The 1,132,462-nt window shown below is 39.8% G+C and overlaps 2 protein-coding genes, 1 long non-coding RNA gene and 1 other non-coding gene across 10 annotated transcripts; 2 read left to right on the top strand and 2 right to left on the bottom strand.

Annotated features, from left to right (window-relative positions):
• The first annotated feature begins 41,479 nt into the window (after positions 1–41,479).
• On the top strand, positions 41,480–131,799 carry LOC105482518 (E2F transcription factor 3). 3 transcript variants are annotated; one of them, XM_011742651.2, is made up of 7 exons: positions 41,480–41,946; positions 117,964–118,075; positions 119,324–119,543; positions 120,879–121,037; positions 124,779–124,893; positions 126,200–126,335; positions 128,244–131,799. In XM_011742651.2, exons 1-7 carry the CDS (start codon positions 41,554–41,556, stop codon positions 128,504–128,506), a joined length of 1,398 nt encoding a protein of 465 aa, XP_011740953.1. In that variant the 5' UTR covers positions 41,480–41,553; the 3' UTR covers positions 128,507–131,799. The 3 variants fall into 3 exon arrangements, with proteins under 3 accessions (XP_011740953.1, XP_070953677.1, XP_011740954.2); XM_071097576.1 differs by lacking the exon at positions 41,480–41,946 and adding an exon at positions 42,889–43,153 and having other exon boundaries at positions 128,244–130,549; XM_011742652.3 differs by lacking the exon at positions 41,480–41,946 and adding an exon at positions 109,499–115,095 and having other exon boundaries at positions 128,244–130,549.
• On the bottom strand, positions 90,702–90,807 carry LOC112426807 (U6 spliceosomal RNA). The gene has a single exon (XR_003018215.1). It is a non-coding gene; the product is annotated as a U6 spliceosomal RNA (small nuclear RNA).
• A 41,118-nt stretch (positions 131,800–172,917) lies between the features above and the next one.
• Positions 172,918–886,958, top strand: LOC105482632 (CDKAL1 threonylcarbamoyladenosine tRNA methylthiotransferase). Of its 5 annotated transcripts, XM_071097572.1 has the most exons (16): positions 172,918–173,040; positions 173,808–173,851; positions 184,849–185,026; positions 187,095–187,207; positions 293,598–293,682; positions 392,617–392,713; positions 415,320–415,368; positions 437,907–438,027; positions 502,424–502,527; positions 611,131–611,297; positions 655,147–655,292; positions 717,023–717,203; positions 758,018–758,080; positions 850,235–850,318; positions 853,314–853,478; positions 882,632–886,958. In XM_071097572.1, the coding sequence occupies exons 3-16, from the start codon at positions 184,854–184,856 to the stop codon at positions 882,812–882,814; spliced, it is 1,731 nt and encodes a 576-aa protein (XP_070953673.1). In that variant the 5' UTR covers positions 172,918–173,040; positions 173,808–173,851; positions 184,849–184,853; the 3' UTR covers positions 882,815–886,958. The 5 variants fall into 5 exon arrangements, 4 of the variants coding, with proteins under 4 accessions (XP_070953673.1, XP_070953674.1, XP_070953676.1 ...); XR_011624002.1 differs by lacking the exons at positions 850,235–850,318; positions 853,314–853,478; positions 882,632–886,958 and adding exons at positions 760,296–764,889; positions 765,831–774,005; XM_071097573.1 differs by lacking the exons at positions 850,235–850,318; positions 853,314–853,478; positions 882,632–886,958 and adding an exon at positions 789,644–800,524.
• Positions 886,959–1,059,910: 172,952 nt separating this feature from the next.
• Positions 1,059,911–1,071,204, bottom strand: LOC139363205 (uncharacterized). The gene is made up of 4 exons (XR_011623154.1): positions 1,071,068–1,071,204; positions 1,070,618–1,070,674; positions 1,062,142–1,062,199; positions 1,059,911–1,060,085 (listed from the first exon to the last, which is right to left on the bottom strand). It is a non-coding gene; the product is annotated as an uncharacterized lncRNA (long non-coding RNA).
• Between the last annotated feature and the right edge of the window lie 61,258 nt (positions 1,071,205–1,132,462).

The following is a 1,132,462-nucleotide window of genomic DNA, read 5'->3' as shown; positions in this document are numbered from 1 at the left end:
ATGGTGAAACCCCGTCTCTACTAAATATACAAAAATTAACCAGGCGTAGTGGCGGGCACCTGTAATTCCAGCTACTTGGGAGGCTGAGACAGGAGAATTGCTTGATCCCAGGAGGTGGAGGTTGCAGTGAGCCAAGATTGTGCCACTGCACTCCAGCCTGGGCAAAAGAGTGAGACTCCATCTCAAAAAAAAAAAAAAAAGAAAAAGAAAAGAAAAAGAAAAAAAAGTGAATGTCTTTCTACAACAATAGTTTTTGTATGGTTTCATGTATACCATGGTATAAATAAACTGTAATTTCTTTCACCAAACTACTGTTTAGTTTATTTTCAACTTTCACGTATACGGTAAAGTCTGTGATAAATTTCATTGTTACCTAAATCTTTGCACATATCCACTATTACCGACCTAGGATACATCTCCAAAAGTAGAGATTCTGGTACATTACTTAGTATGTTTTTGGCTACATATTTAAGCAGCGGCTTAAGTAGCCTACAAATGTATTTATAGGTGAGAAAAAGTCAGAGCTAGCATGGTGATTCTGTTCCGTGGTGGCAAGGACTGAGGTTCTTATCCCATAGGTCTTCCATTTCTAGACATTGCTCTTATCTTTCTGATCTATCACAGTTTTATTCCAGACAGCAAAACAGGGAAAAGGAGGAACAACAGACTACACGGCCCTGCCCTTCAAGGGCTTCACCCTGAGGTTACACACATCACTTCTGCTCTCATCCCAGTGGCCTGAACTTTTTCATATACCCATTCCTGGCTGCCAGAGGAGCTGGCAATATAACCTTTTTATTCTGGTAGCCTGGCTAAAAATTCTATTACCATAGAAGAAGAAGTTAATGAGCACCCATATTTTTAAGGTTTTGGATATATATTCCCTTATCAGTCTGCAGGAAGATTGTAGCAATTTACACTTCCATCACCCTTGCCAACACAGGACGTTTTAAATATCTTGCCAAATTAATAAGTGAAGAACATTACCATCACACTATTTCATTTTGCATTTAATTTCTAGTGATGTTGGCAACATTTTTTTTCTCCTGAAATAAATGTTATAAGTGGCTACAACAATTTATTCTGAATTCGGGGTTAAGTGGGAAGTCCACATTTCAAGATTAAACACTCTAATCTCGAAATGCACACCATTATCCAGGGCTATTTTGTTACAGACAATTCCAATCATGGTTCTCAGGGGTGATTCCTTTCCCTTCACCATGTATGAACTTACTATTGTCAGGTAGGGCTGCCCTTGGGTTTTGTTATTCCAAAGACGTGCATGGTATGTCTACGTGCAAAAGCAGCCTCCTTGAGGCTAGGGGGAGATTACTCAGACCTTGAAGGGACTGCTGCTTGTCATTCCAGCTAGACTAGGGTCACTGCTATATTTGTTCATTTGGTGGTGCAGGTCACCCAGGACCACCAATCCTAAATCACACTAGATAGCCTGAGCCAGGTCCACTAGAACTCCTGCCCGGTCTGGAAGTTGTCTCCTGTATCTGTCAGAAAAACTAGGTCATGCTGGGGTAACAAAAACTCCCAAATTCCAGTGTCTTAAAACAAGGAAGGTTTTGTTATGTTTATATTGTTAACCTTGGGTAAGTGTCACCTTTACCAAAAGATCAAGCCAATAGGGCATCACATCTGGAACACGGCCAGTCACTAACATGGTAAACATGCACTCACTCACAAAGGCTTTTCCTCAGAAGTCACAGATGTTACTTCCACTCACATTGGCTAAAGCAAGTCATGTGGCTACACCTAATTTCAAAGGGGAAGAAAGTGTAATGGCATCACATGTTCTGACATTTCCTAAGTGGGTTTCCTAAGGATCGAGGCATGCCTCCCATTGTCCTTATTAGCCTATAGACTCCTTAAAGTCAATGGCTTACTTCATTTGCTTTGGCTGCCCAGCAACTGGCACATCTCTTAGCACATAGTACTTGTTCAGCAAACATTGATTTAATGGGAGATGAGAAAGGAGATAATATTCCTGGAGTAGCTATTATATAAAAAGATCCGGGCTGAGCGTGGTGGCTCACGCCTGTAATTCGAGCATTTTGGGAGGCTGAGGCAGGTGGATCACCTGAGGTCAGGAGTTCAAGACCAGCCTGACCAACATGGTGAAGCCCCATCTCTACTAAAAATACAAAAAATTATCCGGGCATGGTGGCATGCACCTGTAATCCCAGCTACTCAGGAGACTGAGGCAGGAGAATCACTTGAACCCAGAGGCAGAGGTTGCAGTGAGCCGAGATCATGCCATTGCACTCCAGCCTGGGTGACAAGAGCAAAAGTCCGTCTCAACATCCAGAGGCTGGAGAGCATTGGAACAAAATGTTAAGAAAGGTGGCCCCTTGCTTAGGGCAGTCTGAGTCACCACATGGAAGGAGCTAGAGCAGCAAGTAATATGCTATTTAGGTGATGTGGGGAAATAGAGGAGAAATGGCGGGTGGCTAGAATGTAAGGATATTGACCCACTATTGTCACTGTCACACACCTATACGCATGTAACCTTTAATCACACACACACTTCCAGCATGTTTGAGTTCACAAGTATGTCCAGACATGTCTTTAATATATAATTTTTTTGCCAAAAAATGGTTATACTGTATATTCTGCATTATACTTTATCTTTTTTTCACTTCAAAATATTTTGCGAAAACTCCACATAAAAGAGTGAAGGATCTAAATATAATTTAGGATAGGGAGACTCAAATGAATTGCAATTAAAAAAATAGTGACCAATAGACGAATTAATCAATGTTAGAGTGAGAACTTTGGAGTCATGATTTTTAGATCTACAGCCCTACCCAGTACATCTGAATCTACATCCCTCTGTCTGTATTTCTGTCTACCTACATACATACCTATGCATCATCTAACTAGCTACTTACTTTGCCAGTGATGATGGGCTAGGTTAGCCTCCAGTAACAAACAACTGAAATGTCAGAATCTTATGAAGTGTATTTCTCCATCCTGCTACATGTCCAGTGCAGGCTGGGAAGACTTTGCTCATTTAGCCAACTGGGAGCCAGCATGATGTAGGCTCCGTTTACTTCACCCACCAGAGAGACAGAATATAGCAAAGCACACCCTAGTTCTTAAAGCTTCTTTCTGAAGTGATACATGTTTTTACTTCCATTCACCATTTATCGGCCAAAGGAAGTCTCAAGGCCAAGCTAACTCCAAAGCAGAAATCCTGCCATGCAACCCTAGCACATTCCCAAAAGAAACCAGAACATTTGCAAATGGCCCAGATGACACTCTGTTTATTTGTTTGAATTTCTAAACAATTTGGCAGTAGAAACTGGGTTGGAATGGAGAGTAAAATCTTTCCTGATTTGAAAATCCTTTAAGAGGATCAAATGATTTAACCATATTAGTCAGAGTTTGCATCATAAACCATTTCCATTTCTATCTAAAACTATACTTTGTCCCTCCCCTTAATCCTCTGCTCATATAATATCAAACAAACCAGAAAGTAAAGAAGTATCTGGCACTGGTAACACAGAGGGCAATTTTGTGATACGCTAAAAAGCCCAGTGTTACTCATTCTAGGTGATCTAAAACAAAATATGAATTTTGATTATTTAAATACTTTAAAAATTATCTTAGATAATTGAATCTTAACATAAAGCACTATTGGAAGTAATTCACATCAGGAAACTATTATGCAAATAATATCAATCGATAATAATATGTCACTTTGCCACCAGTTTATTTCAGATGTTCTCTACTGAATATATTGACTGTTGAAATGTTTGAGGTCTTTTTCAAAAAGTAATAGACTATATAGATTATAAGAAAACTACATCTGTAGCTGCTATATGATGTGTCTAAGGTATTATGACCTGTTGAATTTATTGATGGATCCTAAGAGACCTTGGCCTTGGGGAGGAGAACAATGGAATAGGTCATCAAAGGGCAACTGAGACAAGGACAAGTTGTGTATCCCCTGGAAGCAAGGTGTACAGCCATCTGTCAGGTCGGGGCTGGGATGAAAGCCATAGCAGCTTGTTGAGCCCTGTTGGAAGCTATAGATTTTGGGCAAACAGGTTCCAGTGCTGAACCTTTTTTTTTTTTTTTTTTTGAGATGGAGTTTCACTCTTGTTGCCCAGGCTGGAGTGCAATGGTAAGCTCTTGGCTCACTGCAACTTCTGAGTCCCAGGTTCAAGCGATTCTCCTGCCTCAGCCACCCTAGTAGCTGAGATTACAGATGCCTGCCACCACACCCAGCTAATTTTTGTATTTTTAGTAGAGACAGGGTTTCACCATATTGGCCAAGCTGGTCTCGAACTCCTGACCTCAGGTGATACACCTGCCAAGGCCTCCCAAAGTGCTAGGACGTGAGCCACCGTGCCCGGTCCCAGTGATGACCTTTGATGAAACTAGGCACAAATGCTTATTTAGAACCAACCTCATCAACCCACTGGTAAATACACACCAGGCACGAGAAGAGAAAACTGGGAGAGATGGTGGGACCATCCCTGCAAACAGGGATGACAGTTTGCAACTCTCGGAAAGGAAAAGCATGAACATGTTCCTATGTATTTAACTCCATTTTAATGGCTTTGCAACATCTTAGCGATTTGCTGACATTGATTCATTTTCTTCTTGTTAGTCATTAAGTTTATTTCTAATATTTCATTATTATAGATTATATTGAAATATATACATAAAACTTCGTCTACATTTCAAATAATTTCACTGAGATCAATTCCTAGAAGTGAAATTGGGTCAAAAGACACAAACATTGTAGCAGTTTTGAAACATGACCCGAAAATTCTTTGCCGCTCCTCTCGTGGAGAACCAGGGCCTATTTTCCCTCCCTTTGAATCTGGGTAGACTTATGACAACATCAACCAAGAGAGTACTCTGCCATTCAGCGTGATGGCTGGAGCACCCATGCTTGGAGCCCTGAGCCACCAGGTGAATAATCTGGCTACCCTAAGGCCACCATGCTGTGAGGAGCCAAGCCACTTGAAGGCCACATGAATCATTCCACATACCTAGTTTTTGTATCACACCGGTCCAGGTGCCAAACTCATGAGTGAACAAAGCTTCAGCGGGTTCTAAGCACAGCTTCTGGGTCACCCCAAGCCTTCAAGCCCCCAGCCAAGGTGCTACATGTTACAGAGCAGAGAAAGTCATCCCCACTGTATGCTATCCAAATCTGATCCGCAGCATCTGCGAACACAATAAAATGGTTGTTTAAAGTCAAGTTTCTCAGTAATTTTTCACACAGCTGTAGCAACTGGAACAAACATTTTTAGGGTTCTTGATATATGCTGTCAAATTGTTGTCTAAGCAGCTCATAGCAATTTGGCCTCCCACCTAGTATATATGAGCGTTCCCATCTCACTGCTCTTGATCCGCACTGACAGATTTTAGAGTTTATCTTTTTTTATTTTTACATTTTTGTTATAGAAAATGAATATTCACAAAAAATTAGAGAATAATATATTGAACACCCATGTACTTATCACCCAGTTTCAAGAATTCCTGCTTATTTCATCTCTTCTGCTTCTTGCCCTGATTTCCACTTCCTATCAGCAGAGCAGCTATATGTCTTTTCTCCTCCTCCTCCTCCTCCTCCTCCTCCTCTTCCTCCTCCTCCTCCTCTTCCTCCTTTGAGAGAGGGTCTCACTGTATTGCCCAGGCTGGAGTGCAGATCCTAACTCATTGCAACATTGAACTCCTGGGCTCAAGTGATCCTCCAGCCTCACCCTTCCAAAGCATTGGGATTACATGCACCACCACACCCAGCAAAGCTGCTGTATTTCTATATTGCTCTTCTTAAGTAAAAGCACATTTGCTTCTCCTAGTTGAGGAAGACCAGGATTTTCCGGAAACAGCCAGATTAGACACTAAACAAATAAAAAGCAATGGAAGAAGAAAGGAAGATAATAGCAACTAGGTATTAAATAGGTACAATGAGCTAGGCACTATTCTAAACATATCATACAAAATAACTCATTTAAGTTTCACAGGGACCCTAAGAGGTGGGGAAAATTAATTCTCATCGTCCCATTTTACATATAAGGACATAGAGGTACAGGAAACAGCAATTTGTTAAAATTCGCACAGCTAGCTAGTATGTGGTGAAAACAGAAACCGAACTCAAGCAGTCTGGCTCCAAAGTCTATACTGATAAACACCGTACTACATCATTTTTTCTCCAGGGACACCTGATTCTGTGACTGGTTACAGCAAATTAGTTAGTGTGGCTCATTAATCCGATTCCCTGATCTACCATTACTTCGGTTATTGAGGAGATATTTGAAGGCTGGAGGTAAAATATGTTGTCATTTTGATTGGGTGGCTCAAGGAGAAGTATTGCTGTTTATGTACAGAGCCTTGTAAAGAAAACGCCAGCCCAGGAAAGAATTATAGCTTAATAAGGTCAGGGTTTCTATTTCATAAGGAGTGGGGTTACATCCATATTAAAAGAAAAAAAAAATGTAACCTTTGGATTAATATGGAGGAGTGGTGTTGCTTCATAGCTAATTCCTAAGGAAGTAACAGAAAAAGTAAAAAAAAAAAAAAAATCTCCTCCAAAAATCCAGCAGCAGCAATCGGATGAGGAAAGGAGTACATGCTAATACCTTAAGCCTCCAAAAAGGTGGTACAGAAAGAAAACAAGATTCTGGAACTAAGCAGGAGAGCATCTTGGCAGGGCTGCCAATCCCAACTCTTTCACTCACGGGCCATAAAATCCCGAGCATTCTAATCAGTATTCCAACTCTGCAAAGAACCCGTCGGTATGCTTTATCCTTATCTTTTCTGTCTTCTGACTGCAGTGAATGAAAATGGCTGCTGGGGAGAAATTGGGTGAAACTGTCAACTGGAATAACATGAATGAGAAGACTCCCGGGCTGTACTCTTAATTGGAGAAGAGAGCCAAAGCCTCTGGAAATGGGTACACCAGGGGGATGAACTGAGATAGAAATAAGCCCAGAGCTCAGGTTTTCTAATGAAGAAACACAGAAACATAGTCTCAGCTGAGCTCCCCCTGCCATGCCCAGAGGGTGCAAAAAAACAGGAAACACCCAGCCGCAAATTATAGCACTTTGGGGAAAACAAACTGGTCTCAGCTAAGGTGGGAAGGCAGTCACGAAGTCACCCACACTCCATCAGAGCAAACAGGGGGTTTGACAGAGCTGCCCGAACTTGAGCAAGATGAAAAGAATCAGCCCTGGCAAGGAGGCAGTGGTGCCTGCGGGGATGGGGGTGGAGTGGGGGTGGAAGAAACACAGCCTCACAAAAGACAAACACACACCACAGCCGGCCTGAAAATTCAACTCAAGGAAAAGAAGTGGGGCTGGGTACAATGGCTCACACCTGTAATCCCAGCACTTTGGGAGATCCAGGCAGGAGGATTGCTTGAGCCCAGAAGTTCGAGACCAGCCTGGGCAACATAGTGAGACCTCATCCCTACAAATAACAAAAAAATTATCCCGGCGTGGTAGCTAAATCTTTTCCCATGAGTAGACCCAGCTACTCAGCAGGCTGAGGTGAGAGGATCACTTGAGCTCAGAAGGTTGAAACTGCAGTGAGCCATGATGACACTATTGCACTCCAGCCTGGGTGACAGAGCAAGACCCTGTCTCAAAAAAAAAAAAAAAAAAAAAAAAAAATGGCAAAGAAGGAATTACCCTTACCAGAGTCTCAAGGACAAGGCAGAGCAACCAGATGATGAGGGTTTTCAGGAGAGGCCTACTACAGAGGGGACATTGAAGAGAAGAGGAGGGAGGGCAAGAGAATATCCGCAGGAGGCTTCCTTTTATCCCTTTGTATGATTCAAGGGAGTGAGCAAGTCAGCTCCCATTTTAGGACCCTTCCATGAACCCTTCAGAAGACAGCTATTTGAGCACCACAACATGTAGGGCAGTAAGCTCTTTTCATGAATGAACTCATCTAATCCTCACAACAACCTTTGAGATAGATACGATTATTGCTCCATTTTACAGATAAGGAAACTTGCCCATGAGCACACAACTCTGGTCCCAGCAGGCTCTGGGTCCAGAGGCCTATCCATTATACTTCCTTGGTTCTCCTTTACTCAAAGAGAGGTTTAATCTTGCTCCAGAGGTGGAGGACCCCATGGGTTTACCAAGTAGGCAGGAAAACTAACCACAGACTGCCCAGCCTGGGAGAAGTTATGAGTTCTTTGATCCTCCTCCCCACTCCTAACCCCCAAGAGTTGCTGGGTAGAAAGGAGGACGGTGGCTCCATCCGGTTACACTCTAACAAACAAACCATATTTTCTATGTAAATAACCAGCTGAAATTAATCTGATCTCTATTAAGTGTTAAGATCTTTCTTTTAGGTAAATGAAAATCCCTTCACCAACAGGTTTAGCTTCCCAGGCTGTAGACTACACCCATGCATAAAACACCCACACAGGCACACAGGGCTTGCAGCAGTGTTTTACACAGACATAATTATGACTCACAAATAAGCATGGCTGGAGCATAAAGAGCTCAACTAGAAATTACATAAGCATGGATGACATCCATTTTCTACTTGAGGAGTACTAACATGAAGCATTGTGGATTGGAGATTAAATTAACAGAAGGCAGAATAGGCCATTTATTGTGATGAATTCCTGCAAGCGGGGATCTGTCTTGTAATCACAAGTCCACTGTGGGGGTGTAATAGTTCACCAGTTAACAATAAATCCAATGACAAACCCAAAGGTTGCTTGCAGGAAAGCCCCTACAAATCAATGACTCTAGAAGTTTTTCTTTCTGCACTTCATATCTGGTGTTCTAGAGTTGTTTATCTTTCCATGATCTCATTCCCACCTGTTTGCTGAAGAGAAGTGAGCTGATAAAATTTGATTACTCCAAGAAAGTACCTAACTTGTATCAAACTCAAGTTAAAAATAAGAAAGGAGGACACTGTTAGGACCCTCAGCTCAGAAGCATGGGGGAAACAGGAAGTGTCTACATCATGCAGGGTAGCAAAAGTGTTCCGTCCAAATGTCGTACCCGTACCCTCCTCTCTGTTTAGCACCCTCTGTCTTATGTGTTCATTAATCTTTTTTTTTTTTTTTTTTTTTTTTTAGAGAGAGAGAGAGTCTCATTCTGTGGCCCAGACTGGAGTGCAGCGGCGCAATCTCAGCTCACTACAACCTCCGGCTCCCAGGTTCAGGTGATTCTCCTGCTTCAGCTTCCCCAAGTAGCTGGGATTACAGATGCATGCCACCACACCTGGCTAATTGTTTGTATTTTTTAGTAGAGATGGGGTTTCACCATGTTGACCAGGCTGGTCTTAAACTCCTGGTCTCAAGTGATCTGCCCACCCTGGCCTCCCAAAGTGCTGGGATTACAGGCATGAGCCACCGCACCCAGCCACTCGTTAATCTTTTTCTAAAATTTTTGATGTATAAGTGTGTGGAAAACTTGTGAGAATAGGAGAGATAGAAGAAGTTGTTTGTGGTCCTACCTCCAGTGATCTATTTTTTGTTAATATTATTATTATTATCATTACTGCTTTCTCTATGGCATATCCACATGTTGGCACATGTAAAGGTGTTAATTATGAAGACATAGAAGGTAGAAAGTAGTAGTTACCTCAAATAAAGGACAGTGACTGAGAGCTGTATTGGCACAGGTCACAGTCTCTTCCTGAGGGAGGTAGATCGATCCAGGAAATAATCACATATATTGGGAGACGCTGGGGGCCATCCCCGATTCAATCTTCGGTGTTTAGATTCCATTGAAAACGAGTCAGTAAGGACTACTACCATTTAGGGACATTGTGGGTACAGGAGGGTTTGGAATGTACACACGTTTAGAGGACAGACAGCTGTGAAGGATCCAGGAAGAGGGACAGGAAAAGGAGAAGAATCAGGGGAAAACCATGGAAGCCAACAGAGTAGAACGTTTCAAGGAGGACGGGGTGAGCTAAAAGTTCAAATATTCATCTTTTGAATCTTTTTGCTACTTAAAAAAAAAAAAAAGTCCTTTCAGCCAGGCACAGTGGCTCATGCCTGTAATCCCAGCACTTGGGGAGGCCAAGGCAGGTGGATCACCTGAGGTCCGGAGTTCGAGACAAGCCTGGCCAACACGGTGAAACCTCATCTCTACTATTAATACAAAAATTAGTTGGGCGTGGTGGTGCATGCCTGTAATCCCAGCTACTCAGGAGAATCGCTTGAACCCGGGAAGCGGAGGTTGCAATGAGCTGAGATGGCACCATTGCACTCCAGCCAGGGAGACAAGAGCGAAATTCCATCTCAAAAAAAAAAAAAAAAAAAAAAAGTCCTTTCCGGATCCTACACAACCCCCTCCTACTCTCTCCTCAGTTACTGTGCAATCAAGAGTCCTTTTTCACTCTCAGCCCAGTCCCTGAGTGATTCAACGTATAATCATAGTATCATAGTTTCAACCATCTCCTGCCTGCACATGGTGAAGACTCTCAAACCTACTCCTCCTGCCTAGACCTCTCTCTGTGTGTCTGTGTGTGTGTGTGTGTGTGTGTGTGTGTGTGTGGTTTAGTCTCACTTTTTTCAACTACCTACTAAACAATTTCCCCTAAATACTCCACAGTCCCCCAAATATCCCACAGTCCCCTAAATACCCTATGGAACTTTTCCCTATGGAACTTTTCATTCTTCTTGTCTGGAACTCTCAGCTGGACACACCATTATCTAACAAGTACCCAAGCTGGAAACCTGTGAAACCTCTTTGATAACTCACATCCAATCCCCAAGACTTGATGCTTTGGGCTCTTGAACATTTCCAAGTTCATCACCCCATTTCCAGCCCGAGTTCCAGCCTCATCATACCCCACCATGGTAATCTCCTGTTACCGGTCTCCCCATCTCTAGTCCTGCCTCCCTTGAGCCCATCCTTCCCACATCCTCAGAGGCATCTGAATGCACAGCCCAACATTTCATTCTCCTGCCTATGTTTATTTCTATTAGATGTTGAGCTCCTTGAGGACCTGGTGGATACCTTCCATTTGCTGGGTCCAGAGTCCCTCTCCACACATCTCTTTCCTGCTATGCTCCAGGAGGCTGATCTGTGAACAGCACTAGTGGCTTCCTCCCTCACTGGTTCCAGGAGAGTGAGGTCAGGGTATTATTCCTAGCTTCCTGCTCAACTGACTACGCCCTTGATTTAAGACCAAGACCACACCTCGTCAGGAAGCATCACCACACAACTTGCTGGTACTACTCCTTCACCTCCCATGTTCCAGGAACTACTCCCCCGCCCCCCATTTCAGGTCTAGGAAAGATCATGGATTCCCACTATTACCAGCCTTAGGAGACTACACTATCCTGTGTGGTTGCCTAAACTCTGTCTACATTCTCTTCAAGTTACCCAATATGAAGTGCCATCTGTTTTCTGCAGGAATCCTGACACAAGGACAGAGATGATTCCTTATTTACCTCTGTAGCCTCACATCCAGCAGAGTGCTTGGCATTCAGTAGGTGCTCAATAAAGGTTGAATAAATAAATGTGTCACCCTGCTACAGTTTGCCAAGTCATGCCCAAACATGTCTGAGATACCAGAAAGTAGCAGTAATTAATGAACTCAAGAGAAGCTAGAAGGACATGCTTCCAAAAGCAGACGTCGGGAAAGATTAGAGGAGAGCCGATGTGGTGGCTCACACCTGTAATCCCAGCACTTTCAGAGGCTGAGGTGGGAGGATCACTTGGGCCCAGAAGTTTGAGACCAGTCTAGGCAACATGGCAAGACACCATCTCTACAAAAAGTATACAAAATTAGCCTCGGCCGGGCATGGTGGCTCACACCTGTAATCCCAGCACTTTGAGAGGCAGAGGCGGGTGGATCACCTGAGCTCAGGAATTCAAGACCTGGACAGCCTAGGCAACATGGCAAAACCCTGTCCCTACTAAAAATACAAAAGATTAGCCAAGCATGGTGGTGCGAGCCTGTAATCCCAGCTACTCAGGATGTTGAAGTACAAGAATCACTTGAACCCAAGAGGTAGAGGTTGCAGTGAGCCGAGATCATGCCACTGCACTCCAGACTGGGCAACAAAGTGAGACTCTGTCTCAAAAAAAAAAAGATTAGCCAGGCATGGTGGTGCACACCTCTGGTCCCAGCTACTCGAGAGGAAGAGGTGGAAGAATTGCTTGAGCTTGGGAGTTTGAGGCTTTAGTGAACTACGATCATGCCACTTCACTCCAGCCAGGGTGACAGAGCGAGGCCCTATTTCTAAAACAGTGGTTGGGGGGAGGGATTAGAGGGAGAGAGAATGGCCTGAATCTTCCTAGTAAATTAAGGAGAAGGGAATTTTGCCTTTGGAATGTGAAGAACAGTTGGAACAATTGATGTGAGAGATTAGATATGGAAGACATAGAAACAAGAACTGTCGATTAGCAGAGCAAGCTGAGTGGATGTTAGCATTTGTTTGCATTTGCACTATTTATAGTATGCCAAGGCAGCAATTCTCTGACTTGGATGCAAGAACCAAATTCAAATAAACATTGATGAAGCACTCCCATGCGCCAGGCATTGTGTTAGGATCTGGAGACATGGTAGTGAATGAGACATAATTTTTATCCCCAAAAAGATCACAGCAGAGAGGGAAGACAAACACATAAACAGATCATTGCAAGGCCATCTGGTAAGTACTAGAATAATGGTATGTGGAAAGTGCCAACAGACAGAGTCATTCAATCCAGCCCGGAGGAGAGGATAAGGAGGAAGGCCAGAAACACTTCCCAAGCTCTTAGAGGGATCCTAAAAGAGCTAGCCAGATGAAGAAGAACAACTTAAAGTTGGTGTTTCACAGTGGGTAGGTCTATATAGACCCACCTCAAAGTCTGAGGAAGCTGAGAGACCAAAGAAAATGGCTGACAAATCCAGTTTCTTAGAAAGTGAAACATTTAATAGGGATTTATGAACAGAAGCCATGTCTGTGTCTTGGGCGGTGGTGAGACAAGATGGTGGATCCCCATGACATTACCTTCAGTTCCAGGGTCTATATACTATGGGGAAGAGGTGGTTCCCAAGGGATGTATGGGACAATTGAAGTATGATAACATCAAGGTTGTTTGACCTAAGGGTGGGGTTTTCGGTAAGTACGGGCTCTTACACAAGAAATAATAGATCAGCTGGAAATTTCAGAGGCCTTCCTGGAACTGGAGTTAATCAGAAGCCAACATGGCGGATTCACAACCAAGATGAAGCTGATTCAGCCTCCACAATTGGGGCTAAGTATAGCGAGCAGGGAGATGATCAAAGGGGTGAAAAGCACAGGATCCCTACATCCCATACGCAAGATCCAAACACTATGGCTTACTTTTTAAAGTCTGGTTTTTTAATCAATGATTTTAATTACAAAAGATAACTTTAAACACGTCTGTCTATACATACTTCAAATAAACCAAAAGAGGTTTTCAGAGTAAAAATAGAATGTGGCTCACACCAGTAATCTCAACACTCTGAGAGGCTGAGGTGGGAGGATCGCACTAGGCCAGGAGTTTGAGGCTGCAGTGAGCTAGGATCCACTGCACTCCAGCCTGGGTGACACAGGGCAACACTGTCAAAAAAAAAAAAAAAAAGTCTGCTTTCACCTCACTGTCAATCTTCCTCCACTTCTCAGAGGTAAACCCCGCTAACAGCTAGGCAAGTTTCCCAGATTTTCTTCTATGTGTGGTGGAATACTATTTTGGTATCTTAATCACTATGATTTTGTCTTCAATATTTCTTGGTTTTGTTATTGATGTTTTTTAAAAATATTATTCTTGTTTATGTTGAACTCTTTTCATCATACTCCCCACCACATACACACATGGTGAAAGCAGGGCCATGAGATGGGGTCACTGCAGGCATCAAGATGACTCATGGCCAGGGCTTTCAATTCCGAAGACCTGAGTTTTGGAAGAAATAAAATTATTTTCAGTTCCCAAATCTTAATATTATGTATCAACATCAAAGTCCTAATATATCTGGGGTAAAAGCTTGTAGCATGAACAGCAGTTTGGAAGTAGAACGGGTGAAGACCCCAACATCCTCGTCTCAGAGACTAGATAAGGAGTGGAGTGATAGATGGAACAGACCATGACAAGGGGGGGCTGCATGGCTCAGGATGAAGGGCAGGACTGGAAGCAAGCAGAGCAACAGGAGAGGAGACCGCACTTTCTTCCCCTGGAGCACTAGAGAGCCAGCAGCAGCCTAGGCAATGTCCACAGAGAGCCCAGCAGCCATTCAACTAAGTAGACCCAGGAAACACTTTAGCTTTTCTGGTTACCCTGTGGTAAGGACTTCCTCTAAATAGCAGCTAGCTGGACAGCCATCAGATATCCAGCAGATATGATACCTGTTTATGCCTAGGTCATTAATAGGCCTCCAACATGGAAACGGAAGCCAGGATACATGAAAAGGTAGTGGCGTAGGAAAGCAAGCCCCAGCATCCTCATTGGGTAGATTGGAGAAAGCCAGCTTGAAACCTCTCCACATCCTGGACAGAAGAACCCACAGCTGACCCTACACTTAAACACAGGTGCAGATAATTTTTTAACACCCATTGGCTCATACTACATAGACTATTCCATAATGTAATAGTTCTGACTTTCAGCACCTACAACAGAGAGGATGAAGTAACTACTCAATAAATATTTGTTGATGAAACGAATGGTAGATGGGTGACCTTTCCATGTCAGAAATACAGACTTCCACTATTCTTTTTGTTGGCTCCATGGTATTCTATCGTATGACACAATCTATTGAACTACTTCACTACTAATGGACATTACAGCAAGTGCATTTCTGTAGATTAGATACAAAGTTCAGGTATAGCCAACTATACAGACATTTTGATAGATACAGCCAAATTCCCCTCCAAAGTTCATGTAGCAATTCATGCTTTTAGCAAAGGTAAATGATAATTATAGCTAATGGACTGAGAGTTTATTGTACCCAAGATACCTTCCCAAATGTTTTGCATGAATTTGTTTATTCCTTAAAATAGCTTTTAAGATAGGTATTTTGGTCTCCATTTTACATTATTTAGAAACAGAAGCTTAGAGAAGTCAAACAACGTCACCAAATCCATGGATTAGTTATTTGGAGTCTACACCATATCCTTAATCATATGCTTCTCTGAGGGAATGTATCTATTACATTCCCTCACTAACAAACCTCCACTAACAATAGGGATTTATGCATTTTTTGGTCAATCTCTTGAGATAATGTGAGTGAACACACCATATGAGCTCTAATGTGGCTGTAAAGTTTAAAATTATTAGAAAGTTGCCTCCAAATGGCCACTTCTCTAATAGACCCAATCATTCATCTTTCGGTGGCTTAACAAATGGTTCTAATGTTTTTGCTGATGGTGTAAGACTATTACTCAGGGATCTGAGTTGCCGACAGTAAAATCACAGAATCTAGTTAGTTGCAACAGAAATAGATTTTATCATTGCTATCTAAGCTCATAGAGTTCCCAAGAGGAACAGAACCAAGTTTGGTGGCCACACAGCCAGGCACAGTGTCAACAGGAGAAATACCCAACCACACAGGAGCCTGTCTAAAACCAAGGAAACCTCTTAGCTATTGCCAAGACCACTGGACAGCAGACAGTTGTGCCACCATCACAGCTACCCTGAAAAATTACATTATTAACTGCAGGATCCTACCTCCCCATGGGCTGCAACTTACGTTGTTCACTGCACCTTCCAAGTTTCTAGTGGAAGCTACTTGCAAAGGAGTCTGAGAAGTGTCATTTTTAGCTTCTTAGCCTCTGAGACAGGCAGAAGGGTTTGGAGTGAGTTCTACGCAACCGGCAGATTCTGCTACAAATAAACATATACTTTTTCTCACTAAGAAGTCAATAAAATATTGTCCTCTGTGAATGCAAAAAAAAAAAATTGCAATCCATAAACATCTTTCTTTGTCCTGAATTGGCTAGCCTTCTTGCAATTTGTCCTAAACTGCAGGGCAAGGCTGAGCTACGAGTGAGAATTGAGTGGTTTCAGCTGTAAGCAGAACAAAATCTAGAACTGAAAACCAGTAAAGATTTAATGTTCCCAAACCAAGATAGCTGATCACTTGTGAATAAAGCTATAATAGGGGAGGATATCAATGCATTAATAGTCCATGCAGCATTGACCTCCCTGCTCCTGAGAAGTGCATTCCCAGCCACTTCCCTCTACATGATTACTATAGGATGTGCCTTACACATTTATGCTCTTCATAATTCATGCTTGATTGCATGTCCCTGGCCAAATGTGACCCCACTGATCTAGGAATGGGCATCTGACCCAAGCTAAGCCAATGAGTGCCTTCACCAGTAACTTTGAATTTGGGACTCCGTAGAAAGACCCATAAGATATAAAACTATAGAGCTACTGGTAGCACTGTTACTTGCCATTTGGGGGAAGCCAGTCTGCAGTCCAAGAGAAATAACATCAGCCCAGATGAGGGAAGCCCAGGTCAGAGACAGAGAGTTCCACTAGTGTTTGAGCTCTGCTTCAAGTAGTCCCTGAGACACAGCTGCATTCAGCCTTCTCACAACTTACCCCACCTGATGGAGTCTAAGAAACTATCCGTTAAAAGATGCACCATTGGCTTGGCATCATGGCTCCTGTCTGTAATTCCAGCACTTTGGGAGGCCAAGGTGGGAAGATCGCTTGAGCCCAGGAGTTCAAACCCAGCCTGGGCAACATAGTGAAACCCTGTCACTACAAAAAATGAACAAAATTGCCAGGTGTAGTGGTGCATGCCTGTAGTCCCAGCTAATTGGAAGGCTGAAGTGGGAGGATTGCTTGAGCCTGGCAGGTTGAGGCTGCAGTAACCTGTGGTCACACCACTGCACTCCAGCCTGGGTGACCCAACAAGACCCAGAGGGAAAAAGAAGGCCTGTAATCCCAGCACTTTTTGGAGGCCAAGGTGGGTGGATCACCTGAGGTAAGGAGTTCAAGACTAGCCTGGTCAACATAGTGAAAACCCATCTCTACTAAAAATACAACAATAACCTGGGTGTGGTGGCACACACCTGTAATCCCAGTTACCTGGGAGGCTGAGGCTTGAGAATCACTTGAACCCGGGAGGCAGAGGTTGCAGTGAGCCTGGATTGCGCCATTGCACTCCAGCCTGGGCGACAAGAGTGAAACTCTGTCTCAAAAAAGAAAAAAGAAAAAAACGATGCACTATTACATTATGTATGTGTTTTAAAATACACTTGCAATTAAACTATAGACTCATTCTATTTCTGATATTGAAAAGAAGTGTAATGCAAATTTTAAAATCAATGAAATAGTGTAGTTATTCAACTCCTCCCTGAGCCTAAGAAAATTCAAGTTGGCTTGCTGTGTTGTACAATCACAAGAATAGCTAATATATTACGGACTTACATATGTGAATATGATGCAGAGAAAAGATCCAACCTGGGAATACGATAATGTGAAAAAGACACGGCAGTAAGTACTTCTTAAGGGAAAAATTATTTCATGGAAGAATTATAAAGAGCATAAATTATCCTGAATGTAATTGTGACTGTCAGTGTCCTCATTTGCTCCAGTATTAACTCAGAAGCACTCTAGTGGCCCATCATGAGGTGAAGAAATAATGACAGTACGATAGTTTTAAGCAAGCCAATTAAGACATTTTCCTATAATTATCCAGCATAAACACAAGTTTGAATATTGGTTAGTTTACACAAGCATCTTCTCAAAAGTAGGAAAGTCCTCAGAATTCACCATCCCTAATATAATTAAATTGTGGTATAAAAATTAGTGATGAAAGAATGATTCAAGCTAAAGAAAGCTTTGAAATACGCCAAATGCGTAAACTTTTCTTTGGTAAGGAAACAATTTGGGAACTAAGATTTACTTTTGTCAGTGCAGGTAAAGGGCTGTATCTGAAAGGCTGCAGACAGTTCCAAGCTGTCAAAGATGGTGATCCCACCAAAAAGAATGTAGGTAGCAAAAGGAAAATTCATTTTTACAGGTACAAGTGTCCTGCAGCCCACTTTTACTTTAAATTTGGCTTGTGGTCCTGCTTCTGCTGTAATGTGAGCTATGAACTCACACAGCCTGCCAGATGGCAGTGGGAAGCCCATTAGTTATGCATCACACATCCTGATCAAAACTGAAAGAAATTATGCTCAGATTGAGGAGAGATGCTCGACAGTGAGGCAATGATTAGAATTTTCTGTATTTCTACAGAAAATTTCACATAATCATTGTCCATAAATAAACTCATTCTTATGATCTACAGACCCAAATCTGGAATAAGTTCCAGAGGAAATCCTCTCATGGTTTGGGTCATAACATGCACGTTCCCGTGGTATTCAGTAAAGAATGCCATAGAGCTGATGCCCTTGCAAGGTTATCTAGAAAAGTCTGAGAACCAGAGTGTAAGCTAATACATTAAATGTTGTGCCTTTCAGAGGAGATACGTTCTTTAATGGGTACTGGGAAGGAAATAGAGGAATTCAGTTACAAGGGAAGCTTATTAGAATCTTTTCAAGAGAACCAGCTTGCTGAAAATAAATGGGAAATGCAGTGTATAAATACTGCTGATGAAGAAGATTCTAAGCAGTACTTTGAGAGGGACTGAGGGGCCCAAAGTGTATAAAATAACATTAACTGATTGTGAAGTTTATAATCTTTCAGATAAAACATAAGATTGCATTTGTTGCTCAACAAAATCATGAGATGGTATTGTAATAATACATTACCAGTTTTCCACTCAATAGAAGGCATTTATATAAGGGCTTGTTCTAATGCACTCTCCTGAGAGCAGAGCTTTACTTTTGTTGCTTAAGGAGAACCAAACATTGTAAATATGTCTATGGAAGCCAGTCCCAGATCTGCTTCAAATTGTCTTTTGGACAGGAAGCAAATGAATAAATATCCCTAGTTCTCGGTTTCCCCACCTATAAAATAAGAATGGAGGACTGGGTGCGGCAGCTCACACCTGTAATCCCAGCACTTTGGAAGGTCGAGGCGGGCGGATCACTTGAGGTCAGGAGTTTGAGACCAGCCTGGCCAACATGGTGAAACCCCGTCTCTACTAAAAATACAAAAATTACCCAGGCATGGTGGCACACACCTGTAATCCCAGCTATTTGGGAGGCTGAGGTAGAAGAATCACTTGAACCCAGGAGGCGGAGCTTGCAGTGAGGCAAGATGAGCCACAGCACTCCAGCCTGGGCGACAAAGCGAGACTCCGTCTCAAAGAAAACAAATAAAATAAAATAAAAATGGAAATGCCTGTCTTCCTCCACTCCCAGGGATACTGTGAAGAAAAATGAATCTGAGAGAGACAATTCAAAGGGAAAAAGCTCTGTCTCAGACAAAGAAAAGGGGGGAAAATCTCTTTCAGCCCTATCCCCAAATTTTCTGAGAAAGCTATATTAAGTCAACAAACATTCACAAGAACCTATTATACCTAACAATCTTTATAATCCAAAATCAGCTCTGAGGGAAGCTTAGTGGACCACAAACATGCAACTGTGGTACCAAAGACAGAGAAAATAGTGCTGGGGTCTAAGGTGAAGGTTGCCCCCCAGTTGCGAGCGATACATGTGAACACTCTCTGCCCTCCTGGAGCATCCAGTCTTGTGCTCAGTGGAACCCCAGAGCTGTGGTTTCCAAGCCTGTCTCTGTATCTGAATCACCTATGAAGCTTCCTAACGACATAAACCCCTGGGTGCCTCTCCCCAGATCCAGTGAATTGGAGTTTCTGGAATGGGGAGGACATGGCTGGGAGCAGTGATTGGATGAAGCCACTGGACTTCCCATTTGGGCTTGCATCTGTGTAGCTCTGCCCTTATTTATGTTTAGCAAGATTCTGTTTAATCAGGGATTCCCTATCTGAAACAAAACAAAAACGAAAACCCTTTGATTTTGAAAAACCATAGATCTAATGGGTTTCCTCATAAACCGTACATTATTTCTGGAGTTTCTTTTATTCATTTATTAATTCAACAACCATTTATTGTGTGCCCGCTTTGGCACTAGGCCTCAGCAGTGAAAAGGACAGAAAAAGACCTAGCTCTTACAAAGCTGTCATCAACAGAAATGGAACATCCAGGCCTCCAGCTTTTTTTTTTTTTTTTTTTTTTTTTTAGGTTTTATTCTTTAATTAAACCAGATGTTCTTCCAGTAATTTCATGCATTCCTTCTTACTCCCATCCCCTTGCTGCTACCCTTTCATCCTACAGAAATCCATTCCTATTTATTTGCAAACACAGATTCTAACACTTGTTCATCTGAAGGGTAATAGCCCTTGCATATTTCTGCCATTGGTTCTGAACCACGCAGTGCAGTAAAACAAGCGTGCCTGTGAAACATGTGCTTGTTCCCTTGCTTTGATTTCTTCTGTTTTATATTCAATATGACATGTAGCAAATGTGTATCCAAGCAGGATGTTTACACTTACATACCTTGGACAGATATGATTTGATGAGTAACACAGACATAATCAATCAATTGACAAATATTTATGAAGACATTCCTGAAAATAGAAAACAATATCCTCATTCTCAAGAAGTGTATCAAACCTCTGGTGAGGAAGAAATCTCTTCAGGAATCTGAGGAGAAGGAAGGTTTTCAATGGTGACGGGCAAATTATCTCTTCTTGCAGTCCAAAGTCAAAATAATGACTGCCTCACAGGGAACAGCTTTCACATTTGGTTCTTTTTTTTTTTTTTTTTTTTTCCTGGTGCCATGCAAGAATAAGACTAGTAGGCTGGGTGCAACAGCTCACGCCTGTAATCCCAGCACTTTGGAAAGCTGAGACAGAAGGATCACCTGAAGTCAGGAGTTCAAGACCAGCCTAGCCAACATGGCGAAACCCCATCTCTACTAAAAAATACAAAAAAAATACGGGCATGGTGGCGGACACCTGTAATCCCAGCTACTCGGGAGGCTGAGGCAGGAAGAATTGCTTGAACCTGGAAGGTATAGGTTGCTGTGAGCCAAGATCATGCCACTGCACTCTAGCCTGGGTGACAGAGAGAGATTCTTGTCTCAAAAAAAAAAAAAAAAAAAAAAAAAAAAAAAAGGCTAGTGGATAGCTAGCTAGAAGGATAGATAAGATTTTCACTGTTCCTCGTGGCTATCTCACTAGCTTTGGGTAGAACAAAATAAGATCAACTCTAGATAAAATTAACTAATAGGAAATATGGCACTCTGAGCGTCTTTTTCTCTTTGTTCCTCCTGCTCCCCTCTGAGCTGTGCCTTCACATCCTCATCACTTCATAAGCATCCACTCCTATCTTTCTGCTCCTAGAACTCTGTGTGCCCTGACTCCTTACTAGGGTGCTAGCATGCAACTTGCTACTCACCCCTCACAGCATTCATTAACAGGATGGATTCAGCTGCTTCGTGGGTAGAGAAAATAGTGCTAGGTGGGTGGTCCTTCCTTCTTCCATGCTCCAAAATGTTCCTCTTGAAGTTGGCTGGTCAAAGAGGATACATACATATATACATACATATGTGCATGCATAGATTCTACCTCTATGCATGCACATATGTATGTATATATGTGTGTATTTAGGTGCTATGAGAGAACAAGAATAGTAAATACTTGGAGGAATAAATCTTTCACTTTTCCTGGTGAATATCTCACCAGCTTTGGGCAGGATGAAACTCAGATCAAGATCAACTCTAGGTAAAACCAAAATAAGGGGAAAGATGACCCTCTGAGTCTTCAACGATAAAAGCCAAAGGACTAGAGGAGATTAGCCAGGCCTAGTCTCTTAGGCCTAGATCATATTCCCACTTTTAGAGAGGGGATAGTGGGGTTCAGCTTCAACTAAATCACATGGGATATGGATGGTTCCTAGCAGTGGAGAACAGAGGATGTGATCACAAAAGCAGCAGCTGCTTATACACACATACACACACACACACACACACACGAGTATCACACACATATAAATCCACATATATCTATTTATCCAACAAACATTTACTAAGCCTGTCCTATGCACTAAACACAAAAAGACAAAGTTGACTACAGAAAGAAAAATTTAGGCTGGGTGTGGTGACTCACACCTGTAATCCCAGCACCTTGGGAGGCCAAGGCTGGCAGATCACTAGAGGCCAGGAGTTCGAGACCAGCCTGGGCAACATGGTAAAACCCCGTCTCTACTAAAAATACAAAAATTACACAGGCATGGTGGTGCTCGCCTGTAATCCTAGATACTTGAGAGGCTAAGGCATGAGAATCTCTTGAACCTGGGAGGCGGAGGTAGCAGTGAGCTAAGAATCGCGCCACTTCAATCTAGCCTGGGCAACAGGAACTCCATCTAAAAAAAAAAAGAAAAGAAGGAAGGAAAGAAGGAAGGAAGGAAGAAAGGAAGGAAGGAAGGAAGGAAGGAAGGAAGGAAGGAAGGAAGGAAGGAAGGAAGGAAGGAAGGAAAGAGAAAGAAAGAAAGGAAAAAAATTTACTCCCAAGATGTTCACAGTTACTGGAAGAAAGAAAAATAGAAAACAATAAAAAAAAAAAAAATAGAGGATCACTTTAATTCACACATTATGGAAAAGGAGAAGATACATCTGTGTCAACATGGGTTGCCTGGCCTAATTCCCTGTGATGTCTCACCTAGATACATCAAGAGTTGGCAAGCTCTTTCCATAAAGGGTAAGAGTAGATAGCTTCAGCTTTGTGGGTCAAACTGTCTCTGTTGCAAGTATTCAACTCTATCCATGTAGCTTGAAAGCAGCCGCAGACAACAGGGAAACAAATATGTCTGACTGTGTTCCAGTAAAACTTGTTAATATTACTAGAAACCAAAATTAGAATTTAAGTTTTCACCTGTCATAGCGTATTCTTTTAATTTTTTTTCAACCACTCAAAAGCCCAAAAAGTATAAGTGCCATTCTTAAATTGTTGGCTATGCAAAAACAAACAGTGGGCCAGATTTGACCCAGGGACCACAGTTTGCCCATCCTTGACCTAGATTATTGCCAAAGTCCTGACCCCTCCAACACATTCTCCCTACTGTCGCTGAAGGAATCCTTCTTGGACCAAATCTTTTTTTTTTTTTTTTTTTTTTTTTAGATGGAGTCTTGCTTTTGTCACCAAGGCTGGAGTGCAATGGCACAATCTCTGCCTCCCACGTTTAAGCAATTCTCCTGCCTCAGCTTCCCAAGTAGCTGGGATTACAGGTGCCCAACACCATGCTTGGCTAATTTTTGTATTTTTAGTAGAGACGGGGTTTCACCATGTTGGCCAGGCTGGTCTCAAACTCCTGGCCTCATGATCCAACTGCCTCGGCCTCCCAAAGGGCTGGGATTACAGGTGTGAGGCACCGTGCCCGGCCTCTTAGACCAAATCTTACCATGTCACATAGCTAGCTGTGTAGAATTTTGTAATGACTTTTCAAAATGTCTTGATAATTGTTTACAAGGTTTTTTTAGGATGGCCTGCTGAACGGCTTTCATCTCCTCCACCAAGTCATGCATTCTGTGTTCCCTGTCCTTATCCTGTATTACCCAAATAATTCCTACTCTTTCTTCTACCATTACCTCCTCTAAGAAGCCTTCCTAGACTTTCCTCTAAGCTTGGGCTACATATTCTTCTGCAGTGTCTTGATACCACTGTGAATTGCCTCGTATCATGGTACTTATTATATGTTATAATATATATTATTATCATAAATCCATATTTGCTAGCCAGTATCTTCAAGTTTGATGAGGGCACCCTTAAGTCTATCTGCTTCTTACTTATATCCATACTTTCTAAATCAGGGTCTTGCACAAAGTAAATGCTCAATAAACATTTACTGAAGAGGTAAATAATATGGGGTGGGGAGGAATGACCTGAGGAGGTGTCACAGCGGAGGCAGTCCCTCGGCAGTCCTAAACGATAAGTAGTAACTTGCCTTTGACCCATGGGGTGGTAGGCATTTTCAGGTAGAGTGACAGCTGCATCAGACATGGCAGTAGGAGAGAGCATTGGAGGAGCTCCAGGTAGTTTGGTATTAGTATGGCTGGAGTGAATGTTGCCTGTTTGGTATTAGTATGGCTGGAGTGAATGAAGTGAAATGAGGCTAGAGAGATAACCTGAGAACTTGTAGGCTAATATAAGGAACTGGGTTTTAATTCTTCAGGTAATGGGGAGCCTCAGAGAGAGAAAGTTGGTTGGATTTACATTTTAGAAAGTTTAGAAAGATCTCATTGCCCATGTAGATAGCCCAGATCCAATTAAAGTATCTTAGACAAAGTAGACAAGATCATTTTGGCAGTAGAGTTGACTGGAGTTTGATGCCAACTTCACATTAGGAGATAAATCTGGAGTCTGCAGCAACGGTTCATGTAAGAAATAAGGGACACATGAATTAAGAAAGTGTTCATGGAAGCATATTGGAAGTATGTATTTGAAACTCAGAAAAAATGGTAGAACTGAAGATACAGAATTAGAAAAAGCCTCAGTTTATAGACGTATGCAGTTCAATACAATAGCCCACGTGTGGCTATTTAAATTTGAATTTAAATTAATTAAAATTAAATAGGACTTTAAAATTCTGTTCATTGGTCACACTAGCTATATTTCATGTGCTCATTAGCCACATGTAGCTAGTGGCTACCATATTCAACAGTGCAGAATTACAGAACATTTACATCATTGTACAAAGTCCTGTTTGACAACACTACGTAAACTGTAGTTAAATTTGTAGCTAAAGTCAAGATTATGCAGGAAGTTCCTCAAAAATGTAAACATACAACTACGCTATGACCTGGAGATTGCACTGCTAGGTACTTTCCCAAAAACACTGAAAGTGGGGACTTAGATATCTACACACCAATGTTCATAATGTCCACAATAGCCAAAAGGTGGAACCCATGCAAGAGTACATAAAGAGAGGAATGGATAAACACAATGTGGTGTGTGTGTATATATACATAGTGAAATATTACTCAGCCATCAAAAGGAATGGAATTTCGACATACAGGCATACATCAGAGATAATGCAAGCTCAGTTCCAGATCACATTAATAAAGTTAATGTCATGATAAAGTGAGTCATACACATTTTTTGGTTTCTCAGTGCATATGAGTTATGTTTACACTACACTGTAATTTATTAACTGTGCAACAGTATTATGTCTAAAACACAATGTACATAACTTACTTAAAAAAATACTTCATTACTAAAAAATGGTAACGATCATCTGAGCCTTCAGTAAGTTGTAATCTTTTTGCTGGTGGAGGGTCTTGCCTCGATGTTGAAGACTGCTGACTGATAAGGGGTGGTGGTTACTGAAGCTTGGATGGCTGTGACCATTTTCAAAAATAAGACAACAATGAAATTTGCTGCATCAATTGACTCTTCCTTCCATTCAAGATTTCTCCGTATCATACAATGCTGTTTGACAGCACTTTACTCACACTAGAACGTCTTTCAAAATTTGAAGTCAAACCTCTGAAATCCTGCCACTGCTTTATCAGCTAAGTTTATGCAACATTCTAAATTCTTTGTTGCCATTTCAACAATGTTTAAAGTGTGGTGTCCAACCTTTGGCTTCCCTTGGCCACACTGGAAGAATTGTCTTGGGTTACACATAAAATACATTAACACTAATGATAGCTGATGAGCTTTTTTAAAAATTGCAAAAAAAATCTCATGTTTTCAGAAAGTTTACAAATTTGAGTTGGGCCGCATTCAAAGCCGTCTTGGGCCACATGCGGCCCTTGGGCCATGGGCTGTGGGTTGGACAAGCTTGGTTCACAGCATCTTCACCAGGAGTACATTCTATCTCAAGAAACCACTTCCTTTGCTCATCTATAAGAAGGAACTCTTCATTCACTCAAGTTTGACAATGAGATTGCAGCCATTCAATCATATCTTTAGGCTTCGCTTCAATTTTTTCTTTTTTAAGAGACAGTATCTCACTCTATCTTTCAGCCTAGAGTACACTAGTGTGGTGGTCATAGTTCACTGCAGCTTCCATCTCTTGGGCTCTAATGATCTTTCTACCTCAGCCTCCTGAGTAGCTCGGACTAGAGGTACATGCCACTATGCCTTCCTAACTTTTTTTTGTAGAGATAGGAGTCTCACTGTGTTGCCTGGGCTGGTCTCAATCTCTTGGTCTCAAGAGACTCTCCCTCCTCAGCCTCCCAAAGTGCTGGGATTACTGGTGCAAGCAACCACACCCAGCCCTCCACTTCTTTTTCTTTTTTTTTTTTTGAGACGGAGTCTCGCTCTGTCGCCGGGGCTGGAGCGCAGTGGCCGGATCTCAGCTCACTGCAAGCTCCGCCTCCCGGGTTTACGCCATTCTCCTGCCTCAGCCTCCTGTGTAGCTGGGACTACAGGCGCCCGCCACCTCGCCGGGCTAGTTTTTTGTATTTTTTTTAGTAGAGACGGGGTTTCACCGTGTTCGCCAGGATGGTCTCGATCTCCTGACCTCGTGATCCGCCCGTCTCGGCCTCCCAAAGTGCTGGGATTACAGGCTTGAGCCACCGCGCCCGGCCCAGCCCTCCACTTCTAATTCTAGTTCTAGTTCTATTGCCCAGCCCTCCACTTCTAATTCTAGTTCTAGTTCTATTGCTATTTTCACCATATCTGAGGTGACTTATGCCCACTAAAATCTGGAACCCCTCAAAGTCATCCGTGAAGGTTGGAATCAACTTATTCCAAATTTCTGGTTTTGTTGAGGTTTTGTTTTTTTGACATGGAGTCTCACTCTGCCTCCCAGGCTGGAGTGCAGTGGCGGGATCTCGGCTCACTGCAAGCTCCGCCTCCTGGGTTCACGCCATTCTCCTGCCTCAGCCCCCCTGTAGCTGGGACTACAGGCACCCGCCACCACGCCCGGCCAATTTTTTTGTATTTTTAGTAGAGACAGTGTTTCACTGTGTCAGCCAGGATGGTCTCGATCTCCTGACCTCACGATCCGCCTGCCTCGGCCTCCCAAAGTGCTGGGATTACAGATGTGAGCCACTGTGCCCAGCCCCAAACTTCTGTTAATATTGATATTTTGACTTCCTTCCGTGTATCATGACTGTTCACAGTGACATCTAGAATGGTGAATTTTTTCCAGAATATTTTCAATTTGCTTAACCCAGATCCATCAGAGGAATCATTATTTATGACAGCTATAGTCTTACAAAGTATATTTCTTAAATAATAAGACTGGAAACTCAAAATTACTCTTCCATCCATGGGCTGCAGCATGGATGTCATTTCAGCAGGCATGAAAAACAGCATATTAATCTCCTTGTACATTTTCATCAGAGTTCTTGCATGACCAGGTGCACTGTCAATAAGTAGTAATATTTTGAAAAAAAAAATCTTTCTGAAAAGAATTTCTCAACAGTGGGCTTACAAGATTCAGTAAACCATACTGTAAACAGATGTGCTGTCATTCAGGCTTTGTTGTTCCACGAACAGATCACAGGGTAGATTTAGCATAATTCTCAAGGACTCTAGGATTTTGGAATAGTTAAATGAGCATTGCTTTCACTTAGTGTCACCAGTTGCATTAACCCCTAACAAAAGAGTCAGCTTGTCTTTTGATGCTTTGAAGCCAGGCATTGACTTCTCCTCTCTAGCTATGAAAGTCCTGTTTAGCATCTCCTTCCAACAGAAGGCTGTTTCATCAATCTGTTGTTAAGTGTAGTAGCTACATTCATCAATGATCTTAGCTAGTTCTTCTGAATAACCTGCTGTAGCTTCTAGATCAGCACTTGCTGCCTCACCTCGCACTTTTATGTTATAGAGATTGCTCTTTTCCCTTAAACCTCATGAAACTATATGTGCTAGTAGTACTTTTCTTCTGCAGCTTCCTTGCACCTCTTGGCCTTTATAGAATTGAGAGATTAGGGCCTTGCTCTGGATTAGGCTTTGGCTTAAGGGAACGCTGTGGCTGGTTTGATCTTCCATCCAAACTTTCTCCATATTAACAATAAAGCTGTTTCACTTTCTTATCATCCATGTGTTCACTGTAGTAGCACTTTTAAATTCCTTCAAGAACTTTTCCTTTGTCTTTAAAACCTGATTAACTCTTTGGCATAAGAGGCCTAGCTTTCAATCTGTTTTGGCTTTCCACATACCTTCCTCATTAGACTTAATCATTTCTAGCTTTTGATTTAAAGTGAAAGATGTACAACTCTTCCTTTCACTTGAACACTTAAAGGCCATTATAGGGTTATTAATTGGCCTAATTTCAATATTTTTGTGTCTCAGGGCGTCAGGAGGCCTGCAGAGAGAAAGACAAATAGGGGAACAGTCAGCTGTTTTTGACACACACAACATTGATTGATTACTTTTGCAGGCTTCTATGGGTGTGTTTAGTGGTACCCCAAAACAATTACAATAGTAACATCAAAGACCACTGATTACGAATCACCATAATAGATATAATAATAACGAAAACATTTGAAATATTGTGAGAATTACCAAGTTTTGACACAGAGACATGAACTGACCACATGCTGTTGGGAAAATGGCGCTGATAGGCTTGCTCCACATAGGGTTGCCACAAACCCCAATTTGTAAAAAACGCAACATCTGCAAAGTGCAATAAAGCAAAGCACAAGCAAAAGAGATATGCCTGTATGTTACAACATGGATGAACCTTGACAACATTAGGTTAACTGATATAAGCCAGACACAAAAGGACAAATATTGTGTGATTCCACTGACATGAGGTACCTAGAAGAGTCAAATTCACAGAAACAACGTAGAATCCTGGTTACAAGAGACTAGTAGAGAGAAGGGAATGAAGAACTGCTATTTAATGGGAACAAAATTTCTGTTGGGGATGATCAAAAAGTTTTGGATATAGATAATGGTGATGACTACACAACACTGTGAATGTATTTGATTGTACACTTACAAATGGTTAAATGATAAATATTACATTATGTATATTTTTACCACAATAAAAAAAAATATGGTCCAAGGAGAATGTATAAAACAGGAAGAAGAGAAGGAAGAAGATATTAAGGGAATAATAGAAGAAAACGAAGCCATCAGTGAGATCCAGTAAGTCAGAGCAGTTGAACGGGAATGAAGAGGGAGTGCTGCCAAGGAAACCAAGGTAGAAAGAAAAAAGGAATTTTCTACCCACAGGCCCGTTTGTGATATGCTGCCAACAATGTTCCCTATTTAAAACCCACAAGAAAGAGGTACAACCAGCCTACCAAATACGAAAAGGTAGTGTGTTCCTCTGCTTCTCCCTGTTCTAAATCTCCTCCTAATCATTGCCTAAGTGAATCAAGTACCTCGACTCCCATTCTCTTCCTCAACTCTTGCAAGTTCTGAGAAAAAAAAATCTCTCATAACTCTCCTTTCTCTTAATGCTTAGGAAAATGTCTGTCTACATGACATCATTTCCACAGCAATCCTACAGTACGGATTCAAAACACATGTTTAACAGAAAAGGGGACTGGGCACAATGGCTCATGCCTATTATCCCAACACTTTGGGAGGCCAAGGTAGGAGGATCCCTTGAGGCCAGAAGTTTGAGACCAACTTAAGTAACATAACCAGAGTACATCCTATTAAAAAAATAATAGGCCAGGTGCGGTGGTTCACACCTGTAATCCCAGCACTTTGGGAGGCTGAGGCGGGCAGATCATGAAGTCAAGAGATTGAGACCATCCTGGCCAACATAGTAAAACCCCGTCTCTACTAAAAATACCAATAACATTAGCTGGGTGTGGTGGCATACACCTATAGTCCCAGCTACTCAGAAGGCTGAGGCAGGAGAATCTCTTGAACCCGGGAGATGGAGGTTGCAGTGAGCCAAGATCACGCTACTGCACTCCAGCGTGGCAACAGAGCAAGACTCTGTCTCAAAAGTAAATAAATAAATAATAATTGGCCGGGCATGGTGGCTCACGCCTGTAATCCCAGCACTCTGAGAGGCCGAGGCGGGCAGATCACCTGAGATCAGGAGTTCGAGACCAGCCTGACCAACATGGTGAAACCCCCGTCTCTACTTCAAATACAAAAATTAGCCAGGTGTGGTGGCAGGTGCCTGTAATCCCAGCTAGTTGGAAGGCTGAGGCAGGAGAATCTCCTGAAACCAGGAGGTGGAGGTTGCAGTGAGCAGAGATCACACCCCTGCACTCCAGCCTGGGTGACAGAATGAGACTCGATCTCAAAAAATAATAATAATTAATAAAAAAATAAAACGAAAAGGAAGGTAAATCTGAAGATGGTGCTGAGACAGCATCGTTCTTCCATCTCTCCTTACCCCCACATGAAAACAGAAAGGACATCTAGATGGCAAAACCAAATACCCATGGGTAATGTTTACAGCAAAACTCAGTGACAGAGTAACCACATTAATGCCAAAGTACAGTGAGTGGGGACAAACTTGGGGAAACCAAGTGCCATAAGAGCTGTGTGGCATCAGCAGTGAGGGAGAAGGGAAACCAGGTAATGTTGGTGGGACCTGAGAATAGGAGAACCCCCAAACAGCCAATAGAGCTTCACTGGGATGCCAGTGAGCTGACATAGGGACAGCCTCTAAAACTGAGAAGGGTCCTGTCCTCCGGGGGTAGGTGAGAGCAGGGGACTATGGTAGGAAGGTCTGAGGTAACTGGGGCAGTCTCTCTCAAAACTGACCCGCAGGTCTCCCCTTTAAGATGAGGTCTCACACTGAGGAGAAACTGTTGGGAGTGGAATCAAAATTAATCAGGACATTGCCGGGCACAGTGGCTTACATCTGTAATCCCAGCACTTTGGGAGGCTGAGGCGGGCAGATCACTTGAGGTCAGGAGTTCAAGACAAGCCTAGCCAACATGGCGAAACCCTGTCTCTACTAAAAATACAAAAATTAGCTGTGCGTGGTGGCAGACACCTGTAATCTCAGCTACTTGGGGGGCTGAGGCAGGAGGATTGCTTGAACCTGGGAGGTGGAGTTTGCAGTGAGCCGAGATCACAACCATGGCACTCCAGCCTGGGCAATTGCATCTCAAAAAAAAAAAAAAATTGATCAGGACAATTGATCACAAAATTGATTAGGGCTAAGAAAAAAGGGAAGGTGTAGACTAGAGTGAATGAAGTAGGAGGTGGGGGAATCTCAGAAATAAGACTCTCTATTCATGGAAGCAGGAGAGGATGGAGGTCTGTGGAGTCAAGCTTTTTGGAACACTTCTCACTCTAAAAGTCCAAGAAAACTACCTTCACATAAAAATGAGTAACTGCTATTCAAGGCAAATTAAATACAAAGTTATTGTTAGTACTATTCTGAGACAGGATCTTGCTCTGTTGCCCAGGCTGAAGTGCCATGGTACGATTTCAGATCACACCAACCTCTGCCTCCCAGGCTCAAGTGGTCCTCCCACCTCAGCCTCCCCAGTAGCGTGGACCACAGGCACAGGCCACCGTGCCCGGCTAGTTTTGTTTATTTATTGTTTGAGATGGAGTGTTACTCTGTTGCCAGGCTGGAGTGCAGTGACGTGATCTCAGCTCACTGCAACTTCTGCCTCCTGGGTTCAAGTGATCTCCTGCCTCAGCCTCCCAAGTAGGTGGGATTACAGGCATGCACCACCACGTGCAGCTTTTTGTATTTTTAGTAGAGATGGGGTTTCACCATGTTGACCAGGATGGTCTCAATTTCCGGACCTCCAGATCCACCCACCTCGGCCTCCCAAAACGCCGGGATTACAGGCGTATTTTGTTTATTTTTTGTAGAGACAGAGCCTCACTGTATTTGCCCAGGCTGATCTACAACTCATCTCACGAAATCTTCCTACCTCAGCCTCTCAAAGTGGCGGGATTATAGATGTGAGCCACCGTGCCCAGCAAAATACAAAATTATTATAAGAATAAAAGAAAAGGAGAATAATGATGACTGCTAAGGTCCCAGAACAAAGGACGAGCAGACCAGACTTGCCTTGGATTCGCCAAAGGGTTCAAACCTGAAAGTTCTGCAAGAAATGCAGAGGAATAAGGTGAATTGCATCCTGAGTCTGCAATCTGCCAAAGCCAGACAATGAGTTTAAACAGCCCAGGTTCTTTGAATGAGTTTCTTGGGACTGCTGTGACAAACTACTACACACAACAGAAACGTATTATTTCACAGTGATGGAGGACAAGTCCCAAATTCAGATGTCTGCAGGGTTGGTTCATTTCAACGGAGTGAGGGTCTGAGGGAGAATCTGTTCCATGTCCCTCTCCTGTTTGCTGATGACTGCCAAGTCTTTGGTGTTCTTCAGTTTGTGGACAAATCACTTCAACCTCTGCCTTTCTACTCCTTATGAGACAGTCTCACTGTCGCCCAGGCTGGAATGCAATGGTGTGATCTCAGCTCACTTCAACCTCTGCCTCCCGGGTTCAGGTGATTCTCCTACCTCAGCTTCCCCAGTAGCTGGGTTTACAGGCTCCTGCCACCGTGCCTGGCTGGGGTTTTTTTTTGTATTTGTAGTAGATACGGGGTTTCACTCTGTTGGTCAGGCAGGTCTTGAACTCACCTCAGGTAATCCACCCACCTCAGCCTCCCAAAGTGCTGGGATTACAGGCAGGAGCTGCTGTGCCCAACCTGCCTTTCTACTCTTTTAAAGACACATGCCATTGGATTTAAGGCCCACCCTAATTTAGGATGATCACATCTTGGGATAATATTTACCTTAATTATCCCGCAAAGACCACTTTATGCAGCTGTACTTGCAAGACTACTTTTTTATATAAGGTCACATTCCCAGCTTATCCAGAATTCGTGGGTTCTTGGCCTCGCTGACTTCAAAAATGAAGTGGCAGACCCTCAGGGTGACTGTCTCACCTCTCAAAGATGGCAGTCTGGAACTTGATGCTTTCAGATGTGTCCACAGTTCCTTCTTTCTGGTGGATTCACAGCCTGGCTGACTTCAGGACTGAAACTGCTAGACCTTCACAGTCAGTGCTACAACTCATAATCACAGTATTAACCCAAAGACCAAGCCACAGCAAGACTTACTGAAAAAGCAAAAGAACATAACTTCCACACGGCACAAAAACTCCAGAGTGTGTCGCAGCGGGTTGGTTGGCACTGGCAGCCTGCTTTTATTCCCTTATCTGGCCCCACCCACATTCTGCTGATTGGTCCATTTTACAGATATTGGGCCACTTTACAGAGAACTGATTGGTCCATTTTGACAGAGTGCTGATTGGTGCATTTACAATCCTTTAGCTAGACAGAGTGCTAGACAGAAAAGTTCTCCAAGTCCCCACTAGGTTAGCTAGATACAGAGTACTGATTGGTGCATTTACAAACCTTGAGCTAGACACAGAGTGCTGATTGGTGTATTTATAATCCCTTGGCTAGACATAAAAGTTCTCCAAGTCCCTACCAGAATCAGGACTCTAGCTGGCTTCACCTGGTAGATCCCACACCAGTGCTGAAGGCGGAGCTGCCCGTCAGTCCCGCGCTGTGCCCCCGCACTCCTCAGCCCTTGGGTGGTTGATGGGGCCCGGTGCCGCAGAGCAGGGGCCGGTGCTCATGGAGGAGGCTCAGGCCGCAGGAGCCCACAGCAGCGGGGAGGCTCGGGCTTGGCGGGCTGCGGGTCCCAAGCTGTACCCCACAGGGAGGCAGCTGAGGCCCGGTGAGAATTCAAGCACAGTGCCGGCGGGCCTCCGCAGCTGCTGGCCGGAGTGCTAAGCCCCTCACTGTCCAGGGCGGCAGCGCCAGCCGGCCACTCCAAGTGCACGGCCCACCTAGCCTATGCCTACCCGGAACTCACGCTGGTCCGTGAGTGCCTTGCGCAGCCTGGGTTCTCGCCCATGCTGCTCCCTCCACACCTCCCCTCAAGCAGAGGGAGCCAACTCCGGCCTCGGCCAGCCCAGAGAGGGGCTCCCACAGTGCCGTGGCGGGCTGAAGGGCTCCTCAAGCACTGCCAGAGCGGATGCCGAGGCCGAGGAGGCACCGAGAGCGAGGGATGCTAGTATATTGTCACCTCACACCAGGATTTAGTGAACATACATTTTGGAGGAATCATCATTCAACCTCCTGCCTTCATCAAGACTGATTGTAAGGTAAATATGAACGAAACGGATGAGGAGTCATAGAGTAAAAGAGACTTAAAAGACATCAACTTTTTTTTTGCACTTTATTATTTATAATTAATTAATTTTTTTGAGAGAGAGTCTTGCTCTGTTGCCCAGGCTGGAGTGTAGTGGCACGATCTTGGCTTACTGCAATCTCTGTCTCCTGGATTCAAGCGATTCTCCTGCCTCAGCCTCCCTAGTAGGTGGGATTACAAGTGTGTGCACCACCATGGCCCGCTAATATTTGTATTTTTACCAGAGACGGGGTTTCACCATGTTGGCCAGGCTGGTCTCAAACTCCTGACCTCAAGTGATCCACCTGCTTTGGCCTCCCAAAGTGCTGGGATTACAGGCGTGAGCCACCGTGCCTGGCCTATTTTTAAATTTTAGACTCGGGGATCCGCCTGCAGGTTTGTTACATAGATATATTGCATCATGCTGAGGTTTGGGCTTCAGTTGCACCCGTCACAGAAACAGTGAACGCAGTACTCAACGGGTAGCTTTTCAACCTCGCCCCTCACTCCTTCCCACCTTTTGGAGTACCTAGTGTCTCTTGTTCCCATCTTTAAGACTTAAATGGGCAACACTAAACTATTATTTCCTAGAGATGCATATTTGGGTGATGACACTACAGAAACACAAGGTAGTGAAAACTAAAAATGTCAGGCTAAGGCCAGGCACAGTGGCTCATGCCTGTAATCCCAGCACTTTGGGAGGCCGAGGCAGGTGGATTGCCTGAGGTCAAGAGTTCAAGACCAGCCAGACTAAGACAGTGAAACCCCGTCTCTACTAAAAATACAAAAACTAGCCAGGCGTTGGTGGTACATGTCTATAGTCCCAGCTACTCCAGACTGAGGCAGGAGAATCACTTGAACCCAGGAGGCAGAGGTTGCAGTGAGCTGAGATCGCGCGACTGCACTCCAGCCTGGGCAACACAGTGAGACTCCATCTCAAAAAAAAGAAAAAAAAGGCAAGTAGTTATTTTTGGTGTGAGGGGGAGGGGGTTGTGCTCAGGATGGGGCATGAGAAAGGGTCCTCAGGGGTGCAGGCAAAGTTCCATTTTCAGACCTGGTTGGTGGTTATAAAGGTGTTCGACTTAATAAATCATTAAGCCAAGCATCTGTTTTGTTTGGTTATCTTTATATTTTATGTTACAATAAAAATCTGTTTCACAAAGGCAAGGAAACACAAACCTTTGAGATAATACCTTTTCCATCCTGTGTATTTTGTCTGAATCACAATACTTGTTAACTGAGCAAGAAAAGCTTTAGTAAAAGAGGCTATTTGCAACCACAGAGTACCGTCTAAATAAATGATTCTGCTAACAATGATAATCTCAGTTGCTCAAAAGATCCTGTGTACAGGCCGGGCACAGTGGCTCACGCCTGTAATCCCGGCACTTTGGGAGGCTGAGGCGGGTGGATCACGAAGTCAGGAGATCGAGACCATGCTGGCTAACACGGTGAAACCCCGTCTCTACTAAAAATACAAAAAATTAGCCGGGCATGGTGGTGGGCGCCTGTAGTCCCAGTTACTCGGGAGGCTGAGGCAGGAGACTGGCGTGAACCCGGGAGGCGGAGCTTGCAGTGAGCCAAGATCGTGCCACTGCACTCCAACCTGGGCGACAGAGCGAGACTCCGTATCAAAAAAAAAAAAAAAGATATTATGTACAAGGGAGTTTTCTATGCCATAGCTGCCAGAGAAGTCAATGGATAGGGCAGAGACTGCTAGGTCGCAGATGGCAGTATTTCTCTTAGTGTGTTCTGTGGACCACCTGCATCAAAAATATCCTGCCTATTATGCAGATTCCTGGATCCCTACTAGAGGTTCAGATTCAGAAGACATACTTGGGAACAGTGCTCTACGCCAGAAGTTCATTGTAGATGTATATTAAAACACAAGCTGTATCTAAACAGTACCTTCCTGATCAAAGAACTGAAGAGAAGACACTCTATACTAGTATCTACACTACTATCTATAATAACTATAATGGTCAATTTTCTAGGATAAGCACTTAGAAATTCTGTTATGAGTGTTTCATGTGGTAATGGCTTAAGGACATACTCCTCCTCCTTTTAAACCAGGAAGGTAAAACAGAATGTTATTTCTTTGTGGGCAACTAACTGGATTGCAATTAAAAAGCTTTAAACTCCGAAACTAGTCTTCCTCAGATCCTACAATTTAAAACTGTAGGCTGTAAATCTGATGTGGCAACCAGATTTGGCTGGACTAAATTAAAGGCCCAATTTAAACTTTGGATGTTCCAAAGACCTTTTTTGCTTATGAACAGTTTCCTTAATCTCCTTAAACAATAATTTTTCCATTCTGAATTCTCATACAACTGTTGAATAGCATTGTTTCTTGGAAGTTGTTTATGTAGATTTTATGGATGTTGGCCAAATTGTATTTCTAGATGAAAATGAAGACTTTCAGAGAAGATTGTAATGTCAAACTCTAGCTATAGATAGTTTGTATTTACATATATATGTACATGTATATATATAAACATTTGTGTGTGAATGTGTGTATGCAAAGGAATCCACAGCTCATGTTAACAGGAAGGATAAGGAGCGAGAGGGATATCAGAAATATACATCAAGGCATTTAGGCATGAGGGGAGGGGGCATGGGTCGGAGCAATTCTAGCTGTAGCAATGGGAAGTTATAGAAGTCCAAAGGTATACACATGACTCTGGCTCTTAGTCTCCAGTGCTCAAAGGAATTTTCTGGAGGGGTTTGTGAAAAGCAAATTTTTGGGGACTGCCTTAAAAGATTCTGATTCATTCAGTTGAAGGAATCTGCATTATTATAAGCTCCTTAGGTGAGTTTGTGTCTGCTGGTCAGCAAGTCATATGTTGGAAACTCTTTGGTAGGGTCTATAATAGCTCAGGCTAGCAGTTAGTATCATTGATGTCCAGCAAGGAATGATACCTTGGCAGGAATAAAAACAAGATAGGTGCTGGGTGCAGTGGCTCACGCCCATAATCCCAACACTTTGGGAGGCCGAGGTGGGCGGATGGCTCGAGTCCAGTAGTTCAAGACTAGCCTAGGCAACATGGCGAAACCCCATTTCTACAAAAAATACACACACACACAAATTAGCCAGGCTTGGTGGGGTGCACCTGCAGTTGCAGCTCCTTGGGAGGCTGATGTGGGAGGATCACTTAGCCCAGGAAGTAGAGGTTGCAGGGAGCCCTGATCTCATTGCCATTGTACTCCAGCCTGAGTGACAGAGTGAGAACCTGTCTCAAGAAAACCAAGATGAGTAGGAGTTGAGAGGTTTGAAGGTTCAGGTAGGCAGGAAGACAGGCTGTGTTCATTTCGTAGGCTGCCATAAAAATTACCACAGACTAGGTGGCTTAAAACCGTAGAAATTTATTCCACTACCATTCTGGAGGCCAAAAGTCCAAAATCAAGGTGTTGGCAGGAATCTGCTCCCTCCAGAGGCTCTAGGAGAGATTCTGTTCCTTGCCTCTCCCAGCTTCTGGTGGCTGTTGGCATTCCTTGGCTTGTAGCCACTCACTCCAGTCTCTGCCTCCACCTTCACATGGCTTTTTCCTCCTCTGTGTGTGCCTCCTCTGGGTGTCCCCTCTAAGGACCTTTGTCATGGGATGTAGGGGCCACCCTAGATAATCCAAAATGGTCTTATTCTGAGATCGTTACCTTTGTAGTTACATCTACAAAGACCCTTTCCCCACAAATATCACAATCACAGATTCTAGAGATTAGGATATAGATACATCTTTTGGGGTGCCACCAGTCAGTCAACCACACAGGTCTATTCTGGGAAAATTAGAAGCCTTGGGGCAGTCAGAGCAAGGGAAAGAGGGGTGATAGTTGGCAAGAACATCTGGTTCTAGTTCTAGAAAAATTCATCTTCAAGGGAAGGTGAGGAGGGCTCCGACTGAGGAACCAGTCAGATGCTGGTCACCAACAGATCAGCAGGTTGGAGTGGGATAGACAGTAGAGCTGACTTTATGTTATTATCCTGAGTTTCTGAGTCAGGATTCTATAATTGCAACTAACCAGGACATGACTGCACTCCTAGTATGGGAAAAAGCTAAGCTGCCCTAGCAAGTGGACATCCGGGGGCTCTAGGAAGATTAGACGCTGAGAGTCAGGTTAGACAAAGAGATGCAAAGCAGGATCACACAAGTAAGTAGATTCATAAATAGCTGCCACTTATTGGGCATTTCCTATATGCCTGGCACTTTACATGTATTATTGCCTCTTTCCATCATACCCTAGCAATATGGGTGTCGAAACATGGGTCTCCATTTGACATATAAGAAAACGGATTTTTTTTATTTTTATTTTTTGAGACAGAGTCTTGCACTGTCGCCCAGGCTGGAATGAAGTGGCAAGATCATGGCTCACTGCAACCTCCGCCTCCTGGGTCCAAGCGATTCTCCTGCCTCAGCCTCCCAAGTAGCTGGGATTACAGGCGTATGCCACCATGCCTAATTTTTATATTTTTAGTAGAGATGGAGTTTCACTATTTTGGCCAGGCTGGTCTTGAACTCCTGACCTCAGGTGATCCGCCCACCTCGGCTTCCTAAAGTGCTGGAATTACAAGCTTGAGCCACTATGCCTGGCCTAATTTTTGTATTTTTAGTAGAGATGGGGTTTCACCATGTTTGCCAGGCTGGTCTCAAACTCCTGACCTCAGGTGATTCTGCCCTCCTTGTCCTCCCAAAGTGCCGGGATTATAGGTGTGAGTCACCACCCCTGAGCCAGAATTTAAACCCAGATCACTCTGACTCCAAAGCTCATTCTTTCTGCTAAAACATGCTACCTCTTCCACAAATTAATAGCCTACCTTGGATTTTAGCATCTTATCTTCCACTATCTTCTCTCTTTGAACTCTTCTCTCCACCTACTCATCCTAGAGTTCACTAGACATAAAATGTCAAAACATCTGTTTCTCTACCAAATACCCTATATTTAAAAAACTTGGGTAAGATAGATTGATAAATATCTCAAAGCTTTCTAAAGCAGAATTGCAGGTGTGGGTCTAGAGCGTGAACACTTGCTTTCTTGTGGCTGTGTCATATTTATCTTACTGCAATCACTTGTGGGGAGCTCAATTCCGGTGGGGAGCCGGAATTCTATGCACAGTCCCAGTCCCAGGCTGGTCTCTAATCATAAGGCGCAGGTCTGTAATTACTGTGTATGTTGCACCACTCTTCCCTCACAACCCCCACTACTGCCACCAAATGCATGCTGCTAGTGATGTTCTGCAGATGGTAACATCCAAGTAGTGACAGTACTAGTTTCCTCCACAGGTATATCCATAGAGGAAAGCAACACTGATGGAACAAGAGCAGGGAAGCTGCTGGTATATTACTCATGCCCTGAGTACCACTTAATCTGCCCTAAAGATAGTATCACTTCTGGCCAGGCACGGTGGCTCACACCTGTAATCCCAGCACTTTGGGAGGCCAAGGCAGGGTCACGAGTTCAAGACCAGCTTGGCCAACATGATGAAACCCTGTCTCTACTAAAAATACAAAAATTAGCTGGGCGTGGTGGCATGCACCTGTAGTCCCAGCTACTCAGGAAGCTGAGGCAGAAGAATCACTTGAACCCGGGAGGCAGAGGTTGCAGTGAGCTGAGATCACGCCATGGCACTCCAGCCTGGGCAACAAGAGCGAGACTCTGTCTCAAAAAAAATAAAATAAGAAGATAGTGTCACTTCTACCAGTGTCAACAAATGTATGTTTAGGGCTATGGATCCTCAACTAGCCTGAATGTAAGACTGAAATATTCCTGAGCCTGGTGCAAGGTTTAATGGAACTTTTAACTCATCTGTTTCAGAAAAGGTAATAAGGCTAAATTATTAAGGAGTCCTAGCCTGAGCTGACACATCTTGTCAGGTGTTTCATAGCACTCTGAGTAGGAGTTTTGGGAAATTAATAATAATGAAAATCTTGTGAAAGGGCTCAAGGTGTTGCAATCCTCATCACCTATGAGCACCAATTTGCAGCTGTTTTGCACATAACTATAAATTATGACCTAGTCTCTACATATATACCTTTCCCCACATTCCTGCAGGGGTCTCTCTTCCTGCTCAGTCTCAAGCAAGCTTTAATTTTAAGACACTTGAATACTTGAACAAATTCAGGGGTCAGTTTGACAATCATTTTATATTTTTCTAGTTTACTTAAAACTAGATAATTTCTAGTTTACTTAAAAACAACAACAGCACTATTTTAAAAATACTTTGGGATAGGTTTGAGTCGTGTTTGCTTCCAGTCAGAGAACTTCTTACAAAACTAAAGATACAAAGTGCTGATGCCCGGGCGTGCCAGCGTTCGTTGGGGGCACGACGTCATCGTGGGAAGCGTGTACTTTTTCGGATTACTGCTTGGCGGATTAGAAACCCGCAGATCAGTTCTAGGTTAGCCCTGATTAACTGCCCTGGGTGTTTCTGGGCCAGAGGGAATATCTGCCGGACTCAAACCAATACTCGTCGTAAGACAAAAGAGTTAATTTGTACTTTACCCCTATCCAGGCTAATAATGAAGGTACCGGGAATGATCTGGAATGTTAACTGGTGCCCGCAATCGCGTCTGCTGAACCTTCTGCCCCCACGATTCTGTCTGCCCACATGCTTCTGTCTATCAGCCCCGGCCTCGGGATCAGCTCTCGCCGCGTCATTGGTTGGATTTCAGAAAGGGAGAAGCCCACGATTTAAAGGGCTCCTTTTCCACCTGCCAGGCATAGTCCGCATGGTCCAACTTGCCTTTGGCACATATTTGGAAGAATCTCGTGCTGCTGTTCGTATATTGCACTGACTGGTCAAAGGAAAGAGAGTGTTCCCTTAGTCACCTTGACAATTTCCAAAAGCGAAACTTGCGCTCTAGACTAGATCTACACTGAGTCTGCGGGGCGCGGAGTCCCTGCCCAGGTCAGTAGAGCCGGCCCGGCGGGGGGGCGGGGACAGGGGCGGAGCCTAGGCCAGGCGTGGTCTTCCGTGGGAGAGAAGGAAAGTCTTTGCCCCACCCCCTAAAAACTGTTCTTCTCCCAGCCAATCAAGGAGACCTATGCAAATAGGGTCCCTGTCGCCCCGGTAACCATGATGCACGGCAGCCAATGGAAACCTGCAAATCGCGGCCCTGCTCCACGATTGGAACTAAAGTAAGGAGATAGAGGCCCAATGGGCTGTGGGAACGGTCCTCGGCGGGTTGAGGGGCGGGGATATGCAAATATTGTTTGAAAAGCCGGCGGGAAATCCGAGTTTCGCGGGAGGACCTTGGCGCGTAAACCGTATCCCTTCATTCATTGTCAGCAGCAGCTTCCTGGAGCCATTTTTCAGCTGCCGGCCGCAGCACCCGGGCTGCCGCCGCCGCCTCGCAATCCGTTGCATCGGCCGCCCCCGACGCCTCCATCCCCGCTTGGGGCCCGATATCCGTGCGGCCGGGACCCTCCTCTCTCCAGAGCCCCGATTATTTTTGGCCCCCGGGGCCTGTGCGGTGCGGAAAAATAAAAAGAAAAGAGAGAGAGGGGGCTCGGAAGCGCCGGGCGGGGAGGAGAGAAGGAGGAGAGACTTGGAAACTCCGACTGCAAATAATAAAGAAATTGAAAACAATACATTAATATACCGTAACACTAAAAAGAGCAGGAGCGAGAGATGAGAAAGGGGATCCAGCCCGCTCTGGAGCAGTACCTGGTGACCGCCGGGGGTGGGGAGGGGGCGGCTGTCGTCGCCGCCGCCGCTGCAGCCTCCATGGACAAAAGGGCACTGCTAGCCAGCCCCGGCTTCGCCGCCGCCGCCGCCGCTGCCGCCGCCCCGGGCGCGTACATCCAGATCCTCACCACGAACACTTCCACCACCTCCTGTTCCTCCTCCCTCCAAAGCGGCGCCGTAGCCGCCGGCCCCCTCCTCCCCAGTGCCCCCGGCGCGGAGCAGACCGCCGGCAGCCTCCTCTACACCACGCCGCACGGACCCTCCAGCAGAGCCGGGCTGCTGCAGCAGCCACCAGCCCTGGGACGCGGCGGCAGCGGCGGCGGCGGCGGCCCTCCGGTAATACCCTCCCTCCCCACCGTCCCCAGCCCCGGCGGGAGGTGGGCTCGCACCGCGCGGGGTCGTGGGCGCGCTGCGGACCGCTCAGGGAGAGCAGTGGGCCGAGCATCGTGGGCCTTGGGGGCTGCCCCTCCAACGAGGGTTCATTGTTAGACCTGAGTGCTCTCCCCGGCGCCAGGAGGGTCGGGGGGCTCGGCCAGGCGCGCGGGGCGGCGGGGATTGCCTTGGCGCGAACCACATCAAACACTCCAAAACTTTTCGCGGCCCCCCCTTCTTTTCCTGCACTTTTCCCTACCCCCACTCTCCCTTCCCCTCCAACCCGAAGCTTCCTCTTTCTCGGGCGTAGGAAGGGGTCACGCCCCGGATGGAGAAGGGGGTGGGGGAGGGAGCAGTGAACTGGGGTGTGGGGGGCTCTGAAGGGTGGAAACCGGGGGACTGTTGGGGTGCTCGCCCCCAGTCTGCCTTGAAGGCTCGTTGGCGGCCGGGGGTCCCTGCGGCGTGCTCGGAGCGCAGGGGATCGGCGGGGCTGCGCTTGACACATTTTAGGATCAGTAACTCCCAGCAACAAAGGGGCTGGGGGAGGTGGAGGGGAGTCGGGCGTGGGGGAGGTGGGGCTGGAAGCCGGGTGCGGACTGGGGCGTGGGCTGTCTGGGGTGAGGGGCTTGCCGGCTGGCGCTCCGGCCTGGGCGCATCCTGGTGGTGGCAGCGGCGGCGCCCGCGTGGCCCGAGCGCCCAGGCCTTCCTCGCCGGGCCCCGGGCCTGCCCTTGACCCGCCTCTCCCCTTGCCCCTTCCTTCCCCGCCCTGTCCCCCTCTCCGCCCCCCGGCGACGGAGGGCGGGGGCAGCCGGGTTCCCGTCCCGCCGCCTGGGTCTGTCCCTCTCTCCGGGACCCGCCGGTGACGTTTCGCACACGTGCGCGCAGGACGCGCCTGTGACTGGGGAGGAGGCGGCGGCGGGAGGGGGCGCTGGAGGGGGAGAGGGGGGCACCCACTTCCTCCTGCTCGCCGGCTCCCTGGCCTGGGACGGTCCCGGCGCCCTCGCACCCGCCCCCGGCACCGCCACCCTCCCTCTCCTCTCCCCACCCCCCCACCGGCGCCCGCCCTCGCCCTGCGCCGCCGGTCTGTTCGGCCCTCCGGGCCCCCTCTCCAGCCGGCCCCCCACCTCCCCCCGGAGCCAGGCTGGTTTCGGAAATGCCCTTACAGCAGCAGGTTAGTGACCGGGACGGCTCGGGGGCCGCCGACGCCGCGGGGGCACCGGATTCTGTTGGGGGCTGAAGCGGTGAGGGTAGGCGGTTGAGCGGGGTTTTGGAGTGGGAACGGGGGGTTGGGTGCTCGAGGGAAATGAGTAAGCAAGAAAAATCTAACTAAGTAAATGCCCCGGCCTCCGGTTCTAGGAACCTCGGGGCGGGAGTGTCTGCCCCAGGGGGTGGGTATGGTGTTTACGTGGATTTTTTTTCTAGGGGGCAGATGGATGGGCGATAGAAAACCGGAGGGGGCTTCTCGCCAATGGCCGAGTTGAGCTCTGTTTTCTGTCTTCCTTCCCTTGTGCTGGAGGGGGAGGGGGGCGGGTCAGAGGGTAGGGTGTCTGTAGGATTCCCAGGCCACCCGCCACCCCCTCCCTTTGTCCCTGTAATTTATAAAGCGCCTTTGAGAGATGATTTAGGTCAGTATGCGGCTTCTCTTTTTGTTGGTACTAGAAAGAAGTGTGGCCCGGAGGTCTCCCCTTTCTCCTTTTCTCTCCTTCATTCCCTTCCTCCATGCCTCCGGGTCCTCACCTCGTGGTGAGGCTTGGCCTCCACGGGGCTAGAACCAAACCAGACTCAGATCCATGGTAGTCTGATCATACCAGGCGTGGACCTCACCTTGTCTCAGCTCCAAATGGGTTTAATTTTTGGAGAATCAAGATTTTGCGGGAGTCTTGAAGAAAGTCAGCACATAGGCAGCACTTTGGGAAATGGGATGGGTTTGGGAATAATGAGGCGTTTTTTATTTCTTTCGTGTTCCCAATTTCTCCCCGGGTTCGGTCTTAACTGCTTTCCAGCCCCAGAGATACTTGCTGGGCATGTGTGATGTAGTCTTAGTCAAAGAAGCTCATCGTTTTTTTAGTGACTAGGGTCTGCCAGCAGGGGGGAAACGGAGCACAGTACCTGCTTACACATAACAGTATCCAGTGTGTTGGGTTTTCAGTCACAAGAATATTCCATGCTTTTATTAGCTTCAGATACTCTTACTGACTTGACCTAAGCATGTTTGGACATATTTTAAGCATATTTGACCCCTGCAAAGTTCTGTTACTATTTCATAAACCTAACCTTAAACAACCAGCTAATTGACATACTTCTTGGATTAGATTCACAGATTTATGGGGGGTAGTTTTGATAATGGGAAATTATGAGACCTTCAAGTTGCTTTTTAAAAAATTTTAACAGTGCTTGTTGGGCCAGGTCCCTAAGACTATTTTTCAAGCCAAGTTTATTATATATAGTTCATTGTGTTTAAGTATTTAAAATATACTAAATTACCCTCACCATCTTCCAAGTTATTTCAAAACTTTATTCTCCTTGACATGAAATTATTATTCCAGGAATAATAATATACTTTTGAGTTTATGTGTACACAAAAGGTTTTTCATTACAGGAATATAAATGTTACTCATATATATTCAGAGGCTTTTTTTATATAAGATTGCAATGTATGCTGAATCATTGGTTATCTACACTTTTTTTTTGAGACGGAGTCTTATTCTGTCGCCCAGGCTGGAGTGCAATGGCGCGATGTCGGCTCACTGCAACCTCCGCCTCCCGAGTTCAAGCATTCTCCTGCCTCAGCCTCCTGAGTAGCTGGGATTACAGGCGTGAGCCACCACGCCCGGCCAGTTATCTAAACTTTTAAGAGCTATTTCTTCTGGCCGGGCGCGGTGGCTCATGCCTGTAATCCCAGTACTTTGGGAAGCCAAGGCGGGCGGACCACGAGGTCAAGAGATCCAGACCATCATGGCCAACATGGTGAAACCCCGTCTCTACTAAAAATACAAAAATTAGCTGGGCGTGGCGGTGCGTGCCTGTAATCCCAGCTACTCAGGAGGCTGAGGCAGGAAAATCACTTGACCCTGGGAGGCGGAGGTTGCTGTGAGCTGAGATCCCGACACTGCACTCCAGCCTGGCGACAGAGCGAGACTCTTTCTCAAAAAAAAAAAGAGCTATTTCTTCCGGAAGGGTGTAGGAAATTTATCTAGTCAATGCATACAAAGTTCTAAGCACTGAATATAAAGTTTGAGTTATTGTTTTTCTTATCGAAATTATATTAGACTTCCATGCAAGTCTTCGAATTCTGAATTTTGTTGATACTCTTTCCCTAAGCAGGAACGACAGGATGGGGAAGGCTAAGTGATTGGCTGAATAAAGACCACCTAAACACTGTGTCCAAGAAGAGGTTGAAAAGTCTTCAGGTGGCCAGAGTTGCAGACCTATCTGGTTCTGATCCCAAGTACTGTCTCAAGAATATCTAAGGACTTAACCAGAAGCAACTTCTACACCTTTTTTTCAATGGGGGGAAAAATATGAGTACTACCTTACCAGCTGTAAAGCATCTATTATTTACAAAATGTGTGTTCATTGGCAAATAACTTAATCTCAACTCAGTTTCTTCCTCTGTAACATAGGGACAATAACAGTGTCACCTTTAAGGTTCTTTTGAAGAGTTAAATGTGATAATGGATGTGAAATACTTAGCACAGTGCCTGGCAAAAAGTAGACACCCAGTACAATTCATATTTATTATACAAATGTTAATTTTTTTTCTGACTTAGTGAAATAGTGTAAGGCCAATTGCACATTGTCCCTTTGTTTACATATATGAACAGAACTGTTAAAAGTCTTTAAGTGGTAGGTAATTAATTATACCCAATTAATTTGGGCTTTTAAATATATAAAACATGGCCATCCTAGGGGTAAAATTGGGATATTTCAGTAAGACACGCCTATACAGAGATAGTGGCGTTGAACTGCCAAGCATATGCCTTGAATTGTGACAAGGCCACGTCATCCTCACTTTTTTGCCTGAGTTCCACTCCGTCCATGATTCCACAGACCTGCCAACTTTTGGATGCAGTTTATGCTTAGCGGCTTTTGTTAGACCTGAACTCTCAATCTTCACCATGTCAGAGACATGCATTAGATAAATTCCATCTTAGTTGGTGAACTGTTGGAAATGTAAGAACTACAGAGAAACCGTAGTCAGAAGTGCTACTCAATGGAGCAGACAAGGCTCCATCATTTTCTGCTGCTGCTTCTAAAAAGCAGCTGAAATTATTTTTTTCTAGAAAATTTGGGATTTAATAATGCAAGAGACTATGTCCTGTCACAGTCATAGCAACCTACTGATTATACTTTGGGAAAGAGCCCTCAATGCTTGAAATTTTCATCTAAGAATGGAGGAACCATAGGTGCTATTTCAGCAGGGTCTCTTTTCCTGTACAATTATAAAAAGGAAAGTGCCGGGTTCCTGTGGTTCTATACTCAATAATCTTGCTTCTGCTGAGATATATGGTTGATGCCAAGTTTAAGCTGGGAGACAATTTTTAGTCACTACATACCCCAAAATGGAAGTTTTAATGTAATGCAGTGCCCAGACTTGGGCAGTGCAAGTAGCTCCACTGTAATCAGTACCAAGGGCGCCACTCTAATCATCCTCTGAAACAAAGCACCCTTAAATATGGCACTGGGAGCTGAAGAACTCCACCTTGTGAACAGGAAAGGATTTTTTGTTTTTCTATAAATCACCACCTTGTGTATTACTTGGAAGAGCAGATTCTGAGGTTAATGTTGTACCGTGTAAAGCTAACTTGAAAACAGAAAATAATACTCTAAGCCTAGACGTGCATAAATAACAATACCTGGAGATTGAAAGACAGGGTGAAAGCTTTTATTGTGGTTTCTCAGAAATATATAAAGCAGTAGTTTTCCTTTAACTCTTCTGTGTTTAATGCTATCTGCAAAGATATATCATCCATACCTTTAACCTCTTTCCTAGGGACTTGGACCCATTTGGCAAATAGCTTCAAGTACTCATAGTTAATTTTCTGACTGGTTTTCCTAATTTAACCTGATTTTACAAATACTCCATTTGTAGGACCAGTTTACATCCACTTTCCCAAGCTAGCCAACTTCGATTCCCTTTTTAACCATTTACTTCCTGCTAACAGCTTTAACTAGGATGAGTGAAAATCAGTTGCCTATGCTCACCAGGTCGCTGATAGATTCCCATGCTGAAATGATGCAAGGTAAAGAAGGTAGATTTCAGAATTTTGTTTTTTAAAGAGGGGGATCTTCCCTGAATTCTTTGAGGTACTAAGTCTGTGGTTTAATGCGTATTTTCATTCTTGTTAGCAGTTTAAAAATATTTCAGGGACTGTATTTGCAATTGCTAAAAAGCATTTTTTCTACTAATCATTTTTCATGGGACTTACAATGGAAGATAACTGGGAAAGCAGTAAATATAGGAAACCACTAATAGTGTCTCCTTCCTACCCTGACCCTCTCTTCGGCTTCAAAAAGTGATGAGGAAAATGTATCTTTCACAAAGAAAAGTTATACCACAGAAGGTACCGAAAAGCAACAACTGCCTTTGGGGACAGGAAACTTGCAGAGTGAGGATTATTATAGAGGGATAACATACCGAGTTTTTATTTCAGTAAGAGGGAAATTGGTTTATATTCTGTTCACACTTGTTTCAGACCCTCTCCTCTAAAAACAGTGTGTTTTTGGAATTCAAGGAATGTACATTACAAGAATACATTCTTTCCCCAACCTTAACTGGGGGTCAGTCTTATGGCCACCATATTTGTCTACAATATAACTTTTAAAAAATATAATTTTGCCCTCAAATACTCTCGTATCCAATGCAATATAACTGAAGGAGAAGTGATAAAGGCCACTGGTTGCCAGATTGTATCACAAAGCCAGATGCACTTTGCTTTGATGAAGAATCTGAGTGATGCAGGCCCCCACTTAGCTTTATAAACTAAGGCAGGGGTTTATGTCAGCTCGAGGTAGAAAGCAGTGAGAATTGGCAGCTGATGGAATAGGAAGGGGTGAGAAGAATAAAAAATAATTGACTTCAGTCTGCTTTCCATTACTGTAGCCCAGCTCTCTGGGGCCATTTGTATGGTCTAGACAACATTCTTAGAACTTGACAGCCCATGAGAATGATAGTTTAGGTTGGCATGGACAATAGTTGGTACTTACACTGGTCTTGGAATCATAATGTTTGAGAGGTGTAAGGCAAAAGAGTCCTCATCTGTCCAATCCCCTTCATGTTGCAGGTGAGGAAATTCAGGCCCAGCACTGTTAAATTACTTGCCCAAGGTCACAGGTCTTTGCTAGTGGCAAAGCCAAAACCGAAACTGGAGACTTTTGAATTCTTAGAAACCTCGTTCACCAAGAGGTTAACTGTGTCTCATGAACCCTATATGAGAAAATTGGGGTGTGTAGAACACATTTTAGATTTCCTTCAGGAGTGGTTACCTTTTTTAAAAACGTGCACATAAAGAGGTATCCTTTAAACAGTTGGCTGTGGGATAATGACTTATTCCCAAAGATACAAAATAAGCAAGGCTACTTTGGATGTTAAATGAAAGGGAATTCTTTAAAAAAGGAAAGAATGACTCTTCAAAACATGATAGTATTTTTTAAAGATTTATTTAATATTCGCTAATTTGTCTTCTATGGTTATATCCTGTTGCTCAAAAAGTGACACATGCTCCATAGAGAATAGAATCTAAAAGGATTTTTGAGACTGTCTTGGGGAGAAGGACACACAGTGCCCCTCTGGTAGTAACGGGGTTTTGTCCTGGGCCACCCACATCCTGAGTAATTGTTACGCTTTCAGAGGTCCCCAGCCCTTGCCCAGTAACATTGAACAAGGTGTTCTTCCTCTGTGGTTAGCTCCAAGATTTCTGGTTTAGCAAAGTGGCTAATCAGTTAACTCTTTAAGAGGAAACTGTCATTCCTTTAGCCAAAGCTAATTTCCTTAAAATGCCTTCTTTTCCTTTTTGGAACTGAGAAAGCTTAAAAATAGAATTGCTTCAAGCCCTGAGGCCTGAAAGTGAAACATAATCTGACGTGGCTGTAGTGCACTGACTCGTTAGGGGCAGCAATATATGGCTTATCTGTAATCCACAAACCAGAAAGGTGCCCAGTGTAGATACGGTCTAACAGCCAGTGAGCATTAAGTACCAACTGATGAGAGTAGCGATCAGTGAAGCTGATTTCCTCTGGAAAGTGTTTTGGCAAGTAGAGTTTGTCTTAGAGAGTGGAGGATTTGAATGCCTCTTGACTTTGTGCTGAGGAGAGCTTCTGTCTGCTCTAGTTTTTATGATCCTGAAGGGTGGTAGCTCTGGACTCTGAGAATAATGGGCAGTGAACTCAGGGTCTGTATATTTCGTTCCACTCTGCTCTTCCCCATGTCTGATGCTTTGGGGGCTCCACTTCTGATACGTAACCAGAGCAGCATCCCTGAGGCCCACACTATCTCCTGTGTGCCTTTCTGCATCTGGCAGTCCCTTGGAGAGAAGGAGGCTCATGGGTTTATAACCTGCACCCTGTCCTAAACGGCATAGTGAGGGGCAGCTCAGTATAAGGTCAGGCCACTTAGCCTGGAGCCAGAGTGCCTGTGTTGTTCTGACTCTGCTTACTGGCCCTGTGACTTTGGGCAAGAAACTTGGCCTCTATGTTTTCATTTCCTCATCTGTAAATTGGGAACAATGATAGTACCTACCTTATGGGGTTAGGAAGTTGCAATGAGTTCTTATTTGTAAAGTGCTTAGACCAGTGTCTGGCACGTAAGACGGATTATGTGTTAAGTAGAAGCATGGTAGAATTGCCCTTCCTTTCCACAGCCATCTCCTGGGTGGTCCTTTTGTGATCTTTTTTCTTGGTTTGTTTTTGTTTTGAGACCAAGTCTCATTCTGTTGCCCAGGCTGGAATGTGATGGTGCATTCTTGGCTCACCGCAACCTCTGCCTCCTGGGTTTCAAGCAATTCTCCTGCCTCAGCCTCCCCTGTAACTGGGATTACAGGTGCACGCCACCACACCTGGCTAATTTTTTTGTATTTTTAGTAGAGACAGGGTTTCACCGTGTTGGTCAGGCTGGTCTCGAACTACTGACCTCAGGAGATCCGCCCGCCTTGGCCTCACAAAATGCTGGGATTACAGGCATGAGCCACTGTTACTGGCCTGATCTGTTTTCTTAACTAGCCCTTAGTGTTCATTTCACCCTATTGCACCTCTCTAAAAATGGTGATGATAGGAAGGAGAAGTAAACCATGGAATGGCTCTCGCCTAATGTAGTCTTTAGGGTCTAGGGTGTTTGTATTTCTTTATAAGCTGCCCATTGACTTGAGAGAAAGAACAGAAGAATAAGCTTCTTGTAGTAGTACTATCAGTAGTGATAGTTTCATGAATAAAACCTTTATTTCTGTGATTAAATGTTTTTATAAAGTGGCACTATTAGCATGAATGACACGATTAACATAATTTCACTCCTGTGCAGTAAACCATGGCTTAAGACTGAATGGCAAGAATCAGGGTATCTGAGCTCCTGGGCCCTGCCAGACTCGGAGCCCCTGCCAGTGTGTGTATATCGAGGCAAGGTGGGGGGTTGTCTTGCTCTCCAGAGACAATGGAACCTGCCTCTGGGCCTCCCTTTTCCCTTCTCATCTCCTCACCCCTCCTTTTTTATGTTACATCTGTTCCTTCCCCTTCACCTTGCCCTTTGACTGGCTCTTAGAAGGAAGCGGACTTGCCGCCTTCAGTGGCTGCTTCCCGGACTCACCAAATTACTTACCACCTTTTCCTGGCATCAAGGGATGGTGAAATCTTGCCTTTGCTGTCTTGCTTCCCATTCCTCTGCACCCGGCTGCTGCGACGGTGTGGTGCTGCAGGCCCTGCAGGTTTCCCTCTGGTGTGTTTGCTTGTGGCTTCTCCCTCCCACCTTACTCCTTTTGTTGCCCTCCTCCCACTGGCCCATTGAGGCCCACATCAAGGGAAGGCATAGGCACAGCCTCCCCCAGTTTCCCAGGGGCTTGGGCCTCTCCCTTCCCTTGGGTTACTGCTTCTTTCCTGTAGCACCTCGTATCCTAATCTTGCATGTTCATGACTTACTCCCCTTCTAAACCTGTAAGCTCCAAGAAATCGGTCTGGCTTGCTTTTTCATCATGTGGTCCCTGCCGTGCTGGCTACACTATAGACTCAGCTACCTGAGAAGAGGCATTTTCATTAGACACCTTCCATGTGCTTGGCACCCCATTAGTCCTGTTGGGGATACAAAAGAAGTATGAGGTATGATCCACCCACTCTTGAGTTTACAGTCTGTTGAGGAGACAAGCTTTAAACACAAGTTGATCTGCAAGCAAGACTAAACAGGCGGTAGGGAGAAAACAAGACTCATCTAGTCCTCAGTTGTATGGTGTTGACAGGAAGTGCCAGAGGAACAGGTGAGAGTCACCAGACTCCAGCTGGGCCGTGAGATAGGGAGGCCACGGCTGCCATGGTTGTCAATCTTGGAGCACATTAGGGCGCACATTTGAATCTCCCAGGGTGCTTTTTAAAATACTGATACCTAGGCCCCACCCAGACTAATCAGAATATCTGGGGGTGAGATTAAGACATGGATTTTTTTTTTTTTTTTTTTAATGTGCTCAGTTAGAACCTCCGGGCTCAGTGGAAAGGGAAGATTGGGGAGGTCCTTCCTGGCAGGGAGACGTAAGTCAAAGGCAGGCAGGCAGAAAGATTGGCATCAGGAGGTAGCATTTGGACTAGAGTCGTCAGTATGGGGAGATAACAGGACCGAAGGTTGGATGTGTTGGCAAAACTGATCTAGAATTGGAGTTGCCTTCCTACACAGACTGGGCAGGGAGTAAATTGGAGGGGGGGATGTTTGAGTGGCATGGGGATTGTTCACAAACAAAGAAGGAACATACTATCAAAAGGGGGCCTTGGGACCTGGTCACAGGCAGTGGCTGCCAGAGGGGATGGCAGGCCCTGTGTTTCACCAGGTCTTCAGCCTTCTCAAAATGCCAAAAATCTACCAGTTTTAAAATGTTGGCTCAATTTAAAAGGAAATTGCGCAGGCCAAACAAAATAGGTCTCTAGGCCAGATTTGGCTTAAGGGCTACCACTCAGCAGCCTCTGGTCTATGGGATAATAATAGCTAATGTTTATCGAGTGCCCGCATGTATCGAGGGCACGAAACTAAGTGCTTTACTCGCATTAGCACATTATCCACATAACAACCTATGAAGTGGGTATTATTATCATCCTTGTTCTGCACAGGGAAACAGACAGCCAGGGGTTAATGGCCTGGCTCAGGGCCCCACTAATAAGTGGGGCAACTGAAATTAAACCCAAGGAGCCTGGCTCCACAGTCTCAGCTTATTCCTAGTATTTATCCTCTGTGGTCTCTGGCATTGTATTAAGTAGTAAAAACCCAAGATACCTGTCAAAAAGAAATAATCCAGTGTTTTCTGAGTTTACCTGATTGCCTGTAGCACTTCTTTCAGATTCAGATTCCCAGGCTCCATCCCTATCCTCAGTCAGAGAAGCACTAAGATCTTCTGATGAAACATTCTGGAAGCGCTGCTAGTTGAGCACCGGGAAAAGTTATCGAATCTAGATTGGCCAGGTGAAGGCAGGAGCCTTCTGCCGCATCCATTCACATTATGCTCATCTCAGCTCTTCCTCGGTGGGAAAGACCCCAGGGTCCCAAGCTTCATGCCTGTTCTTGTGGTTCCAAAACTTGTGGACTCCCAGGTTGTAACCCATGCAAAACATACAAAGATGAGTCACCCAAAACTTAAAAGATGTGAAACAAGAAGTGGCTTCTTGGATTCTCAAGAGGTTGAGAATCCAAGCTCAGGAGGTCAAAGTAGGCTCGGTGGCTACACGCCAGGCACCAGCACCAGCTGGGTACCCTTGAGTGGTTTTTCTGCCTTTACAGTAGGAAGACTTTTCATTCTGTTTTGTCTGGACCTGCCTGGAACACAAGTAACCAAGTGGACAGAGCCAGAAATGTGAATAAGAGGACCAGAGCACACCATCTAGAGTACGGCGCTATTGAGTTGATGAGTCTGGAAGCAGGATGGCAGCAATGATGGTGTGAAAAGGCGGGTGGAAGTGAAGGGCAGGTTAAGGGAGAAAAGAAATACAAGACCTTTGACTCCCAAATGTTTAACTCCAGGGGCTGGAATAATGGGTGAGGCCAAGCTTCTCCTCCGTCTGGGGTGTGCACTGTGTGGAAGGCATGATTAGTTAGAATGGATGGGGTGGTTGTGAGTGACTCCGTGGGCCATCCTGTTTTCTAAGGGGCTGAGTCTGAGCACTGGAAATGGGACTTTGGCATAGAGGTTATAGTGGAAGTGTTGATGAACAATAGCAGGCCAAGACCTGGTCTCCCTAGCTTACAAATAAAAGAAATTTAACATGGTGCCACAAAAACCTTTCATCATTTTCACTTCTTCCTCTGTAATATGAAGACGAGACAAATTCATCAGGTTGATTTTTGGGGATCGATACTGTCAGGGCTCGCAGAGACGAGCCATCAGATGTTATTTATTACATGCTTTACCCCGTCTCCTAGCTGCTGTGAGAAAGCCCACAGTTTGCAGCCTCACAAAGCAAAGAGCCAGCTGGAAAGTACTGTGCATCCAGAAAGGTCACATAGTCATGTCCTGAACCAAGATAGCTCTTTTTGCCATGATGTCCTACACTGTCTGATTTTTCTGATTTTTAAAAAAAAAAATTTTTTTTTTAATTTATTTTCTTAAGCTCTAGCATCCTAAAGTTTAAACATATGAACCTTTGAATACTCCTGTGAAGGAAAGAGCCATGTAAATTCTAAGTATCTCTATAATTGACTTTTAATATGTTACTTGTGTTTAAACCCAATTTGCAACACCCCTTTCGTTGACTACTGTGGTCACTATGTTGGGTAGCAGAACTTGTGACCATCACACTGATAACATAAAGTTTCCCACCTTTCATGTTGCTGTTTTCCTTGTTAGCATCTCAGACATCCCAATTCTGGGAATAGTCTCTAGGAGGCAAGGTTTTCAGCTTCGGAAACCCGTGCGTCACACAGTGGTGTGGTATGGAAGGCGTGTGGACTTGAAGATCTGGCTCCAGAAACAGGCTCTGCTAATTACCAGTGGGTGACCTTTTATAAATTACATCCATGAGCTGTAGTTACCTAAAATAGTGATCCTCTCTCCTTCACTGACTGGAAGGATTAAATGAGATAGTGTTTATAGGAAATGTACTTTGTGTTCCTTAGTTCCCTCCCCCCGCCACTCCCCATGGTAGGAACTCTTGAGTACTCGTTGAATCTGAACTCTCGGCATTTTTACCTCCTTCAGGGAAAACAGACTATTGGACAGTCTCTTACTGATCACCCGCTTTTGTGCAGAATGCACTTCCTGATACTCTGGGAGTTTCAGAGGCTACTACGATATCCTTCTGGCCCTCAAGGAGTTCATCTGCAGATGAGAGATGACACATTTTCTTCAATAACTAAGAAAAGAAAGGGCAGTGAAGACCATAAGGAAACAGCAGTGAAGTTTCTTAGACATCCAAACTTGATGGAGGGGACAAAGGAGGCTTTAGGAAGTTTTAAACTGGAACCGGACTTCAGCACTTTTAACATTTTGGTCAGATACTTCTTTGTGGTGAGACTCTGGGCAGTTCAACAGTGGTGGAGGGCTGTCCTGTGCATTGTAGCAAGTTTAGCAGGATCCCTGGCCTCCACCCACTTAGATGCCAGTAGTACCCCCCAGTTAACAATAATCGAAATTATCTTCACACTCTCAAATGTCCCCTGAAAGCAAAATCACCCCTAGTTGAGAACCACTGAATTAGACTTTGAAGAAAGGGTAACAGGATATCACATTTGCCTCTTCTATATATAGTACATATTTAAATTTTAAAATATGATATACATTTTAAAAGCAAATGATTTCTCATAGCTGGATTAACTTTGGCATGCCTAACTGTTCCATGGCACCCCAGAACTGGGATCCACTGCCCCCACTCTTGGTAGTGCTCTGTGCAGGCCACCTAAGCCCTGTTTTTTGTTTGTTTGTTTTTGAGATGGAGTCTCGCTCTGTCGCCCAGGCTGGAGCGCAGTGGTGCGATCTCGGCTCACCGCAAGCTTCACCTCCTGGGTTCACACCATTCTCCTGCCTCAGCCTCCCAGGTAGCTGGGACTACAGGTTCCCGCCACCACACCTGGCTAATTTTTTGTATTTTTTAGTAGAGACGGGGTTTCACCCTGTTAGCCAGGACAGTCTCTATCTCCTGACCTCATGATCCACCCACCTCAGCCTCCCAAAGTGCTGGGATTACAGACGTGAGCCACCGCACCCGGCCGCCCCGTCTTTTTTATGATCAGGCATGATATTAATTGGCTGCTAGAAGCCTCTCTAACTTGCAGAAGAAAGGATCAAAGTCAGCAATTCAGGGACGGAAGTTTTGCATTTATCACTGACTCAACTGGGTAATTAAGAGTGACTTTGTGCTCAGGATCAACTTCTCAGCATGGTTTTTAATCCCACTTCATAGTTAGATGATTTGGTCACATCACTTTCCCTCCAAACCCTGTTTCCTCGTCTGTTAAATGAGGAAAATCATGGTTCTTACTTCACAGAGTTACTCTAAGGATTGAATGCAATAATGCGTGTAAAGTGCTGGCTCCATCCCTGGCCATGTGCTAAACACTCTGACATTTGTTGTCTTCATCATGTATATTGTTACTGTGGTTGTCATCAAGTTGGGCTTGCGTTTCAGGACAGCTTAACAGTGGGCAGCCATTCCCTTGGTTGCTGGTGCTTCTGCAGCTATTTTCCTTGCTCACCTATACCCACGCGGGCCCCGGTTTCCGCCACAGGGCCAGCTGACTCATTTATTTAGCAGATACGTGTTGAGCACCTAGCATATGCCAGCCACCATTCTAGGCACCAGGAATAGGAATACAGCAGTGTCAGAACAGACAAAATTCCCTGCCTCTGTGTGGCTTGTGTCATAGTTGATGAAGATTTTGCCACATCATAAGTGCCCTGGTCTTGTCTTGGAGGGATTCTTTTTTTTTTTTTTTTTTTTTTTTTAATGGTTCTTAAGTATGTGGTGCTGGACCAGCAGCATTACTTGGGAGCTTGTTAGAAATGAAAGTTTTGTCAGAAACTCAGGAAGTGGAAGTGGGGGTGAACAGCGCTGGTGTATGGCTTAACAAGTCCCCCAGGTCATTCCAATGCACCAAGTTTGTGTGTGAGTCAGTGTTCGGGAAAAGAAAGGAGTAGGGGGAAACCCAGGCCCTAACTGGGTTGCAGTGTTATATGGTGCCATCAAGTAAGGTGTTGCTCATATGAGATTCTAATAACGTCAGTGTTTACAAAGGATAGTCTTAGGTGCACTGAGACAGTTAAAACTAGCAGTACCCTTTGATCTCTTCCCTGGGCCTGGCCTCCCCTCCTTTAAATGGGAGGGCTTCGGGAGGCCTCCTGAGTCGCCACAGCACACAGGGCTCAGTACCAGAAATTCTTAGCCTTCCCTGGGCTTTTCCTTGCCTGATATACAAGGAAGTTGCTTTCCCTACTTTTCTCCAGACTTTTGGCATGTTTGACAATTATTTTTTCTTCTTTTAATTCCTTCAGTTTTTATTGTCTTCTTACCTAGCATCATTAAAAAGTTTTATAGCTGCAATCAAATTGCCAACTGGATGGACAAGGCTCATCTGAAAATGAAATGGTAGCTCTCCTTTGTATGTCTGGTAATTTGGGTATTTAAAGATACAGTGAAGAGTAAATGAAATGAGAGACCATGGGAAAGTGTCCAGTGTGGAGCTGGGCACAGGGTGACCATTTGATAAATGCTGGTACAGTTTTCCCCCCATCCTAACTCATTACAAAAACCAATAAAGGCATTACATAGACACCATGGTTCTTTGTGTGAAAAGCTTTGGATTACATGCAGTCTGAATGACTGAATACCATAATGTAAATTATAACCAAAATAATAGAATCCAAAATCTATAAGTAATAACTTTTAATAAAAATAAGTGTTTTAAAAGTTCATAACTTTTTTAAAAAATAAGTGTAATTAAATAAACTTTTAAACTTAAAAAGATGTTACTTGATTTTTATTTCCTGATAATGGATTTAAAAAAAAAAAAAAAAAGCCGAGATCAGACTGGCAGAAATACTTTTATTTCTGCACTAGCCCAAAGCCTGGGTATGCTTATAAGTAACCTGTCCATTTAACAGCCGTCATTTAATTCACAAACACTAATTAATTACAGCCATGTTAAAAGGAGTGTTTGGGATGGTTTGGTAGCTCCTTTTGAAGAAAACCTGTATCTTGAAAATGCATATGAAAGATGACCAGGTTCTGTTATATATAGTCCAGGTGGTTCTATTCTAAAAATATCTCTCTGACCATTGGTGGGCATTTCCTCTCTCTTTCTTTCTATCTACAGCCAAAACAAGTTCTGGTTACAGTGACAGTTTTAAGTTTGCCATTTGTGGTTGGTTCTATTATAGAGGCTGGGAGAGGAAGGCAAGCAGTCCTCACTTCTTGCTTCCTACTTCGCTCTAGAGTATAAGGATCAGCTTCTCTAATCCCTTGACTTTCAGTTCACTGCCCTATGTAGTCAGGGTAGACAAGGGGCGACCCTCAAACACCAGCCACCTCTGGAGGTCTAGCGTGACTAAACCACTGTCATCTTTTCCAAACCCAGCACTGGGGACCGAGGTGTGGGCCTCCCATCTGACTTGTGGAGTGAAAGAAATGGGAACAGAGCAGCGCTGTCCATATAGTCGAGTTTTCGTAAATATTTGTCAGATGGAACTAGAGATGCATTATCACATTTGACAGTAACAAGTGGCAAGTGTCGAGCTCTTTTGAGTCTTGATTTTCATTTCTTATAATATGCAAATAACTGTTAAAATGGCCAGCCATTTGGCTGTCTGTTTTAGCTAAGGTAGGTCTCTTGCAATTTTTGCACCCTAGGGAGATCTCAATAGGAGTAGGTCTAGCCCTACACTGCAGGATTAGGAATTCCAATTTATTGCTCTGGAGGATGACTTTGTGTTAATCAGAGTTCTAAAGGCTGACAGACTAGAGAGTGAACTTAATACTTACCCTGAGAAGTATAACTGCCACGTGGACAGTTGCAGAAATTGGTATTGCCTGTGTTCCCGATCAGAAGGTTATTAACTGTGTCAGAGTAAAGGCATTGAATGATCCCATTAGTGTCTTCCAGCTGGGGTCTCCTCTCTAGAGTGAACTTGAACGGAGGGAGTACTGCTTTCTGCTTATGGAGCATATGGACACTGTCGTTCACTCAGGTGTCCAGTTCCATGACTCTGGTGTGAAACACTGGATTTGTTACCCTTTTTTTTTTTTTTTTTTTTGGTAGAAAATACTTGTTTTTAGTACCTGCTTATTATTTTTTAAAAACCAAAAATACATAAGGAAGTGGAGTGAAAATGAAAATACTTTCTTCATTCCCTCTTAATCTTGCTTCCTTCCCAGAGATAACCACAATCACAGCTTGGCCTTTCCTTTATATAATCATTTGCAAATCTATATTTTATTTATATAAAAGTAAAAATGATTCAAAAATACAGAAGTGCACATCATGGCTTGCACTTTTGCTTAGTACGTCTTACGTTCCAGAGACGTAATTCCCTATCTGTATATATTGATGCTCATTATTCTTTGTAATAGCTGCGCTGCCACTCATTATATAGATACGCCAGAATGTGTTTAGTTATTCCCGTTTGATGGTCATTTCTGTCATTTTTCATTTTAACTCTTGCTGTTATGAACAGTGCTACATTGGATATCTGTGTACATATGTTTTTGTGCTTGTGTGTATTTCTGTAGACTACATTTCTAAGTTGAATTTTTATATCACAGGGCATGTATATTAAAGTGCTGATAAATTAGATAGATCCAAATTACCCTCCAAAAAGGCTGAACGAATTTTCCCAGCACAAGTGTAGAGAGTTGCCTGTTTTCTCATACTGTTTCCAACATTAGGTAACATTAGTCTTTTTGCAGTTGCTGCTCATGCTAGATAGTACCGCCTTTTATTTATTTATTTAGAGACGGAGCCTTGCTCCGTCGCCTAGGCTTGAGTGCAGTGGTGTGATCTGGGCTCACTGCAACCTCTGCCTCCCGGGTGTTCAAGCAGTTCTCCTGCCTCAGCCTCCCCGGTACCTGGACTACAGGTGCCCACCACCATGGCTGGCTAATTTTTTTTGTATTTTAGTAGAGATGGGGTTTCACCGTATTGCCCAGGCTGGTCTCGAACTCCTTAGCTCAGTCAGTCTGCCCACCTCGGCCTCCCAAAGTGCTGGAATTACAGGCGTAAGCTACCACACCCAGCCAATTTTTATTTATTTATTTATTTGTCGAGACAGTCTCATTCTATTGTCCAGGCTGGAGTGCAGTGGTGCAATCTTGACTGTCAGCAACCTCTGCCTCCTGGGCTCAAGTGATCCTCCCTTCTCAGCCTCCTGAGTAGCTGGGACTACCAGCGCATGCCACCACACCTGGCTACTTTTTGTATTTTTTGTAGAGATGAGGTTTCACCATGTTTCCCAGGCTGCCTCCTTATTTTACTTGTATGTTTTTTAAATTATTGCTGCTGCTACCACTACCACCGCTACTATTACTGCTACTGACTGTTTATTGAGTGTTTTTATGTGTCAGGGATAGTTTTAAGCACGTTACATGAAATTACTCATTTAAACCTTAACGTCTCTATAAAGTGGGTGTGATTATTGTCCACATTTTACAGATGATGAAAAAGACAAATTAGTAAATTTAAGTATCTCTGCCCTAATTTGCATTTCTGTGAGTAACCTCTTTGAATTCTTTATCATTTTTGTGTCCAAGGCTATTTATAGTTTTCTTACTGAATTATTGGAACTTTTAATGAATTATATATAATGGGCTTTCTCTGGTGTGTGTGTGTGTGTGTGTGTGTGTGTGTGTGTGTGTGTGTGTGTAGTAAATACAGGCATACCTCAGAGATATTGCAGGTCTGATTCCAGAGCACAGCAATAAAGCAAATGACACAATAAAGCAAGTTACATGGAGTTTTTGGTTTCCCAGTGCATATAAAGTTTACATTGTAGTCTATTCAGTGGGCAACAGCATTATATCAAAAAACAACGTCCATATCTTAACTTAAAAATACTATATTGCTACAAAATGCCAATGATCCTCTGAGCCTTCAGCGAGTCATCTTTTTGCTGGTGGAGGGTTTTGCCTTCACATTGAAGACTGTTGCTGTTTAGGGAAGAAGTCATAGAATGCTGGGGTGGCTGTGGCAATTTCTTCACATAAGAAAAAAATCAAGTTTTACACATTTATTGACTCTTCCTTTCATAAAAGATTTCTCTGTAGTATGTGATGCTATTTGATAGCATTTTTCCCACACTAGACCTTCTTTCAAAATTGGAGTAATCCTTCCCAAACTCTCCTGCTGCTTTCTCAACTAAATTTATGCAATATCCCAAATCCTTTGTTGTCATTTCAACATTGTTCACAGTTATCTTCTTCCATCTCAAGAAATCGCTTTATTTGCTTATCCATAAGAAGCAACTCCTCCTCTATTCAAGTTTGAACATGAGATTGTAGCAATTCAATCACCTATTAATGCTCCATTTTCATTCTGGTTCTCTTGCTACTTCCACCACATTGGCAGTTTCTCCACTAAGTCTTGAGCCCCTGTCATCCATGAGGGTTGGGATCAACTTCTTCCAAACTCCTGTTAATATTGATATTTTGGCTTCCTCCCATTAATCATGAGTGTTGATATTGGCATCTAGAATGGAGAATCCTTTCCAGAAAGTTTGTAACTTACTTTATCCAGATCCTTCAGAGGAATCACTATTTATGGCAGCCATAACCTTACAAAATGTACTTCTTAAATAATAAGACCAGAAATTCAAAATTACTCCTTGATTTATGGGCTGCAGAATGGATGTTGTGTTACCAGCCTTGAAAACATTAATCTCCTTGTACATCTCCATCAGTTCTTGCATGACCAGGTCCATTGTCAATGAGTAGTAATATTCTGAAAGGAATCTTTTTTTCTGAGCAGTAGTTATCAACAATGGCCTTAAAATAGTCAGTAAACCATGCTGTAAACAGATGTGCTGTCATTCAGGCTTTATTACTTCACTGATAGATCGCAGAGTAGATTTAGCATAGTTCTTTTTTTCGGACCTGGGCTGGTTCACCCCTCCTTAGGCAACCTGGTGGTCGCCGCTCCCGGGAGGTCACCATATTGATGCCGAACTTAGTGCGGACACCCAATCGGCATAGCACCCTACAGCCCAGAACTCCTGGGCTCAAGCGATCCTCCCACCTCAGCCTCCCGAGTAGCTGGGACTACAGGCACGCGTTACTGCGCCTGGCAATTTAGCATAGTTGTTAAGGGCCCTAGGGTTTTTGAAATGGTAAATCAGCATTGGCTTCAACTTAATGTCACCAGTTGCATTAGTCTGTAACAAAAGAGTCAGCCTGTCTTTTGATGCTTAGAAGCCAGATATTGACTTCTCTCTAGCTATGCAAGTACTAGATGATATGCAAGTACTAGATGGTATCATCTTCCAATAGAAAGCTGTTGCATCTACATTGAAGATCTGTTGTTTAGGGTAGCCACTTTCATGAGTGATCTTAGCTATATCTTCTGAATAACTTGCTGCTGCTTCTATATCAGCACTTGCTGCCTCACTTTGCACTTTTTTTTTTTTTTTTTTTTTTGAGACAGAGTCTCTCTGTGTCCTAGCTGGAGTGCAGTGGCACGATCTCAGCTTACTGCAAGCTCTGCCTCCCGGGTTCATGCCATCCTCCTGCCTCAGCCTCCCCAGTAGCTGGGACTACAGGCGCCCGCCACCATGCCCAGCTAATTTTTTGTATTTTTAGTAGAGACGGGGTTTCTCCATGTTAGCCAGGATGGTCTCCATCTCCTGACCTCATGATCTGCCCGCCTCGGCCTCCCAAAGTGCTGGGATTACAGGCGTGAGCCACCGTGCCTGGCCTCACCTTGCACTTTTATGATATGGAGAAGGCTTCTTTGCTTAAAGGTCATGAACCATCCTCTGCTACCTTCCAATTTCTGCAGCTTCCTCACCTGTCAGCCTTCAAAGAGCTGATGAGATTTAGGGCCTTGCTCTGGATTAGGCTTTGGCCTAAGGGAGTGTTGTGGCTGGTTTGATCTTCTATCCAGATCACTCAGACTTTCTCCATATCGATAAGAAGACTGTTTTGCTCTCGTGTCATTTGTGTGTTCATGGAGTAGCACGTTTAATGTCCTTCAAGACCTTTCCCTTTGCATTCACAGCTTGGCTAACTATTTGGCACAATCAGCCTAGCTTTTCCCCTATTTCAGGTTTTGACGTATATTCTTCACCAAGCTTAATAATTTCTAGCTTTTGATTTAGAGGGAGGGATGTGTGAGTCTTCCTTTCACCTGAACACTTAAGAAACCATTGTGGGATTACTAATTAGCCTAATTTCAGTATTCTTGTTTCTTAAGGAATAGGGAGGCCTGAGAAGAGGATAAGAGACAGGGAACAGCTGAAAGGTGGAGCATTCAGAACACACACAATGGCTATCGATTAAATGTTTGCCATTGTATATTGTTTAGTGACATTAGTAATTGCAATAGTGACATCAAAGATCACTGATCACAGATCACTATAACAGATATAATAGTAACGAAAAAATTTGAAATATTACGAGAATTACCAAAATTTGACAGATACGTAGTGAGCACTGTTGGAAAAATGGTGCTGATAGACTAGCTTGATGCAGGGTTGTCACACACCTTCAATTTGTAAAACACTGCAGTATCTGTGGAGCACAGTGACATGTGGTATACCTGTATTGTTTTGCCCAAGCCTATTATGTTTCTTTTGATTTTTCTATGATGTGTTTCTTTCTACATATGTTTATTTAGTTTTTATAAAGTCATGTGTCACTTAACGATGGGGATATAGTCTGAGAACGTGTCATTAGGAAATTTCATCATTGTGCAGACATCATAGACACAAACCTCATGGTATAGCCTATTATACACCAAGGTTCTGTGGTCTAGCCTATTTCTCCTAGGCTACAAACCTGGACTGTATGTTACTGTGCTGAATACTGTAGGCAACTTAAACACAGTGGTTTGTATCCAAACATAGCAACAGTACAGTAAAAATACAGTTTTATAATCTTATGAGACCACTGGAATATATACAGTCTGCTGTTGACTGAAAGCATCATTGTTTGGCAGATGACTACATGTGAAAATACAGTGCTTTCTTTTTCTGAGACACGAAGTCTTGCTCTTGTCGCCCAGGCTGGGGTGCAATGGCGCGATCTCGGCTCACAGCAACCTGTGCCTCCCGGGTTCAAGTGATTCTCCTGCCTCAGCCTCCCGAGTAGCTGGGATTACAGGCGCCCGCCACCACACCTGGCTAATTTTTGTATTTTTAGTAGAGACGGGGTTTTGTCATGTTGGCCAGGCTGGTCTCGAACTCCTCACATCGTGATCTGCCTGCCCTGGCCTCCCAGAGTGCTGGGATTACAGGTGTGGGCCACCGTGCCCGGCCATTACAGCACTTTTTTTGAGGCAGAGTTTCGCTGTCGTTGCCCAGGCTAGAGTGCAATGGCCTGATCTTGGCTCACTGCAACCTCTGCCTCCCGGGTTCAACCAATTCGCTTGCCTCAGCCTCCCGAGTAGCTGGGATTACAGGCGCCTGCTACCATGCCCGGCTAATTTTTTGTATTGTTAGTAGAGATGGGGTTTCACCATGTTGGTCAGGCTGGTCTCAAACTCCTGACCTCAGGTGAAACACCCGCCTTGGCCTCCCAAAGTGCTGGGATTACAGGTGTGAGCCACTGTGCCCAGCCGAAATTACAGCTTTGACAGTGTGAGTTTGGTGGCTTTTGCTTTGGGAAGGCCTTTCCTAATCTGCAAACCATAACAATATTCTATATATTTTTTCTCCTGGCTTCATAATTTTATTATTTTGGTCTTTAACCTCAGTAGAAGGGTGTGTGTGTGTGTGTGTGTGTGTGTGTGTGTGTGTGTGTGTGTGTGTTTTAAAGGTGTGACTTTATTTTTCCTAAATGGATAGCCGGTTAAACTAGTGCCATTTATTGGACGATTCAGCTTTCCCCGCTTGAAATGCCCTTTTCTCGTATTAAAGAGAGAGTGAGTGAGTGTGTGTGTGTGTGTACATGCGTACATGCATGTCTGTGCTGTGTGCACATGTGTCTTTGTTGTTCTGTCTCTGAACTTTCTATTCTGCTCCATTGATATCTTTATCCCTTTGTAAAGAAGCAGCACACTGTTTTGAATACAGTAGCTTTGTGATATGATTTACTAAAGATAAGGAGAATCTGCTTCCTGTTATATACTTTCTTTTTTCATTAAAATTACAGTTTTTATGTTCATGCTTACTTGCATTTTTACAAATTGGGCTTCTTGTCCCCCATCCATTGTGAGTTTAGGGTTAGAAGAAAGATAAAAGCTTTCTGCACTTACTAGATAGTCTACTGCACTGGAAATAGCAGTAAGCTGTTTACATTTTTTATTTCATCTGATACAACAAACTTTAGGGGTTGGTGCCAATATCCTCATCTGTAGGTGAGGAAAGTGAGGCTCAGTGATGAAGCAGTTTGTCCAAGGCTGCATTTCTGCACATTGGCAGGACCAGGGTTCCAGACCAAGTCCAGGAGATTTCAAAACCTCTCTTAACCATTATGCAACCCAGACACGTGGGGTTTTCTCACAGGATGAGGACAGGCCATTGTCTAGGGCGGGTTATCAAGTGTTTCTCCATGCCCTGCAGGGCGGTCAGTGGCATTTACAGAGTAGAGTGTTTATTGCATGAAGGGAAAACCTAGCAAGGTCTCTCTAAAGGATTTACCCATTGGGGCAACAAGAGTTGAAAATTTTGGCTTTCCTAAGGGTATTTGTTCAGACTTAGGATACAAGTCAAGGTGGGACCACAGGCTAAAGTTTAAGTGAATGGGGAGAGAAGTTATTTACCCAATGCTTTTTAAAAAAAAAAAATGCCAGACACTGTGTAAACCCTTCCTGGGCTCTTTTCTAGAGGTGGGTCTGTGGTTTGGAATACAAAGGTGAGGAACACATAGCCCTGGGCATTAAGGATGGGGCACTAGGCTGGGAGGAGCTGTGAGCACAACCCCGGGAGCCTTCTACCCTTTTTTTTTTTTTTTTTTGAGACAAAGTCTCACTCTGTCGCCCAGGCTGGAGTGCAGTGGGGCGATCTTGGCTCACTACAAACTCTGCCTCCTGGATTCAACCGATTCTCCTGCCTCAGCCTTCTCAGTAGCTGGGACTACAGGTGCACGCCACCATGCCCAGCTACTTTTTGTATTTCTAGTGGAGACAGGGTTTCACCATGTTGGCCAGGCTGGTCTTCAACTCCTCACCCTAGGTGATCTGTCCACCTGCCTCAGCCTCCCAAAGTGCTGGGATTACAGGCGTGAGCCACCACACCCAGCCCCTTCTACCTTTTAGAAGAAAATGCAACAACGTGTCTTAGCTCTCTAGTGGAGAAACAGGTCTCAGGTGGATCCAGAAATGCTTTGCTGTAGAGGGGCGTTTAAACTGGGACGTTCATGTGTCTAAATTACCTAACAGTGTGAGCCCTCCCTTCCCCTCAGGTGGTTGCCTCTTCATTTGGATTCTCTCAGGTGCCTTCTGTTGGTTCATAGAGGTGAACATCAGGAAAGTAATTTTCTTTGGAGAAGTTTGAAGCAGCCTCCCGAACAGAAGTCCCGCCGAGCTCCCACTGGGAGTTCTGGAAAAGTAATCCTATTTATTAGGAATAGCTATAGATTTTGTGTGTAAAATGGACTAAGACGCCTGTGACAATGAGTCCATTTGCAATTGCAAATTTAAATATCTAATACAATAGCTGTGCGGAAATACGACACCAGAATATAAATGATTAGCTGCTTAGTGAATTTCTCATGTGCATGTAATTAATTGGCAGTGGTGGTGGGGATCGAGTTTGTTTTCATATCCTGAGTCCTTTAATTTACCTTTTCTTCAACAATTACTGGTGTAAGTACAGGGAAATTAAATCTTAGTGGCTTTTATAAAAATATATAGTTTTGCTTTGTCATTATTTGGTTTTTGGTCTACATTATCCGATTTTGTATTACACAGTGGAAGGCACCTAATCAAAGACTTCTCGTTTTTACTGCATGACTGCACTCTTAATTTTGCGAAAGCATAGGTTTACTTCCAGACTGAAAGGTAGATGAATAATTATTTTGTGATTCATTTAGCACTTGCCGCCCCAATCTTGTTTTTCACGTCTGCAGTTATGGCTGAAATATCTATTCCATTCCCAGCCTCTCTGTTGGTGGTATCTGCCTGATGTCCACCTAGTGTCATTTTGGGATCGTGGCCACACATGGGCCTTCCAGGGCTGTGCTGTTGGTGACCAGTGGTGCTTGTAACCTTGAAGTGTTGGCATGGCCTCGGCTGACTGGGCTTTCCCTCATGCCCAGGGCTTAAACTTGAACTCTGCCTGCTCCGTTAGCAGTTTTTCTCTACATTTCCTTTAAAATAGACTTTCACTTCTTCCTTCCCATCCCCCCCCAATACAACTGCCCTGGCATCCTGGCTTTTTCCATTCTTGACAAATGATCTGTCCACTGTAACTGTAGCTCCGCTGTGCTGATATCTGTTGAAATTAGACCTAGAATCTAAATGTGGCTTCATGAAACTATGGGTGAGACCTTTTTTTTCTTCAAATAGTCTATGGTTTATTGGCACCCCAAACCACCTGTCCATACCTTCTCCACTGTGATGTTGGGGGAAGAAAATGGGGTAATATGTGTGTAAAAGTGACTTAGAATGAAAAGTTCTGCATATGGTACAATGTTAGCTGGGGGTTTTGCATATATAATAAAGAAGACAAGTGTTCACTACCACTCCTGCCTGCCTCCCCTGGGCATGTCGAACTGACTCCAGCCTAATAGCATTTCTTATCATGTAATGGGAATCACAAACCCTCCCTACGTCCACTCCTACAGTGCCTTCTTACCCTAATGAGGCTTTGTAACTCAAAGATTTAAACATCTCATTTATGCTCCATTGACTGAGTTAACCAAACACTTTGTATTTGGCCCTTTCCTCTTAGAAGTTCAAAACAATAATTTCGTCCTGAAACTACTCCTGCAAAATCTGCTTAGGCAAGAAGGGTAGGCCAGGGCAGGGATTACATTGGGGTTTGCGGTGTAGGCAGGCACCAGGGACCTGGCAGGTTGGGTGGGATCAATTCTTTTCACCTCTGGGCTCCAGTTTCTCATTTGTCAAATAAAAGTGATTTCTAAGGCCCCCTTCTGCTCAGACCTGTGACTGTCCACTAAGCCACAGAGACTCACTATGGCCATTGAGTTCTTGGGGACTTCAGAGAGGTTTTGCTGCGGAAGTGACTGCCCACCTTTGGACTACCATTTGAGGTGACTTGGAGAGAATGTCACTGTGGAAGTTGGCCTTCCTGCCATCTGCCACACACCTTCCATGCCACGCATCTCCTCTTTTCGAAGTCCTAGGAGCTCCTTAATGATATTTACTATTTACGTTTGCATCCCTGAGAGTGCTCTTTCCAAGTGAGTTGGCAGCCGTTCATTTAAATTCTAAAGCAGATCTCTGAGTTAGGGTGTGGTTTTTCTGGCCTTTGAGATGGGTGCTGCCCAGCACAGCAGGCCTCGGTGAACAGTGGTGTTCGCAAAGGGACTTTGGTCCCTCTCCTGCAATGATTCAGTGAACTGCCTTGAAGCTCTCACAGGGACTCTGAAGTACTGAAATGTTTATTTCTAAGTTAGAGGCGAGGAAATGAAACTAAGGTCACAGACATTTAGTGATTTTGTTTTCTCCCAAGGTGAGGGAGGTGGTTAAGGGCTTGGACTTTGGAGTTTAAAATCTCACCAACTGCGGGAACTCAGGCAGTCATTTCTCTTTTCTAGATTCAAGTTTCCTCTTTTATTTTTTATTTATTTATTTATATATATTTTTTGAGATGGAGTCTCGCTGCAGCAGCTAGGCTGGAGTGCAATGGTGTGCACTCCAACCTCCGCTTCCCGGGTTCAAGTGATTCTCCTGCCTCAGCCTCCCAAGTACCTGGGATTATAGGCACATGCCACCATGCCTGGCTAACTTTTGTATTTTTAGTAGAGACAGGATTTCACCATACTGGCCAGGCTGGTCTTGAACTCTTGACCTCAAGTGATCCACCTGCCTTGGTCTGCTAATGTGCTGGGATTACAGATGTGAGCCACCATGCCCGGCCCCCAAGCTTCCTCATCTAATATGGGATGGTTAATGACCTACTTCTCAGGGTTGACTGGGGAAGGGGCAGCTGAATGAGAACCAGTGTTGGGAATATAGACAGGGTCAGAAAGGTTAGTGCTCTGATATGTGGTGAGCAAAGAGTAGAGTTGGTGCTGAAAACAGGTCTCCTGCCTAAATCTTGGATTAGCACACAACGTCCGCATATGAAGAGTTAGAGCCATCTTTAGGTAGATAAATCTATTTTAATTTTTCTGTGAATATATTTAGAACAATTTTGGTCAGCATGGATTTGGTGCAAATTTCATTGCAGCTTTTTTTTCCCCCCTTTTGTTATTCCAAGCTGCCCTACAGTGATATTTTTAGAAATTTCTGGGAACTCAAGACTGTCATTGCCAGGGCAGAGCCAAAACACCAGTAGACCAGTGGTTCTCAACTGGGGAATGTTCTGCCCCTCAGGTGACCTTTGGCAATGTCTGGAGACATTTTTGATTTTCATAACTGGGGGTGGGAGATGCTACTGGCTTCTAGTGCATAGAGGCCAGGGATACTGTTAAACATCCTGCAATATATTGACAGCCTCCCCACAACAAAGGATTATCCAACCCAAAATGTCACTAGTGCCAAGGTTAACAAGTCTTGCTCTCAGATAATTCTGTGCCCGTCACAGGCATTCTTTGTCCCCAGCTACAGTGTCATATAAGCCATCTCAAACAAGGGTATATTTGTTGTCCCCCTCATCCACGGTGTTGCTTTTCATGCTTTCAGTTACCTAAGGTCCAAAACTATTACATGAGAAATTACAGAAATAATTCATACATTTTAAATTGTACACTGTTCTAAGTAGCATCATTAAATCCCACCTGGGACTTGAGTCATCCCCTTTGTCCATTGTATTCACACCATATTACACTATTCCCCAACCCTCACTCCTTACTGTATAGGAAAAAACATGGCATATATAGGGTTTGATATGATCTGAGGTTTCAGGCATGCAGTAGGGGTCTTGGAATGTATCCTCTGAGGATGAGGAGAGACTACTGTATTTTTTTCTGGAGTGTCTAGGACCATTTCTCAAACTAAGAGAAGGACAAGGTTGGAGAGGAAACTGTTTCTGTTCTGCATAGTTTGAGATATGTACAATTTTGAGATCCAATCAAATTTTTTTCCAACTGCTCTATTTTTTTGTTTCTTTTTTTTTTTCAGTATCTTAACCCACATTGATGTTTTAGCTTCTGTAAGCACTAAACAGTGGCAAGTTACACAAATAAAATGTGTGTTTACTACATTTTAATTGCCTTTTTTATGCAAATAATAATACATGGTTTTTTTGTTCTTACACATTGATTCCCAGGGGAATTTTAATATTTTATTAAATATTAAATAAAATGCCCTATTTTTTGCCTTTCAAATTGAACCACCCTAGTTGTTACAGTGAGCCATCAGTTCTAAAATGAATCCTCTCTGTTAAAATAGCAGCTTGTTCTACCTAATCATGCTTTGAGTATTCTGCTGTAGTTAATCAAAGTTAAAATAGGAGGTTATATTTTAAATATAAATTCTACTTTTAAATTCTAATTTTGCTATTTTTCCATTCTGGAATATTAAGACAGGGTTACCAGATAAAATACACGATGCCAAGTTCAATTTGAATTGCAGATAAACAACAAATAACTTTTTTAGTATAAGTAGGTCCCATGCAATATTGGGGATATAGATATTTTTAAAATTTGTTGTTTGTTTGAAATTCTAATTTAACTTACCTAATGATCTGTATTTTTATTTGCTCAATCTGATAACTCTAAAGATAGGACTCAGAGTAATTGGAAAATACCAGGAAATACCATTCACGTCTGACATCTCCCCACATAACTTTATCTTGGATGTTTTACTTTACAAAGTATTAAGTAATAAGTCTCAGTTATTTGCCAAAGAAAGGGAAATAAATTCCTGAAGATAATTTAGAAAATTTGTCCCATAAGCACATTTATTGGTCTTAAAGGGTATCTTGAATAAACTGGAGTTAGTTGTTCATGTGACATTCAGAAGTACCACATTTGACATAACACCTCAATTCCAGAGGGGAAACCTGGATGGGAGAGAAAAATCCCTTTTATGGGTTGACTTCTAGAGATTACCTAGAACTTAAGTAAGGTGATTTTATTCTCTTTTCATAAGCAATAGGTTTCACTTCAGAGTTGAGGGCCAGTTGCAATAGAGGGACATGTTGATTAGAAAAGAATTAGGTAATCTTTGACTAAAGCAGGCAGATCACCTGAGGTCAGGAATTCGAGACCAGCCTGGTCAACATGGCAAAACCCCATCTGTAATAAAAATACAAAAATTAGCTGGGCATGGTGGCGCGCACCTGTCATTCCAGCTACTTGGGAGGCTGAGGCAGGAGAATCACTTGAACCCAGGAGGTGGAGGGTTGCAATGGGCCAAGATTGCACCACTGCACTCCACCCTGGCCAACAAAGAGAGACTCTGTCTCAAAGAAAAGAAAAAAAAAAAAAGAATTAGATTCTCTTTGGAAAACAGCAGAAAGTCCCAACCAAAATTCTCACTTAAAACACAGAATTCACAAGAGCATGCTGAAAATGAGCATACCCGAGACACGGTATTCCTCAACACTTCTCACCATCCGCTGACACCTGAATCTACCTTGTGGGAGGAATGCAACTGTCCCTGGACGCCAGTATCATTACATCTCTGTGGCCTCAAAATGGGTCCATTGCAGAATCTTGCTGTCTTCAGTGACCTTAAAGATGTTTTTGCGTCTGGAGAAGGAACCAGCTGCGTCATCAATGATCTGCTGACTTCATACAGTACTCCGTCTGCGCCCACCTCACGTCCCGTGGCCCAGTGTCCCGTGAGCTGAGATTTGCCTTCTGCTGACGGTGTCCTGCCTCAGATGCCAGGAGTACTGCTTTTTGCATTTTTGTCTAGGAGCAGACTGCACATATTGCAACCTGTGAATCGGAGGGGGGTTAATGCCCCTGGGCCACCCTCTACCAGTGGGAATGGAAGCCAGTGGATAAATGGCCCTACTTCCTAGAACAGTTCCAGGGGGCATTCTGGATGCTTCTTGGCAGGCCTCAGCAGAATGAAGCCCCTGTTACCTGTGGCCATGACCTTCTACACACACTCCTCAGTAATACAACCACCTCACTCTCCCTCCTGCTAGGATCACTTCCCAGTAAACTACCTGTGCACAAGTCCTTGTCTCAGCCTCTGCTTTTGGAAATACCTAAATTTAGACACCTATTACATTAGTCTGATAGGGCTGCCATAAGAAAGTACCACAGACTGGGTGGCTTCAACAGCAAAAATCTGGAATTTTTTGCTTCAACAGCAAAAAAAAAAAAAAAAAAACTGGACGTCCAAGCTGTCGTCAGGGAGGTTTCCTCTGAGGCCCCTCTTGGCTCGCATGTGGCTGCCTCTTCACCTGGGCGTCCCTCTGTCATAAGCGCACCGGGAGTCTTTTCCTTCAGATTGGATTTGGGCTCACCCCAATGGCCTCCTTTTAACTTAATCCCCTCTTTAAAGGTTCATTCTCCAAATAGAGCCACATTCTGAGGCACTGGGGGCTGTGACTTCAACATAGGAATTTAACGGGGATGTGGGGGCAGGCATTTAGCCCAAGGCACCTGTGAAGGAGAAAAATCTGATTTAGAATACAAGCTACCCCAACATAATTATTTGGCCTCCAGATTGTGGCTGTTTTCAGAAAACTCTTCCATCTTGTCTAGAACTTACCTACTCTGGGGCCTTGGAGAGGGAGGTCGGTGAACACGGAAGCCATGGTGTTCATTGGGCACCTTCTTTTAGATTAACTGCGCAGCCTCTGTTCACGTATGGTACAGTACAAACCACAGACCTTTAGTTTAGGGAAAGCGTACTGCTTCAGTGGTCTGAGTTTCTTGTAACAGAAGGTGTGGTCGGATGATTACAGCTGGGGTTGAATTACATGATTTTTGGAAGAGCTTCTGCCCTGAAATTCTCTGATTGAGAGGTGGATGTGGTCTGGAGTATGTGAAAATGGGATAGATGGAGGGAAGTTTACAGCAGAGGTGAACAGGGCCTCTTCCAGGGTCTTGTGGAAGACCTTGTTCGACGTTTCCTCACATAGACTCTGATGAGGCTCTTCCAGGGTGTGGTATGGCCAGGTGTGTTAGATGTAGAGAGCAAAAGGTAAGAAAGGCCTGCACCAAGCTTCTTGCTGCCTCAGGGCCTTTGCACTTGCTGTCCCATCTGCCAGGAATAGCCTTGCCTCACGTCTTTATGTGACTTTGGCTCCTTGTCATCTATTGACTCACCTGTCACTTCAGAAAAGCCCTTGCTACCATCTGGTCTACCAGTCACTCTTTATCCTATTTTCATGTTTTATTAAAGTTCATCACCATCTGCAGCTAGACTCTTGTGTTTGCCTGGTGCCTACAATGTTGCCCGACGCTCACTAGGTGCTCTGTGAATATTTGCTTAATGAATGAAGAACTTGAAGGAAGCTGGCAGTGGGTGGACTTGCTGAGATGAAGGGGCTTGGAAGGTTACTCAAGGCAGCCTCAGCCCGTTTCTAATGTTTTGTTTTGTTTTTAAATTCAGACTCTATTGACTCAGTTCAATTCATGCAATTGCCAAGTGCCTATCTGTGTCGTGCATTATTCTAGTTAGATATCAAGAATCTAATGAATTAGACCTGAAGGAGATCACAGACCAGTTCTGTGATTCAGATTGTTAATGTGGACCCCTGGATAGAATTCTAAATATTGCTTAATTTTTTTGTGACTACCCTCTAACTGAAATTTAGCATTTTCTTCTAGTATGAACGTAGGCACTAAACCCCAGTAGAACTGGCAGTGTGTTTGACTGTCACCCCATAGAAATAGATATTTTCATATCACATTACACTTGTTGCAGCTGTCTTGAAATATTGTTTATGCTCATCATGACTTCAAAATTACAGTAGTTTTTGACCTGCTGCTGAATCTTTTTATTTAATGCACTAACACAGAAGAACATAGATTACTGTATGATAAATTGCTTTTTAATATTTTGAATAGCTTTATTTCAATACAAAGCATTTCCTTTGTAATTATATATATATAACGGCATAAAACAGCACTAGTCTGAGAAAAGGGGTCCAATAGACTTCATCAGGAGACCAAAGGAGGCATCTATGGCACGAAAACATTATGAGTTCTGGTGGAATTACGTGAAAAGAGAAGTCCTGTCACTCCTTAAAATCATGTTAATGAAGATTCCTATCAAACGTGGTCCCCAGCCCCTGCTCAAGCTTTACTGCTTCCCTGTGAACCTTCTCCCCACTTCCGTCAATTTGGGGATGGAAATTTGAGAGAGAGAGTTTTTTCATAGATCGGTTGGAAGTAGTGCTCACCTTATCAGGACTGTAAGAGGATATTGCAAGCTTTGATGATTGAGCAGAAAAATCTTTGAACAGCTGGTCAGAACAAGCTTGTCCTGCCTTGTGGGAGGGACAGAGTTTTCCAAATGATCTTTTGGTTAAGACCTTAATTAAAAACAGCCTAAATTCACTTGTGGCAAGAATTTATTAAAGGAAAATAACCATGAGCAAATCCATGTTGTGGTATAAAAAAAGGGAGCACCATCGTGGAAGTCAGAGGCTTGAATTCTGGTGAACCTAACACAAAGGAGCAAGAAAACTTTAGTTTTCTTAACAGTTTGCTATCTCTATAACTGGGGGTGAATTGATCTCGAAGACCTAAGCATCTGTGGACTTAAAGACACTGATTTCTGGCATAATTCAAGGCAGTTTAGACTGGAATATCAAGGTGTCAGAAGAAAAATGTACAAGTAATACATCTCAGTTTCTTTTCTCCTACGCCACTTAAATCTTAGACCCACCGAAAGCTCTAAATGTATCAGTGGATTTTTTATTATTTCCAAAAATATTCTGCTTGCTCTTTATAAACTGTAGAGAGAAACACAGGTTTCTCCTCAAATGCCTTATTAAGTTTAACTGTTGTATAGTACAGCTTTGCTTCTTTGTTTAATTTAGGACCAGAAGGGGTCCAGGTAGCTGAATATCCCTTCCCGGTCCTGACACACCCATTCACTGCAGCAAGCTTTATAATGCCTGTGATCATCCTTGGTATGAATGAGCAGTGGAGACCCCACCATGGGCAACACTAAGCAGAATCAGGCTTCTGTTCATCAGAATGAACAAAGGCACACACACATAAAATGAGAGCATGGCAGATGGAGAGGGGTGGGGAGCCTAGAGGGTGACTGGCTGCAGGCCTCAGCAGTGAAGAGGAGGGCACAGGAACATGGTGCCAGGGCCAACAGACTTGGCACCAGCCCTGGATGCTCTGCATAGCACCCATTTGTAAATGGGTGTGGCCCTGGACAAATGAGGTCCTACTGCCATTATTTAAGAATATTTTATGGTGAGTTGTATTTGTTCTTCCCAGCAATAGCTCTTTGAAGTAGTTTAGTGGTATATCCATTTTACAGTCAGCACTTCAGACTCAGGTTGGTGATCACATGCCCCAAGTCTCCAACTCCTGGGCTCAAGCAGTCCTCCCTCCTCAGCCTCCCAAAGTGCTGGGATTGCAGGCATGAGCCACTGCATCTGGCCCATATGCCCCAAATTATGCACAAAATTAATAGACAACACAGAATATATGGGAGACCGACGTATTGCTGGGCCTTTTTGATTTGCTAGTGAGACCAGAACACTTCAACATACTAAAAGTTATAGCTGGTTATCAAGCCAAAAGTTATAGCGGGTTATCAAGCCAACTTTTTAACTTCAAAAGAGAGGGGAAAACAAGCATTATTAAAACTTATTGACTTGACCGGGTGCAGTGGCTCACGCCTGTAATCTCAGCACTTTGGGAGGCCAAGGCAGGCGGATCACAGGGTCAAGAGATCGAGACCATCCTATGCGATCTCAGCTCACTGCAACTTCTACCTCCCGGATTCAAGTGATTCTCCTGCCTCAGCCTCCTGAGTAGCTAGAATTACAGGCATGTGTCACCACGCCCAGCTAATTTTTGTATTTTTAGTAGAGATGAGGTTTCACCATGTTGGCCAGGTTGGTCTCAAACTCCTGACCTCAAGTGATCCACCCGCCTCGGCCTCCTATAGTGCTGGGACTACAGGCGTGAGCCACCATGCCTGGTCTAAATAATTGTCTTTATGATAGAGGAATGTTTGACTTTAGCACATTTATGGTAAAATCAAGATTCTAGATCAGGGTGTCCAATCTTTTGACTTCCCTGAGCCACACTGGAAGAAGACTTGTCTTGGGCCACACATAAAATACACTAACACTAACAATAGCTGATGAGCTAAAAAAACAAAACACACACACACACACACACACGGAAAAATTTTGTAATGTTTCAAGAAAGTTGGTGTATTTCTGTTGGGCTGCATTCAAAGCTGTCCTGGGCCACATGCGGCCCGTGGGCCAGGGATTGGACAAGCTTGTTCTAGACGTTCTTCCTCTGTCTCTGTATGTTAGATGCTTTCCCACATTAGCAGTCCTTTTCCCCTCCTCTCTTAAATGACCAAGCAGGACTAGGAAAGCATAAAGGCAATGAAAACACACTGCCTGGGATTTAAGCCCTTGAATTCCAATAAGGTTCTAATACGGACTTCTACTAAAGCATAATGGTTAATTCCATTTAGGGAGCGGGAACATCTTTCGTACTTTTTAAAACATCAGGCCAGGTGCAGAGGCTCATACCTATAATCCCAGTGCTGTGGGAGGCTGAGGTGGGAGGATCACCTGAAGCCAGGAGTTTGAAACCAACCTGGGCAGCAGAGTGAGACCCCATCTCCACGAGAATATTAAAAATTAGCCAGGTGTCATGGCATGTACCTGTAATCCCAGCTATTTGGGAGTCTGAAGTAGGGGGATCCCTTGAGCCCAGGAGTTCAAAGCTGCAGTGGTTGCAGTAAGCTGTGGTTGTGCTGCTGCACTCCAGCTTGGGCGCAGAGTGAGACCCAGTCTCTTAAAAATTTAAAGTCATTATTCCCAGATGGAATGTACTGCTGAGAAATAGAAGTCCCTCAGTTGGACCTAGCTTATGTGAAACTTTAAAACAGTCATTGCCAGCTACAGGTGATGACTGGTAATTTGAGCCAAATTTGATAGCTTTTAAAAGGGCATCAATGTAAAAGAAGTAGTTTTTGTTTCTTGATCCAGGGCAAGGCTGTTATTCTGGTTTCCAATACCCTTTATCCATCTGAAGAGCATCAGAATTGGCAGGTGCCAATCAAGTTTGGAAATGGAACTGAGCAGCATAGTAACCTATATTATAATGATTCTAAAAATGTTGTGTTATATTAAAATGTAGTGAATATTATAATTTTAAAATGTCATGTTTATATTGTTTTCCTGCTTAAATTAGGCAGAAGTTAGTAAAAATGCATTTTAGAACCCTATTTTTGTTCAGGAGAGCAGGGAGCCACTGGTTTGGAGAAGCTTGTAATATCCAGAGGATGAAGAAAACGGACACCTGTCATTCTGAGTTCGCGGGAACAGGAGATACTGAACCCTCTTAGGCTGATCATCAGCTTGATGTGAAGGGACTTGAGATATTCTCTATCTATTATTTCCCTTAGCTGGTTAGGAAGCCAAGTCCAAGAGAAATCCACTGCCCAGGGTCTGGCAGAACCGATGGAGAGCAGCCTTCGTTGCTACCACCTTCCCATAAAGTCTGTACTCTCCAGCTGCGCTTGGCGATGAGATTTATTTAATGACACGTGTGACCCTAAGACTATTTGTGATGGCGAATACCACAGATTTGACTGGGTAATGTGATATCTGTTATTTGCTTTAAGTTAACTTTAGCCTTTAGCACAGTGCGATGGAAAGGGCACCACACTTGTGATCCAGAAGACTTGGGTTCAAGTTTCAGATTTGACATTAGCTTTGCTTCTGCAAATCTGAGGACCCTATTTTCTTAATCCATGAAATGGGAATAATAATACCCAATTTACCTTACACAGTTGTGAGGATTCATTGTAATGGGCTTTGTAAAAATATAAAGTGCTATATAAACATAAAGGTGTTCATCTCCTGTCTTTGGTGATAGGCTAAAAAGACATACTTGTTTCAAATTTTGGAAGCTCTAATTTGCATAATCTTACACATTCTCTTTCTCTATTTTTAACTCTATTTTTTCCCCCTTCAGATTTTTTTTCTGTTAGGAGTTGCAATATCTGTCTTCATCTGGGCTTTGCCTCAAGGTGTATAAACTGAAAGCATTATCTCCAGTGCAGTTTGTCAGTGTCTTGGCATATTTGAAATTTTTAGTACTGCATTCAGTATGTGAAAGCTGCATCCTATGTAAGACCATAGAATATCTAAACAGATGTTCAAATTTCAATCATGAAAATCCTAGCACATTCCTTGCTAGAGATGAAGCACTGAGGACAGTACAATCACCACCTTAAAACAAACCACCCAAGCACAGCTTTGGCTGCACAGATTGGAAGGGAATTTGGTAATTACACTCTTTAGTTCTTCTGTGAATATAACCAATCTGGGCAATTTGGGCACCAGAGTGGATTTTTAGGCATGAATTATCTGGTTAAGTTAGCCAGATAATTGCCAGCTGTCTCCCATGCTTTCTGCTCTGGAGACCCCAGCCTGAGTAATTGTCTTCTGTTTACTCATGCAAGCAAGTTGCTGGTTTCCATTTTCAAACAAAAACTAACTGCATGTTAGAATGGTATTTTAATTGAGCTATTTTTGTTGCTGATTCAGAGATTCCCCCACCCTTTGCCAAAGGAGTTGCCCAGATCAGAACCCATTAATTTAGTTGATTTGAGGGGGGGTTCCCTTGTTGACTTTGGGGAAGACATAAATATTATAAAAGAGATTTAGAAGTTGATGGTATGAGGTTTTCTGAAACATTCGAAACTTATCTCAAATTCTGACCAAACATTTTTCTACTGATTTTCCTAACTAAATGGAAACTCCAGCTGTATAAATAGTGATTTTTGTTTGAAAATATTTTTTCTCTTGATTTTAGGACCATCGAGGGAATTAAATTATAAATAAGTAGCAGGAAAGAACAACTTTGTCAATGTGAAACAGAATGCAAAATTACTCACATTTTGAACTGAGTTCCAGAACGTAAAGCAACACTTTAGCATGGATTGCTGGAGCGAGCTGCTCTTTAGGGAGGAGGAAGAGGCTTACTGAGACGTTTTATTTGTTTCTTTATTTTATTGATTATGTATTTGCCATTTCTCTGTTAGATCTGATTTTAATACTGCAAGTCTTTCCACTGATTACAAGTGCAGTGACATGTCCCTCTGCAACCATCATTTTCCGCCCATTTTTTCTTTCGTCTTTTTTAAAGAGACAAGGTCTCCCTCTGTCACCCAGGCTTGCATACAGCGGTGTGATCAGAGCTCACTGCAGTCTCAGTGTTGCCCAGTCTCACTGTGTTGCCCAGACTGGTTTCAGACTCCTGTGCTCAATCCTCCTGCCTCGGCCTCCCAGAGCATTGAGATTACAAGCATGAACCACTGTGCCTGGCCCTCCTCCAATTTTTTCTTAAGAAAAAAGAGAATTCATACTTCATTTACCTGACAGTCCTCATCCCATTGAAGTGTATATAATGGAAATACGTACATTTATGACCAATATTGGTCCCTTTCTTCCGGTAGGTTTGAGTTTTGATTATAGACTTTGATAGAGAAAGCAATGGCGCCACAACCCAGCCAAGGTACCCCATCCGTACTTCCTCATCTCTTGCAGTGAAACTCCCTTATCAAACATTACATGCTATCTGGCCCCCTTTGTCATACTTTCTTGCACTCCACTTATTACATATCAAGGATTTGCCATGTTGTGGCAAAATTGATTTCATCACGTATTTTGAACTCTTATTTAAGGGAGTTGTTTTTCTTATATTCTTCATTCCACAAATACTTAACCAAGGCATATTTTGCCACAGGTACATGACTTCCAAAGAAATCATAATGATAGTTATCCAAAAAAATTAAAATAATTTAGTAATGTCCACATCGTCTTACTTTAAACACTCACTCTTCCAGAATGTTCCAAAGGAACAAATGGCTGCGGTGACTTTTAACTTTAGCCCCAGCCTACTTCCAGCTAAGGCAGTGCTCACTGCAGATCTATGTATTCATTGGTCCAAAGAAAGACGAAAACTTGGCTCCTGAGTATTTCGAGTGAATGATTCACGATTCTGTACATGGGAGGCTTGGCTCCTTCTCTGTCTCTCAGGCTTCTTGGTAGGAAGTCAATGATACCAGTAGAAAAAGGCTGTTTTTTCTGACTTAGGATTTGGTCTGCTCTCTGCAACCCACTAGAGAAACTGAAGTTTTCTTTCCATAATGATCTGAAGTGTTGATAGTTACCATCTCTGTGAAAGCTCATTAAAAATGACTTATTTTCCTTTGGAAGGAGAGGTCACATGCTGGAGCTAGCAGTGGAATATCAGGACCAAGGATCATAAGCCTCCTGCTGTAACTCTGGTTTCCAGATTTATTTGAGCCTACTTCTGCCAGAAGTAAATTTAGTGGGCATCTTGAATGGGGAAATGAACAGATGGTCAAGGAGAGGGAAAAGGGTCAGGGGTGGGAAGACCCCAAAATCCAGTGTGGCAGATAAGGGGTGAGGGCATTCGAAACACACAGTTTACTATTTTAACCATTTTTAGGTGTATGATTCAGTCGCATTAGCTACATTTACAATGTTATGCAACCATCATCCATGTCTAGATTTTTTTCACCATCTCTAACAGAAAATCTACTATTGAACAATAACTCCCCTCCCATCCCTCTAGTCGCTGGTAAGTTCTATTCTACTTTCTGTCTGTGTGAACTTGACTACTCTAGATACCTCATATTAGTGGAATCATAAAATATTTATCCTTCTGTATCTGCCTTATTTCACTTAGCACAATGTCTTCAAGTTTCATTCATATTGTAGCATGTATCAGAATCTCATTCTTTTTATCTCTGAATAATACATTCCATGGTATGTATGAGGCCCCATTTTGTTTATCTTTTCATTCATCAATGGACATTTGAGTTGTTTTCGTCTCTTGGCTATAGTGAATAATGATGCAATGAAAATGGATGTATGAGAGTATCTTCTGTTTGAGTCCCCTTTAAAAATTCCTTTGGGTATATATCCAGAAGTGGAATTGCTGGTCATATGGTAATTCTGTGTTTAACTTGTGTTTTTGTTTTTGTTTTTTTGAGACAGAATCTTGCTCTGTTGCCCAGGCTGGAATGTAGTGGCATGACCTCGTCTCACTACAACCTCCACCTCCTGGGTTCAAGCGATTCTCCTGCCTCAACCTCCCAAGTAGCTGAGATCATGCCTGGGTAAATTTTTTTTGTATTTTTAGTAGAGACAGGGTTTCACCATGTTGGCCAGGCTGGTCTCGAACTCCTGACCTCAAGTCATCCGCCCACCTTGGCCTCCCAAAGTGCTGGGATTATAGGCGTGAGCCACCATACCCGGCCATATGTTTAACTTTTTGAGGAACTGTCAAACTGTTTTCCACAGCGGGTGTCCCATCTTACAATCCTACTAGCCATGCACAAGGGAGTTGAGGCAGATCCTTGCTTTGACCCATCTGCATGTCACCCAACCTTTTTTTTTTTTTTTTTTTTGCTAACCAGCAGTTTGCTCACCAGGCCTCACCCTCATTCATCACTGGGTCTCCTTTTGCTGTTTGCTGAGTCTGCCTGCCCCTTGGTGTTGGCTTTGGCTAGAGAAGGAAGCCTATTTGTTTTGCTACTGACTTGGTTGGACATGCATGCCAGCCTGTTTATGAGGTGCTTTCTCTGGCTGAGGGAGTCAGGGGGCTGTTCGACTGTATTCTTTAGTATTAAGTTGAGCCAGCACAGCGAAGTGTGCTTGCCCTGCCTCCTCCAGAAACAATCTGCCTTTGAGTCTTTTCATTCTCTTGGTAACTGTCTTCTTAATAGCTGTGGCTTCATCTGAATGAAAAATTTATCTTGTGCTGCTTACCCAAAGGAGAGGCTCCTCACATGTCAGATATTATTTCACCAATTATCTCGGTAACTTCTGTACTTTTTATTTCTGAAAGTAAAGTTGCGAATGATGCAGGTTTCCACAACATGCAGTGTTTCATGCATTTTTATCCTTCCGTAGTTATAAGAAACAAAGTAAAATTTAGAATTATTTGAAGTACTTTAACACCTTCATTTGATATGTTGTGTGTATATTTATATCTGGACACAATTCTTTTCATTGATCAGTATAGACAAAGCATTTAGAGGACAGTTAAGTTTCTCCAAAAATCATGTTTAAAGATATCTCAGGCCGAGTGAGGTGGCTCATGCCTGTAATCCCAGCACTTTGGGAGGCCGAGGTTGGTGGATCACCTAAGGTCAGGAGTTAGAGACCAGCCTGGGAAACATGGTGAAACCTCGTCTCTACTAAGAATACAAAAATTAGCCAGGCATGGTGGCAGATGCCTGTAAATCCCAGCTATGCGGGAGACTGAGGCAGGAGAATCACTTGCACCCAGGAGGCGGAGGTTGCAGTGAGCTGAGATCACGCCACTGCACTCCAGCCTGGCCGACAAGAGCAAACTGTCTCAAAGAATAAAGAAAAATAAAAAACCTCAAATCTATTTTTTAAATTTAACCTTTGAAACATTTGTGTGACGCAGGTGGCTCATGGGCACCACCATCTTCTTTCAGCAGATAAGGAAACTAGCCTGCCTGTCAACACAGAAAGCTGGGTCTGCTCCAGAATTGCTGTGGGGTGCAATGGCAGTTGCGGAGACAAGAGGGATGCAGGGGTCTGTGGACCAGCTCTTCTCAAAGTCCATGACTGCCCCTCTTGGCTCCATTCTTTGTCTCTTCGTAGAATTATTCTGTGGGGTCTGCGTGTAGTGATTCTGCACTCCAACATCTAACTTCCCTGTGCCTTCCTATTTACAAAAGACAGTTTCTTGACCTGATATCCCCAGTTTTGGATTATTAGTAACTTTTTTTGTAGCCTGTAGTGCTTCAGATACTGTCTCAGCCTGTGTGAATTCTGGTAGCATTATTGCCTTATAGAAATTATTTGACAGGCCGGATGCAGTGGCTCATAATCCCGGTGCTTTGGGAGGCTGAGGTAGGCTGATTGGTTGAGCCCAGGAGTTCGAGATCAGCCTGGGCAACACAGCCAGACCCCCATCTCTTCAAAAATATTTAACAGGGCATGGTGGCGCACGCCTGCAGTCTTGGTTACTCGGGAGAACGAGAACCCATCTCTAAAAAGAGCAATGCTAGGGGCAAAAATGTCTATCTTTTTTTTTTTAAGCTGGTATTCCCATTCTACCCCCCAATTTATCTTCACCCCTTTCGAGGTGAGTGCTTCGTGATGACCCTAACATTTAATTAGTCTAAACAAAAGAAAAATTATTAGAGAGTTAATTGTGTGTGTCTGTATTGCATGTCTTCCATCAAATTAAAAGTTATTGCATTTTATTTATTTTACCTTGATTTCATATCAAGTACTCTACCTAATTTTTAGCTTTTAAAATGATAGAGGCTGGGCTCAGTGTCTCACTCCTATCATCCCAGCACATTGAGAGGCTGAGGTGGGAGGATTACTAAAGCCCAGGAGTTCAAGACCAGTCTGGGCAACATAGTGAAACCAGGTCTCTAAAAAAGAAATTAGCCAGGCATGGTGGTGTGCACCCATGTTCCCAGCTACTTGGAAGGCTGAGGTGGGAAGAGCAGTTGAGCCGAGGAGGCAGAGGCTGCAGTAAGCTATGTTCGTGCCTCTACACTCTAGCCTAGGCAACAGAGCGAGACCTTGTCTTGAAAAATAAAAATAAAATAAAATAAAATAATAGAATGCTCTTCCCAGCTACAGTGTAAGGTTTTTATATGTTAGTGTCCCCGTGGTATATTGTATGTTGTAGGAACACACCCATATTTATTATATGTTATGGTGTTTTTAGGCAATGAGATTTTTAATATTAACTACTCATGATTCGTAACAAGTTCAGTCTTTATGAAATAAACTTCATTTAAATCCTTGAATTCCATTTTTAAGTGCAGCTACAGTTGATACCTTAGACAAATGAAAGGTTTGTCTACTTCTTAGTTCATTCCTACAGAAAACAAGAACATCTAGTATCTAATATGATCCCCGTGGGCCCTCAAGAAATACTAGTCTTTTTTAGAAAGTCGAGTTGTGGGTCTGTTTGTCTTTATTGCATTGTGTCTGCCTGCCTTGTTATTGCTGTGTCTAGAAGAAAATGAAGACAATTAGCATAGCTCCTTTCCTTGCTGTTTTGTACAACTTTTGTGTCCTCACCCAGAAGTAAGATCCTTGGAAATGAAATGCCATGTCAGAAACCAGACCAAAAAAAACACAACAACAACAGAAAACACGTTTTCATAACTATTCGATTCAAGACTTTGTTGCTAGGTCTTGGAAAATGTTGTATGTCAACCCAAAGGTCTTGGGAAGTCCCCCTGAGTCATGAATGGGTGTGGTAGGACTGGGATGTGGACCTCTGGGCTTTGCTTCTGATGATAACTTCCCCTAGGGCAGCAGTCATGCTGGGGACAGCCGTTTTGTCTATTTATCCCTATGCCTTGCACTGTCTCTGTCATATAATGGATGCTCAATACATGTCTTTTGAACTGAATTGCATTGGCCTGGCCATGGCTTGAGAGCTTGGACCAATAATACCCTGAGTGTCAAGTTCGTCCTCAGTCGGGCTGGAGAGTCGAGAGCAGGTCATGGTGAGTTGGTCTTTTTGTGTAAGAATCCCTAGTGGCAGCAGCGCCTTGTACTTAAAAATAGAATACTCCCAACGTCATCTTCCTTCCCAGGATGACAAGGCATTGAGAAAATTAGAATGTGTATATTTTCTCCCTTTTTTTTTGTTTGAGACGGAGTCTCGCTCTGTCCCCCAGGCTGGAGTGCAATGGTGCGATCTCAGCTCACTGCAACCTCTGCCTCCCGGGTTCAAGCGATTCTCCTGCCTCAGCCTCCCGAGTAGCTGGTATTACAGGCCCGTGCCACCAAGCCTAGCTAATTTTTGTATTTTTAGTAGAGATGGGGTTTCACCATGTTGGCCGGGCTGGGCTGGTCTCGAACTCCTGACCTCGTGAGCCACCACGCCCGGCCTCTCCATTTTCTAAGACATGCATTTTTTCATTTGTACATATGTATCTGAGCGTTGATCCCCCCTCTACATTTGTTTATATAAAACAATGGTACATCTTGTAATCAGTAGCTTCTTAGAACTGAGGAATTCATTTTCTCATCACTCTGAAAGGCAGTTTAGCACAGTACAGTAAGTCTTCACTCCATAGGTTCTTGAAAGTTGCAATTTTAAATGAATGAGGCATAATGAAACCAATTTGACCATAGGCTAATTGATATAAATAAGACTTAAGTTCCTTCCAAAATACGTACAATATTAAACATTGAAATAAAGGTAAGCTATACATACATTTAAGAAAGATTAATTTTAAACAAGTAAGATGATGATTTAATCATATTAAGAAAATGGAAAATGAATTGTGCAATTCACCCCCTGTGTTATTTATTTATTTAGAGACAGAGTCTTGCTGTGTCACCCAGGCTGGAGCTGGAGTACAGTGGTGCAATCTTGGCTCCCTACAACCTCTGCCTTCTAGGTTCAAGCGATTCTCCTGCCTCAGCCTCCCTAGTAGCTGGGACTACCTGGCTAATTTTTGTATTTTTAGTAGAGACAGGGTTTCACCATGTTGGCCAGGCTGGTCTCAACTCCTGGGCTCCAGTGATCCACCTGCGTCGGCCTCTCAAAGTGCCAGGATTACAGGCGTGAGCCACCACACCTGGCCCTCTGTATTTTTGATGGGACGGGTGGTTCAACATTTAGAGAGAACCTAAAAAGTTAAAAGTAAAAGCAAAGAAGTCTTAATAACAAAAAGCAACTTCTTGCAATGTCACTGTTTTACTGCAACTTAATAAAGAAATGTGGCCAATTGTCTTTCTTGGATAGTATCAGGGTAGAGTGTAATAAGTTAGGTTAACATATTAGCTTGCGTCTTGTCAGGGAAAATAGGTAGATCCTCAGAACACAGAAGAAGGAGGGACCTCCACGTTGTCCTGTTTAGTGTTACACTGAAGAAGAGTATGACCAGCCAGTGCTTGGCGTTCTGCGGCTTGGGACACATGTTGGGGGGAAGGGCACTGCCTTTCTTGTGAGCTTTCTTGCCCAAGGGACAAATGAGCTAAGCAGTACTACATTATTAGTGGGGTGTGTGTGTGAGAGAGAAAGAGAAAAGAGAACAGAGCCTGTAAGTCTTGCCATTTTGCTTTATCAGACAACCCACCCCCACCCCTCAGCCTAGGAATGCAGTCTTAGCCCCAAGCCACTGCTTTTTCTGCTTGCACCTCTAAACTTGAGCGGGTCTTGGGGGCAGTTCACCAGTGCACCAGACTACACTACTCACGGCAATCTTTTTTTTTTTTTTTAAACAGTGATTTGCACTGATCTAGCCTCCAAGGGGTAAGGGCCGAGATGAAACAGAGAATTTATTTTTATATTGTGTCATCTGGTGCAGAGACTGCTACATAATCAGGAGTCAGAAATCTAAAGGAATAGGCTGTGAAATCATTTTATCCATGAGTTGTGTTACAACACATTCATTCACTGTAAACAATCACCAACAGTCATTGCCATAATTTATTCTTGACAGTAAATTGGGTTTTCAAGTGACAGAGTAAGCCATCAGAATTAAGCAACCAGGAGCCCCAGTTCATGTGTGCTGGAAAAGATGTTTGCGAGACTTCAGGTACCGCTACCTCATTAGAGGTGAGCAAGTGGAGGCCCAGAGAGGGCAGATGACTTCCCCAAGGTCACACAGTGGGTTAGGGCCATATCAGGGATTAGAACATTGGTAATCCATCACATTCTGTCTTTAAGCCTTTCTGCTCCACTTCCTGTTGACACAATGGGCAGGATTTTAAACTCCAGTTTCATTCCTGGGGATTGATATGAAAGGTTTTTCACTGGTCCAATCCCATTTTCCTTGTCCAGGCAGATGACACGTAGTAATTTCAGAAACTGAGCAAGGGATGGTGAAAGCTAGATTGTAGTGGGCTCTTTTTGGTTTGGTTGTTATGAGTGCTCTCAATGCGAAGCTTAGAAACCTCTCCAGAGAAATAATAAACAGCTCTCCAAGGAGCACTCTCGCAGACTAGCATGTTGCCTTGCTTGCTGCTGTATATCTTCCTGTAAATCCCTGGTATCCAGTGCCCATGCAGGAGAAACTGGCTGACTTGCTTTCTTGCTCTTTTGTATGACAGACAATCAGAAATGTAACTCTGGTGCCTTGTCATGTGCCCAGAGTAAGTTAAATGTGTTTGCCTTTAATATGTGTATGTATACACACACACACACACACACACACACACACACACAACAGTTAGAACATAGATGTTTTTAAAATACGATTTTTTTAGGGAATATGTAAAAACTGGCATCTCTTCAGATAGACATAGAGGTACTAAAAAACCTTGGTTCATATGACTTGTTTGTATACTCCATGTAGTGTATTTTACACAGTATCTAAAGGTGTTGCCTGATTTTGAATTAGTTAAAAGACAGGTTTGAGAGGTGGAAGAAGAGTAGGTTGTATTTCTTGTCTCATCTGAGGAACTTTATATTCCTAAAGTCTATAATTAGGTGCTTGTGTTGATTGTTTACTGAAACAAAGCTGAAGGTGGGGTTGAGGGGAGTGCCACATGGTGGGAAACACTATGGCAAACATCTGAGCTTTACTTAAAAGCATGGGCTGCAAAGAAATGTAAATTCATTGGCTTAATTGGAATAGAGTATTTATAGAAATTGAATGATCCAGTAAAACTAAAAGCCTGGCTTCTTTCATCTTCAGAGACCTGCCTTAGTAAATGCTGTTCTGGAAATCCCTTGCCTGCAAAGTGGACTTTGCCATCCAGTTTCTGGCCTCCTGGCAGTCAGTCACTTTGACCTAACCCTATTGCTTGACTCGTATTTACTACGTACTTTTCTTTTTTGGCTTAGGGTTGTACTGAAAACATACATTAAAGAAAAAAATGTCCATGTACACTGAAGTTTTCTGATTTTTTTTTATATAGCTCCATAACTTAATTTCAATATACAATTTGAAAATCTTGCTGTCCAGCCTGTTCCCATCTACCCTGCCCACCTACGCCTTTTATAGTTCACCATATCCATTAGGTTCTTGAAAATTCTTCTACTGTTTATGCAAATCTTTGAATTTTTAAATACTTTTTTATTTTCCCTCTTAGAAAAGGTGACAATAGATACTATTCTGCACCTTGTTTTTACATGGGATCATATACCTTAATCAGCTTTTCAGGTCAGTACCTATAGAGCTGCCTCATACTTTTTGGAGCTGTGCAGTATTCCACCATATGGAATGAATACACTCTTTGATTCTTTCAATCTTCTGCTATTATGAAGTTGCAGTCAATAACCTTGAATATCACTTCATACATGTGCAGGTGTATCTGTAGGGTAGTTTCCTATAAGGGGATTGGGATTTGGGCCAGCAGATATGTGCATATGTATTTGTGATCATGTGGCTAGCCCCCCTTTTTTTAACTTTTATTTTAAGTTTGGGGGTACATCTACAGGTTTGTTATATAGGGAAACTCGTGTCATGAAGGTTTGTTGTTCAGATTATTTCATCACACAGGTATTAAGCCTAGTACCCATCAGTTATTTTTCCTGGTCCTCTCCTTCCTCCCACCCTCCACCTTCTCTGGTAGACCCCAGTGTCTATTCCTCTCTATGTGTCCATATGTTCTCATAATTTAGCTCCCACTTATAAGTGAGAACATGCAGTATATGGTTTTCTGTTCCTATGTCAATTTGCTAAGGATAATGGCCTCCAGCTGCATCCATGTCCCTGCAAAGGACACAATCTCATTCTTTTTATGGCTGCATAGTATTCCAAGGTGTATATGTACCACATTTTCTTTACCCAGTCTATCATTGATGGGCATTTAGGTTGATTCCATGTCTTTGCTATTGTGAATAGTGCTGCAGTGAACCAACGTGTGCATGAGTCTTCATGATAGAACAAATTATGTTCCTTTGAATATATGCTCAGAAATGGGATTGCTGGGTCGAATGGTAGTTCTGGTAGTTTTTTTGGTCCTTGAGAAACCACCACACTGCTTTCCTTAATGGTTGAATTAATTTATACCTCCACCAACAATGTATAAGCCTTTTTCTTGGCAACCTCACCAGCATCTATTGTTTTTTGATTGTTTAATAAGACATTCTGTCTGGTGTGAGATGGTATCTCATTGTGGTTTTGATTTGCATTTTTCTAATGATCAGTGACATTGAGCTTTTTTTCATATGCTTATTGGCCACATACATGTATGTCTTTTGAAAAGTGTCTGCTCATGTCCTATGCCCACGTTTTAATGGGGCTGTTTGTTTTTTTCTTGTAAATTTGTTTAAGTTTCTTATTGATGCTGGATATTAGACCTTCGTCAGATGCATAGTTTGCAAAAATTTTCTCCCATTCTATATGTTGTCTGTTTACTCTGGTGAGAGTTTCTTTTGCTGTGCAGAAGCTCTTTAGTTTAATTAGATCCCATTTGTCAATTTTCGCTTTTGTTCCAATTGCTTTTGGTGTCTTCGTCATGAAATCTTTGCCCATTCCTATTTTCAGAATGGTTATTGCCTCACTTGTCTTCCCAGGTTTTTATAAAAGTTTTGGATTTTACACTTAAGGCTTAAATCCATCTTCGGTTGATTTTTGTATATGGTATAAGGAAAGAGTCCACTTTCAATCTTCTGCGTATGGCTAGCCAGTTATCCCAGCACCATTTATTGAATGAATTCTTTCCCTGTTGTTTAATTTTTGTCAGGTTCGTCGAAGATCATACGGTTGTAGGTGTGTGGCCTTACTTCTGGGCTCTCATTATGTTCCACTGGTCTATGTGTCTCTTTTTGTACCAGTACCATTCTGTTTTGGTTACTGTGGCCCTATAGTATAGTTTGAAGTCACATAGCGTAATGCCTCCAGCTTTGTTCTATTTGCTTAGGATTGCCTTGGCTATTCAGGCTCTTTTTTGGTTCCATATGAATTTTAAAATAGTTTTTTCTAGTTCTGTGGAGAAAGTTGTTGGTAGTTTGATAGGAATAACATTGAATGTGTAAATTGCTTATGTTTTCCCATTTGTTTGTGTCATCTCTGATTTCTTTGAGCAGTGTTTTTAATTCTTGCTGTAGAGATCTTTCTAGTGTATTCCTAGGTGTTTTATTCTTTTTGTGGCAATTGTGAATGGGATTATGTTCCTGATTTGGCTCTGGACTTAACTGTTGGCATATGGGAATGCTAGTGATTTTTGTATGTTGCTTTTGTATCCTGAGACTTCACTGAATTTGTGTATCAGCTTAAGGAGCTTTTGGACTGAGACTATGGGGTTTTCTAGATATAGAATCATGTTGTCTGCAAACAGAGGGATAGTTTGACTTCCTCTCTTTTTATCTGGATGCACTTTATTTCTTTCTTTTGACTGATTGCTCTGGCCAGGGATTCCAATACTATGTTGAATAGGAGTGATGAGAGAAGGCATCCTTGTCTTTTGCCGGTTTTCAAGGGGAATGCTTCCAACTTTTGCCCATTCAGTATTATGTTGCCTGTGGGTTTGTCATAGATGGCTATTATTATTTTGAGGTATGTTCCTTCGATATCTAGTTTATTGATAGTTTTTAACATGAAACAGTGTTGAACTTTATTGAAAGCCTTTTCTGCATCTATTGAGATAATCATGTGGTTTTGTTTTTAGTTATTTATGTGATGAATAACATTTATTGCTTTGCCTGTGTTGAACCAACCTTGCATCCCAGGAATAAAGCCTATTTGATCATGACGGATAAGCTTTTTGATGTGCTAGAGGATTTGGTTTGCCAGTATTTTATTGAGGATTTTTGCATAGATGTTCATCAAGGATATTGGCCTTGTTTTTTCACTGTGTCTCTGCCAGGTTTCAGTATCAGGATGATGCTTGCCTCATAGAATGAGTTAGGGAGGAATCCCTCCTCCTCAATTTTTTGGACTAGTTACAGTGGGAATGGTACCAGCTCTTTGTACATCTGGTAGAATTTGGATTTGGCTGTAAATCTGTCTGGTCTTGGGCTTCTCTTGGTTGGTAGATTATTTATTGCTGATTCAATTTTGGAGTTCGTTATTGGTCTGTTCAGGGATTCTGTTTTTTTCTGGTTCACTCTTGGGAGGTTGTATGTGTCCAGGAATTTATCCATTTCTTCTAGATTTTATAGTTCGTGTTGCTTGCCCTTTCAGTGGACTATTTTTGTTTTTTTAAATGGAATGCTTCACAGATTTGCCTGTCATCCTTGCACAGGGGCCATACTAATTTTCTCTGTATTTTTCCAATCTTCATATATGTGCTGCTGAAGTGACACCCTAAGTACTGTTTGATTTCTGCACTCCTGCTAACGTAATGAGGGCTGCACCAATAGAGTGAGTTATCAAACTTTCGGATTTTTGCCAATCTCATTTGTAAAATATACTCTATCGATACGGTTTAGAGTTGCATACCTTTTTAAAGAAGGAAGAGGCTAGACATCTTTTCAAGATATTTAAAGGCCATTTGTTGGCCGGGCACGGTGGATCACGCCTGTAATCCCAACACTATGGGAGGCCAAGGAGGGTGGATCACAAGGTCAGGAGATCCAGACCATCCTGGCCAACATGGTGAAACCCCGTCTCTACTAAAAATACAAAAAAAATTAGCTGGGAATGGTGGCGCATACCTGTAGCCCCAGCTACTTGCAAGGCTGAGGCAGGGAATCGCTTGAACCCAGGAGGCAGAGGTTGCAGTGAACCGAGATCGCACCACTGCACTCCAGCCCAGTGACAGAGCGAGACTCCATCTAAAAAAAAAAAAAGAAGCCATTTGTTTTCCTCGTTTCCTTTTATTTTTTCCTTTTTGCAAACTGTACTTACTTAATTCCTGTACGTGATTTACTCTTCTGTTGGATTCTTGCTCTTTTTCTTGTTGATTTGTGAGGGCTCTTTGTATAACAGGGAGATTAGCTCTAAGTCTGTGATATGATCTTCAAATTTTTCTTGGTTTATCATTTCCTTTAGTATTTGTGGCGTTTTTTGGTCTTAAACAGAAGTCAATTTTCCATTCTTTCTTTTATGGCTTCTGGATTTCAAGTAACAGAAAGAAAGCATTTTCCACCAATCCCTTCCACACATACCTGTACAAGAATTGACCCATATTTTCTTGCAGAATTTCTATGCTATTACTTTTTTTTACATTTAAATATTTGCTTCATTTGAGGTTTATCCTGATATTCTGTTAAGTATGGATTCAAGTTTTTTTTCTTTTGCTCTGTTTTTGGAAATGGGCTCTCACTCTGTTGCCCAGACTGGAGTACAGTGATGCAGTGATGGCTCACTGCAGCCTTGACCTCCCGTGCTCAGGCGATTCTCTTGCCTCAGCCTCCTGAGTAGCTGGGACCGCAGGTGCACACCACCATGCCTGGCAAATTTTATTATTTGTGGAGACGAGGTGTTGCTATGTTGCCCAGGCTGGTCTCAAACTCCTGGGCTCAGGCGATCCTACCTCAGCCTCCCAAAGTGCTGAGATTATAGACAGGAGCAATCATGCCTGACTCGACTTTATTTTTTGTAGATGGCTACCCAATTTCCCTAACCACTTAGTCAAAATGCCCACCTTTCCTCCCACTGAAGTGCCACCATTATAAAGGAAATATTTTGTGAATGAAAAATGCCCACTATTCCCTTGTAAAACAAGAAACCATGGGTCACCATTTTTTGGAAAGAATGTTTCAGTTCTCTTTTTAACTCAAGACAGCTCTTCCACTTTGTCCTCCAAGGATAATATTTACTCAAGAGTGAATGAATGAGGTTAGCAACCCACCTGCTTGCCTCTCCCTAGGGGAATGTTAACATTTTGCCTCTTGGTACAATTCTCAAGATTTATCTTAAGACACTGTCTCCTTTCACTCAAAGTCTTTGTCTCTTTATCACAAAGCCTGAAGAAACATTTCTTGTTACTCAAGGACCACGCCTTTTATGAGCCCTAAGAACAGGAGTTCTCAAAGCGTGGTCTTCCTCAGACCAGCAGTCTTAGCATCAGCTGGGAACGGTCAGAAATGCAAACTGCCATCGTTGACCTACAGAATCAGAGACCCTGTGTGGGCAAGCCCACAATCTGAATTTAACAAGCCTCTGGGGTGATTCTGAGCATGCTCAAGATTGAGACCCATGACCTAGATAGAGGTAATATTTAATTTCATAATGGCAGTTTACAACCCTATAGCACTGTCTTGTGCCCAGATGGGTTTGGTCCTTATATTCTTGACATGTAAAAATGTAGACTCACAGCAGGAAGTGACCATATCTGTTCTTTAAAGGTGGTATTCTTAGAGAAGGAAACTTCTCTGAGTTTTTTCCAGGAGTCACAGAGATATCTCACTAAGACTGCTAGTGCTTTGGACGGGTACACCTTCCATCCAGAATCTTGCCACTGGGTCAGTGCTTCCCTTTGTCATGTAATAAAAAACCAGCAAAACTGGTTTCTATAATATGCTAGGGAGTTTTGTAGCGTTGAAGATTTGTCTTACCCCCACAAAAGCATCCATTGTTCCTTCTCATCCCTTGCCCCTCTGCCTTTAAAATTAATTTGATACCAGAATAGAATACTTCTGATGACTGTTAGCCACACCGTAATGGTACTTGTATTTGGCAGGTTAAGGCAGAGTTCCCATACCTCTGAGCCTAATTGCCAGCCAGGGTTCAGCTCAGAGCAGTAGTTCTAAAGCTATTCTGGACATTAGATTCCACTGGATAGCTTTGTAAAATCCAGCTATCCAGGCCAAATCCATGTAACTAATTCTATATCTCAGGGGTGGAACTGAGGGATCGGGATTTTTTTTTTTATTACCCAGTTGATGACAATGTGTATCAAAGTTAGTTTAAGAACCAAGGACGTGCACATTTGTTTTAAAGTAGTTTTGGTTATGATAATAAGAATTATAAGAGGAACCAAATATCAAATGCAAGAAAATGGTCCTGAGTGCCAATATAATCAGAATAAGAAATGCATACATAGCAACTTGCTTGAAGCTGAAATCAACTCCTTTTGATTTGGATGGCTTTCTTGTCTGTTGAAGAACACATGTTGTAGTATGTGTTTCTCTCCATATCCTGTGTGCTTCATTGTAATAGTCTTACTGATTGATTTTGTTGGCTGCAAGCAAAGTGATAAAATGCCAGTGGATGCCTGTGCCAGGGAGGTCAGGACTGGACTTTCCCACTTGGCTCCGTTTTGATGCATTTAGCAGATTGATTCCAACCCTCTTTGGAGACTCTGACCTACAAAAGCGTCTGTTATCTTTGAGAGCTCCAGGGAAAGCTATGGACCTTTCTAGATCTTTTCCCACCTTTTGGCCCATCAGATATTGCCTTGTCCACAACAGCACTTGACAATTCGTCATAGAAGTCTATGGTTTTATTTATTGACCCTGCTGTACAATTTTCCCTGTAGCGAGTCATAGTTGGCTGAAGAGAGAGTCGAAGATTAAGTACAAAAACATCCTGTTTTCCCTCAAGACAGGGCACTGTTCTTAATAAAGTGAACATTCTTTTGCACTGGCCCTGGGGCAAGGGTGTCCCAAAAGCTTTGACAGGGGTGCCATTTGGTCATAAACAGTGTGGTAATAGGGTGGAGACAGAAAGAAATTCTCTCATCCCTTTTACAACTCCAGACGATTCTAGAACCACCCCTTGAGAACCCAAGGACAGAACTCTGAAATGATATGCTGGCTGAGGCTTGCCGTTGCCACACCTCAGGGTTAAGCACTGAAGGAGCTAGGCAAAGAGCGTGTGTGTGTATAGCTACAAACTAAGTCACAGATCAAGAGGCTTTTGGTATTCTTCTATTTTTGCTTAGAATTCTATGATGGTTTTTGAAATATATTGTCCTTACTTTATGTTCTTACCTGTAATCTCGTAAGTTTCTGGTGAATTTAGCTTTTGCCAGGTTCCGGTGGGTCTTACCCAAAGATGGTCAGAGTAAATGAACGAAAGAAGTAATTGATCAGAATGTGAAACTTCGGAGATGCTCATAGGCCTTCAAGCCCTAGAAAGTGGTATGCCAATGAATTTTCTAGTCCTCTCTACACTTTGTACAGATGAAGAAACCGAGACCCAGGGAACTCAGCCAAGGTTTCTTGCCATTCCTCCAGTCTCCCAGTTAAAAAAAAAAAAAAATTAAGTTCTATTTTGCAAACTGACAAGGAGAATTATACAATGGAAATAACACTCATTTTAATGTAGCTGTTCTTGTAGTTTCTTATTTTATTCACCTTTATAAACCATTCTGAGAACATTGTCATAAAGAGCATTCTCCTAAATTGGAATGTGATTCAAATAGTCCTGTCTCCTTTCCTCCTTGCTTTTTATGAAATGACTGCCTACACGCACTCGCGCACATATTTTAGTGAGCAATGCAATGTGCGAATACAAATAGAAATAGATTTTGTTTAAAAAAAAATTAATGTCAGTCCACTGGTTAAAAAAGTATCAGAGTCATTACAAGATTCATTAACTATGTTTAAGAAAAGTATTGAGGGCTTTTTGGGGGATTAAGTAATTTTAATTTATAAATAATGGTCTCAGATTCATAAACCTTAACTGTAGAGATGATGGAGGTTTGTATCTCACACAATTAAGTATTTGTTGCTTTTTAAATAACCAGGTACTTACTTTGCATTCGTAATGATTAATTGCAAAAAGTTGATTATAAGAATCCCCAGATGAATTCGCAGGTAAGATCTCATGCAGAGTTCTTGGAAGTTCATCTAGGGTCATTCATCAAGAAAAGCAATGCATTTCGGGTTTGTGAACTCACTTTGCCCACAGGTGAGGTTTCCAGGCTTCGAACCAGCAGGAGGAGAGGCAGTGGGAGGATCTGACGTAGGTATGGCTTCAGAGATGAAGAGAGCGTTTCTCCTCCGCACCCCCTTTGCCTACATCTGGAAATAATCTAGGGAAAAAATGTTCCCTGACTTGTCAGGTTCAGCTAGTGTAAGCTTTGAGATCCTTCGTTCTCTCTCTTTTTTTTTTTTTTTTTTTTTTTTTTTTTTTTTTGAGATGAAGTCTTGCTGTGTTGCCCAGGCTGGAGTAGAGTGGCCCCATCTTGGCTCACTGCACCCTCTGCACCCCAGGTTCAAGCGATTCTCCCGTCTCAGCCTCCCAAGTAGCTGGGATTACAGAAGTGCACCATCATCCCCCATCTAATTTTTTTTTTTTTTTTTTTTTTTTGTATTTTTAGTAGAGATGGAGTTTCACCATGTTGGCCAGACTGGTCTCGAACTCCTAACCTCAGGTGATCCGACTGCCTCAGCCTCCCAAAGTGGTGGGATTGCAGGCGTCAGCCACTGCGCCTGGCCCGTTCTCTCTTTAGTCTCCCAATTAACAAACATCTATTGCAGCAGCGTCCATTACCTAGAATTGTAGGAAGGTATATAGGATAGATGTAGTAAAGAGGTAAGTGGGTTAGAAAATAACACTGATGAAAAGGAGACAAACTGTCAGAGTGGTCCCCTAGCTACACCTGCCACAATTGCCTCCTGAGAAATCCTCGTTCTGCATGAGCTAAATGCTTGTTCAAATAAATTGTTGCTCTTCCTGTAATCATGGAGCTGCTGAATAGAGCCAGGGTCCTTGATAGACATCATAGTTTGTTATTGACTTTATCACTAGTAAAAGTTAATATGTCATCCCTTGCCTGCAGCAACACACTGCCATTTTTTTTTTCCAACATTAATTTAGGTAGAGAACATTTTTCTTAGTATAATTTTCATTGAATTCAGTATTATCAAGTTTGTGTATTTTTAGAGTTTTTGGATCACTATTCCAGCCCACATTTTTCATAGCAATTTGTCTAGTATTTCTTCAAGATCTTTTTATGTTCATTTGAGAAATGAACATGACTTCATATGTATTCATTAGCAATCACTGCCGTAGGCCTTTCCGTTTGATTTTTCTTCTGAACCTCAGAGATAGTGTCTCATTATGAAGTAGAAAAAGGCTAACTAAGACCTTGTTCTGAACTTACAGTGGGTAAGCAAGAGGCTTCAGATCCATAATCTCTATCAAAATGTTTGCCCACATCACTGTAACAGGGAGTCGTTCAGAATGGGAGTGGAGGAATTTGACTCCTTTTAAAGAACCGTGTGTGCTTTTTCTACTTTCATGGTTGTGCTGTTTTGCTGGGGAGATTTTGAAAGAGAAGACTTATATCTTGTCTTGCCCATACCGAGGGGTCTTTAACCCCTAATTTATAAATTAAATAGGTAGGTCAAGGAATACCTACCAGAGTTGGTTGCTCTGCCCACTGGCTCCTCTCTGCACCTCCCTCCCAGACCATTTCTCCACTTCCTCAGCCTTAGAAAAAACAGCTCACTCATAGTGGTGCTTGCTGGTGGACCTTGGAGATAAGCTTGTATTCTTGATTGTTTTTAAGAAAATTGAATTCTCTTCTTAGAGCCAACCCATGTCTTATCAGTGTAACTTTACTCACTCTCCAAGGATTCCATTCTGTCCTTTAAACGCTAGGAGATTTCCCAAAAATAGACTTGTCAGTAAAACTCTGTTGTGACAAAGGGGCAAAAGTATTGCTTTTTTGTGTGGAGATTGCATTTTTAATATTCTATTCCCCAGAAGTGGTTCAAGGATGCTTCGCTAGAAGTTTTGGGAAGAACAATTAGAGTAAGAGAGGTTCTTCCATTATCTGCCCCGGGCTGGGTGTCTTTGGATGACTCTGTCGCCTTGCAAGTTGTTTAATCCTCTATTTAGCTTGTCAGGGATCATATGAAATGGGGTCTACATCAGATTTGCCACAGTCGTTTTTTTCTTTAGTGATATAGCCTGGAAGGGCTGGGGCGGTAGCTCACGCCTGTAATCCCAGCACTTTAGGAGGCCAAGGCAGGTGGATCACCTGAGGTCAGGATCACCTGAGACCAGCCTGGCCAACATGGTGAAACCCCGTCTCTACTAAAAATACAAAAGTTAGTCTGGCATGGTGGCCGACACCTGTAATCCCAGCTACTCAGGAGGCTGAGGCAGGAGAACCACTTGAACCCCAGAGACGGAGGTTGCAGTGAGCCAAGATCATGCCACTGCACTCCAGCCTGGGCGACAGAGTGAGACTCCGTCTCAAAAAAAAAAAAAAAAAAAACTAACTACCACCTATACCATTAGATGAAGAGCCTGTTCTGAAATCTGTTACCACTATATTATGTTTAAAAAGCATATGTCTGAACAGTCAGTGTAGCTGAGAATTGATGTCACTGTTTACATCGATTTTTTTTAATACATAGAATTTTTTTTATCTTAACAAATTAAAGGTTTATTAGAGGATCCACTTTCCTTTAATTAAAATAATCAACATGGAAGTATACAGTAGGCATTGGATACATTTTTGTTTCCTTTTGAAAGTTTATGAGTTACAGCCAGGCTCTTCCTCCCAGCACTGTAGGAGGCCTAGGTGGGAAGATCACTTGAGTCCAGGAGTTCAAGACCAGCCTGGGCAATGTGGCAAAACCCTGTCTCTCCAAAAATACAAAAATTAGCCAGGCATAGTGGCGTGCACTTGTAGTCCCAGCTGCTTGGGGGGTCGAGGTGAAAGGATTGCTTGAGCTCGTGAGGTTGAAGCTACAGTGAACCGTGATTCTACCACTGCACTCCAGCCTGAGCAACAGAGCAAGACCCTGTCTCAAAAGAAAAAGAAAACTTGTGCGTTACCAACCTTCGGTGTAATGAACTGATGTTATAGAAATGGACAATAATCCTAGAATCTGGGGGCTCCCATTGCTCCCCTCTTTCCTCTCATCCGCTCATTTGTTCTTTCACTAAATGTTATTCTTTGTCGGTGCTCATGGAGGCTTCCCACGCCTTATCTCCCAGAAGCCCAGCCATCTCAGAACTTCTCATGGGCTGACTGGTTCCTCCAATTTCCCTAGACTTTTTTGTTTGTTTGTTTTTAACATGTGTTTCCTCTGTTTTTATTCTGTTTTCACCAATTTTACAAATAAATTACACAGATTATGTATTCCCACACACATTCTATCAGAAGTATATAGGATGTATTAGCGTCTTCAGCCCTTCCCCTTCTCCTCACTTATGGACTTCCTTCCAGGCCTTTTTCTATGTATTTTCAACAGTGGTTGTTTTTGCTTTACATTGGAAACCGTGCCTTATCTACAGTTCTGACTTGGTTTTTTTCCTTACTTGTTAAAGGAAAGATGTACCTTGGCCATAGAATACTACAGGTACATAATGTTTTATAATATGGGTATATAAATAAAATGGTTTATTTAACCATTCCCTTATTAATGAACAGTAGTCATTTAGATGTTTAACTTACCCCTGTTGATTATAGTGCTATAATAAACATCCTTATACATGCCTTTCTGTGCGTGTTTTTTAGTATTTCTCTAAGATAAATTGGTTCCCAGAAGTACACTTGCAGAGTCAAAAAGTCATGCATGTTTTGGCCAGGCATGGTGGCACGCTCCTGTAATCCCAGCACTTTGGGAGGCCGAGGTGGGCAGATCATCTAAGGTCAGGCGTTCGAGACCAGCCTGGCCAACATAGTGAAACTCTGTCTCTACTAAAAATACAAAAATTAGCTGGGTGTGGTGGTGCATACCTGTAATCCCAGCTACATGGAAGGCTGAGGCAGGAGAATCACTTGAACCCAGGAGGTGGAAGTTGCAGTGAGCCGAGATTGTGCTACTGCACTCTAGCCTGGGAGACAGAGTGAGACTCTATCTCAAAAAAAAAAAAAAAAAAAAAAAAAGCCGTGCATGTTTGAAATATTAATACTGCCAGATAATCCTCCAAAATAGCTGTACTGTCTCATGCCCATTCTTCTGCCTCACTAATTGACGCTTGTTTTTAATTTTTTTAATTTACTATAAAATATTTCAGATACAAAAGATAGAAAGAATAGCACCCATGGAATGACATTAACAATACATTTGAAGGCCGGGCGCAGTGGCTCACACCTGTAATCCCAGCACTTTTGGGAAGCTGAGGCAAGTGGATCATAAGGTCAGGAGATCGAGACCATCCTGGCTAACATGGTGAAACCCCGTCTCTACTAAAAATACAAAAAAATTAGCCGGGCATGGTGGTGAGCACCTGAGTCCCCGCTACTTGGGAGGCTGAGGCAGGAGAACAGTGTGAACCTGGGAGGCAGAGCTTGCAGTGAGCCGAGATTGCGCCACTGCACTCCAGCCTGGGCAACAGAGCGAGACAATTACATTTGAACAGTCTTGTTTCTCTCCACAAATGCATTGTTTTTTCCACTACATTTCCCTTCATTTCTCATACATTGCCTGTGTTGTGTATGTCTACTTTTACTATGTATTTAATGTTTTCAATGTTTTTAAAATTTTATAAAAAGATACTGTATACATTCTGGGGTTTTTTTAATCTGTTTTCTACTCAGTGTTATGTTTGTGTGATTGGCCTGTGTTGATGACTATAGCCTGGTGCTAATGCTGCTCTACAAATTCTCGCATGCACATCCTTTTGCATATGTGCAAGAGTTTATGGTGCATATTGAGTTGGTGGTTTTCACTAAATACTGATAAAACTCTTCTCCCAAGGGGCCTCCCCGTCAACCTCTGACTTCAAGCATGGTATCTGTTTCTTGTATTTTCAGCACTTGGTATTTTTAGACTTTGTCATTTTTGCCAACCTCATAAGTGTGAGAAGGCTATTTCATTGTAATTTATATTTCCCTGACTTCATATTTTAATATTTTCAACCATTTAGTAGTCTCTTCTAGGAATCCCCTATTCCTGTCCTTTATCTAATTTTCTCTTGGGTTATATGTTCTTTTCTTACTGGCTCCTCCTAATTCTTTACCTATTCTGGATAATAATGCTGAGGTAGCTTACCTTTCCATTGTTTTACTGTGGCCTTTTGTTGACAGACAGCATGTGTCATTTGTGCTGCCCTCCTGTGCAGTCTCTTGCTTACCTCAGTAGGTCTGGAGTTGAGTTTTGTATGTAGTTTGAGGGATCCAATTTTATTTTTCCGATACACAGTTTATTAAATAGTCCATTCTTTGCAGTATCTGCAGTGTCTCATTTGCAATATATGACATCTTCATGTATGCATGGAGCTGTTTCTCGGTTTTTTATTCTATTCTTTTGGTCTATTTACCTATCGGTATGCCTGTACATATTTCACTAATTCTTTTTTTTTTTTTTTTTCTGAGACAGAGTCTCACTCTTTCGCCCAGGCTGGAGTGCAGTGGCGTGATCTTGGCTCACTGCAACCTCCACCTCCCGGGTTCAAGCGATTCTCCCACCTCAGCCTCTCAAGTAGCTGGGATTACAGGTGCCCGCCATCATATCTTGCTAATTTTTGTATTTTTAGTAGAGACAGGGTTTCACCAGGTTGGCCAGGCTGGTCTTGAACTCCTGACCTCAGGTGATCCGCCCACCTTGGCCTCCCAAAGTGCTGGGATTACAGGCGTGAGCCACCATGCCCAGGCTATTTCACTAATTCCTGTAGTTACACAATAAAAACCTGGGTATCAGGCAGGGCAGGTCTCTCTCTTGTTCTTTTTGTTTTGTCTCTTTCTTTCTCTCTCTCTCTTTTTTTTTGAGACAGGGTCTCACTGTGTCACCCAGGCTGGACTCAAAGTTCTGAGCTCAAGCAATCCTTCCACCACAGCCCCCATTCACTCTTTAGCGCAGTCATAGCTCACCGCAGCCTCAAACTCCTGGGCTCAAGTGATCCTCTCACTTTAACCTCCAAGTAGGTGGGACTACAGGTGTGCACCACCAGACTTGGCTAATTTTTTTATTTTTGTAGAGACCGAGTCTCACGGTTGCCCACACTGCTCTTGAACTCCTGGTCTCAAGTAAATCTCCTGCCTCTGCCTCTCAAAGTGCTGGGATTACATGCATGAGCCCCACCGCACCAGGCCAAATCCCTTTAAAAGATAATCAATTTTAAAAATTAGTAAATTATGGCCGGGTGCAGTGGCACACACTTATAATCCCAGTGCTTTGGGAGGCCAAGGTAGGAGGATAGCTTGAAGCCAGGAGTTCAAGACCAGCCTGGGCAACATAGTGAAGTCCCGTATCTGTAAAAACAAAGAGAGAGATTTAAATGTGGAGGAGGAGTTTACATTTACCCACATAGTTACCATTTCTGATGCTCTTAATTCCTTCGCGTAGATCTGTTTTCCATTTGGCATCGTTTTTTTCTGTTTGAGGCCCTTCCTTTAATATTTTCTCTATTCTACTGGTGAAGAATTCTTTCAGCTTCCGTATCTCTGGGAAAAAGTCTATATTTTGCCTTTGAATTTTAAAAGGTTTTCGCTGGGTATGTCTGAGAATAAAGAGGAATTTAAAAAATCAGTTTCTCCTACTGTAGTTTCACATCATGCTTCTGACACCAGATGTGCCCGGTGAGGGAGTAGTTTCCTTAGACATCAAGGAAGCAATTCATTCTGCAGTGGACACCAGCTGGGCGTCCACCAATTCAGTTCCAACACCGTCTACCCAGAGATAGCATCAGATCCCACAGGTTGAAGGCTGAGCCCCGCAAGACTGCCCCCTACTTCCAGTGCCAGTCGCAAGCCCCAGATTGTTTTACCTGCTTTTCTGACTGAAAAGCTCTAAATTGGGGTTCCCACAACCCCCTTCTTGGGTTTGATTAATTTGCCAGAGCAGGTCACAGAAATGAGGGAAACAGCATTTACTGTTTATTATAATGGATATTACAAAGGGTACAGATAAAGGGATACATAGGACGAGGTACGGGGGCGGGAGTGTGGAGCTTGCATGCCCTCCCCAGGTACGTCACCCTCTAGGAAGCTCCATGTGTTCAGTTACTCAGAAGCTCTCCAAACCCAGTCCTTTGGGGGCTTTTATGGAAGCTGCATTACATAGGCATGGTTGATTGCACCATTGGCCATTGGTGATCAAATGGGCTGTTATCTGTTCACCTTGAAACTGCCTTGAAGTGCATCATAAACACAGCGGCTCTTTGTCAGTTAATCAGAGAGCTGTTTATCGGGCACCGAAGAATCCATCAGCTCCTCACACAGTTCCAGAGTCAGGCCTAGGGGAGAGGTTATCTCCTCCTTGCATTCCTCAGGTAGGTAGTCTGATCCCTTATAAACCATTTCCATTTTCTGATAGAACTCTCCTGGGTACCGCCATCCGCATTACAGTGTTCCTCTGACATCACCCCCAGACAGCACGGTTATTTCAGGTGTCAGGGTCAGTCTAGGCTCCACACAGGGCTATGCTTCCAGGATGTGTCTCCAGCGTCAGTCAGCTTCTACTCTGCGCCCTGTGGGCTCGGGCAATCTTACTAGCTCCCATTTAGCACATCCAATCAATGTTGCTCAAAGGGTGGATTTACATGCCTTCTATTTTAGAGGACTGTGTAGGGGGAGCATTTTCCACTCAGATGTAATGTCCATTGCATGATAAAGAGACACAGCTATTTCTCATGAAGTGTGTTCAAATACACCACCTCTCTCTAAACTTTTACCTTAATTCCATCAACCCTTACTTTCCTAACCGTAGCCTTCATTAGACCTTTATCAACAGGTTTCGTTAGTACAGTTCAGTACTAGCTAGGGGAAGTGTTCCCCGGACAGACATGATATCCATTCCTAAAATCATTTAGGTAAAAAGACCCAACTTCCTTATATAAAGCCTACTTAAACATCCCAGCTTTGATCATCCTAGCAATCCTTACCTTTTTATGTTCTCACAATCTAACTGTAGCCCAAGTCGGGGCTTGCGCAGAGGGTTTTGGCAGCACAGTGCCTAAGGCTCCCATATCAAGGAGTCCCGGGAATTACTCTTCACCACCCAGACGATTTTCCCACTTGCGTCCATAAGGCTGTGGTTCCCCAGCAGGGGACTGGGCCAAGACACCCTTACTTGCTGTCTGTCAGTCTTTATCTTGATTAATCTGCCTGACTATTGCCCCAGGCAATTTCAGATCAGATCCTTCATTGTAATCTCTGCCTCTGACTTTTTAAATTTCTCCACACTAGGGTAAATGTAGCAAACATTTTTGGAACCCCTTAATTTTGGGAGACCAGCAGGACTTCCCTTTGATCCAACCAGCCTTTCACAATGTTGCATTACATTTTATTTCAGTTTCTGTTTTATTCATCCCATTTTTTTTTTTATTTCCATAGGTTATCGGGGAACAGGTGGTATTTGGTTACCTAAGTAAGTTCTTCAGTGGTGATTTGTGAGATTTTGGTGCACTCATCACTCCAGCAGTATATACTGCACCCAATTTGTAGTCTTTTATCCCTCACTCCCCTGAGTCCCCAAAGTCCATTGTGTCATTCTTATGCCTTTGCATCCTCATAGCTTAACTCCCACCTATGAATGAGAACATCCAATGTTTGGTTTTCCATCCCTGAGTTACTTCACTTAGAATAACAGTGTTCAGTCTCATCCAGGTAGCTGTGAATGCCATTAATTCATTTTTTTATGACTGAGTAGTATTCCATCGTATATACATACCACAGTTTCTTTATCCACTTGTTGACTGATGGGCATTTGGGTTGGTTCCACATTTTTGCAATTGTGAATTGTGCTGCTATAAACATGTGCGTGCAAATATTTTTTTCGAATAAGACTTCTTTTCCTCTGGGTAGGTACCCAGTAGTGGGATTGCTGGATCAAATGGTAATTTCTACTTTTAGTTCTTTAAGGAATCCCCACACTGTTTTCCATAGTGGTTGTGCTAGTTTACATTCCCACCAGCAACGCAGAAGTGCTCCCTGTTCACATCCACGCCAACATCTTTTTTTGGGGGGGGAGGGGGCGGCGGGGTGCAGAGTCTTGCTCTGTCACCTAGGCTGGAGTGCAATGGCGTGATCTCGGCTCACTTCAATCTCCGCCTACCAGGTTCAAGCGATTCTCTTGCTTCAGCCTCCTGAGTAGCTGGGACTACTGGTGCACACCACCACTCCCGGCTACTTTTTGTATTTTTGGTAGAGATGGGGTTTCACCATGTTGACCAGGCTGATCTTGAACTCTTGACCTCAAGTGATCTGCCCACCTCAGCCTCCCAAAGTGCTGGCATTACAGGCGTGAGCCACCACAGCCAGCAATTATTTTTTGATGTTTTGATTATGGCCATTCTTGCATGAGTAAGGTAGTATCGCATGGTGGTTTTGATTGGCATTTCCCTGATCATTAGTGACGTTGAGCACTTTTTCATATGTTTGTGGGCCATTTGTATACCTTCTTTTGAGAATTGTTTATTCATGTTCTTAGCCCACTTTTTGACGGGATTTTTTGGATTTTTTCTTGCTAATTTGTTTTATTCATCTCATTTCTTAATAACCACCTAAAGATTTCCACCCTGCTGGGACAAGTCCCGTGTCTCTTCTCTTTGTTTTTCCTCTGTTTCACCCCATCAGTGTGTTCTTTTTTTTTTTTTTTTTTTCTGAGACGGAGTCTCGCTCTGTCGCCCAGGCGGGAGTGCAGTGGCCTCACTGCAACCTCTGCCTCCCAGGATCAAGCAGTTCTCTGCCTCAGCCTCCCAAGTAGCTGGGATTTCAGGTGCCTGCCACCACGCCCAGCCAATTTTTGTATTTTTAGTAGATACGGGGTTTCACCATCTTGTCCAGGCTGGTCTTGAACTCCTGACCTCGTGATCCACCTGCCTCAGCCTCCCAAAGTGCTGGGATTACAGGTGTGAGCAACCACACCTGGCCCAGTGTGTTCTTATTCACCTTATTTCTTAATAACCATAAAAAAAATGTCCACCTTCCTGTGAGGAGTCCTGTGACTCTCCCCCCACCAACCCACCCTTCATCATTCTCTTAATTAACCTAATGTTTGTATTAGCATCTAAGACTCATGAGGGGAAGCTGAGCCAGTACATCTCATAAGGTTTCTTGAACTATCTCTCGATTTGTGGCAACAAGGTTAAACGGGGCATCCACATTAAAGGGGTGCCCCTAATCGCATCATTTACCATGACTTGGGTAGCAAGGCATATTCAGTGGTTGAATAATTCAGTGGTCATAAACCCAGGCCCCACATGGCATGAATACAAAGCGTATCAGCTGTTTCAGCTTGACATTTATAGGTGGAGTCAGGCAGTCCCCCTTCTTCCAACATTCAAAACCAAAGACACTGCTCCTGAATTAGTTACTCTCATAGTGCATTTTAGTAAAGGCTCCTCAGGAAACTGATGATACCAGTCTAAAAATTGAAACAGTTCCTTCACACTATACCCTCTGCTTTCAATGGTCTCTTGATTTTGCCCTTTCCCCACACTGCCTTCTTGGTGCCCAAAGTCCTTAGGGGTGCTTTCTGATGTCGCTGCATAATTTTTCCCTTGCGGGAGCGGGGTTCTTTGAGGCTACTGGCTGAAGCATAGACCGGCTGAAATCTGAACTTGGTCTGGCATCAAGGTTTGGCCCAGCACTCTCTTTTTACTTTCATTCTAGCTATTACAGATAACAATAACCAAGGAGTTGCATATTTTGCTTTTTTCTTATTAGTTTGCATTTCTTCATGCATTCAGCAAACCACCTGCCAGGGAGTTAGATTGATCCACCTCTAAATTCCATTGGTAACTTTTACCTTTAGTGACTGATGTCGGCCCAGCTGCCACTCCATACCATGAGTGACCACATGGGCACCCAGGAATCCATGTTTTCTCACCCCCCAACCCCTTTATCCATTTTCTTCCCAAACGTGAGCTACGGATGTTCTAGCAATCCCGATTCTGACATCAATTCTGAAAATGCTGAGGAATGAACAAACTCGGTTTCTCCCACTATTTTCGCATATTACAGTTGTGACACCAGATGTGGGGGGAGGTTTCCCCAGGCATCAAGAAAGCAATTCATTCTGCAGCGGACACCAGCTGGGCGTCCTCCAGTTCAATTCTGACACCGTCTACCCAGAGAAGTGTCACATCACACAGATTTGAGGGTTCAGTCCCACAAGACCACCCCCAACTTTCGATGCCAGTTGCAAGCCCCAGGTTGTTTTACCTGTGCCTCTGGCCAACCTGCTGTCAATCAGGGTTTCCACGCCCCACTCCTCATATTCAGTTAATTTGCTAGAGCAGCTTACAGAACTCAGGAAACATTGATATTTACTGATTTATTATAAAAGATATCACAGAGGATGCAGATGAAGAGGTGCACAGGGCAAGGCACGTGGGAAGGAGCACGCAGCTTCCATGACCTCCTTGCATGCGTCACCCTCCAGGAACCTCCTTGTGTTCAGCTACCTGGAAGCTCTCCATACCCTGTCCTCTTGAGTTTTTTGGAAGCTTCATTATGTTGGCATGATTGATTAAATCACTGGCCATTGGGGATCAACTTAACCTTCAGCCCCTCTCCTCTCCCTGGAGGTTTAGAGATGGGTCTGAAAGTTCTCACTCTCTGATCCTACCTTGGTTTTTCCAGTGACCATTGTCCATCCTGGAGCTACCTAAGGGCCTTCACTCAAATCATCAGCACACAAAAAGATACTTCATCTTCTATAGTAAGCGGGCCTACCTTCCACCGAGACTGATAAAGTGAGGGGTTTTCTAAACATAGGAGAGAAAGTTCAGGTGCTGGACACTCAAATAAAATGATGTTCCCCTCGGGCATCGACACAGTGTATGCAGTGAAGGAAAATTGCAGAATGACAGCCATGCAGCAGACTTGGAGAACCCCTAGCTAGTCTCAGGTCTGGATATCAGGAGGCCAGAGAGCTTCAGGCAGGAGGAAAAGTGGAGATTTGGTAGAATATCTGATATGATGGAGAGTTGGAAAAAATTTGAGGATTTGGTGAAGGCAAATGGTACCAATGAGCTAGAAAGACAATTAGAAACTCCAAAGAAAACAAACAAGCTTTACAAGAAAGGATATATAGTCTCAGTATATTATTTGATACTGCAGTGAACACTGTTTATATAGTCATGATGTACAGCACTGGTTTTTTATTTAACCAAAACTAATGAGGTAACTATTGGGGGGAAATGCAAGAAGTGAGATGGGTATCGTATCATTGAAGGATGTCAGTACATTAGAACTAAAATGGCTAAACCAGAAATAGCTGTGTGAGCACATCACTTAGAGATACAGAGGTGACCACCAGGAGAAATAGTAAAGGTGGTTTCCCCAGCAAGGTAGCCATTATAGGCTCTCTGAGCTAGTGGGTTTTGAAAAACCATGTGCATCTATTTGTTTTTTAATTGTCTCAAATTATTCTTAAGAACAAAATAAGTGTATATAGAAAGGACCGCAGTCACCAGTTCATAAGTTAAATGGCTTTTATTCCAAAAGTTCTAAGTCAATGAGATGGCTTTTCCTTTAGAAACATTCATATATATGTGGTTAGATTCCCAAACTAGTCCACAAATGCAGGTTATAGTGAAATTAAGATATCCTAGTTTAGAAATCAAAAGAAGAAAAATGACCAATTTTGGAGTCCATTCTGGTAATCCAAGTGAGCAAGGATGGGGATACGGGTGGAGTTTTCTGCACACCTGTTCAGTTCACCAGTTATTCTTCTCTGAGATAGTCTGGTTTGTGATTAGGCTTCTCACCCAGTGACTCACAGAGGATGCTACTCTCGTTAGATCCTGCACTTACCTCTCGCTGTAAAAAGCTGGAGAAGACTTTGGAGCGCTTCATCTTAGGTAACCTCCCCATTGACAGGTTGACACTAGGAGTGCATTTAGCTTAGCACAAAAGGGACTATAAGCTGTCCCCCTTCCTCATCATTCTGTACCCAAAGCCCCTCCCTACTCACAAGCATCTCCAAACCAGGACTTTTCAAAAGATCTGCTTCTGTTATTTGGACAGCCCATTCAACTCCCCTGACTTCACTCCCTTATCTGCATCACACGGCTCAAGAGTTGTCACCTCTTAACAATCTCTCCAGACCTCTACCCACTTCTCCATGCACCCCTCTTCATGCCCTCCTGGACCCCACCCTGGGCTCACTGCAGTATTCATTCATAATACATTTCCCATTGTTTGCTTGCCTGTACACTTGTTGATAGCAGGGACTACCTTTAGAATCATATGCCCATGCAGGGCTTGGTACATAGCAGGCACTCAATAAATATTTGAATGGATTCAAAAATGATCAGCCAGATAGAGTGAATACATAGTTACAGCTGAAAACTAACTTTTCTGAAAATCCTCATGCCCTGACCCACTAACCTAATGGCCGGAGTCCAAGTGAGATTCAGCTGTGGTCTGCTCTGAAGCTGGAAATTCCCTCCTTTGGGTTATTTCACTGATGTACTTAACTTGGTCTTCATTCTTTTTACTTCCATTTTATTTCACTTTCCTTCTTCCTTTGTTCAAAATACCTGTCTCATCTTTGGCTTTGAGGCAAAAGGTATCATCTATCAAGTTCTGTCCCTTTCCTGATCTCCTATTAACTAGGGAGAAGGGAGTTTATTTTAGCATTCACAGTTTGTTAACATACAGCAGGCCATGCCTTGTGCTTGATTTAATTTTTCCTGTGGCTCAGTTGCATGGTGGATAAGAACATCCCCTTCCCTCCCCACCACAGAGCTGGATGGCCTTTCTGGTGGCATATCCTATTTCTGTTTTGAACCCGTACATATTGAATGGTACATAAGACGTTCAACAGTCTAGAAAATAAACCACCAGACTTCTGTTTAACCCCAAATGGAAATGATATTGCTTTTCTTGTTATGCAAGTAACCCACGCTCACTTTAAAATGATTTTCAAATATAAAAAGCTAAAAAGAAGAAAGTAAAATCACCATAAGCCTACTATCCAAAGATTAATGCTTTTCAACTATTTGGTGTGTGGTATGTATCCTTAGCTACTTGCTTTCTATGCATATAATTTTCTTACAAAAATAGTTTTACTATTCACACCTGCTTTTTTTAAAAAGTTACATATGTCGCTGTACATCATTATTAATTGCATAACATTTCAAGATATAAATGTACAATAACTTACTGAATTTTTCTTCTGAGGTTGGGCATTTATGTTGAATATATAGGCTGGGCACAGTGGCTCACACCTGTAATCCCAGCACTTTGGGAGGCCGAGGCGGGCGAATCACCTGAGGTCAGGAGTTTGAGACTAGCCTGGCCAACATGGTGAAACCCTGTCTCTATTAAAAATACAAAATTAGCCGGGCGTGGTGCTGCACGCCTGTAATCCCAGCTACTTGGGAGACTGAGGCAGGAGAATTACTTGAACCCGGGAGACGGAGGTTGCAGTGAGCCGAGATTGCACCATTGCACTCCAGCCTGGGCAAAAAGAGCGAAACTCCACTCAAAAAAGTAAAATAAAATAAAATAAAAATATGTTGGACATATGTGGAAAAATCAAATATTCAAGAAACAGGCTGTGCTGTTTTTAATAGACAAACCCTAGAAACAACCTAAATGTTGAGGATGTACTCCAAGAAGTAGAAATGCCAGTTAGTATGGTATAATGTATATGTAGACACATCGCTTTTTCAAATAAGATCAAAAATTGCAGAAATATAAACATGAAGTCATTGCTCGTTTAATTTGACTTCCCAGAGATAACCATCATTAACATTTGGTGTGGATCTATTTTCAGGCCTTTTTCTCTATGGATTTAGGAAAAATTTTAGTGAAGTCTGTGGTTTCATGGTTTTTTATATTACACATATCTCTGCAACTTTAATTTTTCTCCTTTATATTTCTTGAAAGTCTTTTGAAGTCATCTATAGAGATTAAACTCCAGCCTGCCCCCCTCCAACACACACACACACACACACACACACATATGCACACACACTCACTCACATCTATCCCTTCTACAGGTTGGTAACATTGGAGCTTTGTAATTTACCTGCTAAGGGACTTTGGGAATTTATTCCTTAGTTCATTCAAAATAAATAAGTCAATTTGACTGAGTGCATGCCATATGCAAGGCTCTGGGGAAACTAAGCTGCTTATGACCTGAGCTTAGAGTCCAGTGAGGAAACCTGGAGTGTGCATTTGTCATCATGGTAAAATCGTGCAGTGGCAGCACAGATGTTGCTATGGAAGCAGAGGAAGGACATCTCAATAAGGCCAAGGGTGTCGTGGTCACTGACAAATTATTTGAATAGACGGAGGTTCAAATCCTGGTATCTGTGCCAAACGTGGAGGCTCGCATCTGTAATCTCAGCACTTTGGGAGGCTGAGGTAGGAGGGTCATTTGAGCACAGGAGTTCAAGATCGGCTTGGACAAAATAGCAAGACCTCATCTCTACCAAAAAAAAAAAATTAGCCACTCGTGGTGGCGCTACTCAGGAGGCTGAGGTGGGAGGCTTGCTTGAGCCGGGAGTTTGAGGCTTCAGTGAGCTATGATCACACCATTGCCTTCCAGCTTGGGTGACAAAGGTAGACCCTGTCTCTAAAAAAATGAAAAATGAAAATTCTAGTATCTGTCCCTTGTTAACTGAGACCTCGGGTAAATCCTTAACTTCTGTCTCAGTGCAAGCTGGGTGTAGTAATTCCTACCCCACAATGCCAGCATGAATATTCATTGGGAAAATCATTATAGGAGAGGAGTATTGAATGTCCATTAGTAGATGTCTGGTTAAGTAAATAAATCATGGCATATTAATTAATACAATATTATGCAGCTATGAGAAATGAGATCATTCCAAGTGTTCTGATAGGGTCTAACTCAGACATGTGTTATTAATAGAAAAGTGTGTGTTTTGCTACGATTTACGGGAAAGACGTTTTAAAGGTGGGATGGTAGATAGTCTAGGTAAATACAGGTATGTATATGGCTTTCTGAAAGGATAGCCAAGTAACTTCATAGTGCTTGCCTTTGAGGAAGGGAACTGGGATCAGGAGTAGGGAGAAAGTTGGCTTTCCATTTATACTCATTTATGCTGCTTAAATTACCATACACATTTATTATATGTAAAGAAGAGTGTATCATTAAGGCAATGTCAATTTAATATATAGCTATTCAAATGCCTTTATATGGGACTTTTCACAATCTTTTCATTAAGTAGTTATAAGCATGGACTTGTAGGTGTGCTTACTGTCTATAGAATCTTGGAAAAGTTAGTTAATCACGCTAAACCTCCCTTTTCTTCTATAAAAAGGAATTAATAATAACCGCCTTATTAAGGTTGTTGTGAAAATAAGATAACAAAATTGAGTGGAAAACAGTTAACATGGTGCATAGCATATTATAAGCGCTCAAATGTTTGTTGTGTAATAATTAATACTAAAAGTCTGTATCTATCAGTGGTATTAATAATAATCTAACTCAGCTGCCTTTTACCAAAAAGGGATATTTGTGGGCTCACACACATGAAAGTCTGTGGCATGTGTGCCTTTGGGTATGGCTGTAGCACCTCCCTTGAAGGCACTGGGACTCAGCCTCTCTCCAGCTCTTCTGTGTTGGCTCACGTCCCAAGTAGCTCCAGGCTTGCAGCCTACTGGCCTAATAATGCCCAGTGAAAAGAACCCAGTACTTTCCCAGTGGTTCCCAAGAAAAATCCCAGGATTGACTGACTCATCCTGCATTGGTCATGGTCTCATCCTTACCCCAGACACTTGAACCTCGGGATTGAGGCCAGGATTCAGTACTCACCTCTGCAACCTTGATGGAAAGAGTCGTCCTAAAATGTTCAGCAGTCTCAAGTCTTTTCTTTTCATGCTTGGAGACTAATAGAAACTAAGAACATCCATAGAGCTCCTTCTCCAGTGGAAAAAAAATAGAGGCAACAAATATCAGGCAGGCAGACTATAGATGTTCTCCACTGACTCCAGTGGTATTTCTTTTGGGGTTTTATTTGTTTTTGTTTAGAGAGAGAGATATGGGAGTCTTGCTGGGCTGCCCAGGTTGGTCTCAAACTCCTGGGCCCAAGTGATCCTCTTGCCTCAGTCTCCCAAATACCGGGGACCACAGGCGCATTAGCATTGCACCCAGCTCTAACTACATACATTTTCCTACATGGATTCTCAGAAATGCTTACCAGTACAACTGTTTCATTGCAGAGGCATGTTACTGTCCATGGGGCTAAGGTTTTAATGTTAGCACATACCTTGTTTATAGTACAAGTTACCCTTGGAAGTCCTGCCGGAAGGTGCCGTATGGAGTTCTACACAGAATCTCACAGAGCCAGGCTTTCCCACCGCTTGGGACCAAATGGCTCATCCTTCTGTTGAGCACTGGATTAGTTGGTTGTGTTACTGGTAGGGGCCATGTAATGTAAAGATCTGTGCATGAACAATGAATACCTCTCCCACCAGCGCGATGCTCCCACTGTGAACTGACAAAAATTGAGATGACCCAGGGAAGAGATTTCTGTCCACCCTGGTGCTCAGCCCAGGGCAGGGTGGTGGAGACAGAGCTCACCCGCACGATTTAAATCCTGCCATATAGTTTTTTGTCTTACCAGGCATGTGTGCTTGAAGTTGCTAAGTTAAGCATTAAAATAATGCTGCTCCATCAAATATCAAAACTCTTAGCCCTTTTTCAAGAGATTCGAATGATTGCACCCATGTTCAGATCTGAGACCAAACAGGTAATATGTGGTCCCCACAAATCCAGTTCCGCCCTCCCTGTTCACTAAACAGGGGAGGAAAAACAACAGGATAACCCAGCAGGAACCTCCATTCTGAAAAGGGGAAATGACATAAAGTGCTCACCTCCTGCTGCTTGTCATGTCCTCAACAGGGACAGCAGTTTGTAGAGCCTGTAAGTCCACCCTGAGTTCCACCTCCTGGGAGGAATTCTGAGGCTGCCCCTTCTTCACACCTCACTTGTTTCTGGTGTGGCTTTTGGACCTAGTGATTGACTTCCTTAGAGGTTCAACATCATGGGCCTTCACTTTCTAGACTGAGAGATTCTCGAGCAATAAAAGTGCCTTTAAATTTTAGTAGCTTGTCCATCTAGCATTTAGATTTGGTCAATTTATGATTTGGTGCTTAGTAACCAGAGTTACACGTGAAGACTGGTCCTGGTCTTTCCAAGTTAGGTCTCAGTCACTTAGCAGTAGACCTCTGGAAATTTCCCTGACCTACAGTTTAATGCTTCCATAGGCCTTTGCCTCATGGCAGTCTGAAACAGTAGCCTGGGAGAGAGAGACAAAACAAATATGCCCCCAGCCTACTGGCCAGTGGTTGGTTCTTTACTGCTGAGGCACAGCCCTACGTCCCTAAGAGTTCTGGGTCCCAGACTCTTTTCCGAGTTTGTCTTCCTTCTGTTCACTTTATTTTTATTTTTTGAGACAGAGTCTTTCTCTGTCACCCAGGCTGGATTGCAGGGGCACCAACCTCCACCTCCCAGGTTCAAGCAATTCTCATGCCTCAGCCTCCCAAGTAGCTGGAACTACAGGTGCGTGCCACCACGCCAGGCTAATTTTTGTATTTTTAGTAGAGTCAGGGTTTCACCAGGCTGGTCTCATACTCCTGACCTCAGGTGTCTGCCTACCTCAGCCTCTCAAAGTGCTGGAATTACAGGCGTGAGCCACTGTGCCCAGCCCATCTGTTGACTTTAATTTGGGCAGAGAATACAGCTCTATGTCTCCTTAGATTGCTTTCTGTAGAGAAGGCCTCCATAGCAGAGCTGTTTTCTTTGAGGCGGGCCAGCCTCAGATGTAGTTTCTCTCTATCTGTAGTATCTTCCTGGCGGTCACAAGAAGTGACCAGCACACTCTGCCACTCTAACAAGGCCTGCCAGCTCCCTGTCACGCCATAGCCATCTTGACTCAGCCAGTTCCACAAGCTGTCACTGGCAACAGCACAATTCTAGGTTCCCGACTCAAAACACTTTAAGCAGCCAAGCGCAGTGGCTAACGCCCATAATCCCAGCACTTTGGGAGGCCGAGGAGGGCGGATCACGAGGTCAGGAGATGGAGACCATCCTGGTTAACATGGTGAAACCCCATCTCTACTAAAAATACAAAAAATTAGCCAGGCGTGGTGGCAGGCGCCTGTAGTCCCAGCTACTCGGGAGGCTGAGGCAGGAGAATGGTGTGAACCCGGGAGGCGGAGCTTGCAATGAGGCAAGATCGTGCCACTGAACTACAGCCTGGGCAACAGAGCGAGATTCTGGGTCTCAAAAAAGAAAAAATGCTTTAAGCAAAAAGAGTTTGTTGGCTAATGTAACTGGAAAGTCTGGGAAAGATCAACAGTTGCCCCCAGGGCATGACCAGAGCCAGAGTTTTGAGTGGTGCTCTCAGACCCCTCTCTCTCCTTCTCTCCACTGTGCTTTCCCCTGGGGAGGCCCCATTCTCAGGCAGCTTTAGGCTCCTCACCAACCTTACTGGAAAGACATACCTGCTTCTCGCCAGACAGTTCCAGAAACATTCCTGGGGTTAGCCTTTGCTCCTCCAGCCTTGGTCATGAGCCATTCAACCTGTTCGCAGTGGGGGCAGGGAGGGCAGGATGGGACACAATGATTAGCCAGGCCTGGATCACCTGTGTGCACAGATGCGCTTAGACCGGGAAAGGGATGGCTCCCCAAGGAACAAACAGGGAGCTTCTGCCTGATAAAGAGGGAATGTTTGCTGGACCAACCACAGCAGGCCCACACGCGGACTTGACAGAATGGCTGGGAGCGGGAGATGAAGTCCAGCAAGCAGATTGTCCTGCCGGGGCCATTAGAGTAATGTTTAACTCAGCACTGCAGAAGAACAATAAGGTGTGCCACTGAGGCAAGCCACACCGTAAAAATATATATATAAAGAAACGTGAAACAATTTTAATGCTACATCTGACCCATTAACAACATTGGGGTTAGAGGTGCCCTGACACAGTCAAAACTTTAGATACATCTTTTGATTCCTCTAAACTTAACTAATAGCCTGCTGTTTGGGGTTTTCATTATTATTTCAGTGATGGGGTCTTGCTATGTTGATCAAGCTGGTCTTGAACTCTTGGCCCCAAGTCATCCTCCTGAGTAGTTGGGATTATTGGTGTGAGCCACGCATCCAGCCCTAATAGCCTCCTGTTGACTGGAAGCCTTACCAATAACATAAAGAGTCAATTAACACCTTTTGTATGTTATGTGTATTATATACTGTATTCTTACAATTAAGCTAGAGGGAAACTGTTATTAATAAAAGAAGGTTTGGAGTGAATGAAAGTGGAATCCACAGGCTAGATTTCCCTCATCAGCCAAGCAGAACTAGAGGTGAGGGTGTGTGAAATAGGCCGTGCTGGCCAGAGCGGGGCTTTGCCTGAGGGTCTTACTCTTTTCCCCTAAGATCTAAAGCCGGGTTTCTCCAACTTGAAGGTGTATCAGAATCACCTGGAAGACCTGTTAGATTGCTCAGCCCCTTTCCCAGAGTTTCTGACCAATGCATCTTAGGTGTGCTCTAGAATTTGCATTTCCTAGCAGCTGAACTTGATCCAGGGTTCAAAGTGTAGAAGACATATGGGCATATAGAACAGCTGGATGAAAAAAAAAAAGAGAAAATAGATTTACTGTTAATTACTGGAAGTGGATCATCATAAAATTCATTCTCGTCATCTTCACATTGAGGAAGCTGCGGTGAAAGAAAAAGAGGAGGGGGTTGGTCTTTTTGTCTCAGGGATGGCAGAGGAGGAAGAAAACCCACATATAAGTGGACACACTCATGGCTGGGTGCAGTGGCTCATGCCTATAATCCCAGCACTTTGGGAGGATGAGGTGAGAGGATCGCTTGAGCCCAAGAGCTCATCACCAGCCTGGGCAACATAGGGAGGTCCCATCTCTACCAAAAAAAAATTTTTAATTAGCCAGACATCATGGTGTTCACCTGTGGTCCCATCTACTCGGTAGGCTGAGATGGGAGGATTCCTTGAGCCTGAGAGGTCAAGGTTGCAATGAACTGAGATCACACCACTGCACTCCAGCCAGGGCGACAGAGTAAGACCCTGTCTCTAAAAAAATAAAATCAGTGGACACGGACAATCCAAACCCATGTTGTTCAAGGGTCAGTTGTATTTTATTTATTTCATTTAACGTGATCACTACTAAAATTGTTGAGATAATTTTACCCTGTTTTGTACTAAGTCTTCGAAATTCACCGTGTATTTTACACTTATACCACGTGTCAGTTTGGATGAGCTAGCAGCCAGTGGCTATTGTAGTAGACGGTGCAGGGTTAGCTGGTAACTTTCCATAGAGGGGCTGAATATCCAGCTTCCGCTGATAAGTTATTACATACATTTTCACATCATGGGGAGTTATTTTGAAATTGCAAATCTCGGCTGGGTGTGGTGGCTCACGCCTCTAATCCCAGCACTTTGGGAGACCAAGGTGGGTGGATCACCTAAGATCAGGAGTTCGAGACCAGCCTGGCCAACATGGCGAAACCCCGTCTCTACCAAAAATACAAAAATTAGCTGGGAGTGGTGGCGTGCACCTGCAGTCCCAGCTACTTGGGGAGGCTGAGGGAGGAGAATCACTTGAACTTGGAGGTGGAGGTTGCTGAGCCGAGATCACGCCACTCCACTCCAGTCCACTCCAGTCTGGGCAACTGAGCAAGACTCTGTCTAAAAAAAATGCAAATCTCATTAGAAGAATCTGCCTGAAAATGAGCCTAAATACATATTTTTGTGCTGCGTGTCTGGTTGGTGCCACTTATTTCCTAAAACACCTGTCATACCCATACAGTTGGTACTTAACAACTGCTTAACCATCTATCTTTTCTCTTGGACTTGAAGCCCCTTATCTATCTTGCTTACTAAGCCCAATGTCTAGGTAGCTAGAAGACACTTTGTGGATATTTTTAAATTGAATTGGAGTTAAATTAAACACTTAGACAAGGACTTCTCATTTGCCAGGCTTGGTGAGAAAATGGAGAAAGTAATATTGGTTGAAGCCCAAAATTGCATGTTTGCAGTATTTATTTTCCCGATGAAGGACCATTTGTAGTCTGTGACTAGTTGTGTTACTATTCAATCACCCTTTCTCTCATTGAATATACAGTATATAGAGAGAGTGATTGAAAATCTACAGAAACCCAGGCTCTGTGCCAAGCGCTGGGTATACAAAGATAAATGGGAAACAGTCCCTGCCTTAAAGGAAATGAGAAACAGATAAGTCTTGCAGTTATACCGAATAAGTGTCATGATACAAATAAACACTGAGTGTTTGGGGAGCACAAGGAAGGGGGTCCAACCCAGGTCAGAGAATAGGAGATGGGCAGGAAAGACTCACTGTGGAAAGTGAATTTAAGTCCCACGGCGCCTGTGATATTCTTAGCATCCAGCCCCATGCCAGGCACGTGATGTGTTGAATCAATGAACAAAGTGACTCCTGAACCTAATGCTGAAGGATCGCTGTGTTTGTCCATCTGGGTGTGGACGGATGATCACGGCAGGTGAAGAGAGTGTGCATGACAACCCGGCCTCCAAAGCTAGAATCCTGGCTCTAGGGAATGACAAGATGCTGAGTGGGGTGGAGCAGAGGGGTGAGAGCTGGCATGAGCCTGCAGCATTTGGCAGGCCAGCCCACAAACTGCCTCCCTTCTTGTTCTTGTCCGTATGACCGGTGACGAGAGATCGCACTTTCTTATTACAGGCAAAGCGAAGGCTGGAGCTAGGAGAAAGTGGTCATCAGTACCTCTCAGATGGTTTAAAAACCCCCAAGGGCAAAGGAAGAGCTGCACTACGAAGTCCAGATAGTCCAAAAAGTAAGGATCCTTTCATCTCTTTCCTTATTCTTCTTGGTGTGGAATTTCCAACTTTCAAAGCTTATGGCCGGAAGGATGCCGAGGTGTGAATAATTCTGGCGTGTTTTGTTCTTTTTCATTTCTTTCTGTGCTTATCCAAAAAAATAAATACAATGTCAGCAGACAACCGGTGAAAGGCTACAGAGTCACGCTGGTACCATAAGGGAGGGCTTCTTTTAACTGTATGCAGTTTCATTTTCCAACTCGGAATACGAGCTTTTGGCATCATTCTACATCAAATTTAATTTTCACTTCCCTTAATGGACATTGCTTCAGAGTCTGAGGCAAACTGGATGTCCACGAACTATGCCAGAGTCACCAGTGTCTGTGCCGACCTCAATCTCCAGCTCAGCATATGGTAGCGTAAGAATTGATTGAGCCCAATAAATTGCAGGCTGTTTCTCTTTCTATCAAATACTTTTACCGTTTCTTGTGGGAGAGAGAGAAAAGTAGATTAGAAATAGCCAAATAGTCCCTTTATGTATGTGTTTGCATTTAACATAAGGGCTAAATTAGACTTTGTTCTCTCTCTTCCTGTAGTTCATGCATTAGGCAATCCACAAATGATGTGTGACACTAAATTAAAACCTTGACTTGTGCACCTATGGGGGAACAAGTACAATATTAAATAAGGAAATTTCCTTTAAGAGAGATGGGGAGATTTGGCAGAAGACTTTTCCAGGTAATTATTTATCAAAATGAAGCATTATTTGGAAAATTGGTGAACAGGTGATACATGCACACACAGATACCAGAGCCTGAGAGGCCATTTGAGACGGGTCTGTTTAAGACCTTGTCCTGCAGTGCTAGTGAGATTCATAGCCTGGCTCCATCACCGTAGACCTCATGTGTGCTGGTCCCCTGAGGTCACAGCACTCTTTCATTCATTTGAAAGATATTTTTTAGCTCCTGCTATGTGTAAATTCTTCATTAGAGACAGGGAATCGTGTAAGCCAAGGTAGAAACTTGAGAAATTCAAGGTGAAATGCTTTCATCAAACCCTGGAATTTTTACTCTCCCTTCCTGTTCTAATAAAAAACTTTCATAGCTTTCTATGACTTGCCAACAACAACAGCAATGACAGCCTTGCTTCAGATACTAATACTTTGGCTGCAGTGGGAAAGAGAGCTTGCTTGACTGCAAAGACACCCTTCATTTCTTTACCTTTCCCCCTATCCCCCACCCGCTCGGTTTTTGTTTTTCTTTAAGCTCCAAAATCTCCCTCAGAAAAAACGCGGTATGATACGTCTCTTGGTCTGCTCACCAAGAAGTTCATTCAGCTCCTGAGCCAGTCACCCGATGGGGTCTTGGATTTGAACAAGGCAGCAGAAGTGCTAAAAGTGCAAAAGAGAAGGATTTATGATATCACCAACGTTCTGGAAGGCATCCACCTCATTAAGAAGAAGTCTAAAAACAACGTCCAATGGATGTGAGTAGGAGTCCTCCCCATGCCCTGGCTCTGAGGGGGTCGTTTCAAACTGCCTGGTTTCTTAGTTCGCGCTTTCACATCCATGCCCACACATTCTTTTCTTTTCTCTCCTACTGTTTTCTTTTCTGTCGTTCTCTCTTCCCTCCTCGGCTTCTAAGCCAGAAGTTCAAAGTCTCTTTATAAAGAGACTTTGTTTAGATACTGTCAGAGATAAAAGGATTTATATTTGATCAGCATCAGGCAAGGGGATCCTTAAAGAGGTCCCTACAACTGGCAAATGGACTGCTATTCATCTGTTACATTGATGTCTGTGTGCACCCACATGTGTATCTGACAGATGTGTACACGTCTTCAGCTTGTTTCTGGAGATGAATCTGGAGAATCTGGAGATGATGGCTTGTGGGTTATCTATGTGTATATGTACAACTGCATTGTTACAGAGTATCTTTATCCATGGTTCTAATAGCAGATTAACTCACTTTCTGAGTAAATTAAGGCAAGACTTAAATGCCTCCATTTCGTCTGTAGAGCAGGGATGGTAGCATGATACTTATACACCCACCTGTATGATTACATATGTAATATATTTTGTGATTTTTAGAGCATCTAAATAGCCACTATAAGCACAGTATTGAATTATTAAAGCATTTTAGAAGGAATAATTCCGTTATAGGAGGGCTTTGAAAAAATACTAATTCAGATAGAAGATGAATAGGTACCTTTTTTGCACTTTTTGGAATTTTGTTTAAAGTTTGGTAACCCATTTTGGCCTCTGGTTTAGAGAAATATATTGGGTGCTGGTCTCGGTTCTTGCATACATCACATACATCTGTTTCCTTTACTTTCTTTTCTTTTTAGTTGTTGGTATAAGACCATCAGTAATTACCTGGGTTTTTCATGCTTTTTTGGATGGGTTGTTTTCTTTTTTTTTTTTTTTTTTTTTTTTAATTTTGAACCATTCCATCTTCTCTGTCTGTCTCTTTTTATCCTTTTTCCCCTTTCTTCCCCCTATCACCTGGGAGCCATGGGGCAGGGGAGGAAGGTGGTTGCCTTCTTTTGCCCTCTGAATTTGAACCTTCTGAAGAAACAGACCTCCCCTGGAGGAAAGAATCCTGAAAATAGCAGTGCTCTTTCACTAAATTTCTATGCTGTGAAAAGTGCAGAACTGTATTTATGAAAAAAAAATATATATATATGTATAAATGTTCTAATTTTAACACTTGGCTAACAAGCAATGTGACCTCCTGTGTCAAGAGGAGACTTTTACCCAAAGGATCATTTCTCCTTCCCTCCCTCCCATGAGTAGCCATGAAGAGTCTGTGTTTGGGTTTCTAGGGGCTGCAGTCTGTCTGAGGATGGGGGCATGCTGGCCCAGTGTCAAGGCCTGTCAAAAGAAGTGACCGAGCTCAGTCAGGAAGAGAAGAAATTAGATGAACTGATCCAAAGCTGCACCCTGGACCTCAAACTGTTAACCGAGGATTCAGAGAATCAAAGATATCCTTTGTGCCGCCGGTTCACTGGGGGTTAGTGCTTCGTAGACTATTTCCAGAGTTGACAATCTGACTTATGCACAAGGTAGATTATTATTCTGATGTCATGCAAATGAGTACCTGTGTGCCTGCGTGTGTGTGTGTGTGTGTGTATGCACATGTGTGTGCGTATGCACATGTGTGTGCAAACCCAGTTAGCTTTGCCTAAAAAGTCAGTATTTATGGTAAGATGGACACCAACTCGATCCTATTATCTATTTTGATACCAGGTGGGAACTGTTTTTTAAAGCATTTTTTCATGTGTGGTTGAGACATATGGGTACACTTCAGCGTAAGGCCACACTATTAAAAGATACATAAGGTGTCGGTATTAATATTAATGACAACACTAAGCAGATTCGTCTTTGGCTTCCCAGATTTTTGGTGGGTGTTAGCTGTCACTGTTGGGGTTCTCACATTCTATTTTCTTTTCACCAGATATTGTAGCGATTGAAATTGGTTAAATCTATCTGATTGGGCTGTAGTTGAAGGGTTTGAAAGAGTAGAGAAAAATCATACTATAACTCTTAAAGTACATTCTACTGATTCCCAATACAAAAACTGATTTCGAAAGCACCCCAAGACCTGAGAAACCCCTCTTAATTCATCTGTTCTGCTACAAACATTAGTCCTTGGAAATAAAAATACGAAAGGTCAGTTCTTGTTCTCAACTTCCTGACAATCTATTGACGATCTCAGGAAAACCTGCTCTTCATCGTCTCACCACAGACAAAATAAGAGAGCGATTGCCACATCATGTCAAACAAGACTTGCCAATATTCTCAGTTATTAGAAGAAGACAAAAAACAATACTGTAAGTTATCCCATCTCTAGTTTTAGTTCCATACTTCTGAGAATGCCACATCTACCATTATTTGACAGAAAATAAAATGTGTTCTGCCCAGATTCTTCTAGTGTCTCATCTTTAATAGGCCTCCCCTTGGAGGATATGGAGATATTTATTTTCTTCCAATGTTGGCAGTTTTTCAAACCTGCAGTTGTTCATTTCCTGTTGATAGAGAATTAACCTTGTCAGCTGATAGTTAGTGAGATGGAAGAGAGAGAAGTATAGTGATTTGGGCCCCCAGTGGTGGGCAGAGTGGGTTTACAGGGGAAGAAACCAACAGTTGGGCTGTTGCAGTCATTGTTTGGTTGGCAGCCCTATTGCGGAAGATACGGTGGTTGCATGTGATTGGCAGCCTTCCGGGACATGTGGGCTTATGGCATTGTCACCTATATTAGCTTTCTCTGGGGCCTTTGTTGCCAAAAATGAAAGCTTCCTTGCAGGGAACTTCGAACCCAAGGAGTAAATTCAGGAGGGAGCCACAAAGGAAGCACTTTTAAGTTTGTAAGATTAGAAAATATATTTGCACAATTTATTTCTGTTCACCATTCAGTTCCCAAATTGGTACAGCTTGTTCACAAATGTGTTGAAATTTTCCTTCCTGCAGCATGTTGAGTAATTGTAGACGAGTTTTTCTTTTACGCTTGATCTTAGCCAAAAGGCCAAGAAGCGATGAGTTTTTATTTTAATAAGTTCTTGTCATACAGCTTTCTGACAGTGGGCTGTAGTGTAAGTACCTGGTTGTCAGTTTTTTCCAGTGTTCTCAGTAAAAACTCAGAACTGCCTGGCCTTCTATAAAGGCATCCATTGGCTTCTTTGATGGGTTATGTAGTGATCTAAAACCCAGAATCCTGCAAGAGCAGCCGCTGTAAGCTCAACACTGAATTAGCCATCATCTCAACTGTAAAGATTTGAAGGAGATAGTCTGTGATAGATCCCCTACATATGTTTGCAGTTTTGTGTGAATATGCTTTTTTTCTGGATTAGTAGTTCCATAGCTGCCTTCAGTTTCTAATAGGAAGCTACCACAGCCAGGAACGGTGACTCACGCCTGTAACCCCCGCACTTTTGGGAGGCTGAGGCGGGCAGATCACTCAAGGTCAGGAGTTCAAGACCAGCCTCGCCAACATGGTGAAACCTTATCTCTACTAAAAATACAAAAAAGTAGCCAGCTATGGTGGCGCGTGCCCAGCTATGGTGGCGCGTGCCTGTGATCCCAGCTACTCGGGAGGCTGAGGCAGGAGAATCACTTGAACCTGAGAGACGGAGGTGGCAGTGAGCTGAGATCGTGGCACTGCACTCCAGCCTTGGTGACAGAGTAGGACTCCATCTCAAAAAAAAAAAAAAAAGAAAAGAAAAGAAAGACAGAAGCTACTATTGTAAGGGACAAGACTTCATCTAGGCTCTCTAAGCCTCCCCCTTTTTTTATATTAAACATATTAGATCACAGACTCTTAGCTATTAAATACATTATACTACCTGCTGAAATGCCCTCATTGGTTTGTTACTTGGTGTTTTGTCCTAGGAATTTTTTGTGGGTTCATGTAAAAAATAATAGTTGGCTAAAGACATTGTACATTAATTGTTTACTCCATGTCCCTTATATAAGAAAGCCATGCAGACTTCTCTCTTTTAGTGAGTGCCAAGTGTCAAGCTCACTTGAATACTTTTGTCCTATCGTAAGTACCGTATTCTTTCATGATAGCCTTTTAGGCTTGGCTGCCAGGACATTGAAAAGAATTGTTCGGTGCTTAGATAAAACTGCCAAGGCCGGGCGCCGTGACTCACACCTGCAATCCCAGCACTTCTGGAGGCCGAAGGCAGGCAGATCACTTGAGTCCAGGAGTTCAAGACTAGCCTGGGCAACATGGTGAAACCCCATCTCTATTAAACATTTAAAAAATTACCCGGGCGTGGGGGTGCACGCCTGTAGTCCCATCTGTTTGGGAGGCTGAGGCACAAGAATCATTTATCCTGGGAGACGGAGGTTGCAGTGAGCTGAGATTGCACCTCTGCACTCTAGCCTCGGTGACAGAGCAAGACTGTCCCAAAAAGAAAAAAGAAATAACTACCAAGAGTACTGAGATATTATTCTTTTCTCTTTTCCTAAATCAGTGTTTCTCAAATTCGTTCAGGTCGCAGAGCACCTGGAAACTGCTTTCTTCCTCATGAACACGGAAATATTGATAGAGTTAATATAGTACCACGCAAAGGATAATTTTTCCAACAGAAGTAATGACACTCTTTTCTTTAGGCAATACATAATCACAACCAGCCCAGGTGCACTTAAGAAAACAAGCTGTCTGCCTAAGCAGTATTCTGAGTTCTTCCACTAATGTATTTGTTACTTATTTATTTATTTGGTGGCTGCTGACACTTGCTTATAGATAGAAGTAACTGGAGTTTCAAAAAAATTATGGCTAATAGAGATTACATTTTTTTTTCCTGCAAATTGGAATCTGCCATCATCCAGTTTGAGTGACAGAACACTTTATTGGAGTTCATGGAATGCCTGTGCTGCAAAGGGCCCTGGCTTCAAGATAAAATTTCTGACCACTTAGTTTTTGAGTTTCATATGATCATTTATTTTAACTATTCTGTTTCTATGTTTCATATTTTACATAGCCATAGTCTTTTAGAAATGGGTGGGATAAAGCTATTCATTTCTTTAGTTGTTTAGAGTGTCAACCAGAAATGAAGATTCATGGGAGACCCTAAACATTTGCAGGTCCAGAAAGGGGAGACATGTGCATACTTCTCTAAGTCATAAAATACTTTAAAATTTTCCATGCACCTATTTTGTCATTTTCGTCATACTTATATCTGAGGTAATTAGATGGAAGATTCCTTGACACTCTTTACGTTAGCTTATGTTACATATCAAGATATTCGAAAAATTAGTGGCCTTAAAGACCAAACTGTTATAGTTGTGAAAGCCCCTCCAGAAACAAGACTTGAAGTGCCTGACTCAATAGAGGTAAGGAGACAGCGTCTTTGTTCATCTGCAAAGATCTTTTTGGAATGCCTGAAATTGAAGAGTCATTGACTCATAGTTAAAGTCTGTCCCCCTCCTATGAACTTGATGGTTCTTTCCCATTTATTTTACTTAACCATACATTTTAAAACATTTCGACGGTTTGATGTTCATTGAGTATTCAAACAGCCTAACTTTGACCTAGCAGGATGTTCACTTCAAAGTGGTATATGATACCCTGTCCCTCTTGTACTTTCTCTTTTTCATAATTTGTCATCAGATGGTTTTGATCAATTGGAATCGCTTTGGAAAGCTTATATTGATTATCCTGTATATGGTCCCCACCACAAACAGATATATAAATGTTTTAAAGTTTCTCCCTAGTTTATAACATTTTGAGAGATCAAATGGGGCTTTGGGTTAGCTGACAGACTAGAATATTGTAAGAAAGTAGGGGGCATATTTTTATGATTTTCAGATATACTTGGATAATAGAGGCCTAGACTACAACTATAACATAAAGAGCTGTAGTAAAAAGAAAATCCGTAGGAGATAAAAAGAGAATAAAAGTTACACGCTTCCATCTAGGGTAGACTTCTTACCCTAAAAGATAATAATAGCTCTTTGACCTAGATGAAAAAGATTTTTAACTGTTAGTACGCTGCATTCTCTTAATAGATGCAGTTCCTAGCACTTAAGAATACTATTCATCAGTATACAGTTCCACATGAAAAAGTCCTACCATAAAGGAACAATAACATGGAAATACTGTATTTGGAACACTTAAAGGACCTTGTAATAATTTGCAGAAAAAGAATATATCCAAAGAACACAATTCACCTCACCCATTGTGCTATTTTCAGACTGACTCTCCCCTCCCCCAAACCCCCCAAAAAAGTTTTCTTTCTCTAGGGCAGGACTCAGCAAACATTTTCATTGACTGTCAGGTAGGTGGTAAATATTTTTGTCTTTGCGAGCCTTACACCCTATGTCTGGACTGTTCAACTGTGCACCTCTGCCACTGAATATGAAAACAGCCAGAGGCAATAATAAACAATGGGAATGAGTGTGACTCTCTTCCAATAAAACTTTATTTACAAAGCCACTTGGTGAACTGGATTTGGCCCTTAGGCTGTGGTTTGCTGACCCCTGCTCAAGAGGGTAACCGTCTTTGACAGAGTTGGCCTAGTAGGGAAAAAGCAAGTGAACAGTGAACATTGTTCTTACTTTCCATTTTTAGATAAAAATTACTATGGCTTTTATTTCTAAAAGAACTTATGATTCGAACTTTTCCCATTTCTGTTCATAGAGCCTACAAATACATTTGGCAAGTACCCAAGGGCCCATTGAGGTTTATTTATGTCCAGAAGAGACTGAAACACACAGTCCAATGAAAACAAACAACCAAGACCACAATGGGAATATCCCTAAACCCACTTCCAAAGGTAAAAATTCTACTTTTGTCTTTTGGAAACTATGTTAAAAATGAGGGTGACTAGAACCATCTGTATTGGAACCACAAGCCTAGGCAAGAAACAAAAACTTCTGTTGTTATTAGGTAACATGTTCTAAAAGACATTCTGACTGGTTTGCAGAAGAAAATAATGATTTTGGAAAAATGGCTCCTTCACCCACTTATGGAGTCACTTCAGACTTTTGCTATTGGCAGAGAATATTTCCTCGCAGTGTTTTTGAAAACCAGCTAAAGTGAGGAGCAAAGCTGTGAACTGTCTTGGTGGATCATCAGAGACACTTGACCGCACACCTTTGAATGACACCGCAGAGCTCATCAGAGAGGGAAATGAAAAAGGTTTGCCGAGAAAAGCCTTTGTTGGAGAATTTTTGTCTTATTTTCCCCCCAATGAGATGGGGAAAGGATATGGGAGGAGAACCTTAGGAAAATAAGTCTTGCCGGGCACGGTGGCTCACGCCTGTAATCCCAGCACTTTGGGAGGCCGAGGCGGGTGGACCACGAGGTCGGGAGATCAAGAGCATCCTGGCCAACATGGTGAAACCCTGTCTCTACTAAAAATACAAAAATTAGCTGGGCGTGGTGGCGTGTGCCTGTAATCCCAGCTACTCGGGAGGCTGAGGCAGGAGAATCACTTGAACCAGGGAGTCAGAGGTTGCAGTGAGCCGAGATCCACCACTGCACTCCAGCCTGGCAACAGAGCGAGACTCCGTCTCAGAAACATGAAAAGAAAAGAAGTCTAACTTCTTCCCGCTCTGCAAAGAGCAAAGGAAGCTCTTTGCAGTATGTATGTTTTTCCATTTCCTAGCTTGAGGATATACATGCAGTTTTTTTTTTCTTATTGTCTCCTTATATAGCAGCGAGAATAAGGGTGATTTAAGTGAATAAGTCTGATTTAATACTGAGCAAAAGTACAGCACCTGAAATGGTAAAACAAAAGGCCATCTTTTTTCACCACAGAAATCCAAAGTGGATATGTCTTAAATGTATTTGTAGAGATCTTTTTAATAAGCTGGTTGTTCAAAAAAGACTGAGTTAAAATCAGTGAATTCTGCATGTAGTCCCAGCTACAGGGAGGCTAGGGCAACAGGATCACTTGAGCCCAGGAGTTCGAGGTTAGAGTGAGCTATGCTTGCCTGTGAATAGCCACTGCCCTCCAGCATAGACAACATAGCAAGACGCCTTCTCTTAAGAAAAAGTGCTTTTTTCAGTTGGTGAGTTTCTACTAGGAAGTCAACTTTTCAGTATATATATATTGTTTTGTTTTGATTTTCTTTAAACAATGACCTAGATAGCAGAGAGAAGTATTTGAACTTGTTATCCTCTCATCGTTGAAGCTATATGCATTCTTGTTTATTGACTAGTTATTTGAAAAATGAGTGAGTAGACTAGGGCCAAAGAAAGATGGCCAGGCGTGGTGGCTCACACCTGTAATTTCCGCACTTTGGGAGGCCAAGGAAGGCAGATCACTGGAGCCCAGGAGTTCGAGACCAGACTGGGCAACGTGGCAAAACCCTGTCTCTAAAAAAAAAAGATTAACCAGGCATGGTGGCTCACACCTGGAGTCCCAGCTACTTGAGAGGCTGAAGTGGGAGGGTCCCTTGAACCCCGGAGTTCAAGACTGCAGTGAGTCATGATCACACCACTGAACTCCAGCCAACAGAATAAGACCCCGTCTCAAAAATTAAAAGGGGGAGAGGGGTGGCAAGGAAATTTTTTGTACCTGTTAGCATAAAAGGTGATCTGCATCATAAAGTCATCTCATTGTCATTATTAGCAGAAGGCGCATGCTTTTTTCTAACAGCAACATATACATTCTTCCAGAAAAATTCATTTGATTTTTCTAACTTATTTTTTGTTTCCGCCCATGTTTTCCTTTCAGACTTGGCTTCAACCAACTCAGGACATAGCGATTGCTCAATTTCTATGGGAAACCTTTCTCCTCTGGCCTCCCCAGCCAACCTCTTACAGCAGACTGAGGACCAAATTCCTTCCAACCTAGAAGGACCGTTTGTGAACTTACTGCCTCCCCTGCTGCAAGAGGACTATCTCCTGAGCCTCGGGGAGGAGGAAGGCATCAGCGATCTCTTTGATGCTTACGATTTGGAAAAGCTCCCACTGGTGGAAGACTTCATGTGTAGTTGATTATGCTTCGTGTGAACTCTCCTTAAAAACCGATATTTTTTTATCATGGAACCAGAACATCTGTCATGCAGTGTTGTCCCTTCCTACCTTCTTCCTCCAAGAGAGTATCATGAAGTAAACTACAAACTTCAGAAGAAAGCTGACATTTTAATGAATTTTTTAAAAAATTAATAAACAAATTGTCTAAACGCACAGTTGCAGGCTCCCTTGGGAAAGCCCTGCTTTACTCCAGGCTCCAAGATCTCCTGGCTAAGTCAGCAAGTGAGAAAATGTGCAATCAGGTGTCTCTCACCCCGACTTTTCCTTCCTCCTTCCTCCCCGGATTGGCTTGCTGTGCCTGACGGATGGGCTGTAGAATGGGGTCTGGCCACCTGGCCCGCTGGGAAACAGCAATCTTCCTTAATAGCATTTCAAGCCGTGCCTTCTCCGCAGAATGCATGTCTTTGGGGTCTGCTAATATGGAATGGAACTGCAGCAAATGCAAACTTGAAGTCATGCAAAAGTATGAAATGGATTTCTTCAGCTCTTCTTAGGAATATTTAAATTACTGTCATAATTCAGTTTAAGCTATGAACTGTGTGTCCCAGTAGGAGGTCAAGAAAACCTCCATAGCCTTCTGGATGAAGAACCTGTTTTCAAATATACTTGTTGCAGATACAGAAGACTAGTAGAGTTCTGCCACTCTAAGCTGTTGTGGATTTTCCTGTCTCCATGAACCACTCCCATTCCCCTGTCCCCAATGTGTTTGTGAGTTTCCAGTTGATTTGTAGCAAATGCCTACTTAGTTCTTTGTGGATTGTTTTAGACTTTTTATTGTTTTCGCTGCCATTTAAGCATTCCTGTGGCACCCATCACCATTTCAATTTAATTGTTTACTTTGAAGCGGTTTTTGCAAATTCACATTACTTAAGCAGAGGGAGAGAACCTCTACTGATCGAGCATCTCAACCTGTGTGATCTAAGGTTTATCAGCCTCTGCAAGGAGCTTTGTCCCATCGTGCTTCCATTCCCAGGAGGGGGAGCTTGGAGCGAGTCAGTCCTGGGGCTTGCTGACATGGGTGGCCCGTTGGAAAGGAGAACCATGTCAGATGACGTAACAGCCCCAAGGAGCAGCAAGCATGGGTCCCTCCATCCTTGGGCTTCCCGGGCCCCTGTGACGGGGGAAAGGGCTCTCTTACACCGCACTCAGGGAGACCACTTCTCAGGATGGGGTCAGATGGAGAGACCTCTAGGGAGAAAGACATCCCCATTGTGTGAGTGGCATTTCCTTAAGCTGGCAGGAACAGGGAGCAGCCCTGTGTCGGGGGCTGGAATAGTTCTGGCCAGACCCTGTTCCCCTTCCTCTATGAAGGAATCAGTTGGACCAAGGGAAGTCGGGGACGTAGAAAATGAAGCAAAACAATGCCAGGGCGTCTCCCGCTTTACTCTTCAGGAATGGTGTCCCAAGTTGGAGGCTTTGTGTCAGCTGCAAATCCTACCAGTTGTGTCCAAGAATGGCCTTCCCTCGGGCAAGTGGCAGTGGCCATCTCCCCCGGGGAATATGGCGTAGTATCTCCGGTCCATTCCTTGGATGCTAAGGACTGCGGGAATGAGGGAGTCAGATCAAGAACAAACCTCAAAACGAACAGTTAAATTGAAATGCTATGTGCCTGACCCAATGGTAGGCACATAGTAGGCACTCAACTCATATGTTTAATTGAATTGAAACTATCCCTTAGGAAAAAATTTTAAAAACACAAACAAAAAACCACAAGAGCCCCAGCCAGTTTACTCCAGGTAGATTTCCACAATATGCAAAGTGGTGGTGGGGTCAAGACAGATGACACCAGCACTTTAAACTCTTTGTGTGGGTATGCGTGGGTGTATGTTTGGGAAGAAAAACAAAGGTGCAGACTATCTTCCTTTTTTCTTCTTCAGCCTCCATCCCTGGCCTCCTCCCCTCACACACACTGGACTTGGTACAAAATGTCGGTGTGGTCCTAGATGAAGCATTGGGGTGGGGGAGGGAGAGGGAGCTTTGTGTCAAGTGCCTACTGGAAATGCACTGTGGGGTTTTTTCCTGTATGGGAAACCATTTATGCCAAGCTTTTCCCCATTTCCCATATTTATCTCATCTGGTTAGCTGCCTCTGCTTCCAGCTTTGTGTAATTCTCTTTGCCAGCTGCACAAAGCTGATTTTTTCCAAAGTCTAAAGACTGAGCTCACCTGGCTAGATTGTTGTGTGTTTTGTTGAAATTTTTCATAATGTAATGCCGTATTTATTGTTTTAAAAATGAAAGGAATACTAATAAGTCTTAAAAGTTCCTTCATGCATAAGATTTTTTTTCCAGTTACTGGGCTTAACTGGTGTACATTAATTAGATGTCCATACTGTATTTTGTTTGCATTAAGTACTTTTCTTTTTGACTTAGTATCCGGCACACAAAGTGGGTTAGTACTACAGTATTTGCGTTACTTTAAGTACTAAGTATGCAGGTTTCCTGGTACCATTGAGTTGCTGCTATTAAAGCTCACACACGAAATGGCTAAAAGTTACAAGTGTGCGAATTATGACTGCGTGAGCCTTAGAAAATAAAATGTATAAAGGGCAACACATGAGCTGTCAAACAGTGTTAGGTATGTGTTTATATGTACAGAGTTGTGCATAGCAATCGTTTTATTTAAGTGGATATGTAGTCTACTCACATTTTCATTATTTAGCAATTTTGTACAAAAATAGCAATTAATTTGTAAACACTGCCAGAATACTTTCTAGCTGGTTTGTAATTTTTTAAGAGTGTTATTTCGTTTTGTTGTTTTTTCTGTTCTTTGTTGTGGTTCTTGTTTTCTTTTTTGTTGTACGTGTAGATCTGTAAATAAAATTGCAGTATTTAAAGCTTAAGCTTTCAGGAAAAAGAAAATAAGAAGTCAGTGTGTGCATGACAACTCGTGTGTATGAGAAGGAGGGATTTGAAGGAAGATGGCTTGCAGAGTAAGTCGGGTGGCAATTGTCAGGGTGTGGGAATTTCTCTTCCTACGGGGTACGTGATTTTGTAAAAAGGAAGTATTTCTCCCAAAATTGGGAGTAGGCAAACTACGAATCAGTTTAGCTTTGTGTTGTATGCTAGTTTAAAAAAGAAAATATGTAATATAATGTAAAAAACAACCACAAAAAAAAAGCTTTTATGATGGATTTTGTAAATAGATTTGTTACAGGGTGACCTGTTCTCTAGCTGTGATCTTACCACTTCAAATGGGTGTAATTTGAATAAATTTTGTATGGTAAAGGATCAATAAAATGATTTTTTTTTAAGAGTTCAGGCTTGTGGATGGGTTTTCTTTAATATTATCTTATGCTCCTCTATTAATTTTTTTTCCTTTTTCTTTCTTTTTCTCGTTTTTTTTGTTGTTGTTGTTTGTTTGTTTGTTTGTTTGTTTGTTTTGAGGCAGAGTTGATCACTCATGCAGGCTGGAGTGGAGTGGCGCAATCTCGGTTCACTGCAACCTCCACCTCCCAGGATCAAGCAATTCACCTGCCTCATTCTCCTGAGTAGCTGGGACTACAGACACCTCCCACCACGACTGGCTAATTTTTGTATGTTGAGTAGAGACAGAGTTTCACCATGTTGGCCAGGCTGGTCTCGAACTCCTGACCTCAAGTGATCGCCTGCCTCAGCCTCCAAAAGTGCTGGGATTACAGGCATAAGCCACCGCGCCCAGCCTATTAATTGAATTTTTTTAAAACATTCTTAAACAAGTTAACGAGAAAGGCTAAACAAAAGCTTAAAACGTCATTTGCCTTACATGGTATTTGGGACTCTGAGAATACTGAGCAAATATTTGGTGACCACTTCTGGTACGCTCTACCCTCTGTGCAGCAGAACTTACCTTGTCCCTGTGACCATGGGCAGAAACCACTCTCGGACACTGAAGAATTTTTACACTGAGAAAGTGACAAGTTTGACGCCTCATAAGAGTTATAAAGCCAGTACACTTTAATTCTGAAATCTGGTCATTACCTCCCATGTTCTAGATTGTTTATTTCTAGTAACGACATCTAGGAGCAGATTTGAATTTTTTGACTGCCATGTGACACTGTTAACTCTGAACTTACATTTAAAAACCCCAAAGTGCTATATATTGTACACACACAAAATCAATATAGAAGGGTATGAAATTTAAAAAAAGCAGGGGGGTCATTACCTGCCCCTCTGTGCTATTCATGCCAGAGGTAACCACTGTTCTCAGTTTTCTTGTATTATCCTTCCAGTCATTTTCTAGGCACATATCTGTGCATGAACGTGTGTATTTTATTTTATTTTATTTGTATTTATTTATTTATTTATTTGAGACAGAACCTGGCTCTGTCGCCCAGGCTATAGTGCAGTGGCACAATCTCAGCTCACTGCAACCTCCACCTCCTGGTTTCAAGCGATTCTCCTGCCTCAGCCTCCCGAGTAGCTGGGATTACAGGCATGCACCATCACGCCTGGCTAATTTTGTATTTTTAGTAGAGACGGGGTTTCACCATGTTGGCCAGGCTGGTCTCAAACTCTGGACCTCAGGTGATCCACCTGCCTTGGCCTCCCAAAGTGCTGGGATTATAGGGGTGAACCACCACGCCCGACCTATTTTATTTTGTTTTTGTTTTTGTTTAGAGACAGGATCTCACTCCGTTGCCCAGGCTTGAGTACGGTGGCACCATCATGGCTCACTGCAGCCTCAGACTCCTGGGCTCCAGTGATCCTCCCGCCTCAGTCTCCTGAGTAGGTGGGACTAGTAGGCGTGCACCATCAAGCCTGGCTAATTTTTTTTTTTTATTTTTCTGGAGATGGAGTCGTGTAATGTTGCCCATTCTGGCCTCAAACTCCTGTCCTTAAGCAATCCTCCCCCCTCAGCCCCCAAAAGTACTGGGATTATAGGTGAGCATGTGTGTTATAACATGACTTAACATAAGTCATACCATATATGCTGATCTGAAGCTTTTTATCGCTGTCACATTTTTCCATGTGAGTACTTGTAGATCATGTTCATGCTCTTCAAAGGCTGCATAACATTCAGTGATTTAAAAAATAAATAAATAATTTTTTTTTTTGAGATGAGTCTTGCTCTGTTGCCCAGGCTGGAGTGCAGTGGTGTGATCTCGGCTCACTGCAACCTCTGCCTCTCAGGTTCAGGCAATTCTCATGCCTCAGCCTCCCAAGTAGCTGGGATTACAGGTGCCCGCCACCAGGCCCGGCTAATTTTTGTATTTTTAGTAGAGATGGGATTTCACTGTCTTGGCCAGGTTGGTCTTGAACTCCTGACCTCAAGTGATCCACCCTCCTTGGCCTCCGAAAGTGCTGGGATTACAGACGTGAGACACCGCACCCGGCCTAAAAATGTATTTAATAATATACTTAGGTGATTGCCTGTTTGAGAGACAATTTTGTTCATTTTGCTATTAAAAAAAATACGTAAAGTTTATAGAATGCTTATATGTAAGGTACTATATATTTTATGTGGTATAATTTTCGTAACAAAATTTACCATTAGTAACATTTGATAGCATTCACACTGTTGTATAGCCATGACTTTTGTCTAGTTCCAGAAGACATTTTCATCACTCCAAAAGGAAACCTGTGTCCATAAAGCAGTTTACTCCCTATCCCCGACACCTTGCAGTGCCTGCTTTCTGCTTTTTTGTCCCTGTGGACTCACGTGTTCCATATATTTCCTACAAATGGAATCATGCAACATGTGGCTTTCTGTGTTTAACTTCTTTTTTTTTTTTTTTTTTTTTTTTTTCGAGATGGAGTCTCACTCTGTCGCCCAGGCTGGAGTGCAGCGGCCTGATCTTGGCTCACTGCAACCTCCGCCTCCTGGGTTCAAGCGATTCTCCTGCCTCAGCCTCCCGAGTAGCTGGGACCACAGGCGCATGCTACCACATCCAGCTAATTGTGTATTTTTGGTGGAGATAGGATTTTGCTATGTTGGCTGGGCTGGTCTCGAACTCCTGACCTCAGGTGATGTAGACAAGATGAATTTGCATCAACCTGGTAGTGCTGCATTCTTTAAAAAGTTGATATAGGCCAGGCGTGGTGGCTCACATCTTTAATCCCAGCAAATGGGAGGCCGAGGCAGATGGATCGCCTGAGGTCAGGAGACCAGCCTGGCAAACATGGCGAAACCTCGTCTCTACTAAAAATACAAAAAAAAAAAAAATTAGCCGAGCATGGTGGAAGCACAAGGTCAAGAGATCGAGACCATCCTAGCCAACATGCTGAAACCCCGTCTCTACTGAAAATACAAAAATTAACTGGGTGTGGTGGTGCACGCCTGTAGTCCTAGCCACTCAGGAGGCTGAGGCAGGAGAATCGCTTGAACCCAGGAGGCAGAGGTTGCAGTGATCCAAGATCACGCCACTGCACTCCAGTCTGGCGACAGAACAAGAATCTGTCTCAAAAATAAAAATAAAAAATAAAGTTGATATAGGACTGGGACATGTGAATATTTTATAATTTAGAACCTTACTCAAAGTACTGTTTTAGAAATGGGTTTCACTCTGGGGAAAATTTATAAATCAGTTTCAGCAGGGAGATCCCAACAAAGGGAGGAAGGGAGAGGAGGGAGGGAGGGAGGACTGTAGGGAGGGAAAGAAGAAGAAATCAGATTAGTCGTAGTAATATTGCGAGATAGAATATACAACTAACACAGAACAGTGAACTATATTCAGTGATTCAGTGGCCATTAAGGGAAACAGGGTCAGTTACTCTTTGAATGAATATAAAGTGATTGCCGGATGCCAGGAACTGTTCTAGGTGCTGGAGCCCAAATTTAAAAAGGCCTAGGTCCTGTCAGGAAGAGGAAGTTTGCAGTCTAGTGTTAGGGGAGAAACAAGTTTTAGCTAGGAAAAGCAAACCGGAAGGCCAGATCTCAAATGAGCTATTTTTCTGACTGAAGCCATTTTTGGAAGAATTGGAAGGACAGATGGTTACAGGCAGGAATGGAAATGGAAGACAGATGTAGCCTTGCCACTGGAAAGCTCTACAAAGCCACAGAGGTCCTGATCTAGGGTGGTTTGGAGCAATTCCCAGCCCAAGCCTGTGCATCTGAATGCAAGAGTGCTTGGAGATGGCTCTCCAAGTAGGCATGACTCAAAATAAACCAATGGATTCCCTTTCTAGGATCAAGGAGCTGGGGAGCCCCAATCTAGATCTAATCTATAACCATGATATGAAAGAAGATGACAAAATTAAATTGTAGGTCATACACCGGGATACTGAGAAGAATTTCTGCACTGATTACATAGACTTCATTAGCCTGGAGTCAATCAGACGTTAAGGAAGTGACGCTCATAGCAGGAAGTTACAGTGTTCCGTAGAATACAAACGGCAAGTCTTTCTCGTTGTGCCCCTAAATCTGGGACTTGAAGACTGAAAGACAAACAGAATTTATTAAATGTATTCTGAAATGTTTAGAAAAGCAGGCATTACTCTTACGCTTTTTGTGTGTGAAGAGCACTTTGAAAAAGTTCTGGAGCTCCTGATGCTGAAGTGTTTGGCAAGTGCTGTGGAAAAGAGAGAAGGGACAACGTTGCATGTAATCAGGGACTTGCCTCAGAAGCAACATTGGAAAATCCAGTCTTGCTTCCATTATGCTGTTTTAGGACTTCGGTGTTTCTCGTATCACAGAATAGAGTTAGTGCCTTGGTGAAGGACAGGCTGGCCTACATCAACTACAGTGGTTGACTTCACGCAAATACAGAGACACAGATGTTAAAGCCCAGGGAATTGAGATAAACCCATAAACCAAAAACATTAACCAAGGGCTGACTTTTCAACTCTGACAAAACCATGTCAACTGGTAATGATCAGAGAATCATAGTGTCTGAGTTGGAAGGCCACCTTGCAGCCAGAAAGGAGCTGTTTTCATCAAGGGACAATTCTGTGATCCATTTTTCTTTTGTCAAGAACAGTCTTCAGATTCTTAGACCAATGTTCTTTCTGCTGTGTCTATAAGGTCTCTTAGTTCTCTACATAGATACGCACATCGGAAACCTGCCTCTTCCCAGTCTTTTCCCTGGAACCACAGGCTGGCTGTCATGATTAATTAATTATTTTGAATTAACATGAACTTCTGGGAGATCCCTGTTTATATTCTCCACCAGCCCTGTAATTCCTTCTACTCTTCCAAACCATGCTTCATGGGTGCATGGCGGTCATTATACTCTTAGCCTATGGCACAACAGCAAATTGGGAGAGATGGAAACAACTAAGAAACAGAAGTTTGGAAGACTTCTCAGTGTTTCTTTTCTCTTTAGTAGTGGATTAAAATGGATTTGCTTATTCAAATGTAGGAAGAATCAAATTGGCAGCAGCTTCTGAACTGGGTGCTCTATTTCCCCCTGAAAGACTTCTCTTTTTGTATAGACCACTTTTCAGCTTCAGAAGCCTTTAAGATATTTTTTTCTACACAATCAAAGTCAGGGGCATTTGCCTCTGCTGAAACCTAAATTATAGTGTATATCTTATGCCTGAATGGCCCTTAGCATTGTAGAAGGCTTTACAATTTGCAAAGTATTTTCATATGCCTATCTCTTCGTCTAAAGCCATTTGTAACTGATGGCAACAGCTGCAGAAGTAACTAATCAATCTGCAAATGACGGAACAGTATGTGGGCAGCGCTGTAAACGGAGGAAGAAAAGAATTTAGCTCTGAGCCATAACCTGGAATCCCAAGGAACAAAAAAGAGTATTGCAATTCCATAGGAGAGAGAGCTGAAATAGTGATGTCAGTGAATAAAAATTTAAACACGCCAACAAAGAGAACATGTTTAAATGGGTAGGAAGAAGACTGTGTGTGTGTGTGTGTGTGTGTGTGTGTGTATGTGTGTGTGTGTTCAGAAATGGGAGGAAGCAGAAGGAGACCCAAGATGTTTAAAAAGAGACACAAGCTAAATTCTGTCCTTGGCAAGAAACCAAAGAATGAGTGTTCCTTTAGTCAAAAAGGAACTACCATCACCATTGACTGAGAGTTGGGGTATCTTTTAAGGGATAGAGTGAGTGCTATAGAACAGAGCAAGCATAGGAGTATACCAAAGGACAGGGGAAGGTACAAAGTGTAGAAGCAATTCTCACACCTGGTTCTGGGAAGGAGAAAAATCCAGCAAGTAGGGAACAAACTTAGTTGTAAGTACAGAAAAAATAATTGGATGGACTTTTGCTTCTATCAGTATGGCAGATTAGATAGCTAGGATTCAGAATGAACCATTAAAAACAAAGAAAAAAAAAGAAAAGAAGGGGATAACCAAGAAATCACCTGTTACAAAACATCTAGATTCAACCGAAAACATAAGTTAGAGATTTTGGCTCACTTCAACCTCCACCTCCTGGGTTCAAGCGATTCTCCTGCCTCAGCCTCCCAAGTAGCTGGGATTACAGGCATGCGCCACCATGCCTGGCTATTTTTTGTATTTTTAGTAGAGACAGGGTTTCACTGTGTTGGCCAGGCTGGTCTTGAACTCCTGTCCTCAACTGATCCTCCTACCTCGGCCTCCTAAAGTGCTGGGATTATAGGCGTGCATAGAGTGAAATATTATTCAGCCTTAAAAAAAAGAAGGAAATCTAAGCTGATCCAAGTGCAGTGATGTTTCTACTAATTGGTCACAACCAGTTACAGATTTCTTTGTTCCTTCTCCCCTCCCAGTGCTTCACTTGACTAGCCTTAAAAAACATTTTTTAAAATCCTGCCGTATGTGACAACATAGATGAACCTTGGGGACGTAATTCTAAGTGAAATAAGCCAGTCACAGAAAGACAAGTACTGCGTAATTCTGTTTACATGAGTGTCTAAAACAATGAAACACATAGTATCTAGGTAGAGAGTAGAGTAGTGGTTTCCAAGAGCTAGGGAAGGAAGAAATGGGAAGTAACTAGTCAATAGGTCTAAAGTTTCAGTTATACAAGATTACTAAGTTCTGCATACAACACTGTGCCTATAGTTCACAACATGGTGTTGTACACTTATAAATTTGTTAAGAGGGTAGACCTCATGTTAAGTGTTCTTACCACAATAAAATTTTTAAAAAATGTAAGGGGATGGAGAAAGCTATACTATGTGAACACCGCTAATCAAAAGAAGGCTGAAGGATCTGTATTAATTTCAGACAAAGCATACTACAGAGTAAGTAAAATTATCAGGGATAAGGAGGGGCATTACATAATGATAAAGGGGTCAATTCTCCAAGAAGACATAACAATCCTTAGTGTGTATGCACCTAAAAACAGAGTGTCAAGAGTCTGGGCGCGGTGGCTCATGCCTGTAATCCCAGCATTTTGGGAGGCCGAGGCAGGCGGATCACAAGGTCAGGAGATCAAGACCATCCTAGCTAACACAGTGAAACCCTGTCTCTACTAAAAATACAGAAAAAAATTAGCTGGGCGTGGTGGCGGGCATCTGTAGTCCCAGCTGCTTGGGAGGCTGAGGCAGGAGAATGTTGTGAACCCAGGAGGCGGGGCTCGCAGTGAGCAGAGTTCCTGCCACTGCACTCCAGCCTGGGCGACAGAGCAAGACTCTGTCTCAAAAACAACAATAAAAACATAGTGTCAAAATACATGAGGCAAAAATTTATAGAACTATAAGGAGAAACAGACAAATCCACTATTATAGTTGAAGACTTTCACACACCTCAAGTAGTAATTAACAGCAGGGCCGGGCGTGGCGGCTCATGACTGTAATCCCAGCACTTTGGGAGGCAGAGACAGGTGGATGCATTGAGGTAAGGAGTTTGAGACCAGCCTGGTCAACATGGTGAAACCCCATCTCTATCAAAAATACAAAAAATTAGCCAGGCGTCGTGGCACGTGCCTGTGGTCCCAGCTACTTGGGAGGCTGAGGCAGGAGAATTGCTTGAACCCAGGAGGTGGAGGTTGCAGTGAGCCGAGATCATGCCACTGCACTCCAGCCTGGGTGACAGAGCAAAACTCTGTCTCAAAAAAAAAAAAAAAAAAAAGAAAGAAAGAAAGAAAGAAAGAAAGAAAGTATTAACAAGCCCATTAAGCAGAAAATCAGCAAGGACATAGTTGAACTGAATCGATCAACTAAGTCTAATTGACATCTATAGAATACTTCATACAACAGAGGAATACACATTCTTCTCAAACTAACATGGAACATTCACAAGACAAATCACTTTCTGAATCACAAAACACACCTTTAAAAATTTGAAAGAATAGAAGTCAAAAGAAGTGTGTTCTTGGGCCACAATAGAAGTAAACTAGAAATCAATGACAGAAAGATACCTGGAAAACTCCCAAAACACACTTCCAAATAATACATGGATCAGAGAATTCTCAAGAGAAATTTAAAGATATTTTGAACTAAATGAAAATGAAAATACAACTTGCCAATATTTGTGGGATGCAGTGAAAGCATTGCTTAGAGCATTGTATGCATATGTTAGAAAAGAAAAAAGATCTAAAAATCAATCATCTAAGCTTCCACCTTACGAGACTAGAAAAACAGCAAATTAAATCAAAAGTAAGCAGAAGAAAATAATGAAAATTAGAACAGAAATCAATGAAATTGGAAACAGGAACTCAATAGAGAAAATCAATAAAACCAAAAGCTGGTTTATTGAAAAGACCAATAAAATTAATAAAACCAATAAGTAATAGACCAATGAAACTCTTAGCCAGGTTACCTAAAAAGGGGGAGAAAAGAAAAATTGCTCACAGAAATGAAAGAGTGGCCATCACTACAGATCTCATGGACGTTAAAAACCTAATAAAGGCAGATTATTAACAACTCAATGGCCACAAATTTAGTAACCTAGATGAAATGGAGCAATTTCTTGATAACATAATCAACCAGATTTATACAAGGAGAAATAGATTATGTGCATAAACCTGTATCTATTAAAGATATTGAATCATTCATTAATAATCACCCAAAACGAAAGCACGCCATCACAAATGGATTGACTGTAAAATTCTGCCAAACATTTAAGGGAGAAATTATACCAATTGTCTGTAATATTTTCCAGAAAATGAAGCAGAGTGAAAACTTTCAAATTTATTCTATGAAGCCAGCATTATCCTAACATCAAAATCAGACAAAGAAACTACAAGAATGGAAAACTACAGGCAAATATCTTTTGTGGAATATAGACGCCAATATCCTCAACAAAATATTAGCTAATAAAATGCAACAATCTATAAAAAGAAGAGACACCATGACCGAGTGGAATTTAGTCCAGTTATGCAAGGCTGGTTCAACACTCAAAAACCAATTAATGTAATTGATCATATCAACAGGCCAAAGAAGGAAAATCATATAATCTTATCAATAGATGCAGACAGAAATTTCATACAATCTAACCCTCATCCATGATAAAAACTTTCACAAACTAGAAATAGAAAGAAACTTCTTCAACTTAATAAAGAACATCTACAGAAACCCGATAGCTAATATTAGACTTAATGGTGAAAAACTAGATGCTTTCCCTTTAAAATTGGGAACAGGATAACGATACTCCCTCTCACCCACTTTATTCAACAACATACTGGAAGTTCTAACTAATGCAATAGACAAGAAAGTAAATAAAATGTATATTGATTGGGAAAGAAGAAATAAAACTGTGTTTGCAGATTGATATGACTATCTATGTAGAAAATTCCAAATAATCAACAAAAAGTCTCCTGTAATTTAAGTGATTATAGCAATGATGCAGGATACAAGGTTAATAGACAACATCAATTGTATTTCTATATACCAGAAATGAACAATTGAAATTTGAAATTTAAAACACAACACCATTTACATTACCATCAAAAAAGAGAAATACTTAGTTATAAACCTAACAAAATATGTACAAGCTCTACATGAGGAAAACTACAAACCTCTCATGAAAGAAATCCAAGATCCGGATAAATGGAGAGATAGTCCACGTTCATGGATAGAAAGATTTAATATTTTGAAGATATCAGTTTTCCTCAAATTGATCTCTAGATTCAACTCAATCCCAATAAAAATTCCAGCAAGCTATTTTTTGCATATCAACATGCTCTTTCTAAAATTTATGTAGAGAGACAGAAGACCCAGAATAGCTAACACAAATATTGAAAGAGAAGAACAAAGTTAGAGGACTGACACTTGAAGACTTATTCTAATGCTACAGTGACTAAAACAACATGACACTAGTGAAAGAATAGACAGATACATCTGTGGACTAGACCCACAAATGTATAGTCAACTGATCTTTGATAAGGGAGCAAACAATTCAATGGAGAGAGGATCATTTTTTGAATGAATGGTGCTGGAATAACCAGATATTCACATGCAACAAAATAAATCTAGATACAGTCTCTACATCTTTCACAAAAATTAACTCAAAATGGATCATAAGCCTAAACATAAAATGCAAATCTATAAAACTTCTAGAAGATAACATAGAAGAAAATCTAGATGACCTTGAGTTTGCTGATAACTTCTGAGATACATTACCAAAAGAATTAGCTATGAAAAAAAATTGGTAAGTTGGAAATAGTTTGACACAATGGTATTGTTGCCTTGTTCTTAAATTAAGCAGTGAATTCACAGGTATTCATTTTATTACTAAGCATCACAATTAACATTTGTTACATATACAGTTTTTGTATGTGAAATTATTACAAAACTAAAAATAATTTTTTAATGGTTGGGTCCCAAAATTTCAGAAGGATAAAGGTAGGTGATTGACAAGTTCTTTAACAACCAACTAGCCTTTAGACGGCCAAATGTGATGTTTCACTATGCAATGTATAGCTAATCTAATTATAGTTAATCTTCTAAATTAGTTATAGAAGAATAACACACCATGGATTGAGTTAATCTCTTTTTCTTGCTGTGCACCGCAATAAAGGGTTCTGATAAAAAGAGATAAAAATAGGCTAGGTGCCTATTTATATTATAGCCTGGGTGCCTATTAATATTATAGCCTGGGTGCCTATTAATATTATAGGTTCACGCCTATAATCCCAACACTTTGGGAGACCAAGGTGGGCGGATCACTGCATGTCAGGAATTTGAGATCAGCCCGACCAAAATGGTGAAACCCTGTCTCTACTAAAAATACAAAAATTAGCTGGGCACACTGGCTCACACCTGTAATCCCAACACTTTGGGAGGCCGAGGCGGGTGGATCACTGGAGGTCAAGAGCTCTAGAACAGCCTGGCCAATATGGTGAAAGCCCGTCTCTACTAAAAATACAAAAATTAGCCAGCCGCAGTGGCTCACACCTGTAATCCCAGCTTTTTGGGCAGCTGAGGCAAGAGGCTTACTCAAGGTCAGGAGTTCAAGACCAGCCTGGCCAACACAGTGAAACATCATCTCTACTAAAATTACAAAACTTAGCCAGACATGATGGCACACATCTATAATCCCAGCTGCTCGGGAGGCTGAGGAAGGAGAATCGCTTGAACCCAGGAGGCAGAGATTGCAGTGAGCTGAGATCACGCCATTGCACTCCAACCTGGGCAACAGAGCAAGACTCAATCTCAAAAAAAAAAAAAAAGAAAGAAAGAAAGAAAGAGATAAATATAGAGAATTGAGTTGAATTAAAAGAAAGGCAAAACTTTAAATTTCTTTTTAAAATCAAGAATTAAATTAAAACCTAGAAGAGAAGCAAGGAGACAGAAAAAGTTAGAGTCTTATTGTACCAGGACTATTGAGCACTTTGCTTAGCCCTTCTTTGAAGGGCTGATATGTGCAGATGGCGTCAGGAACTGCCCTTGATAAAAACTACTTTTCCTCCAGGCCCCTTGTCCAGCTGTTTTCAGTTGCCTTCTCTTCAAAAGCCCCAGGCATGGCTGGCTCATAGACAGGTTCCAACAGGGAAGGCTAGTAAGAGCAGGAGGAACTGAGAAGCAAGAGATGCTACTGAGACTGTGCTATGTGTCCTGCCCCTTTCCTGATAACTTCATGAAAATAGTAGGGAAAAAACCTGGTGTTAGAAAGGGCTTCCTGAGCCATTCTTCTTGCCTCTGTCTCACCTTCAAATTTCACGATGTATTTCATATCTTCTTTGCTTTCCCTCACTTTGTTACTCTCTCAGGTTCATTTGGATATACCTGCCCAGCACCAATACTTTTACCTCCCCTGCTCCCCTGCAAGCCTAAATGCGCTCTTGCCGCCCTGTGTTCGGATTTGACATCTTAGACTTTATTATTTCAGCTCTGGCTTTCACAGCACACCGCTCACAGAAGAGCAGAGCAAGAAAGTAATACTCTCATCGAGTATTTTCTCAAAATAGCCTCTCACCTCAGCTTAGGATCTTCTTGAGACCTCTGCCAGTTTTCCCCATTTTTTGTCCTTTGGGGGAAGATATCACGTAATCCATATACTATTTTCATCTTTTACTTATTTCACTCTTTCAAGAATAATTACAAAAGTATTCATTTCATGGTGAAATTACCAATTTTTTCCCTCTCATATTTCTTCAGGTGACTATTTGTTATATCTGAAATACACAGTGCTAACCTTTTAATGAAATTATGTATCATGTTTAGAAACTTCTGTTTAGGACTACTTTTTTTTTTCTTTTTTTGAGACAGGCTCACTCTGCCGCCCAAGCTGGAGGGCAGAGGTGCGATCCTGGCTTACCGCAGCCTCCACCTCCCAGGTCCAAGAGATTCTCCTGCCTCAGCATCCGGAGTAGCTGGGACTTACAGGGCTGAGCCACTACACTGGCTAATTTTTGTATTTTTAGTAGAGATGGGGTTTCACCATGTTGGTCAGGCTGGTCTCAAACTCCTGACCTAAAGTGACCCACCTGCCTCAGCCTCCCAAAGTACTGGGATTATGGGCATGAGCTACTACACCTGGCCAGGACTACCCTTTTTTAAAATTTTTTCATTTTTATTTTTATTTTTTAATCAGGGCAAGGGAGTAACATGATAACAGAAGTAAAAATGGAGATGATGCTCTGGCCTCTTCCTTTTTGGCATGTACTTTGTAAAGCTACTGTACTCAAGGACTGCTTTGGGGACACCAAATGGACAACATGGAAAACCTCAACTCATAGTGAATATCCTATTGCTGCATTTGCCAAAAATATAGTGGTTGCAACGTAATCTCTTATATAGAGCTATTATTATTATTATTTTAAGACAGAGTTTCGCTCTTGTCACCCAGGCTGGAGTACAGTGTTACGATCTTGGCTCACTGAAACCTCCACTCCCAGGTTCAACTGATTCTCCTGCCTCAGCCTCCCAAGTAGCTAGGATCACAGGCATGTGCCACCGCACCTGGCTAATTTTTGTATTTTCAGTAGAGACAGGGTTTCACCATGTTGGCCATGCAGATCTCGAACTCCTGACCTCAGGTCATCCACCCACCTCGGCCTCCCAAAGTGTTGGGATTATGGGCGTGAGCCACTGCAGCCGGCTATGCCAGTCATGTTTATTGAACAGATTCAGATGTCATCTCAAAGACCCCCTTCTCTTGGTTCTGTTTTTGCTCTCAGCTCTTTTATTTTTGCCTCGCTTTTCAGCTCTACCACCCCAGAACAAAGGCCCACTTTTAGAAGTCAACATTTTTGAAGATCTGAGGAAAAGAGCATATGTTTTAAGATGGTAAAAGAAGAGCAATTTAAGCTGGTGAAAAAAAAAATGTCTGGAGGTGTTTAACAGCTCAATGTTTTGCAGCATTGAGCACTTGACTTTCACTATGCTTCGAATGGTAAGAGATTGATGATACATGCTGGGTTTCTTTTAAACCTGTAAACAGGACTGCTGAAATGGAAGGGATGTGGGAATCGTGTCATATGAGGACTTTTGAAAGACTACAAACTGCTCATTTTAGAATCATTAAAAATGAAAGACATTGGTCTTGGCTCTAGGAAAAGGAGATCAAGAATTTTGACAAGCGCTTTCTTTATTAACTCACACTCTTCCCATAAAGTCCTGTTAAATAAACTTAAAAACAAATTTGTAAGGCAATTAAGAAATGAAAAATGAGAATTGTTTTGAAGGTAATATGTACACAGGAATGAGGTTAGTGTACAAAATGCATCTGTAAGGTACTGCACATTTGCTAGAAAACAAACACTAATTAAAGTCCAACCTCTCTAGAACCAAAAGAGAGAAATATGATACATGATTCAGAGTTCATGGGATAAAAAACCAAGACTCAGAAGAAGGCCTAACTATTCTTGGTTCTGAGATTCTGAGATCACAATTTATCTGAGGTTCTTCACAGAGCAACACTGTTTAAATGTAGTAGGCAACAAAAGTAGTTCAATTCCACAAATGTTTGAGTATCTGGATGTTTCAATGAGGGTGTTTTTGGTTGCGATTAACATTTAAATCAGTGGATTTTGAGCAAAGCAGACTTTCCTCCCTGATGTGAGGGGGTCTCACACAATCAGATGAAGGCGAGTAGAACAAAAGACTGACCTTGGAACAGAAGAGGATTCTGCCAGCAGACAGCTTTTGAACTTGAACTGCAATATCCACTCTCCCCTGGGTCTCCAGTCTGCCAGCCCACCCTAAATATTTGCACTTGCCAGCCTCCATAATCTCAATCTCTCAATCTCTCTCTCTCTCTCTCTCTCTCTCTCTCTCTCATGCGCACATACACACATACAAACACACACATACACACACACACGTATGCTATGGGTTCTGTTGTCTGGAGAACCCTGACTAATACAGCATCTATGCAGTAGAAACCTTCTCAGTGTCTGTTCTTCCTCCGCTATCAAACCACAGGGTGAGGCCAGGGCACAGTGGCTCATGCCTGTAATCCCAGTGCTTTAGGAGGCCAAGGCTGGAAGATTGCTTGAGGCCAGGAGTTTGAGACCAGCCTGGGCAACATAGCAAGACCCCATCTGTAAATTTTTTTTAAAAATTAGCCTGGCATGGTGGTGTGCACCTGTAGTCCCAGCAACTTGGGAGGCTGAGGCAGGAAGAGCCCTTGGGCCCAGGAGTTTGAGGATACAGTGAGCTATAAGGACACCACTGCATTCCAGCCTGGGTGACAGAGCAAGATCTTGTCTCCCCAAAAAACATTAAAAACCAAAAAAATACTCTACACGGTTATAGGTGAGACCCTGTTATTACATGACCCTCCCTTCCTAGACTCAACTGACTGAACCCAGTACCCTCCCCAGAGATTGGAATTGGGGTTAAGAGATATTAGTGTCTCTCTGAAGACACGAGATGTAACCATCAGGAGGGCTGCTCAGCTATCTTCCAAGTGAATTGAGTAGCAGAGAAAGGCCTGGCAATTAGAGAAGAAGGGAGCTCAGGAGTTGAGAGAAACAGATGAGAGAAGAGACAGCAATGGGTTCCTGGGCTTCCTGAAGCCAGCTGCATTCTGGCTCTGGAATTCTCATTACCATAAATCCTTCACTGCTTAATTGGACTTGAGTTTCTTTCTACTACTTGCAACCAGAAGATTCTAACTAATGTATCTGGGTGTGTCAGATAATTTAAAAAAATAAATAAATGTTTCCCATCCTGCCATCCTCTCAACTGCCCATTAAAAAAAGACATGGTTCTTTCCTGTAAGAGATTTCCACTAAGTCCCTTTCTTGCAAGTCCTTCCAAGGGAGGGGTATACACGTAAGAGATAAAATTTATGCAATATGTAGTAGAAAGTGAGGAGACTGTGTTGCCAGATTCAGTAAACAAAAACAGGATGCTTAGTTGAATTTGAATTTCAGATAAACAACAAGTACTTTTTTGGTATAATAATGTCCTGAATATTTTACCTGGACCTCAGATACATATTGTATGTTAAAGAAAGGAGGCTTAACCCAAACTGAGGCATCTGAGAAATCTTTTTCATTTATTTAGTTATTTGGTTAGTTCTTTCCTGGAGAAAAGAATGCTTGGGTCAAATTTTGAAGCATAAGTAAGAATCCACAGCTGGCTGGGCACGGTGGCTCACGCCTGTAATCCTAGCACTTTGGGAGGCCGAGGCGGGCAGATCACCTGAGGTCAGGAGTTTGAGACCAGCCTGGCTAACATGGTGAAACTCCATCTCTACTAAAAATACAAAAATCAGCCAGGTGTGGTGGCACATGCCTGTAATCCCAGCTACCCGGGAGGCTGAAGCAGGAGAATCACTGGAACCTGGGAGGTGGGTGAGCAGTGAGCAACTGCCTTCTGCAGTTGTCAGAAGACCAGGGAAAGATTTTCACCAGGGGAATGGTTTTATTATATTTGTATTGTAGATAGATCACTGGCTGCAGTGTGAAAAACAATTTGGGGGAAACAAGATTAGAGGCAGGAAACCATTTAGGAATCTGTGTAATAGTCCAGATAGGAGTTGATAGGGACCTGAGCTAAGGCAGTGGGAGTAGGAATAAAGGAAATACTCTGAAAGTCTTTAGGAGATATAGTCATTGGAACATAATGATTGATCGGATGTGAAGAGTGAAAAGTAAAATCAGTCAAGGATAATGTCCAGGTTTCTGATGTGTTTGACTGTTGTTTTAACTGTGTGGTTGTTGTGTTAGTAATGGATTTTGAAAAACAGAAGGAGAAGCAGATTTGGTTAAAATTAACATTAAAATATAAAAAAAAAAATAGTAATAAGAATAACAGCAGACTGGGCATGGTGACTCATGCCTGTAATCTCACACTTTGGGAGGCTGAGCTAGGAGGATCACTTGTGGCCAGGAGTTTGAGACCAGATTGGGCAACATTGTGAGAACCTGTTTCAAAAAAAAAAAAAAGGCTGGATGCCGTGATGCGTGCCTATAGCCCCAGGAGGCTACTCAGGAGGCTGAGGTTGGGGGATTCCTTGAGCCCAGGATTTCAAGGCTGCAGTGAGCTGTGTGGTCAGGCCACTGCATTCCAGCCTGGGCAACAGAGTGAGACCTTATTTCAAAAACATTTTTTTTTAATTAAAAAAAGAACAGCAGCTGGGCGTGGTGGCTCACGCCTATAATTCTAGCAATTTGGGAGGCTGAGGTGGGTGGATCACGAGGTCAGGAGTTTGAGACCAGCCTGGCCAACATGGTAAAACCTCATCTATATTAAAAATACAAAAATTAGCTGGATGTGGTGGCGTACACCTGTAATCCTAGCTACTCAGGAGGCTGAGGGAGGAGAATTGCTTGAACCCGGGAGGCGGAGCTTGCAGTGAGCTGAGATCACACCACTGTACTCCAGTCTGGGCAACAGAGTGAGACTCTGTCTCAGGAAAAAAAAAAGAAGAAGAAGAACAGCAAATAATAATGGATGACATTTATTGAGTTTCTATTATATGCTATCTATGATTCTATTTTATTCTTTAAAATTTCTATATCTATTATATAATTTAATGTTATAAACATTCTGAGACATGGATTCTTTTTGAGACAGAGTCTCACTTTTGTCACCTAGGTTGGAATGCAATGACTCGATCACAGCTCACTGCACCCTCGACTTCCCAAGCTCAGGTGATGCTCCCACCTCAGCCTCCTGAGTAGCTGGGACTACAGGCACATGCCAACAACACCAGGCTAGTTTTTTGTATTTTTAGTAGAGATGGGGTTTTGCTATGTTGCTTAGGCTGGGCTTAAGAGATCCTCTGATCTTGGCCTCCCAAAGTGTTGGGATTACAGACATGAGCCACCTGACCAGGCCTTGTTAGTCCCTTTTGACAGATGAGAAAACTGAAGTATAGCAATGTTAAGTCACTTGCCCAAACTGACAGACAACACCCTTAATGAACAGTGTTATTGTTATTATAGCAAATTAGGATTCTTTTAATATCTGCTTTAATCTAGTACTGCATAACTACACACCTCAAAACTTACTGTCTTAAAACAGAAGTAAATATTTATTTTTCCATACAGTTTCTGTAGTCAGCAATTCAGGAGCGACTTACCTGGGGTGGTTCTGGCTTGAGTATTTCATGAGGTGGCAGTCAGGGTGGCAGCCAGGGTGGTAGTTATTTGAAGGCTTGTCTAGGGACGGAGGATTTACTACAAGCTGGCTCATTCTGAAAGTTGGCAGGTTGTGCTGGTTGTTGGCAGGAGACTCAGCTCCACCCCATGTGGACTTCTTCATAGGGCTACTTGAGTGAGTGTCCTCATGACATAGCCACTGACTTCCCAGAGCAAATGATCCAAGAGAGAAAAAGGCATATGCTACAATGTCTTTTATGATGTAGCCTCAGAAATCACACAGTGTCATTTCATCAATATCCTATTGGTGATACTAGTCTGCCATATGCAATGTGGGATGGGAATCTCTAAATACAAAGGTAGGCCGAGCGCGGTGGCTCACGCCTGTAATCCCAGCACTTTGGGAGGCCGAGGCGGGTGGATCACAAGGTCAGGAGATGGAGTCATCCTGGCTAACACGGTGAAAACCCATCTCTACTAAAAATTAAAAAAAATTAGCTGGGTGTGGTGGTGGGCGCCTGTAGTCCCAGCTACTCGGGAGGCTGAGACAGGAGAATCACTTCAACTCAGGAGGCAGAGGTTGCAGTGAGCCGAGATCGTGCCACTGCACTCCAGCATGGGTGACAGAGTGAGACTCCATCTCAAAAAAAAAAAAAAAAAAAAGAACTATGCCATAAATACAAAGGTAAGGACCATTGGGGTCATCTTGGACACAAGCATGCACTCCATACCCTTAAGGCAATCCTCTATTAATATTGTATCTGTCAACCAAGCTTTAGTCAATGTTGAGCATCAGGACAATTGACATTATAATTCCTGACAAACTCCTTGAGGGTAATAAATATCTCTTGCTGACTAAGGGTATAGCAGATCCAGTGTAGCTGATCTCTGCCTACTTCTAAACCTCATCTCATGCCGCTCTTAACTCCTTCATACATTCCGGTCTCACTGGCCTTTTGCCCCTCACAGAGCCTTTGAATTTACAGTTCCCTTTGCCTGGAATGCTTTCCCTTGCTTCCTCACACTCTTCCTCCCCTTGGCTGCTTCTTATTCAACCCTTTTGCTTAAACGTCACCTCCTCGGAGAGAATGTCCCAGCTGACTTGGGACTCAAAGAGGGCAATGGCTTCTCATAATTGGGGGCCCTGAGCTACATCCAGTCAAGAAGCAGGTGAAGAAGAATGTGTTCTGGCCGAGGAAAGCAGCCCCAATAGCAGCCTTATGGGGAAGAAAAGGCACCATTTGTTATTTTTAAGTGAATAATACTAATAAAGACAATTATTGCTACCATTTGTGAGTACTTAGATAGCAGTTGCACCCTTGTCCTCATCTCTTTCAAGAATTCACCTGCAGGCTGGGCACTGTGGCTCACCCCTATAATCCCAGCACTTTGGGAAGTCGAGGTGGGCAGATCACTTGAAATCAGGAGTTCGAGACCAGCCTGGCCAACATGATGAAATTTTGTCTCTACCAAAAAATACAAAAATTAGCAGGGTGTGGTGGTGCAGGCCTGTAATCCCAGCTACTCAGGAGGCTGAGGCTGGAGAATCCCTTGAACCCGGGAGGCAGAGGTTGCAGTGAGCTGAGATCCCGCCACTGCACTCCAGCCTGGGCAACGGCGACAGAGCAAGTTGACTCCATCTCAAAAAAAAAAATTTAAAAAAAATCACCTTCATAAAACATTCGTGAATAAGAGGGAATTCCTGAAGACATCAAGGGAAGAATGAGAAAAAAAAAACTGGAAAAAAACCCAAAAAACCCACTTCTTCAGATAGCCCTATTTTCCAAAGCAACTTTTTTCACTGCTCAGACATAGAGGTATTTTATCTAGTGTTGTGCTGGTAAATATTTACTAGTCAGCTCTTTGGGGGTGGGAAGAGCTGATGTGCAGACTTGCCAATTTCTGTAGTATAAATAATCCTACCATAACTGATTTCACACTGCCAGCATGATGCCTCTGAACATGAAGTTGGGAAGAAATGCCAAAAACCAGCCCTTGAAAGCGCATAGCTGCCAGCTCCAGCACACCTGAGTTCCCCTTCAGCACCAACGTCATTTATTCCTTTTTTTCCCCTCACAGGTTTACCCAGCTTCCAGCCCTCCCAGTGGAACTTTGCATATGCAAACCCTATTCAACTCTCAGAAAAACAAAAATACTTCAGTTAACAGGATTCATCCTCCCTAGAAGGTATTTTAATACCAGAACTTGACTCCTAAGGCCTTAGCTCCAAGAAGTACATTCAAGTATTTCTTCTAAACTCATTTCTTAGATCGTAAGAGGAGTTCAAGGAAATGTTATTTCCTCTCTTTCCTTATACATGTGTCTTCTAATTTGTAATCCCCATGACTGTCATTTGGGATATAATTTTAGTTTCAGTTTTCTGATTAAGGAGCCAGAGTTCAAGCTGGACACAGCAGTGCACACCTGTAGTCCTAGCTACCCAGGATGCTGAGGTAGGAGAATTACGTGAGCCCAGATGTTTGAGACCATACTGTGCTATAATCATGCCTTGGAATAGCCACTGTACTCCAGCCTGGGCAACACAGTGAGATCCCCTCTCTTAAAAAAAAAATTAAAAAAAATATATATATACACAAACCGAAGTTCAGGAAGTTCAAGTGACTTGCCCAAATTTGCTGATTTTTTTTTTTTTTTTTTTTTTTTGAGATGGAGTTCCACTCTGTTGTCCATGCTGGAATGCAATGGTGTGATCTCTGCTCACTGCAACCTGCAACCTCTGCCTCCTGGGTTCAAGCGATTCTCCTGCCTCAGCCTCCTAAGTAGCTGAGACAACAGGCATGCACCACCACGCCTGGCTGATTTTTTTGTATTTTTAGTAGAGACAGGGTTTTACCATGTTGGCCAAGCTGGTCTCGAACTCTTGAACTCAGGTGATCCACCCACCTCAGCCTCCCAAAGTGCTGGGATTATAGGCATGAGCCACCATGCCTGGCCTAATTTACTGAATTATTATTGTTATTTATTTTACTTATTTTATTTTTATTTTTTTGAGACAGAGTCTTGCTCTGTCTCCCAGGCTGGAGTGCAGTGGCACGATCTGGGCTCACTGCAAGCTCTGCCTCCCGGGTTCATGCGATTCTCTTGCCTCAACCTCCTGAATAGCTGGGACTACGGGCGCCCGCCACCATGCCTGGCTAATTTTTTGTATTTTTTAGTACAGACAGGGTTTCACAGTGTTAGCCCATATGGTCTTGATCTCCCAACCTCGTGATCCGCCTGCCTCGGCCTTCCAAAGTGTTGGGATTAGAGGTGTGAGCCACTGCACCTGGCCTAATTTACTGAATTATTAAGTGGTATCCGATTCCATCTGATGACCAGTCTGGGCTCTTAACCTTTACCCTACATTAAGTGAGCCTGTGAACCATGCTATGGCATAGAGATTTCATTGGGAAGCCCTAATAGAGGTATTTCTCAATCAATCATACAGCCTTCCCAGGCTATTGCTGGAGAATTAATACTACGATTGAACAAAGAAAGTGAGTTTTAAATAAGGAAATTCAGAAAACTTTTATTTTACTATACACAAACACAGAGCCAGGTACAGAAGTGAATGTAAGTCTGGGAACTAAGACTTTTTCTATTTTTGGAGATAGGCTCTCCCTCTGTTGCCCAGGCTGGAGTGCAGTGGCCTGATAATAGCTCACTGCAGCCTCAAACTCCTGGGCTCAAGCAATCCTCCTGAGTAGCCAGGATATAGGTGTGTGCCACTATGCCTGGCTAATTGTTAAATTTTTTTTGTAGAGACAGAGTGTTGCCATGCTTCCCAGGCTGGTCTCAAACTCCTGGCCTCAAGTGATCCTCCCAGCTCGGTCTCCTAAAGTGATAGGATTACAGGTATGAGACACTGTGCCTGGCTGAACTAAGACTTTGCAACATTTGTAGGAAAAAAAAAATGAACATGGAGGATAACAAAATAAGAAAAGCAAAGCAATAAGTAATGTGTTTTAAACTGCACCTCACAGGGAGGCAACACAGGGAGTAATTGCTAAACTCTACAAATCCACAGTATACAGTTCCTTTCAGGTAAGACCCTTAGAAACTCAGTTTTGGGGGCCAGTATCCATTCACCCTTTCTTTAATAATATTGGTGCCCATTTTGCTCTGGGAAACCTCGCCTCCTCAACTTTCAGTCCAAGTGCTTATTTATTTATTTTTTCTGTTGAGATGGAGTCTCACTCTGTCTCCCAGTCTGGAGTGCAGTGGCGCCATCTTAGCTCACTGCAACCTCTGCTCCCCAGGTTCAAGCTATTCTCCTGCCTCAGCCTCCCTAATAGCTGGGATTACAGGCATGCACTATCATACCTAATTTTTGTATTTTTAGTAGAGATGGGTTTTCACTGTGTTGGCCAAGCTGGTCTCGAGCTCCTGACCTCAGGTGACCCACCTGCCTCAGCTTTCCAAAATGCTGGGATTACAGGCGTGAGCCACCACGCCCGGCCAGTCCAAGTGCTTTAGATGGTATCACTCCAAATCCTACTTTCAAAGAGTTCATATGGGGTAGATTTTACGATATGTGAATTACATCTCAATAAAACTGTCATTTAAAGAAAAAAAAAATAGTTCCTGTGACTTAGTCCAGCTAATTGGAATGTTACGCTCTCCTGGCCACATGAATTTGTTCAGGAACAATTATGTAACCCAATCAAACGAATAAAAAAAATTAGACTTTTGCTGGGATTGTTGAAAAGCACACTTTCAAACTGTTTTTATTGAGTTAAATCTGGGAAGACGCTGCTGCAGGCAACCATCTTGTTTCCCTGTGGAGCCAGAGAATAACTCCGATCTTCCTGAAACAAGGAATAGAGATATTTCCTGACGATATTTTTGTTAACCTTCTTCCCAATTCAGTGAAGGGGAGAAAATGTAATTTCTTTTCTCAACCTTTATAAGTTCATAGCTGGAACATCTCTGTAGCAAAAGGCAGATCAACAGGAGAAAAACAAGCATTTAAAAAAATTTTTAATGCCTGCTGTGCCCACCATGCGGGAGAAATTCCAGTTTAAAAGTATCTCTCAAAATAGTGACTAAGAGTCCTGGCGTAGATAGCATACCTACCGAAGAGCAATACATTTAGAAGTGACAAGACAAAGGAATAAGCAGCTTCAGGCTCCCAAAAGGTGGGGAAATTATGGGAAGGTAATAAAGTCTTCCAAGATTCCTCTGACCGGCTGGTCCCAGTCTCCGAATTAAGTGGATGATAATCTGCATGTCTGTCTTTATGTAGAAAGGGCAGGCAGGATCCCTTCTGCATCTTTTTCACAGGAATTTTTATGGCCAACCACAGGTAAGAAGGAGCAGCTCAAACAGAACTTTTCTATAAACTCTTGCTTCCCAATTGTCTCTAGCATAAAAATATTTATGCCAGGACGGCTGTGGTGGCTCATGCCTGTAATCCCAGCACTTCGGGAGACTGAGGCAGGAGTATAGCTTGAGCCCCAGAGTTTGAAACCAGCCTCGGCAATAAAGCAAGACCTTGTCTTTACAAAAAATTCTACTGAAGCAGCCTGGATTTCTTGAGCCCAGGAGGTTGAGGCTGCAGTGAGCCATGATCATGCTACTGCATTCTAGCCTGGGTGACACAGCAAGACCCTGTCCCAAAAAATAAAATAAAATAACAACAGCAACAGGCCGGGCGCGGTGGCTCAAGCCTGTAATCCCAGCACTTTGGGAGGCCGAGACGGGCGGATCACGAGGCCAGGAGATCGAGAGACGATCCCGGCTAACACGGTGAAACCCCGTCTCTACTAAAAAATACAAAAAAACTAGCCGGGCGAGGTGGCGGGCGCCTGTAGTCCCAGCTACTCGGGAGGCTGAGGCAGGAGAACGGCGTAAACCCGGGAGGCGGAGCTTGCAGTGAGCTGAGATCCGGCCACTGCACTCCAGCCTGGGTGACAGAGCAAGACTCCGTCTCAAAAAAAAAAAAAAAAAAAAAAACAGCAACAAATATGTATGCCAAAAGGCATATCTTGGGGATGATATATTCCGGTTTCCTTCACAGCCTTGATTGAAGCAAAATCTAGACCAAGATCATAAGATCAAGCTACATAAGCTAATAACATACATATTTTTAAATATAAGCCAATTTGGTAGTGTTTTCTGTTATTTGTAACTAAAAAGAAGTTTGAGGCTGGGCACAGTGGCGCATGCCTGTAATTCCACACTTTGCGAGGTGGAGGTGAGTGGATCACTTGAGGTCAAGAGTTTGAGACCAGCCTAGCCAACACAGTGAAACCCTGTCTTTACTAAAAAATACCAAAATTGGCCGGGCGCGGTGGCTCACGCCTGTAATCCCAGCACTTTGGGAGGCCGAGACGGGCGGATCACAAGGTCAGGAGATCGAGACCACGGTGAAACCCCGTCTCTACTAAAAATACAAAAAATTAGCCGGGCGCGGTTGTGGGCGCCTGTAGTCCCAGCTACTCGGGAGGCTGAGGCAGGAGAATGGCGTGAACCCGGGAGGCGGAGCTTGCAGTGAGCCGAGATCGCGCCACTGCACTCCAGCCTGGGCGACAGAGCGAGACTCCGTCTCAAAAACAAAACAAAACAAAACAAAAACCAAAATTAGGCCTGGTGTTGTGGCACATACCTGTAGTTCCAGCTACTTGGGAGTCTGAGGCGGGAGGATCAGTTGAACCCAGGAAGCCGAGGTTGCAGTGAGCTGAGATTGCACTCCAGCCTGGGTGACAGAGTGAGACTCCATCTCAAAAAAAAAAAAAAAAAAAAAAAAAAGAAATGATGAGAAATTCATATCAGAATTGGGTATAAAAGACACTAAATTGTAGAATCATCTAAGTGAAAGGTAGTTTTAAGAAAAGTAGGCTGGGCACAGTAGCTCGTGCCTGTAATCTCAGCACTTTGGGAGACCAAGGCAGGCGGATCACTTGAGGTCAGGAGTTTGAGACCAGCCTGGCCAACATGGTCAAACCCCATCTCTATCAAAAATATAAAAAGTTAGCTGGGCATGGTGGTGCATGCCTATAATCCCAGCTACTCAGGAGGCTGAGGCAGGAGAATCGGTTGAACCTGGGAGGCGAAGATTGCAGCGAGCCGAGATCGTGCCACTGCACTCCAGCCTGGGTGACAGAGTGAGACTCTGTCTCAAAAAAATAAAAGAAAAGAAAAGAAAAGAAAAGAAAAGTAAACACCCCTCAGGACTAGGCTGAACGTTGGTAATCTTACTAACCCTTCATGTGAAGTGGAAACACTTGGTCAAATGACTATGACTATCATATATTTTATCTTGGGACATGGATCATTTCTTGACAAAGGATGGACTGTTAGAGAACATAGTACAACAATGCCAGAATTTTAGAGTGTGTTGGCTGTTTCCTATGGCATATGTCATGGTCCCCCACAAAGGAGGGTTACGTTGAAAGTAGCTCATCAGAAATCTAAGACCTAGCATCGACTTTTTTTTTTTTTTTTTTTTTGAGATGAGGTTTCCCTCTGGTTGCCCAGGCTGGAGTGCAGTGGCGTGATCTCGGTTCACCGCAACCTCCGCCTCCCAGATTCAAGTGATTCTCCTGCCTCAGCCTCCCAAATAGCTGGGATTACAGGCATGCGCCACCACGCCCAGCTAATTTTGTATTTTTAGTAGAGACAGCGTTTCTCCATGTTGGTCAGCCTGGTCTCAAACTCCCAACCTCAGGTGATCCGCCCACCTTGGTCTCCCAAAGTGCTGGGATTACAGGCTGAGCCACTGCACCCGGTAAAATATTTTTAAATTATTCCTGATCCCATAAGTCCCATTCAACTACCTCCCAAAGGCACTTATGGCTGACAAAGTAGGCAATTCTCATTTACAGAAATGTGGCTGGACTGCAGGCCTGGAGCCAATTAGCCTCACCAAATACCTACCCTAGAACATCTAAATTGCCTCAAGACAGACTCAGAGATGAATGTCATTAGCTAACTGTTTGAAAAGAAGGGTGGAGCTTTAGAGTCTGCTGCTAAGAGACGGAGGCCCAGAGGTCCAGTTCTAGACTCAACCGGTTATCTGTCTTTGATTATTAGCTCAGAGAATTTCATGGAAGCAAGAACTTACTAAAGTCCATCTGGCAAAAAAAAAAAAAAAAAAAAAAAAAAAAGACTGGTGATTGTTTCACCTCTCAACCTCTAATGCACTTGCCACACTCTTGGTGTTCAAGAGGCGTAACCTCAGGAAAAGAAATCCTCACAAATGTCTACCTTAAATCTACCCATTGGAAAACAAGGGACCATTTTAGCTGATTAAGGCGTTCACTCTGGGCCGGGTGCAGTAGCTCACTCCTTTAGTCCCAGCACTTTGGGAAGCCAAGGTGGGTGGATCACCTGAGGTCAGGAGTTCGAGGCCAGCCTGGCCAACATGATGAAACCCCCGTCTCTACTAAAGATACAAAAATTAGCTGGGTGTGGTGGCACGTGCCCATAATTTCAGCTACTCGGGAGGCTGAGGCAGGAGAATTGCTTGAACCTGGGAGGCATAGGTTGCAGTGAGCTGAGATCACGCCACTGCACTCCAGCCTGGGCGACAGAATGAGATTCCATCTCAGTCAATCAATCAATCAATCAAAAAAAAAAAAAAAAAATCACTCTCTGGCCAGGCATAATGGGTCACAGCTGTAGTCCTAGCTGCTGGCGAGACTAGGGCAGGAGGAGACTTGAGCCCAGGAGGTTGAGGCTGCAGTGAGCCGTGTTTGCACCCCAACCTGGGTGACAGAGTGAGATGCTGTCTCAAAAAAAAAAAAAAAGAAAAGAAAGAAAGAAAAGATAAAAGAAATTCACTCTATTGGTAGCAAGTTGCAAGACTGTGTATACAGTACTACATACAGTAATTGGAGTAATTATATGTATTAGCTCTGGTAGGATGTAAAAATAACGGGTAGCAGGGTTGTCTCTGGGAACTGGGTAGATCAAGGGGAGATTTACTCTTTCCTAGGTATTGTTTTGTACCATATAAATCTATTATTTATTCAAAAATAGATACATTGTATAAAATTCAATAGCATTTGATAATTTATAATTTCTCTGTTACATTGTTGTAACAATGTTAGTTGTTCAAGGATTAAACTAAACTCATTTAACTTTATATTAATATTAAATCTTTTTTTGTTTTGGTAAGATAGGCATAACTTAAATTTTACCATTTTAACTATTTTTAACTGTACAGTTCAGTGGCATTAAGTACGTTTTTTTTTTTCTTTTCTTTTGAGACAGAGTCTCACTCTGTTGCCGAGGCTGGAGTGTAGTGGCGCTGTCTCAGCTCACTGCAAGCTCTGCCTCCTGGGTTCAAGCCATTCTCCTGCCTCAGCCTCCCGAGTAGCTGGGACTACAGGTGCCCGCCACCTCGCCCGGCTAATTTTTTGCATTTTTAGTAGAGACGGGGTTTCGCCATATTGGTCAGGCTGGTCATGAACTTCTAACCTTAGGTGATCTGCCCACCTCAGCATCCCAAAGTGCTGGGATTACAGGCGTGAGCCACCATGCCCAGCCAGATAAGTCTATTTTTTAGAAGAATTAACTTTTCTTGTAAGTAGTTTTTATTTTATTTTTAAAATTAATTTATGTTTTTATCACAGCTGAGTGATTTAAATTTAAAATATAAATTTAAAATCGATACATAATATTTGTACAGGTTTTTGGGGTACATGTGATATTTTGATACCTGTTTACCTTGTGTAATGATACACAGGGTAATTGGGATATCACCATAAACATTTATCTTTTCTTCATGTTGGAAATGTTATAATTTTTTTCTTCTAGCTATTTTGAAATATACAATGAATTATTTTAAACTATAGTTTCCCAACTGTGTTATTGAATAACATAACTGTTCCTTCTATCTAACTGTATTTTTTTTTTTTTTTTGAGACAGGTCTCACTCTTTCACCCAGGCTGGAGTGCAGTGGCACAATCTCGGGTCACTGCAGCCTCTGCCTCCCAGGCTCAGGCGATTCTCCTGCCTCAGCCTCCAGAGTAGCTGGGATTACAGGTGTGCACCACTACCATCCAGCTGGCTAATTTTAGTATTTTTAGTAGAGACAGGGGTCTCACCATGCTAGCCAGGCTGGTTTCAAACTCCTGACCTCAAATGATCCACCTGCCTTGGCCTCCCAAAGTGCTGGGTTTGCAGGCGTGAGCCACTGTGCCTAACCCTAACCGTATTTTTGTGCTACCCATGGACCAGCTTCTCGTCATACCCTGCAACCTCCTTCCCTTCCCAGCCTCTGGTAATAATCATTCTACTCTCTACCTCCAAAAGATCCACTTTTTAAGCTCTCATATATGAGTGAGAATGTTTGTCTTTCTGTACCGAGCTTATTTCACTTACCATGATGACTACCAGTTCCATCTATGTTGCTGCAAATAACAGGATTTCATTCTTTTTTTTACTGGCTAAATATTCCATTTTATATATGTACCACATTTTCTTTTATCTATCCATCCTCCGATAGAAACTTAGATTGATTTCATACCTTGGATATTGCAAAGAGTGGTGCAATAAACATGGGAGTGTCAATAAATGTCAATTTGATATACTGATTTCCTTTATTTTGGATATATACCCAACAGTAGGATTGCTGGATTATATGGTAGTTCTATATTTAGTTTTCTGAGGAATCTCCATACTGTATTCCATAATGTCTATACTACTTTATATAGCACATTTTGTATGCATTATAAATACAATACGAATCTACCTCATTTAATTTATTCTAAATATCAATTAAGTCTATATTTGAATGTCAGGACCTTTTACACAATACTTTATCCACTCAGATTCTCATTATTGACACCGAAGAATTAAAATCTCCAATATAATTTTGATTGTGTCAATAGCCTCTATTTCTAACAAACACATACCTACTGAGGTTTTGACATCTGGTTCACACTCTTCTCTGCCTAACTTCTACCACTTTCCTAGGAAAATTATATATTCCATTTCTTAGCCTGAGAGTTCCCTAACCTGCATTCCAATTATTACTTTATTCCACTTTCCCAGCCACATCCTGGACCTTGTTATAATTCAGGACTCCTCCACTTTCGACACTTTACTCCCAGAACACAGCCTCCTTTCCTTCCCCTCATTCTGACTCACAAGGCAGCAGATTCATCTAACCTTCTCCTCCAGCTTCAGCCCTGTCCCTTCTTCTAGGGTTTATTCCATTTTGGGTTCTCCTTTTTTTCTTTCTTTCTTTTTTTTTTTGAGACAGGGTCTTGCTCTATGTCACCCAAGCTGGAGTGCAGCGGTGCAATCATGGCTCACACTAACCTCAATGTCCCAGGCCCAAGTGATCCTCCTGCCTCAGCCTCCCAAGTAGCTGGGACTACAGGCATGTGCCACTACACTCAGCTAATTTAATTTTTAAAATTTTTTTGTAGAGTCAGGGTCCCCTGTGTTGCCCAGGCTTGTCTTTAACTCCTGGGTTCAAGTAAATCACTTGAGCCTCAGCCTCTCAAAGTGCTGGGATTACAGGCATGAGTGAGTCACCATGCCTGATTTTCTTTCTTCTCAATCCAACTTGGCCTTCATTTCTAGCCACTTCAACTGTGTTCCCACCCATACCTTTAGTTGCCTTCCCCTCCTCTCTTTCTACTCTATCTGCCCTACAAATTTCTACCCCTGGATTAATACATTCATCTGCCTTCCCTGCTACTATCTCCAGGGAATGCAGAATTAGTAAAGACTCTTGATTGACAACGAGAATCCATCTGGAGCTAGCTTCAAAAAAATTAATATGAAAATTCAAATTTGTACCCTTAGGGAACCAAGGATCAAGAATGTAAGCTGGCCTTTAAAGGATCAGAATCAGTACTTCTCTCTTCAGTTTTCATCAGTATTTCTCTCTGTCTGACTGCTTCTTCTCTTTTTCTCCCTCTCTAGAACAACTTTCAGTTCTCGCACAGTGACGTGGAAGCTTCCTAACGTGCAACTCCTGTTAAAGCAAAGTCAAGCTGGGCGCGGTGGCTCACCCCTGTAATCCCAGCACTTTGGGAGGCCGAGATGGGCGGATCACGAGGTCAGGAGATCGAGACCATCCTGGCTACAACGGTGAAACTCTGTCTCTACTAAAAAAAATAATAATACAAAAACTAGCCGGTCGAGGTGGCGGGCGCCTGTAGTCCCAGCTACTAGGGAGGCTGAGGCAGGAGAATGGCGTGAACCCGGGAGGCGGAGCTTGCAGTGAGCTGAGATCCGGCCACTGCACTCCAGCCTGGGCGACAGAGCGAGACTCCGTCACAAAAAAAAAAAAAAAAAAAAGCAAAGTCAAAAGTGATACTGGAATCTCTTAGCCTTAGTTTCTAATTCATGGGGGAAAGAGCTATGATTGGCCCGATTTGGTGGGGATCTACACTAGATAAATCAACTAGGGCCAGAAAGACAAAACCATATTTTATAAAAGGATAGCTGGAGACTCACAGCTGTTACCATGTACTCTTCCATGAAACCATTGCCAGGGAAGATACAATACGCTGTCCATGAGTAAATGTACAAGGTTACAGGTACTCATGAAATCTACAACTGTAGCCAGAAGAATAGCAGGCTCTGATTGAGCTAGCCTTAGTCACATGCCCAGGAGCAGAGGCTGAGATAGTCTGTGCCCATTAGCATAGGTAAGAAGAGGGTCTTCTGAATGAGAACAAATGACTGGCACAGTTGCTAGAAGATAGATAAGGAAGCTGGGAAACTCCCTGGCGATTAATTGCCGTGTATTTATTGCCAGTTTAATATGTGCCGGGCCAGGCTATGAGCTGAATATATTTTTACTCAGTATGTTTTCATTGCTTTATTTGAAGATTTAAAAAATCTTAGAATGTTAAAAATACCCAATTCGTTGCTAAATGTAAAGCAATTTTTTTTTCAAAGTCAAATCTAAATGACTTTAGATTATTTTGGACTAACCACACCATTGTTTCCCTCCATTAGCTAAGATAATCAGCAATCAATTAAATATACTTCCATATGTCATTTATCTAATAATACATCATAATTATATGAAAACAAATCGACTTCAGGGAGTCGTTTTGCTCCAAGCAAATTCATTTTGGATATGAATTCTGCCCGTATTTATACCTAACATAATTAAATATATGCTTTGAAAAGGAATGCTGTAACAATTCGCTGAGTGCCTTTTTACTAAACTAAACATTTTTTCTGTCTCCCTACCAATCATCACTGAGAAATTATAGAGGGCAAATATAAGAACACAACAAAAGATAAGACAAAAAGCCTTGCTTCCTTTATTCTGTTCTGGCTTGCTTTTACTTTTGATCTCTGCTTTTACTTTCCTGTTGAATAGACAACAACCCCCAAGGAGGCCTTCGAGAAATTTAGAATAATTAAACAAACCAAATGGAATACTTCCTTCGCCTTCCTCCCCTCCCAGCTGTTGCAATTTAAATCTGCCTTTTCTGTAGGTTCAGGGAATACATTCTCATGAAACTGGCTGCTGTAGGAGTTCTGTTTTGTTCTTTGACAGTTTCTCACTAGTAAAACCCTCCTTGGCCTTTGGTATTCTCACCACTTACTCTCTCTCTCTCTCTTTTTTTTTTTTTTTCAGGCAGAGTCTCACTCTGTCACCCAGGTTGGAGTGCAGTGGCACAATCTCAGCTTATGGCAACCTCTGCTACCTGGGTTTACATGATTCTCCTGCCTCAGCCTCCTGAGTAGCTGGGATTACAGGCGCCCGGCACCACGCCTAGCTAATTTTTGTGTTTTTAGTAGAGACGGGGTTTCACCATGTTGGCCAGGCTGGTCTTGAACTCCCGACCTCAGGTGATCCGCCCGCCTTGGCCTCCCAAAGTGCTGGGATTACAGGCATGAGCCACTGTGCCGAGCCTCACCACTCACTCTCAAAGGGAGTTGCTCTTCGTGGAATTGCCAGTCCCTGAATTTCTTCTACAGATTTATCACTTGTAAGAAAATATTTGGAAAAAATCCAGGGAGAGATGTAGCTAACAGACAGCATGAAAGACAAAGCCCAAGTAGTATCATGTCAATGTTAATTTCTTGGTGTTGATAATTGTAATTTGGTTCTATAAAGTGTTAGCACCTGGGTCCTGGAGAGGATGTGGAGAAATAGGAACACTTTTACACTGTTGGTGGGAGCGTAAACTAGTTCAACCATTGTGGACAGTGTGGCGATTCCTCAAGGATCTAGAACTATAAATACCATTTGACCCAGCGATCCCATTACTGGGTGTATGCCCAAAGGGTTATAAATCATGCTACTATAAAGACACATGCACACATATGTTTATTGCAGCTCTATTCACAATAGCAAAGACTTGGAACCAACCCAAATGCCCATCAAAGATAGGCTGGATTAAGAAAATGTGGCACATACACACCATGAAATACTATGCAGCCATAAAAAAGGATAAGTTCATGTCCTTTGTAGGGACAAGGATGCAGCTGGAAACCATCATTCTGAGCAAACTATTGCAAAGACGGAAAACCAAGCACTGCATGTTCTCACTCATAGGTGGGAATTGAATAATGACAACACTTGGACACAGGGCGGGGAACACCACACAATGGGACCTGTTGTGGGGTGGGGGGAGGGGAGAGGGATAGCATTAGGAGAAATACCTAATGTAAATGACAAGTTGATGGGTGCAGCACACCTACATGGCACATGTATACGTATGTAACAGATCTGCAGGGTGTGCACATGTACCCTAGAACTTAAATTATAATAATAATAAAAAAAATTAGCACCTGGGGAAGGTGGGTGAAGGCTATACATGAATTAATTGGAATACTTTTGCCACTTAAAATCTGAAATTATTTCAAAATGAAAGGTTAAAGGAAATTTAAAAATTAAAAACACAGAACTCCTGATCGCTTCCATTTCTACTCCCAAACCGGCTCCATCTGCAATCTTTTCCATCTCCATGGATGGCAATTTCATTCTTCTTGTCCAGGCCAAAACCTTTAAAGTCATCTTTCAGTTCTTGTTTGCCCTCCTACCTCATTTCCAATCTACAAGACATTTTATGGGCTTTTGTCTTTCCATACTTCCAGTATCAAACCACTTCTCATCACCTCTCTTGCTGCCTCCCAGTCTAGGACATTGTCAGTGCTTGCCTGGATTATTGCAACAGCTTTCTAATCAGCCTCCTTGATCTACTTGTCTTCTCCTAATGCTCTAGTGGTTCTCATTTTATTCAGAGTAAAAGTCAAAGCTCTGACTATGGCCTATGAGACCCTACATGTTTCCTTCACTTTCTACATGATCTAGCTTTGATCTCCTCTCTTACTACTCACTCACTCACTTAATTCAAACCACTCTGATCTACGTTTTTAGAGACACAGTCTTGCTCTGTCACCCAGGCTGGAGTGCAGTCGTGCGATCATAGCTCACTGCAGCCTTGACTTCCCCGGGCTCAAGGGATCCTTCTGTTTCAGCCTCCTGACTAGCTGGGAATACAGGCATGTACCGCCATGCCCAGCTAATTTTTAAATTGTTTGTAGAGGTGGGGTCTTGCTGTGTTGCCCAGGCTGGTCATGTACCCTGCTGTTTCTCAAATAGGTCAGGTATGCTCCTACCTGAAGGCTTTTCCACTAGCTGACCCCTTTTCCTTGAATGCTCTTCCCCCAACACATTCTTTGGCTGACCCTGTCAAATTTTTTGAGCCTTTACTTAAAGGTCTTTTTCTCAATAAGCCTACTCTCACCACCATCTTCAAAAATGGCAAGCCCTGATTCTGGTTTTTCTTAATCTGCTGTAATTTTGTGGCCATCTTTATCACCTTTCAGCGCACAATACAATCTTCATATGATATTTCTTGTGTTTTGTCTATCTCTACCTATTAGTATATAAACTTTTTTTTTTTTTGAGACAGAGTCTCACTCTGATGTCCAGGCTGGAGTGTGGTGGCACGATCTCTGCTCACTGCAACCTCTGCCTCCTGGGTTCAAGCAATTCTCTCCCAAGCAGCTAGGATTACACGCATGCACCACCACGCCTGGCTAATTTTTGTATTTTTAGTAGAGACGGGATTTCACCATGTTGGCCAGGCTGGTCTTGAACTCCTGACCTCGTGATCGACCTGCCTCAGCCTCCCAAAGTGCTGGAATTACAGGCATGAGCCACCATGCCTGGCCTCATATAAATTCTTAAAAGGGGAGTGATCTTGTCTGTTCTATTTTTCGAGCATTCAGAACAGTACTTGGTATACTGTATATACACAATAAATACATTATTATGTAACTCAGTAAGTTTGCAATGTATGAGTCATATATTACTGAAGGACAGAGAAAATATCACATCTCTCCTACCCACAGATAATTATAAGCAATCAGGGAGTTAGACAACAGATGCAAATTATTATTTTTAATCATTAAGAGAATATGTAACAGCAAGAAGTTTAGCCAGCGCTCTTCTGGTTGCAAGTCATAGAAATTCACTCAAATTAGTTTAAGGAAAGAAGAGAAAAGATTTACTTGTTAACATAACTGAATAGCACGAAAAGAAAGCTAGCTCCAGGCGTGCTAGGTATAGGGGCCTTACGATTGTCCTCGGAACTTACTGATTTCTCCCTTCATCTCTCAAATCTGCTTTCCTCTGAAAGAGCTTTAGTTGGCCGGGCATGGTGGCTCACGCTTGTAATCATGCCCGCACTTTGGGAGGCCGAGGCAGGTGGATCACGAGGTCAGGAGATCGAGACCATCCTGCCTAACACAGTAAAACCCTGTCTCTACTAAAAATACAATAAATTAGCCGGGCGTGGTGGTGTGTGCCTGTAGTCTCAGCTACTCGGGAGGCTGAGGCAGGAGAATTGCTTGAACCTGTGAGGCAGAGCTTGCAGTGAGCCGAGATCGCGCCACTGCACTCCAGCCTGGGCGACAGAGCAAGAGTCTGTCTCAAAAAAAAAAAAAAAAAAAAAAAAAAGCTTCAATCTTAGGCTGGTGCTCTCCACATGGCAGTCCTGGAAGCTTCAGCCTCAGAATTTCACAGTTGAGCGACAGCCCCGAATTCACGCTGGCCTGGTGTTGGTTACATGCCCTGTGATGTTCTCATTTCTCTGGCCTGGGCTGCAGGGCACTTGTACAACCCCCAAAACACTTGTACTGATAGTAGGAGAATGAACAGATAAAATTAATTATACAATTGAACCAAACCTATCTGTGTAAGTTAATAGAATAGAATAGATGACAGTAAGGCTGAAAGAGGTGGTTCAAGCCTGTAATCCCAAGATTTTGGGAGGCTGAGGAAGGAGGATCACTTGAGCTAGGAGTTCGAGACCAGCCTAGTAACAGCAAGACTTTGTCTGTAGCAAAAATTTAAAAAATTAGCTAGGAGTGGTGGTGTGCACACCTATAGTCCCAGCTAGTCGACAGGCTGAGGTGGGCAGACCGCTGGAGCCCGGGAGGTCAAGGCTGCAGCAAACCGTGACAGCACGCCAGCCTGGGTGACAGAGCCAGACCTTGTCTCAAAAAAAAAAAAAAAAAAAAAAAAAGGTATTAGTAGAAGTATAGCACTCTGACCCCTAGTGGTTAAATTATGCAGAGAAAAATTCAGAACTTGCCCAAATACAACAGGAGGTTGATTTATTTCACATCGTGTTCCTATATGATCGTTTGATCAGTTTATTTCAGAGCATCAGCGTTCTTCCCTTTTATTCTCTACATTGAAGTGTCTATCCATTTGGGGCAATTTTTCCTTTCACATATATCTAGTATTTCTCTTTCCCCCTCTCTATTCTTCTGCTGTTACCATCTTTCTTCTAGGGTTCATCCAACACCTGAAAAATCTTCCTAAAAAACTGTTTAGTTGGCTAGGCACAGTGGCTCAGGCCTGTAATCCCAGCACTTTGTGAGGCCGAGGCGGGCGGATTACCTGAGGTCAGCAGTTGGAGACCAGCCTGGCCAACGTGGCAAAACCTTGTCTCTACTAAAAATACAAAAATGGGCCAGGCGCAGTGGCTCAGGCCTGTAATCCCAGCACTTTGGGAGGACGAGGCCAGCGGATACCTGAGATCAGGAGTTCGAGATCAGCCTGGCCAATGTGGGGAAACCGCGTCTCTACTTAAAAAAACAAAAAACAAAACAAGCTAGGTGTAGTGGTGGGCGCCTCAGGAGGCTGAGTCAGGAGAATTGCTTGAACCTGGGAGGTGGAGGTTGTAGTGAGTTGCGATCACACCACTGCACTCCAACCTGGGTGATAGAGCAAGACTCCATCTCAAAGAAAAAAAAATGTTGATAGTAGAAGTATAGCACTCTGACCCCTAGTGGTTAAATTATGCAGAGAAATTCAGCATTTGTCCAAAGACAATAGGTTATTTCACATCATGTTCCTATATGATCTTTTTATCAGTTTATTTAAGAACATCAGCGTTCTTCCCTTTTATTCTCTACACTGAAGCATCCATCCATCTGGGGCAAATTTTCGTTTCTCATAGATCTAGTATTTCTCTTTTTGCCCCCCTCTATTCCTCTGCTGTTACAATCTTTCTTCTTGGGTTCATCCAACACCTGAAAAACCTTCCTAAAAAACTGTTTAGTTGGCCAGGCACAGTGGCTCAGGCCTGTAATCCCAGCACTTTGGGAGGCCAACGCGGGCGGATCACCTGAGGTCAGGAGTTTGAGACCAGCCTGGCCAACATGGCAAAACCCTGTCCCTACTGAAATTACAAAAATGGGCTGGGCGTGGTGGCGTGCGCCTGTAAAAAAAATTAAGAGCACTTAATAGTCATACTTTTCACTTTGCTTATATACAGTGTGTGTATATATATATATACACACACACACACATATATATATCTTTTAACTCTCATTCTACTAAATTTACCTAACGTTCTACATAGAAAATTTCATGTATATTGTTTATCATTTTTCAAGAGTGAATTAAACACATGAATAGTTTCTCATGAAAAGGAATATTGATTGGTACAGATGTATAAGTATAATGGCTAGTTGCTCAGATCATCAACTAAACCTAAAACCTGTGTTCCAGCCGGCCTGGTAGCTCATGCATGTAATCCCAGCACTTTGGGAGACTGAGGTGGAGGACTGCTTGAGGCCAGGAATTCAAGACCAGTCTGGGCAACATAGTGAAACTCTGTTGCTGCAAAAAAAATTTAAAATTAGTTGAGCATGGTGGCATGCACCTGTAATCCCAGCTACTTGGGAGGCAGAGGTGGGAAGACTGCTTGACTCAGGAGTTCGAGGTTCCAGTGAACTCTGATGGTGCCACTCTTCTCCAGCCTGGGTGGCAGAGCCAGACCCTGTCACCAAAAACATAATATTAAAAAACAGTTCTCAAATTTTAATTTTAATTTTATTTATTTATTTTTGAGAGAGGGTCTCATTCTGTTGCCTGTGCTGGAGTGCAGTGGTGTGATTTCGGCTCACTGCAAACTCGACCTTGTGAGCTCAAGTGATTCTCCCACCTCAGCCTCCTGAGTAGCTGGAACCACCATGTCCGGCTAATTTTTTGTTTGTTTTGTAGAGACAGGTGTCTGGCCATCTCTACAAGACAGACAGGTGTCTGGCCATCTTTGAGATCTGGCCCAGGCTGATCTCAAACTCTTGGACTCAAGTGATACAACTGCCTCTGTCTCCCAAAGTGCTAGGATTACAGGCATGAACCACCGTGCCTGGCCCCAGATTTCTATAATTTTCATATTTTATTCTTTATTTATTGATTAATCACTGAGAAGGTAAGAATTGTGTAACTTCTTTGTTGTCCATATTTTCTCTTCAATTTTTACTGTGAAAGCCAACATAACATATTGAAGGTGAACAGATTTTTTTTTTTTTCTGAGATGGAGCCTCACTTTGTCGCCCAGGCTGGAGTGCAGTGACACGATCTTGGCTTACTGCAACCTCTGACCCTCAGGTTCAAGCGATTCTCCTGCCTCAGCCTCCTGAGTACCTGGGACTACAGATGGCTGCCACCACGCCCAGCTAATTTTTGTATTTTTAGTAGAGATGGGGTTTCACCATCTTGGCCAGGCTGGTCTTGAACTTGTGACCTCGTGATCCACCCGTCTCAGCCCCCTAAAGTTCTGGGATTACAGGCATGAGCCACTGTGCCCGGCCCAGGCAAACAGATTTTATTCCACATTTCCTTGATCACTCTTTTGTTTTTTCTCTCCTGTGTTTTTTCTCTATTTGAAATTTTGCATTATTGTTGCTTTCTTCTAAAGTTTTCACATAGAGTTGTTAAAACAACTGAAGTCAGACTGCCTAAGCTTTAGGTTTTTTCTCTGTTAAAAGAGATAACAAGATAATAATAGCATTCCTCATTTATAGGGTTACTTATGGGTAGTTGTTGGCACACATAAGTGCTTGGAAAAAATCTTAGCTTTACTATTATTTTATAGATTTACCTGCATTTTCAATGTTCTTGGTATACACCAATTGGTTTGTTTACTTACTATCGAATATTTATAAAGCATTTAGTGTTATATTGTTGGCTGAAAAAACAGTAACAAAATAGGGTGGTGTATATTTATGAAGCTTAACTCTAATTTAAGAAGCAAAGCATACTTTTTTTTTTTCCTTTGAGACAGAGTCTCACTCTGTTGTCCAGACTGGAGTGCAGTGGCGCGATCTCAGCTCGCTACAATCTCCACGCAGTGAGCCAGTTATGGTCTTGATCTCCTGACCTCGTGATCTGCCCGTCTCAGCCTCCCAAAGTGGTGGGATTACAGGTGTGAGCCACCGTGCCTGGCCTTTTTATTTTCTTTTTGAGATGGAGTTTCGCTCTTGTTGCCCAGGCTGGAGTGCAATGGTGCAATCTCGGCTCACTGCAACCTCCACCTCCTGGGTTCAAGCGATTCTCCTGCCTCAGCCTCCTGAGTAGCTGGGATTACAGGCATGTGCCACCACACCCGGCTAATTTTGTATTTTTAGTAGAGACAGGGTTTCACCATGTTGGTCAGGCTGGCCTTGAACTCCTGGCCTCAGGCAATCCACCCGCCTTGGCCTCCCAAAGTGTTAGGATTACAGGCGTGATACACTGTGCCCGGCCTTACCTGGTTGTTTTTCAAAAGCTGTACAGATACTATAAATATATTTAACCAATCTTCTATTGAGGAGCTGGAGAGGGTTTCCAGTCTTTTGCTGTTATAAGCAATGCTTCAAAAAATACTGAGGAACATAGGTCATTATAAGCAATGCTTCAAAAAATATTTTGGAACATAGGTCATTATGTGTATTTCTGTAAGATAAATTCCTAGAGGTAGGGTTACTGACTTCAAAGGATTTAGACTAAAGGTGCTTAAAGAGAGAGGTTTCACCTGTTTGTTAGTTGCTATAGCCAAAACTTGGAAACATTCTTTCTTCCTCTTTTTTCATACCTATCAATCACCAAGTCTTGCTGATGTTACCTCCTCAATTTGTTACAATCTGTCTTTCCTTCCCATTCCTCACAGCCAACAACTCAATTTAGGTTTTTACTATTTCTTCATGTCTGAAACCTATTGTCCTGAGAGAATAATCTGCTCGAACACATTCATGTTGCCTACTACATACATTCAGGATTAAGTCTAATGCCTTTGAGCACAGGAGGTTCACCTTGATCTAGTCCCTGTGCTTCCCTTTCTCTGGCAGACTTCTCCCATCACCAGCTTCACTTTCTCTGCTTTTACACTGCAGAATAATTCATCATTTCAGGCCTCCTTGCGTTTGCTCTGGCTGACTCTCCAGCCTGGAATGCCTTCATCCATTTCCCTTACTTCACCTTTGTGTTCCTGTGCATTCATCTTTCATAGTGATTGCTATTCTCTATTGAAATGAATTTCCTCAAAATAGCCTGCAATTGCAATAGGGAGTACTTTTTTTCTTTCTTTCTAGCTCTAGCATCTATCACAGTGCTTGTGGTCATGGGGTGCATACTCAGTAACATTTCCTTTACTGAACTCAACTAGATCTTCGGGTAAAAGAGGTGGAGTTATTCATTCATTCATTCATTCATTCATTCAACATATGTTTATTGAGAAGCTATAAACGTAAGCACAGGTTATGTGTTAGTGCGATTGCAACCAAGAAGACAATCCAGGTCCTACTTTTGGTCTAGTGAAAGAGATGGAATTAAATGGGTTTGGTGGTGTGCCCGTGTAGTCCCACAGCTACTTGGGAGGCTAAGGCATGAGAATCTCTTGAGGCTAGGAGGCGGAGGTTGCAGTGAGCTGTCATTGTAACACTGCACTCCAGCCTGGGTGACAGAAGAAGACCGTATCTAAAAAAAAAAAAAAAAAAAAAAAAAAAGTAGGGCAACATAAATACACAATTTTAATTCAGATGGGTAAAGACAATAGTGGATCCCAGGGCACTGTTTAGATTATGTTATGGATATGAATAAACAGAGAAAAGGGTGGCTTTTTTTCTTAAAAATATATTTTAGAGACAGGGTCTCACTGTGTTGCCCAGGCTGTTTTCAAACTTCTGAGCTCAAGTGATCCTCCCACATCAGCCTCTTGAGTAGATGGATGGCATTTTAATTAGATGAAATTGTACTAGCAGAAGCATTTGCAAAACAAAGTAATTGCCCCAAATCACTGTGAAACCCTAAGTCAGGCATTAAACTCACGATTTCTGACCCTTGTTCACGAACTACTGCCTCCTATTGCCTTTACTTTTTTAAGTAAAGATATTCTTCTGGTAAACGCATGGTCAAATACAGTGTCTTGGGTAATGAATACTAAAGTGAGATAACATATGTGGAGCAAGCGGGTGAGAATTCGTATTCCATGAAAGTATTTTCTTTTTTTTTTTTGAGACGGAGTCTTGCTCTGTCGCCCAGGCTGGAATGCAGTGGCCGAATCTCAGCTAACCGCAAGCTCCGCCTCCGGGGTTTACGCCATTCTCCTGCTTCAGCCTCCCAAGTAGCTGGGACTACAGGCGCCCGCCACCTCGTCCGGCTAGTTTTTTTTGTATTTTTTAGTAGAGACGGGGTTTCACCGTGTTAGCCAGGATGGTCTCGATCTCCTGACATCGTGATCCGCCAGTCTCGGCCTCCCAAAGTGCTGGGATTACAGGCTTGAGCCACCGCGCCCGGCCGAAAGTATTTTCTTTCCATAGGTGTCTGCTAAACTACCATCTAAGTTTTCCAAAACAACAAAAAAACTTGCGTGGTGGTAAATAATGTATATTAAGCGAAACCTACCAACTGACCTTTATCCTTTCCTTCCTGTTTTTTAATATTAAAGAAGAGACCTCTTCACAAACGATTGAGGAGGCTAGTAAAATGCAGTGAAAAGAGCAAGTTCTTTGGGAGTCAGACAGCATCGGATCCAGCCCACGGGGCAGCACGACTAGTAGAGTAACTTAGATTAAGTCCTTAAACTTCCAGTGTCCGCTTTTGTAAAATGGGAATAATAACAATAAATAAATAGTGAAATAATGTTTATGCAAAGTACTTAGCACAGTGTCTAACACATAAGAGCTTAGGAGAAGTTGGCTATTAAGCGTTTCTAGGAACCCGAGGACTTGGGGTTGTTATTTTAGTTCTTGGAATCAAAGGAACTTGAAGAGTAATCATTCCTAAACTAAGTTAAACCAGAACCAGCCCTTTCAGCAATGATGTAATTTGATCTCTTCGGGCCACCGTCGCTGAGCATGCGTAAATAAACGTGGCGGGACGTATGTGTCATGGCGCTCTCCATCTAAAGTCTGTGCAGTTTCCGGAGAGTGGCGGGTTGATTCTCTCACTTTGGACTGGTTTTTACTTCCCGACTTCTGGGTAAGGGTGGCGGTTGGGTCCATGTGGGGCAGAGTGTGGCGACGGCTCCTTTTATGGCAAGCCTTGTTTCTCCAGTTTCAGTCTTTCTTGGGCTGTTTGCAAAATTGTTTCGCAGTTAAAAGGGGGATTTGCCAGCTGGGATGGGGGAATTGGGAGGCAGATGGGGCTTCCAGGAGCGAGGGTAGGGTCGTTGGCCTCAGGTGCCGCTCTCCAGTTAGTAATATTTTGGGCACCTCGTTCCTTATTGTCAAATTTAACTTCATTTGTTCTCCCACTTTATACCTTAGTGAATTTGTAGATGTGACAGGGCTTTCGCAGTTACATAGCTTTCCCAGATCAGTATCTTAAGAATTTAAGCAGAAGTTATTGAGAAAAGCAGATGTCTTGCTTTTTCACTTTTCGTTCTTCTTTGCTCATAAAACCTTTTTCTGAATCTCGGGACGACAGTTATCTTTCGAATGGAACGTGATCTGGATGTCTGCCTATTTACTGACTTATTCCTGTTTTGTAGTGGTTGGTTACTCGCACTATGCAGACGTGTTGTAGTGCTGAATACAACATTACTACAGACACTGGATCACAGTCACGGCAGATGTCAGCACACCTGTTGTAATCAGTAAGAAGTTACAAGTAGTATGGAGCATCATTAATCCTGCTGTATAAAGCAGTCTTTTTTGGAGTCTGATTCCTTTTAAGTAAAGAATCCTTACAGTGGTTTTGTGAACTTCTTTGGTGCTTGCTTTTCCTAATCAATTTTTATTTTCCAGACTCATCTTTCAAGAGGACTTTAGACTAATTGCAGATAATTAAGGTACTGATTTATTTTAAACCTTTTATGTTTGAGTGCTGTACATATTTCTGCATGTTAGAAAATGCAGAGAGGTAGCTTAATTTCTTAGCTATTTGCCACTATCGTGTTATGGAACCATTGTCCTTTACATACCACTGAATTGAAGAGATATTTTCATTTATTTTACTTAACCTTTCGTTTTCATTCACCAGCATTGACCATGTCCACTTTTTTGACATGCCCTCTTCCTTTGCCTTCCATGGCCCATGGATTTTTTTCCTTCTCTGGTGGCTGCTTCTTGGAATCCATTATAAGCTGATTTTCCTTTATCTGAGAGTTAAATTTGGAGTCTCTCAAGTCGTGGTCTTGTACCTTCTCCTACCTCTGTTCTCTTTTTCTTTCCCTCTGGGTGATGTAATCCACATGCCTGTCAACAATTATTTGTCTTTTTGATTCTACCCATCCTAATGGGTATGAAATGGTATATTATTGTGGTTTGGATTTCCATTTCCCTGATGGCTCATTATGTTGACATCTTTTCACGTGCTTATCAGCCATTTGTATGTGTGTGTTTTTGAGACAGGGCTTCCCTGTGTCACCCAGGCCAGAGTGCAATGGCTCGATTACAACTCACTGCAGCCTTGACCACCTGGTCTCAAGTGATCCCACTTCAGCCTCCCAAGTAGCTGGGACTATAGGTGCATGCCACCATGCCCGGCTAATTTTTACTGTGTTTTTTTTTTTTTTTTTTTTTTTTTTTTTTTTTTTTTTTAGAGATAAGGTCTGTGTTGCCTAGGCTCTGGCCCTGTACTCCTGGTCTGAAGTGATCCTCCCACCTTGACTTCCCAGTGTTGGGATTATAGGCATGAGCCACTGCACCTGGCCCATTTCTATATCTTCTTCATCTAATCTGTTTTTCCTTTTGTTGCTTGTGCTTTTGGTTTCTTAGCTAAGAAAGGAGGGCCTACTCTAACATCATAAAGATTTGTACTTATGTTTTTTTCTAAAAGTTTCATAATGTTAGCTCCTAAATTTAGGTATTTGATCCATTTTCAGTTAATTTTTTGTATATGATGTGAAATAGAGCTCCAACTTTATTTTTTACATGTTGCTATCTAGTTGTCCCAGCATCATTTGTTGAAAAAAACCTATTCTTTCTCTGTTGAATTGTCTTGGCATCTTTGTTGAAAATCAGTTGACTAGGTTATGTATATTTGACATGCATTCTAGGTGGTTTTTATGAAAGAATAATTCTGGGACAGTGATTGTCAAACTTTAATTCAGATCAGAATCACCTAGAGGGCCTGTTAAATATTGCTAGGTTTTACTCAAAACATCTGATTCAGTATGTCTGGAGTGGGGTTCAAGAATTTTCATTTCTGGCTGGGCATGGTGGCTCATACCTGTAATCCCATACTTTGGGAGACCAAGATGGGAGGAGTTTGAGAGCAGCCTGGACAACAAAGTGAGACCTTGTTTTTACAAAAAAATTGAGAAAGAAAGAAAAAATGTTCATTTCTGACAAGTTCCCCATGATGCTACTCCAGCTGATGTGGAAATTACACTTTGAAAACTACTGGACAGGCCGGGCGCGGTGGCTCAAGCCTGTAATCCCAGCACTTTGGGAGGCCGAGACGGGCGGATCACGAGGTCAGGAGATCGAGACCATCCTGGCTAACACGGTGAAACCCCGTCTCTACTAAAAAATACAAAAAACTAGCCGGGCGCGGTGGCGGGCGCCTGTAGTCCCAGCTACTTGGGAGGCTGAGGCAGGAGAATGGCGTGAACCCGGGAGGCGGAGCTTGCAGTGAGCTGAGATCTGGCCACTGCACTCCAGCCTGGGCGGCAGAGCGAGACTCCGTCTCAAAAAAAACAAAAAAAAAACAAAAAAAAAAACAAAAAAAAAACTACTGGACATTGCTTTGCAACTGTGGCTGTACGCATGAGAATGACTGGAAAGTTTTAAAAAGATATTGAGGCCCAGGCTCCATTCTCAGAGATTCATTCCGCTATCTTGGGGCTTAGTTGGGAATTTTCTTTTTTTTTTTTTTTTGTTTTGAGACAGAGTCTTGCTCTTTTGCCCAGGCTGGAGTGCAGTGGCGTGATCTCGGCTCACTGCAAGCTTAGTTGGGAATTTTCAAAAGCTCTTCAGGTGAATAGAGTGAGTGTTCAAGATTGAGAACCATTACTGTAGAATAGTGGTTCTTAATTAGGAATCTATAGTGGAATTATCTGGACAGTTTCTAGGTTCACGTGCTTCACTACTCTTGGAGATTCTAATTCAGAATGGAACCTGGAGATTTGCTACGATAAAAAACTTCCCGCCGGGCGCAGTGGCTCATGCCTGTAATCCCAGCACTTTGGAAGTCGGGCGGATCACCTGAGGTCGGGAGTTCAAGACCAGCCTGACCAACATGGTGAAACCCCCGTCTCTACTAAAAATACAAAATTAGATGGGCATGGTGGCAGGTGCCTGTAATCCCAGCTACTCGGGAGGCTGAGGCAGGAGAATTGCTTGAACCCAGGAGGCACAGGTTGCAGTGAGCCGAGATTGTGCCATTGCACTCCAGCCTGGGCAACAAGAGTAAAACTCTCTCATAATTAAAAAAAAAAGAAAAAGCCTCCCTAATAACTCACCTGTGTAAGTAACTGCTGCTCTAGGATATTGCATCCTCTTTCTTACCATTTTCGGTATTTTCCTTTTCACCGACTCTATTTTTATTCCCTTTATCAAATTTGATTTCCTCTACCTTTGAGAAAAAGTTTTAGTGATCCTTTTTCTCCATTTAGCTATTATGCTGCTTTCCTTTTATTCTCAAACTTTCATTTCCATATGATTTAATTAAAAATTTCTGAAGGCTAAACAATTCCCTCTGTCAGTTTGTTCAAAGTAAAACCTTTAGCTTATTAATAGTGATGAGGGAGATTATTTAGGTACTTATGATATATAGCCAGGTTTATGCCGCATAATGCTGATATGTAGTGTTACATTTATCTTTTTTGAGTGAGTATCTCCAAGTGAAATTGCTGGCTCAAAGGATATACATATGTTTGATATATATTGTCAGGTTGCCCTCCAGAAGGGGTGTACCAGTTTTTCTATGCTTTCAGCTAACAGAGTTTTTGTCAGCTTTTTATCAGTGAGGCAGCTGAAAAATAACTTATTGTTTCAGTACTTGTTAGTATGGTTGAGCATTCTTTCCTTTTTTTTTTTTTTGGCTATCTGTATCTCTTAAGTGAACTGCCTGTTTTTACTTTGCCCATTGTTTTCCAGAATGTGGTTACTTATTAGTGTCACATTAGGTTCTTGCATTGTTTGTACTTTGCCAGTGAGGCAGAGCCATAGTGGGAGGAGCATGGTGTTGAGAGGAAGCCTAGGTTCTAATTTCTAGCTCTATCAATGTACAAATCCTTTTCTTCAGTGGACTCCAGTTCTGTAAGATAAGAAGCTTAGCAACTTCTACTTCTCTAATGATACGGGATGTCTATTGCAGTGGATTTCTTTCATTTGTCTTTTTCCTTTCTATTTCTCTTCAGTGGATCCATGCACACTTGTATATGGGATGGCAAAATTGTGTAATTAAAAAATATGGCTTTTAATTAATGTTATTTAATTATTCATGATCTGTCAGTAGTTCTTCAGCATTCCGAAGGCACTACCTGGTCCTAGCCTCTCTCATTTAATTATTTCATAGAATAGTGGTGATAGAAGAAATCCAAGGGTTGGCCATTGACTTCAGCTTCCCACCCAGTGTAGAATTTCCTGCTATGTCATAGAAAGACTAGCTAAATTCAACTTAAGCATTGTATTCATTCAGTCAGTAACTGTTGTGCACCTGCTATGTGTTAGGCATTGTTAGAGGCGTTGTAGAGACAGTACTGAAAAAGAGATGATGCCTCTGTGCTTAAGAAGCTTACATTGTAATGAGGAAGATACAATTATATATGTGGTGTCAGGTAGGTAAGTGCAATGAAGAAACATGAAACAGAAGCAGGGTTAGAAGCACTGAAAGTGTGGGCATGCTTGGGCAGTGTGGTTATTTTAGATAAGGTAGTAGGAAAGGCCTCTCTGAGGAGGTGTTGTTTGAGTGAAGAAGTGGCTAGGAAGACATATTTATCTGGGGGCTGATATTCTGGCAGAGGAATAGCAAGTATGAAGGCTCTTGAGTCAGAAACTAATTTGGCATACTCAGAATATCTATATCCATATATTGCCTGACTGTGTAGTCTACAGTAAAAGGCTTTATTGAGAACCTGCAATGTGCTAGACATAGTTCTAGGCACCTGGGGTAAAACAGTGAATATCTCACCCAAAAACCTTTACCCTCACGGAGTATGTATTCTAGTAAGATAAACAGTTAAAACAATTATTAAAACGCTGGAAGCAGATGATTAAGTGCTGCAGTTTTAAAAAAGGCAAGAAAGGGGCATAGGAAGAGGGTATGTGGTGAGGTAGGGGTGTTGCTTGGAAAGTCCTCTCTTGTTACACTTGAGCAGAGTCCTTAAGGGCTTGAGTGAGTGAGCCATTCAGGTGTCTTGAGTAAGAGCATTCCAGGCAAGAATAAGACTATGAAATGAATGTATATCTAGTGGGTATGAAATAACAAAGCCTGCATGACTGAGGGGAGCGTGATAGGAAATGGGGCCAGAGATGCAGCAGGAGGCTGATTATATATGTCATTGCAGATCTTTGTAGTGATTTTGGCTTTTTACTCTGATATGGAATACTGCTGGAAGGGTTTGATTGAGAAGCTTGAGATGAACTTAGGTTTTAAAGGGATCCCTGACTTTTGTGCTGAAAATGTTCTTGGAGAATTAAGGATAGAAGCAAGGATACTAGGGATTGCAATAATCCAGACAAGAGTTGATGTTGGTTTGGACCAAGAGTGTAACAGTGAGTATGGTCACAAATAGAGTCTGAATATATTTTGAAGGTATAGCCAACAGGATGTTGTTGATAGGTTGGATTTGGGGTGTAAGAAGGGAGTGCAGGATTTTTGGCCTGAGCAGTAGAAGATTGGGATTCCTTTTTTTTTTTTTTTTTTTTGAGACAGAGTCTCACTCTGTTGCCCAGGCAGGAGTACAGTGGTGAGATCTAGGCTCATTGCAACCTCCGCCTCCTGGGCTCAAGCAATACTCCTGCCTCAGCCTCTCGAGTAGCTGGGTTTACAGGCGCCCGCCACTACGCCCAGCTAATTTTTTGTATTTTTAGTAGAGATGGGGTTTCACCATGTTGGACAGGCTGGTCCCGAACTCCTGACCTCGTGATTCGCCTACCTCGGCCTCCCAAAGTGCTGGGGTTACAGGCGTGACCCACTGCGCCCAGCTACGATTGCCTTTAAATGAAATGGGAGAAGTTGTAAGAGGATCTAGTAAGGTAGGGAGAAGATCAGGAATTCTGTTTTGACTTTGACTTTTGTTTTTTGACATGGAGCTTTGCTCTTTGTTGCCCAGGCTGGAGTGCAGTGGTACGATCTCAGCTCACTGCAACCTCTGCCTCTCGGGTTCAAGTGATTCTCCTGTCTCAGCCTTCTGAGTAGGTGGAATTACAGGCACCCACCACCACGCCTGGCTAATTTTTGTATTTTTAGTAGAGACGGGGTGTCACCATGTTGTTCAGGCTGGCCTCGAACTCCTGACCTCAGGTTATCCACCCGCCTCAGCCTCCCAAAGTGCTGGGATTACAGGCTTGAGCCACCGTGCCCAGCCCTGCTTTAACTTTTTAAGTTTGAAGTAATTATTAGACATTCGAGCAGTGGTGTGGAATAGGCAATTGAGTGTCTGAGTCTGAAGCTCAGGGGAAGAATGGGGCTGGTTATATAAGCATATACGTAGTTGATATTTCAAGGCCATGGGACTGGATGAGGTCACCTAGGGAGTGCCTGAAACTAGAGAAGAGTTCCTGTAACAGAGCCATGGGGGCATTCTAATGGTGAGAAGTTGGAGAGATGAGCAGAGGAGACTGGAGATAGGAGAGTGTGGCATCCTGGAAACTAGTGCGGTTTCTTACTGCAGTTCTTCAGTCTTCAATAACGCACAGTGTGAATCGGTAAGAAAGCAGAATTTTCTAAATTTATTTGACCACAGAACCATTTTTTTTTTTTTTTCCCAGATAGGTAGTAAATAATTAGAACCAATATGAGAAAGATTAACCTGGTTCATTTCACCTTACCTAGATGGCTGAGTTGGCCAGGGCTCTTTTTTGCAAGAACGGAATACCCAACTCAAACTGATTTAAGCCACAGGCTCGCATGACTGGGCAGCGCAGGGCTGCATTTGGCTTCAGGCATTTGTTGGATTCAGATGCTCAAATAATGTCAGTATGGTTCTTTATCTTTCTGGCTCTTATTAGGCTTCATTCCTTAAGTAGGCTTCCTCCCTGTGGCAGACAAGATGACTCTGGTAGCCCCAAGTTGACATCCTCCCAACTTAGCCACTTCGGTGACAAGAGAAGCTGTCTTCTGTTAACACTAGCATGGAATCCTCGCAGTGATTCTTACTGGCTAGGCTTCTCATGACCTACCCTGAACTGGTCATTGTGGCCAGGAGGATGGGTTACCCTGGCAAGCTTGGGTCATGTGCCCCATTCCAGTGTCTATGGAAAGGGAAATCTGTGATTGACTTTTTTTTTTTTTTTTTTTTTTTTGAGACAGAGTTTCGCTTTTGTTGCCCAGGCTGGAGTACAATGGCATGATCTCGGCTAACCACAACCTCTGCCTCCGGGGTTCAAGCAAATCTCCTGTCTCAGCCTCCTGAGTAGCTGGGATTAGAGGCATGCGCCACCACGCCTGGCTAATTTTGTATTTTCAGTAGAGACAGGGTTTCTCTATGTTGGTCAGGCTGGTTGTGAACTCCCAACCTCAGGTGATCTGCCCGCCTTGGCCTCCCAAAGTGTTGAGATTACAGGCGTGAGCCACCGTGCCCGGCGATTGACAGTCTTACCATGACCATGTGATATGTATGTTAACTCTAACCCAACCAGTCCTTGATAGGTTGATGTTTGGTTTATTTCTAATCTTTTGTTCTTACTGACAATATAAAGCTATCCGAGATTTGAACACAGATTTTTCAGATTCCCAGTGCATAATTTGTCATAGCTGTAATGAGTACATTACAGAGGAAAGGAGCCTGGCTGGCAGCCACTTTATTAATTGAATGATATGAATTGAAGGATGGGAATCCAGCAAATGAGGAGAATGAAAGTTCATCAGAAACTTTGAGGACAACTGAAAGAATGTAAGATCCTTAACACTGCAACTCAGATAAAGGAACAGTGGTCATTCAGAACACACATACTAAGTAGGTAGTAGAGTACCACACAGTGTATGGGCTTGCACTCATCTGTCATGACATCCTTGTTTAGCTTCTTTGGGCAAGTTAATTTCTCTGTGTTTCAGTTTGCTCATCTTTAAAGCAAGGATAGTAATACTATCTACCTATTACGAGTTGTTGTGAATTGTTGATGAGATGACCCTATAAAGGACTTGCCTTGTGTCTGGATATAGTATTAGTAGTAGTACTATCAGTAAGTATATACGAGTGTATTCTTCCCCTCCTCATTTTTTTCTTAATTATTTTATTCTAACATAATTACAGCTTTACCTGCAGTTATAAAACTTATGCAGAGATCCTTGTACGCTTTGCCCAGGTCTCCCATTGGTGACATCTTACAAAACTACGATACAGTATCACAACCAGGATACTGACATTGATACAGTCAGGATACAAAACATTTCCATCACTACAAGGATCCCTCATGTTGCTCTTTTACAGTCATACCCATTCTCCTCTCACCCTATTCTTTCTTTAATCCCTGGCAACTACTATTCTGTTTTCCATTTCCATAATTTTCTCATTTCAAATATGTTATATAAAAGTGATCATACAGAATGTAACCTTTTGGGACTGACTTTCTTCATTCAGCATAATTCTCTGGAGAGTCATCCAGGTTAATGCATATATCATTAGTACATTTCTTTTTATTGCTGAATAGTGTTCCATGGTATGGATGTACCATACTTTGTTTCACCTTTCACTTCTGAATGGCATCCAGGTGGTTTCCAGATTTGGGCTATTACAAGGAAAGCTGGTGTAAACATTCATGTACAGGTTTTTGTCTGAATACAAGTCTTCATTTCTCTTGGATAATTGCCCAGGAGTACAATTGCTGGGTTGCATCAGAGTTGCATGATTTGTTTAAGAAAATACCAAACTGTTTACTGGAGTGGCTATACCATTTTTCATTCCTTCCAGGACTGTATGAATGATGCAGTGTCTTTGCATCCTTGCCAGTGTTTGGTGGTTTCACTGTTGTCTGTTTTATCCATTCTGAAAGGTGTATACTGATACCTCATTGTGGTTTTAGTTTCTATTTCTGTGGTGGTTAATATTGAATCTCTTTTCATGTGCTTATTTGCCCTCTGTATATTCTCTTGAAATGTCTTTTGTCTAGTTTCTTTTTATGGTTGTGTTTTGACACTAGCCCTTTGTCAGATATGTGGTTTGCAAATATTTTCTTCCACTCTGTAGTTTGACTTCTCAGCCTCTTAAAAGGGTCCTTCTTAAAGCAAAAGTTTAAAATTTTAATGACATTCAATTTATTAATTTTTCTTTTTATGGATTGTGCTTTTGGTGTCACATCTGGGAACTTTTTACCTATCCCTAAGTCCAAAAGATTTTCTCCTATGATTTTTTTCCTAAAAGTTTTATAATTTTATGTTTTACTTTTACTTTTTTTTTTTTTGAGACAGAGTCTCGCTCTGTCACCCAGGCTGGAGTGCAGTGGTGCGATCTTGGCTCACTGCAACCTCTGCCTTGTGGGTTCAAGCAATTCTCCTGGTTCAACCTCCCAAGTAGCTGGGATTACGGGCATACACCAACACACTCAGCTAATTTTTTGTATTTTTAGTAGATATGTGGTTTCACCATGTTGGCCAGGCTGCTCTTGAACTCCTGACCTCAAGTGATCCACCCGTCTCAGCCTCCCAGAGTGCTGGGATTACAGGTGTGAGCCACCGCGCCTGGCGTATGTTTTACATTTAAGTCTATGATCCATTTTGAATTAATTTTTGTATAAGGTGCAAGACTTAGGTCAAGGTTCAGTTTTTGCCTATAAAAGTGCACTTGCTCCAGTACGAATTGTTTAAAAAGCAATCTTCCCTTCATTTAATTGGTTTTGTGAAATATTTGTGTAGGTCTGTTTCTGGGTTTATTGTTATGTTCCATTGATCTATATTTCTATCCCTCTGCCGATACTACTATCTCAATTATAGCTATCTAATAAGTCTTAAAATTGGGTAGACCAATTCTTCTTACTTTACTCTTTTCAAAATCGTTTTAAATATATTAGTTTCTGTACATTTCCATATAAAATTTAGGACAGTCTTGTCTATACCTACAAAAAAATCTTTCCGAGATTTTGATAGGGATTATTTTAAACTTGTGTGTCAATTTGGTCTCCACTGACACTGCAGAACTTCATCACTGGTTGGGTGGTTGGTTTGAACGTCCAGGATCCCTCCGGGGCCTTCTCAGATTCTATACTAGTGGAGTGTGTTAGGGTGCTTGATTGTAGGTGGAAGTCAGAGCTCCCCGCTTGTCCTTTGTAGTGTGCCTGGGGGTGGGATTACAGTTTTTTTGGGCTGTGTGTGTGTGTTTGTGTTTGGCTGGAGTAGAATGATCATTATCTAAAACTTTTCTGTCTTCCTAGGCTGCCCTTTGTATAGTTCTTTAATGAGAAAGCAGGCTTTTATTGGGGGGTTTTATCGTTGGCATCTCTTGCCATTTCTGATTGCTGGGATCTTCAGTTCCATGTGTGAGCTGTAGGAGGCCAAAGAAAACCCAAGGAACTCATCATCATATTCTTTGGGTCCTGAGGTTCGTAGCCAGTCTGCCTTCTTCTGTCTACCTTTCAGAGTCTTCTTATGCTTGTTTTATATATAATGTCCTGAGTTTTATTTGTATTTTGCTGGCGGGGCAGGGAAAAATGTGCTTTTCTTCTTGCAAGCTGTGTCCACATTTTCTTTTTTTAATTATAAAAATTTTGATGATTTAGAAAAATCGTATGGGATAATGAACATGAACCTACCTATTTGCTAGTTTTAAGAGTTGTAAATTCTTTTTAGTATGTCTTAATCTATTTTTTCTTTTTTTTTTCTTTTTGAGATGGAGTTTCACTCTGTTGCCCAGGCTGGAGTGCAAGGGTGCACTCTTGACTCACTGCATCCTCTGCCTCCTGGGTTCTAGCAATTCTCTTTCCTCAGCCTCCTGAGTAGCTGAAACTACAGGTGTACACCACCATGCCCACCTAAATTTTGTACTTTTAAAAGAGATGGGGTTTCACCGTGTTGGCCAGGCTGGTCTCAAACTCCTGACCTCAGGTGATACACCGGCCTTGGCCTCCCAAAGTGCTGGGATTACAGGCATAAGCCACCGTGCCCAGCCAGTCTATTTTTTTCTGAGGTCCTTTTAAAGTAAATTATAGACATAGTGACATTTCACTTTTAAATATTCAGTATGCATCTCTAAAAAATAAAATTTTTGAATATAAGGACAATACTTTATATCGAATGATTTATAGTAACATCTTCATATTATCTAATATCCAGCTCATATTCTGATGTCCTTAGTTTTTCCCAAAATTTCTTAGAGCTTGACAGACAAAGAAAGATACAATCAAGAACATGAATTGCCTTTAGTTGTTAGGCTTTTACGCTTCGTGTAATCTGAAACAGTTCCTCTCCTACATGACATTGATTTGTTGAAGAAATAGTTCCTGTTGAACTTTGGAATGTCCCATTGTCATTAGAGTTTTATCTGATTGTTTCCTTGTGTTTCTTTTTTCAATGTACCCAAGATAGTACTTCATCCTTGTGTTTCTTTATCTCTTGTATTTTCTATAAATTTGAAGTTAGATCCAAAGGCTTGATTGATTCAAATTTGGTGAGAATATTTCATAAATGATGCTACGCTAAGCAGATTTTCGTAAGTTGATTTTATTTATAACTTTTATGTGGTAGAGAATATGCCTTCTGCATCCTGTGATACACTACTGGGTGACATAGAAGATATTGTGTCTCATGAAGATTCAAAACCACAAGATAGGCATTTTGTAAGAAAGGATGTTGTCCCGAAGGTACGAAGGCGAAATACCCAAAAATATTTGCAAGAGGAAGAAAACAGTCCACCAAGTGACAGGTAAGCTTTTTTCCTTGAAATTATATTCATTTTCTTTTTTTTCTTTTTTGAGACAGAGTCTTGCTCTGTTGCCCAGGCTGGAGTGCAGTGCTGTAATCTCGGTTCACTGCAACCTCTGCCTCCCGGGTTCAAGCGATTCTCCTGTCTCTGCCTCCCTAGTGGCTGGGATTACAGGCACACACCACCATGCCCAGCTATTTTTTGTATTTTTAGTAGAGACAGGGTTTCACCATGTTGGCCAGGCTGGTCTTAAACTCCTGACCTCAGATGATCCGCCCATCTCGGCCTCCCAAAGTGCTGGGATTACTGGTGTGAGCCACTGAGCATGGCTGAAATTATATTCATTTTCATTTCAGGAAGAAGCTGACACTACTGGTCTGTGTGATTATATATAATGCCTCTTCATTAGACTTTTTGAACTTTTAATAGGAAATACAAGTTGAGTATCACTTATCTGAAATGCTTGAGACCAGAAGTGTTTCAGATATCACATTTTTTTTGGACTTCGGAATATTTGTATTACATACTTTCCAGTTGAGTATTCCTAATCCAAACATCTGAAATGCTCCAGTGAGCATCCTTTGAGTATCATTTTGGTGCTCAAAAAGTTTCAGATTTTAGAGCATTGTGGATTTTGAATTTTTGAATTAAAGAAACTCAACCTATATGTTGATTTTTTTTTTGTTTGAATGATTTTAAATCTGGCAAGGTAATTAGTTAAAAAGAAATGAGATGTCAAATTGGATGTTCCTAGAAGATAGCTTGGGGCAATAGGAATCTCTTTGATATTACTGTAGTTGATATGTAAGTCTGTGTTACTTCCAAATAAAATTTTTACTGGAGTTTGTGATTCTTATGAGACAGTAGTATTTTGGACATTTGAATTTTCTTAGCTGATTTTCAAATACCTATGGATCAGGTAAAGGCAGTGGGCACAAATAAATTATTGCCCTATTTACACTATTATAGTAGATCTCTAGTCCGTGAAATTTTGATACAACCTAACCAGAAAGGATAATCTAATTACATGGTTTTAATAAGCCTGTATTTGTTTGTCTAGTAAACTGCTGAAATTTATAATATACTTATTTTGTTGGGAAACTAAGCTTTTAAGTTCTTTGAATTTAACATTTGCTTATATTTTAATGACTGCAGTTTATAAAATTTGTCCTAAATGTATCCTTAAGGTAATTTCTATTTGCTTATAAATTATTAGAGTAATCCAAGTTGAAAGCCCTCCCTTTTTTTTCCCTAAAAATACTACCTTTTTTTTAGAATTCTGATTTTATAGAGTGCTTTTAATAATGCCTTAGGATGACAGTTTTTAACTTTGATTAAGTTATTTATATCTATAAGTTTTAAGGAAGCTAAAGATTGCAACTAGTATATAGCAGTTTGTAAACAGACATACTTTTCTTTATTTGCCATTGCTGCTAGAACCACTTTCTTTCCTATTGTTATTATGTACCTTTCTAGGAGTTGAACTTAGTAAGTTAGTGTATGAATTTAAAATACAATTCAGAGAAAAAGGAGATATTTTTTATGTAGAGTCTTCTTAGAATTCTGTGGTTATTTTATCTTGATTTTAGACTTTTGATATAACAGCAGATTTTGAGTTAAGTTAGCGCATTTAATGAATATCTCTTGAATGGATTGTAGTGAGTTTGTTTTTTGTGTAATATATCTTAAAATCATCTAGTGGTTTTTATTTTAAAAATTACTCAGTGAGGCTGGGCGTAGTGGTGGCTCACACCTGTAATTCCAGCACTTTGGGAAACAAGGTGGGAAGATCACTTGAGCCCAGGAGTTCAAGATCAGTCTGGACAGCATAGTGGGACACTGTCTCTACAAAAAATAAAAAAATTAACAGGTGTGTTGGTGCATACCTATAGTCCCAGCTACTTAGGAGGCTGAGATGGGAGGATCCCTTAAGCCTGGGAGGTTGAGGTTGCAGTGAGCCGTGGTCACACAGCTGCACTGCAGCCTGGGCAACAGAGCAAGACCCTGGATCAAAAAAAAAAAATCACCCAATGAAACTTACTTTTTTTTTTAATTGATTCCTTAACAGCACTATTCCAGGCATACAGAAAATTTGGATACGAACATGGGGTTGTTCTCATAATAATTCAGATGGAGAATATATGGCTGGACAGCTAGCTGCTTATGGCTATAAAATTACAGGTAATGAGATCTATAATATATTTTATTGATTAAATTTTTCAGAATTAAGTTTTTTAGAGATAAATATTTTAGCTTAGCAGTTAAAGGGTATTTTAGCATGACAATGATTTTTAAGGTGAAACACTGATAGCTATTACACATTGTGTAGATAACCATGGATGTCATATTTTAAAAAACTTTTTAATTTGAAGTAAGTTTAGACTTCCGGAAAAGTAGTAAAATTACAGAGTTCACATATGCCCATCACCAAGCTTCCCCTGATACTAGCATCTTACATAGTTGTAATATCATTAATAAACCAGGAAATTAACCTTAGTGCATTTCTGTGATCTAAACTGTAGATCGCATTTGAATTTTACCAGTTTTCCCATTAACTTCCTTTTTCTGTCCCAAGATCTAATCTTGGGTCCCGCCTTACATTTAGTTTCATGTCCCCTTAGTTTCCTCCAATCTGTGACAGTTTCTTAATATTTTTCTTGTCTTCTGTGACCTTGACACTTCTGAAGAAAACATTGCCTTGATATTTCTGGAAATGAAATATCAATAATGAAAATGATTATTATGTAGAATGTCCTTCAACTCGAATTTGTCTTTTTCTCATGATTAGAATGAGGTTCTGGATTTTTGGCAAGGAGAGCACAGAAACGATACTATAGTTTTCTCAGTGCGTCATATCAGGGTTATGATGTCAGTGTGTCTTATACTGGTACACTAACCCATGTCTGCTAGGTTTCTCTCCAATACAGTAACTGTTTATCTCATTACAGCTAATAAATATCCTATTTCTCCTCAACCTTTGGCCTGTTAATTTTAGTACCTACTGGTGGATCTTGTCTGCAACAGTTATTACTGTGTTGTTTACCTAATGGTGATTTTCTGCTATCTTATTTTATTTACATTTTTATTTATTTATTTATTTATTTTGAGATGAGGTCTCTCTTTTTTTTTTTTTTTTTTTTGAGACGGAGTCTCGCTCTGTAGCCCAGGCTGGAGTGCAGTGGCCGGATCTCAGCTCACTGCAAGCTCCGCCTCCCGGGTTCACGCCATTCTCCGGCCTCAGCCTCCCGAGTAGCTGGGACTACAGGCGCCCGCCACCTCGCCCGGCTAGTTTTTTTGTATTTCTTAGTAGAGACGGGGTTTCACCGTGTTAGCCAGGATGGTCTCGATCTCCTGACCTCGTGATCCGCCCATCTCGGCCTCCCAAAGTGCTGGGATTACAGGCTTGAGCCACCGCGCCCGGCCAGAGGTCTCTCTTTTCTCCAGTCTGGAGAGCAGCGGCACAATCTCAGCTCACTGCATCCTCTGCCTCCCGGGTTCAAGCGATTCTTCTGCCTCAGCCTCCCGAGTAGCTGGAATTACAGGCATACGCCACCACGCCTGGCTAACTTTTGTATTTTTAGTAGAGACGGGTTTTCACCATGTTGGCCAGGCTGGTCTCGAACTCCTGAGCTCAAGTGATCCACTCGCCTCGGCCTCCCAAAGTGTTGGGATTATAGGCGTGAGCCACTACGCCCAGCCTCCTCTTTACATTTATTAATTGGAGTTTTTCTCTAAGGAAGAGCTGTCCATTCTTCTCCATCTTAATTAATTAATTATTATTATTATTATTTTGAGACAGAGTCTTGCTTTGTTGCCCAGGCTGGAGTGCAGTGTGGTGATCTCGGCTCACTGTAACCTCTGCCTCCCGGGTTCAAGGGATTCTCCTGACTCAGCCTCCCAAGTAGCTGGGATTACAGGCATTTGCCACCACACCAGGGTAATTTTTTGTGTTTTTTTGGAGATGGAATTTCACCATGGTAGCCAGGCTGGTCTCGGCCTCCTGATCTCAGGTGATTTACCTGCCCATAGTCCTGGGATTACAGGCGTGAGCCACCGCGCCCGCCCATCTTAGTTATTTCTATCAGTACAGACTCATGGATATTTATTTTATCCTGTGGATATAGTCTGATACTATCATTATTATGCTGCCTGTTGTTCCAATGTTGGCCATTAGGACCTTGTTCCGGCTGGCTCCTGTGTCTTTTCAGCATGCTCCCACCTTTTTTTTTGAGCACTTATTTATTTTCTGGAACCACAAAATGTTCTAATCTCTCCTTATATTTTCCCTTCCCCAGCCTTGGAAGCAACCAGTTTTCCAAGGAGTCCTGATTTTTTTCATTAAGAGAATGGCATTTAGAAAAGGGGATCTGGGTAGTCAATATGCTTGCTCATTGCCGCCGTGAGATGTCGCTGCTGTGAGGTCCTCTTGGGGGATAGAGTAGGAATTATGTATGTATAGTAACCCACACATAAGCGCACATCTGTAGCTGTTTCTGTATCTGTCTGTTATGTGTACTAAATGAGACTATAATTAGAATGCTTTGTGACAGGCACTGACCCGGTGCTTTTTGTATGTTATGTTGCTTAGTCCCTGGGTAGGAGGAAATATTGGCACCCCTGCTTTACAGTTGAGAAAGGAGAGGTTGTGTCTTTTTTTTTTTTAAGACAAAATCTTGCTGTGTCGCCCAGGCTGGAGTGCAGTGGCGCAATCTCGGCTCACTGCAAGCTCCACCTCACGGGTTTAAGGGATTCTCCTGGCTCAGCCTTCAGAGTAGCTGGGACTACAGGTGCCCGCCACCACGTGTGGCTAATTTTTTGTATTTTTAGTAGAGACGGGGTTTCACCGTGTTAGCCAGGATGGTCTCAATCTCCTGACCTGGTGATCCGCCTGCCTTGGCCTCCCAAAGTGCTAGGATTACAGGCGTGAGCCACTGCGTCCGGCCTAAAATATCTTATGTTATTGATTTTGTATTTTTTTATAATGTATTCTTTAGTTGGCAAAATGAGTCTTAGTATTTCTGTCCTTTAAGTTGAAAATACTCAAAATATGCTTTCAGAATTACTTCACTATATTCATTAGTAATTTTTAGTATAATTTAGCCTGGGTTTGCCTTACTGTATTTGATGGTGTAGTTTGAGTGTTGAGAAAATAGAATTTATTTATTGATTTATATTTATTTATTTTTGAGATGGTTCTAACTATGTTTGCCCAGGCTGGCCCCAAGCTCCTGAGCTCAAGTGGTCCTTCTACCTCAGCCTTCCCAGTAGCTGAGACTATAGTCGTGTGCCTGGCTAAGAAAATACCCTCAGAAAAAAAAAAGTAAAATAAAATTTGAAAAAGGCTGTGTGTGTTGGCTCATGCCTGCTGCAACCCCAGCACTTTGGAGGCCAAAGTGAGAGGGTGGGAGGGTCACTTGAACCCAGGAGTTTAAGACTAGTGTTGGCAACATAGTGAGACCCTGGCCCTGCAAAAATACTTAAAAAGTAGCCAGGCATGTTGGTCTTCACCTCGTAGTCCCAGCTAGTTGAGAGGATGACGTGGTAGCATCGCGTGAGCCTGAGAGGTGGAGGCTGCAGTGAGGTGTGATCGTGCACGGCACTTCAGCCTGGGCAACAGAGCGAGATCCTATCTCAAAAAAAAAAAAAAGTCCCTGAGATAATTTCCTAAAACATTCAGGAAAATCAGATATTAACTTTTTCTATGTCATATTAAATATTTAATACGTTTTAATTAGATTTTAATCCATTAGCAGTTTGTGTTTGGTGTTGTAACAGTACTCGTCTGTATAAAATAACAGTCCTGGTATGTTTATACAAGAATATTAGGTTTTGTTATATACACCTAATTTTGTTTCTTATTTGGGAATAGTTAAAAAGAGAAAATAAGGAAGTAATTACTTGAATGTGAAAATTCTTTTGCTAATGTAGCATAGTCTGTTACTTTTATATATTGTATTATATATATTTGTATTAATTTTATAAACTATTGATTGTTCCTACTTTAGAAATTCATAGTTGTTGATTCCAGCCTGGCTTGCATGCAGCAGACTGTGGGGAATACGTTCTTCATTAGTCTAGGTGCTATAAGCCCAGGAAATATAAACAGAATTAGCTTTGGTAAGACATTTGAGAAGGAAATCTCTACAGACTTTATATTTAAAGATTTGATATGAATGACTTCTGGATTACCTATGCCAGTAGTCACTTTCATTACTGTGGAATAATGAGAATTTATAAAGTTTATTATGGCTTACTAATTGATAATGTTTTTGTTAGTCAAATGGAAACCTAAAATATTAAATGTATAATATAAAATAGGTATAAAATATAGATTATGTATAATATATGTGGAGATTATTGAAAACAGAATGCAGATACATTATATCAAAATTAGTTCTCAGTAGTCATAGATATTTTTACTATTTTGGGAAGAAAGATTATGTGGGTATATATTTGAAATTGCCGCTTTTAAATATGCAAATTCAGGATATAATTATTCTGTATTAAAACTCCATAAGGCCAGGTGTAGTGGCTCATGCCCATAATCCCAGCACTTGTGGGGGCTGAAGGGGGGCAGATAACCTGAGATCAGGAGTTTGAGATCATCCTGGCCAACGTGGCAAAACCCCATCTCTACTAAAAATACAAAAATTAGCCAGGTGTGGTGGCACATGCCTGTAATCCCAGCTACTTGGGAGGCTGAGGCAGGAGAATTGCTTGAACCCGGGAGGCAGAGGTTGCCGTGAGCTGAGATTGCCCCACTGCATTCCAGCCTGGGTGACAGACTGAGACTCTGTCTCAAAAAACAAACAAAACAACAACTTCATACAGCGAACTGTCAGAGCAGTTCGCTGTTGTTCATTGCCACTTTTCAAACCCTTTTTTATTTTGAAGAAAAAGGTGGCTCATAACTTTTTTGTGACGTAGTCTCACTCTGCCGCCCAGGCCGGAGGGCAGTAGCATCATCTTGGCTTACTGCAACCTCTGCCTTCTGGGTTCAAGTGATTCGCCTGCTTCAGCCTCCTGAGTAGCTGGGATCACAGCTGTGATCCCAGTGTGCGGTACCACGACTGACTAATTTTTGTATTTTTAGTATCGATGGGGTTTTGCCATGTTGGCCAGACTGGTCTCTAACTCCTGGCCTCAAGTGATCTGCCTGCTTTGGCCTCCCAAAGTGCTAGGATTACAGGCATGAGCCACTGTGTTCAGCCAGCTTTTAGATAAACTATTACAAAATTGTGCCTGCTTGTCTCTCATTCAAGGAATAAAACCTACTGAGGAGAAATGATGTTAGCCCCTAAAACTCAGAACAATTACTTGTATTGTGGGTACATGGATGTGTGATATCATTAGATTAGCATCTTGGGAAGCAATTAAACTTTCCTGTGAGCACCATGGCTTTTTAAAGAAATGAATGTGTTCTCCAAGTAGGCAGTTTTTATAGATTAAACTTTTTTTTTCCAGTAATAATTATTGTTTTTGTATTATTTCCTTGGGAGATGTTGGTAAATTGTTTTCAGTGTCCTCATTGGTGGCAAATCTTCATATCTTGAGAATACATTTAGTATTAGAAAATGGCCACATCTAGTATTAGAAAATGGCCAAATCTGGTGAATAAGATATGTGCTATGATGTTGAACAATGCTGTTTTAGTTGAAAATAAATTTTGTTTAAGTGATTCTAAAGACAGTTCTAAAAGAGTTCTGAAAGAGTAGCTGTGATTCTTACACTTTTTGGATCTCTTCAGCACCTCACAATTCTTACACAATCTTGTTAAGGAATTCGTAACCACTCCCTAGCCCAATAGTGGAATAAAGGTATATAGGCTTCCAAGGTGACTGCTTTGGGAACAGTCCTCATTTAGATACAGCTGTGTTAGATACAGCTGTGTTATGTTTAGTTTGCAGCCACGCCTGGTGTGAATGAATATTGTATGTGCTTTTTGGTTAGCTGGAAAAAAAAGTCCATCGAAAGACCATTGACTGAGGCTATAGCTCATAAACACTCAAGAATAATGGTGTTATGTGTATGAAATATTGGTGGACATGCTTACCTAAGTCAGAATAGAGTGTTTAGCCTGGATGCCCACATTTTCAGAACAGTTATTTAAAAATTGCTGAGCTGTTAACATTCTTGATAGTTTCTTTGTATATTTGTATATAGTTTATTCATTTGGCAAACATTCTGTGAACATGATATGTGTTACAGAGTAGAGTGTTAAAGAGGTGTGAAGATACGAAAATGAACTAGCCATGGATTCCAGCAGACAAGAAATTTATTCCTTTTTGGCAAAGGAAAGGCCTTCATATTCTATGTTAAATCCTGGAAGTTGTTTTAGGAAATGCTTAGTCTCATCATGTATTCTTTCACTCTTTGTAATATCGAAGGTAGGACCTGCTTTATTTTTTTATTTTTATTTATTTTATTTTTATTATTTATTTATTTATTTATTTATTTTTATTATTTTCCTATATGGAGTCTCGCTCTATTGCCCAGGCTGGAGTGCAGTGGCACGATCTTGGCTCACTGCAACCTCCGCCTCCTGAGTTCAAGCGATTCTCCTGCCTCAACCTCCTGAGTAGCTGGGATTACAGACATGCACTACCATGCCCAGCTAATTTTTGAATTTTTAGTAGAGACGGAGTTTCACCATGTTGGTCAGGCTGGTCTCAAACTCCTTACCTCGTGATCTACCCACCTTGGCCTCCCAAAGTGCTGGGATTACAGGCATGAGCCACCGTGCCCAGCCAGAGTTTTAAAATCTGTAACCCTTATTAGAAGACTTCCTCCTTTTTTTCTGGAGGGAAGAAGTGGGTATATATCCCACTGCAGTCTCTACCACAGGAACATGCTCCATTTGTTAATTTCAGCGCTGAGTTGGGATTTGAAAGTAAGCTGTTTCTTGGCTGGGCGTGGTGGCTCACGCCTATAATCTCTGCACTTTGGGCGGCCTAGGCAGGTGGATCTCCTGAGGTCAGGAGTTCGAGACCAGCCTGGCCAACATGGTGAAACCCTGTCTCTACTAAAAATACAAAAATTAGCCTGGTGTGATAGAGCATGCTTGTAATCCCAGCTACTAGGGAGGCTGAGGCAGGAGAAGAACCTGGGGGACAGAGGCTGCACTCCAGCTTGGGCAACAAGACCAAAACTTCATCTCAAAAAAAAAAAAAAAAAAAAAGAAGAAAGTAAGCTGTTTCTTCAGTTGTAGATAGCAGTGTCAGCAGAGTGCTACCCGGTCCATTCCTACCTCCTTAATCATGAGTATAAAGTCATTGACCCAGTGGAACCTCAATAGGATATTTTTGGAACTTCTAGTGGAATTCAATGACAGAATCATCAGCTATCTTAATATAGGGCTGTTATCTTATACTTTCTACACATAAATCTTTAATCTAGCTTTCTTGCTCCTTTACCATCACCATGATTATTCACATTTATATAGTGTCTTACAGTTTGTAACATATGTTTAGATCTGCTAATTTTATATAACTTGTACCTAAAGATAAAGGAAGAACAAAATGTTAACTTAGGCCTTACAAAAATTATTTAAAAAAATCCTGACATAGGCCAGGCATGGTGGCTCACACCTGTAATCCCAGCACTTTGGGAGGCTGAGGTGGGTAGATCATGAGATCAGGAGATCAAGACCATCCTGGCTAACACGGTGAAACCTCGTCTCTACTAACACTACAAAAAAAATTAGCCGGGCCTGGTGGCAGGTGCCTGTAGTCCCAGCTACTGAGGAGGCTGAGGCAGGAGAATGGCGTGAACCAGGGAGGCAGAGCTTGCAGTGGGCCTGGTGGCAGGTGCCTGTAGTCCCAGCTACTCAGGAGGCTGAGGCAGGATAATGGCATGAACCAGGGAGGCGGAGCTTGCAGTGAGCTGAGATCGCGCCACTGTACTCCAGCCTGGGCAACAGAACAAGTCTCCATCTCAAAAAAAAAAAAAAAAAAAAAAAAAAAAAAAAAAAAAAAAATCCTGACATCAAGGTTTCTGACTTAAAATTATATGTATAAGTAATAAGTATTTACAGTGAAGTGTTTAGTTATATATTGAATAGAACTTTTAAAAAATGTAACCCAGGGTTTTCTTGTCAAAATTCTTTATTCTCTAGCCAAAGATGATGTCCGTTGTTAATATCTTAAGGTTCTGAAGTCCATCTGGAATTATAGTGCAAGTAAATTGTAGTCTGATCATGTGCAGTATCTGTAATGCAAGGTGTGACCATCAGCTTATAGATATAGTTGAATCTTAGCATTATTCTAAGGCTTGGAAGTTAAACATAGAATTATATACAAAGAAACAAAACCTTTCGTACATTAAAATATAAACTATTTCTGCTGATCTGTAAAATGTCCTTGTGGATATTTTCAGATAATTTTCCAAGCTTTTACTATATATATATATATATATATATATATATATATATGTTTTATGTACTGCAGAACTGTAGTCTCAACATCGTTATTTAAAAGTATATCCTTAACATGTCTGGGCGCGGTGGCTCATGCCTCTAATCTGAGCCCTTTGGGAGGCTGAGGTGGGAGGATCGCCTGAGGTCAGGAGTTTGAGACCAGCCTGGCCAACATGGTGAAAACCCATCTCTACTAAAAATACAAAAATTAGCCAAGTGTGGTGGTGCATGCCGGTAATTCCAGCTACTCAGGAGGCTGAGGCATGAGAATTGCTTGAACTTGGGAAGTGAGGTTGCAGTGAGCTGTGATTGCACCACTGCACTCCAGCTTGGGTAACAGAGTAAGTGAGACTCTGTCCCCCCCCCCAAAAAAAAGTACATCCTTAACTTGCCAGTAATTCACTCTCACCTTTTCTTCCTGTGGAAATGTGCTTATGTTAGGTTATTTGCATGAACTGAGATTATTAAGTTCTAATATTTTTCTACTCATTTTGGCCACTATTATTTCATGTAGAAAGTTGAGAGAATTTTATTCAAAGCTGCCTTTGTGTGAGGATCTGATAGCATGTAGGCAGTAGAAGTAGACATTTTTTAAGGGGTAACTCCCAACAAAATAAAAGTGAAGTACCAATTGTTGCAGGGATGACAGTGGTTATTGGATCACCGAGCTGTATTCTTTCTATCAGTTCTCTCCAAGGGACTCACCTTTCAAGGAGGGAGAGATAGAAATCTTAAACAGGTTTGGTAGCTTCCCTACCTGTTATCTGTCCAGACAACAAAAATAAAACAGTTCACAATGTTAGGATTTGGGGTGATAAATTAATTTGGAGATATCTAAATGTAAAATGGGATTTCTGGGCACATGGCAGTGTGGTCTGTATAATAAACAATTGGGGTCGAAACAGTAAATGCGTGAACTAGACAGACTTTTTTTGATCTGACCTGTGTTATAGGTGAATGAAATTTGGGAATCCTATACTTGGAATTCTGGAATGGCTAGCCTGGGCCAGGAAAAATCCCTTTGTAATCTAAGAAGGAATTGAGTTAAGAAGATTTGTTCATCACACCACATTTCCATATTGTTGAGGGAAATAGATTGGTAATGGTGACAAGGTCAAGGATGTGTTGGTCAAAGTTGTGGAAGATGAGCAGCAATTTAAGGGTGTTAAAATACATTTTTAAGAGAGGAAATTGCATTGAAGAGTGGAAGAAAAGTCGACCTAAGAGAATTAGGGCATGTTGTTTGCTCCGTGTGTGCAAAGTGTGTGTATTAATGAGTGCATCCTTTGGAAGGATGTGGACAAATCTAATTGAAAAACCATTTATATACTAGGGTCTTAAAAATGCTACCATTGGAAAGGCCATTGATACATATGATTCATTGCCATATGTTGTGTGTAACTTTCTGGAAAACTATCACTGTTGCTTATGTGGCCCAGGGATAAATATATCTTGTAGAAGTGTTATGATATTATGTCACTGAAAATGGAGCCAAGTATATACATTTCTTAAGTACAGCACTGTAGTAAGGCTATTGTATAGATTAATTGGCATATTGTGACCAATGTTTTTTCTATACATTTTGCTTTAAAAATTTGAAACGCCTTAAGTATGCATTAGATTTACCAAGAATAACTTACCTATACCCCTAAGATTTTATAAGGAAGTTGTCTTTATTTTAAAATGAGTCCAAGGGACTGAGAAATGGAAGAAAATGGCTTTTCATAACATATGGAATTATATTATGTTTTATATTATAAAAACTGAATAGGATTCTCTGTTCAAATTCCTACAGCTTAAGTTGTATATGTTGAGAATTTTGTGTAAGTTTTACAGTGCTTTAGTGGAATATAACTTTACAGAATGGTGTTTTATTATATTTTAAAAATACAATTTTTTGTATTTGTGGTGGAGGCAGGGTTTCACCGAGTGTTTCCCAGACTGGTCTTGAACTCCTGAGGTCAACCAATCCACCTGCCTCGGCCTCCCAAAGTGCTGGGATTTCAGGCGAGAGCCACCGTGCCTGGCCCTTAATATATTTTAAAAGGAGGTTTAATACTCTTCATTACTGTGTTACACAATAGTTGCATGATGATTTTTCTGATCTCTACATTCTATTTCTTTTCTTTTTAAAATGGAGCGCAGAAGTACTTAGTTTCTGATATTTTTCCATCTTGGCCCAGTGATTTCTTTTGTATTGTTATTTTATGAAGCACAAAACTAAATATTTTTGAACCAACAGACTACTATGTGCTATTAATTTTGATTTTGTGCTAAATTTATGTTATTTACACAAATCAAATAGTGTCAACCTTAAAAATTTTTTTAAGCAATATTTTTCTTATGTTTGAGAGTGAACTTGTATGGTGGATTAGAATCTTCACCTTCTAAAGGGATTAAGGAAAAATCTCGTTCACTGTTGTGAATTCTAAAATGTTTTGGTTCCAAGTCCTAGTTTTTCTTACCCTGGTATTGTGTCCAAAATGAATGTCCAGTAAAAGTTAGTAACTCTCACGGCAATTATTTTGATAACATTTATAAGTTCTTGTTCTCAATTTTGCTGCTGGTAAAGATGTGGGAAAAGTTAATCTTTTTGTTGTCTTTCTTGTGAACTTAAAGATCATTTTTCATCCTGTTCAACCTTTGGCCTGACCTTTTCAGGTCACTAAATGTCTGGTTTGCACTTCTTGTAGCATGTAAGAAATAATACTTCAAAATTCAAGTGTAATTGTATTAATTTTTGTGAATAAATTGCTATGGAGTGCTGAAATGTGTTAAGATGCCTAGTCTTTTCAGAATTACTGGCATTATGGTATTGAACTTAAAATATTTTATATTTATAATATTTTAGAATTTTCATGAGACAGATAAACATATACCCAGATTTTCAGAAACTTGACATTTGCTTAATTGCTTAATAATTCTCATCACCCTTAGAGATTTGTGAAATATTTTTGGGATAATTCATTTAGAAATAGCCTGTGTTTAAATATTAATTTTCTTTTTTAAGAAAATGGGCAGATGATAAATTACCATGAAAGCTTCATTTAAAAATCTGTTTTTAGTATTGTCTTCTTTAATTTTGGGGAGAAAAAACTTCCGAGATGTTAACAATTGAACATGTAACGTTGGCTCTTTTTGGCCTGCAATTTAAAATTGTCATGTGTTTTGATTAAAGACATGATGTATTTTTAGCTATTGGACAAGAGATGGCAATATTGCATTACATGATCACTGCAGTTACACTATTACATATGAAAAGTGAATTTCATGTTACAAATGTTCTTCTATTACAATTATTAGATGTCATTAAATTAGTTTACACTTTCTTTTTTCTAATTGATTTGTTAGAAAACTTTTTAGCATTATTTATGTAAAAATTGGACAAATTGACCCTTTCAGAGGCAGTATGATCTTGTGCAGATATCCGTCTACAATATGTTTGCTGGAGAACAGATGTGACATTATTTAGTCATTGGCTTACTGCTTGACACCTTCATTGCTCTGTGGCCCTGACTGTGCTTGTCCTAGAATCTGGTTGTTGTCCTCTTTGTCCATAGGAGCATATGAAGGTGGGAGTTTTTGAATTTGAGAACAAACATTTGTTACCTTTAATACTACATTGCTTTCATACTTACTAAAAACTAACCTTTGCATAGTATGCAACTTGTATAGCTTATTAATCTTCCAGCCTATTAACATATAATATAGTTAAAGAGGCTTAATAATAAAACAGAATGTAGTAAACTACTGCATTTTAAAACTTCCCACCAATTCCTACTTTACCAGCATGTGTTGATGGTTAAGGGGGAAATGGTTTGAATGTCTCAGGATTTTCAGACACTTTGCTTTTACCTCTTCTTCATTGTAGCTTGGTCATTCTCAAATTTGAGTTTCTAAGAACTTTTAAAGTGTTATGTATGCTAATCCATGTGTATATTATTTTTGTGATTGATTAAGGACTTTTTTGGCAAGAGTTGTGGCTATACATGATTTTTACCTAACCTGATCATTTTAGATTCAAACTCCTTGCATAAAATGCAGCTCTGCTTAGCACTGCTGCCATTAGCTTATTTCTGCTGGCTTAGAGTGACATCTCAGCTAGTTCCTGTCTTAAGATAATTTAACTGGTTTACATTTTCTTTTTTATGATGTGTGAGTTCTTCGTGTCTTACTCATCTTTACCTTTGACATGTCAGAGACACTGTTGCTTAGTTATTGAGAACAGACTGTCGGCCGGGTGCAGTGGCTCATGCTTATAATCCTAGCACTTTGGGAGGCCGAGGTGGGCGGATACCGGAGGTCAGGAGTTTGAGACCAGCCTGGCCAACATGGCGAAACTCAATCTCTACTAAAAATACAAAAATTAGCCGGGCTTGGTGACGCATCCCTGTAATTCCAGCTACTCGGGAGGCTGAGGCATGAGAATCACTTGAACCTGGGAGGTAGAGGTTGCAGTGAGCTGAGATCACACCACTGCACTCCAGCCTGGGTGACAGAGCAAGACTCCATCTCAAAAAGAAAGAAAGAAAGAAAGAGAGAGAGAGAGAGAGAGAGAGAGAGAGAGAGAGAGGGAGGGAGGGAGGGAGGGAGGGAGGGAGGAAGGAAGGAGACTGTAGCCAGCTATTAATATTAAGGCAGACTGTAAAACCAACTACCACCATTTATTAGCTATATAACTTTGGTAATATCTCTGTGTCTTAGTGTCCTTATTAAATGAGGATGACAATGGTAGTCCTTTCTGAGAATTAAATGAGTCAGTATATGTAAAGTAGTAAACTTTGTGTTTTATTATAATAATTATTAGATATGATACCTGGCACAAAGTAGTAATTCAGATGTTTTTTTTTGGCGTGTGCATTAGTGAACAAGTAAAAACAAGTATATTTCTTGAATATAATGTATAGAAGTAATTTTATTCTTTTTATCTTTAAGTTAGAATGAAAATTAAATTATATTCCAAAGGTTAGATAAATGTAGTGTGTGTGGGAATCCCTTGAGTTTTTCAGTAGAATTCTATTTAGGTGGCTGTCAAGTCCAGGCTGCATAGTCTTGACATGTCTTGGATAAGATCCTCATACTATCACTTTTCCTGTCATGGACACTACAAATTATATTGAATCAGAAATCTAATTTAATCCATTCTTATTCAATTGGAAGCAGTAATTGCTTTCAATTTAATGGGATTGGATTCAGTATTAGAAATTTTGATGTTCCTTCAAACTTAATAAAATATGGTTATATATATTTCCATTTATTTGTGTGTGTTCCTGTGCCCTCGCAGAGAGAAATGATCTTGGAGTATTACTTGTATTCACTTGAGTTATTTGCAACGGTTGGTAAAGAGGCATATTGTAAGGGTGGGAATGAAAGTGGCATTCTCTTTTTTTCCTTTCTACTCATGGAATAATGAAGAGAGAAATAAAAATAAGGGCCTTCAAAATGGGATTTCCATCCACTCAGAAATAAGGGAAGGAAATTTAGAGTTTCTAGAGAAGATCTGGAATGCTATTTACTCTTGAGGGTAAACAGCATCCAGCTCTACTAAAGATGAGAAAAGGAGAGCCTGGGGGTGAAATTAAATCCATCAAAAAATTCACTGTTGATCAGGCTTGGTGGCTCATGCCTGTAATCCCAGGCTGAGGTGGGCGGATCACTTGAGGTCAGGAGTTCCAGACCAGCCTGGCCAACATGGTGAAACCTTGTCCCTACTAAAATACAAAATAATTAATCGGCTATGGTGGTGGGCGCCTGTAATCCCAGCTACTCAGGAGGCTGAGGCAGGAGAATCACTTGAACCTGGAAGGTGGAGGTTGCAGTGAGCCGAGATCACGCCACTACACTCCAGCCTGGGCAATAGAGTGAGACTCCATTTAAAAAAAAAAAAAAAATTCATTGTTAGCATGTTATTTCAATCTTTCCCAGCAAATCATACTTAGAGATAGCTAAGTTTATCAATTCTCATGTCCTATAGAGTGCTTTTTCTTGAATATACGGTAGACAGGAGGTAAGGCCTAATGGGTGAACCAACTACATTTCTGAGTTAGTGTCTAATTGTTTTCGGTCACGTAGTTCCATTTCACAGCAGATGTACTCTTATGGCTCATCCTGTTGGCTCTTTCTCTGCTTTCACTCCTTCAGCAGTGTTTTCAGTAGCCTTTTTGGTGATCTTATTGACTTGTCTTTTTTCTGATGTTCTTTTTAATTGAATTGCTGTATGATTTAAGATGGAATGATTGTGTTTTAACCATGATCTTCAAGTCTGCTCTATAAAGAACTATTTAATGATTGCAGTTCGAGTAAAATTCCTAGTAGCAAGTGAATCAAAGATAAGGATAGATCATTGAGAATATTTTTTTCTCTCCATGAGAAAGTTCATTGTTAGCTAGCTTACAAAAATGAAGGAACTGTGAGAGTGTTCTGGAATAAATGTTATGGTTTAATAAAACTATTCAGAAAATCATTGAACGATACAAAAGTGGAAGACATTGAAAATGGTATATGGACACATCTAATATCAAAATTAAGCCAGAGAAGCTTTAGGGAGAGTATTTGAAGCTTATCATTTCCATTTCATTTGTAATGGCTTTTTATATTGTGGTGTAAAATCATGTGCAAGCCATAAACAAGAGCCTTTAAAAATATTTTTGTTAAGTTTTTTTTAGTTTTATAGAGATGATGTCTCACTGTGTTGCCCAGTCTGGTCTTGAACTCCTGACCTCAACTGATCATCCCATCTCGAATTCCCTAGTCATTGGGATTACAGGCATGAGCCACCACACCTAGCCAGCGATGGCTTTTTTTTTTTTTTCCCATTAATGTAGAGATATGAAGAATACTATATTGGATTAAAAGTTTTTGCATTTGTGAAGTGTAAGCAGCTGTGTGAATGTAGTCAATGTGCATTCTTCATTTAATAAACATAAGTATCTTTTCCTTGCCAAATATATACAAAAAATACTAAAAACAATAAAATGATTTTTACAGAATCTTACTTAATATAAAAATTTGTTCATTACTTGTAAGACAGAATAATTATATAACTTGGTTCATTATCTAAGCTTAATGAATTAATGTTGGAATTTAAAAACGAGCAATTTTAAGCCAGTGATGGCTCAATCATTTTAAACTGAGGGATTTTGGGATCAGTTATTAAAATATTCTGAGCCTCAGTGTCTTTAAAATGTAATGATGCTTTGTTAATCTCATGAAATTGAAGTGAAAACAAATGTGAGGTAATATGTTTTTGGAAATATTTAGTTTAAAAATATCCTGCTTGGCACTTGTGCCTGTAATGCTAGCTACTCAGGAGGCTGAGACAGGTGAATTACCTGAGGCCAGGAATTTGAGTCTGTCCTGTGCAACACAGCAAGACCCCATCTCCAGAAAAGCTAATATATTTATAAAGCTTAAATATTATAAAATGATAAACTGATGGTTTTTGAATTCTTTGCTCTACTCACCTTTGATCTGTTAAAGATATTTTTGTACAATTTAGCTCAGTTCCTAAATTTACCAAAAGATGGCACTGTTTACCTATGTTTAATATTTTAATTTGCTTTTTTCTGATGAAAAAGTGTGTTGAATGTTTTATCTACAAATGTTTTAAATTGAGGTTATATTTTTTACATTTAATTTTCTGTTTTGTAAATGGATCTTTAATTCATGTAAAGTTTACTAGGACCAGGTTTCATTTTTATTTTGAAATGGTTTGAAAATTCAGGTATTTAACAATCATTTTGTAGATATAAACTCCTGTGTAATCCATTGTAATTAATGATAAAACCTTGTATTAATGTGACAGCTAATGTTTTATGGAAAACCTAGTTGCTTTTGTATAACAAAAACCATTAAATTTTTTAAGCCTCTAAAAACAGTCCAGTGATTAAAACATAACAGCCATAAGTAAATTATTTATGTGACTTTTAGGTCACACTGCCCAGGTTTATTCATTTTGGAATAAATTTTATCTTAAAAGTACCTTTGAAAATGTAGCGAAACCTTTCATTGCTTGAATTTCCTACTTGCAGTTGTGTGATGAGAGGAGAATCTAGGTCCAGGTCCTATGAAGAGCCTCTCTAGGTGAGAAATGCAAAAATTAGATAATATGAATTTGACTTGAAGTGAGTATTATTTATATAACAGGATGTGGTGGATACGCTTCCCATACAGTTAGATGGAAACCTCCTGATTGTTCATTTATAGAGTCTATTACATCCAATGTAGTTTATGACCTAGAAAGGGAATCCAAGTAGGATTTTTTTTTTTTATCCTATCAAAGCTATCTATAGTTTTTTTTTTTTTTTTTTTTTTTTTAACAGCATTTGTCAGTGATTTTTACAGGGGTGAAAAAGCACAAGACAGTTCCATTGCTATTATAAAATGTTTTACTTTTGTTGTGGGGGTAAGTTCAGAAGTCTAAGATACAATAATTTCAGATGTGTTTCTACTGTTTGTGCTTCTACTGTTTCCTTTACTTAAAAGTAGGGACTATTTTGAACCAATATAATGTGTATGTTTCAGTTTTTATTTCTCTCTGAAAATCACTTTTTAGGGTACCATGCCTTGGAAAGAAAGAGTTTACATTTTTTTTTTTTCCGTTAAAAACCCATCCTCCTAACTCTGAAATGACTGTCTCAGTTACTAAATGTATATAGTTTGGGGGAAGTGAAGACACAGTTGGCAGTTAGAGGTTTGTTTTTATGTTCATGGGAGTATATGTGCTTATATTTAAATGTTCACTCTTCTAGCAGGGTTTGTTGATGTTAGTAATATGATACATATGCGATTTGTCTGAATTGTCTAAAAATGCATAATTACAGGAGGATTTGATTATTCAGCAACAGTTCCAGTAGCTAAAGACTATCATGTAGATATTTTCTTCCAGTATGTGACAGTGGTTCTGTGAGCTATGAGTAGTATAAAAAATAAAAAGAAGATACTGTGATGCTTTAATACACCAGAGGCCGTAGTCTTAGGATATTCTTATTGTAGAGATGAAAAAATAGGGCTTTATTAACACACAACTGCTATTTCACCTCTTTTAGTAGATGTATAATTCTGTGGGTTTGGTAAATAACAAAGGCTTTTTTCCGAAATGATTTAATGCCTTCAGATTTTTGTGGGAAAATCAGAAAAAGCAAAAATGCACTCAGTGATTTTTTTATTTTTAAAAAACCCCTTTGTTTCTGGACAAATGGACGAAGATAGCTAAGTGTCCCCAAAATGGTTTTAACATACTTCCCCCTCCAACCCTATACATACCTTGGCTGTCCATAATTTCAGTTTTGAGTAGGTAGTAAAATGTGATATTAGACTACGAGTATTTTCCCTCCAAATAATACTTGTGATTAAAAGAAAGCCAACCAAATAGCATTATATATTTGTTATGAAAGAAAGATCTATCATGCAGATTTTCTCTGGTTCCTTTAGATGCCTTGTAATAAGTGCTAATTTATGCTGATGATCTTACCTCATGACCCTTCTGTGTGGCCTAGATATGTTAATATGTTATAGCTTTTTAATTTCAGTCATCCATGTTGGTTGAATATGCTTGTTAGTCCATAGTGCCACTCACTAGTCTGTGTTAAGAACTGAAAAAGGACAAGAAAAATATATCTCAGAATCAGTTTCTTTAAGCATGTATCAGTAATGGAGGAAATTATAAAATATACATAATTTTAATAAGACTTTATGTCTGAACATTTGTTGAAAATAGTAAGTACTCCAAGTACTGTGGGCTTTTAATTAGGAAAGAGAGTGGGTCATTGGTTTTATTAAGCAAGGGCTTATTAACATCTTTTGATTTTTTTTCTTGATTTTTGTTTAATATGAGTGAGAAAATATTACAAGAGTGAAAACTAGACATCATTGGCAGTTTTTACTTTATTGCATCCATTTTTCTATTCCCTAAACTTTGAGGGTTATGCATCTAAAAATTCCCATGGTAGGAAAATACCATATGTGGTTCATAAATTCAGGGCCTTAAGGTAGCAGAGACCAAGGCCTAAAACAGATGGGAGAACTCAAATGTTTAAAAAAAATTTGCCAGGCGCGGTGGCTCACGCCTGTAATCCCAGCGCTTTGGGAGGCCGAGGCGGGTGTATCACGAGGTCAGGAGATCGAGACCATCCTGGCTAACACGGTGAAACCCCGTCTCTACTAAAAATACAAAAAAAAAAACTAGCCGGGCGTGGTGGCGGGCGCCTGTAGTCCCAGCTACACGGGAGGCTGAGGCAGGAGAATGGCGTGAAGCCGGGGGGCGGAGCTTGCAGTGAGCGGAGATCGCGGCACTGCCCTCCAGCCTGGGGGACAGAGCGAGACTCCATCTCAAAAAAAAAAAAAAAGAAAAAAAAAATTAAAATTCCGTAGAAGGAAAACAATTTATGTACCTTAAATATAATTCATCTTGATTATCTTTCCTCATCTACAGAAGCTTCTCCTTATAAATTATTTGTGTTCTTTCTACAGAGAATATACTAGGAAGGGTATTTTACCTTATTTTTTAGCTCTTAATCTGAAAGTGTGATGTTCTTTTAGCTTTGTCTTGACATTATTGCCTCCCTCATCTGGATCTGAAAGACAATGACCAACTCAAATATCTGAAAAACTTGGTAACTTTCAAATTGGTATACTTGGCATAACTAAGTGTAGGTTGGTGCAAAAGTAATCGTGGTCTTTGCCATTGAAAGTAATGGAGATGAATTATTTGACCCATTGCTCTTCCAGTAGTAATGGATTTGCACTGATTTGAGCATTGAAAGTAATGGCAAAGACCACGATTACTTTTGCACCAACCTATATTTCACAAACGTCTCTGTGCCTGTGATTACTTGTCTCTAAAATGGTTTATAGAGTTGTTGTTATGATTAATAAATGGTTGATAAGTACTAGCTATTATGGTATTAAGCATTAATAAGGAAAATTCACTATTACATGTAAATGTTTTAAGTTTGAGTCTCTGAAATTAACTGGCAACTTAATGAAATTTGATTTAAACACACATTTAGTCCATTTCAATCTATTTAAATGTGTTTCTCTCTTGCACATCTTTTTCCGATGGAGAGCATAAGTTAGGAAATGAGCCAAAATAGGATATATAATGGATAGCCTCTTTTGGTAGCCAGTCAGACAGAATAGGGTGATGTCTTCATAGAAGGAATATGGAATTAGGAGTTGGAAGGTTTGGGGTCTTGCTCCAAAGATCACTTTGATTGTTGGTGAACTTATTTATCTAGTCTCAGCTTTATAATTAATTAATTAATAATTTTAATTTAGAGACGAGGTTTTACTTTGTTGCTCAGGCTGGAGTGCAGTGGCATGATCATAGCTCACTGCTACCTTGAATTCCTGGGCTTAGGAGATCCTCGTGCCTCAGCCACCTTAGTAGCTGGGACTACAGATGTGTACCACCATGCCCAGCAGTTTTTTTTTTTGAGATGGAGTCTTGCTCTGTGGCCCAGGCTGGAGCGCAGTGGCACGATCTTGGCTCACTGCAAGCTCCACCTCCCGGGTTCACACAATTCTCCCACCTCAGCCTCCCAAGTAGCTGGGACTACAGGTGCCTGCCACCACACCCAGCTAATTTTTTTTGTTTTTTTTTTGTTTTTTTTTAGTAGAGACGGGGTTTCACCGTGTTAACCAGGATGGTCTCCATCTCCTGACCTCGTGATCCGCTATTCTCGGCCTCCCAAAGTGCTGAGATCACAGGCGTGAGCCACCGCATCTGGCACCCAGCTAATTTTTAAATTTTTTTATAGAGATAGAGTCTTGCCATCTTGTGCAGTCTGTTCTTCAACTCCTGGCCTCAAGGGATCCTCCCACTTCAGCCTCCTAAAGTGTTGGGATTCCATGCGTAAGCCACTGTGCCTGGCCTATTCTTAGCTTTTAAATTCTTGTCTTTGAAAGAACCCATTTGACTGTTCCAAAAGTGTGGGGGACAGGTCATCTTCTTTCACACGCATTGTATTGCTTTGTAAGGTAAATAAAGTACTATATTAAGAAATGTGAGGTGTAAAATCCTTCTTGAACATTTTTAACTTCACTCTTCCCTATGCTGGCCACTCTGCCCCCTCATCAGGCTCTTCCTTACCACACTGCTGTGACCCAGATTGTCTTTATTTCTTCTTGTAGCACTTGTTAGACTCTATTGCAATTATTTGTTTATGTATTTGTCTCTTGTTAGACTGATCTTGAGTATAGAGATGGCTCTTTCTTCTTGTGTTCAAAGTAACTACCACCATATTTGTCTTATAATAAGCCTCAGTGTTTGTTGAATGAATTTATACCAATATCCATGCCATTCATGAGAAACAAGTAAAACTTATTATATAGAGCACAGAGGTGGTTTCTAATTTGTGTTGCTCTTATTTTTACTGTTAGGTGTAAAACATTGAATGATTTGTTACCACTTGGCATAATTAAATTTAGCATTTTTCTTGTTTAAGTAGTTCAGTTTTTGAGACACTTTTATGAGCCTCACTATATTAATGGCCTTGTTGGTGCTTTACAGATTTTGTGATTCATGGGCACTGTAAGTATAGATTTCATGCTTACAGCAATTGAGTAAAATAGGCACATTGTTCTTTGTTAGTTTCTTCAGTTGGTTCTTTTAATTTTCCTGTTCTTACTGGTGATTCCTTGAGGCATCTGGCCAGTGTTGAGTATTTCTTCCTGACTCATCATCCCTTCTGCCACCTGCCAAAGGAATGCTTTTACTTTGGTCAAGAGCATTTGGAGTGAGTTAGATTTCATTATTGGTATAGGCTATGGACCACCTGATAAGTCTAATCATGTCATTACTAATTAGTATTGACTGCCAGCCACCAGAATGCTTAATTCAGGTGCTATGCTGTTTTAATTCTAAGGGTGTTGTGAAGTATGGAAAAATCCTTTACCTGAATATGAAACTAGCTACTCCATTTGGTGTTCTCTCGCTACCCCTGCACCATTTTCCTTTGTGTGAAATTTCAGTTGATTATATTAAATTTACTTTTATATAGTCTTTCAGAATCAGTAGAATTTTTTTCCTTAGATATATCTAAGTCACTCCTTTTTGAGATGATTCAGAAAAGAGGAAACTGAGGATTGGGAGTTAGAAAGGGAGAAAAATGACTGGTAGGTAACGTAGCAGTTTTAACCTTTTTCTCAGGAGAGTGATTCTTCTGGGCTTTAATACTTGTATCTGAGAGCTGGGAGGAAGCTGCGTTGGAGGGTATCTGGGACCTCGTGAGACCCTAGAAAATGAGAATCCATCATGAAGTAAGAAAGGCATTGATAGGACTTAAAAATGTTTGGCTACAGTGAAAGCTTTTTATTTATTTATTTTTATTTATTATTATTATTATTATTATTATTTGTTGTTGTTGTTGTTGTTGAGGCACAGTCTCGCTCTGTCGCCCAGGCTGGAGTGCAGTGGTGTGATCTTGGCTCACTGCAACCTCTGCCTCCTGGATTCAGGCAATTCTCCTGCCTCAGCCTCCTGAGTAGCTGGGACTACAGGCGCCCACCACCATGCCCAGCTAATTTTTGTATTTTTAGTAGAGATGGGGTTTCACCATGTTGGCCAGGATGGTCTCGATCTCTTGACCTCGTGATCGGCCCACCTTGGCCTCCCAAAGTGCCGGGATTACAGGGGTGAGCCACTGTGCCCTGCCAATTAATTTATTTTTTTGAGATGAAGTCTCACTCTGTTGCCTAAGCTGGAGTGCAGTGGTGTGATCTCAGCTCACTGCAACCTCTGCCTCCTGGGTTCAAGTGATTCTCCTGCCTTGGCCTCCCAAGTAGCAGGAACTGCAGGCTATCTGCCACCACTGCCAGCTAATTTTTGAATTTTTAGTAGAGACGGGGTTTCACTATGTTGGCCAGGCTGGTCTCGAATTCCTGATCTGAGGTGATCCAACTGCCTTGGCTTCCCAAAGTGCTGGGATTACAGGTGTGAGTCACTGCACTCGGCCAACTTTTTAGAATGCATTTTATCTGCGGCTAGTTAAAAGAAATTTACTCACCTTTGAATGAAACTGTAGAAGGAAAATCCTGAATTTTCTAGATCTCACGGGATGGTTAGAGAATCCCAAAAAGTGAAGTATTGATCATTACAAACAAAAAGGGTAAAATGTCACCTTATAGTCTTTTCATTTAGTGCAATATCTTTATTGTGGCAAGTTATAAATTATTGATAGAGGCTTCTATAGTTTATTTTTCTACTTTTGGTCTCTTTATCCTAGCTTCCCACTAGATTAAAAAATTCTCCCCAAATATATTCTGCTGTGGGATTTTTCGGAAATATTATCACCCTCATTGGAGAGGAATTACCTTCTACCTGTATTTCTGGAAGGGGAAGCTTATGTGAATCTCTAAAAAGAGAACTATATTGATGTTACGAAGTAAGTATTATAGGTGAAAGAGAGAATAAGAAAAAACTCAATGTTTAAAGGAGCACCTATTGAGTTACTCTGTGCAAGGCCGACCAACTCACCTTGTGATCTTAGTTAAGCCATGTAATCTCCCTGAGCCTCAGTTTATTCATATATAAAATAAGCAAGTTGAACTCTTCTGTTCCCCAGTTCTTTATAAAGTCATTTGTTCTTAGATATTCATCATACGCCTGTTGTGCTATGTATTCAGCAGTTGAACAAGACAGATACAGTCTCATCCTTGTAAGAAGATTTCTCTTTCCTCTATCTCTGCTGACCTGTCCTTCTGTCTGTTCTCTTATCTAGTAATTGGGTGGATAATAAGGAAATGAAGCAATGTGAAATGATTAATTACAAATTTGGGGACTCTGTCTGCTTTTATGGACGAAGTGGATTGACATTTTGGGGGGAAAAGTACCTTGTAAAAACATAGTTCATATATATTAAAAATGTTATTAAAATGAAAAAGTGATTTATCAGTTAGTGGTAAATTAATTGGGTGACTGGGGAGTGAAAACTATTTGACTTGGGAGACAAAATTACTCTCTAGCCCAGTCTAGATTTAGGTATAGCAGATATTTAGGTATAGCAGATATAAAATGGAAAGGATTTATCTTTGGTGTTGAGTAATTTAAAAAAAGGCATTTGGGCTTCTTGAGAATAGTTACCCATCTTGATGTATTTGCTGAAGATCAGGTGTAATTTTTAAAAAAAATTTTTGGTAGAAAAATGTCTTTGGTATAAATCAGGCCTAATATCTTGAGTTTTATGCCTTTATTCTGGAAAATTAAATTTTTTTATCTCATAAAAGAGGAAAATAATTTGAATGGAGTTAATAAAAATGAAAGGAGTAAAATTTCACTTAACTTAGAAACACAGTGAGGCATCCAAAATGAAGAAAAATCCCTTATTTGGCTTCTAGATCTAAATGATATTCTAGTCTGTGTAGGTTGGTTCAAGAGCACTTCACCCCTGTTCGAGGCAGCCAGGTTAGCTTTATTGAATGTAAACCTCTGACTTCTCCCAAGATACTGATGAAAGCAACTAAATTCATTGGTTATTAGGCAGCAAGAGTAAGTTCAATTTTCTCTAGACTTGTGACAATTAGAGGTTGGTTCTAGCCTATCTAATGCTTAAGTTTCAAGGCTACCTCTATTTGAGAGCTGTTTTGGGGAGATAACCTTGTAACACATACATTTTAATGAGTACATTACTTTTACCACCTGCTGAAGTTGACTTGGAGTGACTACTGACCTGAAGTGAATGCCTGTGTTCAATATTAATATGGCACGTCTGGATCTAGACAGCAATCTTTCATTTTGACATGCACATAGTCAAAGTAAATTAATGTTTAAAACCCAAACACTCTAAGTTCAGCCAGTGTGTGCATTCCATAATAATCCTTCAGAAGCAGTTTACATAGAAATGCTGAGTGCTTTCTTATACTTTATTTATCATATGTATTGGGTCCACATTGCAGTATTTGCAACAAGATTTATCCAGTGCTGTTTTTGTTCCTTGTTTTGTGGTGGCTAAAGAAGTTAATTTATTTCAGGATTTAGTCTCTGCATGTTTTAAGCAAAATTATACTTAAAAATCTTCATGTGCCTGGCAAGATAGTAGTCTAATTTCAGTTATATTATTTTTAGATGAAAAAAAAATCAAGCTAATTCCATACTTTATTTCTGCTCAAATGAACACCAATTTTTGAAAGTATAGTAGTAGTTAAAAAAAAGAAAAAAAACTAGGCTCAGATGTAATGTGTGTTTGTGACTACATGTAAAAGGATATTGCTGATTTTCCTTTTCTCTCATACATACCATTTTCTAGTCTTGCTTTTATTGGTTAGAAAACATTCGTGGCAGATGTAGTAATGGGGAAATTATATTAACATTTAAGTATTAAATTAGCTTGTAGCCAGAGTCTCCTTCTAATATGATGACATTTAGCAAGTTCAGGATTTTAAGGACCATGTTGCGCAACTCATTGTTACACATTTCCTGTTTGCCTTTTTTGAAAAAGTATCTGAGATCTGTTTTTTCAGATTGGAAATTTCCATTGTGGATTTCAATGTTGTTGTTGTTTTACCTTGCTGGTCAGTGTTTGTTATTTATGTATTAAGAATATGTAGTATACTGACCATAATGAGAATAGTAGGTGATTGGAGTTGTGTGCAGATGACAGTTTTCATAACACTTTTGCAGTTTAATTTCAATGAAAAACCTCGTTATATTTATTAGCAAACATATTTCAGCTGAGGAGTTTTTTATGCTCCAAAAAGATGGCAGATGGAAATGAACCTAGTATGTGTTCAAAGAAAGTATGCTGCATTTATTTTAAATTATATCTATTACATCAGCATGATGATTTATATGTTGTCTTAGAATTGAAATAGATGCCATACTTTTACTGTAAAACTCAAAATTAGATTTCTTCTATGTTTGACAGAATTTGTTTTCTGTTCGTAAATAAAGACAGTATTTGGTTTAGGATGTAGAACATCAAATAACAACTGTTAGATTATGTTTAATATATTTATCATTTTCTGAATTTTAGATGTTCTTAACATCAGAAAAATGTGTCCTTTACATATTTTTATGTACGGTGACTTTAGATTGGATTTGGAAGCGTTGTACAGAGAAGACCTATTGTTCCTATTGAATAAGGATGCCCTACAGAGATGAGCTTTTTGACCCACTGCTCTTCCGGTAGTAATGGATTTGCACTGATTTGAGCAGAGTATCCCACTTGGTCCTGTTTTTCAGTTGTCCTGTGTGATGGCCGGCTAGCAAAATCAAACATCTGCTTTTTGGCTGTGGAAGGCAGTCAAACTAGCTGGCTCATACTGGTTCAAATTTGCAACACTGATATGGTTAGTATTATGCTGTCACTACCTGAATTAACTAGGTGTGGCTAAATTGTTCATATTATATGAACATATTCGTTATTATTCTGCATGGAGAATTTTTGTCCTCATGGATTGTTTCATAAAGTGTTTTATTAGCTTGGATTCATTGGAATATAAACATTTTAATATGGACCTCTCCCCTAGTCAGAGACTTTGTGAATGATTTCTACAAAAATAAACTATAAAATAGATGATATAATGGGGCCTATTATTCCTGATTTGATTTTAATTTGCTTCCTTTCATAATTTTTCCATGATAAAACAGAGCCTCTCAGAAAGTAAGAGGACGTAATCCTAGCTCAGGTGGTATGGGGTCCTTACATCTTGAGCTATTATGATGGAAGGCACCCCTGTACCTCCATTGATGGAAATATGGTGGGCAGACATTTTCTTTGGTGAAAAGTAGTTCATAGTTGATTGTAATATCCACTTCTTGGACTTACTTTAGAGGACTGTTTACTGAGGGCAAAATATGTGCATGATTACATATAATCAAGGTTAATTTTTATCAAGGGTCACCATGTTTTTGCTATGGGCTGACAATCATGACCTACATTAAAAGAGCCCTGTGGGTCTGTCTGGTGTGTTTTTGCTTGATGTCTGGGTAGTTTATTTCAGATCCTTGTCAGTTTCATTATATATTTTTGTTTGGGGCTCTTGCTGGATTTTCAGGTACACCATAAAAACAGTTCTCTTTGCAGTTAGATTGTCATGAAATAGCTTTTGTTTTATGGTATGAAAACACTTTTAAATCTTGAAGGGTGAGTAATTTTGGGGACATTTTCCATTTGGTGTTGTGTTATGTTCAAATGGTAGATTATTTTGAAATAGGATAGACTTTGCAGCTAAGATTCCAGATTTAGTTCAGTTAATTCATTCTTTAGTGAGTTTTTCTTGGGAAAATATTTTGGAATTTTCAGTTCAAATGCATCCTCCTCATTTAAGAAAAATCCAGATGAGTAGTTTATTTCACAACATAATAACTAAATAGGATTTATAAAGCAGAAATTTACAAATATTTTCTTTTGCTGGGACAAAGGCAATGGTGAAAATTAGAAAAAACAAAGTTAGGACATTTAGGTAACTCAAAGACAGAACTTAATGGCTGTTAAGATTGGAGTATTTGGTTTTGTAGTTTTTAAAACATATTTAATTTTGGCCATATCTATCTTATTTAGTAGTTTAAAGGATAAACAGTTCAAACAGCAAGAAAAAAGCAGTTTGTGTTTTGTCAGTTTTCAACTTTCGATATCAGTAAATCATTGCTGTAGCTTTCTTTATCTTTTGTTTGCACAAAAAACCTGTTAGAATTATGTCTGGGGGGACCATCTGCTGTGGTTCCCAGTCTTGTCAGTGTGATAAGGGATAAGCTGTATAAACAGGGGCACCACAAAAAAAAAAAAAAAAAAAAAAAAAAAAAAAGGAAAGCAAACTGCTTTTAGAAGGGAAAAAGTATGAATTTAATTTTATAACATAGCCACAGAAATTCATATGATTTTGCTCATAATTTATCAGAATTGAAGTTGTAATATATTTTTTCAGGAACCACAGGTCCAAGTTAGTTCTATGGTTTATCTTCACATTAATATTATATCTTTTTGATTATAGGGTTTCTATTTTGGAGGTCATAGCTTTTAAAAGTTCTTTGTAAATATTTCAGTATAGCACTTGACATTGCAATATTTTTCACATTGTCTGCTTAGTTTCTGGATCTTTTTTTCCCTAGCCATTAATTTTTCTTTCAGTTGAATCCTCAGAAATCATCCTTTTCCTGTTTCATTTGCAATGAGGTCATGATGCCTCATGAGGAACAAGGCAGTCATTTCCATGGCAACACACTCTATCAAAACATCACAAATCTGTCGTGCCCCTTACCTTTAAACTCTCGAATGCTAAGAGGAGGAGGTGTGTAAGGAGCAGCATTGTTCTTACAGCATAACTATAGGATCACAAGGAGAGGGAAGTCAATTAATTAACTCAAAAGTACCTTAAGTTGACTTAGCTATCGACATATATATGTAAGGAATTTATTTTTTATGTTGTATTTAACAGTGTTTTGAGGATGGAAAAATGAACATTCCAAAACACTGATTTAAAGATCATTATTTAGTGTCTGAGAACTGTAAAAGAAGAATAAATAGCTGAGTTATGTTACACATGTAAACATGTTACACAGTTACTCCAGTCATGAGAAGTCTACCTTTGTCTGGAGGCCCCAGCACATGTCTCTATCAGTCATTTTGGCTTAAGCTAGGATATTTGCAGCATGATAGTGACACCTGTCTTTTAAACAAGTTCCAGAATTTTGTCAATTTTCTTTTTCTTTTTAACCATTAAGAGGAGGTGTTAGCAAGATGGCGTGACTCCTGGGTATGGAATAGGAGAACAATTGGTGTTTCATCATTGCTGAAAATTTTATGCTCTTTGAAATTGGGTATGAAGTATAATAAAAGTCAACAGTTTTGTGAGATTTTGTGGTAAAGCAATTCTTATTTTATTAACTTCACGTCTTCTGCATTTTCAGATTTTATTCTGTAGCATTTTTACTCCCGGGTAACGCATTTATTTGTGTGACCTGTGAAGATGGTAAATGTTGCAATGCTTAGCACCTTCTGTTTCTCCGTGTTCCTCGTAGCAAACTCTATGCTAGTCCTTGTCATAGAACCTACCCATTGTACTTTAGGAGTCAGCTCACAGGACTGACACCTCCCACTTGACTGCAGCCACCTTGGAGGCAGGAGCTTGCTTTTCTCTCTGTGTGGTGTGGAGCAGGTGTTTAGTAATGTTTGTTGAGAGAACAGTGGTCAGAATGAATGGGATTAGTTGTTTGTGATAACTTTTTTCCTCTATATGGCACAGGTATATATATATATATTTTATTTTTTTACTGTGTATGTATAAAATGAGGTTGGAATATGTTCTCCATACCCATTTTGTATTTAAAAAAGTTTTTTGTAGTGTATTTTGAAATCTTGGTAGGCTATTTCCATTTGCCTTTTCAGGCCTCCATATACACTGCTATTACAAGGGACTTCTGTCTGTGTTCCCCATTTCCCTTCTTTGTTGGCGACCTAACCTTGGTGACTGTAAGCGATCGGTTGTGAAAGAAAGAGCTGTAAGTGGGGAAGGCTTTCAGAGTCTGTAGGTACTACCTGGTGGCAGTATTAACACATTCTATTATGAAAGATTTGACAGAGAAAAGGATTAACAGAATAAGGACCAGTTATATATCACCTACCCAGATTTAGAAGTGAAACATTAATGATATAGCTGCAGCCCTCCATGTATGGGGTGGAGGTTAGGTGGGAGTATATTTTTCATTTTCACTTTGTACCTTTTTCCTCTAGAAAAGCTTCAGACTTCAGAAGAGATCTTTCCCTTCTCTGTGCTTTCATAGTACTACCCCAGGCCTAAGTGTATTATTAAACCTGCCAATGTATTATAACCATCTGTTCAGATGTCTGTCACCTCTACCAGGCTGTACTTCATCTTTGTGTTTTCAGCATCGTACATAATAGCTGGAATGGAATAGGTGCTCAGTAAGTGCTTGTTGTGTGAATGACTGAATGAATGAATAGGTACAATTCTTTTCTCAAAATACCATGTTCATATAGGATTCTGTTTAGCAAAACTATTTCCTTGTCTAGCCCACAGTTACAGGGCCTTGGTGCTCTGATTTGAACAAATTGAATTAAACATAAAATCCTGTAGAACAGATGCATTTACAAGTCTGTGCTCACACAGCTGCTGGTCTATTTAATAAAAACATTGCTGTTTTGATTGGGTATTCATAGTCTTTCTTTTTGTTAACTCTATTAGTATCATGGTGTAAGCAGACTACAGTCTAGGGAAGATGAGTGGAAGAATGAGCCAATGATCAGAACTCAGAGAGACAATAGGAGATGGATGTCAAGAAGATGGATGGGGAAAATGTTTTAGTCTTAGGTGTAGTTACAATAAAAAGAACAAATACATGTATTTGTCTTCCCTGGACCATATCTCATAAATCTCTGACTCCATATTTCTTATGCAATTATTGTAACCTTCCTTCCCCTAAATCACCTAAGTGTGTATAACATTCCTACTCTAAGTTACAAAAAATAGATACTGATGCATTTGCCTTTTAAATTTTTAAAAATTCAGGTATAAATTACATCCAATAAAATGTATATATCTTAAGCGTTCAGTTCAGTGATTTTTTTTCCCATTTATGCACCTATGTAAACACTACCCCAAACAAGGTAGGCGATATTTCCATCACCCCAGAAAATTTTTTCCTACCTCTCTCCAGTCAACCCTCCTTTTCCTTTCCCCTCCCCTCTGCAGCAGCCACTTTCTGATTCTGATCCCACTCGTTCTTGGGAGTCATATGAATGGAATCATAGTATGTACTTTTATGTCTGGCTTCTTTTATTCGAGACACTGTTTTTGGATTTATCCATGTTGTTGCATGTATAAATTCAATTTGCTTCTAGCAACAGAAATGTGTATACTAGAAATCAAATACAAATTTATTTTTACCTTAAAGTTGAGAGACTGAGTAGTGCCTTTTTAGGAGTATTCCACAGCAGCTCACATTTATAGAGTGCCAGTCCCTGTGCTCTGTGCTTTACACACATTATCTTATTTAATTGTGTTTTGGGATTGTTTTAGTTGTTTACTTAGTTCTCTATGGCAGACATGTTTGGTGAAAGCATTGACATCCGATGAAGAAGCTGACTTGATGTTTGACAAAAGAAACTGTCTTGTCATATAAAATTCTGATTGTTTTCTCAGGACTAAGTACCAAGCACTGTTTATGGCAGACATTGATGAGCTTAAGTCATGAACCAGGAGGAAAAGTATAAAAGGACAATGGAAGAGAGTTACTGGGTGGGAAAGAAAGAAGTGCAGTAGCTAGTTTAGATTCCTCATATACTATCTATGATGAAATTTTTGAGACAGAGTCTCGCTCTGTTGCCCAGGCTGGAGTGTAGCGGCGCAATATCAGCTCACTGCAACCTCCACCTCCTGGGTTCAAGCGATTCTCCTGGCTCAGCCTTCCGAGTAGCTGGGATTACGGGCCTGCACCACCATACTTGGCTACTTTTTGTATTTTTTTGTAGAGACAGGGTTTCAACATGTTGCCCAGGCTGGTCTCGAATTCCTGACCTGAAGTGATCCACCTGCTTTGGCCTCCCAAAGCACTGAGATTACAGGTGTGAGCCACTGTGCCTGGCAAAATTGCCTTTCTTCATAGAAGAAAGTTGCAAAATATACAGGAATGAAAGTATATTGCATACAATGTGGATGCCTGAAAAAAAGCATGTATAAATTGTGCTTAGCCTCTCAAAGATGCTTGTAATCAGTGCCCTTATTTTTGTTCAGAATTATATCAGCCCAGTTTTGAGTTTTTACATATAGCTTTTGTTTTACTAGCACATATGTAATACCTGTTATGGTGCCAGTTCATTGTCCTGATTGCTTTACGTATATTAATTATCAAAACTCTGCGAAGTGGAAATTTTTTCGGTTTTTTAGTCCGTGTTTTCCACATGAGGATACTGATGCAATGCGAGGTTAAAGAACTAGGCCTGAGTCACATAGGCAGTGCAGGTGGAGCTGGCATTCTAACCTGGTCTGATTTTGGAGCCCATGCTCTTAGTCACTACACCGTGTGCCTCAGCCTCCCCTCTCCCTAACATGCTTCTCATTCATTCTTGATCCTAGGGATGATGCTGGTTGAGTATTTCAAGGTTTGTAAAGATTGACCGTATCAAAACAGATGTAGCAATTGGGCCTTTGATAATTTCTATAATTCACAAAATAGATCTTAAAATTGCATAGTTCTGGTTTTTGCAGGGGAGGGAAGGATATGTAGGAAGGGATGATTTATAATTTGAAATCTGTGGTAGTAGTAGAGCAAGTACCTTAAGCCTCAGCAGAGCTAATTACCTACCCAATTTTGTGCTTATTCAAGTCTGTATTTATAGTAGATTGGTGTTTCTTGGCTAGTTGGCTGTAGGCCCTGGGAGTGAGACCACAGGGATGGTCTGTGAATGTATGTACATTTGAATTAGGCAATGGCAATTGGAAGTATTTTATTACCACATGAGGTCCTTGTACTCAGATTGGGCACACCTGCAGTAGGTCATTGACATTTATAATCTAACATTTGGGGTTTTGATTATTTTCAAGCCCCCAGAAAGTCCATGACATTTAGTAGTTTGTTATGAAAATAATATCAGTTTCATAGAGTTGTGGGGTTCTGAGAATTAAACAAAAATAATATATGTAGGCGTTAGCTGCTGGAAGGCTGGAATACAGATTCTAGTCATTTGGTGAGTGAGTGAACCTAGCAGAGGTCCTCCCGTGTCTGCTTGTGACATTCTGCATTTGGGAGTCTTAGAGTGCATCAGAGACTGTGCCGTGGGTGCACTATTATGGCCACTTCTCGTCCTTGCTGGACTGTGAGTCTTCTCTAGACTCAGGGCTTCTGAGTTACTTCTGCCCCTTTGTCCTTCATGGAACACTTACTTTCTACTTCTGTTTAGTCTTTCAATATAAAGTTCCTTTATTTTTAATTACCAAACTTCCCTCTCCAGGTTATAAGTAAGGTTGTTTTTGGCCATCACCTTTCTTAGCTATGGGTTAAAGCATTCTGGGTACTATTTTCTCCTTTTTATCATTGTGCGATAGGCCCTTGTGTCTCTCCTTTCAACTCATGGTTAGGCTGGTTTCATTGGCACTTAACTTTTTACTTTTTTTTTTTTTTTTGAGACGGAGTTTCGCTTTTGTTGCCCAGGCTGGAGTGCGATGGCGTGATCTTGGCTCACCGCAACCTCCGCTTCCCGGGTTCAAGCGATTCTCCTGCCTCAGCCTCCTGAGTAACTGGGATTACAGGCATGCGCCCCCACGCCTGGCTAATTTTGTATTTTCAGTAGAGATGGGGTTTCTCCATGTTGGTCAGGCTGGTTTCGAACTCCCGACCTCAAGTGATCCAACAGCCTTGGCCTCCCAAAATGCTGGGATTACAGGCGTGATACTTTTTTTTTTTTTTACTTTTTAAACCTTAAAATGCATTATTAAGTTTTCCAAGAGAAGCCCCGATATTTTTGTAGCTTGGCCTCCAGAACTTCAGTTGTCCCTGATGTAGTAGGTCATCTCCTTGCTTCCTACTAAAGTAGAGCACTGGATGTTGTTTGTTAAGGAGTGATTTTCCCATTTACTAACTCATAAAATTTGCTGACTCTGTTTTTTGGTGAGAAGCCTTATAAGGTTTTGAATTTTACAAGAGTCATTTGCATAGAGTCCATGCAGTATACATTTACGGTGTTAAAGATACTGAGTTAGATGCTGTAGAGGCCCCAGAAATGAAGCCCTTTCATTCTTACAAAGTGTTCATCCTTTTAAGTTCCTTGTTAATGTTTGGGGCAAATTAAATATAATTTTTTTGTTAGACTTTAGGTAAATATTTGAAGAAAAATTTTATATGCTATATTAAATTTTTATTTTATCACAAGTTTCATTAACCTTCATTTTTAATGCCATTCTTTATGAAATGTCAGTGTTAAAGTGACCCCAGTAGTGTGACAGGCAAAAGGGTCAGTAATGATGGCTTCTTAAGTAGCCTTCAGAACTGAGCAGTTTGAGATTAACAGCCAGTATGAACTGCCTGCAGTAATCATTAAAATATAATCTCCAGTTTTGGTATGATTTTACATATCAATAATTTATAATAAATGTCTTGAAGTTGCATTTTTTTTCCTTTGCAATGAATCAATAAATTATCTCACAACCCTTAACCCCAAGTTTTTGCTTTAGCAATTCAGGATAATGCCAAAAACTTACTTAGATTTTACTCTGTGCCAGGCACTGTTCTGAACACTGTACATATAATACCGTCTTGTAGACCCTGGATTTGGAAAGCCCCCAGTCCCTTTCTGAAGCATATGTATAAGTTATATAGATAAGTGTATTTTCAGAAGTAAACATATAGCAAATTCATAATTGATTTTTTAGGATCAAGTGTTTTCCTCATTTATGTATCTAACCCACAAATTTAATTTTTTTTACAAGACATTTTATGGAGACCTTTACATTTATATGAAGTAAAAGTGAATGTGTTCCTTAACTATTCAATATATTTGAGTATCTGTGAGATATGCTATGTGCTGAGGGATACAATTAACAAATGGAAAAGATTTGATCCTTGTCTTTATTTTTTCATTTATTTCAGGTGGCAAACACAGATGGTCACAATATAATGTGACACCTCCATTTTCCCAATGAGAATATTAAATAAATTATTTTTTTCTAACTTGAATATATAAACTTTAGAGATGAAGATGAATATCCCTATATTTATTTAAGTTATACATACATATTTAAAATAGCATTATATGAGATAATTTTCAAATGTAACTCTTCTCTCCTGGCTTTTCATGAAGCGATTTTATCTAAACTTTTCAAATGCATCTTTGACATGTGAGGGTTTTTTAACTCTCTAGAACCTCTTTTTGAGTTGTCTGACACAGTTTTCTACGGTTCCATTTGACTTGTCTGAAATGCAACCTATTTTGAATCTATTTATGTTGTGGTCACTGGAAATTTTCTCTCAGGAGCCCCTCCATTCTCTTTATTAAGGATAAGTTGGTTTTCTTTTTCCTCCTGTAGAAGCATGTATGTTGATCTTTGTAGTGTAACCACTTATTGTAATACTTAAAGGCCGGGCGCAATGGCTCATGCCTGTGATCCCAGCACTTTGGGAGGCCAAGGCGGGCGGATCACGAGGTCCGGAGATCGAGACCATCCTGGCTAACACGGTGAAACCCCGTCCGTACTAAAAAAAAATGCAAAAAATTAGCCGGGCATGGTGGCAGGCACCTGTAGTCCCAGCTACTTGGGAGGCTGAGGCAGGAGAATGGTGTGAACCCGGGAGGCGGAGCTTGCAGTGAGCCGAGATCACGCCACTCACTCCAGCCTGGGAGACAGCAAGACTCCCATCTCAAAAAAAAAAAACAACAAAAAATACTTTTAAAAAGTCATTTTTGCAAGGCTTGTTTACAATGACATCCAATATTTGCCAATGTGAGGCAATATCCCTAGGAGTTAAATCAGCATTAAATCTCATTGCAGCTTTTACTGCAATTTTTACTGATTCAGATGATTGTTTCTGGGGGACTTCTCTAAGCTTCCAGAGATCCTGTTACTTAGGGTAATGTCTTCTCCAAGTGATACTCTGTTATTCAAAGTAGGACTGGAGAGAGTAAACAGAGCTTCTGGTAATAAGAAAGACTTTCTATGGACTTTATTAATAGAAATAGAAAACAATTTCCTATTTTCTGAGGGTTTTTTTTTGGGAAAAGTAAACTTTGCCTTACACTTGGGCATTTGTTGAGTTGCCAGCTAACATCTCTTAGCGAGGAGTTGGTAGATAGGTTCTGTTTAACCCAGTTTTTTTCATGCTGTTCTATTCGCTACTGCATACTGCTTTGCCTTGCCATGAAGTGTACTCTTTTTACCAGATTCGTCATTTTCATATTTCTGTTTTCATAGTATCTTGTTAGACTTTTACTTCTCGAGTTAGATGAAGAAAACTTAATCAGTATTGATGTCTTCAGTATCATAAATATCTGTAACTCTTATTTTGAATGTAAGAGTAATGTTCGGATGTACTGCTAAGATTCTACCAAATTGACTTTCAGTACATATTGATGTATTTCTGGAATGAAGGTTCCTGTGATCCTAGCTTGCAGATTAAAACGTTAATATTTGAATCAGACTGGTGCAATGTGGAAAGACAAAATACACACTTGAAATATTTGCATGATAATCTACGGAACAAAAACATTTAGTGGGAGTGGTGGTAGAATGTTTCCAGGATCAACACTTGAATGCTGTGAGAGAACTATTTTTTTTTTTTAATGGTTGGCAGGTGGCAGAGTTGAAAAACAGGTTTTTATAATGGAAATGCTAAGAGTCTTAGCTATAGGAGTATGAATGGTATTGTTACAATAGATATAATAGATGTATTGCATTATCTTATCTCATCAGACACTTTTGTTAGTAAAAGTCCCCCCCACTAGTTTCAGTCTGCTCTTGCAGAGAATCACTCCTCTCAACAATTTTTGCTACTTACAAAATTTTTGAGATTAAAGATATTTTTAATCTGTCGAGTTTCAGCAGATTTAATAAGCATAAATTTATTTTATTAAAAATATTTTAAGTCAGGAAAGTATGTTTAGGAAACAAACCAGATGTAATTCAGATTACAGGATCTAGATTTGCCCCTTTAATGAACGTCAACTACGCTGGCAACATTCTGCTGCTTTCTTTTTCTTTTCTTTTCTTTTTTTTTTTTCTTTTTTTAACATAACTACTCATATTTTACATTTGATTTGTTTTCAATATCCTTACTCTTAGGAAGGGGCTCAGGAAATTGAATTACATTTTATATGTTTAGTTCTAATCTCATTCTTATTTTAATATCTGTACAAATTCTTAAGGCTTTTTGTAAATAGAGGTCTGTGGTATCTGTAAGTCTGGGGGCCTAGCAGGGAGTCTCACACAGGAGTCCAGTTTGATCGCAGTGGACTGGACTCCTGACTTGGTTTTTGAGATCTGACTTAGGTTTTTGAAGAATCTCTGATCACTGTATGGAAAGGCTGAGGTAGGGGGATCTGATAGGTACTCTACAGTGTGCTTAAAGGCAAGGGGGCTCTAAGAAAGAGCAGCCCTGGTCAGTCTGTTCTGAGAAAGCAGGGCAGTGTCTGAGAGGTGAGTTAAAATAGGAGGGGGTAGTCACCATTTTGGGATATTAGACAGGAAGTGCTTTCTGTACATGCAGGCTGGAAATGCACACAACCCTCCTGCCCCATCCGTGAGCAGTCCAGTGTGGGGAGAGGAAGGAAGGTGGAATGTGGTTGGTGATAACTGTGATCCCTTTTCTTCTCTATAATGCTGAGTGTTCACAAATGAGAACTGACTGGTGAGTGCTTGGTGAGTTAAGGCTTAAGCTGAGGTCCCTGGGTAGTTGGGTAGTTCTAAGAACGTATTTATTCAATAGAACATTTGAATAACTTAACTTAGCTAGCTTGTTAGTGCTGGGAACCCAAAGATGACAAACAGCCCATTCCTCTGAAAAACTGTGACTCTAGTGAGGTGCATAGCTGTTTAGACCTGCCAGATGAGAATACCACTTTTCCCCGCACCAAGTCTACCTGCTGGAGTGAATTTGTTTCGTGTAGACTCTGAGGTCCCCCTATTGCTGTTGATAACGTGCTCTCATCTGAGGCCTGCTCCATTACTTGTGTACTCATCCTCTCTCCCCCACCAAGGTCATTGCTCCTACAGTTTTCTGCTTTCTTTGTTGGATCATTTTCTTTCTTTGCTGGATCATTCCTATCATAAACATTCTGTGATATATCCTACCTTAAGCTAATCTTGTTTTTTTTTTTTTTTTTTGAGACAGAGTCGCTCTGTTGCGCAGGCTGGAGTGTACTGGCGTGATCTCAGCTCACTGCAAGCTCCGCCTCCCGGGTTCACACCGTTCTCCTGCCTCAGCCTCCCGAGTAGCTGGGACTACAGGCGCCTGCCACCACGTCCGGCTAATTTTTTGTATTTTTAGTAGACATGGGGTTAGCCAGGATGGTCTTGATCTCCTGACTTCATCCATCCGCCTTGGCCTCCCAAAGTTCTGGGATAACAGGCGTAAGCCATCATGCCTGGCCGATAATCTTGTTTCTTGACACCACATTCTTCCTCTCCAACTTCTTGACACCACATTCTTCCTCTCCAACTATTCCATTTTTTTTCTTTCTTTGTATAAGCAAAATTCCTTGGAAGGACTTGCTGCTTCTCTTTCAGTTTCTAGTTCACTCCACGGAGGCGCTTTTACTTGAAAGCTCTCTCATCAAGTTCACCAATGACCTCTGCTTGGCCAAATGCAAATGTCACTTCTCAGTCCTTATCTTATATAGTCTTTGTCTGTTAGCATTTGCTACAGCTTTTCACTCTCCTGGAAATACTGTGGACTCCTGGATACTACTCCCCCTTGCTTACTGGTTCTCTTCCTATTTCACTGGCTGCCCCTTCAGTCATCTTTGCTGGTTCCTTCTGGTTTTATCAGACCTAAATGTTGGAGCGTCCCCAAGGCACTTTATTTTACTTTTCTAGTTATACTCACTTATTTGGATTTTTATGGAGTCCCACAGCTTTTAGGTACTTTCTCTATGCTGATGCTTTTTTTTTTTTTTTTTTTTTTTTTTTTTGGAACCCTGGGCTCTCTGCTTACATATCATCTGAATTTGGATCTTTAAAAGCCATCTCTATTTACCATGTCCAAAACTCCTAATCTCCCCCATAAATCTGCTGCTCCATGTTCTTCGTATTTCAGTTAAAGGAATCTGTGTCTTTTCAGTTGCTTGAGCCAAAGACTATGGAGTCAAGGATAACTGCTCATTTCCACATCACACACTGAGTCTATCAGAAAATCCTGCTGGCTCTACCTTTAAGCACATCCATAATCCTATCATTTTTATCACCTCCACTTGGGCTACCACTGTGGTCTAAGCCAGCGTCATCTTGCCTGGATTATAATAGTTACCTGTTTTATCTCCTAACTTTTCCCTTAACCATCTGTTTTCCATACAGTGATCAGAAATTCTTCAAAAACCAAAGTCAGATTATTTTACTCTTCTGCTCAAAATTCACAGTGCTGCCTAGTACAACTTTCTGCAAAAATGGAAGCACTTGGCTAGGCTTGGGGTGGCTCACTCGTGTAATCCCAGCACTTTGGGAAGCCAAGGTGGGTGGATCACCTGGAGGTCAGTAGTTCGAGAACAGCCTGGCCAATATAGTGAAACGCTATCTCTACTAAAAATACAAATATTAGCCAGGCGTGGTGGGCAACGCCTGTAATCCCAGCTACTTGAGAGGCTGAGGCAGGAGAGTCACTTGAACCCGGGAGGTGGAGGTTGCAGTGAGCCCAGATCACTCCACTGTACTCCAGCCTGGGCGACAAGAGTGAAACTGTCTCAAAACAAAAAACAAACAAACAAAAAAGGAAGTGCTCTAATCTATGCTAATATGGTAGCCGCTGGCTATGTGTCTATTAAATACTTCAGATCTGGCTAGTGCAACTGAGGCACTGAATTTTAAATTTTATTTTAATTGATTTAAATGTAAATATCCACATGAGTGGAAGCCAAAATTTTTATCATGTTCTGAGGTTTACAAAGGCCAGATGAACTGAACCCCTTTTCTACTTCTCTTGACTTCATCTTCTGCTACCACTGTCACCCTCATTTTCTTGCTCTTCTTTGAATATACCAAGCATGTACTTGCACTTGCTGTTCCCTCATGCCTGGAATGTTCTTCCTCCATGTGTCTTTTTTTTTTTTTTTTTGAGACGGAGTTTTGTTCTTTTTGCCCAGGCTGGAGGGCAATGTCAAGATCTTGACTCACTGCAACCTCCACCTCCTGGATTCAAATGATTCTCTTGCCTCAGCCTCCTGAGTAGCTGAGATTACAGACGCATGCCACCATGCCCGGCCAATTTTTGTATCTTTAGTAGAGACGTGGTTTTGCTATGTTGGTCAAGCTGGTCTCGAACTCCTGACCTCAGGTGATCTACCTGCCTCGGCCTCCCAAAGTGCTGGGATTATAGGCATGAGCTACCACGCCGGCCTCCTTTTCATTTTAGGGGATGAGAGTTCCAAGCTAACTGAGATAACAAAACTCATCAATTATCTAGAAACCAAGAATCTGAATTGTTGAGGTTTTCATTTTAAAAGAGAAGATCTAGTTAGATTTATATGATAATCTTGGATTGCTACAAAACAGAAGCTATGGGCTGGGCATGGTGGCTCATGCTTGTAATCCCAGCACTTTGAGAGGCTGAGGTGGGGGGATTGCTTTAGCCCAGGAGTTTGCCACCAGCCTGGACAACATACTGAGACCCTGTCCTTACAAAAAATTAAAAAATTAGCTGGGTGTGGTGGTGACCACCTGTAGTCCCAGCTACTCTGAAGGCTGAGGTGGCAGGATTGCTTGAGCCCCAGATTTTGAGGCTGCAGTGAGCCATGATCATGCCACTGCACTCCAGCCTGGGCAACAGAGTGAAACCCTGTCTGAAAACAAAAAACAAAAAAACCTCCCAAAAAACCGACTCAAAACACCAGAACCAAAAACCAAAAAAACAAAAACAAACAAAAAAGCCCAAAAGTTGGGTACTGTGGCTCATGCTTGTAATCCCAGCACTTTGGGAGGTTAAGGTGGGCATATTGCTTGAGATCAGGAGTTTGAGACCAGCCTGGGCAGCATAGCGAGACCCTGTTTCTATGAAAAACACAAAAAATTAGCCACGCATGGTGGCATGCACCTGTGGTCCCAGCTGCTCAGGAGGATGACTTGAAGCCTGGGAGGTGGAAGTTGCTGTGAGGCAAGATCATGCCACTGCACTCCAGCCTGGGTGACAGAGCAAGACGCTGCCTTAAAACAAAATAAAACAAAACCACCACAAAAACCAACCAAACAAAAAATTGTGGCTGTGGGTATATTTGATGAGTTTAATACTTGTTAATATCTAGTAGAGATAATTAAGGTTGATCCTTGATTCCCTCTTCCTAGCATTTTATTGTGGTTCATTTAGGTGTTCTCGATGTTGAGTGAACTTTTTGAAAATACTCTTCCTTCTCTATAACCCAAAGAGTATATTCTTCAAAGCTACCTTCTACATGGCTCCTCACCCAAAAATTCATCTTTGCTTCTAGCAGCCTATGCTACTTATTTCTTTGAGCCCACCTTTGAATTTAGTACTCGTAAAATTATAAACATTTATAATGTTTGATCTCTATGTCCATGGAACAGCTTTAAAAATCTTCTTTAATCTCTGAGATGAGGCAGTCAAGAATAAGGCATCTTCGATTACAGAATCTCTTTGAAGTTTTCTTTCTATTTCAGTTTTTCCCTCTAGCACTCCTACGTTTGGTAGCTCTGAATTTTTTTAATTCATGTTTTTACCTTTTGCTTAGGTATCCTTAGCAGTCTTTCAAAAGTTAAGAGGCAACATTAGTAAAATTATACTTTCGAACTCTGTTTCTCTAGTAAGTTCATGAGATACAGAGAGACCTCCTTTTAAAATAATCTCATCTATTTTACATTTTAATGCTGTTTCTGTTGTAGATATTACAGCCCTAAGAATGCGTTATTTTCTTTGAGTAGACTAGAAAGCTCAAATTAATCAATATGTCTCCAGTCTAGCTACCACCCATTTTTGTTTTATAGGATTATATACTTGTTTATTTTACAAAATGAAAAGTTTGAAATCTTACAAGGTTTTCATTTGTGGTTTTATGTGAATCAAACAGTCTTGGTTCAGGTGATTTAAAAATATCACTACAAAAAGAAGGTATCTTGTTTATTTTTCATTTGTGTAGTCCTGTGTGAAATTATTGGTGGTCTTTTTGTCTCCGTGAATATCTACAGCCACATTGATAAATTTTCTTTGCCTTTTGTTATCAGATTCACATATCATGAATGTTCTGGCTAGACAGCATTAATTAGAACCATTAAAATACTAAAGATACTAGTAAAGAAAAAGATACTAATCACGAAAAAAATACTAATCTTGCATATTAATCTTACATTTTTACTTCAGTGTTAGTAAAAACACTAGTAAAAAGAAATTAGTTACTTCCTTTTTCTTTTGTACTTGACATCACACACATGTTCTGCACGTTCTGAGAAGAAAGTTTCAGATTGCTTCCTATTTGAGTTTAGATGCAATCGCTACTCTTGCTGAAAGTCAATGAAATTGAAAGGCTTAGCTTTGTAAGTAGAGTTTCTGTTTCTTTGACTCTGTAGTTGATAATATTGTTTCTCAAGTTTCCTTTGGCAGGTATTCTCAGGGAACGTTCCAGGGTCTTATAACACTTCTTGTTTGATTAGAAAATGATTCATTACTTGCCTTTCAGCTCTTTAGGAAAGTGGATGGCCTTCACATCTGTGGGATTGAATTCAGAAAAAGAACATACTACTAAAAGTACTTTCCTAATTATTATTATTATTTTTTTGAGACGGAGTTCGCTCTGTCGCCCAGGCTGGAGTGCAGTGGCGCGATCTCAGCTCACTGCAAGCTCCGCCTCCCGGGTTCCCGCCATTCTCCTGCCTCAGCCTCCCGAGTAGCTGGGACTACAGGCGCCCGCCACCACGCCCGGCTAGTTTTTTGTATTTTTAGTAGAGACGGGGTTTCACCGTGTTAGCCAGGATGGTCTCGATCTCCTGACCTCGTGATCCGCCCGTCTCGGCCTCCCAAAGTGCTGGGATTACAGGCGTGAGCCACCGCGCCCGGCCATTTCCTAATTATTTTATTAGGCAGTTTTTCTCATATTTCAGTGAAATGCTAAAAATGATGTCCAAATTTATGTTTAAAGTTTCACAGAATTATACACTGACTTTAAAATTGCATTGCTTTATTTTAAGAATTAGAAAAATAGTAGTGCACGGGTTAAGAATTTGGGTGATGGCACCAGGCTGTGTACGTCCAAGAGCCACTTAGCTTGCTGTGACACTTTGAGAAAGTTGTTCCATCTCTTTGTCCCCAGTTTTCTCATCTATAAAATGAGGATAATAGTGCTTATTCCATATGACAGTTATGAGTAGTAAATGAATTTGAATTAAAATATTTAAGGTACTTAAAAGTGCTTATAATAGTAGTAGACTGCTTATTGTATTGTACTAATACTAATGAAGTATTAACAGTTGTTAATACTGTGTTTTTCATTCTTGCTTTTTCATTTGATGGTCATATGACTGTCCCTAGGTTACTTTACTTTGAGCCTCATTTTTCATCTTTAAAAACAAGATTATATTATGTTTTATCTAATAAGGTCATCATGATGATTCTAGACTAGATATGCAAATTACCTACTATGCGCAGAGTAAGGGCACCGTAATTTTATTTTTTCATTTTTATTTTATTATACTTTAAGTTCTGGGATACATGTGCAGAACATGCAGGTTTGTTACATAGGTATACCCGTACCATGGTGGTTTGCTGTACCCATCAATCTGTCATCTGCATTAGGTATTTCTCCTAATGCTGTCCCTCTCCTAGTCCCCCAGCCCCCAACAGCCCCCGGTGTGTGATGTTCCCCTCCCTGTGTCCGTATGTTCTCCTTGTTCAGCTCCCACTTATGAGTGAGAACATGCAGTGTTTGGTTTTCTGTTCCTGTGTTAGTTTGCTGAGAATGATGGTTTCCAGCTTCATCCATGTCCCTGAAAAGGACAGGAGCTCATCCTTTTTTATGGCTGTATAGTATTCCATAGTATGTATGCGCCACATTTTCTTTATCCAGTCTGTCATTGATGGGCATTTGGGTTGGTTCCTAGTTTTTGCTATTGTGAAAAGTGCTGCAGTAAACATACGTGTGCATGTGTCTTTATAGTAGAATGATTTATAATCCTTTGGGTTTATACCCAGTAATGGGGTTGCTGGGTCAAATGGTATTTCTGTTTCTAGATCCTTGAGGAATCACCACACTGTCTTCCACAATGGTTGAACTCCCACCAACAGTGTAAAAGCATTCCTGTTTCTCCACATCCTCTCCAGCATCTGTTGTTTCCTGACTCTTTAATGATCACCATTCTAACTGGCGTGAGATGGCATCTCATTGTGGTTTTGCTTTGTATTTCTCTAATGACCAGTGACGATGAGCTTTTTTTCATAAGTTTGTTGACCACATAAATATCTTCTTTTGAGAAGTGTCTGTTCCTATCCGTTGCCCACTTTTTGATGGGGTTGTTTATTTTTCTCTTGTATATTTGTTTAAGTTATTTATAGATTCTGGATATTAGCCCTTTGTCAGATGGATAGATTGCAGAAATTTTCTCCCATTCTGTAGGTTGCGTGTTCACTCTGATGATAGTTTCTTTTGCTGTGCAGAAGCTCTTCAGTTTAATTAGATCCCATTTGTTAATTTTGGCTTTTGTTGCCGTTGCTTTTGGTGTTTTAGTTATGAAGTCTTTGTCCATGCCTGTGTCCTGAATGGTATTGCCTAGGTTTTCTTCTAGGGTTTTTATGGTTTTAGGTCTTATGTTTAAGTATTTAATCCATCTTGAGTTAATTTTTGTATAAGGTGTAAGGAAGGGGTCCAGTTTCAGTTAGGGGTCCAGTTTCAGTTTTCTGCATATGACTAGTTTTCCCAACACCATTTATTAAATAGGGAATCCTTTCCCCATTGCTTGCTTTTGTAAGGTGTGTCAAAGATCAGTTGGTTGTAGATGTGTGGCATTATGTCTGAGGCCTCTGTTCCGTTCCATTGGTCTATATATCTGTTTTGGTACCAGTACCATGCTGTTTTGGTTACTGTAGCCTCGTAGTATAGTTTGAAGTCAGGTAGCGTGATGCCTCCAGCTTTGTTCTTTTTGCTTAGGATTGTCTTGGCTACATGGGCCCTTTTTTTGGTTCCATATGAAATTTAAAGTAGTTTTTTCTAGTCTGTGAAGAAAGTCAATGGTAGCTTGAAGGAGATGGCATTGAATCTATAAATTATTTTGGACAGTATGGCCATTTTCATGATATTGATTCTTCCTATTCATGAACATGGAATGTTTTTGCATTTGTTTGTGTCCTCTCTTATTTCCTTGAGCAGTGGTTTGTAGTTCTCCTTGAAGAGGTTCTTCACTTCCCTTGTAAGTTGTATTCCTAGGTATTTTATTCTCCTTGTAGCAATTGTGAATGGGAGTTCACTCCTGATTTGGCTTTCTGTTTGTCTGTTATCGGTGTATAGGAATGCTTGTGGTTTTTGGGCGTTGATTTTGTATCCTGAGACTTTGCTGAAGTTGCTTATCAGCTTAAGAAGTTTTTGGGCTGAGATGATGGGATTTTCTAAATATACAATCATGTCATCTGTAAACAGAGACAATTTGACTTCCTCTCTTCCTATTCGAATATGCTTTATTTCTTTCTCTTGGCTGATTGCCCTGCCCAGAACTTCTAATACTATGTTGAATAGGAGTGGTGAGACAGGGCATCCTTGTCTTGCATTGGTTTTCAAAGGGAATGCTTCCACCTTTTTTTTTTTTGAGACAAGAGTCTCGCCCTGTCGCCCAGGCTTGAGTGCAATGGTACAATCTTGGCCCACTGCAACCTCCACCTCCTGGGTTCAAGGGATTCTCCTGCCTCAGCCTTCCGAATGGCTGGGATTACAGGCATGTGCCACCATGCCTGGCTAATTTTTTGTGTCTTTAGTAGAGACTGGGGTTCACCACATTGGACGGGCTGTCTAGAACTCCTGACCTTGCGATCTGCCCGCCTTGGCCTCCCAAAGTACTGGGATTACAGGTATGAGCCACTGTGTCCGGCCTCAGCTTTTGCCCATTCAGTATGATATTGGCTATGGATTTATCATAAATAGCTTTTATTATTTTGAGATAGATTCCATCAATACCTGGTTTATTGAGAGTTTTTAGCATGAAGGGGTGTTGAATTTTATCGAAGACCTTTTCTGCATCTATTGAGAAAATCATGTGGTTTTTGTCACTGGTTCTGTTTATATGATGGATTACATTTATTGATTTGCATATGTTGAACCAGACTTGCGTCCCAGGGATGAAGCCGACTTGATCGTGGTGGGTAAGGTTTTCGATATGTTGCTGATTTTGGATTGCCAGTATTTTATTGAGGATTTTTGCATCGATGTTCATCAGGGATATTGCCCTGAAATTTTCTTCTTTTGTTGTGTCTCTGCCAGGTTTAGGTATCAGGATGATGCTGGCCTCATAAAATGAGTTAGGGAGGAGTCTTTCATTTTCTGTTGTTTGGAACAGTTTCAGAAGGAATGGTAGCATCTCCTCTTTGTACCTCTACTAGAATTTGGCTGTGAATCCATATGGTTCTGGACGTTTTTTGGTTGGTTGGCTATTAATTACTACCTCAATTTCAGAACTTGTTATTGGATTATTCAGGGATTCGACTTCTTCCTGGTTTACTCTTGGGATGGTGTATGTGTCCCAGCATTTATCCATTTCTTCTAGAGTTTCTAGTTTATTTGCATAGAGGTATTTATAGTGTTCTCTGATGATAGTTCGTATTTCTGTGGGATTAGTGGTGATCTCCCCTTTATCATTTTTTATTGTGTCTATTTGATTCTTTTCTCTTTTCTTCTTTATTAGTCTGGCTGGTGGCCTATCTATTTTGTTAATCTTTAAAAAAACCCAGCTCTTGGATTCATTGCTTTTTTGAAAGGTTATTTGTCTATCTCCTTCACTTCTGCTCTGATCTTAGTTATTTCTTGTCTTCTGCTAGCTTTTGAATTTGTTTGCTGTTGCTTCTCTAGTTCTTTTAATTGTGATGTTAGAGTGTTGATTTTAGATCTTTCCCACTTTCTCCTGTGGGCATCCTTTAGTGCTATTAATTTCTCTCTAAACATTGCTTTAGCTGTGTCTCAGAGATTCTGGTATGTTGTGTCTTTGTTCTTACTGGTTTCAAAGAACTTATTTATTTCTGCCTTAATTTTGTGATTTACCCACAGTCATTCAGGAGCAAGTTGTTCAGTTTCCATGTAGTTGTGTAGTTTTGAGTGAGTTTCTTAATCCTGAGTTCTAATTTGAGAGACTGTTTGTTAGTATTTCCATTCTTTTGCATTTGCTGAGGAGTTTTTTACTTCCAATTATGTGGTCAATTTTAGAATAAGTGCAATGTGGTGCTGAGAAGAATGTATATTCTGTTGATTTGGGGTGGAGAGTTCTGTAGATGTCTATTAGGTCCACTTGGTCTAGAGCTGAGTTCAAGTCCTGAATATCCTTGTTGATTTTCTGTCTTGTTGATCTGTCTTATGTCCACAGTGGGGTGTTAACACACTATTATTGTGTGAGAATCTAAGTCTCTTTATAGGTCTCTAAGAACTAGTTCTGTGAATCTGGGCTCTCCGGTATTGGGTGCGTATACATTTTGGATAGTTAGCTCTTCTTGTTGTATTGATCCCTTTACCATTATGTAATGCCCTTCTTTGTCTCTTTTGATCTTTGTTGGTTTAAAGTCTGGTCAATCAGAGACTAGGATTGCAACCTCTGCTTTCTATTTGCTTGGTAAATATTCCTCCATCCCTTTATTTTGAGCCTATGTGTGTCTTTGCACGTGAGATGGGTCTCCTGAATATAGCACGCTGATGGGTCTTGACTCTTTATCCAATTTGCCAGTCCATGTCTTTTAATTGGGGCATTTAGCCCATTTACATTTAAGGTTAATATTGTTGTGTGTGAATTTGATCCTGTCATTATGATGCTAGCTGATTATTTTGCTTGTTAGTTGATGCAGTTTCTTCATAGCGTTGATGGTCTTTACAATTTGGTATGTTTTTGCATTACTGGTACCAGTTTTTCCATTCCATATTTAGTGCTTCCTTCAGGAGCTCTTGTAAGGCAGGCCTGGTGGTGACAGAATCTCTCGTCATTTGCTTGTTTGTAAAGGACTTTATTTCTCCTTTGATTATGAAGCTTAGTTTGGCTGGATATGAAATTCTGGGTTGAAAATTCTTTTCTTTAAGAATGTTGAATATTGGTCCCCACTCTCTGCTGACTTGTGTGGTTTCTGCAAGGAGATCCACTGTTAGTCTGATGGGCTTCTCTTTGTGGGTAACCTGACCTTTCTCTCTGGCTACCCTTAACATATTTTTCTTCATTTCAACCTTGGTAAATCTGACGATTATGTGTCTTGGGGTTGCTCTTCGCAAGAAGTATCTTTATGGTGGTCTCTGTATTTCCTGAATTTGAATCTTTGCCTCTTTTGCTAGGTTGGGGAAGTTCTCCTGGATAATATCCTGAAGAATGTTTTCCAACTTGGTTCTGTTCTCCCGTCACTTTCAGGTACACCAATCAAACGTAGGTTTGGTTCTTTTCACAGAGTCCCATAGTTCTTGGAGGCCTTGATTGTTCCTTTTCATTCTTTTTTCTCTAATCTTGTCTTCATGCTTTATTTCATTAAGCTGATCTTGTGTCTGATATCCTCTCTTCCACTTGATTGATCCGGCCATTGATGCTTGTTTATGCTTCATGAAGTTCTTGTGCTGTGTTTTTCAGCTCCATCAGGTCATTTATGTTCTTCTCTAAACTGCTTATTCTAGTTAGCAATTCCTCTAACCTTTTTTCAAGGTTCTTAGCTTCCTTGCATTGGGTTAGAACATGCTCCTTTAGCTCAGAGGAATTTGTTATTACCCACCTTATTTTGAGCCTATGTGTGTCTTTGCACATGAGATGCAAAGTGAGAACCTACTTCTGTCAGTTCATCAAACTCATTCTCCGTCCAGTTTTGTTCCCTTGCTGGCAAGGAATTGTGAACCTTTGGAGAAGAGACGTTCTGGTTTTTGTAATTTTCAGCCTTTTTGCGCTCGTTTTCCCTCATCTTCATGAATTTATCTACCTTTGGTCTTTGATGTTGTTCACCTTCAGATGGGGTCTCTGAGTGGATGTCCTTTTTGTTGATGTTGATGCTATTCCTTTCTGTTTGTTAATTTTCCTTCTAACAGTCAGGCCCCTCTGCTGCAGGTCTGCTGGAGTTTGCTTGAGGTCCACTCCAGACCCTGTTTGCCTGGGTATCACCAGCAGAGGCTGCAGAACAGCAAAGACTGCTGCCTGTTACTTCCTCTGGAAACTTCGTCTGCCAGATGCCAGCTGGAGCTCTCCTGTATGAGGTGTCTGTCGACCCCTGCTGGGAGGTCAGATAGGAATATGTGTCTCCAAGCCAGTAGGCATGAGGATCAGGGACCCACTTGAGGAGGCATTCTGTCCCTTAGCAGAACTTAAGCACTGTGCTGGGAGATCTGCTGCCCTCTTCAGAGCTGGCAGGCAGGAACGTTTAAGTCTGCTGAAGCTGCGCCCACAGCCGCCCCTTCCCCCAGCTGCTCTGTCCCAGGGAGATGGGAGTTTTACCTATAAGTCCCTGACTGGGGCTGTTGCCTTTCTTTCAGAGATGCCCTGCCCAGCAAGGAGGAATCTAGAGAGGCAGTCTGGCCACAGCGGCTTTGCTGAGCTGTGGTGGGCTCCTCCCAGTTCGAATTTCCTGGCAGCTTTGTTTACACTGTGAGGGGAAGACCGCCTACTCAAGCCTCAGTAATGGTGGACATCCCTCTCTCCACCAAGCTCGAGTGTTCCCGGTCAACTTCAGACTGCTGTGCTGGCAGCGAGAATTTCAAGCAGTGAATCTTAGCTTGCTGGGCTCTGTGGGGGTGGGATCTGCTGAGCTAGACCACTTGGCTCACTGGCTTCAGCCCCCTTTCCAGGAGAGTGAACGGTTCTGTCTTGCTTGCATTTCAGGCGTCACTAGGGTATACAGAAAAACTCCTGCAGCTAGCTCGGTGTCTGTCCAAATGGCTGCCCTGTTTTGTGGGTGAAACCTGGGGCCCTGGTGGTATAAGCACCCGAGGGACTCTCCTGGTCTTCGGGTTGTGAAGACCACAGGAAAAGCATAGTATCTGGGCCGAAGTGCACTGTTCCTCAAGGCACAGCCCCTCACGGCTTCCCTGGGCTAGGGGAGGGAGTTCCCCAAACGCCTTGTGCTTCCCAGGTGAGGCGACGCCCCGCCCTGCTTCGGCTCACCCCCCAGTGGGCTGCCCCCGCTGTCTAACCAGTCCCAATGAGATAAGCCAGGTACCTCAGTTGGAAATGTGGAAATCACCTGCCTTCTGCATTGATCTCACTGGGAGCTGCAGACCAGAGCTGTTCCTATTTGGCCACCTTGCCAGCCACCCCTTTATTTTTATTTTTTATTTTTTTGAGGCAGAGTCTCACTCTTTCACCCAGGCTGGAGTGCAGTGGCATGATTTTGGCTCGCTGCAACCTCTGCCTCATGGGTTCAAGTGATTCTTATGCCTCAGCCTCCCAAGTAGCTGAGATTATAGGTGTGCACCACCATGCCTGGCCAATTTTCATATTTTTAGTAGAGACAGGGTTTCACTATGTTGGCCAGGCTGGTCTTGAACTCCTGGCCTCAAGCAATCCACCTGCCTCGGCTTCCCAAAGTGCTGACTTTACAGGTGTGAGCCATCACACCCAGCCCCGTAATTTTATTAATAGTAGTTGTAGTTACAGTTTTTATAATTTTTTCTCCTGAAAACCCTGCCTGATAGCCATTTTCCTTTTTCTTTAATCTACTGTAATATTTGACTGTATCCTGCTAAATTGATATCTAGAGAGTTTCTAAAAGGAGGAACTCTTGGGATTCAGGGCTTTAGACACTATTGAAATAAATGTCTTTCTTAATTGCGGACTGTGAGAGAAACGTGGTAATGATCATTAAGTTTCCACTACTGAGTGTTAAAAAAGGATGTGGGTGCTGAGCCAACATTTCCTCTCTCTTTTATCTCCTATTCCCTCCTCTCTGTCCATTAGTATCTGTTGTGAGGTGGTTATGGCATCTGGAGTTATAGTGCAGACATGGTGGTGCTGTAATAGGAACTGCAGTCCTTTCATTTTAGCGTGATAGCATGGGGGCCACGGAAAGCTGTAAAGCATTGAAGAGTTACAAGAGTTCTGGAAGTACTTAAGAAAAATGAAGTTGCATTTCCTTACATTCTTATATTTGTGATGGTTATAGTAACAAAAATCACTAGAATAATTTGGAGTATAGGGAAAGCTGTGGTGTGGGCTAGTTTTGTATGCATATTTGCTTTTGTTAATATTACGTACCAATTTTTGTTTTCCCTAGAAGACAAAATTGTTTCTAAATGGAAACCTTAGCTTCCTGGGCTTCACATTGATTTTGAGGACTGTGTAGTGGTGACTGAAAAATAGGTTTCAGCCATTTTGGAAGAGAGAATACACTGGACTTTTACATGAAGCATGGCTTATGACACATGTCTGACACGTCTTGCTAAAAAGCAAGTTCTTAATGATATGACCTACCTTCATGAGCATAGACACATGTTTTCAATTCATAAATGATGGCCTATTGAGAGATGTCTATTGTGTTCATTAAAAAATACATATGAAACTAGGATCAAATTAAACATTTCAAGTAGCTAATTTTATCAGCTCTTAATAATTAATTAGTTTTTAGCATTTAGAATGAAGGTAATTAAAATAGATTTACTACATGCTATAAGATTGCTGCCTCTGGAAGATGAAAGGGGACATTTATTTTTCATATGCTTAAACATTGGCATTTTTGCTTTTGTTCTGTGGGGATTTTGTATATAACAAAAGAACTTACTAAGTTGTTTTATTATGAAATTTTAATTATAAAATATCTTTAATGCTTTTTAGTCAGCCTACATTTAATTGTAGTTTGTTGGAATGTTATAATTTCATTTTACATTTCTACAGTTAATAAAAAAGTCTTTTCTGCTACTGTGGTGTGTTGTTATATCATTTTATTTATATTTTTATAATTTGATTTTTAAAGTGGGTCATATTTTTACATAGTTTAATATGCCCAAAATATAAAGGCAAAAGTTTTGTTCCTGTCTGAATTCCTGATTTGCTTGGTTCTCTTTTAATCTCCAGGTAAAAACATTAGTTTCTTATATATCCTTCCAGAGTCTGTACAAATGCAATTAGGTACACATACATATTATAATTTTTTTCCTTTATCACATTTTAAAAAGTATAAATCCAGAGATATTAAGTAATAGATAATAAGTGTTAGATGTCAGATAGTAACTTGTAAAGAATAAAGTTACATTATTGTTATACTTGGAAATAAAGTAATTTAATTACATGTCTCTCGCCAGTTATTTCAGGTTGAGTGTACATGTTGGCTTCCTCTTCAAAGTAGAAAGTTCCTGGAGAAGACCTACTGTTTCTGGAACTGTTTTTGTTTGACCCATGCTATGCAAACTTACTCATTCATGCAAACACTGGGTGCTTTATACAAAGATTACCACCTGTATTTTTTATTTGTGTTTCTCAAAGGAGTTTTGGCAAAATTTGCATAATGACTTGGCTCATTTAGCTTTGTATGTTGTTAAGAGTTCAAATGCTGTGGATATGAAAGATTACAGTGTATACCAAATAAAAAGGTGGTGTGGTAGACAATGTTCTCAGGATAAACCTGTGTTAGGTATTCAAATCTAATTTGCATGTTGGATCTAGACCTATGATTATTAACTCCATTTACAGTTGGTAAACATTTGCATAAAATTGGTCATCTTGATAGCTTAAGTATACTGAGCAAAATGTTAACTCCTTGGGTAGCATGTGTGACTGTATGATTGTCAAGATGAAAGCTAATCTAAGCACATTTGGTATACTGATAATCATTTCTAGAAATGTGCGGTAGTATCATGTCAAAATGTCAGAAACATGTCTGACAATTTACCTTTTCATACTAGAAATGGTGGATGACATATTTCAAGTCCTGGCAGCTGTATCAAATCCTCCCTATGTAAATATCATGCTTGGTACTGAGATACTTAGAAGCACTAGTGTGGCGTGTGATTCGTTGTATAATTCTGAAAGAAAATATACTAATTTTGTGCACTTTATATTGGCTCTTGCTTTATTGTAGCCTTTATCCATTAATCTGCTATTAATGGATAATTTCCCAATCATTTGGTCCTTTTTGTAATGGTTATGTGGAGATGGTGATTCTTTTTATTAAATATTGCATGACTGTATATGTGTTAATAATTTATTGGGGCAGTGAGCTGATATAAATCTCTTTTTTAGATGAAGTTTTTGGCTATTTACAAAGGTTGATTACTTTTTAGAACAGTGATTGCCTCAGATTTGCAAAGGCTGAGGAAAATCACACCTCTTATTTTACCTTTTTCCATTTGTGGTTAAACCTATTGTAAATATATTGGTAAGGGTTTTAGGCCCTTGAAGAGGCCTCTGTATTTGAACAGTTTGATTCTGTCAATTTCATTTAAATCATTATTGTTTGTAAGACCTCGGGATAAATACCACTTTTGAGGTAGTGACTGAACAAACATGAGTTCTTGAATAGTTTCTACTAAAATGTTTCTTTTTTTATCCTATGAGTGGTCTCTGTGCCTTTTAAAATAAGTTTTTAAATAAGATGATAATTAACTAATACTGAAGATATGATCCTAACTTTTTTAGTAATGATTTGGTTGCCTCGATCATATTTTATGATGGTTTAAAAAACCTGGATGGAGATATATATATATACATGAATGATAGATTATTCTGTAATATTGTTTATACATTCATTGTTTCTAGCTTGCAAGCACCCTTAGTGTATTTAATGTATTAGATTTATATAATTAACTTTATGTACAATATTAGATTAGGATGGGAATTATATAAAATGAGGCATGCCACTATCAAGTCTGGCATGTTTTTGTTAGCAAATTCTGAGTGCTGAATGCTGAATGAGAAGCAGTCATGTATTTACTCAGATTGATCCAGGATCCCCTGAGGGAATTGGCAGTTTCCTCTGGATGGCATTGCTAAATCTTCAGTTTTCTTTCTTCCTTGCTCCCCCTGTGGCTCATACTTAGGTCAGATTACTGAGAAAATCAGTGTTATTGACGAATGCCTTGTACATGATTATAGAAGTCTCAATACCTACCTCTGAAAAAGATCAGAAACACATAATTAAATGCAAATAGGGTAACTTGTTTAATTTTGAGTTAATTATAGCTTCATCCAATGTCATTGATTACTGGGGTAGCACAACTTGGTGTCCATCTAATACAGATCATAGTGATTCTTATTTTTTCTTTTAGATAAATTAATGTTTGACTTTGAGGATAACACATTTTTAATTCAGAACTAGTGTTTAAGTTTTTTGTTGTTAAGTTTTAACAAAAGTTTTTCTTGTAGGCATGGGAATCGTAAGTGGTGATTAAAGTTTTGAGTTTAATGGATATAAGGAAGAAAAATAAACTGAGAATTGACTTAAATATCTTCTTGGAGAAGAGGGGATTCAGCACTCTCAGAGCCTCTCCTCTGTTAGTGTGCTGGTAGTTGATGAGGATGAAGATGATGAGATGAACAAGAGTCTGGAAGGACCAAGCATAGGTATACTAATTACACACAACTTTAAAAATCCGTGTGATTATTTCATTGTGTTGTAGCATTGCAGATAAGAAAAGAATCTGCAATATTTAACTCAAATTTGTTTTATAGCTAAAATAACCGAGGCCCATAGAGATTGGAAGATGTGTGCAAAGCCATTGAATGAGTTACTGGCAGCCTAGAATCCAGATTATATTTATTCAACCTAATGCCTTCTTCTGCACTATTCTCTTTCCATGTTTATTGGTTATACATACAGTAGTTATTACTGGCTTGCTAGATGGTTACGTATGATTGAGAAAGGAGGTAGGAAGACCTAATGAAAAATTTATTTCACAATTCTGCTGAAGACTAGGGCTGCTGACAGTTAATAATAGTAGCTAGTATAACGTTGAGAACTTGCTAGGTAAGAGACACTGTGCAAAGAGCTTCATGTGTACTTACATGTAATCTCGAAAGAGTTCTCTGAGGTAGATTGCAGTATTATAATGCTATTTTGTAGATGCAAAGGCCAAGTCTTAAATAGATGAAGTAATTTGCTAAAGATACTTATCTACTCAGTATGGGGGCACATATTTGAACTCCTACCATATTCCATTCTGCTTCCCTTTATTTATCAGTCAGCATGTAAGGGAAGGTCTTTGAACAGATCCAAAGCCCTTGTCAGCTCTCATGTCCAGTGACTACTGGAATTTAAGTTTTTTCCCTCTTTTTCTAAGAAAATTTTTCTTTTCACTATAATATGAAAGTCAGTTAATTGAATCTCACCCCAGATTTCAAGAGATTGTCATGTCAAGTTTATTCTGGATGGTCTCCCAGCCCTTAGACAGGGAGGAGTGGGGTTAGCTTGCTATTTTATTTGGTCCTCAGGATTTTAGGCTTTTACCTCCTGCTTAGTGGTTTATCAACCATCTTGAAAATGGCATAATTATAGTCTTTTGAGGATTGATGGTAGATGAACAGTTTACCTGATTTACCTTTGCGTGGGAAGTTAGAACATTTGCCTACCTCTTGCCTTTCCATATTTTCTTCTTTCTCTGCGATTCTTTAGAGGTTACTTACTTACTGATTCAGCAGCCTCACTTGGTTATTCTTTCATTCCCTGGGATATCAATTTTCTGGACTGGGTTTAAAGCAGTGAGGCATACTTTATTCTTCTTACCCATTGTGGCCTCTAATTCCTTTTAACCGTATTCATTGTATGCTTTTCTCATCTGAAGAAGATGGTCACATCCGGTTTCTCAGTGTGAGGATGAAAAACTTACTGGTAATTTTTGTTTTGGGTCTCCTTATTGATTAGGACTATAGTCCTGTCATACTGATTAAATCTCAGAAGGGTATAGATGTAGGGAGTGGAATCTGCTTGTTCCCACTGAGTTTGGAAACAAGGAGGATACTGTGAGCAAAGGTTTATTCAGTGGTTTTTCTTCCTCTTCTACCTTTTTCTTTTTCTGTGTATTATTTACTTCTGGCAAGTGCCAATAAAAGAATCACAGTGCAGACCTCTAGGATTTTAGAGCAAATCTGTGCCCTGTCTGCAGATAATGATTTTTCTTTTGAGAAACAGTTCCTGGCTTTTGACTTTGCTAGAGACTGAACACCTAATCATGAGATGCCAGGTGACCATGTGGCTGAGTTTCCCATCATGAATTGGCTGTTGTCTGACCTATTTAGCTATAGGTTGGGAACAAGCAGCAGCTATCTGTTGTCAAGTGATAATGGTATATAAGAGACCAAGGTTGGGCAGGTCCAGATAATATAAGTAAGTTAAACAAGCTGGTGGCTCAGACTCCTTTGATACCAACTTCTGTTTCATTGCCTCCTCTCCTTCATTCCATGTTTATGGTCTCCTGGGATGTTCCTTATGACCATTTGAGTGAGGAAGAAAACTTGAGCCTAGTTTATAGATAGATCTGGATGAAACGCAAGTGTTACTCAAAAGCAGACACTGAAACACTAAAGCCCCACAGAAGACTCACCATGAAGGACAGTGGTAAAGGAAAATCTTCCCAGTGGGCAGAACTTCTATGCATTATATTTTGTTGCCTACTATGTCTGCAGTAGGAGATGGCCAGAGATAAAGATCTACATTGATTAATGTTTTATCTTGGTGGTCAGAGACCTGGAACAAATAGGATGTGAAGACTGGTGACAAGGAAGTCTAGGGAAGAGGTGTGTGAATAGACCTCTCTGAATGTCCACAAACTGTGAAAATTGAGCGCCATGTGAATACCTCTTAAAGGGCATCTACTGCAAAGAATACTTGCTAGTGAGCTGGACAGAACAACATGCTCTGTGCATGTCAGTCAGCCTTTTATTCAGCCACGTTAGGGCTTGCTCTGTGGACATGTGAAAAGGTGGCTATATTGGCAGGGTTGGGAGCTCTTCATTGGTTCAGCAATAAGGTCCTTCCCTTTACAAGACTGACCTGGCTACTGTTATTGCTGAGTGCCTAATCAGCCAACTGCAGAGTCCAACATTGAGTTCCTGATATGGCACCATTCACTGAGGGAACCAGCCAGCCATCTGCTAGTTGTTGATTATATTGGACCTCTTCCATTATGGAGAGGGCAAAGATATATTCTCACAGGGCTAGTATCATATTCTGCATATGGATTTGCTTTCTCTACCTATAATGCTTCTGCCAGCACCACCATCTGTGGACTCACATAAAACTTTATTCACTGTTAGGGCATTCTGCATTGTATTGCTTCTGATCAAGGAATTCCTTCTCTAGCAAAGAAGGTGCAGCTGTGGGCTCATGCCCTTGGAATTAACTGGTCTTGTCCCATACCCTATGATCTGAAAGTGGCTGGCCTAATTGAAAGGTAGAATGGCTTACTGAATGCTCCTAATGCCAACTGAAAGGCAGTACCATGAAAGGATGGGGTTCTGTTTTACAAGATGTAGTATACACTTTGAATCTGTGACCATTACATGTGCTGTCTCTTCAATAGCCAGGATTCATTACTCTAGGATTCAAGGGGTAAGTGAGAGTAGCTTTGCTCATTGTTACACCTAATAACTCACTTGCAGATCTTTTATTTCCTTTCTTGGAAATACTGAGCTTTGCTGAGCTCTGGTTTGGAGACCTTGGACTTCAAGGGGATAGTGTTTCCACTAGAGGACACAAGAGTGGTTCTATGAGATTGGAAGATGGGGCTGCTTCTTGGCCATTTTGCAGTCCTTATGCTACTGAACAAATGCTCAGAAAGAGGAGCTAATTTATTCACTGGAGTAACTGATACTGATAACTAAGGGAAAATTGAGGTTTTGATACAGGGAGTCAAAGAGACAATATCTGAAATTCAGGGAATTCTCTGGGCACTTCTTAATACTTCTATCCCCAACAGTAAAGGTTAATAGAAAATAATATCAGCCAAAAAAGGGCAGGATGATTAATGGCTCATATTTCAAGAAGGAAGGTTTGGGTCACTCCACCACGTAAAGAACTCAGAGAAGCTGAGGTTGTTTTATCTCTGGAGCTTTGATCTGGGTCTTCTCTTTACTATCCTCCAGGTCTATGCTTAACTTTTGGGTACATTAATGTGGTTATAATAACTTTTTAATGATTTATCTGTTCTAACATCTGTGCCAATTCTGAGTCAGCTCTGATTCTCCAATTTTTCTTCTCATTATGGTATTACTGTTTCTTATTTTGTACGTGCCTGGTAATTTTTGATAAGATGCTGAACATCGTAAATTTTACCATTTTGGTTGCTGGATGTTTTTGAGCTTTGTTCTGGGATACAGTTAAATTACTTGGAAACAGGTTGGTTCTGTTCAGCATGACTGGAGCCATGCTCAGTCAAGGGCTAAATATTCCTTGCTACTGAGGCAAGATCCTTCTGTGGGCTTTACTCAGTGCCCCACCAGTCATGGAAACTTCAGCAACCTAAGTCAACTACCTAAACCCTATAAACCTGAAAATCTTCTCATGACTGGCTGGTAAGAACAGGCATTATTCCCAGTCCTGAGTCAGCTCTGGGCACCGTTACTCCGTTCTTTTGAGGTCATTCTTTCCCCAGCTTTGGTTAGTCTCCTCACATATATGCACTGGTCAATGCTCAACTGAGTACCGTAATTACTCCTCTCAGGTACTCTGTCTGACAAAGTCTAGCAAGCCTTGATTTCCTCAAATTATTAACTCTGTCTTAGTGCAGAGTGTTCTGGACTGACTGCCTTGCTCAACTGCAGCTAAGTCTGGAAACTGACAAAGCAGTGAGCTGGGACAATTGCAGGGCCCACTTCATTTGTTTTCCATCTCTCAGGGTTGACTGTTCTGCATTGTGTTATGTTCAATGTCTTGAAAAATTATTGTTTTACATATTGTGTCTGTTTTTTGGTTGTTTCATATAGAAGCTTTTAATGTTATTTCTGAATCCCATATATTTGTATAACAGTGAATAGGATAAGATTAAACAGAAGAAACATTATTTAGAAAGTTAACGAATTTTTTCTGCATAATGAAAGCCTGTTGTTAGTTATTTAGAATCACTTCTTAATCACAGCAAGATACTTTGTTTTATTGAAGATTTATTTCCCTCTAGATTTTCTCCTTATTAAATAGTAGAACATAGAGAAGAGAGAACAGTTAAGATTGGCCGGATTGCTTCTGCAAGGTTATGTCCGTAGAGAAGCTGAATGTGTAGAATTTCAAGAAGGTAATTGAGAAGTCGGGGAGTAGAGTTTATCTCAGCACCAAAAGAATCATTTGTAAATAAATACAGGATGAGAAAAGTGAAGAATCAAAAGAGAAGCTTTTGAAGCACAATATTCCTAAGGTCTTGTTTTAAGGGTATGTTTCTGTGTTTGTTTTTTATTGATTTGAGATCGTCTTAATGCGTGTTAGAAAATTTATCAGGCTGAAAGAGTTGATCCTAAAATACTGCAGAAAAGTTGGATGTGAAATGGAAAAGAAAACTAACTTTCATGAGATGCTTCATAAAATCTATTTCAATTCAGGGTGAAAATTGCAAAACTGTCTGCCAGTGCATTTTTGATGGACATTCTGGCTATTTGTGTGAGTCTTCTGCATTGAGGTTTTATTTATTTGGCTTCTTTTTGCTTGACTCTAGACCAGGTGGTTTACATATGTTATCTCATCTTGTCCTTCTGACAAATCCTGTGAGGTATGTGGTGTTAATCTCATTTTAAAGATGAAGATTTTCAGGCTTACAGGGTTTAGGTAGTTGACTTAAGGTCGCTGGTAGTAAGCAAGGATTATCTCTGGGTCTTTGACTGCTAGGCAAGTATTAACACCTCATCACACACATGGGCTGCTTTTTCTGAAGGTAGTAGATGGAGATTTCTTTACTTGAGTAAAAGGGCAAAAAAGAAAGAATGTAAAGTAGTTTTTAGAAGTAGTTTTTTCTAGTCCCCAAATTAACAGGAAAAGGGAAATCTGTCTAACGTAGGTATTGTGTTTTCCCTGTTATTCTGACTACAGTAATTTCTGTTGAAATAACCACAGTGATTTTGCTGAAAGGCCATACGTGTTTCTAAATAAAATAGTTACATAATTTTAAGAGCATATGTTAATTAGTTAATTATACATTCTTTTGAATGATTCATAGACTATCATAGATTTTTATATCAGTTGGCACCTGGAGTCACAATGTTAATATTAGAAAAAAGATTCAGAGGACCCTTTTCCCAAAAAAAATCACGTGACTCTAAAGAACAATTTAAATAACACAATAAAAACAGATTTATCAGGAGAGGGAGTGGTGGCTATAGATATTTACCATTTTTTCTTGGTGGGGGTTTGTAGGAATAGAATACAGTCAGTTCTTTTATTTATTTATTTTTGTTTGTTTGTTTAAACCTGTTGCCGTTGTGTCATTAAGAATGTAAAATAATGAGATAGCTTTTTTTCTTTTTTTTTGACCGAGTCTCACTCTTTTGCCTAGGCTGGAGTGCAGTGGTGCGATCTCAGCTCACTGCAACTTCTGCCTCCCAGGTTCAAGCGATTCTCCTGCCTCAGCCTCCTGAGTAGCTGGGACTACAGGCACATGCCACAACTCCCGACTAATTTTTGTATTTTTAGTAGAGATGGGGTTTCACCGTGTTGGCCAGGCTGGTCTTGAACTCCTGACTTCAAGTGATCCACCTGCCTTGGCCTCCCAGAGTGCTGGGATTACAGGCATGAGCCACCGCAACCAGCCCAAGATAGCTCTTAATAAATACAGCAATAGCTCAGGATACTTATATCTGAGTATGTTCTGTTGTTCCTGAAATAAATTAACATATACGTAGTAAACTCTTAAGTTATCACCATTTGGATACATAGAAGTTTACTGAGGAAAGAAGTTTAGTGTGTCATATGAACAGTATTATTGTGCTTAGTAATGTCAAAAGTATACAGCCAAAGTTGAGAAAGTTTTTGAACTAATGAAAATATATTTTCATTGAATATGAGAGTGAAATTGCTACTATGTGTAATTTATATGCATATAAAGTACACAAGTTATCTATATATAGTTTGTATGCTTTAGGAAATTGAAAATGTAAGAAATTGAAAATCTGCTACTACTTTTTAGTACTTTTTAGGTTTCTTTCCAGTTCTAAGTGAGTGTCACTTTGTATAACTGCACTGTAGTATGTTCTCCTCTATACAAAAATAAACAAGTAAATAAAATCCAGTATTATATCCTTGACGAGAACACTATTCTGTTGTTGACATATGGTTAGTCATTAGTTGTATTCAGTACCATACCTTCCTCATTTAGCAGCACCATCTGTTAAAACTATGGCTGATACCAGTAGAGAGGAAGCCAATTATTTTTGAGTTTGTGAGCATGGGATAAATGAGAATATGTCTGAAGTTGCCGGCAGTCAAATCCTTTAGAACTGGTGTAGTCAAACAATTGGAGGTAGCGCTACCTTGGGGAACCAGGTCAGGAAAGAACATGATAATGCTTGTTCAGCATCTTTCTGTACTCTTAGCAAGAGTGATGTGTTATAAAATTAAATAACACATAATTAAGTTATTCAAAAAGATTTGCATGATATGCTTTGTTTTTAAGGCTCTCACACTATTGGTGTTTGTGGTTTGTGACTGCGGCTGGCATAATAAGAGTTGGTAAAGGTCTTTTCACAGTGAGGCAAAACCTTTACAGGAATGATTTTCTTCATAGGCTTTTTATGGATTTGGGAGAGTATTGTACTAATAAAGTTAAGCATAAAATTAGTAGACATTTATCATTGATTTCTTTTCATGTCTGTGTCTTTATCTGTGTTATAAATGCTTTGGACTGCACATATGTGATTATAGCAGAATAACTGGCCTTGGAGGGACATTGGGTTTTTCGTAACAGACCTCTGTCTGTGTGTGTGCTGGCAACAAGTACGTGTTTTTCTATTTCCACCTGGACTCTTGAAACATCTTTTTATTTTCTTCTTCTTTCTTCCTTCTCCCTTCCTTCTTCCTCCTTCCTCCTCTTTCTCCTTCTTGTTCTCCTCCGTCTCCTCCTCCCTCCTCTCTCCCTTCTCCCTTCTTCCTCCATCCTCCCTCCTCTTCCTCTTCCTCTTCGTCTTCTTCCTCTTCCTCTTCTTCTTCTCCTCCTTCCCCTCCTCCTCCTCTTTTTTTTTTTTTTTTTTTTTTTTTTGAGACAGAATCTCACTCTGTCGCCCAGGCTGGCATGCGGTGGCACAATCTCGACTCACTGCAACCTCTGTCTCCCAGGTTCAAGTGATTCTCCTGCCTCAGCCTCCTGAGTACCTAGGATTAGAGGTGTGCACCACCACGCCCAGCTAATTTTTGTGTTTTTAGTACAGATGGGGTTTCACCATGTTGACCAGGCTGGTCTCAAATTCCTGACTTCAAGTGATCTGCCCTTTATTATTCATCTGAATGTTCTCCTTAATATTGGAACCATGTTCTGCTAAATGAAGCATGATATATATGATTTTTCCTTTTTCTAGAGGTTTGTCTTTGGAAAATTTTATTTTTTTTTAACTTTTATTTTTAGTTCAGGGATACAAGTGCCAGTTTGTTACATAGGTAAACTTGTGTCATGAGGGTTTGTTGTACAGATTACTTCATCACAGGTATTAAGCCTAGTATCCATTAGTTATTTTTCCTGATCCTCTCTCTACTCCCACTCTCTGTCCTCTCATAAGCCCCAGTGTGTGTTGTTCCCCTCTGTGTGTTCATGTGTTCTCATCATTTAGCTCCCACTTATAAGACAACATATGGGATTTGGTTTTCTGTTCCTGTGTCAAGTTTGCTAAGGATAATGGCCTCCAGCTCCATCCATGTCCCTGCAAAGGACATGATCTCATTCTTTTTTAGGGCTGCATAATATTCCATGGTGTGTATATACCACATTTTCTTTATTCAGTCTACCATTGGTGGACATTTAGGTTGATTCCATGTCTTTGCTATTGTGAATAGTACTACGAAGAATATACACTTGCATGTGTCTTTATAATAAAACAGTTTCTATTCCTATGGATATCTACCCAGTAATGGGATTGTTGGGTTGAGTGGTATTTCTGTCTTTAGGTCTTTGAGGAATCACCATACTGTATTCCACAATGGCTGAACTAATTTACACTCCCACCAACATTGTATAAGCTTTTCCTTTTTCTCTCAAACCTTGCCAGCATCTGTTATTTTTTGACTTTTTAATAATAGTTGTTCTGACTGATGTGGAACACGTTTTTTGTTTTTTAGGTTTTTTTTTTTTTTTTTGTAGTAACAACTTTGAAATTATGTGTGGCTCTGTTTTTGCCCAGTCTTCCCTCTCCTCTTCCCTCCTGTGCAAACTTATAGGACCAGTAACCCATATCAGGCCATACTTTCCCTTCCCTCGCTTTCCCTCCTTTTCTCTTCTTTTCCTTTCTGTAAGTAAATCTTATCCAAGTGAGGAAACAAACATTAATAAAATATAAAAGGTAGGGAGAGAATGGCAACAAAATTCTACTTTAGGCTAGAATCTAATTCTTGAGTAATTCTTTTAGAAAAGGTCTGGGTGGTAAATTCTCTGTGCTCTTTCAAAACTGAAACTGTTTCATATTGTTGGAATGAGTCTAGTTTTTGAAATTTAAAATTTTTTTTGGAGACAGGATCTTGAGCTTGGGCTCATGTGATCCTCCTGTTTTAGCCTCCCAAATAGCTTTGACTACAGGTACACACCACCACGCCAGACTAGAATGGGTGTAAATGTTTAGATTCAAAGTCATTTTCCCTCACAGCTTTGAGGCATTCCTTCCTTTAGAAGTTAAGAAGTCTGGTGGCCATCTGTTTTCTTTCTCTGTAGGCATCTTTTGTTTTTCATTTCTCAAAACCTTTTAGGCCTTTATTTTTAGCCTTAGTCATCTAAATATCAGAAGGACTTTCCTGGTGTGAATGTCTGTTTAGCTACTTCATGCTTAGGGCTCTAGGGATTCCGTCAATCTGAGGTTTCGTGTCTTAGCCCTGGAAAAGTTTTAATTTTGTCCTTAATTTCCATACCTTCATTTTCTTTATGTTCTCCATTTCTGGCAATCCTGTTATATATGGCAGCTTTTGTGGACTGGTCCTTTGTGCAGTGATCCACGCGCCTCAGCCTCACAAAGTACTGGGATTACAGATGATTTTAAAGTGATGGTGTTATTTTTCAGGAGGCTAACTCTATTATTGGTATATGATAAGATGGGAAAGATTTTACCTGTGACCCAGAATGAACATGTTTGTTATGTATTCCAGTTTAAAATTAATAATATGTGTAACGAAGACACTGGTGTTTACTATTACTGTTATGCTCTTGGATAAAGCTAAGAATATTAAAACTTGAAAAAATTGATACATAATATTTTACATATTTGTGGGTACATGTAATATTTTGTTGTGTGCATACAATGTGTAATGACTGAGTCAGTATTTGGGGGTGTTCATTGCCATTAATATTTATCATTTCTGTTTATTGGGAACATGTCAGGTCCTCTCTTCTAGTTGTATATTTGAAATATACAATATATTGTTGCTATCTATAGTCACCCTACTCTGCTATCAAACATTAGAACCTATTCCTTCTATCTAACTGTATGTTTGTACCTATTAACCAGCCTCTCGTTATCCCTCCTAGTCCTTCACACATCCCCTTCCCACCTGAGATGTCTATTATTCTACTCTCTACCTCCATGAGGTCAATGTTTTTAGCCCCCACATGAGTGGCAACATGCAAAATTTGTCTTTCTTTGCCTGGTATATTTTACTTAACATAATGATTTCCAGTTCCATTCATGTTGTTGCAAATGATATGATTTTGTTCTTTATTTATGGCCAAATAGCATTCTATTGTATATATGTGCCACATTTTCTTTATCCATTTTTCTGTGATAGACACTTAGGTTGATTCCATGCCTTTGTTATTGTGAATAGTGCTGCAGTGAACATGGAAGTGCAGGTATCCTTTTGATAAACTGATTTCTTTTTTCCCTTTGGATAAATACTCAGAATTGAGATTTCTGGATCATATGGTAGTTCCATTTTTAGTTTTTTGAGAAATCTCAATACTGTTTTCCGTAATGATTGTACTAATTTACATTACCACCAACAGTGAACAAGAGTTCCCTTTTCTCTGCATCCTTACTAGCATCTGTTATTTTTTGTCTTTTTAAAAATAGCCATTCTAACTGCGGTGAGATGATATCTCATCGTGGTTTTGATTTACACTTCCCTGATGATTAGTGATGTTGAGCATTTTTCCATATACCTGTTGTCCATTTGTATATCTTGTTTTGGGAAATGTCTATTCACATCCTTTGCCTGTTTCTTAATTAGATTTTTTTTGCTGTTGAGTTGAGTCCTTATATATTCTGTTTATTAATTCTTTGTCAGAGGAATAGCTTGCTAATATTTTCTTCTTTTTTGTAGGTTGTCTTTGTTCATGGTTTTCTTGCTGTGCAGAAGCTTTTTAGCTTGATGTAAACCCATTTGTCTACTTTTGGTTTTGTTGTCTGTGCCTTTGAGGTCTTAGTGATAAAATCTTTGCCTAGAACAATGTCCTGGAATGTTTTCCCTATGTAAAATCACTTTTTTGAATGGATAATATATTCATATGGCACAAAATTCAAAGGGAACCAAAACACATACAGTAAGTAATAAGACTCCATCCATCTGCCATCTGCTCCAGGTAAGTATTTGGGAAGAAACTCATTGTTACAGTTTCTACACACACACACACACACACACACACACACACACACACACACACACACAGGGTATGGATTTATAAGAATGAATGTACACACACACACATATATACATACGTAATGTTTTTTGCTTTCTCCTTTTGCATAAAAGTTAGCGTATAATACACATGATTTTCATTTAACTATTTAGGTTGGTGCAAAAGTAATTGCGGCTAATATAGTTTGGTTACCTTGTTTTATCAGTTCATCACAAAATTTCTTTCTTTTTCTTTTTTGAGATGGAGTCTTTCTCTGTCACCCAGATTAGAGTGCAGTGGTGTGATCTCAGCTCACTGCAACCTCTGCCTTCCAGGTTCAAGAGATTCTTACGCCTTGGCCTCCCAAGTAGCTGGGATTACAGGCATGCACCACCACACCCGGCTGATTTTTGTATTTTTAGTAGAGACAGGGTTTCACCATGTTGGCCAGGCTGGTCTCAAATTCCTAGTCTCAAGTGACCTGCCCCCCTCGGCCTTCTGAAGTGCTGGGATTACATGTGTGAGCCACCATGCCTGGCTGCGACAAAATTTCTTTTTTTATTTTTTGAAGTAGTAGTATATTCCATTTTGAGGATATAGGATATTTATATATAGTAAATATATATGTATATATAATATGTGTATTATTTAACCATTCCCTTTATTCTAGACATTTTTGTTGTTTCTTTTCTTGGCTTTTGCTAATAACGAAACTGTTACCGTGATGTCCATGTCTTTGTATTTATGTATCATTTTGCATATGCATAAATATATTTTTAGACTGTCTGGAATTGTAATTACTGGGTTAAAAGTTGTGTACATTTCTAATTTTGATAGATATCACCTAATTGCCTTGCATAGAGATTATATTAATTTATGCTCCCATCAACAACATATGTGCTTGCTGGTTTCCCCAGAGCCTTGCCAGCATAGTTCTGTGTATCATGAGTTTTTTTCATCCTTGCCCATCTGATGAATGAAAAATGGTATCTCAGTGTCTTTTAGCTTGCATTTCTTACAAGAGTGATTTTTGTTTCCTTTTCTGTGACCTGTCTGTATCCCTTTATCATTTTTCTGTTGAGTGATGCTTACTGATTTGTAGGCACTCTCTACTTGGGAAATTAACCCTTCATGATATGATTTCCAGACTTTTTCCCCCTTTGCTATATTTTTATGTCGTTTATGGTTGCTCTTGCCATGAATAAAAAATTATTTTTTACATAGTTCACTTTATCAGTGTTTTCTTTTACTCCAAGATGATGATGGTAATTCTCTGATTGTTTCTGCTGTTACTTTAATGGTTTCCTTTTCTTACATTTAAATCTTTGAGTTACATGAAATTTATTTTGATTTATGCATCATTGATGGTTCCAGCTCTCCTTCCCGTGGATGACTAGCCATTTCTCCTGATACCATTTATTAATTTATCTTTTCTCCTCTAATTCGAATGCACCCGTCAAAAGCTAACTTACTAAATGTATTTGTATTCTTTCTTTCATATTTAAGAGTTATGTTTGTTTAGTATGAAAAAAGTTCAAACATACCTGCAAGTAGAGGGAATAGTTCAGCAAGACCCCCATACTTGTCACAGATTCAGTAATTAACATTTATCTTTTTTCTTTTATTTATGTTTTTGATGAAGAATTTTAAAGCAATCCCAGATAACATGCCATTTGCCTCTTAATAGTTCTGCGTGTAGCTTTAAAAATATGAACTTTTAAAAGATAATCAAATATTTGACATTTTATGGCCAGAAGCAGTGGCTCATGCCTATAATCCCAACACTTTGGGAGGCTGAGGTGGGCAGATCACTTAGCCCAGGAGTTCGAGACCAGCCTGGGCAACATGGCAAAACCTCGTCTCTAGCCCCCCACCCCTCCACCCCCCACAAAATACAAAAATTGGCTGGGCATGATGGTGTGCATCTGTCGTTTTAGTTACTTTAGAGGCTTAGGCCGGAGAATCACCTGAGTGCACGAAGTTGAGGCTGCAGTGAGCTGTGACTGCACCACTGAACTCCAGCCTGGATGAGTGAAACCCTGTCTCAAAAAAAAAAAAGGCCGGGCGCGGTGGCTCAAGCCTGTAATCCCAGCACTTTGGGAGGCCGAGACGGGCGGATCACGAGATCAGGAGATTGAGACTATCCTGGCTAACACGGTGAAACCCCGTCTCTACTAAAAAATACAAAAACAAAAACAAAAACAAAAACAACTAGCCAGGCGAGGTGGCGGGCGCCTGTAGTCCCAGCTACTCAGGAGCCTGAGGCAGGAGAATGGCGTAAACCCGGGAGGCGGAGCTTGCAGTGAGCCGAGATCCGGCCACTGCACTCCGGCCTATGCGACAGAGCGAGACTCCGTCTCAAAAAAAAAAAAAAAAAAAAAAAAAAGACTTTGTGTTCTAAATTAAAGAGAAAAACCACTGGAGGCTTAACAGCTGATGTCTGTGCTTTTACTGGTACTCAGTTGCTGAAGGTGGTATCATATTAGTCCTTTAATTGCTTATTGTTTTATTAGCGTAGAAGTGTCTAGATGATTTTCCTAGGGGGCCACTTAATGAGCAGTCTGTGTGTAAGCAGTATGAATAATAAAATTGTGAGCAGTGGTTAAGTATAGCCAAATGTATGGATGGGACCTAGGGAATAATAAAGAAGCGCTTCAAATGTAGCTTAATCTATTTTTTAAAAAAATTTTACTTTAAGTTCTAGGGTACATGTGCACAACGTGCAGGTTTGTTACATAGATATACATGTGCCATGTTGGTTTGCTGCACCCATTAACTCGTCATTTACATTAGGTATTTCTCCTAATGTTATCCCTCTCCCTGTCCCCAACCCCAGGACAGGCCCCAGTGTGTGATGTTCCCCGCCCTGTGTCCAAGTGTCCTCATTGTTCAATTCTCACCTATGAGTGAGAACGTGCGGTGTTTGGTTTTCTGTCCTTGTGGTGGTTTGCTCAGAATGATGGTTTCCAGCTTCATCCATGTCCCTGCAAAGGAAATAAACCCATCCTTTTTTATGGCTGCATAGTATTCCATGGTGTATATGTGCCACATCTTCTTAATCCAGTCTATCATTGATGGACATTTGGGTTGGTTCCAAGTCTTTGCTATTGTGAATAGTGCTGCAGTAAACATACGTGTGCATGTGTCTTTATAGTAGAATGATTAATAATCCTTTGGGTATATACCCAGTAATGGGACCACTGGGTCAAAGAGTATTTCTAGTTCTAGATCCTTGAGGAATCACCACACTGTCTTCCACAATGGTTGAACTAGTTTACACTCCCACCAACAGTGTAAAAGCCTTCCTATTTCTCCACATCCTCTCCAGCACCTGTTGTTTCCTGACTTTTTAATGATCACCATTCTAACTGGCGTGAGATGGTATCCCATTGTGGTTTCGATTTGCATTTATCTGATGACCAGTGATGATGAGCATTTTTTCATGTGTCTGTTGGCTGCATAAATGTCTTCTTTTGAGAAGTGTCTGTTCATATCCTTTGCCTACTTTTTGATGGGTTTGATTTGGTTGATTTTTTTCTTGTAAATGTGTTTAAGTTACTTGTAGATTCTGGATATTAGCCCTTTGACACGTGGGTAGATTGCAAAATTTTTCTCCCATTCTGTAGGTTGCCTGTTTACTCTGATGATAGTTTCTTTTGCTGTGCAGAAGCTCTTTAATTTAATTAGATCCCATTTGTCAATTTTGGCTTTTGTTGCCATTGCTTTGGTGTTTTAGTCATGAAGTCCTTGCCCATACCTGTGTCCTGTGGTATTGCCTAATCTATTTTTGAAAGTGTGCCTAAGGCTTAATGCTAGAAATTGATAACATTTTGATCAAATTCATGACTACATTCTTGCGTGTCCAGGCATATATGCCCTATTTGATTCTAGAATTATACACTAAAATTTGTGCTCAGTTTTCATTTTGTCAGTTCCTTTTTTTTTTTTTGGATACAGGGTCTTGCTCTGTCACTCAGGCTGGAGTGTAGTGGTGCAGTCTTGGCTCACTGTAGCCTCGACTTCCCTGGTTCAAGTGATCCTCCTGCTTCAGCCTCCTGAGTAGCTGGGACCACAGGCACATGCCACCACGCCCACCTAGTTTTTGTATTTTTTGTAGAGATGAGGTTTTGTCATGTTGCCTGGCTTGGTCTTGAACTCCTGAGCTCAAGCATTCCACCCTCCTCGGCCTCCCAAAGTGCTGGGATAACAGGTGTGAGCCATTGCGCCTGGTGATTTTTTCAGTTTCATATGAGAAAATCTACTTCTATGATATTGATAGGTACAAATATTTTACATAGCTATACATTTCAGTTTAGATTACGTTTGTCAATTGGATTCCATGGATAGTATTTTTCCTTTCAGTTTAAACTATTTAAAGCTAAGCTACCCTCATATCACTTGTTATTGATAATTCAGATGTATCTTCAGATTTGTACTCCAAAGGCAACTTCGGAAGCTTAAAACATGGTTCACATTCTTCTACATCTATAAAATTCTTTTGAAAAATAGCCAAAGGTTGCAAGACTTTAGTTAGGAACAAATTCAGGAGATCCATTTTACAACATGGTGACAATAGTTAACAGTATATCGTGTTCTTGAAAATGCTAAGAGAGTGGATGTAAAAGTGTTCTTATCACAAAAATTACTATGTGAGGTAATGCATACATCAATTAGCTAGATTTAGTCATTCTACAATGTATATAGGCTTCTAAAGATTATGTTGTATATGATAAACACAATTTTATCTTCTAGTTAAAAAAATGAGAAATTATTTTTGCCAAATAGCCCTAATAATCACCAGGTAGTCACCAAATACCTGGCAACAATATAAAATAAATACAGATTTCGGTTATCACTTGTATCATTCATATATCCAATTTGACTGGCAATTCTTCCTTTTCTGAACAAATTGCAACCCCTTACTTTTCTCCAGTTTCATGGTGTGTCTATGCCTTGTTTCAACCTGGTGAATCTCATACATATTTGACTGGTTAGGTCTCCCAGAGCCCTGCAGTTCCAAAAAAGATTTAATGAGGTACTTGTTTGTGAATTCACTAGCCAGTCATTTGATTGAATTAAAATGAAATGTCTGTATTTTGCTTCTATATTTTAAATATCCCCCTAATTTCTATATGTATTCAACTGACTTGGAAAGGTTATAGCACCGTCTCTTAATGAAGGATTTTTGTGGAAAGCTAACTCACACCTCTCTTCTTTGACTTGAATAAACTGTTGGAATCTACTTTTGTCTGTTTTGTTCAATACAGGCAAATTATCTGTGCAAGTGGACTCAGGTTTAGAGAGAATTTCTCAGTTTTCTTCCTGTAGGTTCTCAGTCCTAATATTAGTTCATATGTGTTGGTTAAATGGGTAAAACAAAGCTTGGGTTGAAAGCCTTATTTTCCACATATACAGAGCCATAGCTTATACTGGAGGAAAAAAAAAAAAAAAGGGCACCTTAATCTTTTGTAGGGAAATGATGAAATCTGGAATAGTCATAACCAAACAATATATATTTAACAACATAGCTAAAAGACTTTCTATTTTTATAAATTTAACATTCTTTTAGAATGATTGAACTTAGAATTATTGAAAATATTATAAATTCTTAAATAATTTAAATGTTTGTGCCATTTGTTAAGCTTCTGCAATATGCTGGATCTTGCTCTTGTAGTGACTTTGCATATATCATCTTTAATCTTCACAACGAATCTACAAAATAAATATTATCCACATAAGATAGATGAAATAGGTGACGCTCCAGGGGTTAAGTATCTTGGCTAATGCCACACAGCTAATATGTGATGGAGTGAGGATTTGAAGCTACGTTTCTGAATATAATGCTCTTTCTTACTTCTGGACATTTGATAGTATCTGTTGAATTTTTGAAAGATGAGAAGAGTAGCACACTTATTTACTGGGTCTATATTTCCTGCCTGTCTAACACCTAATTTTTTTTTTCTGGAAGAAAACTTCAGACTTCCTAATAGGTGCATTTTTTTCTATTAGTAGTTTTATTTTTTCAACACTTTTAAAGAAAAATTGAATAGGTAGTATGGAGTACTCCTATAGGTGCCTCTCTTTCCCTGCTATAGCTTCTCCTATTATTAAATTGGTATGTTTGTTACAATTAAAAAACCAATATTAATACATTATTAGTGAAGTCCATAGTTTATTCAGATTTTCCTTGTTTTTATCTAATGCCCCTTTTCTGTTCCAGGATGCAGGACACCGTATTACATTTGCTTGTCTTGTCTCCTTAGGGTCCTCTTGCTGTGACAGTTTCTCAGACTTTATTTTTTTTCTCCTAAAGCCTTTCCACTCTACCTTACTGCTGCCTCAAATTTACCATTTGCATTTAAGTACAATTGTAATTTGTTATTGATTACCTTGAGATATTTTGGTGGTTGTTTTTCAAAGAGCTTTGCTACTACATACCTTGACATTTTTAAGGAGTCCAGGTTATTATGTATTCTGGAATGTTCCTCTGTTAGAATATGTGTAGTGTTTTTCTCGTGATTAGCCTGGGATATGGGTTACTGGGAGGAAGACCACGCAAGTCTGCTGCCATTTTCACCACATCCTATCCTGAGTATCTATTGTCAAGATGATTTATGACTGTTGGCGTTAACCTGAAACCTGGCAGAATTAGTGTTTGTCAGGTTTCTCCACTGTGAAGTTACTCTTTTCTTCCCTCCCTTCTATACTGGAAGTCGTTACATGAGCTTGCACTGAAGGGGTGGGGGGTTTTGCTCCCTGTGGTGTATCTACATAATTTATTTGGAATTCTTCTACACAGGAGATTTGTCTCTTCTCCTGCATTTATTAATTTATTAAATCATTTATATCACTGTGGAGACATGGATATTTATTTTATACTTTGGGTTATAATTCAATACTACTTTATTTATTTTGTTACTTAAATTGATCTAACTTTGGCGATTGGGAGATGACCCTGTCAGTCAGTCCTGTGTCAGTTGCTCCTGTGTCCCTTTGCATACCTTAGTTTTTTTTTTTTTTTTAAAACCACTTTTTGGCACTGCAAGATGCTCTCGGTTCATCTTGCATATTTCCCGCCTCAGTCCTAGAATCGGCCATTTCCCTAGAAGCCTTGATTCATTTTTTGAAGAGTAGTGTTCGAAACCAACATCTGGCTGCTGGGTGTGCTTATTACTGGGGTGTCATTTCTTTTAAACTCTCCTAGTGTCAGGGAAAAATGTGTATACCAATCTGTAGATATATACATATGTAAAAATACTTCTATGTAAAAATACTTCTATGTGTCTCTGTGAAGTTAAACATTAGTTCTTACTGATGTTTCCAATGATAATTTATTACAACTCCTCATATTTAAGTGATTTAAAAAAGACTTTTAAAGTTTATGGCAGCTTTATTCTTTACCTTTTTCTTTTGTTTAGCCTTGCTTCTATATTTAGGTGGACTCTTCACTCTCAGTTGTGTCCTATAAGGACTTCTCAATTCCTGAATTATTTTAATTCTTCCTTGGGTTGCCTAATTTTTTATACACAAGTTTCCCCTACCCCAAGGAAAAAATTCTTCATGGTTACTATATTTTCTAACTTCTTACTTGTGTGTTTGAAAATTATATTTAAAAAACTAAGGATTGGATCCTATCAGTGAGATATTTGAGAATGATATCTGTTCACCTTTTAATTTTCACAGGATTGCTTTCTGATTTGGGATGGATATATTAGACAAAGGGGATGGAGAGTAATGTTGGATTGGTACTGAAATGTTTTTAGTTTTGTCTACTCTGCTTCTAGATGACAGTTTTCAAAAGCTTATAGTTTAAGTTTGGGTCCCTTCGCAAGTTAAGAACACTGTTGATGTTTTTCTTTGCTAATTTTATTTCTTGTGTTTAGTTCATTGGGTTCAGAGAAATACAGGCTCAGTGATTCTGGATTATTCTGCCATATTTACACTTGATCTTAGCCAAAAGGCCGAGAAGTGATATTCTGCTATCTTTTACTTTTACTTTGACCAATGTTTTCTTTCCCCCAAAGCCTTTCCAGTGTACCTTACTGCCTCCTCAAATTTACCATTTACATTTACATTTAAGTACAGTTGTAGTATCTAGTTGTTATCTTTGCTGTTATCTGGTACAACTCTCTCATTTTATAGATAAAGGAGCTTAATTGACTCATTTGCATTAGAAACTGACACACTAATTTTTTTCCCTCTAATTGTCTCAAACAAAAGGGAAACTACTTTTCTTTGCCAGGCTTTTTTCAATAAAATGTTTTTATGTCTAAGCATATTTGTGGTGACTAATTATGTTGTTTTTGTATGGATTTTTTTGGGGAAGAAAAATGTATATTAAAAGTCTTCTGTTAGTAAGGTAATGAAAGATAAATCTTTGTATTTCCAAGGCAAAGCAAGCCTAACTTCTCTTCAAACAGATTGTTCCAGTCAAATTTGGTTGTTGCAGAAAGCCCATTCATTTTTTTAGTAACAACAGATAAAGAGCTTAACTAAAGTTTTGATGAAAATACATATATTTATTTGAGAAGAATGGTAATTTTTGAAAAGTCTTAAGATAATCAGTATGAAAGCTAACTTTTTAAGCAAAGAAAGTAAACTATTAAGTTTATGCAATGATTCATTTGGGATATTTGGGATAGGATATGACATCATTATATAGCATAGTTTGTCAGCTTAGACTTATTTTGTAGCACTTAAGTGATTCAGTGTTTTAAGGGTTTTAAAATGTGATCCTTTACAATACACTTTCCCAAACTCAGTGAGGAAAGGAAATTGCTATGTTATGTTCAAATCTTGTTAAAATCTTATTGCTATAGTTTACAGAAGAGGTATAGTGATTATAAAAATATTTATGCAGTGCAAATGTTTGCTGTATATGTTTTACAAAGTGAATCAAAGTTGGAGGGTAGTTATTTAATAGGAGAAGATTTGTTGGTTCCTAAGTCATGGTTTCTGAAATAAAGAAAAATAGCAGTATGCAGTAGTCCTTTATTTTATTATCAATCTATTTTGATGTGCTTTTAATAGCATTGATGATTAAGGTTGCAGAGTCTGGAGCCAGACTGCTAAGTTCAAATCAGTGTTCCACTATTTGTAATGTTTGGCCTTGGCTTACTTAAGCTCAGGTTCTTCATCTGTAAAGTGGGGCTAATCATGTACTTGCCTTGTAGAATCTTACAAAGATTGAGTGAATTTATGCCTGTGAATCTCTTTGATCTTGGCACAAAGAATATGCTCAATAAATGATAGCTATGGTTATATATTTTTTTAAAGGAATATTGGTGTATTATTTATGTGTCTTCTTTGAAAGACTGATAACCTTTGACATGCAGCATGTTGTAGAGTTCTTTTCTTGGTATTAGATCTTGTGCAATTTGGGAGAGTTTACTACTTAATTCAAGCGGTTTGTTTTCAAAAGTGATGAGTAGACATTTGGTGGTTTGGGGTGACTACAAGGATGAGGAAGTATGAAAAGTGATAGGTAGTCAGCTCTTGGTAGATACCTTTGTCTTTTTTTTAAAACAGTTGGGAAATACTGTTTAGAACTGATACCCATGTAGACAGCCACCACCATAGTGTTCATCATTAGCCATACCATTCCCCGTCATTAGTTAAGGAAATGCATTCGATTTTTAAGTTTCCCCCCCCTCTTTTTGCTAAGTCTTTTTTTCTCTCCTGAGGATGCTTCTTGTATCTTTGCTTCTGACTTGGGGGCAGGCCAGGCAGATAATAGGTGGATAGCTGCCGCACCATTTTATATATATGTGAAGGTCCCGCTTTTGATGTAATTGGGTCTCTGCTTCTCTTCACCGTAATGTTCTTAACAACTTGCTACCACCACGACCCGCACAAACTCATATGACTCGGTGTGATCTCACTCATTAGATCTGATGGTAGAATTAATTTAAAACCACCCATTTTTACAATTGATGAGAACAGTGGGAAAAAAAAACTGAGACATGAACACTGAGAAGCATTTCAAATTCCATGAAGATGGCATGCTACTCAATTTTTTACATAAGCTTCTGTATTTAATTTTGAATAGCAACAAATGCCTGCAGAGTATATAGAGGCCAAATTTCTGTTTGTTTGAGTTTACTATATTCACATCAACAACTGGAATTAGGGTAGGCTATAGAATGGAAATATCCTCTTGGTAATAATGCAACATAATTCTGTCTCTAAGTCTTTTATGCTTTTTGGCACAGGTCATATGATTGTGGTTTAGGAAATATACTCACCTCCTCTCTTAATCTGTTTTCTGAGTTATAATGTGATTTCCCAGAATACCTAGCACATGTAATTCAAAAAGACAATATTTGTCTTTGCTCTGGTTGCAGTAAGATAAAACTCTGAAGCATTCTGGATTAAGATATTACAGAAAGTTAATTTCCAGGAAAAATTACTCTATTGGAGAAGGTATAGCTCTCTCTAAGAGTATTCCATAGATGAGACTGGTATCTGTTTTTGTAACTCTATTCTTACATATTCTATTCCACTTCAGCAAACTTCTTTTGAGTCTATTATGAAACTCTTAAATTTTTTTACCTGGGTGCTCTTATCTATCAAATATAAAAAAGCCGCTAGAGAAAAATGTATTGGTGAAGTCAAATAGTTTAGTTAATATGCATCCGTTTTGCATTTTTGGCGTTGGTTAGTCGAAGAGGAATTTCAATGGTGTATGTTAGTCTTGCGCAGCTCTCATAGTTATTGCCTGGGTAGTATGTGGAATTCACTGAATTAACTGAAAAGTTCTGAATATCTCTTGAACTTATGACAAATCTCTGAAAATCAGTGCTTTCTGATGAGTCAAGCTATATAGGTAGTATATAAAAAGCCAACATATGTTATACAGGATAGTTTAATAAGCATTAAGAGTATTTGGCTCAAATGCGTTTTGTGTACTTTAATCCTCTTCTGTGATTTGTAATATTTAGATCTATTTTTCCTGTTGGGTTAGGTGGAGTTAAGGCATTGACAGTCAATGAATTGCTTCTGGGTAGAGCTCAACATAAAACAGATTTTGCTGTAGTAAAGATTATAGAATATTATCTTAGAAGAAAATATAGACTGTTATGTAAAAAAAAAAGGTCAGATTCTATGAAATTGTAACTGGGAAACTCTGCACCCCTTTGACCAATTTTAACTTATTACTCTTTCTTACTGGCTTAGGCTTAAAACAATAATGATGTCTGCAAGATCGGCCTTTCTTGTGATCTCCCCATCCCCAGCCATTAAATTCTAACTAGGATCTATGTTTTCTTCTCTCGAGTTACTTTGGGTGGGTAGTGGAGGGGCCCACAAATATGAATACGTTTACTTTCCCCTACTTCTTTTGTAATTATTTTACTTCTAACTTCACTTTAGTTACTTTTTTTTCTTCCTTGATTCACTGAGTTAGAGTTAGTCTCATTGTTCAGAAGCCCTCTTCCTTTATAGCTTCTTTTTTTCCAATGCCTCTGTTGTATGCAGAACTTACCTTCATTGACTCATAAATACTGGTGTTAAGAGACATCATCCCTCATCTGTCTCATTTTGCAAATAAGCTTCCTGTTGGAAAGTTGGCTAGATGGAAGCAGAGACCTTCACTAAAACTTTGATCCTCCTCTGTTTTCCCAGCACATAGTAGGCTCTCAAAAATACATGTTGAATGAGAGAAAGGAAATGAGATCCAGAGAGGCTAAGTGAAGTAATACGTGGGAATATATAACATGTAATATCATGAGTATATGTTATGAAAGTACTAAAAGGCTCTAGAAATGTTATTTGTTGTTAGTAGTATTAGTGTAATAGTAAGTCACCATTAATAATATTTTAAAACTTATTACTAGATGATATAGAGATACTTTTCGTTGTATGTAACAGAATACCCAATCAATAGTGACTTAAACTAATGAGGATTTATTTTTACATTTTGAGGGTAGGTATCTGCCAACATTGACTTAGCCGCTCTGTAGTGGCAGGGCTATTGTTCTGTAGTTTTCTTGGCCTTTCCTTCCTTGTTGCAAGAATGGCTGTTCCTGCTATAGGCATCACCTTTCTGTTCGAAGCACCGGGAAAGGGCATGGATCAACAACAGCATCTCTGTTTTACCAGGAAACCAAAAGCCTTCCTGGAAGCTGTGAAGTACAACAGACATCCCCTTAAGCTTTATGGCCAGACTGTTTCACATGGCCACCTCCCTCTGGAAGGAAGGCTGTGAAAGGGAGTTAGCTTTTCTAGCCTCTAATGTGGATGGGGAAGGGAGAAGGAGTTTGGAAATACATTCTGGGTTTGCTGCAAAATTTACCTCTTTGGTTAGCCAATATCCGAATTTATCCTTCTTATGAATACATTTTATAGATAATTCAATCACCATCTCTCTCAGGGAGATGTTATTATACATAACTGCATCTACTTCAAAGTCCAGAATGTCTGCTTGATACATAGTTTTCTCCATCAGGTCTGGTTGTAGCTTGTTGTCATCTGGTGACCTAGAGCTAAGAAGACAAATATATACTTCTAGCACATCAAAAACTATTAGATAAAGGAATGAGATAACTCAAATAAATCTTTTCCCTTAGAAAACAGGAGAATTAGAAACCCAAAATAGTCATTGGTCCACAAATATACCGTACTCTGTAGGATGTGAATATTGAAGATTTCCTATTCTGGCAGTGGGCAAAATTCTGTAAACAATCTGCTGTACTTATTTATGATCTCTGGGAGGATCTCCCTTGGTTACATCTGACCACACAGTATTGATTGGTGTAGCTGTATAAGTCAGGTAGACCAGTTCCTTCTATATAATTCTTTTCTGAATTGTTTTGGCTATTTTAAGGACTTCCCCTTTACATATAAATTTTAGAATAAGTTTGTTGATGCCTACCAAGAACCTTGCTAGGATTTTTGATAGGAATTACGCTAAAGGTACAGATCAGTTGGAGAAAAGTTGATATCTTTACTATGCTGAGTCTTCCAATCCATGAATTTGGTAAGTTCCTCTGATAATCTGGAGAGACTTTAATTTTTTTTAACACAATTTTATAATTTTCAGCATGTAGATCCTGTGTATATTTTGTTAGCTGTATACCTAAATATTTCATTTTCTTTGGAGCAAAGAAGTATAATTGGAATGGCATTTGCCTTTTAAATTTTGTTTCATTTGTTGTTAGTATACAAAGGTCATGGTTTTTGTTTGTCAGTCTTATATTCTGTGGCCTTGCAGAAGTCACTTTATTCTACTTTTTTATTTTTTTTGTAAATTCCTTGGGATTTTCTAGATAGACACGCGTATTATGTGTGAAAAGAGACAGTTTTATTTCTTCGTTTTTAATCTATATGCATTTTATTTCCTTTTCTTCATTTTCCTGGCTATAATTTCTTGCACTGTGTTGAGTATGAGTGGTGAGGGTGGACATCCCTACCTTGTTCCTAATCTTAGGGAGAAAGAATTTGTCTTTCAATGAGTAAGTGTGATGTTACCTCTAGGATTTTTTGGTAGATGCTCTTTGTGTGTTTGAGGTAAATCTTGTCTAGTTCTAGTTGTTTTGAGTGTTTTTATCATGAATGGGTGTTGGAGACTTTGTAGATATTAAAGATACTATGAAGGGAGACTGCCTTATTCTGTTTTAGCTGGAAATAGAGTAATATGTGAACTAGAATGATAACATCTGAATGTTATCTCGGACATACAATACTTAAGGCACCAAAGACACTACTTGGCCCTGAATCAGCTTCATATACTTCTCTATTTAGGGAAAGATTTATTAACATAATTACATGTGACTGTTGTTTCTTATTTTGGCTTTTAAAATAAATGCTCCTTTAACATAAACATTTTTAAAAAGCATACTTTGTCAGTGTCTTTGTTGGTCCCGCTACTGATATTGTTCCCATAAAACTGACCCTTATTTTACTATCAGGGAAAAAAAGTACTTCATGTGGTTAAAGAGTCATGTTGTATGTTTTATAGTACCTTCCATGCTCTTGCAATTTTCCAGTGACAGCTATATATTCTTATATTGCAGAGCAGCCTGCCTCTTTAGTCTTCATTTCAAAATAAAACCCAAAAGAAGAAAAAAATTACGGAAATGTTGTAAGAATAGTACAAAACTCTTTTTTTGTTTTTTGCCTTCTGAGCCATTTGATAGTGAGCTGTTTACTTGATGCCCCATCATCCCCAAATACTTTTTTGTGTGTTTCCTATAAAGTTATTCTCCTACACAACTACGACAAAGCCATCAGAAACAGGGAATTAACATTTAGGCATTACGACCACCTAATCCTCAGACTTCCTTCATCTTATTCCCTTAACGTCCTTTATGGCAAAAGAAAGGATTCCCTTTGAAATGTCTCTTTAAGATTTCTTTAATCTGGACTAGTTTCTCTCTCTTTACTTGCCTTTATATCTTTGACATTTTTGAAGAGTACAGGCCAGTTACTTGAGTGATTGTCCCTTGATTTGGCTTTCTCTGATGTTTTCTCATGAGTAGGTTCAAGTTATACATCTTTGGCAGGAAGATCTTCAGAAGTGATGCTTTGTGTCTCTCTCAGTGCATCTTATCAAATGACACCTGACTTTGATATGTCCTATCATTGGTGATGTTAACTTTGATCAGTTGATTAAGGTGGTGTCTGCCAGGTTTCTCCAGTGTAAGGTTATTTTTTTTCCTCTTTGCAGTTAAATGTATTTTGTGAGGAGGTTCTTTGAGGCTATGTAAATATCTTCTTCCTCTTCAAACTTTTACCCCTCTTGAATTCCTGTGCTCTGCACCTTGCTGTCCCTCTATAGGAATTTCCTTTTCACCCTTTCTGGTTCTAACACCCAGTGGAGAGGCTCTTCTGAACCTGCACAGGCCATCCTCCTGCCTGGACAGGATACCTCCCTCACTCCATTTCTGCTCTCCTGCCCAATATGGATGCCCTTTTCACTTCCTGGTCTTTGACACCCCAGGCCAGGCTGCCTTCTCATACAGACGCCCATCCCATTATGCCCCAGCTCTGACACGCTGTGCTGGTTGCCCCCTGCAGAGATGCCCCATGTTCTTCTTGGGTTCTGAGACCCTGTGCTGGGCTGCCTGTCTTGGTGGGTGCTCTCATCCTGCTCGTACTTTTTTTTTTTTTTTTTGAGATGGAGTCTTGCCCTGTTGCCAGGCTGGAGTGCAGTGGCATGATCTTGGCTCACTGCAGCCTCTGACTCCAGGGTTCAAACGATTCTCTTCTCTCAGTCAGTCTCCTTAGTAGCTGGGACTATAGGCGCCCACTACCACACCTGGCTAATTTTTGTATTTTTAGGTAGAGATTTGTATTTTTAAGTAGAGTTTCACCATGTTGGCCATGCTGGTCTCAAACTCCTAACCTCGAGTGATTCACCCGCCTCAGCCTCCCAAAGTGCTGGAATTACAGGCGTGAGCCGCTGTGCTGGGTCCCTGCTCAGACTTTGATACCTCATGCCAAACTGCCCCTCTTTTGTGGTCAGCCCAGCCCACCTTGTGTCTCTGGCATTGATAGGCCATACTGAATCACCCTCCCATACAGAGGCCTTCCTCATCCTGTGTGTGCCCTGACACCCTCTTCCCCTTGGATGGACTCTGATCGTGTTTCCTAAGGCTGCTCTCTGCCTTCCCCCAGCTCAACCGCCTGCTTTTATCAGTCCCACCTATTGTCTTTATGGTGAATTTGTCTAAAAGGGTAGGGAGGTAAAAGGAACTACAGTCCCTCTTGATATTCTTAATCAGCCCCCTGTTGTTTGCTTTTTCACCTCTTTTTTTTCTACCTTTGCATGAAGAGTAGTTAGAGATAATTTATAACATTTGAAATGTAAAATTTATTTTTCTTAGAAAAAACCAGATGACTATAAACTGTTGAATAAATGTGCAAAACCTGATTGTTTTGGATATTTTGAAAGAAATAATCCCTGAATATGGGAGTGAAAACATCCCATATCACAGTACCTAATGTCAGATGGCAAACAGCTAGTATAGACTCAACTTGCTTCAGTTCAGCCTGTAGAGCCAAAGATCCATCCTGGCTCTGCCTCCTGGTTTCCAGCTTAAGACACCTCTTTGCAAGTCACAACATCTCTTTCTATTTCTGTTTCCTCATCCATAAGATGGGGGTTATAAATACTTACGTCATGGGGTTGTTGGAGAGCTCAGATGAGATAATGCATTTGAAAATGCTTTGCAAGTGGGAAAATGCTATGCAAATGTGGTTATTTAGTTCTAATTTATTACCTAGTCAAAATTGAAATGTATAGGAAATTAAGTCAAGCATTTTAATTGCACTTGTGATTTGTAGGCAAATTCCCTCTGATTCATAAGGCAGATAAGAGGTTGGCATAGTTTTGTTTTTTGCTGCTACTTTAAGTCCCTTGTGCTGTCGCTATTACTCAACCAGGCAAACACTCCTCTTCTGAAGTTCTGCCCACCTGTTATTCCTCTGTGACATACTGCCACCTTCTAGATGATTTTTACCTCTGGTTTACAACTGTCCTCCCCACCCCAGTGCCTGTTGTCTGTCATCTTTGGTGACATCAGCATCATTGGCCTTAACATGAATTCTTTCATGCATCTACAATTGCTTGTTGCACAGTTCTGCTTGCATTTATCACTGGAAGGGGATCTCAAAGTGAACATGTCTAATGCTGAAGTTATACTCTTCTCCCCTGACCTGCTCCTCCCTAGGGCTTCCATTTATGTTACTGGTGTCACTCTTTGTATTAGCCTTGTAGGTTGGAAACGTTTAACCCTTCCCTCTGCCATCTCCCATGTCTAGTCAGTCAGTAAGTTCTTTTATTTTTGCAACCGTCTCTTCCCCACTTGAGCCTCTATTTCCCCATAATTAATGGTGTATTTCTGGCCCTTTAAATCGAATCTCGGAACTCTTAAAATAGCCTTCTTCAAGGCAAATGTTAGAACCTCAGCTTGCCAGGTCCCAGACTGGTCCTCTGCTGAATAATTGGATGAAAAAGACCGTGGAGCCTAAGTCAGTTCTCTGAGTCAGCCTTTCCAGATGAGGCAGTCAATTGTTACAGAACATGTCTCCAGAGACCTGTAAAAACCTCTAGATGGTAGTGTTCAGGCTTGGGGAAGAGGACCTACCCTGTTAGGCCCAGACTCATGCCTGGAAGCATCTAGAAACTGAAAAGACCTGTTCTGTATAGCATGCATTCCAGTATCTAAATATAGTAACTGTTAACATTTTGGTGTATTTTCTTTTGTTTTTTCTTTTGCATGTCTATAATTATCCTATATGTATTCATTCATCACATCTGTTAAATAACATTTTAATGATATTTTAGTAAGTGCATTTTAAAAATTGGTGCATAACACGGATGCCCCTTGACTCCGGATGGGGTTACATCCTGGCAAAGTGAAAATACGTATGTTGGAAATGTGCGTAATACACCCAACCTACTGAACATCATAGCTTAGCCGAGCCTCTCTTAAATGTGCTTGGACACTTAAATTAGCCTACAATTGGGCAAAATCATCTGGCAAAACAGTCCACTGTAGATTATTAGTTGTTTGCCTTCTTGATCGCGTGGCTGACTGGGAGCAGTGATTTATTGCCCAGCAGCTCCAGAGAGCACTGTAGTGCATATCACTAGCCCGAGAAAAGAGCAAAATTCAAAATTTGACACATGGGCTCTACTGAATGTATATCACTTTTGCACCCTTGTAAGGTTGAAAAATTGTAAATCAAACCATTGTAAGTTAGAGACCATCTTTGCTTCATAGAATGAAAGTTGCTATCCTTGTTTCTGTTAGAACAAGAAGGTCCCCTCCAAGAAATACCAGACTCTCTGTCAGAGCTTAACCCCAGCTTCTGCTGAGAGTGTTTGTTTAGTGTTCAGTTTTGATTGCTGACAACTAGTCTGTTTGCCTCCTACCTTGGTCATGATGCCTGCTCATTAAGTTACCTTTCTACTTTCTTGGTCTCGCTTGTTTGTTCATTCATGTACGTATTCTTTTATTATTCAGTCTCCAATAATAATAGCATAGCCTCTTCTATCTCCTGAGTTTGGCTCTGAAGACTTAAAGATTGCTTAGTTCATCGAGGGACTATTCATTTTTGTATTGTTGCCAGGATATACCACGAGCTCATCTGTGGGCACATGGGAAGCCGTGCCTTCCTTTCTGAAGAGAGTAGGGAAAGCTTCCTGGGGGAGGTGGTGTGTAAACTGCTCTGTGAAAGATGAGTAGGAGGAGTTGGTTAGGGCAGACAAGTAGAAGAGACATTTAGGCAGTGGGCATAGAAATGAGAACAGTGGTGACAATGTGGCTCCAGCTTGCCTCTAGGTTTTTTTTTTTTTAAGACAGAGTCTCACTCTGTCGCCCAGGCTGGAGTGCAGTGGTGCAATCTCGGCTCACTGCAAGCTCCGGCTCCCGGGTTCATGCCATTCTCCTGTCTCAATCTCCTGAGTAGCTGGGACTACAGGCGCCCACCACCACACCCAGCTAATTTTTTGTATTTTTAGTAGAGACAGGGTTTCACCGTGTTAGCCAGGACGGTGTCGAACTCCTGACCTCGTGATCCACCTGCCTCGGCCTCCCAAAGTGCTGGGATTACAGGCGTGAGCCACCGCGCCCGGCCTTGTTTTTGTTTTTTAACAACTTTATTGAGATAATAATTCCTATGTCATGAAATTCACTCATTTGAAATATACAGTTTTCACAGAGTGAATTTAAAACATTTTCAATACCACTCAAAGACACTCCACATCCTTTAGCTGAGCCTCCTCAGTCCTCCTGTCCCTCCCAGCCCTAGGCAATCTCCAGTCTACTTTCTGTGCTATGGATTTGTCTCTTCTGGACATATCACTGAGGTAGAATCAGACAACATATGTTCTTTTGTGCCTGACCTCTTTCACTTACATGTTTTCAAGATTCACTTACATCATGTGTATCAGCACTTCATTTCTTTTTATTGCTGAATAATATTACATTGCATAAATATACCACATTTTATTTATCCGTTTATCACTTGATGAGCATTGGGTTGTTTCTGCTTTTTGGCTATTAGGAATAATGCTGCTATAAACATTGATGTACAAGTTTTCATGTGAACACGTTTTCATTTTTCTGGTGTATATACTTACGAGAGGAATTGCTAGATTATACGTTAACTCTCTGTTTAGCAATTTGAGGAACTGCCAGATTATTTTTCAAAGCAGCCAAACCATTTTACATTTTGATTAGGAGTGTATGAGGGTTCCAGTTCACATTCTTGCCAACACTTAATACCTTTAAAAATAAGTATAGCCATCCTAGTAGATGTGAAGTGGTATCTCATTGTGGTTTTAATTTGCATTTCCCTGATGGCTAGTGATGTTGAGCCTCTTTTCATGTGATTATTGGCTATTTATATGTCTTTGGAGAGATGTCTATTCAGATCTCTTGCCCATTTTTAAATTGGATTATTTGTCTTTTTATTATTGAGTTGTGATAGTATTTTCTTTTTAATTGTGAAATTGGTAGTTGTTTTGACCAAGTAAGTTTGCTAGGTCAAAATCTAAAAGTGGTTCTTATATTGGAGATAATATTCTGCAGATAATCTTAAGATCTCTTTTAAGATGTCTCTTTAAAATCCTATACTCTAGGCCGGGTGTGGTGGCTCACGCCTGTAATCCCAGCACTTTGGGAGGCTGAGGTGGGTGGATCACGAGGTCAGGAGATCGAGTCCATCCTGGCTGACATGGTGAAACCCCATCTCTACTAAAAATACAAAAAAACTAGCTGGGCGTGGTAGCAGGTGCCTGTAGTCCCAGCTACTCAGGAGGCTGAGGCAGGAGAATAGCGTGAACCCGGGAGGCGGAGCTTGCAGTGAGCCAAGGTCGCGCCACTGCACTCCAGCCTAGGCGACAGAGCTAGACTATGTCTCAGACAAAACAACAACAACAACAACAACAACAACAACAACAAATCCTATACTCTAGAATTGGTGCTGATCCTGGAAATGTACCCATTCAGAGCAGATGACTTGTGTTACTGATTTGTGCCAGACAGCTAAGGGTTGTGTATAATCTGAATGGAAACCAGATGTTTTGGCAGTTTGCTAGTGAGTGGTTTTCTCTTGGTTAGGGCCTGCTCCTTTACTAAATAGGACTATTTTCAGTGTATTACTTTTCAAATATTTGAATAAGGAACATTTTTTGGGGACATACAAATTTATGAATACAATTGTATTTTTTGAACAACTTTATTTTTTTACGTGTAGTAAATTCTCAACAACGACTTATTTTCTCTTTCATCAAAATAAGTGTTCAACTAATTGCAAATAGTGTGTATCTTATTGACCCAGTTGTCAGTTATGCATATGTACAGTTTATCCATGACTATTAAAACAAACTCTTGCTTTCCTTTAGTTTGTTGCTAGTTCCCTGAGTTGCCTTAGTGAAAACCATAGGGAGAAAAGAGATTATAGCAATGGTCTAGGTGTGACATGATGGCTTATACAAGAGCGATGGTGGTAGTGATAAGTAGCAGATGTATTTCACATTATTTTGGAGATAAAATACATTGGGAATTGTTGGATTTGCCATGGAAGATGGTGAGGGGAAAGGAATGATTAAAGATGATTCCAGCCATGTGTGGTGACTCACGCCTGTAATCCCAGCACTTTGGGAGGCTGAGGCAGGAGGATCACCTGAGGTCAGGACTGAGTTCAAGAGCAGCCTGACCAACATCGTGAAACCCCACTCTACTAAAAATACAAAATTAGCCAGGTGTGGTGACTCCTGCCTGTAATCCCAGCTACTTGGGAGGCTGAGGCAGGAGAATCGCTTAAACCTGGGAGGCGGCGGTTGCAGCGAGCTGAGATTGCACCGTTGTACTCCAGCCTGGGAAACAAGAGCAAAACTTCCATTAAAAAAAAAAAAAAAAGATGATTCCTAGGGTTCTGGTTTCACCATTTGTGAGATGTGCCATTTATGGAACTGTAGAACACTGGAAGAAGTGAGGTTTAGTCATTTGCCTATTGGGCTTCAAATCCAATTCTCTGACCCTCCCAGACCCTCTCAGTCCTGTTTGGTATTGCATTTCATAGGTGTCCTTACCATTCGGCTTTTGTAAATAGATCAGGACAATTGGAGGCACTGATGGAAGACTGGAGGGTAGGAGTAGGGAGAGGGTAGGGTATTTTTCTCCCTCACTTTTATTGATTGATTGATTGATTGATTGATTGAGATGGAGTCTCGCTCTGTCACCCAGGCTGGAGTGCAGTGGCGCGATCTTGGCTCACTGCAAGCTCCGCCTCCTGGGTTCACGCGGCTCAGCCTCTCGAGTAACTGGGACTACAGGCGCCCGCCACCAGGCCCGGCTAATTTTCTGTGTGTGTTTCTTTTTTTTTTTTTTTTTTTTTTGCTAGAGATGGGGTTTCACTGTGTTAGCCAGGATGGTCTTGATTTCCTGACCTCGTGATCCACCCGCCTCGGCCTCCCAAAGTGCTGGGATTACAGGCATGAGCCACAACGCCTGGCTTCTTTTCTCCCCCACTTTTTACTCCTGGTGGTATCCCAGGAAGTGGCAGTTTCATTCCTGTGGCTTTAGCTATCAGGGAGTTCCTTCCTTCCGTTGTAGTCCCTGGTCCCAAAGGGCAACTCCTGCTATTCTAGCTCCTGTCAAATAATATCAACTATTGGACTCTTGTAATACAAGTTGAGTATTTTTTATTCAAATGCTTAGGACCAGAAGTGTTTGTGATTTTGGATTTTCTTTCCAGATTTTGGAATATTTCCATTATACACTTACTTGTTGAGCATCCCTAATCCGAAGATCCAAAATGTTGAATTTCCTTTGAGCATCCTGTGGTTACTCAAAAAGTTTCAGATTTTGGAGCATTTTAGATTCAGAGTTTTGGGTTAGGGATACTCAACCTGTACCACCTCTTCTAGTGGGTCTCCCCAGCCCTTAGGCTGGTAGTAGCTTCCTGCTGGGAAAAGGGAGGAAAGATTTTCCTCCATCCTCTTAGGGTCTCTGGCTGGGTCTGAAAATCAAATTGCCAAAGACAGATTAACAGAAGAAAAACACTCAAATTTATTTCAGTTTTATGTGACATGGGAACTGTCACAAGGAAATGAAGACCCAAAGAAACAGTTAAACTTTAGTATTTTTTTATAGGAGGTTTGAAGAAGAGTAGAGAGCCATGGAAAAATACGGTAGGGTAAAAGAGTGTGATCTAATGATAATAAACTGGGGGAAATGTAGCAGGGCCTGATTTTGCCAGATTCTTCTGTGTCCCCTCATCTTCAGAGATAAGGGTGTTCCTTTCCTCTGGGTATAGGGAGGGCACGCCTCAAATGAGGGACTTATAACCTGTTTCAGGGGAAGGTCAGAAATTTTCTTCTAGGTGTTATGGCTTGTTTCAGGGGGGACAAGAGGGACAAGGACAGAGAGACTTTCCTGCTGCTGCTATCTTTCAGATCTCTTTAGTTTAAAATACTCACTGTGTCGAGGTGGTATATTTTGGGGTAGTGTGCTGTGAGCTCCATCACTGCTGTTGTTCATTTCGGGGTTCCTTCTCATTCCCTGTTTGGGGTCTTGGATCTTCTATTGCCCATGTAACCACATTTCTCTGTTAATTTTTATCTGTTTTAATGCTTAGAGTGATTTCTTTTTTCCTAACTAGAACCTGATGAATACGGGGTGAAAATTTGAGAGTTCAATTTTGGAAATTATTTGTGTCAAGTTTAGTATTTCTGTGAAGCATTCCAGTGGAGATGTTCTTAGGTGAGTTGGATAGTGAGCTCAGATTTGTGTGTGAACTAGAAGTATAAATTTGGCTATCATCTCAGCCAAATGGTAGTATTTCAAACCCTGGGAGGGATGGATGGGATCATCTAGTAAATAGGAGAGAAGGGAATCCAAATCTAGGTCCACTGAAATTGTAACACTGCTTGCAAGATGGGCTTGGTGAGCAGTGGTTTTGGATTGAGTCCTGAGAGGTGGGTTGCGGGGGGGAGATGGGTAAAGTAGAAAGGCCGGGGAGAGTGATGCTGTTGATAACATAAAGAAAGGATTGTTGGCGGGGCATGGTGGCTCATGCCTGTAATCCCAGCACTTTGGGAGGCCGAGGTGGGTGGGTCATCTGAGGTCAGGAGTTCGAGACCAGCCTGGCCAACATGGTGAAACCCTGTCTCTACTAAAAATACAAAAATCAGCCAGGTATGGTGGTGCATGCCTGTAATCCCAGCTACTCGGGAGGCTGAGGCTGGAGAATTGCTTGAACCCAGGAAGTGAATGTTGCAGTGAGCGGAGATCATACCACTGCACTCCAGCCTGGGTGACAGAGTGAGACTCCATCTCAAAAATACAAAAACAAAAACAAAAAAAAAAAAAGAAGAAAGGACCATTTCACTGCTTTGTGCATTCTGCCAAATGTTTGTGGTGTCAGTTACCTTGATAAAAGCAGTTTTAGGGACATGGTGGGTAGTTGAGGGTCTTCACCAAAATGAAGTGGTAGATGGCTGAATGTGAGGTGACAGAGTATAGCTGGTGCATAGAGAGGGTTCTTTCGAGATGTTTCATAATGAAGGGGGCGTAAACAAATGAGGAAGGCGGGGCACAGTGGCTCACGCCTGTAATCTGAGCACTCTAGGAGGCTGAGGCGGGAGGATCACTTGAGCTCAGGAGTTCAAGACCAGCATGGCCAACATGGTGAAACCCCACCTCAACTAAAAATACAAAAATTAGCCGGGCATGGTGGCGGGTGCCTGTAGTACCAGCTACTTGGGAGGCTGAGGCAGGAGAATCGCTTGAACCCGGGAAGCAGAGGTTGCAGTGAGCCAAGATTGTGTCACTGCACTCCAGCCTGGGCAACAGAGCGAAACTCTGTCTCAACAACAACAAAAAAGAAATGAGGAGATAGCAGAAAGATGTATTAAGAAAAGCTACAGTTTTTATGATTGCCTTTTACTTTAAAAATATTTAATTTTTAGAATAGTTTCTAAATGAAAGTAGAAGTCATACAAGGAAAAGTTTTCCTCGTTTCCTGTCGACTCTTTTTTACTCCCTTCTCCCAGCCCCAGCATATAGCCACTGCTATGTGTTTCTGGTATACATCCAAAAAAATTTTATGCAAATACTAGCAAATGTGATTATGTATTCTAGATTCTCTCCTTGTTATCCCTAGGGGTAGCCTACTTTATTAATTTTTATTGTCTTATTTTTTTCTCTGCATAATATGACCTGGAGATCTTTCTGCACTGGAACTTAGAGGTTATTCATTTGTTTATTGGAGTCTTTGTTTGGAAGGTACTAAAATATTTGTAACCAGTCATTTTTTACTATTACAAATAATACCTTTATGTTTACAGTAGGCTAACTTCTTAAAAGGGGATCTGCTAGGTCTGAGAATGTGCACCTGCCATTTCAGTAGATACTGTCATATTACCTCCTTTAGTGGCGATCCAGTTTCTATGCCCACCAGCAAAGCATGAAGAGTACCTGTTTTCTCACAGTTACATCGGTGTAGTGTGCTATCAAACTTTTGGATTTTTGACAGTCTAGTAAGTGAAAAATAGTATTTTAAAAAAAAACTTAGTGCAGTTTTAGTTTTCATTTATTAAGAATGAAGTTGAACATCTCTTTGTTCAAGAACCATATGTGTTTCATTTTTTCATGAACTCTCAGTTCATGTTTGTTGGCTTTTTTTTCTGTTAGCTTTGGTCTTTTAAGTTTTTGAGTTTTGTATGTTAGGCCTAAGGGCCTAACAGCACACTGTGGCTGTAACATTGCTTGCAAGATGGGCCTGGTGAGCAGTGGTTTTGGATTGAGGCATGGTGGCTGGATCCTGAAGGGCCCTGTAAAGTCCATTTGGTGTTTCTACAGGCTCTTGGTTTATAAAACTTTTTTTTTAACGTACAGAAATATATATCTTATTAGAGATCTTTTTTTTTCTTTTTTTTTGAGACAGAGTCTCGTTCTGTCACCAGGCTGGAGTGCAGTGGTGCCATCCCAGCTCACTGCAACCTCCAACTCCCTGGTTCAAGCAATTCTTCTCCCAAGTAGCTGAGATTACAAGCACGTGCCACCACGCCCAGCTGATTTTTGTATTTTTAGTAGAGATGGGGTTTCACCATGTTGGTCATGATGGTCTCGATCTCCTGATGTCATGATCTGCCTGCCTTGGCCTTCCAAAGTGCTAGATTATAGGCGTGAGCCACCCACCGCGCCTAGCCTAGGGATTCTCTAGATGCAGTAGCTTCTGAAATAATTATATGTCAAAATCAATAGAGCCATTTAATTTGGAATGAGGACGGGGAATAGTAATAATGTTGTTTTCTACATGGTAACTACAACGTCTGTCTTGTACCTGATTTCGACTGTGACCAGGCCTACTTAGTTATGGGGTAATAGCTATAATTCCAGCTATAATTTTTCATTTAAAAGAAAAAAATCGTCTTTCATATAATGAACAGACTTCAAGCTGACCCTTGGTTTCCTCATCTTATTTTTATGAAGCACTCAGTGGGACTATTTTAAGAGAACAAACTCATTATATAAGTAATCTCTGAGAATACCTGCTTCTTCCTAGTAGCTTCTATTTCCTTTAGTCGGAGACTCACTCTACGGACACCAGACACCACCACTATATAAAGGACCGGTTCATACTCTTGAGAATTTCAGAATGGGAGCATAGGTACTCTTTGTCAGTGTCTTCCTTTCATTTCTCCTCTACTCTTTCCTCCTTTTCCCCACTTTTTCTCCCTTTTTCTGCTCGTTCTCCCAGTGCTCCAACCTTAGCTGGCTAAAGGAGAATACTTTATCATGAATCACTTTCATGGCTTTTAGAAAACAGATTTTGAAAACATGGTTACTCCATGCTGAGCATTGTGTAAGTCCAAATAAAGAAAAAGAAATGAACTGTAAAGAAAAAAATTAATCTATTGTCCAGAATTTTTATTTTGTTTTCTTTTTTTTTTTTTTTTCTTTTTTTTTTTTGAGTTGGAGTCTTGCTCTGCCGCTCAGGCTAGAGTGCCGTGGCATGATCTCGGCTCACTGCAACCTCTGCCTCCTGTGTTCAAGTGATTGTTGTGCCTCAGCCTCCCGAGTAGCTGGGATTACAGGTGTGCACCACCACGCCCAGCTAATTTTTGTATTTTTAGTAGAGACGGGGTTTCATCCTGTTGGTCAGGCTGGTCTTGAACTGCTGACCCTGTGATCCGCCCGCCTTGGCCTCCCAGAGTGCTGGGATTACAGGCATGAGCCACCGTGCCCGACAATTTTCATTGGTTTTAAGAAGGTATTTTTCAAGTTGTACCTTAAGGGTGCTTTCGAATTCTGTTATTAAAGCATACTCTATTCTCAGTTTTTAGTAGGCACTCAATGGTTTGTATTATGTAAATAAACCCTCTGGGTATGGGTAAACATACTGCACACTTTAAATGTTTGGACTTGACTTGTCTTCCAGAGTTCTGTGGTAAAGAAACCCTCAAAAAATGCTTTTGGGTTCAAGACAATCAAACTCTTTTCTCTCTTTGTTTTGTTCTTACTGAATTTTTATTTGTATCAACCTCCATACCCTCCTTACTTAAATCCATGAATAGACTCCTTTTATTGTTTTGTGTTATTTCTTGGGTTGATTTTCAAAGGGAACAGTTGTGTAAGATAAATGTTTGTTGTCATGAGTAATGTTGATGTGAACCATGCTGTCTCTTCTATAATGCCACCATTATGCAGAGGCCTGCAGGAGGAAGGGTAGATTGGTGGTTCTGAGAGTCCGCCTGTGCTTTCGGTAATAATCCTGCATTCATTATTAATCTCCCTTTGCTTCCATGTCTCCCGCTCATTACCAAAGGCCAAGATATGACATGTTCAAGATCTTAGACATTTTGAAAATAGCACGGCCGGGCGCGGTGGCTCAAGCCTGTAATCCCAGCACTTTGGGAGGCCGAGACGGGCGGATCACGAGGTCAGGAGATCGAGACCATCCTAGCTAACACGGTGAAACCCCGTCTCTACTAAGAAATACAAAAAATAGCCGGGCGAGGTGGCAGCGCCTGTAGTCCCAGCTACTCGGGAGGCTGAGGCCGGAGAATGGCGTGAACCCGGGAGGCGGAGCTTGCAGTGAGCTGAGATCCGGCCACTGCACTCCAGCCTGGGCTACAGAGTGAGATTCCGTCTCAAAAAAAAAAAAAAAAAAAAAAAAAAGAAAATAGCAGAAGGGCTGCTTTTGAAGCCCGATTATTAGTCTTAGAAATATCATGAGACAACTGCAAGGCCATGTAATATTACTTATTTTAGTTTTTAGATATTGTCTACATTGTTTTTTGATCAATAGGCAAAGAGCTACTAATGAGCCATTATAATTTCCTTAAATTCACAGTCTCTGGAGTCAGTTTGTCTGGGTTGGTAATCCCTGCCCACTCTCACTGTATGATTCTAGGCAAGTTACTTTTCTTTTCTAGACCTTAGATTCCTCCTCTATAAAACTGGAATAAAAATGAAGGTCAACATGGGAGGATTACATGAAAAAATGAATGTGATAGGCCAAGTTTATTGCTGGATATATAATATGTACTCAATAATGTTAGCTATTATCGTTATTACTAATCAGATTTTTATTACCCTGGATTTAAAAATAATTTTTCTGTATATAAAGAAACAGTTGGGAAAGTAAAACTGTTTCAATTAAAACAATAGTTTATTTCTCTTGTTGGTAACTATTATTTTCTTGGTTCAGTGAGTCCAAAAGCTTTTAGCAGGCAAGGGAAAAGTCCTTCGGAAAATGTATATCAGGTCACTGTTTTTCTGATGGATCACAGCAGGAAAATAGTTTATGTTCTCACCTTAAAATAAAAGGAAGCTATTGATTCCAAGCTGTATGGAAAGGGAAACTTAAAAACATTTAAAAAGGCTTGATAAGTTTTTTAAGGGAAAAAAGGGCAATGCATGCTTTTAACAATTCAAACAGCACAGATAGATATAAATTAAATATTCATGTGTCCCTTCTCAGGATTAAGCATTAAAAAATTATAAAAGTAGTATTCATGCAAGTTTAAAAAAAAAGAGAAAGAATATAAAAGATGCACATGAATACAATATTGGAGCCCACTGAACAAAGCTTTATCTTATTTTCAAGGCCAAACCAGTTTTCATATATTCTCCTATACATTTTCTTTGCTTAGAACAGAATTTCCTTTTTTTCTTTTTCCTTTGTAAAACACAAGGTAGATTCTAGCCATATTCTTCTATTCCTTGCTTTGTTTCACCTGATAATATCACAGAGATTATTACAAATTGGCACTTAGAGATGTATGTTGCTTTCTAAACAGGCATGATATTTCAGCTGCAGTCCCATAATTTATTTAACCAGTCTCCTTATAATGGATAAGTAGGCTTTTTATGTTTTTTGCCTTGTCTATAATCTTCAATGAGAATTACTTATTTATATATGTTTGTGTGTGTGTGTGTGTGTGTGTGTACACATGTGTATGGGTTTGTGATGTAAGTATCCTACAAGCATATGTAGGAGAAATTCTGACATGCACATATATGTTTGATAGTTTTTTCTACCTTGCGTTCCAAAGAGTTTCATCAGCATAGCCTGCCATCAGAAGAGGGAGAGGTTGCCAGTTTTCCCATTCTTTTGCTTGCACTGGGTAGTATTGCACTTCTTAATATTTTCTATTTTGATATGAGAATATAGGATCTCATTTCATTTTGCATTTTAAAATTATGCGAGATCAATGTATATCAGGATAAATTCCTAACAGATCTGAGATATAAATGCAAAACCATATGTGTATTAGAAGAAACATGGGTGAATTACTTGGTAATTTGAGAATAGAGGAAATGTTCTAATAATGACTCAAAATCCATCAGCGATAACAGAAAAAGGTGACACATTTGATATTTTAAAAATAAAAAAGTTTGAAGAAACTGTAAAAAAGTAAAATGACAAAATAGGAAATATTGTGAACTTCTATTATAGATATGGATAGAATTGATAGCCTAGAAAAAATACTGTGACTTCTATTATAGATATAGATAGAATTGATATCCTCTGTGGTGTATGTGTATGAGTAAATTAAAATATGAGATGAAAATGACTATTAGCCTGATAGAAAAATGGGCAAAAAATATTTGCAGATGGAAAGATGAAAAACAGAAAGAAGAAGAAGAAAAAAAAAAAAACTGCGAGGGACCCTTATACGTGAAAAGATGCCCAGCTCACTCATAATAAGAAAAATGCATGTTGTTGTTTTTCACCAGATTGGCAGAAGTCCAAAGGTTTGCTAGCTGACTCTAGGGTCAAGGCTGCAGGTAAAGGGCACTCACATGCCTTGCCCATGGGAGTGCAAAGTGGTACACCTTTGTGGAGAAGAATTTTACAGTATGTAATGGAATTTCATGAGAATTTATCCTCTGACCCCACATTCCCACCTTTTTGGACTTGATTCCAAAAGTAATCTGGGAAACATAAAAATGACGTGCGTACAGTGCTACTCATTGCAGTACTGTTTGTAATAAAGAAAGACTGTATGCCACTGCCCTCTAGCCTGGGCGACACAGTGAGACTTTGTCTCAAACAACAACAACAACGACAGCAACAGACTGTAAATAATAACATATTGAAATCTAGATTCCATCTGGCTAACCTGAAGTTTGCAGCCTTCCAAAGTAGATCTGATATCCCAACTTTGGCATTGGCAGTATTTGGCTCTTGTGCAGATGGTTTTCAGCTGCACGTCAGAGGTTACGAGCACTCTGAGGGGTTCTAACACTCAAATCTCAAAGTAGGTGGAGTTCTTTTTTGGGCACTCTCTTAAGTTGGTGCCTTCTTCCTACCTTTCCCTTCCCTGGTCCATTCTTGCCTATCTGCCTGGCCCTTTCTTCCCTCAGTGCTCTTCTCTAATCTTGCTTCTCCTTCTAAGGCACTGGAGGACCTGGCACGAATGTTTTAAGGCAAGATCAGAAGGTGTTAACCTCTTAGCAGATATTTGCTCTGATAACCAAATCATCTAAAAGCGGTAGTGTGTTTGTACATTTATTTTATTATTTATTCCACCTCCACTTGTCCAAATTAATGTATGAAATTGAGATGTATCTTAAAATTGATAAGAACTTGCACGTAACTTCTGCCCCTCTGGAAGGATTTTTACAAAGTTGATGGTGTTTCTTATAGTTGGTGGCATCTTAGAAGCCCAGAAATGTGTTCATAAGGGGGTAAGCCACGTGGAATCATCATTATTTATTGGCAAATAGCCATAGACGGTTTTCCTTCTCACTTTTCATTTTTAGTGAGTTTGTTTTCTCTGTTACTTCATAAATAAGGCCTCTGCTGGGTGATCGTGGGTTGGCTCAGAGCTAGCAAATACTCTCAATTGGGAAAGGAAAAGTATAGAGCATTATCTTTTTGTTAACATTATTAACATTTATACAGATATCTGTCTTGAATTCTTAGCATTTGACATAATTAATTATTCCCTCTTTTTTTGAGATAGATTCTTGCTGTGTTGCCCAGGTTGGAGTGCAGTGGTGTGATCTCCGTTCACTGCAACCTCTGCCTCCTGGGATCAAGCAATTCTCCTGCCTCAGCCTCCTGAGTAGCTGGGACTATAGGCGCCCGCCACCATGACTGGCTAATTTTTGTATTTTTAGAAAATACAAAAGGATTTTGCCATGTTGGCCAGGCTGGTCTCGAACTCTCGACCTCAAGTGATTTGCCCGCCTCCGCCTCCTAGAGTGCTGGAATTACAGGCATGAGCCACCGTGCCCTGCCTTTTTTTTTTTTTTTTTTTTTAAATTTTAAAAATCAGATCGATTCTTTAAGACTGTAAACTCCCTGAGGGTAGAGGTTCTATTCACAGTCGTATCCCCAGTACCCAGAGTAGAGCCTGGCACATAGTGAATTCTGATTGCCTGTTGGTTGTCGATTGACAGATTTATGCTTCTAAGTAGAATTATCTTTTGATAATATTAAATAAGATGTGCTAACGCAAAACTGATAGAGTTTAGAAATAATTAAGAATCTCCTGGCTGGGTGTGGTGGCTCAAGCCTGTAATCCCAACACTTTAGGAGGCTGAGGTGGGTGGATCACGAGGTCAGGAGATTGAGACCATCCTGGCTAATAGGGTGAAATCCCATCTCTACTAAAAATACAAAAAGTTAGCCAGGCACGGTGGCGGGCGCCTGTAGTCCCAGCTACTTGGGAGGCTGAGGCAGGAGAATGGTGGGAACCCGGGAGGCAGAGCTTGCAATGAACTGAGATTGTGCCACTGCGCTCCAGCCTGGGTGACAGAATGAGACTCATCTCAAAAACAAAACAAAACAAAACCAAAAACAAAAAAAGAATCTCCTGTGTTCATTGGGAAAGGAATATTTGTTGGATGGGGAGTTTCCTAAAAGATTATGTAATTTTTTGGCATTTTGACATATTCACAGAATTCCTGCTGATTGAGGTTACTGCATCAAGAATAGTACAGTCACGTGTTACTTAAGGATGGGAATTTGTTCTGAGAAATGTGTCAGGCTATTTCGTTATCACGTGAAATCATCAGATGTACCCACACAAACCTAGATTGTACAGCCTATGACACATATAGGCCATTATATGGTATAGCTTATTGCTCCCAGGCTACACACCTGTACAGCATATTGCTGTATTGAATACTGTAGTCACTACAGAGCATCTAAACATAGAAAAGGTACAGTAAAAATATGGTATGAAAACTTTAAAATGGTGCACCTAAGACACTGTGAATGGAGCTTGCAAGACTGGAAGTTGCTCTGGATGAGTCAGTGAGTGGGTGGTGAGTGAATGTGAAGGCCTAGGACATACCCTGCACCCTACTGTAGACTTCATAAACACTGTACACTTAGCCTACACTAAATTTATGCAAAATATTTTTCTTTCATAATAATAAATTAACCTTAGCTTACTGTAATGTTTTTACTTTATAAACCTTTTAATTTTTGAAAACGTTTTCACACTCTTATAATAACACTTAAAACACAAGCATTTTGTACAGCTGAACAAGAATATTTCCTTATTGTTTAAGCTTTTAGAATTAAATTTTATTTACTTATGACCAGGCGTGGTGGCTCATGCCTGTAATCCTAGCACTTTGAGAGGCTGAAGCGGGTGGATCACAAGGTCAAGAGATTGAGACCATCCTGGCCAACATGGTGAAACCCCATCTGTACTAAAAATACAAAAAATTAGCAGGGCGTGGTGGCAGGTGCCTGTGGTCCCAGCTACTTGCGAGGCTGAGGCAGGAGAATCACTTGGGTCCGGGTGGCGGAGGTTGCAGTGAGCTAAGACTGCGCCACTGTACTCTAGCCTGGCGACAGAGCGAGACTCCATCTCAGATAAATAAATAAATAAAAATACATTTTACTAATTTATTTATTTATTTTTACTGTTTCAGTGTTTTTTGTTAAAAGCTAAGACACAAACACACACATGAGCCTAGGCCTACAAAGGGTTGGGATCATCAATATCTGTCTTCCACCAGCACATCTTGTCCCACTGGAAGATCTTCAGGGGCAATAACATGCATGGAGCTGTCATCTCCTATGATAACAATGCCTTTCCTTCTTCTGGAATCTGCCTCCGGGAGGACCTTCCTGAGGTTATTTTACAGTTAATTTTTTTTTTTTTTTTTTTTTTTTGTGAGACAGAGTCTCACTGTGTCACCCAGTCTGGAGTGCAGTGGTGCAGTCTTGGATCACTGCAACCTCTGTGCCCCGGGTTCAAGTGATGCTTCTGCCTCAGCCTCCTGAGTAGCTGGGTTTACAGGCACCTGCCACCGTACCCGGCTAATTTTTGTATTTTTAGTAGAGATGGGATTTCACCATCTTGGTCAGGCTGATCTCAAACTCCTGACCTCGTGATCCACCCACCTCGGCCTCCCAAAGTGCTGGGATTACAAGTGTGAGCCACTGCGCCCAGCCAACTTTTTTTTTTTTTTTTTAATAAGTTGAAGGAGTACATTAAAATCGTGATGAAAAGTGTTCTATAGTAAATACTAAGTGATAGGAATTTTTAAGCTTCGCTATAATCTTGTGTATCAACTGTCATATATGTGGTCCATTGTTGACTGAAATGTCATTATGCAGCACATGTTTTCCCTTTATTTTGAAAGCCAACATTGGCAAAATTCCAAAGTACAATAATTTGCATTATTTATTCATTGCCATACTTCTCCTTGAGAGGTCCTATGGTAAGAGTTGTGTAATGACTTGAAAATGACTGGGGAAAAGAATGTGCCGGGATACAAAGCTGGCATCTGGTACAGATAGTTCTGTCATTGGGATTATTTATTTATTTTGAGACAGAGTTTTGCTCTCGTTGCCTAGGCTGGAGTGCAGTGGCACGATCTCGGCTCACTGCAACTTCCACCTCCTGAGTTCAAGAGATTCTCGCCTTAGCCTCCTGAGTAGCTGGGATTACAGGTGCCCGCCCCCATGCCAGACTAATTTTTTGTATTTTTAGTAGAGACAGGGTTTCATCATGTTGGCCAGGCTGGTCTCGAACGCCTGACCTCAGGTGATCCACCTGCCTCAGCCTCCCAAAGTGCCGGGATTACAGGCGTGAGCACCCGCACCCAGCCCTTATGTATTTGTTTTGAAATAAACTAACAATTGCTAGATTTTTTTTATCGTTAGCTCTAGACATCTGTGACATTTTCTTATCTGCATAATAAGGTTCTTAGAGTATTGCTTTGTCATTTGAAATTCAACATTCATTCAGTAAATATTTAAGGAGTATCTCCCATGTAGCAGGCACTGTAATAAGTGCTGGGGATATAGTTACGAGTAAGGTGTGAGTCTCAGTCCTAAATCTTCGTTAAATACAACAGTGAAGCTTATTTCTTGAAGCTTATTTCTAAAGATCAATATGGCCTTCCAAGCTTTAGGAGATTGGAGAAGCGCCATATGCATGTGGTTCCACACATTGCCCCTCTGTCATCCTCCCCTCACCCTTTACCTACCTGCATATTGTTTAGTGCTCTATGACAGTCTGAATGTCTACTCTGTGCCCATCACTCTGTTGGGATTTGAACGTTCAAGGAGCAGCAGATAAAAATGTTGTATTTAGTATCTCTTAAATAGTAATAAAGACAGACCAAAAAAATGAATGATTTTCAGTGTACAAGAATTGTCTACACACTGTCTGTTATGGGAGTTCAGAGAAGAAAGAGTACTAGGATCAGATTGATAGTAGAGGAATATCACTCAGGTGGCACTGGGAATAATTTGGAGGTTACTAACAGAAGGAAGTTGAATAATCATTTCTGAGTTGAGTAGGGAAGTGACATAATTGATTTGTGTTTTATATACTGCACTCTGGTTGCTGGGTAGGAAATTAGACTATGGTCTGGAGGTAGAAGAAATGAATGCAAGAAATGAGTCAAGTTAGCAAGGATCATAGTATTCACCTGATAAATAATATAAGGAGTTTCCATGCCTTTCATTGTTTCAATATATTTTTTTTTAGGTGGGCATGGTGGCGGGCGCCTGTAATCCCCGCTACTCAGGAGGCTGAGGCAGAGAATTGCTTGAACCCAGGAGGCAGAAGTTGCAGTGAGCAGAGATCATGCCACTGCACTCCAGCCTGGGTGACAGAGCAAGACTCTGTCTCAAAAAAAAATAAAATTTTTTTTTTTTGCAATGTTTATAATAAAATACTGGGATAATTTTGTGTGTGTGTGTGCCAAGTTACCAGAAACTCTGATGTGCTTACCAGTGCTCCTATCTAGTGCTGTTATTTGAATCTTCCTTCCTAGGTGGAGAATCTACACTTAGACATCTGTATGTTCGCTTAGTTCTTCATGTCATTTGATCTTAGCTTCTGTTCTTATACAGATACTGTTGAAGGTGCTGCAGGTTTCAATTTTGGTTTTCCTTTCTTTATGGTAATCCTATTTTAATGTATAAGATCCTTTCAGGCAACTGAAGTATGCAAGAGGCAGGTGGAATAGTAGCAACTTTAGGTATTTAAAAATTCATGTAATAAATATGATGGGGGGGGGCGGAGCAAGATGGCCGAATAGGAACAGCTCCAGTCTCCAACTCCCAGCGCGAGCGACACAGAAGACCGGTGATTTCTGCATTTTCAACTGAGGTACTGGGTTCATCTCACTGGGGAGTGCCGGACGATCGGTGCTGGTCAGCTGCTGCAGCCCGACCAGCGAGAGCTGAAGCAGGGCGAGGCATTGCCTCACCTGGGAAGCGCAAGGGGGAAGGGAATCCCTTTTCCTAGCCAGGGGAACTGAGACACACAACACCTGGAAAATCGGGTAACTCCCACCCCAATACTGCGCTTTAAGCAAACAGGCACACCAGGAGATCATATCCCACACCTGGCCGGGAGGGTCCCACACCCACGGAGCCTCCCTCATTGCTAGCACAGCAGTCTGTGATCTACTGGCAAGGCAGCAGCCAGGCTGGGGGAGGGGCGCCCGCCATTGCTGAGGCTTAAGTAGGTAAACAAAGCTGCTGGGAAGCTCGAACTGGGTGGAGCTCACAGCAGCTCAAGGAAACCTGCCTGTCTCTGTAGACTCCACCTCTGGGGACAGGGCACAGTAAACAATAACAAACGTAGCAGAAACCTCTGCAGACGCAAACGACTCTGTCTGACAGCTTTGAAGAGAGCAGTGGATCTCCCAACACGGAGGTTGAGATCTGAGAAGGGACAGACTCCCTGCTCAAGTGGGTCCCTGACCCCTGAGTAGCCTAACTGGGAGATATCCCCCACTAGGGGCAGTCTGACACCCCACACCTCACAGGGTGGAGTACACCCCTGAGAGGAAGCTTCCAAAGCAAGAATCAGACAGGTACACTCGCTGTTCAGAAATATTCTATCTTCTGCAGCCTCTGCTGCTGATACCCAGGCAAACAGGGTCTGGAGTGGACCTCAAGCAATCTCCAACAGACCTACAGCTGAGGGTCCTGACTGTTAGAAGGAAAACTATCAAACAGGAAGGACACCTACACCAAAACCCCATCAGTACATCACCATCATCAAGACCAGAGGCAGATAAAACCACAAAGATGGGGAAAAAGCAGGGCAGAAAAGCTGGAAATTCAAAAAATAAGAGCGCATCTCCCCCGGCAAAGGAGCGCAGCTCATCGCCAGCAACGGATCAAAGCTGGACGGAGAATGACTTTGACGAGATGAGAGAAGAAGGCTTCAGTCCATCAAATTTCTCAGAGCTAAAAGAGGAATTACGTACCCAGCGCAAAGAAACTAAAAATCTTGAAAAAAAAGTGGAAGAATTGATGGCTAGAGTAATTAATGCAGAGAAGGTCCTAAACGAAATGAAAGAGATGAAAACCATGACACGAGAAATACGTGACAAATGCACAAGCTTCAGTAACCGACTCGATCAACTGGAAGAAAGAGTATCAGCGATTGAGGATCAAATGAATGAAATGAAGCGAGAAGAGAAACCCAAAGAAAAAAGAAGAAAAAGAAATGAACAAAGCCTGCAAGAAGTATGGGATTATGTAAAAAGACCAAATCTACGTCTGATTGGGGTGCCTGAAAGTGAGGGGGAAAATGGAACCAAGTTGGAAAACACTCTTCAGGATATCATCCAGGAGAACTTCCCCAACCTAGTAGGGCAGGCCAACATTCAAATCCAGGAAATACAGAGAACGCCACAAAGATACTCCTCAAGAAGAGCAACTCCAAGACACATAATTGCCAGATTCACCAAAGTTGAAATGAAGGAAAAAATCTTAAGGGCAGCCAGAGAGAAAGGTCGGGTTACCCACAAAGGGAAGCCCATCAGACTAACAGCAGATCTCTCGGCAGAAACTCTCCAAGCCAGAAGAGAGTGGGGGCCAATATTCAACATTCTTAAAGAAAAGAATTTTCAACCCAGAATTTCATATCCAGCCAAACTAAGTTTCATAAGTGAAGGAGAAATAAAATCCTTTACAGATAAGCAAATGCTTAGAGATTTTGTCACCACTAGGCCTGCCTTACAAGAGACCCTGAAGGAAGCACTCAACATGGAAAGGAACAACCGGTACCAGCCATTGCAAAAACATGCCAACATGTAAAGACCATCGAGGCTAGGAAGAAACTGCATCAACTAACGAGCAAAATAACCAGTTAATATCATAATGGCAGGATCAAGTTCACACATAACAATCTTAACCTTAAATGTAAATGGACTAAATGCTCCAATTAAAAGACACAGACTGGCAAACTGGATAAAGAGTCAAGACCCATCAGTCTGCTCTATTCAGGAGACCCATCTCACACGCAGAGACACACATAGGCTCAAAATAAAGGGATGGAGGAAGATTTACCAAGCAAATGGAGAACAAAAAAAAGCGGGGGTTGCAATACTAGTCTCTGATAAAACAGACTTTAAACCATCAAAGATCAAAAGAGACAAAGAAGGCCATTACATAATGGTAAAGGGATCAATTCAACAGGAAGAGCTAACTATCCTAAATATATATGCACCCAATACAGGAGCACCCAGATTCATAAAGCAAGTCCTTAGAGACTTACAAAGAGACTTAGACTCCCATACAATAATAATGGGAGACTTCAACACTCCACTGTCAACATTAGACAGATCAACGAGACAGAAAGTTAACAAGGATATCCAGGAATTGAACTCATCTCTGCAGCAAGCAGACCTAATAGACATCTATAGAACTCTCCACCCCAAATCAACAGAATATACATTCTTCTCAGCACCACATCGTACTTACTCCAAAATTGACCATGTAATTGGAAGTAAAGCACTCCTCAGCAAATGTACAAGAACAGAAATTATAACAAACTGTCTCTCAGACCACAGTGCAATCAAACTAGAACTCAGGACTAAGAAACTCAATCAAAACCGCTCAACTTCATGGAAACTGAACAACCTGCTCCTGAATGACTACTGGGTACCTAACGAAATGAAGGCAGAAATAAAGATGTTCTTTGAAACCAATGAGAACAAAGATACAACATACCAGAATCTCTGGGACACATTTAAAGCAGTGTGTAGAGGGAAATTTATAGCACTAAATGCCCACAAGAGAAAGCAGGAAAGATCTAAAATTGACACTCTAACATCGCAATTAAAAGAACTAGAGAAGCAATAGCAAACACATTCGAAAGCTAGCAGAAGGCAAGAAATAACTAAGATCAGAGCAGAACTGAAGGAGATAGAGACACAAAAAACCCTCCAAAAAATCAATGAATCCAGGAGTTGGTTTTTTGAAAAGATCAACAAAGTTGACAGACTGCTAGCAAGACTAATAAAGAAGAAAAGAGAGAAGAATCAAATCGATGCAATTAAAAATGATAAAGGGGATATCACCACCGACTCCACAGAAATACAAACTACCATCAGAGAATACTATAAACACCTCTACGCAAATAAACTGGAAAATCTAGAAGAAATGGATAATTTCCTGGACACTTACACTCTTCCAAGACTAAACCAGGAAGAAGTTGAATCCCTGAATAGACCAATAGCAGGCTCTGAAATTGAGGCAATAATTAATAGCCTACCAACCAAAAAAAGTCCAGGACCAGATGGATTCACAGCTGAATTCTACCAGAGGTACAAGGAGGAGTTGGTACCATTCCTTCTGAAACTATTCCAATCAATAGAAAAAGAGGGAATCCTCCCTAACTCATTTTTTGGGGCCAACATCATCCTGATACCAAAGCCTGGCAGAGACACAACAAAAAAGGAGAATTTTAGACCAATATCCCTGATGAACATCAATGGAAAAATCCTCAATAAAATACTGGCAAACCGGATTCAGCAACACATCAAAAAGCTTATCCACCATGATCAAGTGGGCTTCATCCCTGGGATGCAAGGCTGGTTCAACATTCGCAAATCAATAAACATAATCCAGCATATAAACAGAACCAAAGACAAGAACCACATGATTATCTCAATAGATGCAGAAAAGGCTTTTGACAAAATTCAACAGCCCTTCATGCTAAAAACGCTCAATAAATTCGGTATTGATGGAACGTACCTCAAAATAATAAGAGCTATTTATGACAAACCCACAGCCAATATCATACTGAATGGGCAAAAACTGGAAAAATTCCCTTTGAAAACTGGCACAAGACAGGGATGCCCTCTCTCACCACTCCTATTCAACATAGTGTTGGAAGTTCTGGCTAGGGCAATTAGGCAAGAGAAAGAAATCAAGGGCATTCAGTTAGGAAAAGAAGAAGTCAAATTGTCCCTGTTTGCAGATGACATGATTGTATATTTAGAAAACTCCATTGCCTCAGCCCAAAATCTCCTTAAGCTGATAAGCAACTTCAGCAAAGTCTCAGGATAGAAAATTAATGTGCAAAAATCACAAGCATTCTTATATACCAGTAACAGACAAACAGAGAGCCAAATCAGGAATGAACTTCCATTCACAATTGCTTCAAAGAGAATAAAATACCTAGGAATCCAACTTACAAGGGAGGTAAAGGACCTCTTCAAGGAGAACTACAAACCACTGCTCAGTGAAATCAAAGAGGACACAAACAAATGGAAGAACATACCATGCTCATGGATCGGAAGAATCAATATCGTGAAAATGGCCATACTGCCCAAGGTAATTTATAGATTCAATGCCATCCCCATCAAGCTACCAATGAGTTTCTTCACAGAATTGGAAAAAACTGCTTTAAAGTTCATATGGAACCAAAAAAGAGCCCGCGTCTCCAGGACAATCCTAAGTCAAAAGAACAAAGCTGGAGGCATCACACTACCTGACTTCAAACTATACTACAAGGCTACAGTAACCAAAACAGCATGGTACTGGTACCAAAACAGAGATATAGACCAATGGAACAGAACAGAGTCCTCAGAAATAATACCACACATCTACAGCCATCTGATCTTTGACAAACCTGAGAGAAACAAGAAATGGGGAAAGGATTCCCTATTTAATAAATGGTGCTGGGAAAATTGGCTAGCCATAAGTAGAAAGCTGAAACTGGATCCTTTCCTTACTCCTTATACGAAAATTAATTCAAGATGGATTAGAGACTTAAATGTTAGACCTAATACCATAAAAATCCTAGAGGAAAACCTAGGTAGTACCATTCAGGACATAGGCATGGGCAAAGACTTCATGTCTAAAACACCAAAGCAACGGCAGCAAAAGCCAAAATTGACAAATGGGATCTCATTAAACTAAAGAGCTTCTGCACAGCAAAAGAAACTACCATCAGAGTGAACAGGCAACCTACAGAATGGGAGAAAATTTTTGCAATCTGCTCATCTGACAAAGGGCTAATATCCAGAACCTACAAAGAACTCAAACAAATTTACAAGAAAAAAACAAACAACCCCATCAAAAAGTGGGCAAAGGATATGAACAGACATTTCTCAAAAGAAGACATTCATACAGCCAACAGACACATGAAAAAATGCTCATCATCACTGGCCATCAGAGAAATGCAAATCAAAACCACAATGAGATACCATCTCACACCAGTTAGAATGGCGATCATTAAAAAGTCAGGAAACAACAGGTGCTGGAGAGGATGTGGAGAAATAGGAACACTTTTACACTGTTGGTGGGATTGTGAACTAGTTCAACCATTATGGAAAACAGTATGGCGATTCCTCAAGGATCTAGAACTAGATGTACCATATGACCCAGCCATCCCATTACTGGGTATATACCCAAAAGATTATAAATCATGCTGCTATAAAGACACATGCACACGTATGTTTATTGCGGCACTATTCACAATAGCAAAGACTTGGAATCAACCCAAATGTCCATCAGTGACAGATTGGATTAAGAAAATGTGGCACATATACACCATGGAATACTATGCAGCCATCAAAAAGGATGAGTTTGTGTCCTTTGTAGGGACATGGATGCAGCTGGAAACCATCATTCTCAGCAAACTATCACAAGAACAGAAAACCAAACACCGCATGTTCTCACTCATAGGTGGGAACTGAACAATGAGATCACTTGGACTCAGGAAGGGGAACATCACACACAGGGGCCTATCATGGGGAGGGGGGAGGGGGGGAGGGATTGCATTGGTAGTTATACCTGATGTAAATGACGAGTTGATGGGTGCAGCACACCAACATTGCACAAGTATACATACGTAACAAACCTGCACGTTATGCACATGTACCCTACAACTTAAAGTATAATAATAATAAATAAATTTAAAAAAAAAGAAAAAAAATATGATGGTTTTGGATTATTTGTTGCATTGCCAGTTTGTTTATTATAGTATAAACAATATTTAATCAAAATGGTGATAGGAATAAAAGGTCCACTTTGAGGTAAATCATTAATTTTTAAGGCAGACAAGTTATGTTTTTAAGAATTTCTCAAGCCTGAAGAATATTCAGTGTGTGCTCTGTGCCCCAAAAAGCTTAACACAGAATCCACAAAGGTGAAATTAATTTGATACTGAAAGGTAAGATTAGGGCACGTTCCCCTTCAGTTTATGTAAATTATTAAATAGTACTGTCAAGCATTGAAAATAAAGAAGAGAATGCTTATCATCATTACATTTTAAGTGAAAAGATATATATTTCATCATTACATTTTAAGTGAAAAGATATATATGATACATTTTTATATTTATTGTTCACAAATATTTCCATGTTCTAGCAATTTTCTACTATGTTGTAATTGCCTGTTCATTTAACCCCACTGTTTTTTTTCTCCCCTACCACAGGAATCTCAGTGCCATTGGATATTTTTGAATGATTAAATGTGCTACTTACTTCGTTTTTGTGTTCATTTTTTTAAATAGAAAATGCTTCCGATGCAGATTTATGGCTCCTGAACAGTTGCACTGTAAAAAACCCAGCTGAAGACCACTTTAGAAACTCAATTAAGTAAGTTGAAATTGATTTTTTTCCTATTTTGTATAATCAAAGTAAGAATTGATACCAGAAGTTTAGCTTTTTAAAAATGTCAAAATAGATATTTAGTTTATATTAAAAAAGTATGAGTTGGACTGTTTTGAATTTGTCTGATAAAGAATGATACTTTATTATTTTTAAATTAAATTTAAGTTCTGGTTACATGTACAGGATGTGCAAGTGTGTTACATAGGCAAAACATGTGCCATGGTGGTTTGCTGTACCTATCAACCCATCGCCTAGGTATTAAGCGCTATATGCATTAGCTATTTATCCTGATGCTCTCCCTCCCCCCGCCGTCTACCAAGCCCGACTGTGTGGTGTTCCCCTCCCTGTGTCCGTGTGTTCCCATTGTTCAACTCCCACTTACAAGTGAGAACTTGCAGGATTTGGTTTTCTGTTCCTGTGTTAGTTTGGTGAGGCTGACGGCTTCCAGCTCCATCTGTGTCCTTACAAAGGACATGATCTCATTTCTTTTTTATTTTATTTATTTATTTATTTATTTATTTATTTATTTATTTATTTAAGACAGAGTCTCGCTCTGTTGCCCAGGCTGGAGTGCAGTGGCACGATCTCCGCTCACTGCAAGCTCCGCCTTCCAGGTTCACGCCATTCTCCTGCCTCAGCCTCCGGAGTAGCTGGAAGTACAGGCGCCCACCACCATGCCCGGCTAATTTTTTGTATTTTTAGTAGAGTCGAGGTTTCACCGTGTTAGCCAGGATGGTCTCGATCTCCTGACCTGGTGATCCACCTGCCTCGGCCTCCCAAAGTGCTGGGATTACAGGCGTGAGCCACCCCACCCGGTCGATCTCATTTCTTTTTATGGCTGCATAGTATTCCATGTGTATATGCACCACAATTTTTTTACCAGTCTGTCCTTGATGGGCATTTGGGTTGATTCCATGTCTTTGCTATTGTGAATAGTGCTGCAGTGAGCGTATGTGTGCATGTATCTTTTTAATAGAATGATTTATATTCCTTTGGGGATATACCCAGTAATGGGATTGCTGCATCAAATGGCATTTCTGGTTCTAGGTCTTTGAGAAATCGCCACACGGTCTTACACAATGGTTTAATTAATTTACATTCCCACCAACAGTGTAAAAGTGTTCTTATTTCTCCACAGCCCCTCCAGCGTCTGTTGTTTGTTGACTTTTAATAATCGCCATTCTAACTGGTGTGAGATGGTTTTGGCTTGCATTTCTCTAATGATCAGTGATGTTGAATTTTTTTTCATATGTTTTTTGGCTGCATAAATGTCTTTTGAAAAGGGTCCATGTGCCTTGCCCACTTTTTGATGGGATTGTTTGTTTTTTTTTTCTTATAAATCTGTTTAAATTCTTTATAGATTCTGGATATTACACCTTTGTCATGTGGATAGATTGTAACAAATTTCTCCCACTCTATAGGTTGTCTGTTCACTCTGATGATAGTTTCTTTTGCTGTGCAAAAGCTCTTTAGTTTAATTAGATTCCATTTGTCAAATTTTGCTTTTGTTGAAATTGCTTTTGATGTTTTCATCATGAAATCTTTGCCTGTGCCTATGTCCTGAATGGTATTGCCTAGGTTTTCTTCTAGGGTTTTTGAAGTTTTGGGCTTTACATTTAAGTCTTTAATCCATCTTGAGTTAATTTTTGTATAAGGGGTAAGGAAGGTGCCCAATTTCAATTTTCTGCATATGGCTAGCCAGTTTTCCCAGCACCATTTATCAAGTAGGGAATCCTCTACCCATCGCTTGTTTTTGTCAGGTTTGTTGAAGATCAGATGGTTGTAGATGTGCCATCTTATTTCTGAGTTCTCTATTCTGTTTCCTTGGTCTATGTGTCTGTCTTTACACCAGTCCTACGAAGCTTTGGTTACTGTAACCTTGTAGTATAGTTTGAAGTTGGGTAGCGTGATGCCTACAGTTTTGTTCTTTTTGCTTAGGATTGTCTTGGCTATACGGGCTCTTTTTTGGTTCCATATGAATTTTAAAGGAGTTTTTTTTTTTTTTCTAATTCTATAAAGAATGTCAGTGGTAGTTTAATGGGAATAGTATTGGATCTGTAAATTACTTTGGGCAGTATGGCCATTTTCATGATATTGATTCTTCCTATCCAGGAGCATGGAATGTTTTACCATTTGTTTGTTTCTGCTCTTATTTCTTTGAGCAATGGTTTGTAGTTCTCCTCAAAGAGGTCCTTCACTTCCCTTGTTAACTGTTTTCCTAGGTATTTTATTCTTTTTGTGGCAATTGTAAATGGGAGTTCATTCATGATTTGGCTGGCAGTTTGTCTATTCTTGGTGTATAGGAATGCTTGTGATTTTTGCACATTGATTTTGTATCCTGAAAGTTTGCTGAAGTTGCTTATTAGGTTAAGGAGTTTTTGGGCTGAGACGATGGGGTTTTCTAGAAATAGGATCATGTCATGTACAAACAGAGACAGTTTGACTTCCTCTCTTTCTATTTAAATATGCTTTATTTTTTTCTTTTGCCTGATTGCCCTGGCCAGAACTTCCAATACTATGTTGAATAGGAGTGGTGAGAGAGGGCATCCTTGTCTTGTGCCCGTTTTTAAGGGGAATGCTTCCAGCTTTTGCCCATTCGGTATGATATTGGCTGTGGGTTTGTCATAAATGGCCCTTATTATTTTGAGGTCTGTTCCATCAACACTTATTGAGAGTTTTTAACATGAAAGGATGTTGAATTTTATTGAAGACCTTTTCTGCATCTATTGAGAAAATCATATGGTTTTTATCTTTAGTTCTGTTTGTGTGATGAGTCATATTTATGGATTTGCATATACTGAACCAGCCTTGCATCCGGGGATGAAGCCCACTTGATCATGGTGGATGAGCTTTTTGATGTGCTGCTGGGTTTGGTTTGCCAGTATTTTATTGAGGAGTTTTGCATTGATATTCATCATGGATATTGACCTGAAATTTTCTTTTTTTGTTGTATCTCTGCCAGGTTTGGGTATCAGGATGATGCTGGCCTCATAAAATGAGTCAGGAAGAAGTCCCTTCTTTTCAGTTGTTGGAAATAGTTTCAGAAGAATGGCTTTTTGAAGGTTTTTGTGTGTGTCTATCTCCTTAAGAATGACACTTTAATGGGAACTTTTCTAATAAGTGATTTCAGTGTTTGTGAAGTTATCTAATAGGTGATTTTTGAGGATTTGTTAAGTATTAACTATGTGTTCTTCTCAGAGAATCGGTGCATACTTTGTGAAGTTGCCTGACACAGTCCTTGCCTCTTTTCCCTGTCCATTAGCACTGTTCTAAGTGCTACAGTATCTGGTTTTCAATAGAATTGCAGTTTGTTGAAGGGAGGTGGGTATATTAAGTCCTTGCTTCTTGCTTTGTTCCTTCAAGCTAACGTGGAAGAAGTATCCTTTTTTCACATTTTCTCTGAATTTTATCCCCATGCATCTTCTTAGAAACTTTATTCTAGAAATTATTTCCTCATTCCATATTTCCAATCTCTCCAACTCCCCTGGAACCTTTTCACTGGTATTTAAACATAGCTGGGTCTAATCAGCCCCCTGTACCCCTGTTATTATTGTCCTACATTTTTTCTTGCCTTCCCAGCCAGACTTTCAAAAGTTCTTCTCTTCTTAATTTCATTCTTATACTCATTCGTTTTCCCCTTTATTGGTTTTATTGTGAAATACATTAAACATATAATAGCATTTATAAAACACATACAGTTTAAGTAATAATAAACACTTAAACATCTGCCACCCAGTGTAAGAAATATAACAGTGTCAAGACCATAGAAACTGCCGTGTTTTCAATCATAACTCCCAAGAAGTAACCTTTATCTTGACTTTTGTGAGTCATTTTCTTGCTTTTATTGATGTATCATCTATTAAGTATGTCTCTAAACAGTGTGTTGTCTTGTTTAGCTCTATTTTGAACTTTTATCTGTTGAACTTACACCGTTTGTGTTCTTCTGAGATTTACATCTTTTTCTCAGCATTACGCTTTGAGATTTATTCATGTTAATGGGTGTAAATAACTCTGGTCATTCATAGAATTTGCTTCAGTTTATTCATTTTATTACTAATAGAGTTTTGAATTTTTCCCAATGTTTTGGCTTTCATGAACATTCCTGCTGTGAATATCTTAAACATGTTTTCTGGTGCACATGTGTAAGAATTATTCTATAATATGAACCTGGGAGTTGAATTACTGGGTAACATATCTGTGTACATTCAGACTTTATTAGGTAACGCCATTTTCTTTGCACAAATGGATGTAGTAGTGTGCATTCTCACCAGTAATGGATGTGTGTATTTGTTGGTTTCCATTCTTGCCAGTACTTGATATGGCCAGACTTAAGTTTTTGCAAGTCTGTTGGTGATGATGGTATTTTGTTTTGGTTTTAATTTGCATTTCTTTTTTTTTTTTCTTGAGACAGGCTCTCACTCTGTCGCCCAGGCTAGAGTGCAGTGGCAGGATCTCAGCTCACTGCAACCTCTGCGTCTCGTGTTCAAAGGATTCTCCTGTCTCAGCCTCCTGGGTACCTGGGATCATAGGCATGTGCCACCACGCCCGGCTAATTTTTTTTTTTTTTTTTTTTGAGAGAGAGAGTCTCACTCTGTCATCAGGCTTAAGTGCAGTGGCGCAATCTTGGCTCACTACAACCTCTAACTCCTGGGTTCAAGTGATTCTCCTGCCTCAGCCTCTTGAGTAGCTGGCATTACTACTAGCTGGCACCACCACGCCTGGCTAATTTTTCTGTTTTTATTGGAGATGGAGTTTCACCATGTTGACCAGGATGATCTCAATCTCCTGACCTTGTGATCTGCCTGCCTCGGCCTCCCAAAGTGCTGGGATTATAGGCGTGAGCCACCACATCTAGGCAATTTTTTGTATTTGTAGTTGACATGTGGTTTCACTGTGTTGGCCAGACTGGTCTCGAACTTCTGACCTCAAGTGATCCACCCGCCTCGGCCTCCGAAAGTGCTGGATTACAGGCGTGAGCCACTGTGCCCGGCCTTAGTTGCATTTCTGTGATCATGAAGGAGGTTGAGCTTTTTAAAATAGATCTATTGGCTATTTAAATTTTACTTTTTTTGTAAAATGGCTTCTCAGGTCATTTGTCTATTTTTTTTTTTTCATTTTAATCATTTATTTGTGGCCATATATTATGTGTCTTACAGATCCTAATCCTTAGATATTATACATGTTGCAATATCTTCTCCCAATTGTGGCTTATCTTTTCATTTTCTTTTGTGGTATCTTTTGGTGAAGATAAATTCTGGTTTAAAATTTATTAATCCATTCTTTTTGGTCTGTGTTCTTATTGTTTAAGAAGTCTTTTCTTACTCTGAAGCTTTTAAGATATTCTCCTATATTTTCGTTTAAAAGTTTCATGGTTTTTACCTTTTACATTTAGGTCTATGATTCATCTGGAGTTGATTGTTATTATTTTTTGTTATGGTACCAGAAGGGGTCCAATTTTATTTTATGTTTTTCTCTGTAGATAAACAATTGTTTTCAGTATCATTGATTTATTTATTTTAAGTTCTGTTCTTTCTCCTTTTATCTGTGCATCACCCACCCTCTCATATGTTGAGCGTCCATAGATGTTTGAGTCTGTTCTTGGTCCTCTGTTACATTCCTTTGATATATTTCTTTATTCTGGTTCTTGTTCTATACAGTCAGAAGTAGTATAGAGTTATATCAAGGCTACCTATCTGATAGTGCTAGTACCTTTCTGTTCTTCTTTAAGAGTGTATCCGTTTTTAAGTTCAACAAGGAATACTGTTGTGCGTTTGTGATTACATATTTTTAATCTTTAGATGATTTTGGGGAGAAATGAATCTTCACAATTTTGAGTTATCCAACTCAGTTCTATCCTGATTTTTAAGGATTGATTCTTTTCTTTCTGTAGCTCTTGTGCATCTTTTAGACTTTTTTCTCCCAATGCAGATATTCAATTATTCCAGTGCCATTAACACAATAAACTTACTCTTTCTTCTTTTGCCTGCACAGTATGTACTTTATATTTTTATACTACTGTAAATGGTAAACTTAAAAAATTTTTCATTTTCTGTGTTTGCTGCCTTGGTCAGGGAGTTAATTGTAGTAGCAGTGTGAAGGATGGTTGTGTGTAAGGAATAGTATAGATCAGGAGTCCAGTGAGGTTGTAGTTGTAGTGGTTGTAGAGTGGTTGTAGTCCAGGTACAGAGGATCTCATCTAAAGTGGAGGTGTTCAGAATTGGAAGGAATACATTGCCTTGAGAAGGAAGAATTCTTTATATCAGGGGTCTCCAACCCCTGGGCTGTGGACCTGTACTCGTCTGTGGCCTGTTAGGAACCGGCTGCAGAGCAGGAAGTGAGTGGTAGGCGAGCAAGCATTACTGCCTGAGCTCTGTCTCCTATTAGATCAGCAGCAGCATTAGATTCTTACAGGGGCACAAACCCTATTGTGAACTGTGCATGTGAGGGATCTAAGTTGCACTCCTTATGAGAATCTAATGCTTGATGACCCGAGGTAGAACAGTTTCACCCCAAAACCATACCCCCCACCCCTGGTCTGTGGAAAAATTGTCTTCCATGAAGCCGGTTCCTGGTGCCAAAAAGGTTGAGGGGACCGCTGCTTTACACGTTCCATATTGTCCGAGATGGCTCTAAGGACTCTGGCTAGAAAGAAGTGAGGAATTCTAGGAAGGGAGTTATTAAGAGATGACATGTTTTGGTTTTGAACATGCTGTATTTGAAGTTACAGATAAATATTTTAATAAGATGATGAATATACTTGAACTTTATTGAGTGTCTTCTATGTGACAGGCAGTGTTCTAAGTGCTTTAGATGAATTAGATATTATCTAGCTTAATTCTTGCAACCTATCAATGAGTTGTAGATTACATTTGTATTCCTGTTTTATAGGTGAAGCAGCATCTGTTTTACAGATGAAGGTCTCTAAGGCTGTTCGGTTCATAAATGGTAGAGGAGGGATTTTAACTGAGGCAGTCTGACTAGAGTCTGTGCATTTAACCATTTTATTACTGTGCTTCCTAGATAAAGATGTCAAGTAAGCGGTTGCAGAATTGAGGCAGATATCAAAGAGGTCAACACTAGAAATAGATTTAATATTGTTTGCATAGAGTTGATAGTTGAATGTGATGGCATCTTTAATTCAAAATGGTGGAGGGAGCAGAGGAGTTCTTACCTGAGTGATGGCAAGAGGTAAGGGAAGGGAGGATGGAAGAGGGGAATTAGGGTCACATTTAGGAGCAGAAGAAGGATGAATTAAACTAAGGCAGAGAATGTTATTCACCAGATGCTGTTCATTTTCAGAGAATGCTTTTTTTTTTTTTTAAATGAGAAGCCTGTGATTATCCCAAATTATCTATTTTCTCTCTATAGAAAGGTAAACAAGATACAAAGATACTTTAGTGCTACTGATACCCCGTATGTACTGAACCCAGAGAATATAGTTTCTGTGATTATCAACTTTATAATGTAATTAATGGACATAGTTCTAGAGTGTTTCTAAAAGTTTAAAAACTCAACTATAACTTGTGTCAGTGGGTTTTGTTATATATGTGTTATGATTATGGTTCAAAGTAATGATATGCTGTTTGAATTATTAAGTAGAAATGACACAAGAAAAGTTTACCATTTAAACACTACAAAGCTAGTGGTAGCAAGCACTGGTTACTTTAATATACTATTCTGCTTGATTGAAAGAAAATTTAAAAAGATATTATATATGATTAAGTATTTTTAATGGCCCTGAAGACTTTTGATCATCACAACTAATTCTTGTTAAGATAACACTTAAACTAACATTTGATTTCCTTCCATAATAAATACAATCCTGTAAGAGGTACAATAACAATTAACATTGGGAAAACATCAGATTGAGGTGACATTTATACATATGAAATCTTTCTGTGATGGATTACTCTTGTCAAGCATTTTGCTTTATTTAGAGATTTTCCCAGTTGTGGTCACCATTGCCTAACAGAAAACAACAAAGATGAGTAGTGTAACATTGTTAAATGTTAAGCTGTGCTACACATGTGCCTTTTCTCATCCTCCAGCTCCATCCTTTCCCTTTGCTATCTCTTGCATGCATTTTAGTTTTCCATGAGAGTAAGGTAAAGCTTAGATTCAAAGACTGCCTGATAAGATATTGCTTCTCCTTCTGTTGCTCCCAATCCTTTATACCCAAATGTAAAGATTTACAGCAGTGGGGTGGGACCTGTCTTTTTCTAACCTGGGCTCTTTACCCATGATTGCTTCACTTTGCTACTCATTCCTGTGTGTCATCATCTCTCCACCATCTGCTTTGGTTTTCCTTCAGTACTTCTTGGTGTTAAATAGTTGTTTTAAATTATGCATCACATCATTTTGTTTCTCTTGAGCCACCACACAAAAGATCACCTTGTTTTGACAGGAATAAAGAAAGATGACTCTAAGGGATTTACTGTCTTTCATGTGATTAATACAGTCTCATTGATTAAGATCCAGAAATTGTGAATTTGTGACATAACAGTTATGGACTGAATTATTTTGTCGTTTGTTTTGGGGCTTTACTTTTTTCAAGGTTTTACAGTGTTTGTATTATTGATATTCAGATTGATAAAAGAGTAAGAATTTTAAGTAGCAAAAATAGAGATAAGAGTGACTTATTGGTTGCCTTTTCACCTTAGAAATCTGAAATGTTATTGCCCTTTGTAATTTAGAAAGAATCACTAGTAAGCCCCCTGTGTTATGATGGCAGTCTACTGGATGCACACTATTTCCTCTTGAGCATTTGTCAGTTGCCCTGGCTTTGTTTTATCCATTAGACCATTTTGATTTAGACAATATAGCCTTTAACTTGGGGGGTTCTTGAGTAAATGAAAAAGATCAAAAGTTTCAAAAAATAAAATTTGCTCTTAATGATAATATCACATCAGAAAACTCCTTTGGTTAATGCTTTATAAAAGTGTGGGATCTTTTCCATGCCACCTACAGGAGGTCATTCAGAGGCTGGTGAAAATAAACACATCTTGTGTGTCCTATATAAATGATGGAAAGAATAGCCAGCTTGCTTTGATCATGGACTGTCAACCTCTATTTGACCTTGTGCATTATTAACCCAAATGGGCACTGTGGTTTAGCCATACTGATAGTGGATAGACAGGAGACACTTGTTTTTAACTGCCTTTGCCTGTAGAAATAAATGGTAATGTTGAAGGGATGGCTTAGGTATCTGAGTGTAATTACTTGAAACAATAATTGAAAATAAAGGCAGAACTGGATAAAGACAAAAAATGTGTGTTTGAGACAGAGGATACCTACTTTGTATAACATCTTTTCACTATAGGAAAGCGCCTTACATGCTATTCTGTTGAGCAAAACCTAAATTATTGGATTGTCATTCCTATTATGAAAATATTCTTTGTTTTATGTAGATTTATTTTTTGAGTTCTTTTTCTTCAAAAATTGAAGTTGCGGGAGGTACCAGAATATTATTTCAACTTGAACTTGTAGAGTAAATTGCTTTCAAGAAAGCTGACTTCATAAGAACAGAGAAGTGGTTGCCCTTTCAGTTAGTAATTATCCAGTTTAAAGGAATTAAAAAAAAAAACCCTTTCCAGTTCTCTTGTTAACCACATTCACTAGTAATTTTTTTTTTTTTTTGTTAACTAAACTTCTAAAAGTTACTTTTATTTATTTTTTGAGACCGGGTCTCGTTCTGTTGCCCAGGCTGGAGTGCAGTAGCATGATCATGGCTTACTGTAGCCTCATCCTCCCAGGCCAAAGCAATTCTACCACCTCAGCCTCCTGAGTAGCTGGGACTACAGGCACACGCCACCACACCTACCCAATCTGTTATTATTATTATTATTATTGTTTTTAGTAGAGATGAGGTCTTGCTATGTTGCTCAGGCTGCTCTTGAACTCCTGACCTCAATCAAGTGATCCTCCTGTCTTGGCCTCCCAAAGTGTTGGGGATTACAGGCATGAGCCACCTTGCCTGACTTCCAAAATTAATTTTTAATTAAAAAAATTTGGCATTAGAAGGTAAAAATCACAGGGTTTTGGTTTGGCCTTTTGTGAGAAATAAGTTAGATAATGCAAGTTATTTGAGTTATACTTTAAATAATACTATAGTTTGTTGATTTTTTGTTAAACTTAGATATTTTAATTTTAACTCTTCTAATTATATGAAATGGCTATAGTTCAGAATCAGTTTCATCGTCTAATTTAAAATGTCAGTGCCAGATTCAGTGAATCGTTGTGTGCTTTTCCCAGTCAGAATCTCATTTTTTTCAGCTATCCTTGCCCTCCAAAAAGTATCCTTTTACATGGAAAGTTAGTTCAAAATATTAGACTGCTTGAATTAATTAGTATTATTGGTTAGGTATTATCTACTAAGATTTTTTTTTTCTCCCAACAGTGCTATGCTTAATATGGATTTACATTTTCCTACCATTTCTCATCTGCATCCACTGTTAGATATTGTCTGTATGCTGATTTCTCCCAGATCTTTGTCTTTGATCTTTATGTCTCCTTACAGGCTCCAGCCTTGTGTATCCCACTGCTTCCTTAACTTCGCCATTTGGATGACCTTGACCGTGGATGCCTCAAATCATCATGTCAGGGCCTCCTCCTTATCTACCTCACCTTTTCTCCAGCTGGCATTTCCATTAGTAGTGCCCTTCTTCTTTGATTGTGGTCATCAGGAATTGCACATCATTTCTTAGTGTAACAAGGGGTTTTAAAAAGATGTGTTCAATGCCTCCCTCTCCTACCTCGTTTCTTGCCACTAGGTTATAGAATTTTACTTCCTCCCCGACATTAGAAAATTTCCCAAGCACATAATGTATTTGCATATGTTCTTCCCTTCCTTGGACTATCCTTTCCCTTTTCTCCAAATGCATGCCCTCAACCTCCACCCATTCCACATTAATCCCACCTTGCTAAATAGTTGATCTTTGGAACTCATGTCAGAGATAACACCTGAGGGGGCATCTCCCTTCTAAGCCTCACCTCACCTCTTAGCTCCAAGGTCTGTTCCATGCTAGTTCTTTATCTCATATTAACATCTGTTGTTGCACAGTACATTTTATTATTTGTTTACATATTTGGCTTGCTACTAGATTGTGAGTTTTGAGGTTAGGATTATTGACCTCAGAAAAATTCTTTTTATAAAGCCTTTGACCCTCTGACTCTACTATGTAATGATTTTCCTTGTCCTGGGAAACAGATACCATTAATAGACAAAGACCATTTGTCAACGGTTGTAAGAATGTTCTCCCAAGGTTGTAGTGAGTCCCTTGACAGATGCAGGCTGTGTATTTGTAAAAAGGGGAAAGAACATTCTAACTTCCTAATTTCTAATTTCTAATATTGTATTTCTGAGGCAAGTAGTAAAAGGAGTAAGAATACTCCCTACTTGGAGTAGTCACCTGGTCATGCTGGCGGGATCTTGTGCTCCTCACTATCCTGAATGAGCTCCGGGCCAGCTTTAGGACTGTGGCCATTAGATTAGTTAAAGCATCCCGTCTTGAGTGAGAGAGTAGGAAAGGTGGATAAAAACCTGGTTAGTGTTTGGCCTTGAGTTTGGCACACAATTATAATTACTCAATACATGTTTATATAATTAGGTTGAACTGATTTTTCCTCTTTTTGGGAAAAGGTTTAGTATCATTCTGCTGTCATTGCATCAAGTCATCGTTAATATATTTAAGTGCGTTATAAGTTGTATAAGTAATGTAACTGCATTAATATCAGAACACTTGTCTTACATTTGAGTATCAAATTGTCCAGATTTGAGAGTGAGCAGGATACACCAGATATACCACTAAAATTGAAAAAAAAAAAAAAAAAATCAACCGGTTGTTGTTGGGGAAGAAGTAGTAGTGTTGGAAAGGTTAGCTTGATAGAGGATTTTGTAAGATGAGTGAAAAAGATCTAAAAGGACAGTGATGTTGTCTCTGTTATTGACTGAGGTATCCTTGGTCTCTAGAACAGTGCCTGATGACCAGCATTGAGTTATTTATTCATTGAATTGAATTGAAAGATTTGATGAAGGCCAAGTTTCTCTAAATAAATTCTTGTTCATGGATTAGGCCTTATTATCTATCATATGTGAATTCATTTTATTCAAGTCTTATGTCACGGTTTTGTTTAGTCTGTTTCCTGTTGTTGCTAGGATTTTGTAATTTTTTCCCCCATGAGCTTGTTTGGAGCTGACAATGGTATTTGAGGAGCAAGCTTTCTAGAAACAGGTGAAGAGTTTTTTGTAAAGTAGGGGATGAGAGTTATGTATGTTCAGAGCAGCTTCTGACCATTTCCTGTTAGAGGCTTCAAATTGTCTTCTAACTCTGGAAAAACATGGAGATGAGTGAGAGGAAAGGCAGGATATTATCATGTGATGTATGCCAGTGAGCAATTTTATTGGAAATACAAAAGAAAGTCTATTTTAGTGTTTAACTCCTGGTTTACATTAAAAAAAAAAACCCAACAAAATGAAACTGTAAACTTACAGTTAAAAGATTAGTAACTTAATTTGCAAATCAGCAACAGAAAAAGCAGTTCAGAGGTAGTAGGCCATTTTAAAATGCAAAACTGAGTTTCGAGATATCCAAAATCTTTTTGAAGAATAGTATTTTGCATATTTTATGATTAATGTTACATCAACAGTTGCTTTGTTTTTGCCATTTTAAGCAAGAGAGTGAGTGAAAGAGGGCAGTGTATTATGTGCTGGCAACAGCTGGCTGATAGCATTGAAATACTTACGTCATTAATATATGTGTTGGCTGTTGTCCTAACAACTCTGTAGGTGGAGGCTCCAGAAAGCATGCAGAAACTTGCTTTAGCAGGATTAAAGAAGAAATCAACATGATCTAAGTCTGTTCTTTCAGCCAAGAGTGATTTCCTATTGTTTTGGTTTGAAAGACATTCTACTTATTCTTGGTGTGTGTGTTTATATAACAGCAGAGAAAAAAAGACTCTTGTTTTTTTCTTCCCTTATTGTTTGCTCTAAGAGTGACAAATGTAATCTTTCGTAATTTTTAGTTAGTAGTATTGTTTAATAACTGATAATAAGTGAAATAAAAAACACATTTTCTTTAAACCCATAGGACTACCAAAGTATTAAATATTAACCCTTTTTATTTCTTACTTATGGTTACACTTAGGTGTCATTCTCTGGGCCACATTAATGAAGTTATGTAGATTGTAGACTGTATTAAGGGATAGTTTGCTATGATCCTGGAAAATTGGATAGGAGTGGCAGGTAATATGCAACTTACTTTTACCTAACAGCTGTGGATCTAAATCTTACTCAAAGTACCCTGTGTTTACATATTTTACTGTTTTTGTAGCTCTAAGGCTGAGGCTGGTCCCTACTGTACCTTTGACGAAAGGATGGCACTTTTGTGGGTGTCAGAAAGAGTGCATAGACACAGTGCAGCACCACTGTGTGGCTGTCCCATATTAATAACACTGTCTTTTCTTTATCTGTCTGCATGCATTTTCAGAGTTCCTTAGGGGCAGCCACTGTATCTTTTATCTGTATCCCGGCATCTTATACAGTGATTGACAGTAATAGTTGAACAAATGAATGAACCAACTCATATGTATGCTTCCTTTGTATGTTTATCTTTCCCATCCCGTCCACCTTCTGCATCTGTCAGATCTCATGTCTTCCTCTGGATTTTCATGGAACTTTTTCTGTGTCTCTTTCTTATTAGATTTTAGGACTTTGAACTTGAGGTCATCTGCATGTCATGGAAAACCTAAAAAGCAGAGGCTTCCATGACTTAGGGGATTTGTTTTTTGTACATATTGCAAAGTCCACAGTTAGGAAATTGCTGGCTTTGGTTTACCGATTTAAGGATGTGAGGAGTGAAGTCGGTTGTTTTAAAGGTCTTTCCCTGTTGGTGTCAAATGGTTATTGCTCTCTGGCCATCACATGCCCTTTCCCCCACAAAAAAGGTGGAAGTACCAAACTGGATGTGCCAACTGAGTCTGTCCCTTCTTTAAAGGAGCTTTATAGGAAGTCCCACTCAAAACCTATGCTTGCATCTCATTGTGTGGAGTCATATCACAGGACTACCTCTGTTTATAAGAGAGGCTGGGAAATGTAGTGTTTTTTCTTTCTTTTGTTTTTATACTTCTCACATTGTTGCTCCCAACAGAATTGGGGTTCTGTTAGTAAGGAAGATGGGGAGACGGGGATAATGTTCCTTGGCTTGATATCTCTGCTTTAGGATATAAACTTTGGGACAAGATATACATTTTATTTATCTTTCTATCATTTATCAGGGCCATTGTATTGGAGGAGGTCCTCAACATACTTGTTAACAAATTATACTTCTTTCTCCTGTAATCTGTATTCAGAACATTTAAGAAATAACATAGTTGACATTTAAGAACTTTTGCTCTTTTTGCTTACTCCGAGTGGTCTCTGATGAAGGAATAACAGAATACACAGGAGCAGTTCATGGCTTAGTTGTTGGACACATATATTTTTTTTAAAATGGGACCTGCACATATTTTCTGCTCTTAAGACCTGCAATGACCATATTTGAAATGGAATCTATAAGGAAAATATATTTTTCATTGTTCTGAGATTCATTTCTGTGATATAATAATAATAAGCCTGGTTTAAAACCTAGATACTTTAATTTAGACATGAAACAAAAGTGGAGTTTATAATGATTACCATAGAGGGTCTTAACCAATTGGAACACAGGTTGAATGACAGTTAAATTCATTTTATAATTAGATGTTTAGAAAATAATATTTTGTTTAATTCTAAAAAACTTTAGGTACAGCTGAAAAATACCACCTCTCACTAAGATGGAAATTTAATGTTTTAGATTTCACTTGAAAAAAAAAAAATGGAGAATTTGATGTAACAAGTGAAAATCTAGCCAATGGAAAGAGTCTTACAAAACTTGCTGGAGATTTTTTGTAGGTTGGTGCCATTGGATATTATCAGAGGGAATTTAAGCCTGTCAAATTCTCATTTCAGGATACAACCTACACATTCTGCAGTAGTGTCTTTTTTATGTTTCTGTACACAGAAACTGTCGGAACTACCCAGATATAACTAGGTTCTGCTGACCCATTCTTTACTTTTTCTTTGTGTGTGTGTGTGTGCTCGCATGCTCAATGTAGATGCATTAAGAAAGAAACTGACAGAATCACGTGATAGAAACTGTTTTGGGAAAAATACAAATTAAAATGGATGTCAAGGATCGCTTTAACAGTATGTTTTAGAAGTCAACAGCTCATCCTTTGTGCCAACCAACAATTTGCTTTCCAGCTCATAAATTTTCTTTCCATTACAAGAGGAATCAGATAAGCAAGTTTATGGCAAAACTAAAAAGTTTAATTTGGTGCTTTCCTTAAGTACCTGTCAATATTTTATGATAGTTACTGAAGGAAAAGACTTGTTTTACTTCAAATGAGAAAATGGTTTGAGTCAACATATTTTGTAGTACTTCAGTCATCCATGGTTGAAACATTGGTGAACTGTTTTGATGTTTTTACCATTTTAATTTAATAACAAAGGATTTGATGTCATTGATCAAGTAAATTTTTTACAAGGTAATTTTAAAAAGTAGAGAATAGAACTGGAATGTATTAATTGAGCAAATTTAAGAAATTTAAAAAAATTATCTTTTATCTAGGCTGCAAGCTTTTTCTTATTTGTCATTTCAGATACCTGTATATCAAGAAATTTGCAATATACCAACTTGGTAATCAGTAATGGGTGGCTTGAGGCGTATACAGCATAATTAGAACTTAAAACTCAGAGTGATCCAGGGCAAATAGTGGCCTGAGTATGTATTTTGAATCCCCTCATTGTCACACTGCCTAAATAACTTTGAACAACTGTGAGAGCCTTTGTACCTGGTGTTAGAGGGGAGCACATACGCAACTGAGATGCTGGGTCTTGGGCAGAAGTTGTAATGTATAGATGGAGTTGGGGGAGTGATCTTATCTATGTTCCTTATGGTGATGGAGAGCAGAGTCCAGTACCTAGAATCTGGAGAGTCTTAGCTCTCCCATAGACCTGGGGGCAGTGTCTTTAAAACTTATCAGACCCAGTAATCCTCTTATATAAAAAGTGTTTTGCAACATATCCTTTATTATACTGAAGTGAAAATGTTGAATAATATAATCTATGCACACACATAATTAACAAATCAATTAGCATAGTGGTCTGAATATAATTAATATAAGGAAAAAAAGAAAAAATTGTTAATGTAGTATGTATTTCAAAATACAAATGCTTAGGCACAAATATACTAGAAGACCTAAGGAAATGGCCTGTATACAGAATTACAGTGACAGTGAGAGTAATGAATGCAGCTGATATGTGTGTAGCCTTAACAGCTTAAATGCCAGGAACAGCATTGGTGATCTAGTGATGCACATCTTTCCAGAATAGATAGTGACTCTTGCAAAGGACTTAATAAAACAAAGTGTATTCTTCCTTCCATTTTCACAGCGGTTGGATTCCTGAAACTGTACAAGAAATACAATAAGTCCTCACTTAATGTCAATGATAAGTTCTTGGAAACTGTAACTTTAATTGAAATGATGTGTAGAGAGATGAGTTTTTTTTTTTTTCTTAAAATGTTATAAAGAAACGGTTGAATGAAACAAGGTTATTCCAGGAGCTACTGTATGTAAAATGGAGATAGGTTCTAAGGAGATATTATAAATATATTTTTTACATATATGCATGTTAAGTGGGGCTTTCAGAACGCACGCAGGTCATATGGAATTCCCTATACAGCATAGATCTTTGTAGCGGAAGACATCTAGCAACTCTGACTTCTGCCCACTTAATGGCAGTTATACCCTCCAGTTAGTATTATATCCAAAAAGATTTGGATTTAACCACTTACTGATTAAAATTTCTGTATGGCCTGAAGCACACAAAACAAGATGAAAGAAAAACAGGAGAATATGGATGTGAAGGTATATATGACATTATGTTTATAAGTTTAAATAAATACTATTAAAGAGCTCCTTACATTAGACAACATAATTAGAAAATATCCAGAGGGCATAAACAGGCAATTTATGGAAGAGGATGTGCAAATAAAAAGGGAAAGATTTTCATTCTTACCAGTGCCCAGGGAAATACAGACTAAGTGAGATATTGGTTTTTGCCCACTAGATTTATTTATTTTTTTCCCCAGTAGGCCCAGTGCTCCTGAGAATATGTGGAACTGTTGTTTACTCTGGTACATTTCTGGTAGAAGTTTGAATTGCTATAATCTTCTGTGGAAGTTGTTTTTTGATAGGTATAAAAATTAAAAATTTAGCATTGATTTAGCAATCCTGTGTTTTATGACCCTCTCCTACAGACATTAAATATCTGTTTGCTAGGTTAGGAACATACAGTTATTTATTGCATGATTATTTATGATACAAAAAGTGTTACAACAAATCTTATGCCATCTTAGGTATTCTTCTTTATGGGCACATATTAATACATTTTACGGCAGCTGATCCTGGAATCTGCTTACATAGATTTGCCCAGCTGAGAAGCAACTTGAGGGCTGGTCTACCCCTGCATTCCAAAGAATCCTTTTTTTTTTTTTGACTTATTAGTGATTATGATGACATTACCTTTTATTGAACTGTTTCAAAATACATGAAAGCATGCTCTGATGACATTTTTGAAGTGTCTGGATTCTGTTTGCCACTGTTTAAAGATTTAACTAGTTCTTTCTTTAATTAATACTCAGCTCTTCGAGCATCATCTTACCACTGGAATAGCATGTACCATTTGCCTCATCTTTCCATTTCAGGGCTGGTCAAAAGAGACACGTTTCAGACATTAACTAACTGAACATTCTTTACTATAATAGATTTGGAACTTTTATCTAAAACAAATGTTTATGTTCTCTGGCCACTGTGTTAAATATGTATGGTATGTCTCTTGCATTTGGCAGCAAATATCCATTGCATTTGATTCAGTTTTCACTGCCCTTGAAATAAATATACTTGTCCTGAATGGCAGTCTTAAGGATTTTCCAAAGTAAATGATGTTTGCACCACATCTGGCCTGCCATTTTTATGTGACATATTAAAGAGAGTCAGTGTTCATTAATTTGACAAATATTTCTTGAATGCCTACTACGTGTTACAGGCTTTGGCAATTCAAAGATTAATGATGCAGTCACTGCTCTTAGGAGATGACGGGTTAGCAAAAAGGGCAGAGTCTTAGCCAGATAATTATAATACAGTGAGGGAAGTGTGGTAATGCTTCTTTGTTGACAGTGATACCTGAATGGGTACGAATGTACTTCAGTTTTTAAAATCCTGGGTCTTTTTCCAGTCTCTACCCATCCTGGGTCTCTGCATCTTATTGTACATCCCCTTCCCTCAACAATAAGCAAACTTTGCTATCTGAGGTAACAAGAAATCTTGAGGAAGGGCAGCTCTGACTTTATTAATTCAGTTGCTCAAAGATATTATCAAAGACCCGAGGCACTAAGTACTTTGTATTTTTTCCTTATTTTTTCTCTTCTGCCATGTTCCATGTGATGGCTTGATCTTCAGTGAAGTTAAAAAGTTACTTTCATAAGGTGGCTGCCTGGGTTTTGGACACCCCGTGTAGAGGAACAATTTCTTTCCTCTGTGTAGTTTTTGGGGTAAATTTTTAATCATTTTAGACTAATAGCAAAATTGTAAACATAATACACTGAGTTTTTGTATACTCATTACCCAGATTCGACAAATGCTAATATTTTACCATATTATTTTACTTTTTTGGTGTATGTGATTTTCATGGCTAAAATTTTAAAACAAAAGGGCGTGCAATGGAAACTTCATTACAGCTCTGATGTTAGCCACCTATGCCCTTTACCATAGTATGTACAAGTGACTATGTAAGTATCTTTCCTCCCTTTCTCCTTTGTCTCTCTTTCGCTTCTTCTCTCTCCTCCCTTTGTATTTTTCCCTCCCTCTCTCTGTCTTCCCTCCCTGCCTCCCTTTCTTCCTCCAATTGTGTATCCTGGAATAATTCCATATGGATATATAAGAAGGTTCCTCATTCTTTGTAGATTCATAAAATATTTGTTTGTTCTCTTATTTATGGATTTTTAGTGTTCCAGTTTATGTGCGTGAAATTTTATTAACCAGTCACCTCTTGATTTTTTTGGTAGTAACTGACATTATAAATACTGCTTAGAAGAATTTTTAAAGTGTTTATTTATATTTTTGAAGATAGAGTCTCGCTATGTTGTCCAGGCTGGAGTGCAGTGTTTATTTACAGGTTCAGCCATAGCATACTGCAGCCTTGAAATCCTGGGCTAAAGCCATCTTCCTGCCTCAGCCTCCTGAGTAGCTGGGATTACAGGCATGTGCTACTGCTCCAGCTTATAAACATGTTTTGACTGGAAACTTTAGTTGTTGACTATGTAGAGTATGTAAACAGTTTTTAACTTGCATCTTGAAATAATAACATAGTTACTGAAAAGTTACAAAAATGGTGCAAAGACTTCCCATGGACCTTTCACCCAGCTTCCTTTAATGTTTAAATATTTTACATAGCCATAATGCAGTGATCAGACTGGAGAATTAATATTGATACAGACTTAATTCACATTTTGTCTTTTTTCTGGTTCAGGATCCTATTTAGGATTCTCCATTGCATTTAGTTGTCATTCACTGTCACCTCCAATCTGGGACAGATCCTCATTTTTTCTTCTTCTTTTATGACCTTGACACTGTTTAAGAATAGTTGTCAGTTGTGTTATAGAACACTGCTCAGTTTGCATTTGCTTGATATTTCCTCATGGTTAGATTCAGATGCTATGCATTTTATCAAGAATATAGGAATGGTGGATATTGCACTTGAGATTGATAAATACCAGTGTGTCATACCAAGAAGATTCAGGATGTTGATATACCTCTGTACTTTAACATCTAGTAACCAGGTGTAAACTTTATTTAAGGTGGTAGCTGTCAGTTTTCTCCACTGTAAAGTTACTGTCTTCTCCTTTGGAATTAATAGATATTTTGGGATTCTTTGGTACTGTGCACATATCCTATTTCTCATCATGCTCTCACCATTATAATTTTGGCATCCCTTGGTTATTCTTATCTGTAACAATCAATACAATTATATTATTAAGTGGTGATTTTTCTGTTTCCATCATGTCTTCTCCACTTATTAATTTGAATTTTTGAGTGTAAAGAAGAGCTACAGAATGAGTCTCTTTTCTCTATTTATATATTCAATTATTTATTATTATTATTTTTTTGAGACAGAGTCTCGCTCTTTCACCCAGGCTGGAGTGCAGTGGCGCCATCTCAGCTCACTGCAAGCTCTGCTTCCTGGGTTCACGCCATTCTCCTGCCTCAGCCTCCTGAGCAGCTGGGACTACAGGCACCCACCACCACGCCCAGCTAAGTTTTTGTATTTTTAGTAGAGACGGGATTTCACCTTGTTAGTCAGGATGGTCTCGATCTCCTGACCTCATGATCCGCCCGTCTCGGCCTCCCAAAGTGCTGGGATTACAGGCATGAGCCATCATGCCCGGCCATATTCAATTATTTATATCAGTGTAGCCTCATGGTTCTTTCTTTTTTGAGACATAATCCATAACTATCATTATCACCCATATTGTTCTGGACTTGGCAAATGGAAGTGTCTTCAGGTTGGCTCCTTTATCTTTTTTGTTGTTGTTGTTGTTTGTTTTCTTATCGAGTGAGGATTTCAATGACAAGCTATGGAACTCAGCTCACACTAATGAGAATGCTACAAGGCTTGACTTTCCCTCCGCCCATCTTAACCATTTTTAAGTGCAGAGTTCAACAGTATTAACTCCATTCACACTGTTACCCAATGCTCCTGTATCCTTTTAATATGCTTCTGTTTTGAGCACTTCCTTATTTCCTGGCATCATAAGATAGTTCAGGCTTATCTTGTACTTTCCTTGCCTCAAGTCCTGGTTTGAGTCATTTCTTCTAGAAGCCCTGGTTCCTTTCATTGGTGAATGGTGTGAAGAAACCACAATCTGGGCACTAGATATGCTCATTGCTACTAGGATGTCATTGCTTCCAGGCACTCTTAGTAGACTTATATCTACTAAGACTTAGGAAATGTATATATTTACACAAACATCTATAACTATTTCTACTCATCTGTATATGTATTAAAAAAACACAAGGTCATACTATTCCCTTTGATTCTACTTCAACTGCATAGGATATCATTCTAGCATCTCCCTTTTCTTATACGTTAACTCTGCTCTTTAACAGGGAAAAACAGAAAGTCTCATAGTCTACAACATATTTACATTATTTGTTCAATCCTATTAATCATATACAGTGGTTTCAAAATTACTAACCCCATCTCTGTGAAAAAGAAATTTTGCTAACACAAATATAATATTTATGTTTAGTCCTTTTTATCAAGTTTACTTGGGTTAATTCTTTACTTTGCCACTCAAATCAAATTCTGTTATTGATTTGTAATACAATTAGATTAATTTGTTACCACTTGTATTCCATTGTGGATTCTCCCCACTTCCTGAATGGTTTTAATTTTTTGAGTTTGTGAAATATGAGCATGGCCCTCAAAGTAAGAACGATATTAAATCGTTTACTCAGAGAATGATTACTGCCCACTCGTCCTTTTTGCCATTCCCATTACTCCATTCTTTCCATCTTGAGCCCACCTGTCTCCCATTAGCTTCTGACTTCTCCTTCCATTTATTTATTTTTTGTATAAACAGGCAGAAGTCAGTGGTGAGTTTTGTATTTTGATAATGCCTTCTACATTTGTTAATTGGAATTTCACTGTAAGGAAGAGTGGTCTCTTATTCCCCATTTATTTATTCAATTATTTATGTCAGTGTAGACTCATGGTTATTTATTCTGTGGGTCATAATGTCATAGAATAAATATACAGAATTCTCTGTATGAAATCCATGGAAATTTTTAAATTTCCTCTTGATTTTTACTTAAATGATAGCATACTATAGATATTGTTTTACTTTTTGTAATGTAACCTGGGAACTCTGCATCGGTTGATAGAAATCTTCGTCATTTATGGCTGCATAGTATTCCATGGAGTGAGTGTATAGTGGTTTATTCAACTACTTTACCACGTGTGGGTGTTGAGGTTGTCCGATATTTCGCAATTCCAAACTGTGTGGCAGTGAGTGAACTTTTGCTTATGGATTTTTATATTATTGGAGGTATATCTTTACGATGAATTTCTAGAGTTCAGACTGCTGGATTGAAAGGTAGGTACAATTATAGATATTGCCTAGTTACCCTCCAAAAGGGTTATAACACTTTATATCCTTACCATGAAGTGTGAAAATTGCATGTTTCCCTGCAGCCCCTCAAATGGAATTTTATTGTTGTCATTCTTTATAATTTTCACCATTCAGTAGGGAAGAAATGGTATTTCAGGGTTTTCATTTTTCATTTCTGTAATTGTGAGTGGGTTTGACCATCTTTTATAGTTTGGCCATTTAGATATACTTTTGTCAATCATTCATTGTCTCTTATTGTTTATCTATTGTCTTTCAATTTGTGTCAGTTTTTATATTGGTCTGTGACATATGTCACAGGCATATTCTCCCCCTTTGTCAGCTGTCATTTTACTTTGTTATACAGAATATTTTATTCTTTTGCCATTAAATTTATGAATCTTTTTCAAGTTCTTTTGGATTTTGAGTCATGGCTAAGTTATCACCTTTCTGTAAAATGAGGCTAAAGAGACGTTTACTTTTTTTCTGGTACTTGTCACTTACATAGTGACATTAATGTCTCCAATCCTTTTGGAGTTTATTCTTATCTATGGTGTGAAGTATGAGTCTACTTTTTCCTTTGTGTAACCTAATTGTTCTAGAGCTCTTTTTATCTCTAGAAATGTTGTAGTGCTTTTTTTTTTTTTTTTAAATCTCTAAACATTTTTTTAGTGATGGGGTCTTGTTATATTGCTCAAGCTGGATTGCAGTGGCTGTTCACAGGTGCAATAATGGCTTACTACAGCCTTGAGATCATGGACCAACGTGATTCTCCTGCCTTTGCCTCCCTAGTAGCTGGGACTCTAGGCACACACCACCACACCTGGTGCTTGTACTAGCACTCTTTACTAAAAATTTAGTCTTTACACCAGTGTTTTGGGATGCCATTTTTGTCATATCGAATTTCCAAATTTACACAGGTCTATTTTGGGCTTTCTGTTCTGCTCCACGGTTCTGTTTATTTATATTCCATCTACCCTGTTTGTAAAGGAAGTTTTATTTATATTATAATTTGACATCTGCTAGGGCTAGTCCGTCCTCTCTCTCTTTCTTTCTTTCTTTCTTTCTTTCTTTCTTTCTTTCTTTCTTTCTTTCTTTCTTTCTTTCTTTCTTTCTCTCTCTCTCTCTCTCTTTCTTTTCTTTCTTTCTTTCTTTCTTTCTCTTTCTTTCTTTCTTTTCTTTCCCTCCCTCCCTCCCTCCCTCCCTCCCTCCCTCCCTCCCTCCCTCCCTCCCTCCCTCCCTCCCTTCCTTCCTTCCTTCCTTCCTTCCTTCCTTCCTTCCTTCCTTCCTTCCTTCCTTCCTTCCTTCCTTCCTTCCTTCCTCTCTTTCTCTCTTTCTCTCTCTCTCTTTCTTACTTTTTTTTTTTTTTCTTTCAGAATCTCACTCTGTCACCCAGGCTATAGTGCAGTGGTACAATCTTGACTCACTGCAACCTCTACCTCCTGGGTTCAAGTGATTCATGTGCCTCAGCCTCTCGAGTAGCTGGGGTTACTATTAGCCACCATGCTTGGCTAATTTTTGTATTTTTAGTAGAGACAGGATTTCACCATATTGGCCAGGCTGGTCTCGAACTCCTGGCCTCAAGTGATCTGCCCGCCTGGGCGTCCCACAGTGCTGGGATTACCATGTCTGGCCTTGTTTTTCTTTCTAAAGTGTTTTTCTGGCTATTCTTTCATGCGAATTTTTTCAAATGAACTTTAATATCATCTGTGTAACTCCATGAAAAATCAGCTTAGTATTTGTATTGGTAAATTAGAAATTACTTTTTTTTTTTGAGACAGAGTTTCACTCTGTTACCCAGGCTGGACTGCAGTGGCACAATCTTGGCTCACTGCGGCCTCTGCCCCCCGCGTTCAAGTGATTCTCCTGCCTCAGCCTCCTGAGTAGCTGGGATTACCATGCCCAGCTAATTTTTGTGTTTTTAGTGGAGACGGGGGTTTCACCATGTTGGCCAGGCTGGTCTTGAACTCCTGACCTCAAGTGATCCACCTGCCTTGGCCTCCCAGAGTGCTGGAATTACAGGCACCTGGCTGGAAATTAATTTTTAATACATTAATTTAGGGAGAACTGAGAGTTTTATGGGGTCAAGTCCTTCTGTGTAAGAATAGATGATGGCTTTACATTTATTCAGCTCTACTTTTGTGTCTTTTAGCAGTGTCTTAATGTTTTCCCAGTATAGACTTTGGATATACAGATGTCCTTCCAGATCTGTGGGGGATTGGTTCCAGGATTCCCCGAAGATACCAAAATCTGACATTGCTCAAGTGCCTGATATTAAATGGTGTAGTACTTGCACGTAACCTATGCATATTCTCCTGTATACTTTAAATCATCTCTGGATTACTTGTAATCCCTAATAGTATAAATGCTAGATAATACTTGTTTTAGTGTATTGTTTAGGGAATAATGAAAATTTAAAAAAATCTGTACATGTTTAGTACGGACACAGTTTTTTTCCCCTGAGTATTTTTGATCTACGGTTGGTTGAATCCATGGATACAGAACACATGTGATATGGTCTGGCTCTGTGTGCCCACCCAAATCTGATTGTGTAACTCCCATAATTCCCATGTGTTGCGGGAGGAACCCAATGGGAGATGATTGAGTCATGGGGGTGGGTCTTTCACCTGCTGTTCTCATGATAGTGCATGGGTCTCATGAGATCTGACTGTTTTAAAAAACGGAAGTTGCCCTACACAAACTCTCTTTTTTCCTGCCGCCATCCATTTAAGGTGTGACTTACTCCTTACCTTCCACCATGATTGTGAGGTCTCCCCAGCCACATGGAACTGTAAGTCCAATAAACTTTCTTTTGTAAATTGCCCGGTCTTGGGTATGTCTTTATCAGCAGTGTGAAAACAGACTAATACACGATGGATACAGATATCTTTTTATAGTTATTCCTTTATGTTTTATGTTCTTTGTTGCCTTTGTAAATGTTTTTTTTCCTGCCTTTCATAGAGGTTTTCTCTCTCATTTTGATCTCTAACTGGTTATTGCTTGTTTATATAAAGGCTATTATTTCTATATGTTCATTTTATATTGTCTTACTGAACTTTTTTTTAGTTTGAGTTAATTTTTATCATTCATTTTTTTCTAGAATTTTCTATGGTACTCTCATTTCATCTGGAAATGAGAGTTTTCTTCATTTTCAAATTCTTATTCTGTTATTTCTTTTGTCTAATAACAGTTTCTTTTGTCCAGTTTGTCTTTTGTCTAATTATAGTGTTAGGCAGTAGTGGAGATAGTGGATAATCTTGCCTTGTTCCTTGTCTTAGTGGAATTGACTTTAGTACATCTCCCATTAAGTAAGATACCGGCTTTTGCACTACATCTATTTTATCATGTTAAGAAACTATCCATGCATTTCTGTTTTCTTAGAGGTTTTTCTTTTTTAAAAATGGATACACAATATCCATACATATTTATGGAGTACATATAGATATTTTAGTACATGCATACAATGTGTAATGATCAAATCAGGGTAATTAGTATATTCATCACCTCAAACATTTATCATTTCTTTGTGTTGGGAATATTAAAAATCCTCTCTACTAGCTATTTTTAAATATACAATAGATTAGTGTTAGCTGTGGTTACCCTACTGTGCTGTAGAACACTAGAACTTATTCGTCCTGTCTAACTCTACAGCCCCTTTCTATCTTCTTTTCCCCTGTTCTTTCCTAGCCTCTGGTAACCATGATTCTACTCTTCTTCCATTAGATCAACTTATTTAGCTCTCACACATGAGTGAGAAGATGCAGCATTTGTCTTTCTGTGCCTGGATTATTTCACTTAACATAATGTTCTCCAGACTCATCCATGTTGCCACAAATGACAGGATTTCATTTTTTGAGTGACTGAATAAGTTTCCTTTGTGAATATATACCACAGTTTAAAAATCCATTTATTTGTTGATGAATACTTCAGTTAATTCCATATCTTGGTTATAGAAAACAATGCTGCAGTGAACATGGGAGTACAGATAATACTTCAACATCTGATTTCCTTTTCTTGGAATATGGACCCCAGAGTGGAATTGCTGTACCATATCATATTTCTATTTTTAGTTTTTTTTTTTTTTTAATCTTCTATACTGTCAGTACTATTTTACATTCCACCAACAGTGTGGAAGAATTTCCCTTTCTCTGCATCTGCACCGACATCTTTTTTTTTAAATCTTTTTTTATGATAGCTATTTTAACTGGGATGAGATGATATCTCATTGTGGCTTTGATTTATAGTTCCCTGATAACTGGTGATGTTGAACTTTTTTTATATACCTGTTGGCCACTTGTATGTCTTCTTTTCAGGAGTGTCTATTCATTTGCCCATATTTTAATCAGATTTTTATTTTTATTTTTATTTTTTTTGCTGTTGAATTGTTTGAGCGTCCCCCGCCCCAACACCCGGTTGTTTTTTTGAGACGGAGTCTCACTCTGTTGCCCAGGCGGGAGTGCAGTGGCACAATCTTGGCTCACTGGAACCTCTGACTCCTGAGTTCAAGTGATTTTCCTGCCTCAGCTTCGTGAGTAGTTGGGATTACAGGTGTGCACCACTATGCCCAGCTTATTTTTGTATTTTTAGTAGAGACAGGGTTTCATCATGTTGGCCATGCTGGTCTCAAACTCCTGACCTCAAGTGATCTGCCCACCTTGGCCTCCCAAACTGCTGGGATTACAGGCGTGAGCCACTGTGCCTGACCAATTTGTTTCAGTTCCTTATATATTCTGGATTTTAATTTCTTGTTGAATTCTGTAGGTTGTCGCTTTACTCTGTTGATTGTTTTCTTTTCTGTGCAGAAGCCTTCTAGTTTGGTGTAATCTCATTTGTCTATTCTTGCTTTTGTTGCCAGTCCTTTTGAGATCTTACCCAAGAAATCTTTGCCCAGACTAATGTCTGAGACATTTCCCCTGTGTTTTCTTCTAGTATTTTCATAGTTTCTGTTGTTACATCTAAATTTTTAACCCATTTTGAATTGATTTTTATGTGGTGAAAGATGGGACGCTAGTTTCGTTCTTCTGAATATAGATACCTTGTTTTCCTAGCACCATTTATTGAAGAAACTCCCCTTTCTCCAATATATGTTCTTGGCAGCTTTGTTGAAATCAGTTGGCTATAACTGAATGGATTTATTTCTGGGTTCTTTGTTCTGTTTCATTGGTTTACGTCTGTTTTTGTTACTATAGCTTTGTAGTGTATTTTGAGGTCAGGTAGCATGATACCCTTAGCTTTATTCTTTTTGCTGAGGATTACTTTGGCTACTTGGGCCTTCTGTGGTTCCATACACATTTTACGTTTTTTTTTTTTTTTAATTTCTGTGAGGAATGTCATTGGTATTTTGATAGGGATTGCCTTGAATCTGTAGATCATTTCAGGTAGTAATGACATTTAAAGAACATTAATTATTCCAATCCATGAGCATGCAGTATTTTTCCTTTGTGTGTGTGTGTGTGTGTGTGTGTGTGTGTGTGTGTGTCCTCTTAATTTCTTTCATTAGAGTTTTATAGCTTTCATTGTAGAGATCTTTCATCTCTTTGGTTAAGTTTATTCCTGGGTATTTTATATATTTTTTAGCTATTATAAATGTTACTGCTTTCTTGATTTTTTAAAATTAGATTATTTTCAATTGGTTTATAGAAAAGCACCGATTTTTATATGTTGATTTTGTCTCCTACAACTTTACTTAATTTATCAGTTCTAACAGTTTATTGGTGGGGTCTTTAGGTTTTTCTAAATATAAGATCATGTCATCTGCAAACACGGACAGTTCGACTTCCTCCTTTCCAATCTGGTTTCTCTTTATTTCTTACTATTGCCTAATTGCTCTGATTAGGACTTCCTCTTAGAGTTTTATCAGGTGTGGGTGGGGAGTTTTGTTGAAAGCATTTCAGAAGATTGATGGAATTATTTTTCCTCTTAGATCTATTAATATGACATATAGTGTTAGTAGATTTGCTGATATTGAATTGACCTTGTGTTTCTGGAGTAAATTTCATATGGTATGTTTTTTAAAAAATATATTCTTGGCAAAAAAATACTCAATAAAATATTATCATTGAGGTCCATTTGTGATATTTGTCTGTAGTTATATTTTTTGAACTGTCTTTTTCTACTTTGGGCATCAGTGTTATACTTGCTTCATATAAAGAATTAGAATATCTTTATTCATTTTCAGCACTCTGGAACAATTTACAGATAATTGGAACTATCTGGTTTTTGAAGACTTAGAATTTCCCTGAGAACACATCTGGTCCGTTTGCTTTTTTTGTGGGATGGTTCCTATATAAATTTCTGTATATGTTCTTTAGAAATTGGTCTGTTTAAGCTTTCTATCTCTAATTGGGGCAATTTTGGTAATCTGTATTTCTGTATGAAATTATCCATATCATCTTGGTTTTAAATTTACAGTCATGCGTTGCATTTTCAGTCCGTGATGGACTGCATATGTGATGGTGGTTTCATAAGATTATAATGGAGCTGAAAAATTTTTGTCACCTGGTTATATCATATCAATTGTAATGTTGTCACACAATGCATTACTCAAGTGTTTCTGGTGATGCTGGTGTAAACAAACCTACTGTGCTGCCAGTTGTATAAAAGTATAGCACGTACAATCATGTACATATATAATACTTGATGATGATAATAAATGACTATTTTACTGGTTTATGCACTTAATGTGCTAAACTTTTATTATGATTTTAGAGTGAGCTGTTTCTACCGATTTAAAAAAAAAGAAAGTTAACCGTAAAACAGCCTCACGCAGGTCCTTCAGGAGGGATTCCAGAGGAAGTCATTGTTATCACAGGAAATCACAGCTCCAAGCGTGTTATTGCCCCGAAGGTCTTCTAGTAGAGCAAGATGTGGAGGGGAAGACGGGGATAGTGATGATCCCCGCCCTGTGCAGACCGAGGCTAATGTGTGTGTTTGTGTCTTCATTCTTAAGAAAAATGTTCAAAAGGTAAATTAAACATTTTTTAAATAAAAAAAAAGGTTATGGAATAAAGATATAATGAAAAAATATTTTTGTCAGCTGAACAATTTGTGTTTTAAGGTAATTGCTATTATAAAGAGTCAAAACGTTAAAACGAAAACGTTTATAAAGTAAAAAAGTTATAGTAAGCTAAGGTTAGTTTATTATTGAAATATAAAATTTTTAATAATTTTAGTGTAGTCTAAAATGTACAGTGTTTATTAAGTCCACAGCCTTGTCAGTCATGTCCTAGGCCTTCACATTCACTCACCACTCACCCACTGACTTACGCAGAGCAACTTTCAGTCCTGCAAACTCCATTCATGGTAAGTGCCCTAGACAGGTGTATCATTTTTAAAAAGTCGGCCGGTCACGGCTGTAATCCCAGCACTTTGGGAGGCCGAGGTGGGTGGATCACGAGGTCAGGAGATCAAGACCATCCTGGCTAACACAGTGAAACCCCGTCTCTACTAAAAATATAAAATATTAGCCGGGTGTGCTGGCGGGCGCCTGCGGTCCCAGCTACTCAGGAGGCTGAGGCAGGAGAATGGCGCGAACCCAGGAAGCGGAGCTTGTAGTGAGCGGAGGGAGATTGCGCCACTGCACTCTAGCCTGGGTAACAGAGCGAGACTCCATCTCAAAATAAAATAAAATAAAAAAGTCTTTTATGCTGTATTTTTATCGCACCTTTTTTATGTTTGGATACACAAATACTTACTATTGTGTTACAATTATCCACAGCATCTAGTGTAGTAACATGCTGTCTGGGTTTGTAGCCTAGGAGCAATTGTCTGCAATATATGAGGGCCTAGGTATCTAGTAGGTTATACCATCTAGGTTTGTGTAAGTACACTTGAAGAATGATGAAATTGCCTAATGACGTATTTCTTGGAAGGTATCTCCATCATTAAGTGATACATGACTATATTTGCATAGAAGTCTGCAAAAGTGACCTCTTATGACTTTAAAACAATGTCTTCTGTTTTTATGATTATTTATGCCTTGTTTTTTATTGATAATTTTGTGTGTGAGATGGAGTCTTGCTCTGTCGCCCAAGCTGGAGTACAGTGGCATGATTTCGGCTCACTGCAACCTCTGCCTCCCAGGTTCAAGCAATTGTCCTGCCTCAGCCTCCCTAGTAGCTGGGATTACAGGCATCTGCCTCCATGCCTGGGTAATTTTTGTATTTTTAGTAGAGATGGGGTTTCACCATGTTGACCTGGGTGGTCTTGAACTCCCGGCCTCAGGTGATCCACCTGCCTCAGCCTCCCAAAGTGCTGGGATTACAGGCGTGAGCCATCGTGCCTGGCTAAATTTGTTTTGTTTGTTTACTTTGCTTATTTCATTTTCCAACGAAGTCTTTATTTTTTTTGAGATAGAGTTTTATTCTTGTCACCCAGGCTGGAGTGCAATGGCGAAATCTTGCCTCACTGCTACCTCCACCTCCCAGATTCAAGCGATTCTCCTGCCTCAGCCTCCCTGGTAGCTGGGATTGCAGGCACATGCCACACCTGGGTAATTTTTGTATTTTTAGTAGAGACGGAGTTTCCCCATGTTGGCCAGACTGGTCTCAAACTCCTGACATCAGGTGATCCGCCCACCTTGGCCTCCCAAAGTGCTGGGATTACAGGTGCGAGCCCCTGTGCATGGCCAGAGCTAAGTGTTTAATTTATCTTTTATTCTTGCACTTTTGCTGCTAAGTTTTTAGTAATATGAATTTTTCTCTCTTTACCGTTTTAAATCCTAGAGATTTGTGATTTATCATTTTGCGAATGTTCAATGGGTGCTTGAAAAGAAGGTGTATTCTCTTCTGTTATTAGGAAGTAACACTGAATCTAGATACATAAGATCTGGTTTTTTTTTTTTTTTTTTTTGACTCTATTTAAATCTTCTTTCTACTGTAATTACTTGAGTCTTGTGTGGAGAATGTATAGGTCTGTTATTGTTAGTGCATTTCTTCTTGCAGCCTCAACTTGGTTTTATGTTATTCCGTGCATAGGTATCTATAGATGTTATAATTTTTTTGTCAATTGTGTCTCTACAGTGTTCTTGGGCTGGGCATGGAAAAAACCAAACTGCTTTTCTTTTCACGTTTAATCAATTTTGGCTTGAATTATTCTTTGTATGTTACTCTTTTGTCTCTTTTTAATTTTAATCATGCTGAGTTATTTAGCTTTAGGCATGTTTCTGGTATATGGAATAGAATTGGGTCTTGCTTTGTGAACCACATTTAAAATCTTTTTCTTTTAATAGGTGAGTTAAGCTTCTTTACAGTAAGTCTTCACTTAATGTCCTGAATAGATTCTTGGAAACACAGTTTTAACTGAAATGAATTACTGTATGTATGTTGTAGGAACTTAACTCTTGCTCATATCAATTAACCTATGGTAAAATTGTTTCTTTATACTACAGTTGTTTCACTTAAACTTGTGGTTTCCAAGAACCTATTGATGGCATTAAGTGAGGACTTACTGTTTGATGTGACTACATTGTTTGGTCTCTGCTCTGTTGTGATGTTTTAAAATTGTATATATTATTTTTTATTTACTATGTTTCTCTGTGACGTGTGTTTTTTTCTTTAATAAAGTGTTATTTAGGAAGTTGCATATTTTGAGTGGTTAACTTTTATTTATGACTTCTAAATGCCTATAGTTTCATTGCCTATGTTTTTGTTTTTGTTTTTGAGACAGGGTCTTCCTCATACCCAGTCTGGAGTGCAGTGTCATGAGGCATGGTTGTAGTTAATTGTAACCTGTAACTACTGGGCTCATGGGATCTTCCCACCTCAGCCTCCCTAGTATCTATGACTACGGGAGTGTGTCACCACACATGGCTAGATTGATTGATTGATTGATTGTAAAGACAGGGTCTCACTATGTTGCCAAGGCCAGTCTCAAACTCCTGGCCTCAAGCAACCCTTCTCCTGCCCTGGCCTCCCAAAGTGTTGAGATTATAGGCATGAGCCACTGTACCCAGTTTCCATTGCCTGTTTAAGCATTTACCATCTGCTTTGTCAGTGTTCAAGAGTATCCTTTTATTCCTGACTTTTGCAAACCAAAGAATGTATTTTACTTTCTCAGTTTCTCACCCTACACATTTTTCTGCATTATTTCTATTTATTATAACATTTGTACATTGACCTACTTTTTTCCTACTTTTGTTTTGTGCATTGCTACAATGCATAGCATTTGTACATTAATTCCCCCCTTTATTTTAGTTTTAGATCTACAGTTATGTAGGAATGAGCTCATTATCAGTCCTTTTGCTGAAATTTCCCCAGACCCCTCTTGGTTGCATGAAGCTCATCCTGTTTATTTAGATTCTTCAAGAAGGGATTATGGATTCTTGTGTGTTAAAAACTTTTTACATAGCCTTGAAACTTGAAGGATACCTTGGTTGTTTTTAAAGTTCATTATTCGTACTTTCTTATTGAATTTCTAAAAAAATGCTTTTCCATTGTTGCATTATATTTTACTTTAGACAACTCTGAGACCAGTTGAATTTATTTGCCTTCATTCATTATTTTATCTTTTATGCCTAGTGGCCTTGGACACTTTTTCTTTGTTTTTGAAGTCTAAGAATTTACTAGGATGTGTCTTGCAGTTGACTTCTAGGTAAATTCTCCCAGGTATTGGTTGACCCTTTTAATATGCAGATTCAAGTTTTGTTAAATGTTGTTTCTATTTATTTTTATTTCTTTTTAAAATTTTTTTGCTGGGACTCTAGTTTTATCAATGTTATTTTTTCTTTTTCGCTTTCTAATTCCATCACTTTCTCTTTGACTTTTAATTTTTTTAGTTTTTATTTTTTTCTGAGACAGGCTCTTGCTCTGTTGCCCAGGTTGGAGTGTAGTGGCATAATCTTGGCTTACTACAACCTCCACCTCCCAGGTCAAGTGTTTCTTGTGCCTCAGCCTCCTGAGTAGCTGGGATTACAGGTGCCCACCACCATGCCTGGCTAATTTTTGTGCTTTTAGTAGAGATGGGGTTTCGCCATGTTGCCCAGGCTGGTCTCGAACTCCTGGCCTCAAGTGATCTGCATGCTTCAGCCTCCGAAAGTGCTCGGATTACAGGCATGAGCCACCATTCCCAGCCTAATTTTGTTGAGTTTTAAAATAATTTTTATTTAGAATTTTATATAGGTGTTTTTAAACATATGACATTATATTTGAAATTTCTTACACATAGTTAGTAAAGGAAGGAAAACTAAAGAAGAATTTCCTGACAATAGAGCACTGTTAGCAATGTTTGATTCCTTACATTTGGTTCTCAAACCATTGCTATTCTAGGACTGATCCTTTTTAAGGATGGTTGAAACTAGGACAGATTGTCACTTGTCTGGAATTGTTCTTCCTATAAGCAAGACTTTATTAATACTGAATGTTATCTCCCTCTGTCTCTGTCTGTGATTCTCTTGAAAGTGCTTCATTCTGACTGAAGGAAAACTTTTGCTTTCTGCATGTAGCTTTATATAGAAACCTGGCACGACAGGGCACTTTCGGGTCATACTTTGAGTCTTAAGAAATATTGAAAAATATAATCTAACAATGATGCTTCTGTTCAGCAAGGCAAGGAATTTGTAACAGGGCAAAACTTAAACCTGTTTCTTGTTTGCTAGCCCATAAGGAGGCAGCTTGTTTTTATCATCAAAGTTTCCTGACATCAGGATGTGACTTCGAGAAGAGGAAAATAACACTTATTGGCACCAAAGATACTAAGGTATTTAATGCCTTAAATGAATAATCAGTATATGTGAACAATGAAAAAACAGATGGGGAAGGATACCCAGTTTCAGTTTCATCTGTTGTATCATGTTACTTGGAGGTATTTAGCTTAAGCCTCTTCCCTGTTGGCCCACTTTATCCTAGTTGTTTCACTGTTGCGAATGCATTTACAATTATTTTAAAAGATGGCCTCATTCTGTAGGTGATTCCCTATAAAGAACGTTGTAGAAGGTTATTATAACAACTTCTAAACATCAACTGGAGTCTAAAATGTTTCTAGGCAGCAAGAGTCATATGTGTGCTTGACCTTTGGGAAATCTGGTTCTTTCCTGTTGCTTGTTTTTATCCTGGCACTGTCACCCACTTGTGCCCAGGCTAGCTTCAACCACTGTCTTGCCTGAGCCTACATTTTGTGTTTTTTCCATTTTAGCGTGTTTCACAAATTTATTGAATTATTACTTTGTACCAGGCATTGTGTTAGGGGGCAGGTATAAAAGCAGAGTTCTCATCTTTTATTTGATAGGAAAGACAGTGTGACAGTTATCAGTTTACTTATTCTTAGCCCCTAATCCAGCCTTGTTTGCCTTGCCTTGGGTGACATAACTAGACTCTGTAATAGCTGTCCTTTATCAGCTGCTATAATGTTAGTAGATGGTCTTGGAGGGGAATTGCAAAGTGATGGCAGCAGGAAAGCGCTTGTCTTCTGGGTTCCAGTTTTCCTCCATTTTCAGTTCACTCCAGGAGGGAGAGATGGGTGCATGGAAAGCCTGGTGGAGCTCATGATAGTATAGATCCTGCCTCCTTTCTCATGACATTACAGACTGTCTTAGTTTGCTCAGCTGCTGGTACAAAATACCATAGAGCGGGTGGATTGTAAACAACAGAAATTTATTTCTTACAGTGCTGGAGGCTGGGAAATCCAAGAATAAGACACCAGCAGATTTGATGTCTAGTGAGAACTCACTTGATGGTTCATAGATGGCACGTTTTAGCTGTATTCTCACACAGTGGAAGAGGCAAGGCAGTTAGCTTTATGTGGTCTCATTTATAAGGCCACTATCTCATTCATGAGGGTCCCACCCTCATGACCTAATCACCTCGCAGGGGCTCCGTGTCCTAATACCACATTGGTGATTATATTTCAGCATATGAATTTTGGGGGGACACAAACATTCAGACAATAACACAGGCCATCTCCCTCAAGAAACCCTGGTTCTAGCTGTAATAGTCTGTACTTATCTGATCTGCTGTTCCTTCTCTGCCTAGATGACATTTATTTAAATACCTTTTATTATCTAACAGCACTTCCCGCTTGCAGTCTTCCCTAAACACCAGCCTGTATTAGTCTGTTCTCACACTGCTATAAAGACATACCCGAGTCTGGGTAATTTATGGTGAAACGAGGTTTTTTTTTTTGTTTGTTTGTTTGTTTTTTTTTTTTTTCAGACGGAGTCTCGCTCTGTCGCCGGGCTGGAGTGCAGTGGCTGGATCTCAGCTCACTGCAAGCTCCACCTCCCGGGTTTTTACGCCATTCTCCTGCCTCAGCCTCCCGAGTAGCTGGGACTACAGGCGCCCGCCACCTGGCCTGGCTAGTTTTTTGTATTTTTTTTTTTTAAATTTATTTATTATTATTATACTTTAAGTTGTAGGGTACATGTGCATAACGTGCAGGTTTGTTACATATGTATACTTGTGCCATGTTGGTGTGCTGCACCCATCAACTCGTCTTTTACATCAGGTATAACTCCCAATGCAATCCCTCCCCCCTCCCCCCTCCCCATGATAGGCCCCTGTGTGTGATGTTCCCCTTCCTGAGTCCAAGTGATCTCATTGTTCAGTTCCCACCTATGAGTGAGAACATGCGGTGTTTGGTTTTCTGTTCTTGTGATAGTTTGCTGAGAATGATGGTTTCCAGCTGCATCCATGTCCCTACAAAGGACACAAACTCATCCTTTTTGATGGCTGCATAGTATTCCATGGTGTATATGTGCCACATTTTCTTAATCCAATCTGTCACTGATGGACATTTGGGTTGATTCCAAGTCTTTGCTATTGTGAATAGTGCTGCAATAAACATACGTGTGCATGTGTCTTTATAGCAGCATGATTTATAATCCTTTGGGTATATACCCAGTAATGGGATGGCTGGGTCATATGGTACATCTAGTTCTAGATCCTTGAGGAATCGCCATACTATTTTCCATAATGGTTGAGCTAGTTTACAATCCCACCAACAGTGTAAAAGTGTTCCTATTTCTCCACATCCTCTCCAGCACCTGTTGTTTCCTGACTTTTTAATGATCGCCATTCTAACTGATGTGAGATGGTATCTCATTGTGGTTTTGATTTGCATTTCTCTGATGGCCAGTGATGATGAGCATTTTTTCATGTGTCTGTTGGCTGTATGAATGTCTTCTTTTGAGAAATGTCTGTTCATATCCTTTGCCCACTTTTTGATGGGGTTGTTTGTTTTTTTCTTGTAAATTTGCTTGAGTTCTTTGTAGGTTCTGGATATTAGCCCTTTGTCAGAGGAGTAGATTGCAAAAATTTTCTCCCATTCTGTAGGTTGCGTGTTCACTCTGATGGTAGTTTCTTTTGCTGTGCAGAAGCTCTTTAGTTTAATGAGATCCCATTTGTCAATTTTGGCTTTTGCTGCCGTTGCTTTTGGTGTTTTAGACATGAACTCTTTGCCCATGCCTATGTCCTGAATGGTACTACCTAGGTTTTCCTCTAGGATTTTTATGGTATTAGGTCTAACATTTAAGTCTCTAATCCATCTTGAATTAATTTTCGTATAAGGAGTAAGGAAAGGATCCAGTTTCAGCTTTCTACTTATGGCTAGCCAATTTTCCCAGCACCATTTATTAAATAGGGAATCCTTTCCCCATTTCTTGTTTCTCTCAGGTTTGTCAAAGATCAGATGGCTGTAGATGTGTGGTATTATTTCTGAGGACTCTGTTCTGTTCCATTGGTCTATATCTCTGTTTTGGTACCAGTACCATGCTGTTTTGGTTACTGTAGCCTTGTAGTATAGTTTGAAGTCAGGTAGCGTGATGCCTCCAACTTTGTTCTTTTGACTTAGGATTGTCTTGGAGATGCGGGCTCTTTTTTGGTTCCATATGAACTTTAAAGCAGTTTTTTCCAATTCTGTGAAGAAACTCATTGGTAGCTTGATGGGGATGGCATTGAATCTATAAATTACCTTGGGCAGTATGGCCATTTTCACGATATTGATTCTTCCTATCCATGAGCATGGTATGTTCTTCCATTTGTTTGTGTCCTCTTTTATTTCACTGAGCAGTGGTTTGTAGTTCTCCTTGAAGAGGTCCTTTACATCCCTTGTAAGTTGGATTCCTAGGTATTTTATTCTCTTTGAAGCAATTGTGAATGGAAGTTCATTCCTGATTTGGCTCTCTGTTTGTCTGTTACTGGTGTATAAGAATGCTTGTGATTTTTGCACATTAATTTTGTATCCTGAGACTTTGCTGAAGTTGCTTATCAGCTTAAGGAGATTCTGGGCTGAGACAATGGGGTTTTCTAAATATACAATCATGTCATCTGCAAACAGGGACAGTTTGACTTCTTCTTTTCCTAACTGAATACCCTTGATTTCTTTCTCTTGCCTAACTGCCCTAGCCAGAACTTCCAACACTATGTTGAATAGGAGTGGTGAGAGAGGGCATCCCTGTCTTGTGCCAGTTTTCAAAGGGAATTTTTCCAGTTTTTGCCCATTCAGTATGATATTGGCTGTGGGTTTGTCATAAATAGCTCTTATTATTTTGAGGTACGTTCCATCAATACCGAATTTATTGAGCGTTTTTAGCATGAAGGGCTGTTGAATTTTGTCAAAAGCCTTTTCTGCATCTATTGAGATAATCATGTGGTTCTTGTCTTTGGTTCTGTTTATATGCTGGATTATGTTTATTGATTTGCGAATGTTGAACCAGCCTTGCATCCCAGGGATGAAGCCCACTTGATCATGGTGGATAAGCTTTTTGATGTGTTGCTGAATCCGGTTTGCCAGTATTTTATTGAGGATTTTTGCATCGATGTTCATCAGGGATATTGGTCTAAAATTCTCTTTTTTTGTTGTGTCTCTGCCAGGCTTTGGTATCAGGATGATGTTGGCCTCATAAAATGAGTTAGGGAGGATTCCCTCTTTTTCTATTGATTGGAATAGTTTCAGAAGGAATGGTACCAACTCCTCCTTGTACCTCTGGTAGAATTCAGCTGTGAATCCATCTGGTCCTGGACTTGTTTTGGTTGGTAGGCTATTAATTATTGCCTCAATTTCAGAGCCTGCTATTGGTCTATTCAGGGATTCAACTTCTTCCTGGTTTAGTCTTGGAAGAGTGTAAGTGTCCAGGAAATTATCCATTTCTTCTAGATTTTCCAGTTTATTTGCATAGAGGTGTTTATAGTATTCTCTGATGGTAGTTCGTATTTCTGTGGGGTCGGTGGTGATATCCCCTTTATCATTTTTAATTGCGTCGATTTGATTCTTCTCTCTTTTCTTCTTTATTAGTCTTGCTAGCGGTCTGTCAATTTTGTTGATCTTTTCAAAAAACCAACTCCTGGATTCATTGATTTTTTGGAGGGTTTTTTGTGTCTCTATCTCCTTCAGTTCTGCTCTGATCTTAGTTATTTCTTGCCTTCTGCTAGCTTTCGAATGTGTTTGCTCTTGCTTCTCTAGTTCTTTTAATTGCGATGTTAGAGTGTCAATTTTAGATCTTTCCTGCTTTCTCTTGTGGGCATTTAGTGCTATAAATTTCCCTCTACACACTGCTTTAAATGTGTCCCAGAGATTCTGGTATGTTGTATCTTTGTTCTCATTGGTTTCAAAGAACATCTTTATTTCTGCCTTCATTTCGTTATGTACCCAGTAGTCATTCAGGAGCAGGTTGTTCAGTTTCCATGTAGTTGAGCGGTTTTGATTGAGTTTCCTAGTCCTGAGTTCTAGTTTGATTGCACTGTGGTCTGAGAGACAGTTTGTTATAATTTCTGTTCTTGTACATTTGCTGAGGAGTGCTTTACTTCCAATTACGTGGTCGATTTTGGAGTAAGTACGATGTGGTGCTGAGAAGAATGTATATTCTGTTGATTTGGGGTGGAGAGTTCTATAGATGTCTATTAGGTCTGCTTGCTGCAGAGATGAGTTCAATTCCTGGATATCCTTGTTAACTTTCTGTCTCGTTGATCTGTCTAATGTTGACAGTGGAGTGTTGAAGTCTCCCATTATTATTGTATGGGAGTCTAAGTCTCTTTGTAAGTCTCTAAGGACTTGCTGTATGAATCTGGGTGCTCCTGTATTGGGTGCATATATATTTAGGATAGTTAGCTCTTCCTGTTGAATTGATCCCTTTACCATTATGTAATGGCCTTCTTTGTCTCTTTTGATCTTTGATGGTTTAAAGTCTGTTTTATCAGAGACTAGTATTGCAACCCCCGCTTTTTTTTGTTCTCCATTTGCTTGGTAAATCTTCCTCCATCCCTTTATTTTGAGCCTATGTGTGTCTCTGCGTGTGAGATGGGTCTCCTGAATACAGCAGACTGATGGGTCTTGACTCTTTATCCAGTTTGCCAGTCTGTGTCTTTTAATTGGAGCATTTAGTCCATTTACATTTAAGGTTAAGATTGTTATGTGTGAACTTGATCCTGCCATTATGATATTAACTGGTTATTTTGCTCGTTAGTTGATGCAGTTTCTTCCTAGCCTCGATGGTCTTTACATTTTGGCATGTTTTTGCAATGGCTGGTACCGGTTGTTCCTTTCCATGTTTAGTGCTTCCTTCAGGGTCTCTTGTAAGGCAGGCCTAGTGGTGACAAAATCTCTAAGCATTTGCTTCTCTGTAAAGGATTTTATTTCTCCTTCACTTATGAAACTTAGTTTGGCTGGATATGAAATTCTGGGTTGAAAATTCTTTTCTTTAAGAATGTTGAATATTGGCCCCCACTCTCTTCTGGCTTGGAGAGTTTCTGCCGAGAGATCTGCTGTTAGTCTGATGGGCTTCCCTTTGTGGGTAACCCGACCTTTCTCTCTGGCTGCCCTTAAGATTTTTTCCTTCATTTCAACTTTGGTGAATCTGGCAATTATGTGTCTTGGAGTTGCTCTTCTCAAGGAGTATCTTTGTGGCGTTCTCTGTATTTCCTGGATTTGAATGTTGGCCTGCCCTACTAGGTTGGGGAAGTTCTCCTGGATGATATCCTGAAGAGTGTTTTCCAACTTGGTTCCATTTTCCCCCTCACTTTCAGGCACCCCAATCAGACGTAGATTTGGTCTTTTTACATAATCCCATACTTCTTGCAGGCTTTGTTCATTTCTTTTTCTTCTTTTTTCTTTTGGTTTCTCTTCTCGCTTCATTTCATTCATTTGATCCTCAATCGCTGATACTCTTTCTTCCAGTTGATCGAGTCGGTTACTGAAGCTTGTGCATTTGTCACGTATTTCTCGTGTCATGGTTTTCATCTCTTTCATTTCGTTTATGACCTTCTCTGCATTAATTACTCTAGCCATCAATTCTTCCACTTTTTTTTCAAGATTTTTAGTTTCTTGGCGCTGGGTACGTAATTCCTCCTTTAGCTCTGAGAAATTTGATGGACTGAAGCCTTCTTCTCTCATCTCGTCAAAGTCATTCTCCGTCCAGCTTTGATCCGTTGCTGGCGATGAGCTGCGCTCCTTTGCCGGGGGAGATGCGCTCTTATTTTTTGAATTTCCAGCTTTTCTGCCCTGCTTTTTCCCCATCTTTGTGGTTTTATCTGCCTCTGGTCTTGATGATGGTGATGTACTGATGGGGTTTTGGTGTAGGTGTCCTTCCTGTTTGATAGTTTTCCTTCTAACAGTCAGGACCCTCAGCTGTAGGTCTGTTGGAGATTGCTTGAGGTCCACTCCAGACCCTGTTTGCCTGGGTATCAGCAGCAGAGGCTGCAGAAGATAGAATATTTCTGAACAGCGAGTGTACGTGTCTGATTCTTACTTTGGAAGCTTCCCCTCAGGGGTGTACTCCACCCTGTGAGGTTTGGGGTGTCAGACTGTCCCTAGTGGGGGATGTCTCCCAGTTAGGCTACTCAGGGGTCAGGGACCCACTTGAGCAGGGAGTCTGTCCCTTCTCAGATCTCAACCTCCGTGTTGGGAGATCCACTGCTCTCTTCAAAGCTGTCAGACAGAGTCGTTTGCGTCTGCAGAGGTTTCTGCTACGTTTGTTATTGTTTACTGTGCCCTGTCCCCAGAGGTGGAGTCTACAGAGACAGGCAGGTTTCCTTGAGCTGCTGTGAGCTCCACCCAGTTCGAGCTTCCCAGCAGCTTTGTTTACCTACTTAAGCCTCAGCAATGGCGGGCGCCCCTGCCCCAGCCTCACTGCTGCCTTGCCAGTAGATCACAGACTGCTGTGCTAGCAATGAGGGAGGCTCCGTGGGTGTGGGACCCTCCCGGCCAGGTGTGGGATATGATCTCCTGGTGTGCCTGTTTGCTTAAAGCGCAGTATTGGGGTGGGAGTTACCCGATTTTCCAGGTGTTGTGTGTCTCAGTTCCCCTGGCTAGGAGAAGGGATTCCCTTCCCCCTTGCGCTTCCCAGGTGAGGCAATGCCTCGCCCTGCTTCAGCTCTCGCTGGTCGGGCTGCAGCAGCTGACCAGCACCGATCGTCCGGCACTCCCCAGTGAGATGAACCCAGTACCTCAGTTGAAAATGCAGAAATCACCGGTCTTCTGTGTCGCTCGCGCTGGGAGTTGGAGACTGGAGCTGTTCCTATTCGGCCATCTTGCTCCGTCCCCTCCAGTTTTTTGTAGTTTTTAGTAGAGACCGGGTTTTGCCGTGTTAGCCAGGATGGTCTCGAACTCGTGACCTCGTGATCCGCCCGTCTCGGCCTCCCAAAGTGCTGGGATTACAGGCTTGAGCCACCGCGCCCGGCCTTGAAACGAGGTTTAATTGACCCACGGTTCCACAGCTCTTACAGGAAGCAAGGCTGGGGAGGCCTCAGGAAACTTACAGTGATAGCAGAAGGTGAAGGGGAAGCAGGCATAATCTTCACATGGCAGAGCAGGAGGAGGTGGGAGTTGCTACACACTTTTAAACAGTGAGATCTTGTGAGAACTCTATCAGGAGAACAGCAAGGGGGATGTCTGCCCCCCATGATTTGAACACCTCCCGCCAGGCCCCTCCTCCAACAATGGGAATTACAATTTGACATGAGATTTTGGTGGGGACACAGAGTCAAATCATATCACAGCCTAAGTTAGGTTTCCCAACTTGAATTCCTTTAAAGCATCTGAGATTTACCATAGATGTGTTATTCTATTAGACTGCGTTATAATTTTTAGTTGGCTTGTGTTTTCCCTCCTGAAAACTGCGAGCTCTTAAATTTCAGTATGACTAGTGCTTAGTAACATAACCTCTCAGATGCTTACTGAATTGATTTAAATCTGCTATATACTGTTTACTTTTTCCTTCCACTTAAAATAGTAACTCTTTTTTTTTTTTTTTTTAGAGACAGGGTCTTGCTATGTTGCCTAGGTAGGAGTGCAGTGACTTTCACAGGTGCAAGCATAGCACACTGTAGCCTTCAACTCCTGGGCTCAAGAAGTCCTCCAGCCTCAGCCTTCTGAGTAGCTGGAACTACAGGTGCACACACTGTGCCTGTCTTATCTTTTACTGAGCAATGTGTTAGGTGCTTTTATATACTTTGTCTAGTTTAATCCCATTGGAACTTAGGAAACAAATTTAGAGGAGTTAAGTATCTTGCTCCCATGTTTATATAGCTAGGAAGTTACACAGTTCATTTTAAAACCTGGATCATTCCTGCTCTTATTCATCTTCTTAAATATTCAGATGATGTTAAAAAGTAACCAAGTTTTTGGAATATAGCTATTTTGTTTCTTATCCTTATTATTTTTATTTTTTATTTTTTGAGACGGAGTCTCGCTCTGTCGCCCAGGCTGGAGCGCAGTGGCCTCATCTCAGCTCACTACAAGCTCCGCCTCCCGGGTTTACGCCATTCTCCTGCCTCAGCCTCCTGAGTAGCTGGGACTACAGGCGCCCGCCACCTCGCCCGGCTAGTTTTTTGTATTTTTTAGTAGAGACGGGGTTTCACCGTCTTAGCCAGGATGGTCTCGATCTCCTGACCTCGTGATCCGCCCGTCTCGGCCTCCCAAAGTGCTGGGATTACAGGCTTGAGCCACCGCGCCCGGCCTTCTTATCCTTAGTTTTATTGTGTTAATATAGAACCATTAGAGTACCAGAGTAATTCAGCATTTGGTTTAAAAGTCCTGGCTTTACTTATACTGAGAGATTCATTAGCAGAAAATTGCTTATTGATAGTGTCTTATCCTCTTCAAAATCAGAATTAATAAAATGATTCTTTTATTTCTCTCACAGTGATTTTATAAATAGATTTTATTTTTTAGAGCAGGTTTAGGTTCACAGCAAAATTGAGAGGAAGGTACAGAGATGTCCCGTGTATCCCCGCCCCCACATATCTGCAGCCTGTCCCGTTATCAGTATTCCCCATTAGAATGGTGCATTTGTTACAATTGATGGACCTATGTTGACACATCATTATCACCCAGAGAATGTAGTTTACATTAAAGTTCACTTTTCGTATGGTATTTTCTATGGATTTTGACAAATGAATAATGACATGTATCTACCATTATTGTATCATACAGAGTAATTTCACTGCCCTTAAAATCTTTGCCCTGCTTATTCATTCCAAACTCTTAGCAACCACTGATGTTTTGATTGTCTCCACTGTTTTATATTTCCCCAGATACCAGATAGTGGGAGTCATATAATTTGTAGCTTTTTTGGATGGGTTCCTTTCACTTAGCAATATGCACTGAAGTTTCCTCCATATCTTTTCGTGTCTTGATAGCCCATTTTTTAGTGCTGAATAATATTTCGTTGTCAGGATATACCACAGTTTATCCATTCACTTACTGAAGGGCATCTTGGTTGTTTCTAGGTTTTGGCAATTATGAATAAAGCTGCTTTAGGCCAGGTGTGGTGGCTCATGCCTGTAATCCCAGTACTTTTGGAAGCCAGGGTGGGTGGATCACTTGAAGTCAAGAGTTTGAGACCAGCCTGGCCAACATGGCAAAACGCTGTGTCTACTAAAAATACAAAAATTAGCTGGGCGTGGTGGCACGTGCCTGTATTTGCAGCTACTTAGGAGGCTGAGGCATGAGAATCACTTGGGTCCAGGAGATAGAGGTTGCAGTGAGCCGAGATCACTCCACTGCACTCCAGCCTTGGTGACAGAGTGAGTCTCTGTCTCAAACAAACAAAAAATGAATAAAGTTGCTATAAACATTGTGTGCAGTTTTTATATGGACATAAGGTTTCAGCTCTTCTGGGAGGGCAAAAGGAAGGTAATCGCTAGATCTTTTGGTAAGATATGTTTAGTTTCAGAGTATGTTCAGATTCTGTCAAACTGTCTTCCAAGTGACTGTATCATTTTGCATTTATACCTACAATGAATGAGGGTTCCTGTTGCTCTGCATCCTTGCCAACATTTGGTGTTAGCAGTGTTCTGGATTTGGCCATTGTAAGAGGTGCGTAGTGGTATCTCATTGCTTCAATATGCATTTTCCCGATGACATGTGATGTGGAGCATATTTTTATATGCTTATTTACCATTTGCATGTCTTCTTTGGAGAGGTGTCTGTCAAGGGCTTTAGCCCATTTTTTAATCAGATTGTTTTCTTATTGTTGAGTTTTAATATTTCTTTGTATATTTTGGATTACAGTTCTTTATCAGACATATCTTTTGCAAGTATTTTCCTTACTGCTTTTTATTTTCTTGACAATGTCTTTTGCAGAGCAAAATTTTATAATTTTAATGAACTCCAGTTTATTGACTTTTGTGTTCATGGAGCATACCTTTTGTGTAATATCTAAAAAGTCATTGTCAAACCTAAGGGCATCTAGATTTTCTCCTACGTTATCTCCCAGGAGTTCTATAGTTTTGTGTTTTACATTGAGGTCTGAGCCGTTTTGATCTAATTTTTGTCAAGAATGTAAGGTCTGTGTTTAGATTTGTTTTTTTAGCATGTGGATGTCCAGTTGATCCACCACCATTTTTTGAAAAGACGGTCTTTGTACCATCATATTGGTTTCGCGCCTTTGTCAAAGATCAGTTGATTGTATTTTTGTGGGTCTATTTCTGGGCTCTTTGTTCTGTTCCATTGATCTGTTTGTCTGTTCTTTCATCAGTAGTACATTGTCTTGATTATTGTTCCTTTACAGAAAGCCTTAAAGTTGAGTAGTGTCATCCTTTTGACTTTATTCTTCTCTTTCAATGTTATGTTGGCTATTGTACGTCTTTGCCCTTGCCATATAAGCTTTCTAATCACTTTGTTGATATCCACAAAATAACTTGCAGGGATTTTGATAGGGATTGCATTGAATCTATAGATCAAGTTGGAAAGAACTGACATTTTTACAATATTGAGACTTCCTATCCTAAATATGGGATATCTCTTCATTTATTTAGTTCTTTGGTTTCATTCATTAGAGCTTTTTTAGTTTTTTTTTTTAAATTTTATTTTATTTTTACTGGAACCACAGGCACACACCATCACACCCTGCTAGTTCCTAAGATGTTTTTGTAGAGATGGGGTCTCCCTATATTGCTCAGTCTGCTCTTGAACTTCTGGGTTCAAGTGACCCTCTTGTGTTGGTCTCCCAAAGTTCTAGGATTATAGGTGTGAGCCATCATGCCTGGCTCTTGTGGTTTATTTTCTGTAGATTGTGTACCTATTTTGTTAAGCTTACCCCTTCATTTTGGGAGGTGCTAATGTAAATGGTATTGTTATAAATTTCAAATTTCTCTTGTTCATTGCTGGTATTTGGAAAAGCAGTTGACTTTTATATATTAATTATGTATCCTGAAACCTTGCTAAAATAGCTTGTTTTAAGAAGGTTTTTTTTGCCAATACTCTTGAGTGTTTTATGCAGTTATCTTATCTGCGAACAAAGACAGTTTTATTTTTTCCTTCCCAATCAATCTGCTATTTCTTTTTCTTGTATTAACTAGGACAGGGGTACCCAACCCCTGGGCCATGAACTGGTACTGGTCCGTGGCCTGTTAGGAACCAGGTTGCACAGCAGGAGGTGAGCAGTGGGTGAGTTAAGGAAGCTTTATCTGTGTTTACAGCCGCTCCCCGTTGCTTGCATTACCACCTGAGCTCTGCCTCCTGTCAGATCAGCGGCAGCATTAGATTCTCACAGGAGCATGAACCCTGTTGGGAACTGTGCATGCGAGGGATCCAGGTTGCCTACCCTGTTGGGAACTGTGCATGTGAGGGATCCAGGTTGCCTACCCTGTTGGGAACTGTGCATGCGGGGGATCCAGGTTGCCTGATGATCTGTCAGTGTCTCCCATCACCCGCAGATGGGACCTTGTAGTTGCAAGAAAACAAGCTGAGGGCGTGCACTGATTTTATATTATGTTGAGTTGTGTAATTATTTCATTCTCTATTACAATGTAATAATAGAAATAAAGTGCACAATAAATGTAATGCGCTTGAATCACCCTGAAACCATCTCTCACCCAATCTGTGGAAAAATTATCTTCCCGGAAACTGGTCTCTGGTGCCAAAAAGGTTGGGGGCCACTGAACTAGGACATCCAGTATGATACTGAAAAGGAGCAGTGAGGGGACATTTTTACCTTTGTTCCTGATTTTAGTGGGAAAGCTTTGAGTTTCTTACCATTAAGTATGATGTTAGCTATAGGTTTTTGTAGTTTTTTATTTAGGTGAGGAAGTTACTCTATATCTAGTTCACCGAGACTTTTTATCATGAATGGGTTTTGGATTTTGTGAAGTGTGTCTATCAATAGATGCAGAAAGATCTATTGATATGATTATGTGATTCTTCTTCTTTAGCCTGTTGATGTGATGAATTACATTAACTGATTTTCAAATGTTGAACCAGCCTTGCGTATCAGAGGTAAATCCCACTTAGTCATGGTGTATAATTCTTTTTGTACATTGTTATATTTGATTTTCTAATTTTTTTGGATGATTTTATGTCTATGTTCATGGTAAATATTGTTCAGTAGTTTTCTTGTGTTGTCTTTGTGTCGTTTGGTATTAGAATAATGCTGACCTCTGAATGAGTTAGGAAGTATTTCCTCTTGATTCTAATTTCTGAAAAAGTTATGGAAAATTGGCATAATTTAAAAAAATATGGTAACATTCACCAGTGAACCAATCTGGGCCTGGTGCTTTCTGTTTTAGAATGTTGCTAATTCAATTTATTTCATAGATATAGGCCTATTCACATTGTCTTTTTCTTCTTCCATGAGTTTTGTAGATTGTTTTTCAAGATTTGGTTCGTTTCATCTGGGTTATGAAATTTTTGATTTGTTAGATCAATCAGGGATAAGAAAATTTAAAAAAATATTTTACTTTTAGTCTTTTATCAATTTTTTTTCTTTTCTTTGTTTTTTATATTTTATTTTATTTTGTTTTTTGAGGTGAGATCTCACTCTGTCACTCAGGCTGGAATGCATGGTGTGATCACAGCTCACTGCAGCCTCGACCTCCTGGGCATGGGTGATCTTCCTAAGTAACTGGGACTGTAGGCACTCACCACCACATGCAGCTAAGTTTTGCATTTTTGGTAGAGAGGGGATTTTGCCATGTTGCCCAGGCTGGTCTTGAACTCCTGGGCTCTAGTGATCTGTCCACCTCTGCCTACCATAGTGCTAGGATTACAGGCATGAACCACCTTGCCCTGCTTCTTTATCTAGATTGAAATTTCTGACCTACATCATTTTTATCCTGTGTAAAGGATTTTTTTTTTTTGTTTTAAATTTCGTGCAAGGTAGATCTACCGGCAACAAAATCTCTCAATTTTTGTTTGTTTGAGAAAGTATTTTTCCTTCACTTTTGAAGAAGATTTTGCTGGTTACAGAATTCTATGCTGGTTTTTCTTTTTTTCTATCAACACTTTATTTTACTTTACCACTTGCTTGCACGGTTTCTAGCAGAAGTCAAATGTAATTCTTATATTTGCTTCTGTCTAGCTAAGGGTTATTTCCACCACCACCCCCCCTGCCCCATCACCTCTGGCTTCTTTCAGGATTTTTATCTTTATCTTTGACTTTCTGTAGTTTGAGTATGTCATGCATAGGTATAGTTTTCTTAGTTTTTATCCTGCTTGGCATTCACAGTCTCCTGAATCTTTTGATTGGTATGTGGCATAAAGTTAGGGAAATTTTCAGTGATTACTGTTCTGTATATTTCTGCTGTTCCTTTATCTTCTTCCCCTTCTAGTATTCCTGTCACGTGTATGTTACAGCTTTTGTAATCATCTTATTATTCTTGGATATGCTGTTTAGAGTTTTGTTTTGTTTTTGTTTTTAGTCTTTGTGCTTTTCAGTTGTGTACATTTCTATTGTGATATCTTCAAGCTGAGAGAGAGTCTTTGCTCAGCCATGTCTAGTCTACCAATAAGCTTGTCTAAGTCATTCTTCATTTCCGTTAGTGTTTTTGATTTCTCTTGTTTTTCGTTCTGTTTTAGAATTGCTTTTTGTCTGCTTACATTGCCCTTCTTTTCTTACATGCTGTCCATTTTTCCCATTGGCACCCATAGCATGTTAATCATTGTTGTTTTAAATTCCCTGTCTGATAATTCCAGCATTCTGCCATATACGAGTCTGGTTCCGATGCTTGCTGGCTCTTCAAATTGTCTTTGATGCTTTTAGTATACCTTGTACTTTTTTCTTGATATACAGACACAGAGTACTGAGAAACAGGAACTGGTATAAATAGGCCTTCAGTGATGTGGTAGTAAGGTGTGGGGGAAGGGGTAGTGTTCTGTAATCCACTGATTAGGTCTCAGTCCTTTAGTAAGCCTGTGATTACTGTGACCCTCACAAGTGCTTCTTAGTCCTCTCCCCTTCAGAAGGGACTAGAAGGCTAGACTTGACTGGAGCTGGGCATTTGTTTTCACACAGGTCATTTAGGCTCTGGTGAAACCCCAGCAGGTTAGGCTGTAATTAACTAGTTTTTCCTGAGAGCAGATTTTAAGAACAGAGTACTCTGGTGAGTTTCCATATAGTTTCTTTTACCTTTCCTCTACTGGAAGCATGAGGGGATTTTTCTCCAGTATTCACTGTGAGAACCAGGTCAAGCTCCTGGAGGTAAAAATTCACACAAGAATGGGGCCCCAGTGACTGAGTCATCCTGGAGTTTTTAACTTTACTCTAAAAGTTGTCCACACTGAGCCTCCAGCAATACATAAATTACCGTTTAGATTTTCCTACCCTAACACTCGTTCCCATGGAGGTTTGTTTGTGGTTTTCTGCTCAGGCAAATTGTGATTTTTGGTATCTGCCTGTTGTGGTCTCCAATATTAGGGGCAGTGATTTGCCTGGTGACCTCAATTCTCTTACGTATCTAAGAAGAGTTGATTTGTTAGTTTGTTTAGTTTTTTTACTTGTTGGTAGGATGGAATAGCAACTTCCAAGCTTCTCAGATGCTGAACTGGAAACCTGAAGTCCCCACAATCATTTTTAGGGGCAAAACTATAATGTTCATTTCATGAGTATTATATATAATTTCCACTTAGAGGTAAATGGTGTTTTTGTTATTACTGGTTGTTACTTGTTAAAGGTTTATGTTGTAATGATGATTTTCAAAGAAATTTCATGTATCTGTGCTTTAATTTTCTTTATGGAAAAATGGACCAAAAAAATAAAGAGGTATTTAATTGCAATGAATGGGTGCCATTTACCCCTCTCCCCAAAAAGAACATTTCAGAATCATTCAGAATTGAATGATAAGAAATTCTATTTTTATTGTATAAGGTCTTAGTATTAGAGAATAGCTAACTTTTTGAAATTTCATGGTTTGTTAATCCATGGACTTTTAAAATCATTTTTCTTCCCAATTAGGAAAAATAACTTTCACATTGTAGAACATTTGGAAAATACAATTTCAAAGTCACCTGTATCTCCTTATGTAATGGTTACCATAGTTAACATGCTGGCGTATGACTTTCCAATCTTTTTTCTGTATTGGATTCTCTTTTACATCGATGAAATAATATTTTACATATTTTTGTATCCTACTTTTTAAAAAACACATATGTATTCAATGATATAATTTTTTAAATGGCTATGTAATATTTCATTTTATGGATATACTATAGGTTGTGTATATTTTTTGGCTGAGTACTTAGATTTTATCCAATTTTTTCTCACTGGTATAAATGTATTATAACTGTCAAATAAATGAACATCTTTGGGCATAAGTCTTTACCTTCTTTTTTGGTATTGCATTTTGAAAAATGTAGATCTAGTTCGTGAAGGTGGAATTTTGGGTCACAGAATGAGCATTTTATGAACTCCAGACATATTTTGCAACATTGTTCTCTAGAAAAGAGATATCCATCGGCCTTACTACCAGCAGTGTGTGAGAATGAGGGAGACACACCCCTGCCTCTTGTGCTTTTAGTATTTCTAATTTTAGTTTTGCTAATTTAATGGAGATTGGGATGATAGCTCATGGTTTTAATATATATTCTTTGATTATAAACAAAATAGAATTTTTTTTTGATTATTTACTATTTGTATTGTCTTTATTATAGACTTCATGTTTTTCAGGTATACTTATATGAGTTTCTTGTATATTAAGAATTTGCTATAAGGGAACTGTGGAAGTTAAGACTGCTTTACCATGTTCATAAAAACTGATAAAAAATGAATATAACTTTCAGATCTTGAGAGTAGATTTTACAGATGTCATGTGAGTTCATTGAGTAATATTCTTATGTACCACTACTGACTGCTTAGGACTTTATTACTGTAAAAATGAAAAACAAAAATTAAGATTCTGATATGCTAATTATTTTGCTCATACATGGTGGTGAATATACTTTTGAAATGAAACATGTACTGCATGCAACAATACTATTTTGGTAGATTTTCAGAAAAGCAGGTATTATCCCAGCTAATAGGCAATAATGACTTTGAAGGTCTTAGGGACTATGAGTAGGTAAACAAACACTTTATGACCACGACCCCACCCAACACCCTGCAGGAGATGATGTGGCTGCCATTTGTAAACTGCCATTCATTGTCCTGTCTCTTGCCTTTGGCTCTTTCCAGCTTTTCTTCCCAAATCTTTGGACTAGTTCCTGCAGAAAATATGAATTCACAGTGGTGCCCTCTGGGCCTGGGCATCTCTAGGCCGGCAGACCCTGAGCAGCCACTGCTGCTGAGAGCAGGTGTGTGTACAGATGGCATGGTGGGGCCAGCCTGCCTTCTGCTTGGTGATGTTGGAGAGGGTGATTGATAATAGAGCTTACGCCGAGTAATGGTCTGAGGTAAGGCGAGCATGAGTGCTTGGCTAGGTGAAAGTCATCACTGGCAGAGTGGATATGTATACTTAATTTAGTCTGTAGTTTTATTAAACTTCCTTATTAGAGGAGGTCTCATTTTCTTATTAACCAGAGGTCTCCATGCTTGCTGTTTCATCTTGTTGCCTCCTCTCTTACCGTGTATCCTCTCAGGGAGGTGAGGATAATTGAGAAAGGGCTAAAAACAGCTCTCCCGAGTTTGAGAAGGTTTTCAGTTGTCAATGCTTACATAATTTAGACAGGACTCCAAAGCATTGTGAAAGCTCATTATGCGCCTCAGTCTGCTTTCTTGTCTTTTCTTGTAGTTGTCTCCATAGTGGGACGTACATATCCTTAGGCTAGATTTGGAGTTGGGTGAGAAGAAAATATTAGAAACTTCATTTTTATCTCATTCTTTTTTATTTCCCATCCTTTTTCATTTATATTTTGTATATGTTATATAATATACACAACCAATTTTTCTACAGTGAAATATGTATATAATTTTTAAGCAAATATACATAAATTTGGTGGTATGCACAAAAGTTTTTAATTTTTTAAAACAAAAGTTTTAAGTTTTCACAGTGTGCAGTTTAAAAATTTTGTAGAACTTTGTCTTATAGGATTTGTTGTATAGACATGGCAGCTTTTGCTTACCCTGAATACTAAGACATTTTGACATTTACATAAGATTACTATCCACCAATTGGAGTGTTTTTTTCACCCCTCTGAGTAAATCAGGCTAAATAGAGTACATATGAAGGGCATAAAGTCCAGGGCAATTCTCACTGTTTCTTTGCCAGGATTTTAAACTGAAGTTAAACATGTCAAAATGACTAAAGATTTAGAAATGATTGTATAGAAGTGTTCTCAGTTTGTTACTTAACCTACAAGTTAATGTGGAGCTTTATAACTGTTTTAATCAGCTTTCTGTTGGGAGCTCCAATAGTCATAAAATCTTGTGAATTCTGCCTACTACTGATCAATTAATGAAATGATAGTAATGATCTCTGGTTTTCTTCATTTTTATATGCTTTGACTGTGATGTTTGAAACCATTCTGGGCTTTTGCTTTGGGATTCCACAGAATTTTCTTTTGGGTCACAGAGGGGGTTAATTATTTCTAGAACTCTGAAATTTTATGATTCTTGTGGTTCAAAATCACAAAAACCAAAGTGAAATCATGGTAGAAAGCTTGATGGTGGGGAATATCAGCTATGGAAATTAACAGTAATTATCGGTTTTGTACTTTTTTTCCGGGATATATTATCTTTTAAGGCTTCATTTAATATTTTTCTTTAGCAGCTCAGAACACTAAAAAAAACCTAAGCTACTGGAAAAATTTGGTAAGCCAGTGTTTTGAGTGGTCACAATGTGGAGAAAATGAGCATTGTCACGTAGTAAAGTTAAAAGACAGTGGGGCCGGGCCCGGTGACTCACGCCTTTAATCCCAGCACTTTGGGAGGCTGAGGCAGGTAGATCACGGGGTCAGGAGATTGAGACCATCCTGGCTAACATGGTGAAACCCCGTCTCTACTAAAAATACAAAAAATTAGCCAGGCATGGTGGCGGGCGCCTGTAGTCCCAGCTACTCAGGAGGCTGAGGCACGAGAATAGCGTGAACCCGTGAGGCGGAGCTTGCAGTGAGCCGAGACCGCGCCACTACACTCCAGCCTGGCGACAGAGCGAGACTCCATCTCAAAAAAAAAAAAAAAAAAGAAAGAAAGAAAGAAAAAAAGACAGTTGGGGAGTTGGGGCTTGCACATGAGTAAGGGACAGGAGCTCAGCTCTGTCTGTGGTGGGTGGTCCTTCACAGTCTAAGAAGGCCTCTCACTTTTCTTCCATCTTTGTTTCCTTTTCAAATATTTAATGTGTAGAAGTATTTATTGCATTTTCTGCTTGGTCAGAAATACTAACCATTATTCAAACTTGTAACCATTTCTGGTAATTTGCCCAGTTGAAATAAGATAATTCTTTTTATTCAATTCCAGGTCTCTGAAATCCTTCTGAGACCAAACTTACAGAACTGCCAGTTGTCTGAACTTTTTGTGTGCATTTTATCAAGAGGAATAAGAATAGTTACTTTCTCCCTTCCCCCAAAACAGGACAAATGACAGAAGTATATTTCCAGATAGATGTGTTTCTTTCAGGGGCAAATGTCCTATATTTAGTTCTTTTTAGTTAATGCACTTTATGTTAGCCAGTGCCTAGCACTGCACACTGTAGCAGCCTTACTTTCTCGCCTATGGCTTTCTGAAAGTTGAGACCACAGAAATACTTTTGCCTTTCCTTGTCATGTCTTACCCACTTAATAAGAATGACTGAAGTAATACTAAAAGCTTTCATAAGACCTGGTTAAACTTGACCTTGAGATTGCTTAACCCAGAAAAGTTCTTAGTTTAATTAACGAGTAACTGATAGGAGTCATGCTTGGCATGGGTCTTCTTGAAAACTTGCCAGCTACTTTTTTTTTTTTTTTTTTTAAAGACAAGATCTTTCTGTGTCACCCAAGCTGGAGTGCAGTGAGGTGATCATGGTTCACTGCAGCCTCGATCTCCCAGGCTCAAGGGATCCTCCCACTTCAGCCTCCCGAGGAGCTGGGACCACTGGCGCAGACTAACACACCCAGCTAACTTCGTGTGTGTGTGTGTGTGTGTGTGTGTGTGTGTGTGTATCTATATAAATACAGATATAGATAGATGGTTGGTATAGAAGTGTTCTCAGTTTGTTACTTAATCTCCAAGTTTATGTGGAGTTTTATAACTATCTTTATAAATAAACAAACAAACAAACATTTTTTGTAGAGACAGGATTTCACTATGTTGCCCAGGCTGGATCTCAAACTCCTGGGCTCAAGCAGTCCTACTGCCTCAACCTCCCAAAGTGCTGAGATTGCAGGCATGAGCCACTGTGCCTGGCCCCTGCCAGCTACTTTTATTAGAGTCAGTGTTTTACTCTGGATCTAGGGAGACCCCCTTTGGTTCCACACAAGGAGAAGAATGGGAATCTCTACCATGAGGATGTCATTTTTTTGAGTTGCATGGAGAAGGTTCTACTCCCACAGCTTGCATATTGTGCATGTCTGTATTAATCTTGTTATGAGGCATCAACTCAGCACAGGTAACAGTAGTTGCATTAATGCCAGGGCTAAAGGAGTCCCCCCCATTTTTCTCACCAAATAGCCCATGAAAGTAATGAGACATAGCATGACCCCATGTATACCATAAACACCAGAATGAAGGCCTTCGTCACTGCTTTCCACCTCAGTGAAAAAGTAGGAAATGTTTTTAAGTCCCTGCTATAGTTTGAATATTTGATTCTCCAAACTTCATGTTGAAATTCGGTTCCTAATGTTGGAGGAGGGGCCGAATGGAGGTGTTTGGGTCATGGTCAATAGCTCCCTACAGTCCTCACAGTAATGAGTGGGTTCTTGCTGTCTTGGTTCTGGAGAGAGCTAGTGGTTAAAAAGAGCCTGGTACCCCCAAATCTCTCTTGCCATGTGATCCCTGCACACACTGCCTCCCCTTCCCGTTCCACCATGAGTGGAAGCAGCTTGAGGTTCTCATTGGATGCAGATTCTGGTGCCCTGGGCCTTGTACAGCCTGTAGAACTATGAACCACATAAACCTCTTTTCTTTATAAATTACCCACCTTCAGCTATTCGTTTATAGTGACACAGACTGACTGAGACAGTCCCTATTTAATGCAGTGCTGCTGCTTTTCCAGCCAGCAATTCTGGAAGATGTAGGTCTAGCATATGTATTTTAAGACTGTGTTTTTCTGGGAAAAAAAATCAAGTTGTCTATGACCTTATGAACTGGATTTTCTCATGCTTCTAAACAAACTTTGGCACTGATGGGAGTATCCAGAATTATTTCCTAAAAAATATCTAGGGCTTTTGGCCCAGAGCCACTGATAATTTATTATTTGTTGGATGTCTCCCATATGTAGCCTCTCTTTTTGTTACACTCAGGGAAAGGTCTCACCATCGAAACCATTCTGTAGATTCTGTAGGACTGCTTAGGTTAGAGATCCATCTAGATGCTTTGGATGGACATCATTTTCTTATATCATTTTATCTTTTAGGAAAATACACATCATTTTCTCCAGATATCAAGTTATAACACGAAGAAGTGATATTTATACGTTACTAGAGAGCTTCTGCTTGTTCATGTCTGGTAATTCATTTGCACCACCTAGTTTCTTCATATCTGTTCCTGCCATTTCCATCATTCTTTTGTTTTATTCCTTTTTTTCTCTGGCCAGGCAGATATACTCAGGATTGTCAGCCATTCTGCTGAATGTTGAAGGCAACCATTCTGGTTTTCACTGATTTTTTAATTGTAGTAAAATATACATAATATAAAATTTAACATTTTATCAATTTCTACCATTTAATCATTATTTAAGCATATAGTTCAGTATCAGTAAGTATATTCACATTGTTATGTGATCATTACCATAATTCATCTGCAGAGTTTTTTCATTATCCAAACTAAAACTCTCTACCCGGGAAACAGTAACTCCCCATTCCTCCTTTCTTCCAATCCCTGATAACTACGATTCTACTTTGTCTCTCTGAATTTGACCGTTCTAGGTTCCTTTATATCAGTGGACTTTCTATTTCACTGATATTTAAAAAAATAGATTTGTAAAAGCCACTGCCACATTTCTTGAATGCATGGTTTAAGTTACCAGTTAAATTTGCATTTATTCTCTTAGCTGTTGTCCCAAAGGCATTCCACATTGGTCTGCTAGGCATAGGAGAGGAAAACATGGGGAGACCCCAGAAATATGGGCCCTCATCCTTTTAATAAAGGCTGATTTTAAGAAGTCATCTAAAAACCAAATCAACTTTCCCACCATATTTTTATATTGCTCAGTGGCAGTTACCAAATAGAATTTCGTGTTACCTAGGCACTCCTTAGGTTCCAGGACTCCAGAGATTTTAGGGTTAGACTGTGAACTTTCGAAGAAATCAGGTAGCTAAAAGCATCTGAAAATATTTAGTGAAGGAAATGAAATCCATCCTTTAGAAAAAAATTAGAAGTTAATCTAACAGTTAGCAAAAACAATTTGCTTTGATTGTGTAAAGCTAGAATACAGACTTCTGTTTTGAATTTCTTTTTATCTCTGTCCATGGATTTATGCTTGGATTAGAAACAAACAACAAAAAAATACTGTTTGTATTTTTAATAGTTTTTAAAAAGTATTTTAACATAAAAATTATTTAAAATTTGACCAGGTATTACTAAAATTAATTCTTTGTAAGCTGTGTTAAATTGGAAGGTAGTATCAGAGAATAAGAATCATAATGTATAATTATATAGTATTTGAAGCAAAGCTGAGTAAATTTTTTTTTGCAAGTAGCCTATGACCCTGTTTGCTGCTCATTTCTTTCCAGCTTTCCCCAGTTAGGACTTGATGCAAACAGTATGTGTTGAAGAATGTTTTGTATGACATGTTCGGTAGTCATTTTTCATCATGTTCACTTGTAATGAATTTCAGCATTTTCCATGTTTACTCACGAAGATTAAAAAAAAAAATCCTATATGTTGCTTTACCACATACTTGACTACTGAGATGGTAATCTGACCTTTAGGAGCATTACTGGTCATTATATAGAATGATATTTCCTTTTACTAGAGTTCATTCAAAATGAAAAAAATCATTAGAGAGACGCAAAAGGAAGAAAATTGGCTGTTCTTCTCTAGGGCTAGATGTACTGGAAACTACAAGATGTTGTGCAAAAACTGGTGTGAAGATCCTGTGAAACATGACTGAAATAAACTGATTTTTTAAAACAAACTTTATTGAGATGAGCAAACCATTAGTATTTCTAGGTAAAATGGTTTGAAATTAAAAAAATGCCTAGAGCATCATTGTTGGAAAATAATGGCTTCTTAAAAAGTTTTGATTTCTGCTTTTGGTGAGATGTTTGAAATGTCAAGGAATTGTATCTCCTACTAGTTAAGATTTTATCTATTTTTGAAAGATGATGTGATAATTTAGATCAAAAGAGAAGGCCACATTTTTTGGGGGAAATATGCGTTGTATAATCTAAGCAAAAACTTAGGTGAGAAAAAAATCGTTGGTGGACTTGATTTTTTCAGGACTCTGGTTCTTGATTATTTTGAGGCACAGACCATTTTAATAATCTGATAAAAGCGATATACATCCTGTCTACCAAAAGGAAACACATTCATAGAAAGTTTTCATATAGTTTCAGTTGGATTTCTGGAAGGCCACTCATAGATGCAAAATTAGAAAATCTTTCTGTAGGGACTGTCATGAAATGACATAGGTAAATTTTGTCATTAATAATGGTTAGTTTCTGCCAAACAAGTTTCAAGCGAGTGAGCTACTTTTCTACAAGACTCGGGCCCCATTCTGCTACACAAAGATGCCTACTAATCATTGCTATCTCTTGGTATGGTTTTCTGATGAGAGTGTCCTGGGCTTTGTCTTTTTGACTGAAGTAATTGATTGCCCCTGGATTTGAAGTTTGAGTTACATGTGTCTCACTCTTTATGCACAAGTACTTTAAAGTAACTATAGACATTGTAACAGGAGATAATTTATATGCTTTATATCAGTGAGGCACCTTGTTTTGTAATCAAATCCTTTTAATTATATTCCTACCAATGGTGGGTTTTAGTCGGTTTTGTGATGTTCCAATGTATTCACCTTGACTTTGTCTTAGGATAAGGTTTCCTGTGCATTGCATTGCGTCTGTCTGTAACATAGTGACTAGTCAATGAATTTTGGTTGAATGAACGTTCAAAATACCCACCAAACAAAATTTTAGACAACCTTTTGAGTTTAGAATAATCTTTGACTTACAGAAAAGTCGCAAAGATAGAGAATTCCTACATACCCCTTACCTAGTTTCTCACTGTTATTAAATAACATCCTACATTATTATGCTACATTTCTCACAACCAAGAAATTAACATCAGTACATTCCTATTAACTCAATGCACATTTTTTTTCAGATTTTACTAGTTTTCCCCTAAAGTCCTTTTTCTGTTCCAGGATCTCCTGTCTTCTCATGTCTTCTTAGTCTTCCCTAGTCTGTGACAGTTTCTCAGATTATCTTCGTTTTTGATCCTTGGCAGTTTTGGGCTGGTCACCTGTTTTGTAGAATGTCCCTCAGTTTGGGTTTGTTTGATGATTTTCTCATGTTGAGAGTTATGGACTTTTGGGGGAAGGCCACAGTGGTGAAGTGCCATTCTCATCACAGCATATCAGGGATACTTACTAAACAACTTTATTTTTAGTATTTCAATACCACGATGGAGAGATGGGAAGAGTAAAGAGGTAAAATTGAAAGCAGTCAGTCTTGTCGTGGTAAAAAATTGTGGTAAAGATAAGGTGAGGGAACTGAATCTAAAATAATCATTTGTATTTATCTGGGGGAATTCAGTCCTTGGTGTTCCTGTCAGTGACTCACTTTGGGTGTTTAAGAGTTGGTAGAATTTATTCTGTTTAAATGATACAAATCAGACCAATGAAAAGGTCAGTGGTTTATAGATACACATCAAGGCAGAATTTACCATGATAAATTTTAAAAAGTCTCTTGTATAACCATTTTTTTAAAGTCAGAAAATTCTTAATTGTATTTTTCCTCTTTTCCTCTGTTTCTATATGTTTTTCTTTACCTGTGTTCTTTTGCATTAGGATTTATGTTTTTCCAAGTCCAGTTAAGGATATTGAGCAATAGTTCAAAACATTTGTCACCTGAGTGGTTTATCCCTTAATAAATGGCGAAGTGGTTTTGCAGACAGGTGACACACCTTAATGTATTACAGAGACAGACTTGTTAGTTATTGATTAGTGATGAATAAATTACTGCCATTCTAATCATAAGAAAATTTCTTTTGGGGATAATTTATCAGATTCATGTGCTTCTTAAGCAGTGTAGCATTATCATCTTTTTTAGTTACAAGAATGAACTTGTCTGCCTCTGCCCTTGGTAAATGTATGGCAGAGGCAGACAGGTTTCTAGGTTTGTATTTTGATCTTTACTTTTATTAAGCAGATGAGAAGTATACTCGCTTAAAAATTACTTCAAACTGCCTTTCCTGTTGAGTAGGTTTTGAACTACCTGCTTGACAGATGGTGTTAGAAGTAATTACCGAAATCATGTGTTTACCTGCTCATGGACATGTGTTCACCAGATGCACCCTGTTTACCCAGGGCTGCCGATTTCTTAAAGAAATATGCACCTTCTGGATAGAGTTGCATAACTTAGGAGAATAAAAGCTCGTCAAGCCGGAGCTCTCAATCTCTGTATGGCAGAATCAGCTGTAGTGAGAAGACCATTTACATTTCTTAATGAGTGGTCAATTTAGCTCACAGCACCACGTACAGCATTATTTACCTTTCTTCTTTTGATTTACTTAGTACTTTAATTTTACCTGTCTACTGAGTTATTTAACAGATAGCCTCCCAAATTGTTGACTAAATTGTAGCAGTAGTGACTAATCAATCTTTTAAGATGATGGTGTTTTGGTGTATTATGTTGTTGATTATTTTTGAAAACATGTTGTTCAGAACACATATTAAAAATGTACCTATCCCTTCCCATTTCTAAATTCTGATTGTGAAGGTCCGGCTTTTGGATTAGGCATTTTTTTTTTTTTTTAAACAACTCATGAGTAGTTCTTATGTTTGTGAAGATGAAGAATAATTACTTTAGTATTTTACTTACTAACCATCAAAACTGAATTTATTTTTTCCACCTCGTTTCTATTTTATTCTGTTTTTTAAAAAGTTAAACTGATTAGCCAGGCATGGTGGCACATGCCTGTAATCCCAGCTACTCAGGAGGCTGAGGCAGGAGAATCGCTTGAACCTGGGAGCTGGAGGTTGCGGTGAGCCAAGATCGTGCCATTGCACTCCAGCCTGGGCAACAAGAGTGAAACTCCATCTCAAGAAAAAAAAAAGTTAGACTAAATGATGATGACTCCCCTAACATGTGTGCCTTAAGTGTTCAATTTTGAAAAGGAGTGCATTTAACTCTCCATAAACCTACAGAAACAAGGAAAGTCATTGTTTCAGGATTTTGACAGGTGCAAAACTGTAAATAATTACAGGCCTGGGCAGAAACTAGAACAGAAGTTGCACAGCAGCTGGCAGGCCTGACCTGTGACAGGTCTGACCTGAGTTAAGTAGCCTAAATTTCATGGCAAGCTCAGATTTGTTTTATAGTATGAAATTCACCTTCTGCTACAGAAAGATTCTACTGATTGAGGCTAGATATTTGCCAAAAAGGGAGTAACATACAGAATATTGAGAAAGAAAACTGCCCACTGAGTCACCTCTTGTATGACTTCAGGACCAGATGGAACTGGTGTAGATGCATTTTAAAATCAATTTACATTTGGACTGAAATAAATCACTCAACACCAAATGGTATACAGTGGTTATAGCTGAGGAGGGTGGTCTGGAGGTTTTTGAATTTTTTTTTTTACACTTTTTATGTAATCTGTTTCTAAAACATTTTAATTTTTAGACTTATGAGCATATCTGACTTTTGTGAAGAGGAAAGCAGTTTTAATTTAATATCTTGGAAATACCTGAATTATATTTTTCAAGGTTTTTGTAGAGAATAATACAAATTTTTGATGAGATTTTATCACCTTCAGGTTCTATTAAACAGTTCTCCACCTTAGGACACCAGATTTGTTCCTGGTTCATAAATAAGCCGGCTAGCAGCTTCCATGTTGTGACCCTGGAAAGCTGCAGTTTAGAAAGGACAGGGTTCTGATGACTTATGGGCTCAATCTCACCTATACATGAAATTTTGTTCTTGTTCTTGTTTTTTTTTTTTTGGCTTTCCCAATGTCTTGAAAATTTGCCAATTTCACATTTTAAAAAATCAATGTTTCTAGCTTTCTTGGAAAAACCGATGAATGGCAATGCTGGGCCTGCACTGCAATATTGCTGGAACCAAGCAGCAGCTCTTCACTTTTAGACTCTCTGATTTGCTCCAGTCCTTATCATTCCCTGTTGTACTTTCATGTCTGTTACCTTCCTGTAGATACATGAGTTAATGAGCCCTCGAGGAGAGGATATGTGCCTCAGAAGTGGAGACATGCAGGAAAAAGACAGCTTTCAGGAGGACACTTGTGGAGCCTTCATACAGTTAGGCTTGTTGTGCCCAAGTCCTCTGGCCCCTCCCACTCCCTCTAAGGTTTTCCCCTTTTTTTCGACATAATACCTCAATTTTCCCCTTCACCGTTAGGAAAATTATACCTACCAGAACTTTGAGTTATGTTCCCCCAGCCATCCTTGGTAAGTATCCTATGTACCTGGTGTGTAGGCGTTTTGTGAATGTTTACTAGACCTTTAATCTACCCATTTGTATGTGTAGTTTAATCATCTAGTTTTTCTTCTTGTTTTTAGTAGAAATCAGCTTTCTTGAAGGATAAGAGATTGATTAGAAAAGGAATGGAGACATTTTTAAAGCTCTGGGCAGATTGAGAGGGCAGATCCTGCTGTGATGCCTTAGTGGGAGAGGCTGACAGCAATGGGATCCTTTCTAGCATGGACAGGAAGAAGTGGAAAGATGCCAGGGATTAAATTTTCTCAGAAAAGGAGAAGAAATGATCCTCTTCTTCCTTCTGTTCTTCCCTACTCCTGTGCTATTTGGTGTTTCAACTCTTAGCACTCAGTGAAACAGGAAAGGTTCCCTTGTCCCCCTCACAGGGCGTGTGATGTGTGTGTGGCTCGCTTCTTCAGTGTCCCACTGCTCTGACCTCTAGGGGAGCATACAGACGGGTGGGTCATGGGGCTCTGACCCCACGGCAGTGTCTGGGGTGGGCACTTACAGCTCCTGAAGCCCCAGTGGGCGTGTGTTACAAGGTGCTCTTTTAGTTTTTCCCTCTATAGGCTTGTGTGAACCAGCTGAATTAGACCCTCTCCCGTGTCACAAGGACAGAGGGCTTTCTGTATCCCCGGTTCTTGCCTTGGTGTACGGGAAGAATCAGATCACACCTGGGCTTGGGGAATGAGTTCAAGGTTTGAGTGGAAGTAGCTTTCAGCAGATGGGGGAGCCAGAAGGGAGATGGTTTTCCTGTGGATTCGGGCCTTCCAACTGCTCAGGCCAAACTCCTTGTTGTTCCGCCAGTTGATGGCCGGCTGGTCTGCTGGTGTCTGTCATGTGCTCCCCTCGACGTCCTCTCGACATCCAGCCACTTGTGTTTTCTTTGCCGATGTGTTCCTCATGATGTCCGGCCACTTGTGTGTCTGCCTGCTAGGGTCTCGGCGGTTTTTATAGGCACACAATGGGGTGTGGTGGGCCAGGGTGGTCTTGGGAAATGTAACATTTGGGTGTGAAGGCAGAAGTGCCTGTCCTCACCTAGGTCCGTGGGGGTGGAGCCCTAGCCAGGGGCCATGCCCTTCTCTACCCAGCACTTCCTTGCCCCGCTGCTGTGTCATTTAAAGGGACCACACTCTTGCCTTCCCAACACTCCCGTATCACCAGGGTCTGTGGCAGAAATAAGATTTCTCTTTGCTTCTAATTGGATATAGAGAGAAGTGAAGAGCTGAGTTTCATTTGTCTAAGAATCTCACAACTTACTGTAATATGGTTTCCATTAGAATATGTGTTGCAAATATAGTAAAAGTTGAAAACAAAACCTCCATTGTAAGTTGACTTTCGACCCATAGCTTCCTCATAGCTTGGGTTGTTCTGGGCTTTGTTAAATAAAGTTACTATAAAGGAAGTAGTGTAAACTGGGGCTTGGCAAACAGTGGCCCTCAGGACAAATCTAGCCTGTTGCCTGTTTTTATAAATAAAGTTTTATCGGAACAGAGTTGCACTAGTTAAGGTACTGTTTGTGACTGCATTCACATTATTAGTGTAGAGTTGAGTAGCTATGATAGAGACTATATGGCTCACAAAATCTAAAGTATTTATTATCTGGCACTTAACATAAAAAATTTTGCTGACCTTTTGTGTAGATGGTTAATATCCAAAAAAGAAGAAGGAAAAAATAAACAACTCTTTTATGTGCTCTAATGTATTTGCTGTTGAAAACAAAGGGAATTTGTGATTCATTTAAAAAATATATACAGCTATTTGATGATTTTGAAGATATTTTATAGTCATTGTTCCATTTGAATGAAGTTAAAATGTTACGTCTTAGAATACAATTGAGCTATAATTTTAGTATGCCAATGACTACAGCTTTTTTCTAGGGAAGGTTATAATAGTTAACAGAAAAACATGACAATATAAATAGTAAAAACATGATATAATATTAGTAAAAATTAGTAAAACATTTTTGTTTTGGGCTGTAACTTTTTTTGGAGGGGAGACTGTAGCAAGTGTAAAAACACAATGTTATATAATTAGTTTTACACATTATATATTCAGGAATATTTTTAATACGCAATTGTGTGGATGTAGTCTATTTTGGTGTGAATTTAAACTTTGAAAACTGCTAAAAGTTTGAGTTACTTGAGAAATAGTGAATTTTTATTTAATGATCAAAGTAAACACTAATAAAATTATGTCTTTATTGTTGTTTTCAATTTTGAGAGCATTTGAAAAGTGCAGGCCTGTGCTGTGGATTTCATTCAACACAATTATTGATTGTTTCAGGTATTAAGTACTGTTTGAGGCTCTGGGATTTCAGTACTGAATAAAACAAAATACTTAATGAGCTTATATGGGTAGGGAGAGAAACAAATAAACATTCCTTGACTCAATTTTTTATCGAATTACACCAAGTGGTTTTTTTAACACCTGGGGATAGATAATAGCAGTGAAGGAAGCAAAATTTCTGCTGTCATGTAGCTTAGAGAAAGGTAACATGTAAGTCTGGTAGCAAGTGTTAGGAAGAAAACGAAAGCAAGGCATTGAGAGAGAACAGGGGTGTAATTTTGTATAGCATAGTCAAGGAAGACTTCTCTGGTTAAATGATTTTAGCAGGGACCTGAATGAAATAAGGTAATGAGTAATGGAAATATTCGAGAAAAGAACATTCTAGATAGAGGAAACAGCAATAAAAACACACTGGGGGAGGAATGTGCTTGGTATGTTCAAGAAACAGCAAGGAGAGGCAAGTGTGGCTGGAATAGAAAGTGCCAGAGGGAGAATGGTAGGAGATGAGTTTATTTTCTACTTAATGAATAGCTTTGAATATATATCAGAGGCAAAGCCACATGAGACCAAGCTAAATTCTATATGAGGTGACGGCAGTATAAAACCAGAAAACAAGAATCTATGGAAAAGGTCCCTAGACCAGAAATGAGGAAATAATAGTTCATTTGCTCATTGTTTCTCAAATTAAATCTCACTTCTGTGAATCTCTTTGTGATTTACTCTTTCAAAATGGAATTCTAGATGGTATAGTCCAGTGCCCTGAGGCCTGTGTAAATTGTTGAATTTATGGTGTGCCAATACCGTTATAGGGTGGTCATCTGGTTAATTTGCAACAAAGAATATGAGGTTTGGAATAAATGGGTCAGAAAGCCTGACTAAAATGAGAATAACAATTCACATTCAATTAAAAATGTGAGTAGCCTGCAATAATTTCTCATTGTACTTGGGTAAAGGGGAGAATAGAAGTAGGATGATAATTAATAGTTGTAAATTTAAAAGTCAGCGTTTTTTCAAGTGTTAATTTTTCCTGGAAATGTTGTACAAAATGATCAAGTTCCTGTAATTGCAGAAACACTGATCATGGTATTTATAATTGCAAGGCATGCTAGGTAGCTGACCTCAGGTGTATGCTAATTAACGTAGGATTTGTGTAATATACTTTAGCAAAAATAGATATTTAAAAATAACTGACTTTTGTTTTCATTTTACAAATGACAATATTTATGGTGTTTTAATTTTTTAAATATTACTGAGCACAATTTTCACTACGATTCTTTCTATTTTAAAGCAAGTATCAATAAATGAAATTTTGTTTCTGGCATAATAAGATTATTAAGCTTGTTCACAAAATATTTTATAAAGAACAGCATCAATCACAATTATTATTTAGCTATAGTTTGTGGAACAGTACAGGCTTTTGACACTCAGCAGTTAGTAATAATTATTTAAATACCATGTAAAGACAAGACAAATGAAACGTATACCATTCAGACATTCAGAGATCTCACCAGGAAGGACCCCCATGTATAAACAACTGGGCTTAAGAAGCTCTTTTGCAAAGAGTTGGTGGAATTCAGGACACATTTTTACTCAGGAGAACCATATATAGGGTATTCACTTCACGGGCAAAAGCAAAATGTATCAGCAATCTGTATACATTTCATGGATTTTAGAGGAGTCTAGTACTAGTTTTTAGCAGATCTAATTTTATAGAAAAGCTTATAGCTTTCCTTGGTGTATATATTTCACTAGCACAGCCCTTCTCGAGTCTGTTTAGGATTACTCTTCTGTTTGCTGCCTGTGTCAGCTGTCCTGTGTGGTGGGTCTGGTAGTGTGTGTTCACAGCAGGGTTGCTTTATGAGTTAGGTCCACCAGTGAGGCAGTTATTGACATTACGGTCACTCTTCCAAGGACAGCAGCAGACTGTCTTCCATGGGTGCCTGTGCTCATGATTTTCAGCCACAGAAAGCCAAAGTGATGATGATGGCCGTCCTTGACCACGCATTTGGTCCACACTTCACAGTACAGTCGGAGAGGTGGGGAAGGCCAGGCACAGCAGACTGGGACAGGCAGGTCCTCTCTATGGAAAACCCTATGGTGCTACCCGTGAAGATTCCTTTGCCTTAATTCTGCCGCTGTATCCAGAGATACCCATGCCTCTCACTAGCCTCGCCTGGTGTGGGGAGGCAAACCTGTTTGGGGCTGGACCTTCGCTGTAGGGTTGTGTGGTGGGTGGAAATAGAAGAAGGGGAAGTAAAAATCTCTCAGTCTAACTTCTTTTACTTTACTTTAGGCTTCCCCCCAACCTTTTGGTGAATTTAAAAGTAGTGATCAGATGCTCATACACTGATCCAACTAGCCTAGTTTCCACTCGTACATTTTGAGTAAAATATCCTACAATCCAGTATTTAATGGCACTGGACATACCTCTCTCCTTACTACCATTTCAGATTTATAACATTTTACCTTTATTTACTCAAACCAAAATACTCATTTAAAATAGTCCTCTAATTTTACAACTAGGGAGATGGAATACCATCAAATATATAACTACACTTAAATATATCTGTGTATATCTGTATTTATGTGTATCATTTATATATCTGTTATACAGGGTCATAAATAATCCAGGAGTACAGCATCTGTTTCACCTGCTGCTCTCTTTATGATGTGAAGTGATGAGTCACATGAGTAATTGTATTACTTGTATAAAGTACTTGGAAGACAGTTTAACTTGCATAAGTCCTGTGCTGTGTGTCATAAAGATGAAAAGTTTGAGCCATCTGTTACTTAAAAAAAAAATCACCCTAGTGTACCACCTGGTGTTTAACTAGGCCTGGGGATTTGTTCCAGATACAGCACTGCTTCATTGAACAAATATTGGGGGTGAGGGTGGGCGGGGTTTGGTGATTACTTCTGGGACCTGGGAGGGACCCTTTTCACTGAGTCCTGAACAACGTTATTTAGATCATTGTTATTTCCTATTGTGGTTTGTCTGTCATTAAAAACAATTTTGTCTTAATTTTGAAAATTGGATATGAGGAGTTACGTTACACAAAACAACATTATACAATGATGGAGATAATGTTCTGTGCAGCATGATTTAATTTGGAGCAGTGGATAGCCACCTGCTAGGCCTTTGTTCTTGTGGCAGTCTGGCAAGTGGCCCCAGTGTTTTGGTTCTTTCCTTGGTCACGTGGCTGTTGAGATCTGCCTGGGTTAGTTGCAAACCATTAATCCAGTAGCACAGAATGATGAAATATTTGACTACTGGGTGTTTGAAGTAAGAAAACAAATCCTTTTAAAAGTTATTATTCAGCAATCACAGAATGCTTTTATCATGTTGATATAACATCTGAGTCTTTACATTTTATCTAAGGGTAGCCTATTCTTATCTACAACATAAAAAAGAAATCTAGGTAATATTTGGCATTATGGTAACTAGCTACCATATAGCACCTGTCTGCTTACCCACTGTGGTGGGGTAACCATATAATTCAGTGATTAAACTGGGATACTTTTGACAGTGACAGAGAGCTAGGATGAAAGGTGTAGATAAGGATATGTAGTCATTTTACTTACAAGGCATAGCCATTTTTTGCCATCCTCCATGATCAAGAATAACTGACTATTCCTCATGTATGTAAGTGTAATTCTTATTTTTAGATTTTATTAATTGTGCTGGTAGTGCCTCATATAAAGTAGGCACTCAATAAATATTTGTGAATTGAATAAATGTTTATACTTAAAGAAATCTTATTTAATTAATTATTTATTTATTTATTTATTTATTTTTTGATACGGAGTCTCGCTCTGTTGCCCACGCTGGAGTGCAGTGGCGGGATCTCGGCTCACTGCAAGCTCCGCCTCCCGGGTTCATGCCATTCTCCTGCCTCAGCCTCCTGAGTAGCTGGGACTACAGGCGCCCGCCACCACACCCGGCTAGTTTTTTGTATTTTTTAGTAGAGACGGAGTTCACCGTGTTAGCCAGGATGGTCTCGATCTCCTGACCTCGTGATCTGCCCGTCTCGGCCTCCCAAAGTGCTGGGATTACAGGCTTGTACCACCGCGCCCGCCCTGTTTATACTTAAAGAAATCTTAAAGCTTCCTGCCAAAATCTTTAAAAATGTACGTTTTGGAAGAGCTTTGAGTTAAACATCCTCTATATTTTCTCGATGTTAAGACCGAGTGTCAGGAATCCCCACAGTGGCATTACCCATGGACTTGTGATCTAAACTCTGAAACCATTTTAATATGTAGTGTAAGAGTAGGAAAAGCACTTAATTGCAATTACGTATTGTTCTGTCTAAAATAATTTAACTGCGTGCTAGAAGAGTGAGCCGTTTAGTCAAGTGGTTGTGACTTATCTTGGTAACTTATTTACTTTATCTTTTTACTTGAAGTTATTAAACAATTCAGTGGCTACTTAACATTTCCTTAAATTTCCTCTGAGAGAAAATAAGGAACACAAGTCATTTAATTTACTTGCTTGTTGGTACCTTGTCAGAGACTTTAACAGTACGGAAAGAAATTTTGGATAATTTTTTTCACGAATTTTCAATTTTTGTGTTTATCGCTTTAGAAATTTTCTTTCATTTAAAGTTTCCTCTCTCCTTGCAAGGCCTACTTTACTATATATGACATAGAAAAGGGTGTAGGAATTTCTATCCTTTTCTATGTGGTGTTTCTTGCCTGCCTGGCCAGCTTATGAGACAGATTGGATTTAGCTCAACCCTGGAATGTGTGTTACAGTGTGGTGGGTTTTGGCAAGTCACTTGTGGTTTAGAGGGACTCTATGACGTGGGCTGGGAACTTTGGTCTTTTCTTTTGGTTTGAAATAGATTTTTTAAAAAAGGTGTTAGACAATTTCAGGTTCGAGACCTTGTTAATTGGTTTAACATCCCATCTGTCCTAGTCACTCTGATTCTAATATGACAGAATTGAAACAGATCTATTTAAATCTCCATTTCTTTATTTTATTTTAGTTTTTTGTATGTGTGCATGTGTCTGATGATCTTGTAGTCTTGTTCTTTCTGTATCTTTCCCTTTGACTTTTCTACAATTTCTTTATTTTTCAGCCTTTTTCTTCTTGTCCTTATGTTTTTTCTTTCTGACTTTTTTCACTTGAGTGAAGAGTTTACCAAGTCTTAATTAAGTTGTTTATATCTACCCTGATTTATCATAATATTCAGACACACTGGTCATGATAGAACATGCTTCTCTACTTCATGATTTTTATACAGTAGAACTAAATCCATGAGGAAGATATTTATTTATTTGTTAATTACCTTCGCATTGCAATGTAAGCTCCAAGGGCAGGAGTTGTTTTTTTTTTTTTTTTTTTTTTACAAATGTATCCCCAGAGCCTGGAAATGTGCTGAGTGTCTAACAGCTGTTTAAAAAAATGAATAGAAATGCTTTAGTTTTCAGAGAGTTTCCCAAATTAGATATTATTTAGGGAGAGTCTTGAAGTTCTTTGCTCTACAGAACACCCCTGAACCTTGGCTGGTATTTGAACCATCTAATGAAGAACAAAGTACTTTTGAGAGATTCTGTTTGTAATACTGTAAGATTTTTTTTTATTTTATTTTAACGGATTCAGCATCTCTAATCCAAAAATCCAAAATCTGAAATGCTCTCAAATTCAAAACATTTTGAGCACCAATGTGATGCTCAAAGGAAATACTCATTGGAGCATTTCCAATTTTGGAGTTTCCAATTAGGGATGCAAAAAAAATTTCAAGTCTGAACACTTCCACTTCCAAGCATTTCAGATAAGGGATCCTCAACCTGTAGTCTCTTCCCTTTCTAGTGCTCGTCATCCCTAGACTGGATTTTACTACTTTATCAGTTAAGATGCTTGTTGGTTTCGTTAATAGAAGTCTCACCTGAAACTCTCTTAACAATAAGGACATGGATTATGTTGCACAACAGGAAGTACAAGAAGGCTTCACAGTGGGTTAATTGAACTCATTGTTGTCATAAGAGACCTAGGTTAGGTCTTTTTATATTTTTCTTTCTTTTGCCTTCTTGGCTTTATCCTTCAAGCTGTTGTGTTCTGTGATTATGAGGACAGGGGCAGCAATTAGATCCACATTTTCCTTGTTTATATGTAGTGGGAAAGAGGCTGGCCTTTCTTTCCTTGAAGACCTGAGCAAGAATTTCTTTATGTTTATTGGGCCAAATTGGTCTCAGATTATTCTCTCCCGAATATTGGCAAAGGCAATGGAGTTATAGCAGTTAGCTTGGAGTAATCATCGAGAGTGAAATGGATGTTGGAATCAACTACAACACTTACAAAAAATCCCATATAAATTAACCTTTACAAATAAATTTCTAAAGACTTGATTTCCTGAGCTTCAAGTTAAAACTTCCCCAAGTAATTAGGCTTATAACCAAGAGGATGCAGGGTGAAGTCAACATTATGATAATTACTTCATTAGGGAAATCGTGGCATTTAAATAAAAAATATAACAAGTTCCGTCTTCCTAAATTTAGTAAATATTACATGCAACATTGTTTGTAGAAAGTAGGTACAATCATATGTTCCATGGTCCCATGACGTTTCAGCCATTGAGAGTCACGTAAATATCTAGATATGTTTAGAAACACAAATACTGAGCTTCGTGTTACAGTTGCCCACAGTGTTTAGTACAGTAACATGCTGTATAGATGGGTAGCCTAGGAGCAATAGGCTACACTATATAGTCTTGGTGTGCAGTAGGCTGTGCCATCTAGGTTTGTGTATGTACACTCTATGATATTCACACAGTGATGAAATTGCCTAATGACACATTTCTTAGAATGTGTCTCCATCATTAAGTGATGCATGAATGTATGTAAAAATCAGAACTGACTTCCCTTTAAGTCTGTTTAAACTGATAACAATTTATAAGTTTGAATTATTTAAATAAAATGAAATTTGTGGACTAGAAAAGTGGAAGAGATAACTAGGACATAGTGAAGCTTACATTAAAAAATATAGAGTCAATATAAAAGGTAGTGTGCATCTGTTACCTTAATTTACTGAAAGGTTTTTGATTTACTTGAATATGCAGTAATGGATTATTTTTGTTTGGCCAAGTATTTTCAGTAAATATTTAATAGGCATTTGGAAGCATTATGATATTATGGAGAAAATACTGAATCAGGAATTGGAATCCAAATTTCTGGTTCTGGTCCTACCTATTGACATGATTTCCAGTAAAACATTCAACCTCGGTAAGCCCTCATTTCTTTGTAAAATGCTTCCTTTTTAATTTTCTAAAAATGTCTATTTGTCTTCATTGATTGTAACCACTGTTTTCCTGGGAATTGGGTGACATATGTCCTTCCTCTAGAGGTGTGGCTTTTTAGTAGAATTAAGATTATATGTTATTAAGTTTATTAGAGCAAGAAGGAACAGGTAAAAAGCAAATAAAAGTTTTGAGATAGATATCAGTTCTGTCCTTGGTGTATACAGTGATTGTAGAAAAGAGTATTTCTGTTTTGAAATATACATGTTAATTCATTAGAAAGGAAGTATTTTGTAGGTATAAACACATTACATTTTCCCAATATTTCGAGTACCTCATTAGCCAAATATGAGCTTCTAATGATGTCTGACATTTGGAATAGTGTCAGACTACTACGTGTGTAAATAAAAGGCAGAAGCATAGATTCCCTAATCACCTGTAATATAGTAAAAAGAGTTTTGGACTTAGAGTCAGAAGACCAAGTTGGAATCCTGGCTCAGCTAGTTTAGAAAAAACCTTGGTGGCATGGTGAAATGATAATATGGATGCTGGAGTCAAACAGAGGCAGGAATGAGTCGGATTTCACCACTTACGTTAATACATTTTGATGAAAGGAAGTTTGGATACCTCTGGCCTGTATGTTGCAGAAAACAACCAAAAGTACCACGAATCGTAAGTGTGTTACCTCATATAACAGGAGGTCTGGAGACTGGTATTTCGATGTTAATTCCATGGCTTAATGATACCTTCTGCAACACAGGAGTATTTAAACTTTTGGTTCTGCCATTCTTTGTTTGTGGTATCTTCGTTTGAGTGGTGATATTGCTGTAGTAGCAATAGTTTAAGATATTATATGCAGTCATGATGACAGCTAGTAAAGAGAGGAATTCCTCCCATATATCTCTTTTTAGTAGGTAGAAAACCATTCTCAAAACCTGTAGTGCACACCATTGATTCAAACTGTGTCGCAAACTCAGACATAAAAGCTATTCACTAGCAAGGATAATGAAGATGCCATGACTGACTTAGACTTTTTTTTTTAACCCCACCTTTGGATTTGGGGGCGGGGAGGCTCTTTCCTGAGCTCAGTCCCTCATAGGGTAAATAACAAACCAAATCGGATCTCTGCCAGGAAGCAAATGGGGTGTGTTGGGAGGAGAACCTGAGTTGGCAAACAAAAGTGATGAGCTCATCATCTTGCATAGAGGCCAGTAGGAGATGCACAGAAACCAAGAGAGAGTGGTAGCAGAATGCAGCAGTCTGCGCTCGGGGCAGTATACAGGGTGCTACAGGAGCATGTATGAGAAAACCTGAATCCAAAGTTGCAATGGTCAGGAAAGACTTTTCTGGAGGAAATGACATCTTAGTTGTCACCTAAGGAATAGGTGGAACCAGGCAGGAATTAGTCATGGAGCTGCACACCCTTCTTCTGTATTGATAAGAGCACAAAACTTAGCCATGATGGTGTTTCAGGACTATTTTAAGAAAAGTTTTAGGAGAAATGTTGGCTTCAGTACCTAATCAGTGTGCTTGATGTGTTAGAAAAAAAAGAAGTGAAATGAAAAGGAAATAAAATTTAAAAAAGGAAAAGACAAAAATACCTAATCAGAGGTAAGCACCATTATCTATATGTGTAACAACTAACGTTCAAAATGATTGTTGTTTTTCGAGAAAAAGTTGTACAATTTTTTTTAGATGGAGTCTCACTGTGTTGCCCAGGCTGGAGTGCAATGGCACAATCTCAGCTCACTGCAACCTCTACCTCCTGGGTTCAAGCCATTCCCCTGCCTCAGCCTCCCAAGTAGCTGGGATTACAGGCACCTGCCACCACGCCTGGCTAATTTTTTTGTTTTTGGTAGAGACGGGGTTTCACTATGTTGGCCAGGCTGGTCTTGAACTCCTGACCTTGTGATCCGCCCCCCTTGGCCTCCCCAAGTGCTGGGATTACAGGCGTAAGCCATCGTGCCTGGCCTATATAACTTTACAAATTCCGTATATTACAGTATGAAACACTCTCTTTTAATCTTTGTAAGATTCTAAGATTCAAAGGACTTGTGATTGTGTAGTTCTTCTGTAAAAAGCAATCATTACTTACTTGATGCCTGTAATGAGAAGTGTTTATTAGAACAAAAACTAGGATGACTTTATTTCAAGAAGCACAGGTAAGAGAATTTACCCTCTGATGTTAATGCAAAGCATATGCCTGGAATCGACATTCTGCCATATCTTTATTTGCATCCTTTAAAGCTGTTTTTTGATTGAAGTAATTAATTTAGAAAAGTGCTTACACTAACAAGGGTTTTTTTCTTCTAATGATCCAGGAGTGAGTTTGTATTTTTTGCTCTCTACTGCCATTTTTATATGTTTTGTTTCTTTTTAAATAATACTTGTATCTTAATTATTTAAAAATGATATCACATCCTAAGAGTACATGATGTGAATCATTCTTGGTTCCTAATACTTACTCTCCACTCTCCAAAGACACAGACATCGTATTAGGAGACTGATCTTCTTTTTTCATATTACTTGGATAATTCACTGCCCAGTATATTCATGGAGAATAATTGCAAGGCAAACCAACAGATATTTCAGGTAACCCAGAAAAAGGGTATGGAAGCACATTTACAAAGAGATACTTGATGAACTAGAATTTATACACTGTACAATGAAAATTAAGACTTTTATAATTGATTTTGACTTTTAAAATTTTTCCTTTTTTCTTGTAAAAAACAAAGCAAAACCTAAGCTCAGGAAATATAATACTTACAATTGAAATAGAAGTCAGGCATATTCTTTATTTATAGAGGTTTCTAAATACCGTATCACAAATTACAAGATGAATGTGTATGAAAAATTAGAGCCACTTACTTGTTTTGGTTTGTGTAAAAATCAAATGTGAGACATATACTTTATTCACTCTATTAGTAGACTACTTAAAAACACATCAGTGTTGCTAACTGTGATCATATTTGGACTTTTAAACAAACTTTCTTATCTTTAAAAAAGAAAACATAAATGCAAACAAAATGATTTCATGTGATACTTTTTACAAATGAAAGGTGCTTTTGTCAAGATAGACTTAAGAAATAAAGAAAAAGCAGGATATGTCGACCAGGATGAAAGATGTTTTTTATCATAACATGAAAGGTAAATCACCACCAGCTTATGGGCAAGAAGTAAATATAAACAAAGTGCTATGATACAAAAATTTCTCATAATGTTTGGTTGATCCAGAAGATAATAGCATAAGACTATTAGCTATGCTAGTCTCTTATTTTTAATATTAAAATAATTTTTATTAATTTTTTTTCATATTAAGTGTTTGTCATAATCAATGATGTCCCAAATTCAATGCTTTTGTCAATATTAATGATATTGTTGTTTGTTCTTTTTTTTTTTTTTTTTGAGACAGAGTGTCACTCTGTCTGTCACCCAGACTGGAGTGCCAGACTGGAGTGCAGTGGTATAATCATAGTTCACTGCAGCCTTGATTTCCCAGGCTCAAATGATCCTCCCACTTCAGCCTCCCAAGTAGCTGAGACTACAGGTGCGCACCCACCATGCCTGGCTAAATTTTTTATTATTTGTAGACTGGGTCTTCCAATGTTGTCCAAGCTGTATTATTGTCTATTCTTGTTCACTAGCATGAACCACTCACCTGATATGGGTGACATTTTTTCTTCTTTCACTGAAATGAAAATTGGCAGACTTTTGCTGCTGCTTTATTACTGAATGTTAACTAATGTTTTCCAGTCTAGAATTTTAACTTAACTAATATTTTCAACTCGCACATTAAAACAAAACGCTTGGCATTCTTAAGAGTTAATAGAGTATAAACTCTACATAGAGTATATATCCCTAATTCTGAAGAATTAGGGATACTTTTGAAGGTGAGGAAATCACTTTGCATCATGTTATGAATTTGTTAAACTTTTTATTTTGTGTCCTCGCAGCCTTCTTTTCTTTAAAAAATAAATTTTATTGTATAAATCTAAGATATATGTGATCAGACACATGTATAGTAAAAATATTGTAGTGTAACAAATTAACATGAAACAAATTATAGTGGAACAAATAAACATAGTCATCTTACAATTTTCACTCATTTTTCCCTGCCTGTAGCAAGAGCAGTTATAATCCACTCATTTAGCAAAAATTCTGAATATAATACAACATTATTAACTATAGTCCTTATGTTATAATTGCATCTTTCAACTTGTTCATCCTGTTGTGTTTGCTACTTTGTATTCTTTGACCTACATCTCCCTATTTTCTCTCCCTTCTGCCAGAATCACTGTTTTATCCTTTATGTATTATATTTGCCAACCCCCTGCCCTTTTTTTTTTTTTTTAAATATTTCAGATTTAAGTGAGATTATGCAATATTTTTCTTTCTGTGTCTGGCTTATTTTGCTTAGCCTAATGTCCTTCAGGCCCATCCGTGGCAGGATCTTCTCCTTCTTAAAGACTGAATAATATTCTGTTGTATATATTCACCATATTTACTTTATCCATTTGTCTGTCCATAAACACTTAAGTTGTTTCCATCTCTTGGCTATTGTGAATAATGCTGCAGTGAACATGGAAGTGCAGAGATCTTTATGAAGTGGTGATTTCATCTTTTTTGGGTATATGCCCAGAAGGTAGATTGCTGGGTCATATGGTAGTTCTGTTTTTAATTTCTGTGGGCACCTCCATACTGTTTTCCATAATGGCTGTACCAATCTACACTCCTTCCAACAGTGCACCAAGGTTCTCTTTCCACCACACTTGCATCAGTGATTGTTATCTTTTGTCTTTTTGATAACAGCTATGTAGGATATTCTCTAAGTATATTTAAAATATTCTTATTTTTCCTAGTCAGTATTTCCTGACTTTTCTCCTCTAGGTTGCATGTATTGCTTTAGTAATAAACAAAAGCATTAACGAAAACTTCATATTGAAAAAATTGGATCTGTTATAGAATTTACCATTTTGTTGTGGATTTATTTTCTGATATGGATTCATTTTACTATTTCACTTGTCATTTTAGTTTTTCTCAACTTAGGTAAGAAGACGAATGAGAAGGTGAGAGACAGCTAGTGTGTACTCATGCGATATGACATTTGAAGGGAAAAGGATTTGATAGAATCTCAGGCATTTGATAAAGAGTTATTTGGCACTTGCAGTAAGCTAAGCACTGTTCTGGTTTTGTGCACACTGTGATGAATAAGAGAGTTTCTCAGCCTTGTGGGGAGTGGGGAGATAGGAAATAACTAAATATTTTCAAAATAAAAACAGGATTTCAGGTTTGATAGGCTTCATGATAAGCATGCGGGCATAAAGTAAAAGAGAGTGATGAGGTCAAATGGGGCCTATTTTATATAATATGGTCAGGGAAACCTTTTGAAAGAGGTGATATTTGAACAGAGACTTGAATGCTGTGACAGAGCAAAAGTTTGTGAAGATCTGGGGAATGACATTTTTTAAAATTGTCATGCTGATGGACAGACAGTACAGCAAGAGATGGTGTGGCTTGGATCAGTGTGGTGCCAATGGAGATGAGAAGAAGGGCTTGGATTTGAATTCTGTTTTGAAGGTAGACTTTGGAGGTAGATTGCACAAATGAAAAGAAGAGAGCAATCAGGGGTAACTGCGTGTTTCATTTGGTTTTGGTGTGGCTGGGTCTGGGTTGAGTATTGGGCATATGTTGGTACCATTTAACTGAGATGAGAAAGAACAGGAGTTTTTCTTTTTGTTTTGTGTGGGGTGGGATGGGTGTGGGAATGAGAAATCAAGAATAATTTGTTGGTTTATATTTGATTTGAGGAATTTACTAGATTCCTGAGATGATATGTTATATGTATGAGGCTGGACTTTGGCATATAAATTTGGGAATCAGTGTACTATAGATGGCGTATAAATCCATGGGACTGCAGAAGATCACCCAGGGAATGTGGGTAGGCAGAGAAGAGAGAACCAAGGACTAAGAGTGTGCTCAGGAGGTTGAGGAGCACTGATTAGTAGAGGTGGAAGAAGTCAGGGGAAGTGTTTTAGCGAAGCACGTTTCCAGAAGGAGGAGTGATCAGCTGTGTAAGTGTTGCTGAGAAACTGAGTTAGATGAAGACTGAAAATTGACTTACTGGATTTCTCAATAGGGAACTGATGGTTGTTCTGATGAGCAGTTTCAGTGGAGAGGTGGACACAGAAGACTGATTTGAGTGGGTTTTAAACAGAATGAGAGCCAAGGAAGTGAGATAGAGTACTTATTGCGTTTTAGGGGAGGTTTGATATACAGGGAAGCAGAAGTGGAGCTAGAGCTGGGCGGAGGTTGGGAAGACGTAGAATCAAGGGAGAGTTTGTATTTTGTATTTTTAATACAAAATATGTGTATATATGTATGCTATTGAGTCTGATCCATTATAGAGGAAAAAAGCTTTGTAGAAGGGAAAAGGATAATTTACAGGACCAAAGTATGACAGAAAGGCTAGGATCTAGCACACAAGCAGAAGCATCAGGCTTACTTGGGAGTGAAGACAGCTGATCTGTTGTAACAGGTGGGAAAACTAACATGTTGATACAGAACAGGTAGTTTGAGAGATATGATGGTGTAAAGAAACAGTAGTTCCTTCTTCTTGTTTCTATTTTCTCAGTGAAGTCAGAAGCCACGTAATTTGCTGAGACCCTTAATGGGGAAGGCCTTGTTAGAGCAATATAAAATATTTTATTTTACAAATGCTACTTTAGAAATGTATTCTTCGCTTAGCTGTTGCTTTGTGGTTGTTATTGTGGTTAGCAATATATGTCTAAATATATTTTATTTAAACGGGGAGAGTTGAGTTTCTCTGGGCCACATATGGCATAAATCAGGAGCCCGCACCACCTTTTTTGTGTATGGGGAATTTGAAATCTAGAAACCTTGTGTTTTTTGCCTTCTCCCTCTTCTGGTTCTCTAATTTTTCATCAGGCACAGTAGAGAAGGAGAAAGGATGGTTTCATTTAGTTCAGTGTACTCATTCAGCTGTTCTGCGGCCTCCAGGTCTTAAGAGTTGTTGAGCATAATCCCTTGCACAGTGAACTGTCCCAGCCTTGTGAAATCCTAGTGGCCTGCCACTCTAACACAGACGACTGAGTTGAGATGTTCTTTTTGTTCAGGTTGTAAAGTGAAGTGCCACCCTTCTGCAGGTAGAGATTATATACATTATTCTGTTTTCTTTGAGGACTCCGAGTGCCCGTTTTAGCTGTAAGTAGTAGAGACCAACGTTAATTCATCTCTCAATCTTGTATTCCATTTTCCAGTTCATTTCCCTGAACCACATTTTCCTCATCTGTGGAGTAATAATTCCCCACTCATGGGTTCTTCATCAGGCAGCTTATGATGCATGTGAAAATTGTTCTGGAAAAGCCTAACCAGTATAAAAAGAGAAATCCTATTGTCGTGGTGGTAATTTTGTTATTCTCTAGAAGACATTGACAGTTCCCTAGGACCACCCCTTAAACTCTTGTTTTTCATCTTTCAGAGGCATCCATTTCTTGTTTTATTTCTTCTGTTAGGGGCTTAGTATAGTGACTTGAGTATTGTTTAGGATTTTGATATATGGGGTTCAAATTTGCATACTCCAAACTGGGGGTGAAAGAAAAGAAGCTGAATATATTGTCTGTTTTCAAATAGTTTATGATTCTTCTAACTTTTTAAAACCACAAGCTTCCCTCTTATCACATTTTCACAAATGGATATATGAAAGCTGGTAGAAAAAGCTTGAATTTAAGACAATAAAATGAACTTTTTTTCTTATGTTTTTCTTTGCTAATTTTCAAATCTGCTAGAGATTAGCATCTTCTATTAGCAAGGTGTAAAAATTGAATGCAGCTTGCAGCTTTTGGGAGAGTGTTCAAAAATTTTTTTTACTTTTTTATAATTAAAACTTACTATTTGGAAAAGAAAACAATGTCTAATGATGTAATCTACTACTGTGGTATTTCTTCTTAATCCTACTTCTCGGGGCAAATATTTCCCATCACAATAATAGATTTTTAGTCCTGAAAGAAACCTTAGGGTTCATCTTTTTAAACCATTTTCATTTAACATGTGAGAAAATGAAGACTCAGAGAAGATTTGTCTTTCTGTCAGTTCATGGCAGAGTCCGGATTCAAGGTGAGGTCTCTGGACAGTCAGTGTGTAGGGTTTTCCTTCCTGAACCATCCTGCCTTTTCAAGTTTACAGTTGTGTTCTCAGAAAGAGAACAGTGAAGTTACCCAGACACAGTAGAGGAGGGGGATAGGCAGATGAGTTCTGTGTCCCTTTTGTGCATTTAATTTGCCTCAGTCTTCTCAATGGTTTTAACTCATTACTACAAAATATAGAAAACAAACAGGTTCTTTGAGCTGTGCTCTCTTCGAAAACTCTTTAATAATAATTTTGAATTATTTGGTCTTTTTAGTGTCATCCTAGTTACTTCTGATAAGGATGGTCAGAGGACAAAATACCATTTTGTTTCCACTAATACAAGTATATGTAGGAATTCTTCCAGCTAACTGTGACATCGTATTTATATGCCATGGGTTAAAACCACTTTCATGTGGGTTCTGAGATACATAGGAAGGTTGAAAAGACTTTAGAGACAGCTACCACGGTTTTATTTCTCTTCTCCTTTTTGAGGGCTGGGAAATCTCAGGTTATTTAATTTTAGAGTATTTTTAATTTAAATATTTTATGTTTAACCTCTGTTGTAAAATACAATAAAAAATTTAAAAACCACACAGAAATGTATAGTTTAGCGAATTAAGTCAGATAACCTGTAGCTCTTACCACCAGCTCACGAAATGAAACATTGCCAGCCACTCTGGAAAACCCTTTTATGTTCCCCGTGAAAATCACAGATCTCTCTCTACCTCAACAAGTAACCACTCTCCTGGCTTTTATAATGCCCACTTCTTTATGTTTCCTTATGGCTTTTTCCCCTGCCTGTCCTTAGATAATAAAGTGAAATCTTGCTCATTTAAAAAAGCCTGGTACATATTTTAAATATTTCTTAATCTACAGGCTCCCCTCCATTTCTTTCTATTCCTTACAATTTACCTTTTGAAGAACCTTTTGACCTGTAGCCTTTCCATAGTCTGGATTTTGGTGATTGAATATTCAAAGGTGACAAGATCATGGTTCTCTGAGGATTGCCTTCCTCAGGCGATTGGCTTCCTTATGGCGTAGGGAAGCTACTGGTCTTCTTGATGCGGTTTTGGGCCCTGTGGTGGCTTTAAGTCATTTGGTGGCACTGTTCTGCTTTCCTGGTTGCGATGCTAATGGTTACAGGCCCATATATAGGCATTTTTTGTTTGTCTACCTTTTCCTTTAAAAACAATTTGTACAAATGTGTGAGGTACATGTGAAATTTAGTTACATGTGTGTAATGCATAATAAACAAGTCAGAGCGTTTAGGGTGTCCACCACCCACGTACAGCACATGTTTGTTAACTGTAGTCATCCTACTCTGCTATCAAATATTGAATTTATTCCTTCTAACTCTGTGTTCATACCATTTAACTCACCTTTCTTCATCGTTCCTTCTCCCCAGTTACCCTTCCCAGCCTCTGTTATCTGGCTTTCTTTACTCTCTACTTCTTTTTTGTTTTTTTGAGAGAGTCTCACACTGTAGCCCAGGTTGGAGTGCAGTGGCGCAGTCTCGGCTCACTGCAACTTCCACCTCCTGGGATCAAGTGATTCTCCTGCCTCAGCCTCCCGAATAGCTGGGATTACAGGCATACACCGCCAGGCCTGGCTAATTTTTGTATTTTTAGTAGAGACAGGATTTCACCATGTTGGCCAGGCTGGTCTCGAACTCCTGACCTCAAGTGATTTGCCCACCTCTGCCTCCCAAAGTGCCGGGATTACAGGTGTGAGCCACCATGCCTGGCCAAATTTTGTTACTTTATGTAGAACTACTTTTATATTGAGAGCCATACTTGTGGCCTCAACTTACTTGCAGGTTACTCTGGAAGCCAACTCCTGTGAAGGCAGGGGACTCAAATTATCACTTGTCCATCTTAATTATGAAGGCCAGCTTTCATTTGCTGTGAAAACAACACGGATAATTTGGGAGACCAGAATACATTGTGAAATAGTTAATTCAAGTAGAGTATGTTAAAAATGAGGGTTTTTTTTCCCCCTGAATGTACCCTCAAGATTTTATTGTCTTCATCATAAAAGGTAATGCTTAGAACTAGTTAATTTTGCTCTTTCTCTTCTTTTCTCCTCCCAGTTCAAAATGCTTGCATCTCTTAACAGCCAGCATTCTCTTATATTTGCAATTGGGCTCAAAGCACTGAAGCCTCGGCACAATCTTCTTTTTAGATGTAGCATTTTCCCAGAATTCCAGAAAATGGGTTTAGTATTCCCACCATAGCCACTCACTTCCTGTCATAATGCTGCTTACCCTGGGCATACATAGAATCCTTGTAATAGAGGCAGGAGGCAGAGAAATTCTAGACAGACAGGGGCCGGTCCCTGGTGAAACCTCACCATCAAAAACCAAAACGAAAAAACAGCCTGAAACCCGCAGCCCAAAGTGAGAACTTCTGTTCCTGTTTGCCCACTCTCTTCTGGTTGGTTCTTTCTGATTAATGCCTTTTTACCAATCGATTGCTGCCTTTTCCAGAACTACCTATGACCTGCCCTGCCCTGTTCCTGTGCCTATAAAGACCCCAGACTCAGTTGGGGGAGAGGGTGAGAGAGAGGGAGCGGGAGCCTGACTTCAGGGAAGATAACCTGTACTTCCCGTCCCCTCTCCACCTCCTCTTTCTGCTGAGAGCTGTTTTCATTGTTCAGTAAAATTCTCTGCCTTCACCATCCTTCAACTATCCATGTGACCTCATTCTTCTTGGATGCTGGACAGGAGGTTGGGACCCATCAACTGTGGGTACCCAGAAAGGCTGCAACACCAGCCCTTTGCCCTTTCCAGTGGAGGGCAGCTGCCCCATGCAATGAGGCAAGGGGCCAACTGAGCTGTTAACACACCGCTGTCCATGGACAGTGGAACTAAAGGAGCACTGTAACACCCACTCTGGGGCTTCGGGGTCGTGGGCACCCTCACCTGGAAGCCACTTCAAGGGCCAACTGAGCTGCTAATACACTGCTCCCTGTGGATGGCAGAACTAAAGGAGCACTGTATCACCCCCTCTGGGGCTTCGGGGTCATGGGCATCCTCACCTGGGTGCAGCTGTGTTCCCCTTGAGGCGACATGCCTGGTCTGGCCGTGGGCCCCGCACGGAGCTTGCTTCTGTGTTGGCGTCTGGAGCCGCTGGCCAGGTCCAGCACTTGCTTGCTCATGTGTTCCCTCCACAAGGTGTTGAGTGTGGTGGCCGAGTAGAGGGGGCACCCCTGCTGGGAGTCCAGCGAAGGGGCTGAGAAAAATCCTGCATCACTTGCTCTTCTTGTACTGTGTCATTTTGTAGGGTTGGTGCTTGCCACACTTGTTATGGAAAGTTTGATGGTTTTTAGGAATGTTTACCATGTTTATAGGAGTGCTATGGGAACAGAAAGAAAAATGAGTTTTTTTAAGTGTCCTAAAATACTGTTAGTCTCTGCCTCTTGCCCCTTTAGTGGAACTTTTTGATTATGCAGAATTACAACTTGCTGAAGCCCAGTTGAGGTAGCTTTGAAGGAAGTTTATTTCTTCTTTTGCCTCTATTCAGAGAGTGGGGAATTTTGTGACTATGTAAATTTGCTAAGGAGACACCATTTCAGATTCTTATCTTTCCCAGGACTCAAGTGGCTCTTGTTTTGCCACTTTTTTTGCTGTTGTTTTTGAGACAGGGTCTTACTCTCTCATTCAGGCTGGAGTGCAGTGGTGTGATCTTGGCTCACTGTAACCTCCGCCTACCAGGTTCAAGTGATTTTCCCACATCAGCCTCCCGAGTAGCTGGGAGTACAGGCATGCGTCACCACGCCTGACTAATTTTTTTTTTTGTATTTTTTGGTAGAGATGGTGTTTCACCACGTTGTCCAGGCTGGTCTTGAACTCCTGACCTCAAGTGATCTGCCCACTTTGGCCTCCCAAAGTGCGGGGATTACAGACATGAGCCATCACCTCCAGCCAATTTTGTATTATTTTGAATAACAAAGGGCATTTTTGTTACTCCCTGCAAGGAAGTAGCTTTTACATTAATATCTTTTCTTTTTGAAAAGTGACTTTGATAAAGATGTAGAAAAACTTTGTAAAATTTTGTTTGATAACCTTTTATGAATTAAAAACAAATTTTAATTCAGATTATATGGCCAGTTCTTAATATGAGACCAGGTACAGTAGCTTACACCTGTAATCCCAGCACTTTGGGAGGCCAAGGGGGGCAGATGGCTTGAGTTTAGGAGATCCAGACCAATGTAGGCAACAAGGTGAAACCTCATCTCTACTTAAAAAAGAAAAAAAAAAAAAAGCTGAGAGTGGAGGCTTGTGCCTATAGTCCCAGCTACTCGGGAGGCTGAGCCTGGCGGGCAGAGGTTGCAATGAGCCAAGATCATGACCCTGCATTCCAGCCTGTCTGACAGAGCGAGACCCTGCCTCAAACAAACAAACAAACACATAAATTTGTTTGGCTGTGTCTTCCACCTGAAACCAGATTGGGATCTCTTAGTACTACAGCTCACATAGCATTCAGGTAGATGGAGCTAGAAATAAGCCCAGGTATGCATTTTCCTTCAGGACTTTTTAACACTAAGCTAGAAAATATAAGTATCTCATAAACCTTATCCTTTTAAGTAAATCTTTAGTAGGAACCAGAATTGTAAATTTCTTCCTTCTCTACCCCAAAATAAAGATGCATGTCCTCATTTAATTTTAGTCATTCTTGGTGAATGTGATAATTAGGGTAAAGTACAATGAGATGTGCAAATTGGATGGTGAATTCAGTAAATGTAACAGCTGATCAGGGCTTCTCTTCTCAGTGTCACTTTATGAAGGTGTTCTGATATACTGATATATTCTTGAGTTTCCTTCCCGCCTCCGCTTTTTTCTTTTCTCTCTTTCTGCCCTTGTTGAAAGGTATTAACTTCTACAGTGTTGCTGTGAGTAGAGTATCAGGATATTGATCTTAGGGGAGGTGAACTAATTATAGATTTTTTTTTTCATTTTATGAGGATATTCTTCATAATAGGAATATAGAATACATGCCATATACTTGAGATTACTTTTGTTAATCCCTTTAAGAATGGAGCGCTTTACTTTACCTTGCTTAACAAGAAGGAAATAATTGATTCAGATGCTGCATGCATTGATTCAGATGCTGCATTCAAGGTGAGTTTTGAATGCAGTGAGGCGTATATGCCGTGGTCTGACTTCCGTAAGCCTCACTCAACTGACTTTCCTTTGGTTCTTAAAGTTTCGCTGAGGACTAGCTGGGCATGGTGGCTCATGCCTGTAATCCCAGCATTGTGGGAGGCTGAGGCAGGCGGATCACCTGAGGTCGGGAGTTCAAGACCAGCCTGACCAACATGGAGAAACCCTGTCTCTACTAGAAACACAAAATTGGTCGGGCGTGTTGGCACATGCCTGTAATCCCAGCTATGCGGGAGGCTGAAGCAGGAGAATCGCTTGAACCTGGGAGACCAAAGTTGCGGTCAGCTGAGATCATGCCATTGTGCTCCAGCCTGGGCAACAAGAGTGACACTCCGTCTCAAAAAAAAAAAAAAAAAAAAAAAAAAAGTTACACTGAGGACTAAACTCTAACCTTTTTTCTCTCTTGCCCAAATTCTTATGTAAGGGATCTAGGGAGTCACACCCTACAAACCCTGTAAATTTCGTCAGATGGGTTTTATTTAACCCTATGTAATATGCCTTACTTTTCAGCCTGACTCTGGCATAATATCACATGACAGGTAAGAAAAATCAAAATATTTTACCCTAAAATACCTTTTTTTTTTTTTTTTTGCCGTATCTTAAAATGGCCCTGGAAAGTCATCTTTTATGGGGGGAATATTTGCATCTGAGAGTCTATCACCTTTTGAAGGTCTAGATAGGAAACATTTGCCATTTATTTGTCTCTAAGGGTGGCCACCTATAAGACCTCGTCTACAGAATAACCTTGGTCTCCACAACCCCCTAGACAGTTCTGTTGATTCCAGGTCTTAGATAATAACTCTTTTGAACAATTGTCAATCAGAAAATCTTGGAAACCATCTATGACCTGTGTGACCCCCACCCCCCCCACCTGCTCTCCAATTATCCTACTTTGCTGCACCAATCCAATATATACCTCACATGTACTGACTGATGTCTTATATTTCCCTAAAACATATACAATCAAACTGTAACCCAGCAACCCTGGGCAGGTGTTCTCAGGACCTCGTGAGACTGTGCCTGAAGCCATGGTCACTCATATTTAGCACATAATAAACTTCTTTAAATATTTTGGAGTTTGACTCTTTTTGTTGACAACACAAAAATACCATTGAACCTTACATTTCATGGTATAGGGAAGTGTCATCCCAAAGAGTCTCAAGGTGGCTAAATAGTACAAAGGAGAACTTTTATTGGTGATACTGGTATGTAAGCTGAGAAGAGGAAGTCTCCAGCATAGACTGAAGGTGCTCTCTCTCTCTTTAGAGGAAAAGGACAGACTGTGTTTTATGCCTTACCAGTTCTGTATTACACAATGGAGTCATTCATATTCAGCAGGTTTGGGGGAAAAGCTATACATATTTATGAGGGGAGCAGAATACATGCATAATGAATAAACATATGTGTAACATATACCCTATATTCGCTTTGTGGTAGGGTTTTAGCGTTAAAATGAGGTGGAATTTCACTATTTATGTCAAAAGGTGAACAATGGCACACAAAGACTTTGTGCAGCCTCTATAAGCTAGCTGAAACTGGTTTCTGGTCCCTGGTAGCTTATCAGAAAAGAATGTTTATGAGGCCCATCATCTGTCCAATCAAGCGGCCTGGGCTGTAAATCAGTTCTGATAATTTGCCTGATAGCTCCTATTGTTAAGGAGTTAAACAAGAGGGTGGTTATTCTTGTAGCCGTAGGAATTTAGAAAAATGCCATGCCAGCCAGGCCCTGAACCCTTGACCCACAGGTAACTGTTTCCTTAACCTTAGGGTTTGTCTTAGTTGATTAAGGGGCATCATTTTGATCTTGCAGGTCACAGGAGGAAAAAAAGCTCTTCCACTACCCTCTTAGGCTCAGTAGCTGAGGACTGTGAATCAAAATGATAAAGGACAGATTAACAGGAATAAAAAAATACATATAATTACATATGGATATACAGGATTTAACAAATAAATGTGATTTAACGACACAGTTAGAATTTGGGGCTTATATACCATCTTAACAAAGGGAATGAAATATAGAGTCTTGTTAGACAAAGAAGAAAAGGTTTGGGGCTTCTTGGTGGGGTAAGTTGTGGGAAAGGGACTAAAAAGAATACAGTAAATAAGGGTCATTTGTAAGGTTTTTTAAAATGCAAACTAGAATCTTTTCAGGTGCCAAGAGTTGTCTTCAGAGTAGTTCTCTTCCTGATACTGGAGAGGGAGACACCTTTACAAATGGAACTTTATGTCCTGTTTTTAGTAAGATGGGGAAGGACAGGGAGCTTTTTTTCTGTGTCTCCTTTTTCTTACATGCTTTCAGCTCAAAATAGTCCTTATGCTATAGTGGCATATTTTTGGATGGTATATTCTTGTCCCCTTCTATGAGTAAATGAGTTTCGAGGTAACTGATAATATTACACCAGACTTTGTAAGGGCCATATTTGGACCTACAGTGAGTTCTGTCGTATTTGAACTCAGAACAGTAATTTTTCTTTTGCTGTTTTTCACTTAAAAAGATACTAATTTCAAAGTATGTTTTATAATGTGTGCAATATAGTACTGTAGTACTGCACATATATGATTTATATGTAACTGCATGTATTTGGGGTACATGAGGGCTTTTCTGTTCTTTGCTTTTGTTTTTACTGGTGAGTGTCTAGTGGCCACTGGTCTGTGAACTTATTTGTATTTATTAATGTACAAATAATGTTCAAACCTTTTATTTAAGTGTTAATGTGTATTTCTGTATAATTTTTATATTTCAGTGGAGGGTGGTCTTTCCAACTTCATGTGTATTCTTTGAAGCAAAAATTCCTCTTGGTATCTGACAGGCATCTAAGCTTATATTGTATGCATGATAGGCACAAAATAAATATTCATTAATGAATTTAAAAATCATATATAAAAGGAAATTGTTGATTTTCATCATTTACTCCAGAAATTTTTATGGATTCATTACATAGCAGTTAGAAATGGTGATAGTACATTGAGTGGGTAAGTTAGAAATTGACATATTGCAAAGTAATAGGTGACCCTTACAAAAGAAACAGAAGAATGAATAGGTATGGCTTACTGAGATTATTTATTATGGGGCCACACAGCTTGATGGAGCTTGGTAACCCCTAGCTTAGGGCATTATTATTTTGAAGCAAAGGGCAGTGATAGATGATATCCAGTAATGACCCTGTCTTTATTTTGACCTTGGACAAGCCATTTAATTTTTCTTATCCTCAGTTTCCTCTTTTATAAAACGAAATGACAGGGCTAGAAAGCTTTTGATGTCCTCTAAAAATTTGAAATTCTACATGTACTCTTGATTATCTGAGGCAATCACCTTACAAAGTCACTTAGATTCACTATATTCTGTGTAATAAGAAAGATAAGCATGTCATGGAAACATTTTCATTAGAATGATTACTTTTTTTTCTTTTCTTTCTTTTTTTTTCTTTTTTTGACGAAAAATGATTTGGGATGTGGTTCAGTTTTTTGAGATTAAAAGGGCAAATTTGGATGAATAGGTGAAAGCTATATGAATTAAAGTTTTATAATAATAACATATGGCATTAGTGATATGGAAATTTTAAAGCAATGAACTCCCTGCATCTGATGAAATAAAGCAGAAGCCACGTGACCACTTATCAGGGATATTGTAGAAAATATTGACCAGTTGGGTAAAATCCATTCAAACAGGCAACCTTCCTATCCAAGAGAAACTCCCCTAATGTTGGGGAACTCTTTGAGGTTACATAAAGCAAGTTAGGCAGGTAGATAGGGAGGTACTGTTTATGGCATCTGTGTCCTCTTGGGTTAGTCTTAATCTTCGGATGATGCCTTCCAAGGAGCTTGTCAGGATGCAGCCTTACCACTGCTGCTGGGGAACTCTTTCCTTTTGCTCTGTTTTGGTGTCAGGCTTTGAGAGTTTCTTCTTTTTGTTCTTAATGTCTTATCCAACAAAGGTAGTTATTTACAATTTGGAGTATTTTCTTTCACAGTGTACCTTTTCTACGCATGTATCTTTCAAAATCTACAATTTTCTATGCATGTACCTTCTTTATGAAAATTGGACCTAGTTTACGTCCTGTTCGATAACTTGCTACTTTCGTGTAACCATATATTGTGGACACATTTCTTTGTCAGAACTTGTAGATCTCTATAATTCTCTGTTTATAAAGTACTTACTGCATGGCAGCAGTTTTAAAGTGCTTTTCACATATTAACAACATTTAACCCTCATGACAACCTCATGAGGTAGGAACTTCTATTACAGGTGAAGAAGCGGAAGCACAGAGAGGTTAAGTAATTCCCCTACAGCTATATAGTTAGTAAATAGCAGAGCCAGTGTTGGAACCCAGGCAGCCTGGCTTAAGTCTGGGGGCTAACCCTTTTACTACCCTGCTTCTCAAATGACTATAAGGTTCCTTTATGTGCCTATGCCATGATTCATATTAGCTACTCCTCGTGGTTGTACTTTGAGTTCTCTCCTGTTTCCTTTTTGCTACTACAATGTGCCAGGCATATTCGAAGTCTGGTAACATCCTTGTGGACTGAAATACACAAAAATCCCCATCTTTATGACATACATGCTCTGGAGGAAGGAGGTGGTTGGAGACAGACTATTAAAAGGTTAAATAAGAAAATTACATTGACTTGGCACAGTGGCTTATGCCTGTAATCCCAGCACTTTGGGAGGCCGAGATGGGCAGATCACTTGAGCTCAGGAGTTTGAGACCAGGCCGAGCAAAACCCTGTGTCTAAAAAACAAAAAACAAAAATCAAAAAGTATCTGGGTAATAGTGGCGTGTGCCTGTAGTCCCAGCTACTTGGGAGGCTGAGGCAGGAGGATCACTTGAGCCTGGGAGGTGGAGGTTTCACTGAGCTGAGACGGAGCCACACCCTGAAAAAAAAAAGAGAAAAGAAAGAGAAAGGAAGGAAGGAAAGAAAGAAAGAGAGGGAGAAGGGAAAGAAAGAAAGGAAAGGAAAGAAAGAAAGAAAGAAGACAGAAAGAAAGAAGGAAACAAAGAAAGAAAGAGAGAAAGAAAGAGAGAAAAGAAAGAAGCCAGACCCGAAAAGAAAGAAAGGAAGAAAGAAAGGAGCCAGACCTGAAAAAAGAAAGAGAAAGAAAGATACATAGAGCCAGACCCAAAAATAGAAAAAGGAAGAAAGAAAGGAAGAGAAAGAAAGAAAAGAGAGAAAGGGAAGGAAGGAAGGAAGGAAGGAAGGAAGGAAGGAAGGAAAGAAAGAAAGATTACATGGTAGAGGAGCAGATGAGAAGTACTATGAAAAAAAAATAGGCCAGGCGTGGTGACTCATGCCTGTAATCCCAACACTTTGGGAGGCTGAGGCGGGCAGATCACTCGATGTCAGGAGTTCGAGACCAGCCTGGTCAACATGGTGAAACCTTGTCTCTACTAAAAATACAAAAATTAGCTGGGCGTGGTGGAACGTGCCTGTAATCCCAGTTACTTGGGAGGCTGAGGCAGGATAATTGCTTGAACCCAGGAGGCGGAGGTTGCAGTGAGCTGAGATCACACCACTGCACTCCAGCCTGGGCTAAGAAGCAAGACTCCGTCTAAAAAAAAAAAAAAGGAGAAGAAATAAAGCATGGAAGCAGCCAGTGGTGTTGCTGTGGGGTGTAAGAGTTTTAAGCAGGTAAGAGAGTGATGTGAGCAAAGTTGAGGCAGATGAAGGAAAGTGAACCATGTGGACATCTGGGCCAAGAACGTATCAGTGGAGAAACGGCAAGTGCCAGGGCTTAATGTCAAGTGCATGCATGACTTTTTTTCAGGAACACTCAAAAGACCTCTATGGCTGGAACAGAGTGAATGAGGAAAGAGTAGGAGAAGATAAGGGAAGGAACACAGAAGGGAGGGATGCCCAGGTAGTTAGAGCTTTGTAGGCGATTCTTATGAACTGTTAGTTCTTATGAGATAATGATATATGAAACGATTTTGAGGAGAGGAGTACCATGTTCTGGCTTCTGTTTTAAAATGACCACTGCTGTGTTGAGACCAAAGTCTAAGGGAATGAAGATGGAAGGCAGCAGGGAAAAAGTGTTACTGGCTTAGGTGGTAGCTGTGGGGGTGGTGATAAGTGGTTTAAACCTGGACTTATTTCTGAGGTATGTTGAAACGTGGTATATTTCTGGGTGGGATTTGCTGATGGATTGAGTGTGAGAGAAGTTAAAAGTAATTCTAAGAGTTACGGGAAGAACTGGAAGGATGGACTTGCTGTTAACTGATTGGGATCACTTGCACAAATGACTTGACATTGAATTTTTAAATCAAAGAACAAACTTACGGCCTTTAGTGCTTTAGATACAGCTTTTAAGTCACTAGCCTGAGAAGCTAGGTAGTATATATGCTTCATTATCTTGAAGGATTGTAGTTTCAGTTGTAGAGAAGTGGAAACGTGTGTCATAGAGACAAGCTGTCTATCAGGTGACATAAATAGGTGTTGACAGTAATTTTCAGGGTATGAAAGGTTCAGTTTGGCAGGTTCAGGAATTTGATTTTTTAGGTTTACCTAGAGTTAAATGGGCCCAGGCACAGAACTCATAAGTAACCAATCTCATCCATTCATTTTGTCATGGAGCCCCATCAGACCATAGCCAACAGCAGCCAGCCTCCCAGGATGACAAGGATCTCTCCCCTTACCTTGCTGCCAGGGCATCTGGGGAAAGATTTCCAGGGAGGATGACCTGTAGCAGCCAGCCTGGTAGGACTCAGAAGCATCTTCTTCTCTCTCTTTTTAAAAATATTAATTTTTAATTAAAAAAAATTTTTTTGAGATGGAGTCTTGCTCTGTTCCCCTGGCTGGAGTGTAGTGGCACAGTCCAAGCTCACTGCAACCTGGACCTTTTAGGCTCAAACTCTCCCTGCACCTCAGCCTCCTGAGTAGCTGGGACTACAGGTGTGTACCATCTTGCCTGGCTATGAGAACCATCTCCTTCTCCTTTTCTTTTTTTTTTGAGACAGAATCTCGCTCTGTCACCCAGGCTGGAGTGCAGTGGCACCATCTCACTCAATGCAACCTCTGCCTCCCAGGTTCAAGCGATTTTCCTGCCTCAGCCTCCTGAGTAGCTGGGAATGCAGCTGTGCACCATGACACCCGGCTAATTTATTTATTTATATTTTTTTGTATTTTTAGTAGAGATCGGGTTTGGTCATGTTGGCCAAGCTGGTCTCAAATTCCTGACCACACACACCCGCCTCTGCTTCCCAAAGTGCTAGGATTACAGGTGTGAGCCACTGCGTCTGGCTGACAAGCATCTTCTTAAAAGCCTAAGGAATCATTGCTATTGTCTGCACCTTGTTCACTTTGGAGCCATAAGGCTAGTTAAGCCCCTCTGGTGCTTATTTTATTTTTACTGTACTTCTCATCCGTTACTCATTGTGCAAGCACCACAGTCACCATTTTCTAATTTCTGCAGGTACCACCTTTTGACTTTTTTCCATCGTTTACTTTCCCCCCATCATTTTCCCCCTGTAGTTTCTTTTTTAAACTGTGTGTGTGTGTCATTGAATTTCTCTTTCTATAGTGAACCAGCTTTTTAAACACCCTCAGCCTCTTCACAGAAGTCTGTATCTGTATCCTCATTTCTTCCCCTTAAAATCCACAAAACCTTCAAATTAATCTTTCACAGACCCTTGTTGCCCTTGTAAAGCAGATGGAAACACAGTAACAGGTTGCAGTGTAGGTTGGGAGGACTCTAGTCTCAGCTGCTCAGCTGCCCCAGTGCCCCTGACCTTGTCCCTCAGGGACCTCAGTGGGAGTCAGGGTGATGAAGTCATGCTTGAAGGCAAAACCACTTTTCCTGCATTACATTGATAGCCTTGGGTCTCTTGACAAGGGTGCATGATGACTGTCCCACAGCTACTTGCAGCTGTTCTTGCCACCTGCACATCTCTGTTCTTCCATTCTTCCCTTTTACGCGAAAAATTGGCTTCTAAAGCATATTTCTTCCTTCTCGCTCCAAACTGTGAACTTTAGATCAATGACTATCTTTGTATCTTTATTTTTCCTTGTGTCTGGCATGTGATACATGAACAAATTGTAGAATGAAAACATGAATGCTTGTGAACAAAAGTTCTCTGAAAAAGGGATTTGGAGGAAACAGATTTTATTCCAGTGAACAATTTGCAGCCTTTAGTGTAAAACAAAGGTGCGTTCTAGAGAATGAAGAGGCTTGCATTTTGTAACAAAAGTTCCCACCCAGGTTTCCAATCAGGTCCATTTGTGCAAATGAAGGATTGAAACTTGCTTAGTTCAGATTGGCCAACACAGCCGAGTTCTGATTGTTGAATGCAATTGGGTTTTTGAAATGTGATATTCACGGAACCTGGAGATCTTGGGTGCTCATGCCAGCTCCAGCACTAACTATGGAAACTGTGGGAATTTAGGCCTCAATCATTGCATCTTCTTAAATCTTAATCTTCTCATCTGTGAAATAAGGGAATGATATTTTGTCATCTTTATGTATTTTTTATTATACTATGAATGTTAAGATTTTGTACAGGCCGGGCACGGTGGCTCATGCCTGAAATCCCAGCACTTTGGGAGGTTGAGGTGGGTGGATCACTCGAGGTCAGGAATTCGAGACCAGGCTGGCCAACATGGTGAAACCCCATCTCTACTAAAAATACAAAGATTAGCCGTGTGTGGTGGCCCACACCTGTAGTGCCAGCTTCTCAGGAGGCTGAGGCAGGAGAATCAATTGAACCTGGGAGACGGAGGTTGCAGTGAGCTGAGATCGTGCCACTGCACTCCAACCTGGGCATCAGAGCAAGACTCTGTCTCAAAAAAAAAAAAAAAAAAAGAAAAGAAAAAGAAAAAGATTTTGCACAAAATGTTTCTTCCATTTGGTTTTTGGAAGACAAGAGGGAAAATCTTCTTTATGTTTTCTATATTACTCAAGGTAATGCTCTAGACAAGAGTACATATCTTTATTTAGAAATATGTTTCAAGAAAAAATGACCCGTTATATTAAATTTATATTCAGTTTTTATATTAGCATTTCAAGACTATCTGAAGACATGGAAATTAATGCTATTTTAAATATTCTTAAGGTATTATTCTTATCACCATTCATATTTTGCAGGATAAAAGGTTTTAAAAATATGTCTGTGATGGGTACATTTTTAAAGGAAAATTTTTAAAGACTTTTATTAACTTGAACAAAGCTAACTAGACAAAAAGAACAAGCTATAAGAAGGGACTGTTGAGAACAAAAATACTCTGTGAATTTGCATTAAAACTTTGCTACTTTATTTGGTGACTTGTAAAGTATAGCGTTAATATTCCATGACAGCTATGATTTTGGCTTAGATTATAGTTCTGGTCTGCCTTAGAATTTTAAAGCCAAATTTTAAGAAATAATGAAATTTTTTTTTTTCCCCAAAGCCAATGTAATTCCACATCATTGCCCAGGCTGGTCTCAAACGCCTTCCTGGACTCAAACTATACACCTGCCTAGGCCTCTCAAAGAGCTGGGATTAAAGGGGCAAGCTGCTGCTGCACCTCTTCTCTCTTTTTTTTTTTTTTTTTTTTTTTTGAGATGGAGTCTCACTCTGTCACCCAAGATGGAGTGCAGTGGTGCGATCTTGGCTCACTGCAACCTCTGCCTGCCTGGTTCAAGCAATTCCCTGCCTCAGCCTCCCGAGTGACTGGGATTACAGGTGCATGCCACCACGCCTGGCTAATTTTTTTGTATTTTTAGTAGAGACGGGTTCCATCATGTTGGCCAGATGGGTCTCAAACTCCTGACCTTAGGCAACCCACCCGCCTTGGCCTACCAAAGTGCTGGGATTATAGGCGTGAACCATTGCACCTGGCCTTCCCTTTTTAAAAAAACTAATTTCAACTTTTATTTTAGATTCAGTGGGTGCATGTGCAGGTTTGTTATATGGGTGTATTAGTTCATTCTCACACTGCAAATAAAGACATACCTGAAACTGGGTAATTTATAAAGAAAAGAGGTTTCATTGACTCAGTTCTGCATGGCTGGGGAAGCCTCAGGAAACTTATAATCATGGCAGAAAGCACGTCTTTACAGGGGAGCAGGAGACAGAATGAGAGCTGAGCAAATGAGGAAGCCCCTTATAAACCATCAGATCTCATGAGAACTTATTATCATGAGAATAGCATGGGGGAAACGACCCCTATTATTCAATTACCTCCCACCAGATTCCTCCCACGATATGTGGATATTATGGGAACTACAGTTCAAGATGAGATTTGGGTGGGGACACAGCCTAACCATATCAATGGCTATCTTGTGTGAATTACTTAATAATGCACCTCAATTTTTCTTTTAATTTTTTGGTGTTCTTATTCCCTTAAAATAAGCCTTCACCTGTTTCATGTCATGAGAACATTGTCCCTGAGTTGTTATATATTGGCTGTACTGTTTTCAAGTATTCTGCATAACTAATTACATAATGGTTATTACCCTGATTAAGTGCTATGTAAGTGCTAACCACAGTTTTTATTGTCATAGTATCATTGGTTCTTTGTTTTCACACTATTATTTTTGATCCTATGGAAATGTTTGTACACCTCCAAAAAACTGTAACGTTTTATATTCAATTAGATTCTCTCACACTTTGACACTGCTGCATCCACTGTCATCAACTATCACTTTGAAATCTATCCTTATTTATTCTCAGCCAGCCAACTTGCATTTCAGAGATTTGATGGGCATTGCTAGAATCTCAGATTCAGTGTGTCCTATGTGAATTTATTACCTTCTATCCCAATACTCAGTCAGCTCTGACAACCAGTGGAACAACTGTTTCTTTGTTGTGTTTTTTTTTTTTTTTCCTCTCTCTCTGTTTTCTTAAGCTGTGGATTAGCAAACTATGGCCTGCTGCCTGTTTTTGTAAATAAGGTTTTATTAATATTAGATGCCCATTCATGTAACTATTGTCTATGGCTGCTTTTGCACTAAGGTGGCAGAGTTAAGAAGTTGCAACAGAGACCTTATGACTGGCAAAGCTGAAAGTATTTACTTTCGGGCCCTTTATAGAAAAGTTTGCTGACCCCGCCAGGTGTGGTGACTCACGCCCATAATCCTAACACTTTGGGAAGCTGAGGCGGGCGGATCATGAGGTCAGGAGATCGAGACCATCCTGGCTAACACAGTGAAACCCCGTCTCTATTAAAAATACAAAAATTAGCTGGCGTGGTGGCGGGCGCCTGTAATCCCAGCTACTCGGGAGGCTGAGGCAGGTGAATGGCATGAACCCAGGAGGTGGAGCTTGCAGTGAGCCGAGATCGCGCCACTGCACTCCAGCCTGGCCAACAAAGTGAAACTCCGTTTCAAAAATAAATAAATAAATAAGAAAAGTTTGCTGACCCCTACTTTAGACTAAAATTTTGGCATTACCTTTGATTCCTCTGGTATTTTTCAAGTATATTCTAGCAGGAGAACTAATCTCCGTTTCTTTAATCATCATCATCTTTTAAAAAATCTTCCACATGCATTCTGGTTCTTTGATCCTTTTGCCTAGGGTATTAAATTAATTTCCTCACCTCCTGGCTTCTTTTCCCCTTCTATTTAGGGCAAACAGAAGGTGAATGTCAATGTCAAATCTATTGACATTTTACACTGTCACCAGTGTTATGTTCTCAAAGTTCCACTCTGCCACCAAAACTTAAGAGATTTCCATACGGCCCACGAAATAAGAGACTCTCTAGCCTCTTAAGATTCTTTCTACAATATAAGCCTCTCATTCTCCCATATACAGAAATTATTTCTATGAATATAATGAAATGCTTTCCTCCTCCTTGTCTTTGTTCATGCTCTAACAACTGCCCTGAGCTTTCTCTGCCTCCATCTCCATTTTTCCTACTCCTGTCTTGCCAATAAAATCCTCCTAGATTTCTTCATGAAGCTTTTTCCTGTGTTTTCCTTTCTGCATATTCTTTTTCTCTTCGTGGTATGTTAGTTATCCATCTCTCTGTCACCAAGGGCACCTTACTGGGTGCTGTGCTTTTTATGTTCTTTTATGTTTCAAATATTGTAAACCATAAGCTCGTTGAGTGCAAGGCACTTGTCTTCTTCATTACCGTATTCTCTTACACACTCAGTGTAATAATGTCTTAGAGGTGCTTAGTAAGTAATTGAATAGCATTATAGGAAGTAAGCTTTTTAAATTTGGATTTAATTATTAGTCATCTCCATCTCTCTTGGAAGTTTGGCAGCGATTCTAGGTGTTATAATGAAAGTTCTTAAAGCAATTTGATGTGAACTTCTTTGTATACATGGCTAATGAAAATGGAAAGATTTTCTTTGTTTGATAAGGTATTTCCCATTTAATACAAGAAAAGTATTTATGTGCAATGATGTGCTTGGTACTGATAAAAAGTAAAACAAGGTGGCAGAGCCAGGCCATAATTCTCTTGGTTGTGTTATGCAATCTACCAAAGTCAGATTTGTTTTTATTTCGTTAACAAGCTTTTTCAGGATTCCAAGAAGAAAAATTATATATCGAAGTGTTCTAAGAAGCTATTGAAATGAAATGCAGGTGCTGTTAAAATAGTATTTTGTACTCTATTCATTTATTTAATCATTCTCTGTACTTCCCAGAAAATTTTGATGTGGCTGTTTATCACAAAGAGCCCAATTTTTTGTTGGCATCTAGTTTTGAATTTGTACTCTTGAAAAAGTTGACAAAGACAAAAAGGTGTGCCAGGCTTAGAGACCGTTCACTTTATAGTAGTAGAGTTTAATGTCACACCTACCAAAACTGGGCTGCTAATACCCTTACCTTTCTCAGTTGGTTTCAGAAACCTAGAGGTTGCTTGTAGTGGTGGGAGGAGCGACCCAATTTGGTATATAATACGCAGTGCCCAAAGACTCAGCAATAAAGGTGAACAAAGCATCAAAACACACTCCAAAACCCATACACATGCAAAAGAATTAAAGACTTGAAAATTTAATTTTAAGGTGGGCAAAAGATTTGAGTAATTTCTAGGAAAGGATATAAGTTCTGCTTTGTTCACTACTGTCTTCTAGCACAAAATAAATGTTGGCTATATATACACATACCCGAATGAATAATGTCACATCAAACATATTGCTAGAACTCTCTTGAGTAAAGAAAGGCTTTTAAAAAGCCATATATAGGCCGGGCGCAGTGGCTCAAGCCTGTAATCCCAGCACTTTGGGAGGCCGAGAGGGGCGGATCACGAGGTCAGGAGATCGAGACTATCCTGGCTAACACGGTGAAACCCCGTCTCTACTAAAAAAAAAAATACAAAAAAACTGGCCGGGCGAGGTGGCGGGCGCCTGTAGTCCCAGCTACTCAGGAGGCTGAGGCAGGAGAATGGCGTAAACCCGGGAGGCGGAGCTTGCAGTGAGCTGAGATCCGGCCACTGCACTCCAGCCTGGGTGACAGAGCGAGACTCCGTCTCAAAAAAAAAAAAAAAAAAAAAAGCCATATATGTATAGTTTTGAACCAGCATTTCTACTTCTTAGTTTTTTTTTTTTTGAGACACGGCCTTGCTCTGTTGCCCAGGCTACAGTACGGTGGTGCCATCATCATCAGTGGTGCTCACCACATCCTTGAACTCCTGGGGCTTCAGTGCTCCTCCTGGCTCAGCCTCCAGAGTAGCTGGGACTACAGACATGCCCCACCATGCATTGCTAATTTGTTTATTTTTAGTAGAGACATGGTCTCACAATGGTGCCCAGGCTGGTTTCAAACTCCTGGGCTCAAGTGATCCTTCTGCCTTGGCCTCCCAAAGTGCTAGGATTACAGACGTGAACCACTCCACCCAGTTACTTAGAATTTATACTAAGGAAATAATTACACAACTGAGTGTAGATTTCACATCTAGGTTTCTGTAATCCAGAAATACTTTCTCAAACATTCAAATATGTTTGTATGTACAAAGCACCAGTTTACTTTCCCATATATGCTTGCATATGTGAGGGATAGTCTGGTGTCTGGACGTAAGCATATGCAATCAACTGTAGCATGTCTCTAGGGAGCAGGACTGAGGAGACGTGCGAATTACTAGCACATAGGACATTATACCTTTTATTTACTCTTCTCTGGTTCAGTTTCTTTAAGTATATTTTACTTTTATGTTGGTCAAAAGACTAGGAAATAGTCTATTAAGTTTTAGGCATATTTTCATTAACATTTAACATAAGTAACCTACTTGAAGAGTTAGCTTGCCTGTCTGGAAAATGCGGTTTTCAAGAGTGATTCATATCCTTGGGAATAAAAGAAAAAATAATGAATTTTTTTTGTTTTGTAATGAGACGGATGAATGGCATTATCTGGTTGGACTGCTGTTGTGTTCTTTAATGCTATGATAAATAGACATATTGTACAGAAGTTTTATTATGTGGTCTTTAACCAGTGGTAAGAAAATCCTGTTTCATGTGAGATAGGCCTATTTTTATTTGGAGAACTAATATGCACTAACAACAGTTTCCAAGAGTATCCCCATGAGCAAAGGAATTCACACTGTTTTCTCTTCAATGTTTTAGGAAAGCTCAAGAGGAGAACAAGAAGATCGTACTGGCTGGATGCGTTCCTCAAGCCCAGCCTCGCCAGGACTACCTTAAGGGACTAAGTATCATTGGGGTAAGCTTGTACCTGATGCAAAAAGAGAAAATCTTATATTATTAACACCTATAATAGCTCCACATTTTATTTTCTATTTGTAGGTTATTTATAAGCTGTGTTACACTTATGGCTGTCCTAAACATATTTTCCTTATTGTCCCTGAAACTGTCATTTCTGTGTAACTTTTTCACCTTAGCATAAAAACATGTGTTGTTAGTTTCTCTCATTAAGAAAGAGCAGCACAATAAAAAGCCATAGTGTGGAATTTACATCCTTTAATAACCTGGTCTTTGGCTGTCTATTACCATCGCTTTCCACATCATTACAGTTTTTCCACCTCACTCAGCTACTTGCTTTTCGCCCCCGAGTACATCAATGCCTTTTTTCAAATGCCCCACCTCCCTTATACCTACCACCACAAGTCTTGACTCCAACATGACGACCTTCTGTAAAGCCTTCTCTTCCTACTTTATGTAGTCCTCCATAATTCTTTTCTCTAGTTTCTCTTTGCTTATTGTGCAGTTACCTGTCATATAATTCTTTGAATAAAGCCCACCTGTCTATTTAAATTGTTAGCCTCATGAGAATAGTCTTTCAATCTTTTTTTAAAACTCTCACCATGTTTCTCTAGCCTTTCCCATGATACCTGGCACATAGTAGGCACTCAATAAGTGTTTGTTGATTGCCTGAAAAAAATCTTCCCATTCTGTTGTTAGCATACTTTTTTAGGGGGAGGCAGTCAGCTCTGTGAAGTAAGGAGATTACTGTCTTCTCTCTCTCTTGTTCTTTGTAGCCAATTACTCTTTGCCAAATGCCATCAAGTAGCTGATATTCAGTCAATATTGGTTGATCAAATGATGGTGCTTTTTCCTTCCCAACATTCTACTGAAGCTGCAGGTGATAAACTCAGCAATATTGTTTGTTTAAAAAGGCTACATTAATTTTAAAAAAGTGTAAAAACATCATATGCTCAAAGAAGAAGTTTGCATGATTAATTGGCATCTGCTTTGAACTTTATAATAGATTTTTCCTTATTTGATACACTACTGACAGGTTCTTGTATCATGTTCTCAGTGTAATGAACTTGTTTTCTGCTGTGAAGTCCTTACCCCACTAGCAAATTTAATAATCTTCGAACAAACATTCTCACTTTCAACAAACAGAACCTGAATGTTTGGTAACTTTAGTTTGTTTTCACCATTTGTCTGTTTACATTTTGATTTCTCTTGGTTTAAGGAATGAAATGAATATGGGACTCCCGAGTTCTCTTTTCATGTCAGACTAACTTTCTCTATAAACATAATCCTGCTATGGTAGGGAAATAGGAAACTAGTTGGAAGTCTTTTTAGAGATGGAATGTGGTAAAAGCTCAGAGTTGATCTTAGATTTCATCTCAAGGAATAAAGTTAGAGAACAGCAGACTTTCTTTAATGTGGCAAAAGCCTCTTCTCTGCATACATTATGGCAACATTTTTTAAACCTCCATTGTGTGCAGGGAAAAGCGTATGTTAGGATGTGCAGGAGATTCTCCAGATACAGTTTAAGGGAGGACACTCAGGGCTATTAATGTGCGTTTATTTGCCAAAGTCATAGCTTTGTGTCAGTCCAATTTTCAGGGCCAACACAAAGCTGTGACACTGGCAGATAAACATTTTGTTTTTATTTAATCAGCACCTTTGTTGTTCTGTGGTTGACATTCTTTTTCTGTAAACTTCTATTTTAAGTTCAGGGTTACATGCACAGGTTTGTTATATAGGTTAAACACGTGACTGTTGTACAGATTATTTTGTCACCCAGGTACTAAGCCTTGTACTCATTAGTTATTTTTCCTGATGCTCTCCCTCTTCCCACTCACTACCCTCCAACAGCCCCCAGTGTGTGGTGTTACCCCTGATGTGTCCATGTGTTCTCATCGTATAGCTCCCACTTAAAAGTGAGAAAGTATGGTATTTGGTTTTCTGCTCCTGCGTTAGTTTGCTAAGGATAATGGCCTGCAGCTCCATCCATAGTCCTACAAAGACATGCTGTTGGTTTTTTTTTTTTTTTTTTTAATGGCTGCATAGTATTCCATAGTGTATATTGTGTACCACATTTTCTTTATCCGATGTGTCATTGTAGGTTGATTCCATGTCTTTGCTATTGTGAATAGTGCTGCAGTGAACATTTGCATGCATTTGTTTTTATGGTAGAATGATTTATATTACTCTGGGTATATACCCAGTAATGAGATTGCTGGGTCGAATGGTAGTTTTGCTTTTAGCTCTCTGAGGAGTTGCCACATTGCTTTCCATACTGGTTGAACTAATTTACACTCCCACCAAAAGTGTGTAAGTGTTCCCTTTTCTCTATAGTCTTGCCAACATCTGTTATTTTTTGACATTTTGATAATAGCCATTCTTACTGGCATGAGGTAGTATCTCATTGAGGTTTTGATTTTCATTTCTCTAACAATCAGTGACATTGAGCTTTTTTTTCATATGCTTGTTAGCCACATGTATGTCTTCTTTTGAAAAGTGTCTGTTCATATCCTTTGCCCACTTTTTAATAGGGCTGTTTGTTTTTCTCTTGTAAATTTGTTTACGTTCCTTATAGATGCTGGTTATTAGACCTTTGTCAGATGCATGGTTTACAAACATTTTCTGCCATTCTGTAGGTTGTTTGTTTACTCTGTTGAGAGTTTCTTTTGCTGTTTTGTTCTGTCACATAGTCCCATTTTGTTACCACTAGTAGTCTTTAGGTTTATTTTATTTTGTTCATTTACAATTGGAGAAATAACTTAAGAACACATTTTGAAAAGTGAATAGAAATAAAATCTATATTTCTATTGCCATAATGCAATTATAATTTTGCTTATCTCCTTCAGACTTAACCTTTGCATCTTTTACTTAATTGTAATCTCAAAACTATTTTGTATTCTTATTTTTCTAGGTTATTTCATGAGCTTTGTAACCATTTTAAGTCTGTCGTTAGTGTTCTATTGAAGGATATCACATAATTTACCTATTTCTTAATTATTGGATTTAAGAATTTTCTAGTTTGTAGGAAATATACATAATACATTAATGCTCTCACTGGTCTTTTATTTTTAATTTAAAATTAGTGTATTTAAAAAAGTTTCTGAAAGTGGGATCACACTATCATTAACATTTCAGAGGTGTAATTTAATTATATCTTTACCAGCATTAAGTATTATTAAAGTATAAGATTATTATTTGTTAATATCATTTTTGGAGCATATTTTTCTGTGACAGGTATATGACATTTTATTTATCATCACTGACTTTTTACATATGAAAATTATGTCCACATAAATGAAAATTTTGAAAACAAATTACAAATTAGGAAGCAAAAGTATCTAAATTTTATCTTTAGAGAGACCTACTTTTGAATAGAATTGTTCTGTAGAATTGCTATAAAACTAGAAACCTGCTGAAATATAGTGAGTTACAGTGAAATAAAGAAATGAATTATATTTTATACAAAGAGAAAGCAATTCTGAAGTGCAAAAAGAATAGATGTTTAAATTCAGTGACTTGGGAAATGATTTTTAGCAGGAAGGTTAGAACTGTATTGTGTGATTGAGTAAAGAATGTTATTCCTTCACAAAATTTCTATGATGGGAGGATGTTAATAGAATTGGAAGGAAGAACAACTGTAACTGCATTCTTTGCTTTTACCTTCTGCTAGCCTTTATCTGTGTCACCTTACAGTACAGGAAGAATGTGTCAATTCTATTGACCCAGGTGAGTAAAATCAAAAGCTTCCATGAGGTGGGGATCATTGGGTGAGCAAGCTACTTATTGCATATCTGAGTTAAAGGATTTATATTGTACTTACCCATGTTTGAAAGTGCTCATAGAATAGGCATTTAAGAAGATATTAATAAAGAGAGAAATTACTACCATCATAACATTCTGATTTCCATCAATATCAGCCTGTAGGAATGGGGCATTTATTTTAGTAAGCAGAGTAAGGCTGTGTGGTGAGAATACATGGTAAGAAGTTATTTGACCTCTGGGCCTTTTATTATCACCTGTCCCACTCTCCCCTGAAATCACCTAGTTGTGATTAATGTTATTCGTGTGATGGTGCATGGAAAGAAAATAACAAAACATCGAAACCAGAAATAAAGCTTGTCATCCTCTGGGTCCAGATGCACCGGCTTTGGTGGTCGTAACCTCTGTACTTCTCCCATCTTGGGGCAAAAATCTGTGCACAAACCTGTCTAATTTCTTCACAATGGAAGAGAAGAAAGAACAGATTTTAAAACATAAATGTCTTGAATAAAAAGTTTTAGCCAAAACCTTTTTCTTAGCATGAAGTGAAGTTTAAATTTTATATCTAGATGATGTGTATTTTATCAGTGACCAGTACAGAATCAAGATCTTTTTGTCTTTTTTCAGGCTCTTGAAACATTTCACTTTACAGTTAAATATTTCCTTTCTCTTTTAACAAATAGTTATGGTTAATCATCTACCTTAGAGTTTTCATGCAAGGCCATTTTTATTACTGCTATTTGTTTATGTCATTTATGTTAGCTGTTGATAGTTTCATATCTTGTGAATATACCTGTTTGAATGCTTCTGTTTTTCTTTTAGGCTACTTTGTTGGCAGAAAGTTTCTTTTAGATTAACCAGAAAATAGGATGTTCTCTTAACATTTGCAGTAAAAAAAAGAGTAGTAGACTTTAGGCATCAGAAAGCCTGGCTTCAAATCCTAGACCTGCCATAACATTATTTCTTTGGTTCATCAGGTGCTTACTGAGTGTCTACTATGTGCTTGGTGTACTGTTCTAAGCACAGTACTATGTAGGAGCTGGGAATGCAGCGGTCCCAGATCCCTGTCCTCACTGAGCTTACATTCTGGTTCTTAGAGAGAGACATCTGGTTTGAGTCCAGAACTTCTCCAGCTTTCTAGAGAATCTAGTCAGATGGGTCCCTAGACCATAGTGAGATCAATTAGTTGGGAATTTCTCTTTAAGGCTCAGATGGAAATACGCTTTGTGTCTGCTGGTTGTGAGTTGTGTTAGGGAGAGATGAGTGAAACAATATTTATTTGCTGAATTCTTCTTCCTAAGGTAGTGTTATTTATCTGTTATTACAGTATCCATTATTAACAGGAACAGCATTTATTTGGAAGTTAGGCTCTCACTCTTTTACTAGAAGGTGTGTTTGTGAAATTGTGTGCTTTGTGTAGTTTTTCTGTGTTAATAACAAGGACCACATTTGAAGTTGGTCTTGGTGTTAATTCATTGGACTGATCATTATAACTAATTATAGCTCTAGAAATTCTAAGTAAACTACAAATTAATAGATAGGTGGTAAAATGTTAAAACATGCAGTTCACAATGGAATATACAATTTGATATTGAAAATTTGTAAATGGCAAGGCTTCCTCATGTGCCAGCTGTGAGCCTTGCAGGCAGGTGAACATTTTATTTGGAGAGCTGAACAGAAATGTGGTTTAACACAGGTGTCCACTTATCTCAGGGACTATTACTAGGTTGATTTGCAGTGGTTAAACATCTTTTCAGGCAGGCTGCTGTAATCTTGAAAAGTGAAACAGGATTGACTTTTGACTATTTCAAATGTGAGCACTTTAATTTTGAAAATTATGTGTATAGTTAAAGCTGCATTTGAACGGCTACATTTGAGAATATTTCTATCGTATACCATGTTGCAAAAGGTAAACGAATTCACAAAGTGGAGCAGTGTCACAGTAATGGTGGGATCAGTATTGAGGGCAAGGCTTGAGGAACTCTCTCCTTCTCCTGTTTGCCCCTACTTTGAACATTTCTTCTTGCCATGTTCTATTTTTTGACCTTCCGTTGTCTAAAAGGCAGTATTGTGAGAGAATGACATGTAAATTTAAACACCCATTTATGTTTTTCCCTTCCTTGACTTGTTGGTTTCACTTTTTTTGGCATCATCTATCTCAGCTGTATTCATACATGTTTCACCTATTGAATGATTAAAGTGTAGTATATCATAGATTTGGGAACTAGATTGCATGGATTCATATCCCTACTGCACTATTTCTTAGCAGTGTGACCTTGTACAAGTTACTTAACCTCTGTGTACCTTAGTTTCTTCCATCGTTAAATGGTGATAATAATAGAACCTGACTCTGAGTTTTTTAAGGGTTAAATCAATTAATATGGCTGGGTGCGGTGGCTCACGCCTCTAATCCCAGCACTTTGGGAGGCCGAGGCGGGTGGATCACTTTAGGTCAAGAGTTTGAGACCAGCCTGGACAACATGGTGAAACCCTGTCCCTACTTTAAAAAAAAAAAAAAAAAAATCAATTAATACATGTAACTGTGCTTAGCATGGAACTTGGCACATAGTGCTCTGTATTTGCTATTTTTAAAAAAATTAACTAATTTACTTAGTAGTAGAGTCAACATCGAGCACAACTGTGTGCCTGGAACTAAACCATTTGCTGGAGATACTGAGCTGAATACAACATATATTCTCCCTAAAGACCATGAAATCTGATGAGAGGTGCAAGTCTTTGTGATTAATCTGCATAGGGAGAAGGGCTGTGGGCAGACACAGGATGCAGCCATGCTTTACATAGGCCTCTGATATTACGTAGTGGTTTAATGAGTGGAGAAGGGAAAAAGGTCTTTCGATCAGAAACAACAATATAAGAGTTAGGCACCTGTGTGTAAGATGCCTGGAGGGGAAAAGGAAAAGGAGTGAGTGGAATGGGGAGTGTTAAGAAGCGTAGTGTGGAGTTGTGCAGATGAGTGATGAGTACAATAGTGAGGGTGAGAGAAGGAAGGAGGTTGTGCTCAGTGAACCACAGGACAGGGTGAAACACTGTGTTGGGGCAGCGGGGAAAGACAGCATGAACAGGTGAAGGCGAGAAGCAGTATAATGTACTGGTTGTCTCTTCATGCCCTTTGTTCATTATCTGTCCTTTATTTTCTTGTATATTCATGATATCAGTCTTTTCTTATTTTAGGTCACATTTATTGAGGTATAGTTAACAGTTAAATTCACTTTTAATGAATTTGGACAGTCACCACATAATTTCTATTGTGCTTAAAAGTTATCTTGTGCCCTCTCGTATTCAAACATGCCTACTCTTCCCATGCCCCCAGTCCTTGGCAACCATTGATGCGATCTCTGTTCCTATAGTTTTGTCTTTTTGAGAATGTCATATAAATGAATATATTACTTGTGTCTTTTTTCTTTTCCTTAGCACAGCGCCTTCAGTATTCATCTATGTTGTTTCATTTATTAGTAATTGTTACTTTTTAGTGCCTAGAATTATTTCACTGTGTTGTGGACTACAGTTTGTCTCTTCACCAATTGATGGATATGTGTGTTCTTTTCAGCTAAAGGCTATTATGAATAAAGCTTCCATAAACATTCATCCACGGGTCTTTGTGTAGATACATATTTTTATTTTTCTGGGATAAATAAATACCTGGGATTGCCAGGTCATATGGTAAGCATCTCTTTTGCCTTTTAGGAAGCTGCCAGTGTTTTCCAAAGTGGCTATTTCATTTTGCATTTCTATCACCAGTCCCAGCTGCTTCACGTCTTCATCGGTACTTAGTATTGTCAATTTTTTAAAAATTTTGACAATTCTACTAGGTGTGTTAGTGATTTCTCATTGTAGTTTTAATTTGCTTTTCTCTGTTGATTAATGATGTTGAGCATATTTTCATGTGCTTCTTTGCTATCTATATATCTTTGGTAAGGTATTCAAATCTCTTAGCAACTTTCCTCCTGTTTTTGTGATCTCGAGTTAGGAAACTACTACTTAGGACACAAAAAGCACAACCCAGGAAAGAAAAGAAATTGATAAAATTTACTTAATCACAATAAACACTTTCACTTCTCAAAAGATACTGTTAAGAAAATGAAAAGAAAAATGCCATGACTGAGAAAAAAATTTGCAAAATATACATCTCCTACAGGACCTATGTCCAGGAGATATAATGACTCCAACTCAGTAGTAAGAAATCAATCTGTTTTAACATGGGGAAAATATTTGTCTGTCTTTTTTTTTCTTTCTTAATTCTTAAAATTTATTTTAAAGAGAGATGAGATCTCACTTTGTTGCCCATGCTGATCTCAAACTGTTGGGCTCAGATCCTCCTGGCTTGGCCTCCCAGAATGCTGAGATTATAGGCAATCATTTAAAAAAAAATTGCCCTCTCATATTCAACCATTATATCTCTTTTATATATATTTTTAAAAATAAATTTTGTTGTACATATTTGCAGTTTGTAACATGATGTTTGGGACACACATATAGTGAAGCAGATTTATATATCAATCATCTCAGAGTTACTATTTTTGTGTCAAGAGCAGCCAAAATCTACTTATTAAGCACAATCCCTAACCCATTTCCAGCTCTCCCTCCCTTGCCTCTGGTAACCACCGGTTTTAAAATTATTTCTGTGTATTTGAGCTTTTTTTTTTTTTTTCAAAGGATCCCACACATATGTAAGATCATGCATTATGTTTCTTTCTGTGTTTGGCTTATTTCAATTAGCATAATGTCCTCCATGTCTTTCCATGTTGTTGGAAGTGGCAGGATTTCCTCCTTTTTAAAGGCTGAATAATATTCCATTGTATATATACACCACAGGGCACTTAGGTTATTTTCAATCTGGGTGTTGTGAATAATGCTGCAATGAATACTGGAGTACAAATATCTTTATGAGGTAGGGATTTCATCTCCTTTCGGTATATACACAGAAGAGGGATTGCTGGCTCATATTTGTCATTTTTTATTGTGTTTTAAGATTTTGATATAGTTAGAAACATGGAGTTTTGGAGGGTGGGTGGGTAATTTGTAATGTGGTTTCAACACTTGAAAGCTATGTTCTCCAAGGGAACATGTCTGATAAAGTATCTAATGTTTTCTCTCTCTCTCTCACCTGTTTTTAAAATATGAAAAGGATTTATCCAACTGCCAATCCATTTGCATGTTACTGTGATGGACACTTACTGATAGGCTCTATAGAGCCAGAGATTTTATTATTATTTTACATATTTATATATACTGTACATTTATCTTCTCTGCTTAGTACAGTGTCTGGCTCAATAAATACTTTTTGAGTGACTATTAAATTATAAGATATGGATTTAACTTTAATTTTTTCATATTGTTCCTAGTTATTTGAGCAGCATTTGTTTAAACATTTTTCCTTTATCCTTTTATGATGCTAACTCTATAATATGTTTATGTGTTCCTTCCTCTCCCCTCCCCTTCCTTTCTTTCCCCTCTCCTTCCTTCCTTTCCCCTATCCTCTCTTTTCTTTCCTTCCTTCTCTCTTTCAAGGCAAGGTCTTACTCTGTCCCTGAGGATGGAGTGTGATGGTGCACTCATAGCTTATTGTAGCCTTGACCTTCTGGGCTCAAGGGATCCTCCCACCTCAGCCTCCCAGGTAGCTGAAACTATAAGCACATGCCACCATGCTGGGCTCATTTTTAAATTTTTTGTAGAGACAGGGTTTTGCCATGCTGCCTAGACTTGTCTTGAACTCCTCGGCTCAAGGGATCCTCCTGACTCAGCCTCTCAAAGTGCTGGGATTACAGGGATGAACCACTGTGCCCAGCTCATGTTTATTTCTTAATTAGTACATTAGTTTTCTTTGCTGCTCTAACAGAGTATCACAAATGTAGTTTATTTTTATTTATTTATCTTTCTTTTCTTTTTTTAATTAAATAGGGACAGGTTCTCCCTATGTTGCCCTCCACCCACTCTGCCCCAGGTGGAAAAGGTTCTCAGGTTCTTTTGACACTCATGTGGTTACATTGGGCCCACCTGGATAATCCATGTTACTCTTATCTCAGGTCCCTAATCTTGATCACATCCAGAAAGTTGTGTTTGCCATGTAAAGTAACATATTCACAGGTTCAAGGATTAGGACTTGGATGTCTTTGGGAGATCATTATTCTGCCTATTATGTATAATAGGAGTTATCTTTTGGCTTCCCTGGGCTGTACTGGAAGAAGAAGAATTGTCTGAGGCCACACCTAGCATACACTAACACTAACAATAGCTGATGAGCTAAAAAAAAAAAATCTAATAATGTTTTAAGAAAGTTTACAGGTTGTGTTGGGCCACATTCAAAGCTGTCCTGGGCGACGTGGGGCCCAGAGGCCGTGGGTTGGACAAGCTTGATGTATAAAATTGTTTATTAATTGGTATTTTACATCTCTAATGTGTCTGTGTTTTAGTTATAATATTACTCTGTGTTTAACTTTAGTATCACTTTTTAAATTATCTTTTAATTTGTAGTATGTTCTGTTACTTAATAGGAGTATTCTGATGTCCCAAACACTGTTTCTGTGTGTGATTGAGCTTAGCCTGTTGAATTTTGTTTTTATTGCTGAAGGGGTTTTTTGCCTCCTTTATCCCTTACCCCTACAGAAAGTTTAATAGGTATTTTAGTTGCATTTAAGAGGAAGAGAGGTTCCTGGTACTGATTCTCATTTTACTAGCACCTTTTTAGCCTGGCCTCATCTTTCAATTAGTAATTTTTATCTCTAACTCAGTATTAGTCACTCACTGGTAGCATTCAGGTGAAATATGCCTTCAGTGGTATGAGGAATGTGCTGTCACATAACTTTCGTTGAAAGGACTATTTCTACCTTTGGGGAAGAATCTTTTGAATGAAGAGATTAAAGATGAAAATATACTGGGAGATGAGTATTAAAGTTAAATCACACATAACATCAAATGCTCTTTTGTGTTACACAGCAAACTTGCTCACGGGCTTGTGAGTTCAAGAAAAGTCTTCTCAGCGTTGAAACACATTAAGCTAGCTTAGTGACTGCTGTCAGCTTCTCCACATGTAAGGGATTTGGAAATTGGATCCTTCCCCATTACTATGTAGGGTAGGGACTTGGCTTAATAGAGAAGTTAATATTGAACTTTGACTTGTCAGATGCTGATTATTCAATCAAACTTCGTTATGGTAAAGGGGAAACACCTGAACATACATTTGATGGCAAAGACTTTATATGTATAGTTCTTAATGGAGATGGAAAGAAGGGCTTTTCTTTCCTTTTTTATTGTATATATTTAAGGTGTACAATGTTTTTATGTATACATAGTGAAATGATTACTAGAGTCAAACAAAATAACTTATCCATCTCCTTCTGTAGTTACTTTTTATGTTTGTGTGTAGTAAGAGTACCTAATATCTACTCTTAGTAGATTTTCAGTATACAATATTAACTATAGCCCTGATGATGTAATTAGATCCCTAGAGTTATCCTACATAACTGCAACTTTGTACCCTTTGATCTACTTCACATTTTCTCCCCCTCCCCACCCCTGGCAATCCCCACACTACTCTCTGTTTCTCTGTATTTGACTTGTTTTAAGTAAAGATTTTACGCACAATTGAAATCATGCGTTTTTTTTTTTCCCTGTGTCTGGCTTAGTTTACTTAGCATAATGTCCTCCAGGTTCATCAATGTTGTCACAAATGACTGGATGTCCTTTTAAAAATGTTTAATAATATTCCATTACTTAAATATACCACAGTTATTTTATTCATTCATCCGTTGATGGATACTTAGGTTGTTTTCATGTCTTGGTTATTGTATATAATGCTGCATTGGACTTGAGAGCACAGATCTTTCTACAGAGTGCAGATTTCATTTCTTTTGGATGTGTAAGAATTGCTGGATCATAGGGCAGTTCTATTTTTAAGTCTTTGAGGCATCTTTATACTGTTTTCCATAATGGTTGTACCAGTTTACTTTCCTACCAACAGTGCATAAGGGTTCTGTCTTCTCTACTTCCTTACTGACACTGGTTATTTATTGTCTCTTTGGCATGGCCATCCTCAATGAGGTGATAGCTCATTGTGGTTTTGATTTGCCTTTCCCTAATGGTTAGTGATGTTGAGCACCTTTTTATATCCATTTTCATTGGCCATTTGTATGTTTCCTTTGGAAAAATGTCTGTTCAGGTCCTTTGCCCATTTTTAAATAAGGTTACTTAATTTTTTGCTATTGAGTTGTATAATTCCTTGTATATTTTGCATGTGAATCCCTTATCAGGTATATGGTTTGCAAATATTTTCTCCCAATCCATAGGCTGCCTTTTCATTCAGTTGATGGCTTCCCTTGCTGTGCAGAAGCATTTTAGCCTGATGTAGTCCTATTTGTTTATTTTTGCTTTTTGTTGCCTGAGCTTTTGGTGTGATATCCAAAAAATCAGTGCCAAGGCCAGTGTCAAAGATCTTTTTCCCTATGTTTAAGGAGGGAGAGTTTCCTCCCAGGAATTTTGCAGTGTCAGGTCTTACATTTAGGCCTATAATCTGTTTGGAGCTGATTTTTGTGTATGGTATAGTATACAGATTCAATGCAGTTTCTATCAAAATTCCAATGACATTGTTTGCAAATATAGAAAAACAGTTCTAAAATTTGTATGGAACCACAGGAGACTCTGAATAGCCAAAACAGTCTTGAAAAAGAACAAGTTGGCGACATCACACTTTCTGATTTAAAATTACAGTATAAAGTTATTGTGGCTAGCGGTGGTTTATGCCTATAATTGCAGCAACTCAAGAGGCTGAAGTGAGAAGATCTCTTGAGGCTGAGAATTTGAGATCAACCTGGGCAATATACTGAAACCTTGTCTCTAAAATAATAATAATAATAACAACAACAGCAACAACAACAACAATTAGCCTGGCATGATGGCACACTCTTGTGGTTCCAGCTACTTGGGAGGCTGAGGCAGGAGGGTTGTTTGAGCCAAGGAGTTCCAGGCTGTGGTGAGTTGTTGTGATTGTGACACAGCACTCCAGCTCCAGCTTGGGAAAGAGAGCAAGACTCTGTTTCTTTAAAAAAAAAAAAAAAAAAAAAAAAACAAACCCTATAGTAATCAAAACAGTATGGCACTGGCATAAAAACAGCAGACACATAGACTAATGGGAACAGAACAGAGAGCCTAGAGATAAATCCAAGCATACCAAGCATATGCACTCAACTAATTTTCAACAAGCCCACCAAGAAGACACACTGGGGAAAGGATAGTATCTTTATGGTGTTGGGAAAACTGGAGAGCCACATGCAAAAGAATGAAACTGGACCCTGATATCATTTTTTCCTTTTATAGATGAGTGGAGTTTTCAGGTAGTTTTAAAGTTTTGATTGTGATATTTTTTAATTGGAATGAAAATGACATTGTCTTTTTATTTATTTATGTACAATCAAAATTAAGACAGCTAATAAGAAAGTACTTTGCATGTATGTTTTTATATCTATATCTATAATGTATTAACTTCTTTTACTCCTGAAAAGATTTGAGGTATCTTGGGATAAAATCAAGAGATAATAAAACCCCAGCCAGATTCATGCAGGCTTAGTAAGAGTCATACCAACTAATAGAGAAATATGGACAAAGAGCAGTTTTTCACATTTTTAATATAATTAACCTGAGCAATGTTGTTAATATTATTCTATTAACCCTCCAATGGCTTTCGTTTGCAAATAGAATAAAATCTAAACCACATAGCATGAACTGCAGGGTCTCACATACTCTTTCTGCCATCATTATGTGACCTCATCTCTTACCACTGTGTCCCTAATTGCTGGTCTTCTTTTGACCACACAACCCATTTATGTTATTTCAGCCTCTCAGTCCTTGTACTTACTCTTCTGCCGGAGGTTCACATTGATGCCTCTGTCAGTGGTTCAGGTCCCAGGGTTAATGCTACCTATTCAGTAAGTTTAATTGGACCACTGTAGAAAAATTGTGCTCTCTGCCTCCTACCACTAATCTCAGATTTTCTTTTTCTTTTCCATTTTTTTTTTTTAATATGGGGTCTCGCTGTGTTACCCAGGGTGGGTTCAAACTCCTAGGCTCAAACAATCTTCCCACCTCAGTCTCCCAAAGTGCCGTGATTATAGGCGTGAACCACCACATCTGGCCCCAGATTTTAATTTCTTCATAGTGTCTGTCATTGTAGCAAATGAAGGTTTTCCATTATTTGCATGTTTCTTTCCCTTAATTAGAATATAAGGTCCATGAAGCAGGGATGTTGTATTTTTTGTTTGTTTAAGACAGGGTTTCACCCTGTCACTCAGGCTGGAGTGCAATGATGTGATCATGTCACACTGCAGCCTTGACTTCTTGGGCTCAAGTGATCCTCCTAGCTCAGCCTCCTGAGTAGCTGGGACTACAGGCACATGCCACCACACATGGCTACTTTTTCATTTTTGTAAAGATGGTGTCTGTAGTTTTCCAGGCTGGTCTCAAACTCCTGGGCTCAAGTGATTCTCCAGCCTTGCCCTCCCAAAGTAGGGACATTGTATTTTTCACTATTATGTCCCCAGTTACTATAACTTTGTAGTTCATGGTTAGTGTTTAACAAATATTTTTAAAATGAATATATTTATACCAATGGTGATTTGTGGGGGAGAGTTTGGGGAAAATAGTTGTTGTCTGAGTCTCTTGAAAGTTCAGGTTCAGTTGAATGGCATTTTATGATCATTTAATAATAACCTCCATGTGCATAGGAAAAGGGAGATTCATCAAGAGGACCACCTATCTGCCATTTCTGGACAAGATCTACTAGGAATCATTGGCAAAACTCTAGCTTGATATCCTTGTGCCTCAATTCTCTCAGCCTCAGAAATAACAGTACTATTGGCCAGGCATGGTGGCTCACACCTGTAATCCTAGCACTTTGAGAGGCTGAGACGGGCGGATCACTTGAAGTTAGGAGTTCGAGATCAACCTGGCCAACATGGTGAAACCCCATCTCTACTAAAAATACAAAAATTAGCTTGATGTGGTGGCGTGCGCCTGTAATCCCAGCTACTTGGGAGACTGGGGCAGGAGAATCGCTTGAACCTGGGGAGTAGAGGTTGCAGTGAGCCGAGATTACACCACTGCGCTCTAGCCTGAGCAGCAGAGTGAGACTCTGTCTCAAAAAAAAAAAGAAAAGAAAAGAAGAAATAACAGTACTATCTCCTCCTGCCTAGTAGTATTTGAGGATTAAGTGTGATAATGCACATGAAGTGTCAGTGTAGAGCATGAAACATAGTAATTGTTCAAGAAATGTTAGCTGTCACGGTGTTATTCCTAGTCATTAACTTATCTAGCTGCTGGTTTTTCAGGAAAAAAATCCTTCAAGTGCATACTAAAGCAGAGCCTTCCACTGCAGAGCAATATCAGCTTGTTCTCGGACAGCTTCAAATGAGTGGACTTTTTTTTTTTTCGAGCCTAGTTGGCAAAATTGTGTTTGAGATGTATGTTCATTTCCTAAGGCTGCCATAACAAATTACTGTTTTAAACTGGGTAGCTCCCTTAGCCATTCCCTAAAGCTGCACTTTTCAGTGTGGCTGCAGTAGCCACATTTGACTATTTAAATATGAATTAAGTTCCTCAGTAACAGTAGCCACATTTCAAGTCTGTAATAACCACATGTGGCTAGTGACTATCATAGTGGATGGCACAGCATATAAACATTTCCATCACTGCAGAAGGTCCTGCAGACAGCACTGTTCTGAGTGATTAGGATACTTTAGAATAGCATTTTTATTTGCTTTGCATGCCATTGTATAGGCTTGTTTCTTCAATACATGTCTAGTTATAAATTTGGCATAGTTGATAATAGCTGAATAAAATATTTTTGTGGATTTCTTTTTAAAGTTCTGCAGTAGAATGACTCATTAATGTTATTTATGAATTGTTTATACACCGACTCCTTTCTTCATTGTTGAGAACATATGGAGCCAGTAATAGAACATACTGCGTGTCTTTTTTGTGTGTATATTTATAACTAAGTGCCTGAAGGACACAAGATACTGTTTTATTTATTTTATTTGAATTACATGCTAGAGAATAAGCTCTTGTGTATTCAGGGCCTCAATTTATAGTATTAATTAATAACAACTTTCCTTTTCTCCCAGAATGAGTTCAATATATTCTTCATTACTGTATGTGAATTTTGAGTTTGTTTTCTTGCTCTCGATTGTTTTTTCTTCTTTCTGTGCCTCCCACCCTTCCTTTTTTTCCCTCCTGACTTCCCCCTCTTCCATGTAACTCCCCCTCCCCTGACTCTTCTCTCCCTTTCCTCTTGGTCTCCCCTTTTTTCCCTTTTCCCCACTGCTTCCTCCATTGTCTTCCTTACTGGAAACCAAAATGGACATAATATTTTCTTTAAATCATTTAATAAACTTCTCTTCTGTTTGTAATCACGTACTTAAATTTTTATTTTTTATTTTTTATTTTACAGTTTTGGCAGACCTTTCTTTTTAAGGTCCTGGGGTTCCCACACACCATCCAGTGATTTAAATTATTATGTGTTGGCAGTATCCCACTTCCTGCCTTAAAAGCAAATGTAATCAGTACTATTTTAAGTTGGAGGATATATTTTCAGCTATATACATTCAAGCAAATTCTATGTGATCATGATGGTCGCCATCTTCATCAGGGCCATCTTTGTTTCTTCTAGGTGCATGCACACATGTACACACACACACACACACACTCTCTCTCTCTCTCTCTCTCTCTCTCAGACTTTTCATTTTGGCATAATATCACTCAGAAATGTTGTAAAAATATAGAGTTCCTATACGCTCTTTACCCAGATTCCCCAAATATTAACATTTTAACACATTTTCTCATTCTCTTTATGTGTACACATTTTCCCCCCATCCCGATCCTTGTGAAACTGAGTTGCAAACATGATGCCCTTTACTTCTAAATGCCCGTATATTTCAAAAGCTAGGACACATTCTTAAATCACTATAGTACAATTATCAGTATTAATACAATACTATAAGCTAATGTATTAGCTTTATTCAGTTATTGCCAATTGTTTCAATATTGTGCTTTATAGGAAATGAAAAATCTCAGATTCATAGTAGCATTCAGGTCAGGTCTCTTCAGTCTCCTTTAATCTGTAACATTTCCTTGGTTTTTCCTTGACTTTCATGGCCTTTATGTTAGAACCTTTGACCACTCTCAACTTTTTTTTTCTTTTTGGTAATAACAACTTTACTGAGATATAATTCATACACCATGCAATTCACCCATTTAAAGTGTACAATTCAGTGCATTTTAGTTTATTCATAGAATTGTATGACCATTGCCACAATCAATTTAGAACATTTTCATCATTTCAAAAAAAAAAAACCCAGATACTTCTTAGCACTGCCTTTCATTCTTCCTCTGCCTATCCAAAGACAATCACTAACCGACATTATCTCTGTAGATTTCCTTATTTTGGACATTTCCTATTGTGAACTTTTTGTCTGGTTTGTTTCACTTTGCATTTGTAGCATGTAACCATACTTCATTCCCTTTTATGGATTAGGAGTATGATCAGGCACCGCATAACAACTTTAAACAACGATGTATTGTATATAAGTCAGTGGTCTCTTTAGATTATAATACAGTATTTTTACTGTACCTTTTATGTGTTTAGATTCTTACCATTGTGTAGCAGCTGCCTGCAGTATTCAGTACAGTAGCAGGCTGTACAGGTTTGTAGCCTAGGAGCAGTAGGCTGTACCATATAGCCTAGCTGAGTAGCAGGCTGTACCGTCTGGGTTTGTGTAAGTACGGTCTGAAGTTCACACAATGAAGCGATGGCCTAATAACACATTTCTCAGAACATATTCTGTCTTAGTGATGCATTGCTGTATTTCATTGTATGCATATGCCACATGTTGTTAATCTGTTCACCAGTGGATACTTGCGTTCTCACTTTTTGCCTATTATGAATAATGCTATTATGAACATTTGTGTACAAGTTTTTGTATGGACATGTTTTCATTTTTCTTGGAGTTATAACTAGGATTGACATTGCTAGATTATATGGTAACTCTATGTTTAATCATTTGAGGAACAGGCAGCTTATTTTCCAAAGTGCTGCATCATTTTACTACATTCCCATCAGCAATGTATGAAGGTTCCCATTTCTCCACATTTTCACCAACACTTGTTATTATCTGTACGTGTGCGTGTGTATTTTAGGAGACAGGGTCTCACTCTGTCACCTACACTGGAGTGCAGTGGTGTGATCATAGGTCACTGTAATTTTGAACTCCTGGGCTCAAGCTGTCTTTCCGAAAGCCTTAGCCTCTCAAGTAGTTGGGAATACAGATGAGCACCACTGTGCCCAGCTAATTTTTAAAATTTTTTTGTAGAGACAGGATCTCGCTGTGTTGCCCAAGCTGGGCTCAAACTCCTGGCCTTAAAGTGATCTTCCCATATTGGCCTCCCAAAGTGCTGGGATTACAGGTGTGAGCAACTGCACCTGGCCTGCCTGTCTTTTTGATGATAGCCATCCTACTGGGTGTGAAGTAGTATCTCATTGTGTTTTTTTCAATACTGGTAAACTACATAAAATAAAATTGACCACTGTAACCATTTTTAACTGGCACAGAGTACATTTACACTATTGTGTGTCATCACCACTATCTCTAGAATGTTTTCATTTTCTTATACTAAAACTCTATACCCATTAAGCAATAGCTCCCTATTCCTCCATTATGGTTCTGATTTGCATTTCTTGGTTGGCTAATGATGTTAAGTATCTTTTCATATGTTTGTTGGCCATAAGTATATTTTGCTTGGAAAAGTGTCTGTTCAGATTATTTTCCCATTTTTAATTGGGTTGTCTTTTTATTATTGAGTTGTAGAAGTTCTTTATAAATTCTAGATATAAGTTCCTTACCAGATATGTGATTTATAAAAGTTTTCTCTCATTTTCTGTGTTGTCATGTTACTTTATTGATGTTGTCCTTTGAAGTATGAAATGGTTTGAATTTTGATGATACTCTATTTATTTATTTTTTTGTTGTTTTTGTTGTTTGTGCTTTGGCGTTACATCTAATAAATCAGTGTCCAATCTAAGGTTCATGTAGATTTAAGGCTGTGTTTTCTTCTAAGAGTTTTATAGTTTTAGCTTACCCTCAACTTTTTAACAGATTGCTTCCTCTGCATGTTCTGACTTTTCCCTAGAAATATGGCTTCTTATTCAGTCCATGTGCTATAAGAATAGATGCAGTGCTTTTGAGCTTTTATATTTTTAACTGCATAGGAAAATATTTTTCTTTCTGGTTTCATCATTGAATTATCTTATATTTTATTCATTTTATTGTCTGTCTTCTATCCTTAATTGGTATCTTGGTTATTCACCCACATCCAGTAGGAAATTTGACCAACTCTTATCCTATTCATGTCTGTATTATCTTTGGCAATCTGAGTGTCTGGATATAATGTCTTGGCAACATTGTCACCTCTCACTTCATCATACATCAGTTCCAGTGGTCATCACCTACATCTTGTTTCAGCAACCTATTCCCATTGCCAGATATTGGACCTTACTATTCTTCAGAAATACTAAATGCCTGTGTCTGTACTCTGGTTATAACTTTCTGTCCTTTTTCTTTTCTCCTTCCTTTTTTTTCAATTTTTCTCTTTCTCCAACACCCAGCCACTTCATGTCTTCTTTTCTGGCTCTACTTCTTTCCCTGTCTAACCTATTTGCCAAACTTCCTCTCATCTAAAATATCTAGTCAACTTTCCTTGTTCCATTTTCTTTCTAGTCCATTCCACAAATCTCTTAGTGTTGTTTCATCAGTCTTCAACCATCCTGGTATAATTTAGATGGTTAACAATTGATGAGTGAATAAATGGTGGTATTAACAAACCTTGGGTCAATCTGTTTGTCTGCTTGGCTCCTGCTGTAGAACTGCTGGGACTTGGAGTTATTGTTGTAAATTCATGGTCTCAGATTTCAACTGGTATCCCAATACTGTCTGGTGAATTTTATGTGTTCCTAGTCATCACTGTCTCTTGTTGTCTGTAATAGGTATTTGTAAACGTTCATTCTGTTATGATTTTACGATATGCTTTCTACCTCTTAGCAGATGAACTTCCCGCTTACTTCACTGAGAAAAATTGAGGGCAACAGGTGGGACTTTGCTTAGATCCTCCCTGACCTCTACAAGAGTACTAGCATCTTTTCCCATGCTTTACCCCTAACCTCTTCTTTCAGGAGACAAAGACTTGGCCCTTTTCTCACTCTGACTTATCCTCTATTCATGTTTTAGATTTTGCTCTGTCTACTTCCTGATCTCTACTTCCTGAAGATCGTTGCTCCATCACTTGTTTTTCAGTCTACAACTCCTTTGCCTACTGCCTTTCTCCGCTCAAACTAAAAAAAATAAATAAATAGTTACTTGTACTAACCTAATCCAAAACATAAATATTCAATATTCTCTAGCCATCAAGAGTCTTTCTTCTCCTTCCCTTTCTACCCAACTTTTTACTAAGAGTAGTCAAATTAACTCTGTTTGCTTACGTATAATTCATTACTACTGAACTCACTGCTTTCCCTAAGTTTGATTCCCGTATTGTTAAATCAAACATGTTCATTTTAGTCTGTATACTTATGTCTCTGTAGTGTTTAACACTGTTGGTCACTTCCTCCTCTTTGAAATCTTTCTTCTGCTGGCTGCTTCAATCACATTCTCTATGGAAGCCAACCGGGCTCTCATAACAAAACCAGGACCTAATGGTTCCATTGTTTCCTGATAGATGCATCTCCAGTTAGGTAGGTTTATTGGGGGCTGAAAACCTAATGTTGTCTGAGATTTACGTGCCTTTAGCAGTTTCTCAGTAATTATTGTTGCTGCTGCCATCATGTTGGGCTAAGTGGTCAGAGGTAGAATGGAGTTCAGGTCTGCTCTCACAAGCCTTTCCTCATTTTCCGTAAGATACTGAGACCAAAGGAATATTTTTAAGAGAATTACCCCTTCCCTTCCCTTCCCTTCCCTTCCCTTCCCTTCCCTTCCCTTCCCTTCCCTTCCCTTCCCTCCCCTCCCCTCCCCTCCCCTCCCCTCCCCTCCCCTCCCCTCCCCTCCCCTGCCTTCCCTTCCCTTCCCTTCCCTTCCCTTCCCTTCCCATCTTCTCTTGTCTTTTCTTTCTTCTTTTTTTTTTTCTCTGTGTTGCCCATGCTTGAGTGCAGTGGCGTGATCTCAGCTCACTACAACTTCCACCTCCCATGTTCAAGTTATTCTCCTGCCTCAGCCTCCTGAGTAGCTGGGAGTAAGGCATGCACCACTACACCCGGCTAATTTTTGTATTTTTAATAGAGACAGGGTTTCACCATGTTGGCCAGGCTGGTCCTGAACTCCTGACCTCAAGTGATCTGCCCCCCGCCCAGGCCTCCCAAAGTGCTGGAATTATAGGCGTGAACCACTGTGGCCAGCCAGCCATTACATTTTTAATAAAGTTTTAAAAACAGGTTCCTCTTGTCTCAGTTGAGTTCATTGCAGCATTGTATAATCATGAAAGAATAGAAATTCTTTCATCAATAGAGGTATGGATGCATCCATCACATCATGGTGCAACCATTCAGAGAGATAGTAGGCAGCTATTAAAGGGAATGAAATGGACCTATAGACTGACAATATATAGAAAAAACATCAAGGCAGAGGTGTATTTTATACATATGTATAGCCCCCACCAAAGACCTCGGGACCTCACTGTGTTGCCCCAGCTGGTCTTGGTCTATTTTGTATATCTATTTTATATATTTGTTTACACACACACACACACACACACACACCCACCCACCCACTATCATTTGTAAAAAAAAAAAAAAAGGATAAAACTATAGAACAGACCTGTACGTAAATGTTTGATGCCAGAAAATTTCATGGTATCTGCTCATCACACTATTATTAGTGGTTTCATCAGAGGGGTGGAAATACAGGATGAAAGATGTTATGATTTCCTTTAACTAACTTCCATGTTGTATTCTATTTTGTTTGACTTTTTTGGTGATATTTCTTCTGTAATAAAACAATGGTAATTTAAGGACTTTTAAAGAAGAATCAACTTTGACTTATTCTTTTTTTTAGCTTTGTGAATCATAATATTACTTTTCTGTTTTCATTTTCCTTTTAAACTCTAGCCGTGCTCTCTCATTCTCAGTGGGCTTCTCCAATCATAATCTTGTTTAATCATAACCCCAGGAGTCACCCTTGGTTCTCTAGGAAGCATTCCTGGATCACTTGGTCTGATTTTATTACCTTTCCTCTGTTTTCCCATGGGAAATCTTCCTTAGTCTCTGGTGTATAGAACAGAAGCTGTATTATTTGACTTTGCATTTCATGGACCTGAGTACAGTACCCAGCACATTGTAGAAATTCATTAAAAGGGTTTTGAGTATTAAAATAATAAAGATAGAATCTGGGACAGATCTCCTTAATACTAGCCTGCTCTTTCTGTGTAAGTTGTTATTTTACGCCATTTTTTTTCTTGAAGCTTTGTGTGAGAAGACATGTGTTAATTAAACTTAAGTTTCTGTCTCAGGATGTGTTGAGTATGTGTCGATAGGCTATCCTAAAACAACTCCAGGCAGTTTATTTAAATGCAATGTGATTTTTTCAGTTATCATTGGAGGACAGGAGGGTGATAATTTCATACTTCATTGTAACACAAAATATTAATATAAAATATTTTTTATGTCTCCAAATACATTAAAGGAAACCTGCATCGATGTGCTTAGAAAATGTGTAATATTGACTCAACCATAAGGATAAACACAAATTTTTCTTCTCCGTGTAAATTACTTGTCTAATCGTTTGTTTTTTTTTTTCTTCTAGGTTCAACAGATAGACCGTGTGGTAGAAGTTGTGGAGGAAACAATTAAAGGTAATCGTTGAAAGTGAGATAAACAGATGTATATATTTTCTGAACTACATAATAGAAACACCACTTGGTTAACTCTTGCCAGGCATCTTTATAAAAGTTATTGCTTTAGATATAAAATCATAAATGTTATCCTTGGCTTCATGAATTTGCCAATCTAATATTGGAGGCAGGCACTCTACTGTGTATTTGTTTGGCTTATAAACGAATCGGGCCAAGAGCAATGGCTCACTCCTGTAACCCCAGCAATGGGGGCTGGGGCTGAGCCTGGAGGATTCCTGAGGCCAGGAGTTTACCTTCAGCCTGGGCAAGAGAGTGAGATCCTGGGATCTCTGGGGGAGAAAGTCAGCTGGATGCTGTGGTGTACAGCTGTAGTCCCAGCTACTTACGAGGTTGAAGCAGGAGGATCACTTGGGCCCAGGAGTTCAAGTCTGCAGTGAGCTATAATTGTGTAACTGCACTCCAGCCTGAGCGACACAGTGACATCCTGACTTTAAAGAATAAATGAATCAGGTAATAGTTTTTTTTTTTTAATGTTATTTTATTTTTGTGTAAAATGAATTTAGTTTGAATTTCAGATGGAAAGAATTTAAACAATTTTAAGATAAAGAAATTGGCTGGTCACAGTGGCTCATGCCTGTAATCCCAGCACTTTGGGACACTGGGGTGGTCGGATTGCTTGAGTTCGAGACCAGGAGTACGAGACCAGCTTGGGCAACATGGTGAAACTTCATCTCTATAAAAAATAGAAAAATTAGCTGGGTGTGGTGGGGTGCTCATGTAGACCCACCTACTCAGGGGACTCAGGTGGGAGGATTGCTTGAGCCTGGGAGGTTGAGGGTACAGTGATCAGTGATTGTACCACTGCATTCCAGCCCACTTGACAGAGCGAGACCCTGTCTCGAAATAAATAAATAAATAATTAGGAATTTTTTTATTTGTACATTTTCATATCACATAATTGTTTTATACTTTTAACTAATAATTTTGATACTTCTTCAAGGTGTAATTTTTTATAGTTACACTAAAAATTACGCAAAGAAAGTAGAATTAAGTTTTGGTTATTTTGTTAGCCGACACTCACTGACATAGATTCTTATTGAAGTCACTGAAATAAACCATCTTTAACTCTGTGATATAATTTTAAAATTTTTAAAGCTTTTTCCTATGTTAGATTAGCGCAAATGAAAACCAATAATATGATACTGAAATATTAAGTGAATTGAAAGTCTCACTTAAATACTGTTTTGTTATAAATGAGAAATTTATATATTTTAAAAAACCAGATAGTCTCCACCTGCCGAACTGGAAATTTTAATGCTGCACTTTTCTTTCTGGGTGGTGTCTACTACTTTCCATGTGCTTCTCTTCATTAATTTTGAATCATTGCTTTATCAGAGATTATCACAATCAATTTCTAATAAATGAGATTATGAGAATATGAGAATGAGAGTATACCTTAATCTTTTTTATTATTTTTAAATTTAAAAAAATTTTTTATTTTATAAATAGAGATGACATTTTGCCATGTTGCTTAGGCTGGTCTCGAACTCCTGGGCTCAAACAATCCACCCACCTTGGCCTCCAAAAGTGCAGAAATTACAGGCATGAGCTGCCATGCTTAGCCCTTAGTCTTCTTTTGAAGTTCCAAAATAAAATGAAGTATCAGGATTAAAAATTTATAGCAATGATAATTTGAATGTTTTTACAAACTACTTCAGCTCCATCTTGGAGAATCCAGAAGTACTAGCATTTATTGTGTACTTACAGTGTGACAGCCGCTGTGTTAAACACTTCCCATGGGTTAAGTCGTTTAACCTTCATAATAGTACTGTTAAGTGAAGTGGGCATAAATATTTTCCTCATTTTGCAGAGGACAAAGTTGAGACATAAGTGCATACAGCTTGTCAGTGGCAGCATTGGGATTTGAGTCCAGGCAGTCTGGCTCCAAAGCCTGTATGTTCTACTGTGATTTACATGATACCGTTATTTCTCTGCTCTCTCTCAGTTGAGATTCACTACCTTAAAGGCTATTTGATTGAACGTCTTAAGCAGTGATTTAAGATACTTGAGGGCATTGTTGCCTTATTCATCCTTTGTCTTAAGTACCAGGTAAAAAAAGTAATGATGATGAAGAACATAGGAGAAAATCTAGGTGATCTTGGTATGGCGTGATTTTTTAGATACAACATCAAAAGTATGATTTATGAAAGAAATAATGCCAAGTTGGATGTCATTAAGTTGAAAAATTTTTACTCTATAAAAGACACTGTCAAGAGGATGGGAAGATAAGTCACAGAGTGGGAGAAAATATCTGCAAAATACACATCTGATAAAGGACTATTATCCAAAATATATGAAGACCTCTTAAAACTCAATAATAAGAAAAGGAACAACCCAGTTAAAAAATGGGCAAAAGACTTGAACAGACAATTTACCAAAGAAGATATGCAATTGTAAAATTAGTGTATAAAAAGATGTTCAGCATCATATGTCTGTCATTAGTGAATTACAAATTGAAGCAGCAATGCAATATAGTGGTATGTTAAAACTATATACCTGGTGCAATGGTCAAAATCCAAAACATTGACAACACCAAATTCTGGCAAGGATGTGGAGCAACAGGAAGTCTCATTTATTACTGATGGTAATGCAAAATGGTACAGGTACTTTGAAAGACAGTTTGGCAGTTTCTTAAAACTAAACACAGTCTTACATCCAGCAGGTGTGCTACTTGACATTTATCCAAATGAGTTGAAAACTTACGTCTATACAAAAACCTGTACACTGTGTTTATAGTAGCTTTATTCATAATTGCTAAAACTTAGAAGCAAAAAAATGGCCCTTTAGTAAGTGAATAAAGAAACTGGTACATGCAGATAATGGAATATTATTTGACACTAAAAGAAATGAGCAAAAAAGCCATGAAAAGATATAGAGGGACTTTAAATGCATACTATGATGTGAAGGACATCCATCTGTAAGGCTACATACTGTATGAGTCCAACTAATTGGACATTGTGGAAAAGGTGAAATATGGAAGGAGTAAAAGGATTAGTTGGTGCCAGTGATTAGAGAGTAGGGAGGGATGTGTAGGCAGAAAATAGAAGATATTTATGACAGTAATTCTATTGTGTATGATGCTGTAATGGTGGACAATTGTCATTATACTTTTGTTCACATCCTTAGAATGAACAACACCAAGAGTGAACCCTAATGTAAACTGTGGACTCTTGATGAAAATGATGTGTCAGTGTAGGTTCATTGATTGTAACAAACGTACCACTCTGGTGTGGGCTGTTGATAGTTGGAGAGGCTGTGTGTGGAGTGGGGGCAGTGATGTATGAAAACTCTGTACTTCTGCTGAGTTTTTTTTTGAATCTAAAACTACTCTAAAAAAATAATATCTATTTTAGGAAATTAATGGTAGTTAACAGTGTGCTTAGGAGTTTGCCAAATGGCTTGGAGAGATATAATTTCTATAGGAAATCATACAAGACCTGTTACTCCCAGGCTGAGTTAATCAGGGATAGCTTCTTACTGATGAGTGTGAACTTGAGTGGATTTACTGGAGAGATTGTGTTTGCATTTAGCTATGAGAGTGACTCAAAGATGAAGTTGAAGGGGATATTCATTGGCAGGTTCGTTTAGAGGATGGGAAGTTTGATAATTAAGTCTTTGTAATGCAACAGGAAAATTTTTTAGATGGAAGGAATAATTTTGATAGCTTTCCTTAGTTTGCAGATCAGGAAGCTGAGCTGTGAAGGAGTTACATGATTTCTTTTTGGTATCTCTTAGTTAATAGAGAACTAGGCTTATCAGTCAACTTCTGTTCATTGCTTTTTATTTCTACTGCCAGTACTTCATTCAGACAGCATATGCCATTGAAATAATGTGTTTTTTACAGCAGTTAGCCAGTTGTTGGTTGTCTTTTAGCAAGTTATTTTTCTGAGGCTTAGTTTTCTCAGCTTAAAATCAGCAGGATTAAATGGATAAGACTTTTGAGGTACACAGAACATATTAGGGCGTTAGTTCATGTTAATGCTTACCTCTTACTTCCTCCTTAATGTAAGAACTGCTGGAATAATCTAACTGATCTTTGCCATCAGTGACACTCCTTTCAATCTGACTGCATATCCTGCTACCATTAACCTGGGATTATTTTACTTTCCTCTATGTATATTCTCACTGGTGCCTCTTACTCACCAAATTAATTTGGGGACTTTCTACCATTTTCACGTCTTTTGTCCATGAATGCTACACATTATACCCTTTGCTCCAGCCAACTGTGCTGCTTGATGTTTCTTATATATATTTTCACTGTGCTTTACATTTACTTTATGGTCCTCCACAGAAGTGGATATCTTCTGTTTGTCCTTCCAGATCCATTCTCCATCTTGATCTGTGTCCGTGGAGCCTGACCTGTATGGAATGAATCAGTAAGATTCTTGCCATCTTATGTCCAGTTGGATTTAGCCAATTGGAGGATGTGACAAGAGAGCGAGCTGAGAGTATCCATTCCCGTCTCTCCCTCCCTCCCTGCCTGTTTTGAGTTGGTTGCTTTCTTACCCGAAGGTCACAGCTCATTGGAGGATGTGACGAGAGAGCGAGCTGAGAGTATCCATTCCCGTCTCTCCCTCCCTCCCTGCCTGTTTTGGGTTGGTTGCTTTCCTTACCCCAAGGTCACAGTTCTCCTCCGTCCCTGTTTATCTCTTTCTCCAGGTTTCTGCAGCTCTTCTCTTCCTTGCCTCTGGGATGGAAACAGCACCCCATTGTTGCTAGCCTCAGAGTACCACATTGTCTGTTGGTTTTCCTAGCCCTGCCCAGATTTTAGTAAATCGTTCCTTTATGAAAATCTTCTTAGTTATGCAGTGAGCCATCTGCTTTGCTGGTACCCTGATTGATAAGAAGTTAGCTGTAGAGAAGCAAGGCTCTGCCCAGAAGGGCCAGATGGAATACCGCCTGACAAGAGGATTTTGCTATAACCCTCTTGTTTCCACATTTGATCCCTGTTGGGCTCTCTTCATATCTCATGTTTGAAGTGGATTTAGACATACAGCCTCTGTCACAGCCTGTTTGCATTCTTCTTATTGCTGCTTATGTTACACCAAGTAGTATTTTAAAACTAGTAAGGTACATTGATAATAAAAGCATTTAACTCTATTGTAATTAACGTAAAACCATAAAAGCTTGTTTTCATTTATCTGTCTTGATTGTATCAAAACAGGAAATTCTTGCTAAATTATTCTGAATGGATCTTCATCATGTTAATAGTGACAAGAAAACTCCATTTGTGGTTTTGGCTTCAGGATATATGTAATTATAATGAATTTAGGATTTTTTCCTGTATCCCTTTGATAATTTTATAAGGTGTGGAACTGAATGTAAGGAAAGAAATACAGTGTCTAGTGGATTCACATTCATTTCTGTCTCTTAAAAATATTCATACATACCTTAGTCTTGGCTCGTATGGTCATTAAAAACTTTTTTTTGTATGAAAACTATGAAAGCAATATAAATATGCATTTCTTCCAGAAAGAGCATGTGAAATCTAAACAAAAAATCATTAAAAAAATCTTATATTTGTAGAAAGATAGTCTAATTGGATATCTTATGACAAATTATTGCAAATAAATTGTACCTATTGAAATTAGAAAAATGTTTTTGCCATTAAGTCATACTTCTTCACCAGTCAACCTCTGTTGAGATCCCTATTATAATTAATATGTTTGCTGGTGTTTCATCAGTCAGTTTCCAAATGCCTCAAGTGGTGGTAATTTAGGGTTTTCCCAATGTGGTATATAATTTGCAAGTTTCACTGATTTTGTTTTTTCCTAACTTCTCAGTATTTGATGCCATCTTGCACCGGACTGACCTAAATTCTCAGACTACATCACCAAGCACCTTTCTTATTTAAGACATTGCTCTTAATCTTCACTCTGTAAGGGTTTTTACTTTTGCATGTGGTACTTATTTAGAGCATAAACTGTTCATAAGTTGAGACTGGGAAGCAGGACTGTATCAAGTGTGGTTTGATCAGTCTGAGTGACTGAATAACCACCTTACAGAGCTCAATGCAGACTTACTTGAGGATGTTTTCCAAACTCAATGAGTAAGTGATTGAGCTTAGATATGTAGCGTGGTATATATGGGATATATTGGACCACAAAAGCACATCTGCTTTTTCAATAGTTGCATTTCAATAAACTAATTTTTATTGATTTTTAATATATGCTTTGAAAGAACACTTGTATGCATTCTCTCATTATATGTAATCTCTGACACAGTTAGTGTAGTCTGAATGTAGTGGGAAAAAGTTTGTGGATTGCCTTACATATTAGGAATACTTTCCAGTCTCATTGGTATAAGTAAATACATGGTAACTTCTACCTTCTAGTAAGTAAAGGAGCCAGGGATTTATTACTTTATTTAGTTTTTTTCAATGAGCCTGTTTGTTTTAAGTTTATGAATATAGTAAAGTTAACTTTACTATACGATTACAGTTTGGTAACTTGCATTTCCAATTGCAAAGTCTGTGGTTACATTCTTAAATACAGTCAGTTTATCTGCTTTGCTATCCTCTTTTCTTTACATCACCTTCTTTAGTTTCCGCACATTAACAAAAGGATTCTAGCTTTACTTATTTGTATTCTGTACATCTACATACATTATTTCTAGGATGAACTCCTTGTTATTCATTCTGTCTCTTAGCATTTTTCGAACCATAATATTTTCTTAAAAATAAGAGTAGGCTAATTTCTTTATGGCCCCAAACAAAAACATTCTATGATAAGACTTTGAGTTGATTTTTTACATTACTTCATTCTATACCTTGGTTTGGAATAATAACAGAAAGGACTTTGTAAGAGAAACCAGCATGGGTTGTCTTGTCTGTATTTCTGTAACTCTTTAACTGTATTGGCCAAATCATCAGTCCTCTTTTTAGCTACACACATACTAAGCAGCAGCAGTGCTTATCTACTACAAAATATGTAATAGATGCTCTAGAAAAAGTATTCTTTAAACATTGGAAATGCTCAAGTTCACTGGCTTTTTAAAAATGAAGATGGTATCTTTACATTTATCAAATATTTTTAGTCATTAAGGCTGTTAGAACACAAATGAATGCCTAAATGAATCCCCCAAGTGCATTCTGCTGTTTTATGGTGGCTTCAGAATGGTCTTATATGCTTTTTGTTTATCTTAAATTTAATTATACAGCTTTAGTGTATTTATCTCTTATATTTCCTTTTCTGCTCAAAGATGCACTTTTTTTATTATTATTTGAAACCACCTTTCATCATTAATGGAGTTTATTGATATGAGGACTTGGGTATTTCTCTAACTTTTGATTTCTGAATTCTGGGGTTTTGGTGGGGTGAGCTGGTGCATTGTGTTGAATAGTTCAGGTTGCTAATCATATTGTAGTTTTCACATAGTACACTCTTATAGTAGTTTACTAAATTTGATTGCCGTAAGCAAGGAAAGGAAATTACTTTAGGCTTGAACCTCTCAGGCTTCCCATGACCCGACCATTCCGCTAGTAGTCCCACTGACCTGTCCAGTATAGTATCCCCATCTTTCCTTGTTTAACTATTAATGAGGACTTGCTTACTCTTAAATTACACTTACACATTAACTCTTGTGAATCCTGGTAGTGTTTTGGCAGATTTCATGAAGGTGAGACTACAAGTATTGTTCAATCTCTAAAAATGTATTATCATTTAGACTTTTGTGAAACTGTTAGCATGAGCAAATATATGGTTGAACATCCTTGCTTTTATATCTGTATTTTAATCATTTTTATTTCTGGTACATAATATTTTCAGATATGGCAATTTCTGATTCCCAGAGTTCTTGTTTCTCAACCATATTAATTTTTCTTAACAAATAAATAATATAAAGCGTCAATCCCAGAAAGAATTTGCATTATACCTAAATGTTATACTATTTACTACAGTAGGAGTCATTTAGTTTAAAAAAAAAAAAACCAAGTAGATCAATTAATCATATTTTGAGGCTTCCATACAAAATGTTCACTTAATGTTTGTATTTTAAGAGTTTTAATATACTTTAAAAGAAAAGATGAAAATAACGTTTTTTCATCATATATTCTTCCTTTATTATAACTAACTTTTAAGATAATTGACAGTTGCTACACTGCTTTTATACACTGCATACGTATCACGTGCTTTATTTCGTGACTGGAGAGATTTTATTCTTCATTAGAGAATGCACTATTTTTGGTTGGTAAAATATAGTGAGAATAGATGACTGTAAAGTTAGAGAAAAAAATAAATACTAGCAACTTCATTGCATTTTTCAAATGCAGGGTAAAGTTGTAGGTTAATTGTGGTATTTTCTGTTTTGCTTTGATTATTCTCAGCAATTGTAAATTGTAAATTGTATTGGATTGGTAATTCTTCTTTAGTACTTTATAGCTGATTTCCCTAAAAATAGAAATATAAAGTAGAAACCAGGTCATGTTAGAAATGCAGTATCTAAAGCTTTGATAGGACATAGAAATTATCATCTTCAATTTTTTTTTAAAAAAACAAAGATTTTATTGTTAGAGAAATAATTTATTATGTCACAGTCAAGTGAAAACTGGCACCACAAAGTAATCTGATGGCTCAGATATAGTTAGAAAAGAAATTTAAATCTGACTTTCTCTTTTTCTTGAAAAATTATATTTGATAATTGGAATAATTAACTTAATTAGGTGTAGGACAAACTTTAGTGATGTTATGGATCTTTTCTTAGAAAACCTAATATTGATAATAATGGGTACAGGATTATTACAAGAATGTTTTATCGATTTGAACATTTATTTCCAATATTTGGTGATTTGTACATTTTTTCTTTTAGAAGTTCATTCTGTAACACATTACAAAGTATACAGCAGGTATGTAGCAATTACTTTGGAGACTGAGAGACTAAATACCAATTTCGCTTATTAATTTGAGGGAGAGAAAGCTCACTTGGAGAATCTTCAATTAGGATATCAACTCTGGATATCCTCTGGATATCTGGATATATTAAAGAAGTTTATCTCAGTACTACCATTTTATAACAAAGTATGCATTGTATTGAGTAATAAAGAAATAGTAATTAAAATGTCCTTATAAAGCATGCTTTCTAACATGAAATCTTTATTGTAGTTCTGAAAATTAAAGTGCACCATTTCTTGAAGCCGCGCTGAAAAGTCAGCTGATGTGTTGGGTGCTACTGTGATAGGTGAGAGTCCTTGATTGAGACTATGAAGAGCTGTGTGCAAGTGCTTGTTTGTACTACTAACAATGCCATCTTTAACAGCCCATATGACCTCATTGGTTCTCAGTTTCCTGAGTTGCAAATTGTATCACGTGGAAGGTCACTTTTACTCTGAAATTCTTGAAGTGCATGTGTCTGTAATTTAAAATCGAGTTTCAGAGTCTGTCATTAGAATAGATTTTGGCATTTTAGATAGTGATCTCTAGCAGAAGTTATTAGAATGTGACTAGCCTTTATCTTATCTCACACCCTGATTTCTTTTTTTTTTTTAAATTATGCTTTAAGTTCTAGGGTACATGTGCATAACGTGCAGGTTTGTTACATATGTATACTTGTGCCATGTTGGTGTGCTGCACCCATCAATTCGGCAGCACCCATCAACTCATCATTTACATCAGGTATAACTCCCAATGCCATCCCTCCCCCTCCCCCCTCCCCATGATAGGCCCCGGTGTGTGATGTTCCCCTTCCCGAGTCCAAGTGATCTCATTGTTCAGTTCTCACCTATGAGTGAGAACATGCGGTGTTTGGTTTTCTGTTCTTGCGATAGTTTGCTGAGAATGATGGTTTCCAGCTGCATCCATGTCCCTACAAAGGACACAAACTCATCCTTTTTTATGGCTGCATAGTATTCCATGGTCACACCCTGATTTCTATATGCCAGATTTTACTTTTTCTTTCCCTGTGCCGTCCTTCTCACAAAATGAAATTGAAGACGTTTGTGGCAGAGGTACCATGTATTTTTGTTTGGTATACCTCTATATTTTCTAGTGAAGAGGGTCTTGAGGAAAGCCCAGTTCTTGAACTCTTTTGCCCTTACTCCATTCAGTTGTGATGGAGTTCTGGGCAGTGATAGGGAGTGTGCTTCCCAGTGTTGCTCAAAAACACTGTGCTTCTTTGAAGCAGCTACCCAGGAGCATGTTTATTTTCAGGACTTCGAGAGAGGTAGTTTTACTCTTGGTAACTTAGTTTGCTGAGGGAAAAAGTGATTTGAGGGGATTTAATGTAGGTAACATTACCTACGGCAGTGATTCTCAAGAATGTTTCCTGGGAGAGGGATGGTGGCTGAGAGGACCCATGACCTGAGAGGGGAGATGGCAGACTGGTTAACCCAGACTATGGGGAAACTGGGAGCTGGGGAGTAGGCCCTGCAGCCACTCACCTAGATTCATTGCCATGGTTAGCTACCGTTCTAGACAGGTAAGGATCCTATCACTCAAAGGTATCCTGAGGTGGAAAAACAACTTTGGCTGTCTACCATGGTTCCTGAACACATACGCTTACACTTACCCAGGACCGTGTGCAGTTCCAGGTTCATTACCTGTGCCTTGTTCCCCTAACTCGTACCCAGGAAGGTACATCACAGTGCAAGTGAGTGATTTCATAGGGGTGACCTTCAGTCTACTTTAATTTGTATATTTAACATGTCGTTCACAAACTTGTGGTCATCCTTTTTTCTTGTTTTTTAAGACGGGGTCTTGCTCTGTTGCCCAGGCTGGAGTGCAGTGGTGCGATCTTGGCTCACTGCAGCCTCCACCTCCCAGGTTCAAGCGATTCTTGTGCTTCAGCCCCCCAAGTAGCTGGGATTATAGACATGCACCACTACACTTGGCTAATTTTTGTATTTTTAGTAGAGAAGGAGTTTCACCGCGTTGGCCAGGTTGGTCTCGAACTCCTCGCCTCATGTGATCTCCTCCGCTTTGTCCCAAAGTGCTGGGATGACAGGTGTGGGCCACCATGCTCAGCCTTGATCATCATTATCAATGCAATTATTTGTGACCTATTTCCTAGCCCTCCAGAGCTTTTAAAAGAAATGGGATCTGACTTTAACTTTTAGTGTTTGAAAGTTTTGAAAACTCCCTTGCCATCTTGCTTTTGAGAAACGTCATTAGCACTGTATGTTTTGATAGGAGTACAGTTGTTTAATTATGGTAGTAACTGTAATTAACTTCTGTCTAGCTCTTTGTGGCTTACCCTTTTCATATACATTAATTCATTTCTACTCCACGGGAAGCCTGGCATTACTGATTATGCAGCCAGACAGCAGTGTACTATAATTTGAAACCTAGTCCCCTTGTTGCACATACCCTCCTTTCTATTCTGTAAAGCTGTTGATATTGAACAGACGGAAATGAGAAAGTGAGGCCCATCTATTATTTTCTTTTCTGATGCCTGTTGTTTAAGATCACTGCTCACTTTTTCTGCAGTTCCCTTTAGATCCTCTCTTATATATTTTGTTACTTCATGTGTCTTGTTTCCTCTTTGATCTTTTCTCACTCTTTTTCTTTTCTGTTTTATTTTGTGCCAACATAAAACATTCTTTTGTAAGGAGTTCATAAAGATAGCTTAATTTTTTTAAAGAAAATTCTGTGTAGACTGTTTTATTCATACCATGCTGTAAAGGTGCTTAAACTGGGATATGAGTGAGTGAACATATTCCCTAACTGTAAGCAACTGATAAAAAAGCCAACCAATAAAAAGCAAATGAAAAGATTCTATAGAGAAAATTCTTGTGCGTTGTAAGAATAAGTTTTGAAAGTTTTAATATAAAACATATTTTGTATATAGAGTTTTTACTGTCAAATAGGTCAAAAAAAAAAAAAAGAAAAGAAAAAGAAAAACAAAACAAAACCCTGGGATTTTTTTAAGGATATGCCTTAAATCTTGTATTCTCACAAGTTTTGCAGCTGTAATCAGAGGTATATTAATGTTCATGACTTTCAGTCTTTAACAGTCCATGCCCAACAGTGTTGTTTTTCAAAATTAAATTTTAAGACAATGTTTGATTAGTCTTTTGACTAGAACTAAGAATCTCAAGGCCACATAATTTCTACTTCATAAATTATTTTTAGGAGCATTTTCATTTTTGAAGGCGTGGTCTTTCACCATGGGGCCCCTTCCTGCCAAGTCTTAATAAATCTTTTCAGTGAAATCCAGTTAAAATGATAGGCTTTTAACTAGATTGGTTTTAAGAAGTGGAAAAGTCAAAAACAGGAATTCTAGCAAAAGGCACTGTGAAATAGATACAATCATGTATATAATTTGTATCCTGCCTGCTCTGCCTCCCAGACTTCAGTGTGACCTCTCCCTGAAGTCTTTCCTGATTTTCCCTGGGAGAGTTGACCACTCTCTTGTTGTGGTGTCTCTCTGTGCTTAGAAACATCTGTCAGATCACCTCTGACACGTCCTTCCTCTTATTTGTTCAACAGTCTGCCTTCCTCGACACCTTAAATCCCTTTAAGGCGGAAATCGAAGTAGTGACTTAAGATAGAGAAGATTGTTTTGTTTTGTTTTGGTAAGGGGTGTATTTTGGGGGTTTTTATGTTGTATTTAAATATTAAAAAGTAATATTTCATACTTGCTTCATTTTCTAAGCTTATCTATGGTATTAATGGAACTTTTGTTTCAGTTATGCGTGTACATTAATACAGTGACTTACAATATAAAATGTATATCCTCTTTGTTTTAACCACATTTTTAAACTTACTTCGCTCTTGCCATTTCTATAGAAAGGCAGTGATAACACTTATCTCAAGGGGTTGAGGGCTCAGAGAGTAAATTTAAAGCAAAGTGAGCTCCAGGGGCCTCCTCTCATTTAGATTGTCTTTATGCTGCCCACAGTACAAGATTATTCAGTTCTTGATTGGAAGTGAAATGAAGGTCAACAAGGTCAGACAGGCATTTTTTAAAATACATAGACGGGAAAATTCCCCAGCCTTTACTGCTTCCCATCTCTTCTGTCACACTTTATGGTGGCTTGAGTTGAATTAGCAGGAGGAGACTTGACATTTTCATTTGTGATTGAAAGTGAGTGCAACATCGTTTGGATGTTTGTCCCTTCTAAATCTCATTTTGAATTGTGATCCTTGCTGTTGGAACTGGAGCCTGGTGGGAGGTGTTTGGGTCATGGGGGCGGTTCCCTCGCCAATGACTTGGTGCTGTTCTGGCCCATAGGGGATTCTCACGTGAGGTGGTTGTTTACAAGTGTGTGTTATCTCTCCTCTTTGCATCTTTTCTTGTTCCAGCTCTCCCCGACAGGTGGGCACCCCCTTTGCCTTCTGCCATGATTGGAGGCTTCCTGAGGCCTCACTAGAAGCTGAGCAGATTGCTGTTACCATGCTTCTGGTACAGCCTGCAGAACTGTGAGCCAGTTAAACCTCTTTTCTTTATAAATTACGCAGCCTCAGGTATTATAGCAATGCATAAAATGGTCTAATTCAGTAGGACTCTTAGCTTCAATTTTAAAAGTTAACTGTGGCTTACAAGTTCCTTATGTCTTGTACGTTTTATTGTTCTCATTTTCTAGCAGCTGGAGTGCCGTCTTTTGTAAGGTCTGCTTTGCTTTCATCACTGGCTACAGTATCCTTGGGAATGCAGGTTTGAGCATGAGAAATCATTATGTTCTGTATTGTTGCTGTGGATGCTTTACATACAGAAACAGAAGTGCTCATAGCTTTATTGCTGTAAATATCAAAGGCTTGGAGCCATTTAATAAATTTAGAATTCAGGAGAGTCTGTTGTAGCAAGACAGCTAATGATCTAAGGAGTTCTACTAAGGGTCAGTATTAACGTTGAGTTATTGACATGGGACTGCTTTGACTTTTAACTGTTTTGATGTACATTTGATCTAGATTCTGAAAAAATGAATTGACACCATGTAAATCTATTCCCACTGTCATAAAAGACATCTGCTTGCAAAAGATATAGTAATTAAAACATAAAATTAAATACTTATTGTAATTTCCCCAGAAGGTATCTCCATTAGAGTAAAAGGACATTTTGCTTATGCAGATTACTTTGTTATACCTATCCTTTGTTTAATGTAACTTATTTATTATACCATTGAAAATGTGCAAATGGAATAAAAAAATTGCCTAAGAACATTCCATTCCAATAATGTTCTTTCCATGTTCTCTTCCATAATTCTTGTCCATAAATAAATTTTATATTATTAAGATTATAGAGTAGGTACTTTTTTTAAAACAGGAGTTTTGATATTAAACAATTCTCAGATTTCTAGGGATTTAAACTGTGTACTGTGATCTTACCTTAGCGTCCTCCCCAGTCCACCAGGTAAGGTGTTGGAATCTTCATGCTTTGTTAAACTCTGGAAATGCGCCTTGGTAACATCAATATCTCCATGGGCTCTCTTTACGTATACTCTGATTTATACTTTCAGTTTTGTCTTTTTGGACAGTCTCTTCTTATTCTTTTCTCATTTTAATGTCTTTTTCTAGGTGTCATTGCTCTCATTAGCAAACTCTTCATACTTGCTGAAAAAGGGAATTATTTAATCTCAGTAGCAAAGAATTAGAGCTTGAGTTGTAATGATTCTGTTTTTTAGTTAATTCTACCATTTTTATGTAAAGTTTTCCAATCTAGACTTGTGACAAAGCTGCTTCTTCCATTTAACCCAATTTCTGTGTTTTATATTCTTTTCTTCTTTTAAGATGAAGTGTTTCAAAGGAGTGTCACACTTTAGCATGAATACCTACGTTTTTTTCTTCTAAGAAGTACCTATATATGAGGAATGATATTGAATGGAGTAGAGAAAAACTTAGACTACACTTTTGTTGTTCTTTGTAATTGAGTAGTTAAAATGCCTATTAAGGACACTTTAAATGGTAACTCTGAACATTTTGTAGAAAAACAGATTAAATTGGGTACTTTTATCTAATATTCTTAAATAAAATTCAAATTGATGTGATCAAATTTAAGTGAGAATTGATATGTATAGTACACTTATTCTTTTTTTTTTTTTTTTTTTAAAGGAGTCTCGCTCTGTCACCCAGGCTGGAGTGCAGTGGCACGATCTTGGCTCACTGCAAGCTCCGCCTCCCAGGTTCACACCATTCTCCTGCCTCAGCCTTCCGAGTAGCTGAGACTACAGGTGCCCGCCACCACGCCCGGCTAATTTTTTGTATTTTTAGTAGAGACAGGATTTCACCCTGTTAGCCAGGATGGTGTCGTTCTCCTGACCTCCTGATCCTCCTGCCTCACCCTCCCAAAATGCTGGGATTACAGGTGTGAGCTGCTGCACCCGGCCCGTTTATTCATATTTTAAAAAACTTTTTTGCTTGAATGTTCTGCCAGCCTTCTGCTGTCTGTCACCATCATCGTGTTGGATTGCTTCACTAGGAATATTTCCAGCAGGCCAACCCAGAGCTAGGGTTCAGACAAGTCTTTTCTGTGTGTACTTAATAGAACCAAATCTGTGTGAGGTGAGACCAGTCATCAAGAGATAAAAAATAAAACCAACAAGCCTTGGCATGAGTTCTCTCTGGTGGTAGTGGAGGTGGGTGGTCATATATTAAGAAAACAGTGAATGGCCTTTAAAATTAGTTGGAGTGAATGAAATGTTGATGAAAAGTCAGGCTGTTTATAGAGCCTTTAGAAAAAAATAAAGGGAAAAAATAAACAATAGGCGTCCAAGTTGCCAGATCATTGGTGTTTCTGTAATATGAATGATATTCTAAAGCTAGTATGTGCAACCCACTTTAGAACATGAGAACCAAACAGAGAAGATTGGTTTGTATGTAGGAGCATAATTTAATTAATAGATATATGCTAGTTATGTTTCTATCACTCAATTAATATATGTCTTTATGTTTGGGGAGTTGGTTCTTTTCTATTTGTAAATGACCATTATGATTGGCTTCCTGATATGCTGACCAGCTGGACTTTAGTATATGTGGGTGGGATGTTTTCCCTCGGTTCTAACACCATTCAATGCAGGTAGCACCATGAGATTTAGAAAACATTTTTGTTCTTGAAGATCGATAGACAGCGTTGAACATTGATTCAACTAGTGTAGCAATTACTGTACAAATAATATACAATGCCTTGGTTTCTCTTCTCATAAATATTTCACTATTATGAATTCAGAAATGCGTACACAACAGTGAATTGTATCAAAAGCTAGCTTTTTGGTTCAAATTTTTACAACGTATAGTAATTTTAGTTGGTAAAATGGTTTAGTAACATTCTTTAATGGATTAGATCAAATGTAAAAACCAGCATGGAATCAGATTTTGTAGCTGATTTATGAATAACTGCTGAAAACCTCAGGGCTTAAAATTGAATTTGGTTTTAACAGGATTGAATTGTGTCTGACACTTGTAAGTAACAACTCAGAGAGATGTTTATTAAAGAGGGTTAATAAACCCACCGAGACATATTTGACCATTATTTAGAGGAGGTGAAATGTGAACTTACATTTAAAATGGAAAAGATAAAAGATCTCAGAAATAAAACGTTTTTGAGTATGTCTCATTCTAAATATATGCCAGTCTTCCTTTCTCATCTTTTTATTAAAGTTGCATATCTCTTTTAGTCACTTTACATATTTATCACCATCTCCTCGGTGGCCTCATGTCATTATCAGTTGATCTTGTCACACTGAGCGTCATCTCCCCATCTGTTCCTATTAATATTTCCCCCTTTAATTTCTTATTACATGGGATTGAAACGATGTAAAAACTCACTCCCTTTTTCTTTTCTATACTGGTTTGCCTTCTTTCTTTTTTCTTTCCCTTCATTCAAGCCAAAAGGCTGATTCACAGTCATCACAAAATAAACCAGTGCTCAGTGAGCAGCCATTCTTTTTCTGTCACAGTGCTAGGCCTCAGTGGCTAATGAGAAAGGATCAAATAAAGAAGGAATGTGTGAATGTGTAATTGTGGTCTTTGCCTCATGGTCCTTTCGTAAGTATAGCGTGCTGATTTTCAGGACAAATTTGCTCCAAAAATTTGCCTTTTACCTTTCACATCTCAAATCCTTCAGCATGTTTCTCTGATCCTGAGTCCTTGTTCTCTCTCCTTTTCTTTCCAAAGACTTGCTTTTTCAGTTTTATTCTTTATTCTGGCAAGTTTTAGTTTGTTTTAGATGGCAACAGTATTGATAACTGCACATAAAATAGATAAGGATTCACAGTATTTATATTTACTATATGGTTTATGGATTTAAGGAATTAATTTGAAACAGCAGTTCTGTTTGAAAGAGGATTTCTAAGTGAAAGGGTGTATTACAAATAAAAGTTTTGTTCTGCTACTCCATTTTTAAACAAAGAATTGTTTTATGGTTGAAATTCCCTCCTTTCATCTTTGGCCAGATATAACAAGTGACTGTTATGTTATTTCCTACTTTGTCTTTAGTGTGCTATAGTTTTCAATTTTAAAAAACCAGACTATTGTTAGGTCTGCTGCTCTTTAATGAATCATTGGATTGGAAAATAACTCATTATATCATCAGGCAGAGATACTTTCCTTTATTTGCATGTAGATAGTGAAGATGAATAATTTATCAAATGTTATTAGTACAGGCTGCATATTACTGGAATCTCAGCAGGATATAATGAAATTTGTCTCATGCAAGTATGAAAATAGCATGGCTTTGCATAGTCATTATTGAACTCTTGGCATCTCTTGGAGAACTATTATGTTAGCATGCCAGTCTTGCACACCTCTTCATTAACTGGGCTTTTGATTGGAGAGTTTAACTTATCTTGAAAAATCTGTGGAATCCAACATGCCAAATGCTTGCTTGACTTTAGCCTGTTTCTATGTTGGAGCATAAATTTTCAGAACGAGTAAAGTACTAAATGTTTCTTAGTAAGGTGAGTAGTGCAAAAAGGCTATGACTGATGCTTTTATTACTTTTGGTTGTGAAAAGTTGTACCGGAGATACTGAAGCAATAAAGCTTTCTTAAATGACAGGCGATGAAACATGTATGTAAGTGCTTAGAATCTTAGAGCTGTACTAATTATGTATTTGAAGTTATTTTAATGATTGCTTCTTAAAAGTTGCATTTGATATGCTTCTGTCATGATGGCATGAGGAGGTCAACAAACCTTCTTCTCAAAAGCAATGCTAAAGTTGCACAAGCAGTCGAAAGCAAATCATGTCAGTACTCTGGAAATCAACTAAAAGCATTCAACAAACTGAGAAGTGTTTATTCATGATAAAACTGAACTTCAGATAAAAACAGTGTAAGTCTTGGTATTTATGCTGGGGTGGCTCCATTTTCCCTCCTCTGCTTAGCGGGCAAGGTTGCAACTAGGGCAAAACAGGCCATGAAAGCCAGCAGCTTCCTGGCTGCTCCTGAGACAGCTCAGTGGATTTGGAGAACTGTCAGATACGGTGGAGATTTTGATGGCAAGCAGTAGGGAAGGTCTGCAGCTCTACTGGACTGAAGTTACTGACCTGTTTGGTGCAAGCAATGGACAGACGGACTAGCCGGGGTTTTAGCAGGGAATTCTGGGAGCTGAGCTAGCGCTATGAGGCTTGTGCAACTCTCCACATACCTTAAGTTAACCAGAAGTTGTTTCTTCTGCACATGCAGCAGAAACTGGAATGGACTTTGTAAGAAATATTGAAAGTTTGTCAGGCAGAAAAGAAGAGGCACTGAATAATAACTTGGATTCCAAGGAACAGTGAAACATGCTAGAAATGGTATTTATATGAGTAAACATATTTTTCACATTTTCATTATTAAAAAAAAACATAGGCCAGGTGCGGTGACTCATACTTTTAATTTTAGTACTTTGGGAGGCCAAGGTGGGAGTATCACCTAATCTCAGGAGTTTGAGACCAGCTTGGACAACATGGCAAGACCTCATCTCTATTAAAACAATTTAAACAGTGATGGACGTCGTGGTGCACACCTGTAGTCTCAGCTCCTCAGGAGGCTGAGATGGAAGGATCGCTTGAGCCCAGGAAGTCGAGGCTGCAGTGAGCCATGATCGTGCCACTGCACTCTGGCCCCTGGGTGACAGAGTGAGACCCTGTGTCATAGAAAACAAAACGGAAAAAAACACATAATTATGTAACAAACAATAATTATAGCACCATATTTTTAGCTTTACATGAGTCTTCCCTTAACCATGAGAGATACATTCCAAGATCCCCTGTGGATGCCTGAAACTATGGAGAGTACCAAACCCTGTGTATCCCGTGTTTTTTCCTATACATACGTCCATACCTATGATAAAGTTTCATTCACAAACTAGGCACAGTAAGAGATTGACAACAATAGTAAGAAAATAGAATAATTATTACAGTACATTATAATAAAAGTTATGCGAATGTGGGGTCTCTCTCTCCCTGTCTCAAAATATCTTCTTATACTGTACTGTGGGTAACTGAATCCGTGGAAAGCAAAGCCACAGATAAGTGGTGCTACTGTATACCACTATATATGTTAATATGTGTGCCAATAGCACGAAAGAGGAAGAAGGAAAAGAAATAGCATCAGGACAATTGAATATCCATATAAAAAAAAAAGAGCTTAGGACTTCACTGTACATAAAAATAAACAAAGTGAATTCTAGACATAAATATAAGACAGAAACAATAAAACATGTAGAAGAAAACTCATGATAAATCTCTGTACCCTTAATATAGCTAAAGAGTTCTTAGATGTGACACCAAAAGCATGAGCCATAAAAGAAAAAATTGGATACATTGAACTTCATTAAATGGAAAAAACATTTACTTTTCAAGACACACCATCATGAACGTGAAAATATAAGCCACAGACTGAGAGAAAATATTTATAAATCATATATCTGATAAAGGTCTTGTAACCATAATGTGTAAATAATTCTTACAACTCAGTAAGACAAATACTCTAATTAAAATACTGGCAAAATACTGGAGTAGACATTTGTATTAGTTGGGACCAATGGGTATATATATAGAAAGAGATGTAGTGTAAGGAATTGGCACATGCAACTGTGGAGGTTGAGAAGTTCCAAGATCTGCGTTCAGCAAGCTGGAAACCTCAGAGAGCTGTTGTGTATGTGGTTGCTGTCTTGAGTTCAAAGGCCTAAGAAACAGGAGAGCCAAGGGTGTTAAGTTACAGTCCACAGGCTGGCACACTTGAGACCCAAGAAGAGACAATATTTCAGTGTGAGTCTAAAGGCCAAAATGGACCTGTGTTCTAGCTCATACAGTCAGTCAGGAGGAGCTCACTCTTAGCCTTTTTTTTTTTTTTTAATTGAGACCTTTATTTAATTGGATGAGGCTCATGCACACTGGGAAGGCAATTTGCTTTACCTAGTCTGCCAATTCAAATGGTATCTTATCTAGAAACACCCTCACAGAGACATTCAGAATAATATCAAAATATCTGGGTACCCTGTGGCACAGTCAAGTTGACATATAAAATTGATCATCATAACATTCTACTGAATAAGAAATACATTTGGCTGATAATCACATGAAAAGGTACTCAACATCATTCCTCACTATGGAAATGCATATTCAAACCACAATCACATACCACTACACACCCATTAGAATGGCTGTTATCAAAAGAAGTTGTAGTACTAAGTATTGGCAAGGATATGAAGAAACTCAAAACCTCATACATTGCTGGTGGGAATATAAAATGGTATGACTGCTTTCGTAAGCTGTTGTTTCTTAAAATGTTAAATATAAATTTACCACATGATCCAGCAGTTCTACTCCTAGGAATATATCCAAGGGAAATAGAACATATGTCCATATGAAAACTTGCATGTGAATGTTCACAGAAGCATTTTTATGGTAGCTGTTAATTGGAAACAATTCAAATGTCAATCAGCTGGTCAGTGGATTAACAAAATTCCCTCTATTTGGTATGGGAATAGAGATAGACTCTAATAAGCTCAATTTTAGAACATTTACATCATATTTCTAAAATTGAGTTATAGTGATGATTATAAAACTTTTTTCTTTAAGATGGAGTCTCACTCTGTCGCCCAGGCTGGAGTACAGTGGCGTGATCTTGGCTCATTGCAACCTCTGTCACCCAGGTTCAAGTGATTCTCTTGCCTCACTCTCTTGAGTAGCTGGGCTTACAGATGCATGTCACCACACCCAGCTAATTTTGGTATTTTTAGTAGAGATGAGGTTTCACCATGTTGGCTGGGCTGGTCTGCCTGCCTTGGCCTCACAGAGTGCCAGGATTACAGGTGTGAGCCACCATGCCTGGCCAAAACTTTACAAATGTATTGACAATCATTGACTCTTACTCTCATAGTGTGTGAATTTTATAGGCTATAGGATATAACTCAGTAAAGTTATAAAAATAATAGGTCTAGGCCGGGTGCAGTGGCTCATGCTTGTAATTGCAGCACTTTGGGAGGTTGAGACAGGAGGACTGCTTAAGCCCAGGAGTTTGAAATCAGCCTAGGCAATATAGCGAGACCCTGTCTCTTAAAACAAACAAAACTAAACTAAAAAAACCCCAAAAAACCAAAAAAAACCCCCAAAAAACCCAAAATACAATATGTCCATATAGAAAGAACAAATGACAAATAAATATGGTAAAATAATAATTGAATCTGAAGGGTATGGGATTTTTTTGTATTTTGTGTTCTTCCACTTTTTCTACAAGTGTGAAATTATATCAAAATTTAAAAATTACAGACGTTTTAATGGCTCTTAGTAGTGATCTGATTTCCTTTTGTGACATTGTGTAAAAATAAAATGTTTGTTTGTTTAAAAAATCCAACCCTAAAGTGCAATTTTGTCTCAGCTTTTTCGATTATTTACTTCTTTGATTTGTTGTTTGCTTTGAGCAGTTACTTGGGATTGCTTTTGTATTGTTATTATTATTACTCATTTTTTCTGTGATGTAGTGGCAGGCAGGCCCAGTGGCCAAGCCACCCCTTCCTGCTAGACGTACGTATTTGGCCTATGCTGGAGAGTATAAACCTGTAGAAATGATATTTTGAGGGTATTCTGTTTCTCATCTGTTCCAATATAAGCAAAGCAAATAGGCCTTGAATACAGCTGTTTTTCCGTTTTTTGTTTTGTTTTGTTTTGTTTTTTGAGACGGAGTCTCACTCTGTAACCTAGGCTGCAGTGCAGTGGTGCCATCTCGCCTCACTGCAAACTCCACCTCCTGGGTCAAGCTATTCTCATGCCTCAGCCTCCCAAGTAGCTGGGATAACAGGCACCCGCCACCACACCCAGCTAATTTTTGTATTTTTAGTAGAGATGGAGTTTCACCATGTTGGTCAGGCTGGTCTCAAACTCCTGACCTCAGGTGATCCTCCCACCTTGGCCTCCCAAAGTGCTGGGATTACAGGTGTGAGCCACTGCACCCCGCTGCTCTTTTCCCTTTGGACAGTATTTCTTAAGTTTAAATGATCACGCTTCACTCCTTTATGTTGTTTCCCCTGCTCCCAAAAAGAAGTTAAATGAACATGTTTGTTGAAAGCATTAAGTTACAGTGAAGTGTGTGACTCTTGCTAATGTATATTTATGTGCTTGGTTTGAAGGTCACTCTGTGAGACTGCTGGGCCAGAAAAAGGATAATGGAAGGCGGCTGGGGGGAGCACGATTGGATTTGCCGAAGATTAGGAAGAATCCATTGATAGAAATCATTTCCATCAATACCGGGTAAGCATCTCTCGAACTTACTCATAAAATATTCAGTATATTTCATGAATTTAATTTTTTTTTCTTGGACATGTGACATAGAAAAGTAGCCGAACATTTTCTTGGGAAAGAAAAATTACAAAATGTGCTCGAATGCAGTTTTTTCTGAAATGTTTCCTGTATGTAAACTGCACTTATATTTGCAGCAGGGTTTTATAACTTTAATATTCTTTCCATTTTTGGTAATAAACATGGATTTCATTTCCCAGCTATGGCCTTATTTAAAATATTTGAAAAAAATTAGCACTTTATTTTGTGGAGTGATTAAGACACTTGCCATATTCGACTGTTTTTTTTAGTAAAGGTATAGTAAATGTTGCCCAAGATACTAACCACACTTTGATTATTCACTATTTGAGATGCATATTTTAAGATGTTATTCTTCTGAGCTTTAAACTTAAAAGAAGCATCATGACAGAATATTAAATACTCTTTTAATTTCCACACCTTGATTTAAAGTCCTCGATTATACCTCTTGGTATACTCATTTGTTTCGTAAGCATTTATTGAATTTTTGCATTCTTTAAATTATGAGTCCATCAGAAAAAGAAACATTTTTCTGAAAATTTGATGAGATGAAGGCCTTCTGTTTCTTAAATCACAGGGAGCAGCTAATTACCCATACAACCACATCTCATTCCCCACAGATTTAAGCTGTTCTGCCCCTTTCTACTTCATCCTCCTTCCCTTTTATTTGAAATTGTTTTCCTTCCGTTCTTTCTTCATGCTCCTTCTCATTGAGAACTGGTGAACAGCTTCCTTGTCCACCATCTGCCTATTTCTCTGAATCCAATGCCTTTACTTCCTCCAGAACAGTGGCAGTTGTGTTGCCACTAGCCCTCTTTTCTGTAGTCTCACCAGTTTCTGGTTTATCCTCCACACTGCTGTCAAAGACTAGAAAAGGTTGACCAAAGTCATTTAGTTTTTCCCAAAAAGCCCCATGGAGTGGCATTCAGTGACTTGGTGAATTTGTGGTGGACCAGCATCTGGCCTTCAGTGTTGAAGATTCAGAAACTCAAACTTATCAAGCTCAGAAACTAGTAATTAAAGCAGAATTCAACAGTGAGAAGTATAGTTGTCACTTGACTGAGTACCTCATATACTCATTCTGTCTGTCCAGCCTGCGCTGAATTATAAATGCAAGGCTGTTTGCTTTCCCCTGCCTCAGTTCTTCTTTCTCCTTCATTCAAACATTGTAATACTTTCCCACAACTCCTGATTATCCTATTTAAAATCTCAAACGTTCTAACATTCCTTCTCTTTTTTTTAGTTGCCTTGTTTTCCTCTGTAACTTTAAGTGTCATTGAAATATATAAATGGTCATTTATTTGTATTTTAATTGTCTCTCCTCACTGGCATATACACTCCATGAGAGCAGGGCCTTTTTGATTTTGTTATTTACCACTCTGTCCCCAGTAAGTAGAAAATTATACACAGTAGGGATTTAATGCATATTTATTTACTGAATGAATGAATGAATAAGTTACATAATTTGACAGTTTAGCGGGACTATGCTAAACTATCATCATGGTACAGATTGCTTTGCACATTGGACAATAATATTTGGAGTTTGCTGGCTAATCATGCTTTCTCCTGAAAAATGCAGTGTGGTTTTTTTTTTGTTTTTTATTTTTTGTTTTTTTGAGATGGAGTCTCCCTCTGTTACCTAGGCTGGAGTGCAATGGCGTGATCTCTGCTCACTGCAACCTCCGCCTCTGGGTTCAAGCGATTCTCCTGTCTCAGCCTCCCGAGTAGCTGGGATTACAGGTGCATGCCACCATGCCTGGATAATTTTTTCTACTTTAGTAGAGGCAGAGTTACAGCGTGTTGCCCAGGCTAGTCTCGAACTCCTGAACTCAGGCAATCCACTTGCCTCGGCCTTCCAGAGTGTTGGGAATACAGGCGTGAGCCACTGCGCCTGGCTGAAAAATGCTGGTTTTGTGTGTGTGTTTATGCGGGGCTTTTGGCTAGACACATTCCTTTAAAACATTAGTATTTCAGGGTCTGTCAAACTCTGTTATATTAGGATTCATTAGGTCTCTGCACGGTAACTTTCCAGGTACGTATTTGGCCTATTGAGTGTCTGTTTTTAACTGTTTATTTTTCTAGTCCCTTTGTTCTTCTTCATTTTGTTGCTCCCCACTTCACACTCCAGTATTCAGTCTTCCTGAACTACTTGAAATTCTCAAAACTCCAGATTCTTCTCTGTCTTGACTACAGGCCTCCCCGTAGGCTGAAGGGTTTTCCTGGCGTGTCTGTTCTTCCCCATTCACCTCATGGGTGAGCCTCCTGCACTCAGCTATGTGCTCCTTTCTTGGGATGTGTGCTTGTTTCTCCCTCCACAACCAGGCTGCATCTATCCCTCCCTCTAATTTGTGTCCACAGCATTCCCTATGTATCCTGATTATGGCACTTTACAGACTGTGTCATTTGGATCTTCCACTACATTGTAAGCTCCTTGGGTGCTGAATGTGTTTCATTTGTCATTACATTATTATCTTCGAGTTCAGTGTTTAGTACAAAGTGAGTACAGTTGTCCCTCGGTATCTGCAGGGGATTAGTTCCAGGACCTCCTTAGATACAAAATCTATGCATACTTAAGTACCTCATATAAAATGGTGTAGTATTGGCCGAGTGTGGTGGCTCCCGCCTGTAATCCCAGCACTTTGGGAGGCCGAGGTGGGCGGATCATGAGGTCAGGAGATTGAGACCATCCTGGCCAACAAGGTGAAACCCCATCTCTACTAAAAATACAAAAATTAGCTGGGTGTGGTGGCATGTGCCTGTAATTCCAGCTACTCAGGAGGCTGAGGCAGGGGAATCACTTGAACCTGGGAGGCAGAGGTTACAGTCAGCCGAGATCGCACCGCTAAACTCCAGCCTGGAGACAGAGCTAGACTCCGTCTCCAAAAAAAAAAAAAAAAAAGGTGTAGTATTTTCATATAACCCACTGACTTTTTCCAATATACTTTAAATCATCTCTAGATTACTAATAATACCTAATACAATATAAATGCTACATAAATAGTTGTTATACTATATTTTAAAAATTTAGTTTCTTTTAATTGTTGCATTATTTTTAAGTGTTTTTTTTTTTTTCTTCTAAATATTTTCTTTTTTTTTTCTTTTCTTTTTTTTTTTTTCTGATGTGGAGTCTCAGTCTGTCGCCCAGGCTGGAGCACAGTGGCGCGATCTCGGCTCACTGCAACCTCCGCCTCCTGGGTTCAAGTAATTCTTCTGCCTCAGCCTCCCGGGTAGCTGGGACTGCAGGCGTGTGCCACCACACCTGGCTAATTTTTGTATTTTTAGTAAAGACGGGGGTTTCACCATATTGGCCAGGCTGCTCTTGAAGTCCTGACCTTGTGATCTGTGCACCTCGGCCTCCCAAAGTGCTGGGATTATAGGCTTGAGCCACCGCACCTGGCCCCAAATAATTTCAATCCATGATTGGTTCAATTTGTAGATATAGTACACACGTGGATACAGAGGGCTGACTGCACTCAATAAATATTTGTTGAGTAAATGTTTTATAAGTTATTAGTTTTTGTTGCTGTACATTAATTAAAAATTAATTTTAAAAATATTTAAAAATTTTTTAATGTTTACAATTTAGAATTTTAAAAATTTGCTTTAGGTAACCATTTTAAATAGCCTTTAGGTAAAATATTTTATGTATATTATTTGAATTTTCCCTCTTATAGACTTAATGTTTTCTTCAAAATGGGCCTGCACTTTAAAAGATTGAAAGCTCACTGGATTTGGTATCACTCTCATCCTCTTGTATCCCTCACATTAGAGTGTTGATCCTCAGTACATTAGCAAATAATGCTTTTCATATTAAGAAAATTTAATCCATATTGTCCCAGAATGAGAAATGAGTTTCTAATTTTCTCAGACTGCTAATCATCTTCCTGAATCGGTTGCAGCCTTATCACTTGCTCTCACATGAAAGCATTCCCATAAGTATTTGTCTACACTATCATTCTATAACATATTAGCTTGGATTTCTTTCTTTATTTTATTTTATTTATTTTATTTTATTTTTTTGAGATGGGGTCTTGCTCTGTCACCCAGGCTGGAGTGCAGTGGCATGATCTCGGCTCACTGCAAGCTCTACCTCCTGAGTTCAGTTGATTCTTCTGCCTTAGCCTCCGGAGTAGCTGGTACTACAGGCGCACGCCACCACACCCAGCTAATTTTTGTATTTTTAGTAGAGACGGGGTTTCACCATGTTGGCCAGGCTGGTCTTGAACTCCTGACCTTGTGATCCATCCACCTTGGCCTCCCAAAGTGCTGGGATTACAGGTGTGAGCCACTGTGCCCGGCCGGATTTCATTTTTTTCATGCTGGTGGAGCTCATTGCTTTTTTTCACTTACTTTTAAATGTTTTAAAATGATTATACTCATAATTATTTTTCAGTAGAAAAATGAGCCTTCTCAGTAAAATCCTAACACTTTTCAAAATTTTATTGCTTCTGGATTAAATATGTAGATCTGACTTTCCATAAATTTTTCATTTTTCATTTAGGAAAAGGGTCCCATTTGTAGCAACTTTTATTATACGTATTAGTAAATTACTGAAGTTACTATTAGAACCATTAGACTTTGCAAAGTTGTTATGCCTTGTTATATTTCTAACTTAAGGATGGCTAGGTGCGGTGGATCACGCCTCTAATCCCAGCACTTTGGGAGGCTGAGGCAGGTGGATCACCTGAGGTCAGTAGTTCAAAACCAGCCTGGCCAACATGGTGAAACCCTGCCTCTACTAAAAATACAAAAATTAGCTGGGTGTGGTGGTGCATGCCTGTAATCCCAGCTACTCGGGAGGCTGAGGCAGGAGAATTCCTTGAACCCAGGGAGTGGAGGTTACAGTGAGCTGAGATCATGCCACTGCACTCCAGCCTGGATGACAGAGTGAGACTTCATCTCTAAATAAATAAAATAAAGCAAAACATAAAAGTACATCAGTTGCTTTAGCGAAGTGAGAAGTTGAAAATTTCAGATTGTATGCATTTTGGATGGGCACAGCAGGATAGGGTGTGTGTGGATACTTATGTAGAATTTTTTTAAAAAGTCAATCAAATGTTATGGTCAGTATCACAGGGAGTCAACATGTCCATGAATGGAAGAAATAAGCTAAGGTTGAAAAGCTCATGTTTTGTCTGGTCTCCCATTTGTGTGACTCCCTTATTTTTTCTTTTCTTTTTCTTTTTTTTTTTTTTTTTTGAGACGAGTCTTGCTCTGTCTCCCAGGCTGGAGTGCAGTGGCGCGATCTTGGCTCACTGCAAGCTCCGCCTCCTGGGTTCAAGCGATTCTCCTGCCTCAGCCTCCCGAGTAGCTGGGACTACAGGCGCCCGCCACCACGCCCGGCTTATTTTTTGTATTTTCTGTGGAGACGGGGTTTCACCCTGTTAACCAGGATGGTCTCAATCTCCTGACCTCGTGATCCGCCCGCCTAGGCCTCCCAAAGTGCTGGGATTACTGGTGAGCCACCGCGCCTGGCCGTGACTCCCTTATTTTTTCTAGCAGTAGGAATACAGTATGGAGACAGGGTAGGGGTAGTGTAGGGGACAAAAGTAAAAAATTGGAAATTGTGGCATAAAGGACATCTGTGCTTTATTTTACCTTCTCTGTCCCTATGAAAGTCATCCTTTTTGACAGTCCCTTGGCAATTTTTATCTTCCAAAGCCAAGAGTTAGATGCTGCTTTGCAGTTCTTATATAAATTATATCATTTTTAAGATACTCCTATCAGATTATCCTTAGCTCGAAGATTTGAAATCCTCCCTCAGGCTAAACACATCTTAGAAAATCCTGTCTGACCCTGTGATATTTTACTGATACTTTCTCTTTTAAAGTTTATCTTGTCTTTCTTGTTATTTGCCATCAGTCAGACATATGGTGGTAACTGAGAACCTTTAAGGGGAATCTAATTTTCTTTGAGATTATATTCTTGAATTTGTTATCATTTTTAAAAGTAATTTTTTTCCCCCCTGCAACACTCTGGCTTTGGGAAAACTAACTCAGATTTTTACACTTTATGTCTGTAATGTACAGAATTTATCAGTTTCTATTCCAGTCCTGGATGCGTAGGCTATCTACAAATATTTGAATGGATATTTCAAACTCATTATTTCATTATAACCTGACAACTCTGCTGTCAGGTTCTAATGAAAACAAGTCCTAGTCCACAGTCTCCAGGAAGAATTTATTAAACAAGCTGGCACAGTCCAGCCGTTCTTGTAATGTTGGTGGAGTCCTCGTTCTCTCTCTTTTTGGGTGATGAAATCAAACCTTGTAAGAAAGGTCCACTTGAGCCAGAAGAAGCAATATAGTGTCTCACTACAGATAATACATCCTCAGGCAACCAGAATTCCTTTCCTAGTGTCTGAAGTGAGAGTGGGGCGGGGACAAGCCAGAATCACATCTTTCAAGGTCTAGGCCAGTGCTAACCAAAGTGTGTTCTGTGGACCAGTTAACTGCAGATTGCTGGTCTGTGATGAGTCCACAAATTGAGGGCAAGCACTTTAGAGACTTTTAAGGCAGTTTAAGGTCACAGCAGTGAGTTATAATTCATTTTCACTGTATTTTACACAGATACCGGTTTATAAGAGGTTGGAAGTAAAAATCCTGCTCTGTCATTATACATAGTTTGAGAAACACTGATTTAGGCAAGTGTGTGTTGCAAGATTCTTTACTCAGTTTTGGAAAATATTTTAGCCAATCTACTTATCTCGAGTGTCCCTTCTTTAACTGAGACTCTATTTCGACTGTCTTTTATGCTATTAACTACTTGCAATTAGTAGTTGACCAGTACTTTCAAAAATGGAAACTTATTTAGTATGCTAATTAGCAAAGCCTCTAGTGTTAACTAAAGATAAAAGATAGCTTAAACATACACAGCAATCTCCTCTGGAAGGTGGCCTTTCTGATTAAATACTAGCTCAGAGTGTGACTGTGCCTAACAGTTGTAGCTTACATCAAGTCACACAATTTATATGATGTTCGCTACATTATATTCTTTCAAAAGTAAATTTATAGTTTTCCTAACATGGCTCTCTCGTGAAACTTAAAATCTGGGTATTATAACTGTTTTATTTGCACACCCTAAGTTGAGTACAGAGCTGTGGTTATTATTCGTGTTCTTCTGTAAGCTTTATGGGCAACAGGGACCTTAATCTTTGTCATGAGCCTAGAATATGACACCAGCCTATTCTGGAGAAGGTAGTAGAATCTATGATACATTGGAAAGAGCTCTGCACTTGGAGTTTGGAGTCATAGACACTGTATTTTCTGGCAGCATGACTTGAATAAATTAGATGAGATCTTAGAGACGATGTCTTTTCTGGCATGGGTATAGTGCTACCTACTGAATGTATAGCTTAGCAGATTAATACATATTTTTTTTTCAAATCTTGATGCTGCTGTATCTTCTACTCTACCATCATTCTCTGAGACTCCTTCTACCCTTGATTTCTTTTTATTCTTTCTATTATTTAGGCAAGAAATTTGCTGGGACCAGAATGTGAGGTTATGACTTTATGCTATTCAACGTTGGTTCTTCAATTTCCTATTTCACCTGTTCAGTTTTAAGTGATTGTTTGACACACACACACACACACACACACACACACACACACAAAATCATCTTAGTCTCTCCTGTAGCTTTCAGCACAGTGTCTTTTTCACAGTATTCACTCCATAAATGTTTGTTAAGTATTTCAGTTGACAGCAGTGTTTCTTAAATGCAGAAAAAATATTTCTGGCTAACCTGGAATATAGTTCTAATTGCTTCTCTTACTATAGATGATTGTTTTGTAGAAAAAAAGAATATGATAGTTTGGACTATGAATGAAGTGAAAGTTATATGAAACAATTAAATGTGTGAAATTGAGGCATTTATGGCAATTCTGAACTGCATTTTTACTCTTTTATCCACAAACCAGTTGTCCTGAAATTTGTAGTCTTTTTTATGTCTTCAATGGAATCCCAAAATATCTTATTTCACTAAAATATTGTACAAATGAAATTTTAAAGTAACGCTTATTTCTAGTGCAATGTAAAACTGTACTTGGGAAAGATCATTCATAGGAACAGTGGATGGCACTATTGGCTCATACCTGCAAAGTAATTATCCTTAAGTTGCAGAACTTTCAAATGCTGGCTTAGTGAATGCTTTTAAAGAGAGCAGCTCAGTTAAAAAGCTTGGACAATATTAGGAGTTAATGTTATATTTTGTAAACTTTTTAATCATTATTTTGTATAAACTTTGAAATGAATATATATATATATGTATATATATATAGTTTTCTTAGTTACTAGCATAGAGAAATGACTGATTTAAAAAAATCATTTCAAATTCTAGCGTGTTGTAGGATTCTCTTGCCCTTTCTGAAAAGTACCTCTTGCTTATCAGATTTCTAACAAAACTATTTAATTTGAAGAAGGCAGAATGAATTTGGATAAAAAGCAAAAATTTAAAGGTACTCAAATTTAGACACATCATTAAAGCAAACTTAGTTTAAAGTTAATTGAGTAGAATGGTCAACACTTTCTTCAGGTTAGTTCATGGAGTGGATATGCATTGATAGAACAATTTAGAGATGCTTTTACAGTTGAGAAAGTTCATTATAGTTGTTATCTTTAAAAATAATTTTATTTATTTCATATGTTTGTTCTTTAAGAAGACCAACGAGCCCTACAACTGGACATTAATTTGTTTTTTTGTTTGTTTAATTTTTTTGTAGAGACAGGATCTCAGTTTGTTTTGTTGCCCAGGTTGGTCCTGAACTCCTGGCTTCAAGCAATCCTCCTGCCTTTTCCTCCCAAAGCTCTGGGATTACAGGTGTGGCGATTTGTTAAACAAATGTAGTTGAACATAAAAAGATGAGTTCATGTGGTATCTGCCCTTGAGAATCCCACAGAACAGAGTTAAACAACACAAAACAATTAAGTTATAAGCTCACATTGTATGATGGATTGTTTGGGTGAGTTAGAGAGTGCTTCCATGGAAAGTAATATTTAGGCTGTGTCTTAAAATATCTTCTAGGTGGATTTAAAGGCAATTTAAGCAGTAGTGGCGTGGGGAGAACCAAAACAAAACCCATAAGCAGTGGTTATTGTATTGTGAAACACCATGTCTTGCACAGAGAATGATAAGTCACTGTGGTGGTGTTTTGAATAAGGAAATGGTTGGAGAAAGGTAGCTTGAGAATGCTTGGGCTCAGATCTTGGTGACGCTGGATTTTTCTGGGCCACTTTGCCAACCAGGGACCTCCACAGCCAATGATGCCCCCCAACCCAGGCCTCACTAAGCCCTGGGCCTACCACTGGAGGCACCCTGCCCACTCAATTCACCCGTACTATAGCTTGTACCTGCATTCGGTGGTTCCCAAGCTCTTGTCCCACATCCAAGAAGAATGAGCTTACACTGACAATTAGAAGGGTTAGGATAGGCAGAGAAGAATTTTCTTGAGTGGTGGAATAGCTCTCAGTGGACAGGGGATGCAGGGGGTGGTCCCCCACCCCTGTAGTCGGGTGGATTCTCTCTCTCACTCTGTGTGTCTGGGTCTGGGACTTTGCATGGACTCAGAATGGGAAGTGCATGCTGATTGGTTTGTGAGTATGCACAAAAGGTTAAAATGAAGGCACCACTCAAAGGTGGGCACCATGGTGTAGAAAACCAGTAAGGAAAGGGTAGGTTAAAGTAAAATTGGTGGAGGGTGGGGATCAATCAGAGGAAAGTATGCCAAATGGGAAGACAGGTTCTCAATCTGGTCCGTGGATTTGACTTGTAGCTTGGCTTTCAGGCTTTAAACTGTCTTTGGTTTGAAAGTGGGGTTTCACTGGGGACCTGACACTCTCTGCCTAGGCATTTGTCTGCCTCCTGCTGCTATCATTGGCATAAGTTATTCAGCCTCTCTATAGGTTTCAATTTCCTCATTTATAAAATGATGATAATAATAATAGTGTTGTGAGAATGAAAAGAGGTCATAGGTTTAATCAGCACTATGCTTGGCACATAGTATCTGTTCAATATATAGTATTGTTAACTTTATTACTATGACAACTATAAGAAGACAAACCTCAGGCTTAAGTAGACTGCTATTCGCTTAAAACCACAGAGCTAGTAAGTGGCAGAATTATGACTTGAACCGCATCATCTGACCAGTTTTTTCAATAAACCATAACGTCAGTAGCCTCTAGCCCCATTTTCTGCTCTGGGGTCTATACTGTAGTTGTTTAGTTAATTGAAAGGAAAGCCAGTTAGAAGTAAAGTTTGAGACTCATCTAGAAGATAGCCTATTAAATCTGAGAAACATGCTGTAGGCAGCAGAGTTTTACTGAGAGAATGGGGAACATCGGCCTTATGTAGTGAGTCTGTCAAATGGAGGTAGGATAGGAGAATTCCTGCTGTATATCTATATTGTATTGTCAGATGACTCCTAAGATGCATCCATTTTGTCCAATGGAATGGAATTTGAAATTCCTATTATGATTATTTTAAAGGAGGGGACTGCTAAATCATATAGAGATATATGACCATTGTACCTTCCTTTCTTGTCTTTTTTTTTTTTTTTTTTCCCGACTTCTACTGGAGCTAAGGTGCATGAAAGTGAGTTGCTCTTGGAAGGGCACAGTAGGAGCAGATCATTGGATTGTATCCAAAGAGACACCATCTGTCAGCTTTTCTGTTGCTTTAAGAAAACTTGTTTTCTAGCCTTATCAAGAGAGAGAGAGAAAAAAAAAAAAAAACCCCTGAAACTTGTGTAGCCCAACTTTAATTAAGTATAATTGAATACACATGTGATTGTGGATGAGGGCCTGTCAGTTTTTTCCAATACAAGAATAATATATATCCCATATTTATTTTTGAAACCACTTTGCTTTTATTTTACTGCATCTCAGCATGGTAGCACTGGTTGTTTTATTTTTTTTCTAACCCTGACAAAGCAGAATGTTTTGTTTGGCTTTTTAAAAAGGCAATAGTGCATGTAGTTAAGACCTCATTTACTTTATCTGATGAAACAGTCTCTGAGGAGTGTCTATTTTTTGATAAATCCACTAAGAAAACTGGGTTTAAGACAAGGTCATTTTTAAAAATACTGGTTTCAATTTTTAAACAATGTATACACCTTTGTGAATTGTAATGTATATTTTTGTGGTTCTTTTTAGGTTAACCTTAAAGTATTAATTGTGAGATCATATAGGTTTACAAAATTCTTTCTCCCTTGTGAAATATATTTTATGTACTGTTCTGTTACTACTCTTGCAAAAAACATAAACTTTCTGAAATGGAATTTTTAGTCTGTTCTCCTCCCCCACTTTCTCCCATCTCTGTTATTTTTTTTCTCCCATACATCTATATAAGTTTATGAGAACAAGATATGCAAGGATGGATTTATTTATTTAGGACCAGGAGTCCCTTGTAACTGGAAGATATCCTCTATCAAGATTGGTGGTCTGTTTTATTCACTGGTTTGTTTTATTCTCTACTCATTCACTCGTTTACTCAACAGACATTTGCAGAACATCTCTATATATCTGAAAATGTACTAAGTGCAATAAAAGAAACAAGACCTAGTAATGTGTCACTGCTCTTGGGAGCCTTACAGTCTAGTGTGGTTTAGTTAACTGGGAAATAATTTTGTTTTAGTCTACATGGAATATAATAGTAGTTTTATATGTGTAGGACTTAGAGTTGTATACCTAGAAGTTTACCACAAATATGGAGAATGTATCGGACTTGTTTCAAATATGATAGCTGAAAATAGGCTCATACAATGATAGTGTACAACATGTGTGTCATGTGAACCAGCAGCACACTCTTTGGTAGTTTGCCACTGTTGAGAATTCTGTCACTAACATCACATATTGTTCTCACTCTGGAATTCAGGCAACCCAGGATCCTTTGAGTATAGATTTCTGTACTTACCTCTAAAATTAACGCCTCTAGTTTCACTTCCAAAATGAATTGCAATTGTTAAAGCCCATTTCTGTCTACTTCAACTTTCTCATTCTTATTTCTACCTATATTAGGCTTATTTTAAAAATTTTCCTACCTTAATTCTCAGTTATATGCAAAGGAAGAGACAAAGCAACAAAAATAATGACAAGGTGTCAGTAGTGGCATTGATGTTGACACATTGCACACATCTTGGAAAAAGAGGTGTCAAATGCCCATAAGGATGGAGTATGGTTGAGATTCTGCTACTGCTGAAGACAAATTTTCCTGTTGTTTCCCTGATACCTAATAATGGCAATATGATGGTTGGCATAATGAGAGTCTTCTGTGTAAGTGAATTGACTTGCACTTAAATATTTTGCAGTTATTTGTCAGTTATTTACCAAATGATTATTTATCAAATAATTATTTTTCTTAATTTTATTGGAGATTTGTCATCCAAATATTCTATTTGGAATATAATATACTTTAATACTCTGTTAAGTTTTGATTTGTATGGTAGATATTCCAGGATGAATGATGGAAGAAAGAATAATGTAGACATTTCAGGGATTTTTTAAATTTTAAATTTAATTCTTTTATATATTTTATATATATATGTGTGTGTATGTGTGTGTGTATATATATATATATTCAAAATCCAACTGTGACCAAGAGTCATGCATGAATATTTTCTGATGTACTTTACAAATGCTTATTTAAACAGCATCAGTATGGTTTGCCTAATTTCTTAGTTTCTTTTGTTTATCCCAATACTGCTTTGCTTATACATATATATCTTAAAGGTTTCTAACTTAGAGACCTGTAGATCCTAAACAACTTTTAATTGACTGATCTTTTAATGTCTGTGTTTTCTGTTCCCTTATCTTGTAGTTTTTAAAAAATCTTCTTTGAAGTATTGTTTTGTTTTCTTCCTATTTTTTCATTTTCTGTATCTGCTTTTTCTTTTGAGCCCTCACTTTTGACTTTTATGTAAGAATGGTGTTTTATTAAAAGCCTCTTTTTTGGTATAGTAGATGAGAAAGAAGTAGTTTAATTTTAATATATCTACTGTAAATATATGGATTTGTCTTTTGTAACACTGCCTTGCCAAGTGTTTGGATAGATAGAGTAGCATGACAGTTCGCACAATGAGCAATAGTTTGATTTAAGCTATTTATTTTTGGGCTACCCTGCTTAAGATCTCTTGCCAGCTAATGAGAATGGTCTGAGGCCTTTTTTTATAAGGAATGGGAAAAACTTTTAATTAGGGATAGACTTTGTAAAATATTTAATAAGTTTCTTTGTAGCCCCATGGCCAAATACCTACTGCCCACATGCTTTCTTAATACAAAACTATTCATAGATAATTAAAAATCTTTTTTGGCAGATTCACATATTCATAGACTATTAGAACCAGAAAGGATTTTAGAGATTTAAAATCTTTTCATAGATGATAAAACAGGTCTCAAGGACTAACATCCGAAAGTTTGGTGGCCCACAGATTGCACTCACTTTTAGGAGAGTAAGGTTCATGACAAATAGAGGTTACTCTGACGGGTGATACACCTTCATCTTTAGGATTTTAGGGGTTGGTGAAAGGATTAGAAAGCAGATTAGATTTTGTCTGTGGTCTGCAAGACATCATAAAAATGATATTTGATGTTAACTTGTATTGAAATATATATAGGTCAAAATACCAGAAACTGGTATCACTGTGACCAATACTGTTTGGTGGATCAGAGGAAAACAGTGAGATTATCTGTCAAGTGAATTTGATTACATGGGATAAAGAGGCTATTGAGACTTCTGTTTTGGTGTGAGGGCATCTTTGGAAAAGTTCTGGACTTCATATCACCTCGTTTTCCTCTTTTATTCACTCATTATTTACCTTTCCCATCCACATTTCTGGTTCTATCATTTACCTTCCTTTAATTCCTATAGGTTTGTATGTTTGTATTTCTAGTACCTTATAGTGACTAGCTCATGGGAGCTCTCAATAAAAATGTTTTTATGACTCAGTTTCTAAATGCTAATGGTATGTTTTCACGCTAAAGTCTCTTCTGCTGTTTCTTGAGTCTTGAATCTCTATTCCAGCCTTTCTCGGTTCTTGTTTTCTGAGAGAATTAAGCCTGAACATATGTGATTGAATGTCCTAAGGCATTCATTATATAGTGAATTAACCCTTCTCCTAAGCATCTAGAATGGTATTAGCTGCATACTATCCTTGAGTGAATTAAAAAGCAGTCACTCAGATTATTTTCTTAAGTGCATAATTCTCTTGGAATAGTGGTTGAGAAAGGCTGACTTACTCACTTCATCAGATATTCCAAATAACCATCTTAAAGCTTACTTTTCTAAGAAGCACCATCATTGACTGACTTCATTTTAATTGTTCTTTTACTTCACATTTTCTTAATACATAGACTTAGTTTTTACTAAGGGCTGTTGCTAAGTTGGTGTTATGCTGAATGGGTTATAGTAAATTTGGTTTAATCTTTAAAAAGAAACATAAACAAAAAGTATATAATAGATTTCTCATGTTGCTATTTTTTCTCTTGAAAAGCATATACTACCTGAATGTCAAACTAGCCAGTGCTTGGGTGACTTCTATGTAGGACTTGTTAGGTCTGTGACAACACAAATCCCAAGGGCAAAGGAAGGAGACTGGAACTAGTAGACTGAGCATGTTTAATGATGATTTGGCCACTGTAAGTGATCCTTGAGAGTTAGCCCTCTATTTAGGCATGGCATCTAAGGTTCATAACTACCTAGGTTCTTATTTCCAAAGGAGTCAATGTTAGATATATCAGGGCCCAGTTTTATGAAAATACAGAAAGAAAACTGTGCCTATTCACAGATGACATGACTGTCTACATAGAAAATCTCAAGGAGTCCATAATAAAACTAGAACTCATTAGTGAATTTAGCAAGGATACAACATAAATCCATAAAAATAAACCATCTTTCTGTATACCAGCAATGTATAATTGGAAAGGGAAATACAAAAATTATTTATGTTATGCAGTAGCTCTAAGAAAAATGCTTAGATAAAAATCTTACAAATTCTGTATAGGATATGTATGTGGAAATTTATAAAACAGAAGAAATCAAAGAAGATCTAAATAAATCATGCAATGTTCAGGAATTGGAAGATTCAGTATAGTAAATGACGATTCTCAAATTGATACATAGATTTAAAGTAATTTAAATACAAATTCCAGTAAGATTTTTCTTGTAGAAGTGGAGAAACTGATGCTAAATTTTATATGGAAAGGCAAGGGAAGTAGAGTTATCTAAAACAGTTTTGAATAAGAATAAGGTTGGAGGAATCACATCATCCTATTTTAAGACTTATTATAAAGTAGCAATCAAGAGGTGTGGTAGTGGTGAATGGACAGATGCATTAAATCACTGGAAGGAGACTAACAAGTCCAGCAATGTCAGACCCATTCAAATATGGGCAGTTGATTTTGACAAAGTTGCAAAGTTCATCCAAGGGATAAAGCAGTGTTTTCATCAAATTGTACTGGAGCAATTGAGTATCCATATGGAAAAAGAACAAAACTTTGACCCAAATGTTAGATGTATACAAAAGTTAACCCAAAAGGGATCCAAGTTCAAAATGTAAAATGTAAAACCTTTTTTCTTCTTCAATTTATGAAAATAAAAAATAAAAGGTAAAACTTTAAAGATTGTAGACTAAAACATAGGAGAAGGTTTCTGTTTTTATGGTTAGGCAAAGAGTTCTTAGACCTGATACCCAAAATCACGATCTATAAAAGGACAAAAGATGGACCTAATCAAAATTAACAACTTTTCCTCTGTGAATGAAACAATTAAGAGAATAAAAAGCAATCTGCAGGCTGGGAGAACATATTTGCAGATCACATACGCAGCATAGGACTTCTATCCAGAATATATAAGGAACTTTCAAAACTCACTAGGGAAACAACTGGATTAAAATATGGGTGAAATACTTGAACAGAGACATCACAAAAGAGGATATGCAAATGGAAACTAAGCACATGTAAAGGTTTTCGACATCATTAACATCAGGGATCCTATAACTCACCTATTAGACCAAGTAAGATAAAAAATATTGTTAATACCAGGTACTAGAGGATGCAGAGCAATTAGAGCTCTCATACATTGTTGGAGATGCTAAATGGTACAGCCATTTGGAGAATGGATTAGCAGTTTCTCTAAAAAGTTAAGCATATACTTATCATAAGACAAACATCCTACTTTTAGGTATGAGAAATAAAAACCTAAGTTCACCCAAAAACCTGTGCATGTATGTTTATGGCAGCTTCCTTCCTAATTAGCCCAAACTGAAAACAACTCCTGTATCCTTCAGGGAATGAATGGAAAAATCATCTGTGTTGCATTCACTTAATTGAATACCGCCAAACAAAAAAGGAATGAATGATTGACATCCCCAACATCTTGGATGGATGTAAAAAGACTTATGCCAAGTGAAAGAAGCCAGTCACTAAAAGGCTGTATATATGATTTATTGCTGTATTGTATTGTGTTGTGTTGTGTTGTGTTGTGTTGTGTTGTATTGTATTGTATTTTTTCTTGGAGACAGGGTCTAGCTCTATTGCCCAAGCTGGAGTATAGTGGCACAACCACGGTTCACTGCAGTCTCCGTCTCTTAGGGTCAAGCAATCTTCCCACCTCAGCCCCCTGAGTAGCTGGGACTACAGGCATGTGCCACCATGCCTGGCTTTTTTTTTTTTTTTTTTTGTAGAGATGAGGTTTCACCGTGTTGCCCAGGCTGGTCTTGAACTCCTGGGCTCAAGTGATCTTCCCACCTCAGCCTCCGAAAGTGCTGGGATTACAGGTGTAAGCCACCTCACCTGCCCTATATTATTTATTTATGTGACATTTTCAAAAAGAAAAAACTATGGTGATGGAGAAGAGATCAAGGATTTTTAGTGGTTAGAAATTGGGAGGTAAGGATGGCAGAGAGTGTTTGGGTAAGGGGATAGCACAAGGGAATGTTCTGGGGTAACGGAACTCTTCTGTATTCTTCGGTGATGGTTACATATACCAATACATAGGCTAAATTCATAGAACTGTACACCTTCCAGAAAACAAAATTTATGACAGTTTTTAAAAAAATTATTCTGCAAAGAAAATAATATTTATTAAGAAATATTTAGGTAGAGAACCAGGGTAGATGGAAAATTGTGTTAAAAGGTTTGCATCTCATTTAAATTGGAAGCAAAGTCATCTGGACTGAGAGGAAAATGGGCCTGGGCCCAATATTTGAGAAGAACTGAGGTTTTTTTTTTTTGAGATGGAGTTTTGCTCTTGTTGCCCAGACTGGAGTGCAATGGCGCAAACTTGACTCACCGCAACCTCTGGCTCCCGGGTTCAAGTGATTCTCCTGCCTCAGCCTCCCAAGTAGCTAGGATTGTAGGCATGTGCCACCACACCTGGCTAATTTTGTATTTTTAGTAGAGATGGGGTTTCTCCTAAACCCTGTTGGTCAGGTTGGTCTTGAACTCCCGACCTCAGGTCATCCACCTGCCTTGGCCTCCCAGTGTGTTGAGATTATAGGCATGAGCCACCGTGCCCGGCCTAGAACTGAGCTTTTGAACTGTTGCTAAGAATAAATGAGGTATCACTGAACTTACCCTCAGTAACGAATGGAATATGTCACCTGTGGGTAATATGAGATGATTAATAAGACAGTTACCACACCTACTGTATACCCCTAAAATAATAAATAAAGAATTTTTAAAAAGACAGTTATATAGCAGGATTATGTCATGATTTGACTCATTATATAAAAAATTTTAATGTATGATTTTCCATTAGAGGAAATACTCTTTTGTTTTGGCAATTCCTGCCAGTCTTCATTTGTTGATCAGAAGACAACTTTCAGAAGTATTCTGTTGCTACTGGAGGTAGGATTGGGCCAGGGTGGAATCTGGTTAGAACAAAAATACCACAGAAGAAAATCATTTGGCTTACCAGTAAGCTGATGTGTGCATCCTCCCTTTACCTTTATGCACGTGTATACACCAGCCTTGCAATTTGTCTTGCTACTTTTTGAGTAGAGAAAGAAATAATTGTTGCTTTGTAACTTGTGCCTGTAAAAACTACAAATCTAAAAGTACTTGGTCCCTTGTACTCATGATGATTTGTTTAGATTTACCCTTTTGTAACTTAGTAGGTACTGTGAAATCTTAATCAGGGCCTCATATTTACCATTTAATCATCTTAGCCATATATTTGGAAGAACTGCAAATCCCCCCTTTGCAGGGCCACCTATGAAAATCTATACAATGGAAAAGCAACAGCATGGATTCCCTACAGTATCTCAGAGCACCCAGCCCTGCTGGAGCTGCTGGACCAGCATACGGATGCCCAGCTGCTTTTTTTCAATTTTCTTTTCTTTTTTTAAAGCAAATCCTCATAGCAGCTTTATTTGTAATAGCCAAAAACGGGAAACAACCCACAGTGTGAGATAGGGGTACAATAGAATATTCCCCAGCAACATAAAGAAACTAACTCTGGGTACATGCAAAAGCATGGATGAAACTCAATTATGCAGAGTAAAAGAACCCAGACAAATTGATGACACACTACATTATTCCAACTAAACTGTAGAAAATGCAAACAAATCTCTAGTTCAGGAAAGCAAATGAGTGAATCCCTGAGGCAAATTGGTCTGGGAGTGGGGAAGGGAGGCATTGTAAAGGTACACAAAGAAACTTTGTAGGGTTACATATATGTCCATTATCTCTATTACGATGATGTTTTCGTATATATGTATGAAACACTTCTAAACTCTCATGCCCAGCTTTTAAAATTATTTTGATACTTACTAGGGATTTTAAACTAATTTGATATCCTTCTTTTTTGAGGGGGTTTGGGGCTAGAGTCCTGCTGTGTTGCCTGTGTTAGAGTGCAGTGACGTGATCATGGCTCACAACAACCTCGACCTCCCATGCTCAAATAATCCTCCCACCTCAGTCTCCTGAGTAGCTGGGACAACAGGCATGTGTCACCTTGCCTGGCTAATTTTTTAAAAAATTTTTTATACAGATGGGTCTTGCTATGTTGCCCAGGTTGGCCTTGAACTCCTGGGCTCAAGAGATCCTCCTGCCTTGGCCTCCAAAAGTGCTGGGATTATAGGCATGAGCCACCACACCCCACCAGCTCTTTGTTTCTTTTTTTTTGGGAAACAGGTCTTGCTCTGTCATCCAGGCTGGAGCACGATGGTGCTTTCAAGGCTCACTGCAGGCTTAACTTCCCAGGCTCAAGCAATCCTCCTACCTGAGCCTACCAAGTATCTGGGACTATGGGCATATGCCATCACACCTGGCTAATTATTTTTACTTTTGTCAAGACAGGGCCTTATTATGTTGCACAGGCTGATCTCAGACTCCTGAACTCAAGTGATCCTCCTACCTTGGCCTCTCAAAGTGCTGGGATTACAGGCATGAGCCACTGTGCCTGGCCCGTTATCATTCTTTCATCTTAGGTTTTACCCTAAAGAAATTTCTATCCTCGTCCACCACTGTAGGCTTGCTAACAGGGCTCTGCAGATGAAACCGTAGCAGGCTTATTTACAATTTTTCCCAAAATTTTATTACGAAAAATTTCAAATGGACAGCAAAGTTGAAAAAATTTTACAGTGCACACCTGTCTACCCACCATGAAGATTCTGTCATTAACATTTTACCGTCCTTACTATGTCATATCTTTCTTCATCCATTTCTATTCATCCATCAGTCCAACTTATTTTTTTCAACATGTTTCAAACCAAATTGCAGACATCAGAACACTTCCTCTAAATACTTCATCAGACACGACATTCTAGAGATCAGTAGTCGTAGGATTTTATGTAAAATTTTGAAACCATGGAATATATACATCTTAAGAGCACATGGCTGAGTTTTGACAAATGCATATGCCTGTGTAACTCCCATCTCTATTTTTAAAAAATCTGTGGACCAGATAGTATTTACATAATACTCGCAGTGGAAATATAGTAACGCTCCTGATTTATAAGGATATATTGGTAAATAGTCTGTCTGCATTTTCTTTGTTGAGAACAAAGCTGTATTCCCCTCCCCTCCTCCCTGTAATGATGGAAATAATATATTATTTTAGCCCATTGTGTAACATCCTTCTTAAATGTGTTAAGAATTTTAAGTGTGCTATTATGCAACAACTTGATAAAATATTTTCTTAAAATATATGTTTTTAACCACATGCAATATTTGCTGTTAACCTTTAAAAAATATGAATGAGGGCTGGATGCGGTGGTGGCGAACGCCTATAATCCCAGCACTTTGGGAGGCCGAGGCAGGCGATCATGAGGTTAAGAGATCGAGATTGGCCGGGCACGGCAGCTCACGCCTGTAATCCCAGCACTTTGGGAGGCCGAGGCGGGCGGATCACGAGGTCAGGAGATCGAGACCATTCTGGCTAACACAGTGAAACCCCATCTCTACTAAAAATATAAAAAATTAGCTGGTCATGGTGGTGAGTGCCTGTAGTCCCAGCTACTCGGGAGGCTGAGGCAGGAGAATGGCGTGAACCTGGGAGGCGGAGCTTGCAGTGAGCCGAGATCGCTCCACTGCACTCCAGCCTGGGCGACAGAGTGAGACTCCGTCTCAAAAAAAAAAAAAAAAAAAAAAAAGATCGAGACCATCCTGGCCAATATAGTGAAACCCCATCTCTACTAAAAATACAAAAATTAGCTGGGCATGTTGGTGCAGGCCTGTAGTCCCAGCTACTCGGGAGGTTGAGGCAGGAGACTCTGTCTCAATAATAATAATAATAATAATATGAATGAGTTATTTTTCTTTAGCAAATAATTTTCTTCATATTACTTTCTAAAATACTGAAAGTATATGCATGTCCTCACCCTATAATCTCAAAAAGAAAGAAAAACAGAATTCCTACTGCAATATTCTCAACCTTTGTATCTATTGTTTGATTAGGCAAATATATATATTTTGGAGATATATATGTGAAACATATACATACACATATACATACATTCTTATATAAATATAAGAATATATATATGTTCTTAAACATAAGCATTCTTTCCAGTTGGATGATTGCAAAGAGGGTACCACAAAACAGGCCTTACACTGATTTAAATATGCTTTGAGTCCCAGGCATTTACAGGTAGTTCAGTAGAAAATTTTGATGTTCATTTCAAAAATGCAGTGCATTTCTCAGAGCACAGAAAGATGATTGTGAAGAAATCTGACCCTGAAGGCCAGTGTGTGGGTGGGGCTTAGACATCTTAAATGTCTTAGATTACTGGGTGTCTGCGGACAGTTCTTTTAATTGGATAGCAGGGAGCAGAAGAGTACTGCTGAAATTAAGAGGAAAGAACATGCATTTTTAAAATGCAGAGGAGACATCCTAACATGTTGTCTTGACAGATGTCAGGATTATTTGGGGACAGTAATGGGCTTGACCTACAGGGAACTGACAGAATGTCTAAACTTAATCTGGAATTATATTAAATACCCTGAAGCCACATTTGTTGCCATCTCTCAAGTGTATAGGATTGAAATGGTGAAAACTTTTTTACTTAATATTTGCTTGTGTGTGGGTATGCATTTGTGATAGGGTTCCAGACAGTTTGCAAACAAGGTAGAGGAACAGCGTTATTAGGAAGACTACCAACTCCTTAGGGTGGTATAAGAGTCCCGTGGCTTCTTCCAGCCTTTTCTCTCCTTTCCCTGTTACAACTAATACTCATCAATGCCAGCCTGCCTGTCTCAACATACTATTCTGTAACATGTGTTAATGCCCTTGTGTATGCCATTACTTCTGCTAGGCCTGCTATTGACTGCTTAGCCAACTATAGTCATCTTTCAAAACTTTGTCAGATATCACCTTTTCCATGTCAAGTGTCACCATCCTTCTCAAGAAAGAGTTGTTAATCACGTTTGTACAGGTTTTACCATAATATATTCTCAGAAGATGCAGAGAGGAGAATAATTGAGAACTAAAATGAAGCCATTGGAGTTGATATTAAAGCATTGATAACCTGACAGCAATTCCAGGAGCGTTGTTTAGGTGAAATGCAGATTGAAGTAGGCGGAAGAGTGGACAGGAGATGAGGCATAGGGGCAAGATAGTATCTTTTAAGAAGTTTGTTGCCAGTGGGAAGAGTAGAGATGGGGCTCTGGTTGGGGAGAATCGGGAGCTGACGTTATTCTTGTGGTTTTAGGAATGGCAGAAATAGAAAATAATTTTATGTTTAAAAGAAATAGCTACTGGGAAAAGAGAGAGACCAAATAAGAAGTGAGACTATTTGGTAGAGTAAGTTTCCGAAGCATATGGGATCGAGAATGTAGGTGGAAGTGCTTAGGATAATATAACACTTCTACCTTCAATGCAGGAAGATACTCGACAAGGATGGATGAATTTTCATTATTTTTTATCCTGTTTGGGGAAAAGGAAAATGAAATGTGATATTTATATTACTGGTCAACAATTTTCCAATATTGTATATTTAATTATTTTCTCTTCTACTGACATTTATGGTACTCTGTTAAATCTTTGAATACAACTACACTATAACATTTTACAATGACTGTACCAATTTGAAAAATAACTTGAATGGTTTAAGAATTACTATTAAGTCATTCAGTAAAAAGGACTTAATTGGGTGCATACTGTTGTGCCAGCTATGATGTTAGGTGTACAGATATAATGATGAAATACAGAAGCAGTTGTGAATTAGTTGTAAAAATTCAGAAAAGAAACAATGGCAGTATGAACTCAGGGAGAGAAAATAGAATGAGAGAGGCAAGAATAACTGGGACTAAGAATACAGGTGATCGGTTAATTCAAGGATTAACAAACTACAGCCTGTGGTCCAGAGCTAGTCAGTTGCTTTTGTTAGAACAGCTTGTGATCTAAAAATGGTTTTTACATTTTTTAAACAGCTGGGGAAAATAAAAAGAAACGTAATAATTTGTAATACATGAAGATTACATGAAATTTAAGTTTCAATATCCATTACTATTTATGGATTTTTAATTTTATCGGGAAACAGCCACATTCACTCATTTCAAAATTGTTTTTGACTGGTTTCATGCTGCAGTGGCAGAATTGAGCAGCTGTAGCAGACAATGTCAATGATGTTGTACAGGAAAGAGTTAATAGAGCAGGTCTGGGCTGCTAGCCTTAGAAGGATCTGCTTGGGACTGGGGCCATGGGGGTGAGGTTAACCATTGAATAGTATCTGGAAGCCTGACTCCTAGAATTTTCCCTAAGCTCATAAAAGCATTTTACCTGCCCGGAGTACAGACGCCTGCTTTCCTTCTGGATAGTTGTGACTAGTCATCATAACTCTGTGACCAGCCCAGAATAAAAGTCCTGTCGTTTGAGCCCAGGTGTTTGAGGTTGCAGTGAGCTTTGCTCATGCCACTTCACTCCAGCCTGGGTGAGAGAGTGAGACCCTGCATCTAAAAGACAAAGAAAGAAAAATTAAAACCTGGGATTCTGAGTCTCTAAAGGGCTGCTCTAGGTAGAAAGTTCATGTATGTGTGTTACTACATTTCACTGCTGGAGGGAGTGTGTTCCGTATGGCTTCTCCTGAGAGGCAAAGCACAGGAAGCCTGTGCATAGATTCCTCCAGATTTTACCTGATGTGTCTTTTTCTCTTACTAATTGCTGTAATAAACTATAGCCATTAATGCAACTGTCTCCTGAGTCTGTGAGTCCTTCTAGTGAATCACCAAATATGTGTGTTATCTACGGACCCCTGAAACTGGAGCTTTTGTTGTTTGTGTTGCTGGTCAGCACACTATAAATTGCAGTTACAACTAACTCCACAGTGTTTTGAGTGGAAGTATATCACTGTTTTTATTTTACTTTATTTTTTATTAGCAGGGCGTACCCATCATGCCAAAAGAAAACTGTACTTTGAATATCTCACTTTTAAGGCACAGTGGAGTCAGGATTACTTTGTTATCAAATTAGATGGCAAAGCGTTGTGTTTGTTATGCGGTAACTCTATCACTGTGGCAAAATAATACAATATGCTTTAACATTAGCAGACTAAGCATTCATCACAGTATTCCCAATTCACAGGAAGGCAACAGTCAGAAAAAATTAAACAACTTAAAATGGAAAATCTATTCTCACAGAATTTTTTTTGTAAGTATAAAAAAATGAAAATGAGACTATAACCACTATAAGTTTCTGATTGGCACATTTGTTACCCAAGCAAGGAGATCCATTTATCAGTAGTGATTTTATTAAATCATGTTTGATTGTAGCCACTGAAGAAGTATGTGCACAGAAAATAAACTTAAGACTGTTTAATGGCGAGACCAGTTGCTCAAAGAGTTAAGGATATGGGGAGATATAGCAATATTAATTTAAAGGCAAGGCAAATGATTTCAAATGTTTTTTGGGGTCTTATTTCTTTTTTTTAATTTTCAACTTTTAGGTTCAGCAATGTATGTAATATGTACAGGTTTTTATATAGGTAAATTGCATGTTACAGGTTTTTGCTGTACAGATTATTTCATCACGCAGGTAATAAGTGTAGTACCTGTTAGGTAGTTTTTGGATCCTCACGCTTCTTACATCCTCTACCCTCAAGTAGCTCCCAGTATCTGTTGTTTCTTTCTTTGTGTCCATATGTACTTGATGTTTAGCTCCCTCTTATTAGTGAAAACCTGTGGTATTTGGTTTTCTGTTTCTGCATTAGTTCGCTTAGGATAATGGCCTGCAGCTCCATCCATGTTGCTGAAAAGGACATACATGAACTTGTTCTTTTTATGGCTGTGTAGTATTCCACATACCCACATTTTCTTTATGCAGTGTACCATTGATGGGCATTTGGATTGAGTCCATGTCTTTTCCATTGTGAGTAGTGCTATGCTGAACATACATGTTTCTTTATGGTAAAACAATTTATATTCCTTTTGGTATATGCGCAATAATGAGATTTCTGGGTCGAATGGTAGTTCTGTTTTAAGTTCTTTGAGAAATTGCCAAACTGCTTTCCACAATGAGTGAGCTGATTTACATTCCCACTAGCATGTTTAAGTGTTCTCTTTTCTCCACAATCTCACTAGTATTTGTTACTTTTAGACATTTTAGTAATAGCCGTTCTGACTGGTCTGAGATGGTATCTCATTGTGGTTGTGAGTCAACAGATTTTTCTCGTACTGTTCAATCGTTGTTTATTAGAGGAGGCAATGATGAGTTTGAAGCGAATGAAGAATTAGCTTATCTGAATATCTTGTGTAGAACAACTACAAGCGAGGATATTTACAAGAAAATTAATAAAGCATTACTTAGTACAAGCTGAAGTGGAATCTGCTAAGATGTGTTACAACTGATATGGCAAAAATATGTGTGAAGCAGAATAAGTCTTAGATTTACAAATCTGTGAAAATATAAAGTGTTTAAAGCATATATTCATTGTATTATTCATCAGTAGATACTGATGAAAGTATTTGTATCTGTCATGTACTGAACTGATAGTGTCATTGGTGAACTTCATTTCATTTACTCATGAAGACTTAGCCTTTGTCAGTTCTGGGAATTATTGTCAGAAACTGAAGCTGAACATTTTGACCTGCTCTACCACACACAGCAGTTTGGTGGTTTAGTAATGGCAAAGTTTTACTGTTATTTATTTATTTATTTATTTATTTTTGAGATCGGGGCAAAACTGATTTTTTCTTTTTTGAGATGGAGTCTCACTGTGTTGCCCCAGGCTGGAGTGCGGTGGCACGATCTTGGCTCACTGCAAGCTCTGCCTCCTGGTTCAAGTGATTCACCTGCCTCCACCTCCTGAGTAGCTGGGACTACAGGCGCATGCCACCACGCTCAGCTAATTTTTGTATTTTCAGTAGAGACGAGATTTTGCCATATTGGCCAGGCTGGTCTCAAACTCCTGACCTTGTGATCTGCCCACCCCGGCCTCCCAAAGTGCTGGGACTACAGGTGTGAGCCACTGCACCTGGCCTGAAATTTTTCTGAATGAAAAGAGCCGCCCTTCTCTACTGTTTCTGAGCACTAAATGGTTTTGGAAATTAGGTTTTACTGGAGACTTGATAATATTTCCTAATAAAATTAATCCAAAGTTAAAAGCAAAATGGCACTTATATGTAAAACATATTACTGTAAAGTCATTTTGATAGCAATGAATGTTCACGTCATATGTAATATCAAGCTGCTTTCTACACTTCATGTGCTATGAAAAGTTAAATGAAGAAGCAAGCTCCTTATTCTCTTCCAAATATGCAGCAGGTAAATATTCTGAGCTCAACCTACAGTAACAGTTTTTTTGGACTTCAATAAAGAGCAAAGTAAATTTCTGTACTTCAAAATCCATTTAAGGGTGCAGTGAGGAACTCGCACCTAATCTTCACTGGAAATGATTAATCTGTATTGTAAATTGCATGCTGAAAGGTAAATATGAAGAATAGGATTCTATAAATACCTTCCAAGTGATGAATTTGCTCAATTAAAATCACGTTTGTTGATTGCTATCAGTATTTGCCATTACTTATCTGTGTGAAAGACATTTTAAAAAATGAAATAAGTAAAATCTCTTCATGTATCAATATTAACAGATTAACGTATGTAATTAATTTTGTTGATGGGGCATTTTACCTTTGAACCCAAATTAAATATTATTCTCCCACAGAGAAGAAAAAATCTATTCTTCTGACCTTAAGAGACTTGTATTACAAAAAATCGCATTTATTATTTTTATTATTTTATTTTGGATATTGTCAATGAAAAGCTTATGGTAATTGTTTTCACTCTTATTATGTAAGTACCTACATAATAATCTTGACATTGACTTTTGGCTTAGGAAGCCTGGTGATGGAAAATATTTACTATTTGTTTCTTTAAAGAAAAAAAATCGCCATCTCTTTGTTAGTTGATTGGACGTGGAAAGGGGGCTGATGGAAACAGAGAGAAATGATGCCCACAGTTTCTGGCTGGAGCATTATAGCACTGTTCTTGCAGACAAGGAGTTCAGAGGGAAGAAGAATTTTGGTAGTGGGACAAATATAAGTTAGTTGAATTTTGGACCAGTTTTTGAGATGCCTGTGGGAGATTTTCAACAGTTGGTTGAAACCAACTGTTGAAAATTTGGTTCTGGGTTTCAGGAGAGAGGCTGGGATTGGATGTATGTATCATTAATATGAGATAGTAATAGAAAATATGGATGCTATTTTAATGCATCCTGTACATTATACTTATTTCGTTCACAAAATAAGTATATTTTTCTACTGTGTTTTCTATTTTGAAACAAGGCTGATTTTTCACTGGGCTCCTGAAATAGACTCTGGTCACTAAGTAACTGCTGTCTTTGATTTTGTGTTGAGGGAGCTGTTTCAGATTCTCTTCTTGACTACATGGCATAATTCTCTTTTACTACATCAAACTTTAATTTTTAGCTATAACACTTGAAGTAAATCTTTTTTGAAGGCAAAGACCATACATGCATTTTGGCTCCATTAATATTGCTTGCAGAAACCACAGTGTTTTTATCAGAGGGAAAGCAAAAACTTGTTTACAGTGGAAAGCATAACAAAATCTGTGATCTTTTTGCCTGAGGACTCTTTCCAAAACAACTTACTGTAACAGACATCTAAGGTCAGTATTTCCTAATTAAGAATTTTCAGCTACAGCTCCCAACCCCAGTCATCACTTACAGGGCCATTCCTTCCTTAATGCAGTGTGTATTTCAAGTTACTAGCACCCAGGGGCCACGCCTTTCTTCTCTTAAAATAATATGTTGAAGAATTTTGTTCTACTTCATATCACTAATGATTTTTAACTTTTTTGGGTGTCTTTTTCTAAAATCAAATTTAGAAGTACAACAGGCTGATTAGGTATCACGTTTTGTAGCCATCTGAGAGCAGAGATATCATTTTTTGTAGCCATCTGAGAGCAGAGAATTTAATGTATTGTATTTTACTATACTCAGAATGATTTTGGGATCTGGAGTAGTTGGGAATGAAACCCTTTCTGCCTGGCCTCTGAGGAGGCAACATACTTTTCTCCTTTTTTTTCTGTTCTCATATGCTTTCCTCAGAATGCATCATTCTAGTGAATACTCAGTAAATATTTGTTCCATTGAATTGAATAAAATGAGCAAAATAGAAGGCTAACAGTTGAAGAATAAGTAAAGGTAGAAAGGAAGAATTCACAGATAAGTTGCTCTTGAAGAGTATATCAAGTAAGAGAAAGTCAGAGATTGATTGGCATGTCCTGACTTTTTATTGTATTCTTAGCTGATTTTTGTCTCTTTTAAGACATGTAACTTCTTACAGGTATTTTTACTTTTGAGATCTTACAGATCTCAAATAGAAATTATTCAGAAGTATTCACTATATTTAGTATTCAAATTTTAACAAATACAAAATGGAAAAAGAAGCATCAAGTTGGTTTAAAGACAGATGCAGACATTTCTAAGGATGCTGAATCACATCTAATCTTTTAGATGGACAGCCCTGCAGACTGATAGTGATCCTTCAATTGTGTCCTATTTTTCTACCCTCTGCTCTTCCACATTTTTAACCCTTTTAAAATATTGTAGAACATTTCAAATGTATAGAAAGAGAAGATGGTATATTGAACCTTCAAGTACTTACCTAGCTGCAACAATTATTAACTCATGGGCAGTCCAAATTATTTTATCTGTCTTCCACCACCCCTGCCCCTTCTCTTGCCCCAGAACAACTAAATTGTTTTGAAGCAAATTCCAGGAGTTGTATCAGTTAATTAGTTAATATACCAGTTATGTGTTTGAGACCAGCCTGGGTAACATAGTGAGAGTCTGTCTCTCTCTCTGTCTCTCTCTGACACACACACACACACACACACACACACACACACACACACACACACACGGTGTCCTGGTGTCATGCACCTGTTGCCTGTGGTCTTAGCTACTCATGAGACTGAGGTGGGAGGATCGCTTGAGCCCGGGGGTTCCAGGCTGTAGTGAGCTATGATCATTCTACTGCAGTCTAACCTGGCTGACAGAGTGAGACACTGTCTTTAAAAAAAAGATTATGTGTGTATGTATGGGTGTGTGTTTGTGTGTATGTTATATATTACTGAAAAAAAAAAAAGTATTTGTTCATTCTCCTCTCTCTGGAAAACAAAACAACCCAATACCATTGTCACACCTAAAATAAAATTAATTAGGTTTCCTTAATATCATTAAACACCTAGTTAGTCTCCAAGCTTTCACAGTTGGTGCTCTTGTTCATTCGCCCTCTTCCTCTCCTTTTCTCATCCACCCTACCCCCGGTTTTTACAACTGGTTGTTTTGAATTAGGACCCAAACAAGATCCCTGCAATGCTTTGGGTCTGCACCACCATAGCTCTGGTTCTTTGTCCAACTTGTCCTTCAAACTCGTAAGACTGAAATGGCTTTAATACTAATTTTATTTAGATTCGTGTGAGGAATATGAGCAGGAGACATAGCAAGTACAACATCTTCATCTCAGGAAACCTAGCAGTTACCCTAATATGCAGCTCTTTTCTCATCTAAATAGAATATTTTGACTGCCATGGACAAGTGCCAAGATGTGTGGATGCTACCTTATCAAGCAAAGACCCAGCCTTGATTTTTCACTAATTTTTTTACGTCATTTTAGTTAAGTAGGCCCATGGCCTGTGTACCACTTCCTCGTTTTCTCCATCCGGGGCAATTCCATACAGCAGATGAAGCCGACTTAACATTCTGCATTTATCTTAATTCTGTTGTTACCAAGGAAATAAATGTTGGGAAGAGGGACACTGAAGTCATTCCCAGGGAAGTCTGACTCAGCCCTGGCGAATGTTAACCCATTACTCACCTTATGTCTTAAATATCTTTTTATCTGTTGTTTCATTTTTTTCTTCTTTTTTTGCAGTTTATTTAAGGAAACCATTTCATTTGTGATGTAGTTTTCCACATTCTGGATTTTGCTAATTGCATCATCATGGTGTTATTTAATGTGTGTCTTTATCCCCAGGTTGTGTTGTAAACTGGAAATCGAATCTAGACACTTGATCAGAATTTAGCATTTTGGCAAGAATGTGTCATAGCTGGTGCTGTACACTGCATATTACATCATAACAGGGGGCTCATGTCTACTCGTCTTCCTTTTGCTAATCTGTGGGTTATGCATTGTTAACTTGATCCAGCCTTTATAAGATTTTTTCAATTTTTTACCTAGTGGTAAAAAAAAGACTGGACGATTGGCTCAGTTAGGGACAGACAAACATATTCTGTAATGGGTCAGATAATAAATATTTTAGGCTTTGCAAGCCACATAAATATCTATCAAATAATTTCGTTTCTTTTTATATCCCTTTACAAATATAAAAGCCATCCTTAGCTCCCTGGTCATACATAATCAGGGTATAGGCCAGATTTGGCAAGCTGGCTATAGTTGGTCCACCTCTGGCTTGGATCCATTGTTTTATTAAGGATTGCAAAATTTTGATATTTTAATTTTATTGCATCTTCATGTTTTAGTTGGAATTCCTCTGATAAGAATTTTTTTTTTTTTTTAAATTTGGTTACCCTGCTTTATAGTTTCTATAGAAAAGGTAGGATGAATGCCTAATTGCTTCCATTTTATTTAAGATATTAAAAAATGAATTGGTTCTCCAACATTCTGCAAAGGTAATTGTTTTTTGGTTTGTTTTTGTTTTAATTTTTAACCATTATTCATTATACACTTGGGGGATTTTCATTAGAAAAGCACTTCTGGTGTACTTCAAACCATTGCTTATTGGCTAGTGGAGGCTCTTTCAAGTTGGCTCTTATTAATGGATTATTTTGGCATGGTCTCAGTAGTCTTTTTAGAGCATCATTTGAAGAGTTTGACTTATGTATACATCCATGAAACCATCACCATAATCATGATAATGAACATTTTCATCACTTCCAAATTTTTCGTGTGCTTTTTTATAACTCATTCTTCTTTGCATCCCCATCTGCAGAGAACTGATCTGCCTTCTGTCAGTATAGATTAGCTTGCAGTTTCTAGAGTTTTATATAAATAAAACCATCCAGTATGTTCCCCTATTTTTCTGGTTTCTTTAATATAGCCTAACAGCCTAGATTGTTAGATTCCTTTGTATCATTGTATATATGATAACTGATTTCTTTTTATTGCTGAGTAGCATTTCATGGTAGGGCTATACCAAAATTTGTTTATTCATTTACCTCTTGATAGATACCTGGTTTGATTGTGTTTTCTGATTTACAAATACAATTTTTTAAAAAATTTATTTGTGAATCTTTCTATGGACATATGCTCTCATTTTTCTAGGGTGTGATGTGGCTGAATTGGTTGTACCATTTTATATTTACACTAGCAGTTTTTGAGAGGTCCATTTGCTTTACCTTGGCACCAACACCCAATATGGTTTGTCAGTATTGGCCATTGTAGTGAGTATATAGTTACTATATCTCAGTGCAATTTTAATTTGGATTTCTTTAATGACTAATGATGTTGAACATCCTTTCTCTCTCTCTCTGTCTCTCTCTCTCTGTCTGTCTCTGTCTCTGTCTCTCTCAAGAGAATCTTGCTTTATTGGCTAGCTTGGTCTCAAACTGTTGGCCTCATGTGATCTGCCCCCTTTGGCCTCTCAAATCGCTAGATTACACAGCCATGGGCCATGGTGCCTGGCCTCAGGTATATTTTCAGGTTGAGTGCCTACTCAAATCTTTTGTCTTTTTTTATTGATTTGTTTGGCATGCTATTTAGTGCTAGGATTTCTTTTATATGCTGGATGCAAGTTCTTTATTGGATGTATGGTGAAAACATTTTTCTCTCATTAGTTTACCTGTGTTTGCATTTACTTAACATTGTTTTTTGAAAAATCAACAGTTTTATATTTTGATACAGTCCAGTTTATGATATTTTCAAGTGTAATTTGTACTTTTTGTGTTTTACCTCTAGCCTAAGGCCACTAACTCTTTCTCCTGTTTGTTTTTTCGCCCTAGAAATTCTGTAATGTTAGCTCTTATATTTAGATCTGTTATTTGATTTCAGCTAATTTTTCCATGTTGTATGAAATAAGAGTTGAGGTGCTTTCTTTTACATATGGATATGGAATTGTTCCAACACCATTTGTTGAAAGATAATCCTTTCCCTTTGTCTTAGAACTTTGTCCGTACTCAATTGAACATGTATATGTGGGTCTATTTCTGAACTCTGTTCTGTTCCATTGTTCTGTATATCTCTCTTTACACCAGTTTCACACTGAGTTGATCAGTGTTGTTTGAAATCATAATGTAAGTCTTCTAACTTCATTCTGTTTTCAAAAAATTAATTATAATATTATAAATTATTTACATTTCTGTATATTCTCAATTTTTACAAAAAATGCCTCTTTTATTATTGTCATTTGGATTACACTGAATTTATAGATCACTTGGGGGAGAATTGGCATCTTTACAATATTGAGTTTTTTCATCTATGAGCGTGATATATCTCTATTTCATTTAAGTCTTCTTTAAATTCAACAGTGTTTTGTAGTTTTTGTTAATAGGCCTTGCACATCTTTTGTCAAATTTACTCTTAAGTGTTTCATATTTTGTCATGTTATTATGAGTGATATTTTAAGAAATTTTAGTTTCCAAGGGTTTATTACTATTATATAAAAATTAAATTGATTTTTGTTTGTTAACATTGTATTCTACCACCTTCCTAAACTTATTATGTGCAGTTGTTTTATAGATTTATTAGAATTTTTTGATAGTCATGTTATCTATGAATAAAGACAGTTTTACTTCATTCTTTTTGACTTTTATGCCTCTAGTGATCCGCTTCTGGGACTATAGGCACTTGCCACCATACCCAGCTAACATTTGTAATTTCAGTAAAGATGGAGTTTCACCATGTTGGCCAGCCTGGTCTCTAACTCTTGGCTTCAGGTGATCCGCCTGCATCTGCCTCCCAAAGTGCCAGGATTAAAGGCGTGAGCCAACATGCCTGACCTTTTTCTCGGATTGCTTTTGATGTTGTTATGCAGCTATCGAACAGCTTTTAGTTTACAGTTCATTTTCCTTCACTACTAAGTCAAAAGTCTTTTGCTGACTCTGCTCAATGCCCTATGTGTTAAGAAATCTTTTTCCTCTGGCTAGGAAGGAATTGTTTTGCCTGTTTCTTTCCAGCCCTTCTTTCCCTGGCCCCTGTAGTTTCTGTACATGTACAGTTTGGTCAGTATTCTAGGGAGCCTTTCTGTCATTCTCCAGAATTCTTTAAAGCTTGCTCATCTTTCATACTCTGTCCTACAAATTTTCACTGACTTAGTGTTATTGATAGCTGAACTCTTTTTACATTGCTAAGGCTGCCATGCTTTGTTGGGGTTCTCCATCTATATGTTGAGATCTAGAAACTGTTCAGGCAGCATGTTGGAGAATCTATGAGCTCATCTTGTTTATTTTCCTCCTCTCAGTTATTATTGTTTTGCACTGCCATTTGTCTAATATCTGAACATATTTTTCATACGTTTTGTCACATTTTAAAATTCTTTAATGTAGGAAGGTAAATCCAGTCCCTGTCACTTTATTTTGGCCAGAAGCAAAAGTCTTCTGCCAGTTTCATTGAACATTTTTGCATCAGTATTCTTGAGAATGGTTGCAGGCTTTTGAAAATTTTTTTGTCAGATTTCAGAATTATTATGTTTATTTCCTAAGAAAAGTATCAGATACTTTCTTTGTTTCTCTGTTTTTAGTAGTTTATATAGTACTCGTATGATCTAGTCTTAAAGGGTTGAGGAGAAGAAGTACTTTAGATTCTTTGTTTCTCCTGTGCTAATTAAACTTCTTAGACTTTTCTGGAATCAGTTTTGGTAAATTGTATTTTTCTACAAAATTATCCAGTTTAGCTGGGTTTTCAAAATCACTTACAGAAGTTTGTATAATCTCTCTTTCTCCTTTTTTTTAAAATAAACTTTCTCTTTTTTGATGGTTATCTGTTTTTTGCCCTTTCTAATCTTTCATGGTTTTTACTTTATGCTTTGCTTCCTGATTAGTTTAACTGACTACACTTTAAAAAAATTAGTCATCTTTATTGAATTTTGTTTTGATTGTGAAAGTAAACATGTTCATTAAAAAAAGGTTTAGAAATTTTGAAAAAAGCACAAATAGTTGGATAAAAATCAACTAGTCTACCACCCAGAGATAACCATTGTTAACAGTTTGGTAACTTCTGGTGTGTTGGTATGCATATAATTGCATGTTAATTTTAACACAACTGAGATCAGTTTTCTGTGCACATTCTTGTATTGATTTCCTAGGGCTGTCATAATAAAATATCACAACCTGGGTGGTTTAAAATAACAGAAATTTATTCTCTGGCAGTTCCAAAGGCCAGAAAACCAAAATCAAGGTGTAGGCAGTACCATGTTCTCTCCAAAGCTTTGCGGAGAATCCTTTCTTCCTGCTTCTAGCTTCTGCTCATTGCTAGCAATCCTTGGTGATCTTTGGCTTTGGCAGCATGACTCCATTCTCTGTGTCCATACTGATATCTGGACACATGGCCTTAATATGTCCCCTAGGTTTTTTTAAGGACAACAGTCATTGGATTAGGATCTCACCCTATTCTCATCTGACTTCATCTTAACCTAATTATGTCGACAAAGACCCTGTTTTCAAATAAAGTCACATTCACAAATTCCTGGCAGATGTGAATTCTGCGGGGATACTATTCAACCCAATACAGCGTTCTATTGTTACTTTCCTTTCTGTTGATTTCAAAGCTTTCTTTGTACTTTTATTTCTATCAGTGAATTTTAGCGTCCTCTGCTAGGCAAAATTGGTACTAGAGTGTATCAGCATTGTAATCTGCTAGCATTTAGTTATACCTACAGTTTACCCATAAACACAGATTTCCATCATAACCTGACAGTGCTTCATCATAGGAAAGCAAATCAGAGCTCATTAAATTTTCTTAGAGCTTATATCCTGGTTAATTTTAGAAAATTGAGGATGCTCTTTCTTACAATGTTCTTGAACATAATTTAATTGTATTATATCTCTAAGTGAATAGAATGAATAGATGTGATATTTTTCAGACCCAAATTGTGAATCATAAAAAACTGAATAATTAATCTAATTGGATCAGAACACTGAAAAAAAAATGGTGGCGTGAGTGTTTTTGTTTGGTGTGGTATATAACAAGACATTACTGGCCCTTTTTCCTGGTACTCATCCTGGTCCTTACATAAACTACAGCATATCTTTAGACATTTTTCTCATTTGTTGAACAAATGTTTACCACCTCCAGTTCTATTTTTGTTATCTCAAGAGTCAGTAGCTATTCTGTATAATAATGGTGAATTAAGTATTATTGTGGCTGTGTTTAACACTTTGCATTTTAACTAATCTAAACAGAGGATTGTGGAGGGCAGGGTTTGGAAAAACACCCAAAATTCTTTGAGGACACTGTGTGTTATGCACTGTGCTATGTTGCATATGCTGTTTTTCTTTAACCCCTGTAATGCTATGAAAGGTAGGCATTAAACTCATGTTAAATACTAGAAATATGAAAACAAAGTCATATTACTAGTTATCGGTATAATTGAAACTAGAGCTCAGGCCTTAATTTCCTGAGATTTTTGCTTGTAGCACTAGTTCTTTTATTAATATATGTACCTGCAGGCTCCAGTGTAAAAACAGGAAATATGTATGAACATCCTTTATGAAGTTTTCTATATGGCAGCCCATTTTAAAGTTGAAGTGGAATTTTTCTTAGTTGTTTTCTTTTGTTTAAATTCTTATTAATGCACTGTCTCTTCGTAGTAAATTATAGGCTAATAAAAGTTCTTTATTTGTTAGAAGGTCAGAGAAAGTAGATTTTATGTTTTTTTCTAATTAAATAATCTTACTGGGAAAAAAGAAACACTTTGAACATGAAAGCATAAAGACTATTATTCAGTCAGTCTAGTAGATCATGTGCCATGAACACAATGTGCAGGGTGGCCCTGGCAGACTGTTCACAACCTGCAGGAAGATGTCATGCCTTTATGCTACTAATTTTTTTACATTATTACGTTAAACGACATGGAGAATTTTAGGTGTTTAAAAAATTATCTAAAAAGAGTTGACTAATTATTGTTGTTTGAAGCAACAGTGATATGGTGTCTTCTGCCTCCGGCAAGCATACAGACACCGTTTGTCTAAATAGCTCTGTGTGATCCAAGATATACTATTATTTACTTAGGGTTTTTATGGTTTACGTCAGTAAGGAACTTTTATCATAGGGTGTTTGTGAAAAAAGAACTGCTTGATCTCAAGGAATGCTTTATGATAATAATGACAGGCTGTATTAGCATGATTGTAGCCTGAAGCCTCCTGTTCCTGAAGAAGGGGCCACTACTATTTCTTGAGCCTTCTCTTTCCACTCTGAGCCCCATCAGTCCTCTCTACCAAGTACTCATTTACATTATAGTTCATGGTGTGGTGTCAGCTGTTCCCAACGGTGCTCTCCTCAAGTGAGTGAGTCATTTCTAGGATAATGGCTTGTTTCAGAACTTACACAATGTCTTTTTTAGTCTTGGGAGATCAAATGACAAACTATCACAATCAAGGGCTAGATTATAGTTTTTGCTAACATGTCTCAAACTAGGGTTAGCAATTTCTTCACTTGAGGTCTATTTCTGGATTGAGTTCTATAAACTGTTCCACAGTAGTAATGTCACATGACTCACATTTTTGCTTCTGCTACTCACATACTATGCAGCAATAAACTCAAATTATTATGCATTATCAGATTGTATTATAAATAGCAATCCAGTATCAATAATTATCTCTTTTGAGTGTTTTGTCTTGAAGAAAAGTGCTAAGATTCTTATTAAAATCAAACTAACATAGCTTTTCTATCTCCTATAATTGAAATCAATTACTTTAAAAAATATAGTTCTGTATTATGACCTAAAAAATATAGTTCTATATTATGACCATTGAAAATAATGAAATGTGGTTTTATAGTTGGCCAGTTGGGACATAACATTTACAAGGCATCATTCATAAGGAAAGAGTAGGTTTTGTTAGAACAGATACATTAATCTTAAGTAAACATTTAAGAATTTATAAAATTATTATAAATATATTTGTATAACTAAAGTTAGATACTTAATAACTATACACACACACACACACACACACATATATATATATATTTAAAGTGTCTCTGTTGTCATGGAGTCACAGTGAGATGCTGTAATACCCTAGGGAGTAGTGAGAGAGGTTCATTGTTCACCCTCTTATGGTACCTTTTGATTATTGCATTATGTTTGGAATTTAGGTTGTACAGAATGTTTTAAAAAGCTCTGTGTGTTATTAACTGGCGTAGGAGTGTATTTTAGTTCATGGATAATACAAGTGGTTGGTTGATTTACACTTTAAAACAATCATTTTGTTGAACTAGAGTTATTTTGCTTCACAAGGTACTCACTTGATCTGGTTGTAAAGAACAACTTCTGAGAGTGCCATTTTCACATGGTATTTTTGGGTTTTTTCCTCTTCCACGTAGTTAGCATACACAATTGCAAAACTTTGATTTAATGTCTGCTGCTTTATTTTCCCATGCTTTGCAAGCTTAAATGCTTATTTATAGTATTTTTTTTTGACCGGCATTAATGGATAGTTTTGGCCAAGATGACAGTCTTCAGGGATGTCCTAATCATTTTTAGCTGAGTTTTACACAACCATCTCTCTTACTTTGACAGGCAAAAATAATTAGAGTGTATTTTTTGAGAATCTCTGCTAAGGGTGCCTTAAAGGTTTGTTCTAACTCCAGGCCTCTATGAATATGATGATTTTCCATTTTTAAAAGATGTGGCAGTATATTCTTATTGGCAAAATGTGTTTTTGCTTGTATTCATTTAGAACTCTGTCTCCTGTTTTTCTGATGATCAAACGCATTTCTGAACTTTACATCACACCTTTAGTGACAGAATAAAATTAACCAACTAGATATTATCCTAAGATGACCAAGTATCTAGGCATGAAGTATTCCGAAAATCATGTCACACATTTATCTTGTGCTATATTGAAAGCTTTGATCATTCAACAAATGGGACACTTTTCTATACTTCAAAATAAATGTAAAGTATGAAAATATTTTAAAATGTGTATGAGTTTCTTTGTATTCTACTTTACAAATGGATTTTTATTATAGAGATCAGAAGATAGCAGTAAATACAGTGTCAGAAATTTTTGTTAAATATTTATTATTATTTATTAGTTTCATTAAATATTTAAGAAAATACATTGTGGGCCACACCCTCAGCTAGAAGCTTCACATAGCAGTGCCAACCCCTTTCAGTGATGCCTCGCACAGATATGGAGGCTGCGTAGTAACCGTAGCAGCACGACATAGAAGAGGCTTTCTCTATCTAGAACTCCTATGGGCTTAGGAAACGCCTTTGCATGGCTGAAGTCTCATGTGTAACCTACCATGGGGGCCAGTAGATTCCCTCCAAGAGTTCTTGCTTCTTGGTGCTCCCCAGAATTCTCTAAAGTCAGTGGAGGGTCATAGGCCTCAAAGTGTGTAGGCTGCATTGTCACCCACAGTTCCTCCCACACAAGGTGCTAGTGGAAGAGGGTGTAGGCTTTTGACTCCAATCAGAGTCACCTATGGTTATGTCCACATATTCAGTCTGGTTGGAGTCAAGTTTTCATGCCTGGAAGCCATTCTGCTCTAATAATAATAAACACTTAATGAGTACCTATACTGTTTGAGGCCTTTTCTGAGTAATTTACAGACATTAGCTTCTTTCTTCTTCCCACCCACCCGGTGAGGTTAAGGACTTGTATTATTCTGAATTTATAGGTGAGGCAAATAACTATTAAGTAATTTATTTGCTTAAGGTCAAAAAGCTAGTAAAATACCAGGTTGGCATTCTTATCCACCAGGCTAACTTGCTCGTGATGCGATTTACCCTGTCCATGTACATAGTGAATGACTTCTCTATTTCCAGTTCCATGAGGATTTGCTCCAAGAGGTTGTTGATGAGGAATGTTGGCCCCAGTGTCCTACATTCTTAAGTTCAAGTCCTGGCTGGGCTACTCTTTCACTGTGTGACCTTGGGAAAGCCTTGATTCCTCTTTTATAAGATAGTACTACTTTCCTTCATATATTCAAAAATGTTTATTGAGGGCCGACTATGTACTAGGCATTGTTTGAGGTGTGAGGGATATTGTGCTAGGGATAAAGTTCCTGTCTTCATGGAGCTTGAATTCTAGTGGTGGAGACAGAGAGGTAAACGGCAGACTAGATTAAAATGTCAGATAGTGAACAGTGTAATGAGGAACAATAAAGCAGGAGATGTAGAGCTATTTTGGACAGAGAACTTTTAGGGGTGGCCTTCGAGATAGTGATGTTTGGTCTGAGATATGCAGGAAGTTGGGGAGTGAGCCAGGAGGATGCCTAGAGAAGAGTGTCTCGGAGAAGCAAAAGGCCTTGGGGTAAAAAACAAAGAAGCCACAATGAGTAGAGTGTTGAGGGGGAGAGCTGTAGGAAATGAGACTGGGACACAATCAGGAACCAGGGCAGTCTTTGCATTTTATTTATCATGTACTGGGAATTGTCATGAGCAGGGGACTGGCCTGACCTGATGGAGTTTTCAGTCTTGTGTGGCCGCTGTATGGAGGATATCCTGTTGTGGAGTCAGAATGGAAGAAGAGAGAATGGGTTGCTCCTGTGATAGTCTAGGTGAGAAATGGCGGAAACCCGCATCCTAGGGTGAGCCCCTCCTCTGGAGGCTTGTAGTCCAGAACACTCTTCTGCCAGCTGCCCGGGTCCAATCTGGTCACACTATTTAACCTTACCACTCCCTTCCTTCCCTGGCATGCCCAAGTCTGGTTACTCTTCTGTATTTCTTTCCTCCATAGCACTTATCGCTCTCTAATGTGTGGTCTCATTTGCTTATCTATTAGGTTTATTGTTTGTTGACTTTTATCACTTGCCAGAGCTTAAGCTGCTCAAGGGCAGGGATTTTTCTATTTTGCTATGGAATGTGTCCCAGATGCTTTGACCAGAGCGTAGCACAGAGTGTGTGCTTGGCAGGTATTTGCTGAATGTATGGCTTGAGTGCTGATGGAGGAGGTGAGAAGAGATTTAATTTGAAGACAAAGCCAACAGGATTTTCTTCTAGACATTCTTGTCCATTTCTGGAAGTTATTCTAGTAGACCAGAGGTAATAAACGTAACTTGGTACCTGACATAAAATACAACCTCAATAAACCGTTAATATATCATTATAAGGCCAATGTGCAGTAAAGGGCTGCATTTTACTCTTCTATGGGAAAATAAATTAATAGAAGAAAGTATAGATTAGAGGTCAGCAAACTCTGGCGCATGGGCCAAAATAGCCCATTGCCTGCTTTTGTAAATAAAGTTTAATTGCAACAGAACCATTCTCTTATGTTTACATATTGTCTATGACTACTTTTGCTCTCTGACAATAAAGTTGGGTAGTTGTAACAGAGACCTATGGTCCTCAGAACCTGAAATATTTACTGTCTGCCTCTTCCCAGGAAAAATATGCCAGCCCCTGATACAGAGAGCATTATATTGAGTATATGGTATTATATATTTTGCAGTATAGATCATAATGCCATTTGACAACATTATAATGAAGTAATGTTGATGAAAGCAAATATTGAGTAACAGGAAAGTAGTTGGTTATGAATCAATATAGACTTATCTTCACCAAATCAGTTCATTTATAAAATATCAAAAGACAGAATTTTAAAGTCCTACAATTAATCAAGTTGAAGTATCACTGAATATTTTAGGTCATCATTCACTCCCATACTCGATAATCATAACATGCCACAACATAAGTCCAGACCTAGTGATACTTCTCAGATAACAGTTCTTGAATCACAGCACCAGGCCAGAGTGGCAAAAAGCATCATTTTCTTTGGCTCAGTGATAGGGTTAGGCTTTGTGTCCTCACCCAAATCTCATCCAAATCTCATCTTGAATTGTAATTCCCCTAATCCCCATAATCCCCACGTGTCACGGTAGAGTCCAGGTGGAGGTAACTGAATAATGGGGATGGTTCCCCCATGTTGTTCTCATGATAGTGAGTGACTTCTCATGAGATCTGATGGTTTTATATGGAGCTCTTCCCCCCTTCACTCAGCACTTCTCCTTCCTGCCGCCTTCTGAAGAAAGTGCCTTGCTTTGCCTTCACCTTCCACCATGATTTAAGTTTCCAAGCCTCCCCAGCCATGCTGAACTGTGAGTCAATTAAACCTCTTCCTTTATAAATTACCCAGTCTCTGGCAGTTCTTTATAGCCGTGTGAAAATGTACTAATACACTCAGTATGTTTAAAATTTTTCTGTGAATCTCGGATAAATTAAATACAAACTTCTCAGCCTGGTGTTCACTTGCCGCTCCAGCCAGACTCTGTCTTAATAACTCCTACTCTCTAATAAGCACACATACACATTCTCATTTTCTTTCCCTCTCTGTCTCTCTCTCACACACATATATGACAGTTTATGTCTGTCCCTTTCTGAAGAGAGAGTGTCGTTTCTTTCCCTACCCTTGGTATCCATTTGTGAAATTCTGCTTTCTTACTCAAGGCCTGTCTAAAATGCTCTCTCCTTTATGAAGGCTTTTCTGGTTCCAGTTATGGTTGTTACCTTCCTTGATTTGGCCGTTCCTATGGTTCTTGTCATGTTTCCTTACAGTTACCTGTGCATTCATATTATTCTACCTATTAGATTCTAACAGATGACATAGTGTTTTGCATAGAATGCATCTTCAGTAAGTATAGAATTGAATTGAATTGATATGTTTGTGTGTGATGCATTTTAATATTTTCTCATCTAAACAATAAAAAGCAAATTGCTGATAACAACTCATAATTTTGAAAACTGCTTTTCCTGTTTTGAAAAAAAAAGTGCAGCTCGCTGCCAGTGCTCATTTAATTTTATATAAACATGCTCTATGAGGCTGAAGCAAATCTGACTGATTTTCAGTGTGAAAATAAAATATAAAAAATGTTCCTAGAGTTATTTCTAAACAGAACGAACATCAGAACTGTCTGAATTATCAGAATCGTCTATTTCAGAAAAATTGGATTCATCACAAATAACTCTTCGGTGAACAATTATTTGGGAACAATGTTAACATTATGCATAGGAATGCTGCGTTTTCTAGGATTTGACATTTTCAGCCATTGAGAATTACTACATTTTGTAAATGGAAATACCACTACTAAAAACAGAATGTCATAAATAGAATATGTCTTTTGCTTCCAAAGTCGAGATACTAGAGTGATGTGAAAATAATAATAAAAGCAAAATATTTCATGGCAAAGTTATCTCAGGGTAAATGTTCCAGCTACAAGCACCACTGGTGGGTATTCATGGGGCAAATGGGACAAAGGTTAAGGTATTTTTGTGGTTGGCCAAGATGGGTTGTTATTATTATGAGTTTTAGGATTCCCTTAGAGTCTACTTTCAAGTGGATTCAAGCATGGATACAACAACCAAAGATGTTGTGTCTTGCTGCCACTGCTGCTTCTACTCTTACTACTGCTTTAGGCTGTCTAGTCTGTAGTGCAGTTAAAAGAATATGAAGCCTCTTGAACCTCTGAAGAGGACCATGTTCTTTTGAGCCAGAGGTAATCATATAAGTAGACTGGCTTGACAAGTCTAGGACCCTGAATTAGTTATCTATTGGTGTATAACAGTGTCACTGCAAACATTGCTACTTGAAACAGTACACATTTATTATCGTCTGTGAGTCAAGAGCTTGGGCACAATGTAGGGTCCTCTGCCAGGCTGCAGTCTAGGTGTCTGCAAGAACTAGAGTCTTACCTGAAGGCTTGACTGGGGAAGTAGATTCTTCCAAGCTCACATGGTTGTTGGGAGCATTTAGTTCTTTACAGGCTATTGGACTGTGGGCCTCAGTCTCTTGTTGGCTGTCAATCAGAGGCCACCCTTAGTTTCTTGCCATGTGACCTGCTGCATAGGGCAGCCTACAACATGGCAGCTTCTTCAAAGCCAGCAAAAGAGAGAATTTCCTAGCTAGATGGATGTTATAATGTTATATAATGTAATGATCCAAGTGACATCTATCATTTTTACCGTACTTAACTATTAGAAGCAAGTTACAGATCCTACCTACACTTAGGGGGAAGGGATTCCGTAAGGGTGTAATTCCAGGAGTCAGGATTATGGAGGCCATATTCCAGTCTGTTGCTAAGAGGCTTATATAAGTATAATATTTTTATTAGAGCTATCCATATAGAAGTGCTATGATTTTCTTATTTCTATTTAAAAAATTATTGACTGTTAAAATGGCATGTTTGTGATAATTAGGAAAAAGAAGCAAGGTATATTAGCTCTTATAGCAGATAAGCTGTAGTTAATTGGTAGTTCATGTTAAAGTTTTATTTATATTTCTGCTTTTTCCTACCATTTCTTCTCATGAGTAGGCTGGAAAGAGCATGAGCCAAATCCCAACTGCTTGGTATTATCTGAAATGATTGATTACTTCTGCCATCTTTAACTCTTTCCCTTACATTCCAGATAGCTCCTCTTCTGGTTCTTCCTTTTTCCTTTTTCTTTGTTCCTTTCCATTCTCCCCTTTTGGATTGTTTTCTTTTTTAGTCTGCAGTTTAATGACTTTTATATTCCCCATACATATTTTATATGCTCTGTAATTGTGTGTTGAAAGTATGGTTTAAATGACATAATAATTTTGAATTTGCCTTAGTAACCCTAAGGTTTTTACAGTGGGTTCTGTTGAGACTGCAGGGTTCTTAGGGGTTAGAAGTGAGAAGATAGGCAGATGAGCTGTAAATCAGTTCTGCTCAGAATGTGGACTGCGCTGGCTTGTGGAAGATTATTATGGGTCAAAGATAAGATATAAACAGAAATACAAGGTAAGTGTTTAGAAACTTTTGTAGAGTTTGGTGAGGTTTTTTGTACTTTATTTGTTAAGTATTAATAATAACATTATGTTGCACACTGTGCTTTTACAACAGCTCTCATGAACTTTTAAAGTATGGTTTGATTCTTCCTGGTAGTGCTTGTGGCATCAAAGCATACCGTGAGTGACAGGCCGTATTTACTGTAAATACTTTAAAAAATTGTTGCTAACAATATGAGTGTAATTAATGAATTTTAAATGGTCTCAGTTTATTGATATTAACCCAAGTTGATTATTTGTTGCAACTTAATAAATTATTGCCAGATTCTAAATATGGGTATGCTACTTAGAGAGGTCCCCAAGACCCCTGTAGTCTTATTAAGGCATTTCTTTGTTGGATTTATATCTCCTCTCCATCCTATTTCTTACTCTATCATTTTGGGGGGATTACTTTATTACATTACATATTTGGGAGATTAGCTTTCTCTTTACTCACAAATATGACCTGTATTTGGTCCCATCAATGTTTCTGCTACATATGATTATATCATGTCCTTTTCAAACAGAACCATGCTTAAATAGAGGTAGCAATCTTTAGTCCAAGTACAGCTTTTCTCCTTCATAGTGGAAACTGGAGTTTGGAGGAACAGTTTATCTAAGCAGAAGCCAGTTTTCCACTCTCATGGGCTAAACCTAGGTGTCTTAACAAGATAATGGTTGGCTTCATTGGGTTCTTGTTAATACAGGGAGGAGAGGAGACCATTTAAAAGTACAGTCAGTCGTCACAAAAATCTTTTTGTTTTTTTCCTCCCTAAATATAGTCCTTTCTTATTGTAATAGTTTTATCCTCTGACTTTTAAAGCATCTTTTTAGTTTTTCTTGCTTGCTTTTCTTGTGAAACTTGCTATTTTCAGGTGTTTTGAATTGTTTTGGAAGTTATAAATGAAATTGTGTACTTCAGAGAAGGTCAAGTTTAGAAGTCATCATGTGTCATGTGCGTATCTCCCTTCTTTATTTTTAAACGGCACACGAGTGTCTGACTCGCACGTGGTATTTCTTGCTTTGTAGGCTGGTGCCAGACTCAGTGTCTTTTGTTTTTAATAGATAAACGTCTGGTGGTTTGTGTTTTGCTGTGAGATGCGTGTGAGTCATACTAAGCATGAACTCTGTCCTTCCTCCAACCTCTGATTATTTTTGGGCAATTTACCTATACCTCAACATCTTGAAGCTTATATGTTGAAAATCTCAACTGTATATCTGTTTATAAATATTCTGATTAATCACCTGTACTTTTCATTTCCTTATAGACTTCTGTATTTATTTTTTTGGTGAGCAAACTACCAGTCTTGTTGGCTTTGTTTTTATACTTGTATATTGTTCACAAAATTAGCAAAAGACTTAAGACAATTGGCCATTAATTTTTGTGACTTACTTTCTCCTTGGTCATGGACATTACCAAAAATCTTAATTTCATTAGTACATCTAATTCTGTGAATTATACTCTTCTAGCACGGTGGCTCATAGTTAAAAACAAACAAAACCAATACTATGATCAAAAAGACAATGATATATTTTATGTTATTATTAAAGAGCTTGTTCAGCATTATCAAAATTGTCTTTATTTCCCCAATATGTTATGACAGGTAGTATGTGTAATGGTTAAGAGCATCGATGTTGGAGCCAGACTGTCTGGACTCTACCACTTAACCAGCTGTGTGATGTTTTTGATATTTGGCAAATCACTTTACCTCTCCATTCATGGCTTCATCTCTGTAACATGAGGAATAGTAGTACCTACCACGTGGGGCAGTTTTCAGGATTAGCTAAATAAATGTAAAATGCTTATAACAGTACCTGGCACTGCCCTATAAATGCTGTATATGTTTTTAGCTGTCATTGTTTGTCTTTATGATGGTCTCTATTTGTGGTACAATTTTTTTTTAACAATAGCAAAGAAACCTTTACTTAGGAGATATTAAAAGTATGTACTAAGATTTAAGTTTTTTAGGCTAAAAATTTCTAGTAAAGCTAGTTTCTATAACTCTTAAGAGATGAACATTGAAGCTAAACACTTCATTATCAAGGGCTATTACAAAGTGATGTTTTAAACATTAAAAAAAGGTTTATGGAGTGGCATGGAAGACTAAGTTATGTGGTTCTGTGTTTTTTAGCATTCTGGCTTTCTGTGTTTGTTTAACATTTGCAAAGTTCCAAATTGAAGACATAAAGATAGGTGATTTGTCAGTGAGGTAGAATAAAGTCCTACATGTCTTATATCAAGAACTGAGGTTTTCATTGAATTACCACTTACATTTTCTTAAGACTGTTGATATACTTCTATGTTATTGTTTTAAATAGTCTTTTTTTTTAATTGGGAACATTTCCTTGAACATTCACTTAGAGTATCAAAAGAAGTTTTTGTTTGTGGTTGGAAAAAATGTCTTTAACCTGCCAACAGAATTTAAAATTGCATAAGAAAATGGGTGTTGATGCTGAGAAATGGTGTGTAGGCAGGAGATCTCTTGTTCTGTCTGAAAACAGTGATGAAATACAAACAACAAATGTGGAATTACTGTTGCTCTATTTTAGTGTGGGAAACATAACTTCAGAGTAGGGAGAACAATTTCTGCTGTTTTAATAAACTTTTATTATATTTAGGCATGGGATTTAGTTGGCAATCATTACAGGGATAACACAAACTAATTTCTATAAATAGGACTATGATGCCTGTTTCATTATCATGATTATTATTTTGAGACAGAGTCTTGCTCTGTCACCCAGGCTGGTGTCCAGTGGCACAATCTCGGCTCACTGCCACCTCCACCTCCTGGGATCAAGCAATTCCTGTGCCTCAGCCTCCCAGGTAGCTGGGATTACAGGTGTGCACCAGGATGAGTGGCTGATTTTTGTATTTTTAGTAGATACAGGGTTTTGCCATGTTGGCCAGGCTGGTCTCCTTACCTCAAGTGATCCACCCACCTCAGCCTTCCAAAGTGCTGGGATTACAGACATGAGCCACTGTGCTTGGCTCTGTTTAATTATATTTATGTTGAAAATTAACAGGTATTTATAACTTGGGTTTCCTTGATTATCTTTAGGTAATTGGTGAACTCTTGGAATTGTCCATAGAATTTTATTTTCCTCTTGAAACTTTTATGATACATTAGCATTAACCAGTCTTTTGTTGTTGTTGTTGTTGTAAACTAAACATTACATAAAGTTGGCCTTTTTAACTATTTTTAAGTGGATAGTTAAATGGCATTAAGTACATTCATGTTGTTGTACAACCATCACCACTGTCCATCTCCAGAACTTTTCCCTCTTCCCAACCTAAAACTCTGTACTCATTAAACAATAACTCCCCATTCCCTGTAGCCCCACCATGAACTTGACTACCCTAGGTGTTTCTATGAACTTGACTACCCTAGGTACCTCATATAAGTAGAATCGTATAGTATTTGTCATTTTGTGACTGGCTGTTTTCACCTTGCATAATGTTCTCAAGATTTATCCATTGTGTAACATGTCACATTTCATTTTTTAAGACTGAATAAGATTCCATTGTACATATATAGTACAATTTGTTTATGCATACATCTGTTGATTGACATTTGGTTTGCTTCCACATTTTGGCTATCGAGAATAATGTTTGCTGTGATCATTACTATAGAAATATCTGTTTAAGTCTCTGGTTTCAATTCTTTTGTGTGTTTCACTAGAAATTGAGGGATTTAACCAGAGATGGCTAGATCATATGGTAATTTACTTTTTATTTTGTTTTAGTAGCTGCCACACTGTTTTCCTCAGCAGCTACACACCATTTTACTTTCTCACTGTCTGTGGAATTTTGTGTTGTTTATATTTTTCTTGAGAATCAGTCTTTAGATTTCATTAAACCTCAAAGTGATCTACTGTTCTAGTATTTAGTTTCTAACAGATTCATTTTGATTCCTATATACTCAATATAATAAGTATTACAGATATTAGTTATATTAGGCCTATTTACTTGCTTCCTCATATGACAAAAACTTTCTTGTGTAGATGCAATGCAAAGTACCACCCTTCATCTTAGTCATATGGGTTAAACAAAATAGGTAACTCCAGAATTAGGTAAAACCTTGTGTGCAGGAATCTTGAAAAACTGTATTATTTTTCAAGCTCTCCAAAAGATTGAGTTGACAAAAGAAAAAGTAGCATCAAATGTTTTATTTTGGACCAATGTTAATAATTTTGATTTCTCAGATTAATGGAAGAGATGTGGGTCTACAAACTCTTTAGGTACTTTGATAAACTATTCTCAGTGTGAATATGATATTGAATTCATTTATGCAAATGATTTTTACAGTAGGTTTGCTGTTATTTACTTTTATTATTATTATTATTTTTTGAGATGGAGTCTCACTCTCTTGCCCAGGCTGGAGTGTGGTGACACAATTTCAGCTCACTGTAACCTCCGCCTCCTGGGTTCAGGCTATTCTTGTGCCTCAGCCTCCTGAGTAGCTAGGATTACAGGCATGTGCCAGAACAGCTGGCTAATTTTTGTATTTTTAGTAGAGATGAGGTTTCATCATGTTGTCCAGACTGCTCTTGAACTCTAGGCCTCAAGTGATCTACCTGCCTCGCCCTCACAAAGTGCTGGGATTACAGGTGTGAGCCACCATGCCTGGCCTGTTATTTACTTTAACATGGGTTATTTTCTACCAGTTACATGATCATAGCTGAACCTTTTATGAACCAAAACTTTAGAATCAAAACAAAATAAATGATAGTAGACATATGACTCTCTTTTCCCTTTCTTCAATAAATTAAATTAAAAACAGAAATGCAATGATATGTTTTGCACTATATCTTTATAGCACAAGAAAAAAAGAAAGAAAAAAGAAAAGAAAAGGAAGGGAAGGGAAGGGAAGGGAGGGGAGGGGAGGGGAGGGGAGGGGAGGGGAAGGGATTGTATGAAGTCGAGAACAGTAATATGAGATACCATTCAAGATAATTCACTGTACTCTGTTTCCTCAGGTAAAGAATTTGTATGATCTGTTTCAGAAAGATATTTTTTAATAAATAAATTTTAGAATTACATATTTTGGGGCCAGATTTAAAAATATAGTACAAGCTAGCGATAAGTTACATCTAACATCTAAAGTAATAAGACCACAGTAAATAATCTCCCCCAATAGCATGGGTGATGTTCTACCACTGCATCCTCCTAGTCCTCCTTCCCTTTTCTTTGTCCCTTCTCGCCTCCCCTGTGTCCCTGCACCTCTCCTTCCCTGCCCCCACCCTGTCCCTCCTTTTCTCCTCTCCTATTAAGAATTACTGCTGTTCACAGGACTGGGGCATATCTCAGTGTTGTCTTTGTCCAGGAGAAATAGTTGAGAACTATTGGTGTGGAATTATTAAACCGCATTTCAGAAAATGTGGGTTTTGCTTCTTCAAACTAATTAGCTGAATCACTTGGTCTTCGTATCTTACATGCAAAATGAAAGGTTGAACTAGACAAATGTATGTTTTTAGATATTTTTTTCCAACTTTGATTTTTTTTTCTTATGATTCTTGAGTCTTAGCAAAACCCAGAATTTGGAAGCCTAACAGATTCTCTGCATAATCTATTTTATATAGTCTCTATATTATGTCCACCCTGTAATATTAGGTTGGTGTATAAGTAATTGTGGTTTCAGATCATGAATTTTAAATCATTATAACTAGGCTCAAACATTCCTTTATTAATCAAAATAGGAACCATTACAATCAATACATTTTTGCCAACAAGAAGTAAGTGTGTTTATTCCTATAGTGTAAAAATCTGTGCTTCAGGATTTGATGAACTCTTGGAAAACATTTTCTGCATCCTGCTGGTGGTGGAAGCAATTTTACTGCAAACGGTTGTCAAGATACGTAAAAAAGTGGCAGTTGGTTGGCAAGAGGTCAGGTGAATGTGGCGGAGGAGGTACAACTTCATAGCCCAATTCATTCAACTTTTGAAGCATTCGTTGTGCGATGCACGGTTGAGTGTTGTCATTGAGAAGAATTGGGCCGTTTCTGCTGACCAGTGCCAGCCGCAGGCCTTGCAGTTTTCAGTGCACTTCATTGATTTGCTGAGCAGACTTCTCAGATGTAGTGGTTTCACCAGGATTCAGAAGGCTGTAGTGGATCACACCAGCAACAAATCACCAGACAGTGACCATGACCTTTTTTTGATGCAAGTTTGGCTTTGGGAAGTGCTTTGCAGCTTCTCCTCAGTCCAAACACTGAGCTGCTCGTCATCAGTTGTTGTATACAATTCACTTTTTATCGCACATCACAATCTGATCAAGAAATGGTTTGTTGTTGTTGCATAGAATAAGAGAAGATGACATTTCAGACGATTTTTTGATTTCCGGTCAGCTCATGAGGCACCCACTTATCAAACTTTTTCACCTTTCCAATTTGCTTCAAATGCTGAACAATCGTAGAATCGTCGACATTGAGTTCTTTGGCATATTCTCATGTAGTTGTAAAAGGATGAGCGTCAATGATTGCTCTCAATCTGTCATTGTCAACTTCCAATGGCCGGCCACTACACTCCTCATCTTCAAGGCTCTCTTCTTCTTTGCGAAACTTATTGAACCACCACTGCACTGTCTGTTTCATTAGCAGTTCCTGGGCCAAATGTGTTGTTGATGTTCTGAGTTGTCTCTGCTGCTTTAAGACCCATTTTGAACTCAAATAAGAAGATTGCTCAAATTTACTTTATGTCTAACATCATTTCCATAGTCTAAGATAAACATAAAACAAACAGCAAGTAATAAGTCTTTAGCAAAAAAATACAAAGTGAGAAATGCCCATTAAAATGATTTATAACATGACCACATTTATGTCAGAATGTGTTCCAATATCAAATGGCAGATTCCAACAATGCAAAAATTGCAATTACTTTTGCACTTTTCTAATTTGAAGGCAGGGACTATCTATTTATCTTGTAAATCTCAAATGATCTGATGAAAAGCATTTCACAAAGTTGACACCTAGAAAGATTGCAAATACAAAGCAATTTGTTAGCCTGGATAACATAGTGAGACCCTGCCTCTACTAAAAAAAATAAACGTGAGAATAAATTAGCCAGGTGTGGTGGTGCAAGCCTGTATTCCCAGAGACTTGGGAGACTGAGGCAGGAGGTTAGCTTGAGCCCAAGAGTTCGAGGGTACATTGAGCTGTGATCACGCCACTGTTCCAGCCTGGGTGACAGAGACCCTGTCTCTGAAAAATGGAAATTGTTCAGACTAAGGACGATATAAAATTATTTTGGCAAACATCATTTATTTGGTTCTTTGAAGTTCTTATTGCTTTTAGTAGGTACAGTTGTTATTTAGATGTATAAATTTCAATGGCATATCATAAATAACATAATGATAATGACATATAATGGCATAAGTTGAAGTTAAGAAGTGTACCTTAATCCAGTGGCTTTACCACATTTTCCTGTGGTTTTTCTTGGTTATATCTCCTCTGACTTTTAGTCTGAGGATTAAATGGTCCTAAGTGCAATTTTGTCTCAATCTCTAAAAGAAAAGATCACTATTTTAAGAGCAAAGCAGTATTTTCCCCAGAATGCCCAGTACATTTCATTGATACGAATTTTGTCTCAGGCACATTCCTGAATGAATCCCACTTTCCATGAGAATGCTACATTATGATTGGCTTAGGTCTGAGTTCCTGATGTATTTATTGGAATACATTTATTGAAGCATTTATTGGAACATGAAAAGTTATTTCCCTTTGATTAGCCATGCTCTATTCTAGAACTGGTTCTAGCATTAGTTTTTCGTGAGCTTTACTGACTGCATGAGAGAAGAGTTGATTCCTGAACAAAATCAGTATTCTTTTGGAAAGGGAGTGGGGATAAGTCCTGGGTAGCAACATGTACTATAATTCACACCTTTTACTCCCTAACATTCATACACATCCTTCTTCCTATACGTGTTCTTAACTAAAACTTGCTCTTAAACAAAACATCACCACTTCCCTGAAGAGGGATACTCAAAGTCTCTTTCAATTCCAAGACCAAGATCTTAGATGATACATAGACTATGTATCTGCGTGGTATATACTCCTGTCTGTGGGATCTAGTGTAGCTCTTTATAGTCTTGCAACCTGTAACTAAAAAGTAACTCACCTGTGTCTGTTCATAATACTGGAGGAAGAACAGGATGATTGCAATGAAAAGTCTCATCTTAAAAGGAAAATAATAGAAAACAACACATATTGGTCATTCTTTCATAATCCAGGAATGCTGAGTACTACTACTACTACTTGGTAGGAAGTTAATTTCTTAGCATATTTGACAGCAAGTGATTTTTAGCTCTAAGAATCTCTCCGCTTTCCTTGTTTTTTAATACCACCTCTGGGGCTGCTTTTGGGAAGGACCGTTCACTTCCAGCAGCTCTCTCTCTCTCAGTTAATGCAAGGTTGGGTAGGGGAAATCTCAGGTTGCCTTGGAACAGTGGTTCTCAGCATGGTCAGGGGACCAGAGCAATAGCATCATTTGAATGGCAAATTTTTGGGTGTCACCACAGACTTTCTGAATGAGAACAGGAAATCCAGTGATCTTTGCTTTGATAAGAGCTCCCAGAGCATCTGATGCATTCTCTTAAGAATCATTGACATAGACCTTCAGCAGGTTTTTGTGGTTTCTTTGGAAAATCAGCTCCCTTAAGTGGACTAAGTGGAATATTAGTCTGTTTGTTATGCTCAGTTCCATCTGCAGTAACAATAGCCAGAGACCTTGCCTGGTGATCCTTTCTGCACTTGAGAATTTCTCTATTATAGCGGGAAGCCTCTACCTAAACTCCAGGACCTTAATTGAAAGGCCAATACCCTGTTTTGGCCTCAGCTTGTCCCTTGCCTTTAGGCTACATCTCAGCTGCGTTTTCACAATGAGCTGTTTTGTCTTTGTTAGGCAAGAGGATGCTTGGCTGTGCTTGGGAAAGGACAACTGTGGGGGTGGGAGTTAGATGTCCTCTGGGTTCCAATCTCATCTCCTATGGAATTTCTAACATACCAGCTTCTGTTTTCACGAACCTAAGTTTGGCTTCTGGGATTTGACCTTTTGTTTGGTTGGTTTATTTTTGTTTTAATCCTATTGGAGTCCACATTACCAGACTTTTAGCATCTGGGGGTTATAAAGGCAAAGAGGGCCTCTCGTGTCAATGGTGTATTTTCTTCTTTCAGACTAAGCTTATCTTTATCTAGACTAGAAGAAATAGGCAACACATTTCATCATTGTTAATTTTTCTACCATTTAAGGTTCTTTTAGTTGAAGCAACTATAATATAATGTTTAGAGTAGTCATGAAATTTAAAGCATTAGCTTATTGTTTGAGAGTTCTGATGTTACCTTCTCCCACATCAGAGTTAGAAATTGGCATTATGGATGAGGACAGGAAGCAAAATAGAAAAGGCAAGTCCATTCTCTCTTGTCTAGGCTGTCTCCCTCTATCATCCCATACTGCCATAACTTCACAGGAAACAGCTAGCAAAGCACAAATCCAGAGTAGTGCTAAGCAATGTGCTATTGACACACTGTGTTGTGTGGATGAAAAAAGCCAGACAAAAAGAGTACATACTCTATGATTCCATTTATATAAAATTATTGAAAACCAATTTATCCTGCATACCAATTTATAGTGAAAAAAAGAACAATAATTTCCTGGGCACTTGGGTAGAGGGTTTGGAGGGAGAGGTGACAAAGAGACACAAGGAGACCTTTAGGGACAATGGCTATGTTCATTATCACGATTGTGGCGATGTTTCACAGATGTATTCATATGTCAACACTTAAAAATTGTACTTTTTAAATATGTAGAGTTTATTTTGTATCAGTTTTACCTCAATAAAGCTGAGTATTAAAATAATTATTTATTAAAGTAATACATATTAAGCAATAAACAGGTACCTCCTTCCCCACAAAAGGAGCCTTTTGAGTCTTCCTAGAAGTAGGAAGAGGTAGGTGCAGACATGAAATCTGGCAGTTAATTAGCCTGCGTACTGGAACTCCTTTGCTTTGCTTTGTCTTGTCTTGTCTCGTCTCGTCTCGTCTCGTCTCGTCTCGTCTCGTCTCGTCTCGTCTCGTCTCGTCTTGTCTCTTTTCTTTTTTTTGAGGTAGAGTTTAATTCTTGTCACCCAGGCTGGAGTGCAGTGGCATGATCTCAGTTCGCTGCAACCTCTGCCTCCTGAATTCAAGTGATTCTCCTGCCTCACCTTCTCCAGTAGCTGGGATTACAGTCATGCACCACCAGGCCCAGCAAATTTTTTTGTATTTTTAGTAGAGCCAGGGTTTTGCTGTGTTGGCCCAGCTGATCTTAAACTACTGACCTCAAGTGATCTGCCTGCCTCGGTCTCCCAAAGTCCTGGGATTATTGGCATGAGTCACTGCGCCTGGCCTGGAATCCCTTTTCAACTTCAGTTTTCTTATCTGAAAAATGGAGCTTCTATTACTGGCACCAAGAATCTGCTGGTTGTGCTTATCAAAATGAGATGTGTATGAGGGAGCCCTGCTTTGTGTACTTTATATGAGCAACTATCCTTTCTCTTCTCCTTCCTTCTCCTGGCTGTTGTAAAAGGTACCCATGGATTTCTGCTCCCTCAGGCCTCCTTTTTACTCCCTGCTATGTAGATGAAAAAGGAAAGCAAGAGTGTACCTCCTATGAATAGCCCACACCTGCACTTTTGATAGTGAATTGGTAGAGTAACTGTTTGATTCACTTGGACATGACCTTAAGATTTAGCAGTGGGAAAAGAAAAGCATCGAAGTAAATCAAACTGATGATTATGTTACAAAGGCTATCTGATTTGCTGAGTTCCAGTCATCATATTACCAAAAATATAATGTTTGCATATTATACATTTTCTTTTTTATAAAAGCAGCACCATCACTAAGCTAGTTATATTTAAAAATTCAGTGTAAGTTGCAGTTATTCTGTAGCAAATTCAGTGGCATTACAGTTGAAAAGAATAGAATCCGGGAAGCTAGGGCTTTCTTTTGATTCACTTTCGTCTCTGTCGTAGGTTGGCTTTTTAGGGTTATACTCCATGAATATCACCACCTCTTGGGATGGAAGTTCTCAGCTGGCATATTGCTTGCTCATCTCTGAAATACTGTTCTTTAGTGTTCGTGTTTAAATTCTTAAATTGACCTATTTCCTCCATTGAGATGCATTTTTTCCCTTTTCCATGCGACTTTCTGAAAACAGCACAGTTCTTTATAAAGGAATATACATTCCTTTAAATACATGTTGTATTTAATGGGGATAGTTTTTATCACTCCCTTCTCCTGTTCTACTAAAGAAAGAAAAGATCTCTCACTGAATTGTAGGGATTCTTACCATCAGTCAAGGAAAAGAGACGTAATGTGTATGTAGGAGAAGAGACACTAAACCGCTGTGCAGCTGAGGTCTGAGTGGGAAAGCTTGCTTCTCACCAGTATTTGGGTGGTCACCTGGACAGCCAGTGGACTGTGTGCTAAGGGCCTGCCAGCTCCCTCATTCTCTCTCTCTGGTAAATGCTACTTTGTCCTGGCCCTGCATTAGATAGTAATCTCCAAGTCAAAGATGGGCAGTTGAATTTTACTGAAATTATTACAATGTTAATGAAAATTGTTAGCTCTCGAATTTGAAGGATTTGTTGAAGTTAAAATGGTGAGTAATTACATAAATGCTTAGGTGTACTACTTTTTCATTTCACTTTAAAACACCTCATCTCTCTTTCTTATGTAATTACTCACACCATTATTTGACCCAAACAATTTAAGTTTTTTCCCACACAGGTTAGAAATTTAAGTTTTATCTGAATTTAGCTTTCTAGTTTCAATGCCCTTGAAATATAAGATTTTCTTTTCTTTTCACAGGATGTTTTGACCCACGTTAGAACAATACCTTTTATCCCAGGCGCCAAAATATGGTACCTGTTACCTGTTATAGAATTAGCCTCAACCACTGTTTCCTGTGAGATTTCACCTCAGGAGACGTCAGCCTCCACAACCACTGAGAGAACAAAAACAATAGCTTTGCTCACTAATACTCCTTTGCTTTTAGAGTATATTTTATGGTTCATTATTCAGGTTTTTTGGTTGGTATATTTAACCTGTGGCTTAATCACATCTTCAGATTAACCCTTAGGTAAGTCTTTGCTAGGGATCATTTTCCCATATGTTGACCTGTAGAATATTTGAAAGTACAGATTTAGTTTTGCTTAGTTTAACAGCAGATGAGTGTTAACTATTAATCTGCAGAAATAAATAGTTCTATCACTAGCATAAATTTGGCTTCACTTCAGCATATAATAATAATACTTTTTATAAATATATATATGCCTTGTTTTCATACCTGCAAATTCTAATTCAGTAAATCTGATAAGGGGCCAGGTATGTGTACCTAAAAAGAAAAAAAGAAAAGACAACTACAACCCAAAAACCAAACAAACCAGACAGAGAGAACAGTTAGGGGTGAAGCTGGGAAGAAATTGTGTGTGTGTGTTTGTGTGTGTGTGTGTGTGTGTGTGTGTGTATACTTGTATGTGTATGATTTATATATATGTATACATCTACTTGATTATATTACATAATTTTAAAAGAGTATTTGTTACTGCTTTTTAAACTTTATGGTACATTAGAAATATGTCTTACATGGCAGAATTATATTCTTAAAGGATAAATTATATGTCTATTTATATGTATAATTTATACATATATTATATAAATAAAATCTCCTCCTATGGTAGGAATGTGTAGTTGTGTTCATAGCTCCTGTTTCGTTTTCAGCTTGGACATTGGTAAGTTAACTCAAATCTGTAGCACAGTGTCACTTTGTACGGGCCTCAGCTTGGATGGCCAACCAGGTGTCTACGTCACAAACATTATTTGGCAATTACAGCTGTCTCCACTGCTGTCTTTGGAAGGTATAGATAATATCTTAGCCTTAATTTTTGTCTGCTATCATTGCTTTATAAAACTAAAAATAACAATGAAGGTGGAACAAAAGAAAATTTTTGTCAACTTTATGGTTGACAGAATTTCATTATCTTTCACCATGCTATTTTAGTAAACACATTTAGAAAATAGTTGTTGCTATTAAGGGTGCAGGACTCTGTCTCCCAGGGAGTAAGCCACTAGCTACAAATAGAACACATTGAAAATCCAACTGGAGAGGCCATGCACGGTGGCTCACGCCTATAATCTCAGCACTTTGGGAGGCTGAGGTGGGCGAATCATGAGGCCAGGAGATTGAGACCATCCTGGCTAACACAGTGAAACCCTCCATCTCTACTAAAAATACAAAAATATTAGCCAGGTGTGGTGGCAGGTGCCTGTAGTCCTAGCTACTCAGGAGGCTGAGGCAGGAGAATGGCGTGACCCCAGGAGGCGGAGCTTGCAGTCAGCCAAGATCATGCCACTGCACTCCAGCCTGGGTGACAGAGCAAGACTCCATCCTCCCCCTAAAAAAGAAAAGCCAACTGGAATGATCACTGCTACTTATTAGTTATGTTTATTCTACATACTATATGTCAATTGACATATTAGCTGATTCAAACCAATATCCAGTTAAAAGAGGCCATTTTCTAGCTTTTTTCCCCCTGTACATCTTTAATTCTAAAGATCATTATAGAAATGTAAGGAAAACTTAGGAAGATGTTAAAGAATCATCTACAGCAACAGTTTCTGTAGAACTTGATGGATTTTTTTGCTGGCCTGTTATAAAATGAATATAAGGAAAATATAATGAGTTTTTTTATGAAGCTACATTTGTGAGACTTCATTATGACATTCCTCCAGTTTTATTGTTTAAAATATGCTATTTTTTGTAAAATAGTAATGATAGTACAAGATAGTTTAACTTTTTTTGGTCCTCCCTTGGTAAAATAACAAATTGGTAGTCTATTTGATGTCCAGTTATGTGTGTGTGCATTTTAAGTGTGTTGCTCTGTGACATCCCAGCATCAGAAACTACTGATAGAAATTGGAAAAATAGTTAATATTGAAAATGGATGGTCTTTAATAGACTCTCAGGCCCGTTATTTCTCTTTCTGCATAGTCTGCTTGGAATGGTGTACAGATTGTAGTATGCTTATACCCTGTGTAGGGTTCCTTGTCTTACAGCTCTCATCTCTAAGCTTTACTTTCCTGTTCCCAGTTTCCTGACCTCTAAGACAAGATTGTTGATCCTTTGGCAAGATCTGCATTACTGCTGTGTACCTTCTCCATTCCCGACTTCCATTTCCCTGCTTCATTGTATTTTACTCGATACCTTTCTGCTTAGTACTCCTCCTAGCTGTGTAGTCAAGTATTGGCTTGTCAACTGGTCTGTTCATTATGAAATCACCAAGAGATCTATGTATTTATTGTTATTCGAATAGTATACAAGTCACTGTGTTAAATGCTATAGCAGATAGTAAATAAGGAAGATAATACGTGTTCCTTAAGAATATTGAGATAAGCATACAACTCATCATGTATTCTTACACAGAATAAGTCAATGTTTCTTAAGAGAAGTACAGCGTACAATTGGTAATAAAGGAACTTCAGATGCGATTGGAAGGATCTTTGACTTGGCTGTCTGTATAACTTTGAGCAAGTTTCTTAATCTTTTTGAGCCTCAGTTTCCTCTATGGAAGAATAATAATGCTTCTATCAAGATTGCTGTGAGGGTAAATGAAACAATTAATATAAAATGCATAACTGAGTTTCTGGCAAGGATTTGGCAGCCATCTTTTACTATCATTGGCCACTTCTTCCCCCAAACTATTTTAAAGGTTGTGATGATTTTTACAGGGATTGAGAGGTGATAAGTATAATTCTTTCAAGTAAAGTGAATGACAAACAAAGGTACAGAGTTAAAATATGCTGGAACAACATTTTGGAGCAAAGTATGTAGCTGATGGGAATAGAGTAAGAGAAAATACAGCTGCAGTTATGTTTCAATTTAGTACACGTAGTTTAATGCAGAGGAAACTAACTCCGAAAGTTCACAATTGAAGATACAGGAGAGAAGATTGAGTCAGTCACCCAAGTGGAGGGATTCATTTTAGGCCAAGAGGAATTTTGGGCACAGGAAGCTTAAAGAATGTAGGGTTTTGGAAGTATATTCAGCTAATTTTTCAAGTATGTCATTTTTCCATTGTTTGTTGAGAATTTTGATCTTGACAAACAGGTATCGTATTATTCTGTTGGTATGAGTATCTCCTGTATTTGAAACATCAAAAAGTAATTTTCCTGGAAAAACGGTTAAACCAAGATGAGGACTCACAATAGGCTATATTTAACAATCAAGTCTGGCAGAGCCTACATTGTGTGAACTTTTGGTTTCTTGGGTTTCTTCGCTTGATGGTGTTTCAGTTTGGAAGAATGTGGCTAGACCAGTGTGGCTTTTCCAAGATTTAGTTCTTATTAAAGGCTTATTTTGTAACGTTTGTTTTTTGTTTTTGTAGAGACAAGGTCTCACTATGTTGCTCAGGCTGGTCTTGAATTCCTGAGCTCAAGCAGCCCTCCTGCCTCAGCCTCCCAAAGTGCTCGCATTACAGGCGTGAGCCACCACACCTGGCCATTTTGTAACATTTGAAGCTTTGAGAAAGATCATACTCTATCAGTTTATGAAAAACAAATAATGATTAAATCATGCAAGTGGAATGGAAAGTGGAGGTTGTAAGTGTTAGTGCTTGAGTCCAAAAGGTTTTTGCGTATTCAGGTTATCTTTGACCTGAAGCAGAGCAAACCAGAAGGCTGTGTCACATTAGTCACCTTTTTTCCCCCCATTAAAAAAAGATACCAGTACGAGTGACTTTTTAAGAGTATAACTCTGATTTTTAAATTATTTCAGAATTTGTAATATCTAAAGATGCTCTTTACAAAAAAAAAGAATAGGTATGTTCAAACTTTTAGTTTTCACTTGCTTTATGTGGTTCGGATATTAAGTTGACCGTTATGTGTTTAAACCCTTTGAAGTATTTTAATTTGTGAAAACTCATTGTTATTTCATTTGTTCAGTTTATGTAATTTAAAAACATGCTACCACAGACGTTTCTTAAGACTTCAGGGTTGAACTGGGTGCAGTGGCTCATGCCTGTCATCCTAACCCTTTGGGAGGCCAAGAAAGGAGGATAACTTGAGCCCGGGACCAGCCTGGGTAACATAGTGACACCTTGTCTTTACAAAAAAACCTTTTAAAAAAAATAAAAATAATAAAAAAGCTCTCTTGGGTTATACTGCCAAATTAAATACTTAAACTCTCTCTGCTTTGGAGGGTTTTAGTCATTCTTGGTCTCTGGCCATGTAACAACCTGTGCAAAGATTAGTAGGTATTGTGTGCTAGCTTTATCCTTCCATCAGGACAGTCTAGGCCTATTTGGATTTTGCATCTTCCTTGTAGTTCAACAGCCATCTCATTTGGGTTTTGGCTTTCTGCAGTCAACCTTCAAAGATCTTTTGTTTTCTGACAGTTGAAGAAACTGGCTCAGTATTCTTTCTCCTAGACAATTATTTAATTGTTTACAGATAACTGAAACTATCTTCTAAAGGTTTCTATTGAGAATTTCTTTATTTTATGGGAAGCTTCTTATGTTGAAATGATTGGTCGACATAATTCTTGGTGATTAGAAAAACTGTTTTTCAACCAAATAGCATCAAAATGCTTGTTCTTTCTTTTCTGATTTTACACTGCATGTTTTTCTTCTGTGTATTATAACAAATCTCTTCTTTTAAAAGCTTTTAAAAGACAATAGCAAATTTAATGCTTGCATTGGTACTGTTATAGCAAGTTTAAAGAAGTGTACTCTTGTACCCTATAAATATATACACCTACTATGTACCCACAAAAATTAAAAATAAACATACAAGCAGCCAAAAAATGTGCTCTTAAGAAATTTTTACTTTCTTGAGATTATATACAGTATTATTTTGATAACTGTGGATAAGGATGAACCCATCTTATACAATAAAGAGTTTGGAACTTCAAAACTATCACTGGCTGGGTGTGGTGGCTCATGCCTGTAATCCCAGCACCTTGGGAGGCCAAGGCGGGTGGATCACTTGAGGCCAGGAGTTCAAGACTAGCCTGACCAACGTGGAGAAACCCTGTCTCTACTAAAAATACAAAATTAGCCAGGCGTGGTGGCGGGTACCTATAGTCACAGCTACTAGGGAGTCTGAGGCAGGAGAATAGCTTGAATCCAGGAGGCAGAGGTTGCAGTGAGCTGAGATCACGACATTGCACTTCAGCCTGGGCAACAGGAATGAAACTCCATCTCAAAAACAAACAAACAAAAAACCAAAAAACTATCATGTCAACAACTATAACCTCAAGGCAACAGTTTAACACAGAGCTTTTTGAATTCTGCATGTAATATTCTTACTTGCTTAAGTATTATAAATGTTTCAGAATATCACTTTGTTTTATTTAAATTTTTTGGTACAGTTTCATTAGTGCTTTTCCACGGGGAATACATTTCCATCTTTATTAAGTGAGACAGTAGGAAAATGTGATTTGGTTTCCACAGTTGACTTTTAAGCTAACCTGTCAGCAACACATCTGTTCCATAAAGTTAAGTACACCTGGGATATGATAATGCATAATTATTTCCTCACAGAATTGTTTAATAAGAGTCACATTAAACTACCAGTGGCCAACACTTACTGATCGCTTACTAGATACAGACACCATTCTGAGTATTTTACATGTATCAATTCATTTATGTTATAAATTTTAAAATAAGTTTCTTTTGTCTTTTTCTTCCTGTTTTTCTTCCCTGCCCTTTCCCCCTACTAGTGTTCCTTAAGACAGTTACTTTTCAGAAACAGCCAAAGTCAGAAATATTAGCACAGGTTGACTATCCCTTATCTGAAATGCCTGGAACCAGAAGCGTTTTGAATTTTTTTTTTTTTTCCAGATTTTGGAATATTTGCAGGTAGATAGATAGATAGATAGATATCCTGGGGATGAGACCCAAGTCCAAACACAAAATTCATTTATGTTTCATGTACACCTTATACACATAGCCAGAAGGGAATTTACATAATATTTTAAAAATAATTTTGTGCATGAAGCAAAGTTTTGACTGTATTTTGATTGCAACCCATCACATGAGGTCAGGTGTGGAATTTTCTTCTTGTAGTGTCATGTCGTTGCTCAAAAAGTTTCCAATTTGGGAGGATTTCAGATTTTCAGATTAGGAAAGCTTGACCAATAGCTTCCATTAAGATTGTTCACTTAATTTATGGAGCTTTCCATTGGTAATAGGACAAATAAGGGAAAGGGATCACAATAAATGAGGTAGTATTAGAAGGAGAGATGACAGGTTCCCTGGAAGGATGCTGATTTAACTTAGGTGAATGCCAGTCATACGTGGGAATCACAGCTTCATGACAGGGCCTGCTGCATTGACTGGGCCATGAAGACACTCGAGGAAAAAGCAGAGAACCTTGGTCTTCCAGTGTACCAGTAAACAGCTTTGAGAACCTGAGCTATGGAATTTTAAATGATGTGGCAAGTCCGACGAAGTGACACATTTTCACACAGTACCAGCAGGAGGATGAAAACCAGAACTTGTGAACAAGGGTGAAAGTGACAGGTTTAGGACAGTGGATGGACAAGAGGCCTGACCTTAGATTTCCAAAGAATAAAGGAGAGAACACATATTTTAATTAAATAGCTTCATATTTAGCTTCAAGAAGATAAGTACTGGCCATATATTTGAATGTATATGCTATATTAGTTTATATCTCATGTCAGATGATTTGCAGGTCTTTTTATTTGCATGTTTGTGCAGCTGAGATGTTTGGCGTTCAGTTCTTGTGGGAGAGAGCAGCTTGGTATGGAAACATCTTGGAGTTTGAAATCTCACTGGCCTGAATTTGAATCTCAGCTGTTACATGGCCTTGAGCAAGCTACTTACCTGATTTTTTGAGGTGGATTCTTGTCTCTAAGATGGAGATGGGAAAACCCAACTCTGAAAGGGTTAAATGAGAAAAGGCATATAAAATATCAGTAACAGGCTCGCTGGCTCACGCCTGTAATCCCAGCACTTTGGGAGGCGAAGACGGGAGGGTCACTTGAACCCAGGAGTTCGAGACCAACCTGGGCAACATAGCAAGACCCTGTTTCTATTAACAAAACAAAACAACAGAGAAAGGAAAAAAGAAAAGAAAATACCAGTAACAGTGTCTGATGCTCAGTAAGGGCTAAACAAAATTGAATTACTCTCCCAAGGAAACAACAATAGAATGGTTTTCTCCTTCCCCTTGTTATAGAAAGGGCAGAAAATGTAAAGAGAAGACATATAACAACTGGGAGACTAGAACCTTTATTTGGAAGAGAGGCCACAATTTGTGTTTATTTTAAAAATGTAAATTGCTTAGGAGGAAAAGAGTGTTAGCAGTTCAAGATTATGTGGTCGGTTAAATAGTAAAACACATTTTAAAATGTATGTTACTTTACTTAAGGATCCCATGTGAAAATTCTCAGAAATTAAGCATTGCATATTTGACTGCTGAGTACAGTGATTCATATGTATCTTAAAGTCATATATTAATAAAATTAACCATGGGTCAGATTCAATTGTTAAAAGTACGATTTTTCTCAATATGAAATTTTAAAGCATTTGTGTACTGATGGTCTTTTTAAAGCCTTGCTACTCATTATAGCAATCGAATCACTGAAGAGATGTTCCTTTCTCTTTGGTTCAGTGTTATTGAGCCTTATCTTTTGGATATAGAACTATTTTTTATTTTGTAACTGTGTCTTTTATTTTGTAATAATTTTGTTTAAGGTATATTTTAATATTATAAGAGTAGAACCAATATTTTAGTTTTAAAAAAGACAATTCTATATCATGTCTAAATACTATTGGGAAATATGCCAATTTTTTAATTTTTTAAAGCTAATATTGCCATTCTACTTTTTTTACTTTGATTAATGTAGTCTCAGAGAATTATTCATTGAACGTGCTTTAATATTTTTTCCTGATTTCAAGGAGTGAAAAAAGATTATCTAAAAATTTCTAAGAGTGTATTTTCTTATGAGAATGCTGTATTATCTACTTATTTATTCTTATATCATTAGTTAAAAGTTAGATGAGTATGTGTCCTTTCTGAGTAATATAGTATGTATAGGGGATACCGGAACTTTGTAGTTATGTTGGCCAAACTAGTTTATGAAAAGTAATGTAGGTCTTGAATTTCTTTTGATTAGTCATTTTAAGCATTTTTAAACTTTCTTCCTCATAGATATGTGCACTTTTAGATAATATGTGATTTGTACAGCCATTCTTGAGCAGTTGAAATTTTTTTCAACTACTCCCAAAAATTACACATTTTTGTGCCTGGTAGAGATAAAATAACTCTGAGACATGGTAGATACTTGGTTTTTGAATCTCTTGTATAAACTATGCAAATGTTTCTGAAAGAGCACTTTTGTGTATGTTTTGAGGTACCCCCATGTTAAGTATATGCTATCTTGAGAAATTTGAGTCTGATTTATTGTTATCATTTCAACAGGTGTCTCAATGCTTGTACCTACTGCAAAACTAAACACGCCAGAGGAAATTTGGCCAGTTATCCAATTGATGAACTAGTAGATAGAGCCAAACAATCTTTTCAAGGTAAGAGTTTCTAGAATTACATGTGAAATTAGTCTTCTTAAGAAATTATGTTAGTCTTGTAAGTAATACTTCAGTTTAGAGACCGACTTCATTCGTTTTATGAAGAGTTTTACAAATATATCAGCTTAACTAATAAAAGATGTGACCAGATTTAATCACTTAGTTTATTTTTACATTAATTACTCTTCTTTTACTACGCTTCCATTTTCTTATCACTCTAAGGTAAATGGCGTATTTTGAACTTTATCATCCACCTCTAGACTCCATGGAAAAGACAAAATTAAGATAAAATGAAATCCATGAGCCTCTGATGTCTGTTAAGATTTTTGTGGACAAGTGAAATACTCAGATTTTTCATCTCTTTCTTTGACTTTTTTGGACCATTTAGAAAATGGAGCTAATTAGGGTTTGTAGACTTCTTTGAAGAAGGTAGGTTTTCATATCAGCCAATAAAGGAGGCTACCATTTTAACAGAACTGTCAGACCAGTAAAGAGTGGTACTGGGGGAGAGGCCTAATGAGAATGATTTGTGTGGGGTGGCCAACTACTTCTGAATCATCACTTGCTGGGAAATGTGATTATCTAGGTCTCTCTCAGCATATAATAAGACTTATCTTTAACATGAGTCACAGTTGTGTGGACATACAACTGCTCAAACCATAAACTTCCTTTTTTGTCTTTGTTTATAGTATGTGCCTGTAACAGTGGTGTGTTTTTACTCCCAACATGAGATAATCTGTTGTCTCATAATCTTGCAGGTTAATAGTTATTGGCAATGTGCTTTTCTTTTTGGCAAATAACTTGGAGTGCTAATTTCAATACTTCCTACTCTGGGCCTCAGAAAGTATGAGTTCCAAATTCATTTTTTTGTTTAGTCTATAGAAAACTTTTAGAAACATGAATTTGGAATGTTTCTTTTAATAGAGAAAAATATCCCCTTGCTTGATTTATTGATGCCTCCCAACAGTTTTTCTCCACTTGTATATTCTTAGCTCAGTCCCCTCCTCCTTTCACATTCAACTAGTATTGAGAGAGAAATAAAGGAAATTTACTGACTCTTGCCAGTGTTCTCCTTTTAGAGCCAGATTATTGTCTAATCTAAGAAAAAGCCTGGGTGGTTGTCTTTACTACAGCATAACCAGTACTTCCAAGGATTTTTTAAAAGGGGCAAAAATTTTCCCAGAAACTAAATCTATTTGAAAAAATATTTACTGGCATTCTTAATTAGTGTTTGTTTTTTCATATATCTGTCAGATAATGGGGATATTAAACATCTGTCTACCAAACACTGCAACTTAGAAGGCATGCAAATTAGTACTTTTTTTTTTAACATCATGCATTTCTAAGTGCAACTGCATATAATTTTTTGAAAAGTATTTTATTTTACTTGAAAATTTATTTGAAAAATGTAAAGCTGTAAAATCACCATGTAGAAAGTGAAAATCTCCTCTTCACTTGCTTACATCTATTCTCACCTGTAACTTACACCAACATTCGGATATGATTGCTTCGTGGCTTTATATGGACACATTTATGAATTATACATGACTTGAAAAAAAAAGAAGACAGAACAGAAGTATTACCTGTGGATGGTGTCCAGGTTCTTTGCATTTTAAACAAACAACTGGACAAAACGTACAAACAAAGCAAGGAAAGAATTAAGCAACAAAAGCAGAGATTTATTGAGAATGAAAGTACACTCCACAGTGTGGGAGCAAGTCTGAGCAGCGCTGAAGGGCCCGGATACAGAATCTTCTGGGATCCAGCTACCCCCTAGAGGTTTCCCATTGGCCACTTGGTGTTCACCCCATGTAAATGAAATGGTGGCCCCACGTCAGTCTGATTGGTTGTAGAAAGCAACCAATCAGAGGCTGATGTGCAGTTACAAAGGTCACACTCGTATGCAAACATCTGATTGGTTGTGGAAAGCTGAAGTGAACTTACAAAGTTGCATGCTTATACAGATCTCTGACTGGTTGCAGAAAGCAACAATCAGAGGTACTTTCAATTTCCCAAAATATGGGGGTTTGCAAAGGGAGTAACCTCTGGTCCTTTTTTTACTTAGGCTGGAAAGTTTTTTTTTTTTTTTTTTTTTTTTTCCGATTTAGTTCTAGGAAGTCAGGGTGAATTGGCATTAGGTTCCCTGCCTCCAGGCCCTGTTCTCCTGCCTCAGAAACATAGTTTGTATAAACTGATTATGACTTTTTCTAACAATATCCACCTTAGCTCTGTGATTTATCTTTAGAGATGCCCTCTGAGCAACCAAGTTACAGTGTATTGCTTCTGTAGATCTTTAGTTAGTTAACATTGTCATATACAAGTGGGTTGGACTAGTTAAGGTGAGTGATTGAAATAATATATCAGAGGTTAGCAGTAATGTAGTAGCTATTTTTAGAGAAAGTATTAGAAGATTGCTCTTACCAACATCAGTAAGATAAGTATCTTTTTATTACCAACCATGGAATGTTTGCAACATCAGTTTTTTCTGTTGCGTTATTATCTGTGTATTAGAATTGAAACTAAAAACTAGTTTTTGAACTGGTGAGCTAACTTGTGAGATAACCCAGTGTGTTCAGGAAATGTAGTTGTTTTTTTCTTTTTCTTTCTTTCTTTTTTTTTTTTTTTTTTTGGTAACAGGGTCTCACACTGTATCAACCAGGCTGGAGTGTCGTGGTACAGTCAGAGCTCACTGCAGCTTCAAACCGTTGGGCTCAAGCTATCCTCCTGCCTCAGCCTCCCCAGTAGTTGCAGCTATAGGCATACACTACCGAGTCTGGCTAATTTTTAAATTTTTTAGAGAGACAGGGTCTCCCTGTGTTGGCCAGGCTGGTCTCAAACTCCTGGTCTCAAGCCACCTTGACCTCCCAAAGTGCTGGGATTACGGGTGTGAGCCACTGCGCCCAGCCAGAAAAATTTTAAGTCCTCAAGTATTTGTTGCTTTTTGCTATAAGCAGTTTAGATTTGAAATACTGCACTGTTGCTTACCAGCCACATGATGTGAACACGGTATCTCACCTCTCCAAGCTTATGGCTTTCTCATCACTATAACTTAATGTTTTTGTTTTAAGAATTTGAGATAACGTGTATGAGGTAATTGGCTATGTCAATATTATGAAGAAGAAATATTACTTAAACTAATATCCGAAGCCAGGAAGAGAAGTCTGATTTTGGGTAAGAGTGTTGTAACATCCATAGCAAAAACATTAATGACTGAAATCAAATGACAGATTTTTCTTTTGAGTCCAAATTATGTTTTATGAAAAATTTCTCCGTAGATAGATATCTAGTATGACAGTTACCTTTCATTTTCTAAATTTGAGAAGTGCAAATTCATGCTAAGGGTGGCCTTATAATCTCTTTCAAAAATAGGAAGTATCAATCTATAAGCTAATATTTTTAAGATATTTAGTAGCATTATCTTTTTTCTGCAAAAGAAATTGAGATTTTAATGCTGTTATAGAAATCCTAAGTTTGAGCTTTAAAATTGCAAATAATTATGAAAGTAAACATAATAGAAGAAGTGACTCATTTTCTTATTACTATGACTTTTGCACATTTAGTTATTTAATCATTCAGGTGATAGGAATATTCTTTGGACCAGAAACTCTTAAGTTCTGCATTCTACCATGATTAGATTGCCTGTCTTATAATGAATAACAAACATGGTTTTGCGAAAAGTTACTCTATAATGAAAAACCTAAATATGCCACCAATAAAGGTTTAAAGCCACTCTGTGGATGGGAGTTAAATTTCCCATCCTTAAAGTGACATTTTCTTTCTTTTAATTTTTTTAATGGCTCCTGTATGTCATAATTACAAATTTATTTTTTTTAATTCTGAATCAACTGTGGAGTGAGGATTGGAACCCAGTTTTCCAGTCATATGATACAATATACAATAGGATCAAAATTTTATTCTGAATAGCATGTTTATCATTTTATTTATTTATTTATTTATTTTTTTGAGGTGAGATCTCACTGGAGTGCAGTGGCATGATCTCGGCTCACTGCAGCCTCCTCCTCCTGGGCTCAAGCAGTCCTACCACCTCAGCCTCCTAAGTAGCTGGGACTACAGGTATGCACTACCACACCTGGCTAATTTTTCTATTTTTGATAGAGACAGGGTTTTGCCATGTTGCCCAGGCTGGTCTTGAACTCCTGGCCTCAGGTGATCTGCCCACCTTTGCCTCCCAAAGTTCTGGGATTACAGGTGTGATTATGAGCATTTTATATTCATAAAAATGTATTTCTTGTTAGTCTCATGTATTAGGAGACTAAAGGCTAACCCAAAGGCAAGGAAGCATTCAGAAGTGATTCTGAAATAATCATGAAGTCATTCTGAATATAAAATGGCTTCCCACAATACTAAAAATGTGCTGACTATGCATTCAGCTGCCAAAAAATGAGAGAGCTCATTAACTTTTGAATGGACAGCACTAAAGTAAATATTTCTGTGTTTAAGTATAAGTGTAATTTCTTTTCTATATAAATTACATCTGTTTAACTGGTTTTCTGGCATTTTTTTTTTCTCTCTCTCAACCTCCATAATTGACTATTTTTACCTTCTCAGTGTGTGTTTTATTTTTGAGGAGACTTCTGCATGTGAGTTTAAGGTTTACCAGGTAACTTCTGAGTATCATCTGGTTGTTCTCACAGACCGTTGCAAAACCTTCCTTCTCACTTCCTCCCTTCTGATGAGATTGAGGTTTTAAAAATGCCTAGGATTAACAGTGTTTGGGGGCTGAGTTTGCTGGGTTTGACACGGTTGCATTTTAGGTATCTAGACAAACATGTCAAGTGGTGACCAGGACTTTGTTGGGGCCAGAATGAATTTACAAGCTAGTGTTTTCTAGGATATTTGTATTGATTTTTCTCTAGCAGCTAATCAATCAGTTTCAGTTGTGTAAGTGATGGAGCAAACCTTTTTAAACATGTGGGGTGAGTGGTGTGGAAACAACACCTTTCACCGCGCTGTCTCTGGAATCAAAATGTAGAGATGATGGATGCGCTGTTTTTATAGCTATCGTGTGCTTTTCTAGATCTCATTTGTGTGTTACTACTTTTTGGCTCCCTCATAAATCTGAAAATCCCCTGCAAGATAAGTGGCATCAACTGGTTATGGAAAGGTAAAATAAATTAGGATGAAATACTCAGAACAGGAAGAAAGTTTCTTGATGCCTAGTGATTTCGATATTATTGTTGGAATTTAAAAAATGGATTCTGTATTTCAAGACTTGCAAAGATACTACCTAGTATGTATAAGATTAATTATGAAATGCAGCTGTAGTACATTGCTTCCTACTTTTTTAGACAGGAAAGAATATGAACAATATTTGATTTTCTATGTATAAGCTTAAAATTGTTCAGTTGTACACTTTACATCAAGTCCCATTTGACTGTAATGATGATTAGTATACATTGATTTCGACCCAAGATTAAAACGGGGCCAATAATTGCATTCTGTTTATATGGCAGTTAAATTAAATGTCTCTTTAATTCCTTTATCTTTTCATATGTGCTGTATTCAATTGAGAAATGCATGTTATCTGTACGATTAATGATGCAATTTACATGTTTGTTGTAACAATTGTCAACTTCCAAAAAGGATTTTAGGCAGCTTACATTAAATGATTGTATGTAAAAGACCATGGAAATAAGAGCCATGTTAAATGCTGTATTGTGTTTTGAAAGAGGGAAGATGATTTTACAACTGATGAGTCCTGGCTCCTCAGAAGAATGGCGAAATAGAGTGATTTATATAATCTGATAGGAGTATGTAAAAGAAAGTATATACTTTACCAAGAGAAGCCTACATGTTTCTAGGCACTAAACACTACGAATTATTTTCATGCATTCTTTCCTAGGAGACACTGAATGATATAGTAGAAATGTTTTTGACTAAAGATAGATAGAGATTGAAGATACATTCTCTACCTAGCTTTTTCTTCTGTTGATTCTTGCAAAACCCAAAAATATAATATTAAAATGTAACCTTTAAAAGACATTTTTTGGGAGAACTAAATAAATGTAATGTATTTACATTTGATCATGACTTGATCGTGAACACAGTGCCTAAATAGCTATTTATCAGACACTCAGTTTAAATAAGCTAAGATTAATTGCTGTGACTTCAGGGACTGTTAGCTAAGACTCTCAGTGGCAAAAACAGAGTATAATTTATGTGACCTTTGCCTATTCAGGTCTCTGAGTTTCTGTCAGTGGTGGTTAAACTTTTCTTAGCAACAAAGGGAACCCTTTTTACAAAGGAAACTTGAAAAAGTAGAGGCAGACCACCGTGGTTGAAGTAGAAGTGGGGCCCTGTTTAATGAGGCCTTTCCTCAGAACTTTGAGGATTCAGCCAGAATCTTCTGGTTTAGATTAGTGTTTCTAATTTTTAAAGGTATTGCTGAACACTGCAATCCAGGAGTGGTGAAGGTTTCCTTCAAGGACAAATAGTAAATATTTTAGGCTTTGTGAGCCATGAAGTCTCTGTTGCAACTATTTAGTTCTGTCCTTGTAGCATGAAAGCAGCCACAGAAAATATGCAAATGAATGGATATGGCTGTGCTCCATTAAAACTGTATGATAGGCCAGTCGTGGCTCATGCCTGTAATCCCAGCACTTTGAGAGGATCTTGGCAGGCAGATCACTTGAGTTCAGGAGTTCGAGACCAGGCTGCCAAACAAGATGAAACCCCTTCTCTACTAAAAATACAAAAATTAGCTAAGCGTGGTGGCCAAGGCCTGTAACCCCAGCTACTTGGGAGGCTGAGGCAGAAGAATCACTTGAACCCAGAGGGTGGAGGTTGCAGTGAGCCAAGATCGTGCCACTGCACTCCAGCCTGGGTGACAGAGGGGACTTTGTCTCAAAAATAAATAAATAAATAAATAAAAACCCCTGTATGATAGGGGTTATTGATGAATGGATTTCATGGTCAATTTTGGGAGAAGTTAATTTAAACAAATTAATCAAGATTCATCGTGGTAGAACTTCTGGTTCTTTGTCTAATATGTTAATACATATTGTCAATCCATAAAAGAAGGATTTAGCCTTTAAGAACTAATATAGATGTAGACTAGATTAGTGTTCTCAATCTGGCTGTTTAACTCACTTCGCAGTCTTATAAAACCAAAACCAAATGTGTCTGCATCATAACCCTAACAATTGCGTCACAATTTCCATGGATGAGGGCTTTGTGTTTTCTAAAACACAGGTGACTCCAGTGATAGTCAGAGGTGAGAACTACAATTAAGAACCGCTATTCTAGAAAATTTTTTGGTTGAAGCTGTAAAATGAGCTGTCCCTCTCAATTCTAGTGAGAAGGATTCCGAGGAGAAACCCTGGTTGATTAGTAAATAATGGCCAAATAGGGAAGGTGGAGGGGCAACACAATTCTTGTTAATTTGCTAATATGCCCTAGATAGTGAATGGATGGTTTCAAAGTCCAAAGGTACTTATTTAAGTTAAAAGGCTCAGCTGTTTCTGTTATCAACCAAGGCATCACAAAAGGGTGACTGACATTTATGGAGCACTTGCTGTGCATATGTAGGAATTACGATGAAAACCACATGGTCCCTGTCTTTTAGGATCCCCTCCTAGTCCAAGAGAGAGAGTAGCTTGTTGGACTAATGAAAATTGAAGTATGCAAAAACAGACACCACATTTGGGATAACAGAAGTCATTCTTACAAATCAACCAGGTTTCTTCCTCAGAATCCCTCTCACTAAGTTCTTGTTAGCCACTGCCATTGATTATGCTGAGTATTCGGGATGAAATCTACTTGCTGTTCTGAATTCCGAGGTTTCTGTGATGCCGAAGTCTCTGAAAGAAAGAAACCAAATGGTGACTCTTTAACTAAGGTAACTATTGGAACTGTGTAGCTGTTGTTTTTCCATTCATTCAACAAATATTTATTGAGCATTCATTAGAAGCAGTTCTTATTTCTGCTAATAGGCACATGCTTTAGAAAAGGTATGATAACAGTGCATTATTACAATCAATAGTTGATTACTTCTGCCAATGAGGAGGACAGAAGGAGAGGTTTGCTGATAATGGAGCAAACAGCTTATCCTTGCCATGGGAAACAAGGATGCGATCCCAAGGTGGTTACGCTTTTTTCATAATTCCGAGTTTTCGTAGTTCAGAGTATATATAATCCAAAGTACAGAAAATCTGCTGCCTCTGGAAATACCTTTTTAAATCTATCCTTATGGAAATCGTAGTGCAGTCATCCCTCACTGCTATTGGTGAGTTTTATTTACTTTTTACTCTTTTGTGCTCTATAAAACAATTTACAAATATACAGTTAAGTATAAAAGTTATTTAAAATAATGAGATTCTGGGAAAACAGATAAGAATAGAAAGTTTGGAACTTGGTGGAAAATTGGAACACAGGAAAGTTGGCCATAATCACACATGTGGTATTTCAAATCAAGCAACAGTTTTGACTCTTAGCTTCTTGAACACTTACTGTCTTTAAAGAAAAGTAATACCAGCTTGGCATTAGGTTCAAAAGAGTTTTCACATAGGGAGCGGTGAGGGATAGAGTAGATCCCAGCAGCGTCCCTTTAACACTCACTCACATACTATGTTTCTGAAAATTACGTATTTTGGTGTTTCTTGTTAGAACTTGCAGACATGCCGGCCGGGCGTGTGACTCATGCCTGTAATCCCCAGCACTTTGGGAGGCCGAGGAGGGTGGGTCACCTGGGGTCAGGAGTTCTAAACCAGCCTCACCAACATGGCGAAAACCCATCTCTACTAAAAATACAAAAATATAACCAGGCGTGGTGGTGCACGCCTGTAATCCCAGCTACTTGGGAGGCTGAGGCAGGAGAATCGCTTGAATCCAGGAGGTGGAGGTTGCAGGGAGCCAAGACAGCACCACTGCACTCCAGCCTGGGCAACAGAGCGAGACTCCGTCTCAAAAAAAAAGAACTTGCAGACATGTCTTGAAAAGCATAACACCCTGAAGGGATTTCTTGGGTGCTAAGACAGTACAAAGTATGCTGCTCACTGATAATCTGGTCCACTTGCAGATTCCACAGCCATTGGGTGCTGTAAAAGACTCCTGTTATAGAGGCTGATAGCTTAGGGGTTTGTACACCGTAGGTCATTTTGTGAGGTGGTATAGCTAGGTCCAGGAAGAAAACATTAGAATTTGTATTTATTTGTGTTTTCTCATTCTTTAAATTTTTCTTTTATTGTGTGTATGTTTCATATTGTATATGTTAGTACAGTAGTACATGAATATAATTAATAAGTATACATCTATGGGAACACTTTTAAAAAACTTTTTAGCTGATTCAGAAAGTGATATGTAGAGACCACTGACTTAAAGGAACAAATAGCCTGCCCATTTTCCACTATAAACATAATTCTTTCTGCCAGACGTTTGCTTTGAATAGGGCAACAGACTTCTGTGTTCTCTATCAAGATCCTGAGGTGCCCATATTCTGCTTTGATTGAGTGCAAATCCACCTGCTTTTGAGATCAAATAAGCAAATAATGAAGTTTATGCCCTTTGGAGGAAAACTGCTGTATTTAATGAAGACTCTTGCCTGCATCTGGTGACAGCCATGCGTCTCTGTTCAGAGGTGGAGAGAAACGCTGCTTACTCAGGAGCACGTGTTTCCCATTTCTTCATCTGTGTTTTAGGACACGGGAAGACTGAACCAAGAGGGGATTGGGGTCAGGCGCATGTGGCAGTGTGAATATGGGTTTAGTAGGTGCGCAATAAATGTTGAATGAGTGGTTAATCTAGAATTGATTATGCCTGATGAAATTCCATGTATGACTTGAAGCCCATAATGAAAAAGTATGGAAAAACCATATTTTTTAAGTGGGCAAGAGATATTGCTTAGTTTCAGCTGCTCTTCCAGCACAATTGAATGCTGTGTCTTATGACATGGGCTTGATTTTATAACATCAGATATTTAGAGTTGGTGGCTTTCCAAGATTTACAACAGAGAAATAACTTACTTTGCGAAATCATCTGATAGTTAACGGGTATGTAACATTTTACCAAAAGGGTATGTCCACCTAGTTCCACACTTACAGTTATAAGTAATATATATTTGCTTTGAAACCTTTACTAAACAGAATTCTACAAATGATTCTTGTGACCAGGAACAAGAGTTAACCAAGTGTTTGCTTTTACCATTTGAACTGAGGCTGATCTGTCTCTGGGATGATGTTGGAGAACTTTAAAGGCTGCAAGTTGGTTTTGGAAGATTGTTTAATGGAATTTTAATAGCTCTGGAAAGATGTGAAAGTGATACTGCTACCTGGTGGTTTGTAAACCCGACCTTTGTGAGATGTTTTCTGGGCAAAAGTACTACTTTGTGATGCCAGCAGCCTTTATTGATTCCGCAGAGTCTGCAGTTTTCTAACACTGGCTGTCAATTCATTCCAGTTGAAAAATTATTACATTCCTTCTCCTGCTTGTGTGGATATTAAACTGCAGTAAACATACTTGCACAGTATCAGGTAGGGCGAGCAAAATTTTCTGTCTGGAAAAAAAAATGTTTGTTAGTGGGACCTTGGCTGTTCTGTAGAGGTTATAAATTTCTGTATTTCTTTTTATTTGTTGTTCTCAGTCATGCTTTTTATTTCTCTTGGTGAGTTCCAACACATTTCTTGTTATTTGTAATATAAGAAAGAGAAGTTTGATTTAGATTGCTGACTTTTAAAAACATGTCCTCTTAGTAAATCATTTCTGGTAGTGTGCACAAGAGTAAACCCTGGGTGGTAAGAGTTTTTAACCTGTGACAATATAATTGGGTAAGAATGAGAAAGAATTGATGAAACAATGAATGGATAAGGAATGAATGGTTATGTGATCATACACTCCACGTAGATCTTTCTGAGTTGTTGAATTTTAGTTAAGGAAGAGGAACAATAATGAGATAGTCATCATTTATAAAAGTAGATTTTAAACACCTCCATCTTTGAGAATAACCTCTGGACCTGGCAGTTATTGAGGTCATTGGCAATTATTGAGGTATATGTTTGAAATGCAAATATCTGGCCACATTCCCAATTCAGTAGCCTTGCCATAGGCCCAGGAATTTGCATTTTTCAAAACAATCATTCCAAATGTTTGGGAGGCAGATGATACAAAGACCACTTCTAGAAACGTTTGTCTAGAGAACTTTCTTGATTACATATACCAAGACATTTGATCAAAGTATTAAAGAGGATTGGGGAAGAAATGTACCATTTATGTGAGCTAATAAAAATCTGGGCCAGTTTTCTCTCTGTGATAGGGACCAACTCCATTCCTCTCACACCAGACCTTCTTCACATTCTTTTTGGGGAATTTCTTTTTTGAGATGAAATCTCGCTCTGTTGCCCAGGCTGGAGTGCAGTGGCGCGATCTTGGCTCACTACGACCTCTTCCTCCCGGGTTCAAGTGATTCTCCTGCCTCAGCTTCTCGAATAACTAGGATTACAGGCACATGCCACCACACTGGCTAATTTGTATATTTTTAGTAGAGATAGGGTTTTACCCCGTTGGCCAGGCTGGTCTCGAATTCCTGACCTCATGTGATCTGCCCACATCGGCCTCCCAAAGTGCTGGGATTACAGGCATGAGCCACTGTGCCCAGCCTCTTCTGGGGAATTTCGAAATACAGATTTCCAGGCTCTACCTCAAAAGATTCTGATACTGAGCTAGGCTTACAAGCCTGGGAATGTTTACTTTTAAAGCTCTATAAGTTTGGGAATAACTAGCCTAGATTTTTTTCTGGGATTTAGCTCTTTTTATTCTTTTTTGACTTTTTTTTTTTCTCTGTTTATATATCAGTATTTTGGTATGGGTATTTGATATTTCAGTTGAGCCTTTCAAAGCAAAATATCACACTGTATATAATTAGAAGAAAAAAGGGACCTTGAACTTCCTTATCCATGTCTTAATAAAAGTGATACTCCTGTATTGTGAAAATAATTCTTCATTTTTTATCAGCATGAATGAAGTAATTAGCTTATTTGTTTTTATAGATATGTAGGAATAATATGTAAATTTGTGTAGTTTTGGAAGATAACTTTATTTCCTTGAGATAAGGTATATCTTTGTTTATTTCTCTTTATTTGAGAAGAAGTGCTAAATCTGAATTGTAGTCGAAATCTGCAGTTCTTCCAGTATGGAAAGTGCTTCATTTTGATACAGTTATATGATGGAGTGTTATAAAATTGCATGTAATAATGTTTACAAAGTTTATAATAACCCAGAAAATGTCTTATAATGTTGATTTTTTTAAATGCTGTAATATCATATGTACTATATGATCACAATTACTTTTAAAAGGAAATAAAAATAAAAAAGAATTAAAAACAGATAAAAACGAGAAATTAAGCCAAAATGTTACTTTTCTTGGGGACAAAGAGTATATTAAACATTTTTGCTACTTTAATATTTTCTATATTTTCCATAAGTACATATCACTGTGGTTAGACTACATAAACAAAATAAAATTTATTTTTAAGGAATCGCATATTATCCATTTTTTAGTATTGAAAATTAAATCATATATGTATCTTTTTAACGAGTCACTTTTTGTTACTTGACTAAGATATAGAAATAGAAATTTGACTATTTGAAACATTTGATAAACTAAAATTTGTTTGTAGATTAACTTTGAAGCTCGTGGATTCTCTTTGATCATGTGATAGCCTAATATTCCGAAAATTTTCTTTTAACAAATAAATGGTGTTCACTGCACTCCAGCCCGGGTGACAAAGTGAGATCCTGTCTCAGAAAAAATAAAAAACTTAAAAAACAAAAAAACAAAATAAAAAACAAGAAAAAATTGGTATTATGAGGATCTGCTTCAGTAGAAATCTGGAAGCCACCTGGCTTTCCGTCTCCATTTCCTGCCTGACTCTATGGTCTTAACTACAAACCTATGAATAAGTACAAGAACTGCAGAGTAGGAGGAAGGCTTTGCAGTTCCCTTGCCCTTCATTTCCAGCTGAGGAACATGAAGCCTACAAAGAGGTGACTCCCCAAACTGCTGTCACCCAATGCCAGTCTGTCACCACTACACTGTGGCTTCTTCAGCTCTTAATAGCTCTAACAGTGATAGCATTGATAACATCTTTTTGGAAAGACAATTCAGAGAATATGGGAGGAAAAAAATGATGGTGAGTATGAGAGTTTACAGAAAGAGAAGTTTTGGGCTAGAAGATTAAGCCGTGGCTTCTTAGAAGAGACAGAACTTGAGTAGGGCCAGGAGAAGTGTTCTACCTTTGAAGAGGAATACAGTTCAACTTCTCGTCAAGGTCCGTGAGATCCCATGTGATCTGGCTGCACTTCCCATTCCAAATTCATCCTGCTGCATTTTCTCTAACTTGCTATCATCCAACTGTTGTTTCTTAGTTCCTTGAATATCGCAATTTCCTTTTCCCTGAGTGGTTTTTTCCTGTGGTCGTTGCATGGCTGTCTTTTTCACATTAAGGTGTTCACTTAAATATCACCTCCTCATAAGGCCCTTCTGTGACCACCTTTTTGAAGGGAACTTTTTTTTCTCTTATTCTCTATCATATCACTCTGTTTATTTGTTCCAAAGCACTTGTCATAATTTGTTTTTTCTTTTCTTTTGAGATGGAGTCTCGCTTTGTTGCCCAGGCTGGAGTGCAGTGGCGTGATCTCAGCTCGCTGCAACCTCCGCCTCTCGGGTTCAAGCTATTCTCCTGTCTCAGCCTACCGAGTAGCTGGGATTACAGGTGCCTGCCACCATGCCTGGCTAATTTTTGTATTTTTAGTAGTGACGGGGTTTCACCATGTTGGCCAGGGTGGTCTGAAACTCCTGACCTCAGGTGATCCGCCTGTCTCAGCCTCCCGAAGTGCTAGGATTACAGGCATGAGCCACTTCGCTCAGCCAAAGCACTTATCATAATCTGTACTTTGTATTCATTTATCTTTCTATTCATTTATTTATTGTCTATTATGAGAAGTAAGTGAGAATACCTTTTTTATTCATGATTGCATTCCTAGAGCTTGGCATGGCATAGTACATAGAGTAGGCCCATAATAAGTACTTGCTGGGCTGGGCGCAGTGACTCACGCCTGTAATCCCAGCACTTTGGGAGGCCAAGTGGGGCAGATCACGAGGTCAAGAGATCAAGACCATCGTGGCCAACATGGTGAAACCCCTTCTCTACTAAAAATACAAAAATTAGCTGGGTGTGGTGGCATGCACCTGTCATCCCAGCTATTTGGGAGGCTGAGGCAGGAGAATCGCTTGAACCCGGGAGGCGGAGGATGTGGGGAGCCGAGATCGCACCACTGCTCTCCAGCCTGGCAACAGAGTGAGACTCCATCTTAAAAAAAAAAAAAAAAGCTTGATGAATGAATACATGAATAAAAATAATTTAAAAATTAATAAGATCCTATGGAATTTAGATCTGTTTAGAAACATTCTGCTTAGTATGGTCTTTTTTTTTTTTTTTTTTTTAGAGAAAAGCATAAATGTAAATTATGTAAATGCTTCTCTACATCCTCATCTTATTAGGAGGGTAAGAACTTTCCCTAAATACGTTTACCAGTAGTGAAGTGACAGGCTTCGATGGTGGAGGTAGGAGTAGTAGCCATGTTTCATGAATTAGGCCTGATAGAGGATTTGCACATGGGCCTGTGCACCTGATATGTCGAATAATTAGACCTCAGAAATAACAGTGGATCCCAAAGTCCCAAACCAGAAGGGTAGCCCAGAATGTCATGAAAACAAAGAGATCTGATTCAGAAATCAGGGCCAGAATATGAAACCATAAACGTAAGCATACGTAAACCTAAGCATGTGAAGATTAAATGAGAGAAGGTCCCGTCTGATTAACTGAATGGGTTCTGTTATCTGCCACTTGGAGTGCTGGACTTGACTCAGGGTTTAGAGGCCATGTGTGCCATGAGCAAAGCCCACTTTTGGCATAAAAATTATTTAAATATTTAATTTTAGTTGATTTTGTATGTTGCATTATTGCTTTTATATTTCATAAATCTATTTTAAAATAATCTAAGATTTAACAAATCTGGAAAAGCAACAATTCCTGTTTTCTCCTCTCTATATAAAAAGTGGATAAACTTCAAAAATCCTTGGTAGACTATTACTTGGTACCTCCCAGGATTCATGTTCCATGTAGACAGAACTTTCCCATGACAGCTGGCTTGCGTGTGTGTCTTGCTTTGGCCAGAAGTACATGAGAAAGCGTGATGCGGGCAGAGGTTTGATAAGCACTTGTGTGCTGGGGCTTGTTCTTGTGGGATGTTGCTGGAGCCCTGAGCCACCATTGTAAGGAGATCTGTCTACCTTATTGGCAATATTATGTAGACAGAGAGGTGCTTAGCCAGCCCACAGAAATTTTAGCTTCCCAGCTGTGACTCCAGACATGTGAATGGATAAGTCATATTGAATGTTCCAGCCACCACATTGATCAGATGACCTGCCCACCTGGTCCTGTCCCAGACTGCAGAATAATTATTTTAAGCCAGTAATTTTTTGTATGGTGTGTTATGCAGCAAGACATATTTTGTTACTTTTTGACATGTATTTTAATAGTAAAATATCATAATACCTTTATTACATTTAACTCATAAGATTAGTTAGATAAATTGAGCTATGTTTTCCATGAAACTCAATATGTAGTAATATCAGGATTATAGTTTTAACAATTACTGGCATACCACCAGGAACTGTTAAGCACAGAGAAAGCTAAAAATCACAGAGCGAGTGGCCAAGTGGCTTACAGTGTACAGCCTAGCATGTAAGTCTTTATATCATGGAGTAATAAGAGCAGTGATTCAGTTAAGCTTGTGATACTATGACATTTTGATTAAAAACAGAATATGTTCAATTCTGTTTCCATAGTTTCTAGCTCTGTGACCTTAAGAAAGTTACTTACTCTTACCCAACCTCAGTTTTCCCATTGTAAAAATAAGGATAAAGCATGCTTACTAAATATCTGAAAATTAAAATAAGATAATACTAAGTCTGCAATACTTGGAAAATGCTTAATAAATGAATTCTTATTATTACTGTTCTTAATGATTAACAAGAGAGCAAGAAGGAGAAAGGAGGAACAGGAGAAAATAAGTCACCACCTAAGAAATGACTGTTGACATTCTTTCTGCCTTGTCTTCTTTCCAACTTTTGTGTGTGTGTTTGTGTGTGTGCATAGACCCGCATACTCTCACATAGCTATATGCCTGGGCTTCATTTAAGAAGAAACACTGAGGCCAGGCGAGGTGGCTCATGCCTATAATCCCAGCACTTTGGGAGGCTGAGGTGGGTGGATCACCTGAGGCCAGGAGTTCGAGACCAACCTGACCAACGTGGAGAAACCCCATCTCTACTAAAAATACAAAAATTAGCTGAGCATGGTGGCAGGTGCCTGTAATCGCAGCTACTCAGGAGGCTGAGGCCGGAGAATCGCTTGAACCTAGGAGGTGGAGGTTGCAGTGAGCTGAGATCGCACCAAAAAAAAAAAAAAAAAAAAACACTGGACTATATGCGTGTTTATAAAGTGTGTACAGATCGCCTGGGAATTTTGTTAACATGCAAATTTTATTTTGGTAGGTCCCGTATGGGGCCTGAGCGTCTGCATTTTTAAGCTACCAGGTAATGCTGATACTGCTGGTGCGTGGGTCCCACTTAGTAGAATTGGCTTGTAGGATGACATGATGCTTGTGGCCCTTTGTATTTTGGTCTCAAGTCTCTTCAGCTATCATCTCTCTTCATTCCATACCACATAATTGGTTCTCCAATCACCATGTAATTTTTTCTTCATACATCATCAATAGCGCTGACTAAATTTAAACAAAGTGATTTGTTTAGATGTTTATATCCTCTACCTCCTCTTCAGTAAAGACCCCTTGGGTCATACTTATCTTTATATCACTATTAATGTTCAATAAATGTTTTTTTGAATGAATGTATGCATGCATGCCTCTATGATTCTCAGAACTGTAAAATGGAAACTTCATCCTTTGCCTTACTGATTGGAAGCAGCGGACATTCTCAGAATGAGTGCTGTAAATGTCTGGCTCTGGATCCTTGGTTTTAAAGGAATACCCAACTAGCACCCATAATTGGTAATGAGAAAAATGGGTTGTTCAGAGATGTGAGGTAATTTAAGGAGGATAATATGGATTGGGCACAGTTGAGACTATATATTTTTATGAATATTAATGTATACTCATACTGTAATATGTAAGCAAATGATGCCAAACTAGGTAATATTTGAAATGAAGGGAATCATTTATATACAAAATGTTGAAGAAAACTGGAGTTAAAAAGAAAATACATTTCCTTTGAAAATTGGATTGTTTTTACATTTATATTTGTTCACTCTGGTTACATCTGTGCTTTTTCAGACTTGAAATAACTTATATGCAGTGGTCTGATCGTCATTTATAGTCGTGCTGACTTGGAGATGTAATTCACTTATGTAATTTGTTTTAGTGAAAGAAGGGGAGAGGTTAGGAGAAACTTGGCACTGTGTTAACTGGAGAATAAATTGAATAAAGATTTTAAAATAATTTCACTTACCGTATTAGCCCAGCATTTGAATGTTTTCAGCAATAATGTATCTGTAACTAAATTAATTCATACGTATTGCAGTCACATGAAAAATATCACTGTCCTCATGAATTTTGAAAATCTGTAATGTTTTTACTACATCAACTGACATTTTGCATTTTATTGTGTTTCTAGACTTAAAATGGTGACATTTAAAATAGCTTACTTTGAGTTAATACAAGCAAATTATTGAGTTTTTTTCAAGCACATTAGCCAAGGTTAGTGTGCATGTTAATCCTAATTGTTATTACTATTATTTGTTTATTTAACAAACATTTGTCAAGTGCCTATTAAGTGGAGAGTTTCTGATCGTGAAATGATGTTTACATTTTACATTTTCTATTATGAATTCTGGAACGTTAAAAGAAGCAATTTGTGATTTCTAACTGTGACTGATAGCAGGTTATGAAACATATATTTTTCTCTTCATAAAATATAAAATTGCTAAAAAATAAAGTTGCTACTTAATGATGGCTGGCTTGTTCAGAATAAATAAAGAGCAAACTAAATGGAAACTTGGACCAATGTATTTTAGGTAAAATGGTATTTCTCAAATTGAGTATCAGCTATTTCTTGACATTTTATGATATAGTCAACCATTCTATTGCTAAGTATTCTTAAACATCGATTTCAAAAATGAAAACTATCATCCCTAAATAAGTAAAAATATACTGTATATGCTGCATGATGTTTATTATATCCTACCATCAATAAACATAAAATAGCACGTGGCTGATTTTATCTCTTACTTTATTTTTATTCTTTTCTTATTTAGGATGATAGTTTTCTATGAGCACAGGTGTGATTATAAATACAATTCAGGCATTATGCTGTTTTATGATCCTTATATAAATAAAATTATCTAAGAAGTGTGTATCAAATAATTTTCCTTGCACTTTTACATCTAGCTTTTCATTTCATATTTATATTCACCTTGTGAATTATTGCTGCTGGTGCTTGTTATCTCTGTTTTGCTGAAGCACAGAGAGGTTACACTTAGAGTCTGAGGAAGAGTATTAAAATTGAGATTTCCTGATTGATTGGCCTCTGCACTTTGCACTGTAGCATGCTGTTCCTCAGGGAAAATGTTGGGCTCAAATAGTTGGTATTGCAAATGCCTTTGTTGCTATAGTGCAATTTAGTTTATTATGATAACTGGGGTTATTTCATCAGTTGGGATCATTTTGAGAGAAGCCCTTAGTGGAATTGCAATCATAATGCTCTTGAATGGTGGCCCTGATGATATTTCCCCAGACCTCAGTTTTGTTGTCCATAGCTGTTGCAAAAAGATTAAATACCTGTTAAATACAACAGAACACTGAAAATCAGAGCCAAGTAAAACTTCTAGTCTCTAGGAACCTTAATATACTAAGAGAAAAGTGTTTTCCTATTTGTATTAGTAAACAAGACTGTATTTAAGTACATTCACTAAGTAGTTCTGTAAGGTACATTTAAAACTAACTGCTGAAATTATTTTAAAAAACCCTGTTTTTATCAAATTTTGAGATTGAAAATATTTAAAATAAAAGAAAAATCTGCATTTCATGTTTTAGAAATGTGCATAAAATGGATATAGTAATGATAATGATGCAGAAAGGTTAGTTCTGCCACATATACTTCTATTAATTTGAGGCTTGGGATCCATGAAGATACTTTAGGTCTCCAGTGTACCCATCACAGTAACTTGATTGCCTAAAATCTATGTCCCCCTCATGCCACAGGCTTGCATTAAATGAACTGTGAATTTTAATTTGAAACCTATTTGCAAACCAATTTCTATAAAAATGGATTTATAGCTGGAAACTGAGTACTTCAGAAGTGCCGAGTAAATGTAGTTGTGTGCCTGTTTTTAATTTTAGACAATTGTATTTGTGATCTGCTCTTATTTTGCTTTACTTTTTGAGAACTAGTGCTGCAAAGAAAAAAAATAAATCTACTTTTGTTTCTAGTTTATTTGCAAACCAGGTCAGACGCCCTTGATTAGCTCTCAGTTGGAGGATAATTTGAACCTTGACAGATTGAACCCAAACAGCAGGGTTTCTCTAGTCTGGCCAACACATAGAAAACATGAAGTAAAAGCTAATGCCAGTTCACAAGCTGTACAACAGGACTGAATAAATGTGCAACTGTTAATGAGTAGCTATTTCAAATATTTACAAAAGACCCAAGAAAAAAGAAAAGATTAGCATCTTAGGCAGCTGTTCTAAGGGAAACCTATTAAAAATAAACATGATAAACGATGCTCAAGAACTAATATATCTGTCAAATATCAAATACACTCAGAAAAAAAACTGTTTCAGACACAAAAACTATTAAGACCCATTTGGGCATAAGAGCCATCTTGCTTTGTGGTTTACACCGGAAATTTATTCTTATTCTTTTTAAAATGTATCTTTTCTAACTCCTCAAACATTCACACGGAGATTATTTTATAGATTTTAAGGCCATGGGTTAGTGGATAGAATCATTAGAATTGTGTCCATTGTGATTACATCAGTTAGAAATTTAAAAATTCACCCATGTGTCTTCGGATGAAGATATACCATCAATTGTTATTTTATGGGATTCCTGATTACATAATGGTTTGACTGTGACAGTAACACCATTTTAGCATCAAGACAATTTTGCTAGGAAATGCTACATAAAAATGGAAATTATTACTGAAGCAATGAGGGATTGGTTCCCAATGCAGATTACAGGTACAGTTACTATTGCCTAAACATGCGTGGACATGTTTCTACAAACCCATGCTTGTCTTTGTATATAAAATATTTTTTTTGCACTAAGGTAAAATTAAAGCAAACTGTATGTGACATTTATTAGTGACTTATACAGTAGACCCTTAACATTCAAGACCAACCATTCTGTTTTTAACTATTTCTTCATACCGTGAAAATCTGTGGAGAGAAGCAATTTGAATTTCCTGAGGCTTGAATTTGTATTTGAATAGCTTGTACTCTTAGGCTCAAATGGAGGATCAAGTCATTTATTTGATGAAGGAGCTTAGCTAGCATCTCAGCATTTATATCTCAGTGTAATATAGAGTAAGTCTCTGACAGTTTTTTAGTTGTAAATTACTAAATCTTTGTATTTGTGTGGAAGATGTCACCGAAAGGGGAGACAGTTATTAATGGTATGACCTTTGTCAATTTGGAGATTTATAGACAATAAGGATCTACTGTGTTAATATTTGAACATTTGTCAAATAACTTAGTTATTTTGATTTGTGGTCATTTTCTAACATGTAAAAGTGTGATTCACACCAGCATGGGTCATTTTGTGAATGTTCAAAAAACACGATTTATGTTTGAAGTGTATCCTGTTCAGTTTAGATGACTAAACTGCTTTATACTTGCAGCCCAGACATCACTAATCTAACAGATCTCAGAAGACTGTCAGATTAGGTGTATTGTATTATTAGAGTCACAGTATGTTTTCAGGCCAATTTCAGAACCAATGTAGGAGTGTGGTCATTCTCAGCCCCTTCTGAGAGGATAAGTATTGTCACAGAAACCATGGTGAAGACAGACACAGAATCGTGGGACTTCATGGTCTGGTACTAACCTATTTCTCTGACTTTACATTTTCCTTCCTCTCCAGGTATGCACTTATTTTAGTAGTATCTTTGTTGAATAATTTCCCCTATCCCTAACCCAAACTAGCACTATCAAAAGCTTCATAATTACCTGTCACCTGGAATTGCCTTTAATCACCATTAATTCATTTTTGCTCACTAATGTAGAGGTTAGGAAATGGGAAGGAAATGGCCAAAGTATGTAACCCATATATAGTGCATCTGTATGGATGTATAGAGGTGGCATGAATAGGTATTAAGGGAATGAGGAAGAAAGCTGGGCAAATTGATCCTTTCTTTTGAGCTATGTATTACTTCTCTATAATAAATCTTATATTGTTAATTAGTTCAGAGACACACATAGGCATACACTCATACAGGAGGAGAATTATAATTTGTACATATAAGAAGGGAAGTATCAATACTGTTGATATTTTTAATGATGACTTTCCTATTTCTGCCGTGTAGAAAGGGTAGTAAATATCACCCCCATTCTAAAAGTAGTTTTGGTGAAATCTGAAAGGGTCTGCTCCTTTATTAGTTGATCCAGACTCCATTGATAACACTAAATTTTCATGCTGTTCTGCAGTTATAGACCCTTAAACTTAGACTCTCTTTGTCCTTCATCATTGTAATTTACACACTGGGTTGGTACATTCTCTTCAAGACAGTTTGCCTTGCGCTTCCAGCTGCTCCCCAATAGCCATTGTGCTGAATAAGCACTTATTTCAGTATGTCCTTGATACAATTAATGCAGGCATCTGCAGAAGCGGCCGTGGCAGCAGCAGCTGCAGTGCCTTATGGAAGCCAACTTCTGCTTAGCATTGTGATAAAAGAAATAGTTTTGAGCTGGAAGCTAATGTTGGCTTATTTTTAGCATAAAAAGAGTTGCACCTGCCAGGGCTAGCGGAGGACTGAGGTTTGTTGATTACACGTTCTTGTTAGTGCCATTGTTATTGGCAAAATGGGCATGATGTCATCCTTATCAAACTGAATTGGCACCCTGCAGAGTGACAAATAATTTACCCTCTGCGGTTTTATCAGCATGGGCCGTGTGTTAGAAGTGACTAGAGTGCTGAGTTTTCACAGTTGAATGCTATGGAACTGCAGAGGTGTATGAAAATGAAAGGGATTGATACTTGTAATCAGTGCACATAGTAATGGCCAAGGTGTAATGAAACATAAGTGCACATTTAGGGTAATTATGCTGCTACCAGGTGGGGCCCTGGGGCTTTGCATGTATAGAAGCTGCTTGAGGTGGCGGATGTGCAGCGAGGAATACTGCAGCACCATCTGGTAGATTCTCATTTTCTCATTAATTCTTCTGTCCCCTAAGTCTGGGCTACATTGACTTTGAACAGCACTTCATCTGTTCAGTATCTCATCTCATTTTAGTTGGGAGTTGCTCTCAACAGTGGTATTGATATGATGTAATTCACAATCTCGGCCATGTGAGATATATTAAAACAAATCATCTAGTTGACTTTCTTTTTGAGTAAAGCTAACTCTCTGTAGTAACATTCACATGACCATCTGATTCTAAACTATTTACCACTCTTGTAGTTATTTAAAAAATAAAATAGAGTATCTGTTTGATTTAAATTAGCCAAATGAACTTTGCTCTTCAAAATAATTTATAAATAAAAGTATAATGTAAAGAGTAAATAGTAAACCGCATTGCATTTTCCTTGGTCATTTTTTAACGTGTGGGTTTTATTTCTAGAGGCCGATGTAGCTTTTGTCTCAAATATAACAAAAATTCATTTTTTAGTCAAGCTTCAGAATAAGAAAATACGGTGATGGTTCCCCCGCAGTATAAACATACCAAACACCACTGAAGAAGGCACACTTAAGAATGGGTAAAATGGCTAAAAACAAAAAAAAGTATTTGAGGTTGTATATTGTGTAGGGAAGTAAAATTCTTAAAACTTGCCAAATTAATTTTATATGAATACTTTCAGATAATATTAAAAATAAGATTTCTAGCATAATATTAGTAGGTAGTCCATATATGGTTGATTTCCTTGTCAATATGAATATTTAATATCATGAAACATTTTTAAAGATCCGTAGTATATATTCATATAACACAAATGGTCACAATGAAGTAGCATCTGATGGCTGATTTTTAATGCTGTATAATTTATAACAGTGCAGTGTATCAAAATAATTTGGACCATCTAGCATCTGTGATTGCAGGTAACTGACATTAGTGATTTCACGATTTCTTTAATAAGTACAAATATAATATTTATATGGTCTGAGTGCTTGAACAGCTTTCTATAAATAATAGAAATGTCCTCATTACAATGTTCCACTGAGAGAATCCCCATGCATTTTGTCATTTTATTTCCATGAATGTTCCAAAAATGGAAAATGAGAGAAAAACCTGTTTGCTTCTTCCAAACACTACATGAATGCTCCCTGTGATGCCCTTGAGGTCAGTATTTGTCAGTGTAGTGCCTCGAAGGTGTGGAGAGCTGTTCTGTCAATGATGCTGCTGCCATCTGAATGTCCCATCACTCATTTCCAACCTATTGTCCAGATACCTCAGGCTTCATGAGAGGATAGAGTTATAAGCTACTTTAGTACTTTAAAATGCCCAACTAACTTTTTTCCCCATTTACTTTGAATAAGCCTACTATAAAAGGTTAACAAAATGTAGCTTATTTTTCCCCGATTATATTTCTAGAAACTCATTAGGGCAGCAACGAGAGTTGGTTGAAAACTCCTTTTAAGTTACATCTTGGGAATTTACTTGATTATTACTTAATATATACTATGGCGTTAGAAAGCATACCAGCAGTATTTTCTTTCTTTCCTGAAGTTTACTTGTTTGTTTTCAAAGCATTAAAATATCAGCGTTTTCCCCCTCATAATTCAGTAGACATTTGCTCTGTCATCTATTTATTTACAGGCTGTGAGTATAGGAAGAGCCAGGGTAGTGAAATTACACTGTTGAATCCTGGCTTGGCCACTAGCCAGGTGTGTGACTTTGGGCAAATAATTTAACCTTTCCAAGTGTCAGTTGTTTCATCATGTAAATAATAATTCTTTACCTTGCATAAATTGTGAGAAATCATCATAATGATTGGGCATAAGCACTCAGTAGATGCTGAATGTTTACCAACAAAAGATCCATGGCATAAAAATGATCGAGAACCCATAACCTCATATTTAAATTATCTTCAAAGAAATCATTACACAGGAAAAATCTGAGAGTAAGTTGAAGGGTGTGGCCTTCTACCCACACAATTCCAAGGTACTTACTGCACACAAGTAATGCCAACTGACTGAGTGGCATTAACCAATTAGGAGGAGTACCTGTGGATTCCTTCTCATGATATTTTTAGATGTGTGAAATAAAATTCATAGGATTAAAAGAAAACAAGTTATATTGAAATAGCATTATCAGCACGTGAACATTTTCATAATATATGTGCTTTATCAATAAGCTGAATAATAAGATGCAGCTGTGTGTCTTAATAATTACCATAATTTCAAAGTAGTATATATTTCAAGATACCTGGAGTAATTGTAATATGATATGCAAATTTTTATAATTTATCATGGGTGAAATCACAGCCACTACAAATAGCTGTAACTTGTTACCTACATTCACAATTGTAGAACTGGTAAATTTTGACAAGAAATAAATGAAAATGCGGTTATTTTTTATTTTTATTTTTTGCACCCAAGTTCAGGCTCTTCCCACTCTCTTAGTCTGTTCAGTACCTTCAGAGTTTCTGGATCCAAGAACCCCTGGTGATGTATAGGTAATTCTCAGATAGCTTTCTTAATGAACATATAAACAACAACAATGGCAAAAATTAATAAAAGCGCTTAGCAACACCAAGAAAATAATCCAAAAATGATTAGGCCAGAAGGTTTGTGCTGTCTTGGCCCTTGACCAAGACCTCTAGTTGATAGATACTTCAAGGTTACCTCTCTCAGCCCCCTTCTAGAAGATTAGCCATGTCTTAGAAATTGGTACTAAATAGTTCTTTCTTATTTGGTGATGGTTTTAAATGCACTTACTATTTTGTCTGAACTAGAATCCAAATTTTCCATGAAATTAACACCATTCCCTGTTGAATCTAGGTGTCATAGCTCTATAACATTCAATTAGTTTGCAAACAATATATGTGTCCCCTTACCTGTGAACAAGGAATGCTTAAGGACACAACAGGCTTTTTTTGCAACTAATTTGGCCCAGTCTTGAGTAGATGGCCAAACTAAAATCTTGAAATTATTTTGCCCAAACATAAAACAACAGAAAATACTCAAGCAAGTTCCTTAGAGATTGTAGCTGCATAGTTCTAGATATCTTTAATATAGAAGGGAATAGCCACACAAAAAAATCATGTTTAAAAACATAACCAACAACTTGTATTATTGAACATATTTTCATTTAAAAGTGTGTATTTTAGAACAGCAATATGAATAAATGAAAACGTGTGAAAATAATTCGTTACTCTGAATAAGCCCACTTTTCCTAATTATCCCTAAAAAGTTTATTTTTCTATTTCCTGATTATCTCTTTTAAAGGTTAATTTATTCTTATAGCTTTGATTATCAAAATTATGCTCAGAACTAAGTAAACAACATCCTAGCAAGGGTCATCAGTGTGTAGAGAAAGATTAATTTTGGCTTTCAAGATAGTACAGGATTATGGAGGAGGTGACCTTAAGTTGGGTGTCAAATAACACATTGGGTTTAGAAGATGGTAGAGTTATATGGAAAAAGACATTTCCATTCTAGGCTGGAGAAGTAAATATGAGCAAATGCTGAAAGAAATGGGCATGCATATTTCAGTCAGAGAACGTTCTGCAGTCTGAATAGCTGGGTGGATGCAATTCTGTAGGGGCGAAATTCTTGAAGCCTTGTGTCCTATTCTTTTTCCTTTTAATCAGAGAGAACTTATTAATCAGTCTACATGGTAGGAAGATAATTCAGGTTATAATATAAAGGATGGTGGGAAAAGGGAAGACATTGGAGACAAAAGATTATTAAGGGCTACTAAAATGTTCCAGGTGGGAGACTTAAACTTTGGCAGCGGTTATTGGAAAGGATGGGTTAGAACCAAAGGATATTTTAGAATACAGATTTTGAAAAACTAGAGAATTAGGAAGAAAACGCAGTCACAAATGACCAAGGTTTGTAGCCTGAGTGGTTGCAAAGGTTGTGTCAGTAATGGAGCTAGAGATCAAAAAAGGAGCAGCATATCTTATAGGGAAGGGTAATTTTAATCTTGTGCTCAGTGTAGTGTTGTCTTTATTTATAGAAAAATACAGCTGCCCATTCCAAATTCTTATCTGTGGCTCTGTTTAAAAATTCAAGTTCATATGAAGTTTTGAGAGTCAAAAATTGGAGTAAAAGCTGAAGAGGGGGAATGAGGGGCAAGAGATGATGAGTAGGACGATGTTTAAGAGATCATTGATGTGGCAGTTAGAGAACTTAAGAGAACAATTAAATAGATTAGTTGTTCTCAGTCTTTAATGTGATAACAATTACCTAGGAAGCTTATCAAAAATGTAGATTTGGGAACTCTTTGCCATAGGTCTCTACGACTAGGGCAGGACCTGGAAGTATGCATTTAGAAACTCTCAGGTGATGCAGATGATAAACAATGATTATGGTAGCTGATATATATTGAGGACTTCTTATTTGCCAGACATTGTGATTATATTTATAATCACGATCATGTAAGAACCTTACTGAGTATGTATGTAATTTTCCTATTTTACAAATGAGAAACAGAATCACAAAGAAGTTAAATAATTTCCTCAAATTTACATAGCCAGGAAGCGGTGGTTCTGTGGCCCATGATCTTGATCACTCTGCTATTCCCAATAAGTGCTAATAATCAGTATTTAGAGTAGGGACCATTAGAGATACTAGCAGGAGGGCCATTGTCCTAGCCTCACATCCACCAAGGCCCCCAGACATTGTATTTATTTCCACGGGTATTTTAAAAGGCAGTGCTTTGTTTCATGTTACAATTCTTGTAACACTGTTTGACCTTGCTTAATTTTTAATATTCTTTGAGCCTCAAGAAATCTAAGTGACCAGGTTTCTCTTAACTTCCAAGAGGTCCTAGTGAGTGATTACAGAAAAAAATTGGATTGCAGTGCATGGAGTTGCTAAGGGGAGGTGAAGGAATCGAGGTAGCTAACATTTGGAGGTTAAGGAGTAGTAGGGCAGGTCCGGAATTCTGTGTGGAAGGTGCTTAAGGGTGGCAGTCCCAGATGGGGGAGCTGTGGCTTTAAAACAAGCAGCCTGATTTTACTTAGAATTATGTTTGTTTGTACAGGCTTGAAGGACATTGGGCCTGGAATAGAGAAGTAAATAACTTGAGGTTAGAGGTAGAGTCAGGGGGAGATGGCGAAAGCCCCATAAAAGCTACCCTTTGGTGCCCCCAACCATGGAAAGAATGGAAATGGTATGGTAGGTGATGAAATTGTATGGAGGAAATGGCATTTATACATCGGGGGCTATTTATCCATGTTTCTAGGTGAAAAGGAACAAGGAAATAGAAAGCAAGGTGTTTTTTTTTTTTTGTTTCTTTTTTTTGTTTGTTTGAGATGGAGTCTCGCTGTGTCGTCCAGGCTGGAGTGCAGTGGTGTGATCTCAGCCCACTGCAATCTCTGCCTCCTGGGTTCAGGCGATTCTCCTGCCTCAGCCTTCCGAGTAGATGTGATTCCAGGTGCCCACCACCACGCCTGGCTAATTTTGTTTTAATATTTGTATTTTTATTTGTTTGTTTTTTTGTTTACTTGTTTTTTAACTTTTTTTGAGATGGAGTCCCGCTCTGTAACCCAGGCTGGAGTGCAGTGGTGCGATCTCAGCTCACTGCAACCTCCGCCTCCAAGTTCAAGTGATTCTGCTGCCTTAGCCTCCCGAGGAGCTGGAATTATAGGTGCCCGCCACCACACCCAGCTGATTTTCTGTATTTTTAGTGGAGACGGGGTTTCACTATGTTGGCCAGGCTGTTCTCAAACTCCTGGCCTCAAGTGATCCACCCACGTTGGCCTCCCAAAGTGCTGGGATCACAGACAGGAGCCACTGCGCCAGGCCACAATATTTTAATATTCCTGAAGAGAGGCATCGTAATAGATGAGAGGGCGACTTCAGAAGAGATGGGAAAGGAAGATCATGTTAGACAAACAAAAGATTAGGGGCATTTCTTACTCTGACACAAGAAGGAGCAAAGAGAGGTTGTGTCAAAAAACTTGAGATATTTTGAACTGATAGGAGGAGGGTTAAGGAGTTTCAGAATAAATAATCTCTAGCCCTTTGGATAAGTAGGTGGCAAGACACGCTTCTAAGTAAGCAGTGAGCATTTGAAGAGATGGTTGTATATGACTTGATCATTCTGTATCTTTGTAGACCTTTGAATGGATAAAAGAAAAAAAAAATGAAGTGCTTCCAACTCTTATAAAATGTTTCAGTATTTACAGTTATAATATTTCGTGTTCACCATTGTCTCTGAGATGTGGGGAGGGGGTTGGAAGACTGATTCCAGGAGAGGGCAGCAGCGCTGTAAGCATTTATTTTGGGTATATCCTTTCTCTGTTCACTTGGCTTTTGAAAATCAAGTAATAATGTATTCTCTGTCTCTATTACCTTCAGTAACGAAAAAAAAAAATAGGGTCTGTAAAGCTATTTAATAATCTTACAATTTATTAATATATTAGTTTCTCATTACTAAACATGGCAATTGTGGAAAATACAAAGCTACTGAAAATTGTCCTCATATATAATGGATCTATTTGAAACATTTTGGTATGATTTAGGCCCAATTTTTTCCTGACTCTGTGTGTGATTTGTATAAAAAGAAATTGAAAAAAGACTTACCAGCTTAAATAGCTTTAAAAATATAAACTGTGGGAACATAGGACTAATTGGGCTTGTTGAAAGAATTTTTAACAGATAAACATTAATTTTTATCGAGCACGGACCGAATTGAAAAAGGCTAAACTTACGTGTTAAAATAATTTGGCAATCCAACTGCAGATTCAAAATTTCTGAAAATGTAAATAAATTAAAATGTAGGCAGTGTTTTACCATCTGTAATGAATTAGCATTCCATTTTTACCAGCTGCTGCTGGGGTGTTTGAAGCTGACTCAGGATCTGAACACCCTGGTGGGTTTCTGCTGATAAATATAAGAACCTGTAGTTTAAAACTGGCAGAGCTAGACTGGGGATCAGAAAAGTCGCTGCAATTTTAAGCAGCAGATTCTTCCACTTGGGGCAGGATGTAAGGGTGTACTTTCTATAAAGATGCTGTCGGTACAAATGTGGAGGATAGGCTACTGTTGCTTGCTGCTAACATGACAGGACATTCAGGGTGCCGGTACTGTTCAGTGTGGAGTCAGTCTTGGAGGAAAAATATCCCCAAAACCTTCTTTAGCAATTGTCTCTTATGTTGTGGACATATTTTAGGCAAAATGACAGTATTTGTGCATTGATGGGATTAATCCTTCATTCTAAGGATTAAATTCATTAACAGTTTTTCTTTGTGTACTTTTTTATTCCTAAAACTTTTATTTTGTGCATACAGGAGACAGGGATTTCTTGGAAAGAATATGAATTTTGAAGTCAGGCAGACCTAGATATGAATGCAAATTCTGTTGCTTCTTAGCCACTTGTAACAGGCAGACCTAGAATTCAGTGTGTAATCATTAAACATTTTGTTTTCTTTCCTCACATTGGTGAGGACAGTTTTCTTTTGAGTATTTGCTTTAGCGTCTTTAATTAATGAAAAACAACGAGTTAAAAGGTTGGCTAATTCCTTTATGATATATACACAACGTACACACAGAGCTACCTATCTCCTCTCTTACCCTTTTATTACCAGTCTTTTTATTACAAATTAGACTTCTAGATATTATAAATTTAAATGCTAACTAGAACCAGCTAAAAAGTCAATACACTTATTCAGTCAACACTTTTATTTAACATATAGTATGTGCTGTGTGTTGGAAGGTCTGGTGGTGATGGTTCCAATTCTGGCCTCCTGAAAGCTTACATTCTATATGGAGGATGCTGTAGACTGCTGTGAATACAGTAGAATCAATAAGCATTTACATTGTGATTAGTCCTGTGATGGGAAAGACTTCCGTGGTTAGGGAAGTATTCCTGCAGGCAGTGATGTAAAATGTGGAGCACTTTACAAGAAATATGTTCATAACAGCAGTTACAACTGAGGGATATGAAAACGCCTCAACTGTTAAATAAGCATGATGATTCTGACCTGGACAGATTTGTGAATGTCATCTACAAGTCTTTGCAATCTAAACTGTGATGAGATTTAAGGAATTTTTAGTCTAATATCTTGAAAATATCCTTGGAGTTTTCAGATCCTCACTTTGTCCAAACTTACTGTCTTGTTCCTGTTGTCACAGAAACTTCAGGTGTCCTCACAGGCTGAGTAGGACCGAAGTGTACCTGTCTGACCATTATGCGGGCCAGTCTGAGGTCACTGCCCTGGGGATAAGACCTGTGTCACTGATTTACTAGTGACTCACTGTGTATTACCGCAGCTGGCCCTTGACTCTGCTTCCTCAGCTGTAGTTCAGTATGAACTCAGAAAACTTGTTTGTGACCCGAAATTAGTTCTGTGTTCATTTCTTACTCTTACTCATCCACACATGACTCATGACTTGGTCCTTGTTTTAAACTTGTGCATTAGTGTAGCTCTGAATTATGTCTTCCTTCTCTAGAAGCAGAACCTCTTATCCTGTTTTGACTTGGCCCTTGACTGCTTAAAATGTCTGTAGTTGGCTTTGTATGGTTATAATCCTAGCTCCTTAGGCTGGGAATTTTGGCCATTTGTGGTCTCTATTTCTAGCCTTAGCCCTAACCACCCCACTTCCTGCTGGTCCTGTCAGATGCACTTACTTATACTTTTCCGTATGTGTCTCAAGCTTTCCTACAACGATGATGGGTCTTTGCTGACCCTATTTCTTTCCTTCAGGATGAGCTCAAAATTACCACATCAGTTTTGAAACTTGCTCTAATTTCTCCTACCAGGAAGATTTTCTTCCTTCTTGGCAATATTGTGGTATTTAATGGTATTTTACGGTTTTACACTTTGTGTTATACTTATTTGCATTATGTTTTCTCACTCCTACTAGACTGTAAGATGATTTTATCTGTATCCCATTGAGTGTCTTATACATATATATTCTCAGTAAAATTTTCATAGTGGAATGGAGTGGAGACCCAGACTTTAAATAGTAACTGGGAACACAAGATTGAATTTCTTATCTGTTCTTATCTAATAAGCTCCTCTCTCCCCTCGCCCATAGGCTTTGCTTACCTATCTCAGAACCTACCCTGCCCTTTTTCCTACATGCAGTATTATTGTCCCGGACTCCTTCAAGTGTTCAATAAATCAGTAAGTCTTTAAAGCTAGCCTTAGCGGCTGCGTGCAGTAGCTCACACCTGTAATCCGAGCACTTTGAGGGACGGAGGCAGGTGGGTCACTTGAGGTCAGGAGTTCAAGACCAGCCTTGCCAACACGGTGAAACCCTGTCTCTACCAAAAGTATAAAAAATTAGCCAAGTGTGATGATCTAAGCCTGTAATCCCAGCTATTTGGGAGGCTGAGGCAGGAGAATTGCTTGAACTTGGGGGGCGGGTGGAGGTTGCAGTGAGCTGAGATCATGTCACTGCCCTCCAGCCTGGGTGACAGAGCGAGACTCTGTCTCAAAAATAAATAAATAAATAAATAAATAAATAAATAAATCGCCATAGCAAGTCTATCAGATTTTAAACTAATATCCCCATTCAGCAGGGTGTGGTGGCTTATGCCTGTAATCCCAGCACTTTGCGAGGCCAAAGTGGGCGGATCACCTGAGGTCAGGAGTTCGTGACCAGCCTGGTCAACATGGTGAAACTCTGTCTATACTAAAAGTACAAAAATTAGTCAGGCATAGTGGCAGGCACCTTTAATCCCAGCTACTCAGGAGGCTGAGGCAGGAGAATCGCTTGAACCTGGGAGGCAGAGGCTGCAGTGAGCCGAGATCGCACCATTGTACTCCAGCCTGGGTGACAGAGCAAGATTCTGTCTCATAAATAAATAAATAAATAAATAAAATAAATATTCCCCATTGGTGATTGTACCAAGAGAATATAGAAATACCTCCCTAATCCCTAGGACTGATGTACAGGTGGACTCTTTGCATTTCTTTAGAGGACCCACAAAACCAAAGTGAGGAAGAGGCAGTAAGAGTCTCCAGTTAGTTTTAAAGTCTTGGTCCTCCCTGGTCAGGAAGAGTAGAGTATACCTGCTAGATTCAGCATTGCTCTCAGATGGTTAAAAACCACTCTCAGTAAATATCTCCTGCCTGTTATGTAATAGTCACTTCAACAGTTTTTATGCTGTTTAACTTTTCAGTACAACCTTTTTGGATTATCATTCTTTCCACTTTTGTAGATGAAGAACTGGAGACTCAGAGATTCATTCAGGAAGCAAAAATGTGTATCCTAGGGTCAGGCTGACTGTTGTCTCTGCCTGCTAGTCTGGAATTTAAACCTTGTTCTCCTTTGACACTTGATATCGGCAATTTCTTTCCCATCCATGCTGGATGTCCTGCATTTCTCACTTGTACCCTCCTCTGACTTTTCTGACCTCTTTGGTTCTAAAAATTATCCCTGATTCCCACACTTCTGGTTCCTGTGTGGTGACCCCTGCTGTTTGCTGCCCACACCTCGGAGTGATGCTGAGTGAGGGAATCCAGCCTCCCAAACAGGAAGCCTACCAAGTTTTTGAAAGCAGAGCCTTTTCTTCCAGTCAATTAAAGGTTCACTCTGACTGTCCATTTTTAAACTATGGTATGAATTTTGTCTGTCATTTTCTTGCCCTTGTCTTTCTGTGAGAAGACTTATGTTTTATTTATCAAGATAGTAGTTTTAATTCTCTTAGAGGTTGGGGCTTTAATAATTGAGTGATTTTTAAAAATCTTTTTATAAACAAATTCTGTGTCTTCCATATCACACCTAGAGAAGCAGTGAGGGATGTATTTTACTCTTTAGAATTTTGTAAGTAATTTCCTCATGCATCAATATAAAGAAATTAGCTACAGGCTTCAGAATGCTTAGAGTGGGAATACGAGGTAATGGTAAGTAAGCTCTACATAACTGGTGTTACTTTTTTTTACTCCATCAAAGAAACTACATTTTTTTTTTTTTTTTTTTTTTGAGATGGAGTGTCTCTCTGTTGCCAGGCTGGAGTGCAGTGGCACAGTCTCGGCTCACTGAAACCTCTGCTTCCCGGGTTCAAGCGCTTCCCCTGCCTCAGCCTCCCGAATTGGTGGGATTATAGGCATGTACCACCATGCCCAGCTACTTTTTGTATTTTTAGTAGAGACAGGGTTTCACCACGTTGGCCAGGATATTCTCAATCTTCTGACCTCATGATCTGCCCGCCTCGGCCTCCCTAAGTGCTGAGATTACAGGCGTGAGTCACCGCGTCTGGCCAAGAAACTACATTCTTTAAGTTATTATAATATTTAAATACATAAGTAAAATGCTACAATATATCATAATACTGCTCTTCTTTGTGGTTTATAAATTTCCCTCTATGACCTGTATCTTATACTGTATACGCAAAACCTCCTGAATTCATATATAATGTGGGGTCTGAGAACATATTTGACAGTTGATTATCTAAAAGTCAGATAATTGACATGTTATAAAGGGGTGGGGAGGGTTGCTAAATGAGTTTCCATAAAGCTAAGAAAAGATTATAAAATGTATTACTATTGGTTGATGCACAGTTAGCAACTCAGCAGGTGAAGGAAAATTTACAGATGACTTGAATGCGTTGGCTTTTTTTCTTAATTTTTATTTTTCAGCAAGGGACCATCACCTCTGAGGATAAGGCAAGTCATCCAGGCATCTTCCTTTCCCACAGACCCATCAGCTCAGTTACCTGGAGCTTAATACATACATGATCTAATACAGTGTCCTTCCATGTGACTAAGCTTTTCTCCCATTACTGTTCATTAAACAGACTAATGGTATATCTTAAGTGTGATCCCCAAACCAACAGCATTGGCATCTTGGTTCTCGAACATTAAGGAACATCACAGTCGCTTGGCTGGCTTATTATAAACAAAGATTGCTGGACCCCATCCTCAGAGTCTGCGAATCAGTGGGTCTAGAGTAGAGCTTGAGAATTTGCATTTCTGTCGGGTTCCAAGATAATATGATGTTGCTGGTCTGGGACTACACTCCAAGAAACACTGAAAACAGGCTTTGCTTTCACCTTTGATTTATGAATCCCTCTTTGCCATATATAATCGTAGCATATCTTTTGTATATGTGACATATAAATTGATAAACTTTCATTTTTCATTCTGAATTCTGTATGCTTTTTATTGAGAATTGATTTTCATCTAACTCTTCTGTGAATGGACTCCTTCTGTTTTCTAACTTGATCTCTTTTACATGGGCAAGCTATTGATTTGGCTATATTTAACTAGGCATTTGATTGAATTTTTCTATTAATTATTAATCTTGTAGCTTTTTAGTTGATTCTTTGGGCTTTCTAGGTAAGCACCCATATTATTTCTATTTTTCCTCTTTGAGCTATTCCTAAAATGGCTGTCTGTGAAATGTCTTTCATATTTGTTAACGTGTTGCCTTTCTTTCTCTTCCTTTTTTTATTGTGGTTGTGTGTCTTATGTCTATACTCTTTAATTTGTTTTTATGCAGTCTCAAATCTCCTGTTTGTATCTCCAAAGTAGTTAATAATTTTTTATTCATGTACTTTAAAATGCAGTCTTTTTGGAAATTGTAACCACTACCACAGTCAAGATACAGAACAGTTAACACCACATACCCACATTTTCTCCTTATCCCTTTCTAGTCAAACTCTCTTCTCACTGCAAGTGCTGGCAACCACCAATTTGTTTCCTTTTCCTTTGGTTTTGCCCTTTCCAGATGTCATATAAATGGAATCATGCAGTATGTAGCCTGATGGGACTCAGAACACACCACCCCAAAATATGGCACCTTGCATATTGAATATTTTAAGCTGAAGGAATTTGAGAAATGGGAGGTAAGGAAGGACTCTCTGGCCTTCCTCTGAAGAAAGTCATAAGACTTGTCACATGAGAGGTGCCCTCCCTGCACCTGGAGAGGGAAGGGGCATGCCTGTCTCCAAAGACAGAGGAACACTGAGGATTCCAAATGAACACCACAGGCCTTGCTAAGTTTCCCCCAGTTTACTCACTCCGGTTAGCTCATACCCTTTGTCCTGTCACATTTTTTCACAACCTCCCACTCTGTATCAAACCTAGCATAAAAACACCCAGGTTTAACTGTTTCTTTCCATCTGCATTTCCTTATGAAGACTCCCATATCATATAACACTTCTATTAAACAGATGTGTTTGCTTTTCTCTTTTAAATCTTTTGATAGTCTAATTTACAGGGCCCAGCCGGAGAACTTGGGAGGGTAAGCGAAAAGGATATTTTTTTCTTCCCCTACAAGCTCTTTCAGTCTGGCTTTTTTCATTGAGCAATATTTTTGGGTTCATCCATATCGTTGCACGTTCATTCCTTTTTATTGCTGTGTGCTGTTCATTGTATGAATGTACCACAGTGTTTTTAATCTGTTAATCACTTGAAGCATCCTAGGTTGCTTGCAGTTTGGGGCAGTTATGAATAAAGCCACTATAAACATTCTCATACAGATTCTTATGAGAACATGTCCAGTGTCGTTTCTGATTTTCCTACTAGGTTTTTCACTTTCATGTAGTCTTTACTGATTGTGATGTATTCTTTTCTCATAATGGCTTCCTCTAATTCCTAGAGTCAGTGTCCTTTTGTGTGTTGTTAAGAACAAGGTTCAAAACTGAAAAAAAGTCTTTTATTTTTTGATTTACATTTCATACTGACAAGAAATAGTCTTTCTTCAGCACTTTGATTTTTTTTTCTCTTTTGCTGCTGAAACTTTTGTATGCTCTGAGATAATTTTTCTTTGCTCATCCATTATAAGAGAGAAACCTACAGTCACTTTTGAGGTATAGATAAAATTAGGTACTTTAAGTACTGCTATGAGTTCTGACAGATTGGTACAGGGGCCCACCTGTAATTCTGCCAAGTGGACTTTCCCAGATCTGTATAGAAGCAAGTAACAAAATTCACCTCTCAATAGGTGGCTGGATAGGAAATGGAGCAGTAGGGAATTTGAGCTCCATGCTGGTCACCTTCTCTCATACATTGTTTTCCCAGTTGTTACATTTTAGTTGACAAGTGTAACTAGTTCCAGGAAGATGTCCCTTCCCCACATACGGTAGGCAAAACCTAAAAATGGTTCCCAAGGTTCTTACCCTCTGCTGTACCTACCTTGTGTTGTTCCCTCCCCCTGAATGTGGGTGGAACCTGTGGATATAATAATGGGCTATTCCTCCGGTATTATATAGCCACTCGTGGCTGTTGAACATTTAAATATGTCTAGAATGACTGAGCAACCGAACGTTTCATTTATTTAATTAATTTAAAACTAAATAGCCCCATGTGACTAGTAGCAGCTGTGGTTAATAATGTGCTTGCTGAAGTATTTAGGGTGAAGTGTCTTGATATATGCATCTTTCTTTGAAATACATAAGAAAGTACAATGGATAGTTGTATGGTAAAGCAAATGTAGTACAATATTTATCATAGAATCTAGGTGGTGCCTATATGGAGTTCACTGTAAAATTATTTCAACTTTTTCTGTATATTTAATATGTTTTATAATAACATGACAGGAGGAAACCTTTTGATGGACTTTACTGAAAAAAATATTTATACCCTGTAAAGAAAAATCTAGGACCAGATGGCATCACTGGTGAATTCTAGCAAACATTTAAAGAATTAACACCAGGCCTTCTGAAATTCATCTAAAAAATAGAAGAGGAGAGAACGCTTTCTAACTCATTCTCTGAGGTCAGCATACCAAAGCTAGATAAAGATATCAGAAGAAAAAAAAATTATAGACTGATAGCCCTTATGAATATAGATGCAAAAATATTAACAAATCAAATTCAACAGCATATTAAAAGGATTTTACACCCATCATCAAGTGGGATTTATCCAAGGAATATGAGGTGCTTCCACATAACAAAAACCAATCAATATAAAATACCACATTAATGTAACAAAAGCAAAAACAGAATGATCTCAACGAATGCAGAAAAGGCATTTGCCAAAATCCAGCACTTCATTTCAGGAATGATGAGGTTGATGGAAAAACAAAACAAAACAAAACACACACACACACACACACACACACACACAAAACACTAATAAAACCCTGTAAGTAGAAAGGAACATTCTCAACATGTAAAAGGACATTTTCTGAGAAACTAACGATTAGCATCATGCTCATTGGTGAAAGACAATAAAAGCTTTCCCCCTAAGATCAGGAGCAAGACAAGGTGCCTGCTTTCACCATTGCTATTCAACGTTGTACTCGAATTCCCAATCAGAGCAGTGAAATAGAAAAAAGAAGTAAAATGCATTCAAATTGGAAAAGAAGTAAAACAATCTGTCTTCACAGATAATATGATCCAAATATAGAAGATCCCAAAGAATCTACAAGAATACTACTAGAACTGAGAAATGAATGTAGCAAAGTTGTAGATTATAAGATCAACATGCAAAAATCAGTTGTGTTTCTCTTCACCAGCAATGAACAATCCTAATCAATTTGAAAGAGAAATTAAGAAAGTGATTCTGTTTACAATAGCATCTCAAAGAATAAAATACCTAGAAATAAATTTAACCAAGGAGGTGAAAAATTTGTACACTAAAACATATGAAACAAGTTGTGTGCTGTGACACATGCATGTAGTCCTAGCTACTCAGGAGGCTGAGGTGGGAGAATCACTTGAGCCTGAAAGTTTGAGACCACCCTGAGCAACACAGCAAGGCCCCATCTCTTAAAAAAGAAAAAAAGTGATAAAGTATGAAACGCTACTGAAAGAAATGAAAGAAGACCTAAATAAAGGTAAAGACATACATGTTCAGGGATAGGAAGACTTAATATTGTTAAGATGTCAGTGCTACCCAAAGTAATCTGCAGATTGAACACAATCCCTAGCAAAATTCCAATGGCAGCCCCCTTTTTTTGCAGTTCTAGAAAAGCTAATCCCCAAATTCATGTGCAATTGCAAGGGTCCTGAGTAACCAAAACAATCTTTAAATGGGACACAATTAGAGGACTCACTCATTTTAGTTGACAAGTGTAACTAGTTCCAGGAAGATGTCCCTTCCCCACATACAGTAGGCAAAACCTAAAAATGGTTCCCAAGGTTCTTACCCTCTGCTGTACCTACCTTGTGTTGTTCCCTCCCCCTGAATGTGGGTGGAACCTATGGATATAATGGGCTATTCCTCCGGTATTATATAGCCACTTTTGGCTGTTGAACATTTAAATATGTCTAGAATGACTGAGCAACCGAACGTTTCATTTATTTAATTAATTTAAAACTAAATAGCCCCGTGTGACTAGTAGCAGCTGTGGTTAATAATGTGCTTGCTGAAGTATTTGGGGTGAAGTGTCACCATTGCTTTGTCACACTCCCCAATTTCAAAACCTACTACAGAGTTACGGTAATCAAAACACCATAGTACTTGCATAGGAATAGACATATAGATCAATGGAATGGGACTGGATCCAGAAGTAAACCCATACAACTGTAGCTAAATGATTTTTGACCAGGGAACCACATTTATTCAGTGGGGAAAGATAATTTCTTCACCAAATGGTGCTAGATTTCTGCATACAAAAGAACAAAGTTAGACCCCTACCTTACACAATATACAAAAATCAACTCAAAATTGAAAAACAACCTAAATATAAGAGTTAAAATAATAAAACTCTTAGAAGAAAACACAGGGGTAAATCTTTATGACCTTGGATTTAACAGTGAATTCTTAGATATGTCACCAAAAGCACAAGCAGCAAAAGAAAAAAATAGATAAATTTAACTTCATCAGACTTAAAACTGTCATGTATCAAAGGATATTATCAAGAAACTGAAAAGACAGTCTACAGACTGGGAGACAATATTTACAAATTATAAATTTGATATAGGTTTAATTTCTAGAATACGTAAAGAACTAAAACTCAGCCTGATGCTGTGGCTCACACTTGTAATCCTAGCATTTTGAGAGGCCGAGGTGTGCGGATCACTTGAGGTCAGAAGTTGGAGACCAGCTTGGCCAATATGGTGAAACCCCATCTCTATTAAAAATACAAAAATTACCCAGAAATCTCTTGAACTGGGAGGGAGAGGTTGCAGTGAGCCAAGTTTATGCCACTGCACTCCAGCCTGAGCAACAGAGTGAGACGCCATCCCCGCCCCCCACAAAAAAGAACTACAACTCAACAAGAAGACAACCCAGTTAGAAAATGGAAAAAGGATTTGAATAGGTATTTCTCAAAAGAAGATAGGCACATGAAAAGATGCTCAAAACATTCTTAGTCTTTAGTGTGATGCAAATCAAAACCCTTCAGACTTGCTAGGATGGCTTTAATTAAAGACAAAATAGAAACTAAGTGTTTGTGAGGATGTGGAGAAATTGGTCCTTAAACATTGCTGTGAATAGTAGCAATATAAAATGGTGCAGCTACTGTGGAAAACAATTTGACTGTTTCTTAAAAAGTTAAACAGAATTAATATATGACCCAGCAATTTCTCTCCCAGGTATATGCTCCAAAGAATTAAAAACGGACTCAACCTGATATCCATACCCAAATGTTCATTGCAGCGATATTTGCAATACCCTAACTTGGGTTGGAAACAACCCAAGTGTCCATTAACACATGAATGGATAAACAAAATATTGCATGTATGCAGAATTTAATATTATTCAACCATAAAACGGAATGCAGTTCGGATATATGCTACGGCATGATGAATCCTGAAAGCATTATGCTAAATAAAATAAGCCAGATGCAAAAGGACAAATATTGTATGATCCCACTTATGTGAAATATCTAGGGTGGGCAAATTCATGGAGACAGGAAGTAGATTAGAAGTTATCAGGGACAGGGTGAAGGGAGGAATGGGGAGTTATTGCTTAATGGATACAGAGTTTCTGTTTCAGGTGATGAAAAAGCTTTGGAAATGGTGGTGATAGTTACACAACATTGTGAATGTAATAAATGTCCCAGAAATGTAAAACAAAAATTAAAGAGCTCTGTTAAAATGAATATTCAAGACATTGACTGGGAGAAAATATTCACATTTATTTGGTGAAGGATTGATATCCAGCATATAAATATTTTTTACAGCTCAATAATTGAAGACAAACAACTGAATTTTAAACTGGGCAAAATATTTGAACAGATTCTTCAAAAAAGAAGATATGAATGACCAAAATGTACATTAAAAGTGTTCAACATCATGAGTCATAAGGGAAATGCAAATGTGAATTACAATAAGATACTCCTGTACATTAAGTACAACCACCAGAATTTAAAAGATTAACAGCACTAAATGTTGGCAAGGATGTTGAACAACTGGAATTCTCATACATTGTTGCTGGGAATGGGGGTTTCCACCCACTTTGGAAAAATGTCTAAGAGTTTCTTATTGAAGTCAACATGCACTTATTCCGTAATCTAGCAATCCTACTCATTTACTAAGAGAAATTTATCAAAATTAGTCACAAAAAAGCTTGTATAAGCATGTTTATAGCTATTTTAGTCATAATTGCCAAAAATTAGAAACAGCCCATGTTTTTATCTGTAGAAGAATGGACAAAGTGAAATTTATCCACAAAATGGACTATTATTTAATGACTAAAAGGAACGAACTACCAATTTAAGCAATAACAGGAATTAATTTTAACAATATTATGCTGAGTAAAAGAAGCATTACACAAAAAAGTGCAAAATATGATTTCATTTACATGAATCTCTGGAAATAATCTGTAGTAGGAAAAAAATCAGAATACTTGTTGCAGGCATGAGAGTAGGGAGAGACGGTCTGATGAGGTGCATGGGATTACTTTCTAGAGGAAAGCATTTTATATCTTTAGAGTAGTTTGGGCTACACAATGGACGATTGTCAGAACTCACTCGCTTAAGATCTGTGCATATTTCTTTTTTTTTGTAGTTGTAGTTTAAAGAGACAAGGGCTGTTTCTGTCAAACAGGCCAGAGTAGAATGGTATGATCATAGCTCACTGCAACCTTGGGCTCAAGTGATCCTCCTGCCTTAGTCTCCCAAATAGCTAGCACTACAGTCGTGGACCACCATGCCTGGCTAATCTTTAATTTTTTTTTTTTTTTTGGTGGGACATAATTTCTTTTTTTTTTTTAATTATACTTTAAGTTCTAGGGTACATGTGTACAACATGCAGGTTTGTTACATATGTATACATGTGCCGTGTTGATTTGTTGTACCCATTAACTTGTCATTTACATTAGGTATTTCTCCTAATGCTATCCTTCCACCATTGCCCCATCCGACAACAGGCCCCGGTGTGTGATGTTCCCCACCCTGTGTCCAAGTGTTCTCATTGTTCATTTCCCACCTATGAGTGAGAACGTGCGGTGTTTGGTTTTCTGTCCTTGCAATAGTTTTCTCAGAATGATGGTTTCTACAAAGGACATGAACTCATCCTTTTTGATGGCTGCATAGTATTCCATGGTGTATATGTGCCACATTTTCTTATTCCAGTCTATCATTGATGGACATATGGGTTGGTTCCAAGTCTTTGCTATTGTGAATAGTGCTGCAATAAACATACGTGTGCATGTGTCTTTATAGTAGCATGATTTATAATCCTTTGGGTAAATACCCAATAATGGGATCCCTGGGTCACATGGTGTTTCTAGTCCTAGATCTTTGAGGAATAGCCAGACTGTCTTCCACAATGGTTGAATCAATTTACACTCCTACCAACAGGGTAAAAGCATTCCTGTTTCTCCACATCCTCTCCAGCGCCTGTTGTTTCCTGATTTTTTAATGATCACCATTCTAACTGGTGTGAGATGGTATCTCATTGTGGTTTTGATTTGCATTTCTCTGATGTCCAGTGATGATGAGCATTTTTTCATGTGTCTGTTGGCTGCATAAATGTATGCTTTTGAAAAATGTTTGTTCATATCCTTTGCCCACTTTTTGCTATGGTTGTTTGATTTTTTTCTTGTAAATTTGTTTAGGTTCTTTGTAGATTCTGGATATTAGCCCTTTGTCAAATGGGTAGATTGCAAGAATTTTCTCCCATTCTGCAGGTTGCCTGTTCACTCTGGTGGTAGTTTCTTTTGCTGTGCAGAAGCTCTTTAGCTTAATTAGATCCCATTTGTCAATTTTGGCTTTTGTTGCCATTGCTTTTGGTGTTTTAGTCAAGAAGTCTTTGCCCATGCCTATGTCCTGAATGGTCTTGCCTAGGTTTTCTTTTAGGGTTTTTATGGTTTTAGGTCTAACATTTAAGTCTTTAATCCATCTTAAATTAATTTTTGTATAAGGTGTAAGGAAGGGATCCAGTTTCAGCTTTCTACATATGGCTAGCCAATTTTCCCAGCACCATTTATTAAATACGGAATCTTTTCCCCATTTCTTGTTTTTGTCGGGTTTGTCAAAGATCAAATGGTTGTAGATGTGTGGTGTTATTTCTGAGGCCTCTGTTCTGTTCCATTGGTCTATATGTCTGTTTTGGTAGCAGTCCCATGCGGTTTTGGTTATTGTAGCCTTGTAGTATAGTTTGAAGTCAGGTAGCTTGATGCTTCCAGCTTTGTTCTTTTTTGCTTAGGATTGTCTTGGTGATGCAGGCTTTTTTTTGATTCTGTATGAACTTTAAAGTAGTTTTTTCCAATTCTATGAAGGAAGTCATTGGTAGCTTGATGAGTAAAAAAAAAAAAAAATGTTTAGAGATAAGGTCTTGCTTTGTTGACCAGGCTGGTCTCAAACTCCTGGGCTCCAGTGATCCTCCTGCCTTGGCCTCCCAAAGTGCTGAGATCACAAGCGTGAGCTACTGTGCCCAGGCTGCATTTCCCTTTATGTAGATTTTCCATCAAATAAAAACTTCTAGTTAATGATATGAAAGAAAAAAATAATCCTGAGTTTTGAAGATGATAGTCACGCAGTGACAAAACACCTGTATATTTATGGGATTGTTAGCACTCGCCTTGGGCAGTTACTGCCTGATGTTTTACAATGTGCACACTATGTTTGTTAATCACTAGTGCTGTAAGCTACATCTTGATATTTCTTATTGCTTATTATCAATTTGTAGCCTCTAAGCAAGATGCACAAGTAGTGCTTATGGAGTTTTCCTTCTCAAGAACTTCCTCTCTAGTGATAAAATCATTAGTGCCTGGATTGGAACGCTGTACACATTCATGAGGAAAAAAGTACTCTGCAATAGATGTGGAAAAATCAGTCAGCAATAGATAATTCCATGTATTTTCAGAAAAGTAAAAACGTTTATAAAATCACATTTTTCTATTGATGGCTATTGTAATTTTATACAATCTGATGGAAAATAAATGCAGTGGTTATCAGAACCTTCTGGTGACATTCCAGGTTTTTTCTCTCCTGAGCTCTCTACTGTTTCTTTGACGTTCGTGGAGGTTGGCTTAAAATTTGTTTTCTACACTCTTACCCTGGGGAGATTCTGCCTCAGCAGTTCTGAGATGCTGTCATACCATTAGTCTTTTTAATTAGTGCATCAGGCGATTTGCATCAAATTGTTTGGGAAACGTTGCATTTAGATGATAAGTAAAGGCATCAGACAAGAAGTCATCTTGTAATTCTTATTGGTGACCAATAATAGCTTAAAAATTCAATATAATAATAAAAACAATAGTAACAAGATAATACTATTGAATATTTATGAAACAATTACCATATTTTAGTTCCTCATCAAAATCCTTTTTTTCCATTAACTCGTTTAATCCTCACAAAAGATGGAGGTACTGTAATTATCTCCTTTCACAGATGAGAAAACAGGTGAAAGGATAAATAATTTGCGCCTCCCCTTTCCCTCGCTACCCTAGGCACAAAAGTAGTAGATGACAGAGTCAGGCTTTAAACCCAGACATTCTGGCCTCAGAGCTCTTGGCTTAACCAGTAATTTACATGGCTACTGCATGAGTTACAGGCAGTATGGTGTGTTCATTTTGAGGGTTGGAAGGAATTTTTCTACAAGACAGTAATGAGGTGTAATCATAGCCCAGTGTCTCAGTCCTTTTCTTATCTCCTCACCACTCTCTAGCACTAGTGATCTTGAACTGAGTAAGAGTTGGAAGGGTCTGGCTTGAGCTCTGACATGATCATTTGTTAGCAGCAGGAAGGTGGGCATGCTGCTGCAGCCTGTCCTTACTGTGAGTTAATAACACTCCCCTTGGAGTGAAGATCATGGGAGCTGATACCTGTGAAAGTACCCGACAGACACCGGGTGGCCTGTCAGTCGTCCTCTGCTTCTTATTCCATCTCACTCTTTGTTGCCCATCCTGCTTATTTCTTTTTTCTTTTCTGTTTTTTCAGACGGAGTCTTGCTCTGTTGCCCAGGCTGGAGTGTAGTGGTGCAATCTCGGCTCACTGCAACCTCCACCTCCCAGGCTCAAGCAATTCTCCTGCCTCAGCCTCCCGAGTAGCTGGGACTGCAGGCATGTACTACCACACTCGGCTAATTTTTGTATTTTTCATAGAGACAGGGTTTCACCATGTTGGCCAGGATGGTCTTCATCTCTTGACCTCGTGATCTGCCCTCCTTGGCCTCCCAAAATGCTGGGATTACAGGTGTGACCCACCGCGCCCAGCCCATCCTGCTTATTTCTTACATGCATAAGGGACTTTCTGCTTTTCTCATGGTCATCTGTTTTTCTTTTTTAATTTTAGTCTTGTCTACAGAGTTGTTTTTTTCTCAGCTCTGCTTTCAATTACTGCAGCATCCTTAGAGTTGCTGTTTTTTCATGTCTTCCCTCTTCTTCTGCTGCGCTTGTGTGGCTTGTTCTTGTTGCATATGTGTCTGTATTAAAAATAAATGTTTGCACCGTCTCCCCGACAGAGAAATCTTACCAAAAAGTTGAACTTAAATTTGTTTAAGGTAACGAAGAGACCTGGGGACATTCCCGTTCTTCAAGGATGCAGTCAGTAAAATCCAGACTGTGAAACTCTTTACTGAACCTAAGACACAGTTCTTCAACTAAGAAAGAGGTGGGGAGCAGTAGGGAGGGAGAGGGAGAGAGACAGAAGTGGGGACTCCTTCACAGATGAAAAGAGACTTAAAAGAGAATTGCAATATGTGGACTGTATATGGATCCTCATTCAAACAAACTATTTAAAAGTTGACAATTATAAGACAAGTACAAAATTGAATACCGATAAAATATAAAAATTATTTTAAAACTTTTTAAGGTATGGTAATCATGAAATATTTATAGGTAAAATGACATATCTGAGATTTGCCTCAAAATCCTTGGTGAGAGCATGTGGCTAGGTGACCAAGGGATGATACTTGTTGAAGCTGACTGATAAGAGCATGAGGATTAATTATACCATACTATATATTTATATATATTTTTATATATACATATATGTTTGAGGTTTCCTGTCATAAAAATTACACAAAACATGTACTCATAACTTTTCTCCATCTACACAATCATCCAGATTTAACAAAGCAGTTCTCACTTTAAAATTGATTCTAAGGAGGTTTTATTTACCTCATATTAACTATCCACTTCCAGCTTGGCCTGGAAAGATTTTGTTCCAGTATTTTCTGATAGCATTTTCCTAGATAAGCCAACTTTTTTTGGAAGCAGTTGCCTTAAGCATCTGTAATAGAATCTGATCAGATTGGTTAAATTGAATGAATTAAACTCAGGCAAAGTCAAGTGGATGAAAACCTCCTGGTCTTTCACTAAACATCTGCTCCTAGTGACAGGTTCACAAAGGTCACTTTTACTGACTTACCTGAGTTGAATTTGAGGGAGCAGGTGCAGAGACGTTGGCTTCTTTTGTCCTGCACCTGCCTTACCTTAGGTAAGTAGAAACAGCTGTTGAAAGCAGACTAGCATTACCCTGTAGGTGGGTCTGGAATGATCCCAAAAACGCAGCTCTTAGTGCCGCCTCATTTTTAATAGCTGGTATTTTTGACTTGGCATCACAAAAGAAGCACATTAGGACATCTTAATAATGTACTAATTCTTTGGGGTTTTGACTGGAGTCAGTTAGATAATCATGATTCATTCAAGTTGCTGCACTGAATGCAGTTTACAGCCTAGTGCCATGAGGTGTTCGCTGGCCTTTTGCTTCCCTCAAAGCAAAAGAACAATAGCATTCAACATGCTTGCTCCCCCACTGTATAACTGAATGGTTCAATTTGTATCTCATTCCTGTAGCAACTGCTTTTCAATAATCACAATAAAGAGTATGGGATATATGTGTAGGGATATATGACTGGATTGTTCAGGTGGGGAGGGCCTGACCGTGGGGGAAGGATAATGTAAATTTCACAATGTAAATATGTCATTGCATAATTTTTTGTTCTGGGCATAGCTACACTTATTTATATTGTTTCCAAGGCTTTCTATCTGATAGTATGTAGAATATGTAGTGGTTACATACTTCTCTAGTCAGATGAAGCAACTATTCTCCTATTTGCTAAATCTGTGTGCCTTGAGATGATATATTTAGTATCTGCATCCTCGATTGCCTAATCTGCTAAATGAGGATAATAACAGAACTAACTTCATAGAGTTGCGATAGGGATAAAAATGAAGAAATGTATGCAGAGAGCTAAGCACAGTTCTGGCATTAAGTAAGTGCGCAAGAACTCACGATGATGATGATGATGATCATAAGTAATTGTGTAGTAGTATGTGAACAAAAAGATTGAGTTGTTTCTTACTGGAGCAGAAGTTAACATTATTTTATGTTAATAATGCAGTCCTTGTCGAAGCATTCAAATGGTGTGATTATAAATGGAATTATAAATACATAGAAAAGAAATATGTTTCATATTTTTGACATGTAATTGTGTGCTGAGTACATTTTAATCAAAGAGAGAATGGAATTACTGTCAAGGATATTGGTAGTTCATTAGCTTATTGACTGCACACTAAGTATCTAAAGTGTTATTTTAGTGACAGGCTGATGCATTAATTTCTAGGTCAGCATATTATTGACCTCAACTATTTGATTCTTTTAAAAATTACCTTAACTATTTTTTGGTCAGGTATTGTTTTATAAAATCAGTATATTTTCTCCTTACCATACCATTCAGATGGTCTTCCTAAATTAACAGTGGTAAATTTACCAGTACTAGAACTTGGAAGAATTAACCTTTTAGCCTACAATTATTATTGTTGTTATTATTATTATTATTATTATTATTATTTTGCTGTGTTTTAAACATATAATGGATCTCTCTTTATGTGTCATCAGGGAGAAACATTTTAATACTTCAAATTTTTTTTACAGGTTTTAAATGTAAGCTGCTCTGGTTTTATAAAAGAAGTTTTAGTGATGCTTTTCTTTTTAAAGGCTACTCTTCTGAATCAGAGATTTTCCATTTGGGAAGTTTGAAGAAGTTCTTTCACTTCACGTTTGAGTGTTACAGGTTTAACAACTGGCCCCATTATAGAGATAACGATTAATTTAATTTCTACTCTAAGTTATACACTTCTAAACTTTAGTTTTTGACAAATAAAAATAACACATAAAATACAAAATGTAGGCTGGGTACGGTGGCTCACACCTGCAATCTCAGCACTTTGGGAGGCCAAGGCAGGAGGATCTTTTGAGCCATGAGTTCAAGACCAGCGTGGGCATCATAGTGAGACCCTGTGTTTTAAAATATATATACAATAGGTAAGATAACTGACACTGGTAAATTTTCCTCAGAGAATAAACAATCTTAGTTTTGTCATGTGCTCTTTAGATTCTTTTTGTTTTTTTAATGAAATAATATGTTACAGATAAAGTTGAAGTTCCCTATCACCTCCTACCAGGTTCTCTTCCCCTGCTTCTCTACCAGAAGTCACTGCTGCATGAATCTGTTGTGTATCTTTTTTCTCTATGTGTATGTTTTGTAAGTTTATAATATTAAATACTGGTTTTATACTCTCAAATATTTTTCAGCTTTGCTCTTTTCACTCACTGTTTTCTTTTATGGACCTATCCATATTTGTCCATATATCTGTTTTACTTATTTTAATAGCTCTATAGTATTCCATAATGTGAATTTACAACTTATTCATTCATCTGGTGATGGACATTTGGGTTGTTTCCAATTACAAACAATGCAATTGTAATGAACATTTGCACTTATTTCCTTTTATACGCATGTGAGAGTTACTTCAGGATACCTTACCTGTAAGTGAAATTGTAGGTTAATGAATATGCTTATTCTCCATGTTGCTGGATATTACCTAAATGCACTCCTGTACTTCTCTCAGTAGCATGTGTTTCCATTTCCCCATACCGTTGCTTGGCTATTCATTTTTAGAATTCAGAATCTAAAGTGTCTGTCGGAACAATGAACTCAAATGCCTTACATCTTTGTAGGAAAGATAGACATGAATAGAGATGCATTCATTCAGTATATTCTTATCATCATCATGTTGATGATTTCCAGAGGAGATTTCAGAATTTGCAAGTAACATCTAACATCGGCAGTCGTGAGAAGTCTGCCATGTCTCCATCTCTTTAGCATGGTTAAACTGCCACTGTTTATAATCATTCCTGGAAAGAAAGGGAATGGCTTCCTATAACGACCCTTCTGCAAGCACTAGCATACCCAAAAACATACCCGGTTGCATGATTACTATGGAAATATGCATATTTCAATAGTCACTCCCGAAAGTTTTGTTCCTCAACTTTTTTTTATCCAGTGGCCCTTTTGATAAATATCTTACTTCTCTCTCCACTGTAGCCTCTGATATGCCACCACTTACATCTGGTCTCCAACATTTAATGGGAACATGTAAAACAAACAAAAATAGCATTCTGAGCAATGACTGAAAGGGAACACTGACAGATAAAATTGAAGGGATTGGAAATGGCTTCTTTTTTTCTTTCTTTTTTTTGTGGGGATGGAGTCTCGCTCTGTTGCCAGGCTGGAGTGCAATGGTATGATCTCGGCTTACTGCAACCTCTGCCTCCCGGGTTCAAGTGATTATCCTGCCTCAGCCACCCGAGTAGCTGAGAATACAGTCTCCTGCCACCACGCCCAGCTAATTTTTGTATTTTTAGTAGAGACGGAGTTTCACCATGTTGGCCAGGATGGTCTCAATCTCTTGACCTCATGATCCACCCACCTTGGCTTTCCAAAGTGCTGGGATTACAGGTGTGAGCCACCACACTTCGCTTCTTTTTTTCTTTTGAAGTCATTTTATGCAATTTAAAAATGGGGTAGGAAGAACAGATAAGAAATCTTTACCAAATCAAATTAGTAAGTCCAAGAGTTGAATACATTCATTTGGTATAAAATGCATATTTTTGTAATTGCTTAAATGAATAGTTTCTAATCTAAATAAAATAAAGAATACTTATTTTAAATCAATAATGAAAACCATGGTTTGAGTTTTTTGGCTTAGAAATAAATATATATAGTCACATTTGATTTGTAAACTCATCAAATTAATGTGGTTCATTCATTTTTCAGTTAACATTCCAGTTTAGGATTCTGTGTACCACTGTTGGAAACTGAGACTTACCAGATATTACCAAGTTGGGGATGGAAAGTAGGAGGGATCACCGAGATGAAAACTCTCTCCCTCCCCACTCCCTACCTTTCTCAAAATAAATCTGTCTTCTCAAAGAGAGCTGTGACCTTGGAACTCTGTTATGTACAATTCAATCAGATGAAAGTGTTCTTGGGTTCGGAGGATGGTTTCAGAAATTGTTTTCTACTTGGACCTGTGCCTTACTCTACTTGGACTGCTATTACAAAATGCCTTAGAATGAGTATAAACAGCATGGATTTACTACTCACAGTTCTGGAGGCTGGGAAATCTAAGATCATGGTGCCAGCAGATTCAGTATCTTGTGAAGGCATGCTCTTGCCTTCAAAAATGGTGCCTTCTAGCTGTTTATTCACATGACATAAGGAGTGAACAAGCTTTCTCGGGCTTCTTTTATAAGGGCAGTAATCCCATTCCTGATGGAATAGCTGCCATGACCTAATCACCACCCAAGGGCCCTTTAAAGTTGATTCACTTGTAGACATTTGTTCAGAAATGAGTAAGTCAAATGGGACACCACAAGAAAAGAGACTGTATTTCCTGACCCCCAGTAGGAGTGAATTGGGCATGAGTGGAGGTGGAAAGATGCAGGCTCAGATGAAGAAGTGATTAGTATGACAAGCCCCTTAAAGCAGAGGCCTCCCAATCCTGCCACAAGCCAGGCTGAGAATGAGGCCACATGTCCTGGCCTCTTCTGACCTTGGGAATCTAGTGGGCACCCAGATGCCTCAGATAACATACATGTATAATATAGGAAAAACAAGCATCAGGGAGGTCTTCCTAGAAATAGCTCTTACTTTGTGTCTTTTTTCCACCAATCTTCAGTTATATATTCAGATAAGTCTACCTTTTTAGTAAGGGACTACAATATTGTCCTAATTACATAGGAAAAAGTCTTCATGTATGTGTAGAAAAAAGGCTGAATTAAAATAAAATAATCTAAGTGATTATTCTCTCTCAGTGGTGGGATTAAGTTATTTTCATTTTATATTCGATGGAATATTTACAGCAAGTGTTCATTATGTTTACTTCCTACAATGAGCATGAATTACCTTTCTTTTCCTAATTATAAAATAATTAAAAGTACATTTATTTCATTATTAATTAAAATACATTTGAAAAGTAATTACAATAAAAGTCTGTTTAAGATTGGATTATATGAATGACTTAGTCAAAGGTCTGATGAATCGATAAAATCAAGTTTCCGATTCTTTGGAGAAAAACCATGAAAATGTTGCTACTCTTTGGGGTTCAGTCTTGTTAATCAACAGACCTTTACTCATTTACTTCTGGGTGTGGAAGGATGGCCCAGCTCCTCTTGGGTGTATAATTAGTTTGTGACAGCTGCATTCTGTAATGGGGGACTTCTTGGGCTCTTTTTACTGTTTTTACTGAATTTTGTTTTGTTTGCTTCTGTTTACCTCCCTGTCTCTTGTTGATTTGTATATGTGTGTTCCTGTTCTGCTTGTCTTTATCCCTCTAGATACTCTCTTGTTCCTTAGTTATAGAGTACATTTCATTCTGTCTGCGCATTCACGTCCCTCACCTCCAACCATGCCTCCTATGACATTTGGTATTCTCGTTCTTGATTGTGTGGCCATCTCCAGTTGGGATACTCTGAATGAGATATGTAGGCACGCTAGATCATGAGTGGAGCGGCTTTTCTAAATGTGACTGCCATTGCGACAGTGACCTCCTGCTTAGGCTTTCCCCGGGTTCTTGTCAAGAATGAGCTCATTTTTATAAGGGGTATTATAATTCTGAAGTAGCCTGACTATTGATAACTGTTTTTCTTGGCATCTGAAGTCAGAGATGGAAACCCGGTCCCTCCTAAATTCTATGGATTCAGTAGGATTAGGAATACTTACTGAGAGTACTGATAAATCAAACATTACTTAAATCTCATTGTGAAAATTATTGAGTAAAATAATGTTTTGTGAAGTCAATCATATATAAACTTTTTTATTTTTACATATAAAATTCCCTATTTAAAATAATTTTATGATTAAAGCTTTTATAAAATAATTTTCTTCTAATTTGTGTTGCACAAAGGAGCTTATGCTAAGATTCAAGGGCTCCCAGGGTTTTCCCTATACGGAATATTAGTTCCAAGAGGTATCTTGAAGATCACCTTACTAAATGCCGCATTTTATTTGTATAGCAATGGAGAATCAGGGGGCTGCGTGACTTGCTCATGTTATATAACTAACACTAGTAACTAACTCTAGTGAACACAGCCCAATCAAGACACAGTTTCCTAGGATCCTTTTTCTTCTAATTCTTTTTTTTTTTTTCTTTGGCAGAGTCTCACTCTGTTGACAGGCTGGAGTGTGGTGGTGCAATCTCGGCTCACTGCAACCTCCACCTCCTGGGTTCAAGTGATTCTCCTGCCTCAGCCTCCGGAGTAGCTGGGACTACAGGCACCTGCCACCACACCTGGCTAATTTTTGTATTTTAAATAGAGACAGGGTTTCACCATATTGGCCAGGATGGTCTCAATCTCTTGACCTCACGATCCACCCGCCTCAGCCTCCCAAAGTGCTAGGATTACAGACTTGAGCCACTGCTCCTGGCCCTCTAATTCTTTAGCCACCACACCATAGTGCATCTTATTAATGAGGTGTTATTTTCAGGGCATAATTTGTCTTGTTCTTGCTGCAGTGGATCTTGTGAACAGAATGATGCTGCTTTTTAAAACCGCTTACTGGTGAAATAATATTTACCTGGTACAATGCTAAGCAGTTTCTATGTCAATAATTTTATTTTTATTCTCTGGTTGGGTGCGGTGGCTCATGCTTGTAATCCCAGAACTTTGGGAGCCCGAGGCAGGCGGATCACCAGGGTAAGGAGTTGGAGACCAGCCTGGCCAACATGGTAAAAAGCCATTTCTACCGAAAAATACAAAATTAGCTGGGCATGGTGGCCCATGCCTATAATCCCAGCTACTTGGGAGACTGAGGCAGGAGAATCACTTGAACTCAGGAGGCAGAGGTTGCAGTTAGTCAAGATCCTGCCACTGTACTCCAACCTGGGCGACAGAGTGAAACTCTGTCTCAAAAAAACATTAAAAAAAATTTTTTTTCTCATAACTCTATAAAGTTGTTACTATTATCCTCATTTTGCTGAAGAGGAAACTGAGTTAAAGAGGACCTAAGTGATCCGACCAAGGTAACATAAATATTTACTTTTTTTTTTTTTTTTGAGATGGAGTCTCGCTCTGTCGCCCAGCCTGGAGTGCAGTGGTGCGATCTCGGCTCACTGCAAGCTCCGCCTCCCGGGTTCACGCCATTCTCCTGCCTCAGCCTCCTGAGTAGCTGGGACTACAGGCGCCCACAACCGCGCCCGGCTAATTTTTTGTATTTTTAGTAGAGACGGGGTTTCACCGTGGTCTCGATCTCCTGACCTTGTGATCCGCCCGCCTCGGCCTCCCAAAGTGCTGGGATTACAGGCGTGAGCCACCGTGCCCGGCCTTAATATTTACTTTTATGACCATGCTGTGTCTGCTTTAAGCACTGATAAAACGCTCAATGATTAGAGACGCTAGCACCCTCTGTTCTTACTATTGTAGAGAACCATTACAATTCTGCTTTACCTTCTCAGTATTCTAGTCTTCAACATTTTACCCATAATAACTTTTATTGAGAGGGTTTAAAATTAAATAGCCTGTCTCCTTTCAATTGATACGATGTAGATTTGGCACATAGATGCTACCTTAGACATTGTGTGTTTGGCCCAATCCTTACAAAAAAAAAAAAAAAAAAGTGGCAAAAAACCATAAAATTATTCTAAAGCCAATTTCTAAGGCCAATATGTAAAGTGATGGAATGAAACCCATTTTTTGATGGCTCCTACCATTTAAAAGATAGTCTTCCAACTGCTGTAGTGAAACATGTCAGTGCTAATGATTCTGCTGCTTTAGTAAGCTGTGAGAAGCACAAGGCTTCTCTCCTGATCAGTACTGTCACATGGCCATGTTCTGATGCTGTATGCAAATAACAGCACCAGCACCGTAAGTAGATATTGCTAGTGGCACATCATATATGGGCTACTTGAGTGAAAAGGGCTGCTGTTAAATTTAATGATGAGGCTGAGTGTCATTAACTGTGTGCTTATTCAAAGAGTTTTCCCTGAAACATCTATTCCCCTGTCAGATATGTCACTTTTAAGCAACACCTGTATAGTAGTCATTTCCAAGTTTCTCTTCATGCAGTCACCTTGTTTTTTGCTAATGGACTTCTTGGTAAAGGAGGAAAATGCAAACTTTCTTTTTCAACATCTTAGTGTAGTATCCCTGGCTAAGTTATGTGCTGTAGAAGTTAAGAAAATGAATAACATTTCTTAAGGGAATGTTTTATAAACACATGATAGAATATTTTATCATGTGTGTAAATTTGTGTCCTGAAAGTTAAATACTAAAATGGAAAATCATTATCCTCTAGGTATTGCGTAATTTGTAATAGTTTCAGTAGCAAACATATACTGAAAATCAGTGAGACATGTCCTCTTTCATATTCATGACAAGGTAATGTCCATTGGAGCTCATGTATTATTATATGAACGTTGGGGTTTTCTTTGAAGTCTAGAGATGATTGTCTCACTGGTGCTTGCTCTGTGTGGGTTAGAGAGAGAGAGGCCAGGAGAGGATAGGAGAACAGGCATGTGGGCAGAGACTGGTCTGAGAGACAGATACATATTAAGTAGCCCTTTTGGTGATGTACATGTATGAAGATAGTATTTCTGCGACTATTGCCTCCATTTGCAGAGACTGTTTTTTTCCTTTTGGATTTTTATTTAATATTTTTATTCAACTATAACATATATACAAGAAAATGAACAAATCTTCAGTGTATAGTTCAGTGATTTTTAACAATTGGACATAACTGTGTCACCAGCACTCAGATTAAGAAACAGAGCTTTTCTAGCAACTCAGAAACTGGGTTCTTCTCTTTTCTTTCCTAGTTGTTTTGTTTTTTTGTTTGTTTGTTTGTTTTGTTTTTTTTGTTTGTTTTGAGACAGAGTCTCTCTCTGTCATCCAGGCCGGAGTACCGTGGCGCAATCTTAGCTCACTGCAACCTCTGCCTCCCGGGCTCAAGCAATTTTCATGCGTCAGCCTCCCAAGTAGCTGGGACCACAGGTATGTGCCGTCATGCCCAGCTAATTTTGTATTTTTAATCAAGATGGGGTTTTGCCATGTTGGCCAGGATAGTCTCAAACTTCTGGTCTCAAGTGATCTGCCTGCCTCAGCCAGAAACTAGGTTCTTGTCTTTCAGGTGTTCGTCTACAGTAACCATTGTCCCCCTGACTTCTAACACTGTGGATTATTACTGTCTTTATAAATGGACAAGTTAGAAATGTTGAACTTTATCTCAAGAACCTTTATCTCAAGGTTTTAGCAGTGAAATGACATCATCTGATTTGCTGATGTGCATTTCCAAAGGATCAGTAGCTGCTGTGTGGAGAACAAATTATAGAGGTTCAGAATTTAAGTGGAGGGACCAGAGAAGAGGCTACTTAAAGAAATCACGTGGTGGCCACACACACACACACACACACACACGCACGTGCACATACACAATGTATTTATTGGGCCATTAATAAACTGAGTTTAGCTATGAAGTGTAAGAGAGGGAGACATTAATAGTTCCCAGGTTTATGGATAAGGTACAATGGACTGAACGTGGAAGACTGGAAGAGGCAACTATTTGAGAAAGAAGTTCTGGAGTTCCAGTTTGAACATGTTATTTTGAAATGCCTGTGAGATATCAAAGGGGAATTCCCAAGCAGGCAGTTGAATATATGGCTATATCTGGAGTTTGAAAAAGGAATCTGGAATGGAGACGTAAAATTGACCATTATTTACATATAGATTCTATATAAAACCATAATATTGGTGAAACCGCTTAAAGACAGAGTGTAGAGTAAAAACAAATGATAATATGGGTATGGCATACAAAAAGGGAGAGATAGAAAAGAGGGAGCTTTCCAAAAGGCAATAACAGAAGAATGGTTATTGGCAGGGGGGTGATGGCAGGTCATTTGGATGGTCTAAATGGGTGATGGGTGAAGAGTATGTCGGAACAGAACCCATCCAGGAGAGCAGCCATATGCTTAGTGGTGGTCATAGCGCTTTTTCCATAAGTAGTAAGTCATTTTTTGTCTTCCACCTTGGCTGTCACTGTATTCTATAGAATGAATGACATTCATTGTAACAGGAAGTTACCAGTTTTTTGAGGGAGGATGTGCAAGTTTGAATATGTGACTTCAGGGTGGAAAAATCAAATTATTTTTAACATATCTACTTGCCAGGCCTATTCACCAAAAATCGATGCCAAATGTCTATATTTGAACAGCCAAATCAAAAACACCTCCCCTGTCATTCTCTCTCTCACTCTTGCTCTCTCTAAAACACATACACACACACACACACACACACACACACGAACAACTTTAATGGTGAATAACTTAATTTCTATTTCAAAGCTTTCCTGAGGATGTTAGTCTTTGAAACAGTCTCTCCTTTAATCTTCCCAAGCATCATTATTTGGAGATGTGTTCTTGAATAAAGTGCTGCTGGAATTGGTAAATACATGTTCATTACTTTACTCAGCCTTAGTTCCTTTGAGATTTTATAATTGAATATTAGTAATACATATCATTTTAGAAGTGTTCAGAGATTGATCTTGATGTTCCCCTTTTAGATTTGCTGCTTTCACAGTGCTTCTTATATATTTACTGAAGAAGGTGAGATGATTTTCTGCTCCTATATGCTTTAGTTTGATTTCTCAATCATGATTGCATTTTCTATATACTTGAACACAGCGTCTGAGAACAGGAGAAAATTCTGGTAACAAAGATTCTGCTTCTAAATAGAAAATGAGTTTTATTCAGAAGTGCTTATAACTCTCCCTATGAAACAAATGAAACTGAAGCCCATGTGCATTTATATCCTGGACCAGAGTTGAGCTTGCTTTGTTTTTTCATAATAAACATTAAGTCCTTCTGGGATTAGAAATTATAGTCTGAAAAGTGACTATGCAGAAGAGGATTCTGGGAAGATGGCAGAGTAGAAAGCACCAACTAGACAACAAATGCAGTGACAGAACCTGTTTGATGTAACTGTTTTGGAACTCTGAATCTCCTAACGGTGTACAGTTTCCAGGGGAAGGCTAGGATGCTGAATTGTGGTTATGTTTGGTCCTTAGCATGGTAGCAGCTACACACCCCTATCCCTCAGCCTTGGGGTAGGCAGCCATGCACTTGGTCTAAGAGAAGCTTGCAGGCAGCTTGCAGGATGCAGGGTGTGCAATAAGGATCTAGATATTGGAGATATGGGTGCTGATTGCTGCTTTTGATCAAGAGCTGCAGACAAAGTGGTGGGCAACCATTGTTTTTGTGCCCTCCCTGCATTGTTGCAAGCCCCTCCTCCTTCACCTGATGTGAGTTTCAGGGAATTTAAAGTTCTAGTCCAGGACTGGGCATGGTGGCTCATACCTATAATCCCAACACTTTGAGAGGCCAAGGTGGGAGGATTGCTTGAGCTCAGAACTTCAAGACCAGCTTGGGCAATATAGCGAGACCCCATCTCGTAAAGAAAAAAATAAAGATTCAGTCCTTTTTTCGCCCCTTCATTTTTTTCTGTTTCCATTTTGGGAGCCAGATTCTGGAAAGTTGGGTATTCCAAAGCAACCGGACATGTATGAGGGAAGTAAGGAATACACTACATGTGGGCCAGTCACGGTGCCTGTAATCCCAGCACTTTGGGAGGCTGAGGCAGGCGGATCACCTGAGGTCAGGAGTTCAAGACCAGCCTGACCAGCGTGGAGAAACCCCGTGTCTACTAAAAATACAAAATTAGCCGGGTGTGGTGATGCATGCCTGTAATCCCAGCTACTCAGGAGGCTGAGGCAGGAGAATTGCTTGAACCCGGGAGGCAGAGGTTGCAGTGAGCCGAGATTGCAGCATTGCACTCCAGCCTGGGCAACGAGAGCGAAACTCCATTTCAAGAAAAGAAAAAGAAAAAAGAAAGTCACTATATGTGGCCAGGAAGAGGCAGAGACTCAGAAAAGATCTGAGAGGACCTTAAGTTTACACCTCAGGCAGATCATTGACTTAGAGACTGCCTATATCAATCAAATCAAAACAAAACAAAACCAAAAGCTGCAGCAAACCCTTGGGAAGGAAGAAAATTTGATTTCCAGATCACTGCATTATTAGATTCAAATGTCCAGTTTTCAGCCAAAAATCACAAGGCATACAAAGAAACAAGAAAATGTCCCATTGAAAGGAAAAACTAAAACCAACAAACTTCCTGACAAAAATCTGATGGCCTATATTTTAGACAAAGACTTTAAGATAACTGTCGTAAAGATGTTCATGAACTAAAGGAAGACTTGGGGAAGTCAAGAAAACAATGTATAAACAAAATAGAAATATTAAGAAAGAAGTAGACAACCTATAAAGAAGCCAAAAATAAATTTTAAAGCTGAAAAATACCATAACTGAAATGAAAAATTCACTAGAGAGATTCAAAGACAAATGTGAATAGTCAGAAGAAAGAATTTGAATTTGAAAATAGGATGATCAAAATTATCAAGTCTGAGGAACAGAAAGAAAAAAGAATGAGGAAACGTGAATGGAGTATAAGGGACCTGTGGAACCTTACACCGTCAAACAGATCAACATGTGCATTGTGGAAATTCCAGAAGAGAGAAAGGGGCAGTGAGAATATTTGAAGAGGTAATGGTGGAAAACTTCCCACATTTCATGAAAGACATGAATGTAAACATCCCAGAAGCCCAGTGAACTCTGAGTAGGATGATCTCAGAGACCCACGTTGAGACACATTATAATCAAAATGTCAAAAGAAAAAAAGAGTATCTTGAAAGCAGCAAGAGAGAAGCAACTCTTCACATGCGAAGGAGCCGCAACGAGATTCTCCACAGATTTCTCCTCAGACACTTTGGAGCCCAGAAGCCAGTGGGCCAACATAGAAGGAAAAAGAATAAACAAAACAAAATAAAACAAAAAACGGAAAGCCAAAGAACCTACATCTAACAAAACAACTGTTCTTCAAAAGTGAGGTAGAAAATAAGACATTGTCAGGTAAACAAAAACTGAGGGAGTTTGTTACCACCAGACTTACCCTGTAAGAAATACCAAAGAGAGTCCTGCAGGTTGGCGTGAAAGGACACTAGACAATAACCTGAAACCCTTTGAAGAAATACACATCTCAGTAAAGATAAAGGCATGGGAAATTATTAAAGCTAGTAGTATTGTAACAACAGATTGTAACTCCACTTTTTGTTTTCTACATGGTTTTAGAGAGTAACGACTAACATTTTTTAAAAGGCAATTGTTAGTCTAAAAGCTAGTGTTGTTATAACTTTGGTTTGTAACTCCATGTTTTGTTTTCTATATAATTTAAGAGACTAATGCATTTAAGTTTGTTTTTTTTTTTTTTTTTTTTTTTTTTTTTTTAGTTCATGTTTTGGAACACACAATATATAAAGGTATAATTTTGCAATATAAGCAGCTGAAAGGAGTGAGGACAGATTTAAAGGAGAGCAGAGTTTTTGTATGTTGTTAGAATTAAGCTGGTATAAATCCAAATTAGAGTGCTGTAAGTTCAGGATTCAATATAATGCAACCACAAAGAAAATACATATAAAATACGCAGATGTTCCTCAACTTATGATGGGGCTACTTCCCAATAAACCCATTGTAAGTTGAAAATATCTAAGCTGAAAATGCATTTAATACCCCGATAAAACCCATCATAAAGTCAAAAAAGTGTAAGTTGAACCGTTGTCCTTACACTCCTCAACTTATGATGGGGTTATGCCCAAATAAACCCACCATAAAGTTAAAAATTATAAGTTGAACATTAAAAGTCTGGGACCATTTATATACAAAAGGAAATGAGAAAGGAATGTAGACATTATTTCACCACAAAAAAAACATCTAAACACAAAAGAAGGTAGTGATATGGAAAATGAGGGAAAAAATTAACAAAGCGGAAGAAGTAAGTACCTTCTTATCAGTCAGAGTCTGATATACACTAGAACACAGAAGGAAGTTCTAACAAATGCTGCACCATAAATAAACCTTGAGGATATTAATATTAAGAGAAAAGAGCCAGTCACAAAAAGACAGATTATAACAGATGCATAACACATTATGTAATTATAACTCATATGAAATTATACATACATATTATAACACATATATGAGTACTTACAGTAGTCAAAATCATAGAAACAGAAAGTAAAATAGTGATTCCCAGGCATTGAGAGTAGATGCAATTGGGGTGTTATTGTGTAATGAGTATAGAGTTTCAATTTGGCAAGATGAAAAAGTTCTGGAGATTGATGGTTGGTGATGGATGCACAACAATATGAATCATTCAATATGTCTTAACTGTATACTTAAAAAATGGTTAAGATGATCAGCCCAGGCAACATGGCGAAACCCTGTCTCCATAAAAATATAAAATTTGTCCAGGGCATGGTGGCATGTGCTTATAGTCTCAGCTACTTGGGAGGCTGAGGCAGGAGAATCACTTGAGCCCAGGAGGTAGAGGCTGCAGTGAGCCGAGATCGTGCCACTGCACTCCGGTTTGGATGACAGAGTGAGACCTTGTCTCAAAACAAAAACAAAATTAGTTAAGATGATACATTTTATGTTATATGGAACATAACATTAAAAAAATTTTAAAAAGTGACTATGAAGAAAAAAATAGTAATAAAAACTTCCAAAAGACAAAACAAAAAATACTCCTAGGTAGTCATCCAACAATTGTGGACTAGGAGGTATGTGCAGCAGTTAAGAGTTAATCAAGGGAAGCCAAACCACTGGGAGCCATGGGACTAGGGGGTTATTACAGGAATGAGAGCTCCCCCGTGTGTGAGGAGCTGGGTGGCGGTGGGGAGGGGCAGTGGGGAGTGGGGGCATCAGAGGAGTCAGCAGCCAGGGAGTCAGAAGCTGAGCATAGCCCACCACCCGAGGTGGATAGGAATGGGAAGGTCCCTGAGGGCCTTGGGGAACATGCCTCTGTGTAGCAGCTGCTTCTGTGGGTTTGCTGCCAAGTAGTTGCTTGTGGGCACCATGCCACTGTTGGTCAGCAGGGTCCATTGGGGCAGAAGAGCTGGACACAGAATGGAGAAGAGTAAGGATGAGCTGGGAATGCTGGCATCCATGGCTCTGCCACCACTTCTCCCCATGATGACCTTCATTCAGAGAGTACTGGCTGCAGCTTCATTTCTGCTCCAAAACTTGTGCAGATTTCTTCTAGGGCCAATATTAACCCAGAACCTTACCAGTGAAGGGCCTTCTGGGAACTCCAGCATAACCATTGGGCACAGAACAAACTACCACTATATGAAATCTAAATAAATCATGTAGGCTTCTGAAAGTTGATTTTTTTTTCTCTGCCACTTCAAATACCAGAATTACTGAATGGAGACAAAAGAAAGGTTAATGTATTTTTCACTAGAAGGTAAATGACAGTCTTGAATATGCAGATCACCATAATAAGAATTGAATTCTGTCTGTATTTATCACATTTGGATGGGCCTAAATGTAATTACTTGAAAATATTTAGCATTGGTTAAAAATGTCACATTTTGTTTAAGATAGGAATTATAAATACAAATTTAATCAAACAATTAAAACGAACTCCTTGCTGAATCTTGACTGGTTGGCAAATGAAAAGGTACAGTGGTCTAGACATCACTTCATCTAGTTTTAAAAGCAGCTATGTCATAAACCAACTGTGTGACTTGGCAGAAATATTTAGTTTTTTTATCCTTAGATTATTTACAAAAAATAAAAATATATGTGGAAACAATGAAGCATTATAAAACCTTCAGATATCACAGTGTCTTTAGGGAAAAAGTTTTCCTCCAGTTAACAAGAAGTTGACTTATACAATAAATATTTTAATCCTAAGTAATAATCTTCTAACGAATAGACTGCATTACATATTAAATCAAATTCCATTGTCTGTCTCAAAGTGATTGCAATGTGACAGTTCTTTTTATTAAAATTTAAATACTAAAAAAAAAAATACTCTTATTTCTTGGTTATTTTTCTAAGAGGAATTCTCATTTGTATTTTCCGTGAAAGTAGTGGTTTTGCTTCAGTCATGAGAATATGATTCATATTGAACCCTAGAAGTTGCATCCTTGGGTGTTATGCTACACTGTGATTGAATGAGTACCAGACGTTAGATCTGTTTCAATGAATTTTCGAACGTTCTGGCTGTTCCCCCTTAGTTGTTGCTACATCCTTTTCTAATAAACAAACTATATGAAATAAAAATGCAAACACCATAAATTAAAACCTTAAAGCTAAAATAATCTGTAATATAATGAATGTGTGTATGTGTGATTTGTGTTATGAAATTGTATGTATATGTATCTGTGTGTGTGTGTGTGTGTGTGTGTGTGTGTGTGTGTATTACTCTTGTTGAATTTAAGCCCCTATGGGACAGAGTTCAAATTACAGAGAGCTCAGAAATCCTTCTAAACATCTAGTACAAGAAGAAAATTGGGATTAGGAAATCAGAATTGATGATGGGACCAAAAATGGGTCAGACCGTCCAGCCTTCAGCATCTTTTCGAATTAATCCAATGAGTCTTTACTTACCCGCTGTAATTTAGTTTTGTAAACCAATGTTGTTTTGCTTCAAAAGGCCACTAGTTACATCTAAGCTATTATTGCTTATGCAGTCAGTGAGATTTATTTAAATGCTTTAGGTGCTTTATTTGAGATCAACATAAAACACAGATTTTATTTTAGTGTGGTTTTTGCCTTGGTTTTGCTTGTTATTTTTTCAGTGTTGGAAACATATTTCAGTGCTTTGAGCTACAGCTAGACCACCCACAAACTAGGCACAGTTCTGCCCTCAGAGCCTATACTTGTAGGGAGGAAGATTATTTCCCTGTGCCAGGGAGGTTGAGAATGCAGAGGCAGAGGGAGCACCTTCCTAGGTAGGCCCCAGGTAGTGTTGAAGGCATAGTGCCAGGAGGGACTGAGCAGAAGGTCTTATTTCCTTGAAGAGGGTGGCCTTGGTCATAGTGTACTCTGAGTTTAGCAGGTTTACACTTGGCATTGGAATAAGCCCACAGGAAAATAGTCTTACTAATACAATGATTACATCCACTTCCACCTCCCCAGAAGATAAGCATTTTTGTAGTTATCTAGTCATTTCTCCTTCATCCTCATATTCTGAATTAGAAAAGCATTTGTTAATCCCACCAGTTTATGTTTTGATTTTGTTTTCACTTCATCATTCTCCTTTTCACTTCTTATACTAATAACTCTTAACTGTTCCTTGTCCTCATCTAATCCATTGCTTCCCAGATGTCTTTGAAAAGAATGACTTGAGCTACTGGTTAAATGTAGCTTTCCAGACATCTTCAATGGTGAACATGATTCTCTGGGTCTGGGATGGAGCCTGGGAATTTGTATTCATAACAAGTACCTCAGGTTGTTCTTATGGGAGACATTTAGGTAATGCTGCCTGACCTTGAGAGCTCAGCATGGCAATGCAGCCCACCTGTGCGTAGAGGGCCAGCTTAGGAAATAAAAATACAGGAGGCTCATGGGATATGCCGAGGCTGAAAAATTGTCCATTGTTTATTGGAAATTTAAATTTAACTGGGTGTCCTATCTGGCAACTTTTCCTGTGGAGAAAATAGATGCGTGGTGCAGAAGTAGCTGTTCAAATTTGTTACCTGGGGCCAGATAGAGTCTGTTTGGCCAGGAATTGGATTAGAGTTCTCTTGGACTTAAATGCAGGTGTTGCCCCAGACCCCCTCTGTGTGCCCTGATTTGCTGGCTTTTTTGATGGAGCATGGTGTTGTGGGTTAAATTGTGTCACCCCAAAATACATAGTTTGAAGTTCTTACCCTGAATACCTTGGAGCATGAGTTTATTTGGAGACAGGGATTTTTACAGAAGTACAAGTTAAAAACAAAGTCATTTAGGGTAGGCTCTAATCCAATCTGATTGATGTCTTATAAAAAGCAGTAATTTGGAGACAGACACATGCACAAAGAGAGAAGAGCATCATGTGAACATGAAGGCAGTGATCAAGGTGATGTTCTACTGGTTAAGGAACCCCAAAGATGGCTGGTAACCCACCCGAAGCTAGGGGAGAGGCCTGGAAGAGATTGTCCCTTACGGGCTATAGAATGAAACACCCGTGGGCTTGCACCTCTAGTCTTCAACAGGAATTTTTGTTGTTAAAGCCACCCTGTTCATAGAACTTTGTTAGGGCAACCCCAGCAAACTAATGCATGTGGCAGTACAGAAATTGGGCTGATGAGCTCCCACTCTCGATAGTGTGGAAAATCTATGGATTGTAGGCTGGACAGGTAGCACAATCTGTATTTTACGAATGTAGAAGCTCAGAGTGGTTAGATGACTTACCTGAGCCAACAGTACTCAAGCCATTGATTAAGGAGTTCATATTTACCAACATTTATTAATGTATAAATATGGAATATCTGTTTTTTATAATAGCCTTTGTAGAGTAGTGGTCATGTGCCAGATACTTTACATGGAGTATCTAATTTGATATTTATGATAACAAGTAAGTTAGACACTATTCATTAACTCCATTTCATGAATGAAAACTCAAGCTCAGTAAGAGAACATGTTGTGGTATAGTCAAATAGTAGCTACCCATTAAGTAGTGGAACCAAGAATCAAGTCCAGGTCCTTCAGTTCCAAGCACTGTTTTCTATACTTCTAGACAAGAAAGATGCCCACTAGTGTATAACATTGCAAAAGGCTGAATGAGGAAAAGGAGGCTCTCTGTTGAGTTAGATTAGATTGTCTTCTTTACCCGAGAATTCTACATTTTGTTTCACATGGTAATTTTGCATGTGTGCACATGAATTAGTAATGTCTTATGTGGGCAGGGTCACCCCAAAATGCCTTTGTTCATGAATTTTACCAAGAATTAAAGGAATTTGCTACTTTACAAGTAAGGTTTTCACATTATTACAGATATTCTTATTTACGCTCTTTTAGTGTTGCCCCTAGACCAGAATAAACATGGTTAAATTTAAATCCTGAGTTTTATGTTCTTAGTTCCTGACAGTTTCCCTAAAAGATTGCTGGCAACAATACCTTTCTGATGCAGGGAATAATACAGATTTTAGCTCTTCCTTTCTCTTGTATCTTCCCCAACCTCTGAGATTTGCGACACAGACTTTTATTCCTTTGGATTTTCACTGTAATATTTCTAGTCCAGCGTTCTAACAGTTAATGTTTGCTTCATGCGTTGGAAAGGAAAGTTTCTCACCAGAGGTGATTTCTGGCCTGCAGAGTGTGTGGCTTATGAGATTTATTATTTTTATTGGGTGGAGGAGTTTCTCCAGGCTATTTCTGTGAATGAGAGATCAAAGTCAGATGGATCTGACAACTTTCCTCTGAGAAGGACCACCCAATAGTTTGCTAGTTCTTGTGTTTTTCCACCACATGGTGGTTGATGTACCCAGGATCCACTGCCATTTTGTTTTGAATGAGAGTGCATGAAGAAGTCCCTATTTCTGCTGTTGGTGTTTTGTTTTTGTTTGTTTGTTTGTTTTGTTTTTATTTTTTTTACCAATTTTATTATTGTTTCTTTCAAATTCATAAAAATTTCTGGTGTTCTTCCCCCTCAAATCCCCTCCTCAGCTTTCTCTTTAGCTAATATTTGTTTATTACTCCTTCATCTGAATTGGAGTTAAACCTATTTGACTTTAGCTGCTTTGGTGGGGAAGTAGCAGTGTTCCCTGGTCTGGGTCCTGGGTTAAGGAGCCAAGCCTCTCTTGAGATGAAGTTGGTCTCCTAGTTTTAGCAAATGAGTACTTTTATGAGGGAAGTGTGATGTGTTGGTCAGGCCTTCAGTTCCTAAGCAAGGGTTGGGCATGGAAGAGTCTAGACATATATGGGGTGGAGGTGATGCCCTGATTCTGGAACAGCTGAAGAAGACAAGTAATCAAGAATGAAATCAAAGGCACCTTATAAAAGCCAGATAGCCCAGTAAGTGAGAGACCAGGGTTGGATGCCCACGTGTTCAAATAGTGGAACCTGAGGATCAACCTTACTAGACAGATTTGTTTTTTAACTTTTTCAGTGTTAATCTTTTAACAGAATCAGTGAGAAGGTAATTTAGCTATCTATTGCTATGTAACAAATTACCACAAATGTAGAAGCTTAAAACAACCATATTTTTTATCTCACAGTGTCTCCGGGAGTCTGGCATAACTTACCTCTATTCAGGGTCTCTCAGAAGTTAGTCACTGCTGAAGTCTCATCCAAAGACTCACATGGGGCAGGATCTGCTTCCAAAATCCCTTATGTGGTTGTTGGTAGGATTCAGCTCCTTGTGAACTGTAGGATTGAGGGCTTCAGCTCCTCACTGGCTGCTGAATGGAGGCTTCCCTCAGTTCCTTGCCATACGGGCCTCTCCAATATGGCAGCTCACAACATGGAAACTTCATCAAAACCAGCAAGAGAGAGGACCTACTGCGAGAAACACAACCAAGATCCCGCCCCAGCTCTGTGGAAAACACACCCACTTCTGCAGCCAACACAGCAGACAGGTTTCTGGCCTTGCCTGAGCACACCACATGGGCGGGAGCCGTGCGACTCCACACGGCCCAACTGATTGACATTTCTGAGGTTCTCTCTTTCCATCCATCTTTTTCCAGGAGGTCACCCCAGATTTAGAGTTTGTGTTGGTGGTGGCTCATGCCTGTAATCTCAGTGCTTTGGGAGGCTGAGGTAGAAGGATTGATTGTGATCAGGAGTTCGAGACCAGTCCAGACAACATAGTGAGATCCCATCTCTAAAAAATAATAATAATAAATAAAAAGTTAATTAACTGTGGGTGGTGGCACACCATGTATTCCCAACTACTCAGGAGGCTGAGGCAGGAAGGATTGCTTGAGCCCAGGAGTTTGAGATTACAGTGAGCTGTGATTGTGCCACTACCCTCCAGCCTGGGTGACAAAGCAAGACTGTGTCTCTTAAAAGAAAAACAAGAGGCTGGGCACAGTGGCTCACACCTGTAATCCCAGCACTTTGGGAGGCCAAGGCAGGTGAATCACGAGGTCAGGAGATTCAGACCATCCTGGCTAACACAGTGCAACCCTGTCTCCACTAAAAATACACCAGACGTGGTGGCAGGTGCCTGTAGTCCCAGCTACTCGGGAGGCTGAGGCAGGAGAATGGCATGAACCCAGGTGGTAAAGCTGGCAGTGAGTCAAGACCGCACCACTGCACTCCATCCTGGGTGACAGAGTGAGACTCTGTCTCCAAAAAAAAGAAAAACAACAAATGTTTGTGTTATACCTGCATGCCACTTTCTCAGAAAGGTCTTGCCTATCCACTCTCTCTAAAATAGCACCCACCACCACCCACACTTCCATCTTTTACTCTCTTACCAAGCTTGATATTTTTTTATGAGAATTTATCATGATCTGATTTTATTGTGTTTATCATTTTTTCCTTCTACCCCACCCTAGCTAAGTGTAGAGTCCATGAGAATCTGGACTGGATGTATTTTTATTGCTATAACCCCAGAGCCTAGAACAGTACTCTGTACACTAAGATGGTCAGTAGAAATTTGTTTTTGAAGTTTTGAATGTCTTTATGGCAGAGGTATTAACACTACCTGGATATTTCTGTACTGTCTTCTAAAATGTTACTATTTAAAGTAAGTTTTTAAAAATTTGTGCTTGCACTGCATAGAACGTAATAGTTTTCTATAGCTGCACATAGCCTCCCCTAAAAAGCTCTTTAGGAGACATTTGAAATTTTCCTGCCTTTTTATTGTGTAGATTTTTTCATAGCTCTGGTGTCACTTTGACAACATTTGAATATCAGTTGTATCATTAAGGTATTGCTCACCTCCAAACTCACATAATATGCCTGAACATATTTTTTACTTAGTTTACTATGGTGGGTATAAGATTGAATATATGGTAGTTTGTTTTTACTCCCTCTTACAGAATTTACTTTCTGAAATACTAGCAGACTTTAAAATAAGACATTCTTATATCATGCTTACTGATTCTCCATTAAACTCTTAGTACTTAGCTATCCAGTATGTAGATATCTAAAAGAAATATATAAATTTATTGTAAATTGGTTTATATGTTAAAATCACAGATTATTTATATAATGGCAAAAAAAAAAAAAAAGAAAAAACAGAAAACAGAAGTGTTGAGAGCAGATATCCCTGCCTATTTCCCAGTCTTAGGAGATGTATCAGTCAGGGATCTCCAGAGAAATAGCACCATTGAACCACAGTTGTTTACACACATGCACGTGCGCACGCACACACACACACACACACACGGATTTTAAGAAACTGAGGAACTTGCTCACACAACTGTGGGAACCAGCAAGTCTGAAATTTTCCCGGCAGGCTTGGGCAGGCTGGAAATTTCAGCAGGAGTCATCGTTGAAGTCTTGAGTCTGAAGGCAGAATTCCTTCGTCTTCTCTGAACTTTAGTCTTTTGTCTTAGATCCTTCAGCTGATTGAAAGAGGCCCACCCACATTTGGGGGATCATCTGCTTTACTCAAACTCTACAGATTTAGATATTAATAACATATAAAAAAATCTTTATGACATCTGGACTGGTGTTTGACCAAATAACTGGGTACCATAGCCTAGCCAACTTGAATTAATCACATAAAAATTAATTATCCCAGGTACTGTATGACCCAGCAGTCTTACTCCTGGATATTTACACTAGAGAAATGAAAACTTTTGTTCACGCAGAGACATACACATGAATGTTCATAGCAGCTTTATTTGTAATTGCCCCAAACTGGAAATAACCCATGTGTCTTTTAACAAGTGAATGGATAAACAACCTGTGGTATATCCATACAGTGGAGTACTACTCAGTGGTAAAAAGGAGCAGGTCTTGATATATGCAGCAACTTAATTGGATCTCAAGATCCAATTATGTTGAGTTAAAAAAATAAGCTAATCTCAAATGATTACATATTTCTGAGGTGACAAAACTATAGAGAGAACAGATTAATGACTGCTGTAGTTTAGAGTTGGGGAGTATAAAAGCTATAAAGGGATAGCCTGAAGCAATTTTGGTATAGTGATGGAGCAGTTCTATGTGCCGACTGTAGTAGTAGTTACATGAATCTATAATGCAATAAAATTTATAGAACCACAGTCCCTTTCTCCCTCTAAAAGAGTGAGTTCGTGATGGAAAAACTGGTAGAATCCAAATAAGGCCTGTAAGTTAACAGAATTGTAACAATGCCAATTTTCTGTTTTTGATGATTGATACCATGGTTATACAAGATGACGTCATTCGGGGAACCTGGGTGAAGAATGGAAGAAAACTTCCTATTTTTGCAACTTCTCTGTGAGTCACACTAATTCAAAATTTTGAGTTTTTTGGAAGGATAGAGGAAGAATTGAAAAATCTACAGATGTTAGAGAAGTCACTGATAAATGGCAAATAGGTGGGCAGGCGGCAGAAGAAGTAACAAGAGTATAGCACTGAAGCTGGACTAAACACTGGGGGTGCAGGTCAGCGAGGGAAATGGCTTATTGAAGGTCCATGTGTTGAGAAGCGGTGGGCAGGAAGATTGGATGCAGAGGATAGCACCCTCTCAGACACCTCAGTTGCTTGCTGAAGGCATTTGAAAACTTACCTTCAGTGGAGAAAATTGGGAGTGTTCATGGGATTCTTCACTAATTGAGGATCCATCGCAGTTTAAAAAGACGTTTATATTTTAGATCTGAAAAATGCAAAGCACCAAGAAGCTTGAAAGGCTGTTCTTAATAATGTTGTTACTGAAGTATTCTAAAAGCATTAGTTCATTTGTCTTTTTGTTTGTTTTTGTTTTTGTTTTGAGATGGAGTTTCACTCTTGTTGCCCAGGCTGAAGTGCAATGGCGTGGTCTCGGCTTACTGCAAACTCTGCCTCCGGGGTTCACGCCATTCTCCTGCCTCGGCCTCCTGAGTAGCTGGGACTACAGGCGCCCACCACTGCACCCGGCTAATTTTTTGTATTTTTAGTAGAGATGGGGTTTCACCATGTTAGCCAGGATGGTCTCGATCTCCTGACCGCATGATCTGCCCGCCTTGGCCTCCCAAAGTGCTGGGATTACAGGTGTGAGCCACCGCGCCTGGCCGAGACCTTTCTTTTAAGGAAGAACTGGTAATAATTGATAGAAGGGAAATGGTAGAAGCAATACAATCAAACGCTTAGTGATAGGCTTTTTGGATTCATTTATTAAACTAACAAGTAGAAGTGTGTAATGCAAAGTATACTTGTTCTATGATTGCTTATGGTCATATTTATATCACACATTTTTCTTTTTTATTTCAGTAGGTTTCTGGGGAACAGATGGTTTTTGGTTACATGAATAAGCTCTTTGGTGGTGATTTCTGAGATTTTGGTGCACCTGTACACTATACCCAATGTGTACTTTTTTTTTCCCCTCACTCCCATCCTTCCCTTTCCCCTGAGTCCTCAAAGTCCGTGGTATCATTCGTAAGCCTTTGCATTCTCATAGCTTAGCTCCCTTATGGGATTGAGAACATACGGTATCACATGTATTTTTGAAATATTAAATATACTTGCTATTTTCTGAATGTTTGTATCCCTCCAAAATTCATACATTGAAACCTAATTGCTAAGATGATAGCATTAAGGAATGGAGGAGCCTTTGTAGGGTGATTAGGTCGTGAGAGCAGAATCCTCATGAGTGGATTAGAGACCCTATGAAAGGGGCCTAAGAATCTACTAAAAATACAAAAGAATTGGCTGGGCATGGAGGCACATGGCTGAGGTCCTAGCTACTCAGGTGGTTGAGGCATGAGAATTGTTTTAGCCAGGGAGGTGGAGGTTGCAGTGAGCTGAGATCGTGCCACTGCACTCCAGCCAGGGGGACAGTGTGAGACTGTGTCTCAGAGAAAAAAGAGGCCAAGAGAGCTACCTAGCCCTTATTGCCCTTCTGCCATGTGAGGACACAGAGAAGGCTCCATCTATGAGGAACAGGTGCTCACCAGACACCAAATCTGCTGGCACATTGATCTTTGACTTCCAAGCTAACAGAATTGTGAGCCATAAATTTATATTACTTCTAAATTACCCAGTCTAAGGTTTTTTAATATAGCAGCTCAAATGGACTACAGCAATACCATTCAACTATCACAAACTTTACCTGTTTTAAGACGTAGTTGCAAAATGGTTATTTTAAAAAAGAAAATGAGAATCATAATAATCTTGAATTTCATTAGAAGATATTTTTATGAGTTTGTGGTATTTGGGGGACTATATTCCAGTAAACAAGTCTGCCTCCTTCTTTCTGATTGGAAACTGTAACACATGCTCATTCTTGTACATCACAAAGAGCATAAAGAAGAATAAAACATACACATTCTATGATTCTACCTAGAGATAAGCACTGTGCAATTTTGTGTGTTCTTCTAATCATTTTTAAGGCATATAAATGCATGTTGTTTGGTTTTGGCTTTAGGCTGGAGGTGATAATTCTCTTACTTCTGCTTCTCAGTTTCTTTACTTACTCATATTCCTATGCCTAAATTTGATATGCACATGGGAGGCTATGTAAAATGATGCTTCCTGATCGGGCATTAAGAAGCACTGATCATTCATCTTCCTTGTGTTTGTCCCTGTAAGATGCTGAGGTGAGCAAGAATGCCCGCATTTAGTGTTCATGGGCACTTCCACCCTCCAGTATTGGCCAACAGCAATATTGTGCATATTGTATCCTGGAATTCCTCACTTCTTCAGTGAGAACAAAGTGTTCTCATTACAGAGGAGGTTCTGATTAAATATGCGTGCTTAATGATGGAAGCGGTTTTCCATGAGAACTCAGCAAAAACGAATATGTCAGTAGTCATGTGGGTTACTGTAGGGAAACGGAAACGGAGTATTAAAGGGGACAGAATTAGCCACGATGTGACTCAAGTCAGAATGGGGTCTACAGCATCGGTAGCTGCTATCCATTTTGAAAAGGGGAAGGATGACTGATAGGTATTAGAACTGAGCACTAAGCACTGCAGAACACTGCAGACTTTTCTTCATTCTTCACAGTAGATTTAAATCACGATCAGAGACATTGCTATATCCACACCGTATTTGTTTGCTATATTTATGATTTAATTATTTGCACATCTCTTTTCTGGCATGAAGGAATTAAGACTTCATTTTGTTTCTTTTTTTTTTTTTTAATACTTTAAGTTCTGGGGCACATGTGCAGAACGTGCAGGTTTGTTACATAGGTATATATGTGCCATGGTGGTTTGCTGCACCCATCAACCTGTCACCTACATTAGGAATTTCTCCTAATGCTATCCCTCCCTTAGCCCCCCACTCCCTGATAGGCCCCAGTGTGTGATGTTCCCCTCCCTGTGTCCATGTGTTCTCATTGTTCAACTCCCACTTATGAGTGAGAACATGCGGTGTTTGGTTTTCTGTTCTTGTGATAATTTGCTGAGAATGATGGTTTCCAGCTATATCCATGTCCCTGCAAAAGACATGAACTCATTTTGTGTCTTCTGTGGGTATTTATTTGGTATTAGCAATTTATAATCCTGTACAGTGGGCATGATTGGTTGGTTTTTTTTTTTTTTTTTTTTTTTTTGGCTTCCCAGCACCTTTTGAACACTCTTGCTATAATCTGGGGGAATTTCCAACCTTAGGAGAAGAACCGTCCTCCCACAATAGAACTCAGAGAACTAATCTGCTTTGCACCTAGGGCATGAGAATGTAACCTAGGTTCCATCAAAAAACCTAAGTTCTGAAATGAGCAATTTGAGGAGAGAGGCTCTGCTTAGAGTCCAGGTTTGCTAGCCGGAGTGGCAGTAGTAGCATCTGGCTCTTAGGGGTGGTGGTGTTTACAGTGATGAATTCTTGGTGCAGCTGAAAACAGTGACAGTTTTCTCATTAAGCCTGTTTTGTGCTGGGTTGGGGATTGCTCCTAGAAGCTTAGTATTGAGCCTTAGTATGAGGCTCCTTTCCTGTATGATTACTCAGAACCAGCTGCTGTTGCTTATCACTAAGTAGTTGAAAGATCAGTTCTCAATTAGCACTGTGAAGCATCTCGTTTGGTCTGACTGTTTTGGATAAGGCCAGAGGACAGGGTCTGAGCTGAAAATTTGAATAATGTCATTTCTAGAACGGGACCTGAAAATGTAGGCCTATAAGTAAGAAGTGCAGACTGAGTTAAAAATAAAGGTTTTATGACAAATAGGAGCCCACCATAGGAAAAACTAACTCCAAGATGAGGTGAGGATAGGGCTCAAAGTCAGTGAAGTGAATAGAATAATCAGACTCATGCTCGACTGACAAGTTGAAATCCATGTGACTTTTGTCTTGGCATTAGAAAATTTTATATTTCAATACCATTCTTTGATTCCTACTTCCCTTTGTCATATTTCCAAGATTGCGAATCTTAAAATAGTTTCAAAGAATCAGATTCTTTGTTCACTGTATACAGAATTAAGTAAATCAAAATTGTGTTTATTGTTTTTAGGATTATGTACTGCCATCCACAATTCTATTTAGTTAGTATTAAAATAATAATGCTAATTTTCTAACTGTGGGCTGTATGCCCAAGAAAGCACTTACAATGAAAAAAATTCTTCCAGGAATTGTGAACCTAAGAAATCATTATTCAAATGCTCTTAGTTTAGTAGACTGATTGGCATATTGAAAGATTCACTTACCCTTTGTGTAGAGATACTGGCCCAGTCATTTTGGAATATGGCAGTCAGGAAGCGGTGTTACTTTAATATGGCCCTGACTGCTAAGTGTGCATGTCTTTCTTGAGATTCAGATGGTTCTGATGGCTAAAGCCCCTCTCCTAGATATGTAACTGAAAGGTTCTTCTTTAAATTCTTATATTAGATAACAAAACTTCCATTTATGAAGGGTGAACTGGGTGCAGTCATTGTGTTGGATGCTTTACATAATTCATCTTTGAGCCATACACACCCCAGCCAGCCAGGTTGTTACTCCTGTCTTTAAAAAAATAAATAAGGCCGGGCGCGGTGGCTCAAGCCTGTAATCCCAGCACTTTGGGAGGCCGAGACGGGCGGATCACGAGGTCAGGAGATCGAGACCATCCTGGCTGACACGGTGAAACCCCGTCTCTACTAAAAAATACAAAAAACTAGCCGGGCGAGGTGGCGGGCGCCTGTAGTCCCAGCTACTTGGGAGGCTGAGGCAGGAGAATGGCGTGAACCCGGGAGGCGGAGCTTGCAGTGAGCTGAGATCCGGCCACTGCACTCCAGCCTGGGTGGCAGAGCGAGACTCCGTCTAAAAAATAAATAAATAAATAAATAAATAAATAAATAAATAAACTGGCCTGGCACGGTGGCTCATGCCTGTAATCCCAGCATTTTGGGAGGCCGAGGTGGGCAGATCACGAGGTCAAGAGATCGAGACCAAATTGGCCAACATGGTGAAACTCCATCTTTACTAAAAATATAAAAATTAGCCAGGTGTGGTGGTATGCGCCTGTAGCCCCAGCTACTTGGGAGGCTGAGGCAGGAGAGTCGCTTGAACCCAGGGTACAGAGGTTGCAGTGAGCCAAGATTGCACCACTGCACTCCACCCTGGGAGGCTGAGCGAGACTCCGTCTCAAAATAAATAAATAAATAAACAAACAAACGAACAAAGGCTCGAGAGGTTACATGACTTGCTCCTGGCTATCCAGGTTTAAGTTGATGTTTCAGAGCAGTTTTGGAACCTAAGCTACTTTTGTTAGGAATTTTAATAGTTACCTATTCCCAGCCTCATCTCAGAGTCTAAGTAGAATGGTCCTGTGGTGCATCCTAGTTTCTACCAATCCTCAGCCTCTGGCCCAGCTCTGTGGCTTGATTTCACAGGCTTTTAGCAACTGGCAGTAACTACCAAGAATCACTTCATTTCATTGCCTATTGGTGATGTAATTTCTCAGATTCGGGCTTTACTTTCTGTAGTTCTTATTCTTCATATTTGGCCAAAACAGCAAATGAGTAAGAGAATGTTATGTGGAAAATTTAAACCCTCTCTCCGTAGTTTCTCAACAATTGCAGTTATCTCTACTATTTTCTTTTAGGAAGGAGGAATAAGTTAAACTTTTCTTCTCAGATTGAGGGATGCCAGGCCTGATTTGCAGTTACTTTAGAGGCCTTAATTTATTTGTATACTGTAACTGTCAGTGAAGTACTTCAGATGGTCCTGCGCTGTGTTCTTAAAGGTGCGGAATGATTTGAACGAAGTGTAATGGGATACGCGAACAAAATTCAAACTGGTTTTGTGATAAAGGCATACGTTCTGAGCCAATGCCAGAGAAAAGAACCATCTCAAACTTATTTGGACCCCATGGTACTATTCCTGGAACAAATCTTGTGTTTGAATAAATCACTGTCCCACCAGCATTCAGAGGCTCTAATGTGCTTCCATAATGAATCACATATTCAAAGTCAGACAGAAAAGGAATCATTGTAAAGAGTTTTTGACATTTTAGGCTACAAAGAAATCCTGGTTTTGAAATTTTTCTTTCTTCACCCTCTTACAGTATTCCTGATTGCTGGGAAGTTTGGAAGGGGTAGGAGAGGAACATGAGAAAATGAACTCACCTAAGACATATAGGAGCCATAAAGAGGGGACGGTATCTAAATTAAGATTTTAAGCCATTGTACATCTAGTAGGATAGATATGTGTATGGGTGTGTGTACTATTCTGTGACAAATAACAGGCAAGCTGCTCCTGTTATGGTGAATGAATAGGGAAGGTAAACTGAGGGGTGCTTACTTTCCCTATGCATTGCTTTAATCGAGTCAAACAACTCATACGTTTCACCCAGAACAACAATCTTCAGTTTATAAGATGTGACTTAGAACTGGGATGAGAACAGAGAAATAGAAGTTTGTATTTGTAGTTTGTATAAGTTAAGCAGTAACCCATCACTTGGGAAGCTTTTGTTCATTTCAAAAAGTTTGTTTTAATGAGTCCATATAATGCACAGAAATTTCCATGATTTACCAAATGATTTATAATTTAAGCTGCATCTGTATATCCTTTGAGATGATCTATTAAAATGAATGAATAGCTTAAGTTATGCTTAATGCATAGGTCGTAAGTTTATTTAAGAATCAGGCATAATTAGGAGGGATGGTATTTGACTCAGAAATACTTTATTATGGCAACCTAGAAGTCATAGAAAAAAGATAAAGTGATTTTAAAAGGTATTTGGGGGGAAAAAGCATCTATGTATAGTCTTTTCTCTCTCCCTTTTTTTTTCTTTTGGTGGAAACAGGGTCTTGCCATGTTGCCCAGGATGGTCTCTAACTCCTGGCTCAAGCAATCCTCCAGCCTCCGTCTCCCAAAGTACAGGGGTTACAGGCGCGAGCCACCATGCCCACCCTACATATAACTCTTGAGTACAGGCATACCTCCTTTTATTGCACTTTGCTTTATTTTCCTTTGTAGATATTGTAAGTTTTTTCATAAATTGAAGGTTTGTGTCAACTGTGCTTCAAGCAATTCTCTCAGCACTGTTTTCTCCAACATCTTGTGCTAACTTTGTGTCTCTGTGTCACATTTTGGTATGTCTCACAATATTTCACGTTTTTCTTTTTTTTTTTTTTTTGAGACGGAGTCTCACTCTGTCGTCCAGGCTGGAGTGCAGTGGCGCAATCTCGGCTCACTGCATGCTCCACCTCCCGGGTTCACGCCATTCTCCTGCCTCAGCCTCCCAAGTAGCTGGGACTACAGGCGCCCGCCACCACACCCGGCTAATTTTTTTGTTTTTTTTTTTTTAGTAGAGATGGGGTTTCACTGTGTTAGCCAGGATGGTCTCGATCTCCTGACCTCGTGATCCACCCACCTCGGCCTCCCAAAGTGCTGGAATTACAGGCGTGAGCCACTGCGCCCGGCCCACATGTTTTCACTGTTATATTTATTATGGTGATCTGTGATCAATGATCTTTGAGGTTACTATTATAATCATTTTGAGATGCCACGAACCATGCCCATATGGGATGGTGAACTCAATTGATAAATGGTATGTGTTCTGACTGTTCCCCCACCAGCAATTCCTCTCCCTCTCTCTGTCTGTCTTTCTTCCGGCCTCCCTATTGCCTCACTCGTAACAATATTGACATTAGGGCAACAAATAACCCTACAAAGGCCTCTAAGTGTTCAAGTGAAAGGAAGAGCTGCATGTCTCTCACTTTTTGTCAAAAGCTAGAAATGGGCAGGCATGGCGGCACATGCCTGTAATCTAGCACTTTGAGAGGCCGAGGTGGGTGGGCCTCAGGAGTTAAAGACTAGCCTGGGCAACATGGTGAAATCGTGCCTCTACAAAAATATAAAAGATTAGCCAGGTGTAGTGGTGCGTACCCATAGACCTAGCTACTAGGGAGGCTGAAGTGGGAGGATTGCTTGAGCCCAGGGGGCGGAGGTTGTGGCGAGCTGAGATCATACCACTGCACTCTAGCCTGGGCGACAGAGTAAGACCCTGTCTCTAGAAATGATTAAGCTTAGTAAAAGGCATGTCAAAAGGCAAGACAACCTGAAAGCTAGGTCTCTTGTACCGTTGGTCATGTTGTGAATGCAATAGAGAAGATATTGAGGGAAATTAGAAGTGCTACTCCAGTGAACACACAAATGATAAGAAAGTGAAACAGCCTTATTGCTGATAGAAGAAAGTTTGAGTGGTCTGGATAGAAGATCAAATGAACCATAACATTCTCTTAAGCTAAAGTCCTAACTTTAGGGCAAAGCCCTAACTCTCTTCAATTCTGTGAAGGCTGAAAGAGATGAGGAAGCTGCAGAAGAAAAGTCTGAAGCTAGTAGAGGTTGATTCATGAGGTTTAAGGAAAGAAGCCATCTCCATAACATAAAAGTGCAGGGTGAAGCAGCAAATGCTGATGAAGAAATTGCAGCAAGTTATCCAGAAGATCTAACTAAGACCATTAATGAAGGTGCCTATGCTAAACAACAGATTTTCAATACAGATGAAACAGCCTTCTATTGAGAGAAGATGCCATCTCGGACCTTTGTTTAAATGACAACAAAGGATTTTGAATATTACATAAACTTAGTTGCTAAGGCAGCAGCAGGGTTTGAGAGGATTGACTCCAATTTGAAAAGCAGTTCTTTTGTGGGTAAAATGCTCTTGCTACAGAGAATCTTTTGTGAAAGGAAGAATCAACCAATACAGCAAACTTTATTGATGCCTTCCTTGAAGAAATTGCAAAGGCAACCCAACCTTCACCAACCACCACCTTGATCATGCAGCAACTGTCAACGTTGGAGTCAAGACCCTTCACCAGCAAAAGAAAATTATGACTGCCTGAAGTCTCAGATGATCATTAGCATTTGTAGCAATAAGGTATTTTAAAATCAAGGTATGTGCACTTTTTCAGACATGATACTATTGCATACTTAATAGACCACAGCATAAAAATAACTTTTAAATGCACTGAGAAGCTAGACGATTTGTGTGACTCATTTTATTGTACGATTTGCTTTATTGCACTTTTTCCTTTATTGCAGTAGCCTGGAACTGAACCTGCAATATCTTCGAGGTATATATAGCCTATATTTAAGAGGTTCAGAATTCTACTAGAATATCAATATAGTAAGAGACTGACTTTTTCGTGTGAAATAATTAACTCTGTGGCTTACATTATAAGTACTATGTTTGTGATATTTAGGAATGTACTTACTATAGAATTTACTGTTATAAGAGCAGAAAAATAACAATACCTTGTTTAATAAAATATTAAGGTGCACTTATTTTACATTTTTACTGCTAAGTGAAAATACATCTGATAATTTAGGGAATTTAGTGATTATGTAAAAACATTTTATTGTTTTTTCCTTAGTAGTGCCTTTTTAAAAAAGACATACTTTACATTGTTGTTATCTTGGATTCCAGAAAATATAGTAATCTTCTTTTAAATAGACTTACCTGTAAATGATACTAATGATAACAAATGGGAAGATCCTAGAACCTCTATCAATAGTAAAAATATCAAGCCAAAGATATTAGTTACAGAGTACTGTGACATTTTCAACACTATTGTCAATTTTGTTCATCTCTTTTATGATTGAGTGATACTCCATCTAAAAATGGGGGAAGAAATTAATCTTTATTATCTAGACTTAAATGAAAATCTTGACAAGTTCCAACGTATTTTTTCTATAAGATTTTTAGAAAAATAAATTGCTACATTTTGCAGGCTATTACACAGAGCTCTGTTAATAACCTGAGGATGGTTTTCTGAAGATGATATTATTAGCTTAGAACAATATTGCCTTTTATTTAGTAAACAGAATGAAAAACATACAAAGGATATTGACACATGACATCAGTATGGGAGAAATTGATGGCATCAAGAAAATAAAAGAATCTATGGAAATTAGCTGAAGGGTTGGTCAAAAATCTATATGGTATGTTGAACTCTATAGTTGTTTACATAAAGAATTTGGACTTGGCACTGAGCCAGCAGGAAAAAATAATCTGGTCAGTACACTTATCTTATGTCAAGGGTATGTTGATCTTGTAAGAGTTAACATTACTTTGGAGGCATATAAATATTGAGAAATAATTCTAATATTACACTGTGGAGAAATTCAGTGAAAATTGTTAGAAAAAGAGACCTCAAAAAAATTAAAAGAAGTTGAAATTGATTTGGACAGAAGAATCGAAAGATTAGGAGTTATAAGGAGAAGAGGCACAGCTGTTCTCTATTTCTGTGAAAACAGAGTAAGAATAAATGCATATTCATGAGAACGGAAAATATGCAGGTTGGTTATTGGCACAGTACGAGAAAGAAGGAGCATCTTACCTTGGAAATTTTGAATGCAACATATAATTGCATCTAATAAAAACTGTATGTACTCATTCAATACGTATGCATTGAATGTCTTCCATAGAAAAGCCTAATATTAAGTGTTGATTCCTGTTTGAATATAAGAAACTAAACCAGGGACTTGATAGAAGGTGTCCATCATAGTTCTGTGACTTTTGTGAACATAGTGGGCTAAGTGAGACTTCTTGAGAAATGGAAAATCGATTTCATACCCTTTCAGTAGGTAATATACCAAGATGTGTATATATATTTATAGAGAGAGAGAGACATGAATAGAATGGCTCTATAGAGTTAGTCAGCCTTTGGTATCAATTAAGCTGACCATATCTAAATGTCTTTTGAACATTCCTTAAGAAATGTCAAGAGAAATAAGAGAAAGTTAGTAATGCTGCTCATATATTCTTTGTCATTATTTACAGTGTATTATGTATACAGTGTAATCCGTCAGCCAACTTTAATTTCATAAGCTATTCATTGTGTTTAAACAGCGCCTTTCTTATATTAAATATTTATGGCAGTCTTTGGGAAGAATACATTAAAATAGCAGATGGGGGTCGTTTTAAACATTTCCTTGATTGAAGGCAGGGGACCCCCTTGTGAATTTATAGTCTGCTTTCAAAGAAAGTTCACAGTGTCTGATAATAACCCAAGGAGGCAAGAATTCCACCAATTCCCAGCACTGTGATTTCAAAAAGCAATGGCTGCAAACAGTCTTCATGCTTCAGCACCTCCTATTTTGAAACTGTTAGCAAGAGCAGTGAAGAACGGTGAACAAAACCGGTTACGGTTGTATTGCCTATTAATAATGCAATAGGAGTACACCTCTTTTGCATTAATATTACTTTTTAATCGATTTTTAAGCATAGTAGCAAAAATAAGTGGAAAGTCAAATCTTTGACCTGTGGTGGACGGGAAGATGTATCCTAGACTCTGGAATTCGGATTCTGGAATTTAAAAGATATTTGGGGAATTATATCCTAGGAAACGTTTCCTAAAACAGGAATGTGCTTTTTTGCTTTATATTTTCTATTTGCCTTGGTAACTAAGAAGTCCGAATCCAGGAATAATGTTTTTTCCCCCCAAAGTAGTGTTTTCTCCTGATTTCAACTTATAAACACTATACATCTTTAATTATATTATTTTCTTTAATAGTTATCTTGACCTTTTGGAGTGTTACTGAGTGTAAAAATTATTCTATCAGTTTTTATTAAAATCTTAGAAGGTTATTAGACTGTATAATTTGACTTCATTATCATTTGATAATTGAGATGTTTCTTTCTTAAATAGTCTTACTCTGTTTTTTCTAAGCAGACAGCTTGCGTGTGATGCAAAAGGGAAATGTTTTGTCTCTGAAAATCTTATGTAGCTTTAGCCAGCTACTTCATTAATGTTTGGTGAGAGCTCTGATAGTTTCAGGCCAGGGAAATTATGACTCTTATAGTACTTAAGACATTTGCCAATCAATAGTAACCATCCTCAGCTGATGGAGTGATCATTTTACAATCACATAGAATATAAAGGTGTCATGGGGGGAAGGTGCCATGGGCAGGCTGGTAATATCAGAGTCTCTTTAAACTTATATTTTGCAAATAATTGTTCAATAGTTCTTTAGGGGATGTTAAGAAACTAATTTTCTAGTGGTAAAAATTGTACACCTTTATTTTAAAAAATGTTTTATAATGTGCAGTGATTGTAATATCACATTTAAACATAGCCCAGGAGCTTTTCACAGATGTGCTCTCCAGGATCTGTGAATCACCTGAAATAATCAAACCAAATGTTGTATGTGATATGTTTTTGGAAGGGTATCCTTAGCTTCCATCAGTATCAAAGGGGATCTCTAATTCCAAAACCTTAAGCTGGTCTGATCTAAGCTCTTTATTTTCCAGATGAAGAATCTGAGATCTGACAAAATCAAGCGACTAAAGTGAGGCAGTATTGAAAAAACTACAGTTAAAATAGTTTCTTCTACTGTAGGTTGTCCCTGAGGTTTGCAATATTCTTTTTGTTGTTGTTGTTGTTGTTGTTGTTGTTGTTCACTTTTGTTAGAGACAGGATCTTGCTATGTTGCCCAGGCTGGCCTTGAACTCTTAGCCTCAAACCATCCTCCCACCTTAGCCTCCTGAGCTGCTGGGATTACAGACATGAGCCACTGTGCCCAGCTCACCAGTATTCTTTTATAAGTTAGATGTTAATACTCTGGAATTGAAAAAATTATGAAGCTTTTTCATACACAAATCTATTCAACTCAAAATACTTATGAAGTTGAGTCCTGGATTCATAATCTCTCGGCATATTGTTTTGAGTTCCATCTGAGCTTGAGGATGATGTCTATAAAGCCAGCCAATATTCATTACATCTTCAAGTGAAAGTACACTGCTCGCCGCCCTGCAGTTTTAACCCTTTACAGTGGAAGTGTAGCCTTTCCTTCTTCCAGGAATTGTTAGAATAAATCCTGACGGTTCCAGACAGTATGGAAGGATCCCAGTAGATAGGAAAAGGTCCCAACTCAAAGGTCCAAGCTTAGTGGGATAACTTTCTGGGCAGATGGTGCCAAGAGATGACTTAAATGTCTACAACCACTTGTCAGCTGTGGTTTTTTTCTGGGACTACTCCAGGTCTTCCCTGGGGAAGGGACACATACTTTTCCTGGTAATAAAGATTAACCTTGGGGACAAGGATAGCATTTTCTTGTGCAGCATGACGTAGAAGTAAATGGAAGGGAAAACCCAGGAAAGCAGAGGTGTTCCCCCACAGAGGCAGTGGTAGAAAAAGCAAGGTAGAAAAAAGCAGTAAGACAGGGATGTTTGGAGAAGGCACTCATTCCTAAGGAAGGAATGATAGCAGATTGGATGTTTTTTGTTTATGCCTTATCTATTCGACGTTACTACCAGTGATTTTTGCCTTACATCTGACCTCTTTTAACATTCAAAAGTGTCAAAATAGATTTTGTTGTTGTTGCAGTTTTGTAACGGGCAGGTGTATTGTTATCAGGATGGAGGCTGATTTATTCTTTTAATTTAATTTTTTTTGCTGGCTGACACCTGAAGATCTACCAGCTCTCTGCCTCTGGGGTCAAAGTGTGCTCTTCCCCACTGGCAGTTGGGCTGCTGATGGCTCCTTTTAATTCCCATCAGCTGAGGGCTGACTCAGAGTCAACATCTTCTCCCTATCCTGGACCCCAAAGAGTACAAGGAAAAAAGGCTCAGAGACTTAGCACATTATTTTTGTTTGAAGATGTCAGCACCTGATTTACGATTTTCGTGCTTGTTTAAATACTCTGAAACTGTGTTTTCTTTTTTCTTTTAATTTAAATTTGTCTTCATAAAGTTGGCTTACAAGAACATTTCTTTATCAAGTTTATCTGGATTTTCTGGGTCAAAAGTATAAGTGATTTCTGGACTTTTCTTGACAAAAAGTACCAAGAAAAGCTGCTTTAAAACAACAAATCTAATTTTAAAAACACTTAGTGAGCTAAAAAACAGACTCAAACCAAACTAATGAAAGCTGTTTAAGAGAAGTCAGTTGAAGTGGTTTCCAGCATTTATTTCATTGTTTTTTCAACTCTTTGTTAACACCATGAACGTGAATTAAAAAAAAAAAATTAACTTGTTTTTGAACTCTATAAAAAGTATTTTTTTTTTTCTTTTAATTAACTCTATTGTTTTTTAAAGCCCTGTCAAGCTCTATTTCTGTGCTTGGGTAGTTCCCATTTGCAAATAGGGCAATTTCTGCACATAGGTCTGAACAGGCTATGCCACAATTATCCTTTTTATTGTAACTTTACTGTCAAAGAAGTAGTTTTCGTCTCCAAATGGCAATTCCAGAGTAATTCAAATGCCTTAGTAAACATATTGTCATTTCCAATTTCCAAAGGCAATGGCTGCTGGTCCAGTAAACAAAACCCATGTTGAAACTTGGAGTGGACCCACATCCCCTCATTGTTACTTTAGTATCTTTCATAATAGTGACAGTTGCTAGGATTTGTTTTTTACTAAGTGCCAGGAACAGTGGGAAGTGTTTACATGGATTTTCTCATTTAATCTTTATATTAACTTTATGAGGTGTAGGTATTATGTGTATCTTTTTTTTTTTTTTGAGACAGAGTCTCGTTCTGTTGCCCAGGCTGGAGTACAGTGGCACGATCTCAGCTCACTGCAGCCTCCGCCTCCCGGGTTCAAGCAATTCTGCTGCCTCAGCCTCCCAAGTAGCTGGGACTACAGGCTCCTGCTACCACGCCTGGCTAATTTTTGTATTTTTAGTAGAGACAGGGTTTCACCATGTTGGCCAAGATGGTCTCGATCTCCTGACCTCATGATCCGCCCGCCTCGGCCTCCCAAAGTGCTGGGATTACAGGCTGAGCCACCGCGCCCGGCCATGTGTCTTAATCTCACAGACCAGGAAACCTAAGCTCAGAGACCAGTAATTAAGGCTGCCTTGGCTACCTATCTAGTACACAGTAGAACCAGAATTCTAACCCATACTGACTAAAGCTTAGCCTAACTGCATCACTGTTTTATACTGACATATGGGATGTACATTTAATGATATATATGCAATCGTTTTCTAGTTATAATTCATCTTTGAAGTCATTTGAGCTTGGAAAAGTTGCTACATATCATAATTGGCCTCGTTGCCAGACACTAGGCCCTGTGCTATGTTCTCTACTGATAAATTTGCTGCCATTGAATGGTAAGAATCCGGTATCACCATACAGCTTTACAAATAAGACATAGGCGATATTAATGGCCTCATCGTCATTGCCTGGTAAGAGGCAGATTCAGGGGAGTTTCGCTACTAACAAAACTATTCTCCTGGTGCTGAATAAGAACTACTTGAACAAGCTACACAAAAGGATTAAAGTGCAATTAAGTTATTTCCAAAAATGTGTGGTGGTATTTGTCTCCATGGCATGTGATTATCTTTAGAACACATTCTAAAAATGATTTCCAACTCACAATAATATTGGGGAAAAAAAATTTGAAAACATTTGTCCTTCCTAAAAGATGAAACATTTGAGGTATTTTCCTTGCTGCCTCATCCCTTTCCCTCCTTTAGCAAACATTAATTGAGAACTTACTTTGTGCTGTTTGTACCTAAATGAATAAAACACAGCTCCTTACCCGAAAGAAGCTGAAAATAGTCTTCGAGCAACTGTCATTTAGTGCTTGCTTTGAAGTTTATGAATTAAGGAGTAGAAATTCAGAAAGTCTTCAGTCGATTAATTTTACAGTATAGGTTAGCTTCATATATTTAATACACATCTCAAATGTCAAGTTCTTTCTCTCTGCATTAGTGCCCACACATAACCATAAAATCTTGCCTTTGTATCATATACTTATCTCTCCCAGTTCTTTATTTCTTTCGACCGTAGTGTTAAACCTATATATCATGGTGACACATTAATCATTTCCAAGCTATTTTTAAGAAACTGGAGTCTGTATTCCTTTTTGGGATCAATAATTGGGACAAATGAAATAATAATATGAGAACTAAATTTAAGGAGGGGATTTTAAAAGTTTTTCTGAAAGTCTAAAATTATTTTCTTTCTTTTTTTAAGGATTTTGATAACTAAAATATTTGAGTTGTTGTTGTGTTCTCTTATGAACCCACTGAGTGTTTCTCAAAGTTGGAGTGTCAGGATCACTGGGGCACACAGTTCTGGACACCACACTGGACCTACCTAATTAGAATCGTGTCCACCCACGTTCCCATTTGAAGTTGTAACATGCTTTATTGACAATTCCGAAGCACAGTAGCACTTCAGACCCATTTTTCCTATCGATTTTATTTATATATAAGCATAAACAGAAGAAACTTTGGTGTGGGCAAGAAACTACAGAAGGATTCCTGCTGACTCATGAGCCCTAAGCCTCTTTAGATTTCTGTTAATTGAGTTGAGACAATGCCCTCTTTCCCAAAAGCTGTTTTCTTTAACAGAAGGGAATTTCTACAGTGGTTCTAAACTAGAATGGGGCCAGAGTCCACTAACACCAAATTCCAGAGTCCTAAAAACTTTCCGTTTTTAGAGAATGTGATTTCCCCACCAACCCCAAAAATGTTTCACTAAAGAGAAATGACACACCAACATGGCACAAGTATACATATGTAACAAACCTGCACGTTATGCACATGTACCCTAGAACTTAAAGTATAAAAAATAATAATAATAATAAAAAAATAAAATAAATAAAAAAATAAAAAAAGAAAGAAAAATGAGGGAGAGGGTATTATCTACCTAGTTCCAAAGAGAACCCTTTTTCTGATGAAATCATATAATCCTCATAGAACCCTCCTAGGGGAACCCAGCAAACAATATTAGCTTTTATTATATGCTTGCTATGGAGCCAAGGCCCTGTACTGGATGTTTTTTGTGTTAATGAATCTGATTGTGTTATTGTATTTAGTAGCCTAATGAGATAGTTATTATTTATCCTCAGGTCAATTAAGTAACTTGTCCAGACATTGAGTTAATCAATGAAGGAGCCAGGAATCAAACCCTGGTTGGCAGAATTTCAAAACTGTCTTCCCAAGGAGAGAAAAAAATGCAGTATAGTGCTTCTCACTCTGAATCACAAACATTCCATCTCAGGAAGCCACCATTAGCAGTGCAACACGAAGGAAAAGGACTTTCTTCAGCCAGCCTAAAGAAAGAGCATCATCTCCTTTCTGAATTTAAGTATTTACCTTCCCCATGAGAAAACAATACCCTTTGCTTCAGGGCAATAAGATAATTGTTTTGGTTTCAAAGGTCTTTCCTTCTGGCTCCTACAGGATTAAAATAAACAAAGGTGATGTTTATGTCAACAATGTTATTTAGCCAAATAGGTGGCACTGTCAGTGTGAAAGCTAGATGGTAGTTGACTCTAAGAAAGGGATGAGATCCTTTATTAACTAAAAAGAGAGACTGAAAATTAAGAATGCCTCTGCAACTGTAACTTTAGCACATTTGCCTGAATGTTATAATGTATTCACTGTAAAGTCTAGAAACCTTATAAATATATGACTGGCAGTTGCCTCAGGCAGAAATCTTTTACTGATGCAATGAGATAAAAGTAATTAAGCTACATGTAGACTGATGGGTAATTAAATCCATGTGAAGCATTTTGTAACTAATTGCTATGTTCTAATCACAGATTGCTTTCTATTTGTCAAGGTAAGTGTATATAATTACACCATCCTTATTTTCTTTAATCTGAAATCATCCCAGTTGGGTGAATGTTTTTAAGCACTCTGAATCTTAGAATATTTGGTACATTTCTTGCATAAAGGTAATTTGCATATTTTGTAATTTAAGGACCTTTTATAGTTAAATAGCTTTTAGTTCACTAACAATTCTGTGGTCAATAGAGATTTCTAGTCTAGACTCATTGTTCATTGTTTAATCTTTTTCTTTTCTTTTTTAAATAGTAAAAGGTTATGTTATTTACTAATGCCAGTAACATTCAAGGCATTATATGAACGTGGTCCTTATCATAGTAGTTAGAAGAGACCAAGGATCAGTAAAGGGATTAAAAATAGATTTCTATTGACACAGGTTATAAAACAAACAGCTTTGAGGGCTGGAGAGTCTCAGGTTGAGAGAGCAATATAATTGAAGGCATGGCTGGATCTCCTTGACAGATTATAGCTGGTAAGACAAGGGCATTTCTAGAATCAGGGGACTAGAGTGGATTTCATCCACTTTAAGTAGAAGTAGAAATGTGGATGTAGAGATCCATTTAAGTTTTTAAATACAAGTCGCCCTTGCTGCTTCGTGACACTAGACAGTGCTAGACGGATGTCTTATTCATCTTTGTGCTTTTAGCGTGGTGTCCAGCACCTGGCGCTCACTCAGGTAATATTTGTGTTATTGCCGTGAGTAACATGTAGACCAATAGTGAATCAACAAATCATTTTCTGCCGATTATCTTCATTTGTGGCCTTCTCTTTCTCAATTTCTTAGTTGTGTAGTCTGTTTTCTGACCTTCAGGGCATATTATAAAGTCACTGTATTAATAAAAAGAAGTCCTAGGTAGGCATGGTGGTTCATGCCTATAATCCCAGCACTTTGAGAGGCTGAGACAGAAGGAACACTTGAGCCCAGGAGTTTAAGACCAGACATGGCAACGTAGTGACACCTCATCTCTAGAAAAACTGAAAAAAAATTAGCTGGACATCGTGATATGCCACTGTGGTCCCAGCTACTCAGGAGGCTGAGGCAGGAGGATACTTGAGCCTGGGAGGTCAAGGCTCTGCAATGAGCTATGATCACACCACTGTACTCCGGCCTGCATAAGAGTGAGAGACCTTGTCTCAAAGAAAACAAAACAAAACAATCCTGTATTTAATTACTTAATTCCGCCTTAGACATACTTTTTGTTTCTTTTAGAGATGAAGTCTGTCACCTAGGCTGGAGTATAATGGCGCGGTCTCGGCTCACTGCACCCGCTGCCTGCGGGCTTCAAGCGATTCTCCTGCCTCAGCCTCCCGAGTATCTGAGACTACAGGCACGTGCCACCACACCCAGCTAATTTTTGTATTTTTAGTAGAGACGGGGTTACACCATGTCGACCAGGCTGGTCTTGAACTCCTGACCTCAAGATCCGCCTGCCTCGGCCTCCCAAAGTGTTGGGATTACAGGCGCGAGCCGCTGTGCCTGGCCTATACGTACTTTTTATTACATCAAATGTTTCACCTCATTTTTTATTGCTAATGACTTTTAATAGCATTGTAATTTATAATGAACTTTTAAGTTTAGTCTTCTCTAAGTGGAAATTATTATGACAGGCATAGTTTACTAAGGCTGAATTGTAATATATTTGTTTGGAAACCAGATCCTTACCCCCTCATTCTTCTCATTTTTGTTGAGCAACTAAAGTTGCCCTGTGTGGTGTGGAAAATTAGACATTTTTTTTGGAGACATAGTTTCACTCTGTTGCCCAGGCTGGAGTGCTGTGGTGCAGTCTTGGCTCACTGTAACCTCTGTCTTCTGGGTTCAAGAGATTCTTGTGCCTCAAGCCTCCTGAATAGCTGGGCTTATAGGCATGCACCTCCACACCTGGCTAAGTTTTGAACTCTTAGTAGAGACAGGGTTTTGCCATGTTGGCCAGGCTGGTCTCGAACTCCTGATCTCGAGTGATCCAACTGCCTCGGCCTCCCGAAGTGTTGGGATTACAGGTATGAGCCACCATGCCTGACCAAAATTAGACTTTAAAAAAAAATAGAAACAGGATCTCGCTACATTGCCCAGGCTGGTCTACAACTCCTGGGCTCAAGCGATCCTCCCCCATTGGCCTCCCAAAGAGCTAGGATTACAGGCATATGGATTCCTCTTCTGCTCACTGCACACCAGATGTGCTTCACCACACTCTTGGTGTAAGAGTGCCAGCCTGCCAGCCACCAGATTTTTTCTTTTCCTCAGATACAAATGTTATGTTGATTTCTTCATACCACTGCACCTTGTCCCATAGCTTCTCCTTTGTATTACTGTAGATATAAAATAATGAATAGAGATGTAATGCATTTTATCTTTACTGTATCTAAGTTTAACACCTCAAAAACATAGAATAATTATTCTTTTCTAATGCCTGCTGACAATATTATCTTCACATCTTTCTGTTTGTGGTTATACTGACCTATCTTATAAATTTATTTAACTTAAAACTTTTCTGTACATTAAAAAAAAAAAGTGTCATAGCTGTCTCATCATTTTTTTTTTTTTTTAATATCCCTTGGGAAACTTCACAGGGGGCTTGGTGATGACTACTTGATAAATACCACTTGCTGATGACAATGGCAGTACCAGGACATGTTTCAGGATGCGGTCTTTGAGTTTCTAATTGCAAATACAGGATAAAAAATTACCTTTTTTATGTAGTGTGTCAGGCTTCTTATTTAAAGAAAAATGTGTTCATTTGATGGTTTTTTAAAAAATAGGTGATAATTTTAGAAGCATCCTAACAGGAGCCACTTTAAATCAGGAAACTTAGACTCAGTTCTGAGGAAATAGGTTCTTGATTTCCATTAGACAAAGAGTATGTTAGTCCTGCCTTACTTAAATTTCACCTGAAGCTCCTAGAGTCTGTTGGTTACCAGAGGTTTCACATACTCTGAGTCCTTTGCCCTAATAAGCCATACTCTTGCCTTCATTTTCTTCCTTGTTTGCTTTTATTGTATAAAAATCTCAGACTTACAGAAATGTTGCAAAAACAGTACATTTATCCTTCTTCAAGTCTTTCTTTCTCTCTTTCTCTTCCTTCCTTCCTTCCTTCCCTCCCTCCCTCCCTCCCTCCCTCCCTCCCTCCCTCCCTCCCTCCCTCCCTCCCTTCCTTCCTTCCTTCCTTCCTTCCTTCCTTCCTTCCTTCCTTCCTTCCTTCCTTCCTTCCTTCCTTTCTCTCTCTCTCTCTCTCTCTTTGTTTCTTTTCCTTCTTTCTTTCTTTGCCTTCTTTCTTTTCTTTTCCTTTTCTTTTTTTCGAGACAGTGTCTCACTCTGTCCCCCCGGTGGGAGTGTAGTAGCTCAATCACAGCTCACTGCAGCCTTGAACTCCCTCACTCAAGCCATCCTCCTACCTCAGCTTCCTGGGCTGGGGCTACAGGTGTGCACCACCACACCCAGCTAACTTTTTTTGTAATTTTTGTAGAGACGGGGTTTCGCCATATTGCCCAGGCTGGTCTCGAACCAACTGGGATCAAGTGATCATCCCTCCTTGGCCTCCCAAAGTGCTGGAATTACAGGCCTGAGCCACCACGCCTGGCCTTAAATGTTTCTATTTTAACATGACCATTATCTAATTATCAATACGAGAAACTTAATGTTGGTAAAATACTACTATGTAATCTACAGACCCTATCCAAATTTCACCCATTGTTTCACTAACATTCTTTTTCTGGTCCCAGGTCTATCTAGGATCCCACATTACATGTAGTTACCATGTCTCCTTAGTCTCTTCACTTCCAATCTGGGCCAGGTCTCCTGTCTTTGTCTTTTAGAACCTTAATATTTTTGAAATGTGCTGGTCAATTATTTTATAGCACCTCTCTCAATTTGAGTTTGTCTGGTATTTCCATGTGGTTAAATTCAGGTTATGCATTTTTGGCAAGAGTATCACCGAAGTAATTGATATGCACTTTTCAGAACATCAAGGTACATGATGTTAAGAAGTCTCATTACTGGTGGGTTTCATTTTTATTACATAGTTAAGGTGATGCCAAGTTTCTCCACTGTGAGGTTTTTTGTTGTTTTTTTTTTTTTTCATTTTAATTAATGTCTTATGGGGAAATGCTTAAAAACTGTAAATATCTTCCTTCTGCCCACTAACTTTAACATCCATGGATGATCCTTGCCTCTGACAATTATTACTTGTGGTGTTTGTCAGATGTTGATTTTCGTATCTTACCTTTTACATTCAGTAATTAAAATTATATTATATGGAAGACCTCTGCTTTTTCCTCCATTTATTTTTTGAATTACCTTTTCTGTTTTGGACTCATGGATATTTATTTTGTTCTATACTTTAAATTCCACTACCGTCATTATTTATTTTGTTGATCAAATTGTCCCAGATTGGCCATTGAGAGCTTCTTCAGTTTGACTCCTTTGTTCTCTTGATTCGCCCTCATAATTTTTTTAGTACTTTCTTACTGTCTGGCACCAGGAAGTGTTTTAGGCTTACCTTGTACTTTCCCTAACTAAAATCCTGGAATCACCCATTTCTCTAAGCAATTCTTATACTTTATGTTGAGAGAAAGGGTTTTGAAACTGAGATATGATCGCTAGTTGTGTTCATTGCTTCCGGGATATCATCTTCTAACTTAAAGTTTTAAATTTCAAATTTGTGGAGTTCTCTTGGAACTGATAGATAGCCAGTGCACTTCTGTGTAGACTATTGGTCTTCAAATGATTCCGTAGTAAAACTCTCCTTTTTTTCCTATTAAAATGACATAATGTTATTTTTTTCTCATTTTAAAGGGAAAATGGATTAAGTTAATGGATAGAAGCATCTCAATATTCTGTATTTCTCAGGAAACCTTTTCTTCCCATTTTGGTGGCTATTCTCCATTTGTGTGGATATATAAAAGATGATAAATTGGTGCGTAAGTAGGAAACATTAACAGAAACTCAAACAATTTATTATTTTTACAATCTGTTTTTTTTTCTGTTGAATACATATAGGTATTTTCTGATTGTGTACTTTCTACTCCAATGAGAATGAGCATTCATGCTTTGTTTTCTGTTTGAAACACTGTGAAAACTTGAATACTTTCTTATGTTCTTTTCTTTGTAAGCAAATCTGAGAACTGCACCTGTAGGCTCCTTCTTCCTTTCATGTTGTCATCTCAATGTCCCTCCTCTTTTTCCTCCTTCCCCAACCCTTCATGCTTCCCTTTCTTCCTGTCTTCTTATTAATTTATTCATTCAGTCAATAAATAAATATTCATCGGATGCTTAATATGTCCTCAGTCACTGCCCTATTACAAGAGTTAGTTCGGTGAACAAAACAGATGAGAATCTCAGTCTTATTGTAGCTTTCCTTCTATTTGGGGGTGGGGCGGAGAGGCAATACACAATGAACATAATTAGAAGTAAATTATATAGTATGTTAGAGATACTTCTCTCCACTTTTTTCTGTCTGTTCCTTCCTCCTGCTGCATTTACTGAGTAATTTCTCTCCATTGGTCACTGTTGGAGATCTTTAAAATAAATGATGAATGAAAGACACCCTTTCTAGGACCTCAGCTTAATCCTTAACCAGCTGAAGCCACAGGAAATAACAAAAAAGAACTGGGGAGTTAGAGAATACAGAATGCAAATGTATTTCGCAAGAGTTTTGTAGAATATTTAAGTGAACTGAAGTTTGAAATATCAGAACAGTTTTTCCTAGAAGAGATTTGGCAGACTTAATAGAGGTAATAAAGCATTTTTAAAACTTAACCAGCACACTTATAAAAGATAACAAAATGATTTTGCTGTATTTGGCTAAGCTTGGACCAGTGCAATTACTATAAGTACTCGATTTCTTTTTAAATCCTCGTAAGAAAATGCCACAGTAATATATTGGCTGCAGAGGAGACAAAGGTGGAGAGTTTCTCTGTAAAGGTTTTATGGAGGGGGATTGAGAGATGGAGATGGTGTTTTTATCAAGTTAACAGGAGTACTTTGGTAATGACATTCATTTTTTCCTAAACAAGAAAAGTTGTATAAATCACACCTGGAAATGAGGAGCTTTTTAAAAGATTTCTATGCCACTCATGTATTGGTTAATAATTGGCAAATTACATATCTTACCTATTTTCTGTGTTTCTTCATTTATGACTTATAAATAATGGTTTACAGTTGGAAGCAATTTGTAGATAGAAATGCTATTTGCAGTAAGAACTACTAAACATCTATTTTAATAGTGAGAATTAAGGACTCAACTTTGAAGTATAGTTTTAAATACAATAGTCTCTATTTTGTAAACACTGTAAAGTGTATAAAATGTGTATGTCCAAGATGACTTAAAGATAATACACAAATGATTGTTGTACAGTTGCATTTCTTAATGCCACTTTTTAATTTATTAACCAGTATGTTTTGAATTTTAATAAAATATGTCAATACAATCAAGAAATATACATAGATGAAGTACAAAATCTTTATCAATCATTTCACTTCACTGTGATGAATTTTCAGTTTCTGTTGATTAATTAGGAGAAAGTATAATTTATTAATATATTATGTGAATTAAAATTCATGTTAATTCTTTGCGTTTTTCATTGTAGGCAGTTCTATACCTTATAACAGTGCTGCCCAGTAGAAATATATGAGCCATGTGTATAATTTAAAATGTTCTAGTAGCCACATTAAAAAAGGAAAAATATACAGGTTAAGTTTATTTTAATCAGATACTTTAACTCATTATATCCAAAATACTAATTTCAATTTGTAATCAATTTCTTTTGACGGGGAGTGGGAGATGGAGCCTCTCTCTGTTGCCCAGGCTGGAGTGCAAAATGGCTCAGTCATAGCTCACAGCAGCCTTGAACTCCTGGGCTCAGACTGTCCTCCTGCCTCAACCACGCAAGTAGCTAGGACTGCAGGCATGTACCACTGTGCCCAGCTCAGTTTTAAAAATTATTTTAAAATCTTAATAAGATAGTTTACATTCTTTTTTCATACTAATTAGTTGAAATCAGATGTGTACCTTGGCACTTAAAAGTATATCTTAGGGCCGGGCGCGGTGGCTCAAGCCTGTAATCCCAGCACTTTGGGAGGCCGAGACGGGCGGATCACGAGGTCAGGAGATCGAGACCATCCTGGCTAATGCGGTGAAACCCCGTCTCTACTAAAAAAAATACAAAAAACTAGCTGGGCGAGGTGGCGGGCGCCTGTAGTCCCAGCTACTCGGGAGGCTGAGGCAGGAGAATGGCGCAAACCCGGGAGGCGGAGCTTGCAGTGAGCTGAGATCCGGCCACTGCACTCCAGCCTGGGTGACAGAGCGAGACTCCGTCTCAAAAAAAAAAAAAAAAAAAAAGTATATCTTAGGACTGGGCATGGTGGCTTATGCCTGTAATTCCAGCACTTTGGGAGGCCGAGGCAGATGGATCACGAGGTCAGGAGATCGAGACCATCCTGGCTAACACGACGAAACCCCATCTCTATTAAAAATACAAAAAATTAGCTGGGCGTGGTACTGGGCGCCTGTAGTCCCAGCTACTCGGGAGGCTGAGGCAGGAGAATGGCGGGAACCCAGGAGGCGGAGGTTGCAGTGAGCCGAGATCACGCCACTGCACTCTAGCCTGGGTGACAGAGCGAGACTCCGTCTCAAAAAAAAAAAAAAAGCACATCTTAGTTCAAACCAACTACACTTCAAGTGTTCAGCAGCCACATATGACTTGTGGTTATATGTGGATAGCACAGGTTATATATTGGATAGCACAGGTTTATTACTCTTAACGCATATCATGTTATTTACACATTGTTTTGGTTTTCTTCAATCATTTATTATTTCTAATGCTACTAAAGCTGGCTTTTGAGATTTTTGGTTGGTACTACTCATATCATAATTATAGTCAGCAATTTATAGGTCTTCTCCTTGAGTCACTAAATTGGCATTAAAAAGAATTAGGTTGGAGTTCCTTCTTGGAAATTAAGAGATTAATTCTAATCCATGCTGTGCTGCTGCTTATTGTATCACTTTGGGCAAGTCTGTTGACCTTTCTGTCACAGTCTGTATTTATAAAATGAAGTGGATAAAGAGTTTTAGCATTTCAAGCTGGATAATTCTTATTTTTAAAAATTGTGTTTGTTATTCAAATACGTTGATTGATTACACTCATGCATTGTGTTACCCATAGTGCCAAAAGCAGCTTATCTAATGGGATCTATTTTTAGTGAACCATGGTGATAAGCCATGAAGAGCGAGAGAAGTATCCTTAACTGACTTTCAAGCATAGAATTATTAAAATCTTACATCGTATCTAGGTACAAATTGGAGAGCCCTGAATTGGCGCTTTGGGGCAGAGAAAAGGTGAGATCAACAAAGTTGTTGGTTTGTTGTTTTCCTCAGTGCCAGCAACTAAGTATGTTTTACCTTTCTGTGAAAAATTGAATTATTGGCGATGAGAAATTATCACTTTTTTTCCATGAGGTAGCTATTTCAAAATGACATTTGGTTTTTCCCCTTCGGCAAGAGGATAACTAACATACTGTTTTAAAATACTGAATATTAGCTCTCTAGATTAGCCTCACATAGCAGAATTTAATAATGATCATTGTACTTAATTAGCTTATAAGACAACTTATGTTTAACACACGTAGACTTCATTTGTTGATTTAGCTCCTTTTAAGTGTTTTATAAAATAGAAAAAAGATGGGCTTACCAAAATTACCACTTTGATTGATTGATGGTTGCTCTCAGGTTTAAATATATACCCTTAACTTATCACAATCTACATTCAAATAATATTTTACTACATTATTTATAGTGTAAGAACCTTACAATTGTATATTTCCATTTCATCTTTCTTTTGTCCTTTGTGCTATTGTCAGTCTTTTGCATCAGGTGTAAACCCCATAATATGTTATTATTTTTGCTTTAAACAATTTTATGTATGTGTATATATTTTATACATATATATAAATATATATATATATACTATATATATAGAGAGAGAGAGAGAGAGAGAGTTTTGTTTTGTTTTGTTTTTTTGAAATGGAGTCTTGCTATTTTTACCCAGGCTGGAGGGCAATGGCGTGATCTCAGCTCCCTGCAACCTTCCCCTCCCAGATTCAAGTGATTCTTCAGCCTCAGCCTTCCAAGTATCTGGGGTTACAGGTGGGTGCCATCATACTCAGCTGATTTTGTATTTTTAGTAGAGATGGGGTTTCTCCATCTTGGTCAGGCTGGTCTCAAACTCCCAACCTCAGGTGATCCGCCTGCCTTGGCCTCCCAAAGTGCTGGTATTACAGGCGTGAGCCACCATGCCCAGCTGAGCAATTACATTTTAATGGTGGCTCACGCCTGTAATCCCAGCACTTTGGGAGGCCAAGGCAGGCAGATCACAAGGTCAGAAGATAGAGACCATCTTGGCCAACATGGTGAAACCCTGTGTCTACTAAAAATACAAAAAATTGGCTGGGTGTGGCGGCATGTGCCTGTAATCCCAGCTACCTGGGAGGCTGAGGCAGGAGAATTGCTTGAACCAGGGAGTCAGAGGTTGCAGTGAGTGGAGATCACGCCACTGCACTCCAGCCTGGTGACAGAGCAAGACTCTGTCTCAAAAAAAAAAAGATTAAAAATTATATTTTATATATACCCACACATTTGCATTTCTGGTCCAATTCTTTTCTTTGTGTATCATCTGGTACTGTGCTTTTTATCTAGTATTATTTCTCTCCTGTTTAAAGATCTTTCTTTATTAGTCTTTGGAGTAGAGGTCTGCTGGTATTGAGTTCACTGAGCTTTGTCTGAAAAGTCAAGAAAAATCTAGGTTGAGAGTTTTTCCGTCTTTTGAGGTTATGTCTCCATTACACTCTAGCTTGCATCGTTTCTGACAAGAAGTCGTCTGTCACTCTTTTCTTTGTTCTTATATACAATATTACTTCCAACCCCCAGTTGCTTTTAAGATTTTCTCCTCATTACCTTGTTTATTCTAAAAAAAAAAAGTAATTTGTTTGTGTACTTTGGTGTGGCTTCTTTTGTTTATTCTGATGAAGGTTGATTAAATTTATTGAATCTGTGGTTTATAGTTTTTGCTAAATTTGGGGAAAATTTAGCCATATTTTAGGGACTCTACTTATGTGTTAGTGTGCTTGGTGTGGTTCTGTTCTGTTCATTTTTATTACGAATGTTTTATTTCTCTTCATTTCATTTTGGGTAGTTTCTGTTACTAGGTCTTCAAGTTCATCTCTAGAAGTTCCACTAGGATCTTTTCAAATATCTTCTTTTGTTTTCTTATCATGCTCATATTTTTTTAAATGCATAGACCACATGTACAATAGCTGTTTTTATGTCCTTGTCTGCTAATTCCGTCATCTTTGTCATTTCTGACTGTGTTCCTATTGATTGATTTTTTTTTCCCCCTCCTGGTCGTAACCACACTGAGCCAGACTCAATGATGCATGCCTGTTGTCCCAGTACTCAGAAGGCTTAAGGCAGGAGGATTGAGAGTGTGAGCCCAGCCTGGGCAAAATAGTGAGATTCTGTCACCAAATAAATAAATAGCCATAGTCAATAGTTTAGCCCACATCAGTACTCAGCCAGAGACTTGAAGGGAGCCCTCTTCTGATTTTTGGAGCTCTGCCTCCATATGCAGCCCTCTCCTCTATAATATTTAATCCTATCAATTGTAACCTTCTAAACTCCAACCTCTGTCTTTTCAAATCAGAAAGATCATTTGTTTTCCTACCGGTCTGTATCGTGGCCTGGAAAATGCCTCCAAATAGTAATATGGGAACTCATATTGCTCATCTCCTTTGTTTCTCTCAAGAATCACATTCCTTCACTATGTTGTTCCTTGTTCACTATGTTGTTCCTTGTCCAATTATTGTTGTCTCATATATTGTGTCAATTTTTCTAGTTGTTTACAGCAGTAGGGTAGTTTCTATAACAGTTAATCCTTCATGTGTAGAAGTGGAAGCCCTCACAATATGTCCTTTTTGAGACAGAGTCTCACTCTGTCGCACAGGCTGGAGGGCAGTGGCGTGATCTCAACTCACTGCAACCGCCACCTCCTGGTTCAAGTGATTCTCCTGCCTCAGCCTCCCAAGTAGCTGGAATTACGGGGGCGCACCACCATGCTGTGTTAATTTTTGTGTTTTCAGTAGAGACAGGGTTTCCGTGTTGGCCAGGCTGGTCTCAAACCCCTGACCTCAAGTGATCCACCCACCACAGCCTCCCAAAGTGCTGGGATTATAGGCATGGGCCACTGTGCCTGACCTGTCCTTTTAATTAATGTTTGCTATCATCAGTAGGTCAGAGTCAACAGTTTGTACTGGATATTACATATTCCTCTATAGAAGCAAATATGTTGGTAGTTATCATTTTGATTGGCATAGTTTTGGTCAAGTTATAGAACTGGTTGTTGATATATATGTTATTCTAATAGTATTAAAATTACCTTTTGTTAATATTACATGCAAATGTTTGTAGTGTTTTGTTCTTAGAAATTTTAAATTGAAGAAGTAACTGATTATTAAATTCTTGCTAACTGGGATATCTATCAGACCTTCCTATTCTGACTATTCTTCCTTTCCTCAGGACTGAATCACTAGCTGCTTCTTAAAACTTTTAAACAATATTTATTTGTCCTAGAATTGCACTTTATTCTTTCATTATGTAGAAACAGTGCATATGTGCACACACGCGTGCACACACACACACACACACACACAACCTTTTTACTTTTTATTTACTAGAGAACATAACTATCTTCTCATCTCCTACATCCAACCTGTAAAAGGCACATAAGGCTATTTTAACTAACCCCCTTTGAGTATCCTTAATCCAAAAATCCAAAATCCAAAATGTTCTAAAATCTGAAACTTTTTGAGTGCCAACATGACACTCAAAGGAAATGCTCATTGGAGCACTTTGGATTTTGGATTTTCAGATTGAGGATGTTTAGCTCATACGTATGATGCAAATTTTCCAGAATTTGAAAAGAATCTGAAATCCAAAACCCCTCTGGTCCTAAGCATTTTGGATTAAGGATATTTACCTGTAGTTCAAAAGAATAAAGTGATCCAAATTATTGTATTTATAATTATAGTTTCCAGGCTGTGGGGTAGTAGGTTCTTGAGGGTGAGCCTATTTTTCTATTCCTTTTCCTGCCTCATAGAGAAGGTTCTATTTCACATATTCTTATTTGTCCTATCTTCTGAAGCCAAAGCAGTGGTTCAAACTTTAAGACTCTGAGTTTGTGGCAAGTATTGGTTTGTTTGCTGGATTTCAACTTAAATAATGCTAAGTGAGAAGCAGGGGCCCAGTAGTAGTATTTAGGCTCTGTTGGATGGAAAGAAATAAGAAAAGAGAATAGATAAAAGACAAGCACCACTTCCTTTTCCTCTAGGTGATACCAACTAAAAAGCGTACATTGTTACTGGTCTGGGTTCCTTCTATTTATTTCTATTTACATTTGTGAGTGTTGTTTTGTATATTTTGGTCAATTATAATAATAAATTTCCCCTCCAAATAAAGAGTGAATGAAATTAATTTTGTTCAGAAAGACTGGACAGTTACATTATCTGTTATTTTTTTCCTGCCCCTTCTTATACAACATATCTAGTGATTTGAGAATTTTGAAACTGCATTCAGTTTTCATGAGCATAAGTATGAGAATATCTTAAAGTGAAATTATTGAGAGCTTTCACTGGCAACTATAATATATATATTGCATATTTATTGGCTATGACAGCGCATAGCTTATCAACATGTCATCTTTGCTCTCTTAGTCCTGCCCTGTGAGCTTGAGCCCCTTATAACAACTTCCGTTAACACTGGCTCCCCTTGTACAATTCTTTCTCACCACAAACCCCTCACTCACTTCATTCTAACCACACTGACCTCTTTGTGGTGCCTTGGGAACTGCAGGCATACTCATATTGTGTCTTTGCACTTATACTCCCTCTGCTTCAAGGGCTCTTCCTTTAGATAGCTAATCTACATGGCTTACTACCTTGATTCATTCAGGTTTTGTGTCATTGTGAGTCTTCCTCAACTATTCCCTATCAAAGATAAGTGTCTTTTCCCAATTACTTCATCATCCTGGACTCAAAAAATCCACCCTCCTTGGTCTCCCAAAATGCTGGGATTACAGGTGTGAGCCAAATGTGGCTGGCCTTTACATGCATTTTCAACTCATATTTTCAACATACAGTGGGTTTACTGGGATGTAATCCAGTACCATCATCCATACCTTTTTTTTTTTTTTTTTTTTTTTTGAGATGGAGTTTCACTCTTGTTGCCCAGGCTGGAGTGCAATGGTGCAATCTCGGCTCACTGCAACCTCTGCCTCCCAGGTTCAAGTGATTCTCCTGCCTCAGCCTCCCGAGTAGCTGGGATTGCAGGCATATGCCACCACGCCTGACTAATTTTCTATTTTTAGTAGAGATGGGGTTTCTCCATGTTGGTCAGGCTGGTCTCAAACTCCCGCCCTCAGGTGATCCACCCACCTCAGCCTCCCAGAGTGCTGGGATTATAGGCGTGAGCCACTGCACCTGACCTCATCATCCATGCCTTTTATCTTGCTTTTAAATTTTTTATTAGCACTTATTTTTACTTGACAATATGTTCTTTATGTCTTAGTTTATTGTCTGTTTTACTTGAATAGGTTTCATGTGGGCAGAGACTTTATCTCTAAGGTTTAGAACAGTGTCTGGTACATAATAGGTGTTCAACAATTACTTGCTAGAAGGAGTCAATGAATGAATGAGTGAATGAATGAATGAATGATGTTTTATTTGTATGAGGACACCTAAACCATATACCTGATATACCTTCAAACTGAACATATAATAATATAATAGAAAATAGAAAACTCTCTTTGCTATTTAAGTACGGATGCTCCTCAACTTACGATGGGGTCACAGCCCAGTAAACCCATTATAAGTTGAAAATATAAGTTGAAATGCATTTAAAGGCCAGGCGCATTGGCTCACACCTATAATCCCAGCATTTTGGGAGGCCAAGGAGAACAGATTTTTTGACTCCAGGAATTTGAGAACAGCCTGGACAACATGGTGAAACCCTGTCTGTGCAAAAAATACAAAAATGTGCCAGATGTGGTGCTACATACCTGTAGTCTCAGCTACCTGGGAGGCTGAGGTGTCAGGATCGCTTGAGTCCGGGAGGTCAAGGCCACAGTGACCCATGGTCACACCACTGCATTGCAGCCTTGGTGACAGAGTAAGACCCTGTCTTGAAAACAAAACAAAACAAAACAAAAAAGAAAGAAAAGAAAAGAAGAAGCATTTAATACACCCAACCTACTGATCATCATAGCTTAGCCTTGCCTACCTTAAACATGCTCAGAACAATTTTATTAGCCTATAGTTGGGCAAAATCATCTAATACAAAGCCTACTTTATAATATAGTGTTGAATATCTCATGCAATGTGATAAATACTGTATTGAAAATGAAAAAACAGAATGGTTGTATGTTTACTGAAAGTATGGTTTCTACTGAACGCATATCGCTTTCACGCTGTCATAAAGTTGAAAAATCCTAAGTCGAGCCATTGTAAGTCGGGCACCATCTGTACTTGTATAAATTTTAAAGACAAAATTTTCTAATTTTAACTGGAGAATTTCAGTTCTGTTTGACTGTACCTTGAGTGAAGGTCATTTAAAAAAAAAAAAAAAAAGAAACAAGGTCTTACTCTGTTGCTCTGGCTCTAGTGCCGTAGTGCAGTGGTGCAATCATAGCTCACTGTAACCTCGGCTCCTGGGCTCTAGTGATCCTCCTGCCTCAGCCTCCCAAATAGGTAGGACTACAGGGGCACACTACCATGCCCGACTAACTTTTTTAGTTTTTGTAGAGATAGGGTCTCACTGTGTTGCCCTGGCTGGTCTTAAACTCCTTGCCTCAAGGATTCCTTCCTGCCTTGGCCTCCCAAAGAGCACGGATTACAGGAATGAGCTACTATGCCTAACCCAAAGGGAGAGGCCTTTAGGACCAAAACATTAGTCATAAAAATTCTGTCCTTTAAAAATCTGAACTTTTATTTGTTCTTCCTTCCATAATTGAGCTCAGTGGCTGAAATAATGAAAAATCTTTTGCTTTTTTACTTTTCTTTACCCTGTAAACTATTCTGTAGCTCTTTGTTAGTCTTGAAATCTAGATAAGTTTTTATCACCATTATCAACTGATTATTATTATTTTCTGAGAACAATGTACTGCATTGCAGGCATCTAATGATTTTCTTCTTTCCTCTTCCTCCTGCTTTGTGTATCCATAGTGTTTGGACTGCTAGCGGTTGAGCCCGTTGTGATTTTTAAAGATAGAATTACACCTCTCTCCACATCCTACTGAAACACAAGAGGACCTGTTCATAGACACTGCTATCTATATTCTCTTTAGGGGTATTAAAAATGCCCGTATATGGAGCATAACATACTATAGTATTAAGAGGATAAACTTAATCTGCTTCATTGAGGCTTATTACAGATTTTGGAGACTAGGGAGTCAGATGCCTTGTTTTCAGAAACTGTATCATCCTTTTATGGTATTTAGTTTGTTTTGAACTTTCCATTATTTCCAAATTCCTGCAGAAGTATGGAAATAAACAATATTCTTTGAAAGAAATAAACAAGTTGTTTTTGTTTAGCAACAGCATTATCAATTTATGCCAACAAATTTTTTTTCTGTAACCAGTATAATTACAGATATCAGTAAGGTCTGGAAATACCATCTCTTTGTTAACTCTTGTTATTAAGGCAATAAAAATAGTGATAAAGTTTGTTTTCTGGGTATTGATCTGTCTGAACTTCTTTGTAACTAAAAAGAAAATCATACCTGTAAGTGAAAAGCTGGTTGTATTCAGTTGCCGTGCTGGCCAGCTGTTGTTGTAGGGTAATAGGGAACCCTAAGCAAGACTGTTAATCTTGTATAGAAGTTAAGACACTATGCAAGAAAGTTTGCAACATTCAAGCTGCATTTCCATATTGTCCAAATAATATTCATTTTGGTATTTCCTCATTGCCTAATACATAACCTCCTTCACTTTTGTGCATACTCTCTGTATGTGTGTGTGTGTTTGTGTATGTCTGTTTATATGTATGTGTGTATATTTATGTGTCTGTATAGGAAGAGGTGCTTTTCAGATGTTAGCTGAAATATGCTTAATCTGTGCATCTCTTTTTTTTTTTTTACTGAAAGCGATCCCATCAAATATGTTGATTGATGGAACCAAAATTTATTGAGGCCTTGCTGTTTGCTAGCATCATGATAGGTCCTAGGCGTGTGTGTTTTAGATTTTTGCAGCTCTGCCTGGGAAATGCTTCTTTTCTCTCAGGGAAGACAAACCAGTAATTATAACACATTGTATTAACAGAATTATGTACAAGAGTGTTGAAAGCACAGGAGAAGAGCATGTAAGTTATTCTCAGTGGTCATGAAAGTTTTCTGAAGAAGTATTTCTTTTTTTTTTTGAAACCGAGTCTCATGCTGTCTCCCAGGCTGGAGTGGAGTGGTGCCATCTTAGTTTACTGCATCCCCTGCCTCCCAGGTTCAAGAAATTCGCCTGCCTCAGCCTCCCAAGGAGCTGGGACTATAGGCATGCCCCACTGTGCCTGGCTTTTTTGTATTTTTAGTAGCAATGAGGGTTCACCATGTTGGCTAGGCTGGTCTTGAACTCCTGACCTCAAGTGATCCACCTGCGTCGGCCTCCCATAGTGCTGGGATGACAGGCACAAGTGCCCAGCCTCAAAGAGGTATTTCTCACGCAAAGAAGAGTAGAGGTCATTTTAGGTAGAGGAAACAGCATGGGTGTAAATATAGTGACTTGCTCAGGGAACTACAGGTAATTCAACCTCTGCCTCCCGGGTTCAAGTGATTCTCCTGCCTCAACCTCCTGAGTAGCTGGGATTACAGGCATGCGCCACCACACCTGGCTAATTTTGTATTTTTAGTAGAGATGGGGTGTCTCCATGTTGATCAAGCTGGTCTCGAACTCCTGACCTCAGGTGGTTTGCTCGCCTTGGCCTCCCAAAGTGGTGGGATTACAGGCGTGAGCCACCTCACCCAGCCTAATTTCTGAATTTTCTAAGATTATTTTTTAAGAAGGAAGAAGCCCTAAAAATATAATGCACTGTGACCCTTAAAAGAAAGCAGCAGGAAGTAAAAGCAGACAATTTAATGCATATTAAATAAATATAACAAATAATATATGTTTCATGTATTTTCCTTAGTGGGAGAATAAAGGCTGAAACCAGATGGTGGAGAAAGACTCAAGGATAAAATTGAGAGGAAAAAACAAAGGATAGGAATGGAGAACAAAAGACAAGGGGAGGGGCCAGGTGCGGCGGCTCATGCCTGTAATCCCAGCACTTTGGGAGGCTAAGGTGGGTGGATCACCTGAGGTCAGGAGTTGGAGACTAGCCTGGCCAACATGGTGAAACCCCGTCTCTACTAAAGATACAAAACTTAGCTGGGCATGGTTGTGTGCACCTGTAATCCCAGCTACTTAGGAGGCTAAGGTAGGAGAATCACTTGAACCTCGGAGGCGGAGGTTACAGTGAGCCGAGATCGTGCCATTGCACTCCAGCCTGGGTGACAGAGTGAAACAGTCTCAGAAAAAACAAACAAAAAAAAAGATGGGGAGGGGAGAGCACACACCGGGTTGTGGGAGGTAGAGTTAGCAGATTTTCCAAGGATTTTTAAATGATGTGTCCTTGATGTAGGTTTCCCTGCCATCCAGTGCTCTTTAGCTAGTGATCCCTGTAATCATTATTTACAGGTTTTGGATGTTTGTAGTTATTTTTAGAGACTATTCATGAATAATTGAAACAACTTATCATGGAAATTTTCCTCATAGATAAAGCAGGAACTACTAGAGAAATGCTACTTCTTGACCAGATAAAATCAGTCTTCACCCATATTTTAATTTATTACTATGAAGCTCATATATAAAGTTATAGTGAGTCATAATCTTTTGAAATTGAATTTTGGCCAAGTTTGATTTTTCAAAGAGAGTTTTCTTTATGGTGAGACTATTTGATTGAAGATATTATTCTCTTATCAAACTTTTAGGTCTTCTACTTCCATCTCCTGTCATCTCAAATTGCTATGGAGCAGAGATGGGAATCTAGCTGTTGGGGTTGCTGTTTATTCAGGGAAAAATGGCTTGTGTTTCAACTACAGGCTGGTCTATAATTGCTTGGGTAAGATGATCATGGAATCTAATAACTAAACTTATGGCTTTTTTCCTGTATAGTACATTTCATTCTTCCCAGTATTTGCCTTTCCTTTTACCAAAATTAATGCATCAAAAGGATGGTGGATGATCTGATGAACATAATGTTCATTTAAAAAGTTGGGTTGACTGAACAATTTTTGGGAAAACGAACAAAAGTAAGGTAGATGAGCAATTTTAGAAAAAAGTAAAATCTTCCCTTGGATGCTTAAAAAATCCCCAATTTCTGTCTCCCACTTTCCTACCCTACCGCTTTCTTTTTTTGCATGTATTTATTTTTACAGGCATGGGAGTTTTTAATGGGCATTCACTTCTCCTATCTTAGTTCTTCCTGCTTGCATCTCTTTTTCATTTTCACGTGTTTATTTTCCTGACATATACTAATCAAATTCCAAGTTCTAGTGCAGACTGGGACTATCTTACTGAGGCCGACATTGTGTCCATTTTAAGCCAGCCCAGCAGACCCTTCATTTTGGTCTAAGGCTGTGTTCTTGAAGGCTGTCCCATTGTATCCCCACCGACAATAGGGATGGATGCGAAGGGTCGCTGAGGTTAGTGTTAGTAAGTGTCCCCTGCCAGCTCTTAGCTAATAGCCATTTTAATGGTGAATCCATATCTGTTGTGAGCTGGAAGAGCTGCAGGGCACACGGTAAGGGCCAAATAAATGTTTGGATGAATTGAGAACTGAATGTGCAAAGAAATAAAGCTCATAACTGAAGTCATTAAGAAATGAAGCTGTTTAGGCAAGCACTTCTGTTCATAAGTCTAGCCAGTTAAGTGTGCGGATACAAGCTTGTGTCCCAATGTGTGTCCATTAGTGACTACTGCAGCCCTCAGGTGCTCTGGTGACTTCATATGCAAGCGTGGCCTGGCACGGACTGCCTGTGCTATGACTAATCAGGAGACTTTCCAGGGAAAAGGATGTCAGGCATGGGGATTCCACATTTAGCGTCACTTTTAGTATGTAATGACTTCCATATCCTAACTGTTTGAGGGATCCATTCTCATTAGGATTCATGCTTGAAATACACCCTTACAAAAGCTGAACTTTCTCACATTGACTAAGAACAAGATCATCTTTGACAGATTTTTGAATTGAATTGGCAAAGCAAAATTCTCCTCAAGTCCAAGGGTTTCACTTGGCGCATGCTCTTTCGTTCCATTGTGTTTTAAACCAGGTTGCTATTATGTAGAGTATTTTAGCAGCCTTGATCTTGGAGACATCAAGACCATTATTCCTGTTGTTGCTGATTTAGTGTTACAGCTGCTTCCTCTTTATGTGATTTAATTTGAAGTTTCAGCCCACCAGGGGGCTATTGGTCCCCACCTATGCAGCTTGAAGAGCTGGCTGCTGTTTCTCCATGGATGTTATTTCCATTCCTATTCATAGCGATTTTTCCCCTTCTATATTCATCTAGCAACAGCAAGGCACTGTTCCAGGAACCCGCGCTCTCTACATAAGGCATAACATGGAACCATTTGGATGGAAAAATTATAAATTAAAATTATTCTGTTCATTTTAAAATATTCATATTGTGTTGCTCAAATGCCAGTAACTGGAAAATCATGGATAATGTCCTGTTTTTATAACCTCTTTCAGAATGTTTTAAAATCTGTTTATGTTGTTACTTAGCCATCTCTTTTCCTGGAGTGGATTTTCTGATAAGATTTTGTTAAAAAAAAAAGATTGTATGAGTCCAGTGTGTAATGGCAGACATAATATTAAAGATGATACCACTAATTTCAGTCCACTTTTTAAATAGAAAAAGATTTATTTCATCTACAGAGAATATTTATAAAATTATATGCCTCTAAAAAATAGCCTGTGGACATGCCAGACTATTTCTTTGGAGGATAAAGCTTTTTATGAAATGATTAAGATTAAGCAAAGGTTTATTATTTCTGGAACTAGGTATTTAATTTAAACTATGAAAACCCACATATCCATAATACTACTAATTTTCAGATGCTAAAAATATCTTCAGCTTTTTAAATGTATTGAGCTTTTTATTTTTTAAAAAGCTTTTTAAGTGATCTTTTTTCTGTGTATTCTGTTCTCAATGCTAAGTTATTGATTCTTTAATTTGGGGAAACTAAAATCTTATTTCTATCCTTGTATTTTCCATGTTGTGTGGGTGTGAGTGAGGATGTGTATGTCTTAGAAAGATAGGCAGGAAAAAGTGAAAATGTTTTTATATGGTTTAGTTTTTTGCTAAAGTAATTGTATTTCTTATGCTAAAGGAAATAATAGTGATTGGAAATCTTTATGCTATTTTTATTTTCTACCTCTTGGAACATATTAAGAGGAGCGAAGATCTTTATTTTATACTTTTTTATTCTGTAAGTTTTAAGTCCACACTCACATAAAAGCCATGTGTTTTATTTGTTGTTTCTCTTGGCTAGGAATATTTAAATGTATTTTTGAAACTCTTCTGTTCTGTCAACTAAAGATAATTTAAAATTATAATTTGAAGACACTTTCTAGAAACTTATACTTTAGTTCAGGCTAAAGTCTTCAGTTTGTGTGCCTATGTGTGTGTTGAGGTTCTGCAGAAGCAACAAACCACTTGAGCGTGAACAAATTTCACAGGCTCACTTCATTGTTTGTTTTAGCCTTGTTAATCATTTGGCCTTTTAAAACAGGCTGATCATTTCACTGAATATGGGTTCAGAAAAGTTCTGTGTGCCATGAAAGCCTAAATGGCTCTTGCTAACTCTGTTTTATTCATTTTAAATAACATGAGGGGCATCCCAAAGTATTTCCTCTGGACATTTGAAGCAGTATCATTGCAGGGTATAATATGTGAAGTCAGGATTCTTTATAACAATAATAACCACAAAATATATATATACATTTTCCTAAAGTCTGATTTATGGAAAATAGAAAGCAAGCTGTCAGTAAACAGGTTTTCCAACACTCAGTTTAGGCAGCAACCAACTTTTTTGAATGCAGCAATAAAATGAATACTATTTTTGATTGAATAACGAAGACAGACTAGAATGGTTGCTATGAGAAAAATGGGTACCTAATAATTAATAATATGTGAGCTAAACCTTAACTACACTTGGCATTTTTCCTTAGGTTGGTGCCATACTGATTAATGAGTTAACTGCTGATAGTACCTGTTCTGTGAAGTGACTTTCAGTTCCAGGGCTTAGAGTATTCAATAAAATAGGTATTCTCTGAGGTGGGACTGAGGCTTTAGTCTTGATCAAAGTGCTTTGGGGGAAGCACAGTTGAACTGATTGGCTGTGAATGTTAATCACTTCACAGGACACACTGATAATTTACAGCATTGTTGTAACTCTCTGGTGTTCGTAAAATGAACTTAATAACCCACTGGCACCATGGGATAAGCTGCTTTTTCTTTGCAATTGAATACCCAGACTGCCTGAATAATAGTGTTGAGAAATACTGCATTATAAAGAGTGAGCAGCTGTATGATGAAGGAAACAGCTCTGCCACAGATTTGTTAATTATCTCCTTTGATTCACAGAGGGTGTTTGTGAGATATGGTTGACCAGTGAAGACACGGGGGCTTATGGCAGAGATATTGGCACCAATCTCCCCACACTCCTGTGGAAACTGGTTGAAGTGATTCCTGAGGGAGCAATGCTGAGGCTTGGCATGACAAATCCGCCCTATATTTTAGAGCATCTGGAGGTAAGGAAAAGCACCCCATTTGCATGCTGACATAGACACTAACCAATCCAGACAGTGTGGCAGCCTCAGTATCATCGCATCAGCTTCATTTAAAACTCTTTCACAATTTTATTTATTTATTTATTTTTGTAGTCCCGCATTTCCAAGAATGAATTAAGACTTTCAGATCCCTTCTTTGGCAACCAACACTTTTTGCTTCCTCTTCATTAATTGACATTGCCCCATTTTTCAATACTTGCCACCTTGCCACAGTTCTTTGTTTCTTATTTGTAGTCCTTCTGTCTTCCAGCACATAAATTTGCCTCAGTTCCTCCATTTTGACCCCTTGTCTGATTCAGAACTGCTGATATGTTGCATTAATTTTGCAACCCACAGTCACTATTGTGTTACCCAAACTACTGTTCGCCATATCAGAAAGGGTACTGTACTTGAAGCTTGAGGATGAATTTTCAATTTCCTCCCTTCATCTGGAGATACATAGGGGTGAAGGTGAATCAGAGGGACACAGAACAAGAGACTCTTCCATTTGATTCGCTCATGCGGCATCTGTATTTCCATTGTAATGCCCATCCCTGAATACATGACATTTTCTTTCAGAGAGTTTCCTTCTTTATTTTTGATTTATCGACATAATGGTAATCACTGTGAACAAAGGTGGTTCTGTGATCCCTGACTTTTTTTTATACTCTTCCACAGATTGGGATGCTTACCCTTAAGTAGCTGTGTCAAACTAGGCAAATGGGCATATGTCCAGGTAACTGTGGTACCTGATGGCAAATGACACAGTAAATATGAGCAAAGAATATGGACAGGGGATCCATGACTACTATTTGAGAAATAAAATAATTACTTTATACCCATAGTTATGGACATAAAATCTGGTTAGTGCTATTGGAAAGTCATGTGTAAAGTATGAAAACAAATAACTTTTATTTTTTATCAAGTGTGTTCTTTGCAGTATGTTTGTGCAGAAAAATAACATCCCAAAAAGCTAAAACAGCCACTGTTGCTGAAATTTAATGCAAATGCTAATGGATAGCTAGCTAAACATTTAAAAGATTATTTCACTGATTTGATTTTAAGACTATACTTGTTGAGGTTTTTGTTGAACAACCTCCTTAATATCAACAACCTATTTCAGAAATTCTGAAAACAGAGTTAATAATTTGACTGCTAATTATAAATATATAATGAGGAAGTTTAGCAATTTTAATTTTTTTATTTACATTTTTCTAGCTGGCTCTTTCTAGTAAGGGTATATGATTTATATGTTAAGTTTAGTACTTTAGACAGTGTGGGATGATTATGATTTGCTAGTTAAAAATAAGTCGCAGGCGTGTCAACTTTTACGTAACACTGACTCAACACTTGATAAAGCAAAGTGATTCTCTGTTAAAAAAAAAATATATATATATATATATATATGCTAAGAGCTGTGACAGTCTTGCTGTGTTTGCAGTAAATGTGAGGCGTACATCGTGAAGACCAGGAGATGCACTAGATGTGTAGTGGGTAGGAGGGGAAACAGGCTCCATCAATATAAGCTTTATGATAACAACCACTTTTTTTGGATTGGAAAAGATCTGATCAGGGATCCAGGGACCCACAATAGATAGAGTCAGATAAGTTCAAGTAGGAATAAGCACAAGGATAAAAAATCCTGTGTTGGCTCCGAGGTAACTAACCAAATACTCCTTGGAATAAATTCAGCATTTTAATTGATTGTAAGATTGCCACAGCCAATACTGTGTGTGTAGCAAATCCTAGTGCTCAGCACCTGAAGTAGTGCCAGACTTGTTGACCTCTGAATAGATGCTCCAGAAGAGCTTCTAAAAATCAACAAAAGATCTGAAATATAACTTTGTACTTTCCCTGGAAAACACCAGATGTTTAGTTCATAGATCGCAGTTGGAGTGATAACAGGTTCTGATTGTCATGACATTATATTTTTAAAATCCTTTGAAGTATGTATCATGTTGGCCTTTCCTCCTACATTGTCATCTTGAGGCAATGCTCTTGTTATATCTGTCTGTGGATCTATCCCACCCAGTGATGGCTCAATACATGAGTGAATACGAGAATGAATACAGGAAGAGCTGGCCAGGCTCAGTGGGTCACACCTGTAATCCTAGCACTTTGGGAGGCCAAGGCAGGCGGATCACTTGAGGTCAGGAGTTTAGACCAGCCTAGCCAACATGGTAAAACCCCATCTCTACTAAAAACACAAAAATTAGCCGGCGGGGTGATGGGTACCTGTAATCCTAGCTACTCTGGAGGCTGAGGCAGGAGAATCACTTGAGCCCAGGAGGCAGAGTTTACAGGGAGCCAAGATTGTGCCACTGTACTCCAGCCAGGGTGACAAAGCGAGATTATCTCAAAAAAAAAAAAAAAAAAAAAAAAAGAAGAGCCTTCTTCATAAAATACAGAGTCCCACACTGTAGTCTTGAACTTTGAAATCCAAACCTCTGGCCAGAAGAGGCAGCAAAAGATGATGAAGTAAATGAGCTTCAAGGGTGAGAATTGTTCCCCATAGAAAGCCACCCACTACTATGCACTTTATGTGCAGGAGGTAATCCAGGCTACGATACCACACCCAGGGAGAAAGCCATCCAAAAGAAATAGAACAAAAGGAAACAAAGATATGCAAGAATCAAAGGTCTACACCATCTTAGAGTAAGAGCTTTTAAACTCTTCCTTTGTTTCCTGGACCAGACCTTCACACCTTGCTGTTTCTTCTCATCCTCCTCTCCATGACAGAGCCCACAACGCTCAGGATTCCACAAACACATTGTTATGTAACAGAAAAGGTGACTGAGTCCCAGAAGGTTTACATGGCTTCCCAGTGTCAAAAAGGGCAGTAGGGAAGGGTGCCCAGATCTGGTGTTCCTCAGTCCTGTGCACAGCAAAACCTTGTAAATTTCCACATTCCTCTCACTAGGCTTAGACCACTCTACAGAAATTACATGACTGATCTCAAGGGTGCCGAACAGAGTTCACCAGTAAGAAAAAAACAAGATGAAAACAGAAAAAATAACAGCAAATGAAGGTGGTGATTTTTTAAACTATAGGGATTGAAGGAATCTACTCTTGAAATAACTACCCTGATGCTTTAATACCTTCAGGGCAGGGATTTCTTGAGAATTTTATTGGTAAGACTCAGCCTTCTTGTGTTTTTGGAAGATGCTTCACACAACAGACTTTAATTAGAGAGCACTTGGCTGGTCTGTTTTCCCTCCTCTTCATTCTGTTCACTTCTTGTTCACTTCTTATTCACCTGACTGTCAGATTTTTTAAAAACCCTTTTTAACCAACTTAAAAAAAAAAAAAAAGAACAGTTTAAAGGGAAAGTTATATAAAGGAAAGCATCAAAGTTTTTATCATTATTTAAAAGTATGCTGTGGAAAGATACATCTGTTGAGAACACATTTTATTCAATCTGCATAGAAATAGAGGATGCATATTACACTTAACACAGGATCACTTTGAAGGTTTCTTCAAGAGTCTAGCATTGTGTGTGGCACTTTATATAGTAAATATCGAATACATGTGTACTGAATAAAAGGAAGGGAAGGAGAACTTTTTATCACTAATAGGCAGACAAGTAGTGAAGTATGTGTTTGGGACATCTGCCAACCTTATTTTTAGTATCACTGCCCTTAAAAAACAATATGGGATTCATTTAAATTATGATATAACTGACAAAAGATATCTCAAACATATATATTGTGACAAAGACACCCTGGAATTGAAGAAATATACCTATGAGGTTATACAATGCTATAGTAAACTTGCATATGATAATAGAATCAATAGTTAAAACAATCAACATGCTTTATGTCACCTTAAAGTCCCTATTGCCTAAAGGATAAGAATAAGCCCTTTAGGACGTTCAGAGTACTTCTTTTTTTCTATTACATTCTTATTCTTTTATCCCTTGAGGAGTACTCTAATGATACCTCCTATATATCTTTTTTTTTCTTTTTTTGCCATTTCATACTTCTGAAATTTTTACATTACCGTTTTCTCATGCTATACTTACCATATGATGACAGTTGGTAGTGATGTGTTAATCAGACATACTAATATTTGCTACTACATGTGCTGGCTTATATATTGCCCCTGTAGTGGCAAATAAGATGTATTTTCCCTGTGTTTGCTTTCCTATTGATATTGCTAATGTAATAACCTTTGCATTCCTCTTTAATGATCTCTGACCTTATAGAAAGTGAAGTGGTTTATGAATTTGATTACTCTTAAAACTACATTTCTTAGTTTTGTCCTCCTAGTGATAGGTAGCCTCCAGCTAAAGTATTAACTCAGACTAAAAATAATACATGTGAACCCAACAAGTTGCCATGAGACCAGTAATAGTGGTACAATGGCTGCTGCTAATGAGGCACCTGAAATCACTCCTAACTGATAAAATCAGTACAATTTATCAAGTGCTTCTTGTTTGCAGGAAACTGAGTGCTTTACATGTGTGATCTCTTTTTCTTCTTACAACAGGCTAGCTATATAGATATTATTATCCTTAATTTTCTTTTGCCCACTTTTTTGAGATGGGATTTCACTTTCACCACTGTGCCTGGCTATTATTTTTGTTTCGTTAATTGAGAAGCCATGGGTTAGAAAGGTTAAATAACTGGCTAAACGACATAGCCAGTTAGCCGCTGAACTGGTTTCTAATGTATTCTAATTTGCAAATGCTTTCTACTCTACTGCTTCTTCAAGGAAGCCTTCCCAAACTCTTCCCACTTACTTTCTGTGCTTCATAGTACCTCTGTTCAACAGATCTCTGTCTCTTTGGGCACTCATCATGGTGCATCATGATTACTTATTTATGTACAAATCCAACATGACTTTTATCGTAAGGGAGATGTTGTCTTGTCCATCTTTGTATATCAGTGCCTGTGATAACACACACTTCATACACTTAATAAATATATATTGAATGATATGATCTTCAAAGCTTGGCTTATTAACTGTTCCTTGGCTTCATGCCTCATGTATTGAAGTACCGTCATATCTGCTGAATATCCAGTTTCAGAAGAGTTTGGGAATGGTTGTCATATGTGTTTCTCATGAGTCACGCGTCTGTGAAGATGTACCGGACAGTTAGGGATTCATCTAAGGGATGTGTTGTGTTTTATTTGCCCAGCTAAAATGCCATTGTGATAGATAGTATCTTTAGGACTGTCTAGAACAAATGAGCTTATTGTATGATTATTGAATTTGTAGATAATCTGGGCTCTTCTTTCTTCTCTTCCTGCCTCTTAACTTTCACTGCTTTTTAAAATCACTAGAGAGGAGAAATTAAAATCAGACAGTTTGTCTTGGTTTTAGTTTCATGGATTGGCTGACAGGGAAAAGATGTTAAAGCTCTTGGGCAGTAAGGAAAATAGGAAGTATCTGGATTTTATGTATTTAAGACACATGCATGTGTATGTTCATTGCAGCACTATGCACCATAGCAAAGACATGGAATCAACTTAAATGCCCATCCACAGTAGACTGGATAAAGAAAGTGTGGCACATATACACCATGGAATACTATGCAGCCATAAAAAAGAACAAGATCATGTCCTTTGCAGGAACATAGATGGAACTAGAGGCCATTATCCTTAGCAAACTATCCTTAACAAACTAATTCCTTCCTAAGGAACAGAAAACCAAACACCACATGTTCTCACTTATAAGTGGGAGCTAAACAATGAGAACACATTGACAGATAGAGGGGAACAACAGGCACTGGACCTACTTGACGGATATCGGGGGGAAGTGGCAGAGGTTCAGAAAAAAAAAAAATGTCAGGTACTAGGCTTAGTACCTGGATGACTAAATAATCTGTATGCCAAGTCCCCAAGTCACAAGTTTACCTATATAACAAACCCGCACATGTACCACTGCATCTAAAATAAAAGTTGAAATGTTTACTTTAAAAAATTATCCTGGTCCTCCCTCTTTCATGAATAGTTTAAAGTAACTTATCTCCCTTTAAGAGACTTGCGTGTCTCAAAATTGTATGAAAATTTTAGTGCATTGCTTACAACCTGCACCAGAGAGGGCAAACTGATTAATCTGGGTTGCAAGTGCTTCTTAATAAGGACTATTTCTATATTCAAATTACAATAAAACAAATTATATATTTTTAAACATATTATTTTGTAAAATATTGCCAAAAAACATTGACACTAACATTCACGTTGATATTGTGCTACCTTTTATTTAGCTTGAATTAAAATATGTAGTATTGCTCAAGATTTACATTTAGTATATTTATGGTACATGTCATCATAAGGTTAATTGCAAATAGTGATATTTTAAATATCCCATCTGTTTTTGGTTGCTTCCTGCTACCTTGGATTTTTGTATGTTTACTTCTACTTCAGTGACCTTATATTCTAACCTAATTCTATATTTAGTGAAATAAATTCATCTGGTGAAAGACAGTAGATACCTGTCAAGGACTTTTGTTGCATGATAATTTATGAACATTAATAATATGTTTGCCTTTGCCGAGTTTTAGAAAATACCTCATAGTTTCAAAATAATAGCAAACTCACTACATGCTGCGCTTATGTTTCATCAAAGCAATACAGATTTTCCAGACTGAATTCAGCACTTCAAGCTGTGTCTTTAAACATTTCTTTTCCTTAGGGTTTATACTTTCTGGAATAATAGAATAATATGTAAATATATTCTCTACTGTTGTATACAAAATTTTTTTTCCCTTTTGATGAATAAAAAGACATGCTAGATTACTTGTTTTCAGCAAGGAAATGGAAAGGAAAGCTCTTTTATTTCAACCATCCACCTATAGCTTTTGAGACATGTCAGTATGTGGTTTGATCTAACTGTTGGCAACAGTTGGCACTGTTTTGTGCCATCTATAATCATCAGTGCTCCGTTTGATTCTTATCCTGGCACTTGCGAATAAATTTTAAGAGGTCAGTGGAACACCTAAAACTAGAAACAGAAGTTTATGTCTTTCCGAATATTAAAGAGAGAAAACTTTTATCAGATATTAAAAGGGCTCATACACATTTTTTTAAGTTTATCAGGCTTCAGTGGGAACCTAATTCTGAGAGCTGGGAACAGCCTCTCTGAAAGGGAAGAGGTGGATGAAAGGAACGTCCTTTCTTGCCTGCCATCTAATACTGATAAAAGATGAAATTGAAATGCTACTTCCCATCAGCAAGATTATAGGCTCTACCCAACATTCTAACTCTTCAACTTCTCTGTGTGATCTGGGTTTGAGCATCAGGAAGCTTTAGTCAGGCCTTTCCACTTAAAACAAACAAACAAACAAACAAAAACCAACTGGCATCTCTGCCCATACCTGAGTCTCAGCCTCTTTGTTCTGTGATACTACTCACTTGTTCCCTTGTCCAGGCCTCAGCCCCTAATTCCAGCCCTGCCCAAGAGGCCAAAGCTTTTCTTGATCTCAGCTACTCCTCAGAAAAATTTACCAAGCTTGTTGCTTCCTACTACTGAGTCTTTGTTTGTAATGTTAAATCTGGGTGAGTAAGGCTCATGATTATATATAGACTGAAGGACCCCAAAATAAATGAACTTGTAAATAGACTTTGTTTCAGAACAGATTGCACTTTGTTGCTGCTGAATGTTATTTTATCCTTATTGTGCCAGGTATATTTTCTAGGGAAAATGAGCTATTTTGTGGGTAAATGTTTCTTATGTTGAAAATATTGGGTACCTCTGTCTTCCTAAGGAACACAAGAACATGCCTGGATCATACTTAAAAATTCTGTTTATATGGCCATCAATAATTTATACAGAGATCTATCTTATGTGCTTCTCTGTTATTCTCAGTTCCAGTGTCTATATTATGAGAAAGCAGGCATGAGAGAATAAACCTAGTGTGAGAATATAAACAGCCAAATCCTTTATGTTTGTCTTGAAATGCTTTAATCCACATTGTGGTATAATCTCCCTTCTGAATTCCCAAACTTAGACAAATTTACAAGAATAAAACAACCCGTTAAAAACTGGGCAAAAAACATGAACAGAAACTTTTCAAAAGATGACATACTTGTGGCCAACAATCATATGAAAAAAAAAAAACAAAACTCAACATCACTGATCATTAGAGAAATGCAAATCAAAACCACAACGAAATGCCATCTCACACCAGTCAGAATGACTGTTATTAAAAAGTCAAAAAATAACAGATGGTGGTGAGGGTATGGAGAAAAAGGAATGCTTATACACTGTGGATAGGAGTGTAAATTAGTTCAACCATTGTGGAAGACTTTGTGGAGATTTCTCAAAGATCTAAAGACAGAAATACCATTCGTCCTAGCAATCCCATTACTGGGCACATACCCAAAGGAATAGAAATCATTCTGTTATAAGGTCACATGCATGGGTATGTTCATAGGAGCACTATTCACAATAGCAGAGATATGGAATCAACCTAAATGTCCATCAATGATAGACTAGATCAAGAAACGTGGTACATAGACTATGCAACCATGAAACAAAAAAAAAACCAAAGTCATGTCCGTTGCAGGGACATGGATGGAGCTGGAAGCCATTATCCTCAGCCAACTAACACAGGAACAGAAGACCAAATATCACATGTTCTTGCTTATAAGTGGGAGCTGAATGATGAGAACACGTGGACGCATGGCAGGGAACAACACACCCTGGGGCCTGTCACTGGGGGCATGGCAGGGTGGATGGGAGGAGGGAGAGCATCAGGAAGAATAGCTAATGCATGCTGGGTAATGAAATAATCTGTACAACAAGCCCTCATGATATAAGTTTACCTATGTCTCAGGGCTACACCTGTACCCCTGAACTTAAACAGAAGTTAAAAACAAAACAACCAAGCTTCTGAACTTCTCAGCCACTGTCATCATTTTTTCCCTCTTGTCGTTGATCCAAATTATTGAATATTGTTTATAAAATGCAGTGACGCATAGATATTTGTTCCCGAAAGAGACGATTAATTTTCCTGAGAGGAAAAGAACATAGAGATACAACGGTTGTCAAGATGATGGGTGAAAAGGCCTTAGCAAATCCTTTATAAAGAAACTGATGTTTGGCCAGGTGCAGTGCCTCACACCTATAATCCCAGCTATTTGGGAGGCCAAGACAGGAGGATTGCTTGAGGTCAGGAGTTTGAGACCAGCCTGTGCAATACAGTGAGATCCATCTCTACAAAAAGTGTTTTTAAATTAGCTGGGTATGGTGGCACACGTCTGTAGTCCCAGCTACTCAGGAGGCTGAGGCAGGATCATCACTCGGACCCAGGAGTTCAAGACAGTGGTGAGCTATGATCATACAACTGCACCATGGCCTGAGCATTGAGACCCTGTATCAAGAGAAGAGAAGAGGAGGGGAGGGGAGGGGAGCTGTAGTGAGCTATGATTGGAGAGGAGAGGAGAGGAGAAGAGCTATAGTGAGCTATGATCATATAACTGCACTCTGGTCTGAGCATTGAGACCCTGTATCTAGAGAAGGGAGACGGAGAGGGACAGAGGGAGGGGGAGGGAGAGGGAGGTATTATAATCATAGTTGAATATCTGTCCTGGGTCATGTCTCTTTGTGTGTATATTTTTTGAGGAAAAATACTCTTTTAAAATAAATACAAAGATCTCTCTCACTCTAACATACTTGAAAAACATAAAAATTTACATATTTCAACTATGACACACATCTATTCCTACCTCATCTTTTAGTATTCTAGTGTACACTTCTGTTTATATAGGAGGGCATTAGATATGTGTATGGTTTAATTTACATCTTAAAAGGCATTTCACATTGCCAGTCCCCTGAATCCTTAATTTCACCCAGAGTAGCTGAAGGCTTTCATGTCACCTGTCAAAATTAGTGTAGTTCAAACTCCATAATACACCAGCTGTGGGCTTTATCTTCCTCATTAATTTAGGAAGTCAGTTTATGCTCAAAGCATTGAGAAAAGCTGCCTTTGACATTCCTTCACAAGCACAGAGAATGGCTAACACATAAGGCAATCCACGTAGTTTCCTTTACACTTTTCTATTCTACGATCCTCTCTGTATTGACTTCTTTGCTCTAATAGCCTATGAAAGGCTTCCTTAGGCACTTGCTAATTCAGCACTTAGTAAAATGAAATCGTCATGTTTTATATCAGGTAGGTAATGGAATTTTCAGGTGATTCATGATCTAGAACAGAAAGGTGCGTAATGAAGTTAATGGTTCATAGAATAGTTGAGGGACATTCTGCATATTTGTCAGAAAGCAAAGTCCATCTCCTTCATCTGCTTCTGTTTATTTCTGAGATACTAAATTGTTGCTTTTAGGTCTGATATATATATATATCTGTTCTCTACATCTTCCTGACCCTACCACAGAAATGCTCCACTTGAAAATGTTAAGCTTTCAAAATTTAAGTTCAGAAATTCTTTAATCTCAAAGAAGTGGTCTTCATAGTTTAATGTTAAAATATTTTCAAAAGCATACCCTGTATCAGCTTTTATTTTGCAATGTCATATGGCATATCAGCCTACCTTCTGATTGGCTGAAATTTCAGATATTAACCTTTTAGTTAAGTGGCTCCTACATTTTCAGCCTTTATTTTTCCTACCTCAACAGACTCTTGTTATTTTTTGTTGTTGTTTCTGTATTCTTCCATTATTGCCTTTGTATTGGTTTAGCTGTTGTAACAAAGTAGCACAAACTGAGTATTTTGGGAACTCTGAGAGAGAATCTGTTCTGTTCTTGTCCCCAGGCTTCTAGTGGTTAGTTTCTCTGTCTCTGTTTCCAAATGTCCTTCTCTTATACACCAGTCACTGAATTAGGGTTCACCTTAATTCATTATGACCTTAACTTGATTATTAAGACCCTATTTCCAAGTAGTGTCACATTCACACCTGCAGGGGGTTAGGACTTACATTTACATCTTTGTAGGGGACACAGTTCAACTCATAACAGCCTCCTTTTGTACTAAATAGAAATTCTTTTTTTTTTTTTTTTTTTTTTTTTTTTGAGACGGAGTCTTGCTCTGTCGCCCAGGCTGGAGTACAGTGGCGCGATCTCGGCTTGCTGCAAGCTCTGCCTCCTGGGTTCATGCCATTCTCCTGCCTCAGCCTCCTGAGTAGCTGGGACTACGGGCGCCCGCCACCACGCCCGGCTAATTTTTTTTTTTTTTTTTGTATTTTTAGTAAAGACGGGGTTTCACCACGTTAGCCAGGATGGTCTCAATCTCCTGACCTCATGATCCACCCGCCTCTCAAAGTGCTGGGATTACAGGCGTGAGCCACCGCACCTGGCCAGAAATTTTTTAGTATGACATTTTAATTCCTTTGTTGTTTCTCTTACTATATATTTTTAAGTCATTATTATAGTGGTTACCATAAGGATTGCAATTAATATTCTAATTTATAACAATCTAATTTAGATCAATATTAACTTAATTATAATAACATATGAAAACTTTGCTCCTATGTAGTTCCCTCCCCACTTCTTTTTGTTGTTACTGTCATAAACATTACATATTTATACAATGTATGCTCAGTAGCACAGATTTATAATTAGTACTTTGTGCAGTTGTCTTTTAAATCAAATAATATAAAAACAAGAGTTACAAACAAAAACCACAATTATACTGTCTTTTATGTTTACATATGCAGTTACATTTACTGCTGCTGTTTATTTCTTCCTGTGGATTGGAGAGTCCTTTCATTTCAGCCTGAAGGGTTCCATTTAGCATTTCTTGAAAGGCAGATTTGCTAACAACTAATTCCTCTTGGTTTTCTTTTATCTGGGAATGACTTAATTTCTTCTTCATTTTTGAAGAGCAGCTTCTCTGGATATAGAATTCCTGGTTGGCAGTCTTTTTCTTTCAGCGTTTTATATCATCTCACTTCCCTCTCTTCCATACGGTTTCTTTGGAGAAACCCAATGTTAATCTTACTGAGGATCTGTTATCTATAAGTTGCTGATCTCTTGCTGCTGTCAGGATTCTCTTTTTCTCTTTGACTTTCAACTGTTTGATTATGATGTGTCTAAGTGTAGATCTCTTTGAGTCTATCCTACTTGAAGTTTGTAGAGCTTTTAGGATGTGTTGATTAATGTTCTTTTTTGTTCTGGTGTTTTTTGGGTTTCTTTGACAGGGTCTCACTCTGTCACTCAGGCTAGAGTGCAGTGGGCAGTCACGGCTCACTGCAGCCTTGACTTCCTGGGCTTAAGCACTTCTCTCATGTCAGCATCACAAGCAGCTGGGGCTACAGGCCTGTGCCACAATACCCAGCTAGTTTTTGTATTTTTTATAGAGACAGAGTCTCACTATGTTTTCCAGGTTGGTCTTGAACACCTGGGCTCAAGTGATCCTCCCGCCTTGGCCTCCCAAAGTGCTGGGGTTACAGGTGTAAGCCACTGCACCCAGCCAATTAGTGCTATTTTTCAAATTAGAGAGGTTTTGGCCACTATTTGTTCAAATATTCTTTCTGCTCCTTTCTTTCCTCTCCTAGAACTCCCATTATGTGTTTGTTGCTGTCTTGATGGTATCTAAGACTCTATTAATTTTTTCTTTCTGTTCCCCAGATCGAGTCATCTAAATTGACCCATCTTCAAGTTTGCTGATTGTTTTTTCTGCTTGTTCAGATCTCTTGCAGAGCCCTTCTAGTAATTTTTAAATTTTAGTTCTTATACATTCTATATCACAATTTCTATATGGTTCTTTTTTTTATTATTTCTGTCTCATTATTGGTACTCAATTTGGTGAGACATCATTCTCTTGATTTTCCTTAATTCTTGAGACATGGTTTTCTTTAGTTTTTTGATCATATTTAAAATGCTGATTTAAAGTCTTTGTCCAGTAAAGTCTAATATCTGGGCTTTCTCAGGGACAGTTTCTCTTGTCTCCTTTTTTCCTGTGCATGAACCATATTTTCTTGTTTGGAGAGTTTTCTTATGGTTTATAATTTTTGTTGTTGAAAACTGGACATTTGAAATAATACAATGTGGCAGCTCTGGAAATCAGATTCTTCTCACTCCCTACAGTTTGTTGTTGTTATTTGTTGACTTTACTGAAGTATAGTTCAGACCTTTGAACAATGCAGGGCTTAGGGGTACCCCCTCAGTGCAGTCAAAAATCCATGTATAACTTTTGACTCCTCCAAAACTTAACTACTAATAGCCTACTGTTGACTGGAAGCTTTACCAATAATAACATAAACAATCAATTAATACACATTTTATGTGTTATATGTATTATATACTATATTCTTACAGCAAAGTAAGCTAGAGAAAAGAAAATGTTATTAAGAAAATAATAAGAAAAGAAAATATACTTACCATTCATTAAGTGGAAGTGGATCATCATAAAGGTCATCATCCTCATCATCTTCACATTGAATAGGCTGAGGAGGAGGAAGGATAGGAGCTGCTGATTTTGCTGTCTCAGGGATGGTAAAGACAAAAGAACACCTATGTATAAGTGAACTCACTCAGTACAAACCAGTGTTTTTAAGGGTCCACTGTAATTCTGTAAAATCTATATTCTTTGTCATGAATGACCAGTGAAATCTCTACCCACTTAGCTTAATAGTCAGCTAATGATTGGACAGAGATTTCCTTAAATGCCTGGAACCAGTAAGTCTCTCAGTTTTTGCAGGGAGGCCTGATTGTATATGTTGGAGCTTGCTTGGGATGCTCCATCAGGTAGCTTATAATTTCACCTTTGCCTTTGCTTCCTGTTTCTGCCAAGTATCAGGTTTAGCCAGAGGTGAGAGGTTAGCACGTTGTCAGGTATTTGGTGAGCATGTGCATAACCTAAATCCACACACAGCCCTGTGCACACATGGAACCTTCTATATTCTAGGAAATATGTCAGTTTTTTAGGCTTTGTATGGATATCACATTCCCTGCCTTTTTTTTTGTTTTTTTTTTTTTTAAGCTTTTTGATTTGCTTATTGTTTGTCCCAGCTGTTATCACAGCCTGAGGCAGCCCTGATGTTAAACAATTGCAGCTGATTATTTTTGACAAATACCCTTGGGCAAAAGACTGTTCTCACTGGGTTAGTGCCAGGTCAGGTTAAATAAGCAAGCTGTGTGAGTAGAGCCTTCCTTGGAACCACCAGTGAGGTCAAATAATGATAGTTTTTCTGGGAATGGGGCTTTGAAGAAGTTACAACTCTATTATGCCCCCTCAAGTGGCTTCCAGGCTGCTGGTTTTCACCATGATTGAAGGCTGTTGGTTTTCAAGGCTACCGTGGAGCTAGAAAGTGGGAGGTAAGATTAGGGTAGGCCAAACATACCACATAGCTCCATGTTCTTACCAAGATTTATTTATTTATTTTTTAATGACCACCACCCAGATTGCTGCAAACCTTTAGTTAATTTCCAGAGTTCTGAAAAAGTTGACTGACGATTTTTGTCAGCGTTCTCATTGTTTTTATTAAGGAGAGGATTTTCAGAGTCTTTACTCCACCATTCCCGCTAAGGTCAATAAAAATTTATGCCTGAGAAGGGGCTGCCTTGTGCCTATCAGACCATCAATATGTGAAGTTGAATCACTTTTCTTGCTTAATTTTTGTGCTCCATGTCAAAGGTGCATCAATCACTTATGGTACTGTCTTCCTCCTAAAGCTTTTGAGGAAGAACTCATGTCATTAGCTGGTTATTGACAGCAAAAGATCACTGAGTCACCATTATAGAAAGCATGGAGACTTAAAGACTAAAATGTATACTTCTTTAGATACTTCTGGCTTTGAATACCACACAAGAAATAATATGGCATACATAGACTGAATCTTGACTATGATGGTTAATTGTTTCTCTCTGTTTTTTGTTTTGTTTTGTTTTTTTGAGACGGAGTCTCTGTCACCCAAGCTGGAGTGCAACGGCGTGATCTCGGCTCACTGCAACCTCCGCCTCCCAGGTTCAAATGTTTCTCCTGCCTTAGCCTCCTGAGTAGCTGGGATTTCAGGCAGGAGCCACCACACCCGGCTAATTTTTGCATTTTTAGTAGAGACGGGGTTTCACTGTGTTGGCCAGGCTGGTCTCTAACTCCTGACCTCGTGATCTGCCTGCCTCGGCCTCCCAAAGTGCTGAGATTACAGGCATGAGCCCACTGTACACCGCCTCTCTCCCTTTAGAAAATTGATACTTTTAAGAACCAAATCAAATATTATGTTGTTATTTCTATTCTAATAGATAATTGAGTTCCACAATTACTGTCTTTCATGATGTCAAAGCTGCTGTTGGTCTAGATTCACTAAAGAAGCTTTGTTTTCTGGATAGATGATGTCCCCGTCACTATGCCATGTCACGCCATCTGCATAGTCTTCCAAAAGCTGTGCACATCAGGTGATTGGACATTTGTTAATCGGAAAGATATTTGCTTTTGATGCTGCATTGCTAAATTAAAAAGATAATCAAACTTAAAATTAATAGATATAAACCCTAGAATTTACAGCAGAACACTAGAAAAATATTGATATTTCAGGGATAATCAGTTTCAAACTTAAAGAGTCGTTTTGAAATCTGCAGAACATTGTTTTACTGTCACAGAAGTAACAGATTTTAGAATAGATCAATTTTATTGCTAACATATTTGTTATATCTTTATTATTTTATTCTAGTATCCTTCAAACCAAATGGACCATTATTGTATTGAAGTGTTTACAGAAGTAGAAGATTTAAATCTGAATCAGTTTTATCATTAATCTGGCAAATTAGTTGAATCGTGATCATTCCATTCACATCTGAGTTTTCTGAAAAGGGAGCACCATTTTGAAGAATTTAAGCTGAATGATGTAGATTTTAAATTTTCCACTTGCCCTCTAATTCCAGGCCTTCCAAAATCTTTTTAAAATCATTTACTTGATGTGACCTAGAATAAAAAAAAAATAGCATGTCAAAAAACTGTTTTTCCATTTTATTATCTGATATTTGGTGTGAAATAATCATCTCAACACTTGCTTTGACAGTGGCATATCATTTCTATAACCCTGAGTCAGAGAGGCCTGAGACACCAAGGGCTTCTGTTTCTGTAGTGAGCCTAGAAACTCACTTGAATTGAGTCCTCCATTCAATACCTGAGAAAGAAACATTCTTTTGGATAGTATGGCCTTCCTCACTTGCAAGTGCTTTCCATGCTGTAAATAATACAGTGTAAAGTGAAATTTACAGAAAATCATATCACAGGATCTCTCTATTGCCAAGGATGGATTGTTCTGCATACTCTTCCTGTTCCACACTGGTGGCCCTGTAGAAGGACTGGAGCTCATTTTGGTGGCTGAGTTCATGAGGCCTCAGACACAGCCCCCCTGGCGGTCACTTCTTATCACCCAGGCTTGAGACACACTTAGCTTGTCCTTAGCCTTTATTTAAGTTTCTCAAGGCACCAGCTATTCTTCTTTTGGATGCCTAGTTTTATCCATGGAAGCCTATCAGTTTCTTTTTATGTTTCATCTTCCCAAGTCCTTCAGATTTTTTGAAGAAAGTTTGAAACAGAAAGCAGGATAAACAACTTATTTTTATTTTTCTTTTGCTCTTCCACCAGCCTAACCTGCATTCCTAAGGGAATGAGCAGCCCGTCTCTGTTTATTCCCTCAGTTTCAGGCACATTTCCTGTTTGGAACGTGGGTCATCAGTGAATTAATCCATAGCCCTTGGAATTGTGTAGCTTATCGACCTCCCTTCTCTTAGGAAAGCACGCTTGATTTTAGAACTCAGAGACCATGAAAGGTAAACTGAGTATTGTTGATTGTTTGCTGTCAGGGCCAGTCTTTGACCTGGGCCTGGATGTTCTGCTGATTTTTGTGGAGCACTGGACAGATTTTCACATTTCTATGGGTTTTGACGTTTTCATACATCAACTGGTCATATTAGCAGTTACGCTATACAAAGAATATTAGATAATATATCAATAGTGCTTTCTGGGATGCTATATAAATTTAAGACTTTAGACCAAGGCAGGAGAATTGCTTGAACCTGGGAGGCAGAGGTTGCAGTGAGCCGAGATCACACCGTTGCACTCCAGCCTGGGCAATAAGAGTGAAACTCTGTCTCAAAAAAAAAAGACTTTAAATAATGGAGTATCATTTTTTAGCTTATAATAGAGTAACACTGGTGGAACAATGAACTGATATATGTAGAATGCTTAGAATAGTGTCTGGCACATAAAAGTGTTCAAGAGTTATCAGCTATCATTATTAACATTGTTATTATTCTGAGATTTTGGAATTTTACCTTAAAAGCAATGTATCACATCTGAAAATATAAAGGTATCTTTTCTATGTAAAGGTATATTTTGGGTCACATATTCCTAATTTTTATTTTCTCATGATTGATGGGGTAAGCCAAAGTAAAAAGCACCTGTAGGGAAGGAGAAAGCTAGCCAGTGAGGGGGTAGTGGAGTAGGACCCATGGGGAAACGTGATACTTCCCAAAGGCTGTGGAGGGAAAGGTGGCTCAGTGCCAGTCACTGTGAACAGCAGTAGAGGCGTGCCAGTGTTCACCTGGGTCTCCACTTCAGCTGCTGCCATCCTGCCAGGTGATCCAACATAGGATCATAAGCAACGTGGGTCATCTTTTGTTTGTTTGTTTGAGACAGGGTCTTGCTCTGTCACCCAGGCTGGGGTGCAGTGGTGTGATCTCAGCTCACTGCAACCTCTGCCTCCCGGGTTCAAGCGATCCTCCCACCTCAGTCTCCCAAGTAGCTGGGATTACAGGCCTGTACCACCACGCCCTGCTAATTTTTGTGTTTTTAGGAGAGTCAGGGTCTCCCGATGATGCCCAGGCTAGTCTCGAACTCCTGGGCTCAAGTGATCTACTCGCCTCAGCCCCAAAGTGCTGGGATTATAGGCGTGAGCCACCCTACCTGGCTTGGGTCATCATTTCTAACTAGCAATGACTATAAACAATTTTTAAGAAATTATTGTTGTAGACGATATATAATTGTGAAGATAGAAAACGCTTACATTTAAGTCTTTTATTAGTAAAACATCTGTATTAGGGAAAAACATGAAAACGATAAAACAAAGAGGCCTGAAAATATGGTGGCTTATAGAAGTTTACTTCTCTCTTTCACAGTCCACAGATGGGTGGTCCAAGATTCTCTAGAGGATTTGCTGTCTTCAGTGTGTGTCTTCCCTCTTTAGGTCTCAGATGGCTCTTCTTTATCCTGCCGTCATGTTTGCATCCCAGGCTGCAGAAGCGGAAAAGACAGTGGAAAGACATGGCATGCATTTCTTCTACTAGCCTGACCCCAAAGTAGCAGATCTCTTCTAGTCATATGAAATCCAAGCTTTTGACTTTGCCCAAACTTTGTTATTTGGCCATATGAGCAATTAATCTCCAGCTTGGTGGTCAGAGGTGTAGTTAAAATTTGGGAATCTTGTTACTGAAGCAAGAGGAGAGAAGGGATGTTAGGGCAACCAGCAATCTTTGCCACAACTTCACATTGGATAGGGAAAATGAAAAGAACATTGTGTTTCTTTTGTCTCATGATAATGATTAATATTTAGTTATTCTTTATTCTCAGACTCACTTTAATATTTGAGAAATCAGAGTTAGGCTCTACAAATAATATATTACATTGATATCGTATAAGGTTTCTGTTTTTCTGGATTTTGTTTTCTCCTTGAAAGGCTGTTATCGAGTTGATGGTGTGGTTTACCGTCGGTTGCTTCTTAGAATTAAAATATTTGGGCCAGGTGCAGTGACTTGTGCCTATAATCCCAGCATTTTGGGGGTCCGAGACTGACAGATTGCTTGAGCTCAGGAGTTTGAAACCAGACTAGGCAACATAGCAAGACCCAGGCTCTGCAAAAAATACCAAAAAAAAAAAAGAAAAATTAGCTGGGCATGGTTGTATGCTCCTGTGGTCCCCACTACTCGGGAGTCTGAGGTGGGAGAATCACTTGAGCCCAGGAAGCAGAGGTTGCAGTCAGCTGAGATCTCAACACTGCACTCCAGCCTGGGTGACAGAGACAGACCTTGTCTCAAAAAAAAAAAAAAAAGCAAAAGAAAGAAATATGATACTTGGACCATGGCTGCAAAACAAGAAGACTGCTTTCAGCAATGCTGTAATATAGATATTTATCTTATGTCCCTGTGTCTACCTCAGAATTTCCATTTGTTTGTAATTGGAGCTAATTGGGAGGAAAAATTACCAAATTAGAGCCAGATCTTTTGGCCATCTAGCTAACTACGAACCCACTGACTGACCAGTTAATCTCTGTCGTCTCCAGGTGATAGATATCCCTGCCTTGTAGGTATCAATGCTCCGATTACTCAGATTCATTTTATGTTCCAAATTGACTGATTTCACATCTAGACTGTGCTTTTCTTGTGCTTTCATTTTCGAACAAGTTTGCTTTGTGTTTAGTAGTCCCTTTTTTTTGAAACCGTGTCTGTGATATCCCCTGATACATAATTGATGTTGCTAATAATTCTATTTGATTCTACTACATTAGGCAACTGCATACATAATACATATGCTTCATGTATATGCTTATTATATATTTCATTCACCGTCTTTGCATACATAACATCTATTCAGTAACATCAGGGCATTTTTTCTCTAAGGTGTGTGAATATGAAGTGATATTTAAGCAACACGTATTATTTTCAAAGTGAAAATAGTCTCTTTGACTTAGTTATTTCATAAAATGAGCACTGATTCTACAGATATTCAATCATACATTTGAAAAAAATGGCTAAGCATGGAAAAAGTGAATGCTTCCCATGGATGTTAATAGTTTTAAGATACAAATCTTTCAAAGAATATTTGACTGAAACCCAAAATAGCTAAGAGAATTTAATTTACTTCTTGATTTGTTCCCTAAAGGGCCACGATTCTTGGCGTTGCTGTACTTTATGGCACTCTTACTAGGTTATTATCACTCCAAGCCCGTTGTTTTCATTAAGGTTCACCTTTGACGTAATATATTCTTTGGGTTTTGACAAATGTATAATGACACGTACCCACCATTATAGTAGCATACTGAATAGTTTCACTGCTCTAAAACCCTACCTTGTTCCACCTATTACCCCTCCCTTCTCTCTAGCCCCAGACAACTACTGCTCTTTTTACTGTCTTCATAGTTTCGCCTTTTCCAGAATGTCATATAATTGGAATAATACCCTTTTCAAATGAGCTTTCTCTTAGTAATGTCATTTAAGGTTCTTCTATGTCTTTTTCTGGCCTTACAACTCATTTCTTTTAGTGCTGAATAATACTCCATTGTCTGAATGTATCACAGCTTATCACTGTAGTAGAATTCTCATTTTGAAGACATTTATGATTAAATATTATTGAAATGTACTCTTTGTTAAGTAAAGTGATGTTTACAAAAGGGGTAAATACTGTAAAACAAGAAAAATTTCCTGAAATTGAAATCGGTCACTGAAATTAGAATAAATGAATCCATTTGTTCCTTCATTTATGATGACTGGACCGTAGCTCCTTGACTTTCATCTAGATCTTAAGCTTTGCCAACCACTACCTCCTCCCCAATTTTTAAAAAACTTTTTATTGTGGTATAACATAAACACGCTAAAGTGCAATGATCTTAAGCGCACAATGAGCCTTTACAAATGTACACTTGGATGTGACTATCACCTGATCAAGAAATAGAGCATTTCTAGAATCTCATGTGATTTTCTCATGTTCCTTCCCAGTTCACACATCCAAGAGACCTCTATTCTGAATTGGAAAATTTTGTCACTGTTAATTTTGCTTGTTCTTGAATTTCATGTAAATGGATTCATACGATATGTACTCTTTTGAATGTGATTTATTTTGCCCAATGGAATGAGCGTCATCGGTGTTGTTGTTATGTTTCAATAATCTGTTTTTATTTTATTACTGTGAAGTGTTGTTTTATAAATATATCACAGTTCGCCCATTCTCCTGTTAAATATTAGGTTAATTTCCAGATTTCAATTATTATGAGTAAAGCTTCTGAGAACATTCTGTACATATCTTTTGGTAGACATGTACACTCATTTCTCTAGAATATTCCTGAGTGGAATTGCTGGGTCACAGAGTGAGCATATGTTTGGCTTTAATAACATTGCCCATCATGTATAAAAGTTGCTACTATTCTATTAAATAGATTTTGGATGGGAAGTAGTAAAGACCCTTAAACAAATGACCTAATGTAATTAATATCCCTCTTGAAAAGGGGAAATATTTGGGATTTGTTTGGGGTTTTTTTTCCCCATGGGTAGTGAACATAAAGTTTATTCAAGAGCATGAAGTAATTCGGAATATAGAGATTTTATTTATGTTAGATATATGATGGCAGATTAAATAATTGGGCCACATATTCTATTAGAATACACTTTGTTACAGTTTAGCTAAATTGGTAATGAAAGGCACAAATTGTATATAAGGAGGACATTGTTCTGAAAATCTGAAGACCTTGGTTCTAACTCTAATTTTAGTACTATATAACCATGTGAACGTAGGCAAATTATATAACCCATTTAGATCTTTGTCTTTGGAAGTAGAAGTGATGAGAGAAGAGTTTGGTCTATATTATCTCCTAGGTTCCTTCCAGTTTCTTCATTCTGTGATTTTTTAAAAATAATTTTTATAGGCTGGGCATGATGCCTCATGCCTGTAATCCTAGCAATTTGGGAGGCCAAGGTGGGTGGATTGCTTGAGCTCAGGAGTTTGAGACCAGCCTGAGCAACAGAGCAAAATCCCATCTCTACAAAAAATACAAAGATTAGCCAGACGTGGTGATGCACACGTGTAGTCCCAGCTATTCTGAAGACTGAGGCAGGAGGATCACTTGAACCCAGGAGGTGGAGCCAGCAGTGAGCCTGAATTGCTCCACTGCACTCCAGCCTGAGCAACACAGTGAGACTCTGTCTCAAAATAATAATGATCATAATAATCATTATTTGTGTAAAGTTGATGTTTTGTTTTGTTGATATCTAATTAATGAATTAATCTAATTTATTAAATTTCACTGACTTAAGAGAAAATAGGCAATTATAGACTCAGAGTCATGGGACTAAATCTAAAATTTGATACTGCTCAAATTTTGATATAGAGATTACTAAACTAAAATTGTATGCCTTTTAAAATACAATATTAAAAACTTTGCTGGCAACTTCTTTGGTTTTGTAATGTATCACAGATGTGCCTACCCAGCTACTATGCAGTCAGAATCCTAAAGGACATTCCACATAAAATGTTCCAGGGTTCCGCTTTGGAGGGTTGTGTAAAGTCAGCTTGAAACTGATTTAACCAGTGAGTAGCTCTTCAGATCCTGCACTGATTCAGAGCTTCACATGTGGCGAGTGTTTTTCTTAAAGTTATTAGTAAGTGCCACAGTGCAGGAAAAAGGGCAATCAGCTGTTTCTGTTATGATTAAAGGTAGACGTTTCCTTTCACAGTCTTTCTATTTCAAAAGTTGGTTCTTTTATTACATCCAGATGAGACTGAAGGACGCTATTTGATACTTCTGCTTACTGCAGAAATATATAATTATGTCTAATAATGCAAAATACTATGTGAAAAATATAAACAGGAAACAGATGTTAGGTGAGACATACAGATGCTGTAAAGTTGAGCTGTATTTGAGATGCTATAAACATGAGCTATATTTGAGACTAACAGATTTTCATACTTTCTTTGGACTATAAGCTAATAATTTTATTACTGAGTGATGAAATACAGTATGATTTCTTTGAAGTGGCCTGTAGGAATTTCTCATGTTGCACATTTTAATTTTTCACTGAATTAAAATTTTCAGTGAAAAATTAAAATGAAATTAATCATCATCCTATAAATGGTAACATGAGTGGTAGAATGACTATAAAATGACTAGTGATTGTGCAATTATTTTGTTGTTGTTGAGAATATAGAGTTTTTTTTTGTTGGGGCACTAGCATAGTATTAGTACACTATCCTCCACTCTTCCACTGATTTGCCTCATTATGTGACCTCCTTGCATCTTATTTATCTTAAAAAGGATTTTAATTTTAGGCTCCTATAATTCAGTCATATTCATAATTAGTCTTTCATAATTGCAAATGATTAAAAATTATTTTTGGTTAACTGATCATTAAAAAATTCTCCTGTATAAAAAGTAAGAGCGTAATCTTCAAGTTTAAAATGCAGAAATGTAAGTATAAACAATCTAGAGTTGAGGTTTCCCTAGCGGCATATACCAGGTCATTGAAAAAGTCAAAATGAAAAATTGTGTGTCTGTGTATATTGAATCTATGGCTTGTTTCAGTTGAGCACATTGACTCTTGGTAAAATTAGCTGTTATTCAACTCAATTCAACAAAAAAAGTTATCAAACATTTTTCATATATGAGGTGGGAGGGAGATTATTAGGGAAGGATGCTAAACAACTAATCATGTACAATGTGGTCATTGCCTGATAGAGACACAAAACACTCTAAGTGAGAACAAGAAATAAATGATTACTACTTTTGGTACATTGGGAAACAGGAGGAAGTGATAATTGAAGCATGGATGGGATTTTAGTGGGCAGGGTTCGCTTAGAGTTGAGCAATTGCATTCTAGGGTGAGGGTAACATTTGAATAAGGGTAAAAAGCTAGGAGCATGTTCTGGGAAAAGCAGTAGGTCTGTTTTTGATAGGAACATGTGTCCCAGGGGTTGGTGCGTGTTCGAGGGTGAGAAGGGGCATTGTGACCTGAAGCCACCAATAGGAGATAGGAATGGAAAGAGTCTGAGTCTGGGAACGGAGTGTGGCCAATGAAGTCCAGACTGCGTTTCGTACTGAGTGGTATTGACACTTTTGTTTGCTGTTACCCCCAAATAATTTTTTTAAATGATTTACATTGACATTAAAATTTTTTCAGTTTCTTTTTTTTTTTTTCTTTTTTTTGAGACAGTCTTGCTCTCTACACCCAGGCTGGAGTGCAATGGTGCGATCTCAGCTCACTGCAACCTCCGCCCCCCAGGTTCAAATGATTCTCCTGCTTCAGCCTCCCAAGTAGCCGGGACTACAGGTGCCCGTCACCATGCCCAGCTAATTTTTTGTATTTTTAGTAGAGATGGGTTTTCGCCATGTGGACCAGACTGGTTTCGAACTGCTGGCCTCCAGTGATCCACCCACCTGGACATCCCAAAGTGCTGGGGTTAGAGGCGTGAGCCACCATGCCTGGCCTCATACTTTCAAGAGGTATAATCTCTGGCATATTTTAAATAAGAAATTTTACGCCTGGTCTCATACTTTCAAGAGGCGTAATCTCTGGCATATTTTAAATAAGAAATTTTATAATAAAATCATTGCATCACTCTTTTAAACATATTCAGTAAAGCATTTAAAAATATGGAAATTTACACTATCCTTTTTTTTCCCCGGAACTCAAATTTCCATTCTACTTCCTGTATAGAATTTTTATACACACACACACACACACACACACACACACACACACACACATACACACACACACACACATATATACATATATATATATTTATTTTTTATTTTATTTATTTATTTTTTTTGAGACAGCATCTCACTTCATCACCTGGGCTGGGGTGCAGGGCTATAATCCCAGCTTACTGCACCCTCCGTCTCCTGGGTTCAAGCAATTCTCCTGCCTCAGCCTCCTAAGTAGCAGGGATTACAGGCGTGCACCACCACACCTGGCTCATTTTTGTATTTTAGTAGAGATGGGGTTTCATTATGTTGGCTGGGCTGGTCTCATAAACTCCTGACCTCAGGTGATCTGCCCTCCTCAGCCTCCAAAGCACTGGGATTACAGGTGTGAGCCACCACGCCCGGCCAATTCAATACATTTTTAAGCTTGAAAGTCTTCTATTGATCGTTGTGTCATCCTTCTCTGTATCAAAATATATATATATAATAAAATGCAAACATTATTCTGATTAGAAGCCTCCAAATATTTTTAAGAGAAACATTTCTTTTGGATTGTTGTTAAATTATTACTAGTACACATGTCACCAAAACAGCATAAATATTACAATTGTTTAAAATGCAGTCTTTAACGGCATGGATGTTGGGGGTGAATAGGCATGAGAACTCTTTATGTTGCTTAAAAAAGGCAACTTCACATGTTCTGTGTTTGGTGACCTAATGCCATTCAGTAAAGGGGAGAGGGAGGTGTGACAGGATACACAACATTAAGCCTTCACCACAGACAATCCAAGTTTAAGAAAGACTACAAAGGAAGTTGAAGACCTGGAAATGGGCCTAATTAAAAAATACTTTTACAACCACTTTGTTTTCTCCAGGGCTACCTATCCTTTGCCCATTTGAAGACTCAGACTTACGTTATGGTTTGTAAGAAAAAATTGTGAGACATGGATAGTGCAAAGTTACGCTCGAGAGATGGACGTAGCAAAATAAGAGACTTCTGAGGGTTGGGTAGCACCAGAAATACATGTTAATTGGTGGGGTGTAGTGGATGAGGGCAAGAAATTCAGAGGTTTTGAAACTGGGTAACTGAGCAGGAGGAGGCTGTCATGCTCTGACAAGGAAATATTGCATTCATTTTTGAACTTCTTTTATATAATCAGTGATTATGATAAATCAAGTTTATTTAGGAGAAAATAAAATCAAACACCCAGATGGGAGTATTCCATTTGTTTTTAGTTTTAATGAGTCATTTTGAATGTGTAATCATTAAACTTGTAAGGGATTGAATTTCCCTTTCTTCATTTCACTCAGCTGAAGATGTTTCAAAATGTTAATTTTACTCAGAGTAGCTTCATACTTGGTATATGTTATTTCATCTAGAATGCATTCTTGCACTTTTTGACACTAAGTCTTAGATACCCCTTGCAAAATAATTCCCAGTTTTTCCTCTGATGAATTGTGCCCATTAGTGAATTCTGTGGAGAGATGATCCTATGAAGATAGGGCAATAGCAATCATCTAAACATTATACAGAAAATTTTTGATGGGGCCAGGCACAGTGGCTCATGCCTGTAATCCCAGCACTTTGGGAGGCCAAGGCGGATGTATTACGAGGTCAGGACTTTGAGACCAGCCTGGCCAACATGGTGAAACCCTGTCTGTACTGAAAATACAAAACATTAGCTGGGCGTGGTGGCAGGTGCCTGTAATCCCAGCTACTTGGGAGGCTGAGGCAGGAGAATTGCTTGAACCCAGGAGATGGAGGTTGCAGTGAGCCAAGATCGCGCCCCTGTACTCCAGCCTGGGCAACACTGTGAGTCTGTCTCAAAAAAAAAAAGACAGAAAAGAAAATTCTTGATGGTCCCCATTACTGTCCTTCCTAGTTCACTTCAGCATATTACACATTCTGTTAGACTCGTCTTTGAAATATCTTTTTCCCTAGCTGTCTTCTATATTTTCAGTTTCTAAGTTTGAAACATTAAAAAGTCAGAGTACTTGACATGGAAATCACTTTTTCTCACCTAAGATAGAAGGAAATTCTTATTTATTTATTTATTTTTGAGACAGAGTTTGACTCTCTTCCCTAGGCTGGAATGCAGTGGTGCAATCTTGGTTCATTGCAACCTCTACTACCCGGGCTCAAGCAATCCTGCCACCTCAGCCTCCTGGATCCCTGAGATTACAGGGGTACACCACCACACCTGGCTTATCTTAGTATTATTTATGGAGATGGAATTTCACCATGTTGCCCAGGCTGGTCTCAAACTCCTGGGTTCAAGCAATCTGCCTGCATGAGCCACTGTGCTTGTTCTGAAGGAAATTCTTAGCATGTAATAAAGTGTACTGGATTTCCTTAATCATTGTTATTTAGGCTTGTGCTTACCTAGTTCTTTAGCCAGGTTAACATAAGGTATTAATGATGTAATTTATAACACATTTGCTCATTGGAAAGCTCTGATCATTGGAAACAAAGAGAGCACTGCAAAGCCTGCTTTTAAAAAACAAAAAAATCAACTTTAAAAATAAAAAACAACAAAAAACCCCAAAAGAACAAAATACAAAAAAAGAAAAAAAAATCAACTGTAATCTTACAAAAATTCCAAAATTTAACATTTCAAAATGCTTATGTATCAAATGATTTCTTCTGTTAACATGGGCAAAACCTTGCAAAAAAGGGTAAGTTAGATTTTTTTATTTGTAGAGACCATAGACTGCCAGAAAGGGGGAATTTAAAATCACAATTCCCCCTCTAATAAATTTAAATTTAAATTCCCCCTCTAATATAAATAAATCTATATTTTTTAAATGCATACGATTGTAACTTCTATTTCATTTTTAAAAACAACGTTTTTTTTGAAAACTCAAGTCTTAAAAGTAAATTTGGCTTCCCAAATGGAACTTTTTCCTGATCTTTCTTTACTTGCTAAAGGAGCTGTCTGATCCTATAGCTTTGGAGCTCATGTGTTTAAAAAAGCAGGTTAAAATCTCAAGATATTCTGACAAGGTGTCCTTAGACAAGCCAGCTTACCATGTTGTAACTAGAAATGCTTTCATTTACATTCCCATTAAAGAACTGACATGTGAAGACAATTTTACCAAGTGAAAACAATTAAGTAGAACAGGGATGGAATATGTCCCTTGTGGCCTTATAAAAAATATATGTCTGTTTATTAGTTTGTACTTAAAATCCATATTGATCAGTAGCAAAAGACTGCAAAGATCCCATTAATTTATTATTTAATTTTAAGTAATGTCATAAGAGCTACTTAGTTTAAACACATGAGACTTTTTTTTAAAAACCCACCCATTTGTGACATAACCAAACTAAGGAAAATTTTGCAAATTGTGAAAATTAAAAATTATCTTTGACATATATAATGTTACATATATTTTATATATCAGAAACCACATAATATAGGCCAGGCGCAGTGGCCTACGCCTGTGGTCCCAGCACTTTGGGAGGCCGAGGTGGGCGGATGACCTGAGGTCAGGAGTTCAAGACCAGCCTGGCCAACATGGTGAAAACGTATCTCTACCAAAAATGCTAAAATTAGCCAGGCATTGTGGCACACACCTGTAATCCCAGCTACTCGGGAGGCTGAGGCAGGAGAATCGCTTGAACCCAGGAGGCAGAGCTGAGATCATGCCACTGCACTCCAGCCTGGACAACAGAGCTAGATGTTGTCTCAAAAATAACCCAAAAAACTACCTAATATATATCAAAGACTATGTATAATATACATAATATGTATATATTCTATGCCTTGTTTTAGAAAGATTACTTTCTACTGTTTTCTTCCTCTTCCACTCCCAGAAATGATTTATTGTTAGTTAACACCTTCATGCAAATGAGTTTGTGCTATTCCTCAAGAATTAGTATATGTATAGAGAGGATTACAGGTAGATCAATCCATAGGAATGATGCTCCTGTGAAAGACACTTGATTGAGCAATGTCAAGGGCACTGTGTTTATATTCCATTGCCACCATTGTGCCGTGGTCATGGTATTTAATTTCTCTAAATCTAAGATCGAGTGAAGTAAAACTACTACTTTTTTCTGAGGTTTAAATGAGTCAATGAGTGTGACTCAGTACATTGTCTAGCACATACAGATGCAAACTGCTATCATTACTGTTACTATTTATGCTACTACTACTGAAGCAGGATTATTTCCCTGATCCCTTTGTGGGTGGGAACTGGAGTGCACAGGCACTAGAACTAGCCAGCTGCTTCAATGTCAGCAGGGGCAGTCTCTACTTGCTTGGTCCTGCTGTGTTCCACACCTTATGGGTGGGGGAGTGCAGGTAAGTAGGTGCAGGAGCTGGGGCAAGTGGGTGCCGGCAGGCAAAAATCTCCATGCAGGCCCTGTGGCAGTTTCTAGGGAGGTGCCCGAGACCCCTGAAGCCCCAGAAGGAATGTTACAGTGCCCTTTTAGCTTTGCCATTCATGGACAGCTTAAGTGTTAACAGTGGAGGGTGCACTCACACTCATGGCACCCAAGTTCTTGTCCGGCTTCTAGGAGCAATGAGGTTGCATGAACGAATTAGAGATGGTAAATGCAGAGGATTTTATTACTGATGAAGGTGGCTCTCAGTGGGAAGGGGAGCTGAAAAGGGAATGGATTGGGAAGGTAATCTTCTCCTCTCTGAAGCTATGCCTTCAGGCTGTCCCTTTGAAGTCAAGCTGCTTCTCACTGACATCCAACTATAATCTCCAGTGTCCAGCTGTTTCTCCTCTCTCTGCTGGCTGAGCCTGGGGTTTTTATGGGCACAGGATGTGGGATGGGGAAGGCTATGGGTGGTTTTGGAAGGGACAACATTTGAGCAGGAAAATAGGGATGTAAGTTCTCATTTTGGGCTGCAGTTCCAGGATTGAGGATGGAGCCCTCACCAGTGACCTGCCCTTTTCTACCCAGAATTTCCCTGCCTCCTCTGCCTATCACTACTACTGTATCACTAATAGTACCATAATTTGGAATGGGCTGGGGAGCCTTTTTTGTTCTCTGTAATCATTCCAATTAAATGGCTTCTTATGGCCCATTTTTCAAATACTTTTTTTAGGTCAACGACTTGTAATTGTACATCTTTATAGGGTACAATTTGATATTTCCATTCATACATATGTTGCTTAATGATCAAACAGGGTATTTAGCTTGAACATCACCTTACGCATTCATCATTGCTTTGGGTGTGGACATTCAAAAGCCTCTCTTCTAGCTATTTTGTAATTATGTTCCATGTTGGTTTTTTTTTTGTTTGTTTTTTGTTTTTTTGTTTTTTTGTTTTTTTTTTTTTTGAGATGGAGTTTCACTCTTGCTGCCCAGGCTAGAGTGCAATGGCGTGATCTTGGCTCACTGCAGCCTCTGCCTCCCAGGTTCAAGAGATTCCCCTTCCTCAGCCTCCCAAGTAGCTGGGATTACAGCCACCTGCCACCACGCAAAGATAATTTTTTGTATTAATAGAGATGGGGTTTCACTATGTTGGCCAGGCTGGTCTTGAACTCCTGACCTCAGGTGATCCACCCACCTCTGCCTCCCAAAGTGCTGGGATTCCAGGCATGAGCCACTGCACCCAGCCCTGTTCCATGTTCTTAAGACCTAAAGTCTTAAAATAACTTCTAAGCTAGGCATGGTGGCTCACACCTATAATCCCAGCATTTTGGGAGGCTGAGGCAGGAGGATCCCTTGAGCTCAGGAGTTCACTTGAACTTAGGAGGTGGACTCTGCAGTGAGCTGTGATCACGCCACTGCATTCCAACCTGGGTGATAGAGTGAGACCCTGTTTCAAAACAGCAACAACAACAAAAAACAACTTTTAAGACTTCCCTTTCTGTACAATACATTTAAGAGGTGGAGGAGAGAATTGTCTATCCCTGTTTTCTTCTTTTATCTTCCTTCTCATTTTTATAGCTTTTCAAATAAAGAAATTTTTTCTTTTTATATCTATTTATTTTTTCCATTCTCTCATCATAGCTCCAGGGACAACATTGTTCTAATGGTAATAACTTGTTCAGGAATAAGTCTAAGATGTTTTGCTGATTCTTATCGCTGATTTTCCTTTGTTTGTTGTTTTCATATTCAGATTTCTCTCTCCTGTTATGCTAATGTAGAAGTATTATGAGCCCCTTGAGTCTAAGTGCTTGGGTGATTTGGACCCTGCTTAAAAGAAAGGTTTTTTTTTTCCTTCGATTTTGAAGAAATTGAGCTCAGACCTAATGATCTATTGTCAAGAAATACTATTAGCTTTATGTTAGTCTTTGAAAATCATTTCATTTTTCTCAAACTCACTAGATAGTATCACATATAATTTTATAATTTAGTTGTTTCAAGATGATAGCAAGAGTAATGAATCTTTGTTTTAATAATGGTTGTTTTCAGCAATGATTAGTTTTTTATTCTGTTTTTCTCAGTTTTTCAAAATTTAAAGAAATATGCATTGCTTTTAATAGAGAAAAGAATGTGTATTTTTAAAGAACAATGGAGATTTTTTCATTCCTTTATGTGCACTACTTATTTTATGCATCTTTTGTCTAAGAGAATGGGACAGGTTCAGCCTTATAAGATGCTATAAGCCCAACCCTCAAATGTACAACTCTGTCTTTAGGACTTTAACAAAATGTGTAGTAACTGGTATATTTAATAAAAAAAGTAAATAGATAGAGAATCATTAATTGATCTCCAAGTATACTTGTTTTTCTAAATATACTTTTAAAGATATATCAGTGGTATTATTAGACTTAGAAAAGCCAGAAGAACTGATATGGCAGGTCACTAGGTTATTTTATAAAATACACAGCCTTGTATTTTAAGACACTAGGTATATTATGTGTGTCAAAATCAGATCAAGTTAGAATTTTGAGAGTTTACTATGCATGCAAAAGAAAAGTTTATGAACCAGAAAGACCTCAAACTGGAAAATGGCACGAAGTCTCAATTTTACAGCCACTACGGCACGGTTCATAGACTGTAAAATAGGAAGTATTTTGACCTTTCCCATGACTGGCTGTCCTATATTCTTCTTTAAGGCAAACAAAGATGTGTACGCTGATTTGTCTGTAGCTGATTGGTTTAACTTCACTGACTCAAAAGGACAAAAAGTCTAGTTTGTGTTTGGGGTTATTGTTCTGAGGAAATCAAGATGCCTCAAGTTTTGGTTACCTATGGACAGTGGCCTTGTGTATCTAAACTGTGGCCACCATTTTTATTTATTAAACATATGTTATCTTTGCAGTTTGTCTGGAAACTTTTTTTTTTTTTTTTTTTGAGACAGAGTCTCATTCACTCTCTCACCCAGGCTGGAGTGCAGTGGCACAATCTCAGCTCACTGCAACCTCTACCTCCTGAGTTCAAGTGATTGTCCTCAGCCTCCTGAGTAGCTGGGACTACAGGTGTGCACCATCACGCCCAGCTAATTTTTGTATTTTTAGTAGCGATGGGGTTTTACCATGTTGGCCAGGCTGGTCTTTAGTTCCTGACCTCAAGTGATCCGCCCACCTCAGCCTCCCAAAGTGCTGGGGTTATAAGCGTGAGACACCGTGCCTGGCTAGGAAACATTTTTATCTTTCAAAATTGAGCTCTACTTGGTGTAAAACCTTTTGTTGCTTCTTCCTCCCCTGTTGTAACCTTCACAGTTGATAGACACTTCCGTCCTAATATTTATTGAAAATTAGTTAAGAAAAAAGACTCTTGTGCTATGACAAGATAAGGTTCTAAATCCAGTTATTCCACTTACTGCTCTTGACTGTAGACACATCATTTGATTTTATTTTTTGGGACAGGGTTTTACTCTGTCGCCCAGACTGGAGTGTAGCGACCCAATCATGACTCACGGCAGCCTTGACTTCCTGGGCTCACGTGATCCTTCTTCCTTAGCCTCCCACGTAGTTGGAACTCCAGGCACACATTACCATCCCCAACTTTTTTTTTTTTCTCACTTGTAGACATGGGGTCCCACTAGTTGCCCAGGTTTGACTTGGACTCCTGCATTCAAGCTATCCTCCTATCCTGGCCTCCCAAAGTGTTGGGATTACAGGTGTGAGTCACTGCATCTGGCCAGGCATATCATTTTCAACATCTCTAAACTTTGGTGTTTTTATCCATAACATGAGAATGCATCACTAGATTAATCAAAGTCCTTCAAAGAAACATAATGGGGGTATGTGTGGCGGGGGGGTGTGAAGTGAGGGAGAATTCATCCTCGGTCTGTCATTTTGTTTAATTTGAGCCCTCAAAGGATTGGATGCTACCGACCGTTGATAAGGATGGATCTTCTTTTACTTGAAATGCTAATCTGTTCTGGAAATACCCTCACAGACACCCAGAAATAATGTTTTATCAGCTATCTGTGCATTCAGTAGCCCTGTCAACACATAACATTATCACAGTAAGGATAAACTAAGTTATGTTGTATAGTAAAATCGCCTCCAAAATCTCAGTGGCTTATAGAAACAAAAATTTATTTCTTGTTTATGTTACACACCCATCATGTACTGGCTGAAGCTCTGTTCGAGTTTTCTCCACTTGAGAATTTAGACCATGGAATTATGGGGGAAAAGAGACTGAGAGAATCACTGGTTTTTTGTGTCTATTTTTATTTATTTATTTATTTAGACACTGAGTATTGCTCTGTTGCCAGGCTGGAGTGCAGTGGCACGATCTCAGCTCACTGAAACCTCCACCTCCCGGGTTCAAGTGATTCTCCTGCCTCAGCCTCCCGAGTAGCTGGGATTACAGGCACGCACCACCACTCCAAGTTAATTTTAATCAGGTCATAGATAAATGACTTAAATATTTTAAGATAAATCTTTAACATCTGCCTTTCCATTGGATTCCTCAATTATGTATGTCATATTTAAGAGAAGCCAATAAAACTCTCTGAGCTGAAGGTACAGCCTGAACTGCCCTTTCCTCATTAAATTGATCAGCTATTGATTCATTCTGTTAGTGTGTAGTAGTCTTTTCTTAAATGGAGCAAAGGCAATTGTGTGTAGATTTTAAAGCTTTTTATAGCATATACCTGTTCATATAGTGTTTGAATCATCAAAGATTTCACTGTTAGTTTTAGTTTTTCTCTTTGTTATTTTATTTTAAAACTAATACAGCAAAATTGAGTTTTTTGTATGTGTCCCGTTCTGTGCATTTTAATACATACATATAGATCTATATAACCACCACCATCATCATGAGACAAAAACTCTATTTTGATTTCTTGTCCTTAACAGAGCAGAAGAATAATTTAAAAACAAATTAGGCTGGGCGTGGTGGCTCACACCTGTAATCCTAGCACTTTGGGAGGCTGAGGCAGGCAGATCACCTGAGGTCAGAAATTCGAGACCAGTCTGGCCAACATGGTAAAACCCTGTCTCTACTAAAAATACAAAAATTAGCCGGGCACGGTGGCACATGCCTGTAGTCCCCGCTACTCGGGAGGCTGAGGGAGGAGAATGGCATGAACCTGGGAGGTGGAGGTTGCAGTGAGCAAAGATTGCACCACTGCACTCCAGCATGGACGATAGAGCAAGACTCTGTCTCAAAAATAAAAAAGAAAAATAATTGAAAAAAAAATAAAACACTGATAATATTAGTTGAAAATAAATGTGTTTGTGTGTGTAATTGTAACTGTTAGCATTTTATCATTGGTTTCAAGATGTATATTTCCATCTTCATAATGTAAAGCCTGGTGATTGACTGTGACACTAAGATGAAGTGGTAATGGTAAGGGAACATTGAAGTCCTTTTGCATTTCTGTAAACACTAATTACAACAGATGTTTTGTCTCAACCTGTTTTAGCACAAATACTGAAAATGTTAACTCTTTGCAGTTTAGAAGAGAATTTCCTGTTATAATTAAGTTGTAGGTCAAATGTAAATTAGAATCTGTTCACAATATCTTATCTTTGTCATTTGGGTCATAAGAATTGGAAATTTTCCTTTCTTGTGCTCCCTCATTCACTTTCTGATGCTATTAACGACAATTTATTATTAATTGCTAGAGTAAACATAGGTATTGGTAATTCACTTAGTAGCTGTTACAGTGTCGTTAATGAAGTAATGGATGAAATATGTTTCTGGTCTTACTCTATCTTATATGACTTGGTAAGTGTTGAAGGTGAATCCAGAAATAGGATTTCCTAGAACACTGGCATTGGTCTTTTGACCATTGCCTAGAAGTCTTTGTGGGACTTATGCCAAAATAACCATATCAATTAATTGGGACAATCAGTCATTTATACATTCAACTACAGTGTAAGTATTTGGGGCCAGGAATTGAGCAAGGGAATAGGGAAATGAACATAAACAAGATATACCCATGGGATATGAGGACGTATGGTTTAATTGCAGGATAAGGAAGTAAGAGCTAATACAAATTTATGCAGTGTGCTTTGGCATTGAGAGTAGAGCTATCAACTGTCTGGAAAAAGATATAAAAAACATAATATTGCTACAGTAGGAACAAAAGCATTATGCTAAGTGAAATAAGCCAGATACAAAGGAACAAATATTATATGATTTCAATTGCAATGGTTCAATTCATAGAGACAGTAGAATTGTGGTTATGAGAGGCTTGGGGAGCAGTTATGGGAGAGTTGTTTAATGGGTACAGAGTTTCAGTCTGGGAAGATCAAAAGGTTCTGGAGATGGACAGTGGGTGATGGTTGTCCAACATTGACTGGACTTAATGTCACTGAACTGTATACCTAAAAATGGTTCAAAATCAACCAGGCAAGCCTAGGCATGGTGGCTCATGCCTGTAATCCCAGCACTTTGGGAGGCAGAGGTGGGTAGGTCACTTGAGGTCACGAGTTCAAGACCAGCCTGGCCAACACGGTGAAACCCCATTTCTACTAAAATACAAAAAGTAGTCCCAGCTACTCAAGAGGCTGAGGCAGGAGAATCACTTAAACCCAGGAGGCAGAAGTTATAGTAAGTGGAGATTGTGCCACTGCATTCCAGCCTGGGTGACAGAGGGAGACTCCCTCTCAAAAAAAAAAAAAAAAAAAAAATCAACCAGGGTCAGTCAGTGTCATGCATCTGTCGTCCCAGCTACTTGGGAAGCTGAGGTGCATAGATGGCTCGAGTTCAGGGGTTTGAGTCCAACCTGGGCAACATAGCGAGACCCTGTCTCTTTAAAAAAAAAAAAATTAAATGGTAAGTTGTATGTCTATTTTACCTCAACAAAACAATAAAAGTAAGAATTTCATTCTTACTTTTGATAATGATAAGTATCAATAAATGATAAGATAATATCATTATCATTAATTGTCACATTCTGCTCATTTTAAGAGATTCTTAATTTTTCTAAGGAATTTTTATACTTTTCCCCCATCTTTTTTTTTCTTTTTTTTCTTTTTTTTTTTTTTTTTTTGAGATACTCTATCACCCAGGCTGGAATGCAGTGGCACAGTCTCGCCTCACTGCAACCTCCGAGTCTTGGGCTCAAGCAATTCTCATGGCTTAGCCTCCTGAGTAGCTGGGATTATAGGCACGCACGAACATACTCAGCGAATACATATATTGTATTATTAGTAGAGATGAGGTTTCACCATGTTGGCCAAGCTGGTCTCAAACTCCTGACCTCAAGTGATGTGATGTGCCTGCCTCAACCTCCCAAAGTACTGGGATTACTGGTGTGAGCCACTTCATCCAGCCCACCTTTCTCCCGTTTTTTTTGTCTCTGTTATAATTTTTCTAATAAGATCTTATATGTACCAGCTAATCTCTAGCAAGGCTATGCCATTAGAATGTTTGTGTTAGAGCCAGGAAATATAGGTGAAACTTGCTTTACCACCTTAGTCAAGCTAATATAATTCAGAACATGTGAAATAGTTTTGCATTAAATGATATATTTAATAAATTCTAAATTCCCATGTTTTATTATTTAATTGAAATAAAGCTAGGCATGGTGGGCATGGTTGCTGATACCTGTAATACCAGCAGTTTAGGAGGCTGAGGCAGGAGAATCACTTGAGCCCAGGAGTTCAAGATCAGTGAGCCTGGGCAACATAGTGGGACCCCGTCTCTAGAAAAAATGTAAAAATTAGCCTGGCGTGGTAGCATGTGCTTGTCATCCCAGCTACTCAAGAGGCTGAGGTGGGAGGATCACTTGAGGCTAGGAGGTCAAAGCTGCAGTGAGCCATGATTGCACTTTGGCACTCCAGCCTGGGCAACAGAATGAGACTCTGTCCCAAAGAAAAAACAAAGAAAAAAAAAAGAAATAAATCCTTAGATGTTACAATATGGTTAACCCTTGAAACCAATAAGTGAAAGAAGCCAGTCATGAAAGAAGTCACATATTATATGAGTCTATTTATGTAAAACGTCCAGAATAGGCAAATCTGTAGAGTTAGCAAGTAGACTAGTGGTTGTTTTAGAGCTAGAAGGGTCATGAAATGAGGGAAAATGGGAGTGGCAGCTAATGGGTAGAGGGTTTGTTTTGGGGGAAGGAAAATGTTCTAAAATTAGATTGTGGTAATGGTTTTACAATCCCGTGAATATACTAAAAAATGTTAATTGTATACTTTGAATGGATAAATTGTATGGTATATGAATTATATCTCAAGCTATTTTGAAAATGTTTAAAGGAAATGGGATAGTTTATCTTTTTTTGAAGGCTTTTTTTTTTCCTTTAGCATATCACTTATATGAGCTGAAAACAACAGAGCGGTGTAAAGTTTAGAATTTTGAATATGCATGTACTTCATAAGAAAGCTGTTGTCTGAGAGGGCTTTCTGTTTGATCACTATCCGTGTGGACGTAAACGCATCTCAATGCAAATGTTAACATCTTCTGTAAACCTTCACATACTAAGTAATTGCACAGGGGCCATGCTGCTGAGGCGAGCACATACTGAGGGATTTTGTTAAGCCAGTAGTACATATATTCAAAACTAAGTAGAATGTAATGATGAGTTTGATGACTGTAGGGCAATAAAAATGAAATTTAGCAGTTCTTTTAAAAATGTAACCATACATAGAACTGCTTTCTAAAATTAAGTCTGTTTTCATTCAATTTATTTTTTTCTTTATATTTTAAGTTCAGAGAAAAATAACAAATACTGAGATGATTATCACTTTGTAAGATGAGGACTCCATGGAATAGTACCAGATAGAAACACTGTTTTTTTTTAATCTGGCTAGCCATTCTGCAGTTCCTGCTTGTAAATGGTTAATATCTATATTTTAAGCAGCCTTGAAACATCAGCCCTTCCATTGTAAATGACCTAATATTAAAACACATACTTTTTCCATGCTAACTGCTACCAGAGCTCCTCAGCTGCTCCCCCTCCCATGTGAGCACATACATGCCCACCAAATCGGCCCTTCAGCTCAGACTCACCCAGCTCAGAGCACCGAGCTGCTCGTGACTGCCTTTCTTTCATCAGCCACAATTTGAGCTAAATTCTTCTATTTCCCTTGTCAAACCTGAGACCCTTCCCTTCACTTGTAAATTACTTTCATAAGAAAATGCATTATGGGCTGGGAGCAGTGGCTCATGCCTGTAATCCCAGCACTTTGGGAGTCCAAGGCAGGGGGATCCTGAGGTCGGGAGTTCGAGACCAGCCTGGCCAATATGGTGAAACCCAGTCTCTACTAAAAATACCAAAATTAGCCAGGTATGGTGGTGCGCACCTGTAATCCCAGCTACTCAGGAGGCTGAAGCAGGAGAATCGCTTGAACCCAGGAGGTGGAGGCTGCAGTGAGCCCAGATTGCACCTCTGTACTCCAGCCTGGGTGACAGAGCGAGATGAAAAGAAAAAAGAAAAGAAAAGAGAAAATGCATTGTGATTTCAATCTCAAGCTTCAGCATACCTTTAGAAATATAATCCGTGATGGGGCTACCTTTATTTAAAGTGTCTTGGTTTTTATAGGCATACCTCAGAGATACTGCAGGTTTGGTTCCAGACCTCCGCAAAATAGCAAATATCACCATAAAGCAAGTTACATGATTTTTTTGGTTTCCTAGTGTATATAAAAGTTATGTTTATACTATATTGTAGTCTAGTAAGTATAAAATAGCATTACATGTAAAAAATACACATACCTTAATTTTAAAATACTTTACTGCTAAAAAAGGAGCCTTCAGCGAGTTACTATCTTTTTGCTTGTGGTGGATCTTGCCATGATGTTGATGGCTGTGGACTCATCAGAGTGGTGATTGCTAAAGGTTAAGAACGTAGCCGTGGCAGTGCAGCTTGTCTCAGAATTGGAGTCAACTCCCTCAAACGCTGCTTTATCAACTACATTTATGTAATGTCATAAATCCTTTGTTGTCATTTCAACAGTGTTCACAGCATCTTCAACAGGAATACATTCCATCTTGAAACCCCTTTCTTTGCTCATCCATAAGAAACAACTCATCAGCTGTTCAAGTTTGATGATGAGACTGCAGCAATTCCATCACATCTTCAGGCTGCACTTGTAATTCTACTTGTTTTCCTGTGTCCAACATATCTGCAGTTACTTCCTCCATTGAAGTCTTGAACCCCTCAAAGTGATCCATGAGGGCTGAAATCAATGTCTTCCAGACTCCTATTTATATTGATATTTTGTTCTCCTCCCATGAATCACGAAGGTTCTTAATGGCATGTAGAATGACGAGTCCTTTCCAGAAGGCTTTTAATTTACTTTACTTAGATCCATCAGAGTAATCACTATGGCAGTTATAGCCTTACAAAAATGTATTTCTTATATAATGAACTTGAAAGTTGAAATTACTCCTTGGTCCCTGTACTGCAGAATGGATGTTGTGTTTCCCAGCATAAAAACAACATTAATCTCCTTGTACATCCCCATCAGAGCTCTTAGATGACCAGGTGCATTGTCCATGAGCAGTAATATTTTGAAAGGAATCTTTTTTTTCCTGAGCAGTAGGTCTCGATAGTGGGCTTAAAATATCCAGTAAACCATGCTGTCAACACATGTGCTCTCACTAGGCTTTGTTGTTCCATTTATAGAGGAAAGACAAAGTCAATTTATCACAATTCTTGAGGACCCTAGAATTTTCAGAATGGCAAATGAGAACTGGTGTCAACTTACAGTCACCAGTTGCATTATCCCCTAACAAGAGAGTCAGTCTTTCTGTCCTCTGAAGCTTTGAAGCAAGGCTTCAAAGCCTTTTGTATTGACTTATCTAGCTATAGAAGTCCTCGATGCCGCCATTTTTTAATAGAAGGCTGTTTTGTCTGCACTGAAAATCTGCAGTGTGCTGTAGCCGTCTTCATCAGTGATCTCAGCTAAGTCTTCTGGATAATTTGCTACTGCTTCTACTTCAGCACTTGCTTATTCACTTTGCACATTCATGTTATGGAAACTGTTCCTTAAACCTCATGAACCAATCTCTTCTAGCTTCAAACATCTTCTGCAGTCTCCTCACTTCAGTCAGCCTTTATAGAATTGAAGAGAGTTAGGGCCTTGCTCTGGATTAGGTTTGTGCTTAAGGGAACGTTGTGGCTGGTTTGATCATCTATCCAGACCACTGAAACTTTCTCCATATCAGCAGTAAGGCTGTTTGACTTTCTTATCGTTTGTGAGTTCACTGGAGTAGCACTTTTAATTTCCTTCAAGAACTTTTCCTTTGCATTCATAACTTGGCTGACTGGTGCAAGAGGCCTAGCTTTTAACCTGTCTCAGCTTTTCATATGCCTTCCCCACTAAGGTTAATGCCTTCTAGTTTTTGATTTACAGTGAGAAACGTGGGACTTTTCCATCCACTTGAATATGTAAAGGCCTTTGTCGGGTTATTAATTGGCCTAATTTCAATCTTGTTGTATCTCAGAGGATAGGGAGGCCCAAGACGGGAAGAGCCAACTGGAAGAGCAGTCAGAACACAACATGTATTGATTAAATTTGCCATCTTATATGGGCACGGTTTGTGGCACCCCAAAATAATTACAAGAGTAACGTCAAAGGTCACTGATCACAGATCATCACAGCAGATATAATAATAATTTTAAAAGTCTGAAATATTGCAAGAACCACCAAAATGTGACACAGAGAGACAAAGTGAGCACATGCTGTTGAAGAAATTTGCCAGTGCACGTGCTTGACACAGGGTTGCCTCAAACCTTCAATCTGTAAGAAACATAATATTTGGGAAGTACAATAAAATGAGGTATGCCTGTAGTTATGTATATACCTATAGATTTACATATAATTCTTCATTTGTTCCAGAAATTAAGGCAGGCTGATTAAATGCCTGTTTACCTCCTTGAATATATGTTTGTTTACCTGGTTGAGCCCAACCGAAATATTACTAAATGAAAGTTTGTCTTCCTATTGAAATTTCAGTTTATACCTCTTTTCGTGTATATTGATGTAGTTGTATTTAAATGTTTCTGTATTTAAATGTTTAGTGGTGTGCTTAGCACAGTATAAGGTATTGTAGAGATCCAGAGGGAAGAGTAAAATATAATTCCTGGCCTTGTAGCGTTCAGTTCTGGAGATTCATTATTGTATTGCCAGGAAGAGCTAAGTAAACACTTTGGGTAATACCCAGAACAGGTTGCTGAGAAGTCATAAAGGAAGAAGTTTTTGAAAGGTGAAGAGAACACAAGTTGTCCTAAACTAAGAGTGCTGAGCAAGAAGAGGAATGGAAGAAAAAGCAAAACAAAAAATACGTGTTTTGTCTCCTTGGGTACATTAATCTGTGTTAAGTCATGATTCTCTTAGTGGCAGAAACATAGACTTTAATTAAGGGGCAAGCGTAATTTTATTTTGTGTTCTAGCAGTATGAAGTTGCAAGGCCTGTAGTATGAAACTAAAGATAATTACTAGTGGGAAGGTTTATTTTGAGAACCATGGGGGTGGTGGGGGGGAGGGGGAAACCACCACTTTTATCCTACTTGTTTGCTATTAACATTTTAATTTGTAAATTGGCATACTGTAGCAGAGCAAAGCTTCATCTAGCGCAGTATCCTGTTTATAGTAGGAGGCCACCCTGAGTGTTTCCAAGAGAAACTGCACCACCCTCTCTGGCCCAGGGTCATGTTTGCTGGTAAACCCCTTTCAAATTTATGTCATGCAAATCAGTACCAGTTACTTCTCCTTCACCTGCTAGTTCGGGAACTAGCTTATCAGAAAGCTGTTTTATTTATTGATTCATAGGTTCCCTGTAATCCATATAAAATTGTGTTACCGGGAACTTAAAATACTTGCCAAAAGAAAAAAATTTAAAAATTCGATGATTTACATATAGAGTACTTATTCTATTAGTATATACTGGGTTATCTTAATTTATTTTCACAATAGCCCAGTAGCCCTATGAGATGAATATTATCCCTCTCTCCATTTTATAGATGAGAAAAAGGAACACAGCCCGAGTGCGAAGTTTCATCTCACAAAGTGTATTATGTGTCAAAATGTCATTTCTCACCACAATAGATATGTCTAGAGCTGTGAGTGCTGCCACTTTAGAAAACAAAGATCTTTGTACAATTATGTTTCTTAAATTTGGCGGATTTTGATGTTCAAGTATGAAGAACCTGAAAGGCAGAGGATCCTAGCATAAGGCCAGCATATTTACTGCAGGATGGGTAATGTGAGTGTGGCTCCACCTCGCCCAGCTCTAGGTGTGCAGTGTGGCTACAAAGAGCCTGCTGAGGCCAGGCGCCGTGGCTCACTCCTATAATCTCAGCACTTTGAGAGGCTGAGGCAGGCAGATCACTTGAAGTCAGGAGTTCAAGACCAGCCTGGCCAACATGGTGAAACCCCATCTCTACTAAACCCACAAAAATTAGCTGGGTGTGGTGGCACACGCCTGGAATCCCAGCTACTTGGGAGGCTGAGGCAGGAGAATCGCTTGAACCCGGGAGGCGGAGGTTGCAGTGAGTTGAGATTGTGCCACTGCACTCCAGCCTGGGTGACAGAGCAAAACTCCATCTCAAAAAAAAAGAAAGAAAAAAAAAAAAAAGAGCCTACTGAATACCCAGCCCAGAAGTGTAACAGTTTCATAAAAGTGTATCCAGCTGTTTTTCTACTAAATAAGAAATTCTTCAACTCCAATTCCAATTTAGTAGTCTATATGTAACAAGGTTAGTAAGGTATATATACCTATTAATTCCTGGTAGAGAAAGTGTGGATAAAGGATATCTATGAGTAATTTTATTTTATAATCTGAACTTCTTAGTAAAAGGAGTATTTTAAACAACCGCTACTAAGAAGGTGACTGATTTGAGTTCATCTCTGGGCTTCCACTTTGGCTAAAATGCTAATGTTCACAGTCAATGAAAAGAAAATGGAGAAACACAGGGCATGGTTGATCCATATGCATGACTGACTCTTGAAGAGCTAAGAGGTAACTGGACGGAATTAGCTGGCTCTTTGATTCCATAAGATCCTTCAAAATATTTTCTGAAGGATGAAATTAGGTAACAGATGTGAAAGTGCAATACTTTGAAAATTAAGAATCACTGGCACATGCAAGTTATTAATGAGCCGCTCCCTTTATGACATTTTTATTCACTACTGGACTCTGAAAGGCTGTATGCGCCTGCTGTCTCTTTCTTTTCATTTTTCTTTTTCTTTTTTTCTTTCTGCTTCTTTTCTTTTTTCTTTTTCTCTTTCTCTCCTTCCTTTCCTCCCTCTCTTTCAAATCAATGACCTGACAGCATGCAGCAGTGGAGAAGGACCACATTAGTCAACTTACCTAATGCTTGCATGAATGGTGACATTACACAAGTTCACCTCTGTCACTCTTTCTGTTCGACCTATTTGTGTCCTTGGAGGAATTTTTAAACACTCTCTGAGTTTTTTAATGTGTTTCACTTAAATGTATTCTCTTTCACATGGCAAGATATGTTCTTCTTTCTCTTCCTCTCTTCTTTCACTTCTTTTTATGCATCTTAAGTATGAATGTCAGTAGGTGCCCATTGGTGAACCATTGGTGAAGTGGCTGGCCTTACTGTCTGATCATGTGCCTTTTGCATAATAGATACTCAAAAAATATGTGAATGAAATTTTAAAAAAAAGAAACAGATGAGTTGCAGAGTTTTTTCCCCTCTTTTTTTTTTTTTTTTTTTTTTTTACAAATATGTCATTTGTCCTGGCAATAATATTTGTATTAAAAAATGTGTTACCCTAAATTTGGAAATTTTCTCTATTCTAGTATAGGGGATTATGGGATCTCAAGTGTTTGCCTTAAATATTGATGTTTTTCCTACAAATGTAACAAGGCAGAATGTAAAACTCTTTTGAAGTGAAGTAGGAATGGTGTTTGTTTTGGAGTACTGAAAAATCTTTTTACTCTTTAGGCATTATATGAGTTTATCTCTGTTTTGTCACCTAAGAGAAACAGAAAGCATGAGGAAATAATTCTTCTGTGGAATCTTCTGAAAGTGATATTGAATTCCCAAATCTCATCATAGAATATTGCCAATTGATGTTCACTTTAAGAGCCTTGATGATTGGTCTATTTTCAACTAGTATGTTTATTTGCTTGTGCTTGTGATGTTGATGTGAGGAAAACCATTCCACAATTTGTTAAAGTGATTAATGTTTTCTCCTTCCATTTTTTTAAGGAAATGGCAAAAATCCTTAATCACCCCAGAGTCTACGCTTTTCTGCACATACCAGTCCAGTCTGCCTCCGACAGCGTACTCATGGAAATGAAAAGAGAATACTGTGTGGCTGACTTCAAAAGAGTAGTGGATTTTCTGAAAGAGAAGTAAGTCTGTTAGTACTTAAGAAAATGACCATTTCTTTTTTCTTTCAAGAGCTTGTGGCAAAAATGCACTTATTGCAGCCTTACAATTAAAGGTACAAGAGAGAAGGCGAGACTTTCGAAGCTTTCAAAGCCTTTAAGTCTTCTTGGCACCTTTGATGTGGTTTTTTCTTTCTCCTCAGTTTATATCCACCTTCCATCTGTACATGACACACCATTAATTTGTGTAAGATTGCCAGTCGTTTTAAGGTAATGTGAATTGTGATTATTTTTATACCTGACCTGATGGATGAAAACTGCTTTAGCTTTTCCTCTGTGTAAATCTCCTTTAATGTGGCTTTTTGAAGTCATGAACTGGTTTTGACATGGACAGAGGCCAAATCGTGTCACTACAAAAATAGATAATTTTCTACTAAACAGCATTTTTTAAAGAGTATCTGGAATGTCTGTGCTTTTACACACAAAGCCCTGTAGTTTGCTTAAAGAATTGTGATTTACAAGAAGGTTTGAGGATTCTAATTTTTAAGGTTCAAATTGCTATTGACCAAAATTAAGGCATATTTACACAATGTCAGACATGAATGATAATTTTGTTTCCACAGAAAATACTTTCAGCCCTTAATTATGTTCTTCAAAACCCTGCACCTCATCATCACCAAACATTGACTGCCTTCTGTGATTATGCCAGGCAGGAAATGGAAGTACTGGCCAGGGTCACACAGAACCTTCTCAAGTCTGTGACGCTGTTCTCCCCTCTGGGGATATGTCATTTGTCTTGGCATATTTGTGGCCTGGGTCTTCCTACGTTTCATAAATTTTTTCCATAGCCTTTTCCTCTGCTGTTTTGCTTAATTAAGATACAACTTTTTATTTCCATCGTCTTGTTTATAATTATGTACGTTTGTACTATGTCAGAGTACTGCATGGATACGATTGCTTTATACAAATTGTAAGAAATTATTTTTTTCCACCTTTAATTAGTCATTTATCCTAACTGCATATGATCATTTTAAAATCATTTTCTTTCTTTTTCTTTTTTCTATTCTTCCATACCTTTCCTTTACGTATCTTTCTAAGTTTTTTTTAACCTCTAGGCTTCCTTGATTATCCTAACCACCAAGAATAAAGCTACTTAATGTACATTCAAACAAATACAGCTAATTGTCCAAATATTCAAATCAGTGCATAGAAGGTGTATTTATTAAGTACTACAACCTTCAAAGTCAAAAATGGAAAATAGATCTCTACCCTTGTTAATACTTTCAAATCTTGAACCGAACTGTGTTAGGCTAAAGAATATAGATTTTTATGTGAAATGTCTGCCGTTGGCCTATAGCGCTTTCTTGCCTTTCTTCTATTATTGCAGGCAAATTTGTCTCACATAAGAGAGTTCTTTTGGGCACGCTGGCACTGGCAAATGGAATATTTTCAAAATTTCAAGTCAGTTGTTGCACTTGTGAAATTTCTTCCTTCTTTGCCTATTATAGCAGTAGCGAATAAAAACTTGATACTTGTTACACAATATTTTCCCAAGTATAGACATGCATCCCCTGTGCAGAATAGACTAGAACACTTTCCAGATAGTTTGTTGCATTCATGTGATTAAATGAGGTTAGGGAATCAGCACCTCTCTTTTATCTTTATTTGGTTGAGAGCTGACTCAGTTGTTGGAGGAATTACTGTGGCTACTTAACTGGGCAACAGTTTCACAAGTTATGTTGTTCTGAAGGTCTATTAAGTCTGTTCCATCTTGAACAGTTCCAGCAGCCTCCATGAGCTATATAGAGGTAAAGAGATGCTCATGTCAGGTATTAGGAAATAGTCTCTTGGATTTCTTTGGATCTGGGTCCTTTCTTTGGATTCTGAGTTATTGTCAGGCATCTATGTAGTTTTTCTAGAAGTATTCGACCAACTGGAGGATCCTAGAACCAACTATGTTTCCCAGGTATCTCTAGTATGTCTAGCAATGAAAATATTAGACATACCTGGAGAAGATATTGGAGATGCCTAGAGATCACACTCCATCCCATACCCACCCATATATAATTTCAGTTTCAAGTGCCATGAGTCAGTTGGATTGTAGAGTATGAGTCTAGTCAATTAGCATCTCCGAGAGATTTTTACATTAACTCTGTATTGTGTATATGCAGCAAGGGCAGAAGCAACCCTGGTATATAATTTCACATTTAGATTTAAAGTAAGATATATTGGAAAACTGTGGTAGGCAGCCAATATGACATACCTGCTTATGTATAGCAGATGACTGAGAAAACTTCAGGTAACCTATTTTTTTAAAAAAAGAAATCAGATAATCACTGCTAATAAAGTGATCCTAGGCCCGGCACAGTGGCTCACGCCTGGAATCCCAGTATATTGGGAGGCTGAGGTGGGTGGATCTCCTGAGCTCAGGAGTTCAAGATCAGCTTGGGCAACATGGTGAAACCCTGTCTCTATGAAAAATACAAATTAGCTGGGCATGTTGGCTCACACCTGTGGTCCCAACTACTTAGGAGACTGAGGTGGGAGAACCGACTGAGCCTGGGAGATGAGGTTGCAGTGAGCCAAGATTACACCACTGCACTCCAGCCTGGGCGACAGAGTGAGACCCATCTCAAAAAATGAAATAAAAAAGTGATCCTTGCATAGTTTTAGACAGTTCATCAGAACCATAAAATTGTGTATTTTATCTAGTCCATCTGTTACTTGCGAAGAATAGTATAGACTTACTCCCATGAGGACAGTATAATCAGCTTTGCCATTTAGCGAAAAAGTGTTTTCCTGTCCTCTTGGGGAAGTCCATCTACCTAGTGAATAATTTCCAACTATTATGGACATTTAGAAATAAATGAAATGTTTTAGACTAGGCACGGTGGCTCATACCTGTAATCCCAGCACTTTGGGAGGCCGAGGTGGGTGGATCACCTGAGGTCAGGAGTTCAAGACCAGCCTGGCCAACATGGTGAAACCCCATCTCTACTAAAAAATAATAATAATAATGTATGTATATTTTTATATATATATACACACACACACACACACACACAAATTAGCCAGGCATGGGCATGCACCTGTAATCCTAGCTACTCAGGAGGCTGAGGCAGGAGAATCACTTGAACTTGGGAGGCAGAAGTTGCAGTAAGCTGAGATCATACCACTGCACTCCAGCCTGGGCGACAGAGTGAGACTCCATCTCAAAAAAAAAAAAGGGCCAGGTGCGGTGGCTCATGCCTGTAATCCCAGCACTTTGGGAGACCAAGGCGGGTGGATCACAAAGTCAGGAGATCAAGACCATCCTATCTAACACAGTGAAACCTCATCTTTACTAAAAATACAAAAAAATTAGCCAGGCGTGGTGGCGGACACCTGTAGTCCCAGCTACTTGGGAGGCTGAGGCAGGAGAATGGCGTGAACCTGGGAGGCGGAGCTTGCAGTGAGCCGAGATCACGGCACTGCACTCCAGCCTGGGTGACAGAGCAAGACTCCATCTCAAAACAAAACAAAACAAAACAAAACAAAACAAAAAAAGAAAAAAGAAATAAGTGAAATATTGAAATATTTTAAATAGTTCTTATGTTTGACCTACTTTCCCCTATAAAAACTAGTATTGCTTTATGCCAAATAGATGAGTGCTTATTTTGGAAACACCAAAGTTTCAGGGCTTTCTTTAGAGTCACTAGTCTGGATAACTGATCCAGCACAAAATTGTCTTGTCCAGCCTTTATTAAAATTCAATACAGTATTTTCACTCTTGGAGGGCCTAACACTATCATGTTGTCCTGATTTGTGCATAACATTCATTCATAAAATGATCCTGACTTAAAGTGGTATGTTTGGTGCTTTCTTTTTCTGTTTTCTTTTTTAAAATCCTTCCTAAATGGTGGCCCATTTCATTTACATCTCTTATTTCCCCAGAAATTTTTGTAATGTGCCTTTAACAAATAAAAGTCTGTCTTTCTTCTCCAGCAGTGTGAGGCTTCTCAAATATTAGTGTTATGAGTTATGGACAAGGCATTTCCTGATCCGTTTCCTTAAAAAATCCATTTTATAAGACAACCTACAGCATTTAAGATTGAAATCCAAACTATGGGGGTTTACCTGAAGCTGCAGGCTTTTAAACCACTAATTCTGTGATATTGGTAGAGTTGTGATTCTCAAACAGTGGAAGTGAAATATTTTTAATTAATTTTCTTTACAGTTGAAAATGGCCCATGTTTTAGCTGGGAGCAATGTAAGTTTACATATGAGCCAACTAAGCTGGTTCATTATTCTCTTCAGTTGTTTGAAAGTTGGCAGCCATCATCACAACAGCAGCTGGATACAAGATAACCTAGCAGTGTTGGCACATGTTGAGGCATATGGGAATTTATTAAATCATGCAACCTTTGCAAAGAAGAGTGTCTAAATGACTTAATATACTAATTCAAACAACTGGCCATGAGCAATCATGTGACTTAAATTATTCTATTCAGATTTATTAATCCAGTTGAACATTAACTGAGTAATTTGATGTTTTTATCTAAATGGATAAGATGATTTTTTGAAATATAAAATGGGATTTGTAGGGTTATGGGAAGAAAGTGTATAGAACAAAGCAAGAGGTACAATTCTGGTTTTAAAAGCAATCTGTGATTGCAGTGGCTCACACCTGTAATCCCAACACTTTGGGAGGCTGAGGTAGGAGGATCACTTGAGCCCAGGAGTTCCAGACCAGCCTGTGAGACCCTATCTCTACAAAAAAATAAAAATAAAAAAATTAGCTGAGCATGCTGGTGTGCACCTGTGGTCTCAACTACTAGGGAGGCTGGGGCAGGAGGATAACTTGAGCCCAGAAGTTGGAAGTCACAATGAGCTATGATCATGCTGCTGCACTCCAGTCTGCGTGACAGAGCAAGATCCTGTCTTTCAAAAAAAAAAAAATTTGTGTTTTTATATTTTAAAATATGTATCTTGTATATTTTACTATCATTCATTGTCACATAACTGATGTCTCTGTTATCTTTTTAACTTATTACTGAGTTTTTTTAAAGTATAAAACATGAATCTTTTTTTTTTTATTTTTCCTGTATTTTTGAGAGAGTTACTTCCCAATTCAATGATTTTGTACTGCGTTATGTTGGGAATGATATAATTAGGGTTCCCAGGGCCTTAAGGCATTAGACAAGAACTTTAATTGGGCCTCTATCATTTGAGCAGCAGTGAATTTATAGTCATTCCCCAACATAAACAATACATTAACATATATTCAAAAAAATGACAACATGCAGAGTTCTTAAGCATATGTTTTAATGCTAAGTAAAGCAGTCTTTAAGTCCTCAAGTTCACACATTAAAATGTGAAAGAAACATGTAAGAATATCCTCTGGATAGATACTTAAGAAATGAATCAGTTTATATATTAAAAGACCTAACTGTTTAGATAGACTATTTTGTTAGAAGTCCAGTAGCTTTTTGGTTTATGTTAACTAGACCTTAACTAGTCACCATCTCTATCTTTCTCACTTGGTAAATACAATTCGAATGAATTAATAAACAGTTTTGTTTTTACCCGCAAGTTGCATGGATCTAATGTTAAGTTGCGTCTTACTGTGGCATCTCTGTGTTGATTTTTAATCCCATGATATCATTCATTTTAGAATTTGCCATTATCATTTCTTAAGGTACGGTGTACTTCAGGGTTAATTTCCCTTGTTGCTTATAGAATATTAACCATTTTAGCACTATGATATTTATTATTATTCCCCTAAGTTCACTATACCCAGAGACTGCCCAGTGAAATGCCACAGCTAATAAGCAATGAACACTCACAGGTAAAGGGGAATCTTTTGCAGGGCGAGGAGAGAACAAACTAGAGGGAAAGTAGCAGACTTGCAGAGGAAGTTTCATTCTCTGATCTCTCCACTGTATACTCATTCAGTGGAAGGGGCACAAGGGCATAAAGCCAGTATTACTTTGGCAGGATGATGACTGTAAGTGAGTCATTGAGCTAACATATATCGTCCAGCCCATCCTATGACCTACTTTTCCAGCCTGTCTGCAAAAAGGATGCTAAATTATTAACATCCTGAGTAATTTTTCTTTCCTGTCATTAGTCCTGGTCATCCATGTGTGCTTATTGGAACACAATCTGATAAGAGCTGTGTTATGTTAAATTAGTGTTTTATTCTGCCTTATTCATCTAGTTTTAGTCCTAGTGGCTTGGATATAAGTAGAAGAGAAGAAAAGAAATGCAAAAGAAAAAAAAAAGAATGATTCAGCAAGGATTAGATAATTATGTTTTCTTCCAGATGCATTCCCAGATGTGTTTCTGTTCACTAAGTAACCACCTTCAAAATAATTTAGGCAGAATACTTCCCTGAAAAATGTTTTCTGGCTTATGTCATCATATCTAGTATCTTTAGCTAAGTTGTTATTTTGGATAGCACTAAGGTCTTGTTCACTGTTTTTATCTTTTGCCAAATTTCTTTCTGAGGTAGTGAAGTTCTTTTCCCTTCTCTCCGTTGCTACTTTTAGAACTTTTCAAATGAATAAATACATATCATTAGATCAGTTATTTAGTAGAAAAACATATTTACTTTTTTCGCTTCTCCAGTGTGTTGTTATATTTAGAAGATTATATGCTAAATAGATTATGGCATGATGTGCTAACTACCATATCATTTTGGGACTACCCCAAATTCGATTCACTGGTTTGAAGGCAACTGTTATTTTATGTTGACTTGCTTTCCATTTCCTTGTAGCCTGGTAAAGAAAGGAACTTCATTTTTCCTAAACTTTCATTCACTTTGTATCCTTCCTTTACAATATGATTATGTTATTCCTTTCAGAAATCATCTTCTCTTAATCTCCTGTGCATTTTTCCTGCCTCAGTGGTATATCATAAATATAAGGGTCAAATCACATATACACGAAGTGGTAGAATAATAGCATTTTTCTTTTTTTGACAGAGTGTTTTCATATTCCACAGAGTTTGCATATTAACTCATTATGTTACAAAAACTTAGCAAAGTAGGTAGGGTTAGTATTTTTAATTTGCATTTTATAAAGCAAATGTCAGGGCTCAGAATGGTTAGAAAGATTTGTCGAGGACAGGTGTGCTGGCTCATGCCTGTAATCCCAGCACTTTCAGAGGCTGAGGCAGGCAGATCGCTTGAGTCCAGGAGTTCGAGAACTGCCTGGACAACATAGCAAAACCCCATCTCTACAAAAAATACAAAAAATTAGCCAGGCATGGTAGCACTCGCCTGTAGTCCCAGCTACTTTGGAGGCTGAGGTGGGAGGATCAGTTGAGCCTGGGAGGCAGAGGCTGCCATGAGCCGAGATCACACCACTGCATTCCAGCCTGGGCAACAGAGCAAGACCCTGTCTCAAAAAAAATAAATAAATAAAAGAAGCCCACAATGAATTAATGCATACTGTAACTATATACCCTCAGTTTCTACTGTGGTTCTTTTTACCAGTTCCAATAACATACATTAATTAAATGATTTATATTTTTATCAGTTATGTGTCCAGACTAGTAATAAATGCAATGGTAAGAATACCAATAATACGTAACATGATAATCATAATAAAACAATTATCTAATATTTTTGGGTGTTTACTTTTGTGCCAAGCACTACTGTTAAAGCATTGTATGCTTTAGGTTGCTTAATCCTCAAGGCCCAAAGATGTTAAGTAATTTGCCCAAAGTCATGCAGTTAGTGATAGAACCTTGATAAAATCCAGTCCAGGTGGTTACCCGGCCAGTACTCTTATCCATAGTGTTGTACTGCTGGTCTAATCTAAGGTATTTTCCTCTAGCATTGGAGACAATAAAGTGGATTCAGCAAATACTGAGGAGAAGAAATTTACAATGTAGACTTAGAAGAGAAGATGAGGAAGGCATGCATGGGGGTCAAAAGTAACTCCTTGGTATCTTGAGTAAGGCATAGTAGAAAATGATGTAGTTAATCCAGATAGGGAAATGAGAAGGAGGAGGAGTTTGGGTAGGAAAGATGAGTTTGATGTTGGACATGCTTAATTTGAAGTGACTATCTGGAAAATCTGGGAGAGAGCCCCCCTTAGGCTGTAGAAAACATGGGTCAGGAGCCAAGAAGAAAGATGAGGGTCTAGAGATAAATGCTTGGGAGTAATCAGCATTTGAGTAGTAGATGAAGTTATAGGTAATGAGATCATCCAGAAGGAAAAATGGAAGGGTAAGAACAGAAGTCTAGGGAACACCAATATTTCAATAATAATGGGAAAGGAAAAAGGATTCTGTGGCAGGTTAAAAAGGCAGGGTCAGGCCCGTGGAGGTGGAGACCCAGGAGGAAATAATACTATGGAAGCCAAGAGACAATACAGCTGTAGGAAAAGGAAGGGAATAAGGGCCAAATGTTATTGAGAGTTGCTTCTTATAAGCAAGCACTGGGCTGGGGGCTCTGGGGAGTATGAAAAAACAAAAGATATTGTTAGATTGCTTTCTTTTCCAAATATCATGAGTATTCAAAAGTTATTGAGATGTACTAACGTCTAAAGTCAGAAATCTTCATGGTCCTTTTTGGACTGCAGCATCCCAGTTCCTAGCCCAGTGCTCAGTTTGTCCTCGTTGACACCCCCACAACTCTGCACTGTATATATGGCAGGAAGGGACTCAAGTAAGAAGCAGGGATAATACATGTCTGTTGAATGAATGGCACTTAACTCTGGAACTAATAAGAGAAAGGCTTAGAGCAGTATTTCTTGGTCTGTTTTAATTAAAGTTCTCTTTTCATAAACAAGAAAATCCTCTTTGCAGAAAAAGTGATACATTCCCTTTAATAGTACATAATACTTTGCCTTCTTAGAGATTCTGTGTTCTGTGGACCCCTGCTGGCTAATAGCTAACAATAATTATTAGGCAATATTTATTGAGCCTATAATATGTTGAAACCAGTGTGGTTTACATGGTACTAAGTGGTTTACATGAGTTAACTCCTTTAATTCTCACAATGGCACATATTACATACAAAATCTTATTATCCCCATTTTAGGGTGAAGAAATTTAGGTACATATAAGTTAAATAACTTGCCTGAAATCACAGTGCTAATAATTGCCGGAGTTCAGATCCAAGCTCTACCTTGTGGATCTCCAAACTTTATTCATTGCTATTATAATTTCCAAGTAGGATCATTTTTGGAAACAATAGGGATGATAATTTTCCAATTAAAAATTGTACTGCGCTATTAAATAGAAAAGTTATATTATACACGCCATCTCCTGGACATTTAATACAACATTCTATAGTCAATATCTCCTCCTTTTTACCTTCACTTTCCATCCAGTCACTGGGTGAAGGGATCGATAAAGAAGCTGTGTTGTTAAAACAGAACGACTATATGCTCCAGCAGTCCCACTACTAGCTGTTTATCCAAAGGAAAGGAAATCAGTAACAAAGAGATACCTGTTCCCCCATGTTTATTGCAGCCCTATGCCCAATAGCCAAGATAAGGAATCAGCCTAAATGTCCATCATCAGATGAATGGATAAAGATATAGCACACACCAGAATACTATTCAACCATAAAAAGAATGAAATTTTGTCATGGCAGCAACATGGATGGAACTGAAGGTTATTATGTTTACTGAAATACACCAGGCACAGAAAGACAAATACTGCGTGTTCTCACTCATATGCTGAAGCTAAAAAAGTTGATCTCATGGAGATAGAACATAGAATGATGCTTACCAGAGAGTGGAAAGGGAGGCAGGTGGTGATGAAGAGAGATTCGTTAAGGGGTACAAACATATAGCTAGATAGAAGGAATAAGTTCTAGTGTTCGGTAGCACAGTAGAGTGACTATAATTAACAACAATTTAGTGTATATTTCCAAATAGCTAGAAGAAAAGATTTGAAATGTTCCCAACGCAGGAAATGATACATTTTGAGGAATAGATATCTTAAATACTCTAATTGATCATTACGCATTGTGCGCATATATGAAAATATCACATATACCTTCCATAAATATGCATAATATTATGTATCCATTTTTTATGTGACATTTTTAGAAAATGAAGCTATGTTTGAATGTGAACATGAGGAGAAAAACTACAAATAAAAGTAATGAGTGTTTTATCTGTAATAACATCTTTAATTATAAAACTGCAGAGTTTCCTAATGAAGTATGTGTACATGTTTTAAAATAAAATGCTAATGCCAGTGGTTGTTACATGTTGCGAAGCTATTATCCATTCTAAACTACATTTCAAAAACTGTAAGTCCTCATGTCTTCCTCCTACTTATCTTCCTTTCTTAAAGCCAAGTATATTACATCTCTAGCTTAAACTCCTGCCCATAAGCACCCTGTATTCCTAACCACACATCCATTTCATCACTTGCTGCAGGCACAGGGAGAGTCAATGGAGGGTCACTGTTGCCTCCTTGTACTCCTCGTTATCATCATTCTCATGTTCACTGAGTCCTCATTATGTGAATGGTCCACTTTAGGACCTTATATTCCTATTGAAAATCAGGAAGAAATCAAGGGGGCATGTACAGTATGTGTACTTTTGAATATTCTACTGGACTTTGCAGTAATACGAAAAGGTGCCCTAATTAAGTCCTCAGAAGACAATGAGAAAAAGAAGACTGGATGATGTAACCCACAATTTTTTTAAAATGCTGAATCTCAGATTATTAAGATCTAACCAGGGCTGGGTGCGGTGGCTCACGCCTGTAATCCCAGCATTTTGGGAGGCTAAGGTGGGCAGATCACAAGGTCAGGAGATCGAGACCATCCTGGCTAATACGGTGAACCCCATCTCTACTAAAAATACAAAAAATTAGCCGGGTGTGGTGGCGGGCGCCCGTAGTCCCAGCTACTCGGGAGGCTGAGGCAGGAGAATGGAGTGAACCCGGGAGGTGGAGCTTGCAGTGAGCCAAGATTGTACCACTGCACTCCAGCCTGGGCGACAGAGCGAGACTCCATCTCAAAAAAAAAATAAGATCTGACCAATTTGAATTCTGGAAATAGGATCAAAATGTCCCTGTGAATTAACATTAATTTCAAAAGAGACTAAATTTTGCATTTATTCTATTAGTATTTATTTGTTACAGACCGTGTGTCCAGCACTTGTTAGGTATAGAATATTAAGAAATTAGTAAAACTTGATAACTGTCTTTTAGGGACTGATATTCTTAAGTTGTAGTTAATATTAGGTAGATGTTTATAAGCCAGAATGTTTGGTAAGTATGGTAAAACCCCGGTGTTAAATCCAGTATGCAAGGAACGTAAATGTTTATTATAGGTTTTGTATGGATGAAAAAGAAATACTGAATTTAGAAGTCTTAGATGAAAATCCATCCCCTTTCTTCACATAATTATACTTTATAAGTTTCATTTTATTTGTGATATAATTAAATCTACCAGTGTAGAGAAAGATTTTAACTAGGTTACATATGCACACACACGTTTGCATGCATATATATTTATGTATATAAAAGTTGTAGTTTGATTCATCTGCAAGCGACAGAAAAAATACGGCGTAAAAAATAAAAGTTTATTTCTCAGTCATGTAAATGAAGTCCAGAGCCAAATGGTGGAACTCTGTAAGCCTCCAGCATGTCAGAGATGTAGGATTGAACTTTCATCTCACGGTCAAAGATGGCTACTTAATCCCCAGCCATCACATCTGCATTCCAGACAGTAGAAAGGCAAGGGGCAAACAAGAGTGCATGTTTCCTCCCTTCTAATACTTTCTGAAAGTCATACCCATCACTTTTGATTATGTCAGATTGTCAGAACTTAGTCATATGACCACACTTACCTGCAAGAGAGGCTAAGAAAATTTAGTGTTTAGTTTGAGTTTTTTTGTCTCCCTTTAAAGAGCCTCTTGGAAAGAAGGGGAGATGAAATGGTGGGGAGCAATTAGCAGCCTTTGCCACAGTCACCATTTGTCCACTGTGCTTGCCACACACAGAACTTACTCTAAGAGAGAGAACCCCAGTCCCATCTAGTTACCCTGTCATTTTATAAGTGCGTGATCTCTGGGCGATGCTCTGTGCTTTTCAGGAAGTCCAGGTGTGGCTTTCCATGGGCTGATGGGTATAAGCTAAAAAGCAACCTAACATTCCCAATATAAAATAGAATGGAAATAAGAAAATATTTAAAGCTCCCATTTGAAAACTGGGAGAATAAGAAACACGTGAGTTTTCAGTAGGAATTATTAAACCTTGCTTGGTGGAAATCCTGGAGCCTTTCTGTGCAAGCACTGCAGGACAGTCTTTAGTAGCCCGTCTGATGGCCCCTGGCTTTCCTCTGTGACGGATACGCCTTAGTCCTTTGTCCTCTGTTGCTCCTGTCTTCTGTGTCCATATCTGAGATGGTATTAGGATAAATGCTCTTCTGAGTGGGTTCTAACACTTCTTTCTGGTACCAGCATGAGCCCTGGCAATTGTGTTAGGGGTTGTACAGTAGCGGGCTGTGCAGACCATCCTGCATTTTTGGCAGTCCAAGTCCCTCACAAACTTAGTAGCCTTCTAGTCTGTTTCTTGTCAGTTCCATGAACAACTATAGGCAAAGGTCTTAACTGGACATAGTTTTGAACCTAAAGATTCTGTCTTTTATTTACTGGCCTCTGTCCTTCTTCCCTACTCTGAACTTACTGATGACTCCTTTGAGGTCATCTGAAGCACTCTTAATCACGTCTCTGCCAAGAAACTCAGCTCATGTATGATAGGGCACCAGTCTTCTGAGGTGACTATGATACTGTAGCTAATGCTTGTAATTGCTTTGCTTGGCTTTTTCAGACCTCCAAACATCAAAATCACAGGACCCTCAGTCAAATTTAATTCTAATTCACAAGGAGAGTGGTTTTCTAAGCAAAGCTGTTTCCTTTCTCTATCTTCTTTCTTTTCTTTTCTTTTCTTTCTTTCTTTCTTCTTTCTCTTTTCTTTTCAGGTATAAGTCCATCTTATTTCTTTTTCTAAATTTTTTACTTTTAAGTAAATTTATATGGGTACATAGTAAATGTATATATTTATGGGCACGTGAGATACTTCAGGCATACACTGCGTAATAATCACAGAGTAAATGAGGTATCTGTCACCTCAAGTAATTTTTCATTTCAGCAAAGCTGCTTTCTTACTCAGCTTGCAACCAGCTAGCCATAGTCTGAGTTCCTTGTTACTAAGAGCAATAAGAAGGAGCCAGCTATATTCAACATTCTGAATTTTTTGTAATATCTCTACAGCTGTAGACTGAGTTAACATTTGGACTGTCTTCCAAGGTTCAGCAGGGGACAATGTGACCAGATATTTTGCTGACATAACATTAATTACTTTTCCAGCCTGCAGTGTGAGGCCTTGCTGCCCAAAATGTGACAAACGAGTATCACACTTTTAGGTTCTGTCACATATAGTATCCCACTTTGATTGGATTGGTTTGGGCTGTCAATGACCAAAAACATAAAACAGTGTCTCAAACAAGATAGATAGATATCACTTTCTCACATTTAAAAAAAAAAAAAAAAAAAAACTTAAGATATAGCAATCTTGTGCTGGTGGACAGTCCACAGCATCAATGACTCAGGATTCTGTCCTGTTGCTCAGCTATCCTCTGTCTCATGGTCCATGATGACTGCTGAAAATTCAACCACCACATCTGCATTCCAGCCAGGAAGAAGGAGAAATAGTTAAAGAAGTATGTGCCCCACCCTGCTTTGAAGGTTACTGTCTTAGAAATTGTACATGACACTTCCACTTATATCTCATTGATTAGAACATAACTTTCCCTAGCTGCAAGGGAAACTAGAAAATAACACATTTCTTCTGGACATCCATGTATGTAGCTCAGAATCCATTTATATGGAAAATGAAAGAAATGGATATGGAAGGACCTCTGAAAATCTCTACCACAATAGGTACTTCTAAAAAGTTCTCAGACCAGGTGCGGTGGCTCACGCCTATAATCCCAGCACTTTGGGAGGCCAAGACGGGCAGATCACGAGGTCAGGAGATCGAGACCATCCTGGCCAACACAGTGAGCCCCGTCTCTACTAAAAATACAAACAAACAAACAAAAATTAGCTAGGCGTGGCGGCGGGCACCTGTAGTCCCAGCTACTCGGGAGGCTGAGGCTGGAGAATGACATGAACCCGAGAGGCGGAGCTTGCAGTGAGCTGAGATTGTGCCTCTGAACTCCAGCCTGGGCGACAGAGCGGGACTCCGTCTCAAAAAAAAAAAAAAAAAGAAAAGAAAAGTTCTCATGTTGTAGGGTAATAACTTCCCCCAAAAAGAACTGAATTTTTTTTTATCATATCTCTAAGTGCTAATTATGTTCTCTTGAGTGTCAATACCAAATTTTGCACATGACTCAATATTTGGTTTTTGTTCTCTTATGATGACAAAGTCTTCATTTTTAAAAAATGCTATCTCCTAATTTAATCTCACAAATTAAACAATATCTTGAGGATTATCAGCTGTCTATGTTGAGTGACTATCAGAAAATTTCGTTTGATATAAGACTTAAAGAAATTTAACTGCTAGAGGTTTTTTTCCAATATCAGACAGGAATTGGTGTTATTTCAGATTTTTTATGTTCTAGATTTCCTTATTGTAGTATGTACGCAGCAATTGCCTCAGCCTCATGGTGAGTCCCTTTTGCGGTTCTAGAAACCATCTAAGGCATATGTTTCTCCCACTGCTTCTATTAACAATTCCAGGCATCCAGTACAGGTGTCCAGTACATTGGAGTCAGCCTGCTGCCGGAATTACTAAATAATTTCTATCAGAACAAAAGAGACGGAGAGGAGAAAATCCAATTTTTCTATTTTCTTTGTTTTCAACCCAGTGTTTCCTCTAATTTGTATGGGGTTACTTATGTGATCTGCTTTAGTTGATTTTGATCAATGAAATCAGTGTTTTTTTTTGTTAGCAGTCTTTAAAGAAGTAAACAGATTTCTTTTTCCTCAACTTTTATTTAGAGCAAATTGCTTTTAGTCTAACCATGTAAATAAGACCAAGCATCGACTTTCTTATAGAAAATACTATTTTAATTCAACTGTCCCACAGTGATTCTTTTTCCTGTACTTTCTCCTAATTTACTATGATTCAATCTTTTAATTGCACATTTGGAAAATACATTATTCTTTTTGAGTTTTTTTCTTGAAAAAAATTGTTTCATTGTCCAGTTTGTTTTGACTCTTATCAACAATTCTGCTAATTGGGTTTCTTTCTTTTTCCCCTTTTAAATAATTTGTACTTTAAAGAATCGTGGGCCGGGTGCGGTGGCTCAAGCCTGTAATCCCAGCACTTTGGGAGGCCGAGACGGGCGGATCACGAGGTCAGGAGATCGAGACCATCCTGGCTAACACGGTGAAACCCCGTCTCTACTAAAAAATACAAAAAACTAGCCGGGTGAGGTGGCGGGCGCCTGTAGTCCCAGCTACTCGGGAGGCTGAGGCAGGAGAATGGCGTGAACCCAGGAGGCGGAGTTTGCAGTGAGCTGAGATCCGGCCACAGCACTCCAGCCTGGGCGACAGAGCGAGACTCCGTCTCAAAAAAAAAAAGAAATAAATAAAGAATCGTGATAGCTGGGTGCAGTGGCTCACACCTGTAATCCCAGCACTTTGGGATGCCAAGGCGGGTGGATCACTTGAGGTCAGGAGTTCGAGACCAGCATGGCCACCATGACGAAACCTCATCTCTACTAAAAATACAAAAATTAGCCAGGCGTGGTGGTGTGCGCCTATAATCCCAGCTACTCAGGAGGCTGAGGCATGAGAATCGCTTGGACCCGGGAGACGGAGGCTGCAGTGAGCTGACATTGTGCCACTGAACTCCAGCCTGGGTGACAAAGTGAGACTCTGACTCAAATAAATAAATAAATAAATAAATAATCATGATACAATTCAGTTTTTGGAGAGTGTTTTTCTACTTATAAAAAATATCAGATTCCATCTTAACTTTTATAGTGTAATCCCCCACATTAATATGTTCACTGCCTTCAAATAATTCTATAATTACTAATATTTATTGAACACTTAAAATGTATGAGTCACATATATATATATATGACCTCATTTAATTATTACAACGATTCTATGAAACAGAATCCCAGTGAACCCCATGGATGTCTATCTTTTATACATGAGGAAAGTGAAGCACAGAGAGCTTGAAGTTACACAGATAGTAGGTAGAAGAGAGTTTGAACCCAGGTTGCCTAGTTCCAGAGCTGGTGCTTTTTACCTGTTGCACTTCACTCTTCCTCATTGCCCACCCCTCTGAAGAGTGACCTACCTCCCCACACCGCTTGCTGTCTCCACCTTCCCTACCTTCCATCAACTCCTTGATCCTCTGAAATCTGGTTTCTGTTAGCTCTGTGTTATTGTATCTGCTCTTGTTAAATTCCTAATTGTGGACTCTGGCAGGCAGTCTTTCATCCTTATTTTGTTCACTTTCTTATGTTGGCCACCCCCTCCTCCTTGAATCAATTCATTTCAGTCAACCAATTCTCTCCCTGCACCTTCCATTCACCCATCCATCCATCCATCCATCCATCCATCCATCCATCCATCCATCCATCTATCCATCTTATTTACTTCAGTGTTCCTCAGGCACACATCCAAACAACCACATCAGAAACTTCTTTTGGACTTCCTTCTTACCTTCTCCCACCCAGTCTACTCTGGCACCAAGTCCCCTCAATGTGTCTTCTGAATGACTCACGTCTAATTTCTTCATGCCCACCATCACTGCCTCTTTGAGAAAGTATAGATGGGACATTCTCTTGAATTGTGTTGTCTCCCAAATCTCTTTCATAACTCCAGCCTCACTCCTTCCAATCCACCCTTCACTGTATTGCCAGAAATTTTCTTTCTAAAATAGAAACCTTGTATTTCTTTGATCAAAATTATTTCATAGCTCCCCATTGCCTACAGTACAAGGAACAGTAACAACGGCAGTTATACCATTACCACTCACTGATTTGTTCTACATGCCAGCAATTATGCAAAGTATTTTACATAATCTCCATATAGATTATCTTAATCTCCATATAGATTATCTCTTCATTATGGCACATACCACATTGCTGTTTGATTGTATGCATGTGTCCTCTCCTACAGACTCCCCCATATAATGTCAGGAGTATTTTTGTATGTATGTTTTCAGTGCCTGAAACAAATCCATTAAATCTTTGTTGAATGAAGGATTTCTTTTGTTGGAGTTATAAGCAGGTAACTTATGTTTGTAGGATGTGGAGACTTCAGAATCTTGTAGTAGAAGGAAATAGAATCCCTAAGGAAGGTATAGCAAGGGCTTTGCTGGCTTGGGCAGAATATTAGTTCTGGGTCAAAGGAAGCAGTTACCCAGAACAGCCGCCTCTTCTAAGTCTTTGTAACCGCATCCTCACCTCATTGTAGCAGAATTTGGGGAATGGGTGAAGATGATGACTATCTCTAGGGTTTGGTTCAGTACATACAACCTGCTACTGGAAGTTTCACACCTATATGCACCCTATAGTTTAAGGCAAAATAACTGTATTCTGTAGTAAACAGACTCGGAATGTATATTGCTTTCCCAGCTGTGGTTTATCTAATTCTTTACTGCTGTAAATGACAGTGATTTCATTGTTATTATTGTTATAAAGTGACTTATTCTTCCAAGCTATTTTATATTTCTTAAATGATTAACCTTTACACAGCATTGTTATCCCAGGTTTAGTAATAAAAATTGTGAATTTTCTTTCTTGGGTTTAATTTAATTTCTTATAAATTAAAATATATAAAATTTAATTTAATTCCTCCATTTCTGAGGTGTTGTAAAGGGTGTTAGATGAGGTTACCAACACTTTTAGGTCATGTTACCAATAGGAATTTGACATTTATATGAATAAAAATAATATCAAGTGTTACAAAAACTAATATAGAATCGCAAGGGCTATCAACCTCTATGCTTGAGGCCATAAATTGATTGCCAGCAGGGGTCAAACAGGAGGCTCCGCATTCTCCCTGGGATAAACCATTGCAGTATTTGGTGTACCAGCAGAAAGGGCAGTGTGAATTTACACCATCCTCAAAACAAATTGCTGAAATATTCACCTCTTATCAGAGGTGTGGACTCATAGCACTTCTTATTTAATACCTAATGATAGAGTCCAGGGTTATTTTTCCAAAAATAATATCAAGCCACGGAAAATAAATGTAATAATTTTGTCAAATGTATGCAGTCAGGCTTTGTTTGGTCCACTCTGGTATGCTTAGAGAGAGGGTCTTATTTCTGTTTTTTGTGCAGGAGCTCCTGTGAAAAGGATCTAATTGGGTGCTAATTTACGTAAGACAGAGTGCTAATACCAAAGTTGATTTTTAAAGTACGAATGTGTATATGTTGCTGTTTTCACTGATGCCTGTTTATTTCATGTCACCTTATTGGAAAGTATTCTTATTAAAATAAAATTCATTTAAGTTTGGAATAAGCCAGAGTAATGGAAATTATAATGAGATATAAAATTGAAACATTGCTTACCCTGTTGCAAATATTATGACATTGGGTACTGTTGATAAAATTAACTCTTTTAGATCAGAACAAACCTTTATTGGTCTAAAATTGAATAACACAAGTTTTTACGTTATTATTTGTTTTCAGTCATTACTTTTATGATTTGTCGTAGTGTTTTTCTGTGTGAAGGTAGGTTGTGACTCTTTTTGTTCTCTACTTCCTCACAGGCTATTTATATGAAGTTGTAGCCTATAAAGTAGGGTTTTCTCCTCTTGGTAAAAGGGAGGATATAAATGCCCCACCTTGTTTTACCTCCTTTGCTTTGTCATCTGTCATACTCCTCATTAGTTATTTATTTATTTATTTATTTATTTAGAGACAGAGTCTCTCTGTGTCGCCTAGGCTGGAATGTAATGGTGAGATGCGTCTCACTGCAGCCTCCACCTCCCATGTTCAAGCAATTCTCCTGCCCCAACCTCTCTAATAGCTGGGATTACAGGCACCCACCACCATGCCCGGCTAATTCTTATATTTTTAGAGATGGCATTTCACAGTGTTGGCCAGGCCGGTCTCAAAATCCCAACCTCAAGTGATCTGCCTGCCTTGGCCTCCCAAAGTGCTGGGATTACAGGCGTGAGCCACTGGGGCTGGCCCCTCCTCATTTGTTGTTAGGTGGTGGTGGGTTTTTTGTTTGTTAAGCTAGCTGATTTATTTTGTCCTCACCTGGAGTTACTCCTTTTCTCTCTTTCTTGCTGTCTTCTTTTTTAAGAGAAATCATTTCTACAGTTGCCCATTTGTTACAACACTGCAAATGTATCACTTTTTTTTTTTCTAATTAAGATCCTGTATAGTATTCTTGCTACTGCTGTGTCAGGTGCTGTGTATAGAATTAGAGTTCCTAGAGGAATTTTGTCTTGCATTAAAAAATAGACTTGAGGCTATATAACACAAATATTAGTGGTGTAGTCTGTGATTAGATATATGAAATTTCAATAATACCTTTGCCAGAGGCCTGAGGGGTTCATGCAGTTGTAGCAGTAGCCTGTGGTTCCGCTGTTGTAAATGATTACTGTCTTGTATGGTATGCATTACAGTGATTTTCGAAATTTTTTTCTTAATTGATTGGATATATATAGGAGTCATCATCCATACAGCAATAGGCAAAATAGAACCACTGAAATTTATGCTTCAAAATGTTTCATATGCTCACAAGCCACTAGGAGATGCTAAATAACAGTATGGCTATTTAGTTTACTTTTTTCAACTAGCATTGAGGAAAGAACCCTAGAAGTTGCTTCCAGCTTAATTTTTACCTTTTTTTTTTAATACAGTAGCCACTGTCTCTTTCGTTTCTTTGTTATCCGATAAGTATTTTATGTCCAAAGTAAAAATGCTTTTCTAACACCAGTGTTCTAAATGATACAGTTTAAAAGCCCTAGAAGCTGTGGTGCTAACCCAATTAGAAACACATTTTTCTCTCTTCCCTTTTTCTTTCACACTTTCCTCCAAAAAAAGTAAAAATTAAAGGATAAGATAGTTTTTGCCCATTTAATTAACATGCTTATGAGCGTGTGGAATTAGACTGTAACTTAGAAGTCATAGTCTGGCTTCCTTCATTTTCATTTTTTTGGAGAAGTTATTTCTTCTCCCTTTCACATGTATTTAGTGGCGAGGGCAGTGTCTAGTTTTCCATGGCACCACCTGGCTGCCATAAAAGGCTCGTTCACTCACAGTGTTAGACAGAAATATATGTTGGTTATATTAGAAATAGTGCCATATCTTCAACTACTTTTAGCTGTTTTTGACAGAAAGGAACTCTAACAGAGTTCACAGGTTCAAAGGTACTATTATGTACTTCTCTCTTTTTTATTTTTATATTTATTTATTTTTTTATGAGACAGTTTTGCTCTTGTTGCCGAGGCTGGAGTGCAATGGCACAATCTTGGCTCACCACAACCTCTGCCTCTCGAGTTCAAGCGATTCTCCTCCCTCAGCCTCCCGAGTAGCTGGGATTACAGGCGTGCACCACCACGCCTAGCTAATTTTGTATTTTTAGTAGAGACAGGGTTTCTCCATGTTGGTCGCTGGTCTCAAACTCCCGACCTCAGGTGATCTGCCCGCCTTGGCCTCCCAAAGTGCTGAGATTACAAGCGTGAGCCACTATGCCCGGCCTTTTCCTTTTTTTTTTTTTTTTTTTTTTTTTTTTTAAGAGATAGGGTCTTAGGGTCTCACTATGTTTCTTAGATTTATCTTGAACTCCTGGGCCCAAGCGATCCTTTTGTCTCAGCCTCCCAAGTAGCTGGGATTACAGATGTGTGTGTGTGTGTGCGCGTGCATGTATGTGTGTGTGCGCATGCCACGGTACCCAACATAGGTACTATTGTGTAAGTAAGAATGAAAAGCCAGAGAAAGAATGCTTAAGCAAGTATCTTATGAACCCAGCCACTTAGTTACAGAGATACTGAAGTGAGGTACTGTCAGGATTTTCTTCCAAGCAAGAACTTCTCTATGGGAGTAATCAAAATCACAATACTGATGATAGAAAATTTAATGTAGCCCAGTCATTGAGAGCACAGGCATAGGGCCAGATAAACTGATATACAAATTAGATAGATAGATTAAATCCTATCTTTGTGGTATGTGGACAAAGTTACTTAACCTCTCTTACCTTGATTTGCTTTTCTGTAAAATGAGGATAATTACACCCTTTCTTTAAGGTGTTTTTTTGAGAATTGATATATGATGTGTTAAGATGGGCTTAATACCGTCCCTAGTAAGCACTCCTTAAATGATTGCTGCTACTTTTTTATGTAGTCATAGCAATATTAATAACAAAACAACCACAACACAGAACACAGTCAATAAATGATACCTAAAAAATAAAGACAAAAATTTGTTGCAGATTAGTTGAAAGACAGCCCATTTAATCTAAAATGCACACAAAAATATGGAGGGAAAAAAACACATTGAAAATATTTTGATTTTATTTTCTTTCTACAAGTTTTTTTATAAAATGCCCCTAAGTTGAAAGTATAGTTTAGTGGGCAGAACTCACCCAAAAGATTGAGAAAGCAGGGTAAATATGTAACAGTTACATATTAGTTGATATCCACTAATGTCTCTAAGAATGATACCATCATTTGGGGTTGTCAAAGTTGAAATTAAAGACACATTTTTTCAAAACCAGAGTTTTCATCACCATTTCTACACCTTTCTTTGTTTACCTCATCTAGGGTAGCACCCCACACATCAGTTCAACCCCCATAGTGCCATCCTTCCAGACATTTCAGTTGTTCCTCTTATAAATGTCTACTTTCCTGGGACACCTTATAGTCCTTGTCGCTGGCGGTTAGTTTTGGATGAAGTCATTGTCTTTGAAGTGTTGTTTGTTGAGAATGCATGGGAACTTATCTTTCTTAAATATAATATACCTTTGGCTGGGGTATTTAATGTCATCAAGCAAAAGAAGAAACAACAGAATAGGTCAGGAACTCTGAAGGGCCAGTGTTCGAGATCTTGTTTTGGAAGAAATTTCAGCAACGGTGACTGAGCAGAAGGCTACCCCACCAACGTATTTTAGCAAAGCTACGAGGATTTGGAATGATAGTGGCCCCCAGCATGGCCTCCTCCTTTCCAGGTCCCGAGGTATGAAATTAAGTTGCATTTAAAAATCAGAATTAGTTCTCTAATCTTCAGTTAGTGTTAAACCTTAACTCATTCCAATGTTTGGTTATAAATAAATAAAAATAACATTTGTCCCAAGTTGTTCTACAGGTTCACGCCTAGCCATAGAGTTAATTTTGAGCATTATTTGCAGTGCAGGGGGTAAATTATCTTCAAAACGCTCATGGATTGGCTGCTGCCCAGAGTCCTGAGAGATGTAATCAGTTTCAGTTAATTCTAAACAATAGATTGTGGCAGGAACTCAGCTAAGTGGCGGGTTGACTGCACCCAAACTGTTGATTTAAGTTGTCAAGAGGGCTTGACTCATGCTTAGACTTGACAACAGTTTGAGTCAGCTGGCTTGGCTGTAAACCATTACCAGTAAACTCTGCTCCTTTTGTGTGTAAGGAGGCAAGGGGGATGGCCCTTCTGGTCATGGTCTCCCTCAGCGAGCTCACTGCAGACTCCACAGCCTGGCTGGGAGGCTCTTTGTGACTTTTACTGTGCTCAGATTTCAGTCTCTTCATCCCTCTAATGCACATCAGTGGGTTTCTAGCCACAGGCCTGAGGAACTGCCAATACAGTATGTGCTTTGCATACTTTCTGTTCATTTCTAACTTTTGTTGGCGATGTTTAACAGGAAATGCGTTACTGTTCACTGTACTGTAATCCATATCTGTACAGCACTTAATGCTGTTCACAGAGATCTCATATTGTCCAATATATTTTAGACTAGGGCAGGGCAGGAATTACATTGCATCAGCATTAATCATCCTTGTTACCTTTTGATGAGATCATTCAGGTTAAATACTGGTTGGAAGAGTGATCTAAAGTTGAAGGCATGAGGATAAATGTAGGAAAAACATTAGCAGTTTGCTTAATGTAAGTTTTTTTTTTTTTAAGTTTGAAGATAAATGTTTCTCAATTCATATTTTTTTTTTTTTACCATTAGCCTTTGAACGTTGGTAGTAGCAATTTATTTTTTTTGTAAAGTTTGTCCACACATGCACATGGAAACGTGTTACCCCTTGGATACTAGCTTAAATTTATTTACTCCAAGGTGATTTAAAGCCCATATATTGGTATGCTTGTTTCAGTAGGTCAGATTTAAGGATACCCTAATTTAGTGATGAGGTACTGTGAAGGTCTGAACCTGGGAAGGTGATCCAAGGTGACCATAACCTTACACTTTCCTGTTAGTACCTGGCTCAGAGTCTCAGGAGACTTTGAGGGCAGTGTTTTGATATGAATTGCCTTTGTGTTCTTTCTGTAAATTAGTTTTTGGTATGGAAAGCCAGAAAGCTCAAGTCCTTTAAGTACATAAGTCAAGTGGCTTTCTTTTTCCATACCCCTATCAAACATTGTACACTTATCGCTTTCCTTTTATAATTTTGAAAGTCTCCAAATCATTTAAATGATATGCTTCTCAGTTGTGGATGGTTCCATTTTCTAATGACTATTTTGTTTTCTAGAGAATGTCTGCTAAAATTCTTCCTGATTTTTATTTTACTTTCCAATGTGGTTTTCGTTTATCTTAGAACAGTGTGCAAACTTTCACTGAGAATAGAAACAATAAACAGAATGGCACAATGTATTTTTATTTACTATAGATCATATCCATGTAGCTTTTTCATGGGTCTTTCATCATTTTCTATTGTGCCATTCACTTTAGTGGGTACATTAGTTACTCACATGGTGTGATGTGGGAAAGGAACATTACGGTTGTTTTTCTTTGGTTTACATAATGTCATCAAATGAGGGGAAACTGTCCTTGGTTGAAGAAACTTTCATGAATTTTAATGTGTACATTTCCTTTGTTATTAATTTGCAAATAAATATAGAGTAAAATATGAAAGATTTTGGCAGTTATATTTTAGCCAAGAAAATAATGAGAAATACCTATTTTCTTGCATCTCACACGTTAATATCTGTTAGGTTACACTTTACTATTATGAGATGAGGATTCACTTTAGAGATGAGTCAATAGCATAAATGGCCAGGCGCGGTGGCTCATGCCTATAATCCCAGCACTTTGGGAGGCTGAGGCGGGTGGATCATGAGGTCAGGAGATTGAGACCATCCTGGCTAACATGGTGAAACCCCATCTCTACTAAAAATACAAAAAAATTAGCCAGGTGTGGTTGCAGGCACCTGTAGTCCCAGCTACTCAGGCAGCTGAGGCAGGAGAATGGCGTGAACCCGGGAGGTAAAGCTTGCAGTGAGCCGAGATCGCACCACTGTACTCCAGCTTGGGTGACAGAGTGAGACTCCGTCTCAAAAAAAAAAAAAAAAAAAAAAAAAAAGTATAAATATAAGAAGCAATTTTCTAGGACAAAGTATAGAATGGTTTTATAGGTGACATGAACCTGTGCAATGTTGATATATTAATAGAATTTATTTATTTGTACCCATGCACAGGAATGGAAGCATTTCACAGAGAGACATGTAAGAGGTTAAGATTTTTTTAAATGCAGCTGAAGAGGCCAGGCATGGTGGCTCATGCCTGTATTCCCAGCACTTTGGGAGGCTGAGGCGGGCAGATTGCTTGAGCCCAGGAACTCAAGAACAGCCTGGGCAATGTAGTGAAACACCATCTCTTAAAAAAAAAAAAAATTTGGTTGAAGAAATCAAGAGAAAGGGCACAATTAATGTAAAAAAAAAAATGAGATGATTACACTGATAAGATTACCATCAAAAATACATGTCCTCCAGCCTCATACACTTATTAGACTTCATATTTGATCACAGATTTTTAGAAGCCAATTCAAAAAGGGAAATATTATCAGTAACATGCTTTACACAGCCTGTAAGATAGAGGTGTGGGAGACTGGGAACACAGCTGTTCCTGCTCCTGAGACTGGAATGGAAAATCTGCCTGTGCCTGTCTTGTGATACTTCATGTCCTCATCTCTGTGCACATGGGAACTGCTTTCCTTTCTTCCTGACTGTAAGTGAGAGTGCCAGATCACAGTTCAAAAAAAGTCCAAGTACAAAGTCTTTTCCCAGCATGGCTTAATTCAACAACAAATTTAGACCAGGTGGAGGAATTAACTGATGGACCCCCCCCCCATCTTTCAGCCAGTTATCCGCTACTTCTCATGGCTATGTTTTCGATAAAATATTGGGTAGCAGAAAACTTGGTATTGTATTATCCAAACAATATTTAGACTAAAATATTTTGTTGCCCAATAAGGACAGATCCACAGGCTTTAAAAATCCACTTGTCTGATATAACTTTAATTAGTTCTTACAAAGTTGATGTGAAAGAAATCATTTTACATTTTGCTGTGGTTAAGTGTGGCTTGTACAATCAGTCACCTCTTCTCCACCCTTTCTCCTCCCCAAAATTCTCTTTGTTTTTTGGACTATAAAAATGGGCTAAGATAATCTTTTATCAGTGTCATTCATAGTCAAACATACTGTTTTTCTTATTAAGTATACCCTTCTCTATATGCTTTGCTGTATGTTTCAGTTCAGTTTTTCTTAAACACATGGCTGCTCTAGTTTTGTTGTTTTGTTTTGGTTTAGTTTGTTTATTTGTATTATATACTTAATCAAATTTTTAAAAAATGCAAAAGTAGATGAATATTCCTGTTTTTCTTCTTTTAGAACTTTCAGGCTGCCCCATCTGACTTGTCTTTCTATTTGGAGGCATGTAGATTTTGGGTTTTTTGTTTGGGGATAAGAATGTAATGATTAGTGAAATGAAGGGGAACAAAAAGAATTTAAACTATTATTTTCTGCAGGCCCTGGAAACTGAGGTTCTTAGGGCACTCTGAGTATTTAGGTGCTCTAATTATTCTCTTTGAAATAAATAGTAGAGTGGTTTTATAAACCCCTGCTACTATTTCTAGCTGTAAAGAAGTTTATCGAGAGAAAGAATGCTTCATTCCAAACTTCTCTGACAGCTTGCTAATTCATCTGCTTGCTTCTTATTGGTTTATATTACCGACATGGTACAACTTTATAGGAAAAAAAAATACAATCCATATTAAATTTTAGCTACTTAAACTGTTCTCTAAATTCACAACTGAACACCTATTAATTTATATTCCATTTCTCCCATCATTGTTTTGAATGAAAATTTCTGTGATTCAGTCTGGTCCATATAATTTATCATTTTTTAGAGGTTACATAACATTTGATTGACATTCTTTTTTTTTTTTTTTTTTTTTTTCGCTTAGTCATTTCTCATTGTTAAACATTTGGATTGTTTTCAGTTTCTGACTATCATGCGAGGAGGGTGGCTATTAGTTCTTTTTCCTTTATTTGAGGTGGAGATCATAGAAGCAAGTTAAATAAATATATGTAACATTGATGCAGCTAATATATTAACGTTAGATAATACAAAACTGATAGAGTCCAGTTGTATTTTTCTGTTCTGTGTGTTCACTCTAAGCACACTGTATATCTTTATATATTCAAATTATTCTATAATTTTGCTCATTTTGTGGAATTCTTTTGAAACAGGCTGTGAAAAACATTTGATTTGGGGTCAAGAAATAAGTTTCTTGTTGTGGTCAGTTGGAAACATGGATTTCATCTCTCTAACTTCACTTTGAGTCTCATCTTTTGAATGAGAGGACTAGATTAAAGAACCTCTGAGGTTCACCTTTGCTCTAAAATTTCATCATTTTAATAACTTGCTACATAGTTTTGCAATTTTAAATGATTATACAGGTTTATTATTGCATTTTTGCTTTTATGGTGTTTTCGTGGCCTTATCTGTAATTTAATACTGAGTCACAGTCAGGAGGGCAACAATCAGTGTTTTTATTATTACTATGAAAAAAGACAGACATTTATGATACATTTTCCAGGAATTCATTGTACAGCATAATGGAGACTGCTTGTGTATGAAACCAGACACAATTGCAGTCTTAACTATGATGTTATCCGAGAAAATTGTTTCCCTTCCAGACACTTCAGGTTGTTTGGTTGTCTTTATCTGTTATTGGACATGACTTTATGAATTATTTTGTCTATTTACAATAATGACTAACTGCCAAGCATGCTCAGAAACCTCTCAATGAGCCTAAGCCTTCCTTGTATTCTCTCTTCTTCTTCATCCTTGTCATAAATTCCCATCACTTGACCTCTTCTCATTCTCTAATCTTTTGGCTTCTACCTGGGCTGGACTTCATGGTCCTCCCTTCTAGGGATGCCTTTCTTAATAGCTTTGGCATTCCTTTACTTCTAAACCCACTCATCTCCCAGCCATGGCCCTACCACCAGCACTGACGGCCACCCCCGCCCCACCTCCAGATTCCTAAAAATCCTGGCTGAAGGGGTGGTAGTGTTTAATCTCCACAGAGCCCTCTTTGCTGTTCATCAGTCTATTTTCCTTTTCAGTACATTCTTCCATATTCACATTAGCCATATCAAATCTTCATCTACTTCAAGTATAATACTCCAGCTTTACCTAACTTATTCTCAGGAACAAGATTGGACCTCACAAGTACCACCTCAGGTCTCCTCCTTATCAGCCCCAAAATGCAGTTATATACTGGCCATTGTCTTCATTCTTCCTGCCTAAGAAGTTGTTTCTCCCGTCTTCAGTGGATTGAAGTAGATTCTAATGGACAGTGCTATGGTTTAAATGTTCCCACCAAAATTCATGTTGAAATTTAATTGCTATTTTGATGACATTAAGAGAGGGAATTAGGTAATCACCTCTTAAAGCCTTCATGAATGGGTTACTGCTGTTACCACCGGAATGGGTTAGTTATCATGGGAGCTCAGCTCCCTTTTCCTGTCTCAAGTGCTCACTTGCCCTTCTGCCCTCCGCCATGGGGTGATACAGCATGAAAGCCCTCACAGATGCGAACGCCATGTTTTGGACTTCCCAGTCACCAGAACTAAGAGCCAAATAAACTTCTGTTGTTTATAAATTCCCCAGTCTGTGGTAATCTGTTACAACAGGAGGAAACAGGCTAATATAAGTGGAGAGGTAAGACCAGTGGGAGTAACAGATCTGGAGAAGTAAGTGTAGATCATGTTCTGGAAAACAGAATCATTTGGGATAAGAGCCTGTGCAGAGTCAGCCAAAAGCTTTGGCCCAGCAATCTGAGCTGGAGCTCACTTGGCCCATGGTACTAAGGAGAACCAGAGAGGAAGACATAAGGGTGGACTAAACACAGGAACTGAGGAGGAGTCAGAGAATCCAAGAACAAGGTAGGTGGGCCCAGGTAGTAGAGAATCTGAAGAAACCCAGTATGTTAGGGTCATTTGGGCTGAATGGAGTCACAGTGATGAATGGAAGTCCGAGGAGTCTGTCAATACTTTGTCTGGAATGTTGAAAGAAATTCCTAATTGGTCATTTTTTTCTAACTCTGGCTCACCTCCTGCATTTTCAACAATAATAATACTTAACATTTAAGGGTTTGCTCTGTGCCAAGCAGTATCTTAAAACGGTATAGACATTATCTCATTTGATCTTGACAACATTCAGCTAGTGTATTTATTAGTCTGCTCATGCTACCATAACAAAATGCCATAGTCTGAGTGGCTTAAACAATAGAAATGTATTTTCTCACCATTTTAGAGGCTGAAAGTCCCAGATCAAGGTGCCAGTAGATTCTATTTCTGGTCAGGTCTCTGTTCCTGGTTTGCAGATGGCTGCCTTCTTCCTGTGTTCTCCACTGGGCCTTTCCTCTGTGTGTGACATGGGAGAGAGAGCTCTGGTGTCTCTTCCTTTCCCTATGAGGACACCAATTCCATCAGGTCAGGGCTCCACCCTTAAGACCTAATTTAACCTTAGTTACCTAATGGTGCTATCTCCAAACACAGTCACATTGGGGTATTAGGGCTTCAACATATCAATCTTAGGGGGACACAATCCATTCATAACACCTACTTAGGTATTCTCCTTAATTTGTACATTAAAAAATAGAGACTTAAAGTTACTCAAGGGCACATAACTAGTTACCAAGTGCTGCTAGACCTTTTAACCTGAATGTTCAATTGGTACTTCAAATTCAGATTGTCTAAGATGGAAATCATATTCCCTTCTCCAAGCGAACATCACATCTTTGAGACCTTTTTGTTTCTCTTCATTGTACTTATGCTTTCAAAGTCACCAGGAGTTAAAATTTGAAGATACTGTGCTTCGGGCTATTTTCCTTCCTTCCCCTTATATCAAACATCTAACTAGATGTTATTAACTTCTTTCTTTTCTTTTCTTTCTTACGTTTTTGACAGAGTCTCACTCTGTCAAATGCAGTGGCACAATCATGGCTCACTGTAACCTTGACATTCCCAACCTCAAGTTATCCCCTCACCTCAGCCTCCTGAGTAGCTGGGACTACAGACATGTGCCACCACATCTGGCTAATTTTTTATTTTATTTTATTTTTGTAGAGACAGGGTTTCTCCATGTTGCCTAGCCTGGTCTCCAACTCCTCCTGGGCTCAAGTCATCTTTCCACCTCAGCCTCCCAAAGTGCTGAGATTACAAGCATGAGCCACCATGCTGGCCAGCTCCTTCTTTTTGTAATGTTGATCAATCCCAGAATGAAGGAGAGGAAAGGGAAACAAGATGAAAGTAAAAGTAGAGAGAGCGCCTTGGGAGTCAGAGTAATAAAGGTGGTTATGGCAAATGGGATCTAATTAAACTAAAGAGCTTCTGCACAGCAAAAGAAACTATCACCAGCGTGAACAGGCAACCTACAGAATGGGAGAAAATTTTTGCAATCTACTCATCTGGCCAAGGTGTAATATCCAAAATCTACAAGGAATTTAAACAAATTTACAAGAAAAAAACAAACACATCAGAAAGTGGGTGAAGGATATGAACAGACACTTCTCAAAAGAAGACATTTATGCGGCCAACAAACACATGAAATAAAAAAAAACTCAACATCACTGATCATTAGAGAAATGCAAATCAAAACCACAGTGACATACCATCTCACACCAGTCAAAATGGCAATTATTAAAAAGTCAAGAAACAATATATGCTGGCGAGGCTGTGGAGAAGTAGGAATGCTTTTACACTGTTGGTGGGAATGGAAATTAGTTCAACCATTGTGGAAGACAATGTGGCAATTCCTCAAGGATCTAGATTCTTGGATCTTTGACCCAGTAATCTCATTACTGGGTATATACCCAAAGGAACATAAATCATTCTACTGTAAGACAAATGGCCACATATGTTTATTACAGCACTCTTTACAATAGCAAAGACATGGAACCAACCCAAATGCCCATCAATAATAGACTGGATAAATAAAGAAATGTGGTACATATACACCATGGAATACTGTGCAGCCATAAAAAGGAATGAGGCCATGTTCTTTGCAGGGACATAGATGAGGTTGGAAGCCATCATCCTCAGCAAACTAACACAGGAACAGGAAACCAAACACTGCATGTTCTCGTAAGTGGGAGTTGAACAATAAGAACACACGGACACAAGGAGGGAAGCAGCATTCACCAGGGCCAGTGGTGGTTAAGTTGGTGAGGGGAGGGAGAGCATTAGGACAAATAGCTAATGCATGCGGGGCTTAAAACCTAGATGATGGGTTGATAGGTGCAGCAGACCACCACGGCACACGTATACCTGTGTAACAAACCTACACGTTCTGCGCTTGTATCCCAGAACTTAAAATTAAAAAAATAAAAAGAGAGATGTTCTTGGAAAAGCATTGTTTTCTTAGAGATTTTCTCCAATCTCTGTTTTAGGGTTTGCCCTTTATGGTAAGTAATGTATGATATGTGGGTTAATTTCCCTAACTTTAAGGTTGTGTGACAGTATCAGCATCAATTTTCCATCAAATCTCTTTTGATGCTTTCTTGGACTCACCGGATTCTATGTCATGAATTTTATTTGTATTTCTTTATTTTGCAGTAGGGAATGCATGCATATGAGGGGGAATGTTCAAAAAGTTTAAAGGGATACATTGAAAAGTCGGTCTCTCATGCCAACTGCTCTCTCTGGGGGATTTTAAGAGGGGGCGAGAGTTGATTCATTTACTCTTCTGGCCCATTCTCTCTTCATTGAAGCTGACTGGGGTGCTGGTGCATGTCCATTTCCCCCATTTCAAACTCTGTATTTGTTTTCTATTGCCATGTAACAAAAGTGCCACAAATTTAGCGGCTTAAAGTAACACAAGTGTATTATCTCACAGTTTCTGTGGACAGAAGTTTGGCACTGCATGGGTCAAACTTCTCAGAGTCTCACTGGGCTGAAGTCAAGGTATTGGTCGGGGCTGTGCTCTCATCTTGGGCTCAGGGTCCTCTCCCAAGCTCACTGGTTGTTGAGAAAGATCATTTCCTTGCAGTGTTTGACTGAAGTTCCCATATTACTGCTAGCTGCTGGCTGGGACCATTCTCAGCTCCTAGCAGCCCATTCCCGTGTGACCCCCACCGATCGTTTACAACATGGGTGTCTGCTTTCTTCGAAGCCAGCCAGAGTGTGTCTCTCTGACTTTGCCTTCTGCTTGCAACGGGGAAAAAACACTCTGCTTTTCTTAAAGGGTTCACCTGAAAAGGTCAGGGCCATCAGGAAAATCTTATCTTAATGTCCACTAATTTGGGACCTTAAGTACATCTGTAAGATCCCTTCACAGCAACACCTACATTTGGTTTTGGTTGAATAACTGAGGCAAGATGTCTGCATACCAGGAACTGGGAGTTTGGGGACCATCTTAGAATTCTGCCGACCACACACTGGTTTACGGTTTATCTTGAGCTCTGAGGGCCAGGCCTGGCTTGGATATAATGGAAAACAACATCTTAGAAGGTAGGAGTCAGGATTGGGAGGGAGGAGAACTCGATGTACTTGTTTGTTTCCATGATGTAATTGACTTGTAAGTCTGCCCCATGCTTTAGAGGTACACAACCCCTTTACCTCTTGTGCTTTTAGCCCCGTAACAAACCCAGTCTTTTTCAGCGCATTATTTGCATGACTTTTGGACTTCATTTGGAAAATACTTCAGTACCCCAAAGTTTCCTGAAGATGTGGAGTCATCTAACCCTTTATTCCCCCATTACCTATTCTTTGTTTTTGTTTGCTGAGGACCAACCTGGTTTATGCCTGTTTTCCTGGCATATTTATTAATGGTACCTCACTTTCACTCAACAGTGTCTGCATTTGGAGGATAAGTGATATGGACACAGTATCCATGCCATTTAGACTCCTGCATGTCCTATCTTTCTCAGCCCCTCTTCCTACCATCTTAATGCTATTTATATACTGACAACCAACCCATGGATCTTTGGCTCACTACAACCAGATTTCTGACTCACCCCCTCCCAGCCCATTTTGTCCCTAAGTAGCAAGTGTGGCTATTTTGGTTTCTCTGTATGTTGGGATTGTGCCCCATGGTGTCTGCGAGCGTTGTATTTGTATTGGACGTTGAAGAGAGCTAAAGGCAAGAAAACTTTTTTTGTAGAGATGGGGTTTCACCATGTTGACCAGGCTGGTCTCAAACTCCTGGGCTCAAGAGGTTTGCCTCCCAAAGTGCTGGGATTACAGACATGACTCACTGAGCCTGGCTATTTCCCCTTCATTTCTTTACTCCAGAAATGTTCAAAACAGGGGAGCTCCATCCATTTTTGTTTAAAGTTACTTAATCATTCTCCCTTCCCTAATCTCCCAAATAAAGCTGATTATAATACCTATTCTCACCAGTTTGTTATAAAAATTGAGTAACTTTTTATATAATGTGCTATATCACAATATTTCAGTCAATGACAGACTGCATATATGTTGGTGGTCCCATAAGATTATAATACTGTATTTTTACTGTACCTTTTCTGTGTTTAGATATGTTTAGATACACAGATACTTACCATTGCATTTCAGTTGCCTGCAGTGTTCAGTATAGTAACATACTGCACCCATTTGTAGCCTAGGAACCATAGCCTGTACCATATAGCCTAGGTGTATAGTAGGTTTATGTAAGTACACTCTGTGATGTTCGCACAACAGCAAAATCACCTAATGACACCTGTCTCACAATGTAGCCCCATTTAAGTGATGCATGACTATATTTCAAATAGATAAATAATTCCTGGCCCATAGTAGTCAATTTAAAAATGTTTGTAAATATTTGTTATTAAGGAGTATCACTTTAGAGTTACAATGTACATTTTATATTTGGCTAGGTAGGAGAGAAAGGTGCAGTCCAAGTGAGGGGATCCCCAACATCTACTGCAGAGAGACCAACAAAGCGCCTTCGTTTGCCAATTGGTAAACTGATTTGGTTTCAGAAGAAAGTGCAGTTGGGAAGTTGTGAAAGAACAGCCCAGATAATTAGGATGAATTCAGATTTTTGAGGGACTTAGAAGTTATGCCTGTTTGTTTATACTTGGGGTAGCAAATAAATAAGCTGTTGCAATATTTTCCCAATAGGATGAGGTGATGAGAACAATGTGGTAGTGACCATTGATGAGATCAGCACTGGCAATGGAAGTAAAGAGAAAGGGCAAGCATAGGAAACCTGCTGAGATATTTCTTGTTTAACTAGTGCTTGACTAGTGATAAAGGATGGAACAGATGAGTTAATGTTTACTGAAAGCTTTTTTTAACCTGAATGACCAAAAAACCATTGATATCATAGAAGAAAAGATACACAAAACCTTAGAAGGGAGAGAGTAGGGACGGGTGGACATGGAGGATAGGCTTTAAAGGGACCTGGAGAGGAGGATGGGAAGGTTAAGAGAATCTAAGGAGGGAAACATATGGAATAGTTTCCAAATCAGTATAAAACCCAAGCTACGGAAAAAGTGTTGCAAGAGAAGGCCTTGGCCTACTGTCATTTACTTGGAATGCCTTCCCTGCCTGCCCAGCTGGCTACGATCTCTGCTGTATCTGTCCCAGTACTCACTTCACTATAGACGATGCGCTCTGTGAAAGTAGTAGCCATAGCCCCGGAACCTGACATGTCACAGGTGCACAGTATATATTTCTTAAATGAACAGTTAAGAAAAGGATGGTTAATAATGGCCAATACAGTAAGTAAGTCAAGTTGAATTAGGATAGAAAATAATGTTAGTGGATTTGCTGGTGATGAAATCATAATTTCATCAGCATGCTGGGGCAGGAGCCAGGTTACAGAGAGTTTACCAGGAAGCTAACAGTGAGGAAGCAGCAGCAGCAGCAACTGTGTTCTGCTCCTCCAAAGGTCTGGAAAGGAAAATATCTGGAACAAGCTAGGGAAAGAGGATGGTGGAGTTAGGTAAGATAAGTTAGGTTGATTTGTTCCTTAATAAAGGTGAGTGAATTACAAGGGGAGAGTGAGACAATGCTATAGAAAGAAGCAGGGACAAAAACAAAGCCCATCATGAGTTCTGGAAGAATAGATCTAGCTATAAAGAAAACAGCAAGATTCCAGTTCCTCAGAATCTGGAAGGAAGATACAGAAAATGAAACCAAACTACATTGAGATACATAGATGAAGACAAAATTCTGCTGTTGCCAGATGGTCTCCATCTTCTCAGTTAAGGAGCAGTGTTATCGTCTGTATCCACTTGTTGGCTCTGTAACTTTTATGAGTTCCAGCTTTACCTTTGTGCCATGATTGTCTTATCACTGGAGAATCTAGCAACCTTTAACGATTTTTAATAAGAAATATTTATGAAATAAAAATTAATGTTTGGAATTACACCTGTTTTGTTTCAAATAAGTGGCCAATTAAAGCAGCTTCATAGATCAGGTGGACTGATAGGTTTTTATTTTACCAGAGATAAATACAGTTTTCTAAAGCACACATGCAACTTGATAATAAGAGTGATCTGTACCTAATAAAGCTAGCCAAAGCACTAAGGAAAACATTTTTTCTATTAAATCAGGGCAACACAAACTGCCTACAAGTTTAACACAATGAAAGACTTGTTCGTGTGAATATAGGGTTAGTTTAGTACAGCTATTTGTTCATCCAAGCAAAAAATGGATAATCTAATCTCAGAAAATTATTTTTGTTGCTGTTTTACAAAAAAAAACAATCTTGCTTTGGCTTGATAAATACAAAGAAATCAAATATGAACAATTCGCATATGACATTTTCCCTTTCTAAACAAAAGGCACAAGGGTGTAAAATTCATTTTAGGAATCTTGTTTGTGAATTGTAAACTCAATTACTTTTGAAATCTTTTAATCTATAAAGTTTACACTGTAGTAGATTGTCTACATGTCACATGTGAAGAGATAATTTTTTTCCTGGGGTCTATTTAATGAAATCGAGCAAAATGGAGATACCATATTAAGAGCTCTTGCTTTGGAAATATTTATTAATTTTTGTGCACGTTGTGCTTGAGATTCAATATGGATTTTATTTTATCATATTCTCTATCAACAGCGATCTTAGCCAATCACAGGAATGTGTCATCAAATATTGCTTCAAGAATAAATTCCTCAGTAAATAAGATTCTGAAACCAATGACTGGAGACTGGGCTGGTTTAAAACCCCCTCAAATTGTCTTTATAGGATTATTCAAAAAAAACACGGGCAGTCCCTGAGACAAGGCACATCTAGTCTCTTACCCTGCTGGGGATCTCCTACACACTTTTACTTTTTACCATTTGAAACATTATTTAGCACCCATAGGTTTTGTTCAAGTGTAGCTCATATTTGAGAGAAAAATTTTCCTTGTACATGTATTTTAAACTATTCAGGATCATTAGAAAACATCTAAGGGTCAGCAAGCTTGTGTGTGTATATGTGTGTTTATCAAGAAAGAAAACACATTTCTTTTTTTTTTTTTTTTTTTTTTTGAGACGGAGTCTCACTCTGTCGCCCAGGCTGGAGTGCAGTGGCCGGATCTCAGCTCACTGCAAGCTCCGCCTCCCGGGTTTACGCCATTCTCCTGCCTCAGCCTCCCGAGTAACTGGAACTACAGGCGCCCGCCACCTTGCCCGGCTAGTTTTTTGTATTTTTTAGTAGAGATGGGGTTTCACCATGTTAGCCAGGATGGTCTCGATCTCCTGACCTCGTGATCCACCCGTCTCGGCCTCCCAAAGTGCTGGGATTACAGGCTTGAGCCACCGCGCCTGGCCAAGAAAACACACTTATACAGATTTTTTAATTGATGAACTGTAAAATATATTAATACAGTACAATTTTAAAAATATAAGTCTATTACTAAGAAGAATGAAATGATTTTATTTGGGATAACAGTTCACTTACTGATGTTCAAAGTTTAGTATGCCCTGTCATCAAAATCAGTTGTCTATATTGATTTGTCAGTGCTGATGGGTAATGAGATTTTACATATTTCATCTTTGAAACTGTATTTTCACACAGATTCTTGCTGCCAAACACTGATACCAATTCATGATATCAGCATTACATGGTTTTAACTGAGCATTTAGCGCTTGGAAGGCATTTACAGAGTTCTATTAGATTCTACTTTCTCTATTTGTCTTTTATCAGATCAATCACTTGCAATTGATGGTTAAATGGAAGCTCCACTTAATTGCACAGTTAAATGGATTTTTAAATATTAACATTTCCTTTGTGCTTGCATCAAAATCTGAAAAATGCTGTTGGATATGTGGTTTGATCTCAGAAAATATATCTGCTCCAAATTTGTTTTGGAGTGTAGAGCATGCTTAATGCTTTGACTTTGACAGAATGGTAACTGTATAAAGCAGCTTGACATTACTTGGGATTTAAACATTAGTTGTTGTTAAAAATGATTTATTGCAGTATTCATTTTGCATAAAAGCAAAATTTTTCCATGTAACTTCAGGTTGAACACATTAAGAAACATTAAGTCTGTCACAGAAGCTAGTTTAGAAGTGTTTGATAGTAGTGGTTGAAGGCAGGTCTTCCTACTGAGGAAAAATTTCAGTCTCAGCCATAAGCCCAATAAATCACAATAAAACTCTACCACTATTAACCATCAAAGTATGTTGTGGCAGAGCAAGTCAAGGTGTTAAGCTTCTGTTTCTGACAAAAATTTGTAGAAGTGATGGAAGTTAAGTCTTTGAGAATGAAACCCACTGTTGATACTACTGACTTAAGGACATATGAGATTCAGATATTTTCCAAAATGTCTACTGATGAATAACACCATCAGCTTACATTTTCACAAGCTTTTGTAAATTAATTTACTTAAGCCTTTTTGTATTTCACACGTTTTTAGCCACCATCAGTTGTAACACATCATAGCAGATTCCACTTCAGGTTGTGATGAATTAGCATTTTCTCAACCTCTTTGAAAATATTCTTGCCTGTAGTTAATCTGTGCAAACGATTCATGAAGGCTAATTTTCATTCACTTTAATTTTGATATTCACATCACTAATAAACAACAACTTAGCAGCATTGGTGACATCTGTCAATTCATCAAAGCCAAGGAAAAATACAAAATCATTTGCTTTGTTTTCTGGCTGACTGTTGGTGTTTGTCCTGATGTCTCAACTAAGTATGTATGTAACATTGAGAAGAGAGAGGTAGTGGGAGGAGATTAGACAAGAGGACTTGGATTATCATGGGCCTTATTTGCTCATCATTGATAAAGTTTGGAGATGTATCTTCTAGAACGTTGATTTTTTCGGACTTTTTTTGTTCATTTGCTTGTTCTCACTCATGATGTTTTAATGGGGGAAAAAATCGAAAGGGGAAACCCAATATGTGACAGTTAATCTAACACTGTTTTGATGGAAAAGTCAAGAAATAGAAGGCCTAGAACCCTACAAGCTCTTTCCCTTTCCCACAGAAGTTTGAAAACCATTGTTTTTAGCACAGAGTGAAAAATAGCAGTTTTACAGCAGGGGAATATGTGATAAGATGTGCTTGGAGCAGAATGCCTTTGCATTACAGGAGAAAGGGGAAGAATGCTTGTTCAATCACCAGTTATGTATTAAACACTGAACTATTTTAAAACACCATTTTATTTAATCTTCATGGGAACATAATCAATATGTATTATCACCATTTTATAAAATGAAGAAAGTACAATTCAAATACATCGTTATGGGTTGGTTTATTTCTTAAGTTCTATCAGTTATAGGATCTCAGCTCTCTGGAACAGTGCTGCCCAATAGAGCTTTCTGCAGTGATGGAAATATTCTATGTCTGTGCTGTGGAACTGGTGGTGCCTAGCCGTATGTCATGTCAAACACTTAAAATGTGGCTAGTGCAATTGAGGAACTGAATCTTTCATTTTATTTGCTTTTCATTCATTTTAATTTAACTAGCCATGGGTAGCTACCCCCTACTGTATTGGATAGTTTAGCTCTAGATTACACTGTCGTTCAAACTGATTCATTTTCCAGTGATTCTGCCTTACTTTGCCACTAACGATTATGCGATTTACATTTACTTAATTTTGTTAAATGTGTCACATAAATATTTAATTTCACCTATTACATATTAAAAGTTGACAATGAGGTCTCAATAAATACTATTTTTGGAATTTGGGTTTCCTTTCTTAGAAAGGGGGCTAGTAACTCTTCCATTGACTCATTGATGTGTATTAAGTGCCTACTTTGTGTCAGGCACCTGAGCTCTGGACCCTGGGAATATAGTAGAATGAAAGACAAGGGTGATTACTGTCCACAAGGAACTTAATTGCCCTAGTGGAGAAGACTTAGAAAGACACGCAGTTATAATGGAACATTAAAATATACAAGGGAGTTTGGCAGCTTGGAAAGGCCACCGAAGATACTCTAACTTCAAGGAAGCTTTCCCAGAGGAAAAAAATCTTTAAGTAGAGGCCTGAACAGAGGAGAGTTTAGCTCTATCAAATAGATTTAGAGGAGCAGTAAGACAAATATTCTATGTGTGGAGACCAGTAGGCTGGAAGGCATGGGGATTTAGGAAGGGAATTGAAGCTCAATGGTGCTGAACTGTAATGTGTGGGATACGGAGCCCCTGTGATAGATTCTGTAGGGGTCAGACTTCTGAGCACACAGCGGGGCTGGGGACAGAAGGGAACAGAATAATCAGCACACACTATAAACCTAGAAGATATTTAGAATTTTAACAGGAAGCAAACATTTTTTACAAAGGTATTCAGAGATCTCTTTTTTGTACCAATCTGAAATTACTTTTAAAATGGTCATTCCTTTTTTCTTAAACTGCTCTAACTTATCATAGCAAGCTTGTCCAACCCACAGTCTAGGACAGCTTTGAATGCAGCCCAAAACAAATTTGTAAACTTTCTTAAAATGTTATGAGTTTTTTTGTAGTTTTTTTTTTTTTTTTAGCTCATCAGCTGTCATTAGTGTTAATGTGTTTTATGTATGGCCCAAGACAGTTCTTCTTCCAGTGTGGCCCAGGGAAGCCAAAATATTGGACACCTCTTCTGTAAAGATTAATTTGAAAGATGGCCAGTGTATAAGGCTTTTTTCAGTTGTCCATTTATTTAATTTTTACTTTTCTCATCTGTGAATGAAGAAAATATTATCCAGTATATCTAACGCTGGTTTCAGTAATAGCATTACCTACCTAGGTGTGAATATTCAAGAGCCAGTATTATATATTTATTCTCACATTCAGCTTCTTCATTGAGAGCTGAATCTTCAAAAGCTGCCTGCACATATATTGTGTAAGTCAGGGGTCCCCAAGCCCCAGGACACAGCCTGATACCAGTCCATGGCCTGTTAGGAACTGGACCACTCAGCAGGAGGTGAGCAAGCATTACTGCCCAAGCTCTGCCTCCCCTCAGATCAGCTATGTTATTACATTCTTACAGGAGCATGAACCCTATTGTGAACTGCGCATGTGAGGGATCTAGGTTCCATGTTCCTTATGAGAATCTAACACCTGATGATCTGAGGCAGAACAATTTCATCCTGAAACCATCTCCCCAAACCCCCAAGTCCATGGAAGCAGTGTCTTCCAGGAGACCGATTCCTGGAGCTGAAAAGTTTGGGGACTGCTGGTATAAGTAGTATAAACTTAATACACCATGACATTGATATTAATATTAGGAATTTCACTCAGCAATTAGTTTTCTTGTTTCTGTACTGTTAACCTAATGGAGAATGGGCAAGCCATCATTACCATTACCTTTAACAGCTTAACAGTAAGCTTTATTGATAATGAGAGCCAGCATAAAAATTATCACCTTGTGGAAAATGGAGAACATTTACATGTCAGTACCTTTGCACCTGTATTTTTGAATGTTTAGTTCCTCACTAAACATTGAAGAACTTCAGAGTTCTAAAAGGCTTTGATTAATTTTAACTTTTGGAAGCATTTCTATAAAATATGGAATCAGAACAGTATCGTGCCTGTAAGAATCACTCAAATTTTTTTTTAGAGAAATGCAAAGTATGATTGAAACATGGGGGACTGAGCCATATGAACTAATGTCAGTCACTAGACATGCCATATAATTTTTTCTATTTTGTTGTCTACTATTCCATTTTTTCTGTCCATGCATGACAGTTTTAATGTTGTACATGGAGGAGTTGTGAAAAATTAGTGTAGTTTCAGTGGCTGATTTTGTGCAGTAAACATTAAGTCAGTTCCCATGAACAGCCCCCTGGTGCAACCCTTAATAAATGCAAACTTTATTTTTAGTACTGACCTTTTGTAATGTGAGCCTTGATCCGTTGAGATGCTGTTCACTTTTGATGCATCTCCAAATCCCTTTTTTTATGCATTTTAAATCAACACACACTTGCTCTGAATTTATGCATGTGGATAGACGGAGATGTAATTTAAACACATCTGTTCAAATATGCATTTCAGATCAACTTGGTGCCAATTCTCATAATACGATGGAGTTTTTGACGGGTATTAGATCCCTAAAGTACACAACAGATGGTATTTATTAGAGACTGAATAGAAATGAAGTTTAAGGATGTTGAGCTTTTTGTCTTAAGTCACTCATTTTTAGTCATAAAACAATAATGGGCTGAAGTCTTGTATCCCTATGATAAAGCTTTGTGTGGGACTGTTTTCTTTGAGATGAATGTCTCTCAGTCGGGTTGAGAGTAAATAGATATTTTTGTTGAGTAGACACTATCACCAGGAAAAATTAGATCAGAAAGGGGTAAATAATCGGTTATTACGATTTAGATACTAGCTACAATTAATACTTAAGTCATGTAAAATTATGGATTTAAATAGCTTGAATAGCTTCACTAAAAATTCTTATTCAATTTAGGCACATGTCAATGAGTAACTTAAAATTTATTAAAATATTATTATACTTCAGGGTCATTATTTCAGTGCCTAAAACAATATTTTAAAAGTAATCTTCAAAGCTAACTTTTTCTCCCCAAATACTTATACTAAGAATAAATGACATAATATACCTATGATATACTGGCCTAAAATTAGTATACAGAAATTCATTGCATTGAATAATACATAGACATGCATTGTTCTTTCCCTAATTCCTCGTATCACTCTCTTTTTCAAGCATTGTGCCCACATCTGCCTTTTTGCCCACACCTGAAGATGAGAAACTGATAAGACTGCAGTTGCGCACGGATGATAAGCCCTCCAGGAGGCACCAATAATTGTTGCAGGGTTTTCAGAGCTGTAAGAACTAGCTCTTAACACTTATTTTTGTCTCCAGAGCTTATAACATTGGGAACCAGTTCCAAAGATCTGGATCAAGGATAAGAAACAAAATCTATATATGCATGCCTTTTTCTTGCATTTGATAGGAAGCTGTGTTCTCACATCTGCAATCAGATGCAAGTAAACCAGACTGAGATTACTTGCAATCTTTTATTGACTTCTATACACAACACCACAAATAAATCTTTTTCTCATAGATTTAGAGAGAGTGCAAAAGGAAACAGGTGATTTGTGAGGTAACCTGCCGTTATGTTAGGCAGTAATAGAAAACATTTTAAAATATTTGAAATAATATAATTGCTTTGCACTGGGAACACGCACATGAATAAAAGATGTTAGCAGGTGTCCTGCTAGTATGGAATCTCATGCTGTTGTATTTATTGGAAATATGCACACCATCAGCAGATTTAATTTTGTAAAAAGTAATCGAAACAGAAGGATTGAATAAAAAAAACTCAGGCTTAAATCATGTAATTCCTTTAAACCAAATTTTCAATGTAATAAAATACAGTTTTTGTATCAAATTACCTTCTATCTTATTTTTTTTTTTCGATGTTACTCTGAAAATCTTGTGTGTGTGTGTGTGTGTGTGTGTGTGTGTGTGTGTGTGTGTGTGTGTGTGTTCTGGATTATTTTCTTTAAAATACTTTCTCACACAACATATAATACTTGCCTATCGTATTTGGTACTGGATAATTTGATAAAGGTTTTTGTATAGCATTTAAAATTTTTGATAAATAGGTACTTAATGTTTAGTATATCTTTGGACTATAATTTATGTGGTTGGTAGCATACAGTCTGGTAAAATCACGTAACACCAAATCAAAGTCCAAAGAAACATTTCCTTCATGTTTCATGTGCACCAGTAAAATTGCTTTTGATAAAATAAGTTACATGGATAACACAGGTTTAGCTATTTAGAGATTTTCTTTTCAAATCTTTGATGTGGGACTTAATTTTGAGGGACCCAATTCTAAGGGTAGAGGATATTTGGTATGCATTTTGAATTTGGTAAATAAAAAATAGTCATCTAGAATGCAGTTTGTTTCCTGGTGAAAGTGGTTTTCTTCTTTTTTTTTTTTTTTTTGTACTATTTTTATCCCTTTAAATGTTTTAACTACCAGGGAAAATTTCTAGTTGAGGCATTCAAGTCTTAATCCATTTTGAGTCTGCTGTAGCTCCTTCCCAATGTCCCTTACAAATTAATTACATAAATCTCATGTATTGGTCTTCCATCTAATATTTTAACTGTACATCCCCATTTCCCACCCACCCTACTCCACCACCATACCACCATTTGCCCCTGTCTCTGCTTCTCTACTAACAAACCTCACTGCGCATGAAGTTTTAGAACCTCACTGCGCATGAAGCACCAGAGAGGTAAAAGCTGAATGTAATGTGGTCCCTGCCCTACCTGCACCTATAGTTCATTCCTTGCACAACTAACACCTCTCTAGTGGCACTGGGTACTCTGGTAGGTGTCTTGGTTAATGGCCTCTCCTTCCAGTCATGTCCAAGCTTAAAATCCTAGAATCATGTTCAGTCCCTTTTTACTGTCTCCACTTCCTTCTACCACCACCTGCCTCCACTCAAGGCAGTCACCTAATCAGCCACCACTTCCAATGATTACACCTCTTCTTACACTCCTTCCCCTACCCGCCCCACTGTCACTATCCTATTTGAGGCCAGTACTATCTTGTATTCTATCATGTCTGTTTCATCGATCTCATTCTTAAGGTATTTCCAGAATCATCTTACTGATGTACAACTTCAAACGTTTTCCTCCCCACAAAAGCCTTTGATAGCTGCTTTTCCCCAAACTTCTATATGCTGGTCCTACCCTCCTTGTTAGCTGTATTACGATCCTCCCATTCATAGGCCCTGCATCCTGTGGTGTTTGTTGTTGGTTTCTTTTTACCCGAATGCCTCTGCTCTGGCTTTTCTTTCTGTTGAGAGTATATAAAAAATAGAGATAGAGATAGAAATAGTACCTATCTTATGGGAGTGCTTAGGAGGATCATGTGAGTTAATATATGGAAAGCACTTGAACCTCACACAAAATGCATCATAAATGTTTCTCATAACTGATTATCACTACCACAACTACCACTTCTACTACTACTGCTGGTGTACACCTAACTTAGCTGTGAGTGAGGTCTTTCAGGGAAGGTATAGTATCTTGTTGTTTTTAGCACATAGCACAGTTATAGAGCGTAGAGTGTCTTCCTTCCATGATATTGGTTAAATTATCTGTCAGTTTAATTGATGGTATTGATTAATTGAATTTTCCTCAGGATCAAAACCTAAAGTAAGTCTTCTACCCACATCATATATATATATATGTATACACACACACACTTGTATACACACATATGTATAAATGATTCAGTAGAAGGGGGATCTACATATATATGTATGTATGTATGTATGTATGTATGTATGTATAAATGATTCAGTAGAAGGGGGATCTACATATATATGTTTGTATGTATGTATAAATGATTCAGTAGAAGGGGAATCTACATGAACATTTCAGGTTCTTTCAGACTCCAAAAATCTACGTGACACAGTTTCTTCATTTCCATTTTACTCTACTTAGAGATATTTTGTAGGCAACACTTGTAAGGATACTTCCAAGACTACTCTTCTCTCCTTTTGCAAAAAGCATGCTAGGCTCACTTAAGAAAAAACTCCTATCTTCATGCTTTCATCATTTGTCTCTGCATTTTTATGGGCTCTGAAAATTATTCATCATCCCTATTTTAGTGGCAATACATACCTTCGCATTTTGCTATCTCAGAGTCATTTCCTTGTGACTTTCTGTTGTATTCAGTTTATTTATGTTAACATCTTTTAAAAGTATCATCATGGAATTAAAAGCAATTCTTATTCAAGGCCACTTGGAGAATGTGACTTTGTGTTTAGGAGGAAATCACTTTGTACAGGAAGCATATTGTCACAGTATATACAGCATTGTGCCTTGGACCTTTAGCTGTGATGAGATATAGTCATTAGTTGTGTTTTGCCACCCCAGGTTTCTTCATTTGCTTTTCTGATCAGAAATTGATTTTGTTAAAGCTGTTTGCTAAGGGAAATGTTTGCTGTAATTGAAGCTACATACATAGATTGAAGTGGAATATAAATTCTATTGATGTTACCTTTGTTTCAGTTAATTTAAGCACATTCTACATTAGGAGGGCAATCTGTGATCCTGTTACACCCTGTTGTACCAAAAAACCTCTGTAGTTTTTCCTTTTATCTTTTCTTTTTCCTCCCTGTGTTATTCTTTGATTTTATCTTCTCTAAGGCTCATAATTCTCTTTACTCCTCGACATCTCCTCATCCCACCCTTCTCTCTTGTATTGAGCCTGGCACGGTTGGTCACATTACTGTTTACCTCCACTGGTGGCTAGAAATCCTGTTTAGTCCTCTATTACACCCGATTCTGTTTTCTTGCCCCTTACTTGTAAGTATTCACTTATCATTGATGGAATTGAATCAAATTGTCTTTAACTCAAGCCTTCATTCTAATAGACTTTACCACTCCGATTCCTGACTGGCTGATAGCATCACACACATTTATACACTTGCTTCTTACATTGGTGGTCACAGACAAAACTTTCTCCTTTACCAGATTCTCTAAGTTCATAGCCCAAAACCCTTTCACACATGCCAAAATTATTGTTAATAATGACATTATTGTTAATTTTTATAAATGCTAACTTTATGTTGACATAGTATAATCATTAGTATTTATAGTTAATAGATTATTAATGATTCTTCTAAACATTCAGTTGAGCTGGTTTGAAAGGCAATAGTTTTCAAGTCCTGGTTTCTCTGTGAAAACATTTCACTTTTCTAAACCTCTGTAAGCTGGACATGTCCCCCTTCCTTCTCAGAAGGTTGTTTTGATGTCTCCGTGTCTTAATCTATTTGTGCTGCTCTAACAAAGTACCTGAGACTGGGTAATTTATAAACAATAGAAATTTATTTCGCACAGTTCTAGAGGCTGGGAAGTCCACGATCAAGGCACCAGCAGGTTCAGTGTCAGGAGAAGGCTCGTTCCTCGAAGATGGCACTGCCCGGCTTCTTCAAATGGCAGAAGGGAGTGAGGGGCAAGAGAGCGCTCCCTTCAGCCTTGCCCTTTTATAAGGCTCTGCCCTCATGATGTCTCACTTCCCAAATACCACACCTCTATTAATACTGTAGCATTGCGGATTCCATTTCAACATAGATTTTGAATGGGACACCATCATTCAAACCATAGCACTTGGCAAAATAGCATAGAAAAAGGACTATAGCATGTGACCTTCTTTGGGTTTTTATGGTCATTAGCTGGATCGGATTGATATGGCAGGCAGGCAGGAATACTTTGGTTTGTGTGCCTGGCAGTGACTGTTCAGGACTTGGTATCGAGCACTGCTATAGTTATCTAAATAATCCCAGATTCTTTTGCCAAAAAATGATGTAATCAGTGCTACTTTCTAGACCTTGCATGGTTTGGGACATGAGCATGAGGTAAAGTGTTAAAAATTAACAAGATGTGTTTGTTTTCTCCCTGACTGTGAGTCAGGGGCTAGTTGTACCTATTAACATTTCTACTCCCGTGGGCTCCTCGCTCCCTTTCCCTTATTTAGAGGCATCACTGAAAATGTGCATGATGAAATCTGAACTTGCACGAATATCTCTTTGTTGGCTGCTAGCACAGATGTGTTATCTGGTGAGGATTTTTTCTAGATTTCTTTCCCTTGGGTAAAACAGTAAATGCATAAGTAAAGCACTAGGAGTCAGAGATCCTAATTCCAGGACTTCTCTACTGTAAACTAGCTCTGTGTCCATGGACAAGTGACCTTATCCTCAGTGCCCTTGTTTTTTGATATGAGAATAACAATCTAATAATGGAGGGGTGCTGAGAAAATAACCTTATGTGGGTATTTTTGTGTAGTAGTTGTGTGGGTCATCAGATGGCATCTCAAGTCACTGTTCAATGACACCTGATAGTCATTGTTTCTGAGAAAAGGGGCCTTTTGGAACAAATACATCTGGCACTATTCAACATTCACTGCCCTCCATCAGTGGGAGGCAGCTTATTATTTCAGATCACAGACAGGAAGGATTCAGATCCTGACTCTGCTGCTTATTGCTGTGTGACATTGGGCAGCTTACATAACCTTTCTGTGTGTCCATTGCCACATCTGTAAACTGAGGAAAATATTGCATATCTCACTGATTACTCTGAGGATTAAATGAGTTGATATATGAAAAGCACTTAAAAGAGTGTCCTCCATATTCTTGGTTCAGAGAGGCTGGTGTTAGAAGATGCCACACTATTAACCTGATAATTAGCTAATACACATGTGACTAATGTTATTTCCTTCCCTCCATTTGGGGATGGTTGCAGTGTCCTGATGTTTTGTAATATAGTGGCTTTGTTCTTGAGGTTTTAAAGTGTTTCTTGGTGTAGGGTCAGCTACCACCAGCATTCATACCATGCCCAGCATTCCAGCACTGCCGCCTGGGTATGTAAGAAGAAGGGGGCGGTGGGTAGTGGGCTCCCTTGGAGCCGCTGTTGTGGCAAGAAAGGACTTCGGTCACTCACAGTCAGGAAGAGCCTAGGAGTGCTTTGCGGGTCATTGAAGCCTGTCCCAGGCAGTGTTCATGGCTGTGGGGAGCTGCGAAGCAGCTGCAGCTGACAGGCCAGCCAGGCGTGGTATGAGACAGAATGGAGCTGCTCCTTTTGAGGCAGACATTTGGGCCAAATGGGGAACCAAGAGGCAGTGTCATAAAAAGTGACAGGGCCTTCACATAAAAGCTACAACGCCTAACAAACAGACACATTTCATGTGAGTTTCGTGGGGAAAGTGCTCTTGGCCACCTGCCACCTCCCTGCCACAGCAGCCCCCATAGATGCTGACCGTTGAGAACCTTGTCGAGAACGTATCATCCAGTTAACAAATGAGTTTAGAATGACAAGACTTACACCTTTCAAAAATAGAAGCAAGCAACTGTAACCTAGAATTAGAATGAAATCTCCACTTCATCTCCTCCTCATAAACCTTGCTTCAACCTTAAACACTCCATCTTGTACCCCTTTCCCCAAAGTTTTAACTGAAAGTTGCAAATAAATTGAAATTGTTCAAAATAAGCATTGACCAAATGTTCTGATTAATTCTAAAAATAGAAATTGAAGGTGAAACAATTCTTAATTAACTGATTTTTTTTTTTTAAGAGATGGAGTCTCACCATGTTGCCCAGGTTAGCCTTGAACTCCTAGGCTCAAGTGATCCTTCCGTCTGAGCCTATTGAGTAGCTAGGACTACAGGTGTGTGCCACTGAGCCAGGGAAACAGAAAGTGGAAATTCAAAGGGCTTTGTAGATGACAGCTTCTCTTTGCAGAAAGGCTAGGCAGATGCTGCTGAGAAACCAGGCGCTGGAGCCAACTTGTACTGCTCACAATGATAGTATCCCCTTTTCCTAAAGAGAAGCCGTCATTTACAAAGCCTTGTGAATCTCCACTTTATCCTTCCCCACCAGAGCTAACTTCTGGGACTTAAAGGAAAATATTGAAATTGGTATTAGTCAAAACAGGGATTAATCATTGATCTTTTGGTGAATAAAGCCTATTGCTTTATTAAATTCATGTATTCATCTTACTGTCTGTTTTTCCAAGTTCTCCCAAACATTTCACCTTTAAGTCAGTGGGTACTTTTATTGAGCCTCAACTGTCTATGTGGCTGTTGCCTCATTACTACAGAGTGTAGGAATGTGAATATGACTCCATCCTTGTCCACCAGGTGCTTGCAGTTTATTAGGAGGCATAAAGCAAGAAAACAGATGTAAAAAAATGTCAGGAAGATCATAACAGGGACATCATAGAGGTACAAAGGAGGGACTGTGAATGAATCAAGATGCTGAGATAAAATCAAGAAAAATTTTGTCAGAGAGGTGGCCCAGGGAATATCAGGAGTATGGATAGGGGATTGTACAGTAGGATTGCTCAGAGAGGAAGTCTTCTGATTTCAGTGAGTAGTGTGGATAGGGGATTGTACAATGGGGTTGCTCAGAGAGGAAGTATTCTGATTTGAATCATATCAATCGGAATTGGGTGATAATGGAAAGGTTGATGAGGGCTACATTCGGGAGAGCATTATATATACCCACTGGCCCTCAATTCACCCTGGAGTGTTCCTGGGAGTTCTTATCAAAAATCAGAGTCGTGGGCCTGGTTGGTTAGAATCTCAGCAGATGGTAAATAATTTTGACTTTGCAGACCATGCAGTTTCTGTTGCAACTGTCACAACTATTCAACTCTGCTTTTGTAGTGAAAGCAGACATAAACAGTATGAAATGAATGAGTGTAGCTGTGTTCCAATAAAACTTTATTTACAAAAACAGACAACAGCTGGATTTGGCACATGGGCTGTAGTTTGCCAACCTCTGACCTTTAAAACAATAAAACACAATAAGAAAATATGCTCAACTCATAAGAAATAAAGTGATTATAAATCTGTGTTTTGATTTAAAGGATTTTATAATTTCTATTCCATAAATATAGCTTCCCATCTTCTTTCTCACTTGTTTGCTGTGTGTGTGTATGTGTGTGTGTGTATATATATATTTTTTTTCCAATTTGTATATATCCCTATTCAGTATTATTTATGATGATGCTATACCAATTGCACTTTAGGATGACATAAGACTTGAAATGTAATGTTTCTGAGTGCTATTTTTTGATAACAACACTTCCATTAAAAGTAATCATTTGCCTAATTTCTTAATAATGGACTGGATATTAGAGGCAACTGCATTTTGACTGTATCATTTTATAAATTATTCTTCCCGAGACCTGATGTTTAGTTACCTTCCAGTTATGTTTTCCCGTTAAAGAATGCCACGATCTGGGTTTCAGTCTCTAAGTGGTTTTTTTCAAAGTTTAATTTTAAAAGATTTAAGAAACTTGCCTAACTTTGTAGATTTTGCCCTGTCCTGATATTCGTTTAATTGGTTCTGCTAATGTGAAAGCCCTTTCAAATATGAAAAAATAAAGCAAGAGAGAAAAGTTGATTATTTCTGTAATTGGATTTTTTCTTGAATAAAATGATTTCACCCACTTTATCTTTCTGACTTAGGGGTGGGGGTGGAGGATGAGCTTTCTTTTATATTGTAGTCAGAAGCAGACAGAAGAAGGTATAGTCTGTTCCAAGGTATCAGAATGGCGGATGGGTTTGGGTTGTAATTAATTACTGATGCTGAATATACTCTGGCCCCTACTTTCATTCTCAAATCTAAATTTCCACTGTGTGCAAAATAATTCCATCCAGGAAGAATTCTAATTACTTTAGTAATTATCATCTTATCTCTAAATGGAATTCAGACATTTGCTGCAGTTTATGAATGTTAGAAATGTTTCATTTCCTTTTCACCTTGAATAACAGAAAAATACACATTATTGAATTCAGCTTCATTGAACCTTATAATTCATGTTACCATAGAAACAGAAAAACTCATATAAGAATTGTGTTAGCAGTACCATAGATAGTAAATACCTTCACTTTAACCAGCAATATCATAAAATGATTTTAATAACAGATGTGTAAAAATTCTGTGAAATTTAATATGGTTTCTTTTAAATACTATAACAGTATTATCCAGTATGCTTACTTTTAATTTTTAAGGCAATATCTTTGGTCTTATGTAAGGCTTTGTGCTTATTCCAAAATATTTGCTATGGAATGCAAGCATAGTGTTACAGGATAAAAAACTTATTTAACATGGTATTTGTTTGATTTTTAGTTAGCAGTGATGATTCATTTGATTTGTGCTTGAAGCCAAATGATATATTGTGGATTTATACCAGGCTTAGAAATGTAATGGATGACATTAAATTCTCTGGTGTCATCTCATCCAGTTGTCTCTCATCCTTTTTTTTTAGCCTATTTGACAGCCACTTTTCTAAGTGTCAGAAACAATTTTTCCATACACTTGATCATTTTTTACCACAAATATTTAATAGTTGGAGTTTGTTGCATTTTAAATTCTGATCTCTCAGAATATTCAGAAATTTGCAGAGCTTGAGCAAACCATTTGCCATTTATTCATATATTTCTTCTTTTACTTATGTCATACATTTACCTAATTTACTTTAAAAAGGCAAAATTGTACCAAATTTAAACTGAATAACCCATCTAGATTTTTATTTTTGCTTATTAAAAGTTTTATTACTTTCAAAGAGAAGGAATCATTAAAAAATTAACTGCTACTAAATTTTTTTAGGGAGATACCTTGAAAGGCTATCTTTGATTATAAATATTATGTATAATTAATATGTTAATTGTATATTAGCATATCGATTTTGCCTAATATTGATTGTAGGCATTATTTTCTCGGTTGCTTTGCAAACCGGGGACCTCTGACTGACAACGCCCTGCCTGGGCCCCATTCAGCCACACTGGCGTGCCCCAGCTTGCCTCTGTTACAACTTGTACCTGTGTTTGGCAGTTCCTGAGCTCTTGTACTGCGCCCAAGAAGGAGGATACACTGGACATTGAAGAGTGAGGAGGGCGGAGAGAAGTTTATTGAGCAGTGAAACAGCTTTCAGCCGAGAGGGGACATGGGGATGGCCACCTACCCAAAGGCAGAAAGTTCCTTCCTTGTGGCTGAGTCTGGGGCCTTTTATGAACTCAGAAGGGGGAGTGTGTGCTGATTGGTTTGTGAGTATGCAAAAAAGGTTAAAGCGAAGACGCCACTCAAAGGTGGGCATGACAGTGTAGAAAACCAATTAGGAAAGGGAATGTGACCTGTGTAAATGTGGTCTCATTAAAGTAGCAGAATGTAACACTGGCTGGATCACTTGAGCTCAGGAATTCAGGACAAACTAGAGCAATGTTGTGAGGTCTCATCTCAACCAAAAATAAACAAAATTAGCCAGGTGTGGTGGTGCACACCTGTAATCTCAGCTACTTTGTAGTCCCAGCTACTTGGGAGGCTGAGGCAGGAGGATCATTTGCACCCAAGAGATAGAGGCTGCACTAAGCCAAGATCACACCACTGCGCTCCAGCCTAGGTGACAGAGTGAGACCATGTCTCACCAAAATAGTAATAATAAGTTTTGTTTTCGTGAACTTATGATCAACCAGTGCTTATGGTACATCAGTGCTATGAGCACATTAGTGACATGGGTAAGAGATAAGGACTACCTTGGGTAGTGATTAGAAGCTTCAGATCAGATGCTTCCTTTACTATTTATTGATTCTGTGATTATGGGCAATTTACTGTACCTCTTTCCCTAATGGCATTTTCCCCCTTTCTCATGAAAACTGGATTAGAATCTATATTATGAGAAAGTTATATTAAACAAGATGAAGTTGTTAACAGATTGCCTGGCACTTAGTGTTACATAATAAATGACAGGTGTTACCATCTCTCTGACAAGGTTACAATAATAAAGCTAATACATAATAAGCACTATATGGGAAGCACCATCCTGAGCAATTAGTACATCTATTACCTGATTAACCTAATCTATGAATACTTTTACTATATCCATTTTATGAAAGAAGAAATGGAAGCATCTAAGGCTGAATAGTTTGTCCAAGATCATGTAGCTAGTTAGTGGTAGAACATCTTAGTTATGCAAGGAAGGTGTTTCTCCCAGACAGTCATATTAAAAGAATAAGAACAAACGCCCAGGTCACACTACACTTTCTTTGTCTTAGTCACTCATTATGGCTTTTCAGGCTTCATCTAAATGTTTTAGTGTTTTTTCTTTTTTTAGAGCAGGTAATTTAAGAAATTTTTAATAAAATTATGAGAATAAATTTAGAGATGCTGAAAAAAATCTGAAATTTATTTGAAGATGTTGAATTGTTTCTTCCTAAATTTTCTCTTTCAATATAAATAGAATGATTCCTTATTGTTATATGATGTTTTACTTGGGCAATAGATCCACACTTTCCTTCTTCAAGTCCTTCATGATTTCATGCTCTGAACATAATTCCTTTATTCCTTGCCTTTTATTTTGCCATTTGTCCCGATTTGTCTATTTTTTCTTGTAAGAGGTGGAGTCTAGCCCTGTCGCCCAGGCTGTAGTGCAGTAGCACGATCATAGCTCATTGAAGCCTCAAACTTCTGGGCTCAAGTGATTCTCCCACCTCAGTTTCCGGAATAGCTGAGACTATAGGCACACACCACCACATCTGGCTGATTTAAATTTTTTTAATTTTTAATTTTTTTTTTTTTTTTTTTTTTGTAAAGACAGGGTCTTGCTTTATTGCTCAGGTTGGCCATGAACTCCTGGCTTCAAGTGATCCTCTTTCCTTGGCCTCTGAAAGTACTGGGATGACAAGCATGAGCCACCACACCTGCTCCTTTGTCCACATTTAATTCTTTGACTACGCCCTGTCATAGTTCAACTATTAAGACCTCTTGGCCGGGTGCAGTTGGCTCGCACCTGTGATCCCAGGACTTTTGGAGGCTGAGGCGGGAGTATCATTTGAGGCTCCAAGTTTGAGACCGGCTTGGACCACAAAGCAAGACTCCATCTCTGCAAAAAATAAATAAGAGAATATGATTGAGTCTCACATAGTAAGTGCTCAATAAAACTTATTAGAAGAGTATGTTATGGAAGATTCGTGCTATCTTTCTGTCTTCAGAAAGTTTTTGTTTTTGTTTTTGTTTTACATCGTTAAGTCTGCAGGATAATTTAGAGAACACCGAATATTCATTCCATGTAAGCGTTTTGAAGATTTTTAGTAAATTAATGCAGTTGTGCAACTATCATCACAATTCAGTTTTAGAACACTTTCATTCTGTCAGAAATTTTCCTAATGTCCAATTGCAGCCAGTCCCTGCTTCTACTCACAGTTCCAGGCAAGCCTGATATGTTTTCTGTCTATTCTGTCGTCTGCTAGATATTTCTTATAAATGGAATCACAATAAGCAATCCTTCGTCTTTCATTTACTTAAGAATGTTTTTCAGATTCATTCATGTTAATGTATGTATCAGTAGTTGGCTCTTTTTTATTTGCAAGTAATTTCCACATATGGATATGCCACATTTTGTTATTCATTCAACAACTGATAGACATTTGGACTGTTACCAGTTTGGGGCAGTTATGAAGATTGCTACTGTGAAAATCCAAGTACAGGTCTTCGTGTGAGCTTACATTTTCATTTCCCTTGGGTGGATACCTACAGTAGAATTGCTGGGTCACAGTAAGTGTATGTTTAACTGTTTAAGAAACTGTCGGACTGTTTTCCAAAGTGACTGCACCATTTAAAATTCCCACCTTCAATGTATAAGTGCTTCAGTTTCTCTATATGCTTACTAATATCTGTTGTTGTTTTTTTTTTCAGTCTTTTTGGTACAGCCATTCTACTGGATATGTGGCATTTTACATGGTTTTAACTTTCATTTTTCTGACTAGTGACAATGTTAAGCTAATTTTAATGTACTTATTAGCTATTCCTATATCTTCTTTAGTAAAGTGTTGGTAAAATCTTTTGCCCATTGTACCATTGTGTTGTCTCCCTGTTAGTGAATCATAGAGTTCTCAATATAGTTTGGATACAAATCTTTTTTTGGATATATGATTTGCAAATATTTTATTCTACTCTATGGCTTCTCTTTTCATTTTTTAAGGGTATCTTTTGAGTAAGTTTGATTTCTCAGTTTATCAAATTTTACTTTTACAGATTGCGCTTTTGGTGTTGGCACTATGGCTAAGAAATCTTTGCGTAACCCAAGGTCACAAAGATTTCCTCCCATATTTTCTTCTAGATGTTTAATAATTCTACATCTGACATTCAGACTATGATGCACATTGAAATATTTTTGTGTATAATGTTAGGTGGAGGGTTTAGTAATTTGTGGGGTTTTTTTGCATATGGTGTTTGATTGTTTCAGTACCATTTATTGAAAACGCTTTGTTTCCCGCCCTCATTGAATTGCTTTGGTAATTTTATTGAAAACTAATTAACCATATATGATGAATTGGTATATATTTGGACTCTATATTTTTCCATTGATGTATCCTTACACTGATACCACACTGCGTTGATTATTGGAGTTTTATAGTCTTTAAAACAGGTTCATTTATTCCACCAGCTTTTTTTTCCTTCAAAACTGTTCTGGCTATTTCAGGTCATTTGTATTTCCACATCAATTTTAGGCACAGCTTGTCATTTTCAGCAGAAATACTTGCTGTTATTTTGATAGAGTTGCATTGACTCTATAAATCAATTTGGAGAGGCTTGCCATTTTAACAATGCAGAATTTTCTAATCCATGAAAATTATATATTTTCCCATTTATTTAGATCTTCTTTAATTTCCCTCATCAAGTTTTAAGACAATTTCTTTAAATTCTCCCAGTTTTTGGCATACAACTTCTACCTTTCTTTCTCAAAGATATTCTCAAGTAGTTTTTTTGCTATTGTGAATGGAGTTGGATTCTTTATTTCATTTTCAGGTTGTTCATTACTAGTATAAAAAATGCAATTGATTTTTATATATTGATCTTGTATCCTACAGTTTTGCTAAACTGACTTATTTTAGTAGGCTCATTAGATTCTTTAGATTTTCTACATACAAGGTCATGTCACCTGCCAAAAAAAAAAGTTCTCTCTTTTAAACATATATGCCTTTAATTTCTATTCCTTGCTTTTTGGACTGACTAGAACCTCCAGTAATATGTTGTATTGAAGAAGTGAGAGCAGAAGTCTTTGCTTTATTATCAATCCTAATGGAAAAGCATTTTTTTTTTTTTTTTTTTTTTTTTGGAGACGGAGTCTCGCTCTGTCGCCCAGGCTGGAGTGCAGTGGCCAGATCTCAGCTCACTGCAAGCTCCGCCTCCCGGGTTTACGCCATTCTCCTGCCTCAGCCTCCCGAGTAGCTGGGACTACAGGCACCTGCCACCTCGCCCGGCTAGTTTTTTGTATTTTTTAGTAGAGAAGGGGTTTCACCGGGTTAGCCAGGATGGTCTCGAACTCCTGACCTCGTGATCCACCCGTCTCGGCCTCCCAAAGTGCTGGGATTACAGGCTTGAGCCACCGCGCCCAGCCAGGAAAAGCATTTTTAAAAATCATGAATGGGTGTTAGATTTGTCAAAAGTTTTCTGAATCTGTTATCATTATGTGGTTTTTATTTTGTCCTTTATTCTTTTTATAGGGTACATTACATTAATTGATACTCACATATCAAATCAAACTTACCTTTCTTGGATTTAAAAAGTGGTCATGATATATAGTCATTTTTTTAATTTTGCAGGGTTCAGTTTGCCAATGTTTTGTTAAGAATTTTTGTTTCTTTGTTTATGAGGGATATTGGTCTATAGTTTAATTCTAATCTCTTCCTCTGGTTTTCTTTAAAAATTTTTTTGTTCTTTTTTTTTGTTTTTGTTTTTCTTTTTTTAACTTTTTTTTAAGTTCTGAGGTACATGTGCAGGATGTGCAGGTTTGTTACCTAGGTAAATGTGTGCTGTGGTGATTTGTTGCACCTATCAACCCATCACCTAAGTATTAAGCTCAGCATGCATTAGCTATTTTCCCTGGTACTCTTCCCCACCTCAACAGGCTTCAGTGTGTGTTCCCCTCCCCATGTCTATGTGTTCACATTGTTCAGCTCGCACTTATAAGTGAGAACATGTGGTGTTTAGTTTTCTGTTCCTGCGTTAGTTTGCTGAGGATAATGGCTTCTGACAGCATCCATGTCCCTGCAAAGGACATGATCTCTTTCATTTTTATGGCTGAATAGTATTCTGTGGTGTATATGTACCACATTTTCTTTATCCAATCTATCATTGATGGGCATTTGGGTTGATTCCATGTCTTTGCTATGGTGAATAGTGCTGCAATGAACATACGTGTGTATGTATCTTTATAAAAAGATCATTTATATTCCTTTGGGTATTTACCAAGAAATAGGATTGCTGGGTCAAATGGTATTTCTGGTTCTAGGTCTTTGAGGAATCACCACACTGTCTTCCACAATGCTTGAACTAATTTACATCCCCACCAACAGTGTAAAAGCATTCCTATTTCTCCACAGCCTCACCAACATCTGTTGTTTCTTGACTTATTAATAATCGCCATTCTGACTGGTGTGAGATAGTATGCCATTGTGGTTTTGATTTGCATTTCTCTAATAATCCGTGATGTTGAGCTTTTTTTCATATGTTTGTTGGCCGAATGGAATGTTTTTCCATTTGTTTGTGTCCTCTCTTATTTCCTTGAACAGTGGTTTGTAGTTCTCCTTGAAGAGGTCCTTCACTTTCCTCAATAGCTGTATTCCTAGGTATTTTATTCTCTTTGTAGCAATTGTGAATGGGTGTTCATTCATGATTTGGCTCTCTGCTTGTCTATTGTTGGTATATAGGAATGCTTGTGATTTTTGCACATTGATTTTGTATCCTGAGACTTTGCTGAAATTGCTTATTGAGTTAAGAGGTTTATTGGCATAAGGTTCATAATATTCTCTTAATATCCTTTTACTGTTGGTAGCATCTGTAGTGATGTCCCATCTTTCATGCCTAAAGCTGGACATCTGTATCTTCTTTTCTTTTCTCAGCCTAACTAGTACATTACTAATTGTATTGACTTTTTTCAAAGATGCACTTTTTACTTTTATTGATTTTTCTGTATTTTCTATTTCATTGATTTCTTATTTTACCTTTATTAAATTTTGTCTTTTGATTTGATTTTTTCTCTTCGTTAGCTTCTTGTAGTGGAAACTTAGATTTTTATATCTAACATAGAAATTAATATCTATAGATTTTTCTTTAAGCACTGCTTTAGTTGCATACCATATATTTAGATGTATTATGATTTCATTTTCATTCAGTTCAAGATATTTTCTCCCCTACCTACCTCATTTTTTTCCCCAAAAGTATTGAATATTTGTCCTAGAATAAACCACCACAGGATAAAAATTGTTTCTTTTAATCATGTGTTTTGTTTATGTCTACTAATTTTGATGGGTCTAGTCCTTTGCTGATCATTTTTCTCTTTGTCTTTTGAGATAATTAGTATGTGTATTAGTCCTACTTTATTCACATGTAGAATTTGAAGCTCATAATTTATTGATCTAAAGAATAAAGTAGAATTATTCTTTTCCATATTTTTGCCAGTGAAACACCAAATGGCAAATAAAAATCTTGAGATAAATGTTTAAATTGTGGGATATGTGTATGTTTGTGTTTTTATTCAAGGTGAAATAATTAACTTTTAAAATATTTATGGCTTTCTTAAATTCCAGGCTACAGCCAACAAATAGTTTGCCTGTTCCTTACATGTCCTTGATATATCTTTACAAGTAATCATAGCACTGCTTCTGACAAGGTCAGATACATAATTGGAATCTTTCTTACTCCATTCCCAAGCTCTTTAATAAACCCATTTTGCCAATAAATATAGGACAGAAAAAATAACAGGCCAAAATTTTCCTGTTGTTTAAGCTAAATGAACATTTTCATTTTCATCTTCCTTTCAGAATTATTTTCTAATACTAGTATGAAATCATACATAAAGTTCCTAAAATTGAATAACATATTACTTAGTATTTATATACATTACACTTATACCTTTAAAAGTTTGTGGAAATGATTATTTTAAAATTTTTAGTATTTTGAAAATTCGTGTCATCTCAAAAATAGCTTTTACCCAGAATTAGCATCTTAAATATTTGAATTAATATTCTGTTTTACACCCCTTATAATTTCCTCCTAGCCATTTAAATCATATACTAGTAATTTAGAATTTGTTCCACTTCAGACTTCTTTGATTTTCTCATACTGAAGAGAATTGTTTACTAGGGAAATCAACAGTGTAAATGAGATTTCAGTTGGTTCACCTAAAGAGTCAAATTAATTTCAAGAATGTAAGTAGGATCATTTGCATATATAAAATTAATGTATGGATCAGCCTCATCTAACATTAAAGTGCAATCTCTACTTTTAAAACATTTTATAAGCAATCAGTTCACATTCTTATATACTTTGCAACCATTAAACTGCTTTTACTTTTCAATATTGGCTCGTATATGTTACTATTCACAGTGGCCTGCCTCCTCCCTTGCTATCAGGCAACTTTTTGTTTACCTTGCCAAATATATCCATGCATTGAAAATCCCTTTCCCTAACATGTACTATGACTTCTCTAAAGGTTTCTTTTTTGTCACTATGGCCCTTAAGGCCAAAGTAAGCAGGTGTTGCATAACACTGGGTTCCACCATAATGTATCAAGGAGGATAGAGGAAAAATCAGTAAGGTACTTTCCTGTGGGAATACCCCATAATCCAGTGCCAACCTTACTCTAATTCATAGCTGAAGACAATAACCTTTGTTTTTACAGTATTTCCCATGCAGTTTCTACGATTTATTTTTAAAAATTTTCTAGGAGAGATGGACTATTCTCTGTTATGATCTGCTGTGATCCATTAATTTTTAGTTGTAGACCTTTTGATCAGAATTATTGAATAGGCAAGTATAAAACTAGCTAGCCAAAAAGCTATTCTACGTGTTTTACTCTACAAAAATGGTCTTTTTATCTATAGCTTACATGTAAAATGATACGATATTTGTGATTTTTCAAATGTAATTTTGATAATTACCTTTAAAGAAGAAAAATATGTTTATATCACAATAAAAATTTAAATTTTTATCCAAATATACTGTTTTATTCTTCTGCGTGAATATTCTCTCTTTTTCTATTTATCATCATGGAGAAAAGTTCCAGTCCTTGGAATTTATCTTATTAACTGAAGTTCAACCCAGTAAATAGCTAGGGGAGACCAATAATAAATTAGGAACAAAATATTTTACAAAATAGATTTGTCATGCTTCTTTCACACTAGGTGCTAAGTAGTGTGTGAAGAAAATATGGAAAGCTGTTGTTTTTATGAAACTATATTAGGAATATAATAATTTTACTATCCTCATTGGTATATCCCTTGTTCCCTCTTATGCCCCCAAATATCTCGTATATCTTAATTTGATAAACTGTTTTCATTCTTTCATGTAGAACTGGGTTTTTTTGTTTGTTTTTTGAGACAAAGTCTTGTTCTGTCACCCAGGCTGGAGTGCAATGGCATGATTTCGGCTCACTGCAAACTCCACCTCCCGGGTTCGAGCGATTCTCCTGCCTCAGCCTCCCAAATAGCTGGGATTGCAGGCACTTGCCACCATACCCAGCTAATTTTTGTATTTTTAGTAGAGACAGGGTTTCACCATGTTGGCCAGGCTGGTCTCAAACTCCTGACCTCAGGTGATCCAACCACCATGGCTTCCCAGAGTTCTGGGATTACAGGCGTGATCCACTGCATCCGGCCTGTTTAAATGATAGGAAAGTTGATATTCTATGATTTGACGTTTGGAGCCATTTTCCCTATTGTTTATGGACTCGGAGTAATACTGGATTTTTAGATAAGTTAATGTAATTCTGTTATTGTTATAGTATTAAAATAGAACAATGTCTGTGCCATATTTATGGAGGCATTAAATGGCCACAAAGAAATGACTTCCAAGATGCCAACATTTGGGCCTATCAAAAATAAAGGCAGCTTGCTACCTAATCACTCAATGACAAAAAGATTTTAGTGCTTTGCTCTTAAATATGAAAGGACAGCAAGAATTGTTCTTTATTGGTAGAAAGTCTCAACCATGAATGAGAGAAAGCAAAAGACAACTCGCAGTGAACAGAAGAAAAATTACAAAAACCTTTAATTGACATCCTCAGATAAATAAGAAAAGATACTGCATCCCTAAACAGGATGCTGTGAAAAGGAAAATTAGAGAAAGAGCTCTGAGAAATGTAAATAATAATATTGAATTAATTTTTTTTTGCAATAAAATAGTTGGAAGGTATGCTGAAGTAAATTTTCCAGAAAATAGAAGGGCAGAGATGAAAGGAGAAAAAGCTAAGAGATCAACCCAGTGGTTTCAACATTAAAAAGAGAGGATTCCCTGAGAGAAAAATTATTAAAGAAATAATATCAGAAAACTTCCTCAACCTAAAGCCCATGAGTCTCCAGACTATACCTTGTACAAAGATTTAAAAACCCAATCCAAGGCATATTATCACATTGAGAATAAGTTAATAAAAACTTCTAAAAAGAGAATGGTGCGGGCACATTTAAAGAAGTGTTCATCCAAGTTAATCTGGACATCCCATTAGCAATTTTTTCAGCTTAAAAAAAGAGGAACAATGCAAAATTTTTATGGATAATACTTTTTGACTTGGAGTGCTACACACAACCAAATGTTGGTCAGTTGTATGGCCTAAGACCACGCATGCAAAGACAACAACAAAATTTCCCTGGTATCTTTCTGATGAAGCTTCTGAAAGAAAGCACACCACTGCAGAATGAGGGAATTGATCAAGAATTAAGAAGACATAGGATCCGGGAAAAAAAGATTATTGAAAAAAGGATACCAAGAAGCAACATTCAAGGATGATAGCCAGTTCACTATAAAAGCAACACACACCTGAAAGGAATGGCATTTCCATACAATATATAGAAGGTTTAGAAAACAGTATTGGGTTTTGATAGGCCTAATGGAGTCTGGAAAACATCAGCATAGGTATTTAAAACATTAAGCTAATGTTTTAAAAAAGAGAAGCAATTATTAACTCTAGGAAAAATTACACATTGTGGAAAAACAAAACTGAATAGTATACTAGTTGGCTCTATAGTGAAAGTTATCTTTGCAGTTGTACCAATGGAAGTACTGTGTTACTGATTTAACTAGGGGTTGTTCATTGATTTATTTGGGAGGTTAGGGATAGAGTAGTTCAAGAGTTAAAGCCTCATTTACCATAATAGAGAAATTAGTAACTTATTGCCTAAAAATTAGTAAATCTAGAAATGGCAGAATTGGCATCTGTTTTTAAATATAAAGGAAAGAACAAAGAATCATTTAAAAGAATTTAAGATGGATTTCCCTGGGAATGGCAGGCAGCCACTGTTTTTCATTTTAAACTTTTGGTATTTAGGACTCTTTAAAACTATTTGCACGTGTGCTTTTTATAAAAGTAAATTTTAATTACCACAAAAACTGTATTTAAAATATCAGGGAAATAGAATAATTATGGCTTATAGTCAAGTTTTTACATTTTTGTCTTGTTATTTTCTAGAGTTCCTGGAATAACTATTGCTACAGATATTATCTGTGGTTTTCCTGGAGAAACAGATCAGGATTTTCAAGAAACAGTGAAACTTGTTGAAGAGTACAAATTCCCAAGCCTCTTTATTAATCAGTTTTACCCAAGACCAGGAACTCCTGCTGCAAAAATGGAACAAGTTCCAGCACAAGTGGTAAGATCTTTTTCTTATAAGGTATTGTTTTTTGCCAGTAGCTATAAAAATGCAGCTGTGTTGCCTACCTTCACCCAACTTGCTCATGTTATAAACCTTAAATTACAAAATATGAAGAGATTTCCAAGTTGGGGTCAGGGGCTAGGGGGCCATGGATGAGGTAAATGACCTTAGGCAACTAAAATATAATCACTTTTTTCTTCTTTTGAACAGTAAAATTCAGATGACTTGGGGAGACAGGAATTTTTTTTTCTAGTATCATAAATTTCTTTTTTTTAAATTATTATTATTACACTTTAAGTTCTAGGGTACATGTGCATAACGTGCAGGTTTGTTACATATGTATACTTGTGCCATGTTGGTGTGCTGCACCCATCAACTCGTCAGCACCCATCAACTCGTCATTTACATCAGGTAAAACTCAGAATGCAATCCCTCCTCCCTCCCCCCACCCATAATAGGCCCTGGTGTGTGATGTTCCCCTTCCCGAGTCCAAGTGATCTCATTGTTCAGTTCCCACCTATGAGTGAGAACATGCAGTGTTTGGTTTTCTGTTCTTGCGATAGTTTGCTGAGAATGATGGTTTCCAGCTGCATCCATGTCCCTACAAAGGACACAAACTCATCCTTTTTTATGGCTGCATAGTATTCCATGGTGTATATGTGCCACATTTTCTTAATCCAGTCTGTCACTGATGGACATTGGGGTAGATTCCAAGTCTTTGCTATTGTGAATAGTGCCACAGTGAACATACGTGTGCATGTGTCTTTATAGCAGCATGATTTATAATCCTTTGGGTATATACCCAGTAATGGGATGGCTGGGTCATATGGTACTTCTAGTTCTAGATCCTTGAGGAATCGCCATACTGTTTTCCATAATGGTTGAACTAGTTTACAATCCCACCAACAGTGTAAAAGTGTTCCTTTTTCTCCACATCCTCTCCAGCACCTGTTGTTTCCTGACTTTTTAATGATTGCCATTCTAACTGGTGTGAGATGGTATCTCATTGTGGTTTTGATTTGCATTTCTCTGATGGTCAGAGATGACGAGCATTTCTTCATGTGTCTGTTGGCTGTATGCATGTCTTCTTTTGAGAAATGTCTGTTCATATCCCTTGCCCACTTTTTGATGGGGTTGTTTGTTTTTTTCTTGTAAATTTGTTTGAGTTATTTGTAGGTTCTGGATATTAGCCCTTTGTCAGATGAGTAGATTGCAAAAATTTTCTCCCATTCTGTAGGTTGCCTGTTCACTCTGATGGTAGTTTCTTTTGCTGTGCACAAGCTCTTTAGTTTAATTAGATCCCATTTGTCAATTTTGGCTTTTGTTGCCATTGCTTTTGGTGTTTTAGACATGAAGTCCTTGCCCATGCCTATGTCCTGAATGGTATTACCTAGGTTTTGTTCTAGCGTTTTTATGGTATTAGGTCTAACATTTAAGTCTCTAATCCATCTTGAATTAATTTTCGTGTGAGGAGTAAGGAAAGGATCCAGTTTCAGCTTTCTACTTATGGCTAGCCAATTTTCCCAGCACCATTTATTAAATAAGGAATCTTTTCCCCATTTCTTGTTTTTCTGAGGTTTGTCAAAGATCAGATGGCTGTAGATGTGTAGTATTATTTCTGAGGACTCTGTTCTGTTCCATTAGTCTATATCTCTGTTTTGGTACTAGTACCATGCTGTTTTGGTTACCGTAGCCTTGTAGTATAATTTGAAGTCAGTTAGCGTGATGCCTCCAGCTTTGTTCTTTTGACTTAGGATTGTCTTGGCAATGCGGGGTCTTTTTTGGTTCCATATGAACTTTAAAGCAGTTTTTTCCAATTCTGTGAAGAAACTCATTGGTAGCTTGATGGGGATGGCATTTAATCTATAAATTACCTTGGGCAGTATGGCCATTTTCACGATATTGATTCTTCCTATCCATGAGCATGGTATGTTCTTCCATTTGTTTGTGTCCTCTTTTATTTCACTGAGCAGTGGTTTGTAGTTCTCCTTGAAGAGGTCATTTACATCCCTTGTAAGTTGGATTCCTTGGTATTTTATTCTCTTTGAAGCAATTGTGAACAGAAGTTCATTCATGATTTGGCTCTCTGTTTGTCTGTTACTGGTGTATAAGAATGCTTGTGATTTTTGCACATTAATTTTGTATCCTGAGACTTTGCTGAAGTTGCTTATCAACTTACAGAGATTTGGGCTGAGACAATGGGGTTTTCTGAATATACAATCATGTCATCTGCAAACAGGGACAATTTGACTTCTTCTTTTCCTAACTGAATACCCTTGATTTCTTTCTCTTGCCTGATTGCCCTAGCCAGAACTTCCAACACTATGTTGAATAGGAGTGGTGAGAGAGGGGATCCCTGTCTTGTGCCAGTTTTCAAAGGGAATACTTCCAGTTTTTGCCCATTCAGTATGATATTGGCTGTGGGTTTGTCATAAATAGCTCTTATTATTTTGAGATATGTTCCGTCAATACCGAATTTATTGAGAGTTTTTAGCACTTACATTTTTCTGGAAGTGTTTGTAAAGAAGTAAATTATTTCTGTTTAAAATATTTGAAAGAATTGCCCAATGTGATAAGCAGAATTCTAAGTTGGTCCCCCAGATTTTCTTTTCTTCTTTTTTCTTTTTTTTTTTTTGAGATGGAGTCTTGCTTTGTCCCCCAGGCTGGAGTGCTGCAGTGGCGCCATCTCAGCTCACTGCAAGCTCCGCCTCTCGGGTTCATGCCGTTCTCCTGCCTCAGCCTCTCAAGTAGCTGGGACTACAGGCACCCGCCACCATGCGCAGCTAATTTTTTTGTATTTTTAGTAGAGTCGAGGTTTCATCATGTTAGCCAGGATGGTCTCAATCTCCTGACCTTGTGATCCGCCTGCCTCAGCCTCCCAAAGTGCTGGGATTATAGGCATGAGCCAGGTCCCCCAGATTTTCTCATCCTCCTCACCCCCAGGTTATATACCCTTTCTAATCTCTGGAACTGTGAATTTGATATTTGCTGTACTCTCTGATCGTTTGATTCCACTCTGTGTAGTTATCTTTCCCTTTTCTTGAAAGATAGCACATGTGTACAGCTGAATAATTTTCTCGACCTGATCCTGCCATGAGAATGTTAAGAATCCTACAGCCTCTATTTATTTTGTACTGTCTCTGTCCCTTTTAGTCTACATCGGCAGTGCAAATTTTTTGTTTGTTTATTTGGTTTTGGTTTGTTTGGGTTTTTTTCTTTTTGTTTCTTTCTGTCTCTCTCTCCCTCTCTCTCTTTTTTTTTTTTTTTTTTTTTTTTTTTTTTGGCTCAAACAATTTTCTCAGAAATTATGTGGGTCTTCCCTGGATTTCACTGGAACTGACTCCATTAAACAAATGCTACATCCACAGATCTTTATGAGATCATCCCTGCTCTACCTTCGCCTCTTGCTGAGGGTACTTTTGTTTGTATTTATCCTGCTTGGGGATTCTTGGTGGTTTTTTTTGCCCTGTGTCCCCATTTCTTTCCGAAGGTTTGGAAACCTTAGCCATTCTTTCTTCAGATATATGTTCTACTCTATTCTCCCTTCCTCTGTGATTTCAGTTATGTGTGCTAGATATTTCCTTTTGTTCCCCAATATCTGATATATTTTTTGCTATACTTTGTGCACTTTGTTCTGTGTGTCTGTCTGGATATTTCCTCTTTATCTGTTTCCTAGTTCCTTGGTATTCGTAATTGTCCCTGGGCCAACAACCACAGAAGTTGTAGTCCCTAAACAGCAGTGTTGGCATCTGCTATGAGGCTGCTGGAAATGCAGACTCTCAGGCCCCACCCTAGACCTGTTCAGTCACTGTCTGCATCTCCAGGTGATTTGTGTATCCATTAAAATTTGTGAAGCACTGATCTCACTCCCTAATCCTTTCTTGATTTGTTTTTAATCTGCTGTCAAACCCATCTACAGGATTTCTAATTTTAGTTAATGTGTTTTTTAATTCTAGAATTACAGTTTGAATTTTCATAGATTTCCATGTTCTAATTCAATTATTCATATTTTCCTTTATAGTTTTTAAACATTTATGTGGTTTGGCTTTGTGTCCCCACCCAAATCTCATCTTGAACTGTAATCCCCTCAAGTCAAGGGAGAGACCTGGTAGGAGGTGACTGGATTATGGGGGCAGATTCCCCCAGGCTGTTTTCATGATAGTGAGTGAGTTCTCACAAGATCTGATGGTTTTATAAGGGGCTCTTCCGTCTTGACTCTCCTCTCTCCTGCCGCCTTGTGAAGAGGGTGCCTGCTGCCCCTTCCACTGTGATTGTAAATTTCCTAAGGCCTCCCCAGCCATGCGGAACTGTGAGCCAATTAAACCTCCTTTCTTTATAATTTACCCAGTCTCAGGCATTTCTTTATAGCAGTGTGAAAACGGACTAATACAGACATATTATTTAGTTATCTTAAAGTCCATTACAAAATCTCCAGTATTTGGAGCTGATATTGGTTCGTTTCTGCTTTTTAGTTTTGTTTTTTCTTGATTCTGGTCATTTGTCTTTTTCTCCATGTACCTAGTATTTTTTTCTTTTTTTGAATGGTGGCCATTGTTTATTTTTTAAAAACCTGTAGTTTCTAGGCTATCATGTATCTTCCTCCAGGGAGGATTTTATTTTGCTTCTGCCAGGTGCTAAGGTAAGAACTGATTATTTTAATCTGACTGAGATGGAGTTTTTAGACTGCTTTTCACTCTTTCTGATGACTGCTTTATTTCTAACTGCTCTTACTTTTGAATGCAGCCAATCGTGTGCTAGTGTTTAACAAGTGACTCTCAGGAGAAAGAGTTCTGATCTGTAGCATTTGCCAATTTCCATAGTGTGAATACTTCCACTGTTGCCAATTTCAGATTACCAATGTTACATCACTAAACGTGGCATTGGGAAGCGATACACACAGCCAGCTTTTGTGAACTGGTACATGCCACACTAACGTACCACCTAGTGTGGTTCTTCTAGTACCCAGCTGAAATTCTATGGTGTTTTTACCAGGACTCTTTCTTTGTGGCAGATCTTCAACTCTCATTTTTGTATCTCGCGCTCATTAGAATGCATCAGGTTCTGCGTATTTACTCTGCCTCTTAGCTTTTGTTTGGCTGCTCAGCCCCTCAGGCACTACTTAACATTGATAAATGTCTAGAAGGAAAAAGTGACGCCAAGTATTGAGCTGTCCTCTATGGGCTTGTCTTCTTTCTGGGAGCTTGACCACTTACTTCCTTGATAGCTTTTTCATGTTTAAATAGTACAGATTGTACATTTTATTCACCTTTTTAATTGTTCTTGGCAAGAACATTGGTCTGATACAATCTAGTTAGCCAGAAGCAGAACTCATTGCATAAAATCAGCTTTTAAATGCCTTTTTCGTCTTGTCTTTTATCTTCTAAACGTAACCTCTTACCATCTTCCTCATGTTTTTAGACTTCGGTCACCCAGGCCTGGCATAGAGTATCTTTTTGTTTTTGCCTTATTTTTTAAAGCACTTTTAGGTTCACAGCAACATTAAGCACAAAATAACACATAGAGTTGCTATATGTTTCCTGTCCCTAAACATGCACAGCCATCCCCACTGTCAACATCCCCCACACTGAGTGGTACATTTGTTACAATCAATGAACCTACACTACATATCATTTTCACCCACAGTCCATGGTTTACATTAGGATTCATCCTAGATTAAATGGTATACATTATGTGAAATGACAAGCATCCACCACTGTAGTATCATCAGAATAATTCCGTTTCTCTAAAATCCTGTGTTCTCTGCTTGTTCATCCCTGTCTTCCCCAAACCCCTGGCAACCACTGATCTTTCTATTGCCTCTAATTTTGCCTTTTCCAGAATGTCATATATTTGGAAACATACAGCATGTAGACTTTTCAGATTGGCTTTTTTCACTTAGTAATATACATTTAAGATTCCTTTGAACCTTTTTGTGGCCTGATAGCTCATTTTATTTTAGCACTGAACAATATTTCATTGTGTGGACGTAACACAATTTATCCATTTACCTACTGAAGGACATGTTGGTTGCTTCCAAGTTTTGACAATTGTGAATAAAGCTGCTATAAACATCCATTTGCAGGTTTTTGTGTGGACATAAGTGTTCAGCTCATTTGGATAAATACCAAAGAGGAGCATAATTGCTGGATTGTATGGTAAGAGTATGTTTGTAAAAGTATGTTTATAAAAAATTGCCACACTATCTTCCAAAGCCACTGTGCCATTTTGCATTCTTACCAGCAATGAATGAGAGTTCCTTTTACTCCATATCCTTGCCAACATCCTTGTCAACATTTGGTATTGTCAGCATTTTGGATTTTGGCCATTGTAACAGGTGTGTAATGGTATCTCACTATAGTTTTAATTTGCAATTCACTAATGACATATGGTGTTGACTGTCTTTTCATAGACTTATTTGCCATATGTATGTTTTCTTTGGAGAGGTGTCTGTTCAGGTCTGTTGCCCATTTTTAATCATGGAGTTTGTTTCCTTATTGTTGAGTTATAAGAGTTCTTTGTATATTTTGGGTAACAATTCATTATTAGATATGTGCTTTACAAATATATTTTTCCAGTCTATGGCCTGTTTTCTCATTCTTTTGAAACAGAATAATTTTTTTTTATTTATTTTGTTTATTATTTTGTTTAGCACTTGGAAATTTTTAAACTTTCCACTGCACTGCAATCTGAAACAGTAAAGTTAGGTTCAGAGTGTCCTAAGCCAACTTGTGAAGCTGTTTCCTTTTTTTATTCTGTTATACTGTTCTGTTCACAAGAGCCAATATTTTGGGATTCTGCACCGTTGTTCTTCTCATGCAGCTCTTTATTAAACCTCTTTGTATTAATGTCCCAAAGCTGCTATAACAAAGTACCACAAACTATGGGGCTTCAAACAACAGAAATGCATTGTCTTACAGTTCTAGAGGCTACAAGTACAAAGAAAAGCCTCTTCTCTCTCAGAATCATGTAGCAGAATCCTTCCTGGCCTCTCCCAGCTTCTGGTGGTTTCCTGGTGGTCTTTGGTGTTTCTTGGCCTGCAGCTGTGTAGCTCTAGTCTCTGACTTTATTGTCACAAGGTGCCCCTGTATGTCTCTTGTCTTTACATGGCTGTCTTCTTATAAAGCCTATTAGTCATATTGGATTAGGGGTCCACCCTGCTCCTCATCTTTCTAGTTATATCTGAAACAAGCCTATTTCCACATAAGGTCACATTCTGAAGTACTGGGGATTAGGACTTCAATATGACTTTTTGGGGCAATACAATTCAATCCACAAGACTCTTCTACATTCCTGTAATTATGCTCTAGGTAAAAATCGTTGCCTGGAAGAGTTTCATCTTTATAAAATTCAGAAACTTAGAAAAAGAAGCAAAAACGATGAAACTTGAGAGATCTGCAGTCAAAGAGAAGATATATGATGTGCACTGAGTCTTCTTCGTTCTCTTAAATTTACCAAAATTTAATAATTGTCTACTCTACCTGTCTTAGGTAGTTTATGAAACTCCATATGCAACTAGAATTCACTAAAATATAATACTGTTGCAAAATGGGCAACGATTTTTTGGTTTTTTCTTAAAAATTTTATTTATTTTTTATTTCAATAGCTTTAGGGAAGTACACATGGTTTTTGGTTACATGGATGGACTGTATAGTGGTGAAGTCTGAGGTTCTAGTGCACCCATCATGTGAGTAGCGTACATTGTACCCAAAATGTAGTGTGTTTTTTTTTTAATCCCTCACCCACTTCTACCTCCCCACTTCTGAGTCTCCAAAGCCTATTTCCTTGCCAAAAAAAAAATCAACAGTGAACATATGTACAATTATTGTGTGCCAATTGTAAATTTTTTAAAAATCAATAATGAAAGTAGATGCTAACCCATTATTAGAAGACGAGTACAATACCAGTTGCTTTCAAATAATATCTTTTTGTTTTGGCTTTAGAATGCCTCTTAGTTGAAGATACACTATTTTCTTAGATACATTTTATTTCTGCTAACAAGTCCCAAAAAATGTTCTTCCCCTGTAAATGACATAAAGATAAGTATACTCTCCCCTTCATATTTACTTTTACATAAATACTAGCATTAATATAAATACATTTCAGTGTTCTAATGTATTATGGTAGAGCTCTAATAAATGAACTGAATTATTTGTATTCTTAATTATCTAAATCCCAAATGGATAAGACACCCTTTAGTTGAATTTTGCATTTGTATAGGGGGAGAGATGAATTCTTTGCCTTGCTTGCCTACTGAAAAAAAAAAGAGTATAATCCTCCTAAGTTTATAATGAAAATAAATTACACAATATATTTTCAAGAGCAGGATAAACTAAATTTATTTTTTTTAGCTTTTACAAGACTATAATGTATAAGAGAGTTAATAATGAAATCACCTAAGCCAAATGAGAGTGACTAGATTTTTAGATGAAAGGTCAGATTTGCAAGTTTATATTTTCTGTTCCATTAAGTCTTCCGTCATTAGTCTTCATTCATTTTAAGTAATTCCAATAGTATTTTTAAATTGTAGCTGAGATTCTTGGTCTGCCTAGGAAAGGTCACCTAAGTTTAAAAAGTCTTTTGATCCTCAGCAGTCAATTCCAGACTTTGCTTTTTAGAAAATATTGATGACGAATAATGAAAGTATTGTGAAATCTTTATATTAGGAGTCTTATGACTTGAAAAAAATTAGATGGCAAGAGTGGCTGTTAGAATGTTTATATAGCTTTAAGATGTTAAATTGTGATATATCTACCTGCTTGCTTGTCTTACATCTTAGAACCAGAGAGTAGAGGCAATATATTCAAATATATGTCCTCATAAAAGAATCATAGTTCACTTACCTGCAGTTTCTGGAACTTTTACCCTTAAGAAAGAATGTGAGGGAGTGTTTCTTTTTTTTTTTTTTTTTTTTTTTGAGGCGGAGTCTCACTCTGTCGCCCAGGCTGGAGTGCAGTGGCCGGATCTCAGCTCACTGCAAGCTCCGCCTCCCGGGTTTACGCCATTCTCCTGCCTCAGCCTCCCGAGTAGCTGGGACTACAGGCGCCCGCCACCTCGCCCGGCTAGTTTTTTGTGTTTTTTAGTAGAGACGGGGTTTCACCGTGTTGGCCAGGATGGTCTCAATCTCCTGACCTCGTGATCCGCCCGTCTCGGCCTCCCAAAGTGCTGGGATTACAGGCTTGAGCCACCGCGCCCGGCCGAGGGAGTGTTTCTAAGAGGGCTGGAGGGACATTCTTGTGGGGGATAGAGACAGCTTTGCCAAAACTGTCTCTGGGAGATTTTCCTTGTGAGGAATTACATTGTTGCTGTGGGTGTTCATACCAAGGCAGGGTGATCACTTGAAACAGATGTTGAATAAAGAATATTCTTAAATCATATATAGAAGCTAACTCATATGAAGCTAACTCAATGACATACAGTGACTCTCCCAAATCTAGCTGCCAATGGGTCAAGGAATATTTTATTTTTCACACGCACTGACACGTGAGTGTGCACATATATGTCTGAGAAACGTAGCATATAAAAGAGCTTTATCACTTTCTTTAAATGCTTTTAAAACTTTTTGTTTCTGAGTGTAATCCTTAAGTTTAACAACTCAGTGTTTTAAAGAATATCAGGTTGCCTTAATGGAAGGAATCCTGATGCTTTTAGCTTACTCAGTAACAGAATTGCATTATTTACTTTGTATCAGATTTTCAAATTAAATTTGTTTTCTTGGAGGAAAGAGAAAAAATATTTTGAAGAATTTTTATACTCTGGATTGTTAAGTATATTTTATTCTAAATTGATTTCCAAACATACCCATAGGGAAAACCCTTTTCTCAAGAACTTTTTCATTTTAACTTCTCTTTTTTAGAAAGACTATCTTAACATTCTTATTCTTACGCAACTTAATTGTACTTGATCCCTTCCAGTTGATCTTTCAATCTCCTTTCTTCTGGACACATCATTTTTCTTACTTCCTTTTACAATGGAGTTTTTAGCCTGCCCATAATTTTGATGTATCTGGATTTCAGCAGATCATTTAACAGAGCTTTTTGTAATGACTCTATACTAGAGGGAAGTATGAGCCAGATTATAATAGAAAGATAGTTGGGAGCCTCCTTCTTTGTCTGGGTTTTCATACAGAGGATATTTATTTAACATATGGGAAATTGAATTTAGTGATCTCAAAGACTTCTTGAAATGCCTAATAATCTTTGATTTTTCTATTAGACAGTTTTAAGGCCACTTTTCAACCTATATATATATAGAAAGGTTTAGGTGCTTTCTTTTTCTAGATGATTGGTGTAAATATGTTATCTCCATTTCCCATTCTTTCACTTCTATTTTATTATGACTCTAATAACTTTTCGTTTGTACAATTAGTTGAACAAATTTTCTTGAATTCAAATAGGAATACTAAAATATAATTATTAAATTAGTTGTTATAGGGGCTCAAATGGCAGCGATGAGACCAAATATGGTAGGCAGAGTAATGGGTCCTCAAAGATATCCATGTCCTAATCCCAAAACTTGTGAATATGTTACCTTGCATGGTGTATTAGTTCATTCTTGCACTGCTATAAAGAACTACCTGAGACTGGATAGTTTATAAAGAAAAAAGCTTAATTATGCTTACATTTACGTTTCTGCAGGCTGTAAAGGCTTCCGCTTTTGGGGTGGCCTCAGGAAACTTATAATCACTGCAGAAGGCAAGAGGAAGCAGGCACATCTTCACATGGCCAGCAGGAAAGGGGCAGAGGGAAGTGCTATACACTTTTACAACAACCAGATCTTGTGAGAACTCACGCACTACCATGAGAACAGCAAGGGGGAAGTCTGCCCCCATGACCCAGTCACCTCTCACCAGGTCCCTTCTTCAACACAGTAATTACAATTTGACATGAGATTTGAATGGGGACATAGAGCCAAACCATATCACATGGTGAAAAGAACTTTGAAGATGCAATTAAGTTCAAGCTCTTGAGTTGGGGAGGTTTTCATTGATTACCTGGGTGGGGTCAATGTAATCACAAGGATCCTAATAAAGGGGAGCAAGAAGGTCCCAGTTAGAGGAGAAGATGTGAGGGCAGAAACAAAGGTCAGAGTGATAAGCTCTGAAGGTCAAGGAAGGGACCGTGAGCAAGAAATGCAGGTAGCCTTTAGAAGTTGGAAAAGGCAAGAGCAGATTCTCCCCTAGAGCTTCCTGAAGGAACACAGCCCTGCCAAAACCCTTGATTTTAGAAGACTTATTTCAGATTTCTCACCTCCAGAACTGTAATATAACAAATTTGTGTTTTGTGGTAATTTGTTACTCCAACTGTCCGAAACTTGTACACTAACTATGGGATATTTTGATCTGAGAACATTGGCTTTTCGAGACAGCTAAATTAATTGATCTTTCAGGGCTTTATGTTACCCAGGGTTTGCTGTGTCACTAGGTGACACATGCTCATTCCTAGGTCTGTGAACAGTTAGCTAGATACTACCCTAGAGTCACAATAATCTTTGGGCCTAATCATAATAATGATATAACAAAAATAAGAGTAAGCGTTAACATTTAGCCATGATTATATGTCAGATGTTGTTCTGAGCACTTTAATGTATTTCATTCTCACAGCTCTCTGCAGTTAGAACTGTTATTATTGTCATTCTGCACATCAGGAAACTGTGGCTATGAGTAATTAATTAACTAGCCCAAGATCATACAGAGGAGCTCCTGCCTGCTTCTCCACTCCTCAATCTTGCCATTCCTTCCAAGTCACTCTCTGCTTCCTCATCTTACTGCTTGTAGTTCCCAACATACTTTTATATTCATCTCCCCTTCCTCAAATTCCTTCCTTGTCCTCTCACACAGCAGGGTACCGGGTGGGGAGGAGAAGCTGGATCATCTGCACTTAGTATGTAAACCTCTCTTCAGCCTTCCCTGATCATCCCTGGCTGGCATGATCACCCTGTTCTCCTCCCTACCTCTTCCATGTTCCCATAAATTTCGGTGCTTATTTATACCCTGTCACTTATCATGATGTATAACTGGTTATGAGAAATGTGGGGGCTAATCTTTCTATCGTGTGCACCTAGCACAATACCTGGCATAGAGCAGGAACTCAGTATGTGTTGGATTGACAAATGCTGTAAAATTGAATTCTGAAAGTTGAGATGCCATCAGCTGTGAGAAGTGGGGGGTACCTGTATGAGAGAGGAAGAATGGCTGTTACAGGGAGCAGCATGGGATGGAACCTGGGCACAGACAAAACAGGGAACATTAATGAAAATAAAATTCATTCCCATTGGGACAGTAAGATGTATTATTTTTATTTGTTTGTTTTTGATGGAGTGGAGAACAATATGCAGGAATAGGTTAGTGTCAATAAATGAGTCAGGTACTATAGGCAAGGCTTAGATTAAGATGACCATATAAGCCATGTTAAATAGCTTTAAACTACCCTGTGGGCAGTAGGGAGGGAGTGAATAGTAGTGATCTTGTTTTTGTTTTGGAAAGCTCTGTCTAGGTGGCAGGGGAACAAAGGAATCAGAAAGCCCATTGAGAAGATACTGCAAGAGATAGATTTGAAAACTAGTAAGTGGATTTAAAGAATCTCTGCGACTTATTCCTGAGACTTTAGATATGCCTTCTTCTTTTGAACTAAATAATTCCAAGTCCCAGACTTAGTTGCATGTCAGCAAATTATTCTGTGTTCTATGGAAAACATTAACTCATGCCACAGACGTTCACTAATTGGGTTTTCCTTGACTGTAGACTTAACAGATCAAATATTGGTAGGCAAGAACATTTTGCAAGGACCCTTGAACATTGCTTAAAATTTAAGGCAATATAAATTGAATTTGCCTTTTGCTTCAGCTGGTGCTGATGACATTATCTTTTCTAATGGTCATGAGATTACTCCCTGGACCAGGCCCGACCTCTTCTACTCTGAAGTATAAACACCAACCCCTCCAGCCTTCTTTCCTTGTCTACTCCCTATCTTTTCCCCCACTTGATTTTATCTTTTCCCAAGCTGCTTCTACTGCTTCCAGTTACAGGATTGGCTTTTTTCTTGTGGCCTCTTTATCTTTCTTTTTGTTTTTGTTGTTCTAAGCACCATAAGATAAGCTTATTGACTGTGTGTGTGTGTGTGTGTGTGTGTGTGTGTGTGTGTGTGTGTGTGTACCATGTAGAAAACTCTCGATTTGGGAACATTTGAAGAAGCTGGAGCCCTGATTGGATCATTCTTTTTTTTTTCCCTTTGAATCCTTCTTAAATTGAGCACTTCCCTTATATCTATTCTCACACTAACAAAACTAAAGGAAAAGAGGGTGATAACATTTGGAACTTTGAAACATGTGAAAATAAAAATTGTTGTTAAGCCTCAGCTGTATAGAGGGAAGTTTGCCAATGATACTGTTGCGTTGTCTACCATCTTGAACCTATAATAGAGAATCTAACAAACATGACTAATCTGGAGTAAATGGAAGCAGACATTGTCAAGATCTCATGAAAGAAAAGACTGTTTCTAAGACATAAATGCTCTCCAGCAGTGTAAACAGTGTGCATGGGTGTGGGCTGACGCAGTACCTCTCCTCCCAGGGACCTGCACAAGGGGACCAGGGAGATACCACAGCAGGGATGTCACCCATAAGAACTCTATTAGTTTTTACTGCCACAGGTAATATCTTTTTTAATCTTGTGATCCTGATTCCTCTCAATCAGAATCATCCTTTCAGGATCCCAACCTTTTCCCTCTGTATTATCACTGTTCCCCCTAATTTTCTACCCTCTGACAGAGCACTAGCCCAACTTTTTGTTTAGCCCCAATGTGACAATGATGAACTAAATTCCGTTACCATGTAAATCAACTTTGTGTAGTCAGACCAACAGGACCAGATGTGTATGGTACAAGTGTAGACTAACTTCGGGATGGAGCAATGTTTTTGTGGGATTGGTTTTTACCTAAGATGGTAAAGGTAAGAATAAAACCCACAGATTGTTACCGTTACTAAAAGCTCTTTCATATGACTCTTCTGTTAATTATAAGCCATTTCTAGAAAAAGTCAGGAATGGCTGTACTTGGGAATGTATAATTGGTCTTGGGAATCTTAGCATTTCAAGTTTTCTAAAATAACCCAACTTTTAGAATAATGAAGAATCATATATGCTTTGAAGAGCCTTGACTTCACTGATAGCAATTTTAATTTGTGCTTTGTAGTGATAGAAAATCATTAAAAAAAAAAAAAGGCCTGTCAAAGAAATAAACTCAACCTGTTTCTTATGATTGTTTAATTTTTTGCTTTCCTTTTGGCATTCATTTTTATCCTGCTTCTTTTATGAATTTGTAATTACCAAAAGAGGAAGAAGATATGTGGTTATAAGTTTTCTCTCACATGCTGAATGGTGGTAGGTATTAGAGTTGAGAAAGACTGAATGAATTTATATTCAATAAGGAGAATATAAATTTTATCCTTTGAAAAGTCATCTTTATTATATTTTCAGTCTAACTTTTTCTCCAGTGGTGATTACATACCTTGTTTTATACAAGTTTCAGAAAAACTGCAAGGATCTATATAATAATTCTTTTATGCCTTTTATATGAACTTGATTTATTAAAATTGTAATATTCAATTTGAATTCATTTTTATTACCTTAATAACAACTTTCGAAGTGAGTAGACTCTTGGAGTAACTTCTAAAGATAAAGAACCTTATAATGATATATCTTTTTTTTGAGACGGAGTCTCACTGTGTCGCCCAAACTAGAGTGCAGTGGTGTGATCTCATCTCACTGCAACGTCCACCTCCTAGGTTCAAGTGATTCTCCTGCCTCAGCCTCCCAAGTAGCTGGGACTACAGGTGCTCACCACCATGCCTGGCTAATTTTTGTTTTTTTTTTTTTTTTTTTTTTAGTAGAGATGGGGTTTTGCCATGTTGGCCAGGCTGGTCTCAAACTCTTGACCTCAGGTGATCCACCCACCTCAGCCTCCCAAAGTGCTGGGATTACAGGCGTGAGCCACCGTGCCCAGCCAATATACCTTATTTTTTAGCCTTATTTTTGTTCTGTGAGGAGTGTGGTTCATTAATAACTCCATATATTTATAACGTTCCAAAGGACTTATACATGTAGTTCCAAGTATAAGAGTATAATGTTAACTGTGTATTCAGGTCAATGGAATAGATTTGGTAATCTAACATGAAACTCTTTTAAAACTCTTGCCCCTTGCAACCACATTTATTTCATAATTAAGAACAATATAATCAAATATGAGCAAATAACAAAATGGACAAAAATGTCCTGTACTAGTTCTGTTCCATCTGGGATCTTGTAATCTAAGATGAATGTCCTGGTGCTTTATTTTGCTACTCTTAATGACATGCCTTCAGAGAAGTGTGGATAAGATAAGAAGTTAGAAGGGCAGGGGAAGAAACCTTCCATTGTTTGGATGTTAATATGTGCCAGAAACAAACAAACATAGGCTGTGCTTTTCATGTACTTTGTCTCCTGTTATTCTTTCAACAGTCCTTTTAGGTGTCTTTTATGACTTTTACGTTGCACATGAGTTAGTTAGCTCTGCTCAGAGAAGTTAAGTTCATTTGTCTTAGGTTACATAACTATTAAGTAAAAAGCTTGAGACATAGACTTCATTCTTTCTTATTGTTTCTTGCTCTTATAAACAGTAAAATAAGTACTCATCCCATAAATTCAAAGTAATTTTAGAACATTTTGACCAAACAAGCGTCAGTTTTTAAAGTTGTTTTCCTATTATGACAGTGAGTTTATAGGCCTTAGAAAAATTTTAAACTTCTTAAAAATGATTTTGTCTTTTATAGAACAGTTGTAAGAATAATACAAAGACCTCCAGTACAAGTTGAGTATCCTTTATCTAAAATGCTTGAGACCAGAAGTTTTCCAGATTTCTGATTTTTCTCAGATCTTGGAATAATTGCATATATATAATGTGATATCTTGGGGATAAGAACTAAGTCAAAACGTGAATTCATTTATGTTTCTTTTTTTTTTTTTTTTGAGACAGGGTCTCACTCTGTTGCCCAAGCTGGAGTTCAGTGGCACAGTCATGGCTCACTGCAACCTCGACCTCCTGGGCTCATACAATCCTCCCGCCTCAGCCTCCCAAGTAGCTGGGACTACAGGCATGCACCACCACACCTGGCTAATTTTTTGTAGAGACAGGATCTTGCCATGTTGCCTGAGGTGGTTGCAAACTCCTGGGCTCAAGTGATCCACTTGCTTCAGCCTCTCAAAATGCTAGGATTAGAGGTGTGAGCCACCATGCCTGGTCTCATTTATGTTTTATATATACCTTATACACATAGCCTAGCATTAATTTTATGCAATGTTTTTAATACTTTTGTGCAAGAAACAAAGGTTTGAATGCATTATTTAACTGCAGCTCCTCACATGAGGTCAAATGCGGAATTCTATGGAGTCATGTTGGTGTTCCAAAGTTTCAGATTTTGGAGCATTTTGGATTTTTGAATTAGGGATGCTCAACCTGTATACACCTTAGTGAGATGATCAGATTTTAACATTTTGCTGCATTGGCTTTTGCTTTCTCTGAAGAGAAAGACAACAGATACAGATGTAGTCATAGATATTTTGCTCCTAAACAATTTCAGAATGGGTTACAGACATCATGTCCCTTTACCCCCTTAATATTTAGTGTATATTTCCTAAGAATGAGTTTCTTATATGACCATAGTACTGTTATCTAAATCAGGAAATTTAACACTGACACAGTGCTTTAATCTACAGTTTATATTCTAATTGTGTCAAGAATCCGACAATATGTATAGCAATTGTTTTTCCAATAGAGGAGTCAGTCTGGGATCATGACTTGCATTTAGTTGTTATATTTCTGTAGTCTCCTTGAATCTGTACAGTTCCTAAGCCTTTTTTATCTTTCATGATATTGACATTTTTAAGAATACTGGCCAGTTATTTAATGGAATGTCCATCAATTTGAGTTTGAGTTTTCCTCATGATTAGATTCAGGTTATATGCTTTGTCCTCTTAAGCTAAATGAAAATGATGTCGTATCCTTCTCAGAAGATCTGAGAAGGTATATGATGTGCTTTTGCCCTTTATTGATGACGTTAAATTTGATCATTTGGTTCAGGTGTTAGCTGGTTTGTCTGGTTTCTTCACTACATAGTTATCTGTTTTGGGGTAAGAACTTTTAATCCCAAGTATTGAATAGGATTGTAGAAGAAAGGAAAGGGAGGCCTTGAAAACTCAAAATTCTCAGTGGTTTAGTTCACATTTGCAATTTTATGATGACTTGAACTGTCACCTTATGTAGTCCAAAAGATTTTTCACTTCTAATAGATTAATTTTAATCTACTCTAAATCTTTGGATGATTTCTAACAGTTTTTAATCCTTAGACTATATTTTTAAAATAAAATATTTTTAATTGGATATACAGTGATGGAGGAGCAACTAAAGTTGGAAAGGCAGAAATTTATTTCATTGAAGTGCCTGTTCATTTGCTTGGCAGGTAATACATGTAAATCTTTCATCCTCAGAAACTGTGCAGATCAAAACCTATGTGGGTTAAGAGAAGCTAGGTAAATTCAGTTGATGAATTTTTAGTTTTTAGGGGGAATTCATAGGTAATAAGTGAATTTTTCCTGAAGTACTATAATACTGACTCACCAAATCTACCTGGGTATGACTTAGTGTCAAAGGCATACTCTTGGAGTAAAAAATATTTTCCATGTACCTTATGTTCCTTTACTGCCACTCCTCTCAATGTTTGTTATCAGTGAAATCACAAAGTATTCCCTCTAACTATTTTCTGGGTGCTTTGAACTTGTTATTTTAGGATAAACAAATACAAAGAGGTGGAAGAAAAATTCCCCCTGTAAATTCCAGTTGGTTTTTAAATCAAGCACAAAAATATATGATTGATATCCCTGGGGCCATTACAAAGTTATATGATGCAGTAGTTGATGGATTCCTTTCCAACTAACTGGACATTAAGGCTTGGCAGAGAGCCCTAGGAGCCCCACAATCCCCAGGGAGCAGCCTTCTTCGTTCTTCTGTCTAGGTTAACCCAGAACTAGTCAAATGCTATTAAACTGAAAATCAGTGTCTTCTCTAAGGGTTGAAAAGGTTGTTCACACTGATAATTTGCCAGGTACCTGAAATCCTATCCCATTAACAAACCTAAAGACTACTGTGAAAGAGTTTCATTTGATTTTATCTTACATTAACAGCCAGAGTTATCCAGGGGAAGATTGGAAGAAGGCTGTCTGCTGGCGCATCTCACTAGTGTGTAGTAACTACAGCAATCTTTTTTCCTGTAATCACCCAAAACATGGCTTTCGGGAGTCATGTAAGTCTCTTGATCACTTTGGCCATCAGAACTGCATTTCTTTTAGAAATTATAGTCAAAACTGTAGTTAGAATAAAAATTGTTAATTTGCCTAGTATTGAGTAAGCTTCTACTACATGCAAGGAACTGTGCTGGGTGGGACACTACATCTCAAGATGACCCCTGGGTGCTCCTTACTCAAGTGGCATGTAATCCAGAAAGGAAGAGGAAATATGGTGCTGACAGTATCACAGGACCTTGTGTTTCCACTGCTGTAAGAGTGATACAAAGGGCTGTTAAAACTTGGGGGCTTGTGAGTGGGATGATCAAGGTCACTGTTAGCAAAAAAGTAACTTTTAAGCTGAGCTTTTCACTACATGAAAGATATTGGGAGTGAGGTATGAGATGTTTTTAGAAAGTGATCGCAGTATAGTTCTAAAATCCAGGGTTTCTAGTGAACAATGAGAAAGACTTTTTACCAGGTGCTTGGGCCCCGTCAAGAGAATTTAACTGTATAATCCCCCTATCCCCCTGGATCTACAACTGCTTTGTCCCTTGGGAATTTTCCTAGATAATACGCTGAGCCATCAGAAGTATGACATCTATACTCAGTAGGCAAGGAGTGACGCAATCTAAGTAGTGCTGTAGAAAGATGAAATTAGTAAAAATATGCTAATTGCATCAGAGTGGAGAAAGGCTGCAGGCAGGAATTAAGAGGGTAATGAAACAGTGTTGTTATGAAGTCTAAGAGTCTGTGCCTTGATGAGACTATGAGGCTAGTCAGAAAGGCAAAAGAATTTAAAGGAAGAATCTCTATGACTTATAAACTGGAAAATACTGGTAGCTTACATAGACCTTGTGTAGTGCTTGCCGCCATGCGCTGTTTTGGTGTTCTATGTATGTTGTTTCATTTAATGTTCACACCAACCCTGTGGGTAATGATTGCTTTTATCCCCACTTTACATAAGAGGAAGCTGAGGTACAAAGCGTACAACTTGCTCAAAGTCACACAACTAATGGTGGACTTAGGATTCAAAACCAAGAATTCTGCCTCCATACTCTGCTTCTTAAATATTCTATCATAATAAATTATAGTGGCAAGGGGGAAAGAAAATTAGTGCCTAAAATAAAGTTCTGAGAAACTTAATTAAAATATAGACTCCTCAATTTCTATTTTAAATCTATAGGATTTTAGAGCCAAAATTTTACTCATTTAAAGACAAAATTCTTTTAACTGGTGCTGCAACTTAACAGACAAATTCCATGTTCACAGAAGTTTGAGGAGATAAAATGACTTACCAAATGCCTGATCCATGCCAGCACCTAGGTGGTTGACCTAGTGGGAGCCATAGGCCAACACTGATGTCCTGGCTGTTAAAAGGGGCATCTGTAGATGTTTAGGGTCAGAGTCTGGCACTGAGTCTTCTCTCTGCTTGCTCCCAGTAGCCCCTTTACCTTCCTAACAGTTCCTAGAGACCTTTTCTTTTTTAAACTCTATCCACCTGCCATGTTTCCCCCCAACTGCCCAGGACCAGCTTTAAGTATGATTTAGGGCCCAAGCTCCTTGTTGCTTTGCCCAGACTGCTTTTTCACTTTGACTTTTTTTGCTATTCTCTGTAGAAGACAGGAGAAAAACAGAATGAAAACTTTGAGGAAATTTACAAAGGTTAGAAAATATCATAGTCCCTCATTTTTAATTCTTATCTGTCTCACTAGATCTAAATGTCATTGTCCTAAAATATTTTTCTGGGAACATTTGTGTATCAAGCATTGGTTAGAATGGCAGCCCAAACCTCTGTAGCCCAATAACTCTCTTGTTTATTAATTAGTATGAAGTTCCTTAACTTCACCATATGTATCCACCCTTCCATTAGTTTAGTGAACTCTTTTCTTTCTGCATCCAGGCCTAAGACAACAATGCATAAACTGCCTGAAATTGTGAGCAAGCTTTTTGCCCCATACTGTATCCAGAGACCGAGGCAGGGATGCCAGACATCATTGGAAATAGAGTAAGATGGAAAAAACTTTAAAATCACAGCTGCTCTAAAGGAGGACTCTATATCAGTTGTAACTAATTCTTTGAGAAACATCTTTGCTCCTTGTAACAGCCTTCTAAGGAGCGGGCACCTAGTTAACTTCAAGTCTTTGTTTTTGTGGAGATGGCATCTAGTTCTGTCTCCCAGGCTGGGGTGCAGCGGCACAAACACAGCTCCCTGCAGCCTCGAACTTGGGCTCAAACGATCCTCCTGCCTCAGCTTCCTGAAGTGCTGGGATTACAGACATAAGCCACTGCTCCTGGCCAACTTCAGGTCTTTTTATTTGCCAAGTGGGGTGTACAAGCTAGGACATCACTGCTGATGTGATTATCTTCTACTCCCTTCCTATAGTCCTCAGTTGATCCTCCAAAAACATCAGATATTTTAAAAATATTGGCTTTCATGGACACCAAATAACTAGTTTCTAAAAGGCTCCTGGGAGAGCACTTTAACCGTAACTCTTGGTCAATGGTTCTTAACATTTTTTTAGAATAATTTCATATATGTGTGTTTATATAAATGTATATTTAATATACAGATATACATGCATGCGTGCGCACACACACATACATTTCCCAGAAAAAAGAAACAAATTTGTCCAAAAATCTCCAGCCAGCTTCTTCTCCGAAGTTAAGCCATCAAGCTGTGGCTCTGAAATGAAGCTCCTTCTCTCTGAAGTCCAACCGTAGTCCTGTCTACTGGCTGAATCTGGGGTTTTTATAGGTACAGGATGGGGCGGGACAGGGCCATGGGTTGTTTAGGAAAAGGCAATTTTCGGGCGGGAAAACAGGGATATAAGTTCTCACTTGGGGCCACGGTTTCAGGCTTTTCGGCTTGAGGGTGGGATTATGCCAGGGACCCACCTTTTTCTGCCTAGAATTTCTCTGTCCCTTGTCCCCATCAATGGAAACAACATAGTTGAACATCTGGCTAGTGACTACACTTTATATAAACCTATCAGAGAAAAACAGGTTCAAAAACAAAGATAGTGCTTCCAGGATCTGGGTCAACAGAGGTCTGGGAAAGAAAGACCACTGCACAATTAGTTCAATTAACCTGAAACTGGAGAAGACTTCATTTCCCCATAGAAAGAGTTCATAAATAGTAGTTAAGTATAATTGAAAACCAACCATAATCTACAGATATGTAGTTAAATAATTGGTTTTCGGTTGTCATTTTGGGTTTTTTGGGAGTGGAGGTTCTACCAAACTGTATTTATTTATAATGGGAAAAGATGCAGTCTTAATTCAACCAGCCAAATAAAGAACAAAGTTATGGAGCATAGCCAGTTCAAAGGTTAGGAAATGTCCTTATTATTTCCTGTTGCTTTCATTAATTAATACTTGGCTTCACAACACTATTTTTGTTTTGGAATTGACACTGTTTTTCTACAAGTCTTTAAAATTAATATGATAGGCTGGGCATGGTGACTCACGCCTGTAATCCCAGCACTTTGGGAGGCTGAGGCGGGTGGATCACTTGAGGTCAGGAGTTCGAGACCAGCCTGGTCAACACAGTGAAACCCCATCTCTACTGAAAATACAAAAATTAGCCAGGCGTTATGACAGGCGCCTGTAATCCCAGCTACTCAAGAGTCTGAGGCGGAAGAATCGCTTGAAACTGGGAGGCAGAGGTTGCACTGAACCGAGATCATGCCGCTGCACTCTAGTCTAGGCAACAGAGCAAGACTCCATCTCAAAAAATAAATAAAATAAAATTAGTATGATATAGACAATGTTAAATGATTCTCCCCCATTATCTATGGATACCGGGTCGTGCATTATGCAACTTTACAGTATATTATGCTTATGAAAATTAAAATCATAGCATTTACTTCCATTGACTTTTGAAGCAATAAAACAAAAAAGATTAATTGACATTCTTTTCAACGTCAGTTGATGGTGAGATGAATGTTCTTAAATTCCAATGCCTTAAAAAATTTGCAGATAGGCCAGGTATGGTGGCTGATGTCCACAATCCCAGCACTTTGGGGGCTGTGGTGGGAGGATCTCTTGAGCCCAGAAGTTTGAGACCAGCCTGGGCAACATAGTGAGATCCCTGTCTCTACAAAAAATAAAAAAATTAGCCAGGTGTGGTGGTGCACACCTGTAGTCCCAGCTACTCAGGAGGCTGAGGCAGGAGGATCACTGGAGCCTAGGAGGCAGAGGCTGCAGTAAGCTGTGATCCTGCCACCACATTCTAGCCTGGGCAACAGAACAAGACCCTATCTCTAGAAAAAAACAAAAGTGCAAATAGCAAATTAAAATAGACATACATAATAAATATGTGACTGTGTAGATCCTTTGGTTTGGCCAGCAATGGCCTCTCTGAGGAGGTGACATCTAAGTTAAATGTGAGTAAGGAGTAGCCTTGTGAAGATACTAGGAAAGAGGAGTTGAGGCCGAGGAAACCGCTCACACAAACACCTTCAAAAGAAAATGAGCTTGGAGAAACAAAAAGGAAGGCCCTACAGCTTGAAGCGTCATAGGTGAGAAGACTTGTAGGAAATGAAGTAGGCCAGGTGGTCAAGATCATGGCAAGGTTTATAAGCCAGGATAAGGTCTATAGAGCAAGGTAAGCCATAAATATTAATTCCTATATAGTGAGATTTGAGGATATTGGATTCTTGTTTGCCTCTGAAATATTGCGAATGCATAGCTACAACCAATTAAAACAGGAAGTGACATATGAGCTGAGGTCATGGTGAGAAGAGAGTAGCTTATTCTTGTTTTTTATTGCTATATAGCATGCCAGTGTGAGGGTTATCATCATTCTTTGAATTTATGGAGAGACATCATCTAGTCATTAATGAAGAAAGTTTTTACAAGGGTGATATCGTTGTAGCTTTAAGTAAATAAACATCCGTTACCTTTCAGCTCATAAGATAATGAATACAAGTGATATTATTGAACACCACAGTCATGTTCATTGGAAAACTAGTTAAGAACCTTGTATATTGATAATAGGAATTAACATTTATTGAGTGATTACTATATGCAGACACTGTCCCAAGCATTTTATTGACATTTCATCTCATCTTCATGGCATTCCTACAGTAGACGGTGTGCATATCAAGGCTATAAGTGAAGCCTGTATTTAAGAGCCAACTGGGCCAAAAGGGTAAGCACAACTTCAGCACATCTGATTGCTTTCCATACCTAGCGTACACAGTTTCTTCTGTCTTTGAACACGGTTTTCATAAAATACAAAATCCATTGTGCTTAGTAAAACAAAACCTGAGTTGTAACATTCTACTTTCATAATTCCCTTTGCTGATAGAGACTGATTTATGGATTACGGAGTTATATATTTTTCTACAGCCTCTGGAAGAAAGGAATGCCACTCGTATATATATTAAAGTATACATAAAACAGAATTTCTAGCCTTATCTCAAACTTTTTCACTTTTTATTTATTCAGGGAATGCTAATATTAGATTATTATTTACCTTGTTCTATATATCAATTATTTCAAAAGAGAAATTCATGAATGTCATATGTGTATGTGTGAACTAAGAATATATTTATAAGTACACTAACAATTTTTTTTCCTTTTCCTGAGACAGAGTCTCACTCTGTCACCCAGGTTGGAACGCAGTGTTGCGATAGTGGCTCACTGCAGCATTGCGATAGTGGCTCACTGCAGCATTGCGATAGTGGCTCACTGCAGCCTCACCCTCTTGGGTCATGCGATCCTCTTGCCTCAGCCTCCTAAGTAGTTGGGACTCCAGACGAGCACCACAATGCCTAGCTAATTTGTTGTAGAGACAGGGTCTTATGCTGTTGCTCCAGCTGGTCTTAAACTCCCGGGCTCAAGCGGTCTTCCTGCCTCTGCCTCCCTAAGTGCTGTGACTACAGGCCATGAGTGTACTAACAATTCTTCCAAGAGTAAGTCTGATTTCAGATTTAGAAGGAAAGATTAAGACAGGTCTAGTTTCATTGTCTCTCAGATCCTGCCAGAGTACATCATAGAGCTTTTTAGGACAGGAATTAGTAACCCATAAATATAAAGAGGACAGGCTAGGAGGGGAAACCCCACTACAAAGTTGTGACAGCTGGGGAGTAGCTGGAAATTGGCAGCTCACCTCACCAACCTGAAGAAACCTAAGTGCCAACCTAGCAGTGGGGAAAAACCAAAACCCAAGCTATGAACCAACTTCATATATACCAGAGAGTCCTCAAACGGTCAAGGAATTGGCTGGCACTTTTGAAAGGGAGAATGAAGTAGGAAATGAGGGCACTAAAATAAGGATTGTTTAAAACTACTTAAGAAGCAGCAGCTGGATTGCCCCATTCCCTCCCCAGCTCAGGCTTACAAGTAGCATCTCCTCATTCACACCAACAGAAGACTGCAGGCTCATTCTTTGAGGGGAAAATGAAAAGTCTCTGGACGGAAGAACCTGCAGTACAATTGAGGGCAAGGAGAATTCAGTGCCTATATAGATATCGAATGCCCGCTTTGTTCATTTAGCAGCTAGAATGCTGGCAATCTTGCACACCTTTCCTTGTTGGCAACAGTTTAGAAGAGTTTCTTTGGGAAACCTGATCAGTTCAATACTTAGAGATGTTGACATCAGAGGTTCCATAATTAAACAGTTCAGCCAGATCATCCTGTGTTGAGACTCATAATTGACAAACGCAGCTACAGGCTCAGAACTTTCAATCAGCTTTTATTTTCTGGGTTGGGGGGACGGGGTTTAGATTAAACGATTCTTTTTTTTTTTTTAATTTTATTTTACTTTAAGTTCCAGGATACATGTGCAGAACGTGCACGTTTGTTATATAGGTACACGTGCCATGGTGGTTTGCTGCACCTATCAACCCATCATCTAGGTTTTAAGCCCCACATGCATTAGCTATTTGTCCTAATGCTCTCCCTCCTTTTGCTCCCCACTCACCCTGACAGGCCCTGGTGTGTGTTGGTCCTCTCCCTATGTCCATGTATTCTCATTGTTCAGCTCTGACTTATGAGTGAGAACATCCGGTGTTTGGTTTTCTGTTCCTGTTTTAATTTGCTGAGGATGATCAGTCAACTTTTTAAGCCTCTTACTCTTAAACATAAGTAGCAATCAAGGATTACCAAATACCCGAGGAAAGCCCTAACTAACACAAAGAACAGGACCAAAGCAAACAGATAGGAATGGAGTGATAGAGAAAATAAAAAATAAGAAAGAAATAGGACTGGGCAGGAAGAAGAAAACTTAAAAAAAAAAAAGTTACTGATATTCTCACATAAATGAGAGAAGATGTTTTATTCATGAAATAACATTGAGATATCTTCAAAAAAGTGATTGGGAGAGCAAAAAAGAATTCTTAGAAATTAAAAACATGGTAGCAAAGGTAAACATTCAATAGAATTAGAAGGTTAAAGTAGAGAAAATCTCTACTTTAGAGTAGAGAAAGTAGAACCAAAAAAAAACAAGATGAAAAATAGTAGGAAAAATATAGAAAAATCAAAGAACCAATCCGGGAAGAGTCCAACATTCAAATAATAGTAATTCCAAAACAGAGTAAACAAAGAAAGGAAGAAATTGGCAATACATAATTCAAGGACATTTCTAATGACTGAAGGACATGAATCACAGACTGAAAGCGATCACCACGGACCCAGCATTATGGATGAAATGTACACCCATGCCAAGACAAGAGAGAAAAGCCAGGTCACATTCAAAGGACCAGGACTCAAATTTCAAATTGACTTCAAACTTATCAACAGCACCCAGAGAAGAAATGAGTGATTCCTTCCCTATTTTGAAGAGAAATGCTTTTCATCCTAGAATTTTGTACCCACCAAAGTATTCATCAGATTTCAGGATACTCCTTTCTCAGGAAGCCTTTAGAGAATTTTGGACATCATGAACACAAGAGAGTAAGCTAAGAAAGAAGATATAAATATGTGGGATAAAGGAAACAGCAGACTCAGCACAGATGAGAGGTGAGCGAAATCTCCAGGATGGTAGTAAATGGGACAGCCATGTATCAGAGCTTGAGAATAGACAGATTAAACCAGAATGTGCCAGAAAGGTCCAGAGGAAACTTCTTCAAGAAGATGAAAAGGATAGAATGTTTATTGTGAATGTACTTCTTGAGAGGTGATTTAGATAAGTAGAAGAGAACTTGGATTGAATTGGTCATAAAGACATAGATAACTAACTGAGCTGCTTCTTTTTTTTGAGATAGGGCCTGTCTGTGTTGCAGACTGCAGTGCAGTGGCATGATCATGGTCATGGTTCACTGCAGCCTTGAACTTCCGGTCTCAAGTAATCCTCCCACCTCCCACCTTAGCCTCCTGAGTAGCTGGGTGGGACTGTAGGTGCACCACCACACTTGGCTTTTTTTTTTTTTTTTTTTTTTTTTTTTTTGTAGAGACAGGGTCTTACTATCTTGTCCAGGCTGGTCTCAAACTCCTGTCCTCAAGCTATCCTCCCACCTTGGCCTACCAAAGTGCTGAGACTACAGGCATAAGTCACTGCACTTGTCCATCAAGCATATTGTTTAAATGACTCTTCAGAGAAAACAAAATATACAGACAAGAAAATATAATTAGATATGACATGGGTAAAATCTGAATGGCATGTGTATGATCATGGGAAGTGGAGGTAAGAAATATATACATAGAGTGGGCAGGGGAGGGAATGCAAGCTCATCTTCCCTAGAGGGAAGTTAGGAGATAGTATCTAGTAGTAAAAAATTACCATTAGCAAAAATGACATGTTACTTGGCTTAATATGGAGGTAAATACCAAAATTTGGTATTTACTTCTAAGGACGCAGAAATGGGAAAGGGAAGCTGGGAAGCTATGTGGAGCTGGTTGGTTCTTAGATCATATACACAGATAACTGATTTTGAAAAAAACTGAAAAAATAAGCAAATGCTTTAGGGGGTTTAAGATTAACAAAGTTGCTAAAACAAACAACATACACAAAAATAGGCAAACTCTCCAAAATAGAATCTTATTTAGGTGTACATGAAAATAAAGAGCTAAAAAGATGCTAGAGCTGAAAAAGAAACAAAAAGAACATGTAGCTTCCTCTACAATAAATAGAATGATAAAGAACTTCTAAACTGCCCAGGAATTTAAAATGAAAAAATGAAGATGTTTATGGTCTTGGCTGTCAGTGATAGAAGAAGCTGATAGATCCAGACAATGGGTAAAGAGATGGGGTTTAATTTACTAATAAAATACACAGAGCAGATACTCAAATCTTTAAAATTAATAAATGCTTATTAACATATAGTTATTATAGTTTGAAAATATAAAGCACTATCTGTGTCAAAAGAATGTTTGGACTTTGACACTGATTAAACTTACTTTAAGCATAACTCCTTTAAAATTATCACAATCAGATAGTTCATTGAGCTCTTCTAAGATACTCCTGTCATTTTACATTCTAAGCATGTTGTGTGTTTTACATTCTAAACATGTTTTGTGTTAAACCAACTGACTTTCTTAAAAAACACCTTAGGATCCTCTTCCAATGAGAAAACAGAAAGCATACAGTATATGCAATAAGTGGATGGTTAGGACCTCTTGCTTCTTCGTTATGTCTCTCTGAAGAGTTAAGGAAAAGAGAGAAAGGTGGAGATGAGGTTGGCAGGGATGGGAGAGCAGTATCCCAAGGCTGAGTGGCGAGGCCTAGGCTAAGCCCCTGAAAGTATGGAGAGGATGAATGAAGAATAGTAGGACTTTAACCTTCAGGAGGTCTGTGATGGTGGACCTGAAGCATCACTTTCTGCCTGGTTGCTTGTTACTTAAAATGGCCAGGCCTGTCATTTGATACAGAAACCTACACTGTTTGGGCATCCTTTTCCCGCTTGTGTGAACATGGGTTGATTTCTGAAAGAGTGATTATATAACACAAATTATATATAACTGGAGTTGTTTTAGGTGTTAGAATGGGTGCAGGGGGAAGCTCAGCTACTTTATTTTTCTCTTGCTTTGCTCTTCTGTAATTTCCTAGCCTCTTGGCCCGCCTTTACCCCCCACCCGCCTCTTGCCCCTACACACATAAGTACCTGTACCCCTCCTGCTGATGGCTGACAATGTTGCTTGGCAAAGAGCCAACTTCAGAAATTTTCGTCCACTGGCTATCTCTGTAGTATCTTTTGCTCTACAACATAAAAAAGAATCGACTGATTTCTGAAGTGACATAAAGACGAGAGAATGGAGAAGATTGAGCTGTATATTAAATTGCTTTGTGCTTATCAAATAAAGACTCCTTTGTCATAAAGGCCAAAGATAAAAAAGAAAATGTGTATGTTTAATATATGGAACAAAAATAAGTTTATTTTTGACACAGTACTTGAGGGGAAGATAGGTCAAAAAGCCCAGCCACCCCTGAAATGAATTTTAGACTCTTATTATTGGTTTGATGGGGCAGAGAGAGATATCAGTGATGGTTGCATTGCTGATAGAAATGATTTTTTACAGTAGGTGCTAAATTAGATGTAGAAAGGAGAGTTATCAAACCTACATTGTCATGTCTGACCTTCCAGGTCCCAGTCGAGGAATCATCATAAAAACGAGTTGTGGGCTTATCTAGAGACGCAGCAATAACTGGCAGAGAACAATTTTCGAGCTTCTCTTCAAATGGGGTGACACCAGGGGTTATTCGGGGTCGTGAGAGAGATGCATTGGCTTTGATCAGTTTTTAGAACTGTATAGCAGCTTATCTGTGGGTCAGAGAAATTTCGTTTTCTCCATTCTTTCCTCATCACTTTTTCCCTTGGGTGCGATGTGGATTAGCATCTGGAAGCTGATATGAGGCTCTGAGCATTAATAGAGTTTGCACAGATCCAGACTCTGTTTTCACAATACTGGGCTCAGGCTCAGACTCACTGAATGTTAGATTCAGTAAAGGCACGTTACCATCTCTCCATACATAAAAGGAAGAGAAATACTTAATGACAATATAGAAATACATAGAACTCCAGGATACTAATTAGCAAAACTCACACTGCATTTATTTTATCCAGTTGCACAGTGTTACTCTCTCATAGTTACATCTCTAACATAACTTCCTTTTTTAACTTTGTGTTTAATTATATTGTCTGTCTTTACCAAAATAATTTATTGGTATCAGGCATTATTATTATTAAGCAAATGGTAAAAAAAATAAATAAATAAAACCACTTGTTGTCACCCTTCCTAATTTGAACTTTGAAAACGAAATTAAAAACAGTGTAGTACATAGATAGCAGTGAATTTGTTGCCCCACACTATCTGCTGGGTTTTGAGGATGGGACAGACTTTGAGAGTTTTAGCACTGTAACTGCTAATTTTTCTAAAATAGCAGTGCGAGAATAGTTATCTTGTCATGTGTTAAAGGAACATTTTAAATTTTAGAAATAACTGAAACTTCTTCATGCATTGGTAATATTTATATCAAGAATGTATCCAGAAATACTAAAATTATTGGAAAGTAAAATTCAACAAGTCTTGGATTAAGCCCTATTTGCTTTGCTTTATCAAACAGTTTAGATTTGGGATATTCAAAGGGGCGAGGACATTGATGGGGACACAGTATTTATTCTTGTAGTCTCAGTTATTTGGGTATGTTATAAAACCTAGTGTCTTCAGCCCAGCGTGGTGGTTCACACCTGTAATCCTAGCACTTTGGGAGGCTGAGGCAGTTGGATCACCTGAGGTCAGGAGTTTAAGACCAGCCTGACCAACATGGTGAAACCCTGTCTCTACTAAAAATACAAAAAGAAGGGGGCGTGGTGGCAGGCATCTGTAGTCCCAGCTACTTGGGAGGCTGAGACAGGAGAATGGCTTGAACCTGGGAGGCAGAGGTTGCAGTGAGCTAGAGTGTGCCACTGCTCTCCAGCCTGGGTGACAGAGCAAGACTCTGTCTCATAAAAAAAAAACAAATACAAAAAAAAACTAGTGCCTAATATATGTATATGTGGGCAGCAAATCAGTTGTCTGGCTACATTCTGGACTGCAATTGATTGTTTATTTACTTACTTTTTTAAGGTAAGGGTTAACCATGCTATATAGCTGTTGATTTTTTCCTTTCCTAATATTTTTCTCTCAACAAAAGATACTAAATGCTGTCATTCCCCTGTTCTCTATGGAACTTGTCATTGGAGAAAGGAGCAATCTTTATGAGAGTGCAAACATAGTAAAAAGAAATTCATGCCTTGAATATAAATGGACTCAAAGCAAAATCCCTGGGAAACATGTTTCAAATTCTGGAATTTTTACAATTATTGTCTTGAAGTACTATTTATAGTTATAAAAGTAATAATTCCATCCAGCACAAAAATTTGCATTAGACTTAGTAATCTGGTGAGCAGTGTTAATACCAAATGTCAATATTCAGAACTTTTGGAATTAATCCAACAAACATTTATGCACTCATTGTGTGCCTGCTTGCTTGGTTAAGTATAGTAATTATTTCTTCCCACTGGCTTGAAAGCTCTATTGAGTCCAGTGGCCTCATCCAGCTTTCTTTCTGTCTCACTAGTATGATGCCTGCACAATGGGCACACAGTAAATATGTCGAATGAATATGTCATTCAATTAATCACCTAAGTTTTAGAGCTCGGCGAATGGATTTTAGATATAAAGGATGAGAATGGAGACAGAAACTGGTTGGGAGGCTCTTATGAGGAATAGAAACAGCAATTGAATATCTACTCACAGAGGAATGACCAAGTAGTGCTGAGGTGGCCTAAGTCGCCAAGTGCTCAGGGATTGAGTGATTTAACTATATAAGGTGGGAGTGGGAGATTGTAGGGGGAATGAAGGACAAAGCAATGTGGAAGCTCAGGTTACTGACAAGAAATAGATTGAAGTGTTGTGTCTGAATTTAGAACCTGGAGGGAAAAGGTGACCTGAATGGATAGTTTGAAGAACTAGAAGTTTCAATGAAGGTAAAACTGAAATGTTGTGAACTTAAAGGGGTACACGGCCTTTTTTTTTTTTTTTTTTTTTTTTTTTTTGGCCATCTCCCATATGCAAGGCACTTGAATAAAGTGTTACTGAAGGAAGGGATGCTATCCAGATGACCGACACGTAGTTTCTTTCTTCGAGGTGGAGTTAACTCACGATGAAAGTGGTAAAGAGATCTCTGGAAGCACATAGGTGGGTTCTTTCTGTTTGGGAGGATCCTGCATGGAAGAAGTGATCTTTGAATTGGGCCCTTTGGAATGAATTTAATACATGGAGATGGTGGCAGGGGCATTCCAGGCAGAGGGAGTAGCATTAGCAAGATGTGGAGTCAGAAAAATGCAGGGTCTCTAAGGAACAAGACATTGCCTTTGGTGTTAGCTGGAAAAGTGGGACAAGCTTGAATGCAGAAGTTGAAATTTGATTCTCTGAGCAGTAGGGAGTCCTAAACGGAAGAGTGCCTTAGTTGACCATGCATTATAAAGCTTACTCTGGCCTCAGTAAAGGGGGATTAAACAAAGGTTCTAAACTCTGGCTTCACATTCGCATCACCTGGAGAAAGTTTTAAAACCCGACTCCTGGGCTGCACCCTGTATCAATTAGGATATCCGGCACTGGGACCCACACCTCAGTATTATTTAAAGCCCCAGGTGATTCCAATTTGTAGCCAGGGTTGCAAACCAACGGTTTAGAGCAAGGGTTAGCAAACTCTAAAAAAGGGCCACATAGTAAATATTTTCAGCTTTATAGGCTGTACATTTTCTATTGTGACCATTCAACTCTGCCATGACAGCAGTAAAGCAACCATGGACAATGTTAATAAAGGAATGAGCATGACTGTGTTCCAATAAAACTTTATGTATATAAATTTGAATTTCATACAATTTTTATGTGTCACAAATATTCTTGTGCTTTTTATTTTTTTTCAGCCATTGTTAAATGTACAGACAAATTACAGACTATACAAAAGGCAGCCAGTAGTATTTGGCCCACAGGTCATATTTTGCCAACCATTGATTTAGAGGGTGAAGATTGGACACAGGTAGTCCAGGAAAGAAAACAATACTATAATAATCCAGATAAGACATACAGTTAACAATTGTGGTCAGTTAGAAGGGCAGAGTGAAGGTTAGTGATATTGAATTGAGATTTATGGCAACTCATGTTCTTGTGGGCTACTTTTGAGCACCCAGAAGTTGTCAGACAAAGGACGTTTGAATGAACTATTGTGGTGTACTTACTGCCCTTTGACTTTGTCTTTTTATTTTGCAGGGATTTGACCTATGTTTTAAGGCTGTTTCTGGCCTAACTGCTAGTAAAGGCTAATCATTTTGGCAACACTTATTACTATAAATTAGTTAAGTCTCTTGCTTTCCTCATGTGCTAGCCTTGCCTTTGTTACCAAATAATGACCTTTCCTTGCAAAGAAATGTTCTCTTTAGAAAATAAAATGGGGTTGATAGGAGAAGGTATGGCAACCTACATTTTATCACACATCACTGAATTAACACAGAATTCTCTATTTGCATTTTCTTCAGCATTTGTTGCCTAGTTAAATACCTGCCAGGATAAATGGTGCCTGCTCCTCTCCCACCCCCACTCCCTGTCCCCTGTGAAAATGAGAGGCTGATGGTTGCAACTTCCTTTCTCTAAGGTTATTTTAGAAACCGTAAGGCTGAAAAAAAAAAAAAAAAAAAGTATTTCCCACTGATATCTACTGTGATTTAAAATCAGCTATACATTTGCACATTTGCTTGGTTATTTTATTTGAATATCATTACAGTTGGGTGAACAAATTCACTTACCTATTTTCTAACTTCCACTCTTAGAGAAGTCTACTGTTTTGGTGTCCTCTAAGAAATGCTTACTCTATGCCCCCACCACTTGGATATGGGAGAAACTGAAGACCCTGATAACTTTCCTTGAATCTGCTGTAAATGGATGGAGAGAAAGAAATTCAAGACAGCAGTCAAAAGCATTTATGGTCATCTTAGTTATTTTGCAGACCTACCTAGAGAGTAAGGGGTAAAAAAAATATATGGCATAGAGCCACAGCCTCCTTGTTCTTTGTTTTCCCTGCCACCCTCACAGTAATTTCTCATAAAAGAATAAGGAAGTATTATATGTGCCTTATGAAGGAAAAGCAGATGAGATTTTGAAGAGTTTGCCTGTTTCCTTGTGTATTTTGGGATTTTTTTTTTTTTTATCACTAACTGTATTTTACATCATTGATGTTATAATTGATTTCTAAAATTTGAGGTTCATGGTTTAAATCCCAGGGACTTTTTTTCCCCTTCTTCTCATTGATCTTAAATGAGTATTATCATCTTAGGGACACTATCAAAATATGTATAATATAAAAGTGAGATTGTGATTGAGCGCTGATATTTTCAAGTACTTTTAATTAAGCTTCTGATGCTTTACACATTGATAACACAATAAAAAGTCCAGTGTATTAAATTAGCTTTCCATTTATTTTTCAGAAGCACTTACCAGCTAGGGAACTAAATATACAGTAGCAGGTTGTACTGCAGCCACAGCCTTACTGTGCCCCAGAGGAATTCTTACATAGAGAGTCCATTCTTTTATGGAAAGGAAGAGGTCAAGAAATAAGGCAAAGCTGCAGGCATAATACAGAGATTAAAATGACTGATAGAATTCAGAACACAGAATGGCAGTAGCTGAAAGACAGTGGGGAACCGATCCAGAATCATAGAGGCTAACAGTTGGAAGAGACCTTTGGGATCATCTTGACTAGTGTTTCTCATCTTTGGCCACACTTTGGAAATACCCGAGAGCTTTTAAATAATACACTTTTGTCCAGGCCCCAGAAGACCAATTAAGTCAGAGTCACTGGGGATTAGGATTGAGGCTTTGGTATATTTTAAAGATTCGCTAATAGTTCTAACCTGCAACAAGGATTGAGAAGCAGTGGCCAAATCTAGCGTCTTCATTTTATATAGGAAGTACAGAGCAGATACCTGGCCCAAGACCAAACAGCTATTGTTCGCTAGGATTTTAACCTCAATCTTCTTATCTTCTTGCCTCCATCGCTCTACATTCTCCCTGTGTGATCCCATCCCTGTCCTGCTTTAAATTACGCCAATATGCTCATGACTCCCAAGTCCTTTATATCTAACTTCCTTCTTATTTTCTCTCCAAATGTCTTACAGCCTCCTCAAGTGCCCTATATTCAGAACTGAATTATCTTTTTTTCCCCCAGTCTCCAAACCCGTCTCAGTCTAGATTCTTCTGTCAATGAAGGGTACTTCTCCTGTTTGGTTATCTGTGCCAGTAGCCTGGGAGTCTTCTTCTGCTCATGCCTCTCGGTACTCCTATCTAATCAGTTACCAAGAGCTGTCCATCCTGCTTCCCAGCTGTTAATCAGATCTGTCCCGCCTTCTCCCCTTGCCCCTAGCTTAATTTAAGGTGTTATTTTTTTTCTGAGTGATTTTGCAACAGCCTCTCCTACTGTCTTCAGCTACTTGCCTTTGTCCCACTTGGGCTTTATCTTTAACACCATTAGGAAGCTCTTTCTGAAGCACAAATTGGATCATTTGTCACTGCATTTTTTGCATTATGTGTTCTAATCATTTAGCCATTTCTTCAGCCCAACTAGGTACTCCCTTTTCTCTCTGTCTCCATGTACCTATATTCAGTCTTCTTCGTTATAGTCTATAAAAGCATAATCTATCTATGGAATCAGTTCTTTTATGCCTGCTTTTATCAAACACTGAACTCTCCCATCAGAAATAACATTTTCCTTCTTCAACCAAATGCTGTCACATTGCTGACTGAATGTAATGGGCCCAGCATTGCCCACACCCTTATTTTGGAACCCACCCCTGCAGGAAGTTCCCAAGGTAAACATCAGACCTGCCTTAGCGTCAGTCCACATCCTTGGTAGTTAACACCTTCACTGCACTCAGTGTTTACTGGCTTCTTCATTTCCTATCCCTGACTTCAGTGTCTCTTATTGCATCTTAGTAAGCCCTTGTTCTCTGCGTGACTCTCCCAGTTCCTGACTAGTTCTTCACCAAGGACCCCTTGACCCTCAGTCACTTGTTGTTTTCATCTTGCACCTCTTGGCTCTTTCAGCCCTTTTGCCTTAGGATGTAGTTTTCTAACTTCTACTGTCTGTTTCTGTCATGTAGTAACTCACCAGTCCTGGAGCCCTAGCATGTATTACTTGGAATTGCACTCCAGTCTCTTTTGGAATTTTTTTCGGGCATAACTCTTGGTCCCCATTAGACCACCATTGCCTTTTTGCCTCAGGCACTCCTGTGTGACTCTATTCCGAACCTGATTGTCCAGTTCGTGAGTTGCCTTAGTTCCTTATCTTTTCCTCCTGCCTTTCTGCTACCTGCCAGTTGACAGGCTAACTACCTAGGCTCTCTACCAGAAAGGGAGCAGGAAAAATGCAGCATGCTGAAACTCAACCCTGCTCCTTTGGCTTCTTACCACAAAGTATGATGAAGGCTTGCAGAACATTTAAATTGTATTGTAATATACCTTAAACATATCAAACCCTTTGAAAACTTGTAGGCTTTATCGTTTTTAAGACTCTGTATGTAGAAATGAAGTCCATAGTCTTATTATAGCTTTTCCTTATAATAACACCGTTTTATTTGGGAAAACTTTAATCAACAACTAGAGAATGGATACAGAAAGCATTGAATTGGTTTGGGGAACCAAAAGAAGTTAAGTTCGTGGATACTGCTAAAATTTGATTGGTTGTATAACCTCACATTCAGAATACAAGCTGTTATAACATGTGGAGCCTCTTTTAGAACTGAGCTCTGTTATGTATCTTTGATAAAAATTGAAATGATTACATTGTCTGGAAACCTGAACTGTTAAAAATACTCTCTTGGGGTCTTTAGTTTTGTTTGGTTTTGTCTGTAAAGGAGTTTAAACATGAGTATAAGAAAAAAAAAAAAAGGTCATCAGTGTTTTCTGTCCTTGGAGAGTGGAATATGAAAGCAATTTATGAAGTGCCTGTAAGATGAAGATTACAGAGGTTCAGCTTCTCGGGAATCTAGAAGTTTTACCAAACATGCATACTGCCTCATTTTTTAAACCCACGGCAGCCCACATAGAATGCAGGACGCAGCATGTAATTACTTTTAAATATCCTCTCATCTCTGTGACCTGTACCTTGGGATTAATGATGAAGGTAACTTCAAGTACCTTGTACAATTTGGGGAAAAATGTTTGCCATACTCACAGTACTCTGGCCACCCTTGTTACAAGTCCATCACGCAACTTAACATGTTTACTTTTTAAACGTTTGGAGAACTAACAGGTGGTTACATGACTGAGATGTTTGTTTTAACAGGCTAAAAACTGGGAGGTAATTTAGGCATACGCTATGATGCAATAGGAAAATACCTAATTATTCCATTTTTGGCTCAGCTTTTCGTTTCAGTTAAAACTGCTGATAGCAAGGCTCGACAGGTTTGGTAGAGTAGTTCTCTTAACATTGCCTACATAGGAGAAACTGGCTCACTAGTAATAATGGCTGTGTTTTAGTTACTTGTGTATGAAACTTACTTGGCTTTAGTGCTAGAACTTAGTAAAGGATTTCTTCTCAGAGCTTCTGTCATCAGCAGTTACAGTGTGAATACAGACAGCTCTGAAAGCCCCATATCTATTTCAGCATGCTCTAGAAAGCCACTTGGAGTGTTTTTTGCCTGTACATCGAAGCACTGAGGAGATATCCTGAAAACAAGACAGCTAATTGTTATTATGCTTGGTACATTCATCCCAGTGTTTCAGTATATAGGTTACGATTGGCTCTTGGAACTGTCCATTGAGCAAATAGAAGGAGCCAGGAATTTTGCAGGGTAGCTAGTTGTTCATGGGGTTTGGAGTTAAGGGACGACTTCCAGAAGCAGACATGGTCAGGGATAGAGATTCTAGATCAGGGGTGGTTACCTTTCTCTATAAAGGGCCATATAGTAAGGACTTTAGGATTTGTGGCTGCATTTCAATAAAACTTTAAAAAAAAAAATAAAAACAGGCAGCAGGTCGGATTGGCTACAGGTCCATAGTTTGCCAACCCCTGTTCTGGATTCCAGAAGATACTCCACTGTTGTGTGACTGATCTCAGAGGAAGAATAGCAGTGGTTTTCAGTTAACTGGGTGGATGCCTATAACCTTCAATATGCCAAGACTTCACAGTATTTGTATATAATAAATTTGTTGTCAGAAAAGGCATTGTTTCTTTACTGGGTCTTTGAGGCTAATATGCATAGTGTTATTTAGTTATCCTCCATTTATTTCCCAAAATTGAGGTACTTAGGATAAAAAGCATGTATAAGTGTTAGCCATCAAAGTAAAATCAAAACCTACATTAGGTCACACGAAACAACTTCTGAATATTCCTTTTCCACCTGCCAATGCAAGCTGGTCACTCAGCCGTTTCTGATAAGCCTCAGTTCTTGGGGCACCTCCTAAGTTTAATACTGATATGCTACCTATTTTATTTTATCTAGCATAATTTCCTTTCTGAAAATATTTTCCCCAGTGTTTTATATCAAGTCTCTTAACAAAGGAAGTGTTAGTCTACATCATTTTTCTTCTGATTGAAGTATAAGCCAAGAACTGTTTCACCGAATAAGTGGGCATATGCAAAGAAAAGAAAAAATTATAAGCTAATGAAATTTTGATGGGCAAATGACCTGTTCAAAGCAGATTCCAAGGCTCACAGAACTAACATTTCATTAGCCACAGGAACTGTTTCCAATTATCTTACTGATACATTTTTGCTCTCCAGGGGAAAGGAGTGTTAAATTACTTTAGAATTTGGTGGTCAGAAGCACTGCTCAGAGGTGGAGAGAGAAGGCAGGAATTTTGACTGAGCTGCAGGAGAGATGACTTTTCAGTGGGTGTCAGATGGTAGCAACAAGGCCAGGTGATTTGAAGGACTGCCACTGGAATTGTGACTTCAAAGACAGCTCTGAAATAGGGAAACTGATCTACAAGGAAACTCATACTATGAGTATGCACAAATGATTTTATTTACAAGGTGCTTATTAATATCGGGTCCAACTGCTTAACTAAGGAGATGCAGAAGATTATGTAGAGCTAGGCAGGGGTCTGCGGCACTGGGGAGGTATGATAGCTGTGTCCTTGAGGACACTAGAGGAGGTAGAAGATACTTCCCTAGAACACAAGATAGCAGTCTAGGATTCATTCACAAGTGATGACAGAAGCAGTCTCCTGGCAGTTGGAATAACATCAGAGTAGAAACAGAAGCAAGACAGGGGCAATGTTAAGGACCAACAGACCACCTGTGTGACAGAATTTCAAGATGTGGTTGTGGGCTAACCTATGATGGACAAGAAATAAATTCTGTTATTGCCAGCTAGGAAAATGTTCAATATCTGTTCTAAAAACATTGATTGCCTCTGTAAATTTAGAAACATTCTAACCTTTAAATGGAAGAGAGAAATTCTTGAGAATTACCAACTTAAGCTGAGATCCCTTCTCTCATTCACTGTTGCTGAGGGGGACAAATTGGTGCAATGTTTGTGGGGAGGAGGCAATTTGACTTTACCTGTTAAGGTAATACATGTGTGTATTGTCTGATCCTGAAACTGGATTTCCATAATTTATTATTTTTAAATACACTCAGGCTGGCAAAGATGTTTGTGCAAAGATTATGATTATATTAAAAAACTGAAATGAATTACAGAAAAGTTTGCATTTGTAAAGTTTTTGGATGTCAAAAACTTTGAAAAACTCCCTTTAGAGAATTGCTGATCTGTACGTACAACCAAGGAAGTTTTGCCAGGACAAATTGTGTAGTGGAAAAAGTAAATTTCAGAACAACGTATAGTCTTCCTTCCATAACTGCAAGTTCCACATCTGTGGATTCAACAAACAGGGCATCAAAAATATTTAGAAAAATTAAAAAGAACAGCCAGGCTTGGTGTGTCGCACCTGTGATCCCAGGTAGAGGCTGAGGCAAAAGGAGCACTTGAGCCCAGGAGCTCAAGGCTGCAGTGAGCGATGATCGTACCGCTGTACTGCAGCCTGGGCCACAGCGTGAGATCCTGTCTCTAAATAATAACGATAATAAGGGTACAATTTAAAATAATACACATAAAATACAGTGTAACAACTATTTACATAGTATTTACATTGTATGAGATATTCTAAGCAATCTAGAGATGACTTAAAGCGTACAAGAGGATGTGTATAGGTTACATGCAAATTCTGCATTATTTGATATAAGGGGCTTGAGCATCAGTGGATTTTGGTATCTATGGGGAGTACTAAGGGATAGCTGTACATAGAATAATCTCTTTTCTTTGAAAGCAATGGTAATCTGTGTGTGTGTGTGTGCGTGCGCGCATGTGTGTATGCATAGAAGATTCAGACCCATACACAAATTGCTCATGGTGGTTATGGGGCAGGGATCACAGTGGATGAGGAAAAAGCCACTTTTATATTAACTAATTGGCTGTAGTAAGAAAACGTCTTACTTCTTGCTTGCCACAGACACACCCAGGAGCAGGGGATGGAGAGGGGACTCATGTAATGCCTGGGTTCAGCTTAAGAAGAGCATGTCATTAGAAGTGAAAAGAGCCTTCTCTTTTTTTGGGGGGTGGGGGATGGAGTCTCCCTCTGTCACCCGGGCTGGAGTGCCGTGATACAATATTGGCTCACTGCAACCTCTGCCTCCCAAGTTCAAGTGATTCTCCTGCCTCAGCCTCCTGAGTAATTTGGATTACAGACGTCCACCACCACACCTGGCTAATTTTTTTGGTAATTTTAGTAGAGACTGGGTTTCTCCATGTTGGCCAGGCTGATCTTGAACTCCTGGCCTCAAGCGATCCGCCCACTTCGGCCTCCCAAAGTGCTAGGATTACAAGCATGAGGCACCATGCTTGGCCAAAAGAACCTTTTCTTCATAACTAATCTATGAGGCTTATGTGTCATCATTACAGATATTAAGAGTTATATGCCTGTATAACTCATACATTCTTTTATTCATTAACTTAGCCAATATTTATTGAGTACCTACTGTGTGTAAAACACCATGCAAGGTACCTAGGCTATATAGCAGTGACACAATAAAGGTATCCTCACAGCAGCAAGCTCAAGCAGACAGACCCAAGCCATAACCAGGAAGCCTGAAGGAGGCGTATCGTTTAAATGAATGAATGTCTGTGCCCAGTTCTGAGTAACAGCAGTTGGTATTACAATGAAAATAGAAGTGCCTGTGTATTAAATTTTCTTTCTTTTTCAGTTTTTTCTTCATTTTAGTCTTAGATATCTATTTTATGTATTTTCAAATACAGTTTTTGATGATGATTAGTGTTTTAGTTATGAAATCTTCTAGGAAGAGGTCACCTGGTTGTTCTGTGACAATGACCCACATAACCGTAAAGTGACTTTGGTTTTTAATTGCATCCCTGTGTCTCCTCAGCCTCCACAAAAGAAGAATCTCTAAAAAAATAAACAATATCTTTATATATGTAGATAGAGATATATACACACGTATATTTTTTATCTGCTGTCAACTGAATTGTTTGTATGTTGTTTTTGTTTTTTCTTTTCACAGAAAAAGCAAAGGACAAAAGATCTTTCTCGGGTATTTCATTCTTACAGTCCATATAATCACAAGGTAAGAGAAGCATGTTAATAGCATATTAAGTATTAAAGTCTTTCCGAATGTATAGTACAATTTTCACCAAGATACGGTGATTATGAAATACACTTGCCAATTACATTTATATTTCAATTTAAATTTTTTAGCTCTTTATCCCTTTTAAAGAAAACAGAAATGTTATATTTCTGAACTATAATAATTATATTTTATTCACATTGAAATCTAGTTATATATTGGCACTGAAATCTCAAAGACAGTGAAAAGATACATTTTGGGGTATATTTTGTTTGGTTAGTTTTTGTGTTTTCTCTCTGAACACTGTACTGGAGGAACTTAGGTTTCGGATTGGTAAAGATATTTGAAATGCTGACTGCAAAACTTGATTCTTCATTGCTCCTGATAGATTATTTTTCTAAATAAAAATCCTAATAAAAATTAGTACCTAGCATTATATCTGAAATATCTACTGCCTAGAGCTTTGCTACACAGAAAATGACCAAATAACATAACGACCCCCATGTACCCCTCCCACAGCTTCATAGATTCATAGTCAGTCTTGTTTCATTTATACCCTACATTCTCCATCCCTCATATTTGAAGAATTCCTAGACATCTTTTCACTTGTAAGTATTTTACAATATATTTGTAAAAGATAAGGACTCTTTTAAAAAGAAAAAATATGTAGCCATTTTTAAGAAAATGCTTAACACCACATCTTCATGGGGAAATAGATTACAAGGTTTCTGAGACTTGCGCAAAACTTCTAAACCATGTAAGATTCCAGTAAATCTGTTAATTCGAGGTGATTTCAGAAGCAAACAAAAAATGTGCACAGTTGAAATGCTAATATAAACTTAAATCTTTATCTATGAATTTACAGGGAGACATGTGGTAGGGATTTTTTAACTAGCCAAAATAAGTAGTGTGAAAACTACTTTCCTCGGTTGAAAATACAGAGATGTCTGGATTCAGGAGGGAAAAATTGTGCCAGTTCATAGAAGTTGAAAAGAATTTGAAACACTAGCTTCTAGTGTTTCTATAGTGACCAATTGACTTAAGCACCAAAACTTGTAAAAGAGATGTTTATGCTTCATGTGACCATGGTGATATGTAATACTAAAAATTATCTCATTCCAAGTTACATTTTTCAAGCTAAATCAATCACATTGCAGAATGCAGCAATTTGTTTGAAAGAGATTGAGAGAGCCAATAGTGTCTGACAATGCACACAGAAGGAGCAGGCTGATAAGTAATACAACAGCAAAAGGAATGAGATTGGCCAGATTTCTGAAGGTAACATTGCATTTTTTTTTTTTTTTAGATGAAGCCACTTAATGAACATAAGTGCAGCAGTGGCTAAAGTTAACATTTAACAACAACAAAAAAAAGGCAATGGCAAATCACAGGTTTTGCCTGGCTTGTCTAGATTTCGCCCACTTCTAACATTTTTAAATTCTCAGTTAAGGGAAATTCCATTCTTTTATTAGAACTCTTAATGGAACCTAGCCATTTGCAGCTTCTACCAGCTTCCTCTTCATATCCTTTGTGGCATTGTATCAAAGTCACCTCAGATTATTTTGGCTTCCCTTCATTCCTCTACAACTTAGTCATCAGGCAGTGAGGAATTGAATCTAAATGCTTGATGGAGTTCCTTTTGATCTTTAAGATTGGTAATAAATTATTGTAAATAGCTAGACTGCTTGATGAGTGCCTTTTGAAGCTCCTAAGTTTTGGCCTGTTGGCATTCTGTTTTATTCTGGATGTACAGTAGTGAAGGAAAATGGAAAAGTTTTATTCCAGGCAGCTCCTGGCCCCCTTAGTAGCCTCTACCTACTCTTCTAAGCTCCATCCAGGCAAATCTAACCATGTTACTTTTAATCTTGTCTCTCATTGGTTGGAATGTCCACAAAGACTAGAACCATAGGGATAAAGTAACATGCACTATTTTCCCAATCTGAGAATGTTACTATTTTTCCTCCCATAAATTAATAGAGGGTTGTGTTTAAACTTATTTTGTCATTTTAATTACCCACTTATATTCAAGCAAATTGGTTTTCTAGGCAGATAGGTTTTAGTGTAAAATGTTTTACAAGATGTGGTTAAAGTTGGTTTAGACATCTCATGCTCAGTGAGATTTCTGTAGTGATCTTTATGAAAATATATACATATATTGTCAGTGGAAGCTTTTATGAAATACAACATCAGTTGTCTGGGATTTGCTTTAATGCAGGCTGATGCATTGGCTTATGCCGGTAATCCCAGCACTCTGGGAGTCTGAAGCTGAAGGATCGCTTGAGCCCAGAAGTTTGAGACCAGCCTGAGCAACATTGTGAAACTCTGTCTCTATTAAAAAAAAAAAAAATTAAAAATTAGCCAGGCATGGTGTTGCACACCTGTAGTCCTAGCCACCGGGGTAGGTTTAGGCAGGAGAATCACTTGAGCCCTGGATTTCGAGTTACAGTGAGCTATGACTGCACCACTTTACTCCAGCCTGGGCAACAGAGCAAGACCCCATCTCTAAAAGAATATATATATATATATATATTTTAATAATTTTGAAGAGCAGAGTGGATAGGGTACAATAAAATAAGATTGGCCACGTATTGGTGATTATCAAAACTAAATGATGTTGGGGGGGTGTTCATTATTTTATTCTGCATTTTTCTATATGATTGAAATGTTCCATAATAAAAAGATCCAGAAAGTAAAATAAACTATGGTCTGCTCCTGGAAGTGAATGCTGTGATGGTTTGTTTCTCTAGCTATATTCATTTTAATGTTCATTTTCCCCTTGACATAAGTTTCTGCCAAAAAAAGGATAGTCAGCATTTTAGTGGATTCATCATGCTGAGTAAACTCAGAAATGCAACTCCTATTCCAAAGTTGGCATAATTTCCTGGGGTTTCATCCCAAATTACAGTGGGTCACTGAAATGATAGCCTTGCCTACTAGAAACTGTTAAAACAGTTGTAATTACAAAGGGTAGTTAGTGCAACCATTTTGTTCTCAGTGAGTCAGTTGTATTTGCTTTTCTTTCCTGCCCCCAACCAAGATTGCTCCTGCCTGACCCCAGACACAGGAAAGTCACCAGGTTAAACAAACTTGTTGTTTGAGTGAGCCCAGGTGCATTTCTTAATCATACCCCAAAGCCATTGTTTAGGTTGTAAATGGTGAGTTGGTTTTCTCTTAAATGCTGTTGCAAAAAGCAAATAAAGCTCAGAGCAAAATGTGTACCCAGAATAAGGCTTAGAAAATACTTTATTTCTTGCACTAAGAAATGTTACCTGAGACTAGAAGAATTTCATTTTTGTTTGTTGTCTCTGGTTCCATGTCCATTTCTTAAGTCGTTTTCAGGAATTCTTATAATAAATAAAGACTCATACAAAAGGGCTTGACAAAAGTTAATTCCCATTTATCTGTCCTTCTAAAAGAGAACATTAGTAAAGGGAATCCAAACTAGCGGATAATCTGGTTATATTTTATGCATTATGTTATTTCCTTTGTCATTTTAATAAGCAGGTAATAAACATAACTTGTATTACAGTTTCTGAAAACACACCATACTAAGTACGAAGGAGGGTTACAGGGCCAGAGAGCTTCCAGCTCACAAAAAGTCCAACCTGGAGTTGATTTTTTTTTCTTTTGATGAATCACAGGTATGTTAGAGTAGGCTATAATTAGAACACTTTTTTTAAAACCATGCAAATTAGCCTGGGCTATGTGACCTTGGCCTGAAGAAGACATTTCTCTGCACATAAAAAAAATGTCTTCCTGTTTCTTTCTCTCTTTCTTTTTTGTTAGACTTTATCAGAATTATGTGTTTAGGGGGAAATCTAGGTTTATTAGCCAAACACACGTTTATAATCTGCTAATGTGAAAAGTTATTCTAAAAAATTGAAATGCTTAGAAGGAAAATGTTCTTATTTACATCTACAGTGGTTTTTAACATCTGCAAAGTTAGTTTCTAAACACAGTTAATCTGCATGAATTAATGCGTACTCCACCACTAAAAGTGAGTCTTTAACAGGTAGTCACTATTTTTCTGTATTTTGTGAAGTGGGCTTCTTGTTTTCTTTTAGTGGCTTGTTATATTAATAATTTTTCTGCATATACAAGTCAGTGGACACACTTGAGAAGAAACATTGTTGTCTAGCTCCTGTGTTGGTGAAGTGGGCTTTTCTTTTTTTTTTTTTTTTTTTTGATAACTCTCATTATTTAATTACTTTTCTACATATGTATGCATGTATCAACTGAACTAGAAGCAAATTCATATGTCATTAAATATGTATGTGTTTATGTGCTTGATAAGTTAGCCTGTGAGTAGAAAGAAAACTAACTTTAGCACTTTTCTCCTCCAGAGCATCTTTTGTGCAGCAATCTCACCTTTTTAAAACAGCTCAGAATCTCTACAAAAGCCTATCTGGGCCCAGATTGTTAAAATTATTGTGTAATTCTCCTCACCCACCTCATTACTTCTTCAGTCCCTCATCCACAAACAGTTCAATCTTTTTTTTAAAACAAATCAGTTCAAACTGATGCCTGGTTTCCCAAAACACAGTCAACACTAATAGCAGGTAAAATGAGGGTGGTTATTGCTTCAAGAATTCAGAGCTCTAGTAAGAAGTGACAGGATCCTAAATGAGAGCAAGGACAGGCCATAAAAACCGTAAGTCATTAACAGAGGAACTCCAAAAGTACAGCTGCCCAAGACCACTTAATTTAGACCCAGATACCCCCATATATTTCAGTAGTCTTAGGGTAAACTAATTGGGATCAGTTTACATTTAGAAACAGATGTTTTGTTTAAAAATAGAATTTTTAGAAACTGGTATTTTAGGAATAACTTTTACTTACCTTGAAAAGTCTCAGGAACGGCTGCTTCTTAATGAGGTAGGGTAAATGAAGTATTACTACGGAGAGTGGTTGAATAAAAAAAATACTCAAGCCTGTAATCCCAGCACTTTGGGAGGCCGAGGCGGGCGGATCACAAGGTCAGGAGATCGAGACCACAGTGAAACCCCGTCTCTACTAAAAATACAAAAAATTAGCCGGGCGCGGTGGCGGGCGCCTGTAGTCCCAGCTACTCAGGAGGCTGAGGCAGGAGAATGGCGTGAACCCGGGAGGCGGAGCTTGCAGTGAGCCGAGATCGCGCCACTGCACTCCAGCCTGGGCAACAGCGTGAGACTCCGTCTCAAAAAAAAAAAAAAAAGAAATAATAGGCTAAACATGGTGGCTCATGCCTATAATCTCAGCACTTTAGGAGGCCGAGGCAGTAGGAACACTTGAGGCCAGGAGTTTGAGACCAGTCTGGGCAATAGCAAGACCCCATCTCCACAAAAAATGTGGGTTTTTTTGTTTTTGTTTTGTTTTGTTTTGTTCTGTTTTGTTTTGTTTTAGATGGAGTTTCACTCTTGTCATCCAGGCTACAGTGTGGTGGCATGATATCAGCTCACTGCAACCTCTGCCTCCCGGGTTCAAGCAATTCTCCTGCCTCAGCCTACCCGGCTAACTTTTTATATTTTTAGTAGAGATGGGATTTCACCATGTTAGCCAGGCTGGTCTCGAACTCCTGACCTCAGGTGATCCACCCGCTTCGGCCTCCCAAAGCGCTGGGATTACAGGCATGAGCCACTGTGCCTGGCCAAAAAATGTTTTAAAAAGAAAATTAGCCATGTGTGGTAGTGTGTGCCTGTAGTCCCAGGTACTTGGGAGGCTGAGACAGGAGGATCTCTTGAGCCCAGGCAGTACAGACTGCAGTGAACCATGATTGCACCACTGCACTCCAGTGTGGGCAACAGAGCAAGAGCCAATATATAAAAGAAAAAGAAAAAAAAAAAGCAGTGAAAGAGTGGTTGAGTAAGTGTTGATGGCTGAGTAAGGGACAAAAAAAAAGTGTTTGAGATAAAAGATGAGGAAAGTAGAATCATTATCACCCCAAATTATTTACTTAAATAATTAGATGCTATAAAATATTAGTCTTTGAGATTTTTATTATATTTTTATCTTAAAGAAAGACTGGGTATGGTGGCTCATCCCTGTAATCCCAGCACTTTGGGAGGCTGTGGTGGGAGATTCATTTGAACCTAGGAGTTTGAGACCAGCCTGGACGACATAAGGAGACACCTGTCTCTACAACAAATTTAAAAATTAGCCAGGTGTGGTGGCATGTGCCTGTGTTTCCAGCTACTCAGGAGGCTGAAGTGAGAGGATCAGATGGCTTGAGCCCAGGATTTCGAGACTGCAGTGAGTTGTGATCGCACCACTGCACTCCAGCCTCAATGACAGAGCAAGACATTGTCTCTAAAAAAGAAAGAAGAAAAGATAAAAGACTGCTCTAGGCATAACTTGAGTGGGATAATTTTAAGTAGTGTATCAGTACAATGAATTTTTAATGGTAGTATTAAATATATAAAAAATATTGACATATATTTCAATAATCACACTTCCTATGACTACCTTAAGAACTGTTGTTAATTCATATCTGCTAGTGTACAGGGAATTCACATCTACTAGAGTACAGTAAACTATTATATAATAAAAATGTAAAATATTTTCTATAGCTTTGGGCAGAGGCATATAGCAAAAATTTATATCAAAAGCCTTGGGTTATACTACCATCCCTTCTTCCCTGAAAGACTAGGAGTCTCTGTGGCATCAAGCTTCTTAAATGTGTAAAAGGGACAGTTTCATTTCAGATGTCACTTATTGATTTACATTTCTCTGTTAATCAGATTTATCTAGTGATTTAAGATTACAAAAGTCACTTCACCCAGCTCTTTTTGTTTGAAGAATAATGGCCATTTGACTCCATCCTGAGAGCCACGGTATTGTCAAGCCTTCATTATCTCCTGTGCTTTGAATAACATAATGTAGCAACAGAGTGCTTTGAGTTGTTTTTCTAGAGAGAGAGATGTGGGTTTGGATTATTGCCTGCTGGCCCTGTTGAGCTTTGAGCTATCTGCTGTCTGGAAATAGCAAATTCAGTTTTTAATGGATCCGGCACTCTATGATAGCCAGGTTTTCATGGCACATGCAGATAAAGAAACAAGTTATTGATTTGGCATGTTTATGCCATGCTTAAAACAGTTCTCTGCAGCAGATTGTCCAAAGCCATTTGTGCACTTAACTCTATTTCTCATCTTTGGCAAAAACAAAAAAAGTGTTTAAAAAGTAATTTTAGGGATGTTGTTAAATATCAGGAACAATTGAATAAATGTCTAGTTGATGAGATTCCCTATTGTTTTATTGATACGTGTCCTTATACAAAAACCATGCTCAGGGTATGCCCTTGAAACACAGGGAAGTCAGTACCTCAATAAGTGTTAAATCCATTTCCTCATCCTCACTCTAAAGCCAAATGAACGACCCAGCCTTGAAATACGGACATACTGGAGCGCTCTTTAGGTGTAAAATCTGTGCTTTTGTTTATTAAAGTATCTTCCCTCTCAAGCTGACCATAGAGTTGTTGCCAAAGATGCAGACATAGCTGAGCTGTTTCCTGCTTCAGCAGAGGGTAACCCTAGCCCTTCCTTGCATCCTCATCAATGCCAACCTAATCTGAAGGCATTTTTCTCATTTTTAACCCTCATCAGCTTGTGATTTGAGTAGCAGATTATGTTTAACAATTATACCTATACATTTTTAGCCTAATTTTGATATCATACCTGTATATGTTATCCTTTGCCTTTTTAACTTGGCATTATTCTAACAATTAAGCATTATTTTTTACATATAAGTTTACTTTGTTTTCTTACTGTAATTGCAGAGATGGGTAGAATGGAGGTATTTACAAATGGCAGGAATTTGATGCTCTTAAGATGATATATCCAGAGACCCATCGATGCCAGAATTTTGCTCAGCTGATTACCCTGAGGATTGACAAAAAGATTGAAATCTGAGTAGACTTTTATTATGATGATTAATTTGTAATAAAGCAACCATTTAAAGCACACCATGTAACCAGCAGTATTCTCACAGCTTTACCTATGCATATAACTCATTTATCTTTATACCAACACTCTAAGGTGAATATGCTGGTAAATTACAGAGCAGTCTAGCTCTGGAGTCCGTGCTCATCACTTCTAGGCTTCAAGTAGCTGAAAATCGTGTCAAATGCTCTAATGAACAATGGATTGACAATCACAACTTAAGCTCAAGGTCAAAGTGAGCCTTCCTCCACTGCCTTTCTTTCCCTTACCCCAAAGCTAAACCTAAGTAGGTAAACTATCTAGAAATAAAGATGTGGCTGGGCATGGTGTTGCAAGCCTGTAGTCCCTGCTACTAGGTAGGCTGAGGCGGGAGGATCTCTTGAGCCCAGGAGTTCGAGACTATAATGCTCAATGATCGTGCCTGTGAATAGCCAGTGCAGTCCAGCCGGGGAAACATAGAAAGATCCTATCTCTCTCTCTAAAAAAATAAATAAATAAGAAAAAGAAACGAAAAAACAGAAATAGAGGTGTGAGAAGGAATAAGAAGAGACAGAAGATAGACCTAGGCAGGAGGAAAGCGTTGAGGACTCCATTAAATGATTGCCCAGTAAAGTAGACAATAAAGCAGTCAAGTTTATCCTAAAAATGCCACCCACCCTCACCTCCACTCTTCCCCAGCCTGATTAATTCAGCATCAGCACTGGGGCAAAGGAAACATGATTTAAGCCAGGCCTTAGGGCTCATACCACACAAGGACTAGCAGGTGGCTGGTAAGCCCTGTTGGGCACTGGGTTTCTAATAGAATCCTGTCCAGCTTGCTTTTCTCCCTGACACCCCTCCCATGAGGGGTAGAGTTGAGGCAGTTTGGCAGCACAGTGGTCCCAGCCAAATGATTGAAGTGTTTTAGGACCAACACTACAAGGGATATTCCAAGCCAGAGAAATAGGCTTAGCCAGAGGCTAAAAACCTAAAACATAGAAAAATTGAAAAGAAAATCAGCTAAAGTGATGATACATGGAGATGGGAAAATGGCAGCAGGGCAAGAGAGAAGAGACAGGATGCCATCCTGTTCAGTTGATCTGGACACTAGCCTGCATTTGTGACTGCCTTTTATGGACAGGTGGGGTCATAGTTCAGAGATTGGAAAATTTCCCAGGTCATCATTTAAGAATACCCTGCTTAGAAGCATATTCTCTCCCCTGCACCTCCCTATCCAAGAACTCCCAGGAATATCAGTAATAGGGAAAAGGCAACATTTCATGATGAAATCCTTTGCTAACATTCAGTATAAAAGTATTAATGAATTCATCAATAAGTCTACATAGGTATGGCAGTTACTGTATTTTCAGATTGTTTACCATACCTAAAAGTATCTGTGTTTCAACTGTCATTGGTTATATACTTCCTCTATGAAATTCACTAACATAAGGAAGAAACTAGCAAAGGGACAAAGAGGAACGTCACTGTGCCAAGAGCCAGAGTACTTCCCATCCATCCCGGGGCTGCTCACCTCCTGTTCTGCCACCAGTTGCCCTGGGTGTGTCCTTGGTTATCAGTCTTTGCACCCAGTTAAGATGTATCCCCATTCTCTTTCTCTCTTGACGATGTCAGGGTCTTGATACATACCCTGCCCCATCAACTCTTTCTGGTTTTTTTCCTGTATCTCCCCACCAGTGTGCGCTTACTAACCTTTCTCATCCCCATCCAGAGGACAAACTTGGCTGGCACACCATCTACTTGATATATAAGACCTGTTACATGCCAGAGTTAGCAAATAAAAACAAAGGATACCCCCTTAAATTCAAATTTCAGTAAATTGTGTGTGTTTGTTTTTTTTAGAATATGCCATGCAATATGTAGGACATATTTATCCTAAAAATTCATTCATTGCAGAGCGCAGTTGGCTCTCGCCTATAATCCCAGGACTTTGGGAGGCCAAGGTGGGCAAATCTGTTGAACCCAGAAGTTTGAGACCACCTTGGGCAACATGGCAAAATCCCATCTCTACCAAAAAAAAAAGCTACCAAATCAGCTGGGTGTGGTGGTGGGCGCCTGTAGCTCCTTGGGAGGCTAAGGTGAGAGGATGGCTTAACCCCAAGAGCTGGTGGTTGTAGTGAGCTGCGACTACACCACTGCACTCCAGCCTGGGCAACAGAGAGAGACCGCTGTCTCAAAAGAATGTATTCATTATTTATCTGAAATTTATATGCAGCTGTGTGCCCTATTTTTAGCTGGAAACCCTAGTTGCATGAGCATTATACATTCCACTTGGGCAAATTGAGGCTCGAAAGACAAACAGCACCCACAACGGAATGAAACACAAAATGATGGTAAAAATTCCCCTTCGTTTACTACAAAGGACCTGAGGAAGTTTTTTCCTATTCCTAATCCTATCCTTGTATATAATGCACCTGGTCTCCCCATCAAAGGCTAACACATGTGTCAGATACAGTTTTTCAAACTTTTATTAGTTCATTTAGGAAGAAAAAGGTTTCATTTGACTTTGGTTCTCTCAAATATGTTGACAAAGTTTTAACCTGGGGAACCTGTTTGGAAAATTGTTCAGAAGGCACAATGAAAAATTAAATTTAAAAGTGTCCATACTATATTTTCCAGGAAGAAGAATTTTCCAATTTCTCCCTACCCCCAGGAGGTACACTTTGTTTCTCTGTGACACATTTTATCATAAAATATAATTAATAACTTATTTGTAGCTGAAGTTATTTATGTTGAGATGTACTGAGAAACATTAATGCTGCTGAGGCTTCAAACAAGGAACATAGGCATCCACTAGAGAAGTGAGGAGGCTATTACTGCTTTTTCCTCCTTTTGCTTCGCTGCTCATGTTTGAAGACTGTCGAGGGTCCTGTGATTGGTAGTTTGGACTGATGCTGTTTGCCGACTGGGCTCCCCAGGCCTGCCTTTGTCTTCCTCAGCAATATTTTTAACAGCAGCTGAAAGGCCACTCTCAGATGATTACCAGCCTTCAACACAGATTCAGGGTTGCACAAAACCATTTCCAGATTTCTGTTTACAAAGAATAGTGAGATGAAAGTATTTCCATGGGCCAATAATTTATTCTCACTGGGGTTTTCGTGTAAGATTAAGAAGACATGATTACAGTTAGCATTTATTGCACTTTTAAACGTATACATTAACACTCTTGAAATTGGGAAACTAGAGAATTTTAGCATCTGGAAAGAAAGTAAGTCAACCAGCTTCTCCTAATGATTGTTAATATTTTCCATTATTCAACACTCTGCCTTTGGGTGCCTTTAAGAACTCCAGGGGCATTTTAAATGCACATGTGTCAAATAAAAATAAAGGAATTTTAAAGACTCAACTTTGTTTGAATTTAGCATCGTTATGTGGTAGACACATGGGTAAGAAAGGAGACTATTCCACTTTTAATTACATTAAAGTGTAACAACAATCCAGCTACAATGCTTAAAACAGAAATCTCTAATTCATTTAGGCTTTGTGGGTGGCGGTGGGGGGGGTGTCTTTTTAAAGCTGCTTATTTGTATCTTTATTATTTACTTTTTATTTCTTATGGACACTTTCATTTCTAACTTAAAAGTTTCATTGGATGTAGCTGATGTTTTTAGGATTTGCCTCGCTCCCTCTCCCACTCCTCCCGACCATCTTCCCCTCCTCTGCTCCTTTCCTCCTCTCCCTTCCTCTTTCTTCCTGTTGAGAACTCCATTTCCCTGGTTTACTTTCTGTTAGAAAGTATGAATCAATGAAATTTGCTAATACTTGCCTTAGAGGGTTGTCATAAGGATTCAGTGGAAAGTATCTAGAATAGCATCTAGCACACAGTAAGTGCTCAATAAATGACTATGATTCTTATAGTAAAATTATACTTTCTAAAATATCAGCTCTGCCACTAGTACTCATCACATGGTATATGTTCAATAAATAACTGGTTATTTTAATGTGAAGTTACAATTACTAGAACTTAAGTAGGGATTTTGTCTATTTTGTTCACTGTTTCCTCAACACCCAAAGCAGTTCTTGACATGTAGGAAGTGCTCTGTAAATATCTGTCTATTGGAGGAATTAATATGTTTTCTCTTCTGAAACTTCAGCAGAGTGTGTGTAGAAATCTTCATTCTTCCTGATGGTTACAGTGGCCGTGGGTTTTGTTGCTTTCAGTTTCTCCTTCCGTATTTGTTGATGATTTTCTTATACCATTCTTTATACTTACATTTTCTTAGTATCCCACCTACTTTTGCATTTCCCCACATAATTTCTTAGGGATTCTTGCTTTTTTCCCTCTGTTGTGAGCTTGGGCTCTTCAACATGGTGCATTTGGGTACTTCTTTCTCTTCTGTTGGAGACAGTCATGTGAAAACTCAATACTAGGTTCAATCCTAGGTTTATCCATTCTCCCTGGTAAGAGTCTTACACTATAGAGCTGGGAAGGCCCCTAGAGCTCATGGAGTCCCACTGCCCTACTCCATCCCTCCTCTGTTGTTCAGGGAAGAAAGGCTTTTTTGTCCTGTTGATTTAATACTCATCCTTCAAGACCCAGTTTAATTTTACCTTCTTTGCCTCTTTTCTGATACATACAGAGGATTGCTCTCACCTCTTGCTGCCACTCTGACTTGTATATACCTTTATTATTTGACTTTATGAGCTCATAGAATTCAGTTCCATTTAACAAACATTTGAGGTTTTTCCTGGGAGGCAGGCAGAATAACTAGAGTAAGATGCTTACAATCCATTGGGGCGGGGGCCCCATCTCCCCACTGCCAGGGGAAGACCTTGAATTATGGACTGGAATTGAATGTGTTATATGTATGAAGTATATTTTACTATTCTTTGAAGCTGGGTACTATAGCTATACAAGGCACTTACCCATCATCCCACAGCAAATACGGGGCTAAAATCCAGTCTTTTAATTCCCAGTTTTGTGCTCTGTCTTTGCAAAAATTAATACAGTTGGAATGTCCCAGTAGTAATAACCACAGCTGTGGGAGAATGACCTAAGTAAGCTTACTCTTGGTTTTAATTATAAATTAAGTAATGCATGCACTTAATACCCTATTCAAAGAAATTCTCCCTTTGTAACCTTATCCCAGAGACCCCCGTTTTCTTCTCCAGAGGCAGCCACTGTTGCTGGTTTTGTATATATGCTTCTAGAGTTATTTTATGCATACACAAATACATACCTTCATGTAAATGTCAGTATGTGTTTTTATATAGATACATGCTTTTTAAAAATTTAAATATTAACATACTAGAAAGTCTTCTGTTTCTTTTTTCAGTTTACAGTGTATCTTGGAGATAATTTCAAACAGTACACAAAGAGCTGCTTCATTCTTTGTTTAAAAAAAGCTGTATATATTATATATCAGTTATTCACCATATTATTTAACTAGACTCTTACTGGTGGATCTTTGAGTGGTATCTGATGTTTTTGATCTTACAGTGCTGTGCAGTGTGTAATCTTACAAACATGTCATCTCATTCATGTATAACTGTTACCTGTAGGATAAATTCCTAGAAGTGAATATCTAGATATTAGGTGTGTACATATTAAATCATGATAGATATTGGCCGAGACCCACTCAGCAAGATGTTCCAGTGTACGTGCCCATCAACAAGGTAAGAGAGCGCTTGTTTCCCCACACCTCCACTATACACCATGTCAACTAACTTTTAAAATCTTTCCCTATTAGGAAAACAAAGATAACTTCTTGTAGTTTTAATTTGTATTTCTCTCATGAATGGTGGTCACTCGTTTATTAGAAATAGCCACAAAAACAGAGTGATTTGGTCTTTGATTTTAAACTTTTAAAATCCACATTTCAAAATTTCTGACTCTTCCACGTGCAAGCTAGATCATGTTGGCAAGATTCTTAAGTTCTCTTTGCCTTGGTTTTCTCCTCCGTAAAATGAGAATACTTCATTCCACAGACTCTAAGCCATTATTAAGTCTTACTAACTGTAAAACTCGCCATTAATTTTACATAACACTAAGAAAAAAATGCCCATTACAACAGTGTCTTAAATTGAGAAATGCTAAAATATAAAATAATGTGCATCTTAGAATCGATGAAATTTGCTAATACTTGCCTTAGAAGGTCGTCATAGGGATTAAATGGAAAGCGCACACAGTAAGTACTCAATAAATGACTATTCTTGCAGTAAAGTTGTAGTTTCTAGAATGTCAGCTCTACCACTAGTACTCACCACATGGTATATGTTCAATAAATAACTGGTTATTTTAATGTGAAATTATAGTTATTAGAATGTAAGTAGGAATTTTGTCTATTTTGTTCAATGTTGTTTTTTTCTCTAACGCCAAAGCAGTTCTTGACATGTGGGAGGTGCTCTGTAAATATCTGTTGATTGAAAGAATTAATATGTTTCCTCTTCTAAAACTTCAGCAGAGTGTGTGTACAGATCTTCATTCTTCCTAACAGCTGCAGTGGTCGTGGGCTTTGGGGTTATGTGGTCTTTACCTCTGCCACCCTGTCCCCCATACACATCAAAACCTCTAGACCTTATCACAAACCACCTGATTTCATTTTAAAAATAACTAAGCCCTGTGGAGCTCAGTGTAAACATTTAAAAACTTTTATTAATAAAACCAAAAACTTTGAATTGAAAGAGTTCTTCAGAATATTGTTGATATTTTATCCAAACAAGAGTCAAAATGTTTTTACATAATCCGTACAGGATCCTAATAAGAATTTGGCAAGATTTGTGGAAGTCCTGCATTTTAGAATTTGCATTTTTAAAATATATTGCACTGTCTGTACAAATCATGTGGTCTTGGACTATTGTTATTCAGTATATATTTCCACTACAGAAAGTATAAAGAAATAAAGCCTTCTTTTTGAAGTACCACATTTTATTTTGTTTTTTAATGGAATATGAGCTCATAGGAGTTTTTTCCTTTATCTCAACTATAAGAGTATGGGCTTTAAGAAAGTCTTTATTACTTCATAGAGTCTATATCCTTTTTGCTTTTCTCTTTGAATTTCAGACTTTTCTCACATTAGACTACTTGGTTTTATAGACTTTGGTTAGTTTGGTCGTAGATAGCTGAATATTTCCATATTGCATAAATCTCTCTGTTTTCGACCTTTGATAATGTAGGATGTAATACTGATTTGTTTCTGTATTTTATTTATTTATTCATTTAGAGAGAAGATCATACACTGTTGTCCAGGCTAGAGTACAGTGCCACAATGATATAGCTCACTGCAGCCTCGAACTCCTGGGTTTAAGCAGTCCCCCCACATCAGCCTTCCTAGTAGCTGGGATACAGGCACACACTACCATCCCCAGTTAGGTTTTTTTTGTTTTTTTGTTTGTTTGTTTGTTTTTTGGTAGGAGGAGGGTCTTGGTATGTTGCTGAGGCTGGTCTCGAACTACTGGCCTTGAGTGATCCTCCCACCTTGACCCTTCAAAATTAAAAGGATTACAGGCATGAGCCACCTCTCCCGGCTGTATTTAATTGCTTTAAAAAGAGGAGATAGGAAATACATTATGTGTTTTTATGAATATTTGTATGTGTATATATATGTGCGTGGATATAGATAGATGTGCATGCTGTATAAAATATGAACTCTGGCTGGTTTCAAGACTAGCTGGGATGACTTAATTCTCCACAGATAGCCCAGGTTTTCTGGCTAATATTATTTTCCCCACCTTATAAATGTCTTTAAAACTCTGAACGGTGGCTGGGCACAGCATTGGCATACCTGTAATCCCAGCACTTTGAGAGGCTGAGGCAGGTGGATCACTTGAGGCCAGGAGTTGGAGACCAGCTTGGCCAACATGGTAAAACCCCATCTCTACAAAAAATAGAAAAATTAGCCAGGTGTGGTGGTGCACGCCTGTAGTCCCAGCTACTCAGGAAGCTAAGATAGAAGGATCACTTGAGCCTGGGAGGCAGAGTTTACAGTGAGCCAAGAATGCAACACTGCACTTCAGCCTGGGCAACAGAGCGAAACTCCATCCCAAAACAGTAAAAAAAAAAAAAAACCACAAAACTCTGAAGGGCTTTGAGTGTACTCCAAATTAAGTGTGGATATTGGTACCTCAAGTTTAGCTGATAGGGCTTGAGTCAGAGTCTTGTTAAAAACTCAGCCTGTCTTTTACAGTACAACCTGGTACTGCTTCGAGGCCCTGTGTCCAGGAACTGAACCTGTACTTGCGTGAGCATCTCCGCGTGGGTGAAGTTCACTCCCACATGTTATAACAAGTCCACTTTTATCACAGACCTGTTTTTGATGTGTTTATATGATTTTACAGTCACTAACCTTTCACTTACTTGAAAAAGATAAGGTCCAAACCTGAAAATTTGCTCTGAAAATTTGAGGCAAACCTATTATCTCCTGTACTATCACAGTCTGCACTAGGGCTTAGAACAACAGATTTAAATTGCTACCCAGCTATCACTAAATTAGTGCCCCGAAGGTCAGTAGCTGCGAACACTTCCCACACTTCCCGTCTTATGAATACCTTTCTAGGACTGATTAGTGATTCAGCTTTCTCTTTTTGTACTTGGTAGCTTTAAACATTCACTAGTTCTCACTTCAGTTGTAACATGCACATGTTCTCATTTTAAACAAAGCCAAATGGGTTTTAAATCCATAATCATTTTTCAAATCGAGTATTCATGATAAATTTTGAATATGTAATAGATATGTACTTAAAACTTCACTCAAGAATTGCAAAATACTTATCTAAACATAGGTGTGTGCGTGTGTTTTGTAATTTTCAGGGAATAGGTTGATAATGGAATAGTGCTTGTTAGCATATGTCTCTAACAGGGTTTCTTCTGGCCTCTCTGGCTTCCTCCTTCACATTTCTTTTCATTTGTGTCTCTCTGATGTTGCTGCTGCCCATTCACAATAGTGGTCTGTTCCTTGGTAGGCCGTGGCTGCTCAGATGCATCCCAGACATTACATGCAACAGACTCGGGGCATTTGCTTTTGAATGGTACCCCAGCCCCACTATATCTAGGACTGAATTCATCACTGTATTTATTACCTTGATGAGTATTACATCTCTCCAGCTACTGAGCCAAAACCAGAATGTCATCCTAGACTCTTCCCACTCCCTTTACCCACTACTTTTGATTGCTGTCATTTTCCCAGATCTACACCTGTAATTTATCTAGATTTGACCTCTTTCTCTTTGTGGCAATGGCAATGGCCACAAAGAGAATGAGGTCAAATCTAGATACATTATAGGTTCACTTGGTGGCAGTTTTCTCCTGAATTTCCTCATCTCTCCCAAACTGATTTTCCTATTTCCATTCTCACTGACTTCTCCCAAAACCCAATCCATTCTCTCACTGCTTTGATGGGGATACTTATAAAATGCCATCCAGACTGTTGATCCCCTGTGTAAAATTCTTTTGTAGCCCTCAGTCAGTTGCAGGATACAGCCCCAGCATGATCCATAAGGCCCTTCCTGGCTAGTAGCTCCTTACCTTTTAGCTCATTTTCCATGCTTTCCCCAGTACGCTACACACTCTCTGGTTTCGGTGTCTATGCATAAGTTGTTTTTTGTTTCTAGAAGCCACTGTTACTTCATTCATCTGTTTCATCTTTCCCAATATGATATAGTTTGGCTGTGTCCCCATCCAAAATCCCATCTTGAATTGTAATCCAATAATCCCCACGTGTCAAGGGAGAAGCCAGGTGGAGGTGATTGAATCATGGGGGCAATTTCCCCCATCCTGTTCTCATGATAGTGGGTTCTCATGAGATCTGATGGTTTTATAAGTGTTTGGTAGTTCCTCCTGCATTCATTCTCCTTCCTAGCGGCATGTGAAGAAGGTGCCTTGCTTCTTCTTGCTTCTTCCCCTTTGTCTTCTGCCATGATTGTAAGTTCCCTGAGGCCTCCCCAGCCATGAGGAACTGTGAGTCAATTAAACTTATTTCCTTGGCCAGGCACAGTGGCTCACGTCTGTAATCCCAGCACTTTGGGAGGCCGAGGCAGGCAGATCCCCTGAGGTTGGGAGTTCGAGACCAGCCTGACCAACATGGAGAAACCCTGTCTCTACTAATAATACAAAATTATCCAGGCATGGTGGTGCTTGCCTGTAATCCCAGCTACTCGGGAGGCTGAGGCAGGAGAATCACTTGAACCCGGGGGGCAGAGGTTGCAGTGAGCCAAGATTGCACCATTGCACTCGAGGCTGGGCAACAAGAGCGAAACTCCATCTCAAAAAAAAAAAACACACAAAAAACAAACCAAAAAAAACCCTCTTTCCTTTATAAATTGCCCAGCCTCAGGCAGTTCTTTATTGCAGTGTAAGAATAGACTAATACACCATTAGAAATCAGAGCTGGTGCTTCCTTCTAGGAGCTCTCCTGTCTTCCTCTACTCTCAGCTGCTTTGGGGAGTTAGGTGTCCCTTTCATGTGCTCCCACAATCTCTGTGCTTCCCCGACCTCATTGTGTGTCTCCCCTAGATAACTGAAGTTTTTGAGGGCAGGGCTTGTGTTAACTAAAGTCTATATGCAGCTCTGGAGGACTAGTACAGTGGCTGACACATAACAGATGTTCAATAAAAGTTCATTTAGAGAAAGAGCATGATGTTTTCCAAGGTCAGAGTTTCTCATACACACAGGAAATTAAAAAGCATGTGTGGACAGCAGTGTTTCCACAGTATTTTCATATTTCATATTTAAAATCAATCTTTCTATTCCTAATTATGTTACATTTAAGTGAAATTAAGGGGAATGATTTACTAGCAGTCTGTTCTTTCCTCGTTAGTTATATAAAGAGAGTAAAGCTCTTTATAATGGAGCAAGTCCCCCTCCATTCCAGAGATCCTCAAACTTGATGGCACATTAGAATCAGCGGGGGTGCTTTAAGATATACTATGCTTGGGTCCTACACACATACACAATGTGTGTGTTGTGTTGCTTCCAAATGTTCTGCAGAATAAGTTATGCTCATTGGCTTTGTTATCATTACCCATTCCCATCTCAGCTGAGCACTCAACCTTGCTCCTTTTATGCATCTGCAGTCAGCTCATTTTCCCACTTCTGGCTCCTCTGTAAACTTCACCACTTGCCTAAGTCCTCTTCCCTTTCCTTGGCTTGTACTGCAGCTCCTGCCCCTCATGAATCAGTTTCTATTTGTACTGATCAAATCGCAGACATGAGCTTGCCATTTTGAATTTCTAGTTTTACCTATATTTTGCTTAATCTGATAACCTGACACTTCCCTAAGGATATTAAGTAGCTTATTAGATATTTTATTTAGGACTATGTTATGAAGAACCCAACTCATGCTGGTTTCAACAAAGAGATCATTTATATTTATAATTTATTGGCTTCCTTAATTGAACTGTCAAGGTAGTTTTTGCATTAAGCAAGGCTTGATTCAGGACTCAAATGGTATCACCAGCAGCCCTTTCTTGGCAGTCTTTGATATATTGACTATTTTCAGGCTAACCTCCTTAGAGGTAGCAAAGTGGCTGCCCCAGCTCCACACCACACTCTTCGTACTTTCAAATACGAAGAAGAGAGATGGCATCTTTCCTGGAATAGCCAACCAAAGTTTCATCAAACCTGGTCGATTTGGATTATGTATATTTCTCAGAATTGGGCCAGGATGTTAATGTGTTGATTGACTTAAGCCAATCAAGATTTTTACCCCAGGAGCTAAGGGTGCAACTAACCCAAGCATTGACTGAGATGTGAAGGATGAAGCAGTGGCGAATTCCCCTAGGAGTAAAGAATGAATATAGCAAGGGCAAATAGCAAATATTCACTGTATTTTATCTGTCAAAAATATTATCTGTCAAAAAGTGTTCCATCAACATTTGAGTAGTACATATTTAATTCAAAATGTCATACATGTCAATATAGAAGAATTGTTTGATTGAACCATGTTGGACCATGTTGAATTTCTAGTTAAGTGAATGCCAGAAAAAGGTATAATATGTTTTATTTTTATAAACAATGTAAGAAGGCCAGGCACAGTGGCTCACGCCTGTAATCCCAAATTGGGAGGCCGAGGTCAGCAGATCATTTGAGGTCAGGAGTTCAAGACCAGCCTGGCCAACGTGTTGAAACCCTGTCTCTACTAAAAATACAAAAATTAGCTGGGTTTGGTGGTGGGTGCCTGTAATCTCAGCTACTTGGGAGGCTGAGACAGGAGAATTGCTTGAACCCAGAAGGTGGAGGTTGCAGTGAGCCTAGATTGCACCACTGTACTCCAGCCTCGGCGATAGAGTAACAATCCATCTCAGGAAAAAAAGGGAGGGAGGGAGGGAGGGAGGAAAGAACTTGTGTCATTGAATTTATGAATTTAAGCTTTTTTGCAAATATTAAAACTTACTTTACTAAATATTAGAATGGTACAGTAGAGTCTGAAGACTGACTTCAAATTGATGCTTTGCCATTGAACTACCTGGATGACCCCGAATAAGTTATTTGTTTTCTTTGATCACTGGTTTTGTTTCCTGCTAGATGCAGATGTAACTAATACATCTCAAAGTTTGTGAGTATCAAATGAGATAATGTGTTAAAGCATAAACAGATGGTCCCTGACTTACAATGGTCCAACTTACAAGCTTTCTTTTGACTTTACGATTGTGGGAAAGCAATACATGTTCAGTGGAAACTGTATTTGGAGTGTTAATATGACCATTCTGTTTTTACCTTCAGTATACAATTCAATAAATTACATGAGATATTTAACACTTTACTGTAGTATAGGCTTTGTGTTAGATGGTTTTGCCCAACTGGGCTAACAAAAGTGTTCTGAGCATGTTTAAGGTAGGCTAGGCTAGACTACAGTGTTCAGTAGGTTAGGTATATTAAATGCATTTTCGACTTAAAATATTTCCAGCTTACGAATGGGTTTGTCAGGATGTAACCACATCACAAGTTGAGAAGCATCTGTAATGAAAAGTCAGAGTTAATTGTTATATTCAATTTTCCTACCTCATTGGATTGACTTTACCTGGCCAAAGAAAATATCGTCGTAGTTTAAATATAATTCTATTTTACTAGCACACTGCCTTTATTACTTAAAACCTCTTTTGTTTTCACGTTTTATTTTGGCTAAAGAAGCCTCAGAGTGGCCTATATTAGAAATATGTAACAAGATATTTTAGGATAAAATAAGAAGAGGTGTGCTGTTCACTCACAAAATCCGAGTCACTGCCACAATTAAGAATAAAAGCTCGGGCTTCTGGGAAGCAAAGGCAAAAAGACAAACACAGCTAAATGCACAGCTCTTATTTTGTAATAGCAGAAAGTATATCATTCAAGAGGAATGACAACTTTGCTTAGGGCAAATCTCTAAATAGAATATATTCCATCAATCTTTCTGTTAAGGGGTGTTGAACAGCATAATGGACCATTGTACCATAAAACTTAAAGGACCCAATAAGATTTGAAACTATTTTGGACAGTTTTCAATGGAGGTGCAGTCTATCCTGGGTTTGAATCTGCCGTTCATTCACTGTACAACACTGGTAATTTATTTAGCTTCTCTGAGGCTCAGCCTTTTTGTCTCTAAAATGGGAATAAAAAAAAATAGTACCTCCCCAATGGGGTTATTATGAGGATTAAACAAGAGAATGTAGTTGAAGAGATTGGCACAGTGCTCTGAATGCACTAAGTACTTAATAAATGTTGGTTGTTAAATAAGAATTATAAATTCTATCCATAAATATTTATTACTGTAACTAGATATCTGAAAAAAAAATATTAGCAGTGAGATAATTTTATTGTGATTAAAGAAAGCATGTGATTGAATACTGAAAAATATGGTCCTTCAACTAGATAAAAAGAAACCTAACCAGCTGGAAATCTAAAGGAGAAAAATGAAAATATTGTTCTGGTTCTCTCTATGAGCCAATTAAAATTTTCTGTTATTTTTTAAAACAAGTCCATTTTGGGCTAGAACTGAAAGTCTCCAACCTACTGTGAGTAGAAAAAGAGCCTATGGTAAGAAGGCTCAAAAAGCTAACTGACATATGTGAATCCAGGATAGACCTCATAACTTACAGTTTCCCAACAGTTCCTGCACCTTAGAATTCTGCTTCGATGTGTGTAGACTCAATAACATGTTGTAGGCAAGTTGATGTGTTCCAGCCATCCACTTATATAAACACTATTGTCTTATAGGAGACTATACATTCTGACTCCAGTTTACCAAAAAAAAAAAAAAAAGAAAGAAAGAAAGAAAAAAACGGAGTAATTGTACTAACTCTAGATATAATGCAAAATAAGAATACCTAGAGTATTTCACATACTAATATCTTGATGGTAGATAGCTTTTTAAGTTGGTCCCTTAAATAATCCAAGTAACAGAATATTTGAAATTATTAAATGTTAGCACTGAAAGGAGTTAGGAATTTGTAAGGGTCAGCTTAATACAGTCCCCCCCCCTTTTTTTTTATTTTCTTTTTAATTTAGGTATGAAAACGAAGGCCCACATGCAATTGGCTAGTTAATAATAAAATGAAACCTTGAAATTATATTTGCTTACTCCTAGTCTGATACGTCTTTCACCTCACCACAGGGTGTTTGTTTTTTGTTGTTGTTCGTTTTGGGGGTTTTTTTGGTCATTATTTGTTTTTGTTTCTAGCTATTGTTGACTTTTAATATTTGCATTTCACAGGACAAGAACACCCTTTTTTTCCAAGTATTCTGTGATTCAGAACTCTAGTACACTCTATCTTTTAGCAAATTGGAACTAACTTTTTTTCTTTCTTTTTTTTTTTTTTTTTTTTGAGATGTAGTTTTGCTCGTGTTGCCCAGGCTAGAATGCAATGGCGCAATCTCAGTTCACTGCAACCTCTACCTCCTGGGTTCAAGCGATTCTCCTGCTTCAGCCTCCCGAGTAGCTGGGATAATAGGCACCCGCCGCCACGCCCAGCTAATTTTTCTATTTTTAGTAGGGACGGGGTTTCACCATGTTGGCCAGGCTGGTCTCGAACTCCTGACCTCAGGTGATCCACTTGCCTTGGTCTCCCAAAGTGCTGGGATTACAGGCGTGAGCCACCGAGCCCGGCCTGGACCTAACATTTTTATAAACCCCTGATTTGCTCAACTAAATGTGAACTTCCAGGTTAGTTGGCTTTGATTGGAGACCCCCATACAGATGGCAGGGGAAGTTATAGTGGTACAATATCACACAACTACTCACCTGGAGTTCTGTAGACCTACTTGAGTTTGTATAAAAGACAGCTTCTTTGGCTTGACCTTTTTACTTGTCTACTGGTGGAAAGCCACAGTAGACACGGTCTCAAAGAACTGCCACCACCCTGGTCCCAAGGCCGACCTCTCCACAGCCATCGCTCAAAGCGTACAGTGGCTAGGGTTGAGGCAGCAAGGTGGTGAGAAGAGGGTATGGCAGAAATTACCAATGCCAGGACTAAAAGGACCTGCCAGCTAGTGGTGAATTTGGATTTCCTCTTTCGTCAGCAATACTGTAAGTCCTCTTATCCCCCAGTTTTCTTTCTGCACCAGCTCCCAGGATGCAATTAAAAGGAAAGTGATCCCAAAAGCTGCTTCCAGGACAGGGCTTATGATATACCAAAGTTCAAAAAATAATTACAAAACAGATTCAGTGTAAATGGCAATATTGTGTATATATCTGCACTTCTGAATTGTCTACCTTTTATATAGTATGATTTGCATAATAAGACATAAAAGGAGTAAGTGCTACTTTTTTTCAAAAAGGCTATGACTGGGCCAGAGAAAATTTGGATGACTGCATTGTTCAAAATCTGGTTGGCTCTGATAGATATAGTTGTAGATATAGATATAAATATATTTTTTAACCATGTCTTCTGGTTTAAATATAAACACTGAATTTTAGAAATCCCGGTTTATGATAGGTACTGCCTTTTAGGGTGTTTGTCTCCATTACATCTAGTTCTAAAAAGATACGTAGTTCTCTATCAGTTTAATTTCAGTTTTCTTGTTAGGCCATTTTGGCGATCATCCCCTACATAGTGTAATGACAACTACTTTTATATCATGTGTCTTCATTACTTTGGTGTGGTCTGTATTGTTATGTATATAACAGAAAAGTCACCATAAACCAGTTAAAAGCAATTTGATGCAAACTGCCTATTATCCAAGTTTTGCTAGCAGTGAAACAGAGATACATTTCATGAGAGAGGATTACTGAGAAGACAGCTGTCATTTAACATTCCTAACACTGGGAAGAACCATAAAGCTAGATGGCTACTCTAAAATGTTATTGATCAGTTCAGAGCGTTCAGTTAATTATGTTAAGTTTTCATTGATTTGAAGTAGTTTCAGGGGAGACCTCTGCATTAGTGAAATGTTTCCATTTTAAAAATATTTTTTAAAGGAATATAGTTTATTTCTTTCAAGTAATCACACAAATTTAGTATTCCAAAGAACCTACTTTGTGTTTATTTAAATGAATAGATAAGAAATATTTTCTAAGGCATCAATAAGACTTTAAAATGAAAACATCATTGTTTAACCACAGAAAAAAATTGTAACCTATCTGGTAATTAAAGCAATACAAATTTAAATTTCAATAAAGTGTTATTTTCACCTATAAAATGACTAAAATGTTTGAATGGAGAATACTGAGAGCTGGATAAGCGTGTGAATTTTAGAAAGAGGCTAACAGTTCATGTCATTTAGCTCAGCAAATCAGCTTCTGGAAATGTATTTTGAGGAAATAATCTCAAAGACAGAAAGATCTCTTTGCACAAAAATGTTCACTGCATTATTATCAATAATAGAAGAAAAAACTTAAATATCCATCATTAAGGAAATTAATTATATAAGTAAATCACAGTGTACACGTGCAGTAGATTAATACCCAGCTGATAAATGTGATTTACGCAGAATTTATAACAGTGTGGAAAACACTCCTTATTAGGAGGAAAAAATAGTAACAATTTTGTATAAGTTAGGAAGTCAGCCCTATTTTGGAACTACATATTAATGAAGATGGAAGGAGATGCTGAAATTTTAAAAATCTCTTAAGCTCAGCCATTTTACTTAAGGTCTTATTTATGCTAATATGTAGTCATTCCTTTTTATTATTATTGCTTATACAAAAGTAAAAGTAAGCTGTTCTCTTTCCAGATTATCTCACATGCCAAGTTATGAGGGTGATAATAACATTTTTATCTTAAAGCAGAAATATCTTTAGATAACACATTTAAGTTTTCCAAATAATTTCACTTCATTATCCTTTTTTATTTGTGTTTTTCAATGTATTATTTGTGTATCTCATGATTTTGCTGCGTTACTCTTCTGGAAGAAATTATATTTCCTGGTAATTTCTCCTTGCTTGCACATCTGTCTACCCCCCACAAAACTCCAGAAAACTGGAATTCTGAGATGGTATTTAGTAGCTGTTAGGAAGTCGAACCTATATATTTGTTTTAATTTTTTTTTTTTCAGAGGTTCTACAGAGCATGGGGACTATTTAACATTTTTTAAGCACACATGATCCATTTACAAAGACAAAGCACCTTGTGTTTCTGTAGTTATTTTTATGTAAAGCTATTAAAGGAACAGGAAACATCTTTCGGCAGCCTTTCTCCCTACAACTGCCCCCAAAAATAGTCATTAGTATTAAACATAACAGAGACTAAAATTGTTTTCCATAGATCCTTGGAGAAAGGCTGCAAAGTAACACTAAAGCATTTGGGGTTATTTATACTAAAGCCTGTGCAAAAGAAACAAGATGCCAATTCACGTGTCAGGCAGACAGTGGCAGCTGCTTTGTTACTATGTGGCACTGTCCCATCCTAAATCAAATGGGAAATGGGTACTGTTTGACAGATACTGTCATCAGTACAAACATTATTAAAGTAATTAAAAAGCTTCTTCTTTTTTCTAATCTTAGGGACAGGCTGTTGGTTTGTTCGGGCTTTCCCAGCCCTGGTGCTCAGGACTCCATGCATATTCCTACACCAGATTTTTGATCTAGCCAAGCCTGAGCTACGGTTTTTTTATCCCAGTGGGACAGTGTAGCTATGTTCTTGGCGTTTTCTGCCTATTACCAGTTAGGGTCTGTGAACAGAATCTCCATTTGTGAGAACCTCATTGTGGATAGCACGCAGTGGTCTTTTCATTTTGATTGATGGTTCTGGTTCTGCACCATCTGGCTTCTGATAGGCTGCATTAATCATATCCTGAACTAAGAAAGTGTAGACATGTCTGCTTAATATGTACCCATACATAATGTAGTATTAGTTATTCATTCAGCTTGCAAAACAGTCATAATGTATGCAAGGTCTTTATATAGTAAAACATAAATATTAATATGTGACCCATTAATGCTGTTTTTACTTGTACTAACCTCCCACTAGTACATTTGTTTATGAAGATTGAATAATTAAGAGAAAGAAGGCCATGTGCACATTTACATGAACACATATAGTTTTGCTGATGTCTCCTATAAATTTAGAGTGATGTATGTCTGAAATACTTATTTGCTCGTATTTACTTTATATATATATATATATATATCTTTAATTGCCTCTTGAAATACAGGTTAAGTGCAGGCTGCAATACAGATTAATTTTTTCTCATGTGAACTGCTTGCATCAAATGTAGGTCATCCATTTGCCGGGGTCATGGGGGCGTATGTGGCCGTGCTCTTTTGTGCTGCCTCTGGCTGGGCCCACTCTGTCCCCTGCTGTGTGATAATGTCAAGAAAAAAAGAGGGGCCAGCAGAGGCCAGATAGGAATTCAGAAGTCAAAGAAAGTTTGCTCCAGATTTAGGACTATCATACTTATCGGTAGCTCAAATTCCGTTTTAGAAATTTGCTAGGGCCTTTTCCATTTAAGAGAGATTTAGTGTGCATTAATCATAATCCTTTCAGTACCTAGAGAAGGGAGGGGAAGGGGATTTAAATTCTCCTGGGAAGTTACCTTGTACAAAATTGCTGGAGCATATTTCTTGAGATAGCAAATTAAAACCATAACTTCATAAAACACATTTTATGTTTTATTAATTATGTTTTGTCATAACAACACTGTATTCCTATGTGGTTACATCTTCTTGTATGTGCCCCAAATTCAAAGCATGTGTTTTAATGAATTATACTATTGCAGAATAAGTGAAGATTAATGCTCGCCTGCTGCAGAATACAAAACACAAACCATGCTGTAACAGTAATCAATCAACGAATAATGCATGGGAAACAAGGCAAATCGTCATAGTTTTTGTTGAGAAATAAGTAAACTACAGCTTCTGCTTAAAAGGTGATTGCAGTGAGGTTTAGTCACATAAGCTCTATGAGCAATACCAACAGAAATTGTATAAAATGTAATGCAGGGATCCAAAATGACATCTTAAGAGTTTCAAATACTAAGGTAACACCATGTAGAAAGCTGGAAAAAATAATTTCAGAAAATTAGGACTTCAATATCCAGCTCCCCCCTCTCTTATTTTAAAACTACTTTTAACTGTTTTTTCCAATAGTTTAGATCCTGTTACTGCTTAACTTCTTCTATTAAGTGCTTTTTAAAAATAGGCCCACCCCTAAAAACACTGCATTGACAAACCAAACTAGAGAGTAGGAAATGTTATATGTAAATAGTCTATGACCATGAGCTACTGATGTAGTTCTAGGAATTTGCGAAGAGTGCTAATTTTGCTCGGAGAGGGCAGAGTTTGTGTCTTGACTTTGCCTCCAAACTAGCTGAATGATCTTAAAAACAGGTTTGTACTGACTGGCCTATTTCCAGATTAACCCTCATTTTAAGATATAATAGCTGAGTGAGCTTTTTGTCTTAAAAAAAATAATGTTTAATAACCTCAAGCCTGGTTTCTTATCTTGAAATGGAAGATCATCCCTGCCCTTAGTTTTAGTTGTTTGTGAGGGCCACATGAGATAATGCATGTGTTATAAACTTTTAAGTACTATAAAAATATATGTACTGTCATTTTTATTGATTAAACTTTCCTGGATTTCATCTGCTGCATTCATGAGAGTATGCACGATGATACATTCTCCTCCCATGTCACAGTAAATTTTAAGAACCAATAAAATGATGAATACATGTGTTTCCTGGTGCCTGAATTTCTCTTCTGTAAGTTCCCTCTAGAGTTTACAGGAGAGGTTAAAAACTGCTTTTCCCCTGTAAGGGACCATATGCTAGTTCACTACATAATTACAGCATAATTTAATTTTCTTCTTCCAGCAACATAGAAACTATTGAACTGTGCTTCTTTAAAATTAAGGGCTTTCATCCGGAAGCTGGGACAGGACTGAAAGGGAAGGTATTTTAAACCAAACCATTTCATTCGCTCAGGAAGGCAGTGCCAGAAAGACAGCTTTCAAGAGGCCAGTCCTCCGCTCCTCCATTGGAGAACGGGTGCCGTCCAGGAGGGGGGCATGAACAGATGGATAAGTTAGAGAACCTGACAGCTTTCCTCTCCCTCCCCGAGTCGTCAGTAGACTTTGATTCGAAATGTAATAAACTCCCAGAATGCCAAATAAACCTCTTACAAGTATATAAATACCAAAACACAAGGGATTTTCTTATTTGTAACATTTTAATGAATCTTAATGTTTTTGCATTATCATGAATATATCAGTGTTTACATTGGTATTGCCTCTTCTTCATATTACCAGCTTGTCCGAAGGACAACCAGATTATGTATAGTTCTCCAACTCAGGGAAATCACTATAGGCCATGTTTTCTGTTTACTTAGACTTTAAGTGAAGTTAGGTGTCCTCTGTATGCTTGTACCTAGTGTCATAGCACAGGATTTATATGCATGTAAACAATGTGTTTGTAATAGGACTCAATAGTCTTTATATATAGTTTTTTAAAACATTAGCTTATTGTCACTATATGCAAGACATTGAAAATACAAACAATAAGATTCTGTGTGGTCCCATGTGTTGACACACTCTCAGGCTGGTGGGGAGGATGGAGATGAACAGCTAATTTTAATTCTAAGATTCATATGTAATGCCATTACTACCACTAGTAGTAATTACTGTATTATTAGTAGTAGTGTTAACAGCAAAGCATAAATGTGTTTTAAAGGAACCTTGTAATAAAAGTTTAACTGAAGGTCATTCGAAACTTTGAAAGCACAAATTATTCACTGCTAGATTCATGCTTGAAAGTGGTTGTGGGGACCATGACTCATTAATTATTTCATTCAAATAAATCTATTGCTCTTTCCCCTAAGAACTAAAAATGTGTACTTCTTTTTTTCTAAGATCAATATTTAGAGGTTTCTCTAAACTTGTGGTTCTTGTGTCAACTTCCCAAGAACACGATGGTCCCAAGGTACCTTTTTGAGTTTCATATTTGCCTTAAATTGTAACCAAGAAAACCAAGTGGATACCCATCCAAATAACTGTCCAGTGCTTTTTCCTTCATAGCACTGAACTCGTATGTGTCATTTCTTTGGATGCCTTCTCAAATCATAAAGGTAACACGGAGGAATTACTTCCTAGCTGTCTCTCCTATACTGCAATAATTATTGCCCTCTGCTCTTCCCAAAGGCCTCCAAGATTACTGACAGCCCTGACCAATGTCTACCATTGCCATCCCCTCACCCCCACCCCTTACTAAAGTGTCCCACCCCATACCCTTGAATACAGATTAGAATCAAAGCAGTAACTATTGGGAGGAGAAGGGGGTTGGGATGGTCATGCATTATGCAGAGTTTGTCAGCATTAATGTGAACAAAAGGTCACCAAGACTCATCAGATTCACAATGGAGAAAGAACATCATTCTCTGCTTTTAGAAATTCCTTATTTTATAGTTTACCTAGTATGCTGCAATTATTTAATTTCGAGTTAAAGATACTGTTCTTGGTGAAAAACCTATTTATTTTTAATCGTAGTTGATTAACCTGTATATTCCTAGTTGTGAGTTATTTCAGTTATTTACAGTTTGTACTTGACCGTCACAGCCAAATGCAGATTTATCATATAAAGGAAGGAACTATTCTCCTTAATTTGTTTTCTTTTTCACAGCCTGTTATGGTTTTCAAAAGGAGTTAAGGCATGAAAAAGCCCTGAAACAATAGGCTAAAGTCATCCTCTGAATATGTGAGATATTTTATTGTTTCAGAGAATCTTTATAATTTAGGGATGTTTTAAGAAATAAAACACGTATAGAATGGAAATTTTTTTCTTTTTTAAAACAATCATTTCATTAGGTTTCTTTATTAAAGAGCCTATTCACAGAGTAAAATGACAGCATGATAGCTGTTTAAGCTCATTGTTTTCAGATGGCAGAAACACAGACTAATAAAAGGAAAAGCCTCTAATATAGTTAATATAACCAAATGTTAGAGGAGGTAGGAAGATGCTTGTCAGAATCAAATAACTTATAAGCCACGGTGTCCATATTTTTCCCAGGAGTGAAAAGCCTTAATATCACAGCTATTCAATTTTCCATTCCACAAACATCCATTGTTTATAAACATTTCTAAACCAACTCTCTGTGTAGCATACACATATGCCTTGTGCTCAAAGACAGTTTCCCCTTGTTCCTTTTAGTCTCTTTTCAGCTGTATTCTTGCTGTTTTATTCATCTTCCCCCTTTTCCCTTTCACATTAACAAAGTAATTCACTTTCATATGTATTCCTAGAGTTGTATTTTTGTTTCAAATGATGATTGCATCCCTCAACCCCAAAATGTCTGGGTAAATAGTTTATGGCCATCTGTATTCTGTCATGCAAAAGAAGATGGTTCTTCCAAATAAATTCAGTGACTCAGCCATAATCACCAACGTGTGTGTGTGTGTGTGTGTGTGTGCGCGCGCGCGCGTGTGTGTGCTGGGGGGAACTATCATTTTATAATTTCAACTTCAGACAACCACAACCCAGAGCTTTTTAAATGCCCATCCTTTCACAAACATAATTTTATTTCTAACATTTTTGTAATCCAAATGTGCTAAAACATCTAGGCAGTATGCTGTGTATCAGAAAGAGTGCGTGCTTTGCAGCCAAGTGAACCTGGCTTGGAAAATGCTTTCTCTCATTGACTAGCTGTGAAACTTTGGGCACGTTTCCTAATCTATCTGACCCTCACATTTGTCATCTGTGAAACAGGGAAAATAGTATCTACTCTGTGAGAAATAAAACTCTGAAAACCACTGATTCATAGTCAGTACTCATCAAATCTCTCGCCTATTTCCTTTCCCTTTCTTCTAAATAATTTCTTGGATAATATGTTCAGTAGTCTAGACACTTGGAAATGCTGAATTATTAAATATTTTCATGTTTCGTTTCTCACATCTTTCAATGGCAACTGAAAAAAAAAACATTACCATAAGACACAAGCACCTGGACACTTATAAGCATGGATTAACTCAGTCAAGCCCATTTATATACATGGGGTCAAAGTCAGGTCCCACCCCAGAGAACATTGTGAAGTCAAGTTTGCCTCCTCCGGCAGTGAGCTTCTCCTTTCCCCCTCTGTGTGCCCTTCTTGCTGCTTATGGACTCGGCGACCTCGCACTGTCTCCAGTCATCCAGTCAAGCCTGCTTTCAAGAGAGAATGTGAGAAGCACGTCCATTACGAGATATACATTATTGAAAAGGGTCAATAGGAGAATCTCCCTGGCTATTTTCATTTTAACAGAAGAGAAGGGATTTAAGCCAAAGTATTAGCTACTAATTGTTGATTCTCATGTGTTAGTGAACCTTTCTGTTTTCCAACAGACTTTCTGGAACATGTCAATTATGGAGTCCCTGAAAATTGCTTTTAATTGGCTCTTTCGCCTTAAGTGGCTACTTTTGATGACTTCTGACCCACCAAAGAGATCCACAAATCACTGGAAACTGTTCCCTTCTGGCAGAGGCCCATTTCACTTGTGACCAAGTCGTCCGGTAAAATGCACAATGTCATCAAGGAAGGGAATTGGAAACAGAACAGAGGATGTTACTTACAGCAGAACTACTAGCTATGGTTATTCCTGGTCATCAACATGTCCCAAGAAAGACTTAAAGAGCAAGAAAAGGTAGAGGAAAATAACTTCTACCTTCAGTGCAAAATCAGTTTTACTGTGCCTTTCCTTTCCTTTTTTTTTCCTTGAAACAGGGTCTCGCTCTCTCACTCAGGCTAGAGTGCAGTAGTGTGAACATGGCTCAGTGCAGCCTCAACCTCCCAGGTTCAAACAATCCTCCCACCTCAGCCTTTCGAGTAGCTAGGACTACAGGCACGCAACACCATGTAACTAATTTTTAATTTTTTGTAGAGATGGGGTCTCACTCTGTTGCCCAGGCTTGTCTCAAACTCCTGGGCTCAAGCGATCCTCCTACCTCAGTCCCCCAAAGTGCTGGGATTACAAATGTAAACCACTGCTCCCACCCTACTGTGCCTTTCTTTAAAGTCTTTACTTTTAGAAAATATCTGAAAGCAAATGAAAATCTTGTTAATAATGAAGACAATGTATTACAAGCAAAAATGTCTTTTTTCCACTCAGGTAAATTACAAGGGTATTTTCTTCACAATCCCTAATAAGGGAAAGACTGCAAAAACGCACAGATAATTGTTGATAATCTCAGCTTTCTGCTGACTTTTTGCTTCTTTCTTTGTTGTACTGTTCTGATAGAGGATTTGGGTAGATACGGAAGATCAAGGAGAAGTAATATAGAGGAATTCACTTAATTGCTAAATGCTCCCATGAAACATATGAATGATACACTGTCCAACACTGGATTATATACTGCCTTGTGTGCTCACTTAATTATATCTTAGCAACTATACTGTACATTTCTCAGGGGAAAGGACGATGTCTTATGTCTTTGAACATCCTTAAAGGAACCTAGGCTAGTAGCTGACATTGAATAGTTTCTAAGTAAATTCTTGCCAACTGGAATTGTATTTATGGTAAAGCTACTTGCAAATTACTTGCATTGAGACCAAATGCAAACACTAGAGGAGCCAGACGTGGTTTTCTTTGGACACACCTTGGATGTGGCTGATGTCCTCCCCACCTGACTTGGGCATACCTTTATGATAAAACTTTAATTCAGTCAAACTAGTATCACTGCACGTTTTTAAGAGACTTGTCCACTTTCTGACCAAATTATCTATCTACCGGAGGTTCTCAGTCAGGGTTGGTGTCACTCTATCAAGGGGGTATATGGAAATAGGGAGGGGTTGGTTGTTGCTAGTGGTACTACTGGCATTACGCTCCTAGGGGCCAGAGATGCTAAACATCCTAAATGTTGCACAGCACAGTCTGTCACAGCAAAGCATTGTTGTGCTCACAGTATCACTAGCACTCAGCATTAAAATACACTGGATTCCTTAAAAACTTGTCCTGCTTACTAAATGTATTAGTCTGTTTTCATGCTGCTGATAAAGACATACCTGAGACTGGGAAGAAAAAGAGGTTTAATTGGACTTACAGTTCCACATGGCTGGGGAGGCCTCCGAATCATGGCGGGAGGCAAAAGGCACTTCTTACATGGCAGCGCCCGGAGAAAATGAGGAGAGAAGCAAAAACGGAAACCCCTGATAAACCCATCAGATCTCATGAGACTTATTCACTATCTCGAGAATAGCATGGGAAAGACCAGCACGGGACCCATTACCTCCCCCTGGGTCCCTCCCACAACACATGGGAATTCTGGGAGTTACAGTTCAAGTTGAGATTTGAATGGGGACACAGCCAAACCATATCACTACACAAGCCTTATATTTTACCACTCCCCCCTTGCACGCTATATTTAATCCTTACTGAGCTACTTCGTTCTGGATCATGCCAAGCTCTGTCTACTTCTACATCTTTGCAGATTTTATTTCTTAGGCTCCTGACCTACTTTCTCTTCTAGCAAATGTTTTTTCATCCTTCAGGACTCAGCCCAGGCACCTCCACGAAACCTTTGCTTCTCACAAACCCAGCCTGGAATATCTGGAATAAGCACTCTGTGCTTCCCTCTGCCGTGACATTTGTCCCAGTGAATTGTGGTTATTTATTTTCATGTCCTCCCACTAGACTAAAAGCTACTTAAGAATAAGGTGTATGTCCTAGCAATTCACTCAGTGCCTGACACATAGTGGGTACTTAATAATTTTTGAATGGATGACTCAATCAGTGACATTGTCAGACAGGAATTAGTTCATTTGACAGACATTCACTGTGTATTCCTCATAACTTTATGCCAAGGAAGAGTCTTGGCATGAAGCAACACTGGCATTACGGATGGGGAAGAAACCTTAGGAGCGAGGTAGGAAGAAGGGGTAGAGAAATTATCCACATAAGAGGGTTAGCTCAGGCTTTATTTGCTCAGTAGCCCTTAAGACTGTGAGTGGGATATGGTAGTAGGAGGGACCCAGCCAACACTGTTCAAAGTTTGGAGCTTGGACCCAGCCAGTCCACAAACATATTGACCCAAAATGAGGTAACTACGGAAGTTGGAGTAAGCATTTAGAAATTTGACAGAATAATTTTGTGTCTCTTAAATCTTATACTGAAAACTTTGGTGCTTGTCTTTAATGCCATTTTTTCTAGTCATTAATCTTTATCATATCTTATAAATCAGTTGGTTCCTGGTGGATCTGAAATTTTTCTTTCCAAAAAAAAGAAGGAAGGAAAAACATTTAAATAGCTGGTCCTCAGTACTGTGCACCAGACTGGTCTAGGTGTTCCCAGCAGTGACTCTGTTTTGTACCAGATTCCAAGTTAGATGCCAAAGAATCAGAAACTTGCTGCCAGTTCTTTCCTTGCTTTTCTCCCCTCCTGGCAAGAGGATGGCTTACTTGAGATAGAGGCAAGCAGGTAGGACAGGGTCCTCTCTGAGTGACTAGCATTCTAGGTAAGGCAATAATACTTAGCCAGAGCTGCCATATGAAGAAAAAAAAAAAAATCTGCTCATCTGGATCAAGCCAGTCTGGCAGGAGACTGGGACATCATAGAATCTGGGGTGCCCAGTTTTTACCCAAACAGCAGAATTTATGGTACTAAGTCTAGCACCTACCTCCTGGTGGACTGGTGACCGCCAGTGTACCCTCCATTCTGATGATGATGAGCTCAAGAACTAAATGAGACTGGCTAGATTCATAGGCTAAGGACCCTCATTGGCAGCAACTCAGCAGGTTATGGGAGGCAGTGGCCGACGTGTCTAGAATAAGAGGAGCATAGTGCCAGGTATTATGAAGATTCAGACATGAGCAGTGTTGTTGACAATTTGAACCAAAAGCGTGGACCAAAGTACAAATAGAATGCTTTAGGAGAAAAAGAGAAATACAAAATGTAATACTGCAACCTTAAAGAGTAAATATGAACTAGTTTGTGTGCCAATTCAAGCAAGGCAACGTTACTTTTACAATTATTGGAAGAAGTTGAAGATGGTAATGGTAGTGGTACATTTATTGACTGTAAAGTAAGAAACAGTATGACCCTCATAAAGATTGTTTATGTGTAGCAGGGTTGAAGTGCCATGTGATAAAACTCGTAAGCTTTACTTACAAGAGTTCTAACTAGTGTAGAAAAAAATCCTGCCAGACAGTGTGTCTGCTTTGTTTGGAATAGAAGCATAAATATCTAATTTGCCTTGTTACAGAGAAGAATGCATGATCTATGCAGCATGTAGCCAAATAATCATTCTATCAGGCTCAAAATGTAGGGAACATAGTTAATTTGCTGCTTTGCCCTAATCCTTATTCTCAGATGGTGAAACAAAAATCTCTACATTTGTACTTCATTTAGTCATATTTCACCTCTTAGAAGCTAAAAACACAATTTTGCCAGAAGATCAAAAATAAAAGCAGCCAATAGCATAAGTCAGGATACCCTAAATTAGGAAAGTTAGAAATACACACAGTAACAAATCTTTAAAAGTTTGTTTTTCTCTGAGCATTTCTCTAGTCTGTAGGGTTTTTTTTCTTTTCCATTTAAGTGTTGTGTCATGAAAGCAAGTGTGTCTGTAATGATGAACATGTCTCAGGAGTGTAGGGCAGGACTCTATAAACCTTTAATACTAGCATTTCACCACAAAAGTTCCTTTGTTAATTTTTCTGTTGAAGAAAAATGGGGGTGACTAGCAGCCTTAGACAAAAGCTTAGTTTTTGTTTTCAAGCAAAATTGACTTGATGTGGTGTAGGTTAGAAACTGATATTTTATTTTTTTAATTTGTCAGGCTTTTATTTTTTAGGTGGTGCCTTGCCCATATTAGATGTTTCAGTTTCCTAGTGTATTTGTAACACCCAAAAGCAAATGAATTTTTATGAAACCATAAAAATGATCAACTATACACTGTTATATAGAATGTTCATGTGCAGCATAATTGTTTAATGCTGTTTTCTTTCCACATTAAGTCAGCCTGAAAGATTATTGTCACCAACACTGTTTCTTAATGCCAGAATTCTCAAGACCTGTGTCTCAAGGGACCCTAGTCAGGAGGGTAATTGTGTATGTTGCTGCTCTCTGTTGAATGCCCGGTGACAGCCTGTCTGGATCGACTCAGGTTGTAGAATGGTGCATTTCACGATGCTGAGTAGCCTGCCATTCTGGTGTAAAGTGGGAGTAGCCCCTCATTTATGGCTAAGGGAAGAGAGAGTTGGATGGTGAAAAACAGCACAATTTTAGTAGGTACGTTATATTCAGAAAAGACTGAGATACTATTCCATGAGAAGTTTTAAATTTTGCCTTAATTTATAGATATGTGCCCAAATCATCGTGTTAGTTACTTTCATTTGTGTAGTACTTTCTACAAAGCACTTTACCTATGAATCATCTCACCACCTAGCCAAATAACTCTCAAACAAGTTATTTGACTTATTTGATCCTCAGTTTTCTGATCTGTGAAAGTGACATAAAATTACACAGCGTCCTATTAGCCAGCCTCACAGAATTGTGAAGGTCAAATGCAATAGAGCTTAGAGATGCAACTGTTGTTTTCCCTGCAACAGAGTAAAGTCACATAAGTGAACAACTGTTCTTAAAGCAACTATTGAATGCTAAGTACTGTGCTTTGGTCAGCGGAGTCCAGTTTCATATACTGGGAATGGATTCTGGCATTCCTGTGACATTTTATACTGAATCACCTGTTTGTTCTTAAAAACTGAAGATGAGGCCAGGCATGGTGGCTCACGCATGTAATCCTAGCACTTTGGAGGCCAAAGTGGGCAGATTGCTTGAGACCATGAGTTAGAGATCAGCCTAGGCAACATGGTGAAACCCCATCTCTACAAAAAAATACCCCAAAAAAAAAATTAGCTTGGTGTGGTGGCATGTACTTATAGTCCCAGCTACCTGGGAGACTCAGGTAGGAGGATCACCTGAGCCCAGGAGGTTGAGGCCGCAGTGAGCCATGATCATCATGCCATTGCACTCCAGCCTGGGTGACACAGTGAGACTGAGCTTGTCTCCAAAAAGAAAACACAAACAAACAAAAAAACCAGAAACGAAAAAGATGAGACCAGGCAAATTGAGTGTGGGGTGAGGAGGGAGATAAGGGATGTGCCCTAGCTTTACATCTTTTCTAAGATTTTCTGTTTGAAGTATTCTTATTTGCTTTAAATCTGAGATTTACACAAAGTGATTTCAACCTCATGACGTGTCCAAAATAAGTTCTCGCTTGCTAGGCTTGAGCCCTAGGTGGTCATGTCCCGCTAGGCTGCCTAGAGCCTTCAGGATTATAATGTCTTACACATGTTTCTAGGAGGGCTGCAGAGCTGGGTGGCATGGAGCTCATTTGCATGCACTTGATTCACAGCCTCTATTTCCAGGCAGTCACATTTTCCTTCTCAGAACAATGTCCTAACTGTTGGAAGTGTGCAAATTTTCATGTTTGTTCTCAATGATGAAGAGCAGAAAGTCTATAAAAATGTTAAATTATGGTAATAAAGTAAATGTCTTCATTTACTGAACTGATCTTTCCACATTTAGAATAAATATCTCCTTTGTAGTAACTGCTTAGAAAAATTCCAAAAGCTTTGTGACATTGTTATGAGAGAAGATTTTTTTCCCCTCCTCTTGTGAAACTGGTTAGCAACATCTCAGAAAACTAGAATTCTCTAGTAACCCCTAGGTCAAGTGCCCATCTTCACACACATCTCTTTTATTCCACCTCACTTATGAAGGAGCAGCTTATTCTTAATTCCTGGCTGCTTTTAGGGGACCAAGTTAATCTCAACAAAGAATGGTAAATCAGATTTGCAATCTGTGATGTTAGGGAATAGAGTGATATCAAGTAATTAGAAAGAATCATACAGATCACCTTAACCACTTGACAGCCCAAAGAAGCAAAGTCTCTGTCTAAAATTACATGGCTGCCAATCTGGATAATGTAGCAGGATCCCATCTCTACAAAATATCAAAAATTCACTGGACCTGGTGGCACTTGTAGTCCCAGCTACTCAGGAGGCAGACATGGCAGTATCACTTGAACCCAAGAGTTCAAGGCTGCTGCAAACTATGATCACACCACGGCATTCACCCTGGGCTACAGAGTGAGATCCTGCCACAAAATAAAATAAAATTTACAGCTGGGCGCGGTGGCTCATGCCTGTAATCCCAGCACTTTGAGAGGCCAAGACGGGTGGATCACGAGGTCAGGAGATCGAGACCATCCTGGCTAACACAGTGAAACCCCGTCTCTACTAAAAATATAAAAAATTAGCCAGGTGTGGTGGCGGACAGCTGTAGTCCCAGCTACTAAGGAGGCTGAGGCAGGAGAACGGCGTGAACCCAGGAGGCGGAGCTTGCAGTGAGCCGAGATAGTGCCACTGCACTCCAGCCTGGGCGACAGAGCAAGACTCCGCCTAAAACAATAAAAAATAAAAAAATAAATAAAATTACATGGCTGGTTTATTACTGATTCTATAGTTCAGTACTGTTGACACTAGGCAGCACAAAGAGTGGTATATCCTAAAGGTTCTAGTGGACTAGAATGTAACATTTTTTAATAAAATAAATGCGTCTGAAAACTGGCTTGGAGATTGTACCCTTCTAAACTGCTAATATCCAATGTTACATCCTTCTTCTCTCCTTAGTGGGTCTGGACTGCATGCACTACAGTTACCCGGTAAAATAAAACATCGTCAAATACTGCATTGAGTATCAGGGACCAGGCATTTGTCTGAGCTCCAACACATGCTTTCTGGGTCTTGGATTTTTCCCTGCTCTTAAATTGGAAAGATTAATTTAATCATTAAATTAGATGGCTGACATGAACAACTAATGTCTTCATGGAGTACCATTCTTCCATAAAAATTGCCCCAAAAAAATCACAGTCCATGTCCCAGAGCCCAGGAGGAAAGGGTGTTTTTTATTTCTGACCCTAACCTTTCCAATCTGTCCTTCAAATTCAGATAGGTTCGGCTCAAAATAAAGGTGAAAAGAGCCAATTGGACCTTAAGGTTAAACATTGGAGAGAGGAGGAAAACATGTAGAATCATTTTGACAGCCTCTAGTGTTATTTGTAGGATAGACTGGTCCCTCTAAGATACTCTCGAATTTACCTTTCTATCCAGTATTTCTTCGGTTCTGTAATCAAAATAAACCTTCTGTTTTCCCCTACAGTTTTCCTGTCTGATTCAGATCCAAATCTACATTTTTGGAAGCCTGCACATATCCATGGTCCATCAGCAATAATGTTTATGGATGCCATGACCAAAGGCTTCTTCAGCAAGCACAGGCAGGGGATTGATTGGTTGGGCGGAAGTCAATACCTAGAACCTACAGTCCAACAGGTAGTCGCTTGCTGTGCAAGCATCACCAAATCCAGGCAAGGACCAATTCAAGTTTTTAACACATAAGGTCTTTTTTTTCCCCAATGTTTCTGGATAAATAGAAAAGATAATTTTATTTAGTATAAAGAATGCTCAACCAGATAAAAACCTGGAAAGCTTGAGTCCACAACTTTATTAGTATGTTGCTTTTTCTTTTAATAAATGGTTTTAATATTTGATCATCCAAAACGTAACACCCGAGTAACTAAGTTCCTTGTGAGATTGGCAAATAGAGTATGATAGGGGTAATGGGGCCATTCTGGACTCCATGGGAGATCAGACCATCACACAAAGGCTTAGAGGTGGAAATAATAAGAATAACAAACGCTAACTTGTAGCTCTGTGTCCATTGTCCATTGTTAATTCACAAGAGCCTTGATCATGATTGAAGCTGAGCTTCCTGGTTAGTGCCCTGCAACCAAGACCACCCTCTCTTTTTGAGTCCTGTGGGATCCTGACTTGACTTTGACTTGAGAAGAAGCTAATTAAGGGTTGATTTCTGGAAAGAATGATTAATAATCACTTCCATTTGGCAAAATAATATCTGTGGAGGCAACATTGGTGTTTTTCCTACCTTATGAAGCAACATGAGGAAGAAGGAAAAAATCATGTATAATCTTTTGCAACAAGCTATAAAATGATGTATTTTGTCTTTAATTAAACAAAAGCATTTTTATTCACAGAATGTTATAATCATATTGCTAATACAGCTTAATACTTACTTTTTAACTAATTCATTTTCTCATTTGTGGCAATCTAGAAAGGTTTATTAAATCTAATGACTGTTTTAGGATTAAGTAGGGGGAAAGCATGTTCTAATTACAGGGATGGATAAAAGCAAACTAATTAACCAAAAACATGTATTTCCTTCCTCATAGATGTCTGGTCAGCCATGTCTGAGATGAACTTGGGTTACCTAGCTCCTGAGTTTTTTAATCATGTTTTTAGATTGCATTTTTTACACCATCTGTACCATTAACAGGACTGTAATTTCTGTCACAGTGGGAAACTTCAGTTAATAAATGTTTTGTTTCAGAGGGGGATGGGAAGGCAGACAGGAAGGTGGGAGTGTTTATGAATGAACCAAAAGGGAAGGGATTGTGTCTTAACTGAGGAGCCATGAAGTAAAAATCCTGGACTTCTAGAACCGTGAATTTGGGGTTGTCCTTTTCTGCCACACCTTATAAATATTCTTAATTAATCCTTCTAAAAAATCCAACCTAGTAGAAAGTATTAATCACCAGCTAGTCAAAAAAACTAAATAACCTAATTCATAGACAACAGAATATATACAGAAGAATGTGTGGTTGTTTTACGAAATTCAGAAGGATTTATTTCTTAGTGTTGTGTATATCCTGAACAAAGCACAGAATTACAGTATTATAGTTGAGAGTTCCAAATAAATAGATATTTTTTCCTATTTTTTGAATTACAGATTTTTCTGAATTTATTTTTCTTTTTATACTAGTAACTACTGCTGCAGGCTTTTAAAAACCACTGATTATGTTTTCAAAGTTGAAGAAAATGATTAGTTTTAAATGATCTGTAATTTCAAAGAGTGATAGTATATTGATTACAAAGCCATAGAAATAAATAATAAAATTTTGTTGCAGGGGAGAGGTAATAGGCAAGACACAAGGCAAACTATAGACTAATTCACCAAAAATAAGTACACATACTTTTCAATTTTAAAAGATTACCATTCATGACTAAAAAAGAATAAACTATATGAAGTGAAGACTACATTTTTAGTTAAAAGTCTTATTATCCTAGGATGAAGTTTTGCATCTTGTAGCATAAGGGGCATTAGCTTTAGTATTATAAAGGAGATATCAGGATATATTGTGTGCCTGCTGAGTGCTTAGGGATACAAATCGTTAAGATAGGGGCCTACCTCAAGGAGCTTACTGTCAGTAAACATTTGGAGGTTTGGAGGACAAAGAGTTACAGTAGAATAGGAAATGTAATTTACTTCAAAAAAAAAAAAAAAAAAGGTTTTTTTTGAGACAGTGTCTCACTCTGTTGCCCAGGCTGGAGTGCAGTGGCACAATCTTGGCTCACCACAACCTCCGCCTCCCAGGTTCAAGCTATTCTCCTGCCTCAGCCTCCCAAGTAGCTGGGATTACAGGCACACCCCACCACCATGCCCAGCTAATTTTTTTGTATGTTTTAGTAGAGATGGGGTTTCGTCATGTTGGCCAGGCTGGTGTCAAACTCCTGACCTCAAGTAATTCGCCCGCCTCGGCCTCCCAAAGTGCTGGGATTACAGGCATGAACCACCACACCTGGCCCCAAAAAACATTTTTAAATGATAATTTATATAATAAAATTACTTCAGTGATAGACAATGTAGAAATAGCACTTTACCTATCTGGTTGCAATAATTTGTAGGTAGTGGTCTTGCAACATTTGCTAGTGATACATCCTAAAGCCTCACGAATCCTCACATTCCCAAAAAAGCCTTGGAATGGATAATTGCATCCCTAAGTTATGCTAATAAAAGTAATTGAACATTTAGAGTGATGCCGGCAGGCCTTTCTGAAAGTGACTGCCTACACTGACAGACAGTAAAGAAGCCACACATAGATGCAAACACTGGGAAGTTGGCTAAGGTGACTCATTAAGTGAGTCCATCGTATCTATCAATCTTGAGTAATTCGGGAATTCCAAAATGTGCAGCAGCCAAATAACAAATGAATGTCCTGAACATTTATTTTTTATTTATTTATTTATTTTGAGACAGACGCTCGCTCTGTCGTCCAGGCTGGAGTGCAGTGGCGCAGTCTCAGCTCACTGCAAGCTCGGCCTCCCAGGTTCATGCCATTCTCCTGCCTCAGCCTCCGCAGCAGCTGGGACTACAGGCGCCCGCCACCACGCCTGGCTAATTTTTTGTATTTTTTAGTAGATATGGGGTTTCACCGTGTTAGTCAGGATGGTCTCAATCTCCTGACCTCGTGATCCACCCGCCTCGGCCTCCCAAAGTGCTGGGATTACAGGCGTGAGCTGCCGCGCCCGGCCTGTCCTGGACGTTTCCATTCCAACTAGTGATGGCAAGGATCTGTAGATTTCCCACATAAACTGCAGCAGTTAACAAACAGCACACTTCCAGGAGCAAGAAAAGAATGGATGTTAGGTATTTATGAGTACCCAGCAAGGTATTCAGGTATTCACAGAAATACCCAGGTATTTCCTTACTGGCCTTGCCAAAAAACAAAACCCCTGATGCCTCCTTAGCATGTGTACAAGCTTGCTTCCATGGCCATTTCCTTTAGTCCCGGGCCGTGTTCTCTAAAGGGAACAGTGTAGTTATGAAGTTTGCTGTAATGAAATTTTCCCTGTGTGACCAAATCTTCACCTTAAAACCAAACCTAGTTGGGGCAATGAAGGCAAATACAGCCAAAGCCTCCGTAAAGCTTGCTTTAAACTTGGCTTTTAGTGTGTGTCAGTTAGCCAAACAGTCTTATCAATTAAACCAGTGACCTTGGGATTGATCAGAGGAAGCAGTCAAGTCCACTTGATATTTAAAATGGCTTCAGATAACTCCCATGAAGTCCTGTGAAATACAACAGCCCAAGTTCAGGTTTTGTCCTGTCAACTTCGTCCTGACAGACTTTCTATATTCCATCACTGGCTTTCTAACTTACTCTTCCCCAGACTGAAATCAGAGTAATGAAAACAGTCAAACTGCTCATAAAATGTCACATTACTATGAGAGCACGCATTCTTTCTACAGATATTTTCTATCAGTCACTAGATCACTACTCAAATGACAGCAGTGCCTGCCTGAAACATGCTTTAAAAATGACAGCCCCATACTGCAAAGACTACTTCAGCAGTAAAATTTACTGATTTGTCCCTCCTATCTCAGCCTACAAAACATACCAAATGTTACTCAGGAATAAATAAAACATTTATAGAAAAGGAGAGAAAAGGTTATATGCTTCATTTTGCTTATCAATGTCATTTCCAAGCCAACAATTTTATTAGGGGTAGGGGTATGGTGACATGCTATTTTTAGTTTGTGGGGGAGAAATGTGACATTTAGCACAAATGTCATAGCATTTCTTCAATAAAAATCCATGCTGTCAGCTCCCTAGCTCTAGAGAATTATAGAAAAGCTGTACTGAACTAAAGGAGAGGCAACAATAACTTGATTTTTAGTTTAACCCTCTCAGACCCAACCTCAGGGTGGCTGGACAGTAGTAACAGTTTTTGTGTGTTGCCCAGCTCTGGAAAGCAGTCGTGCATTCACACAAAGGGTATTTGTTTACAAGAATCTATTCTGTCTACCTAAGAAATGACTCTGGCCGGGCGCGGTGGCTCACGCCTGTAATCCCAGCACTTTGGGAGGCCGAGGCGGGTGGATCACGAGGTCAGGAGATCGAGACCATCCTGGCTAACACGGTGAAACCCCGTCTCTACTAAAAATGCAAAAAATTAAGCCGGGCGAGGCGGCGGGCGCCTGTAGTCCCAGCTACTCGGGAGGCTGAGGCAGGAGAATGGCGTGAACCCGGGAGGCGGAGCTTGCAGTGAGCCGAGATCGCGCCATTGCACTCCAGCCTGGGCGACTAAGCGAGACTCTGTCTCAAAAAAAAAAAAAAAAAAAAGAAATGACTCTGTGTTCAGCCAAAGCCCTGTGACCTGTTTTGTTCACTGAACCTTGAGGAGAAGCAATTTTTTCATAAACAAAAGAACTCAAATATCTACTAAAATAACTACTCCAATATGAAAGCCAGAAAATGACTTTTATTGCCTGTAAACAACAAAAACAGTAGAGGACTTTAATTATTAGACTTTAATAGAAAAATAAATATGTAATAAATAAAGTTCTCATTATGGAACATTTGCCCTTATCTCATTTCCCCCTTTTTTGGCATATATTCACATTCTATCATGTAATATCTCTGGGTTGTTATTTAACTTTTCAGGACAAGAGCCATATCTTACATTTCTCTAAATCCTCTGCAGTGCCTAGTACAGTTTTTGATAAAAGTATTGAACAATTGAAACATTAGTTTGAAAACTACGGTTCATATCTACAGTTGTTTTTTAACTTTCTAGCTCTCACTAGCATGCCACCTCCACCCTCAGCACACACAATGATTATTTTCAGACTTTGCCATTTTCAAGGCTTAGATTCTACTTGCTCCATCCTAACTCCTATTGAGTAGTAATGATAGTCTTCGCTGACGGTGACCTATGCACTTTAAAATTACGTATTATCATCTCCACTAAGTAGGAAGATGGAAACATCTGTGCCTTTTTTGCTCTTCTCTCCTTTGCCCTTGCAAATAATTCTGTGCTTCATTCATGATCTTTTTTATTTCTTTCCTGTCTCAGAAGAGGGTCCTCTCTTTCTTCACCAAGCTCTTTCTTCCCCTAAACTCTCAATCAGATCCCTTCAGCCTGTCCTGGAATCCCACCAGTTGTTCCCCAGCAGTCTCTGTCTTCCTTTTTCTGACTCCTCCCCTTTGCTTTCAGATGGGCATGGTAGTAGTCTCCAATTTAACCTGCTGTCTTCTCTAATTACCGTTAATTTGCTAAACGTGAATTGAGCACGCAATAGGTACAGGCATTCAGCCAAGTAATAAGGGTATACTCTTGAGTAAGATGAAGTTCCTTCTCTTAAGCAGCTCACAACTGCCACACCGATTCAACCAGCAGCCTGTCACATGAACCCCACCAACATTCATCCAGTCAATTCAGGTGACGCAATGACTGCTCATGACAGCCGCTGCCCTCAAGGAGCTCGTAGTCTATGCTACTCCTGGAGCTTATGCTAGCTATACCTCTCATTTTGAACTTTTACTTATTTACTGCAAATAATGATTATCTATGGTTTATATGTAACTGTAATATGCTTAATGCAGCTTTTCTTCTATTACTGTGAGGACAAAGACTGGTTTTCAAAAACGGAATTACTTTTTATCTTTTATGGTCCTTGTTTAACAGAGCACCTAAACACAGATCCCCATTATTCAGCCACTCCAGCCATGTACTACGCAGATCCAAGGAAGGAGTACCAAACACATCTCAGTTTAGGCGGCCTTGCACATCAGTGTTCAAGAAATATTTCCATTCGACTCTTAGAGTACCAGCAATTTTTGAAACACTGTTCTGTTTTCTAAATTTTTTTGAGTCTTTTATCTCTCGTATTCTGTTTAATCACCCTACTATATAAAGCCATGTGAATAATTCATGTTCACTGGTTCAGAAGTAGGTGATGTTTTGAAAATTCATTTTTATATGAATTAGATATATATGATTTAGTAATTTGTATATGTCCCCAATTATATTCTTAACCTGTTTTTTCTAATAGTGTTTTGACATGACTTTTTAACACTTGTCATCTATATTGACAACCTCATTGGCAGGGTAGAGGTATGTGATTTCTTTTTTTTTTTTTAATCGTTAAGCATTTAACCATGAATTCTCAAATACAAAGAAAAGAATTGCCTCTGTGTGGATTTATTTAGGACTATAATGAATTAACCTAATGCCATTTGAATTTAGATTGCTTCTGCCTCTATTCTGATAAGTTAGCGAACATAATGTCACGTTCATTCAATTATAGCAACTGTTTAATCATCAATAGTAATATTTTATATTAATCATAATGTAGGCTGTATCACCTCTAGATTTGTGTGCCCATATGAGTAGAAAGGTATCATTCTCTTAGCTAGCAAGAGGATTCCTCTTAGGAAAGGAGCTGGCTTTGCTTAGGAAACTATCTTGATAAACAGTTCAATGGACAAAGTTAGAACCTGAGGACATGAGTTACAAGGAAACAAGGCTAGGAAAGATAGAATGAACTGCTCAGCAGTAGAAAAAAAAAAAGAGGGATTTTTTTCTCTCAGCATATATGAGAGAAAGGGTAATAAAAGAGAGGGAAGAAGTGGGGAATAACTAATATTCAGTTGTAAATGGTTTGCATTTTTACCTGTGTGGACAGAACTAAGCCAGAAAACAAAAAAATTGGGAGCTAGATAAGACCTTGAGAATGCAGGTCCTCTGGATGTTTAAAGTTGTTTGATTCACACAGGGCAAGGATGGGGAAATTAGAGCCAATCTAAATCCAAAGGGGCGGGGAGACTCCAAATGACATCTGGGTTTCATAGATATTCATGCCTGCCTTTGATTCCCAGCCCTGCCTTTTACTATCTGTGTATCTTTGGGAAAGATACTTAATTGCCCTGTGCCTCAGTTTCCTCATCCATAGCATGGGAATCTCAAAAGTGCATTTTTAACAGGTTGTCATGGTGATTAAATTAATGCATGTGGAAGAGGTTGGAAAAATGTTTTGCGTGTAAGTACTGGATAAATGCCACACACATCATCCATACGCATGGGAACACACATAGGATAGAAGATTTGGGTTTGCTTTTCATGTGTATGCTTTAAACTTAACTACAAAGAAGTAATACATCAAAAACCCATTCTAAGGAAAAAAATTGGCCCACTATCCCTACTTTCTAGCGACTTCATTTCTCCCTTAAATGGACAATATTTTGTGCCCTAAACAAATTAACTAATGAGTAACTTACTATCTATAAAACAATGTTTAACTCCATATGTCATCATGTATTTTCAAAGACCAAAATTTTATCAATATCTGGATATATTAAACAATCCTTAGACATTTGCTCCTTGAGAAAAATATATTGCTTAGTTTCTGAAGCAATGGTGTAACTAGGTCTTTCGATATAATGTTAAATATTTTAATCATTTGGCTCTTGTCTACATGAAATAGAAATGTAAATTGCTTTGTAAAAGTTGTTAAGCTTCAATGGTGACTAAATACTCTATGATGTAAAATATTAAAATACAACAGTGGGCCGGGCGCAGTGGCAGCTGACACCTATAATCCCAGCACTTTGGGAGGCCCAGGAGGGCAGATCCCGAGGTCAAGAAGTCAAGACCATCCTGGCCAACATGGTGAAACTCTGCCTCTACTAAAAATACAAAAAAAAAAAAAAATTAGCTGGGCATTGTGGCGCGTGCCTGTAATCCCAGCTGCTCGGGAGGCTGAGGCAGGGGGATCACTTGAAACTGGGAGGCGGAGGTTTCAGTGAGCCCATCATGCCACTGCACTCCAGCCTGGTGACAGAGCAAGACCCCATCCCCCCCACCAAAAAAAAATACAAGAGTGATGACATTAAGAATGTAATTGCTGTCTATTTTGATTGCTTTTATTTAAAACATTTACTGCTGACCTATTGGTAGCCATTTAGAATATTTGCCACATTTGTTACAATATATCTAGAAACTCAGTTGTGAAAAATTTTATAATTCGAATCCGCAAAATCTTTTAGAAAACTTTTAGATTTAGATTTTAAAATGTTTACAACACATTTTTCCCTAAGCAATTGTTTTATCTAGTTTGTTTTGGGTTTTTTTTTTTTTTTTTTTCCAGAATTATGCTATGTGTCATCAGTGTGTGTGAGGATGGGGAGGACAGCTTTAAGAAGCTGCTGCATTTAGTAGCAATTCCTTCTACAATTGGGAGGGGACTTTTGAAATAAAATATTCTATTTCCCCAGCTCAAGCTAGACATGGAAATCAGAAACACAGAGGGAGAAGGGGCATAGCCATGACAGGAAGGAGGAGGAATTTGATTTGAAGAGCGCCTGGAGAAGCCTGTTCTCACCCAGGACATCACCTCCCACGGTAGCACCTTTCCTCGTCTGTTGCTATCACTTACTACATTTTCTGTCTTGAGACAGTGAAAGCTCTATAAGAGCAGGAACCATGTCTCCTTGCTGTATTTCAGTGCCTAGCACGTATAGAAGGTTAATGAGTATTTGTTGAATGAATTAGTTGATTCACTTATAAGTCACTTTGCAATTTGGTGATTATTCATTATGTTCAAGAGACCCGTTTCCCATGCATTAGTAATTAGTCCTGCTGGGAATGAAATTTCATAAAATCCGTGAGAAGGGCAGCCTGACAGTGTGTGTCCAGGCCTTCCAAATGTGCTCCAGAATATATTATAAAGGGACAGGAACAGATCTGAGTAAACATAAATCTGTGAGGATGTTCATTGCAGAACTGTTTATAGTAATAAAATATAAAGAACAACCTAAATATCCCTTAGTAGGTGATGAGTTAAATAAATGTTGCATTCATATGGCATAATGGCAGTCACTAAAATCATGTTATAGGAGAATATTTAATGATAGGGAGGGGAGTGTTCACTGATATTTCAAAAACTGGAAAAGTATTGCAAGATAACGTGTATGTGATCCTAATTTCATAAAAATGATTGTTATACATTTGCTTAGGAAAAATAAGACTGAGCCGGGCATGGTGGCTTAAACCTGTAATCCTAGTACTTTGGGAGGCCAAGGCAGGTGGATCACTTGAGCTCACGAATTTGAGACCAGCCTGGGCAACATGGTGAAACTCTGTCTCTACAAAAAAATCTAAAAAAATTTTCGCTGGGCATGGTGGCTTGTGCCTGTAGTCCCAGCTACTGGCAAGGCTAAGATGGGAGGATCGCTTGAGCCCAGGAGGCGGAGGTTGCAGTGAGCCGAGATCACATCACTGTACTCCAGCCTGGGCAACAGAGCGAGACCGTGTCTCCAAAAAAAAAAAAGGAAAAATAAGATGACTAAAATATACACTACAGCGTTAACACTAGTTATCTTTAGCACAATCCATTTTTTTCCTTTTTGTGCTTTTTCTATGTTTTTGAAAATTTCTAAAATGAACATTTATTCCTTTTGGAAAGAAAGGAAAATTTTCCAGTGCCATTTTGTGGAGTGATGGGACAAGTTTGTCTGAAAGGAGTTGAAACGGGAATGGGAGGTTTAGAAGGGAGAACGATGGATGTAAGGAAGATAGTGAGACATGGGTCAATGCTGAGCTGCAGCCGCTGGAGAATTTGTGTGGTGGGATTACTAGAGTTCAAGCAGCTGGAGAGGTGCAGAGAGATCCCTAGGAGCAAGATTGGTGTGCATGCTGTTGTGGTTGCTTTGGCATGGAATCCTTCTAAGAGTATCAAGCCATATAAAATAGGTAGGAAACAGAACCTTGTATACCTGGTAAGCTTTGCCAAGAAGAACGGGCTACTGTCTGCCTGGGTTGGTTTTTCAGCATATGATTTAAGCATATTTTCCTTTGGCTCTTCATATGTGTTTATTGATTTCTTTTTCTGCGCCATATTCTTTGTTTCTACTGTGATACTTAGAGAGATGGTAGGTAGGGTGGAAAGAGATAGGCTTTGAACTTGGCAGAATTCAGCAGATGTACATTTGATCCCTGCTCTATCACTTATGAGCTCTATGACCTTGGAAAACATTGCTCCGATGCTCCTAGCCAGCAGTGTTAAAATGATGCTAATAACAATCACCTTGCAAGGTTTTAAACAAGATACATTTATGTGAAGTCACCAAGTCAGTTCCTTTCATGATAATAGACAGCCAGTAAATGTTACTTGTTGTTCTCAAGATTGTCTTTTCTCAGCCAAGTGCTGTAGTATATATGCCTGTAATCCCAGCTACTCAGGAGGTTAAAGTGGGAGGATAGCCTGGAGTTAGAGACCAGCCTGGGCAACACAGTGAGATCCTGTCTCAAAGAAACAAAAAAATGAAAGATTGTCTTTTCTCATTGTTCTTTCTTGATTACACAAACATAGTATATCTTATCATTGCAAAGCCATATGCTTGTGTTGATACCTTGTTTTTTGTTTTTGTAGCTTTTTTAAAGAAAATAGCTAAGTGAAAATCTTCACCAATGAAATCAAACTCTTTGTTTGTTCCTCATCATCCTAACCAAAATCAGTAGTTTGATAGTACTTCTGTTTCATTATGACATACATCTACCAGTCACCTAACCTGGCCTTACTGAAACAAAACAGTCTTTGAGAAATGTAAGCACATCACTCAGCCTTGTTATGGAAAACTGGCAGAGCACCTGGATGTGCCCAGAGGGACGTGATTTCACTTCGCACTCCATAAGCAACATCCTTCTGTTGTGAATTAAATCTTCACAGTCAAAATCTGTGTCTGCATGTGCTTGTTTATTTGGAAAAGAAATGTTATTCAGAGAGGCATTTTATTTGTAGTACTTGTGGAGCAATATAATATTAAGTGAGCTTAATATTGGTGGAGTGCTCTTTTCATTGTAAAGATTCTTCACATGCATTTGTTTTTCTTTCTGGCTTTCCTATCGGTTATTAGGCCAACAGGCAAGTTGCGTTTTACACTTATGTGTAAGTGTGATGCTTTACACATGTTTATAACATATATGAATATGGTATGTACTCTTCTATTTGTGAATTGCTGTGCATATCTGAGGATACGCATGTGAGTGAACTGGATTCAATTTACACAAGGAGGGTTCTTTTTTCTGTTTTCACCCAACCTTTATTGAGGACAGTAAATACTGCTTCTTATCTCCCATCCCAAGCTGAGTTCAGCATCTGGAGAAGCTTAAGTTCCCAATGCATCAAATTATCTTGCTCAAACTGTTGTTTATTACAGTCAATTTTGTCCTGTCACTCCAGTGGCAGAATGTCAGAGCTTTTCTTTGCATTGCCTTCAGCTTTCAGCCTCTGCAGGGATCTGATACGCTGCTCCTGCTTTGCGAGGGGGTGGGTTGGAGGGGACTCAAAGGGTCATGATGAAGCTGCAGGCCAGATAACTGCAGCACTGGTTAACCTCCTTGCTAAAGCTGGGAAGGGTTTATGCCCCACCATTTCACTCCCTGGACCACAAACATGCACTTCAGTTTATGAATATCTGTTAATTTCTCATGCTTCCATTTCTTTTCTTTTGAGACCTGTGTAACCACAAGCAAAGCATGTATGATAGTATTTGTAGAAGAATTGACAGTGTAAGTCTAGAAACTTAATGTGAATTTTGTCACTGACAAATATGTATTCTGTAATCTGAACAGTTTGATTTAGATAGAGTTTATCTTTTAAAACTCTGACTAGAATAAACATTCATGTGAATTTCCCATTTAATTGTTTAAAACTTCAACTTCTAACCTTTATTTCAGTTAGAAACATATATGTACCTAATTATTTCTTTTCAGTTTTATATAATTGTATCATGTATATAATTATACATGATTTACCTTTCTGGGATGAAATTTTGTTGTGACAAAAGGTGCTTTCCAAATAAGTTTCTGTTTTGACCATTGTCGACATAGTTAATAACCTGTAGACGTTTGCCTAATGCCTTCCTCTGGGGCTTCTTGACCTTGTTTTCTGAAACCTTTTTTTTTTTCAATTTTTTTAATGACCCCTGTAATGTCTCATCAAAAAAAGCAGTTTCTATAGTATTCTTGAAAAATGAGTGTAATAGAGTTGGAGATGATAAATTTATTTCCAGGGTGGAATACAACATATTTAGGTAAGAGAATATCTGCCAATAATGAAACATTTCACACTGATTATAAGCTAGGAAATATTCCTGTGTTTCTACTTAAAATCAGCTTTAGCCCAAGCAACCCTCTTCTTTTGCCTGGACTGTAGAAGTTGCCTTCTGACTGGTCCCTCCATACCCATTCTTGTTCCCCTCTCGAAACTGTTCTTCCAAGGGAAACTAGAATGATCTTTTGTACAAGCTGTCATAGCAACCTGTGACACTACTCTTAATATACATCACAGTTGCCATTTTATATGTGCATGATTATTTGATCGCTGTCCATCTCCCTTACTAGATTATAAGTTCCAGAAGGGCAGAGGCCATGCCTGGCCTATGGTAGATGCTCAGTGAAGAGTTATGGGATACTTAAAAGAAGACAGTCAGATCGGTACTAAGTTTTGTGTTGTGAAAGTATGTCCTCAGTTGCCCTGGTTTACACGGTTCTTACAGATAATCCACTCTGAACAGCGACACCTAATTCACTTCACCACCACTTGGTTGAGATCTTACCTCCTGTTCTGAGTCTGCACCATAGGCTAGCCTTTTAAAAATTAAACTCCTACTTCAGGCAGAGTTTGAGATTCAGAAATTTCTCTCTAGTTCCACCCAACCCAGATTGGGTTTGAGAATATGCTTATATAACAGACAAGAGTGGGAGATTATTGACTTCCTAGCTGCTCTTGAAAAAGATCTTTGCAATGAGGCCTGATTATTTTCATATCATGTATTTCCAGAACAAGCAATGTGCAAAAACCCTCTGTGACACCAAATGTATAGGATTTGTTCTTGTGATTTTGGGCTACTTTTCACATGTCTCAGTTTTCAACAGTTCTCTGAGGAAGCACTTTGCTTATTTGGCAAAATATAGCATATTCGTGGTCCACATTGCAGACCCACTTTAAGTCATCTGTCTCCAGGTTTGAAAGTTTCAGTGAAAGAATCAATAAGTTGTTTTTGGCTTTAAAACGGCTCCTGAGCAGTCACCTTTTTGTTTTCATCCCATCTGTTGTTTTCGAATGGGAAATAAAGATTTTCTTTTTTTTTTTTGAGACGGAGTCTCGCTCTGTCACCCAGGCTGGGGTACAGTGGCGCAATCTCGGCTCACTGCAACCTCTGCCTCCCGGGTTCAAGTGATTCTTCTGCCTCAGCCTCCTTAGTAGCTGGGATTACAGGCCACCATGCCCAGCTAATTTTTGGCTTTTTAGTAGAGACGGGGTTTCACTATGTTGGTCAGGCTGGTCTCGAACTCCTGACCTTATGATCCACCCTCCTTGGCTTCCCAAAGTGCTGGGATTACAGGTGTGAGCCACCATGCCCAGCCAATATTTTTTATTAATTCACTGTAATTTTTGGGCACACACACACACACACATCTATATATATATATATTTTTTTAACTTTAATTTCTGGTATACAGGTACAGAACATGCAGGTTTTTTATGTAGGTACACATGTGCCATCGTGGTTGGCTGCACCTGTCAACCCGTCATCTAGGTTTTAAGCCCCGCATGCAAGTATTTGTCCTAATGTTCTCCCTCCTCTTGCCCCCCACTCCCCGATGGGCTCTGGTGTGTGATGTTCCCCTCCCTGTGGACACATATATATTTTCATTTAAACAGTGGCTAATCCAGTCAAGAGACTAGATCCTGGAAGATTAGAAAATGCAAATTAAGAAAAAATAAGAATCAATGATAATACAGGAAGCCCGTTTTGTTGGCTGGTGGGGTGCAGTGAAGGTAGTGTCAAGGAACAGGGAAGACAACCTCTTGGTGACACCCAGCCTGACCTTTGGTGTCAGCTCATAGTAATCACCTTGCTCTCCTGAGTTAAAAGCCATCATGAAAACCTTATGTTGAATGGGCCCATCTTCCTTATGTACTTGACAAGGCTACATTTTTTCCCTCCCCTCCAACAATATCATGAGAGATTGACATTATCAGAATAAAAATATTATTGATTGCTATGTTTTTCAATACAGCAGCAGATCAGCAAACACCATCTTACAAGTAACAATGACTTTCTGCTTCATTAAAAAATTATTTATGCTATAGAAAAACAACATGGAATGGTAGTTCCTTTGTAGAAGCTACAGCTTGTGCATGCTGTAGCTCTCTTTTCAATCAGTGTAAGAGATAAATTGTTAGCCATAATAGAGAGATGCTCATTGAACCGAATATGCTGTTTTTAAGATAAATAACTTTTTGGTGGTTTTAATCATTTATTTGCCTTTCTAGAGAATGTATCCACTTAATATATTTATAGGGGTGATCTATGTTTCAGATTTCTAAAGTTTCTGAATATATATTTTTAACTATACACATAAAAATTAAATTTAGAGAAAAGAGTCTCAAAATTCACTCTTCTGTAAAGCTAACATATACACTCTGCTTCTACATGGCTTCTTTTATGGGCTTGGAGTAATTAAGCAGACATAATATAACACATAAAGGAATTTATTAGGCTTTTATTAAGGCTTGATAATTTGAGTTTCAGATTTTAAATCTCAAAGGGCTCATAATTGTTGTCATTTTCTACTAAAAGCTGCATTTAGAAGGAAGTTAAACTGTGGTGCAAAGGAAAGGCACGTTTCAATGGAAAATTCGAAATGCCGTTTTCATTAATTCAGCACTTGAATGCAAGTGCCTATTGTGCCTAGCGGGAGGCTTTTAATAAGTCATACAGATGCTGCTTACATGAGTTAATTTATGCCGATATTTTCTTGAAGCTGTGTTAGTTGCAGGAAGTAGAGGTTTGAGGTTGAGATATGTCCTGGTAGAGAGGGAAGACGTTGTTTCAAACTCCAGAAAGGTGAGTGAATTCTAATTTGCCAAGCCAATTTAAGTCTTAGAAGTAAGGTTTTTAGTTTCACTATTGACTCAAGAAATCACTGGGACCATTCCAGGTCTTTGCAGGATGAATTGTGGAACTGTTTGCAACATTGAACTGCCATCTGATTAAACATCTTCTCTCCTTGTTAACTCCTAATTCCCCATAAAATAATCTAGTTGGGGTCATGGAAATCTTCCCCAACAAAGGCAATACTTTAAAATTTAAGAAACCTAGAACTGGAAGCTGAACCTCTGATGGAAAACAGGTAACTCGGGCATTGAACTGTGAGGCCCATTCCACGGTTTTGCCCAGAACCAGCTCTGGCTTTGAGATTTGAGTTAGTAGAATTCCAGTTAACTGAAATTTGCTCTAGAATTGAAAATAAAAACAAAAGCCACCTCACTCAATCAGGCTCAGCATCATGTATGTAACTTCCCTGACGCTTGTTATCTTTGAAGGACCTAGAAAAAGCCTGGCTTGCTGGGCATAGTAGCTGATGCCTCTACTCCTAGCTACTCAGGAGGCTGAGGTGGGAGGATCACTGGAGCCCAGGAGTTTGAGATCAGCCCCGGTAACACAGCAAGACCTTGTCTCTAAAAAAAAGGTTTTTTTAATTACTTGGGTGGGGTGGTGTGTCCAGAATTGGTGGGTTCTTGGTCTCACTGACTTCAAGAATGAAGCCACGGACCCTCGCAGTGAGTGTTACAGTTTTTAAAGATCATGTGTCTGGAGTTTGTTCCTTCAAATGTCTGGAGCTTCTTCCTTCTGGTGGGTTCATGGCCTTGCTGTCAGGAGTGAAGTTGCAGACTTTCTTGGTGAGTGTCATAGCTTATAAAGGCAGCATGGACCCAAAGAGTAAGCAGCAGTAAGTTATTGCAAAGAGCAAAAGAACAAAGCTTCCACAGTGTGGAAGAGAACCGGGGCAGGTTGCTGCTGGCTGGCTTGGGCAGCCTGCTTTTATTCCCTTATCTGGCCCCACCCACATCCTGCTAATTGGTCCATTTTACAGAGAGCTGATTGGTCCGTTTTGATAGAGTGCTGATTGGTGCATTTACAATCCTTGAGTTAGACCCAGAGTCACAGAGTGCTAGTTAGCTAGATACAAAGTTAGCTAGATACAGAGTACCAGTTGGTGTATTTACAAACCTTGAGCTAGACACAGAGTGCTGATTGGTGTGTTTACAAACCCTGAGCTAGACACAGAGTGCTGATTGGTGCATTTACAATCCTTGAGCTAGACACAGAGTCACAGAGTGCCAGTCTTCCAAGTCTCCATTAGGTTAGCTAGATACAGAGTGCTGATTGGTGTATTCAAAAACCCTGAGCTAGACGCAGAGTGCTGACTGGTGCACATATAATCCTCTGGCTAGATACAAAAGTTCTCCAAGTCTCCATCCGGTTCAGGAGCCCAGCTGGCTTCACCCGGTGGATCCTGCACTGGGGCTGCACGTGGAGCGCCTGCTCTCCTCAGCCCTTGGGCTGTTGATGGGACCAGGGGCCACGGAGCAGGGGCTGGCGCCCGTCCCAGAGGCTCAGGACCTGCGGGAGCCCACCGCAGGGCGAGGAGCTCAGACATGGCGGGCTGGAGGTCCCAAGCCCTGCCCAGGCAGCTAAGCCCCAGTGAGAATTTGAGTGCGGCGCCCGCCGGCGCTGCTGGGGGACCCGGTACAACCTCCGTAGCTGCTGGCCCGGGTGCTAATCCCCTCACTGCCCTGGGCTGGCGGTGCCTGCGGGCAGCTCCGTGTGCGGGCCCGCGGAGCCCCCGCCCCCCCGGAATTCGCACTGGCCCGCGAGCGCCACGCACAGCCCCAGTTCCCGCCCGCACCTCTCCCTCCACACCTCCCTGCAAGCAGAGGGAGGTGGCTCTGGCCTCAGAGGCCAAGGAGGTGCTGAGAATGAGGGCTGCAAGCACATTGTCACCTCTCAGTGGCATGTGTCGGTAGTCCCAGCTGCTCAGGAGGCTGAGGTAGGAGGATCGCTTGAGCCCAGGAGTTTGAGGCTGTAGTGTGCAATGATCACACCTACGTATAGCCATGGCACTCCAGCCTGGGCAACATAGCAAGAACTCATCTTGATGGAAGAAAGGAAGCAAGGAAAGGACAAGAGGGAAAGAGGGAGGGAGGAAGAGAGAGAGGGCCTAGTTTGAATAGCTTAACTAATGCCACAGCTGAACCCTTCTATGGTAATCACAGTGAGGCCACCTGGGACAGAACAATATTAGGAGTCAACTCCCTACACAAAAATCTGCCTTTAAATTTATGCCTGATGTATAATGCTAGCAAATGCCCGTTTTGCCTCCTCCTCACCCCTAGTACAATCTTGCCTTGTGCAAAAGTCACTTCTCTTGAGATTACTGCAGATATGGTAGTTGTTCCTGAGTTCTCATTCATGAGCCATCTTCCTAGGGTCGGTTTTATAACCTCCTCCACTTCACTCTCTCAGTGATGCGGAGGCCTCCCATACGTCACCAGCTTCTTTAGACTGGATCCTGACCTGTTAATCTTCACAGTAACCCAAAACAAATACCCGCTTGGGGCCACCGGTGGAACCCACTGTGGTCTGGGAATACAGTAGCCTTTAGTGTCTTGATTTCAAGTCACCATCTTTTTCACTTTCCTCATCTGTTTCTTTTTCATCCTGGTCATGTTCCCTCTCCCTCAAAAGTTCTTTAACCGATCATCCAAAATCCTTACTCTGTGGAAGCCTCTAAACCACAGGCATTTGTCAGATGAAAATCACAAAAAGGCATGTGGTGTTGAGTCATAAACTTTGTACTCTTGAAATAATGCCGTTATTTGGCCGGGCACAGTGGCTCACGCCTGTAATCCCAGCACTCCGGGAGGCTGAGACGGGTGGATCACCTGAGGTCAGGAGTTTGAGACCAGCCTGGTGAACATGGCAAAACCCCTTCTTTACTAAAAATACCAAAATCAGCCAGGCACGGTGGTGCATCCTGTAATCTCTGCTACTTGGGAGGCTGAGGCAGGAGAATTGCTTGAACCTGGGTGACGGAGGCTGCAGTGAGCCAACATCACACCATTGCACTCCAGCCTGGGCAAGAAGAGCGAAATTCTATCTCAAAAACAAAAAGAAAAACAAAACAAAAAAAGAAAAGAAAAGAAAAAGAAATAATGTGTTTCTTTTAGTTATTAATTAGGTTCCCTGTCCCTAGCATTGCCCCTCTGCCTAGCCCCAGAATGACCTATTCCAGTGCTCCTAATTGTTGGTCTACTAAATGCCGGTCCAGGATGACATTTTCACCAAACTGCAGAAGAGATAAGAAAAACAAAGACAATACAACTTATAGCTTAAATTGATTATTTAAAAGATTTCAAATCTCTTCCTATTTTGCAATGATTGTGATCACAGATTTGAAATTTTAAAAAATTAGCTACCTGCTTGTTGAATGAAAAGTACACAACCTTATGAACAAGCTGGGTTTTTTTAAAAAATTTCCACTCATTTTACTAGCATTTAGAAATCTCAAAAACTGGGACCTAGATTTAGCCAGAACCCAGAAAACTGGGACCTAGGATCTAGCCAGAACCCAGATTTAACCTCACTGCCATGCCTCATACCCTATAGCAGCCATTGTAACCTACAAAAGCAAGTCCAGATGCTTCAACCATAACACACACAGACCCGGGCTGGCCCTTTACCACTATCCATCATTGTCTCCCAGCATTCCCTGTCCTGGAACTAAATTGGCTTGATGCCATTTATGCCTAATATTGCTAGCCAGGTAAAATCCATCCATGATGGTCAAGTGTACACTTAGAAGCTTATATTCATAAACACAGACTCAAAAATTCTCAGCATCAAAGATGAGGTCAGAATGCCCCCTCATCTTCCCGGACTACTTTCTGCCTGAAACAGCCGTCTCACCTTTATAAACTAGATCCACTTTACTCATCCTCCTTGAAGCTTGACTTGACCAGCTTTGCGCCAGCCTTTAAGCCACCATTATAGCTTGCCTCTTCAACAACAGCATGTACACATAATATTGGAAAGAATCTTTTTAAAAGAATGTCTTTCCTATCACTAAGCTCTAAAGCTCCACCAGAGGAATCCAATTCATCTTCATGGTATAGCACACACCATATCTCTTTAAATTTATATCTCTTTAAATTGAAATGAACAAATAGACAGCTAAGACGTGGCTAATCAATGTGAATGCAAAAACCCTCTCTTTCCTCCTTCCCCAAGTGTCTCTTCAAAGGAATAAACTTCCTTCCTGGCTAAAACCTTGTGGCAAAGTAACTGACCACAGCTTTGACAGCAACAAAGATGACATCTTCACATCCACTTCCTTAGCCCTTTCCTTCCACTTTCTGTTTCAGAAAAGGAAGGACCATTTTGTTGTTATTGAAATGACTATGCTATTCTAAGAATTTCTGACTGATTACTCCAACTCCTGCCATCAGCTTCTTCTTTACGGCCCAACTCTCCTAAAATGTGGTGCTGAATTTGTTGTGTTGTACAGTAAAAATAATATTGTTATTGTGAATTCTAAGGTCAAAATATAAAGAGTCAGAAAAATAGCTGATAGCTAACGGATTCTTTTTATTTACTCCGAACAGTTCTAAAAGGATATAACAAATATGTTAATAGCCTCTTTTTACATTTGGGAGTTTTTACATTTGGGATAATTATTAAACATCTTTGTAATTATCCATCTCCTTCATTTTGCTTTACAGAGAAGGAAATATTGAATTTAAATGCTCTGATTTGAGAGCTCGTAGAAGAAACAACATTAGTAAATTACTGTGTTGACGTATAGTTCTCATTTTCATAGTATTTTGCGTTTCATTCAACCAAAGGCATTTCTTTAGCACTGACCATGTCATGTGGAAGCTGCTGAGGACAGCGGATGAGTAGGACACTTCTCGCTGCCCAAGTCAAGGAGGCTACTAGGAGAGTCTGTAGTCTGTGATGACAGCACAGTGTGTGGCGTGCTATGAGTGTGCTGACTTAAAAGAGAGAGCTTTACTCACCTGTGGGCAGGAGTCCACTGAGGGGAAGTTTCACAGAGGAAGCAACACTTGAACTTAAAGCCTAGTTCTGTGATTAGGAGGTGATTCTGGAAGTAGATTGCCTGGATTCATATCCTGGCTCTTCCACTGACTACCTGTGTGACCTTCGGAAAGTAACCATTCTGTGCTGTAGGTCCCGAATCATCAGATGGGGAATAAAATAGTGTTTACCTCATAGAGCTGCTGTGAGCATTACACATGTTATATGGTACAAGTACTCAGAACAGAGCCAAGTACAGAAGTAGCATTCATATTATTAGGAATTGACCTGATGAGTAAATTGGGAAGAAACAGGGGGTAGTCGCAGGGGTACAGATGTGTGAGAGAGCCTGCCATGTGCAGATAACTTCACATAGTTTTTCACTATTGCCAGAAAATGATGTATGACGTGAAAGAGTGCAGAGAGGTGGGAACTGTGAAAGCAGACTTTATTCTGTAGGTAATGAGGGACCGTTAAAATGTTTCAGGTGATTAGATTTGGACTTTGTAAAGAAAATTCCCCTTCCAGTTTTAAGGCTGGAAGAGGGAAAGGTAGGGTGAGATTGAGGATAGCATGAAGTAGATCATACATAACATACCAGGCACGAAATGGTGTAGACCTGCAGGAGTGACGGAGGAAAAGATGCTACAGCTTCTCCTGCAGCAGCTTCGTTAAAGGCTAATTGCTTTAATAACTTCTTGATAGGCCAGGTCCTTTGACACGCTAGCCATCAACCAAATCCAATCTCCTCATCTGGAATTTCACTGTTGAAAAAACTTAAGTGGACAAAGGTTTAGCTTTCAATAGACTAATCAAAGAGAGCATAGTAGAACATTTTGATTGAAAAGGAAAATGTTTTACCTACTAAAAAATATTTGGGGCCAGGCGCGGTGGCTCAAGCCTGTAATCCCAGCACTTTGGGAGGCCGAGACGGGCGGATCACGAGGTCAGGAGATCGAGACCATCCTGGCTAACACGGTGAAACCCCATCTCTGCTAAAAAATACAAAAAACTAGCCGGGCGCGGTGGCGGGCGCCTGTAGTCCCAACTACTCGGGAGGCTGAGGCAGGAGAATGGCGTGAACCCGGGAGGCGGAGCTTGTAGTGAGCCGAGATCGCGCCACTGCACTCCAGCCTGGGCGACAGAGCGAGACTCCGCCTCAAAAAAAAAAAAAAAATTTGGATTTTTAAATTTGGGATTAAAAAAAAACAGAGAGATAATCAAGTAGCTGTGATGCAGAAGCTGCTAATCTCTCTGTACCCCACTGTGACTGTCTCATGAGATGATGTTCCTATTCATAGCCGCATCAGTGCTGGTCTCTTAGGGGGGCAAGTGTGAAAGTGGAAAGAAAACAACCCGTGGAGACAGAACACCCAGACTGACATCTGGTTCCACCACATACCAGCTGGGTGACCTTGAGTATGTCACTTAACCTCTGGGAGCCTCAGTTTCCTTATCTGTGTCCTAGAGATCATGATACTTCAAATAGTTGTCATGAGGAACAAATGAGATAATGTAGGTGAAAGCAATGTGATATGAGAAAAGCAAAACAGGCACTGTGGCTTGCCAAACTATACATCGATTATGGGCTACGGTTAGCTTATGGCATATCCTGTAGTTCTAACAAATGTGCGCTTCGTTTCAGTGGTGTTTTTGAGCCCACGAGAAAGTTTGAGGAGTAGTGCCATCAGATTTTAGGTTTAGAGTTGCTTTTCTAAAATATTTCTGCCAAAGGTACTGTCAAAGCTGACAAGTGACTGACTTAATCATTTCTAATTAATGTGCCACCAAAAGTAACCATGACTGATTCATATGAACTATGGCAGGACTGTTTTATAAATATTAGAAAACATTTAATGAGCCTGGAACCAAAGGTGGCAATTAGTTTATAATAGATATGAAAACCCTATCCAACAATAGCCACTTAACTTTAAATCATTTAGCCCATGTCACCAGAATTATTCTTTTAGGACCCACCATGGTCAAGAATACACACTCTGTCGTTCACATCAAATTGATGGAAACTCCAAGATTCTCAGTATTCTATTCTTTGACCTTCCTTTGACACATTAAGAATGCCCACTCTCAGATGGCTACTGCAAAGCTTATAAACTGATTAAGTGACCAAAATCTTAAGTGTATTATTAATGGATGACCATGTAACAGTACGTTGTCTAACACATTCTTCACCAGTGAAATAAATCGGGAGATTCCATTTTATTTAATAAATTAAATTCATGGCTTCATAAGCCTTACTCAAGGAGACACAAGGCCCTGCCAGCTGATGTCATAATCTATGTCTGAGCTTCTAAGGCCCTCTGTCATCTCATTCCACAGATGTCTTCAGAAGCCCTTGAAACTATTGCAAGCTGATAAGTAGATGTGCACACCCAAGAAAGTATACTAAATTATAAACAGCTTTGCAGAACTGGCAAAGCATTATCGTTGTGCAGTAAACCTGAGGAATGGTGAAGTTATGTTCCAAGCTGCATTTGAGATATCCTGCATGTAGCCAAAGACTGCAGTTGACCATTGGAAGCATGCTGACCAATGGCTTGAGCATAAAAGCAGAAAATGCAATTAAGTAGATCAAGATAATCAAGTTGAAATCAATGTAAATCAAGTCAACCCTTCTTTCTGAGGGCAGTTGAGAACCTCAAACACCATTGTGCCCAGTCTTCTTCTCCTCCTCCTCCTCCTGAGAACCAGATCCAACGCAGATAACATCCAGGTGCTCCATCTGTTTCATCAGTGTTGCTCAGGAAGGGCATTTGAGATTCAGTCAAGATGGGATCATTTTCAGGGTCCTAAAATGTCAAGCAGCCTAGAAAGACAACTCATTTGAGCAGATGCTGTACAGGTAACATATGGAAGCTACAGAGAGATTAATTTTGATTCACTAGTGGGAAGACCCTTTAATATTTAACTGACACCGCTACACATGAGAAAAATTTCTTTTTTGTATAATTGCACATTTCCTTGGACTCAAAGCTATTGTCTTACAAATCAGAAAGTAATACACCACAATTGGGAAAAGTGGAAGGGTAATTTCAAAATAAAATCATACCATCTGTTTCTAAGGGCTAAAGGGAATATTCTAAAAATCAGTGTAGTTTCAAAGAGCTATAAAAACAATTTGTAATGTACTGTCATACCCATAGCCCACATAAATATCAGGCTTTTACCAGTTTTCTTTTAGGTAATGTATTTGCTAACCAACAGAGCTTTGATCAGCAGAGCTTTGATATTTTTCTATATCTTTGTCTTACTTTTAATTCCCATCTATCTCAGTTTCTGTCTCTCCCTCATATACCCTTTCTCCTCTCCTCTTCTTTATAAATATCCTCCTTCACCAAAACATAAATATGTAAGTGTATTCTTTTCTGACCAAGACAGGAGCTAATTTAATGTAGATACACTTCCTGGGCTGCAAGACGAAGTTCCAGATTGGTCAAGACTTGTGAGAAATTCATGTGAGGGGGAAAGGAGAGATTATTTATGTGGAGAAAGTGGGAACCTACATAGGAAGATTTTTATCCAGATGAAAGAAATACAGGCAGAAGCAAACTAAAATGGTCTACAAATTGGTCATTAAAAAAAATACAACTGGAATATTTTACAAAGTCTGCCCCATGGTGATAAATACAGATGAGCAGATATTACAAATGCCATGCACCTGTGTCCCCACCAAAAACCTGTGTGATTTAAAAAGTGATGATAATTTGGCGTAACCCTTGGTGAGTTCATCTGTTTTCTGACAAGATGAAAAAGTGATAGAAAAGTCATCAGATCTCTGGCTGGTGCAATGGCTCATGCTTGTAATCCCAGCACTTTGGGAGGCTGAGGCAGGCGGATCACTTGAGGCCAAGAGTTCAGGACAAGCCTGGCCAACATGGCGAAACCCTGTCTCTACAAAAACATACAAAAATAAGCCAGGCTTGGTGGTGCACACCTGTAATCCCAGCTACTTGGGAGGCTGAGGCAGGGGAATCGCTTGAACCCGGGAGGCAGAGGTTGCAGTGAGCTGAGATTGCACCACTACACTCCAGCCTTGGGTGACAGAGCAAGACTCTCTCTCAGAAAAAAAGTCATCAAATTTCTGATGAATGTCGATATATTCGTCTGTTCTCGTGCTGCTGATAAAGACATTCCCAAGACCGGGTAATTTATAAAGGAAAGAGGTTTAATTGACTTACAATTCCACATGGCTGGGGAGGCCTCATAATCATGGCGGAAGGTAAGAAGGAGCAAAGTCACATCTGGCATGGTAGCAGGCAAGAGAGGGTTTGCAGAAGAACTCCCCTTTGTAAAGCTGTCAGATCTCGTGAGACTTACTCTCTCACCAGAACAGCACGGGAAAGACCCGCCCCCATGATTCAGTTACCTCCCACTGGGTCCCTCCCATGACGTGGGAATTATGGGAACTACAATTCAAGATGAGATTTGGGTGGGGACACAGCCAAACCATATGAGTAGACAAATTCGTACCTATCACTGAGAGAAGCAAAGCAATAATGAAGACAGCTAATGTTCTGTGGACCACACAAGTGAAGTTTAATGTCTGCTCTCTCCAGCCTTGTCTGATAAAATGCTGGAAGCATGCTACCTGAGATGCCACCCCTGAGATGGTCACCAGGACCACATTTTACTGTCTGCAGAGGCACTGGTGGCATAAATCACCTCCAGTAATACAGGGGTTAGGAAGAAAAGTAACAAAAGTAGTTTTATTAGTTTTCTTATTTCAAATACATTATCCACTTACGAGTTTTGTTTGCTTGTTTGTTTTTGAGACGGAGTCTCACTCTGTCCCCCAGGCTGGAGTGCCGTGGCATGATCTTGGCTCACTACAACCTACACCCCCCAGGTTCAAGCAATTCTCCTGCCTCAGCCTCCCGAGTAGCTGGGATTACAGGCATCTGCCACTGCATCTGGCTAATCTTTGTATTTTTAGTAGAGATAGGGTTTCACCATGTTGACCAAGCTGGTCTTGAACTCCTGACCTCGTGATCCACCGCTTTGGCCACCCAAAGTGCTGGGATTACAGGCGTGAGCCACTGCGCCCGACCCTACTTACAGGTTTTTAAAGGTTTTCTTTCTTACTAAGTTTGGCATTAAAAAAGCCATGACACTATTTCTAAAATGTTTCTGATGCAATGAATTTTTTTTACTGATATTTTCGTGTTGAAGGTAGGGAAAGCTTTGTGTAATTTACAGAGGCTGAGGAAGACAATAAGTACCCTAACCTCCCCAGACAGATTCCACTGCTTTTAGTTGACACTGTTAGGCTATTTAGAAGACTTATCAATGATAATCTGTTTACAGCCCTGTCATTAATCAGCAGTATTTTTAAATTATCTTAATACTAAATAAAAAGTTAAAGTAATATTGTCACCATCACCATGCAGGGAACAATAGCTCTGATCACCTGATTACCCACTTTTATTAGTAAGATATTTTTAAATGGCTTTGATTTGATTGTTTAAAAAATACCTACTATATAGAAAATCTGAAAAGTAAAGAGAAGAAAAAAGAAAAAAATAATCACTACAGTCCAGCACCCAGGTTTCACCATTACGATCAGTTTGGAGTATTTGCTTCCTTTAGACCTTGGGTATTTATTTTATTTTACAATGCTGTCATTATACTGCATACAAGTTACTTCTAAAAATCATATTATGAGTGCTATTTTGTGTCATTGAAGTTCTCAGAAACCTTTCCTGTAATGGCTACATAATACTATGCCATTGAATGGATACATCACTTTATTAACTATTCCACTATTGTTGAACATTCAGGTTGTCTCCAATATTTTATTAGAATAAATTACTTCATAATAAATCCCTCATACTATAGATGTATTCCTAGAAGCACAAGTAATAGGTTAAAGGGCCCAGGTACTATTAGGTTAAAGGGGTTTTGGTAGAAACTGCCAAATTGCTTTCTAGAAAAGCTGTCCACACTCTCACCCCAGGGCCTTCAGTTCCAATGATTAATCTTTTTTTGTTATTGGTGAAGGATTTGTATAATGTGCCATTGTATTTATTTTGCTTATATTTCATCCAGACTTTTGTTTTGCATCTATGTTCAGAAGTAAGAATCCTGTGTAGCAACGGATCTGAACATTTTGTGGGCTGTGACTCGTTCGAGAATCTCATGGAAACCGTGAACCTTCCTCTCAGAAAAATGAACATACTGATACATATGCAGATTTTCACATATTTTAAGGGGACATGAACAGTCCTCTCCCTAAGGCCAGTCAATATTTTGTTGCTCACCTGATACGAAGTGCTTTATATGGGGGTTATTTCATTGAACCCTCACAATCGGGAGTATCAGAGGAAAGTGACTAGGTCGAAGTGGCATCACTACGAAATGGTCAAGCTGGGACTAACCCTCCAGAGCCTCCTCTCTTCGTGATGTTCATACCCCAAGGCAAAGGATCCCGTTTTATTATTCCCCTTCCATGCACTGTGGTCAGGGTTTTCCAGTCATAGTCATGTTGCCTTCCTAAAATCTAGTGGGATCATTTGCTGTATTTTTTCTGTGCTCTGGATCTCTTTCTGTAGCATGGAGATTGCGTTTCTTGAAAGTTTGAAAGCTTTCTTGGGTGGGCGAGGTGGCTCACACCTGTAATCCCAACACTTAGGGAGGTCGAGGCAGGCAGATCGCTTGAGCCCAGGAGTTCGAGAACAGCTTGGGCAAAGCAACATAGAGAAACTTCTTCTCTACAAAAAAAAAAGATTTTAAAATTAGCCAGGCATGGTGGTATGCACCTATAGTCCCAGCTACTCAGAAGGCTGAGAGGGGAGGATCGCTTGAGCCCAGGATTTGAGGCTGCAGTGAGCTAGGATCATGCCACTGCACTCCAGCCTGGTGACACAGCAAGACCCTGTCTCTAAAAAAAATTAAAAATAAAAATTAAAGCTTTCTTCCCCAGAGTCTTTTAGCAGGAAATTATTTAACGACATTTTCAGTTGTTTGTGTGTACATTGGCTTCCTTTTTTTAAAATTTTTGAATCAATTTTTATAATTCTTTTCTCCAATAACTACCCATTTCATTTATATTCTTTTTCACATTTATTAGTATAGAGTTGTATATAATATTCTCCTGGTTCTCAGCATTTCCTTTTCATTCCTCATTTTGTCTTTTATCTTTTTTTTCTTTTCTTGATTGGCTTTGCCAGTGTTTTGTCTGCTTCAGTATTAATTCTTTGTAAATTTCGTTTTGGTTTTGTGAGGTTTTTCCTCCTTCACCTCCCCGCAACACCCTCCTTTCCTCCTCCATCCCCCCACTCCCAAAAATACTCTTGGATGAGTAAATGTGCCTATTTTTATATTTTCTATTTTCTATTTTTGTAATATTTTATATTACTTCTTCATTTCTTAGGTTGTGGATGTTGTTGGAGTTGTTCTTATTTTTCTAAATGCTAAAGTTGAATATTGTGTCTGTTTGTTTTTTAATTCTTCCATGCATAATGTTCTGATCTTTTCTATTTTTCAGTCGACTTATTTGGACTTTAATTCAGTGCTTATTTAGGAAAGTGTTTTACATTTTCATAGGTGCTATTTTTGTAAGTTAATCATTAAGTTTTGGATAGTAGAATCCTAGGTTCATTTGTTCAAGAAATTTGACCATTATAGAGAGAAATGAACATGCATTGACACCCATTGCTGAGAAGAGAAGCTTGACCGTCCACATTTTCTATTTTATTTAGATCAAAAACTACTTACTGATTACCTACTGTGCTCGAGGACCTGTGCTAGGTAGTGGGACTATAACTGAAAGGCAGAAGTAGTTTCCTTTCTCATGGAAATTTTGGCCTACCAGAGAATGCAGACAAATACACAAACAATTACAGAAACTGCAGGAAAATCAACTGAAAAACTAATAAGACCACTGAGTTTGAGCTAACTGGCAAGATACCATCAAAAATAAAATTAAGGTCAGACGCAATGACTCACACCTATCATCCCAACACTTTGGGAGGCTGAGGCAGGAGGAATCCTTGAGGGCAGGAGTTCGAGTCCAGCCTGGGGCAACATAGTGAGACCCCATCTCTATGAGAAATATTTAAAAATTAGCAAGGTGTGGTGGCACAGAACTGTAGTTCCAGCTTCGGAAGGCTGAGGCAGGAGAATTGCTTCAGCTCAGGAGTTTGAGGCAGCAGTAAACTGTGATTGCGTACACCACTGCACCCCAGTCTGAGTGACAGAAAAAAAAAGAGATCCTGTCTCAGTTAAAAAAAGAAAGAAAGAAAAAATTAACAGAAAGGGACAAATTAAATAAACACAATAGAAAAAGATCTCATTCACTCAAGGAACTAAGCAAATATACCTGGAAATAAATCTAACAAAAAATACATGTTGTAAGACCTTTATGATGAAAAGGGATATTTTTCTGAAGACTATAACAGATAATGTATTCTTGTGTAGGACAGTGTAACATGATGATGATAGTATCAGCTGTCCCTGTATTATTCAATAGAGTCAATATAATCTTAATCAAAAGTCCAACAGGGTTTTTGATAAATTTTAGTACAAATTAGTAAAAAACTTACATATAATGATTGATGATAAACAAAGTTTAAATAAGGAAAAATAGTCTCAATAATTGTATTTCAGTTATTATAACTCAACAGAAAAATGGACAAAGAGATTCAATAAACATAGGAAAAGAGTTCCCTCTCAATAGCAATTAAGAAACAAAAACTACAACAAAAACACTTAAAAAAATGTTATATACAGTATTGTTGGGTGTAGGTAAGAAAACCCTCATAAACTATGTGGAGAGAGGCTGTGGTCACAGTGCTAAATGATGCCAAGAAAAAAAGACACATTGATAAGGCCATTTTGGAGGGCAATTTAGCTATATATATATATATATATATATATATATATATATATATATGAATGAAAGTCGAAAGTGTAACTATTCTTCCTTCAACCTAGTAATTCCACTTCTAGAAAAATGCTCACCCCTGTATCCAAAGAGATATGTGTTATTGTTGGTAATAGCTAAAAATTGGAAACAAGCCAAATGTCTATTAATAGGAAAGTGGTTAAATAAATTATGGCATCTTCATTATATGGCCTCCTGTGCACTCATTTGAAAAACAAAGTTGGGCTTTATGTGGCAATATAAGGTGTTGGGCTTTCTCCTGAGAGCAGTGGGGAACCATTGTAGGGTTTTAAGTGGAGGGACGACATGACCAGACTTGAGTTTTTAAAATATCTCTCTGGATGGATTATGGATTATGGGGAAATGGATCAGAGAGACATAAAATAGAGTCAAGAATCCCATTAGGAGGCCACTAATCCAACTGGGCATTAATGGTGGCTCCAAGGTATCACAGAGCTGAAACTGCAGTTACACAGCCAAAAGATACTTAGGTATGGCAATACATTGTGGTATTTTATTTTGACGTATTTTGGGCAGCTTCGACTTGCAAAGCACTTACCTAGACAGGGATGATAAAATAGGTTTTCTGACTATAAAATCTGTTTACTAAATTGGTTAGAATTACAAGTCTATTCGTTTTATTAAATTTGCTTTCCAAATAAAGCTGCTCACCCCTCTTTGTTGAAACAACAAAGCTCATCTGGGTGACCATGCCTCTTTTTTTTGCCTTGACTCTCAGGAAGCTCAGAGACAAATTTAGCACTCAATATAGTGACCTAAACTTAGGTTTAGATTATAATTAGCTTCTACTTTTTCTTCCACAGATTTAGTCTTTTATTTTTAGTTTCAAAGGCTGCATGGTTATGTGTGTCATTTATTGTACACTGACTTCTCCATTTTTAAAAACCAGACAGGTTTAAAATTACTAATAAATAAATGAATGTTAAAGTTACCATCTTAGCTGCATAGTCTCTTTGATCCCTTGGTGACTTGAAAGTTGTCATTTGACTTTTATCTCCTAAAGTTGTGAATTTTTCATATTGGTTTAGCAAAAGTCTTCTAATAAAGAAGGGACCATTTTAACTTCACAGCAGGCTTCATGGTAGTAATCTGCTCCCCAAGATTAATTAAGTATTTGTAACATTACTTTATAACTATCACTTTTCTGTAAAATTGAAGAGGTTGTGTAGCATGGTAGTTTAGAGCTTGGCCTTTGGAGCCAGACTCCAGACTTTGAATGTGGGCTGTGCCCGTCACCTACCAGCTGTGGGACTGTGGGCTTGCAAGAGGCTTAATGCCTCTGGGTCTCAGGCTCCTCATGAAGAGATCTCTACTGCGTGGGGTGTTTTGAGTATTGAACTGGCTGATATTTGTAAATTGCTTAACATAGTTTTTTTTGTTTTTTTTTTTTTTGTTTTTTTTTTTTGAGACAGAGTCTCGCTTAGTCGCCCAGGCTGGAGTGCAGTGGCGCGATCCTGGCTCACTGAAAGCTCCGCCTCCCGGGTTCACGCCATTCTCCTGCCTCAGCCTCCCGAGTAGCTGGGACTACAGGCGCCCGCCACCGCGCCCGGCTCATTTTTTGTATTTTTAGTAGAGACGGGGTTTCACCGTGGTCTCGATCTTCTGACCTTGTGATCCGCCCGCCTCAGCCTCCCAAAGTGCTGGGATTACAGGCGTGAGCCACCGCGCCCGGCAGTTATTTGTTAAGTGATAAAATGGAATGGAGACTTTTTTTCCTAGCGTACATCCTTAGGTGGAACAGATGTTAATGACTTCATTTAAGACTATGTGATAAGAGGAGCATTAAGGGTTTAACCCTTGATTCTTATTTTTGTATGCATGTAAGTACAGTTCTAAAAGAAATCATTTTTCTATACATTAATTAATTTAAAATCATAGATTGTTTATGGTGTTTAATGCTGATGAATTTGGTGTTACTGTTGCAAGACCAAACAGTGAGTCACAAAGAAGTGAACACAGACTGGCATTTAAAACGATGCATAGGCAAGACAAGTGAGTCGCTAAATATGTAACTCATCTCCTCAATGGTGAAATTTTAGATCTGCTTGGTTTCTTTTGTAAATTATACTCTAAAGGAGACAAAAATGTTGCTTTGAATTTATTTGTGCAGCAAGCCGCCTGCACATGAAGGATAGTACATGTGTGCTAGAATGTGAAATCTCATAAAGCACAAGGCAGCTTAGGCAAAGGGTCTTCCTGTCCCGTAGTCTGAGAATGTCTTCGTGGGATGGATGTTGGTTTTTAAAAAGCAATCCTCACAGACCCCTAACTATTAGATAAGAATTATGATTTTTAAAATCCACAACTCTGCTATTCATTTGAATTATTTACATAAGCAAGGCCTCTCCTTCTTAAATTGGAATCATACTGAGATATGCTTTTTGAGGCTTTTGGGTATTCTCAGTTAATTTAAATAGACTTGAGTAGAATGAAAATTGATCGAATATTGTATTATTTTTAAAGTCTCTTGCTTTTCACTTGAGAGATTTTTTCCCCTCCACTTTAATACATTGGCTCATTTCCATTTTTATGCTATTTCTTAGATATCATGATAATTATTGTTTTGATAAATTGCTACTCCCCATCCCCCCTTACACAGACACACTTAATTTTGTTAGAGAATGTATCTGTTATCAAATACAGTAAGAACTACTTCTGCATTGTAATGATTATGAATTTTTCAGAGATTTAACTGCCTAATTATGTTTAGAAGCTTCAATTTATGTGGTTTTGTTTCTCAGTGTCCTTTCATTAACTACTAAAAATTAATGCATTAGGAAAGTAGGTGTTTTCAACAAAGCCAGAACATTTGATTTATAAAACCAAAGCTTGATTTAAAGAGTATGATATGTCTTCAACCTGGTTGGGTATTATTTAAACTTTTCCTCTGATCTTTTTTTTTTTTTTTTCAGTAGCAAAAAGATATATTATCTCCAAAATGGCTAATGGATCTATCCAAACATTGGTTTTATAAGGAAATTGAAGAATCATTATTTACGAATATATTTGACAATTTTCCAAAAAGATAATGAGAGCAGACACGTGGTGTAAATAGTATGTTTTTGATAAAAATGTTCTCTTAGCCTAGCAACTAAATCAGAATGTTGAACAAACAAAATGAGAAGATTTTAAAATGCATTCTGTAGTATTTTAGTTAATAATTTTATATATGCTTCTTTAAGCTTTTCCCACTTTATAGATGTCAAAACTAAACAGCTTGTCCGAACAAAAGTCAGAATCTCACTTGAACCCAGCCTATTTTATCACCCACTGATACTTTCTCTAGTCTGTCAACTATGTAATGAAATATGTCATGAAATATTATTATTAAAGGCTAATTCTAGCTAATGTTGCAAGCATAAGGCAGAGAAGAAGATGAGAGATGAAGATTTAAGGGACAATCATACAGTATCCAAGGAAAAAGCCATATAATGGGGAAAGAATAAGATGATAGAGAAAAGGAAACAGTCAAGAAATTAACATTTCTGATCATCGTTCTAAGCTATATGACAGGGGTTACATGTTTAGGGATCTTTTATAATATAAAATTCCTGTACAAAGCCAGTACCTGTATTTTCTTTGTAAATCCATTACCATTTATATTGTAATTCTAATGATATTGGAGAAAATATGAATTATGAGTATGCTGTTAATATGATGTGCCCTGTATAATTTTGAACTCAAATGGTGAAGAGGAAGCCATGTTTATTTAAAATGTGGGAGCATCGTTTTTCTTAACATTTGTTTTTAGTGTTAATTTTATCTTGCAAGTAAGACCTTACTTGGAAAAAGGAGATGATCACATGGTGAAAGATGATCTTGTTAAAAGTCATCGCAGAACGGGTTAATTTGATTGAAAATGATCCCCCCACAAAAGTTTCCAGATTATAACTTACTCTCTTGTGCCATCATGGACCTTTCTAGTTATAATGGTGATATTAACATCCCAGCAACCTACGTTCATATAGCAATTTTCAGTTTCCTGAGGGATAGCACCTGCTCTCATTTGTTAAATGAACTGGTTATACTTGCTTCTAAGTGAGGATCCAAGAGGACTTACCTAAGCACAGGAGGGCTTGAAGCTGATCTCCAACCTCTGCAGGTTTCATGGTCTTTCTACAGCACTCTGATAGCTCACAGCAGACTACACAGCTCAGGAAATAATTACAGTCTGCCGCAATTTTTCTTAATTTTTAACCGAACAACAAAATTTCAACTCTAAAATTTGACGGACAGTGAGGTTAGTTTGAGAAGTTTAGAAACTCTTATTTTCCATTATCCCTGTTATCTTTTCACCTAAGACACAGCAAGTGACGTGCTCATTGCATGGGAAGAGATTTTCCCACTCCTGGCATGGCACTGCTTTTATGCTGTCACCTCTTTCCAGGGTGAGGAAGGGCCACAATAACTTTGCAAAGAAAATCCCGTATTTTCAAAGAGAGCAGAGAGTGTGGGGTGCCTACATGGAGTGGAGGTGGGAGAGAATGAGACCTTAGTAGAAACACTACCTGAAATAGGCATATAAAACAAATTACCCCAAATCAACAACTCATTATCATTACAGGGTTTACTTATTCGTAGATGTTTCCTTCATTTATCAGTCTAGGGCCTTATTTAACCTCAAGACTAATACTCAACAAAGCCACACACTGATCATGAGGACGCCTATACAGGGGCAAGTAGTTCCTCAAGGGGCATTTATTTCCGTGTATTTTCTAGGAAATGCTATTGGGAGGGTGTATTTTAATAATTAGCATTAAATTTGTTTCATATTTTTTGTCTGGTAGCTTTCTTGCAAGCTAAAGAATTTGGAAAGAATTGTTTATTCATTATTTATTTGTACAAAAATCAGACATAAAGTTTTGAGGACTGAATATTTTAAGCTGTTATTACCTTTCTAAAACAGCATTTTTATTTGCTGCACTAGTCCTTTTCCACGTATACTTCAAGTAATAGAATACTATCACTTTGAATTTTAAAATGTTATGCAAAACAAAAAAAAGAGCCTGGTCCTGGTGGCTCACACTTGTGATCTCAGCACTTTGGGAGGCTGAGGCAGGCAGATCGCTTGAGTCCAGGAGTTCAGGATCAGCCTGGGCAACATGGCAAAACACTGTCTTTACAAAACAATACAAAAGTTAGCTGGGTGTGGTAGCATGTTCCTGTAGTCCCAGGTACTTGTGGGGCTAAGGTGGGAGGATTGCTCAAGCCCGGGAAGTCAAGGCTTCTGTACACTGAACTCATGCCACTGCACTCCAGCCTGGGTTACAGAGCAAGACCCTATCTCAAAAAGAAAAAAAGAAAAATCACCAGCTTCACCATTTTGAACTATACGATTCTGGGTAAGACCACCTCAACCAAAAGGGTGTTGGTTTCTTGATGTGTAGAATGAGAATAATGTCCACTCACCCTGTAGGGTGTTTGGTGACAAAATAAGGCAAACCATTTCATCACCAGAACAAAAGTAATGGTATGGTAATGCCTGTGTTTATAGTCATCATGGTGGTTAGTAGAAGAATCAAATTTTCTCCATCTGATGCTCAAACTTTCTTATGAATCCTTCTTACCCACCACCACCTTCATTTAAAACAGTGAGTCTAAGGCCTTTCCGTTTCATACCACACCTGCCAGTCCTTGTGATACCGAATAATACGTCAACTGGAACACACCAGCAGGCTTGGTTTAACTCAGCTATTTAGAGCTGCTAGTGTTTTCAGAAGCAAGCAGAAGTTAACTGTCTGGTCCCAGTGGTAACTATCTGATCTTTCACTGGTTGCTAGACAGCCTCAGAGGAACACCACCTGAATCAATCAGAAATAACTAGTAAGGAAATTGAATTAACATTTTGAATTTAAAAACTTCTTTCCAGGTACCTTTTTGACTAGGTATGAATCACCCTTAAGGCTACTAATTTTGCTTCATTAATTTTTATTCATCTTATATGCTGACTAAACAAGAAACAGCAATTACATCTTTTGAAAGACCTTTTGTAGTTTTTATCTTCTGTTTGTGATCTGGTAAGAAAAGAACTGTTTATATCTGAGTTTCATTTTCCCGAAATCTCTGCATTGGTTTGGATGTATCTCTAAATGTTATGTGTTAGAAACTTGTCTTAGTCTTTTTTTTTCTGCTGCTGTAACTGAATACCACAGACTGGGTCATTTATAAAGAAAATAAATTTATTTCTCACAGTTCTAGAGGCCATGAAGTCCAAGTGCCTTGAAGCAGCATCTGGCCAGGCACTTACTGCTGGCAGAGAGATCATGTGGTGAGAGAGCACAGGAGACAAAGACAGACACAGAAACAATGCATGCATGTGCAAGAGGGTAGGAGTAAGAGAGAGCTGAGAGAGTCACACTCACCTTTATAAAAACTCACTGTCAAGATAGCTAACCAACTTTAGCTGCTTTAATCCTTCACAGGGTGGAGCCCTTATGACTGAATCGCCTCTTAAAGATTCTACATCTCAACACTCTTACAATGGCACTTAAATTTCATCATGAGTTTTAGAGGAGACATTTAGATCATACTAAAACTTGATTCCCAGTGGGGTGGTATTGGGTGTTGGAACCTTCAAGAGGTTATCAGGCCATGAAGGCCCCCATGAGTGAATTAATGTTGTTATCATGGGAGTGGTTTCTTATAAAAAGACAAGTTCAACCCACTCTTGCTCTCCTCCCTCTATTGCCTTCTCTTTGCCCTTCTACCTTCTGCCATTGGATGATGCAACAAGAAGGCCCTCATGAGATGCTGGCACCTTGATCTTTGACTTCCCGGCCTTTAGAACCATGAGAAAATAAATACATTTTCTTTTTCTTTCTTTTTTTTTTTTTTTTTTTTTTTTGAGATGGAGTCTCGCTGTGTTGCCCAGACTGGAGTGCAGTGGCGCGATCTCGGCTCCCTGCAAGCTCCACCTCCTGGGTTCACGCCATTCTCCCGCCTCAGCCTCCCAAGTATCTGGGACTACAGGTGCCCACCACCACACCCGGCTAATTTTTTGTATTTTTAGTAGAGATGAGGTTTCACCGTGTTAGCCAGGATGGTCTTGATCTCCTGACCTCGTCATCCGCCCGCCTTGGCCTCCCAAAGTGCTGGGATTACAGGTACGAGCCACCACGCCTGGCCAAAATAAATACATTTTCTTTATAAATTACCCAGTCTCAGGTATTCCGTTATAGCAGCACAAAACAGACTAAGGCAGAGATCTAATCACAAATCTTACATGTTGATGTTAAAGATCGTTTTCTGAGTCAGTATTTTGATATCAACAGCTCTGTATTTTATATGTTGTGACCTACTACAAAGCAGAGAACTTTTATATGGCCATTTTGAGAAAATAGTTTAATTATTTCTCTTCCTTCTCTACTGACAAGTGAATGGTAATAATGAAAATTTCTCTCTCATTTGCCGTTTCTTTCTGCTTTACTGTATTGATAGACTACCTGTTATTAATGGTCATTACAGTACCTCTTATTTTCTCTTAAAGAACTTGTTTTATGTTTTCTTCAAGACACATGATAAGTAGCAAAGAGATGGTCCAGCATTGTTTACTGCAGAAAACAGTGCACTAGGAAGTTTGGCACCTAGGACCTATCTAACTTACACCATATCCTGAACCAAGTTACTTAAATTCTCTGTGCTTCTATAAGTTGGCAACAACAAAAGTATATATGAAAATGAAAAATAAGAAACTAGATGAAATATGGTTATTATAGCTGCCCTTTGTTACGCAGTTGATAACAAAAAATACAGCTATTCTAAGGCCTTCAGAATAAATTACAGAATTAAATTTTTGAGAAAAATACCATTGATTTATTTCAGTTTAGCAATTTTTCAGAAGGTTTCAGTGCTTGACAGTAGAACTGTAAGAATATCCCGATTTATTAAAAGAGCTGGTTCATTCATTTACATTTATTGAGAACCTATAATGAGTCAGGCATTGTTTTAGGCACTAGGGATAAAGTTGCAAATAAACAAAACCTCTACTCCTGGAATTTAGAATCTTGTGAGCGTTCTTCTAGGTTATTTCCCCTAAAATTTAAGGTAACTAATTTTCTCAAATTAAAAGGAGTATTTTACCCTGCTGTAGTGCTATATGTGTGTGTGGTTCTTTTTTTTTTTTTTTTTTTTTTGAGACGGAGTCTTGCTCTGTGCCCCAGGCTGGAGTGCAGTGGCGCGATCTCGGCTCACTGCAAGCTCCGCCCCCCCGGGTTCACGCCATTCTCCTGCCTCAGCCTCCCGAGTAGCTGGGACTACAGGCGCCCGCCACCTCGCCCGGCTAATTTTCTTGTATTTTTAGTAGAGACGGGGTTTCACCGTGTTAGCCAGGATGGTCTCGATCTCCTGACCTTGTGATCCGCCCGTCTCGGCCTCCCAAAGTGCTAAGATTACAGGCTTGAGCCACCGCGCCCGGCCCAGTGTGTGTGGTTCTTAAACTTCATGCTGTCCCGTGTACTGTTTAGTAACAGAATTGTTTATTGTTATGATTCTGGTATGTTAATGAAGGGGTACTCATTTGCAAATAACTGTTTAATCTGATTAAAATCTGGCAGCTCTCTTAAAAATAAAGACAGTTAAAATGCATAGTCACTGGCCTGCTGTATTGAATATGCAATTGAAAAACATTAAGAAAGGCATATCCTATTTATCACTTTTAATGAATCTTTCACCCTGGTCCCACTGTAAGCCCTTGATGGTATTCCTGTCATCCCATCCATATGCTCCTAAAAGCATTAACTATTCTTGGCTCTGTGCATGCCTTAGTATAAAATCAAAATCTCTAGGTTTTGATCACATATAAGCAAGCTTAAAAAAATCATTATCATTACCATATCCTCATTAAGATGATGGGGCCCTGACCATCTCTTCATGTTTGCCTTGCAATCTAAAATTCATGTATGCAAAGGGAATTTTTCTTATCCTTTTGAAAGAAGAATGATAAATATTTATACAGCCTTAACTCTTTCAAGCAGGCATAGGATCATGTTTTAGAAATGACAGGAAGCTGCTCTGGGTTGTTTTTTTTTTCCCCCCCCCCAGCATAATTCATCTTTCCAATAGCCACTGAAAAAAAATGGAATTGCAGATTTATCAATATTGGAGAATTTTCCTACCCTCTTCCCATTAAATATGTTTTGTCTTACGTTTCTGCAACCCTTTTGAGCCATGGCTTCAAAAAGCAAAGAGGTCCCTCTGCTTTTCAGACAGGGTTCCCCCAGAGAAATGGCAGGATGCCTACCAGGAATGCTGACCTGTGCTCAAGACCAAGATCCTAATTCCTCTACAGCCTTTTCCTTTTTTTTTAAGCATATTTAGCAATAATCTGGACTCCACGTAACTAGTCACATATCCATACACTGTTGCTTTCCAAAAGTTACTCCTCTCTGAAGCAGCAATTAGAGCCCCAAGACAGTTTTCTACTTGAAATTAAAATTCCCTCATGACTACTTGAATAAAGATGTCCAGTAGTAGTGTTGAAGTTATGAATGTGTTTCAGCTCACAGAGCTGTCTTCTTATAATAAATGGAAGATGTCTGTGAAGTTGGAATTTAGTTAAATATAGACCATCCTGGAGATAGTAGAAGTGCTATGGGTTATGTTACCAATAATAATCTAACTTGTCCTGCACCTGCAGTTGGACCTCCTCCATATTATCACTTCTGCCAGTGACTCCCAAAAGCCAGGTTATTAATCTGAAGACAACTCAAGACTAAAACTACATCATTACTGTTATAAACCAGAAATAAAATTCTAAGCCCTCCACCCAACTGAATGGACCCATCCTCTTGGCCAGGGGCATTCAAAGTTAACCTGAAAAACTGTGATGCTTTAGGCCATGAGAGGAAGCAGGGATGGGGGTTGGGGGAGGGGTAGGTTGGACATGCCTCATTATGCTCTCCTCTGTTTGGAATTCAGGTACAGCTGATCAGCAGTAACATTAAAACAGAGAACTTAAGACTGACAAAACAGACTTTTTGTAACAATAAGATACCAGATTCCAACCTGATTCTGGCACAGCATCACATGACAGATAACAGGCCCTAAAAGAAATAAAAATATTTTACCCCCAAATACATTTCTTTGACTTTTTTTTATTTTTTTGAGACGGAGTCTTGCTCCGTCTCCCAGGCTGGAGTGCAATGACACAACCTCAGCTTACTGCAATGTCACCTCCCAGGTTCAAGCAATTCTCCCGCCTCAGCCTCCTGAGTAGCTGAGATTATAGATGCCCACCACCATGCCCAGCTAATTTTTGTATTTTTAGTAAAGATGGAGTTTCACCATGTTGGCCAGGCTGGTCTCTAATTCCTGGCTTCAAGTGATCCACCCGCCTTGGCCTGCCCGAAGTGCTGGGATTACAGGCGTGAGCCACCATGCAGAAACCAGCTGTTAAATGCTGAGTAGTTCACCACATAGAGAAAGGCCTTTTAGAATTCAAGTGATCGTCTAAGGTTTATTTTAGCTGTATACTATCATGTGCAAAGTATTATAGCATTAAAATATCTCACCTTAGGCCTCTAGCCAATGCTTTTATTTAATTAATTTATTTATTTGAGACAGGGTCTCACTCTGTTCCCAGGCTGGAGTGCAGTGGCACGCTCATAGCTCACTGGTGCCTTGACCTTCTGGGCTCAAGTGATCCTCCCACCTCAGCCTCTGGAGTAGCTAGGACCACAGGTGTACACTACCATGTGCAGTTAATTTTTTTTTCTTTTTTTTTTTTTTCTGTAGAGATGGGGTTTCACTATGTTGCCCAGGCTGGTCTCAAACTCCTGGGCTCAAGTGATCCACCCACCTCAACCTCCCAAAGTGCTAGGATTACAGAGTGAGCCACAGTACCCAGCCTATGATTTTAATGACTTGAATATTCTCAAGGTCTCTTAGTTCCTACAGTGCAGTAATTTTGTAGCAGTTTGAAAATCCAGACTTACTAAATAGGCTTTCCCAGCTACTCCTTGAGTTGGCTCTGTTTCTGCTATTTAGTCTCAGGAACCATTGCAGTGGCTTCTATCTACATCTGTGATAAACAGCTTTTCCTAGAACAACTTGCAGACATGGCAATGTTCAGGTTTAAGTAGAGGATGTACTATTGTGTTTGGCAGGAGAGGCCATTAAAAAAAAAAAAAAAAAAAAAAAGCAGCCCTCATACTAAATTTCTTTTGAAAGGTGTTACTGATCAAAAAATATAGCTCAGAATTGAAAATTGTTTGGACTAAATAACTGTGTCCTTTCTCTCACCTTCTCACTCAATCCTTCTCCCAAAGTAGACTGATACGAAAGAGTACATAGGATTGCTTAAAGCTTTTATCTTTCTTGGTAATTACCCTGGAAGAATTTTTAAATTATTGATTTAAGTGAAGTCTTTTATTCTTGGTTTAAATGTATACAAAAACTACTCACATGCTCACCTGCAGTCTTGATTTTCTTTGAATTTCCTCTGTTTTCTTGCTTGTCTACATCAAGGGGAAAGAGGGAGAGAGGCTAGGTCTGAACCAAAGTACTCTCACTTAAATGGCATGATGTGTATATGTATCTATGTGTATGTGCATGCCTGTGTGTGCACACAGCAAATTACTGGTTGCAATAAAATTTGTTAGAATTTCCATTTAGCTTCATTTAGAATAGGTGAAGAGAAATAAATACTAGATCAATTTTCTGTCATCATTGACATTTCTCAATGTTGTATCCCTATAAACTGCATATCAGGACTTGTACATGCTTGAAGAAGCTACATTTTCACCGCAGGAGAGGAAATCAGAATAAAGCATTGAGGTGCAGGTGCGCAGTAATACAAGTGGGCTCTTTCCCGTGAAGCCTGAATGCCTGGCCAATAATGCAGAAGCTCTTGGAGCGGGGCTCTCAGGGTCTCCCGGAGCTAAGCCAAGAAGTATGGGGGTGGGGCGGGGGGGGGTCAGGAGAGAATAATTGTTATTCAGTCTTCTTTAATGAGATGTATTGCCCACTGCTGAAAGATTGTGGCAGTGCCTTTTGTTATGCTAATTAGACACCATTAGAGCTTGGCTCTCTTTGATTTCTGCTTAATCTTTTCTGCTTCCTCAGCCTCAATCCTGACTGGCAAATGGTTGAAAGATGGTGGGGTGTACTGCACGTGTTATTTATTGCTCACATCTATGCTGAGTTCTTTGGGGAATGGGGGGTAATGTAAGATTCATCTTACCAAAGGCAGTACGTGTTTTGGACATTCATTTTTGGCTTATTTTTTTTTTAATGAATTTTTTGATAATGATTACTTTCTGCCTTTTAAGTCCAAATGCCACCGTTTTTTATATGGTTGCTTTTGCAGCCACACTGAATGGAAAATGACAGATTGGAAAATGTAGATGGCCTCTCCTTGGTTGCCTGGATTTCCCTAAAAACAGTGAGCAAGTTGATCATGCCATAAGGTTTTAGGGAGGCTGTGGTCAACCAGAAAAATGGAAGCAAGAATAATTTAATGGTCAAAAAGAGCAATTTTGCTATTCAGAATTTCTGCCTTTACAGTTTATAGACGTGTATACATTCCTTCCTAAAACTAAAACATTACGTTTGCACGATCACCACAATCAAGAGTGTGGTGAGTTTCTTTTTTAATTTTTTTGAAAAATGACTAATATCGTTTCTAAAACAGTGAAATGGTAGATTTCTGCTACATTTTTAAAAACAACATCATCGTATTTTAGAGCAGCCCTCTCCAATAAAAATATGGTATCAACCACAGATGTTACTTTAAATTTTTTGATAGCCACATTAACAAAGTAAAAAGAAACAGGTGAAATGTGTTTGAATAATGTATTTTATTTACTCCAGTATATCAGAAGTATTATCATTTCAGCATGTATTCAGTATAGAAATTAATGAGATGTCTTACATTCTTTTATTCATGTTAAATTTTTGAAATCCAGTGTGTACTTTGCACTGGTGTGTGTTTTGTAACACATCTCAATTTAGATTTGCCACATTTTAAGTGCCCAGTGGCCACATATGACTGGGGCTACTGTATACACAGTGCAGTTTTAAAGTCATTGAGTAATTCACCCCTTGTCTAAAACAACTGTCAGGATAGAATCCATTTTTAACATTATAGATTAAATATTATGAGGTACGTGAGCTTGACCAAGTCACTTAATCTCTAAGGGGCCTGTATTCTCATCTGTAATATGAAGAGTTTGTCCTAAATGATCTCTGAAGTCCTCTCTTCTATCCAATCCAGCTCTGAATTCATGATTTTAAAACTTCTCATTTAGAAGTTGGGTAGGCTGGAGTTTATCCATCCTTTCTCATAATTTAGTATTTGAAAAGAAGCTTTCTTATGCCATAAAGATAATTAGAAAGTGTCCTGCATACCACGCCCACACCTTTTTTTCTTGCAAATGTCTGAATCTTTCTCTGAATTATTCTGAGTTTTATACCATTGGTAATGCCTGGTAGTGTAGCTCACTGAGGTGCCTGACGCCCTGTGCTTTTGGAATGAGGACTTGGAGCAATGAAGATGTGAGGGGAGTTGGCAAGTGGTTGCTGCAGATTACTAGATTACATAAACAATCTCTCCAATGCTTTTGCTTTTGCTTTTCTTTTCTTTTTTTTTTTATTTGGCTTACTTTTTGTATTGTCAGTGAAACAAAGCTTCTACAAGCACCTTCCAAGAAAGTGACCTATTAAATGTTATCACTGGTTACTTGTCTGCGTTTTGGAGATGGGGAATGTATGAAAAAAATGTTTTCCCAGAAGCACAGTGCAGTATTCATACATATTTTTGCCCATTTGTGAAAAAATGGACATTTCCTTATTTTAGTGTTTCTTTGTTGAAAATGAAGCGAAACTTTTTTCACATATGTACTGTATGTAGGTAATTTAGATTTTTGGTTTTGAATTGCTTTTTTAGCAGTTTATTTTTCTGTTGGGAGCATTTATTGTTTTCTTACTGTTTTGTAAAGGCTCTTTATATATACTATGTAACATATAACATGTCATTAATATATATATCATACTTGCAATTTTTTCTATTTGCTTTTTGACTTTATGACAGTCTTAATATACTTTTTTTTAATCAGTGGTTAAAAACTTCTCATTTATGGCAACATGGCATTATGTTAAAAATGTTTCATCAACACGTTACGTGTCTAATAATTTATATTTCCTCCAAGTATTTTGTGGCTTCTTCTTTTTCATCTTTTCAACTGACAAAATCATATCTCTTTAAGGTGTACAACCTACTTTTATGAGTAGGTCCCTTTTTGAGAATCTGCTCTCAAAGAAGACTGGCTTAGACTTGCCAAGTAATGGCTGAGAGAGACCAATGGGAATAGATCAGGAGGGTGGAAGTGAATGGAAATTCTGTTCAATTTTTAGGTTTGGGCTTTTCATAAAAAAGTTCTACACTTATATCCAGTGTTGGTTCCACTGGCCCTTTCCATGAATCAGATCTCATGGATAGATCTTACTGGCAGTATCTAGCCATAGGACTTTAGTTTTCAATGCTGAGCACTTTCCCAGGCTGCCTGGGCATGACAGAGCTTGCCCAGTGTGGGGAAAAACAGACCTGATGTACTTTGCGCCGGCTCCGTGATAGGAGGGTCAACTTGTTTGGGTTTGTTGAGAGGGTAGATTTCATGTTATATGTTCTTACCACAATTTTTTTTTAATTCCGCAAAAAGCATTATAGGCAATACCTTTGAATGCTCTAGAATACTCAGAATGTACAGGCAGGTGGTTAAAATGCAGCTGCTTTTTGAACTGGCAGTTTAGTTAGCACTAGATATGGATCCCTGATGCCAGGCAGGAAGGCATCAGCGTGGCATTTCCTGTGTAACTATTTACTCTTACTATTGGCTCTCGATCAGCAGATGAAAATACCTTTGTTACTAAGAATGGGATTTTGCCCCCAGCAGGGAAGAGACTACCTTGGATTGTCTTCCTCTTACTAGGGTAGACACGGCTAGAAGAAAACCAACCAGCGTGAAGAAAAGCACAAGGGGATTCTTGTTAGAAGAAACTTCATGGTCTGATTTGATTCAGTAGAACTGCCTCGGGTCTGGTCTTTGTATCTTGTATCACTGCACAAAGAAGGGAAGAAGAACTTTTGAAAAGCCAAATTGTTTTGCAATTTTTCTTTCTACTTAGGTTATTTCTGAAATGCACAGAAGGAAGAAATAAGGTTACTAAGATACTCATGGCAATTAATAGATAAGCATATATACTTAAAAATGTGGCTATTCCACTTCAAAGGAACATTCTTCCCCTTTTGAGTACATTTATATCTATTAATAAGTGTATCTAAAGAATTTTTTTTTCCACAGAGGACAGTGTTTTCAAATAATCTAACGAATGCCTTTTTTTGTCATTGTTTAAGAATCAGTTACCAGTTCTAGCGCTTTGAGAATAAACTGTCCAACATCTTCTCTTAAGAACGCTTAAGTAGACCAATAAACTGATGGCTAGCATTTTGAATACGATGGACTTAAAGGCTCATTACTTGTTTTCTATGCTGTCATCATTTTTGACACACATTCCTGTGTCGTGGCCCTATTTCATTATAGAATGGCATTGTGGGGTAAGGATGATATTAAATTTTCATGTTATTGCTATTATTACTGTTGACCGTTTTTAGCATAAGTATGCCTGGTTCTTTAATTCCAGCTTCTGCAGGGCCAGAAAATAGAAGTGTGCATAAACAGTCAGGAAAATTACTGTATACCCAGGAGACCCAGCATCGCACGCTCTGCCTGTTGTGAATGATGAATCAAAATGGAAAGGTTATCATTTTCATTAGCTAGGAAAGAACAAGACCATACTTTTCTCCAAGTGTAATTACAGCGGTTCACTGGCAACATTACACTGCAGTAATTAGTCTAAAGGTGTATGTGAGGGCAGGCTTTTGCACAGACACTAGAAATATTATTTCAGAGTTTAAGGTCACAGCCTTGTGTTTAACATGTTCCAGGCAGCTTAGGGGGGGAAAAAAAAAAACCTAATTTGACTGGAGCTAAGGAAAGAAAGACATTTGACATTTCCCAGAGTCTTGCATTCAGAAACCAGTCAGGTCGAAAAATTGTATTTTATTATCTACAATAAAAGAAAAAACTTAGCTACAGAAGTAGCATGTCAGAATATTCTGTAGGATAAACACAGATAAAATTCAAGTTTATTAGGACCATGATGTAAATGATTACAGGAACTTTTACTATGTGTGTTTTAATCTCCATTCTTTTCCTAAGGCAAAGAATGGACAGAAAAAACAATTGTCAGCAGTTCTTCAAGGAAAACAAAATAGTTTCTTTCTCCTTAACACTGTTTTCAAGAAATAAATGTCTGTCTTGCACAGGTCCATATATCTATGTCCTTTGTGAATGTTTTGGTACTCTAAATAGTAATATTGAAATCTTTTTGTAACTCAGCATCTCAGAATACAAATTGATTGACATTATTTTCCAAAGCCACGTCAGGCTTTCTGTTCACGTAAAGCAAAAGTAAGAAGAAAAAAAAAGTTATAAAGAGAAAAGCAAACTTTACAGTTTATGTTTAAAGCCATATATGAGTTTAAGAGAAACCTTTTCTTTTCCTAGTCCAAAGAATACTTTTGCAAGCAACATTTCTTACTGGGTTAAAAGTATTAGCCCAAATACCCTGATGTCTTTGTTTAATTTGAGTAATGTCTGCCTTTCTTCAAACAATTCTGTTTCTCTCTTTATATCCTTATATAGCCTTGTAGAATATTGTTTGTTTCAGGACAAATGATGACTTAGAGTGTACTTGAGGAGCATTCATTCAGCAACCAAGTTCTGTTGGAAACCACAGCTTTTTAAATGCAAGTGTGTGTTTTATCTGCATTCTCTGCTGGCCATATGGTTAGAACTGATGTTTTTCACAACTTCAGGCACTTGGGAAATTTAAGCATAGATGTGACACAAATGACACAGCTAGCTGATTATGTAACTTACTGAAAAATCTACCCCAAAATTGAATTTAAAAACATTGCTATTTGTTTGTCACAGATGTTTCTCTGCTCAAGGAAAAGTCATACACTGCAGAATTAGATCCGTGATGTTGTAAGTTTTCCACAGCTAGCAATTAAATAGGAGGCATTGAGTAGTGGGAAGAGTTCAAAGACTTCCCTTTCTTCTGCCACTGCCACTGAGCAAATCACCCATCTTGCCAGACCTTAGTTCTCTCCCTGTGGAATCAGAGAGATTGCTAAGCCGCCTCCAAGGTCTTACTTTCTTTGTCTGTCTAGGGGAATACTGCTTTTATTTTCTGCCTTTGTGGTTTTCATTAAAAAAAAAAGTATAAGAGCTTTTCTCATATCTTTTCAACAAGGCCTAGAAAATTGTAGCACACTCTTCTTTCACAGCTGGGGTCGTATTTCCCAGCAGCCCTGCGAGGTTGGCAGTAATGCAGGGTCTTGTAGAGATGTTTCCTGCGCCCTCCTTCACTTTAGTGTCCCAGTCAGAGAAAGCAAGGGATGGTTTTACAGGAATATTTTTATAATTCATTTTTCATAAAATGTCTTTAAATAACGTTCAAATGATGAAATGAAATTCTGTACATCCTAGGAAAAAATTACTTTCTCTACTTACGTTTGATGAATACATTATAAAGTATGCCTAGGTTGTTAAAGCAGGTGCCAGAACCAACAGCCACTTTCAAAAGTCCATAGAGCTGAATTAAGTAAAAGAATAAGCTCTGAAGGTAAGAATTGTCCCTTACTTCAGATAGCTACAATCAAGTTACTTTCCTGACAGATCTCTTAAAAGGCAAAGCTTTGTAAATGGAAACTGAGTTTCCCCTGGAAATACTGTAGCATTTGTATTCTTAGCAGAAGCTTTTAACCTCTAGCATGTTACAGAAATTAAATAAACATCATTTTATTTAACCAGCCATAAACTATATGCCTACAAACAAATCAGAAGGAAAAGGACATCTTTCTTAGGATTATAAGAAAATACTCTGGGGCCGGGCTTGGGGGCTCACGCCTGTAATCCTAACACTTTGGGAGGCCAAGGCAGGCAGATCACGAGGTCAGGAGATTGAGACCATCCTGGCTAACACAGTGAAACCCTATCTCTACTAAAAATTAAAAAAAAAAAAATTAGCCAGGCGTCGTGGCGGGTGCCTGTAGTCCCAGCTACTTGGAAGGCTGAAATAGGAGAATGAGGTGAACCTGGGAGGCGGAGCTTGCAGTGAGCCGAGATCGCACCACTGTACTCTGGTCTGGGCAACAGAGCAAGACTCCATCTCAAAAAAAAAAAAAAAAAAAAGAAACAAAATACTTTATTGAGATTTCCTTTTTTTTTTTTTTTCGGAGATAGGATATCTCTCTGTCACCCAGTCTAGAATGCAGTGGTGCAATCATAGCTCACCGCAACCTTGAACTCCTGGACTCAAACAATCCTCCTGCCTTAGCGTTCCAAGTAGCTGGGACTACAGATATGCGCCACCACACCCTGCTAATTTTTTAAATTTTTTTGTAGAAACAAGGTCATGCTATGTGGCCCAGGCTAGTCTCTAACTCCTGGCCTCACATGATTCTCCCTGCCTTGGCCTCCCGGAATGCTGGGATTACAGGTGTGTGCCACCCACCACACCCACCCAAGCTTTGTTGAGATTTTGGCAGACTTCTCTAAGGAAACTTCAAGTCACTCAATAGCCTCTTGAGACACCTTGTAATTGTTTCCTGGCAGGTACTGTATTGAAAATCAAGTTGTTGGTTTAAGTACAGCAAGAAGGTAGCTGTAATTTGCAGAGGGCTCTAAGCATATATTACTGTTTAAAAAAAGAAAGAGAGAGAGACAGAAAGAGAGAGAAAGAGAGAGACAGGCTTGATTTAGTGTACATACTTTCCTTCAGCCGATTCCCATGAAACCTTTGGATGTCCTGATCCCCTACCTACAGATCTACCTTCAAGAATGACTTAAACTTCATAATTGAAAGATCCTTTAAATATTGTAATCCACCTCCCCTTCAGCAGCCCTACTCTCTTCTCCCTACTTCCGTCCCACTTCTACCAGCCTCTCATTTTTAGATGAGGAAAGTGAAGGCCCAAAACATAGGTCTCTTTTATCTCAAAAATAATCTACTCAGACCCTGTGTCTTTGTCCCCTACTGACCAATCCATATATGTGGCATCTGTTGATTTCAAAGAACGCTCTTCAGACTCTTCTTCCTTGGATTCTTCTAGAACTATGTGCTTCTGCTTCTGACCTTTTGTTGTCCATCCATCACTTTCCGCTTTCTTCCTGACCTTGAATGTTACAATTCTCTTGACGCCACCCACTAGACCATTCTTTGGACTTAGAATTTCAGTTGTATCTTAATCATTTCTGCTGAACAATTATATTGTGCTCTTAGTTCATTTTCTGTTGCTATAACAGAATACCCAAGACTGGATAATTTATAAGGAAAATAAATTTATTTGGCTCATGATTCTGGAGGCTGAGAAGTCCAAGATCAGGCAACCCATTTAGTGAGAACTTCAACTCAGCAGAAAGCAGAAGGGCTTTCAAAGAGACCAAACACGAAAGGCAGCCTCACATTATAACAACTGGCTCTCATGTGAACTTATCCATTCTCTCAAGAACTGACTCAGTCCCTGGAAAAAGATGTTAACTGATCTTAATGGCCTAATCACTTCTTAAAGACACCACCTCCCAACACTGTGACATTGGCAATTAAATTTCAACATGAGTTTTGTCAGGGACAAACCATAGCAGGCTGCCAGTCACACATTTTATGAGAACCATGGTTTTCAACCTCTTCCTTACTTGTGGGATTTTGTCCATTTTTCACAATGATGTAACCTTTTCCTGTTGGTAGTTTCAGCTGTTAGGCAAGGATCTGTCAGCGATGGTGAGGCAGCCATAGAAGTTTGCTTCTCAGATGAGTGTCGAGTCTCCTTAAGACAAACTCTGATCCCTTGTAGTGGACTACCTCTGCCATTAGCATAATAGATACCTGGGTGGTGCGGTCCTAGAGTCCTGAAGATATCTGTAGCTTTGCCACTTTTCTCCAGATGCCCTGCCTTAGTTCTGTGACTAGAACTTCCTTACTCGGATAGCAGAGGCACTCTTTGGTTATGGCAAGCCAGGATGATTACTCTCAATTTTGTTATATGAGGGTCTTTAACCACACAGGGCTACCATATGGGGTGGGAGAGACAGCAGCTGGAAAGTGTAGGGGAAGTGGCTCATTTTAAAAAGAAATTTGAGGCTTGTATATATTTGCTTAGCCCACAAGTTCCTTTGCAACCAAGGTGAAGTTCCATCTTCCCGAATGTCATCTGAACTCATTCTTCCATAACTTCAGTGTTGACTTTAATATTATTTGGAATAGTTGATTCTCTTAAAGGTTATATTTGATATTCACTTCAGTGTGACTTCATTCATTAAAAAATATTGAGGAAAGCATTTATTATTTTTTGTTTGTTCATTTGTTGTGATAGGTTCTCACTCTGTTGCCCAGACTGGAGTGCAGTGGCATGATCAAAGCTTACTGCAGCCTCCAACTCCCGGGCTCTGGCAAGTCATATATATTTAGAATATATATGTATACATATATTTATTTTAAGGGGTGAGGACGGATTGCAGCAGCTTTTGATCAAGCCCTAGCCTTCCTAGGCTCATTTTTGCTCAGTATGCTCTGGAGATTTTGTTTTGTTTTGTTCTGTTTTGAGACAGAGTCTCACTCTGTCACCCAGCCTGGAGTGCAGGGGTACAATCTCATCTCACTGCAACATCTGCCTCCTGGGTTCAAGCAATCCTCCCACTTCAGCCTCCCAAGTAGCTGGGACTACAGGCACATGCCACCACGCCTGGCGAATTTTTGTATTTTTAGTAGAAACAGTTTCACCATGTTGGCCAGGCTGGTCTTGAACTCCTGGCTTCAAGTGATCCACCCACCCTGGCCTCCCAAGGTGCTGGGATTACAGGCGTGAGCCATTGTGCCTGGCCTCTGGAGATGTTTTATTTATTTATGTACTTATTTTTCTGAGACAGGATCTTATTCAGTCACCCATACTGGAATGCAGTAGAATGATCACAACTCACTGCACCCTCGACCTGCCAGGCCCAAGCGATCCTCCCACCTCAGCCTCTCGAGTAGCTGGGACTAAAGGCACACACCACCACACTCGGCTAATTTCTGTATTTTTCATAGAGGCGGGGTTTTGCCATGTTACCCAGGCGGGTCTCAAACTCCTGGACTCAAATCTGCCCACCTCTGCCTCCCAAAGTGCTGGGATTACAGGCATGAGCCACCGGGCCTTGCCAGTGACACTGGGGACACAAATAGGATGACTCCTCAGTTGAGGACACAAATGGGACGACTGAAAAAGTGTTTGCCACTATGAATTAGTGCACATTGCGGTTCTCCTGAGTCTCTTTGGCAAATAATAGTTAAATACTCACCTACAAATAGTTCTCTTATGATTGATTAAAAGCCCAGCTTTCTACCATATAAACATAGCAAGTCTTTTTAACTCTGTGTATATTACTGTCATTGTTATCATCTCCAGATGAAATAGAGCAGCCCAGACATGATGGCCCTTACTCTCCACATTGATTCTAATAAGAAGAAAGAAGCAGCATAGTTTTCAGTGGATCTACAATTTCACATTGTTGTTAATTTCCTGAAAACTTGATGTTAAATGAAGTGTAATTGCAGATTTCCTTAAGAACCATTGACAGATACTTATCCTAAGTCATAAGCAACTCACACTGTGAAATGTGTGCAAACATTCTAAGTTTTCTTCTAGAAGAATATACTTCAGTGAGACCCAATATTCCCCAGCCCTTTTCGACAAACAGAGCCATTGAAGCTCAACATAGAAGTTGGGGGAAATTTCTTTTTTGCCACTTGATTTTTTTAAGGGGATTAATGTTGCCAGAACTTCCTTTGTTTTTCAGAGAATGAAAAGAGTCTTTAATAAATGTCATCTCAGAGACCTTACAACTTTTGGCTAAGAGGGCTACACTTTGAATGAGATAGTAAACTAGATAGTAAATTATGGTGTATTTAGGTACTGGCATTGTATGATGGAGAGGGGAGTTTGATTTTTTTTTTAATTGTTAGGTGGTCTATTTAGTGCAGCTGTGTTTATGTTTCCTTCATGGTAACCGCCTGAACATGGTGACAAGTCCCTACAAATGAGAATAGGCATTTTAAAAAATTATCTTGCCAATGGGCTTTAATTTGGGGGGTCATAATTATTAAGTAGCAATGGTAAAAATAATCCCCAGCACAGTCATTTAATATAGTTGGTTGGCTGTATCAGACATTTTGACAATCTTGTAAAAAGAGTAATTGAGGCTAGGCATGGTGACTTACACCTGTAATCCCAGCATTTTGGGAGGCCAAGGTGAGTGGATCACCTGAGGTCAGGAGTTCGAGACTAGCCTGGCCAACATGGCGAAACCCCATCTCTACTAAAAATATAAAAATTAGCTGGGCATAGTGGCACATGCCCATAATCCCAGCTACTCGGGAGGCTGAGGCAGAAGAATCGTTTGAACCCAGGAGGCGGAATTTGCAGTGAGCCAACATCACACCACTGAACTCTAGCCTGGGTGACAGAGCAAGACTCTGTCTCAAACAAACAAACAAAAAAAAGAGTAATTGATACCTTAAATGCTGCATTTCACAGTAGAATAAACTTGGAAATTTTAAATTTCCTGAGAATAGTCACACTTCTTTACCCATTGTTTTGGCTGATTTACTTCTTTGCTATTAAAAATGGGTGCTTAGATCATAATGTACATCAATCCTGTAGAAAATTAGCAGTTCCATATTTTTGCTGTCTTTCTCTTTAAAAAATAATAAATGAACATGGGGCCATGACTGCAGCATAAAGACAGTTGACTGTGACAGAGAAAATGTATATAATAAGTAAATAGCTCTGTGAATTACTCAGTACTTTCAGAATTGTGTGCAAGATATGAAATGTGGAGGTGCAAGGTCCTAATGACTGGTTTCCAGAGGCATTTTCTTTAGTGTTACATCCCTTATAACTCAAATTAATGTTTATTACTATTCTTTTATATTGCCAAAATATTTTCATGAGTTTGGATTAGAAGCAGCTTGTTCTGGCTTGTTTTGCAACTTTGTTTCAGGAAACAAAGTGATATTTAGAAGATTTCTGTATGTCATAGAAGCTTTAATTATCTTACTTATGTTGAAGGAGATTAAGTTCTGTTTCAGAGTTATGTAAGAAAATAAGAGTTTATACTATGCTAATTTTATGTTGCCAGATAATTAATGTCTTTCAAAAAATTTGAATCCGTGATTTGAGCAGTGTTCGCTGTTAAATAACCAGCAATGTAGAGTCTACTTTAAATTTAAGAAGACGCTACTTGGTCCAGACCTACTTGGGCTGGCCTTTATTTTAATTTTATTTTTGGATTCACAGGTGTTTACCTGTTTTTTCCCTCCCCTTCTCTCCACAGATTGGTGAAAGACAGCAAGTGTTAGTAACAGAAGAGTCTTTTGATTCCAAGTTTTATGTTGCACACAATCGATTCTATGAGCAGGTAAGAGGCACTTCAGTATTCTTGAGTTTTCTCCAAAACGAGAAAGAGTTCTGAAAGTTTAAGCAAAGGGCATAAAGGGGAGAGTGTTGAATCTTGTCACAACAAGGCTGTTTTATAGCCTCAAGCCAGCCAGGCTAACATGGGCTCTATCTTTGTGACTTACTCTACAATATGTTCTGTACAAAGGAATAGGTGTATTTAGTCTGTTTTAGTTCACATTAATCTTCGACAGGACCAGCCTTAGGCTTTTGGGCGTTTGGAACTAGGCAATTAGCACTGCCAGAATTCCCACACCCTGGCAAAGCAGAGGGAAAGTCCTGCTCAGACGACAGGAAGGATGTCTGCATGGGCGACAGCGGCGTGAAAGGGCAGGGATTTCCTCTCACCGGCACATCAACCGGACAGTTTTTTTAGTTGGTCGGTTGGTTGGTTGGTTTTTTAGTTTTGTTTGGTTTTAGTGTTTGTTTTTGTTTATTTGTTTTTGTTTTTGTTTTTAACTTCTACCTTGATAAAAATGCTAGGAGCAGAGGAAAAAGAGTCTATTCCTTGGACTCAACTCAAATTGTATGAACGACTGTGCAGAACAGTGTGAGGATCAAACCAGCTTCAGTGTGAGAGCTTTGGAGGCCATCCCTAGGGGTGCCCCCGCTTACTAGCCCTCCTTCCCTGCCCATCTAAGCTGGCCTGCATTTGCCCACCGAGGAGCCTGACTTCTGTTTCAGCAGTGGGGTTTCTACTCCTCCAGGTGGGAGAGCAATTCAAAAGTGACTGAGGAAAACAGAGTGCCTCTTTCGGGGCATTGACCCTGTCAAGGGCCAAGGCCAGGGAAGAGATGGGATACGCCCTCCTCTCCCATCTCATGATAGCCTGTGTGGGAGACTCTCATGGGCATATGGAGATCTTCATTGATCATTCTGGATTGTATTAAAATCAAATGGAGCTTCCTGCTTTTTTGCTTCTTTCTCATCAGATAAGAGGTGAAAATGTTTGCTGTGGGTCATGGCTGAAATTAGGGCTGGAGAAGACGCTGAAGGCCAATGTGGACAAGTCGGATGAGGGATGGGCAGAGGAAGCAGGCTGCCTCTGTCAGAAGGCAGGAAAGCAGGAGCTGAAGAGGCCCCCAGCATTGACATTCCCCAGGGAATCATCTCAGACTGGGCAGTGGGTCCCCAGGAAACAGGGGAGCTTTCAAAGCCCAGACTAGACGTGCTCTGTTCAGTACCAGTGGAGACTGCAGTTGAGGAAGGGCTCCCAGCACTCTGTGTCTGGACTGCGTCGCTTCTCCATTTCCCATCTCATTAATATACTCCAGAGGGCCATTTTCCTATTCAGGCCAACCTTCTGCTCAGCCCTGGGGAGGAGCTTGATTGCATTTTGGTTGCCTCTTCTCTCTCCTTTCTCTTGCCATCTGGGTTTTGCCTCAGCAGGGAACTTTTTTCCCTTCATTTTAAAGGCAGTGGCATGCCTCGTTAGCTGCTTCCTCCAATTTAAAGCAGCCGGGCTTTTTCCAATTATTAAAACTGGAGGAGGGGAAAACACTGAGCCCTTCATTCAGATCAAGGCAGCAGATCAAGGAGGGTTATTTTTCCCCAGAATAGTACCAAATCTCCCAGGGTTAGTTTGGTCTAGAGATTTTCTTATTTTATAAAAACTGATTTAAAAGGGCTTTTTATATCCTAACACTAAAGCTCTTTTAGTTCGTTTTGCCTGCCATAAGTAATTCACCACCCAGGTGACCTTTTTCTTATACTTTGATGAAGCAGTGTACTCAGTGGTCATAAAAATCAAACTCAGACCAAGATTCAATTTTGCCTCTCAGAGAGATTGGCTGTGGAACTCCTGGCTCTCATCTGACTTTTCTGTCTCTACAACTAAGCATATCAAAGATTTTCTAGGAATTATTTTTCTAAATAAGATGAGTTCCAGAGGTGAAGATTACATCTAGAGATCCAAGCATTACTGGATTAGAATTGGTCTATTTATTTTGGATTCTAACTTGAAAAGCCTGGCAGGTCGCTCCAGTGCTGAAATAGAAGTGTGAGGGAGACGTCATGCACGCAAGCTACCTGCAGGTCCCAAAGGAAGGGAAACGTTTGCTTGAGGTAAACAAGCACTTTTATCAGGAATCTCTAGTGGAAAGAGACGACCTGACGGTTTCCTGTGAACAAGCCAAAGTACCCTTCAGAGGACTGGTTCTAGATGGAGGTAGATCCCCAGGACTGACAAACACATGCTTTTTCTAACAGAGCCAGGGAAAGGAATGGCAGCCGTTCGTTTCAGGAGTCCTTTAGCTCCAAACAGTGGTGTTCGGTGCTATTGGAAGGTTCTTTTAAACGTTTCTCCTTCTCCCTCCGAACACAGCACACCCACGTGCGCGAACACAGACACACAGGCCTGTGTTTGAAGTGTCTTTTCAAACCGTTACTCTGACAGCTCACTTGGAAAGTATTAAAAGTATAAGGCTTTCATCAGTATTGTCTCGGTTTTCCTCATTGCGTGGAATAGCCAAGAGCAACATATCAAAGGCCTGTCCAGAAGTGACTGACTGATTGCTGGGGGATTTCCCAGGTCTGCCTTCCACGTGCCTCGGGACATTAGGCGCATCCTGCACTGGAAAAGCACTGCCTAGGGGGCCCGGGGTCCCCTCCCAGAAGTGCCTTTCCTTCCTGCAGGCTCCCCAGACTCTTGAGCAGCTAGAAGATAGAGCCCACTTTGGAGGGGATCCCAGAATAGAAAAATGACACGGAGGGACAATGAGGAAACCTGGATAATGAAGTATGCCTTCGGTTAATAGTATTAATAATATATCAATTTGGGTTCATTAATTGTGGCAAATGTACTATGCTAATGTAAGATGGTAAATAATAAGGAAACTGGGAGTTGGGTATACAGGCGCTCTCCATACTATCTTTGCAATAATTCTATAAATCTGATACTGTTCTAAAGTAAAATGTTTATTTTTAAAAATTAAGCCTCTGAAACAAATGTGTTTAAGGTTTTAGTGCCAAAGAACCCTGCGTTCATGGGGAAAATGGTTGAAGTGGACATCTGTGAATCAGGCAAACATTTTATGAAAGGGCAGCCGGTATCTGATGCCAAAGTGTACACACCCTCCATCAGCAAACCGCTAGCAAAGGGAGAAGTCTCAGGCTTGACAAAGGTAAGTAAAAGATGCTCTCCTCTCTACACTGCTAGTAAAACAGCAGCTGTGGAAGCACAGTGATTCCAGACCATGTTTCTGTTATCATTTATAGTTCCCTTTTTATGTATGCATGAGGCTTTAATCCTTTCTGACAGATTGAAATCTGAATTAGAAAGATGTGTTTTTGCTGATGCTGATAGCTTTGCTTCTCTGGCTGTAAAGGGAATAAGCTGTTTCTGCTTCCAGTTTAGAAGCAGGGGGTAAAAGCCATTATTTGCAGGCGAAAATGTTGACACCAAAAGATGATCTGATCCAGTATATTTCTATATGTCAGTAGATCCTGAGTGGAAGGGGATAAGGAAAGGAGTGTTTTCTTGCTTTACAAAGCTGTTTATACTGTAGTAAAAACCTACAGCCGAACAGGCACTAAACCGTATCATATATGCAGTTATGGTGCCTTTCAGAAGGGTGTTAGCTGGATATCTACTTTAGTCATGTGGAGTGAAAATTAAACATTTTTTTTTCTTTCTATAAAAAAGTAACCTGACCCCTATTTTATACCTTGGTAAATATGGCCGTTTGCCAAGCTCTCTCTTACATTTCATTGAGCTACAGTTGTAAAAGCTGATGGAGTGTGAAATGAAAATGTGTATCACATTTCTAAGCATCATTTGATGTCCTTTCTCCAACACAATTGTTAAGCCCTTAAAAAAAAAAAAAAAAGAAAGCATATAGCAATGATTTAACATATGGAAAAAAACTCTGATATTTATCTGGCCATGTAATTCCAAAATTGTTTTAATCTGTGTATAATCTTGTTCCTCAAAATAAATTGCAAGGACATGTTCGTTAAAATAAAGCAAATACAGCTTGACTCTGGCAATAGCAACAAAGACAGTACTATTGTCTGTGTTCTCACTGATTGTGTGGATTCTTGTGCTTGACAAGTGCCCACGAAGGATCTGCATGCATGGCCGTCTAACCCATAGTGGAATGGTATAGACCAGCTTTTGTCAAAATTCTACCAAATGTATCAGCCTGCACAATCAGGAGCTAACTCTAAAACTTGATAAGCATAACCATTCATTTTTGCTGTTTATTAAAAAAAAAAAAAATCATACTTGGGGGATAGGATGGGGGGCCAGGAAGGAGCAGTGTAACCTGGCATTTAAATTATATTGCTAGAGATTTGGCTTTTGATATGTTAGCCAATACTTTGAAATTTTTTTTAAGAAGTCAGCTTATTTTTTGTTTTGTTTTGTTTTTCCACATAGTGTATTTTACAAGGTTAATTTTAATTGCCACAGTGAAAAGGGTTTCTCAGCAAGTAACAGTAGTGGGGAAATTATTATTTCAAAGACTCTGCCTGGTTTAATTCCTTCATGTTTGCCTCTTGGAAAGGGTAGTATTCTAAACATCACCATTGATAATACATAAATAAGGAAATGTAGTGTCCCTCTATTTGTTCCTTAACTATAGTGTTACTATCTAAAAGGGCAGTTCCATTTGAATTCTCTGGGGCACCCTTTCTACTCTCCCATCCTTTCCTCTAGTCCAGACAATGGTATCATCGGTTCTACCAGCAGCCCAACTCTAAACCAGAATGGCCCAAAAGTCCCAGATAAGATGAGGAAGCCAGTGGGTTGCTGGTCTGCCAGAGCATGAGGCCACTGGGGTAGGAATATTGATTTGGGTATTTACAGTAAGAAAAACAGTAAGGCTTTTGTTTGTTTTGAGAGAGGGTCTCCCTCTGTCACCCAGGCTGGAATGCAATGGTGTGATCACAGCTCATTGCAACCTCTGCCTCCTGGGCGCAAGCGATCTTCCCACATCAGCCTCCTGAGTAGCTGGCGCTATCGGCACTCACCACCATCCTGGCTAATTTTGTTTGTTTGTTTGTTTGTTTGTTTGTTTTTGACAGAGTCTCACTCTGTCACCCAGGCTGGAGTGCAGTGGCATGCAATCTCAGCTCACTGCAGCCTCCACCTCCCTGCAGCATCCACCTCCCAAGTTCAAGCAATTCTCATGCCCCAGTCTCCTGAGTAGCTGGAATTACAGGCACGCGCCACTATGCCCAGCTGATTTTTTATTTTTAGTAGAGACAGGGTTTCACCATGTTGGCCAGGCTGGTCTTGAACTCCTGACCTCAGGTGATCCGCCCACCTCAGCTTCCCAAAGTGCTGGAATTACAGGCATGAGCCACTGTGCCCAGCTGATTTTTTATTTTTAGTAGAGACAGGGTTTCACCATGTTGGCCAGGCTGGTCTTGAACTCCTGACCTCAGGTGATCCGCCCACCTCAGCTTCCCAAAGTACTGGAATTACAGGCATGAGCCACTGTGCTCAGCCCCAGCTGATATTGTTTATTTTTTGTAGAGACAGGGTCTCTCTTTGTTGCCCAAGTTCGTCTTGAACTCCTGGCCTCAAGTGGTCTTCCTACCTTGGTCTCCCTGGCATCTAAAGCAAAATACTATGCTTTGGACTTATTTTGTCTCACTTGACCTCTTTTTTTTTTTTTTTTTTTGAAATGGTATTTTGCTTGTCACCCAGGCTGGAGTGCAGTGGCACAATCTCACTGCAACCTCCACCTTCCAGGTTCAAGCGATTCTCCTGCCTCAGCCTTCCGAGTAGCTGGGATTACAGGCTTGTGCCACCACACCCAGCTAATCACTTGACCTCTTTTGATGAAACTGATGAGAAGTACAACAGACTAGAAGGGTGTTATCGAAATGATGGTGGGAATGGGTGAAAGTTATGTGTGCATTTTTAGTGAAAGGAACAGAAGAATAGGAAATTTGAGAAAAACACAGTTTTAAGATGCTAAGAACATCGATATTTTCATCTTGTGCTCACATGCAGCCTAATTTTGTGGTAACCTGCTTATTGTGATGATTTTTTTATACAATTAAGACTTCTGTGGAAAAATTGCTATGCTGTTCAGTTACTCCACCTGAAGAAAACATGTGGATAGACAGGACCTAGGGTCAGCGATACCAAATCCATGACCATGTACTAGTTTGAAAAATTATCTGAAAGCCATCATCAAAGATTGGGATCAAGGATTTTTTTGTTTTAACTCCGTTAAGGAACTCTATTTATGGAAATTTTATGAACATTTTCAAGCATATACAAAAGTAGAGAGAATAGTATAATAATCCCACATACCTATTACCCACCCTTAGCCGTCATCAAATCACCAGCCAATCTTACGTCATCTGTGCTCATATCTATCCCCCATTCCCCCAACCCTGATTATTTTGAAGAAAATCCCGTTTACATTTTATATCATCTAGAAATATACTAGTAAATACCTCTAAAAGATAAAGATTCCTTTTACAAACATAATCAAATATATTATCAAATTTTAAAATCATTACCCATAATTGTCATTGGCTAAATATTCCATGCCTACTGCTGGGACCCAAAGTCAGCATTTATGGCGCACTTATCATGGCCAAATACCGTGCTAAATATGTTTGTTACGTGTGTTCACTCATATCATCCTCATAACCCTGAGAGGTAGGCACTATTATTATCCCCATTTCACAGATAAGGAATCTGAGCATCCATCACTCAATAAATAGCTTATCTGGAGTCACAACGTTTGAAGATAGAAGAGGGAAGCCAGGATTTATGTCCCCACTTTCAAGCCTTTGTTTTTGTTTTTGTGTTTTACTTGTGGTAAAATATACATAACATAAAATGTACTGTCTTACTCATTTGTAAGTGTATAGTTAGTGGTGTTAAGTACATTCTCATTGTTGTACAACCAATCTCCAGAACTTTTCATCTTGCAAAACTGAAACCCTGTACTCATTAAGCAGTAACTCCTCATTTCCCCCTTCCCTCAGCCTTCTAATCTACTTTCTGCCTCTATGAATTTGATTACTTTTGGTACCTCGTATCAGCGGAGTTGTACGCTCACCTGTGTTTGTCTTTTTGTGACTTGCTTATTTCACTTAGCATAATATCCCCGGGGTTGGTTCGTCCATGTTGTAGCATGTGTCAGAATTTTTCTCCTTTTCAGGGCTAAATACTATTCCATTGGATGTGGATGCCATGTTTCATTTATTCATTCATCCTTTGATGGACATTTAGGTTGCTTCTACCATTTGGCTATTATGAATAATGTTTGCTATGAACATGGGTGCACAGATATCTCTTCAAATACCTGCTCTCAATTATTTGGGGTATTTGTCCAGACATAGGATTGCTAGATTGTATGGTATCTCTATTTTTAATCTTTTGAGGAGCTGCCATCCTGTTTTCCATGGCAGCTGTACCAATTTACATTTCTACCAATAGTGCACAAGGGTTCCAGTCTCTCCACATTCACATCAACACTTATTTTCTCTCTCTCTCTCTTTTTTTTTTGTTTTGTTTTGTTTTGATAGTAACCATCCTAATCGGCATGAGTTAAGCCTGTATTTTTAAGCCCAGGTCCAGACTGCCTTACCCATTTTAATTGCAGGAGTCTTATTTGATAACTTCTGGACACTAGTTTCTTTTTGTATACCAAAGTAAGCTTACACTGGATACAAAAAAAAATAATAAGTAAGAGAAAGAGGGAAAAACGAGAAAATGGACAGTCTTAATTATCTTCTCTGTGGGTTCAGTTAAAAATGGCATTAGAGATCTGTCTCTCTTAGGAATATGCGAGAATGTGAACATTACTGCTGTCTGTTTTAATAAAGGCTAACTAGTTTTACTACTAATGTTCTTTCTTCTTGTCTGGCCTATGTTATAAAAAATCACTTGAATCTTACCATTTCTTTGATTCTTAAGAAGTCAGAACTATTCTTTGCCTGGTACAAGATAGAAAAGAACATTTTCCCTTCTAATTTTAAACTTATGAATAGTTTGATTGCAAAGTTTTTTCTTATTGAATTCATTCTTAATAGTAAAAATTGCTTTAAAGAAAGAAGAAGTAGAGTAGCATCATGAAAGTTCTAAATGACCTGGACTCTGTCAGGTTTGGGTTCACATTACAGTGACAGTTCCTATGATGAAGTACAACTTTCTTGACTCACAGTGTCTTCATTTGTATAATGGAGCTAACAACTGATTTGCAGAGGATTAAGTTAAATCATGTGGACAAAGTGCACAATGCATACTAAATGTGTTAAATATTTTAAAGAAAGAATTCAATAAGTATAGCTTTAAAAAGCAGTGGTTTCCTGGCTTTTATTTTTATTTCTTTTACTTTAATTTTTTTTTTTTTTTCTTTAAGATACAGTCTCACTCTGTCACCCAGGCTGCAGTTCAGTGGCGCGATCTCGGCTCACTGCCACCTTCGCCTCCTGGGTTCAAGTGATTCTCATACCTCAGCCTCCGGAGTAGCTGGAACTACATGCATGAGCCACCACGCCCAGCTAATTTTTGTATGTAGAGACGTGGTTTCACCGTGTTGGCCAGGCTGATCTCGAACTCCTGGCCTCAAGTGATCCACCTGCCTCAGCCTTCCAAAGTACAGGGATTAGAGGCGTGAGGCACCACGCCCGGCCTACTTTAATTTTTTTTTTTAGCACTTTTTTTTTAAGTACTTTGCAGCCTGATGCGGTGGTTCACACCTATAATCTCAGCACTTCAGGAGGCCAAGGCAGGAGGAATGCTTGACCCCAAGAGTTTAAGAACAGCCTAGCACCACTGGGAGACTTCATCTCTATAAAAATTTTAAAAATTAGCCAGGTGTGATGGTGCATACCTGTAGTCTCAGCTACATGGGAGGCCGAGGTGGGAGGACCGCTTGGCCCCAGAGGGTCGAGGCTGCAGGGAGCCGCTATAGCCCAGCCTGGGTGAAAGAATGAAACCTTATCTAAAAAAAAAAAAAAAAAAAAAAAAAACAAGTACTTTGCATTCGTGGATTTCACTGTACATTATAGTATAGCAATTAAGAACATGAATTCTGGATTCTGATTATGCAAGTTTGAATCTTGATTCTACTATTACAAAAAATATGATCTTGGGCAAGTTACTCAATGTCCCTCCACCTCAGTTCTCCCTCTGTAAATGGGTGATAATAGTACCTGCTTCATAGGATATACGTGGAAATGGCTTAGCAGTCAATAAATATTGGCTACTATTTTCATTATTAATTTGTGATGCAAGCCAAGGCATTATTTTACTTTAATTTGTGAAGTAAAAGTTGCCCAATATTTTATCATTTCAAATGTTGTATTCATCAGCCATAGATTTCTGACAATGGCAGATGAAACCAGACCAACTGCTGAGATGCCTCCATGAGAATGACAAATTAACAGAAAGAGATTCCAGTAATACTCCTACAGCATTGGCCATTCTTACTGACAGGCATTTCTTCCTCTTACTCTTTATGTCTTCTTTTTTTTAAAAAAAAGGAGAATATTCTAGAATGGAGGCCTGGACTTACCATTTTCTTTCTTACAAGTTAAGAGAAGGCTGCCCCAGGGTGCCTAAGTGCCACCTGTTTCTCATCTATTGAAACTTTGATCCTAAGAATGGATTCACTTGAGTAGTTAGATAGCTCAGCACCAACACAGCCGACCGTGTTTGGAAAGGAAGCAGAAGTTTTAAAGGGTGGCATGGTTTGCTTCATTACCAGACAAAGGCCAGCAGGATATTCAGGTGTACTGAGTTTTATGTACAAACTATACTATATTTTCAGAGCTTTGACCCTTGGAAAAACACAGTTAAAATGCTTTCCTCTCCCATCTGACATTCATTTCCAGAACCACTGAAGTGAAAGGGTCTATTAGTTCAAGGCCAGATTTGAAAGCACATGAAAACTACATTCATGAGGTTAAGAAATGGCTTAATAATTAACTTAAAACACTTGAAAGTAGGTCTAATTTCAGACAGACCAGCTAACCATGCTCGAAGCAAATGAGGGCGTGTTTCTTCCTATTTTTCCTTCCACCCCCAAGATACCGGCCTCAACCCCAAGCAGTTTTTTCAGTTCCTTTTTTTTTTTCTTATTAAACTTTATGTAAGACTAAATTCTTCATCGCTGCTAAGTTCATGTCACAAACAATTAAAACCATAGTACATTTAATATTTTATGCATTTTTCTTTCATTTTGTATCTTGTTAGTTTCTTTTACAGACTGGTTAGGATGTATTTGAGTTTCACAGTCTAGATACATAGCTTTTATTCTGTACTGCTGAGCTATATTTTATCGGCCATTGCAGCTGAACTAGTGTGACTGTCAGTTCAAACTGTGTTTAGTGTGTTTACAATACCTTCCATGTACCAATTTGAGTACCATCCAAAGTATCATCAGAGCAAGCTGATGCTAAACAATTAGCTTTCATTTCACTTGCATCACTAATTGTGCAATCACTGATGATAATTCTCTTCCTCCTGAGGGTTGTAGCTGGAGCATCATGAGGGAAATTGCATGCATCAGGGAACAATTGTGCCTTGATAATAGTAATAGCTACCATCTAGTGAACCTCTACTATGTGCTTGGTATTGAGGCTCTTTACTCGTATTACTTCAGTTTATTATTCTAGCCTGGCCTAGGGTAGCTAGAACACAATGAAGTTCTTTACAAAGCTGTACACACCCACATAGAGGCATCACAGGATGGGACTGAGCAGGTGTTTTCCCCACCTCTCCATCCTTTGCCCACATTCAAGATAGGAGGCAGAAGGAGCAGTGAGCCTGGGACAAAGATGTGGACCGACTTCCCTAGCTGAGCGCTAAGGAAAAGAACCAGGCCCCCGAGCCTGAATTAACTCACATATACAACATACAGGTAGCACCTGGCCTGTTATAATATGTTTCAGTGTTTATTATCCAGGAACTGAATGAAATCTTAGAGATAGAAATAATGAATATGGGCTTGATCTTTGAGAAGTTTTTGGTCTGACTGTTCTTCTGGTATTACTGCCAATCAGTTGTGACGCTAGTAGGGAGGGATTGGCGTGAGGGAAGTGGTCTTGTATAGGTATGCTGGCTCACCTGTGCAACATAATTACTCCTGTGGTTAAAGTTTTATGGATGATTTTCCCAAATCTAAAAGGAAGCTCTGAAGAGTAAAAGGGATTCTTTATCATGAAACCATCAAATGGAAAAAGCTTCCTTAGGAGAACCAAAGCTGTATTTCAGCAGCAGCAGAACCTGAAAGGTCATCTAAGCCCAACCATCTATCCCTGCAGGATGGGACTAGGAAGCCTTCAGAAGACCACGATCTCCTGTGATGATTTGAACCCAGGTATCGGGAACCACTCTTCCACACTCACATTTTCACTGCACTATTTCCCCTTCACTTATCTTTACCTTTTTACTCAGTCAACAATTATCAATGACGAGTATGACACACTATGCATCAAAGAACTAATCGTGCCTTGATAATAATATCTGTCTGTGTTAGGACTGTCTGTGTCAGTCCTGGTTTATACCTGTTTTAATAGTATTAATAATAGGCCCTTGTTCCACTCCTCAAAGTGTTCTAGTTTGGATGGTCAATTATATGGTCATCCTATAAATTCCAAAAGTTGACCCAGCGCTGTGTCAAGCACTGCTTGGGATACAGAAGTCTGAGATATCATCCTGCCCTCAAGGAGATAAAGTCTAGTTGGGAAGAGATGTGTGCTGCTGTGGTGTGAATGTTGGTGACTTCCCAAAGTTCAATGTTAAAACCTAATCACTGATGTGATGGTGTTAGGAGGTGGAGCCTTTGGGAGGTTCTTAGCTTATGAGGGCGGAGCCTTCATGATGAGGATAAGTACCTTTATACCACACTAATGAAGGCTCCAGAGAGCTGCCTTGACCCCTCCATTGTGTGAGGACACAGCAAGAAGACTCCGTCTATAAACTAGAAATCTGGCTCCCACCAGACACCAAATCTACTGGCACCTTGATCTTAGATTTCCCAGCTTCTAAAACAGTGAGAAATAAATCTCTGTTGTTTAAAAGCTACCCAGTTTATGGCATTTTGTTACAGTCACCCAAACGAACTAAGACAGTATGTGCTTGTGAAACAAAATCTATAATATGTCAAATGTTAAATTGGTTGGCATTAGATCATAAGAAGTTAGAAGATAGGAGATCTCTGAAGACTTGAGGTTTTAGGAAATATATGGATCAGGATTCCTTGCAGACGATAGAAAGCAGTTTAGTTGAAAGGAAGGAACGTATAAAAGGATGCTAGATGGCCCACAGAATTGTTAGAAGGGCCAGGGACCAGAATCTTTGCTGAGTTTTCAGAAACAACACCCAAAACCACACAGGAGCTTCTGGTAAGAGGTGTCGCCTCTGCTCCACCTGCCCTATCTAGGCAGAGGCCCCATGCCCTGTCTGCTTCCTCATGAAGCTTCCCAATCAATGTCTCACATATATTACATCTGATTGTGGAACCCAGGTCTCACGTTTACACCCTGGGGACAAAGGAGGTTAGAAAATCATTTTTGGCATCTGTATTCTTGGGGAACTGTCAATGTGGAGAGGGTTTTCAGACCATTTCTACTACAGAGAGTTTCATGGATATGGTAGGATTGGAACGGGACTCTGAAGGTGAGAAGAACTTAATCAGGCAAGTAAAGAAGGAAATTTTTCTCACTGTGGAAAGAACCAAAGCGAAGTGACAGAATGCACAGACTTAGATATCCATAAGCAGTTGTGTGCAGTTGGAAGGCACAGGGAAATAACCTTTAGTATAAAGACTGGGACCTCTGGGTTTTGAAGTCAAATAGGATTTATACCTAACACATTAGACAAGCACGTGTATTCATCCAAGACAGGTTAGGCTATGCTTTGGTAACAAATTAACCCTGAAATCTCAGGGCTAACATAACAAAGGTTTATTTCCTGCTCATACTGAGCATCTAAGATGTACCATTTAGTGTGTAGTTTAGAGTCAGGTAGTTGTCTGCTCCACACAGTCACTCAGGGACCCAAGTTGACTGCATATCTCCATGGCAAAAGGAAAAACGATTGCTGGTGAACCAGGCTTTTTACTGCCTCAGCACAGGAGTGGCACATGGTGTTTCTATTCATATTCATTGACCAGAACTATTCACATGGCCCTATCTAACTACAAGAGTCTAGAAAATACCTACTTTTGTTTTAACAAGGAGAAGATATGGGTGAATACTAGAAGTTTCTATCATGCATGTGGGAATATTTTGTTTTGCTTTGTTTTTGAGTCCGAATCTCATTCTGTCACCCCGGCTCTGGAGTGCAGTGGTGCAATCTTGGCTCACTTGTAGCCTTTACTTCCTGGGCTCAAGTGATCCTCCCACCTCAGCCACCCGAGTAGTTGGGACTACAGACTTGCCCCACCGTGCCTGGCTAATTTTTTTTACTTTTTGTAGAGATGAGGTCTCATTATGTTGTCCAGGCTGGTCTCAAACACCTGGGCTCAAGCAATCCTCCAGCCTCAGCCTCTTAGAGTGCTGGGATTACAGGTGTGAGCCTCCGTGCCTGGCTACATGTGGCAAAGTTTTTGAGCATGAGCATAGTATAGTAAAAGTTTCTATATGAGGGAAAGCCCATGAAAGCAGGCCCCACCTGGCTGGTCTGCCCACCACTGGCTCCAGGCCCCAGTGCAGTGCCTGTTTCACAGTTATTGAACGAACTTGGCTCTCGGTGATATGCAGGGTGGAATGGATGGGTTCTCCACCAGAGGCAGGGAACCTACATGATAGGTTGAAATCCTCTGTTACTCCAACTGATGAGGACATTAATATATTCTTCAATGGTTAAAAAAAAAAAAATCACAGTCAAGCCACTCAACCTGCTTTTGAAGTCATTTGACATCTTGATAAGCAGATTGCAGAGGCCCCTTTTTAAACTGATAGTAATCTTGCAAATTGAAATTCTTTTCATGGGAACTATGAGGATGAGTACTTTAGAGCAAGACTTTCTTCTAACCATAAATTGTAGTCTCCTAGTTTCCCTTCTCCCTTTCTAATGATGAAAGTGACAGCCTGTTTCTCCTATGAGACTCCGAGTATGGATGTTGCATTGTACCTAAAATAATAGAACATTATTTTTAAATAAATAAAATAGGATATGTTCAAAGAAATAGAGTATGTTTGTTTTCTGACATAGTTTACAATGTTTAAAATTTTTTTCATTATTTTTAAATTTTTATGTGTTTAGGGGGTACAAGTGCAGATTGCTTATATGCATGCAAGCAGTGTATTAAATTTAAAGGGCTTTGGAGAAACAAGTTTTCTCCTATCCCTGTATCTCCTGAATGCAACTCTATAAAATTATTGAGAAACAGAAATATTCAATATGTCAAATCAGTTATCTAGGGCAGTTTTCTGATAGGAAGCCAACCTAAAAAATTAAGATGTAGCACCTTGCAAATTTACCAACCCCTGAGAAGGAAAGTCAAAAGGCAATAAAGGCAAAGAACCATTGGCAGACTTTATGAAGATCAGCGTTTTCCCTTCCACAGGCCCCTGGCTCCCAGGGCTTCCTTCTTGCAAACGTCCATGTTAAAGGAATAGAGCAGCCCTTAGGCACGTCAGGTCAGACTGTGGGTTTGGCATTTTGGCTCTGGTGCTTACTAATTGTGATCATTGTCTGGTCACTTACCCTCTCTACGTGTCTTTCCTCATCTGTAAATTGGGACGAATAGAGTCCATTTGATAGGATGGTTTTGACATCGAAGTGAGATAAAGCTTGGGAAGCACTGAACGCTGCCTGACACGTAGAAGTGATCCGTGAATATGTGATGTGGAGTGGGGGGCGTGGTGATAGTGAAGATTTACTTGGGGCCTGGTTGATCAAGATGCTAATAGTATCTCTTTCATGAACATGGATGATGTTTTGTCCTAATCACCTGTATGCCATGAGACGAGGAATTGGTCGTTGGTCTTTTAAAACATAACAGTCTTTATAAGCAGCAATAGCATTTGTAAAGGATAGCTGCCTGAAATAAATTCTTTGTGTTTTTCAGTTCCCCCTTTTCACTGACTCTGAGTAGCTATTTCTTTTGTTATCCTTCATGTGAGCACAGTTCCTCTGAACAATCACAAAGCATCTATGGTATAAGATAGTGGCATTCACTACAGGTCTTTTTCTCTTAAATATTCTTGTGGGAAGTGATTTTCCCTACCGTGTACTATATTATCTGAAAATAAAACAATCTGCCTAACCGATCTCCCTGTTTCTACCCTGAATATAAATCAGATTGTGTCTCTCTCCTCCTCAAAACCATCTAGTGCTCCATATGACTCAGACATTCCATATATATATCCAATAGAATGGAAACTAGGGACTCAGGTACTTATATCCCAATATTCGTACCAGCATTATTCATAAATAACCCAAAGGTGGAAACAACAAAAGTATCTATCAGAAGATGAATGGACAAACAAAATGTGGTCTGTGGCAGAATGGAATTTTATTCAGCCATAGAAAGACATGAAGTTCTGACATGCGCTACAGCATAGGCAAACCTGGAGATCATCATGTGAAGCAAAATAAGCCACACCAAAAAGGGCAAATATTCCATGATTCCACTTATGTGAAATACTGAGAATAGACAAATTCATAGAGACAAAGTAGGTTAGAACTTACCAGGGGCTTGGGGTGGAGATAGGGAGTTTCTTCTTAAGGTTTGCAGAGTTTCTGCTTAAGGTGATAACGTTTTGGAAATAGTGGTAATGGTTGTACAACATGGTAAATATAGTTAATGCCACAAAATTGTGTACTTAAAAATTGTTCAAATGTTATCGATAACCATATAAACTTTTTTTTATGAAAATCATCTAAGGTTTCCCAACATGTTCAGAATGAAAGCCAGAGAAAGTACAACAGCCTCAGGGTCCTGTGCCTTGACCTCTCTGCCCTCGAGAACCCTGGCCTCCATGCTGCTCCTTGAACATGAACGCACGAGGTCTGCTCCCTCAGGAGGGCCTTTTCACCTGCCGGTCCCTCTGCTTGGAATGCCCATCTCTTAGATATCCATGGAACGTACTTCATTCAGGTCTCTGCTGAAGCATCAGCTTATCAGTGAGGTCACCCTGGGCAGTCCTCCATAAAACCCCAAGCCCTCACCATCCAACGCAACCTAGTACTTCCTATTCTTACTCTGCTCCATTTTCTCCATGGCACGTTTTATCACCAGACATATTACATATTTACAGGTTTCTTTTGTCTCTAGTTACTAAAATTGAAGCCCCGTGAATGCTGGGACTTCGCTTCATTCACTTTTGTGTCCTTCATGACTAGGACAGGGCCTGGCAGGAAGCAAATGCTCAGTAAACGTCTGTTGGATGGATGGATGGATGGATGGATGGATGGATGGATGGATGGATGGATGAATGAATGAGTGAATTTGTTCCGGAGATATATGTATACCCCTTACTGAAAAGGACTGCAGGACCAAAAAGCTGGTTATCCTAGATATGGGTTATCTTTTGCCACGATGAATGCCCTATGACCACCAACCACAGAACTGCAGTGGGGCTCAGCTGGTCTCAGCCTGGCTCACTCACACATCTGCAGTGCACTGTGGGGTAGCTCAGCAGCTCTTCTAAGCTTAGTGGGGCTTCCTAACACATATGGAGGTTCAGCAGGCATTTGATGCATCTAGATGGCCTCAACTGGGACTCTGCGGGTGAATCAGCTCTGCTCCGCATGCCTCATCCTTCAACCGGCTGACCTGCGCACGTTCCCGTGGTAAAGGCAGAGAAATAGCCAACAGACACGCACAAGTGCTTTTCAAGCCTCTGCACGCATGATGTTTGATAGCATCCTGTTGGCCAAGTAAATCACAGAGCCAAGACCAGGAACACACTACAAAGTTAACGTCACAAGAAGATACAGATACAAGGAGGCATAAGGAATTGGAAACATTAATGTATTCGGTCTGCCACACCCTGCGAAGTCTTGGTGGTTTTGCCTGTGATCTCTGCAACCTTCCTCCTTCTTTTCTACATCCCCAGAAGAAATCACATTCAGTTTCAACCTGAGATCCAATCGTTTCAGCTCTACAACTCAGTGTCTTGTTTTTAGATAGTGAGTTTAGAGCTGGAAAGGTTGAATCTGGTAAAAAGAACCTGAAATCTAAATGTTAATTGAAGCTAAGGGACCTTGTCATAGTCTTTTCTATGAGGAAATGTCAAGTGCTCTAGATATCCAGTGTTTTTCTCTGAGGTACAGATGTACCCAGCAACTCCACATTATCACCCTGGGGACCTGTGGTAGGCAGAATAATGCCCCCACTTCACCCCACAAAGGTGATCATGTCCTAATCCCTGGAACCTGTGAATATGTTAGATTACATGACAGAGAGAATTAGGGTTGCATGTGGAATTAAATTTGCTCATCAGCTGCCCTTAAAATAAGGAGGGTATACTTGATTATCCAGATGGGCCCAGTGTAATCACAGTGGTCCTTAAAAGCAAAAGAGGAAGGCAGAAGCATCAGAGGTCAGAGTGATGGGAATGCTGACTTCGAAGATGAAAGGGGGCCGTGAGCCCAGGGATGCAAGCTAAAAAAGGCAAGGAAATGGATTCTCCTCTACAGCCCTAGAAGGAGTCCGCACCACACTTGATTTTCATCCATTGAAACACATCTGACTTCTGAGTTCCAGAACTAAAAAATGATAAATTTGTATTGTTTTAAGCCATGCAGTTTGTGGTAATTTGTTACAGCAGCAATTGGAAACTAATTGGGAACTTATCAGACTGATTTTATCCCATAGAATCCATGTAAAAAATGAGAAGGTGTATATTGGCAGGCTGGGCATGGTGGCTCACTCCTGTATTCCCAGCATTTTGTGAGGCCAAGATGGGAGGATCACTTGAGCCAAGGATTTCAAGGCTGCAAGTGAGCTATAATTGCACCACTGCACTATAGCCTGGACCACAGGGAAAGACCCCATCTCCAGAAAAACGATAATAATAAGTGCGTATTAGCAACCAAGTGGCTGTTTATGTCCCATCTATTTTCCACATTGACCAATCATTGTAAGAAAGGTGGGGTGGATGGGTGGGGAACACCTTAGGCACTGAGAGGTGGTAAAGGAAACGTGCTAATGGAGAAGAGGGAGGTTAGTGACTGGGGCCCATCTAAGAAAAGAAAGAGGTTCTTAGGGAGACTGCTTGCAGAGTTGATGTTTGCAGGAAGCCCACCCACAGGTCTTGAACCTCCTTTGACCACCCCTTCCCCAACCCTCATCTCCAGCCCAAATCTTGCTAGAGCTTCTAACTTACGTCACATCAGCTGTGATGAGGACTTGGGATGGCCACTTATCTGCAATCATTTCTCTAGTCTGGGTGCCATACCTAGGAGTGGTATTGCTGGGCTGGCCAGAGTGCGCAGCTCCCACCATACCGGGTAATGTCCTACTGTCTCCCAAAGTGGCTGTGTTAATTTCTGCCATTACCAGCAGCAGTGGCGTAGTGTTCTGGATCCTCCACATTCTCACCCATACTTGATATTGTTCATTTTTTAACTTTTTCCCAACCTGATATATGTTAGCTGGTATTTTTGTATTTTTAACTTGTATTTCTCTGATTACAAATGAGGTTGAGCATTTTTTAAAAATATGTTTATGGGTTTTATATATACATATATACACACACACACATATAGTCAGATTTTCTCTTCAGCGAAGAGTCTGTATAAGTCTTTCGCCCATTTTCTTCTATTGGACGATACTTTTTCATTGATGTTTAGGATTTCTTTTTCTTTTTTTCTTTTGAGTCAGGGTCTTGCACTGTTGCCCAGGCTGGAGTGCAGTGGCATGATCATTAGCTCACTGCAGCCTTGAAATCCTGGCTTTAGGTGATCCTCCCACCTCAGCCTCCCAAGTAGCTGGGACTACAGACGTGCATTACCATGCCCAGCTAGGTTTGGTTTTATTTATTTATGTATTTATTTATTTTGAGATGGAGTATCACTCTGTCCCCCAGGCTGGAGTGCAATGGCACGATCTCGGCTCACTGCAACCTCTGCCTCCCAGGTTCAAGCAATTCTCCTGCCTCAGCCTCCCAAGTAGCTGGGATTACAGGTGTGCTAATTTTTGTATTTTTAGTAGAGACGGGGTTTCGCCATGTTGGCCAGGCTGGTCTTGAATTCCTGACCTTAAGTGATCCACCCGCCTCGGCCTCCCAAAGTGCTGGAATTAACAGGTGTGAGCCACCACGTCCGGCTATTTTTGCAGAGGTGGGAACTCACTATGTTGCCCAGGTTGGTCTCAAACTGCTCGCCTCCAGCAATTCTCCTACTTTGGCCTCCCGAGGTACTGGGACCACAGGCAGGAGGCACTGTGCCCAGGTGGGATTTATGTAGTCTAGAGTCAATTACGTGTGAAGCAAGTGTCTCTTCCCAGTTTGCAGCTTGTTAACCTCTCTGGTTAGAACTTTTGTTCTTTTGTTTAGAACTTTGTATATTTTTGTGATTTGTTTAAGAAGTATGTCCTCCCTGCCTTGTGGTTAGAAAGGTTTTCCTCCCATATTGTCCTAAAGTTTTTCTAGTTTTTCTTTTGCCAGTTAAATATTTAATATACCTGAAATTGATTTTTAAACATGGTAGGTAGGGGTTAAATTTCATTGGTTTATCTGTATATAACCAACTGTTCCAGAAAACTTTATTAAAAGTCCATCTTTCCTATTGGTCTTCAATGCCTCTGTTATGAGTCAGATTTCTAAATGTGTGTGAATTGGTATCCAGCCCTCTACTTGACAACTTTTTGTATTAGTTATCTGTTGCTGTGTAACAAATTACTTTAAAACTTAGCAACTTAAAACAACAAACGTTATTACCTCACAGTTTCTGTGGGTCAGAAATCTAGGTGCAGCTTCTCTGGGTGCCATTGGCACAGTACCGCTCCTTTGGCTGCAGTCAGGCTGGCACCCAGGGATGTGGCCTTAACTGAAGGCCCAACTGGGGAGGATCTGCTTCTAAGCTCACTTATGTGGTGATGGCAGGATTCAGTTTCTCATGGGTTGTTGCATTAAGGTCTTAGTCCTTGGCTGGCTATTGGTCAGAGGCCTCCCTCCATTCCTTCTCCTGTGGACTTCTCCATAGGGCAGCTCACAGCATGGCAGCTGGCTTCCCTCAGAGCAAGCAAGCAGAGAGAGAGAGATGGAAGCTATAGTACTTTGTAACCTAATTTTAGAAGTGACATCCATCATTTATGTTGAGCAGTAGAAGCAAGTGAGTACATTCAGACCATAGCAAAGTGGAAGGGATTACATACGGGTGTGAATACCAGGAGGCGAGGATCACTGGGGATCATCTTCAGGGCTGCCTACCATACTTTTATAGTAACATAAGTAATTAAGTCTTTTAATATTAATCTAATTTTAAGTGGCTTTCCATAGGATCATTATTTTTTACTTTTAAAAAACTATATTCAAAATAGAAAGGGAGAATGGGCATGTCTTGGAACAGATTTTTGGAAGAAGGCATAATAGAACTTTGGGAGTGATAGGAAAATATGTAGAGATGTGATCTTTCTTCAGATGGTTGGGTTCAGTTTAGTGTAATTATAGTAAGTACAGTCCTCTCTCAGTATCTGTGGGGGATTGGTTCCAGTACCCCCCATGGATACCAAAATTCATGGATGCTGAAGTTCCTTATATAAAATGACATTGTTTTGCATGTAAACTACACACATTTTCCCATTTATTATCTCTAGATGACTTTTGATATCTAATACAATGCCTACACATCACTTCAGATTCATGGATTCAACATAGTATTCAGTGTGTGACAAATTCAAGTTTTGCTTGTTGGAATTTTGTGGAATTTTTGCCCCTGAGTGTTTTCTATTCGTGATCAGTTGAACTTATGGATGTGGAACCCACAGATATGGAGGACCAACTGTATAAACTATGTAATTTTTCCTAACTAGTTTATCTGCATTTTCCAAACTGCAAAACTATCATGGTGATATATAGGAAACATTTTATGTATTAGCTTATCATTTATAAGATTCTTAGAGATAGAGAAAAGCACCTGCCATCTCCTTTATTTGTTTAATGTAGTTCATAGAGCTCAGTGATGCTAAAACCACATTTCCAGTGTCATTGAAAATGATACTTAGAACAAGATGAGAGGGTTGTATTGTAATAACAGCTAACATCACACATGGCTTCTTTTTCATTTAAAATACAAACCAAACATCTGCCAACACACTTTCATGGTTACCTAGTTGGAAGGAAACCCTTAGGAACAATTATTTTGAGTTGAATTGATTACTTAAAGATGAAGTTTAATACACCCAATTGTTATGTTTGTCAACATCCTAGCTCAGTGCTTCCTGTGTGCACTCCATGGAATGAGAATGGTTTCGGGTGTGGTTTGAGAGACTATTGAAAAGACTTCTTCATCAGTAAAGCATCTTGACCCAATTCATTTTTTATGTCTTCAACTTTGCCACACCTGTGGGTCAGCTTTCGTTTATACTGATGCTTATCTCCAGCCACTAATGAGGAATAGATGAGTTCAGGTTTCTACTGCTATCATGAATGCTGGGATTACAGGCTTCATGGTTGTAAGTGTGCCTCTTGGTTCCTTTTTTATGTCAGAGCTCGTGTGTGTGTGTGTGTGTGTGTGTGTGTGTGTGTGTGTGTGTGTGTGTGTGTTTGCAAGCACATGTGTACTCGTCCGTGTATCTTAGGCTGATATTTAGTTAGCAAAAGAGACTTACATGACAAGTTCTAGAGTAATTTCCAAATTTCCAAAGTTTGACCCAGTAAATAACTAATTTGTGTTTTCCTTATGTGTTGTTACTAAGAGAACCTTCTCTACTTACCTCTCTTTGGAGGAAAACATTTAAACAACAATGAGGAAGCAGTAAAGATAAATGTGTCTCCAGCTAAGATGCCAGACCTCTGATAGCATACCTTCTTGGCAGGGCTTACTTTGTGGGATTGGAGAAGTTATGTATAAACAAATGCCAGCGCACCACTGTTGGCAAAGGTTTCTATACTGTATTGTTAATTCTAGATCTAGTTCTTCTGCCCTATACCCTCCCCTTATTTTGGTAAATGTAACAAGCCAAAAATTAGGAAACTATTATAAGCTCATTTGAATAAATATTTGGTACTAAGCTAAAGATTAAGAAAGCTAAAGATGAAGGTATTCAGATAGAAGCCCACAGCTGGAGTGTCGTGAAGGCGTTACAAAGCCTGAGGGGCCACCTTCGCTCGCTCCTTCTTATGAAGGGCTGATGCAGCAGTTCCTGTTAGGGATGCTTACCTTGGGAGGTGCTTCCTGAAGTTTATACTGGAGAGATTAAAATGGAATTGTGGGCCAGGCACAGTGGCTCAAGCCTGTAATCCCAGCACTTTGGGAGGCTGAGGTGGGCGTATCACATGAGGCCAGGAGTTCAAGACCAGCCTGGGCAACATGGTGAAACCCCATTTCTACTAAAAATACAAAAATTAGCTGGGCGTGGTGGCACATGCCTGTAATTCCAGCTATTTTGGAGGCTGAGGCAAGAGAGTCACTTGAATCCGGGAGGCGGAGGTTGCAGTGAGCCAAGATCACGCCACTGCACTCCAGCCTGGGCGACAGAGGGAGACTCCATCTCAAAAAATAAAAATAAAATGTAATTGTGATAGAGATAGCTTATAATTTTGTATTCAAAACCAGAATTTTTTTGTGGGGGAGACAAGGTCTTTCTCTCTCACCCAGTCTGGAGTGCAGTGTTGCCATCACAGCTCACTGCAGCCTCCACCTCCTGGGCTCAAGTGATCCTCCTACCTCAGCCTCCTGAGTAGTTGGGACTACAGGCACACCCTACAATACCCAGCTAATTTTTGTATTTTTTTGTAGAGAGGGGGTTTTGCCATGTTGCCCAGGTTAGTGTAGAAGTCCTGGGCTCTAGCAATCCACCCACCTTGGCCTCCTAGAATGCTGGGATTACAGGTGTGAGCCACCATGCCCAGCCAATTTCAAGATTCTTTTCTATAGTATACTGTACTGCGTAATGTATGTTGTAAGATTATTTCTAATGTATGTTTGAAGATCGTTTCCTTGCATTGGTCACATATTTGGTTTCAGTAGGTTTTCTGCAGAGCCCATATGTTCAGACTTGGTGGGGGGGAAAAGCCTGTTCTAAACTCTAATTTATCCTGAGATCTGAGCTATCAAACAATTTTTTCTTCATCCCTGTTAGATTGCATTTCAAGCTCTAACAGTGCCTCTGAGCCATGAGAAAAATTTACACATAAGAAATGTTTTGAAGCCATTAAAATAAGTTCAGAGCTTAAGAGCTGCTTTCCCATCTCTTGAGTCAGATGAAATGCGGGCTTACAGAGAGTAATAATTAGGTGATGGGCAGATGCCAAGCTTTGTTTTTTGATATGATTATCTCTGTCTTTCATTTGGCACCGTTCAAGTCTGCGGGTTGGGCACTCTGAAAGAGAGGGATCGCTGAGACCACGCAGGGGCACATCAGATCTGTTCCTTTGGTGGACGTCAAGGCAGAATTACTCAGAATATAATCTGAAATGCATTTGATCATACAGTAGATAGTTGAATAATTTATGTTCAGCCTTATGAGCAAAGTCTTGTGTTTACTCTGCTACCACCAAAATAAGATAAAAAAAAAAAACCCATCCATTATATTAAGAGTAGAGAGTTTGCGTGTGTGTGTATGTGTGGGTCCAAGTTTAAAATTTTTGTTCGTAATTGTAATGACCTGATAGCAATTACACATTTGGGGCCAAAGGGGTAAGGGAAAAATTTCACAAGAACGATGTCTGATGTAGAATTTCTCATTCCCAGAATTGAAACAGAAAGGCTGACAGTATTGTGCTCTAATTGTGTGACTGTGTGACAGAGGTCTTATAATGGAAATGTCCTTCCAAAAGAGATGGAAAGGAGCAATTAATTCCAACTTCAGTTTGTAGATCCTGTTACATTCCAGTGTACCTATAATGCTGATGGACTATGCATATCACATTGTTTTAACTGACTTCAAGATAAAATCCTAGCATTTTTGGTTTGGAGATAATTGGGTATACCTACTTATATGATATTAAAGAGCTCCCAATTTGGGGAATGTCTAGAAGAATAAGGGAGAAAGATAGCTTGGCACCCATAATCCCCTGTACGTCCTGGTATCTGGTAATAACATGAAGCCCAGGGACACGGTTGTCTTGTCAATTCGAGGAAGGGAGCTGGCATGTGGAATGTGATTGCAGGGCCCTGGCAACACCTGCAGGTGTCAGGGACAGAAGAACTCATTTAGAAGCTGTACCGCAAGATGGGAAGACAGGTGGCAACTCTCTTACAGGGATATCTTTTATTTGAGCAGAACCAGACCAACTGTTCCTCATTAAATCACATTTTGCAACGTGTTCTCATGTGAGCGCATCAAGTGTGTGTGTATGCGTGTGTTCAGAGCATACTCAGCGATGTGCCACCTACAGGTCACAATTACAAAGTCGCAACGTGGCTCAGAACTGCAAGACAGGTAGCGTGAAATGTCTCTGCATCGCTTGCGACTGACTTTTCTGGAATGGCCTCTATAGGGAAACTCAGCATAACACCATTACCTCTGTGAGGTGCAGTGGCAAGTAAAATGGATAAAGTCTATCTGGTGGGACTGTTGGTCTTGATAGTCATTTTAATAACTATGCAGTGCCTTGTTTTTTTCTCATTTATTTCTATGGAATTATCAATGTATCTCAGAAGCGTTGCTGTGGGGTTGTACTTAGTATGACTAAAGCCAGGCCACTCATCTGCTTCACCATTTATACTATCAGAAATTTGGGCAAGTGACTTAACAAGAGGGTTAACTCCTATTAGCTACTTCATTGAATAGTTTGAAGGATTCGAGAGCACTTAGAGTCCTGCTAGGCACATGGTGAATGTTCTCTAAATATTCTTTCTACTTAGTATTTTCACATAGAGCCTATCCTCTGCCTTTCTCACTGAATCCTTGTGCTTCTGGTTCTCCAGCCAGGTACCATATTACAACTTATCAATATTTTGTATGATAAGGAAGAGGACTTGGAAGAAAGGCCTCTAAACGACATGACTTCCTTCCGTTGGAAGCCCAAGCCCATCCAGCCCCCAAGAAAAGAATACCTGCAACTAGGTGAAGAAATGATGATAGGAGGCAAACGAATAAGTAGAAATGCAAATGCCAATTCAGAAAACATTAATTGATCATCTCTTGGGTGCCCTTTCCCTCAGAGTCTTGTCTCTTGGGGTCGAAAGACCTGTGAGTAGGACACATCGGAAGGTCCTGGAGGCCTGTTTCCTCTCTTTTTTTTTTTTTTTTTTTTTTTTGAGGCGGAGTCTTACTCTGTCATGCCCAGGCTGGAGTGCAGTGGCGTGATGTCGGCTCACTGCAAGCTCCGCCTCCCGGGTTCATGCCATTCTCCTACCTCAGCCTCCCGAATAGCTGGGACTACAGGCGCCCACCACCGCTGCCGGCTAATTTTTTGTATATTTAGTAGAGACGGGGTTTCACCGTGTTGGCCAGGATGGTCTGGATCTCCTGACCTCATGATTCGCCCACCTCAGTCTCCCAAAGTGCAGGGATTACAGGCGTGAGCCACCGCACCCGGCCCCTCCCCATTTTCTTAGCAAGCAGCTAGCTCAGCCAGTCTGTTAGCTCAGCAGAAGGAAAAGGCCTTAGCAGAGGCTGAGACTTGGAGGTTTGCTGTCCTCTTCCCCCAGGAAACTTCATGGTCAGCTAGCCACACAGTCGCCTAGAGGCACCTGTCCCTCTTTCTTGGTAAACATGTAAAGCATCACACTTCTGTCAGAGTGTGTTCTCTTGGGCAGCTAGTTCAGCTCTATTTTCTGGTGGGATGCAAGCTTGGGGGCTCACATATGTCAGGACTAGTAGGCACAGTTGTGTCCTCCACCCAAAGATGTCCATATCCTAATCACCTGAACCTCCAACGATATTACCTTACATGGCAAAAGGAACTTTGCAGATATGATTAAGATAAGGATCTTGAAATGAGAGGATTATTCTGGATTATCTAAGTGGGTTCAATGTAAATCACAGGGGTCCTTATAAAAATAACCCTACGATCACCTGAGGTCAAGAGTTTGAGACCAGCCTGACCAATATGGTGAAACCCCATCTCTGCTAAAAATGCCAAAATTAGCCAGGTATGGTGACGTGCACCTGTAGTCCCAGCTACTTGGGAGGCTGAGACAGGAGAACTGCCTGAACCCAGGAGGTGGAGGTTGCAGTGAGCTGAGATCGTGCCACTGCGCTCCAGCCTGGGCAACAGAGTAAGACTCTGTCTCAAAATAACAATAAATAATAATAATAATAGTAACCCTATGCTACTGGCTTTGAAAATGGAAAAAAGGGCCACAGGCCAAGAGATATAGGCAAATTGTAGAAGCTGGAAAGGGCAAGGAATCAGATTCTTTCCTGGGGCCTCCAGAAGAATGCCGGCCAGCCAACACCTTGACATAGACCTTCTGACCTCTAGAATTGAGAGGGAATGAATGCGTATTGCTTAATACCCTAGGTTTGTGGTGATTTGTTAAAGTAGCAACAGAGAACTCATATAACGTGCTGTTTCTGTGCTGGTAAGGTTTTTCCCTAGTAACCCTATTTCAGATTTATACTATGTCGTGTTGGTGATGTATGACTCTTTGTCCTATTTACTTGCCAGTCTAATAAGAAATACAAGAATAGGTAAATGGCAGTTCATATGGAAAGGATATTAGCTCCTGTATAAAATGTGAATATATGGTAGTAAGTAACAGGTAGCAATGGCAGTATGCATTCAGCTAACACTGGCTCCTCCTAGGTGCCAGGCCCTGGGCATCCGTTGGAGAGAAAGGCCAACCCTGCTCACAAGGAGCACACCTAGGGTGGTGCAGGAGCCAGAGCCAGCAGGGCGCTCACCACCGTTGACACGCACCCTGAGGAGGGCTGGCTGACAAGGCGAGCAGTCCCGCACGGGGTGGCCAGTGGTTGAGAGAGATTTTCCTAAAGCACGTCCTGTCTCAGTTGAGGCCTGAGCAAGCAGTAACTAGAGGAGCAGGAGCAGGTGATGGTTTTAGTTCGGAGCTTTCCAGAAGGCACACTCCACAGGCGTTACCATCTCAGAGCCCAGGGAGTAAGAGGTGCTGACTTCACAACCGACGTAGCTTCTTCCTCATGGGTTAGTGCTTGTGAGGATATTCAAGACAGGACATTGTCATCTCAGTATTGGTAGTAAGTGCTGTAGGAGGCTCTGGCCTTCTGTTTTTCAAGCTGCACTCCTGTGATGTCACCATAACAGCAGCCCTTGTTGTGAACCTTCTGTATTCCAGGCACTCTGCCGGGCTGTGGGCACGTTACTTCTATTCCTTCTGATAACATCCTAAGGTAGATGGCTTTCCTCCTTCACAGAAGGAGTAGCCAGGCTTAGAGAGTTTAAACCACCTGCCTAAGATCACATGGCTGTCTGAACCTGGGTTCAGTTTGGTCTGCCAGAATTCAAAACCCATGCTCATTCATTATAGTGTGTGCCTCTTGATGGTATACATAAGGAACAAAAATAGCACAGGTCAATTCTATTTGAGAAGCAAATAAAATAATGACTTTGTAATTTACAAAAAGAATTTCTGAGGACATTTGCATTTTTCATTAGAACCACAAAATACCAAGGAATAAGTTAATCTGAATTGACATTTAAATGTTCAGGACACTTAATCTATATATATCTAATTTAATCCTCATAAAAACCCTATGATACACAAATACTAGCAGTATCTCCATTCTACAGGTGAGGAAATGGAGGAAAAAGGAGGATAAAATTTGCCTGAGAATCCTCAGATGGAGCTGGGATTAGAGCCCAGAGCTCGAGGACTTACTGCTCCTAGAACCGGTTCCATCTGTGCCTCGTGGCATGAAACATGCTCAAGTTAAAAGCATCTCTTTCCTTTCCCCAACAATACATGCAAAATTGCTAGGGATGAAGGAAATAGTTAGAGATAGATTGTTGTTATCATCCCAACTGTCTGTATTTATCTTTAACTGATTGAAATCTGATCCCTAAAGTTTCTGAATATGAAAGTGTTTTTTTGTTTTTGGTTTTTTTTTTTTGAAATTTTGGTATACATACTTGGTTCTGCTTTAACAGATTTATTACTTTGATAGGATTTGATAGGCTACACTTTTGAAAATTAGTAGATTATTTTTAAGAGTTAGCAAGTAAGTAGGTTTAGAAATTAATCAAGGGAGCAGTGGGATTTACAAGGGAAGACAAACCCATGTTAATCAAAGTTAACACAGAATGCACTATGGGAATTTTAGTGTGTCCCTTAGTCTATTATAACAGGATAAATACATAGCTCCTTTTGAGTGAACAAAGGTCATACTCTGCCTTGTTTCAAATTTCTGTTCTTAAAAAAGCATTTCTGAGTGGAATTTGAGTTCTTAAAAATTGAGTTGATGTTCCAGTTTGTTTTAATAAGCAGTAACATTTTTCAAATTTGGTGTATTATACTTTGAGAGATGCAGATATGTATTGAATTTCAGGAATTGACAATCTTGATAAGGTTTTAAAGGTTTAGGGAAGGTCTGATCCTCTGTTTACTTTCTAGAACTATGCTTGTCGTGTGTGTGTCGACTTTTTTCTTTCTATCGGCTGTTTATAATCACTTCGCCTATAAGCACTTTTTATTACATTATTTTCTATTCATCATGCTTGCTTTCAACTGCTATGGTTGCACATTTACATGTTTGAGCATCTTGGACTTTATGAGAAAGATCTCGTATTTCCCATATTTCTAAATTACTTTTTCTCAAGTATCTCAGTGGTAGTGACAATTGAAATGTACAAAGCTAGCTGGCTACTGATTATTACTCTGTCATCTGAGAAACTTTTTAAATATTATATTTAAAAATAGTATCATCAAAATCCTCTTATCAAGATCTTGATTTGGTAAAAGGTGAAAATAATAAAAGGGCACAGTACAATAGAGACAGGATGCATTTACCCTCTCCTGCTCCGCCATCACGCTCCTGCCTTGATCCTCAAGAGAGTGGCAAATCCGTGGGTGTCTTGTGGCTGCACATGCATATGCTTCTGCTTCTCCGCGGGATGCACGGTGCAGGCTTGTCCAGCAGGCACAGGAGGAAAGCTCAGCACCAAAATACCTTCTATGAATCAGTTATGTTCAAATGTGGTAAACGTTTGAGGGGTGGAGAGAAAAAAGGATGCCCAAGGAAGAATGACTGAACTTAACATGACCACAAATCCACTCCAGTAGTTTAATAGGTAACTTTATTCTGAACAAAGTTTTATGACAGATGAGTTGAAAGGAGAAGAAATGTTCTGAAATTGTCATCAAAAGTCGAAGAGTTGTTGCTTTTATTTTAACCCAGGCCAAGAAGGCACAGTACCTGCACTGCTTCATGAAACAAAAAACAAAATGTATTATAAACCCAATTAAATGCTTAAGACTTTAAGACTCACCTAGTCCTTCCCCAGGTCAGCCTGACACCTGGCCTGGCACCACTAATCATGACACAGGTGCAGAACCAAGGTCAAGCATTCTAAACTGGGGATAGGGAAAAGGGTGGATTTTCCCTAAAGCTCGTTTAGCCAGTTTCAGGGTCTCTCAATTTGAAGGGCCGCTTCCAAGACCCTGTACCTAATTTTGTATTCATTATTTTTGTCTCAAAGAGAAGGCTGCAGGACCCACAAAATCTGGGTCCACTCCTGGGTGAGGGTATCTGTGAACCTCCTGAAGACAGAATGTGAGCGTGGCTGTGTGGATACGTAAATATGCATCCATATTTTTCTGGAAGGGTCTGTAGTCTTCTCAAAGCCATCTCTATGACTTACAGAGGTTGAAGAACTCAGGCCTCGGAGAAATTAATCAACCTTTTAATTCTGGTCTTATAAAACCACACTTATTAAGTGATGGTTTAATTGCTAGAGGCAACAAGTTGTGACTCAAGTAGAACAGCTTCCTGAATATATCACAGGACACACTGATCACCAGAGACATAGATGAGAATGTTTTTGATGGTTGCTCATCTCACTGGAATACACACTCTCATATTATTCATTCAATCAGTCACTCATTCATTCATTCCTAAACACTTACTGAGTACCTGCTCTGTGCCTGCAGCCTGCTAGGTTCCAGTATTTCAGAGATGAATTAGGCAGACTCGCCGCTTTTGAGGAACTCACATAGTTCCTATCAATTCAGCTGAAGGACTCTGCATTCTTTCTCCAGGTTCCCACATATGTGTGAGCGCTGTCCTTGAGATCTTGAGGCTATTTTAAATTGAAATGGAAGCTGTTCAGCATAGATCTCGCTCCAAAATATTACACAAAAAGCCAACCTCATAAGAGAGCTGTCTCCTGGGGGCGGGGACAGGTCTGGGTGCACCACTGAGCTCCCGCTGCCATGGGAAGGACGGCCCCATTCTGTCCAGCTGTGTGCCTCCTTATGAAGGACTCAGAGTGCAGGGACACCAGCAGCATATCGGCCCAGATACCTGAGGAGTGCAGCAGTAAATAACGCTTCAACTGTCACTGGGGTTGAGAGACTTTTCCTTGTGGCTAACAGCTTTCTTAATTCTGCTGTTAGCCTCCTACAGACAGAGCAAGAATTCTTCCCACACAATCGCATGTGAATAGGAGCCTGTGGAAACTGGGCTGTAGAATTTGTTTTCATTTCCCCATTCCTATTCTTTGTGTCTTGCATTACTCACTCCTTTGAACTCAAATCTTATTGATTCTACATCAAAAGTCTGTTGTTCCCTCTGCCGTCATCCTGATAGAGGTCCTCATTATCTACCATTTCATCTGTTGCTCCAACTTAACACTGGATTTTCTACCCCATTCTCCTGCCTCCCTTCAGTCCACTCCACACATTCCCTGTTCGTGTTACCTTCTGCAAAGCACCATTCCAGTGTCTCTCCTGTGCGTGGTGGGATGCAGCTTCCCAAACAGAAGCCAAAGAGGTACCAGGAGAGCTTGGAAGGGAAGACCGAGCAAAGTACCATGGTTGTTCCGAGACACTTTGTGCTTCTGTGGATTTCCTGTCCTGTCCTGCACAGCCTCTGGGCTGCCCCTCTGCCCTCTCATTTTTCCTTCCATCCAGTATTTCTCATCTGCCCCTTCCACACCCCTCCTTCCATCTCTCAAAATGTTATTCAGTTTTCAACAGGGGAGTCCTGTGTTATTGGGGGAGGCACCGATTCTGAAGCAGGTGCACAAGGTGAAAATCTCATCAATTGCACTTCAAAACTAGAGCCACCCTGAGAATAGCCATGTGCTCCTCTCTCTACTTCCCTGGACACCAGCTAAGAAGCCCGTGAACAGAAACCACTGAGAAAAGCAGCACGGTCAGGTCCCCAGCTTCTCAAGCTCTGCCCAAGCAGGTTTTCCCAACCTGTTCTGTGTCTGGCATGAAGAGAAAATGATAGTACTTGTATGGCACACAAGGTACTTTGAGGGGACTGAGTGTGGGGGTCATGTGGGGTGGGTCACTCATGGCACAGCCCTCCTGTGGCAGCAGACCAGCTGCGAATCTTTGTCCTAGGGATGTGTTTGCTGAATCAAGTGGCTTCCATGGTTGTTTGTTTGTTTGGTTGTTTGTTTGTTTGGTTGTTTTTGAGACAGGGTCTCACTCTGTCGCCCAGGCTGGAATGCAGCAGCACGATCTTGGCTCACTATAGCCTTCACCTTCCAGGTTCCAGCAATTCTCCTGCCTCCAGAGTAGCTGGGACTACAGGCACCTGCCACCACACCCGGCTAATTTTTGTATTTTTAGTAGAGACGGGGTTTCACCATGTTGACCAGGCTGATCTCAAACCTCTGACCTCAAGTGATCAGCCCACCCCGGCTTCCCAAAGTGCTGGGATTACAGGTGTGAGCCACCACACCTGGCCAATGGTGTTTCTTTGTCATTCTTCCATTGCTGAGAAGATATGGTTACATCTCTCTAAGAGTTAAATATGTCTGTGGTATGACTCCACTTTACACAGATTCTACCCTTCATGAATTCTGCCTTGATTTTCTATAAACACAGCCCGTCTTTCTCATACGGTTTATGTGTAGTCTGGAGAGTCATGAACTTGGCCTGGCCCCTTCAAGCAAAGGAACTGACTCATTCCTACCTACCTTGGGGCCACCTGGCTCATGGTGGCTGTTCAAATGTGTCTCTGTTGAAGGAGTACATAAAAGGCAGCACCTTCTGGAATCCGTTACTTGATTGATATCACAACAGGGCTTTCTCTGCATCTAAAAATAAATTTTTCCTCTGTTTCTCTCTTTATAGGACTTCAGAAATGGGCTTGGGAGTTCAGGATCCCACACCTCTGCTGCATCTCAGTGTGACTCAGCAAGTTCTAGAATGGTGCTGCCCATGCCAAGGCTACATCAAGACTGCGCACTGAGGATGTCCGTGGGCTTGGCTCTGCTGGCTCTTCTTTTTGCGTTTTTTGTCAAGGTCTATAATTAGAATACAACTAAATGAAACATCTGTAAAGAAGAAAACATTTCTAATTAAAATCTTCAATGAACAGGAAAGCGACACCTCCGTTCTCAAAGGGCAATAATTTGTACTGGTCATGCTGCCTCCTCTTCAGCCACTCTTCTCAGTGAGGCTCCCCTGTCTCACATTGAGTTGGGCCCATTGGTTATTTGACCTAAAACCTAATCACGGCTACCATAGCACATCCTTCAAATTAAACTGCTTTTGGTTTACTTTTAGCAAGAAATGCAAGCAGTCGCATTTTTTTTGTTTGTTTCAATCTCCAATCTTTAAGTCAGAACCTAATTGTACAGTGGCTCTGGCCATCTTTTCATCATGTGGAAGGATTTTCTATCTTTAATAAACATTTTTTGTTTTTTCAGATGGAGTTTCACTCTTGTCGCCCAGGCTGGAGTGCAGTGGTGCAATCTCAGGTCACTGCAACCTCTGCCTACTGGGTTCAAACGATTCTCCTGCCTCAGCCTCTCACTGGGATTACAGGCATGCGCCACCAAGCCCGGCTAATTTTTTGTGTTTTTAGTAGAGACGGAGTTTCACCATGTTGGCCAGGCTAGTCTTGAACTCCTGACCTCAAGTGATCCACCCGCCTCGGCCTCCCAAAGTGCTGGGATTACGGGCATGAGCCACTGCCCCCAGCCTCTTTAATAAACACTTTTAAGTGCATCTTCCCCTTCAGGCTTTGTTTGGAGTACCAGTGCTACAAACATTGTATTTTTCACAGCAGATATGTTCCTGAAAAGTGTATAGAAACCTGTTCTGGGAACTTGAATGCTTTTGGAATGCACGGGGAGAGTCTGCCAGCTAAAGGACTCCTGGCAACATTCTGTGAAATATGAAACTGAAAAACTGGATTTGTCGAAAACAAATTGTGCCCATTTTCTCACATTTTTGATCCATTCGTTTTTTTTTGTTTTTGTTTTTTTGTTTTTGTTTTTGTTTTTGTTTGAGTCAAGGTCTCACTGTCACTCACGCTGGAGTGCAATGGCAGTATCTTGGCTCACTGCAGCCTCGAACTCCTGGGCTGAAGCAGTCCTCCTACCTCAGCCTCCCTGATAGCCAGGACTACAGACACATACCACCATGCCCAACTAATTTTTTAATTTTTTGTAGAGATGAGTGTCACTATGTTGCCCAGGCTTGTCTGGAACTCCTAACTTCAAGCAGTGTTCTAGCTTCAGCCTCCCAAAGTGCTGGGATTATAGGCATGAGCCACTCCACCCAGCCCAGATTAAATGTTTTTATTTCTGTATGCCATCATTGGTCTTTACTAAGTGAAGTGACTTCTTTAACAATAAATGGAATTGGTATACGAAGCAAATCCTATGTTTTTCAGAATTTATTTGGATTGCATAGGTACAGGAAAACCAGGTATCTTATGGTTACCATAGGATATTTTCCATCTTGAAACCCATACCCCTCTTCAGCTCCCATTTAACTCAAAATGTTTTGTGTTTTGTGTGTCTTATAAGGAACCCAAATTAAAATTCAGTCATGTCCTAGTTGGTAAATTATAAAATATATATGCTTTTAGTGTTAGGACATTTCTTCCAGAACTGGTATGTGCTTCTAAAAGGTGCTCACATTTAGAATGCAAAAATCCGCCTGTGCTCCTTCTAGTTCTACAGCGAAACATCCACTTGGGAGCACCCCTCACTTCTTAGCAGGAATGGGGAGAAGAGGACAAGAACCTGCCATGTGCTTCCCTTCCTGAGCTCCATGCAGTCATTTCTTTGTTAATAAACAGTGGGTTCCAGTGTGGTGCTCATTTAACGAAAACCTAGCAGAGATAAAAATGCCATCCAAAGCCTAGAGTTGAACTAGATCAGACAGAGAGAAAGCTTTACACCTGTAACTGATTGGAGACAAAAAGGATTTTTTCTACCTCCCTTTTCTGACTCTTTCCCTACTCTTTTCCTCTAACTCCCTCATCTGTTTATTTCCTCCCTTCTAGCTCTATGCTATCCTCTCCTTTTTTTATTTTTTTCTTCCTATAAAAGAATCATACACCCAGTCATCCAAATCCCCCCCTGCTGCCCTCACCCACCATGGCATGGATCCTCAAGGATCGTTTCAGCTGTACAGGATTCTCCCTACTTCTTGCCGTGACCATTATTTACCCTCAATTTGGCTGCAGCTTCACTCTGCTGTTTGACCCAGAAAGGGACCAAGGCCACTGCCTGCAGCAGACGCTGGACCTTCATGATATCAGTCTCCACACTGGTGACCAATTGGTGAAAGGGGTAGCAGTGTTCTGGAAATCCAGGGTTTTTCTTCCCCCTCTGACCTCCATCTACAGGGAGGGGAAGGAAGGGAGCAGAGAAGGATGTGGTGTGAGTCAAAAACAGTTCCCTTAAGCACTGGACTCTGAATGGGGCTGAGTCTGGGAACCACGGGAGCAAGTGTGATCATCAGTAGAGCTGTTACTTTTCCAGCCCATCTCCTTCCTGCCCACAGTGCAACTGCACTTCTCCCGCCCCATTGAAGTTAGGCTTGCCCACGTGGCTTGTTTTAGCAGGTGAAATGTGAGTGGAAGGGTCATGTCCTTCTTTGGGGCAGCCACGTTCAGAGCTGCTGTACGCTTTACCGTGTGCTCTTCCCACTGCTGTAGCGATCCTGGACCCATATGTCAGAATGACGCCTCCCCGACCCTGGGTCCCTGAGTTAGTACAATGAGTAGGGCTCCTGGCCAGCATGTGCTAGACAGGCCTCATGAGCCAGAAATAGATTTTAGTTGTGTTAAGCCACCAGCATCTGGGTGTCGTAGCCATAGCATACATAATCTGATTTAACAAAGTGTTAGCTGTGATAGGATACTTGACTCACAGGTTGTAAATGTAATTGTTATGTTTTCTTTGTATGCTTTTGTATGCTTTGCATTAGTATCAAGGGGTGTGTGTGTGTGTGTGTGTGTGTGTGTGTGTGTGTGGTGTGTATACTTCTCTGCTGAGAAAGAAACCTATGAAGTGATCTTTTCAATGCTTTGGCCAATTTTTTTCTTAAACTCTTTATTAGAATAAAACATACATATGAAATGCACATAAACCATAGGGATACAGGGATTTTTTAAAACTGAGCACACATTGTAGCTAGCACCAGGAGGGTCCCCATGCACCCTCCTAGCCATTAACTCTGCCCCCCAAGGAGTAACCAATATCCTTATTTCTAACATTACAGATGGATTTGCCTGTTTCTAAACTTTCTATAAGTAGAATCATGTAGTATGCACTATTTCATGTCTACCTTCTTTTGTTCTACAGTGATTGTGAGATACATCCAGATTATTGTTTGTAGCAGTAACTACTTCACATTCATTGCTGAATAGTATTTCAGTGTATGAGTACACTACATTGTCTTTGTTCATTCTACATTTGAGTTCTTTCCAATTTTTTGTCTATTATGAATAATGCTGCTACAAGCATGTTTTGGTAAGCGTTTATGTGATGATGTGAGGAGTACATGTCTAGGAGCGGAATTGCTGGGTCATAGCATTTGCATATGTTCAGCTTAGATGCTGCTAAACGGTTTTCTGAAGTAGTTGTACCAATTTACATCCCCACCAGCAGTTCACAGGAACTCTGCCATTCTCCCACTATTTTTTCTCTTTGGACCTTAGATATTCTTCAGCAGACCTCGTCTCTGCTGTCTCCCTTCCACGAGTCATTCCTATTTTAATAGTAATGATAATATTGACAAGCATTAACTGTCTAGTCCTTAAATGAAATGTGCTGGGTGTTATAATTTGCGCTTAACAGGTATTAATCAGTCCTGAAGAAAAAATTTTGAGATAGGTATTGTTATTCCCATCATACTGAGAAGAAAAGCTAAAACTCCAAAGACTAAGTAACTTGTGCAAGAGGCACAGAGCTATTAAGTTTAGAGGCAGGACTGGTACACAGCCTGACTCCAAAGCATATACTCCTCTCCTGTAAACTCCTCCTGCTCCTCTGTCCCATCTTTGACTTAAACTTGACCTGTGCCAACAGATACGCATTTAGGATCAATCATATGGATGCCTGAGGCTGGGGGGCTTCAGCCCCTCAGTCTGTGTTGTCCTGCTCCAAGAATGTGCAGGGTATTTCATCTACTTTTTAAATAAAGATTTACTAATCAAGCTTTTTTTCTTTGTCCTACCCCCCTTCCTTCCTTCTTTCCTTCCTTTCTATCGTCCCTGCTTCATCTTACCATCCCTGCTTCCTTTCTTATCATCCCGGCATGAGATAGTCAATTTGACAATGTAAAGAATTCTTGGATTAAAACTTTGCTTTGTTGCTGGGAAAATGTGTCTAAACATCAGATTTCCATATGTCATTCAGTCAAAACATATACTACTTCTACTGACTTCACTCCAGGTTGAAAATTTCAGCGTATATTGTAAGATGTCATGGAGGGAGAATTAGAGTTACAAATCAAGCTTCAAGAGGGTTTGTCATCATAAAACAAAGATAGGAAAAAAATGAAGGAAGGGAGACGGGGGGAAGGGAAGAAAGGAGGGGAGAGAAAAGGAAGAAAAAGAAAGGGAGAAAAGATATTTTTAAGGCTTGCAGCAACAACAAAAAAGGTAACTGTGAGATGATGGCTATGGTAATTTGCTTGACTGTAGTAACCATTTTGCTGTGTATATGTGTATGAATACATGTTCACCTCAAATACGATAAAAAACGAATACGTACATTTTCTAAAAGGCTTGCTGGTCCCCCAAGGCACCCCAGGATGCTGCAGCACATTCACAGGAGCACCCTGGGATTCTTTAAATTTTTGAGGAAACACAGCAACATCTGTCATTTACCAGGCCAACTACCAGCTCAAAATAGTTCACAGTTTTCAACATCAGATTTCACAATTTTTTGATGACACCATGTCTTTATAAAACTGGATTTTCAGCAATTGCTGTGATAAAAGCAAGTATAAAGTGAAAATCAATGTGGAACAAGAAATGAAAATTGTGATCATAGTCCAAGGTTTGAGAAGTGGTGCTGTAGCCAACAGATGCACAGCTGCCATTAATAAGTAATATTAAAATGAATAAAATCATAGTTTTCTTTAAGTTACATGTATTATTTTTTCAAACAGGTCTTATAAGATAGTAGGATAGAAGTGCTTATTCCGTTGTCAGGATTACCTATTTAAACAGAAAGTTAGCTGTTTCTTTTGGCCTAGGGGTACCACGAATCAAGAAAGTTTGAAAACCTCTGCTCTATGATACAACCTAATTTAAAGGATCCATGTCAAATTTATAATCTGGAGTCCTAATCGCTTCTCAAAATACTTTCCCCTTACTTTAAGGTTAAATTATCCATAGCATGTGTTTGATACATTTACATTTGGCTTACCATTGAGTTTGATTTTACGATGTTGAAACTGTAAAGGAGTTAACAATCAGAATCACCTGGATTCAGATCTCAGCTGTTTCTGATACAAATTTGACGCAGAAAATATAAGGAAAGAGCATGAAATTTTTGACATCAGCAGAACTTTAAATTCCAGCCGGGCCACTTTTTCTTTTTGGGCCACATCTGTAAAATAGGAACAAGATTCCATTGTGGGTCATTGAAAGATAAGTGAAATCATGCATATAAAATACTGTGTTCTTGACACATGTCATTTCCTCCTCTTTTATGATTACTGTAGCCACTTAAAGGTGAAAAATACCTTTATAAATAAAGTTAGATGTTTTAAATTCTGATATCAACACATGACCACCCAAAAGATTTATATATGGAATAAAAAGATTCCGACCTTGAGAGACATAGAGTCTGATTCTAACAAATGCAGCAAAGGAAGAAAAATTCAAAGGAAATGGACTGCAGCTGTATTTGAGGAGATCAAATTAATGAATAGTGTGGAGCACAGATTCGGGTGGCCAATCTAAGATCAAGAAGGAGATTTTCCGTGGCCAAAGATGAAAAGAGCAACCAGATTAATAGGGAGGCCTAGAAGTCATGCCCTCCCCCATCCTGCTTTGAGAATAAAAGGAAATGCAGACTATTATTCTTCATTAGTTTTCTGTCAATTATTTTCTCCCAGTACTTTTTCCTAGAGTTCTATAACCAAAATATCTCAACAGTGTAGAAGTTGAAGCAAAGGATTTCACTTGGTGTCTCGTGATCTTCCTAGTTTCTGGGTATCTGAATACATTTATGAGTATTAATGAGGCAAGTTCACAGGAAAAAAAAAGTGGGGGAAATGGAGGAGAACAACCTTGGGTCAAGGTAAAGGAAAACTTGGAGTTCAGAAAAACCTAAAGAAGTATGAATTTTTAATGCCTAGGTTTATCTAATCTGCTTTTAATATGCCCAGTTAATCACAAAACAATAGATGTTATACCAGACTGTCTGATTCCAAAGCCCAATGCCTGCTTTCACCAGTGCTATTTACATTGTACTGGGAGTTCTAGTGAGAAGTATTAGACAACAAAAAGCAGTAAAGGGCATCAGAACGGAGGAGGTAACGCTATCTCTATTTGCAGATTACATGATCATATGTATAAAGCATCCCAAAGAAACCACAGGAAAGCTACTAGACCTAATAAATGAATTTAGCAAAGTTATAAACTATAAGACCAATGCAAAAAAAGAAATTCAGCTGTGTTTTTTTACACTAGCAATGAACAATCCAAAAAGGAAATTGAGAAAGCAGTTCCATCTACAATAGCAGCTAAACAAATTAAATACTTAGGAATACATCTAACCAAGGAGGTAAAAGATTTGTATGCTGAAAACTGAAAACCATTGCTGAAAGAAATTTATGAATATCTGAAAAATGGAAAGGTATCCTATGTTCATTAATAGGAAAACTTAGCATTAAGATGTTAATACTACCCAAAGTGAGCTACAGATTCAACACGCTCTCTATCAAAATTCTAACAGCAATTTTTTTACCAAAATGGAAAAGCCAACCCTCAAACTTGTATGGAATTACAGGGGACCCCAAATAGCTAAACCAGTCTCTAAAAAGTAGAATAAAACTGGAGGACTAAAGTTTTGCAAGTTCAAAACTTCCAACAAAGCTACAGTAAGTAAAACTGTGATACTGGCATAAGGACAGACATACAGACCAAAGGAATAGAGTAGAAAGGCCAGAAATAAATTCTCACATATGTAATCAATTGATTTTCAACAAGGGTGCCAACACCATTAAATAGAGAAAGGACAGTATTTTCAACAAATGCTGTTGGGAAAACTGGATATCCATGTGCAAAAAAATAAAGTTGGACTTCACCTTATGCCATGTACAAAAATTACCTCAAAATGGATCAAATACTTAAATTTGAGTTAAAATTATAAAACTCATAGAAGAAAACATTGGGGAAAATCTTCCTGATATTGGATTTGGCAATGATGTCATAAATATGACACCAAAAGTACAGGCAACAAAAAAAAATGGACTTCATCAAAATTAATAACTTTTGTGCATCAAAGAACACTATGAAGAAGGCAAAAGACAACCTACAGAATGGGAGAAAATGTTTGCAAATCATATATCTGAGAAGGGATTAACATCCAAGAGAATTCCTACAACTAAACAACTACAACAAATCACAAACACCCTAATTCAAAAATAAGTAGAGGATTTGAATAGACATTTTTCCAAAGAAGATATACAAATGGCTAATAAACACATAAAAAGATGCTCAACATCATTAGTCACTGGGGAATTGCAAATTAAAATTATGAGATATTATCTCACCCATTAGGATGGCTGCTATTAAAAAATTAGAAAATGGCAGCTCTGTTTAAGTTCTTGGAGGAACCTCCAAACTGCTTTCCACAATGACTGAACTAATTTACATTCCCACCAACCAGAGTATAAGTTTTCCCTATGTTCTTTGCAGTCTTACCAGCATCTGTTGTTTTTTTGTTTTTTTAATAATACCTATTCTGACTGGTATGAGATGGTATCTCACTGTGGTTTTGATTTGCATTTCTCTGACAGTGATGATGAGCATTTTTTCATATGTTTGTTGGCCTCTTGTGTGTCTTTTTTTTGAGAAGTGTCTGTTCATGTAATTTGCCCATTTTTTAACAGTTTTTGGGTTTTGCCTGTTGATTAAAGTTCCTTATAGATTCTGAATATTAGACCTTTGTCAGAAATATAGTTTGCAAATATTTTTCTCCCATTCTGTAGGTTGTCTGTTTACTCTGTTGATAGTTTTCTTTTGCTGTGCAGAAGCTCTTTAGTTTAATTAGGTCTCACTTGTCAATTTTTGTTTTTGTTGCAATTGCTTTTGAGGAACTTAGCTAAAAATTCTTTGTCAAAGCCAATGTGAAGAAAAGTATTTCCTAGGTTTTCTTCTAAGCTTTTTGTAATTTGAGGTCTTACATTAAAATCTTTAATCTATTTTGAGTTAATTTTTGTGTATGGTGAACGAGAGGGGTCCAGTTTCATTCTTCTGCATATGGCTAGCCAGTTATCCCAGCCCCATTTATTTAAAAGAGACTCATTTCCCCAATGTTTGTTTTTGTCTGCTTTGTCAAAGATCAGATGGTTGTAAGTGTGTGGCTTTATTTCTGAGTTTTCTCTTCTGTTCCATTGGTCTATGTGTCTATTTTTGAACTAGTACCATGTTGTTTTGATTACTGTAGCCTTATAGTATAGTTTGAAGTCGGGTAGTGTGATGCTTCCAGCTTTGTTCTTTTCACCTAGGATTGCTTTGGCTATTTGGGCTCCTTTCTGTTTTCATATGAATTTGGGTATATACCCAAAGGAAAATAAATCATTCTACCAAAAAGACACATGCACTTGCATGTTCACCACGCTATTCACGATAGCAAAGACATGAAATCAACCTAGGTGCACATCAATGGTGAACTGGATAAAGAGCATGTGGTACATATACACCATGGAATACTACACAGCCATGAAAAGAAATGAAATCATATCCTTTGCAGCAACATAGATTGCAACTGGAGGCCACAATCCTAAATGAATTAATGCAGGAACAGAAAACTAAATACCACATGTTCTCACTTATAATTGGGAGCTTAACATTGAGCACACATGGACATAAACATGGGAAGACTAAGCACTTCAGACTACTACGGGAGAAGGGAGGGAAGGGTCGTGAGTTGAAAAATTACCTACTGGGTACTAGGCTCACTACCTGGGTAACAGGATCCATACTCCAAACCTCAGCATCATGCAATATACCCATGTTAAAACTGGCACATATACCCCCTATATCTAAAATAAAATTTGAATTGAAAAAAAAAAAAAAAAACAGAAAATAACAAATGCTAGTGAAGATGTCGAGAAGTTGAAACCCTTAAACATTTTCTGTGGAAACGTAAAATGATGCAACCACTGTGGAAAATAGTGGTGCCTCAAAATTTAAATCTAGAACTACCATATGACCCAGATATTCCACTCCTAACTATATATCCAAAGGAATTAAAAGCTGTAACTCAAACCGATGTCTGTTTACCAATGTTTATAGAACATTATTCACAATAGCCAAAAGGTGGGAACAACCCAACAGTCCATTGACAAATGAATGCATAAACAAAATGTAGTATATTCATACAATGGAATATTATTCAGCCTTAAAAAGGAGTGAAATGTTACAACACAGATGAACCTTGAAAACATTAGGGTAAGTGAAATAAACCAGACACAGGACAAATATTGTACGACTCCAGTTACATGGGGTACCAGAATAGGCAAACTCATAGAGACACAAAGTAGAATAGAGGTTATCAGGAACTGAGGGGAGTGGGAAGAAGGAGATTTATTGCTTAATGGATACAGAGTTTATGTTGGGTATGACTAAAATGTTTTAACTGTAGTAATATACAAGGGAAGTGTCTAGTAGACTAAGAAATAAGTTCAGGTCATGTTGTGGAAGGTTTTGATGCCCTGCCAAGGAATCTAGACTTTATTCAGTAGTCAAGGGAGAGCCACTACAGGCTTCCAAACAGGCTTGTAAACATTGCAGGCCATGAAGAGATTCATGTTTGGAAAGATAACCAGTTACGATATGGAGGTTAGCTGGTTCTCCTATTGATAATCCTGCTCAATGGGTGCCCTTACCATACCCTATATTGACACTTTTGGAAACGTGCAACATAGTAGTCACTTTCTCATGCTTGGGAAAAGTGAAATTTCTACTGCTGAGCTTCCAAATATGTCCATTTCCAGGAGAGCTAATAGCCTCAACTTAGCCAGTTGGTGGTGGCTTTTGTTCTTGTCGTTGCTATTACTGATCCTAGATCTTATCTTACTGTTGCCGATAATGGAGTTTTGTTTTGCAATAGTCGCTGTAATACATAGCTGGAAAGGATGTGCAGATCCCTTTGTTATCTTAATTAAGAAAGTGCCTCAGTAAGAGGCAAGCTCCTGCCTTTGTAGTTCAGCATCTTTGATCCCCACTTAATCTTTGCTTGGACACTTCCACACTGAATAGCTTCTGGAAACCTAGCAACCCTCTATCCCTCCAGCACCCACTACCTTCTCTCCTTATCTACTGCAATTTAAATAATTGACTCCAGCTTTCTGGTTTTGATTTTCTGTGTCTCAAATTCTCTTACTACATCTGTTCAGTTAACAATTCATGTGCTCTATTCTTAATAAATGGATGCGAATGCTTTACAAAAAAAGCCACTTGTGATAACTATCTCAGGCTGTGATCTTGGAAGGCAGATGCTTCTGGTTTTTTGTTTCTGTTTTTTGTTTTTTCAACCCATGTGATTTCTGCAATCTTACCTGGTATCATTTGAGATGTAAGGGGAGAGCTTCTGCTACCATACATAGACTCTACTTTGTGGTTCACGGCGCTTAATTCCAAACTTCACGGGAAAACTCTAAATTTCTGATCATTGGCCCATTAAAGTGTTAAAACTTGGTGTCCACAAGACCAGAAAAACTAGACTGTAATTTGGTCTCAACCCTGTGTTTTGGGCCTGAGTAAGGAAACCTGATCATAGCACAATCTCTCACCCGGGAAACAATGGTGAATAGTCAGTATCACGTCTCATTTGGTTCCATATTCAAGAGTAAAATCAGAAGTCAAACAGAAAATGAACCAGGAGATGGAGCTTATAGAGTCTGGGTCCCAACCACAGGAAGTAAAGAATCTCTTAAATTCCACTTAAAATATAAAATATAAATGTTTTATGTGGAGAAACATTCAAGATGGGTTGGGGTTTGTGTCTTTTTAACAGAATGATCTGCAGACTCTCAAAGAAAGGTCTGGAATGGCTGTTGCCCTTGACTACTTCCATATTTCCCTGATGTTATCTTTTCATCTTGATTCTCTGATAGTTTTTCTTCTTATACATTCCTCCTAACCCCATATGTGCCTTAAACTGGGATCCCTCTTCTCTTCTTCCCTCTTCAAGATTTTTGAAGGCAGGAAGGTTGAAAATTTCAATGCAATCTTTAGAAAAACAGAAGTTGGTTGGATACCAGTCTAAAAATTTTAATCTCATCAAACCAGATTGCCTTGTGCCATCAGAATTATAAAAAGCTACAAGAAAATTCAGTAGCTAAAAATGTTGCAGTTTAGTTAGAAGAATATTTTTAATGACTCTAGACATATTAGTCAAAAAGAAAGTGGGGGGAAAAAAGGCAATTTAACACCAGCTTTCCCTCACGCTCCATGGCAAAGTCAAGCTGTATATCTAAGGAGCAGCAGTAGCTCCAATTAATATTAAATGAAAAACCTGTGGCAACCTAACATCGAAGTCACAAATTTAAAGCCCCAGAAAGTCACCACCGGTTGCCATCTGGTCATCAATCCTAAACAACCTCTGTTCCTCTGTCATGTGTCAGGGAATTTAAATTTTCTTATAGTCATATTTAAAATTTGAGTTAAGATTTGAGTAGGTTTTACAGAAAGACTGCTCTTTCTCAGCGCTCGATGAAAGGGAATTGTGTCTGTTTCATCTGGAGCCTGGTCTTTCTTGAAGAGGCAGGAGTGGTAAACCCTGCACGCCAACCTCGAGTAAGAGCAAGAGGCGCTCATAGAGCATGGAGTTGGACTCCTTTATTTTACAGACGGAGAGACTGAGGTTAGGAGAGTTTAGTGACTTGTCCGAGGCCACCCTTCTAGTTTAGGACATTTCTGAACAAGAATCCCTAACATTCTCTTTGGTGTTGAGATGCTTTGGGGCAGGACTCTGGACTTACCTGTCCAGTTGTATTTAGTGTATTCACCATTAGGTCACTTGGTTTATCCATGCCAGAGTGGAGACTCAGCAAACGAATAAATAAATGAAAAATGGGAATGAGATCCCACCATATCTAAATGCCAGATTGCCAAAAAGTAGGAGCTGAATTGCCTGAGTTTTCAAAAGTTGACTGAGAAATGGGGAAGAGCTTGGCATGGCCTTTGAATCTAATCAGAGTGTCTCTTCTTCACACCAAATACCTAGGCAGACCCTAGGAATTTGATTACAGTGTATCTGCACACATATTATGCAAAGGAACCACTTGGACTTTCACTGTGAAACAAACAAAATCCAGCATACCTCAGCTGATTTGTCAAACAATATCATTTTTTATTTATTCTGGGGGTCCATTCTAATGACCCAGAGAAACCTCTCACAAACAAATTGGGTTTTTATAAGATTACATTGGGGATGGGAACAGGAAAACAGGATTGAAAAAAAAAAAAATGCCCAGGCACGGTGGCTCACGCCTGTAATCCCAGCACTTTGGGAGGCCGAGGTGGGCAGATCACAAGGTCAAGAGATCGAGACCATCCTGGCCAACATAGTGAAACCCTGTCTCTACTAAAAATACAAAAATCAGCTGGGCATGATGGCGCATGCCTGTAATCCCAGCTACTTGGGAGGCTGAGGCAGGAGAACCACTTGAACCAGGGAGTCGGAGGTGGCAGTGAGCCGAGACGGCACCACTGCACTCCACCACTGCACTGCAGCCTGGTGACAGAGTGAGACAACAAACAAACCATCAAACAAACAAAAACCTTCCTGGCCTGAAGATGTGGTGCACACCTGTAACCCCAGCAGTCTGGGATGCCAAGGCAGGCGGATCACTTGAGGCCAGGAGTTCAAGACCAGCCTGGGCAACATGGCAAAACCCCATTTCTATAAAAAACACAAAAATTAGCTGGGTGTGGTGGTGGGTGCCTGTAATCCCAGCTACTTGGGAGGCTAAGGTGGGAGAATCACTTGAACCCAGGAGGCAGAGGTTGCAGTGGGCCAAGAACATACCACTGCACTCTAGCCTGGGCAACAGAGTGAGACTCTGTCTCAAAAAAAACAAAAAACACAGACAAAAAACAAGCCCTCTCCCTCCATCTCCCTAAAACAATAAAGAGATTTTGTTCATTTGGAGGAAAAACAAAACAAAACAAATACTTCTTGGCAGCCAAAGGAACTCGGAGGAACACAAAACTTTACTCGGCACAGGAAAGTAACATACCATCAGATTTTCAATTACTTAGTCAACCTTAGTTTACAACAATTGACATTAAGATAGCACTCAGAAATAACAATGACGAAAACCAACTCAAACACTTACCACCTCCTCTTACAGAAAGACAGCAAGGGGTGGGCGGTGGGTACCAGTCAGTACCTTCCAAGGGAACATTTCCTTTACCTGGAAAAGGAATTCTAATAGATGAAATTTGCTCTAAAAATTATCAGATGAGGAAAAGTAAGGCCTGCATGTGAATTTTCTCTAATGTCTACAGCAAAAAAGCAATGTCCCAGACTGGTAATATTTTTCTAAGAAATTATATTTAGCCCTTTTTCTTTCCTTTTTGACCTTCAGGAGAGGGAAAACAATTAATTTCAGAACCCACTTAATACTGGTCAGAACTTCCTCTGTTTTCAGACAGTGACAGGTACCAGGTCCTCCCCTCTGCTGATAATCTTTCCTGTCTCTAAATGTTTTGTAATCAGATGTGGTAGTTCCAGATTCTCTTTATTCCAAACAGAGCCAGGAAGTAATTTCTCAGACAGTTTAACTTTGATAGCAGGTAATTTTAATCTATCGCAAACATCAGCCTGACATGGACTTGTTATCTTCATTATTTTAATTACTCTTTTGGGCCACTTTTTGCCTCATTCCTTCCAGGAATGAGTGAATGGAAATTGGCAACTTTAATCTTATCATGCCATGGACCAGATTTTTTTTTTTTTTTCTTACTAATAACATCATTTAGCCATGTACCTCATGTACCCTAAGTAATGAAATTTGTTTGTGAAACTCTTTATCTTAACGAAAAAAGGGAAAAAGTTACCTTTTCTGATGGGAAGTCACCCACCTCTGTCATACTGCTGTCTGTGCTGTTCTGAACAGCTGACAGTTTCTGTTAATTTACTTTCACTCCCCAGTTCAACTTTCCCATATGGAAAGCTGGAGTGATTTCTGAATAACAACAAGTAATATCTAATGTGGCAGCAACTGGCAGCTCTGACATTGAGCTTGGCTGTGGCCATTACCCAGGATTCCCCGCTTCTCCTTGAGAAGCAATTACAATTTCACAGGCTGGAATTAAAATTCCCTGTGGTATGCAATAGAGCAACTGACACTGTCAGAGTGATTTCAAGCTGCTAATCTCTCGCTGGAGTATGAGTGAAAATAGAGTTCCTCTTCATGGAAACCGAGGCCTGACAACTTTAAAACTCAGAATCTTTGATATATTTTAATTCGCGCCAAGGTCAGCCGGCACTGACCCAACAAAATTTGTTATACCACTAGATGCTGGAATACAGGGGCATTTTCACTGAAGTAGGGTTGGGAGGAGGAAGAAGCAGCATTTGGACTGAGAATGAAAATAACAAAAAGTGGGCCCAGCTCTCGTATGAACCATGTGGCGAGAGAAGGAAATATGCAACAACTTCTGAGATCTAATCTGGGGAAGGACACAGAGGGTAAATGCCTTCGGGCCAGGTTCTCCACCTTCCTTCGCGAGATCCTCTTCTCACAAATCAGAGGGTGCAGCCCCCACTGTGCCGGGAAGAGCACCGAGGCAGTGTGCTGCATCAGAAGGCCCAGAGCTGTGGCCATTACACCTGGATTCACATCCTTCTCCACCCACTCACTGTGTGATCTTTTTTTTTTTTTTTTTTTTTTTTTGCACTGTGTGATCTTTTACGATGAAATAGAAACTCAGCTTCCCCATAGGTAGGATGAGCTCACATATACCCATCTTGCAGAGTTGTGATGGATCAGGTATGAAAAGTGCTCTTCCCAGCGGCCCATGCATCACAGATGCCGATTAAATATTAGCTGTTATTAACAAACAGAAAGACCTTGTCTAATCATGAGGTTCCCCAAACCTCAAAACTTTTGTCATAGTCAATGACCATCGACAGAATTGTTTACTTAATGGTTTGTTTTCAGTGACTCACTTTGGAAACTTTATTTTAAAGGAACACTTCATATCATGAATGGGAAACCTATATCTCTTGCCACACATAATTACCATTTAAAACAATGCAAAATAAGAAATGTTAATAAACTCTACTTACCATTGCTTGAAGAAGGCTACGGTATTATGGTATTCAGTTAACAAAAAAACAACAAAAAAGAAGAAACAGAACTGGTAGAGAGATCGGAACCAAACTAAGCTGAGTTCTCAATCCTTATCAACCTCTACCAATTGTTCACTTGTGCCTACCTTTGGGGGCCTGTCCATTTTTATTAGCCTACTTGTTTCATTTCTTGTAGCCTCATTTTCTTCTTACATTTGAAAATAGTGAAGGATGTATACCTAGCAGAGAAGCAAGTCAACCCCTCTGAGTTTTTCTGTTACTTGACTTCCTGGACGCTGATTTGAGTTTACAAGTGTAAACATGGGTAACACTGATTTTCTTTCTTCCTCATGAACAAAGAGGCAGCCCCTACGAATGAGCATTGGTAGGAATCCAGCAATACTCCTCACTCCTGAGTGTCATGATGGTCGGGGCACCGATGGAGCAGAGCCAGTTGCTGTCCTGCCCAGCCCCTGACCTCTTTCGTTCCTTCTGAGTGCCCAGCCCTGTGATGCAAGTGTGAGCTCAGGAGCCTCTGATTAATTTTCATGTTGTTCCATGATGCCCTGGGTTATGTTTGCTCTGACCAGTTTTTCAGAGGAAAATTACGAAGCAGGTCTTTTTTCTACAGCTACCCAACCACATTGTGTGACTTTATCCTTTCCTTTTTCAACTTAATATTTTTCTTTTGTTAAGAGTTTTTCTTTCTTTCTTTTTTTTTTTTTTTTTTTTTTTTGAGACGGAGTCTCGCTTTGTCGCCCAGGCTGGAGTGCAGTGGCGCGATTTCGGCTCACTGCAAGCTCCGCCTCCCGGGTTCACGCTATTCTCCTGCCTCAGCCTCCCGAATAGCTGGGACTACAGGCACCCACCACCACGCCCGGCTAATTTTTTGTATTTTTAGTAGAGACGGGGTTTCACCGTGTTAACCAGGATGCTCTCGATCTCCTGACCTCGTGATCTGCCTGCCTCAGCCTCCCAAAGTGCTGGGATTACAGGTGTGAGCCACCATGCCTGGCCTTGTTAAGAGTTTGTCTAAATTCTTCAAGCTAAGCCCATGTCCATTCTTGGAATTACAGGTGTTTCCACTACATTTTTAAAACTGCACTTAATGGAAAGATCATCTATAGGTAAAAGTCCAGGGCCAGCCTTAGAGCTGGTACATCGATAGTCCTGGAATAAATGAGTTTTTAGAAGATGAGAAATCTCCATTTCTCCAGTAGTCTTTCTTTTTTCTTTCTTTCTTTCTTTTTTTTTTTTTTGAGACGGAGTTTCACTCTGTCACCCAGGCTGGAGTGCAATGGCGCGATCTTGGCTCACTGCAACCTCCACCTCCTAGGTTCAAGCAATTCTCCTGCCTCAGCCTCCTGAGTAGCTGGGATTACAGATGCGCACCACCACACCCAGCTAATTTTTGTATTTTTAGTAGAGACAGGGTTTCACCATGTTGGTCAGGCTGGTCTTAAACTCCTGACCTCTTGATCAACCCTCGTTGGCCTTCCAAAGTGCTGGGACTACAGGCGTGAGCCACCGCACCCGGACTTCTGCAGCCTTTCTATCTGGTTTTGTAGTTACTTCTTGGTGTGTTCCAACAGCACATTCTCCCCAGCTTACCCACAAAGGCTCAATCCCTTGGGAAGCATCACCTACCCTTTCTCGATTGTATTGTCAACAATCTGATCCTGAAGTCAATCTAGGGAGAAATAATTATGCAAAAGAATGGAAGTATTTATGACCTTGAATAAAATTAGGTTTAAGAAGGAAAAGAAAGAGATTACTGAAATTCAGTAATAGATGGAATGCAATTGGATTCATCTTTTACACAGAACTGCCACTTAGTATTAGGCAGTGTCTTGGGCTAGTGATTCTGATGTGTACAGGGGTAAGACAACTTCTATTCTTCAAACATTTTCTTGGTTGACTTTATATCATCACATTTCCACACATTAGACTTTGGAGAGAGCTTATTTGTGTTGGAGAAGGCATTTACACCACCCGTTTCCCACGATCTAAGAGATATATTTGTTAAGTGGAGTAATGTTGTTAATTATAATCTATAATGTGTTAAAATTTAGTCTGATTCTGTGGATTTAATGTAATTCAACTTCCACCTGAGTTTTTCCTGACTAAGAACTCTACACCTAAGTTAATACAATCACATAAAACGTTTCTGTCCAAGAAATCAAAGAAGCTAATTGTGGGTAAAATGCTGTGAAAGCTTATAAAATACAGTGTCCTATAAATGTGAGGAGTCATTTGTTGCATTTGTTTCCTGTTCATACATGATTTTTATTGGTCATGGAGACAAGGGCTAAGAGCAGATCTGCACCTCACCTTGTAGGTGAGAGATCTCACACAGTCCCCCTCCCAAATGCTTCCTCCTAATGGCTAGAATTCTACCTTTTATCTTTAAATTGAGATGAAACTCATATAACATAAACAGCCATTTTAAAGTGAACATTTCAGCAGCATTCAGTATATCCACAATGCTGTGCAACCACTACCTCTATCTAGTTCCAAAACTTTTTTTTTTTTTAAGACAGGGTCTTGTTCTGTCTCCCAGGCTGGAGTGCAATGGCGCAATCTTGGCTCACTGCAACCTCCACCTCCCTGCTTCAAGCAATTCTGCTAACTCTGCCCCCCGAGTAGCTGGGACCACAGGCACCCGCCATCACGCCCAGCTAATTTTTGTCTTTTTAGTAGAGACACGGTTTCACCACATTGGCCAGGCTGGTCTCGAACTCCTGACCTCAGGTGATCCACCTGCCTTAGCCTCCCAAAGTGCTGAGATTACAGGTGTGAGCCACCACGCCTGGCCCTAGTTCCGAAACTTTTTTTTATCACCTGAGGCACGAATTCGGTACCCATTAAACAATAACTGTATTCTCCCAATCCCATCCTCTGGTAACCCACCTTCTGTATCTATGAATTTGCTCGTTCTGGATAGCCCAGAAGTGGATTCATATAACATATGTCCTTTTGTGTCTGGCTTATTTCATTTAGTATAATGTTTTCAAGGTTCATCCATGTTGTAGCCCATATCAGAACTTTATAATTTTTATGACTGAATAATAGTCTATTGTATGTTTTGTTTATCCATTTACCTGCTGACGGACATTTGGGCTGTTTCTATCTTTTGGCTATTGGGAATACCATTGATAAGAAGAAGATGTATGTTGTCTGTGTTTGTTTGAGTAGCTGCTTTCAGTTCTCTGGGATGTATAACTAGGAGTGGAATTCCTGGGGCACGTGGCAGTTTTATGTTTAACTTTCTGAGGAAACACCAAACCGTTTTCTTAGAAGTTCACCTTTGATGACTCATTCTGTTGGACTATGCATCTCTATTTCCTTAGATCCTCTTAAAAAGTAGTTATAAAAATTTTCAAACGTATCCAAAAGTTGAGACTACCACAAGCCCCATGCACCCACCACTCATCTTCAGTAGCCATCAGCTTTCTGCCATACCTGTTTCATCTGTATCCCTTATCCACTGCCCCACTTTTTAATTTTTGCTGAAGAATTTCAAAGCAAATACCAGATATCCTATAATTTCTCCCCCCCAAACTTAAGTGTACAACTAAAATGGGGAGCGGCATCTTCTTACATAATTGCCTTAATAAAATTAACACTAATTATTAAGACTAATTAACTTTTTTTTTTTTTTTTTGAGACAGAGTCTTGCTCTTGTTGTGCAGGCTGGAGTGCAGTGGTGAGACCTTGGCTCACCACAACCTCCGTCTCCTGGATTCAAGTGATTCTCCTGCCTCAGGCTCCCGAGTAGCTGGGACTACAGGCACCCACCGTCATGCCCAGCTAATTTTTTGTATTTTTAGTAGAGATGGGGTTTCACCATGTTGGCCAGACTGGTCTCAAACTCCTGACCTCAGGTGATCCACCCACCTCGGCCTCCCAAAGTGCTAAGATTACGGGCATGAGCCACTGTCTCTGGCCCTAATTAACTTCTTAATATTAGTCAATGCATAGTCTATATTTACATTTCCCTACTAGTCTTAAAATAAAAATACTGTCTTGCCTTTGATTTGTTTGAATCAGGATGCAAACCAGGTCCATTGTGTTTGATTAATTTATCTCTGGAGTGTCCTTTAAGTTGGTTTTAATCTCTTTCTTCTTTATCTATGCTACTGACTTATGAAAGAAACCAGGTCAGGGGTCTTATAGAAAGTCTCCCGTTCTGAAACTGGCTAATGTCTTTCTTGTGGTGTTGTTTATATACTCTTTTAAAGTAAACATTTTGTTTCTGCAATAGTAATATAGTCAGTTCCTGTGGCTGCCACTCTCAAGCTTTAATCCCAACTGTAATAATCACCAGAGACACTTCTTTAAAAATTCAGATTCCTGGCCCTTGTGCCCCTCGCTCTCCAGGCTCCCCTCTCCACCCCAGAGAGTTTGGGAAGTTTTACGTTGTAGCCCAGAAATCTGCATCTTTAGCAAGCTTTTCAGGCAATTTAAATACAGCTGGTCCCTAATTACAGGGTAGAAGGACCAAATCTTCTGGCAATGGAGTTTCATCAGATCACCTTTGCTCTATGACTAGAAAAAACAGCTCTGTTCTGCTGATGGAATCCCAAAGGTGTCACAGCGGCCCAGTAGAGAAGACAAAACAGGTTTCACCCTCTTCACAATTTGGCCAAATTTGACCACCTTGGCCCGGGACCTTCCTTATGACAGATGAAGCAATCAGGGGCCCACCAGCTCTGGGATGAAGAGCCCCTTTGGGAGGAAGTCACTATGTGCAGCCCACTCTTAATAAGTAAGGAGTCCTGTCCCACCTGCCTGAGAGTAAATATACAAGCAGACTTCAAAAAGTCCATGGAAAAATTGAATTAAGATACAAATTAAAAATATACACTTGATGTAAGCTCCATCAGGTTCAACACACTTTTGTAAGCAGCAATACCAGTCATTTAGTTCACTTACTCAATGCAGTCATTTTTACATGATAAACTGAAGAGAAATGGGTGCCCTTTAATGATGTTTTAAAGATTAGGAAACAAAAAGAAGTCAGAAGGAGCCACATCAGGACTATAAGGTGACTAATGATTTCCTAATGATTTCCCATAGAAACTCTCGCAGAATTGCCTTTGTTAATGAGAGATGCGAGCAGGAGCATTGTCAGCGTGAGGAAGGGCTCTCCAGCCAAGCTTTCCTGGATGTCTTTCTGCTAAAGCTTTGGCTAACTTTCTCAAAACCCTCTCATAATAAGCGATGTTATCTTTCGTTGGCCCTCCAGAAATGCAACAAGCAAAATGCCTTGAACATCAAAAACACTGTTGCATGACCTTTGCTCTTGAACGGTCTGGCTTTGCTGTGACTGGACCACTTCCACCTCTTGGTAGCCATTGCTTTGATTGTGCTTTGTCTTCAGGATCGTACTGGGAAAGCCATGTTTCATCTCTTGTCAGAATTCTTTAAAGGAATGCTTCAGGATCTTGATCCTACCCATTTAAATTTTCCATTGAAAGCTCTGCTCTTGCCTGAAGCTGATCTGGGTGCAACAGTTTTGGCACCAATCAAGTGACAAGTTTCCTCAACTTTGATTCTGCAGTCAGAATTGTGTAAGCTGTACCAGTTGAGATTATCTGTGGTGTTGGCTATTGTTTGTGGTGTTAACTGTTGGTCCTCTTCAATTAGGGTATGAACAAGGTGAACTTTTTCCTCACAAATTGATGTGGATGGTCGGCTGCTGTTGGTGTCATCTTCAACATAGTCTCATTCCTTCTTAAAATGAGTTATTCATTTGTCAATTGCTAATTCTGGGGATGTATTGTCCCCATAAACTTTTCATAAAACATCAATAATTTCACCATTCTGCCACCCAAGCTTCACTATAAATCTGATGTTTGTTCTTGTTTAAATTTTAGCAGAATTTATGCTCTGATCAGGGATCTTTTCAAACTAATATCTTATCCTTAGTGCCTCAAAATAGATTCTGTTTGGACATGTTATAACAAATTATATGAGTTTATTTTAGTGCAAAAAATTTTTGAAATCCATACATAGTTTTTTTCATAATATTCATTTTCCATGGATTTTTGAAACCCGTTGTATATATGAATTATTTGAAATTCTTTGGCATAGGAGATTAGTCTTTTCTCCCCATGTCATTTATTTATTTAATCATTTATTTATATCAGTATGAACTCATGGATACTTATTTTATACTTTGGGTTATAATCTAATACTACTTCATTTTGCTGCTCAAATTATTGCAGCTTTGGCCATTGGGAGATCTTTCAGGTAATTGTGTTTCTTTAATATATACCATCAATGTCGTAATGTTTTGGTTTTGATCCCTTTACTTTCTGGCACAAGATACTCCAGGCACATCCTGTATATTTCCTGCCCCCATCCTAGGATCAGCCATTTCTCCAAGGAACCCTGGTTATTTTTATTAGACAATGCTATTAGAAACCAATATCTGGGTGCCAAGTATGCTTGTTGCTATTAAGGTGTCATTGTTTTAAGACCCTCTCAGCTGACAGAGCAAGGAAATGTATGTGTGTATACTAAATTGTATATATACACATTTCTGTAAACATTTCTATATGTAACCATCTCTATCTGTATTAAGCTAAACGTGAGTTTATATTGATGGCTCCAACTCTAAGCTATTACCATTTGTATCCTTCTAGCCGCCTCCTCTGTAAATCCCCACTCTAACACTGAGAAACCTGACTCCCACCATCTGCTAGTCATTTACTTAATTGTTCAGTTACGTATGTATGTATAGTAGTATCAGAATTGTTAACCTGTAACGCTGTGGAAAGCAACTTTATTGATTAGAGTACAGTTCTTCTGTACAGTTCCTTTTGCCTTTAGTCTTAGAGACTCTGCTCATTTCCAAAGGTAGGTTAGCACCTTATTCTGCCATGCCCTTCAGTAAAGTTGTTTTATACATTTGGATTCTTTTGTCACATTTTGCATTCCATCCTGACCTCCAAAATGATTTTTAAACTTTGTATACATTAAGGTTTATTCTTTGTGTTGTATGTTTTTATGAGTTTTAACAGATGTTCAATGTCTTATAGTCACCATTACAATATCATACAGAATAGTTTCACTGCCCTGAGGAGGAAAAAACAAAAACAAAAAACAAAACAAAACAAAAAAAAACCTGTTCTTCATCTATTCAGCTCTCTTGCCCATTTCCTGGATCCCTGGGATCCATGTATCTATTTCTCATGTCTCTGGTTTTGTCTTTTCTAGACTGTCATGTAGTTGGAATCATGTAATCTGTAGCCTTTTAGGACTGGCTTCTTGCACTTAGCAAGGTGCATTTAAGATTCATCCACACCTTGTGGTAGCTTGATAGCTCATTTTTTTTCATCGTTGAATAATATTCCATTGTATGGATGTACCACAGTTTGTTTACTCAGTTGGCTATTAAAGAACATTTGGTTGCTTCTAGATTTTGGTATATATGTACAATAATGCTATAAACATTTGTGTACAGGTTTTGCATGGATTTAAATTTCCAACTAATTTGATTAAGTACCAAATAACAATAAGTATGACTGTGGGATCATACAGTAAGAGTCTGTTTAGTTTTGTAAGAAACTGCCAACTGTCTTCTAAAGGGGCTGTGCCATTTTGTATTCCCACAAACAATAAAAGAGTTACTATTCTACAGCCTCCCCAGCAGTTGGTGTTATTAGTTTTTTTGGATTTTATCCCTTCTTATAGTGGTACATTGGTATCTCTTTATTATTGTAATACATTTTCTTTTAAAGGGAAACAACACAGAATTGTCTTCTGTTTCTCAGAGCACACAGTAGTGTATGAGCTCTGGAAACTGAATCAATATGAATTTGACCAGCTGGGTGTGGTGACTCACACCTGTAACCTCAGCACTTTGGGAGGCCAAGGCGGGTGGATCACCTGAGGTCAGGAGTTCAAGACCAGCCTGGTCACCGTAGTGACACCTCATCTCTACTAAAAATACAAAAATTAGCCAGGTGGTGGTGTGCACCTGTAATCCCAGCTACTCAGGAGGCTGAGGTGGGAGAATCACTTGAACCTGGGAGGTGAAGGTTGCAGTGAGCCAGGATTGCACCAATGCAGTCCAGCATGGGTGACAGAAATTCCGTCTCACAAAACAAACAAACAAATATGAATGTGACACCCACCCCCACCACCACCACCTCCCTCACATCTCACACCCTCAAGTAGCACAAAGAGAGGGGGGCTCTTATAGCTAAGGAAAACTTATTATTGAAATGGTCTGGGATGTGGCACACATTTAATATAAAAATGTCTGAAGACATTTTATTCACAATAATTAGAGTAACCAATGGTAGAAAAACAATCATATATCTCACAGTTCACACCAGACTCACAAAAGCCCCCCAGTGGCTCCTTCAGCCTGTCTAGATAGCAATTTCCACTACAAGTGTCTTATGCTGTGACAAATAACGAATCATGAGGATAGATATTGAAAAACACTGAACCGCTCTCCAGACAGGTTTCTCCAGAGTGTGTGCACTTTGAGAAAGTATGGTACAAATCATTCTATCACCTGCACACTGAGTGAAAAATGCAAAAATCAAAAAAGAAGGAAACAGGACAGAAAATCTAAAAGCAATAAACACTATCTATCAAAATCCACATATTCAAACAAAGAAGTTTGTAGAAGTTCCTTTAGCAAGCCACCAGTTACTTAGCTAACAACACTGACTCACTCTCCTTCCCTTTAAGTCATGTACCAACTGAGGACCAGAAAATAACTCTGGAAACTTCTACGCAATGCCCGCACTTCTGCTCCCAACTGATGGGTCAGTTGTTTGTCCCCCCAAATGACATTTTACTTATAACTATGCAATTTATTTAAATCATATTATGGAAGTGAAATGTGAAGTTAGAAAGAAGTAGACTTATGGTCATGGTTTCAATGAAAACTAAATAGAATTCTTTGTAGAAACATGATAAAGGTCAGTTGCTAACAAAAATGGTGAGTAAGATAACTATCAAAGAGGAAAATGCTGTGCAAGTGTAGAAGAATCTTGCACCCAGATTTCTTCACAAGTGACCAAATTCTCATTCATCCTTAGAGAAACAGAAACTGGGAAGTTATATTAGTCCATTCTCACACTGCTGATAAAGACATACGCAAGACTGGGTAATTTATAAAGGAAAAGAGGTTTAATGAATTCACAGTTCCACATGGCTTAGGAAGCCTCACAATCATGGTGGAAGGTGAAGGAGGAGCAAAGGCACGTCTTACATGGCAGCAGACAAGAGAGCTTGTGCAGGGGAACTGCTCTTTATGAAACCATCAGATCTTGTGAAATTTATTCACTATCATGAGAACAGCACAGGAAAAATTGACGCCCATGATTCAATTACCTCCCACTGGGTACCTCCTATAATATATGGGGATTATGGGAGCTACAATTCAAGATGAGATTTGGGTGGGGACACAGCCAAACCATATCAGAAATGAAGATGTTGCTTATGGTTATGGTTGATACAAAAAATATGACCTGGCCAATTCCAGTCAGTACATCCACACTCAAAGAAAATTCTCACGTGTGACAGGAAAAGATTGCCAAATGAATAGACATTTATATATTTTAAAGTCATTTGTTCTTTCTCAACTTTAACCATATTATTATTTCAGTTATCCAACCAACTTGACCAAGTATGAGAAGATATTGCTAATGTAATGCTACCTTAGATAAACCAAAAAATAAACACCCACCATCCCCTGCTCTGATTTAATCATACTTTAAGTTGCCCATAATTTCATTGTCCAGTAAAATGACTAAACTCAGGCTCCCACCTGGGCCTACCAAAATATTGATTTCCTCAGCCATGGGAAGTGCAGGGGAGTCCTGGGGTAGATGACCTGCCTTCTCAGTGTACCTCAGTATGCTGTACTGATATTGCCATTTTGTCTGTTTTTGTCGTTGTTGCATATGTTGACGTGAAATATGTCAGAAAGCACTGGAAAGGGTGCTAAGTCAACATCTGATGGATGAAGCTAGCTAACTAATTTTCACTTTCATTCCATATTAAAACAAATACAAGGCAATAAATAGGTGATGTCAATCAATGAGGACATCAAATGCCTTATTTTGGACACTGATGCATTGTCAGCTTCTTTTCTGAGTATTTGGAACTAGCAACCGTACATATTCAGTGGTTTTCAGGTATTGTACATTTTTATCTGTATGTCCTAAACATGGAAATTGGCATTGTATAGTTGTGCAACAGATTATTTGGAGTACCTTAACTAAACTACATTTATTATAAAACTATAGTGTTTATTGTCTAGCAACTATTATTCCTTTCTTAATTTGTTAAATCATTGCCCCATTCAAAATTACTCAAATAATTTCACTAAAACATATGAATCTTATCTTTCATTTTCTGTGAATGAATGCAACATTTGAGTTTTAAAATGGCTTTGGAGATACATTTCAAATTACTAATGGAGATTTGCTTTGAATTGCCTGATTCAGTTTTCTGGGTGACCATTTATTTTGATAAATTCTTAAAATTAATGATACTCTTTAAAATACATTTTCTTAAACATCAGTATTTAAATTTTATAGTTATCAAAGAACAATACCCATGTTGACATTTGCCATTAGTGTGCAACTACAGACTTTTGAAAAGAGAATGATCTATGAGGTCATGATATTCATTTAATTCTCCTACCTACTTCTAAAAGGATCTGAGTTTCTTGAGTCATTGTGTCTTCCCATAATTGCCATCTCTGGCATTTACAAAATAATGAATTTACTTTCTCTATTCATCATTAGCTTTTTCCTAAGAAGTTTCAATGCTTCTCTAGAAATTACTTATGTCATAAGCCACAAAAAATTAAGAAAAAAAGGGGCCATACGTTCACTTCCCGTTCACATGAGGAAAGCACCCAGGGAAGGAGACGAAGTCTCACCATCCTTCATGAAGACATACTGGAGCTGTTGTCCTCCCAGCTGTCAGCCACTTCCTAGCTCCCTGTGCTATGACTTATTATCATCAGTCATCCTATTGTCAGAAAGGATTCAAGAAAAAGAAAGAACTAACATGGTCAGGCATGGTGGCTCATGCCTGTAATCCCAGAATTTTGGGAGGCTGAGGTGGGCTGATCACTTGAGATCAGGAGTTTGAGACCAGCCTGGCCAATGTGGTGAAACCCTGTCTCTACTAAAAATACAAAAATTAGCTGGGCATGGTGGTGCACACCTGTAGTCCTAGCTACTTGGGAGGCTGAGGCAGGAGAATCACTTGAACCTGGAAGGTGGCCCCAACCTGGATGACAGAGTGAAACTCCATCTTTAAAAAAAAACAAAAAAACTAATGAAAAAGAGGAGAAAAATGGAACTATCATAAAGCTGGAAAAATTTTCAATTTGCTATTTAATTTCAACAATTATTCTTGAGAATTTTTCAAAGAATTCAAAATATCACATGGTAGAACTAGAAGAATCATATCTCAATAAGACTAAGTCCTTGCCACTAACTAGAACCAATGCACTACCACTTCTAGAAGACATGTATTAATACAAATACACGGAAAGAAAAGCATATCTGCTTTTTCATTTTGCCAGGCACAATAGTAGGTACTTTACAGGAGAAATCTTACTGAACACAAAGACATGAGAAATCTTACTGAACAGGAGAAATCTTACTGAACACAAAGACAATAATAGTCTTTAGAGTTATCAAAATTTGGAAATAGTTCATTAATCCATACAGTATTGAGACCAGACCTGCTAATAATTAGACAAAGACAAAATTAAAGATGGTTGTATTTTCTTTAAGAAAATCCCAGGTATGGCTGTCAAAACTCAGAGAAGAAGCCTAGAAGCAGAGAGAAACTGAACTCATAATGAAACAACACTATTTACAAAGACTCAACTTTTAAAACTTGCCATACATGATCATTTCACATCCTTTCTGAACACAGCTGCTTTAAACCAACTCCACCACCCCACTGGCCAGCACAGAAAGTTGTTTAAAAACTGTTTCCTGGCCAGGTGCAGTGGTTGACACCTATAATCTCAGCATTTTGGGGGCTGAGGTGGAAGGTTTGCTTGAGCCCAGGAGTTTGAAACCAGCCTGAGCAACAGAGTGAGACTCCATACCTATTAAAAGGAAAAAAAATATATATATATATATATATATAGCATATATAATATACATACATATAACTACTAAAAAGAAAGTTCCTCATTAAAATTTTCCTCCCTCTAAGGAAAGGTTCTTGCCCAACTCCTGACATATTCATCCTTCTGCCTTCTTTTCTTCCAAGCATTTAAGGATATCTATTATGTGCTAAGATCTCTTAAGTATTGGGGATATGGAAGTGAAAGAGGCAGACACACCCACAAGAAGCTAACAGTGTTTAATAGGAAAGAAAGCCATGTGAACAATATCATTTTTGGGGTTAAAGAATATGTTCTGTGCTGCAAAATGCTAGAAAAACAATGATTTCATCTGATTTGCATGATTTTCATTTGTATATGTTTGTTGGAAATAAATGACACAGCCCATAAGTCTAGAGTCGTGAAGATTGAGAAGTAGCTAGACTGGAGAAAATTTCAAAAGGAGTCATGAAACGAATACATGACAAACCAAGAGAGGAAAAAAGAAAAGAAATACTAACATTATCAAAGTAGGTTATCCTTAAAACATAAAAGTTCTCTGCCACAATATTTCTTTCTCTTCCCACATTGTTTTTGTTTTGTTTGAGACAGAGTCTGCTTCTGTCACCGAGGCTGGAGTGCAATGGCACAATCTCAGCTCACTGCAACCTCTGCCTCCTGGGTTCAAGTGATTCATGTGCCTCAGCCTCCTGAGTAGCTGGGATTACAGGCATGCACCACTATGCCCGGCTAATTTTTGTGTTTTTTATAGAAACAGGGTTTCACCACGTTGGCCAGGCTGGTCTTGATCTCCTGGCCTCAAGTGATCCTCCAGCCTTAGCCTCCCAAAGTGTTGGGATTACAGGTGTGAGCCACAGTCCCTGGCCCCCATGCTGTTTTTAATTCACACTTTCTGTCTTGACTTCCTTGTTACTTATTCTGTGGATACTTTCTTTCTCTTATTAGCTTTATCTTGTCCCTTTCTTCTTTGGATGACATAGCTTCCAGTATAGAAAAAAAACTATTTTTAAAAGCGTAAACAAATTATGGGGAAAATCACTCACATACAACCTGCAGATAGGCAGGTATGGGGGCTCCTTGATGATGCTGGGATCTCAAATTCTTCCTAGCTTTCTGCACCAACATTCTTAGAGTGTGATGGTTGTGTCCTCTTCATATAAGAGGGCTGTCTTATCTTCAGCCTCCTATTTGTTTTCAGGCAGGAATAAGGACAAAGGTGAAAAGCACTTCTAGCTGAGTTGGCTTTTTTTTAATTAAAGGTCTTCCCAGAATTTCTGCCCTGTGACTTTCACTGGCCAGGGACATACCACATGTGCAACCATTGTTGCAAGGCAGGCTGGGAAATGTAGTGGTTTGGAGGCAGGTGCTTTACCACCAGAACAAAATTAGCGTTCAGTGAAGGATAAAGGGGAACATGGAGGGGACTAGCAGTGAATGCCAAGACTGTGTCCATCTCACTCAGGCCATCCAGACAGTGCTCTCCTTTCTACAGTATTCCTTCACGTGGATATGTCCTTGTTGATCTTCACTATGTCCTTGTTTTATCCCATGGCTCAAAGAAGCCCTGCCTAGGAGACTGTCTTAGGAAGCTTTAAAAATCCCACTGCCAGATCACACCCCAGACCATTCCTATCAGACTCTCCAACACACCGGTTTTCAAACTTGGTTGCACATTGGAACCACCTGAGAAGTTTTAAGAACGACTGATACCTGGGTGCCACAGAAAACAATGTGATTGGTCTGGGGTACAGCCTGGGCATTGGGAGTTTTGAAACCTCCAGAGTGGCCGGGTGCGGTGGCTCATGTCTGTAATCCCAGCACTTTGGGAGGCCGAGGTGGGCAGATCACCGGGTGAGGAGATTGAGACCATCCTGGCCAACAAAAATTAGCTGGGCGTGGTGGCAGGTGCCTGTAGTCCCAGCTACTCGGGAGGCTGAGGCAGGAGAACGGTGTGAACCCAGGAGGCGGAGCTTGCAGTGAGTCGAGATCACTTCCCTGCACTCCAGCCTGGGCGAAAGTGTGAGACTCTGTCTCAAAAAAAAAAAGAAAAAAGAAAAAAGACAACAAACAAACAAAAACCTCCGGAGTGATTCTAATATGTAGCAAAGTTTGAAAACCATTGTGCTAGGTTCCAGACACCAATAGTTGTTAATGCTCCCCAAGTGATTCCAATATTCATCCAAGACTGGGAACCACCGCATTAAGGCATCTCCCTCCTTAGCAGAAAGCTCACTGGTGCGAGTTGGGAGTAGATGGGGGCACCCTGCCTGTTTTTAACAGCTGCGATTAGAGTCCACACCACTTGCGCCTATAGACACACCACAGAGAGGAAGCTATTCAAGGACAGACATTAAGAAAAGGGAGTAACTTAATCTCTACAGGCTTGGTAAGACACTAGCAATCAGCATTTAGATTTGTGAAGATCTTTGTAGAGGATTTCTCATCCTTCCACATTTTTACATCTGCCACGTCTTCCCTATGTGTGAGCCTTCTTAACAGCTGGGTCAGATTTTCACCTTTTAATTGTGGGGAGTAGAGGCTGAGAGTGCTGTGGGCAGGGCCAGAGGGACATCTTCCGCATTTAAGGCTTTTCTTCCTGGGTAAGGCCTGTTAATTTTTCACTTTTACTGCGAATTTCATTTTCCATGAATTCTTTTCTGTGGTCATACTACTCTGTTAATTCTGGATGGGTGAGAGAAAGTGTTGTGTTCACAATCTGCCTGTTTTGAGTTGAAAAAGAGGTCAGAACAAATATGAGATTATTTTTTCCACTCATTATAATTAATAGCAATTAATTCAATGTTATTGCCTAATCACTTATGTTTGAGCTGGATGATTTCACCTACAGCAGAATATATCATTTCAGAGGACTTAGTGATTAAAAAATATGCTTTTAAAGCATTTCCAGAGCTTGACTATTGGCCCAAACAAAACAAAAAACTTGTTGTAGGGACAGGCTAAGCTAAGACCATTTTGCAGAAATAGTCTAATGAAAAGAGATAAGACTGCAGACTCACTCAGAATTATGATAAAAGAAAAATTATGTTTGGGGTTTTTTTTTTTTTGGACAGGATCTTACTCTGTCACCAAGGCTGGAGTGCAGTGGCACGATCTCAGTTCAATGCCGCCTCAACCTCCCACACTAAAGCGGTCCTCCTACCTCAGCCTCCCAAGTAGCTGGGACTACAGGCATGCACCACCACACCTGGCTAATTTTTAAAAAAATTTTATAGAGACAGGGTTTTGACATGTTGCCCAGGCTGGTCTCAACTTCCTGGGCTCAAGCAATCTACCCACCTCGGCCTCCCAAAGTGCTAGGATTACAGGTGTGAGCCACCACACCTGGCCGAAAGAAGATTTTGAAATTGGGAACATAGATTTGGCTGTCAGAATCCAAGTGACACCAAATATAAGGTGGGAGTTTCCTGGACAATTCTCCAAAATGTCACCCTAATACACTTTACAACGGCATCAAAAAGAGTTTGTTATAATAATAGGCACCATGTATTAAGGATTGACTTTGCACCAGCTGCTATTCTAGGCCCTTTCTGCACATTATCTTATTTAATCCTTACAAGCCTATTTTACAGAAAAGCAACTAAGACTAAGAGGAGGAAAATGACTCCCATAGCTAGAAAGTGACAGAGCTGGAATTTGAAACCAAGTCTCACCTTAAGTGGTTCCTTTAATTATATTAGTTAAAGAAGGAGGAGGAGGAGGAAGGAGAAGTAGGAGGAAGATGAAAGAAGTTTGAGAAAGTGTTACAGAAATGCTCAACCATCTGTACCTATTTCTCAAAATATTTTAATCTGATGACTTCACCTCCACATTTATTTCTAGACACAGGATAATAATTTCATCAGCCATGGTAAGACGGGGTAATGATGACAGGTGCTCACTAAGTATGAAGTGAATGAATGTGGTTTATGCCCCATTTCCTCAGCTATAAGGTGAGAGCAAGTTGTATCATAGTTGATATGGTTTGGATTTGTGTCACTGCCCAAATCTCATGTCGAATTTTAATCTCTTGTGTTGGAGGAGGGACCCAGTGGGAGGTGACTAATCATGGGGGTGGATTTCCCCCTTGCTGTTCTCATGATAGTGAGTGAGTTCTCATGAGATCTGGTTATTTAAAAGCATGTTGTGGCTCCCCCTTCTCTCTCTTCTTCCTTCACCAGCCATGTAAGGTGTGCCTGCTTCCCGTTCTGCCATCATGGTAAGTTTCCTGAGGCCTCTCCAGCCATGCTTACTATGGAACTATAAGTCAATAATTAAACCTCTTTTCTTTAGAAATTACCCAGTCTCAGGTAGTTCTTTTTAGCAATGTGAGAATGGACTAATACAATGGTCAACCCTGCAGAGCAGTAGGGAGGCACAGTGCCAAATAATATATGCACAGTTTTCACAGCAACAGCTAAGATACTGACAGCACCTGTAAGCACAGAGTTGTTCTTTTTGATAAAATTGAGTTCTATTTGTAGCATTGCAGAGCCTCTAGTCTTTAGTAGAATGAGCAATGGCAGCTAAGATTTAGAAAAGTGATAAATATGGCCTCATCATCTCTCCATGATTCCTCTTTTCTGACTTTCCTTGAACTCCTACTCAGTAGGATTTATTTATTGTCTTCTGTGTGTCCAGCATTATTCTGGGCATTGTGCACAATCTAAACACAATCTAAACACAATCTAAACACAATCTCCACGCCAGAAATGTATTCCAAGTTTATTTCTATTTTAAAAAATCTTCTATGATCATGCCACCGCACTCCAGCCTGGGTCACAAAGCCCTATCTCAAAAAAAAAAAAAAAAAAAAAAAAAAAAAAAAAAAAACCACCACCACCACCAAACCATCCTGAAAGCTAAAGGTGATTTTATAAACTTCTATTGGGTACTGGTTGCTGACCATATAACATCTAAACTCTTAAGCATATAAGCATAGTGTAAAAAGTTGTCCCTCTGTGCTGACAACCTGCCCTGCCAAACTAATGCTTGCTAGTCATCTCCATTGCGACTCATTGCAGCTCTTCTGAGATTTCCATTATTTTCTGGGCCTTGCTTGGTCAACTGATGACTCTATGCCTTTGCATGTACAATGTGTTCTGCTTGGAATACCTTTCCCTCTTATCTCTGTAGTGTACTCATATTCATCCTTCAAAACCCTGCTCACACATCCTCTGTAAGGCCTCACCGACTCTTTCTCAGGGTGGAGTTGTTGTTCTGTATTCACACCTCTGTTCACACCTCTGGGACAATATTTCCCGTTGGAACTTTTCCCATAACAGAATTTGAAATCCTCAAGGGCTTGGATGTGTTATCCTTGTCTCTCTCACACCTGCCCATTGTAAGTGTTTAATAGAGGTTTTGCTGAGTAATTAATAAAATTATGCAAAATTGAAACTGTCAGCTAACCCAGGGTAGGAGGGTACTAGATGTAAGGAGTATTTGTAAGGGGAAGGAAAGGTGTTGGAAAATATCTCATTCATAACTATCTACATTTTAACATATTTAGAGATGGTGAACATGAAGAAATAACCAGGGGATTTAAACGTGTTTAAAATTAATACATCGCATAGCACTTATAAGTATAATGAAATTCGAGGTGTGATCTCTGTTGACTTGAATCATTTCTGGAGGCCTCATTAAAGAGTTTAATTTGGAACCTGTGCTCCAGAGATGAGAAGGAAGGATCTCTTTAGTCCATGGAAAAACGGGCCTAGAGAGCACCTTCCAATGAGGAAAAAGAACATGAATCTGAAAGTCTGGATAAGCTGAGTACTTGGTACCTGGCAGGTCCTTAAGAGTGTCTGGAGTATCCACCTTGCACCCCTCAACTACTCCAATGTTTAACTAGGTGAAACAAACACAAGATGCCAAACGAGGCACAGCCTCATTACCCAAAGCGCACCTTTTCTGAGAAACTGTGGAGGATGTGGCTTCCACATCCCAAATGCAAACCTAAAACCTAAGTTTCAATGGACTTGCTCCTCCCTAAGTGTCAAAGATGGAGGCTGGTTCTCGCCTCCTGGAGAGCTGGGGCTGCAGCAAAGGTTCTGAGCCAGCTCAGAGTCTCAGTTGCCCCAGCCTGTGGAGGTGGGAGTTGGAGGGCTCCTAAGGCTGCTTTTAAAAGACAGACCCCATGCCCTGCACCAAGCGAGAAGTATGTGGTGTGGAAGCAGAGGTATGCACACTGCCATCCTCGCCAGACTGGGGAGGCCTTGGGAGCCAGCTTCCTGGCCAGGCCGGAACCAAAATGGCCCCACCCACTAGTGCCATAGTCTCCTACGGCCAGAAAAATGGCTGCTCTTGTGTTCTGGAGGGGTGAGTAGGGTGTCCAAAGAGGGGCCACCAGTGTTTCCTCCATACTGCTGCCTCCTTGGCAACGGGGGTAATTCCTTTTTCGCTCCAGAAACCTGGGCAGATGTGGTTCGCAAGGTGGGCTTTGGGGCGTGACAAAGGCTGCTCCAGGAAGGAAGATGAAGAGGCGGGAGGTGTGCAAGGGTCGTGGGAGCTGAGGGTGGCCTGGGCAGAAAAGTCCTCAAAGGAGGCAGGGCCTGTCTGGGGTTGGAATGAGTCAGCATCATCCGTAAAGGCCAGTTGCATCATGTCTAAAAGTAGCCAGCAAGTGTTGGGGCCAGCTCCCCACTTTGAATTTGTGAAAGACTTTGTAATCCCACATCACCTAGCCACAGGCACTCCAGTATTAGAATCACAGTATGTGAGAGCCAAAAGGGACATGAAAATCAACTGTTCCAACCCTCTTATTTTACAGATGAGAAAAAAGAGAGACCAAGAGGGATTTGATGTCAGGCTTACAGTTTGGTTACACCCTCCAAAAACATCATAAATTTCTGCTGTTGTTCTGTGGTGACACTCAAAAGACTATCCTTGTCATTTTCAAAAGGTGTCAGGTTTCCTACATGGGAGAAACCTCTAATTTACAAGCCAGCCTCTTCACAATGCAGCCTCTTTCCGTTCATTTTAGGTTCATCATTGGCGACTGAAAATTTAAGATCCCTGCAGTGTGAAGGAAGTGTTAAACTATACCATTAATGGAAGTAGGTTGTGCTAAATTGGATATCTGCAAGCAGCTTTATGAGCCATAAAAGTCAACATCTTTCTTTCATTACCTTTAAAGGCTGTTTACAGAAAAGATAAGGCAGGCCCAGGTCAGGGTACCCATTGAGAATTAGTGGGGGGATCTGGCAGGAAGGAATAACCGGAAAGGATTCAGAATCGATGACCAGGCAGTGGAGACAAGTGGCCTATGGACACAGGGGCTAGCATGTCATTTATTTCTTCAGGAACCTGCTTGTCACACTGATGTGGGACCAGGCTCCCGATGAAGGACCCAGTCAGAAAGGCTGTCATAGCTGGCTTCATTCTTCCTAACCCATAGCTGGTTTCATGAGCAGCCTTCCCACCTCAGGGTGGCATTCATTTCACAGATCTCATCAACACTCAGTAAAATCTTAAAAAAGCAGCCTCTTCTTATGCAGTACATTCTTTCAGGGTCTCCATAAGTCCTCAGTGTTTTCAGTCTGGTTCCTACCTCTCAACCAAAGCTGGCATGGTATGGGTTGCACATTCACTTACAGAGAAAATACAGGTCCTCCTTTATTTTCCTGTTCAATGATTTGCATTTCCCTAGAAGACTCCCACCTCATTGGGTTACTAGGGGGAAGGAGAGGGAGTCAGAGAGGAAGGAATACAAAAATGGCTCTAATCCATTCCAAAGTAGTGATCTGTTCATAATGATGTAAGAGCTAGCAGAGAGCTAAGTATGTGCAAGGTACTCTTAAGCATTTAAAAATGTCAGTTCATTAAACAATCATAACACAATTTTATGGGTACAACAATGAACCTCTTAGGACAGATCAGGAAGCTGTGGCACAGCAAGGTTTTATGACAAGCCACAGTGAGTAATTGGTGGAGTGGGAGCCTCTTTGATGACACATAAGTGATCAGCCTTTGAGAGTTCCCGTCAACCCCCTTGCTCTTTTTTAACGTAACATCTAGGAAGACCCAGGGTAGGACTGTAGTGAAAGAGAAGAGGACTGGTCCTTACATTCACATGGTGGCCTCTGCGTCCTCCCTGGTCTCTGTAGTAGAGTGGTTGACCTCAAGGGCTACCTGGCCTGGGACCACCTGCCTGGCATTAAAAATGAGCATTAGCCCTTCAACAGAAATGGACCATCTTTAGAAATCAACACAATGTGTAAGCATTGAGCTTATGCTGATGAGATTAGCAGAATGCGTTTGAAGACATGAACAGACACTTCTCACAAGACATACAAGTGGCCAAGAAACATATGAAAAAATGCTCATCATCATTAATCATCAGGGAAATGCAAATCAAAACCACAATGAGATACCATCTCATACCAGTCAGAATGGCTGTTACTAAAAAGTAAACAACAGATGTTGGTAAGGCTACAGAGAAAAGGGAACACTTACCTACTGTTGGTGGAAATCTAAATGAGTTCAACCACTGTGGAAAACAATTTGGAGATATCTCAAAGAGCTTAAAACACTACCATTTGACCCAACCATCCCATTACCTGGTATACACCCAAAGGAAATTAATGGTTCCACCAAAAAGACACATGCACTTGTATGTTCATCACAGCACTATTCACAAAGTGCAAAGATATGGAGTCAACCTAGGTGCCCATCAACAGTGAATTACATAAAGAAAATGTGGCACATATACACCACAGAATACTGTGCAGCCATAAAAAAGGATGAAATCGTGTCCTTGGCAGCAACAGGGATGCAGCCAGAGGCCATTATCTTAAGTGAATTAACACAGGAACAGAAAATCAAATACGACATGTTCTCACTTATAAGTGGGAGCTAAACATTGGGTACACATGGACATAAAGATGCAAACAGTAGACTCTGGGGACTACTAGAGAAGGGTGGGAGGAAGAGGGGCAAGGGTTCAAAAACTAACTGTTGGGATACTACGCTTGTTACTGGGGTGAAGGGATCATTCATACCCCAAACCTCAGCATCATGAAATAAACCCAGGTAACAAACCTGCACATGTACCTACTGAATCTTAGTAAAAGTTGAAAAAGTAAATAAATCATTTTTTTAAGAAAAGAACATGTTTTGGGGAAATGTGGGCCCTCAAATCTCTATTTCAGGCGAGGCTGAGGTAGTAGAGGAACCCGTGGAATTCAAGGATGAGGAGTATAGCTTTCCTCTTACCGAAGTCCATTCAGAATTCACTAGGATGACCCAAGGAGTCAAAAGTTCCAGGAAACGATGTCTTAAATTACTTAGAAATACTGTAATATTTGTGACAGTAGTTATAAGTGTGTGTAAGTAGAAGACAGAAATCAATTCCATTTCAGATGTGTGAATAAGAGCAACCTTTGGCAAAGAGGCAGAGGCCACATGTATTCTTCATGATCAAGCAAGAATACAACTGCTAGAAATTTTTTGTCAATGTGCAGTGGGTCCTTCGAGAGAATCTTTGGCTGAAAGGGACCCCATGAGAAGAGCCCCATGATTTAAACCTCCAGGAATCTCTTCAAGATTATTGCTAACTAACAATTAGATGGTATATTTTGATTCTGAATATGCAAAGAGAGGTACAAGGAGAATTTTACCCACTAAAGAAAAATTATACATTTAACTGATCGTTTGTACATCCATGTTTACAGCAACATTATTCACAATAGCCAAAAGGTGGCAACAACCCACATGTCCAAGGGATAAACAGGTAAACAAAATGTGGCATATACATAAATGGAGTATTATTGAGCCTTGAAAGGGAAAGGAATGAATAATAAGGAGTGAAGAAATAATAATAAGGAAGGAAGGAAATTGGGACACATACCACAACATGCATGAAACTTGAAGACATTATATGAAGTGAAATAAGCCCATCACAAGACTAATATGGTATGATTTCACTTATATAAGATATCGAGAGTAGTCGAATTCATAGATACAGAAGTGGAATTAGAGTTACCAGAAGCTGAGGGGAGAGGGGAATAGGGAGCTATTGTTTAAATGGACGTAGATTTTCAGTTTTGCAAGATGAGAAAGTTCTGGGGATTGGCTATACAGCAATGTGAATGTACTTAACCCTACTGAATCATGCACTTAAACACGGTTACTTCGCTGGTAACCATTAAACCACTAAAATGGTACTGAACTCTGTAGTTTGAAATGGTTACTTAACACTACTAAATTGTACACTTAAAAATGGTAAATTGTTGCAGTGAGCTGTGATTGTGCCACTGCACTGCAGCCTGGGCAGTGGAGCAAGACCCTGTCTCAAAAACGAAAGGTAAACTTTATGTGTGTTTGACCACAGTTAAAAATAAAAAATAAAAACAAAAACATTTATCTCATCAAAACTGAAATGTGCAGTTAAGATGGGAATTATTTGTTCTATGGTCAGGGAAAATGCCTCCAAGAGTATATCTCTAGCTCCCTATTCTTTTTTTTTTTTTGAGACAGAGTCTCACTCTGTCGCCCAGGCTGGAGTGCAGTGGCACAATCTCAGCTCACTGCAACGTCCCAGGCTGGAGTTCAGTGGCATGATATTGGCTCACTGCAACCTCTGCTTCCCAGGTTCAAGAGATTCTCCTGCCTCAACTTCTCAAGTAGCTGGGATTACAGGCGTGTGCCACCATATCCAGCTAATTTTTTATTTTTAGTAGAGATGGGGGGTCACCATGTTGGTCAGGCTGGTCTCGAACTCCTGACCTCAGGTGATCTGCCTGCCTTGGCCTCCCTAAGTGCTGGGATTACAGGAGTGTCTAGCTCCCTATTCTTAAACCAGTACATTGTGAAGCATAGTTGATCGCTCTCAATATTCTTTCCCAGGAACTTAAAAAAGGAAGTTCTACCTGAATTCAGTTATATGTAGAAAGTTCTCTTGGTCCTAGCATACTGAGGTTGCGGAATTCAGTACTGAAGGCCTAGTGGATATTTTAAATCGGTGATCACCTCAGCTTCCTTGCCAAATGCAAGCAGCTATATTTCGCACTGCAGTCTCTCTCCTTGGTTGCTGGTCAAACTGTGAGCTTCAGGATATGCTAGAGCCTCACCACGTCTCTGCTTCCTGCCACTTTTCTGCCATTGTTTTTGTAAATTGCATCCTGGGTCACAAGGGCATCTGAGTGAAAGTGTGGGGTGGTGAGCGCCAATCAGGCAGAGCCAAACATCGGAGCTCAGAAAACTTTTGTTCTATTCTTGAATCAAAGGATGAATGAGGCCTGAGGGTCCATCTTGCACCCATGTAGAAGATGGTCCGTGTCCCCGGCCTGTGCAGAGACTGACAGCATCCTTTTGGAGGCACCATGGCGGGTAGTCTTGCTCTATACCAGAGTGTACATGGGCCTGTGCTAGCTGAGGACCACCCTCTTGAATGAAGACACGCTTACACCAACAATGACCTCATGCTAGCAACTCCCTATTGATCTTTACTGTCCTGCCAGCCTATCTCCTGCCTTCCAACAAGAAGTGGTGGTGGAAAAGCTGTCTCCTCCCAGCACCAGCACTGAGCAGCGTCAAGCATGTCTGCCACTTCGGCATTTGTCTGAGTTGAGCTCAAGTGGCGAGATCGCTTCTTTCTGGGAACACCCCAGTGTTCAGTACGTTTAGAGAGAGATGTTCCTGCTTCATGTTTAAATTGGGGATTGAAGCTGGTTTAAATGAATGTTTTTAAAACCCCATGGGGAAGGTGGAAGTATTTTTAAAAAGATGCTGGTCTGTCCCCTAGTAGTTTCCTAGGGCTGCTGTACACATCACCCCCAACTGTGGGGCTTAAACAACAAAACAATTGAGTCATCTCAGTTCTAGAGGCCAGAAGTCTGAAATCAAGGTGTTGGCAGAGCTGTGCCATCTGAAGTCTCTAGGGGGAGAATCTTCCATGCTTCTCCCAGCGTCTGGTGACTGCAGGCATTTTTTTGGCCTGGGGCTGCAGCACTGCAGTTTTTGCCTCTATCTTCATATCACTTTCCTCTCTGTGTGTCTGAGTCTCTCCAATCTCCTTCTGCCTTTCTTTTAGAAGGACACCTGTCATTGGATTTAGGGCACACTGACCATCTGAAAAAATCCCTTTTCCAAATAAGATCGTATTCACAAGTTCTGGTGGTCAGGACTTGGACGTATGCTTTTGGGGGCAGCTAGTCAACCCGCCACTACTTATGGTAGTGTTTCAACCAACATGGTGAAAACGGGCTAAAACCTTTTTGGAGTAGTATTGGTTCTGTTCTACATTTCTGTGTCCTCCAGGCCCCGGACCTGTCACAGCCAAGGCCCAGAAACCCAGGCACCAAGTCTCATCCCTCCCTTTCTCTCCTCCCCAATCTCTCACTGCCCCCCAACTCTCCCTCCCAAAGCTGAAAACACCTTTTAAGCACATGAAGCCAGAGAAGTTAAGCATTTTGTGCAAGGTTATCCAAGTGAGCAGAGGCAGGGCTGGAGCTGGACTTCCTGATCCCTAATCCAGTGTCCTCTCTGAAAGAGTCACTCTAGAGTCGAATCTCTGGGTTAGAAAGCATGGAGAGAAGAGCTTTTGAATTAGAACATGAAGCCTCCTGCTCTCCTGGCAGCATTTACAGGCTGTTTCCAAAGAAACCTATCAACCTGTCAGCATTCCCACCAGCCCCTCGTACCTTCCCCGTGTCACAGGCAGGTGACACCACAACATGCAGACAAATGCACTTCTCACAACCTCCTCAGCCAATAGCTATCCAGGCAGTGTTTCATGTCTCCTGTCCAAAGCGTATGATGGCAGCGACTTCCAGGCAGCTGCGCCACGGCACTGGCTCTGTGAACTATGCTGTCAATTTTTATTTTAATCCTCCTTTTATTCACAGTTTGATTTCATTTAGGACTGGCCTCACTTCCTGTTCAAATCCCAGGCCTGGGGCCCCACTCTCACTGGCAGAACTACCTAGTCGTCACTACAAAGAGAGAACTCTGCCCTAGACTCTCGTAGAGGAGTTGGCTTTTGTGTTAACTCAGTCTCCCTGGGCAGCTTGCAGTCCTAAAGCAGAAGTCAAGAGACAGCGACAAGGAATTCCATCTTTACTTTCTGTGTCTTGGAGCTACGCTGATTTGGCAATTGTTCATTTATTTTTTTCTCTCCCATATCTGGTTCACTTTCTCATGTACGTGAGGAGTAGGAATAAATGCACCACGAGCAGATCTCTGAAATGATCACCTCCTTGAAAATATTTGAAAAGGGAGATTCATAAAGCATTCTGAATCTGCCCTTTGGCTGCTTATCAAGTCAGAAAATGCATTTTTTGGTAAAGGACTCCTCTCAGGTCGAATGTGAAGGCTGGAAGTTGATCTTGTCAGCAAACACAATATGGAAATCTAGTATAGAAAACAGAGTGGGGCAAGAGAAGCCCACTGGCCTTCATTTGCAGCATGGCATCCCAGGGTGACCAGCGGGAGGAGGTCAGCCTCAGCAGGGAAGGGCCATGAGTGGCTTTCTGTCTGGCTGCCTCGAGGGAACACCCCTGAGATCTGTGGCTGTTGCACTTACATCCTCTGCTTTATTTGATTTCAACCCACCCTAAATGTCTGCCTCTTTGCAAAGCTCATTTGCGGTTGTTTGTTTGTTTGTTGAGATAGGGTTTCACTCTATCACCCAGGCTGGAGCGCAGTGGTGTGAACATGGCTCACTGCAGCCTTGACCTCCCAGGCTCAGGTGATCCTCCTGCCTCAGCTTCCTGAGATTCATGGCATGCACCACCACACCCAGCTAGTTTTTCTATTTTTTGTAGAGACAGGGTCTCGCTGTGTGGCCCAGGTTGGTCTTGAACTCATGGACTCAAGCCATCTGCCTGCCTTGGCCTCCCAAAGTGCTAGGATTATAGGCGTGAGCCACTGTGCTGGGCCTTGTTTTGTTTTTTAAGCCAGAGAGATTAAAGCCCCTTAAAAAGCAGATGCAGACCTGAGGATAAATTTGTGATGATTTCAAGCCCAGAGTTCAGGAATAGCCAGGAGATAATGTGAGTTATATATGCATCAAGTAGCACAGGCCATGAAAGACAACAGAGGTTAGAACTAACCAAGAAGGAAACGTAGCCAGGAGCAAGGGGCAAAAGTAAAAATGGTGTTCCCATCTTCCTGGCTTTTCAATGGGGCTGGAAGTCACAGTGTGCTCCATCTAAGCATATACTAGAATTTATATCAGATACACTCTAAGACAATGGCATGCAGACTTTTGAAGTTTCCCACACTTTTCAAGATCAAATACTATCTTTTCCTATACTTTTCCAGGTTTTCCTCACCGTTGGCTCCAAATCAGCAGCTCCTTCATTTTGTACACCCATGAACAGGACTTTGTCCCTCTTTTGAGGCACACAGAAATGATGAAATTGAAACAAATTAGACATTTTTGAAAGTTCAGACACCTAGTATGATTCAAAGCCAGTAATCCAAACCAGAGATTCTGACACCACGGCCAGTGTTCTCTCTCTGTTGGGGGGAAGATAAACAAGTATTTTAAGTACATAGAGTTTGAATTGCCAACATGACACCCATTTGGGGATCTGCAGTGGGAGGGGAACAGTGAGTCAAGAAGTAGAGAAAACTGTAGGCTAGAAATGTTCATTCAGGAGTCATCTGGCTGAAAGTCGTGAGACTGATGAGAATGTTCAGGGAGAGAGTATCAAGGGAAGCACAGAAACCTGATGATAAACCTGAAGGAATTTCGCAATTTGGGTATTGAAGGATAAAATGTAAGCAAATAGAAGGGGTAGTCAGACAGGTGGGAAGAGAACCAGAAGAGACTAGTGCCATAGAAACCAAGAGAGTTATAAGTAAGAGGCAGTAGTCAAGAGGATTTAATTGGAATTACTGGTTTGCAGGGAATCAGATGCAAAAAAGTTTTTTTTTTTTTTTTAAGTTAAATAAGCAATTGACCTTAGAGATCTTCAGTCTAGGCCCTATTCTGAGCTTCTGAGTGCTACATTTGTATATCAGTGTGCTTACTTGACATCCCAAAGGTACCTTAAATCATATATTGTTTCTTTCTCTCTCTTTTTTTGGGGGCACCAAAACAGCCAGCAAACCAAATCGTATATTCTAATGACCTGAACTTACATCTTCCTCTCTTTATTCCACCCCCCAAATGTGGTGCTCCTCTATAGCCGCTATTTCAGTCAATGTTTCTACCATCTATTCTGTTATCCAAGAGTAGCCCTTTACCACACCCTCTTCCTTGCCTACTGTATACAATTCAACATCTTCCTAGCTGCAAGGGAGGCTGGGAAAATGGCTGGCATTGGCTTGGACTGGGACTTGGCAAGTATTTTCTGTAAAGGACCAAACAGTAAATATTGTAGGCTTTGTAGGCCATATAGTCTCTGTCACAACTACTAAAATATGCCCTTGGAGTGCAAAAGCAGCCATAGAAAATGAGTAAATGAATGGGCATATCTGTGTTCCAATAAAACTTTGTTTATAATACCAGGAGGTGGGCTGGATTTGACCCAGGGGTAATTTGCTAACTCATGCCAACCAAACATGACCTGTTCTGAAGACCTGGGCACATCGTAGCTCCAAACAAAGTCATGATCCTGTAAACTAAAAGCCAGAGGGTACTGGCTATTGGTGGGTATTCACAGTGTCTGCCACCCTGGTCAGTAGGATTTACTTCTCTGGGATGGGAACTGCCCCTCCCTCCCTATAACAACTATCTATCAACTATTGGAGGTTTTTGTTGAATTATGGAAACTCTACTTTTGTGTGTGTGTGTGCACACGTGCACATGCGCACATGTGTGTTTATGTGTTTAAGACAGGGTCTAGCTCTGTCTAGGCTGGAGTGAAGTGGCCCAATCATGGCTCACCATAGCTTTGACCTCCTGGGCTCAAGCAATCCTCCCACCTCAGCTTCTTGAGTAGCTAGGACCAGAGGCACACACAACCATGCCTGTCTAATTTTGGGGGGGTTTTAGTAGAGCTAGTAGAGACAAGGTCTTGCTATGTTGCCCAGACTGGTCTTAAACTCTTGAGCTCAAAGCAGTCGTCCTGCCTCAGCCTCCTAAAGTGCTGGGATTACACGCATGAGCCATTGTGCCTGGCCTACTTTTTTTTGGGTTTTGTTTTTTTGGTTTTTTTTTTAGATAGAATCTCGCTCTGTTGCCAAGGCTGGAGTACAGTGGCATGATCTTGGCTCACTGCAACCTCCACCTCCCAGGTTCAAGTGATTCTCCTGCCTCAGCCTCCCAAGTAGCTGGGATTACAGGCATGTGCCTCCACACCCAGTTAATTTTTGTATTTTTAGTAGAGACAGGGTTTCACCATGTTGGCCAGGCTGGTCTCGAACTCCTGACCTCAGGTGATCCTCCCGCCTTGGCCTCCCAAAGTGCTGGGATTACAGGCATAAGCCATCGTGCCCAGCCTACTTTTGGTTTTTAATAAAGGGTACAGTTGAATGTTTTTTTCTTCTTCTAGCTATTGCTGATGAAAGACTCAGTCGTTCTGACCAGTGACTTCAGCAAAGGGCCCCACTAATTCTACCAGTCACTAAATTATCCAATCTCTAACTGATGCTCTGGCTCTAGAAGCTTGATGGAAGGAAAAGTAAGACTGAAATAGCTGGAGGGAGCTGTGAGGCCAGAGCACCTGCGCTGGGGTGTATGTTAATTTGTTTGGAAATATTTATCTATGCATACATAGATGGTGCACTTGATGAGTAACTATATTTGTGCTGCACTTACATGCTTTTTCTCCACCGTTAATGCAATCAGTGCACATTATAGAGGCATGAATATGCAAATGTTGAATAAAGCTTGAATTTTTAAATTAAAAAAGCTAAATCAGGGGAATTATAAGCACCCAATTTAACATTTTAAATATGAAATGAAATGTTCTCCTTCATTCCCATTCATTGCCAACAAAAATTCAGGGATTGTGTTGATATTCAGCAAGGAACTTGATTATTTTATCCCGATCTGTTTTTAAAGGAGTTGGCTTGGGTTTTGGTGAGATCAAGAGAAGTGGAGGATGGGGGAGAAGTTTAAGTCTGGAGGAAAATGTCTAAAGAATGACTTTTTTTCCTGTCCTGTTTGATGTCGTTGCTGCATGAAGCAGCGTATTGCTTGTGTACTTGCAAAGGGTATTAGCATATACTCAGTTGGGAATTAAATTTCCGAAAAGAAGCATTTTCCCCACTCGATTTCTCTTAATTCAGAAAAATTACTTTTAAATTGATGTAGCACAGCAGCTTATCACAGTTACATTTTTCTCCCCCAGGAATAAATATAGGCTTCTCTCTGCTCCCTTTTCAACCTGGTAAACAAACCCTCTCTTTTCAGGCTTGACTTTCCAAAGAGGAAAACAAGCCTCTGTACTGGTTTGGGATTAAAGAGTCTGCACTGCAATCGGTTGATTATTTATTAAACATTTCCTCATGTGGAAATCAGTACTGTCCATAATTAAATTACAAAGACCCATGCCAGGCCCTTTGGAGTTTAGAATCTTCCATGGTCTAAGCAGCTGGGTGAACTTGGCCTAGTGGCTGATCATGATATCAATAGTAATTGTATCTTATAATTATGAGGTACTTTATTCAAAGTACTTCTGCCTGTGTGTCCTGGTTTAGTTTGAAACCTACCTCTGGGCCTCAGGGAAGAATGGATTAGGCCACCTCTAAGTCCCCTATGGAGCTACTGCTGTGAGTTCCTTTTGTTTTTTTTTTTTTTTTTTTTTTTTTTTTGAGATGGAGTCATGCCCAGGCTGCAGTGCAGTGGTGTGATCTTGATCTTGGCTCACTGCAACCTCCGCCTCCCAGGTTCAAGCAATTCTCCTGCCTCAGCCTCTGAGTAGCTGGGACTACAGGCGCACGCCGCCACACCCAGCTAATTTTTTTTTTTGTATTTTAGTAGAGATGGGTTTCACCGTGTTGCCCAGGCTGGTTACGAACTCCTGAGCTCAGGCAATCAGCCCACCTTGGCCTCCCAAAGTGCTGGGATTACAGGCAAGAGCCACCGCGCCCAACCTGCTATGAGTTCTATAAGGTATTTAAGTGGAGAAAAAGGGAGAGGGCTAGACTAATGATAATGACATCAGATTTAAGTTTAATTTATATACTAGTGTGAACAAGTAGTAGGAAATGCTGTGTGCAATGACAAAACAATGCTTGATCCCTGCTTCTCAATAAGCTTTAGTATTTATAAAGCTTTGCACTTTGGCTTCCTGGACTGGTCATTTTATAAAGGAAATTCCTCCTACAGTTTATCTTATCCTCAGTATTTTACACCAAGTATTACTCTCAAAGCTCAAAGCAGGCAATCTGAAATTCTTTGGAGAACTTCTTCCATTGAAGTAGGAAGTCTGAAGTCCTTCCTGCTACAATGGAAGAAGAAAGAAGTGCTCAAGAAGTGACTGAATCACCTAAATTAGCATTAAATTCATAGCTACAGAAAAACCATGTCTCTTTATTCTCTTGTCTTCTCTGAGATGGAGGGCTGGCAAAATGTTATTTTATAATACCCAGTTTCAACTAAATGCTGCTTCTATTTAAACCCAAGTGAGAAAAAAAGTATTAATTTTTTTTTCTTTTTTTTTGAGATGGAGTCTTGCTCTGTCGCCCAGGCTGGAGTGCAATGGTGCGATCTCGGCTCACTGCAACCTCCACCTCCAGGGTTCAAGCGATTCTCCTGTGTCAGCCTCCCGAGTAGTTGGGGTTACAGGTGCCCACCACCACGCCCAGCTAATTTTTGTATTTTTAGTAAAGATGGGGTTTCGCCATGATGGTCAGGCTGGTCTAGAATTCCTGCCCTCAGTTGATCCGCCCACCTTGGACTCCCAAAGTCCTGGGATTACAGGTGTGAGCCACTGTGCCCGGCTAAAAACATTTTTAATATTTTATTTTGAAATAATTTTAGATTGCAGAAAATTTCAAAAATAATACAGTTTCCTTATATCCTAGTTTCTACTGATATTAACATCTTACATTACCACAGTACATTTGTCAAATCTAAGAAATTAAAATTGGCTAAAGTCCAGGCTATATTCAGATTTCATCAGTTTTAGGAGAATAGTTTTAAGTCCTAAATATCTGAGTGTATGTAGCGAGGTCAGCTCAGCTGTTTCAAATTCTATGAAACTGAGCTTACGGGATGAATCATATTATTGAATCACAGAATGGTATATAAGGAAAGAATTTTAGAGCCCATATAGTTAGTGCTACTTTTAAAAGAAATCCTCAGTTTTATAAAGGAGGTGAATAAGTCCTTTGAAGAACCTGAAATTATTCAGGGTCAACATAACTTTAGTATTCTCTGCCCAAATAACTCTGAATAGTGCTGGCTTTGTTCTTGGCTGCCCTTTTCTTATTGAGAAAGAATCCTTGTATGCACAAACATATTCATCCAGCATTGAAATGAAAGCATCTCTTGCATTGTCATGTGCAGAAACATCCCAATACTCACAGTCCTTTTAATCTACAAAAGGAGGAATTCTGCAGCATTAGCTGCTGCAGAACAGAAAGGTGGAGTTTGTGAAGAGGGCGTGATAAGGTCTATTTCCAACTTTCAACACGACAACAGTGAAATGAGTCATGCTAAAACTCTTTGGGTTTCCTGGGAGAGGCATTTCATTAGGGCCGTCTGTGTGAATACGGGTTAATCCCAGGTACTTGTAAGGTGGTGTGATTCTGCATCTCAACACAGCAAGGAGCACAGGAGACACTCTGTCAACATGCATAACCATTAGTCCATCTACAGCTGATGCATTTGAGTCATCTTATTGAGAATCAGGGCAACCCGAATAAATTTCTCCCTAGCAGTACAGATGGATACCAGGAAACCAAGCAGATGCATTGTAGCTAATCAGGCAGAGGCACAGCAGGGTAACTAGAAGCTAAGATTCACATGCCTTCATGAACCTTAATTAAAGAGCTCAGTGCCTCCTTTTGTTTTATCTGTTGCCAGTGTTTGGTCTCCTATTGTGACAGTTTTTTTGTTTTGTTTTTTGTTTTTTTCAAGTAACCATCAATTTGCTGTGATAATCTAATGAGGAGATAGAACAGTCCGATGTATGTGAAACAGCAGGGACGGTTATGGCTGCCCAAGAGTTAAAGAGCCACTGCTCCTGCAGCTGCAAACCAACCTTACAAGAGCCAACCAGAAGAGAGGCAGGAGAGAGGGCGGGAGGAATCCAGGATACCGCAGGGCTCATCTCACATTGTCTTCTGCAATCACCAATAAAAACCCAAAACCAAATGTCTTTAAGGGAGAGAGAGCTAAATTATTGAGCAGGCTCTTAACAGCAGGCAAGTAGAAAAGGCATCTGCAGATTTGTGCTTCACGCCCCAGTAATAAATACAGTGTTGAGAGAAGAAATCTGTCCAAGCAAACTCACAGGGATCGGGACAGACTCTGCTATCAGTCTCCTCTGACGCACAAAGATTTGAGGCAAAGGCTGTTGGCTGGGCCCGATGCCCTTCCATGTGAGCTGGGAGGGGTGACCGGGGTGAGGAGATACCAAAGTCCATAAATAACTAGACTTCCTATAGTTGAGGGATTAACCCCACAGCAGTTCAAGAGAAGCCAAGGAAAAATTGGTCCCTGCGGAGTATTACAAACATATCTCCATGCAGAATTTCAGTTTTGCAAGATGAAAAGAGTTTTATGGACGGATGGTGGTGATGGTTGTACAACAATGTGAACACATGTAATGCCACTTAACTGTACACTTGAAAATTGGTGAAGGTGGTCACGTGTATTTTACCACAATTTAAAAAAAGTATCTCCATGCGGTGTCTGGATTAAAGGAGTAAATGTGTCGCTCCTCAGAGCAAGTTCCTTGAGGGCAGGAATAACCATTTATTTGCCTTTCTCTCTCTAGTTCTTGGAATAGTCCTTGGCACATGGTACTCTGCTCAATAAAAGAGCATAGTTGTCTGCTCTGTGTCTTGGGCTTAGTTTTATGGATACTTCTAAATGACACAGTCTCACATGTGTGGCTGGAAGGCAATGGAAAGAGGCATTGCATCCTAACAATTTGCATGCCAAGGTAGTTGGGTAGTCTTGGAAAGAGCACTGAATTATAAATCAGAAACCCTGAGTTCTATTTGTAGTCCATGTTTTAAATTCAAAAGTTCGGCCGGGCGCGGTGGCTCACGCCTGTAATCCCAGCACTTTGGGAGGCCGAGACGGGTGGATCACGAGGTCAGGAGATCGAGACCATCCTGGCTAACAAGGTGAAACCCCGTCTCTACTAAAAAATACAAAAAACTAGCCGGGCGAGGTGGCGGGCACCTGTAGTCCCAGCTACTCGGGAGGCTGAGGCAGGAGAATGGCGTGAACCTGGGAGGCGGAGGTTGCAGTGAGCTGAGATCCGGCCACTGCACTCCAGCCCGGGCTACAGAGCGAGACTCCGTCTCAAAAAAAAAAAAAAAAAAAAAAAAAAGCAAAAAAAAAAAAGCAAAAAAAAATTCAAAAGTTCATTGGCCAAGACATTTAAATTCAAAAGTTCATCGGCCAACTCTCTGTCCCAGTTTCTCAGGACCATCCTGTTTTTTGGTGTGCTCATGGGCTAGACAAGCTGCTGTAGGCTATGTTGCCCCTTTATATCTTCATCATACTTAAATCTAGATAAATTCATATTTTTAGATGACAGCCTCATGCCTCTCCCTCTCTCATCCCCCAAAGCAGTGAACTCCAATTGTAGAGATTAAAGAGACCAGAGGTGTCCAGAAATGAAGACACCTAGTTTGGGCAGTGGGCCTAGGTGTGAGATCAGCCCTATTTTAAAATCCAATAATTCAGTGCCCCAACTGTGGCTGTTCAGAAGAGCTGTGCTCACTCACACATCACTAAGAGTGTGCAATCACAGTGGTCCAGGCTCAGTGACCTTATTCACTCATCCTGCAGGGTCTGCTTGACTTGCAGCTCTCTGCTCCTTTCCCCCGGCTCTCGGGCCATCTGGCTTCATATTTTGGATCGTGATATTGATCTCAGGTCCGCCATGTTTTGGTGACCCATTGGACTCTTCCCTGCATGCTTCTCTGTAGAACACAATAGATCCAAAATGGTGATAAAAATGAGTCTTGACATGTGTGAGTTGATGCCTGGTGTTTAGTCAATTACAATTAGTAAGTTATTAAGTCAGGCCAGAAATAGAAGCATGGATTGGTTTTATTGTAATCTCAAATCTCACAAAAGACCAGCAGACAAACTATGAGGAGGATTTCTGCAGCCCACACTTGGAGAAGCCCACCATGCATTTTCTTCTAAAAGTGATGAGATATCACTTTTGAGATTTTGCAGAGTGTCAGTTCTGATGACAAGAGACTGGGGAAGAAGCCATTCCATGGCTCCCTTCTCTTCATTTGCTAGTAGGTTTTTCTTTAAAGTATACATCTTTCAAAAGGACAAAATGCTTTTTTATCAGTGGCTTAGTTCCTTGTGAACCAGGGTATGGGACTCATAAAAGAAATGACATCATATATGAATGGAGATTGACTCCATTTTAAATCAAACTGGTTGAAGACACCTTGATTTCCTTGAAAGTACATCTTGAAACATATCATTCCCCATTCTTGACTTTTTGATCTATATTGCAGATCTGAAATACTGAGTGGAAAGCATGAGTGTAGATTGGTCATTTTGACTGGAGATATCAGTTGGCTGGCCTGGAGACCCCTTAGGTTCTGGAAACCTTTGTCCTACAGCTCATGTGTTAATTTAGGTTTGTAATGCAAATATTCCTGTACTCCCAAACTACATCAGATTTGCCAAAGTGCACTCTGGGTGTCTGAGTGCAGCGTTGTTATACCCTGTACACACTATCACGTACGTATCTCTAAAGGGCTGATGGTTTGCTTACTGGTTCTCGGTAGAACCTTGGAGAAATACACCCCTATATATTCTCATCAGTCCTCCACTGGTGTTGATAATATTGGTTGGGATTTGTGTTCATCATCTACTAGTGACTCAGCATTTGAGGCTAAATGAGAGTATGCTGAATTTGCTCCAAGGACATGTTAGAAAAGTGCTGGAGTTTAAGGAGCTGGTGTATAGCCCTTGCATTTTTGGTTTCTTATCCTCATGATTCAGCCAAAGACAAAAATTGAAATTTCATTGGTTGGGTGCTAACCATCACCCTGGAAGCTCAGGAAAACTGCCCAGAAAGAGGAGGTCATGGTTCATTTCTGAGAATATAATTGTAAATGGCAGAGAAGAAAGTTAATAGGTGAGTGACAGAAACAAGTGAACACATCCACAATCAACGATCTTCCCATTGTATGACTTAGCGATCACCTTTAAATGAGCCGGGTACCCCTGCTACAGTTTTCCATTTGAAACCCATGCCTATTTGAATCAATTTTTTTCCTAATTCATCAGATGAAGTTGGTTAGTTTAGTCAGACTTTAGCCACACATACTCCAAGCTAGTGAATGATTTTACTGTTCACTCTTTTAGGCCTCAGGATGCAGTTCACAGAAGTTTAGAAAACCCAGAGGTGACGGAGTGAGGAACAAGCTGATGATATGTGTCACATGACTCCTCCCTCTCCACCCCACCCGCATCTCCCACATGTACTCTGCCCTTCAGAAGTGTGTGGTGTGACAAGGAATATTAATGTGACCACTGAAATGGAATGAATAGAATCTGGGTGGAGCACAGGCCTCTGGCCCCTCTGGCCCTTCCCACTGCCTATCTCCACCCCACTTTCATGCTTATCTAACCCCTCCCAACCAGTCACAACCCAGTCTCTTGGGAAATCAAGACCTTGGAAGCTTGTTATGTGACTGTGTCCTCAGGGTTCTGGTCCTTTGGCTCTTCTCTTTCCTGATTGATTGGAAGGCCTTTCTCCACTTATCACCAGAGCTGTGTCACTGCTCCCTCCCCCTTTTACAGATAGTTCTGGGATGCATCAGAACCCAACTGTCCTCATCAGCCTTCCTTTGAACCTTTGTAAGGACAGCGCAGACCAGAGTTGTTTTAAGAATTTCCTGTATGCACCGCAGAAGGGGTTTGGGAAACCCAGGATGGGGCTGATTAGGGGGATGGGCGTGGTACTTGCCTTCCCCTTACATACGTGGCCTGTGATATTTGTGATGTTGATATTGCCTTAGGTGATTGTATGAGAACTTCTCCTTGCAATAACTATGTTCTGTTTCTCTTCCCGGACCTCATCTCATAAGCAAAATTCCCATTTCTAAACATCTCCTTTATAAATATCCTGAACTCAATGGTCTCTTAAGAGTTTCTGTATATTTAACAGAATCTCAAGGGGCCAGACAGTGGGTTAACTATTAGAACTACTTAAGTAGTTAAGGTTCTGAAATGGAAAGAACTGGATGCCTCAAGAGGCAGTGAGTCTCCCCATGGCAGGAGAAGTGAAAGCAGAAACTGGTGAGGATGCTGTGGAGAAGACAGAAGTGTCTACTGGGCACAAGTGGCGCAGGTGGTAGGCAGCTTCTGAGATGGCACCTAATAACCCCACTTCCTAGTATTCATGCTCTTATGGGATCCTTTCCTCTTAAGTGTGGGTTGCATCTAATGACCTTCTCCAAGAGAATAGACAGTGATGGGATATGACGTCTGATCCTAATTTGCATACGAGTGTAACTTCTGTTTTGCTCTCATTCTCTCTCTTGTCCTTTCCTTTGCTTACTTGATGACGCTGTCAGAAGTGTTCAAACCAGAGTAATCCATTTTGAGTGAGGGCTAGGAAAATGAGGCTGAGACTTGCTGGGCTGCATTCCCAGAAAGTCAGGCATTTGGAGCCTCTAGATGTTTACAGTTCAGGGAACAGATTGATAATGTTCACTAAACAGACCCAGACTTGGGAGTGTCCTAATATCCTGATATCTTGAGAACGAAGGCATTCTAATTTTGCTTTAAAGATAATAATATTAATTCTTGCAAAATGAGTAATTAAGAAAATTAATCCATTATCACAAACTCTTGTAGCAGAGCACATCTCCTCATTATCTTTTTTCATCCTATATACATGAATGTTGTACCTAGGGTGGAGGCATTCCTCCTCTTACTTTTGGGAACACCTACTCTGTTTATGGAATAGCTGTTCTTTCAATATTTATTTTATTTTATTTCATTTTATTTTATTTTATTTTATTTTGAGATGGAGTCTTGCTCTGTTGCCCAGGTTGGAGTGCAGTGGCATGATCTCAGCTCACTGCAACCTCTGTCTCATGGGTTCAAGAGATTCTCCTGCCTCAGCCTCCCAAGTAACTGAGATTACAAGTGCCTGCCACCACTCCTGGCTAATTATTTATTTATTTTATTTTTAGTAGAGACAGGGTTTCACCATGTTGGCTAGGCTGGTTTTAAACTCCTGATCTCAAGTGATCTACCCACCTCGGCCTTCCAAAGTGCTAGGATTACAGGTGTGCGTCACCATGCCCAGCCACGACTTTACTTTCTTTCTTTTTTTTTTTTGAGACAGAGTCTTGCCCTGTAGCCCAGGCTGGAGTGCAGTGGCGCAATCTCAGCTCACTGCAAGCTCTGCCTCCCGGGTTAATGTCATTCTCCTGCCTCAGCCTCCCGAGTAGCTGGGACTACAGGTGCCCGCCACCATGCCCAGCTAATTTTTTGTATTTTTAGTAGAGATGGGGTTTCACTGTGTTAGCCAGGATGGTCTCGATCTCCCAACCTTGTGATCCGCCCACCTCGGCCTCCCAAAGTGCTGGGATTACAGGCATGAGCCACCACGCCCGGCCCTACTTTACTTTCTTAATAACTTGCTTTTGCTTTGCACTGCAGACTTGCCCTGAATTCTTTCTTGTATGAGATCCAAGAACCCTCTCTTGGGGTCTAGATCAGGACCCCTTTTCTGTAACAAAGCCAGCCACCATATTACAAGTTGCCATTTGGAGAGGCTCTTATGACAAGGAATAGAGGGAAGTCTCTGGCCATCAACTCATGAGGAACTGAGACCCTCAATCCAACAGCCCAGGAGGATCTGACTCCTGTCAATAATCTCTTGAGTGGGCTGGGAAGCAGATTCTTCCCCAGTCAAGCCTTCAGATGACTGCAGCGCCTGTGATCTCACCAAGATTACAGCCTGTGAGAGACCTTAAAGCAGTGGACCCAGCTAAGCCCCACCCAGATTCCTGACCTACAGAAACTGTGAGATGATAAATGCTGTTTCAAGCCACAAAGTATTGGGGTAATTTGTTATGTAGCAATAGATAATTAATCCAGCATGTTGAATAGTTGACCTCTGGTATCCCTCCCAGATTTAGGATTTTATGAGTTGTCAGGGATTAAAAATGATATTGGAAGGTATTGACTCTATTGATGTCCAAACCATTCTTTCTTTTTATTTCTCTTTTCTTCTAAGTTCAATAAATAGTTGTGCTTATCTGTTGGGATTCATTTTTCTTTGTTTTCAGGCATGTCAGCTAGCTGAAGCCTTATTGTGCTGGCTAGAGAAAGTGAACTAATTCAGGCAAGGAGATCTGAAAACCTAGGAAGTCCACCAAGGAAAAGGAAGATACCATCTGGTTGCTAATGCAGTGTGCTTTGCATGTGAAATAAGAGCAATCACAGCTCAAATAAACAATTCTGAGGTGTCATTGATTGCTCTGGGTCTGAGCAGTTTTTTCTAATCTACCCTATTATTTTCACCTTTAGCACAGGGCCCATCAGTGCTGGTTCTGAACGGTTCCTTCAGTCATTAATTTGAGGAGCTGCCACAGTTGCTTTCTGCATGGATATATTTGTGACTTAAATGCTCTTGGTTCAATAAAAGAATTATAGTACTTTATTGTGACTTGAGGAAGCCCAGGCAGGCTTTGCCACTGCAGTTCCGAAGATCTATTACTCTGCCAGACCGGCCCACTGAGTTAATGTTTCGTATTAAGATTTCTAGTCTTCATTCTGAGAAACAGAGAGGCAAGTGACTTGCTAATGCTTGATGTTGCTGGAAGAAATAAAAGATGTAGTCTGAAATCTAAACGATTTAAATAAAAGAAAAATTTCTGCCTGGTGAACCAAATTGCCCTTCTTTCCCCACCAGGCACACAGGCCCACTTCACAATGCTTGAGCTACGGTGTATTTTAAACCAATGAAATGGTCTAGAAGACAGGCCCTAAGGAGTTCAACCGTGTGAAAAAATTGTCCTGTGCTCTCAGCATATCAAGTACCTAGAATACATTAGGGACAAGCACAACTGCCTGTTTCTGTCTCTAAATAGTATTCCAATTGTAAATTGTGGCTAGCAATTTATCTTAGGAGCTACTTTGGCAGTGGGGGTGAAGAGAGAACGAGAAAATTGACGGGATTGTGTGATCCGTGGCGGGAGTGCAGCTGCCACCTTTAATATCTTGTCCCAGTGTCCTGGTGTCCTGGGTGGTTTCGGTCACTGAGTGTGTGCTTAGCACAGTGGTTCTTCTATTCCACTTACATACACATTTCCATCTGCAAAGATTGTCATAAAGTAGTTTATTATATATTTCCTGTAATATATCAGAGAAGATAGATTCAAGAATGTAGTTGAGGAAACAGACACCCAGAGGTTAGATCTTTCCTTCAAAAAAATTGTGGTAAAATGCATATAACATAAAGTTTACCATGTTAATCATCTTAAGGTGTGCGATTTCGTGATATTAAATATGTTTACAATGTTGTACAACCATTGCCACTATCTAGTTTCAGAACTTTTCATTATCCCAAAAGGAAACGTACATCCATTAAGCAGCCACTCTCCTTTCCTTCTATCCCCAGCCCCTGGCAACCACTAATCTGCTTTGTGTCTCTGGATTTGCCTAATTTGGATATTTCATAGATATAGAGTCATGTAATATATGTTCCTTTGCATCTAGCTTCTTTCACTTAGCATAATATTTTCAAGGTATCCATGTAGATACTGTTTTAATGTATCAGTACTTTATTCCTTTTGGTGGTTTAATAATAGTCCATTGTATGGATATACTTCACTGTGTTTACCCATTGTCAGTTGATGGATGCAAGTTAAATGCTTTTAACATTAATTAATGGCAATATTAATTAAAAGTATGTTAAGTGTCCACAACCAATCAATAGATGGTTGCATTAATGATAATTATCAGTGAGGACTAAACTTCAAACACGGAGTCCTTTTCTTAGCCAGTTTATCACAAGAATGGAGTCCTTTTGCTGAAAGCAAGAGTTAGGACTCATCATTATCTTCTAAAATGCTGAGACAGACAGCAAGATATGTGAAAGATGTGACTCTCCTGAGAAAATGGATCCACTGAATGCTGTCAGAGATTTTTACTGGTTCTGGCATTGGCAGGTTGGAGTTACTATGGGGAAAAGTTTGTCCCAGTAGCATGCCTGTGGAGAGATTTTGAAGAGGTTCCAGGAGAGAAATCTGGAAGGTTTCTCTTAGGTTGCATGTGTCTGGCCAGTCTGGCTAGCGTTTTGTCAATGTTCATGAGTAGTTCTGTTTTGGGCATTCACAGGGTCATCTTCCATCAGAGACATTCCATGAGGTTGGGGTTTCTGGGACTCCAGTTTCTCACCATCTCCCCCAGTATTACTGCTGCACCATGATGGTACTGAGCTTGGAGAATGGGGTGGACTATGCAATGGAAGAGCCCATTGGCAGTAAGTCAGAGATGGGAAGACTGGATTTGTGTGGACAGAGGAGTCTTACTCCTAGGATAACACGAGGTACTCTGGCACATAGTCAGAAATATTATGTTTAAAAATGAGCTGACTTGGGAACTTTTGAGGGTAGGTGGGTGTCCTATGACAAGAGGAATGGGGGTACCTCAGACCCATTTTGTTCTGAAGTTTACACAGTTCATGGCCAGTTTTAACTGACTACATCTTGTATTTAGAGACTCTGAGATCAGAGTTGTCTTTCATACTTCTTAGAATCTGCCACTTATATCAGAGGAGATAATAACATGCCAGCTTCTTAAACTCGGAAGGTGGGAACATCGGTGCTAGCTATAGCACGATTCTTTATACCTTCTACAAACTGTATTTAAAAATTACACAGATTCCAATTTTGTAATGCACTCTTAAGATGTCCTAACACAAGCCAAGCAGTTACAATTCAAATGGATAATAATTGCATTTCCTTTTGGAAAAATAGCCCATGCCCCTAATTGGATCACTGTGCATTCAGCACCCCATCTGTTGGCATGGCACTTGCTGGGAAGTCTGAATGAGAGATATTGAATAATCATACCCTGCGTCTCCCACCGCTGCAGGTCCCCAGATGTGGTCTGCCACTTCCACTCCAGTACTCCAGTTTCTGGTATTGGAACTTCTCCCTGGCCCACTGCTGCAGTGATTAGGACAAAGATCCCAGATTGGCTAGTGTCTGCAAGTGAGCATCGTATGGGTTGAAGCGATTCACAAACCATGAACATGATTTATCTCCCTAGGAAAGATGGTCTTCATAGTGAAGTTGCACTGTTTTTCTAGAAGGTTGTTATCATAGTGCCTTACTCATGTAGTTCAGCACACCAGGAAGTAAATGTACATGATTAAATTTAACTCGATTAAATTTAACATGATTAAATTTAACTGCACACACACACACATACACAAAAACCACCCTAACATATAATCTGGAACATAGTAGCTGCTCAATACATCATCCTTAATTTCAAAAGTGTTGGCAAAAGTCTATGTCTGGGGGCCTAGAATGTTTTCCAGGTAGAAAGGATATAAACGAGCAAGGCATATGCCAGCTTTTTAGGCATAATTTACCAAACACTCATATTTTTCTTCAAAACGTGGCCAAAATGACTTAGTCTGAATCCAGGTGGATTCTGCACACCCCTCACAAGGGAGCTTCTGGGCTGAGACATAGACTTGGTGAGACCTCCTCCAGCCAGCTCTTCATATAGAAAGCTTACATTCGTTCCAGCCTTTCTGCTAAGTGAACATTGTCTATGTTTGAACATTTTCACCAGCAGGAATCTCACTACCCTCATATCTGGAAATGAAACATTTGCCTCATTTGTACTTTATGCACGAGAAACTCGCCGACTGCTGTGATTCCTCATAATTCTCAACCAGATGGATTGTATGATGGGATTGATGGCATTGACTACAATGTTGGAGCAAGGGTTCCCATACATTTCCTAGGGCTGCCACAATACAAACCAGGTGGCTTAAAACAAGAGAAATCTATTCTCTCACGGTTCTGGAATCTAGAAGTCTGAAATTAAGGTGTCAGCAGGGCCCTGCTCTCTTTCCGAAGGCTCTAGGGGAGGATTCTTTGTTGGCTTCTGGTAGACCCTGATCTTCCTTGGCTTGGAGATACATCTCTTCAGCCTCTGCCTCCGACGTCATGTGGCATTCTCCCCTCATGTGTCTATGTGTCTGCGTTCCTTCTCCTCTTTGGTCTTGTTAGATTAAGGATCCATGATACTCCGGTATGACCTCATCTTAATTTAAATAACATACCTGCAATGACACTGTTTTCTTTCTTTCTTTCTTTTTTTCTTTTCTTTTCTTTTTTTTTTTTTTTTTTTTGAGACAGGGTCTCTCGCTGTTATCCAGGCTGGAGTGCAGTGGAGCGATGTTGGCTGACCACAACCTTTGCCCCCTGGGTTCAAGAGATTCTCCTGCCTCAGCCTCCTGAGTAACTGAGATTATAAGCATGTGCTATCATGCCCGGCTAATTTTTGTCTTTTTAGTAGAGACAGGGTTTTGCCATGTTGGTCAGGCTGGTCTTGAACTCCTGACCTCAAGTGATCTGCCTGCCTTAGCCTCCCAAACTGCTAGGATTACAGGCATGAGCCACCACGCCAGGCCTGACCCTATTTTCAAATAAGATCGTATTTTGAGTTACTGAGGGTTAGGACTTCAACATATCTTTTGGGCCAGGCATAGTTTAATCCATAAAAACCATTTGATCTATTTTTACCATGCTCAAAAACTTAAACCCAGCCCTGCTGAATCACTGGAGAGAAGATGTCTCAAGAATTCTTAAGAACTAGGGAGTTGTGAGGTTGTCACCTCATGTTGTTATACCCAGTGATATTTTAGGAGGTTTTGCATGAAGATGCAGCATTGCTGATGAAATGATTGCTTGCTGAGTGGAGAAGGCTGCAGTTCACTGTTTTGATTTATTCCCTATGAGTTCTTTTTAGATTTTCTTTCATTCAGTTTCAGTTGCAATGCTGCTGTGCTTCTTGACCCAACTTTATTCTCTGCGTAGCCCCATCAGACAAGCTGATTTCATTGGACTTACTTTTTTTAGTTTTTGTTAATAAAGATTTGATCAATTCAATGTGCTTTGGCCAACTGCACATGTCTGGTCCCTGTCTTCTGATGCCTTCTTCTGAGAGGGGGTACCCTCCTCCTCTCCCCCTTGAGAATCACTGCAGTAATATATGCTGCTGGAACTTAGGGTGGTGTGAGTTCAGAGATCTTGTTGAAGAATCCCCCATATCCCTTTTACTGCCGTGTGACAGGTATTCCATCCCACGCCTGAGGACAGGTGCTCCGTTACAAGTTTAGTTAAGGTTATCGCTTTGGAAGGGGTTGATTGAGGGTGGGAGAGGAAGGCAGAGAGTTGAGGAGAAAATGGTGGGGGGAGAGGGAAGACCACCTTGGTCATCTGGGTTATCTGAATGACTCCTGGAGGTACCTAAGGTGAAGGACACTGACCGTTTCCACATCTGGGTTGCCTGAACTATTTGCCAGGCAGTTCCATTGTGGGGTTCCTGGTCTTTGGGTGGAGTGGAAAGAGAAAATCTCAGATGGAAGTGGAAGGGAGGTACCGGTAAGTAAGAGGGTCTAGAAACAGACATTACTCATTTGATGTTTTATGCAGAAGCTTTAGGGTAACACTGATGATAGCACCTCCCTTCTTATTGGTGTGATAAACACACCACTTCCTGCTGACTGCAGGCTTATCAGTTGTTGTCTACAACTGTAAATACTGTCCTTTCTTTATGAGGCTAAATGGTTCATATTTTTATAGCAATTTTGTAAATTAATGAGTCAAATCTGTGGTTACTCATGTAATTTCAGTTACCACTGGCAAGAGAAATTTTAAAACAAATAGATTATTACTACTATAGTTCCACATTTTTGCCAACTCCTGGGCACGTCTGCTTCCTTGAAGAGGGCTCTCTCTGCTCACACAACTCTTGGCTCTAGACTTTGAGGCAGTTTACCTGCTCCTTGGAGAACGGCTGTCTCCCTCTTTCAGTGCAGTGAGTCCTTTGCTATAAGAAAGAAGAAAGAGAGTGGGAGAGTGAGACTGGACGGTTGGGAGAGCTGGGGTGGCACGTGGATACTTTCTCTTCTCCTTTGGGAATTCCACTTAACGCCTGAGGAGGAGGCATTGCCCAAACCCCTGAGGGTTCCTGGAAAAACAGAGGAAGTTTCCACCAGAAGAATTTGCTATATTCTTAAAGCAATGCACAGCAGGGTGGGTAGCATGGGTGCCCCAGTATGGCAGAGCCTGCAAAGTCCCCAGATAGATTTAGACCCTTTCCATTGCACTGCTTGTGTCAGCAAGATTCGAGCCCAGCCGGGCATGGTGGCTCATGCCTGTAATCCCAGCCCTTTGGGAGGCTGAGGTGAGCGGATCATGAGGTCAAGAGATTGAGACCATCCTGGCCAACATGGTGAAACCCTATCTCTACTAAAAATACAAAAATTAGCTGGGCATGGTGGCACGCACCTGTAATCCCAGCTACTTGGGAGGCTGAGGCAGGAGAACCTGTGGGGCAGAGGTTGCAGTGAGCCAAGTTTGCACCACTGCACTCTAGCCTGGCGACAGAGCAAGACTCCATCTCAAAAAAAAAAAAAAAAAAAAAAAAGATTTAGAACCCATTGGCCTTTCTCATCTACTGGAAGAAAAGAGTGTGCTAGCTAGAGCTGTGAAATTGGCATTTGTCTGCTGCATTAAAATAGAGGAACTAAACTTGTTTAATTCTCTGATAATTAATGAAAACAAAATTATCCCAATCTGATCTCCAGAGAAAAACATATACACATATATATTATAAAATATGAAATGTGGCCAGGCGCGGTGGCTCAAGCCTGTAATCCCAGCACTTTGGGAGGCCGAGGCGGGCGGATCACAAGGTCAGGAGATCGAGACCACAGTGAAACCCCATCTCTACTAAAAATACAGAAAATTAGCCGGGCGCGGTGGCGGGCGCCTGTAGTCCCAGCTACTCAGGAGGCTGAGGCAGGAGAATGGCGGGAACCCGGGAGGCGGAGCTTGCAGTGAGCCGAGATCGCGCCACTGCACTCCAGCCTGGGCAACAGCGTGAGACTCCGTCTCAAAAAAAAAAAAAAGAAATGTTTATTTTTGAATATTTAGAAAGTGGAGAAATGCTCCCCAAAGGAAAGAAAACTACATTTTTTTTTTTTTTTCCTGAGACAGAGTCTCGCTCTATTGCCCAGGCTGGAGTGCAGTGGCATGATCTTGGCTCACTGCAGCCTCCGTCTCCTGGGTTCAAACAATTCTCTGCCTCAGCCTCCGGAGTAGCTGGGATTACAGGTGCCCACCACCACGCCCAGCTAATTTGTTTTGTATTTTTAGTAGAGATGGGGTTTCACCATCTTGGCTAGGTTGATCTTGAACTTCTGACCCCGCGATCCACCTGCTTCGGCCTCCCAAAGTGCTGGGAATATAGGTGTGAGCCACTGTGCCCGGCCAAACTACTTTTAATCTGACCTGCTAGTGATAACTCTTGGCATTTTGACATATTTCATTCGTAGACACACTTGCATTCCCAATTTAGATTGCATTGCTCATGGTGTTTTGTAACATTTTCTACTTAACAATATTGTTAATTTCTTTTTTTGAGATGGAGTCTCGCTCTGTCTCAGGCTGGAGTGCCGTGGCGGGATCTCGGCTCACTGCAACCTCCACCTCCTGTGTTCAAGCTATTCTCCTCCCTCAGCCTCCCAAGTAGCTGGGATTACAGGTGCATGCCACTACCCCTGGCTAATTTTTGTATTTTTAGTAGAGATGGGGTTTCACCATCTTGGCCAGGTTGGTCTCGAACTGCTGACCTCATGATCCTCCTGCCTCAGCCTCCCAAAGTGCTGGGATTACAGGCATAAGCCACCACACCCAGCCAATATTTTCTTAAGGTGTCAATTATTCCTTTAAAACTGATTTTAAATGACTGCATAATATTTTATTTAAATACCTGCCTAATATTTCACTGTATGGCTGTGACATAATTTATCTAACTAACCTTCTAATTATTGGACATTTAGCTTGTTTCCAGTTTTTCACTATGATAAATAATGCTATAATAAGCATCCTCATATGAAACTATTAGTGCACATCCTTATCAGATAATTGGTTTGTTGTGGTATTTTCCCTATTTTTGCTATTTTCTTGATATAGATGCATTCACTTAACAGTAGCAATTTTAAGTTGTACTTATGTACTATATTAAGGGAGTTCTTGTTTAATTTACTCCCATCCATGAAGCAAATCTATTTTCTATTTTAAAAACACTCCTTAAATTTAAATAATTAGAAAGAACTTGAAATCATTATATTTAGCTACAAAACACACTGGAGCATTAGACTGTATACTAGTCAGCTTGGGGCTGCCATAACAAAATATCAGACTCGGTGGCTGAAACAACAGACATTTTATTTCCTCGCTGTTCTGGAGGCCAGAAGTCCAAGATCAAGGTTCTGGATGATTGGTTTCTGGTGAGGGCTCTCCTTCTGGCTTGCAGATGGCCACCCTCTCCATATGTGCTCATATGACCCGTCTTTCTTTGTTTTCTGTTGCTTGTAACAGAATACTTGAAACTGGGTAATCTGCAGAGAAACAAAATATATTTCTTACAGTTCTGGAGACTGGGCAGTCTAAGGTCAAAGGACCCATCTGATAAACGCCTTCATGTTAGTGGAGACTCTGCAGAGCCCTGAGGTGGTGGAGGGCATCACAGGACGAGGGGGCTGAGTGTGCTAGCTCAGGCCTCTCTTCCACTTATGAAGCCACCAGTCCCACTCCCATGATAACCCATTCATCCATTAACCCATTAATCCATGAATGGATTAATCCATTCATGAGAACACAGCCTCGTAATGAGAACACAGCCCTTGTGATCCAATCACTTCTTAAGCGCCCCACCGTTCAATACTGCCACGATGGGGATTAAGTTTTAACATGAGTTTCCGAGAGGACAAACATTCAGACAATAGCATGGCCTTTCCTTGGTGAATGTGTTTAGAGACAGAGCAAGAATGAGCTCCTGGTGTGAATTCTTATAAGGACGCTAATGCTATTAAATCAGGGCCCCACCCATATGACCTCAGTTAAGATTAATTACTTCTAAGTGGTACCATCTCCAAATACAGTCACACTGGGGGTTAAGGCTTTAGCATATGAATTCTGGGGGACACAAACATTCAGTCCATAAGAGACTGAGATTTTAAAACTTAATTACGAGGCCCTATCTTTGTATAGAACGTTTTATTTTTTAAGCATTTTTACATGTATTATCCCATTTCATCTGAAACAAGTTGGATCATCTTTAAATCTTCCTCAGGTTACCTTCTGGAAAAGTTAATTTTTTTTCAAAATTGTACATGGATATAGTTTACAAAGTCAAATAATATTATAACAACAAATGCCTTATAACAACCACAACTAAAATAGTCCTATGGCCCCTGTGTTCTTGCTGGCTGGGTGCTCCTCTCAGCTCCTCAAGGCCACCTGTTGTTCCTTGCCTTGTGGCTCTGTCACAGGCAGTTGATTTCTTCAAGACCAGCAGGAAATCTGTCTTTCAAAGTCTTCACCTGATTGAGCCAGGCCCACCAAAGATACTCCATTTGGTTTACCTTGAAATCTGCTAATTTGGAAACTTAATTGGATCTACTAAATCCTTTCACAGCTGGAAGCATGTCACAGGTGCCGCCTGAACTTAAAGGGAGGGGAGTACACAAGGGCATGGCACATCAGGGGTCACCTTAGATCATATCTGCTGTAACCTATAAAGCTATGTGATAACCATTCGATTTTATATTCCTAAGTTCCTATTTTGATACGTATGCACTTTATTACACCTTCCTTCCCCTCCCCTATCTTCCCCTCCCAACTTAGTTATAGCACTTTTTAAAAACGTAAATCCATGTATTATGTTACATTCTGTTTTATTACTATGTTATATAAATTTGTGGTTGATATTTATCACATTTTGTAGCTGCATAGTCTTTTTGGAACATGTTGCTGCGTTTGAGGAATTATCCACCTAATGGTTCCCACCTGCATGTATCTGCAATCTTCTAGCTTCTAATGTTGCTGGGGAGATACACAGTGCTATTCTGATCCCAGCTCCTTTGCATGTAGCCTAGTTTTCCTTTCTAGAAGTGTTTAGGGTCTGTTCTTTGTTTCAAATGTTCTGAAATAAGATAACGTGTCTTGTCCATTTTCCTTTTAGGATTAACTCAATGGACATTTTAAATTTGGCGCTTCAGCTTTATTTACTTCAGTTCTAGAATTTTTTCTTTTATTACTATTATAATATTCTTAATGTTTTCTGTTTTTTTTTTTTTGCAACTCCTATTATTTGGACGTTGGACATTCTTATATAGCCCTTCATTTTCTTGCCTTTTGACTCCGATTGTCCTCTGTAATATATATTTTTTAAAATTCTGCATTATCTTCCAATTGCTTTATTGAATTTGTAAGTTTGAGTCTCATAATTTTAACTTTCAGAAGCTCTTGGCTGCTGAGCAGTCTTATTATTTTAAAGTAGCATTGATATAGCAGTTAAGGAGAAATCACTTAGGCAGATAGCAAGGGCATGGGAGTCCTCAGTAAGGCTTTTCTTTTTAATAAAAAGCAGCCCCAAATCATTTCCTAACAAAGAGCAGCCTGCAGGCTGGGAGCTCACAGGGGTGAATGCCAGCAGGAATTAGGGACTAGACATGTTCAAGATGGCGGCTCCATCTTCCCTTCTGGGCTGGCCACGTGTACAGGAAGAAGCAGACAAGATGGGGCTGATAACTGGAAAGTCTATTTGCATAAGCCAGGCGCGTTGGCTCACGCCTGTAATCCCAGCACTTTGGGAGACTGAGGCGGGTGGATCACGAAGTCAGGAGATTGAGACCATCCTGGTTAACACCGTGAAACCCCGTCTCTACTAAAAATACAAAAAAAATTTAGCTGGGCGTGGTGGCGGGTGTCTGTAGTCCGAGCTACTCGGGAGGCTGAGGCAGGAGAATGGCGTGAACGCGGGAGGTGGAGCTTGCAGTGAGCCGAGATCGCGCCACTGCACTCCATCCAGGCTGGGCGACAGAGCGAGACTCCATCTCAAAAATAAATAAATTAATTAATTAATTAAATTAAAAAGTCTATTTGCATAAGAAGATTAGAGTGGGGCAACCCGCCTTCCTTAGCGCTATGTAAATGTCATACCTGATCCAATCAATCTGTGAGCCCTGTGTAAATCAGACACCGCCTCCTCAAACTGGAATATAAAATGTGATGCACTCGCCACCAGGTCCTTTCTGCTAGGAGACCCCTTCATCTATAGAGGAAGCTGTTTCTGTTTCTCTTCTAACTATTAAACGTCCACTCCTAAACTCCTGGTGTGTGTCCATGTCCTAAATTTTCCTGGTACACAACGACAAACCCCAGGGTATATACCCCAGTCGATGTAGCCACTTCAGCATCTTATTTTTATTTCATAAATGTGATATCTTGAGGTTTTCTTTTTCTCTTTGCGTTGTTTTTATTTCCTCTGAGTTTTTTTGAGGCGGTGGGGGGCCGGGGGGTGCTGCTAGTGGAAGGGGGAAGTTATTTGTTAACAGTTTTCTCCATGTTGGAGATTTTCCTCAGTAAGTGTAGAGGAGGAAAGCAGGGCCAGTTTGTTTTCCATACAGAATTCTAAACAATTTCCGCATGCTTATCTCCTGTGTCACATGTACCTTCATTGTGCTGCAATGGATGCCACCAATACCTGTGCCTTTCTGAATTTCTGAGGCAGCAACCCAGCTTATTTTTCAGCAGCATCATTCCTACCAAGACTTAAGTTTGAGCCCTCCCTCCTCTGTGAAGCGTTTACCATTCTTCCCTTTGCTTTCTATCTACATACATTGTTGGTGCAGTTACTGATATCTTCTGGCTTCATCAAAGATCGGCTTTGTGTTTCCATATCTTTGCTATCTTTCCATATTTAGGCGTGTTGGAAAGATTATTTTCAAAAGAAAGAGCTATAAAAACATGTTTACTCTGCTTTCTTAAACCTCAAAGCACCGAAGGTCTCTTTCCAATGACTTTCTACTTCCCTGGTGCTAGGGCAGGCATAAGGATTCCTTTGTGAAGACAATGGGATTTAAAGCTAGAAGAGGGACTTTGTGTGTCACACAAGGGATCCGTGGATGCAGAAGAAAACGGGAAAAACTCAAATCCCATCGAGGTTTTTGAAATGCAGAAAATGGACACATGGCCTATTCGAATTACGGAATTCCTGTTTGATAATGCCCATTGCTTGTAACTAGTTGGTCAAAATTAGATTTCACAGAAACATCATGTCTTGATTACAATATTAGAATTCTACAGCAAGACATACAATGTGATTTGAAGTCCACAAACTCCCTGTCAGACTGCGTTTCTGTAAGCCATACTTATTTAGCTTTTAGAAAAACAGAAAACTTGGCAGAACTCTTCTGGCCGGGATGAAGCAGAGTGGGAATAACCATATCAGATTTAAATTGGAGATGGTTGAATGCTGCCACTTTTTTCAAACCTATCAAGGTGAAAGGCCAACATACACCAGTGACTAACAGGAAGGATTTGGGACATGGCTTTGGGTTCCTCCAGCGTTCAACATGGTGTTCTGATTCCTGCTCTCAAGATTGGTGAAGAAACGATATTTTTTAAAAAGCCTTCATCATTTTATGTTTGCTGTTTACTGAACTCAAAACCGTATGGTTTGCATTAGCAGGGCTTCTACAAATTGTGTGGAAGGGGTTTAAAAATAATTCCGTAGCCCGTATGAAAAATGAGCCTGTGATTCCTGACTCCTCAGAGTTCCTTGTAGGAGTCCTGGTGTAAAGTGATCTTTTACATGCCTGGTTGGAACTGTGAGCCAAGCAACATCTGCATTTTTAAAAATAAACATTTTGCATGTAGAAACTGAAGTTTGCTTCTTTTTTTTTGCTAAGGAAATTGATTCGTCATATATACACACTGGTACTTAGAGAGGAGTCGTGAACAGATTTAAAGTACATATTTGGGGAGATTCTGTGGTGATGACTGGGTAACCATTTTGGAGTCAAGATTGTCCACCTTCTTTCCAAACATTGTTTTGTGTTCCAGGAAAATTCCCAGTAGTTCAGTTTCTGGTTACGTATAGATAAAGAGGCTTTTCTCCTCCACCTCTCCAAATTGTTTATTGACAATATTACCCCCTGACAAAGCCTTTTATTCCACTACTAGAGATATATTCTACAGTTTTAGCACCTTTGGGAGAGGTAACTCATTGATTTAAATTTCCAAATGCACAAATATCCCAGATCTGATTGTGAGATCTGCTTCTCAGCATGGAAGTGACAGAGAGGAGGAGCTGGAGATGTCAGTAACGTGGGAGGAAAGGGCTGGGTGAAAAGGAAGATTTCGAATGAGATGGGCAACATGATTTGAAAACCACAAGCTTCTTGGCTGTCAGACTTAATTTTTAGATGGCCAAAGCCAGAAGATAGCAGAGACTAACGAAGGCAAACTTTTCCTACGTGACAGTTTTGCTGAGGGGTAGCCCCACAAATGGACTAGGAACAGAAAACCATCCTGTCATACATTACATCATGAAGAGGTGAAGAGGAAGTAGCAAACCAGAGCCTGGGTGTGATTTCCCAAATCATCAGATGGATCTTCAGTTAGGGAGACTAATGCTCCTTCCTGCCCTGCCTTCCCTGCTCAGAATAAGTTCTGCAGCACAACTGGGCCTAGGGACAGGATTCCTCATCGTGAAAGTATGACTCCAGTTGGGAAAGGTGTGAGTTATGTTCCTAGAGGTATTTGATCACAATGGGTTTCTAACACCTAGTAAGGTAATATTTATTTCTTTGAGATGGTAAAAGCAATAGAAAAAAATCTTAATTTCTTTAAAAGTAAGTAAGGATAGTTGTTAAAAGCAATAATTTAGAATTTACAACTTCTTTGTAATCCAAGAGAAAAGATTCTGGGGTCATGACATTCTCCCCCTTAAAAATGTTTTTGGGCCAGGCGTGGTGGGTCACACCTGTAATCCCAGCACTTTGGGAGGCCGAAGCAGGTGGATCACCTGAGGTCAGGAGTTTGAGACCAGCCTGGCCAACATGGCAAAACCCCATCTCTACTAAAAATACAAAAAAAATTAGCCGGGCGTGGTGGCACATGCCTGTAGTCCCAGCTACTCAGGAGGCTGAGGCAGGAGAATCACTTGAGCCTGGGAGGCAGAGGTTGCAGTGAGCCAATATAGCAACATTGCACTCCAACCTAGGTGACAGAGCAAGACTCTGTCTCAAAAAAAAAAAAAAAAAAAAAAAAAAGTTTTTTAACTTTTCCTTACCTACAACCGTGGTATGAGAATTTTTTTAAAAAGCTATTCTCAGGAATATGTGTGTTTGCAAACTCATTCTCTCTCTCTCTCTTTACTTATAATTTCAGATCCTTAAACATTTTCACATGAAAAACCTTGACCTAAAGGAAAAACTCAAATTCCATAAGGTTGCATTCAGGTCTTCCATAATTTGGCTCTGAGGTACTTCCTCATTAAGAAATCATTTCTTTGAGATGAGAGAGTACCTGCAGAGTATGTGCAGATCTGAGCTGAATTCATGTGTAACCATGGAAACTCCAGGTATCGATAAAGGAACATGTCACAGGATAGTGTGAAAAGCACGGAAGTGAGCATTAAGTTTTGTAACTTAGCTAGTTTTGAAACCCTTAATGGTGTAACTTTGGTAGAGAAATATCACTTAGTCTTTTGCGGACTCAATTTCCTTTCTGTGTATAACTAAAGGGAGTGAAATGATCTCTTTGATTGCTCTAAGCCCTGAGTTTCTAGACTTTATGATTCCAGGCTGAGGACAACCATCCCTTCAGAGGGCATCTCTCCTCCTGACCATAACTGAAGGGGAATAAGAAGTGGCTTCCAGAGAAAAAGAGAGAATTTGGAGGTGCGGGTAAAAGATGAAGAGAAATAGGACTCTGGGGTGTTTGAATTTGCATTCACCTATTATTTCCACTGTTCTAATTTTAGCTTTAGAGAACGTCTCTTGACCCACATCCAAGCACCCTGCTGAACACATCACTTTCATACTGAAACGTCTTCTATGTTGAAAGCGGAGGTTTTCTAGGAAAATGTTGGACTTCATTTTGAAACAAATGGAGTGGGGACATGGCAGCAGTAATTGAAATAGAAATTCTTAAATTATCCTCCTCCAGATTCGATAGACCTCATTTTCCCTCAAAGGATATCACATACAAATTTCATGCATCCTCTGGCGATATTCTGGCTGGAGACAAGTGTCTGTCCTGGGTGACAAGAATGTAATCTCCAAATGATTCCATTCTGGACCTCAACAGAGCAGAGTCTTTCCATGTGGTAGCCTTTCCGATGGACCAGATGAGCGGAGACCACCAAGCACAAATTTAAGAAGGATATTAGATTCCACTAGGGCCAGGAGCTCAGAAGTGAGTTATTAGAGTTTTGTTTACTATGCCCTCTGGATATGGCCCTAATTAGGTGGAACTGATAAGCTTGACAAATTTTGAACTATTGCTTTCTGTTTGCCAATAACAAAATATTACTGTGTAGGATGTTAGCTATTTTCCGCATCAAGCCCTTTCTATTTTCCTGAAGATATCATTAGTTTCCGTTTCAATGGGCCTTTTGTTTAGAGGGAGAAGAATGTCCTTTTTACCTTTTTTAATTAAAGCACCTTGGTGACTAATATACAATTTCTTTAGACTTTCCTCTGAACCCCATCGTCTATACTTCCTTCACTTCCGGGCTCTGTTTTTTCACTTTCTCAGGTAGTAATTAGATCAAGCAGAGGTTGCAGGCACAGGATATATCTTCCCAAGTCTCATTAGCATTTCTTAGCTAATATTCTCTCCCTTCCTTCCTTCTTCCCTTTCCCTTTTCCCTCCTTCCTTCCTTCCTTCCTTCCTTCCTTCCTTCCTTCCTCCCTCCCTTCCCTCCCTCCCTTCCCTTCTTTCCTCCTTCACCCTTCCTTCTTCCCTTCCCTCTCCCTCTCCTTCCTTCCCTCCCTTCCTTCCCTCCTTTCCTCCTTCACCCTTCCTCCTTCCCTTCCCTTCCCTTCCCCTTTCTCCTTCCCTCCCTCCTTCCCTCCCTCCCTTCCTCCCTCCCTCCCTCCCTCCTTCCTTCCTTCCTCCTTCCTTCCTTCTTTTTTTCTTTCCCTCTCTTCTTTCTTTCTAACTGTGAATTATGCAGACCCTACTATCAAGGATATACCTATAAACATTAGATTCCTATTTTTAACCAGTGGGAAGCTGTATGGACAGTATTTTTAGAAACTCCAAACAACCAGCAGTAATTAGCAACAACCGAAAAACATAGAAAGCACATATGTTTTTATGTTGGTAAAGCAATTATATACATGGGTTTATATACGTGCTTAAACAGCTATGACATGTTGGAATATTTTCTTAGTGATGTCCTGAAACCATAATTAATATCTTAATGAAATATTTAGTCAAGTTTTATCAGGCTCAGGAATAATTATTTTACAATTCTTTTTGGAATGCAAACTTAGAAGTCTAAGAGTTAAAGTAATTATCCCAGAGTTGAAATAATTTGAATGCAGAAGGATGTTTTCCAGGGTAGTGTTTATAATCGATTTAAGTCTGGTTTAGTCGACGTACTCCAGAAAGATATCCTTCTGCTAACTCCCTCATTCAAAAATATCTAGGAAGAATATTCTAACTAATCAGATCTAGGAACTGAACCAGCTCACTGAGAGGTAAAGGGAAACACCTGCATGTTAGAAACGCACAGCAAATGAGGCTGCCAAGAATATATGCTGGAAGAAGGAAAACAGCAACTACTCAAGCGTGTTACCCACGAAACAAAAGGATGTGAATGATAGGCTGCAATGCTCTTTAATTTTATGCAGGAAAATCATTTCTAGGAAGTGGCTATTTTGAAAGGTGTACTTGAAATGTTTTTGAGAGACTTTCTTCCTTTTGGAATTCATACCAGAAATCTGACTTCTCAATAGCCTTTACTGTCAGGATGTTTTCTGTGGTTGTCACTGCATCTTCCTGTAGCTGGTCCACTTTGAGGGAAGTAGAAGAGAAGGTTGAGGTAGAGAATACGTAGGGATAAAGGGTTAGAAATAAAACTAAAGGTTAGAAATAGCAAATACGTGGGTAAGTATAAGACAGTATTAATTTATTTTTATTTATTTATTTTTCTCATTTCTTCTCTTAAGTTCTTTAAAAGATATTTAAAATTGCATAAATAATCATAACATTGCATTATTGGGTTTATTATGTATATATGTAATATGTGACAATTATAGCATAAAAGAGGAGGGAGAAAATTGAGCTATACTGAAGCAAAGTTTGTATATTTTACCAGAATTAAGTTAGAGTTAACCTAAAATAGACTGTTATAAGTTAACATGCATATAATAATTTCTAAAACATCATTAAGAAAATAACTTTAAAAAATTGAATTAAGAAGTAAAAAAGGAATTAAAATGGCACACCAGAAAATATGTATTTAATACAAATGAAAGTAGTAAAGGAGGATCAAAAGAACAAAAAATACTTGAGATCTATTGAAAACAAACAGCAAAATGGCCAATGTAAATCCACCCAAGTCAAAAATTATATTAAATGAAATGGACTAAATACTTCAATCAAAAGGCAGAAGCTATATTAATATCAGAAAAAACATACTTTCAGTAGAAATCATTACTAGAGACCCAGCAATTCTACTTGTAAGTATATATCCAAAGGAATTAAAATCAATATGCCAAAGAGATTCTCATACTAATTGCAGCATTATTCAGAATAGCTAAGATATGGAAGCAACCTTGGTGTCCATCATCAGATAAATAGATTTTTAAAAGGTAATATGTATACAAATTGAATATATTCAGCCCTAAAGAAGAAGAAAATTCAGTCATTTGCAACAATGTGGGTGAACCTGGAGGATATTATGCTAAGTTAAATAAACAAGGCACACAAAGGCAAATACTATATGATCTCACAAGTAGAATCTAAAAAAAGGTGAACTCATAGAAGTAAAGAGTAGAATGGTGGTTACTACAAGTTAGGGGAGGGGAGTGAATTGGGAAAGAGGAGATGTTGGACAAAGGGTGCAATGTCTCAGTTAGACAAGAGGAATAAGCTTTAGTGATCTATTGTACAGAATGGTGACTATAACAAAAAATAATGCATCATAGCTGGGTGCGGTGGCTCACGCCTGTAATCCCAGCACTTAGGGAGGCCGAGGGGGGCAGATCACCTGAGATCGGGAGTTTGAGACCAGCCTGACCAACATGGAGAAACCTCGTCTCTACTAAAAATAAAAATTGGCCAGGTGTGGTGGTGCATGTCTGTAATCCCAGCTACTCTGGAGGCTGAGGCAGGAGAATTGCTTGAACCCAGGAGGTGGAGGTTGTGGTGAACCGAGATCGTGCAATTGCACTCCAGCCTGGGCAACAAGAGTAAAAACTCTGTCTCAAAAACAAAATAAAACAAACAAACAAACAAAAAATGTGTCAATATTTCAAAATTACTAAAAGAGTAGATTTTAAATGTTTTTGCCTAAAAAAAGTATGTGATGTGACGGATATGTTAATTAGCTTGATTTAATCACAATGTAAACATATATCAAAACATTACATTGCACGCCCAAAATATATACCATTATTATTTGTCAATTAAAAATGAAACTTAAAAAAATATTGCTAGAGACAAAGAGCAGTACTTAGAGATAAATTTATAGCTTTAAACACCTATATTATAAGAGACCTCAAATCAATCATCTAAACTTTCACTATAAACGACATAAAGAAGAGGAAATTAAGCCCAAAGCAAGCAGAAAGAAGGAAATAAGAAAGATACGGTAAGAAATCATGAAATAGGAAGTAAAAACCCAGTAGAAAAGGCCAATGAAACCAAAGCTAGTTATTTGAATAAATCAAGAAAATTAATAAACTTTTAGCTGAACTGGCTAAGATAAAAATAGAAAAGACACAAATCATCAAAACCAGGAATGAAAGCAGATATATTACTACTTACCTTGCAGAAAAGAAAAGACTTATAAGGGGATGTGCTATAATTTTATGCCAATAAATTAGACAACTTAGATGAGAAGGACAAACTACTATAGAGGCATTAATTTCCATAGGACATTTGACTAGAAGTATAACAAGAAAAAGATTGAAATACAGGTTGAGTATTCCTTATTCAATATACTTGGAACCAGAAGTGTTTCAGATTTGGGTTTTTTTTTTTAATTTTGGAATATTTGCACATACATAATGAGATATCCTGGGAATGGGACCCAAGTCCAAACATGAAATTCATCATGTTTCATATACACCTTATACACATAGCTTGGAGGTAATTTTATACAGTATTTTAAATAATATATGTGACTCATCACATGAGTTCAGGCATGAAATTTTCCACTGGTGACATCATGTTGGTGCTCGAGATGTTTCCGATTTGGGAGCATTTCAGATTTTGGGTTTTCAGATTAGGATTGTTCAACCTGTAGTAGCTAAAAACCTTTCTGCAAAGAAAATCCCAATCCCAAATGTATTTACTGGTGAATTCTACCAATGATTTAAACAAGAAATAATACAAATTTTAGACAAAGTCTTCCAGAAAATAGAGGAGAAGAACACTTCCTAACTCGTTCTGAAGCTGGTATTACCCTGATACCAAAGCTAAGTAAGACATCACAAGAAAAGAAAACAATAGGCCAATATTCTTCGTGAATATATATGCAAAAGTCTTTCAAAAATTTAGCAAACTGAACTTAGCTGAATCTATAAAGAAATGGAATTTATAAAGAAACATAATACATCATGACCAAATGGGATTTATTACAGGAAAGCAAGGTTGGTTTAACATCCAAAAATAAATTACTGTAACGCAACATATTTATAATAAAGGCCAAACCTACATGCTTAATTAATGATAATCTTATGAAATGCAGAAAAAAAAAAAAAAACATTTGACAAAATCCAACGCCCATTCATTATAAAAGCTCACAGTAAACAAGGAATAAAAAGGGGATTCTTCAACTCGATAAAGGGCATATATGAAAAATCTGGAACTAATATAATCCTTAATAGTGAACTGAATGCTTTCACCATTCCTAGACTACATCACACTGGAATTTTAGCCAGTTAAATAAAGTAAAAAGAAATTAAAGACATCTAGATTGGAAAGTAAGCAGTATACTTTTCTTTACTTAAGAAATATACTTATACTTACGTTGTCTGCCTTTGTTTGCAGACAACATAATCCTACATGTAGAAAACTCTACTAAAGAATCTACCAGAAAGAATCTCTGGTAAAGAGCTACCAGAACTAATAATGTTTAGCAGTGTTCCTAGATAAAATATCACTATACACAAATCAATTGTTTTTCTATAATAGCAACAAAAATCCAAAAATGAAACTGGGAAGCAATTCTATTCATAGTAGTTTCCAAAAGAAGAGGTTACTTAGAAAAAAATTAACAAAAAAAGCATGTCTTTTACACTGAAAATTAAAAATATTATTGACAGAAATTTAAGATCTAAATAAATGGAGACACATTCCATGTTCATTTATGGGAACACTCAATTTTTAAGATGACAATGCTCCCTAAATTGATCTGTAGATTCAACACCCTCCTGTCAAAGTCTCATCAGGCTTTTTTTTTTTTTTTTGGTAGGAATTGGCAAACGGATCTTAAAGTGTATATGAAAATGCAAAGGACGTAAAATTGTCAAAACAATGTTTTAAAAGAAGAGTCAAGTTGAATAACTTACACTACCCAATTTTCTTTTTTACTATAAAGGCACAACAGCTAAGATTGTAGGATTGGCATAGGATAAATGTATAGATTAATGGAACAAAATTTAGAGTACAGAAATAAATTCTTACATTTATGATCTTCTGATTTTTGGTCATAGTGCAAAGCCAGTTCAGTGAGAGAAAGAACAATCTTTTCAACAAATGGTGCTGGAACAATTGTCAATTTCCTTCATAGGAAAAAAACAACTAGAAACCTCCACCTAAACCTTACACCATATACAAAAATCAACTCCAAATGGATCATAGACTTAAATGCAAGAGCTAACATTCTAAAATGTTGAAACAAAAATAAAGAAGAAAATGTTTGTGACCTTGGGTTAGCCAATGGTTTCTTAAAGGGACACCAAAGTCACAATCAATTTAAAAAAATAATAATTTGGGCTTCATCAAAATTAAAAAGCTTTGCTCTTCAAAAGACCCAATTAAGAAAATAAAAAGACAAACCACAGAATGAGAAAATATTTGCAAATCTGATTTGATAATTTACACTCAGTCTCTCTCTCTCACTGCAAATCCTATATTTGCATATATTTGTATATCTGATAGAGGGCTTTTATCTACAATATATTTTTTAAAACTCTCTTACAACACAATAAGAAGACAACAACCCTAGAAAGCTGGCAGATAATTTAAACAACCATTTCACTAAAGAAGATATACTAATAGCTAACAAGTACTTGGAAAGGTATTCAACACCAGTACTTACATTTCCCTTTGGGAAACGCAAATTAAAGCCACAGTAAGTTACCACTATGCACCCACTAGAATGGCTATAATTAGAAAGTTTGACAATACCAAGTGTCGGTGAGGGTGCATAGACACTGGAACCTTGATACAGTGGCGGGTATGGAAAATGGTACAGCCACTTGGGAAAATAATTTGACATTTTCTTTAAAGATTAAACATAGGCTTGACATACAACTCAGTGATTCCACCCTAGTGTATTTATTTACCCAAGAGAAATGAAAACATATGTTCACACAAAGACTTGAATGTGAATGTTCATAACATCATTATTTATAATCACTCCAAACTGAAAACATCCCAAATGTCCATCAGCTGGGACAGATAAAATGGATGGCTAGACAAAATGTAATATATCCATACAATGAAATCTTATTTGGCAATTTACAAATTTTTTAATTCATATTTTTTAATTCAGCAATTTATTTTATTTTATTTTATTTTTTTGAGTTGGGGTCTCATTCTGTCACCCAGGCTGGAGTGCGGTGGCACGATCTCGGCTCACTGCAAGCTCCACCTCCCAGGTTGACGCCATTCTCCTGCTTCAGCCTCCTGAGTAGCTGTAAATTCAGCAATTTAAAAAATGAACTATTGATACACATTACATGAACCTTGAAAACATTACGCTAGGTAAAAAAAGGCAATCAGGAAAGACATGATTCAATTTATGTGAGATGTCTAGAAAAGGCAATTCCATAGAGATAGAAAACATGCCAGTGTTTGCCTGCAACTGGGATAGGGAATGAAGACTGACTGCAGCTAGGCACTGCAAAACTTCTTGGAAATGTTCTAGAATTGGGTCATGGTGGTGGTGTAATAATTACACAACTACATAAATTTACCAAAAATAATTGAATTCTCACTTATCCTGGATGAATTTTGTGTACATTATACTTCAATAAAGCTATGTTTTATTATTATTTTATATATATATATATTTATTTATTGAGACAGAGTCTTGCTCTGTTGCTCAGGCTGGAATGCAGTGGCACAATCTCAGATCACTGCAACCTCCGCCTCCTGGGTTCCAGTGATTCTAATGTCTCAGCCTCCCAAGTAGCTGGGATTGCAGGTATGCATCACCACACCAGTTAATTTTTTTGTGTTTTTAGTAGAGGTAGGGTTTTGCCATGTTGACCAGGCTGGTCTCGAACTCCTGGGCTCAAGTGATCCACCAGCCTCGACCTTCCAAAGTACTGGGATTAGGTGTGAGCTACTGCGCCAACCTCAATAAAGGTATTTTTAAAAAATGCCTTCAGGTTAGATATTCACTGAGGAGAATCAAGACATTTTCTATTCCCCTTTGTCTTTTGGTTGGTTTTTTCAATGCTGGACATAGCTGAACTTTATTCTGGTGTCAGCACAGCCCTCACACTGCAGTAAGTGGTATTACTGGCCAACAGTGTTTCAAAGTGTATTGTGTAATTGGGTAATTGGTACTGATGCTGATGCAATGTATTTAATTCTAACAGTAAGTTTTCTTGCAGAATATTTATCACCTACTCCCAATATTTTATGTTTTACTGTTGGCTTTTATAAACCACCTTTTGCAATTGTAGAATATATTTAGTGAACCATAGGACACTCAGCAGTATAGACTGGAACTATTATCTTGCTTTTTTTCTGATGTGGTTGAAGCCATTATGGGCTAGCTAGGAAAAGATGTGTTGTCAGAAACAAAAGTAATTGGTCTTTCTCTATGACTTTTTAATGGGATCTTGCATTAATATATATTAATGTATCCAAATTGGTGTCATTTTTTAAGCAGCAGAAGTTTAGAAAACGAACCAAAGGAATACTATCACTTTCTTTATGTTTTATAAAAGTGAAACCAAACAGAGTGCTTGGTTATATTGTGGCTAGTTTGCATGTATTATAATTACATTTTGTTTGACTGATAACCTCAAGAATAATGAGATTCTAGGAGCATTGTGTTAGAATTTTGACAATGTCTCTAGTTCATGAAATATATACATGTAATCTCTGCCTTGCTCCGCCATCATCCAATGCATCACGAGTCTGATTTTTTTTAAATATGCATGTTAGAAATTATATCCCATAGAAGCTCTGCCACCTCATCATTTTCTGAGACTATAATCTTATTAAAACAATGTTGCTCAAACGTTTCTGTAGCTTAAGCCAGTTTTGACTGTTTTTTAAAAAATGCTGTCAGAACTTGTCTGTTTTTTTTTTCTTTTTGAGACGGAATCTCACACTGTCACCTGGGCTGGAGTGCAGTGGTGTGATCTCAGCTCACCGCAACCCCCACCTCCCGGGTTCAAGTGATTCTCCTGCCTCAGCTTCCTGAGTAGCTGGGATTACAGGTGTGTGCCACCACACCTAGCTTTTTTTTTTTTTTTTTTTTTTTTTTTTTTTTTTTTTTTTTAGTGGAGATGGGGTTTCACTGTGTTGGCCAGGCTGGTCTCGAACTGCTTACCTTGTGATCTGCCTGCCTCAGTCTCCCAAAGTAGTGGGATTACAGCGTGATCAGATTTTTTTAAATAGTAAAACTGACAAATCTTTGTCCTTGAAAGTTAACTTGATGTTTGGAAACAACTGAGATTCTTTCAGGGCCAAACTGATGATTAAAAGAGTTTATCCGGCTGGAGAGTATAATTTTAAATTGTAAACAGAATATCCCTTTTAAGTATTGAGATGTTTACCTGTAAGATTTTATACGATTTACAATCTGTTATTTTATTTTTTGAGATAGAGTTTGGCTTTGTCACCCAGGCTAGAGTGCAATGGTGCAATCATGGCTCACTGCAGCCTCGAACTCCTGGGTTCAAGCCATCCTCCTACCTCAGCCTCCCAAGTAGCTGGGACCACAGGCATGTGCCATAATGCCCAGATAATTTTTTTTTTTTTTTTTGGTAAAGACAAGGTCTTGCTATGTCACCCAGGCTGGTCTTGAATTCCTGAACTCAAACAATCCTCTCGCCTCAGCCTCTCTAATTGCTGGAATTACAGGCATGAACCACAGTGCTCAGCCTACAAACTGTTTTAAGGAATGGCAGTATTTACAGATATCAGAGCATTGATTTTTCTTCTTTTTGAAATGGAGATGGATTTTCTATTGATGTTAAATGGAGGAAATCTTTTAGTTTAGTAGTTAATTACCACATAAGCCTTGGCGATCGTAAAAATCATATAGTCAAACTGAATTGGAATTCACACAATGTGATGATTTTTCAGAATTCTTGGGGAGTTGGAGAGGATCAGAGCTCCCCATCCACATGGGGATGAAGTTCTGGCTTCTCCCCCTTTAGGTCCATCTTCTATTTCTCCTCAAGGATGATATAGACATATATTTAATTACATGGATTTATATATATATATAATTTCTTCAACTTTGGTTTTAGGTTCAGGGGATACATATACAGGTTTGTTACATGGGTATGTTGTGTGACCTGGAGGTTTGGGGTATGAATGATCCCGTCACTCAGTAGTGGGCATAATACCCAGTGGGTAGTTTTTCAGCCCTTGTCCCCTACCTCTGTCCCCAACTAGGAGTCCCCAGCATCGATTGTTCTCATCTTTGTGTCCATCTGTACCCGTTGTTTAGCTCCCACTTATACGTGAGAAAATGCAGTCTGTGGCTTTCTGTTTTGGGGTTTGCTTGGGATAATGGTCTCCAGCAGCATTCATGTTGCTACAAAGGACATGAGCTACCACTCGACCCAGAAATCTCATTATTGCATATATACCAAAAGGAATATAAACTGTTCTACCAAAAAGACACATGCACTCGTTTGTTATCTCAGCACGATTCACAGTAGCAAAGACACAGAATCCACCTACGTGTGCCTGTCAATGATGAGTTTGACAAAAAAAAAAAAATGTGGTGCATACACTGTTCACCTCTTTTCAGTGTTGACTGTGGCTATGCCTTTTAAGGTTTGGTGTTGTCAGTTCAGAGGCGTGTTTATCTAAGACAGTAACATCTGGGGGGTCCGAATGAGTAGGACAAACTGGGATTACTGCCACATCTTAGATTCCAGATGCTTTAAAAGTTTCTGAAGTCCCCATGTGGGCTGTATTGATTTAGCAAGATTTCCAAACATTTTCTCAACCTTACTGGGATTTTGCAAGTACATTACTTTCATTTGTTTTCACAAATACAACATGCAACATAAAAAATGCTCTTGTGACTTCTCTTCAAATAGTGCCTCTCTTAACTTCCTCTGGGTTATTTATTGCAATGCTAAATGACTGCAGCTTTCTGCAGACAGTAGAGACCCAAAGAAGAGCAAGCTTTTCTCTTGGCCCACACAGATTTTATGCAGGGAACGTGCAGATGTATGCACCAACATGCAGACACACTACTACTTGGCGGCTGAGCTATAGGATGCGGAGAGCAAGGCTCCAAACCAGAGAATCTGTCCTCAGTTACCAAAGAGCAAATGAAAAGCTATCAAAAGCACTTCCGACGTATACCAGGATGTACAAAAGCCCCTCCATGGGGGTCTCTCTTCTCTGTGCTTTCTCCTTCTCCCCACTCCCCTTTTCACACTGCCTTTTGTCCTTATAGTCCCTCCTCATCTTTTCTTTTCATTTTTTTTTATTTTTTCAGACAGAGTCTCACTCTGTCACCCAGACTGGAGTGTGGTGGCGCGATCTTGGCTCACTGCAACCTCTGCCTCTCGGGTTCAAGCAACTCTCATGCCTCAGCCTCCCAAGTAGCTGGGATTATAGGCGCCCGCCACCATGCCTGGCTAATTGTCTATTTTTAGTAGAGACAGAGTTTCACCACGTTGGCCAGACTGGTCTTGAACTCCTGACTTCAAGTGATCCACCTGCCTCAGCCTCCCAAAGTGCTGGGATAACAGGCGTGAGCCACGGTGCCCGGCCTATCTCCTCACCTTTTCTCACCTCTTCTTTCTCTGCTCCCTTGCTGTCTCTCATCTGTCCCTGTTGGGGAAAAACCTGAGGACGTAATTACTATACATGTAATGTATCATCTATATGGTACCTACTGTTTGCTGTTTGGGCATACATGAGAATTGTATATATTGTTTGATTGTGTGGTGTAAAGCTTCCTAGTTCTGGTTTTCGATTTTTAAATAGGTGAGTTAAATATTTTCTATTTCCTACTCTCTCAAAAGCCTGTTTCCCCCTTTTGCTTTGATTTTCATTTGTATGCAAGTCTTCCTATTTTGTTTCTTTCTAAGAATGCCCCTGCCCCCTCCCCGCTGCCTTTCAGCTTCCAGGCTGAGTGGGAGGAGGGGAGAGCATTGAGATGAATGTGCAGAGGGTGCGGCTGGGGATCAGGGAAACTGGGTCACAAAGAGCGGGGTCCTTTCACCTTTGCACTTTTCCCAGCTTGGGCTTTGGACCAAAAGCTTTATTTAAAACAGAAGCTGCATTTTTCCCCAACAAATTTCGAAAGCCATCTTTCCGCTTTACAGAGGTGCTTTGCTGTCAGCCACAGTCATTTTTCAGGGGCAGCCTGAGTTGCCAGCTCAGGGCATGGTGCCGGGGAGCCTTCCCTGAGCTGCACTCAGTCTCTCTTGTCACTGCAAATGAACCAGAAAATTCTCTGAAGCGACGGGACCCAGCAGATAGAGGCTTGATTTCTTTTGTGTGCACATGTGTGCTATGCATAAGAAATCATTATCTTTCCTTAGACTGAGGTCATTTTCTACCCTCTTTTACTGCAGAGCTATCAATTTAATTATTTGGTCACTGCTGCTTTAATTAAAAAGTCTTTACTTATCTTTAGAGGTTTCCTCTTTAATTTTCTAGAGATTAGGATTATCCATAGCATGTCATCTCTTTTTATGTCCATATACTATATGGTTTCTATAATAATATAAAAATGAATTACCAAGATACTGGAAGCTAATCATATTCTTCATTTCTCTACTAATAATCCCAGATTACATTAATCATAAATGTCAGCAGCGTCTCTAGATGACTTCTTGACTTTTGACAAAAAGCCTTCATTTTGGCCCTTTACATTCCAAGGTCAAGGAGAATGTAACATTCAGAATAATTATTAGCATTATTTTACCTTGACATTTCATCCCTGCTTCCAGTTTAACATTCCACCCAGGCAATGAAGACGAATGTCATCTTTCGTTCAAATCACTGGAGGGAATTGCCCCAATTAAACCTGACTTAGAGGCTATTGGAAACGCTGTATTAATTTGCTGTTCTTCTTTAAAATAGAAAATATTTCATGAAGGAGAAGAATTTTCATTAAAAGCATTAAGGATTTACCATGACATGAACAAGCAATTTTTGAATTGACTTTTTTTCTCCCTGGGCTAGAATAATAATCAACCGTCTGCCTCGGCTGGGCCATGGTGTCGCTGTCGGTGGGCCTTCCATTGGAACGAGCCTCCTTATTTTCCTTTTAGCTCAAAGGTCATTGTTACACTTTTGTCACATCAAAAATGATTAGAAGTGTCTTTTAGAAATCTTGGCCTTTCCATGTCGCAAGGCCTCCTGCAGGTACAACCTTTTGATTACACCTTCTTCCCCTGCAATCGCCACACACACTTTTTTTTTTTTTTTTTAAAGACAGGGCCTTACTCTGTCACCCACGCTGGAGTGCAGTGACGTGATCACATCTCACTGCAGCCTCAAACTCCTGGGCTCAAGCCATCCTCCCACCTTGCGTCCTGAAGTAGCTGGGATTACAGGCACGTGCCACCATGCCTGGGTAACTTTTGTTATTTTTTACAGAATTAGGGTTTCGCTATGTTACCAGGCTGGTCTGGAACCCCTGGGTTCAAGCAAGCCTCCTGCCTCGGCCTCCCAAAGTACTTGGATTACAGGCATGGGCCACCATGCCCGGCCCCCACACACACTTTTTTTAAAAAAGTGTCAAGCTAAGCTTAAGGGAGCATGTTCTAAAAATCCTCTACTCCTACATTTGCTACAGTATTTAGGATGGGAATCGTGAGCTGCTTCCTAGAACACATGAAGATGGAGACCTTATCAGACTTGTTCAATGTTGTATCTCTGGCCCCTGAAACAGAAGCAGGTTGACACTCAATATATGTATTTCCGCATTGTTTAAGGTGTGATCAACAAATACTTTCTATGTGAATGTAAAGGGACCATAAAACACAGGGACTGAGATTGTGGGGCCTGGCATCAAACAGTCTGAGATTTGATCTCGGTTTTGCATCTACGGGCTTTGTGTTATTGGCAAGTTATCTTACCTTTTTCCACCTGTTTCTTTATCTTTAACATGGGGGTTATAGTACCGATGTCACTGGGTTGTTGCAAGGACCAGATGAGATAATGCATGTAAGTAAAGTGTTTCATTCTGGGCCTGGCAACTGTTAAGGCCTCTCCAACTAGGCAGAGATGACTCAGGACTAATCCCACCTCCCTGCTCCCCCTCTGCCTTCTCCAGGTAGTTGCCCTTGGCTGCAGGGAAAACTGTGAACACCCAGGGCCCAGTTGGTTTGGGACCTCTGCTAAATTGCAGTCATTCATTTTCCAAGTATCAGTTGTGAAGTTGTAGGAATTCAACCTCCTCCCTAGAATTCTAAGGCAAAATTCCTAACCCAGTCCTGCTTGACAGAATGGAATTCCTCTTCTGGCAACTACTCTTGGCTTATTCCTGGAGCAAGTTTGAACCTTGGATGCCTGTCTATTTGGACTGCATTTCCAGACCTAGCTCACCTGGGTCTCACCTACATCATGCCTGCCTTTCCGCTGACCTTGGCAGCATCCCCTTCTTTTACAACATTGTTGTCCTCTTTGCCTGTATTAGCCTGCCTGATTTCCCAATTCCTGTGACTGGTGGCCTGACGAGGGACACATCCATCCCCCGGCAGTCTGGCCTGGCTCTTGGTTTCAACCCTTTGTAGTGGTCCTTTCTTACTGCCACCTGCCTCTTGGCACTCTTTGATGTCTTTACCTGAACAAAATTAATGTCACCTTGTGTTTAAGCATGTCCTAATGTGGAGTGTTTATTACAGCAAGGAGCATTTCTTCCCTAGTGCTATTTTCTCAGATAAATAAACAAACTGAAAAAAGCAGAGAATAAAATAGTACTCACCATGGGCACCTAACAAATGTTGACATTTAGCTGTATTTGCTTCGTATTGTAAAAGAACTGAATGTAAAAAATACGGTTGAATCTCCTTTCCAGATCTCTTCTTGATACCATTTCCCTCCTTTTCTCCCTCCTTGGAAGGAAACTGTATGCTAAAGTTGGTCTTTTTCTTCCCATTCACGTTTTTGTACTTTCACTATGCATTTATATGTCTTAAGAATTTGTATATAATTTGAAATTTTACCTATGATACTGTATGTATCTTTTATGGGTTGAATTGTATCATTCTCTCCCCCAACCACAAATTCATATGTTGGACCCATATGTTCACAAATTCATATGTTGAAATCCTAACCCCCAGGGCCTCAAAATATAAGCTGATTTGGAAAAAGGACCATTGCAAATGTAATCAGGTAGGTTATGATGTGGTCATACTGGAGTAGGGGGATCCCTATGACTGGTATCCTTATAGAAAGAATGCCCCATAAAGAGACAGAGATGTACAGAGGGAAGATGATGTGGAGACACAGGGAGAAGACAGCCTTTGATGAGCCAAGGAATGCCTGTGAAGTTGCTTTCTTTTTCTCACAGTTATGCTTTCTAGATTTAGCCATGTTGGGCGTAGCAGCCCACCACCCTCATTTGAAATAGCAAATGTAGGGTGAGAAGGTTTTTTTTAGAATGCACCTCAACAACACACACAGCCCTACTTTATGCTTTCATTCAGGAAAAATGCACTGGGCGCCGGCAATGTGCCAGGCCCTGGGGAGAGAGCAGAGAGGGCCAGTGAGCCAAGGAGAAAGCCTAGCTGGGAATTAGGAAGGTGACCAGGGGATTTGAACATCATGCCAGTGGGGAAGGGGAGGGGATAGTGTGCTTGATGGCATGAGCATCTAAGCTGGTGGTTTCCTGGGAGGAGGAAGGAACTATCATTTGGAGGTGTCAGGATCTGCAGTTGCTGGGAAGCGAATTCCTTTATTGCAATGCTTCTCACATTTCTGCAGCCATCACCATCGCCTGGAGGACCTCTTAAAACACAAGCCTCACTGGGCTTCACTCCCAGGGTTTCTGATTCAGGAGGTCTGAGACAGGGCCTGAGAATGTGTATTTTTAACAATTGCACAGATGATGCTGATTGCTGGTCCAGGGAACACACTTTGAAAACCATCAGTCTATTCCATTCAATGACTCTATTGTCTTTTTTTTTTTTTTTTTTTTTTTTGAGATGGGATGATTTCTAAATCTGTTTAAATCTCTTCTAGAGACAATTGTAGTGCGGTGGTGTGATCATAGCTCACTGCAGTCTTGAACTCCTGGGCTCAAGTGCTACTCTCACCTTGGCCTCAAAAGTAGCTAGGATTACAGGTGCTCACCACCATGCTTGGCTAATTTTTTTTTTCTAGAAACAGGGTCTCACTATGTTGCCCAGGCTGCTCTTGAACTCCTGAGCTCAAGCCATCTGCCCGCCTCAGCTTCCCAAAGTGCTAGGATTATAGGCGTGACCCACTGTGCCTGGCCATCCCACCTAACACTTGATAAGTGGTAAGATGTCTTATGCTTTGGTGCTGCCTCTCTAGGCCTATGTTTAGGGTTTTTGTTGGCCTCTGATGTGGATTGAATTGTATCCTCACCAAAATTTGTATGTGGGAGCCCTAACCCTGATGACCTCAGAATGTGTGGCTGTATTTGGAAATAGGGAATAAAGGCAGGCCCTGATTCAATATGACTGATGTCCTTAACGGAAGAAAAAGAGCCTCCAGGGTTGTGCACGTGCACAGGAAAGGCTGTGTTTTGTGAGGACACCTAGAGGAGGTGGACATGTTGCAAGGACTAGATGAGAGTGTGTGTAAGTAAAGTGCTTCGTTCTGGGCCTGGCAACTGTTAACACCACTGTTCCTGTGGCAAGCCAAGGACTGAGGCCGCAGGAGAAACCAAACCAGCCCACACATTGATCTTGGACTTCCAGCCTCCCAAACTGTGAGAAAATAAATTTCTGTCATCTGAGCCACCCAGTCTGTGGTATTTTTTTATGGCAGCCCTCGCAAACCAATACAGCTCCTTTTCGGAACTTCACCCTTCCATCACCTTCCATAGGCAAAGGCTTGGCCTCTATGAGCACTAGAAACTCATTGCTTTGCATCTAAGAACTCTGGAAACCCAGTGAAAACCCAAGGGGCGGCTTCTCCACTCGCTTCTGCTCACTCTTCTGGCTTTGGTTTCTTTCATTTCTGGCACCTGTGGTTTCCCTTCTTTTCTTTCAAACTGAGCTCTCCCTCTATATTTTTAAATGTTATATTTTATCCCCTAGGTGGGTGTCTTTGGAACTGGAAGAAGCCAGCTCACATCAGGTTCATTTGCCATGTTGCTGGAAGTTCCACACTACATTCTTAAATCCATCAAGTACTTTCTTGCATCCAGTTTGATTCACGTTCCTTCTGATGATTTTTAAAAGACAGTATGACCTTCCTCTTGTTACAGATGGAAAACGAAAGCTCGGAGTGTTCAAGTGATTTGCCCAGTGTTGCATAGCTAATAAATAATGAAACTTGTCCTGGAACCTAACACCAGTTCTTCCTCCACTCCACCATGGCACCTATTACAACCCAAGTACAACGGCAATATAAGAAAGAAGCCGGGCATGGTGGCTCATACCTGTAATCCCAGCACTTTGGGAGGCTGAGATGGGTGGATCACTTGAGCCCAGGAGTTCAAGACCAGCCTGGGCAACATGGTGAAATCCCTGCCTCTACCAAAAAAAAAAAAAAAATTAGCCAGGCGTGCTGGTGCGTGCCTGTAGTCCCAGATACTCAGGAGGCTGAGGTGGAGGATCACTTGAACGCAAGAGGCAGAGGTTGCAGTGAGCCAAGATCATGCCACTGCACTCCAGCCTAGGCAAAGGAGTGAGACCCTGCCTAAAAAAAGGAAAAATATTTTTAAAAAAAGGTCTGAGAAAGAGTAATATTCTAGCTCTATAGGATATAGCTTTATAAAAATGCCATAGAATATGCTTGAAAACTCTCCAAATTTCAGGAAACACTGCTAAAATTCTTCCAAGTAAAGCTGTGAGATGCTGTCAGGAACACCCACATTTGACTGTTTCTCTTCCATGGATCTAAAAGCATCTTATGAGAACCCATGAAAAGTTTCTCTTCCACACCATCCATGCCATCAATCCTAAGAGACAGATTTTCATCTCTGTTTATGCCTGAATTTAGCAGACATTCTCTCTATTTTCTTCTAGTAGATTCTAGTGCCAGCATCCAGAGGATTTTCCTCCTTAGAATATAATCTTGGAGCCTTTAAAGTGCCATGTGTATTATGGAATGAAGACTATGGAAATATAACTTATCCTTTTGGATGTAGATTTCAGGCACTTAACTTAGATTTAAAGGTGAGTTTGCTGCTTCTTCTCACTAGCTTAGATATCAGGAAAGTTCTTTCTGGAGATGAACTGTGCCTCTTTGATCCATCATTCTCTCATGACCTACCTCCAATTTAGAATCAGAGTTTTAGAATCGAGAGTGACTTGCTGCTGTAGAATCTATCATTAAGATCTTTTGTCTTGTCTTCATCCCTGCCCCCCAACCTGGGTCAAGGAAGTTGCATACACTCTTTCCATCTGTGAGTTCTAGAAAGGCACTCTAATTTCCCTTAGACTCCTCTCCTGAGTCCATACCATTCCCATTCACCCCCAGCTCTTTTTGTCTTAATCCAGGTGTGCTCACTTCTTGCCAACACCCTTCAGTCACTGCCTTTCCTGAAACTCACTTTTCTCTTGGTCTCCAGAGAGCAGTAGCCAATTCACTTTTGACCCTCTGTATTTGCTTGTCTTTCTCCCTTCACATCAGCTGTCAGAGGGCCTTCAGGGAAATGTGTGGCCCAGCTCTTGCTATGTACTGGACCTTACCATGTGTGTTTTATGTACTAAAGTCACAGACTTTATTCTATTGTTGACTATGGGCATTTTTTATTCTGTCCAAACCAATTGTCAAATCGCTAGCAATTGTCAGATTGACTTGAAAAATTTTCCAATTCAAAAGCCTTCTTTAAAGAATAGCTAAGGTCATTACATTTTGCTTAATTTTTTAAAGTACTTTTTAATTTTCATTGAGTAATACACAAACTTATTTTAAGAAGCAACTTGTTGCCTGTAATGCCAGCACTTTGGGAGGCTGAGGTGAGCAGACCACTTGAGGCCAGGAGTTCGAGACCAGCCTGGCCAATATGATGAAACCTTATCTCTATTAAAAATACAAAAAATAAAATAAAATAAAATAGCTGGGCATGGTTGCAGATGCCTGTAGTCTCAGCTACTCAGGAGGCGAGGCATGAGAATCGTTTGAACCCAGGAGGCGGAGGTTGAGATGAACCAAGATCGTGCTACTGCATTCCAGCCTGGGCAACAGATGAAGACTCTGTCTCAAAACAACAACAACAACAAAACTTGTTAATGGAGGGTCATTTCATGGGCATAGTTTTTACTCTGCAAGATGAAAAAGTTGTAGAGATTGTTTGCACAATAGTGTGAAGATACTTGATAGTATTGAGCTGTACACTTAAGAATGGTTAAGGTCGTACATTTTATGTTATGTGTATTTTATCACAATTTTAAAAACAGACGTGCTTAAAATTTTATATATTTGTGAGAGCTGTCCAACTAATTTCTGAAAGCAGTCTACTTAAAAAACTTTATATATACGTGTGTGTGTGTGTGTGTGTGTGTATGTATATGGTGCCTACATTTCCACCATTTCATTGTGTCCTTCGGATATTGGCATAGAAAGCGCACCTTTGCTTCTAGATGCAGAAATAGTTTTTGTGGACACAAAAGATACAATTACAGTGTGTTTTCCAGACAGAAGAGTTCTTACTGTCACCCATTTGAGCACTGCTTTATAGTTGACCTTTCAGTGACCCAAAGTTACCTGTCCAGACAGACGTCTGTGCTCAGAGCCGCTCGGCTCCTGGGTACACAGATGATCATGTTACAGTAGTAACCCCCTGTCCATGTTCTCAGGGATGTTATACCGTAGATAATCATGGAAAAGAAAGTTTATTTCTTTGGAGTATCCTCCAGCTCTGTTTTCTTGTAATTTATTAACCGTGAGAAAACAAGGTTAGGGTCAAAGCCCACATGGTCTTGTCAGCACAAAAGGCATTTTTCAACGAAACTGTGCTGGAAGCATCACTCTGACAAGAAGTCATGGGGATATTATCAAAGCAACTTTGAGATGCGGTCTCTTCTAGGGGGCAAAAAGATATACTTTCTCCTGTCGAGCTCTCTCCGAACACTACCTCTGGCTTCACTGTGTTGCTTATAGGCTACCCAGACACACAGATGGCCTCAGTGATGCCAGGAAACTGTTTAATTGTCTAACACGGTTTAAAGCTTCTCGGGAGATTCAGGTGATTATTTCAAACAGCAGGAATTACTTTTAAAATGGTTGGGGGATTAAAAAAAAAAGCCAGAAACATAACAACACTTGGATCATTTTTGAAGTGCATCTATTTTTGTTTTCTGTCTGAGACCAAAATGCTCCTGGCACAGTCTGTCCCTGAAACGATAAATATCTTAAGTCACAGAGTCCAAAAGGAGGCAGGGGGCCCAGTGCACTAGGAACCAAAGCTGGAAACAGAAAGCCCAATTAGAATATTGCCTGGGACGACTTTGGAAAATGAAGCTTTGGACAAAAGAGAACTTTTTTTCATATGGGAAAAACCTGGGTATTTACGATTTCCCTTTCTTCCCAGTAATGTTTGGCTCTGACAGTAGCTTTGCAGCTTTGAGAAGCTATGAGCTTTCTGCATCTGCACATGGATGTTCTCAGAGTTTTGTCTAAAAACAGCAAAAACATCCGAATAATTGCTCTGAAGGACTTCAGCTTCTCAAATGGATTTCAAAGGTCTATCAGGGTTGGGCGCAGTGGCTCGCGCCTGTAAACCTAGCACTTTGGGAGGCTGAGGTGAGTGGATCACTTGAGGTCAGGAGTTCAAGACCCGCCTGGCCAACATGGTGAAACCCCATCTCTACAGAAAATACAAAAATTAGCTGGGCGTGGTGGTGCGTGCCTGTAATCCCAGGTACTCAGGAGGCTGAGGCAGAATTGCTTGGAGGCAGAGGTTTCGGAGAACCAAGATCGCACCACTGCATTCCATCCTGGATGACAGAGTGAGACTCCATGAAAAATAAATAAATAAATAAATGGTCTATCAGGTAACTAGGATTTCTTGTGTTTCCATCCTTACTTACGTGCATTGGGGCGGAATCAGCAGATGAGGCCGCTATACCCAAGATGCGTTTTTAAATTTACCTCTTCTCTCAACCTGATTTCTTATACACCTATTTGGTGAATCCTTGTTTTTGTGTTTCTGCTCATTTTTGTGGCTCAATTAGAAAAGTTCTAGCAGCTAAATGTCTTCAGTTTGCCACATCCATCTGAAGCTACTTTATTAAGCATACAGGGTCTTGGGGTTTGGTTTTGTTTTTTAAAAATCAGTGCTTCTCAGACATCTTCAAGAACTACAAACCACTGCTCAAGGAAATAAGAGAGGACACAAACAAATGGAAACAAATTCCATGCTCATGGATAGGAAGAATCAATATCGTGAAAATGGCCATACTGACCAAAGTAATTTATAGATTTAATGCTATTCCCATCAAGCTACCACTGACTTTCTTCACAGAATTGGAAAAAAAGCTACTTTAAACTTTATATGGAAGAAAAAAGAGCCCACATAGCCAAGACAATCCTGGGCAAGAAGAACAAAGCTGGAGGCATCACCCTACCTGACTTCAAACTATACAACAAGGCCACAGTAACCAAGGCAGCATGGTACTGGTACCAAAACAGATATATAGACAAATGGAACAGAATGGAGGCCTCAGAAATAACACCACATAGCTACAACCATCTGATCTTTGACAAACCTGACACACACAAGGAATGGGAAAAGATTCCCTATTTAATAAATGGTGTTGGGAAAACTGGCTAGCCTTTTGCCAAAAATTGAAACTGGACCCTTTCCTTAAACCTTTTACAAAAATCAACTCAAGATGGATCAAAGACTTAAATGTAAGACCTAGGACCATAAAAATCCTAGAAGAAAACCTGGGCAATACCATTCAGGACATAAGCATAGGCAAAGACTTCATGTCTAAAACACCAAAAACAAAAGCCAAAATTGACAAACGGGATCTAATTAAACTAAAGAGCTTCTGCACAGCAAAAGAAACCATCATCAGAGTGAACTGGCAACCTACAGAATGGGAGAAAATTTTTGCAATCTATCCATCTGACAAAGGTCTAATATCCAGCATCTACAAAGAACTTAAACAAATTTACAAGAAAAAAAAAAACATCAAAAAATGGGCAAAGGATATGAACAGACACTTCTCAAAAGAAGACATTTATGCAGCCAACAGACACATGAAAAAATGCCCATCATCACTGGTCATTAGAGAAATGCAAATCAAAACCACAATGAGATACCATCTCATGCCAGTTAGAATGGCTATCATTAAAAAGTCAGGAAACAACAGATGCTGGAGAGGTTGTGAAAAAATAGGAATGCTTTTACACTGTTGGTGGGAATGTAAATTAGTTCAACCATTGTGGAAGACAGAGTGGTGATTCCTCAAGGATCTAGAACTGAAAATACCATTTGATACAGCAATCCCATTACAGGGCATATACCCAAAGGATTATAAATCATTCTAAGATAAAGACACATGCACATGTATGTTTATTGTGGCACTATTCACAATAGCAAAGACTTGGAACCAACCCAAATGTCCATCAATGATAGACTGGATTAAGAAAATGTGGCACATATATACCATGGAATACTATGCAGCCATAAAAAAGAATGAGTTCATGTCCTTTGCAGGGACATGGATGAAGCTGGAAACCATCATTCTCAGCAAACTATCACAAGATCAGAAAACCGAACACCACATGTTCTCACTCATAAGTGGGATTTGAACAATGAGAACACATGGACACAGGCAGGGGAACATCACATACCGGGGCCTGCTGCGTGGTGGGGGTCTAGGGGAGGGATAACATTAGGAGAAATACCTAATGTAGGTGATGGGTTGTCTTCCTGGTTCCATCACTGACTCTTGTGTCACTTCTCCTTTGTGGTGGGGATGGATCTTTTGTGTTTTTGCAACACTGTGCCAGGGGAATCAGGAGGGACACACTCTCAGGTCCGGTGGAGGACAGGTGGCAATGATGAGGTTCAGAATATGCTACCCCAAAATAGGACCCCTTGGCGTTTGAGAAAGCAGCAGAATCAGGAAGGGCTCTCTGACCGTCTCCTGCCCCCCTCCCCTGAAGCAGGCCACAAAAGAATTCTCTGACCTTCGCCTGAAGTGGGTCAGAAGACTCTCATGTAAGAGGTACCCTTCCTATACCCAGAGGAAAGGAGTGTCCTTATCTCCGAAGACACAAAACCACAGAGCAGAAACTGAACAAACAGGGCTTGCTAGGTTCACCCCAGTTGATTTCCATTAGATCGTACCTCCTTTTTGTCCAATCTCACTTCTACACAATTGTCCGTTCTTCATCAAACATAAAAATGCACAGGTTTCTCTGTTTCTTCGAGTTTCCATTTCTGAAGGCTCCTGTGTCATGTAAAATGTATACTATCGATTAAATTTGGTTATGCTCTTATCTTAGTAATCTGTCCTTTGTTTTAGGGATCTCAGCCATGAACCTAGAAAGAAGAAATGTTTTCTCCCCTACAACAGCTTGCTTTGGCAAATAAACAAACACAAGAAAATGGATGGGATATTTTTATTTTCATTTTATCTATTTATTTATTTATTTTTGAGACAGAGTCTCACTCTGTCACCCAGGCTGCAGTGCAGTGGCATGATCTTAGCTCACTGCAACCTCCGCCTCCCGGGTTCAAGTGATTCTCCTGCATCAGTCTCCCAAGTAGCTGGGATTACAGACGTACACCACCACGCCCAGCTAATTTTTGTATTTTCAGTAGAGATAGGTTTCACCATGTTGACCAGGCTGGTCTTGAACTCCTGGCTTCAAGTGATCCACCTGCCTCGGCCTCGCAAAGTGTTGGGATTACACGTGTTAGCCACTGCGCCCGGCCAGTGGTCTTTTTGAAGGAAGGATGAGCAGAAGGGCTGCACTGATAAAAAGAGGAAGCAATTGAGAACAAATGAGGACCTAGCACCCGCCAAGGGAGGTACACACAGTTATGGCAAACCGAATTCCCATACCTAGGTCTCTTGAGAAAGGGAAATTTAAGTTTAGCACTATTAATAGCAAACAGTATATATACTCCCAAGGCCAAACCCATTCTCATTGCTTCCTGAACTTGGCTCACAGCAGGGGCCTAGTGGTGCCCTGGCACTGGGCTGCCAAAAAGGAGCAGAGCAGGCAGGGGCGCTGGGCTCCCTCTACCAAGGGTCCAGGGCCTTTTCCATACTTACACTCAGGCTTCTAGGTTGATTCTCTGGGGATTGATCTTGTGGCATTCACACTGTGCCTCAATACAGCATCCCTCAAGTTCCTGGCCTGGCCGTGGATTTTGCTTGATGTCCACGAGTGCCTTACAAAGAGATTAAATCAATGCCAGTGAAATCAGCCCACGAGTTTTCTGAGGAGTGGGAGGGAGGCGACTTGCTTGTGACCACTTCTGTTGAGGTTGCTGTCACACAGAAAGAGAATGTGGGGTAAAACATAGGAGAACCACAGTAGGATGTGTGGGTTTTATTTTATTTTATTTTATCATATCTTATCTTATTTATTTTATTTTATTTTATTTTGAGAGGGAGACTCACTCTGTCGCCCAGGCTGGAGTACAATGGCGTGATCTCAGCTCACTGCAACCTCTGCCTCCTGTATTCAAGCGATTCTCCTGCCTCAGCCTCCCGAGTAGCTGGGACTACAGGCACCCGCCACAATGTCAGGCTAATTTTTGTATTTTTAGTAGAGACGGGGTTTCACCATGTTGGCCAGGCTGGTCTCAACCCCCTGACCTCAGTTGATCCACCCGCCTCAGCCTCCCAAAGTGCTGGGATTACAGGCGTGAGCCACTGCGCCCAGCCGGATGTATGGATTTTAAATTTCAGTTTTTGTTTTTGTGATTTAGGTGGTTTTTCTGGCGGGGTGGGGTTGCTGCAAAGGGGAAGTCTCCTGCGCTCTGGCCTCCTCAGCTGCTCCTGTGTTTGCTTGTGAAACTGCTCAAGGTCCTCCCTTCAATTCCGCTCCCCGGATTCCAGCGTTTTCCCGGTTTCAATTTCCTCGGAGAAAAAAACCTCATTCCGTGTCATATTACATTAGGGGCAAGAACTGCTTTGGGGGTGTGAGGGGGTGGGTGGAGGCCTCACCTGAGGCGCAGGCCGGTGAGGCGGGAAATGGCGCTCTCCATTCCAAGACAGAGTCTGCGCTGCTTCCAGCCAGGGGGACAGCACCTTCATCATCGCCACCGTGGCAGGCCCACGCGCTACACTTTCCCCTGTTTCCTGCGGGTTCTCTCCGGGCTCCAGACAGAATGATTAATGGCCCCTTGGGCCAACTCTAAAAGACTGAGGAGACAAATATACCTCATTCATGGGGAAACAAGCCCCAGGTCATATATTATCTAGGAAAAATGAGGTGGCCAATGAGCTATTGCATTGGATATTACCAGCTTTATTGCAGAACTTTATTTGGTTGAAAAAAAAAAGTATGAGTATATTCACATATACACACACATATATACACACGTATCTATATATGGGGACAGGGAAACAGAGGTCTCTAAATGTGTACTTATAGATTCTAGATTCTTTTTTTTTTTTTTTTTTGAGACGGAGTTTCGCTCTTGTTGCCCAGGCTGGAGGGCAATGGCACGATCTCAGCTCACCACAACCTCCGCCTCCCGGGGTGGAGTGATTCTCCTGCCTCAGCCTCCCAAGTAGCTGAGATTACAGGCATACGCCACCATGCCCGGCTAATTTTGTATTTTTAGTAGAGAGGGGGTTTCTTCATGTTGGTCAGGCTGGTCTCAAACTCCCGACCTCAGGTGATCCGCCCGTCTCAGCCTCCCAAAGTGCTGGGATTACAGGCATCGGCCACCGCACCCAGCCTTACATATAGATTCTTATATATATGTAATATATGTACATATTTATTAAAAACAACAGGAAGCAACCACAAGATGTGAGGATATTATTAAGGGATAGTGTTTCTTAGGTTCTTTTACTTTTCTTTTCTTTTTAAGATGGAGTCTTGCTCTGTTGCTCAGACTGGAGTGCAATGGCACAATCTTGGTTCACTGCAACCTCCTCCTCCCGGTTTCAAGCAGTTCTCATGCCTCAGCCTCCTGAGTAGCTGGGATCACAGGCACACGCCCCCACACCTGGCTAATTTTTGTATTTTCAGCAGAGATGGGGTTTCACAATGTTAGCCAGGCTGGTCTCAAACTCCTGACCTCAAGTGATCCACCCACCTCGGCCTCCCAAAGTACTGGGATTATAGGTGTGAGCCACCTCGCCTGCCTCTTTTTCTTATTACAAAATGTGGAGAAGACTTAATACAAGTAGGTATAAGCAAAAAATAAAATAAAAATGATCTGTGCTTTTTTATTCACACAAATAAACCACCACGGACAATTTGGTGTGTATCTTTCCAGTTATTTATCTAGGCTTCTCGAAGCGTTTCTTGAAGTGATTAGGATTATATTGTGCATACAGTGTTATAATTGCTTTTTAAAACTTAATATATCATGAGGCTCAAATAAGAAAAATGTATTAAAAACGTTTAACACACTCCCTAAAAGTATCCATGAAATTAAAGTTAGCCATTACAGTCATTATTATTAATTTCTTTCTGCATCAAATATCGTTATTTTATTTTATAACTTCATTTATTAAAACTTCTAGTTTGTTTCTAGTTACAATGTTATAACGGACATTCTTGTGAATAAATTCTTGCACACAATCATTATTATTTCTTTAATATACAGCCATGTATCACTTAATGACAGGGATACCCTTCTGAGAAAGGCATCATTAGGCAATTTCATCACTGTGTAAACATCATAGAATGTACTTACACAAACCTCTGGCAGAGCGTACCACACACCTAGGCTGTATGGTACAGTCTATTGCTCCAAGGCTACAGGCCGGCACAGCATGTTACCGTACTGAAAATTCCAAGCAATTGTAACACATAGGAAGTATTTGTATAGCTAAACCTAGAAAAAGTACAGCAAAAATATGGTATAAAAGATAAAAAATGATACACCTGCCCAGGGCACTTACCATGAACGGAGCTTGCAGGACGGGAAGTTGCTCTGGGTGGGTTGGTAAGTGATGAGTGAGTGTGAAGGCCTAGGATATTATCGTACACTACTGTAGACTTTAGAAACACTGTAACTTAGGCTACACAAAATTTGTAAAAACAAGACATTTCTTTCTCTCTCTCTCTCTCTCTCTTTATTTTTCTTTCTTTACTTTTGAGATGGAATCTCACTCTGTCACCCAGGCTGGAGTGCAATGGCGCCATCTCAGTTCACTGCCACCTCCGCCTCCCAGGTTCAAGCGATTCTCCTACCTCAGCCTCCAGAGTAGCTGGGATTACAGGCGCAAGCCACCACGCCCGGCTAATTTTTTTGTAATTTTAGTAGAGATGGAGTTTCACCTTGTTGGCCAGGCTGGTATCGAACTCTTGACCTCAGGTGATCCGCCTACCTTGGCCTCCCAAAGTGCTGGGATTATAGGTGTGAGCCACCGTGCCCGGCCTTCTTTCTTTAATAATAGGTTAACCTTAGCTTACTGTAATATTTTTAGTTTATAATCTTTTTAATTTTTTAAACTTTTTGACTCTTGTAGTAACACTTAGCTTAAAACACAAACACATTATAAGAAACATATTTTCTTTCTGTATAACCTTATTCTAGAAGCATTTTTCTATTTTTAAAATTTATTATTCTTTTTTTTTTTTTTACTTTTTAGTCTTGTTTGTTAAAAATGAAGACATATATACATAAGCCTAGTCCTAGACAGAGTCAGGACCATCAATATCACTGTCTTCCTCCTCCACATCTTGTCCACCTGGAATGTCTTCAGGGGCAATAACACACAGGGAGCTGTCATTTGCTATAATAACAATGACTTCTTCTAGAACACCTCCTAAAGGATGTGCCTAAGGCTGTTTTACAGAAAATTTTTTTTTTTTTTTTTTTTTTTTTGAGACGGAGTCTTGCCCTGTCGCCAGGCTGGGGCACAGTGGCACGATCTCAGCTCACTGCAACCTCTGCCTTCCGGGTTCAAGCGATTCCCCTGCCTTACCCTCCTGAGTAGCTGGGACTACTGTTACACGCCACCATGCTCAGCTAATTTTTTGTATTTTAGTAGAGACAGGATTTCACCATGTTGGCCAGGATGGTCTCGATCCACTGGCCTCGGCCTCCCAAAGTGCTGGGATTACAGACGTGAGCCACTGCACCTGGCCAACTTTTTTTTTTTTTTATAAGTAGGAGTACTCGCTAAAACAATAATAAAAAGTATAGTAAATACATAAACCGCAACATAATCATTTATTCTCATTGTCAATTATGCACTGTGCATAATTGTATGTGCTATACTTTTAGATGACTGGTGGCACAGTAGGCTTGTTTACATCAGCATCACCACAAACATGTGAGTTATGTCTGTGCTGTGATGTTATGATGGCTACAATGTCACTAGGTGGCAGGGATTTTTCAGTTGCATTATAATCTTATGGGACCACGGTAGTATATATGTTCCATTGCTGACTGAAATGTTATGTGGAGCATGGCTGTAGCTCCTTGGAGGAGAATTGCTGTGTTGAAGGATATTCATTCATTTGTTCAAAAACTTTTTATTGAGCATTTACTATTTGCTGCCAACTATCTTAGGAACCAGAAATAACAACCGGAATAGTAAGACACACTTGGTACCTGCTCTGGTGAGCTTATATTCCAGGGAGAGAGAAAAGCAAGCACTTGCAGGGAATTCAACATAAAGCAACTTAAAATGGTAAAGAAACATAAAAAGTTGTTCCACCACTCCAGTAGTGAAGGAAATGCAATTAAAATAACAATGAGGTGCCGCTTTACACCCAGTAGACAGACTAAACAAAGAAGTAACAAATACCAAATGCCAGCCACAGTGTGGACGAGAAGGGTGCTCAGGTATCCATCTCCCCGGCTGAAACGTGAAGTGGTGTTACAGCCTTTCAGGAAAGTAATTTGGTCACGTCCATAAAAAATAAAATGCACATATACTTTAACTCAGCACTCCAGGGAATTTATCCCATAGAAACGGTATTTAAGGACATATATTCAACAGTGTTTATTGCAGCTTTGTTCACAGTGGCAAAAAACTGGAAACAAAGAGATCAAAAGATGAATTAGGATACAGCCACATCATGGGAATGTTTATGCATTCAGCATTTCTTCTATGATATTATCCCATATATGTGATGAGAAAAGGAAAATAGCTCAAAGCAGTCTAAGCTATGTGAGGTATGCAGGCCCAGAGAAACCTGAGTATGGGATTTCAGTCAAGCCCCCCACCCCATACCTGGGGGCAGTTGTTTAAAGTCATTTTGTTCATGACTAGCTACCTCGTCATTATCTTTAGGTTTCTGGAATCTGTGGTACAAAGAACGATGCATAGCCCATCAACAGCTTATGTGATTTTATGTAAAGTTTTGGTGAATGTCTTAGGAACTGCCTCTTCTTTCCCTTTATGGCTTTTTTTTTTTTTTTTTTTTTTTTTAAGACTGAGTTTAGCTCTATCGCCCAGGCTAGAGTGCAGTGGCGCGATATCAGCTCACTGCAACCTCCACCTCCCAGGTTCAAGTGATTCTTGTGCCTCAGCCTCCTGAGTAGCTGGGATTACAGGCGCCTGCCACCACGCCCAACTAAGTTTTTGTATTTTTAGTAGAGACAGGGTTTCACCATGTTGGCCAGGCTGGTCTCAAACTCCTGACCTCAAGTGATCCGTCTGCCTTAGCCTCCAAAAGTGCTGGGATTTCAGGTGTGAGCCACCGTGCCAGCCATCTTCTTTCCCTTTAAAAACTCACTTTTGGAGACCAGGCGCAGTGGCTCACACCTGTAATCCCAGCACTTTAGGAGGGCGAGCTGGGTGGATCACCTGAGGTCAGGAGGCCTGACCAACATGGAGAAATCCCATCTCTACTAAGAATACAAAACTAGCCAGGCATGGTGACACTTGCCTGTAATCCCAGCTACTCGGAAGGCTGAGGCAGGAGAATCGCTTGAACCAGGAAGGCAGAGGTTGCAGTGAGCCGAGATTGCTCGATTGCATTCCAGCCTGGGCAATAAGAGGGAAACTCTGTCAAAAAAACAAAAACAAATAAACAAACAAAAACTCTATTTTGGTCTGGGCGCAGTGGTTCACACCTGTAATCCCAGCACTTCGGGAGGCCAAGGTGGGCAGATCACCTGAGGTCAGTAATTCGAGACTAGCCTGGTCAACATGGTGACACCCCCCTTCTCTACTAAAAATACCAAAATTAGCTGGGCTTAGTGGCAGGCACCTGTCGTCCCAGCTACTTGGGAGGCTAAGGCAGGAGAATCGCTTGAACCCAGGAGGCGGTGGTTTCAGTGAGCCGAGATCGTGCCACTACACTCCAGCCTGGGCAACAGAGTGAGACTCCGTCTCGAAAAGAAAAAAGAAAAAAAAAAAAAAACCCTCAATTTGAACTGCTGCTCATGGGAGTGTATAGTAAGGGCAACTTGAATCTACAGTCTCAGGTTGCAATCCTAAAAGGTCTGCCCAAATAAACTCTCTACTTATATTAATTTTGCCTTAGCTTCTTCCTTATATATGCATAAAGAAATCAGGGAAAAATTAGACTCAGGAATATCCTAATGATGGGTGCAGGAAATACTACCCTGAAATATGGCACCTGGGCATTTGCAAAAACAGCGAAAGCTGGAAGATGTGTCTGACCTTTTCCCTCCCTTTTCCCCTGAAGACCGTCATGTGACAGGTATCCTGTCCTGTGCCTGAAGGAGAAGAATGAACACACAGAGAAGAATCTGAACCAACAGGTCTTACTAAGTTTCTCCCAGTGTATTACCGTTAGGTCACATCCCCTTTTTATCCAGCCATGACCGCTCATTCAGCTAATCTAAGTATAAAAAACAGTTTTCCCTGGGTCTTTGAGTTTTCATTTCTGAAGGCTCCTAAGTCAATGTACAAATGCATTTCAATAAATGTGTTATGCTTTTCCTTTCTTAATCCGTTTGTTGTTGTTGTTGTTGTTATAGGGGTCTCAGCCATAAACCTTGCAATGAGTGAGAAACATATATTACTTTTTCTCTCCTATACTAAATCATCTAATAATATGATACATTATTAAGCAAAAATAAATAAGTAAACAAAGTTACAGAGTAATAAAAGTGATATGATTCTCTTTTAGTGGAAAAGAAACCAGCAGACTCATAAATATATGCATAAGTGTGTATGTTTTTATAAGATCAAGGAGAAATATGTGTAGAGACACCTACCACAATATTAATCTAGTTACCATAGGAGATGGGATCCGGTAGATAATTACCTTTTTTCCCCTACACCTTGTATTGTGTTACTGTAAAATATCAAATACAGTTTTAACAATCAGTAGTTTTAATAAAGCATGACAAAGACTACAGGGAAGTTGGAGGGTATTCAGTGAGCTCATAGTAGAAGCCCCCAGCATCCTCTCTCTAATTTCAATCTATATTGGCCAACTGAAGGGCTGGATATAGGCCAGACTCTTGTCCAGGAATAAAGAGGCCATGCATGGGCACAGGTATTACTAGTCATTGTTTTTATGTATTTACTTATTTTGAGACAGAGTTTCACTCTTGTCGCCCAGGCTGGAGTGTAGTGGCGTGATCTCTGCTCACTGCAACCTCCGCCTCCTGGGTTCAAGCGATTCTCCTTCCTTAGCCTCCTGAGTAGCTGGGATTACAGGCGCCTGCCACCATGCTCAGCTAATTTTTTTGTATTTTTAGTAGAGACAGGGTTTCACCATGTTGGCTAGTCTAGTATTGAACCCCTGACCTCAGGTGACCCACCTTCCTCGGCTTCCCAAAGTGCTAGGATTACAGGTGTGAGCCACGGCACCTGGCCTAGTCATTATTTTTAAACTGTGAGATATTATTCACATCTTGCAGTACTCTGTTGGGCTCAGTCTAGTCAATTAAATAATTATAATTTGGCCGGGCAAGGGGCTTACACCTGTAATCCCAGCAGTTTGGGAGGCTGAGGCGAGCGGATCACAAGGTCAAGAGATTGAGACCATCCTGCCCAACATGGTGAAACCCTGTCTCTATTAAAAATATAAAAATTAGCTAGGCATGGTAGCGGGCACCTGTAGTCCCAGCTACTCGGGAGGCTGAGGCAGGAGAATCGCTTGAATCTGGGAGGCGTAGGCTGCAGTGAGCTGAGATCATGCCATTGTACTCCAGCCTGAGCGACAGAGAGAGATGCCATCTCAAAATAATAATAATAATTATAATAATTATAACTGGAGCACAGAATTTAACATAGGTTATATGAACTCCAGAAAAAGGTCAACTTTGAAACTCTGGAACATTCCGCTCTCTGATCTTCAAGTTTTTCATCTGTATGGTGGATACCTTCCCATAATCCACTCATAGAACAGTCAGTAGGATCACATGAGATAAAATCTAGGAAAATGCCTAGCACAAAATTGGCACAAGGCAAACATTTAAAACATAAACAGCAAAGTGAGGCCAGGTATGAGGGCGCTTTGGGAAGTGAGGGGCAGGATACCAAAGCGAGGCCTTACAAAAGTCAGTGCCAGTGTTAGAACCCTCAGGACTTGGCATCCTCATCAGTTCCTGGGTGTGCTTTGTGCATACTAATACTGCAAAAAGTTTAACCCAGTTCAAGAAAATGGTATTCGTCAGATGGCCAGGAGAATGAGGAACTGGAGAAGTGAAGCGCTCGCTCCAAAGGAATGTCTGGCACAGAGTCCTTGTTTCCAGAACTTTCCAGTGCTGGCGGGTGTGAGATTGTGCAGTCACTGAGCACTTTGCCAAGGAGATTCGGTGCTAACTGCTGAACATGAAGGGGAAAGTCCCTTGGTGGGCCGTGTGTGCTGTTAAAGGCAAGTCGCAGAAGAGGGTACAATAAATACCAGTTCCAAAAACACTTTGCAGGCTTTGAGTCTTGGCCAATTACAGAGGCGGAGTGTTTTGGCCCGCTTCAGAGTGTGGGAGAAAAGAGTGAGGAGACAAAGCTCATCTCCTAGCATTCCTTTTATAACATTCTGTGTGCACCAGGGGTCTCATAGCACAAGGTGAAAATATTTGAAAAGAAACGAAAAGAAAAAAAAAAAAAGGACTGGCTTATATTCATGAAGCTGAAGCCTTTGAATATCATCTTTTCCTCCCTGTACCCCACCTTAAACACAGTGAGGGTTCCAGCCTTCTTCGGAGTCCAGCTTTAAGTATGCTGCGCAATTATTTTTGTTGTATGCTTTGACCTTGAGTTAGAGATCTGCTTCCAAACAACTTCCAGTCTCAATTCTTCCTAGTGACAAAAAGGAGCTACTGAGGTGGATGATGAATGCACTCACAGTTACCCCACTTACGGAAGGGGAACAAGACAGGGGTGCCCTTGGGTCTGCAGGTCGGCCAAGGTGAAGCACAAAGATGTGACTGTGACCAAGCAAATGTAGGCATTTTGTTCTGAGTTTTGTTTTTCCTGGTCAGCCTCTTTTCTTACCCGTCTTTAATCTGCCCCAATGCTTGATGGCATAATTATCTCAAGGTAGGTAATGATGGAAAGCCCAGTAAACAACTGACCTCAAACAAAATCCCCTCCTGTTCTTACATCCTGTGGTCAGCAGAGGTAGCAAGAGATAGTCATTAATTAAACTCTTAATGCTTGCTGTTTCTGTTGGCCACAAACCCACAAAGGCTTTGGTGTAAAAACAGTGGCCACTAATCACAGCTCTCTGTTTCCCTGGGTTTAAGTGAATAAATAGGAAAATTGAAAGTACTGCATATTAAATAGCTTTAAAAAAATCAGCCACGAAATCACTGTAGATAGAAAATCGGCTCTTTGGGGGAACTCTGGGCCTGGGTTCTGCTGCTGCTGCTGAGGGCGAGAGTTTCACCTCTCCACGCCTCCTTTTTCTCATACATAAAATGAGGAGGATGAGTTCAATTTCTATCATTCCTTTTTTTAAAAAAAGGAAAGGCCAGGTGTGGTGGCTCGTGCCTGCAATCCCAGCAGTTTAGGAGGCTGAGGTGGGTGGATCTCCTGAGGTCAGGAGTTCGAGAGCAGCCTGGTCAACATGGCGAAATCCTGTCTCTACTAAAAATACAAAAAAATTAGCTGGGCGTGGTGCCATGCGCCTGTTGTCCCAGCTACTCAGGAGGCTGAGGCAGGAGAATCACTTGAACCGGGGAGGCAGAGGTTGCAGTGAGCCTAGGTCATGCCACTGCACTCCAGCCTGGGCAATAGAGTGAGACTCCATCTCAAAAAAAGGAAGGAAGGAAGGAAGGAAGGAAGGAAGGAAGGGAGGGAGGGAGGGAGGGAGGGAGGGAGGGAGAGAGGGAGGGAGGGGAGAGAGATAGAGAAAGAAAGAAAGAAAGGAAAGAAAAGAAGAAAGAAAGAGAAAGAGAAAGAAAGAAAGAAAAGAAAAGAAAGAAGAAAGAAAGAAAGAAAAGAAAGAAAGAAAGAGAAATCTATGATTCTATGATTCCTCTGCCTCAGGCAAAAGTTTAGGATGACTAGATTTAGTAATATTTGGGACATACTTATTCTAAAAATTGATTCATCATTTATTTGAAATTCAAATTTAACTGGGTGTTCTGTACTGTATCAGGCAAGCCTACAACAGTTAAAATATAGTTGAGAGGCCCAGGCGTGGTGGCTCATGCCTGTAATCCCAGCACTTTGGGAGGCCGAGGCAGCTGGATACCTGAGGTCAGGAGTTCAAGACCAGCCATGGACAACGTGGCAAAACCCCGTCTCTACTAAAAATACAAAAAGTAGCTGGGCGTGGTAGCCCACGCCTGTAATCCTAGCTATTTGAGATGCTGAGACAGGAGAATCACTTGAATCCGGGAGGTGGAGGTTGCAGTGAGCCGAGATCGTGCCACTGCACTCCAGCCTGGTAACAGAGGGAGACTCCATCTCAAAAAAAAAAAAAAAAAAAAAGAAAGTTGAGAGGAGATTAGTTACGCTTGGCTCTGTCCCTTAGCCAAGGAGCAAGCAGGGACAAGGAGAATGGGGCTTCTGCACCCCTGGATCTCTCTGTGTCCTCCCGCAGCGGAGCAGCAAAAGACTCCACCATCCCAGCTTCTCTCTCCCGTTGTTAGATACAGCAAACTAAATCCTCTCCAGCTCTTTCTAGGCAGAAAAGCTCACATTTATATCTGATTTGGCCTCATTTTCCATTAGCGTTTTTTTAAACTCCCTTTCACTACAGAGAGACAGTTCTTTTTCTTTCCCTGTGGAATTAAGTTCTAACATATGACCAAGGAGGTAGATCTCTCCTCAACAGAAAGTCTGAGCGTTGTATACATTGGAATAAAATTAGCTCTGTGAGGGTGACGTATCCAGCACCTCAGTGAAAATAAGAACACTCTGAATCAAAAACCAGGATTGGCCTGAAAAAGGAAAAGGAAGAAAATCACATCTATAAAGCATTTGATAGCTTATACAATTTTTAAGTGAAAAGTTTGGGGGTTTTCTTTGGTTTGGCTTAAGTTTTACAAACAGTCCATCGAAGGAGGTATTATATGAGTTTCATTTTTCAGGTAAGGAACTTGGCTTAGAAATATTAAGTGATTTACCCCACTCTCACAGCTAATAAATAGTGACTTACACCACCCTCCTAACTAGTAAATAGTGGCTTATCCAACTCACTCAGCTAGTAAATAGTGACTTACCCAACTCACCCAGCTGGTCAATGGAAGAACCAGGACTGGAATCCAAGCCCTTAACCAAACTTAGCTTGTTCTTTTCACCCCTGCCGCTGCTGTTTAAGTGCTTTTCTTCCAGGAGGAAGTCACATATATACAGGGTCTCTGTGGGCTTTGATGCTTTCAGCAGAATGGGAGCATGCCTGTCTCCACCATCTCTACTCAGACAGTTGACTTTGTGCATTCTTATTATTTTAGGGCTCTCCAGAAAGCCACAACCCAGAGGCATATGGAACTTGCTGGTAAAAATCAACCAGCGTGATTAGTGTTATTTCAACAGTTGAGGAGACTGCCCTTCCGATTGTCAAAGCTAGAGTCCAGACATTCAGGGAAGCCACTGCTTGAATCCTCTCTCACCAGCGATTAGGCTGTGCTCAGCCCAGGCAGCTCAGGAAATAGTATGAGAAAAACCTGAACTCAGAATACATAGTGAAGGACACATACATTTCCTAGAAATTCTGTGGGGAAAACAGCGCATGCTGTTCTTTCCCTCTTCTGTTGCTGATATGGGGACACACTCTATGAGTGTTTGATCAGTGACTAGTAATAACTCGATGGCCACAGGTCAATTCAGCCCTGTGGTCTCTAGCTAGATAGCCTAGGCTGGCTTACAGGGGTTGTTGGTGCCAGAAGCTAGAAAACTGACCAGGACTCACATTATGTATGTTTCACCATAATGCTCTGAAAATGATCAACCAGTGTGAAGAATCTGACTACTGAATAGCATTGTTGTCTTTTACATGCATAGCCTAAAATGGTTTTCATTTGCATTGAAAAGTGTGTGATACTGATTTTTATCTTAGTTTAATTAAATTTTGTTTTTTGTTTGTTTGTTTTGTTTTTAGACAGAGTCTCACTCTGTCACTCAGGCTGGAGCACAGTGGCACACTCACGGCTCACTGTAGCCTCCACCTCCTGGGTTCAAGCAATCCTCCCACCTCAGCCTCCCTAGTAGCTGGAACCACAGGTGTGCGCCACCACACCCAGCTAAGTTTTGTATTTTTAGTAGAGATGGGGTATCGCCACGTTAGTTTAATTTTTACGTATTTATTTAGCACCTATGAAATAAATTACTCTCATTCCCTGTATCCTGTGTGTCTAATATTGGTATGTGTTCATTTATATTGGTTTATATATGTATACACATTTGGATCACTTGTGGGGAAGAAGAATGCAAACTACTGAATCTACATTGGACAAATGAGAAAATACGTACTAGCTGAGATTATGGGCGATTTTGTTTCTTTCACTCTCGCAAATACCAAATCCATTAAAAAAAATGAAAGAAAAAAAAATCTTTATTGCCCAAACATCCATGTCAAAACAAATCTCCCCAACTGCCTCACAATCTCTTGCTGGCTGTTGACAAACAATGTACGTTAACATAATCGAGATAATTAAGGGCGGTACCAGGTACTGTTACCCTGCAGTCTTCTGCAGTTCAGAGACTTCCAATTTCCGCTCTGTCCTAACAGCCTTAAGCGTGGAGATTAACACCTACAAAGTGTGGTGGCGTGAATAGAGATGAGGGGAGAGAGACAGGCTGCTTCCTTTGATTAAAACATTAGAAGAATAATTATTACAGTAGTGAAATGACCTAAGCTCTCTGTTAAGTTTTTTTTTTTCTCCTCCAGTTCACTATATTATCTCTGAAACTTTTTTTTTATTCTTCCATATGGCAAATTACTGTCATTGGAAATCTTATATACTTCAAGTTGAGAACATTTTGTATGGATTGAGTTAGTGGCCCCCAAGACAGGGTAATTTTCATTGTTGCTGAGGAGAGGAGAATATTACTTCTGGAGACCCAGCAGGCATTTTATTAAACAATTGTACCAGCTGGAAACAAATTATTGCCTTTATTCCAAGCTACCATTTAGGAGTTGGATGCTTTCCTTTCAGTGGGAAGTAAGTGTTTGGACAGCTAGGGTTCGTCAACAGCTAGAGCTCGTCTGTTAGTGGATTTCTTAGCAGGCCAACCTAGATCTAGTCAGGACCAGCTTTGAGGCCATTGGCTGCTGTTTTTACACCAAGGCTGTGATTACATTTAACTTAGAAACTGATTTCACTGTGTCTCCTTTCCCTGTCTAAGGCTCTAAAATATTTATGAAGTCACAGAGGGAGGGAGGCACACATATTGGGCAAGATTCAAATACATTATTAATGCACGCCTACTTCAGCTGTGGTTTCTACAAAACTATTACATATATAGACTAGTGCTATAGCCTCTGGGGCCCACCTCTGGTATGAGGTAAGAGAAGAAGCAGATACTACATTTTTGCGAAGGACAAAGAAATGCTGGTCATTATTTCCAAAGGCTTTGTGATCCAATACTTGGTTCTGTTCAAAAACATGCATCAGCCAAAAGTAGCATAGACAGTGTTATCAGCTAATATCTTCATTCTGTATTTTAGTAGGAAAATTAAGTACATCGGGACAGTGTAATTTGGAAGGGTGGAGATAGCCACATAATTTCCAGGGCAGGGAAAAGAGTGCTCTTTGGTGCATTTTTGGTGGAACTGATCTGTTCTGGCAGTGACTTCTAGCTTCCTTTTTTTTTTTTTTTAAATAGAAAAATACAGCCCAAGACCCTGAAAGTTAAGAATGACTAATGGAAACACTGCCTATTTCTTTCTTATTAGAATTTACTTACTGCTAGCTTCTTGCTGGATACCTGCTTATTAGAAAAATTAAATGCCGGCCAGGCGTGGGGGCTCACGCCTATAATCCCAGCACTTTGAGAGGCCGAGGCAGGTGGATCACGAGGTCAGGAGATGGAGACCATCCTGGCTAATACGGTGAAACTCCGTCTCTACTAAAAATACAAAAAAATTAGCTGGGCGTGGTGGCGGGCACCTGTGGTCCCAGCTACTGGGGAGGCTGAGGCAGGAGAATGGGGTGAACCCGGGAGGCAGAGCTTGTAGGGAGCCGAGATCGCGCCACTGCATTCCAGCCTGGGCAATGGAGCGAGGCTCCATCTCAAAAAAAAAAAAAATTCTGGGGGCGGAGAGGGTCTTTTGGTCGTTTCATTTCTCCAAAATCTGCTGTGCCTTTGACCTGATTAATTAAATTTAAAAAACCCTCCGTGCAATTGTGTGTGTCAGGAACCCAGATAATTTTCTCAACCAAATCATCCTCCTCTATCCTCTTCTAGGTCCATCCTTGCCTTGTAACTTCTCAAAGGAGACAGAAGTCAATTCTTGGTAAACCAGCAGCTTTTTCTAAGATGATAAAACCGAGACAAAACTAAAACTTTGGACTAGATTAAGTGGGAAGGGAGAATAGGAGAACCTTGCACTTTAGATTACAGTTTCAGGAAATTAGCCAGATAGAATCCCCTTCCAGAAGCTCAGAAGCTAGCTACCAGTAGAGGTGTTCCCGCTGTTTTGAGCATAGTGGAAGGATGGAGCTGAGTTTGGTGGCAGTCCCTTAATTCTTTCTCTGTGAAACACAAGCCAAGTCCCTGGTGAGAGATTGTGACCACCTCTGCTATGGTTTGAATGTGTCACTGAAATTTTATGGGTGGAAAAACTTCAACCCCAAATTTATATATTGGTGATATTCAGAGGTGGAACTTTGGGAAAGTTATAAGAGTTCAATAAGATCATCATGATGGGGGACCCATGATGAGACTGATGGCTGTATAAGAAGAAGAGAGAACTGAGCTGGCATGCATGCTCTTGCCCTTGCACCACGTGATGCCCTTTACCATCTGCATTATGATTCAGCTGAAGGCTCTCTTCAGATGCCAGTGCCATGCTTTTGGATTTCCCAGCCTCCAGAACGGCAAGAAATAAACTAGAAAGAAACTTATTTTTTCTTTCCTCTTATTCTTCTTCCTCTTCCTCCTTCTCCTCATCTTCTTCTTCTTCCTCTTCTCTTTCCTCTTCTCCTTCCTTTTCTCCTCCTTCTTGTTTTCCTCCTCCTCCTCTTCCTCCTCCTCCTCTTCCTCCTCCTTTGCTTCCTTCTCCTCCTCCTTCTCTTCTTCTCCTTCTTTTTCCTCTTCTATTTCCTATTCTCCTTCCTCTCCTTTTCCTTCTTCTTTTCCTCTTTCTCTTCCCTCTTCTCCTTCCTCCACTGTTATTTCTCCTTCTCCTCCTCCTTCTTCCTCCTCTTCCTCTTCCTCCTCCTCTTCTTCTTCCTCTTCTTCTTCATCATCATTGTCATCATCATCATCGTTGTCATTGTCATCCTCCCCTTCTTCTTCTTTTTCCAAGACAGTGTCTTACTGTGTCACCCAGGCTGGAGTGCAATCATGGCTCACTGTAGCCTTGAACTTCTGGGCTCAGGAAATCCTCCTGCCTCAGCCTCCTGAGTAGCTGAGATCACAGGTGTGTGCCACTGTCCCCAGCTTATTTTTTAAGTTTTTTGTAGGGAATGGGGTATTGCTATGTTGCCCAGGCTGGTTTCAAACTCCTGAGATCAACTGATCTTCCCACCTTAGCCTCCCAAGCTATTGGGATTACAGGTGTGGCCAATACATTTATTTTCTTTATAAATTACCCAGTCTCAGGTATTCAGCTATAGCAATGGCAAACATAATAAAATAACCTCCTGCTCTATTTAATTTGGCTGATTTATTGGTCCCATGAGGACATTCCCTTCCTCTCTGCCTGCAGTCCCTCCTCCTAAGCAAACAACACTTCCTCAGGAAACCAAGAGAGATGCTTCTTGCCTTTTACAGAAACAAAAGAGGAGTTGACATCAGGTCTGTGTGATAGGGCCGGTGAGATCTTGGTATGTGGAGGAACAGAAATGCAGAAGCTCAATATAAGTGAGCATCTGTATGTGTGGCGGTGTTTGAAATTTAATAAAAAATCCATTTCAACAACTGATTACCTGTGTTTGTTTCATGTGGCTGCTGTAACTGATGACCACTAACTGGTGGCTTAAAACAACAGAAACTTATTCTCACAGCTCTGGAGCTAGAAGATTAAAATCAAAGTGTCAACAGAGCTGTGAAGGCTCCAGGGAAGAACCTGTGCTTGGCTCTTCCAGTTTTTGGTGAATGTTGACATTCTCTGGCTTGTAGCTGTATCACCCCAGTCTCTGCCTCTGTCTTTCTATCACCTTTTTCTCTTTGTGTCTCTATTAAGGATACCTGTCATTGAATTTAGGGCACATCTGGATAATCCAGAACGATCTCCTCCTCTCAAGGTCCTTAACTTAATTGTACATGCAAAGACCCTTTACCCAAATAGGTAACATTCACAGGTTCTGGAGATTAAAACGTGGACATATCTTTTTTGGGGCCACTATTCAGCTCACTACAGTACCCCCACACTGATGTTTGCTCATATAAGAAAGTACTTGGAAGAGATGTACTATTATACATTGGTTGGTTGATCTGCATAAATGTATTTCTTTACTTATATGTTTCAGTTTGTTCCAGAAAGGTTTTTTAAAAATGTTTTTAATTTTTAAAATTATTTCGATAATTTTGGAGGAACAGGTGGTTTTCGGTTACATGGATAAGTTCTTTAGTGGTAATTTCTGAGATTTTGGTGTACTCATCACCTGACCCATGTACACCGTACCCAATGTGTAGTCTTTTATTCCTCACCCTTCTCCCACCCTTTCCCTCAAGTCCCCAGAGTCCATTATATCATTCTTATGCCTTTGCATCCTCATCGCTTAGCTTCTACTTAGAAGTGAAAACATGGAATATTTGATTTTCCATTCTTGAGTTGCTGCAAATGCCGTTATTTTGTTCCTTGCTATAGCTGAGTAGTATTCCATGGTGGATACATACCACATTTTCCCTATTTACTCATTGGTTGATGGGCATTTAGGTTGGTTCCATATTTTTGCAATTGCAAATTGTGCTGCTATAAACGTGCATGTGCAAGTGTCTTTTTTATATAATTACTTATTTTCCTTTGGCTAGATACCCCATAGTGGGATTGCTGGATCAAATGCTAATTCTATTTTCAGTTCTTTAAGAAATCTCCACATTGTTTTTCATAATGGTTGTACTAGTTTTCGTTTCCACCAGCAGTATAAAGTGTTCCCTTTTCACCACATTCAGACCAATATCTTTTTTTTTTTTTTTTTATTATCACCATTCTTGAAGGAGTAAGGTGGTATCTCATTGTGGTTTTAATTTGCATTTCCCTGATAATTAGTGATGTTGAGAATTTTTTTCATGTGTTTCTTGGCCATTTGTATATCTTCTTTTGATAATTGTTTATTAATGTCCTTTGCCCACTTTTTGATGAGATTGTTGTTGTTTTTTTTTTCCTTGCTGATTTGTTTGAGTTCATTGTAGATTCTGGATATTAGTCTTTTGTTGGATGAAAAAGGCTTTAAGATAAATACACAGAACATACATCACTTATGAAGAGAAATGATTTGTCATCTAGTTTAGTATTATTCTTGCAGATACACTCTATGCTTTTTTGGGAATTGTAAGCCCTTATGGGGCTCTCCAAGCACAAAGAGCATCCATTCACAAAAGGAGGGAAAGGATATTTCTGCTATTGTCTTGTCCATATTCTACCAAGAACCTCATCATTTCACTTGTGCCGCATCTCCTGATAAGATTCTCCCACAAGCCCTTTCAAAGACAATGATTCTTTACCGTCTTGCAATTGTAGATACGTGTTTACTGTTTTTTGACTTGTGTTATTTAAAGGCGGTTAAGGGGAGAAAAGTCCTCAATATCCCAGAATACTCACTGGCATGATGGCCACAGATGAAGAGACAGAGGGCCTTAATTGACTATCATACACTACTTTGTCTTACAACAGACAGTGCAGCCAACAAGTTCAAATCGCCATAGTGACGAGGCCTTACAATGAAAGCCGAGTCCCCTCTTCCATGTGCTTCTTCTTCTCCCTGTTCCCTGACGGTCACAAGCCATTCCTGCCTTGTACATCTTCTTCTACTCTGCATGGCACTATTAGTAAACTGAGTCAGGATCCCTCGCAGGGCCCAGCCATATGTTAAATGCAAGCTCCCACAAACATGTAAAGTGTGCCAGTCCTGATTCTTGGGTTTAGTGATAAAGGGCAAGTGGAGTCCTCACTGAGACCTGGAGCCTCCAATCCTGGTTTCATCAGAGAAGCCAGCATTGGGAGTTTCAGAATACTTCTGCCATTATTAAGAATTTGATAATTTTGGCCGGGCGCGGTGGCTCAAGCCTGTAATTCCAGCACGGGCCAAGACGGGCTGATCACGTGGTCAGGAGATTGCGACCATCCTGGCTAAACCGGTGAAACCCCGTCTCTACTAAAAATACAAAAAACAAAAAAAAAACCAAAAAAAAAAAACTAGCCGGGTGCGGTGGCGGGCGCCTGTAGTCCCAGCTACTTGGGAGGCTGAGGCAGGAGAAAGGCGTAAACCCGGGAGGCGGAGCTTGCAGTGAGCTGAGATTCGGCTACTGCACTCCAGCCTGGGCAACAGAGCGAGACTCCGTCTCAAAAAAAAAAAAAAAAAAGATAATTTTGATTCTTATCCTGGCATTGTTCTTTGAGTATCACTTCCTCCAGAATCCTTTTGGAAGATGGAGTGTTTGCAGTAAGAGTTCAGATGTTCCTGGGTTCCCAGTCACGATGCCTTCAAAACACCATCAAAACCTCTCTCAGGAGATACTCGTTTCTTTGATTGGCTCAATGAAATATTTTACTAATTTTAAGTGACATCTTGCATCATAAAAAGGAGTGCTTCTTGAGAAACTGTGAATGCTAAACCAAGCCCTGTGCTGCATCTTCGCCAAGGCCTGTGCCAAGTACTTGAGAGATTGCAAGGGGAAAGAGGTCCAATTATCAACTTGGACTGTGACCAATCAGATCAGCAATTCCTCCTAGGAAGGCAAAAAAAAAAAAAAAAAAAGCAAAGGCAATTATGTTCTGGAATAAGCAAAAAAACATTTCCCATTTCCCTCCGTACTTCTTTCGGTTCTTTTGGTTACCTTGGTCAGATTGAACTTGGGTGTGGGTGTGACGGTCCCTATCTCATTCTGATACAACTCTGGTGGGTCAAGGTGTGATCAAAATCTGTGGTCTGACTTAGGTGGGCTGCCTAAGTACCATAACTTTGGTGGCTTAAAACAGTTGTTCTGGAGACTAAAAGTCTGAAATCAAGATGTTGGTAAAGCAGAGTTGGCAAAGCTCAAAGAGCTAAAAGCAGAACTACCATTCAACCCAGCAATCCCATTACTGGGTATGTATGAGGACCTTAACCTGCCTAGGATCTTGTCTGACATTCTTTCCTGAAGTGCCATTTTCTCTGTAGCTTGTGTTTATGCTTGGTGAAGGGTTTCCCTGTCCTGATCCAAAAAGCACCAGTCCTAAGAGCTTCTTTGACAAGAAGAAGAAAGAGTCTCTAGCATCCCATACATTTGAAAACTCAGAATACTATAATCCTCCCTTGGAGAGTCATAACAAGAATAAAAAGCTTCCTTAACCTTGCTTGATGTGGGTTCCCCAAACTTATTTATAGGAAGAGTCACATTCTGTGAAATATTGGAAAGGTAGAAGACATATTGGACTTTGAAACAAAAGGCCTATGTCTGGTATCTACTCTGTGACTTTCTGACCGTTTGCACCAGATAAGTTATTAGGGAGCCTCAGTTTCCTTATATACAAAATGGGTATACAAAACACTGGCCCTACCTGCATATCATGGTTCTGAGAAACAAAAATGTCTATGAAACCATTTATAAAAATAATAATAGGCTATTCAAAAATATTCTTACGTATGTGTACATCTATAACAGAAGTTGGCCTAACTATAGCCCACAGACTAAATTTGGTTCATTGCCTGATTTTATAAATAAAGTTTCATCGGAACACTGCCATGCTCATTTGTTTACTCATCATCTATGGCTGATGATGAGCTACAATGGCAGAATAGAGTAGCTGAAACAGAGACCATATGGCTCACAAAGTCCAAAATATTTGCTATTTGGTGTTTCACAGAAAAAAAGTGCTGACCCTGATCTATAATAAGAAATGATTTATGTTCAAGGACGCATTGTGTCTGTAGGAGGAGAAATGACATAGATACGGTCAGCTTCACCTGAGGGCAAGCCATGAAGTGGGAACAGGTCCTAGGTTCTTGTCTCAGGAAGCGCAGGTGGCTCTGTATCCCCCACCAGGTAGAGCAGGTGGTAAGGTCTCAAAGCCTAGCAGGACGGTGCTAAAATGTCACGCACAGACTTTCTCCAGATAATAACTTGGGTGACGAACATGCCCGGACACTTACAGAAAATCCTGGAAGGGTGCCCAGGCCACCCCGAGTGGAAGGAGGAGCTCAAGAGTACAGCTTTAGGCCTTTGGAAGGGGGGGAGTGACAGTTTGTCACAAATATATTATTGCAAGTTGCAGCTCAAAGCATAACATTTCTATGAGTTTCTACAAACCTTGGGGACCAGAGACAGGTGTTCACTCTCAAAAGACTAATACAACATTGAAATGTCGTGATGACACTTGCAAACATTTCATCCTTAGGTCCCCCCTGGTGTGGCGGCTGACGTTTATGACCACTGGGTACCCACTTTCAGGGTGGTTCTGCATTCTGAAAATTCATCTCAACAACTTTCTAGAGCTCGGCACCCTAAACTCAGCGGCCTCATGTTCACAGACGAAGAAGCAAAGAGCAAAGCACAGAAACAAGAGATTTCTTCCTGGAAAGAAGAATGTTCCCCACTTAGTAGGTGGATGAGTAGTGGGATAAGAGCCCTAACTCCAGGAGACAGATTATGGTGTATCTCGCTAAGGTCTGTGTTTCAGTCGCTCCACTCATGAGCTGCTAACAGCATCTGGCGTCCATAACCCTTAGTAGAGGAATGTTTGCCAGGCTATTTGTGGAGCATATCTCTGAGTGTGCACTTAAGACACCTCATACATTTCTAGCCTCCCTCCCCACCCAGCCTGGGAGTGGAGGCTGTGATTATGTTTATGACCAGGAACGATGAAATGTTCCGGAGAGTCACCATGACATTTCAATGCTCTGTTAATCTTTTGAGAATTGCTCTTACAAGTGAATACTTAGCTCTGGTCCCTAGGGATTTTAGAAACCCATAGAAACAGAATCTAAATCACAACTTGGGGCTCAGACCGGCTAATTCTCATTCTGCCTGTCCCACCCTGCACATCAGTCAACTTCTCTCAGTAATTTAGAGGCAAAGGGACTTTCCTCCTGCTTGATTTTGAGGTTCCTCTGCAGTCTGGGAGCAGTTTTATTCCCTGGGACTCCCCAGCTTTCACCTGCAGGCAGGTGTCCTTTACTGTCCTATACACAATAGTCCAGCCTCAAACCCTGGTTGTCACTTTACTCCCAGAATTCCCTTCATCTCCCACCTCAACCCCCATCTTCATGAACTGTTCCTGACGTCTCTGAACCCTTTTCTTGAAACTTGCTCCAAATCTAAGCTCCATTCCGCATTTCAGCATTTGATTGCATACTGTTTTTCACAGTGCCCTTTAAAAATTCATATTTCACTGTGTTCTCTCCAGCAAGAACATCAGCTCCTTGAAGGCAGAGACCATGTCTTTCATTTGAAGCCTCACACCAATCTAAAGTAGTCGTTAGCGTGTAGTAGTTTGTTAGTAAATGTTGTTGAAATGAGACTTTTGAAGGTAGGTATTTAGGGGGCTTCTCTCTGCCTGTAACATTTTAAAAATTATGTGTTTCGCAGCAATATAGTGGAAGTTCCAGGTTAAGTGTGTTGGCCATGTTCATTCTAGGACTCAGACATAACTGGTAGGGGCAGGCCTACCAAAATCTGTTAGCATTTGACCCCCACAGTAGCCTTTGGGGGAAGAAAAAGGAAAGGGATGTGATACTGGGATAAGGCTCATGGACCAGTGAGAAATGGAAGGGATATATTGCTTTTTCAGGGCTAAAATAACAAAGTACCATAACTTTGGTGGCTTAAAACAGTTGTTCTGGAGACTAAAAGTCTGAAATCAAGATATTGGTAAAGCAGAGTTGGCAAAGCTCTAAGAGCTAAAAGCAGAACTACCATTCAACCCAGCAATCCCATTACTGGGTATGTACCCAGAGAAATATAAAGTATTCTGCCATAAAGACACATGCACGTGAATGTTCACTGCAGTGCTATTCACCACAGCAAAGACATGGAATCAGCCTAAATGCTCATCAATGACAGACTGGATAAAGAAAATGTGGTACATATACACCATGGAATATTATGCAGCCATAACAAAGAACAAGATCACATCTTTTGTGGGAACATGGATGGAGCCGGAGGTTATCATCCTTAGTAAACTAACGCAGGAGCAGAAACCCAAATACCACATGCTCTTACTTTTAAGTGGGAGCTAAATGTATACATGATAAGAACTTATAAACTCAAAGAAGGGAACACCAGACACTGGGGTCTACTTGAAGGGGGAGGCTGGGGAAAGGGAGAGGATCAGAAAAAATAACTATGGGGTACTGAGCTTAATACCTGGATGATGTAATAATACGTACAACAACCCCCCGTGACACATGTTTATCTGTGTAACAACCCCTCACATGCACCCCCAAACCTAAAATAAAAATTAAAAACAACAAAAAGAGAAAAGCACATTTCTATTTAAAGGAAAACATGTGATTTCATAATGAAATTCAAAAAGACGAATTATTTCATCTCTTTGATTGAAAGATGACTATAGAATGATCTTCACAAATTAGCATGAGCAGATCAGTTACATACAATTTTGCACTTTTAAACTTGAGTCTCTCATGGTGGGTAACTTTCAATTTTTGGATATAAATTTCCCAAAAGTAGAATCTTTGTCTCCTTTTTAAAAGTAATAATAAATATGTTTAGCATTGATGCTATCCTCATCAAGCTACCACTGACTTTCTTCACAGAATTGAAAAAAACTACTTTAAATTTCATGTGGAACCTAAAAAGAGCCCGCAAGGCCAAGGCAATCCTAAGCAAAAAGAGCAAAGCTGGAGGCATCATGCTACCTGACTTCAAACTATACTACAACAAGGCCACAGTAACCAAAACAGCATGGTACTGGTACCAAAACAGATATATAGACCAATGGAACAGAACAGAGGCCTGAGGAGTAACACCACACATCTACAACCATCTGATCTTTGACAAACCTGACAAAAACAAGAAATGGGGAAAGGATTCCCTATTTAATAAATGGTGTTGGGAAAACTGGCTAGCCATATGTAGAAAGCTGAAACTGGATCCCTTCCTTACAACTTATACAAAAATTAACTCAAGATGGATTAAAGACTTAAATGTAAGACCTAAAACCATAAAAGACCTTAGAAGAAAATCTAGGCAATACCATTCAGGACATAGGCATAGGCAAAGACTTTATGACTAAAACACCAAAAGCAATGGCAACAAAAGCCAAAATTGACAAATGGGATCTAATTAAACTAAAGAGCTTCTGCACAGCAAAAGAAACTATCAACAGAATGAACAGGCAACCTACAGAATGGGAGACAATTTTTGCAATCTATCCATCTGACAAAGGGCTAATATCCAGAATCTACAAAGAACTTAAACAAATTTACAAGGAAAAAACAAATAGCCCCATCAGAAAGTAAGCAAAGGGTATGAACAGACACTTCTCAAAAGAAGACATTTATGCAGGCAACAGACATGAAAAAAAGCTCATCATCACTGGTCATTAGAGAAATGCAAATCAAAAACACAATGAGATACCATCTCACACCAGTTAGAATGGTGATCATTAAAAAGTCAGGAAAAAACAGATGCTGGAGAGGATGTGGAGAAATAGGAATGCTTTTACACTGTTGGTCGGAGTGTAAATTAGTTCAACCATTGTGGGAGACAGTGTGTCAATTCCTCAAGGATCTAGAACTAGAAACACCATTTGACCCAGCAATCCCATTACTGGGTATATACCCAAAGGATTATAAATCATGCTACTATAAAGACACATGCACTCGTATGTTTATTGTAGCATTATTCACAATAGCAAAGTCTTGGAACCAACCCAAATGTCCATCAACGATAGACTGGATTAAGAAAGTGTGGCACATATACACTTTATGGAATACTATGCAGCCATAAAAAAGGACGAGTTTATGTCCTTTTCAAAGACATGGATAAAGCTGGAAACCATCATTCTCAGCAAAATATCACAAGGACAGAAAACCAAACACCACATGTTCTCACTCATAAGTGGGAGTTGAGCAAAGAACACATGGACACAGGGAGGGGAACATCATACACTGGGGCCTGTTAAGGGGTGGGAGGCTCCGGGAGGGATAGCGTTAGGAGAAATACCTAATGTAAATGATGAGTTGATGGGCGCAGCAAACCAACATGGCACATGTATACCTATGTAACAAACCTGCACGTTGTGCACACATACCCTAGAACTTAAAGTATAATTTTAAAAAAGCTTATGATATAATGAATTGCTAATACGATTCATGACATTCAATGAATAGTTGAGTTAATGAATTGTTCAAAAATAGTTATTTAACTAATAGTTGTGTCTGGTATATTTTTAAAATAATAATATTTGTTTAAAAAAAAAAAAAAGGAGGGGGAGCGTGGCTGGGCGCGGTGGCTCATGCCTGCAATCCCAGCACTTTGGGAAGCTGAGGCTGACAGATCCCCAGGTCAGGAGTTCGAGATCAGCCTGGCCAACATGGTGAAACCCCGTCTGGACTAAAAATACAAAAAATTAACCAGGCATGGTGATGCACGCCTGTAATTCCAGCTACTCGGGAGGCTGAGGCAGGATAATCGCTTGAACCCGGGAGGCGGAGCTTGAGGTAAGCCGAGATCGCGCCACTGCATTCTAGCCTGCGCGAAAGAGGGAAACTCCGTCTCAAAAAAACAAAAAAGAGAAAAAGATGTTGGCAGAGCTATGTTCCCCCCAAATCCTCTAGAGGAGGATCCTTTTTTGCCTTTTCTAGCTTCTGGTAGCCCCAGGTATTCCTTGGCTTGTGGCAGGGCGATTCCAATCTCCACTTCCGTCTCTAGGTGGCCATCTGCCCTCTGTGTGTCTGCGTCTTCACATGGTATTTTCTCTTATAACGATACCGTTATATTGGATTACCCCTATTGACCTTAATTTGATTGTAGATGCAAAGATCTTATTTCCAAATAAGGTCACATTCACAGATATTGGGAATTAGGATTTCTATGTATCGTTTTAGGGAGCATAATTTAACCAATAATGAAAAGCATCTTCAATGAGAGAGTTACTTGTTATTCTTTAATAACATTCTTAACCAGACTTCAAGGACTGAGCTAAAACTCTTCACAAGTCAGTACAAATGGAAGACCTTTAGAAAACATAGGTTCAGTATACTTTTATTATACAGTTATAGGCTTATAACACTGTCTTGGGGCTGTGAGGGAAGTACAAGCTAGGTTAGAGGGCATTTTCTCTCCTACAGACAGGAACCTGGTGGAACCTGACTGCACGGCGGGTTCTCAGCAGTGAACCAGGCGCCCCTGCCCTTGCCTGGAGCAGGAAGACAGCAGGAAACTAGGCTTTGAGAGGAGAGAAGGAGGCCAAGAGGACTGTCCCTAGGTATCTTGGAGGTAAGTCAGTCCACACCAAAGACTGTGAGGAACATTCCCTTTCCACCTGCTTCAAAACTTCTCTCCCACAAATCCCTATTTCATTTCTGCTGTAGTGTCTTTCTTATTTCCTCACCTTTCTCAGTCCCATGTTGTCTGCACTCCACTTCCTACTCTTTCTTCCCTATTCCAAGAGCTGATCAAGACATTTTATTTAAGATGAAAATAGAAATGATTTTCTCGACTGGGAGCAGTGGCTCATGCCTGTAATCCCAGCACTTTGGGAGGCCAAGGCGGGTGGATCACCTGAGGTCAGGAGTTCGAGACCAGCCTGGCCAACATGGTGACACCCCCATCTCTACTAAAAATACAAAAATTAGCTGTGTGTGGTGGTGCGTGCCTGTAATCCCAGCTACTCAGGAGACTGAGACAAGAGAATCACTTGAACCCAGGAGGCAGAGGTTGCAGTGAGCTGAGATTGTGCCATTGCACTATACCCGGGTGACAAGAGCGAAACTCCATCTCAAAAAAAGAAACAAGTTTTAAAGATAGGTAGATAGATAGATGATTGATAGATAGATGATAGATAGATAGATAGATAGATAGATAGATAGATAGATAGATAGATAGATATTTTACTCCTTGTATTGTTATAGCTCTGTTGACTCTGTCTTTCACTGTGTGCCTCTCAAGGAGGGTATCCTTGTATCTAAAAATGAACAACTATCTATTTTGCTTAGGAACAGAATCACTTGCACGATGCTGTGGTCTCTGCGACTCTGTATTTAGAGCATTTTCTTCTCTGCCCTGCCCAGTGCCATCGAAGGGGTCCACACCCTGGTGGAGCTTCAGGCAGAGAAGTCCAATTCTGGAGTAAGTACAGACAGCCCCTCCCTGCCCTCTCTCTTTCTCTCTCCCGACTACCGGGCAGAGGGTGGAGATTCTCAGATGCTTCTAGGTACCATAAATGCCCTCTGGCTGTAGCAGCTCTGAACCCCTGTTCAGAATTGTATAGATTAGGGCTATGTGCACTTGCCCTCGACTGAGCTGACTTTTAAATATCCCAGCGAGCTCCCTCGTCTCTCTTTTAATTTGGTTATAGGCATCGTCTTATCTGACACAAAATTGAAAATAGAGTATTATCTGCCTCTCGGTTTTGATGGCCTAATTTGGGGTCCTGAGGCCCTACTTTGAGGTCTTGGGGTAAAACCTGGGGTGGAAAGCCGATCCCTGGCATGTGCCAGGACGTGCTCCTGGAGAAGGCTCTGCAAAGGCAAAGTTGCATCTGCAGAAACCACAGCCCTGGTGGATTCTGCAGAGCCAGGCCTCTGGGGATCTTGTGACTGGAAACCCGAGCTTCTGCTGGTCTCACAGGCTTTCTCATAAGGGGCGGAGGGAGCAGGGAAGGAATGAGCTCACCCTTCCTCTCCCTGGGCCGTCTTGGCCCTGCCTGTGCCCTCGCTCACCTCCTTGTCACCCAGGCCCTTGGCAGGCTGGTGTTGTCAGGGTAGGAGGGTGCTGCGGTCCCAAGCCTGCCAGATCCTACTTGTTGCTTTTGCAGAGTGTACAATCAGGGCATCAGGGGGAACTAGACAAACAGAAAGAACAAAGAAAGTCCTGAGATTTGGGCTAGTTTCTAGGAATTGAAAAATCTTTGCTAACGTGAGGGTGTCTATGGATGATATGTTCTTGCATATGTTTGTGCTGATGTATTTACTTATAGAGGCTTAACCATTAAATCATTTTACCCCCTGAGGATGCTCTCAGAGGCAGCAAATCTCTTGGCATGAAATATATCATGGCAATAAAAACTACTCATGACAGGCAGGATGCTGCTGGAGTGTGTAAAATAAATTTTAAAAACTGGGTTAAAACAGTAGGAGGCATGATAGTCTAGCAGAAATAAAAATGACAGTTGGAGACTGTCAAATCTAGATCCTTTTTTCCTGAACAATCAATGAACTATTTTTAGCCTTTATTTTTCTAGTGGGTAAAAATGATGATAACCATGCCCTCTCTCCCAGTTCTTGCCCAGAGCTTCCTCATATTCCTCAAGTCTGGAATCAATAGTGTTAAAAAGAAAGAAGAGGTCATTAGTTGAGAATTGATAAATTGATTCAACAAACTGGGCTAAGAAGAAATGATAGGGCCAGGGGAGGGAGAAGGAGGAAATTTTAGGGAAATAGAGTGTAATTTTGTGGTCTTAAAGTTTCTTGTCATACGAAATTGACTCTGATTTTTAGCCTGATATCAGTTAGTCAAGATTAATAATAATATTGACAATTTGAGTGGCCTGTAATGTACCTGGCAGCATGCTGGAGGCTCTTTCTCATTAACTACTCAGTGATCACACCATCTCCCCAAGAAAGGTGTAACACTCCTTGTATTATAGATGATGGAATGGAGACTCAAAAGACCAGATAACTGCCTCAAAGTCCCATGCTAGTGTGTATTGGAGGTTGGCCAGTGTACCATGCAATGGGTTAGTGGAAATATTGGGTATCTTCAATGTTGATGTTCAAGCCTAGGTGTTCTGTGGGCTGTTCAGCTAGTTTCTTTCTTTCTTTCTTTTAGAGACAAGGTCTTGCTCTGCCACCTAGACTGGAGTGCAGTGGTGCAATAATAGCGCATTGCAACCTCAACTTCCTGAGCTCAAGGGATCCTCCTGCCTCAGCCTCTTAAGTAGCTATGACTATAGGTATGCACCACCATGCCCAGTTACTTAAAAACAAATTATTTTTTTAGAGATGGGGATCTTACTGTGTTGCCCGGCTGGTCTTGAACTGTTGGCCTTAAAGAGTCCACCTGCCTTGGCCTCCCCAAGCACTGGGATTATAGGTGTGAGCCACTGTGCCCAGCCAGCTCAGCTATTTTCTATCATCTATCCCCTTTTCTTCTCCCAAAAAACCCTCCCATGTGCCTTCTATGCTTTCAAATCCTTAGCTACTTACCTAAGTCCATTGACATAGACTCAGAACAGAGACTTGTTGTATGGGCAAATCTGGAGACCAGGAGACTAGGTAAGTGAGGTAGCTGGCCCAATCTGTGGACTTGAGGGCCTTCTGGCTCCTGGATCTTCCTTCCCATACAGAGACAGGTCCCAAAGGGGACGGGAGGGAGGCTGCTCCAGAGGGCAGATCCTGGGGAGTGTGTGTGACCAGGATGGCACCACCTTGGCTTAGTTCTAGGGCCTTACGTTCTCACCAGGGACAGCCTGTGAGGTATACATATGTTAGTTTTAATCTCTCCTGTGAAGTGGTTAGTTTGTGACCCGATCAGAAACACCCTCTACTCCAACCCCGGATTATTGGTTTGCATTTGCAGTCCTCTTGTCGACAGTCCAGACTGAGCTCCTTCAAGGCATCATCTCCTGGCTATCTCCATCAGCAGTACAGGCTTTGTGCTTTAGCGTAAAAGGTGTTAAAAAAATACTTTTCGTTGTTGAGATGAATGGTGTTCAAGATGTGTGGGCTGGCTAGGAATAGTCTACAGGCCCCTCTGCCCTAGCACAAGCAGGCTGTAGGAATGCAGCGATCCTAGTAGCTTACACTCTTTGGAATCTCATTTTGTTTGGCCCTGATTCTGTTACCTGAAACCCACGGGAAAGTAAACTGAATCCTACTGCTAGGATTCGGGAATATATGCTTTAAGTGAGTCTTTTCCAGAAATCTCTTGTTGGGCTGCCTAAAAGGGCAGAGATCTAGGACTTTATCCACCTTCCAGACAACCTGATGTGACTGTGCATGTGGCTGTTTACTAATAAATATTCGCAGAATCAGTCCATGATTTACTTTCATTGTAACATATCCCTAGTGACGAGTGTGTGTGTCCATGTGTATGCATGCAGATACGTGTGTATGTGTGTGTAAGAGGTGACTACGCACATTTCTTCTCAACTCTGCGCTCAGTGACATCATGAGTTAGCTTGAAATAGACAAATGCTACAATCAGAGCTTTTTCTTTGTTTTCCCCCTAGGAAACTTGTCATTAAACATTTACCTGTGCACTGCTGCCTCAAGCCTCTGGAGACTAATTGTGAGTGGACAAATTGTTTTAGGACAGTTTGTAGTATCATTAAAATAAATCAACCTGCTTGTCCCTATCTTTAGTCCATAAGGAGGTTCAAAACCGTTTTCAATTTGTCTTATAAGAACCCTAGGGTTTTTCAATATATATGTATTAATATTTGCAAACAAGATGTAAAAATGATAAAAGGAGGCCGGGCATGGTGGCTCACGCTTGTAATCCCAGCACTTGGGGAGGCCGAGGTGAGAGGATCACCTGAGGCCAGGAATTTGAGGCCAGCCTGACCAACATGGTGAAACCCTGTCTCTACCAAAACATACGAAAATTAGCTGGACGTGGTGGTGCACGCCTGTAGTACTAGCTACTAGGGAGGCTGGGGTGGGAGAATCTCTTGAACCCAGGAGGCAGAGGTTGCAGTGAGCCGAGATTGCGCCATTGCACTCCAGCCTGGGCAACTGAGTGAGACACTGTCTCAAAAACAAACAAACAAAAAAGATAAAAGCACCACACACCTATTATAGACTACTTAGATACTAGAGAGAAGTGAAAATGCCTAAATATATCACCCTTAGTTCTACCAGCCAAAGATAATAATTTTTAAAATAGTATTTTACAAAGTTAAGTTGTATGACCAAGCTTTATTTTTAAGAAAGAAAGCAAAAATAAGGAAGCACTCTCCTTAACTGTGTTGAAATGAGCTTTATGCGTTGTGGAAAACCAAGTGGAAAGAATAATTTTCAGTCTTTCGATCACTTAAGTTAGCCATGATTCCAAAAAGAAAACCTGCTTTTCCACAAACTGAAAACAAGTGCCATTTGCCTCCTTCTTGTCTTGGATTTCAATGTCCCCAAAAGCAGTATTTTCTGTCTTCAGCGTGTTAGCAAGAGTGTCAGGGGTTATGAAATAATAAGCTGAACTGTTCCCCAGATTCTCACAGTTTACTACACATGAGCTTCCTGAGAAAGTCAACTAAAGTAGGTTCAGTCTTTGGAGTCATTTAAATACAAAGGGCTCTTCCAACTGCACAGTGACAAACTCGACAATAACTATTGTCTTCAAGTGTCCACAGAGCTCAGCTGTCAAGGCCTGGTTGATTAAGAAGCACAACTCAGGGCACATTAACTGGAGTGTGTTTGCTTTGGAACTAAGACTATTTTAGAAATAAATTGAGGATCCAGATGTAATGAAAGAAGCAGGGACAAGACTCTCTTTTTTGTGAACAGCACTTGTAACTTGTTCCCCTGCATTTCGACGCTATCACAATGCAGTTTGAGTTGAACGGCCTGCATCTGGTATTGCTTAAGTAATATCAGTGTTTCCCACTGGCTGGCCTTGTAGGGCAAGACAATCCCTCTCCTGAAAGCTCACCCACATAATGTCATGAAAACAGCCCCTGATGACTTATTTAAAGTCATGTCGGCCAGGCGCAGGGGCTCACGCCTATAATTTCAGCACTTTGGGAGGCTGAGGCGGGCGGATCATGAGGTCAAGAGATCGAGACCATCCTGGCTAACACAGTGAAACCCCGTCTCTACTAAAAACACAAAAATTAGCCAGGCATGGTGGCATGTGCCTGTAGTCCCAGTTACTTGGGAGGCTAAGGCAGGAGAATCGCTTGAACCCGGGAGGCGAAGGTTGCAGTGAGCCGAGATTGTGCCACTGCACTCCAGCCTGGCGACAGAGTGAGACTCTGTCTTAAATAAATAAATAAATAAATAAATAAATAAATAAATAAATAAAATGAGTCATGTCAGCGGAGGAGTTTGTACATTCCAGAACTTCAGGATAAGTGCATTGCAGTGTCTATGCAGAATACTGAAGGCCGTTGGAAGTACAATGAATTTGTAATTGAGGCCTTTACCTTTGTGTTGTCTTCCTCTGATAGGGGAAGGAAGGCGAGCATCAATTCATGAGCTACGGCAGAGCCCACATCACAGGGGTCACAAAATACTTTGCTAAAAATGCTTCCATTCACCAAGAGAGAAATCTCATGTAAACTATGGACTTTCGGTGACGGTGATGTGTCAGTGTAGGCTCATCAATTGCAATGAATGTACCAGTTTAGAGGGGATGCAGATAATGACAGAGTCTGTGCATGAGTGGGGGTAGGCACAGAGGGTCTATGAGAAGTCTCTATACCTTCCTCTCGATTTTAACTTTGAACTTTAAACTGCTCTAAAATATAAAGTCTATTTTTTATTTATTTATTTTTTTTGAGACGAAGTCTCGCTCTGTTGCTCAGGCTGGAATGCAGTGGCGTGATCTCGGCTCACTGCAACTTCCACCTCCTGGGTTCAAGTGATTCTCCTGCCTCAGCCTCCCAAGTTGCTGGGACTACAGGCGCCTGCCACCATGCCTGGCTAATTATTTGTATTTTTAGTAGAGATGAGGTTTCACTGTATTAGCCAGGATAGTCTCGAAATCCTGACCTCGTGATCCGCCCATCTTGGCCTCCCAAAGTGTTGGGATTACAGGTGTGAGCCACGGCGACTAGTCATAAAGTCTATTTTAAAAAACACAATAGTCTTTATTTTTCGGAGAAACCATTCCCACTTTGGGCCCATCCCATGCAAGCAGAGCCTGAGTGTGTTTGGGTCTGCTCTGGACATTGAGTCATTAAAGAGTGGAGTTTTCTTTAAAAAGATCAGAAAAAAAAAATAAAGAAAGAGACTCAATTGAAAGCCTTTTTTTCTTTTCTTTTCTTTTTCTTTCTTTTTTTTTTTTTTTTGACAGAGTCTTGCTCTGTCACCCAGGCTGGAGTGCAGTTGCACAATCTTGGCTCACTGCAACCTCGACCTCCTGGGTTCAAGTGATTCTCCTGCCTCAACCTTCCAAATAGCTGGGATTACAGGTGCCCGCCACCACACCTGGCTAGGTTTTTTGTTTTTTGGGGGGTTTTTTTTGTATTTTTAGTAGAGACAGGCTTTCGCCATGTTGCCCACGCTAGTCTTGAACTCCTGACCTCAGGTGATCCGCCCACCTTGGCCTTGCAAAATGCTGGGATTACAGGTGTGAGCCACCACACCCGGCCTGAAAGTCTTTGTTTTCATTAAGCATGGGAACCATTGATTTGTGAAGGTTTCCAGTTAAAAGCGACATGAGAGAAATGAGGCATTTTCGTGATGGTTCCTTTGAGAACATTATTTTCTGAAGATTTAATTCATTCTTTTCAATGTGGTACATACGGGTGGGGATAAAAAGGAGAAAGGAATATAGTTGAAGGCTGTGTGATCTGCCGTGTGACTCCTTCTTGCAAACCACAAATCTCCAGTAAAATCTGTAAAGAAAAAACAAACTGGTCAGATGTCTGCCTCAAGTAGATTTATTAAAGGAATTGGAGAAGGGGCTAAATTTTGTGTTCTGAGGGTCTCTGGGTGTAACAGGGACAACCCCTGAGGGTTTATAAGAGTGAAGGCAGAAGAGAGCTTGAAAGAGAATATGACTGCCAGAGGGAAAATAATTCTATTCATGCTGACTTTCTTAACTGCAATGGTCAATTTTGGGAATATTGTTACAGCCAGGAGGATACCTCTGCTAGATACATTATACCTCTGACCTAGAAATGGCTACATCAACACTAAAAATAGATGGGGGTTTCTTAAACGGGTTTAGTAATAGAATTTGGTTATCACAGAACTTCAACCACCAGACCAGTTTAATCCAAAGTGAGGCCCAGAAGTGGAACAGTGACTAGCAGGATCGCTCCAGTCATGTGGGCAAGTACTCACAATATATTCATCCTAGGAGATTATGACAGAAACAGAGAGATCACCTGGGGACTGATTGTGTTTACTGTGAGAAAATAAATGGAGCCCTACGGGGAGGAAGTCATGGGATCTGCTCAGGACTTTGAACTTGGCCAGAAAATCCTGTTTTTCTCTTGGCGACTGACTTCTCCAAGATGACTTTGAAAGGACACACTACTTTTCAACATATTCATAATCACATGAGGAAGAAGGCAAGACTCTAGTACTTTTGGGTGCTCAAAGACACTTTTGGGAGAAACATTTATATTAACTTTCTCTTCTGGTAGAGAGAAAGATATGGAACAGATCTGAAGATCATCTTTATGTTGGATCCATGGAAACTGGGGGGATAATGGGGTTCTGTGTTCGACCCCCGCTGACTTCAGTAAGGATGGATCATGTTCAACAAACTGGAGACCCAGAGCCAGCAAACAAGACATGGGGTGTACTGAGGGGACTTACATGCAGCGCTGTCCAGTGGCGACGGGCTGGACAGGAGAACTTCAGCCTCTTGTAAAAAACATGCAGTTTGCCAGGCGCGGTGGCTCAAGCCTGTAATCCCAGCACTTTGGGAGGCGAGACGGGCAGATCACGAGGTCAGGAGATCGAGACCATCCTGGCTAACACGGTGAAACCCCATCTCTACTAAAAAAATACAAAAAACTAGCCAGGCAAGGTGGCGGGCGCCTGTAGTCCCAGCTACTCGGGAGGCTGAGGCAGGAGAATGGTGTAAACCCGGGAGGCGGAGCTTGCAGTGAGCTGAGATCTGGCCACTGTACTCCAGCCTGGGCGACAGAGTGAGACTCCGTCTCAAACAAAAAAAAAAACATGCAGTTTGTATAGCATTTTCACTTAGCATCCTCCACCTGGTAACCTTCACTTAACCCAAAACAAAGGGCCTCAATCCCATCTATGGCCCATGTTCCACAGGATGGGCCGGGCGTTCAGATGTTCCTCATAGATAGGGAAAAAAATTTCTGGGTTGACCACTCCCAGGTTGATTCCTTAGCTCATAATTCCGAACACACATTCTTCTTAGACCATAGGGTCACTCTCAAGTTATGCTTAAGTTACATTATTGCTGTCAGGCCACTTGAGGGTATGCTACATCCCAGCATGCCCCTGAGTGGCCCTCACATTCTTATCACACCATTCTTCCACAAGTTCCCTGGGGCCAGGTGTGCAGAGGATCACTGCAGCCAGACACTGCAGCAGCAATACAAACTACAACAACAACAAAGAATAATGACTATAGTAGCAATCATACCATATAGAAAGTTTTTCCAAGCACTTGAGAGTTGATTGAACCACATAGTTATAGGGTTGGATGACAGGGATTCTGTAGTGGAAATATCAGTATTTAGGACCTGTGTAGTATGGGTTACATTGTGAGAGTAATTAGTGATAACATTCACGTTTGTTTGTTTGTTTGTTTGTTTGTTTGTTTTTGAGACAGGGTCTCACTTTGTCACCCAGGTTGGAGTGCAGTGGCACAATCTCGCCTCAATGCAGCTTTGACTTCCTAGGCTCAAGCGATCCTCACCTCAGCCCCCCAAGCAGCCGGGACTACAGGCACATGCCACCATGCCCAGCTAATTTTTTGTAATTTTTGTGGAGATGGGGTTTCGCCATGTTGGCAGGCTGGTCATGAACTCCTGAGCTCAGGTGATCCACCCATCTCAGCCTCCCAAAGTGCTAGGATTACAGGCGTGAGCCACCGTGCCCAGCCCAACATTCAATTTTAATTAATGCATAGGTTCTGCCCTGAGCAGCAGTTAAGATGTCCAGGGCCATGTGATTTTGCAAAGAAGGGTATGTGACCCCCTCCTGTATCTGCACTACCATTGTCTACCCTAGCCCATCATATACAGTGTACCCCCCAGTGGGGTAGCCTTAACTGGCTCCCATACTAGGCAGAAAATATGTCATCACGTCTCATTGATGGTGGGAAACTCGCTGCATGAGGTGCTGTTGTTGCTAAAGGGAAATGGGTGAAGGTCATTACACCAAGTACAGAAGTGGCTCCGGGGACTCACGTTAGCTGCTTGGATGCATCATGGCAGGCCTGCAGTGGAGGAGAGAGGGGCAGCTTTCTGCAGACCCAGCAGACCCCAACAGTCTGTTTTGTTCTGGAGAAAGATCACTATCTGTACCAAGTCGGCAAAGAGGTTTGCTGTGCACCATCTATGGGCAAAAGGTGAGATGTTTAGATGTTTAGTGGGTACAAGAAAGGGCAAGTCGTTTAACAAGACACAGGAAGTTGTGTTATTCTGAGACAGCGCCACCCCTGGCCGTGGCCGGGTGCCTGGTTTATGATACCAAATGGATTGCCCCGCTCTGCCACATGTTGTGGGAGGTCAGAGTAAGACACGGGGGTATCATAATGTTCCGTAATGAGAGGATCATCCCCTTGCACAAAGGGAGGACCAGGATTCATTATTTTAGAAGCATGAGGGCTGGGCACGGTTGCTCACGTCTGTAATCCCAGCACTTTGGGAGGCCGAGGCGGGTGGATCACCTGAGGTCAGGAGTTTAAGACCAGCCTGGACAACATGGTGAAACCCTGTCTCTACTAAAAATACAAAAAATTAGCCGGGCAATAGTGGTGCGTGCTTATAATCCCAGCTACTTGGGAGGCTGAGGCAGGAGAATCACTAGAACCCGAGAGGCAGAGGTTGCAGTGAGCCAAGATTGCTCCACTGCACTCCAGCCTGGGCAACAAAAGTGAAACTCTGTCTCAAAAAATAAATAAACAAACAAATAAGTAAATAAATAAAAGCATGAGGAAGAGTAGGGTGTAAAGTAGGTATGACCTGTATATCCTGTTTCAGGCCCTTCCCCCATGGAGCAGAAAAACCAAACCATCAGGGGACTGGTTTGCCATTTCCAGGGCCATGTAAAGATGTGCTCGCTGGTACACAGGTCCTTTGGCAAGGGCAATAGCAGGTTACCTTGAATCCCAGGTTGGGACAAAAGTATACTGTCCCTTAGCCTGTCTCTCTGGATCATGACGGGGGGATCAGGTCCTTGCATCAGAATAGTGTACAACCTGGAGTGATGAGAACATGCACGCTCATTCAGGGTGTGGACAGCTGCTGGTAAGCAGCATGTCCACAGAGCCAGGAAGTGCGCCTCCTGCCAAAGCTGTTACTTCAACAGTCCATTCATCTGTTCAATCAGCCATGTTGCCATAGGGCGATCTGTAAGTGGAAATGCTGTAAGTGGAAATGCTGATGGCTATCCAGGGCCTCCACCCATTTCTGTACTGTATGTCTGATCATTACAAGCCCTGATCGCTGTCGATATTGGTGGGGACACTGTAGGCTGCACACAGCTGCTATAGTCTTTTCAAGGTGGGTAGCATGCTTGCTAGGATATGCCTTCAGTTGCCCTGTGCAGGCCACTGCACAAGTCAAGGCACAGTGGCAGCCATCGGATAGAAGCAAAGGTCCTATGTAGTCACTTGCCACTGTTACACTAGGCTCCAGCCCCCGACCATCTTTCAGGTATCAGGCAGCCAGGGCCTGGGGCATTCAGGCCAGGTAGGACGTTGCTGACAGACATGTACTATGTCTTTATATCACAGTGGCAGGCCCCAGTTCTTCACTATGGCTCAAAGAGTGCATTGTCCCTGATATCTTGTTTTCTCAGGTAGCCAGTGGGCTACATCTTGTGTGGGGACTTCCTCAAGGAGACAAATGCAGGCAAGCCCATCCACCTGTGGGTTTCCAGGTGGTGTAGGTGGAGTGTGGGCATCCACGTGGTAGGCCGCTATGTGCATCCCAAGATGCAATGGAGAATGTCCTTCCACATGTCAGCACCCCAGAGGGGATGGCCCGTACTGTCCACATCCTGGGCTTCCCACTGTAGTAGCCACATGGTGAGTCCCCTAAAGATGGCCCAACTAGGGGCCGGGCATGGTGGCTTACGCCTGTAATCCCAGCACTTTGGGAGGCCGAGGCGGGTGGATCACGAGGTCAGGAGATCGAGACCATCCCAGCTAACACGGTGAAACCCCGTCTCTACTAAAAATACAAAAAAAATTAGCTGGGCGAGGTGGCGGGCACCTGTAGTCCCAGCTACTCGGGAGTCTGAGGCAGGAGAACGGCGTGAATCCGGGAGGCACAGCTAGTAGTGAGCTGAGATTGCGTCACTGCACTCCAGCCTGGGTGACAGAGTGAGACTCTGTCTCAAAACAAAAAACAACAAGCAAGCAAACAAATAAAAAAGATGGCCCAACTGGACTGAGTGCAGTGGCTCATGCCTGTAATCCCAGCACTTTGGGAGGGTGAGGCAGACAGATCACAAGGTCAGGAGTTCAAGACCAGCCTGGCCAATATGGTGAAACCCCATCTCTACTAAAAATCCAAAAATTAGCGAGGCATGGTGGCGGGCACGTGTAGTCCCAGCTACTTGGGAGGCTGAGGCAGGAGAATCGTTTGAACTGGGGAGGTGGAGCTTGCAGTGAGCTGAGATAGTGCCACTGCACTCCAGCCTGGGTGACAGAGCGAGACTCTGTCTCAGAAAAAAAAAAAAAAAAAAAAGATGGCCCAGCTATGGGTGCACAGGGCTTTTGGATCCGGCTCATGGCGGGGGACTGTCCAGGCAGCGGGCAGCTCAGGCCATTGATTACTATGTCCTTTGCCTATACCAAGCCAGATACTCTCAGTGGACAGCTGGATGGCCACAGCTGTCCAAGTGCAAGGATTCCCTCGTGATGAGCGGTCTGTGTACCAGGCCTGGAAGGAGTTGGGCCATTTTCTTCCTATACGAGGGAGGGAATCTCTATAGGTTCGGCGGCCTCTATCAAAGACTGCCCTTCAGTTGTCACGTAGATGACAGGGCCAAGCACCAAATGGAACTCTGCACTCAAAAGGCTGTTAGTCAATGTGCTCCTCTGTTAAAGGCATGCATGCCATTTGGCCATAGGCTATGTCTGGCCATTCCCAGACTTGGGTTTCTGGAAGGTATCCTTCAGCCAGCCTGCTATGGGGCACCGGGTGTGTACTAGCACAGGGACTGCCTTTAACATCCTGCACTCGTTGTCAGCCATAGAGCATGCAGTACAGAGTTATGGATCCAGATGCTATACCTAATTTCAGCCCCCTGCCACAGTTGGGACCAGAATCCTAAAGGCACATGTTTACGTCTCTGCCTTTGCCCCAGGCCCCACCCAAACCCCTCAGGGTAACTGGCTACAAATTCACGAGGGTGTCCCTGCACTAGAACTACCAAGGCTATTCGTTTTACTGCAAATATGTCTTGTTTCTAGGCCTCATCCTCCCCTCATGGACCAGTACCTATGGTCCCTCTTCTTAATTATGCAGTCTGGGGGCTAAGGATTTGGGCCAAATGGGGAATAAAAGGACACCCATGCCCTGGAAAGCCTGAGAAAGTTTGCAGCTGCTTTGGTAGGGTAGGACGTAGGTAGACCTGCACCTTATCCATAATGGCAGAGGGAACAACTGTAGTCTTAACTGACCAGAGGACACCCAAGTATTTGACTGACAAGCCTGGACCCTGGAGTTTGTCTCTGTGGACTGCTCATCCTCTGTTTGCCAAGTGAGACAGCAAGGTGGTGGCTGCAGTTTGCAAGCTGGAAAAAGACTCAGAAGTTAGCATGAAATCACCAATGTAATTGTAAACATGTACCCCCTCCTGGGCAGTTCATCTACCAAGATCCTCAGCCACTAGACAGGGACAGAGAGTGGGGCTAGGCAAATATTCCTGGGGCAGACAGTAAAAGTCCATTGTTCTCCTTTCCAGGTGAATGCAAATTGGTCTTGACTCTCTGGGGCAATGGGAATGCTGAAGAAAGTGTTGGCTACATTGGTAACAAAATGGTATGTGTCTAGCATCTCTCCTACCCTTATCAGAAGGGAGGCGATATTGGGAACAGCTGCACACATTCAGGGACCACCTTATTTAATTCTCAGTAATCTACTGTCATTCTCCATGTACCATCAGGTTTCTGTATGGGCCATACAGGGCTGTTGCATGGACTGTGTGCTGGCCTTGTGATGCCTTGCTGGGCTAACTCCCCCGTGGTCCTCGTGGCTTCATCCTGCCTCTCTCTCCCCACCAGCAGGCGGTATTGCTCTGGTGCTACTACTCACTGCTTTTGCATTCCCCTCCCCGCCCATCACATGCTTCACCACCCTAACTCTCATTTGGAATTCCCCAGCAGTTGTTTAGAGGGTCAAGCCTGATAAGATATCCATTCCCAAGATATATTCTGGGATGGGAGCTATGTATATCAACAAAGTTTGGTGGCAGTCTCCCAACTTGTAAAACTAGTTCAACCTGTCTGACCTCCAAAGCCTCTCTCCATAACCATCTATTGCTGTCACAGGCCCTTGGAACCAATGGGAGTTGCCATCTATGAGGCTGTATCCAGCTCCAGTATCCACTAGGGCACGCAATCTGTTCAATTAAGTGACCAATATATAATTAGTTCTACTTGTGGCCTCTGGTCCCCCAGATACCCTGGTCACCATTGCTCTTATTGGGATTTCAGGACCTTGGCCTTCATCCTAATCTAAAGGGGCCGGCACTTGCCATTGCTCTGTGGGAGGAAGGGGTAGTGGGCTGAACCTGAGACTCCTCAGTAAAGTGCTGTTCTGGCTTGAGCTTCTGCTGCAGTCCAACCAGAGCAGCAGTAGGCTGTGTATCTGTTTTCACATTAGGTGTCCCTGCCGCTACCAGCTCACCGTGCATTCATCAGCAGGTCACCCAGATAGGCCCCTTGGCTGTCTCTTTTCCTTTTATTTATTTATTTGTTTGTTTATTTATTTATTTATTTTTTGAGACAGAGTCTTGCTCTGTTGCCCAGGCTGGAGTGCAGTGGCGTGATCTCCGGCTCATTGCAAGCTCCGCCTCCTGGGTTCACGCCATTCTCCTGCCTCAGCCTCCTGAGTAGCTGGGACTATAGGTGCCCGCCACCACCCCTGGCTATTTTTTTTTTTTTTTTTTTTTTAGTAGAGACGGGGTTTCACCGTTTTAGTCTGGATGGTCTTGATCTCCTGACCTCGTGATCCGCCTGCCTTGGCCTCTCAAAGTTCTGGGATTACAGGCGTGAGCCACCGCACCTGGTCTCCTTTCCTTTTATGACCAGGTTGGTTACAGCTGTCCAAGTGTCTATATCAAATTCTAACTTGATCTGCCTCCTTTCACTCCCCTTTTAGCCAGGTGACCCATTCCCTGTCCTTCCCTAGGGTATCATTCTCACTACCCATGATAGTAGGCAACTACCTGACCCAGCTGGAAATAGTGAAGAACATCTTTAGCTCAATGCTTCTCAACACTGACTTCAAAGTAGAGTTAAATTAGTTTTTCAATGTAGAGTCCCATGCCCCACCGCCACCCCCAAATTTGAACTTGACTGGTATGGAGAAGAGTTGTGTATTGAATTTGGATGAAAGCATAGCCCAGGTGATTTTAATGTACAGCCAGGGCTGAGAACCACTGCTTATCTGAATCTGTGTCTGGGTTCTGTGAAAGGTTTATCTTATGCTTCTATTGTATTGACTTCTATTGAGCTGACCCTGAATTGACTCTCTTATTTGCCTGGGCTCTGACCTTTGAAAAATTGTCTTCTCTACAGGGACTCCCAACCTACTGCTAACTTAGTCTGCATTCCCCTAGTCTTCCTGAATATGGTTTTTCCTGGAGAAAACTCCTGTCAAGTCAAGAAGTGTTTCAGTAGAACCTTTGCTTCTCGTGACTAGGGCTTAATCTTCTGGTTCTTTCTTTAGTCTCTGGCTTTGAGACACTAAACTAAGAGAACGCATGGCTGTGGAAGCATCTGGGATCACAGCCCCAAGACCATAACAACATGTCTTTGGGGTTCATGCCATTGCCATGACTCCTTGAGCTGGTGATCCAAGAGGGGGCTGGAAGGTGAGTGTGGCTTGGAAGGCCCTCCAGCTCAGCCAGTGCTCTGATTAGAGAACTTTGTACACTTTTGCACACTTTGTACACCTTTGTGTACCTTGTACAAACAAGTATACAGACAGGGTGTGCAGAGTTCACGCTTTGCCTTAGTGAAATGCACTGTGACATGGGGCACATTTTTACTCTGGAATGTTTAGTCTCTAACATGGGACTCCTGGGGGTTGCCTACACTTGTTCATCATTTCATGATTAAGGAAACAAGGACAGTGTGTAGCTTCCAGAATCTAGAAACAAGGTAGAGCTCCCACAAGCTTTCATGGGAGCTCACTTTCCCTACTTTGTGTCTGTTACCCTGAGGCATGGGCTGTTCACTGTCACAGTCAAAACAACAACAACAACAAAACAAAGCGAGAACTTTCCACTTCTCAACAGCTTTGGTTAAAATCCCCAGGAGTCCTGATCTCTTGCAAGTGAGAGAGTAAAGAAAAAGTTTAGAAGTTGCGAACTCTTCCTTTGAAATTCTCATTTGCCTTTCAATGTACTCTTTTGCCTTAAAGAGGAAATCCACCTATATTGCTCAAAGCCAGGGCTGAGGGGAAAAGATTTTCAGGTCTGCAAAGCTAAGTTGGTGTTTTCAGATGATTTTCTCTTCCTTCTTAAATGTTTTTGTGATGTAGAACGATGGCTGTCTAGAGCTCAGATTCTGTGATTTGATGTATTACCCCTGGATTACAACCTGAAATATAGCTTTAAAAACCTAGATACACGTGGCAGTATATGGAAAACACAAACAAAAACCATACAAAATCAACCAACCCACAAACAAAAAGCCAACTCACAAATAGACTTATAAGTGAAGTTGTCCTCAAAAGTTATTGGATTGAATATTTGCTAAGTTAGCTAGAACTATTATTTGAAGTCGTTTTATTCATTAAATGGCACTTTGTTGATTATGCAAAGGACCCATAGAATTTAACAACAGTTTTCCGGCCCCTTTGTGGTACTGGCAGTGGTGCTAATTTTTCAAGAAACTGGAAAAGGGATTTAAAGTGAAATGTGGATTTCGGCTGCCTAGTGAAATTCAATGAAATCAATAGGAAGCTCCCGTATTTGCATTCTTAGGGCTGGAAATAGGAGGTGTCGATGCACATTTCCCAGTAATGCAACTTCAAAACGGGCTTCTTAATGGGAGATAATCAACTGCAATGCAACTTTAATGAACTCTGATGTTGGAATGCAAACCCAATCCAATATCCCATGGAAAATTATTCCAATCAATAGTCTAATTCAAAGCTTTAAGCTTGTAAACAATTACTACACTGACCAAGTCTGCCTTTTCAGATGTTCACCCATGGAGGTGGCCATCCTTCTCAGGGTTACCGCCTCTCGCGGCATGGCATAGTGTTGGCTAACTGCTTCCGCTGTCATCCTTAACAAGAATGCTATTGAGCTTATTAGAAAACTCATCTGAGTTCATGTAAAAGAATAAGAGGGGGAAAGCCCTTCTCAGCCAACCTCAACTCCAGTTTTATTAGGCATTCATCTCTCCATGGAACAGCTCCCTCAGTCCTTCATTCAAGCCTTGGGCAGCCTTTCTTACTTTCCTCGAACCCTAATGAATCTCCTTTGGCCCCTCTGCCTCGGAAAATGGGGCTATTTGCTCTGCATCTACCGTTTCAAGAGGGACTCCCTTCCACGGTTCCGTGGCCTCTTATGCTTCCTTCAGAGGTCCCTGGAGAAAGGGGCCAGCTTCAGAGCACTCTTCCTTATGGTATAAAGCTACTTCCTGCATTCACTTCCCACCACGCCTTTTTAGGCATGTTCTGCCATCAGTGGGTCTCAGATATCTTTCTGGCTCTTTTCTTGATGAAGTTCCTTGGTGCCCAAGTAAAGCAGGCAGTTGAATATGTAGGTCTGGACCTCAGGAGAGACCTCACAGCTGGAGACGTGGGTTTTGATCATCCCCATGGGAGTCACTAATTGACATCATAGCTGAGAGTGAGATTGTCAGCTAAAGAGATGGAAAATAGGAATAAATTTCCACAAGACTCTAAATCCTCTGGAAGGTGTGGACAAGCTCCATGAAGCCTGGTCTGCATGTGGGAGAGAGAGAAGAGAGACAGAGAGAGAGACAGAGAGAGACAGAAAGAGAGAGAGAAAGTATAGCAATTGAGAACCCACACGACGCAGAGAATGCTTAGAAAAAGCACAGGAAAAGAACGTGGTACAGCTTTTCCTTCACTAATGAGGAATACAGGTTATGACGCCTTCTGAAGGGTGTTTTGGAAGCAAACAAGGCCTTCTGTAGCAGTTAATTTATAAAGTTTTATAGACTTCATATTGAACAACTGTACTTAGCATAAATGCATAGAGAGATGAAGACTAGGCAATACCGGCCTTATAACAATAAGGGGTCATTGCAGCTCCGTTGGTGCAGTTTGTGGTTCACAAGCCACATATGATGCATACTCTAGGATCCAGACTTGAGATGAAGAGAGACCTTCCCAAGCCACACTGGTTAATGGTTAGCCCCTCTCGACTCCCAGTTCCTTAGAGAAAAAGAATTGGAGGTATGTGTCAAAACCCACCATGTAGATTTTATAGTTCATTTTGTGTAAGTAATCACAGTATGCATAGTAAATTGAATCTGGGTTGCTAGACCTAACAAATAAAAATATAAAATGCCCAGTGAAATTTGAATTTCAGATAAACATTGAATAATTATTTTAGATGTAAGTACATCCCATGCAATATCCATCTTGTATTTTATCAACGGTCTCAAACTGAATCTATTCTCATTAGAGGGTTATATTCGACGTATTTTTATCCTCATAAGGGCCCAAGGTAAAGACCCTCTATTTTCGTTTGAATTGATTAAGTGTCCTCAATAGCTCCACCACAGATTATTTCTCCAATTTCTGTATACAAAACTCTATACCCCTGTATACCTATGGCTTAAAGGAACACTCTAGATTTTTACCTCCGAAGTCTGCTAGATGCTTCATGTGCTTTTCTTTCTTTTTGTTTTTTTTCTCTTCCCTCCCCCAGTCTCCAACTGCCTTTTCAGACGGTCCCTTGCTTCCCAAGGCGAGCCTCCTTTCATCAGATTTCCTGTTTCACACCCACAGCTGGGAGCCAGCCTTGCCACTTCCAAGATGTAGGTGACTTCAAGGATCATGGCCAAGATAGTGCCCTGAACCCCACTTACTCGGTGAGCAGGACAGATATGATAGATCCTCCCTAACTATTCAAGTCCATATTTCATGCCCACAGCAGTCGAGGTCAGGAGAGAAGCTGCTCTTCCAGAACGCTGTCTCATGAGGGCTGAGTGCTACAAGATTTTTCACAGTGAAGGAGGCTCAGACTCCGCCTGGTGGGTCGTGAAGAGCTAGTGCTTAGTGATCTCGTGGTTAAAGCAGAGGCCTGCACCGCTTGGTGAAACCATTTTACACTATTTTATTTTATAAATACTAGAAAGGAGGGGGTTGCACATTTTTCTCAGGAGCTCTAGACTGAAGCTCCAAGCCTAATTCCAAAGAACCTTTTCATATTTATTCACCCTGAAATAAGAGATTTTAATTTGAGCTGACAATCTGACATTTCATCAGAATTAAAATCATGTAAAATCAATTCATGTTACCAGGATTGTTTATTACAGAGAAGGAATAAAAACACAAAACAAAACAAAAAAAAAATAGCCCAACAGTGGCAGATCTCACTAGTGGTTATATAGAGAAGACACCTTTCTTTGCTACTGAGGTAACAAATCCACCTGGTACCTCTGAAACCTCTCTCCTTGGTCATCTCTATGATGTTATCGCCACATTTATTGTGACCTGGAACCCTTTGAGTACTGTTCCTGGTCCTTAGAGGCACTTTTACCCCTGCCCAGGCTGGCAGTGATAGATGTCATGTCTTATTCAACCAGAGGTTATTTCAACCAGAGGTCTGCTAAACTGTTCTACCAGTTTGGTACCTGGGTATAGTTTCTGCAGTGGCTCAGGATGGGTTAGATCCAGGCAGGATTAGGGCGAGCTCCAGGAACCACTCCCAGCTAGTTAAAACATTATTTCCATGTGAGCTAATGCCATTCCTACAGCTTTTCATGGAAACAGCTCAGCATTCTCTAGGAACATCTGGAGTGACTCCCCTGCACCCCACCAAGTGTGAACACTGTGGGAGACTTTTACTTCTGGTGACTCTTTGCCCTGTAGATGTGAAGATCGTTGTGACTGCATTTATCCATGTGGACAAATGAGTTCGTACATGTAAAAATCTTTGAGGCTGAGGCCAAACAAGGCCCCTTTCAGAAACGCAGACTTTTCCCACCCTTCATTCCTTGTAGCTCACAGCTATTTTTACAGCAGCGCTAGAGTCTGAAGTTTTGGGAAGAAGCCAAATGTTTTGGGTGTGTCTGTACAAACTCAAAGATCTTTGGAAAAAAGCAGCAAAACAACTTTCTTTCCCCTGGCTTCTAAGCATTTCTGTTAATCTGTATAATCTATGTGAGTCTAACATGAAATTGTTTTACATTTTGGGGGATAGGCCATGTTTTAATATTCTCTGTAATCTTGCTTTTCCATCACTCTTGAGCCTTTTATTCTACTGCCAAATCATTGACCTGTCTAACCTTTGCTGCAGGAATAAACTCTGACCTTCACGGAAATTCTACCACCTCAGTAAAGGAAAACTTTAGCTCCAGCTAAGCCTAGAATCCTGCAATGAAGGGAAGCTGAAATGAGATTTTTATTGGAATAAGGTACACTCTAATGGTTTACTCAAAATCAACATTTAAAATAATTTCTTTTGTTAAAAAAATGTCTCTAGGGTTATTATATTGAAATATGTATCATTAGATAATGTCTGGAATTAGACTATAAAAAGAGTAAAAAAAAAAAATAGTCTGGGCGAGGTGGCTCACATGTGTAATATCAGCACTTTGCGAGGCCAAGGCAGGCGGATCACCTGAGGTCAGGAGTTTGAGACCAGCCTGGCCAACATGGTGAAACCCCATCTCTACTGAAAATACAAAAAATTAGCCAGGTGTGGTCGTGCACACCACCTGGGCGGGACTCCCTGTAGTCCCAGCTACTCGGGAGGCTGAGGCAGGAGAATTGCTTGAACCCAGGAGGCGGAGGTTGCAGTGAGCCGAGATTGAGCCACTGCACTCCAGCTAGGCAACAGAGCAAGACTCTGTCTCAAAATAATAATAATAATAATAATAATAATAAACAACTCAGTGTTTTCTCATAGTGCACAGATCCTAATTTCAAATCTCACAATCTTATAATAATGACTATTATTCTTAATATCACTAATATGAAAAAGCTACTTCATGAGTTAGTCTTTCTCTTCCCTACCTACCCAATTCACTAAATATGCTGTGATAATGCTTTTACAAACGTTTAATTTCATGAGCTATGGAGGCTTTATTAAGACGGGCGTGATTCCAAGTACCATAGAAAAAGGTTTTCTTTTATGGACAGTATCAAGTCCTACTATTATACGTATTTGCCAAAGTGTTATTTGATTTGCAGGGAAGGCTTTACATATCAACTTGATGTCAAAGAGTCATTAGCCGATACAAAAGGTAAAACAGAGTCTCCAGTAGTTAAGTTCCGATTCTGGATCAAGTTCTTGGCTACTGTTAACAGGGTTGCTGGAGCTGTCCCATGGAAGAGCAGAGTGAGGCCATCTTTCCAGCCCCACCGTCTGAGATCTGTGGAATGTGGAGTAGCAATCATTAGCAGCTGGCTGATAAAATGAATTCAGGGTCAACAGGTAAAATACTATTAGCGTCAGCCCCTTCACCCACACATTCTCTTACTGGTGTTTCAGGACCTATCTTCTCTCCATCAAAAGCAGGAGAAGGCTGGGCACAGTGGCTCATGCCTGTAATCCCAGCACTTTGGGAGACTGAGGCTGGCAGATCGCTTGACCTCAGGAGTTTGAGACCAGTCTGGCCCACATGGCGAAACTCTGTATCTACTACAAACACAAGAAATAGCCTGGCGTGGTGGTTGTGTGCCTGTAGTACCAGCTACTCAGGAGGCTGAGGCACGAGAGTCATTTGAACCTGGGAGGCGGAGGTTGCAGTGAGCCGAGATCCTGCCAATGCACTCCAGCCTGGGTGACAAAGTGAGACTCTGCCTCAAAAAAAAAAAAAAAAAAAAGTCTGTTGAGAACCTACTATATGCCGTGAGATATTTCAAAAAGAGGAAGACTGGGTCTGCCTTGCCTTGCTGCCCAGTGTTTCCAGAGAGCTAACACTTTGACACAAACTCCGAGACTGGTCAGAAGATGTCTACCTGCTGACGAGTAGTTCATGATATTTATGCTCTAGGATAGGGCATCATGATGATCACAGTCCCTTGGGGAGTTTGTTAAAAATGCAGACCACTTGTACGTCAGCCCCTGGAAGTTCTGATTTAGTGAGTGTGGCACAGGGCTCGGGAATCTGCATTTTTCACAAGTGCTTGTGGTTTCCGGATGCTACCGATCAAAGCTGTAGCATTTACATTAGCTTTCATCTGTTAAGAAAATATTAGGCCAGAGAGACTGGTCCCAGCTAATAAGATTTGCTCAGAATCCATACACTGTAAGATAGCCCTGAGGATTAATGGACTTAAAAAAATGCATACATACACCCATCTGTATAGACAAATTAAGGTACCTGCATGGATAGTCACCAGTTTGATTTCAGTTTGGAAAATATTAATACCCTTTGGTAAATGTCCCATATGATAATTACTTTTTTTATTATTTTATTTTATTTTTGAGACAGAGTCTCACTCTTTCGCCAAGGCTGGAGTACAGTGGTGCGATCTCAGCTCACTGCAACCTCTGCCTCCCGAGTTCAAGTGATTCTCCTGCCTCAGCCTCCTGAGTAGCTGGGACTACAGGCGCACACCACCACGCCTGGCTAATTTTTGTGTTTTTAGTAGAGATGGTGTTTCACCATGTTGGTGAGGCTGGTCTCGAACTCCTGACCTCGTAATCTGCCCGCCTCGGCCTCCCAAAGTGCTGGGATTACAGGCGTGAGTCACTGCGCCCTGCCATATGATAATTATTTTAATAGGGAAAAAACAGCAGGAAGCTGTTCTCAAACTCTTTCACCTGGATTCTAAAAATCACTCAAGTGTATTGTGAAGACCTGTGACAGAAAGTCTCCATGTTACACATCCATAAGGAGGTTGTATGTGTTTAAGGAAGGGGAGAATAAGAAGAGCTCTGAAGAGTTTAAATTCGGTCATTTGCTTCTCCAACAGTGCGTGAAGTGCAATTGTTCTCACTGAGTGTGGGAGGGTGTTCAGACCCCCGAAAGAGCGGGTAGCGTATTCTTGACACTAACATTTCATTTCCAATGTTTGGCAGTGCTATTTTCAGAGTTTCTAAACTGGCATAGGTTTGAGTTGGCTCCTAGTTAGTGAAGGTGGAATATGTTAATAGATTCAGGTGGTGTGACCTAAAGGCAGGTGACTCTTATATTATAGATAAAACCTCTGACTTTCAAAATGTCTCCACCCTCCCCCCAGCCTTCCACACTCCCTGTAAATTGGCCATAATTTCTTAAGTTCCTATAAGAGAGAACAGTGCCTTCCTCTAACACTCCCTGAGCTGCATCGGCATATGGACCGAAATTCATGCTGGGCGCAGGAAACAGACCTCAGACCTTACCTTAATATTCTTATTCAGTGGTGCTGGGTAAAGCCAGGAATTTGCATTTTAACAAATGCCCAGGAAGTTTCTGATGAGGGTGATGCTTGGACTACATTTTGACACATTCTACATAAAGATATGCATGCCTGAGGTTGGATCCTTTCTTCAGAAGAAGAGGGAACCCTGGGCCCATAAATCATGGTGAAGGCAGAGATATGGAAGCTCAGGGTATAATACCACCTCCTTTGCTGTTTTTCTCAAGATTAGCTTTTGATAATCCTCTATATTAGACAGCTGTTTAAAATACAGAAACAGATGACAAAGAATAGGAAAAGAGCTTCACCTTCTTCAACTCAGTATGGATGAGATCATAGGATGGGACGGCTTTTTATCAGAGGAGCAGGGTTCAAAGGCTTTCTGTTTGTAACTCAGGGAATAAACATTAGCTGCGGTTGGTCTGGAGCATGAAGCACCAGCCACCGGCCAAGCCTCCCAGCTCAGCTGGGGGAATCCACTCTTCTGCCTTCTTTCTTCATCAAGAACATGCACTTTTGGAGTTCTGAGATCCCAAGTGCTCTGCCGTGAGAAAGATGGGGACTGGGCTTGTGACCTTTGACAAGGAAAATGCTTGGCAGGAAATTTACTTTCCATCAGGCTTTCCAGGAGCAGTGAGGGCCTCTGAAGGCCTGAGGGAGTGGAAATGGACTGGTCCTGAGTTAGAAGGGACAGGCCTTCCTGGTCAGGATTGAGGCGCCCAGGAAGAGCTGAAGCTGGATGACCTCAAGAGATGAGCCATCCAGGAGAAGATGCTGGAGACCTTCCATGCAAAGCTGAGAGGTGAGTTCAAGGCAGAGTGGGGGCACAATTGGAGCCCACAGGAGGAGGGCCGTGGGCCCTGGTACAGGAAGCTTCTCTGCTTCTCTCTGGTATCTACATGGGTCACAGGCTGATACTCATAAGAGTCGCTAGTTATGTAGTAAGTCCTCAAGTCAAGCAAAATGAGATATCCCCTGATACATTGACTCCCAACACTTAATCCCAATGATTTCTATGATACATGGACTATATTTGTGCCAATAAGGCTACAGTAACTTAGTTTGCAGGTAAAAATCCCTATTTGTGTACACATAACTTATTTTAGAGCATTCATTTGATTATAAGTTTGAAATCAGGTTTAGGGGCCAATTATGAGAAATGGAAAAAATAAACTTTTATGTTTTCAGACAGGGTCTCACTCTGTCACCCAGGCTGGAGTGTAGTGGTGCGATCATAGCTCATGGCAGCCTTGACCTCCTGGGCTCAAGCAATCCTCCTATGTAGCTAGGACTACAGGTACACACCACCATACCTTGCTAATTTTGAAATTCTTTTGTAGAGGTGGGGGTCTTGCTGTATTGCCAGGCTGGTCTTGAACTCCTGGCCTCAAGCAATCCTCCTGCCTTGGTCTCCTAAAGTGCTCGGATTATAGGCATGAGCCACCATGCCTGGCTTTCTTTTCTTTCTTGATAAAGGCTATTGTGCCTTGGAGTTAACTTTGTTGGTTTAAGAAATAAACAATATGATAGGTGAAAAGAGCTAACTTGTTCTGTAAATAGTAGGCATTGTCTCAGGTGTTGGGAGAAACGGGAATTAAAAGGTGGTAACTTAGAAGATTTAAGAGATCTTCCTAATCTAAATCATTAGTTTCATAGATGAAGATGTGATATTCTAGTGTGGTCAAGTGATTTGCTCAGGTAGAGCAGCCTGTGGAACCCAAGCCTTCAGCTGTGGTCCACTGTTTTACTACTGTTTATATTCCAGGCCATATTGGGCACAGAGTAAATTGTGTCTACACACCAGGACTTCCGCTACCAAAGCCGCAGACTCAGAAATGGTAGATGAGGAGACACAGGAGAGGTCATCAAGGCCTCCGGTCATGCTTTTACAGAGAAGGCAAAGCGGTTTGGAGAAGGGAGGGAAGCGGAAGAAACTACCATCAGGTAGAGCAACTAAGAACAGAACTAGTGTCAACAGGAAGTTGCAACAAAGTGCTGTAGGAAGGAATCACATTCGGGAATTGCAGGAGGTTTTAGGAAGAAATAGCATCACTTGAAAGGACCCTGAAGAAAGAAAGGGATAAAAAAGTCAGATGAGGAAGCAAGGGAAGGGATAAGAGCTCAGAATGCTGTAGAAACGCTTGAGATGTTTGTGGCCTGGTTCGTTGTCACAGATAAAGCTGGGGGCTGGGCATGGGGCTGTTGTATGTCAGGCTCCAGGTGTGTCACAGTGAGACACTGATGTGATTGGACAGGTGAGTGCTATGATCAAGCCCATGTTTTAGGAGGATTCATCTAGAAGCAACAGATAGGATGGATACACGCAGGGCAAGAATGGAGTTTGATTCTTGCCGTAGTAAAGGGAAGTGTGAATGAGGACCTGAACTGGGGCAGTGGCAATAATGACCTTTGGGACACACAAGCTGGAAGTGAAGCTGCATCCAGTCAGGGGACATGGTGAGTTTGGTTTTGGACCTAGTGCATTTGAGATGCTGACAGGCTGTCCCCGTGGGAATGTCCAGCTGGCAGCGGGGAAAATGAGCCTCATGCTAGGAGCACTGGATTAGAGAACAGATCCTAAGGAGCTCCTGTGTTTAAGGCCAGGGGAAGGAGAGGGATGAGGGAAGGAGACAGAAAAGGACACATCCCATGTGTGAGGGAGCACTGAAATACAGCATCACAGAAGCTAAGGGATCAAAGAATTTCAAGGAGGAGGAGGAGGCAGTGTCACCTACTACAGCAAGACCAGGGCTCATGATCCCTGGGGCTAGGGACATTGTTAGTGTCAGCCATACAGGCAGTGTGTGCAGAACAACTCAGACCCTAGGCATTGAAGCAAAGGAGAAATTTAAGCTTAGGCCAAGGGAGTAGTATAGTTGAGGGAATGATTTTAAATATATATATATACACACACACACACACACATATATATATATATTCTTTTTCTTTTCTTTTCTTTTTTTTTTCGAGTTGGAGACTAACTCTTGTCACCCAGGCTGGAGTACAGTGGTGCAATCTCAGCCCACTGGAATGTCCACTTCCCAGGCTCAAGCAATTTTCCTGTCTCAACCTCCCAAGTAGCTGAGATTACAGGCATGCACCATCACGCCCACTTAGTTTTTTTATATTTTTTGTAGAGATGGGGTTTCGCCATGTTGGCCAGGCTGGTCTCGAACTCTTGACCTCATGTGATCCACCTGCCTCGGCCTCCCAAAGTGCTGGGATTACAGGCGTGAGCCACTGCACCCGGCCTTTTAAATATACGTTCATTCATTTATTCATAGACATTAGTGATGGAAAGACATAGCCTGTCTGTCAGTGAGGGATAAGGAGAGAGTGCAGAAACTGAAGATATGAGCCGGCTGTGTCTGTGGAAATGGTTCAAGAACGGTCGAAGAAGGTGGAATAAAGAAAAAACCTTGGCTCAGGAGAGGCCCACTTTTCCTTCAGAGACAAGATGGAAGCTGCTGGTAAAGCTACAGAGGAAGTTAGAAGAAATAAGATGTTGTTGGCCAGGTGCGGTAATCCCAGCCCGTAATCCCAGCACTTTGGGAGGCCGAGGTGCGCAGATTGCTTGAGTCCAGGAGTTCGAGACCAGCCTGGGTGACGTGGCAAAACCCAGTCATACAAATATTAGCCAGGCACGGTGGTGTGCGTCTATGAGTCCCAGCTACTGGGGAGACTGAGGGTGAGTTTGGAGGCAGAGGCTGCAGTGAGCTGAGATTGTGCCACTGCACTCAGGCCTGGGTGACAGAGTGAGACCCTGTCTCAATAAAAATAAAAAATAAAAAGGTGTTGTTTCGTGGGTGCAGAATTTCAGTTTGAAATGATGAGAAGTGGCCAGGCACTGTGGCTCATGCCTGTAATCCCAGCACTTTGGGAGGCTGCGGTGGGTGGATCACCTGAGGTCAAGAGTTTGAGACCAGCCTGGCCAATGTGATGAAACCCCGTCTCTACTAAAAATACAAAAATTAGCCTAGCATGGTGGCGGGCGCCTGTAGTCCCAGCTACTCAGGAGGCTGAGGCAGGAGAATTGCTTGAACCTGGGAGGTGGAGGTTGCAGTAAGCTGAGATCATGCCATTGCACTCCACCCTGGGTGACTAGAGCAAAACTCTGTCTTAAAAAATAAAAAGAAAAAAATGATGAAAAGTTCTGGAAACAGACAGTGGTGGTGGTTATATACCATGTAAATGTCCTCGAGGACATTGAAAGGTACACTTAAAATGGTTCAAATGGCAAATGTTATGATATGTATATTTTAGCACAATAAAAAGAGAGAGAGAGAGAAAGGATGGCCTTAAGTTTTCAGTTAAGTAGAGGGTGAGGGTGAGGGCTGAGAGGTGGGCCCTTTGTGCATGAAGATTCAGTGAGAAGAGCTTTTGAGCACCCGTGTCAGGGAATCCATAGCAAGCCCAGGAGAACTGGGGGCCAGAATGGGCCAGTCGCAGGGTGGAGATAAGTGAGCCTCCTTGCTTGGTAAATCCTAATCCTATCATGACCCTTCTTTACTTAAATCTCATCAATGACTTCTCATTTTTCTGAGGATAAAATTCTAGCTTCTTACCAAGACCTCTCAGGCCAGGCATAAGCGGAGCCCTGCCCTGCCCTCCCACCCTGTCCCATACCACTGTTCCCTGAAAGTCCTTGCTTCAGCCACATGGGCCTTTGTGGGCCTTCAAACGTGTCAGGCGCGTTCCCTCCCCAGGGCTTTTGCAAATGATGCTCCCTCTCATCCTTCTGGCTTCAGCGTGAACGCCCCTCCTGAGCAGTGCCTCCTCAGCCCACTGCTGTTGGAATGGCCTCCCTCTTTCCATCCTCCTTCATCCCAGCATTGGTCCACGTCCTTCACAGCCCTGGTCACATTGTGCAATGGTGTATGTATCTGTGTGTCATCTGTTCAGTGGCTGTCCCTCTACTAGTCTGTAAATGTGATGGATGTAAGGACCTCTGGGTCTGTCCTGACTCGATCTCCAGTGCCCAATAAAGCTTTACAAAACTTAGTAAACATTGGTTGAATGAATGAATAAATGAATGGACCAATCATCTTGACTTTTCATAACCATGTCCAGCAGCCCAGGCATGGGAGAAAAGAAAGCAAATGGTGGTGATAACACCAGACCAGGACTGAGAGTGGGGAGGGTAAGGAATTACCGCTGTAAGGAAGAACCCTGCCAATGAATGACCCATTCTGAAGCCCAGGTTGGCAAGGGCAGTAATTGCGGCCAAGAAGAGGGAGGTGGGCTGGATGAGAGAGGTCATCTCAACAAGTGAAGGAATAGACATTCGTCATGCCCAGGTTTGTAATGAAGTGTTTCAGTATGCATGAATGTGCATGAGAAGTTGTCGGGGGGACTCTCTGGATTCAAATGAAATGGATATATGAACCCACTAAGACCTTGAATAGACTGACTGAGACGAAAGTACCCAATCAAAGAAGAGATGCAAATATGCATGTTTATTTCATATTTATGCTCTGCACAGCAAATTGAGAGTTGTCAGGCCAAGGAGCCCATTAGATTCCTGCTCCAATTTACTCTGTGCCCAATATGGCCTGGAACATAAACAGTAGTAAAGGCAACTATTGAGCACTTGCTCTGAATCAGCGCTCGCACTTCACACATTAGCTCATTTAATCCTCACAATAGCCCTCCAGGGTAAGTAATTTTCTGAAGATCAGAAAACCAGCAAAGTGGTGGAGCCCCCATTAAACCCAGACCTCTCTGCCTGCAGACACTGGGCTTTTCCCATTCAGCTAGATTGTTACCAAGCATATGAGCCTTCACATTCATAGTCGCTGCTATTAAGGAGATAACAATCCTAAAGCAATTGCAGAGGGGATTGAAATTGAAGGTAAACTCTTAGGAGGTTTACAGAACACACATCTTCTATGTGTTCATGTGAGACAAATAGTTGACCCAGCACACAACATTTATTACCAAATTACTTGAATTTGAGCCTAAAATCTTTTCTTTTGCTAAGGAGTCTTTAAAAATATCTTGCCTCGAAATGGATCTTAGAGTAATTCCTTGATTACTTGATTGGAAAACCTGCATGAAAGTACCACGCATGGAGTCCCATTTACAGCCATTCTTTCTCCCCTTTTTGAGCACCAAATGCTATCTTTGGCATTCTGCAGATTGAACATAAGGTGTTGCCTTCGGGGCCATAAAATGAGAGTGACAATTTTCTGCTCCACTTAATGCTATACCCAATTTTAGTTTTCTGTTTGTAAAAAAAAAAAAAAATTATTAGGACCTGTAGTATAGGGAGAAGCCTTTGGGTGGGGTTTTGTTGAAATTTCTGCTTGGTAGCTTGGAAGGAAAAAGGCAGATCAAAGAGAAGTAATGTGAGGAAATGTAAATATGAGGGTTGGTGGTGGTGGTGACCCTGGGGGAAGTGGCTTGGAGAGGATGATGAAATGCCATTCCATCTGACAGCAGATTTCCAAAGAGAAGTATATTTTCACCACTGGCTCACATGTACATAGTTAATGGAATGGATTATTTTTGCAAAAATGAGTTCAGAAAATCTACTTTGATAATTTTCATTCAATCTGCTTTGCTTTCCTGTTGATGTCAATATTTTCCAGCATAGGCAAGTGCTCATAAGACACACAGAGGGTGCAGTCCTAGACAGGAAGCCTTCAAAATCAGTCTCCTTTGTGCAAGGCAGAGACACTTCCATTTGGGATCTGCTAGAATAGTTTTGAATCCTGGCAATAACAATCATGGCCCCAAAAGAAATTAACTTGAACTTCAAGAGATTTCTGTCCCCTTTCCCAACTCTTGCTGAACTGGTTCGTAAATGATCTTATAAGCAATAAAGATATTAATATGGTTAAGGGTTGAATGGAGAATTGCCATTGCATGGCAGGAGTGTTGATGTTATGGCTCCCTGCTTTATTTTTTCTTATTTTCATTTACATCTGTACTGCTCTTGAAGTGACAGCAACATACATTCAACAGATTAGTGTTAAGAATACAAGGCCAGGCACGGTGGCTCATAACTGTAATCCCAGCACTTGGGGAGGCCGGGGCAGGTGGATTGCTTGAGCTCACGAGTTCAAGACCAGCCTGGGCAACATGGCAAAACCCAGTATCTGTGAAAAAACACACAAAAAAAGAGCCGGGCATGGTGATGCATACCTGTGGTCCAAGTTACTCAAGAGGCTGAGGTGGGAGTATCACCTGAGCCCAGAAGGCGGAGGCTACAAGGAGCTGAGATTGTGCCACTGCACGAATAGAAAAGAATACAGTAGAATGGCTTTGCAAGACTCATGGGTTTAAATAATCCCTCTCGTCTTCATCACACCATAGCTGTGTGGGAAGGAAATTAAGCTATTAATAACACAAGATTAGGACAAGACTTACCCAGACAGGAGTGACTGAAAAACAACACATTTTGCTTTTGCTTTTAGTCATAAATAATGAAGATTTCTATGTGTTACTATGAGACTCTCACACCTCCCTGTAAGCATAAAGCTGACCGTGAACAACCTGTGGGAAGCCGCTTGTGGTTTCAGTGGATACCCACATTCTTCTATCCGTGATTTTAAAATACAAAGATGTATTAGTTTGCTAAGGCTGCTGTCATAAAATACCACAAACTGGGTGGCTTCGACAACAGAAATGTATTGTCTCACAGTACTGGAGGCTGGAAGTCTGAGATCAAAGTGTTATGGGATCTGTTCCTTTCAGGGCCGGTGAGGGCGACTGTGTTCCAGGCCTCTGCCCTGGCTTCTGGTGGTTTCTGCCAATTGTTGGTGTTCCTTGGCTGGTAGAGGCATCACCTGGATCCCTGCCTTCATCCTCACAAGATGATCTCCCTGTGTGCCTGAGACTGTATCCAAATTTCCCCTTTGTATAAGGACAGCAGTCAGATTCGCGTAGTGCCTTCCCTGATGACCTCATTCTAACTTGATTTTACCTCCACACCAACTCTGTCTCCAAATAAAGTCACAATTGGGGTGGAGGACACAATTCAAACCACAACAAAAGAGTTGGCCTCTTGATTTAGGAGCTGATGAGCTAGTTTATTGTATAGGCTCTTGATTTCTCCTTTGTATTTTTTTTTTTTTTTTTTCCTGCATAGTTTTGTGTAAGAAGAGTTAGATTAAGAAAAGGGGAAAGATGAAGTCGAAGCCACGGTCTCTCACACTGTTGCACTGAGCTTTGGTATTAAGCCGGGGGGTCAAAATGGGGCTTTTAGTTCATGGTGTGTGCGGATGGCTTCTTGTCACAGTCGTAGACACAGAGTGGTGGCTGCATGAAGTCTAGAATGCCAGACCTAATTACAAATGACAGTGATGAAGTCAGGATTGTGATCCAATTTAAAATGAGGACCCACAACATACAATATATCCTAGTGATGCTCACTGCTGTGTGATTCAATCATTTGACAGCTCCATCCAGTGTGCGGCCATGGCTGGTATTGCTTTAGGCTGTAAGGGTGTGAAGGTGGAGACCTCAGGGGGCCCCCACTCCATGGGGCAAAGCTGGGGCATCCCTGCCCAGAGGCGCAGGGCCCAGCACAGTGCTGATGTACTGTCTGTGCTTACTATAGATTGTGGAACATTGAGCACATGGGGACAGAGCTGACTGGCTTCCTATTAACCAACATTCTTGCTCACGGGTCAGAAGGTGATGTGGCTCTTATAGAAACTCACCCCAGACATCCCCACACCATTATTCCTTCTCACCCATTCTCAAGACCTCACCCGTGTGAGACATGTCTACTTTGCTTCATCTTCCCATCTCAGTAACTTATTTTAAGATAAATCATTTTAGCAGCTTTCTCCTAGGGAAATTATTCTGAAATTTCGAGCAACAGCATTTTTCCAGAACATTCTAAGACTCAGCAGTAACTTTTTAAGGGGGAAGACGTTTAAAAAGAAATTTCATTTTACTAACTGCCACACTGCATAGCTTTTCTAGGGTTGTGGTTAGGATTACGGGAGAGAGGCACCAGAGTGGATTACAACACAGGGCTGACCTTTTACCACCCGGCTGAAGCTCGAAAAACAAAACCAAATCCCATCTTACTAACCATACCTGCGTCTTTTCTGGGAAATACCCCAGAATACAAGAATACAAGTTTGTTTGTTTTTTAAAATGGTTTTCCTTCCCTGGGAGAACAATCCTGAAACTTAAGTCAATAAAGTTCTCATGCTACATAAGCATTTTGCCTTCTCGGGTCAGACTTGAGGGCTTTTTCCCCGCTTCTTCTCGAACATACATCAAGTGCCTTAGATCATGGTGCATCCTAGGCAGGTTACGCAATTTTAATCTCTTAAATATGAAAATAAAAGACATAATCAGAGCAAAAACAGGACATTTTATTTTTAAACCAAAGGAAGCCAAAACAGCAACAGAGAAGAAAGGAAATTAATTAGGACCATCTCTGGGGCCAAGGTGCATTTGCCCTAGTTCTTTTTTTTACTTTTCCCACTGTTTTTCTTCCTCCCCATTCCACAGCACTCAGCATCTTCTATCTTGTCTCCCTTGGTGTAGCTCTAGCGTTCTAATTCTATCCCATCTTCTTCCACTGAAATAATGAAATTTTAAAGACAAAATTAGGTGAATGTCTTTGTAGCAATGTACTTCCCCCTCTGGAGAATAAAAGGGGGCTTTGGAGATATGGCAATGCTTAACTCAGTGAACGAATTGCTTGCTGATGGGGTCAGGTCACGTGGGGCCAAGGTGGCAGAGGTGACTTTGCCTACTGATACTGGCCGTGTTAAGAATAATAGCTAATATATACTCAACATCTATTACCTGGCTTATATGTTAGCTTGTTTCTATTTTATAACAGCCCTGAAATGTAAAATGGTTTTATTTTACAAGAGAGGAACTTGAGGGTAAAACGGAATTAAGTTCGTTGGCAACCTTGTTAGAGTTGGAAAGGGAACCCAGGTCTTTTTGACTGAGACATTCATCATCACCGTATAGCTAGTAATGATGGGAGGAGAACCAAGAGAACAGGGAGGCAGATACCACTTAGTGCACTTGAAACAGAGTTACTTAAGATTCAGAATGTGAACGTGTCAGGGAAAGTCATTATGTCCTAGTGTTTTCCATTCTCCTTTAGCCATGGGTGAGGGTGAATTTAGACATGATTACAGACGAGGCCTGGGGAAAGGTGAAAACCTCAAATCTATCCATGCAATGGAATACCATTCAGCCTTCAAAAAGAAGATCTTGCTGTATGTAGTAATGAGTGAATCTGGAGGGTATTATGCTCAGTGAAATAAACTAGTTACAGAAAGATAAACACTGTGGCCAGGCGCATTGGCTCACACCTGAAATCCTAGCACTCTGGGAGGCCAAGGCGGGTGGATCCCAAGGTCAGGAGTTTGAGACCAGCCTGACCAACATGGTAAAGCCCCGTCTCTAACAAAAATACAAAAAATTAACTGGTTGTGGTGGCAGGCGCCTGTAATCCCAGCTACTAAGGAGGTTGAGGCAGGAGAATTGCTTGAACCCAGGAGGCGGAGGTTGCAGTGAGCCGAGATCACACCACTGCACTCCAGCCTGGGCAACAGAGCGAGACTCCATTTTAAAAAACAAACAAACAAAAAAGAAAAGATAAAAGGAAGATAAACACTGCGTATTCCACCTCTATGAGGTACCTAAAATAGACATACTCATAGAAGCAGAGAGTAGAATGGTGGTTGGGGGGAAGATCGAGATAGGGAGTTGTGAACCAATGTGTATAAAGTTTCAGTTATGCAAAATTAGTAAGTTCTGGAGGTCTACAGTACAACATAGCACCTATAGTTAACAATCCTGTCTTGTACACTTGAAAGTCTGTTAAGAGAGTAGATCTCATCTTAAGTATTCTTACCACAATAATAACACAAAACAAACCCTCAAATGTGCATGAATGTTCCCCAGCAATGAGATGGGATTTAGGAGGCAGGCGGTGGTGGAGAAAGTCAATGATTAGTTGGAGTCTGAGTGAGAGATTAGTGGGCAGAGTGTCAGAGAAGGACACAGGACATGGAGGGGATTGGAGAGAGAGAGTAGCCACAGGGATCTAGGGTTCCGTGCAGGGAGACGACAGAAAACAAGGGCAGTGATGAAGTAACTTGTCTTCTTGTGACTCTCAGCCTCTCCTTCTTGCTGGTTGCCTCCCGCTGACAGCATGTCTTGTACCTCCGCCTGTCATGCCTGATTCCAAGAAGGATAAAGGAAGGTGCCAGCTATGTTTGTCCCTTTCTATCAGGCAAACACTATCAGTGACACCCCTAGCATACTTGTGCTTAGGTCTTATTGGCCAGAACTATGACTCATGGCCACCCAAGGCTAAAAAGGAGGCTAGGAAAACAAGTCAATCAACTGGGATTATACCTACAAGGAAGGAGAGCCTGGTGAGCCAGCAGCTATGTCTGCTGCTGCTGTTGTCCTTATTCACATCTTTGTGTCAACAACTCACTAGATTGCTTTTTACCTGAGACCATCAATGCTATAAGAAAGGAATTTATGGGCTGGGCGAGGTGGCTCACCCCATAATCCCAGCACTTTGGGAGGCCAAGGCAGGTAGATCACGAGGTCAGGAGCTCGAGACCATCTTGGCTAACACGGTGAAACCCCATCTCTACTAAAGATACAAAAAAGTAGCGGGGCGTGGTGCCGCGCACCTGTGGTCCCAGCTGCTTGGGAGGCTGAGGCAGGAGAATGGCTTCAACCTGGGAGGTGGAGGTTGCAGTGAGCCCAGATCGTGCCACTGCACTCCAGCCTGGGCAACAGAGTGAGACTCCATCTCAAAGCAAAACAAAACAAAGCAAACAAACAAACAAAAAAAAAAAACAAAGAAAAATTTATACAGGATGAAGACAGACCTAGTGTGAGCAATGGGAAGGATACTTTTGATGTATGGTGTACTTTGAGTAAACAGGTTTACGAAGAGTTCCAAGTACAGATTGTTGTGTAGACAGAAAATAGCCAAGCCATTGGTAGGCCCAAGTTGGATGTAGGAGCAGGTGAAGAAAGCAGGATGTAATGGCAGTAATGACGATCCAGTTTATTGTGTAATTTTCCCGGGATCAACAACTTCTTTCCTGCACTACTTGCTAAAAATCTCCAACGCCTTTTTTTTGCCATGCAAACTGAACTTCACAGATGCTTACTGTAAAAAAGTACACCCAATGACCTTTTCCAAGAGAATAAGAAAGATGCTAACAACCCGCAGCACTGCTGAGGCCGCAGGTGAAGGATCTAGGGTGCAGGTCACTGATTCTTCTTGGAATCAGCCTGGCCATACCCTGAGCTGTTTGGCCTCAGAGGGGTGGGCCATGGTGACACCCTAGAAGCTGCCTGAACTGGGCTGTAGGCTATTAGTGCCAATCTTGAATTCTTTACCAAGAGCAAGGCCAATCATGAATTAGTTCAGCAGAAGAGCCAAAAGGAGGAAGATCACGAATTATTCCATTTAAATTCTTTTATCTCACTTTTTCCTGGTTAATTTTCCTTTAATTTTATTTCAGAAGTTCCTTTGGCTGTGAAAGCTTGGGTTTTCCCTGCTGTGAGGTCAGGGCCCTAGGCTTTGGAGGGATCATTTACATTCCTAGTCTCTTGATGGGCAGAGCTGCTGTCTGCTCCTAAAGGCAGACAGTGACTCTTTGTGGATGCCGCAGTGGGCAACAGCTCTTTCTGTGACTTGCCAAAGGTCATTGATGGAGCTAGGAAGGAGCCACCATCGTTGGGAATTCAGTTGACCTTGTAGTCACAGGAGGCCCAGAGAAGGGTTTTTTCCCTTCAGTCTAACTTGTGTCACTTCCAGTCAAATATTTGGCATCGAATCACTGGAAGATGATTTTTAAAACTTGCCTTATTTAAAGAGATTCAATTGATTTGTCATGTTAATGCTGTAACTCAAATTCCCAACATGCAAATAAGAGTGATTTATGAAAACACTATCTTCTAAAATTACAACTCCTGAAGATGGGTATATTTTTCTTCTATGGTGTCAAATCACTCCAAACGAGCTCTGATTGCATGAACCATACATTACCCACTGAAAGGCAAACTCTTCACGGCTAGGTTTTTGCACTTGATAATTAGATATTTACACTCTCACCCTTTCTTACTACACCTAAAAACGTTTCTTTAAAAATCAAGTAAAATATTTGTATTTATAGAAAGTCAGATAATGGAAATTGTTCTACTTATTTTAGAATTTTGATATTCTAGTGAGACTAATATGTTAAAACCATTTAGTTTTTTAAAGGCCAAAATATGTTTATCAGGTGCTATGCTAGAGTACTATATTAGGCATTATACAAAACAAAACAAAAAAACAAACAAAACCAAAAACAAAAAATCCCATGGTTTTCTTGGAAGTAGTTTTCAATTTAGGGAATAAATTAGTATTTTTTTTCAAGTCCATAAAATCCATTTCAAAGTGATTTGAAAATTAATTGGCCGGTACAGTGGCTCACACCTGTAACCCCAGTACTTTGGGAGGCCGAGGCGGGCAGATCACATAAGGTCAGGAGTTCAAGACCAGTCTGGCCAACATGGTGAAACTCCGTCTCTACTAAAAATACAAAAATTAGCCAGGCATGCTGGTGGGCACCTGTAATCCCAGCTACTCAGAAGGCTGAGGCAGGAGAATCGCTTGAACCCAGGAGGCAGAGTTTGCAGTGAGCCGAGATCGTGCCATTGCACTCCAGCCTGGGCGACGGGAGCGAAACTTTGTCTCAAGAAAAAAAAATAAAAAAAGAGAGAGAGAAAATAAAATAAAATTAATTGTATCATTGACTGTTTTTAGGTTCATCTTTCCCTCCTCTGTCGTCTCACAGATATTAGTAAGAACTGCTGTTACACTGTGTGCCACACTGAGTTTCAACTATCCCTCTATCTGCTTTGTCTTCTCTCCCAGGCAGTAAGCTGCTAAATTATTTTGGATGAATAAATAAACATCTAGGAATGGGAAAGAGAGCAAAATTGAACAAATAGTAATGAGTTAGAGTAATCCTTTAAAAGGTGGAAATTATTGGAATAGATATGCAGTTTAAATAAGTTGCAGACTAAGATAGCAGCATAAATCATACAGGAATATTTGCATCTTATTCCCCCAAACTTAGTTAGATTGCTTTTATTGGTGGAGGGTAACAAGAGTGGACATAAATGTTTCATTTTTGGATCATCAGAATTTTTTTTTCCATTCAACTCTGAGAGATCCCACTCTCATTCACACCAGTATCATCTCTAGTGGGTCCTATTGTAATAGCCTCATGGTGGGATATTGCTGACTGCTATGGTCTAAAACTTTGCGACCTCCAAAATTCATATATTGAAACCCTAGCCCCCAAGGTGATGGTATTAGGAGATGAGTGTTTTATGAGGTGATTAGATCATGAAGGTAGAGACATCGTGAATAAGATTAGTGCCCTTATAAAAGGGACCCCTGAGAGCCCTCTCACCCCTTCCACCAAGTGAGGACACGGCAAGAAGCTGCTGTCTATGGGCCAGAAAGCGGGCCCTCAGCAGACACTGAATCTGCCTTAATGTTGGACTTCCCAGCCTCCAGAAGCGTGAGAGGCACATTTCTGTTTGTAAGCTACCCAGTCTATGGTATCCTGCTATAGTGGCCCTAGCCGACTAAAACACTCACCCCTCCACTCAATCACTTTCCAGATTATAGGCCTTATTAATGCCACCCTTCACTGAAGACTACCCAATGCCTCATCATCATTGTAAAAGAAAAGAAAACCAAGCATCTCAGTATAACCCCCCTGCCAGGCTCCCCGACACTAACTGCCCATCTATCACCAAGTCAACCACGTAAGCTTCTTGCAGCCCTTGAGCTTGCCCTGTTGTCTCATCCCTCCATGTGGACTATCCTTTCCTCTTTGTAACCCCATCCCCAGCCTTCCACACTCAGCTCAAAGGGTAAGTCCCTGAAGAATCTTCCCTTCCTTTTCTCTCTTCCTTTCTGGATGACTTTATCTGCTTCTATTATAACCTCTCCTACTCCACTGGTGTTATTTTGCTTACATGATTGTCCCCAGTGCACTGGCCGGAACTGGGTCCAGTTCATCTCTGTGTTTCTGAGGATCCAGATGGTGTGTGTTACATTGTCCATGCTTACTTCATATCCATGGGGATGAGTGAGTAAAGGAATAAATGTAGACTTCGATGGAGAGAGAGGATTGCAGGACATTTTTGAATGGTGGGGATGAGAGGTGTCGAATGGTCTTGAATTCCAAAGTGTATGTGAACCTAAGTTCCAAGTACTGTCATTATTTTTAGTGAAGCCCCCTTTCTGGTTCTGGAGCAGTGGTTCACTAAGTGGTGTATAGGTCAGTTTTCACACTGCTGATAAAGACCTACCTGACACTGGGTAATTTATAAAGAAAAAGAGGTTTAACGGACTCACGGTTCCACATGGCTGGGGAGGCCTCACAATCACAGCAGAAGGCAAAAGGTACGTCTTACATGGCTGCAGGCAAAAGAAAGAATGAGAACCAAGCAAAAGGGGTTTCCCCTTATAAAATCATTACATCTCACGAGACTTATTCACTACCAAGAGAACAGTGTGGGGAAACCCACCCCCATGATTCAATTATCACCCACTGGGTCCCTCCCATAACACGTGGGAATTATGGGAGCTACAATTCAAGATGAGATTTGGGTGAGAAAACAGCCAAACCATATCAGTGAACTCCCCAGACCAACAGTGTCAGCATCATCTGGGAATTTATCAGAAATGCAGATTCTCAGGTCCCACTGTAAACCCACTGAGGCAGAAACACTAGGGGTAGAGGAGGAATCTGTGTTTGAACAAGCCCTCCAGGTGATTCCAAGGCAGCTCCAATCTGAGAACCATGGCCTTCAGAAGTAAGAAAGTCAAGCCGGGCATGATGGCTCACACCTGTAATCCCAGCATTTTGGGAGGCTGAGGCAGGTGGATCACCTGAGGTCAGGAGTTCGAGACCAAACTGACCAACATGGTGAAACCCCGTCTCTACTAAAAATACAAAATTAGCTGAGTGTGGTGGCGCATGACTGCAATCCCAGCTACTCAGGAGGCTGATGAAGGAGAATTGCTTGAACACAGGAGGTGGACGTTGCAGTGAACTGAGATCTTGCCATTGCACTCCAGCCTGGGCAACAAGAGTGAAACCCTGTCTCAAGAAGAAAAAAAAAAAAAGAAATAAGAAAGTCAGGATTTCATAATATGCTGGTGTCCTGGCTTGAATTCCGTGCAGATTAATGAGTTTCCACTGGTTCACCTGCATGAGGAAAACTGCTAGTGACTACCTTTCATGTACTAAGTTCCTAAGATCTCCCCATTCAGGTCTACTCTCCTGGGTTTCCCACACCCCTCTGCTTCAAATGGCAGAACAGAGAATTCTAGAGGATAAGATCTAGAGCTTTGATTAATGTGAAAAGAGATAGCTGGAATGAAAAAAAAATGCCTGTTTATGTTGGAACAAGTCTACTAGCCTCTGGGTTTGTCCTGCTTTGTGGAGGAGAAGGAAGGAGACAGCAGCAGGTAACTGACAGATCACAGCCTTGATGGTAGAGATGCCTGTGTTAGAATCCTACCTCTAGTGCTTAGAAGCCGGCAGACTCCTTACCTTTCCTGGGCCCTACTTCGCCAAATGTGGAAAGGGAATAATACTAACCACCCATGGGGGTATCGTGAGGATCAAATGGACACTCCCTTATGTGGGAGCTCAACAAACGCTGACCCCTTCCCTTCCCCCACCACTTGGTAAAAGGCCTGGACTGGGCCAGATTCCCAAGGGGTTTTAAGGGCAGAGCTGAATCAGTCTTTTTTGTGACACCCTGACGCTGGATTCAGCAAATTTTGGTGATAGAAGGACCCTGAGAGAGTTACAAAATACAGGGCATCCAGTTAAGTTTAAATTTCAGATAAACAATGAATAATGTTGTAGTATAAGTGTGTCCTGTGCAATATTTGGGACATACTTATGCAAAAATATTATTCCTTGTTTATCTGAATTTCAAAGTCAACCGGGTGTCCTGTGTTTTTATTTGCTAAATCTGTCAACCTTGGGGTAAAAGCAAGTTCCATGGCACGACTTTTCTTCCCCCTCCCTAATATTTTAATAAAGACCATTTCTGACGGGGTGCAGTGGCTCATGCCTGTAATACCAACACTTTGGGAAGCTGAGGCAGGTGGATCACCTGAGGTCAGGAGTTCAAGATCAGCCTGCCTAACATGGTGAAACCCCGTTTCTACTAAAATTACAAAAAATTAGCTGGGCATGGTGGTGCGCCCCTGTAATCCCAGCTACTCGGGAGGCTGAGGCAGGAGAATCGCTTGAACCTGGGAGGTGGAGGTTGCGGTGAGCCAAGATCGCACCTGCATTGAGCCAAGATCGCACCTGAGACAGAGAGAAACTCCATCTCAAAAAAAAAAAAAAAAAAATTCTGAGCAGAACATGCTGGTCACACCTCATGGGAAAACCTAGCACCAAAGGACCCTGGGTGATGTGGAGTTGGAGGAGAGTCCCATCAAATTGTCTTGGAAATGTGAGAGGAGTAAAAGGAAGGCGGACTGAGGGCTGATGATGATGGTTCCTGTCTCAGACTCTCGCCCCCACCAGCAGAAGGACAGGAAGCCACCTCTTTCCCTAGCTGCCCACCCCAGGCACCTCTGGAGCTACCGTTATGGTCATCTCCCTCCCATTCCTGTGGACTTGCCGCACAACTCAAAGTCAGATAACGTATTTAAAGCAATGAGCATTCTTTTTAGGATTTCATGGCGCTATTTTTATTTCCCAGAGTGGTATCATTCTGGTACAGAGACTTCACTAAATCTAGCAATTGAGTTGGAACTTAAAATATTTGCTTATTTTCACTCCTTTGAAAATGATGAGCAGTTGAATTATTTAAACTAGAAAAAGATGAGGGAGTTAGAAGGGAGGGCTGCCTGCCCCAGGCACAGCCAGGGGAGAGTGCTAAATGTGGTTATCAAGAGATCAAAGAAGCAAGGAGAGACTCCTTTGATCTGATGCTTGTCAGAGTTGCAATTAGATCTTTGAGACGCTGCACTTGGCCTCCCCTCCCTTCTTCAGTATTTCTTCTTTCTTTATGGACACCTGGGAGTGCTAGACCAAGGCAAGGCCCCAGAAAAAGCTGGTGTAGCTATGGGAGATCCAAGTGTGCCCTAGGACATGGGAGGCATAATCTTTCTTGGAGAAAATCCCTTTCATAAACGCCTTTGCTTTTTTTTTTTTTTTTTTTTTAAGATGAAGTCTCTCGTTGCCCAGCCTGGTGTGCAACGGTGCAGTCTCAGCTCACTCCAACCTCTGCCTCCTGGGTGCAAGCAATTCTCCTGCCTCAGCCTCCGAGTAGCTGGGATTACAGGTGCGTGCCACCATGCCCAGCTAATTTTTTGTAGTTTTGTAGAGGGGAATTTTGCCATGTTGGCCAGGCTGATCTTGAACTCCCGACCCCAGGTGATCTGCCCCCTTCAGCCTCCCAAAGTGCTGGGATTACAGGCGCCCTCCACCACGCCCGGCTAACTTTTGTATTTTTAACAGAGATGAGGTTTCACCATGTTGGCCAGGCTGGTCTTGAACTCCTGGCCTCAGTGATCCACCCACTTTGGCCTCCTAAAGTGCTGGGATTACAGGCAGGAGACACTGTGCCCCACCACAGTTGCTTATTTTTAAGGTGAGGGAGAAAGGTGAATGGAGCCCCTCACCCCCTCACCGGTTCTACCTGCAAATGCCTGTTCCAGTGTGGGAGCTGATATGAATCGCACTGTGCTTCCAATGCTTTCCCTTTGATACAAACAGGAAAGGTACCCAGTTGGCTGGGACTAACTTTGGGGTTGTCTGGATTTTCCAAAGGTTTGAGAGTGGGAAACCCAAGAGAGGTCTGTCAAATCTAAGCAAAGTCGGCTTCACATCCAAGCCAAATTCTACCGCTTCTGATTTCTGTGACTCTCTTTGCTAAACAATGTAAGACAACACAATCAAACCTAGAGGTCTTCTCTGCCTTCCTGTTACCCTGAAAAGAGGCTCATGGGGGCCTTTAAGATGTTATTTATGGCAATCCTCTAAGCAGCCTCAGTCTTGTTCTGATGATTGTTTTTACACGATTTATACCTAGTCCAAAGAATTCAAGAATAATGGGTGTATTTCTGCAACTGAGCCAGACATTTCTTCTCTATCAGTCTGTGCATTACACAGAATGTCTTGTGGTTTTCATATTTGTTTCCCTAACGGACAAGATTTGATATATGTGTTTCCTAATCCCGAGTTATTGAAATATTGATTCTCATCCTGACCTGGCCTCCTGGGAACAGAGCCAGCATATCTGCTTCTCTGGGCTCTGAATTTAGGCTATTGCCCTGCTGGCCTAGCCTGTGAACACAAGGATGAGATTAGATTTGCTTGGGGGTGGGAACTGTAAATCCCAGTGAAATAGCTGTCTGGCCTCATTTCTATTTGACAGAATAAGGCAGCCTTTCCCCACATTTTTGGCCAGTGTTATCATGTGTTTACCTTAATATCCTTCTTGCTTTTTTCTTCCTATTTGAATTTAATGTATACAGGCTGTCCAGTGAAAATAAGAAAAGAAATCCTAGCTAAAGATTCATTTGAACTTCTGAATAGGATTGTCTGAAGGATGTAAAATATTTTACAAGGAATTCCAGAAAGATGAATAACTCAGACCATGCCGAAAATGTTACCTGACATGAAAAAATATTAGAGGCCTTTCCTTTACTTTTGTGACCTTTGAATGGAAATGAAAGATAGTTTGGACCCATGCTATCACAACCTGATGCTGGACATAGTATCTGATAGGCTGTAATTCCATCGCCATTTGAAGATGAGGGGTGGGGAATACATGTGACTGTTTATCATACGTCCATTCAGCCTCTTCAGACCATGACAATATTCAGGAAAAAGAACACAGGTGAACCCCAAGGAGATGAATACACCTTTTTATAACATGCTTAATATTCCTTAGAATATTTAGAAGATTGCGTTTCTTCATCCCATTTCTTCCACCATTTCCCCAGTTTGGGCTACCACAATAGTCCCCTGGATCAGGTTGACAACCTCCTAACTGGCCTTTGCCCCACATTTATCCTCCATCCTGTGACCAGACTGAGGTCTTGAAAGCACCTATCTGTGTACAATCCCCTAGCGTTCCCTATCAACCTCAGTCCCAAGTTTCTTATCTAACATATGTGGTCGTCCATGATCTGACCCCCGGCCCTTTGCAGACTTGATTTCCTTCCAATCCCATCTTGAACTTCACCTTCTAGAAACACTGAAATGCTGTTTTCCATGTTTGCCTTTGCTCATGAAGTTCATTTTTCTTGGAGGTCCATTTCTTTCTCTTTTCCTTGACTCTCCTTGTCTGTGACTGGATGTCTCCTCCAGGAGTCCTTCCACAATGGCCTCCTTTCCTGACATTAATGGCCTTTCTTTTGCACTTTCTTAGCAGTACCTGTGTTGGGTTCCATCACTGCCTTAACCACAATTACTGATCCCTCAGCCCATCTATCTCCTTGATGACATTGTAAATTCATTGAGAGGACACACATGCCTTTTCCACATTTGTAACCACAGTGACTGTGACTCACTCAGTGCATAATGCAGAGTATTTTGAACTAAATTCAGGAGAAGATTCTGCAAGTAGAAACAGGAATAATAAAGTCAAAAAGAAATGGGCATTGTTAACATTCTGATTTTGGTAACAACCCTTTAAGGAAAAATTATCATCTCCATTGTATCAATGAGGAAACTCAGAATCACAGTGATTAAGAGTTTGGCCAGGAGTCACAGAAAGCAAATGGAAGAACCCCAACTTGACTGTGAGCACCTCCAGGAAAGGATCAATAAGGATCAATAAATATTTGTTGAATTGAACCGGTTACTAGAATATCAGCAAGCTTTGCTCTGAGTGGGTTCATCATCAAATCACATGTAGAAAGAGGCTCTCTAAAACCCATCTAAATTGTCCTCTTCTTTGTGTAGGGTTATCTTAACAGTACCAGTTTGACATAGTAAAAATTAGTTAATAGTCTCTTGGATTTTAAAAAGTTATTTATTAGTCCACTCAGCACTCAGCAAGTATTTATTGAATACTTATCATATACCAGGCACTGTGCACAGAAGAATGTGATTTAAAGCAAGAAAGCTAGGGCCGGGCGCAGTGGCTCACTCCTGTAATCTCAGGACTTTGGTAGGCCAAGGCGGGCGTATCACGAGGTCAGGAGATCGAGACCATCCTCACTAACACGGTAAAACCCCGTCTCCACTAAAAATACAAATGGCAAATAATCTGCCTAGAAAAATTCCTCTAATAATGTAGAATGTACTAACCATTGACTCACCAGTGAATGAGATATTTTATCACCTGGACTCATGTAAATCATGCACACTGGTGGTACAAATAGCTAAAACCAGAAGCATTTATGAACTACCAAAGAGTTCCTGGATCTTTTGGGTTTGTTAGTTGCAACAGAAAGGACTGTAAGCATAAAAGGAAATTATTGAAACTATATTAGTTGACTCAGAGAACCACTAGGACAGCTGGAGGAGCAGGCTTGGGAATTGGGCAGAAACAAAGGGATACAATGCCTCCGATCCTTGGCTGACATTCATCTGGAGAATAGGCAGTGAGGACACTGCTGTGCTATTGGTTCCCACCAGTCAATGTGTTCTGCCCGGCTGCCGGTGCTGGACTCAGATATTGCTAGTACCACTGCCACCACCAAGAACTACTCTCTGTTCTCACATCTGAATGTCACCAGCCCCTGCTCCTTATGGGTACATGTAATTGGTGAGTGCTGTGCATACAGGCGGCTGTGCCCTGGCTGTATGGGATGCTGGGAATACGGGTACCCCACTCTGTAGCCACTATAGAGGATGAGGGCCCTGCCTCTCCAGAAGACTTATACATAGGGGAATTCGGCATCTGGACAGCCAGAAGCATGGCCAATGTTCATTATAGTCACAACAGATTTTTTTTTTTTTAGTCTTAAGATTGAGCTATCTTGGCTGGGTGCAGTGGCTCACACCTGTAATCCCAGCACTTTGAGAGGCCGAGGTGGGCGGATCACAAGGTCAGGAGACTGAGACCATCCTGGCCAACATGGTGAAACCCCATCTCTACTAAAAACACAAAAATTAGCCAGGCATGGTGACACATGCCTGTAGACCCAGCTACTCAGGAGGCTGAGGCAGGAGAATCACTTGAATCGGGGAGGTGGAGGTTGCAGTGAGCTGAGATTGCACCACTGCACTCCAGCCTGGGTGACAGAGTGAGACTCTGTCACGAAAAAAAAAAAAAAAAAAAAAAAAAATTGAGATATCTTACCAGTGGCCACATCATACAATATGAGAACAAAATAATATTTACCTTTTTCTAACATACTAATTGAATATCTGAACTGCCTTTGGTTGTTAGGTTCACTTCGTTTTACAGAAAGAGTTTCTATAGAACACGTTTTATAGAAATTGTGATCAAAGTTTAACCACATGCCTTTCTTTCTGGAAGTAATAAAAAATGGAAAAAAAATGGAACTATAATGCATTATGACAATATATGTTTTCCTCCCTCCCTCTGTCCCTTCCCCTCCCTCCCTCCCTCCCTCCCTCCCTCCCTCCCTCCCTCCCTCCCTCCCTCCCTCCCTCCCTTCCTTCCTTCCTTCCTTCCTTCCTTCCTTCCTTCCTTCCTTCCTTCCTTCCTTCCTTCCTTCCATAAATGCTTACCAAGTGCCTACCATATGCCGGGTCCTGTGTTTGGTATTAGAAAATCAAAGATAAATAAGAAATACTCTTTACCATCATGCTGTCCTCAATATCATAAGGGAAGACAGACATGGAAGAAATAATTGCCCTGAAATGTTAGCAGTGTCGGGATAGAAACAGGGTTCCATTGGAAAACAAAAACTAGAGTGTTTCTTTTCACCCTGTGGAAACGAAAGGTTAGATAAAGCTTCGTGGAGGAGATGACATTTGAACTGAGACTTCAAAGCCATAAGGTGTCACCAGGCTGAAAGCAGAAGGACGTTTCCAGGGCAGGCAACTCATAATGACAGAGGCATTTGAATCAGAGAAACTTCGTCTTGAATAGGGGCTGAGTAAAATAAGGCTGAGACCTACTGGGCTGCACTCCCAGGAGCTTAGGCATTCTAAGTCACAGGATGAGATCGGAGGTCGGCACAAGATACAAGTCACAAAGACCTTGCTGATAAAACAGCGTGAGGTAAAGAAGCAGCCTAAAACCTACCAAAACCAAGACGGCCATGAAAGTGACCTCTGGTCGTCCTCACTGCTCATTATTTGTTAATTGTAATACATTAGCATGCTGAAAGACACTCCCACCAGTGCCCTGACAGTTTACAAATGCTGTAACAACATCGAGAAGTTACCCTATATGGTCTAACGCGGGGAGGACCCCTCAGGTTCAGGAATTGCCCACCACTTTCCCGGAAAAGTCATGAATAATCCACCCCTTGTTTAGCATATAATCAAGAAATAACTATAAGTATAATTAGTCGAGCAGACCACACCACTGCTCTGCCTATGGAATAGGCATTCTTCTGTTTCTTTACTTTTCTAATAACATTGTTTTCACTTTACCCCGTGGACTCACCCGGAGTCTTTCTTGCGTGACGTCCCCCACTCTCTTGGGGTCTGGGTAGGGACCCCTTTCTGGTAAAAATAATGACAGAATAGGGGCCTAAAAAAGAGGTGATCAGTGAAAGGGTCTCTAAGGGCTTGTGGTGGCTGGGTCATAGAGTCTAGGGAGGACGGTAGAGGAGGGGGCTGGTGAACCCTGAGAAACAAAACCTAACTGAGAGAAGAGAAGACATTGCACTTCAAACTCTAAGAGGCATGGAGTTTATCCGGACAGCAAAGAGAGCTGTAGAAGGCAGTAACATGATCAGATTTAGGTTTTCAAAAGATCACGGTGGCAGTGAGGAAAAAGATTTGGAAGGGGATCAAAAGCCAGTGGACCACCTAGGAGACAATGCAGTCCAGGCAGAAGATGAGAAAATCCTAAAGTACTGCAGGAGCAATGGGAATGGAGAAGAGGAGATAAAATAATTTTTTAGGGTCAGACATGGTGGTTCACGCCTGTAATCCCAACACTTCGGAAGGCCCAAGGCGGGCAGATCACCTGAGGTCAGGAGTTCAAGGCCAGCCTGGCCAATGTGGCAAAACCCCATCTCTCCCAAAAATACAAAAATTAGCTGGGCAAGGTGGCGGACGCCTGTAGTCCCAGATACTCAGGAGACTGAGGCAGGAGAATCACTTGAACCCAGGAGGCAGAGGTTGGAGTGAGCCAAGATCATGCTACTCTGCTCCAGCCTGATGACAGAGGAAAACTCTAACTCAATGATAATAATAATAATAATTTTTTAGGAGCTGGAATTCTGTAGGGCTCTGTATGGCTGAGAAGAAAGGCTGGTGGTGCCATTCCCCAGAGAAGCCTGGAGGAGTAACAGGATCTTGTCTGGGAAGAGGAGGCTGGTTGGGTAGAGACAAACTAACACACTAGGTTTTGACCGTGTTGATTTTGAAGGGCCTGTGGATCACCAGTAGATATGCAGCACTGGTAAAGGAGCAGAGTTCAGGAGAAAGGTCCAGGCTTAGGGTCAAAAATAGAGATTCAGGTCTATAGTTATCTCACCAAGAAACCTCTAGGTTCTCCCAGCAGTGGAGACTAGAAGAAACCTAACAACATATGTCTCTAAGGGTGAAACTGGAAATACAGGCTTAGTCTCTAAATTCCAAAGCAGGAGCTAAATCTCAGACAATTGAAATCTCCTAAATCTCAGACAATTTAAAATTAAAAAAAAATAATATAAAAAGCATTGCATTTAGGAGGAGTTACAAGTTTGGACACTAGAAAAGACACTAGGTTTGCAGTCCTGTCTGTGTCCTTCCATATGAATTCAACCCACCACTTGCTTTGTGATGGGAGATTAATCTGGACTTGATTAGTTTTTCTTTGCAAAATAAGAACTAAATGAATTCTGTGGTCTCTTGTGGGGTCCCACCCTGGCTGCAAATAAAGCCACATCCTTTCATTTTTCAAATTAAACCTGACTTGAACTTCTAGAGATTGTCAGGGTATCAAATCCCTCCCTCTAAATTGCCCAAATTACTCAGTTCTGGTAATAAACACCTTTTGGAGAGAAAATCAATCTGCTAGGTGGATATCTATGACCAGTCTGCTAGGTAGGAGCTGCTCTCACTCTTGTAACAGCCTCACTGCAGACCCACATGGTGACAGTTCGGTGCAGCCTCCTCTCCTGTGATGATGCCACTGCCGGCTTGGATCTTTGCACTGAGTGGTTCTTCAGGGGAGGATGTGATTGGCTCTGAAGGCCCACAGCCCTTGGGTTGCATTTCTTTGCCAGGCCATTTCCCCCAACAACTTGTCAATGCCTGGGCCTAGAGGACTTTGCAGGCCCAGTCACACCCCACACCCAAACCACCTCTGTGCCACTCGGCTGTTGTAGAGTTGGATTACACTTCTTCATACCCTCCTTGACATCATGGTGAGTTCCCCTTTCAGGACACTTCGGGTCTTTTCCTGCCAACAGAACCTAGTCAGTCCACTCCAATCCATCAGTGGAGTAGTTTGTGGACTTACTCATTTACTTTACATTAAAATGATTCTTCCCAGAGCAAGGGACACCTCCAGGAAGACTTGCTATCTGTAGGATAGAGAAGAGGTTGGCACATTTTAAATGGTGACCTTCTTTCATTTTAAAACAAAAGTTAAACAATTCTGATTATTAACAGTAAGAGAAAGTGTCAGAGGCCTTTGAACCACAGCAACTCCATCTTGAATAGGAGCTGGGTGAAATGAGGCTGAGACCTACATACTGGGCTGCATTCGAGATGGGTAAGGCATTCTAAGTCACAGGATGAAATATGAGGTTGGCACAAGATACAGGTCATAAAGACCTTGTTGATAAAATAGATTGCAGTAAAGAAGCTGGCCAAATCCCACCAAAATCAAGAGGGCAACGAGAGTGACTTCTGGCCGTCCTCACTGCGACACTCCCACCAGCGCCATGACAGTTTACAAATGCCATGGCATCGACAGGAAGTCACCCTATGTGGTCTAAAAAGGGGACGTGTGAATAATCCACTCCTTATTTAGTGTTTCATCAAGAAATAGCCATAAAAATGGGCAATCAGCAGCCCTTGGGGCTGTTCTGTCTATGGAGTAGCCATCCTTTTATTCCTTTACTTTCTTAATGAACTTGCTTTCACTTTACTCTATGGACTTGCCCTGAATTCTTTCTTGCACGAGATCCAAGAACCCTCTCTTGGGGTCTGGATCCAGACTCCTTTCCTATAACAAAAGGAGGAGACAAAAGGAAGGATGAGGAAATCTCACTCTGAGAAGCAAAACTTGTGTCAGTCAGCATCCCATTAAGCAGAGGGAGTGACTGGTTGGAAATCATCTGCCAGAGTCCAAGTTTTCAGCTGAGTCTGTGGGAAACTGGTGCAGTATGTGGGTAGGGGGAGTCCATCTTCATGACAGAAAGGATGGGTGCTGGTCACCACCACCCACCCAGCAACCACCTGGCCCCATATGGTGGCCACATGCTGTGAAGGCCTTTCCTGCTTTCTCTCCTCTTGGATATAAAAGTGAGGGCAAACCACGGGCTGCCCAGAGGCCTGGGGGTGAGAGTGTCCATCCTGAGGCATCACAAAAGTGTGGGTGGAGGCTGAGTGATTTTCAAAAAAGAGAAAGGGCAGCTTTGCAAGGCAGTGTGGGGAGAGCAGACTGGGCTGATGCATGAGGCTGCAAAACAACTCAGAAAAACATGTCCATGGCTTGCACAATCGTCCTCTGAATATGTGTCATCAAACACGAGACCATGTTCACCGGGCAATAATGCAGCTGAAATCAGTCATTTAAGGAGTTTCTCACTGTTACTGAGCCCAACATGGTCTTTAACTGTTGTCTACCCCATAACAAAAAAATAAAATAACATAGGAGCCTGAAGTGCAGGAAAATTTTATTTTCTTCTTAATCAGATGAAATGTTGTGAGTACAGAGCCAGAGAATAGGCCTGAATTGAATGTTTTTTGATGCCTTAAATTTAAACAGCTGGGGTTTTTTTTCTTCTTTTTTTCTTTTCTTTTTTACAGTAACTGCACTATCCCATTTAACTTTTGAAATGAAGGATTGGGTTTTCTTGTTTTGGGGAACCTACATTTCATCTTAAAGCTGGAACGCAGCAGCTTTAACTTTTCTCTAAAGATGAGTTCTCTGAGGATCAGGATCCTGTTTTTGCTTCTTGTTCATCTTGTATGTCCGGCAAATCACAGAGACGGAACCCAGCCTACTGACTTCAGCCACACAAACTGGTTTAAGGAGCACAGAATATATACCTGGTAGTTCCAGGACCCTGCATCCCATCGGATGCAAACCTAAGAAAGTGACTTGCTGATCCCTGGTTTTGTAATTAGAGAACAAGCCAAGAGAAAAGGTACACTTTTATAACTAGTGGTTGCTATAATTAAAGTTATTAGTTAAGGAAGAGCTGTTACTTGGGGCAAAACAATCAGAAGGAAATTTTAGCAATTAAGTCAAATTCACTGCGGTGGTGAGTTTTTTTCCTTTCTTTCTGGAAAACAAAACAACCTCGGGCAAGTGTTCTCAAAGAGCATCCTGACTCTGCAGTGGCTGGAGAGCAAACAGTGAACAGTGAACTGTGCTGTTGACTCTATCAGTAGGTTAATTAAGAAAGCTGTTAGTGATGATAAAAAAGCCAGCACATTTTCAGTTCATATTGACAAAATCCATGACATCAGCAGAACTGATGTTTGTTCAATACGAAGAAGACATGCTAGAGGCATTTAGGGGAAAAGGAGGACAAAGGAAGCTTATAGTTCAGTACGAGATGTCCCATATCAATGTTAGCAGAGTTGTTCATTTGAAATTCCATGTGTTGTTTCCTCTGCTCTAAATTACGTAAGCAAGGCCAGGTGCGGTGTCTCACGCCTTTAATCCCAGCACTTTGGGAGGCCAAGGCAGGCGGATCACGAGGTCAGGAGATCGAGACCATCCTGGCTAACACGGTGAAACCTCGTCTCTACTAAGAATATGAAAAAAAAAAAAAAATTAGCCAGGCATGGTGGTGGGCACCTGTAGTCCCAGCTACTCGGGAGGCTGAGGCAGGAGAATGGCATGAACCCTGGAGGCAGAGGTTGTGGTGAGCCGAGATCGTGCCACTGCACTCCAGCCTGGGCAACAGAGCGAGACTCTGTCTCAAAAACAATAAAATAAAATTATGTAAGCAGAGGTGTTTAGGGCCTCAGATTCCATCAGAAAACAAACGAACAAACCTAGTTCTTTCATAATGGGGTAATCACAAAGGAGCACGGATTTAGGAGTTGAGAGACTGGATTCTGGTTCTAGATCTGCATCTAACATGCTGTGTGGTTGGGGACAGCGGATTTGATTCTGTGGGTTTCCATTTCTAGACTCTATGTATCTTTTAAGTACAGTCCAGTCTCAGAAACACAACAAACCTACCTTTCCTATGTAGCATCTTCCTTTGGGGGAAAATACTTCCAAAACTTCAATATGGGATGATAGGAACCTATTGCCCACGGGGCATTACCAGTCCACCTGATCCACCTAATGGGCTCAGCGAGAGGGAGTCCCCCTGTTCCAGCTGCTGCTGGGGTCTGGGCAAAGACTGATGAGGAGTCTGAGAGGAGACAGTGTTGGGGGTCATCCTACATGAGCGAATCCTGAAGGCAGACCTTGTCCAGGACAAGGCTTCTAGTTCCCAGAGAAGCTTTATTTCATCCGCTTGGGGTTTAGTGTTCTGTTTCTCTCTTGTTCCCCACTCCCCTAGTTTGTCCCCTTGGAGCAACCAAGCACACAGTACCTGTGCAATTGCTTAGGGGAAATGCAGAGGAGTGAAGAGTGTTCCTTCTAGACTCTGGGGTGGAACTCCACTTCCTTCTCTTTTTCCTTTTTCTTTTTTTTTTTTTTTTTTTGAGATGGAGTCTTGCTCTATCACCCAGGCTGCAGTGCAGTGGCGCGATCTCGGCTCACTGCAAGCTCCGCCTCCCGGGTTCACGCCATTCTCCTGCCTCAGCCTGCTGAGTAGCTGGGACTACAGGTGCCCACCACCAGGCCTGACTAATTTTTGTATTTTTAGTAGAGGCGGGGTTTCACCATAATGGCCAGGCTGGTCTCGAACTCCTGACCTCAAGTGATCTGCCCACCTTGGCCTCCCAAAGTGTTGGGATTACAGGCGTGAGCCACTGCCCCTGGCCCTCTTTTTCTTTCTTAGGAGGCTACCACTGGTGCACTCCTACTTGGGATCAGCCCAGGGCAGGAGCCACTAGAGAAAAGAGGAAGTGAGGCAGAAGGCACCTCTCACAGGTTGCCTAGGAGGGAAGGGAGATGTAATCAATGCACTCATAATATTTTAACACAATTACTTCTCACCTCATAGATGAGGAAAAATATTGACTCTCAAAGTTGAGAGATTAGATTAAGAAATAAAATACATTTAGATAATCCTACTTCCTCTGATGTATAGGAGTAAGGGTATTGTATGCCTGGACGAAGTAGTGACACGGCATACTGAAAAAGCCCAAAGAAAAGAGAGAGACCCTGTAAGTTACATGAAGGGGCCCCAGGACATCCTTGGGAAAGTCTTTTTTTTTTTTTTTTTGAGACGGAATCTTGCTCTATCACCCAGGCTGGAGTGCTGTGGAGGGATCTCGGCTCACTGAAACCTCCGCCTCCCAGGTTCAAGTGATTCTTCTGCCTCAGCCTCCCAAGTAGCTGGGACTACAGGCACGTGCCACCACGCCTGGCTAATTTTTTGTATTTTTAGTAGAGATGGGGTTTCACCGTGTTAGCCAGGATGGTCTCAATCTCCTGACCTCATGATCTGCCCACTTTGGTCTCCCAGAGTGCTGGGATTACAGGCGTGAGCCACCGCGCCTGGCTGGGAAAGTCTTAATAGCAAGAGAAAATAAGTGGATGGTTATGAACTGGGATGACCAGAGTTGCAGAAATTGGGCTCAGAGAGTGTAGAGAGAAATAGCTTACCCTGGGGGAACTAAATATACCAGGAAGTCCATAAAAGCACAATTCCAGACCTCACCTCTAAGCCAGAGGCACACAAAGGGACTCTTGCCTTTACACAGTGCCAATCTGAGCAGCATGAGACTCTATTGGTTATTTACCTCTAGTCCATCCAGTCACACCTCAGATTTGCTCCACATGCTGTCAAGCTTAGTCAAATTGACCAAAAGCAGGGAAAAGGATGGCAGAAAAGAAGTGCTACCAGAAACAAAGAGAAGGGAAAGCTAGTGAAAATTTGACATCTTATTTTTGACAAGAAGTCATACTACTTTCGGGGACACGTACAATCTTTTCATTTCCATGAGTTCTTTCTCCAAGGCCTCTAGATACTCTGATTACTGTCATTAGACTCCTCAAAATCCTGTATTCTCTTCATGTCTATGGAATAAAGTGCAGACATCTCAGTCTGGCCCTTGCAAAGGTTCCTACTTACCTACATCCACATATGTGTTACACAGACTCAGAAACAGAGCAAGCCTTTGCCTGTGTGTAGAAGGCACATGATGACTGTTGGCCTCCATAGTGGATATTACTGGTTGCTTATCCAGCACTCATCTAGTTTACTTGTTCCTTTCACCTATAAGAATGCTTGTTCAACTACATGCTGAACAAAGGAATTGTTCCTGTAACCTTTCATTGTTCTACATGCACTTATCCTACATGCAGAAATGCATCTTGTTGGGGAAGGGAGGACTCAATTAGTGTAAGAATAATCTAGAACCACTCATCAGTGATTGGTTCAGGCAAGTCCTACAATTCAGCTCTGGCTGATGAAACGTGAGATGTGCTTCTGCAAAAATTTCCTTGCTCTGGAAAGTCACAGGGAGAGGCCAAATCTGTCATTGGATGTTCCATGTTCAGCTGTGAATCCTGGAAGTAAGCCAACCCCAAGGATGGATGAGCAGAGAGATGGGAAAAGCTTGTGTCCTTCGTGGCATTTCCAGCTGCCGAAGCAACTAACTCACAAACCCAGCCTACCTCTGTAGATCCTATTAGAGAATGCCATCAAGTTCCTTGTTTTAAAACAGTTATGTCAGCATTTCAACAACTTTCAGCCAAAAGCATTTCACACAATTCCACGCCACCCTTACTTTCTGTTTTAGCCTATTTCCAGCCTGGATCTTCACATTTCCAGGTCCCCAGCAAACACACCTATGCTTCTCTATAAATGCCTTGATATCTCCCTCCCTCTGACTGGCCATTAAAACCGTGACTATTAAAAACCTCACTAGGGCTGGGCGTGGTGGCTCATGCATGTAATCCCAGCACTTTGGGAGGCTGAAGCAGGGGGATTGCTTGAGTTCAGGAGTTTGAGGCCAGACTGAGCAACATTGCGAAACCCTGTCCCTACAAAACAAAAAAACTAGCCAGGTGTGGTGGTGCACACCTGTGATCCTAGCTACCAGGGAGGCTGAGGTGGGAGGATCACCAGAGCCTGGGAGGTCAAGGCTGCAGTGAGCCATAATCATGCCATTGCACTTCAGCCTGGGCAACAGAGTGAGACCCTGTCTCAAAAAAAAAAAAAAAAAAAGCCTCACTAAAACACCACTACCCCTGATATGGTTTGGATGTTGTCCTCTCTGGATCTCCTGTTGAATTGTAATCCTCAATGTTGGAGGTGGGGCCTGGTGGGAAGTGCTTGGGTCATGAGGGTGGATCCCTCATGGCTTGGTGCTGTCCTTGCAATAGTGTGTAAGTTCTTGAATGATCTGGTTGTTTGAAAGTGTGTGGTGCCTTCCCCACCTTTTTTTTTTTTTTTTTTTTTTTTGAGACAGAGTTTTGCTCTTGTCATCCAGGCTGGAGTGCAATGGCATGATCTCAGCTCACTGCAACCTCCACCTCCCAGGTTCAAGCGATTCTCCTGCCTCAGCCTCCCGCCACCAAAATTAGCATGTGCCACCACGCCCAGCTAATTTTGTATTTTTAATAGAGATGGGGTTTCACCATGTTGGTCAGGCTGGTCTCGAACTCCCCATCTCAGGTGATCCGCCCACCTCGGTCTCCCAAAGTGCTAGGATTACAGGCGTGAGCCACAGTGCCCAGCCCCTTCCCCACTTCTTGCTCCTGCTCTGGCCTTGCGACGTGCCTGCTCCCCCTTTACCTTCCACCATCAGCAAAACTTCCCAGGCCTCCCCAGAAGCCGAGAGGATGCTGGCGCCATGCTTCCCGTACAGCCTGCAGAACCACAAGCCAATTAGATCTCTTTTCTTCATAAATTACCCAGCTTCAGGCATTTATTTATAGCAATACAAGAATGGCCTAACACAACCACTAAGAATTTTTTCCTGATAACCTACTCTCAGCATTCAGCTGCCAGAAAGTTCTCCCATTTTTGAATTCCACAAGCCCTTGACTTGTGTATCTCTTAGGCATTTTAAATATTCTAGTTTGCATCGGTTATTTGTGCGAATGCCATCTCTCTTTTCTAACTGGAAAACATGGGTCATATCATATATATCTTTGTAGTCACTCCCTCTTAGAAGAGAGCCCTGTGTTTAACGCAAAGCACTAGAAATTTGTTGAAGGAAAGCAGATATTACCTGACGGATTTACCCCCCGCAGCCTCTGAGAACTCACCCAGAACTCATTGGTGTAATCATGAAAGTAAGAATACTAATTATGTAGTTGATTCTTAAAATGTCACCTCCACATGAGAAATGTACGAAAGTGAAATTTTAACAATATGGTCCCTCTGGTAGGTTTGATTGAATAAAATGTAATGATAACGATTGAATTACATTGTAAACAATAATATCGGTTGCCTGGTAAAACTCTTTGCATTTAAAATATAAGAGCAAATAATTTAGAGATCCTGGCTGTGGCATTCACTGGAATAAAACAGTCAGATGCCCAAATTCAAAAACAAATTCACAGCAAAATGGGAACAAAAGATAGTGCAGAAATTATGCTCTCAACTCATTTGATGAAATATTGACTGATAGGATTTATAATACTGTGATAAACCTAATGAATTCGGGAATTGCCATTTTGGTATGAGATGAAGTTTATATTTTACACTGTGAAGTGGCATTAGAATTACGACTCTTTACTCTCCAAAATCACAGGTCATGACACTTGCATTTCTCTTTTATGGAGTCTTTTAAACAATGACTTTATTCACTAATCTCTCACCGATGTTTCACTGTAAGGATACAGCCAAAGTTGGAGAGACACTACATCACATTTTATTTTGACTTAAAAGATGTTTATTTTGTTTTGTTTTGTTTTTTTGTTTGAGACTGAGTCTCGCTCTGTCACCCAGGCTGGAGTGCAGTGGCGCAATCTCGGCTCACTGCAACCTCTGCCTCCTGGGCTCAAGCGATTCTCCTGCCTCAGCCTCCCGAGTAGCTGGGATTACAGGCATGCGCTACCACACCCAGTTAATTTTTGTATTTTTAGTAGAGACGAGGCTTCACCATTTTGCCCAGGCTGGCCTCGAGCTCCTGACCTCAGGTGATTCACTTGCTTTGGCCTCCCAAAGTGCTGAGATTACAGGCGTGAGCCACCATGCCCGGCCTTGACTTAAAAGATTTTACACATGCAGAAAATCACAGAGGATAATATTATGGATACTCCATATACCCAGAATCCTGATTCAACATGATAATATTTTGCCACAGTTGTGTTCAATTTTTCTAACAAGATAAAACATTACAGATAAAATCAGTATGTCTCCCTCATCCAACTCCCTTTTCTTCCCTCCCAGAAGCAAGCACTATGCTGAAGTTGACAGATTTCCTGTTCACGTTTCCCTACTTTTGCTACATAAGATGAATCCGTCAAGAACACGTAGCATTGTTTTGAGTGGCATCATACCATACAGTCTGAACTAGTCTACCTGGATTCCCATTCCAGGCCTGTCACTTATTAGATGACCTGGGGCAAATTATCTAACCTCTCCACACTTCAGTGCTCTTGTTTGTAAAATGCTGATAATTATATTTTACTTCACAGAGTTTTTGTGATGATTAAATGAGATAAAATGGAGATGCTGCTTAACACCATGCCTGGTACATAGAAAGAACTGTGTGTTTGCTCTGACGATGATGTTGACGATGATGACGATAACTTCAATTTACACAGATGTCATCATAGCATAATATTCTTTTACAAGTTGCTCTTACGAGATTTATCAGAAGAGCTTCTGTAGATCTAATTCTTTTATTTAATTATCCTCGGTGCACTATTATTTGAATAAGCCAGGCTTTATACACTCCATTCTGCTATTGATTCCCTATGTTGTTTCTGAATTTTAGCTATTAAAAAATAAAAAGACATGCACACATATGTTTATTGCAGCACTATTTACAATAGCAAAGACTTGGAGCCAACCCAAATGCCCATCAATGATACACTGGATAAAGAAAATGTGGCACATATATACCATGGAATACTATGTAGCCATAAAAAAGAATGAGTTCATATCCTTTGCAAGGACATGAATGAAGCTGGAAACCATCATCCTCAGTAAACCAACACAGGAACAGAAAACTACACACTGCATGTTCTCACTCATAAGTAGGAGTTGAACAATGGGAACACATGGACACAGGGAGGCAAACATCACACACCAGGGCCCATTGGGGAGTGAGGGGCAAGGGGAAGGTGAGCATTAGGACAAATACCAAATGCATGTGGGGCTTAAAACCTAGATGACGGGTTGATAGGTGCAGCAAACCACCACGGTACATGTATACCTATGTAACAAAACTGCATGTTCTGCACATGTATCCCAGAACTTACAGAAAAAAAAGAAAAAAAAAAGCGAGAAATTTTTCATCAGGCAAGAAAAAAAAAAAAACAACCTTCAATGGCTATCTTTGTGCATGTTTTTATTGTTTTTACCCACACACTTGAAAAATAATTTAGCTGGGTATAGAATTCTTCACTCCAAGTTATTTTCCTTCATGACTTTAAAGTGGACCTGATTCCTGTTTTTTGTAGGTTTATATGCTTCTTTCTTGAAGATTTCAGGATTTTCTTTGAAGTTTTGCCACAGCATATCTGGTAAGAGGTTGTACTGAAAAAAAAAAGGTATTTCCCTGTTTATCATTCTATACACGCTTTCAGACTGAGAACTAATGTTTTCCTTCAAAATTGAGAAAAAAAATGTCAATTATTTTCTGAAATATTGACTCTCGTTTAATTTTTTTATTCAGTTAATTTAGAAATTCTATGAAAAGGATTTTGTTACTTCTGGATACATTATTTATCCCAATATTTATTTCATTTGTCTCTCTATCCCTTCCTGTGATATTCAGAACACATTTTTATTCAAGCTCAAAATCCACTACTTTGTGATTTGGTTATGTTCATTATGATTTTCTCATGTTTTATTTTTAATTTAGGCAAAATTTATGTAGAATAAAATGTGCAGGCCAGGTGCCGTGACTCACGCCTGTAATTGCAGCACTTTGGGAGGCTGGGGCGGGTGGATTGCCTGAGCTCAGAAGTTTGAGAGAAGCCTGGGCAACACAGTGAAACAACATCTCTACTAAAAATACAAAAAATTAGCCAGGTGTGGTGCCATGTGCCTGTAATCCCAGCTACTTGGGAGGCTGAGACCAGAGAATCGCTTCAGCCTGGGAGGTGGAGGTTGCAGTGAGCCGAGATCACACTACTGCACTCCAGCCACGGTGACAAGGCGAAACTCTTGTCTCAGAAAAAAAAAAAAGTACAACTATTAAGTGTAAATCCAATGACTTTTGATAGGCATAAACAATACCCGAATCAAAAGTTACATTTTCGGCTGGGTGCAGTGGCTCATGCCTGTAATCCCAGAACTTTGGGAGGCTGAGGTGGGCAGATCACTTGAGGTCAGGAGTTCGAGATCAGCCTGACCAACTTGGCGAAACCCGTTTCTACCGAAAGTATAAAACTTAACCCGGCATGGTGGTGGGCACTTGTAATCCCAGCTATTCAGGAGGCTGAGGCGGGAGAATCACCTGAACCCAGGAGACGGAGGTTGCAGTGAGCTGCGCTAAGGTCGGGCCACTGCACTCCAGCCTGGGTGACAGAGTCTTAGGGTCTGGCCCTGACTCTAGAACATGGGGCTTACTCATAAGGCAGGGCTTTTCCAGGGTCTCAATCTAATATCTTATGTTTTTAGCAAGGGTTCTCCACTCTGGATGGGCCATAATCCCAATGCCTCCAAACTCTGCATGATCTCTAATATCTCTGTCCAGCTCTCAGTCTCCCAGCAGCAGGCTTCACACAATCAGGCCCTGTACATGTGCTTCCCAGTTCTTGGCCCAGGATCTGAGGGCCGTCTCCATGAAGATTTCTTGGGGCTCAGCTCTGCAAGGCTCCCCGCCTTTCTGGTGCCATGCCTCCACCAATTCTAGCTGCTTCCAAAATGCTTTTCCAGTAATAGGTGATAATATTGGGCAGCTCCATCTTGTTTCTGATTTTAATAGGAATATCTTTCGTATTTCACTATTTGTTGGTTTCTGATGAATACTTCATCTTGTTTAGAAATTTCCTTCTAGTCTTTTACTTAGAGATTTTACCACAAACACTTACCAAATTATATTAATTGCTCCTTTGTCATATATTGGTATAATCCTATATTTTTCTTCTTAATTTGTTAATGGGATAGATTATGTTGATAAACTTCCTAATGAACAGTGATTCTTCAATTCCTATAATAAATCCTTATTTTATACACCATTAGGTATGCTTTAAAATTTTTCAGGTCCTTAACATTTAAATTACTAAAACAGAATGATAATAAACTTTAAACTATAAGGGCCTTTTTTTAAGAAAAGAAGGAAAAATATTTGCACTAAGCCTATAAAGACAAGTTGATTAATCATAGTGAAAATAAGTTAATTCTGCCTTTGTCTAGTTGTATCTCTGAGACCATTGCAATATTAACCCATTTATGCCAGAGGTTGCACATTTTTTTTTTGTGAAAAATCAGACCTTGAGCAGCAGGATAGAAATAACTCTCACAAGCTTACTTTCCAATAATGGAACACTAGGTTAAAGACTAAGTTGATACTGTGAAGAGTGAAAAGAACTTGGAATCCTAGCTATGCCACTTATGAATGAGTGATCTTGTTTAAGTCACTTACCTTCTCTGAGGTTCAGTTACCATCTCTCTGTAAAATGGGCGTGAACATCACCCATAATCTGCAAGGTAAATGCGAGCATCAAATGTGGTGATGAGTGTTTTGTAAATGGTAGGTTACTGGCCAATGTTAGTGGCTATTCTTTATTACAAGCGGTCCCCAAGGACTACACAGCTGACATGGGATGTTACCTGGTTAGAAATGGGCTGTGGGAAGATTCTCCTTTGATTCTTGTTGTCACTCCTACTACTGGGTTCACTTGTCCTGGCTGCTGGGGAGCGATCCCTGAGGGTCAGATTTTTGTTTGGAGAGCCATGAAAGGAAAAAAGTAATCCACGCTCATTTCCAAGAAGAGAGGGAAAAAAAGGAAAAGGGAAGCAAAAAATTATCTGCTTCTGAGTGGGAAAGGAGGACAGAAATGTAAAGGAAAGTCACAGCTAGAGACAGGGACTGCAGCAAAGGCAGTTTATACCTTGCTAGGTGTACTCTTGCTAGGAAGATTTTACGGTTTTTCCTAAAGAAACAATGGGAAATTTTATTAATACTCCAATTCAACTGCCTTCAAACTTGCATACATTTTCACAGGCAGGCCTGGAAGTGAATGCATTTTGGATTAGAAAAAATTTGCAAAAGATTTTGTAACAAAACTCACCACTCTGTTTCTACCCAGATCCTTTAAATACATCTCACCAGCTAAGGCTTGAAATGCCTAGACCTATGACAGTAATACTTATTAAGGGTTCTATGTGGGAAGGGAGCTGAAGAATGGTCATGAAGCCCCAGGAGACACAGCTGAGGAAAGCAGCTATCTCGTTTCGGAAAGCCATGCAAATGCTTCAGAATGGTCTTTGATGAACAGTCACCAAAGCCCAGTTGATAGACTCAGGGCTGCTCGGATATTAGGCAATATGGATAATGGAGAGTTCCAGGCAATTTCAGAGTTGAAAGTGTCTTAAAGAAAATCCAAGGAAGCTTATTCCTGGCTAGGTAGCCCAAGATTTATAGGTACCCAGACATAGTAATTCAACAAATGCGCATATTTTCCCCTCAACCTGAGGCTCTGAGCAATACAACTACTAAGTATAATGTTAGGAAGGAAGCACATTCACTTGAACTAATTGAACTTATGTTTCAGATAATGGGTCAGCGAAGTTCCCAGAAAAGTTCAGCTTTTCTTCTCATTCCTCTTTCCTCTGAATTTAAATCCTTACTTTTCCTAGGAGTTTCAGTATTCTGGGAGATCTGATTTGCCTAAACTGGAGGCAAAGAAAGACCCTCTGCATTTATAACAAGAGCAGAGCATGTTTAATGGTTCAGTTCGAAAACCCTCAAGACAGCTAAAGGAGAGGTTGGGGTGATAGGCAGCTATGTGTTGGCAGTGTGATACACTTAGGACATGTTCTGCTTTTTATTTGTAATGTTATATGTTTCATTGGTAGCCTGGTTTGTTGTTTTTCAGGAGAATCACTGCAAAGATAAAGATATGCTTTAATGTTGCTATTCTTTTCGCATTTACAATCCAGGGAAGAGGCCTGTCTGCTTTTCCATTTGTCTCCCTTGGGAGACACAAAATTGATTTATGAAGTTGGATTAGCTTGGGTTGATGCAAACAGGTCAGATACTATTCAAAAATAGTGATGGATAAAGGATTAAAAAAAGAAAACAAGATGCCAGGAGAAAAAAAATAAGGGAGAAGTGAAAATAATGATTAATGTTAATGATGCTGTTGTAACTGAGAGTTTTAAAGGCTGCAAAACATTGAGAAATCAAACTAATGACCTGGAAAATAAATTCAGATGAAGAAATATCAGGTTGGAGGATAATCTTGATGGGGTGGAAGTAAGAGAAACAGTGACCTTCCTTTTTCCCCCAACATACAACGTTGCCAAAACTGCTTTGGATGAATAATTTTTAATCCCTTCCACAAGCCATATCTTCATTTCCCCACAACTTGAGGCAGGAACAGCAATTCTTATTTTGTGTGTGGGATGAGAAATTCTTGGAGGGAAATGGCAAATATAATATCTTAATTTCCTCTAGTTCTGATGGCTTTTTGCTTCTGTGGAGAAGCTGACCAAGCCGCCCACTTTGATTGTTTTCTAAAATGTAGGGTTGGTTTCAAACAAAGTTATTAAGAGTCTAAAGACTGGCCGGGCACAGTGGCTCAGGCCTGTAATCCCAGCACTCTGGGAGGCCAAGGTGGGTGGATCACCTGAGGTAAGGTCCTGGTGAAACCCTGTCTCTACTAAAAATACAAAAATTAGCCAGGTGTGGTGGCACACAGCTGTGATCCCAGCTACTCGGAGGCTGAGGCAGGAGAATCGCCTGAACCTGGGAGACAGAAGTTGCAGTGAGCTAAGATCATACCGCTGCACTCCAATCTCAGCGACAGAGTGAGACTTCATCTCAAAAAAAAAAAAAAAAAGAAAAGAAAGAAAAGAAAAATAGTCTAAAGATTATGAGACAAATACTTATCTGGTTGGCTGCAATTATCATATTTAAAACATAAAGTCCCTTGGACTGTTAATAAGTCTTTTCCAGATTGTGCTGAATCAAAGTAATTTTTGAATAGTAAAGAGGAAAGTGTTTGAGAAAGGAAGTGAGACTAAAAAAACATTTTCTTTTCTTCCTGATCCTGCCTGGAAATTTCCAGGATCTGTTCTGTAGTCACAGTCAGTAGTCTGCCCTAATAATAGATAACAGCAATTGAGCATTTACCCTATGCCAGACACTGTTCTAAGTATAAATTCAGTTAGTCTTCAACACAATTGAAGGAGGTAGATATTATTATTGCCTCCATTTTAAAGAGGAGAAAGGCGTGCTGCAGAAGGGATAAGTCGTTGCCTGAGGTCACACAGCTATTACAAGAGAGGCAGGATTCATATCCGAGCTATTCTGGCTCCAGAATCCACACTTTCAACCACAATACTGTGGTTCTGTGTTATATAAAGACACTGAGATTTAAAAAAGAATCTATTTCTGGCCATTTTTGAAAAAATATATTTATTGAACCCAAGAATAGTTATTTTAGCAATAGGAAATCTCTTTTTTGTTACCCATTCATTTCATAAAATGAGTTTAAACACAAAACAGGCCAGAGTCTTTGCACTGCCAAAAAAAACAGTACAATAAGGTGTGGAGAGAGAGGGAGACGCCAATGTTTAGGAAGGACTTTGTCCTACCTCCCTGACTTGAATAGGACTGACTCTGATATATTCCTTTTTAAAAAATATAAAGAGTTCAAGACCAGCCTGACCAACATGGAGAAACCCCATCTCTATTAAAAATACAAAATTAGCTGGGCGTGGTGGCACATGCCTGTAATCCCAGCTGCTTGGGAGGCTGAAGCAGGAGAATCGCTTGAGCTTGGAGGTTGCAGTGAGCTGAGATCGCACCATTGCACTCCAGCCTGGGCAACAAGAGTGAAACTCCGTCTCAAAAAAAAAAAAAAAAAAAAATTATATACATATATATATATATACACAAAATGAAAATAACTGACTTTAAAAATCAATGTAAATGCATTTCCTTTGACATAATGGCTGGTTTAAATTACTCAGCAATAGTGATTAATGCAACAAATGTTTTAACTAGGAGTATGGAAGAAAGGATATCTTCTGAACCACGTAAGTCAGAAGGTGTGAGAAGCTCCTGAGTTACCAGGGACAGAGACACTCTTAGAAGAGAAGAATGGCTGGCTAATCCACCCATCAGAGCCACTGGACGTGTGGTATCTCTTGACATGATGGGCATCTCAGCACCACAGGGATAGAAACAGAATGTGTCTCTGCCACCCAAAGAATAATTTAAGCAGCCTCTCAAAATGGTCAAAGTAGCTATAAATCAGCTAATGTTCCTTGAAGAGTGGTGGGTTCAGTGTTCAGCAAAATAGGTCAAAGTAGAAAAGATTAGCCCACAAAATACAGCAGAGTATCGTACAGAATCAGGAACTCAGAAAAGAGACAAAAGGACAGCCACTTCCTGTCCCAGCTACTTTTACACCTAATGCTGTTTTCTTCCTGCTTCTCAAGGTACAGTGTTGGCCACAAAAGTGGAAGAAATGGTGACTCACACCTGTATTCCCAACACTTTAGGAGGCTGAGGTGGGTGGATCACCTGAGGTCAGGAGTTCAAGACCAGCCTGACCAACATGGTAAAATCCCATCTCCACTAAAAATACAAAATTGCTGGGTGTGGTGGCAGGAACCTGTAATCCCAGCTACTTGGGAGGCTAAGGCAGGAAAATCGCTTGAATCCGGGAGGCAGAGGTTGCAGTGAGCAGAGATTGCATAGTTGCACTCCTGCCTGGGCGACAAGAGTGAAACTCCATCTCCAAAAAAAAAAAAGAGATGGAAAAAAGAGTCCTTGTGATTTGAGAGCTCTGTCGGTGAGGGGAGAGTCACCTCAAGTAATAGGCATAAGGATTCAGAAGAAATAAAAATTAAAAACCATGGCATTCCATAAGAACTCAGCAGCAATAGCTGTATATCTCATACATCATCGCTTAGAGTCAAAAGAAGACATCAGTTTAGACCTATACTTTCCACATTGATACTAAGGAAAAGTAATTTTTTATAGTTTTTAAATAATTTTCTGGCTGTGTGAAAGAAAATTCCTCAAAATTTTGCATGAGAAGATGTGGGTAAAATAACTTCAGAAGTTATCTCTTTTGCAAGGAGACAGTGCCCTTGCAATTTTATTAATTATTTATTATAATATGAGTTAAAACCACGTTTGATGAAAATGCAGCCATAGCAGTGATTATTCCAGTGGATAAAGAATCCAGATTTTGTGCTTGGAGACACAGGCAACGTAGGTATAAAAATCTCCTGGCAGATATTTCTATCTGTGAAATGCGGACAACACTTTTAGGGATTTGCAATAGTGGAGGTTAATGAGATGGAGGCGTTCAACATTCATTCTGCACCTACACAATGCCAGCCTTGACAGCCTATGAGTAGACATTTCAGACCCGTAGGTGCTGCCATGTGCAAGGCATTACTCTCAGTTGTGATTTTTAAATTATGGATTTATGTTGAGCAGTTTTTATTGCAGGCTGCACGTGAAGCCTCCTAGAGGCATTTTACCTCATGCTTTATGGTGTGGCAAAAATGACCATCAACATTATGCAAATCCAAAGAACGATGGAGGTTTGATTAGGTTTCATGTGAGACACGAGATTTCAGGATGATCCACATTTCTAATTTGGTCAATAAAATGCCAATTTACAACTGGGATGAAGAATTTAAATTCTACTAAAGATTGATGTCCTTGTAAGGTATATTCTGTTTATATTTTCCAAAGTCACACACCTTATCACTTTATCATGAAATTAATCAGGGATCATCAGAGGAACAGACCAATGGGATGTACGCACAGAGAGAGAGAGAAAGAAGAGGAAAAATTTATTATGATGAGTTGGCTCACATGATTACGGAGGGTAAAAAGTCCCATGACTTGCGGTTTGTAAACTGGAGACCAAGGGAAGCAGTGGTGTAATTCTAGTCCAAGTCTGAAGACCTGGGAACCAGCGGAACCTAATGTGTGAGCCCTAAGGGCAAGAGAAGGCCAATCTCCCAGCTCAGGCAGGCAGCAAGTAAGAAGGGAATGAATATAACCTTCCTCCACTTGTTGTTCTTTTCTTTTCTTTTCTTTTCTTTTCTTTTCTTTTCTTTTTTTTTTTTGAGACAGTCTTGCTGTGTTGCCCAGGCTGGAGTACAGTGGCGAGATCTCGGCTCACTAAAATTTCCGCCTTCTGAGTTCAAACAATTCTCCTGCCTCAGCCTCCCCAGTGGCTGGGATTACAGGCATGTGCCACCATACCTGGCTAATTTTTGTATTTTTAGTATCGAAAGGGTTTCACCATGTTGTTCAGGCTGGTCTCAAACTCCTGACCCCAAGTGATCTGCCCACCTTGGCCTCCCAAAGTGCTAAGATTACAAGCACGAGCCACCGCACCCAGCCAACCTCCACTTGCTGTTCTCTTCAAGCCTTCAGTGGGCTGGATGATGCCAACCCACACTGGGGAGGGCCATCTACTTTCCTGAGTCCGCTGATTCAAATGCTGACCTCCTCAGTAAATATCCTCACAGAGACACCCAGAAATAATGTTTAATGTGGGCACTCTATGGTCAAGTCAACACATAAAATTAACCATCACAACACCCCTTCATTAAAAGTTAGAACAGAAATCTTTATAAATATCTCATAAAGAGCCAAGTACCTTGACCAATTCCACAGGTAGTGAGAGGTGGAAGCCAAGTTACAGACCCAAAGAACTCTGATCTCAAAGCCACTGCTCTTGGCACAATATCACAATTTAAAGGTTAGCTAATTTAATGTTTTGCCTTTTTTACTTAATATTGTCCCAAAGCACACTAAATGCTGAACTTTCTTCAGGGGAAGTATACTGTTTTATCAAATACCCCAGCCAACAGTATTTTTAAACATTAAAAAATACATATCTTGGCCGGGCGCAGTGGCTCATGCCTCCCAAAGTAATTCCAGCACTTTGGGAGGCCAAGGCGGGCAGATCATGAGGTCAAGAGATCGAAGCCATCCTGGCCACCATGGTGAAACCCCATTTCTACTGAAAATACAAGAATTAGCTGGGCATGGTGGTGTGCGCCTGTAATCCCAGCTATTCGGGAGGCTGAGGTGGGAGAACTGCTTGAACCCGGAAGGTGGAGGTTGCAGTGAGCCAAGATTGCATCATTGCACTCCAGCCTGATGATAGAGTGAGACTTCATCTCCAAAAATACAAAAAACAAAAAACAAACAAACAAAAACATATCTTGTGGAATGCCAGTGTTGGGGGTGAAGGTCGGGGATGCTGGGATGTTTGCCCTATGGCTTCTGGACTCTGTTGGAAGCACATATGTTGGATGCTCTGCATCCGGCTCTCCTCGAGCCTGGTTGGGGTTTTACATAGTTAATGGGAGGGGCCGATGACCACTCCTTTCTTTAGTTCTAGAGAGTCAGAGAACGGTTACATTTTAGTTGGAAGGGAGACAGAATTCCCAGGAGGAATACTTAAGTAACAAGATAAGAGAAAGAGATGGAAATTTATTTCCCGGAGATGACTGAGGAAAGAAAGAGTAATATCGAATCCAGCCAGCATGTTTCAAACGTGTCTTTGCACTAAGATGGGTATATGTGGGTGTATATTGGCTGTTTCTAAGCTTTAGATCTGTAGGGAATGAAAAAACGTAAAATGTCCTCTCTTCCCCCACAAAAGAGTAATTCAACATAATATGATTCAAAGCAGGGTTGAATAATACTAGCACCCAGGTTGTTCTGTGACATGGATTTTATAATTACAGGATTGGAAATCTTCAGTTTTCCCCTAAATGTCCACCCAACCTCCTCTGAGACCTTCCTTTACTGGTGCTCCGTTCTTTCCCAGAAAGCAGATTGGCTGTTTTATTTTTCAAATGCTGTGTTTTCTGTACTCCCTAATTTCTTTCTAGGAATCCATTTCACCCCCCGCCAACAAAGATACAAATGTTCCTTGTCATGCACACACCTCACATGTAGATTTACTCCACAGTTACTGAAACATCAGATTCACTGAACAGTTTTTAAATTAATTTCAAATTCAGTCTCAACCTCTCTGGCAAAGCGAGACCTGCAACTTGGATCACGTGTCTCGAGTAGCCCCCACCTCCCCGCCCAGCAATAAGATCTATTTTCACTGCAGAAGCACATGCATTGCCCCATGCTGACAGTCACTTGTTTTAGCATTGGCTAATCACCAATATGTTCTGTTAAGTGAGATTCATAGATGCTGATTGCATTTATTGCATAAATTACTTCATTATTAAAATCAGGTCATTTGAGCCCCCAAACCATTAACATGAAGACTATTAACATAATTTCATAAGCTGATAAATCAAGCACAGGAAAAGAATTAAAGGGTTCTTAGTGATAAGTGTTTCTTCAGAGATTAAGGAACACAATTTTCTTATGCATATATTAACATTTTATGAGTGGATTCATGCAAGAGCAGTTTTTCCTCTGCATACATGACTCACTTCATCTTCTCCACACTTGGCCTCTGAAGCTAGTTTTCAAAATTAAGGGTTTTTTTTTTCCCTTTCAAATAACTGTAATGCAATTTTTGATTGAACTCATTAGCTTTCTGTGATATGTACTACCTATGAAATTCCTATCTTTTCACATTTCTTAGGCTGCAAAAGCTTTAGGGTGAGGAGAGCGGGGAAGGTAAAGTTGGAAGAAAGAATACCTTAGATTTGTTTTAGATAGTGCAATTTTCATTCTAGGTGAATTTCAAATGTATTCCTAGTCTTAAGAGGTTCTGGTGAAGTTCTAATTATCTCTCTAATTACAACACATACTGAGGTTAAGTGTTCTTATCAAATGGTGCATTAAAAATGGGTTTTATTCCCAGGCTAGATGTAATAGGCTGTGATACTGGCCTGAACACACAGAAATTGGTTCCCTCGTTCATTTCACTTACCAGATTGTGAAAGATTCTGGAGGTCGGAGCCATCATTATCCAGTGCAATGATGTTGCCTAGAAACGAAGATAAGTTCCAATGTAAATTAGACTATAACAACTTTATCCTTTGTGCAATTTGTGTAATGTTTTAGCAAATAGCAAATGATGAATCATAATTGAAGTATGCAGAATGCCATTAGCAGGCATCGTGTTTGATTTTATAGGTGAATTTGGGCGACTGGTGGAGCCGATGGTTCTTTCTAGGAACAAGTGTAGTGACCAAATCAAACTTCGACATTTTCTAGTGACTACGAAGAGTCCCCTGAATAAAGTTCAAACTACCCTGGACTCTCTCATGTGTGCCTGTTTACAACCCTTTGACAGCTTCTTATTGCTCTCAGAATTCAAAACAAAACAAAACGAAATTTCTCAACACAGCTTCCAACCCCCACAATGGTCTAGCCTGACCTTCATGGTCCAGCTTCATCTCACAGCTTTCTTCACTATGCTGCTTGCTTTCAGTTCTTTGTTAATGCCAGTTTCCTTCCCATCACAGGGCTTTCACACAGGCTTCCTTCTCGGATTCTTCAAGTTCTGGGCTACAGGTGCAGAATGTGCAGGTTTGTTACGTAGGTATATACGTGCCATGGTGGTTTGCTGCACACATCAGCCTGTCATCTACATCAGGAATTTCTCCTACTGCTATCCCTCCCCTAGCCCCTCACCCACCGACAGGCCCCGGTGTGTGATGTTCCCCTCCCTGTGTCCATGTGTTCTCATTGTTCAACTCCCACTTATGAATGAGAACATGTGGTGTTTGGTTTTCTGTTCCTATGTTAGTTTGCTAAGAATGAGGGCTTCCAGCTTCATCCATATTCCTGCAAAGGACATGAACTCATTCTTTTTTATGGCTGCATAGTATTCCATGGTGTGTATGTGCTACATTTTCTTTATCCAGTCTATCATTCCTTCTCAGATTCTAATGCTCTTCTCTGCACTTTGAACCCATTAGCTTCTATTTATTCTCCAGATCTCAGCTCAAGAGCCACTTCCTTAAGGAAGCTTTCTCTGATCTCTTTGATTGAGTCAAATCTTTCTTTCTTGGCTGTGATAAGATATCTATATCTATATACCTGTATATAGTTGCAATTGCACATTTTTAGTGTGGTTGTTTTAAAAATTATTAACCAGGTCACAAGGTGAAAAAATCAAAACGAAATAGAAAGATATGCTAAGCCATCTAGCTCTGATTCCTTTTCTTTTACTCCATTACTTCTCCAGTTGGAGGTAAACATTATTAGTTTCTTATTTACCTTTATTTCTTATTTTGCAAGGACAAATGCAAATATTTATATTCTTGTTTTCCTCTTTTTAACACAAAAGATAACATACATAATGCATATTCCATATCAGGCTTTTTTCCTTTTACAATATACTCTGGAGTCTGTTCTATGTCAAGACATAGAGAACCTCTTCCTTCCTTTTTACGGTGGCATGGTATTCTGCTGTGTAACTGTTCTATTCCATGGAACCCATTCCTTAAAGTGACTGTGTTTTCAATCTTTTGCTATTACAAATACTGCTGTGATAATGGCCTCATGTGAGCATTATTTCATGCAAGTGCAGATTATATAGAGAGTAAATAATGTGCAGGATTGGTTTGCTGGGTGAAAGGATAAAAACACCAGTAATTTGGGTAGGTATTGCTGTTACATGTCAATTTTCTTCCCAGAAACCTCTGTGGCCAGTAGTATCTTTGCCTGAGTTCTTGTCCTGCATCCAAGAAGAATGAGGTATGCAGACAAGTGAAGGATGAACAAAATGAAGAGAGCATTATTTAGTGTTTGAACAGCTCAGAGGAGACCCACAGTGGGTAGCTCAGGCAGCTCCTCTCTGTAGGAAGGTCGTCTTGTGGAGTGTTCAGCTCTCAGCAGAGAGGAGGCCCTGGAGAGGGTGGCTTCTCTCCATAGGCAGGTCTTTCAGGCATCTCGGCAGGTCTCCGAAGCTCTCAGCAGAGATGGTAGCTCCTCTCTGCAGCTTGTCATCCTTTCACATCTTTAGCCTCTGGAGCCCTCTGGCACTGCTTCGGCTGAGCCCAGCAGCATTTATGGACCTCAGAGGGGAGGAAGTATGTGCTGATTGGTCCATGGGCGGGCCTGGAGGAGGTACCAAAAGTCCCCACTCTTTTGGCAGGACTGGCAGCCCAGCCCCCAGCCTTATCAGGGACCTGCTCCCTTCCGCCCAGGAATCAATCTGCCTCACGCTGCCATTCATGGTTCTGGAGCTTGGCCCCAACCCCCTCCCAGATTGGAGCAGGTGCTGGGAAGGGAGAGAAGCCAAGTAGCCGGAGCGGACACCCACAAGCCTGCAAGGAATGGGGAGGGGGGGGCCCTTCCTGGGCCCCTGAGTGTGCAGGCTGCAGAGATACCCTGGTCCTGTACCTGGGAGAGCGGCAGCAGCTACACCGGAGGAGCTCCTGCCCTAACTGGGAAGGGGCGAAGCTCCCTCTTGTCCCCGGCTCCTGCCTGCTCCGTGGAGTAAGAGACCCAGGTCTGCAGCCATGGGTCGGGCAACTGCAGCTGCATCCAGTAGGGCAGATCCTGCCTGCTCCCTGACCCCCTCCAAGAACACGGGGAGGCTCAGATCCACAGCCTTAGAGCAGGAGGCCCAGGTCTGCAGCCGGGTTGGGTGGGCTGCAGTGGCACCCGGGGCATTCCTGCCCCAACTCAGAAGAGGTGGGGCTCCCACCGGCTCCACGGAGTGTGCAGCCCCAGCCGTGCCTTTCTGCTGCAGCTGGCATGATGGTAGCGGCTGCTGCCATCATTGCATATCACCCGTCCTGTGGGCTATATCATTTTACATTTCATCAACGAAATAATGTCTGTTTCTCCACAGCCTCACCAGTAATGTCTCACTTTTAGTTGGGAGTTAAGAGATGGTAATGTTGTTTCAATGTGCGTCTTTCTGATTTTGAGTAAGGTTGGATATCTTTTCATGTGTTTAAGGACCATTTTTTTTCCTAAATGAACTGTCTGTTCATGTTCCTTGTCCATTTTCCATGGGATGCCTAATCTTCTTCCAGTTATCTATGTGCATTTTATTAGGGAGATTAGCCATACTTATCTGTGATATATGTTGCAAGTATTTCCCTAAATTTGTTATTTGTCTTCTGACTTTCCACACGGTGTTCTTAGATACTTCATATCTTTTTCCCTGCTAAGACACTAGTATCAGAGGGGGCAGGTCCCACATCTCTTTTGCTGCCATTATGCCCCCAAAGCCATTACGGTTCTCCATCTATAAAAAAAGAAAAAGTGACACTTGTTACAGTTGGTGTCTAAAGCCCTCTTCAGCTCTGAAAATCTATGATGCTGCTTCCCATTCTTATGTTTGGTTTACTCAGGTTTTCTGCCTTCCCCTCCCTCTGTTGCTGAGCTTGGGCATGGGGGTGGCGCTTACACATGGGGCTATGTGGTGGCTACATGAGAAGTGCCCGGAAGGGCTCTCTCCCCTGAGTACCCCACCTCATTGTCATTTGGCGTGTCACTATTAGGGATGCATTCTCTCTTCTCGACCCGCATTGTCTTTATTTAGGTCTTCTCTGCCTCTTGTCTGGATTTGGGCCAGACTCCAAGTTTGTCTTCCTGGGTCCTGTATATTCACCTCCCAGATGACATTTCTTATAGACTAGCCCCACTCAAGGTATTTTTCCCATCTCAGTTTCTTGTATTGCCTATTGCCTTTATTACTAAAGTGCTAGTGCCGTCCATAATAAGTCTCAAACTATACCTTCAAGGAGTGTCCCATTACTCTCCTGGATAGCCTCTGCCCCATCACACAGACTACTCACCATCATCCACCTCTATCCTCAGCTGGTTCTTCTGTCATGCCCATCTTCTATCCAGGTGTATTAGATCATTTTCACATTGCTGATAAAGACATACCTGAGACTGGGAAGAAAAAGAGGTTTAATGGACTTACAGTTCCACATGGCTGGGGAGGCCTCACAATCATGGCGGAAGGCAAGGAGGAGCAGGTCACATCTTACATGGATGGTGGCAGGCAAAGAGAGAGCTTGTGCCGGAAAACTCCTCCTTACATAACCATCAGGTCTTGTTAAACTTATTCTCTATCATGAGAACAACACAGGAAAGACCTGCTTCCATAATTCAATCACCTCCCACTGGGGTTCCTTCCACAACACATGGGAAATGTGGGAGTTACAATTCAAGATGAGATTTGGGTGGGGGCACAGCCAAACTATATCACCAGGCCCAATTCTACCTGAAAAATATTGTCCATTGCTCCCATCTTCCTCCCAAACTGGGATAAGACTCTGCTTTCCAAGGGCCCTTAATCGTTTGAATAAGAGATCATATTGTGTATTTTTTCTTGGAAGATGCATGGCTCCCTATCTACAAGAGTAGAGTTTCTTTGAGGGAAAAAATGTATTCTTTGTAATCTTTATAAGGTTCTGCAAGAAATCCTCCCTGAGGCATTTATTGACTAGAATGAAAGTGACACTCACTCCTGGGAAATTAAATTTTAATTTAATTTGCACAGTACTCCTGGGATGAGTAGCAAGTTAAGTCTTAAGCAGATAGGAGTTAATTAGTTGAGTGATTCATTTTTTTCTTACATGAGTGTGCACTCCTGTGTAGGTGTGAAAACATTAGTGTACACCACTGCGTAGGGGTGTGTGTGTAAACAAATGTGCATGCACCATCACATTCTGGTGGAAGGGGAACAATGTCAAAAAAAAAAAAAGGGAAAATGTGTAGCGGTTAGCTACAAAGGCACTGAAGGAGTGTTTTTACTTTATGGTTTCACCAAAGATTAATTCTGCTCATTCTTGAAATAGCCTACCCCATTATTCTATCAAATTATATATTTTCTGTCTGTTTACTTTTCGTTAAAATTTATCCATGAAAACTTTTTTAGTTAACCCATAACCCTCAGCTACTTTATATCACCCTGATAGGTTAACACAGCTCTGCACAGATGTGTTAAGACATGAATGAAGTAGTTCAATATGATTTGTCTCCTGTTCAGATTGTCCCTCCTGGGATAGTACTTCCTAATTTAATGTTGAAGTTTTTCTATAAAAATTGTTCATAAATATTTGAAAGTGAAAGAATTCTCCCAGATATTTGATCTGGGACAGATCCTAGTGATCTCCCACAACACTCTCATTTAGCTCTGCCCATGACTACCTGGAATGAAGGTTACATTTTTCAAGCTTCACTTGCAGCTAGGAATGTCCAGTGACCAAATTCTGGTCAACGAAATGTAAACAGAAGTGTCACATATAAGTTCTAGAAATCGTCTTTAAAGCAAGAGGGCACCGTGTTTTGGACTCTTTCCTGTTGAGAGGGATACTGACATAACAGATGAAACTCCAGCAGCAATCTTAGCCCATGAGGTAGAAATGTGGTGCTCAAAATGGCAGTACCAGCAAGGTAGAATGGGCCTGAGTTGATGATGACTTTCTGAACATGCCTTCTAGACTTCTTACCTCCAGTTTTCTTTTGCAGGAAAGAGAAATAAGACTTCTATCTTATTTAGGCCTTTGTTGTTTATGGTTTCTTTATTCACAGTTTAACTAAATCCTAATTGAATATAGCTATAGAGAGGGCAGGGCTTGGAGAACTGCAGACAGCCCTCAAATGAGACCCTAAATGATGCTTTGTCTAGAATTTTTAAAAATCCTTAAAAAGGAGAGGAAGAAGATCAAAACTGTATGCTACAAGGCATGTTCCTTGCTCCTTGGTGAGAGCAGGAATGTCAATGCCTTATGTTCTGGAAACGTCACAGTCAGCATTGACGGGCCCCTCAGGCCAGTGTCCGTAAGACACTGGATGGACAGGAAGTACCAGAGGACAACAGTGTGAGCAAGGAAGCCACGAAGTGATAAAGAGGCTGGAATGTAATGAATGCTGGCATTTTAGGCTGTCACTAGCTGGGCTTAAAACATGCGAGACATGGGATGTGGTGGCATGGTGTCTTCATTTCTCAACCATGGAATTAATTTTCATTTATGATAATAAGCATATTAAAATAACTTGGTAGTAATTCCATCCCTTCTTACTTAAACTATTCCCAGTCTGGCATCATTCCACAAAGCAAACTACTCGAGGAAGTTCTTGCCAGGAATGCAGCAACAAGGGCATTACACAAAGGTAGAGAAACCAAGGTCCAGAAAGGAAAGTGATTTGGCCTAAACCGCCCAGCTAGTTAGTTACTATCAGAGCTGGGTGTGAACTCTGGTTTCTTGAGGCTCCTGGGCCAGCCTGTCTTTCCCCAGAATCCCCTTTTATCTGCCCGTAGAATCCACTGTCGATCAGGAAAATTGGTTGTGCTCTGGAAAACTGGGCTGAACTGAAATGAAACATTCATCTTTACCATAAGTTCAAGGGTAATCAAACTCAGAGCTTTCATCTCAAGAGAAAAATTTAGCTTTCAAGATGTTTGCAAAAACAATTAATTCAAGTTGTGTCTTTCTGACAGTAAAAAACAAGGTTTTGCATGAGATAATTTGTGATAAAGCATTTGTGTGCAGAGAAGTGCGGTGCCCACGCAAGAAAATACTCTAGTGTCTTTTTCATGGGGTTCGAAATCGATGGGTGGGCCAATCACAATGCCAGTTACAAAATGGATAATAAAATGAAAAAATAAGTTTGATTAACATTTTCTTTGGTACTAGATGAGTTTCCCAAAGCACAGAGCTCTGCCAACAATAGTATTGCTATTATTTATTATTTATTTATTTATTTTGGAGATTATTCTCACCCTGTCAGCCAGGCTGGAGTGCAATGGCATGATCTCGACTCACTGCACCTTCCACCTCCCAGGTTCAAGCGATTCTCCTGCCTCAGCCTCCGAACTAGTTGGGATTACAGGCCATGCCACCACTCCTGGCTAATTTTTTGTATGTTTGGTAGAGACGGGGTTTCACCATGTTGACCAGACTGGTCTCAAACTCCTGACCTCAGGTGATCCACCTGCCTCAACCTCCCAAAGTGCTGGGATTACAGGCGTGAGCCACCATGCCCGGACAGTATTGCTTTTTTTTTTTTTTTTTGAAACAGAGTCTCCCCCTGTCACCCATGCTGGAGTGCAGTGGCACCATCTTGGCTCACTGCCACCTCTACCTCCTGGGTTCAGGTGATTCTCCTGCCTCAGCCTCCCAAGTAGCTGGGACTACAGGCACCCACCACCACAGTCAGCAAATTTTTGTATTTTTAGTAGAGATGGGGGTTTCACCATATTGGCCAGGCTGGCTTCAAACTCCTGACTTTGTGATCCGCCCACCTCAGCCTCCCAAAGTGCTGGGATTACAGGCGTGAGCCACCACGCCCAGCCCAGTATTGCTATTTTTAAAAAGCCCTCAATACGTTATTTCTTTCTGTTAAATCTTTCAGTATATTGCTTACTCATTACAAATTTCTAACACCTATATTTGTATAAAAGTGCCCAATATAAGCTGGAGATAATGATAAATCCTTACATATTGGGAGATGTGCCTTTTCACAGGCTGTCTTCCCCCACTGCTTTGTGCAAATCACCTATCTTGGAATCTCAAGTTTTTTAACATTGAAAGAAACCTCTTACTTCAATATATAAATAATCCAATCCCCTCATTTACAAATGAGAAAAAATGAGGTCCCAAGAAAGATTGTGCCCAAGGTCACAAAGCTAATAAGTATCTCTTCATTTCCCTTCATGTCTTAGTTATCTCTTCAGTTCCCTTCATGTCTTTGCAGAACAGATCAAAAAGATTTTTCTTCCCCTCTGTTTTCTCACCCACCAAGCAGTCCAGAGGAGGTCCCAAACTTGGAGAGATAAATACGGTACAATCAAGTAGTACCATACACAATGTATCAAAGAACTTCTTTTTTTTCACTCTGAAGGAACAAAGTGTATCATAAACATTCATTCTGAACGGTTTTGTTGTCCACTTTTTATGCATGGGCTGACTGGCTGTTCTTTGCACAGAGATGTGTATGTGAAAATGTCACGTTAACAGTTTATTGGTAGCATTTGGGAGTAGAAGTGGGCCTTGCTAACACAACCAAGCTTCTGTGCACCCTGGGGTAGATGCAGCTGCTGTTCCCAGGTGTCAGTGAAGCCCAAAGCAATTGGAGACATTGGTCTAAGGCTGGAAGAAGGTTTCTGAGAGGAGCCAGCCAACATCCTAATTTGAGGTCTGCTGAGTATCTGTGCTGGCTGTTGGTCTGAGCAAACTGCTGCATGCCTGCAGGCCCCTGATAAACTCAGTATTAGTTCCAACATCTCTTACAGATACCACACAGGACAACCCCAAAAGGGCAGCAAATACTTACCAAAAAAAAAAGCCATGGTTCTAAGAAAAAGAGACTGAAATTATAGCTACCATGCTACCTCTAACTGGGTAATATTCCCCCCATTCACCTGTATTTTCATTTTATTTTTCTTTTCTTTTTTTTTTTTTTTTTTTTTCCCTGAAACGGAGTCTCGCTTGGCCGCCCAGGCTGGAGTGCAGTGGAGCAATCTCGGCTCACTGCAATCTCCGCCTCCGGGGTTCACGCCATTCTCCTGCCTCAGCTTCCTGAGTAGCTGGGACTACAGGCACCCGCCACCACGCCTGGCTAATTTTTTGTATTGTTAGTAGAGAAAGGGTTTCACTGTGTTAGCCAGGGTGGTCTCGATCTCCTGACCTCGTGATCTGCCTGCCTCGACCTCCCAAAGTGCTGGGATTACAGGCGTGAGCCACCACGTCTGGCCCCTGCTTTTTTTTTTTTTTTTTTTTTTTTGCGATGGAGATTACTCTTTTTGCCCAGGCTGGAGTGCAATGGCGCGATCTCGGCTCAGGGCAACCTTTGCTTTCCAGGTTCAAGAGATTCTCCTGCCTCAGCCTCCCAAGTAGCTGGGATTACAGGCATGCATCACCACACCTGGCTAATTTTGTATTTTTAGTAGAGACGGGGTTTCACCATGTTGGTCAGGCTGGTCTCAAATTCCTGACCTCAGGTGATTGATTCACCCACCTCGACCTCTCAAAATGCCGGGATTAGAGGCGTGAGCCACTGCACCCAGTCCCACCTGTATTTTCAAAATAATATTTGGCCAAATTTTTATTCCTTGAATGGAGTTATCAGGAAAAAGTAAAACAATTAATGAAATAGCATGCTTTGTGGGGAGGGAGAAAGATAATCACTTATTAATATAATGAGGAGGTGATAAAATCCACATCTTCTATGCATAATTTATCTGACCTACTACTGACAGCATAACTAGTATATAAAATATCAAAGCTTTTTTTGATGCTTTCCTGGGAATTCACTGTTTTACCTTCGTTGAAACTGATTAGAATATAGTACCTTTTACTGTCCTTTTAGAACATGTAGAATGAGAAGTGGGCTTGCTTTCCTAGTTTCAATTCAGAAAACTACAAGAAGTGTTTATGTAGCACCAGCTCAGTATGCATGACTCTGTGCTTAGAGATGTTGGGATTAAAGCTTGGACTTCCATGGTTCTTGGAGTACATTTTAGGCATCATGTAATTCATAAAAGTGCCCTGGGGAGCACCTACTCAGAACCAGGCAAAGTAGGCTATTTTTACATTACTATTTTGAGATTGCCACTTGGTAACTGTCACCTTTACTTCCTTCATAGAAAATTAAAAAAACAAAAAACTGAACTCTTGTCACTAGTGTTTAATGAAAACTAATAGAAACTGATTTTCATGCAGAACAAAGAATCTAATTGGTTCCACAGTTACATAGTGCTCCTTAGAAACAAACCATAGGGACTTCTAGCTAAACATGGAAAATTAAAAATATCTGTATCAGCCGGGCGTGGTGGCTCACACCTGTAATCCCAGCACTTTGGGAGGCCGAGGCGGGCAGATCACGAGGTCAGGAGATGGAGACCATCCTGGCTAATACGGTGAAACCCCGTCTCTCCTAAAAATACAAAAAAAAAAAAATTAGCTGGGCGAGGTGGTGGGTGCCTGTAGTCCCAGCTACTCGGGAGGCTGAGGCAGGAGAGTGGCATGAACCCAGGAGGCCAAGCTTGCAGTGAGCCGAGATTGCGCCACTGTACTCCAGCCTGGGCTACAGAGCGAGACTCTGTCTGGGGGGGAAAAAATCTGTATCTATATCTATATGTATATTTCCAATCCCTCTCAAAGTCCCCCTAAGATGACAGTCAGTGGTATAGTTTGGATATTTGTCCCCCCAAATCTCATGTTAAAATGCAATCCCCAATTCTGAAGGTGGGGCCTGGTGTTTGGGTCATGGGGATGGATCCCTCCTGGCTGGGTGCAGTCCTTACAATACTGAGTGAGTTCTTGTGAGATCTGGTGGTTTATAAGTATGTGGCACCTCCCCCCTACTCTCTCTGTTGCTCCTGCTCTTGCTGTGCGATATACAGCTCCCCTTTGCTTTCCATCATGATTGTAAGTTTCCTGAGGCCTTCCCAGAAGCTGAGTAGATGACAGCACCATACTTCCTGTAAAACCTGCAGAACCGTGAACCAATCGAATCTCCTTTCTTTATAAATTACTAGTCTCAGGTATGTCTTTATAGCAATGAGAGAACAGCCTAACACAATAATGAGAATGTGAAAATACACTCAACCGGGACTCTAGGAACAAAAGAGGAAATACCAATATTTCAAAAGCTAACTTGCAGCAGGACGGGCAATAACTGACTTGCTAGACAGGAGAAGTAAAGCCAAACATCAGCCTGAACGGAGCCATAGTACCCTGGAGAGTGTCAGCAATAGAGGCACCAGCTGCCTCCGAACCAGTGTGGGCAAGATTGAAAATAGGAGGAGTAGGCGGGGCGCAGTGGCTTAAAATGCCTATAATCCCAGCACTTTGGGAGGCCAAAGCAGGCAGATGACTTGAAGTTAGGAGTTCGAGACCAGGCTGGCCAGGATGGTGAAACCCCGTCTCTACTAAAAATACAAAAATTAACCGGGCGTGGTGGCAGGCACCCGTAATCCCAGCTACTTGGGAGGCTGAGGCAGGAGAATCACTTGAACCTAGGAGGTGAAGTTTGCCATAAGCTGAGATAGCACCACTGCACTTCAGCCTGGGCGACAGAGTGAGACTCTGCCTCAAAAGAAGAAAAGAGGAAGGGAGGAGAAGGGAGGGGAAGGGAGGGGAGGTTAAGAGTCTGTTGACCCTTATATTCTCTATGGTATCCTGCATTGCCAGCTACTATCCCTTCTGCAGTTACCCCAGGACTGGGGAGGTTTATTCTCAAAAGAGGTTGATTGAGAATGTTCTGGACTGGGGAACACTGGGCACAGCTGAGGGCACTGGTGTCACCTGGAAACTAGAGAGACTAAAGGGGCAACTCCAAACCAAATAGTGGCATCACCGGCACCAAATTCCTCTTGCCCCACCGGGAGGTGGAGGTTGCAGTGAGCTGAAATTGCACTGCTGCACTCCAGCCTGGGCAACGAGAGCGAAACTCCATCTTAAAAAAAAAAAAAAAAAAAAAAAAAAAAAAAAAAAAAAAAAAAAGTCAAGTCATGGAATATGGGTGGCTCTTCTTCAAGTCATGGAATATGGGTGGCTTCTTCAGGCTGGAAGAAGGAAGGAAATGGATTCTCCCCTAGAGGCTCCAGAAAGGAATGCAGCCCAGTAAACACCCTAATTTTAGCCCAGCAAGTCTATATCAGACTTCTGATCTCCACGACAGTTGGATAATAAGCTTGTGTTTTAAGCCACCGGGTTTGTGGTGATTTGCTACTGCTGCAAAGGAAAACTAATACAGACACTGGGAGGGACTCTACAAAGTACTTGATCACCCTACAACAAATCTCAGCACTTGCAAATCCCACTTTTTATTCTGGACTACCACAGCTTTTTGGGACAGGCATTCAAAGTGGACAACCAAAGAGCAACAGATATTTGAGGGAAATCTCTAACACAAAAGGTAAAATCCAAAATCAGTAGCCATATCAGAGAGAACAAACCATACAGGGAGCAGGGGAAAAAATGTAAACAACAACAACCCACAAAAACCTTTCAGGCAGGCCGTGTGCGGTGGCTCATGCCTGTAATGCCAGCACTTTGGAGGCTGAGGCGGGTGGCTCACTTGAGGTCAGGAGTTCGAGACCAGCCTGGCCAACATGGCGAAACCCAGTCTCTACTAAAAATACAAAAATTAGCCGGGTGTGGTGGTGCACACCTGTAATCCCAGCTACTTGGTAGGCTGAGGCAGGAGAATCGCTTGAACCTGGGAGGTGGACGTTGCAGTGAGCAGAGATGGCACCACTGCACTCCAGCCTGGGCAACAGAGTGAGACCCTGCCTCAAAAAAACAAAAAAAACAAGCATAAACAAACAAACAAAAACCCCCAAACAAACGAAAAAAAAAAAACCCTTAGAGAGATAAAAGGTATTGCATCTGTTAAGCAAGAACAGATTGCTCTTAAAAAGAAATATTTAGAAGACTTAAAGAGCTCTTGGCCGGGTGTGGTGGCTCACACCTACGAGCCCAGCACTTTGGGAAGCTGAGGCGGGCAAATTGCTTGAGTCCAGGAGTTCGAGACCAGCCTGGGCAACATAGCAAGACTCTCACCTCTACAAAAAGTACCAAAAATGTCAAAAGTGAGGTGGCGCCTGCCTGTAGTCCTAGCCACTCAGGAGGCTGAGGCGGGAGAATCACCTGAGCCCAGGAAGATCGAGGTTGCAGTGAGTCATGATGGCACCACTGCACTCCAGCCTCGGTGATAGAGTGAGACCCTGTCTCAAACAAAGAGAGCTCTTATAATTTAAAAATGTAACAGAATAATTAAATATTAAATAGAAAGGTAGAGGAAAACGTTTTAAAAATTCCCCCAAAGTAAAATAAAACAAAATAAATAGTTTTATAATATGAAAAAAAAGACAATAAAATTAGGGTATTCGTACAGCATATTTAATAGAAATCCCATTTTGAGACCAGCTTGTCTAACATAGTGAAGCCCTGTCTCTACCAAAAATACAAAGTCAGGCCCAGTGGCTCACACCTGTAATCCCAGTATTTTGGGAGGCTAAAGTGGGCAGATCACTTGAGGTCAGGAGTTTTGAGACCAGCCTGGCCAACATGGTGAAACACCATCTCTACTAATAATACAAAAATTAGCCAGGCGTGGTGGCAGATGCCTGTAATCCCAGCTGCTCAGGAAGCTGAAGCAGGAGAATCACTTGAGCCCAGGAGATGGAGGTTGCAGTGAGCTGAGATCGCACCACTGCACTCCAGCCTGGTTGACAGAGTGAGACTCTATCTAAAGAAAACAGAAAAAAGGAGTCCCAGAATAAAGTAGAAAAATTATCAGATTGAGTCAGTGTCCCTACAATATGAATGAATACAAAACCCCTATTAAGACACACCAGCCAGCGTCTTTTTTCAGAAGTCCAATAATAAAGAGATGAAGGATCAGCCCTCAGAGGTCTCAAAAAGAATATTGGAAGGCAGAAGAGCAATGCCTTAAGAACTTTGAAGAAAGTAATTTCCACCGTGGAACCCCCACGCAGGCTGTCAAACAAGTCTGCAAGTGAGAGAAGCATTTTCAGACATTCAAGGTCTCAAAATATTGCCTACTATGCATCTTTCCCAGGAATCTGTTAATACTAGAAGATTCGCTCCTCCAAGATGAGAAAATTCAGAAAGAAGTTGCTATGAGCCAAGAAACACGGCATTCTCAGAGTGATTACTACGTAGCAGGCCCGAAGAACACCCCGTCCGAATTAGGGACAGAGGGCCCCAGAAGGCAGGTATCCAAGAGGGTGACGGTGCAAAGAAACTGATCTTTCATTTGTTGTCCTTGTTCTTAGGAAATGAATCCTTACTGCAGAGTGTGGAGCTGAATTAGTGGTAAGTACCTAACAAAAATTAAGCAAACAACTCAAAACAAGGCAACTATTTGCTCTGAAGATCGCAGCAGAAATCCCTATATAAGAATAAATAATAATCCTAGTTCACTTATGAGGCTTAGTTATAAATAAAGGCCTATCATTTTAATAGGGTAAGTAGGAAATATTGATTTAACTTGAATTGGTGATTCTGATGTTGTAGCTATATAAAGAGAATGGCAGTTATGGGATATGCAGATGAGTGTATCTATTATTTGTGTGATGTGGTAGTTTGCAAAAATGGCCACAATTCTTCTCTTCTCCCTGTATACTTTGTAATGTGACTTTATAGAATCTCCTCCCAAGAGGTAGAGTCTATTCCTTCTCCTGTCAAATGGGACTGGCCTTGGGAGTGAATGCAGTGGATGTACCAGGAAGCCAGTTTGGAGCTTGGCCTTCAAACAGCTTCCCATACTTCCTCTCAGTCTGTTGCAGCCCCACCATCCTCTATGTGAACAAAGTGGCCTGTCCTGCAAGAGGATAAAAGAGCAGGAGGAGTGTGGGAGAGCCATCCCAGCTGAGGCCACTTAAGTCAGCCAGCCCCAGCCAACCCAGTAAGGGACCACAGCTGCATGAACGAGCTTAGCCAAGACCAGAAGGATGGGCCAGCAAAGACCAGAAGGGATGGGCCAGGCCAGCCAAGTTAAAATTGCTGGTCCACAGAGTTTTGAGTAAATAAACGGTTGCTTTCAGCCAGTAAGTTTTGGGGTGATTTGTTACACAGCAAAAACTAATGGATGCTGTGTGCATGTGTATGTGTGTGTAGAAAAGGTGGTAATGCAATAAAGCTAAGTTTTTGTGTTTTGCAATGGAAAATCAATACTTTTTCTTTTTTTTGAGACAAAGTGTCACTCTGTTGCCTAGGCTGAGTGCAATGGTGCTATCTCAGCTCACTGCAACCTCTGCCTCCTGGGTTCAAGCAATTCTCCTGCCTCAGCCTCCCAAGTAGCTAGGATTACAGGCACATGGCTAATTTTTGTATTTTTAGTAGAGACAGGGTTTCACCATGTTGGCCAGGCTGGTCTCAAACTCCTGACGTCAGGTGATCCACCCGCCTTGGCTTCCCAAAGTGCTGGAATTACAGGAATTAGCCACTGCACCTGGCCTACTGTATCTATTTATATCTAAAAAATGATGCCACACAGTAGACACATGTTAGTTAGACACATGGAAACAAAAACAGTGGTGAGATTTTTAAGTAGATAATCCAAGGAGTAGAAACCAAGGGTCAGGAGGGAGTATAGCAGTGGGCTGTAATTTTTCATTATAGGGCTTGTAGAATTGTTTGATTTTTAAAAATTATGTACACATTTCATTTTGATAAAATAGCAAATTAAGTGGAAACCAAATAAATAAATAAATAAACTTTCAAGTGACTCGTAGGCAGCTGGTGCACAGCATCTGCCACCACCAGCAAGAGTCATGTGTTCAACACATGCCCTTGTGGCAAGAGGAATTTCCAGCTGAGACATTGCCATAACCAACTCAGTTTTCCCTTTTGATTAGTATTCAGCCTTCATGCCTGCATGCTTGTGGTTAGCACACGCACTGAAAAAAAGTGCATGGAAAAGTTGGATCCAGAGTCTCAGACACTGCAGGTGTTCTCCGAGTTGTTAGTCTCCATTCTAATAGAGTCCAATAAGGACCACAAACATCAAACATCATGGAGAACTGCCTGCAACCAAAGCCAGGGCATGGAAAGATTGCTCATTAAAAATTATTCTGTGGTTACAGTTTTGAATTGGCGTGGATAAAAAGTGGAGCAGAGGCCGGGCTCAGTGGCTCATGCCTGTAATCCCAGCACTTTGGGAGGCCGAGGCAGGCAGATCACGAGGTCAAGAGATTGAGACCACCCTGGCCAACATGGTGAAACCAGGTCTCTACTAAAAATATAAAAATTAGCTGGGCATGGTGGTGCGCCTGTAATCCCAGCTACTCGGGAGGCTGAGGCAGGGGAATCGCTTGAACCTGGGAGGCAGAGGTTGCAGTGAGCCAAAATCGTGCCACTGCACCAGCCTGGCGACAGAGCGAGACTCTGTCCCAAAAAAAAAAAAAAAAAAAGTGGAGCAGATGGTCATATTCAACATGGTGAAACGCTCTGTGAAAGCAAAACAGAAACCACACACCCGCAATGGCCACCAAAACGGCTGTTGACATACTATCACTCTCTTCTTGATGCTGCTGTCTGTGCTTTAAATGTATTTTCTCTTCAAAATGATCACTTTCAAGTGTGTTTATTAAATTCCGTCTCCCATGTTAGGTTGGCAGGAAGTATGCAGTATTTGGGAAAAGGCACAGGAGGCAAAAATAAGATACTAGATATTAAGGGATGTATTGGATTACTTGGGACAGGCTAGGATATGCCACAATAAAGAAAAACCCCAAACCTCTGTGACTTAACGTTTCCCACTGCATATACAAAGAGGGTCTGCAGAGGGCCTCTGATGATCTAAGTACCTCAAAGTTCTAGGCTGGTGCATGTTGCCATGATCAGTTCCTCTCAGAGTGATGTGCCTCACTTCTGCTCATATTTCACTAGTCAAAGCCATTCATATGGTCATGTCTAAATTCAAAAAGGTGAAAGAAGGCGATGTTACCATGGACCCAGAAAGAGAGCTGGAATACTTGTGAACTCTGGAATACTTGTGGAAGAGTTCAATCCAGTATTCCCTCTGCTCTAAAACATAGCTATATAGCACATAGAATATAAATTAGTTATGTTTATTTTTATCCAAAGTATACTTTTCCTAGATATGTCTTACTCCAGAAAATTATGCTTTAAAGGCAGATGATGAATCTGGCTAGAGGAGGAGGGCCTGGAAGGTTATATGAGGTACTAAAGTTATGTAAAGTGATGTGGTTTCCTTTTTTTCTTCCTGTGGTTGAATGATGTAGCACACTATTTGCAGACCAATCCTGGTCTTCCTTAAGTGGTTTCTATAACAAGATAATTTTCTTTCACCGATCACTAACCAATTTATTTTTGCTTCCAAGTGGAGCCTTATTTGTGCCTGAATTTTGGAGATTGTGAGTTTAAAAGAACACCACCTTCTGCCTGTTTAAGAAATAACCCAAGGTGCCCTGGAAATAAAAAGGCAAATGCATGAATGGAAAAGCTTTATTTAGCTAAATCTCAAAGCAACAGTTGTGCTTTGAGAAGGAGAGGTTAAGGGAAAAGGAGTGGCAGAACTGGACATTCAAAGAAGGATAATTTTCAGAATGGGACAGTGTGGAGTGAAGGAAGAGTAGAGTAGATTTCCATTCCTGGGCACAAAATAAGGAAATGGACTTTTCTGCAGTTATTTGTGAAGAACTTCAGTGATAAGCACTGTGCTTCTCCTTAAAGACTGAAACAGAGAAGTAGCAGTTCCAAATACTTAGCCAAAGTTCCCAAAACCTTTGATCCAACAATTCTAAATACTTAGTGCATCAAATCCAACTATGGTCACAACTCTGTGCTAAAACTCAAGCAACCAGAAAGCTGAAATAATCAGAACTCTTTATTACCTTGGAATAAGAAAAAGCACATGGCAAATAAACCAGTTGAAATTGGGCACACCTTCAAAAGAAAAGCAATTCCCAGGGTGTTACAGGGTTAGGACTGCCTTTGGCCAGTTTCTCAACTTTTTTAAAACACATGGTATGCTCAGTCAGAAGTAAACTTTATTGAGAAGAACTACTGTCTTAACTTTGTTCATTTTGAACTTCAACATCGTTATGATGGAAGGCACCAACTAATCTGAATGATAAATACAAGGCCCTTAACATAGGGCTTAATGAGATTTGTTGTGTATATTTGACGTGACTCCTCAAACTCAGAAATATGTGCCACAAGGTACAAGCCACTGATTAAGTGTCTGAGAGCACCTCAGTTCTTCCTCACTGACATGCTGGTGACACATCATCACCATTAGAGTCCGAAGAAGTGGCCTGAGCTGGTCTGCTACGAATTCTCTTCTCTTCTTCCATGTTCTTTGTTTCATGCCCCATGCCTGGGATGCTTCTGGCCCCAGGACCTTTATAAATAGCAATGTATTGATTATAGATTACTAGATTATATATATTCCTTTATAGAGATATAGACTTGTAGATTATTCACTTATTCAAATTAAGGTCTTTTGAAAATTGTATTAATCAATTTCTCTAGACCAGGGTTTCTCAACATCGGTACTATTGACATTTTCGGTACGCAATTCTTTGTTATGGGAGGAAGGCTGTCCTGTACATTATAAGATGTTTAGTAACATCCCAGGCTTCTACCAACTAGATGCCAATAAACCTCTTCCCTCACTTGTGACTACCAAATGTCCCCTTTGGGGCTAAATTGCCCCCATTCCAGAACAACTAGGCTATCATCGCTGTCCAATGGAAATATAATGCAAGACACAAATTCAAGCCACAGAAGTAATTTTAAATTTTCTAGTGGTTACATTAAACAAAAGTAAAAATAAACTAGCAAGATAAAATTTCATGATATTTGTATTTAACCCAATATCCAAAGTATTATCACTGCAACCAACATATCAACAATATAAGAAATTATTAATGAGATATTTTCCATTCTTTTTTGAGTATTAAATCTTCAAAATCTGGTGTGTATTTTATACTCACAGCTTGTTTCACTTTGGATGAGCTTCACTTCAAAGGCACATGTGGCTATGGCTATTTGTTGGATAGCACAGGTCTGATGAATGTTTTGGATTGCATGTCTCTGCCCCCAGAATCCATATGTTGAAACCCTAATCCCCAGTGGATGACTGGGGCCTCTGGGAGGTAATTAGTTGAGAGGAAGTTTTGAGGGTAGAGCCTCCATGATGAAGTTAGTGTCCTTACAAAAAGAGAGAGACTAGAGCTTGCTCTTTCTGCCATGAGAGGACACAACCATAAGACCACCATCTGCAAACCAGGAAGTGGGCCCTCATCAGACTCTGGATCATCCCTTACCTTGTTCTTGGACTTCCCAGCCTCCAGAATTGTGAGAAATAAATATCTGTCGTTGAAGCCACCCAGTCTATGGCATTCTGTTATAGCAACCTAAACTGACAAAGACAGTGGCTTTGCTTTTCCCCAACATCCCCTGCAAAATTTTCCTGCTTCGCTCATTGAGTTTGGATGCTGAGGTTCTCTGTCTTCTCAGTTAGAGTTCTGGAATGTAAGTTCTAGAAATGCAGGGACCATACCTATCACATTCACAGCTGTAAACGTGCCTCGTACTGTGCCTTACACAGTCAGTGCCCATTGTCGAATGAATATGAGTGCACGCAAGCAGGCATGCATGATGCATTCTCTCTGTCGATAGTGCCCTCCTGCTTACTGTGGTGCTGAAAAGGGCAGATACAGTACAAGTGTTTCTGTTTAGTCACTTCCTGTCAATTATGTGGGAGTACATTTGCACCTAAAGAATTGCACAATGAGAACTAAAGACATGGCTGACCATCTACCATGTTCTTTGATTTATCAATACAATTATATTCAGGATTGTTTACTAAATACATTATGTAAACGGTTATGAGATATTGTAAAATATATATTTGATCTTCAACCCGTTCTGTGGCATACAACTCCTAAAGTCCTTAGATTCTCCAAAGTGGTGTTTTTTTGCATGCTAATGGTGACTGATGGCTGGCAGCCCCTCTTAGCTTCAGGATGGGGGCTGGTCATCAGAAAGACCAAGGCAGGAATTGAGGTTTTGGACTTTCAGTCCCATCTCCTAACCTGTGGGAGGGGAGAGGGGCTGAAGGTCGAGTTGATCATTAGTGATCAAGGGTCTAATCAGCCATGCCTGCATAATGAAGCTTCCATAAAAACTCAGAACAACTGGGTTTGGAGGGCTTCCCAGAGAACCAAACACACTGAAGCACCGCAACCCTCCCCATTCCTCTTCATCCATATAAACTGGTAAATGTGTTTCCCTGAGTTCTGTGAGCTGCTGTAGCAAATGAATCCAATCCAAGGAGGAAGTCGTAGGAACCCCAACTTAAAGCCGGTTGGTCAAAAGTTCTGGAAGCCCAAACCTGTGACAGGTGTCTGAAAGGGGGGACAATCTAAAGGGATTGAGCCCTCAACCTGTGAGATCTGACACTATCTCTGGGTAGATAGTGTTAGAATTAAATTAGACAACACCCAGCTGGTGTAGACTGCAGACTCACTTGATTGCTGGTATGTGGTGAGAACTCTCCCACGCATTTGGTCACGAAGTCTTCTTTGTTGATTGCTGTGGTGTGAGAGCAGGAAAAGGTAGTTTGTGTTTTTTCCACTCACAGGTAAACACGCCAATTATTAATTTATCACAAAGTTGGGTTAATTAAAACATTCTACCAAGCATTCTGAAGAAATCGTTTGTTGTTTTATCGTTTTGTTTCATTTTCTTACATTTTTGGATGAATCCTATTATAACACTAGTTACTAGAATTGTGCACAATGAAGAGGATTTTAAAACCTCTGCAATGGTCATTCTTCCCTATAAAAGCTTTTTTTTTTTTTTTTTTTTTTTTTTCCATCCAAGGCTGCCATTTAAAGAATTAACAGAATAACACAGAATATGAGCTCATGTACCTGGGCCTGTTTCTTCCTTAGTAAGAATTATCACTTCTTCTTTGTGTCTATTCTCCTTTGTGTTGGGTAATTTGTGAATCTTCTTGCCCCGACAGCCACCTCTCGGAATGCCAACAAGCTGATGAGTAAGATACCCCTGGACCAAATTACTTCTCTTTCCTTCTTTCATTCTAAAATACAGTGTTTTGAAATCTTCTAATATCATTTGCTTTACAAACCTGCATACTCATCAAAATCTTCCGGGCAGGGGCTTTTTGAGACTAAAAGGACAGAAAATATAGCAAATGAAAAAAAAGCAAATGAAGAGGTTTACGAGAAGCAGGACACTTCAAACAGGAACTAAAAAGCAATATGGAAGTGTGTCAGGTAGTTAATTAGTAAACATATTATGGGAGGGTTTGTTTGTTCATTTTGGAAAATAAGTCTAACAGGACTCTACCTCCAGAGATTATATTTTATTAGTGTTGGTGTGAGATCCGATTAGCTCCAAATGACCACTGCTTTGTAGCAGCTGATCTTAAATATATTTAACCATGGAGTCTCTTGAAGATGCACTGTGCGATGCAGAAATAGCACAAAAGATCTGTGCAGTGGGTTTTAAGATGAGTGTGAGATAGGAGAGATGGGAAGAAGGTGTCCTGTAGACAAGATTGGCAGGAACAGGGAAGCCCTCATGGGTGATTTTGATGACCAACCACATTGGGAACCAGTGGTTTAACTTCCTGTATGAATTAAAAGATGGAATGTATGATGGGAAGAACTCCTAAGATCCTTTGTTTTTCTCTTGTGAGCCCTTCTCTGGTCTAAATAAAATCTTGTCCAGTGGCAGTGACATCCTGGACACAAATGAGATTTAGCAGAAAGAACTTTGAGCTGAAAGTCAACACAGCTAGATTTGATTGTATCTGTTATTGGCAATCTGTCTTCAGACAAGTCATTTATTCTTGCAATCAGTTTTTCTACCTGCAAAATGGATTTTGTAAGCAATATCTCTTCCTTTATGTCTGTTGCAAAATGTGATTTGAAATGTATTAGGCTGCAGAGGATACATTAATTAAAACTATTATGATTATTTCCTGGCACATGAAACAAAAGAGCAGACTTTTCTTCTCAATATTTTCCCCCAAATATTTTTTTTTTTTTTTTTGCAGGCTTATTGTTCCCATAAGAAATTATCCAAAGTCTTGGTTTGATGGAGACACAGACAAACCATACTACCACAGAGATAGGCTAGAGAGAGACACAAATACACATGGTTTCTCTGTTCTCAAGTACACTCTCAAATCAACATAAAACTAGTTACATAAAATTATTTCTTATTGTTTCTTAGTATATTTTCAAATACCCTTTTTTTATTTGAATGATAATCTTTCCAATTTAATGCATAGAAATGTAAAGCATTTAAGGCATTCTTTGAATATTTTCTAAATGATAGGGCCAATTGCAATGAGATATAAAACAAAACTGTGGTTAATCACTAAGTGTGAAAACATGGCTAGTTTGAATTAATCTACATATGTAAACATAATGTGTATTTTATTCAAATTGCATAAAATTTGATAGGTATTTATTTTATAGTGTGTTTTCATTCTGTTAAAACTCTAATACTTTATGGCTATCAAAATGGCTTCAAACAGTTATTCTTCTGAAGTAATCAGGGTGGTATAACGATAGCTCATGTGGTGAATTTAGTTTCAGGGATAGCCATTCTTTTTTTTTTTTTTTTTTTTTTTTTTTTTTGTTTGAGACGGAGTCTCGCTCTGTCACCCAGGCTGGAGTGCAGTGGCCGGATCTCAGCTCACTGCAAGCTCCGCCTCCCGGGTTCACACCATTCTCCTGCCTCAGCCTCCCGAGTAGCTGGGACTACAGGCGCCTGCCACCTCGCCCGGCTAAGTTTTTGTATTTTTAGTAGAGACGGGGTTTCACTGTGTTACCCAGGATGGTCTCGATCTCCTGACCTCGTGATCCGCCCGTCTCGGCCTCCCAAAGTGCTGGGATTACAGGCTTGAGCCACCGCGCCCTGCCAGCCATTCTTATATAACCCATCAAGTGTATTTAGGGTTCATCTTCAAAGATAAAGAAAAAAACACATACTTAACTTTCTGTGGAAAGTCTTGATAATCTAGAAAGGCAGAAGGTAGGATCAGCCAACCCTGGAGTGTTTTGCTGAGAGGATACTTCTCGATTGGTTTCTTATCTAGCCTGTAAGTGGTGCACATGTGGAAACCATCTCAGATGGGAGCTGGCACCATATGCCTCTTATAAAATACCACCCTCCAAGGCTGTGGAGAACAGTTCTTTATCCCCACTCTCCACCCCATCTCCTGCAACTTCTGTGAAGTCACAGAACTTGGGGAAATAGTGACGCTTCCTGGCCTAGATTTATCACCATCTGGGAAGCAGAATGAGATGCTTGGCGCTGCCACCGCCACTTTCATCTGCCACATTCTCAGGAATTCATCACCCACAGGGTGATTCTAGCCAATGCAAGTCACCTCATCCATTGGAAAGAGGAAGAGAAAGAATGGGGAATGAGTTCTGCCCGAGAACCTCCGGGCTGCTTCTGTTGGCTAGCACAGACCACATTAATGCCTTGGGCTGACTTCCAAGGCCATCTGTAATTTGGCCCCACTCTGCCCATTTCTCTCCCTGGCCAAACTGGCTTCACCAGTGCCTGAACAGACTCATCTCTGTCTGTGACTTCACCGAGATTGTTGCTCTTTCCCGTTAGCTATCAAGGGGCAGCCCAAGTTTCAAATCTCACAGAAGTCTTTCCTGATTCCTCCAGCTTGTGTCTTCTGACCTCACAGTTTTGTCTGTGACAAGTAATTTAAAAGCAATGTATGTGCTGGGATGTATTGTCCCTTGATTATCTCCTGTGTTAAGTTTAGTTCCCCAATTACATTGTAAGTTCCTTAAAGATAGTGTTTGTTACTAATGTCTATTTGTTAAACTCTCCTCACTTTCCCTCTTCTGCAGTGCTGGGCCCTTAATAAATGTTCCAAAATTCAGAGAATCGTAGAATTGGAAGTTTTAAATCCAGCTATTAGCAAAAAAACACTATTGTATTAGAGAGATAACCACTTCCATGGCTTCTTTCTCTCTCCTTCCTTCCTTCCTTCCTTCCTTCCTTCCTTCCTTCCTTCCTTCCTTCCTTCCTTCCTTCCTTCCTTCTTCCCTTCCTTCCTCTCCCCTCCCTCCATCCCTCCCTTCCCCCATCCCTCCCTCCTTTCTTTCCCCTTCCTTCCTCATTCCTTCTACATTTATACAGAAATGAAATCTCTCCACCTATAACTTTTATTAATGTATTCTAGGCTCAGGGGATTTAAAGGTGACTAAGGCTTAGCTCAGTCTTTTGAGAAAAACAAACCAACAAACACAACCTACCATGAAAAGAATTATGCTGGAGGAAGGTTTAAAAGGGCTGAGAGCACGCAACTGAGTGCAGTCCTGTGAGCTCAAAGCAGATCCTTACTAAGGCTTAACTAGTATTGATTCAATCGACAATATCTGCTACAGATTCTTAGGAGGCAAATGACGAAAGTTGACCTAAAATCCCTCAGTAAGTTTGCAAATTATGTACCAGTTGTGTCCTAATAGTTCATTGTTTAGCATATTCCTTGGAGCTTTGGAACATCTTTTTCTAATTCAAACAAAGTTTTGCATAGTGATTATATGTCCTTGGTCTAGCACATAAAAGTCTATTATCTCCATGATGTACCTAAAGTTGAGCATAGTATAATAATAATACTATGGACTCTAACCATATATAAATGGATTTGTTCAGGAAGCCATAGGGTTCCAACCTTGCACGCTGGAACTATGGCACCCTGCACCATCTGACCTGTTTTCTTGTGCTCCCCTCCCCTTGCGATTACAGAGGAAGAAGGGACACGTTTTTTCTCCAATTTCTTCCACATGAATGACATCAGAATAGAAGGTTACTTGCCCTTTCTCCCAGGGTACCAAAGTTTCAAAGAGAAGCCAGGAGAAAATGAGAGAAGACTAAGAGAGCTCTGCATATCACAACCACATTTTCCCATTCGAAAATGAGGATAAGGTATGGAACAAAAAACTTTTGGAGCATTTTCTTGGTAGAAGAGGCGATCTGGTAGATGTCTGTTTGTCACTGACTTCTGGAATTACTAAGACGTTTCATCCCTTCCTGGGTTGTTGTGGGGATAATGCATGTAAAGTATCTACCCGTGCAGTGATGACAATTATGAGTAAAATAAATTTAGTGTTTATTGAGGGTTTACTATTACTATTGCATATTAGAATAGATGGATACTATTCTAAGCTATGTATTACATTATCTTTTTTTTTCTTTTTTTGAGACGGAGTCTCCCTCTGTCACCAGGCTGGAGTGCAGTGGCACGATCTCCACTCACTGCAACCTCCACCTCCTGGGTTCAAGTGATTCTCCTGTCTCAGCCTCCCGAGTAGCTGGGATTACAGGTATATGCCACCATGCCCAGCTAATTTTTTTATTTTTAGTAGAAACAGGGTTTTGCCATGTTGGCCAGGCTGGTCTCAATCTCTTGACCTCGTGATCTGCCCACCTCAGCCTCCGAAAGTGCTGGGATTACAGGCGCGCGTGCCTGGCCTACATTATCATTTTTAATTTTCACAACAACTCAATGTACTATCATGCCCAATTTACAGATGAGAAATTGTAGTATTATGGCCAGTTTACAGATAAGAAATTGAAACTTAGAAGGTTAAGGAAGATCCCCCAGTAAATAAGCAGCAACATTTAGATTGAAAATTGGGCAGTCTGATGCCAGAGCCCAGCACTCTGGTTTTTGCTATTATTGTTTGTAGGGCCAAAAATAACAAAATATTTAAAATAAGGTAACTCATTTTCTTTTCTACCCCACTGGCCTAATAACAACCTTCCAGTCTTTAATGGCGTGGGCTTTAGAAACCAAGACTCCCTTCTTCCTTGATCTCACAGCCCTCTCCTGTTTTGTCATCCTCACAGCAAACACATGGCGATTTGGAGCTTTTGCTCCTGCTCCTCTTTCAAGTTCAATTTCTTTTCTTTTCTTTTCTTTTCTTTTTTTTTTTTTTCTGGAGACCGAGCTTTGCTCTGTTGCCCAGGCTAGAGTGCAATGGCGCGATCTCGGCTCACTGCAACCACTGCCTCCCGGGTTCAAGCGATTCTCCTGCCTCAGCCTCCTGAGTAGCTGGGATTACAGGCACACACCACCATGCCCAGCTAATTTTGTATTTTTAGTAGAGACGGGAGTTTCACCATGTTGGCTAGGCTGGTCTCAAACTCCTGATGTCAGGTAATCTGCCCACCTCTGCCTTCCAAAGTGCTGGGATTACTGGCATGAGCCACCACACCCGGCCTCAAGTTCAATGGTGGATTCATTAGATTATAAAAACTAACCATGGGCTATTCCCAAACACTGTCCTCTAAAGTAAACATTACTCTCCGTTGTAGTAAATATCAGCCTCAGGTACCACCAAAGACTGGTTTCTGGAACAGAGGTAAAGAAGCATCAGGGGCCTTTAGAAAAGGGGCTGAGAGGTGGGTGTTGGTGAAGGTGGGAAGGGAGGCTGCTCTGGGTGGGATGGGACAGAAAGGAATGTCTGGTTTGTCTCCCGCCCTCTCCCGATGACCTGCGCTTTTATCTGTTCTGAGGTCACAGATGAAGCTCTTGCTAAGCCCAGGGTGTGATAAAGGGTCTTGCCTGACTGCAGCAACTGGTGGGAGGAGAGAGCAAGGAGCTAGGGTAGTTGCTCCGGGTCTGATTAAGTCCAGGAAAGATATTACCTGACCCAGTGAATTGCATGTGCCTGCACTGTCTTCCCCTTCACCAAACAAAATGCAAAAGACCAGTTCAACTTAAAAAAAAAAAAGAGAGAGAGAGACAGAATCACTGTAGAAAAATCAGGATGACTGTTAATCTAGATAATACTTTTTCTAATCAATTTTTATCCCATCCAAATAATGGAATCTGTAGTCATCTCAGCTGTCCACTCATCACTTGTGGTTTTTTGTGTTAACTTCAGATTTGAGAGATAATCTTAGATTTAGATTGCCCTAGGTTCATGAATATAAAGTACTTCAGTAAGTCCTTTACGTCTGCTCCAGGCCCAAAACAGAAGGTAGAATAAAACTGGTAAAAAATAAAAATAACAAGGCAGACACACTTTAAGAAGCAGCATTTTAATTCTTCTTTCTTATTCAAAGAAAGTTGAATATATTTCTTCCCCTTCCTCCCTCCCTCCTTTCTTTCCCTCCCTCCCTCTCTCCCTCCCTCCTTGCTTTTTTTCTCCCTTTCTTTCCCCCTACCCCTTACCTTTCTTGGGAGAGTTAGCAATGAGTTTGCCAACTTGTAAAGAAATGAGTTGCCTCAGAACCATCAAACATTATAGCTGATAACTGAGACATGAATGGGGAATTTTATACAGCTAAAAAAGAATTCCATTGAGGGCAAGACAATATTAGAGTGGGAATCCTGAAATGGTCATGGGAATTATGTTCAGGTGACCTCAAACTCACAGAGAACATCTTGCAAAGAAAAAGTGAAGTTGGTGACAGCCTTTTATGTGGCGAGAAAGAGAAAAGGACATTAACCTACTGTAGAAAATCACTCATTCTGGCCAGGTGCGGTAGCTCACACCTATAATCCCAGCACTTTGGGAGGCTGAGGTGGGCAGATCACGAGGTCAGGACTTCAAGACCAGCCTGACCAACATGGTGAAACGCCGTCTCTACTAAAAATATGAAAATTAGCTGGGGGTGGTGGTGCACACCTGTAATCCCAGCTACTCAGGAGACTGAGGCAGGAGAATCGCTTGAACCCAGGAGGCAGAGGTTGCAGTGAGCCAAGATCATGCCATTGCATTCCAGCCTGGGTGACGGAGCAAGACTCTGTCTCAAAAAAGAAAAGAAAAAAGAAAATCACTAATTCCCTAGCTGGCCACCAGGCAGAGTTTTAGGGGACAGGACAACTCAGGAATTATGTTTGGGAATTCCACATCGCATATATAGAGGATGGGGTGAGAGTTTGATGAGGATCTTGGTAAGTGAGAACTAAAGCTATTTTTCCTCTCCCCTAGAAAGGTATGTGAGTGTCAGAGCCAGCTGGATTCCCTTATTCCTGCTTAGAAGCCCTGGTGACTGTGGTGCAGAGCAATCGGAGGTGGTCTAGATTCCCTCATACAAATAGGGCTTATTACTTAGGACCTCAAAAGCCATATCCAAACTGAAAGAGTGAAACCTCTATAATCTCTGGAATGAACACATACATTTTGTTCAGCTTACATTTACTGGCTATTATATGCAATGCATCGTGCTGGGTGCAGAGGCAAATGAAAACTGAGGCTTGTCTTCCTCTTAAGGAAATGCCTCTACAAAGTGTCTCCTGGTTCTTGGCTTGCAAAGTAAATGTGTAGAGCCGCGCTCTGTGAATATGACGGCAGGAGGCAAATCAACAAGGAGGTCAACGCTAAGCCCAAAGGAAACGATCTTCCTATAGGTAAACACCGTGTTTGTAATATGCACAGAATCAAGCACAAGCTGGTGCTTTGCTTCTTAACAAATGGCAGGTAACCTTTAAAAAAAGAAAAGAAAAAAGACAAGTAATGGAGGCAGAATAATACAAAATTTACAATCACAGGGACCACTTTAAAGGAAATTTCCTCCCCAAGTGCCTTGATTTGTGTATTCCACAGCTGCTTTTTCATTGCCCAAAAGGTAATTAAGAGGTGATAATGATATGTATCCTCTCTTATCAAAGTCATTAACACATTATTATTGTTGGTGAGGTGGCTAGCTATTGCTTTGTTGTGGTGATGCTGCTTTGGGTGAAAAGTCTTTTGGTCCACCAGGGATTTCTGCTGTGATGAAGAAATTGCAGTTTGGGGATGAATTAGCAGGTTACATTCTCATGACCCTGGAGTGTCTTATTCCCCTTGCAGGTTTCTGAGAACCCCCAGGGCCATTCTGACTCTCAATTTGACCTACGACTTTCCTCCTTTCCAAACCATTCTCTGTGAATTAGAGATGGACCAGTCTCCTCCGACCCATCAAATTGCATATCTATTGTGCCTGAAGACGTGGCACAAACCCCATATATCTGTGGTACCTTCCCTGTTTGAATTTATTTTTAAGACACGGGGACATGCTCTCTTGCCCAGGCTGGAGTGTATTGGTGCAATCATAGCGCATTGCAGCCTTGAACTCCTGGCCTCAAGCGATTCTCCCACCTCAGCCTCCCAAGTAGCTAGGACTACAGGCACATGCCCAGCTAATTTTTTTATTTTTTCTTTTAGAGACAGTGTCTCACTACGTTGTCCAAGCTGGTCTCAAACTCCTGAACTCAAGCGACCCTCCTGCCTTGGCCTCCCAAAGCCCTGGGATTATAGATATGAACCACCAGGCCCGGCCCTGTTTGTATGTAGACTCAGATAAAGGCACTACGAATTCTCCCGCCACCAGTTGGTTTCCCTGCTTTGGTTAACAAGTGTTACCACGTACAAATATTCACCCACACTGTGATAAACGTTTTGTAATTAATGTCTTCAACATCTTGGGAAAACACGGGAGTATCTACTGAGGAAACATCTTCACACTTTAAATATTTCTACAAATTGGAGAGAAGAAGAGGCAAATGCATACAGATTGATTCTGAAATCTACGCTTTGTTATATTAGGAAACAGTCTGTATTTTTTTTTTTGGTGGGGGGTGGAATTTGTGTTTAAATTGCACGATCCTTGAGGGCAGAAGTGTATCTAATTTGTTAATCATAATCCTCTTTACTAATCCGTTATGGCAGCTTAATGTTTTTAAATAAGTGTAAATTTATCCAAATAAATGTACACATTTTTAAAAGTCAAATCTTACTAAAGGGCTTTAAGAAGTAAAGCAAAACAAAACCAAAACAGAGCAATTCTCCTGGCCCACTCTCTTTACCACCAGTCCTTCTCCCTGGAGGCAGCTACTTTAAATTAATTTTAGCTGTTTCCTCTGGTATTTACCTCCATATTTCTGGGTAATATATATGTCCTCCTAGACCATTATTTAGTGATTATTACAGTTGGTGAAGATTTACATCTCCACAACACTGTTCCCTCTTGTTCCCCTTTTTGGTTAAATCAATATTCAGGGTTAATATTATTATAACTATGTAAATAATGCTCTCTACTGAGCTAACACGACACGATAATTACCTTTCCTTTCTTGTACAGTGTTTTGTTTTTCTTGGAGTTAATGATCACCTTGTTTTTTTCACCAGCTTTTCTTTGCATATAACTATCCCTAAGTCCTGCCACAACTTCCAAGTTTCCCAAAACATTCCACGTAGTAATACGTAACAGATAATCTACCAGTATCTCAAGGCCTCCTTCCTGGGGCCCTTTTCTTTCTTTTTCCAACTTTTGCTGGTTTTTCTTTTGGGCCTCTATACTATTGTCGTCCCAAAGACCTTCTTCTGCCATCATCCTGGCGATTCTCTTCACCTCTCTTGTATTGCAGTCTCTCCTTCCTGGTTTCCGTGTTTTCTTCTTTCTTGCTTTATTCTCTCCTTTTGGTGACACACCCTTCCTGAGAAACGGTGCATGTGAGGTAAATGTACTGAGAACTTTCCTGCCTGAAAATATCTTTATTCTACCCTTGCATTTGTTTGGCAGTTTGGCTAAGAATTGGATTGTTGGTTAAAAATAATTCTCATTCTGAATTTAAAAGCATTGAACTATTATCTTCTAGCTTTCAATGTTTCTGTGTACAAGTCCAATAGCACTCTAATTCTCTGTCATTTTTATGTAAACATTGTGTTTTCCCTGGAGTGCTGAAATTTCAAAATGATGTGTCTTGGTTGGGTCTTTTCTTACTTATTTTTTTGGGCACTCAAATGATCATTTTAATCTAAAGATTCAGACTTTTGGTAATGGCCCCAGTTACTGCCTTCTGTACCTTGGGTGTTGGTCTTGAAGCCTGTTTTGGAGAGAATAAACCACCTGTCTTGGAGGTGGGAGGTGATGATGATGGATGAACCTAAGGAGATAACTGTATTGACTTTCAATCCACCCTTGACTGCATGCCTTCACCTTCTGCAGGCCCCATGCCTCCAATTCCTGAAAATTCCCACAGTTCTGAAGAAAGACTGGCTTGTTTTTTATTGAGTCGCCTCTGTAGGCTCACAGAATCCAGCCTTTTCTGTTCTGCTTAAATCATCACTTCTTCAATAGCTTTCTATCCAGCAGGTATTTGTGGATATTTTTTTCCACTGTTGTCTTTTCTGCCATTCCATTTTTCTTGTGGATTTAAACTTTTATATTATTTTACTGACACTTAAGTGGGTTTCTAAGGAGTGGAGATTAAACATGTGAATGTGTGTGTGTGTGTGTGTGTGTGTGTGTTCAATGTCCTGCATCTAAGGGGCTATAAATTTTGTAATTTGATTGATAATTACTTCTGAGTTATAGCTTATTTCTTAAGGAATATTGATCCTTAACATACTGATAAATAAAGTCAGTGTGGGAATTTATAGGCCATGTTTTCATAGCATTTATTTCAGTGTTGGTAACTCAAAAACTGGGTTTTCCTTTGTAAGTTAAACCAATAATATGTGCGAGTTAGATGTGCTAACCAGGGTCAGGGTTGGTCTTATTCAGTTTTGTGTTGACCATTCTTCTAGGACTTGGTGCAGACCTTTGCAAATAAACTTAAAACAAAAACCCCCAAACCCACAATGGGTTAATAGAGTTAGAGTTTTCTTCTTTTCCTCAATAAATATTTTAATGATCACTTACGATGTGCAATGAACTGCTATATGAGCTGAATATATCATGGTGAACGGAACGGAGTTCCTAGTGTGGAGAGCTTCACAGTTTAGTGAGGGAGACTGACAAGAAAACAGGTAAGGTAGCCGGGCACAGAGGCTCATGCCTATAATCCAAGCACTATGGAAGGCCAAGGCAGGTGGAGTGCTTGAGTCCAGGAGTTCGAGACCAGCCTGGGCAACATGGCGAAACCCCATATCTATAAAAAATACAAATATTAGCTGGGCGTAGTGGCTTGCACCTGTAATCCCAGCTACTCAGGAGGCTAAGGTGGGAGGATTGCTTGAGCCTGGGAGGTTGACGCTGCAGTGAGCCCTGATTGTGCCACTGCATTCCAGCCTCGGTGACAGAGTGAGACCTTGTCTCAAAAAAATAAAAATAAAAAAGGAAAACAGGTAAGGACCATGAGACGTAATTAGTTTTAGTGTAGAAATATGCACCCAAAACAATGGAAGCACTATTCCCCTTTAGGGGAATAAAAATGCCTGTGTCATTTTTCTTGATGCTCTTCATGTAGGAAGCAATGGAATCCCAGGCTCTGGGATATGGGTCCATATAGCTGTATCTTAGCAGACCCTATACCTTACAGAAGACATCATTAGAGAGGGCAAGAAGCACAAAACACACATTTTCTCCTCAGAAGACTCCCCAGTGTTTGCCCTTCAGAATATATGCAGTGTCTGCTGGGTGTAATGGCTCACACCTGCAATCTCAGCACTTTGGGAGGCTGAGGCAGGTGGATCATGAGGTCAGGAGATCAAGACCACCCTGGCTAACACAGTGAAGCCCCATCTCTACTAAAAAAAATTACAAATTTAGCCGGGCGTGGTGGCAGGTTCCTGTAGTCCCAGCTACTCAGGAGGCTGAGGTAGGAGAATCGCTTGAACCCAGGAGGCAGAGGTTGCAGTGAGCTGAGATCGCACCACTGCACTCAAGCCTGGGTGACAGAGTGAGACACTGTCTCAAAAAAAAAAAAAAAGAAAAGAAACAGAGTATATGCAGTGTCATAGGTGGGTTCCAAAGTCGTCGTCAGTGCTGAAAAGAGACCTGAGTAAGCCTTGGAAGTGGTGTTATTATTAAAGCAATCATATTGTTATTATTTGTAAACTTGTCTGTGTAATCTTTGAGGGCAGATTGAAGGTTGCATTCATTTCAGGGAGGCCTCAAGGTGCAGTAGAAAGAGCATGGTCTTTGAGGCCAGGGCAACTGGGTTTGCATTCCCATATTAGCTGTGAGACTTTGGTTAGGTTACTTGATTTTGGGACATCTCAGTGTTCTATTATGTCAGCCTCACTCATAGACTCATTATGTATTGAACGAGCAAAAATAAATAAAGGACCCCAGGACAGTTCTTGATGGGACATAGGTGCAAAATAAACAGTAGATAATTATTTTTTCTTCCTTCAATGGCCAGACCTTGAACCTCTCAAGTGCAGAGACCACACGCTATTTGTCTGTGCAACCCCACCCTTAGTGCAATGTTGGGTATAAAGTTGGCACTTCATGCATATTTATTGAATGAATGAATGAACAAAGGAATGTTTGAATTCTAAGGGTTGAGATATTTTCCTGCTATGTGAATCATTGTTGGCCACTTTCTTCCTTCAGACTGCACTTCCTTAATTATTTGCTGGTACTAATAAACCACCACTCTTTTCTAAGCTCCTGGATTACTAGTGCTGCAAATAGAGCTAAAAAAACACTAACACTTTATTTAAAACACTCAAATAACACTTCAGATCCAGCCATGCTTAGGTACACTGTGGTAAGAATATAAAAAAGGTGCCTCTGAAGGGAAAGAGGCATTATGTCTAAAGCATCAGGTTGTCGCCATTCTGAGTTTAAAAGCCCATTTGGCAATCACTTCCCTTAGCAGCCCCACAGGCGATAAGGGAGGATTTGGCTGTGAGGCCCTGCAAGGAAAATAAAAAGACAAGAGAAGACAGTGAGTTGAAGAGTTCGTGTGATTTTTCATGTGTTTGTAGCTTCCGCCCACAGAGCTGGAGTGCAGTAATTTCCGGTTGCATCTTCCATTCACTAATACATTTGCGAATGGAGGAGCAATGTTTGTTTAAACTACCTTTCATCGTTATCTGTCTTAAGCAATGATGCTACATCAGTGCTATTTAAAAAAAAAAAAAAAAAAATCCAGCCTCAATGCTGTTCTTACTGCAGCAATCTGAACCGTATCTGCCTCTGCACCCTGTGGGGTCAAAGTCACGTTGGTAGCCAGCACGGCTGACCATCAGAGAATGCCCCAGCCAGCATCATTGGCATCACACAATTTAGAATTTAACACTATATTTTAATACCGTTCTTTCGATCAGGTTTGTCCTCCCAACTATGTTGGAAGTCCTTCGTGTGCTGAGGCCATGCCTCCCTCTTCCCTTGTTTACTCCTGACTGTACTTGGCACAGACCTTGCTCCAAAGGAACCCACAACCAATGACCTCTTCTCTGTTGGTGTTTCCTGAGCTCTCTGCAATACACCTTTTAAACACCTTTTTTTCATTAAACTCTTTTACGAGGACTTCTTTGAGTTTACCTTTTTACGATTCTCCTCTACCTTCAATATTACTGCTAATCATGTCTTTCTGTTCTTTTTTCCCCCTTAGGGTATCTCATCTACTCTGAGGGCTCCAGTTACTGCTTCTATGCTAATGATGACTAATCTGCACACTCATTTCTGTCTCTTAGGAAATTCAAAATTGATATACCTAAAACGCAAACTTACCTTTTTCACATAAATCAGTGTTACTCTCTTTTGGAATTGATCTTATTCTACCTTGCATTTACTTAGTTATTTTAGCATGTTTCTCTTGATTTTAACTCTAAACTGATCTCTCTCTTTAATAATATATAGCTAATTAAACTTATATATGTTAAAAGTTATATATATGTGTATATATATAAAATATATGTATATATTATATATTTTATATAATATAATTTTATATTATATATTTTTATATAATATTGATATATTATATATCGATATATAATATATGATATATATAATATATCAATATTATATAAATAAAATTATATAATATATAGTATATATTTTATTATATTACATAATTATATTATAAATTTTATATATTATATTAATGATTATAATATATATTATAAAAAATATATATATTTTATATATAATACGTAATTTGTATATATTTTATATATTATATATTTTGCAATGTATATAAAATATATATTATATATAAAATATATAATATATTATCTTATATATAACATATATCTTATATGTCATGTATAATATTATTACCTTTACATATTAACTTTTATAATATATAGTTTAATATATAAACATATATGTTTAACTTACGTTTAATATAGATTAACATATATGTTCAACTTATATATGTTTACATATAATATATTACCTTTATATATAAACTTTTATAGTATATACATTTAATATGTATTAACATATATGTTTATATAATATATTTATATATGTTTATATAATATATATTTATATATGTTTATATAATATATTATATTTATATATTTATATATGTTTATATAATATATATTTTATATGTTTATATAATATATTAATATATTATATATTAAATAACATATATAAGTTAAATATATATGTTTATATATTAAATGTGTATATATAAACTTATATATATATATGTTTAATTATCCCTGTAACCCTTTTACCACTTGGCCCATGTAGATGCCTAATGAATGTTTGATGATTTCTGTTGATTCACTGTTACTGACTTTAAATAAGGTCAGCTCTGAAGCAGTGCTTTGAGATGAAGATCCTTCCAATCCCATAGGAAAAATAAAAGAGGTGCAGTGTGTGTTTTCCAAAGAAGATTACAAGGCTTCAGACAAAAGAGATTTAAAATAAAATTTTTAAGTACATAAACACACACACAGCATTTTGAAGTTGTTTTTATAAGGGAAGTCATCACACCATTATAATAGCACATCAGCTTACTTGGGGCATCTAAATTAGCTTAAGGTTGGATTTTTAGGCATCTAGTGCTGAAATTAGAAAAATATTCGAGAATACAAATCCCTGTTATTTCCAAGAGATTCAGATGGTGATTGGTAAAACACAAGGCTAGGAAAAGAGGCTGTCGGCCAGGCACAGTGACTCACGCCTGTAATCCCAGCACTTTGGGAGGCCGAGGTGGGCAGAGGCGGGTGGATTACCTGAGATCGGGAGTTCGAGAGGAGACTGACCAACATGGAGAAGCCCTGTCTCTACTAAAAACACACAATTAGCTGGGCATGGGGGCACATGGCTATAATCCCAGCTACTCGAAAGGCTAAGGCAGGAGAATCACTTGAACCCAGGAGGCAGAGGTTGCGGTGAGCTGAGATCAAGCCATTGCACTCCAGCCTGGTCAACAAGAGCCAGGAGCCAAACTCCGTCTCCAAAAACAAAAGAAAAGAAAAGAAAAGAAAAGAAAGAAAGAAAAGAAAGGAAAAGAAAAGAAAAGAAAAAGAGGTTGTCCTCTAAACCAAGAGTTTTAAGCACATGGTGGACAAGATGCTGGAACAAGTCACTGTTGCAGGACTTTTCCTTAGTTCAGCTAAAGATGGGGTTCTCTGTCCCATGGCCACAAAAATTCAGGCTCCCAGACAATGTGAATGGTGAGTAAGATGGTTTTATTGGGTGAAACAGTAAGAAAAGGGGAAAACAGGGACTCTCCCTAGACCAGAATCACCGCTAGAGCGCTTTGCATCCAGCTGTTGGAATCCCAGTTTCCACACAGGAAGAGGAGGGACCAGGCTCCTCCCTGGTGCAAAGGGCACGAATTTCCTGAGGCTCCACCCTAGTGGGCAGATCAGCTACAGTTTCTCCAGGGATCACCTCCCACCTGGCTGTCTCATCACCTCCACTAGGTGCAGGTAGTGCCCAGCCTACATTAGACCGAGGAAACCCACTGAGTTTGCCATGCCGAAGGCAGGGTTGACTTCTGACGTCATTTACTATTGCACCTGCCCGGGAAATCTCTCGTCTTGCCTGCAGTCATTTACTGTGGTGCTTCAGATTCACCCGTGTTTTGTATGGCCATGCATGCCACCCATGCAAAGACTTGCAAGTGAGGGAAACAGAATCCGCCACTTCAACTCAAAGGAGTCTCTCCGGACCCTTGGCTCTGGTCTCTGTTTACACTGAACCTTAAAATGCTAAATGTGGTGCCTTTGCTCCACTAGACACTTGGGAAGGCGGCTGTGACATTTGCAGTGCAATTCATGTCATGGCAAGAATATTTTAAAACAGTGGTTTACAGTGTTTAAGAAAGCCAGTTAGTCAGCTGGGATTTCTGCTGAAGGTCCTCAGGGAGTAGAGTTAAGAAGAGCTGGCTGCATGTCTGCGTTTTGGGTTTTGAAATACTTTGGTTTCTTGAGCCACACTATCACAGAATTCACTGCATTTTCAAACAACACAGGTAATAAATGACTTCTCCAAGCGTCACTGAAAAGCTTACCTGGATCTCCCTCTCCTTGTTTTGCACGTGGTAATCTGTTGCTTACATTTGAAAGTCTTCTGGAGACTGTTTTTTCATCTAGCTCACTAGAAAAGAGCAGTTTTTTCATGAGTAATTGGGTTGTTGAAGTGCTTATAACTTTTCTTTCAAAAATCTTGGCACCCGGAGTCAATTTACAAATGTATACATTTGACTAGGTTACCTTAGCTTGCACTGTTTATGATGTTGGGCTTTGGTTGAATTCTCAGGCCTATGGCCTGGCGCAGTGGCTCATGCCTGTAGTCCCAGCACTTTGGGAGGCCGAGGTGGGCAGATTGCTTGAGGCCAGGCGTTTGAGACCAGCCTGGCCAACATGGTGAAACCCTGTCTCAACTGAAAATATAAAATTTAGCTGGGCATGGTGGCAGGCGCCTGTAATCCCAGCTACTCAGGAGGCTGAGGCAGGAGAATCACTTGAACCAGGGAGGCGGAGATTGCAGTGAGCCAAGATTGCACCACTGCACTACAACCTGATTGACAGAGTAAGACTCTGTCTGGGGAAAAAAAAAAAAAAAGAATTCTCAGGCCTATACACAAATATTTGCATGCCTCAAGTCTTTTTATTAAACTGGACCTTCATATCTGCAAAATCTCCAGTTAGATCCTATAGTATTTCGTTTTAGTTGGAGAAATTAGAACCAATGAAACTTTACATGCAACCTTGAGATAGAAGTATGTTAAAGAGAAGATCTGAGTCATCTATTAGGCAGTATTTCTGAACGCAGTACTACCTGACAGCAATAATGCCAGATGGCTAAGTAAAAAGGCTGATGGACTTATAGATTTTTTTGAGTTGAGTTAGCACAGGGTGCAGCTCTCTGCTTCTTTGAGACTCACACTGTCTGTAACCAGACATAATTAAAAGATTAAAGAGACATTTAGAAATGTGAAGTTGTTCACTTTTTAATCAGGGAGATTGATTTTCCAATCCCGATGCGAAGGTGGAATTTTAAATAATTTATAGGGTAGAAATCAGTGGCTTGTCACAACTTGGCTAAAAGAATAAAAACTAAGGGAAAAAAAGGAACTTTTTTTAACGTTTATTTTTCTTTTCCCTAAGTGCCTTATAGAAAGAAGCATAAAAAGGAGTGAGCCGTGATTCGGCTGTTATATATGAGATGTTTTCCAGCCTCCGTATCTCTTCTGGAAGAATGAAGATTAGTTCAGTTCCCTCCCATCCTCCTTCCTTTTCTGCCTCTGACTGGAGGTCTGGACATATTCTCTTCACTACTCAGCAACATTTCTCTTTTATCCTACAGATACCAGTCAGGTCCCAATCAGGTTAAAACCAGAGTCTCCGGAACAGGGATCGTGACTACAGCGATGCTTCCATTAGCCAAGAGGGTGCATTCCACAGGCACATGTTATCAGAACCTTCATAATCAGAGTCAGAAATAATATAGGACAGTGAAAGGAGAGTTCTGTGATGCTAGATCAGGGCACTTCTGGTACTAAAAGAAAAGACGTCTTCCAATGTTAAAGTAGGAAAATATAAAATATTTATTTTACATGTGTATATGTATGTCTAGGTGTTCTGGTCCTAAGGGGAAGAATTGATGAATGGATAGATCAGTTGAGTGATTGACAATCAGAAGCCAGAAGAAAGCCTGCAGGGAGAGGATTGCCAGCTAAGGCTATTTTTTAAGGGTAGTGTGGGTTTGGGTTGAGAAAGGACTGAAAACGTTTCTTCCACTCCCAGCTCAGGTTTCCAGTGATTCAGCCAAGTTGGCGGATTGTCCCTAAGTCAGGGAGTGCCTAGGTAAGGACAGCCAACTATGCGGGGTCCCTTCCGAGCATGCACCTATTATCACACCTCTCTCCTTTTCCAAATGAGTTTTCAAAACTAAAGCAGACTTACCTTCAGACAAAGTAATAGGCTGAGTGACATTTCAGGACATGGTCTACCCTCACCCAGGATCTCTTTGCAGCTTTTTAAGTCTAGAGTGGCTTTGCTCAAGTGGAGGGAGGAATAGAGAAACCCTTTTATTCCACAAGTCCCTTATGCGGTTATTGTTGAGTGTGGAGAGTTGTCATTAAAAGTGCATCAATTAGCCAGCCACGGTGGCTCACGCCTGTAATCCCAGCACTCTGGGAGGGCGAGGTGAGTGGATCACTTAAAGTGAGAAGCTTGACACCAGCTTGGCCAATGTGGTGAAACCCCATCTCTACTAAAAAAATAAAATAAAAATACAAAAAAAATTTAGTGTGGTGGTGGGTACCTGTAATCCCAGCTACTTGGGAGGCTAAGGCAGGAGAATCGCTTGAACCCAGGAGGCAGAGGTTGTGGTGAGCCGAGGTTGTGCCACTGTACCCCAGCCTGGGAGACTCCATCGCAAAAGAAAAAAAAAATGCATCAGTCAGTCAACTGAAGTAACTGGCAACCGATGGGAGGTCCTTCTTTACCAGCTGTTAGTCACCTGCTCTTGCTCATGGGGAAGGAGGGAGTGTGATGGAGAAGTAAAGGTGAAGGCTCAAGAACCCACATTGTGGTAGAGGTAAGGTCAGAGGGGATTACCACTCAGCAGAGGGAAGAGAAATATGGAAGGTGCCCGGTTAGAAGAAGGCCTCACATGGCATCTGTCTGCTGTTAATTTGGCTGGGATAATGAGAAGCTGGGAACTAAGACATTTTTGCTCCTCATCAAGACCCATCAATTGAACAGTTTATTTACAGGAGATTTTCTCAGAAAGAACATACTGATTAGGAGTGTCACTTGAACAGGGGCCCAGAGCCTCTTCCTATGAATTGGCTAAGATTCCTAACTGCTCCTTCTGGCTACTGAGGTGGTAGTGAATAGATCAAATGGGGGGCCTGGAAACCAACTCTCCAAGTAGCAAACTGTGGGGCTGGACATCGTCATGGATTTCTGAAGACGAATAACAAACAGAGGCTACATTTCATGTTCATGGTTTATATGCGTGCATTTGTGTTCCAGTGCAAAGCATAAGAGGAAATTATTACATCACACTTCTATCATTTTTGCAAGCCTGGCGACTTGCCTATAACCCTAAAGCAGGGTTTCTCAACTGTGGCACAATTGACTTTGGGGATGGACAATTGGGAAGAGGCTGTCCTGAGCATTATGGGATGTTTAGCAGCATCTCTGACTTCTACACATTAGATGCCAGTAGAACTTCTTCCCTACCCCCACACTTGTGACAATCAAAAAATGTCTCCAGATATTGCCAATAACCTCTGGGAGAGTGGGGTGAAATTGCCTACAGTTGAAAATCACTGTCTTAAAGGAACCTATAATTTGTACTGAGTTAGTAGGCTGATTACAAATCAGGTGGAATCTGTACTTATTTATTAAGCTTTCACATAAATAAATAATAAGACCACATTAGGCATGTGTGTGTGGGTTTAAGCCACGCTGGAATCATTCTCTCATAATTGTTACCCACTCTGGTTGCACCAGTGTTGCAATACAGCCTTTAATAGGACTGTCAGCACACAAAGTCTTGTGTTACCACCTTTATTTCAATTCTCTTCCTCTTTTTCTCTTTCTATAGTGCCCCCTTCCCACACTCTTGGCCACCAAACTGACTTAAATATGGTGCCCCTTTGAAGACTGTTTTCCAGGAGACAATCCTGAATGTAAAGAAATGATGTAATAATGGTAGAGTTTCAGGCAACAGGGCTCTGGCAGTCTGGGAGATATTTCTGCATAGAGACATCTCCACTGTCCTTAAATCATACCAGGGAGAGGCCACCAAATCTTTCTACCTGTGTGGTTGGCTCTGTCAGAGTAGATCCTGTTGTTCATACCCATTAACAACTGGGAATAACAGTCAGAGTTTTTGTTGGTTTTGCTGGGAAACAGGTCTGGCTCTGAAGAGAAGGATCTTGTCTTATAGGAAGTGGAAGCATTTTGCCTCAGGAAAGGAATAAAAGCAATCAATGCTTCTTACAGAGCTTTCTGCTCAAGTAATTTTGGTCAGGTTAAGTGTGTCAGTAAATTGAACAAAATGTTACCATCATAGATTATGAAATGCAGAGTCTAATTTTAATAAGGTTACCAGTAAATGTAGGAGTTCTCGGTCAACAATGAGGAGTCTGGGTGAGTGAGAGCCAAGGAAAAATTAGTAAGACAAACAAACCATAACCTGTAGGGCAACCATAAAGAACTATTTATTTGAAAAATTTATGAGACCAGGCAGCAAAATTTCTCATCTGCATTAGCATAGTTTGCAAATGTATGTTTGATAGTTAACTACATGTTAAAGCAGACCCATGTCCTAAGGAGCTACTAGTACTTCCACCAGCTAGAGGAGGGAATGGGCATTTAGGGCCACTGGTGCCTAGTTTTATCCCAACGTCGAGTTCTATAAAACAATCAGTCCTTTGGGAGGCCGAGGTGGGTGGATCACAAGGTCAGCAGATTGAGACCATCCTGGCTAACACGGTGAAACCCGGTCTCTACTAAAAATACAAAAAATTAGCCGTGCGTGGTGGCGGGCACCTGTAATCCCAGCTACTCGGGAGGCTGAAACAGGAGAATTGCTTGAACCCAGGAGGCGGAGGATGCAGTGAGGCGAGATCGCACCACTGCACTCCTGCCTGGGCAACAGAGTGAGACTCTGTCTCAAAAAAAAAAAATCAGTCCTTTCAGTAGCAAAAGTTGCTCTATCCTTTACTATTCTGCTGGTTGAAAAGAGTGAGAAAGAAACCATCTTATTGGTTAAAAATTCTTATGCTGTTGATGCTGAAAAGATTCTTCAGTTGTCTTACTAAAAATTACAAGTGCCCGTTGAAAATAATAAAACAAAAGGAAACAGGATGGGATAAACTCATAGGCACTCTCTTCTGTGCTTCTAGCTTTCTTGAGCTAGAATATTGTTATTAAGTCCCCAGTTTCCCTGGAATCTACAAGGCAGATGAGGCCATGTAACAAGCAAGCTGTGATCGATAACTGTTCCCCTCTCCCTTCTAAATCAGCTCCTATCTATCTTTGGAGGCTCGCTGTCTTTCCTGTCTGTACATATGCGTTGACTTTCTTGAACCATTTTGAGATGTCTGGTAAAAATTGGATCTGGCATATAAATGTGTGCTGAGCTTCCAAGCTCTGTTATGACTTCTTCCCTCCCCACAAAAAATGATCTGCTTAGCCTAAGACTTGGGGCTGGCTGTCTGGTTTTTAGTTGACTTTCAAACATGGGGTAACTCACACCTAGGTGATCTCATTCTGTTTTATGGCTTAAATATCATCTGTTTCTGATGCCTCCCAAATTTATTTCTCCAGTCCAGACTTCTACCTGAACTCCGGCTTCTCACCACTGGAATGTCTCCTAGGCATCTCAAACCTAACAGGTTCTAAACCTGAATTTCTGAATCCCAACCAGCAAACCTGTTTTTCCTGCAGTATTCCTCATCTTAGCAAATGACAACTTCAAAACCCTTGGTATCATCATCCCATCTCTCATTATCCACATCCAATCCATCAGCAAAGCTGTTGGTTCCACTTTCAAAGATCATCTCTCCAGAATCTAGCCATCTCTTACTGTTTCCATGTCTATACTGGCCAAAAGCACTCTTGTCTCTGAAATGCAACAGCATCTTAACTCACTTTCCTGCCTCCTTATCCATGCCCCTACAGTCAGTTTTCTCAGCACAGAGGCTAGAGGGGTCCCTTTAAAATCACCGCCCTGGGCCAGGCACGGTGGCTCATGCCTGTAATCCCAGCACTTCGGGAGGCCAAGGAGGTCAGGAATTTGAGACCAGCCTGACCAACATGGTGAAACCCCGTTTCTACTAAAAATACAAAAATTAGTTGGGCCTGGTGGTGCATGCCTGTAGACCCAGCTACTCGGGAGGCTGAGGCAGGAGAATCGCTTGAACCCAGGAGGCAGAGGTTGCAGTGAGCCAAGATCACACCACTGCACTTCAGCCTGGGCGACAAAGCAAGACTCCGTCACAAAAATAAATAAATAAATAAAATCACTGCTCTGCACAAAACATCTAGTCTTCACACCTCAGTCAGGTGACAAGGCCACATGCAGTCCCCGCAGTTGCATTTCCTTCCTTTCTCTTTCTTTCTCTTTCTCTCTTTCTTTTACTCTCCCTCTCTCTTTCTCCCTCATGGTATTCCAGGTACACCATTCTCCCTGTTATTCCTTGAGCCCACCAAGAATGTTTCTGTGTCTGGGTCTTTGCAGCTACTATCTTTTCCTGGACTGCTGTTTCTCCAGGCAGCAACTTGGCTGCCTTCCTCACTAACTTTGAGTTTTGGCTCAAATATCAGTTTATTGGTGAGGGAATCCTTGACCCAACTGTATGAGGCTGCACTTGCACCCTTCCTTCCTCACCACAACTCTCTACCCTCCCTCCACAACTCTCTACTGGCCATCCCTATATTATTTTTCTCCATGGCATTTATCACTTGTACACCTTTTTTTTTCTTTTTTCTTTTTTTTTTTTTTTTGAGAGAGTCTTGCTCTGTTGCCCAGGCTGGAGTGCAGTGGCACGATCTCCGCTGCAACCTCTGCCTCCTAGGTACAAGCGATTTTCATGTCTCAGCCTCCCGAGTAGCTGGGATTACAGGCGACCACCACCATGCCTAATTTTTGTATTTTTAGTAGAGACAGGGTTTCACCACATTGGCCAGGCTGGTCTCAAACTTCTGATCTCAAGTGATCCGCCCACCTCAGCCTCCCAAAGTGTTGGGATTACAGGTGTGAGTCACCACGCTGGGCCATGTATACTCTTTTTTTCTTTTTTTGGAGACTGAGTCCACTCTGTCACCAAGGCTGGAGTGCAGTGGCACCATCTCAGCTCACTGCAACCTCCGCCTCTCAGGTTCAAGCAATTCTCCTGTCTCAGTCTCGCGAGTAGCTGGGACTACAGGCACCTGGCACCACACCCGGTTAATTTTTTGTACTTTTAGTAGAGACAGAGTTTCACCTTGTTGGTCAGGCTGGTCTGGAACTCCTGACCTCAGGTGATCCACCTGCCTCGGCTTCCCAAAGTGCTGGGGTTACAGGCGTGAGCCACCATGCATGGCCTACTTATACTCTTATATTTACTTGTTTACCTTGTTTGTCTCTCAATAAAGTGATGTAAAGTTTATGAAGGCAGGACTTTGTTTTGTTCCCTGCTGTATCCCTAGGGCCTGTATCAATGACTACTACATTCTAGGTTCTTAGTACACTTTTGCGGAATGAGTGGCATCTTTAAATTCCATTTCAATGTTACTTTTTGTAGAAAACCTTCCATGATTCTCTAAGTCTGGGTTAAACCCCCTCCCACAGCTGTCTGTGCTTCCCCAGTTGTAAGGTTTCTCACACTGTGATAGTGGCAGGAGGCAGCCAAATGTCTAGGCAGATGGGGCAGGTCCCCAGTGAAACCCACCTCCAAGCAGAAGACAGTTTAAAGCCGGAAAGCCAAGCTACAAGTTAAATTCTTGGACCAGATTGAGAACCCGTCTTCCTGTTTGGTGCACTTCCTTTAATTGATCCCCACCCTTCATCTATTTTACATGTACTTACACTTTCCTAATTGGTTTTCTTTTTTCTTTTCTTTCTTTCTTTTCTTTTTCTTCTTCTTCTTTTTTTTTTTTTTTTTTTTTTGTTGTTGTTTGTTTTTGTTTGTTTGTTTTTGTTTTAAGCAGAGTCTCACTCTGTCGCTCAGGCTGGAGTGCAGTGGCACAATCTTGGCTCACTGCAACCTCTGCTTCCCAGATTCAAGTGATTCTCCTGCCTCAGGCTTCCAAGTAGCTGGGACTACAGGTGCCCACCACCATACCCAGCTAATTGTTGCATTTTTAGTAGACACAGGGATTCACCATATTTGCCAGGCTGGTCTTGAACTCCTGACCTCGTGATCTGCCTACCTCGGCCTCCCAAAGTGCTGGGATTATAGACGTGAGCCACTGCTCCCGGCCTCCTAATTGGTTTTCTACACTGTTGTGCCCACCTTTGAGTGGTATCTTCACTTTAAACTTTTTTGCATACTCACAAACCAATCAACAAGCACTCCCCATCCTGTGCCTATAAGGACCCCAGACTCAGTCGGTAGAGGAGGAGACAGCCTGACTTCAGGGAAGAGACAACCTAACTTTGGGAAAGACAACCTGCTCTTCCCATCCCCTCTCCAGCTCCCCTCTCTGCTGAGGGCTGTTTTCACCGCTCAGTACAATCCTCCACTTTTACCATCCTTCAACTGTCTGCGTGACCTCACTCTTCTTGGACGTTGAATAAGAGCTCAGGATCCACTGAGTGCAGGTATCCAGAAAGGCTGTCGCACCAGCCCTTTGCCCTCACTGGCAGAGGGCAACTGCCACATGCAACAAGGCAAGGGGCCAGCTGAGCTGCTAACACACTGCCATCCCTGCCATCCATGGACAGCAGAACTTAAAGGACACCATAACACTTCCTCTGTGGCTTCGGGGTCCCGGGCACCCTCCCCAAGGCACCGCTGCATTCCCCTCAAGGTGACACACCTGGTCTGGCGGCAGGCCCTGCATAGAGCTTGCTCCTGTGTGAGTACCTGGAGTGGCCAGCGGGGTCCCGCACTCACTCGCTCACGTGCTCCCTCCTGCAAGGAGCTGAGCAAAGTGGGCCAAGTAGAGGGGACATCCCTGCTGCAAGTCTGGCAAAGGGGCCAGATCCCGCATCAATTGCATGATGATTTCATGGGTAATTTGTGAAAACTCCGTAAGGCTGGAGTAAGTTTATCTTTTTCATTGATGAAGTTCCAATAGTTGCAAAGTGGCTGGCATGTTGTTGATACTCAAATATTTGTTAAATTGGATATATGTTATATTCAATTCTATATACATGCATAATATATATAATGCAACTGGGTTATAATTTGTAAATTTTCATGTGCATTGTAATAATCAAGTTCCTTTACAATGAACGCTTAAGATAAGTCCAAATTCTTATTCTGTAAGGGTTTTTTTTTCTTTACATTTTAAAAATTCAGTTAAAATTCACTTAACATAAAATTAACCATATTAAATCCAATGATATTTAGTACATTCACAATGTGGTGCAGTTGTCACCTCTGTCTAGTTTTAAAATACCCCAAAAGAAAACCCCAAACTCATTAAGTAGCCACCCCCATTCTCTCTCACCCCAGCCCCCGGCAGCCATTAATCTGTTTTCAGTCTCTATAGATTTGCCTGTTCTGGACATTTCACATAAATGGACTCATAGAGTAGGTGACCTTTTTGCCAATGAGATTTTAATATATGTAACTTAGAAAGTATTATTACAAGATTTTGTTTTTAATCCTATTGGCATGGGTAGTAATGGGATTGAGCCTATATCACTTTCTCTCAAGTACACATCACTTGAAAAGGCCAAATAAACTAATGTGAAGAACTTTCTTCCAAGTTATCACTGGTATTTTACCAGAAGCCTTTTCTTATGCAATGACCACTCCTTCAAGCCTTCCCTCAACTCCCCCACCAAGTATCTTTCATCCCGTCTCCCCACCTCATAGTTCACCATCTCCTCTCACACCTGTTTCTTGATGCTTGATGGGATCAAAGTATTGGTGATAAAAGACTAAAGCTGAGGGGGCTGATGAAAGTCCATAAAGTCATGAAAGGTAGGGAAAATCTGTGTAAGAACTTGCTCCCCAAATCTCAGAATCTTTTTGAAGCTTAAAGGAGCTAGTTTAAGGGAAAAATAAAAAGAAGTTCTATTTTATGTAGTAGACTGGATACATACAGAACTTGTTACCCTGGTGAAAAGATAAATAGCTTTAGGGTTTAGACAAATATGCAGACAATAAATCAATAACAGCCTGTTGAGAAAGCTACAGAGAGGAGTTAATATCCCCCAGCAATTACCAGCCTTGCACACAAAATGCCCCTGCTTGGAGCAGGGCACTGGGCTGACCAGGCCAAGGGTGGGCCCCAGGGTGATGTTAACAGCAGTCTCCTTAATTGATCTGCTAGACTGTCTCTTCCTCAGCAATCTTCCCGGAATTGCAATCAGCTTCAGCTTTTCAGAGGCTTAATTTTACAACTATAAATGAATTTGCCCTTGGGTTGGGCATTAACGTTTTTCCTGACTCTTAGCTATTTCAGAACTTGGGAGGGTGACAGAGGGAGAGCCATCGAAACCAGTAAGTTATTTTTCTTTGTTGCCAACAATAGATCCAAATTTTATCTTGGAGGAGGCAACAGTCAACCTTTTGCATTACTTTAGGCTTTAGTTAATTGCCAGGGAGCATCTGAGAATTAGCTGGACAGTTTTAAAACGTTATATTTGATTAAACACCTTATGGCAGAAACTCTTTCATTTTATGCTTTGACCTTAGCTTACGTTTTTACTTTTAGATTTTACAGTAATTTATAACTCGGAGAGAAGCACGCACACGATACTAGCTTGATCCTGCGGTACTTAATTCAATCTACTGTAATAGCTCAATGCTACTGTCTGAAACTGATTTAACCCAAAAATATTGCATTGTTTACTGGACTAATGCTAACACATATGGTTTAAACTAAGATACAACAAAGCTCCTCTGAAACAAATAAGTGAACAACAAGCAAATATTGTCTCCTTTTGCCAGTGAAAGCAGATGGCTAGATGGATGGTCCAAAGGTAACACTAATGTGCCGAGTCACAAGTAGAGATCTCTGAAATAGAGAATTAGAAAATCTTACAGGAGGTTTACTTTTGAAATTCAGGGTGTACTGGGTTTCTTTATTTGTTTTTAATTTGGTGAAAGTTAGCGTAAAAGTGAAAATAACATCAAGGTTTCAGGCACCATGGAGAGACTAATCTGGACACAAAAGGCATATTGGCTGGTTAAAATAATAATTGTATTTATTTATTTTTATTTATTTTATTTTATTTTATTTTATTTTATTTTTGAGATGGAATTTCACTCTTGTTGACCAGGCTGGAGTGCAATGGCATGATCTTGGCTCACAGCAACCTTCCCCTCCCGGGTTCCAGCAATTCTCCTGCCTCAGCCTCCTACATAGCTGGGATTACAGGCATGTGGCACCACACCCTGCTAATTTTGTATTTTTAGTAGAGACAGAGTTTCTCCATGTTGGTCAGGCTGGTCTTGAACTCCTAACCTCAGGTGATCCACCTGCTTCGGCCTCCCAAAGTGCTGGGATTATAGGCCTGAGCCACTGTGCCCTGCTTAAAATAATAATTTTATAACAAGGGCTACAACTTGCCTAGCAATGACTGAAACCTAATCAGGTCTTTCCAACTGGAGTAGTTGTTCATCTTCTAGATGATGCAGTTTGGCATAATTCAGAATGAGTAAACTTTCTTAGATGAGGAAAACATAATCAAAAGAAAATGATATAATAGACTAGCCTGCCCTTAGCCAGTATTAATGAACGGGAAAGGTGCATTTACAAGTCAGAAGAGAACACGTTAAGGCCTAGAGATAAGACAGTCACTTGTTTTTTCTTTGTGTGTCTTGTTTCGGGTATGAAATAACTAATCAATTGACATGTATTTATTTAGAATCTACTTCCCATTTAGCCCTGCCCTAGGTATTATTAGGTCTGCAGGAACTTTTCTGATTTAGGATCCTTACATCAGTCATCATCAACACAGCTAACATCTAATAAATACCTACTACCTGTCAGGCATTTTAAATTTATTTCACTGAATATTGACAAATCCCTTGCAAAGGAAATATGATTTTGTCCATTTTGTACATAGGAAAATTCATGTTTAGAGAAATTAAGAAACATGGCCAAAGTCTTTTATCAATAGTAGAGTCAAGATGAAAGTTCAGATGCGACAAAACCCTATCATAGGGTACACTATGCTCAGTGTCTGTGTCTAAGCATATATGTTTATATGAAACATGGGTTGATGAACTCTGGGGCAATTATAGGGATTTCTGTGCCATTTGTCTTAGTAGTCTTCCCTAACTGGAATAAAGACCAAGATGGTAGATCTTCACCATTACATTTGCATCACATTGTTCAGTTAAAGGAAATTCAAATTGGGTGGTCAGAAATTAAACAATCCTCATGGCTCAAACAGTTAACACAACCAACTTTCTCAAAATTAAAACCAAACATTCTGCATTGCCAATATCTATCCATCTTATTAGAATTTACTGACTTTAAAAATGTATGTTAATTTTAGGTTGGCTTTGAATTCATCAGCTAATCACACAAGATTCCATTTTTTGCTTAAATAAACATATGTAACTAGTGACCGATGTTCTTAAAAAAATTTGTTCAGATACTAATTAAATTCCTTCCTTTTGCACTTAACTATGCTCCTGCCTCGGTGTGCAGACCTGCTTCTGTCTAGGTGTGCAGACCTGACTTCTTGACTGCAGGTCTCCAAAAACCAGAATTGGGTGCTCTGAATGTGCTTAAGAGAAAGTCAAATTTGAAACCCATTGTGTTAAAACCGGTTGTAAGAAAAAAAACCAAAAAAAACTACAAAGAACTGTATTTTGGCACTGTAATTACAGAGATGTAGAAAAAATGTGTTTTCTAAAAGAAGCAAAAATAAATAAATAAATAAATAATAAAAATGTATGTTACATCTTGTGATTTTCAGTTCCCAATTATTTTGAGGAAGTTTTAGTTTAAAGCAAAGTGAAATTGCCTTTTTCCATAAAACAACTTAGAGACTTTCTCCATCTACTATTCCAACATAATCATATTATCAGTGTATATGACAAGTTATATTTATTTATTTATTTATTTATTTATTTATTTATTTATTTTGAGATGAAGTCATGCTCTTGTTGCCCAGGCTGGAGTGCAGTGGTGTGATCTCAGCTCACTGCAACCTCCACCTCCAGGGTTCAAGCAATTCTCCTGCCTCAGCCTCCCGAGTAACTGGGATTGCAGGTGCCCGTCACCACGCCCAGCTACTTTTTTTGTATTTTTTCAAGTAGAGATGGGATTTCACCATATCGGTCTCGAACTCCTGACTTCAGGTGATCCACCTGCCTTGGCCTCCCAAAGTGTTGGGATTACAGGCATGAGCTACCACGCCTGGCGTGTGGCAAGTATTTTTAGTCATTTCGAGAGTCATCTTTGGAGCATTAAAGTGATTTTTAATGCTCACATATATTAATGGCAAGGGACAAACCTTTTGTTCCTCTAAAGGCACATCCTAATACATTAAGTAGTTTCCATTTTGTTTTAATCTTGGCTAACATTCAGTTGAGGAACCTCAATATTTTTAGAAGGATAAAATTCATATACTACATAATTCACTCTCTTAAAGTGTACATTTCAGTGGCTTTTAGTATATTCATAAGACTGCACAGCAATCACCATTATCTAATTTCACATTTTCATCATCCTAAAAAGAAATTCCAAACCCAGTAATGATCACTCCATATTTCCTCTCCCCTCAGCCCCTGGTAACCACAATCTACTTACTGTCTCTATAAATTTGACTATTATGGACATTTCATTTAAGTTGAATCAAATAATATATAAAATTTTGCCCGCTTTTTTTCATGTAACATGTTTCCACAGTTCATCCATGGTATAACATGTATTAGTAATTAATTCCTTTGTATGACTGCGTAATATTTCATTGCATGAATATACCATGTTTGGTTTATATAGTTATCAGTTGATGGACATTTGGTTTGTTTCTACTTTCTGGCTAGTATGAATCATACTGCTATGAACACTTATGTATAAGTTTTTGTTCCTGAATGTGAAAAATATGTTTCTAGTCTCTTGAATATATACCTAGGAGTGAAATTCCTGGGTCATATGGTAACACTATGTTTAACTTTTTGAAGAACTACCAAACTGTTTCCTACAGTGGCTGCACCATTTTACATTCCCACCAGTAAGGTATGAGCTTTTAATTTCTCCACATCCTCTCTAACATTTGTTATTATCCCTTTTTATTGTGAAGTGGTATCTCATCATGGTTTTGACTTGCATTTCCCTAATCATATACTATTGACCATCTTTATATGTGCTTGTTGGCCATTGTATATCTCCTTTGGAGAAGTGCCTGTTCAGGTCCTATGACAATTTTGAAAATTAGGTTGTTTACCTTTTTGTTGTTGAGTGTTAAGAGTTTTTAATATATTCTGGCTACTAGACCCTGACTAGTCACATATATGATTTGCAAATGTGTTCTCCTATTCTGCAGATTGTCTTTTCACTTTCTTGGTAGTATCCTTTGAAGCACAAAAGTTTTTGATTTTGATAAAGTCCAACTCATTTTCTTTTGTTTTTATTTTGTGCTTTTTGTACTGTATCTGAGGAACCATTGCTTAATCCTAGGCCAAAAAGATTCACATCTTTGTTTTCTTCTCCAAGTTTTATAGTTTGCGTCTATGTTTAGGTCTTCAATCCATTTTGAGTTAATTTTTGTATATGGTGTGAGGTAGAGTTCCAAATTCATTTTTTCTATTGCTAAAATTAAATATCTTGGTAGAAGAGTACAGTGATTAAAAGATCAAGGTCTAGATCCTCACTGCTGGAGTTTAAATCCTTCCTCTTCAGTTACTAGTTGTGTGATATTAAGGAAGTGCCTTGATTTCCCTATGACTCACCTTTCTCATCTGTAAAAGGGGATATAGTAATACCTACCTCATTAGTAGCACATTAAAATTCAAATCATGGATTTGTCATAAGAACTGAGTCTGTGCATACAAAATGCTGATACATGGTAAGCATTTGTTATTATTTAGCTTTATCTCGGGCTCCATGAACTCCCTTCACATTTAGGATTATCTCATTGTCTTGTCCAAATACATGTTTTTAGTGGTGGGCTGAGTTACTTACCTCCATGTATTATCAAGAATAGGACTTAACAGAATTTAGTATACCTTAAATGTTCCAGAAGAGTTGGATATGAGCTGAGTTTACGGTTGTAGCTTACCATCAAAAGCAGCAAAGTATCTGGAGAAAGGCATTTCCAATCTTTTATAGAGCTTCACACAAATAAAGAGATTAAAGGAAGGCAAATATATTGGTTTACTAGGGCTGCCATGACTAAGTACCACAAACGAAGTGGTTTAATTGATAGAAAATTATTTTCTTATAATTCTAGAGGCTTGAAGTCCAAAATCAAGGTGTCAGAAGGATTGGCTCCCTCTGAGGGCTGTGAGGGGCTCTGGTTTAGTCCTCTCTTCTTGGTTTGTAGATGGCCATCTTCTCCCTGTGTCTCTTTACATCTTTAATAAACCGAATTGTTGCTCTCCAAAATTCATATGTGGAAGCCCTAACCTTCAATGTGATGGTATTTGGAGATAAGGCCTTTGGGAGATGATTAGGTTTACATGAGGTCATGAAGGTGGGACCCTCATGATGGGATTAAGACCCTTGTGATGGGATTGACACCTGAGAGCTTACTTTCTATCTGTGCTACTGAAGACATGGTAAGAAGGCGGCTGCCTGCAAGCCAGGAAGAGAGCCCTCATCAATAAAGGAATCTGCAGGTACCTTGGTATTGGCTTTCCCAGCCTCCAAAACTATGGGAAAAATAGTTTCTGTTGTTTAAGCCACCCAGACTGTGGTCTTTTGTTACAGGGGTCCAATCTGACTAATACAGCATTATCATCCCTTTATGTGTATCTGTTTCTGTGTCCAAATTTCCCCTTTGTATACGGACACCAGTCAGATTGGATTAGGCTCACCCTAATGACCTCATTACAACCTGATTACCTCTGTAAAGATTCTGTCTCCAAATAAGGCCATGTCCTGAGATACTGAGGGATAGGACATAGTATGTCAATATATCTTTTTTCAGGAGGAAGGGGGCAATTCAACCCATAACAGCTAACAAAACAAGCCAAATGTGCATAGCACCCTTGAGAGATACTAAGAGAGTAACAAAGGCAGTGAGAGCGAAAGGGAGCAAGTGGAAGATAGTAAAGACCAAGAAGTGAAGGATGGGAGGAATCAGTGATTTAAGGGGGAAGGTGACATGTTATTTACTCAATAAGATGTTTTAACATGCTTAGGTGAAAGATGGGAGTTTTCCATCTATATAAGAAAAAGACTGTCGTTCACATGGCACATTGTGGTACCAGGGCCAGCTTCATGGGTATGTTACCCGTGTGGTGACACAGGGACTCTTGGGAGTCTTAATAATTTCGTCTTTGAACTTATGTTTTATAAGTGAAGTCTGATGGGACAGTGGAGCATCGTGTGAGTAGAGAAGATATGAGCAATATGGGTGTCCTTAGCCATTCCTCACCATTCACATAAACTGCTTACCATACCCCATGGGCACAAAATTACAGTAGACCCACATGTATGGGAATTTGGCAAGACTCAGCATGAGTAAAAGGTAAACATGTTATGGCTACGACTCAGTCATCACGGGCTCTGAAAGCCCCTACGGACCATCTTTTCCCTTCAAACCAGAACCTGCTTCAAACACAGAAGGAAGGCAAAAGTGTTCAAAGAAGCATGGATGACCATGAAATCCCATTCTATCCTACCCTTTTTACTCATGTTTCGCCCCTGTATTAGCCAACCACATAAGCTGAAAATGACAACATGAAAGGAAAGAGAAAGATAGGCCACCCATAGTTCCCTTCCCTCTCAGACCTTCCTTACTCCTCAGTGAGATAAAGACAGAGAGTGTGAGTGTCAAGAAGTGAAATTTAAACAGGTGTGATCATTTGGGGCAGTGTTTCCACTGTTCTGGCAAGAATACTTATGCATGTACAAGCTATAAAATACTAATTGTGTAATTTCGGTGATTTCACACACAAGTTAAATGCCACTTAAAGTGGTCATTGCGACCAGGCACAGTGGCTCACACCTGTAATCCCAGCACTTTGGGAGGCTGAGGTGGGAGGACCACTTGAGCCCAGGAGGTCAAGACCAGCCTGGGCAACATGGTGAAACCTGACTCAAAAAAATACAAAAAATTAGCCTGGTGTGGTGGGGAATGCTTGTAGTTTCAAGTACTGAGGAGGCTGAAGTGGAAGGATCCCTTGAGCCCAGTAGTTGGAGGCTGCAGTGAGCTGTGATAGCACCACTGCACTCCAGCCTGGGTGACAGAGTGAGACCCTGTCTCAAAACCAAACACACACACAGAGTCATTGCCTCATATAAAGATGAATGGCAAAATTTATGCTAGTCTTTTAAAATGTTTCCTTTACTTGACATTAAATTGAAAATTATAAAAAATATCATGACAATTCAAGCTCACAGAAGAAAAGGAAAGCCTTTATTACACTTTAGTGCCTTTAATGACACTTTTTTCTAGCTTTTTGAACAAAGGGTACCACATTTTCATTTTGTACTGGGTCTTATATATTATTCAGTAAGACTCACAGGTTAGTTCTTCAACGGTATTACATTTTGATGCAAAAGTGAAAGCAATGCTTAACTCTAAAATTGATGTCTTTGTTATGAAATCTAGACGAGTGAAGGCAATGCTCTGGAGAAGGACACATTCTTGTTACCTCTGCATTTCATGTAGGCAAATAACTGCCTTCATAGAGAGTCAGTCCTACTGAGATGAAAGGTCCTTAATTTGGGTACCTTGTAAAAAATATGTAGCAGGAAACTTTCAGTGTGCCTAACAAGAGACTTCCAGGTAATTTAGACTTAACTTGCCTTCTAACGCACACTTAGTGTGCTTAAGAAGAAAGGGCAAGTGTTAGTGCTTCCTGAGATTAGGCTTCAACTAATTAATACACCGTCGCTAACTTCAACTAGGGGAGTAGGCAGGGGGTAAAAGCTGTCGCCTTAGGGAGACGTTTGTCAAATGGAAAATTCAGAAAAAGTCATTCCTTTTGAGCTTGGAGTCATTAACTCCTGTAGTAACCAACTGTGAGAGTACTGTTTGAGCTTGTCTTGAAAATTACTTTAAGAAAGAAAGGACAAGGAGGCTGATGACTGGGTGCTGGTTTATTCACACATCTTCAGCAAGAGGCAGCATATGCGTGTTTCCAACCTGCTTAGAATTCTACTGGTGCTGTCTTCTCACAGAAGAGTTCTCTCTATGTGAGAATCTGCACCTGCTGCAGTGTGGCACGGGCTCCAAAGTTGTGACAACCTCTAAAGTAACTCATTCCTTTTATATTTTTGACCCAGAATAAGTAATATTCAAATATTAGTTCTTATACCCACAATCATTTGAGCAGGACAACTCGAAGGAAACTTTCAGGGCAGGTTCACCATCTAGTACTTTGTTCAAAAGGCGGCAGTTCATCAAAGCACTGTCGGTTCTGGGGGCTCTTATTCATGCTGAAGAACACAGGAAGGGAGAGGGAATTCCAACGATCAAAGTATTGGAGGTGGGTATTAGTTTGCTAAGGCTGCCTTAACAAAGTACTACAAACTGCGTGGCTTAAAAAACAAAGATATTGTTCCACATTTCTGGAGGCTAGATGTCCAAATCAAGGCATGAGCAAGGCTTTTTTTTTTTTTTTTTTTTTTTTTTTTTGAGACAGAGTCTTGCTCTGTTGCTGAGGCTGGAGTGCAGTGGCACAATCTCGGCTCACTGCAATCTCCACCTCCCAGGTTCGGGCGATTCTGCCGCCTCCACCTCCCAAATGGTTGGGATTACAGGCACCTGCCACTACGCTCAGCTAATTTTTGTATTTTTAGTAGAGACAGGGTTTTACCACGTTGGCCAGTCGAGTCTCAAACTCCTGACCTCAAGTGATCCACCCGCCTCGGCGTTTCGAAGGGTTGGTTCCTTCTGAGGGCTTATGTGCATGTCTCTGTGTCCAGATTTCTCCCTTTGAAAGGACACCAGTCAGACTGCATTAGGGTTCACCCTAATGACCGCATTTTAACTTGATTACCTCTGTAAGGAACCTATCTCCAAATAAGGTCACATTCTAAGATATTAGGTAGTAGGACTTCAACATGTGACTGTGGTGGGGGAGGGGGTGTGTGGAATTCATCCTTTAATGGTGGGAGGGGGTGGCATTTAGCAAAAATCCATGTAAAAACCACACACTGACCTGTGGTGGCCTTGCTGATATACTCAGTACAATAACAAATACTTCCAATGTCTCAAAAACAAGCCTTCTAGAAACAGTCAGATTAGGTTCTGACACTAGTCAGAAGGGTATGGAGGCAGAGGAATCTATGAGTAAGATTGGACATTCACAGAGTATTGAATCTTTCAATCACCCACAAGTAAATGAATACATGAGTGAGTGAAGACCATGACCTTTAAGAAATGATTCATCTATTGGTAGAAATTCAGAAAACTGTCCCCAGTCACTCTTGTTGGTTTCACCATTCTTTAATATAATTTATCACTTGCCTAATGCTCAATTTTCCTTCCTAATACACGTATTCTCTTGGTCTTGCTTTGGTTCTCTTGGTTATCTGGTCACTGGGTTTCATATCCACGTAACTAATCTCTCTAACTTTATCCCATACAGTGTATGCAATGATATCTATTGCTTTCTCGATACTTCTGGCTACTTCCAATCACTTGTAGTCCAATTGTGGAGTCATTGCTTAACAGAGAAGTTCACTCTGTTAAGCAGACAGCTCCAGGTCATCTAGAACCTTCCTCCAAAACAGTTTTCCAGCCTCATTTACCATCATTCCATACAAAAAAACTGTCCAACCAGGGCAAATAAGTGACTGTTTTCCAAGTTTCCATTTTTCATGTTATTTTGTCTCCCTGGAATAATGCTGTTTATCTCCATCTCTTCTTCAGCCTCCCCTCCCCATCTCCCACCCAATGCATAAACACAAAACTGGAGTTTCCAAGTTCCAGCTCAAAACACACTGCCCCTGACCTTCCAAAAAGAAACAATTCCACTGGTTTCTTCGGACGGCATTACACATCTCATCTGACCATATTTTCCATTGTGTTCTTAATTATCTGCATGGTAAGACTGTAGTTCTCCTCTCCCCAGAGCCTAACTCGCTGCCTGAAGTAGAGGGGAGTGCTCAATTCAGCGTTTAATGAAGGGGTAAATGAATGAATGGAAGTGAATAATGATAGGAAATATCCAAAACATCAGATAATCCAAAAATAATCTATATGTGACTTTGGAATGTATTTTATACACACTTTCAAAGAACATCAAACACAAAACTTCAAACAAAGTAATGAAGCCAGCCTGTGCAGATCCCAGTTGGGTGGGGTGTCCTGGAAAAAGGGTGGGAATCCTAACAGGAAAGGAGGAACCTCTCATCAGCCAACTACCCTTCCCCAGCCTCCTGGCTTATCTAGAAATCAGAGTGAATCCAAATGGCTTAGAGCTCAAGGGTACAGGGTTGGGTAATTCATACGTGATTGTAATGCCTTTAGAAATATAAGTGCTACATAAATGCTAAACTATAATAACACAAAAATAACCACTTTCTATTATCTTCTTTAGATATGTAAATGCCATACTGTTTTAAATCTAAAGTGGGTTCAAGAAACAGCAATAAGTTTAACACAAATGCACCAAACGATCATGGAAACCCATCCAGTGTTCTAAATGCAATTATTGTGCTGACCAACAACCCAGAAAACAAATTACAGTAGCTAATGACAGGGAACAGGAATCAGAATGTCTTTAGAAAATTACTTGGAAACAACTTTGTCAACAAAGACCACTCAAATATAGCTGTAAACAGCTTAAATAACAGAATAACACAGTGACCTATGCCCCAAGTGACATGAAGAAGATGTAAAACACATTCTGGGTCCCAAATCGCTGTTTTCTAAGTGACTATGTATGCTGTTTTTAACCTCAGTCTTTCTGGGTCATTCTAAATGTGGGAGAGATTCAACTGCCCTTGAACATTCTGCTGTTTAGTAAGTCTTATCCTGGTTCACTCCTATACTCGGGATAAGTCTCCCTTTCTCCTCTCCTTTGCATTTTTTGTTATCTTTGGCATTCGTTTTTGAAAAACATGCGCCTCACTTGGAGCAAATCCATTAAAGCAAACAACCTGAAAACTTTCCAAACAGCCGGGACTGTTGTGATACGCTGGCATCTCTCAGGGCTTGCAGTGCTCCGAGATCCAGGCGGAAGAGTTTCTTGTTAGCTATAATAGCAACTGACATTTACATATCTCCATTTTAATTCCCTGGAGACTGGTATAGCTCAAGCATGCGATAAGCGAGTAGGGGACACCGGGTGTAGAAGGAAAACCAGCGTGGGTGGAGGAGGGTCTGCAAAACGAGGCCAAAGGACACGCTGCAAGCTTTGAGACTGAAATATTGTTCTCACAGTGCTTTATTAGCAACAGAGCAAAATGAGGAATATGTGAGAAGATTGCTTGTATAAATTGCCACTTTTTCCAGAAAAGCTCAAGTATAACTCTTGCATTGCCTGTAATGGAGGAGTGAGCAATCCCTTGTAGTCTGTGGTTTCTTTTTGTTTGTTTGCTTGTGTGTCTGTTTTAAGGCAAAACAAGTACCAAAAATACATTTTGAAAAGAAACCAGATTAAGTGAAATTCTTTCTAAAATGTGTATTCCACATGTTTCTCTGACTAGACAGTGACCCAACTAGGTTAAGTCTTGCCATTGAGGCATCTGATGTCATTATTAGAGCCAACTGCCATGGAAAATGCTGGAATATAATTATGCCTGGAATCCAATATTAACTGATATTCAAAATGTTTTGGTCCACTTGCGGTGGTTTTCCCTACCTCTGGACTTCACTGAGAGACTGGCAAATGTCACTTTGTTTGTTTGTTTGTTTTTGTTTTTGAGACAGAGTCTCTCTCTGTTGCCCAGGCTGGAGTGCAGTGGTGCAATCTCAGCTCACTGCAACTTCCACCTCCCACGTTCAAGCGATGCTCCTGCCTCAGGCTCCCGAGTAGCTGGGACTACAAGCATGTGCCACCTCGCCCGGCTAATTTTTGTATTTTTAGTAGAGACGGGGTTTCACCATGTTGGCCAGGATGGTCTCGATCTCTTGACCTCATGATCCGCCTTCCTCGGCCTCCCAAAGTGCTGGGATTACAGGAGTGAGCCAGCATGCCCGGCTGCAAATGTCACTTTTTGCAACCCCATCCAGTTTTCAATTTCCTGCATCTCACATGCTGTAGCCTAGAAATTCTAGCTTAGAATTGTGGCAAGAACGAGCCTCACTGGCTTTTAGTAAGAGGCTGTGAGTAAAGTGTGTAGGCTTTCACATTTATTTTGCTTGCCAGAATCCTTTTACTTTTTACTTTTACCAGTTTCTTGACCACATTCCAGAGAGATCTGCTGACCAACAAGTAGAATAACACTGAAATTAATAAAAGGTGAATTTTATGGTACAGAAAAATAGAAAGAATGAATAAGACCTAGTATTTGCTAGCACAACAGGGTGACTACAGTAAAAAATAATTTAATGTATATTTTAAAATAACTGAAAGAGTACAACTGGATTGTTTGTAACACAAAGGATAAATACTTGAGGTGATGGATACCCCATTTACCCTAATGTGATTATTATGAATTGCTTACCTGAATCAAAATACCTCATGTAACCCATAAATGTATAAACCCATTATGTACCCACATAAATTAAAAGTTAAAAAAATAGAAGGTGAATTTGTCACATAGAATTTAGACATCTCATAGAGATTTATATGAAATGCTAGGCTTACACATACTTTATCTCAATTCTTTGACTTAAAATTTTATATTTTTCAGGATGATCCCAAATGCTAAAATTATATTTATTTTAAAAATTAGGCCAGGTGTGGTGGCTCACACCTGTAATCCCAGCACTTTGGGAGGCCGAGGTGGGCAGATCACTTGAGGTCAGGAGTTCAAGACCAGCCTGGGCAATATGGCGAAACCACATCTTTACTAAAAATACAAAAAAAAAAATTAGGCTTGGCACACACATGCCTGTAATCCCAGCTACTCGGGAGGCTGAGGTGTGAGAATCGTTTGAACCTGGGAGGCGGAGGTTGCAGTGAGCCGAGATCGTACCATTATACTCCAGCCTGGGAGACACAGCAAGACTCCATCTCAACAAATAATAAGTATTAACTTAATTTCTACATTTACACCTAATAGAATGAATATAATTTTATTTTGGAGAATTTGCTATACAGAGAAAAACAAAAAATAGTAGTCCTTATTACTCTGACACTACCACCCTTTGTACTTTCCTACACTTCTTTCCAAATGCTTCCTAAACATGCATTTGGAAACATGGATTGCTACCATCATCTATATAAGTTTACATCCTGTTTTTGAAATGTACTATATCATAGTTATTCTCCTTATTGCTTTATGTCTTTTTGACTATCCTTCTAATGACTATAGAATATAGCACTGAGTATCTATGTAGTCATTTGCTTAACCATTACTGTACTTCCAGGTTATTTTCAAATTTTTACTATTATAATAACTCTGCAATGAATATCTTCCTGAACATAGCTTTTATTTGTTTGATTGTCTTGGGATTATTTCTTTAGGAGTTCCCCAGGAAAATTCACATAGAAAAAGACTATAATCATTTAGAACCAAGTCTTAAAAAAGGATAATTCTGGATGGATATGGATATATTTATGGTCCATAAGTGTATTTCTTGTTTAGTGGGAAGGAAACAAAGTGGTTATTTTAAACACACACAAAAAATGCTGCTCTGAATTAACAAGCAGGGGAGAGGGGACCACTGGGCAAGGCATGGGATACTATTTTGTTAGGAAAACATCTGGCTTCTCTGATCCCTATGGAACAAAGAAGTCGCAATAAAAATAACTAAATTATTTCATATAACAAACTAGCAGAACATTTTAGTCTTCTCCAGTGGGTGAAGAAATCAAGGAGCCTTGGAATGGAAAGAAGAGAGGTCAGTAGGAGGAGGATTCTCTGGGTCAAAGAAAGAGGAGACTTGTCAACCTGCCAAAGAGAGGGAAACCAGGAAGAAATGCCTGGAGGGTTACAGATAGGCTAGGCACTTTTGCATAGAGATGTCTTCATTTATTTTCAAGTTGCTGCCTATTCTATACCATGATGTGACCGCTTTGGTCCCAAGACTTTAGGGAAAGGTAACTATTCACGAGCGCTTGTGTTAGTGCAACCTGGGGAATAAAGCCTAGAGACTGGTCCTTGGAAGTGGGGGATGGAGAAGAGAGCAGCTTCAGGGAGCAGGAGGCAGAGTTTACTGGACACAGAAGTCAGGGTGACAGACGACAAAGAACAGCAGGAGGTTCCTGAGAATTCTTACAGATACTGGGGAAATGTTAAACCTACCCCATTACAGCATGTGGTAGGGGGGCTCAGATTTACACGGATATTGAATGAAATAAGAACTCAAAGGGTCAGTTCACCTGGATCCCCAGAAAGAAGACTCCATAGTTAAAATTACATGATTAGCTAAGGCCTAGATGTCCTGAACCCACAAATTATAGACTCTCGGATTGAAAGTAAAATGTGAGGGTCGGGCGCGGTGGCTCACGCCTGTAATCCCAGCACTTTGGGAGGCTGAGGCAGGTGGTTCACGAGGTCAGGAGTTCAAGACCAGCCTGGCCAAGATGGTGAAACCCTGTCTCTACTAAAAAAAAAAAAAAAAAAAAAAAAAAAAAAAAAAAAAAATTAGCCGGACGTGGTGGCATGCACCTGTACTACCAGGTACTTAGGAGGCTGAGGCAGAGGATTGCTTAAACCCAGGAGGCAGAGGTTGCAGTGAGCTGAGATCGCATCACTGCACTCCAGCCTGGGTGACAGAGCGACACTTCATCTAAAAAAAAAAAGAAAAAAAAGAAAAAGAAAGTGAAACGTTAACCAGCTATCCCATAAACCCTGGAACTGATATTTCTAAAGCTAAGTCAGTATGTTGTTTTTTCTGCTGCAGGCCTGAATTCGAATTCTGCATAGCCGATGTATTTACTTTTTAAAAATCTGTATTTTTGTTTTTATAAAAGGCACGCAGACCTTGCTTCCGTGAGTCATCTACCTGTAACTAGTGGACAGAGCTGGCTGTCATGCTCATGGAAAGGCTGCTCCTGCTCTCGAGGAAGCTTGGTGAGCAGATGTCAAGTAAATGAGAAGTGGCGTCTACTCTCAGAGTTGACAGCCCAAGTTGAGGATTTGATGTGTAAAAGGATTGTTGTGAGTCCTCAACTATGTGTCTTTGCAAGCCAACAGAATGCTCTGTCACAGGGGGAACATCAGGAAGTCCCGTGACATTAGTCAAGATCATAGACAGCGACTAAGAGCAACTCCTAAAGCAGTTGGCATGCATTCCCAAGAGAAGTGTTGTGCTGGGGAGATGTGTAT

The sequence above is a fragment of the Macaca nemestrina genome, chromosome 5 (genome assembly GCF_043159975.1).
Source record: "Macaca nemestrina isolate mMacNem1 chromosome 5, mMacNem.hap1, whole genome shotgun sequence".
In the NCBI taxonomy this organism is placed as follows: domain Eukaryota; kingdom Metazoa; phylum Chordata; class Mammalia; order Primates; family Cercopithecidae; genus Macaca; species Macaca nemestrina.
This window is presented reverse-complemented; position numbering and strand designations above follow the sequence as displayed.

Coding starts and splice junctions, on each gene's coding strand:
- LOC105482518 (XM_011742651.2), top strand. CDS start 41,554: ATGAGAAAGGGGATCCAGCCCGCTCTGGAGCAGTACCTGGTGACCGCC. Junction 41,947..117,963: donor GCGGCGGCGGCGGCCCTCCG/GTAATACCCTCC, acceptor TTCTTATTACAG/GCAAAGCGAAGGCTGGAGCT. Junction 124,894..126,199: donor AAGTGCCTGACTCAATAGAG/GTAAGGAGACAG, acceptor TTCTGTTCATAG/AGCCTACAAATACATTTGGC.
- LOC105482632 (XM_071097572.1), top strand. CDS start 184,854: ATGCCTTCTGCATCCTGTGATACACTACTGGGTGACATAGAAGATATT. Junction 611,298..655,146: donor ATATTTTAGAGCATCTGGAG/GTAAGGAAAAGC, acceptor CATTTTTTTAAG/GAAATGGCAAAAATCCTTAA. Junction 850,319..853,313: donor ACAATCGATTCTATGAGCAG/GTAAGAGGCACT, acceptor AATGTGTTTAAG/GTTTTAGTGCCAAAGAACCC.